The sequence below is a fragment of the Balaenoptera musculus genome, chromosome 11, assembly GCF_009873245.2.
Source record: "Balaenoptera musculus isolate JJ_BM4_2016_0621 chromosome 11, mBalMus1.pri.v3, whole genome shotgun sequence".
Taxonomy (NCBI): Eukaryota; Metazoa; Chordata; class Mammalia; order Artiodactyla; family Balaenopteridae; genus Balaenoptera; species Balaenoptera musculus.
The window spans coordinates 94,312,443-95,465,875 of NC_045795.1; the positions used below are offsets into that span (position 1 = coordinate 94,312,443).

Sequence of the window (1,153,433 nt, forward strand, 5' to 3'; positions counted from 1 at the left end):
GGGATTAAATGACTTTCCCAAGTCATAACTCTACTAAAAGATATACTGGGAACTAGGACCATGGTTTTTTGTGTTTTAGTGCTTTTTGATTTTTATTTCACTTTTTTGTTCTATTAAAGATCTAAGAACCCAATTGGAATTCCATAGTAGGACATGATGGCTTAAAAAAAAATAGAATGAAAGAAAAGTTATAAAGAGGATTAAAATCATCAATAATTATTCTTGCCTACTGCATTTTTCCTTCAAATAATTATTTCTTCACCTGTTTATATTCTGCATACTGTATGTGATAAAGAATTTAAATAATAAAATAAAAATTTCCCCAAAATGTATTCATCTTGAACAGGGTTTCTCAACCTCAGCACTAAAATTTTGGACTGACACATTTTTTTGTTGTTTGCTGTCCTATGCATTGTAGAATGTTTAGCAGCATCTTTGGCCTCAACCCACCAGATACATGGAGATATGACAGTCTTTTACTCAGTCATGATAATCAGAAATGTCTCAGAGAATGCCAAATATCCACCAGAGAGCAATACTACCCCTGGTTGAGAACGATTGATCTAAATAATATACAATCTAGATCCAAACAGAGACACCAAACTGAAGATATTCTTACCATATGTTAGCTATTGTGAGTAGACATTTGTTCCAAGATTTTAAGCAGTCCATTGTGATATTTTAGAAATTCTAAGGAAAACAGTCGTGGCTGTAAGAAGTGAGGCAGGTGTGGGAGTCCAGCCTTAATGCAAGCAGATGAAGCAGGCTGCATGAGCGTTGACTATGTGCCTGGTGGATGTGGAGAGTCCACGAAAGTATTTAATATTCTAATTTAATTGAACTCAGTTCTTGTTAACTTTTTGTGTTATGTGACCCTAGGCAAAAAGAGTTAAATATTTGTCTTTGATGGCTGCACAAGGCAGTCAGACTCTAGAGTAGAGTATGGTGATGGTGATGGGGATTTTAAGCTTGCCACTTTGACGTCCAGATGTGTCTTAGAATGGAAGAAGGAAAAAGTCATGAAGAAAGGGCTATCTTGAGGACTAGCTTTCCCTAGTTACAATAAAAGGGAATTATTTTTTGTTGTTGTTCTTGTTTTGTTTTTACTTTGTATTTAGTGAACAACTTTTAATCCCAGTGTGGAATTGTTCCTCTATCACCCACATAGTTCTCTTGAGTCTCTCAACTACAGTGACTGATCACTTCCTGGTGTAAAGCATGACTCAGCTTTGCCCAACTACATTACTTTCATACTATTTTCTGTACTTGTTCTATGGTCATTGGCATAGACATATGATTTTGTAATGATTTTGTAAAGTAGCTGGGACAGTGATTATCTTGCCTGCCAATGCAAAGAGCCTAGCCACAAAAGGAGAGAACTAAGCCACCAAGCGAAAAGATACAAAGGCAAACAGACCCTGAACGATAAAGTGCCTCAAGACTTCTTTAATCACCTGGATCCAGCCGTATCTGAAGCTCAGGTTGCCCCTTGGACATCCGGCTACATGAGTCAACAAAGTAACCTTTTTTTTTTTTGCTTCATCTAGTTTGTGTTAGGTTTCCATCACTTACAGTTGAAAGAGGTCTGCTGAGTATGGAGAATATTCCCATTGAGCAAATGTGAGCAAGGAATTGCAAATGCATAGAAATAAAATGACAGCTATACAGATGAAAGACTAACACGAAACAACAAGAAAAGCCCCTTGAACTTTAATGCAGGAATAATGAACAAATAAAGAGTATGTGTGAGCTGTCTCACAAAAACCTGTTCCTCAAGGACAAGCAAGACATCAGAGAAAAATGACCTCATAACAGATTGAAATAGAGACGATAATGGAGGAGGAAAATGTCCAGAATCAAACCAGAGACTGTGTCCTTCTATTCACATACCGTTTGCAAATTCTAATGATGGAGGACCAATAGTTGAGCTCACCTGTGTAAGAACTGTATCATTCATTTATTCAGCCAACATTTACAAATTATCAACCAAGAGGGAAGGATTCCAACTTGTTAAACACCAAGACTCTGAACTTCAGTCTTTATCCGAGATGTAAGTCTAGGGAGGGGAAAAAATAATTCAAGAAACCATGAATAGTATAAAAGCTATTGTATTGTAGGCGAGTGCAGAGTGAGACAGACAATTCACTCTATTACTTATGGCTTCTTCAGTTGTAAGTGACAGAAAAAGGAATTCAAACTAGCTTAAGTAGGAAAATAAATTTGCATGAGGCTGCATTCAGGCACAGCTGGACTCAGGAGTTCAAACCATGGCACCTGAACTCTGTCTCCCTCTCTACCTCTTAATTTTGTTTGCTTCTGAGTTGTCTTTCCACATTGTTGCAAAGAAGACCATTAGCAGATCTGGGTTAATGTCATTAGAGGTCATGACTCCAAAAGTAAAGTTACCTCTTTTCCTCACATGACATTTATTGACTCTGCTTTAGTCTTAGGCCCATTTCTGGAGCAATCTCTGTGTCTAAGAGGATGTGCCTCAGCCTTGTCCATGTACCACTTTTGCATCTGGGTGCTGGGACCATGATACTGGCAGACCCACCAAGATAAGGTGAAGTGAGAGTTACTGAAAGAAAAAGAAGCTATCTAGTCAGTATCATTTATGATGATGATGGTTATGATGATAATCTTCATCATCATTATTCTAGACGACATTCAGTCTCCTAACACGTCCTGGTGGGACCTAGAAGTTGTCATGTCACATCTGAGCTAACTATTAAAGAGTAAGTATTTGTATGACTACTATTGGTTAGGATGAAAAACAAGAGAATGCATTAGTGTAGAGGATTCAGTGTAATTATGCAAGCATGCTTTAGCAAAATTCACTTATGTCCAAATATACACAAATTGTCATCTGCCATTTATTGAGTACTGATTATGTGCCAGGCATTTGCTAAGTAAGCTCTTTAATTTGATCATCTCATTTAATTCTCCCAAATTTTATAAGGTAAATATTACTCTCTTTCTCAAATTGCAAATAATGCTCAGCGAGGTGAAATAATTTACTTAATTAGCAAGTGGTAGAGTTTGGATTGAAACACAGGAAGTGTGAAACAAGAACTTGGATATTTAATATGACTTTGTACTTAGGGGGACCATACAGCTCAGTTTATGTCTCTTGTCCTGATACAATTATTAATTGCATCCCCTTCTACTTCAAAACATGTTCAGATTTTGACAATAAATTATATGATAACATGAACACTGCCTCCTTCATGGGTATGTTTGAACTCCCATGTATTTTATATACTTGTCTTTCATTCAGAATGATTTTAATAATCTTTTATTTTAGGAGAAGAGCTTCGTATTTACAAAGAAGGTGCAAAGATAGTACAGAGAGTTCTGATATCCCCACACCCACTTTCCCTTATTATTAGCACCTTATATTAATTTGTCACAATTAATGACAGTATTGATACATTATTATTAACTAAAGTTCATACTTTATTCATATTCCCTTAGTTTTTACTTAGTGTATTTTTTCTGTTATGGGATCCCATCCAGGATATCACATTATGTTTAGTCATCATGTCTCCTTAGGCTCCTCTTAACTGTGACAGTTTCTCACGCTTTCCTTGTTTTTGATGACATTGACCCTCTTGAGAAGTACTGGCCAGGTGTTTTGTAGAATGTCTCTCAACTGGGATTTCTCTGATGTTTTCCTCACACTTAGAATGGGGTTATGGGTTTGGGGGAGGAGATCACAGAGGTAAAGTGCCAATTTTATCACATGACATCAAGGGTATATACTATCAATGTGGCTTATCAACGTTGATATTAACCTTGATCACCTGGTTGAGGTAGTGTTTGACATGTTTCTCCACTGTAAAGTTACTCTTGTAAAATGGTTGTTAACCTTTTCAAGTTATGTTTATATGGAGAACATGCACACATTTTACGTGTGTGAATCCATGACTTTTGACAGATACATTTATCCATGTAACCACTATCCCTATCAAGATGTAGAACATTTCTGTCAGCCCTCTAAAGTTGTTTTAACTTGTCTTAATTTAATCTTTTGATTTCATAGAATCCCTAAAGAATCCTTTGAGTTATGATTGAGTCAGAAGTGTCCCAACTCTTAGCAGACATATCACAATTTTGAGCTGCTCTAGAAATAAATAACCAGGTTCTTAACTATGTTTGACTCTATCAGGTTAGCTTTTATAGATTGGCCATCTCTCCATATATCTTTCCTGACTGGAATAACTAGGTAATGCAGACTTACCATCCCATGGACTTGGAACCTTGTCCTATAGGTAAGAACACGAGGATGAACAAGCCTCAGAAAGGGAGATTTACCGAAAAATCACAAGGAACCAATCTTTATAACTGCTAAAGTGTGACAGGATGTGAAGAAGGCTGACATCACTGTGACAAATCTGGCTTAGAGAAGACTATTGTGGATAATATCATGGGATACCACCGCATTTTATATTCAGAGATTTCTAAGAGTGGACCCGAAGTAGGAGCAAGACAGGTATGGTCTTAACATCCTAAGTAAGACATTATCAGTATTCGAAAGAGGTTTCTAAAGCACTTTTATCAATTCCTTTTTTAAAGTGTTAGTTATAATATTAATCACTGTTGGATTTATAGGGAAATAATGTTTTACAAGAAGCAACATAAATATAAGTAAAAGTTCATGAGGCGGCATCATGCAAGTTATTTTATCAAAAATTATATAAAAATCATGGCATATAATTAGAGCTGAAAGAAATGTTAAATCTCAGAGAGCCAAAAAAAAACTCTTCAGTTTATAGATAATAAAAATGGATGAGTTGAATAATTTGCCCAGATAATGGGATCTTAACCTTATATATAAACTTTATTGCGGTATAGTTTACATAAACAAAAGTATGCACATATTAAACATATGATTGATGAGTTTATAAAATATAAACTAAGCATAAAACTTTATATACTAAAAACCGCCACAAATTAGATACATAACATTTCCATCACCCTGGAAAGGTACCTTATACCCCTGTTTACTCAATCCATCCCCTGTTCTCAGACCCAGGCTGATCTGCTCTCACTACATTTTTTTTTTTTTAAATAAATTCATTTATTTATTTATTTATTTTTGGCTGTGTTGAGTCTTCGTTTCTGTGCGAGGGCTTTCTGTAGTTGCGGTGAGCGGGGGCCACTCTTCATCGCGGTGCGCGGGCCTCTCACTATTGCGGCCTCTCTTGTTGCGGAGCACAGGCTCCAGACGCGCAGGCTCAGTAGTTGTGGCTCATGGGCCCAGATGCTCCGCAGCATGTGGGATCTTCCCAGACCAGGGCTCGAACCCGTGTCCCCTGCATTGGCAGGCAGATTCTCAACCACTGCACCACCAGGGAAGCCCCTCACTACATATTAATTTTGACTTTTCTAGAATTTCATATAGAAGATGTCATATTGCATACACTCTCTTTTGTTTTTCTTCTTTTACTTCCTATAACATTTTGAGATATATCTGTTTACTGTATATTAGTTGTTCCCTTTTATAGCTGAGTAGTATTCCATTGTATGGATATACCACATATATTTATCCTTTTGATTGGCATTTGGGTTGTTTCCATTTTATAGTTATTTTGAATAACACCACTATAAACATTTATACAGAAATACCTGTGGACATATATTGTTATTTCCTTGGGTAGAAGTGGAAATGTTGGGTTGAATGGTAAGTGTATGTTTACCTTTATGAGAGACTGAGAAAGACTTTTCTAAAGTGGTTGCACCATTTTGCATTCTGACTAGCAGGGTATAAAAGTACCAGTTCTAAAAAAAAAAAAAAAAAGTACTAGTTCTGCTGTATCCTTTCTGACACTCAAAATGGTCAGTCTTTTTCATTTTAACCTTTGTAATAGGTAGTGGGATCTCATTTCGGTTTTAATTTGCTTATCCCTGAAAACTAATGGTGCTGAACATCTTTTCATGTGCCTACTGCCTTTTGTGTATCTTCTTTAGTGAACATATACTTTTTCTTTATGTGTGTGTATTATATAATCTTCCTTATGTACAAGTTCTTTGTAAAATATATGTTTTGTGCAATTTTCACCATTTCTGCTTCCTTCTCCCCTATTTTCTGAAAGAGTCTGTGTAAGATTGACATTTTTCCTTAAATTGTTGATCACATTCACCAAGGAAAGCCATCTGGACCTAGAATTTTCTTTGTGGGAAGGATTTTTTATAGTTACTTTGTTTATCTTATTCAAACAGCTTTGTTGAGATGAATTTTACTTATAAAATCCACTAATTTCAAGGATACAATTTAGTCATTTTTAGTAACTACCAAATTATACAACCATCAACATGAATCAGTTTTAGAATGTTTTTATTACCCTAATAAGATCTCTCATGCCCATTTCCAGTTTATCCCCATTCCCACCACCAGCCCCAGGCATGGGAAGGTTTTTCACTGTAAAGGAAATTTAACAAACATAAAGCTTTTAGATTTTTTTCTTTCTTTTTGAGTCAATTTTGGTAAGTTGTGCCTTTCAATGAATTTGTCCATTTCACTTAGTTATCAATTTTTTGATATAAAAAATTTTATGGCATTTCCTTATTTTCCTTTCCATGAGTCTAGGGTCTAGAGTGATGCTTTTTCTTTTTATATTGGTCATTTCTCTCTTCTTTCTTTTTTTCTTAATCTGTCCAGCTTAGACATTTTCAGTTTTACTGGTCTTTACACGGAACAGCTTTTGGTATTATTGGTTTTTATCTCTTTTTGCTCTTTTCTATTTTATTGATTTATACTTTTTATTCTTTCTTTTTACTTACTGTGAGTTTAATTTATTTTACTTTTTTAGTTTCAAATGCAAAGTTTAGATGATTGAATTAAATGTGTATTTTCTTTTCTACTATATGGCTTTAAGCTATATATCTCTCCCTAAGAACTGCTTTAGCTACAGTCAACAGATTTTGACAGGCTGTTATTGTTATCAGTCATTAAAAATATATTCTAATTTATCTGGATTTTTAAAAAAATTGTGAGTTAAGTGTGTTTAAATATCAAATATTAGGGGATTTTCTAGATATTTTGTTATTGATTTTCAAGTTAATACCATTGTTATCAGAATGAGTTCAATAATTTTAAGTGTATTGAAACTTGTTTATGGAACAATATATGGTCTATCTTGAACAGTGTTCAAGTTTGTCTTCTGCAGTGTGCAACTGCTGTTACACAGATGCAGTGAATTTCAAACAATGTATTTTTCAGCTCTAGACATTCCATTTATTTTTATATTTTTCACTTCTCTCCTCATTGGGTTCATGTTTCCCTCAAATTCTTGGACATATTTACACTAGCTGTTTATATTTAATTCCTATTGCTGTGACACAAACTACCACGCATTTAGTGACTTAAAACAATACTCATTTACCTCACAGATCTTTAGGTACTCAGGTATGGGCGGCTTGGCTGGGATCTCTCCTGAGGCTCTTCTTACAGAACTGAAGTCAGGGTGTCAGCCAGGCTGAGCTGTTATCTGGAAGCTCTGGGAAAAATCCGTGTCCAAGCTTATTTAGCTTATCAGTAGAATCAGTTACTTACAACTGTAGGGACGATGTCCCTGTCTTCTCTTGCCATTATCCAGGGGCCAGACAGCTGCTAGGGCCACTCTCAGACCCTTCAAGATGGCTCCTTCCCTCTCAGCAATAGAGAACCTCCTTCATGTTGAATCCTTCTCACACTTAGGATCTCTCTGACATACTCTTTTGTGACCAGCCAAAGAAAAGTCTTATTTTAAGGACTTACGTGATTAGGTTAGGCTCACCTGGAGAATCTCTCTCAAAGCCAACCGATTAATAACCTCAATTACACCTGCAAAATCCCATTCACTGTATAATTATGGGGGCTATTTTAGAATTCTGTCACACTGGTTTTTTTGTATTTGTGCTATTCTAAAATCTGTCATTTCTAGATCTGTTTTTATTGACTAGTTTTTCTCCTGCCTTTTCACATGCCTTATAATTTTTATTGGATTCTGTACAGTGTGAAAGTAATGTGGTTGTGTCTTCATTTCACTGTCTTCCTTTAAAAAGCATTGAATCTTGTTTCAGCAGACGTCAGGTTACTTGTAGGTCACCTAGATCCTTTCAAGTTTGGTTTTTAAGACTTTTTACAGTGGGTGTTTAGCCCTGCTATTAAAGTGTAACCTTTCTGGGTCTCTACTAATTTGCCCGAGTATTCAGAAAGATTTCTCCCCTCCAGAGGGTTAGCACTTCAATGTCTCCCAGTGCTGTGTGAGCTCTGTTACAGTTCCCTAATAGTTGTTATTTTCCTAGGGTCCCAGATCCTCATCCTATGTTTTCCCAGTTTAGTGTTGAGCCAAAATTCAAGGGACTCCCATACATATTTCTAGCTCTCTTTCTCTGTGTACCTCCTGTCTATCTTGTACTCTTGCCTGCAAGTTGCAGCTTCCTGAGTCTCCCTGAACTCTGATCTCTGTTTTCTCAAATTAGCCCACTGACCATGCTCAGCTTGGGTCTGAAAAGTGGCACCAGGCAGGAACATTCATAGCGCTTGCCTCATTCGTTCCCCTCCTTTGGGGAACACAGTTCTGAGCTCCTAGCTGCCCAGTGTTTTAAAAGGGTTGTTTAAGTTATTCTAATTTTCTAATGATTAGCTTTGAGAGGAAAATTCTGGGGCCAATTACTCCATCATGGCTAGAAGCAGGAGTCCTCAACTGAGATTGATTGACTGAATGAATGTCTACAAGAGCTTACCTGCTACCTTCTCCCCACAGAAATGAGACTTGATTCCACTTCTGATTTTATTTTAATGGGGTGCAGGGTTGAGGAACTGAAGAATCAAAATCATTATAGGATAGGGACTTCCCTGGTGGTGCAGTGGTTAAGAATCCGCCTGCCAACGCAGGAGACACGGGTTCGATCCCTGGTCCAGGAAGATCCCACATGCCCCGGAGAAACTAAGCCCGTGTGCCACAACTACTGAGCCTGCGCTCTAGAGCCCGCGAGCCACAACTACTGAAGCCTGCACGTGTAGAGCCCGTGCTCCACAACAAAAGAAGCCACCGCAGTGAGAAGCCAGCACACTGCAATGGAGAGTAGCCCCTGCTTGCCATAACTAGAGAAAGTCTGCACACAGCAACGAAGACTCAACACAGTCAAAAATAAATAAAATAAAAAATAAATAAATTTTTTAAATGCTGTGAATTCACAATGAAAAAAAATTTTTTTTAATCATTGTAAGATAAATAACTTGCATGGGGAAGATACTAGTATCAACTTACGTTAAATAATTTCAAAGCAGATATGATCATGAGAAATGGGCCCACATCACAAAGAATCAAGATATGCAAAGAATATGAGTAATTACCCTAAGGAATATTGTTTGAATATTAAATGAGATGTGAATATTAAAAAATGATAGATGGTCTAAAGTTCCATTTAATTCGATTAGTGGAATTAAGCATGGTAGATGGTCTCGTAAGACATACTAATACATTCCCCAGAGAGAACTTTCCAATAATTTAGACATTTTATGTTCAGTGGTTCACTGGACATACCCAGAACGTGGTTCATCCAAGAGGAATAGTTCTGGAAACACTGCTGATAGGAATTAGTGTCTAATACATAGACGGACAACAGAATACAATAGTTAAAAGTGTTGTTACTGAGCTTAGACATGGATATGAGCTCTGTTTCTGTACCCAAGAGCTAGGTGGCAGAGGGGTTGAAACATAGACTTTGAAGATAGAGTTCCTGACTTCAAATTGAGCTCTGGTGCTTCCTAGCTTTATGTCCTTGGCAAGTCTCTTAAAAACACTGTACCTCAGTTTCTTCATTTGAAAAATAGGGGTGATGAATAATAATACCTGCCTTTTATGTGTTGGGGATGAGATAAATCCTTAGTTTATTATGAGGATTAAATAAATCAACGTGTGTAAACCATTCAAGCAGTACCTGGGGCATAGTAAGTTCCAGATAAGTGTTAGCTATTATAATAATTTCTTGTCTAAAATTAGGATAATAATAAAAATAGTAAATCTTTTATAGGTTTCACACAGATTGACTCACTGCATGTAAACTGCCCATGCTAGTGCCTAATAGACAGTAGATGTTCAATGAAACAGAATAAACCTCACATCATGGTTGATTCAGGAAATCTGTGAGGTTCAGTGAGTAGGTTCAAATGCGTCCATGGCCCATAAGTAAGCAGGGTGTTATTCTTCTAAAAGATAAAGGAAACTCTACTACTTTAGATTTACTACTAGCTTTAGATAGGTGAACTATCACACCCTATATGTCTAACACACAATACAAAAACCTACACTACATGATCATATGATTTTTAGTATTCAAGTTGTTAATGTGGTTTATCTCATTGATTGATTTACTGTTACTGAACCATCCTTGCATCCCTGGGATAAATCCCACTTGATTATAGTGTATGATGCTTTTAATGTATTGTTGAATTCGATTTGCTAATAATTTGTTGAGGAATTTTGTATCTATGTCCATTGGTGATACTGGCCTGTAATTTTCTTTTTTTTGTAGTGTCTTTGACTGGTTTTAGTACCAGGGTGATGCTGGCCTCATAGAATGAGTTCAGAGTGTTTCTCCTTCTGTAATTTTTTGGAATAGTTTGAGAAGGGTAGGTGTTAACTCTTCTCTAAATGTTTGATAGGATTCACCTGGGAAACTGTCTGGTCCTGGACTTTTGTTGGGAGTGTTTTATTACTTATTCAATTTCATTACTGGTGATTGGTCTGTTCATATTTTCTAGTCCTGATTCAGTCTTAAGAGATTGTAACGTTTCTAGAAATTTGTCCATGTCTTCTTTCTAGGATGTCCAGTTTATTGGTGTTTAATTGTTTGTAGTAATCTCTTATGATTCTTTGTATTTCTGTGGTGTTGGTTGTAACTTCTCATCTTTCATTTCTTATTTATTTGGGTCCTCTCTTTTTTTTCTTGATGATTCTGGCTAAAGGTTTATCAATTTTATCTTTTCAGAGAACCAGCTCTTAATTTTATTTATCCTTTCTAAAGTTTTTTTAGTCTTTATTTCATTTATTTCTGCTCTGGTCTTATTTCTTTCCTTCTACTAACTTTGGACTTTGTTCTTTCTCTGGTTCCTTTATTTGTAAGGTTTGGTTGTTCATTTGAGATTTTTGTTTCCTGAGGTAGATTTGTATTGCTGTAAACTTCTCTCTTTTTATTGCTTTTGTTGAATCCTGTAGACTTCGGATCATTGTTTTCCTGTTTTCGTCTTATCATGAGATAAACATAAATTGTTGTGATTTTAAGACAATTTAAAAACTCACAGTTATACTCCAGCCTTCTTAAGTTTTAATCTTACTTCCCACTCAACTGGTCATTTGCAGCCACTGTCATTTGGAGCTTTATATCATATGCTCAAGGTCTGGATTCATGTTAAGAGGTGACTCTAAGACTACTACCACACTCCATGTCATAGAGTTTTAAACTTTCTGTAGTTCATTCTCACAGGAATCTAAGAATCAGGAGGTATTTTTAAAAATTATCTCCTTATCTTTAAGCAATAACAATCTAAATTAGTATCCTCAGTTTTGAGAGACTCAACTGAAATGAATCACTAGCTTAAGCAAGGGATGGAATATATTGGGGGACCAAGTGGAATGTTCCAAGGCAAATACAGCTTCAGCCATTGCCAGATCCATAGTCTCAGATGACTCATCAGGGCTCTCCTTTTCTCTCTGTATATTTGATCTGCTTCTCTACGTGGGTTGATTTTATTCTCAGTTGAGCTTTATCCATGTAATAGAAAAGACAGCTACTGGAAGCCCCCATTTCTGTCTTCCTAGGTAAGAGGTCAAGAGGAATAGATCTGCCTTACGCAAGTATCCGTACATAACATCTGAGGTCCTTTACCTATCCTTGAACTCTTCAGCCTCAGCAGGAGGAAAGGAGGGCTCAATTTTGCCAACACTAGATGTGTGCCCACATCTGAGTTTGGATAGGTGAGGCATTAAGGTTAACAGCTCCATCTCAACTCTTACAGACTGAGAGGGGTTCTTTCCCAGAGGAATAGCTAGCCCATGATGTTACCAAAGGAACATCAGGAACATTCCCGCCCCTACCAACTTAGGGAATGTACAAAATCAGAGCTCCTTAAAAAGATGGAATCAGGAAATAGATGGAGTAACAGACACAAGATATCTGCTACAAGTAAATATGACAGGAAAGTACAACAGATGAGAGAGAATTTTTTTCTCTTCCTCTCTCTCTCTCTCTGCCCCCCCCAAGAAAAAAGTGACCTTGACCCAGTAAAGCAATACAAATGTAAGATGGTGTTAAAAAAAAAAAAGCTATGAAAACAAAACCTATGGATGGAGACCTACATGAAAGGTGGAAGAGTATAATAATAGCCAGAGTACATTACTCTGGCAGAAGCAGCAGCCCTTAAGGAGGACAACTTTATAAATTACAAATTGGATTTAAATAGACAGGGAATTGAAAGTGGAGACATTATTTTCTGCAGAAGATGATGGACAGGGGATAACAAAGAAAATAAAACTGAGATTGTTAACAAAATACAATGCTAAGCATATAAGTTAGGACTGAGTCCTTAACTTTCATTTTTATTAATGCCTGGGTGAGGATACATTACTGACTACACAGAACCAAGCCTGGGAACACATTTCATATTTATGATCTTTGTGCCTAAAACTAGATTCTCCTCCAATTTAATATGACACTAGGACAATGACTGGCCAAGTTTTAGATTAATCACTCTTACACAAAGATTTTTCATTCATATAATCTCAACCAAACAAACAAATACTGCGTCACCTATTAAGTTCCAGATCCTGTGCACTCTGGCTGAAGATATAAATATCTTGCAAGCCCAGCGTCACTTACCTCTTTCTCTGGTAACAAATCACACTTTCTATTATGACAGTGGCCCCAGTTTTCGGCCCAGGAATAAACACTTGACTCAGGAAGAGCCAATTAAAGCCTTCCTTTGGAGTTGATCGAGAGCTTTAAGGTTAGAGTATTTCAATCTTATGCAATTTTTGTAAAACAAAATTATTTCAAAATCTACTAATTATTCTTGAAGTTCTAGAAACTGCATTCTGTGACTAAGAGGACAACAATTTATTTGCCATTGTTTCTGCTCTGCCCACTTTATGTTTCTGTCACTGTGAAATAAAGGCAGTGGGGAATAGCAAACCAGTTCTGATTCATTCAACACATGAGTGCTTCTTAGGTACAAAACACCATTCTGAACATTGTCCGGGATAAAAGATAAATAATACCTAGCCCCTTACCCTCAAGGATCTTCCAGCTTAGCAAGGGAAATAAAACATGCACACAGATGACTGCAACAAAAAGAAGATAATGATTGCTGCCAGATGTTTGGGGAGAATGAGCAGAGCAAAGAGAGAACACAGAATAAGGCAACATTCAACAGTCAGCCAAGAACTATTTGTTGAGCAATTGCAAGATTGGAACTGGAAGTGGAAGAGGAGAACATAGATCTTCACATGGGCAGGTGAAAAATCAAGTGTCATTACTTGTAACACAGCTCTTCAAATATATTTTTTGGCACCAAGTGCCTAATAAATAGCCTTAAATTAAAAACTAAATAAGGATACAGTCTCTATCAAATATAGCCTGAGGTACTGATGCCTAAATACTAGGATCACAGTATTTGTGTTCCCAAGGATGCCTTTCTATTGCTTTGCTTCTTTCCCCCTTTCCAAATTAGCTAATGCTGCCTTAACAGGATATCTATTTCACTTGTTCCAGCCTTTTTGATCCAATGTATTGAATAGCAGAACAGGTGAGTTACAAGAGGATATTTTGACTTCAAACAACAGAAATAAAATACTATATAATTGAAAAAAAAAACCAGAAAACAGAGGCAATCTTTCAGGCACATGTGGATCCAGGAGTTCACATGTTTTAACCAGGTCCCTTTCTTTCTTCCCCACCCCTTTTTCTCTCTTCCTTTTCTCCTCTCTGGTATCTCTCACTATGGGATTCAAATATTTCCCTGTTTATGTGGGAGCTTCTGGCACAGCTACAGGCTTATACCCTCGCAGCTCCAGGGCTGGCTGGAAGGGGCGGGCCCATCACAGCATAAGGTTGTACAAGGTGTGCACTTATATAGCAGGGCATCACATCTGTGAGTGATTGATGATCACATTGTATACAGGGGTAGATTCGTATATTTTTTACATCACTTTTCTTGAAGATGGCAGTAAAATGGTATGTTTTTACAAAATCAAATAGTGTAACATTGTCCAAAAGATATACATAAAGCATTTAGAGGAAGGAGGCACCTTTTTCTTTTAACTCCGGCACGGATCATCTATTGGACAGTGGTAACCCTATGTCATCACCCTCGTTACTCCAGCAGAAGTCCAGGGATTAGCCCTGCATAACTCTTGTTAGCCTCTATTCCCTTCCTTGAACACTGTAGCCAGAAGGTTTTTTTCCTCCTCAAACCTTAAGTATTGAAACCTGGAGGAGGGGCATGTCTGAAAAGAAAATGATGGACTGGACTCTCCCTAGAAGGAAGATAAATAGGCGGTCAACAAGAAAAAAAAAAAAAATCCTCTGTACCAGGAAATGTTTGAAGTGTTGTTTGGGTATCAAAAAACGGATGCCCTACACATAAAGCAACAAAGGATATTGGTCAAAAAAGAACACCATGGCCAAAGGTGCATGGCCTATTTCAACAGAGGATTTGAAAGTTAAAAGTTAACCTGTAAAACATACAATTCAATTTCATCATTTTACAGATGGGGAAAGTAAAACCCAGGCACAGGAACAGAAGTGCCAAGGTCATACAGGTGGTTGGTGGAAGAGACAAACAACTACCCAACTGCTGACTTTTTAGATGTGTGTGTGTTGTTTTGTTTATGTGCAAGGACATTTTTCTTTAGTACACTAACATTACAACAGAAAGTATAGTCTTGTTTTTGGTTTTCTCTCCACCCTCAATTCTGTATAAGATAGTTTTGCTGCACTCCAACAGAAAGTCTCAGCAAGAGTAGAGATCACCATAGGAGTACACTTGGGTACCAAGGACAGATATATTGCCCTTCCTTATGTAGGAACTAGGGCCACTTGTTGCTTTAATGGGCCAAGTTTGGGCTGGACCTGCAGGAGGGGACACCTTTGAAAAACAGCTTCCTAACTGCACTACAACCTTCTCTGGCATCCTGATTCCACTCCCCAACCCCCCAAATCCTCAGCCAGAAAAAAAAAAAAAAAAAGAATGGTATACTGGATCACTGGGGAGATTTCTATCTGCTCCTCCTACTGTCACCTCTTTCTTGCTATTTCCTGCCCGCGGAAACCTGACATCAAAAGCATGCCCAAAAGCGTCTCTGGAAATGGGTAGGAGGGAGCCTTACACCTGTCAGCGCCAGAGAAGAAAGTGCCCTCTACAGAGTTCTCAGTTGTTCCATCTCTTGCGATGAAAGGAAGAAAAGGAGCGAATCCGCCACAGATTTACTGGAGACCAGGGTTACTTCATCCGGCTCCGGCCACAGTAACCCCTGAAGACCAAAGATGCATTTCCATTCCCAGCATTTCTTGTTGGCGTCTTTCCCTACAGGCTAACCCAGTGCCTGGCCCCGGAGAAGTCTCTGCGTAAAGGTTCTTTAAGTCATAAATCAGGCCCCTGTGTGTATGTGTGTTTTTCTTAGGAAAAACTGGCACAGACGAATTAGCAGTAGAGACTGGGGTCTCCCTACTACCCTTCATCCTTGGCGGCATCACCTTCCGACTACCTCGCATTCTCCCGGAGCTGACAGCCCCGGCTCCGGACCTCAGGGTTGGAAGCAGTCAGCCCCAGATAGAACCGCCCTGTCCGGGGCTGATGCCACCCTGTGCCTAGAATGTGCGTGTGGGTGCAGGCCGGCGAGCGAGCGGCTTCTACGCTGAGACCGGAGCAGGAGCTCAGCCTTCGCCTGCGACCTGCAATCCCCAGATTCCCTGGGGACCTCGAAACTCCCAATCGGAGGCACTCCCCCCCCCCCACAGCGCCCACCCATTTCCCCCCCCTTACCTCAGCACGCAGCCCCTCCCTGCGTGATGATGCAAAACAGTGGGGAGGGCGGGCGCTGGGAAGGGCGGGGAGAGCCTGAGAGCGAGCGAGGGTGGGAGGGAGTGGGAGGAGGAGGAGAGGGAGCCGAACGACCATTTAAAGCGATAGCAATCCGCGCTCTCTCCCCAGTGCTGGGCTGTTGGAGAGCTCGAGCTGCAAGCCACCGAGCGCGAGCGCGGCGCGCCGGCCGGGGAACCCGAGAGCGCACGGCGCCCCAAGCTGGCAGGCGCCGCGGGACCCCGCACCCTCGCCGGCTGCCCTTCCCCGGGCGCCCCCACCCTCCTCGCCCGCAGGAGACCCTGGGCTTCCCCGGAGGAGCTCACCCCAAGGGGCCAGGACTCCGGCGAGCCCGCCACCGTCCCCTCCAGTGCCGCCGCCACCACCGCAGCCGCGGGAGCAGCATGGTCCAGCTGGGGAAGCTGCTCCGCGCCCTGACTTTGATGAAGTTCCCCTGCTGCGTGCTGGAGGTGCTCCTGTGCGCGCTGGCGGCGGCGGCGCGCGGCCAGGAGATGTACGCCCCGCACTCCATTCGGATCGAGGGGGACGTCACCCTCGGGGGGCTGTTCCCGGTGCACGCGAAGGGTCCCAGCGGAGTGCCCTGCGGCGACATCAAGAGGGAGAACGGGATCCACAGGCTGGAAGCGATGCTCTACGCCCTGGACCAGATCAACAGCGATCCCAACCTGCTGCCCAACGTGACGCTGGGAGCGCGGATCCTGGACACTTGTTCCAGGGACACTTATGCGCTCGAACAGTCGCTCACTTTCGTCCAGGCGCTCATCCAGAAGGACACCTCCGAAGTGCGCTGCACCAACGGCGAGCCTCCCGTTTTCGTCAAGCCGGAGAAAGTAGTTGGAGTGATTGGGGCTTCGGGGAGTTCGGTCTCCATCATGGTAGCCAACATCCTGAGGCTTTTCCAGGTAGGGGGGCGCTCCCTCCGGGGCAGAGCGCGCCGTGGCTCCCCGCGCTCTTTATCCTGAAGGCTGGCTTGGACTCCGGGGGTGCGGGGTCTGGTCAGCCTTCGCTCATTTCCACCCTGGAGATCCTGCCGAATCCCTCCTATCTCACCCGAGGAGGTACTTTCCCTGCTTGATTCATTTCCCTTCCATCTCTCGCCTGTCCGCGCTCCCCTCCATCCGGCTTGACATTCTGGATTTATGGCCCCATTTACAAGAAACAATCTCCGAAGAACAAGGCGATGATTTAAATGGGTTTGCATTAGAGTGAAATATGGTTCAAAAACAGGCTTGTAAAAGTGCCGGGCTCCTGTGAGAGCCAGTTAGGCGCAAGGAATATGAAAGATGAGAAGACGCCTAGAAACTAGGCATTTCTCAACTCCCCAGCTTCCCTGCCCCAAGCCGCCCGGCAAGCTGCAGCTCCCTTGGAAAATTTCGAGAAGAGCTTAGGGAGGCAGTTCTTAAACTGAAGGCTAGGTCTTCACCTACATTTGGATGTTAATTGCCCATTTCGCTCGGGTTGGATTTCCCGAGCTGTAACCTGTCTCTGCGAGGGCATGGGGCAGAGGCGTGGGGACGGTCCTCAGGTGGGGAGATGCCACCCGCAGACGTGACCCCCAGGTGATTTGCTCTGGGCAGTTGTTTGCACCGTCTAAACTGCATTTGCGATCCGGCCACTGGCAGGAGCCGGGCGATCAGCTTTCTACTCCTGCCAGTTGAGAGCCCAGAGATGAGCTCATGCTAACTGCGGAACAAAATCGCTTCCTCTGCACCCACCCTGCCCATCCTTTCCCACGACCTCCCGAACGCAGCCCCCCAACCCCAATCCTGGGCTTTGAGGACGCTTCTCAGAGCCAGGCAAGAAGGCGCCTGGAGGGAGGCCGCAGGGTGCGCTGAGCAAGGCCGGGCGGTCCTCCTGCTCCGGGTGCAGGCGGGCGACGGCGGAAGATGCGAGGACGGCGGATCGGGCCAGCTGAGCGGCGGGTTGTACCGTAGTGCTCTCTCGCCGCCTGCTCCCGCAGCCTCAGCCCCACGGCTCCTGTGCCGCCCTGGGTATAAATGGATGGCTTTTGGATGAAGAAATTGAGTTTCAGGGTCTGCGTGGCTATGGGTTCTCTTCTTGTTTCTCTGTCTTTCTTCCTGTGTGTCTCTCTCCTTGTGTCCCTTTCTCCCTGCTGTTTTTTTTTTTCTCTCTCTCTTTTTATTTTCTCCCTTTCAATTTCTGCCTCTCTTCTCCTTCTCTGCTCCTACCTCCAAGTTTTTTGTTCATCTCGATCTTGAAGTGATCCTTTCCTAATGCACAGCTCCCTCCCTGCCTGGTAGTACCCAAACTCAGTTAATCCCTTCTCCAGATGTTCCGGCTGACCCTTATTCTCCCCGTATCTAAAGAGTTGGCTCCCTCTCAAGTGCCTTTCCTGAAGCATGTTGGGTTTCTGGAAGGGGCTCCTTGTGAGGTTCAAGCTGTCACTACATCAGCGCCCAGGAGTGTGAAGTTTGTGTCTGTGCCAGAAGGAGCGGTGCCTGTCTAGGACTGCAGCCTGCTATGGCCCCTCTGAGCCTCTGAGCATCCCGAGCACCTCTTGAGTATGCCACCGTGGAGATCTCTAGATGTTTGTAAAGCCAAAAGTGCTTCCGGGCAGCCTTCACTTTGAGGTAGTGCTTTCAGGAAGAGCCTGGGTTCTTGTAAGCAAAACCCAGAAGCACTTCCTTTACCTCTGAGCTTAAGCTAGAGAACCTGAGGAGGCAGCGCTGCAGGGAGGATGAGGCCAGAGGTCACCTGAGAACCACAGGGGCAACTCACGGTATTTTCACTGGAGCTCCAGGGGTTGAAGGCACATTTGCTGTTTGACATTTTTTAAATTATTTTGGTGCCTATTTCTCTCTTCACTTGGAGCTTGGGCAGTACTGCAGATGGGCCTGCCTGTCGAAAAAACAGTGAAATCTTAAAGTCAAGATAGAGCTTGCAGACTAGGCTGAAGGATTGTGCTTGCTGAAAAAGATTCCAGGGCGAGCTGATTCCTTCTCTGGTGTGTGGATCTGAGGCACTTGCAAGAAAAGAAAACGCTTGCCTTATGCTTAGTTCCCCCGTTCCCTGGGCTGGGAAGGAAAGGAACTGAATGCCAGCATTAGCAGTGTGGGTTGAAACCAAAACCATTCAGAGAAAACACTGTCATTTTCCTCTAATTTGCAAATTGCAGCTATTCATGTTGGATTGAACAGCTGAGGGGAAAGAGCCCCCAGTTTTCACCTGCATTTATTGAGAAGAGGCTGGTGGTAGGAGGGATGCACCAACTTGTAGCTGTGCTGCAAGCTGTATATAAGCTTGGTGTGAGCGTCCTGGTTAACCACTGCCCATGTTCAAATTTACAGAGATAGATTCCAACAATCTCTTCCAGTAACCTCATTTTTGCATGTGATCTTAGAAGCTCCTGGCATGTAAGTCCAGTCCCCAGTTTCCCAGCCTCTGTAAACCTGCAAAATGAATAGAGAGAAGAGTGGAACAGAGACCCATTGTTCAAAGGCACAGTCACTGTCACTTTAGGGAAAGAGGAAAAGAACGGGTAGGTGAATCTTTTCTGGGATTGCAGGGTTCAGCTCAATGAAGACTGTCCTGTATAAAAGAAACTCGTCTAAATGGTTGAATTCTTAGCTCTCCAGAGATTTGAGTTTTCTTTTCCCCAGTCCCTGTGGGTTGCTGTGGGGAATGTGCCAAACCTATCATTTGAGATAAAAATTTATGGTGAGGTAAGCTTCTAGGCTGGGGGAAGGAAGACTTAGTGACTTACATGGGGGGTGCTAAGCACTGGGGGGCAGGAAGGAATAAGGAGATAGTAATGGATGTAACAAATGCTGCAGCTGCCAGCAAAGCCTGGAATGAAGCTCTTTCCTGAAAATGAGGACCCGGGCAAGAATGACCACTCAGATGTAAACAGTGTCTCTGACTCGGAATTCTCATCTGCCTGCCGGTGGGCCAGAGCTGAGCAAGTCCTTTCTCTCCTCTGTATGCACACTGAATTGGTTAGTAAGTGACATGTCACAGGACAGGAATCATATTCAGTGGATCTTTCAAATCCAGGAATTTGAGGCTAATGAAATTAGTGCGTGGCCAGGGCTCTGCCAACTAGAATTAAGTCACTGCAGCCGCCCTGCAATGCATTTTCAGCCTGAAGGGAGCATCAGGGAGGAATTTCGGGAGATTTGTTTCTGAGCCTGTACAAAATAATACTCTCCTAATGCTAAGAAAGATTAAATGTAAATTAATATTGACTACGAGTAACATATTTAAAAAATAATCAGAGTGGGGGATGGCTGAAAGCGGAGAGATTATATAATATGGTGTCCAAAGAATAAATCTCCCCTCACCACTGTTTCATGGGCTATAAGTAAGATATATTACAATGGAAAGTAATGGGAACGTTTTTATTCAAGGCTGCTCTGCTACTGACTTGAGAGCAAACACTCTGAGAGTATAAATTACTCTTGCTATGTGCTGACTCTGAATGAACAATATTTCATGTGCAGTGACATGGTCTAAGCTATAGACTTGGAATTGAATGGCATCTGTTTCAATTGTTTTGTTCTCTCAAGAGCAACTAGATAGAAAAAAGTGGTCAATTTGACCCTTGTGGGAGCGTGTTGCAAATCTAAACCTGTGTCCCTCGTACCATAAATGAAATACATTTGTAAATTTGTAAGTGTTTTCCTTCTGTTCATTGATGCTTGAGTATAATCTCAAACTTTGGGAGCAACATTTTATACATAACTACTTGGTTTTCTTCCTTTCTTCTTCTCTTTCTCTTCTCTCTCTCTCTCTCTCTCTGTTTCTATCTCTCTCTCTCTCTTTCTCCATCTTATGTAATTGGATAGAACTGGGCACCTAGGATGATGTGGTGTTACTATAGTGGGATTTTTTTTAAAAGAACAACTCTAACTTACCCTTTTAAAAATTTCATAAATACAGGTGTCAGTGCCATTTGGAATAGTCTCTATAACAATTTCTGTCTCCACATTTACTGTGTTTCAGCAAATTTACCTAACAGATGGTGAGTGGGCAATTTTTAAAGGGGCATTTTTTACAAGAGCGGAGAGGGAAGGAATAGAGACAGGCGCATACTATATTTGAAGATACCTCCACGTGTATTTTATGTATGTATACCCATACAATTAAGAAGTCTTTGGATGTTTTCTCTTCAAGAATAATTAAGATAATGGATTACTTGAATTTCATAAACATTTAGGGTTTAACAAATTTGTTACATATAGAAGTTGTATCATGGATTTAAAAGACCATAGCCAGTTACACAGAGTATAGTCTCAGTCTTGCCATTAATTAGCTATGTTACCTTAAGTCATTTAATTTTTCTAGGCCTCATTTTTCTCATGTGACGTTTTTTCTTTGAAAAAGTATAGTTTCTAGAAGTCTCTAATCTCTGTGTCATAGTTCAGCTTGGAGAAAACCTGTTCTTATCCAAACTCCATGACATTGTATTTCCAGCTCCAACTTTGGACTTTGAGTGAGTTGGGGGCAACTTTTTAAGGATATTTTCACACAGCTTTTTTAGTTAATATCAGTCTAGCTGACTTCTCAGACTTCTCAGACTTTCTCCCGTATTCTTTTACCAGTGTGTTCCTTAGTCATATATATAAAGACTGTTGTGGGAAAAATGACCTCCTGGGTCAGCTTACTGCATGGTCATCGACATGGGGCAGGGAGTAAGAACTGTGGATTTTACAGAAGCAGATACAGGTTTCATTACCCATGTCCTCTCCCCTTTCATCTTACAAAAACAGCAGGCTTTCCTTGGAGAACTGCCAGGTAATGACATCCTGCCTCCTCACAGGCCCCGGGGATGAGTCGCCCAGGGACTGAACTCCAGTAAAGCAGGTGATTGGTTCATGGGTAGGCATCTGACCTCGGATAAGTCTACCAGACTCCTCCCCAAGACTTTTCTCTCAGAGAAAAATGGGAAAATTGTCTTTTCTCTCTGGAATTTCTAAGCTGGGGAGATATGACTCTGGGACTCCCAGTGACCATCCAGCACAAGAAGAGACTTTCTGTAAAATAATGCCTTGCAGAGGTAAGCAGGGCTGAGCGATGGAGAGAGAGCTGCAACCCTGCTGATACTCTGAAACTTCCAGATCCATCTGTATCTGAATATGGCTGCGTCCCTGAATTTCCAGTACTTGTTTGTTGAGGTTGTTGTTGTTGTTTGGTTTTTGTTTTTAAATTTCCTTTGACTATTTTGAATTTGTTTTCAGCCATGTGCATTTGAAAGCACCGTAGCTAAAAGAGCTAATTTCCTACATTAATGTCAGGTTTGCTGACTGGCATTCCTTGAGTGAAAAATAATATCTGCTGTTTTCTTTAAATAAAATCCTTCTAGCTCAGGTTTGAGATATTCAAAACTCTGCCTCCTCCCCCACTCTTTCCAACATTTACTATATCACCTTGAAGCATTTGTGACCACATCTTTCCCACCTAGATGCAGTTGAGAGAGAGAGCAAATACTTCTGATATAAACTGCAACCTATAGGCCTGCTACCTGGAAGCTTTAGAACGATACTTGATTCTTGTCATTAAAGCAAATCTTTTGTTGTTGTCTCCAGGGCACAGAAACATTTTCATGACATAATGGAGTACAAAGTACATTAAGCCTAACTCTACTTCTCACCCTCTTTTACTTTAAATAGGCAGAAAAGAACAATCTCAAACACATTTTCCCAACAAATACAATACATAGGCGATTCTGTTTAGAAGACATTTATGCAACGTATAGTTAGACTGATTAATTAATGGACCTTTTGCCAATTGGCACAGTAAATATATATGTTCAATGTGCTTAATTAAAAAGAAGACAATAACATATTTTTACAGGTTAATTATCTGAGAAGAGTATTGTGCCAGCACACTTAATACTACAGTATTTCATGTTTGACAAGTAATCTTCTTTCAATTATATTTACTACTAGATGTTTCTTGGATCAAGTTATTAAATTATAAGGTCAAAAGTAAAATGATATGAAATTACAATGATAAAGGGACACATATCTCACTTTATGAGAATAGAAGTTCTAATTTCTTTTCAATACTACTAGTAGTGACCACAGTACTAATTTGAGCCCTTGCTATGAGGCACTGTGCCCATATACATTTAGTTCTTACAGTAGTTCTGCAAAGGACATATAATATTCCACACTGTAAAGCTGAAGAAAGTGATTCTCATAGCTGAAAGTCACACAGCTGGTGAGTGGCAAAGTCTAGATTCAAACTTAGAGTCGTCTGACAATGCCCAGGTTGTTGACCACTATGTACACTGCTCAATTGTTGCACCAATAAAGAAGTGCTTGAAATAATTATAGATTTGCCTACCCCGAAACTGCAGAGATTTAAAGACATCAAAGTTGCCAGTTGCTTAACCACATCTACTTACAGTAAGAAATTACATTTTATTTCATTTCTAAAACAAGATAAATTCTGCAGGCCCATAGAAACTTGAGCACACAAATCCTACCTCCAAATGAAAGATGCTTGTTTTCCATTATTCAACAGATGGCCCTGTACAGAGGCAATAAATATATAGTAGAATTTTCATTCAAATAAATGAGAAGAGAGGTTTCTTCTTGTCCTGATTCAGTGCCCATCATTATGGGTTATGATGGCTCTTCCCAAACTTTATTTCATTCACTCCACTCTTTCTACAAAACTCCAGTGATGGAATCCATCATTCAGATATATGTGCAAAGCGAAAGGACTGTATTAATACAGTTGCTGAAAGTCAAGTTGATAGAGCACAGGAAATACATCCTAATAAATGCAACATTAATGTTTGTGTGGGCCTTGGAGTGAAGGGTAGAAGAATTTTCAGTTTAATGGAATATTTTGCCTCTTGCTATGAAAGTGCAGCTTAATAGTCTTGTAATTGGTCATTTACAGAATCCTCCATCTCTGGGTTTTGTGCTTTCTTTACTCTGCAGCTGTTGATTCCTTCTCTTGTTCTGGATGGAAGATAGCAATGAAGCCACTTCAAAGGGCTCAGCCTGCCTTTTTGTGTTATTGTTTAGATGAAGATATTTCCGTTTATTAAAGCACACTATTTAAACATTTTTATCATGTTTTAAACTTGACTGTGTTCTGAAGGTATGAGCACAGGCAGACATAATGGGGGATGTTTTCCAGGAGAAAACATACTCTTACCAAAGGAATTATCAGAATTTTCATGTAGGGATTAAGAATCAAATTCTGGAGTCAGACCTGAATTTAAATTCATACTCACAACTTACTACCAGTCTCATCTTGATCAAACAGTTACCACACTTCTCATCAATTTCCTTGTCTTTGAAAGCAGAATAAGAGAAGTATGCCTGGTGGAGTTACACATAAGCTCATCTGATAGAATATTCATAAGAATTTTGCACAAAATATACATGGAAATATTTTAGCACTGAGTTTAGCATGCAATTCGTGTTCAATACATTTAAGGGCTATTATTTTATTATTATTATGCTATCATTAAATATCACTATTACTTTAATGTCATGATTGCTAAAATTGCTGTAAAAGTACCACAATAACCCATGATGAATTCCCCTCTTCTGTTTCCTTTGTTTAAATGGAAAATATATATATAAATCTAGACAGAGAACACTTTAGTGATAGTATTCAGTGGAGTGAGAATTTCCATGGCACTGATTAAAACAAATCCTGAATTGCATGGACTTAAGATAGCAGAGAGGCTAAGAGATTTGAAGTTAGACATCCCCAAGTGTGAATTCTACTGTGACCCTCTTCTAGCTCTAGAACCTTGAGGAAGTTACTTAAACTTTCTGAGCTTTACTACTAGTTTCCTCATCTATATCTTTTCCAGGAATATTTATCAAGCATCTTCCTGTTCTCTATGCTTGGACGTATCAATGGATAAATTAGACAAGAGCCTTTGCTTGCGTGTTCCTTCTTGCATGCTCTCTCTCCTTACACTCTCGTGTGGAAACGAATGTTATAAATAAATTCTGTGCTTTGTCACAAGTTGATGGGCGCTGTGGGATAAGGGAAAGGATGTGAAGCTCACTGAAGAGGCTTGGGTTGGGAGTGCTGGAGGAGTGTACAGGAAGGTTCTGTTTTTACATAGGGTAGTCAGGGTGGATTTTATAAGTTGACATTTGAGCAGAGACTTGAAGTGAGGGAGTTGTCAGAATGTATGAGGGCGAGACCACTCCCTGGGAGCAAGAACAACCAGCGCCAAAACTCTAAGGCAAAAATATGCTGGGCAGGTTGGAGGAATATCAAGGAGGCCACCCTGGCTGACTTAGTCAGTGGGGAGGAAGAGGCAGCAGGAGGGCTTGAGGTCAGATATGTGATGGGATGGATTGGGTAAGTTCTGGGAGGCCATACCATGCATTGTGTCTTTTACTCTAAATGTAGGCAGCCAAGGACAGGATTTTAGCCGAGGTGTGGCATGAACTGTCTCTTGTTTGAAAAGCATAACTCTATCTGTGGTCTTGAGGATGTGTGGAGAGAGTGGAGTCAAGGAGAATCTCGGGAGGCGACTACAGGATCCTCGAGGTCTATGTTGGTGGCCTGCGCCACGCTGTTAGTGGCTGGTAATTCTCAGAAGTGGCACATTGGGAAGGTTGTGACAGCATTTCGTGGTAGATTGAGTGCGAGAATGGAAAGGAAGAGGGGATCAAGGGTGCATTCGAGATTTAGGGCCTGGGGAACTGGAAAGGTGTGGTTACTGTCACCTAAGATGGAAAAAGTTTGGGGTAGAGCATGTTTGGGGGATTAAAGACCAGTTTCGGAGGTATAAGATTTGAGATGCTTTCTTGACATCCAAGTAGAGATGCTGAGTACACAGCTGGATACACAGTCTGCAGTTCTGAAGAAAGGTCTAAACTAGAGATACATTTTAATAAAATGGAGATATTAAGAATAATTAATGGAAGCGCTATTTTAAAGATAAAATGAAGTAATGCAATTAGCACTCTGTCTTCTCAAAACATTTAATAACTATTAGCTAAAATAATTACCTGAAATGAAAAAATACCTATAGTTTGTTTTGTTGTTTGCAGCAAAAGTGAATAAAATGTCACGATTATTTTAATAGTATTGTGACACAGTAGTTTTAGTTAAGACACCATGACTACAAACATTTAGAATAAAGCTTTCAGTCTCCTACTTTTCACTCGGTAGGATACTTGGAACCATATTTTGTAAGGTTTAAGTTAGTTGTCATAGGGTACCTCTTTAATTAGAAGTAATTCTGAACTGTCTAGTTCCATGCAGTTTTATATACATATATGTATAATTATTATTTTATGATTTATCAAACTCAGTTGAAAATTTGCATCACTGATATACATCAGAATTTAAACAGTTACCCAGGTATTCAAGGAAAAAAATGTACTTGTCTTGTAATTTCCATAAGGGTACTTACTTTCACATCTTCCCTTCACTTTGCAATTGAAAACATGGCAGGGGAAATATTATCTTACTGGTCTTTGAGTTCCCCTGAGCTATCTGCAAGTCCTTAAACAGCCTTTGTGGCTTAACCAAAATTCTCTTCCATATTCATTCCGCTAACAGATATTGGTCTAAGCATGTACTTATACTAAAAAATGCATGACCACGTTGTCTCTACACATCTATAATTTTATGTTAACACTATCATTATGTAAGCTATACTTTAATTGTAATTATAACAGATTTTATATCAACACACATCCATTTCTAGTGTTCATCTGGTGTTCAAGGGGAGAGCAGCATGTAGTAAATTTTATCAAAATATAACATCTAAAGAATAGAACAGAGGGTAATTGTGTAATTCTGTATTCACTCTAATTAAGTTCAGTGGAGTTGGCATAATAGAATTAAGATGAAAAAAAAAAAAAGACATTGAGGAACCATGCCTCCCTCTCCTGACACACCCTTTTCATATCCGAGAGCAGAGACTTAGCACCTTTCTGTACAGAAATGGAGACAGGAAGAGGCCAGAGGATGAATGACAGGCACGAATAAGGCGGAACTATGAAGAGCAACATGGAAATGAAATATTGCTTTTGTGTTTGGTAGGTGGAGAAAATGTACCAGCATGTATGCCTGCTGGGACCACGTTTTCCAGAACAGTTAAGCCCAATGTCAACTATGCTGTCCCACCTTCCTCATAAGTAGGAACATACTGTTACTTGAATCTTTGCTTCCTGTTTCTTGATACCTGGTTAAGAAGATTATCACAGGAACTGCATCTTGTGAGCAAACACACTGTTTTGAAATGATTGAAACTCACTGAAGGGTGGCAACTCCAAGCTTGCTCTCTCTTGATCTTGGACTATTTAAGTCTGGAGTGCAGGAGTGGGTTATGGGGAAAGATCATTGGAATTCTTATGTCTTCAGCATAATGGTTATAGCATAGTGGTTAGGAGTGTAGGTGCTGGTTCAAATCCCTGCTTTCCACTTGCTAACCATATGAGCTTGGGCAATTTACCTGATTACCTGAACCTCAATACTCCTGTCTATAAAATGATGATAATAATATTTCATCCTCATAGACTTGTTTTCAATGTTAAAATGAAGTCACTTATACCAAGCACTTAATACAATGCCTAGAGCATAGTAAAGTCTATTATTATTACTACTACTACTACTACTACTATTATTATTATTATTATCACAATGCCAGGTGCTATTTTTCCTATGCCTTATTCCATTATCTTCTGCCCCATCCCCCCATTTCTGTCTTGTTTCTGTACAAGGGTAGGATTGTCACAGAGCATTTTCTTTCCCTAGTGTCTGACTCTTAGTCATCAAGGTGACTGGTCCACAACCCGGCATTCATTGCTGCTCGTTGAAGCAACCCGTTTTGAGAAGGGGAGTTGGATATTGATGCCAAGTGGGGTCAAGGAGAGAGAATTTTCTCTCTTCTGCACTCAGGGGGCTAAGTGAAATATTCAGGCCTCAGAAGGAGAATCAGGCAAAGGGCAACATGCTTAATTTCATAGCTTAATGATTAAGAACAAGTCAGACAGGCTGGATTTGAACTCACTTCTGTCATGTACTGACAATGGGATCTTAGGTGCTTTTATAACCCCTCTGAGGCTCAGTCAACATCTGCAAGAGACGAATAACATTATCAGGACCTAGGTATAGCCTCGTTGTAATAAGTGAGTAAATCCTTTTAAAACTTTCAGCACATTGTTTGGCATATAGTAAACACTTAATAAAATTTAGCTTCTTTGACTACTACCACTGCTAATATTATTAAGTAGCTGATCAAATCTGAGGCCCATTTTTTTCTTAGATTGCACATAATCATTTGGACTACCAGCTCACATTGATCAACCGTTGCTTATATATAAACCCTCATGAACCCAAAGGTGCTTTAACTCTCTCCCAGTCAGAGCCTGTTCTGGGGGCAGAATCAGCACCAGCACTACCTCCGTCATCTTTGCCTTTATTGTCACTACACTAGCCGTACTGAGCACTTTCTGTGTGCCAGGCACCACATTTAGCCCTGCGTACGCACTATATCATGTAGTTCTCACACTCAGGTAGGAGACATTATCATCATCCCCAATTTTCAGATAAAGACGCTGAGGTGTTGGAAAGGTAAGAAACTTGACCCACAGCAAGAGATGGAGCCGGAGTATTAAAACCCCTTTCTGTCTGACCTCAAAAACCCTTAAATATTAGCATACTGCTACATCCTGGTAAGAAAATCTGCTTCCAGCCACTCTGGTGAGAGTAGAAATGATTCTCAATCCCCATATTCCTCTATTGCCCATGCCACCCTAGCCTCAGGACTAGGAGGGAAAGGAAGTGATCTCTTCAAAGACTAGCCAGAGGGAACCTACTCCCTTCTGCCTTTTCGTAATCAACTAACCAATATTTTATTTCCTTCTTAAGAATCCCCACATGTTCCTTTTGGTACTTAGCTTGGCCTTTTAGAATTCTGACATTCTGTACATGACTCATCCACTGTATTTAATGTTAATTTATTGAGGTCAAGTATAGGGTCTTACTCATCCTGAAGTCCAGTTATGTCGCATCTAACTCTGTGCTTTTCTTCTTGTAGGACATCTGCAGATATTTATTTGAATTTTGTTGAATTGTTCTCATCAATAGTACATTAAAAGTTATACAGAAAATGCTTTCTTATAAGGAAAACCATCTAAATAGATTTCTAGCTGTTTACTTTTTATAGCACTATTACAGATTATAGATCTCCAGGTAATATTTTTTAGATTAAGTTCTTCATATCATCTTATTTTTACATAAAATGATAAATCTGAATTTTCTCTATCAAACCTCCGAGACTTCACTGGCTTGTAACTTAGCTTGTTGATGATGTGTTGTTGACTTTTCCATTTACAATGATATTTGATCCTGGTAGGGATGGGGCTGGGTGGGAAGGTACATCTTAGGGCCATAAATTGGTTTTGTAGAGAACTAACATAAAGATCTAAAGTCTCATCATATTTCTGCAGAACTCATGAATCATTATAATTCCATTCATTCAGGGAGTATAAAACCATTTTCAAATTGTTATTCCTAATTTGTTCATCTTCTCTTCCTTAGTCTTAGTGAGAAGAGAGCAGGCTGAATGGAAGAAAGTCATTATGACCACTGGGGCCACTAGGGTAGGCGGCAGTCCCAGAGTTTTGTTTTCATCTCTCCGCTATTAATATTGGCTAATGTCTTGAGTGCTTACTTGGTGCAAATTACTTAGCTGACCATGGCAAATGGATTGTGTCATTTCATCCCCTGATAGTCATACAATTAATGTATGTATTATTATGATATCCCATAATGCATGCATGGAACAGAGCCTCAGAAATAGTTATTTGCTCACTAAAATATGGTAGACGTGGAATTTGGACTTAGGTCTGATTGACTCCTAAATCACTCCTAGTGATTTTTACCACTGAATTAAAGTTGTATACCTTTGGAGAGTAGATAGTTTCTAAAATTTCCTCAGGTCTAACTTTTTATAATTAAATTTCTGTCTGATTGCAAGCTTAACAGTTAAGATGGGTAGGAAGGAATGCCAGCCTGTTGAATGGAATTTCCCTCAAATAAGCCTGTTTTATGACACCAGTTCACTCATTCATTCACTCAGCATGTATTGAATGTTTGCTCTGTGCAAAGGCATTTTAGGCATCACAGTGGAGTGAGCGCCCCTTCCATAGACTCTCCTGCAGCAGTCAGAGAAGTCTTGGACTGGTTTGCCTGGTATGGAATGGAGCTTGGTGATAGAAGCATGGTATGTCCTCCACTGATAAAACTAAGACATACTCATATTAGTTTACAGGCATCTTGATGCCATGAGATAGTAGCACACATGAATCTTACCATTTTTGCCTGGGATTAATGATATAAAGGCTTTGGATTTGGGTATGGAAAATGGGTGCAATTATGGGCGTGTTGGTTCTACATATATATGGACATCACATGTCATCAGCCTGCAGCTACCTGCCATCCCTCACTACTCCTTCTTTTCACAAACCAAACAAGTACCTTCTTATCTCTTCTGTGGATAAGCTCTTGACAGTGGCACTAGGGCCTCCCCCAATAAGTACATCATTGGCTAAACCAGTGGTTTCTCAGATGTGCTCATTGAACAACCCTTAAGGTGGATTGACATTCCACTGCCTAAAGTAGAATATGGTGTTCTTTAGAAATCATGGGGGGGAAAAAATAGGCCACCAGACGTACTTTCCTTAATTTAAATTGTTTATATATATATATATATATGAACAATTGTTATATATGTGTATATATACTTGTTCATATATATGAATGATTTAAAATTGAAGAGATATATATACACATATATATATATACACACACATATGTATATTTAAATTTTGGCTTCTGTTAGCAAGTAGTGAATTAAATTATTAGCTGATCCATACTGCAGGGAAATAACCAATCAGATTTCATTCAATAGCTTGCTTTTTTATAGATTTATGGTTGTGATTTTATATCTGCAGGTATGTTTGCTGAAGAAAATATTTCTACCACTTTACACAAAATTAAATTCATTTAATACCAATGTGACATGTCTCAAATGTCTTAATACAGTTTTAATCTTTGATAGCATCAGAAGTATGAAATTAGAAACATACCCCAAAATCATTTGAAGATATAATTACTTTCATTTCCCTTATACTTCTGAGACTTTTGAAAAATAAGTATTTAGTTGTACTTACCTGTTTCTATCTCTCTAAGGATAGCAAACACTGAAACACAATTTTTTTTAAAAAGGCATTATTAAAAATATATTGTTCAAGATGATCAAAACTAAGGAAGTGGCAAAGAAATTCAAAAATTTAAACTTTCAAAGGGTGCTTTTTTGTGAGTACTTGTTCTTCTGAAGGAATTAATCTTTTTTTAATTTAATTAATTAATTTTTTATTGAAGTATACTTGGTTTACAGCGTTGTGTTAATTACTGCTGTACAGCAAAGTGACTCTGTTATACATATGTATATACATTCTTTTTCATATTCTTTTCCATTATGGTTTATCACAGGATATTGAATATAGTTCCCTGTGCTATATAGTAGGACCTTGTTGTTTAGCCAATCTATATATACCAGTTTGCATCTGCTAATCCCAAACTCCCAGTTCATCCCTCTCCCACCTGCTTCCCCCTTGGCAACCACCAGTCTATTCTCTATGTCTCTGATTCTGTTCTGTTTCATAGATAGGTTCATTTGTGTCATATTTTAGATTCCACATATAAGTGATATCATGGTATTTGTCTTTCTCTTTCTGACTTTGCTTAGTATGATAATCTCTAGTTGCATCCATGTTGCTGCTGCAAATGGCATTATTTCATTCTTTATTTTTATGGCTGAGTAGTATTTCATTGTATATATGTACCACATCTTCTTTATCCATTCATCTGTTGATGGACATTTAGGTTGTTTCCATGTCTTGGCTATTGTGAATATTGCTGTTGTGAATATCAGGGTGAATGTATCTTTTTGAATTATAGTTTTGTCTGGATATATGCCCAGGAGTGGGATTGCTGGATCATATGGTAGGTCTATTTTTAGTTTTCTGAGGAACCTCCATACTGTTTTCCACATTGGCTGCTCCAACTTACATTCCCACCAACTGTGTTGTAAGAGGGTTCCCTTTTCTCCACACCCTCTCCAGCATATGTTATTTGTTGACTTTTTAATGATGGCCGTTCTGACCGGTGTGTACCTCATGGTAGTTTTGATTTGCATTTCTTTAATAATTGGCAGTGTTGAGCATCTTTTCATGTGCCTATTGGCCATCTATATTTCTTCTTTGGAGAAATGTCTCTTTAAGTCTTCTGCCCTTTTTTTTTTGATTGGGTTGTTTGCTTTTTTTGTCATCAAGTTGTATGAGCTGTTTGTATATTTTGTAAATTAAGCCCTTGCTGGTCGCATCATTTGCAAATATTTTCTCCCATTCTGTAGGTTGTCTTTTCATTTTGTTTATGGTTTCCTTTGCTGTGCAAAAGCTTGTAAGTTTGATTCGGTCCTCTTTGTTTATTTTCATTTTTATTTCTATTGTCTTGGGAGACTGACCTAAGAAAACATTGGTATGATTTGTGTCAGAGAATATTTTGCCTGTGTTCTCTTCTATAAGTTTTATGGTGTCATGTCTTATGTTTAAGTCTTTAAGACATTTTGAGTGTATTTTCGTGTATGGTGAAAGGGTGTGTTCTAACTTCATTGATTTATATAAGGCTGTCCAACTTTACCAACAACACTTGCGGAAGAGACTGTCTTTTTCCCATTGTATATTCTTGCCTCCTTTGTCAAAGATTAATTGTCAAAGATTAACTGAGGTGTGTGGATTTATTTCTGGGCTCTGTATTCTATTCCATTGATCCATATGTCTGTTTTTGTGCCAATACCACGCTGTTTTGATTACTGTGACTTTGGAGTACTGTCTGAGTCTGGGATGGCTATGCCTCCTACTTTGTTCTTTTTCTTCAGGATTGCTTTGGCAATTCTGGGTCTTTTATGGTTCCATATGAATTTTAGGATTATTTGTTCTCATTGTGTGAAAAATGTCATGGGTAATTTGATAGGGATCGCATTAAATCTGTAGATTGCTTTGGGTAGTATGACCATTTTAACAATATTAATTCCTCCAACCCAAGAACATGAGATGTCTTTCCATTTCATTGAAGCATCTTCACTTTCCTTTATTAATGTTTTACAGTTCTCAGCGTATAAGTCTTTTGCCTTCTTGGTGAGGTTTATTCCTAAGTATTTTATTTTTGGGATTGTGATTTTAAAAGGCATTTTTTTTTACATTCCCTTTCTGATATTTCATTGTTGGTATAAAGAAGTGCAACCAATTTCTGTATGTTAATCTTGTATTCTGCTACCTTGCTGAATTCATTTATCAGTTGTAGTAGTTTTCATGTAGAGTCTTTAGGGTGTTCTATATATAGTGTCATATCATCTGCATATAATGACAATTTTACCTCTTCCTGGAGGAATTAATCTTGAAGTTCTACTAAGACTTTTGGGATACCTCTTTTAATGAGCCACTACTTCCTGCCTGAGATTGCACTATGCACTGGAGATTCTAGAATTAGCATAATAAAACTAATAATGCAAACAACAACAACAAATCTTCACAAACCTTCCTTGCAAGGAAGTAAAGTCCACTGGAAAAACAGACGAGTGAAACATTCAAAATGGCAGTGATTCTCAAACATTTATGTGCTGAAGAATCATGACAAGCATTATTAACAAGCATGATAACCAGGGCAATTACTAGGCCCCTTCTCCAGCTGGTCAGGTGTAAGGTCCTGTAACTCTACTTTTGGTGAATGCCTCCAGGAGAGTCTGAGACAGATGTTCTCAGTTGTCGTCAACCTTTAGTATGCATCAGACTTGCCTGAGAATATTGTTAAAACACAGATTGCTGGGCTCCAGTGCCAGAGTTCTAACCAGTTCCCAGGTGTGGCTGATATTGCTGGCCCAGGGACCACATTTTGAGAACCACCTTTCAAAACTCTGCAGTATGCGATTGTGTGTGTTGTGAATGAGATGGGCCCAGAGAACCAAAGGAGGGCAAAGGGACTCTGCCCTAAATTAGCCAAAGGTAACAATAGCAGCTAGAATTGATTGACCCAAGAAAAAATTATAAGAACTTTACCTGCATTTTCTCATTTAATCCTTTCAGTAAGGTACATAGGTGCTGCTTAGTGTTCCTATTTTACAGGGGTGTCCAGAGAAGGTAACTACTTTGCCCAAGTCCTAAACTGGTAAGTAACAGATTAAGAATTCAAGTCTAGGAAGTCTGACTCCAGATCCCACACCTGTACCCCTTCTGCATGTAGAGAGGAGTAAAGGGTTGTCAGTGAAGCCTTCCTGGGGGCCCTGGCCTCTGAGTGTAGATAGAAGGATGAGTGGACATAAAGATCATTATTTGTGTGTGGTGGGGGTAGGGGAGGAAGTATCAGGACTTCCAGAAGAACCCGCCCTCCCCACACATCTGCTATAAGCGAGTCTGATGATCAGGAGTCCGGAACACGAGTATGACTATGGGATACTGAGAAGGGTTCTAGAACCCTGAGGTTAGAGTTCCATATCAGTTAGTAGGTAACAGAAAGTGAATGAGTGGTTTACCTTACTTTCCACGGGTAGCAGGAAGTTTGGAGATAGTCCCTGTAGCGTTGGTCCAGCTGCTGAAGGGCGTCACCAGGGGACTGGGTTGCTTAGCGCTTCCAGCTTCCACATCTCTAGCACGTCCCTGTGGTCCACAGAGCTTCAAAGTGACCCCAGGATCTCCAATAGTGTTCCAACAATTTGGGCAGGAAGAAAGAAAAGGAAAAAAAAAAAAAAAAAGAAATTAAGTAAGAAAAATAAGGCAGTGTCTAAATCAGGGAGCAAATTTTTTACCACAGATGGTCAGCAGACTTGCACTTAGATCTCATCAGCTCGGATTTTAAACTGGCCACTTTAGCCTTAAGGATAATGGGGTCTCCTAAACCAGGGCTCTGATAGTAAGGAACAAGGAGAGAGTGGTACTGATTAGCAGTGCCTGCTGTCCCAAACAAATATTATCCCCAAACTATTTTTTTTATCCTATATTTTACTTTAAAGAATGGAGGGGAAACATTATGTATCTATAAATAGCCTTTTAGAAAGGGTAAAATTATATAGTTATACAACCCCCTGGAGAGCTCCTTTCTTCTAAAATCTCTTTTAAAACTGTTCAAGGTTAAGGACGTTTTTTATCTTAATTTAGTAACTTGCAGTCGATCATCTTGGAATGACATCCTATCTCTGCAGATGTTCTGTCAGGCTTTAGAAAATTCTAGAAGTGGACAGAGAAGTGTTATGGTACACGTATTTGCGATATGCACGTCTTTGAAATGAAATCCATTTAGGGACCAAAAGGCATTTCATGTCTTTGCTCTACATTTTCACATATTTTCCTTTCCAAAATTCCTTTGAGCAAATCTGTTAGATGTAACCCATCCGTTTCTCCCCTCTGAATTCTTTATTACTGAACATTCTTCAGTATGCTCCTACTCCCCTCTGTCAAAGGCGTTTCTCTGGGTCCTCACCTTTCTCATCTCATATGTGAACGCGTATCTTAAACTGAAGCAACAGTCTGCTATGACTTCTCCATAACTTCAAGAACCCATCTTTGTGGGAAAAAAAGTAAACTTACTAACTTAAAAGGTAAAATGTGCGCAATGTTTCTGAGAATTAAAAACTAAGATAAAAATGTAAGCAATGGAAGAAACTTACAGTTGATCCTTTTCAAATACTTTATTTTACAGAGAAGGCAACTGAGGTTTAAAGAAAAAATACATTAGTTAAACACTAAATAATAAACCTTAAACCTCAGTGGAGCAACACATGGACAGTTCATTTCTCACTCACTCAGGAGTACAGTATGGACTTTGGTGGTTTGAGGGTCAGTTTTGTGCTCAGTTACTCAGGGACCCACCACCTTCATCAAGTGGCTCTACGTTTGTCCTAAAAAGGAAAGGAGAGAGGAAGCTGCAAGCTACAATTATCAACTCGTTATCCTTCAGACATAGACTCTTCAGGTCACCTCTGGTCACATTCTTTGGGATGGAACCATACCCAGATGCAAGTGGAGATGGAGAATGTTGTTCCTATCTTGGTCCTAGTGATGCCTCTACAGGCTGGAGCAGCTAATTAAAGGGCAGTCAACAGCTGGTTGTTTCTGCCACAAGGAGTGATTAGCCTAAGACAATGGATTAATTATGTGTGTGTGTTATATATACATATAATACACACAAACATATATATGTGTGTGTATATATATATATATATTTTAGCATGAGTTGACTCATGGGGCTTCTGCCTTATAAAAAGAGTACCAATTGCCTCTTGTTGCTCTTTCCTAATTGAAGATGACTACTATCTATTTCCCTTCATCTTGCTACCTCACCCCCGCCTTTCAGTATTATATGAAAATTCTGAAAGAAATCATTTCAAAGTTTCCAATGCTTTTAAAGGTAATAGAATACTCAAACCCTAACAATTTTCCTATGTGAAACTTTTGCCAGACTAAAATAGTTAACTTATGAAATGGAAAACTGGAGGAATTTAGATCCTTTTGTTGTAAAGTTAAATATTTTTAATTGTAAAAATAATACAGACTCATTGCAGAAACTCCAAAATTGGAAGGATTTAAAGAAAAAAGGAAAAATAACTCAAAATCCAATTTCTGATAAATCATCTCTGGAACATTTTTGAGGGTATCTTTTGAAACTTTTTTGTGACAGGGGTGCATATAAATACAATGCAAGTATAAAATACCTTTAATTATATCAAACTACAAAACAGTTATATAACATTTTTATTTAGTAATATAAGCATGATTACTTATCACCTAATAAAAATCTGCATCATAATTTTTAATGGTTGAACAGCATTCTATTATTTATTTAACCAGTCCCTACTGTTCAATATTTAGATTATTCCTGTTTTGCTTTGCCAAACAATGAGACAAGCATCCTTGTTCATATGTCTTTGAGCAATTGTTTATTTCCTTAGAATGGACTTCTAGAACTTGAATGGCTGCTTGTCAGTTCTGGTACATACTGACATATTGTCTTCCAGAAAGGTTACCCTGCTTTTTGTTTCTACCAACAATTTAACATCCAGTGTGGTTTCTTACACTCATCGGTACCAGTATTATCAATATCAATACCAGTCTTATCAAGTTTTTTAAAACTTTGTCATTCTAGTCAGTAAAATATGACACCTGAATTATTTTATTTGTATTTCTTTGATTAATAATAGCAAGGTTGAGCATATTTTCATATCTTTATTGGCTTTTAATAGTTTTTAGTCTGTGACTTTATGAGATCCATTTTTCATCATTGATTTATAACAACCCTTTATATATCAATGTGTTTATTTTGTTGTTTGTTATAAATGCAATTTTTTTCTCTTCATTTATTAATTTTTATTTTGTGTGTGTTGAACTTCTTTAATATTGCCAAGTCTATTCAAAAACGCTTTAATGAACACAACAAATGTGGAAAATCAGTCATTCTCCTGCATTTTGTAATCAATTTATTTCCTTTTGGGCAGTATGGAAATGTAAATCCTTATTTCATCTTATGGTTGGAAAGAATCTATTCCCTCGGAAAGGGATTATAGTCTCCATGATGCAGTAATGGGAGATTTTATAGGGTAGGCAGGGTCTACAGAAGAAAAAACCCTAAATCACACTCCATTGGTGGTTGCCTTATTTATAAAAATGGCATTTGAGGTTGTGTGACTGCCATCAGGTAAGCAAAATTAATTTTTAGCATGAAATACCACTATCAGCAAGAACAGCCTAGGATAGGCTAGCAGTAAGAAGTGAGGGGTTTTGGAAGTGGGGCATAGCCTCTGTTTCCTCCAAAACAGCTAGAAATGTAAACTCTGGGGCTCCTGCTTGATCCAATCAGCCCAGCTAGTATGTGTTGCCAGGTAGGGTGAATAGACTCAGAAGTCCAAGAGCTCATCCTTGGTCCCCTCTGGAAATGAGCAGAGAATACTGTGTCACGCAGAGGTGATCAGTCCATGGTCTGGAGACTTGGATCTCCCCGCATAGTCCTTAAAGTCAGGGTGAGACAAAATGCCAATACAAATTATATTGATGACAGTATCAATGAGGTGACATTGAGTCCTTTGACCCAACGTGTGTCTGCAGTGTGCCATCCATTAGTAAATGGGCAAAGCCATTTGACAGATCTATCTGATACAATGAATGAATCTGACCCTCATATTTTGAAAAACTCAAAACTGTATCCATTTGTCAAGAACAGTGGCTACTTGTTCTGCTTTATTCCCCCTGGTAGAACTCGATAACATTGCAGGCAGTAAGACGTTGCCGCAATGTTTCACCCTGGAGTAGCCCCAAAACTGAAGAAGCTGTCTTATCAGTAGTTAGCTCCTTCTCACCAAGAATATTAAAGTAGATTTGTATGACTAGCAAATTAAAGAGACTATAGTGCCTACCACTACTGTATTCACTGAGGCACCCAAGTTATTCTAAAGAAGTCCTAATAATACATTAGGACTGTTTTGAATATTTTTATTTGATTAGCCATAATCTTCTAGTTATAACACCCATCACCATTTTGACCACTGAAACTTGGCCTTATTTTCTTACAGCCTAGCCCTGTGGTCTTGGGCTAATCACTAACCTGGTTGGATACAATTTTCTTCTGTATGAAATAGAAACAATATTATATGCGTCGAAGGACTGCAGGAAGATGAGCTGCAATGTTTATCAAGTGCCTAGTAAGTAGCCTGGCCCATAATAACTACTTGGCTAATTGTAGATGTTGTTAGTTTCATTTTTAGTTTTATTTCCAAACACTTCTCTTTACTTTTGGAACTCTAAAATTTGTTTTGAGAGTGGAGGACTTGTTGTTTGGATTCCTCCAATACTCTCTGTATATTCTGTACTTCTATCCCTAGATCATTTATATTAATGGAATAGATGATCTTTGGTATGGTGATTCCAAGGTGACAAGGAGCTAAGTGGAGGCTCAGTACACACCTGGAAGTATGGATTTTCATGCCCAGTGCAAATGTGGGAAAGGCATTATTCCCACATTATAAAGGGGGTAAACTTGAGGAGACTCTGGGTTGAGAGATGAGAGATTCACAGGTACTATGTTTATCCTACAGGGTACCACAGGGGCTTTTATGTTCTGTAACAAGAATTTGCACCTTATACCCTTGTAGTTAGAAGTAAAGCATACCACATAACTAATACCTAGTAAGCATTAGAGTTAGAATAAATACCATTTATTTAACGTTTCCTTTGTGTTAAGCATTTTACAGCTACAACATATGGATGGATACTATATTGTAATGGTTAAGAGTGTAGTTTTTTGAGCTAGATAATCCTGGATTGGAATCTCATCTTTATTACCTCTTTTTTTTCTGTTTTATTGAGGTATAATTGACAAAATTGTAAGGTAGTCAAAGACTATATCATGATGATTTGATATACATATACGTTGCAAAAGGATCCTTCCCATCACGTTAATTAATACATCTAACAGCTCATGACACCTTTTTCTTTTTTTTCTTTTTTTGGTGAGAACAGTTAAGTTCTATTCTCTCAGACAGTTTTAGTTATACAATACAGTATTATTGACTATAGTAACTATGTTATACAGGAGATCCTCAGACCTTATTCATCCTGCAGCTGAAAGTTTGTACCCTTTTACCAATCTCCCCCTCTTTTCCCCACCTGCCCCCCAGCCCCTGGCAACCAGTTTTCTACTCTCTGTTCTATGAGTGTGGCTTTTTTTCTTTTTAGATTCCATATATAAATGATATCATTTGTATTTATCTTGTCTGGCTTATTTCATTAGCATAATGCACTCCTGTTTCATCTATATTGTCACAAATGACAGGATCTCCTTCATTTTTTTAAGGCCGAATAATATTCCATTACCTCTTAAATGAGTGACTTTTGGTACATTGTTTACACTTTCTAAGCCTCAGGGTTTCTTTTCTTCTGTAAAAAAAAAAAAAATATACTAACAGGTTATTTTCTGATATGTGGAATGTTTGTTGAATCAACAAATAATTAGTTGAGATCATAAATGTGACACTTAGCACTGTATTAACATTTATTAATACTCTCCCTGTTAATTTTTACAATAAATTGTGTAATAAGTAACAATAATAATAGTACTAGTAGTAGTTTTAGAAAATGCATAGGATGTGCCAGGCATCATATACTGTACTGCCCTCCTTCATTTGTACCACAAGTTACATGTGGATATCATCTTCTACGTTTTTTCCTTTAGAGAAAATTGAAGCTCAGCAAGATTGAGTAGCTTTCTCAAGATGTGAACTCAGGTCTGAATCACTCCAAATATAGGTTCTTAATTACTCCATGTCTTTAATTCCACATCTGCATTTGTTGTTGTTGTTTTTAACTTTCCAAGCATCTGATCTGAAATTCCTTTCTCTTTGGGGAATTTTCCACTTTGCGGGTCTTGGTGAGAAACAGAGCCTTCCTCCCGTTATATAAGCTGAACATGTCAGATACACTGTTTACTCTCATGCTCAGTCTCCCTTACAGATGGAAAACAGTCGGGCGACCTCGGGTTGGCCGACTGCACCCCTCTCTTGGATTTTGAATTACAAATAAATGATGTAAAGAAGCAAGGCCAGCAGTGCTGGGTCAACCTCCTGTTTCCTGTTCCTGCTTGGTAGCAAGGCCAGCTAGGACTTATAACATCACTTTGGCCTGATCCTATAATTGTAATAGCATAGCCTTGGCTTCCGGTTGTTTAGTCTGCTTCTAGTTACTGAGACCTAACCATAAACTTCCAAAAGTTTCCTTTTCTGCTCAAATTAGCCATATCTGGTTCCTGATGATTACAAATAAGACCTTTCCTGATATACAATGGTTTCCTACTTATCCAGGCAGATGTAACATCGTCCTGGCAGGGACAGAGGGCAGGCAAGTTCCTTGAACAGCTGAACAAGAAGAAAAAGACCTAAGAAGGAAGAACTGAAGCCAGTTCTGCTTGTGTTATAATTTTACACGCAGCTGCCTCTGTTTCACAGACCACATGCTAAGGACCATGTCCCTTCCCCTATAACAAACGAGCAAAGTAGACCCAGGCCTTCCAACCCAGAGACCAGCTGAGCTGTATCGTGGACAATCTAGGATGCGAAAGACTTCACTCAATGTCTTTTTCACTTGACACATTGTTCCTCTCTTTGGGAAGTAGCTTCTTTGTGTGACAGGAATATGCTAAACCAAGAGGTAAGTAGACAGAGGTGAAAGATGCCAAAATTAGCTACAGAAAAAAAGGCGTAAGGACTTATATTTTCTGTTATTTGAAGGTGTTAAGACCCCACATAGAATATGAGTCCTTTAAAGGAAAGTTGTGAATGGCCCAGGGAATGTTGAATTTCCATGTGGCAATATGTTCGTGATCGGTTATGATGATGATGATGATGATGGTAGCATCAGTAGCATTTATCAGTGTTTCCTGGGTGAAAGGCACTTTATCCTAGTGACCTTTTATCCCCATGACGACCCTGTGGAGTAGGAAATACTGTTTCAGCATCTTCAGGGTTTTGTTTTGTTTTGTTTTTTAAATTAGGAATTTACCCTAGATCACAATTGGGTGGTAGAACAACCAGAACTGGACACTAGCCTTTCCTGAATTCCCAGAGTGTGATCTTAGCAGTTGTATTGCCTGATGCAGAGCCATTTAAATGTTGCCAAAGCAATGAAACATATACCTATTTCTAACAGATTCTAACTCAGAAGCTCTGGGGTTAAGTGCAGAGCAGTTCAGTGTGATTGTCTTTACAGACAGTAGATAACTTAAGAGAAGTTGTTTAAAAGTATATTTGCATATTGCACTACACTGTCATATCTGTGATTGGTTAGCTATTGAGTAACTAACACAAATCCCAATCCCATCTCTAATCTCACTCATCTCTTGTATAATATTTGACCTAATTGAGGCAGTTTTTTTTTGTTCTTTCCCACGAACACGAATCGAACATCCAAAACATGCTTACCATTTGTGAGTATGTTCTCTTAGTTATTTAGGAGTTGAGTAAGAGTGAGAGAGAAAAAGACACATAAATATGAAATACGGTCATCATTTCTTTTGTATCCTTTATGTTGTTAATCCCTCTTAACATTTACTACCATTCACTCGTTTGTATTATTTGGGGTATAGCAGTTTATTCACACAGCATTTTTACACATGGCTTATCATTTGTATTCTATTTTAATAACACTAATAATTATAGACTATTGACAAACTCATCAGACCCTACATATTCATTTCAAAATCATGAAAATAAGGTGGAAAATGAGGTGTAAAGTGGAAAATCTATGTGTATCTTTTCATTGGTGGGATGAGGAGCTACCTGAATATCACTCCTTTAGCTTTTCCTTCAAATGGTGCACTTTTTCCTCCATGCATAGGAGTGACTTCCATTAAGTAAACAGTAGTCTTCAGGGCAAACCTAAGAAGTAGAAACAGGAGAACTTTTCAGTTATGGTAAAATCAAACATACTTTTCTTCAGTAATGAAAAAAAAAATTCTTCATGAGAAGTTCAACCACCATGAGTTCCATGGTGAAAAACTCTCCACTTATAGATGCAACTTCCCACAGAATTCTGAGAAATGTCGTTAGTAGAGAGGGGTGTTGCATACACCTGTTTCATTTCCCTCTGACTTTTCCTCCTCCTTTCTCTATTGACATTAAAATCTATAGTGAAAGCACATAGTAAGCAGTCTAGGACAATTGATATGACATTTAATCTAAATCTCCAAAGTATATTTTAGATGGGGATGCTGTGAGAGTCACAGGAGGGAAAAAAATCTAGAATTATTCTTATGTGATCAAATGTACTAAAATAACAAAAGCAAATCTTATTTCTAGCTAATAAAATAGCATTCCTTATATGATGTTATATTATGGCAGAAAAGAAATACATGCGTCTATTTTCTTCTATATTAAAACTGCTAAGGAGTGGGGACCAATGAACTAAATCAATTGTTTTGGGTTCAAGTTGTAGTTTTTAGTAGCCATCCTTCTTAGGAAGTTTTTGGAAGCAAATGTAGTTCGTTTACTATCACCACTAAATATGCAATTGTGTAGATTTGTGAAAAAAAGTATTATCAAATATATATACTTTAAAATGATTTGTGTAAATGTATCTATTCATATTATTATTCTCCCTAAGTAAATCAAAATATACTATATACTATGTTTTTCTTCTATAGCTTAAAAGGGGAATGTATGTTGAAACTTATTCAAATATTTATTAGGTGTCTACTAAGTGCCAGGCACTCTACTAGGCAGTAGAGATTTTGTATTAGAGGTGGAAAATGTCCTTGACCTCCAGAACTGATACTCTTGTAAGAGAAATACTGGGTCAAACTAAGTCAACAGTTTCTTTGCTACACAGCTTTTTACGAGTCTTGTGAATTATGAGTCTCTGATAAGGAGATGTAGTGGACAACAGATCCCAAATTTATTTGAAATCTTTTCCTTCATGGACTGTCTCATAGGATTTGTGATCCACTGAACACACTTTGAGAGGCACTAGTATTCTGCAGTGGTTAGTTAATTGTTTTCTATTAAGCAACTATATACTGAATCCATGACATTATTCTGGATTTTTTGGAGGATACAATGGTGTACATGGCCACTGTGATGATAAGGGGGTCCACTTTAGTTAGGAAGAGAAACCACAGGAGTTACAACTTAATGTAACGAAGAAATACACACACATATACATATATTTATATGTAAATTACTATTTATATAGTATACAATGTCTTCTGAAGAAGATAGAGTTTTCAACTTGGGATCTCACAGGAGGTTTCACAGAGAAGGTAGACCCTGAGCTGGGCAGAATTTCAGTAAGTTAATTTGGTTCTGACTGTACGATAAAATCAGGTATTTGCACTGGTCAATCTGACCTTGATGGAACAGCATTCCATTTGCAGGGAATAGTGTGATCAAACATGCAGTGGTGGAGATTGCCAGATTGTAGTATTCCAGTACCTGGAAAGTGTTGAAACATCTGCTTTCTCCACGGTCTAGAAAAGTGAATCTCAAGTGGAATGCAAGTATAAGGGAGGCCAGTGCTCTTTGCTTTGTACACAGCTTTGATTCTACAACATGCAACAATGTAGTAATCTGTTTCAGATTGTCATTATTCAAGAGGGTTCTTAGTAACAGGAGTGGAAAGGAAGACCTCTCTTCCTGTGTTTCTGCCCTATGCTCTTGAGCCAGAAAAGATACCAACATCACTGACCTGACCTTGTCTCAGGTATCTATCAGGTATCTACTAGAATCATTCTAGTGAAAGGTAACTAGAAGTCCAAAGGACTTAAAAGATACACTATAACTTTTGTATACTTTATACACCTGGTAAAACAAAAATGTCACCTGAGTGGTTCCCTTCCTTAGAAATACCAGTATGTTTTTCCAGTGCATGGCAGAATTTTGCAGGTAAAACTGGGATAAAGGTGAAGAACAGTCTTAAAATTCTAGTCCTTGAACAGCACCTAACACACAACAGGTTTTCAATAATCTTAGCAACAATATTCACAAATAATGACCATCAGCATAACTGCTCTTTTGTGCCAAAATACATTACCATATTACTTTTTTTCCTTCAGCTTTACAACTTGGGTTCTATTATTGTTTCCATTTTACAGATTAGGAGAGTGAGGCTCAGAGATGCTAAGTCACTTGGGCAAGGTCACAGAGCTTGTAGGAGATACACCTGTACCCTTACTGTTGGATCCTACAAACCAGACCATAATTTAAGTCGTTCAAAATATACCTCAAAACATTTGAGTAAATTAATGAATAAATCCTCATAGTCAGACTGACCAGATCATTATATTAGGTTCAGCTAAGTGGAGGAATGTCATAATAATAGTTGGACAGTTAATACACTAATTTACTTGCATTGAATTTTCTAAATGATGTTTAGCTGGTGGTTTCGTGATTATAACCATCAAATAAAAACAGGCATATTTTGGTGTTTGGAATAAGATCTCATATTGAGTAAAATACATATCTATTCCTAGACCTATATGATGTGAGTAACAGATGGCATTGAGATGCCATCTAGAAGTACTCCTGTGCAGTTCATCATGTCAGCCCAGCCAATAATTTTAGAATGTTCAGAGTGGATAATATATGCAGCCATAAAGCATGTTTCTAATCAATGCAAATAATATTTTTCCTATGCTAAACCCAGAGTTAAGTTATAACACGCATCATAAGATTAAAGGGCCATTTTTTTCTTCATCACTTTGCTAAATTACTTAGTTTGGAAACCATTCAGAAGGCTGTGAATTGGAGCTGAGCAGTAGGAGTAAGACTGTGCCTTTGATGATGAAATTATTTCCACCCCGATCCCTACTTCTACCTTCTTGGGAAAGAAGGCAACATTTCTTCTAGAAAAAGTCACAGGTTTATAAGCTGGCTTGTATAATACGTTTGGAGGAATATTGTGTCTTTTAAGCAGAGCCTATCTCGGCATATAAAATATTTTTTACCTACCATTTAATGAAATTAAGACTCACTTTGAGGCTAGGTCTTTTGCCATTTGACTCCTGGATCACTTCTATGAATATATTTTTTTCTTGAGACGAAGTGTGAACCCAATATAGTATCCATCATTCAGTCTGTCTGTGTATCTGATGTACATCATCTGAAGCACAAGCTCCCTGAAGCCAGGCACTTTATCTGCTCTAACAGTGTAGCCCTGATCCTTAGCGTCTAGCTTTTGGAGAGTCTTAATAAACATTTGTACTGAATAAGGTATGTATATGGTGAGCAAAAGTTGGCTTCCCATTTTAGAGTCAAGAGTATCCCACTCATGTTCTGTGAACACTGGATAGCAGAATCTTACTATGTTATTTTTCAGTTCCCTTTGCAAGTTTCCTGAAAGGGCATTCCTGTCCTTAGAATGTCCATCTCCTCCCATCTTCCTGGAGAATAACTCTTCTTTCTTAAATACTTAGTCCCATTATTGACTCTTTAAGATTGAATTTATTACCTCCTTACAAACAGAAAAATGCAGTGCTTTTTTTTTTTTGACATTTGACATCACCAGAAAATTATTCTAACACCTGAAATTCTGGACCTAAAATGCCTGGACTAGTGGTTCTCAAAGTGTGGTACCCAGACCAGCACATCAGCTGCACCTAGGAATTTGTGAGAAATGAAAGTCGTGGGCCCTGCTCCAGGCCTACAGACTCGGACACTCTGGGGCTGGGGCCCACTCCCTGTTTCAGCAAGCTCTCCTGGTGATGCTGATGCACACGCACGTTTGAGAGCCACTGCTTAGACCTAGAACTTAAGGTTTAGGCTTTGGACAGAGCTGAGTCCTAAACACTACTAAGACTAAGACACTGGAGTGACCATGAGCAAGTTACTTCTGGGAACTTCTTACCATCTGTGTGCCTTGCTTAGCTAATAGTGATTTAATTAATTAGAATAATGCACACAGTGTGCTCAAGAGAGTAACCAAAGCATACTTTATGTTCCATAAATTCTAGCTGTTTACCATTATCGTCAATCAGAGCTTACTGACACATCCTGAAGACATCCTTCTAATAAGTGTAATAATGTGGCTTGTAAAATTAACAGCTTAGAAGAGCATATTACGAAGTTCATCAGACAGGGTCTCAGCAGGAAATCAGGGGTACATCAATAAGGATAAATTGAGCCCAATGTAGAGAATCAAGAGATAGTGTAGTGCCCTGGGTTCAGTAAAAGCGTGGCTACTTTATAGGAGAGGAAGGAGAAAGGAAGCCTTGCTGGAGAAAGAGTCCTCCCCAAAGATGCTGTGATGCCCCACAGAGAAGCACTATACGTTAGTTGAGGGGTGCAGCCAACTCCCAGCAACTTGGCAAGAACTAATACCCTAACTTCACTCCCCTCCTTCATTCCCTACAATCTCCTATTGGTACTCTTCATTGGTGAGCCAAACAGAAGCCAGAGCAAGGACACTTACTAAGATAGGCCATGCAAGCCATCCGTATAGAGTTGGGTGGAGAAAGGATCTGGAAGGGCAAATAGGACATATTTCCCACAGGTGGTGAGCGAGCTGTAAAATCACTCGCCCTTCTAACATCATTGCCATTGCAGGAGCACGGAGGAGCAAGTGGTTAGTTCTGACTTGGCAGATTCAGGAGACTTCAGGACAGAACTGGTATATGAGTTGGGCTTTAAAGGTAGATTTGAGTTTTAATGGAGAGTGTGGAGTAAGAATTGGTGAAGAACCAAGGGAAAGGGAGATTCATTGCAAATGGAGAAAAGAAAAGTGGCCTAAAGACAAGAAAAGTCAAGACATATGGAAGAGATAGCAAATACTCTGCGTGTGACTGGAGCAGAGAATGGGTAGACAAAGGCTGGAAGTTAAGGTGAAGTCAGTCCTTGAATAACATTAAAGTTTCCTCCTTTAACCTCAATTTCTACCTTCTACTCCCTTCATTAAGATTGGAAAATTAAAAGTGAATTTGACTGGGTTGGTGACAATGGCAGTATAAAGCAAAGAGAGGAGAATAAGAGTAAAAAATTTAGTAGTACCTTGGGAAGCTGGGTAAATGATGGGTGGTTGTGTCACATCAAAGCATGGGCAAGTGATTGTGACAAATATAGGCTTATTTCTTGACTATATGACTTCAGTTAAGGTGCTGAAGCCCTCTAGGCTGCAGTCTCCCAACCTGTAACATGGGGATAAAATCTCGCTTCCTCCAAGGTTTCTGTGAGGATCTAATGAGAAATGGAAGTAAGAGTTGAGTCCGGTAATCAGTTCTTAATACATATAAACTAATGTGATGATAAGGGTAAGAATACTTGCTACCATTTATTGAATACTTATTATGTGTCCAATATTGTGCTAGTGCATTTACGTATCTTTTCTCACTTAGCTTTCTTTTCTCTTATCTCTCTTTCTATAGGCAAGAGATAACTGATGGCTCAGTTATGAGGAAACCCAGTTGTCAGGAAAATGTCAGAGGGAAAATGTACCAGAAAGTTAATTCCTAATGGATCTGTCAGTCTTAAACAGCGCATGTCTGTGCTAAAATGTGTAAAATATCTGTGCTAAAACTACTCAGTTGGACAAGTTTTGATAAAATATTAACTTAATGAATAGGCATAAACAGCTTGGAGCTTTTTGGAGGGTATGTGGTAACATTAGTATTGGTGTGATGACTTTTGGAAGTTCTATGGTATCTAGAAGTCAAAAAGAAGACCCAGAAAGGGGGAAAACTCTGAAAGTTATTGGGGAAGTCTGGCTAGTAAGACTCCAAAAGGGAGAATCAGTAAGAGGCCAGATTATTCACAGGCCTTCTAAGAATGTGTCCATGAGAAATATTTACAATGATTGGATGCCAGAATAAAGGAGGACACTGGCTTCATAAATGGTAACTTATTTTATACAAACAGGCTAGTGATAAAAATAACGAAAATCTGATGGATTTTTGAGAGTTTCGTTGACCAAACTGAGACAAAAGTGCATACAGCTAGATGCTCATAGTTTTAATCAGTTCACTTTGGAGTCAAGCAAAGATAGCACCTGAAATGGTAAGGGACTTTTATGCAAGGTCACAAAGATTTTTGGTGGTGCATTTGGGATATAAACCCATTTCCATAAGAATTCTTTCAGAAGTCAAATGTTTGCTTGTTCAAAATAGCATGAACTTACTTCTAGGAAAAGTTCCTAAGAACAAAATAATTTGAGTAATGAAGAACACTGATGTAGCTGTTAATTTAAGAACCCAGAAATAGAGGTAAAGAGTAAAGCAATTATGGGTTAAGAGTCTGCATAAATTCCCCTGGAAGGGGGATACAGTCAGAGATGGCAATTTGAAAACTGTGAGTCACCAAAAGTAAAAGTTTAAATTACAAGCTGTTTGGGGGTCTTCAAGAGAGATGTTATAGATTGAACAACAACAGCAGCAAGGATAAAATATAAGGCTGTCATGTAGACTGCAGCCTGAAAAGAAAGCATTGCAGAAAAGCCACATCATCCTGAATTTATATTTCCGTGTATTTGAACGGATTGGAGAGCAGTAAAGTTGTTTTAAAAGCGAGTGATTTAAGTCAGCCAGCTTGTGAATAATACGAGATATTTTTGCATTTACATTTATTTATGTCCATAAATAACGAACTTTAACAATGAACAAAATCCATAATCCTGATAATGCTAAGAAAACTGGAAAGATACCTTTACCTTGAAAAGACAGGATAAAGAAGACAGCATAGAAATTTAGGGAGATTGCAGTTTTGGAAAAATTATATTAACATTTATTAGCTGCTGTGGCTTTGAAATGTGATGATTTAAAGAAGGAAGTAGACTGTTGATTTCTAAAAGGTAATGTGTTGGCTGAAAGAGAAGAGAATCTTGTTGAGACCTAAAGTGTTCTTTTTAGGATATATTTCAATGTCATTTCAAAAAATAAACACATTTCCCATAACAAAGCAGTGAGGTTAATGGAATAATGCAGGTGAAAGCTTTTTGGCCCAAAGGAGTTCCATCAGGGTAAAATATTACTGTTTAACACACCATGACCCAGGCCTGTGAGTGCCAGCACAGTGGCTGTTTTTACAAGATCTGGTCCAGTATTCACAGTAGTTCTGGCCTTAGCACTAGGCAAGGATCATTCTGTTTGTATCTTCCCGATTGCTTCCTCTAGAGAAATGGGATAATCCCTCCTCTTCTAAACTGGAAAGTAGTTTCTTCACTCAATAAAACTAAAGTTTATTCTCCAGGTTGAGCTTTTCCAACTCTTAGAGGTCTAAAATGAATGATATGAAACATACTATATTTGCATCTATTTTTATTTAAGAGTTATCTAAGGAGATTTATCTAATTAAATAGGAATTTCCTTAGAGATGCCAAAATAAACAATCAACAAGTTTTCTTTAAAAATCATATATATTATATAACAAGATCCACGTAAGAGTTAAAATGTAAGTAGGTATACAATTTAACTATTTGAAGATAATTTTTCTTCTTACCACTGAAGCAATAAGCAGCTAGTAGTACAATTTGGGGAAAACAATATTTCTGGCTTTTGTTTGTTTTATTTTAGTTTGTGATATTCATGAGATCTTTTGTGAAGCCTTTGGGTATATAGTAAAATTAATGGGTTTTTAACTTTGTATTGACTCGTATTTTTGTAGGTTTTAATTTTTTCTTTTGGCTTTAATCTATACTTTTACTTTTTCATTTAGAAATAATTTATTTTTCTCAGGATTGCAATCTCAGTGCAATCCTCTACTTTTCTATTTGTTGGACATTCTCTTAGATTTCTACATTTTTGTCTAGTTAGTACATTTCTAGTTTTTTATACAATTGATAAGAACTCTTTAATCTTATGAATTCTTTATATTTTCTCTTTGGAGACAAGATTTATAGGGATTTCCTTGGGCTTAAGCTAGATAGAAAAACAAATTTGCATATGAAATGTTGAAGGCTTTGTTACAAAGTGAGTTAACATTATATGTATATTTGAAATAATCTATGTATTTCAACCAGAGCACCTAGCTGTTAACCTCCAGATTAATATCTATCATAAAATATGTACATGCTTCCAACACATGGCATTGCCTCGTATTACTGCATGTCCAGGGGAAATTGTTTTGTCTTGTAGCAAAAGGCATTAGCTCTTTGCAATTTTTTTTTTTTTTTTTTTTTTTAATGACAGCTATCCAAAAAGCAAGCTGAACCCTTCTATATGAGGACAGAAAAGGACAATTTTTAGACAGGTCTAATATGCAGTTGTACCTTTCAGTCACTTAGAGAGAAGGCTTAGACCCCTGAAGCCCAAAGTCACAGGGATTTTAGGATTATGGTGGTATATACCTCCAGTTTATAGAAAAATAATTGCGTTGTAGAAAATCCAAGTTAAATTAGGACTAAAATACAAGTTAAATCTAGAACTAAAGTGTTACTGCCCCAAATACTTGTAAACTCTACGTTACTGCTCTGTTGTCCATATTATCAGCTGCAAAATATTCAACTTAGTCTTTCAGTGCTAATAAGAACATAAAAATGCATTATGTCTAAAAGTAGAACATGATTGCCAAGCCAGATCCGCACATTATCTGAGAGTTTGGGGGGCCACCCAAGCGGCATTTACTTGTTTGCTACTGACCTTCAGTTAGACTTGCTCAAGAATTGTTACAATGTAGTAACATACACCCATATGTACTGTTGAGTTTATTGAAAACACACGCAAACGTGCACACACACACATGCACACCAGCACACTAGCACGCACCTACTGTAGAGCCTAGAATTTTAAGAGTCAGAACTTTTTATTTGCTTCTGGATTAAGATGGACCCTGTATTTCCTCAGCATGCTAATTAGAAACTCTATAAACAATTCAAAACCAGCTTCTTAAAATTCTGTTTTTAAAAAATTGATGTTAAATATTATCCCCAGAGAGTTCTACTCTGACTTTTCAAATTGTTTTTTTCTCCCTTCATGGGATAAACAGTTGGGGTTTCTTTTTGTTTGTTTTTTTATCTCTCATTGTAAAAAATTCTATCTTAAAAGCTGATTTATTATTTTTTCCTTAGCATGGATGACATGGGAACAAAGATGATATTTCATCAGTCTTGTTTTTATTTAAGTTGAAAGGTTATGTATTTCTACTATCTACTGCAATAATGCTAAATATTTTTATAATGCTTGTAAATCTTATGAGATTATTTTTTTTAGTTTGTATTTAAGGCATTTACTCAAAAGGGACCATATGCCTCAGTTCATGTTACTCTATCATCAATGTGTATGGTCACTCTATTTTCTAATACTTTAAGATTGGTTTTGGCCCTGACGTTCCTCTGCCAGATTTATTTCCTTTATTTCCCCCTGTATAGCACCATTTGGGCCATTTAATATGTAATTTCCCAACTCATCTTTCATAGTTATTTTAAACATATGTATATATTTGAAATACTGAATTGTTTTGTATTTTCTAATTTTTGCAAAAGTAGTATTGACTAAAAATCACATCCTATTCTTTTATTTTTTTCTACACAAAATTATTGTTTTAAAATTTGTCTGTGTTGCTCCTTATAACTTATTGTTTCTGGCCACTGTCTAATATTTCACCATATGTTAATACAATGTTTTGCTTATCCATTACCCTGGTGATACATACTTAGGCTATTTTCAACACTTTATGTCCACCATAAAGCATTAATACACTCTTTCCACATGTCCCCTTGAGTAACAGTGCAGAGTAACAGCGCAGCCATGGAATGGCTGAGGTAGAAGTCATACATATGCCTTATTTCACAGATTCCTCCCCAGAATAGCTGTACCATTTTCCCCTCACCAGCAATACTTGGAATTTCTCTCTTGCCATATCCTTTGTCACCACATGCTGTTAATTTGCATTTTAAAAAATTAATTAATTTATTTATTTTTGGCTGCATTGGGTCTTCGTTGCTGCACGTGGGCTCTCTCTAGTTGCAGCGAGCGGGGGCTGCTATTCGTTGTGGTGCACAGGCTTCTCTTTGCAGTGGCTTCTCTTGTTGCGGAGCACAGGCTCTAGGCACGCGGGCTCAGTAGTTGTGGCTCTCGGGCTCTAGAGCGCAGGCTCGGTAGTTGTGGTGCACGGGCTTAGTTGCTCCACAGCATAATTTGCATTTTAACTTTTGGAAGTTTGGCATGTGTGGATTCATATGAAATAAGATGTTTTAATTCTGCATTTCTCTGATTCTAGAAAAGTTAGGTCTTCATATACTTTCTTGCTATTCATGTTTTCCATTCTATGAATTGCCTATTCATGACCTTCGCTCATTTTTCTATTGAGTATTCTGTGTCTTTAGAGATGTAGAAGTTTTTGTATTCAGATGTTGAGTCCTTTATTGGGTTTTAGATAAAGTATATGTCTTCTACCCATCAATTGTTTTTCAGTCTAACTTTGGTATCCTTTATTGTACATAAAATTCTAATTTTTTATTAAAGTATAGTTGATTTACAATATTATGTTAATTTCAGGTGTACAACATAGTGATTCAATATTTTTATAGATTATGCTCCATTGAAAGTTATTATAAAATATTGGCTATATTCCCCATGCCCTACAATATATCCTTGTATCTCATTTATTTTATACATGGTTCTCTGCACTTCCTAATCCCCAGTCTGTATCTTGCCCCTCTCACTTCCCTCTCCCCACTGGTAACCACTAGATTGTTTTCTATATCTGTGAATCTGTTTCTGTTTTGTTGTATTCATTCATTTGTTTTATTTTTTAGATTCTACTTATAAGTGATATCATTACAGTATTTGTCTTTGTCAGACTTATTTCACTAAGCATAATACTCTCCAGGTCCATCTATGTTGTTGCAAATGGCAAAGCTTAATCATTTTTTATGGCTGAGCAGTGTTCCATTGTTTATATATGCCACGTATTCTTTACTCATTCATCTGTTGATGGACACTTAGGTTGCTTCCATATCTTGGCTATTGTAAACAATGCTGTTATGAACACTGGATGTGAGTGCGTGCATCTTTTCAAATCGGTATTTTTGTTTTCTTCAGATATATACCCAGGAGTGGAATTACTAGATTATATGGTTGTTCTGTTTTTGTTTTTGTTTTTTTTAACGTCTTTATTGGAGTATAATTGCTTTACAATGGTGTGTTAGTTTCTGCTTTATAACAAAGTGAGTCAGCTATACATATACATATATCCCCATATCTTCTTCCTCTTGTATCTCTCTCCCACCCTCCCTATCCCACCCCTCTAGTGGCTACATCAGTTAACATTCCCACCAACAGTGTACCAGGGTTCCCTTTTCTCCACATCCTCGCCAAGGCTTGTTAATTTTGTTCTTTTTTATGATAGCCATTCTGACAGGTGTGAGGTAATATCTCATTGTTGTTTTGATTTGCATTTCCCTGATGACTAGTGATGTTGAGCATCTTTTCATGTGCCTGTTGGCCATTTGTTTGTTTTCTTTGAAAAAATGTCTATTCAGCTCTTCTGCCCATTTTTTAAACTCAGATTTTTTATATTAATAAATTTATAATTTTAATACAGTTAAATTCATCACTTTTGCTTCATACAATGTATGCTTCTTTTTTTTTTTCAAAGATCTATTTCATCTCTTAACCTGAAATCACAAATATATTACCTTGCAATTTCTTTTATTCTCTCTAGGTTTTATTTTTCACATTTAGATATTAAAACTATTGTATTTTAGTTTTGTACATTAGGTGGAAGTATATAACATAATGGTTAATAGAATGATTTCTTTGGGGTTTAAGTTCCAGCTCCACCATGTACTTCTTAGGCTAGTCATTTTATCTCTCATACCTCAGTTTTCCCACCTGTAAAATGAGGATAATAGTTTATGCCTTGTGGATTTTTTTTGTGAAGATTAGGTGAGCTATATAGGACTGGGTACAACATAAGTGATATCACTAGGTTAGGATCCAGTCTCATATCTCTTTTTAAAATTAAACTGTTTCCCCAAAAGCTGTAATTCAACTTCCTCCATTGGACTATGATTCCATCTCTTTCATGTGCCAACCTCCTATCTGTATATAGCTCTATTTCTAGGCCACCTGTTTGATTTGTTTTCTTGTTTGCCATTTCTTCCAAGGGCATCACACAGTTCTGATCTATCATGACTTCCCAATATATCTTAATGTATAGGGCACATTCTCCATTTTGAGCTTATTTTTCAAAACTACCGTAGTTGTATGGAGAACTTTATTCTTCCAGATATACTTTATTTTATTTTAATTTTTTTTAATAGAAGATAGAGCAATCTGCTCTTTTTTTTTTCTTTTTTCTTTTTTTGGCTGCATTGGGTCTTCATTGCTGCATGTGAGCTTTGTCTAGTTGCAGCGAGCGGTGGGGCAGGAGGCTACTCTTTGTTGTGGTGCACAGGCTCTCATTGCAGTGGCTTCCCTTGTTGCAGAGCACAGGCTCCAGGCTCATGGGCTTCAGTAGTTGTGGCTCGTGAGCACAGGCTCAGTAGTTGTGGTGCACCAACTTAGTTGCTCCATGGCATGTGGGATCTTCCCGGACCAGGGATTGAACCCGTGTCCCCTCCATTGGCAGGCGGATTCTCAACCACTGTGCCACCAAGGAAGTCCCCCAGATACATTTTAGAATCACTTTTTTATGCTGTTCCCCCCCCCCCAAAAAAAGAGCTTGGCCTTTTATTACAGTTGCATTTAATTTTATAGATTAATATAAGGACATTTATATTATTATAGTAAGTCATCTCATCCATACCTGTGATATATGTTTCTTTTACTCATGTGTCCTCTAATAAAGTTTTCATTATGAAGATTTTCTGCATCATTTATTACGTGAAACCCCATACTCTCTATAGGTGTTGTTACTATGGTAAATTCATCTTGTATTGTATCTAGATATTGATGCTGTGGAGGAACACAGTTGATTTTGGTGTATTAATTTTTTTCCAGCCCCTTTGTTGAGCTCTTTTCTTAGATTTAATAGCTTATTGATTTTCCTGTGTTTCCAATTAAATACATAATCAAAACAATCTATAAATATGACATTTTTATCTATATTCTTCTAAACCTTCTCTCTCTCTTTCTATTTCTCTCAATACACAGCTCCAAAAAGGTCAGTTCCAATAGATCAGTAATGTTAGAAGCTTTATCTCAATTCTCTTCTTAAAGGAAATGCTAATTTAAAAAAAAATTAGTAGTGTAATAATTTTTGTTAGTGTATACACGTGCCATGTATTTTTGGTATACAGCCTTTATCAAGGAAAGATAGTTATTATTTGGATCTAGTTTTATAAAATTTACCCTACCCAATAGATTTTGAACCTCATGGGATGCTTTTTATCTCCTCTATCTAAAAAAATGATGATATGATTTTCTCCTTTTATTTAACTAATACAATGAATCACATGAATTGATTGGCTGATATTGAACCAACCTTGCATTCTCAAGGATAAACCCACTTGACCAAATCGTATTACAGTATAGATTAGCTTTTGCTGTATTACAAACCACCTCAAAACTTAGTGGCTTAAAATAGCAATTACTTGGCAATTTGGGACTGGATTCATCTGGGTAGTGTTTTACTTTTGGTTTTATCTGGGCTCCTTCATGCGGTTTTAGTCAGCTGATGGATCAGCTGAGTGAGAGCTGGTCTGAGACAGCCTCGCTCACATGTTTGGTGGTTGGCTTGGACAGTGGGAGCACCTGGTCCACTTGTCTTCAGAACCTAGTGGGCTGGTCCTGGCAACTGAGCCATCAAGCTCTTTTGCTATTGTCTCATCATGTGGCTTGAGTTTGCCAAAGCCCAGTCCTGCTGAAGTGGTGACTCAGGAATGAGGGTGTCAGAAGGGGATTGTACCATAATTTTTGAAACATCCTATCACAATGTTTTTAATATACCTTAAAACTCTGTGGAATAATACTGTGTTTAGGGTTTTGACTTCTATTTTTAATAAGGAAAATTTGATTGTAATGTTTTTTTATATTGCCCCTGTTTGGTATAATATTCTTCTTCCACCTCTAGCCCCATTATTCTAGCTTGGGGTACTTAAAATGTATTGAGAGGGATAGAAATGAGTATTGCCTCTTAAATAAAATAGTCTTGGACAAGTGGTTCCCACTTATCACTGAGGTTGTTCAAAAGGCTGCGCTCTCACAGTGGACTATTGAACCCTTATGCACACCAAGCATTACATCTCATTTATACCTTACTAGCATTCTTGTGCTGGTTCCTTGTTTTTAATTTAAAAAGTAATAAGTACTTGAAAAAATACAAAGTAAGAAGCAAAAACCCTCCATCACCCTAGTCTCTTTCCCTCACAGAGAAAACAACTATAAAGTTAAGATGTCAATTTAAAAATATTTACAAGATGAAAATGATTCTTAAAAGTCCTTGGGGGCATTTAATCATTGAAGGGTATGCTGAAGAAGGTAAGTAACAGTTTGACCTCCAATCCAGAAACTATTGGCAAGAAGTGTAAACAGTGCTTTAACAACATGGCCTAATAGAACTATAGCACTAAAGAAAAAGCTAAGATTAGGATTATTGGACTCAAATTCACGTTTTTCATAATGAAGAGCCTGAAAATCATGAAATATTGACTGATCTCTAATTCTAAGTCATTCCAGAATGCTATTTTCTATGTCGAAGAATGGAGTTTGAGAGAGAAATAAGAAGAAATAAAGTCCTATTTGGTTTTAAAGAATCATGGAGAAATGAAGATTCTTTCATAATTTCCCTGTAGATAGAGCTCTTCTATGACTGATTGTTTCATTAAAGCAGAAAAATACAGGATGTTATCCAGAAAATCACATCAGTTTACTTCAAGTCAGTCCTCTTCTGGGCAAACATGTCTTTAACTTCATTTGTATTATATAGTATTTTAAATTATGAATTGTTTTGTCTTCTCAGGTCAGTTTCTTTTAGCCACGTGGGTTTGTTCTCTATTTATTCCTTCCTCCTTCCCTCTCTTCCTTCTTTTCTCCTGTACTCCCTTTTTTATTAGTGAATTGGAAAGAAGATTTCCTTATACATGCTAAACTATGCAATAGCAAAACCCCAAAATATAACATTTTATGAAGAAGACAATAACTAAAAAAAATTACAGTGGAAAAATCTTAGGAAACTGGAAGGAATTTGGGGGTCTTTCTGTCTCGAGGTAGATTTGGAATGTGAATTTCAGGTTCTCTTTTTTAATGCAGGGTTGCTAGTTGAGCCTTTATTTTGTTTCCAAAAAAACAATCAGCTTACATATTTTTTTTAACAAGGTTTTCTTCACCTTTGGAAATTAGTAATGATTAAAAAGAATATTATATGTTTAAGTGATGTCTAATTTTTTTCCTCATGAGTTCACCATACTTCAGGTTACAGCCCTGGTCTGTTTAATCATCCAACAATCCTGAGAGGGAGCAAAGGGGCAGATGTTCTTTTCTCATTTCACAGATGAGAAAACTGAGGTTCAAAGATTCAAACTGAGGTCAAGTGCTTCTGCCAAGGTCATTCTCAGAGGTGAAGCCGGAGCCAGGAATAGCACCTCATCCTCTTGTTTTCTCTCATGTGATTCTCCATGCGGTGACCCACTCTGACTATAAAAACGCACTGTACCAGGCCTCACACAGTCCCTGAAATGTCCTTTTAGTAGGACACTATGGTAGTGACAAGATTGAACAGATATAAAGAATGCTGTAAAAAAGGACCTGTCTCTTTTGTTGACTCCATCCCATAAAATTCCGCAGCCACACTGCATGAGAAACATGAGACATCCATTAAGATCATGTTCCCGTTAGTTCTAGCTAGAACTAGATTTTGCAGAAATTGAAGACACATCTTGTGGCCTGACTGCTGAAAATGAGTGTCTCAGGAGTCAGAGAGGCATTGCTGCTCAACGAAGTCAAGAATGCCCTTTGCTAATTGTTTCTCCTCCATTTCTGAGGGAATTTAAATTCATGATCGGCACCATATATTATACTTCAATACTATTCATCATCCATCTTGTACGTATTTGCAGGAAAGAATGTTGCCCAAGTCATTATATCCCCCGTGATTCACAGTCGTATGACCTTAGGTGACAGCTCAGCAGGGGCTTACTGGTGCCTTAAATCATCCCTGTTGTGGACATACAAGAGCATGACCTCCGACTTCCCAAGCTGTCTCTTCATGAAACGAAAATGGAACTGAGAGTTTAGGGGAAAGTTTTGAAAGTGTCTGGCTCTTGTAGTCATCTAATGAGGTCCTCATTTCTAGCTGCTAAGCCTGCCCTTTAATTGGTGGTCACTCGAAAATCAATGATAATATAACTGTCCCACTCTTTGGAGCTGTTTTTCTCTCTGCTTTCTATCCTGCAAGTGCACTATAAAAGAAACCACCCATTCAGCCATTATCTTGTGTCACTTACTATTCAGAGATCAGTCTTCCTTTATGTGCTCCTTCAGGAAAGACCTGGGGTTGTATTTTTCACTTGGCTTTCAGGCAGAGAGCAGAGTCCTTGGCACAGATTAAGTCCTTAAAAATGTTAGATGGGTGGATGGGTGGGCAGTGGATTGCAGCACATGAGCAACTACAGTAACATTGTGATTTTTTACTGTACATGACAAGGAAATGACTTCAGTCGGGAAAATAAATGCCTAGCACATATGCCACCACTTTCCCCTTCCATCTTCATTACAGTCCTTACTAATCTATCATGACATTTTTTCCCATTGGGTCTAGACATGACCTCAGGATCCTTGTAGAATATAAACAGTCCTATGCAATGTAAACCTTGTATAATATAAACAATGCTTTACTGTTTGATTTGAGTTGGGACACGAGAAGAATCCTATTTTCCGTCCATAACATAGACGTTGGGAATAATAGCTAATGTTTATGTAAACATATAGATTCATAGGATAGAAAAAATAATTTTTAAGAAATGACCTAGTACAGACTCGGGGGGGAAATATATGTTAACTTGATTATAGAAATTTGGTTCAGCCACTCAGCTTCAACCTTCAAAAATCATGTCACTTTTTATTTTAAACCAACATATGAATCCAAGGTATAGCAAAATAAACCATAAACCTTGCAGCACAGGGGCCTTCTAGATACGATCTTGTTAGGACCTGATCCTCCATGATTGTATCTACACAAAGGGGTAATGCCAGGTTCCCTACTGGGAAGTTGGGTTGGAGGAAGAGATAGACGTAGAGGTACTACGGATCATTCTAGACTGACATGGTCATCAAGAAGTCCTATGAAAAATAATTTCTGGTAAGTATAGAGTAAATCAGCAATGAGAAATGGAGAGGATTGGAATTAAGTAGACTCATCACTAGTCTCCGTGGTTATTACCAGCGTACCAGTTTAGCAATGAATTACTCAAGGCAATTGATGCTAGGCAGTATAACAAACACTCCTGAAAGCCAAGTGTCTTAACTTAATAAATGTTTATTTCTTTTGTCAGAGACCAGTGTGAATTAGGTGGTTCATTCTTAGCAGATTGCTTTCAAGTAGTGAATCAGGAACCCATGCCCCCTCCACCTTGAGGTGTTGTCTTAAATGCATGACTACCTAAACTACAGCAGAAGGGAACATGGGCAGTCATGCATAATATCTCCTGGCCAGGCCTGAAAGTGGTAGACCCATACCCTTTCAACAAGAATGCAAAAACGTGACCTCTGCCTGGCTCCAAAGGAGGTTAGAAAAGGTCATTGTTCTGTGTGTCCAGGAAGAGGAGAATGAAATGCATCTCACTGTCTCATCCATAGCTGAAGGCAGGTAATCTGTGACAGAGAGCAATGTTTGCAGATGGTGATAACGTGAAGATTGAGGAAGATTGATTTCTCAGTCATTGAGGAGTACTGTCCCATCTAACTGAGTTCTGAATGGTAATAAAGTCATCCACTGAAAACTTACCCATCTAGTTTGTGTGCAAGATATTATGAATTATAGCCTTACCGTTAATTTAGCAGACCCACAAATATTTACATCTACCAAGCACTGTGCTGGCAACTGCACCCTACCAGTACTTCTTTCCTGGGCCCTGGATAATTTCCAGTAGTTGGTATCAGGATCTGAGCTATCCACTTGATGTGGACACTAGTCCCCTTATAGCCCTCTCACAGGAGCCTTTAACCATTTGTGGCCAAAAACAAAGGAAATGGGCAAGAGTTACTGCTCTGCTTATCAGAAAGTGTCTCCTAAAGTCTTGTCTCCTAAATCATTTTTCTGGCCCCTTTATAGTAATTCTTTCTTTCTTCACATTTCTTGGCCTACTGAACACTATAATCAAATCCTCCCTCAATTTTCTTTTTTCTGAAGTATATAAAACTACATTTTCTTCAGCCTTTTTTAAAAAAATGATAATTATCTTGTTTATTTGTATTTGGAAAATCTAATGAGATCACATATTCAAAAATCACATACTATCAAAAGATAAATAGTAGTAGTAATTCCTTCTGGAATTTTTTTCCCCCTCGTCCAACCAATTTTAGGTCCCTTACCCCCTTTCTTAGCAACTTTTATTAATTTCTTATGTGTCTATCAGAAGTTTTTTGTGGACATAGGCAAAGGTACATGTGTATGTTTCAAAGGTTACTGTTGTCATGAATTCACAGAAGCCAGAGCCTGGAAAGCATTAAGTGGTCCTGAGCACTCCATTTCCAATGAGAGAGCGTAGCAGTGCTCAAACGGCTGGGTGTCCTATAATTCAACTCAATTCTGGCACTATCTACCTGTAGATAGTATCAGATCTCACATGTTAAGGTCTCAGTCCAGCAGGAATGCACACACACACTTCAGATGCCAGTCACCAAGTATATGTTGTCACGTGTGCTTCTGACCCTTGTACCACAGATCAGAGGTTCCAACGACCCCCTTCTTAGCTTTAATTAATTTGCTCAAGTGACTCAGAACTCACAGAAATATTCTATTAACTATATTAAACAGTGTATCATAAAATGATGAAACTCAGCAACAGCCAGATAGAAGACACGTATAGGACGAGGTATGGGGAGAAAGCACGGAGCCCACTCTCCCCAAATCTCCATGTGCTCACCAACTGGGACGCTCCCTGAACCCTGTCCTTGGGGGTTTATGGAGGCTTCGGTACACAGGCATGACTGAATAACTCATTGGCCATTGGCGATTGAGTTCAATCTTGAGTGGCTCTTCCCTGCCCTGAGGTCAAGGGGGTGGGACTGAAAGTTCCAACCTCTGATCCCAAGGTTGGCTCCACTGGCTGCCCGCTCCCATCCTTAGGTGCTTTCCAAAGATCACCTTGTTAACATAACAAAAGACACCATTATCATCTCATCACTTAGGAAATCCCAAGGGTTTTAGAAACTCTGTGGCAGAAACTGGGACAGAGACCAAAAATATAATTCTTATTACTCCCAAATCACAGTTATCTAGGTAAATGTTTGTTATCACCCCAAACAGGCAGTAGTCACCAAGGAAAATAAGTTAATTGCCAGTCTTTTCTATTAATTTTTAAAAATCAGATTTAAGAAGAGAATTTTTTTAATGGCCAGTGAAAATGCCTCTTACTTTAGCTCTTGCCTTTTTCTACTTATTTATTTTTTCAATTTTTAGTTTAGTTTTGAAAAGTGTCTTTAAGTTTTTTTAAGGTTAGAACTGAAACTTCCAAGGTTAAAAAAATATTGCCTCTCTTGAAAGAGATTATTTTAGACTTAGTGAAATGGATTTGATGCTAGAGAACATGTGACATCATACATTGGACCTTTTTGAAATGATTTACATTATATCAGCTACATTTTAAGTCCAGCAACTATAACCAAAAAAAAGAAGAAAAAAAAAAGCCCTGCTAATTAAGGCAACTTTGCAGATTGATGGCATTAGTTTATCAATTAAGATCTCAGTTTTAAACCAGATTTTTCCTCTAAATAGTGATACAAAGAACACTAGTTTTATGGTCATTCTAATTAGTCAGACAGCCTTCTGATTGTTTAGTGCCTTCACTTGAAGTTTGTTAAATATTTTGAATATCACCTATGCTCCCATGGGACATTAGTGAATGTGAAATGAACAAAAAAGAAAAAAACAAAAAAAAAAAGTAAGAAAAAGGATTTTGTAGTAAAATAAACTTGAGAAATCCTGGGTTCAGTAAATTTAAACATGTTTTGTGACTGGAGGACTTTTGAGATGTGGAATGAGTTATAATGTGCTCTGTGAATTTCACTGTTAAGTAGTTTGGTCTGAAGTGTTTTTAAACTTTATTTGGCTCTACAACCCTTTGTCAGTGGAACATTTTAAAGGACTCTTGTTTCTAGCAACTTTGGAAAATGCTGTTCTGGTCTCAGTTAAGCCTTTGAAATCTTAGCATTTGGAAGGAGACCCACACACAAGCTCATCCAATTTCTGGTAGAGAAATCTACCGTGTATCCATGCTATAGGCTCACTCAGCTGTGGATGAGTATTTTGGTAACAAAATGCTCACTACCCACAAATCAGCTGATTCTATAGTCAGAATGCTGGTCTGTTAGGAGGTTTTAACTTTTTAAGTGCCCTTTACTATTAGAAAATTTTAAGTTTTAAAATTTTGTCTATTGGACCTAGATCTGATCTCTGGATTAAGATAAATCCTACTCAAGTAAAATAATCCTTATTTTTCAAGGATAATTTGTACATAAAAAAAAAATCCACATACTTAAAATCATCTGTAAATAGTGACCGAAGAGTAATTGAAAATACATTTGAAAATAATTTTCATTTGAAATTTATGTCAAAATATGTTATTATATAAACGAATCCAGTATATTTTCTCTTATAGCCAATAAAATTTAGGTTAAATTTTAATTAAGCACAATTGCTACAATTAAAAAAAAAGAATTACATTTTGTTTTGAGTGATTATTTCAGCAAAACTGGTTTATGGGACAGTAAACTGTCCTTCACCGCATGTTCAATGTTAGCAGCTCAAACAGACAGGCTAATTCTGGTAAAAATTCATCAGTTTTCCAAGGCCTTCTCTTAATTATTTGATACTTAATTGTTTTTTCTTTTACTTCTATTATATCTCTTTTTTAAATTGTTAACTACACATCCTCATTTATCAGTTTGTATGTTTAACCCAGCAGATCTCTGGTATTATTTACAATGGCTTCATGATATTGTATCTTTAAAATTCAGAATTTCACTTTACAGTTGATTTGAATTTTATTTCTATTATATGGTATTCTGTTTATGTTATGAATCCATCAGTGAGTAATTTGCTGAAACAGGATGAGCAGTTTGCTGACTTAGAAGGGCCGGAATCTATAGACACCTTAAAATTAGGATGTAGATAATGAATAGTTGGATGACAAGAAACCCTGTTATATGAAAACAGGAATAATGAGTGTCCCAAATCTTATCTTTTCTGTTCTTACTTTTCTCCAAAGGTTAGTTCTAGAGTCCTTAATTCTCCATTCAGTATTAAATTATTGACTATTTGCAGCCTTCCCACCATTCTCCCCACTTCTAGGTCTGAGTTTGATGAACCTTTTGGTTTCATCCTTTCTTTGTGAAGTAGTGTTCCTAGTCAAGCCAGAAGGCTGTTCCATTAAAGGTTTAGCATTGTAGTGATTTTAGTAGTAAGGGTAAGGATAAGTGGTCTTCAGCCCATCACAGTCTTCCACCCAAACTTTCTTCTGATCAATTTCCTGCAGTAGAAAAATTAGACAACCAGACTGAATGATTGAGTCCCTGACTATGACTAGCAATTAACTACTCAGCCCTGGCTTCCTGGGCACGCCATCCTTCAAAAACAGCCTGCCGGATGAAATCTCAATTCCCTAGCTTGGCATTCAAGATACTCATACTCTAATCCACCAAAATCCACTTCCAGTAGTTCTCCCCACTTCTTTCCTTCATACAGCAAATATCCATTCACCCAACTGCATTCACTTATCTGGAGTACAAGTTCTTTTCCTTATATTCCAATATATCCCTATTTCATCTGCCTAGGAAGTCTTTCAAATTCTTCACTATCCTAAATCCTACATGGTGTTTACTTTCCTACCTTTACAACTTGACCTTAAGAAAATTTTTGCTTTCCAAGATCTATAAGTCAACAATCAATAAACCATTAATAAGTTCATAGGCTGCTTCAATACAGTTCTCCTCAATACAAATATAGTTGTCAATCCTTAATAATAACAGCTTATATTTGATCACATAGAAATGTATTTTAACTCACATATTTGTTATCTAAAATGATAGTATAGCACTCTTCATTTTGTTGGTTATTTTCACATGTTTTAATGTCAGTATCACCTCTTTGAAGACTTAAAGTATATGTTGTCCATTTTTTCAGTCTTTTAGTATCCTGCCCTGTTTTACACTTAGTGGGTGTTCAATAAATGACTTTGACATTTCACAGAATGGAGAAAATTTTCCCTAATCCTACCTAATCCTACAAACCTTGGCCCTCTCTTACTTTGCACATCACTTGTTAATGGCAGCTGGGCAGTTGTGTTTGATAGAAATTCAAGAAAAAATTTCTACATGTTTCAAGACCAAAGCCACAGTCATATGAGGACCTTAGTCAGCATCGTGAATATATTCTTAAACATATACAATGGAGAATTGAACTTTTATGATTTTGCAATGAATCACATGTAAAATAGTCATTCATATTTTATTTATTTATTTATTATTATTATTTTTAAACATCTTTAATGGAGTATAATTGCTTTACCATGGTGTGTTAGTTTCTGCTTTATAACAAAGTGAATCAGCTAGACATATACATATATCCCCATATCTCCTCCCTCTTGCATCTCCCTCCGACCCTCCCTATCCCACCCCCCTAGCTGGTCACAAAGCACCCAGCTGATCTCCCTGTGCTATGCGGCTGCTTCCCACTAGCTATCTATTTTACATTTGGTAGTGTATATATGTACATGCCACTCTCTCTTTGTCCCAGCTTACCCTTCCCCCTCCGCGTGTCCTCAAGTCCATTCTCTATGTCTGTGTATTTATTCTTGTCCTGCCCCTAGGTTCTTCAGAACCATTTTTTCTTTTCTTTTTTTTTTTTAGATTCCATATGTATGTGTTAGCATACGGTATTTGTTTTTCTCTTTCTGACTTACTTCATTCTGTATGGCAGACTCTAGGTTCATACACCTCACTATGAATAACTCAATTTTGTTTCTTTTTATGGCTGAGTAATATTCCATTGTATATATGTGCCACATCTTCTTTATCCATTCATCTGTCACTGGACACTTAGGTTGCTTCCATGTCCTGGCTATTGTAAATAGAGCTGCAATGAACATTGTGGTACATGTCTCTTTTTGAATTATGATTTTCTCAGGGTATATGCCCAGCAGTGGGATTGCTGGGTTGTATGGTAGTTCTATTTTTAGTTTTTTAAGGAACCTCCATACTGTTCTCCATAGTGGCTGTATCAATTTACATTCCCACCAACAGTACAAGAGTGTTCCCTTTTCTCCACACCCTCTCCAGCATTTATTGTTTGTAGATTTTTTAATGATGGCCATTCTGATCGGTGTGAGGGGATACCTCATTGCAGTTTTGATTTGCATTTCTCTAATGATTAGTGATGTTGAGCATCCTTTCATGGGTTTGTTGTCAATCTGTATATCTTCTTTGGAGAAATGTCTATTGAGGGCTTTTGCTCATTTTGGGATTGGCTTGTTTGTTTTTTTGATATTGAGCTGCATGTGCTACTTGTATATTTTGAGATTAATCCTTTGTCCGTTGCTTCATTTGCAAATATTTTCTCCCATTCTGAGGGTTGTCTTTTCATCTTGTTTATGGTTTCCTTTGCTGTGGAAAAGCTTTTAAGTTTCATCAGGTGGCATTTGTTTATTTTTGTTTTTATTTCCATTCTCTAGGAGGTGGGTCAAAAAGGATCTTGCTGTGATGTATGTCATAGAGTGTACTGCCTATGTTTTCCTCTAAGGGTTTTATAGCGTCTGGTCTTACATTTAGGTCTTTAATCCATTTTGAGTTTATTTTTGTGTATGGTGTTAGGGAGTGTTCTAATTTCATTCTTTTACATGTAGCTGTCCAGTTTACCCAGCACCACTTATTGAAGAGGCTGTCATTTCTCCATTGTATATTCTTGCGTCCTTCATCAAAAATAAGGTGACCATATGTGCGTGGGTTTATCTCTGGGCTTTCTATCCTGTTCCATTGATCTATATTTCTGTTTTTGTGCCAGTACCATACTGTCTTGGTTACTGTAGCTTTGTAACATAGTCTGAAGTCCAGGGACACAATTCCTCCAGGTCCGTTTTTCTTTCTCAAGATTGCTTTGGCTATTCAGGGTCTTTCGTGTTTCCATACAAATTGTGAGATTTTTTTGTTCTATTTCTGTGAAGAATGCCATTGGTAGTTGGTTAGGTATTGCATTGAATCTGTAGATTGCTTTAGGTAGTATAGTCATTTTCACAATGTTGATTCTTCCAATCCAAGAACATGGTATATCTCTCCATCTGTTTGTATCATCTTTAATTTCTTTCATCAGTGTCTTATAGTTTTCTGCATACAGGTCTTTTGTCTCCTTAGGTAGGTTTATTCCTAGGTATTTTATTCTTTTTGTTGCAGTGGTAAATGGGAGTGTTTCCTTAATTTGTGTTTCAGATTTTTCATCATTAGTGTATAGGAATGCAAGAGATTTCTGTGCATTAATTTTGTATCCTGCTACTTTACCAGACTCATTGATTAGCTCTAGTAGTTTTCTGGTAGCATCTTTAGGACTCTCTATGTATAGTATGTCATCTGCAAACAGTGACAGGTTTACTTCTTCTTTTCCAGTTCAGATTCCTTTTATTCCTTTTTATTCTCTGCTGTGGCTAGAACTTCCAAAACTATGTTGAATAATAGTGGTGAGAGTGAACAACCTTGTCTTGTTCCTGATCTTAGAGGAAATGTTTTCAGTTTTTCACCATTGAAAATGGTGTTGGCTGTGGGTTTGTCATATATGGCCTTTATTATGTTGAGGCAAGGTCCCTCTATGCCTACTTTCTGGAGGGTTTTTATCGTAAATGGGTGTTGAATTTTGTGGAAAGCTTTTCCTGCATTTATTGAGATGATCATATGGTTTTTCTCCTTCTGTTTGTTAATATGGTTTATCACGTTGATTGATTTGCATATACTGAAGAATCCTTGCATTCCTGGGATAAACCCCACTTGATCATGGTGTAGGATCCTTTTAATGTGCTGTTGGATTCTGTTTGCTAGTATTTTGTTGAGGATTTTTGCATCTATGTTCATCAGTGATATTGGCCTGTAGTTTTCTTTCTTTGTGACATCTTTGTCTGGTCTTGGTATCAGGGTGATGGTGGCCTCGTTGAATGAGTTTGGGAGTGTTTCTCCCTCTGCTATATTTTGGAAGAGTTTAAGAAGGATAAGTGTTAGCTCTTCTCTAAATGTTTGATAGAACTCGCCTGTGAACCCATCTGGTCCTGGACTTTTGTTTGTTGGAAGATTTTTAATCACAGTCTCTACGTCAGTGCTTCTGATTGTTGTCTTTATATTTTCTATTTCTTCCTGGTTCAGTCTCAGAAGGTTGTCCTTTTCTAAGAATTTGTCCATTTTATCCAGATTGTCCATTTTATTGGCATAAAGTTGCTGGTAGTGATCTCTCATGATCCTTTGTATTTCTGCAGTGTCTGTTGTTACTTCTCCTTTTTCATTTCTAATTCTATTGATTTGAATCTTCTTCCTTTTTTTTCTTGATGAGTCTAGCTAATGGTTTATCAATTTTGTTTATCTTCTCAAAGAACCAGCTTTTAGTTTTATTGATCTTTGCTATTGTTTCCTTCATTTGTTTTTCAATTATTTCTGATCTGATCTTTATGATTTCTTTCCTTCTGCTAACTTTGGGGTTTTTTTGTTCTTCTTCCCCTATTTGCTTTAAGTGTAAGGTTAGGTTGTTTATTTGAGTTGTTTCTTGTTTCTTGAGGTAGGCTTCTATTGCTATAAACTTCCCTCTTACAACAGCTTTTGCAGCATCCCATAGGTTTTGGATCATCGTGTTTTCATTGTCATTCGTTTCTAGGTATTTTTTGATTTCCTCTTTGACTTCTTCAGTGATCTCTTCGTTATTTAGTAGTGTATTTTTTGGACTCCATGTTTTTGTATTTTTTACAGTTTTTTTCCTGTAATTGATATCTAGTCTTATAGCATTATGGTCAGAATAGACACTTGATACAATTTTAATTTTGTTACATTTACCAAGGCTTGACTTGTGACCCAAGATATGATCTATCCTGGAGAATGTTCCATGAGCACTTGTGAAGAAAGTGTATTCTGTTGTTTATGGATGGAATGTCCTATAAATATCAATTAAGTCCATCTTGTTTAATGTGTCATTTAAAGCTTGTGTTTCCTTGTTTATTTTCAGTTGGATGATCTGTCCTTTGGTGAAAGTGGGGTGTTAAAGTCCCCTGCTATGATTGTGTTACTGTCAATTTCCCCTTCTATGGCTGTTAGCATTTGCCTTATGTATTGAGGGGCTCCTATGTTAGGTGCATAAATATTTACAATTGTTATATCTTCTTCTTGGATTGATCCCTTGATCATTATGTAGTGTCCTTCTTTGTCTCTTGTAATAGTCTTTATTTTAAAGTCTATTTTGTCTGATATGAGAATTGCTATTCCAGCTTTCTTTTGATTTCCATTTGCATGGAATATCTTTTTCCATCCCCTCACTTTCAGTCTGTATGTGTCCCTAGTATGTGTCTGAAGTGGTTCCTTTGTAGACAGCATATATACGGGTCTTGTTTTTGTATCCATTCAGCCAGTCTATGTCTTTTGGTTGGAGCATTTAATCCATTTACATTTAAGGTAGTTATTGATATGTATGTTCCTATTACCATTTTCTTAATAGTCTTGGGTTTGTTATTGGAGGGTTTTTCCTTCTCTTGTGTTTCCTGTCTAGAGCATTTCCTTTAGCATTTGTAGTAAAGCTGGTTTTGTGGTGCTGAATTCTCTTAGCTTTGGCTTGTCTGTAAAGGTTTTAATTTCTCCGTCAAATCTGAATGAGATCCTTGCTGGGTAGAATTATCTTGGTTGTAGGTTCTTCCCTTTCATCACTTTAAATATGTCTTGCCACTCCCTTCTGGCTTGCAGAGTTTCTGCTGAAAGGTCAGCTGTTAACCTTATGGGGATTCCCTTGTATGTTATTTGCTGTTTTTCCCTGCTGCTTTTAATATTTTTTCTTTGTATTTAATTTTTGATAGTTTGATTAATATGTGTCTTGGCGTGTTTCTCCTTGGATTTATCCTGTATGGCACTTTCTGTGCTTCCTGGACTTGACTGACTATTTCCTTTCCCATATAAGGGAAGTTTTCAACTATATTCTCCTCAGATATTTTCTCAGTCCCTTTCTTTTTCTCTTTTTCTTCTGGGACCCCTATAATTCAAATGTTGGTGTGTTTAATTTTGTCCCAGAGGTCTCTGAGACTGTCCTCAATTTTTCCATTCTTTTTTCTTTATTCTGCTCTGCCTTAGTTATTTCCACTATTTTATCTTCCAGGTCACTTATCTGTTCTTCTGCCTCAGGTATTCTGCTATTGATTCCTTCCAGAGAATTTTTAATTTCATTTATTGTGTTGTTCATCATTGTTTGTTTGCTCTTTAGTTCTTCTAGGTCCTTGTTAAATGTTTCTTGTATTTTCTCCATTCTATTTCCAAGCTTTTGGCTCATCTTTACTATCATTACTCTGAATTCTTTTTCAGGTGGACTGCCTATTTCCTCTTCATTTGTTTGGTCTGGTGGGTTTTTACCTTGTTCCTTCATCTGCTGTTTATTTCTCTGTATTCTCATTTTGCTTAACTTAGTGTGTTTGGGGTCTCCTTTTGGCAGGCTGCAGTTTTGTAGTTCCTGCTGTTTTTGGTGTCTGCCCCCAGTGGCTAAGGTAGGTTCAGTGGGTTGTGTAGGCTTCCTGGTGGATGGGACTGGTGCCTGTGTTCTGGTGGATGAGGCTGCATCTTGTCTTTCTGGTGGGCAGGACCGCATCCTGTGGTGTGTTTTGGGGTGTCTGTGACCTTATTATGATTTTAGGCAGCCTGTGTGCTAATGGGTGGGGTTGTGTTCCTCTCTTACTAGTTGTTTGGCATAGGGTTTCCAGCGCTGTAGCTTGCTGGTCGTTCAGTGGAGCTGGGTGTTAGTGTTGAGATGGAGATCTCTGGGAGAGCTTTCACCGTTTAATATTACTTAGAGCCAGGGGGTCTCTCGTGGAACAGTGTCCTGAACTCAGCTCTCCTGCCTCAGAGGCACAGGCCTGACACCCTTCAGAGCACCAAGACCCTGTCAGCCGCACGGCTCAGAACAAAAGGGAGAATAAAAGAAAGAAAGAAAGAAAAAAATAAATAAAGTTATTAAAATAAAAAATAAAATAATTTTTAAAATTAAAAAAAAATAAAAAGTAATTTAAAAAAGGAAAGAAAGAAGAGAGCAAACAAACCAAAAAGGAAATCCACCAATGATAACAAGCGCTAAAAACTATACTAAAAAACAAAAAAAAGATGGACAGACAGAACCGTAGGACAAATGGTATAAGCAAAGCTATACAGACAAAATCACACGAAGTCCACCACCTCAATTTTGGGATGATTCTTTGTCTATTCAGGTATTCCACAGATGCAGGGTATATCAAGTTGACTGTGGAGATTTAATCCACTGCTCCTGAGGCTGCTGGGAGAAATTTCCCTTTCTCTTCTTTGTTTGCACAGCTCCTGGGGTTCAGCTTTGGATTTGGCCCTGCTTCTGCGTTTAGGTCGCCTGAGGGCATCTTTTCTTCACCCAGACAGGAGGGGGTTAAAGGAGCAGCTGATTAGGGGGCTCTGGCTCACTCAGGTGGGGGGGAGAGAGGGGTACGGAATGCGGGGCGAGCCTGCGGCGGCAGAGACCAGCGTAATGTTGCACCAGCCTGAGGTGCGCCGTGTGTTCTCCCGGGGAAGTTGTCGCTGGATCACGCGACCTGGCAGTGGCGGGCTGCACAGGCTCCTGGGAGGGGCGGTGTGGAGAGTGACCTGTGCTCGCACACAGGCTTCTTGGTGGCGGCAGCAGCAGCCTTAGCACTTCATGCCCATCTCTGGTGCCCGCGCTGATAGCCGTGGCTCGCGCCTGTCTCTCGAGCTCGTTTAGGCGGTGCTCTTAATCCCCTCTCCTTGTGCACCCCGAAACAGTGGTGTCTTGCCTCTTAGGCATATCCAGACATTTTCCCAGACTCCCTCCTGGCTAGCTGTGGTGCACTAACCCCCTTCAGGCTGTGTTCACACAGCCAACCCCAGTCCTCTCCCTGGGATCTGACCTCTGAAGCCCGAGCCTTAGCTCCCAGCCCCCGCCCGCCCCGGCGGGTGAGCATACAAGCCTCTTGGGCTGGTGAGTGCTGGTCGGTACCGATCTGTGCGGGATGCTCTCCGCTTTGCCCTCCGCACCCCTGTTGCTGCACTCTCCTCCGTGTCTCTAAAGCTTCCCCCCACTACCCCCCGTCTCCACCAGTGAAGGGGCTTCATAGTGTGTGGAAACTTTTCCTCCTTCACAGCTCCCTACCAGAGGTGCAGGTCCCGTCCCTATTCTTTTGTCTCTGTTTTTTCTTTTTCTTTTGCCCTACCCAAGTACGTGGGGAGTTTCTTGCCTTTTGGGAAGTCTGAGGTCTTCTGCCAGCTTTCAGTAGGTGTTCTGTAGGAGTTGCTCCACATGTAGATGTATTTCTGATGTATTTGTGGGGAGGAGGGGTGATTTCCACATCTTACTCCTCTGCCATCTTGAAGGGTCATTCATATTTTAAATACTCTTCAGAGCACAATTTTTTAAGTTTTATTTCTCTGAACATAATTATTTAATAATTAGGAGGTGTCAAAATATTACAGTTGGTTTTTCTTGTCATTCTGTTTGTTTGTTTGATCCCGTATTGTATCTTGGAGATTTTGGGGCAACTTATATTCTGTAGCAGTATACAGTACATACGCACAATGTTTTAAAAATCTCATGTATAAATAATGAGTTTTACTGTCACCTAGGTGGCAGATATGCAAAAAATAGATTCATTAAAATATTTCTAATGTCCTGGTTTTAAAATAGGGAGCACTTTCTCAATGTTCATCTCCTTGGTTCTCTGCGCGCCAATGAACTTGAATGTTAAATTTACAAGGTCATGCTAATGTGTTCTCTGCTAAATTTGGGAAATTTTCTTTCTGTGTATCCATTGATATTTCACTATTTATCATGGTGGTGTAAATGCTTGGGTTAGATTGACCTAAAGGCATCCAAATTCATGGAAATGAATGTGGAAATGGGACAATATAATTAAATATCACAATTAATGGGCTTGATGCTCCTATTTCATTCTTCACACAAACATATTAAAAGTAGATTTGTTTTTTTTATTACGTAAGACTTGGTTCTATATATAGTTCAGCCAGAAGTAAAATTATTCCTAAATCACCCTGTCTTTCAACCTAACGCATCAGCTTCAGCCTGTACACATAATGACAAAGTCAGACCTTGATTGGCTTTTTGCTCTTCCAACTGGCGGTGTAGACAGCAAACAGGAACCCTGTCTGTGAAGAGTTTGTGTATAGACCCAGAGAAAAATTTTAACATGGCACTGTTGTTTATGTTATGATCAACCAAATTTATTGATCCAGTCATTTATTTATTTGTTCTTACAAAGTCCTGTATTCATCCATCCAGCACATTTCCTGGATACTTACCATGCACCAAATACTGAAACCACAGTGATAAGCAAAACAGACATAGCCCATGTATTCATGGATTTCATAATTTGGAAAGCACAGCTGGACTAGAGTTACCCTTAGGAAAAATACGTTCAAATATAATTAGATAATCACACAAATATGTGAAATGAATAATAAACGTATGATGCTATAAAAGCAACGAGACCCAGTATTTTCAAGAGGTCAAAGAAAGGCTTTTTTGTGTCAGTGCCATTTGAACTGAGATGGGAAGGACGCATTAACTAACTAATGGCGATGATGGGGAAAGTAATCACTAGCTATCTGACCTCAGGCAGGTTACTTAACCAGTTTATGCCTCAGTTTTCTCATCTATCAAACGACAAGGTTAATAGTACCTACTTTATAGGGTCTGGTGAGGATTTGGTAAGAGTTTAGGACTATGTTCACTACATGGGCTCTATGTCAATATTACATATTGTTGTTACATGGCATTTTTACCCATAGTTTGCTAAGTTAGAAACATACTGAAGAAAATAAAAGTAATTAAATAATAGTGAATGTTGATTTCAGATTTATTCAAAGTAAGATGCAAGTGATAAATAAAACTTTCCATACAAAAAGTCACAATTCAGGTAGGGAGACAACATGGAAAATGTTGAAAGCGACGAAAATGATGATGTGAACTGCTTAAAATATATGCATTATAAAATGACACCTAGGAAAACTGGAAATCAATGAAGTCGTGTTAATTGCTATTTTTTTTGGAAAGGGAAGATGGATGCTTGCAATAAACTTAAATGAAAGATTTTTTAAAATGGTGCCCTGGGAACAGAGAGGCACAAAAAAATGCTCATAATTTTATGGCTTGGGCTGAAGCATTTCTCAGATGTCCTTGAAAGTTTCCGAAGACAGTCTTTCCTCAGGAAAGTATTTCTCCTGTGAGTAAATAATATTCTTGCCTAGAAATGAAATGCAGTAATGTATTACATTGCAACTGAACTGATAGCAAGACTGGCACCAGAAGTTCAGAAACAAACGTCACATTGCAATCTAGAGTTTGAGGCTCTGTATCTGAACTTCCATAACTTCTAAAGGGATGCCCTTTGTATTAAATCAAAATAGTCCAGAGAAGAATTTTGACTCCTCTTTACTTAACTATTGGAAGGATTTATTTGGAATTATTATTGTGTCATGCATGTTCTGCCTTAAATTTTCTATGGTTGAGTTGCACAATTGATAAGCTAAGGTTTCTTTTCACCATAAAAAGGCTCCTTTTAAGGAGTCCTATAATAATAACATTTAAAATACTTGCTTGCTTTTGAAGAAAGTTTCATGCTTTCCAAAGTGCTTTATAAATGCATTTCTGTGAGGCAGGTGGAACATGTGCTGTCAACAGTATTTTACAGAAAAGAAAATGGAGGCTGTAAAGGAAAGCTGCTTGGTCAAGGTCATTCAGTGAGTTAGGCGAGTTTTCATCACAGGAGTACTCACAGTTGAGCAGGGAATCCAACAGGGAAAGCTTAAGGCTTTAGTCTATCTTTACACAAGTATTTTTGCATAAATGAAAAATTTACCCAAAATGAAGTGCATTAGGTACCTAGTACTGCCTTCTTGTTCCTTAGAGTCTAGTGAGGGATATAGACTGAGCATATTCTATCCCAATGAAGATAACTTAGAGGATGATCACTTGGGCTTTAGAATCTGAATTCCAGCTTGACCCCTTACATGAAGGAAGTTACTTAATCTTTCAGAGCCTGTTTCTCCATCCCTTAAATGGCAATTTTAATGCTCTCTTATATGTTTATTAACTCATTCACTTAACAAAGCACCTGCTAGATCTCAAGTACTCTGCTAAGAATGGTGAAGCTTCTCTAGGAAGCCAGAAGGCATCCTTCAGTGGATAGCGGAGGTCAAGAGAGGTTAGAGTTAAAACTTGAATTTGACAGTGGGAGAAGATGAAAGGTTCACACGGCAAGGAAAAGAGAAAAAGACTATTATACAGGTTAAAGAGCTAGACCTGGAGATATTTGGATTGACAAAATTTGTGAATTTTGATGTACCATACTTCCTGCCTCAGTTTCCACATCTTGGAAATGGGAATAATGATTAAACATGTTTCACAGAATTCATTTGGTAGAGATTAAATGAGGATTAAATAAGCATGGAAAGTGGCATAGGACAAATTTGATAAATTATTATGTGTGAAAGTGTGTATAAATAAAATCAGTTGCCATGACCCCTCTTCATACCAAGTGATCACAGCACGCTTTAATTTTCTAGCTGAATCTGGATATGGATTCGTAACTTTATTCAAACAGTGTATCAGGCACCACTTAACCTGTTGATTGGCTGGAAATTTTTGCTCCTCTGCTCTAATATAATTTAATTTTAATTTTGGTTTTTAAGGTACAGGGGTATAAATAAGAAGAGTGTTAAAGAAATGTATTTCAGATTTTAAATTCAAAAATGTAGAAAAACTTTCTTTTACTATTTTTCATTTTACCTTTGGGTGCACTGATCAGCTACTTTTTCTTCTGTACCCAGGCAAAAGGGATTCTGAAGAAAACACTTTAAAATTTTGATTTCACATATAAGATAGTGGGAGCCTCTGCCTGCTTGATTTAGATTTGTGCTCACCTTCAACTTTATGCGGGAGGGGGCATATGAATAAAGGCAATTTTTATATGATTTCAAGTTATTCCTGATATTATATTTAGCCATGATAGAGTGTTACGATTTGCCCACAACATCCATCCTTCCTTTTCTTGTACCTTACCTTGTTCGGAGAGGACTTGTGCCTGTTCTGCTTTGAATTTCTCAACCAGTTCAGCTGCTAAAATCACAGGTGAAGCTTCGTTTCTGCTGATTTAATCCACCCAAACGAGATTGAGTTTCTCATTTTATTCAGCAAATATTTACTATGCCTTAAAAAAAGATTTAAAAAAAAATGCATGGTCTTATTTGCTGATGCTGCTGGGAATTAATTAATTAAGTTTTAGGTTCACGGTAAAATTGAGCACAAGGTACAGAGATTTCCCACACATTCCTCAGGTGGGAATGTAATAAATTGGTGCAGCCACTGTGGAAAACAGTACGGAGGTCCCTCAGAAAACTAAAAATAGAATTACCATGTGATCCAGCAATCCCACTCCTGGGCATATATCCAGACAAAACTATGATTCAAAAAGATACAGGCACCCCTATGTTTGTAGCATCATAGCAGCGTTATTTACAATTGCCAAGACGTGGAAACAACCTGAGTGTCCATCAACAGATCAATGGATAAAGATTTCATATATATATATATATATATATATATATATATATATATATATATATGTATATATATATATAATTTAAATTTATATATGTATATATTTACATACATACATATATATAAATACTACTCAGCCATAACAAAGAATGAAATTAATTTTGCCCTTTGCAGCAACATGGATGGACTTGTAGGGCATTATTCTAAGAGAAATAAGTCAGACAGAGAAAGATGAATACTGTATGATATCGTTTATATGTGGAATCTAAGAAATACAACAAACTAGTGAATATAACATAAAAGAAGCAGACTCACAGATACAGAGAACAAACTAGTAATTGCCAGTGGGGGAGGGGGGGAAGGCAATTTAAGAGTTGGAATTGGGGAGTGGGAAGTACAAACTACTGGGTGTAAAGTAGGCTCAAGGATGTATTATACAACAGGGGGAATATAGCCAATATTTTGTAATAAATGGAAAGTAGTCTTTAAAATTGTATAAAAATATTTTCTTTTTTAAAAAAGATACTTCTTAGCTGATAGAAGCTTTAGAAAAGTCTATAGCAGCAGATAATTTTAAAATTGCAGCATATAACTTCTGGAGCCTGGCTGACATTCTCATAGGAAGCCGCATGCAAATTACTTTCAAAGGCATTCATCACCTTAGCTTAAAGGAGTCTGTTCAGGGTGTATTAGTCCATGGTGCATCCTGACTTTGACTTATCTGTGAGGTTCACTTCTCGCCCCCAGGAACAAAGCCTGCCGAGGGGCAACTTGTTTGGCTTGGGAGCCTGCCCAGTATGAAAAGTTTGCAGGCAAAATCAGAAAGAACAGCTGCAGGAGGAGAGATGCGGGTAGATGACAGCTAATGATTCAGAAAGCAATTTGCATGAGAGCCTTCTGCTTAACAGGAGGCAGCATGTGCTGGGCGATGGTTTACCATCCACTGCCAAGCTGGTTTCTACATCCTGAGTCCTCATTCCATCAATACACGTGTCCTGAGGGAACGCCCAGCCACCAGCTTCCACTAACCTGAGTTAACATGACCTGCCATCTAGAATTTCAGAGCTTTTCATTTATTAACTCACGTGAATCTACTCTATCCTGAGGCTCTGGATGCTAGTCCCATAGGAACTGATTTAATAACAAACATTTAAGTGCAATTCCAAGGTCATCTAGATAATATTCTTTGACAACTTATTGCATATGAGGCACTGCAGTGTGCACTTTATATACCGTATCGGACTTCATAACAGACCTCTGAAGTGGGTGGTTAAGTTTCCTGCCAAGGGCTCCATACACAGGAAACAATAATCAGAAAAGACCAAAGTATTATTTATTACTAGTGAGCTAGCCGCTGTTACTTCATTTTGGAATTCTAATTGAGGCTTTCCTTCTCTCTTTCTCTTGCCCGCAAATCACAGATGAGTAGGTCATGGGACAAGCTTAAGCTAACATGCCTTATTCTGTGAATCATAAGCTGAGCTACTGGGACAGAGCCATGGGGAGTGACACGTTTGTCACTTTCAAATGTAATAATTCTACCCATTGCTCCATAGATGTTCTGGTTACTGACCAATATCATTAACAATTCCTCTTCCAAGAATAGGATGGAGGGGAAAGGCAGTGGATCTCCTATGCCTCGCAAACATGTGAAGGCCAAAGCATGGTGGGAGGAGAAGCATATCTCTTTGTAATATGTTTTATTCCCTGTTTTATAGATGTGCATATGGAAGATTGGAAAGGCTGAGTAACTTGTCCATGTCATGTAGCCCATGCTTTTAACTTTTTTATTATACCACTTATCCTTCTCACCTATCAATTTGCCTTTTATACTGATGTCCTGAGAAACAGACCACTGTACAGGATAGAAATGAACAACCATAAATAAGCTGGAAATGCATTTCTATTTCCATTAACTAAGATAGTCACTTGTTTCTTTTAAGTGAGGTCCTCCACCTTTTTAGAGACCTGAATAACTAACGATGTGCTTCCATTGATTAAACAAGAATTCTCCAGTATTCCATAGAAGAATCATACATTTCTTTAAGCCCTATGTGTGCTTCTAGGGTTTAGATTCTAAATCAAATAGGTTTCTGTTTTTCATTAAAAAAAATGAACACAGGATTTCACTTGTAAATTTATTAACTTTTTTTTTCTGTCTAGCAACAAGCAGTGACTATTGTTGGGTTGGTGGACATAGTAGAGATGGCCATACAGAAAATCACAAATTTTAGGAACTCTAGCATTCATGTAGCTCAGAACTGTAAGAAGAGACCAGAGAAAGATCAACATGCTTTAAAGTATATTACAAATCAGTATTGAAATAGAGCTTAACATATAATTCATCTGGAAAGAAGCTCAGAACATGATTGCCAGTTATTTAATATTCTGGTCAAAGACAATGGAAGCACTATGAAAGTATGGCATTTTGACTGCCATTGGAAAGGTCAGGTTTCAAACAGCAGTGCGTTAGTTGTGCTCAAAATGAGTAAAGAATGATGAATAATTAAGTGAAGAGGAAATGGGAGACCTGCATTCTAATCTTGTTTTGGCCACTGATGGGAATCATCACACAATCATTTACCACCTTGGTTTTCTCACCTGTAAAGTGAGGGAGTGACTATAGTTCTTTAATAATCCTTGACCATCTTTAGCTCTACGATTCTAGAAGCATCTTGATTTAATACAGTTTGAGGATTTATGTCTAAACTCTAGCAAGCAGAAAAATATTCTTTTATTTCTAAAATGGCCTTGACATTGCGTTAACAGAGCAAATGAAATCTTTTGAGGAGTGTTCAAAGAATCACCAACTTAAAATTCATCTCCAGTGTTGGTTTTTATTGTCTGTTTAAGTTTTACTAGATCTGTAATAGTTTTATTCATTTTCCTTTGCACCTGGACGGGCAGCCTGTGTGGTTGGAGAAACACATCACCACTTATTTTAGATACTTTGTTATCAGAGCCAACCCCGTAATCTTTGCTCTGCCCGTGAATTATTTATTTAATTTGATGTGTTTTTTTCCTGGGTTCATAGAATTTCCTTTTGTCATAATGCTTCTTTCCATTTATGGGACTGTAAATACAGCTGACTAAACCTCTCCAGTGGCTGAATACATATCAGGTCTTTTGTGTGAAGGATGCTAGCTAATCTTCCCATTCATAGGCTGACTACATTTTTATTCATTTGCTTTTTTTCTACTCACCCCTGACAGTAGTATCTGTGGAATAAATAAAATAATGATACCTACTACTTATTGAAATCGGATCAGAAAACTTGACCTTTTCCTAATTTTTTACATTTGCTAGCTTTGTGGCAATATGCACCTGTATTTTTCTCTGAATCTCAGTTCACCCTCTACATGGGAATAATTATGCCTACCATACAATGTGGTGATCATAAAAGAAATTCTACCCATCTACTACCATATTGGGGAAAAATATTTGGATTGACTTTTACCAGACTTGGAGGCACATGTTTGCAGTGGCCTGTTTGAAAATACAGACTACATGGGGTACAGTGGGATACTCTGAAGGCACCTTACAGAGGTAGATAATATCTCTCCCAGGGCATCAACACTAAAAGTGAGAAGCATTTTGATTTCTCATCAAGAAAGAAATGTTCTATGATGTTAATGGTTCTTAACTTTTGGTGATTCATTAAAATCTCCTGGGGAGCTTTTGATAATCTTAAAGCCCAGCCTGTAATTTATACCAATTAAATATGAATTTCTGGGGAGTTGGACTGAGGCATTGGCATATTTTAAGGTTTGCAGAATGTAATGGTTAATTTTAAATGTCAACTCAACTGTATCATGAGATACACAGATATTTTGCTAAACATTATTTCTGGGTGGGTCTGTGAGGGTGTTCCCAGATGAGATTAGCATTTGAATTGGTAGATGGAGTAAAGCAGATTTCCCTCCCCAGTGTAGGTGGGCCTCATGCAATCTGTTGAGGGCCCCAAAAGAATAAAAAGTCAGAGGAAAGGAGAATTTGCTCTCTCTGCCTGAGTGTTTGATCTGATCTCCTGCCCTCTGACTGTGGCTTACGTCAGTTCTCAAAACTACACCCCTGGATTTCCTAGTTTCCAGCTTATATTTAATATACAAGTATATTTACTATTTAATATATGTTTAATATCAATTACCTATGTTAAAGCAATTACATATATTACATTTATTATATATCTCCTATTGGTTCTGTTTCTCTGGAGTACCCTGACTAATATGGTGCTTCCAATACACTGTAAATATTGAGAACTACTATATATGTTAAAATACTATGGCTAAGGTGTTACAAAAGTGGATGTTCTGACAGTGTAGTTCTGCTTCTTACATGGGCAACTCAATGAGGATAAGTAGCAATGTAAATTATTTTTTTCATTTTAAATGGTGGCCAGTCATACTGAAATTTTCAGAGAACCCTTGTGACCCTTTTGGAGGTCATGATATCAGGACTCACTGGCCCCTGAGTCTTGTTTTGTAATACAGAGAGGGACCCACAGTTACATAGTAAATTGACATCTGAGACTTGGTTGTTTTTTCAGCTAGAAGTGGAAAGGAGAAATATCTTTCACTGAAGTAGAGAATAGAGGTATAAGTGGGGAAGACAAGGTAAAGAAAGAGAAAAGAAAAATAATCCATTTAGGGAAGACTTGCTCTTGGGGCAAGCCCTGGACATATAGTCATCTATATTTCCTATTTCAGGATACATTGCATGCTTTACTGTAAGTAAGCATTTAATGATTTGTCTTCCACATACTTTGTTTCATTAAAGAGATTCACTTCTGCTGGCATTTTGTTTCATGGGATCCCAGGCCCTTAGCATAGTCCCTTAGTAAAGTATTTGTGGAATGAATGAATCAGTCAATATGTCCTCAAACTCAGTACCCTTCTCAAATCAGTTACCTGCTTTATACCATAACTGAGAAGATTATATTATCATAGTGTTAGGACTCAAAGGGAAATATGATCTCGATTTTAGAAGTTGACGTCATCTGTTTTATCACCTCATCCAATGTAAGAATTCATGCTATAAAAGTACTGGTAATCTGGCTTCTGTTTGAGCACTCCTAGTGCTCTTGAATGCTCTACTTGGTGAGTTAAGTCATCCAGCATACGAACAACTATAATTTCTACAAAGTACTTCCTTATAGTTGCCTTCCTGAAGCATGTCACCCATTGGTCTTAGCTTGACCTGATGGAACTACAGAGAAAAATATTTGAGTTTCAAATACCCATGTTCGCCCTTCACATCTTTGTAGTCCATTATCACACGACTGAAGTCTACTTTTCTTCAGGAAAACATCTAGTGTTTTTTCCTAAAAATCCTGTGAGAGTATGTCTAGGCCCTTCCCCATCTTGTTTATTGATGTTTGTACTTGCTTTTGTTTTCTAAAATACTCCAAAAAAGGCAATGCTCAGAACTGGATCTAGTGCTTCTGACATGGTCCTTTTGAGATAGAATAAGACAACATATGCAAAAAGGAAATCTATATTTCTATTAAGTATAATTGTATAATTCTTATATCATAAAATCTGCATGTGTTTGTTTCAAAAATAAAAATACAGAATAGTATAAATATACAATATTTTATATAATAGAATATAGATATAGAGTAGTATGGAAAAAAAACCCTGAAGTCATTCAAAATAACCCATTACCCAAAGAAAAGTCCTTTCACATCCATTCATCTCGCTTTTTATCTCCCTATATTGTGTGTATGTTCATTTGTGTGAATATCACACAAACATACTAACATACACACATAGTTTAACCTAAATAAAAACATAATGTTTTAAACCCCTGTTTTAAAATTTAATGTAAGCACTGGACATTATTACATAGTTATAAATTTAGTTCTACATCAAAGTTTGCAAACTCTTGGCTGATTGGTTAAATTCAGCCCGTAGACATTTTATTTCCCGCCCCCCAGTCCCACCCCCGGGCCTGCACAACATCTGAAAAGCCTAGGCATGTTGCAGCTTCTCCTGAAAACTGGACAGTCTGGTGATACTTGGTGTGCAGCCTTACCTGGATGTGGGGGAAGTTGAAGGGCAGGTACATCTGATGCCCTGGGAGGTGCTCTCCAACGAGAGCTTCATCGTCAGCGTTTCCTGTTTCATGCAAACAGCCTGCAAGAACAGCCCCTCCCGGGTGAATTTGTGTTCCCGGAACATGATCATTTTAATAGCTGTAGCTCTACGCAGTGGCTGTACCACCATTCATTTCATAAATCCCCTTTCGGTAGACCTTAATGTTGGTTCCATGTTTCTCCTATTATAAATAGTGTTGCAGCAAATATCTTTTTCACCCAGTTGCTTGATAGTCTTATGATGAGCTCCCAGACTAGATGTGGAATTGTGTGGCCAAAGTAGACTTCGAGGTTTCAGAACTTGTTTTAGTCTTTTAAACATCATGAGAACCACAAAAACAGCCTGTATTTTTCACTTGCACTCTGTTAAGCAAACACTTGACCACCCTATATGTAAAAACAATTTTAAAAAATAGAGTTGTTCAGAAATACATAGTAATTAAATTAATATTTTATGGTAGAAAAATTATAAAATACAGAAAAATGTAAAGGAAAAATATAAATACACTTGTAGAACTTTGAGATGAATATTATCTTTTCCATTTTTGCATTTTCCCACTTATATATGCATATATATTTATATAAACATATATATTTACATATATTTTATACATACATACATTATTTAATAAAGCTAAGATATACTGTTTATATAATTTTTATTTCTAGTACATTTTCACCTAATGTTATCATGACAATTTCCCACATGATCTAATATTCCTCATTTAGAAAATTTAAAAGTTATTTAATATTTCAACATATGATATCACTTATTTAAACAATGCCCTACTGTTGGAAACAAATTATTTCCAAGTTTTTCTTTTTTACAAATAGTATTCCAATTAATGCCATGGTACCTAGATTTCTGTGAAATCCTTAGAATAAATTTCTACACATGTACTCACTAGGTCAAATATCCAACTCGTACAGACAATTTTTTTAAAAATCTATATTCAGACCTTTACATTCACAACTATATTAAGTATATTGATTTCATTTGTTTTGCTCTTTTGTTTTCACCCTGTTGATAGATAGGTAGGCAGATAGAGAGCGAGATAGGTATTTATTTTAATTTAATACGTCTCTCATTGATCTTGTTGCCTCATGTCTCTGCCTCTTCTAAATATTTTTGCACAGTTTTGGCGTTAACTGGGTGTTTTGCCAAAAAGTCAGTTCAGTGTTCCTCAGATAGTTGTTCAATACTGCCCCCCTCCTCAGGTGCTGAAAAAGGAAATTCTAATGATTTGTTAACACTTGTTAATATAGATAAGATTAAGGCCCCAATTTTCTTATGAAAGCTTACTACTTGGGGCTGGTTTCACAGAAATATCATAACATTATATGCAGTCAAGTCGCACTGATATTCCATATGAGGAAACAAAATCTGTGAAAGGATTTAAATATGAAAATAATTATGTAAATGATAAATATTATTTATTACTAAGTATAATTAGTAGTTGTCAAGCAGATCCTTTTCTGCCAAAGAGCCACAAATCTTTCAAAATGAATGCTTGCAATTAATAATATTTAGATAGGGGAAAAATGAGTTTTTCTCAACTTTTCCATCATAGCCTAGATACTGCCAGGCAAACAACTTGATAGAATCAATGGAAACTTAAACAGGTGATAATCTCCTCTTGCTCTCCAATTTGTCACTAAATGGCTTTTCCATGGATTGCAATCATTGAAAGGCTGTAATTGTAGCCTTCCTTCTTCTATATTTACCATTAGAAAATTTCTTTTTACATGGAGCATGCTGTGCTAATAAGTAGTGGCTTTTTCACAAACTTGTTTATCATTCACAATGATTAGGTTCCCCCTTACTTGAACTGGCGCGTAAAATGCCAGTTATGGGTTTTTTTTTTGAATTTTTGAATTTTATTTTATTTATTTTTTTATACAGCAGGTTCTCATTAGTTATCCATTTTATACATATTAGTGTATATACGTCAATCCCAATCTCCCAATTCATCCCACCACCACCCGACCCCCGCCACTTTTCCCCCTTGGTGTCCATACGTTTGTTCTCTACATCTGTGTTCTCTACATCGTGTTTTTAAATGATTTTTTCTATCTGCCTTTCCCGTTAGTGTAACCGGAAGTGGGGTCTAGCTGCTCGCTGCTCAAAAGCCAGTAAAGAGGCAAGGTTGGTGGAAAGGAAAGTTTACTTTGTTTTGGGTGCCGGCGACCAGGGCGTGGGGGAGGGAGGACGCCTGTCCAAAGGCCAACTCCCCCTACCCACCCAATCAGGGGGCAAGAGCTTTTATAGATGGAGGGAGGGAGCTACATGCAGAAACAGCACAGTCAGCTCTGACCGTCATCTTGAAATTGGTCATCCGTGGTCTGACCAGCGTCATCTTGATTGTTTTAAGTACAGTTAGTCTTCAGTTCCAGGGTCGGTTTTTTCCCATTTCTTTGAGGCCAGTTCTCAGAATTGTGAATTGTGGCAGCTTATGTCATGCCTACAGTCTGGTCATCATGTACTTAACTTCTTCACCTGGTGGGGTTTCACACAGCTCACAGGATATGGCTCAGAATATTATCTATAGCCATTGAGGAGGAACTAAAGGTCCTTAACTTTGCTTACTGATAAATTATTATTGTTTTGTCCCGTTTGACTGCTTTTAATTTTTCCTTCTGCATTTTCTCACTTTTCTGATTAAACTTAATTTTTGGCTAAAGTTTTTCCACAGACAAAAAGCAGGCAGAGGACATGGTTAGGGGAAAAGATCATAGGGTCCTGCTCTGTTTCATTAGGAGCCTCATTTAGGTGCACAGTTAATGTCTACATTGCTTGGCCTCTGCTAGAAAAGGAGTGAGGTGCACAGGACGCCCACGGCCTGCTCGGAAAGCCTACAAACATTGGAGAGGGATGGCGGTATCTGCCACACTGTCAATCTGTTCTACTCGGTGTGATACTGCTGTTATAGCACATGCTGAGCCGTCAATAATAATCAGTCAAAGCATTCTGTGTAGTGTAGGGAGGTGTGGGAAAAGGGGTCACTCCAGTTGCATAAAGATGATGCATCTGGTTGGCAAGAGGGCCCATCTTCATGTTTAATCATGTACGGAGCCTCTGGCCTCCTTCCTGGTCCCCGTTACTCATCTGTTCAGGTCTCCCTGCCCCCCTGACTGCCTCCCCCATCTTCCCAGCTGCTCATCTCTGTACTTGATTCAGAGTATCTTTGAGAGTCGGCCCTGAGCTGCAGAGCCTGATCTCTGCAAAAATGGATCGGTCTGTCAGGAGCCGCACAAAACAAAACGAAAATCAGGAAACGAGTGAAAGCATCTGTGAGCTAAAGTGGAATAATTATACCTCGGTACCCTGTTTATAAAGATGACATAGCAGACTTCCTGCCATATTATCACCCAGTAAGTGTACTTTTTTTTTTTCCTTTTAAGGAAGAGAATGCTTTTATGTCAATCTATTCATGCTTGAGACTCACGGTGCCTATTGTCTGTAACTGTGAGATACAACTCGGGAAGGATATAGATAGAGTATTTGGCTTCAATAAAGTGGGTGGAGCAGGAAATGGGCCCTACACCTGGCCCTGTTTACAACGAGTGACTTGTTAACATGAGCATCTATACCAGGAAAAATTAATCAGCATATGTAGCCATAAGGAAGGTGGAAAGTGCGGATCACATACATTGCTCAGGCGCTGTCAGAGAGATTCCGGGGCTGATGGAGGCTATACAAGCCCTATCATCAGATGGGAACAACTCTCTCCCCCACAAGATAGCCTGCTTTCCCCCTTCCTAAAGGACCAGAATGTGGTCCTAGAGGACCACAAATGTGGTGTCTGGGGTGGTCCTCTAATTTTCCCTAATCTATGTGTGGCTGTGGAATGAAATACAGCTAAGGTGCAAACAGAGGGTAGTGAAAATGACATGAGCTCTGGAGTGAGACAGAACTGCATCCAAATCCCATCCCTATCATTGATTTAGTTATGTAAATTGAACAAGTTCCTTAAATTCTCTGAACTGCAGTTGCCTTGTCTGTGAGGTAGAAATCAGGTCAGTCCTTACTGGGTTATTGTATGCATTATAAATAATATATATAAAAGGCCTAGCACGGCACTGACGTAAAACAGACACTCAAAGTGCTAACTATTACTATAACTCAGGAAAACTACTCTGCCCAATGTAGGCAGTTCTAAAGTGAAACAACATATAATAAAATCTTATTCAGAAGAACTTATAAGTAGGCAGTGGATTGGGTAGCTATATCCTATGGCTAGGTCTCAGTGCATCAATTCATATCCAAGGAGATTCTCAACATGTAGTAGATGCAACGTATTTCCAATCAATGTCATCATAAGAACTAAACCTCTGTATTTTGTTGGTTTCTAAGAAATTTTCAACCTTAATAATACAGTCGAGTACTTCTGGGTTTAGCTCTTACTAAATTATAAATGCTGTCATTTTATACCTAAGATGCATGGTTCACTCAGTACAGGTGGGGGAAGACTGAACGTTTTAGGCTGGCTAACTGGCTTGCTGAGGTTCTGGTACACGGACTAAGTGGTGAAGTCAGTAAAGCTGTTGAGTTTTCATTTCTAAATGTACCAGGACTAGGTCAAGATGCTAGTTTCCAACTGCATATATCCTTTCGGATGATGATCTTTTTTTTTTTGCTTGAGTGTAAAGATATTGTTTTCTCTGTATTTTTGAGAATATGTTAGCTTGGCTGTCCCAAGCTAACATATGACGTTATGTTAGCTAAAAACTATGACGTTATGAAAGAGTGACTTCAATGACTCAGTGGTTCCCACTTGGTCATTTCTCTCACCCTCAGGAGTAGCCTCAAATGCTAGCTCCCATCAATTACTGGATGCCCCATATTTTCCCAGCATCAGTATAATCACTCCTATCAATTCAGCACCTGTAATAAGCCAGGCTTCTTATCCATTTACAGCCTTCACTGCTTTATATATATTAGCTCAGTTTGCTACCTCTTGTCCCCCTCAAGCCAATATCAAATTGTTTATTAGGTAAAAATGGTTTTAACCACTTACATCAGGAAGGGCAAAAGGGTATCATCTTGAGTGCCCATTTTGAATGAGTGGTAATTCAGTGCCAGAAGCACTGAACTAAGAAAAACATTTAAGCTCTGTCCAGCCTTAGAGGGGAAGAATGCCGTGATTGATTAGCAATGGCTGCCAAAAGCACTGAATTAAGAAAAAAATTTAAGCTCTGTCCAGCCTTAGAGGGGAAGAATGCCGTGATTGATTAGCAATGTCTGCCTTGGTTAAAAGAAAAAAGAATAGAAATAGGTAGAGTGACATGCAGGACTGAAAGGATGGTGATTCTCGGGCTCAATTTCCTTGCTGTTTATAAGCTTCTTAGAGACACCGGTAATGTTTCAACTTTCCGTCATGTTGCCACAGTGCTCATTTCCAAATCATTTATTTCTTCACTCCTCCATTTATTCCTGCTGAGTTCTCCTGGACTCAGAAACTTCACACACTCTATTCCCTTATGTTGAGCCTCACATACTTCCAAGTGGCTTCCAAGTGGCCTCCAAGGGAGGCCTTGTCCTGTTTATCCCAAGAAACTCCCCCAGGTTAGTATGTGTTGCAACATCTTTCTCTTTTATGCTCTAGAACTTGTATGAATTTGTAATTATTTGTTAGAATGTTTTCTTGTTAATTTACTGTTTCCCTCACTGAACTCTAAATTCCATGAGCCCAAGAACCGCATCTCTCTTTTTGACAAGTCACCTTATTTATACCCAGCACACACATCTGGGAAAGAGTAGACATTTAATAAATATTTGTTGAAACAGCAAATCCACTAAACTTTGGAGAGTCAAACTTAATAAAACATGGATCCTGGCTTCACAGAACTCATATTGTAGTGAAGCAGAAAGTTGATTAAGTAAATGATTATGATGCAATGTGATAAAAGAAACACAGATGTAAGGAAATATCACTGCCTGCCTGGATCAGGGGACAGGTGTTGGGGAAGCATTCTAAAAGTGATGTCAAGGTTGAAGAGTAAGAAGTAAAAATGGACCTTTTAAGAAAAATCAAGCACTGCAACTTGTGCTATTTGAATTTGATATGTTCCACCATTAAAGTTTTTTTTTAAATCAAGCAGGGTATATTAACATGCATCTGTAGTATTGCCCTAAAAGCATTTTGAAAGAAATATGGATGTCTTACCTACAGAGGCACACAATTAGGCTTTTCCCTCAAGGTATTCTTAGTGTTAACCCTTTATATTGCTTTTTACTTGATGTATCCACTAATTGTTCTGATCCAGTGGCCTTGATGAAATTCTTGGTCATTTGCAAAAGTGTCAGTGGGGATTATGTGAGCACGAGTCTTTCAGAATTTTAAGTAGAAAATGGCTGAAGCATCTCCTACAGTTAGGGTACATGTGGTTACAGTAGAATAATTTAGAGAAGTGAAATTGGGTTTGTCTTTTTAGTTTTAAATATATGACTTGGGGATAATAAACGAAAATCATTACTAGCACAACAAGGGATATTTAAAATAAAAGATGGTTTTAGGTACACCACTAACTTTCTTACAGCGTCACTGATAAATTTTTAGGTATTATATTGATGGTAGCAGGCGGTAACATGTCCCTTTGCAGTTGAAGCTTTTTTTATTTTTTAAAGCTTATTTTTATTTTTTTTTAACATCTTTATTGGAGTATAACTGCTTTACAGTAGTGTGTTAGTTTCTGCTTTATAACAAAATGAATCAGCTATACACATACATATATCCCCATATCTCCTCCCTCTTGCATCTCCCTCCCACCCTCCCTATCCCAGCCCTCTAGGTGGTCACAAAGCACCGAGCTGATCTCCCTGTGCTCTGCAGCTGCTTCCCACTAACTATTTTACATTTGGTAGTGTATATAAGTCCATGCCACTCTCTCACTTCGTCCCAGCTTACCCTTCCCCCTCCCCGTGTCCTCAAGTCCATTCTCTACGTCTGTGTCTTTATTCCTGTCCTGCCCCTAGGTTCTTCAGAACCATTTTTTTTTTTTTTTAGATTCCATATACATGTGTTAGCATATAGTATTTGTTTTTCTCTTTCTGACTTACTTCACTCTGTATGACAGACTCTAGGTCCATCCTCCTCACTACAAATAATGCAATTTCATTTCTTTCTATGGCTGAGTAATATTCCACTGCATATATGTGCCACATCTTTATCCATTCATCTGTCGATGGACACTTAGGTTGCTAGTTGAAGCTTTTTTTACAAATAAGCTGGAAGTTTTTTTTTTTTTTGGCTCGATTATATGTTTATTCTTTTATAAGCAGAGAGGAAGAAAGGGAGGGATAGACTAAGAAAGTATGGAGCAGAACATTTCCTTAAATCACATTTAAAATAAGGTAGAGTGTAGTAAAATACAAGAAGGTAGACTGAAAGGCAACAGTAAATTTTTTTAAAAAAACTTTAGGGCTTCCCTGGTGGCGCAGTGGTTCAGAATCTGCCTGCCAATGCAGGGCACACAGGTTCGAGCCCTGGTCTGGGAAGATCCCACATGCCGCGGAGCAACTAGGCCCGTGAGCCACAATTACTGAGCCTGCGCGTCTGGAGCCTGTGCTCCACAACAAGAGAGGCCACGATAATGAGAGGCCCGCGCACCGCGATGAAGAGTGGTCCCCACTTGCCACAACTAGAGAAAGCCCTCGCACAGAAACGAAGACCCAACATAGCCACAAATCAAATTAAAAAAAAAAAAAAAAAAAAAAACTTTAAAAATTATATTACAACACTTGACAGAGCTGTAGTGCTTTGTGTAGGCCTTTAAAATTTCCCCCAAACATGTTCATTCACCTTGATTCAATCATGTGCACAGAAGAAGTTCCTTGTTGGGTTGGTAAAGCAGAATCATATCCAGGTTCTAGCTGGATCCAAACACTATTGCAGTTCTGTACAAACCTGTGTAGTATGTACAGATAGAAGCAATAATACATACACCTGTTCCCCTTTGGTACATTGATCATTTCCTAAACTTATTTCACCTGTACCCACCACCCCTCCACACACACACAAAGCAGTAATACCCCTGTAAGATCTATTAAATGTGTTGATTTGGATAACTAGAATTTGATCGACATAATTCCTCCAGCAAGAGGGAGTTTTAGGTAGAATGGAAGAGAAACTCATGGAAACGCTTGAATGATCCTTTCCGTGGAATCAAGGAAAATGATTAAGAGTAAAATGAGTAAGACTGATCGAGTTCCTTTAATATGCAGCATCCACATTGCATTTGTTCTTACACTTTATGCTGTAATTAAATACCGAGTAAAAGTTATTGAGTGAATATTAAGTTTATTGGGTAGCTGAGTTGATAACTGTATTTTATTTTTGTGCATTGGAAATCTATTTACATTTATGTTGTAGGAATATGGCAATGCTCCAAGAAAAATGAGAAATTCACTGGTAATTTCCCACCCAGAGAGCCATTGTTAACATTTTAATACTATATACTCTTTGTGTCAGTTTGTTTTTTTGTCGAAAATGGCATTTTATTGCTTGAATTTGTATTTCACTGATTATGTATGTGATAAAAACTCCTTTTTAATTTAATTTTTATTGAGGTAACATTGGTTACCGCCTCTCAGCTCGAAATTCACCCTTTTGTTACTTGCTCTGTGAAAACTGATGTGGGTCCTTTAAATAGTTTTTCCTTGGCCAGCTGGTGTGAGGTTAGGCTTTACTGATTGACGGCACCTGAGGAAGGGGTTGCTTCCTGGTGCCCCGGGGCTTGCTGGGAACCTGAGGAAGGGGTTGCTTCCTGGTGCCCCGGGGCTTGCTGGGAACCTGAGGAAGGGGTTGCTTCCTGGTGCCCCGGGGCTTGCTGGGAACCTGAGGAAGGGGTTGCTTCCTGGTGCCCCGGGGCTTGCTGGGAACCTGAGGAAGGGGTTGCTTCCTGGTGCACCGGTGCTTGCTGGGAAGGCTCTTGGTTGCGTCTGCAGCGCCCGCTCGCTCCTGCAGCTCCGAGGGCCTCCTCAGCCCTGCTCCCCGGGGTCACAACTTCTCCAGTCGTCGGCTTCAGCAGTGCGCAGAGTGAGCAGCGGACGGCAGCCTCCCTCAGCCTCTTCTATCGAGCAGTTTTGGAGTAGCGCCTCAGGTGAGAAATCTCTCCATGCATAGTTTTCCTGGAACCCTAGAAGGTGGATTTCCAGCAACTTAACAGAGGGCATATTTCCCGAAAGTTCCACCACGAGACACCAGAGCAACTTCTTTACCATCCAGTGAGCCACAGTCATGCGCTTTTCAACCGGGTCTGGACCTCAGTCCTGTGGGCAGGGAGGAGCAGGTCTTCCTCCTCAGCTGGAGGGTTAGCGGCTCTCCTTATTTCTGCTAACTCTGTATGTTTTGGCGTTCTCTTGTCGCTGGCTATTCCTTCCTTACTCTAATCCTCTTTCATAATTAATAGTTTTTTCATTACACTTTCCATGCTCAAATTACTGGTTTTTTTTTCTTCTGGTTGGACCCAGAAGAATAACTAAATAATCTAATATTAGTGTGTGTATTGTTTTATTTTAAAACCCCTTTTTCACATTTTTTTGTTTCTACATCATTATTTTAATGGTTTCAGGGTAGTCCACGTAGTAGTAAATACTTCATGCCTATTGTTATACAGTTTATAATATATGTTTTCATTTTCACAGTTGTAGACATTGCTTTAGTGAACATCTTGGTACACATCCTTTGCTCCTATCCATAATGATTTTCATTAATTCTCAGTCATTTGGACATTTTAGTCAGAGCCAAATGATGAACACACCACGTAAAGTGCTTTATATGTTTCTAGGGGAATACTGAATATATTATTTAGTGCCATAATAAAATATCAGAAAAAAGTGAGGGAATCATGATTTTTATTGTCTTCTGCCAAACTCTCATAGCAAGAATCTGAAAACTCTCTGGTGAAACACAACTGAAACTAGATTTGAGATTGAGCCGTTAAATACCAATTATCACCAATCACTTCTAGCTGCTTCTGATTAAACACTTTCTTTGTGTTTACGATTGGGGAATCCACCTCATGAGAAGAATGGCAAATGGGAAAGAAGTAAATGATTCAGAATATCTTGGTTGTTCCTGGGAGAGAGTGCTTTTGACAAAGCAGACGGTTTACCTGAATGTCTTAAGCAAACTGAGCTTGGCTGATTTCCTGTGCTTACAGAAAAGAACCGCTGTAGCTTCAGCTGGAAACCCTAAGCCACTGGCTCAGTGGTTGTTTTTTTGACGTGACTGCATCACAGGTATAAACAATCTCCAATGTTGAGCTAAACATACCTAAACTGCTGAGGATCTTTCAGGTTAATTTAAACCAACAGGGAATGATCCTGACTGGCAACAGTAGAAGATTCTCTCCCAGCAGGAAGTGCATGGGGGCATCCCTTCTAGATCAGACATGCTTCAGAGACTGCTCCTGGAAGCGGTCGTCTTAATTGAATGTTTGTTTCTGAGTTGCTCACAGATGTTTCTCACCAATACTGTTGAGCCTTTTGGTGGTTTCTAAAAGAGGCTGTGTTAATCTCAGAACAAGGAGATACAACATATATGATGCGTAATCACACTATAATGATAAAAATAGACACATGCCATCATTGTTGTCATGGGCATTATCAACAACACAACACAATCACTGTCACTTATTGGGCACCTGTTATGTAGACAACATGTCTCTTGTCCATGGATTAGTGTAGTTAATCCTCACAAAGCTCTTAAGATGTAAGTACCAATAATATCCCCATTTTACAGATGAAGACACTGAGGAAGAGAAAAGTTAAGAATTTGCCTATGATCAGTTATCCATCTGTTCAGCCAGTGCACAAATTAGACTGCCCAGCTCCAAGATCAGGTGAGTCCAATGGCCTAAGCACCATGCTTTACTGCTTCCCACATATTTAGGAGGTAAAAGAAATCAAGTAGTGGACCTTAAAGAAAATCTTCCTCTACCTTCGTTCAACTCTTTTCGCTTTCATTTTGGTGGAGTCTCTGAGAGACTTAATGTATCACGTAGAATTATCAAGTTAAATGACTGCATTTTTCTCCTTAATTGCCCATTTTGAACTGAATTGCTTGGATTTATCAGATTTTTTGTAATGCAGTGTGGTCCAGCATAGCTATTACCAGCCTCTTTCTCACCATCACCACACCTGACAAATAAAATTCACACATATGACATTCTGTCATGTGCTTATCCAGAATTAATGCACAAAGCTGCATAAGTAAAAATCTGTGGTTTATGCACAGTTTCTTCCAGGCCCGCTGCTGTGTCTCCCACTCACCCTGGGGTCTGCAGTTAAGGACCTGCAAGTCTAGAGAAACTGAGAGAGATGTGTTGGCTTGGCAAATAGATCTTGAGCACCTATAAAGTGCAAGGAGTTGGATCACTGTGGTGGGCTTGTTGGGGATTTAAAAATAATAAGACAGCCTAGGAGACAGGCTTTGACACCACTGACAAAAAAACAGTTCAATTACCAGGCAGTGAGAAAAGGAGGGACGTGGGGAGAGGAACATGTCAGCAGGGTGTGCTGCGTGTGGCCCATCTTCAAGTCTCAGTTGAATTCTACTGTTCAAACGTGGGCCACTTGTGGGAAATTCTGTCCCATGAGGGTTTTGCTTAATGTTTAAAAAGTCTTACAAAAAGATGAATAAGAGACTTAGCAGGTAGCAAATCAGAAAGTTCTGTCTTGTAAACAGGGGGAGGTCAATCCAACCTCCAAATCCCAAAATATATCAATATCCCATAATAGAGAATCACTATCAGGGAACTTGCTGTCTGTTTATTAGTGGCAGCATGGCATAAAATCAGGATAATTCAGCGTTTAAAATCCCTACTTCGTTCGAATTTATAACTAGTATAAATACTTCTAAGATTATATACTTTTAAATTTTTTCTGCAACAAGTTAGACAGGATCACAAATTCACATGATGCTCAAAAGAACACTCAGAAATATTTAATGAAAACCTTCATTCTAGTGATGAGGAAACTCCAGCTCAAATAAGGAGTGACTTGATCCATACTCAAGCAAAAAAATCTGAGAAAGAGTTGTAATCAGAAATATCCAGTTGTCCTACCTCCTAATTTTGGGATCCATCTGCTTCACCATCAGTCAAAAAATCTGATTCTTTGAATAGAGAACTTTGGCTTGGCTTTATAGAGTAAGATTTAAAAAAAAAAAAAAAAACACTTAGGCAAAGGAACAAACAGCCAAAATTAAGTAAATCTGGGATTTTTTTTTAAACCAGCGTTGTCTGCATTGTTATTTTGGGCTCAGAGCAATAGATTGATGCCACATTTAAATGGAAAGCATATCTACTCCATATTTATAAATCTTTAGATAGATTCTGCATGTGTCATGAAAAATGTAAGTAAATTTTATAATAGTAAGGTGTGTGGGATTAATTTGTATTCTATGTTGAAAAGCTCCACGGTAGGCAATTAATTCATGAAACACCAGCGATTGCTGCCTTAAGGGCTACATTGCTAGATAAAATTACAGACCTCAAATCTTATTATTACACTGGTATTTATTTTTTGTTTGTGTGGTCTGGGGAATATATAATCTTAAATTGAATATTTACCTAATCAGTAGGCTAAGGGTATCTTCTGGGTTCTGCCCCCTTCAAATCTAGAACACGTTGTCTAGTTGTGAATATTAATATGCTGCTTATATAGTTGGGTACTACTGCTTACTGTTTTTACTTCATGGCACACTTATTAAATGATACTTGTATACTATACTAGAATAAACTAGAGGGGATCTAAATGGAGCTTGGTAAAAATTGTATAGCCTTTATATTAAACAATGATAAAGTAAAACAACTAATATAAATAAAAAATTAAAATAACTAGCCATAATAAAGTATAAAGTATTGGGAAAGATATCAAATACTTAATTTACATAATTTTCAAGTAATGCTTTTCAGGATTTTTAATGAGAAACTTGTGCTTGCTTCCACAAACATAAGTGTTTTTTTGGTTTTTTTGTTTGTTTTGTTGTGTTTACCAGATCTTACTCTTGAAGTTGTGACTGTAATTCTAATCAATGTTTTAATAACATCTACTTTTGATAGTCACATCAGACAAGAAAATTTTAATCATTTTTACCATCATTCAAAAATTTTCAAGCCAGTGTTTTTAAAAGAATCTAGTTTCTTCTTTCTTTGGCACACAAAAACTCATTGTAGTATCATCTGATGATGTGTATGAGACTGATTTCGTTCCAAGTTGGTGGTTGCTTTTATAAGGTATGTCCCAATAATGATGGTAGAAGGCACAGGCTGTGGTAGAGCCTCCACATCCACTAGGCGGTCATATCATCTTTACATGAAGACAGAGATGGGAGGGTAACTACCTAAACCCACACTAACAAGGTCTCCTGGAACTCCCACCCCCGACCTGCTGTATCTTTGCTCTGGATCATTAGTTCTTGTAGCAATCCTAGCGGTCTCTTGTTCACCATGAGCATTGGCATATTCGCCGCTGGCTGTTGCACAAGTTGATGCCCGCTGGTTGCATGGCGAGAGAACTTTGATGGACCCATGGGTGTGGCGTTTCTCACTGTGTCTGCCATCCGAGACCACTTTTGACCTTTTATCTGACTCTGTCTCTCTTGGGTAACCTTCCTGGGAGACCCTAGAGAGGCTATTTGTGGCTGATTGTGAATAGTTCCAGGGTTCTGGGTAACCCAGGCTGTACCCGGCAGCCCCAAGGGTTGAGGGGATCATTATCTCATGTCCCACTTATAAACATTAGATTCCGAACTGTATACCTAAGCAGACTGCTTGGTACCCTCTGATTCGGGTATGTGACTTAAAACAGCCTTGAAGAAGTTTGAAAGTAATATGAAAAATGGCAGACTGCTCTATTTTACCCTTTCTTTATCTAGATTAAACCTGCAGCCTCACAGGAGCCGAGAACATATTTATTCTTTATCTTTTACTTAAGACACTCAGCAGGAAGGTAACACACTTTGAATGAAAAAGGACAATTCAAGTTAGGTTGGTGCTTTGCCTAAGCCAGAAAGGTTTAGGGAGAGAAACTGAGGATGAAGAACAAAAGAGACAAGCTTTTTTCTTTTTTTTTTTTTAACCTCTGATGGTTTGACTTAATTCTATTATTTGAATGATTTTGAATTGATTTGGACATACCCACATTTAAATATAAGTTCAAAAATGCATTCTAAAGTCAAATGGAAAGTAATTTGTGTGGTCTTGTTATGAAAATGATCGTTTTATTCTCTGTATACTCTAGTCTCTCCACTCATTTATTCATACTTGTATTCATCTATTTACACATTCATCCATGTATTCACAAAATATTTGTTACTGTGGATACTATACCTGGTATTGATCTAGGTGCTGAGCTGGAAAGGTGAAAAAGTCATTATCATTACCTTGGAGGCTCTCCCAGTCTTGAGGGGAGTCATAGAGGTTAACACATAATTATTGTACAGTTGGACAAGTATCATTGTAGTCTTATGAACAGAATATCAGGAGAAAAATATTTTATTCAGTCTTATTATGTATTTGGGTATTTACCTGCCCAAGATGGAAATCTATCTAATAGAGTTTGTGCTTTTAAGGACATAATCCAACATGCTATTTTTTATTTTCTGAGAACGTTTCTCCATGAAGTGAATTAGGAACCCAGGCTTCTTCTATGTCCTGACTCTGCTATATCCTAGGGCCTCAAAGCCTTTGGAATGTAGTTGGAAGACAGGAGAAAAGGGTGTAGAGGCTCTGCTCTTAATCACTCCATCCCAGAAGTGACATTCATTACCTTTGCTCACATTCCATTGACAAGGTATACATGCAGGAGGTGCTGGGTCATGCAGCCCTGGCAAGCTAACATCTAGCAGTAGTTTTACACAGAGGAAGGCTAGTGAGCTCTTTGCTGAATTGCTCACATTCTCTTGACAAAAGTAAGGAAGTCTGTGGCCGTTTATCCCCTTCTCAAATATATGCTTCATTTTTTTCCATCCCTCTAACTCTAATCATGGGCAGCAATATTTCTTCAATATTTTATCCACTCACACTGTCCAGGGAGGTTTCTTCGGCACAACAAGCAAGGCACACTGGGTTTATTTTTATAGCACATTTCCCACAGTCATATCAAATCCATGCATTACATCTCACCAGGAGACTGCTGAATAATCTCACAACTGTGGCTTCCATGTGAAAGGCAGAGATGATTAGCTTCCAAGGTGTTTGTGGGCCAGAATTGCTCTGCTCCCCTTAACTAGGTAGGTTAGTACCTGTTCGAGTTCTTTGAGCTTTGTATACTGTTCCCTTGATTCACAGGAAGAAGTCATAGACTTAATAGTCTGGTTGTGACGATTAAATGAGATATTTTATATAAAGTGCTAAGCATGGTTTTAGGCACATATAGAAAGCAATCCATAATTGAGGCTCTTGTCATTGCTAATTAAGGATAGGATATTAAGCGAAAATGGAAGTGTCCTTTTTGTGGAGGAGGATGATATACTGAAAAAGTTAAACGTATTATTTCCTGTAACTAATTTCTAATGAGATTTCAGTATGTGCTTGCTGTCTGATTCCCCAAGAGAATGGATTTTCTCCCTCACCTTATCACATAGATACTGCCTGAATAAGGTCCAAATACCTGTAACTGAATTCACTTTTAGTATTGCACTATCCTTTAAGAGGCAGCAAAATATATTAATAAAGAGTGTTAGTTCTAAACTCAGAGTTCAAGTTCTAGCTGGGTTACTTATCAGCTATGTGACCTTGATCAACCTGTTTCTGAATCTGTGAATGTTAGCCAGTGATATTCCTTTCTAAGGACATAATGCTGGGAATGAGATGATTTATATAAAACATTTAGCAGAGAAGATGGCATAGAGCAAGTACCTAATACATGTTACTTTAATCACTATGATTGCTATGATTGTAAAGAAGAGACAGTATAATACAGTAGACAGAATATTGGGATTGGGGTCAGATGACCTGAGTTTATATCTGTGTTCTGTTGCTTTTAATCTTACTGAGCCTCGGTCTCCTCATCCATAAAATGGGGCTAATAATATTCTCTTCACACAGTTGATATGGTGATTTTAAGGTATGTGAAAGTTCATAGAATCTTGCCTAGAACCTGTAAAATATTAAATACGTGTTAAAATTATTTTCTTTTATTTGCGGTATTTGTGGCCTTAGGCAAGTTGATCTTCCTCTCATATTGATTATGCCTCCTACTTGGCCTGTTATAGTTAACATCAAAAAAAAAAAAAAAGAAAACAAGAAAAACAAACCCTCAAGCAACTCTAAAGAATAGTATTTCTAATGTATTTGTGGGGAGGAAGGTGATCTCCACGTCTTACTTTTCCGCCATCTTGAAGCTCCTCCCATTGCCCATCTTTTTTTTTTTTTTTTTTTTTTTCCATTGCCCATCTTTTAATGCAGTCTTCATGTCTTTGATTATAAGAAGTTTTATATTTTTATGTAGTCAAATGTATCAGTCTTTTCATTTGATTTCTGGCTTTTATGTCTTGCTTAGTGAAACTTTCTCTGATTTTTTATTTCCTATATTTCTTTTAATACTTTTATACTTTTGTTTTAACATTTATATCCTTGGAATTTTTGTGTATGTGTGCATGGTCTGAGGTAGGCATTTAATTTTGTTTCCTTGCAGGAGGAGAGAAAGTTGTCCTAAGACTGTTTTTTAAATTTACCCATTCTTTTTTGATTACTTTGTTATTTTCACTTTTGCCCTACCCACCCCCAAAAAATGTGTGTGTGTGTGTGTGTGTGTGTGTGTGTGTGTGTATGTGTATATATACCTTTCTTCTCTCCCCAGTCAGATTATAATTTCCTAGAGGGCAGGGACATTTCTTGCATCCATAGGTCTTCTAACTGCCTGATACATGGCAGAGCTTAGTACATGTTGGATGGTGGTGTGGCTGCTAGGGAAGCTGAATGAGAACTAGCCCATTTTAAGTATGGCAAAGCATCAGGTGTCAGAACTCAGAACTAGGAATAAATAAGAGCTGTTCCCCGCCCCCCCCCCCCAAAAAAAAGAATAGTACTATATATAACATTATTATTTAAGAAGAGGATGGCATTCTGTTCCTGAAGGATTTGGCTATTGGAATTATGGAGGAAGACCATCTTGGGATTTGTGTGGTGACATTTCTTAAATGCATGGTATAGCATGGATTGCTTTCATCACACAGTAGGGAAATACTAATATCTATAATTTTATAATCCCGAACCTAGATTAATTTTAAAGCCATTAGTAAAGACTAATTCCATTTTGATATTTAGTACCCTGCTAGAGTATCTCTCACTACAGAAGTTTAAAATAAACATAAAAATAAATCCAGAAACAGATAAAACTAGCCTGTGCTGTGGAACACCATATTCCCAGGCAGTCAAGTCTGAGGTCCACAGTCAAAAAGGGTTTTAATCTATGAACTATGTCTACAATGGGTGTTGATGGGAGACAATGAGAAATTGATGCCTTTTTACCCTCCCTCTGTCCTGAGGTGGTTTCTAATTCAGGTTAGATCATTACACCATTATAGAGAAGCCCTGCTATGCTCATGTTTTTCTTAGACTTTGAACAAACTCAGAAACCATAAGATTTTTTTTTTTTTTTAACAAGGAGGGAAACCTGAGAGCTTTCTGTGGTATCTCTCTTATACTCTTCGTGTTCTCCTATGTGGATGCCCTTCTCTATCTTATATCACTTCCCCAGTTCAAGAATCCTTCAAGAGTAACCTCAAAGCCCATCTCTTCTTTGCAAAGTTACTTATTCCATATTGCTTACATAGATCTCTCTTCTTCCAACCCCCTTGAAACACTGTTCATATCTTTCACTTGAGTGTTGATTCACAGAATTTCTATCATATTATTTAAGTATTATTTAAGTAGCGCAGGGAGAGGCTAATCCTTGAAATCAGGACATGATTATATCTTAAATTATAATTTACAGCTCCGTGGCCGTGAACACAGTGGCTAAATAAATAAAAATGTAATTAAAATGGTATGCAATGAGGGCCTTACAAAAATGCTGTTAACAATAACATCAAGTTTGCATAAAACTGAACACCTAAAAACAGCTAGATAACTATTTAACTTTCCATTTGTATGTATAGATACAGCACAGGAATTTGCCCATTAGGATTTTATTTTCCATGGTAGGTCATTTCAGATGCTTTAAGTGACCCTACAGGCATCTTTTTAAGATTACTTTTGGACCCTGGTTTTTCATCTTGGGACTGCCGCCATATACAATCCTAAAACGTTCCATAAAGGCTCAATCTTGCTTTTATTTCATGAGCCGTTTCCATTTAGTTAAAATTAAACTCTCAGCTACAGGAATATCTCCCAGGACTCAAAGCTTTCCCTTCTCGATTAAAGCGTCTAACCTACTAGCTTCCTGAGGGCAGTGAGCTCAGAGTGAAGCTGAATGACAGTGAAACCCCAAAGTGATGTGACATCGCTTCATTCCAGAATGGGTGTTCCCTGAGGGCTGCATCTAACATATGCACAAAATCTCCCTCACAATTTGCACTTCCAACACCATTCCTAAAATGTAAGCATTGTTCTTTGGTGTCTCATAGGTAGCATAAATTAAATGGGATAGTTTTTATATTGTATTCCACCTCCATGTAGATTTTTCTCTACTGATTTATACATGTGTCTCAAGTTAAAGCATTGTTTCCTAACTATCTCACTCCCTCTCCTGTTTACCCTCCTGTCCCTCACTTGCATACCAGAGCACAGTAAGCAGACACCTTTCCTAGTATCCACCATTGATCCATCCCCTATTGCCCTGTCCTCAGAGGACCTGATTTCATAGGGAAAGACGTTCATTCTCAGATGTTTACCAGCATGAGTGAGACTGCCAATGCTTCATCCTTTCATTCACTGTGTTAGGTTTGTAAGAAACACATGGAACAAAAGGGGCTTAATCTCTTTTGGCGCCCAGCTGGAAATCCATAGGGAGAGAAGGAGCAAACAGGTTTGCTGCTAATTATCAAACAGGTTATTATGATGGGACATAGAACAGGGAATGAGAGCTCACCTGGTTGGAAGCAGGTGATCAGCGGTAACAGTTTGACTTTTTAATAACTTTATTGAGGTACAATTTACACACAATACATTGTTCATATTTAAAGTATACTAAATACTGTGAGTTTTAATATATGCGTAGACCCACAAACCCATCATCCCAATCAAAATACCAAATATGTTATAATTCCCAATGTTTTCTTGTGCAGCTTTGCAATTCTTTCTTCTCTCTATGCTTTACTCACTATATATTAGTTTACATTTTCTAGAATTTTATAAAAATGGCATCATGCTTTTTTTTTCTTGGTCTGGGTTATTTTACTCAGCATAATGATTTTGAGATTCATTCATGTTGTTGAACATATCAATAGTTTACTCCATTTATTCACTTATTTATTTATGGCTGAATAGTATTCCACTACAAGAATATACCACAATTTAACTTTGCACTTCCTGATGGGCATTTGGGTTGTTTCCAGTCTTGTCTTTTATAACTAAATCTGTTAGGAATATTTGTCTACAAGTCTTTGTGTGGATGATATACTTTCATTTCCTCTTGGTAAAAATTTAGAAGTGGCCTTGCTGGGACATGCTATCAGGACTTTTGACTGATGGAACAGCATTAGAGGTTGGAATACACACAGTAATGAATTTTTTTTTTTTTTTTTAAAGATTTTCAGAGAAATAGTTACTGGTTTGTTTGTTTTTTTTTTTAGTTTTATTTATTTATTTATTTATGGCTGTGCTGGGTTTTCGTTTCTGTGTGAGGGCTTTTCTCTAGTTGCGGCAAGTGGGGGCCACTCTTCATCGCGGTGCGCGGGCCTCTCACTGTCGCGGCCTCTCTTGTTGCGGAGCACAGGCTCCAGACGCGCAGGCTCAGCAGTTGTGGCTCACGGGCCTAGTTGCTCTGCGGCATGTAGGATCTTTCCAGACCAGGGCACGAACCCGTGTCCCCTGCATTGGCAGGCAGATTCTCAATCACTGCGCCACCAGGGAAGCCCAGTAATGAATCTTTGAAGGAGGAGAGTTGGGGCACCTTTTGGTCCCTTCCCAGTGGATAACTATATAGTTCAAAGGTACCTCAAATTTGCCAAGTTTTGAGTCTCAGTTCTCGACCTTCTTTTTCAAATGTGCTCCCTTGTCCAGTATTCCTTAGTTCAGTCAGTAAATTGTACCACCATGTGTGAAGTTGGGCAACACAGAAAGTTAGCCTTGACACCTACCTCTCTTTCACTCCCTTTATTTTATTGGTCTTCAAGTCCTACAGTTTCTCCCTCGTGAAAATCCCTACCATTTGTACTGCCCATGCTCTAGTGTGGGTCACCGCAGTCTTCCTCCCGGACCACTGGGCAGCATGCTCACTGCCCCCCATCCCTTGACTTGTACTCTCCATCCATTACCTGCGGTTAACATAAAATGACCTTTGAAACATGATATACTCAGCATAAGCCTGAGTATATCACTTCACAGATTAAACCTTTAAACAGCCCTTCATAATCCTTGGGAAAAAGCCCAAAATCTTTACCATGGTTTACACAGTCTGCATATCCGTGTCCCTGCTTAATGTACATACTCAGCGTTACAACTCAGTATTATCCTCCGGCTCCATTTTATGTTTCGCCTACAGTGAGCTTTATTCAGGTCATCAACTTTTCCAAGTTCTTTATTACCTCCGGACCTTTACACTCCCAATGTCCCTGCCTTTCTCTTCATTTATTTGTCTAACTCTTACTTAACCAAGTTAAATATCATCTCCCCTAGAAAACTCAGGTCTAGGTAAAATAACTTAAGCCTGATCCTCTGTACCAATCTTAAGATATTACAATGGTGAAGATTCTGGTCAGCCTCCCTAATTAAAAGTAGAGCCTAACTCATTACTTTTGCATTCCTAATACGTAGTACAGCAGCACATCTTGAACATATTTAGTGCTCTAATGCATTTGATCTTGAAATAAAAAGCTATGACAGTGACCTAGACTTTATATAACAGATGCCTGACAAATATTTGAAAAGTTGAGATGAATTAAATTCAAGAAATGTTTCTCAATAACCAACATGGATGTCACCAATTTCATACACTTATATCCATGACTTTGCTTATGACAGAGTCCCTCTGGCTCTCATTCAAAATTAATTTTATACTTAGTCTACACAGTCCTAGTAAATTCAGGTATCAAGTTTGTTATACCAGAATATATTAGAAACTTAAAATCCAGTGGTTGAAGAGAAAAATTAATGCAGTTATGTATAGGCACACACACTGCAGCAAAGAGTGAAGATACTGAAAAACATGGAACTGTAATTCAAATCTCAGTAGTCTAGGGTCATTTTGTCAAGGGTTTTATGATCTGATGCCATCATTTGATTGGAGTGGAGGCAAATTTTGATGTTACTAATTAAGGTGCTGATCTGATGAGGCTACTGATAATCATAGGTACCCTTGATTGTGTTCTGTGTGACAGAAATGGAGCTAAGCTGTCTTTGCATTATCTCATTAAATTCTCATAATGACCCTATGAAATTGGTATTGATTTTATAGAAGAGAAAAGGAAAGTTGAGAGAAGTTAAATATCTTGGCCTTGGTTACCTAGCTTTCGGATATGACTCTAGCCTGCTTAGTCTAAGTAGTCAGGAAAGGGTTAAATTATGTTCTTTTACCATATTTAAAGAAACAACAAATTGTAAAAGAAGTTCATTGAAAACAGATTTTTTTCTTTCAATTTTGGATTCTCCAGGGGGATGTTTGAGTTATCTAAAATAATAAGGTAGGAACATTTATTTCCCAATCATGCCAAATAAATGAAGTTTTCCTGTAAATGCTTTCCCATGATTACATTACACTTCATGATTATCTGTAAAATTATGAAAAGACTCTAGCAAACAGTGCTTCCTGAAAAGTGGCAACAGCATGTTGCTAATACTAGACAATGTATTACCCTACACGGGCTCATTAAGGGGCCTGGTTTTCATCTTTAATTGCAAAGAACATATATCCCTGAAATGAGTTTGTAGTCATTTTAATAAGAAGTACCAGAAGTGTAAATAGAATCTATCACCAGATCCATTTAGAACCCGTTTACCTTTATGACTCTATGTGTTATGGATCATCAGCCCATGATCATACAGACCCCATCAACACTCATCTTCCTTATGGCAAGTGTAAAATGCAGTGTCTCTACTGGGAGATTCATTTTTTTCCCACACTTCTGAGTGATAGACTCCTATGTTCCTAAACATATTTTACCTCAACTAATTAATTCCAGCATTGCATGAGGTAAACCTCTACTCCCCAGCTCTGTCTTTTAAGGAGTGTTCACCACCAGGCAATGACTCAAGGACAGCCCGCCCCCAATCAGTTCCTCCTCTCTCCCCAACTTCTTCACATTGTCTGATTCCTGACCTCCACTCTTTTTGATACATTTTACTCTCTTGGATTTAATAAATCACCACCCCCCCCAAATTCTGTTGTCCAAGTCGATAAAGACTTCCCCTTCCCTAGCCATGACCCCACCTCCACTTAGCATTTTGAAAGCCCACCAGTATGGTGTATAGCCAGTACTCCCCACCAGTGCAATCAGCATCTCTCCGTATCTCTGTTTTCACCACTTATCTTCCCCCAGAAGACCTGCAGGATTAATCTCATCATGCTTTTATTACCATTTTACTCTGTAACTACCAAAAGTCCAAGCATTCAAGATACTTATGTACTAATTTTTATCCCCATAACCTCTTACATCTCTTGATCTGATCTAATCTGCCGTCTCTTTCCAATCCCTCACTCCCCAAATAGTTTCTGTGTATCCTTTAGAATATATAGTCTGTCATTACCAAAATTCCCAATCTTCAGTATTTTCCTTTAATGTTTCCTTTATCTTCTGGCCTGAATAAAAAACTGACTTCCCCTGATGACACAGCTTTCCTTACTGTCTCCTCAGAGAAGGACAACTGTCTGTTGTAGAGCTTAGAGACTAGATTGTCATTCTCTTTCTCCCCCAGTGCTGCTTCTAAGACATTTCTCCTAATTAAAAAAACAAAAACAAAACAACAACAAAAAACCAAACCGTCAGCTTGTATGAAGTGCCAACAAACTGTACTATCCTAGCTGTCATAATCATCTATTAAATCTCATTCATTTCTCATTTCCTGAATGTTTTTGCTTGCAGCCTCCTATTTTTCTGTCACTATTCTTGTCATTATTTTTGGAGATTTGAAAAGTCCCATAGCTCATCTGCCCCAGATCCCATTCTCTCAGTTCCTTGGCCTCTGAACATTTGGTTATCTTCTCTTCCACCAGACTTGAGCCATTCAGTCTTTTGGATGTACCTGTCATCATGGGTAGGAGGACCATTTCTCAAATCTCAGTTGCTAGCATCCCATGTTCTCACAGCTCGCACCTGTCTTTCCATGTCACACAAATAACCCTAATAACCCCATTCATATCAATTCCTCCTTCCCCAGTTTAATTGCTACAACTCTCCTCATAATCACTCTCTTGCGCATACCTTTAACTCCTTTGCCCCTTTTCCATCTGTTCCACTTACCTGACAACCCCATTCCAACTCTCCACCTGTTAAACCCCTGAACCTAAACAGTAGAATATGGCTTGAGAAAAACGCACAAGTATTCGGACTGGTCTCACACTAGTGTCTCAGTGGACCTCCCCACTGACTGGAAATGTTAGCTCTTACCCTCCATCAATCACACCTTCTCTTCTCTACTTACATGTCCGTCCCATCCAGCCCATCCATCCTTCTTCTTCTTCCTCCCCTTCTTCCTCCCCTTCTTCCTCCTCCAAAACCTGAGAAACATGAATATATTAAAACATCCTTCAATAGTCTATGAAGACAAAACTCTTAATGACTAGTAATGATGACATATACTTATTCTCATCCAGTTGACCCATTTAATGCAAGTGTGCAAAGAGGTTTAACCTGAAAAAGTTCCAGTAGCACAAGTAATTTGGCTAGATCCACACAACTGGTGGTGCCACGACCGGAATTCAAACCCAGAACTGCCTGGAATTCTTGCCCTTAACAACTGTGCCATCATGCAGCATGAATTACCTTCCCAAAGCAGTGAAGGAGGTAGTTTCAGGTTTCACTAAGAAAACTAACAACCTGATAGAATAAAGGGGAGAGGATTTCTTCTTTTTAAAAAAAAAAAGAAAAAAAGCGAATACAGTAATCATTTTAGTTTTTAAAATGTAAGCTGCTTATTTCTCTCCAGCTATTATCAATCATGAAGTGATTGTGAGGACGTATACTTCAAGGTTAAGTGCAGGGGGAAAACTGCCTTCATCTCTAGAAAACTGCCAAAGGACCCATGTTCAGTTCCTTCCTCTGCAGTGTGTAATTGCAGCTTCTATAAGTAAGATTAAAAAGTCTATTAAGACTTTGGGAGTCCTTATTTTCTTTGGGGGTGTTTTTCAGGTGGCCAGAGTTCTGCAAAGTGGCATAACTGCTGCTTCAGCATAAACATAAAATTCTGCAATTTTGCCACAAGAGAAGTAAACGATTTGCCAAAATAGGGCCATGTGGAAAACTCAGAAGTCGAAGGTTCTTAAGAACTTTTACTGACAGATATTTACCTTTTTTGAGCTCAGCAACCCCAAGTACCTACTTTATAATTAAAAACAACATCTGTGTAATAGTGTTGCCAGAATCCAGATGTTTCTGGATGGGTAGGAACACAAGAATGTATGGGTAGGCTACTGCACAAAAAATATATATCCCTGCTAATGATTTAAACCAACATAAACTGGAAAATAAAAGTGGTAGTCCTAAATTTCATCCACAGACATATTTTGGCGTTTCTAAAATCAGGGAATAGCTTACAATTGATGAGGGACATAGTTTAATAGGTTGAACTTTTTTCATTTCTTATGTAAGAGAATGGTTTGATTTACATGGATGGCATCCTAATTTTGATGAAATGAACACTAATATCAAGAGTACTCTCAGTATGAATTAGAAAGCATACATTTTTTAAAAATTTCCATTGTGTACAGCAGATTTTGCCAAGCTGAGGTTCTGTTGGGGTTTTCTCTCCTTCATAAACATTTGTTTTTGACACTTCAGTTCCTTCAGGCAATCACACCTTCATTTCATCACTTAATTTGAACAAGACCTTCAACAATTACTGCTTCCCTGTTGTCATCACTGACGTACCAGCCCTGCACCCACTTCCTTATGTAATGCTCAAATGAAACTGCTCTTCTCAAGGTCAGCAATAGCCTCTTAAACACCAAATTTTAAAACCTCTTGATAGCTTTTGACACTGCTAAGCGTCTCCTCCTCTTCAAACTTTCTCTTGCTTCGCATGGTGACTGGTCCTGCTTCACCAAAATATCTGGTCCCTTCCTTGCTGACCACTACTAACACATAGCAAAGACATGTCTTAAGGTTCAGTCTTCAATCCAAATCTGTACCTTTCTTTTAGTGAATAAAAGCTTCTCTTAAATACATATATATATATATATATATATATATATATACACGGTTCAGTCTTCATCTCTCTGCTCGTCCTTCCAAAATCAACAAATTTCCCATCTTCATCTGTATTCTCTATGTTAATAATCCTAAAAGATTTGTTTCTATCACTTCCCTCTCCTGAGTCCTGGTCTCTGTCTGATGGCTGTTTGCAAATTTTTTTTCTGCTTTTGCATCAGCTGAGAATCGAGCTCATTATGGTTCTTTCACATAGGCTGCCTCTCCAGACTTCTTGGAATCTGGTGGCAACACCATCATCATTCTCCCTACCGCAATGTCAATTTTGATTCACTTTTTCCTCTTCTTTGATCTTATGTTGGATTATGCACTGGGTACCACAGATGCTTTCTCCCAAATGGCTGTTTTATCTGGCCTTCATTTTCTACTTTAATTGCCACCACTCTGGCCCAGAGATATGCTTCTGAACAATTCATCATCTAGGGGAATCTGAGTACCAGAGAAGCACCATGGCACTTTCTACCCTGATCTTCACTAGCCAGTTTGGGTACTCCTTGAGGTCAGAGCCCAAGCTCCATGTTTGGCATACAGGAGTCACTCAGCACCGTTTGTCTAACTGAACTGTGTCACGACAACTCATAAAGAGTAAGGATACCTGGGAGACAGGGAGAAAGCTGATGACATTGCTTTCAGATACTAAGAAGTCTGGAGGATGAGCTGGTGAGAAAGAACCACGATGAGTTTGGTTCCAGGTGCAGATGAAACCAAAAAGAAAACGAAGCAAAAACCGTATAAAAACATGTGCAAATGGTTATCAGACATCAGTCTTGAGTCAGAGAAGGACTGGACCCTAAACACTGCAAGAATTTCACCCCTTCTCTTGCTTTCTCAATCCTGCTAAAGCCACTTCTTTTTTGATTTTCTAGATGCGGAACATGATTGTCTTAAAATCTCAGTGTCTTTTCTGTTTCAAGCCCTTTCAAGTTTTCAGACAGCTTTAAAGAAGTTTTGAGACACATTTATGAAAAAAACTCTCTAGTCATAGATGTGAGGTTTTAACGTCAGTCACAGGCTAGAGTTTTAATGTTACTTCGGCTGAACCTCATTTAATTTTCTCCTGATTTGTTGAGATACAATTGACATGTTAGAATTGTTATATTTAAGGTGTACAACGTGGTGTTTTGATGTACAGATAATTGTGAAATGATCACTAAAATCAAGCTAATTAATATATCTATTACTTCACATGGTTACCTTTTTATTTTTCTTTTTATGGTGAGAATACTTAAGATCTCTCAGCAGATTTCAAGTATACATTATATTAGCTGTAGTCACCATGCAGTATATTATGTCTGTAGAACTTATTCATCTTATAACTAGAAGTTTGTGCCCCTTGACCAGCATCTCCCCATTTCCCCCATTTACCTCAGCCCTTGGTGATTATCATTCTGTTCTCTGTTTTTATGAGTTTGACTATTTTAAATTCCAAATATAAATGAGATCATGCAGTATTGGTCTTTCTGTGCCTGGTTTATTTCACGTAGCATAATGCCCTCCAGGTTCATCCATGTTGTTGCAAATGGCAGGGTTTCCTTCTCTTTTGAGGCTGAATAATATTCCATTATGTGTATATATAGCACATTTTTTCAAACTCATTTAATTTATCTTAAAAATGGCAATGATAAAGCCTGCCATACCTCCTTTGTAAGGTTTCTGTAAAGATCTTCTCAGTTAATATATGTAAAAGACATTAATCTGGTTTGTAATTTTACTTTTTCTAATTTAGAACCTTTCCTATGAGAATTGTGAAGCAAGGAAAGTTTATTGTTCATTTTTTGTTTAGCCTCTTCTTCAAGACCCACAGGAAAGCACATGATGTTGACATATTTTCTTTAAATCAGCCTCACCCCCAATGAATGTAAACTTCATCCCTCCTCTCTCCTTCAAAATTATTTTCAATCTCCCTTTACCCTTGGCCTCATAAATACCCTAATTCAATTATGAACTAACTCTTTATCTAGGTGGCATTGAGTGAAGTGAGCTGATAAATTAATTCACAGTGAATGTCATTGGATAACTACCAAAATGATCCCTCAAGAGATATATATCCATAAACATTTCTTTTTGTTTAAAGGCAATAGTATTATAAATTTTATGCAATCTAAACGTCAATTGCATTTCTAATTGTTGCTTAATATTCCATTATATGGAATTAATACCATTTTATAAAACTTAGTCCAAGAAAAGGGAACATTTCTAATTGTTGCATAGTATCCCATTGTATGAAGTTAATTCCATTTTATAAAACCCAAGAGTCCAAAAAAGGAAATTGGTTAACTGAATTCCTGTAATGGAATACCATTCAGTCATTAGAAATCATGATGTACATCTACATTGACTTGGAAAGATTTTGTGAATATTAATTTCATAAAAATATAAAACTCTATAATATGATCTTTGTGTTGTCTATGTATATGTACTTGTGTTTGTCTAAAAAATATGCATTTACATATAATTATTATTTACAGTGATCAAATTATTTTTAATATTATTTTTCTTTGGATTTTCAGATATTTCATGTAATAGTCAATTAAAGTCATAATATTAAAATTAAGTTAAATGCCATGTATTATTAGAAAGGGATGCTTTGCTAATGTGGGGAGGGACTTCATACATGATGACATGAGGGCAAAGGAAATATTTGGAGGGAGAGATGTTACCTATTTTAACATGTCCCAATGATTTATTTATTCATTCAGCTGATGTTTATTGAGCATCTACTGTATGCTAGGAACTGGGGAGATGAATGAGTAAACAGACTCTGTTTCTACTTTTGTGCACTCCATTGTTTAATGAAGGAGACCAGTATAAATCAAATTACTATACACATGTACAAGCACAAACAGTAAGAGCTATAAAGGAAATGTAAGTGAGCTTCTATTTCTAGCTCTGAAACATGAGGGTGGAATGTGTGTGTTTAAAGAAGCCTTCATTGGGCTTCCCTGGTGGGGCAGTGGATAAGAATCTGCCTGCCACTGCAGGGGACGCAGGTTCGATTCCTGGTCCAGGAATATCCCACATGTCGCGGAACAACTAAGCCCGTGCGCCACAGCTACTGACCCTGAGCTCTAGAGCCTGTGAGCCACAACTGCTGAGCCTGCGTTCCACAACTGCTGAAGCCCACGTGCCTAGAGCCTGTGCTCTGCAACAAGAGAAGCCACCGCAGTGCGAAGCCTGCGCACCGCAACGAAGAGTAGCCCCCGCTCGCCGCAACTACAGAAAGCCCGCACGCAGCAACGAAGACCCAATACAGCCAAGAATAAATAAATGAAATAAAAATAAATGAATAAAGAAGGCTTCATTGACAAAGTGGGATTTTGGCTGAAATCAGAGGCTTACAGGTAGGTGTCGCCCGGTGGAGAGAGAGCTGAAGAAAGGTCCCGACAGTGGGAACCCCATGTTTAAGACCCCGGGTGGGAGGGCGCGTGCCACTTGCCACTTGAGAGGAGCTGATTGAAAGCTAGTGTGACTGAAGCACGGAGAGGACAGTAGGAAGCTACTTGAGCACAATTCTGGTTCTCTTTGACCTGATGACTTTGGTTTACAGGCAGCACCTTCTCGCTTTTCATTTTATCCGCAGCACCTTTCACTTCCACCTCCGATCTGCACCTGACAGCTCAAGTGGGCGCTAGAAGAAGATCCATTTTAAACTTAAAATCTTAGGCTGCCCTTCATCCTCCTCAACCCAATTTCTGCCTGTGAACAACCACTTTTTGGTGCTTTCTGGAGAGAATAAGTGAGCACTGTTCTGCTTGCATCAGTGGAAGGGTCTGCTGATAACAGACAGGCTGGGGAAGGAAGCTGAGCAACTTTTCAGCATTTCCACTAACAGGTCACACTCGAGTTGATAAACACTCTCCACACTGAAAAGAAAGACTGTTTTGATGATCTGTGTCAACAAACCCTATCATTTGCACCAAGGCGATCTGAAAGATTTTCAAACCTGGGAGGAGAATTATTTTGAAGGAATGTCTTAGAGGGAATACTGATATCATTGGTGGTTGTATTAAGTGCCCTTTAGGTTTTCCCCCAGCCCAGGTGCTTGTGATGGTGATAAGAATTTACTGTAATTCCACCAGTACTAGCCAGATTCAGGGAATTGTTTGTGCTTCTAGAATTTATGTATTTCCATGGCATCATTTCCTCTCCTTCTGTATCAGACCACATAATTAGAGTAGGCAGGAGGTGAAAGAGTTGTGACAATGCAATCCTCCTTCATAACTGGCTATTCTCTTTCGCAGATCAAAATAGAGTAACCTTAAATAGGAGGAGATGTAAGGATGCAAGGTTGGACTAGTAACACAGAGACCTTCTAAGCTGGGGAATTTTCTGGGGGCTCCAGCTATAAATGGAAGATGCTGTATTTTTGCAGTTTGCATTTCTTGCAATGAATACGTATTCTAAGAGGGCAGAGCCAGATTTTACCAACTGGTGAACTTTCCAAAGATTGCTCATTAGATTGGCTTCAGTCAAGAGTTTGTACACCTGAAACTAATACAACATTGTAAATCAGCCATGCTTGAATTTAAAAACTAGTTAAAAATGAGTTTGTACAACCATTTCCCTATCTTGCTATCCTCACTCTGCAAAGACACCTTTAAAAATTGAAACCCCTTTTAAACTTCAATATATGTGATAAATCCTTGCATCTGTTAGAAAGTTCCAAACTTGGTCAAAGAGGAAGGTGACATTTTAAAAGTCTGATATGGAAACAGTGGCAGTAGCTGATCAGTGAAAATAGAGTTTCTGTAATTGCTCATAAACAAAATATATGGAGCCCAGATGTTGCTGCCACAGCAAGAGTTTTAGCGTGACGATCTGGGGTGTCATTGTTGGCTTTGCTGTTTATAGCTTAGGTGATCCTTGGCAGTGAAGCTTAACCTCTTTCAACTTCAGGTGTCTCACCCATAAGGAAGAATGATAATAAGAGCTTGCAAAATTATAATGAAAATTAGAATTGATTAAATAATATCAGGTAAGTGAGTGTGTTGTAACACAGTGACTGGGGGATTTTACTGGCTTTCACCCAATGCTAGTAATATCCATAGGCATTGTTTATATGCTAAACCATAATAAGCTCTCCTTGATTTCCTGTAATTAGATGACTCTATCATTAGGTACATATGTCTTCTCACTTTTTTACAGAAATTGAAATGAATTTATGTAACTATACATTATAAATTGTCATTTTTTGGGTCTTCCTGAAGGAGGGATACTGTTTTGGGGGGCGGGGGTGGTATTTTAGCGACGTAATCAGTTAGAATGGACACTGTTTGATACTGATGTAGAACAGATGTGAAAGAAGAACTCCTGTGTCCTATGTAGAATGTGTGATGTCAGCGCACTACCTCGATGGCCGGTGTGGGGTCCAGGGAGACATACAGTGGTTCTCCATCCTGGCTGTGCCTCAGAATCCCCTGTCAGTGTCCCACCCCAGGTGCTTGAATCAGTGTCTGAATAGGGAAGGGGGAGGGTAAGAAGATCTCAGCATCAGTATTTGTTAAGAAACAAACAACCTCATGTCAGTCAAGTTGATAATTTGATAGCTATTTGAGTTGGGGCCATCTTTTTGTCCTCTCTGAGACTTTGTTTCCTGGGGCTACCATAACAAAGCCCTGCAAACTGTGTAGATTAGAATAATAGAAATGTATTGTCTCATGTTCTGGAGGCCAGAAATCTAAAATCAAGGTGCTGGCAAGCAGGGCCATACTCCCTCTGAAGGGCCCAGAGAAGAGTCTATTTCACGCTACTCTCCCAGCTTCTGGTAGCCGTAGGTATTCCTTGGCTTTCAGATGGCCATCGTCTTCTCCCTGTGTCTCTTCAGTCATCTTCCTTCTGTACATGTCTGTCTCTGTGTCCAAATTTCCTCATTTTGTAAGGATACCAGTCATAGTGGATGAGGACCCACCCTAGTGACCTCTTTTCATCTTATTTCCTTTTTAAAGACCCTATTTCCAAATACAGTCACATTCTGAGGTATAGGGGGTTAGGACTCATCATTTTGGTGAGGACACAATTCAACCCATAACACTTAGTGTATGTATTTGGAACATGCAGATAATAACCATACCTCTTTCACCATCTTGTTAACAGAATGAAATGGGATCATTAGAATGCTTGCCACAATGTCTAGCTAAAAATAAGCAATTCTAATATTAGCTACATTGTCAGGATCATTTATTGTGATATTTTGTTCCCATTATTATTTACTTTGTCCTCTTCTCTGTTTAAAGAAATAGCCAAGACTTTTGGGTTTCTTTGGCTCAGTGGAGGTTTTTATTGCAGGGTCAAGAGGTAGAGCCTGACTGAAGAGTTTTTCTCCCGTCTTTTGAGTCATCGTGAAAAGTGTCCCAGAGCGGGAAGCCTAATCCTGCTGCACATGCTACACATTCACCAGGAAATGATTACTGTTAGATGAGAGATGGGCCCAGGCTGTCAATTTTCTTTTTTAAGTAAATTTATTTATTTATTTATTTATTTATTTATTATTTTTGGCTGCGTTGGGTCTTCGTTGCTGTGCACAGGCTTCCTCTAGTTGCGGCGAGCAGAGGCTACTGTTTGTTGCGGTGCACGGGCTTCTCATTGTGGTGGCTTCTCGTTGCAAAGCACGGGCTCTAGGTGCACGGGCTTCAGGAGTTGTGGCACGTGGGCTTCGGTAGTTGTGGCTCGTGGGCTCTAGAGCGCAGGCTCAGTAGTTGTGGTGCATGGGCTTAGTTGCTCCACAGCATGTGGAATCTTCCCAGACCAGGGCTCGAACCGGTGTCCCCTGCATTGGCAGGCAGATTCTTAACCACTGCGCCACCAGGGAAGCCGATCGATTTTCGTGAGTACACCAAAAAATCCAATTTGTATGTGAAAGCTACCAGAAATTAAATATTGGCAACTACTTCCATCTATGCTCAACTCCATTGTCAATGTTGTCATGTTGGTAGCCTGAAATTGACCGTGGTGGGAGTACTTACACCACTGAAATCGGCAAATACTAAAGACCAGATTTTTTTTGGTTTCGGTTTCTCGTGACCCTATAATTAAAAGTTTAAAGCATATCCCTTTTGTTGTGGTTGGTCTTGTTTTTTTTAATTTCTGAAACTTATAGTTTTAAAAGTTGGCCTTATCAGGGCAGGGTAGGTAGTATGTCATAACAATGTCATAAGAATTGGATACTCCTGCCTAAATGAAGTAGGTCATTTTATATATAGGTATGGCCCCTTGGCAGTTTGGAGAAATATTTGTACACATAATCTCTTTTCACCTTCAAAATCTCCATGGGAGGTAGTCACCATTATCTCCATTGTATAAATGAAGACAGTAACTGCTTAGAGAGGTTGATTAAACTTCCTGAGGTCCACACAGTTAGTGAATTCATGACCATAGACTTGAACCCAAGACTTCTAACTCTACCCACTGTGGCTCATGCCTCATTTAGGGCATTTTAAAGAGCAATGGGGATATCATAGATTGTAAGACCTGTTTTTCTGACCTAGTGCAGTAAGTCATGCATGAATTAATGAATGAGTTGGAGAAAAGCAAATTCATCAGTTCTTGAGAGTTCTATGTAACAACACCATGGTTTCCCCCTGACCATTCCTTTTGTTGGAAAGTTGACAATCCCAACCCATACTGAGCTCTTCAGAGCTAGAAGAGAGTGATAATCGGTTGGGAGCATGGTCGGTCCCCGTCCTCAAATTTTGCACATGGTTTTTTCCTAGAGCACCAGGGAGTTACCAGGAAGAGCAAATACTGGCTGTGACTGGAATTGTCAGCTCTCGTTTTCTCAATGCCACCTTCAGGTGTTGTAAAGCAGAAATGCAGGTATCCCTTCCTAATAAGTGGGAGCACTTTCCTCCTGTATGACGTATGAGGAAGCACAGTGGACACCCCCCAAATTCTTCCCACACTGAGAAGAGAACTAGGCTGTAAGGTACTTCTTTTTGTAAAATGACAATTCTAGATATATCCAAAAGAGAAATTTCCTCTCTTCTATCTGGTCCCTAGCCAGCAATGAGCCAGGGCAACTTCCAGCCTCGGAAAGCCCGCCTCCCCCTCTGAAACCAGCTCCAAGACTTTCCCTTCTGATCTACAGGTTGGAACTAATATCTAAATGACTGTGGTATCATTAGGGGCTGTTAATCTGTCAAACAAGAGTTAGCCAGGCCTCCCAGCTAAATCACTGGATTCAAAGTTTTTATTTTGTCTACAACGGTAATTGCTTGAGTTTAAACAAATACACATCAAAAACAACAATAAAACACTTTGTTAATTTGTCCTAATCAATAGGCATATTTTATTTTTTTTCCCTTTCAATTCATTTAATTTCAACAATCTGTCAAAAAAAAAAAAAAAAGAGCCAATAAACAAATATTGAATTACATTTTGTTGGGTTTTTCAAACCCTCAAACTCCAGACTTATAAAAACAGCTTGTGTGTCTTCCACCCTGACCACCCTGCTACTTTTCCATATACCACAGGCCACCCATAGGCACAAAGCCAGGGCGGTGGGGGGAAGCTGACGTGCTCTACTTGGAGCCAGTAGACAGGAGGGCGATGAGGCCCGAGGAAGCACTTAAGGACAAAATGTAGTTCACTGTGGGGGTTGAAGTTCTTCAGTATAAAGAAGGAAGCAACAGTGACCAAGACCAGAAATAGGGTGTTATTATAGAAGATGGAAAATGTTGTAGCTTCATAATCAGCAGCTTCATTCTTCTTCCACAAGATTCTTTCATCTTTTTCCTTCCGAGACATCTTTCTATTATCAGCTTCAGAAAGTTTTCGAGTCACTTCTTTGGAAACAGCATCCTCCCTCTTCTGTGCTACTTTGTGCTTGAGAACAAATTTCACATTTTTGTATGCAAAGGCTACCAAATAAGTGCTTACTAGGGTCATCACACTATACAGAACAGGAGATTGAATAAGATCCGTATGCTATATTCACCAATATAGCCCAGCAGCCATATATTAGAGAAAGGGTGATTGGAGAAATGCCCTAAGGGCCTCAAGCCTTCCTCATTTCCCTCTGTAAGCCTGAAAGAGACCCCCATCACCTGAGTAATGGGGGTGAGAAAAGCATCTCTGGTTTTTCTTCATAAACCCCTTTCAACCGTCTCTGAGTTTGTGCTAATGAGCTGGCTCTGGGAGAATGGGGCAATAGGCATATTTTAAAAACGTTGGGTTAAAACCATAGGCATCAACAAAAGAAAAGTAAAAATGTGGATATTTTAACTTCTTTGTTATTTTGAAACAATTACAAATTTATAAAAGTTTACAGGAAGAACTTTTCTTATGGAACCATTTGAAAATGAGTTTGCCTCCTAATGCGCATGAGCCCTGAATATTTTTAGTGTACATCTCACAAGCATGAACATTTCTCCTACAAAACCTCAGTACAACCATCAAAATTAAGATATTGGCATTTGCTACATTACTACTCTTTAATCCTCAGGCCCGACTGAAGTTTCACTGTTTATTCCAAAGGTGTCTCTTATAGGGGAAAAAAAAAATCTAGTTCAGGATTAAGCATTGCAAAATGTTTAACTTCAGTACACTTTAGACAGATGAATACTGGCTTGCGTATATGTTTGCATTTACGTATATTTAGTTCCATATTCTGCTTTTTTTTGCTATGTATTCTAATTCTTCCATTCATTCACTTAATGGAGACAGAATGTGAGTTAAGAAACCCCTTAAAGCAATGAAGGTAAAAGTCACATTGAATAAAATAAGAGCAGCAACACCTACATAATTTTCTAAAGAGTTCATCACAGACATTTTACTAATATTGGAAGTAAAACCTAGAAATATGATTTTTGAAGGACAGTTTTTATTGCATTTCTTTAGTGTAAAAATAATAGCAAGTAATGTTTATTGAACATTGTACCAAGCTTTTTACAGTGCATTATCTCATTTAATCCTCACACAACCTAACAAGTAGGTATTATTGTCTCTATTTTATAGTTGAGATATCTGAATATATCTGTCATTATTTCCAGCTAAATTTGTAAAAGATTTTTAGTATCAGCATAAACTTCTGAGAAATATGTGGGTTGTATTAAGTGGTATTTTCTCACCTCATGGATGTCAGCACATGCAGTACCATTCCCTTTTTTTTTTTTTTTTTAAGAAATTCACGTTCTTTTATTTATTTATTTATGACTGTGTTGAGTCTTCGTTTCTGTGCGAGGGCTTTCTCTAGTTGCGGCAAGTGGGGACCACTCTTCATTGCGGTGCGCGGGCCTCTCACCATCGCAGCCTCTCTTGTTGCGGAGCACAGGCTCCAGACGCGCAGGCTCAGTAATTGTGGCTCACGGGCCCAGTTGCTCCGTGGCATGTGGGATCTTCCCAGACCAGGGCTCGAACCCGTGTCCCCTGCATTGGCAGGCAGATTCTCAACCACTGCGCCACCAGGGAAGCCCTACCATTCCCTTTTGAAGTGTGTTTGGCATCCCAGGGCAGGAAGGCACTCAGTTATTAAAATACTCCTGTGACTTCTCTCTGAATTAGATTTTTAATGTGCAGCCTCTTCCTCAAACTTCTGCAGTCCTGGAGTTTTTCACAGTGAGAGAGTTCTGATTTTCCTTGTCCCTAAGTCTCTGAAAGAAGGCAGAAGATGAAGGTGAGGAAGCAAAAACAATGTCCTTCTTGCAGAGTGGGCCAGAAATGTATGCTAAGCTTATCTGCTGAGGTCCTTCACCTGCACATCCAGTGCCGTCCCTAGGGTGCCAAGGGTCTCATCTGTTGGCATGTGCTGGTTTGGATTTTCAGGAGGTGGATGCTGAGATGAAGATAGTGCAAAAGGTCTGTTATAGAGGAACCTGTGAGAGTAAGAGAGAGGAGGCAGGCATGGGCACGCGGAGCCACTGGACTGCGGCTTAGAGCTGAGAAAGTCTCTGTCAGGCCCGTGAGCAGCCCTGGAACAAAGGCAGTTGTTTAGAAGCATCTTAGGCCCAGCAGAAATGGCTAGGTCCTTGTACCACCCCCTTGTGCAGTCATTGGTGCCCACAATAGCTTGAACCCAGCTCGAAAGCTGAGGGGGATCCTAATGAAGCCAACAACAAGGCTGTTAGCAAATCGTACTCCTTGCAGTTGGACAGCAAGTCACTTCTTGAGGGGGGATCTCAGGAGCAAGTCTCGGTGTCTGCAGCAGGGCAGTATATTTATGGAGCATTTCAGGGGGAGCTGGAACTGGAAGTAGAGCCAGAGGATGATTTTGCCAGTTATTGGTTTCTGCCAGTTTCCCTGGCACTCGGAGCCTTACTTTCCTCCTCTGTAAAGCGGAGCATAACATACATCAACCATAAAGAGGGGTGGCAAGACAAAAATGAGGTTATGCAGATACTATAGTGATACATACAAATGCTTTGCGTTTTTACTGCGGTGGTTGTATTACTTTTATTATAATTTTTTCAAATAGCATTCATTCAAAAAATGAATAACTCTTAATTGTGCACCTGCTGTGTACCGTGCTCCTTTTTAGCACTGAGATTATAGAAGTGAAATAATCAGGCAAAATCCCTGCTCACAAGGAGCTTGCATGCCAGTGGGAAAAAATAGACAATAAAAAATAATACACACAAAATATATCAGGTGGCGATAAGTGCTTAAAAGCAAATAAAGCAAGATACAGGAGGACGAATGAGGCTTTCATATTACATATGGTGATCAAGACAGATTTCAGTGATCTGATGATATTTGAGCCAGATAGGAAGAAAGTGAAAGTGAGTCATCAGACTGTTTGGGAAAGGAACTGCTAGGCAGAGAGAATAGCAGGTGCAAGGGCCCTGCGGTGGGAATGTCCCTAGAATGTTCTAGGAATTACAAGGCATCAGATGTGGTTGAAGTGAGTGAGCAAAGGAAGTGTAAAAGAAGGTGAAGTCAAAGAGGTAAATCCTATGGAGATTTAGCAACCATCCTAAAGGCTGGTGTTGATTGACGAGAGGGGAAGCTGTTGTAGGAATTTGATCAGATTTGGGCATGAGCCAATAGGCTGATGTGTTTACAACAAGACTATATGAGGGGGATTGCAGGGAGAGCAGTTACATGACTCCTACAGTAAGATGTTAGATGATAGTCAACTCAGACCAATGCGCAAACTTTAACTTTGAAGTGAAGTGATTGGATTCTTGACATGTGTTTAATATAAAAGTCAACAGAGTTTACTGATGGAGAGGATGCGAACCATGAATGTAAAAGAGGAGCAAGGGTGACTCCATAAAGTTTTAACCGTGAACAACAAGCAAGACAGCCATTTGCAAAGGTAGGAAAATGATATGACTAGCATGTTTGCAGGGTGGGTGGTGGAATTGAAGTTAGCATCTGCAGAAAGATCAGGAGCTCAGTGTGGGACAACATTTCAGATGTTTTATTTTGTAGTCATTCTACTGGAGATGTTGAATAGGCAATTGAGTGAAAGCATTCTGGAGATTAAAAATGAGGATATCAGTTTGTTAGCTGCCAGCCTAAAGATGGCATTTGACGCCTGGAGAATGCATTTGTTGAGATTATCAAGAGGTGAGTGCGGGTTGAAGATAGAAGATGTCCAAGCACTGAGCCCTGGACACCACCTTTTTAACAGTCTGGTCTATTGGATGAGGGGGAACCAGTGAAGGTTACTGAAAAGCATCTTCTGTGAAGCAGGAAGAGAACAAAGAGAAAGCGGTGTCTTGGAAACCAAGTAAAAGAGTTATTTCAAGGATGAGAAAGTGACCAACTATGTTAAGAGCTGTAGCCCCATCAAGTAAGGGGGAGAGGGGCGTCAGATGTATCACAGTGAAGTATTTTGTGACCATGACAAGAGCTTTTTGGAGGAGTGGAAGATAGGAGTGGAAGCCTGATTGAACTGCACTTTTTTAGAAAAGAAGAGGCGATAAATTGGGAATTGCATAGAGAAGTTATTCAAGGAGTTTTGCTGGAAAGGGGAGGTGATGATGTCATGGCAGAAGGAGAGGTGGGATAGATTGTGCTTTGGGGACACATTGGGAAATACTAGAGTGTGCTTGTATATTGATGTGTTTGATCCAGGAGAGGCAGGTAATTAGGATGCAGGAGAAAATGGAGACAGTTTTAGTAGAGGAGTTTTGAACAAGCAAGGGGGACAGGATATAACGCACAAAGAGGGGTTGGCATTAGGGGCAAAGACAGTACATCTGCTGAAACACATAGTTTAAGGGTATAAATGCATGTAGGTGAGTAGCTGCAAATGGGGTAATGCATGGAGAATCTCTTGATTTCTTCTGTTTCTCAGTAAAAAATTGTGAGCAGAAAATGAAGTGGTAGAAAATGTACTTGTGGTTTGAGAAGAAAAGAGAAATGGTCAAAGTCAGGTCTACCAGAAGATTTCAAATCTTTGTGTGAAAGATCTCAAGGAAACACCTCCGACTGTAGTTCGTTTTTGAAAGAGAAGTCTAGTAAGAGATTTTCAAGAAAACTGTTGTGAATTTCAACTTGATTTCCAATTTTCTCATTTTCTAGCTGTGTAAGATTTGGAAAATCATTTCACCTCTTTAGGCCTCCATTTCCTTGTCGGTTATGTCTAGGAATTAGACAAAATCAGGGCTTTCACATTTCTTTGACCACAGCTCTCTATAGGACATTTTATATCATGACCCACTAAAGACACATGCTGATGTACACATACATGTACTTGCAAAACCAAAGTTTAAAAAGCAGTGTTTATCCTTCCTATGAGGGATGTTGTCTCATATTTTCTATTCTACATTAATATATTTGTTTTAAAGTATCTTAGCTTAGTTTTTGGATTACTTGTTTGTTTTTAAGGCTGGATAATCTGGCTATAAAATAGGTTTCACAGTCCACTAATGAGCCATGATCCACAGTTTTGTTTTGTTTTGTTTTGTTTATTTTTGCCTGTGTTGGGTCTTCCTTGCTGTGTGCAGGCTTTCTCTAGTTGTGGAGAGAGGGGGCTACTCTTCGTTGCGATGCATGGGCTTATTGTCATGGCTTCTCTTGCTGAGGAGCATGGGCTCTAGGTGCGTGGGCTTCAGTAGTTGTGGCACACGGGCTTACTTGCTCCGTGACATGTGGGATCTTCCTGGGCCAGAGCTTGAACCCATGTCCCCTGCATTGACAGGCGGATTCTTAACCACTGCGCTACCAGGGAAGCTCATGATCTACAGTTTTAAAAGACATTCCCTTATGTGTATCCCCATCTCTACTTATGAGTTTTTATGAACTTTTAGAGAGAACATCAGGGATAAAGTGATCTTGACCACAGCAAGCATATTAAGCATGTGGTTCTGTGAGAGATTACATATTCCACTTTATAAAGACACAGGAATGAGACATAATTACTAAATCTGGTTGAAACAGTCTCAGGTCTCAACAAGGCTTCTTTTGTTTACCATCCAGCTTCTAGGATTTCAGAATTAATGCTCTGTAGGGCCACATGTTTAAATGAAGTATATTTTGCTATCTTCAACTTCAAACGTGTCATTTATTTGTTTGTTTGAGTTGTAATGAACAAGAAACTTTGGGAAGGAAAAGCAAATAAAATTCTTACCTGAGTAATCAGATCATAGTATTAATGGTTAATTCAATTATACTAAATACTATTGGAGGTTACAAACCCTTAGAGAATATGATGAAAACTATCTTCTTTCCAGAGAAACACACATGCACAAAATGTTGTATACAATTTCGGGAGAAAGGTAGTATTTGTGTATTTTTTGAAGCTCATCACAAATCAGTTTTCTGAGTTCAGGTTAGGAACTCATGGTTAAATAATCTTTATGATCCTTTCTGGTTGTGTTCTAAGATAAGACAAATGTCACTCTTGTATCCCTACCAGTATATGGCACCAATCACTTCTTTGTCTTCCCAACAAATCCTTATACTGAAAGAAAAAATTGAGTGGCAAGTCTTCTTGTCTGTTTCACACTTGGGAACCTTGGATCTGCAGCTCTACCTTGGTGAGGTCCAAATATTTGGGCCAACTTGTGATTTTAAAAGAGCAATTCTCCTTATGTAAGGACTACTATTGTTTAACTATAAGGATAATAAGTGATATACATCTCGCATGTGTATGTGACTAAATGATTTAAATACCGTGTGGTAAGCAAGCACTCGCCCCAGTATAGGTGTAATGGTGTGTTCAATATTCTCTTAGCCACTTGTTCACAAATTCCTATTAGAGAGACAGGTTAGGAAAACTTACTAGGTTCTGAGTGAGTTTCCCTCCTGGAAAAAGAAAAGAGAAATTGCTTATTACCCCAGAAAAGAAACGAGAGAACATGTAGAGAAAAAATTTGAAGCTGGAGAGGTAGAAAAAGGCTATAGATCGGAGGAGATGACCCCTCTTCATGACACATCCAATGTAAGCTGGTGAAATTATTGAAGTTACAAAACGCTATCTTAGGAAGGGATTTTTCCCTGATGCAAAGTCGTGAATGAGCTAAACTTTAGCTTGCCTTGGGGCAGAACTAAGTTAGAGGGAATGGATACAGACGTGAAAACAGGAGTCTTGGCAAGAATTTGTGGAGGTCATGGAATGGAATTCAGCTAAAGTTTCACCAAAACTCTGAAGGATGTTAGGACCCAACTGACTTCTGGATTCCATGTTTTTGATATTTAAATTATAAATGTGTGATTCATTTATAATTCAGATGTGTTCTTTTAATGGAAAATATTTTGGCTTTAAGACTCTAATGTAGGTATATGCACAGTCTAAATTTAGGCATATTATGTAATTCACCACAATTTTTGGGCTTTTTTCTGCTGTGGGTGTTTTTCTCCAGCACCTTCTCTGTTGAAGGTGAACAAGGGCCTTAGAAGAAGACAATGGAATCTCCCCATCCCTGCCCAGAATTATTTAAATGAGGCTCCAGAAGTCCTTGGTTCTTTTTATAAATAACTGTCTATTTCTAGAGGCTGGTGTTGGTCCATCTTGGGTGTAAAAATTGCACTGCAGGGTAATTACTCAGTGCACTATCGTTCTCCTTAATGGAGGGAAGTCGTCTCCCTCACACATGATTCTCTGGTCACTTGATCACCCTCAAATTGATAGCTTCTGATTCTGGATTTTCTAGCCTGTAGGAGAGGACTGTGTGTTTTATATTGAAATTATATTTTGATCTGTCAGGATACATGGTACAAGGAAGTCAGTGGGGAGAATATAGAACGTAGCATGTAAAAACCAATTATAAGACACAATTTTGTCTATAATTTCACTTTTTTTCTTTCACCACTACAAAAGAAATCTATTCATTTATTTTTTAAGTAGCTTTATTGAAGTATAATTGGCATACAGTGAACTACACAGATTTAAACTGAAAGTTTTGATAATGTTGACATACATATACACCTGTAAAAACATCACAACAACCAAGATAATGAACATATCTATCACCTACCCCCTGCCCCAGTTTCCTCATGCTCCTTTATAATCCCACCTTCTGCCCCTTTCTCCTCCCATCCCAGGAAACCATTGATCTTCCTTCTGCCATTTCACATTAGTTTGCAGTTCCTAGAAATTTATATAAATGAAGCATACAGTACATACCCCGTTTTTCTGGCTCCTTTTACTCAACAAAATTAAAAGTGTTTGTGTGGACGTGTGTTTTCTTTCAGTTAAATACATACCTAGGAATGAATGAATAGGTCGCATGGTAGGTCTATGCCTAACTTTCTAAGAAACTGACAAACTGGGTTCCAAAGTGGTTGTACCATCTTGCCAAGACTTGGTATGGTCATAGTTTTCTTTTAATTTTACCTTTTAAATTATGGTACCATGTAACTGACTTTGGTGTATAGTTCTTTGAATTTAACACATGTATAGATCCGTGGAAACAGCACCACAGTCAGGATACAAAACAGCTACATTACCCTCCAGAAAAACCCTCCCTCATGCCATCCCTTTATAGTCAGATTCTCCTCCAACTGCTCACCTCCAGCAACCACTGATCTGTCTGCATCACTATAAAAAATGTTGTCCTTTTGAGAATGTCATATCAGTGGAAGCATACAGTATGAAACTGGCATTTTTCACTCAGCATAATGCCTTTGAGATTAATCCAAGTTGTTGTGTGCATTTCTAGCTTACTCTTTTATTGCTGAGTAGTATTCCATTTAAGGATATAACAGTTTGTTTATTCGTTCACCCGTAAAGAGCATTTGGGTTGTTTCCAGTTTGGGGATGTTACACATAAAGCTATTAGGAACATTCATATACAGGATTTTGTATGAATATACTTTTTCATTTTCCTAGAGTAAATACTTAAATGGAATTGTTTACGTTGGCTTTTGAAAAAAAATTGGTGGGCAGAGTTATTCTTTAATTATTTCTAATTATCAAATCCTCTCTACTTTTCCTTTAGAAATTCTTCTTTTATTGATTCTTATCTTTGCACTCAATATGCAAAAATGAAGAATTGCAAAGGCAATAGGCTAGAAAATGTAGGCACAAACTCAAACCACTAAAAAGTGACACATGTCTCTGACTATCCAAGAATATTCGGGAAGAAAACTTGCCAAGTTAATTAATAAATAAAAATGGAAAAATGATAAACTGTGAGTAGTTCATTTTCAGGATAATACTTTCAGAAAAATTAGATCTGGCATTTCTATGCTGGGGGTGGAGCAGGAACTGACATAAACCCACTGAGGAAAACTTCTAGGGTTTCTGTGGTTAGGAATCTTTATGGATTGTGTAGAAAGAAGGGTTTACTCTCCTTAATGGTTTCAGAAAGTTGATTGGTCAAGAGTAATAAAGGGACAGACACATCAGTGACCCTGTGTGAATTAGGTGTTTACTGAGGGCCTCATTGTTTAGTGTAATTCTCGTACATAAAATGAGCTCAAGGTTTATTCCAAAAAACAAAGTTTCGTGTTTTGACAGAGCGTTACAAACTGGTAAATTATTGTGGAATATTTGTTTTCTGGTTTGACATTGAAAAATGCACTTCATCTACAAGTTAAGCATCGTGGAAGAACCCACTTTTACAGAATTCTTGTTTGTAGATTTAAATGTGTTAAACTTTTTCTACAGTTCTACTCTCAAATGACTTTTTTTTTAGTTTCCAGTTTTCTGAGTGCCAAAAAAGGATAGATTTTACTAAAAAGACTATCTCATTTAATCCATAAAACTACCAAAATAATCCTTGCATGGTTTGTTTTCCTCTCTTATCGTAGAACAAAGAGCTTCTACCAAGCATAAGACAGTGACAGGTGGACACTTCCATGGAATAACCTGAGGACAAATCAAAGCTCACCTGCTCAGAAATATTTCTCTTGTTTCTCTGCCACATTTGGAATTTGAGGAGTTTTAGACATTCTTTAAGACATTATCTCTAGTTAGTCCTGCTAAAATAGACATCAGTGCATTAGCACCTTGTCTTGGGGACAGTACAGCCTTGTGATTAAGAAGGTGAATTATAAGTCCAAGAGCTCAATGAATGTAACTATATTATCATTATTATTATTAATTTCATCAGTTAGACCTGTGTCTTGACAAAAAGCAGAGTGCACAAGAGTTGGGGAGAAGGAATAGTATTTCATCAGTGCAATTAAAGTCTCTTTCATTAATAATCCTGCTGTCTCGTATGTATCTTAACTCTTCTAAAAGCCGATGTGTTACAATGACAGTCCTTATTAAGGAGTAGATAGACTTCATTCCATGAGCATTTACTGAATTCTTAAGTAACCTATTTTCATTAATGATTAATTGCCAGATATTTTATAGTAATCATAGCAGAAGTTGCCATATCTCTGCTACAGAAATCAATTTTTTTCTTCATGAACCTCCTTTCATTCCCCCACATCCATTGCACACCCACTGTGAACACGTCTACATCCATTTTTTGCTGATACAAATGTTCTTCTGGATAAGGCAGTCACCCTGAATGGGTTTTTTAGCCATTATGGAGGGAAATTGTCAAACAGCCCTTCTGGTACACTGTCACATCCTGATGACGGTTATGAGGTCAGAGTTTGGCAGAAAATAAAGTGCAAGAAAAGTAAGGTCATAGACTGTTGAGAAGCTGTTTCTGGAGTAGAATTAAGCCTTTTCCCATTGGGACCTAGAAAGTAGGCTGCTGACTTCATGTATTGTATCATGATGCGTCTGCATGTGCCAAACAGTCTGTGTGTCTGTTTAGAGGAGAAAAGCAGTCCATTTCAATTCCTCACCTTTTTCTTCAGCTTCAGACAGATCACAGAGGCTGGGACCACAGCTGGAGGCAAGGCTCACACCTCCCTGTGTTTCTATCATTCATCACATTTTCAGCATATGTTTCCAAACCACTTCACAAGCGTCACGTTGTTTAATCCCTACAACGTGTCTGTAGGTAAGCCCTATGGGTCCTGTCTTATAGATGAAGAAACTGAGGGGTTACATGACTTGCCCTGTGTCACATGGCTCCCAGAAGGTAGACTGTGGATGTGGATCCCTACTTGCCCAATGAGTTTCATTTCTCTTTCCACTATTCCACAGCTGTTGGTGTTGAAGTGGAAAGAAAGGGATGCAGGTACTGGCAGAAGCACTTCTGTGTGCAGCAAGGGCATGTGTCAACTCTGGGAATGGGCTTGACTCCAAAGGGGTAAATTATAAAGATATATATATGGTACCTTAATATATTTCTAGAATGTGTGAGAAGACCCTCCCCAGAGATGTTATCAAGACTCAAATTCACCTAGTTAAGGCCTTTCAAGACTCCAGTAATTCCACCATAAGCAATAATTTAGTTCCCAAAACTGACTCCTTGTTTTCCTAGCTTTTTTTTTTTTTTTTTTCCCTAGCTTTTTATGGTCATCCTCTTGAGGTTCATACCTGGCCTCTGCCTCACACCTGACTAGTCATTTCATGGTCATGGAATTAACCATGATGATTTTCTAAGCTCTCTTTGCTTCTTCTCCTCTGAGCCCTCTGTCTGGAATAGACTCTTGCCGTTCTTTACATGACCAATGTCTGCTTGTTCATTAGAATGCCATTTTTCCAGGAAACCTGCCCTGGCTTCACCTGTGTGTGAGGCTAAGAGATCCTCTTTCAAGTTTCTTGGCCGTTCTTTTCATATTTCCATCTTAGCACTCATCAGCCCTCTGTCATTCACTTTTTTTTTCTCTCCCATGAGTGAGTGAGTGAGCTTCTGGACCAGAAGTATTATGCTTTTCATCTCCATACCTTCAATTCTTAGCATAGTTCCTGTTACTTAGTAAGCACTTAATAAATGCTAAATGAATTAATAAATGAATAAATGATGTCTTTTTCCAAAATTTGATCCTGACCTCTGTTACTCAGTTAATTCTTCACCTACTGAGATATAGTTTTGTGTCCTACCCTTACCTCTTAAACCTTGTTTTTTTCTAGTTTGTTTTCCCTCTGTCCTTTCCTTCCCTTTCCATTCCATTCCCTTTTCTTTTACCTCCCTCGCTATTTGCCTTTCCCCCTCCTCCCTTCTAGCCTTCCTTCCTGCCTTATGGATAAGTGCCTCCTGGGTGCTCATTATGTGATAGGAAGAGATATGAGTTCCAGGTGAAAAATGCAGACGATTTCCCTGCATTTAGAGCACTAACATTCTAGTGGTAGTGGAGACTGACAACAAACAAATAGTAAAAAGAAAATAGTTTTAGAACTTGTCATTGCTACAAAGAAATTCCAATTTGATAAATTTATGAAAAGTAGCTGACACTACATTAAACAAGGTGGGCAGGGAAGACTTCTCTGAGAACCAACCAGTTGAGCTGAAACTTGAGTGAGCTTCAGGTGTTCAAGGAGCAGAGAGGAGAGGAGTGGAAGGACATCGAGGTAAAGTTTGAGAGCCAGTCCAGGCTAGATCATGCTAGTTAGTTGTAACCACTGTTTCCTAAGTTCAGTGGGAGGCCGGTAGAGAGATGTTGACGGGGAAGTGGCATGATCAGATTACCATATTTAAAATATGACATTGGCTGCTATATGAAGAGTGGAGTATTAGGGCCCAATACAGGAAGATTTCTGGAAGCAGAGAGCCTGGAAGGTGGCTATGGACATGGTGCAGGGAAGACCTGACAGTGGTCTGGGCCAGGCTGGTAATGAGGAAGGTGGAGATCATCTCTTCGGTACTCTTGCTCCCTTTCAGAAGAGCAGTGTATCCTTAAAGGCCCGTAGAGTTAGAGTTCTTCCCTGCATGAATTGGCCCTGAGAATAAGTCTGGCCCTTAGGGGAGCTGCAGTAATTCCAGCTCTCGTAGGTCAACATGGACCACTCTTTCAGGAATTAACAGCTGGACCTACGGGGTGGCCATCAGGAGTTCCAGCAGGCACCAGATGGACCCAGTGTTCTCCAAGAATTCTGTTCAATCACTGAGTGTATTATCTTTCTTAAAGCACTGTGTTTATTTTCCTACTGACTGAGTCTTCTAATGACGGGTCTTAATGTTATCCTTGTAATTATTAACTCTGAAAGCTTAAAGAATCAGCACTTCTCAGCTCTAGCTCAGGTATACAATGTAAAATATACCTACTGTATTTTCTTTTTTTTTTCCATACTACAACTTTATAATGTTCTATATCATTTTTTCCCATTTCGCATAACCGTGCTAGAGACTGAGGTCTTAAAAGTTTCATTTGCAAATCTTCCAAACAGCACATTCTCCTACTGTGCCAAATTTTCCATTTGGACTCTAAGTTCAAATTAGTTATATTTTCTATCTTTTGAATTGCAAATTATCATGGAATTTGGCAATGTCTTCACCCCACACACACCAAAGGTAGGATTGTTGTTAGGCCATGTAAATAAATGTTCCTAAGGCAATGTTTCCCAAAAACTCAAGTTGATCCTTGAGATATTAATAGATGTTATTGCCAAATAAAGCTCTTGATTTCCTATCATTTTAAAAAAAATTTATTTTATATCGGAGTATATTTTACAATGTTGTGTTAGTTTCAGTTGCACAGCAAAATGATTCAGTTATACATACACATATATCTATTCTTTTTCTGATTCTTTTCGCATATAGCTTATTTCAGAATATTAGAGTTCCCTGTACTATACAGTAGGCCCTTATATCGATTATCTATTTTATATATAGCAGTGTCTATATGTTAATCCCAACCTCCTAATTTATCCCTCCTACCCACTTTTCTCTTTTGATAACCATTGCCCATTATTAGAGAAGTGCAAGTCAAAACCACAGTGAGGTATCGCCTCACGTGGGTCAGAATGGCCATCTTCAAAAAGTCTACAAACAATAAATGTTAGAGAGGGTGTGGAGAAAAGGCAACCCTCCTACACTGTTGGTGGGAATGGAAATTGGAGCAGCCACTATGGAGAATAGTATGGAGATTCATTAAAAAAGTAAAAATAGAGCTACCATATGATCCAGCAATCCCAGTCCTGGGCGTATATCTGGAGAATTCTTATCATTTCTTTAATGGTAGTTTAACCAAAATCCACTTTCTTTAGGAAGGGGTTTCTTAAATCCTTCAGAATGCAGATATACTCTGAAGCTCTCTAAGTGGACGTGGGGTGGGGTAGAATGTACCACATTTCTCAAAGTAAATTCACAAGATAACCCTTTTACACAAAGCTTTTAGAAGTAACAGTCAGTGGAATACACATTTGGAAATACCATTTGAAGGTATTTATATGTTCCAAAAGCCGTTTGGAAGCTTATTCTTTGGTCCAAAAGAAATAATATACTTTTATCATTTCATGCACTTCATATACTTTACCGCATTGGCTCATGCTTTTAACAGTACTTAGATCAACATAGAATAGTAAGTCCACAACATATGGAATTTTTAAAAGGCTACTGTACTTGCAGAGAAAACTCAGAGCCATTAAGGTGAGGTGAATTGCCTGTGGTGACATAGCTGGTTAGGGGAAGGACCCAGTAGTTTATTCCTTATTCTGTAGTTTTAACTGCTGTGTTCTTGGCTACCATGAATGAGTGGAAAACCTATGCTTATCTCAAACTTCCTTCCTTCTGTCAGCACCTGTCTTCCTTTTTCCAAATTCTTATTCTGGATCATACAACTGTTAACAACCATGATGACAAATATGTAAGATATCTAAAACAAAGTATCGTAAGGGGAATTGACCAAACCTAAGAAACCAGGAGCGAATGTGGATAAGGAAAAGCTCCGTACTTTGTGTTCAAAGAGTTGCTAGCTCATATGACTTGAGGAGTGTCATTGGTTAGAAGGACGCCAGGGTCTTAATTGATCGTTCACTCAGTATGAATCATCAGTGTAACAGAGCTGCGAGAAGAGCTAATGTTATCTTGGAATTCATGACCAGAAATATAGTTTCCAGAATAAAAGAGGAAGACTCATAAGTGCTAATGAGTCTTCTCCTGGAACACTGACGAAACATTCAGAAATGTGAATAGCAGTTGCTTCCATTTATCTTCAGAGATTCTCATCCCTAAGTTGCTCTTTTTCTGTGACGTCCAAGAGCACACGATGCCAGCTGACTCTTCATTTCCTCTCTGATTACCTATATTCCTTCGTTCCTAAAAGGCTGTGTCTAACAGAACTGTTAATCGTTTATGCTAGCAGGGGGCATCCCTTGGACTTCTTGGTAGCTAGATACAGGCAGCCCTTCCCAACTTCCCCTTTTATCTTGAATTCCTTGAAAACCGAAGGCAGGTGGTGGGATTCTGGATTTGATGGTTATTTTGCCAAAATCTCTGAATGATGCTGGTTCTCTAGCCGTATGTTTTAGTCCATTGCTTCCTTGATATTTAAAAGTTTCATGAGAAGAAAATAAAAAAATCAAAGCAAGCAAGCAAACAAATCTAATGGCACAATTTCATGGACTCTTTCAGGGGGGTCCAAAAATGGGCATCATTTTATCTTTTAAGGTTTATTAATTCTGGAATGGGAGATTGTAATTAAGAATTATCTAGAAAAAAGAAGAAACTTTTTTTTTTGCTCATTTTTCTTCCAAATAGCAGGCATCCAAGACATTTAAAAGTTACTACTATTATCCCTGTTTTAGAGTTACTAGTGTGGGACACAGACATGTTAATAAATATTTTGTTTCCTTAACTTTGCCATTTAAGGGGAAACTGAAAGAGGGTTCAGAGAGATGGAAACAGGAAAGTGGAGAGGAGGTACTGTTGCCAAACAAAGGCAGAAGTGGAAAGACAGAAGTAGTGGGAGATTAGGGGCATAGCTACAAATTGAGATGCATGATAGTTTTGAAAATGGGCATTTGTTAAAAAAAAAAAAAAATGGTCTTAATATTCCTTCCCTGCCTTGTCTGTTATGCTGTGTGTTCTTTTACATAATTTACTACAATTCAGTAAACTCAATTAAACAAGTATTTACTGAGTCTCCATACATGCCAGATAGTCCATTGATTATTTGGAGTCTGCAAAGATAAATATTTAACCTGAAATCACCTACAGTCAAATGGAAGAGATGCTTCACATATACAAATAACTGAAATGCAATGCAGAACTGGCCAGAGGCCACCAAAGCAGGAAGAAATTGCCTTTGGGGGCTCATAAGTGGGTTATGTCAGTGCTTCATATCAGTAAGGCTGCCAACAGGGAACAGAATCCAATTCAGATAATTCAAAAAACTTTAATGAAGGAACTATTTTTAGTGATCTGGATAGGTTCAGTGGAACTAACAAGGGACGTTGAAGGTGCAGAAGTAGCAATCACAGGAAGCTATCAGCCCTAGAGGGGCCAGGAGAGGAAACAGTGTTCTGAAGCCAGGTAAGGGGTGGAGGCGTGGAGGAGACGTCCTCCACAGGAGCTGGAGTCATCAAGGAAAGCAGCCACTGCCAGAGAACATGGCCTCAAACAAGGAGAGAGTCAGGAAGAAATACCTCCAACTCTCTCTCGTCCCAGAGAGTTGCTGTTCCACCCCATTGGCCAAAGGCAACTCAAACTCGGCCGATGTGGGAGGCTGGGTAATGCAGTCAATGAGGTCAGCCTCCTGGAACACAGATCAGAACAGGGAAAGATAGAAGAGAGATCTAAGGATGAGGAAGCAGACAGAGACCCTTGCTGGGGTATCAGAAAGGAGCAAGTCACATAATGATACAAGCCTTGGAGCTTAATGACCTGGTTAATATCAGGGGAGGGCATTCCCAGGGGTGTGAACAGATTGAGAAGAGGCAAGGAAGTATAAAATCAGAGACATTAATAAAGATTGGCCACTTTATGGCTAATATATGTCCTAAAATATATGGCATGTGTCAGGTCAGTGGTCTTGAAAGGAGATGGAGGGAAGCCTTAGATGCCTAGCTGGATGATTTGTACTGTGGTTGGTAGTCAAATGGTTTTGACCTAAAAAGAATAGCATGTTGGAACAAGTAATCTAGTGTCACAAAGGACAGCTTGGTGGTGTAGACACTGTATGTGGAGATACCAGGCAGGAGCGTATTGTAGTGTTCAAGGTTAGCAATTATGTTGGTCTGAAAAAGATGTTGGCAGTGGGGACAAAACAGGAAATTATGGTTCATGAGCTGACAGGGTTTAGTGATGGATTAGATAGAGAAGGAGATGTAGGAATAAAGGCTTTGAAGCTGGTGATCTGTTATACCCTGACACAAGGAAGGAAGTCAGCAAGGAGGAAGATTGAGGGAGGAAGCAATGAATTCATTTCCTGTTACTTGCTGGGAGGTGATAATTTGGAAATGGGTTGAGGCTTGAAGTTGTAGATTTGAGAGTCAATTGCATAGAGATGGTAGCTGTCGAAGAATGACTAGGTAGTCAAGAATACAAAATAACATTATTAGTGGAAATTTGGTGAGTGACATCTTAGTAAATGTGATTATGTAAAAATAATTTAATACAATAGGTAGAAAGAATCATTTTGAGGTAGAAGAAAAAGGGGGAAAATACTGGGCCATTGGAGTCCATGAAAAGAGGCATTTTCAAGGTAAAATATTTCTGAGTAATATTTTATTTTCTCTGACAGGGGAAAGACTGTTGGGCTGGGTAGTTATGTAAATTACTCTTCCAGAGACCTTGATGGTCAAGGAGCAGCATGAACGGAGACCAAATGCAGGGATGTGACAGGGGAGTAATGTGGTTTTGTTTTTCTGGTAAAGGAGACATGAGCATGTTTGCAGGGATAGGGGAAGCAATTTTCTTATTCTCATGTTTTCTGCCTGTTTTTGTGTAAATGAAACAGTGTTTGTCATCCTAAATAAAATTTGTTAACAATATACTAAGAGTCCACAGGATGGAGACACTACTTCCTTAAATTGACCCAATGAGTAATTAAATTGCCATAATATCCCAGTACTTGAAACAAAAAGCTAAAGTTTTTTTTTTTTCTGTTGAAAATCGTAAAGGAAACTTTTTAAAGGACACTAGTAGGACATTTATCCTGGACATACAATTTTTTTCTTTAAAACATCACAGTTTTTTTTAAAGACAACTTACTTCTTGCTGAGTATGATTTTTATTTTTGTGGACCTTGGCCAGTGATAGTAACATAAAATATCTTTTTAAATATCATAGCCCCTGATCATACGGTAGATGTTTTAAAAATACCTTATAGTATTTTTCTGAGGTCTTTTATAGTGAAATTTTGTGTCTGGATGGCTGAGTTTTGTATTTATTTGTCTAGAAGGAGATTTTCTTTAAGGATGTACAGTTCCTATTTCTGGTTCTCCCCACCCAGAGCACTCAGGTTATAGTTCCCACCATCTTGACCTCAGTCAGTGTCACATGACTTGCTTTGGCTAATGAAAAGTAAGTAAAAGAGATGCATTTAAGAGTTGGTGTACACTTTCCCATGCTCTCTCCCCCTTTGGTTAATCCGTGTTGGCGTTGTAAAAAGATAGAGAGTCTCTCATCCTGGAATCCTCATTGAGCATAGTTTCTGTCAATCTATGTTCTTCATGAAACATAGTGATAAAAACAAAAAACAAAAAACTTTGTTGCTGTGAGCAGAGGTCACCAAACTTTCCCTGAAGAAGACAGGATAGTAAATAGTTTTGACTTCGTGGGTCATACAGCCTCTGCCACAACTATGCAACTCTGCCACTGTAGTACAAAAGCAGTCATGGGCAATAAGAAGAAAAAAATGAGCATGGCTCTGTTTCAATAAAACTTTATTTATCGAAGCAGGCAGCAGCCAGATCCAGCCTGCAGGGCATATTTTAATAATACGTACTTTAAGCCATGAGTTACTGAGTTTGTTATAGCAGCATGACCTAGTCTATACTGTCTGATACATACCAGAGGAATGTTGAGGTCTGAAGAGATACAGTGGCAATTTGTGTTTCTCTATTAGAATATTTGTTAAAAAGGAATCACATAAAATTGATTTTGGTTCAGATCTTTACTTAATCTGACTGAGTCATATCAGGAATCAAAGAAATAGGGAAATAAAAATTTCATAGAACAGTTTTTTTTAAAAAAAATGGTGCAGACATTTAGAAATTTTCATCAAAATAAAACACATAGAAGAGTACACCAAAACAAAGTCACTTTGAGAGGCTACGGTGAAGGCCAGAGAATAGCACCTAGGGAACATATTATGTCTAACCAAGGGTCCATGGGAAGAGATTTCCTCACTTCTTCCATATCATTTAAACCCTAATACAAATGAAATTTGAGTTCAAATGATAATTTTTCAGGTCTAGAAAGAGCCAAAAATAGGCTTCTGGGACACTAGTAACTTTCTACTTCTCAAGTTCACTGCCAGTCGTATAGTTGTGGTCTCTTTGTAAAAATGCATCTAGCTGCCTATTTGCAACATATGTCCTTTTCTGCACATATGTTATACTTCAATAAAAAATTTTTAAATGAATTATTTAATGAACTAAAGTGAGGGAAATCATTTCTGAAATATTACATAATAGATGCACAATCTGGTTTTAAGAGTGATTCGTAAAGCATGACTGTTATGTCAGTAAACTTCAGCTTTCTATAAACCAGTCAATGGCTCTCTGGGCAATGTTACATTTGTGAATTGGCTCCTAAACTCCCTTATTTTCTAAAAAAGTGCTTCTCTTGGTCAGCCTCACAACTATTGGATATCTCTTTGGTGAGAAAAATGCACCAAATTTTCTCCTTCCATTAATAGTGAGAGTCATCTCAGCCAAATTTGTTACATTCCCCACATTTTCTGTCACGAAGGCAAAGGGTATCTTCCTTCCCTTCAGGCTTTATGTCTTACCTCCTGTCTCTCATTTATGTGGCTGATTTCCTGCTTCATGCAAACAGAAGTCTGAGCCAAGGATTCCTTATGGGAGCTGAGAGGTTCTTATTCACCAGAATCAAAATCCATGGCAAACTGACCCAGGGAAGAGGTACGCACAGGGGCAGGTTGGAAGGAAAATTGTCCACTTGATTCCCTGGCCTATAAACAGTCTAAAGCCACATGAAATGGATTCAGAATAAAAAAATATACATATACCTTCAACAGAGTAAGAAGTTGTGATTAAAAAACAAAAACAGATATGTCAGTAATTTTAGAATCCTGTTTTTAGTTATTATTTTTTCTCACTGTAAGAGTAAAAATTTTAATATGCGCATAGTTAATTCATTATTCCATAGCTGTTTTATTCTCTCTCTCTTTTTTATTTAACCTATTTTATTAGCCGTATTGGACAATTAATATTTTCTTGGTCTGGTGCCATGAATGAGGTTGCTTTTCTACAGGGATAATTTATTTTAGCTCCTTTTAATAGAAACTTGGGCTTAGTATCTTAATAGCTTAAGTGAATATGATTATGTTATTTGAAAAAAAGGATGTATTAATTTCGTTTTCAAATTAAACTTCAGAACATAATATGCACTTTCAATAATAAACTGCATTGATTTCATTATGCACTATATGAACATAGTAGAGTGGCTTACATAATATTTTTCAAGATCTCTCTTACGTTAAAGTTTTTCATAACAATTTTTCATCAACATGAATATAGCTACAAAAATAATGATATGGGGTTTGACATTTTACAAAGCACATTTCAAAGTTCCTAAGTATAATAGGAAAAGGATGGGCTAGAAGTAGAATTCATTAGAACTACGTTTAATTTCCATCTCTACCACTAGTTTGTGCTGTGGTTTGGAGCAACTTAGTTTCTCTGAACCTCAGTTTACTTATACGTATAACAAATACAAATTCCTACCCCACGTAGTATTGTCTGAAATAAATGGGATAGTTTGTTCTTGCATTCAGTACATGGTCCTGTCTCTTGTCCTTCAAAGATATTATCTCCTTTAAGTTGCGCAATAGTCCTATTGGAAGATGATTATTGCAGTCAACTGCTGTAATGAACAGTCCTCAAATCTTGGTGGCTTACAACCACAGCGTATTCTAAATAGGCCAGCAGCTGTAGACTGACGTATTTCCACATCTCTCTTTTTTTGGGGACTCAGGCTTACGTAGTGGCCACTATTTGGCATGGCAATTTTCATGGAGTGGGAAAAGCAGGGGACAAAGCCAAACTTTTGCTTGAACATGGTCTATGACACCTCTGCTCACATTTCATTGGCCAGAGCAGGTCACATGATGGAGCCTAACAGGCAGGGATGTGTACACTGACTACGGGGGTCCTTCAAGGCATATGTCAATAGGGAAGAAAAAGAGAACCAACAATGGGAAATAATGTAATATTCCCCATTATATTACCAGTTATGCAATGCTCAGTGCAGTAATGGCCTTTTTCAGAAAGTTCTAATCAAGTGATGGTGGTAATGGATACCCTAGCCTTCAACATAACTCAAAATGAAGTTAAAAATAATAATAATACGCATAAAAAACTATTGGAGATTTTGTAGTCACACAAATCTTTATAAAAGCTATATGTGTGTACCTGTGAATATGGTGTAATTTGAGGGAGGGACATACATGTTAATTTTATCTGTGTAATTTATAAATGAGCTAGTTAATTATGAATTTATTTATAGATCTTTTAAGACCAAATGAAAAAACATATCTATTTGTAAACCAGCAAATAGGCTCTTCCCATATATGAAGAACAGCTTGTTTCAGAGTTTAAAATATAATAAGACTAACTTTTAAATTGAACTGAAGAAAGTATAAGTTGCAGCTAAATTGAGTACTAGAATGGTTTCATTTTTTAGACCTGAATTAAGGGCTTTGAAATTAACTTATTTTTGAAAAAGTTGTGCTCAATGTAAGTTTCGTTTATTAATTTGTCTTTGGACCAGCTCTTTGAATGAAAAACATAATTATTTTAAAACTTTAGTTTTCAAATTTATAGCCCTGCCTCCAACTTTTCTCTGCAATAAACATGAATTGTACCCCACTTGCGGGTCAAAGTCCCATCGGCATGTGGACTCGCATTGCACAGATTCGCATTGCAGTGTGCGCTGAGTCCTCCACACCAGTAGCTTATTTGAGATACTTAATTCATTTTAATCTTACATGTTTTTGATTAATGTTGGAAATAATCTTAAGTTACAGCCTCAATGTTCCTTTTTAATTAATGGGAAACACTCCAGACAATTTGAGAGACTCCCTTACATACCTATTGTTTTAGTTTAAAAAAAAAATTAGAAGTATGAAAAGACAAATAATTTGACTGGACCATTGAATCATTAAGAATTCTGAAGAAAGGCTAATAATACCTTGTGGATTAGAAGCACAGGCCCTGAATCAGACATACCTGCCTCATTTCTAATCTCACTCCACAACTTTCCAGGTCCGTGTTTGGGAAAGTTTGCATAGTCTTTATTAGACTCAGTTTCACCATCTGAAAAATAGAATAATGATAGGTTTGCTCTGATAATTAAATTAGAAGTAATGTGCCTAGTAGATAATGTTAATCATTAAATCATAGCTTTTATATTATCCAACATTTAACAGATTGTATGATGTTCAAACATAAAGAATCACTAATATACACATGTAAGATGCTTAAATATATTTCAAATACGTAAATGAAAGGCTATCATTGAATACTTACTTTATCCCGAGCACTCTAGCCACTTGGAGGTGTAGAGATGGAAAAAAAAAAAGAATGGTCCCTAGCCTAATGGTAGGGGCAGTAAAAGTTACAGTGTTCTGCAGAGACAGACATTTCTTTGCACTACAGTGCTGTACAGTGACTAACATTTTTGGGTAGTCCTCAGAGAGTCATACTATACAAAATCTGAGATATTGCTGGTAAACTAATATGAATTTTTCTCACTCTAAGACTGATATGTAGAAATGAGTCACTGAGCTAGTGATTGAGTCTAGGTCTCTTAAGCAGGTGCTTCATTTTTGTTTTATTTTGCAATTTTAGTTAAGTGCTGGGTGATTGCTATTGTAGCAGTAATTAATGTAATGTAGTACTACAATAATGATGTAATACAGTGGTATATGTATCTATTCCTGTGTAACAATCTACCCCTTAAAAGTAGCAGCTAAAAACAACAATAAACATGTATTATTATTATTATTATTTCATATAGTTTCTGTGAGTCAGGAATAATTAGAGCTGTTTAACTGACTCAGGGTCCCTTATGAGGTTTTAGTCAAGATGTCAGCTGGGGCTGAAGGTACATTCACATGCCTGGCAAGTTAGCACTGGTTGTAGGAGAGAAGCTTCAATTCCTTGCTAGCTGCACCACTCCAGAGGGAAGCTTGAGCATCTTAACATCATGGTAGCCGGATTCCCCCAGAATAAGTGATCCCAAAGGGCTCAAGGCAGAAGCCATATAGAGTTTTATGATCCAGCCTTAGAAGTCCACTTCATCATTTATGCAGTACCCTATGCTTATACACGCAGCTATAGGCAGTGAAGGAGGTGACAAAATGGGAGAATAAGTAAATGAGTAATAGGACATGAGGCTAATTGGGGCCCATCTTAGAGACTGTCTACAATAGTAAAAAATGAAAATAAGAATTACATGTTTGCAGTGTACTGAGATTAACTGGAAGGGTTTGAAACAAGTGAGGTTTGGTGAAAATACTCAATTTTTTTAATATTATATAACTTTCGGTAGAATTATAGAAGTAATAGGACAGATGTGCAATACTGAAAGGGTAAAAATTTTAAATAAAATCTGTTTAACTTATTAGTTATGAAAAACTTGAAGTTTCCTTTGAAGACAAAGCTATTTTTAAGAACCAGATTAATGCTTGAAATGGTTACATGAAATTTCTGATCAAGACATTTTTATGATGATCTCTTCAAATTCTTGATAAGCATCTTTAACAAGAAATTTCATTCACACAAGTAGATAATAAAAGAATTAAATTCATTTTAGACCCATTTAAAAATTATACCAAATTAGGTTTAAAGATGGTAACAGCTCTTTCTTTTCAATTTATTGTGATAATGTGAATGGATTTAAAATCCAATCATACTTTTTCCATGTCAAGTGTTTCAAAATAATAATGAAGCTCTAATTTACAAACTGCACTGTGCTGTTGGATTAGGGACTTAATGAGTTTGGATGCGCATTTTTAAAAAAATGCCTCTAAAAAACACATCAGACAATGGACAGACAAATCAATATACAAGAGGACTTAGATTTCAGGTAGCTGACAGGAGTTGTGAATACCAGAGACCCCTGCTTGCCATCCCCAGGCACAGTCTTCTCTACAGATTGCACTTTGGCTGCATGCTAGACTCTATGAGCAGCATGATTGTACACCTTGCACACACCGGGAGGCCCACATTCTGCAGCCAACAGGCTGTTGACCTTGATGTCCAGGTGGCAGTTCACATCCTTTGCCAAGTCTCCACATCATGGTGGAACAGCAAATGCTAGATGTGGGTTTTCATTTTCACTGCCAGGAAGGGCCATGGGCTTTACAGTCTTCCTCAGTAGTTTCTCTCAGGGCTAGCTTCTTTGTAAGCCTAAAGGCTCTCCTCATAGGTAGAGGTGAGTATCACAGGAGATCTAGCCAAGTAGACATTGGTTGGCTCCACTTCCACCCAAGTAAAGGAAATCCACATCCTTTGACAGAGTCACTTATGGCACACATGTAACATGTTAAGAGTCTGATAAATAAATTTTATCTTATAATCCAATTCTGACATCTTTAAAGTTCTGAAAGCATCTCAAAACTTTCAGTAATACTTATTGCATTTTATGAATGAACTTATATTCATTAGTAATATATGCTTATTTGGATATTTGAAGATGTATTACATGTGCTTCTCGAAAATATTTTATGCTGTGGTTTTCTAACTTGGCTGATCATGAACTCATCTGGAAAGGTTTGTTTGTATGATTTTTAAAAAATGATGGTTAGGCATTGTTAGTTATGACTCTTGCAATAGCAAGTATCCAAAATTCAATTTAAATGTAAAAATCCAGGATTATTTCAGATGTAGGAAAATCCAGAAGCACCAAAAATGACATTATAATGAGTGTTTGCTGGCACTCTGCTGGCTCCGCGTACAGGCAGCAGCAGGCTTACTTCTTAGGTTCACACTATGCTTAGCATAAAGAGGGTGTCTGTTTCCTAACAGCTCCGACAAGGAGCTCAGTACTCAGTCTCATTTTCTTACTGCTCAGCCAGGCAGTGTCGTCAGTGGAGAGGAGTGCTCTAACTGGCCAGAACTCTGCCGTGTGCCCACGCATGTAATGAAGAGTAGAGAGTCAGTTCCATTCAAACCACATCACTGAGATACAGGAGAGGCAGGCAGGATTCCTCAGAGGAAAAATGAAGCGCTGTAATCAGGAGAAATAGATACTTGGGGACCCTCCTACTCTCTCCTGCCCTGCAAATCCGTTATATCCACAAATCTGAATTTCAGAGAAGTAGGGCTTGGTTCTTTATTTTGAAAGAGTTCCCCAGGAATTTAGAAACCACTGGTCTACTGTATGTTGTAGCCTTTATAATTTCTAGATAGCTAGGGAAACAGGCAGAAAACTAATTGGATCACTAATTCTTACTGAAGCTGAGTATATGCCCTGAGCTTCAAAGTAACACCAATTAGATCACCAGAAAGTGTTTAAAGAGCACATCTCTATTTGGTATGAACCATAGTCTAAGAAACTGTCGTGTCACTCAGCATAAATGTCCATTGGATAAATTCCTGTTAATATCATTTCTTGATGAGGTGATGTGCATCCTTCCTCCAGATCGGAGAGATTGCTTATCCAGTTGTCTTTGCATTTTTACTCTGGATGCAAGGAAAGTCAAAGGAGAAGTTATTGTTTTGCCATAGTAATACTCTTTCTGGCTGTTATATCCTTTCTCCCCTTCCTCGTAACTTTGTTATTCAGTGTTTCATATAACAATAATAACAGAAGACACACTAAATCATATTCAGAGGAGAAATTTGCAAATCCTCATTAAATTAATTTTCATAACTAGAAAAATAATTTATAAAAATGTAACATTACATATACCCATCTATATATATATGTATTTTTTTTACACCTGAAAAGGCCAAAGGGACATTGATTTTAGTTCACTAACTTGAAGTATTTCTAATTAATTAAGTTAAACAAGCTTTTGTTTAGCACCTACTATGTGTTAGGATCTGAAGAAAATATAAGGATAAAAAAAAAGGGGTGACTCAAAAGATTTGACAAATATTACTGATCGTTAAAACCTATGTAAATAACTTCAAACAATGCAGAATATCTCAGGGCCTATAAGAGGGTCTGTTTATTAAGAATAGCAACAAATCTTGACAGACAACTTGATAGAACTAATGTGACTATTATCTCTGGATAGGTTGAATATACTGCACAGAAGTATTTCAACTCGGGTCTCCAGCTTAAGCGAGATTTCTCAGATGATTTAGTGACAGTGTGGCCAGTGAGGAGAAGGATCATACCTGCGGCAGGTGACCTTCCCTTGACTCTTGGCTCTGCCATTTAACAGCTGCTGTGTGTCCCTCATCAAGTTTCTTTGGCCCCTTGAGCTTCTGTTTCCCATCCATCAAATGGAAACGATGTCTACACCTACCCTGTAGCGTGGTTACAAAGATTAAATGACACAGTTTATATAAAACAGCAGAAGCCTTAATAGAAATATTAGTTATTGCTATTATTGGCTTTAGAGATCTACCCTGTAATTTTAACTCTTCTGTAGAAGATATTATATGCCCCCAATACAGATAATATCTGTTATCTTACTAACTCACAGAGACTCAAATAAGTATGTTAGCAAATCTCTCTCAACATTTGGTATAATTCAAGGTCCCTAAGCACTGTCTCACATTCTCTTTACTTAACCAATTCCCGGTCGCTGCACCTGTGCCTCAAAGTAGCCTCATGGCCTAAAATAAAAAGTTCGGAATTACCAACTCCCGTCTGAGTTTGCTCGGCCCTGAAAAATTTGGCATATATTTTCCTCTTACTAGAAATTTTGATATTATTTATGAAAAGGTTTAAATTAGCTGATGCCCTACAAAAAGTTCAAGCTCATCCATAGATTGTTCCTTTCTTGAGACAGAAAACACTAAGTAAGTTACCTACAGTAGTTGGCAGTGGCTTCAAATTAAATCCAAACTGAAACTGCACATAGTTTGACAGGTTTCAGAATTGGGAAGGAGACCATTTACTCATTAACTGACTGTTCACACTGAGGACATTTGGTCTTTGGCCCGACTGTCCCTTCAGAACTAGGAATACAAGAAATGTTCAAAACGTTCCCTCTCTTCCTCTCCTGCTTTCAATTATGGTAAATTACCACCTTTTTGAAGCCAGAAGTCCACCATGTAACGAGGAAATGAAAGATGGCACAGCCTTGCCACGTGTTGTAGCTAGATGGAGCAGTGTTAGGGTGGATGGTGTATGTTAATTACAGTAAGAATGCAGATGAAAAAATAAGTAAACTCTTCTTTATCCATTCATCTGTCGATGGACATTTAGGTTGCTTCCATGTCTTGGCTATTATAAATAGTCCTGCTGTGAACACAGAGGTGTAGGTATCTTTTTGAATTATAGTTTTTTCTGGATATATGCCCAGGAGAGGGATTGCGGGGTCATATGGTAATTCTATTTTTAGTTTTCTGAGGAACCTCTATACTGTTTTCCACAGTGGCTGCCCCGACTTACATTCCCACCAACAGTGCTGTAGGAGGGTTCTCTTTTCTCCACATCCTCTCCAGCATATGTTATTTGTAGACTTTTAATGATGGCCGTTTTGACCGGTGTGAGGTGGTACCTCATTGTAGTTTTGATCTGCATTTCTCTAATAATTAGTGATGTTGAGCATCTTTTCATGTGCCTACTGGCCATCTGTATGTCTTCTTTGGAGAAATGTCAATTAAGGTCTTCTGCCCATTTTTCATTGGGTTGTTTTTTTGTTGTTGAGTTGTATGAGCTGTTTGTATATTTTGGAGATTTAAGTCCTTGTCGACCGCATCATTTGCAAATTTATTCTCCCATTCTGTAAGTTGTCTTTTCGTTTTGTTTTTGGTTTCCTTTGCTGTGCAAAATCTTATAAATTTGATTAGGTCCCATAGTGGTATACTACTCAGCCATAAATAAGAATGAAACAATGCCATTTGCAGCAACATGGATGCAACTAGAGATTATCATACTAAGTGAAGTAAGTCAGAAAGAGAAAGACAAATACCATATGATATCACTTACATGTGGAATCTAAAATATGGCACAAATGACCCTATCTACAAAACAGAAATAGACTCACAGACAGAGAGATTAGACTTGTGGTTGCCAAGGGGGAGGTGGGGAGGGGGAGGGATGGGCTGGGAGTTTGGGGGTTGGTAGATGCAAACTATTACATTTAGAATGGATAAACAACAAGGTCCTACTGTACAGCACAGGGAGCTATACCCAGTCTCCTAAGATAAACCATAATGGAAAAGAGTGTAAAAAAGAATGTCTATACGTGTATAACTGAGTCATTTTGCTGTACAGCAGAGATTGGCACCACATTGTAAATCAACTATACTTCAATAAACAAATAGAAAAAAAAAATATGTAAACTCATCTATAGGTATCCTTTGGCCTCTCTGTGTGAGTCACTTACAATGGATGGATTCTCTTCTTATGACAAGGTATCTCTAATCCAGAAGTAGTCATAGAGCTAATTGGCTTTGAAGCATCTACAAAATATCCTGGTGCCTCAGTGGAAGCTGGTATTTGTAATTGTCTTTTGTCTCTGTCAAGAATGGGCTAGTTAGATTATTGTATTCAAGCTCATCCTTTGTGTAGGGCCTGGTCTTTAAGGAAATCACTTTGCATTCAAATCAAACACTGATGGGGACTCGATGACAACTCACATCATTATGGGAGACCTTTAGACACTTATTATACTGATTTGCCAAATGTGTTTACATTTAATTAAGAGAACTCTCCTCAACCAGGAGAAAGCTGCTGAATGAGAAACTCAATTGTTTGGAAATTTGCATCCCCTCCAACAGGCAAACAAAAGGAAACAAAATTAAAATACCATCATGTTAAAGGAAAATGATTTGCAAGGGGAGACAAAAACTACTGGATGATGATTTTGTGTTTCCCTCAAATACAAGTTTATACCTACAATTTAAAATGAAGGACTGAGTTGTTTTTACCTCATTTTAGGGCTAGAAGTGGACTTCAAAGCTTGAGTAGGGTTACCCTCTGATCTCTTCTGTGGTCTTCTGTGGTTCTCCCTCCCTCCAGACTTCTTCCCTCGCTCCCTCCGTCTCTCCTTTCTTGTTCTTCCTTCCCTCCCTCCCTCTCCCCTCACCATGACCTTAAAACCAATGAATAAGATTCAGATTCTGTCTATGCTGCATAATAATAGCACCCATTTAAATAAAACACCTCAGTTCTCTCTAACTCAGGTTTTCTTATCTGAAAAATGCAGGTGATAATAATGACTATCAGAAAATTTTTGTGAGAATTGGATTAAATAATGAATCTGAAAGGACCTTCTTCAAAATTGTGAGTCTTTATTATTAGGATCTAATGATTTCTTTAAAGAACTAATTTCAGTATTCATGAATTCTTGCTGTCTTGAAGGCCTTTGTTTATTCCAAGGCAAGTAGTTTCCGCTTTATTCATTTAAGCTAGATCCTACCTTTCTGTCCCCAGAAATGAAACAACTCCTTATCCTTTCCTTGGTTTAATTAATGTTTATCATGTCAAAGTGATAATAACATCTGTATCACCGTGTCTTCACCATTTCCATAACATGTATTGAGTATTTACTGTGTTAAGCATTAAACTACATAATATAATTAAACCTCCAACAACTATGACTCAGTAACTAGGATTGAAACAACTTTAGAAATGAGGAAATTGGAGTTGGTAGAAGAACTTGTCCAAGGTCATAGAGCTGATAGGTGGCAGAGCCGGGTTCATACCAGTTCTGTTTGCCTGATCCTGTGCTTACTGCCCACTTTCAATTTCTGGAAATGATTCGCATCTTTTTGATGCTGCATGTGGGGTAGTCATAAGAGGAAGGGTTCTTACCCAAGGGTCCGGGGACCTCTAGGAGATTCCTCAGATGTGCTTTGGGAGTTTGAGAAATCTCTGGAATTAGTTGCAATTGTTTGGGTAGTTGAGCAGCTTACAGATTCTCAGACTTGACACCAAAATACTAGGACCCAGGAAGATACTCTAAATTACATCTAGCTGCTTGGATCTTTATCAAAGGAAACCCTTTCTCTAATCTCAGCATTTAAAACAATGGGCTTTCCCACTATACCTGCAAACCCACATCTGTAGCAGGAGATGGGAAGTCTTGCGGGGAGGGATGGATTTTAAAGAGCATCCCTCTTTCAAGGCTCAGTCCCCTTTGCAGGGAATTTACTGGGCAAAATTATGGATATTTGAGACCATAGTACTGCCAGGAAATGCAAAAAACAAAATAATTCCCTGTGACATTGAACAGTCAGGAAAACTATTGCAGAAGCACAGTCAGTGGGCGAAGGGTCTTCCAGATCCCTTGAATCATATGGTTGATATTTAGTTTAAGAAAAATAGTGCAGTGGATATAGGCCAAGACTGTCAGAATGCTTAGAATGTCGAGTCAGAATTCTTAGGTTGCATCCTGTTTCTTCCTGGTTAACTCTACAATTTATGAAGGTTTTTAACATCCCAAAACCTTGGTTCTCTTACCTGACAAAAATGTTGGGGAAGAGGGGTTAATAACAGTTAATTTATAAAATTGTTTTGTGAATTAAATGAGATGATTCATACAAATGGCTAGAATGGTACCTGGCATATGTATTGATGTTATTATTATTACTGTTGTTAAAAATAATAAATAATAGTATTAGTGTGGACATAATTGAAACCCCGTATACATAAAAGAACTATCCACAAATACAAGAAAGTAAACTTTATTACCGTCAGTTAATTGGTAAATCTCAACTCTGATGTTCTTAGTGCCAAGTTTTCTCTTTAAAAGCATTTATAACTGGTTTCACTAAATACCTTAATTTTTAAATGACCTTTTTATATGGTAGTATATGAACACTATGAGATGCTTTTTTGGGGTCACTTTTAGTCTTTGCAATGCATTTTTTCCCCAGTTTAATGAAGAGAGCAGAGACAGGACAATTATTTCCTGTTTTTCACTTACTCAATGCCAGTGGTTTTAGCAGAGAAAAATCTGTTTTATCTAAAATGGCATCCATTTAATAACATCAAAAACTTATTCCTATAATTGACTAACAATTGAAAGCAAAGCTAGAAACAGAAAAAGGCAGAGATACCTGTACTGAGAGCCCTGTGTATGATAATGGGAATCTCTTTTCTTCAGTCCTGAAGGATTAAAAAGAGATTTTAAAATGTTACGTGAATCTGTAATAGAAACAGTGGGAAAGGTATCATTTTATATTTGAGCTCCTACAGAAGCCTTAGGAAATAGCAGATCAGCCATTTGCGCGTCTGGGGTTCATTTTTATTCTGTCCTTTGTCTTGCAAATGAAGGTTCCTAGAAGAGAGCTTTCCTCTAAAATAAAGCTTTTGAATTAACCTCAGAAAGAGGTTAAACTGTTGAAATCAGATTAACCCTGCCTCTGAGTTCTGTGTCTTGGGCTGCATTTTCTTTTCCTGACACTAGAGTACCAAACCACAGCTGGTTTCCAAGGTGCTGCTACAGAAATGTCTAGTTTTCCTAGAGATCAAATGCATTCTGTGCCCAGGAATATAACGTACATGAGTGAAGCTGGTCCAGCAAATGCATAGGAAGCAGTGAGGGTCACAGTCACCTTGAGACAGCCTGGTATATCCGAAGAAGAGGTCTCAGTTCTCAGTTCCAATTCCTTGTCTGATGCTTGGATATTTTAAGAGACTCGGAAAACCTGGAGTTTTATCTGAAATCTCCCAATTAAAACAAAACAAAACAAAACTCTCCATTATTATTCCAAACACATATAAAAACAGAAAACAGTATTTAATGAAACTCCACTTACTCATCACTGAGCTTCCAAATTTATCAATCCATGGTCTTTCTTGTCCCTCTCCTTCACTCTACCTTGTTGTTTTTTTTTTAATTTTTAACGTTTTATTATTTACTGGAAAGGTATATATTTTCAGTTGGCACCCAAACATAGAAATAAATAAATTTTTATTAGTCTTCATGTAACAGAAGTAAGACATTATAAAGACTCTATAACACTAATGAGAATTATAGTGCCACAGTATTCCATATATAGCTGATAAGTGTTGGACTCCATCTAAGAAGATTGGATCAAAAAAGTCTGTAGCACACCTTGGTCATAGGCCAGTTTCACCTATGACGAAATCATAGAACATTCAACACATGACAGCATTTTAGCAGAGAAAAATAGAAATTAGTTTTTAAAGTAGAGAAGGTACTTTTATCATTCTTGATAGTGTAATTTTGTGGAATTTTTCTATATAAAGTCTCTCAAAATGATTTTCAGACAAAAACAGTGTTTCTCATTTTAACTTGAAAAATGTCCCAATCTACAAACAAAGCATTTTTTGGACTTGGTCTGTTTTCTACACTCACTCTCTTCACAAGAGTTTATCATGAGGCTTCAAAGAACATCTGAAACTTGCAACTCCTGAGTGTTGTCTTCAGCCTAGACTTTTTCCATAAACTTTGGAGCATAAATCTAATTCTATATTTCACACTTCCATTTGGTTACCCAACAAGCAACTCAAGCTTAAAATGTTGAATTTGCTCTGTCCAGAGCCTTTCTCATCTCAGTTATTGCCAACCTCTTCCTTTTGATTGCCCAAGTCAAAAATATTGGAAACATCCTTGACATTTATCTTCCTTTTAGACCATTTGCTCCATCAGGAAATCCTACCTGCTTCTACAATTTGCCACCATCTCCACTGCTCTGTCACCCTCGTCCAAACTACTGTCATCTATAGACTCTACTATTATATGCCTGCTTCTACTCTTGTCCCCTGTGGATTATTTTCTTTTAATATCCCCATATCTCCTTCCCATTGCATCTCCCTCCCACCCTCCCTATCCCACCCCCCCATCCCACCCCTCTAGGTGGTCACAAAGCACCGAGCTGAGCTCCCTGTGCTATGCGGCTGCTTCCCACTAGCTATCTATTTTACATTTGGTAGTGTATATATGTCCATGCCACTCTCTCAATTCATCCCAGCTTACCCTTCCCCCTCCCCGTGTCCTCAAGTCCATTCTCTGCGTCTGGGTCTTTATTCCTCTCCTACCCCTAGGTTCTTCAGAACCATTTTTTTTTTTTTTTAATGAAGTGAAGTCCAGATATCATATTACTTCACCTGTAATAATTTCAGTAGATGTCTGTAAATGTCAGGGACTTTTTAAAAACTTAATCAAAACATCATAATCCCTAAACATCATCAAATATATACTCAGTGTGCAAGTTTTCCTAATGGTTTCATAGTTTTCGTTAATGTTTTAAATACATATTTTTTTCCTTCTCTTTTAAGAGTTTGTTTTGACAGAGAGCTAAATTAAAGCAATATTTTAATTGATTGCTATATATTATAAGTTAAAACAATTTTTAAATCTATCAATATGCCCTCTCTTTTCTTATTTATTTTTCTTATAATTAATTTGTGGAAGAAACTGCATTATTTTTCCTGTGTATTTTTCCCCAATTTGGATTTTTCTCCTTGTGATGTTTGTTCCTCTCTGGGATTAAGTATACTGATAATTAGATATAAAGATTTAATCAAATTTTGTCTGTTTAAAATAATACATGTACAGCCATAGAGATTTTGTATATTTCCATTTGCATGCATGTGAGGTCTGAATACCTATATTTTAGTAGTTACATCTCTTGATAATCATTGCCTAAGTATTAGTTTACAAGGGGATTAAAACAAACAAACAAAAGCCCTGGGCTTCACCAGCTTCTGACTGTGCTCTAGGCTTTCTTGCTTGTCTTGAACCTGGGAAGAGAGTTGGTTCAGTGTGATTAAAAACAATGAAATTAGCATATCTTTAAAACACTTAATATTAGCTAAGATTTTACTGTATTCACTATATTCTACCTCAAGTCGTTTATCAGATATTTATTGAATAGTAATCTCTTTCCTTGCCTTGACTGTAAGCTCTGTAAGGAGAGGGTCTATCTTGCATTCAACTTATTACATGCCCAGCATGTAGGAGCAACACCTGAAATGCAGGTTCTCAATAAATGTTTGATGAGTAGATGGATGGATGTGAGAATGAATGAGTGATTCAGTGAATGAATGGATTAATACATGCTATTCCAGGTCCTATGCTTTTAGTCTATTAGAGAACACAGCTGAGTAAATAATGTATCAGTTATCTCTTGCTGGTGAACAAGTTAACACAAATACTTAGCAGCTTAAAACAACAAAAAATAGTATCTCATAGTTTCTGTGGGTAAAGAATTCAGGAAATTTTAACTGGGTGGTTCTGGCTTTGGCGCTCTCAGGAGGTCGCAGTTAAGATGTCTGCTGGGGCTGTTGTCATCTGAAGGCTTGACTGGGGCTGGAGGAGACACTTCCAAGGTGGCTCTCTCCTTGTTCAGCACCAGGGCAGGGAGCTCTGTGCATGGAGCTCTCTGAACACCCATACGGCTGGGCCCCGCTTATGCCTCTTGAGACCCAGAACTTTCCACTGCTCCCAGGAGGCATCAGAAAAAGACACCCTAAGCTTAACTGGCCTGACACCCTTCTCCAGGGAAGACCTGTGAACCTGAGCCAAAGGGCTGGTGTACACTTGTTCACTGTATAAGCAAGAGTAGAAGAATGTGTGATGTACAGTGGAACCTTGTACGGGAGAAATAACAGCTTTGAGAGAAAATCTGTGGCTGTTGGCAGAAGACCTCATTTCCCTGCCAGCTGTGGTGAGAAGTCCTTAGTTCCTCTCCATACAGCTGCTTGAGAGTCCTTCCACCATGGCGGCTGACTTCTCCCCAAGGGAGTGATCTGACAGGGAGCAAGATGGCAGCCACAGTGCCTTTTACGACTTTGTCTCAGAAGTCACGCACTGTGACTCCTGCCTTAATCTGTTCATTAGGAGTGAGTCATGGTTCTAGCCTGCACACAGTGATTAGGCTACACCTTTTGAAGAAAGTGTCAAAAGATTTTGGGGCATATTTTAAACCTCAAAAAGTAAAAGTAATAATCACCATAAAGTACAACAATTCCTATAGTACAGAGACATCCAAAGAAGTGAACGGAATACCACGGAAGAGGAATGAGCAGTGAATTTAGGATTTTGAAATCCAGGCTAGCTCATTACAAGCTAAATATGTGACCTTAGGCAATTATTTTCCTTCTTTGGGTCACAATTTTGATAGCTGAAAAAGTACAGAATTGAACTTGACTATAACAGTAATAATAATAAAACAAAGTAACCTTTACTGGGTATATACTATAGCACCAGCACTGTAAAGGCAAAATGTGAAGTACCGTTTAATCCTCTCGATAGCTACTGCTGTTTTGTTTTCAAGGGGAGGAAATAAGACATGGGGAGATTGAGTGACTGGTCCAGTGTCACCCATTGGTGTGGAGATACAAGTATGCAAAATACAGGGATGCAAAAAGGAAGCCCCCATGAGGTTTGCACCAGGATGAAATGGGATTAGCTTTGTAATGCTTACAATCTGCTTCACAGAAGAATGCATGTCTCTTGTGACTGCAAACTCTGGCAATTTCGACTCCAATTTATACCTTCGGTTTTAAACCTTGCTCCTCAATTTGTTGTTTGTGGCCCAGTAGCATCAGCGTCACCTGGGAGCTTTTTGGAAAAGCAGAATCTTGGGCCACATTTTGGATCTACTAAATCAGAATCTGCATTTTAACACAAGTCCCAAATTATTCGTATGCACAGAAGTGGTCTTCAGTGAGGTCCCCTTATCAGAATATTTGAAAAAGATGTTCACATGGTCGAATTTGCAACCAGAATTGAGGACCATTGACCTAGAGAATGACTGTGAGTGATGATTTGTCTTTGTTCTTCCTGATTGCTGGGTTAATGCTAGTTGAATGGGCATAAATGGAGATAAGAGATGGTTATGTAACTTTTCATTTTATCTGTTTTCTTAGTAGATTTACTGGTTGGATCCTTTGGTTCCAAGCACCCTAATAATTACCTTTGAGTTAAATAAAGGGAGAGGCAATTTTCTGGAAGGGTGTAGGATAGTCCACAAAGTTGACGACAGTGCTAGCCAACATAAATGAAAGCCACATAATCTAATTTTAAATTTCTCGTAGCCATGTTTTAAAAAAAGTAAAAACAACTAGGTAAGACTTTAATTTTAATAGTGTACTTTATTTAACTGATGAAGTAATAATTTAAAAACCCCTCTTTTTCCATTTTCTACTCTACTCTCAATACTCGTGATATCAGTTGTGTGTGGCTTTTTCCCGCATCAAGCAAGTCTCCAATCTATTAACTACCTGGAGTTAGCACAGACTCCACAGGTTAAGGGCTTAGTCCCACAAGACTGGTCTCCACCTATCCACTGCATTGCCAATCACAAGTCCAGGTTGTCACCTGTGCTTCTGATGACAGGCTATAGATCAGAGGTTCCCAAACCCTCTGCTCAGGTTCAGTAATTTGCTAGAATGGCTCACAGAACTCATGGAAAGTGTTTACCTTACCAGATTATCAGTTTATTATAAAATCATAAAAGCCAGGAACAGCCAGATGGAAGAGGTGCGAAGGACAAGGTATTGGGGGAGGGGTGTGGCCTTCCATCTCCCCTCCTGATGCACTGCCCTCCCAGCACCTCTGTGTGTTCAGCAACCCAGAAGCTCTCCAACCCTGTACTACGAGCCTTCCGTGGAGGCTTCATTACATAGGCATGATTGATTAAATCTTTTGCCATTGGTAATGGAACTCAATGTCTAGCCCCTCTCCCCTTTCAGAGGGTGTGTTGGGGGCAGGGAAGTTGAAATTTCCAACCCTCTAGTTACCTGGTTGGTTCCCCTGATAACCAGCCCTCTTAGGAGACTGTCCCGGGTCACCTCATTAACGTAAACTCCAGATGTGGTTGAAAGGGGTTTGTTATGAATAACAAAAGTCACACTTTTCACCTTTATCACTCTTAGCACTTAGGAAATTCCGAGGGTTTTGACAGCTCTGTGACAAGCATGAGGATGAAGACCCAAATATACATTTCTTACTGTAAATCACACTATCACAATTGAATATATTCCAGATATTCTTTCAACATGTACTCAACATAATAAGTTATTAGTAAGGCGTTTCCATCCTTTTTTATACCAAAGTCTTTGAAATCAGGTGTATATGTTATTTACAGCTCAAGTAAATCTGGACTAGATGTATTTCAGGCCGGTTTATTTGGGAAATGATTCCAGAGAGTTGGAGTGAGGGAAAGAGTCAAGTTACAGAGAAAGGGGCAAAGATACATTACCAACTTGACAACACCTACAGGTTGTCTGTGTCTGACCCCATGGGACCTTCTGAGGAGTCTTGTTAGATACGTCTGAGAATGATATACCTTGGGATGAAAGGAGAAAAGTTTTATCCATCCCCCTCTGGACAAGCATGACCCCACAGTAATAACTGCCCTGCACTCCTGGGTTACTTATGCATATGGGGTCCCTTGCTGGAGCATTTGGGCTTGCAGCACATGCCTAGGGCAGGAAATAAGCAGGAACGTGGTGCCGGAACAAGGCTAGGTGCTGTCAGGGTGTATGGGACAGAAGCTGATCAGAGCCAAGAGGAAGTAGTTGTTGCAGTTGTTGGAGCTGGGGTGGGACTGAGAGGCTGTGAGTGGGACAAGAGATGTCCCATATACTAGACAGTGCCAATTTCCTGGCAAGTTAATAGTTAAAATAAACTTTATGACCTTAAAATTGTCGCAATGTGTTTGTTGTATGACTTGTACCACTTTTAATGTACTGTATTACAGTGTATTATGATAGCTCCAAGAGCAAGCTATAGCATACAGTCCTGAAAATGTGTATTCACCCAAGGAACACTTTTGGTGAGGTGCATCTTATAAGACTAGTGTATCATATATCACATTTTACTAAGAGATGCTGTACATCTTTGCCACTCAAACTGTGTTCCATGGAGCCAGCAGCATCCACATGCATTTATGTACATTGCCTAAATGCTACTGGGAACATACAAGGGAAATAGAGAATTCATCAGCTTGAGGGTCATACCTGGGAGCTTTTCAGAATGCAGAATCCTACGTTCACCTCCGACTCAGTGAGAATCTGCGTTTTAACAAGATCCCCAGTAATTATGTGCACACTAAAGCTTCAAAAGCACTGTACTGCAGCATGATTTGCTCAATTAAATTTTAAGATGCTCTCGTAATCATTATTTCACTGTAGAAAGTATGTATATTTCTAAAAAATAAATCATAACCTGGATGTTCAGTCAGATGCACCATGGGAGACCCCACTATTTACTATAATGTTTCTCAAATTATTTATCAGGCATTGGACTTCCATGTTCAAGTGCAGATTCCTGCCTCACACCTTATACCTAAGAAATCATAATTTCTGATGGAGACTGAATTTTAAACAAGCTACCTACACAATTAGTACATCCATTAAAGTTTGAGAACCACAATTAAAGGGGTGCAATTATGAAATCTATTGCCTAAAGCCCCCCCTTTTTAGGCTAAATGCAACATTATAAATAACATCCTGATGATCTTGTATGTAAATATGGAACTTGAGCTTATTCATGCCTTTTTATGCATTTGTTTATCTAATCTTTTTTGAGTGTCTACTACATGCAAGATTCTGCTTAGATGCTGGGAAATTCATGATAAAATAAGATAGTATCTCTTGTCTAAAAATGCTCAGTCTGGTTGAAAGAGCATAGATTATCATTCAGCTTGATGATGGCCAAGTTATATAATGTAAAACAGTTTCTGAGCATCAAGAAGAGGACGTCCCCAGCTCTGACTGTGGATGGAGCCTTTTAGGGAGGAAGGAGACCAGATTTCTTTCTAAAATGATACATGCGCAGTGGTTAGATCAGATCACCTTAAAAAAACTCTGCCCGATTCTGTGTTTCCTAGACACAATTTTTTATTGATTCATTGATCACAGGAATATAAATATGATAATAATGACCAAATCATTATTTTCAAGCTATTAAACACATGCATTTTCTCTCTTTTCCCAAACAACTGTATGGTCCTTAAGGTGATGGATTTTCTATTTCCCTTGTACGTTCCCAGTGGCATTTAGGCAGAGTATACAGATGCACACATTGTCCAACTAACTCAAGAATATCTTCCTATAATATGCTGTAGAGCAATTTTGTCTTAATGGAGAAGAAGCCATTGATTTGACCTGATTCCTTTTTTCTTTCCTGGGTTGAGGATAGGAAACCTGTCCCTAACCCTAACCCTAACCTGTTCATAATTATCCACTTAGTATTACATCAAAAAGAAACTTAAGTGAATGAACTTTAAGTTACACTAGACTTTGAGTGATGATAGTGCCCTCATTACCTAGAAAAGGTCACTTATGTGGAAATTGCCAGAGGATTGGAAGCTGAACATCCAGAAACACTGTGGGGCATTATTCTCGAGTCTCAGTTCTGCACAGGTATCTGGGGAGGAAGAACGTTTCTGATGAGCGAATCAAAGAGATGAACCCTGTCTAGGGAAACTTGGCTTAAAAGGTTTTAAGACAAAGTATGGTTCAATTTCTTCAGTTTTCTTATGTTTCTGCTTGTTAACAATAATTTGTGGAATGTCTACAATTCACCATATATTGTTTCTGTAGTACTTAGCACTGCTGAAAACCTGGTGTTGCCTGAAACAAAACCTCCGCATTGCCTAACACGTTACAACACGAAGGGCCTTTCACACAGAAATACACTTTACACAATGCTAACTATGTAGTTAACCACATGTAATCCTATTTGCAGGAAAACTATGAAAAAGACATACGAAAACTATGGACTGTATGATGATGTCATTGACCAGTGTCCCAGCTCAGAGAGTTCAGGTTCTGCAGCAGCCAGGACTGACTTATTCAACAGATATAATAAGTGCTGTGCCCAGAGTGCACATATGTCTAGGAGCCCAAGAAAATATTTTAATTTCTTTTAAAATCAGAAGGAAAAAAACTAAACTTTTAGGTTAAAGAAAATGTTTGAATATATGATCTTAATACATTAATCTGCATACCAGTGCAGTTGTAAAATATAAGTTTTATCTTATTTTATTTTTTTATGTAGGAAGAGACCCATGCAAGCAGAAGTACCTTGACCCCATGAAGGTCATCATGCAACCATAGCAGCAAAAACAGGGGGCTTCCCCATCCCTACCCGACTAGGTGTCTAGGGGTCTCTTCTTTTCTTGACTTAACAGGCTTCCTTCTGAAGGATTGTGTGTTAGTTTCCTAGGGCTGCTGTAAAAAGTACCACAAACTGGGTGGCTCAAAACAACAGAAAGTTGTTCTTTCACATTTCTGGAGGCTAGAAGTCCAACATCCAGGTGTTGACAGAGTTGGGTCCTTCTGAGGGAGACTCCATTCCATGCCTGTCTTCCAGCTTCTGGTGACGACGGTAAACCTTGATTTCTTTGGTTTGCAGCTGCATCACCTCATTCTTTGTCATCACATGGTATTCTCCCTGTATGGTTCCATCCACATTTCCCTCTTCTTATAAAGACTAGTCACGTTGGATTAGGACACACCCTAATGACCTCATCTTAACTCCATTACATCTGCAAAGATCTGTTTCCAAATACGTTCCCACTCATAGCTACTGGGGGTTAGAACTTCAACATATCTTTTTTGGGAGCAGGATTCAACCCGCAACAGACTGTTTACATGAGATAATCAGAAGGACATCAAACAGGATGGATGGTACCCTCCTGAGGGCAGAGAGGTGAGATGCTGATAAAAGTCATCATAGGAGGTGTTGGTGACAGAGGCCCAGCCTCTTTTCTCCCATCAGCTCTGTGATCTTCTCGTAATCAGACCGTGGACCAGGCCTTTATCCCAGGGCAGCAGGTCCACGCCTTGCTGGACAATCTGTTCAGATAGTTTAGATAATGTCTCTACCCTAGTCTCTTTTTAGTTCTGAGGAAATCTTACCACCTCCTCTTCTTTCTTTCAGGGGTGATCTCTCCTCACATCCTCCTTCTGTCTTATTTACAAGAGACCTATTTGACTGAAAGTCTGAAACTTTAGTCATGAAAAAACTAGTTTCCTCTTATCTAGGTCAGAGAAGGCTAAATGTTTAAACCTTCTCCAGGAGAGAGGGGTAATATAAATCTTCTTGCTATGTGGCAAAGGAAAAGAAACTAACCCAAACCCACCAAACGAAATGGAAACACTCTGGTTCCAAAGTAAAGCAGACTAATCACGGATACCCTGACATTGGCATCATGTCACAGAGGAGAGAAAGTTCCTTTTTCCTGAGAGGGAAGATGGTGAGCATAGAAGGCCTCATAGAGGAGATGGTGAGAAATCGAGGGTCACTGGGAACAGAGAGAGAACTTTTGGGACAAGTAGGTGGGGAGAGGATTCCAGGCGGAGCCCACAGCATGACTAGAGACCCCAGTGTGACAACAGATGACAAATTCACAAAGTGACAGTCCAGTGTGGCTACAGGACGAGAGCATGAGGAGAGGCAGAGCGAGAGCTGAGCCTGGAAGGGGCTATTTGTTAGACGTCATTTTCCCGTGACTCTATATGGCGGGCGGAGGTTATTGGATATTTCTCCTTCGAACCGCCTCTGCTCCAGGAATCTCACCACATAAAAGTGATACTGTAATGCACATGCTCATGGGTAGTTGTCCATGGCTGCTGTAAGTAATAACCGTGAACTTACAGGCTTACAACCACATAAACGTATTATCTTATCGTCTGGACACCAGAGGTTGAAATGAATCCCTTTGGATTAAATCAAGGTATTGGCAGGGCTGTGTTTCTTTCAAGAGGCTCTAGGGAAGAATCTGTTTCTCCCCTTTTCCGGCTTCTGGAGGCTACCCCTATTCCTTGGCTCGTGGCCCCCTTCCACCTTCAAAGCCAGGAACGGCTGGTCCAGTCTTTCTTACACTGTGTCACTTGGACCCTCTCTTCGGCCTCCCTGTTCCACATATGGGGCCCTTGAGAATATATTGGACCCACCAGGATCATCCAGGATAATCTCCCCCCTTCAGGGTCAGCTGATTAGAATTCTTAATTTCATTTACAATCTTAATCCCCCCCTTTCCCTGTAATAGACGTATCCATGGGTTCCAGGGATCAGAGGGGTATATTCTGCTCACCACAAAGTTCCCTGTTTACACAAAGCTGGGGACAGAGCTTTAGAAGTGTCTTAAAATATGACATTCCAACTTCCCCAGAACTCCTCCCAGTCATCTCTTTAAAGGCTGGGATGTCAACTCCCTGAGTCATGCTTTTGTGCATGTGAGTATGTTTTAAGAATAGAATTACTAGTACACCCCTCTGCCCTCTTTCTCTCTTTTGTGTCTTCCCTGGTTTTTCTGTTTCTGGCCTTCCTACACATGTGTTTGCTCTGCCTACATCTTATTCTAACATCAGCCTCCTGTGCTGTCTAGTTAGAGGGGATTAGCAAGTGACCATGACTGAGAGAGTGGCATTTGCAGCATCTTCATTTAAAAGGCAAATCCTACTCTGCATGGGGATCTACCATTTAGTTACAAGTAGTAGGAGTCTCCAGTGCCACAATTAATGCACTAATGTATTTAAACCCCTTATATCTCATGACACTTAGCTTGCAAAGTCTTATATGACTAAGAAGATGCAGCTAGGTGACACGACCTGTGACTCTTTGTCATCCACCTACTCCCTGACAATGACTAAACTGCATTTCCTCTGGGCTGATTACGTACTTTATACTCTAAGCAAAAGGGGGTGGAGGCAGAGGGACTGGATTATGGCAGCCTCACATCCGTCATATCAGAGAGCATGATGGACCTCACATGACCCGGTGATTTTGGGAACATGACTCATGCAACCTTGCTGTCTAAGGCAAGCTGGGCTGCACTACAGGCAGCAGCCGAGGTTGTTACCCATCAGGACCACCTCCAAGTTGCCAGGCACCTTGTGGCCAGTAGGATCAGGAGTGATGACTCAGTACTTGACAGATCTACTCTGTTTAGGAGAAATAACCATACTATGGGTAACTTTAGTCTTCTCATTCGAAGGAGGATGGCTGAATCCTGAATAAAATGCCTCTTTGAGGTCCCCATTATTCACTCCTGCTTATAAATGCTACAGGACAAAAGGATTCATTCGTGGCATTGAAGATTCAAGGTCTTTTCTAACCCTGGGAGTTGGCTCTGTTCTTGCAAAAGGGATTAAATATGCCTTTAATAATAGAGTTTGGAATATTTATCACCATGGCACTACCTAAAAGTGAAACATCCTCCTGGCACTTAGAACAGGGGAGAGAAAAATGCTCATTTATGAACATGCATGCTCAGAATTTATGCCCATGTAAGAATAATCATTGATGATAGCAATTAGATTTTTCTCCGATAAGTTCTCTCTTGCCCTTCATTCAGCTGATTTAATGCAACAGTTACTAAGAGAACATAATTGTTGAGTCACTACTCCCTGACTGTATCTCACCAGAAAATATAGAATCGGATTATAGCACTTCTGTGTTGAATGCCAAAGCTGCCCAAACTCATCGATTTGACTGCAATCTGCCTTTCCAGCTTGCTTTACTTCTCCTCCATTACCAAACTCCTGGTTCTGGCCAGCTGACTCATCTTCCCCCAACACCTCTTGGGTTTTCAAAACTCATTGGTTTGGCTCTTAACATGGCTTCTCTCTAAAATGCCCTCCCCATTATATTTTGCTGCTTCAGAACACGTAGCCTTCAAGGGTCAGCACAAATTCCACCTCTTCCATGAAGCCATTCCTTACCCGCATCATCTATCTCATGATGAGCTTTTAATCGGCACAGTTCACAACACAGAATTCAGCCTCTCTTATCCCAAATACCTACATCCAGCCTTTAAACTCTTCTGTACTGTTAGTTGATACCAGGCACCACAAACTGTTGGTCCAAAGTATTGGCCTCTCCAAATGACGCTTTGAGGCATTCCATACAGTAGTTCAGAATTAGAATATCTTAAAAATCTGGGCATCTGGACCCTTGAAGCATTACAACAGCTGGCAACATTGGGTCTATATTTAAAGTGGCAACAATTAATCAGAACGGAGTGGCAACCATCCTCCGTAACTAGGAATGCATTATTCAGTTTGCTAAAGATCGCACCATTCCCTTTTGGCTTTCTGCAGCCAGCTTCACTCATTTATGTTCTTGCATTGTTCTCTCTCCCAGCACTCTGCAGTAACACACAAACTGGCCTTTACCTTTCTTTTTGTTTTTCTTTTATTTATTACTCTGCCTCCCTACTATTCGCTCTCCACATAGAAGCTGGAATCATCTTTTAAGAAGGGCGGGGAAAGACAAAGTATATAAGAGGTTGTCATCACTGTTGGTTAAGCTCTCCCCAACCCCAGTGATTTTCTATTGAATTGAGAGAAACTGCATATTCTTGTGACAGCCCCCCTCACTGGAGACCCCTCTCCCAGTTACTCATTATGCTTCAATGATATTGTCTTTCTTTCTTTTCCTTGAAGATGCCAAATTGCTCCCTCCTTACATATTTTCTTTTCTTCCAAATCTTTTTTTTTTCAGTTTTATTGAGATATAATTGACATACAGCGCTGTGTAAGTTTAAGGTGTACAGCAGAATGACTTGACTTACATATATTGCAAAAATGATCACCACAAGAAATTTAGTGAACATCCATCATCTTGTACACATACACACAAAAATATTTCTTTCCTTGTGAGAAAAAATTTTAGGATTTACTCTTTCAGCAGCTTTCATCTATACAGTACAGCAGTATTAAGTATAGTCATCATGTTGTCCATTACATCCCCGGTACTTATTTATCTCATGCCTTTTGCCCACCTTCATCTAATTCTTCCACCCCTCCCCACACACACCCCACCTTTGCTTTCTACTCTGGTAACTACAATCTGATCTGTTTTTCAATGAGTTGTTTATTTTTAGATCCCACATATAAGTGATATAATATTTGTCTTTCTCTGACTTACTTCACTTAGCATAATGCCCTCAAGGTACATCCATGTTGTCACATATGGGGCTGAATTGTATTCTGGGGTGTGTGTGTGTGTACATACACACTCATCTTGTTTCCATGTCTTGGCAATTGTAAAAAAAAAAATGCTGCAATGAATATGGGCGTGCATATATCTTTTCCAATTAGTGTTTTCAATGTTCTTTGGATAAATACTCAGAAGTAGAATTGCTGGATCACAAGGTAGTTCTATTTTTCTTTTCCACATCTTTATTGGACTATAAATACTTTACAACGTTCTGTTAGTTTCTGCTGTACAACAAAGTGAATCAGGTATATGTATACATATATCCCCATATCCCCTCCCTCTTGAGCCTCTCTCCCACCCTCCCTATCCCATCCCTCTAAGTCGTCACAAAGCACCGAGCTGATCTCCCTGTGCTATGCAACAGCTTCCCACTAGCCGTCTATTTTACATTTAGTAGTGTATATACGTCAGTGCTACTGTCTCACTTCATCCCAGCTTCCCCTTCCCCACCGTGCCCTCAAGTATGTTCACTACGTCTGCATCTTTATTCCTGCCATGCCACTAGGTTCATCAGTGCCGCTTTTTAAAATTCCATATATATGGAATTAACACTATGCGTTAGTGTATGGTATTTGTTTTCTCTTTCTGATTTACTTCACTCTGCAGGACAGATTCTCGGTCCATTCACCTCACTACAAATAACTCAATTTCGTTCCTTTTGGCTGAGTAATATTCCATTGTATATATGTGCCACATCTTCTTTATCCATTCATCTGTCGATGGACATTTAGGTTCCTTCCATGTCCTGGCAATTGTAAATAGTGCTGCAATGAACATTATGGTACATGTATCTTTTTGAATTATGGTTTTCTCAGGGTATATGCTCAGTAGTGAGATTGCTGGGTCATATGGTAGTTCTATTTTTAGTTTTTTAAGGAACCTCCATACTGTTCTCCATAGTGGCTGTATCAATTTACATTCCCTCCAACAGTGCAGGAGGGTTCCCTTTTCTCCACACCCTCTCCAGCATTTATTGTTTCTAGATTTTTTGATGATGGCCATTCTGACCAGTGTGAGGTGATACCTCATTGTGGTTTTGATTTGCATTTCTCTAATGATTAGTGATGTGGAGCATCTTTTCATGCATTTGTTGGCCATCTGTATGTCTTCTTTGAAGAAATGTCTATTTAGGTCTTCTGCCCATTTTTGGATTCGGTTGTTTGTTTTTGTGATATTGAGCTGTGTGAGCTGCTTGTATATTTTGGCGATTAATCTGTTGTCAGTTGGGTCATTTACAAATATTTTATCCCATTCTGAGGGTTGTCTTTTGGTCTTGTTTATGGTTTCCTTTGCTGTGCAAAAGCTTTTAAGTTTCATTAGGTCCCATTTGTTTATTTTTGTTTTTATTTCCATGTCTCTAGGAGGTGGGTCAAAAAGGATTTTGCTGTGATTTATGTCATAGAGTGTTCTGCCTATGTTTTCCTCTAAGAGTTTTATAGTGTCTGGCCTTACATTTAGGTCTTTAATCCATTTTGACTTTATTTTTGTGCATGGTATTAGGGTGTGTTCTAATTTCATTCTTTTACATGTAACTGTCCAGTTTTCCCAGCACCACTTATTGAAGAGACTGTCTTTTCTCCATTGTATATTCTTGCCTCCTTTATCAAAGATAAGGTGACCATATGTGCATGGGTTTATCTCTGGGCTTTCTATCTTGTTGTATTGACCTATATTTCTGTTTTTGTGCCAGTACCATACTGTCTTGATTACTGCAGCTTTGTAGTATAATCTGATCAGAGAGCCTGATTCCTTCGGCTCCTTTTTTCTTTCCCAATATTGTTTTGGCTAGTCGGGGTCCTCTGTGTTTCCATACAAATTGTAAAATTTTTTGTTCTAGTTCTGTGAAAAAATTCCATTGGTAATTTGTTAGGGATTGCAGTGAACCTTATAGATTGCTTTAAGTAATATAGTCATTTTCACAGTATTGATTCTTCCAATCTTTCCAATCCAGGATTGCATTGAACCTGTAGATTGCTTTAGGTAATATAGTCATTTTCACAATATTGATTCTTCTAATCCAGGAGCATGGTATACCTTTCCATCTATTTATGTCCTCTTTGATTTCTTTCATCAGTGTTTTATAGTTTTCTGAGACAGGTCTTTTGCCTCCTTAGGTAGGTTTATTCCTAGGTATTTTATTCTTTATGTTGTGATGGTAAATGGGATTGTTTCCTTAATTACTCTTTGATCTTTTGTTGTTAGTGTGTAGGCATGCAAGAGATTTCTGTGCATTAATTTTGTATCCTGCAACCTTAACAAACTCATTAAATAGTTCTAGTAGTTTTCTGGTGGCATCTTTAGGATTTTCTACGTATAATATCATGTCATTGACAAGCAGTGACAGTTTTACTTCTTCTTTTCTAATTTGTATTCTTTTATTTATTTTTCTTCTCTGATTGCTGTGGCTAGGACTTCCAAAACTATGTTGAATAATAGTGGTGAGAGTGGACATCCTTGTTTTGCTCCTGATCTTAGAGGAAGTGCTTTCAGTTTTTCACCATTGAGAATGATGTTTGCTGTGGGTTTGTCGTATATGGCCTTTATTATGTTGAGGTAAGTTCCCTCTATGCCTACTTTCTGGGGGTTTTTATCATAAATGGGTGTTGATTTTGTCAGAAGCTTTTTCTGCATCTATTGAGATGATCATATGGTTTTTCTTCTTCAATTTGTTAATATGGTGTATCACATGGATTGATTTGTGTATACTGAAGAATCCTTGCATCCCTGGGATAAATCCCACTTGATTATGGTGTATGATCCTTTTAATGTGTTGTTGGATTCTGTTTGCTATTATTTGTTTGCTAGTTGAGGATTTTTGCACCTATATTTATCAGTGATATTGGTCTATAATTTTCTTTCTTTGTGATTTCTTTTTCTGGTTTTGGTATCAGTGTGATGGTGGCCTCATAGAATGAGTTTGGGAGTGTTCCTCCCTCCGCAGTATTTTGGAAGAGTTTGAGAAAGATAGATGTTAACTGTTCTCTAAATGTTTGTTAGAATTCACCTGTGAAGCCATCTGGTCCTGGACTTTTTTTTTTTTTTTTAAATAATGACAGTATCTTTTTTTTTTTAAATTAATTAATTAATTTATTTATTTTTGGCTCTGTTGGGTCTTCGTTTTTGTGCGAGGGCTTTCTCCAGTTGCGGCAAGCGGGGACCACTCTTCATTGCGGTGCGCAGGCCTCTCACTGTCACGACCTCTCATTGCGGAGCACAGGCTCCAGACGCGCAGGCTCAGTAGTTGTGGCTCACGGGCCCAGTTGCTCTGTGGCATGTGGGATCTTCCCAGACCAGGGCTTGAACCCGTGTCCCCTGCATCGGCAGGCAGACTCTCAACCACTGTGCCACCAGGGAAGCCCTGGTCCTGGACTTTTGTTTGCTGAAAGATTTTTTAATCACAGTTTCAATTTCATTACTTGTGATTGGTCTGTTTATATTTCCTAATTCTTCCTGGTGCAGTCTTAGAAAGTTGTACTATTCTAAGAATCTGTCCATTTCTTCCAGGTTGTCCATTTTATTGGCATAGGGTTGCTTGTAGTAGTCTATTATGATCTTCTGTATTTCTGTGATGTCAGTTGTCATCTCTCCTTTTTCATTTCTAATTTTATTGATTTGAATTTTCTCCCTTTTTTTCTTGATGAGTCTGGCTAACGGTTTATTAATTTTGTTTATCTTCTCAAAGAACCAGCTTTTAGTTTTATTGATCTTTGCTATTGTTTTCTTTGTTTCTATTTCATTTATTTCTGCTCTGAACTTTATGATTTCTTTCCTTCTGCTAATTTGGGTTTTGTTTGTTCTGCTTTCTCTAGTTCCTTTAGGTGTAAGGTTAGATTGTTTGAGATTTTTCTTGTTTCTTGAGGTACGCCTGTATAGCTATAAACTTCCCTCTAAGAACTGCTTTTGCTGCGTCCCATAGGTTTTGGATCATCGTGTTTTCCTTGTCATTTGTTTCTAGGTATTTTTTGATTTCCTCTTTGATTTCTTCAGTGATCTCTTGGTTATTTAGCAGTGCACTGTTTAGCCTCCATGTATTTGTGTTTTTTACTGTTTTTTTCCTGTAATTGATTTCCAGCCTCACAGTGTTGTGGTCAGGAAAGATGCTTGATATGATTTCAGTTTTCTTAAATTTTCCAAGGTTTGATTTGTGACCGAAAATGTGATCTGTTTTGGAGAATGTTCCATGTGCATTTGAGAAGAAAGTGTATTCTCTGCTTTCAGGTGGAATGTCCTAAAAATATCAGTTAAGTCTGTCTGGTCTATTGTGTCATTTAAAAGCTTGTGTTTCCTTTTTTATTTTCTGTCTGTATGATCTGTCTATTGGTGTGAGTGGGGTGTTAAAGTCCCCCACTATTATTGTGTTACTGTCGATTTCTCCTTTTATGGCTGTTAGCATTTGCCTTATGTATTGAGATGCCCCTATGTTGGGTACATACATATTTATAATTGTTATATTTTGTTCTTGGATTGATCCCTTGATCATTATGTAGTGTCCTTCCTTATCTCTTGTAACAGTCTTTATTTTAAGGTCTGTTTTATCTGGTACGAGTATTGCTACTCCAGCTATCTTGTGATTTCCATTTGCATGGAATATCTTTCTTCATCCCCTCACTTTCAGTCTGTATGTGTCCGTAGGTTTGAATGGGGTTTCTTGTAGACAGCATATATAAGGGTCTTGTTTTTGTATCCATTCAGCCAGTCTGTGTCTTTTGGTTTGAGCATTTAATCCATTTACACTCAAGGTGATTATTGATATGTACGTTCCTATTACCATTTTCTTAATTGATTTGGGTTTGTTTTTGTGGGTCTTTTTCTTCTCTTGTGTTTCCTGCTTAGAGAAGTTCCTTTAGCATTTGTTGTAAAGCTGGTTTGGTAGTGCTGAATTCTTACAGCTTTTGCTTGTCTGTAAAGCTTTTGATTTCTCCATCAAATCTGAATGAGATCCTTGCTGTGTAGAGTAATCTTGGTTGTAGGTTTTTCCCTTTATATCACTTTAAATATGTCCTGTCACTCCCTTCTGGCTTGCAGAGTTTCTGATGAAAGACCAGGTGTTAACCTTATGGGGATTCCCTTGTATGTTGTTTGTTGCTTTTCCCTTGCTGCTTTTAATATTTTTTCTTTGCATTTAATTTTTGATAGTTTGATTAATATTTGTCTCAGCGTGTTTCTCTTTGGGTTTATCATGTATGAGGCTCTCTGCACTTCCTGAACTTGACTATTTCCTTTCCCATGTTAGGGAAGTTTTTGACTATAATCTCTTCAAATATTTTCTCAGATGCTTTCTTTTTCTCTTCTTCTTCTGGGACCCCTATAATTCGAAAGTTTGTGCATTTAATATTGTCCCAGTGGTCTGTGAGACTGTCCTCAATTGTTTTCATTCTTTTTTCTTTATTCTGCTCCTTGACAGTTATTTCCACCATTTTATCTTCCAGGTCACTTATCCGTTTTTCTGCCTCAGTTATTCTGCTCTTGATTCCTTCTATAGTATTTTTAATTTCAGTTATTGTGTTGTTCATTATTGTTTGCCTGCTCTTTAGTTCTTCTAGATCCTTGTTAAATGTTTCTTGTATTTTCTCCATTCTACCAAGATTATGGATCATCTTTACTATCATTACTCTGAATTCTTTTTCAGGTAGGTTGCCTTTTCGTCTTCATTTATTTTGTCTTGTGGGTTTTTACCTTGCTCCTTCATCTGTAACATATTTTTTTGTCGTTTCATGTTTTTTTTTTTTTGATGGGTGGGGCTGTATTCCTGTCTTACTTGTTGTTTGGCCTGAGGTGTCCCACACTGGAATTTGCAAGCAGTTGGATCGAGCCAGGTCTTGGTGCTGAGATAAGGACCTCTGGGAGGCCTCAATCCAATTAATATTCCCTGGGTTCTGAGGTTCTGTGTTAGTTCAGTGGTTTGGACTTGTAGCTCCCACCACAGGCGCTCGAGCCTGAACTCCAGCCTGGGAACTAAGATCCTGCAAGCCATGTGGCACAGCAAAAAAAAAAAAAAAAAAAGAAAAAAAGGAGCAGTACAATAACAAAGAATAAAAAACAAAATAAAATTAGATAAAAAATATTATGAAAAATAAAAATATAATTGAAACAACTGCAACAAGGTAAAATAAAACCACAGAAAAAAGAAAAGCAAGGGGTGGGGTGGGGTGGGGAACAAGCCAAAAGGAGAGAACAAAAACAAAGTATAAAGAGTAAAATAAAATTAGAAAAATGAAAGATTTATTAGAAAAAATAAAAATATAAATCAACAACAATGAATCAAAAAGGTAAAACAGAACCCCAATTTAAAAGAGGAAAAAAGAAAAGAAAAAAAACAGCCTTGGCCATAGGGGTGGATTTTGGCTGGGGGTGGAACTTAAGCAGGGGTGGGGTTTAGGGCAGGATGGGACCTAGGCGGGTGGTGGGGTGACGTTCAAGCTTGGGCCGGGGCCTCTGCTTAGGACTGTGCAGAAGGGGAGATGCAGCACGTCCAAGTGAGGGCCTCTGGAGTGTGGAGTTCAGGAGTTTAGAGGTAGGGACATGGATGAGGGTGTGTGGGTGGGGTTTAGGCCCAGGGTGGTTGGAGGGGGTCTTAGAGCAGGTCTCCGAGTGTAGAGGTGGGGCCCTGGGTGAGAGTGCAGGGGTGGAGCTTGGGCTCCGCCCGGCAGGAGGAAGGCTCTGAGGGCAGAGGATTAGGTCCGGGAGCCCAACAGGCTCCCTGGTGCCTAAGTAGACAGGGAAAGGGCTGGCTGTGTTCCCTTCCTTTCCTGCACACCCCCACCCCCCCACCCCACCCCCCCCATCTCCCCCAGGGTCTCCCCTGTCCCTGCTGGACCCCTAACAGTGGGTGGATCCTGCTGAGTGTAGGAACTCCTCCCTTCCCCCAGCCACCTCTCAGGGGTGCTGGGAATAGGACCTATGGGAATAGGTCCAGCCTTTACTTTTGCTCCCCCTTCCCTCCCTCCCCCTCCCTCAGGACCCACGCAGCTGGAGGGGGCCTCTGTGGGCAGAGCAGGCCTGGGATCTCAGCAGGCTCCTGGGGGCCCAAGTGGGCAGGGGAAAACTGGCTATGCTCTCTCTCTTTTTTTTTTTTTTTTTTACTTTTTGGGTTTTATTTATTTATTTATTTATTTATTTATTTATTTATTTATTTATGGCTGTGTTGGGTCTTCGTTTCTGTGCGAGGGCTTTCTCTAGTTGTGGCAAGTGGGGGCCACTCTTTATCGCGGTGCGTGGGCCTCTCATTATCGTGGCCTCTCTTGTTGCGGAGCACAGGCTCCAGAAGCGCAGGCTCAGTAATTGTGGCTCACGGGCCCAGTTGCTCCATGGCATGTGGGATCTTCCCAGACCAGGGCTCGAACCTGTGTCCCCTGCATTGGTAGGCAGATTCTCAACCACTGCGCCACCAGGGAAGCCCGGCTATGCTCTCTTTTGATCCTCTGCCCTCCCACTGGTCCCCCAATTTCCCCCTTCGGGTGTGGGAGCCCTTCTTCTCCCCCAGCTGCCCCTCAGGGGGCGCCAGTCCAGTCCCGCCTCCACTTCTCCCCCCCCTCACTCCCCCCCTCACCCCACGTCCTACCCAGTCTCTGGCGGTTCCTCCTGTCCCCTTAGGTATCTGTGGTTCCCCACCAGTGCCTCGTAGGTACCTGGTAGGTGCCCTAGTTGTGTGGAGATGCAAATTCCACCTCCTCCTAGTCTGCCATCTTGACTCCGCCCCCAAGGTCGTTCAAGACACAGACCTACTATTTTTAATTTTTTTAGGAACCTCCATACTGCTTTGCATAGTGGTTGCACCAGTTTACATTCCCACCAGCAGTGCTCAGGGGTTTCCTTTTCTCCACAACATCACCAACACTTGTTATCTCTTATCTTTTTCATGATACCCCGTCTAACAGGTATTGAGGTAATACTTCATTTTGGTTTTCATTTGCCTTTCCCTAATGATAAGTGATTTGAGGCTTTTCTTCCAAATCTTTAGCTGGCTGGTTCCTTCTCATCATTTAGGTCTTAGGACTTATTTGGCTACCCCATATAAAGTCACTCTTGTTCCTCCCAAATCATATTTGATTATTCTATCTTATTTTCTTCTACTGCTTATCTGACATGATCCTATTTAAGTATTTCCTATTTCCTTCCATTACTATGTAAGCTCCTAGAGGGCAGAGATCCTGTGTTTTTCGTTTTGGTTCTCCAAGTGCCTAGCACGGATCAGAGCAAACCTGGGTGGACAACAATGAAAACGTCAGCTTACTAAGTATTTCTGTCTGCCTTACTTCTAGCTTATGATGTTGTATAATAACTATTTCTGCTTTTTCTGACCAATGGATTTATAAGCCTCTTGTAAGTGGACACCTGTCTTTGCTGATATTTTTGAAAGTACTAAAAGTAAAAAAAGTAGTTAGCTCTTTTATAGATGTTTAGTATATATTTGACAATATGTTTATAGATTGATTCAAGAATGGATTATAAAAGACCAGGATAAGGAAATGTATTAATTAGTTTAAAAACTTTCAGATAACAACCTTGGCTTAAAAATAGTAAATTTGGGGCTTCCCTGGTGGTGCAGTGGTTGAGAATCTGCCTGCCAATGCAGGGGGCACGGGTTCGAGCCCTGGTCTGGGAAGATCCCACATGCCGTGAAGCAACTGGGCCCGTGAACCACAACTACTGAGCCTGCGCGTCTGGAGCCTGTGCTCCGCAACAAGAGAGGCCGCGACAGTGAGATGAAGAGTGGCCCCCGCTCGCCACAACCAAAGAAAGCCCTCGCACAGAAACGAAGACCCAACACAGCCAAAAATAAATAAATAAATTAATTAATTAATTAAGAACAGTTTAAAAAAAAAATAGTAAATTTGGACTTCCACTTTTGGCCAAGATGGAGTAACAGGTACCAGATTTAGGCTCTTATCTGAAACAACTGTTATGAAAAAGAAAATATATAAAATAATGCTTTTTTAAGACACTGAAAATCAGGCAACTAAGAACAGATCTTCCTGAGGGATGGGAAACAAGGTGTGATCCCTGTGGTCGTGTCAGCTAACTGCACAAATAAATGCATAAAAAAGATGCTCAGCACAGTTAGTCATTAGGGAAATGCAAATTAAAACCACCATGAATTACCACTACACACCTATGAGAATCTTTAAAATGAAAAAGACGGACCATATCAAGTGTTTGCAGTAATACAGAGGAACAGGAACTGCTAGATGAGATATATAATAATTTGGCAGTTTCTTAAAAAGGCATTCAAAATAAATTGAAACTCTTGCCCATTGCTTGCGGGAATATAAAGTGGTGCAGCCTCTGTGGAAAACAATGTGGCAGTTCCTCAAAAAATTGAACATAGAATTACCCTATGATGTATAAATTCCACTTCTGCAGTTGAAGGCTGGGACTCGAACAGATATTTTACACCAGCATTGTTGGCAGCACTGGTCACAGAAGCCAGTGGTGGAAACAACGGAAATATCTATTGAAGTATGAATAGGTAAATAAAATGTGGTGTGTGAAATCCTTACTCCTGCTACAACAGGAATGAACCTTGAAGCATTAGGTTAAGTGAAATAAGCCAGACATAAAATAACCAATATTGCATGATTCCAGTTACATGAGGTACCGAGAAGTTTACAGGGAAAGTAGGATGGTGATTGCCATGGGTGGGGGGGAGGGGAGAATGGGGAGACATTTTTAATGGGTACAGAGTTTTGGTTTGAAAAGTTAAAAAAGTTCTGGAGATAGATGGTGGTGATGGTTGCACAACAATAATGTCCTTAATGCCACTGAACTGTACACTTAAAATAATTAAAATGGTACACTTTATGTTACATATATTTTACTGCAATAAAAAATTAGGCATTCACAATATGACCCAGCCATTCCACTCCTAGGTTTATACCCAAGAGAAAAGAAAGCATACATCTCTGCAAAGACTAGTACATAAATGTTCATAGCAGTTTTATTTCTAATAGCCAAATACTGGGGACAATCCAAATATACATCAATAGGTAAATGGATAAAAAAATTGTGATATCTACATAACAAAATAGCGCCCAGCAATTAAAAATGAATGAACTCTCAAGCAGGCACCAACACTGATGAATATTAAAATAATTATGTTCAGTGAAAGAAGTCAAGTATACAGTCTGTGATGTCATTTATATGAAGCTTTAGAAAATGCAGTTGAACCTCTAGTGACAGAAAGCAGATGAGTGATGGCCTGTGGCTTTGTGAGTGGTGGAGAGGGGGGTGGGGAGTGGTAGCAAGACAGGATGGGGTGGAGGGCTTCCAGAGAGCCAGTAGGAAACTTTTAGCGGTGATGGATATTGTCCTTTTGTATCTGCCTTATTTCACTTAACATAATGCTTCAAAGTTCATCCACATTGTAGCAAGTGTAAGAATTTCATACACCACATTATATTTATCTACTCATGTATCATAGGATATTTGGGCTGTTTCCACTTTAGGCTATTGTGAATGTTCTTTATCTTGATCATGGTGATTTTATAATAGTCATATACTAGGTCCTATATTATCAAATTGAGCACTTTAAATATGTGTTGTATTTCTATTATACCTAATAAAGGGTGTTAAAAATAGTAAGTCTAACATAATAGTCATCCTGTTGGATACATCTGTTGGATATTTCAGAAGGCTTAGGCCTTCTGATACACAAGCCATTGTTATTTGTGAAGCGCACAGCCAAGACCTGGCTCATAGTCACAGTAATTTGATCAAACCGATCCTGGAAATCACTGACTTTAAGGGATGGAATGTATTTGGTATCCATGCATCTCAATGAAAATTAATGATAATGATTTGGAATTTAATGAATTCCTTGCAGTCTTTCTGAGATTTAATAGAAAATGATATAGTATAATTTGAAATCAATTTAAATTATCCAAATTAATAATTAATATGCCTGTCATAAAATTGTCTAGCATCTATTATTTAGAAGTAAATGATTTAGAATCAGGTTTACCAAGTACTCTAGCTCTCTTGAAGTGTAATATTAAAGCATCTTCCTCTCGGCTATCTTTGGACAATTCTTGAAACAGAAGAGGTAGACTCTACGTTTTATATACTTATTGAAAAAAATATACTTGTAGCAAGAGATATCTTATTTTGTATGACACTTATATAAGGCATATTCATGAACACTATCGCATTATTCCTTAGGTAGGAAATAATGAAATAAATACCACTCTTCTCATTTCACAGTCATAAAAATTTTAATATCTGCCAATTAAACTCAGGATAAAAATGCAGCCACTTCATCCCATGCATGTCTCCTCCTTGTTTTTACTGTGGTGTGCTTGCTTGCTTTAGCTTCCTTCAAAACACTAAGTTCCTTCCCTCATCTAAGACTCCTAGAAAGCTTTCCCCTTTGCTTAACTTGCATGTTACTTTCATGTCCTCAGAGTGACCTTCCTTGAATTCCATTGGAATCTGGACCCTCTTTAGAATGTTAGCACAGACACTTTTCCTTTATAGTCCTTGGTGTTGCTAATATCATGTGTTAATTATGTGTTGATATGTTAATATCAACGTATAAATATACAACTTTATTTGTTTAATTTCTGTCTCTCCAGTAAGCCATATGTTCTGTTTCCATTTTGTTTACTAATTTATCCCTAGTATGTAGTGCAAGGCCTAGCACAAATATGCATCGAGGTAATATATATGGTAAAAATGAATCAATCAAACAGAGACATAGAGAAATTAATGACTTGGCCAAGGAGACTCAGCTAAGCGTACTAACACAATCTTCTGACCTGTGCCCTCTCTGTTAACCCACCTAGACTCTAACATTCATCAGGGGTTGAGGGAAATGGTACTCAATGCTTCTCGAAGAAGAGATGCAGGTGAATATTGTGTTTGAAGTGTCTGATCTCCTAAAATATGTAAAAGGCATTTCACACAGATGTCAGCCACTGTGGGGGTCAGTTTGGGAAGCCAGCTTGTGGAACAGCATGCTCTTATACTTCGACGGTTTTGCTGTCTAAAACGCACGTAGGCCTTCTGAGGGAGAGGAATGTAGAATCCATACTTCATCCCCAAACATATGACTGATTACGTAGCTGTGGACAGATGTGGCTTTCAGCCCAAACTCTGCTTATATGCCCTGGAGTTTATCCTGTGAGTTATTTGGTTAGATATGAGGAGCCCAAGTAAGCAATTCTATAATATTTCATGTCAATTTTGTTAGCCTGTGTGAGGATTACGGGAGATAATATGCACGAAGCACTTAGAGTAAAAGCTAGTAAGTAGTCAATAAATGTTAATTATTATTATTATTCCTCATGCTCAGGAGAAAGTCAACCAGAAATATACTTGGAGACAGACCCTCTCTCCTCCACAGCCAGCGTGTTTTGGGTCAAATTTCCTAGAGTATTTTTTAAAGCAGGAGCAGACAGATGTGTGGGGTTTCAAGTTGTTTGCTCTGAGACACTGTGGTATGCATTGTGAGTAGGAAGTGACTGGTAAACCCATGGACACAATGATAATACAAAGATAATAAAAAGCTTCTCTCAGATCGTGGATTATGAGGTGTTGGAGGGAAACTCTTTGGAAATCGTCTAGTTCTACTCCATCCTCTCATTTTGCAAATGAGGAAATTAGAAGCCAGTAAGTAACATGTTTCAAATTTAAAAAAAATGAGTCAAAGGCAATACTGGGATTAGAATTTAGACTCTCTTTTCTCATTGCAGGGGTCTTTCCAATGCCCTTTAATATATCCACTTATACAGCAGATTACATTTCAATGGGTGACATAGCCAATTACCATAAACTGGGTGGAAGTTTATCCTCTCACAGTTTCAGAGCCTAGAAGCCTGAAATCAAGGTGTCAACAGGGCTGGTTCCTTCTGGAGTGTGCTGGGGAGGGTCTGTCCCAAGCCTCTCTCCTAGCTTCTGGCGGTTGCTGATGATCCTTGGTATCCTTGGCTTGTTAACACGCCCCTCTAGTCTCTGCCTCTGTCTCCACATGGACTTCTCCTCTCTGTGCGTCTGTGTCTCTGGGACTCTCCTCTTATAGGGACACCAGTCATTGGATTTAGGGCCCACTCTTATCCAGGAAAACCTCATTGTAACTAATTTTATCTGCAAAGACCCTAACTGCAAATAAGGTCACATTCTGAAGTTTCAGAAATGAAACTTGGATTTGAATTTGGGGATATGCTCTTCAACTCACAAAAAACAGAAACTTATCATGACCTGTTAAAAAAGAAAATGAGTTTAAAATCAAGTTTTCACTGTTTTGTACTGTTACTTAGGGATAAACACCAAAAGCAACACTATTTATGAAAACACTTTGGACATATAACCGTAAAACTATAGTTTCTCTCATGCTAAACACATATATTCCCAGGTGTATTCTTGAAATGTGCTTCTTTCACAGCCCCGCCATATAGAAAATGTTTTGTGAAAGGCGTCTCCCCCTAAGGCTGCAGGTGGCCTACCTTCAGTCACCCTTATCTTCTTCTGCTTCCTCAAGGCTCTTGATATACTTTTTCTGTGACTAAGAAACAATAAGCAAAAATTTGCCGAGGATGTCCCAGGTTTAGATTGATAGTCTTGCATCCTTGGGAAACGTCCATCACAGGCAATCTGGGAGAGTTGGCCACCCTAGCAGGGGCTCTTGAGGGAAAGTGACTCCAGGGGGTTAAGGTGATGAAGAGGACTAACTGGAATCCAGTTGCCAATTTATTATATTTCTGAAAGTGCATTCTTCAGGGAATTGCCTTAGTTTATAGTTACAATAGAGCAATGATCAAAATATTCAAATATGGTTATTGGCTACAGTGCCCAGACACTATTTATATGGCATGTTTGACTCTTTCCTTTAATAGTCATCTTCAGTTTGATCATACACACCTGTTCCCCCTAAAGCTGAAGAGCCGTACAACAAGATTTAGGAACCTGCCAAGGGTAGGCAAAGGGAAAGATTTTCCTCTGGGTAAGATTTTACCATGTTCCTTGAATGATCTCATTCCATCATTGCTCATTTGTTCCTAAATTGGACTTATTACCCAAATCACTTGGGGAACATCTTGGGGAAAGAAGGATTTTCTGACCCTATCTCCAGAAGTTTAGTAAGTCTTTGGTGGGGATTAGAGATCTGTGTGTATCAGAAGCTACCTCAGGTGCTTCTGATAATCAAGCAAGTTTGAGAAAAACAAACCACTGAAATATTTGGCCTACACTTGAATTATCCAAAAAGAGCCAACCCCAAAGCATTGACTGGACAAATAACTCTCACAAATAGAGGCATCTGTACTTGATTTATAACTACTCTAGACTAAAGCATAAAAATAATACTAAAACTTGAGTATTATGACTTCCTTCCAGACTTGAGTAGCCATGTAATTTGAGAAGCATAAAGCCATCACAAGTGATACTCTCTTCTCAGATTTGGCAGTTTTAAACGCAGGAACCAGGCACATATGTCTGTGATGAAGGGCAATAAAAAGTCCAATGATCTGTGCACAGTAACCAGGACCCAATGCAAATATAGTGTGACTGGCCAAGTCCATTTGAGCTGGACAGTTGACATCTGTGTTGATTCCCTACCCTCCCCTAGCTCAGGAGGGAAGGGATTGTGATGATGGCTGGGGGACAGTGTAGCAGTATGGAGGGAGACCTCTCAGATGTTCAGAAAGGGTAAGACATCCCAAGAAAGGAAAAGGAGCCAGAGGATACAGGTCTGGATGAGTTAGGCTTGTACAGAGAACATGGCTTCCTGGAGGGTTGGTCTTGGCTTGGTTTGTGGGGAGGCTCCTGGGTACGCAGTTGGAAGAGCAGGTGGAGGGATGATTCTTAGCACTGGCCACCTTTTGGGGACTGAGCAGCTGCACCCTCCCGGGGACTGTGGGTTTACCCTGTGGCAGGAGGGGTAGGGTTACTTGTCAATAGAAGATTCCTCTTTGACATCAGAGATGCACAGTTCCTGAAACGGCAGAGCTCTGGACCACTGAAATAGCTACAGAGAAAAAGGGAAGCAGAAGCATCTAGTTAGGGTTTCTTGCTACTCAGTTAGGGAAGAGGACATTTCAGGTACTCTATTCAGGGACTTAGAATCTCACTGGAATAAAATGTCACCTTAAGAGGAGGGCAAGTATGAAAGGCAGTGAGGAAAATAAAGAATAGAAAATGCTGTTTCAAGGCCTATTCAGAGAGTTGCATAAGGAAAGTGCTGTCTGCAGGAAACAGCCCAAATGACATATTTCCTTTTAGACATAATTTTAAAGGAGGTATCATATCTTAACAATGATCTGCCTTCCCATGAGCCTGTAGACGTGTGAAAGCGAGGAAATGTCGAGGGTGGAGGGACTTTCAGAGACCAGTCCCAGAGCCACCTTCTCAAGTACCTTGTCTTGAAATATTCATGAGTTCTTTAACACATACGTGGCTTAAGCTTGCATTGGTCTTTTCTGTTTGCTAGCATTTCATTAAGCATATGCTGTGTGCTGGGCTCTGTTGCTAAATGACTTTGTAGGAGTGGAAAAATAATTTTCCCTCTAATCTTCTGAGTTCTTAGCTGAGACCTCTGTAATAAAAGATCAACAAGAATAAAACGCAAATATTTGTTAACATGCGTACTTGATGTATACGTGGGAGATACCTAAGAAAAGTGAGTAACTCTCAAAGAGATGGCTTTAGAATTCAGGATTAAATATCTTCTTAATAGGAAAAAGGGAGGTGGAGATTGTAGGCCTCTTAGGGAAGAGTGAACAGTTTTTAGGAAAGATGAATGGACCTTTAGAAGAAGAGGTGGGAAATTTGATAGTCTGTGATAGTTTGTCTGGGTATGGGGTCCACTTCTGGTCTCTTCTGGGATAAGAGAGGGGATTTATGGCAATCCAGTTCCTTGTGGAGGATTTATCTTTAGGTAGATAAGAGGAGGTCAGAGAAATCCTTTCCCTGAGTTTGCTGTTTTCCAAGCGCCTACAGCTCAAAATAATCAGTATACCAAAGTGGCATATTTTAGGGGGGTATGTCCTGGATTCCTACAGTCCCGTATTGGTGTGGCATGTTCTGCTCCCTTTAACTTGCATCGACTTGTTTATGCTTGACAACAAATGGTAGTGTTTTTATTACTCCCATTTTACAGATGAGGAGACTAAGAGTGACAAAGATGAATTAACTTGTCTGAGGTCAGGGAGCCAGAGGACATAAATCTAGGTTGACCAAACTCCAAACCAATTGTTATATAGCCCACATATAGAGGTTACTCTATTATGGTTTGTGGATTGTATAATAAATATCCCTGAAAAGGGGAGATAAAGAACAGGCTAATAACTGAGTTGTGGTCATTTGGTTTAGAGTAGAATTGAGAAGAAAACGAAAAAGTAAGGACATTAAAGCATAAGGACATTCAAATGTAATTTCTTTGGCTAATTTTATTTATAGACGTGAATTTACTTGCATTGTGGGATGAGAATGTGCCTCATATTGCTTGACCACTGTCTGAATGATAATTTTGAAAATGGGAAGAGCTCCGGAGGTCAGAATCTTCAGAACTGCCTCCAGATAACCATGCTACGAGATGATTATGTAATCTCTAACTTGTATGTCTAATTCATTAAAATATCCTCTGGGAAAGGGGGGCAGCAAAGTATAATCCAATTAGAGTTCAATGAAGAGTTAATTGAATTATAAAGCAGACATTTTATTTGGATGACTTTTTTGTTAAAATCTTGTATACCTTTCATTTTACTGAATGACTGCAAAGGGTTCCCATTTAATACAGAAATGACATCAAACTTTATTTTCTTTGTTAGTGTCCATAATTTTGCAGTTTAAATCACTGCTTTTCTAAAGACTTAGAAACATCTTTATTGCTTTTTTTTTTTTTTTTTTTTTAAAGCAGAGTGAATAGCAGTTACAAACTCAGTCACAAATTTTGAATAAGATTCAGACAAATCTTGGACTGCCCTGTGTTTCAAATCCCTCCACCTACAATGCTCTGGCCAAAAAGTTTCCAGAAATTTATGAAATGAAGGGGGCATGACCGAATGAGTGATCCATATATGAGTGGTGTATCTTGAGTGTCAAGTTTCTCCATTTGTGAAATAGTCTAACCACTAAGCCCCCTGAATTACCTGGAATAGAGATGGCACGGCAGCATGGGTAATCAGTAGATGGATGGCTTAGGGTGTTGGAATGTTTATTAATAGTTCTAATGATGCTTCATCTTGTACCTAGGAATACCTTAGGACTTGGGTGAATACCTAGAAATATTTAAATATCTGTATGAGTTTTTTCCAAACCAGATGAAAAGGCATCAATATTTTACATGGAGTTTACTAGCTCACTCAACTGATGGGCTGCTGGTGGGCTTTACGTTACCTATATCAAGAACAGAGTTATGCTTATCAGGTTGGAAGATGCATACTCTATACATGACTATGTTATGAGGAATCAGGGTACCAGACTGCGTGGGTTTTAGAACCTGGCTTTGTCACTTACTAGCAGTGACTCTTTGGTTAAATTACTTAACCTGCTCCTGTCTCAGTTTCCTCGTCTTAAAAACAAGAATAATGAAACTACAGCCTGGTCTTGTTTTAAATAAGTTCATGCATGTGAAGTGTTTAGAATAGTGCCTGGCACACAGGAAGTGCTAGATCAGCATGAGCTTTTACTTTGCTCACCTTAATTGGAACTCGGGTGCCTTTCTACAGAGATACAACATATTTTTCCACACGTCTTGAAGAACTGAAAAGAACTTTAAGCATACCGTGTCTGATTGAACAAAGGAACCAAAAAGCATGCAGTGTATTTGCTATTGTGCTAAATGCCTGTAGGAACAGGAAGAATTTATTTGGTACAGATATTTTAATTTCCTCAAGAAATAGAACCTGTTACTCTAGCGGCAGCCATGCATCTGACTACAGTGAGTTCATAAAATAAAAGAGAGAGTAGTCATAGATACCACAAAGCGGAAATCATATTCTAAGCAGATTTCCAAGTCTCTAGTTATTAAATAATAAGCTGAGACCTCCTAAACATGGAAATATATTCTAAATGTTAAGTACTCAAGCTCTGTTATACTAATTTAACTAAAGTCTAATTGTTTTCCACATTAAAGAGATAGTCACTTTTTTTCAGTCTGCTACTCTCTTCTGCTGATGAAATATGAGAAATAGTATAATTTCAGTCGATAAGAAAAGTCTTTCAAACTAATAAAAGTTTTCTCCTCACATCTGGAACCCCGTATGTTGACTGAAGATGAGTTGATGCCCTGCAACTTTTTTTGTAGCTCCATCCTCGGCTAGGGACCAGGCTGTCTGATGCCTAGTGCGCCTATATAAACTTAAACACTCTTGCATACTATTTAGAAAAGCTTTGCTCAACCAACTTCTACTCTGTAGCAGCCAAGAAGGGAGGCTCCAAGGTACTCATCGGCACACGGCCTTACAGATCAGTCTTCTTAAGAATATGGATCCTCCCTCTACCCTCAGCCTTACTGTTCTGCCGACTATTGACCGATTTGCCCAGTTCTCCTTTCCCTTTCTTTTTCCCGGAGCTCAAAAAGATTTTATCAGCAGATGAGAGAAAGCAAAAGCAAAGCTCATTGACTAGAAGCTACCCAAGAAAATCCTTAGCTTTGAGGGTCAGAGCTCATGGATAGGCAGGGAAGAGCTTTGTACAGTGAGGAGCTGGGAAATGACTCACCTGGTTATGAAACCTAGGCTCTCCTTCCCCAAAGGCTACACAGCTACTATCTACATGTTTAACTGCTGTTAATGATGGTGAGTTGGCTAACATTTATTTATGCCTACAGCCTGACACGCAATGATAAATTTGTTAAAAGCATTATTCTGTATAATTCTCTCATCAGTAAAAAAAAAAAAAAAAAAAAGACATTGATAACAGTTATTAATTTTATTTTACTGATGAAGAAGCCACGGCTTACCAGTACTTGCTCAAGGGGGTTGGATGCAGATCACAACGTGATTAATAACTACCCAAACCCTGTTTTATGTTATACGAACACCCAGGTTCTCAACTTCTATGCCAGTGGTTCTCAAAGTAGCATCCCCAGAAGGCAGCAACAGCATCGCCAGGGAATCAGAAATGCAAATCCCCAGGCTGCATCCCCGACCTACTAAATTAGATACCTGGGGGTGAGTGCCCAGCCATCTGTGGCTCAGCAGGTTCTCCAGGTGATTCTGGTGTGTGCTGAAGGTTGAGGGCCACTGCTTCGTGCTCCACCGCCTCACGTTAAAAACAAAAAACAAAAAAAACCTCCTGGTTCAAGTATCAGAAAATGACCTCATGTAAAAAAAAAAAAAAAAAAAAAAAAATCTTTTGGCTCAGGTATCAGAACATGACAGCTGAGCTTGCTGGGTTTCTTATAATCTTATGATTATGGAATTTGCCCGGTTCCTTGGAAGAAAGAACTAGTTGTTAAGAAAGACTTGAGGTAAACCCAAGACTTCCAAATTTCCCAAATTCCTGTCACATGGTGGTGTGATACGTATGATCCTAACCATAAAGGAAGGCAAATGACATGGAGAAAATTGACTTAGTCTTAAATGAGAAAGTATTTTTTATGTTTTGTGACAGGTATTATATGGATCAAGAAATTCCATTTATGTCTTTATTTCTCTAATGAGGTGCACTGAAGTAAAAAGTAACCTTCTTTATCCTGAGCGTTTGTGACAGCTTATTTCCTTTCAAGGGATTAGAGCAATACATATGCTAATAAATCTATAGTGGCATCGTTTTACTTGCAAAGATGACAGTATAGCAAATTCATGTTACATGTATAATATTGGATGTACTGTGATAGAAAGCAAAAAACACGTAACTTCCACCTAGGAAGTGTTAATCAATACAAAGTTGACATTTAGTTCAGGAGAAATGTCATTCTTACGTTATTCTGGCACAGTAACTAGGGAAAAAAAAAAACCTCTGTGAGAATTCCTAGGGAAACTACAGTGTGTTCCCCGACTGTGGATTTGATCTGTTGTAGCTAATCTGTCTTTTGTAGTTAAGTGGCTCTTGTGAATATGAAGACTGGTATCTCCTATATCACTCAGTGTTTTGGAATGCTTATGGGTAGGAAAACATTTCCATTTTCCCTCGTCCTATCCACAGCATTTTAAAAATGATCGTTTTGCCAAGTTCAGGAATGCCAGTCTTATTTGTTATTGTTTCCCCGTACCAGGCACACAGTGATAGCTTAATAAATATCTGTTGGGTAGATGGATGCTGCTGCCTTCATTAGTGAAGTTATTCCCTAGCCTATTGCCCTTGTATTGTTTTCACTAGGCCAGTATATCCTTTCCATGGCCACCTTCCAATATTGAGAGTTTATAAAACATATTTTCTTGAAGTTTAAGTTTAGTGAATCATCTAATTTTAGCATTGCAAGGAAGCTCAGAAGTGTTGTATTTCCAGCCTCTCTACGACATGACTGAATACTGTTGACTTTTTCAACACCTCTAACGGAACCCTCACTGTTGTATCGTGGAGTGTGTTTTCATGATTCTGCCTTCTTTCTGCCACCCTGAGATCTTAACCTTGTTGCCTGGTTCTGTTGTCTAGGGTACCATGTATGACTCTGGTCCCTTGCTGCTTCACGGATTGTTCTGAGACTAGCAGCACTGTTTGCACCAGGCACATGTTAGAGATGCAGAGTCTCAGGTACATTCCAAACCATTGACTCAGAAGTGTCATTTTAAAAAATCTTCAAATTCACAAATATTCTTTTCAGAGATCTCTAATCTACTTTTAGTTCTATCCAGTGTACTTTTCACCTTGGACGTTATAGTTTTCATTTTCAGAAGTACTATTTTCATCATTTTTCTCCAGTCTTCCATGTCTCCACTTACCATGCACAGGCTTTCCTCTAGCTTCTTGAGCATATGGAATGCAGTTATAATGATTGTTTTAATGACCTTGTCTGTTAATTCTATCATTTGTATCGTTCCTGGGTTGATTTCAATTGATTGGTTTTCCTTCTCTCTACAGGTCAGATTTTCCTTCTTTATGTATGCTTGATAATTTTTGTCCCACTTGTTTATTTTTGATTGTCTTTCCTTTGCTTTTGGAATCATTGCCAAGTCCAATGTCAAGGACCTTACCCCCTATATTTTCTTTCGGGAGTTTTATGGTTTCAGGTCTTGTGTTCAAGTCTTTAATTCACTTTCAGTTGATTTTTGTGTATGGTATAAGGCAGTGGTCTACTTTCATTTTGTTGCATAAGACTGTCCAGTTTTCCCAACACTGTTTACTGAAGAGGCTATCCTTTCTCCGTTGTATAATCTTGGCTCCTTGGTTGTAAGTTAATTGACCATATATGTGTGGGTTTATTTCCAGGCTTTCTATTCTGTTTCATTGATCTCTATGTCTGTGTTAATGCCAGTATCTTGCTGTTTTGATTACTATAGCTTTGTAACATAGTTTGAAATCAGGGAGTGTGATGCCTCCAGCTTTGTTCTTCTTTCTCAAGATTGCTTTGGCTATTCGCGATCTTTTGTGGTTCTGAACAAATGTTAGGATTTTTTGGGTCTATTTCTGTGAAAAAAAAGTCATTAAAATTATTTATAGGGATTGCCTTGAATCTGTGGATTGCTTTTGGTAGTATGGACATTTTAACAATATTAATTCTTCCAATCTATGAGCACAGCATATCTGTCCATTTATTTGTGTCTTCAATTTCTTTCATCAATGTCTTGTAGTCTTCAGTGTACAGGTCTTTCACCTCCTTAGTTAAATTTATTCCTAGATATTTTATTCTTTTTGATGCAATTGTAAATGAGAGTGTTTCCTTAATTTCTCTTTCTGATAGTTCATTATTAGTGTATAGAAATGCAACTGATTTTTGTATATTGATTTTGTATTCTGCAATTTTACTGAATTTGTTTATTAGTTCTATAAGGTTTTTGGTGAAGACAGCTTATTTCACTGCCTTTTATTTCTTTGTCTTTTCTAACTGCTCTGGCTAGGACTTACAGTACTATGTTGAATAAAATGGAACAGTGGGCATCCTTGTCTTGTTTCTGATCTTAGAGGAAAGCTTTCAGTTTTTCACCATTGAGTGTGATGTTAGTTGTGGGCTTGTTATAAATGGTGTTTTCCTGGTAACTTTTGATTGGCTATCAAAAATGGTGAATTGATCTTGTTGAGTTCTGGATCTTTTTTATATTTTTATAAATATTATTGAACTTTGTTCTAGGATGTACTGAAGTTACCTGGAGCCAGTTTGATCCTTTTTCATGTTTCTCTTAAGCTTTGATAGGTGGAACCAGATCACTGTTAAGTAAAGAGATTATTTTTCTCCACTAATGAGAAAAACATTCTTCTGAGTATTCTATCCAATGCTCATGAGTTGTGAGGTTTTCCATTTTGGCTAGCAGAGAATTTAATTCCTGAAGTTACACTGACTGAGAATGAGCAATTTCAATTATAAGTTCTCAAAAAGCCCCAGAGTGAACTTCATCTGGTAAAGATCACCTATGCTCATAAAGATTTCTTTCCATCTCTTCACTGAACTTGCATTGATATTTATTTTATAAAGCCCAATTTGCAGGTCATTTATTATTCTTATTATGTCTTGACAAACTTTTGAGGTGAAATAAGTTGAAATATTTAACTCCCATTCTGTTGATACTTATTGTTGCATCAGTAGCTCAATAGCCTATTTTTCTTTCGCTTTTTAGCTTTCAGTATGGAAACTCAGTTACATACAAATAGGCAAAGTTTTGTAAGAGCTATTCTCAAGTGCGCTTGGGACCACTAGTGCCGTGTGCTGATGCGGTGTGCTTTTGAAGGGTAACCTGTCCTTGTTCATTACTGGGAAATGTCATAAGGTTGAATTTCCTAAGTATGATGTTATGGCTGTTAACATCAGCTGTAATAAATTGCACAAAATCTCCATGATGTAACATCAAAGCATATAAATTCTAATCAGATGTTTGACAGACAGCCTTCAATGTGAATTGCTTTCCATCTCGTGATACTGGCATCTTACAGAACCTCTTCCTGAATCTTCTGCATTTGCCTGGGCAACAAGGAAAGAGAGAATGGAAGAAACCTCAAATTTCAAGGGTCCATCTTACATGGAAGAGAGCCTGGGGCTCCTTTCTTTGAGACCATGGGGAGGAAAGAGGAATCAATGAGCATCTAGCCAGATTCAACCACAGAAGAGAAGGCTTTTTAGATTGCTCTTCCTATTTGGCACACTGCTGAGAGTTTCTAACATGTTTATTTTTTTGGTTATACTTGCATGTCTCCATCTTTTGTTTATCTCTCCCCTCCTTTCGTGCACTGCACAGCAAAAGTGAGCATCACTCTGATGTAGGTGGGCACTGATATAATGGACTTTTTCCTCATTTGCCTGTAGGTGGCCCTTCCCAGTTTGGTGGCTGGACAAAGCCTTATGTTACCCTCTCACTCAGATTTGTCTGACTCATGAGCCTGTTGTATGTTTCTCAAGATAAAGAAGGTCCTAAAAACTCAAAGAAACTAACCCAAGTGTTGGATGAGTAATCCTCTCAAATAGCTGGGTAGATTCCCTCTTTCTCCTTTTCCTTTCTACTGCCCCTCAGGAGGGACAGTGTTGCAGGAGACCTTGCTCTCGAGGTGCCCATTAGGATCTGAAGGTGTTGCTAGTTGCACTGTTTGCAGACTTTCCTAAACTGGACCCTAAGGTGAGTTTGAAGGTCGTGAATGTGAGCAGTTAGCAGGGAGTTTGGGGAGCTGAAGCTTGACTCATTACAGATAATTCATATGTCACAGTGTTTATCGCTTCTGTCCAAATATCAACATTTCTATCAACATTTCTTCAACATGAGAAACCACACGAAGTTGTTAGCACTCTGCTTGCACTTGGGGGTTGATATGGTGGGAAGAGGACTCTTTTTTTCAGATTTTGCCTTTGCTTACTGTCTTTTTCTGAATCTAGCAACAGCCAGATTTGTTGCATATTCTGGTTTGCAATTTTGTCATTTCCAGTATATTTTATACCAGGCATTCCCCTTGAAGAGGCATATACAGGTTATATGGGTAGCTAGCTGTCCTCTCTGAAAGGTTTATTCTGAGAGGTAAAGTCAAGTAAGTGAGTGAGCCTAGACGCAGATTATTGAAGAGAGAAATAATGGATTCCTTTACAAGCGTTGAGAGGCAAAACCTTATCTGGTTGGTAAAACTTTAGTTTCTGGAAAGGATAATCTGACGTGGAAGCCTTTGGATCCATCATTGCCAGAACGTATTGCATTTTTGTTATGAACTATTTTCTAATGAATTCTGGGGAGTAAATCTGTAAGAGCAGCGAAGTGGCTTTTGTAAAGAAAGAGAAAGGCAGAGCAGTATATAAATAAAGAATGAGTGAGAGATAAGGAAATGAACTCTGAAAAGAGGAATAGAAATATTGGTTAAATATGTGTGAGCCATTTGGGTGGGTCTAGGGATAGAATTGAGGTTTTTTATCTGCAAATCCATCATCGTAGTTGTATGGTATACGCCGGGGGCTGGAAAAATCCAGTCTGTGGGTCGTATCTGGCCCACCACCTGTTTTTGTAAATAAAGTTTTACTGGAAAACAACTCACTAATGTATTTTCAATGGCTGCTTTTGCTCTACAAAAGAATGGTAGAATTGAGTAGTTGTGACACAGAGACTCTATGGCCTAAAAAGCTGAAAATATTTACTATCTGGCCTTTTATAGGAAAAGTTTGTCAACACTTGTAATACACAGTAAACATGTAAGTACTAGAGAATTGTTGTTACCCAAATCCAACGTGAATGGTCAGAGCTACCATGTGACTGGGAAATAATGTCTGAATTTAAAAGTGAGCTTGGCATCTTGTTGGAGTCAGCCAGTCCAACCCCCATCTCTCCTGCCAGTGGAAAACCAAGAGCAAGAAAGGTGAAGTGACTTGCTCAAGGTGACTGCAAGTAAGTGACAAAGTCAGAATAATCCTCCAGGCCTCTACACCTTCAGCCAGAACTTCTTCTAGAGGTTGATAATGAAGGTTTACATCATGAATGAATAAGTGGTCCCTTATATTTAGGTAATTCCCTCCCCGATTAGGGAGCTGTTGCATAATGGAACGCTGTGTTCTGGATTCTACCCAAAGACTGTTTAATCCTTAGTAATAATAGAAAGACCTCACTGTAATGTAGACTCCTTGTTTAAAGAAGATTCTGGAAGGGACTTTTGGGTCAACATTGTCATAAAGCTTGGGTGATCTTTCACAGAGTATCTGTATGGATTACAAGGATGATTTTGCTCTTAAAAATCTGTTTATTTTGAAAATTTCTGTGAGACTTCAAATTCCCAATTCTACCAATGTAATTCAGACCCTTGCTGCTTAATTATATTTCTTTTCAGCTGTACTTTCTTGATGCTAGGTATTGGCAATGTGAAGATTTTGATGTTAAATAACTTCCTCTGACATGAACATAATTAATGATCTTTATTCTGAGTTCAGGACTGCAATGAAATGGAACACAGCTGAATGTGTGCCTCAAGTTCTTGGAATATTAAAGTCCTCCACAAAGTTTGATTTCCTATATTTTTAATTATCTCTGACTTACATTGTCAAGCATAAGAGATAAGCAAAGTAACAGATTACATTCCAAATTTGCTCCCTCCTGAGCCAAGCATAACTGAGTCATTGTCTTTTTATATGTCAAAGCCCATAACTCAGAGTTGGGTTAGCATCTGACATGGGAGAGTTGGATAGCTTTTTCATCCTTGTTTGTTGTGATATTGTGTATACTGAGACATACACAAAATCAATACTTTGCCATTAAAATCAGTGTCTGAAGTGTTCACATTAAATAATAGTTAATTGAAATTTATGCTAAATTGATGCTTGTATTTTTGTTTTGCTGACCAAAGTAGGTGCAGGTTATTTGTTCAAAGGAAAAAGAAAAGCAGCAGCAGCAGCAGCATTGGGGTGTATTAACTTAATTAGAATTAAATAAGGTTTATAGGTTTAGAAAGACAAGCTTTATTTCGCCTGTACAATTTCTTTCCCTTAAGGATTCTTTTCCTCAGTTAGATAAAGGAAAGTATGCTTCTGGAACTTAAGTGAATTATCATAGTGTGATTACTCAGGGATTAAATACATATTAAAATCCTGAAATGAAGTAACTCCTTCATCCATGTCCATGTGTTCTTCCCATACTTGGTCATTAAACAAGTATTGATTGAGAGCTCACTCTGTTCCCAGACTCTATTAGGCACCTGAAATAAATGGGGACCCCAACCAGACACTGTTGTTTTCACACAGCATGCAACACACACAGTGAGGGAGGCAGCTATTAATAAAATCACCCCACAAGAATAAACATAGAATTATGTCCTGAGAAACATGTAGAGGAAAAATTATGCAAAGGAAACCCGGCCAACTAGGTGTTCAGGGCCCCTTCCTGTCTATTGAGCTGAAAGCTAACTGATAAGTAAGGAGTTAATTAAGGGAGGTTGGGGGCCTGGGTGAGCACGTGCCCCATGCAAAGTAAGCTGCCTGTACAGGGTTCTGTCATGGAGGAGGCGGGGCCGTGGCTTGTTCAAAAACTGCACACCAACCTAGTTCATCGTGAGAGGCCATGGACACGGAAAGTAGAGATTCCACCCTACTGCGGTGTTTTGTCTTTATCCAGGATCACAACCATTGGGGGGTTTCAACAGAGAAGTCACATGCCTCTGTTTGATAGTTGTAAATTCCACTCCTGCTGCTAGGGTGGTACTGAATTAGCGCAGGGGTGAGATTGGAAGACTACGGGCTGTGGGGAGGTCTGTGCTGAGTGATGTGTGCAATGGGATGTCTCTTCATACTCCACTCTTTCAAGACTGGAATTTTCTGTGGACCTCACCCATGTGGCCTTTTGTGAAACAGAAGACTCTTCTGCTAATGAAGAAAGAAGAAAACTGACATGGAAGTCTGCTCTCAACCAGAAACCTGCATGCATCAAACTGTTCAATGCCAACTTCACTAATATAAGGGAATCCTGTTCCACTTATGAAGAAATCAAGGTTTATAAATCTTCAGTGACTCTCAAGGTTTATAAATCTTGAGTGACTCACAACTGCTTAGGTTAGGAATGAAATTTAAATCCATGATAGTTTCATCTCTAAACCCAGGTTTTATCTAATATAATCACCTCACATATCTCCCTTAATGTAAATATTTTAAGAGGGATCAATGACCAAGTAGATTGTTTAAGAGAATCTAATAAAGTTGTGGAAAGTAAATCCACATGTCTTTTTCACAGGTACAGCTAATAACCTCAGAGGCAAATTAAATCATAACCTAAATGCAGGGGGGGGGAATCCACAAACATTCATTCCAATTTACTCTCCCGTAATTTGTACAGAAATGTTTTTGTATTGAATATTGCTTATGTAATGTGGTCATCTGCCGGAATTGGAAGCACCCAGCCTGTCTTGTTGTTACAGTAGGATTCAACTTATGAATGTTTACTCTTTCCTCCACAGTGTTTGATTCTTCACCAGTTAGATGCCAGTTGAAAGAAACTTTCAGTTGTTTTGAAATCAGAATTCTATTTGTTTTATATTTGGTTAAATGTGTCCACATGTGAAAGCTCCCCAGGAAAGTGTGAGTAGAAGTATTAAAACTTACTTTTTCCCCATTTTTACAATGTCCTATGTATGTAGAAAATGCGTACCTTCACACATACATACATGTACATATATTTCCTTAGTTTTGCGATGGCAAATTTAAGGTAAAAATCTGACAGGTGTTTGCAATTGAGGAAACATGGGGCTTACAATACAAGATGTACAGCATCAAAGGCTTCATCTTGGGCAGGAAAGTTCCTTGTCAAAGATCCTTTAAATTTTACAAAAATACTTAGACATTTTCTCATTTGATGTTCACCCCAACCCTGTGAGATTAATTAGTTCATTGAAAATAACGGTTGGCCTGAACTTCAGGGTGGTTCACATCCAGTGAGTAGAAGAACATAAATTCCTGCTCAGCTGAACATGGTAGTAAAGTTCCCAACAAATTTTAAGGGAAGATAATTGTGAAGCTGAATCCAAGACGGCAGTCCACGAGAACCTTCACTTCTGTCTTTCAGGCCCTCAGGTAGCGCATCTCCAGATGTGAAAATCTGGAAGTTCAGAAGAGAGTCTAGCTGTGGAACATATAAGCAGTTGAGTTTGGGATGAGTTTTTCCTTTTAACTGAAACCACTCCTGAAGAAAATTCTTTGAAAAAGTGGGTCCACGGAAAATTCCACAGTTAGGAAAGTGTGGCGTGTGAAGAGACATCCCATTGCACACATCACTCAGCACAGACCTTCCCATAGCCTTGTAGCCTATAAAGTGTCCAAAGGAATTAGGTAACCATGAAGCTTTCTCTCTTTTTTTTTTTTTTTAATAAATTTATTTATTTATTTATTTTTGGCTGTGTTGGGTCTTCATTTCTGTGCGAGGGCTTTCTCCAGTTGGGGCGAGCGGGGGCCACTCTTCATCGCGGTGCGTGGGCCTCTCACTGTCGCAGCCTCTCCCGATGCGGAGCACAGGCTCCAGATGCGCAGGCTCAGTAATTGTGGCTCACGGGCCCAGCCGCTCCGCGGCATGTGGGATCTTCCCAGACCAGTGCTCGAACCCGTGTGCCCTGCATTGACAGGCAGATTCTTAACCACTGGGCCACCAGGGAAGCCCTAAGCTTTCTCTTTTTTCCCACCTCCTTGTGCCCATAGTTTAAAAGATTGGTTTAAGTTTTTTAGAGATTCAAATGAATTCAGCAATTTAAAATGCCTTTTTAATGCAAGAGCATTTCTTGTATTCTGCAACGGCTCCTATTGATTTCAGCCAGAACAATATTTCTAGAAACATTCAGAATAGATAATGAAAATAGGAAGAGTTGCTTACCTGTCAGATCAACCTATAATCTCAACATCAATGGGCAACTTTATTTAATAGTTTGGAAACTAAATTAATCTAATCTAATTAACTTGCTCAGCTATAAATGATATTTTTGTGAGTTAATTTTTAATTCCTTATGCCAGAAGGCAAGATGTTGGTCCCCACCCCCTTCATGGAAGCAGAGTCCTAACCTAATAAATTAATAAATCATTATTAGGGAATCACATTAGGGAAGAGTGATCTCATTGTTTTAGAAATTTTCTTTCTCCTTATACTTTGCTTCAGGGGTCTAATTTTGGAGCTTCCCAATTATGAAGAAGTAACAGAATATTTAGACCAAAAAAAATTTTTTTTGAATGAATGATTGTTGCAAATGATTGTTTGCCTTGGAGTTTGCTTGCCTTGATTTTTTTTTTTAATCTTTATTGGAGTATAATTGCTTCACAATACTGTGTTAGTTTCTGTTGCACAACAAAGTGAATCATCCATATGCATACACATGTCCCCATATCCCCTCCCTCCTGAGCCTCCCTCCCATCCTCCCTATCCCACCCCTGTAGGTCATCGGAAAGCTCTGGAGCCTATCTCCCTGTGCTGTGCTGCTGCTTCCCACCAGCCAACTATTTTACATTCGGTAGTGTATATATATCGATGCTACTCTCACTTCGCCCCAGCTTCCCCCTCCCACCCCATGTGATCAAGTCCATTCTCTATGTCTACCTCTTTATTCCTGCCCTGCAGCTAGGTTCATCGGTATCATTTTTTGTTTTTTTTTTTTAGATTTCACATATATGCGTTAGCGTACGGTGTTTTTTTTTCTCTTTCTGACTTACTTCACTGTGTATGACAGAGTCTATGTCCGTCCACTTCACTACAAATTTACTTCACTCTGTATGACAGACTCTGTGTCCGTCCACTTCACTACAAATAACTCAATTTCATTTCTTTTTATGGTTGTATTCCGTTGTATATATGTGCCACATCTTCTTTATCCATCCATATGTCGATGGACACTTAGGTTGCTTCCATGTCCTGGCTGTTGTAAATAGTGCTGTAGTGAACATTGTGGTGCATGTCTCTTTTTCAATTATGGTTTTCACAGGGTATATGCCCAGTAGTGGGATTGCTGGGTCGTATGGTAGTTCTGTTTTTAGTTTTTTAAGGAACCTCCATACTGTTTTCCATAGTGGTTGTATCAATTTACATTCCTACCAACAGTGTAGGAGGGTTCCCTTTTCACCACACTGTTTCTAGCATTTATTGTTTCTAGCTTTTTTGATAATGGCCATTCTGACCAGCGTGAAATAATACCTCATTGTGGTTTTGATTTGCATTTCTCAAATAATTAGTGATCTTGAGCATCTTTACAAGTGCCTCTTGGCCATCTGTATGTCTTCCTTGGTGAAATGTCTATTTAGGTCTTCTGCCCATTTTTTAACTGGATTTTTTTTTTTTTTTTTTTGATATTGAGCTCCATGAGCTGTTTGCATATTTTGGAGATTAATCCTTTGTTGTTTCATTTGCAAATATTTTCTCCCATTCTGAAGGTTATCTTTTTTGTCTTATTTATGGTTTGCTTTGCTGTGCAAAACCGTTAAGTTTAATTAAGTCCCGTTTGTTTTTATTTCTGTTACTCTAGGGGGTGGGTCAAAAAAGATTTTGCTGTGGTTTATGTCAAAGAGTGTTTTTCCTAGGTTTTCCCCTAAGAGTTTTATAGTGTCTGGTCTTACATTTAAGTCTGTAATCCATTTGGAGTTTATTTTTGTGTATGGTGTTAGGGAGTGTTCTAATTTCATTCTTTTACATGTACCTATCCAGTTTTCCCAGAACCACTTATTGAAGACGCTGTCTTTTCTCCATTGTATGTTCTTGCCTCCTTTTTCATGAATTAGGTGCCCATATGTGCGTGAGTTTATCTCTGGGCATTCTATCCTGTACCATTGATCTATATTTCTGTTTTTGTGCCAGTACCATACTGTCTTGATTACTGTAGCATTGTGGTAGAGTTTGAAGTAATGTGGTATAGTTTGAAGTATAGATTGAAGTAATGGAACCTGATTCCTCCAATTCCGTTTTTCTTTCTCAAGATTGCTTTGGCTATTTGGGGTCTTCTGTGTTTCCATATGAATCGTAAGATTTTTTGTTCCAATTCTGTGAAGAATGCCATTGGTAGTTTGATAAGGATTGCATTGAATCTATAGATTGCTTTGGGTAGTATAGTCATTTTCACAATATTGATTCTTCCAATCCAAGAACATGGTATATTTCTTCATCTGTTTATGTCATCTTTGATTTCTTTCATCAGTGTTTTATAGTTTTCTGAGTACAAGTCTTTTGCCTCCTTAGGTAGGTTTATTCCTAGGTATTTTATTCTGTTTGTTGCAGTGGTAAATGGGAGTGTTTCCTTAATTTCTCTTTCTGATTTTTGATCATTAGTGTATAGGAATACCAGAGATTTCTGTGCATTAATTCTGTATCCTGCAACCTTACCAAATTCATTAATTAGTTCTAGTAGTTTTCTGGTGGCATCTTTAGGATTTTCTACGTATAGTATCATGTCATCGGCAAATAGTGACAGTTTTACTTCTTCTTTTCCAATTTGCATTCCTTGTATTTCTTTTTCTTCTCTGATTGCTGTGGCTAGGACTTCCAGAACTGTGTTGACTAAGAGTGCTGAGAGTGGACATCCTTGTCTTGTTCCTGATCCTAGTGGAAATGCTTTCAGTGTTTCACCATTGAATATGATGCTTGCTGTGGGTTTGTCATATAGGGGCTCTATTATGTTGAGGTAGGTTCCCTCTATGCCCATTAGTCCAGTGGTTCAGACGCGGAGCTCCCACCGAGGAGTTTCCGCCCGACCTCAGGCTCTCGAATCAAGATCCCACGAGCCATGTGGGGTGGCAAAAAACAAAAAGAACAATAACAAAGTAAAAAATAAAATTAGACTAGGAACCTAACAGATATGTTAGAAAGAATGTAAAAATAAAAATATAGATGAATCAACAACCGGATGGTACATCAGTACCACAGTAGTAAAAATGAGGTGGAGGGAAAAGAAAAAAAAAAGGGGGTGGGGGGTGGGGAAAGGCCTTGGCTGTGGAGAGCAGGGCCTAAGCCAGGGTGAGGTTTGGGCAGTGGGCGGGGCCAATGCTCAGGACCCACAGCGCTGGAAATGGCCCTGGGAGCTGTGGGAGGTGGGGCTTAAGCTCAAGGAACAGAAGGGGCCCAGGCGTGCCCCCCACCCCTGGTCTCAGAGGGCAGGGGACCTCACCTGGGAGCCCAGCAGGCTTCCTGGGCTCGAGTGGGCAGGACAAATGCCCTCCTCTCCTCTCCTGCTCCTCCTGCAGGGCCCACCCCCTCTTCACCTCCCTGGCCTCCCTCCTATGCCCTCAAGGACCCACGTGGCCTGGAGGGGACTTTGGAGGGTGGGGGATCGGCCTGGGAGCTCAGCAGGCTCTCCGGGCCCCAGTAGGCAGGGCAGTCGCCCTCTACTCCTCTCCTGCTCCTCCTGGAGGGCCCCTCCCACCTTCCTCTCCTATCTTCCTGGCCTCAGGGACACCGATCTTGTCTGGCCTCCACTTCTCCTCCCCCCTCGGTCCCCCTGCATCCTACCGGTTCACTCTGGGGTTCCTTCCATCTCCTTGGGGGTCAGGGTCCCCCACCAGCGGCCAGCAGTCACCCTAGTTGTTGGGAGACGCTAACTCCGCATCTTCCCACACTGCCACCTTGACTCTTCCCCCTGCCTTGATTTTTAATTTGGCATCTTCATTACCTGAGGTACTATGCTGGTCAAAACTATCCATCCTGCTCAGTTCTCTGCTTAACAAGAGTACAAAAAAAAAAAAAGTTTCATATAATAGTTTACTTATTGGACTCTTTGAGGATTGTCCAAATCTAAGTATTTAAGATTAGCTTTCAGACATTGATTTTTTTCTTCTATTTTCATTAGTTTAATTGAAGTATAATTTACATACAAAAGTCACCAACTTTATTGTATAATTCTGTAAGATTTGAAAATCCAAATCCCCATCACAATCAAAATATAGAACTTTTCCGTCATCCTCTAAATTTCTTTGTTGTCCTCCTCTGAATTCAATTCCCTCCCCCACCGACAGACCCTAGTAACCACTGGTCTGCTTTCTCTTGTTGCAGTTTTGCCTTCTCCATAAATGAAATCAAACAGTGTGTAATCTTTTTGTCTGGCTTCTTTCATTCAGTTTAATAATTTCAGTATCCATCCATGTTATTGCAAGTATTAGAAGGTGGTTTCTTTGTACTGCTAAGTAGTATTGCATTGTTTAGATACACCATAGTTTGTGGTTTATGTATTCACTACTTGCTGGGCATTTGGGTTCTTCACAGTTGGATATTAAGAATAAAGCTATTATAAAGGCTTTTGAACAAATCTTTAAGTGGACATATGTCTTAATTTCTCTTGGGTAAATACCTAGTCGTGTATTGCTGGGTTTTATTTTAAGTGCATATGTACCTTTACAAGAAACTGCTAATCTGTTTTCCAAAGTGGCTACGTCGTTTTGCATTCCAACCAGCAACATATGAGTAACAGTTTTTCTGTATCCTCAATGACGCTTTTTCTTTTTTTAATTTTAATCGTTCTAGTTGGTGTGTAGTGGTATTTCATTGTAGTTTTAATTTGCATCTTAAGGCTTAATTGTGTTAAGAATCTTTTCATATTCTTATTTGCCATTCATATATCTTTCTACTGTCTTCACAGTTTTACCTTTTTCAGAATGGCATGCAGTTGTAATTAACCATTTCAGATTGGCTTCTATCACTTATAATATGCATTTAAGCTTCCTCCATATTTATCATGGCCTTTAGTTCATTTCTTTTTAGCCTCAAATATTCTGTTGTCTAGATGTACCACAATTTATTTATCTATTTACCTACTAAAGGACACATTGGTTGCTTCTAAGTTTTGGCAGCTATGAATAATGCTGCTATAAACATTCTCGTTCAGGTTTTTGTGTGGACACACACATTCAGCTTCTTTGGGTAAATACCAAGGAGTGCAGTTACTGGATCATATAGTAAAAGTATGTTTAGTTTTGTAAGAAACCACCAAACTGCCTTCCATAGTGTGCCTACCATTTTGCATTCCCACTAGCAATGAATGAGAGGCCCTGCAGTTGATCCAAATACTCCCAGCATTTGGTGCTATCAGTGTTCCAGGTTTTCGTCACACACTAATAAGTATGTAGTGGTATCTCATTGTTGTTTTAATTTACATTTCCCTGATGATATATGATGTGGAGCATCTTTTCATATGCTTAATTGCCATCTATAAATCTTCTTTGGTGGGGTGTCTGGTGAGGTCTTTGGCCCATTTTTTTAATCAGGTTTTTTTTTTAATTTCAGCTTTTTTTGGGTATAATTGGCAAATAAAAGTCTAAGATATTTAAAGTGTACGTCATAGCAATTTAATATATACATGTAGTAAAAGAATTCTCCCATCAAGTTAATCAACACATTCATCATCTCTCATATTTATGTTTTGTTTGGTTTTCGTGAGAACATTTTAGTATACTCTCTTAGCAAATTTCAAAATAAAGTGTTATTAACTATTGTCACCATGTTTATATAAGATCCTCAGAACTTACTCATCTTATAGATGAAAGTTTGTTTTCTTTTACCAACTTCTACCTATTTCCCCCATCCCCAGCTGCTGGTAACCACTTTTCTACTTTCTGTTTCAATGAGTTACACTTTTTTTTTTTTTTTAGATTCCATATGTAAGGGATACTATGAATGATACCACTCAGTATTTGTCTTTCTCTGTCTAGCTTATTTCACTTAGCCTGATGCCCTAATGGTCCATCTGTGTTGTACTAAGTGGCAAGATTTTCTTCTCTCTCATTGCTGTAAAATATATATCTTACATATTCTTTATCCATTCATTTATTGATGGACACTTAGATTGTTTCCATATCTTGACTACTGTGAATAATGCTGTAATGAACATAGGAGTGCAGATCTCTTCAATATCCTGTTGTCATTTCCATTGGAGGTACTACTCAGAAGTGGGATTGCTGGGTCATATGGTAGTTCTAAGTATTTTTAATTTTTTGAGGCACTTTCATAATGTTTTCCCTGGTGGCCACACCAATTTACATTCCCACCAAAAGTTCACAAGGGTTCCCTTTTCTCTATATCCTCAGTAACACTTGTCTTATTGAAGATAGACATTCTAACAGTTGTGAGGTGATACCTCATTGTGGTTTTGATTTGCATTTCTCTCATGAATAATGATATTGAGCACCTTTTCATATACCTGTTGGCCATTTGGGTGTCATCTTTGGAAAAATGTTGATTCTGCCCATTTTTTAATTTGGAATTTGTTTTTGCTATTGAGCTGTATGAGTTCTTGATATATTTTGGATATTAACTCCTTATCAGATACAGATGGTTCCCTACTTATGATGGTTCACCTTATGACACTTTGACTTATGATGGTAAGAAAGCAGTACGCATTGAGTAGAAACCGTACTTTTGAATTTTTGTCTTTTCCTGGCCAGTGATGCGCAATATGATACTCTTTTATGATGCTGGGAAGCAGAAGCAAGCTTCAGGTCCCAGTCAGCCACACGAGCACCAGGGTAAACAACTGACACAATTACAACCATTCTGTATGCTTTTCCCTTTTAGCACAGTGTTCAATAAATTACGTGAGATATCCAACTTTGTATTGTGTAGTAATCTTTGTATTAGATAATATTGCCCACCTGTAGACTAATATAAGTGTTCTGAGGACGTTTAAGGTAGGCGAGGCTAAGCTAAAATGTTTGGTAGGTTAGATGTACCAAGTGTATTTTTGACTTAGGCTATTTTCAACTTATTATGGGTTTATTGGGATATACCCCATTGTAAGACAAGGAAAATATGTATATGGTTTTTCGAGATTGTCTCCCATTGCATAGGTTGCCTTTGCATTTTGTTGATGGTTTCCTTTGCTGTGCAGAAGCTTTTTAATTCGATGTAGTCCCACTTGTTGATTTTCTTTTTCTTTTGTTGCCTTTCTTTTGGAGTCAGCTCTAAAATTTCAGTGCTAAGACCTATGTCAACTTATTGCCTATGTTTTCATCTAAGAGTTTTGTGGTTATAGGTCTTACGTGCACGTCTTTAATCCATTTTGAGTTAATTTTTGTGTATGGTGTAACAATAGGGGTCCAGTTTCATTTTTATTTTTTTCTTCAATATGGCTGTCCAGTTTTCCCAGTACCATTTATTGAAGAGATTATACTTCCCCCATGGCATAATTGACCATATATGTATGGGATTAGTTCTGGGCTCTCTATTCTGTTCCATTGGTCAGTATGTCTGTTTTTATGCCAATATCATACCATTTTGATTACTCTAGCCTTGTAATATAGTCTGAAATCAGGAGAGTTGATGCCTCCAGCTTTGTCCTTCTGTCTCAAGGTTGCTTTGGCTATTTGGAGTCTTTTGTGGTTCATATAAATTTTAGGATAGTTTCTTTTATTCCTGTGAAAAATGTCATTGGAATTTTGATAGATATTGCATTGAATCTGTAGATTTCTTTGTATACTGTGGGAATATTTACAATATTAATTCTTCCAGTCCATGTGCATGGAATAGCTTTCCATTTATTTGTGTCTTCTTCAGTTTCATCATTATCTTATAGTTTTTGGTGTACAAATCTTTCATCTCCTTGGTAAAATTTATTTGTAGGTATTTTATTCCCTTTGATTCAATTGTAAATAAGATTTTTTCTTAATTTCTCTTTTTGATAGTTTATTATTAGTGTATAGACACACAACTGATTTTTGTGTATTAATTTTGTATTCTGCAAATGTACTGAATTTGAACTTCACTTTTTTTTTTTAATTTTTAAAATTGAGATTGCTGCTGGACATTGCATAGTTTACTTTGTTTGTTGCCAGATTTGTTGTATTCTTTTCATTAGTGTAGGATTTTGTTCTGGTGCACAGCTAATTGAAAGCCATTTGTTTTTCTTGAAGTTTGCTTCATACACCATACATGTGTATGTATATATGGGTTGGCCAAAAATTCCTTCAGGAAAACCCCGAACGAATTTTTTGGCCAACCCAATATATGGTGTATGAATACATATGTATTATATGCATATGTATATATACTCATAGAAATATTTATTTTCACATCTATTCATATGAATTATAAATATATATTCCAGTTTTCCTGTTGCTTAAGGTGAGCATATAAAGTATAAATCTGGTCTCTGTTATCCCATCATGACCCCAAAGTAAAAGTTCAGTTATTGGTTTGACATCAATCATTCTCTTTGCCTTTCCCATTTTTGTTCATTTGTTTCTTGCTTGGACTAAATACAAATCTTCTATAGTATTTGAATGATGTTTTAATTCATTCTCTAGTATAATATTATAGTTATGATAGCAAATAATACATTGGATTTTCTTTTTCCCTCCCTCCCTCCCTTCCAGCTGGGGAGGGTTGTTGCTTGTCATTTGCTATTTTTCAAAACCATTTTTTAAAATAGTTTCTTTTCTTTTTCTTTTTTGGCTGTGTGAGTTTTAGTTGCAGCACGCGGGATCTTCGTTGAGGCATGTGGGATCTTTTCACTGCAGCACATGGGCTCTTTGTTGTGGTACACAGGCTTCTGTCTAGTTGTGGCATGCAGGTTTTCTCTCTCTGGTTGTGGCACACAGGTTCCAGGGCGTGTGGGCTGTGTAGTTGTGGCACGTGGGTTCCAGAGCACATGGGCTCTGTAGTTTGTGGCACGGAGGCTCTCTAGTTGAGGCGTGCGGGCTTAGTTGCCTTGTAGCATGTGGGATCCTAGTTCCCTGACCAGGGATTGAGCCCACGTCCCTCTCATTGCAGGACGAATTCTTTACCACTGGACCACCAGGGAAGTCCCTCATAACCATTTTTAATGCCAGTAATTACTGTGAGGTTGCCAAACGGGCTGGTTGCATCCGTATTTAAATCATTTATTTTATAGGTGGAAGACCATTTTGTTGAATTTGTACTTAATGATTGTCACTTTTACACATTAAAATCAAGAACTTAAATATATGTATTCTGCATTTACACACACTTGTGGCCCTCTCATTGCTGATCAGGAGAATCATTAGTCTTTGTTAAATAAGTTCCCACTGCTACTCATCTTGGAATAAATATGTCCAGTTGTTCAAGTGAGAAGCAACTCAGGACTAGATCAGCTCTTGAAGCAACTCTGGAAGATGACTGCTCATTTCTCTGGGATCTGTTTCCCACCCCAACCCAGTCATTACGGGGTCTGCAAAGAAAACTTTCTGCGTGCCATGTTACCTGTATTTATTAGATATGCCATCCAGATATTTTTAAAATCTTGCACCTCTTTTCAAATAGTAGGATAACAAAGAGACAGAAATCTTAATTATTTTCTTTTAAAATTAGTAAATATTTTGTTACATCATTACCTTGAATTTGAATTGTTAAATTATATTAATATTATAATTTAGTGCTTGCTTTTACTGTAGACCTCATAGATGTCCTTATTAGATACAAGATTTTGAAAATGTCATTTTCTTTTCCTTATCTGATTTAATTTTCTAAATCATCCTACACTACAATTAAATATACCAATTTGGACTTTGGAAGTGTGTATAAATGTGTGAATTAATGAAAATCTTAAAAGAAATTCGTTTCATTTCAAAACCATTTGGTATGAAAAGTTAGACTGACAAAGTAAGTGTTGTCTCTGATAGATCCCTAAGAAACTTGTTTGAAGTAGTAGATTGGAATGATTTTCAATTAACATATGGGTTGTTTTTATGCAAATAAAGGTTTCTCAAGTGCTTAAGGGAATGTTTGAGAAGTTCTTTTAATTACAATAGTTGTATTACCTCTGAAATCTGTTTACCCCTGTATTTATACATATCTTTTGTTTTATAGATGATCCTTCATTTCAAGTAACCTATTCAAAGTTAGTATGGTACAAAAGTAATGCAGTGGTTATCTCTAGGTGGTAGAAATATGGGTGATTTAAATTTCTTCTTTAGATATTATTTTACTATTTTTTGATACATTGAATCACCTTTTCCATAAATAATTAATTCTCATTCACATTGCAGGTAAAAATGCCCAAGAGCTTTCTCTCTAACAAATCAAGAATTTTCTTGTTCATGATTGAATTGTGGCAAGTCATTACATTTCACAAAGAAAAAACACTGTGCTATTTCTAGAGAATATATGACCTACAGCATGTTTGCTTTAGAATACTGGGATGTTGGAGTAAGATGAAATGATCGCTAAATTTTTTTTCCAATTTGAATTTTCCAGCTGGAGAAATTGAGGCTCAACACGATTTTAGGATGTGCAGTGTAATTCGTAATTCAGTGCATCGCTGTATCACGATAGACCACATCCTCATTATTAGGATGACCTCCATCTCCACTGCACTCTATCTTCTACTGATTAATTTCTTTTTAGCCAATTGATCTGCTCAGGTAAATGAATGATAAATAGTAAGGCCATGGATTCATCAAATATCTGGATAGGATATGTTTTGTATAATATGTGACTTTCAGTTTCTAGACCTTCCATTAATATTTAGTTAGTTCCTCTTCTGTGACCCAATTAAATTTTCTGGGCATATGGTGATAGTCTCGAGCCAATCACTCGGACCTTAACTTCTATGCGTATAACCACATCAAGCATTCTATATTTTGTAAATTCAGATCCCCTTTTATTGAAATCCAGATGCCGAGCGTTTTGGCCTTTGTGAGATGATTGATCATATCCAGTGCCCTTTCTTTAGGCTACCTGTAGTTCTAGGTAACTAGCTCTAAAAATGTCTATAAACTAACTCTAGAAAGTGTCAACTAAATAATTTGTTATTTATAGATTTATGTTCTATGCATTTTACATTTGGAAGTGGTCAACAGAAGCATTATATTAAATCTTTTTCTTCCATGTGAATTGGTTAATTTAGGATCTTACATTGATTAATATTAAATGTTAGGTTTGGAAAGGCTTGGCTCTCTTTGGTTCCACTGAGTTTTTGTTTTGTTTTGTTCTCTATCATGTCTTTATGCTTCTAGGTGCTTATGACCCTGCAGTTTTGATTGTTGGCAACATTGTCATTTATTTGGTTTGAGTACATTTACTGGTATTTCATTATTATATATTTTAAGTAAGACAAAGTGAATCCAAACAGGACTGAGAGACTGAGGTTAATTTTTGAATGTTCCAAAGCAAAATATTTCATATTGATGGAATGGGTGTAAAGAGTGACTCTAGACTACCTCTGTACAATCTCTCCTTCTTCTTCATTCCCAACCACTGTTGAATTCACAGATTACTGTAACTGGAAAAGTCTTTACAAGTTTTTTCACCATGAGATAAGAAAAAGGACATCTCCAAAGATTAAGAGGTTTGTCTATATTAGCTCTGTTGATCATGACTAGTGTTAAATACTCCCCAGAAGATTGCTAGAGTTCTCAAAATGTAACCTAAATCTTGCTAAAATAGTTTTCTTTTCTTAGAAGTGGGCCGAGTGTACATGTGCTTGGAAAAATCCAGCCTCACATCTTCCCCTTTATCCCACAATTATTTGAGGGGAAGAAGGACAACTCTAAGAAGGTGGAACAAAGTTCCTCAGGAGGCCCCTTCCACTTGGGCTTCATTTCTGTCCTTTCATTGCCTTTAAGTAATGGGCGATGCCGTTGGGTTCAAAACTACAAGTGTTTAGAGTGTTTAGCTGATCTAACTGTGGTAGGAGACCAGGGTGCCAAGATTCCAGCTCCCTTGCTGTGGTGTGGTATAAAACCATTGGGAATGGCTGTCCGGATGGTACTACCTTTACAGCTGCTGCCACTGTCACCATCTCAGCATCCTTGCATTTGGGTGGGACTATAGGACTAGTTTTTGTCTCCTGAGTAAGAGTGGAAGGATATAGTGTTGTAGGGACAAGATGGCAGGACACAGATGTGCCTTTTCTACCTTCCCTTTCTTTCTTTGTTGACTGAGTACAGAGGAATCTGTGGTTGTAGGAGTCGCCAGTAACCCAGTAGAAGCATCAGTTTGGGGAAGAGAGCCACCCATGAATCAGGAACATCCTTAATGAACTGTTACAAGAATGATAAACAAACCTTTCTTATGTTAAGTCCCTCTAGTTGAGGTGTATATTCGATACAGCCACTGACATTACAGTGACTCAAATGCCTTTTTGGATTAATCATGTCAAATAAAAATAATATGCTTATTTCTTTACTGCCTAGATATATCTCCCTGTGTCTGTAAGTGAAGAAATAGCCTTATTTCTATTGTGAAAAGTAGGAAAGAAAAAAATCTTATCGGGAAAGATAAAGGCAATGTCTTTGAAGCATATGTTTATAACACATATCATTGTTTATCTCTCAAGCAATTTTCCCATCTCACTTGAGATGTATCATCCCCTTTCACAGTGCCTACTGTCATACTGGGTGCCTGATTTATAGAACACATTACCGTCAAATCCATAAGCCTTCTCCCAATCTATTTCTGTGAATGTAATATAATGCCCTTTAAGCTTTATTTGGAATTCACTGTCGTGTTAGTACAGCCATTTTGTGATGTGTTTTCATAAAAATATTAAGATTTATATGCAGGGCAGACTCCTGAAAAATCACATTCTTCATATTTCGATTTGGGGTATGTAAGATAAATCTCATAAGGCTGTGTGTGAAAATTCAACATGACATGGACGCATTCCTTTTATATTGGTTGAATTGTTCTTTGGTACTTATAGAGTGAATGTTGGCTATAAAACATGGTAATAATAATATTCCTAACAGTAACAATAATAATAGGCAGCATTATCAGAGCTTTAGCTATGTGTCAGATACTGTTCAAAGTTTATAACATATAACTAACTCATTTAATTTTCGTAGAAAATGTCACTACCGTTACCCTCATTTACAGATGAATAAAGGAGAGGCGGAGACTTAAAGTAACTTGTGTAAGTCTCTGCAGATAGTAAGCTGATGTTCAAACTTGGAGTTGGTCATTGTTAGTCACCACACTACACTACCTCCCAAGTAAGACCTTGGAATTATGACAGGAAATAATAAAAGTTTTATGTCTCGATCTTCCTTGATGGGAGCAACTACGACTGCACATGAATTAGACACCTCAGCAAAGAAAATGATAAAGCATAGATTTAATGAGAAGGAGTGACATTTGATCCGAACGCTGGATGGTATAAACATGATTTGACAGGGAAAGAAATGAACAGGAACTATTATACGGGGTGCTTTGCATGTACAAGTCTCATTTACTGTCCCCCCAAAACACCTAGCAAAATTGTTTCTACCATTGAGTTTTGAAGCAAGGCAGCTGAAGCTGGAGGAAGTTAAGTAAATGTCTTTCAAACTAAGAGTAAATGTAAGAGCTGGGATTTGAACTCCCTTTTAAAACACAAAGTAGCAAATTTTCCCCCTTGTTACCTATATAGTATGTTAAAGGGATCTTCCAGGAAGGAGAATGGTACCGGAACTCTTGCAGAAATTAACATGTTAAGTATCAAGCAGCTTAGAAGGATCTTAGAAGATGAGGGAAAAAAAAGCATGGGAGTCAGGAGATGGGTAGTTAGTGGACAGGAGAAAGCATTATATTGAGTATATATTGAACATGTGTGTACACCATTGAACATACATAATGTATATATATGTTCAATGGACATGAAGATACTGTATCATTTTAGTCAGAGAGTAGGGCTGCAGAGTTTCATTCTAAGAAGAGAGAATCAAAATAAATTAAGGAATACAGTACGTAGTATACTTACAACATTACACCGTTTTAGAATAAATGCAAAGAAATGTAAGATGTGTAGTGTAATTCACTACCTTTAATTGTGCCAATCAATCCAGAGCGTGTGCCGTTTTGAAGAAATGTGACCCAGATAATGGGTCAGCCCAAGGCATAATTTGAGAATGATAATAAGCAATAGAAGATTCCAAGTACAAAGTTGACTTTTAACATATTTGTCTAATCCTGTATTCCCACATCTAAATTCAATGAAATTATTAATCTATATAAAAACAGACAACGTCTATCAGTATTAGCTGGTTATCATTAACAAACTTAAAAATTTAGGTAATGACTGTCACCTCTGATTATAGTTCCCTTCCTGGAACAGGCCCTTTATCTAAATTCCTTTTGGCAGTTAAGGGGAAGGTAAAAAGAAAATCTTCTTAGTCTTCTCTTTCTTAAAAATAATCAGCCTAAAATAATCCTCATGCCAAAGAAACACATTTTGGGGTGGCAGAATTTTGTTCCCCTACACCATGTTAGACCATAATCCTGATGGGTAAGCAGGGAAAGGTAGTGGTTGGAGAAAGGATGGGTTGAACATGCAGAAACAGCAGGAAAAAAACAACAACAACAACACTAGCTGCACCTCAGATGCAGCAGATTCCTCAGTTCCTGACATATCGTACTTTCTTTGAGCAAAGTTCAGTCTCCGTAAATTTAGTTAAGACTCTATGTACCTTAAAATAATTCCTTTTTATGTGAAATAATTTGGATAGGTTTATGATCCTTTCACCCAAAAGTGTCTTGGTTAAAACACATCAACTGAAAAAAAGAAACCTATTGGCATGTAGCTGAAACTCCCTTCTGGGAAAGACCCCAGACTGTTCCTTATGCACTTAAGTGCTGGATTACTTGCAAATTAACACAAAAACTTTTTAAAGTTACCTTTTTGTTCTCCATCTGAGTTTGCAGTTTTTGAATGAGAACCTAATGAAGTGCAATAGAAGCTGCATATATTAGTTAAGGCACCATAAGCTTCTGTAACAGATGAACGTGGAAGTCTCTGTGATTTAAAGCAATGAGAATTGGTTTCTAACTCATGTAGAATAAAAAGTGGTGGGTACATATGTTCAGAACCTCTGACCCACCCAGTCATTCAGGGGTCTAAGCTGACAGAGGGTCTGCCATCTTTAACGTACGACTCCCAAGAATACTCTGATTGTCAGCAGGCAGGAAAGATAGAAAGGGAAACGAGAAGTGTGGACCAGGAAGAGGCACCCATGGTTCAAGTCTGGAAAGATAATACATTATTTATGTCCAAAGTGGCCAGAATTTAATCATAAGGTCACACCTGATTGCACATAAGCCTGGGGACCATACTCTAGCTGTGTGCCTAGAAAGAAAGGAAAAATGTTTGGTGAACTACCAGCCAGTTTGTGCCAGGATATCTCAACTTGTAGTATTTACCTCAGTTAAGCTTAACTATAATACTGATTACATAATATATTGTGAATATATTATCTTTCACTTAAAATAAAGGAGCAGTTTAACCCACACCCCAGCCTATTTAGAACAACTGCCACCCTGTGATGTGGTTATTATAAGAAATAGGAGAACACTTTAGATGTCTTTTGATTTATGGTGCATAAAGATATTGCATCTGTGATGCTGAAACAAGTCTTTTATGACAAATCATCTGAGACTGGGAGATTGCATGGAAAGGAAAAACAAATTCAGGTGTGTTTTTTAAAATACTTAGAGGTAATTACTGATAAAATAAATGAAAAGTATACATCTTTTAAATCACTGGTAGAACAACTGAGCAAAAGAAAAAAATGATAGCTGTGTAGACCTACAGTCTATTCTGGTACAACACATGCTTCTGCGATGTGACTTAACCCATATGTTAACTTATAAATAGGATAAGGATGTCAGCATAATATGGAAGTCACCTTGATTTATACACTTTTTTTCCCCAGTCCATTAAGGATTTTTGCCATCCAGTAACAGTAGTTAAACAGAAAGTACACTAGCACAGCTGGTTACAGTAAACTGTGGAGCAGTGTTCTACTGTCTTGGATACGCATGCACTTCATGGTCTTCTCCAAGGACCAGTTTTGATCATATACTCTATCTTGATAGTGTTTTGTGCAACATTGCTTACCTTGGCTTACTTATATTGAAAGTGTAGTGTGTCTTTTTAAAAATGAGATAGTATTTTTATTAGGATTATGTTTGCTGGTGAGTGAGACACAGAGTTGTAGTTGTACAGGTTTTGAAGGCTTTGCCGTCAAACCTCCTTTTCTCATAAACCATATAATTATTATTGATGTTGCAGAGCATGAAGGTTCTCAGCAGTACATACATTCCATTACATTCTTTTCAGTTGCCAGTGTCAAAAACGCAATCGAAAACTACGTCAAAGAAAATGGAAATGTATGAAATCATATAACTGAAATGCTCAGGGGTTTTGCTGACTTCAGGTGCACTTGTAGCCATGCCTAAAAAAAACCAGTTTTTAGGTATTCATCACTTTTTCTCCAACTCTTAGCTGGAGTTCTCTCAGTGGATTTTAGTTTGAATGTAGGCTTTCTCTATAAGGTAGATGAAGTGAGCATTTTCAGACTAAGGCTCATTTTCATAGTGTCATGATATATATACATATGATATATATAGATATATGATGTATCATATGGCATATATATCTAGAATATGATATATTCCATATATATATATATACACACATACTTTGCAGGAAAGAAATGGTATAGTCAAAGTGATGATTAAAGAGACTTAAACGAGGAAGCTATTTGCAAGTTCCAGGCAGGTTAAGAGACGGCTACTGGGGATGGTGGGGCACTCCGTGGTGGTGTGGAGCGGAATGCTTGCAGTGCTGGGCTGAAGGAATAAATGGTAGGGTGGGTTACCAGAACCATCCACTACTGCAGTTACGAGAGAGGGCTACCAAACTGTAGCTGTGGCCTTCAGTAGAAAGACACAGCCACTGCCAGCCTGCAGCCCAGGGGGAGAGAACTGGGAAAATAGACATTCCAGCCACTTTCTCCATTCCCTCTAATCTTCAAGTGCCTCCCATGAGCCCAACCCAACTGAATGTAAGAAAATCCAGTTGGTGCAGGCCATAGAGGTCAGCTTCCAAAGGTATAGAGCAAGATGGGAATTAAGTATTGAATGGGAGATGAGACTGTCTAACGTGCCAAAAGTAGACACTGCAGTAAAAAGGTAGTTTTTCTTCCAGTGGGTATATGTGATTTTCAGGGAAACTTTTCATTGGCGTATGTGGACCACACATCCACACATGGTGGCGAGGGAAATTTGGTGTTCCTGGTTGCATACCTCTGTGAGTGGGTGTCTAGATAGAGTGATTAACAAACTGGCCCAAAGCTCCTTTACGGGGGAGGAGTTTTCAAATAAAACACGTTTATGGATCCAAGAAGCTGACAAAGTAGGAGAGAAGCATGGTAGACCCTGATCTGGTTTTGAGACACAAATTTTCCCCTACGGTGACAGCCCAGTACATTCCAAGTACTTTGCACTCATACCAATCAAATGATTCACTTTTCCACAGAGAAGGAGGAGGAGTAAATACTGAGAGTGAGTGGCGTAGATTAAACCACAGTATTTTCTTTTGGGAAGATGAGCTAAGTCTCCTTTGGGGAAATGTATGGAAGATGGAGGAAGAGCATAGTTTCTCACATCTCAAAAAAATATTTATATCTTCAAAGTCTAACCCAACATTGGAAAAGAATAGCTGGTCAATAAATGTTTTACAAAATGGTTAACTTTCAGAGTAACAGTTTCCAAACTGTATTATGTTTATAATTCCCCAGGTAGATGAGGAAGAGGAAAAATAACCTACTTTAGACCGTGTAGAATCTAAATCCACTCCAGATGCTTAACACTCTCCTTATGGAATAAAGATATGTATAAATTCCAAATGAATACTAAAAAAATCAAACTAATTTGCAATTAATATATGTTAATTTAATAAATGCTACAGAAAAATACAGTGGTGTATAAATACTATTCCGATGGAAGTACATAAATTGTTTTTCAAGTAAGGTCTGTTCCTTTGGTTTGATGGAAATAGACACATAACAAAAAATTAAAAAAAAAAAACCCAACAGAAACTGTGGGAATGTAATAGACATCAAGCTGATTTTTCTCCCTGTTCTTCCTCTTTTCCCACAGTAATTTGTACCTTGAGAGAGCTTCTGCATGACTTAGTACAGACAGTTGCTCATAATTCCTTTTTAGTGTTGTGAGAATGCAAGTTTAAGTGATTGAGAGGTGGAAGAACTGAGAAATATAGACATTGCTAATGAAAATTTTGCACATCAAATAGAAGATTATTGATATAAATATATATATATATTTTTTTTTTTTTTCTAGGAGTCCTAGTGTGACACTGGGCTTGTGAATTGTCAGCTGGTTTAACATCACTAAAATGACTGTTTCTTTAATTTGCCTTTTAAAATTATTGTCCAAGGCTTATTTCAAGAGTGTGGAGGGTTTTCCATTTTAGATCCCCTGGTGAGAGAGAATGTTCATTCTCCACATAAGAAAATAGTCACAGTGTGTTCATTTAAAAAATTCAGCTTCACATTCTGCAGTGACGAAACAGTCAGTGGGTCTCATTTGAGTAAAGGTTAGCAGGGGATGGTGGATTTTTTTTTTTTTTTTTTTTTCTGTTTGCTTCTTACCTAGACCCATTTATGTATGCCTGGGTATTTGTTTTTAAGATGCTTTCCACTTTGGAGTAGAGTATTGCAGTCTTAAGGGAAAAAAGCCAGAAAAGAGTTGATGGGAATCAAATAGGTGGCATTTTTCTGTCACTGTTAAAATAACTTTTAACACCTCTCAAAGGAACATCTAGGACTTGAGAGACCCAACAAGTTTCATCTGGACAAAACTTCCTGCTTCTGTCCTTCTTACTAAGGAGGAAAAATACTCTCACCGTTCCAGAGGTGAGGAAACACTTTCCTCTACTTTCTGAGCATTCTTAGGTTTCTTGGTGTTTTCTCCTCAAGTGCTGGGATGGTTTCATGACTCACTGCCTTTGCATTAGAGTGAGCTATGTCTAAGAAATAGATGAAAAACTCTTGTTCCCCCACTGAGGATAGAAAGATGTGTCACAAAAGGAACCATAAAACAAGAAAGAATCTTTTAGTAAGACCAGGTCCTTTGCATTAAGTATGTACAATTTTTATTGATTCGGAGTCACACCAGATTTATGTTTTGACAATGATTGTATTGTTGGTATCAATCAGTGACTAAAGAAACTGCCTCTGCAGTTAGCTGATGTATGAAGTTAGTGTTGAATTCCTCCGGGAACGAATTCCATTTGGTCATGTTAAACCTGCAGAAGCATTACTACTGATTTATAATAATACTTAATATTTACTCAGTATCTCTTAATCTCAGAGAACGAACAAAAGTACTTGAGTAAAATGTTAAATTCAGTCCCACTGTTACCATGACAACTGCAAGGAAACGAAGAACCCTTTCATGGATAAATTCACATTATATCTTCGGATTTGCTGCCGCTGGTAGTCCTGGGTCACTCTGGGTGACAGTAAGATGCTCACTTTCTATCTGGGTGAGATTTCTGTTTGGAAATAACCAGCAGTATCTCTTGTATGTGGCTCTGGTGTATAATCCCCCTCCTGCTTTGTTAGTGATCCTAAACTCTCACAGTGGAGCCAGAAAAAGCATCTGTCATAGAGGGGGTTCTATAAGCCCTTGAAACCTTAAATATTTTTGGTAAGTTATTGTCTGTGTGTTCATTCATCTGCTAGATTATGTCATATCTAAAGGTCTCACCTCAAGTTACTAAAGGTGAAAAATGTCCCCTAACACTGTGTGTCTAGAAACTGTGAGAGATAATGATAGTCTTAGAATTTCAAAATGTGTCTTTTTGTTTGAGGGTCTGCTAGTTTCTTGAATCATATCACCCTGGCTAAAGTCTGACTAAATTTAGATTATGATACTGAACTCACCTCCTCAATGTGAGGGCTTTCCTACCGATTTTGTGGGGGACCTGTAAGAAGGATTTAAGTGTTCATAAGGGGAGATTGATGGCTCCTCTGTTAAGTAAACTTTAGGGTAGCTAAGGAGATGTATTTTTACATGATAGCAAGGACTACAGAAAATTTTTTTATCTTATATGTTTCTTGGTTTCCATGTAACAAATAGTTAAGAATCACTATTTTACTTTTAATGACAAATATACAAAATGCATGACCGATGTGGTAAGGATCCTTTTAGATCGATATGGTGATAAAATAGTTAAATGGATCTGAGATATGAAGAAAACACACTGAATATATTGCCTGTTGTATCTCAAAATGCAGCTTCTTTGTGCTACACCTGTTGCCTTGTCAAAATGGGTGCTGATTAGCTAATGGCAATACAGTTTGAAAATAATGGGTCACGTACTCCATTAAATCCTTGGAGCTAGAAGGTATACATGAGAAGTGTTTGATTAAGCCCCTTGATTCAAGGCAGCGCTAGACCTTCGTATTACAGACAAGTAGGCCATCTTTTTTATTTGAATGACAAAACTATTGTTACCTTCCTCTAATAGTTGATTGGCAGGCCAAACTTCAAGAAATCTTTGATTCCCAAATGACTATGGGATAGGCTAAGGGTTCATTATAGAAAAAGAAACAAGGTCGTGTTCATCTAATGCAAAGACACTTGTTCATGAGTTCTGTCAAACTTATATGTTAGTCCCTTGTAGATACTTTATGCTAGATTTCCAGGTTTGACTGGTTATTGGGACTTTACTTCAATAAGTATTTATTGAGCTCTGACTAGGTTTAGAATAGATTAGGTACACCTGATTAAGATGAAGAAGACGCAGTCATGGTTTCTTGCCCTCATCTGTAAAGAACGGGAGAAATAGAGAATGTGTCCAGCCTTAGGCAAGAGCTGTGTAGGGGCCCTGAGGGAGGTGAGACGGAAATGTCATTGAGATTAAACATTCCATAAATGTTCCCTTATTGTTGGATTTTTTCTAAATCACAAAGATAAAAGAAGAATACAAAATTGTGGGGATTTAAAGAGAAAGATCCCTCGATACTATTGACATGTAAAACAGCACTGAAAAGCAATACATATGACAAGAGGAGAAGGATGAGGATAACTTGTTACAATTATTATTAGGAGTAACAATAAACACATTCTGAGTGTTTCCAATGTACTAAACTGTATTCTAAGCATATTACATATGTACATATTACATGCATTGAATCATTTGGTCTTCGAAATAATGCTATGGAGTTTGTTCTATTGTTGTCCCAGTTTTGTAGCCAAAAGGAAATGAGGCTTAGAATTCGAAGCACTTGCCTCAGCTTGCGCTAGTGGTAAGTGGTAGAGCTTGCATTCAGATCCAGTAAATCCTATAAACATCAGCACGGGGTTAAAATAATTTTGCTTGACTCACAAGGCGCAGAGAGGCAAGCAGTAGGGGCTGAGCGTGGAAGCGTTGTTTGTCGGCTGTGGTGTGAGAAACGCCGCTCCGATCTGTGTGATGTAGGGGGCACTTCTCCAAGTGCGCTCTGTGGGCTTCTGCCAGCTGTGTTTGTTACTGTGATGTGGCAATATAAGTGTGAAATTGAGGAATCAGCACTTCTGGACCTAAAGATTATTGTACTAAGTGAAGTAAGTCAGAGAAAGAAAAATATTATATGATATCACTTATGGGTGGAATCTGAAAAATAGTACAAATGAACTTAATTACAAAACAGAAACACTCACAGACATAGAAAACAACTTACGGTTATCAGAGGAGAAGGGGGAGAGGAGTGGACTAAATTAGGAGTACTAGATTAACAGATACACACTATTATATATAAAACCGATAAACAACAAAGATGTACTGTATAGCACGGGGAACTGTATTCAATATCTTGTAAAACTTATAATGGAGTAGAATAAAAAAAGAATATAAATACATAAATAGGTATAACCAAAATCACTTTAATGTACACCTGAAACACAATATTGTAAATCAACTTCAATTAAAAAAAAAAGACTTCAAAACCGTCATGACAATTTGACAGTAACTTTGTCTGTTGAATATAATAATACTAAAAAATCCAAATTTTATTTTATACATTTTTTCATTTCATATTTCTAGGACTTTATTTTTAGTGTGTTCTACAAGTAATGATCAATAACATTTTGGAAAAATTAAAACAAACAAAATGGTGATTTATGGTGTATCATTTGAGTACCACCAATGGAAAGACCATCCTGGTTTAAATTAATTTCTTTTATTCTTTCAATGCATTTAATATCTACCTAGTAAGATTGTTACCGAATTTAAAAGCAGGAGCCTATTAGCTAGCTTGTAACACTGTGTTTTGCAAGTGGTCAGTTGTTTTTTTTTTTTAACATCTTTCTTGAAGTATAATTGCTTTACAATGGTGTGTTAGTTTCTGCTTTAAAACAAAGTGAATCAGTTATACATATACATATGTTCCCATATCTCTTCCCTCTTGCATCTCCCTCCCTCCCACCCTCCCTATCCCACCCCTCTAGGTGGTCACAAAGCACCGAGCTGATCTCCCTGTGCTATGCGGCTGCTTCCCACTAGCTATCTGTTTTACATTTGGTAGTGTATATATGTCCATGACACTCTCTCACCCTGTCACATCTCACCCCTCCCCCTCCCCATATCCTCAAGTCCATTCTCTAGTAGGTCTGTGTCTTTATTCCCGTCTTGCCACTAGGTTCTTCATGACCTTTTTTTTTTTTTTTTCCTTAGATTCCATATATATGTGTTAGCATACTGTATTTGTTTTTCTCTTTCTGACTTACTTCACTCTGTATGACAGACTCTAACTCCATCCACCTCATTACAAATACCTCCATTTCATTTCTTTTTATGGCTGAGTAATATTCCATTGTATATATGTGCCACATCTTCTTTATCCATTCATCCGATGATGGACACTTCGGTTGCTTCCATGTCCTGGCTATTGTAAATAGAGCTGCAATGAACATTTTGGTACATGACTCTTTTTGAATTATGGTTTTCTCAGGGTATATGCCCAGTAGTGGGATTGCTGGGTCGTATGGTAGTTCTATTTGTAGTTTTTTAAGGAACCTCCATACTGTTCTCCATAGTGGCTGTATCAATTTACATTCCCACCAACAGTGCAAGAGTGTTTCCTTTTCTCCACACCCTCTCCAGCATTTATTGTTTCTAGATTTTTTGATGATGGCCATTCTGACTGGTGTGAGATGATACCTCATTGTAGTTTTGATTTGCATTGCTCTAATGATTAAGGATGTTGAGCATTCTTTCATGTGTCTGTAGGCCATGTGTATATCTTCTTTGGAGAAATGTCTATTTAGGTCTTCTGCCCATTTTTGGATTGGGTTGTTTGTTTTTTTGTTATTGAGCTGCATGAGCTGCTTGTAAATCTTGGAGATTAATCCTTTGTCAGTTGCTTCATTTGCAAATATTTTCTCCCATTCTGAGGGTTGTCTTTTGGTCTTGTTTATGGTTTCCTTTGCTGTGAAAAGCTTTGAAGTTTCATTAGGTCCCATTTGTTTATTTGTGTTTTTATTTCCATTTCTCTAGGAGCTGGGTCAAAAAGGATCTTGCTGTGATGTGTGTCATAGAGTGTTCTGCCTATGTTTTCCTCTAAGAGTTTGATAGTGTCTGGCTTTACACTTAGATCTTTAATCCATTTTGAGTTTATTTTTGTGCATGGTGTCAGGGAGTGTTCTAATTTCATACTTTTACATGTACCTGTCCAATTTTCCCAGCACCACTTATTGAAGAGACTGTCTTTTCTCCACTGTATATGCTTGCCTCCTTTATCAAAGATAAGGTGACCATATGTGCATGGGTTTATCTCTGAGCTTTCTATCCTGTTCCATTGATCTATATTTCTGTTTTTGTGCCAGTACCAAACTGTCTTGATTACTGTAGCTTTGTAGTATAGTCTGAAGTCAGGGAGCCTGATTCCTCCAGCTCCATTTTTCGTTCTCAAGATTGTTTTGGCTATTCGGGGTCTTTTGTGTCTCCATACAAATTGTGAAATTTTTTGTTCTAGTTCTGTGAAAAATGCCTGTGGTAGTTTGATAGGGATTGCATTGAATCTGTAGATTGCTTTGGGTAGTAGAGTCATTTTCACAATGTTGATTCTTCCAATCCAAGAACATGGTATATCTCTCCATCTATTTGTATCATCTTTAATTTCTTTCATCAGTGTCCTATAATTTTCTGCATGCAGGTCTTTTGTCTCCTTAGGTAGGTTTATTCCTAGATATTTTATTCTTTTTGTTGCAATGGTGAATGGGAGTGTTTTCTTAATTTCACTTTCAGATTTTTCATCATTAGTATATAGGAACGCAAGCGATTTCTGTGCATTAATTTTGTATCCTGCTACTTTACCAAATTCATTGATTAGCTCTAGTAGTTTTCTGGTGGCAGTTTTAGGATTCTCTATGTATAGTATCATGTCATCTGCAAACAGTGACAGCTTTACTTCCTCTTTTCCGATTTGGATTCCTCTTATTTCTTTTTCTTCTCTGATTGCTGTGGCTAACACTTCCAAATCTATGTTGAATAATAGTGGTGAGGGTGGGCAACCTTGTCTTGTTCCTGATCTTAGTGGAAATGGTTTCAGTTTTTCACCATTGAGGACGATGTGGGCTGTGGGTTTGTCATATATGGCCTTTATTATGTTGAGGAAAGTTCCCTCTATGCCTACTTTCTGCAGGGCTTTTATCATAAATGGGTGTTGAATTTTGTCGAAAGCTTTCTCTGCATCTATTGAGATGATCATATGGTTTTTCTCCTTCAATTTGTTAATATGGTGTATCACGTTGATTGATTTGCGTATATTGAAGAATCCTTGCATTCCTGGAATAAACCCCACTTGATCATGGTGTATAATCCTTTTAAAGTGCTGTTGGATTCTGTTTGCTAGTATTTTGTTGAGGATTTTTGCATCTATGTTCATCAGTGATATTGGCCTGTAGTTTTCTTTCTTTGTGACATCTTTGTCTGGTTTTGGTATCAGGGTGATGGTGGCCTCGTAGAATGAGTTGGGGAGTGTTCCTCCCTCTAATATTTTGGAAGAGTTTGAGAAGGATAGGTGTTAGCTCTTCTCTAAATGTTTGATAGAATTCGCCAGTGAGGCCATCTGGTCCTGGGCTTTTGTTTGTTGGAAGATTTTTAATCACAGTTTCAATTTCAGTGCTTGTGATTGGTCTGTTCATATTTTCTATTTCTTCCTGGTTCAGTCTCGGTAGGTTGTGCATTTCTAAGAATCTGTCCATTTCTTCCAAGTTGTCCATTTTATTGGCATAGAGTTGCTTGTGGTAATCTCTCATGATCCTTTGTATTTCTGCAGTGTCAGTGGTTACTTCTCCTTTTTCATTTCTAATTCTATTGATTTGAGTCTTCTCCCTTTTTCTCTTGATGAGTCTGGCTAATGGTTTATCAATTTTGTTTATCTTCTCGAAGAACCAGCTTTTAGTTTCATTGATTTTTGCTATTGTTTCCTTCATTTCTTTTTCATTTACTTCTGATCTGATCTTTATGATTTCTTTCCTTCTGCTAGCTTTGGGGTTTTTTTGCTCTTCTTTCTCTAATTGCTTTAGGTGCAAGGTTAGGTTGTTTATTCGAGATGTTTCCTGTTTCTTGATGTAGGCTTGTATTGCTATAAACTTCTCTCTTAGCACTGCTTTTGCTGCATCCTATAGGTTTTGGGTCGTCGTGTCTCCATTGTCATTTGTTTCTAGGTATTTTTTGATTTCCCCTTTGATTTCTTCAGTGATCACTTCGTTATTAAGTAGTGTATTGTGTAGCCTCCATGTGTTTGTATTTTTTACAGATCTTTTCCTGTAATTGATATCTAGTCTCATAGCGTTGTGGTCAGAAAAGATACTTGATACGATTTCAGTTTTCTTAAATTTACCAAGGCTTGATTTGTGACCCAAGATATGATCTATCCTGGAGAATGTTCCATGAGTACTTGAGAAAAATGTGTATTCTGTTGTTTTTGGGTGGAATGTCCTATAAATATCAATTAAGTCCATCTTGTTTAATGTATCATTTAAAGTTTGTGTTTCCTTATTTATTTTCATTTTGGATGATCTGTCCATTGGTGAAAGTGGGGTGTTAAAGTCCCCTACTATGATTGTGTTACTGTCGATTTCCCCTTTTATGGCTGTTAGTATTTGCCTTATGTATTGAGGTGCTCCTATGTTGGGTGCATAAATATTTACAATTGTTATACCTTCCTCTTGGATCGATCCCTTGATCATTATATAGTGTCTTTCTTTGTCTCTTGTAATAGTCTTTATTTTAAAGTCTACTTTGTCTGATATGAGAATTGCTACTCCACCTTTCTTTTGATTTCCATTTGCATGGAATATCTTTTTCCATCCCCTCACTTTCAGTCTGTATGTGTCTCTAGGTCTGAAGTGGGTCTCTTGTAGACAGCATATATATGGGTCTTGTTTTTGTATCCATTCAGCCAGTCTGTGTCTTTTGGTGGGAGCATTTAATCCATTTACATTTAAGGTAATTATTGATATGTATGTTCCTATTCCCATTTTCTTAAATGTTTTGGGTTTGTTATTGTAGGTGTTTTCCTTCTCTTGTGTTTCTTGCCTAGAGAAGTTCCTTTAGCATTTGTTGTAAAGCTGGTTTGGTGGTGCTGAACTCTCTCAGCTTTTGCTTGTCTGTAAAGGTTTTATTTAATTTCTCCATCAAATCTGTATGAGATCCTTGCTGGGTAGAGTAACCTTGGTTGTAGGTTTTTCTCCTTCATGACTTTAAGTATATCCTGCCACTCCCTTCCGGCTTGCAGAGTTTCTGCTGAAAGATCAGCTGTTAACCTTATGGGGATTCCCTTGTGTGTTATTTGTTGTTTTTCTCTTGCTGCTTTTAATATGTTTTCTTTATATTTAATTTTTGATAGTTTGATTAAGATGTGTCTTGGCGTGTTTCTTCTTGGATTTATCCTGTATGGGACTCTCTGTGCTTCCAGGACTTGATTAGCTATTTCCTTTCCCATATTAGGGAAGTTTTCAACTATAATCTCTTCAAATATTTTCTCAGTCCCTTTCTTTTTCTCTTCTTCTTCTGGGACCCCTATAATTCGAATGTTGGTGCATTTAATGTTGTCCCATAGGTCTCTGAGAGTGTTCTCAGTTCTTTTCATTCTTTTTTCTTTATTCTGCTCTGCAGTAGTTATTTCCACTATTTTATCTTCCAGGTCACTTATCCATTCTTCTGCCTCAGTTATTCTGCTATTGATCCCGTCTAGAGTATTTTTAATTTCATTTATTGTGTTTTTCATCGTTGCTTGGTTCCTCTTTAGTTCTTCTACGTCCTTGTTAAATGTTTCTTGCATTTTGTCTATTCTATTTCCAAGATTTTGGATCATCTTTACTATCATTATTCTGAATTCTTTTTCAGGTAGACTGCTTATTTCCTCTTCATTTGTTAGGTCTGGTGTGTTTTGACCCTGCTCCTTCCTCTGCTGTGTGTTTTTCTGTCGTCTCATTTTGCTTATCTTACTGTGTTTGGGGTCTCCTTTTCACAGGCTGCAGGTTCGTAGTTCCCGTTGTTTTTGGTATCTGTCCCCAGTGGCTAAGGTTGGTTCAGTGGGTTGTGTAGGTTTCCTGGTGGAGGGGACTAGTGCCTGTGTTCTGGTGGTGAGGTTGGATCTTGTCTTTCTGGTGGGCACGTCCACGTCTGGTGGTGTGTTTTGGGGTGTCTGTGGTCTTATTATGATTTTAGGCAACCTCTCTGCTAATGGATGGGGCTGTGTTCCTGTCTTGCTAGTTGTTTGGCATAGGGTGTCCAGCACTGTAGCTTGCTGGTCGTTGAGTGAAGCTGGGTCTTGATGTTGAGATGGAGATCTCTGAGAGATTTTCGCCATTTGGTATTACGTGGAGCTGGGAGGTCTCTTGTGGACCAGTGTCCTGAAGTTGGCTCTCCCACCTCAGAGGCACAGCCCTCATGCCTGGCTGGAGCACCAAGAGCCTTTCATCCACACAGCATGTTTGTTACAGTAATATTTCTTAACAGCCATCTGAGTTTGAACCCCAGTCTCTTCAGCTCAGGAACATTATTTGGTAGAAAGAATCGAAGTCATTCTACCAAAACCAAGGACTCTGCAAACGTGCCTTGCTCTGAATGTGGCGCCTGAACTACTGCTTACTCAAGTGGTCAGTTTTTAATCAAAGCTCGCTAAAGATGCTACCGTAAGAATGAAAACCAAGAATTGCTTATCAGCATTTTCGTTGCCTCACTCCAGTGAGCCTCGTGGTCTGAGGAAGAGCACTGAAACAGAAACTTCTCTTCTGCCAGAGCTTCCTTCAGCCAGTCTGTTTTTGTAATTTGACCCCAGGGGAAAGAGGCAAATGAGATGAAAAGGGTTCCTGTCAGGGATTCATGCAAAAAGAATTGGCAAAGAATTTGGAGTCTGGACGGGACTCAGATCCATCTTCTGCAGTAGTTTACAGTGAAAATTGATACCGTAGAATGAGGACTGGGGCACTCAGAGAGTGACAGCTGTCCTAGGGAAGGCCCTGGTGCTCAGTGCCCACAATGTCCCAACCCAAAGTGGTCAGGGGAGGATTTTGAGCAGTCAGGAGGCAGCCTTAGCTGCTGCCTTCAGGGATTTCAACCTCATGTGCTGTTTTGCCAGGATCATCTTTGAGGTCTTTCTTCCCTTTGACTTCTGTACCTTATCTACCCTCCTTCAAGTCCACATGCATGGCGGCCTCTTTATCTCTTTTCCCGCTACAAAACTTCCTTCTTCGAAGGCCTGAATTGCCACATACCTTTCACAGAATATTCTAGAGAGAGTCTTTCATTGAATATTCTGGTCCCATTGCCAACCTGTTTCAGCAGTTCTCTGTGCCACATGCCTGGAAGATAGAATTTTCCCTTCCATGCTTCAAAATAACTTTTTATTTTCTGGCTATCTCCCTGCATTCCAGATTCTGAAACCTTAATGAAAGTAATCACATCTAGGATTTTAAAGTAAAAAGAAAAAAAAAAAACTTTATTAAATGAATGAGGACTTTGTAAAAATTTACTGTGTACCTGATATGTACAGGGCCCTCTGCTGGGCAGGGCGAGAGTGCAAAAAAAAATTTTTTTTAATTAATTAATTAATTAATTAATTTATGGCTGTGTTGGGTCTTCGTTTCTGTGCTAGGGCTTTCTCTAGTTGTGGCAAGCGGGGGCACCCTTCATCGCGGTGCACGGGCCTCTCACTATTGCGGCCTCTCTTGTTGCGGAGCACAGGCTCCAGACGCGCAGGCTCAGTAATTGTGGCTCATGGGCTCAGTTGCTCCGCGGCATGTGGGATCTTACCAGACCAGGGCTCGAACCCGTGTCCCCTGCATTGGCAGGCAGATTCTCAACCACTGCGCCACCAGGGAAGCCCGAGAGTGCAAATTTGGGTCAGTTACTCATTCAGGATTTATTGAGAAGGTCACTGTAATACACATTAGGGATAATCCTAAAGCATATACGAATATACAAATTTAAATAGAATAAGACAAAATAAATTCAAGTAGAAGGCCCATTGTTTTCTTTTTGTACCCCAGTGGGCCATCTGGAACATTCCTTAGGCAAGTGTACCCCACTGTAAAGACCACTGTTCCAGGGTGTGATCATACAGGTATTAGATAAGTATATCAAGAAGTAGAAAATTATGTATCATAAGAGTTGCAGATAAGATGATATGAAGTGGTGGATGGGAGCTAGTTTTTCAAGCTGAATGGATCGTAGCCATTTGTTTCAGAACACTATATAACCAGCTCTGAGAATTTACAAAATTAAAACTTAATATGACAGAGGTCAGTGGTTAAGAGCAGGAGTTGGAAAACTTGTTCGAAAAAGGGTCTGATAATAAATATTTTAGGTTTTGCAGACCACGTTGTCTTGGTCACGGCCAACTCAACTCTGCCGTCTGTAGCATCAACAAACACTGCCACAGGTAACACTTCAACAGCGGGGCCTGGCTGTGTTCCAGTCCTGCCTGTGGGCTGCAGCGTACTGAACCCTGCTGAGGAGTGCGGGCTTTGGAATCATGCTGGGTGAGGAACTCCAGAATCTATGCCAGGTGTGTGGAAACGTGCCAGTTATGTAAAGGCTCCGAGCCTTGCTTTACTGTCTCTGAGATTCCGGTAGGTGTCACCTAGGAACTAGTTAGAAATGCAGACTCTCAAGCCTTGTCCATGGTCTGTAGTTACAGAATCTGCATTTGAACAAGCTCTTCAGGGTAGTAGTTGGCACATTCTAGTTGGAAACACTGGGCTAGATAATGGTGGTGGTGAGAGGATCTACTAACTAGGACTGTCTAGTTGTGGTTAACTGAGATGATCTCTGAAAGGCTTTCCCATAAGGCTAGGGCTGAAATAATCACTCCCTCGAGTTTGCTCACAGTGACTGTGTTAGGATTTCTCAGAGAGCTTACAGTCTAGTGGGATTTAGGAGGGTATTATATGCAATTGCCCTTGAATGATGAGGAGGATTTAGGCCTGGAGTGATATGGACTGCAGCCTACTAGGGTCACTGCAGAGTGTTTAACCAGTAACATACCTGTGCTTTCAATAATGAGTTAGTCAGTGGTTTCTGTGAATGGGGAAAATCTAGGCTCACCACCTTTTGGCATTTTTTTAGTCCTCTTGGAATCCTGAGATTGTTTTGTTGTTGTTGCTTGCCTGTGGTAGAGTTGATAGATGACATGGAGGAATATCTCAAAAAATGTCTGTCTGTTTGTTCTTATAGCTAGACAGTCTGATGCCAGAGTTTACTTAACAAATGGCGTTTATGTGGAACAAAGAGTTGTGGATTTCCTTCACAAAGCCGCCCTAATTCTTTCTACTCATTGCAGCCAAGCCTCTAAAAAGAACTGCTCAGCGACATCCCTGTGCTGTCCCTTTATCATCTGTTTTCTGGTGTTTATAGTGTGTCTATGTCTTCCCCTCCCACTCACTCCATTAACTTCTCCATACTGCCCGTTTATCAGTAAAACTCCATCAAAAAATGTGGTCGCTGACCACTTTGGTGTTTTCAAGGTCAAAGCCGAATCGTGTTAAGTCACTCAGTATTTTTGACACTGTTAATTATTTTTCTCCTCACGAAACACTTTTCCTGTGGGCTTTGTAATACCAGAGTTTCCCTTTGTCACACTTGGTCCTCTGTCTCCTCACTGTGTACATTTTGCTTTGGAAATATCATTCGTAGCCATGAATGGCAGGTGGTGAGGATATTTTTATAAATATGGTTTATTGTCTTAATGTATGACAAGTCCAACATGGAGATGGTCAGTTGGGTTTTCCCTCTGACTTCACACTGATAGACCGTCCTACTTAACTGGCATCTCTTCTTAGCTGTTTCATAGGCAACTGAACTGTAACAACTCCAGTCTACACTCCTGAACATGGTGTAATCATCTTTGTTATACACTGTACTCTCCTAGGACTGTAATATTCCATTAGCTTCATCTCATCTTGTAATTAGACATTAAAATATATGGTGGTTATATTCTTTCCCCTCTAGACTAGAAATGGAAACAACTCTGCCTTCTCCTCCTCCTCCTCCTCCTTTTCTTCCTTCCCCCTCTTCCTCCTCTTCTTCTCTCCCTTCTCCTTCTCTTTCTTCTTTTTATTACTATCCTTAAGTGCCCTATACCTAGATAAATATGGACATATTGACACTCACAATATTTACCAAATGAAATAATCCAGTTCAATGAAAAAAGCATAATCTAAGCTGCAGAGGCACAAAGACTTGACTCCAAATCCTAGGCCCCAACTCATACCTGTGTTATTCAAGGTAATTATGTGTCTTCTCTGAGTCCTCCTCTTGTCCTCTTAGTACTGTTCATAAAAACAGCTACAGTACACAGTGCTTGTAAGGATATGAATGATGCCGTAAAGTAAGTGTCCATCATGGTGCCTGATACAAAGCACAGTAAATAATCTTATGTTAATTCATCACTCCTTTTCTAGGCCTATATCCATTTATTTGTTTTACGGATTGATCCCATAATGTGTGTAAGAAGATACTCTTCCAGATGCTGAGAATACAGTGATAAACAAACAGGGCCGTATCTTTACTCTTGTGATTACTTATATTTTCATAGGGGGAGACAGATAAAAAATAATTAAATACATTTACTAAATTTTAAATACATTCTCTGGGCGTGCTAAGAGGAAATAGGAAAACCGTTCTGGGAGGGTGCCATTTGAACATTCTCAGCGAGAGTATCCTGCCAAAATGTGGAGGGTGAGTACTGCAGGCACAACTGCCAGCAAACTGAGCAGCACTGAGATGGGAACGTGTTTGGATGTTCCTGGGGCATCTTCCAGTACGGCTGGAGAGGATTCAGTGTTCGAGAGGTAGGCGGGGACCCCAGTGCTATGTAATGATCTGTAATCTAGGTCATTATAGAGACTCTAGATTTCTCTCTGACTGAGATACGAGTCATGGGTGGATTTTAAGAAGAAGAGTCACATAATTTGACTTAGATTTAAAGCAGATCATATGGGCTCCTTTCTTGAGGGAAAACCTGGCAGAACGAGGGCTGAAAAGGGAAACCAGAGATGTGTCTATGAAATAGACTAGGCAAGATGTAATGGGAATTTAGTCTAAGACAGTCTTTCTCAAGGGTGTTTCCTGCAGCAGGATCAACATCACCTGGGTCCCACTTTCTGAATTTTAGAGACTCTAGAGGTTGGCGGGGCCCAGGAGTCTGTGTTGTAAGAAGCCTTCCAGGAAATACTCGTGCTCAGAAACAATGGAGAACCATTGCTCTTGGACACTAATACCTTTAAAACAGTAAAATAAAAAAAAAGAGTGGTCAGATTCCTGATATATGTTGAAGGTAAAGCTAATTGGATTGGCAGATGATTTTATGTAAAGTATATGTGAGAAATGGATAATCATGTGGTTTTTGAACTAAGAAACTGGTGGAATGGAGTCACCACATGCTGAGGGAAGACCCTGGGAGGAGCGTTTGGAACGAGCATCACTTTAGTTCTGGCTGTGTTCATTTCAATGTGTCTGTTAGGCATTCAAGTAGGCTTGTTGAGTAGGAAGTTGGATATTCAAGTCTGGAGTCCTGTTTCTCTTAATAAATCTGTTTAAGTTGTTATGTGGAGACCGATATATTGCTATTCTGGAATTTTTTAATTCAAGAAGTGAAACTAGAAGAGGACCTGCAGAGATTAAAGAACTGTCTAGAGCAGCATTTTTAAAATTAGCTCAAAAAGAAAAGTGAATTCTTAAATTTCTCCCAAGAAGAATTCCTTCAACTTGTCGTATGCTGTGGATCACCTAATAGAATCTTTTAAATGACTAAGTATGTTTTAATGAGCCCAGAAATGAAAATCATTCCATTACTACTTTGAAAGACAAAGGTGTCATGAACATTTCATATCCTCGGGTAGTACTCTGTATCTGATTTAATAGCTTGCTGAGGGGCTGGGTTGCTTTAGAAGTCCATAGTGTGGCATGTTTATGTAGTTACTACCAAGGATATTAATAGTCTGTGAAATCTGTTTCCTATCAGGCCTGTTCAGAATCTGCTAGGCCTAATTTGCACCAATCAATTTACTTTTGAACAGCCCAGACTCAAAATTATATTCGATACTGATATATAATTTCTTCTTTTACAAAATTCACATACCCAAATTATGTATCATGTTATCCAAATTTCCCCTTTGTTTAAAATGCAATAGATTTTCTTGATGTTGAAAGAATTGAATGTTTTTATTTTTTAACTAACCATATGCATGAATTTATAATGGAATAATTAGTTTTATTTAACCCTGTTACAGAATTAAGAATCTAAAGTAATGGCAGTAATCTACCTATTTGAAAAGAACTGTAGTTGCATAGCTCTGTCCTGAATTATGGTTCTGATATATTTTGATGCTCCAGAGTTTCCAAAGTGGCAAACTTAGAAGAAAGTGTTGGAAACCAGAATAAACTTTAGAGCTAACTATTCTAGGTGCCTTGAAAATTGAACAGAGATTAACTTCAACTAGCTTTTTAAAAAAATTTTTTAAATTGAAGTATAGTTAATTTACAATGTTGTGTTAGTTTCAAGTGTACAGCAAAGTGATTCAATTACACACACACACACACACACACACACACACACACACATTCTTTTTCAGATTCTTTCCCATTATAGGTTACTACAAGATATTGAGTATAGTTCCCTGTGCTATACAATAGGTCCTGTTGTTTATCAACTAGCTTTTTTGCTGAGTCCCTAAATAGGAGTTGAGTGGTTGGCATACTGGGTGGTAACTATTAAGTTAAAAATCCTTGGGGAGGCTTCAGCTGTCCTTAAAGCCTCTTTCTGAGGAGCTGTGTCGGTGGCCAAAATATCTACCTTCTCCTCTAGATGTGGAAACGACCCAATCTTGAAACATGGATCTTGTTCAGTTGTTTAAAGTCATTAAAGGCTATTCAAACCCAATAGAAATGTCAGCATACTTTAAAGATGCAAATTCATGAATCAGATATAAAACAATGTGTGGTGTGCATAATTAAGAAGATAAAGTATGTGATAAAAATTGTCATGGCAGACTTTGAGCTGTAATGACTCGGCGCTGAGTTGGTAAGGATAAAGTTCCTTCCTGAGTCAAAAGTTCGCTGAAATTGATTCTTTGATGAAAGATCCATTAATCTGTATGTGTCTAATAACTGCTAGTTCTGTGTGCTTGTGGGCGTTCATAGTTTCCAGTTACCCTCATGGGCTTTGCAGCTGCATTTCTCTGTGCCCTGTAACTTTCCCATTCACATCTGGCTTAGCTCAGAGCTACTTCACCTTGATATTAGCTACTTGGACATGCAGCTGCCATTCTGGTTCATGCATTGCAAAGACTCTCTCTTCCATGATGCTGGTCTGGCTTTGTTAGATGACTCTGTTGTGTCATTCAATGTGTGGTGAGACTCAGAAGTGATGTTTGTGAAAATGCTTTAACTTACGGGTGTGTTTTGCACACCTCTTCCATGGTCTCCTCTCTGGACACGCAAAGGTTCACTTTCAAGTTTAGTTGGAAACGTGAACAAGGGCTATAGCAGGGGTGTTTTGTTTTCGAAGTGAGGTGACAAGATGCTCACCTCTGCTGTTTGCGCTGGAAAGTGTCTAGTGCAGGTAAGGGGCTGTGGACATTTTCTGCTGTTTTATAAATATCATAATGCCAATATGTCAGATGAGGTTTTAAAATAATAATATTTCTAATAATAAGCCCTGAGACAAAGAGGGTGATATCTTATATTACATTCCTTACAAATTCTCCCATAATGTAAGGCTCCCTCTTGATTTATTTGTTTAGAAGAATAACCCACTGTTTAGAGAGCACAAAGTAGCCTGAAATTACCCAAATCAATGCTCATTTTGGATACTTAAGCAGGTTATGTAACAAGAACAAAGAAAAGTTAGAAAGAGAATTAAGATAGATTTGATATATATGTATGAGAATATTACCTCACAATTATAGGTATTTGGTATCATTATAGACATGTCTTCAAATTCACTTTACTAAGTAGTAAATAGTTATCTTGTAGCAATAATTATTATACACTTATGGGCTGGTTAAAAAAAATGATGTATTCTATTATTATGGAATTGCATGTTTTACCTTGGGATAAAATTTTCAGGAATGGTGTTATGCTCAGATTGAATAAAAATAGTATCAACAACACGAAAGAAAGATAATTTACTTCAGGAAAATGTATTACAACACGCACTGTAGTGAAAACAAAGAGGATAATGTTGAAGGCACAAGTAAATATTTAAAATAAAATAAAATTGTTTCATGAATCTTCAGGGAAGTAATAAACATATAAATCTATTTATAGACATAATAAAATTATATATAATATATACATATATCTGTATGTTTTAAAAGTACAACCTTAACTAAATAAATATAAATAGGAATCTATCATATGTATATGTCTATCATAGATATATATATATATATCTCACGTGCATGTGTGCCTATTGTATACAGTTGAGGTGGCTAAATACATTTTGTTTTATTTTATTAAATTTGAGATCATAGCGAAAAGAGAAGATCTGTTTAAAATTTGAGTGATTTCTTTCCTGGGGCAGATGGTGTTTCGTTACTGCTCTCCACATTTTCTCTCTCATTATGTGTAGTTTTCATGGTTATGTTCCTTTTTAAAAAACAAATGTCCCTTGGGAGGACAAACATAGAATCAGTTATCTTTAAAAGCGTTGCGTTTTCTTTCTAACATTCAGTTGAACAGTGAATATGTCCGTTTTTCCTGGGCAGAATAGTAAAAGGATATGTGATATTGTTGGAGAAACATATGAAATTGGAACTGAGTTTTAGCTTCACCACTGTAGAGTTTGGGTCTATTGCTGTTAAACTCCTTCTTCAAATGTAGTGAAAAGCTCAGCTCTAATTACATCAGTTATTGGAAAAATCCAGATAGATTATAGAATCTTAGCAATGTAAGACCCGCTACCAGATGATCTAGGCCTATCTTCTCCAAATACCTTCTTCTATATTCCTGGTATGTAGTTTGTAAGACTTCTCCCTTACTATTTGTAGTGATGGGGAAATCTACCTCCTAAGCATCCTATTTACTAGACAGATTTTTTTTTTTTAAACATCTTTATTGAAGTATAATTGCCTTACAATAGTGTGTTAGCTTCTGCTTTATGACAAAGTGAATCAGTTATACATATCCAATATGTTCCCATTTCTCTTCCCTCTTGCATCTCCCTCCCTCCCACCCTCCCCATCCCACCCCTCTAGGTGGTCACAAAGCACCGAGCTGATCTCCCTGTGCTATGCGGCTGCTTCCCACTAGCTATCTATTTTATATTTGGTAGTGTATATATGTCCACAACACTCTCTTACCCTGTCACATCTCACCCCACCCCCTCCCCATATCCTCAAGTCCATTCTCTAGTAGGTCTGTGTCTTTATTCCCGTCTTGCCACTAGGTTCTTCATGGCCTTTTTTTTTTTTTTTCCTTAGATTCCGTATATATGTGTTAGCATACTGTATTTGTTTTTCTCTTTCTGACTTACTTCACTCTGTATGACAGACTCTAACTCCATCCACCTCATTACAAATACCTCCATTTCATTTCTTTTTATGGCTGAGTAATATTCCATTGTATATATGTGCCACATCTTCTTTATCCATTCATCTGTCGATGGACATTTAGGTTGCTTCCAGGTCCTGGCTATTGTAAATAGAGCTGCAATGAACATTGTGGTACATGACACTTTTTGACCTATGGTTTTGTCAGGGTATATGCCCAGTAGTGGGATTGCTGGGTCGTATGGTAGTTCTATTTGTAGTTTTTTAAGGAACCTCCATACTGTTCTCCATAGTGGCTGTATCAATTTACATTCCCACCAACAGTGCAAGAGTGTTCCCTTTCCTCCACACCCTCTCCAGCATTTATTGTTTCTAGATTTTTTGATGATGGCCATTCTGACCGGTGTGAGATGATATCTCATTGTAGTTTTGATTTGCATTTCTCTAATGATTAATGATGTTGAGCATTCTTTCATGTGTCTGTAGGCCATCTGTATATCTTCTTTGGAGAAATGTCTATTTAGGTCTTCTGCCCATTTTTGGATTGGGTTGTTCGTTTTTTTGTTATTGAGCTGCATGAGCTGCTTGTAAATCTTGGAGATTAATCCTTTGTCAGTTGCTTCATTTGCAAATATTTTCTCCCATTCTGATGGTTGTCTTTTGGTCTTGTTTATGGTTTCCTTTGCTGTGCAAAAGCTTTTAAGTTTCATTAGGTCCCATTTGTTTATTTGTGTTCTTATTTCCATTTCTCTGGGAGCTGGGTCAAAAAGAATCTTGCTGTGATGTATGTCATAGAGTGTTCTGCCTATGTTTTCCTCTAAGAGTTGGATAGTGTCTGGCCTTACACTTAGGTCTTTAATCCATTTGGAGTTTATTTTTGTGCATGGTGTCAGGGAGTGTTCTAATTTCATACTTTTACATGTACCTGTCCAATTTTCCCAGCACCACTTATTGAAGAGGCTGTCTTTTCTCCACTGTATATGCTTGCCTCCTTTATCAAAGATAAGGTGACCATATGTGTGTGGGTTTATCTCTGGGCTTTCTATCCTGTTCCATTGATCTATATTTCTGTTTTTGTGCCAGTACCAAACTGTCTTGATTACTGTAGCTTTGTAGTATAGTCTGAAGTCAGGGAGCCTGATTCCCCCAGCTCCATTTTTCGTTCTCAAGATTGCTTTGGCTATTCGGGGTCTTTTGTGTTTCCATACAAATTGTGAAATTTTTTGTTCTAGTTCTGTGAAAAATGCCAGTGGTAGTTTGATAGGGATTGCATTGAATCTGTAGATTGCTTTGGGTAGTAGAGTCATTTTCACAATGTTGATTCTTCCAATCCAGGAACATGGTATATCTCTCCATCTATTTGTATCATCTTTAATTTCTTTCATCAGTGTCTTATAATTTTCTGCATACAGGTCTTTTGTCTCCTTAGGTAGGTTTATTCCTAGATATCTTATTCTTTTTGTTGCAATGGTAAACGGGAGTGTTTTCTTAATTTCACTTTCAGATTTTTCGTCATTAGTGTATAGAAATGCAAGCGATTTCTGTGCATTAATTTTGTATCCTGCTACTTTACCAAATTCATTGATTAGCTCTAGGAGTTTTCTGGTAGCATCTTTAGGATTCTCTATGTATAGTATCATGTCATCTGCAAATAGTGACAGCTTTACTTCTTCTTTTCCGATTTGGATTCCTTTTATTTCTTTGTCTTCTCTGATTGCTGTGGCTAACACTTCCAAAACTATGTTGAATAATAGTGGTGAGAGTGGGCAACCTTGTCTTGTTCCTGATCTTAGTGGAAATGGTTTCAGTTTTTCACCATTGAGGACAATGTTGGCTGTGGGTTTGTCATATATGGCCTTTATTATGTTGAGGAAAGTTCCCTCTATGCCTACTTTCTGCAGGGCTTTAATGGGTGTTGAATTTTGTCGAAAGCTTTCTCTGCATCTATTGAGATGATCATATGGTTTTTCTCCTTCAATTTGTTAATATGGTGTATCACATTGATTGATTTGCGTATATTGAAGAATCCTTGCATTCCTGGGATAAACCCCACTTGATCATGGTGTATGATCCTTTTAATGTGCTGTTGGATTCTGTTTGCGAGTATTTTGTTGAGGATTTTTGCATCTATGTTCATCAGTGTTATTGGCCTGTAGTTTTCTTTCTTTGTGACATCTTTGTCTGGTTTTGGTATCAGGGTGATGGTGGCCTCGTAGAATGAGTTTGGGAGTGTTCCTCCCTCTGCAATATTTTGGAAGAGTTTGAGAAGGATAGGTGTTAGCTCTTCTCTAAATGTTTGATAGAATTCACCTGTGAAGCCATCTGGTCCTGGGCTTTTGTTTGTTGGAAGGTTTTTAATCACAGTTTCAATTTCAGTGCTTGTGATTGGTCTGTTCATATTTTCTATTTCTTCTTGGTTCAGTCTCGGCAGTTTGTGCATTTCTAAGAATCTAGACAGATTTTTATATTGAACCAATGCATCCTTTTTAACTTTAACTGACTGGTCCCAGTTATGCTCACTGGAACCATACTGAATCTATAGAATAGATGCCTTGCATTTTGCGGTTGCTTGGGTTTTGAATTTATCTAGTATGACTATCCAAAGTGGTGCTTTATCAAGATAAATAAATATGCATGTGACGATGTGTGTGTGTATGTGTGTATACATGTATATGTGTTTATAAATGTATACCTTAAAATTTTAAAAGCCCTTTAGGAACACAAGTTCATGTTCTTCTTAAACACAGGTCAGTCAAGCTAGATTGGATTTGAGCATTTGGGACTTTTGTTAAAGTAGGATACATGAGAACATTGGGTTTTTAGAAGGTAGAAGCGAGAGATATATAAAGGAAGGAAAGTATTTCCAAAGGAATATTTCCTATCCTTTGTGATAGTTGCCTAAATACCCTGGTGACTTCCGTGCAGATAACTGTTGATTGGAAGGGCTGGGGGTTGGTAACTGGATGTTCCTCTCCTACTCAGCGCTTTGTTCATTTCTCAAAATACGAAGCTACCAGGGAACCTAGCCACTTAGAACAGAAAGCTGCAAAGGGCCTAGCAATTGTCAGTGAACTGAAGGGAATAAGGGCTTGGCCTCATTATTGTCCTTTCTTGTTAGACTTGTGTAAGAAAAAGACAAAAGAATAGGAAGAGGATATCCACGCTCCAGAACTCAGGACAGGGAACTTTGCTTCACAGGGAGACTACCCTCTGGCTGCTGGCTATGGTCAAATGAAGGAGCCCAGGCTCCTATTTCTGCAACCAGTTACGATTTCGGTTGGCGTAGCTGCTATCCTGGGTCTTTCTTCTGAAAATAAATAAGGACGTGGAACAGGCACATTTCCTGGATGAGGCGATGAGTGATAAATAAAGGAAGACATTACAAAAGGCCAGAATGAAAGTAATAGAAGAAAGCGGAAAACTCTGACTTGTAAGTTTAAGGGCCACTTAAAAAATTACCCCCAGTTGTGGTCATCCATGTACAATGCTTGGTGTCAGTCTATTTATCTCTTGTAAAAATAAAATACAGTGTGTGTGTGTGAAAAAAGGAAAAAAAAAAAACCAAAAAACAAACAAAAAAAATCACCCCCAAATATCTGATTGGTAGGTATGCCTTTTCTTCTTATGCCTAAGAGAGCTATTTAACGATTAAGAAATTTTGTTTTTCAAGAGAGTTTTTCTAAGTCTGCTAGATGAAATAACCTTCTTGGGAGGTTAAACTTTGTGGAATGTATCCCTTCTCACCTCCAAGTAAACAGTTCTCTTAATTTCATTAAGTTTTTGGATGCGACTGATGGTTCTATCTGATGTGGGCCAAGCTCTCTCCTAAGCGATTGCATATCTTCTATGTTGGAATAGACTCAATTTTTTCACCCTAACTAAAAGATTATTTATAGCCACCATGACCTTTTCCCAATTGATAGTTAGGACAAAGACAAGCTTGTTTACAGCTGAGAGAAGAAAACTTTCAGGATCTAGGGACCTGAGCAGGACAACTGAGGGGAAAGAAAAACGGTGATTTTTCAATATTTTTAGTCTCTGATAAGGTGAACCAAAGCACCTAAATTTTAAATACTATTATTATAAGTCAGTACTCTGTTCTAACGCCCTGAGTACAGAGATGAAAGGGATTAAGTGAGTGAATGAATGATCTCAGAGCTGAAAGCTCCCTAGAGAAGATGTGTCACAGAGGCAGTATAAGGACTCTATAGTGTTAGGGTTTCCGACATTAATTTCGTTATCTGTAACAGAGAAATGATACCTTGCCTACCTGTTCCAAAGGTTGTGGGAATTAAAGGCCTACATCAATATTAAATGACTTAGTTCATATCGACATAAAAGCACTATATAATTTGGCCACCTTGGCTAACCCTTATCAGAGGTACAGCATGGTGTCCTGGGCACAACAGTCGAATAAGCCTTACGTTTTGTAGTCAGGCAGACCTGGGTTCTCTACTGCTATTTAATAACTATGTGTTCCTGAGCAAAGTCGTTAGCATTTTTGAACCTCACTTTTCATTATCTGTTAAAATAATAATGACAACCCCTAGGTAATGGCCATACTGAGAAGATTAATGTGGAGTAACTAGCAGTAAACCTGTAGGTGGTCCATAGAAGTTAACCATTATTTCCATTACTCAGTCCATTTGCTAAGGGTTCAGCACCCTTTCCCCACTCCTGGGACATAAGCCTGAGCTTCTGTACAGAGGGGCCTCATGATGGAAGAAAAAGTCAGCCTGTCCTTCCTTCATGGTTGCCAAAATCTGGGAGGTGTATGGAACTGATTGCCAGGAAGGACATTGCCTGAAATATATCTTGAATAAGAAGCTAAGAGAGTCTTCAGAAAATCTTCAGGAGGAATCTAAAATGGATTACAAAGTCAAGAATTAGAGACTTTACATGGAATTAAAAAATGGCAGAAACGGTACATTGTAAATGGTGTTTACCTAGAATAAGTGGGGTTTTGAGTTTTGTTTAATGGCTACAGTTGTGCCAGTGTTGATAAGGAGTGGCAATCATCGAAGTACGTGGCCTCAGAAAAGTCATGGTTGTAGTTTCCACATTTAAATTCTGAACGTGGACCGTTGAGAGAATCCCTTTATTCATTCTTTCCACCTCTAAAAGTCACCCAAGCCATGCTGGATCCCACAGTTTTACTGACTTCTCATCCCATAGGAGCACCAGTGGTGCCAGTAGGAATGCCCAAGGTGGTTCCTGTGATTCTCTCCCCCATCCCCCCATCCTTTAATCCAAAGATTGGAGAACTGGAAACTACTTCTTAGAGCCACAAGTAGAGCATGGAACAGGGATTTTTAAAAGAACTTAGTTAAGACTTTTCTAAACACTCAACTCATTATTTGGTGAAAATAACATCCTGAGAAGATGCATTTGTGTGCACATACTGCTGAGCTCTTAAAAGCAAGAACTTACACAGTGGCCAGTTTATTATTGCTCTCACTCAGAAGGAAAAGGCCAGCTTTCCCCAACCGAAAGGAAATGTCAATTACAGAAATTGTGTATGAACTTTTCATTACTTTTGGTATGACCTCTCAGTTTTGTAGTGGTTTTGGTAAAATGTATATCTTTTGGGAAATTTCAATTTCATTTGCTAGAGTTACTTTATTGCAGAGTATTCACCTAATGCCTCACAGAATTCAGTAGTGCCAGGGATAGCATAAAATCTATAGAAGAGAAAATAGGATAAAGAAATATTATAAAGAAAACATCAAGTCATAAAATCAATGAGAAAGGTATGATATTATGTAATTTTCTTGAATCAGCTCTGGGTTCCACATAATAAGAATGTTTTGTGTATCCATTTCTTTTGAAGGCTGTTTGTGTTGCTTTCACAGTTCTCCAAACATATTCATTCTCATTGAATAGTATTCATTCAACTAATGCTGACTATCAGCTGTGAGAAAACCAGAAGGATTGTATATATTGTTTCTGTTGTTTAAGCAGAGTCTGGGGGGAATTTATAGCCAGGAAAATTATAATTGAAGACAGTCAGTGACTGAGCACCAAGATAGTTGATCTAAGCACTGAATGACATAGACATTCAGGAATGAGGTGACGCTACGAATTGACATTTAAGTTTTGTTTGAGAATTTGGAAACTACATCTTTGAAGACCTTGTGTTTGAGTTGTCCGAGAAAGGGGAAGATACAAAAAGTAAAGCTAGAAAATAACTGCATTTCAAGGGGTGCTGAGAGAGAGCCCTGACTAGAGCAGTGATGGAAGACAAAGCCAAATGTTTAAATTAATATTGCATTTAAAAGAAACGAACTATAAGGAGTATGGAATTTTGCTTTTGTTAATGGATAGGCATGTGATGAGTGGAATTTGTGTATGGTAATGTTGCCATGAGGATTTAGGTTGTTTTTGTGTGTGTGAACAGTGTGCAGCCACTAAGGAAGATGGTCCGAAGGACGGTCCTGGGGAGAGCTCAGTGCATGTGGAGAGCTGTTAGGAGGCTATATGAGTGTAATCTTGGCTTAAGTGAAGTAGCGTTGGGAATGGGACAGGGGGCAGACGTAGGAAACTAGAAAGAGTTTCCAAAACGTGGTATTTGTTCAAAATGCAAGACTGTTCCCAGCTGTGATGCTGCTTGAGGTCTCCACCCGCTGAAGACTGGAGACTCTGACCAGCTGACACTCAGCTCTGATAACTGGTTAATTCATTGATGTTGTATAATTGTTCTTATCGTGTCAATAGGGAATTAAACTTTTTTCCTAATATTGATTTATTTTATTTTAAAAATTAAAAAAAATTTGTTGAAATATAGTTGATTTGCAATATGTTAGTTTCAGGTGTACAGCAAAGTGATTCAGTTATACACACACATATGTGTGTGTGTGTACATATATATATATTCTTTTTTTTTACATTCTCTTCCATTATAGGTTATTAGTATGACCATGAGAATTGATAGTATTCCAGGCCAAAAATAAAATATTGGATTTTATTAGCCCATAGGCAGAGAACTCTTCTGCCATCCCTAAGGAACTCAGACCGGCACCTAGCGATAGGTCATACAGTAAAAAACAAAGAGAAGAAATTCTAAGATTATGAAAGTGATCCTCTATCATGTAGTAGTTGCTAACTCAGGGTTAGCAGTGAGCCTTTGAAGTGCTTAAGAAAATGATTTAGCTTCTTAAAAAAAGTCCTAAACCATTATAGGATAGTACAGAGCTTTTTCAAACAACAACTTAAGAAAATAACATGGCCATTAAGAATCATATTAGAATAATGAAGACACATTGAGATGAACATTAAAATTTGACTCTAAATGATTAACATACTAAATGTACCTGTAATTATTTGTTTGTCCCAAGATACTGACGTTGTATGTTACCTGTTCTGAAACATCCTGTGGAATTTGCATTGTGTACCAATTAATTGATATAAATTCTTCAGCTCTGCAGAGAGGTGGAGGAATTTTACAGTTTCATAAGTATCAAAAGGATCTATCCATGGGTCCAGCAGTGACCTGCCAAAAGGTACCTGTGATGGAGTAGCCAATGAATTTGTTAAACGCTGATAACTAAAGGCACCTCTTGGGACTTAAACATCCTCTCGGTCCCTGTAGCGACATAAAAAGATACCACAGTAGGTAGCAGAAGCACAAGACATTATTTCTGCCATTTGATAGAAGATGTTTATTATTTTCGTCAAACGCAATACATAAAATACATTATAAATGGCTGCAAAGCCCATTATGAAGTGCCTCCTGGTGCGTTGCTGCTAGAATGTTTTGAAACATTCCCTTTGCTACAGTCATCAAGAAATGACCTTTTTGGCAGCATCTGGTCCCTTTTGGGTTGCACGCCCATCTAGAGCCCCATTATCTCATTAAATCATTTATGTGCAGGAGGAGAGATGCAGTAGCGAATAGCAAAATCTCACAATTTGTTTTTGATATGTTCTGCCTTTTCGACAAACACATTTGGAGTAAAACCTATATAAATAACTTAATTAAAGTCAGGCCTTTAATGTCAAGAGTGAGTGTTTTTGACAGTGTGGTACAGGCTGAGTTTAACCACTCAGAATAATTTTAGAAGCTCTGAATGATCCAGTAGCTACTTATGATACTTTGTACTCAGTGTAAGGTTTTTGCCTTAGCACAATGTAGGAAAGGTCTTTCCTGACCGATATTGCAATGATCAACCCCTGAGTAGTCACATGGTGTCGCTTTGCTACTTGGAACTTTAGTTTTCTCATTTGTAAAATGGAAGAATGTATTGAACAAAGTTTCTTTTAAGCCATAGAGTAAAGGAATCGATAAGACAATGATGGAGCAGATCAGTATCTAGTTACAAGTGCCTGAATCAACTGTTTTCCATGGCTAATTAGGCACCTTCAGGACAGAATGCCTAATAGATATAGTTTCTTAGTTGATCTTAAATTAGACACATTTGTTGTTCCATTCATAGTACTAAGAGCAGAGGTTTTAGTTACAACTTCGTGGTTCAATCTGGGATTCATGACTTCCTAGTTCTGTGTTTTTGGACAATTGACAATCATTTTGTACTTTCGTTTGTTTTTCTCTAAAATGGTTTATTGGAAGCTTCCAATAAGATAATCTATGCTAAATGGTTGAATTTTGACTGACACTTAGTGAGCAAACATTAGGTCCTATTCCTTATTATTCGTATTGATGTTTTCAGCTGTGATACTCTTCTTTGAAGGAGGGCATCCACTACCTTCATGAATCACTTGGGATCCTGAAGTAGCTTTCAGGGCTCTGATAATTACTATGGCCAAGTCTGAAGATTAGGTTAATGTTTGTGAGAAACGTGGCAGTCATGTTTATAGCAGCCCCGCTGGAATATTTGGGGCTAAGCAGAAAGGTAGGCCCTCTAGTACTTTCTCCCAATATTAAGCTTAAAGAAATTACTGAATTTTTAAACTCTGATTTAGGAGAGAAGCATAGAACATTGCCATTTACTCTCTTTCACTTGAAAACTTGAGGAGATTAGAATATTTTTAATTTTCCAGTGAGTCAGCTAAGGCCCGGTTTGGTTAATTGACTTTACAAAGTCATATAGGCAGACAAAAATAAAGAAGTTAAATAATACTGAGTTGATGGCATGGGTGTGTGTATGTGTGTGTGTGTGTGTGTGTATGTGTGTATGCGTGTATTGGGAGATAAGAGGGAATTCTTATACTCTTTGATCAAGTAGTTGTTTTGCTTTTTAAAATTTAGGATATTGGAACCAGGTAGAGTTTTATGCTAAGCTTCAAGGAACTGCTACTGAGCACCTACTGTGAACCAGGGACTATTAAAGATGTTGTTGCCTATGTCATCCCATTTAAAGTAATGTGGTTAGAAACTAACAACCAGAGAAGAAACTATTAGCCCAAGTCCAACTATTAGCAGAAGTTTAAAAAAAGTATTTATATATATTTTTTTCTTGCTATATACTAATTAGACAGTTTATCTTGATATTGAGTTCTTTAATCATTATCTTTCATTCACTTATTCATTCAACAACTGCTTAGTAAATGTTTACTGGGCACTATTCTAGATGCTAGAGATACAGCAGGAGATAGTATAAATACTAAGTCCATTGCCCTCAAAGAGCTTTTATTCCAGGGGAACAGACAGCCAAAAAATAGATTAGATAACTAATTTAATGTCAGATAGTGGAGCTGGCTCTGTAGACAAGTGAAGCAGGCTAAGAAAAGCACAATTCCTTAAAGGAAAGAACAAGTGTGGCAGATGATCTTATTCAGTTCTCCACATCTAGCCGACATAATTGACCATTCAAATTACTTTATGCATACCAGGGTTAGGCCAGATTATGACATAATACCATTTCATGTAGGAAATGGCTTTTGTCTTAAGAAGGATGACCCAGAATAAGGAAAGACTTAGGAAATCTCCTAGGCCATTTTTCTTAGTTTACAGATAGAAAACTAAGAATTAAGTTGACCAAGACCAAAGAGATAGGTAATGGCAGAACTGGGCTTGAAATATGTTGCCTGTCTCCCAGATATAATACTCTTTTCCTTGTACCAGATGGACTCCCATCTGGGCTATACTTTTGCCTAAACTTAATTATCACATGGAAAAACTTTAAATAGCTTTTGTAGGCAGTGTAATTAAAACTTTAGGCTATAGAGCTTATATTTTGGCTCTGCTACTTCTTAGCTATATAAATTGGGGCAAAATAATTAAACTTGCTGAGGCTCTATTTCATAATTTGCAAAATGGGAATAATAAAATGTATTAGAAACACTATACCTTTTGGAAATTAAATGAGTTCATACATGTAAGTCATTTTGCGTGTAGTCTAGTATAGAATAACTGTTAAAAATACTAGATCATGGGACTTCCCTGGTGATGCAGTGGTTAAGAATCTCCCTGCCAGTGCAGCGGACACGGGTTTGAGCCCTGGTTCGGGAAGATCCCACATGCCCTGGAGCAACGAAGCCTGTGCACCACAACTACTGAGCCTGCGTTCTAGAGCCTGTGAGCCACAACTACTGAGCCCATGTGCCACAACTACTGAGGCTGTGTGCCACAACTACTGAAGCTCACATGCCTAGAGCCTGTGCTCCGCAACAAGAGAAGCCATTGCAATGAGAAGCCCGCACCGCAACTAGAGAAAGCCTGCAAGCAGCAACGAAGACCCAACACAGCCAAAAAATACATATATATATATATATATATATATTAGATCTTTATTTAATCAAGGATCCCCTAATTAATGAATACATTGCTGTGTTTAGCACAGAAGGGACATTTATTAATGTTTAATGAATAAGATAGAAAAGTAGTACTTCAATGGGAACCAAATCCTTTTTTTTTTTTTTTTTTAATCTGGAACGTCTGGCACATCCCTGTTGCTTTAGTTACCTGACCGTCCCCTGTAATATGCTCTTGGGTTGCCCTGGTAGAATCTCTCGGTCTCTAGTGTTGCTTTATGGTAATGCCCTATCTAGTAAATGGAAGGAAGAGACTTGCTGAAAGGAAGAGGATTCACCTTCAACATACTTCAAGAAATTAATTAATTGTCCCTAAACCTCTCAAAAGAAGGTAAATAACTTTAATTATCTGACAGATGGAGAAATAGAAACAATGAGTCCCCGGATTCTACTCTTTTGCTTGGATTACTAAGTGGTTTGACTTCATCTATAAACTCATTAATTTGAGACTTCACTTTTTCTATTTCAAAGCATTCCTCAGTGAGGAATTTATCACCTAACCAATGCCCTTTCTTCAAGAAATGATCAAGTTTAATGTCTGTCATTTTGCTTTTTCTCCCCTTGCTTTGACTATTTCTTTTGTACAATAAAAACTTATTCACACTGAGTGCACACATTCTGGGGAGCCTGGGACTTTGGGAGATGCAAAACAACATTCTTTTCCACTGATTGCTTAAATAATAAGTCAATGCCTTCTATTTTATCTGGGATAAGTACTTTTCATATTTCATATAGAATATATTCTATATTATCTTCATGGAATACAGAGATGAGATAAAAATAGAAAATGTCATAATGAATGGGGTCAGCATTTTGGTTTCAGAGGAAATTCTCTCTTGTGTGTCTAGTTAGCCACATTTCTTTTTGGCTGCTGGTTCAGTTTCTTTACCAACTTCTCTTTTGATCCTCTAAGATACTCATTTTCTCAAGGAAAAGTAGCAGACTTATTAAAAACCAATAATACCAGTAAAAAAAAAAGTCTTACCTAAAAAGAATAAATAGTGTATAATTCCTTTTTGTATCAAGTTCTAAAATAGGTAAAACTAAAGTATGGTGGAAAAAAATCAGAATAATAATTGCTTCTGGAGCGTTGGGGACAGGATTATAATATTAGTGTGATTGTAATGCTATATATCTCTTGGATCACACAGGTTGAATACATTTGTCAAAACCTCAAACGTCGCTCGAGGTTTGTGCTTTAGAGTGTATATGAATCTTACATAAATTTTAAAAAATATTGAACACTTATGTGCATTTTGAAGTATTTAGAGGTAAGTGTACTGACGTTTACAAGTTACTCTGAAATACATGAAAAATAGATTGATGGATGAATAAAGGGATAAGCTTGTGATAAGCAATATAATAAAATGCCAATAGTAGAAACTGATAACGGATATATGGGTGTTCACTGTAAAAAAAAAAAATTTAAACTTTGATGTATGTTTGAAAATGTCCGTGAAAAAATATTGAAAGTGTGTGGGACAAAGCTGGAGAATTGGGGACTTTCAAGGAGTTGGTTTTCTAGAGAACTTTGGATTCAGAAGCTATCAATTCCAACTGTTAATTGAACTTTAAAAACTGCTTTAATAAATGAGGATTTGTAATTTTTGCGTGTTTGGCAAATAAACACTGATTTATGTTTAGGGAATTCTAAACCACATGAGTCTTGCTGGAAGGCAAAGTCTGACTTCCACCAAAGAAGCCAGAAGTGATTCCCTTACATTTTGGTTGAAGACCTTTGCAATTTGTGGACCTGGGTTCAGGCTCAGCCCATGAGGCTCATTTAATCCTAGGTTTTGAATTGCAAGCTCATGAATCAAAACCACAGTGCTGAACTCATTTTTAGCAGTACCAACCAATTTCCGAGGACAGTTGTGGTTATGATGACAGGCGTTTGTGTCCTATGCTGGTGGTGATTCTAGCAAAATGTGTTATTTCCTTACGATATTGATTTATCCCTATTTTGCCAAGGTTCTGACCAATTTTTAAACCTGCTTTCTGGCTTTCCTGCCATTCCTAGAAAAACTACTTAATCAATATCCTCTACCCTTTGAGAATATGTGTGTGTGTGTGTGTGTGTGTATATATATGACTATTCTATGTATGTATATGTATGGGTGTATGTATGTGTGTGTATACATGTAGTTGCATATATATATATACACACACAGAGGATTGTGAGTTCTTGTGTGTGTGTTGTGTGTTTATATGTACACATACACACATATGCTTTGTTTCTATTTCTTGAAACCAAGACTCTTGAAACTAATATATTAACTTTATAGTTCTCTGTATCAGTTATTTTTATGGATATATTTCAAGTATCTTCTATATAAACTTCTTCTGTCATGCCTACAAAAATATCACAGCCTCCTCTGTCCTAAAGCTACCTCAATCCAGCTGGCTTCTTAAGGTTCTATTCTATACCAACCCCACTGGCCAACATCAGCTAGAGGTACAGCAATCCAATTCTGATGCTAACCGCCGGAAGTGAGCACAGACCTCATAAGTTAAGGACTCCGTCTTCCACAAGGCTGCTCTTCCTTGAGATGCCAGCAGCAGGTGGAGGGTCTCCAGGACACCCACACTTCTGAGAGACTGGCAATAAATAAAATAAATCCCACAGCCCCATCAGGTTCAATTTGCTAGGATGACTCAGAACTCAAGACAGAGCTATACTCAATGATCACAGTTTTATTATAAAGGATACACATCCGGTGAGGGCTGGGAGGGAGCACAGAGCTTCCGTGCTCTCTTCCTGTGGTGTCAGGGTACATCACCCTCCACGCACATCAGTGTGTTCGCCAACCAGGAAGCTCCACTGAGCCTTGATGTTCAGAGGTTTTACTGGAGTTTCTTTGCACAGGCGTAACTGAATAACATATTGGCCACAGGATTAAACTCATCTCCAGCCCCTGTCTCCTTCCCAGGAGGTTGGGATGGTGCAAAGTTCCAGTGTTTTTCTCCTCTTGTTGATCTTTCTGCTGATGAACCTCCATTCTGAAACTGCTTAGGGGGGCCTACCACTAGTCATTCATTAGCATAACAAACATGCTTTTATCATCCAGGAAATGCTAAGGGTTTTTAAACCCTTTTGCTTGGAGCCAGGGGCAAAGACCAGATACATTATTTATTATACTGCAGATAGTTGTAATCAAAATTGTTCTATATTTGGGAAATGAAGGCAAAAACAAGTCAATATTTAGAGTTGTGGAGCATCTTCCTATTACCTTTCCTTCCATCTGAATTGTAACTGGTGAATAATAAACACAAAAGGCTTGAATGTGGAACAAATGAGAATACAATATGCATGTGGGACCTAATGGAGTGTTACCACACCTTCGCTCTTATATTGAAGCCACCATGCTTGTAGGACAAAGCCAGCTTGATCACTTACCCAGTAACAGATAAAGGAGAATGTGGACAGACCTAACCCAGACGTTGGGAACCCTATCCCCCTCACCGTTTAGACTGATAATCAAAGTGAGCCTTGTGCCTACACACTGTCATGTCTAGGAGGATGTGAAACAACCAGGAAGTGGCTACTGCTGTGTTTTCCAGTGAAGTAAGAATCCACCGTGGTAAAAAATATGAACCTTTGGATGCTAGTCTCTTTTTCCAGTCAGATTAACTGCTCTCACAACATTGGCCTGAAAGGAGTGTTTTATGGAAAACTATAAACAGTCCCTAAAACATTTCTTCTTCCTAGAGTGTGGTGTCTCAGTGTCCTTCACTCAGTGAAACCTTGAGGACAGCATTGAACCCATCCACTAACAATAAATTGTCAGTAGAGTGGTATGAAATATGAAAGAATTAGGGTACCTGACATAAAGAATCTCCTGTTCACTTTACTAAATATTATGAATAAATAGAATACTCTCCACTGCATCCTTTCCTTCATCAATGCTTGCTAGTTTGGTCTCCATACTCTTTACACTACTTAGAACTTCTATGAGAGATCACCAGAACTTCTCAGTTAGCAAATCCCGTGGCCTGGTCTACATGTAAAAATTCTTGCCTCCTCTACCTCATTTAACATTTGTAATCACCCCTTTCTTCTTAGAACTTTTTTCTCTTATAATCATTACCCAGCATTCTTTGAATTTGCCATATGTATGGCTTGTAGAAGTCCATAGGAAACCACTGAATCTCTTTGAGGAGATGGGTAACTGATGAAAGCCCAATGTATTGTGTATTCTCAGTTATTATACCTTGATGACAAACATTAAAATGGCAAAGGGACAAAAGTAAAATGAAGCCTGAAGTGTATGGATTTTGTGTTTTCAAAGCAGCTATTAATTTCCAGAATTGAAACTGATTATTCAGAATGATTTTTAACTTCTTTACAGAGTTCCCTTATTTCCCTAGTAACAGCTGTTTCTGTCTTCTAGTGATTCAACTTTGTGTGTCATGAATGTTGAAATGATAGGTCAGGAAATGTAATCCATAGCACTTTGATTGAGTGGATGAATTCCAAATCTAGTAGATAGTTATTTCTCGAGTCCTTCTCATGTTAAAATAATAAGAATAAAATCTAAATCTAGAGGAGGATGGATTAGACTACCTTGAACATCTAATTTACTGTTTCATATTACATAAAATAATTCCATGGATAAACTAGTGTTTTCTAGGTTCACTTCTGACCTATTAAACCAATGATGACGTCTTTAAGAAATGTCCACCAATCCTAAAATTTAGAATCAGATATGATATTTTTTTCTCATTTGTGAGTTAATTTTATATATTATATGTCCCACGTATTTATTTGGTCCACTAAACAGCAGGGAAGACATTAGCTCAAGAAGAACTTCAAGGTGAAATTATGTCCTTCATTTTCAGTTTTACTCTTCAGTGAGACTACAATTATAGCTCTGGCGGAGAAAGACATTAAGAAATATTTTTAGGTGCCATTAAAAAAACAAATGAACAAACATCTAAGATGGGTAACAACGTTATTTGTACTGCAAGAAGGTGTTGCCATCTGTTTCAGCTCCTTAGGGTGATGGGCTATACGTATGATGCATTTTCCATTTAAGGAAGAGATGAGACTTGACATGCATACGTGTTAGATGAACAGTGCTTTATTTCTCCCTTTGAGAAATCATGGGCCTGTCTTTATTCCAGCACTTATTAAAAAGTTTTAGCATTATCTTTTTAATTATCCTTAACTGTTATTAGACTATGAGTTTGGTAAGGCCAGGAACTGTATCTTGTTTGTGTTTGAACTTGTTTCAGACTTAATATTCTTTTATAATAATAGTTTAATAACTGTTATGAATGAATGAATGACTACATATACAAAGAATGAAGAAAGACATTGAGCCCAGAAAAGGTCACAAGTTTAATTACAAAAGGAAAAAAAAATTCTATATTTTCTCCATAGAAAGTCATAGGCACTGACTCAAATTTTCAGTGTAGATATAAAAATGCAATAGGAGAATGGAACAGAGTTAAAGAACCTACATTTTTATAATATGCTGACTTCATGAACTTTTATATTTTTGTGTACTTTTCATTTCTTCTAGATGACTGTTGAAATGTCAGCTTTAGAAAATAACTTGGTGTTTCATGGACTGCATCCTTGGTAATATGGGAATGTCTCTCTGGAACTGAAGTTCAGGCATTTCCTGCAACTTTGTTAAATGATACCCCTGCAGTTTTAAAGAACTTGACACAGCTTCCCAAGGGATCACTTCTTTTTTTTTTCCCCCTACAGAAAGAAAATTTTACAAAGGGAAGATGTTGCTATTACAAAAACAAAAATAGGAAATAGGAAATATTTTCATAAGCCAAAAATACTAACCTAAATCGTAGTCTAAAATCCCCAGCTCAGTTTAATGTTAACAAGTGCAGTGTGCAATAGGAAAAAAAGCATGAGAGTTGAATTTAGATGAGTTTTAAAATTTCAGTTTTATCATAATTCGGAAATGAGATTTTTCTCATTGAAGAAAAATATACATACAGTGAAAGTCTCAGATGTTAAGAGTACAAGTTTTGATAAATATCTATTCCCACATAAACATTTCTCTTACCAAGATAGGGAACCACTTCTCCTATCAAGATTTAGAACATCTCCATCAACACAAAAAGCTTCTTTGTGTCTTCTGACCAATCCTTATGCCAAAGGCAAATCATATTTTGATTTTTATTACAATAGATTTGTTTTGCCTGTTCTTGAAATATAGATAAAAGTAATAATATACTATGCACTCTTACATCAGGCTTACTTTGCTTAGTATAGGTTTTTGAGATTCATCTGTATTGTTGTGTGCCTTGGTAGTTTGTTCCTTTCCATTGCTGAGTCGTATTCCATCTTACAGATAGACCACAATTTGTTTACTCATCTTCAGTTGATGGATGTTTATGTTGTTGCCAGTTTTGAGTTATTGTGAAAAAAGCCATTATGAATGTCCTTGCACAAGTCTTTTTGTGGACAGTATTTTCATTCTGCTGGGTAAATAATTAGGAGTGGAATTACTAGGCTATAGGGTAGCATTATGTTTAACTTTATCTTAATAAAAAAACAAAAAAAAATCCTCCCAAACTTTCATCCAAAGTAGTTGTACCATTTTTTTTTTAATTATTTATTTATTTATGGCTGTGTTGGGTCTTCGCTTCTGTGCAAGGGCTTCCCCTAGTTGCGGGAAGCGGGGGCCACTCTTCACCGCGGTGCGTGGGCCTCTCACCATCGCGGCCTCTCCCGTTGCGGAGCACAGGCTCCAGACGCGCAGGCTCAGCAATCGTGGCTCACGGGCCCAGCCGCTCCGTGGCATGCGGGATCCTCCCAGACCAGGGCTCGAACCCGCATCCCCCGCATTGGCAGGCAGACTCTCAACCACTGTGCCACCAGGGAAGCCCAGTTGTACCATTTTTTATTCTAACAAATAGTGAGTGAGAGTTCCAGTTGTTCCATAGCTACTTCAACTTTTGATGTTGCCAGTCTTTTAAATTTTAGCCTTTCTGATTGATATATATTTGTATCTTATTTTGTTTTTAATTTGCATTCCTCTGTTTGAAGACTTGTCAGATATGAAGATAGCCTATGAGCTTTCTTGTGCTTACTATTTGCATGATTTATCTTTTTCCATTTCTTACTGTCGTATATTTAAAGTGCAGGTCTTACAGACATTATATGATTGTAACTGTATTTTGTACTCCATTCAGTTGAATGTTAAGTACAGTTACATGTAATGTAATCATTGATATGGTTGAATCTACTATTTTCATAGTATATTGATTCTATCTCTTCTTTTTTTAATTCCGCTTTCCTCCTTTCACACCTTCTCTTGGGTTAATTAAATATTTATTGGATTGTTTTCATGGCTTTTGGCTATACATTTTTGTATGTTTTTTAGTGATATTTTTATGAATAGAAGCCTGCATCCTTAATTTATCAGTCCATTTAGAGATAGTATTGTATAAATTCACATAAAATCTGAGACTTGCAAAATTTTACATTCATTTAACTTGCCCCTCTCCTTTGTGAAATTTCTGCAAACTATTTCACATCTACGTATATTGTATATCCCATACCACAATGTTAACATTTTTACATTAGACATTTAGTTATCTTTTGCAGCAACTAAATAAAAATAGTCTTTCTTTACTCACATATTTACCATTTCTGTTTCTGTTCATTCCTTGTTGTGTTCAGCCTGAAAAAACTTGCATTTCTTGTATGCAGTTCTGCTGCCAACCGTCTTAGCTTTTGTTTGCCTGATAATGTTTTATTTTGGTTGTTGTTACTGTTGTTTGTGTTTGTTTTGCCTTCATATGGATGCTTTTTTTTTTTTCCCCTGAATGTGAGATTTTAGCTAAAAGTTCATTTTTTTCAGCACGTTAACAATGTTGTTCATTGTTCTCTGGCTGCCATCGTCTGAAGAGAAGTCAGTGTTTCTTCAAAACTCACTGTTCATTTCTATATAATGTGCTATTTTTCTCTGCCTGTTTTTGAGATTTTCTTTTTCTTTTTGGTTTGCAGCATTTTGAGTATGATGTACCTAGGTGTGGTTTCCTTTTTATTCATCATGCTTGGAGTTTGTTGAACTTCCTGGATCTGTAGGTTAAGGTGTTTTCCTTAACTATTTGGGAAATATTTGGGTAGTATTTCTTTAAATATGTTTTCTATGCCATTCTCTCGCTCCTTTCTTCCTGAGACTCCAATTACACATATGTCTGATGATTTTAGTTTGTTCCCATGGGTCACTAAGGGTTTCCTCATTTTGTTTTTTTCAGTGTTTTGGTCTTTTCTTTCTTCACATTAGATAAAGTCTGTTCATCGGTCTTCCAGTCCGATGACCCTTTCCTTGGCCATGTTCTGTTTAAGCCAGTCCAATAAATTTTTATTTCATATACTGTGATTTTTTTTCATTCTAGAATTTCTATGTGGTTATTTCATATAGTTTCCTCTACCAAGATTCCTCATTTGACCATGTTTCCTTTTACATTTTAAATAGATTTATAATAGCTCCTCTAAATACCTTCCTTGCTAATTCCAACAACTAGGTGATTTGGGGGCCTGCTTCTACTGATTTTTTTTCTCTTGACTGTAGATCATATTTTTATATTTATTTGGATTTCTGATTAAAAAATTATACTGGAAATTTTAAAAAATATGTATGTTGTATGGACTCTGGATTTTATCATTCTTCTTTTAAGAATATTGGCTTTTGTTCTAGAGTGCTGTTAACAGTCCTGGACAATTCACTTGAACTTACAGAGGTTGTGTTTCACATATTGTTTCAGTTTTGTCTTTTGGTCTGAGAGCGAGCCCCTAGCCCTTGTCCCTCAGGTGTGATTCTGAAGTGTTTACCAATCCTCTCGTATTTATTAGGATTCAAACTCTCAATTCTGTCTCTCCTATAGAGGGCAGAAGCTGAAATCTCTGCTCAACTTTTTCAAACTGTCAGCTATTGCTTTCTGCTGGGATTTTTTGAAGTTTGGTCCACACAAGTTTAGCTCAGGGGTCAGCAAGGATTTGAGCTTGCCAAAATAAGATTGTTGTGGCCGATGTTTTCAATACACCTGGACATTGTACCTTTCTGGCCTGGTCACTACAGATATTTGGGTTCCAACATTGGGTTCTGTTTGTCTAACTTCTTATCTTTTCTTAAATTCACTTCCATAATCTGGTTTCTTTCTCCTTTTCCTTATTATAAAGCTATGCAGACTGGGGGGCTTTTTCAACTGTAATGCATTCCCTCCTTTCCAGGAATCTTTCTTCTTCCTCATTTTCCAGGCATTCTGGCAATTTTGACTTCCATTTTCTGACACCTCTAGATGGTCCTCTTTATAATCTGGGCAGTGTCGCCAGGTGATAAACCATATGGGCAGATGACCTCAACCAGTGTAGTTCTTTTCTTCCAGAAACTCTCCAGTTTCTATCTGGTGTTAGTCACTCTCTAGTATAGTCAAATCGTTTTTCCTTAATATTTTGACCACATGCGGTAATTGTTACCTGTGGAGACTTTCGTGCAACACAAGTGAGTAGTCTTCCACTACTGAAATAATATTTTTGAAAGTGAATATTTTTAAGCCTCAGCTTTGTTATCTGACTAATCCTTAACAACCGTCAAGGATTAAATTGTATAAATCTGTTGCAATTAATGTTGTTATGCAGTTCGTTCCTGAAACTAACCTAGAGACTGAACTTGTCAATGTGCAGTATCTCCCTAGTGAATCGCACTCTAATTCCAGCTTTTTGAGATCTCCCAGGGCTTTTTCTCTTCAGGTCCTTGCCATTATCATGGATGCTTCAGACACTTTATGCATATTCCTATTAATGAAGGAAATGGATTCTTGGACTTACAGTTGCAACTGAACCAGCCTTATGAGGGTACTTATAACTTAGTCCTTCTAGAGATTGGTTGCTAACTAATTACCAACATGTGCCATGCAGTTAGCCTGTTAGCTCATTTATTTATCTTCTTAACATTCTTGAAGTGCTCTTGTGGGGAGAATGGATAAACTCAGCACAGTTCTCCTATAGTTGATGCCTGCCAACTCAAGCTTCATTCAGCTTTACATGTTAGCAAGTAAAATAATTCCATGTTCACTTTTTTTTTTTTTTTAAAGTAAATCAAACTTTTTTGAGAATGAAAAGATCTTTAGGCAGGGAAAAAAAGATACTAATAAATCAAAGTGAGATCAAAAACAACTTAAGGAAATTTAAGAAGAAAAAAACAGAGAGGCAAAGGTTTAAACAGAGGCAAGCTCATGATTGTCCTTAAGCATTCAGAGGCCTGGAGCCTGTCCCTCTGGAGTCCATGATGAGTAGTCCTAGAACAGTGCGTTCCTATAGGGAACAGGGGTAAAGCAGTTCAGATTTTCTCTCAGTATCCAGCTTTCTATTCCATGCCTCTTCAATCAAATATGTTTTAACATTTAATTGCATATCTTTTTTACACCATGTTTGTGTGCTGCTCATTAGCCTTGGATCTTTTTTCTTTTTCCCTTTCTTCATTTCTGAGATGTGAATCTCATTACAATAACTTCTTGAAATCTAGAGCCCATCAAATTCAAATTGTTCCAATGTTTTCAATATACCCAGTCAATGCACCATTATGATTTGTTGCTACAGGTGTTTTGATTTCCAACATTTGGTTCTTAACTTGTCTAGCTTCATAAATTCTCCTATAGGTATACTCTGGATTAAATTGTGTCTCTAGAATTCATATGTTGAGGTCCTAATCCCCAGTGTGTTGGTATTTGGAGATGCGGCCTTTGGGAGGTAATTAGGTTTAGATGAGGTCAAGAGGGTGGGACCTTTATAGTGAGATAAGTGCCCTTATATGAAGAGACACCAGAGAGTTTGCTCTTTCTCTCTCTGCAATGTGAGGGTACAGTGAGATGGTGTCTGTCTGCAAGGTAGAAAGAGAGCTCTCCTCAGAACTTGAACATATGGGCACCCTGATCTCAGACTTCCAGCCTCCACAACTGGGAGGAAGTAGATTTCTTTTGTTTTAGCCAGCCAGTGCATGGTATTTTGTTATGGAAGTCGGAGCTGAATAATACATACCACTTCCATAATCTGTTTGGTTTTCAAATTTTTTTCTGTTTATAAAATGTTATTCTGTGAATCATGTTCCATTGACTACCACCGCAAAGACAGCTATCATATCTTGGTGACTTCACATCACAAAGCTATCCAATTTGTTTCTTGCCCCTCCAATGAATATAAGTTCGATTGAAAGGCTTCCAGAAAGGAAGAGTAAAGTAAGACTATTTTACCATCCTTTGAATTTTAAGAAGGTTAGTTGCCAGTTACCAGGAATTGGTGGTCTTTCTGATGATTGATTATGCCAAAAGTACCTCCTAGACAATGTAAGACATAAAAACAGGGAGACATACATATTTACAGACATGCAGCAGGCAGTATGTCTGCAGAACCTACTCCCTCAGTCATGGTATTGCCTCCGCTAACACTTTATTGTATGTAGCTGCTTGTTATTAGCTAAATTACTTGTACCTTGTTTTTATACCAAATAATAATAATTGCTAACATTTTCTCTAAGCATTTTTTAATGTTTTGCATCATGCCTATCTGGCATTCAGCAAGCACCCATATCATTAGCTGCTACCAGTATCAACGTGCTCATTATTAGTTTTCAAGCCCTGTGAAAACTATTAATTCAATTAATCTTATGAGGTAGGAACTGTGGTTTTCCCTATTTAACAGATGGAACATCTTAGGCTCACAAAGTGAGGCAAATTTTAAATACTTAAAATTTGGCATATTTAAGATTCAAAGCCATGTCTGTCTGGTCCAAAGTCCAGAACCTTAATGAATATAATATAGGATGTTGGGTCCAAGACGGCAGCATAGGAAGACCCTGAACTCACCTCCTCCCACAGACACACCAAATATACTGCTACATATGAGGTAATTCCTGCTGAAATAGAACTGAAGACTGGCTGAATAGCTTCCTCCACAACAAGAGATTATAAAGGGGCCACACTGGTGGGAATGTTAAAATGGTGTAGCCAGTATGGAAAATTGTATGGTTCCTCAAAAAGTTAAAAATACAGGGCTTCCCTGGTGGCGCAGTGGTTAAGAATCCGCCTGCCAATGTAGGGGACACAGGTTCGAGCCCTGGTCTGGGAAGATTCCACATGGCATGCAGCAGCTAAGCCTGTGTGCCACAACTACAGAGCCTGCACTCTAGACCCCGTGAGCCACAACTACTGAGCCCACACGCCATGGCTGCTGAAGCCCGCATGCCTAGAGCCTGTGCTACACAACAAGAGAAGCCACCACAATGAGAAACCCGCGCACCGCAACGAAGAATAGCTCCTGCTCACCACAACCAGAGAAAGCCCGCTCATAGCAACGAAGACCCAATGCAGCCAAAAAAAAAAAAAAACACAACTATCATATGTTCCAGCAATTCCACTTATGGGCATGTATCCAGGTAGATTGAAAGCAGGTTAGTTCTTGAAGAGATACCTTTACGCCCATGTTCATAGCAGCATTATTCACAATAGCCAAAAAGGGGAGGCAACTCTAGTATCTATCAACAGATAAATGGATAAACCAAATGTGGTATATACGTTGAATAGAATATTATTCAGTCTTAAAAGGAAGGAGATTCTGACACATGCTACAACATGGATTGACTTTGAGGACATTATGCTAAGCAAAATAATCCAGACATTAAAAAAAAAATAATCTATGATTCCAATTAAATTAAGTACTTAGATAGTCAATTTCATGGAGACAGGAAGTAGAGTGGTGGTTGCCAGGGGTTGGGGGGGAGCAGAGAATGGAGAGTTTTTGTTTAATGAGTACAGAGTGTTAGTTTCAAGATGAAAAGACTTCTAGAGATTGGTTGCACAACAATGTGAATATACTTACCACCAAAATGTACACTTAAAAAATTTGTTAAGATGATAAATTTTGTTAGTTGTATTTTAGCACAAATTTAAAAATATGTAATATAATATATATTTTTATGACATTATGTTCCGGATATTGTTGTAAGTACCTTCATTTAATAGTTTATGGTTTCATAGTTTGTTCCCTATGCATGAAGTCATTATCTTATTCTTCCGAAGTAGTCTTCTCAAGTAGGCATAAGAGATTACCAATAAGCGCTTATATTTTTATTTTCCATATTTCTGAAATATTCAGATTTTAAATCGTAACATATGATTTAATATTCTTCACACTGATGCTGTAATGAAAATAAGAAGCTTAACGTATAGAAACTGAAGACTTCCCATAGTTTAGGATGGTCAAGGAATGGGTTGTTGGCCTAGAATTAGTTGGCACATTTGTGGCAGGGCTTTGGTTATCCAAAATGAATGAAAATCACTGATGTCCTATATCTGTAGCCATCTATCTAGGGATCCAGCTGCAAAGTTTGAAGACCTGGTGGCAGCTTTGCCTCCTTTGAGGTCACTCTATTGGCTCTTAACTCTCTCGCACATTTTACAGCACAACTGGTGGCAAAATGACCGAAGTCTTATTATAGCAAGTTTCCCAAATCCCTCCTGTAGGAGTTATTTTTTAAAATGTTGGATCATTCTCCATGGTTTTTGGTGGTTTTTCCAGCCTAGTTCAATTGGCTAAATTGACTTAGACATCTACAGTGTTAGGGATTAACAAGCTCACTTAAGTCTTTCAGAGATTTACATTGTGAAAACTATTCCCTTTCTTACTTATTTAAACAATTTTTTTTGAGATCTTGGAAATGTTGATAAATGTCATTCATTGATTTTGTCCGCTACCACATCTACTGTACCTTCTTTTCGTTTGTTTGCTTTAAATTCCTTCAAGTATTTTGTGAGATAAGTGGAATTATAAATTTAGGGCAAAAATTTAGAATGGAGTGGGGGGAATAAACTTAAATGATTTTCTGTATATAGTATTTGAGATTCTTAAATAGAGAATTTTGATTACTATTAAATATGCACAGTAATATGTTAAAACCACTATTAATATTGGAATAACTTGAATTTGATTTCAGATGTCCCCTGTTTGGAATTTATAGTGGTATTTAGTGGTATTCTCTCCCGTAATTCAAATTACATAGTGCAGTTCTGCCTGGAAAATTATTAACTTCTCAAAAACCTTATTTGGAAAATGTACGTAAGCTTTATGTTGCCCATTCAACTCATTCCTACTCCACCCAGTTCATTTGCTTTTTTGTTCATTCATTCACTCAACTAATATTCACCAAGTGACATGCTTTTAAACTAAAAATGGTGATTTAAATCTAAAATAGAAGGATTATGTATTTTCTGCAAAATTTAAATTTCTGAGAAAAATAAGAGAAATTGGAGAAGGTTGGTAACAACTTGAATATAGTAATTAAGATATTTTTCTTCTCTTTGTTCTTTTTTGAAGCCATTCAGATTCTTTACTGACCCTACTTGTGGTCCATTTCTTTTTTCATCAAATGCCTGAATTTTCAAACTTCTTGGACATTTCTGTTAGGCAGCTATCAAAAAACAAAATCCAAGTGTGGGCGATAATTTTCAGGAAAACAAAGCTCCAAATGAATGGGATGCCTGTGCATTTCCAAGAATGGGCCAGTAATCAACAAATGAATAATGGCAACAGCTGAGTTGGAACAAACACGGGATGATCCAGCTGAAGCAAAGGCTACAATTGGATTAATTTGGCACTAGGTCCATTTTAGTTCTGGCATTTGGACCCCGTTTGATTTCTGCTAGTGACCTAGTTCCACCTGCGTTTGTCACTGCTGCTTTTAGACACTTTTTAGACACTGCTACACTTAGACACTTGACAAACTATTTGTGGAATGAAATTGGAATGGTGATCTGGACTAAAGCAAACACATATTGTTTTCTGTTTACGCTTTTACTGAATGGCTGCGAGGAGATAGATTGTGTATAACTGACAGGTGAGCAAGTCCATACCAGTACTGTCTGCCTGAGATAATACTCAGCAAATGTCTAGAGGAGATCACTCTGTTCCCTGAACAAATGACTGAATGTTTAGTGCAAAGTCCGGTGGTTTGCTAGGGATGTAATGGTGACCAAAAAAAACCATCGTTAAGGCCCCAAGCTAGGAAGGAGTTACCTTTTTAAACTGACATAAGACCCATGGGTCTGTGACATACAGAGTGAAGGACCTGATAGCCTGACTTAATGCTGATGAGACAAGACAGACTCAGATCATGTCGGATTTATTTTCGTTCATTTAACAAAGTATTACCGAGTGCCCATTCGAATAGAGATGTGTTCTCCTAGGCGCTGCGCAAATGATAGAGAGCTAAACAGACATGCCTTGTTCCTATTCACTCCTGGAGGATACAGTCTAGTTCTCTTAGCAGTTATGTGCATGGCTGGTGCCTAGCAGGAGCTTAGTAAATGTTTGCTGAGTGAATATTCATGTAATAGATTTTATAGTAAAGTCTACACCAGTTCTCCCAAGTGGTCCTGTCCCACAAATCTATTATATGGATGAATGCTCTTTAAGGAGGAGCTTCCCAAGGATAACAAACATGTCAATTACCATGTCAAAGTACATGTCAATGTACTTTGTCCTGAGTGATATAACAAAGATGTATACTAGGCAAGACATATGCCACAGCAGAGTTCAACCCTGGAATAACATCCTGTGAAATAGCACTGATCACCCATAAATGTAATGTAATAGATGCTGGGCTCAAAGTTCCAGCAGAGCCAGTAGCTTTGAGGTTTTATATTTTAGAAAGAGATACCAATAAAATTGTTGTCGGTAAAGTTTAGTTCAGAATGCACTTAATTGCAAATAGGTTGGCAAGACATGTTTGCAAGAAGTTAACAGTTTTTGGAGAGTTTCAGAGAAGAAAGGGTGGTCATCTTTACCATGTAAAGGGCAGGCAAGATGGAAACTAAAGAGATAAAAACTAGGTTTTGGATTAAAATATGCACACTACTATACATAAAATAGATAACCAACAAGGACCTACTGTATAGCACAGGAAAATATACTCAATATCTTGTAATAACCTATAATGGAAGACAATGTTAAAAAAAAGAATATATATATGTATAACTGAATCACTTTGCTGTATACTTGAAACTAACACAACATTGTAAATCAACTCTATTTCAATAAAAATTTAAAAAAATAGGTTTGGCAAGTTAGGAGTTACTTGGCATGTTACTGTGCTAGTGTAAGTGGCAGGAGATTGCCAGAGACTCAATTTCAAAGAACTGGAATAAAAGATAAAGACAGGACAGGTTTTTGAGTATCATAGGATGCTTGATACTGAAAGCAAGGTGGGCAGAGAGAACAACGATTTGTGTACGGGTAGAAAAGAGGTACATTTGAGCCTTTGGGGGACAGTTATTTTCCAGTTGTTATTCACTGTTCCAAGCAGTAGGGTTGTTTGCTCGGGCAGTGCCATTTTTAGTGGAAATGATATTTGTACAATGATTGGAGCTAGTTTAACTTTATAAGTAAGTGCTGCTTGATATAGCATTCAGCAAACCATCGAGTCTTCTACAATCTGTATCTCAGAGTAAAAATGGGCTGTCAGCGACCATGTAAGGGAACCGTGTTAGGCTCTCTCTGGCTGCAAAAAAGGAGTGATGTGGTCAGGTGACCTTAAGTGATGGGGGTTATGAAGGAGTCTGGGAACAGGTACGGCCAGGCTCTGTGGGAAACTGGAACATTGCTGATGTGTTATAGATTGTAGACCTGCTCCTCTGGCTCTGAGGAACCAGTGATCTTGTCTTCCATTTAGAAGCAGGTGTTGCTTCTACTGTAACTTTCCTGCACCTCAGACTCAGCCATTCTTTTCTGATTTTTCTTTTTTTCTTTCTTGTCCCCTTGAGATCTCTGTGTCTCTTGTTATTGTACTGTCTTTTCTCTGTCTCATGTTCGTGGTAACAGCAGAGGAAAGATTGGTGCAGTTGGCCCCCATCCATTACGGACTCTCCCCATTGGATTTCTAAAGCCCAGTAGATAGAGGCCACTGGGCTCCGACAGCTACTGTGGGCAAGAAAGTAGTTTCCTGGTCCAATCCATTATAGCCAAAATAATAGAATCACATGCTACACAAAACAGACCACTTCTGTGGAAGGATTATCCCAAGTTGTTTTTCCTCAGGAGGAGGTTGCAGTCATGTCAGGTACTTGGTTTCAAAGTAGAGAAATCTCCCCAAGTTTCTACACTGTGATATGATTCAACATACATAGTAGCAGAATTCACAAGCAGATTTGTCTCAGAGGTAGAATGCAATTGGAAGTTTCATAAAGTATTTTTTCCCCAAGAGTAATGTTAAGGTTTATTTTTGTTTAAATTTAGAAAATTTTCTCAGGGACTGATAAATGAGGAAGGTCCGAGTAGACAGACCCCCAGGTATACGTCTATGGCCACGCCCTGAGGACAAGACGGGCTGATCCAGAATAAGGAGGAAGCTGCATGCTTATATTCCTTTTCCTGAATGAGTTCAAGGAAGTGGTTACTTTGATCAGCAAGAAAAGCTATGAGGAGAAGTAAATACTAAAAAAATTCGGAAGCCAAAGATCATTCTCTGTTTTAACTTTGTACGATTTATGTTGTTGTTACAGTGTTGCTGTAAGGCTGTTGATTTGACCAAATTCTGTGCCATCTCTGATGAAGGTTTGCCCCCTGCCACTCTACCAAACTACAGTCCACAACAAGAATTTAAAGTCAGTCTCACAAGTTTTTATGTTTAGCTATTTTGTTAGCTATATTTTGCTGAGATGTGGTTATCTACAGGAAAAAGAATCACTGCCCTGAATGTACTGTTCAGGAATAGACAAGCAGTGGCCCATATATTGATGCTGTTAGGGCATTCTCTACCATTCTCCTCTGCTGTTTCAGTTCTGCAATGAGGAGGTTGGACTCTTTTTCATCTCATCTGCTATATTCAGTTTCATGTGCTAAAAATAAAGGCTTGCTATACAAATGAATCAATTCACTTGCCAATAAAAGGAAACTTCCATCTGTATATTTCTTCGATCTTTTGGGAAATGGATGCAGGTAATACCAATTTAGAGAAAGGCAACAGCATTTCAAGCAATTATGACAATTTCCCCATCCTACCCACCGGTGTGAGGAGTGTCTCCCTGATTCCATTATAAACACAATTTTCTCATGTAGAATGGATTTTTCTTTTTTCATGTTTTTATCTCCCACTTTTAAATTAAATCTGTTTAGCTTCCCTTAGATTAGGTGAACAAAAATCAAAGCCAAACTATTTTATCTACAAATGCATTTCACTGCTACTCTGACTATAAATAGCAGTATTTTTAAAAAGAAAGTTCTGTGGGACATGAGGCTTTTCCACCCCGGAGACTGAATCTCATTATTTACTGTAGAAGATTGAAGCTATAAAACTTCAATCCATTGACTATGGAAAATCATTTAATGGCCAAGTAATTTAACACACTACCTAAATTTCCAAGAGGTTTTGATTACGGAGAAAAATTTTAAAGACTTCAATGCAAGATGTTCAACCAATTCATAATATATGAGTGTTGATTATGTAGTATTCCTTGTATGAAACTGTAATGTAAAATATAATACCGATTTGTAGAAATGAATAAGAAACATGCCAAAAATCTCATAAACACATAGAGTGAGCTAATTATATTAGCTTACTTAGCCTCAGGTTAATTATGGCAATTAAATTCTTGCTAGAGTCACGCTCGCATTTCAGTGAGTCTTTTGGTGTTCATTTCAGTTCCTAAAACATTAACAGATCACCTACTAAGTGCCAGATGCTAGGTTGAGAATGAGAATGAACAAGATGTGTAGAAGTATTTGTTGACTATTCTGGAGGGGAGAAGGAAGTATAAATAAGCAACAGTAAGGAATGACAAGATCTATAGGAGAAGTGTACACACACTCTGAAAGTCAACACAGGTGAGGAACATTCAACACAGCATGGGTGGAGGGAGTCCTGGACAGATTCTTGCAGAAGATGATGTCTGAGATACAAGTTGAAGTATAAGCAGTGAGCTTGGAGAATAAGGGATGGGGCTGGGGATGGGGAGAGAAGTTGGGGTGGGGAAAAGAATCCTATTTCAAGTCAATGCAGCAGCTTGAGCAGAGCCACAGGATAGAGAAATGGCCTGGTGTAGGGGGCTTTACATCTATTCGAGGTTAACATGCAAGGCAGGGTGTGACGTGGAGATAGTTGCAGTGGTTGACCGTGGCCTCATAAAGGTTCTTGTACCTCCTGCTCAGTGCTGAGCCTGCCCCGTGGATGGGTCCCCAAAGCAGAGTTTTAAGCAGGGAAGACACATGGCCTGACATGCATTTGAATTGATTCCTTCAGGATACATGGTGACAAAATGGCTTGAAAGTAGACAAGACTAGAGGCCAGAATTGCTGTAAAGGTTATTATATTATAGAGGTCCAGGCAGGAAGCTATTAGGGCTTGATACTAGGGATAAGCATCAAGGGACCAAGTCAAGATGCATTTATGAAGTAAAATCAGGGAGACTTGGTAATTGATTCAAGACAGGGAGGAGAGAGAGAATGGAAGGAAATATCAGGAACGTTTTCTAACATGAGTGGCTAAGAGATGGCCATGCCCCTAACTGACAGATTTGGCGGAGCAAGAGGTTCAGTTTGAAGAATCACTATAGTTGTAACTAGATCTATTGTTATTGCATAGTAAAACAAGATTCGACTTGTAGTATATATTCGACTTATATTCGATTATTGCTGTATATTTTCGTCTATATTTTTCTTCAGAATATTTCAAGGCGTTTTTAATTTTTGTTTTATTTTTAACTTCTAATTATACTATGTATGCAGAAAAGTGTGTACATCATAGCTACATAGTGGTTTTCACTGCGTGAAAAACTCATTGAGCTATAAAATTAAGACTGGTACACAGCTCAATTTTTTTTTCCAAAGTGAGCTCACCTATGTAAACAGCACCATGGATCAAGAAGCACAGTAGATTATCCAGCCCTCCAGTAAGCCCCATTTCAGGGCTTTTTAAAGTTAAGCCTGAGATTTACTTTCTATAAAAGAGTGTATTTCTCAATTTGCCCAGTATTTTTGGCAAGGGGCAAACATTGATGAAGTTGAAATTTAAGTTGACAGGAGGGCAAAAAAAGGCAGGAGGTTTATTGAAGTTGTTAATAGTGTTTGGGGCAAAGAGCAGATCTCAGAGAAAGCAAGGGTTATGCAGTTCATTCACAAATAGATAATAAAAGGGATCTGGCCATTTTTATGGAAGGGGATGTGCTCGCCTTAATAGTTTGGCAATTGAGATTTCATGTTTTATCATTTTTAAAATGTATTTTTGACTTTTTTAAAATCTCTGACATTGAGATGTTTCATACTATTGCTGCTAAATTACAGCCATCATCAGCCTGGTAGGTGGCAGCAGTCACTCAGTTGCCTGCCTTCATGTGCTCGCACCCAGGCTGAGCTCTGGCTGTCATCAGCTCAGTTGAGTTTTGTGCATAGTTGGTGCTACATATGTTGGTGCCACATGCTAAGCAGTGCCACCAGAGGCCAGAGAAATGGTCCCATTTCTGAAGTGGAAGAGAGAAATGTCAGTCACCAGTGACTGGTGTGACTGATTCAGCAGCACTGCTGGTAACACATCAGACAATAGGAATGCAACTTCCTACAGACTTTGAACAGAAGCCCCCTCATTTCCAGTGGCATCTGACTCACTAGAGAAGGGGACAAAACTGAGTTTGGTCAGGAAAGAGAGTGCTAGCATCAACACTTAAAAAATGAGCTGAGATGAAAATTCTCAGCTAGAATATAACAGAGCACAGACATTGATGTTTCCCAGGGGAAAAGTGATAGAGAAGAGTTGGATCTTGAATGTGATGGAGTTTTTTTTTTTTTTTAATTAATTTTTATTGGAGTATAGTTGACTTAAAATGTTGTGTTAGTTTCCACATACAGCAAAGTGAATCAGTTATACATATATATTTATATATCCACTCCTTTTAAAATTATTTTCCCCATATAGGTTATTACATATTAATGAGTAGAGTTCCCTGTGCTATACAGTAGGTTCTTATTAGTTATCTATTTTATATATAGTAGTGCATGTAAGTCAATCCCAATCTCCCAATTTATCCCTCCCCTCCCTTTTCCCTCTTGGTAACCATAAGTTTTCTACATCTGTGACTCTATTTCTGTTTTGTAAATAACTTTATTTGTACCATTTTTTTAGATTCCACATATAAGTGATATCATATTATATTTGTCTTTCTCTGACTTATTTCACTAAGTATGACAATCTCTGGGTCCCTCCATGTCACTGCAAATTACATTATTTCATTCTTTTTTGTGGCTGAGTAATATTCCATTGTATACATATACCACATCTTCTTCATCCATTTAGAAATATCTTAACCACTTCATTTTTTTACACTCTAGAGCATATGTTAAAAAATTGTGATTGCAATGTATTTCAGTAAACGTAAAATGTCTTTATATAAATGCAACATAATTCTAAGTGGTAAGAACACATGTCATAACCTATTTGTAGCATTTTATATTGTTGTTGTTCTTAGTGGTATATTAAAAAAGCAATGGTGCATCTTACAGTGGATGATGTTAGATGTGAGGAGTTACAGTATCTCTCCCACCCCCAATTCATAAGCCATCACTAGGATCCTGTGACAGCTCTTAATATTCTGTTGGCCCATGATGATGACTAAAGGGAAAATAGCAGTTGACATTTGAGAACTTAATATTCATCTGGTATCCTGATAAGTGGTTTATATATATTATTTTTAATGCTAACATCTCTATAAAATATCTTATTATCCTCCTTTTATAGATTAAGTACCTTCCCAAAGATGTGCTACATCTTCAGAGTTGGATTTCCAACCCACATCTGTCTTATTCCAAGTGCCTTGAATTTAGCAACTACTCACATTGTCTCTTAGGCAAGTAGAGCACCAGAATCTTTTCTCATCAGCTGTGTAATAGCAAATATAAGAGTCCAACTTACTGGAAGTAAAACTTCAAATTTTGGAAAAGCATTCAGAAGGTCAAAGACTTTTTTTTATAGTGCTTGGGTTACTTAAGTTCAGATGTGAACACTAGCACATAACTGCTAGAAGTGGAGATCGCTGTCTGGCTGTTAAACTTGAATAGTTCAGTGAGCCGCAAGGTCATCACACAAATGCAGCCCATTCTGAAGATGTCCAGTTCCTTCGCATACCTCACTTCAAAGGCTTTTTTGTTGATAATAAGAATAACACCAACAACAATAATAAAAAGTCAGTATACTACTAAAACCTATTCTCCAGTATGTGGCCAGAGTTCTTAAGCTCTGGTTTCTACATTCACATTTGATGACCCCCTGATAGACTCAGGAGCTTTGTTCTAAAATCCAGAAGAATGAAGTTTTTATATAAATAAAATTGTGTATAAATAAAATTGACTAACTTATTTTGTATAAATTAATTCATAAAATAAAATAAGATGTGCACACCTAGAAAATGCAGTCTCCTTCTGCAAAAGAAAAGAAGGGTTTCTCCCCTTTCCTCTAATAAGGCCACAAATAGGATCAATCAAGCTAATCAGTCTGTTTTGGTATAAACAAAAAGAGCCAATTGATAACCACCCCTGCCAGACTTACCTGGTTCTGTTGGAATCACCCCAGAACTTGTGTTCTTGGCAGGTCTAAACTCTGCACTTTGGGTAAGCTCTGAGGGTATCACTAATTATATAGTTAGCTGTGAGTGAAACACCGAGGGTTTGCGGAAAAAGTCAGAATCAGGGTTGGACCAAGTTTCATCAGTTTCTAATGACTATCTCAGGGCGACCTGCTCATTGCTGATCTCAGGGCTGGTTGGGTAGCATCACTGCCCCCATCTTGTGTTTGGCCCTCTCCTGATGGTGGCACGCTGTTTCCCCTTGCCGCTCTGTAATTGGCCGTTCATGAGGAGGAGGATGGATGAGGTGGTGAAAGCCACCACTTGATGGGCGCTGACTGTGTGCCAGGTGCTGAGAGAGGGAGCTTAGCATGAGTCATCTTTATTGTTCTGTTACTTAGTCTTACCTCCCCAATGCACAGATGTGATGCTAAGTCACAGAGGGTCTGTGTCATTGATCGAAAGTCACACAGCTAGGACGTGGCCCAGAGGTGACTTGAACCTAACTCTTTCAGATGACAAAGCATGTGATCTTAATCACCATGTTGGATTTTAGGAATCATGGACTTGAGGATAGGACAGTCTTGGTTCACAGTCTCCTTCAGCTTCTTGCTCTGCATCCTTGTGCAAATCACTTAACTTTTCTGTCCTGTGGTTTCCATATCTGTAAAACTAGCATTAACAGACTTGCTGTTTTGTTTTGTAAGGAACGTTCAAGACAACGTGTGCCAAGTAACTGAGCCAGTGCCTGAAGTATTCTAGTTGCTCAGTGAATGTCAGCATCTCTCTCAAGTCCCTTTTCTACCGTGTGGTAGCAAGCAGAAACCTACGATCTTCAGATTTTAGACATTTTGCCCCCTCATGCCAACAGTGAGCTTATAGACGGTCTCTAAAGAATATTTCTAAGAGCCCTTTGCTCATGTTAGGGCCTATAAAAGGTGAGTGGACGATAACCTCATGTCTGTTTTCAATTCTGACGGAAGGGCTGATCTGTTACAAGTCTTGGCCTTTCCTAGAGACTGTGATGGGAAGTTGCTCAGGACAGGTCGCTGTAACAGTGTCATTCAGATCATCTAGTTAAATGGTGCCTGCTCTGACTACTCAAGAGAGAGCCCAGAACAGAATACAATGCATCTGCCCCATTCCAGAAACATTCCTGATTATTCTGAACAAATGGAAAGATTGGTAAGAGAAAACTCGAATCATTAATGTATATTGCCAGGATTGAAGTGAATCTTTCCACCTCCTAGAAACATCTAACGCTTGTAAATTAATAACCTGACATGACTTCATTTGAGCACAAAACAAGGACCAGGAAATTACGTTGTTTATACATTGTCTTTTAAGTGTCTGATCACGGCCACTTAATACTTAGATTCTTCCGAAGGACTATTATGCAAGGCTCCGGGCAAGAAAACTGCAAACTTGAGAAATAAGGACTTAAAGATCTTAAAATTTGTGAGTATTGTTCTCCTAGACTTTTTATCAGCATATTCCACGGGTGCATGCTTCTTGTGTTTGATGGGGATACTCAAAGACAGTACCAACAGAGTGCGGTAATGGTAGCAAAAATAATTCCTCCCATTTAGAATGAGTAGCTGTTCTTTGGTGACCACCACAACAATTGTCTGATTGGTCACTTTACTCTAGGGGCTGCCAGTTTTACCGTAAACTGAAAATCCTGAATCACAGCAATAACTGAGGTTCAACTAGCATTGATCCAAGGCTTTGCTATTTGTTAGGCACCATTAGACGCTTGACTTATATTTACTTCCTTGAATATATACAACCTGTCATCATGGCCTTTATGCAGATGAGGATACTGGGGCACAGAGAAACACAGCTGATAAGTGGAAAACCACAGATTTGCATCCAGTGATCTGACTCTGGAATTTACTCCCCCACTGTCTCTTCCTATCTGTCTCTATTTATACCCTTATTTTAAGAGTGAACTGCCACTGTATTTGTAAATAAGTGATACGATTACTTTGCCCTTACAAGAAGGCAGTAGCTTCTGGATCAAATAGGAAAGCAATGATTTGGAATGGTCCCAAGAAAAAATAATTCTATACACCAGTTATTGTGCTTTACAGATTTTGGTCATTGGGAGGAAAATCTAAACCTCCCTTTTTCAGATGATTCTCTATTTTATTTCTTCTTTTTAATTAATGCCAAGGTTTATTTTGCTGTAAAACAATGTCATCAACACAACCCAATACTCATACTTTGGGTACCTTTTGGAAAAGAAACTGGGAAATAAATGGGTTCCTCGTAAGTATTCAAAATTTCAATGGCTTGTGATTGTGGAAATGGATAATTTGCCCTACGCAGCAATATTTGACCACTTAATATATAAGTTTAAGGCTTGAACCCAAGGGAGAGAATAAAGCTTTGGCTCTGGCAGTTTGAGGTTTTGCATGTAAAGGTGAAACTGTAAGAAGGAATTAGGAGTCGGTGGGCTAGCGGCGAGGATGACCGCACACGTGCCAGGCAGCCTGATCACCTCTGGGGATGCAGAGAGAAATCAATCCCAGTCTTGAAGGAGCTTGCAGTCCAGTTGAGGAGGTGGAGGAACACCACCAGCCTTGCAAGGAAAAGAATCACAGTGTTCATTATGGTGCTGTGTTGAGGTTTTCCCCTGGGATCTCCACCATCACGTGATTCAGGGTGGAAGGAACAAGTCCCAATCAAAATGCCTGATCTTTTTCTTTTCTCTTTCTAACAGTAACTGAAAAGAGGAAATAACAGTGCAGTCCCTTATTAGAAACTGTGTATGTGCGTATGTGTGCGTGTGTGTGACGAGTCATATCATTCTGGCACCCCAACGCTATATATGCTCTTGCCTAACATCTTCCCACATTTTCTTTAAAATTCTCTAGTATGGTTTTTCCATATAATACATTCACATTTTTAGGGATGGATTGCATCCATCATTTCTTTTTACCTCCCCAAAACCCTTCAAAGTGGGTCCCTTGACAAACGTTACATGATGATTTTACTAAACATGTTCTATGAACTTGTACACCTGCTAGGTATGAAGAAGCTGTTCTCTCCTGGGGACAGCGGTCCATGGTGCCTTCCTGAGATGTCACAGACATGATTAGACCAGTGGTGCATGTACCTTGGAAACCTTGCAAGGTGCTTGGAGAGAAGAAAACCAATTAACTCTCAAGTATACTTTGCTCTTTTTACGATTATTAGGTATTTGATGTACAAAGTGGATATTCTAGGTGGATCATTTGAAATGTGCTTTAACATCTATAATCTGGGAATGGATATTTCCTTGTAAGTCACTCATGTAATGGAAAATCCTCTATATTAAAGGATTAGCCTCATTTTTCCTGTCAGCTTTTCCACTGTTAACAGTTCGAATCAGGAACAGTTTCATTATTTTATAGATGAATTCAGATTAGATTTATTCCAAGTAGAGCGAAATCAAGTCAGTACCTTAGAAGATGACTTCGGCTCACATTTCACCATGATGGGAGGTCTCATTTACACAGCGCGTTTCCTCCCATTGTAAAAGGTGTTTACATGATATTTGTTTTGTTTTGTTTTAATACTTTTTTTCTTTGTGAGATTTCTAGAGAGGACAATCTTTCATTAAGGTACCAAATGATGACTTTTTTTTCACAATCTTGCAAATAAATCCCAGAAGACTGAGAGATAACATTAACAAGCACAGATGTCTCTGATAATATTTAAGAACACTGAAGACCTTTGAGATTTTTGGCTCAGGTGAAAAATCAGAAGAAAGGGGTAACCAAACTGAAAAAGCTGGAAAAAGCCAATATACACCGTGACTGAAATATTCATGTACCCGAAAGCCTATCATGAGAAAAAACCTCTGGGTCAAGTGTGGAAAAATTGAGATTTTTCTATAGGTGACTAGAGTTCTGCATATCTAAGCTCTCAAGCTCCCAAATCCATACTTGAGTGGTAGGTAGTTGTCAAATTTCACCTTAATATACCTAACATAAAAAGCTGGGAAGACTTTTGATATTCATGCTCCATCATGATTAGTCAGTGTTAATTTTAGTGTATCCCAGAGGATTACACAGTGTACTTCTCTTGCTATAGAAGTGACTATTAGCCTTAGGTACTAAGTATTTTCTATCAGACAGTTATAGTTTTGTGGGAACATGATAAGATCTGTGCAGCAATTAACTCCATGAGCAAAAATGACAATACCTGGATTCTACTGCATTATTTAGATGTATTGTCAATATTAAAAATATACATATATATGTATGTATATATACATGTATATATGTACATATATTTCCAATACTTATAATACATATATATGTGTTCCCATATATATATATATTTCACGTTAAATATGCAAAACATTTTCAACCACATGTGTGGATCAAAGACTTTTGTCCATTTCTAAAACCAACCAAAACCTCAAATCCATCAACTTCTTGGATCAGAAGTATTTATTTGATCAATAACCTTAAAACTCTCATAATATTCTACATGCCTGGAGCCAGTTGTATACTTAGACCTCAATAAGTTTACCTTTATAACTTTCTAGAAAAATAGTCTTTCTTTGTTAGGACAGTTGGAATGATAAAACTTAAGCAGCAGAGAATCTTAAACTGTCAGTAAGCTCCGTCACAGTTTATTTGCCCTTCATTGTGCCCCCATTAACGTCCCGCACTTAATGGATCTCAACACTTGTCATGCTCCATTATTGTGACTTTTTTTTCCTTCTCTCTCCAAATCCACATATTAAGCTCATTAGCCATTACATGCTCCAAGCCCTAGCAGGGTTCCTGACACATACAGAGCTCAATAAATATTTACTGAGTTGAACTCTGGGTGAAATAGTATGATCATAAGGTCCTTCCGCTATTGCCAGTGACTTTCTTTTGGACTTGGACCAGGAACTCAAGGTACCTTATGACAGATTTCATTAAAAGGAAGTGACTAAATTACCATGAGCTCCAGCTACACATATAGAAAGCTGGACCGTTTGACTTCTGCTGTAGTTTTAGATTTCTTGTGTGGTTTTTGTCGTCCACCCATCCATCCATTCATCCATTTTAAAGAATGATGTTTACATTACTTTGCCTGTCACGAAGTAGATTTGTTGATGAATGTGTGAATACCTCCTTAAAGTCTTTATGATCTTCTTTAAAGTCACTCTTTTTTTTTTTTTTTTAAATTTATTTATTTATTTTTGGCTGTGTTGGGTCTTCGCCTCCGTGCGAGGGCCTTCTCTAGTTGCGGCAAGCGGGGGCCACTCTTCACCGCGGTGCGCGGGCCTCCCACCATCGTGGCCTCTCCTGTTGCGGAGCACAGGCTCCAGACACGCAGGCTCAGTAGTTGTGGCTCACGGGCCCAGCCGCTCCGCGGCACGTGGGATCTTCCCAGACCAGGGCTCAAACCCGTGTCCCCTGCATTGGCAGGCAGATTCCCAACCACTGCGCCACCAGGGAAGCCCTAAAGTCACTCTTTAAAGTGACTTTAAAGTGAGTTTAAAGTCACTCTTCTTTAAAGTGACTTCTTTAAAGTCACTCTTTCTTAAATCTGTGCCCCATTCTGGTGTATTTAAGTATCAGCTTAGTTCTGGCTGCTGTAAGAGAATACCATGGACTAGGTGACTTTAAAAAAAACAATTTATTTCTCACAGTTTTGGAGGCTAAGTTCAAGATCGAGGTGCTGGCAGATTTCGTGTGTGGCAGGGGCTTGCTTCCTAGTTCATAGATGGCCATCTTCTCACTGTGTCATCACATGATGGATGGGACAAGGGACCTTTCTGGGTCTCTTTCTTAAACGCACTAATCCCATTCACGAGGGCTCTGCTTTCATGACCTAATTACTCTCAAAGGCCCAAACACCTCAAACCATTACTTTGGGGGTTAGGATTTCAACATATGGGGGAAGGGGGATAAAAACATTCCGTCTGTTGAGAATATTCAGGTATGGATTCACTTTCTCAGATATCCTTACAACAAAGGCTCCGATATGATCCACTCTGCCTCCTACTTCTGATTCTTTTCAATCTCCCACTCAATCCCAGTGGAAGGATAATCTATCCTCATAGAGCAACTGAATATACATTGGACATCTATGGATGTAAGGGCACCGGAGCTACTATAGTGTAAAGATCAGTGAGGGAGAAGAGGTGGAATTTATGGATAATGCTGAAAATGATACCAATTCGTGGTGACCAAACCCAAGCTTGATGAGAAATGTATCATGAGTAGCTGTGGGTATACCTGGTTGGGAAGGTGAGGTGTAGCGGCCCATCTGCAGATGTCTTGGCAGGCATTTCTGCAGTACAATCTTATATTTACTACATTTTGCCCAAAATATGAAGTTCTTTATCCTGACTAAAGAAGTAATAAGCCATAAAGAACAAAATACATACATTGTACAGACTAATTATTTAAAATGTGCTGAATACTATATATAATGAATTTGTAAGTTGTCAAAACACATATTTAAAAAAAGAAACCCTTACTCTGAAAGACAAAATGACTCTTAAGACACATATTGAGAATAATCAAAATATCGTTATCTGTGATTTAATATGATTAGCTCTTCAAACTGTATAAAATAATTTGGTACAACTACATATTTCACCAAGATGGCTTTTGCAGAAAATGGTGGTAAAATACTTTGAAAACTGTGACTGACTTACCTGTACAGTAAGCATCTAAGTTTTATTCTACTTTGAAAATAGTTGTGAGCAAAAGATATTTCAGTGCTAACATTTTCTATTACTGAAGATGGTAAAAGAACATTTTTCTGCATCTAGCACATGTTATTTAGCAAACATCTGTCAGGGTAGATACCTGCCATTAGATACAAATTACTTTTCAAAAATAATAGTTAGCTTTTAAGTCTAAGATAAATCAAAGAGTGAAAGCAACTAATGAGCTCTTAGCAAGGACTTTATCTTGGGGAGGGGCATCTGTTTAACCTTGAATATCAGCAGTAGGAACAACTCCTAGCTATTAAAAAGCATCCCTGGGAATTTTTGAAAGGGTTCCATTTTCCCTATTGAGAAACATATGGAAATTATGCACCCTTGCTCCAAGTGAAATTGGAATCACTACAATCAGAAACATCTCATCTTTGGTTTTCTTGGGGTTTTTTTTTTTTTTTCACATATTTATTGGAGTGTAAATGCTTTACAATGGTGTGTTAGTTTCTGCTGTACAACAAAGTGAATCAGCTATATGTATACATATATCCCCATATCCCCTCCCTCTTGCGTCTCCCTCCCACCCTCCCTATCCCACCCCTCTAGGTGGACACAAAGCACTGAGCTCATCTCCCTGTGCTATGCAGCTGCTTCCCACTAGCTATCTATTTTACATTTGGTAGTGTGTATATGTCAGTGCTGGTCTCTCACTTCCTCTCAGCTTCCCCTTCCCCCTGTACCCTCAAGTCTGTTCTCAACGTCTGCGTCTTTATTCCTGCCCTGCCACTAGGTTCATCAGTACCGCTTGAATATGTCAGTGGTCAATGCACAATTCACACAAATGATTTGACCATCGTGTGTTCTTTTCATCTCTTTCTTCCTCCTTATCTATTCAAATTCACTTCTATTTATCATCACAGGAATGTTTGCCAAGAATTTTTAAACACATTCTTCCGTTCTTCCTTTTACTTAGATGAGGATGACCAGTGACTTAGGGAAGTTGGCGTATTTAAACAGTGGCAATCAGTCACCATACATACCTGAATGTCCATTATGTGCTCTTCTTAAGGAAGTGGGATGCCTCATTGCTCTGGGATATACTACCCTGGGGATTGTCTTTCTGACTCCCTCACTGCTCAGTCTAGTGGAGGCCTCTCAATAATTTGGTCATCATCCTCCGAGATGATTGCTTCCTGGACCTGCCTTTGTCTTTAAAAGAAATATCAATGCCTTTGCCTCACCGATAAAATCTTTCTCAGCCACTTAGGTCTTGTCTGCTGGGCCTTTGATCTAGTCATCAATTCCTGTAGATCAGTTCGCAGTCCTGCCTCACTGCCGGTGAGTTTGGGGGTCTCCACTTCACTCAGTTCTATTTTCTGTATATTCCTGGTCCTTGCAAAATGGATCGTGTCCTGGACCTGATCCTATTCGCTCAAGTCCTATCCTTGTCTTGGCCTATTGCCTGTTCTAATCTACCAATTTTGCATCTATTTCTCCCGTTTCTCCTCACCCCTTATCTGCTACTGCTTATCCTGTAGTGTAATACGTAATCAGCTGTGATGGAGCTGCTATGGATACGGTTGTTTTTATGGTGTTTTAAGTGTATAGTTGAAGTAAAAGGTATTATTAAATCAGAAGTTATAACTCTGACCCGTAAGAGTACACCTTGATTTTGACAACATCATGACTGAAGAAGCACCCCAATTTCAGGAAAGTTACAAGTGAAGTATAGATAGCTTAGATTTGAAGTATTGTGGTAATGCAGGACCTTTTACTTTTAAAAGGAAAGCTGTAGATAATCCAGAAATATGGAAAAATCAAGACTTGGAAGGGGAGCCATATTGGAGACAAGATTTGGAAACTGGCTAGCCAAGAATAATTTTGATTAAATTATCTAATAATTGATAAAATATTCATTAACTTTTCAGGATGGATAGAAGCAAAATTTAGCTTGTTTTCAACTTTTTGGATTATGCCAACTATACTTTTCTTTAATAACAGGGAGGTGGTTCAGACATTTGTTCACAAACTGATTTCTATCCGGGGCTGTTTCTCCTCAAAAGGAACTTTTGTGACGAGAAAGAAAATGGATCCAAGAAAGAGAATATTTAAGATAATAATTAAACATACCTATGATATAGTCCCACAGACTAATCTAGCGCTGCTTTGTGTATCTGAGACATACTATGCTAGCCTAAAATTAATATTCTTTTTTACTTATAATATTTCCTTTATTTTTGGCCCCCTCCCAATCCTTGCATACATGCTTCACTCTCCAGGCTTTTCACAGAGCATACGTGGAACAAAGATTGCCCATTGTGGGCAAAAATAATTTGAGATTAAAAAAAAAAATCTCTTTGGCTAACAGATTTGTAAAGCTTGTATCCAAATGACTAAAGATAGGAAGGTTATAACGTCTCCTTAATCCATTCTGAGCTGAAATCTCATACTGAGGCTGGGCTGTATAGACATTCCCACCACAAGCTACACGTCTGTTTATTTTCTGCCTTTTGAACACTGGCTCTCATTTATCTCTGAATGCCCTGTTGGGCTACGTTCAGCACGCTAATGTGACAGCTTTGAGTTAGCCTTATAAGGGGCACTTTGTGAAGTGGCTTTCACATCCCTTCATACCATATTAGAGACTGGGTTGGCAGTGAAAATATTTACAGTGAGGGAGTTCTCTCTTTGTTCACATTTTCTGTTTTTTGTAGTTGTTGTCATCTCCGTGACTGCTTCCTTCTCAGGGCAGTGAACCAGCTAATGACAGCATGCCCTCTGTATCTATTTTGAGGGTGAGAGAGGCTTGCCTTGCTTGTGTGGATGGAAATGGGGTTTATCCATGACACTTGACAACTGAATTGTCACCTTCCCCTCAGATGGTTTCCTAATTATAATTTGTTCTGTGCAGGGTCAGGAAACAGAAGAATAGAAAAACAGAATCTCTTTGCTGCAAAGCAAATAGGATCAGGACAGCCTGGGAGCCAAGGAAAGTCAGACTGGAAATAGCTCCAAGGTGCTGGCTGGCTGGGAAGATGTGCTATTTGGGAAGGTTACTCAGGTGGTTCAAATTGAGTCTAACCTTAAGTGAACTTGACTAATGATGGGCTCAGTGGTTTCTATCTCAAAATAGGCTGGCGCTCAGGTACCTTGTTAAGATTTGAAATTACCATTTTGAAAGTGCCGTCTATTACTGTAACTTTGCACTCAAACTCCCATTTTTAAGCAGTCAGTGGAGGTCAAATGTGCAACACTGAGAGAGCAGTGAATTGAAAATTTCCCTGGATGTTTTAATTGCCTTGCTGTAGACAGCATAGGTTATTTTAAATGGCTGTGAGAAACCACTAGTCACATATGAAGCATGATGGTTTATTGACTTTGAAGGGGGCATGGTTTGGTAGTTGAAAGAATGATCAGGCTTGCAAATGCCTGAGCATCTTGTTTGTCAGTATTTTGTTTCATATATAACCTTTCACTGTTTCCAGGACTATGTGAGGTTTGGAGGGGAACTGAGTTAATTACTGTTTACATCATGGGGAACTTGAAAGGATCCTTAATCCACCAATTGTTAACCCAAGATAAAAGGTGTTGACTTCTTAAGAAACTGTTTGGGTTACTCCCCTCCTTCTCTGTCTCTTTTTCTCCCTCTTCCAATTCTCTTTTTCTCAGTCTTTGTTTCTTTATCCATTGTTAAGCTCTTCTTTTTCCACTTTCTCTCTCAGACTTCCTTCCATTTTTTTTCTCATAGCCAGAGAACTTGTAGTTTGTTAAAAAATGCTTTTGGACACCTTATCTCTGAGATATTGGGAGCAAGATGCACAAAGGCCTCTTTTAACAGGTTGAGTAAACCTCAGTTATCTAAACCTTCTGCTTCAGAGGAGTTATGCAAAGGTAGGCAGTGGTCAGAAGCTGCAAACTACCCCAAATTGGCATGATGCTTGTCTTAAAAGAATTCATCACTTCACTAAAAAGTGATACCACTTATTTTCCAACACTCTGAAGGAGATATTTGGAGAGATACTCTTCTTTTTGTATTTTGAGACAGCAGCCATCCTTACTATATTTTTACAGTGTCACAGCTCTCTCTCCCCTAAAGAGAGCTCACATCTCTTTGCGTCCCTAACATCTTCCACAGGATGGCTCCAGTGAAGTGTTCAGTGAACAGAACTGATCAGAGAGAGGATCAAACCCATCACTGTGGCTAGATTCACCATCACTACAAAGAAAATGGATTAGAGCATCCAAATCTAACAACAATGCTGTATCATCTCATACAAATTAGAGTTAATGATTCAGCATTCATAATATCACCAATAACTGTTAAATTCAAGGTGGTTACCTCCTACTGCATTATTAGCGTTCTTTTTTTTAAATTTTTATTTTATGTTGGAGTATGTTGATTTATTTTATATTGGAGTATGTTGTGTTAGTTTCAGGTGTATACGAAATTGATTGTCATACATATACATATATCCATTCTTTCTCAGATTCTTTTCCCATGTAGGTTATCACAGAATACTGAGTAGCGTTTCCTGTGCTATACAGTAGGTCCTTGTTGATTATCTATTTTATATAGAGTAGTATGTATATGTTAATCCGAAACTCCTAATTTACCTCCCCACCTTCTGCGTTTGGTAACCATCAGTTTGTTTTCTATGTCTGTGAGTCTGCTTCTGTTTTGTAAATAAGTTCATTTGTATCATTTTTTTTTTTTTAGATTCCACGTATAAGTGATATCATATGATATTCGTCTTGGTCTGACTTACTTCACTTAGTATGATAATCTCTAAGTCCATCCATGTTACTGCAACTGGCATTATTTCATTCTTTTTTATGGCTGAGTAATATTCCATTGTATGTATGTACCACATCTTCTTTATCCATTCATATGTTCATGGACATTTAGGTTGCTTTCATGTCTTGGCTATTGTAAACAGTGCTGCAGTGAACATTGGGGTGCATGTATATTTTTGAATTATGGTTTTCTCCAGATATATCCCCAGGAGTGGGATTGCTGGATCATATGGTAGCTCTGTTTTTAGTTTTTTAAGGAACCTCCATTCTGTTTTCCATAGTGGCTGTACCAATTTACATTCCCACCAACAGTGCAAGAGGGTTCCCTTTTCTCCAGACTCTCTCCAGCATTTATTGTTTGTAGACTTTTTGATGATGGCCATTCTACCGGTGTGAGGTTATACCTCACTGTAGTTTTGATTTGCATTTCTCTAATACCTAGTAATACTGAGCATCTTTTCATGTGCTTTTTGGCCATCTGTATGTCTTCTTTGGAGAAATGGCTATTTAGATATTCTGCCCATTTTTGATTGGGTTGTTTGTTTTTTTGATATTGAGCTTCATGAGCTGCTTGTATATATTGGAGATTAATCCCTTGTCAGTCGCATTATTTGTAAGTATTTTCTCGCATTCTGTGGGTTGTCTTTATATTTTGTTTATGGCTTCCTTCCACTATTAGTATTCTCTAGAAAAGCTTTTACTTAAAATATTCCTTAGAGTGTAAGGAGGTTTTTAGGTTTATTTTCTTATTCTAACTAGGAAGACATATCCTTTAAGTTATATATATGTAGCATTTGTCATTAATAATATACATAGTAAATAATAGTAAACGCTATGAAAAGGTACGGTATAAAATAGTAAATAATAATAAAATAGTAAATAATAAGGTAGTGAATATTATACTATACACACAAACATACACACACACACATAGGATATGTACAAATATTTTATTTCAAAACCTGAGAGAAACTAGCTTGGAATTTTCTCACATTTGTTTTACTTCCAATATTGTTTGTCAAACTGCAATGGCCAGTTTTCAAATTTGGAAAGTTTTAGGTGAATTCTGTGTCAGAAACAGAGATGTCAGTGTTCCTTAATATGATTATTGATTTTACTGTGGCGATAGATTAAGATCAGAATGAAAAGTGAACTCTTTTGTCTGAGGTATAATAGAGGCAGCCTGGATAAATAGGATTCTTTTAAGTAGAAAGCACACACTTTATAATGTTAGACAGATAAAGGTGAAAGATGGCTACAGGAAGACTAGAAAAAGTTCAAAATTAATGTACGGGGTCCTTTGCTTAACAAATCTGGCAGATATAAAAGAAAAAGACAAATATTTGAATAGAAACAAAAAATTCTCTACCTGCCATCATAGTTCTTCAGCTTTCAAAACATTACTTAGTTATTGATCTCCTTGAGACCATTTAAGATTTGTGACTTTTTAAAGAGTATATCCATTCCCTGTAAGAAATAAAATGTGTCTTCATACCTTTGCTTGGCATTGTAGCAGGGAAATTATCTTTTGTTTCTATTTTATTTTCTATGCATGAATATAAACATGACTTAAGTCTGCCTGCTGGAAACCAGGCACCAACACCCATAGCTCATTGCTGCAGGATGCATGGGCTGATCATGATGATAAACAAATCTAATGGATCCTTCATTTGGGATGATAGTTTATAGCTTTAGGTGTTTTCTTAGCATTAGTAGTGGCGAAATCAAGAACTGTAAATTCTGAATTGCTCAAAGTGGAGAAGGTTAAGGGAGCTATCTTTCCAATCCATGGAGGAATATTATGGCTGAAAAGAACAAGGAACTTGACTAAATTATCGCAAAGTTGTCTTTAAGTTGAAGTCGGGAGAACAATTTAAAAAAATGTGTATATATATATATATATATAATTAAACTTGTCCATATTAAACCATTTTTTAAAAAGAGTCTTGGGTGGCAGAAGGCTAAACACTTTTAGCGAACTTTCATGGATGTACATAGCAGAAGAATTACAAAGGTCATGCCATTAGAAGCACACCAATTTAGTGCCTGGAGTGTTTTCACAGAAACAGGAGTACAGTGTAGGGGTTATTTATAAGCTAATCCTAATGGAAGTGTACTTCCAACATTATTTATTACCTGTGCTCAACTATGGTGAATACGCTATTAGGGAATTATTGACTGTTGATGGTCTTCTTTGCCTTGTAAACAGTTGACTTAAATTGTCACCTATATCTACTTCTTAGGTCCCTGGCCTGCAGACACATGTGGCCGACTCTCATCCATCCTTCAGGGTTGTGGCAGGTGACGGCCACTCTCTCTCTATTCCTTCTATTTCCTTAGTGATAATACTCAGTTTTATTTGGGGCGACAGTGTACACAACTAAACGACTACATTTTTCAAAAGTATTTTCTGGCAATGAGGTTTACCATGAGACTATTTTGGACAATGGTATATAGATGACAGTGTTGTATGCAACGCTGGGAAGATGCCATAGAAGGACTTCACCCAATTGGAAACGGTGCCCCTTTGTCTTTTTCCGTATCTCCCATCTTGCTGTCTGGAGTGAGTCCATGATCGCTGGAACTTTGGCAGTATCCAGGACCCTATGTGGCATTGAGGATGGAATTGACTTGATAGAGTGGTGTAGCAGAGAAATACGAAGAGTGTGGGTCCCTGATAATCATGGGACTGCCATGCCAGCTCTGGACAGTTTACCTATCAACTTATTTCATGTGAGAGAGAAATAAACATATTTTTGAGCAACTGTTATTTTGACTTTTCTATTTTTGCAACCAAATCATTTCTGAATTCTTACTGATTAAAAATCAAAATGTCTTACTAATTCTAAAATCTAATACAGAGATGGACTAAAAATTTAGAACAATATAGATTTTTGGAAACATCACTGTAGGACTTAGTCAAAACATGTGATTTTAGTCCTTTCCCAGTGACTCTACGGCAATGTGAGTTTTGGTAAATTACTTTCCCTCTCTGAGTGTTATTTCCTTCTCTAAAAGTAGAGATCTGAATCCTTTAGCACTAACATCCTATCCTTGAGCATTTGAGAAGCATTGTCCTTGCAACCTGGCTTTTAAAGGAAAGATCAGTAAGAGGACAAAATGCCCAAGTCCAGCCAAGACTTGCCTCTAATGGAAATCCATGCATCATGGAGGGGATTAGCAGTTCCATCTCAAATTCTTTCCAGAAGCAACTGTGTTAACATGCAGCTAGTAGTACATCATTCATGACATTCTCCTCCTCAGTCTCCACAGGAAGCAGTCAACCTAAAATGTAATTACAGGTAAAAGATATACAATCATGGTAATTAGAAGATGATATGGTAGCAGGTGATGTGATAGCAGAAGTTGTAGTATACAGGGAAGGAATCTTAAAAATGGTAAATTCTAGAACAATCAGTATTTCCAACCATATGCAGTGAAGAGAACCTACCAGGCTACTGCAATCTGAAAAATATCTTGAAATTTTTACAGGAGGTATTTTCTCACACACATACTTAACCAAGAAACAGTCTCCTGATTTCAGGTCCTAAAAGCTGCAGCGAAAACAGAGATGGGTTAAATAATTTTATTTCTAGAGGGAGGGGTTTGGGCCAATGAATGACAGGACTGCAGAAACCAGTACAAGCCCCACTGGCGCGCTGCTTGCAGTTCTGTTTACTGTAAATTCAAATATTTCACAACAATTATATCAAGGCCTCTTAATCCTCAGTGAACTTCACCAGTATTCTGGACCTCTGGCTAAGACTTAACCCTCCCAAAGCTTTAGTATTTGTTTTTCCTTTTCACTTCTTCTTTGTCCATCCAGGAACTAGGAAGATGGACTGAGAGAAAATAGACAAAGGCTCAGCTTTGCTTCTTCCACTATTCCCTGTGATCTGCAGACAGAGGAGAGCCTTATTAACAAAGTCAGCAGATTCCTTATCACCCCTAACAGCAGGGAATAGCCCGCCTCATATACCAGGTGAAACTATGTAAACCTTTTGTCCCAGAGACCTTGTTGAGGAATCAATGACATTTTCCCTAATTGCCTCCTTGTTGAGTGATGCTAGTATTTGAGTGAAGGAGCCTCTTAATTATTACCCTGGAGGTATTTGGGACTTAGTAACTCTTGGGATTTCTGTTTATGTATCACCTAACTATTCTTCCAAGAGTGCCATCACTGACATAGAAAGATGTTGTATAGTTTATTAGTCTGTAAGAATAAGTATTGTAATAAGAGAAGAAACAAGATCAATTTAAATAAGTATTAATTTTATTTCATCATCTCGTCTTATTCTTTGCTATAAACTCGGTGGAATTATGGATCCTACCCTCAAGCCATACAAGTTTCTCTACTTTCTTCAAAAGAACCCCACTTCTTCATTACTCTCTACATTTGTCTTTACCACCGTCTTTCCCAGCGTAGGCTTTCCTTCGCCTCTTTGCTGGGGAAATCTTACTCCTATCCTCCAATTATCTTTCACACCTCTTGGTTGTGTCTTCTCCAAAATTCCAGTTTCTCATAGTTGTTCTCACCTTAGTGACCCTTCAGTATTTGATTTAGACCAGTTCCCTCCACCAAAGTGGTTTCTGGGGAACTAGACTAATCTAATGATTCTGTGGAAGAAGAGGATGGTGGACCACATGTAAATGCCACATATTATGGTCCCCCATATGGTGAGTAACAATGCATGAATGCACTCAGGGAGTTCTTTATGCATTCTTTAAATAATTCTTGCATGCTTACAAGCATGTCAAACTCAAGTTAATTTAAATTGGTGACTCCATAGTTGCCACGAGACACATTTATTTGTCTGCCAAATAATCATTCACTTATCTGTTTTCTTCCCTGCTAAGAGAACCCAGGTTTTCTTTTGTTCCTGGCAACAACAAATCCATCATTAGAAGTTAAATCATAAGTCAATCATGGCAATCACTGTTTAGAGTACGGATGATAATATGACATAATTTCAGCCAATGAGATACGAGGAAAAGATGGTGAGGAGGGGGACATTTCAGAACAAAATCTCTGTGATCAAAAGTCAGATAGATAAAAGAGAAAGCCTTTGTCTACCAGAGCTCTCCCTTCCTTCTCTTAATGATGTCATGTGAAGTGTGATGCCTGGAGCACCAGGAACCACCTTATGAATCTGAGACAAAGGTTAAGAGAACTTCAGTGAAAAAATCCAGTCCCTTGGCATGGTTGAGTCACTGTACCAATCTGAAAACCAGCTACAATCCAGATTTATTTTGTGATTGTATTATCTAAGTCACTATTAATTGAGTAATAGAACTCACTGTAATGTTACTTGTAGCCCAAAGTATCCTCACTTGTGATTTTCAAATACCAATGACACTCCAGCATTTCTGCAAACCTGCAATGTACATGATGTGATCCAATAAGATACATAAAAGAGAGACATAGTTTCTTTCCTCAAGGAGTCTGGTAGCATACAAAACTGGTAATAATAAAAATGGGATGAAAGCTAAGTAACAAATGGCGAAGAGTGTTGAGGACCAAGAGAGGACTCTTTGCTTAGCTGGAGAGAATCAGGGGAAATTCCCCAAAGCAGTTTGCATGTATTAAACCTGCATCTTGAAGAAGTATTAGGATTTAAATAAGTAAAGATAGGAAGCAGGTATTTCAGGCCTGTACATAGCCCATACATAAATAAGGCCACAGAGAACTAAATACATTCATTCTGTAAAATTGTCTGATAACTGTATCTGGTCTGATGAATTTGATTATAGATATACTTTGGAATAACTTTGATGTTTTGTATGTGTGTGTATGTCTGTGCTTTAGAACATTTTGGAGGCTTTAAAATGCAAGTTTACTCTTAACTCAGAATTTACCTTCTACCTTATCTATGGTACCACCGTCAGTCCTTCTTTTATTTAGCTGTTTTGTTTCCTTTGTGATCTATATCTCTCTGTATATGTGAATATGTATACACATATATATATATTTACACATATATGTGTGTGTACATATATAGTTACATATTAGGTTGTCAGATCTCTAAAACTGGTTTACTGTATTAATTATTATATCTATAGTTCCTAAATTTTACAAATTAAAAAAAAACTGGTCATATGCCATTGGTATAGTAATGTATTATCTGAATTAAATAATAGGGAATTATTTACTGTGCAGAACTCTAATGAATCATCTTTTTTGTATTAACGTATAGTCACCAAATGCTTGTTTACTTGGAATATAAGCCATACAAAAGCTAAAATAAACAACATAGTTTTCTTCCTTTTTATAAGGGAAAAAAAATAATAAATTTTTGTCAAGTAAGCCTCTTTCAGGGAATCAAAGGATCAGCACAGATTTAACTTCACCTTCTGGAACATCTACATCTGTAGTCTTATACAATGAGAATTAATGTGCCTGCAGCTCTGCCAGACCCTGACAGTGGCTTCTGAATCATTGAGTGAAGATTGCATCTTGTTCGGTAGCATTTCTAAGTGCACTTTATTATGCTCTTACTTTTTCACAACTGGAATTCACATAGAGTCTAGCACATAGTTTGCTACAATATTCAATTAACTATAACACTCCATGTTCAACCATCCTTAATAATCAAGATTTTTTGGACTATAATGTACTTACAAAGGTGGCAATGGTTCTCAGAGAGAAAATAAGTTTGAATTTGATTTCATTCTCTCCTGAAACAGACTTCCTTCACTGTAAGAATCTCCTGGCTGTGTCCCTGTAAAGGACTGAGCCTTTTGGCCCCATTGTCCCCGTGCTGTCTACCAAGAGACCGGATGACTAAAGGTGCCTGGGAAGCACGCTGAGCTTTGATAATTGGGACGATTGGCAGGTAGAAAAGAAAATAGGTAAGGTAGAGACAGGCCACAAGACATTAAAAAAATCTCCTTTTATTTTCATTTTGTGACCATGTTGTTATGAGTGCGGTTGTCCTTTTACCCTGACGGACCTCATGCCCAGTGGGTCTCAACCACGGCAATTTTAAACAGCCTCCCCGCTCCCTAACCCACCACACGCACACACGCACACACGCACACACACACACACACACCACACCACACACCACACACTGCACACACACCTCACACATACCACACACACACACCACACACACACTACACCTCACACACACCCCGCACACACACCTCACACACACCACACACACACCTTGCACACACACACACACCCCACACAGACACCACACACACACACCCCACACACCACACACTGCACACACACCTCACACACAGCTCGCGCACACACCACACACACACCTCACACACACACCACACACACACATACACACCATACACACCTCGCACACACACGGATACTTTGCATTGTCTGCAGTCATTTCTAACGATGACAACTGCAGGATATACTACTGGCATCTAGTGACAGAGGTCAGGGATGCTTCTAAACATTCTACACTTCCCACTGTACAAAGAATTATCTGACCCCATATGTCAATAGTACTAAGGTCAAGAGATGCTGCTCTACAGATATTTGACATTTGTACTGCTAGCAAAACACCTTAAAGGTCACCCTTGAGTGTTTGAAAAACCAAACCTCTTGGTGTGAAAATCTGGCCCTCAGAGCCTGAAAGAGATCTACGATCATTTCTAATATATTGAGAAATGTTAAAACACTTACTTTGGTTACTTTTTGTTTCTTAATATATAGTTGTTTATAGGGATATTGGACAGAGATAATTCAGAGACATGTAAGGTTAGGAAGGACCCTGATAGGTCATAAAAATTATTTCCGCCCTTTTCTTTTCTCCGTTTGCCTGGTAAAATGTACACTGGTGATTTCTGTGGTGCCATATTGGGAGGGAAATTTTCCTTTGTCCATTGTCTTTTTATGCTATGGAGATACGGGTAGAGGTATTTCTCCAATCTACAGAAGGCCACAGAAAGCCTGTTTACATACTACACACGCATGCAACCTTTCACACACTTGTAACCAAGATGCCTATCTAAGCAAATAACACTGGACAGAAGAGCCCTGTATGTGACTATGGTACATACAGTTTTCATTTTGTAAATATTCCATGTTTGCCCTGTGGTATAGCTTGGACTCATATGAGTAGCCTCATTTTATGGATAGAGAAATAATCCTGGAGAGTGTGTCTCACTTAATGGCAGCTACATGTGTTGCTATTTGGGCGACTATAAACCACCCAAAAGTTATAGCTTTCTCCTGATCTTCTGTGTTTCATAGGAAATAGGGAGAGACAAGTTTTATCTCCAGCGCTGTTTCTAACGTTTGCCAAGTGTGAGATGTGAAAGATACTATGCTTTCCTCCCTTCCCCTGGCAAAATCATCATCTTCATCGTCATCATCATCAGTAACCACAGCCTTGTATTATTTCCTCTCAGGCATTTCAGTAAGAAGATTGTTTCTTTTGTCTATGAATTCTGACCTCGCCTTGATACTGCATCTCACTTGTTCACCTTGGTCTGGGTCAGGTCATGTGATTTCCCTTGAGTCAGCCATGTAGCTTAAAGGAACCCTGTGTTCTGATAGGCTGGCTTGTGTCACACACAGCATCTGGATCCTGCAGTACCACCATCTCCTCATAAACTACAGGAACAGAGTGATGTGGAAGGCAAAACAGTCAATATTCATGTCAGTAATATCTGTATCAACTATAGGGTGTTACAAAGTCTCATGAGATTATATATATGAAGTATTTCACCTCCAAAAGCCTGGTATATAGATAGATTTAATAAAGCAATAATAATAAAAAATAATAGATAACATTCTTTAAAATATGTATTAGACAAATTTGACTTGCAATCCACACATAAAATTACTTGGTTCTAAGAAAATGGTTACTACCACTTACAGAATGTTAATGTATTTGGTGTCATACAATTAAAGAAATGAAAGGCGAAGGAAAAAGAGTTGCAATACTTGATGATAATCTTTGTTGTGAGGAATTTAAGGTTGAGTGAAATTCCAGACTTTAAACAAATTCAAAATTATTAGTCATTCCTCAGTACTTTGAAATAAATACTATCAAAAACCAGAACTGACGCCCAGCCATCCTAATATGAGCAGCGATGTTACCTAGAGAAGAGATACATGTAAATCACGGAGAGTGGTGCTTCAAAGAATGAGGCTGAATGGATTATTTGACCATTTTTCCTTTTGGGGGGAATCCATATCAATAAAGCTTAATAAGAACTAAGAGTGAAATTACTGCTGACTGTGAACTTAATAATGCCCCACTGGGAGTTCATTAATATCTCAACAGGTACACTGAAGCATTATCTTAATTGCTCATGATACTTCCAAAAATTGCCTTTTACAAGTTTCATGGAAACTCCCCTCTGGAGCAAGTGTTAGTACATTTTGGATTGACTTTCTTGGCTGTGCAAATTCCCCAGCAACCTGGTGGGGCCATAAACCTCATTTACCTTTCCAAAGGTAAGAAGTTCCCAGGTGACTGACTTTGTTATAGGCGCTGCCCTTATAATATAAAGAAGAAGAAGCTCAAAACACATGAAACAAATTTCAGATCTTTCATTTTTTGCTACATAAATGAAATGGTTCTACTTTTTAAAATAAATGTTTAGTATTTATTTTTCATGGCAAGTTCATGTTGGAACAGGAGCAACAGTTTGGATTTTTAAAATATTTGCATTATTGTGATCTAGTCCACATCTGGATTTGGATCTTCAGTTATTTTGACAGATGTTGACACTAAGATGATGCCTAAAGGAGTGTGTTTCCAAGCCTGTGGGATCCCTTTGCCTTTAGAGTGATTATGGGATAAAACTAAATTTAGAAGCGTTCTATCTTGTCAACACCTGGAAAGTAAAAGTGCTTCACACCAAGTTTGTCTCGCAGAGTTAGAGTGAACTCTGGGCACTGTGGTGTATGGTGCTTGGAGTTGTCAGGTCTCAGGCATAGAGGAAAAAAAACCAGAGTGAACAATCCCCTAAATGACTCCCTAGGTCCTTTTACCTTTGAACCCCAATCCATTGTCAGCTTGTTCTACCTGCCAGTGATGAAGAAGGAAATCCCAGGGAAAAATGTGCCAGGGAAAAGAAAGAGTGACAGAAGTGTTTGCTGCTGTGACTTCAGCTGCCCCTCAGGGCCCCTCCCAGGGCAGGGATAACTCTCAAGTGCTGTGGGTCCCTCTGGCCACACCAGTGCTGTGCAGGAGGGATTCTATTTCCTTCAGATTATTTCATTCATTACTTCACTGGCTTACTCTTTTATTCAACAAATAATGATAAGGTTCGTATTCTGTACCCAGTGCAGTGCTATCTGGTCATGATAAAATGATGAACAAGGTCAGTACTCTCCAGGAAAGGTGCAAACAACAAACAGATAAACAGATAACTGTTTAATGAGAGTTGTGACACTTCTAACCAAAGAAAACTAGTGCTCCAGAAAAAATCATCAATTGACTCCTGCTTTCTAGGGCAAATATGGGAGAGGTTAGGAGGGAGCCTTGAGCACCTCCTAGTGAGTGGTGTGTGCCACTAATTGGATAGAATTTAACCTTGGATGATTCTTTCAGTCCACCTAAAGAATTCAGTCACCACAATCACTTGTATTGGAGAGGTACAAATATTGATGACTTGAGAAAGTTTTTACAGTGTGTAGAAGATGTAAGTTACTTAAATGTCCATCTTGATTTTCTTGAAAGTAGTTTTCCCCAGCCTGTTTCTCTTAGATTTACAGAAATTCTTAAATATGCGTAAATATTTTAAAAGTTAAATTAGAGTGAATTGGGTCTTCCTTTTCCTATTTTAAGAATAATGTATGGATTGGGAAATGTTACATCTGATGACTTGAAGAATGATGGTTTTATTGCTTTTACTGTTTGCTTTACAGTGCTTAAAAGGTGTCAGGAAAGTTGACTTCTACATAAATTTTATTTTATTTTATTTATTTATTTTTAACATCTTATTGGAGTATAATTGCTTTACAATGGTGTGTTAGTTTCTGCTTTATAACAAAGTGAATCAGTTATACATATACATATGTTCCCATATCTCTTCCCTCTTGCGTCTCCCTCCCTCCCACCCTCCCTATCCCGCGCCTCTAGGTGGTCACAAAGCATCGAGCTGATCTCCCTGTGCTATGCGGCTGCTTCCCACTAGCTATCTATTTTACATTTGGTAGTGTATATATGTCCATGCCACTCTCTCACTTTGTCCCAGCTTACCCTTCCCCCTCCCCATATCCTCAAGTCCATTCTCTAGTAGGTCTGTGTCTTTATTCCCATCTTGCCCTTAGGTTCTTCATGACCTTTTTTTTTTCTTCTTTAGATTCCATATATATGTGTTAGCATATGGTATTTGTTTTTCTCTTTCTGACTTACTTCACTCTGTATGACAGACTCTAGGTCCATCCACCTCACTACAAATAACTCAATTTTGTTTCTTTTTATGGCTGAGTAATATTCCATTGTATATATGTGCCACATCTTCTTTATCCATTCATCTGTTGATAGACACTTAGGTTGCTTCCATGTCCTGGCTATTGTAAATAGAGCTGCAATGAACATTTTGGTACATGACTCTTTTGAATTATGGTTTTCTCAAGGTATATGCCCAGTAGTGGGATTGTGGGGTCATATGGTAGTTATATTTTTAGTTTTTTAAGGAATCTTCATACTGTTCTCCATAGTGGCTGTATCAATTTACATTCCCACCAACAGTGCATGAGGGTTCCCTTTTCTCCACACCCTCTCCAGCATTTATTGTTTGTAGAGTTTTTGATGACAGCCATTCTGACTGGTGTGAGATGATACCTCATTGTAGTTTTCATTTGCATTTCTCTAATGATTAATGATGTTGAGCATTCTTTCATGTATTTGTTGGCAATCTGTGTATCTTCTTTGGAGAAATGTCTATTTAGGTCTTCTGCCCATTTTTGGATTGGGTTGTTTGTTTTTATGATATTGAGCTGCATGAGCTGCTTGTAAATTTTGGAGATTAACCCTTTGTCAGTTGCTTCGTTTGCAAATATTTTCTCCCATTCTGAGGGTTGTCTTTTGGTCTTGTTTATGGTTTCCTTTGCTGTGCAAAGGCTTTGAAGTTTCATTAGGTCCCATTTGTTTATTTTTGTTTTTATTTCCATTTCTCTAGGAGGTGGGTCAAAAAGGATCTTGCTGTGATTTATGTCATAGAATGTTCTGCCTATGTTTTCCTCTAAGAGTTTGATAGTGTCTGGCCTTACATTTAGGTCTTTAATCCATTTTGAGTTTATTTTTGTGTATGGTGTTAGGGAGTGTTCTAATTTCATTCTTCTACATGTAGCTGTCCAGTTTTCCCAGCACCACTTATTGAAGAGGCTGTCTTTTCTCCACTGTATATGCTTGCCTCCTTTATCAAAGATAAGGTGACCATATGTGCGTGGGTTTCTCTCTGGGCTTTCTATCCTGTTCCATTGATCTATATTTCTGTTTTTGTGCCAGTACCATACTGTCTTGATTACTGTAGATTTGTAGTATAGTTTGAAGTCAGGGAGCCTGATTCCTCCAGCTCCTTTTTTCTTTCTCAAGATTGCTTTGGCTATTCGGGGTCTTTTGTGTTTCCATACAAATTGTGAAATTTTTTGTTCTAGTTCTGTGAAAAATGCCTACATAAATTTTAAATGATAATTTAAAGGTGTGAGATGTTTTTAACCCTGTTTGGTACTCAACATTAGCAAACCATTTTTGTGTGATAGGCAAATATTTAAAAAGAGTAAAGAACAACAAAATACAATGAGGTGAAAATTTGGTCCTACAATAAAGATGAAAATTTTTTTGGTTTTTTAAATTGGGGAAAGGAAGGCTCAAAGGGAGACGGGATATTTATTTTCATGTTGCAGAAGTGTGATTACACTAAATTGTCTTCATCAAAAGATCAGTTCTACATTTCTGAAGGAGACTGGCAAGGGGGGTAGAGTTTCAGTAGCAGAAAAGGAAAGTATAGCTACGATATCAAGGGAGTGTGTCAGTTAATCACTAAAGACGACTAATAATAATTTGGTCAGTTTCAGGTACCAGTTATAATACATACTTCAAAATAATTACTCTGTAGACTTAAACATTAGTTTGAAAACAGGTGACTAAATATACAGGATAATAGTTGATAAGTAACAGAGCATATTTCATAGGTTACATACATTCTTGCTGTTCTTCATCTCCTATTGCTGGGGGGAATTTCCTTATATAGCCATATTTTAATCTCAGAAATGAAATCCATTTGGTTGTTCGTTTCTTATTCTAGCATCATTATATGTATAATGTACAAATAATTACCCTTGAATATAGGATGTGTGTGTGATCCTAAACGGACATATGAGTCTTAAGCTGGTAGGTGTTTCTTATTTATAATGGAAGGGATAAACCACTTATAGCAATCATTTCAGTGGGTAGTGAGGAAATAAATCTGCTTCACCAGGATTTTCATTACTAAAGTTTGGGTCACTGTTTAGAAAATGCATTGCATTGGAGGCATTCCACAATCGCGATGTTTTACCACAGCTACATAAATGCAAATTTAAGTAGAGGGCTGGATGTATCTTTATTTGCACTTGTTCAAAGGTAGAAAGGGATTTTGGCAGGGAAGGCATCTGTGCAACAGCACAAAGATTTTGCATTTCCACAAGTTGAAATTGATGGAAATGTATTGCCATGCTTGGCTTCTTCCTTTTTTATTTCTTGTAAGAAAAGGTAATTTCTCTCCCTCCCTTCGTCCCTCCCTCCCTCCTTCCCTCCTCCTTCCCTTTAATTTTCGTCCAAAGCCTTTATTCAGTTGATTTTTTCACCTAAAATTTATAACCCTTGAACTATAAATGAAACATAGGAAACTCAATCTTTTCACATATTTGTATAAATTTTAATAAGACATTTATATAAAATGTTTTAACGACAGTCTAAGGGTGACCTGTAAAATTGCTTTCAGTGGCTCTGTAGTCAGTACTATGGACAGAACTTGGCCTAGACTACAGTAATCTAATACCCTTCCTTATTTTATGCTTATTGTTCAAATGTTTTAGCAACAATTCCGGAAAGTATCATAGTTAAGAGTTTAGAAGTTTGCATTAGGCTGTGTCAGGTTTGAGTATTGCTCTGTCAGTCTTACAACTTTGTGACCTAAGGCAAGGTCATAGTCTACTTTCAAGTCTCAATTTCTTCTTTTGTAAAATGATTTAATAATAGTATAGTATACTAAAGTATAGTGAAGACTTTTTACTGGTGGTTAGATAAGGTAATGCATATAAAACTTTTAGTGATAACCAACAAAGACCTACTGTATAGCACAGGGAAATATGCTCAATATTTTGTAATAACCTATAAGGGAAAAGAATCTGAAAATTTTCATATATATATATAACTGAATCACTGTGCTGTACACCTGAAACTAACACGATATTGTAAATCAACTATACTTAAATGAAAATAAATAAGTAAATAAATAAAATTTAAAACATTAAAAATAAACCCCAATCTTTTAGAATATTCTTGCCACATGATGAAGAGTTAAATAAATAGTACATATTATTTCTAAAGCAATAATGATAGGAATATGTAAACATATTTTCTTAGGACAGTGAGGGAAATGTTTTTGCTAATGTGTCACAGAGAACTTGGGAAGTCAAATGTGGAGAATGCATAAACTTAGTAAGAAAACACACACTTTTCTCTCTTCTGATTGTTGTTACCCCATGTATTAAGTACCCACACTGTCCCAGGCATCATGCTAAGCAATGCACATTAGTTATTCCTGCCCTTCAAAACAATCTTATACTAATTAATAATGTAACCAACTCAGTGAGGTGAAATATTCACCACAGTGAACACTAGTGAACAGAAACATGAGGCTTCGATTCCAGATCTTCTCAATACCAAATCCCATTTTATTTCTACTGCACTTCACTAGCCCTATAATTGAGGAGTTACTCAGGTGCAGACCGTCGGGAGACTTGGAGGCTTTCTCACAGTGGCTTTGGATTTCGAGTCAGGAACGGAGAGCCTGCCCCTGGTGGTCATAGAGCAGAACTGCATCAGGGATGGGCTGCATGGAAAATGGTGGGTCATCTACCTTCAGGGCAAGACTTGACTGTAATGTTCACCTAGAAAGGCTGGTGGAGAAATGAGCTTTACAGAGGTGGTAACCAGCTTTGAACAATGTCAAATGGGTAAACTTGAGGCAAACTGCCCTGAAAAGAGAAAAGTAGGTTAATATTGAGTAGAATTATCAGGGCTCAAAGAATTAACTTGAGTGTACCTTTGACATCTTTGGGGCAAAGAATTGCACTGTTGGGCTTTGTCTGAGCAAAGATCAAAACTGGCTTTTAGATACATGAGAAATCTTTATGCTAAAACAAGGGTAAGTGCTGGGAGAGTTTACAACCAGAATTTTGTGGGAGTGATCATTCTTACAGGTAGATAAATCATACCTATCGTAGTCGTCTGCATTCTAGTGTTAAGAGAAACAACTGGGGAGCATTCACTATAAAAGTAACTAGCTTAGAGATCCTGACGTTAGATCCTAAGCCATGCTCCTCATCTATAGCTGCTTCAGGTCTTCTCCTAGAGTATTTGGGATCCTGGGTAAATATTTTTTTTCAAGGTTTCTTTCTAAATGCGTAATTTTCTTTAACTAAAATCAGCATGTCAGGGCTATTCAGGTAGTCTAATCTCAAATGATCCTGAGAAATAAATACTGTGCCAGTCAAGAGGAATAATCTGCTCATTAAATTGTCCTCTTGGAACCAGGGTCCTGCTCTAGGATGATCTATATAGGCACAAGTTCTAGAACTCCTTGAGACATCTGGTTAATCCCACGTGCAGTAGAGGGTCAGAGAATTGTCTAAAGGCAAAAAAAATGGGAATCAGAGGTCCATGTGGCTCCACTCAATCAGGACTGTCAGCTCTCTATCAGCATCCAAATGAAACTTACAAAATTTTGAGAAAGGCCCTCCAAAGTGCCAGAAGAGCTGAAATGATGGTGTTGGGGCGGGGAACCCCCTTACCTGGGTCTAAGGGTGTTAGTGAGCTATCAATACTTCATAATGTTCTTGTGAAGAATAAAATAATGCATGCAGCTTACTTAGATATTTCCTCATAGGTGATCAGCACTCAATCAATGTTAGATGGCTAATGACGTCTACCAGTATTCATGAGATGTGTCAACTAAACCAATCTCTATACACGCTCCAGTTAGGCTGTTGTGTCTTTTGTTTCTATTAATGTATAAGAGGTAAAGCATGATTCACAGTGTTAGCCAGAATGGTTAAAATTATTTTTCCTCCCAACCATCATGCTCTATGTAATTCCTATTCCATCCCCATTCCTTTCTCCAAGAGGAGAAAAAAAGGCCAAAGCATAAAGTAGATGCTTCTTGTGCTGTTAAGAGGTGGTTGGTTGCATTTAGGTGGTCTACACTTCCATGCTATGTGTGGCAAAACACACTTCCTCTTTGGAGCTCAAGCCCTGTATTTTAAGTAAATTGTCATAAGTATGCATGAATCTCTCACATCCTGATGGTGTGCCCTCATGTGGTGATTTCTTATCTTTTCAGATCCCCCAGATTAGTTATGCATCAACGGCACCCGAGTTAAGTGATGACCGTCGCTATGACTTCTTCTCTCGTGTGGTCCCGCCCGATTCCTTCCAAGCCCAGGCCATGGTAGACATCGTAAAGGCCCTGGGTTGGAATTATGTGTCTACTCTCGCATCGGAAGGAAGTTATGGAGAGAAAGGTGTGGAATCCTTCACGCAGATTTCCAAAGAGGCAGGTAGGAAGAGATTGCAATGATCAAGATGACACTCTTTGAATGTCTGTGGCTTGTAGAGCTCTTTCAATCTTTATAAACAAACACTATTGGTAATTGCCCTATCCCTACGCTCATGTTCCCCCTTGCCTGTGAAGTAAATTTGCAAAGTCTTCATTTAAACGCTTTGTTGTTCTGGAAGAGAATATTTTCAAAAACTGTGAAACTGAAATCCCTTTAAGTATTAGTGGAAGAAATGGAAGAGAAAAAAATAGGTACTAAAATTGGTATCTGACTTCTGTGTAATAGATAATAGTGTGGATTGCAGGCTGTATATGGAAACATGAGCAAGTGTGGCTAAATGTGCCTCTTCATGTGTCCTTTCTCTCCGCCGCTCTCCAAAATGGAGAGAATTGTTTAAATTATGAGAACCCAACCACAGGGACACTTTGCTTTGAAGGGGAATGACACTGAGGGCTCTGAATGACTTGGCCAAAACAAAATTAAGTAAATTATCCAGGCAGTAGAATGTACTTAGACAAATAGTCTTTGAAACTTTAGATTCTTTTGAGAAAGACAGTTCTGTAGGTGGCATTTAGAGAAGATTCTTTTATGTATGTTATTAAGCTCAAAATGGAGGTTATGGGTTCGAATGTTTGGCCAGCTGGCTCCAATCGGCAGATTTTGAAAAAACGAGACAAAATCTTCAAACTTAGGAATCATGACAATAAATATGCAGGCTTCCCCATATAGAAATATTGGATCTAGTAAACATTTTTTTTTTTAAATGCATGCTTGGATATTCCTAAAAAGCTCTTAGGCTAAAGTCTTGTCGTCAGTTTTGATGGTAAGAATATTATCCAACTTGTCATTGACCAGAATAGTTAACTAACCATAAAGCAAACAAACAAGCAAGGCAGTAGAAACAGAGATTCTTTTCACGAGGAAAGATGTCATAAATCCTGAAGACATGGCTTTGAGTATTTTGCTTTCAGACTACAGGCATCCTCAGGCATGTAATGCTCCCGCATATAGATGGTGTGTCTTTACATGGCTACTGAAAGAAGGAAGCCCCGACTTGTTATGAATCTTGTGCTTTAACTCAGCACCTTATCATGATCTCTAATTTGAAAATTTCATTGGAGGGCTGGGTCAGTCTTGTACTCTTCCTTCTGGCTGAAGTACTGTCACTGTTAACACCTTTGACTGCCGAGCTCCTAGTCATTTACAGGGCTCATCCTAAACGCCATTTCTAGGTTCAAGCAAACATGCACACAAAACTTCCTGGATTCTGTCTGCTTGGTCTTGTGTTTCTAGTGGCTCCTCCCACAATAGTTATCACTCATTAGCATAATTTGCTGCTGTTGTTGATTTCTGTCTTGTCCGTAGACTCTAAGAGAGATGGTGTCTGTCTGAGTCACGACTGTAGTCCCAGCTGCTTTGTTTCTAAGGGAAACATTTCTGGTATAATTCAGCGAGAAACTTCTGATTAGGGAAGAAATCTTAACTCTGGCCTTGTGTCTGCGTGCTGTGACTTATAAGACTCATTAACAACTGAATTCATGAATCTTTAAAGAAAAGCCTAACCACTTTTGATAGCTGTGTGTTTGTTCTTTGACTTACTGCTTTGACCACAATAGTGTGAGAGTCCCACTTAAAGACATATCTAAAATATGGGCGTAATAGCCAATAGGTAAGACAAGATGAAGAGAAAATATGGGTAAAATAGTAAGATAAAGCTCAGAAATAAAATTCAAATACCTTCTTGTTCTACATAATTGCTGCAAGTGGATCTCAAATTTAATACTGCACTTTGTACTGGACAAAGCAAAGGACACTACCCGTTTTTGTTATAAAATGTACAGTGTTCAGAAGGTCAAAATCATGTTGATTGTTCAATAAGGGACAGGATCAAGACAAATGTTGGCCTTTATAAAAGACTGTATTTTATAGACAGGTCAGTGGTGTGAGTTTTGTAAGGTTGTTTATTCCTGGTGTCACTTAGTGAAAACTTAAGATATGAGTCTGCTGTATGACTCTTCAAAAAGGAAAGTTTTGGTAATATGGTCTGAGCTCCCCAGCTCATAATTTTAGCTAATCATATCAATATATTGAAAATGACCCAACTCAAAAATAAAATTGTATTATTGGCAGCCATTTTGGATGAAATCCTTCAATCTGAAAGCCTTTGAATTTGGGGATGAGTGTTAACTAAACAGCCAGCTGCCGAAATGCCAGAAAACGTTGAGGGTTCAGGTAATGTCTTGCAATCAGTTCTTCTTCACCTTAAGTATTATGATAGTTGATGTGTATTGATATTAAATTTCTTTGGAACCGTAGCATATGTGCAATTAATTTAGTGAGTTCTCTTTTGTGCTTAACAAACACCCCTGCCTTCAACTCCCTACCCATCCCTTCAAAAAGAGGAAATAAGAGGAGGGAAAATTATAATTGAAATGGAGTAGGGTAAGTTTACTAAGTGTGTGTATTACTTCAAAAAAAAACCTGAGATGGGAAAACATGATTCCATCGTTTCTTCAGTGGGTGTCACTTCTGTGGGCCTCTCATATCGTGAGCATCTTGCTAACCCAAAGGTGATTCCAGTGTATAGAGATACATATTCATATTCCACGACCTCTAAGAAGAATCCAACTACTTCCTCTGATTTCTAGTCAAAGAAAACAGCAATATATTCTAATTCAGAATACAAAGAAAAAGATTTTTAAAATTTGCCCTTTTGGAATTTCGGGGAAGTATGCATACTTAGGGAATTTTAGGGAATTTTCAAGGGTAATTTTGAATGTTTACTTTTTTCCTTTCCCTGCTGCTTCTAGAACCTTACCCTCAAGAAAGATACAAGCCAAGGTGTATCTGTGGGAGAGGCAGTGTGGCATATACATAAGCAAGCACTGAGGTATCAGAAAGTCCTGGATTGAATAATGGGCTCCATTGCTTCTGTGCTGTACAACTTTTGACACATGATTGAACTTTACAGCCTCAATTCCTAATATAGAGAATGAGATTAATGATGATCAGGTTGGCAAATAAATAAGATCATGTATGGGGAACACAACACCCAGTGAACCTAATTTCTTAGTGTTCCGCACTAGTTTCCTATAAATCAGTAGCATTATTGCTTGAGTTTCAAAAGTTTGAAAATAACTAGTGATAGATAACATTTGCCTTTAGTTGTAACTCAAAGGTTATTATATATATATATATATATAATATATATATAAATATACATATTTATGTATGTACTAGAATAGCTGAGTTGCTATTCTTTTTCTTAATTTGAATAATATTTATTTATCTATTTTTGGGGTTTTTTGTTTTGGGGATGTATGTTTATTCCTTTTTTAATTTAATTTAATTTTTTTTATACAGCAGGTTCTTATTATCTATTTTATACATATTAGTGTATATATGTCAATCCCAATCTCCCAATTCATCCCACCACCACCCCCCGCCCCTGCTTTCCCCCGTTGGTGTCCATACGTTCTCTACCTCTGTGTCTCTATTTCTGCCTTGCAAACCGGTTTATCTGTACCATTTTTCTCGATTCCACATATACGCGTTAATATACGATATTTGTTTTTCTCTTTCTGACTTACTTCACTCTGTAGGACAGTCTCTAGGTCCATCCACGTCCCTACAAATGACCCAGTTTCGTTCCTTTTATTGGCTGAGTAATATTCCATTGTATATATGTACCACATCTTCTTTATCCATTCGTCTGTCAGTGGGCATTTAGGTTGCTTCCATTACCTGGCTATTGTAAATAGTGCTGCAACGAATATTGGGGTGCATGTGTCTTTTTGAGTTATGGTTGCTATTCTTACTAATATGCTTCCATCATAGAAACATGACAAGGAAAGGAAGTGAGCTATTCAGATTGTCCTATGTATGTGGTGTGTGTGTGAGGGTAGGGGGAGAGCACGAGCATAAGCTCGATGGTGTTTCTGTGTTCTGCTGGAAGGTTCCAAGGAGTTACTTCCATTCTTTCTAAACAGTTTGACTTTGAAGATTGTGGTTCTTCTTCTTTATAAATGTCTGTAAGAGTTTCACTCTGTTAAAATGCTTTAGTTCCAAAGTTTAGACTTAAGTCCTGAACCAAAGGCTGCTTGTAAAACTGGAGCCTGAAAGATCTCCACTATGCATGTAGGCATAGAACATGGGGTGCACGCTCCTTTGTCAGACTCTGATAGAACAATCAAGACAATGATGTCAGAAAAAGAAGCCATCCTTCAGCAGGGGGCCATCTAATTTGTCTGGGACATGAAGGCTTACAGTTTCTCTAAGCTGTCAGAAAACCTCAGTAATTTTCCTCTCATGTATAGTCATGAGATATTTAAATATGCCTGGATGCTGCTCCTTGTTGAACTTGCAGAAAGGACTGAAACATGATTTTCTCAGATGATGAGATTTTTGTAAAACAGTTACATTTCCAAAAATCGCCCTCTATATTTGAATGGATGCACATGCAGTATCGACAAAAGCAATTTATTGATTAGTATCACAGAGAATGAGAGACTATTCACTCCCAATATGCTTTAAAATTCATGTCAACATAATAAACTAAACAGAGTAACTTAGACATAAAGACTCCTTTTCTAAGTGAGGGGCAAAGGAAATGCTTATGATATCGTAAGTCACTAATATAGTCCAGATCATTTGAACCAAATTTGGGTCAAGGTTTACAAGAGTAAGGACATCACATACAACTCTTCTCGTCTGCCGACAATTTTCAGGAGAATCCCATGACCACTGCTTCACAATATGACAAAAATAGTCATGATTTGTTACTGCCATGGGTCCGTGAGACATATCAACTGTTCAAAACCAGAAAGAATATTGAGCTATCTTTTGATATTTCATGCCAATCACTTAATACAGTTATTTCAGTTATTCTCATTATTAATCAGGTAAACTCTAGAACTTGTTTTTATTTAATACTTTTTCTTGACCTAGAATATTCTTACCTAGCATAACTAGGTGAAGATTTAATTGACTATTAGTAACTATTATTCAGTCCTCCATTTTTTCTAGACCTTAGGAACTAGTTGGATTTGTTCATTATAGGATTCTGTTCTTATTCTTATTCTTTGCTTCACAGATGCAGTGCTCTCTTTCGTTGGGTTGTTGTCAGTCTTCCCCACCTGACTGTAACCTCTGTGAGGTCAAGGACTTTGCCTTGGGACCCTATCATCTAGCCTAACTTTTGGCGTTTACAAGGCATTCAGCAAATATTTGTTAAAGGAAAGAGAAAAGGAAGGAACAGTTGTATTTTTCCCTTTGCCTTTTAGGGAGAAAAAGGCATGTAGAGGGAGGACTTATGATACATAATTTTTAGGATATATAATTTTGTGACTTGTGGGTCACAAAAATTGTATCCTAGATCTGTTTGCTCTGGTACGTCACAGTTACCCCCGCCCTAAATCTACTTTATTCTTCCGTGTTACTGTCTCCACACAAAATTTACAGCAGTGTGATGCAACAAGGCTATAATTCCCAATGCCCCCACTTAGGTATCTGTGTTAAATTTGAGGATTTTCCAGTTTTTTGTTTTTTTTTTTTTTGTCTCTGTCTATATCATGGTGAATATAGAAATTCTGAGACCTTTTAATGTCTGGTTGGAGTGTTTCCTTAATGAACTGTTTAGCGATCCCAGCTTAAATACAGGTGTTGAATAAGGACTTAATTTCAAAATATAAAATCACAAGCACCTCATGATATCATCTATTTTCAGTGTGCTTAAAACTAAACTGTAAGTTCCTCAGTAAGAAGCTTTATTATTTTATTTTAATTTCTGGACCCTCAGTGGTTAGCACCACATTTTAGATTTTAACCCATACTGGATCTTTTAGCACATCTTGAGCATGTCCCCTCATCCCCATTATCTTTACAGTTACTTTAGTTCTGGGCTCCACTTTATTCACCGTGATTTACAGCTACAGTTACTCATGCCTCCAGATTAGCTCCTCCAATATAGTATCCATTTTACTAAAATGATCATCTTTCTAAAATACAAATACAGCCATTCTCTTATCTGTTCCTGGCTTCCCTTACCCCAGAGGATTGAGTAAAATGTGTCTAGCATGGAATATAGGTCCTTTCTGACCTGGTGTCTGATTTAATCACCCATCTCACTCCACACTAGGCCTGCCATCTTTAATTCCCACCTCAGGTCCCCATACACACACTCCTTGCCCCCACCACAGTCTAACTTCTGTGGGTTTCAGGATATTCTGTGCCTTTGCTAACGCTTTGCTTTCTGTGTGGGTTACCAGCTAACTACAATCTATTTTTCCAAAACATAACTCTTTGGGAAAAAAAGTTATCCCTGACTTATTCTTCCTTCATGGTCCTATTTTGCATCACAGTGTGTACATTTGTCTTTTTAAATAGCGCAGCACCTTAAAGTCCCTCTCCATGAATAAATTCATGGAGAATGACCAATCGATCAAGTCTTGATGAGAGAATGAGGCTGCATATCACTCCTAGGAGGCCAGATATTCATGTCGCCAGCTTCCTTCGAAGCTAGGGCACAGCCATGTCACCCAGTCTCGGCTAATCAGACACACCCAGACATACCCACCATAGAGGGATCAAGAGCTAGGGACACAAAGAAGCAGGGGCCATGGAAAACCCATCTTGTTGACAGCAGCAGCAGTGATATCCGTGTTCCAGGGGTAGATGTGTTATCCAGCATGAAATGGCAGCAGTAGTGTAATCTCCAGCTTCCCATTTCCAAGAGTAGCAGCAGCAGTGCCCCCGCTAACTTGGTTCTGTGGTACTGTTTTAGCTTTGGTTCTGACAGCCTAGTGATCCTTTGTTCCAACTCATTTTGTAACTTTGGTTCCCTGGTCTCCCCGGTGATTCTGCAGATTATCCAAAATAATTTAAATAAATGTTTTTCTACTTAATCTAGAGAGACTTTACTACTTCAGATGTTTGGCTTTTACCTTCATTAATGTAATTGAAGAGTGTTACTTCTATGAGTTCTGTAACACCTTGTGCATAACTGTCATGGAATTTGTTGCATGTTACTGTGATCATTGTAATCTATCTCATCGTCTCCTATGTGAATGTGAGCTTATTTTTATTTTTTTCTTCCTTTTTTATTGAGGTATAATTGACATACAGCACTATGTAAGTTTCAGGTGTACAGCATGAAGATTTGGCTTACAAACATCATGAAATGATTATCACAGTCAGTTTAGTGACCATCCATCATCTCATATAGATACAGAATTAAAGAAATAGAAAAAAAATTGTGATGAAAACACTTAGAATCTACTCTCTTATCAACTCTCATGTATAACATACAGCAGTTATGTATTTTATCACTGAAAGTTTGTACCTTTTGTCTGCCTTCATTCAGTTCTGCCTCCCTCCACCCCTTGCCTCTGGTAACCACAAGTTTGACCTGTTTTTCTATGAGTTTATCTGTTTGTGTTTGAAGTCTAATTCACCTACAACACTATTTTTGTTCCTGAATCACAAGTAGTGATTCAGTATTTCTATACATTACAAAATGATCACCGTGACAAGTCTAGTTATATACAGTATGTCACCATACAACGATATTACATAGTTATTGACTATATTCCTCACACTGTACATTCATATCCATGACTCATTTATTTTAGAATGTAAGTTTATTGAGGGCAGGAATTATGTTGTATTTGACTTTCCATACTCGAGGATAATGTCCAACAAAGATTAGGCTCAATAAATGCACACTGAATTTAAAAATACTCTACTAGTAACATAAGAGGCGATGACTCCAAGTTTGTAGTTGGTACGGTAAAACTGTTGGAAGATTTTCCAATTTTGGTTTTCTAAAGTTATCATTAATTGGCTATAATAAACTGACATTATAGAAGAAAAATAGGGAAAGAAATCTGGTGATAGGCCTACACTCATACATTGAATATCTGAGTACTTTCTTTGGGTGAGATACTCTTCCAGGATAAAAATAAGTAATAATTATAGTAGTAACAACAAAAAGACAAAAGATCTGCTTTCTAAGACTAGAAATACATAAGTAGAGCAGTGAACACAGCCTTATTGGGGCATGCTGCAAAGGAGAACTCTGGAAGAAGGTAGATGCTTAGCTAAGCGGCAAAGGTAAGTAGAAGTTAGCAGACAAGGCTGCCCTAAATAGGGTGGTGCGTGACATTTTAGGAAAAGAGTCATGTTAAAAACCCCAAATAAAGTTGTTTAATGGTATTTAAATTTTTAAATGGTATAAGAGAAATAGCATCACTTTGAAAAAATTTTGACTGAAATTACTAGATGGAAAGTGCTCTTTGACCCAACATAAGAAGTATTGCAGAATATGCTTTGGCTTTTGGGCTAAGAACTTGTGGTTCCGGCCCTAACTCCTACAGTAACTGACTGGGAGCCAGCATCCTGCTGCTTTGGTTTGTAAAGTCATCATATATTTATTGAGAAAAATAGTCTCCCTTGATTTAGAGAATCCTCAGATCCATATCACCCTGATGGCAAAGATGGGCTTCCTCTAGGCAGTAGAACGTCATTGTTGAAGTGGGACTAACATGGATGGTAAATGAGTGTTTTTGCTGCACGGAGACATAGACAGTGAAAAAGCATATCTTAGCAGTTCCTCCTCATCTCTTCCACTTACCTTCACTGCACCCGAGCAATGTGGAGGAATGTGAAAAGATCTGAAGATAAAATGAACCCCTCCTTTATTCATTGACTTGGGTATGGTTACCATATGTTGCATGTGCTAAGGAGAAAAAGGACTTGGGATTCTGGCATTGAAGTTAAAGGTTTAGTGAAAAGGAACATAGGTCATCTTTTAATATTGGAGTAGAGGCTCAGATCCAGAAAATTCTTTTGAACAATAGAATTTCTTGGTCAGTTGAGTAGTGGGGAAGAGAATCATTGTTCTGGGGTAGCTTACTTCAGAAAGTAACCATGCTTTTGTTATAGTTATCATTATACCACTAAACTTCACAGGCCAGAAAGTTTGATTTATTCTCCCTGTTTAATGACACTTAACATTAGCCTTCAAGTGAACCTTTCTTTTCCCAGGGTTTACAAAAATGTTCATTGGGAAAGACTCCCGGTTTTGAATCTCATAGGTTTTGATAAATGTCAGCAAAAGAGATAAAATATTGGAAGAATATTAGTTAGCTTATAGAACAGGAGGGAACTATATAAAACCTAAGTTTAAGTGCTTATGGGGCCTACCTATGTTTTGCTTGTGGGAAAGTAGGGCACCTTGATTTTGAGTCCCGCTAAGGCTGTGCACAGTGAGAAAGAGTTATTTCCCAATGTAATTTCAGTGATCTAACCAAAAGGTGGGGTGGTCACAGTCTAAAAAAATGCTGCCTTTTGGGTTGCCTTTGCCAGAGTGTTCCACTCCACTGGAACAGGCAAGTATAGGCACCCACACAGAGAAATGCAGTGCTCATCAGAACAGACGCAAGGAGGTGGGCACTGGAATTAGTCAGATGGGTAGGTCTGAAAAATAGAAGGACACTCCAGTCCAAGAAACATTAAATTAATAAAAGTTTCCTTGGAAAATATCTATTTACTGGAGCTCATCTCTTTCCTAAAGTATTTTGTATTTTGAACAGCTCCACGCGTGTAAATGTAGCCCCTTTGAGACCTGCACAGAGGGATCTGTTTACCTTTTATTTGGCAAATGGATCCCTGCTGTTAAATCTTTCAAGAGATTATAGGAAATTCTACAAAGCCCCACATCAATTGCATTAGCGCTCCCCAGGCAAACTGAAGGACAGCTAGATGATCAAGATCTCTGGCAGTAATAGTAGCCATCCTAAAGATGTACTGCATTAACTGACGGAAATACTGTGACCTTGTGTAGCTCCAAATTTGCCTTTTCCCAGTTCTTCACATTTCTTGTTACTCTTTTGGCTGGATGTCATAAATAGCAAGCACTTAAAACATATTGCCAATAATTATTAGATGGCATTATTCCATTGCATTAATATTTTAGAGGTGGTATTATTTATCAAGCAAGCTCCTTTTTGGGTAGGTATGACTGGGATGTCCTCACACTCTACAAGCCATGGTAGTAGGATGACCCTTTGAGAAACTAGCATATAGGTTACAACGTAGGCTTTTACATACAAGGGGAAACATTAAAAGTGAAGTCATCATAATAATGATGAAGGTCTCAAGAGAAAAATTCAAGGTATATATTTAGAAGAGCTTAAAAATAAATGATGCCTACTAAAAATGTCGACATATAAAAAGGTTAGTTTTCCTAAGGTATTAGTGATCCTTTGGATTTAAATTTGAAAGTTTAAAAATCAACATCACAAGGGCATACCCAGCATATGTTTTATGAAAGAAGATAAATTCCCTTGGGAAAGATGAAATTGTCAGAGTTAAAACTACAGAAAGTTTGATGTATGGTGACTAATTATATAGAAATATGTTGTTTTCAGTGTCTTAATCCTAGAGGCCACAAAAATTATAGCTTCTTCTGGTCAAAATTTTTTAGCCAAAATGTAGTTACTCCTTTGCTCCGTATAAGGATCATGAGGGTTATTTTCTAAAAAGCTGATATACAGTGATGAGCTTATTACAAATTCTACTCTGTACACTTTTTTTTTTTTTTTTTTTTTTTTTTATGGCTGTGTTGGGTTTTCGTTTCTGTGCCAGGGCTTTCTCTAGTTGCGGCAAGTGGGGGCCACTCTTCATCGCGGTGTGCGGGCCTCTCGCCGTCATGACCTCTCTTGTTGCGGAGCACAGGCTCCAGACGCGCAGGCTCAGTAGTTGTGGCTCACGGGCCTAGTTGCTCCGCGGCATGTGGGATCTTCCCAGACCAGGGCTCGAACCCGTGTCCCCTGCATTGGCAGGCAGATTCTCAACCACTGCGCCACCAGGGAAGCCCCCTACTCTGCACACTTTTGATTAACTAATGTAAATTGTGTTGTCAGTCTGTTCTTATGGGTGCTTTGTTCAACAGTTACCAGCGAGTAATTAAGATAGGAAGTAGAAATTAGTGTGGCTTACAGTAGACTCACAGAGCGCATCCTGCTTTAGGGTTTGCATCATTTATCTATTGGGATCCCAGTATATTTTTCCCCAGCTTTCTTGAAATATAATTGGCATATAACATTAATGAAGTTTAAGGTGTACAACATGATGATTTGATACACTTTTATGTATTTCAAAATGATTACCATGGTAGGGTTAGTCAGAGCCTGTCACCTCACACAATTACCGTTTCTTTTTTTGTGGTGAAATCACCATGTTACTGTCTCAGCAACTTTCAAGTATCTAATACAGTATTGTCAGCTGTAGTCATCTTGCTGTACCTTAGATTCCCAAAACTTTCTTATATTATAACTGAAAGTTTGCACCATTTGACTGCCATGTCCTAATTACCTCCTCCCTAGCCCCTGGAAACTCCATTCTACTCTCTGTTCCTTTGAGTTCAGCTTTTGAAGCTTCCACATATAAGTGATATCATATAGTAATTGTCTTTCTCTGACTTATTTCACTTAGCATAATGCCTCCAAGTTCCATCCATGTTGTTGCAAATGGCAGGATTTCCTTCTTTCTCATGATGGAGTAGTAGCCCATTGTGTGTATATGTGTATGTGTGTATATACCGCATTTTCTTTATTCATCCATCCCTATATGGACATTTAGGTTTCTTCTTTATGTTAGCTCTTGTGAATAATGCTGCAGTAAACATGGGAGTGCAGATATCTCTTGGAAATCCTGATTTTATTTCCTTTGAATATATACCCAGAAATGTAATTGCTGGATCATATGGTAGTTCTGTTTTTAATTTCTTGGGGAACATTCATACTGTTTCCCACAGTGGCTCTACCAATTATATTCCCACCAACAGTGCATGGGGGTTCCTTTTTTACCACATCCCTGCCAACATTTGTTATCTCTTGTCTTTTTGATAATAGCCATTCTAAAAGATTTGTGGTGTTATCTCTTTGTGGTATTAATTTGCATATCCCTGATGATTAGTGATGTTGAGCATCGTTTCATGTACCTGTTGGCCATTTGTATATCTTCCTTGGAAAAATGACCATTCAGCTCCTCTACCCATATTTTAATCAGACTGGTTTTTTTTTTTCCCCTTGGTCTGTATTTTTGCTATTGAGTTATATGAGTTTCACATATATTTTGGATATTAACCCTGATCAGATATATGATTTCAAAATACTGTCTCCCATTCTGTAGGTTGCCATGTCATTTTGTTGATTATTTCTTTTGCTGTGCAGAAACTTTTTAGTTTGATATAATTCACTTATTTATTTTGGCTTTTGTTGCTTGTGCTTTTTGATGTCATACCCAAAAAATTGTTGTCAAAGACCAATATCGAGGACCATTTTCCCTGTTTTCTTCTGGGAATTTTACAGTTTCAAGTCTTCTGTTTAATCTACCCAAGTTCAATTTTGTGAGTGGTGTAAGACAAAGTCCATTTCATTTTCCTGCATTGATTATCCAATTTCCCAATACCATTTATTGAAGAAATTATCCTTTCCCCATTAAGTATTCTTGGCTTTCTGTCAAATACTATTGACCATATAGGCAAGGGTTTATTTCTGGGCTCTCGATTCTGTTCCGTTGGTCTATGTGTCTGTTTTTATGCCAGTACCATACAGTTTTGGTTACCACAGCTTTGTAATACAGCTTGATATCTGAAATATCATGACTCCAGCTTTGTTATTCTTTCTCAGGATTGCTTAGGCTATTAGGGGTCTTTGTAGTTCCATACAAATTTTAGAATTTTTTCCCATTTCTGTGAAAATTGCCACTAGAATTTTGATAGGGATTGTATTGAATGTCTGTCTAGGGTTTGGGTAGTATGGACATTTTAACAATATTAATTATTCTGAGTCATTAACATGAGCTGTGTTTCCATTTATTCGTGTCGTCTTTAATTTCTTTCGAAGTCTCAGTTTTCAGTGTACAGAACTTTCATCTGTTTGGTTAAATTTATTCCTAAGTATTTTATTGTTTTTGATACTATTGTGAATGGGATTGCTTTCCTTATTTGTTTTTCAGATGTTTTGTTGTTTATGTACAGAAATACAACTGATTTCTGTAGGTTGATTTTGTATCCTGCAAATTACAGAATTGGTTTTTTAGTTCTATCAGTTTTTTGGTGGGGTATTTAGGATTTTCCATATATAAAATTATGGCATCCGTAAACAAAGACAGTTTTACTTCTTCTGTTTCAATTTGGATGCCTTTGTTTCTTTTTCTTCCTTGATTGCTCTGGTTAGAATTTCCAGTACTTTAATAAGAGTAACATACTAAATAGGAGTGGTGAGAGTAGGCACATTTGTCTCATTCCTGATCTTAGAGGAAAAGCTTTCAGTCTTTCACTGTTGAGTATGATGTTAGCTGTGGGCTGATCATACATGGCCATTATTTGGTTGAGGCATATTCCTTCTATACTCAATTTGTTTTTTTTTTTATCATGAAAGAATCCATTATTTTTTCAGATGCTTTTTTATTTTTTTTGCATCTGTTGAGGTGATCATATGATTTTTATCTTTCATTCTAGTGATGTAGTGCATCACGTTTATTGATTAGTGCATGTTGAACCATTTTCCTATCCCAGGGAAAAATCCTGCCTGGTGTATATTCCTTTTAATGTGCTGTTGAATTCAGCTTGTCAGTACAGTTTACTTTTGAACAATGTGAGGTTTAGAGGTGTCAGGGTTTAGAGGTGTCTACTCTCTAAAAAATAAAATAAAAAGGAAATTCCCTGGAGGTCTAGTGGTTGAGACTGTGCACTTTCACTGCCAAGGGCATGGGTTCAGTCCCTGCTTGAGGAACTAAGATCCTGCAAGCTGTGTGGCATGGCCAAATTAAATAAATAAATAAATAAATAACTTTAGAAATAATAAAAAATAAAATAGAGGTGTCTACTCGCCACACAGTTGAAAATCCACATAAAACTTTACAGCTGGTCCTCCCTGTCTGCGGTTCCTGAACTGCAAATTCAACCAACCACGGGTCATGTGTTACTGTAGTATGTGTTTGGGGAAAAAAAACCATCTATAAGTGGACCCACACAGTTCAAGCTCATGTTGTTCCAGGGGCAACTGTATTTTGTTGAGAATTTTTCATTCTATAGCCATCAGGGTTATTGGCCTCTGGTTTTCTTTTCTTGTAATATCCTTATTTTGCTTTGGTATCAGAGTAATGCTGGCCTCATGAAATAAGTTTGGGAGTGTTCCCTCCTCTTCAATTTTAAAGGAATTTGACAGGAATTGGTATTAATTCTTCATTAAATGTTTTGTAGAATTCACCAAGGAAACCATCTGATCCTGACTTCTTTTGGTTGGGAGATTTTTGATCACTGGCAATCACCTTACTTGTTATGGTATGTTCAGATTTTCTGTTTCTTCATGATGCAGTCTTGGTGGGTTTTATGTTTCTAGAAATTTATCCATTTCTTCTAGATTATCCAATTTCATGGTGAATTATTATTCATAATAGTCTCTAATGATCTTTATTACTTCTGTGTTACCAGTTTTAATGTCTTTTCTTTTGCATCTGATTTTATTTATTTGATTCTTCTCTCTTTTTTCCTTAGTTTTCTGGCTAAAGGTTTGTCAATTTTGTTTATCTTTTTTAAAAAAATATACCATTTAGTTTTGTCAATCTTTCTGTTGTTTTTCTGGTCTCTATATCATTATTTCTGCACTAATCTTTGTTATTTACTTTCCTCTTCTAACTTGGGGCTTAGTTCTTCTTTTTCTAGTTCTTTGAGATGTAAAGATATGTTGTTTATTTGAGGTCTTTCTTTTTACATAAATGTAGACATTTATTGCTATAAAATTCCCACTGAGAGCTTCTTGTGCTGCATTCCAAACAGTTTGGTATGCATGTTTTTTAAAAAATTTCCCTTTGATTTCTTCTTTGACCTGTTTGTTGTTCAGGAGTGTGTTGTTTAATCTCCACATACTGTGAAATACCCAGTTTTCTTCCTGTTATTGATTTCTAATTTCAGACCACTGTGATTGAAAAATACACTTGGTATGATTTCAGTCTTCTTCAATTTGCTAAGGCTTGTTTTGTGACCTATCATATGATCTGTCCTGGAGAATGTTCAGTGTACTCTGGAGAAAACTGTGTGTTCTGTTACTGTTGAGAAGAATGTTCTGTATATGTCTGTTAGGGCCATTTGGTCTAAAGTATGGTTCAAGTTGAACATTTCCTTATTTATTTTCTGTCTGGATGATCTATCCATTATTGAAAGTGGGGTATTGAAGTCTCCTGCTATTATTGTGTTATTTATTTCTTCCTTCAGATCTGTTAGTATTTGCTTAATATATTTAGGTGCTCTGATGTTGGATGCACATCCAATAAATAATATATTTATTATTGATATATATAAATAATATATTTATTATTGATATATTTTCTTGATGAATTGAATTGACCTATTTATCAGTATATATGGCCTTTTTTGTCTCTTGTGTAGTTGTTGTTGTTGTTATTAATGCAGGCTTAATTCCCTCAGATAGAAGTGGAAAGCCTGCTTCTACTGGTAAAAATTACTCATCAGAATTTAGGGACTCATTGTCCTCAGCCCTATCAGTTTCTTACCAAATGTCTGTATTCCAACTTCCAGGATTCTATTCCAAATAAATGCCCTTGTTTTAACCGTAGATAGCCTTTGAAGCATGGTGTTATAGTTTTTGGCTTAAAGTTGGTCATGTCTGATATAACACACCTCTGTTCTCTTTTGATGTCCACTTGCATGGAATATTTTTTTTTATCCCTTCATTTTGACCCTATGTGTGTTTTTAAAACTAACGTGAGTCATGTATAGTTGAGTCTTGTGGGTTGTTTTTTTAATCCATCCAGTCACTCTATGCCTTTTGATTAGATGATTTAATCTATTCACATTAATCGTAATTATTGATAGGTAAGGACTACTAATGTCATTTTATTAATTGTTTTCTGGATGGTTTGTAGTTCTCTCATTCCTTTCTCCCTCTCCTTCCATCTTCCTTTGTGCTTTGGTGATTTTCCATAGTACGCTTTGATTCCTTTATTTATCTTTTGTTTATCTACTATAGGTTTTGCTTTTGTGACTATCATGAGGTTTACATAAAACATCTTATAAATATAATAGTCTTTTTAGGCTGGAAACAACACAACTTTAATTGCATACAAAATTCTACCTTTTTACTCCCCCACCCTTTTTTATATATATATATATTTTTTTTTTTTAATTTTTATTTATTTATTTATTTATTTATTTTATTTATGGCTGTGTTGGGTCTTAGTTTCTGTGTGAGGGCTTTCTCTAGTTGTGGCAAGTGGGGACCACTCCTCATTGCGGTGTGCAGGCCTCTCACTGTCGCGGCCTCTCTTGTTGTGGAGCACAGGCTCCAGACGCGCAGGCTCAGTAATTGTGGCTCACGGGCCTAGCTGCTCTGCGGCATGTGGGATCTTCCCAGACCAGGGCTCGAACCCGTGTCCCCTGCATTGGCAGGCAGACTCTCAACCACTGCGCCACCAGGGAAGCCCCTTTTTTATATTTTTGATATCACAGTTTACCTATTTTTATATCATGTATTTATTAACCTACTATTGTAGCTATAGGTTTTAAATACTTTTTAATTTTAACCTTTATATTAGAGTTAAGTGTTTAAAACACCACCACATTACAGTATTAAGTATTCTGAATTTGACTCCATACTTGAATTTGATTACATACTTACCTTTCCTAGTATGCTATATATTTTTATACATTTTCATGTTACTAATTAGCTTCCTTTCATTTTAGGTTGAAGAACTCCTTTCAGCATTTTTTGTAAGTCAGTTCTAATGGTTATGTACTCCCTCAGATTTTGGTTATCTAGGAAAGTCTTTATCTCTTCCTTATTTCTGAAGGACAGTTTTGCTGGGTAGAATGTTTTTAGTTCGCATTTTTTTTCTCTCATCACTTTAAATCGATCCTTCCAATCTCTCCTGCCCTTTATGATTTCTGCTGAAAAATACAGTGATAATCTTATGGGGGTTTCCTTGTAAGTTACAAGCTTTTTTCTCTTGCTGTCTTTAAGATTCTTTCTTTGTCTTTGATTTTTGACAGTTTTATTATAAAGTATCTTGGAGAAGATCTCTTTGAGTTGAATCATTTGGTAACCTATAAGCTTCATGAACTTGGATATCCAAATCACTTCCCAGATTTGGGAAGTTCTCAGTCATTATTTTTGAAAAAAACTTTGTACCCTTTTCTCCATCTTTTATCCTTCTGACACTCCAATAATTCACATATTGCTTCTTTTGATGGTATCTGGTAGATCACATATCCTTTCCTCTTTCTTATTTTTGTTGTTGTTGTTCTCCTCTAACTGGCTAACTTCAAAGTTTCTGTCTTCTAATCTATAGATTCTTGTTTCTGCTCGATTCATTCTGCTATTGATGTTCTCTATTGCGTTTTAAAATTTCATTCATTATATTCTTTAGCTTTAGAATTTATTTGGTTCTTTCTTAAGATTTCTCTTTGTTAAACTTCTCATTTTGTTTCTGTGTTGTTTTTTCTGACTTCATCAAATTGTCTGTGTTTTCTTGTACCTCACTGATCTTCCTCAAAAGAGCTATTGTGAATTCTTTATTGGCTGAATTGTAGATCTCCATGACTATGGGATTGGCTATTCGAAGATTATTGTGATCCTTTGGTAGTGTCATCTTTCCTTTATTTTTTATGTTTCTTGAAGTCTTACAGTGTTGTATTTGCATTTGATGTTGCAGTCACCTCCTCTAGTCATTACTAACTGACTTCAGGAGAGAAATAACTTCCATCAGTCATGATGGGAAGTCTGAGGCTTTCTTGGTCCTTCTGTGGATATGCCTGATCCATGCTTCTTGCTCCCTCTTGCGGCAGAATTCTTAAGCTTATATGTCTTTTCTAGGCCTTCAACACACCACGCTGGGTGCTGGCAGATTCCCTTTTGCTTTCCCAAGGGTGGAGCTAAAGCTCAAGTTTGTGGTCTCTCCCTGGTCCACAGATTTTTATTGGCTTTGTACACACAAGTTCACTAGATGTCTGCCAAAGCTCATGCTTGCCATCATCAGGGGCACAAATGGAGAGCCAGTCACAGTTTGGGGTGTGGGGGTGAAGTACATGGAGTGCAGGGGGGGCTCCATGCACCTCACCCCAACTGCTGTGGGCAAGTTGTCCCCGGCGGTTCATGGGTAGACTTCTTGATGGTGTCTGTGATGCACTTAGTAGGATCTACATCCCTTTAATGCCTTCTGAGAGTCCCATCTGCCTCTTTCCCAGTGTGTTTTTATCCCTCCAGCCATGCAACTCAGTACTCAGGATGGGGTGAGATAGAACTGGGCCTCTTTGGCAGTGTCCCACACAGTGAGCTGGGTGCTCACTCCCATGTTCTCCTCCCCGCCCTGGGAGAGATCATCGGCCAAGAAGGTTTCTTCTGGCACTGAGTTGTGCCTCCATGAAGGAGAGGTGATGTGAGTAAAGTTAAACTGTTTCTCCTACCTTGTCCAATGCATCCAAACATATTTTGTCACTCAACTGGTGTGCTGGAACTTCTCCACTGGAAATCTGACCTTCCACAAGGGCTCACCTGTCTGTAGGGCCTTCTGTAAGACAGTGTTCTCCAGGGACTCATGGGCCATGGCCAAGGAGAGCTGGATTCAGTTCATGGGCCACTGCAGGGTCCATGCCCGAGGTCTGTATCCTTACTACCTGATGCATGGGTGGGTTAGACTCTTCGTGGGTCCTTTGGTGTATTGTGCTGTATCCCACAGACAAAGGCACTTTTGTCTATGGATGGATGACAAATTGTTGTTATTGAGGGAGGGATATGACGAGGGACGTCTTATTCAGCCACGTTGCTGACATCACTCCTCCTACTATATTTTTAAAGAATTGAATATGAGTTATACTTGGGCATACTAAATCTAAATTGAAAGGAAAAAATAGAACAAGCATATTTTGTAATGAAAATATATACGTTAACTCAAGTGATTGCCTTTTTGAAGACTTGTACTGGATCAACTTCCACATATTTCCTAGTTGTTCTGTATGTTTTGCTAAATCTGTATAGAACACTCAACCAAATTGTAATTCTCTATCCCAAACATTTTTAAATTTCTAAAAAAAAATCGCTTACTGAGGAGACAAACAGAAAAGCAGACAGAAGATGCTGGTTGGAGGCTAAGCATTAGTGATGAAAATTACTAGAGTAGAGTCAAGATCACGAGATGCCGAAAATGAGGGGGAGGCCATGGGGCAGAGAATAATCAGGTGATGATTATTCTCTGCCCCAAGTAAAGGGGTTTATAACCAGGGAGGTGATGGTCCCTGGTTATAAACCCCTTTACTTCTAATGTTTTCTTTGGATCACAGTATTTTCCAAGGTACTCCCTTAATGTTACTGAACAAAGTAAAGTTTCAGTTTCCCTATACAGTGTGAACTTAGGTTTAACTGTAGCTTATTTTCTCTGCACAAATTTGCTCAGCCTTAGATTACTGCATTCATGTTAGAGTAATGGTTTTTGGTGGCAACCTGGATTGACAGCATAAGACTCTTGTACTGAGCTGTCTGATTCCCAGTTTGACTGGTTTTTGTCTGATAATTATTATTTGCTACCTGGCTTGTGTCCACTCCTTTTAAAGGGGAACTCATCCCCTATGCACATTTATTATGTGAAAATATAAAACCTTGTTTACATTTCAATGTGTACAAAAAACAACTTTAGCCTTGAAGTCAGCCTTCTAAGTATAAAATGCATGAATTAGTTCACAGTGAAATACTGAGTATTGTACATTTTTATATCATGACCTTGTATTATTCTCTAGAGGGACAGAGCTGGTGCCATGAGTCATAACAGAATTTCTAGTTATTTGGAGGTTGTTTTTAATCATTGTGGTTTTGTTGTTGCTGTTTTTATTTGTTTACTCTTTAGTAAGTATTTAAGTAATTTGGTCAAAAATGTTTGAGAATTACCAAAAAAGAAAAATAAAAATGAGTGTAAGCAACATAAACCAACAATAGATGGAAAAGAAAAATTAAATGGGTTTATTTGGAAGGTTATGAAGCAACTCAAGGAATTAGAGGAAGGAACAAAGAGCTAAGCTTGGAACAGACAGGAAAAAAGTCTACTCTAATAGGCCAGGAAGCAAGAGATGAAGATCTGTCTCTTCAGGTCACCACCAACAGGGTGAATCAGCTCCAGCTCCATTTAGGCTTTCAGTTCTGTGCTCCAAACTCAGATGCCAATGAGAAAGCAAACCAATGCTCGGGCATTAATCATGTGCACATTCCTTTGCAGTTGATTGACAATTCTGCCAGACACTTTTGTGGAGTTATTATAGACATCTAAGACAAACATCAGATCTTAATATCCAAACAGTGACAAGTAGGAGTGACTGGTGCTCATGACAAATGTGCACTACCATATATGATATGGTAGATTTTCTTCTCTCTCCCTGTAATGCCTTATCACGCACATTGGAAAATGTTCTAGTTGAAGCAATCGTCTTAAATTTCTGAAATAAAAGTGTTTTCCTTTTCCATTAAACAGATCCTCAAGAGAAATCATTAACTACTTAAATATTTGTAGATGATTCCCCAAACCACTGGCTTGCTAAAAAGATAGGGAATGCAATTTCCCAAGCTTTACATCTGTGACAGGATTCATTAAGAGCCAGATTCCAATCATCAGGTGATCCAGTTAGCTCTACCTTACCCCATGACTTAAGGTATAAGAAATGCAAGTAGGGGGGAATTTATCACCACTACAGGAAAATCCCACAATATCTGAGCACTCATTCTAATGGTAAGGGTCAAGAGGAGCATTTTTACATGATAAGAATGGCTTTTGCTCATTTGTGCTGAGCAGCTTGGAAAAAGAAATGCTATTTCATGTTTTTACAATCCCAGAATTTCTCCAAGGCAAACTTTGTGGCTGCAGGTTTTTGATAAAGGGAATAAATAAACTTTCTTTGAAATGAAGACGTGCCAGTAGACAGGGCTTGTTCCTGAATTCTTCCCTGCAGGGGCATGAGTTTAATAAGGTGGCTGAACATTCTGTGTTGAAGCCCAGAAGAAATGAGACTTGTTGAGAAAGAAAATGACAGGGACCCATTGCATGCTGGGATAGGGATGAGAAACTTCTGGTTGTGTTTGCCATGGAGCGTAATAAAACACTTTCCCAAAACTGTGGGAGACAATTACAGACAGAAAAGTTTCTAGTAAAACTAGCTTTATAGAGCTACCATGAATTGTTCAGTTGAGAAAATGCTGTGTAAAAGAGGAGTATCTGTGAGACCGCTTCTTTTTTGTTATATTCACTAGTTTGTTGTATTTTTGGATTCCACATATAAGTGATATAATACAGTATTTTCCTTTCTCTGTCTGACTTGTTTCACTTAGCGTAATGCCTATTTTTTGATTGAGTTGTTTGGGGGTTTTTTGATGGTGAGTTGTATGAGCTGTTTGTTTCAGCGTAGGTTGGTTGGCTCAGTTATTTTGTTGTTGTTGTTTTTTATGTTTCACATACAAATAAAACCATACAGTATTAAAAAAATATACATATCGACTTTTCCAAGATCTGAGTAAGCATATATAGAACTGAAATGCAAATACTTAGGTGTGGGTTATAATTCTGTTATGGAACAAAGTTCACTGAGTAGGCTAACACAGAGAAAGAAGTTTGAAGACCCTTTATTCTGTTTTAAATTTATTTTCCCTTCTCGCAACTTCTTTTGGCCACTGGCTTAGTTTTCTTTGTCCTTTATTTTCCTTGGACAAGCCCGTCCCCAAACACCAAACATTCCATCCCTCTAGGCTTTGACTCAGCTACTTTCCTCTGCCTGGAATATCCCCTCCCAAGCCCAGCTGCCTGGCAAACCCATCCCTCAGTAAAGGTTCTCTGTTATGTTCATTTCTGCTCATCTCCACTCCTGTGTGTTGTTCCTGAGACTTATAAATATGTCTTTGGCAATACTTATTTCATGTTGTCACTGTTAGAACATGAAAGATTTTGAACTCCTCACGGGAAGCTACAGATACTAGAAATGGTAGGGGAGAAATGAAAATTCTTGGGCGTTTCCAGTCCGCATGCTGACCAGAGCTTGTAACACAGTCCCATGGAAATATTAAATGCTAAATAAACACTTGTTTATGTAGTAAAATTGTGGCATCTAAAATCCATAAATCTACTTGCCCTTTTCATTCAAATCTTTCTGTAAATCTCACCTCTCCAGAGAGCCTTTCATCTCACCCAGTGTAATACTTGGGGGACAAACTGCCATGGCAATCTGCTGGAGACACATGTATTCCCTCATTTCTTAAGGTTGGTTTAGCTGAGAGTTTATGATGGATTAGAAAGCTTATACAGTGTTAACACTAGGTTTAAGATTGTAAAATTAGTGATTTTTCTTTTTATCAGTGCTGTTGAGTTTGTTTAAAGCAAGACCTAATTTGTTTTCTTAAATTGAAGTTTAAACTAATTCTGCCCATAGATTAAAGGGTTTGCTTACTGCATTCGATACATGAAGTAGAGTTTCATAGATTTTTGTGTTTGTCACAGAAAGATTAAGATTAAAATAGAGACACAATTGATATATGTTTGGTATAAGACAAAGCCACATTGGTTCTATTGAGTTGGGAGATCGAAAATGAGTGTTTTCCCTAAATTAAGAAGAAAAATTTTACTATGAGAAACAATAAACCACTGAGTTTCAAGTGAAATCTCTTTCTGATAGGGCAGAACTATTACCTGGTTTAAGATCAACTTGCTTTAGCTTTTGCAGCATTCAAGTTCTGAGTAGAATCATCAGAGAAGGGAATAAGGGTAATACTAACTTCTCTTTTATTATTTTCCTTCAAAGAGAAGGGGCTTAGTCTGGGAGAAAAATCAAGCTTTATTCTAGTTCTTTGGAGGAACACAGAGACTGCTACAAAGAGGTGGGAAAGTATTCAGTGCCTGGTATTCATTCTTCCCTCCTTCCCTCTCTTTCTTTCTTTTTTGCATTTTTCATCGTGTCCCCAAACAACCATAGAACACCCGTGTATTCCTGTTTCATAATGGTTAAGAGTGTGATTAAAAGTCAGATGTACTTAGATTGAAAATCTAGCTTTGCCTGTTAGAGAAATGTGTGAGTCACTTATCCTCATAAAGTTTCCATTTCCTTATTTAAAAAACAGAAATAATACTAGTTCCGTCCTTCAAAGGCTTTTATGGAAAGTAAATGAGATAATCCAGTGCATAAAATTGCTTACCGTGGTACCCATCATAGAGTAAATACTCTATAAACATTAGCTGCTGTAATGATAATCCTAACCAGAAATAGAATAATGATAATGATAATTCTTATATTACTTCTATTTTTCATATATTCCACAAATATTTGTTGAGTGTCTACTGATTGTCAAGCATGATTCTGGAGGCCAGGAGTGAGAAAGAGAGATCTAGACCTTTCCTGTACATTCTAGAGAGATGAGCAGAAAGTAAACATATAATCATGTTGTGTTGGGGATAGGTCAGTGAAAAAGACAGAGTTCATTCATTTTTTTCCCTCATGCATCTTTATTTTAATGAACTCCTAACTGAAATTTGGGATTTCATTTGATTATAAATGTGGACAACTAACTGTAGTAGTAGGAGCGGTTCTTGTGACTTTGTAACCAATAATATTCACAGATCCATTCATAACACAGTGCAGCTGTTGCAAATACTGCAGAATATGATCACTACTTGGAAATTATGATACAGCAATGAATTTTGTAAAGTCTTTTTCACTTTTGAAGCTTACATTATAATGGGGGACACAGATGGCTTGAAAAAGGGAGAATGGGGTGAGATGGTGACAAATGCTTAATTCAAGGGACAGCCAGTAGCACTTGTTAATTACTTGGCTATGGGGTTTGAATGACATTCAGTATGAATCAGAGGTGTTTGTTGTGTGCAACTAATTGGATGGTGGTGACTTTTTACTGAAGTGTGAGGAGCAGGTGTGGGGAGGCGAGTGGAAATTAGAGCCCTATTTTGTACTTGTAAAATTTCAAATGCTTACAGTATATCCAAGCGGGAAAACTGAGTGGGCATTTTGATGTACAAATCTAGAACTAAGAGGAAAGGTTCATGATGGAGATCTCATTTTGAGAATTCATGAGTGTATAAATGGTATTTAATGCCATGAGTTGGGATGTAATCACTTAAGCAGAGAAGTTGCTGGAGGACTGAGTTAACAGAATAGTTACAAGACTAGAATTTGGATGGATCCAGCAAGATGAACTCTGAAGTGCCTGAAGGAGGTAGAAAGAAAATCAGAAAGTATGGCGCCCCAGAGACCAACTTAAATGAGTGTTTCCAATAAGCAGGGATGAGGAACTGAAAATCAAGTAAGATGAGACCTGAGAATTGATGATTGGATTCATCAACATGGAGGTCATCGGTGGCTTTGAAAAAAACATAACCTGTTGGAAGGTGAAGATAAAGCCTGAATAGAATAAGTTCAGTAAAGAATGAGAGGAGATAAATTGGGCAAACTGAGGAGAACACTTAAATAGAGGAGTATCATATAATAGAGTTGAGAGAAATAGCTGTCAGAGTTGTAAGGGCTCTAAGAAGGCATTTTTGGAGTGTTTTTTACATTCACTTCCCATTCTATTACTCCCATGTTTCTTCTTCCCATTCTTCTAATTCCTCCCACTCCTGTCATCCCTTTTCTTCCTTTTTTTTTCTCATCTTCTCCGTCTTCCAAACATCTGCTACCCTGGACTGTATCGGGCTGAGGATACAAATACGAAATGACCAGGCCTGTCTCTCTAAGAGCTCGTTGCCTGGGTCCAGTCCTTGTGAATGGTATCACAAGGTATACTGCTCTCGGGCAGGCTCACGGGGGTAGCTAGACAAGCTCGCCGAAAGTTGCATTCTGGCTGTTTGTCTCCATTCCTGTTGAAGAATGCTTGCTTCCTTCACTATTAAATGGAAATGTAAAAGAATCTTGCTCAGAGAGCATAACCGCTAGCTCTTCCTTTCTCTTGAAGAAAACAAGTACAGAACTCAAAGTAGAACTTTCCATCAAATGTTTAGTGAGTGTCTGCTCTCTGCTCATCACGGTTAGAGATTTTGAGTTATCAGTGGTAAACAGTCATTGTCCTCATGGAGGTTCTGCTAGCAGCTGACGACAGCAGTAAGCAGATAGAGGAGATTAAGGAGAGAGAGGGGTAGGGGTGTGTGTTGGATGTTATTTTACATAGAATGGTTGGGAAAGCCTCTCTGAGGTGGAGATATTTGAACAGATAGATAAATTAAGTGAGGAACTGAGCCATTTTAAAATTGGGGAGAAATTATTCTAGGCAGAAGGAACAGCAGTGTTTAAAGAGCTTGAGGTAGGAATGTCTTACTACCTTCAAAGAAAGAATCTCATTGTGTGGAATGATTTAGTTGAGATCATGCCTCTGCCATTCTTTAAGAAGCTCATTTGATCCTTTTATGTGATGTTTATGGAATCTTTGAAACAAAAGGCTAACTCCTGGGGAACTAGTATAACCTCCCTTCCAGTGCACAAGTCCTCTTGACAGCTTCTCTGTCGGATGGGCTTCCTTATAGCCCCTGTGGTAAGCAGTCAACTGGCTGCCTCTGAGATCATCCCACTCCATTGCTTTTCAGAAAATAAAATCTCAACATAGACTCAAAATTAGTCTCATTATACCTCTGGGCACTTGTGGAGGTGAAGCAACCAAGAATGGTGAGACTTTTTCTCAAAGCTGCCTTTCTGCAGTGAGTTGTCACCCATGCCCCAAGCCATCTGTGTCACGTGACATCCCTAAATCTGTGTCCAGCATCACCATTAACAGAGTCACGTTTTCACCTCTTCCTTTCAAGTCCCATTAGTTGCTAGACCTTATTCTCTTCCATTGATGTTGCCATAGGAATCAGACAGAATTCTTTGGTTGCAAGCAACAGAACCAAACTATCACTACTTTAACTATAAAGAAATGTATTGGGATTAACAAAAGTGAAGTAGTTGATGAGAATTTGAAAGTTTTAGTAAGAGTCACCCACTTCTTACTGGCCCTGCCATTGGAATGAATAAGTTCAACCATGTCTTCAGTCCTTGTAACACTAGACTCCAAGGCAATTCCAGAAAAGAAGGGTCCACTTGGGCCAGCTGGGTCCCTTGCCCATGACCAGCTGATAGCAGTGTAATATGAGAACAAGCTGAAAAAATGAAAGAAATGCAAAGACAGAAAAAGTAGTCTGTAGGAGTCATATTGTTCCCATAGTGGGAAGATACATATCTGTATTTATTGCTCTGCTAACACTGTACCTTTTCCCATAGACATATCAGGATGCCACTAGAGATAAATGAATGAATGAATCCAGGAAGCAAACATAACTGATGTCCATTTTAGATTTTCATTAACCCTCACTTGAGTTCCTGAGGTAGCATTTCCTAGAATGTTTCCATACTTCTCACCTTCCTCACCAACCCCGACTCTGCTGTCTGATGAACCACCCCATGGCACATCCCGGCAACTGCATTTCTTGCTTAAACGCCTTCATTGATTCCAGAATCAAGTATACTATACAAAGCAGTTATAAGCTAGATTTGCCCATGGAAGGCCAATCACTGGCTCCCTGGTAGTACCATGTATGATACGGTAAAAAAAAAAAATTAGAAAAAAATTAAACTGTCAAAGTAATTTGAATCAAATGTTTTATTTTCTATGGCCACTCACTTTATCATTTGAGTATATAAATATATTTTAAAGTGTTAGACCATGCTTGGTTTACATTTTTGGTTCAAATTTCATATTAGTTTGAGCAGTAATGGACTTGAGATACACCAGAGAAGAAGAAAATCTGCCACTAATATAAAGTAACATTGAAGCTGCAGTATTTACTGTATAATTTCAATATATTATACTTATTAAGTTCAATATCTATACAAGTTATCACAACACAGGGACTTAGGTACCTGTGATCATGACATTAAGGAAAAAATATTGGTTACCACAAGTCTCTTTAGGAATTTTTACTTAAAAACATTTACTTAAAAACACATATTAATGATAAACTCCTTTAAAGCTCTTATGCTTAGAATTTCAGTTGAGCCATCTGGCTTTCCAAATGTACATTCCAATACCAGCATTTGTATTATATATTTGGCATTGCCAATTAATTTTTCATTCTCAGTGAATTTTCTCAGTAATTGCAAATTCAGTTTTGCTTTTAAAGTAGTTTTAAATTATCAAGTATTTGAAGATACATTCTTACTTTAATGTCAAAGAGGAAAACTTGACTTTCGTCAGTATGAATGTTAAATTTTCTTTATCTTACTATTATTTATGTTATCTGGAAAGCTCACTGATTTGGCTAAAGGTTATCATCACCTATTTTAGAGATAGACAAACTGGGGCAGAGAGATCTTGTATAACTTTATCCTTAGCAGTCTCTCCACACTGAGGGCAAAGTACTGGAGCTGGTATTTAAATTATGAATTTTTTTCCTTTAAGAAAAGGAGCTATTAATTAATAAAAATAAATAAATAAAAAATGAAGCATAGGGAATTCCCTGGCCATGCAGTGGTTAGGGCTTCGCACTCTCACTGCTGAGGGCCAGGGTTCAATCCCTGCAGGGAACTAAGAGCCTGCAAGCCGCGTGGCATGGCCAAAAAAAATAAAAAGTAAAGATAAAGTGTAAAAAAAAGAAAAGGAGCTATCCCTGTGTTTAAATAGGGAAACGTTTTTCTTGAATTTCTAATAGTGGCATAAGTGTATTCTTTTCCCTGTTCTTACGCCTTTATCATTGTAATATTTTTCAGGACCAAGGAATTATGTATGCAGTTTAGCCAATAGCCTAACCAAGCATTTTGAATAACAGCCATGGATATATTTCACTGTTGGAATTTCCCTCCACATCAGCTGATGAATGAGTAATCCAGTAGTTAACAGGAGATGTTTTCTCTGGGATGACAAGTGGGTGTGAACCCTCCCATGCCCTTCCCCGACCACTGCCTTCACCCAAATTAGGAGATTCTTTTAGTGTCATGTAGACTGAGTTTTATTCCAAGGCAGACTGAAATGACAGTAACAGACCTGGGACGCTAGCCCAGAAATGTGGCCTCAGCCTGCTCTTCTAACCACTAGAGCATGGACACCGAATCCGTGCATTTTCTAAGCCAATTCCAGGGCAGCTGCTTGTTAACGAACAGATGTCACTCGATGACACTGACATCCATCAGAGAAAATGATTCTGCTTGAATCAGTCCCTGGGCAGTGCAGAAGTCACCACCGTAAGCATTGGCCCAGGATTCCTGCTTACTGCTTTATTAATAATAAATGCCCTTGTTGCCTTGGCATTTATCTGATGAGGAAGTGAATAAAATTTGACTCTCTGTGTTTAAATGAAATGTCTTGTAAATCATGGCAACCTTTGCATTTTACTCTATTTCATTTATTACAAAATAAGATAAGCTTTGCCCAGCTGAATGGGATGGAAGCTCGTTACACCTCCAACAAAGTGATAAATGATAGAACAGTTTTTTAATAACACAGACAACATGGCTCTTTGTATTTTAAAATTCACTATTCTATTGTTAATGGAATCTTAAGAAAGTGATTTTGTTTTCAATCAATCAAATATTTCCTCGTCACCACTCTAAGCAAAAATACTATAGTATTATAGCTTCTCTTTTTTATTATTATTATTGCCCAAGTAAGAAACACCATCCCTAATAAGTGTAATTTGCATTAACCACACAGTAAGCGTTCAGTTTTGAAACTTGTTAGTTTCTTATGCCACCGCTGACATACCGTCTCTAATCAGTAAACTATGATGATAGCTGTTCTTTTCCGAGCCCTATTTAGATGGAAGATCTATGTAGTTTTTCATACATCCCTGCCTGTGCCTTTGCAGAGTGCTGTTTTGTGGTTAGTTAAGAGTCCTTTGGTTGCAAATAACACAGATTGATTCTTACTAGCTTAAGGGAAATGTTGAATTTATTGAAAGAATACTTGGCTATGTCACAGCAATCAAGGCAGACTAGAATAAGCAGCCCCTGGAAAGATAAGATCAAAACACATCAGAACCTTTAGCAGTAGGTGCTCGTGAATCTTCTTTCTAGAATCTTGTCATATCAGCAGCAATGAATCTGAGTGTGTCAGAGTCAAGAAAAAAATCCAAATTCCTGAGAGAATCTGGCCCAATTACAATCTGATACTCAATGCAATCTGATACTGCACTGAGAAGTGATGTTATGGAGTAACTACCTCAGGGTAATGGCCAGCCTCTCCATGGTAAGGCTTGATCTTGTTTTGATTTGTAACAAATGGTGGACCAATGTCTAATTTAATTACTTCTACATAACCCATATAAAATACAGAGAGAAAAGAATGATAACAGAGAAGAAAAAGTATTTGCATTCTTTATGTGCATGGATATTCACACACACCTGTTTTTTTTTTTTTTTTGGTCTAGATGTATATAGGTATTCAGAGGCTTTATAAACTGCTCGTAAAGCCATTTCTTGTATTCAGGACTTCAGCCCCCTGCCCCATCCCTGCCAAGACCTATTTGGCTTTCCGTTTAATTTCCTTCCCTTCTATTTCTTTGCCTAGAGCTTAACCTAATCAGAGCTTGCCTTCTGTAGAGTCTTGTCTATATAGGGGTGGGATTATTTTCTGGAAGGCTTTCTCTCTGGGAGTGGAAGTACAAAACCACCGCAGGTTTTCCCCAGGATTCTGTCCTAAACCACAGGGCATCCATTTTGCAGAAGTACCCTTTTGTCTCTTTGTTAATAAATGTTCCTCATTCCAGTCAACACTATGACTCCAACTCTTTGCCCACCTAATACCTTAGTGTTACGAAGAGCTTAGGTAGCCAGTTGGCACTCCCAGCTTCTAGTAGGTGGTTCCATCCTGGGATTGCTTGGTGGAAATTTAAGTATTCACTTAAATTGAGTTCTTAAACTTCCAGACCAACTAAATTAAAAAAAAAAAAAAAAAAGACAGAAAATTGGGTGTGGGATAATGTGAAGCTCTGTGAAATAACATCCTTGAGTGATTGAGTGAGATGTAAAGAGTAATGTTATCTGAGCTTTGAAAAAGCGAATAAGGCAGTAGCAGATGGCAATGAAAGTAAGCCAAATCTCAGGTAAAACTATACATTAGTTTTATTTTATATAACATATTTGATTCATGTACTATTGTTATGTGTGTATTGTTCTTAGGAAAAGGTTATATTGTCACTCATCCCCTTATGACACAAACATGGTAGGATTCCTGGGGCAGTGATGAGCTCATCTTGACCCAAAGCATAAAAGAAGAGAGATGTTTTTTTGCCAGTCATTCAACAATTGGGCCAGTTGAATCTAAACACTGATGATATAAATATGAATATGACAGTGATTTCCCCCAAGAAGCTCGGAGTCTGGTAGGAAGGAAGACATTTTTCACACCTGAAAAAGTATTAAAAATGGTGGTATGTATAGGACAATGATTTTGAACCTTTAGTTTGTATCAGAATCACCTAAAGAATTTTTAAAACAAATATTTCAGGGCCTTATCCCTAAAGTTCCTGGTTCAGTAGGTTTGAGATAGAGCCTGAGAATTTATATTTTTAACTCCTTCCCAGGTGTTCCTGGTCTGAGGACCAAGCTCTGAGAACCAATGACATAGGAACCTGTGTAGGCATGATGGAGGTCTGCCCTGTCTATCCTGGGGGTGACTAGGGAAGCAAAACCTTTATTAGTGTTCTTAGTTATAAAAAGCAGATTTGGGCTATTTTAAGTAGAACGAACATTAAATGGACATTAGTTGGTTCATGGGGAATCACCTTGGAGGCGAATTTTCTAGGAATAATGGACCAGAGCACACCATACACGTGGTCTGCTGAGTAACTGGCCAGTGAGACCTGAGCAAAGGTTATGGCTGCAGTGGAGCTGACAGGAGCATCACTTTGCCGCAGTTGTGATTTTGCCAACATGGAGACCACTTCTAAAAACTACTAGCATCCCTGAGTGCCAGATACTTTTCTCCACTCTTGGATTCAGGGTGGAGGCTTCTTCCTTACCTTGCTTAATTTTGAAACAAACTGTCACAGAGTTGAAGCCAATCGGTGGATCCTTGTGACAGACTTAGACATTAGATGTGAAGGAAGCTGGGGAAGTGACACTAACCAGTCTTGACTGATCTTCACACGTAGCAAGATTATTCAAAAGGGACTGAGGTTACATAAAAGATGTCTACTACAGGGACGTTTTATGGATATTTGGCTGCTTCTACTCAGAAGAAAAGATTAAGGGTGGTCTGTTTTATAGACTAAGAGAAGATGTAAGAAGAAGATTGAGCTACAAAGAGAATCCTTAATGGGACCTACACGGCCCTCTATGGTCTGGCTTCAACATCCATCTCTAGCCTCACCTTGCCTTTCATTTTCTCCTGGTCCTTAAACTCCATGCATGCCGACTGTCCTTCAGAGTCTCATATGTGCTGAAGCGTGTTTTGTGTAATGCTGTTCCCTGTGCCTGGAGCATTTGTCCTGTGTTTTCGCCTGGCTAATGATCAGCTCTCGTCTCATTTGTCACCTGTCTTTGGGGGGCTTCCCTGACCTCCATTATGCCATAACACGGTACCGCAGACTGGGAGGCTTAAACAACAGAAATACATTGTCTCACTGTTCTGGAGGCTGGAAGTCCAAAATCAAGGTGTTGGCAGGGTTGATTCCTTCCAAGGGTTGTGAGGGAAGGATCTGTTCCAGGCCTCTCTTTTTGGCTCAAAGATGGTTGTCTTCTTCCTGCATCTCTTCACATGGTCTCTCCTCTATGTGTGTGTGTGTGTCTGTGTCCCAGTTTCTCTTTTTCATAAGGACACCAGTCATATTGGATTAGGGCTCACACTAATGACCTCATTTTAACTTTATTACCTCTATAAAGATCCTATCTCCAAATAAGGTCACATGCTGGGGGATTGTGGGTTAGGAATCCATCAGATCTTTATGTGTAGATAAAGGACACTGTTCAACCCTTAACAAGAGGTGTCACAGCACCATGGAGTTCTAATTTTAGAATATATTACGCTTATTATAACTTTGTTATTTATGCAGTGATGTGATTGTCTATCCCCCCACTGGATCATACCCCCTAAGGAGGTGCCAGTTGGTATGTGTTAAATAAACAAAAGGGAAGAGACCTGCATACCTGGCTCAGTTGTTTGGTCCTTGGCACATGGTCCATAAGGTACAAGGGCATGACTTGTTAAGAACTCTGATTTAGGAAATGGGAACACCACCTCCTCGCTAAACACCAGCACCAAGTAAATGCCAGGTGCATCACATGTTTCCAGGTGAGGGTCATGTGCAGTCAGGAAAACTTCACAGTTTAAAGCATTCTCTCTACAGCTTCCCCTAGGAAAACAGTACATCAGCAATGAAGTGAAAACAGCATGCAGTGTTCCCCATCCACTTACTCCCTGGCTGCAGAAGTATGTTTAGAATATATTCTCGCTAGAAATAATGTGTCTTTCAGCACTTATGTGGGAAGAGGACTTCCATGCTGATATTTGAAATTGTCAGTGTGTTCCATTTCCACATACATCCTTTTAGCACAAAACTTTCAAAATAATGCAGTGTCAGTAAGACATGAGCTGATAAACACCCAAAGGATTTGCTAAAGGAATATATGGGATGCCCTCTGGGTTTTGAAATGGTAAACCTCCACTTTTTTTTAGAGTAACAAAATTGAGAGCTAAATCTGGGAGGGGGCGGTTAGCCAAGTGATGTGGTGGACACTTAAAATTCTTAAATGAAAGAGCTGGACTCATAATCCTCTGTCATTTATACATTACCTGTAGTCCTTCTAGAGATAAAGAAATTAACTTGGTGATTTTCCAGTCATATTTCTATGACACTGTGGCTTTAATTCAGGGAACAGCAATTTCAATAATCTTTGCTTATTTTACAGAGCTGAGTCAGTCTATTTCTTCTTGCTAGAAGCTTTCAAAACAACACACATTTTTTGCAGCTCACAATCCCCAGAACATCCACGATAGTCATCACCTAGTCTTCTACCACACATTATATAGTATAGTGTTGCATATTGCCGCAAAATGGCATCATTGGGCATTGTGTCAATGGCTATAAACTTAATTTCTGATGTTATATGTTTGGAAAGAACAAGTTCTGGATATTTGGTGGCATGATAATAAGCATTTTGAGTTCTGTGGGAAAACACATACTTCCTTTGAAGGATTAAACCCAGTGCTACCATTAGCCTAAATTTTAGAAAAATGATGTGTATAATAAGCTATAGATTTTTAATATACCTGTATTGATTCTCTGTTAGATACAGATAATATTTCTATGTCAGTCCCACCCTTAAGAAAACAAGCATTTTACCAGGGGACGATAAATATATATACACCTATGCTCTCATAGGAAAAATAATAATAAATACACACACATATACACAAACACACACACACATATATATGTACATATATATGATATATATCTATCCTGGAACAGTCTTGAAAGGTAGATACTATTAATTTCCCTATCTTCCAGATGAAGCTACTAAGGTATCGTAACTTGTCCAAGATTGCAGAGCTAGGAAGGGACAGAGACAATATTTAAACAATGGCTGTTAGTTTGGCTTCTTAGCTCCTGTCTTAATCTCTGTGCCTCCCAAAAGTGTTACTAAGTCCCTCATGAATATAACTAGCTACATTCAAATTAACCATCAAGTTATCTTGCCCTTATTACTTACGGTCGTCTTAGATTCAACCACTTCTCTCCACTTCAGCTGCCACTACCCTGGTCCAGATCAATGCACTGTCTCACATTACTTAGATCGTTACAGTGGACCCCAGCAAAAGCTTACCAGCTGCTTTCTTCACCTCCTCTCTTGCTCTAATCCATCCTCCATATGGCGCCCGTAACAATCTTACGCCATGTGTAGCATGTATCATTCTTTCCTAAACCTGTCCAGTGGTTTCCCAGTTCTCATCGCATGAAGACCAAAACCTTCACATTTACAAGGCTGTAAGTGATCTGCCTCCCGCCTGGCTCAGCACGGTGTCTTGTGCTCCTCTCTATGTTGCTTATTTGTGTCTTAGTCCTACTGGCCTCTTCCTTTGCTCAAACGTGCCACGATGCTCTAGACTTGGAGATTAAACACATCTTACTCCCTCTGCCTAGATTTCTCTCCCCAGCTCCCCCAGAATCATCCACCATGCATTTACCAAGTAAATTCTACCCATGCTTCACAGCTTGGCTGTTATTCCACGACCCCATGGAAGTCTGAGTTCTTCCTCCAGAATAAGACAGGAGTCTCATTTCCTCCAAAATGTAAACTCATGAGTAGGATTTTTTTTTCTCTTTTGTTTCCTGCTGCCACCATTGTGTGTAGTATAAAATTCCTCATGGATGAATTGTTGGATTTCTGTGGAATGACCAGATTAAGAAAACTGTTTCTATCAAGGCAGGTAGAAAGCAGCTTTGAGAAGGTAGCATTTAACCTCCACTTCAAAGGGTGACTAGAATCTAAATAAGGCTAAGGGGGGGAATGGGGGAGAAATCTTTCCAGGAAGCAGAAATCACTTGAAAATCTTAGTGATGAAAAAACACAGTGTTTAGACGTGGTGAATGGCACAGATTTATTTGAATGCGGATGAGAAATGGCAAGTATCAGTTGATTTTGAAAAGTTAGCTCAGGTCAAATCGGAGAGCCGAGTCATATATTTATTCTATAAATAATGAGAAACCACTAAAAATATTAAGGATGTGACTGAGAACACAGTGATTTAGGGAGAACTGTTTGCCAGGGATGTACTTAAATTTTAATGTTTTATAACCAGATAGGTTAGCTTTCAATCCCAGCGGTCATCTTTACTTGCTCTTTGACCTTGGAAATTATACTGAAGCCCCGTGTTAGTTAGGGCATTGATGTTTATATCAAACAAATCCTGAAGTTTCAGTGTACAATAAAAGTACAATACAAGTTTACTTCTAGCTGTTGTCCAATATGGGAGTCCTTAGTTACTAGTCCTTAGTCTTTATTCCTTGAATCTGTGGTTGTACAATCCCCCTGAATCCTCAGAGATTGCTGTGTTCAGCTGGAAAATAGGGAATGAGGTAGGGGAGAAGGTCTACTTGCTTCTTAAAAGTTCCATCCTCACCTTCAGTGGGTGAAAACTAGTCATGTGGTCATGCCTGGATGCAAAGGATGCTGGGAAATAGAATTGTTGGCAGGGTAGCTTCCATCCGGACAATTTTACACTGTGGAAAGAGGAGTCTGAAATTTTGGTAGGCAATCAGCACAGTATTGTTATGTACTCTAAGCCACAACTTCTTTTTCAGTAAAATGAGGATGGTAATAATATCTAACATATAGGTTTGTAAAGAGAAATAATGATATAGTATGTGGAATGTCCTGGCATAGTGTCAAGAATTTCAGTGACCCACTCCTTTGATTAAGGAGAGATATCAGGGACTAAATTCCACTGAGGACATTGGAAAGGAAAGGCATGCAGAGAAACCAAGAAAAGTGTGTATTAAACTTGGTTCTAAATTGGTGTTTTCAGTTTTGCTTCTGGAACATGTATTTAAACTCTTGAGAACTTGAATGAAAATGATAACTTTCCCATATTCAGCGAGGGACAGCTTTGCAGTGCAGCCAGCAGCTGCTCCCAACAGTCCTATTCTATGCAAATACCATAGCCCTACATCGATCAAGTTAGCACAGTATTCACAGATTGCCGTGATTCTATAATCTTTAGCAATTCTGAGTTATTTATTTTTTAAGATTGGCTGATACTGTTGTAGTGTCTCAATGAAAGAAACATTTTTGGACTTTGCTTGTAGTGTGGAAGAGATTATTGCATCATTTCTTAATTTAGTGCTTAAGGCAGTATACAGAAAAAATATGAAAACAATTTAAAAATGGGTAACAACATGAATTAACTTGTTTATTGATACGTTTTATCAATAAACATCATCGAAAGTAAAACAAAACTGCCAGAGAAGTCAACACAAAATCATTAAAAGTAGAAGTGATATCTTCATTGTTGGCTAATCTTTGTCTGTCTCTTTATCTATCTATCTATCTATCTATCTATCATCTGTTCATCTACCTAATCTACCTAATCTATCATTTATCCATTCATATACATACATTTGAAAGAAATTATACTTGCATTATTAGTTATAACCTTTTCTATGTGATTTCTGATTTTGACTTTGGCTTGACTAAGATGATACACTGTGACATGGAAAACTTAACGAGAAATGGATTTGCATTTGTAGATTAGGTAAAAAAATATCAAATAAATCCACAAAATGTGTCACTTCGTGTTATGATTTTGCAAGCTCATCCTTTCATCTTTATCTTTCAGAGAAGAAAACTAATGCAACTGACTTGCTATCAATAAATTTACCTTCAAAACTAAGTAAATGCTCTTCTATTAAAGTTATTAAATATTAAGTAATTTTAACGACTCCTAGGAAAGTAAGTTAAATAGTTAAAAATGACCTTCTTAACTACTTAAACTGGAAACCTTGCAGTTGTTTTTCCACTTAGTTCTCTTTCTTGTTTCTTTGAGCTATTTTATTGGCTAAGACTTTGAGTTACCTATATCTTGGTCACACCCCATCCTTCTGTCTTCACACTCTCTCTATGGTTATTCATGTCCTTACGTCAACTGTTATAATAGCCAATTAACCCAACCAGTCTTCCACTTTACACTTGTGACTTAACTGATCATCTTTATTCATTCCACTCAAAGTTCTGTGCCTCACTTTTGCCTGAAGAAGCACAGAAGCTAACCTTGTGATCAACCTTTGTTTATTCTTGTCCCTAACTTCTTAACTAGTGCCATTCAATGAAATCAAAGTTCAAGTGAGAGTGAGCTTGTCATTTTTCTCCATACAGACCCCAAATTTTCTGAAGCCTTCTCTTTGCTTATTCTGTTCTCATTCTCCTTAACTTCTAATCTCTACAAGTCAGGATTCAACCAATTCTTCAAGTACTGAGGAGTCAGTATTGGAAAAAAGAGTACAGATTCTTAAGCTAGATTTCCAGAATTCTGACCTCAGTGTTGCTTTTTTTTTTTTTTTTTTTTTTTTAATGAGACCATTGAGCAGGCTGTTTAAACTTTTGGAGCCTTGGCTTTGTTATTATTAAAATAGGCCCCCAAATGCATAGCCTTTAGGATGCTTGGAAGTTGAAATATCAAGGTACAAGTAACATCTGTTCTCTCTGAGCAACCAGGGAATTTTTTCTGTTGTTCTAAAATGACAGGTACCTTTTCTGTTTATCTTAGGTACTGGTCTTATTTCTACTGTCTGAATATGAGCTGTTTGAAAATGTAGTCATTCTGTTTGTCATCTTGGTATTTATTTCGCCCCCACATTTACAACGACAGGAAGACCAACGTCTGACTCCTCTGGGTAACCAGTTTATATCATGTGATTATTAGTTAAAATAAACGGAAGGAAAGGGAAGGGAAGGAAGAAAGGGAGATAATGTTGTTTTTGTTTTACATCTCGAGAATGTGGACATATAATGTGTTTTTAATACTACTTACTAAACCACTTGTCTTCATGTATGCTCTAAGAGTCAAAAGTGACACTTTCTTATCATTACCTATAATTCATTATTACTTAAGTTCCCAAGTTTCATTAAATCCTATCACAAATGAAAATACTTTTAAAATAGAATTTTTCATTCCAATAGTAATGTCCTTTGCCTCTCAGAAATAATTCCTTTTACATCTTGTTCAAAATATACAGCCTTGTGTTAAATGTTAGTTTGCTTTTTTTCTTAATTTCTTTCTTGCTTTTGCTCAGGTTTGCTGATTAATTGCCTTCCTTATTAGCAGATGTCTCTTTAATGAATTTAACATTTTGGTTAAGCGTATCTTTCAGCTAATGTGAAAGCAGGGTTTCTTAGAGAATAATTTCCCTGTGTTTTATTGAAGCCAAAGTCATATTGTGGCATCAGAAAGTCTAGACAGAGTGTCTAAGAACATTTGCTAGTTAATTGAAATTACCCTAAAGGCAACACCTCTGATGTATTGGGCAAAGGCCAAGATAAAAATTGATTTGAAACCATCTTTTTAGTCTTTACCAATGCCTCATTCCCACCATTCTCTTCCTGACATTATACATCATTTGTTTTACATTGTATTATAAGATTTTTTTCCTTCTTTTCTGCACTTTGAATTTTAAATGGCCTGGTGATCCTGCTCTTCTCTTAAATACATCACATTCATGTAGATCACTATCTACACGTTAGCTGTGTAATGAGAACATCTCAGTTTTTAGCCCATGGGAAGGAAAGGAAAGCGAAGGGCAGGGAAGAAGGGAGGGAGGAAGGAAGGGGGGGGGAGGGAGGAAGGAAGAATAAATCAGCTCTGATTCGTCTCTTCTAAGCCTTTAGGTTTGTACAGGCAGATAAGCTGAGTATAATGGTTAGGTCAAGAGTCAGCCCATAAGGCAGGAATTGCATATTGTCAAAATTATCCCTGAGACTCCCATACAAAAGGACAAAAGTTGCAGATGGACCCATCTTTCGGTTGGTCTAAGACAGTTGTTTTTTTTCTTTCCTTAACATTGGAAACAGATACCTATTTCTCCAATGGAACACCAAATAAATGTTTTGGGTTTGTTTTAAGGATGGTATCTTAAAAATACAGTATCTTGAAAAGAAAAGCAGAGCTGGAGGAATCAGGCCCCCTGACTTCAGACTATACTACAAAGCTACAGTAATCAAGACAGTATGGTACTGGCACAAAAACAGAAATATAGATCAATGGAATAGGATGGAAAGCCCAGAGAGAAACCCACGCACATATGGTCACCTTATCTTTGTTAAAGGAGGCAAGAATATACAGTGTAGAAAAGACAGCCTCTTCAGTAAGTGGTGCTGGGAAAACTGGACAGCTACATGTAAAAGAATGAAATTAGAACACTCCCTAACACCATACACAAAAATAAACTCAAAATGGATTAAAGACCTAAATGTAAGGCCAGACACTATTAAACTCTTAGAGGAAAACATAGGTAGAACACTCCATGACATAAATCACAGCAAGATCCTTTTTGACCCACCTCCTAGAGAAATGGAAATAACAACAAAAATAAACAAATGGGACCTAATGAAACTTAAAAGCTTTTGCACAGCCAAGGAAACCATAAACAAGATGAAAAGAGAACCCTCAGACTAGGAGAAAATATTTGCAAATGAAGCAACTGACAAAGGATTAATCTCTAAAATTTACAAGAAGCTCATGCAGCTCAATATCGAAAAGACAACCCAATCCAAAAATGGGCAGAAGACCTAAATAGACATTTCTCCAAAGAAGATATACAGATTGCCAACAGACACATGAAAGAATGCTCAACATCGTTAATCATTAGAGAAATGCAAATCAAAACTACAATGAGATATCATCTCACACCGGTCAGAATAGCCATCATCAAAAAATCTACAAACAATAAATGCTGGAGAGGGTGTGGAGAAAAGGGAACCCTCTTGCACTGTTGGTGGGAATGTAAATTGATACAGCCCCTATGGAGAACAGTATGGAGGTTCCTTAAAAAACTACAAATAGAACTACCATACGACCCAGCAATCCCAATACTGGGCATATACCCTGAGAAAACCATAATTCAAAAAGAGTCATGTACCACAATGTTCATTGCAGCTCTATTTACAGTAGCCAGGACATGGAAGCAACCTAAGTGTCCATTGACAGATGAATGGATAAAGAAGATGTGGCACATATATACAATGGAATATTACTGAGCCATAAAAAGAAACGAAATTGAGTTATTTGTAGTGAGATGGATGGACCTAGAGTCTGTCATACAGAGTGAAGTAAGTCAGAAAGAGAAAAACAAATACCGTATGCTAACACATATATATGGAATCTAAAAAAAAAAAAAAAGTCATGAAGAACCTAGGGGCAAGATGGGAATAAAGACGCAGACCTACTAGAGAATGGACTTGAGGATATGGGGAGGGGGAAGGGTAAGCTGGGACAAAGTGAGAGAGTGGCATGGACATATATACACTAGCAAAGGTAAAATAGATAGCTAGTGGGAAGCAGCCTCATAGCACAGGGAGATCAGCTCGGTGCTTTGTGACCACCTAGAGGGGTGGGATAGGGAGGGTGGGAGGGAGGGAAACACAAGAAGGAAGAGCTATGGGGATATATGTATATGTATAACTGATTCACTTTGTTATAAAGCAGAAACTAACACACCACTGTAAAGCAATTATACTCCAATAAAGATGTTAAAAAAAATAAAAAATAAAAAATACAGTATTTTGGTACTCTAGGATCTAACTTAGGACAGCTCTGTATGATCAGAGAAACTTGGTATCTGAAGTGTATGGAGGAAATGCCAGATTCATGGCTCCCTCACCCCCAACCCCATGGATGCTCACAGGAAATATTCACCACAGGGCATAAGCAAGTGGAAGCATCTGTCATATTTAATTTTCCTCCCTCCTAATCATTTTTGTCTGTTTGAACAAATGCATCTTTAACTTATACGAGCAACTCTACTGTATCTCAGAAGTAAAGACTAGATCCAGGTTTTCCATGTGGACAGTCAGAGCTTGCTTATGTATTGGTTTTCTCCAATATTGCTTCTTTTAGATTACAGAAATTAACCACTGGTTCGCTTTTCTACTCTATATTTTAAATTCTAAATAGTCCCTTGGGTTAAAGAAACCTCACGTCCCTCAAAATAGATGGTTGATTTTATCTACTTACTTGTTAAACTGAAGTGACTTGTTTGAACTTAACAAGAGTTGGTTGAAGTGTTTTTCCCTGTAGACACCATGTAACTTGCCTTCTCCTTGTCCGTGCTTGGTGACTTGGGGGTTGTAATATATCTAGTGTTGAATAAGAAATATAAGGCTCATCTGAAACTTCATACATGCTCTGTCGTATGGCTCTGTCATATTTAAGGGAGAACAGGTCTAGCTAGGGATTCACTTCACTTCATGCAGTCATAACCAAGTCATAGTGGAAAAAAGTTTTATAACTGCTTTTTTTTTTTTTTTTTTTTTTACTTTACACAAAATATCGAAAGCTTTAGAAATCTTCCATACCTTATTCACTACTCAGAGACTCACTGCACATTAGCATAGTAAGTGGCTCTAGGAAGTCCTGAGTAGAAACCCTCTAAGTTGGTTAACAAGGCAATTTCCAAACTTAATTGACTTTGGAATTCCTTCCCTCCTGTGTGTTATTTTTCCTTCTAACCTCCTATAAATTGACATCTTCTGACACTCACAGAACACAGTTTAAGAAATGATGGTCTAGGAACAACGAAAAAAATAATCAATGTCTTAAATTTTTATTGTGGTAAAAAAAAATGCATAAAATAAAATGTACCATATTAATCATTTCTAAGTGTACCATCAGTATTGTTAAGTATATTTACATTGTTGCAAACAATCTCCAGAAACTTTTTCATCTTGCAAAACTGAAACTCCCCTTTTTCCCTTTCCTCATTCCACTGGCAGCCACCATTCTTTGTGTTTCTATGAATTTGACTGCTCTGGGTGTCTCATGTAAGTAGCATCATACAGTATTTGTCTTTTCGTGACTGATTTATTTCACTTAGATGAAACTTATGTTCTTGAGGTTCATCCCTGTTGTAGTGTGTGTCAGAATTTCCTTCATTTTAAGGCTGAATAATACTCCATTGTATGGATAGACCATACCTGATAATTTTTAATTTTTTGAGAAACCATCACACTATTGCCTCTAGTGGCTTTACCATTTTATATTCCCACTAACAGTACACAAGAGCTCTAATTTCTCTACATCCTCTCCACCACATTTTGTTGTTTCTGTTGTTGGCTTTTATTGTACTTATCCTAATGGATGCAAGGGGATATCTTACTTTGGTTTTGAGTCATATTTCCCTAATGGTTAGTGATGTTGAACATCTTTTCATATGCTTGTTGTCCGTTTGTATATCATCTTTGGAGAAATATCTATTCAAGTCCTTTGCCACTAAAAAAAAATAGGGTTATATCGTTGTTGTGAATTGTAGGAGTTCTTTATGTATTTTATTGATAGATATTAACCCCTTAGCAGACGTGATTTGCAAATATTTTCTCTCATTCTGAAGATTGCTTTTACACTCTGTTGACTGTGCTCTCATGCACAGGAGTTATAAATTTTGGTATAGCCTAATTTGTCTACTTTTACTTTTGCTGCCTGTGTTTTGATATCATATCTAGGAAATCTTTACCAAATCCAATGTCATGAAGCTTTCCCCTTGGTTTTCTTATAAGAGTTTTATAGTTTGGTTCTTATGTTTAGGTCTTTGTTACATTTTGAGATAATTTTATATATAATTAAAGATCCAACTTCATTCTTTTGCATGTGGCTATCCAGTTTTCCCAACACCATCTTTTAGAGATCGTAAGTTTTAGAACAAATGATCACAAAAATTAGTATGCAACACTTGCTGGTAGTAAACCAGACTGGACTATGGTGACTGCTACTTTCCTTTCAACATGTTTACAAATCATCTTATTTTTAATTTATACGAAAATCTTGGCCGAGATTGACATTGAATGGCTTCTGTGTCACTGTCTGCAAAGAAAATGGTGGAATCAATGTGCATTGCATTCTTATTATATGCAGGAGGCTTATACTTCTTATACCTTTTACTTCTCATTATAGGCTAGTGCATCCCAAGCAACATTCTGTGAACCTGCACTAAACAGGCTACATAAGTACTGACTAGGGTGGCATTCAGGGTGATTATATATATATATATATATATATATATATATATATATTTTTTTTTTTTTTTTTAATGTTGCCCAGCAGTTGAAATGCAGTTCAGACCCATGACACAGTCACCTCTGGCAGATGTAATTCACTCACATCACAGCTTCTAATGTGAAGAGCTTGACTTCAAATCCAGAGCCCAAAATTCTGACCCCAAAGTTCATATTCTTTTTTCTAATAGACCCCAAGTCAAGCCAAGGATTTACAGATACTCCTTTTTAACAAAGAAACACTTTAGCAGATAGTTGACAAACTGACATCTTCCATTACCTTTAAGTCTGTTTTCTGTGCCAGTCATAGAGTTAAGAAGTATCCTATCTGACTAGCGGTCTGCATCTAACACTTTTTGCTCTTGTTTTATTGAACTGTTCTTTCATATTGGCTACCCTTGAGTTTTTTAATTTTAAGCCAGTCCATTTTATCCTTAATGCATCCACTACTTAAGATCCATTCCTAACAAGTCATTTTGTTTTTAATTGAGCAAAACATCCCATGACCATTTTTTTAAAATGAATCCCGTTCAGCAAAGCTGTGTTGATTGCTGAAATTGTTTCCCCTCTGCTCCAGTATTAGTCCCTACTTATCCATGTTTTGAGCATGGATATTCAATCATAGAAGATATTGAGTATTGTTTCAAATTTCTTTCCAATATTCCATTATAAATTACCATAGAGCTCTTACACTAGTGCTGTTCTCTTCTTGCCATACCTGGTGGCCTCCAAAATGATTGAACATCCTACATTCCTGTATTTATCATGCTGTATTCCCCCCACACTTTTCCTTTTAATTGAGAGACCCTTCAGTTAGATTTGTCTCTCTTTAGTGTAGATCCATTTTTTCCAGTCTTTAAATGCTTTCTTCCACTGACAGCCCATTGTTTTGGAGCCTTAGCCAAGGTTTAGAAATCCAGATTCCATTTTTTGACCCTAACTACCTGGACAGTTGTTAATTTCCTCTCTTCTCATGTGTCTTAAAAAGTGCTGAAAGTAGCAACAAAAAAACTTTAAGTTTTATAACCTGTGCTTTGACATTTCTTATAGAGAAAATGTCTTTTGTCCCAGCTTTTAAAATAATATTAAATTACACAAAACTTAAGAAAAGCTATAGGACTTTAGTCTAATGGACATATGTGTATATAAATCCTAACTGGATTTATATACACATATAATGTGATATAATATCAGTCTGTTATTTTCTTATCTAAGTTCATGGCTAAAGAATGGCACAGGCCCAAATTGGTGTAGTCTTGTTCTGCTTATGACTGTTCTCAACTTCTACATCTTTTTCCCACTTAGCCCATTGTCCTTGTTTTCACATACTTTCAACATTCAAGTTAAGAGAATTATGTAGGTAATAAAAAACTTTTCTCAGAATGTACTGATAATGCAAAAAAAAAAAGCCCTATTTAAATAAAAGAACACTTAAATATCTTTTAAACTTTAGATAGCCTAAAGCTTTTCACCCTTTAATGTGCCATTATCCAAGCATTGTATAAAACTGACTTCCCTGTAATCAGCTATTTTTTTGTAGCTTGCAGATTTTCCTCCCTTTGGTATCTTTTCTGATACCTTTTAAACATTATTGCTTCAATAAAAATCTTTTGGACAGGATTGCTTCTGTTTTAGTGTTTTATTTATTTATTTATTTATTTTTTACCTTTGGTTCCCCAATAATGAAGAAAGATCTCAGGAAAAAAAAGGATAAAGTTACAGCCCAATAAATCTAGCAGTTTGTGTTCTGCTTTTAGCTCTTGTTAAACATCAAGTTCAGAAAGGTACCAACTCCTTCAAAGTGGCTTTGTATGTTTTATTTCATCCCCCAATTCCTTAAGTAGGAAAGGTTCAATTAATTGTAAGAATCTTTTTTTCTGAAGAAAAAACGTTCCGTAATCTCACCAATAGTAAGGAGCCATGTTCAAGGTAAAAGTATTCTCCCTAAAGTCGGTGAAATTCTTGCATTGATAATATCTTCCATTGCTGAACTCCACAGGGAAATAGGTTATTTTATGCAATCATATATGATTTTATGTAGCAGGTTTTTTTGTGATCCTGCTCTGTGCTAGGTATTAGGTATGGGGTGGAGGGAGATATGTTAAAAATATAAAAAGACAGTGGTTTTGAACTATTAGCAGTTTTCAAGGGGAGTATAACGCAACTCATCACATCACATCACATCCTAGTGAGGATAGCCGAATAGCATAGTGGGGGTGACTCTCAAACAGGCTTGGTGTCAAAATGAATTATAAACCTTTAAAATATATATTCTTGGCGGAAGGAAGGGATGGCTAGGTGGAATACAGAGGATTTTTAAGACAGTGAACATATTTCATATGATGCTGTAATGGTATATATCTTTTGATACATTTGTCCAAACCCATAGAATATACAACACCAAGAGTGAACCCTAATGTAAACTATAGACTTCAGATGGTTATGACATGTCAGTGTAAATTCATCAGTTATAACAAATGTATCCCTCTGGAGGGGGATGTTGATAAGGGAGGGGGTTATGCATGAGTGAGCTGTAGGTATATATGATAAATATCTGTATCTTACCATCAACTTTGCTGGGAGCCTAAAACTGCTCTAAAAATTCATGTCTTAATAATAATAATAGTAGTAGTAGTAAAAAATAGATGAATAAAAATGATAGGTTTAGCTCAAAAGGGAAAGTGATACGAATCATCTGAGTCTTCATAAATTCTACTCAGTCAAATAAAGCTATTAAGGTGTTTCAGTAACTCTCTGTATAGATAGGTAGATAGATCTGTATACATATTCTTGCCTTATTCCGAGAGATTCTGCTTCTCCAGTTCTCAGTTGTGTCTGAGCATCCATAGTTTCGAAAGTTCCACATGTAAATCCAGTGAGCTTTCAAGGATAAGTGTCAATGTCATGGTCTTTGATGTCAAAGATTCCAGATCAGGGAAAAGCCCATAACTAAGTCCTATCTATTGTACTTCCTAGTTGTGTACAAGGGAGAAAAATACTTCATGCCTTTAACATCTGGTGCCTTATATTTTAATGGGAATTGGGAAAGTGGTGATGCATAGAAAGGTTTTGTCATGAGGCTGGCACTAAGTAAGTGCTTACTAAATGTTAATTTCTATTTGTACCATTGTTTTCATTGTGGTTGCTCTTGGTGCCATTAACCAAGAAGATGTGAGTACATACACACACACACACACACACACACACACACACAATGTGATAAAAACTCAAAGAAACAAAACAATTCAGGGTGGGGAAATTAAGAAAATCTTTAGAGAAGAAGAGAAATTTAAGTTGGAACTTAAGATATTGCATTAAGAGTTGACCTTATAGAAAAGGAACACTTTGAAGACAAAGAATGGATAGTCCTGAATGCCATGTTTAGAAACGTGGCCCTGATGGAAGATGCCACTTAAAGAAAGTAACATCTGTCAACAGATGAATGGATAAAGAATATGTGGTATATATAGTCAATGGAATATTATTCAGCCATGAGAAAGAAGTAAATCTTGCCATTTGTGACAACATGGATGGAGCTTGAGGACGTTATGCTAGGTGAGATAGATAAGACAGAGAAAGAGAAAAACCGCGTGCTATAACGTTTATCTGGAATATAAAAAAGCCAAACTTGTAAAAACAGAGAGTTGAATGGTGGTTACCAAGGACTGGAAGATAGGGAAGTAAGAGAATGTTGTTTAAGGGTATAAACTTTCAGCTAGTATTTAGTAAATAAGTACTAGAGAGCTAATGTACAGTACAGTGAATAGAGACAACAATATTATAATCATCAGACTCTCTAGGAGATAGATCTTAATTATTCCAGCACAAAAAAGAAATGAGAAATATGTGACATGATAGAGGGGGTAACTATCTCTACAATAGCAATCATATCACAATATATAAATGCATCAAACCAACATGTTCTATACCTTAAAGTCACACAATGTTAGATATTAAATATATCAATAAAAATTAACTTTACAAACGTGCAAAAGAAATAAAACTAATAAGCATATATGGCAAAAAATGTGACATCAAATTTGTGTTTTGGGATGATTAATCTTATGACAGTGGGGAGAGAAAATGGGGGCGAGAAAGAGAGAGGATGAAATAAATAGAATGAGAGAGACTAGAGACAGAGCCATTGTATTGGAGACAATGTACTCTGTAGCACACTTTTATAGTAGAAAATGCAGCTTTATATGGAAAATAATCTATTCCCTTTTTTGAAAAAGTAAAAAACTTGTGAATATCTCCATTTATCCTGTCCTAAAGAATTGTCCTCCTATTGTGATCTCTGTCTTTTTATAGAGCTCCTTGTATTAGCTGTATTAATTGGTTTTATGTATCACTTTCCAAAATAGAAGTTGTTTTATTGTTTTTTCTTAATAAAAACAATGTATTACAATCATAAAAATATACATATATATGTATATTTATGACAGAAATATATGTATATATACTTTTATAGTTATATTTTAACAGAAAACTCTACATGTAATAATGTAAAATATGTTAATTATTCTGTTCAGTGATAAATAACGTTAACATCGTGGAATATAGCTACATTCCGATATAATTCTTTTCTCTGTCTTCCTATGTGCATCTTTTCCTCTATTGTGCATACTGCTTTCTTTTTTCCACTCAATGCATCATAGTATCTTTCCATATAAATAAATTAAAACTACATTATCATTTTTAGTGACTGTATGGTATTTCATCTCATGAACGCTAATATATTTAAGCAGTCTACTCTTGATGAATATTTATATGTTCAAATATATTTGTTTTTACAAACCATGTTGTGATATATACCCATTACATTTTATTCACTTGCCAGTCCTGTTCTGCCTTGATATCTCTTGTTGTTGATCCATTTTTATTTCACTTTGCGTTTCTAGTTATTGATATTCTGTGCTCACCCAATTGTCAATAACAGTAATAATACACAGAAAAATATTAATACTGAGCATTTAGTACATATCAGTAACTGTACTGAGTGTTTTTATGCATTCTATATCTTTTAATTAAGATATTTTTAGAGCAGTTTTAGTTTCACAGCAGAACTGAAGGGAAGGCGCAGAGATTTTCTGTAAGCCCCCTACCCCACATATGCACAGCCTCCCCTCTTATCAGCATCCCCCACCAGAGTGGTACCTTTGTTACAGTTGTTGAGCTTACATCGACACAGGATGATCATCCAAAGTTCACTCTTGGTGTCGCATATTCTATGGGTTTGGACAAATTTATAATAACACGTAGCCATCATTATGGTATCATACGGAGTGTTTTCACTGCCCTAAAAATCCTCTGTGCTCTGCAGATTCATCTCTCCTCCCACCCCAACCTCTTTCACCACTGATCTTTTTACTGTCTCCATAGTTTTATTTTTTCCACCATGTCATATAGTTGGAAACATAGTGTATGTAGCCTTTTCAGATTGGCTTCTTTCGCTTAATAATACACACATGCATTTCCTCCACGTGTTTTCATGGCTTGATAACTCATTGTCTGGATGTGCTGCAGTTTGTCCATTCACCTACTGAAGGGCATCTTGGTTGCTTCCAAGTTTTGGCCAATTATGAATAAAGCTGCTATAAATATTTTGTGTGCAGGATTTTGTGGGGACATAAGTTTTCATCTCCTTCAGGTAAATACCAAGGAATGCAACTGCTGAATCATATTGTAAGAATTTTTTCTTTTAAGTTTTATAAGAAATCACCAAACTATCTTCCAAAGTGGCTGTACCATTTTGCATCCCCCTCAGCAAAAAATGAGAGTTCCTATTACTCTTCATCCTCACCAACATTTGGTGTTGTCAGTGTTTTGGATTTTGACCATTCTAATAGGTGTATAGTGGTGTCTCATCATTGTTTTAATTTGCGTTTCCCTGATGACATGTGGCATGGAGCATATTGTTGTATGCTTATTTGCCACCTGTTAATAATCTTTGGTGAGAAATCTGTTAAGATCTTTGGACCATTTTTCATCAGATTGTTTTCTTATTGTTGAGTTTTAAGAGTTCTTTGTATATTTTGGATAATAATCCTTTTTTAGATGTGTCTTTTGCAAATATTTCCTCCCTGTCTGTGGCTTTCTTATTATTCTCTTAAAAAGATTATGTAATTTCATATTTTTATGAGTTAAGTGGCACTACCAGTATCTTACACATAAGGAAACAGAGGCTTGGAAAATTGAAAAAGACTCTCCCAAGTTGACATATTTAGTAAAAGCTGAAGCAAAGATTTGAACCCTAGTCTCTGTGAATGCAGGCACCATGGCCTTAATTAGTAGACCATATTAAAATGAGGGTGAAGAAAGTAGCTTCTACTTTTATCCTCTGATACTCACCTCTTCGAAAATAGACCTCATCACTTTCACAGGGAGTTTGGAAGGGTTGGTTCTATATCACAGTGGCACTGCACACAGGGAGTTGAGAAATGATTTTTTTTTTGGCCTTGGTTGTATTATTTATTATTATGTCCAGAAGTTTGTCTGATCCTGCTTGCTAATTAAAAACCTCAGAGAAGAACTGAAGACAATTTATGCCCCACAGAAAATAATCATTTTGGCCAGGTTTCCTCAATGTTCAGATAGATCCTACTATGTAATGCTATTTGGGCATTTTAATTAGATTTCTATGGCTGTTTTGCTGCTACCCAGTAAGAGTGAGCTCATTAAAAAGCAGTGCTCTTTCATATGAGATGCTATCCAGGCATCCTAGTACTATTCAATCACTGAGGTAGTTCTCAGGTATGGCCCCCAGAGCATCTACATCACGGGACACTACATGTTCTGAGAGACATGCAAACTCTTGGGCTTCACATCTCACCACGCTCAGGAACTCCGGGAATGGTGCTCAGCGATCTGTTTTACCAAACTCTCTAGGACATTCGGATACATGCCAACACACGAGATCTAATTCATTACGATTGATGTCGCTAACTGGGAGCACCTGCCCTTCAAAGTTTCCAACACTTACACTTCTGGGGCCAGAGCCAAATACCTTACCAAGAAATTGAGCAAATTGTGTTTCTGAGGACAATGTTGGCCTGCCCTTTCTCACTCTTCTTCAGTGGGAAGTAATGTCTAACCAAAACTATGAGTCCAGATCTTTAATTTTCCTAGCAAAATTATGCCATGGGCATGGCTGGCTACTGGAGCAGAGATGTGTAGTCCATCCTCGGGAGACAAAGCCTGTTTTCCAGTCATTCTGGAACTCTTTAGCGACTCTTTAAACAACAGCCTCTCAGCTCCTGTCGGAAGCCTTCCTGTATCTGTTGACATTCAGTGTAATGCACAAGCAGTGTAATCGACTAAATAATCACCCATACTTCAAATTTTGTTTTTGTCTTTTTGCTCTATCCCCTATCAATTTAAATCAACAAAAAAGTCGAGTGCTTGGAACATGGGCATCAGTTTTTTTTGCTTCTTTTTTCTAAAGAAATTAAAGTACAGATATGTACTTCAAAATTATGCTCTATTCTAGAGTTGATTTTTTTAAAATTATTATATATGAACATTTTATTTGTCCTTGTAAGAGAATCCAGGCAATACATTTTGTTTAAAGGTTACTGCCAGGAAGAAGTTTATACTGATTACCTTGGTGTCAATCCTAATTGTTCATTAAACACATTTTAATCAGATTTATTAAAATCAGTAAGTCCGGGGCATAGTTATTTTTAAAGAATAAGCATCTCACCAGGTAATTCAACTTTGGTGGTTAACTGATTCTCTTTCTTTTATTAAACAGTATTATCTATCTCTTTCTCTCTATTGTGTATTTTTGTGCTGGTTATTGTGTAGCTCAGAGACATATTTAATATACCATTGTAATAATGATCTTTAGCTCATCTTTCTGGGATGATCACAGTTTCCTTTGGACTGTATTACTTTTCCATTTTTATTTTAATGATCCTGATGTTAATTAGTCTTCTGTTGTTAGTAATTTCAAACTTTTCCTAGAACTAGTATAATTAAAATGTTTTATTTTCTTCCAGTACACCTAAGTGTGTAAGACAGCCCGCATATTAAGTATGCCACAATAAGCCATTGATTTGGTCTGAATTTTTGTATCTCCATCAATTGAATGTTCCTCATTCCCTCAGCAGGAGGGGAGAACACACACACACACACACACACACACCCACCCACCCACCCACCCATCTTCTCCTTTTCTCTAGCTAGCAACACGATGTGCCTTTGAAATAAAATAAATATGGCAGGAGAGAAACTATTCCGTATGTGCTTCCCATGCTGCTCTCTGATTCCCCCTGGCATCACTTACAACCCTGTATTGTCATTGCCTCCTGGTCTTTCTAGTTCTCCATACATTGGTCAAGGGCAAGGGCTGTGACATATGCATTGTTGTAGTCTCAGTGCCTAGTGCAGTAACTAGTACAGAGTTGATTCCCAAGAATATAATTAAGTGCCAAACAGTGCGATACAGGATTCCTCTTTCACAGACTCCGAAGAAAGACAAAAGTAGAAGGATCAGAGTTTCCTGGTGAAAGTTTATAGAGACAGAAAAACGTGGAGTGGGCATTGGCTGAACAGATCTTGTACTTGGCATTGAAATTGGGCAGAATCTTAGAGACGTGCTGTCCAGGGGAGGTCTAGGCACGGGACAAGAGACGTGTGTGGAGTGGGGAATGAGGAGATAGACATGTTTTGATGGGTAACTGGAAGTAAGATGGGAGGTCAGCATTACCAGCCTGAGCAAGAGCCAAACATCCAGGCGAAAACTTTACAGCTGATAAATAGGAAGTGTAGGTCCAAAGAGCTTCGCAAGTGGGTATGTGATATAATTTGTAATTAAAATTTTAGGCTGATAGGATATTGTAAGTCAGAGTTGGCAAACTATGGTCTGCAGGCCAAGTCCAGCTCTCAGCCTGTTTTTGTAGGGCTCTCAAGTGAAGTGTTTTTTTTGTTTTTTTTTTACGTTTTTAAAGGGTAATTAAAAAATAAAGTAGGATATGAAACAGTGAACTTTTGTGGCCCTCAAAGCCTAAAATATTCATTGCCTGGGCAGAAGAGGGTTTCCTGGTTTCTTCAGGTGAAAGAGGTAGGGAATAATGAGTAAAGACACGGGGTTTACTTGAATGTGTGAGGATAGGAAAGACAGTGATGATAAATGCATTTCTCCATTTGAGCAGCTGAGCTCAGCAGTCTCTCTCTCACTCACGTTTTTTTGTTGGTGGGCAGCTTCCTCCCCTGTGGTGATTTTGGGACTCAGGCTCCTTTCTTCCTGTGGCCCTGACATTCTGTAGGATCTCATCATGAATGTATCCAAATAGTGAAAAGAGAAATAGAGTGACTGACATGCCTGCTTATTAAAAACCTTGAAGTGACCCATATCCCTTTCGTTTAGTTTTTATTAACAATAGCCGGATGTGTGGCCTCATCTAGAAATAAAAGCCTTTGGAATTTTTATTTCTTGGCTGAGTAGTACCTTCCCAGCCATAGATCTGTGTCTGGTATGATCACTAGCTCTGTGCTCGCCCTTTCTGTCAGGGTGGGAGGTGATTGTTTCCCTTAACAGTGGAACCATATCCACATAGTGATACATAGATCATATATATACACACACACACATGCATTTATGTATGTAATTATACACGTGTATGCCTTATGTATACACACATACACATATATATAAATGAGGAGGCAGTGAGTCGCCGGGGGGTTGGAGAATAAAAGCCTGGATCTCTCCTACTTTCTACTTTCCCCTTTCTGTATTTCTGTCATTTCTCCTGCAACTTCTGACTCTCCTACATTCCAGTTATGATATTGAGCAATGTGTTATCTTTTCTCATGTACTTTCCCCCCACCCTTGTTTATCAAATGAGGATTTATCCGGTTCTTGGCTTTGTCGTGAGGGTTACTGCTGTGAAGTTTTTAGATCATTGCCTGGCACATAGTAAATGCTCAAGAAAAGCTGTCTGCTACTGCTGTTGCTATCACTATTTGTGTTGCGATTGCCTTAAAATATTCTAAGAAATGTTTATGGGGCTTAGCAACAGCTGACTATGGATGGATGGAAGAGAGACACGGAGCACAGTGACCTCAATCTTTTGTCTTATATGATGGGAGAAATGGCAGGGAAGATAGGAAGAGCTGTTATTCGGGGTAAATTTAAACTATGTATCCATCAGCCAGGCAAAAACAGTAATAAAAATAATGTGTGCGCCTATATGCTTCTCAGGGACTCAGGAATTTAATGGTCATGAATCAAACATAAAGCATCAGAAATGTCACATTGCAGAATAAGGAATAAATAGTGATTGCTCCAGCACTGTGTCAGAATGACTAAATATTGCCTCTTGCTGAGGCTATCGCACTGTGTATTTTATACACATACACACGTATGTTCCACAATGACTTTCATGGTGAGCGAGTTATTTTTTCTGAGAGGTTGTTGAACATTGATCGAGCCCTCATGTCTGTATTGGTCCTTTCTCATGTCCTAAACCAGGAGCCGTGGTCATGATTGTGATTGCACTCTAGTCCAGTAATCAGTCCATTGATGATATTTGCAAATATCCTCTGTCTGTGCTTCCTTAATGGTCTTGTCCAGTGTGCACAGTTTTAGAAGCAGGCTGATCAGGGGAAAGCAGGTGTTTGGCATTCGCTTCATATAAGCCAGGTTATTTGTTGACCAGCTTAAGTTTTTCCAATCGTTATTCTCCACATACAGTGTGTCTTCTGGTAACGTTCCCAAACGGATGTTTTCTTAACAAAAATAAAGACTCAGAAGCAGATTTCAAAACAGATGCATGCTGGTTTTAGACACACGGGTTCCTGGGCCTATTTTTAAAGCCAAGGGAAATTCTAAACCCTCTTGTTTGCTCCAGTGTGGGAGCAAGATCTGACAGCCCTGGGTTCCTTCCCTCTTACTTCCTAAACAAATTTGCTTCATTCTGTTAAGTTGTTTATGGAGAGCTCTACTCATACAAACACGCTGCTTTGCTTTTGCCAGTTCTTCGGATTTCTGGGGTGGGGCAAGGCTCTAGGGTTCATCATTTTGCAAGCTTCTTACTGGTTTGTGGCTGCCTCTCCCACAAGAAGTTTACTGATGGGTTTTTTTTCCCCTTGGGATCCCCCATGTAGAGCACAAAGGCAGAGTCGAATCCTCAATTAACACGTGCCATTGAGTTAAGCGTGCTCTTAGACCTGGAGAAGGACAGGTGCAGCCCCTGGCTCACCCGAGCCAGAGGTAAGGCAGACATCCGACAAAAGCTGTGCCAGTATATGGGCCGTCTATTTCCCATCATCCCCAAACCATGATTTCACAACGTAAAAAATTATCTAAATGCGTCTGATCTCATTTCCACAGTATTAACAACTAACAACTTGCATTATTACCTTCTCACCTCTTCTGAAATAGTCATGCCCCCGACCCCCCAAGATATATATTTATATTATATATAATCTTTCTTTACCAAGCATTCATTGACTGAATATTATATGATAATCTTTAGATACAGCAGTGAACAAAAATATCTCTATAAGATTTTAATTTTTTTTTACTTGATTTAGATGGGTTATTGCTTTACAGCCTACATGGTTCTATAATATTAGCCACGACCATGAGAAGAGAAGGTGGTCCTTCCATACCGACCTTGAAGTTGAATATGTTGATATTCAGCCCACAGGTCATCACTTCCATCTTGAGCCCATGCCCCTTAACCCTTCCTTCACTCCTTTGTAATAAAGGTGTGTATGCCCAATTCTTCCACTTTGTATTGAAGGACATTCTGCATCTTATTCAACTTTGTGACAAGTCTTCTGTTCCTAGATGGTTAAAACTTCATTTTATATACAACAACTACTCAATAATTGTTTGCTAATGAATTGAGAAATCATCTTTGCAGAAATGTCACTCCTCGATATTTATGCTAAAAGAATGAAGGCTCATGTTTATACAAAAATCTTCACACGTGTTCAGTGCGGCATTTTTCATAATCATAAAAACTGGTAATAACTGAAATGTCCATCAGTTGGTAAATAAACAAACAAACTGTGGTATACCTATATATTGGAATACTAGTCAGCCATACAAAGGAAAAATATTAATAAAAACAACAACTTGGCTGAATCTCAAAGGCATTATGCTGAGTGAAACAAGTTAGTCTCAAAAGGTTATATGCTGTATGATTCATTTATATGACATTTTTAAAAGGACAGAACAGTAGAGATGGAAGACAGATCGTTTGTTGCCAGAGGTTAGTGATTAGGGGAGAATTTGACTGTAAAGCAAAGGTAAGCTTTTTTTGGCGGGGGTGGGGGGATGGGGGTTGGTAGAACTATTCTCATTGTGGTGGTGATTATACAAACTTACAAATGGGCTACAATTCATATGGTGGGACATCCCAACATGCCAATTTTACTATGTATTGATTTAAAAATAAAACAAAAGAACTACCTGTTGTGAACTCATACGGCACTGTTAATACTCCTTACCAGGCTCCATCACATCTAAACTATAGATCAGTGTTCTTAGACTTGACTGATTGTCAGAAATATCTGGGCCTCTCATTAACAGGACAGACCCCAGAACTCTGCTGAGGATGTTGACTCAACAGAGCTGGCTGAAGGTCAAGAAACAAGAGCCTGGGTGATTCTTGGGACTGAGAAAGTTTGAGAAACTGCTCTAGGTCCGTGTTCCGAACTTTAGTGAAAAGACCTAGTAAGGTCCAGAGTGGGGTCCACAAATTGGCATTATTAGCAAGGACTCCAGGAGAATCCATTTCAAGTGGTCCATGGACACACCTTGACAAATGCCTACTCTAGTTCAGTGCTATCAAGTAAATGCCAAACTCAGCTGCGTCTTTTGTGCCCACTCAATAATTCTCAGTGTCCTTGTTTAGCCCTCTCTCTCATTCTCCAGCATAGGCATCTCGTACCTGCGCCACCCACTCTCCTAAGTCATTACTTAAACCGTGCCTTTGCCACCTAGAAGAACAGCATTTTTAGATGAGCTCACCTTCACCTTCCTATTCTTACACTTTAAAAACATGGAACTGCATCTAATTTCGTCCTCTGTTTCCAGTGACTGAGGAAGAGGTGTGTCTCATCTTCAAAGCTTCCATATCTCTGTCTCTATGCTCCTGATCTGAGTGCCTCTTGACTCTCTGCTTTCTCTCTCTTGCATTTCCAGTTTCTCCCCCTACACTGGCAGTGACTGTGCTCGGGTCACCTCCATCTTATACTATCCACTATCCTTTGACTTGAAATATCCCTTTATTGCTCGCCCTTTCTGTTTTTCTTCACAGCCACACTCTTCAAGTAGATCATCTCTGATTACAGTTTCTCTTCAGTGCCTGCCCTTCACTTTTCAACCCGTAGTAATCAAGCTTTTACCTCCAACCTTGTGCTGAGATGTCACAGGGTAAAACCTTCCAGTAACCTCCTGGGCACCTAATCCTCTGGACCAATCCAGTCTTCTTCATCTGACTGCGTCTTGCCGAGCCTTCCGTTCCTATTAAAAAGGAATATCTTTTCTGTTCTCTTCCTAATTTTCGGTCCATTTATTCTTCCCTAGCTCATAATTCTTTATGCTTCAATGTCCGCATTATTCAGGGGTCTGTCCTGGGCCCTCCTTTTCTTACTGAATTGTTTCTTCTCTGGGAAATTTCTTCCATGCCCATGACCTCAATCACCACCTATAGGCTCATGATTCCTATAACTATACTTCTGGTTAAGATCATAGGCCTGGAATGAATAGGTGCTCAGCAAGTGATTGTTTAGAGGATAAATGGGTGACTGCCTGGATGGATGGCTAATGGAATGAATATCTGTGAACTAGAGAAACACCACAGAAAAAGGAAATAGGTTACTGATATGTGATTGTGTGAGTTTGTTTATAGGTAGAGACAGACTTTAAGTTGCTTATTTGCTTTTACTAATTCTTTTTCCGACACTTGGGAATAATCAGAACATTAAATTATCCTTAGCTTGGGAGTTCCATGATGGAACATGAAGCCTTCTTAGCCATTGGACCACTTTGGGAAGGTCAAGAATTCAGTGGACCTCTCATTCGTTCTGTTTCTTCCAAGGACCTGATTGCTATTGTGCTAATTAAACAAACAAAAAACGACAACAACAACAATAAAAACAAAGCTATGAATTAATGGGACTAACAAATGGTAATATATGGGCACCACATCTTTGAAGCATCCATGATGGCTAAGATACTTTGTGACATACCCATTCATATCCATTTTCTGTATCTCTCTTTCTGTGTGTCATCCCCTCCCTTCTCTCTCTTATTCCCTCTCTCTTGCTCTCAAACTCTTCTTCTTGCTCTCTCTCTCTTTCTCTCTCATTCACTGACATATACTTAAGGGCACATGTTGGGGTAATTTACTAAGTTAAGAAGCGATATTTTTAAAAGGACCTAAAATATAAGCTATAACAAAAGTGTGGGAATTTTGACACATAAATACATATACAACCAGAGACCAGACTTCTGAAAATTAGAAGAAACTTCATAGAACCAGGGATTAGTGAGGTGACAACCATGAATGTGAATTCAGCCTCAGGACTTTGGGCTGCTAGTGGATATCTTGACTACTTCAGGTTCAAAAAGTATGATCCACTGGCTCCAAGAAGCATGGAGCATAGTGCCTAACATATAATAGACACTCAAAAAAGTCAGTTCTCTTCCCCTCTTTTCCTTTTCAAAAAGAGATGTTCTCTGTGCTTTAGACATCTTCTAGTTAGCCAAATATTTCATCTCTGTTAACTAATAGAAAAAATTCTGTATATTATATATATTGATATTTTCTGTTCATTTAAGTCACTTTTCCTTTTCCAATTTGCAGTTTCCGGTTTACTCACCTGTACCATCACCAAACTTTTCCAGAGTCTGTACATAGAATCACTCCTTGAGTTTTGCTGATTCAAGACAAGCTCTCTGTTATCTCTTAGTCTCTATTTTCGCCTCATTAGAATGGGGGGAGGTGGTGCTACCAGGTAGGAATTGTGTGAGAACTAAACAGGATGAAGCATATTAGTGAGCTTACCACAGTTTTGGGCTTATAGGGAGCATTCTAAAAATGGTACATGATGTTATTGTTGTTGTTTTAGATGTCTATTTCTACTTATAAGTCATTTAAGATCTGGAGTGTTTTCAATCCTTGGATCCTCTATATTAGTCACGTCTCAGAGTGAACATCAATCCTCAGGGAGCTCTTTTTTGATTATCCCATCTAATGTGGAACCCCAGTACCCTCCTCTCGCAGCACCCAATGTAGAATGAAAGTGAGAATCACAGACTCTGGAGTCAGAAGGCAAATCGTGGCTCTACCTAGTTTCAGCCAAATGACTTAACCTCCTAATGACTTAATGCCCTTATCTGTTAAACAGAGGTAATAATAATACCTGTTTCATAGGGTTGTGATGAGGGTAAAATGAGTTCATATGAGCCAAATGCTTCTTAGTACAGTTTCTTGCACAAAATGTATGTTAAGTGTTTGTTCTTTTCATAATCATAGTCACAGCACGTATTGCTTTCTGAAATTATCTTGCTCAGTATCATTTGATAGTCTATTTTGCCCCTCCAGAATAAAAGAGGAACCAATGAAAGAGGGAAAGATCCATGTTTCATCTTTCCTTTTTCACTGCTCTATCCCCAGAGGCTTGCACGGAGCTTGGCATCCATCATGTCTTTGTGAAATGAATGAATGAGTAGTGTATGTAATCAGTCATTCAGTCCCTAATACCTGGCCTAGCACATTATGAAGAGTAGGTTATCAAACTACATTGATGGTGATAACATTCAAATACTGTCTATGATTTTTTTTTTTTTTTAAAGTCATGCAGGCATTATGTAGTGAGAAAATTGAGAGCCATAGTTGCTCTCTGAATTGTGTGAATTCTTCGAGAAGAATTCTGACCTCCCTCCATGCGCTAGTGAGGCAGAGAGGCTGCCTCCTCTGTCTCACTTGATTTAGTTTGGTGGCTTCCCTTGGATGGGAGCCATGAAAATAAATGACAAGAAACCCCCCCACCATGCACTCCAATTCAAAGAAAGTTCTTTACAGATTTATTTCTCGTAGGAAAAGGAATTGTTGTTTGTCTTAACTTGAGGACCTGTGCTGAATTTTTCTTGTTATTCAACTGTACTCTGCATGCAAGTTCTGGAGAAAAAAGAAACTTGGGATTTGCAAACTATGTAGTTGGTATGCTGTGGGCCATGGAGTAAAATTGGCTTCAAAGCAGCTTTATTTTAGTGATTTATCCAGTAAAATCTTTAAAGCAGGGAGCTGCAAAAACTTTGAGATTAGACTTTATTAAATAATGTGGGGAGGGAGGTGTAAAGCTATAAAGGGCATAGCAGAGAATATTAAAGAGATAAAGGGGCTTTGGGGAGGCTATGAATCTGGTAGTCCACTCTAGAAATCTGTACTAAGCTATTAGGATAAAAAAGTGTGCGAACTAAATATGTGATGGTCTATATTTGCTAACAGCATTTGTCTGCAATGGCTTCCAATTCTAATCTTGTCAAGTCTCATTTGTATTAGTCAGAGTTCTCTAGAGAAACAGAACCAATAGGATATTTGTATGTATATAAAAGTCTGGCAAGTCCGAGATCTGAAGGGTAAGTCAGCAGACTGGAGACCTAGGGAAGGGCCAGCATTGCAGTTCAGTTCCTGACAAATGCACATTTATTCTCCCCACTCCAGAGCCTCCTTACATGTTCTTCCCTTTGCCTGGAACACTCTTCCTCTTACTCATGGCCTGGAAAATCCCTCCCTGTTCTTCAGTCTCAGCGTAAATGGCATTTCTTTAGTGGCGATGTTCTTGACCTCCAATTTCCTTATTAACATCTTCACTTCAAGCTTCTTATTTTTTTTTTCATTATACTTATCACAATTATATAGTTTGGCATATTTAAAGTTACAAACATTTTCATATACCTTTTTCCAGCAGATGTAGGTATTTCTTGAACTAAACGAGGTCTTAGAGCTTGACTAGGTCCTTGCTTAAAAATGCATATTCTTCACCACCATATCGCATGTGAGTCAGTAGGTTAAGAAGTAGGACTAGAGGATTTTGCTTTGTAAAAGCTGCCCAAGTGACTGATGTTTCTAGTTAATATACCAGTGTCTGGGAACTATGTTATTAGAGCAAACTTTAACCTAAGTCAGGACTCCACCCCACCTCTGGTGATGAGAGCTCATGGTCAGCTGATGTTTATGCCATACTGGCACCCCAGGTTAGACACAGTTCTAGACCAGATGAAGACACAAATAACATTCTTTCAAATAATTAAAAACATCTCTCATCTCCACTATTCCTTCATGTTCAAAATAAAAATTTACAATTCTCTCAATAATAATCACTCCTTTCTGGACCCTTAGGCTTCTCTGATGCCTTCAGTTCTTTAATATATGGTACTTCCAAAGCTGTGATTATTAGACTCAAGCAAAACTCTTTTTCTTGACATATTCGTAATACAGAAAGATGAGTAATTCTTCAAGATAATATAGTCCCATTCACACAGATCTCTGTTCAGTATTTTTTCTTAACTTCTTCTCTTTTACTTGTTCCTAATCAGTTTGTGTTTTTGAAATCTCAGTCAAGTTTTATATTTTCAGAATTCCTGCTTATAATTGAGGCACTACTCAAGAGAAAATACTTCGTACCTCAAGGTTTCTCCCAGTTTAGCCAGAAACAACTTCAGCTTTCTTGTTCTGTGAGTTCTCTTTTGACCAGATGACAGAGTGTGTAGTCACTGCAGTGTTTAAAAACTCACAATTGAAAGCCCAGCCAACTCAAATGAACAAGACAAAGCAAAACAAAACAAAAATAAACAATAAAAAACAGGACCTTGGAAGGAAGTCCATTTCTCCATTCTAAGACCCAGGAGGGCTGAATGAAAATATGGTGGAAGTTGAAGATTAAGGGAAACCCAGTTGAGTATTCTGGTTGTTGAGTAACATAAGATTTAAGAAAGAGATTGGTATGAGGTTGTGGAGGCTAGGCTTGGATATTATTTTGGAAATAGTGGAGAGCCATGAGCTGATGATGAGTTTTCATCAGAGGTGTTGTAGAATCAGCTTTTAAAGACTGTTAATATAGCTGAGAAATAAAAGATAAAAGGAAGAAAAGAGAGGAAGGATAGGTACACCACAGCAACACGGATGACTCTTCCAGACAAGATGTTGAGGAAAAGAATCCAAACACAAAGGGATACTGGTCTATGGTTCCATTTATATGAAATTGAAAAGTAGAAGAAAACTAATTTATGTTGATTGAATTCAGTGGTTAGTTTTGGAGGGAGGTGAGGACTGGAAGGCTTCTGGGGGTACTGATAACCTTCTGTATCTTGATCCAGGATGTAAAATTCATCTAGCTCTACAATTTGGTTATGTATACTTTACAGTATGTGTGTCGTAACTCAGAAAGTTTACTTGCCGAAAGAGGGATAGGGTTAGAATGGAGGCAGTGAAATTGGAAAGCCGGAAAAAAATTCTTTCAACAGTGCATTTTCTAGAAAAAAAGAAGTCTAATGAGATCTATAAATAGGGTATAACCATTCCTGTTATTAAAGTAGACTTGATATCTGCAAGATTCGCTGTGGATGACTTCTGTCAGTGCCTCCCATACTGTAAGTGAATAAGGTCTATGAGCCTCCCCGTGAATCTGCCCTTGTGGCTTGCTTGGATCCATGCATTGTGGAGGAAATGACACTGTGACAAGTCCATGCCTAGCCATCATGAGGGCTGGAACCTTCTACTCTCCTGGGGGATCGGTCCATGGTGCTGTAAAGCAGCTTGATTTGCGTGGGCAAATGCTGAGACATCACACGGACAGAAAGAGCTCTGGGAGACCAGATGTGTGAGTGAGGTATTCATGCATCTTCCAGCTCAGCTGTTAATGGAAGGCGACTGAGCGAGTGTCGGGGGCCGATGCCAGATGGGGCAGAAGAATCACTCAGCCAGCGCTCTCCTGAACTCTTGACCCACAAAACAACCAAATGATTGTTCGTTTAAGTTCCTAAGCTTTAGAGTAGTGTATCACACAGTAATAGGTAAATGCAACTGTTGTCTTCTAGAATGGTGGCCCTCAATGGAGGATGGGGAATTTTGTCCTCAAGGGGACACTTTCAGTGTCTGGAGATGTTTTGAATTGTCATGACTGGAGAGGCTGCCTAGTGTGGGCAGGCAAGGGACATCGCTAAACCTCCTACACAGCCCAGAAGAGCCCCACAACAAAGCATTGTCTGGCCCAAAATGGTTATAGTGCCAACATTGAGAAATCCTTACGTAGAGCAACGATTCATCATTTAGGTGGTACCCAGGAATTTTTCTCTGAAGCTACATTTTCTAAACATTCCTGATATCATTCATTATCGGGGATTAATGTTATATATAATGTAACATCTTAAAATCATCCCAGACCTTCAGAACCAGAATCTCCAGGGAAGGGGCTTGGGAAGTTACATTATTTATTTATTTATTTTTTTACTTTAATAGAAGTTTGAAAAACACTGCCTTAGCCCAGTGTTTCTCAAATTTCAATTGTGTGTAGAAATAATCTGGGCATCTTGTTAAATTGTAGAATCTGATTCCCTTGGGCTAGGATGAAGCCCAAATTTCTGATTTCTAACAAGCTCCCGGGGGGTGTCCAAGCATTGTTCCTTAGACCACACTTTGCATAACAAGACTCTAGAGCAGTAGTTCTCAAACTTTAGAGTGTCTCAAACTTTAGAATCACCTGGAAGGCAGGGACTACTGGGTTCACCCCTAGAGTTTGATTGTGCAGGTTTGGGATGGGGCCCAAGAATTCGTACTTCCCATAAGTTCCTAGGTGATGCTAATGCCACTTGTCCGGGAATCAAACTTTGAGAACCAATGCCCTAGATTATTATTCTGCACATCTAAATGTGTGTAAAAATTTACCACAAATGGCTACAAAAATTGAAGTTTCTCAGACCTCTCCCCATGCCCCACTATATTTCTTCCTTCCTAAATTTGCATTTTAATAAATTGCGTCACCTGGGGTGATTCTAATATTTGTACTATAGGACCATATTTTCGGGAAATGTTAGAATATCTAGAGTTTGAGGGAGGGGCATGGGTAATTTGGAAAAACACATGTAATTTTTATAATTGGTTTAATTTGCATCTAATTCTCATCTTGAATTTATTTTGAAATATCAGATAATACTAAAACAGTAGAGGAGATTTTTATGCTTATCAAAGGTGGCCATGGCTTATATTCTAGAACCAGAAGTGCTGTCATAGAAAAGGTGTTTCCTTCCTGGGTCAGTCACTCGGTTCTTTGGGACTCCATGCCCTTAGATTCTCTGTAGCAGCTCCAAGTTGGATGTTGCTGCCAGTTTAGAGACAAGACATTAATAGTCATGAGTACAGTTAAACTTTCTTGAATTTTTGCTATGAAGGCATTATGTAAATACCTTGCCAATGCTATCTAATACGATACACTAGATAATCCCTTCATATGCAGTTATTATCCCTAATGCATAGACGGGAAAATGAAAGCACATCAAGTTTAGGATACTTGCCTAGGATTATATAGCTACTTAATATCAAAGTCAGAGTTTTCACCTTGTCTGATGGATAACTGATAGGCTGATAGATGGGTAAGAGATAAGATACAGGCATCTGTATTTAAATATGATTGTTTTAAATGGAATGACCTCTCTATGTAATAAGTAAAGGAAATATGTATTACTTTGACAGGATGTGGCAATCACTGAAGTTTGTATTATTTTCTACTATTAATTACATTACCAGTTTTTTCTTTTATCTTTTTTTTTTTTAACCCTTCCTGGAACTTTAATATAGTCTTCTTACCTTTCTATTAGAGTCAGTAATAAGTTTTATTGGCCAATATTGGGTTACTTGCCAGTTATTTAACCAATCCCTTTAGCTGAGAAAATTTCATGAAGTCAACTGGCTTAGCCCTGTGTTCCTAAGTCCATTGCCGGCAAAGGGAAAAGGATGGCCTTAGCCTCATCAGGTCTGAAGATCAGCTCTCCCTGAAGCACACAGACTACCTCATAAGGAAGGATGGACACATACATGAAAACGTGGAGAAATGGGTACTGGGCAGAAATAATCAGTATTGAGATTGGAAGAAGGACATGACAAGTGTTAGAAGGGTTCTTGGCTGGACCGTATGTCAAAAACTGATTTCTCCATTGCTGGACAGTCCCTTGCTTTTAATAGAAATGGAAAAATACTGGACCCAGTGCTGCATTAATTGTAGAGCAATGTTTTCTTTCACCATTTGGAAATGAATTCATTAATAATTACTCATTAAAAATAGCTTTCTAAGAGGGAAAAGACATGAAATTTATGTTCTGGGTCAATATGTTGGGGATTTCTGAGCTGTGTTTCATTTGTGGGTAATTCAGTGAAAACTAAAAAGGTTGGCTCTTGATAAGTAAATAATAATCAGCTTGCTTTCTGGGTGATTTATTTAAGTGTTATCTTTAAAAATAAGTACAGGAAGAGGAGAGTAGTGTGGAAGGGTGATGAAATATGTTTTGTATATTCAGATTGAATCACGAGAATACGAAGACTAGGGTTTTAGCCTCCCAACAACATCAGTTTTCCTTTTGTTGTTGTTGTTGTTTTTTAACTGGGTAAGGTAGCTGTTCCCAGACATCATGTTTTATCTTTCTAAGTTAACATCAATGCTCATATGAAGTGGGTGAATTGGTTGTGGTTTTCAGAAACATGCTAAAAATAATAGTAGTAATCATTTCAAAGGGACTGAGGATGTGGGACTCTTGGGTTGTGGATGGTACATTCAATTTAGTGTCATCATTTTCCTGTGCATTTTATAACTTTGAATTAATAATTTGGGAAAGATCTCTAGATAGGACCATAAAATTGTTCACTTCAACTCCATAGCTAGGTCGATCAAATAACATACACTCCTGGTGACATCAGGGATTGGAGAGTCTGCCTTGAAGGGCTTTCCCTAGCTCAGGGGCACGTAATTCATCAAGTGCCAGACACAAAGTAGGATTTTTAAGCTGTGTTATTTTTATTCAGTACTTTTACACCATGTTTCTTTGTGTTAAATTGCTTTCCAATGTTAAGACTCATTGACTTCAATATTCTCTGAGATGGTGGATCTTTATTTGAGGATGAATTCAATATTTGAAAATACAACAAAGCCGTTCAGGGTAGTGTGTGGTTAATTATGCGAGTATGGTGACCCAGTGAGGGGAGGCAGGGAAAGCAAAACCAAGATAAGAACTCAGAGTAATGATCATAATTTTCATGTAGGACTAGGAAAGTGGCCATGAAGATGATTTTTAAAAAGGAAAGTAAAATGGTAATCTGCTGTTTTTCACCATATTGAAAAAAGACTCATTTTAAGGGCCTATATTTTATATTTATTTTAACACCCTAGTGAAAATAGAAATGACTAGAATTGTGCTATGTGTCTCTAAATCGTTCTTAAATTTCCCCCAGTTGCTTCAGTGTATCAGACATGATTGTCTTTGTTCATGACATTGAATCAGTACCCTAGTTCTAAGGCAAATATACACTGAAATCTTATAGAGAAGAGGCTGTGACATAGTCCTCAGTGGTGTGACACGGTGAGTGGGGCTGGGAATGCACTTCTGTGTTTCTTAGTCTTTTTGCTTCATTTTTCTCTTTCTCTTTTTCACTGCCTCCTTGTGGCCACTCTGCTCATTAGATCTCTCATTAGAAGGCGGGTAGGGAAATCAAAAGGTAGTGAAACTTAAATCTGCTAATTTGGCAACTTGTTAGCAGCTCCTATAAAATGTTCAGTGGGAAAGACGCTATCATTATTAGCTAAAAGGAGGCTTAGGGATAATCTATGGAATTTATTTATCTGTTACTAATTCATTAATAATTGCTCATTAAATTAAGCCAACCAATTTATTGCACAACTAAATTACAACATGTGTGCTTTTTTCTCTGCCCACGGTTAAAAAATTTTGCTGGAAAAGAAATCAAGTATTATATATTTAATAAACCGCACATTTCCTAAAGCAAGGAGCACGACCCGGCAAAGCCAACCTCCTCTTTTCCCCAGGATGTATAACAAGTGCTAATAATGGTGACACTGAATCATTTTGGACCAGGAAAAAATACCTCTGTTGATTCTGAGGTACAAGACAGGAGAGTCTATCTATACGTTTGCTGCACCTTTGCAAGAAATGAAAAGGGAGAGACAGCACCTGAGAAAATTTAGAAGTGTTGGTAGCTTTCAGGGTAGCTTGCGATAGTGTGACTGTAATTGGTTTCAAGAACAAGGTGATGTAAAGGAAATTTGAAGCCATTTCAGCCTTCTTTTATCATTTGTTATGCTCTAATGGATGCTTGCTTCCAAACAGCTGGCTTCCTAATAGAATCGGAACCCCCAGGTGCTGTGGAAGGCTAAAGTGCAGGAAGTGCCAGAGCAGGTTTTTGGCTGAAAATCTGGACAAGGTACATATGTAAAATGAAGTACGAATTTTGGTTAGAGATCATTTCCGTATGGACCATTTGCAAGGAGAAAAGGTGACGGCAATGAAGAAAGAGAGCCTGAAAAATTAAATGTAACCTGAAAGAGAAATAGAAGAAAGCGAAAGAGAACAAAAGGTTGCCTAGGGAGCATGCTAAGGCTGAAGGAGTACACTTATCATTGCACAGCTGAGCTGCTGTGACCCCCCACTTTCTAACAGCTGTCTTCATCAGAGACGCGGAACAGTCGTTCTCAACCTTGACTGAACTTCGGAATTTCCTAGGGAGTTGGATAATGTACTGATGCCTGGGTCCCACTCCTAGAGAGCCTGAGTTCATCAGTCTAGGGCAGGACTTGTGCATCCCGAGTCTTTAAAGTGGCCCAGGTGGTTCTAATACATAGACAAGCTTGCCAACTATTGGTCTGGAATATGAAGATTTCATTTCTTACCGCATGTTCCTTTCCACCTGCAGGCTCCGTTTTTATATCCTGTCCCTTAGCCCCTCTACACAGATCGTCTCAGCCACACCGGGAACCCAAATAAACTGATAAAATATTCTTACACCCAAGCTCGAGAAGCAAATTCTTTATAACAGCATCTCCATAAATCGAGGCTTCTACATCAAGTTGAGGCTTCTGTCTCCTTGGCTTCAGCTTTGAACACTAAATGTGTAGGATGTTAAACTCTGTAATAGGAAGCAGTAGAATTATAGTGGATATTTAACATTTTTAAGACACTCGTAGCATAAATTTCAGAATATGTTGCTCTCTTTCCAGATCATATTGGCTTTGCTATATCTGTTCAAAAACATGATGAAAATGGCACATTTTAATCTTGCAGATGCCTCTGCAATTATAACCATGAAAATGGGATTTACTTACTCAAAGCTGTTTCTTTCTTGAAAGGTATCTAAAGCGCAAAGGGGAAATGTTACTCGAAGGATCATTTAGATATACTGGGCCTTCTATATTTAGTACAGCTGCCTTAAGGTCAAATGTGGCAAGATAAATTGAGAAAACACTTAGAAAAAGGCGTTACTACTTTGACAACAGAATATTTAGCCACAATTACTCCTCCAAATTAGAAAGGATTAATACCTCCGCAATTTTGTCTCTATCCACATATTCAACTGTTCATTTATTCATTCATTTACTCCTTTAGTTACTCATTTTTTTCTTTCAAATAGCAGTAATACTAGAAAAGAGCAAAACAGACATGTCCCTGGCCTTCCCTGAGCTTAATGTCTCTCTTAGTGGTGACCGTGATGAGGTGACACAAAGCCGTGAAATCAGGGCAGTGGACTGGAGCCCGGGGTGGTCTAGAGCTGCCGTCCTCAGGTTGGCGTCACTGGCTTGTACTTGCTAGTGTGTGACCTTGGGAAAGTTACTGAGCTTCTCTCTGGTTCAGTTTTCTCATCTGTGAGATACAGATGTGTTTCTCAAATCTACATTAGCACCTTCTGTGGGTTGGGCATGGTGCCAGGTGGTGGAGGTACAGAAGGGCACAAAGCAGTAGGGAGCCTTGCCCACAGGGCACCTTTTTTACGCAACACTCACTGTAATAAATACTACCTGTCACTGTTTTATCATCGCAGGACTGTATTGGGTTCTGTGGGGGACTCAGGACATCAAAGATGGTTACTGTTGCATCCTATTACAGTCCTATTAGACAAGCTATTTTCTTTGATTTTGCTTAACCAAATCGTGCCCTCACTCCACACTGCTCTGCAATGTGTCTTTTCTAGCAACACTCAGGCATAGGGGTGTAAGAGCCAAGAGCAAAGAACATTTAGCATAACCGTGGGTAGAGTTTTTCCAGGAGGATGCGATAGATAAGAAATCAAGTGATTCGAGGGTTCAACAAGATCATGGTTGAATGTACCTTCTACAAGTTGAGGTATCTTGTCCATACTACTTACTGCTGTATTCCCAGGGATGAGTAATGCTGGCAAACGCTAGGAAGTCAATAATTTAGTTGAATGAATAAATGAATCAAATGAAGGATCTAAGTTGGAGAGCTAAAGGGACACAAATAAAGGATCTAAGTTGGATAGCTAAAGGGACAGGACATGAGAGAAGGGGACCCACAGAGTGAGAGAAAATAGAGGTTAAACCTCCAAAATCAACGTACTCTGAGTGCAGGAGTGCAAGAGCTGGAGACAAAGGAAGTCGTTGTCAGAGTGCCAGGCATTTTATTTAAAGCTTTAAAAAAGGGCACAATTCAGAAAGTGTCAAGAGGTGAGTAGGGACTGCACCATGGCCTGTATAGCTAATGTGGAATGTACAGGAAAAATCGTATGGAACTAAGGAGCTGCCTCTTGATTAGGTAGTGTGAAGGTAGATGGAAGTCATCCAGGGGTGAGGGTTTAAGACTGAAGAGGCAGAGTATGAACCACTTGCCACCTGTTCAGTGAACATCGAGCTGGCAAGGGGATTAGCCAAGAGCCATAATACGGGGCAGGAGGTGAGGTGAGTAAAGTAGAGGAAGGTATAACTGGTTGGCATGGGTCTCAAAGGATAATTTTTATTTTTGTTTTTTACATGAGGACAGAGGAGCAGTAGTTTGAACTTGGCAGGAGAGATGTGTATCTCGCCTTTAAGGAACAAGGGACGAGAGGAGTGAAGTGAAAAGACCCAGAGGGTACAACTTTTAAGCAGGATGGACTCACAGCGTGTGCTCACTCACTGCTGCCTTTGCACAGAGGACCCTTCAGGCACAATGACGAAGTGTTTCCTTTCAGGCGACTTAGGAGCCCGATCTTCATCAGGTTTTCACAATCCCGTCACATCCAACACCCCTTTGCATTCAACTATTGCCACATTCTTCGAGGTATTTGGAGATGGCTTGGGTGCTGAGTCACGGAATCCTAGCTAAGGAACTTCACACAGAGCTTTGGCTGCACAGAGCTGGCGAAAGTATTATCAGCTTAAACAAACAGAGGATTTTACTCCATTCTCATCTCTTAGCTGCAGTGGCTTCACAGCCATTAGTAATGTACCCAAAGAAGCACTCCCACCACTCTTATAAACCTTAGTGTGCCATTCAGCATACAAATGAGGTTTGGGGTATCTTCGAAGGATTTGGTATCCTGAATGCAGAGACTTAATTTTATATATATATATATATATATATATATATATATATATAAATTTTTTTTTTTTCTTTTACTGGTAAGCTCTAGGGAGTGCAGGGATGTGGAAGCATAGGACCAGGTGTTATGGAACGAATGTGTTTTTAAGAATCAAGAAGAGAAATGCTGAAGGCACCCCAGATGGGATTTTAAGGGAAGTTTCCTTCTAATTTAAGACCTTACTCTCCAAAAATAAAGGAAGCATTCGATAAATGTAGTATAAAAGGAAGTGTCTGAATATCTCAGCATCAGAGTGAAAACCGAGGACCCTATTCACCATGAAAGCCTTCCGTGACCTCTCTGCCCTCTGCTCACACATTCCAGATGTGTCATGTGACAAGACACAATGATACAGCAATCCGGCCAGTTATGCACGTGTTGTGCGCTGTTGTTTTTGAGGAATTACAGTGTCCCATCCTGTTTTGTGCCTTATAAAGATTAAACTAATGTTATCTTTGGTGGAAGCCTGGTGTGATGAATAATTGAATAAATAGTAAATAAAAGAGAGGCCACACAATATTAAAAATGGAAACCACTCCAGTATTAAATGGAGAAGTTTCTACCCCTGGTGGTGCTGAATCATGGAAAGAAATGTTATTCCCTAGTTTATTCCCACGTGGAAAGGCAATTCCACAAATAAGCCACTAGGTGTTTATTATTGTGTTTGTTACTGAGGTGTTCAGGCTCTTATACTGTATGATATTTAGCATGAATAAGAAAAATGGTAGACTTCTTCACATTTGATGAAAGCACCTCACCTTTGATTAAAATATATGTATTATGATTTGACCAAGTTTTCTAAAAGGCAAATGCACAATGTGAATCCTGCATAAATTCAATTGTAGTTTTGCAAATTGTGGTACCTATCCAGAACTTCTAGGGTGCTTGTTATATTTGCAGAAGCTCCTACTGGACTTCCAAATCAGATTCTTCACAGGTAAGGTCCAGTACCTCTGGAATTCTGATGCAGGTTGGAAGAGAAACAGACCCTGAGAGAAACTGGAGTTGGTGACGGTCATTTTGGGTTTCTAAGTAGGAGTTCTGGAGCCTTTAACCAATAACTGGTAAAACCTGGCTGTAGTCCTTACCAGGTAGAGCAAGGTAAATCCATCACCTGTGAGCGTCAGAGATAAGATCTATTTTGAAGACTGAATTTTATATAAATCTATAAAAAGGGCCAATAAATTCCCAGTATTCCAAATTAGCCTTCTGAACTTCTAAAAAGGAAAAGAAGAAAAAAGACACCAGGAGAAAAGTCTTCCTTCTGCATATCAACTAGGAATAGCTATAAAAATAAGTATGAACAGAAACTCACTTTGCATATCAGGCTTCCGATTGGATTTAATAGCACACATGATTAATGAGGAATGTAAAGCAGCCAGCTCTTTTTCCTGACCCTTCTCCTGCCTTTGATATCACTAACCATGGCTGCTTTCATTAAAACTCTCCCATTCTTGACTTCTCAGACTCAGTCTTCTTCAGGCCCCCTGGCTCTCTGACCATTTTTTGGCTGGCTTCTTCTGGTGGGCTAGCACCTCTTGTTTCCCAATGAACAAATGTCATTCCTTCAGCATCGACTTTTTTTTTTTTAATACGATCAACTGTTATAGGCATGCATGTCCCCTTCTAAACTACCTCCCCAGTCTTGACTTCTCCAAGTCCCAAATTCTATAGATTCCCAGTCGAAGAATCATGTTTGTATATCAAATGATGCAATTAATCCACCCCTTCTAAATGAAGCATAGTTTTCCAAACTCCTCTTTAGCCTCTGCCGTTCTCCTGGATCTTCTTTTTGGTTTTTGTTTTGTTTTACTTTATTTATTTTTTCTTTTTGTACACTGAGATTTAGATCCTTTCCAACTTTTTCATTTCCACCAAATGGTAAGAAAACCAAAATATCTACTTGGTTTCCCTGATTCTTCTCTCCTTTTCTTCTTCTTCTTCTTCTTCTTCCTCCTCCTCCCCCTCCTCCTCCCCCTCCTCCTCCCCCTCCTCCTCCCCCTGTTTCCCCTCCTTCCCTTCCTCCCCCCTCCTCCCCCCTCCCCCTCCTCCTCCTCCTCCTTCTTTTTCTCCTTCTTCTTCTTCTTATCTCTTCTGTCTTCTCTCTTTCTCTTTCTCTCTTTTCTCCATTCATCCACTCAGTACTAATGCATCCGTCCATCCACCTATACAATAAATATTTAAGTGCCATCTACGTGGGAGGAATTGTGTAACTTCCAGAAATATAATGAAAAAAGAGAGGGAAAGAGTCTAGCCTGTATAGAACTTTAAAGATTAAAGATTTAGTGAAGGGACTTCCCTGATGGCGCAATGGTTAAGAATCCGCCTGCCAATGCAGGAGACATGGGTTTGCTCCCTGGTCCAGGAAGATCCCACATACCACGGAGCAACTAAGCCCGCGTGGCACAACTACTGAGCCTGCGCTCTGGAGCCTGCGAGCCACAACTACTGAGCCCGCGCACCACAACTACTGAGCCCGCACGCCTAGAGCCCATGCTCCACACAAGAGAAGCCACCGTAATGAGAAGCCCGCACACCGCAACGAAGAGTAGCTCCCACTCGCCACAGCTAGAGAAAGCCCCTGTGCAGCAATGAAGACTCAACACAGCCAAAAATAAATAAAAAGATTTAGTGAAATAATCACTCAAATATGTAATTGCAAACTTTTTTTTTTTTTTTAAAGAGCTGCTCTTTTTATTTATTTATTTATTTATTTATTTATTTATTTATTTATTTATTTATTTATTTATGGCTGTGTTGGGTCTTAGTTTCTGTGCGAGGGCTTTCTCTAGTTGCGGCAAGTGGGGGCCGCTCTTCATCGCGGTGCATGGGCCTCTCATTATCGCGGCCTCTCTTGTTGCGGAGCACAGGCTCCAGACGCGCAGGCTCAGTAATTGTGGCTCACGGGCCTAGTTGCTCCGTGGCATGTGGGATCTTCCCAGACCAGGGCTCGAACCCCTGTCCCCTGCATTGGCAGGCAGATTCTCAACCACTGCGCCACCAGGGAAGCCCATAATTGCAAACTTTGATGAACACTGAGAAAGGAATGTCCAGAATACTGTGGAATCCTTAACTGGACAACCTGATCTCCTGAGAGTGAAGGAAGGGATGAAGGAGTGTATTTCTGAGAAAGGTACTTTCCAGCTGAAAGACAAAGAGAACTTGCCTGGCTAAAGCTGAGTGGGAACAAAAAAAGAACATTCTGAAGTTTTATTTATGTTTTTATTTATCCATTCCTTTATCATCTGATAACCAGTTATTTGAGTGAATAGTTTGGTGCTGTACTAATGCCAGGAGATTCAGTGTAAGCAATACCTTCAACAGTTCAACAAGTATTTATTATATATCCATTATGTGCCAGACACTGACAGGATACTGCACGTTGAGTTTCCATTCCTCAAGCACATATGTACCCCTGCAAAGACACACATCTTTTCTCTGATGAAGATCTTACAGAGTCTTTATTGTGTATCCAATCCAAACTTTCAAAAAGAGCTGTCATGGGTTATCCCAATCAGACCATATTTGATTACTCAAATCCCAATTTTGGAGGTTAAATGAATCATTTTAGGAACCTTCAAGACACAGTCTTTGTGTTTTGGTACACACTTGTCTCTCGGTATACTTCCTTGGCCCGGAAACTCTGCCCTCCGGGAGGTAATGTAGCTGAGAAGAAAGAGAACAAGGTATGGAGACAGATTCAACTTAAATCCTAGCTCAAGCAGTAACTGGTCATGGACCCTTGTGCCAGTGACTTAACCTCTCTGACTCCATTCTTATCGTCTCCAAAAATGGAGACGATAACAAGCTTGCCAAGTTATCATTCACGTTTAAGTAGGACTAAGTACACGCAGAGCACGTGTCCCGTGAATGGTGGTTGGGAGGTGAGGAGGCTGTTAGGAGTAGTGTAACAGCAACAACCATTGTTGCATCACAAAACTTGGCTGCAAACGTTTAGCTATTTGGAGGCCTTTTAGGATCTTCACCATCTTGATTCTGTTCCATTTTTACATGTTTACTTCCTCATGCTTTCACTGAGCTCCAAGTGAGATACTTACTAGCCAATTCTGTCAGTCCTTGCTCAAGGCAAGGAAGACTCCTTTATCAGCTCAACAAGTCAGAAATAAAATTCTTAGAGGATTGTCTTCTAGAAGATAAAGAAGGTATTTTTGTGTCATCTTGATATGAAAATTGGATTTGAACAGTATTAGCCAAATAACTCCCCTACAAGATTTTTAATAATCATCATTTCTTTCTTTCAGAAATCTATGGACTTTGCCACTTATTTATCTCATAATAACATCATTGAATGGTGATATCATACAACGGTAGGGGTAGGAAGGCCCTTGGACATCACCCATTTCAAGCTTTTAACGTTACAGATAGAATAAAATTGAAGCCCAGGGATGTGAAGTGACTTCATCATAGTTATGCAAAAACCAAATACTCCTTAATATAAAATTGGGTTGTCTGGGATGTAGGATATGGAACAGAGATGCGTGTGCAGGAGGTTTACTGGGAAGAACTCTTGGGAACACCTGTGAGGAAGTGGAGGGACCAGGTGGGCAGAGGAAGAGGTCGGACATCCATGCAGCCTCAACAAAGGCCTCAAATCATCCCATAGTGGACTCTGGGCTGGGATGGCCCTTCAAAGTTGTCATGCCTTGAGGTACATGGACAAGTCACTAGACATGGTCTGCCTCTGGGGAGGGGCATTACCTTGGACAAGGGCAATTCTAGGAGTGCCGTCAGCTGCCAACACTCCTGGCAGTTGGGGGAATGAGGGTCTTGGTCCCGAAGGGGGTCTGGGAGGCTCACTACAGCATTCATCGCATAGGACAAGGATAATTTCATCATTTTATCTCCCAGTAAAGAGGGGCAAAGAGCCTTATAATTGATTCCTTAGTGTCTCATTACCAAGTAGTATCTCAATTCCTTTCTTTTAAACAAAAAGTGCTATTCGAAGAAGATACATTTGCCTAAAAACCTCATTCAGTGATAGTTTGGGATGTTCATAGAGGTCATATAAGCTAATCAGCAAAAGAGGAGGAAAAGAAACTTAGTGATGGTTCTCAGGATAGGAGGCCACAGTTAAAAGAATTAGATACTGTTTAAACCACATTTTTTTTTTTTTTTAAAGCACTTTTCTTTTTTATAGCTACTTTATTTATTTATTTTATTTTATTTTTGGCTGTGTTGGGTCTTCGGTTCATGCGAGGGCTTTCTCTAGTTGAGGCAAGTGGGGGCCACTCTTCATCGCGGTGCGGGGACCGCTCTTCATCGCGGTGCGCGGGCCTTTCACTATCGCGGCCCCTCCCGTTGCGGGGCACAGGCTCCAGACGCGCAGGCTCAGTAGTTGTGGCTCACGGGCCCAGCCGCTCCGTGGCATGTGGGATCTTCCCAGACCAGGGCTCGAACCCGTGTCCCCTGCATTAGCAGGCAGATTCTCAACCACTGCGCCACCAGGGAAGCCCTAAACCACATTTTTGAAGGTCACCTACGAGGCAGTAAAATGAATGTAGGGCTCACAAATATGCAAATATACAAGAAAGTGAGAAAAGCTTATCATATCTAGGAACAGCCTGATAATTGGATAAAAATTATCATTTCTCAAATTCTTAATTCCACAAATATTTATTGAGCCCCTGTGTGTTCCTGGTGATATTCTAGGTCCCAAGATACAGCAGCAAACAAAATACAGTCAAAGCCCTGCCTTTAGGACCTCAGTTCTTACAGGTCATTCTATTGTGTTTTCTCATGTCTTTCCCTCTATGTTTCGAATTTCTAGAGGATGGAGCTGTGTTCCATTTTTTTTTCATATCTCTAGTACCTGACTTCATGCCTGGTATGTAAATATTTGTTGAATGAAACAAGCCACAAACTCTTCTACACATGTAGACAAGCACTTGAACTTCAAACTTCACACCTCTAAATATTTATTTGCCCAACAAAGTTTTCGTCTCCAGCCAGGTTTCAGAGATCGCATATATCATCCTGAGGTTCACTAGAAGGAAAGGAAATGCTGCCAGGTTTGAAAAATACGTATAGAAGAAAAGAGTATGATTTGCTAGTCACTGAAAAAAATAATCTTGACTTATTGGTTTTTTTTTTTGTTCTCATTTTCTTGGCATAGTTATTCAGACACCTACAGAATTTTCCTGAGAAGGTTTCAGTGTTTATAAATTGAATTCTTTATACACCCCAGTATTTGTCTGACATTAGTGTTCAGAAAGACCTAGAAGCCTCCTTTGCGAATCATGTGCCCCCATTGGAACCTCTTTCAAAGTGAGACAACATATTTGCTGTTTCATGAAATTATATTTTTTGTACTTTAAAAGTGACCTCCACAAAAAAAAAAAAAAAAGGACAAATGATTTAATCATGTGATAACATACTTAGTCTCATATAAGCATCCCTTGGAGAGTTGATAAAATACATATTTCCCTAAGATTTATCCCCTGAAGTTCTGATTTTAAAAATCTGGGGCAAAACCTTGTAACCTAACACTGCTGAGCATTCAAAATTGTTTAATATGTTGGAAAGAACAGAGATTTTAAAGTCAAAAGTGAAGTCTGTGTCCTGATTCTGATGCTTACTTCCTGTCTCTGGGCAAGCCCCAGCCGGGAGCTTATCTGTGTCTCCGTTTCCTCAACGTGTTTGAAGTGATATTAACATTAGATGTCTTTTCTACCCTCAGAAGGTTGTTGGCATATATTTAAAAAGTAAGTGTGCATAAAAGTGTCTTACAAACCTTAAAAAGTACACACATGTCCTTGTGAATGAAATGTTGAAGAACTACACATTATGCTTCTCTCTAACTCACTACCCTCAACACAGCCTTTGCAAAATGAGACAAAGCTCACCTTTCCTACCAAGTGAATGCCTGGTTTTGCCTGGGAGATTCCCATCCAGTTGTCTTCTTTTTGGAAAACCCACCTGGCAAAGATATTCCACCTCAGAGGACAGGAATAAGAATTGTCAAATAGTCATGATTTTAAAAGACAAGTTAGTCCTATCTCTATGTAAAAGTTTTAAAAATTCTGATCTCTTTAGAATAACAAAGTGAATGTTTTCCCTGAGCTCTGAATCTGCTTTTATTTCCAAAAGGTTTTAGAAAGGCCTTGGAAACTTATCTCTTTCTGCTAATCCATTCACTTTGTAGAAACATAACTTATTTTACAGGTGGTTTAATGCCAATACTTTTGTCATTTAGAAGCTGGGGAAAGCAAAATGTGTGAATTTTCCATGTCTTTTCACTATTATCATATGTTAGCATAATTATGTAAACAATGAGAGTACCCTAAGTTAATTGGTAGAAAGCAAATGTATATATATGTATGTGTGTGTCTGTGATAGACTTTGAGTGCAGAATTTTAAAAATACTATTTAATTTTCCCTTCCCCAAAATAATAAAAGTACACATGACAACTGAAGACAGAATATTTTAATGCTGTCTTTGCCAACACTGAACAAATGAGATTATCTCAGTTCTGTATAATACATAGGATTTGAGATTGCTTTAAAGTCTCATTCAGAATTGAAAAATAACATGTCTTTTGTGGCCACATTCTTTTATATGCAGGCTACTAATACCACTGCCCTTACTCTCCCTAAAAATACCCAAAATAAAATGTTCTCTATTCTTGCAGAAATCTGGTAACATGTTTCTGCTACTCAAGTTGAAAGTCTGCATCTGAGAAATGTTTAGGGGTGTGTATGTGTGTGTGTGTGTGTGTGTGTGTTTGTACTCTCTGCTGGTGTTCTTTCATTAGAAACACAAGTGACCCAACTGACAGTTTTATAGATGGTGTTGGATATGCCAATATTAAATTCTGCTACATCACTAAATTTTAGGGTATTTGTGTCAGGACACAGCCATCCATCTTCGATACGTGATTCGGGCATCCCTGTAACCAGCTAAATGGAACGTTTTCTAGTAACTTATGTGATCACATCATTTACTTTTTTGCATCCTGAGGAAATGGTTTCCTTTCTTTAGGCAAGCTCGTATACGTCTAAGGTCATTTGTCTGCTTAACTGTTGCTGAAATTGCAAAGAAAGGGAAAAATAAACAAAAAGACAAAATGCCTTTCTCAACAGAAGGGAGCTCATTTGAAGGAGAAATGAAGGATTATCATGTCCAGATTGAGAAAGGAAGTGAAGAGGTTCTACAGAACTTCAAATGGGCCACCAGTGAGCCTGCTGATGGGATTATGGTTTGGTCCTGTGGAGTATTGACGGGAGTATTAAGTGTGGGCTGACTGACCTAATTCCCACTCAACTGGCAGAGTATGGGGTTCTGATTGTTTCCCTATGGCTTCCTGGCTGTCCTCTTCAGCCTTGTTACCTGCAGTTGATTTTTCCATTCGGGTCCAGGTTCTTACTACAGACGTTTTAAATGGAAATGATTATCCAAACCTAAAATTTGAGGAAAAAAAATTACAAATCAGCAAGGCTGTTATACTTTTTATTTCATTTAAAAGACATTACAATAAAAATACAGAAAATTGTGAGAAAAACAATTGCCCATAGTCATTTGTTCATGTCTTATTGAGGGTTTTCTTCTCTATACATACATATATGCTGATTGCAAAAGTAATGTGTGCACATTATGAAATTTTAAAAATTTCTATAGGAAAGTATAAGATAAAAATATAACAGGAAATTATATTTAATATTTAAAATAACTTAAAATTCCTAAGTTAGAGATAACCATTGTTCACATATACATATATATGTATACATGTATAGTACACACTCTGTTTTAAAAATAAACCCTACATTTTGTAATTTTGTGATTTTCTTTTATCACTTACAATACTCCACCAATATCCTTATTATCCAAGATTCATATTTTTTTTTAAATTGTGATTTTAGTACACTACAGTGTTATACCTATTATATGGCTTTATCAAAATATATTTAGCCAAACCCTGTTGCTGAACTCAAGGTTATATCTTATTATGAGCATGTGGTGACTAGGATGTGACTGGTTTTGCAGCAATCAATCTGATAGCTAAGCTTTCAGAAATCCCAGATTATTGTCTTAACATAAATTCCTAGAAATTCAATCATTGATTAAAAAGCATGTATGTGTTTAAGTATTTGATATATTTTATTTGATGTAAATTTTCACATTCCTACAGAAATCTCTTACTGACTTACAGTCTAAACAGCACAGGTAACACCAGTTTACTGAGTGTTATCAATATTTTTCAGCATTGAAAATGTCCTAGGTAACACAAGATATTGCCCCAATTAGCATTATTTTCATTTCTACTGAAATTAAAAACATTTCTTACATTATTTTTTCACATCTTGACTTTATCACAGTGCTAAAGTGGATGCATTTTTGCATATGCCTTTTGGTACATGTATGAATTGGTCTATATGATTGAAATTGTTGGATGTGTATTTATATTTAAAAGACATTGTTTTCACCACTGGGATACGATGTTATGGTAAATTTTATGGTAATTCATTACAGTTGGAGGCATCAGTATGAATTCATGTTTAGTTTATTATAGCCACGGATGGTTACATATAGAAATATTTATAGATATTTTTTATACACGTGGATTAGTGTACACACATATTTTCTTGCTCTGTTAGTGTCAGCTGAGAGGACCTGGAAGCAGTTACACCTCAGTAGCGTCAACACACCTGGCATCCACATCTTGGTTTCCATACCATTCTCGAATAAATAGAGCCAGGACTCCTTGAGGAAATGACTGATTTTATGATTGGGGCAGAAAATATACAAAATGAGTCTGGAATATTTTATAGTTACAGAAAGTAAAAAAGTGCTCAAAAATAAAGGCCACAATGGTGGGAGTATGTAAATGAGATACAGGAACCAATGAAAAGAGTTCTCAGTGGCCAAAGCTATAAACATCTCAGCAACAAAATGAATAAAGTAGTATCAAATTATAGCCTAAAGTATAGAATAAATATCCATGAGTCCATACTGATGTAAATAAATGACTAAATAAATAAATGGAAGTGAATAGAAAAATCTCCCATGCTGAAGAATTCCAAATGCAATAATTTCTGTAACTACTTCATCTTTAAAGAATTAGAGCATCACTTTCCATTCCCTAAGTATGGACGGTGCTAAGTGACTTTCTTTTATTTATTTATTTATATATAACATCTTTATTGGAGTATAATTGCTTTACAATGGTGTGTTAGTTTCTGCTTTATAAGAAATTGAATCAGTTATATATATACATACACCCCATATTTCCTCCCTCTTGCATCTCCCTCCCACCCTCCCTATCCCACCCCTCTAGGTGGTCACAAAGCACCGAGCTGATCTCCCTGTGCTATGCGGCTGCTTCCCACTAGCTATCTATTTTATGTTTGGTAGTGTATATATGTCCATGCCACTCTCTCACTGCGTCCCAGCTTACCCTTCCCCCTCCCCGTGTCCTCAAGTCCATTCTCTACGTCTGCATCTTTATTCCGATCCTGCCCCTGGGTTCTTCAAAAGCACTTTTTTTTTCTTTTTTTTAGATTCCATATATATCTGTTAGCATATGGTGTTTGTTTTTCTCTTTCTGACTTACTTCACTCTGTATGACAAACTCTAGGTCCATCCACCTCACTACAAATAACTCTATTTCGTTTCTTTTTATGACTGAGTAATATTCCATTGTATATATGTGCCACATATTTATCCATTCATCTGTTGATGGACACTTAGGTTGCTTCCATGTCCTGGCAATTGTAAATAGGGCTGCAGTGAACACTGTGGTACATGTGACTCTTTTTGAATTATGGTTTTCTCAGCGTATATGCCCAGTAGTGGGATTGCTGGGTCGTATGGTAGTTTCATTTTAGTTTTTTAAGGAACCTCCATTCTGTTCTCCATAGTGGCTGTATCAACTCACATTCCCATCAACAGTGCAAGAGGGTTCCCTTTTCTCCACAACCTCTCCAGCATTTGTTGTTTGTAGATTTTTTGATGATTGCCATTCTGAATGGTGTGAGGTAATACCTCATTGTAGTTTTGATATGAATTTCTCTAATGATTAGTGATGTTCAGTATTGTTTCATGTGTTTGTTGGCAATCTGTATATCTTCTTTGGAGAAATGTCTATTTAGGTCTTCTGCCCATGTTTGGATTGGGTTGTTTGTTTTTTTGATACTGAGCTGCTTGTAAATTTTGGAGATTAATCCTTTGTCAGTTGCTTCATTTGCAAATATTTTCTCCCATTCTGAGGGTTCTCTTTTCATCTTGTTTATGGTCTCCTTTGCTGTGCAAAAGCTTTTAAGTTTCATTAGGTCCCATTTGTTTATTTTTGTTTTTATTTCCGTTTCTCTGGGACGTGGGTCAAAAAGGATCTTGCTGTGATTTATTTCATAGAGTGTTCTGCCTAGGTTTTCCTCTAAGAGTTTTAGAGTGTCTGGTCTTACATTTAGGTTTTAATCCATTTTGAGTTTATTTTTGTGTATGGTGTTAGGGAGTGTTCTAATTTCTTTCTTTTATATGTAGCTGTCCAGTTTTCCCAGCACCACTTATTGAATAGGTTGTCTTTATTGTGTATTCTTGCCTCCTTTATCAAAAATAAGCTGACCATATGTTCATGGGTTTATCTCTGGGATTTCTATCCTGTTCCATTGATCTATATTCCTGTTTTTGTGCCAGTACCATACTGTCTTGATTACAGTAGCTTTTTAGTATAGTCTGAAGTCCAGGAGGCTGATACCTCCAGCTCCATTTTTCTTTCTCAAAATTGCTGTGGCTATTCGAGGTCTTTTGTGTTTCCATACAAATTGTGAAATTTTTTTTTCTAGTTCTGTGAAAAATGCCAGTTGTTGTTTGATAGGGATTGGACTGCATCTGTAGATTGCTTTGGGTAGTAGAGTCATTTTCACAATGTTGATTCTTCCAGTCCAAGAACATGGTATATCTCTCCATCTGTTGGTATCATCTTTAATTTCTTTCATCAGTGTCTTATAGTTTTCTGCATATAGGTCTTTTGTCTCCTTAGGTAGGTTTATTCCTAGGTGTTTTATTCTTTTTGTTGCAGTGGTAAATGGGAGTGCTTCCTTAATTTCACTTTCAGATTTTTCATCATTAGTGTATAGGAATGCAAGAGATTTCTCTGCATTCATTGTATCTGTATCCTGGTACTTTACCAAGTTCATTGATTAGCTCTAGTAGTTTTCTGGTAGCATCTTTAGTATTCTCTATGTATAGTATCATGTCATCTGCAAACAGTGACACCTTTACTTCTTCCTTTCTGATTTGGATTCCTTTTATTTCTATTTCTTCTTTGATTGCTGTGGTAGAACTTCCAAAACTATGTTGAATAATAGTGGTGAGAGTGGGCAGCCTTGTCTTGTTCCTGATCTTAGTGGAAATGGTTTCAGTTTTTCACCATAGAGAACAATATTGGCTGTGGGTTTGTCATATATGGCCTTTATTATGTTGAGGTTAAGTTCCCTCTATGCCTACTTTCTGGAGGGTTTTTATCATAAATGGGTGTTGAATTTTGTCAAAAGGTTTTTCTGCATCTACTGAGATGATCATATGGTTTTTCTCCTTCAATTTGTTAATATGGTGTATCACATTGATTGATTTGCGTATATTGAAGAATCCTTGCATTCCTGGGATAAAACCCCACTTGATCATGGTGTATGATCCTTTTAATGAGCTGTTGGATTCTGTTTGCTAGTATTTTGCTGAGGATTTTTGTATCTATGTTCATCAGTGATATTGGCCTGTAGTTTTCTTTTTTTGTGACCAAGTTGGTTTTGGTATCAGGGCGATGGTGGCCTCATAGAATGAGTTTGGGAGTGTTCCCCCTCTGCTATACTTTGCAAGCGTTTTAGAAGGATAGGTGTTAGCTCTTCTCTAAATGTTTGATAGAATTCACCTGTGAAGCCATCTGGTCCTGGGCTTTTGTTTGTTGGAAGATTTTTAATCACAGTTTCAATTTCAGTTTATATTTTCTGTTTCTTCCTCGTTCTGTTTCGGAAGGTTGTGCTTTCTAAGAATTTGTCCATTTCTTCCAGGTTGTCCATTTTATTGGCATAGAGTTGCTTGTAGTAATCTCTCATGATCCTTTGTATTTCTGCAGTGTCAATTGTTACTTCTCTTTTTCATTCCTATTGATTTGAGTTTTCTCCCTTTTTTTCTTGATGAGTCTGGCTAATGGTTTATCAGTTTTGTTTATCTTCTCAAAGAACCAGCTTTTAGTTTTATTGATCTTTGCTATTGTTTCCTTCATTTCTTTTTCGTTTATTTCTGATCTCATCTTTATGATTTCTTTCCTTATCCTAACCTTAGGGGTTTTTTTGTTCTTATTTCCCTATTTGCTTTAAGTGTAAGGTTAGGGTGTTTATTTGAGATGGTTTTGTTTCTTGAGGTAGGATTGTATTGCTATAAACTTCCCTCTTAGAACTGCTTTTGCTGCATCCCATAGGTTTTGGGTCATCGTGTTTTCATTGTCATTTGTTTCTAGGTATTTTTTGATTTCCTCTCTGATTTCTTCAGTGATCTCTTGGTTATTTAGTAGTGTATTGTTTAGCCTCCATGTGTTTGTATTTTTTACATATTTTTTCCAGTAATTGATATCTAGTCTCATAGCAGTGTGGTCAGAAAAGATACTTGATAAGATTTCAGTTTTCTTCAATTTACCAAGGCTTGATTTGTGACCCAAGATATGATCTATCCTGGAGAATGTTCCATGAGCACTTGAGAAGAAGTGTATTCTGTTGTTTTTGAATGTAATGTCCTATGAATATCAATTAAGTCCATCTTGTTTAATGTATCATTTAAAGCTAGTGTTTCCTTATTTATTTTCATTTTGCATGATCTGTCTATTGGTGAAAGTTGGGTGTTAAAGTCCCCTACTATGATTGTGTTACTGCCGATTTCCCCTTTTATGGCTGGCTGTTAGCATTTGCCTTATGTATTGAGGTGCTCCTATGCTGGGTGCATATATATTTACAGTTGTTATATCTTCTTCTTGGATTGATCCCTGATCATTATGTAGTGTCCTTCTTTGTGTCTTGTAATAATCTTTCTTTTAAAGTCATTTTGTCTAATATGAATATTGCTACTCGAGCTTTGTTTTGATTTCCATTTGCATGGACTGTCTTTTTCCATCCCCTTACTTTCAGTCTGTATGTGTCCCTAGGTCTGAAGTGGGTCTCTTGTAGACAGCATATATATGGGTCTTGTTTTTGTACCCATTCAGCCAGTCTATGTCTTTTGGTTGGAGCATTTAATCTATTTACATTTAAGGTAATTATCAATATATATGTTCCTATTACCATTTTCTTAATTGTTTTGAGTTTGTTATTGTAGGTCTTTTCCTTCTCTTGTGTTTCCTGCCTAGGGAGTTCCTTTAGCATTTGTTGTGAAGCTGGTTTGGTGGTGCTGAATTCTCTTAGCTTTTGCTTGTCTGTAAAGGTTTTAATTTCTCCACTGAATCTGAATTAGATCCTTACTGGGTAGAGTCATCTTGGTTGTAGGTTTTTCCCTTTCATCACTTTAAATATGTCCTGCCACTCCCTTCTGGCTTGCAGGGTTTCTGCCAAAAGATCAGCTGTTAGCCTTATGGGGATTCCCTTGTATGTTATTTGTTGTTTTTCCCTTGCTGCTTTTAATATTTTTTCTTTGTATTTAATTTTTGATAGTTTGATTAATATGTGTCTTGGCGTGTTTCTCCTTGGATTCATCCTTTTGGGGACTCTGCACATCCTGGACTGGATTGACTATTTCCTTTCCCATATTAGGGAAGTTTTCAACTATAATCTCTTCAAATGCATGCTCAGTCCCTTTCTTTTTCTCTTCTTCTTCTGGGACCCCTATAATTCGAATGTTGGTGCGTTTAATGTTGTCCCAGAGGTCTCTGAGACTGTCCTCAATTCTCTTCTTTCTTTTTTCTTTATTCTGCTCTGCGGTAGTTATTTCCACTGTTTTATCTTCCAGGTCACTTATCCATTCTTCTGCCTCAGTTATTCTGCTATTGATTCCTTCTAGAGAATTTTTAAGTTCATTTATTGTGTTGTTCATCATTGTTTGTTTGCTCTTTAGTTCTTCTAGGTCCTTGTTAAACGTTTCTTGTATTTTCTGCATTCTGTTTTCAAGATTTTGGATCATCTTTACTATCATTACTCTGAATTCTCTTTCAGGTAGACTGCCTATTTCCTCTTCATTTGTTTGTTCTGGTGGGTTTTTACCTTGCTCCTTCATCTGCTGTGTGTTTCTATGACTTCTCATTTTGCTTAACTTACTGTGTTTGGGGTCTCCTTTTTGCAGGCTGCAGGTTTGTAGTTCCTGTTGTGTGTCTGCCCCCAGTGGGTGAGGTTGGGTCAATGGGTTGTGTAGGCTTCCTGGTGGAGGGGACTGGGCCTGTGTTCTTGTGGATGAGGCTGGATTTTGTCTTTCTGGTTGGCAGAGCCATGTCCAGTGGTATGTTTTCGGGTGCCTGTGACCTTATTATGATTTTAGGCAGCCTCTCTGCTAATGGGTGGGGCTGTGTTCCTGTCTTGCTAGTTGTTTGGCATAGGGTTTCCAGCCCTGTAGTTTGCTGATCATTGAATGGAGCTGAGTCTTAGGGTTGAGTTGGAGATCTCTGGGAGAGCTTTCGCCATTTGATATTACGTGGTGCTGGGAGGTCTCTGGTGGACCAACGTCCTGTATTCGCCTCTCCTACCTCAGAGGCACAGGCCTGACACCTGGCTGAGCACCAAGACCCTGTCAGCCACATGGCTCAGAAGAAAAGGGAGAAAAAAAGAAAGAAAGAAGGACTGAAAGAAGGAAGGAAGGAAGGAAGGAATGAAGGAAGGAAGGAAAGAAGGAAAGAAGAAATAAAATAAAGTTGTTAAAACAGAATAAATACTAAAAATTTAAAAGTAATAAAAAAAGAAAGAAGAGAGCAACCAAACCAAAAAACAAATCCACCAATGATAACAAGAGCTAAAAAGTATACTAAAAAAATGAAAATAAAAAATAAAATAGACAGACGGAACCCTAGGACAAATGGTAAAAGCAGAGCTATGTGACTTTCTTTTAAAAAGCACAGTATGGAAAGGGAAAAAAAAAGAGCAACTTTATAGTGGAGAAACCTGACCAACTATTTCAGTCAAGATGAAAAGCAGTAATAAGTTGTGTTGATGATATATTCCCTTGATATGGTATCATGAGAATGGCACTTTTCCTATGAAATCTTCCTTCCAAAAATGCATACCCAGACTAATCATGAGAAAAACAGCAGACAAATCCCAATTGAGGGACAGTCTACAAAACACCTGACCAGTACTCTTCAACATTGCTGAAGTCATCAAATGCCAGGAAAGTTTAAGAAAATGCTATAACCAAGAGGAGCCTAAGGAGGCATGATGACTAATTAAAATTGGTACCTGGATACACCTGGAACAGAAAAAGGACTTCAGGCAAAAAAAGAGGAAATCTTTGTAATGTATGGACTTTAGTTAATAGTAATGCATCAGTACTGGTTGGTTAATTGTGATAAATGTACCGTAATAATGTAAGATATTAATAACGGGAAACCAGGTGTGAGGTCTCTGCAAACGTTTTCACAATTTTCCTGTAAGTCCAAAAACTGCTCTAAAATAAAGTTTCTTAAAAAAAAAGAACAAGAGACACATTGCCCAGTTACCCTCCATTGAGTTTATATGCATCTTAACTCCCAGCAGCAATATAAGAGATGTTTCCTTTACAAAATATGTGTCAGACATTCTGCATTTTGCTACTCTGATAGGGCAAAGATAGAACCTCTTCGTATTTTAATCTTTATTTTTCTTCTAATGAGTAGAGTATCTGTTCAGATGTTTAAAAAATCTTTGTTTTTCTTTCAGTGCACACTCCTTTTCCTTTGCTTATTTTTCCGTTGGGTTCTTTTTCTTTGATTTGTAGGAATGGTGCATCAAATAGTTTTCCACTGTGTCTTTTGATTTTATTGTTTCTTGATATGTGGAAATATTTACCCTTTATTTAGTTGGCATAGCCAATCTCTTCTTACATGGATTCTGTATTTTATATCATAAGTGCTTCTCACTCTGTGGTTACTTAAACAGCCTTCCACATTTTCATGTAATATTTTTATACTTTCTTTGCACTTATTTTCACATATTGTCTCTAATAATGTAATTATAGATTTTAGTTCTTTCTAATTTTTTTGTTTGCATGTTTCCTTCCTTCCATTCTCCTTTATCTATGTTGCTATCTAATTTGAGTTTTCTCTTTTCTCATTTCTCTTGAATGATTTGGAGGAGCCATACCCTCTTTTTAAATTCCTTAATAATTATCTTGCAGTTAAAAAATATTTCTTGAAGTTATATTTATGAATCATCACCAACAACATGAAGATATGTCTAAATACCTCCTTTGACAGGTGTGGTAGGCAGAATTTCAAGCTGTCCTCCCACCCCCCAAGAATCCTGTCCCCTGATTATTCAATCAAATGATAATCGAGGTAGTGCTGTGAAGAGATTTTGCAGATGTCATGAGATCATATTAAGATAGGGAGATAGTCTAAAGTTATAGAAAGGTCCCATGTAATCACATGAGCCCTTAAAAGTGCCCTAGAAGTGGAAGAGGAAGGCAGAAGAGTTAGTCAGAGAGAGATGTTTGGAATAAGAAGAGGAGAGATGAGGCAGAATGGAAGATCAGAGAGATCTGAAGGATGAGAAGGACTCAACCCACCAAATCAGGCTTTGAAGATGGAGAAAGGGTCCATGAACTAAGAAATGTGGGTAGCTCCCGAAGCTGAGACTGACCCCCAACCGATACCAGCAAGAAAACAGGACCTCACTCCTACAGCCACTGAAAACTGAATTCTGCCAACAGCCTTAAAGAGCTTGAAGCAGATTCATCCCCAGAGCCTCTAGAAAGGAATGCCAGCCCTGCTGACACCTTGGTTTCAGCCTTGTGAGACTCAAACCAGAGAAACTAGCCGAACCCACCAGCCTCCTGACCTACAGAATTGTGAGATAATAAAGAGGTATTGTTTTACAACACTAAATTTGTGATGGTTTGTTGTGACAGTGATAGGAAACTAATACAGCAGGCAATGAAATTAGCTCAATCTGTCTCCTTTTACTCACCATTCCATCCTAGATTTGTTGGTGTGATCTTGTGATTTGCCTTGCACTTCACAAGTGTTAATTAGAATTCATTTTATTTTAAAATTATTTCTGGGTTCATTGCCAGTCTTTCAGTAATTTTATCCAGTTTGTTTTCTTAGCGATGCATATGTACGAGTATTTATCTCTTGCCATCAACATAAATGACAGCATATCTAGACAGTGAATTTTGAAGTCAGACAATTTCTTTCTCATAATTTTATTCATATTATTAAACTAATGTTGGAGAGGAAACAACATATTTTTCCCTTCTTCCTATGCTATTTTTCTATTTAGATATTTGTCCTTGAAATTTATGTGTTGACTATATTGCACGTGTGACTTTTTGCTATTAATATTTCAAATTAATTGGTATTAATTTGCATCTGTACTCAGAAAATTTTTGGATATTACACATTAAGCATTATGTGACTTCCTTTTATTCTAGTCTTTGAGGATTGCTAATCATCTCAAGTTTTGTTTTGTTCTGATATTCATACTATAATTTCATAACTGTTGTTTTATGGATCCTTGTCTTTTTTCCTACTGAGAACTGGAAGAATTCTTAAGCTTCCATCTCCACTACCATATTGTTTATTTTCTTCACTGCTTCTGGGGCTACTTTTAGTTCTGCAAGGTATCAGCAAATTTTGTCTTCTGGTTCATCTCTCATTTCATGTTCCATCTTATATCTAATTTTATTGCAATCACAAGATATATTCTCTGTAATATTCTTTTTCCCCCTAAGGAATTGTGTTTTCAAAAGTAAACTGTTCTTCTCCCTCTTGAGTTATATATAGTCATCCTTTTTTACAGAAACTTTTCATGGTTTGGATATTTTTGGTTTATTCTTCTTTACATGGGGAAGTCTATTCTGGTCTGATCTTCTCCACAAACATGGCAAGAAAAGTCCCTTTGCCCATATCACTGCCCACAAGGATACTCTTGAAATTTTCTTGTTGAACCTTAATATGAAGAGCCCGGTGATAGAAGCACATATGGCCAATGTCGGGCTTTTCCAGCTGGAAAACTGTTAGGAGGAAGTTGTGACTGCAAGTGGCTGTGCAAAGGAATTTGATCTCTTCATGGTTTTCTCTTTATGTTGGTAAAGCTGCTCTGTTATCTAATTTTTATATATTTTTTTCACCTGGTCTTCATTTATTTTATAGAGTATGGCTATTCATGGTCTCTTTCCTGCTGCTTTTATTTTTGGCTCAGAGATTATTTACTGGCTTTCTCTTTGATGTCTTTCTTGCCTTGGATCATCCTAGAGCAGCTACATTCAAAAGCTGTTGTTCGAGAATAGGAAATAGCTACAAGGTAGTGGTCCTTGTAGATTGCATGGCTAATCCTGTTGTCCAGTGTTTTTGTTTTTGTTTTCCTATTTAAGAAGTATAAGAGAAGGAGAGAGAGTACTGGAGGGTGTTCACTAAGCAAATTGTATTTCTTTAAATTAGTTCTCCAAACCACTGATCCTAGCAAAATATCTCAAAGTTTGGGGATACATTTTCAGTACCAACAATTATGAGGAACTTTTCTCTCTGTAAATTTCCTTAATCATGTTTATAAACTTTTGACAGTATGGTAGATTTGTATTTGATGCAGCATGTGTAGCATGGGGGTGAGGGGAGAGTCTTAGAGACGGTTGGGTGCATATACTTAAGTCACCATTTATTTCCAAATATCAGACATTTTATACATCCCATATTCGGTCATTTTGCTCATTCTTATGTGCCCTTCTGTTGTGCTTTGTATATTACAAATTGTGTACTAAATTTTCATGTTTTCTTTAGTTTTGATAGTTATAATTTTATAGCTATTTAATAAAATATTCAGATAGTTTGTGCACCATAATACATATATAATACTTCCTTGCTGAGTCACATTGTGGTTAACTCTCTTTGCTTTCATAGAAAATACCAGAATTAATATTTTCATTTTAATGTTACTTTTGGCTTTTTTATTCACATATATTTTAAGAAACAGTCAGATTAATGTATTATAGGGTAATTTTACTATCAAATTTTTCACTCAAACTTTTCAAATTGCTTTTCTAAATATTTATACTAGTTTACAACATTTTGAGCAATACGTAACTATAGTTTCTACTCAAACTTAGCAGCATTTGGTGTAATTTCTTTTGTATGTTAAATGAATCAATTAACTAGAAATGGGCATGTCCAATTGCCAAGGTGATTATTTTCTTAGAATCTTATGAGCTTGCTTATAGATTAAACATATGTAGAATGGTCTTAAAAAATTAATATGTATATTTATCTCATTTATATGATAGTGATGTCCCATAAACTATTTTAGGGGAGGTTCTGAATTTTTGAAACTCCAACACTAGTTTACAAATGGTACCTGGAAAATCAACTTCATCTGATAATCCACTTGTAGTAACTATTTACATGGGTCTCTGTGAGAATAACAAAATCAGTGGTGAGCAGTTTAGGGAGTTTATATCGTCCTAAGATCTTCATGGCCTTTTTTTAAAATAAAGAGTGTCAGTACCTTCTATTGGTAAGGTAGTATTCTCAATTATGGCTTCAAAAAAAATAACATTCACTTACTTAGTTAAATATTTGCTGTGTACCTATGTCAGGTCCTAAGACTCATCCAACATATAAAAGAACATGAATTTCAGAACAGAATGTATATTAGTTTTCTGTTTTTGTGTCACAAATTACCATAGATTTAGCAACACCCATTTATTATCTCACAGACACTACAAGTTACAAATCAGGGCAAAGTTACGTGTCCGCATTCATGGTGTCAACCCAGGCTGGAGTCTCATCTGAGACTTGACTGGGGAAGGATCCAATTCCAAGCTCATTGAACGTGATAGCAGAATTCATTTCCTTGTTGCTTTGTGACTGAGTGCCCTGGCTTTTCACTGGCTGTCAGCTAGAGGCCACTATAGGCCCTAGAGGGCTCCCACAGTTCCCTACCATGTTGACCTCTCCCTGGTTATTGCTTCTTCAAGGCCAGCTGAAGAGTCTCTCTTATTCCAGTTTACTAAGATGGAGTCCTATAAAATATAATCATGGAGTGATATCCCCTTAACTATGCCCTATTCTATTGATTAAAAGGATCTGCCTGCCCTCAAGGGGAGGGGGTTATACAAGGGTTCAGGTCATCAGGTCAGCTTAAGGTGTATCCAAAACAGAAGGTAATTCAGAAAAGTTTGAATTTTCTCTTTGAAATTATATAAAACAAGAGCTTCCTGCCCTGTTCTTCATTATGTTCAACTCATTCCCTCATTTATCTACTTTGTTTTTGTGAAAGTCCTCATGCTGTGTTACACTCTATAGTCTGTACTTGGGGAATTTGCATGATAATAAAACTCTATTTTAAGGGTTTTTCTTATTTCATCGCAAACATTTGTTTCATGATCAAACCATACAAAGCCTAACAGTGGCATTGCTCTAATTTATTTCCATAAATAAATTTCACCTATCATCAAGGATATTCAAAGGGTACCCTCAAGGGCATTCTGATGTAACTAAGACTTGCTGGAAGTTAAGGAATTATATCTAGCAATGATTAGAAGAAAATAGATTCCAACGGTAGTATTTGGTTGTAATTTTTATTTAAATTATTTAAATATCAGTTAAGGTGTCTCTTGCAATATTCAGCCTGTTTAACTGTAGAAGTCTTATTTAGTCATATATTAATCATTTTCTAATTTCTTTTTGGATTACTTTTTACCGTTTGTAATTTTACCACTTACACTAATCCATGGGAAATCACAAGAATTCAGTTCACATTGAATAAATGTTCATAATTCAGGCATTTGGAAGTAAAGGACAATCATTTATTCTAGAATAATTGGGCAACTCTGTACAACACGGTTGTTAGAGTTCTAGCAGATAATGGAGTAGCTGTTGCCTCCGCAGTGCCTACCCTACAGTGTTTGATATCTTTTTTTTTCCATTTATTCACTGTGTTGTCCCAGAGAAAGTAGAGTCATTGAGTTCACAGAGACCTAGGATTTTGTCTGATGCCCACCTCTTTCAGTACAACTTTGAATAAAATACTGTTCTCTCCTTTGAAATTCTCATCTACATAAAGGGAATAATAATACTACTTCCTCGTGTGGATATTACTACTCTTAAAATGAAATGGCAAAATAAAATGCTTACCACTGCAAAAACACAAAGTAAGAACTCAACAAATGGGAGCTATTTTTTAAGTTACAGTTATTCCTGAAAGGTATAAAAGGGCAGCCTCACTGCCATGCGTTGGTTAGTGTCAGAACCAAATTGTGAGAGAAATTTTCACTCCTATCATACCGGATAAGACTCTTTTGGTTGTAAGCAACAGAAATACAACTCATAAAATACAACTGATAAAACAGGTAATATAATTTCTCAAATAATATGAAAATCCAAGGTGGTTCCTTGCTTTAGGGATCATTGGACCCCTGGGCTCAAACACTTTGTCAGAATTAGATCTCTTCCTTTGTCTTGTGTGTACTTCACAATGAATAATCTTCACTCAGTCACTCCTTTTACAGAGTGACCGGAAAGGTATTCCTTCCTAATTTGTTGCTAAAAAAAAAATGCCTGTGTTTAGCTCTGATGTTACAAATTTATGTCATGTTCCCATCACTGAGCTTGTAACTGTGATGTGGGGAGTTTAGTGTTAGGAATGTGTCACCCCAGCTCTTGTTGGTGAGGCCAATCCAAACTGAAACACATGAACCAAGAATAGGTGAGGAGAAGTGCTGATAACCTAAGGGGGGAAGGGTCAGTGCTGGATGTTATATCAATAAATAACAGAGTAGATATTCAGTACAGCTATATTTAAGGTAAATGCCCAGGTATGTATAAGTTACAGTTTTTCTGGCAGTAAGAAATAGATATTTATTCTAGTTAACACTAACAAAAAACAAATTTATTAGTGGGGAAACAGGATTTAGGAATTTCAGGACACAACGTCTTCAGGATCCAATCTTGAGCCCTTGCTTAAGGAACCGTTGAGAATTTCCTCCAAATCTTGCATTGTTTGAAAGAGAAAGTAAATTCTTGGGTAAGGATGAATGATTCACCTAGGTTGAGTCATGTTTCCATCCTTTGCACAGGAGCGGAGGGCATTGTGAGGCCACCACGTACAGCACTCCTACTAAGAATGTGTCCAGTGGGAGAGGGGTGGTTTTCCAAATCAAAATCTAAGGGGCTGTTCCCAGAAGAAGTGGAAATGGACATTTCACAGGCAAGAATAACAGAGGACTCCATAGCCATGTTCTCCTTTCTCATGAGTCCCTTCCACAAGTGGCTCGAGGAGTTCAGAATCAAGTGTTCTGGGTTTTGACCATGGCTCTGCTACCAAGTATGTGATATTACTTAATATTTCCATATCTTGGCTTTCTCAGTGTGGGTAATATTGACATCTGTGATTTTGGTGTCTAGAATGGGAAAGGATAATAGCTTTGATAACGACGAGATGAAGATGTGGTCAACCCCCTATTGATTGGGGAGGGGTATGAATAGTTTTATTTAAAAATTTGACAAATGTTGACATAGTAGTGAATGTGTATTTTTACCCAAAAGGAAAGAAAGTCAGGATCTTCTTTTAAGCCTTCATAGCATCATTCAGTGGAAAGATTCATGGGATGAGAGTAAGTAGATTGAGTACTTTCCCTTATTTCCATTGTGATCAACTATATGACTCTTAGAAGAGGTCCCTTAATCTTCCTGGCCTCCATTATTAATCTGAGGGGTGGTGTAGGGGAATGCATTGTCTTGTGTTTACCTTTTAGTGTTAAAATTAGTGACAATAAAACAGACAAAAGAGAGAGACAAATGGTTACTCTATAGAAATATTTTTACCATAGGTAACTTTTTGAGCATTGACTATCTAAGAGGCATTGACTTAAACATGTATATGTATTAATTCATTTAATCTTCACAATGACCCTATGAGGTAGACTCATTATTATTTCCTTGTTATAGCTGAGGAAACTGAGACACAGAGAATTAAGAAACTTGTCCAGCTTCTTACATGCAGAAATGACAGAGCTAGGGTTCAAACCCAAGCACTCTATGAGTATTCTGTAAACTGTCACTCATCTACATATGAAGATATTAGTCATTTATCCACTATCCTGGCTAGTATACTCAATGGGATTTTGAAAAATGTTGAGGTGGTTTGAATATAGTGTAAAAAAAAAAAAAAAATTGAAGAATGGGTGGGTTTTAATGGGAAATACTCTCTGGAGAAGAAAAACAGCAGTGGGAGAAAGAGAGAAAACAAATGAGTTTCTTCCCTTCCCCCACTAGGCTTACCCTAGACACAATTTTTTTTTCTGGTTGACAGATGTTTAATTCTTCCTTATGTTTGTAGACTTTGTGGATCAGCAATTTCCCATCTTCCACTTGAACCTTATGTAGGAAAGAAATTACCTACTCAAATGGATTAACTTAATAGTGACCTCAATATAGGCTCACACATTTCAGAATAGAAACAAACACAATGTTATACCCAACACTTGGAAGGAATTAAAAAGTAATATAAAAAAGGCACCATGGAGATGCTTGTCATTTCAAAGTAATATGTATCTTAAGAGTAGGCAAGATCATATAGTGCTGGGTTTTCACATCCCCTATCAAGGGTCACCAGGTTGCTCTTTTGTAGAAGTTACTTGAATCATTGTCATCTGATTAAGTATGTGCCAGAACTGCTCCTTAGTGTTCAACTCAGAGCAAAGGTTCATTTTTTCAGTAGGAGGCGTTTGGTGTAACTTAGAGTCTTCTCTTAGAAACATCCAAGATTCCTCTGAAGTCAGTGAGAGCAGTGTAGAAGGTAAGGAGAAACTCGGCCACAGATGAGAAGTTGGATATGGGCCAGTGGCTTGAAGGAGCTTTCAAAGAGATTTTGTTTGTGTAAGAGCATTTTTTTCTGAACAGCATTTGTGAATAGACAACAGTCTGAAAAAGCTTAAAGTATGATGTGTTAGGAAATTTTGGCAGACGGCGTTAGGCATGCCTCAGGGAGAAAATAATGGAGTGAAGCAGGGTTCTGCCTGTGGAAGCAATTCTAGGAAGCAGCTATTGCTTAAGACCCTTTCGGTCCATGTACGAATCTTATAGTGGGCAGATGGTGACACAGGTCATTACCACCTCAACCGGACCACAAGAAGCAGCATTTACACCCACCCATCCACTCCCTTATTCCCGGTACCGTTGAAAAACTGCCCAGCCAATAGGGTTAAACTTGGAGCTATTACAAATTGTGTGTGTTTTATGGGGAGGGAAGTGGGAAGACAGCTAGAGGAAAAGAGGAGGGTTCTGGGTAGTAATACTTCAGGAAAAAACATCTAGATGTCCCCCCTCCTTTGGAAGGTTCTAGGAGTGAGACTTGGGCACTCAGTTAAGCATTGGGCAAGTGGGTTAGTGATTCTTGGGTTTGAGTCAGTTTCCTTGTTGTATACATACTCCATCCAAAGAACACATGCCCTGCAAAGATTATTCCAATAAACTCAACACCCAGTCGAAAGGTGTCTGATAACACAATATCAGCACTTAAATGTTTCTTTAGAATTTCATCAAATTGGCCATATGAGCATATGAACAGATGGCATTCTAAAATATTTTCATCTGAAGTCATTTTTTTTTAATTGGGAGTATATTTTTTTTCCTTCTGTAACACTTTCTGTATTGGCTAAGTTCTAAGGCGAACCAATGAAAACATCTTTGCTGTGATGTTCCTGGGCAGTGACGTGACAGATCTGTAGAGGCAAATCACCATAACAACAACTACAACAACAATCATCATAACGGGTGGCATTTATTGAACACTTACTACGTGGGAGGCACTGACCTGAGGACTTTCCATGCACTGATTTATTTAATCCTACAACGTGTCTGTGAGATAGATATGATCATCTGTTTACAGATGGGAAAACTAAGGCATTTAGTATTTGAGGAATTGCCCAAGGTCCCCCAGTTAGGCAGAGGCAGATTTGGATTTACCCAGGCAGCCCAGCTCTAAATCTGCCCCCTTAATACTGCCCTCTAGTGGGGCAGTGCCTCAGTTCACCATTTATCAGGACCCGGTTTATACCAGGCACTGTACTAGGTGCCCATGATACAGAAGAATCCCAAGCCCATGTGAGCCGCTGGATGAGAGAGATGTGAACGAAGAACTATAACGCTGCACTGGGCAGAAATGTGTCAAGGATAATCAAGTTGGACAGAGAAATAAGTGATTGAGGAAGCAGGAAAGGAAAGACTCAATGCATGTGGTAACATTTGAGATGCCTTTTGACGCACAAGTCGGAGTTTCAAGAAATGATGCTACAGAGGGGAGAAATAGCACATGTGCACAGTACAGAGACATGAAAAAGCTTTCTCCTATATATGGGAAGAGTGTCTTCCAACATCTTTTCTCACTCAGATCTTGTAAAAAAGTCAAATTCTCAGTATTGGCTCTGGATTGAATCAAAATATACATTAATTTTTCATAAAACATAGGGCACCTTTTCAAAGTCAGACTGAGCTTTTGTTTCTGATTTTATTAATGCTTTTTGTAAATTTGAAGAGTTTTTTTTAAGACAAGTTGTAGGTTCACAGCAAAATCGAGAAGATATGTTTTCCCATCTACCCCCTGCTGCCACTCATGTGTAGCCTCCCCAATTATCAACATTCTCCACCAGAGTGGTACGTTTCTTGCAACTAACGAACCTACCCTGACATGTTATAACCACCCAAAGTCCATAGTTTGCATAACGATTCATTCTAATATTGTACAATCTATGAGTTCGGACAAATGTATACTGGCGTATATTCATCATTTCAGACTGAGCTTTTTATCATAGGAGTTGGGGCAGAGGTATGACAAAAAGTAGGAAGATAGAATCTGAGCATTTATCTTCCCTAACACCCACTATAGACTCCTTCTGAACCAGACCAGGTGAGAACAATCTAGATGGAAGTGGGAGAAAATGGACTAAAGTATCAGAGGATAGGAGGAGAAGTGTAAAAGGGAAAGATGTTTCTCAGAGTCAGTTTGTTTGGCAGGGATGTAAGTCAATCAACATCCCTTTGAATGCCTTGTAATTCCTGAGAGATGGATGTGGGGCTGTTTTACAGTATGTGATGAAAAACTAATATTTGGGGGCATTTACCATGTGCCAAGCACTGTGTTGAGTGTTTTGTAAGTTATAATTCAGTCTATCCACTCAACTACCTGATTGCAGCAGCTACTTTTATTAGCAACATTTTGCAGATGAAGGTTATATAACTACTAAGAAGCAGAATTAGGATTCTAACTCAAGACCTGATGGACTCAATTCTGGTTGCTTAGGATGAACTTTCAGGCCTTCTGACTTAGCCCTATCAGGATCTCTTCTAGGTGACTCCTTTCTGTGAATCTTCAGATGATAGTGAAATCTGGATATTTATGGATACTTACAAGTACCCTAATGGGATTGCTCAGTAAATTAAGAGCCTGTCTGAATACAGATTCTTTCTTATTTGCACGGCTATAGAGAGAGTAATGTTAAAATAATTCTGTGTTAAATAAATTTAAAGCTGTTACCAAGTTTGTGTTCGGACCTTTTTTTTTTTTCCTTCAGAATCTGATAATATGTTCTTGAAATAGAGACTAGAATATATATGTCCTAGTTTAGAATTCTGGAAAACTTTGTAATTGAAGTTAGAGAATTACATTTTGAATAGAGAAAGCCCAATTTATTTAATCTGCTTATTGCAGCTTTTCAAGATAAGATTTGTCAGAAGGCTAAAAAGTCTTCCTGACCACTGGCAAGTTCTTCTAAATGGGCACTTTGATTAATTATGATCCTTCCACTGATTAAACATCAGTGACTAATCCTCTAATATAGGGGGAAGGAACCACTGCTGTAATTTCTGGAAAATGTGTGGTTAAGGGTTCATAGAAGAATATAAAGTTATGATTATGATATCAGATTGTACCAGCTATTGTAAGTGACGTTTCTTAAAGTCTTCCACCTTATTTAATCTGTGCAGGGAGAATAAAAGTCTGTAACAGGAATTTTGAAAGACTCTATGTTCTTTTGGTAATTGTACCAACTACAAGCAATAGAGCAATGGGCACTTAATGAATATCCACTACATGGAAGACATTGTCCTGGAGGAAAGACAAGCCTCAAGTGACTAGAACTGCTCTATTTCATTTTCACAAAGATCGTGACTTTTCAGCAAGTCAGAACCTTCCTTTTACAAAATGACTCCAGACTGCAGTGAGTAAACCCAGTGACTGGGTTTCCATGGAACCTCTAGGCTGGAGGGAGGCCATCAAACCCATCCCCTCCCCAGCTGTTATTTAATACCTTTTAATCGTCCGCATTCCTTTTGAGAGGCTACCTCGTCTTTTCTTGAATACTTCCCACAATGAGCAATTTATCATATCCTAAAGCAGCTCATGGCATTTTTAAGACTTTGGAACACGTTAGGTTTTCTTCCTGCAATTTCTGCCCGTGGGTCCTACTTTTAGTTGCCCCATACTTTAATGTCTGCAACGCAGTTTTCATTGTTTAAAGTACAAAACTTTGTAATAGCCAAAGAAAAGGAATCCTGAAGCAAATAGCAGTGGGGTTTAGGAAAATGAAATTCTGTGTCATGTTTAGGCAGAAATAATGCTTCAATAAAGTTCTGAAAAATAAGATAACTTTGAGAAATGAAAACCAAATTTGACCTCTTAACTTGCATTCTGAGATTCATTAGAAAAAGTATACCTGCTTTTTTAGTAATAATAATTACCTTCAATCAACTATACTCCAATGTAAAATAAAAATTTAAAAAAAAAATTACCTTCAACTGGGGAAAGGAGGGTAGTGATTAAAGTCGATTCCAGCTGCATGGTCTGGGTCCCCGTCTCTACCACGTACCAGCAGCACCCGTCCTGGTGAGCTAGTTACCTCTCTGGGCCTAGTGTCCTAACCAGTAACACGAGTACCCATATCATAGGATCCTTGTATGGTTGTGATAATGTTCATAAAGTACTTAGCCTTGAGCCTAGTTTGTAAGAACACATTCCATAAAATCTCTGTCCAACAAATGTCCATTAATGACACTTGTATCAAGTATCTAAGGGTGATTCTTTACATGACACGGTGTGATAACCTTTCTCTGGGGAAAAAAAAAAGTTGTATTTTCCACATATTTTTTTCTGGCAACACCAAAAGATAATCGTGTTTTTACGTTTTGAGGAAATGTTCATTAGTTTACAAAACACTATTTGGTTGCAAAATCATTGCTGAGGGATCATTTGTTAACATAGTTTGTCAAGATAAGGAAAAGATTTGTGACATCTTTCCAGCATATACTCTCCATTAGAGATGATGTTTTGCTTTACTCCTTAATATTCCTGAAAGGAGCCAGATCAAAGATTCTTTCATTAAACTCATTAGAGTTTTTTTTTTTCTTTGACCCATCTTAGGACTGGCCTCTGCAGTACGACATTCATCTTTCTTTTTATTGCCTGCAATGAGACTGAACTCTTCATAATATTTATTAATGTCCCCCCCCACCCCACTCTAGATCCATGTTGATACCTAATTAGTATCTAAGCACCTCCCTTATTACAGTAGAGTTTGCAGTCTTGAAGTTAGGCAGGTTTTAAAGCTTTTCACCTTAAACCTATGTTACCTTGCTCGTTACTGCTAATCAACCTGACAATAAACAGCAGTAGCGGCCAGTGATTTCCTTCCTTTCTAGTTAGATGTGGATGTCCTGGCTATTTGTATATAGTCCTTCATGCACGGTGCTTCTGCAATTTTCTGCTCCTGTAAATAGCATTTTTCAGCTCTTAATATGTAAGCGAAGTCACTCATTGTATTTGGTACAGCGTTCTCTGTGCATGGGTGGGTACAGAGTCTTTTACTCCTTAAGCTTCTCTGAAGAGATGTTTATCCTAGTAACTTGGCCACCACCTATACAGATGGCAGCACTGACTAGCACTCCTGGGCTGCCCATGATGTTCAGATCTTGACCGGGCTTTGTCTCCAGTCCTCAAGGACTGTGGTGCAGAGTTCTACTCACAGCCACAGACATTTGACCTCAGCCACCAAGCAGATCCTTCACAGCCAGTGGCAGCACATTCCTCCTCTTTCTTCTCTATTTAAAGTGTCACAGGAAAGATGCAAATGCATTCAACTCACAACGGAAACATAGCCTATTTTTGAACTGCCTACACGGATAATATTCATCATTTCTCAACTAGATGAGAAGAATATAACATACATATAATTTGTTCCTCACCCTGAATTAAGTATATGTGGAGCTCAGAATTTCTTTGAAAGAAAAAACACAACCTATTTAGAAAATGTTTGATTGAATTACATTGCATAAATTAGATCGATACAGCAAAGGTACCAAGATTTACTTACTGGGTGCCTAAGAATGTGCCAAACAATGCTCTAGATCTTTGAAATACTTTGTCTCACTTTATCTTTACGACGAATGTGGATGAATATTACTGTTTCTCCTTTTTCAAAAGAAGGAGCTGTGCTCTATTGATTGTAGTCTTAGTTTTTCATGCCTTCCTATGTGCATGCTCCAGGCAATGTGACTTGATAGCAACTCTTAACCAAGAGAGAGAATTTTTCCCACTGCTTGAATATGGGCTGCCCTGATGACTTGCTTTGAGCATTAGAATATGTTGGAAATAGACAATATGCTAGTTTCCAATCTAGCTATCAAGAGACCTTTCCTCCTTTTGCTTTCCATCTGGGAACTCTGCCCAGATGCCTTACCAACAAGCTTAGGTTGGCCTTGTAGATGATAAGAGATCCAGGGCTCAGTTACTACACTTGCCACAGCCAAGAGCCAGCTGACCACCAGACAGATGAGTGACACTTTTCCTAGAACATTGAGCCCCAGCCTCTGACCCAGCTGACTGCAGACCCACAATCCAGCCCTGAAAGGTCAGCCATGCCTGACCCAGATTGGCAAAACCACTCCCAGATTCCTGAGCAACAATACATGCATACTGTTTCAAACCACTGTGCTTTGGGGCGGTTTGTTACACAGCAACAGCTTTCTGATACAGGGAGCTCTCTGCCTCTTATTTCTTTTTCCTTCTTCAGTCACCCAGGGCACTGATGCTGTTAATTTAAAAAAGGAAGAAATTAAGTGCTTCTTCATGTACAAGCCTGTGAGGACCAACGTTAACTCATTTGGTTCTCAATGAATTTCAGAAGATAGTATCTTATCTCCATTCACAGATGAGGAAACTGGAGCTCAGAGGAGGCTCCTTGTCCCAGTCACTAGGTCATTAAGGGGCAGCACCAGAATTTGAGCAGAAGCCTGAAGCCCCTGTCCTTTCCCTTTTGACATTTCTCTTGTGCCCCATCCCTTTCTGATGTTAATGTTTAGCAGTTGTCTTAAGAAACCCTCAACTTTAAGCAGTCCTTGCTGGGAATCCTACGGAATGTCTGGTAGATAATTACTCTTTTTTCTATCCTTTGCATTTTGGCACTACTCCAGGTGGTAGGAAAAAACTCATAAAACCCCATTTCTTCGCTTCAAAATCCAACCCCACAGCATTAAGGGATATATTGCACACACCATAGGATTGGATCAAAATGATGTCAATCACAGTGTTCTTCACATTGTGTGGAAAGTTGCTTCTTCTTGATGCCATAGTTTGCTCCTTGGTAAAATATGACGAATCCTACCTTATAGAGTGATTGTGAGTATGAAATGAATTACTTTCATAAGGCATGTAGCACAGTATCCAGAATATAATAGGCTCTGAATAAAAGAAATTTTCTCCTCTCACTGTTCCTTCTCCTTCCTGTCCAAATTCAAGCCAGACAGTGATCTGAACGGGAGTCTCTGTGGGCAGACTTTACCTCAGAGGACCACACAGCTTCTGTAACAACTACTGCTGTCTGTTGTTGTAATGCAAACACAGCCATGGTCTGTATCTGAATGAATGGATATGGCTGTTCCAATAAAACTTTATTTACAAAATCAGGCACATTGTCTGTGGGCCGTAGTTTGCCGAACCCCTGATCTGTAGTCTGTTACCGACTTTGTTGTGTCAGTTCTGCCTTTATTTTGGCTTCTTGCTGCTTTGGCTTGATTTTCAGATTTTGTGGAGTTCAACTGAGGCTGAACCTTCCTGAGACTTAACCTTCTGTTTCTACTCGGGGAGACCCCCTTCCTAGCACTTGCAGTTTCTACAGACATCCTCCTAAATGTCCATAACTCATCACCATCATCTCTTAAGAACATAATTTTGGGCCCTGGGCGCTGTGGTTAGAGAGAAACATTTTGATCTGGAACATTTTCCTGAAGACTCTTAAAAGATCCTGTTCATTTAGTAGGTTTTCTGAAAGCCCAGGTTGGAGAGCAAGAAACACAGGAATTAAGGCTTTGTGCTACTTCTTTCAGCGTCAGGGTTTTCTCTCAAGGCTTTAATTCACAAGTTAGTTCTGCACTTCTGAAATCAGAGTATCACACACTGTACCAAGTAGCCTGGCTGTAACTTTTGACACATTTTCAATTACTTTTGGCTGCAAGCAATCCCCCAGATTTTAACAAGTGTACGGAGTAAAGACACTCTATCATTTTATCAATTAATTCTCCTTCTTCTACTAGAGATAATGCCCAGTAAGAGCAGACATCTACTCTTCCCAAACATCCATGAGTTAGGAATGGCAGCAATCTTTTAGCTTGTGTGTCTTTTGGTTGTTTTTTTGTTGGTTGGTTTTTCATTCTGGTTCAACAGTCTCTTAGAGACAGCAGAGGCAGATCTAGGTGGTATGGAACCCAAACTTATTTGTGGTGGTGGGCGGTCTCTTAAAATAAATATCCATACTGATAGCGATATTGGTATCGATATAAAATTAAGTAAAAGACCTTGCAAGGAGCTGTGTTAGTGAGAGGCCCTGAACTGAAGCTTCATTAACTTTGCAGTACATCGTAATCTTCTAGGAGTGTATTAGAAATCTATGGATATAGGGCAGAGGTCACAGCCTGCAATGCTTTTATGGACCGAGCAAGTAATATAAGGAAGTGAAGTGAGCTAAGTGCATGCACATTCATGGGGTGATTAGTGGGACACTGACACCCTGGAGAGGACAAACCTTTTCTAAATAAGGGAGCTGCTATTGTGGCCATGCAGCTGATTGTGGCCATGTAGGCTCCCTACTGCCACATCCTGGAATTTTTTTAAGGCATCTAGACATATGGTATTTTTTAAATCTTAAACCTCCCAATTTTAAGATACACCAAATAAACATATCTGTTGGGAGTAATTTTAGCCCAATGACTTATAGTTTGTGACCTCCAAAATAGATTTTATATTTGTAAGAAGACATTCAAGTAGTTTTAAATATGAATGAGGGAATTATATATGATAATAATTATATATAACTACTAATATACAGTTAAATGTTGGTGTATACTGAAGATCTAGCTTGTAAGAAGGACCATGTATCTCACTCAGCCCTCAAACCTGAAATATCCATTAGCAACCTAAGTCTCCCACTTCTAACATTGATACAGGATGTTCAAACAATAAAAATAAAAATAAAAAATCCGGTTGATTTTTTTTTCCCCTGCTTTTCAGGAAAATTTCAGTCTCACCTCAGATGGCTTATTCCTTCACTCATTCTCTCTCAAATGGTTCTTAGCACAGTGCCTGGCACATAAGTAATCAGTATATGGTTGTTGGATTAATTAAAATGTAATTCAGCCAAAGTCTGCTTTAATGTTGACCTTCCTTATTTAATCTCAAATTTGAGAGGGCCTTAATCAGTGAACAACATAGCACATGACTTCATTTGATCGGAAAGGTTTGATTTTGATTTCTGTGTGGAATGTGAGTAAGGTATCTATGTGGATTATAAATATATGAATAATAATAATAGTAGTACTAGCAGTCAATAATAATTACAATTATGACTATAATGTTAATGCTCATATATGTGCCATGCACTGTTTTGAATAATTTACACATATCAATTCATTTAATACTCATAATTGGCATTATTGGTTATCTATAGAGGACGTTGCTTTTTAAAGTTTAAATTAGGAATTTTTAAAAAATGTGAAATTCCTGAATAAGACCATCCCATAAACCTGAGATCAAGCAAGGAAAAGGAAAACTTAAAGGCAAGACTATTTACTTTTGTGTTAAATATACTTAATCAAGGTAGATTGTTTAACTACTATGAGCTAGATACTGGGCTAAATACAGACTACACACTTGGGTAAGCTGGTGAGTGAAGACGTGAACAGATGAGGAGTTGATCCTGAATTTCTAAAGCCATTCCAACCTTCTATCAGCATGAAAAATGGGGAACGTAGGAAGCTGGTGGTACTTCAGATTTGCCAACTGAGTAAGTCACGTGGTTCCTCTCACCAGCTTTCCAGGGCACCTCTCCAGATCTCTATTTATGCACAGATGTGCGTGCTGCATGTGAGAACATTACAGAGGTCTGCCAGCTTTTGAGGGTCCCAGCTCTGTCATCATGCCTTGGGAGTAAATTTCTCAGCAGTGTTGGCATATAGCGACAATCACTACACCTGTTTTTTTTTTCCTGTATTCCTTGCTGAAATCCTTGGTTTTTAACCTATGGAACTTTTTTATAGCTTCAGTGAAATGGGATGGAAACAACGTCTTTATCTCTGAGAAAGTGGACAGGCAGCGGTACCACCAACTGAGCTGTTAACTCATAACCGCATTTTGTGCTCGATCTTTATATCTGATTCCCTGCAGGATGTATCTTAGCATCAGAAGAAGATTAAACAAAGATGTTAACTTAAATAATGGTTCTCTGGCTGGCTAGAGCTAAATGGTCCAGAGAAATAGGGCATGCTGTTTCTTTCCCAAGGAACCCCAAGGGTTCACAATATGGGATCTCTACAGGGTGTGCACCTCAAATTAGACAACGATGGTGGAGGGTAGTATGACCAAAGAACTTATTTGATTCATCAGAAAATGATCAGATTTAGCATGGTCTTTCTCATCTTTAAAATGGCAGAGTTGGACTAGAGGATGGATTGAGATCTCTTGCAACATTAATACAGTGCGTCTTTCTTTATGATATCTGACAGACCCACATTCAAACTGTGCCTTGCATTATGCAATAGACTATTTGAATGCTGTTGCCTTGTTTTTTCTTTTTTGTTTTGGTGACTTCAGACAATTGTTTTGCACATGTGAATGCAATTATTAAAAATTGGTGGGTATTAGTCAAGTGATGGAAACTTTAGTGTTTATCGGCCTTTAGACTCAATATCTATTTTGGCAAGTTTGGAGTTTCGGATGTAGGATTTTCTTAAAACTGGGCACTGCTACAAACCATTTAGGTTTCAGATGAAGGGCACTGATCCATTTTATTGAATAGGATTATTTTTCTGCAGACTCATTTCTATTGCCCCTATGTGTTCCAGGGTTATGTGTGAAGTGTCTTTCCATTTGTTAATTATGCCTTTCCATTTGTTTCTTTCAGTGTTGACATAACCCATTTCTCCTCATGGTTATACAGTATGGTTTTGGACTTTGCTATTGAAATTTTGCTGACGAAATTGACAATGTGGAGTCATAAATTGGCATAGGTTAAAAATCCATTAAAGATATCTTTCTCGTTTTTCAAATTATAAAAATGAAGTTAGACATACTAAGTGGTTTGCTTAAGGCAATGCTTTCCAAATGTTTTCATAGCAGTGCACAGATGGAAAATAATGATATGCATATGACAAAGTTGGGTAACCTTTTGAGGCTATTAGTGGCTAAAGCTGACCAGCCCAGAGCCTCCAGTGACTGTAGGCCATTTCTGACCTTCCTGAAGGCTGAAAGATTAAGATCTAAGCATAGTTTTTACTCATTTATGACACATTTCATAATACATCATTTGCAAAGCTCTGGCCTAAATTCAGCTGATAACAGAGCTACCAGTAGGCTAGTCTCCATTGGCTTAAGGTAAAATGGTATTTATTGCCTCATGCAATATAGGTAAAGTTGAGGCTCGATGTTGTGTATCCAACTTCCCCTGGAACATTTTCAATCCTTAGCTCAAATTGGCTCCAGGAAGTTGATAATCTCATGATGGCAGCAAAGTGGTTTCAGCAGTTCCAGACTTTTCAGACTCCTGGGTTAAACTTCTCCAAGAATAAGAAGCTCCTTCCCAGGATTCCAATAGAAAATCATCTGACATCTCATTGGTTCTGAATGGAATATGAACCCAGCCCTAAACCAGTCAGTGTGCTCAGGAGAATGTAAGTCACTCATTGCCTTTTGAGGTAGCGTAAGCCTGAATCAAATGGGAAAAAGACAACTCCCTGTCAACTTAAAAAAAAAAAAAAAAGCACAACAGGAGAGTTGTGAGTTAAGTTTTATCTGGGGCAAAATGAGGACTATAGCCCAGGAGACAGCATTTCAGATAGCTCTGAGAATCTCCTTCGAAGAGGTGGGGGGGGAAGGTCAAAATATATGTGATTTTGGTAAAGGGGGGAGTACATGCAATCAAGCACATATTTTTTTTGCAGAAGGTCTCATGAGGGTTATTGTTAGTCACGAGGAGCAGACGTCACCATGAAGGAATTTAGTGCTTTTTTAGATATGAGGAGATGGAAGAATTGGGCTCATAAAATCAGCTCCTGAAAATATCTAACTATCTGAAGAGCTGTGCTGCCAGTTTTTCTCAGAGCGCAGAGGGCCTCATTCCTGGTCGCCACCCTGAATTCCTTTCAGGAGATGTTGAAGGTCAGCGGCTGCAGCGGCACCTGATTTAATCCTTGTAGAGGTAGACGGCAAGTGCCAATGGCAAGTGCCAATTTGTAGTTGACATCTCCAAAGTAAAACTACAATTACCAAAAGAAGGAGAAAAGATGGATGGGAAAAATCACAGATACTCTCTATATTCTAAAATCTAAGTTTTCTGACATCTATATCACTTAGATGTTTTATTATATTATATTCAGGAGAGATACAGAAGCACTTAAAATGACTAAATGGAAACCTAGAACTGAAAAATGCAATAGTTAAAGTCACAAATTTATTAGATGGGATTAGCAGCATGTTGGACTTAACAGATCCTTTGATCAATGAGCTTAAGGAAAGACAAATAGGAATCAACTAACTGAAGCCCAGATGATTGAAAAAGCTGAGCAAAACCTTAAAAGCTGTGAAATAATATCAAGATGCATAACATATGTCTATTTAGACTCCAAAATGAGAAGAAAGATGAAAAGAGGCTGAACATATATTAGAATAAATAATGACAAAAAAGGTTTTAAAATGAGGAAAACAGTACCTTCCAGATCAAAGAATCTTACTGACCCTCAAGCAGGGTAAGAAAAAGAAAATCATATCTAAGCATATCATGGTCACATTGCTGAAAACCAAAGGAAATTAGACATTGAAAGTAGGCAGAGAGAAGAGAGACATGAGAAAAACAAAAAGAGGAAGACATGATCAGTGATGCCTGACTTCTTGTGAGAAACAATAAAATGTCCTTAAAATGCTGAATTGGAAAAGAAGAAAAGAAAAAAAAGTAAGAAAACCCACAAATCTTGAATTCTAGATCCAGAAGAAATATCTGTGGTGGTTCATTTTATGTGTCGACTTGACTGGCCTAAGACATGCTCAGAAAGCTGATAAAATGTGATTTCTGGGTGTGACTGTGAAGGTGTTTCTGGAAAATATTAGCATTAGCATCCTGAGCACTGTGGCTGGGCATTATGCAATTACTTGAGGACCCAAATAGAACAGAAAGGTGGGGGAAGGGGGACTGTGCTCTCTTCTTGATCTGAGATATCCGTCTCCTGCCCTCAAACACTGGTGCTCCTGCTTCTGAGGCCTTCGAACCTGAACCAAGACTTGAACTACTGGCCTCTCTAGGTTCTCAAGTCTTTGGACTTGAGCTGGGCTTCCCTGGTTCTCAGGCCTACAGGTTTGGACTGGAATTCTACCACCAGCTTTTCTGGGCCTCCAGTTCACAGATGGCAGATCATGGGATTTCTCAGCTTCCATAACTGGTTGAGCCAATCCCTCATAATAAATCTCCTATGTACACATATCCTATTCTGTTTCTCTGGAGAACCCTGACTAATACAGTATACTTCAAAAATGATCATGGAAATTGGGAGAATTAATCTCAACAAACTTGCACTAGGGCAAATGACAAAGGGAATTTTATAAGCATAAGGAGAGTAATACCTAATAGAAATTTTGATCTTTGGAAAGGAGTGAAGAACACTAGAAAAGTAAATGTATATAAAAATCACTATTTTTTTTCTATTCTTAAATTCTTTAAATTACAATTAACTATTCGAAGCAAAAATAGTAGCAATTACTTGGGGTCTTATGATATATGAGGAAATACAAATTGCAGTGGTAGTAAATGAAATTGTTCACTTGTAAGTTTCTTAGATTGTCAGTGCCTTTTTTTTTTTTTTGAAATAACATCAGAATAACAAACTAGTTAGTAATAAATTGAAAAAAAAAATGTATGTGAGTTTTACCCTGAAGATTTTAAGGTATAGCTGAAAGAAATGAAAGAGGCTATAAATGACTGGAGAAATTTAACTTGCTCTTAGAATGATTTAATATTATTAATTTGTCTTTGAGTGCATTTTTAACAAAATCCTTTCTCCTTCTATGTTAAAACCTGCATTTGTTCTCAAAGCAGTCCCTGCATCTGTTCACCTACAATGAAACTTTATTAGAAATCAAAAATTATGAGACTTCTACAAAGCTTCCTAGCTCTGCTCCCTTGGAAATGTGAAAAAGGTGAAACATCAGCAGTATGATAATTGTAACCCCAAGCAATAGGCTTATTGCCTCTGCCTGGGATGTATTATAAATTACTGGTGGAAAGCTTTAACTTTGGGCTTCGCTTAGTGAGGTGACGTATCTCTTGGTATGCCCTGGAAACTATGTCTCTGAAGTTATTACAAGAGCCTTTAGCTCCTGTGTGCTTAAGGCTTCTAAGGAAGGTGAACCTCGCATCCACAATTGGGGTTGTGTCTCCTTTCACCTCAGCCGTCATCACTTAGTAGATCAAAGACAGTCATTCCTGGATGGCTATTTAGGTAGATATAAGTTCTACTTTAAGCAGAAGACTATACCCTGCTGACAGGTTCTTGCCTGATCTAAATCCTTTTGTATAGACTGGTACCAGGTGTGGCTGCTTTGGACCTCGTGAGTCTAAATGAGACATGAATGAGACATGAAGCAGCTTCCCTGGTACACCACTATGTCAGTTCTCCAATCCATCTATAGATGAAGTGCAATCCCAGTTGAACTCCAAAAAACTTTCTTGTGCAGAGATCGTAAAACTGATTCTAAAATTTGTATGAAAATGCAAGTGACCTAGAACAGTCAGTAGCCAAAGCAATCTTAATAAAGGAAAATATTCTTAGAAGATTTAAAATCCCAGATTTCAAGACCTATTATAAAGCTACAGTAATTGAGAGCCTATCACCTTGGCATATGGTTAGAAGAAGAGATCAATGAAATAGAATAAGGAGTCCAGAAACTGCCATGACCCACACATGTCAACTGATTTTCTACAGAGGCCCCAAGATAATTCAATAGGGTTAGGAAAGTCCTTTCAACCCACATCTCTTAAACAACTGTATATCTGTATTTAAAAAAAAAAATGAACATACATAAATATTAAACAGAATCAAAAATGTAAATGTAAAAGTTAAAACTATTAAGCTCTTAGAAAAAAAGAAAAAAAACCCCACATAATAGTATACATGCATGACCTTAGGGTAAGCAAAGATGTCTTAGGCTGTAAAAAAAAAAAAAAAACTAATTATAAAAGAAAAAAAATGATAAATTTGACTTTGTTAAAACTAAAAGTTCTGATCATCAGAATGGCAAGCCACAAATTAGGAGGAAACGTTGTATATAAATATCTCATATATATTGTGTTTTATAAAGAAAGAATGCCTACAAATCAATAATAAAAAGACATAATAAGCGGGGGACCTTCAAGATGGCAGAGGAGTAAGATGTGGAGATCACCTTCCTCCCCACAAATACATCAGATATACATCTACATGTGGAACAACTCCTACAGAACAACTCCTGAATGCTAGCAGAAAACCTTGGACTTCCCAAAAGGCAAGAAAATCCCCATGTACCTGGGTGGGGCAAAAGAAAAAAAGAAAAAAAGAGAGACAAAAGAATAGGAATGGGACCTGCACCTCTGGGAGGGAGCTGTGAAGGAGGAAAAGTTTCCACACACTAGGAAGCCCCTGATGGAGATGGGGGGTGGGCAGGGGGGAAGCTTCAGAGGAGAGCGCAGCCACAGGGGTGCAGAGGGAAAAGCGGAGAGATTCTCATACAGAGGATCGGTGCTGACCAGCACTCACCAGCCTGAGAGGCTTGTCTGCTCACCCGCCGGGACGGGTGGGGGCTGGGAGCTGAGGCACGGGCTTCGGAGGTCGGATCCCAGGGAGAGGACTGGGGTTGGCTGTGTGAACACAGCCTGAAGGGGGCTAGTGCAGCACAGCTAGCCGGGAGGGAGTACAGGAAAAAGTCTGGACCTGACAAAGAGGCAAGAGACCATTGTTTCAGGGTGCATGAGGAGGGGGGATTCCTTCCCCGTCTGCCCAAAAAAGGCAGAGCACCACCTAAACGAGCTCCAGAGACGGGTGCGAGCTGCGGCCATCAGCTTGGACCCCAGAGATGGGCATGAAATGCTAATACTGCTGCTGCTGCCACTGAGAATCCTGTGTGCAAGCACAGGTCACTATCCACACCCCCCCAGGAGCCTGTGCAGCCCTCCACTGCCAGGGTCCCGTGATCCAGGGACAACTTCCCCGGGAAACACGCAGTGCTCCTCAGGCTGATGCAACGTCACAGTGGCCTCTGCTGCCAAAGGCTCGCTCCACATTCCAATTATGACTACCGTACCCCTCCCTCTCCCTGGCCTGAGTGAGCAAGAGCCACCTAATCAACCACTGCTTTAACTCCCTGCCTGTCTGGGCAGGGAACAGATGTGTGAGGGTGACCTACACACAGAGGTGGGGACAAAACCAAAGCTGAACCCCAGGAGCTATGTGAACAAAGAAGAGAAAGGGAAATTTCTCCCAGCAGCCTCAGGAGCAGTGGATTAAATCCCCACAGTCAGCTTGATGTAGACTGCCTCTGTGGAATACCTGAATAGACAATGAATCATCCCAAAATTGAGGTTGTGGACTTTGGGAGCAACTGCAGACTTGGGGTTTGCTGTCTGCAAGTGATTTGTTTCTGATTTCTATGTTTATCTTAGTTTAGTTTTTAGTGCTTGTTGTTACTGGTGGATTTGGTTATTGTTTTGGTTGTTGTCTTCTTCTTTATCATTATTATTATTATTTTAATTATTTTTTAATTTATTATTATTTAAAATTTTTTTTTTCTTTTTTTCTCCCTTTTCTTCTGAGCCGTGTGTCTGACAGGGTCTTGGTGCTCCAGCCTGGTGTCAGGCCTGAGCCTCTGAGGTGGGAGAACCGTGTTCAGGACATTGGACCACCAGAGACCTCCCAGCCCCATGTAATAAAAATTGGTGAGAGCTCCCCCAGAGATCTCTGTCTCAATGCTAAGACCCAGCTCCACCCAACGGCCAACAAACTCCAGTGCTGGACACCCCATGCCAAACAACTACCAACACAGGAACACAACATCACCCATTAGCAGAGACGCTGCTAAAAATCATACTAAGTTCACAGACACCCCAAAACACGCCACCGGACTGCAGTCCTGCCCACCAGAAAGACAAGATCCAGCCCCACCCACCAGAACACAGGCACCAGTCCCCTCCACCATGAAGCCTACACAAGCCAGTGAACCAACTTCACCCACTGGGAGCAGACACCAAAAACAACGGGAACTATGAACCTGCAGCCTGTGAAAAGGAGACCCCAAACACAGTAAATTAAACAAAATGAGAAGACAGAGAAGTATGCAGCAGATGAAGGAGCAAGGTAAAAACCCACCAGAACAAACAAACGAAGAGGAAATAGGCAGTCTACCTGAAAAAGAATTCAGACAAATGATAGTAAAGATGATCTAAAATCTTGGAAATAGAATGGAGAAAGTACAAGAAATGTTTAACAAGGAGCTAGAAAAACTAAAGAGCAAACAAACAATGATGAACAACACAATAAATGAACTTAAAAATTCTCTAGAAGGAATCAATAGCAGAATAACTGAAGCAGTGGAATGGATAAGTGACCTGGAAGATAAAATAGTGGAAATAACTGCTGCAGAGCAGAATAAAGAAAAGAATTGAGGACAGTCTCAGAGACCTCTGGGATAACATTAAAAGCACCAACATTCGAATTATAGAGGTCCCAGAAGAAGAAGAAAAAAAGAAAAGCTGTGAGAAAATATTTGAAGAGATTATAGCTGAAAACTTCCCTAACATGGGAAAGGAAATATTCAGTCAAGTCTAGGAAGTGCAGAGAGTCCCATACATGATAAATCCAAGGAGAAACATGCCAAGACACATATTAATCAAACTATCAAAAATTAAATACAAAGAAAAACTATTAAAAGCAGCAAGGGAAAACCAACAAATAACATACAAGGGAATCCCCATAAGGTTAACAGCTGATCTTTCAGCAGAAATTCTACAAGCCAGAAGGTAGTGGCAGGACATATTTAAAGTGATGAAAGGGAAAATCCTACAACCAAAATTACTCTACCCAGCAAGAATCTCATTCAGATTTGACGGAGAAATTAAAACCTTTACAGACAAGCAAAAGCTAAGAGAATTCAGCACCAACAAATCAGCTTTACAACAAATGCTAAAGGAATTACTCCAGGCAGGAAACACAAGAGAAGCAAAAGAGCTACTAAAACAAACCCAAAACAATTAAGAAAATGGTAATAGGAACATATATATTGATAATTACCTTAAATGTAAATGGATTAAATGCTCCCACCAAAAGACACAGACTGGCTGAATGGATACAAAAGCAAGACCCATATATATGCTGTCTACAAGAGACCCACTTCAGACCTAGGGACACATACAGACTGAAAATGAAGGGATAGAAAAAGATATTCCATGCAAATGGAAATCAAAAGAAAGCTGGAGTAGCAATTCTCATGTCAGAAAGAATAGACTTTAAGGTAAAGACTGTTACAAGGGAAAAAGAAGGACACCACATAATGATCAAGGGATCAATCCAAGAAGAAGATAAAACAATTGTAAATATTTATGCACCCAACATAGGAGCACCACAGTACATAAGGCAAATGCTAACAGCCATAAAAGGGGAAATCGACTGTAACACAATCATAGTAGGGGACTTTAACACCCCACTTTCACCAATGGACAGATCATCCAAAATGAAAATAAATAGGAAACACAAGCTTTAAATGATACATTAAACAAGATGGGCTTTATTGATATTTATAGGACTTTCCATCCAAAAACAACAGAATATGCTTTCTTCTCAACTGCTCATGGAATATTCTCCAGGATAGATCATATCTTGGGTCACAAATCAGACGTTGGTAAATTTAAGAAAACTGAAATCGTATCAAATATCTTTTCCTACCACAACACTATGAGACTAGATATCAATTACAGGAAAAAAACTGTAAAACACACAAACACATGGAGGCTAAACAATACACTACTAAATAACTAAAAGATCACTGAAGAAATCAAAGAGGAAATCAAAAAATACCTGGAAACAAATGACAATGAAAACACAACGACACAAAACCTATGGGATGCAACAAAAGCAGTTCTAAGAGGGAAGTTTATAGCAATACAGTCCTTCCTCAAGAAACAAGAAAAATCTCAAATGAACAACCTAACCTTACACCTAAAGCAATTAGAGAAAGAAGAACAAAAATGACCCAAAGTTAGCAGAAGGAAAAAAATCATAAAGATCAGATCAGAAATAAATGGAAAAGAAATGAAGGAAACAATAGCAAAGATAAATAAAGCTAACAGTTGGTTCTTTGAGAAGATAAACAAAATTGATAAACCATTAGCCAGACTCATGAAGAAAAAAAGGGAGAAGACTCAAATAAACAGAATTAGAAATGAAAAAGGAGAAGTAACAACTGACACTGCAGAAATACAAAGGATCATGAGAGATTACTACAAGCAACTATATGCCAATAAAATGGACAACCTGGAAGAAGTGGACAAATTCTTAGAAAAGCACAACCTTCCGAGACTGAACCAGGAAGAAATAGAAGATATAAACAGACCAGTCACAAGCACTGAAATTGAAACTGTGATTAAAAACCTTCCAACAAACAAAAGCCCAGGAGCAGATGGCTTCACAGTTGAATTCTATCAAACATTTAGAGAAGAGCTAACACCTATCCTTCTCAAACGCTTCCAAAATATAGCAGAGGGAGGAACACTCCCAAACTCATTCTACGAGGCCACTATCACCCTAATACCAAAACCAGGCAAAGATGTCACAAAAAGAGAAAACTACAGGCCAAAATCACTGATGAACATAGATGCAAAAATCCTCAGCAAAATACTAGCAAACAGAATCCAACAGCACATTAAAAGGATCATACCCCATGATCAAGTGGGGTTTATCCCAGGAATGAAAGGATTCTTTGATATATGGAAATCAATCAATGTGATAAACCATATTAACAAATTGAAGGAGAAAAACCATATGATCATCTCAATAGATGCAGAAAAAACATTCCACAAAATTTAACACCCATTTATGATAAAAACCCTGCAGAAAGTAGGCATAGAGGGAACTTACCTCAACATAATAAAAGCCATATATGACAAACTCACAGCCAACATCGTTCTCACTGCTGAAAAACTGAAACCATTTCAACTAAGATATGGAACAAGACAAGGTTGCCCATTCTCACCACTATTATTCAACATAGTTTTGGAAGTTTTAGCCACAGCAATCAGAGAAGAAAAAGAAATAAAAGGAATCCAAATCGGAAAAGAAGAAGTAAAGCTGTCACTGTTTGCAGATGACATGTTACTATATACATAGAGAATCCTAAAGATGCTACCAGAAAACTACTAATCAATGAATTTGGTAAAGTAGCAGGATACAGAATGAATGCACAGAAATCTCTTGTATTCCGATACACTATTGATGAAAAATCTCAAACAGAAATTAAGGAAACAATCCGGTTTACCACTGCAAGTAAAAGAATAAAATACCTAGGAATAAAGCTACCTAAGGAGATAAAAGACTTGTATGCAGAAAACTATAAGACACTGATGAAAGAAATTAAAGATGATACAACCAGGTGGAGAGATAGACCATGTTCCTGGATTGGAAGAATCAACATTGTGAAAATGACTCTACTACCCAAAGCAATCTACAGATTCAATGCAATCCCTATCAAACTACCACTGGCATTTTTCACAGAACTAGAACAAAAAATTTCACAATTTGTATGGAAACACAAAAGACCCCAAATAGCCAAAGCAATCTTGAGAAAGAAAAACGGAGCTGGAGGAATCAGGCTCCCTGACTTCAGACTATACTACAAAGCTACAGTAATCAAGACAGTATGGCCCTGGCACAAAGACAGAAATATAGGTCAATGGAACAGGATAGAGAGCCCAGAGAGAAACCCACGCACATATGGTCACCTTATCTTTGATAAAGGAGGCAAGAATATACAATGGAGAAAAGACAGCCTCTTCAATAAGTGGTGCTGGGAAACCTGGACAGCTACATGTAGAAGAATGAAATTAGAACACTCCCTAACACCATACACAAAAATAAACTCAAAATGGATTAAAGCCCTAAATTAAAGGCCAGATAATATAAAACTCTTAGAGGAAAACATAGGCAGAACACTCTATGACATAAATCACAGCAAGATCCTTTTGACCCCCCTCCTAGAGATATGGAAATAAAAACAAAAATAAACAAATGGGACCTAGTGAAACTTAAAAGCTTTTACACAGCCAAGGAAACTGTAAACAAGATGAAAAGACAACCATCAGACTGGGAGAAAATTTTGCAAATGAAGCAACTGACAAAGGATTAATCTCCAAAATATACAAGCAGCTCATGTAGCTCAATATCAATAAAACAACCCCATCCAAAAATCGACAGAAGCTCTAAATAGGCATTTCTCCAAAGAAGATATACAGATTGCCAACAAACACATGAAAGGATGCTCAGCATCACTAATCATTAGAGAAAGGCAAATCAGAACTACAATGAGGTATCACCTCACACCAGTCAGAATGGCCATCATCAAAAAATCTACAAACAATAAATGCTGGAGAGGGTGTGGAGAAAAGAGAACCCTCTTGCACTGTTGGTGGGAATGTAAATTGATAGAGTCACTATGAGGGTTCCTTAAAAAACTAAAAATAGAACTACCATATGACCCAGCATTCCCAGTACTGGGCATATACCCTGAGAAAACCATAATTCAAAAAGAGTCATGTACCACAATGTTCAATTCAGCACTATTTACAATAGCCAGGACATGGAAGCAACCTAAGTGTCCATCAACAGACAAATGGATAAAGAAGGTGTGGCACATATATACAATGGAATATTACTCTGCCATAAAAAGAAATGGAATTGAGTTATTTGTAGTGAGGTGGATGGACCTAGAGTCTGTCATACAGAGTGAAGTAAGTCAGAAAGAGAAAAACAAATACCGTATGCTAACACATATATATGGAATCTAAAAAAAAAAAAAAAAATGGTTCTGATGAACCTAGTGGCAGGGCAGGAATACAGATGCAGACATAGAGAATGGGCTTGAGGACATAGGGAGGGGTAAAGGTAAGCTGGGATGAAGTGAGAGAGTAGCATTGACCATTGAGATATGTACCCTACCAAATGTAAAATAGGTAGCTAGTTGGAAGCAGCTGCATAGCACAGAGAGATCAGCTCAGTACTTTGTGACCACTTAGAGGGGAGGGAGGGCATATGGGGATATATGTATTCATATAGCTGATTCACCCTGTTACACAGCAGGAACTAACACAACATAATATAGCAAGTATAGTCCAATAAAGGTGTTAAAAAAAAAAAGACATAATCCAGTGAGAAAAGGTCGAAGACTTAATGAAGACTTAAAAATACATGTATACGAAAGGGAAATAAGCATGTGAAAAGTACTCAATGTCATTATCATCAAGGGAAGGCAAATAAAACTTCCTGAGATGCCACCTTGCTGCCTCCAGCATGGCTAAGACTAAAACTAATACTGAAAAAAATAAACAAAACAAAAAATCTCTGAGAACATCAATGTTGTCCACAAACTAGAACACTCATATATTATGGGTGGGAATGTAAAATGGTACAGCTGTTTTAGAAATGTGTTTGTCAATTTCTTACATAATTCAACATATACCTGGTCTGTAACCCAGCAGTGTCACTCCTAGTTTATATTTTAAAAAAATGAAAGCCTGTGTCCACTTGAAGACTTGAACATAGAGGCACCTAGCAGGTTTACTCATAATAGTGTCAAAATTAGATGTGACTCAAATGTTCATTAAGAACAAAAAGGATAATAAGAATTGTGTTATACATGGGAATACTATTCAGCAATAGAAAGGAACAAACTACCAATATACACAGCCATATGGATGGATCTTAAAAACCTGTGGGATAAAGGAAGCCAGGGACAAAAAAAAGCATACTGAATAATTTCATTTCTATGACATTCCTGAACAGTCAAAGCCAGTGTGTGGTGATGAAACTCAGGATAATGCTTGGCTTTGGAGGACGACGTGGTTAACCAAAAAAGAATTTTGGGGATTGATAGAAATGCTCCTGGTCTTGATTATGTTTGTCAAAGCCAGTTGAATCTTAAATCTTAGAACATCTTAAAATGTTATACCTTGTGTAACATGGAAATTATTCCTCAATTTTAAAAAAAAGTGTTTTTGAGATGAAATTAACCAGTAGGGTTAATTTTATCCAACATAATAAGGGAATTTTGAGTTGTGGCTCCATATTAAATGATTTTAGTTTCAAGTATGTTACTTTTAATGGGGGGCCCTTTGATCAGTGATACCTACTGTCTATGCTTCAGATATGCCATCTGTAAATCACCTTTATAAGAGAGTTATTTTGAAGGTCAAGTAAGATTAAAAGTGTTTAGTATCTAGGGCGTAGGATGTCATCAGTACGGGTAGTTTTGCTCCTCTTATTGCTTTTATCACCTTTATTATCATACATAAGTGGAGATCAGAAGGGGAACACAATAGTTTATTAAACACTATGTTTATTAAAAATCCAGGAGACAAAAATATAGCTAGTGATAGAAATAGACATGGATATAGACAGTTATAGCAATGTGAGGTCTGTGTGTTTACTCTGGACTTCATATCTGGCCTTCTAGAAGTCTGTGAAGCGACTTCACAGAATTATATGTTGAGTGCGTATTTATATTGATATGTACATTTTGGGGGATAGAGCTTCCATAGCTTTCTTGAGTCTCAAAGAGGTTTTGTGACCTCTGCTAAAAGATGAATTATATGTACTCATGGAATTACCTGTCATGACGTTCTTTTATTCCAAGCACTTATCCAGCTTTTGACGGTTAAGGCAGAAGTACTCTAGAGAATAAAAGTTAGCGTGCCATCTGTCGATCTCCTCACATTTATTTCTTGGGCTTTGTTTAGCTTTTACAATTGCCCACCATTTCTTGGAGTGAAGGTAAATGAGCAGGGAGATTGGAAGGTATCTCATTATTATTGTGGACAGAATAATCCTATGTGTTATATAAGCCACATACCTAGGAGACAATTAGGAAATGTGGGTAAGGAGCATTTTTGGATGCTTCTCTTCAAAACCATAGTGTTCTGTGACTTTAAAACTTAAATGTGGTTTAATAACATGGAAACTGACTCTGATAAGGGAAATGAAATTAGACTTAGAGGTAAAAAAGAGCATGACTAAACGAATCACTTCTTAATCACCAAAATGAAAAGTATTGGCATAGACAAGTCACCACGTTAGAAAGTGATTGCTTCCTGAATTCTTCACGTGAAAAATCTGTGGAAATACACAAGGATTGATATTTCTGTATTTGTTATAAATACAACTGTATATGAGAGACCAAAAATAACAAAATAAGCACAAGAGAGAGGTATATCTTTGTCTCACTAAGGTCTGAGCGGCTCTGTCTACAAGTCATCAGGGGCCCAAACTAATTCTGTCTTGTCTACCATGCCGAGGGCATTGCCCTCACCAGCAAGAATCAAGATGGCACACCACATATCTGCATTCCCACCAGGAAGGAGGAAATGAGAAGGAAAAAGAAACACCCTTTCCCTTTAATGCCATCGCCGGACGTTGTAGGCATCCTCATGCTCATATATCTTGGGCAAAAGTTAGTCACATTATTCTTTTTCGCCAAGAGCTTAGATGAGTATTCTACAGAAAAAAAGGAGAGTAGCTATTGATGGAACAATACATTTGAAACTAGATATCCCTAAAGAATTAAAGCTACAAAGAAAAAAAAAAACAACTCAGAAGATTCATTTTCCTTTATGCAATTTCTTTCAAAGGATTATATCATTCCTAGTAATTGGTAATGACCGCTGTTGGGAGCCAGAGGGTATAATTTTACTTTTCTCTGTTGGCAGGAAGCACTTAGAAGTGGTTAAAAGAATGAACTTATTTTCTAACATTATTTAACTGTAGAAATAACTTGTGTTAGTAAGTAAGCATTTACATAAACACTAAACATCTGCTGATATTCAGGAAAAATAAAAATAATTGGCAGACTGGAAAAAGAGATTAAAACCCTTGCATGGTAGGCACTTGGGAAGTTGGAGTAAAGTCTAGTTCATTTATGAATGTATTAGATAATGCACTTGACTGCTAGTGAGAGAGTCCAATTAAGGAAGCTTATGAAAAAGAAAGATGGAGAGAAGATCAATATGGCTAGATTGGAAGGAAGTACAGACGAAAATGTGCGAGATCATTATGGTGGAGAGGTTGACTCGGGGTGGATGGTAAAGTGCCTTCTGAAGTTTGGTAGGGAGTTTAGATATTATTCTGTAGGCAACTGGGAGACATAGGCAAATGTTACGTTATTAGGTCTTCACTAATGATGTACTGAGAGGGAGTCAGGTGGAGTTGATGGAGTTCAACAAGGGGCTATTAAAAATGTGAATAACCAGGGAGAATTTTAATGTTTCCAAAGAAAGAAAAGAGGAGTGTGTTTCATTTACTGAGCAAAGTGTACTTGGCTAGGAGTCCAGATAATAGTTATTCTCTCAAATGCCTGACCTTAAATCATCTTTTTTTTTTTTTTTTTTTTAGGGTTTCAGTGTCACTGTGAGGGTATTGTTATATTTTTCACAGAGGCAGCATGGCAGTATAATGAAAATAGGCATAAAATACATGAAAAAATACTAAATGCCATTCAAATCCTGTATACTTGAATCATTTGAATGAGTCCTTAGATATAATCATAATAGAGCAAATAGATGATTAAAGTAGTGTTAGGTTATTATGGTCCTTGTATTTTAATTGTGATACTTGTTGTGAGACAGGGAACCATATAGGCCACTACTCAGTTCAGGTGGCAGCAGTGCAAAAATATTCAAAGGACGTTGGCCACCATTCAGGTTCACTTCCAAGATATTCAGTCTTTTCCGTGAACTCAATTTGTGTGCCCAGTCCTGTAATGGATCCTGCAAGTGGAGTGACTCCCTCAAAATATCCCCTGGCAACTAGGATTTAAGGCCTTTAAATCCCTTGTATGCATTAAAAGTCATACAAATAACTTGCCTTCAAGAGCAAATTATCAAAGAGATTTACTACTCTTCCATTTCTGTTGCTAGAAGTGAGAGGCCCAAAATGGATGAATAAATTCCCTTAGCCAGAGGACAAAGGCTTTTTTTTTTTCCCTCTATTATCAGAAGTGATAAGGGGACACAGGGAATCCACTCCTTGCGTTCACCCTCCAAAATAAAAATCAGTGGAAGATATCTGACCTACATTCAGATTAAATTACAACTTGTTCTTCAGTTGCTTTTGATAGTGAAAGAGGGAAGAGAAAACGCCAGGTAGGAAATCAAGCAGAGAAAACAATTTGTTATAGAAAGGAAAGTGCATTAACTCTAAGCTCCCTGGTGTTAAAAGCTAGTTTGAGATGGTTCTGATGTTGGCCGTAGAAATGACTGCCTTGAAGAGAGCAAGTTGTATTTCCCTTCTCACCTGTTTCCCCCATTGCACTGGTGTCCTTTTGGATGCAGAGCTCCACATCGTCTCCTTAGGCCTTCCCAAAGAGAACGGTGTGCCCTGGGCTGAGAAATGTTGATTTGTCCACTGATGCTCTAAGGTAAAAGTTCTCACTCTTTTGTGGAGCTCACACTCCTTTGAGAATCTGATGGACGTTACAAAGCAAAGCTCGTAAAATGTTTGACTAGAGGATGAGGTTAGATGTTGCTTGACCTGCCCAGGGTATTTAAATGAAATTGAATTCTTTGTCAACACTGAAAACTTGGGAGATTTCCTGCAGATAGTTAGATTTTTGGCTTTCCAAAGATAGTCCTGGACATGCCAGCAACTGGCTATAAAGCCGAGTGGTTGATGGTCCTTTAGAGCATCATTCTTCGGTATACATCTGTACATTCATCTATACATTCTTCAGTATAGATGTTGCCCATCACTCTATTTTAAAATATCAACTTTACTCATTTCCATTAATACCTTTTTGACTTACGCAGGCCTAGGTAGATGTTGTAGTTTATAATCTCTTTCTTTTAGTTCCATCCACAGGAAATGATGATGATGATGATGATGATGATGATGATGATGATGATGAAACTTATGTAGTGTTCATCGTTTTCCAAATGTTGTTGTAAGCATTTTAAGCATTTCAGTTTGCCTAATCCTCATGGCATCCCTAAGAGTAGGTTCTATTTCAAATCCTACTTTGCAGCTGAGGAAACTGAGGCACACAGAGTTAAGTAACTTGCCCAAGGTCACAGTGCTAACAAATGGTACAGTCAGGATTTAGACTCCAGAGGTGGGGCTTTGAACTACTCTCCTAATGTTGCCCCCATTTCAGACTAGGTTGATGAGATCCCCACCCTTTGAGGGACCCCAGAAGAATCTCTTGGGCACTGGAAAGGCCTCTCAGAAAATGCTTTAGAAATGCTCACTTCAAGTACCTCATGAACCAGACAATTATGGAAACTGAAAATTGAGTTGTTTCATTATCCTATTATAAGATAATTGATTAAATCAGAACGTGAAAATTGTTCAGCATTTATGTAGTCTAACAAATGACGGCTACGTAAGTATTGCTTAGAAAAGGACGATGATCAGTGAATTAGTGTTTCCAAGTGGAAGGAGCACAGCTTTGCCTGTTGTGAACTCTCATGGTATGTGCTCCATGTGGACGGCCACCCAGCCTTCTCCCGCATCCCAGGAGCTTGCCCAGGACCACAGGTGCAGGAAGTAGTAGTGTTCCTCCCTCATGCGTCAAGGTTACCGTGCTAGGCTCTCTTGGGCACAGTTGTTTCGCAGCCGACGTCAGCAAGGCTATATAAGGAGCAGGGCCATCTTCATCCCACACAGCCCCGTGGTTGGTTTAAGGCTCTGCTGTTGCCGTCTAGAAACTACTCATACATTTTTTTTTTAAACAAAGGGCCCCCATTTTCATTTTGCACTGGGCTCCACAAATTATGTAGGCAGATCTGATCAAGAGGCAGCAGGTCTTGGGGTATCACTTCCCAAGGGCAGGGAGCTTTATCCGTCTGTTCACTGAACCTCCAGAGCACCCAGAACTGTACCCCGCACACTGTAAGCACCCAGTAAACATTTCTTTTTTTAAAAAAATATTTTATTATTTATTTATTTATTTATTTTTGGCTGTGTTGGGTCTTCGCCTCTGTGCGAGGTTTTTCTCTAGTTGCGGCAAGCGGGGGCCACTCTTCATCGCGGTGCGTGGGCCTCTCACCATCGCGGCCTTATTGCGGAGCACAGGCTCCAGACGCGCAGGCTCAGTAGCTGTGGCTCACGGGCCTAGTTGCTCCGCGGCATGTGGGATCTTCCCAGACCAGGGCTCGAACGCGTGTCCCCTGCATTGGCAGGCAGACTCTCAACCACTGCGCCACCAGGGAAGTCCCCAACATTTCTTAAAGAATGTTAAGTGTACAAGCTCTAGCTCAGCAGACTTTTTCTGTGAGAGGTAAGATAGTAAATATTTTTGGCCTTGCCAGCAATATGATCCATGTTGCAGTTATTCAACTCTGCTGTTGTAGCTCAAAAGCAGCCATGACAGTAGAGGAAGGGGTGAGGTCAGCTGTGTTCCACTGGAACTGTATCTACATAGGTAGGTCGTGGGCTGGATTTGTTTAACAGGCTATAGTTTGCTGAGCCCTGCTCTAGAATCGGACTGTTCAGATTCAAACTCTAACAGTGCCACTTATTCTGTGAGTTTGTGCTAGTTACTTAACGTCTCTGAGCTTTAGTTTTTGGTAAAACTGGGATAACAGGAGCGCTTTCCTCATGGGGTGGTTGTGAGAGTTAAATTAGATAATGTATAAAAGGCACCTAGCCCAGCTTAGCACATGGTGACTGGGAGATGCTGTAGCTGTTACTTCTCTAATCATTGCTGTTAACGGGTTGACTTTCAAAGCTCTAAGCATTCTGCAGCTGATAAACAGATAAGAGACGATTTCTTCAAATCCTTTTCTGGATCAGTCTTGAGGGAAGAACAAATATTCTGTTAAATATCCCAAGAAAACAACCTTTCTCCACCTTCGTCTACAAATTCTTCATGGTAAGGAAGTGATGATTTTGGTCTTCATAGGGGATCCCTGTTCACTGCAACTAGTCAGCGAGGAGGCAAAACACCCCCATTTATTCTCTGCAGGAGACCTACTGTCCTTGAAACTCAATTTCTCATCAGTAAAATGAAGAGGCTGCACTAGAAAAATGCCCAACGCCCTTTTGAAATGGGAGAGGTCCCATAATGTAGACATTAACCGCTTAGACTCTGGAGCGACATTTGGTTTTAAATCCTGCCTCTACTAGTGTTCAGCCTGTGATGTTCAGTCAACTCTCAGAGGGGCCACCACCTTTCCAGCTCCTGGAGTAAACGGTCTACCCCACCTCCTTTCCGGTTGTCAGAGTCTTCATGCATAAAATAAGGAATCAACACATTGCCTTGACTCTTCAAGCATGATTTTGAATTAAACCTGATGTTTATAAAAGGGTGCTCAGAAATATCCCCATTTCAATTTTATGCTTTGGCCACACTGTTTATTTGCTTCAGTGTTTTCAGAGAAGAACAAAACCCAAAATGGTCTAGCAATGATTATTATACTCATTCAAGGCGTTTAAACCATGTACCTTTTTACTGTAAAGGGTGGTGGAGAGAAGTTGGTTGGGTGAAACTTCTAGCAGTAATGGCTTGCTTTCTCCTTTGAAGACAGTGTTGATGAGAGCTGTGTAATTTTTCTTATAATTAAAGCAGGTTCTACCTGGATACCACAAAGCATACCAACCAGCTATGAAATGTCATCCCCAGCTGGATTGCTGCAAACTCCCCCGCCGGGGTTGCTGTGTTTCCACCCTTGTTCCTGTATAGTCTGTTTCTCCACAAAGCTGCATAAGTCACCTTATAAATCTAACCATGCCACTGCCCTGGGTATATTGCGCCCTTAGCACTTAGACAAAATGCACATCTCTCACCAGGTCACAGGGCTGATGCAGATGTTCTTGCATGACCCCCTCTGCCCCTCATTCTGTATACTGGCCTTTCCCTGTTCCTCCAGAGTGTACCATGCTTATCTGCTTCCAGAACCCCTGCCTGGCTGGTTCCTCTGTCTAGGACAGCACTGCCCCAGAGCTTTGCATGCTTGCTTGTCTCCTTGTTATCCTTCAGGGATCAACTCAAACATCAGGGCACACTGATTACTCTGGGAAATTCTGTTTTATTCGTTAATTTATGGTTTCATCTGTTAGAAGGAAAGCACTATGAAGAAGGGACTGTCTTATTCAGTGTAGTCCCTAGAACACTGCCTGATGCATGGGAGATGTTCGATAAATACACATTTATTGAGTGGATAAATGAATGAATGAATAAGAATGATTTCTGACTGTAGTTTGTTTAAAGGAACACATTTAAGCAAGCGGAAAAGCTTACCTGCTCACCATTTTATCACTTCAGTATCAGAGAAAACGCTGGATGGTAACTGGAGTGCCTCTGTGGTTTTCCGTAGTTATTCTCTGGTAAGAAGCTTTGGGAGGTTTTATAATGAGGTGACCCATTTGATGTAGTATGATGGTTATTTTGTCTGTGAGACTGTAGACTATAGACTTCCAACACACACACACACACACACACACACACAATAAGGGACATCAAGTCCCTAAAGAAAGGGGCTCAGGAACCATTTGCTGAATACCTACTATGTCATGTCCTAAGGAATATTCTAGGCTCTGGAAATGCAAAATTGAATAAGCATGGCTCCTTGAAGAATTTATCATCTAGTAGAGTATAGAGATAGTTCAATAAATGAGGAGCACTTTGATAAATTTTCTGCTGGAGACTTTTAGAAATTGCTAAGAGGGTCTAAGATAGAGTGATTATGTTTCTCAGGGTATTTGAGAATCCTTGTCTAGGTAACTAGACCTCAAAAGTAGAATTTGCCAAAGAGAAAAGAAGAGGATGCCATTTCTGACAGAGGATCTGCCTAAGCAAAGGCTTGGAAGAGTCCAAGTGGGTTGTACATGGAATTCTTTGCCCCATTTCCCATGTCTTATTTTAAGGTTCTGGCTACTGAGTAATGCAAGTTACCCTTTATTACTTATCAGACTCTCTCTTTTTTGGAAATCCTAAATGAGGGAGGCCTTTGAGGTAGGGGCAGATTGGGTGAGGGGCCTATAAGGCTTTCTGTGAAGGGCCTCTCTGCTATCAAGATGCGTTTTTAGGAGGCCATGTCCGTTTTGTTACATTGTTGTCTGCACATTGCTTATTATCTCCCAGTCCCACCCATAAAGGCATTTTGTGAGGATATCTTGATCATGCAAGATCAAGAGTCTTTTTGGTAAAGAGTAACCTAGTCTTTTAAGTAGCAGAGCGAATCTCTCTGAACAGCCATTGAAATCTGCTTATCTCTGTGTCAACAAACTTCATCGCACCAGGAAGCTCAGTAGCTCACGTGGATTCTGGTATCTAGAGAGGAAAGTCATTTGGCTCTAATTAAGCTTCCACTCCTTTCTCTTTCTCCCACAAGAGTATCATAAGAATTGATCCATGAGCACAGACATAGGAAACAAACCTACGGTTACCAAAGGGGAAAGGGGGGGAGGGATAAATTAGGAGCTTGGTATTAACATATACACACTACTCTATCTAAAATAGATAAACAACAAGGACCTACTGTATAGCACAGGGAACTATATTCAATATCTTGTAATAACCTATAATGGAAAAGAATCTGAAAAGGAATATATATATGTATATATATAACTGAATCACTTTGCTGTACACCTGAAACTAAACTAACACAGCATTGTAAACTAACACAACATTGTATAATTCAATTAAAAGAAGAATTGAGCTATGAGTGTAGTTTGCTCACATCTATTATGTGAGTTTATTTATTCATATCCAACTGAGCCTAGATAGAAACCTAGCAGTAGGAAACAAATTTTTATCACTGTCATAATTAACTAAGGTAATCAATACTTTTGCAAAACCATTCCAATTAGTATACATTGGATTTCACATGTCCACCTGTAGTCTCTTGCATAATGCCCACCACAGTCTTGTGAACTTTTAGGTTTCGTTCATTGACCCTTGTAAGGGATTCCCTTATTGAATGCTTAATGGCTATAAAAGTTTCATTCCTTTCTGCCTTCTTTTTGTAATTTGGTGACTTGCCATAGGAAATTGTAGGTATTATTACCCAGTTAGCTTCTTGCCCTTTCACATTTTTGAGTTTCCGGTGATTGAGCCATCTACGTGTTGGACGTTGTGCAAAGCATTTTATTTAATCCTTACGCTCCAACCCTAAAAGTGAGGTAGTACGTTTTTGCATCATATATTTTTTCAGTTGACACTACTCAGGCCCAGAAAATAAAATAGTTTACAAATCACATCCAGTGAGTGACATGGCGGCCTGATTCCAAAGTCCATTATCTAACCACTTTATTTATTTATTTGTTTGTTTGTTTAATCATTATTAAGCCATTATATAACATAGTGTTTCCTTGCCAGCTTCCTTCTCTAGGTTTAAACCTTATTCTCTTTCTCTGTCTTTTCACTGTCCTATTTCTTAGCTAGCTCCCTTCTGACTTCATTGGTGTCCTGTCTTCTAGGGTCATTGGAGGATGGACAGAAACATGCTTAAACCTAGAGCACAGGGCACCAAGGAATGGTGATCAGGTTGGGAAAGTAGGCTTTATGCCAAAATTCAAAAACGTGGAGGCCTAGGATCTAAGTAGGTAACACTACCAAAGGAAGCAGACAGGGTTTGAAAGCAGTGGGGGGTAGCATGAACAAGGGCAACTCTAGGGTACACATCCTTGTTCGAAACGAAGCTACTATTCAGCTGTGGACAAAGGGACCCATTGTGGCTAAATTGTCTGATTCTTCAAGGAGAGCTATAAATCCCGATTTTTCCAAGAACATTCCAATTTTTGAAGTGGTGGCCACTAATTTGAATCCATTAAGACAACCCTTGTATACTGTAAGACTAGGGATGTTTGCCATCATTCCTCGTGTCCTCCTCTGTCATTTCAAGGAAATCTGTGCTGTAAACTCTGAGTGCATTGTTGCCACTCTAAGAGCTTATGAAGAATCAGAAGGAAAGGAAGATGACAAAAGGGTAGTTGAGCAGTGGGGAGGGTCCATTCGTGCGCACAGATGCTGAAGGAGCAGGAAAGGATATGTAAATGTGGCAATCCAAGGTGAGTACTGAAAACCCCAAGGGTTTTGTAAAAGTACTTTGCAAGACTCATTTAAGGTATATGTGGAAATTAATGAGTGTACCCTGCAGCACGTTCCAAATGAAAGGCATTGGCATTGGTCTATTGCTAGGTTGGAGCCAGATGGAACAGTCAAAGCTGACAGTGTAAATGATCTGTCTGTGGTCACAGCCTTTCATCCACTCATTTGGAATCTCTTTTCTCCCTCTTTTCTGCTAGAGCATTTGGCTAGCAAGCCAAGGCTGCCTAATTGGAATTCCAAAGTCCATGTTGGCTGCTCGATACATTTTTAAAGAATATTACTTAATTTGTAAAACTGAGGTCTTAGAAACGCTCAAGCCGCGTGGAAGAGCCCGGTGCTTCACAGGATGGTTATAAGCAAAGTGGGACTCATAGAGCAAGGTTGTGGAGGTACTCGATAGCACTGATTCTTCACAGTTTTTTGTGGGAAAGGTTCTGGTCAGCGATTTTGATTTCCAGCAGTCACAAAACGTTAGCCCCACAAAGGCCCCTTGAGATGCTCTGCTGTGTTCATCTCGTTTTGCAGATGAAGAGCTGAGACTTAGGGATAAACTGAGTCTCCATGAGCAGAGGCTGCATCTTGTCCTCTGCATCCCTAAGGCTGTGGTCAAGTGTCTGCTTTGGTTATGGATACAGTAAGCGCTGGAGTCTCAGAGACTAAAATTCAGACTCTGCCAGTGACTACCTCAGTGGCTTCTTGGAGTTGCGTGCACTGTTCTATAAACTGAGGATTACTGTGATGACAAAGTGTGTGAACAGATGAAAAGCACTTAACAGCAAGTGTGTCAGACATACTAAGGTCACTCTTTTGGGCTCAGTTCCCTCACCTGTCAAGTGAAGGTAGCCCAAAGGAGTGGATATTCAAGGCAGCTTGCATTAAACCTGCCACTGAGTGGAGAGTCAGTCAATGTTCACTTGATTATTAGTTAGGGGTTAATAATTTTCTTTACTTTTATTGGGTCTGTATGTATTTTTCCCAATGGGGATATGCATTTAGTGGCTGGTAGAGAGGCAGTTGTTCAAATTTAACTGGTACGGTTTTTAGCAGGCGCTTTTTCCTTTTCTAGGTGAGTGGGCGGCTGGGTATTTGTGAATTCTTTCCCAAGGACTCGGGCCGCATTCAGATATATCCTATACTAGAAAGGGTATCAGAAATAATAAAGCCCAGCTGCCTCTTTACTAGGGTCTAACACTCTAGCTATTTCCGGGCATGTTTTGAATGGAAACCATTTAAGTCCAGACTTTTGATCTGACTTGAGGTTAAATTAAGGGCAGAAATTTGAAGGAAGTATCTATTTATGTAATTTACTTATTTAAAAAACAGGTATACTGTTTATGATGCGTAAAGCTCTTTTTCTAAGAGCACTGTAGATCATAACTCATAATAATCCTATTAGATGGATATTATTTTGTTTTATTTGCATTTTATCCATCAGCAGCAGTAGCAAAGAAATGATTAGTAACTTTGTTTCTTTGTCCTGCAGAAAAGCGATTCCATGGCCTTCAGAGAGGGCCATAGGTGAGGTCATGATTCCCACCTAGAGGGGTTTGTTCCAAAAGAAAAGGGACAATGCTTAACTTAAAGTGACGCCAAAAGAATGCAAATAAACATGCTGGAGAGAGAGAACATTTCACGCCCAGCGTAGTGCTGTGCCAGTTGCTATCCGGATGGGGAGTGGGGGGGTGGGCGGAGCTTGTCCTTTCGTTCCCTGTCTTTGAGAGCTGCACTTTTCTCTCAATCTGCCTCAGAGCAAAACAGGCCAGGCTGCCTCTCTTGCTCCCTTTCTAAGCTGCCTGAACGCTCTTCTTTTTCATTTTCCAAAGATGGCCCTGCTGAGAGGTGCGAGTCTTCTGATGGCATTAGCTCCTTAATCCTCCTAAATGCTCTGGGAGGCCAGGTGGCGTTGCGGGGAAGGGTATCCGGCCATCGACGTTGCCTTGGGACCCCTGAGCTAGACAGTGGTCAGTGCTGGGTGTGGGGCAGTGTCTCCATCCTGACTCCAGGGTCGCTGTGAGATCCAGTAAACCCTAGAGCACCTCTGTCTCCATAACAATGAAGTTGAAAAAGGGTTGAGAGAGAGAGAGAGAGAGAGAGAGAGAGCGCGCGCGCGAGAAGCTCTGATATACCTCACCATGATGAAATAACCAAAGGAAGGTATGGTAAGTATAATAATACACTAGAAGAAAAAAAAAAAATACTAGTCTGTTGTTCAAGGGGGAAAAAAATCCAAAATACAAGTTAAAGCCAGTGCTATTAAAACTCAATTTTTCTGGCTACAAATTGAAGGATTCAGTACAGCAGAGTGTTACTTTTCAAAAGAAAGCATTTCGTTTGAATACACTCTGCTTGACAATCACCTAAATTGCTGCATGAAATTACAAGAACTGGTCTTGAAAAATAAAACCATGTCATGGAACATGGAGTTTCTCAGTGGAGGTAGAGGTTGCTGGAAATTGCTTTTTGCAAGGCAGGACAAATAACATCGGAAAGGATTGTTTGCGTGTGACCAGAGTTGTACCCAGAAATTACATGTAACAAAGAAATCTCTGTGAATTAGCAATGCTTTTGAACATTGTTATTACTTACCTTTGAAAACCTTATGTAGGGAACACAGTGCGCCTACTTACTTATTTTTTTACCAAACAAAATAATTTCTGTTTTGTTTTATTTTTTCAATACAGCAAAAAACATCCAGCTCAGGATTTTTTGGCGTAAACTCAGTGAAACCCAGAAAAATATATTTATTTTATGACAGTCTAAACAGAAACTGTGCACTGTATCACATTTCAAGTTGCCGAATGTACTTGAACCTACAATCATAAAATCACATTCACTTTTTAAACTTGAATAATTCATTTTTTTTCAACAGAGGTACCTAACCAACTATTCTAAAAATAAGTTTTATTCTATATTTAAATGTAACTTGAACTTGTTTTATATCCACTGAACTGACCCTTTGACTTTGGGATTGCAGGAGGCCCCTTTAGTGTTTAAACAGGGCACTTATTTGATTTTGTAACAGCAACTGGTAGTTTTCCATACAGAGGGGAGATATCTGTTGAAATTGGATATTGTTCTCTGGTGCTTTTCTCTGTTGTTTCAGGGAAACTCATAACTCTTAGTGCATTTGGAATTTGTTGTTAATTGTGATTTTTCCTTTTTTTTGAGTCAAAAAAAAAGGTGGAAATTGCTTCTTCGTGGAAAATGGAAATGCACTGATGTATACTGATTACAGGAACTTAAAAGGTCCACGTTGATGGTGTTATATATTTTGGCAACTATTGATTAGGCCTACCTCACTATCTTTGGTTGGCAAGGAGAAAAGAAAGCTGAAGTTTTTTTGTTTGTTTGTTTTTCTTTCTCTATTAGCAAAACAATTCAAGAAGATTATTCTGTCTCCCATAATGAAATCAAGCTGTTACCACAAGACCTTGAAATGTTAAAGTGTTGTGGAATGGGTTAATGAGAAAATTGTATGAATTGGTATTCTGATGAGGTGTCTAGAGGCTGCTGTTAGAATCGTATTGTTGTGAGAGCTTAGTTTGCAGACCCAGCGAAAGAAGGGAATAGACGCCTGCCCAGCTGGTTATAAACACCCCTTGAGGTTTTTCATTAGCCCCCATAGAGAGACCCCCTCATGCCTCCATGTTTCTCAGATGTCTTCCGCACTAATTTAGAGTCAAGGTTGTGTTAAAATATAATCTTTCAATAATGGTAAATGACCCTCATACAGATATAAAATGAACCCATTAAAATTTTTATTTAACTAGTTATTCATGGAGGACCCTGGGTGATGTTATAACCAGTTCAGAAGAGAATCCAAAGAACAGACACATTTTTAGATCAGGAATACTGAAACATACTTGCACATGGATGCAAAATTGGATTGGGGGGTGGGGTAGTCAATGGAGCCTCCACCAAGCAGACTGTATTTGCATGTCTTTGGACAAGACTTATTTCCTATTGCCATCAGTTATCTACGATGCAGAGTTGTGACCTATCTCAAAGGCAATAAAAAGACAGAGCCCCCATAGAATCAGAAGCAGATAGCCTAGAAGGAAAGGTGTTCTCTAAACAAGGCATAATCTTCCATGGAAGCACACGGTTTCTACTACGGTTGTATGGTGGGACCCATAATTCATTCTGCTCACAAAAACACACCTAAAATTTAACAGAAAATCTTTCCCAATGTGAAAAGAAGGGACTTGCACAAGAAAGTCAGAATGGACATTCCCGTACTCTTTCTTGCTTTAAGCTTCATCAAAGATATTCTGCCAGAAGCATAACTTTGCTGACTCTTATTTTTCAGACTGAATGGTGCTCAGTCAACCTTTGCTGCTCATTAGAATCATCTGAGGAGCTTTGAAATAAATCTGATGCCTGGACCCAACCCCAGAGATGCATTTTAATTGTTCTGGGTTCACCCCCTACATCTGTGTAAAGGTCCTGAGGTAATTCTAGTATGTGGCCATGCTGAGAACTACTGCACTAAAGAGTTGGGGATGACTTCTCAGCCGTTTCTCCTGTGATGATTTAGCCAAGCTGGCAAAACCAGAGGCCTTTGGGGGCCAGGCTGATGACGTAAATGCATGAAGAGCCTGCTTCTCCTCCTCGTTCAAATTAAAGTTGATTTTTCTGTTACCTAAGGAAGATATGAGCAAATTCAGTCTGTGGGCTGCTGTTTTGTGACCCAAGTCCTCTTGCTGTGTCTTTAACTAGAAACATCTTCTCACCTCTTTCATTTTAACCCTCCCTCCCCATTCCCCCAATCTTTTGCATATTAACTCCTGCCCTTCCTTTAGATTCATATGTCTCAAACTTTAGCATGCATCAGAATCACCTGGAGGGCTTTTCATGTGCCTGCCACTGGGTCCCACCCCAGGGTTTTCAGATTCAATAGATGTGGGGTAAAGCCAGAAAATTGGCATTACTGACAAGTTTCCATGTGATGCTGGTGTTGCTTATCTGGGGCCATACTTTGAGAACCACTGCTTTAAATCTTAACTTGTTGTCATTTCTTCTGTGCTGGATTGATAACTGAATTAGCTCTCCACTGGAGTCTAGCTAGACTGCACCTCATTGTGGACAAAGATGGTCTTCTAGGCACCATAGTATCTTTAACATTTGTATTGAATCATGGACAAAAAGGTATTGAATGGTGGATAAACATGAATGCTTAAGAAGCATTCATCTTAAGACGTACATTTTTCTCAGCACTTCCTCATTTTCTTTGAGTTACTTTTTCTCAATTCTCAATGTATTATGTTGCTTCCTATTCATCCAGGGATTTACTCTGTGACACCTCCGCTTGGTTTAAGAATGGTTGCCTCTCCAGGTTGCATGTTCTTTATCCTCAGAATGTTGCAGCTTCAGCATCACCTGGAGTTTATTAGAAATGCAGAATCTCAGGCCTCACCCTGGACTCACTGAATCAGAATCACACAATGTCAAGGTCCCTAGCTGAGGAGTACAGAGGACCGCACTTCCAAGTTCAAAAAACACTCCTCTCTTATCAGCCTAAATGCATCCTCAGTCTATCCTATATTAGTATTTCAAAAAAGCCACTTGAGCTGGTAGCTTTCTGTTTTCTCAGGGCTGTCTCAACTGAGTGCCTATCGAATCTTATCACATTTGTGTTGTACTCTTAGCAGGTGATAACTGCTTCCCGTACCCTTCCAGGGAGATCAGTGTTTCTGTTTTAACAGGGTATTTCCCAGCCCCATCTAAGAGAATTAAGGAAACAGAACTCTTAAATATTGTGACAGATTCATGGAGAAGAAAGACATCCCAGGGAACTTTAACTCATACACATGTTTTATTGGAGAAAGCCATTTCTGGGTGGTTAGGACACAATCACTTACTCTTACACCTCAGCTTCATCTTATTTCTCCATTGTCATCTTTTTGGTCCTTCCTCCCCATCTCTTTCCTTACTCCCCTTCATGACCTTTTCCTCTCTTCCTCTCATATTCTTAGACATTTGTACATTCCTTTATAAAGTAAAGCAACTCATTTGGAGTCTCAACTTCCATATGATATAGGCCGGAGAACACACACGCTCAATTTCCACATGAGTAACTGAGGCTAGGATGATGCAGCCTTCTGATGCCCAACCCGGCGATGAAGAGTTCGCCCTAACCTTCCTGAGAGCCGTCACTGAGAATGTATCCTTACGACGTAGGACTGTATAGGAGGGCATGTTCTAGGCGATTGCAGAAGATGACACACCACCACACTGCACGTGAAATGTCTCATTTTAACCACTACCTCTTTAATGAAATATATGTATAACAGTGCCTGTCCCTTTATTGTAAACACATGGCCTCTGTTTAAGAGAAAACGAACAACCTCTAAATTTTAGTATCTCCCTTCCAAAACTGTGACTTCATCCCCAACCCAGTTAATTGCACAAGGCTTATTTGTTTAATTTCTCCCTTGATTCCCTGCCGAGATACACAGTAGCTGCTAAAAGAGTGTCCCGTGTCAGGCTCCCCTAGACGGGAGCCTCTTTACACACTGGACTTAATCTTTAACGTACTTCCGATTCCTGATCTGGTCTAGGACTTAGTGCATGCTCCGTAACTATCTTAGATGAAAATTGCTGCAGGATCAGTTGCTAAGATAGAGGACTAGAATATACTCTTCGAATTCTAATTGTCAGGTTCTTTGTGGGTTATATTTCAGACTAGCTCAAACCGAAAGTGAGGCCACATGATCACTTACTCATCGTTTTGACCCAATGAAATACAGCCCTAGCCCTTAGGATTTGTAACACCTAAGTATTTTTGACTTTTGAATGTTTGGTTTTTTTCTTTTTGTGCAAGTGAGAACCACATACACAGTATAAAGTATAGAAAAATACTTTATTGGTACAGTAATATAACATATTACTTATTGTTGTTATCATTGTGCTCAAGGACAGTTGGTTTATTGTGAAAGTACAACGCCTTCCCAGATTACAGTTAGGTTTTGTTATAAGGGCTGTTTGTTTTGAACTTGAACCAATGAAAAACAATATTATAATTGGTAGTTAGTTCAGTCAAAGAAAGGATGCTTAATCTACCACATGACCAAACTCTCATTGCTTGGACTTGAATGAAAAATAAAATATATATATAGATATGATAATGTTTAATTTAGGCACCCCCAGGCCCGGTCAATTTGACACATAAAAGGAACCATTACAACCCTAGAGTCCAGTTTTAACCTCATATTTTCTCCCTCATAAAGACTTTGGCCCGCCACACTAATCTGGATAAGTGATTTCTAGAATGTTAGCTTTCATGGACTAGACACTTTTCTAAGAAAACAAAAATGTGTGAGCTAGAAGGAGATTTCCAATGCTTTATTTTGCCAAGTAAGACCATTTAAAACACAATCTATTTGTATCTACTGTCCACATTATTTTGTAAAAGATGTCTCTTATTGGCCGCATTTGATCAAGATGGACATTCTGAACCAATCAGTAGTGGCCTGGGGTAGATGTTCATATGGTATTAATCTAGCTGTCTGGATCATCATCTGTTCATTAAGAAGAAATGGTTGTTCCTATACATTTTGAATATTTTCATTGCATTGTCTATGTCCTTATAGTTTTCTTTTAATAAGACATGTTAAAAAGGAGTAGGGTGAGAGGGAATAAGATGAAGACAAAAGAAAATGGATGGAAAAGTACTGGCATGTTTTACATTTTTCATAGTTATTAGCTAAGAAAGATGGTTGTGATACCTATTTGTTATATTTGAATCTATTTTTTCCTCAGGCTACTATAGGACTAAGTAATAATTGATGATTTTTCAATATATTAAGAATTCTAAGTCATATATTACTGTGAGGATAAACACTTTTTGCTTTGCTATCTTGTCTTTTTTTTTTTTTAATATAAATTTATTTATTTATTTTTGGCTGCGTTGGGTCTTCGTTGCTGCCCATGGACTTTCTCTAGTTGCGGCGAGCTGGGGCTACTCTTTGTTGCGTGCATGGGCTTCTCATTGCAGTGGCTTCTCTTGTTGTGAAGCACGGGCTCTAGGTACGCGGGCTTCAGTAGTTGTGGCACAAGTGCTCAGTAGTTGTGGCTCCTGGGCTCTAGAGTGCAGGCTCAGTAGTTGTGGCGCATGGGCCCAGTTGCTCCGCAGCATGTGGGATCTTCCCGGACCAGGGCTCGAACCCATGTCCCCTGCATTGGCAGGCGGATTCTTAACCACTGTGCCACCAGGGAAGTCCTTGTCTTTTTAATATTTGCCTTTCAATTGTTATTGAATAACATTTTGATTTTTAAATTAATTTTGCAGTAGTATTTATATATTATGGGGAGTTTGATTTACTCAGCATAAATATTCTTAGCAGTGATAAGATGCATAAAAGCTATATTTAAGATACACTCAAAATGATAAGGTCATGTTTAATAGAAGATGCCTTAAAGCAATTTCTGAAAAATAATCTTAATTAAGCATTAGTATTAGGCTGTTGGTTTGATTTTGCTTTTGACTTTAATTTTATCATGGTTAAACTAAATATAAAAATTAAAATTTGATAAAACCCAAACTCTACAATTTGTTTTATTTAAGCAAATCAGTGTTCAGGTAAATGAAAACATATATTTAATTATTAACTGAATAGTATTTTATATTTAAAAAAGTGAGTGACATCATTGTTTTAATTCACCTTCTTAAGCTTCTTAAAAGACCATCTTATTTCCTTTTTTCTAGTCTTCTTTCTAACTTACTGATTATTTAATGTATAGACTTTTTGATTCATTTATTATTGATCTGACAAACATATATTGAGCACCTATTTACATAGGTATTTACTTGGGGTTAAGGACATAATGATGAGTAAGCTGTGATTCCTGCTATCAGGTAGTCACTATCCAGGTGGTAAGACAAGTAAATGAGCAAGTTCAGAAGGTATGGCAAGAGCTATGATAAAGTTTGAATCAGCAAGAGCATTGGGAGAAAATGTGTGAGATATAATTGGAATAAAGGGAATCCTCGGGTCCTTGCTGAATGGGCTGGATATAAACTGAGGCATTTCAAAGCAAGTAAATATCAAATACAATTATCATTTAGCTTTTTGGGAGGCCTAAGATTAGAAATTTCAATATTATTGAAACCGCATTGCTTTGATCTCAGGGGAAAACAATGTCAGGTCCAATATAGATGATTTCTGTAGTTTCTTTTCACCCCTGAGAATTTATGATTCTAATATACACTTTGGTGTGAATATTAAATATTGTATGATAATGCTTTAGTTTTTCAACACATATAAAAACATCATATTACTGATTTACTCACAACTGAGTTGGTGTAAGGGTTGTGTTGAGGTTCATTAAATATTGGAATGGTTTGTCAAGTAAAGGTATAACTCATATTATCTGAAAGCCTTAAGCCCTAAAAATCCCCCTCAATTTATTCTAAATAATCAAGGCGTGGGCCTAACCTGGATCAATTTCAGTGTGATCAGAATAGGTAAATTTCGGCATGACCCACATCTCCTCTTACTATAACCATCATCGCAACTGGAAGAAGTCTGGATAAAGATATCTGTTACAAAGCGTGCTCCTCCTTTGCCCCTCTGCACAACTGATTGCATGAGGTGTGGACATTTGACCAAATCATACGTTGCAGTACTGAGAGGAAAAGCCAGGTAGCCTTGGTGTTGGCTCTAAGAGTTGCCGTCACAGCCTTCTCTAGATGAGTACACGCTAAAGTTATGAGGGAGCAGAAACCATGAGGAAGCAGAGGAGGTTCTCTGTGGAGACTGGAGTATAAAGATGAAAGGAGGTTGCAAGGTAAGACATCAAGCAGCCATAAGGTGTGCCCTAAAGAGCAGGTGAGGGGTAGGTACCCTTGACCTTCATGCCTTTTCAGCTCCACTCCTATAAGACCCTGCTGAACACTGTTTCCATGGTGTGACTGCTTCTCCAGGGCTCCTTACCTTCTGATGTGTATGTCTGTGTCCGTGTACATAAGAGAGGAAGAAAGCTTGAATTGGTTTATATTCATTGAAACCAAAGAACTGATAGTCTGAAAAGCCTGTTGAGTTGTGGTTATGGTTTTTCCTGCTGGGAACCAGTTTTACCAAACACATGGTCATATCTGGACTGTTTCTCCTGGTGCTGAAAACCTTGGCCCATGTCCTTCCCTGGAAAACTTCACTGTTGGCTCAGTGTCAGAAAGGGGAGCTGGTGACCACAAGGGAACCTCGCCAGCCTGAGTTTCTTCCAATGCCTGGATGGTCCCATCAGAAATGGGTGTGTTTGCTCTATTAAAATGAAAGCTAAATTATTGTTTCTTTGGAAAGCCTGAAATATTTAGCATTTTATATCCTCATTAGTCATAAAAGCGTTTACCCCTCTTTTATTCTTATGGGGAAAGTTGAATCTATCTACACTAACAGTAACTCAGTAAAAGGTAGCATGTTGAGTCAGTGTATCCAGACCAGTTGGATAGTCCTTGGTCTCTGAAGGCAGAACGCTGCATTTAAATATGACTTCTTGTCGTACTTCATGTGTGACATTTGGCATATCATGCTCCCTGGGTATCAGTTTCATCATTCAGTCAGTGCAATTTTCTGTCTTTTTTTTTTTTTTGGAATTGTGACAGCAGTTATGTTGTATAATTATTAAATGAGTGAGCTCTGGAACCAGTATCCTAGGTTCAAATCCTAGCTCCTCTCCTGGTTAGCTGTGTGATCGTAGGCAGCATATGTGATGTATGTGGTGACTTTGTGTTTCAGCTTGTGCATCTGCAAAATTGAAGTAACAATGATACCTATTTGTAGCCTGTCATGAGAGGTAAATACGTTAAAACATGTAAAGCACTGATACGAAGCCTCGTAGTGCCTGGCACGTAGCAAGAGCTCAGAAAAGTGTTTACAGTAAGTGTTTATTATCATAGAATGCTTTCTAAATTCTACGGCACTGTTCACATGTGGTGATGTTGAAACAAAGGTTTCTTGAGACACAGAATGATGTATTTTGAGTTAATCTTCAAAGCACCTACAATTGACGGCTTGCTAATGGTTGAGTCTGTAATTTCTATCTCCTTATATAAAGACCAGTTACGTAGAAATGGTCCAGAAATGAGCTCTCCTATGGGGCTAAGCAGTTTTATGAAAAAGCTTTTATCACCATTGTCAGACTTGCAGGTAAGGAGAATGCATTCGTTTCTAGGGATTTTAACTTGGCACCTTTCATGGATGCTAAATTTACTCTGAAAAGAAAAAAAAAAAAAACATCTGTTCTTCTTGTGCTGGCAGAGGTAGCAGAGAATGGTTCTTTTTGGCATCCTCTAATTTACTTAAGCTCTTTTTCTTCCCCCAGGCAGGTAAGTGGTGAGATAATTGATGAGGGTTTCTGGTTCCATGCACTTGGGTGTTTCTAAAGCAAGGGTGAAACATGGAAATAAAATTTGTTTTAAAGTATAGTTTTTAAAAGAGAATAAGGCAGAACATTCCAGAGTCTTTTTTAATTTATTGTCTTATTCTGTGTAAATCTAATTCTTTTTACAGTGCTAAACAGATATTTTCTATGACTTCGTGGTCAAATAGAGAATATTTTATAAGACCTCCTTTTGTGCTTTATACCTCTTCTGTCTTATTAGTGAGGCAGATAGTTTCTCAGTTGTTAAGAATAGGAGACCTCAATGAATTGTAACATTTCTCCTCTATCCCCTTCACGCAGAAATTTTTTCTGTGTCATAAAAACTGATGAATGGAACAGTACTTACAAATATGTTTCCATGATCATTTATCTGCAGGTAGGCATTTTCTATTTGAAACTTCATGGGATTCCTTTTACCAAAGTTTTCCTAAGAAGGCTGAAGCTGTTTTCTGTTTGTTTTGTTTTTATGCTTTTCTTTAAACTTTGCTCCTCTAAATGTGAACATCAACCAGCAGCATCAACACCAATATCACCTGGGAGGTTTTCAGAAATGCAGAACTTTAGGCTCCGCCCCAGACCTACTGAATCAGCACCTATATTTTTAAAACATATCTACACAATTCTTGTGCACGTTAACATTTTAGAAACACTACGTTGAAACATCAGAATTCCATTTTCCACAAGCTTTCAAGATGTGTCTCTTCAAGCCAGGATGATGGACTAGATCAGTATTTCCAAAATTAAATTTGAGAGTAGGTGTTGCAAGGAAAATGGTGTATTCGCTTTCTGTTTACTGCTATAAAAAATTACCGTAAAAGTTGTGGCTTAAAACAATACAAAACAAGATAGATTATCTTACAGCAATAGAGGTCCAAGACCAAAAGGGGTCTCCGATGTCTAAAACCAAGGTGTCTGCAAGGCTGTATTCCTTCTGGAGCTTGGAATGAAGAAGAACTTGATTCCTTGCAATTTCCAGATTCTGGAGGCTGATCCCATTCCTTGGCTTATGGTCCCCTTCCATCTTCACAGCTGATAGTGTAGCATCTTCGAATCTCTCTCTAACTCTTCTACTTCCCTCTTTCACTTACAATGACCCAGTGATTACTATGGGCCCACTAGATAATCCAGGAGCATCTCCCCACCTCAAAGTCAGTTGTCTATCCTAATTCCATCTACACCCTTACTTTTTCCTTGCCATGTGATGTAACATAATCAACATTTCTGGGATTTAAGGATTGGGCATCTTTGGGGTGTCATTATGCTGCCTACATAAATAGGATCTGTGAACTAGTAAATCTGGGCAACGCTGATTAAACATAACTAAGAAGGTACCTTTTATGCAGGACTTCTAAAAATCTTTTTTGTATTAAAATCACATTATGAAACACCGAGAGTGAGATATACTGTGCAATAATCCCCAAATATATTTAGCCAAATACTCTTTTATTCACATTTACAGAAGTGGGGCTTCATTTGGGAAATGTGGACCAGAGGAATTTCCCTTCTTCCTTTCCATCCTATCCAAGGATTAACGAGCACACAATGGAGCCCTGGGCTTGGAGATTTAGGACTAAGTTTTCGTCACTGGACCTAATCTCAAATTCCTTTAATTGTAGGCAGGTTACTTTACTTTTCTGTTTCAATTTTGATTGGTTTATTGGGAAACCTATATTCACATCTTTAACCTACCACTTACTCTTTATATGGCCTTGACTTTAATCTCTCTAATTCCAAGTTCTGAGTTGTGGAAAGTGTCAAGAACATGAGTCCTAGGGTGAGACAGCCTGGGTTAGATGCTAATGCTGTCACCCTAGAAAAAAGAGTCTTTTTCTTTAACCTCTTTGTGCTTCAGTTTTCACATCTGTTAAATGAAGGCAAGAGTGGTCTCAACCTCATAAAAATGTGAAATTAAATTAGATAATGCACATGAAATGTGAAATACAAAGCTTAGCACACACTAAGTTCTCAATACAAGTTTGGATGGAGAGTTTACTTTTCAGTTACTATTATTAATAGAAAATAAACACAAACACCAAATTCATATGCAAACAAGTAAATAGTTTAAGAAGAATAAGCCCCGTGCTTCATGGGGCAATCTTGATTTAATGTATATGAAAGAGTACTTTTGACTCTAAAAAACCAGAAAGAATTCAAAGTGAAAACTTAACTGTTAAATGCAAACCAACCAGTGAGAAGAGTTTGGAAAGGCATTTGGCTGGATGAGTTGAGTTTAAAGTCTTTGGGCCATTATTTGGAAGAAATGCTTTTATCAGGAGTGTCATTTCAGGGCTTCCCTGGTGGCGCAGTGGTTAAGAATCCGCCTGCCAATGCAGGGGACACGGGTTTGAGCCCTGGTCCGGGGAAGATCCCACATGCTGCGGAGCAACTAATAAGCCCGTGCGCCACAACTACTGAGCCCACGTGCCACAATTACTGAAGCCCGCATGCCTAGAGCCCATGCTCCGCAACAAGAGAAGCCACTGAAATGAGAAACCCATGCACCACAATGAAGAGTAGCCCCTGCTCGCCACAACTAGAGAAAGCCCACGTGCAGCAACAAAGACCCAACACAGCCACAAATAAATAAATAAATTTTTAAAAAATCATTTAAGATGAGTATCGACACACATGTAGCCTATTGGAGCCAAAATCACTGAAAGATTCTTCAACCTTCTACCCATGGACTTTTACTGGCAGTTAAAAACTTCACAAAGAAGAATTATTGACACACATAAAACACTTCAGCAGTTTTATTTTTTTTTTTAAGAAATAAAATGGAGTTCTTGACCTGATATTTTATTTTAAAGTTCTAATAAAACCAATTTTACATGAAAGCTGATTCCAGCAACGTATTAATCAAACCAATTCAGAAGATTAGGTCTTGTAATTAAAAGTGCTGTCTATACCTTTGTAAAGTGACAGTTCAAATATATCTGGAACTACGGTGTCAGTATCCTTCTGAGGAAGGAAAGCATAATAGAGAATCTTAATTTGTCTCTATGGCATCCTAATAACTCATTAAGTTGTGATAGAAAAATGAGCTTTGAAGGAAATTGAGAGAAACACATTAATTTCCCTAGGTTTAATTAGCTAAGTAGAAATCACAATACTCATAAGCATAGATACACATAGTCACAAAATACTGATTACCAAAGTACCAGAGTAGTTGGCTTCAAGAGTGAGGAGTGGGTGGTGTGTGTGTGGTGTTTGTGTGTGATGTGTACCTGTATAGTGTGTGGGGGGTGTGTGTTTGTGATGTCTGTGCATGTCCGTGTGTGATGTGTGCGTTGTGTGTGGTGCATGTGCGTGATATGTGTATGTGGTGTGTATATGTGTGTGTGTACACGTGTGCTTTCTCTTGGATCTGCACACTAGTGCAGAGGACCAATGCTAACATTCAAACTGGACAGATATGCTTTAAAATATCAGTGCTGTATTACGTAATTATAATAATAGCAGGGGCTCTGTCATCTGCTTTGAATAGGGAGATGCAGTTTGCAAAAGTCTGGACCAGGTGAATTTACAAGTTGTGACACCTTCTGCCTCTTTATTGCAATCTGTATTTAATCAAGTCTCAATAGAGCACTGCCTAGGGAACCTAGGGCTGGCTTTTCATGTTCTAACTCAGGTTTACTCCACCTGAGGCTTTGGGGCATGACTAGTGTGAGGTGGTACCTTGTATTTTGATTTGCGTTTCTCTGGTAATTAGCGGTGTTGAGCATCTTTTCGTGTGCCTGTAGACCTACTTTTGAAATCACACTTAATTTACCTCCTGGCTAGTCTCGGGAAAATCACCTTCTCACCTTTTCTTCCATTTATGAAACAAAACTATTGTTTACCTTTGGTGCCCTTAGCCTGTTTGACACTCAAAGTAAATCATTTTTTAACAACTCTTTCCTCTACATGACAAAACAATTTTCAATAATAATCATGAAATGAAATGAATAATAATAGTAATAATGGAAGAAAAAAATTCTAGCAGTAAAAATCTTACTTTATTGCATTTCATATGTCTGCATGTTTATAATAAAACAATAAATATACAAATAAAAATTACAGTATAGAATAGAAAAACAGCAAGAGATGATACATTTTAAATACATTATCTTTTTTTAAAAAAAGGAAAAATATTGTACCTCCATATTGTTTGGGCCGTTATAGTAACAAATAGCATCCCAGTTTCTGTTTGGAAGCTTTAACTCCTGCGAATTTGTCAACTATTTTGTAAAAACTGATCTTTGCATACGCGTGTTCAGTAGACACCTTAGCCAGAGCCAGATTTGTTCATCTATATTTGTTCAAAGTTGATCAAAGAGCACTTTTTATTAATTTTATTTCAAAAAGTTTTTTTTCCACAAGAAGCAATAGATATACAAATAGTAAAACTCTTAAAGATAACCATAAAATTCAAAATTCATGAAATTCCCATTTCATCAGAAATTCCAGAAATTGCCAGAACACTGATATCTTTATTTCTTTGAGATTAGTTTTTCAAATGTCTCCATATTTGGAGATTTTTCCTTAAAATACCTTTGTCAAAAATTAATCGTAAACATCTATCATATTTTGTAAGACCTTCTGAAATTTTCTATTTCTGTAAAATTTCGTAAAATGGTGACCGATACCAGTTATTGACATTAATCCATTGCTTTAGAACAATTAACAGAACGGAGGTATTTATTGCAATGTTTCTTCGTCTTTACAATCACTGTGATATGACTGATAATTGCAAATGTACTGTTTAAGAATATGCGATATTAGAGGAGTTGGAGGCAAGAACTATGCCTGCTGTGAGCTTGGATTATCCCTAACAGTAGTGAACTTACTCTTGAAATGAATATATGTTAACTGAATCTGTGTATGTCAGGAGCCAGCTGCATAATTTGGGATTCTCTGAGTTCAGTTACAAGTAGAATACAATGTTTGTTAAAGAATAAGTGATAAAAATGGTGCTTATTTGGAGCTTATGTATATATTATCAAAACAATAGTCCCTGCAATTGTTTAGAACTTAGACCAGGGGTCAGTAAACTTTGACTTATGGGTTAAATTTTTTCAGCTGCCTATTGTTATAAATAATTTTTTAAATGACCATTTTTTACACATCTTCTAAGGAAGTTGGCTGCTGTCATGCTGCAACAGAGTTGAGTAGCTGCAACAGAGATCACGTGACCTACAAAGTCTGAAATATTTACTGTCTGACCCTTTACAGATCCTGACTTAGATCAACCAAAATTTTTTGGAGTGGAGCATTTTTTCCTGCCATTGTTTAGAATGGCTAGCCTATGGTTGTAATAAAAAGCAGATAACTTGTAATTTCTTTTTAAAATTCCCTGCAGATGGTGCATCTTTTGTTGCCTGATCATTTGCACCACCCCATTTCGTATGCCTCTGTTTCAACCTGTAGTGTTCTTGTGTTATTTTATTGAATGAAGGTCATACATGAGCACCTTCATTCAGTTGGGTCTAGTGCATAGTAAACCTCCCATGCTTATTAGTGTGCTTTCCCTTCCAAAAGCACACAACCATAAATTATACGGGGAGATAGTCCAAAAGCATACAGGTAGTACACTCTAGGTAAAATGTTGTAAGGTGCAGTGAGCATATACTTACAACATCCAGGTAAATCCCTATGTCCCAGAGGACCAGGCAGAACTGAGTGTATATTCTACGACTGCCGAAATTTTAGACGCCTCTAACTTCCACATAGTCCATGGCTTTTTAAAATTTCAGTGTGATGTCAACCCTCCCCCTTTTTTAATTTTTATTTTATATTGGACTATAGTTGATTTACAGTGCTGTGTTAATTTCAGGTATAGAGCAAGGTGATTCAGTTATACATATACGTATATCTATTCTTTTTCAAATTCTTTTCCCCTTTAGGTTATTACAGAATATTGAGCAGAGTTCCCTGTGGTATACAGTAGGTCATGGGTGGTTATCTGTTTTAAACATAGTATTGTGCATATGTCATTTCCAACCCCTTTTGATAAGACAACTCACACTTTGGTCTGAGAGGAATACAGGATTCTTGATTTTTTTTTTTTTTTTAATGCCTTGCCACCTTCTATTTACCATCTTTCCTTATGGAATTTTCTTCTTCCCATTTACCTTAGAGTAATTCCTGAAGCCCATCAGTGATTTTAGTGTGTATACAGCATTTGGAGCTTAAGTCTATGCAATGTCATTAGCAGGTAACGTGGGTTGAATTCACGCCATATATGAATATATGGGTTTGGCTAAAACGTTCGTTCGGGTTTTCCATGACATGGTACGGAAAACCCAAACGAACTTTTTGGCCAACCCAGTAGAAACTCTCTTTAGATGTGGATGATTGTGTGCATTCGTTTGATTCTTTTAATTCACAACACTGTCAAAAGGTAGCAATCCAGATCTGATCCTAGTCTCTAATTAAGGTATTTGAATGACACAAACCGTGCCCCTTCCCCTCTAGGGAGGGAAATGTGCCAGAGCTAGCTTAATGCTCGCAGCTCGCATCACCACAAAGGTGGTTGCTTGGTTCAACCTAAATTAAAACCCATATTCATTTTTTACAAGATTACGTGCATTTTCTTAATATTTTGCATTAAACATTTAACATCTGGTTGATTAGACTTATTTTGTATAATCACATTTCAAGATGTAATTTGGCATTGTTGGGACAATCGATAAACTTGAGGTTTGTGCGATTGCTATTATACTCTGGGTAGAAAAATTCATTATCTCACATTCTTCCCTTGTGGGTGTTGCTCTGACACTAACCTGCAACTCTGTTTACCAGAAGCAATCCAATTGCAGGCTCGATTGCTTCGAAAGCATGGGTTTTATTTTTATGCACGAAACATAGACTTCTCATTAATTTTTATTTCATTTATTCAGTTTCAATAACCCTTTGCATATGCAATGACAGGTGACTATGATGCCCTGTCCTCTCTTATTCTTTTTTTCTCCCTTTTGTTAACCAGAACATAAAGCATTAAAACCTGCCCATGGTTTATTTAATCATTCATGTCTCTGTCTAGAATTTGAGGATATCTGCATTCATGTCTCTTCCTTTCTTCTCGCTTATATTGAGGTCATTAAAGGTGTGATTTTATTTATTCCTTTTTTAAAAAATAAATTTATTTATTTATTTATTTCTGGCCGTGTTGGATCTTCGTTGCTGCGCACGGACTTTCTCTAGTTGTGGTGAGCGGAGGCTACTCTTCATTGCAGTTCACAGGCTTCTCATTGAGGTGGCTTCTCTTTGTTGTGGAGCATGGGCTCTAGGCATGCAGGCTTCAGTAATTGTGGCACGTAGGCTCAGTAGTTATGGCACGCGGGCTCAGTACTTGTGGCTCGTGGGCTCTAGAGTGCAGGCTCAGTACTTATGGTGCACAGGCTTAGTTGCTCCGCAGCATGTGGGATCTTCCCGGAACAGGACTCGAACCCGTGTCCCCTGCATTAGCAGGCAGATTCCTAACCACTGCGCCACCAGGGAAGTTCTGTTCCTCTTTTGAATATACTCTGGGTTTAAGAGTGAAAAATCTTTCATTTCTGTTATCAAATCACAATAAAAATGAATATGTCACAAAAGGCAAGTATATTTACAAATACACTGAAGAAAAAATGTCATCCTGGTTTAATACGAACAGCCCCTTCTTAGAACAGGACTTCAGCTTTATCTGGTGCAGCTTTGAGTAAAACTTGGGAGATGGTTGAAGGATCTGTTTCCCGATTCCTGGATAGAAGGCTTGCACCCCATCTAAACCAGTGTGGTTGATAATAGGGAAGGAGGTGAATGAGATTATTTCAGAACAATCTTGTCAATAAGCCCACATCTCATTTGCAAATGATACACTTACATGTCTGGAGAGATTTAGAGCAGTAAATTCTTCGAAGTCTTAAGTGACCTAAGAATTCAGGAAGTATTGATTTCCCAAACTTGCTGGCTTGGTGTGTGGCTTGAGTTCTTGTGGGAATGCTCTAAAGGAAACAGAAGAAGTGTGAGCAAGATTTCTCCAAGGGCAGGCCAGTAAACTGGAACATGGAGGAATCCACTTAACATGTCTTATTCTGTCCAAGACCCTTGGAAAACTCAATGAACTCTTCACTCCTTTACTGTTTACAGTTCAGTCATCTCCTGGGACATGGGAAGCATTTATACAAAGCCACCCGATTTAGTCACATAGATGAAGACTGTGATGTGATCCAGCATCTTGCTTTATCTCTTGTGCTTAAAGAAGTGTTATGTGTGTATATGTTAATCCCAATAAAATAGATAACCAACAAGGACCTACTGTATAGCACAGGGAACTATACTCAATATTTTGTAATAACCTATAAGGGAAAAGAATCTGAATCCCTTTGCCATACAATTGAAATTAACACAACATTGTGAATCAATTATACTTCAATCAAAAAAAGAGAAACGTCATGTGACATAAAGCCTTAAATACTACACTCTTCAGTGAGGGAGGGGAAGAATTTCCTCTGAGCGTGTGAAAAATGGTGAGGGTGACATATTTCTAAAGCCATTAAATGCAGAATTCATTTGTTTCCACTTCTTTGATTTGAGACATACACGCTGATAAATAGCAAGGTTCCTTTAACAATGAGAAATGCTCACATTCTTTAAAAATGGCTTTTATCGATATGTGTACTCTTTCAAGTCTCAAGAGAACGATATTTTGCTGCAGTACTGATCTATCTTAGCAGAGACACTAAGGGGAGGTGGGGAACGAGCTGCAGAAAAAGAGGCTGAAAATAACACAATTCTAAAAAGTCAGTGTAATTTCTCTTTTAGCATGCAGAGGTCACGATTTCAATGACAGCTGGTCATATGAGAGAAGTCTGATTTTGATATCCAGTATTGTAAACTGTTATTCAAATTGATAGTGTTAATCATATGAAAGGGATGCTTTCTTTATATTTTTTATAAAGTTGAATTCTATGTGTTTAAACGTTCCATCAACCGTGCTGAATGAGCCTTGAGATCTGAGTACAATTATCCCTTTCCCATTGACAGGATGAAGACTCAATCATTTTTGTCCTCTAAGGATATACAAAGAGAGAGATGTTTGTTTTTTGAAGGGGTTGAGTTAAAAATCTCTGGCACTGATTCATTAAATGAAAAGATACTATTATAAAAGAGCTAACAAAAATGTTCACTGTTTAGAAAAGTTTGATGGCCTAGAAGGTCATAAGAGTTTTAAGCATTCCATTTATGCTGGTTTATTGATTCATTGAGAGAAATGTGATGGAGGAAAGAGTAAGGGTGGGATGTGGGGGGAACCTCATCAGAATCCTCAGAGCTGATGAGGAAACAGCTCTGGACTGAGGGTCAGTTGTTTTCAATTTGTGTCCTGGCATGTGTTGGTGTTGGACAAATCAATTTAACTTCCAAGCTTCTGTCCTCTCATCTATAAAATGAATGAGTACCTCACCTTTCGCCACGTCCTTTAGTACTTGGTGGTGTTCAAATAAGGTTACCAAAGGAGAAGGGGGAGGGATAAATTAGGAATTTGGGATTAACATATACATACTGCTATATATAAAATAGGTACCCAACAAGTACCTACTGTATAGCACAGGGAACTATACTCAATATTTTGTAATAGCCTATAAGGGAAAATAAGCTGAAAAAGAATATATATATATATATATATATATATATATATATATATGTCACTTTGCTGTACACTTGAAACTAACCCAACATTGTAAATCAACTATACTTCAATAAAAAAAAGAATGGAGGAATTAAAAAGGCTTTGGAACCAATAAAGGGAGTCCTTATGGGGGAAAGGTATTACTTTAGTGAAAGAACCACTGAAGAATGGCATAAATCACTTATTAATTTATTCAGGAAAACTAGTAGTGTGAAGATTATTTTTAAAATTACTCTAGTATAGTACTGCAAGAAATGCATACACAGATTACTAGAGAATTCACAAAGGTAAGAGCATATCTTTAGAACCACTGCCTTAGAAATGTAATGAAATATTAAAATAGTTCCTCCCTGTCTCTCTCTCTCTCTCTCTCTCTATATATATATATACACACACATATATGTATATATATTTATATATATGCCTGCCCTAAACTCCCACTGAATTTGAATTCTCTGGATGGATTCCCACACAGACATGATAACCAATTATCCCCTAATTTTCAAGAATCTAAAAATGAGTGGTGATATGTACATGTATAACTGATTATAGCAGAAACTAACACAACATTGTAAATCAACTATACTCCGATAAAAAATTAAAAAAAATAGATCACACGCAAAAAAAATTTTTAAAATAAAATGAATCATAAAATCAGCCTCCTCCATTTCCCCCCCACACAGCCAAGTGGGAACTTGACTAAATGCAAATAGTGGTTTGGAAAAAGCAGTCATGTTTGAGATTCATGAGTTGACCTCCTTTTTACTGTCCAGGGGTGCATAGTGGTCCATCCTTACAGAGTCGCTACTTGGAGACAAGTGACAATTGCTTCTGACGGCTGAGGCTGCTCAAGCCACAGGGAAAACCAGTGACTGTAAAAAATCAGCCAATTTCTTAGTTCTTCTTCAGGGAAAGGAACAGCTTGCCTTCCAAAGGCTTCTTGAATCAGGGCATATTCTTGATTAACCCGCTCACGACCTGCCAAGTTACCAGCTGTTGAGAATAACTTGATGTTTCGTACTGGGATTTTGGTTGCAAGCAAAACTCGGAGCATCTTCAGAGGCCATCACAGTTTTGAAAGAGAATTAAGAAGAAAAGTTGTCTTACTGGTGTGTATCCCCTTGAGAATGAATAGAATATTTGTCTTTTATGTTGATTTCTTTGTCCCTAGCAACTAAAAGAATGCTTGAGACATGCCAGATGCTTAGTGAATTTTCTGTTTAATGAATGAATGCATGAATGCATGGATGTAAAATGGCAAAGAGGGTAACTCAGAGTGTAACATCACCAGCTGAGAGAGGATGAAATCAGAAGTTTAAGAAGAAAAAACATGTTAATTTCAGAGCATCTGCTCTGATGCTGAGTTGGCCGTCACCTTCCCTTTGCAGACCATTGTCAGCATCTTTAAAATCAGAGGGTTGTACTAAGTGTGCTTTCATTTCTTAGGTTCTCAGATCAAGCCAGCTAGAATACGCATGGCTCTGTTCAAGATTGCTTTATATCTCATCGTCTCCCAAAGTAAGATGCAAATTCTTCTCAAGCACAATGATGCCCCTGAAATTGCTGAACATATTTAAGTGAGATTTGAAGTCTGACATTTCTTGGCTGAAAGATATGATGGATTAACCTTTCAGTAACCTGTCCAGACAGCACATGAGTTCTGCTCAGGAGACGTACTGCTCCTGGGCAGGGACAGAAGAGAACGTTTTTCACCCAAGCATATAGTTTCTTATGGTTTTTGTCTCATAAAGCCTCGTGCACTCCAACCCCAGCCGCATTGGTCTAACCGCTGCTTTTTATTACACGTTGCTAGAGGCAAGCTCATCTCTGCAAGCTCCCCTAAATGCCCTTTCCAGTCTGGCTTCTGAGCATTTCCTTTGAGTGTTCGTCTGTCCTTGCTTCCGGCCTTCCTGCTTTCTATCCTCTTCCCTCTCAATCTAGAAAGGAATATGCGTATGTGAAAGATTATGCAGACAGTTAGTGACTAAGAAAAATCAAAAACCCTGAGCCTGTAATTCTCAGGCTTCCAACACATGTGCCTCAATCACCAAAATCTTTCCCCACCTCTCCTCTGACCCTGGGTACCGTTTCCCACGTCCATGTGGCTACTTACCCTCTTCCACTTTGTCTCCCACCCCCCACCCCGCCCCAGCTATCTTGCCCACAGATACCTGCAGGTGCCAATCGGTCGCTTTTCCCCAGCATCTCCCACCACTGCAGTTGTGATTCCTGGCCTTTTTTCTGCATTGTACATTTCTTTGAAAGTTTACACTGTAAGGAATTTTCTCTCCCTTTTATAATGGGCTGGCAATTCTTTAAAAGCAAGGATAAGTTAGGATTGTGTTCAATTGCAAATAAGAGAAAACTGAATGCTAGTAGTCAAATAAAAGCATGGTTTGTTTTCTCACATATCAGGAAGTTCAGAGGTAAGTGGCTGCTGGCACTATTGCTTCTGCTCAACGATGCATAACATCAGGGACTCTAGTTCTTTCTTTCTGGTTTCCTATTTTCAGAGTGTTGTTCTTCATCATTTTCCTTGTGGCTGGATGGTGTCAAGAGGACAGTAAGAGCTCTAGACATAACATCTAAAGGCTGGAGGAAGAGGGATGCCAGCCTCTTTCTTTCCCTCTCTCCTTTCCAAAACGAGCAAGTTTTTCCAGAACTGTCTCCAGCAACCCCTACCGGTTTCATGGATATCATGGTCATTTCTACCTTAAAAAGAGGCTGGGAGATTCGGGAGCAGAACTGCCCCCTTGATCTGTGATAAGCTGTTGCTTGGGACCAGACATCTCTCCACCCTGAGCAAAACCAGGAATCTGTTAGCCAAGAAGGAAGGGAGGGCTGGGCAATCTTATCCATAATGACTTTTCCGATTTGACTTCTGTCTTCCCTCCATTAAGTATCCTTCCACTGACCCCCTACACAGATGTGAAACATCCCATCTGAGACTAAACTTCTTCCACCACGCTTTTGGTGATTCCTCTAACAAGATGTGTTATGTATGTCTTTATCTGCTTCTATGACATCTGTCATCCTCTCCCTGTAATTTGTGAGCTATATTTTGAAAGACAAAAATCCTACTACTCCGCTGTCATTAAATTTGTGATTTGGGGTGAGTTACTTCAGAATGCCTCTGTTTCCACCTGTCCGAATGGGAATGTTAGCAAAGCTGCCTCATGGGGTTATATAACTAATGAATATGATATAAAGCATTTAGGATGGTATCTGACACATACACAGAACTTAGTGTCAGTCCTTCTTCTGTGATTAATATCATCACTTTCAAACTCTCCAGACCTCAGTGGCCCCGTTTGTAATGGAGAATGGAACACAGTCATTTCTAAGACTCTTTATACTGCTTTTATATATTCCTTCAGAAAAAAAAAATTCCTAGAGAGCCTTTCACATAATAGAGTCTCAATAAGTATTTGCTAAAGTGAATTGGCATATCTAAATAATAGACCAGATCATCAGAGAGAGTGTATCGTGTGTAAGCTCTGACAGAACTGAGTTACAAACTTTAAATGCTTTCCTATTGCTTCTGCTTATTAGATGGAGAAGAATCCCTAATCATTTGGGAGAGAAAAGTATTTTTAATGGAAACACTCTGTGGCCTGACTCCTGAAGTTTCTCTTGCAGTTATAGATTGCTCGCTACCACAGGCAGACAGAAAACTGACCAGTTTTCAGCTCCAAATGGAAAAGCAGATTGATTTCTGGCATGCTGAAATTCTTTCCAGTGGCTTCTATGTCCTCAGGTTGCTGACAGTGGGCTTTTTCAGTCAAAGCTGACATGTTATGAACGGAGTTGTCCTGTGACACGCGTCCATTTGCAACATGTATGATGATACCGTCCAATTTTTCCTACACGCTTGTGCCCCAGAGAAATGGGACCTAATTGTCAGTTGCAATGCCAGCTGCCACTGCCAAATTCCAATTAGTCTTCACACACAAAAGAAATGCACCTCCAAAGTTAGATTCTTAAGCTCGTGGTGTTAAACCAATATTTTCTGAAATGTAGGTTGCTCATGTGCTGAGGTGACTAAATAACATCAGATATGTAACAGAGAGCGAGCTGAATCCACTCTGAGGGACTAAGCTAGAACACAAACCATAGAAAGTTTGCATGCAATAGGGCAGTAGCTTGAGATGGAAAAATTGGTTACATGCTAGAGTGCAGTGTGCTGAGTTATCACCATTACTGAGAAACAAGCTAACTGACATTTGAACACCAGGTGTGTGCGTGCAGGTGTGTGGACCACTTCATTCCTTACTGGCAGACACACAAGACCTGGATCATTGTCTCACAGTGGCCCATTTCTGGCATGACACGCTTGGTCCGAATTGAATGCTTGGTCAAAGTCATCTGTGTGCAATATACGTACATTTATCAACCTGCCACATTCTCCTTTGGGTCTGAGGCAAATGAAATGACTGTCTTTCCAGCAGGTACCACTCAAGCCTTCCAGGAGGAAAAGATCAAAACAGCATGTTTCTCTGTCATCCTTTGTTTTTCAATCTGCTTTCCTTTCTACATTTTAGCTTTATGAACATGACCATTCTCATTACCATGTTTATAGCCAGTTTCTTTCTTCTGTTGAGTTGTTTGATTTTGCTCACCTGCGGGCAGTTCTCTCTAAGACACGGTGAGCATCTCGATTCTGCAATCACAAAACTCCGTGCATCGGCTCCCCTAGCGCGCGCTGGCTGAGCCCGAAACCCACAAGTGCAGGCCGCCCCTCCACTAATTGTGTCGCCAAATGGAGTTTGCTCTCATTTGTTTAACCACCCAGTTGTAATTGAATCCTGATGGGAAGCTAGGTTTCCATCCAGAATTATTCCCCTTCTCCTGCCGAGAAGGTGGTAAAGTGGCCATTTCTTCCCCACAGCAGCCCTAGAACAGTTTGCAGATGGTTTCATCCCTCTATCCTCTGTGATGTTTTCCAGCCTGGGAGCGATTATGGCCTTGAGACTGTAGGCGCCATTACCAAGGGATATTTCTCCTGTTGCTCTCTCTCTGCATCACTGGAAACCTTATAACAAAGCATAATGATGCATCCCTTCCTTCTTTCTCCCTATCTCACCATCCTAAGAGTGCCCTAAAAATGTTTGGCTAGAATATCCATGCCTAAGTTCTACTTTTACCTAAATTGGCTACAACCAATTTGGAGATACCCAAGTGAATATTTCTCGAAATCTGATCTCCTGGCCACCTGCAGCAGCATCACCTGGAAATTTGTTAGAAATGCAGATTCACAGGCCTCACCCAAACCTACTGAATGAGAATTTCTGGAGGTGCGGACCAGAAATACGTGTTTGGAAACAACTCCTCCAGCTGAATGAATGCATGAGAACCACTGAGTTAAAGCTCTTGTTAAAAATTCAAATTCCTGGGCCTGTTCCACTACTTACTAAATAAGAATTCGTTACAGATAAGACCCAGAAAGGTAGGTAGGTATAGGTAGATTAGATAGATAGGTTGTGTGTGTGTGTGTGTGTGTGTGTGTGTGTATTTAAATTTTATCTTGAAATGATTTTAGATTTACAGAAGAGTTACAAAGATAGAATTCCTATATACCCATCTTTGATTTCCCCCAAATGTTAATACTTTAAATAACTAGTGTACATTTATGAAAATTGAGAAATTAACAATGTAAAAATACTCTTAACTACAGACTTTATTCAAATTTCACCAGTTTTTACATGAATGTCTTTTTGCTGTCCAAGGATCCAATCCAGATTTCAGTTTCTCAGTCTTTTATTTCATGATCTTGACAATTTTGAAAAGTACAAGTCAGGTATTTTGTAGAATGTCCCTCAATTTGAATTTTTTTCTGACATTTTCTCATGAGCAGATGAAGATTAAGGTTATGGGTTTGGGGAAGAATAAAATACAAATGGGGTCACCCTTATCATCACATCATATCAGGGTCACATTAAATCAACCTGACTTAGCACTAGTGATGTTAACTTAGTGGTCCAGTTAGAGTCTGCCGAGTTTATCCACTGTTCAGTTATTCTTTTTCCTTTTCCATATTCTTAAGCTAGGCACTAAGTCCAGACTACACTTAAGGGCAAAAAAATTAATCTCCACCTCTTCAAAGGAAGAATATCAAAGAAGTTGTAGGCATATGTTTAAACCACCAGAATAATTAGTAAATATTTGGGGTGAGATTCTTTTAAGCTATATAAATGTTCTGTGTCTCCTTATAATTTCCCACATGAATTTTAGCATTCATCAGTGGACCTTGCCTGCAGCAGTTTTTCCTCTAATGTTCTAATGGTGATATTCCATGTCCCTCATTCCTTCAAAATTTATTAGTTGGGATTGTTCTGTGAGGAGGATTCATTCCCTCTTTCCTATTTATTGATTATTTTGGTCATTTATTTTTTAATAGTATGGATTCCTGAGTATGTATTGTGTGTATTCTTTGGATAGTCATTCAGTACCACCATCATTTATTTTGTTGCTAATATTATTCTAGCTTTGTTCATTGGGAGCTCTTTTAGGTTGGCTCCTATGTCCTTCTGACATCCCCCCTTCCATTGTTTTTTTCTTTTGTGGACTTCTTGCTTCCTGACATGACAAGTTGATCCAGACTTGTCTTGCATGTGCTTTGCCCCAACTTCAGAATCACCCATTTCTCCAAAGAGACCTGGTTCTTTGTGTTGAAAGATGGTATTTCAAAACCAGTCTGGTCACTAGATGTGGCTATGGAGTGTCACTACTTCTAGACTCTCTCAATGGATAGTGGTAGGGTACCTATGTATGTATGTATACTAGCCCACATATGCACGTATGTATGTATAAGATAACCCACGCATGCAAGCGTCTCACTCTAAGCCGTGAGTTTCCACTATGTCTGACTCCGCCTCACGCCGCATGGTCCATTCTAGCCACATTCTCTTGTTTGCGTTTAAATTCTTTACCTAACTCTGAGAGACCTGGTTCCCATTATATACAATTTCTTTCTTGTTTTGTTGGACTCCAGTATGGGTAGCAGTTCCAGCATTGCTAACTTGTATCCCTGTGGAAAATTTACAAATTAGAGTACCATTTTATGTGCTGTTCTTCTTGTCTTTATCCTTAGAGTTTCCGGTCATACACTATTTTTAAAAGTTACTTAGGACAACTCCTTTCCTATTCATCCCCTTCAGTGAAATTCTCTGATACATTTATAATGCAGTTCGTTTGTCACAGTCTGCATTCCATTTTAGGATTCCCTAGTTTTTGGTTGATTTTGCATACAGTAAAGTCCAGTTGTTGTGACGCGTTGTTCTTAGGGTTTTGGCAAGTGCCTGGAATCATGTATCTACATCACAGTACCATACAGAACATTTCCACTGCCCCCAAGTGCCCTTGTGCAGTCCCATTGTAGTCAACCCCTCCTCTCTCTCCTAACTGCTGGCATCCACTGATCTACTTTCCACCCCTGTGGTTTTGCTTTTTCCTAGAATGTCATATGACTAGAATTATATAGTATGTAGTCTTCTTGGTTTAACTTTTTCACTTAGCAAAATGCATTTAAGATTCATTCACTTTCTTCCAAGAATCAGTAGTTCCCTTTTGTTGCTGAGTAGTATCCTGTTGCCTGGGTAGACCACGGTTAGTTTATCCATTCACCTGTTGACAGATGTCTTAGTTGTTTCCAGTTTCAGTGATTATGAATGAAGTTTCTATAAACATTTACGAGCACGTTTGTGTGAACATAACTTTTCAATTCACTTGGATAAACAGCTAGGATTGGAACCACTGCTTGATATGTTAACTCTATATTTAACACTTTGGAAATGCTGAACTATTTTCCCAACTGGTTGTACCATTGTGCATTTCCACCAGCAGTGAATGAGCATCCTGTTGCTCTGCATCTTCTCTAGTGTTTCGTATTGTTAGTATTTTTTAAAAGCTCTTTTAATAGGTATTTAGTAATATATCATCGTGGTTTTTTCTGCTTTTTTGGAGGAGGAGTTGTTTAGCTCTTCTTTCTCTTCTTTCTTAAAGTAGAAGTTTAGGTTGCTGATTTTGGATGTTTCTTCTTTCCGAACATAAGCATTTAATGATATCTATTTCCTTATAAACATCAGTTTAGCTGTAATCTATACATTTTGAGATGTTGCAGTTTCATTTTCATTTAGTTAGAAATACTTTTAAATTTCCCTTGACACTTCCTCTTTGACCCGTGGGTAGTTTAGATGTGTGTTGTTTAATTTCCAAGTGTTCAGAGATTTTCCTGTTTTCTTTCTGTTATTGATTTCCAGTTTGATTCTGTTATGGTCTGAGAGCGTAATGTTCTTTTGAATTTAAGTTTTTTTTTCTCTTTTATGACCCAGAAGATGGTCTAGCTTAATGAATGTTCCATTTTCCGTTTGAAAAGAATGTGTACTCTTCTGTTGTCCTGGGGATCGCTCTGTAAATGTCAATTAGGTCAAGTTGTTTGATAGTGTTGCTGGACTTCCATACTTTATAGAAGGACCATCGGTGATTTCAAGCACATTGAAGGTTGAGAGCCACTTAGAGAGAGCTGACACTGATTGGGATAAAGATGTAATGGCGGTTCACTTTTGGATTAGAGTTTATACTTTTCTATGCTTATGGAAGCCTAGTAGCTTCCACCCAGTTGTTGATGCTCTGGGTTTAAGCTTGTTGATTATGGGTATCTCCACATTACAAAAACAACAAGGTTTTCCTCTTGTCTCTGCCCCTAGGTCTTCTGCCCATTGGATGACCTTTGGGGCCTTTCCTACAAATATCCTCTTTACCTCTTTTGTCTATGCCAGCCTTTCTTAAGTTGTGTTTCATTAAAAAAAACAAAAAAACAAAGAAAACCACTGGATCCAGGAGCTGCTACTAAGCAGGTGTTGAGTAGTGGGGAGGGTGTCAGTTGCTTACTAAACTGCTGCATATTCCCCTGTCTTGAAATTCATAAGCCAGTCAATACCATAATGGTCCTGAGAAGTCTGGAGTAAACACATCTATTTTTCAATTTAATCCCCTTTTCTACTAACATGAAATGGGCAATGCTAACTACCTTATAAGGATTTTAAAGATCAGATAACATACATAGAACACACATTCGTAGGTTGGGCACATAGTATGTGGTCAATAAAGAATTATTACTCTGATTTATAATAGTTGATCTTGTTCTTGTTTTATTTTTAGATTTACTCCATTGGCTGTGAGCTTGAAAAGTTGGAACGGGTATAATGGGGAAAAAATTATGAGAATGCAAACACCAGAAAAGCAATAGAAATTGACATGAGTTTTACCTGTTCAAGTACTTTTATATTGTAGTTGACTGTGGTTTTCTTGTAGTGTATTACATTCATTTTAAAGGCCTCCCATCCAGTTTGTCTACCTAAACCTACCTCTCCAGAATCAGTATCACTGGTACTCCTGTGCATACAAGTGCATTACTAAGAGAATGAGGCTGTGCCTTACCATGGAAGGTGCACCAAGTATGAACTCAGCATATTGTCCTAAGCCTTCCTCATTCACAAATCACCAAGGAAGTGCTATGCACTCAGAATTTGCAGGTTCCTCCTCCCCATCTACTTTCCCTGGTTTGTTTGGTATCTGTGTGAGAACTTTATTGACACTCTGCTTTCTTTTCTTACACAGGTGGGCTCTGCATTGCCCAGTCCGTGAGAATCCCCCAAGAACGCAAAGACAGAACCATTGACTTCGATAGAATTATCAAACAGCTCCTGGACACACCCAACTCCAGGGCTGTCGTGATTTTTGCCAACGATGAGGATATCAAGTAAGGCTGACTGGTGAAATTCGTTAATACGCATGTTGCAATTTAGGAGACAGACAGATCAGGATCCTGGCAGACAAAGGGGAAAAGATAGCACAGAATCAAATCAATAATTACATGGTGGCAAAGTCTGTTCACGCTTTCTACCCAACATAAGTAGTTAGAGCGAACTATGGAAGCAGCAGCATGTTTCTGTCATATATTTCCCCCCATTAGGTAAAAAAACGTATTCAGTGACTTGTAAAAAGAGAAAACCCCTGGACTTTCCGAAGGTTCTTTTATTAAATAATATATCCACGTGTAACAGACTTTTATCTAAAGAGTGGTTCTTCTTAATGTAAAAGAAAAATGCCTTATATTTCTGGCCATATTACTCCTGCTTTGGACTTCGTGTGTTCAAAACCAAACTTGTCATATCTCTACACTCTCCAATCCACTTGTTGTCTCTTTCTTTACCTTGATCCTCCTTGGTGTCAACAATCTGATTGTTAATTTTGACTTTCCTTTTTAGCTCATTCCTTGGCCAAGCTATGGAGGGCTAACCTTCGAAATGTTTCTAGAACACAAATAGGCCCTGTTTCCATTTCTGACCACTGCCACCTCGGTTGGTCCAGAATCCTTATCATTTTTAGAACAAACAGGAATTACACCTGATTTAAAATATCAAAAAATGTTAAAAAATCTAGATTAAAAAATAAGCTGCATTCATCCTGTCCCATAGCTAACAACTTCTCCTTTCCAGATGCTATAGCTAATAACCAGTGTCTTGTAGATTTTTCTAGAGACAGTGTGTATATTTTTACACAAATGGTAGAACACTGTGTGTTGTTCTCCCCCCCTGCTCACCTTCACTCACTCTTTTTTCATGGAAGTTTCTGAATACCTATAGATCTATTCGGTCTTTTCAATAGCCATGCAGAATTTCATTTTATATATTTCCTGTAATTTATCTAACTGCTCCCTTCCTGATTGACATTTAAGTTTGATTACAGACTTTTGCAATTATAAATTGTGTTGCGGTAAACTTTCTCTTCCACAAATCTGTGTGTGCAAATATGAAATATTAATATACACATACTTTACAATGTGTGGTATACAATATTAACATACTGCAAATATATAATAATGTACAAGTGTATTACTTTATATATTTGTAAGTATTTAAAACAGAAATTCCTGGAAAAGAAGTTTCCAGGGCAAAGATGCGTTCCTTCTTAAATGGGAATATTGTTTTCCAAAGAGATGTTGCCAATTTACACCTCTGCTGATGGGAAAGAGCTGTGTGGATTTTTTTAATCTTAGTTTGTCTCACAGTTCAAAATAATATGTCATTTAATTTGAAGGTGAATATCTTTTATTAAGGGTAAAGTTGAAGGTTCCAGGCCATTGTTACCCCCACGTGGAGTATTGCATCTCCGTCATTGCCAGCCTGCCGGTCCTGTGTCTCCCCCTCCATGTGTATTCTCCATCTGCTTCTGAATCCACCCATCACTTAATTGGAGTCTGTATTCTCCACTAGTCTGTACGCATCATTAAGGTGGAGGTGATGCCCCTTTTGACTTCCTTTCATAACCTTAACCCCATCACAGTTTTGAGCTCTGACATGGGTGGCAGGATGAGTAAATGAGAAGAGTATTAAACTTCAAGTCAGGATACCTGAGGATGGATTTTTTTTTTTTTTTTTTGCTACTTAAATGACCACTCTCTCACCTTGGGCAAGCCTCTCCCCACACCCTACTTCCCTAACTCTTTGAGACCTCAGTTTTCCCATCAGTAAAATGAAAATCCTTTTGAGCTCTTTCTATGATGATCTGGACTTCTGCTTTTCTAGCTTTATTTCATTCCATGCTCCCTCGTGGTTTGTGTACTGCAGGCAAGGGGCCATTTGTGTTTCCTCCTTCCTGGGTCTTTGTACATTCTCTTCCAGCTACCTGGAATGCTTTGCTTCCCCACTTCATCATTTTAGTGCCATCGATAGTGTTGCTTTTGAAGGAAGATTTCTCTGAACAATGTAGCTTTGATAAGTTTGTCATAACAACTCAGTTTCATAGTTGATGTCACTGATGTAATTTTACATCCTTTGATCATTTAAGTAGTGTCTGTATTCTCCACTAGTCTGTAGGCATCACTAAGACAGAGATGATGCCCCTTTTGACTTCCTTTCATATCTTTAGCCCTTATCACAGTGCTCAGTACATGGCAGATGCTCAATGAATGTCATCAAATGAGAATGAATCAAATGCCTAGTGTGTTTAATAATTTAAGTAAAGGCCTCTCTCTCTGAACTTCATGATGCTTTAAAATGTGGTCCTATTTTTGCATGTAGACCCTGCCTTCACTCACTCAGTTCTCCACCTACAATGCATGACTGGTCCTCCAGTGTGTCTTCATCACTCCTCCATCAGGACTTTGGCTCATGGTGTTCCTCCCCTCCGTCTCTACCTGTTGAGATTGTGTCTGTTCTTCAAGGTTTATTTCAAACGTGCCTTTCTCCATGAAACTGTTTCTGATCACCCCTTGGACGTATCATTTCTCTCCTTATAAAACGCTGATTCTCTTGCTCTTAGGGCATTTTCTTCAACACTTTGTGATTTAGTTATTTAAGGCACTTTGTTGTTGTAATATTACTCTTGCTTTTTTTTTGCTCCAGATCTTGTCAACTCATACTTTTCTTAATCATCTCATAAATTTTTTTCATACATATTTTGCACATTCTAAAATGTGTAGTACATTGATAAGGTGTGGCCCCCTGTTTATATTTATGCACATGGCACATAAAAGATTTATTTACTCATAGCTCTGGTGATTAATTGGTTGTAATATCCTTGACTTGCAGGTAGAGTGAGGTTTTAGTTTGCAGTGTAAAAAGGTATAAAATCTGCTCAATAGCTATGCTCATTATTTTTCGCATGGGAGTTTGTGGTTGAATACCATTGTGTAGTGTGACTCATAGAAGTGACAGCAGTTAATAGTTTTTGAGCACAGTAATAAAAGTCAAGTGCATATATAAGTTTCTTCCAAAACATGAACTTAAGCCCACTGTTAACCCAGAATGTTATGTTATTTCTTTTTTCAGAAGATTTACACTGTAGATGGGGAATTTTGAGATTTCTTAGAACATTAATTTCATATACTTTGTCAGAGAATAGCAGTGAGAAGACCTTAATATCTAGATTTTGGAGCTAAGTGCTTAATCAGTCATGGGTACTGATAATTTGAATGTTAGACAAGAGTGTATTGTTTTCCTGAAACAATTTTTTTTCAGATTATAAAAGTAATACAGGGCTATTGTAATCAATTGGAAAATAATGGAAACATTTTTGTCGTTGCATTTTAGTTAAAGGAATCCTTATGTTTACTCTGCCCCCTGATTATCTAGAAAAATTAAAGTTTAGAGAGAATAATCACAAATCAGGATTGCAAGTAATCCCCTATAAAACTTGCTATCCCAACACTCAGAGATAACCGCTAATAAAATTCTGGTTTAACGTTTGCAATTATTTTATTCTAAACGTAAGTAAGTTTTCCCCAACAGAATCAGGATCGCATAGAATTTGATATTCTACTTTTTGCAATTCACATCTCATACCATAATATGCTTAAATGGTTTAATCTTATTTCTCTTAATAAATTAACCCACACTTTTATGTAAACACATTAAGGCGAATATTTACTTTTTGTATTTATATCAGTTTTGTCTTTCTTACCTTGTTATAGTTGGCTTCTCCCCATCCTTTTCATGCTCTTCAAACTTCATCAGCACTTTCTCAATGAATTGTTATTAGCAACAAATTTGTGTATTATCCTTATTTTTCTGTGCTGTCATACAACTCTATACTTTTAAGTACGCATATATTCATATATGTCGGGCCAGCCTTCATTATGTAAGAACTGAATAATCTTTTACAGTTTTTTTAATTTGACTTTTTTTTTCTTAACAATACCTTGCAGAAATCAAACTATGTATAATTTTAATTGGTCTCTAATCCATCCTTTGGATGCACTATCATTTCTTTAACCAATCCCTTATTGCTCTGCATTTAGGTTATCTCCAGTAATGAACATATGATTTTCACAGCATCAGTAATCATATCCTTTGGATAGATTAGTATCAATAGAAATGGTATCTCTATGGATAGAGTATAAATGATTGTGTTTTATTTTTGTGAAAATAATAAAGGCACATAATTTTTTAAAAAAACAAAATATGACTAAAACATTTTTGATGCAAAATATTGGTCTCCTGTCCCATCCCACCATACTCTCTGGTTTTGTTCTCCTTGAGCAATTATTTTATTTCTTTAAGCTAATTCTACTGCTCTTACCTGCATAATGTGCTTATACTGCAATTTTGGAACTATTACTTTAAAATATTATCTATCAGTTCCTCTTATGTGAGGTAGAATTTGGCTCATTTACACCTCCTGTATCTTCCCAACATTGTTCTATCAGATTTGCATTTAGTAAAAATCAGAGTTGACATTACTGTGATAGTATAAATATTATATACTATAGCATGAAGTATTTTTTCTATGATATGATTTTGGGGGAAAAACTTTTTGTTTTTCCTGGAGTTAATATGACAGTTTTTTTACTTGCATAGTTATCTTTAATATTTTATTATTAATGTCCTAGGTCTATCACTTTTCCCATATGTTCATATATATAAAATAATCTGAGAGTTCCATTACTTTTTGGGACACTTCCCTCCTGAAAGCTCCCTCTTTCTGTTTTAAACTAGACTGGTCTCTATTATTTTAAGATTTTCTTTTTCTTTCTCTCTCTCTTTCTTTCATTTTTATTCATCATTTATTTTCTTTTTTTGCTTAAGCGCACCCTCCAATGATTTTCTAGTAAAGGAAAAACTAAAGAAAAACTTTTTTGTGTGTTTCACGACTAAAAATATTCTTATCCTGCCTCCACACTTAATTACTAGTTGGAAATGTAAGGTGTGGTCTCATATTTATTTTTAAATACATCATACCTGGCACGTAAATGATTTATAGCAAGTAGCTATGGTGACTAATGAGTTACAAAACTTGAAACTTGCAAGGAATTTGAGATTCTAAGTTTGGATAGAAAAATCTTTAAGATCCCTCGGATATCTATCTATCTATCTCTCTGTCTGTCCATCTATCTGTCTGTCTATCTACCTTTATAGATGCCAGTTCTACTTGTATAGAGATTCTGTGTGTGTTAAATATTAGAATTCTAGATTATGAATGTTTTTTTCTCAAAATTTGGAAGGCATTACTTCATCATCTGTCATCCTTTTTTTTTTTTTTCTTCTCTTGAGAGGTTGGTAATATTCTGCTTCTTATTACTCTCCAGAGATCCCAGTTTTCTCTTGAAAGCTTTATTCTCACTTTTTCTAGAATTCTTAATTCTGTGGCATGCTTTATTTTCCCCCATTAAATTGATGGATGAGTCTCTTTAATTTGGAAATGCATACTTTCAATTCCTTGCAGTTTTTTTTTCATTAAAAAATTATTTAAAACTTTAATTTCTCTTTACATTTGTTCTGGAAATGCTATTAGTTGGATGTACGTCTTCCTCGGTTTGTTCTTTAAGACACTTATCTTTTCTTGTGTATGTTATACCTTTTTGTTGTTGTTTTGCTTTCTGAAAATGTTTCTTCACTTTCTTCTTTATCTCTTCTAACTTAATTTTAGTTTCATATTTTTAATAACTAAGGGTTATTTCTTATTGTTGTCTCTATCTCATTCTTGATAATAGAGATGATAATTCTCATTTAACTGCACTTGCTTTTTTTTTGTTTCTTTTTTTTTTGTTTTTTTGGTATATTTTCTCTGCCTCACTCCACACCAGTTTCCTTTCCCTTGTTAATTTATTTGGTTTCTATTTTACCTTGGGAATTTTCCAAAATGATGGGTCATTTCCGGCAGTTTCCATTTGAGTAAGACACAGAGAGTTCTATGTACATGGGCAGAATTTGTCAACTGATAGGGCTCTGGGTGGACTTGTCAGGCATCCCAGTGGCCATTCCATGAGAGAATATCTCTGTGTCAGTATCTAGAATCTTTTCCCTGGGGTGGTTCAGATTTTTCCAGAGAAGCTGTTTTCTGCCTGGGACAACACACCCTTGGTTTCTAGAATTCTGTAAGCAGAGGTGAAAATTTCCTAGAGGGTCTTACCATTTCACTTCTTAATGGTAACTTTAACTTCTTCCCTCACTCCCACCACCGTCATGTTTAACTCACCACCTCACATCTACCACCTTCTACTGTTCGGGTGTTCACAGTATCAGAACCTATTCCTTAGGACTTTATTAGAAAATTACCATTCCATATTCTGCCCAGATGAAAGAGAAGGAGACCTTTGGTTTTTGCCATTTCATATACAGTTTTTCAACCAATCATATTATATTGAACCATGTACATCTGTGGTACCTGGTATCTACAAGTCCTGAGAGGCAAACCAACCACCACTGCTGTTATTACCCACCAAAGTAGTTTCTGTTGCACAAATGCAGTTACCTCTTATCCATCCCCTGTTCTTCCAAAAATAGTATTGTATTAATTTCATGAATAATGAGTTTCCCTTTTTTTATTTTCCCTTGTTATTTGTATACTATTTTCATTTATAAACATGAGTTGTACATGTTTCAAGCTTAATGTGAATTTCTGTTCATTTTTATAAATAATTCAAGATGCTTCATTTAGACCAATATATTGCTTTCCAGAAAAGATATGTACTACCAGCAGCAAATGGGAGTGCTCATGTCTCCAGCCTCATGCCAAAACTCACAACACAGAATAAAACCAAATGAACGTTTTGGCCAAAATTAAATATTGTGTTCTAATTCACATTTTCTGCCTTTTTCAATTATGTGAATAACCAGCTTACTGGTTATTTATATTACTCCTTTTATCTTTTGATTTTTAATACTCTGCCTATTTACCTCAAGCTACTTTGATTACTTGTCTTATTGGTTTACAAAAACTCTTTATATATTAAGGATGTAAATCCTTTTTCTTACTATTGATCACTTACTTTTTGAGAAATATTAACTTGCTTTTCTTCTGCTTGATTCCTAATATGTATTTGTTCAATAGCTGCTCTTTATCATTAAGATATATTTTTAATATTCCTCTCCACAGGCAGATCCTTGCAGCAGCCAAAAGAGCTGACCAAGTAGGCCATTTCCTTTGGGTGGGATCAGACAGCTGGGGATCCAAAATAAACCCACTGCACCAGCATGAAGATATTGCAGAAGGAGCCATCACCATTCAGCCCAAGCGAGCAACTGTGGAAGGTATGAATTTTGTCAGTAGCATGATACTCTAAGAGAATGGTTGGTGCTGTGTAGGGTGGCTAAAGCATGTGTCTCTTTGTGGATTGGATTTTTTACATAATTTATGCAGGATAGTTTCAAACTTGCAGCTATGAAATACAAATGAGGCCCTATATCTGGTCTGTTCTTTTAGTTGATAGTCTTCTTTTGAAAAGATCATGTTATGTTCATAATAATATCCCAATTAGCATATATCCTTTGTTTTATTATGCTATAAGAGCTTTCTGAGAGATCATTACCCATAATAAGAAGTGAAATAATAACACAATCAAAGTGTATATAAGTGAGCTGCATTTTCTAAGAGAGTATTTTCCCTTTGTAATTTATCCATTACTTCTGTAGCAGGATAACTATAGGGTTTCTTTTCCCCCGTTACCTCTTGAGGTCTCTTCTAACCCCCAAGATCATACAGCATATGATCCAGCTCAGGCACCAACATCACCTTGCCTTCCTGAGGCTCTTTTGTTCTTGCTTTCTTTTTCTCTTTCTCTTTCTCTTTCTCTTACCTTCTGAAATTGCTGCCCCTTTTCTTTTCCTTTGCTTTCCTTGCTGCTACAAAGATTCTTCGAGAGGTAGAAGGAGGAGAGGGCGTTTATTGGCATCTTTCTGATCTAACAAACGTTGCTGATTACAATTTATGTTCTCCTTTAATTTGAATAGTTATTGCTAAAAGAAGACACTGTAAAGAAAAGCAACTCTTCCACTGGTATCCTGCTTTGTCTTCCTTTTCGGATGGGCCAGGTCTCCAAAGATTCCATAAAACATGCTTTGCACGTTAAAAAGAACTCCATCCTCTCACTCACAAAGAATCAAATATTTGCCTTTCTTTCTATTCTGTCTCTACTCCAACCTAAGTAATTATTCTCCCCAGAATGCTGCATGTTCTATGTGGACCTTTTTAAACAAGCCAGGTTGTGGTTCTGTCACTGTTTCCTTTCTATGTTATCTCAGGGAGATAAAGATCCCATGAGTCACCCATGTGTTCATTCAGAGGCTTTGAATTAATTTAATTCCCAAATATATGTCCGGAGAAGATTGCCTATCTTCCTACCCAACCCAATACATCTGCAGATGACCTACAGGAATAAAATCCATTTTAACTCTTTCCACTCCTTTTCACTAAAAACTATCTACTGTGTGCTTTACTTTGTGCTGAGTTGGAAAAATAAGAAGAGGACAAAAATCCCATCCTCAAAGCATACAGAGCTCAGTAAAGGTATCAGAAAATAGTTGATGACTGTGTAACATGAGAAATACTGTAAGCACAGTGCTGAATAGATGGTGTGGGGTAAGATAAAATGCAAGCTTGTCTAGGGTGGTGATGCTGTGGTTGCGGAAAGATGCCTGTGAGGAGGTGAAACAGGAAGTGATGCACTAAGGCTCATCAGACCATGCGAAAAACTCCTCTACTCCAAACCCAGGAGGAGGGAGCAGAGGAGTGAAGGAGCAGGAGCAGGGCATATTGAGGTAACTTTAAATAATTCATTCTGCAGCCCAGTCCTTCATTGTAGCCATCCTTAAATCCTTCCAGTTCTTTTTTTTTCTTTACATTTTGTTTTTAACATCTTTATTGGAGTATAATTGCTTTACAATGGTGTGTTAGTTTCCGCTTTATAACAAAGTGAATCAGCTATACATATACATATATCCCCATATCCCCTCTCTCTTGCATCTCCCTCCCACCCTCCCTATCCCACCGCTCTAGGTGGACACAAAGCACCGAGCTGATCTCCCTGTGCTATGCGGCTGCTTCCCACTAGCTATCTATTTTACGTTTGGTAGTGTATATATGTCCATGCCACTCTCTCACTTTGTCACAGCTTACCCTTCCCCCTCCCTGTGTCCTCAGCCCATTCTCCCTGTCTGCATCTTTATTCCTGTCCTGCCCCTATATTCTTCAGAACCTTTTTTTTTTTTTTACAATCCATATATATGTGTTAGCGTATGGTATTTGTTTTTCTCTTTGTGACTTACTTCACTTTGTATGACAGAGTCCATCCACCTCACTACAAATAACTCAATTTTGTTTCTTTTTATGGCTGAGTAATATTCCATTGTATATATGTGCCACATCTTTATCCATTCATCTGTCGATGGACACTTAGGTTACTTCCATGTACTGGCTATTGTAAATAGAGCTTCAATGAACATTGTGGTACATGTCTCTCTTTGAATTATGGTATTCTCAGGGTATATGCCCAGTAGTGGGATTGCTGGGTCATATGGTAGTTCTATTTTTAGTTTTTTAAGGAACCTCCATCCTGTTCTCCATAGTGGCTCTATCAATTTACATTCCCACCAACAGTGAAAGAGGGTTCCCTTTTCTCCACACCCTCTCCAGCATTTATTGTTTGTAGATTTTTTTGATGATGGCCATTCGGACTGGAGTGAGGTGATACCTCACGGTAGTTTTGATTTGCACTTCTCTAATGATTAGTGATGTTGAGCATCCTTTCATGTGTTTGTTGGCAATCTGTATATCTCCTTTGGAGAAATGTCTATTTAGGTCTTCTGCCCATTTTTGGATTGGGTTGTTTGTTTTTTGATATTGAGCTGCATGAGCTGCTTGTAAATTTTGGAGATTAATCCTTTGTCAGTTGCTTCATTTACAAATATTTTCTCCCATACTGAGGGTTGTCTTTTCATCTTGTTTATGTTTTCCTCTGCTGTGCAAAAGCTTTTAAGTTACATTAGGTCCCATTTGTTTATTTTGTTTTTATTTCCATTTCTATAGGAGGTGGGTCAAAAGGGATCTTGCTGTGATTTATTTCATAGACTGTTCTGCCTATGTTTTCCTCTAAGAGTTTGATAGTATCTGGCCTTACATTTAGGTCTTTAATCCATTTTGAGTTTATTTTTGTGTATGGTGTTAGGGAGTGTTCTAATTTCATTCTTTTACATGTAGCTGTCCAGTTTTCCCAGCACCACTTATTGAAGAGGTTGTCTTTTCTCCATTGTATATTCTTGCCTCTTTTATCAAATATAAGGTGACCATATGTCTGTGGGTTTCTCTCTGGGCTTTCTATCCTGTTCCATTGGTCTGTAGTTCTGTTTTTCTGCCAGTACCATACTGTCTTGATTACTGTAGCTTTGTAGTATTGTCTGAAGTCCGGGAGCCTGTTTCCTCCAGCTCTGTTTTTCTTTCTCAAGATTGCTTTGGCTATTCGGGGTCTTTGGTGTTTCCATATATATTGTGAAATTTTTTGTTCTAGTTCTGTGAAAAATGCCATTGGTAGTTTGATAGGGATTGCATGGAATCTGTAGATTGCTTTGGGTAGTGTAGTCATTTTCACACTGTTGACTCTTCCAATCCAAGAACATGGTATATCTCTCCATCTGTTTGTATCATCTTTAGTTTTTTTCACCACTGTCTTGTAGTTTTCTGCATACAGGTCTTTTGTCTCTATAGGTAGGTTTATTCCTAGGTATTTTATTCTTTTTTGTTGCAGGGGTAAATGGAAGTGTTTCCTTAATTTCTCTTTCAGACTTTTCATTATTAGTGTACAGGAATGCAAGAGATTGCTGTGCATTCATTTTGTATCCTGCTACTTTACCAAATTCATTGATTAGCTTTAGTGGTTTTCTGGTAGCATCTTTAAGGTTCTCTATGTATAGTATCATGTCATCTGCAAACAGTGACAACTTTACTTCTTCTTTTCTGGTTTGGATTCCTTTTATGTCTTTTTCTTCTCTGATTGCTGTGGCTAAAACTTCCAAGCTATGTTGAATAATAGTGGTGAGAGTCGACAACCTTGTCATGTTCCTGATCTTAGAGGAAATGGTTTCAGTTTTTCACCATTGAGAACGATGTTGGCTGTGGTTTGTCCTATGTGGCTTTTATTATGTTGAGGTAAGTTCCCTCTGTCCCTACTTTCTAGAGAGTTATTGTCATAAATTCATGTTGAATTTTGTCAGAAACTTTTTCTGCATCTATTGAGATGATCATATGGTTTTTCTCCTTCAATTTGTTAATATGGTGTATATCACTGATTGATTTGCATATATTGAAGAATCCTTGCATTCCTGGGATAAACTCCACTTGATCATGGTATGTGATCCTTTTAATGTGCTGTTAGACTTTGTTTGCTAGTATTTTGTTGAGGATTTTTGCATCTGTGTTCATCAGTGATATCGGCCTGTAGTTTTCTATTTCTGTGACATCTTTGTCTGGTTTTGGTATCAGGGTGATAGTGGCCTTGTAGAATGAGTTTGGGAGTGTTCCTCCCGCTGCTATATTTTGGAAGTGTTTGAGCAGGATAGGTGTTAAGCTCTTCTCTAAATGTTTGATAGAATTCAACTGTGAAGCCATCTGCTCCTGGGCTTTTGTTTGTTGGAAGATTTTTAATCACAGTTTCAATTTCAGTGCTTGTGATTGGTCTCTTTATATTTTCTATTTCTTCCTGGTTCATTCTTGGAAGGTTGTGCTTTTCTGAGAATTTGTCCATATCTTCCAGGTTGTCCATTTTATTGGCATATAATTGCTTGTAGTAATCTCTCATGATCCTTTGTATTTCTGGAGTGTCAGTTGTTACTTCTTTTTCATTTCTAATTCTGTTGATTTCAGTCTTTTCCCCTTTTTTCTTGATGAGCCTGGCTAATGGTTTATCAATTTTGTTTATCTTCTCAAAGAACCAGCTTTTAGTTTTATTGATCTTTGCCGTTGTTTCCTTCATTTCTTTTTCATTTATTTCTGATCTGATCTTTATGATTTCTTTCCTTCTGCTAACTTTGCAGTTTTTTTGTTCTTCTTTTTCTAATTGCTTTAGGTGTAAGGTTAGGTTGTTTATTTGAGATGTTTCTTGTTTCTTGAGGTAGGATTGTATTGATAGAAACTTCCCTCTTAAAACTGCTTTTGGGGCTTCCCTGGTGGTGCAGTGGTTGAGAGTCTGCCTGCCGGTGCGGGGGACACGGGTTCGAGCCCTGGTCTGGGAGGATCCCACATGCCACGGAGCAACTGGACCCGTGAGCCACAATTACTGAGCCTGCGCGTCTGGAGCCTGTGCTCCCCAACAAGAGAGGCCGCGATGGTGAGAGGCCCGCGCACCGCGATGAAGAGTGGTCCCCACTTGCCGCAACTAGAGAAAGCCCTCGCACAGAAACGAAGACTCAACACAGTCATAAATAAATAAATAAATAAATAAAAGAACATGAATTTCTAAAAAAAAAAAAACTGCTTTTGCTGCATCCCATAGGTTTTGGGTAGTCATGTTTTCATTGTCATTTGTTTCTAGGTATTTTTTTATTTCCTCTTGGATTTCTTCAGTGATCTCTTGGTTATTTAGTAGTGTATTGTTTAGCGTCCATGTGTTTGTATTTTTTGCACATTTTTTCCTGCAATTGATATCTAGTCTCATAGCGTTGTGGTTGGAAAAGATACTTGATACGATTTCAATTTTCTTAAATTTACCAAGGCTTGATTTGTTACCCAGGATATGATCTATCCTGCAGAATGTTCCATGAGCACTTGAGAAGAAAGCGTATTCTGTTGTTTTTGAATGGAAGTCCTATAAATATCAATAAAGTCCATCTTATTTAATGTGTCATTTAAAGCTTGTGTTTCCTTATTTATTTTCATTTCGGTTGATCCGTCCATTGGTGAAAATGGGGTGTTAAAGTCCCCTACTATGATTGTGTTACTGTCGATTTCCCCTTTTATGGCTGTTAGCATTTGCCTTATGTATTGAGGTGCTCCTATGTTGGGTGCATAAATATTTACAATTGTTATACCTTCCTCTTGGATCTATCCCTTGATCATTATATAGTGTCCTTCTTTGTCTCTTGTAATAGTCTTTATTTTAAAGTCTATTTTCTCTGGTATGAGAATTGCTACTCCAGCTTTCTTTTGATTTCCATTTGCATGGAATATCTTTTCCATCCCCTCACTTTCAGTCTGTATGTGTCCCTAGGTCTGAAGTGGGTCTCTTGTAGACAGCATATATATGGGTCTTGTTTTTGTATCCATTCAGCCAGTCTATGTCTTTTGGTTGGAGCGTTTAATCCATTTACATTTAAGGTAGTTATCGATATGTATATTCCTGTTACCGTTTTCTTAATTGTTTTGGGTTTGTTATTGTAGGTCTTTTCCGTCTCTTGTGTTTCCTGCCTAGAGAAGTTCCGTTAGCATTTGTTGTAGAGCTGGTTTGGTGGTGCTGAATTCTCTTAGCTTTTGCTTGTCTGTAAAGGTTATAATTTCTCCATTGAATCTAAATGAGATTCTTGCTGGGTAGAGTCATCTTGGTTGTAGGTTTTTCCCTTTCATCACTTTAAATATGTCCTGCCACTCCCTTCTGCCTTGCAGAGTTTCTTTTGAAAGATCACCTGTTAGCCTTATGGGGATTCCCTTGTATGTTATTTGTTGTTTTTCCCTTGCTGCTTTTAATATTTTTTCTTTGTATTTAATTTTTGATAGTTTGACTAATATGTGTCTTGGCGTGTTTCTCCTTGGATTTATCCTGTATGGGACTCTCTGCTCTTCCTGGACTTGATTGACTATTTCCTTTCCCATATTAGGGAAGTTTTCAACTATAATCTCTTCAAATACTTTCTCAGTCCCTTTTTTTTCTCTTCTTCTTCTCAGACCCCTATAATTCAAAAGTTGGTGTGTTTAATGTTGTCCCAGAGGTCTCTGAGACTGTCCTCAATTCTTTTCATTCTTTTCTTTATTCTGCTCTGCTTTAGTTATTTCTACTATTTTATCTTCCAGATCACTTATCCATTCTTCTGCCTCATTTATTCTGCTATTGACTCCTTCTAGAGAATGTTTAATTTCATTTATTGTGTTGTTCATCATTGTTTGTTTGCTGTTTAGTTCTTCTAGGTCCTTGTTAAACGTTTTTTGTATTTTCACCATTCTATTTCCAAGATTTTGGGTCTTCTTTACTGTCATTACTCTGAATTCTTTTTCAGGTAGACTGCCTATTTCCTCTTCATTTGTTTGGTCTGGTGGGTTTTTACTTTGCTCCTTCATCTCCTGTGTGTTTTTCTGTCTTCTCATTTTGCTTAACTTACTGTGTTTGGGGTCTCCTTTTTACAGGCTGCAGGTTCATAGTTCCCGTTGTTTTTGATGTCTGCCAAAAGGTTGGTTCAGTGGGTTGTGTAGGCTTCCTGGTGGAGGGGACTCATGCCTGTGTTCTGGTGGATGAGTCTGGATCTTGTTTACTGGTGGGCAGGACCGCGTCCATTGTTGTGTTTTGGGGTGTTTGTTACCTTATTATGATTTTAGGCAGCCTCTTTGCAAATGGGTGGGTTTGTGTTCCTGTTTTGCGAGTTGTTTGGCATAGGGTGTCCAGCAATGTAGCTTGCTTGTCGTTGAGTGGAGCTGGGTCTTAGCGTTGAGATAGAAATCTCTGGGAGATCTTTCGCTGTTTGATATTATGTGGAGCCGGGAGGTCTCTCGTGGACCAATGTCCTGAACTCAGGTCTCCCACCTCAGAGGCACAGGCCTGACACCCCGCCCGAGCACCAAGACCCTTTTAGCCACATGGCCAGGTGCGTGGGGAGTTTCTTGCATTTTGGGAAGTCTGAGGTCTTCTGACAGCATTCAGTAGGTGTTCTGTAGGAGTTGTTTCACATATAGATGTATTTCTGATGTATTTGTGGGGAGGAAGGTGATCTCCACGTCTTACTCCTCTGCCATCTTGAAGGTCTCTCTACATGTTGTTTTTGAAAATGCTCCTGACAGAAGATAGAGATGCAGCCAAAGGTGTTACATGTGGTGCCAACTCTCTGGTTCCACGGATTCCCCCTTCTAGTTCTTTAAAAAGTTTCCCATTCGTTGGGAAAACTCTTCCCTCTCCTAGAGTAGCGGTCACTCTGCTATTTGCCTGATTAACTCCTTTATATTCTTTGGGTCTCTGCTTCGGTATTAATTTTCCTTGGAAGCCGTCTGCAACCATTGCACCCCATCCAGGTCTGGTTAGGGGCTTCTTCTGTTGCTTCTATTGCACCCTACATACTCCATACCATTATAATATCTCTTTACTTGTCTCTATGTGGAAACCTATCCATTATGCATCATTGTACCACCAGCACCTTGAACTTGGCCTGGATATGGCAGGTGATCAAACATGTTTTTAAGTGGTTGGATGCCTGGATGGATGGAGGAATTACAGGCCACATAAAGGTATGGCACAAAATATGGATGATAAGTGGACCAGAGTTGGATCATGAAGGGTCTTAGAAACTACACTTAGGAATTTGTATTTCAGGCAGCATCTGAGTATGAAAATGGAATGTGATAAGAGGGATTTAGAAAGCTCACTCAGATGACTCTATGAAGGGATGAAGTGCAGGATTTGGGTGGGTGTCAAAGCAAAGCAACAGATTATGGGGTCTCTTCTGAGGTCCTCTCTTCCTAAGCGGTAGGTACATCATAGGCATGTTAGTAACTCCATGGTTTCTACCTCCAGCTTCAAGATATTTTAGGAAATTGCTAAGTACTTCAAAATTTTTATAAATTCTTGAAACAAAATACTTCTTCATGTATATATAGGGATACACAAAGTTATTAAATTAGACACAAAACAGCATCCTGAATCTGCCAAGAAAAATGTGGTCTCAAAAATGAAATGGAGGAGAAATGGTATTATCAATGAAAGTACTATTGAAATGTGACGGAACAGCAACTCTTCATGCAAAACTCTCCATTCCTCCCCAGATAGAACATGAGGCTTTTTATGTGACTGTTTAGAAATGGTGTGGCTTCTATCTAGCCATATTGTCTTCTGCATTGATAAAAAGAGCAGTGAAGATTAGTTCACTAATGTTTAGGATGAGACCACAGGATTGTGGCTGTGCATTTATAGTGCCACACTTCTAAGGAAGTGAAAAAGGAAATGCATTCCATCACACTGAGTTTTCTGAACAAAGCTATGAAATATCTCAAATGAAACTAAAGAGTGTATTCTGTATGAGCAATTAAGTTTTCCTCTCCTGTGTTTTTTTCCTTTTCTTTTCCTTTTTGGTGGTTGTTCCATACTGGATTCTACTGGGATGGACATCATCCAAATAGTCATAATACTGCTACATCCCTCTATCTTTGCCTGGGTTGTTCAGTGCTGTACCTTGTAATGTAAATAAGAAAAACCCAATCAATAATCAACATGTCTTTTTTCCTTTATATCGTATTTTGAACACATTTGGCAAACACCTAAATTTTTGGCTTCTCTTCTGTGTATCTGCATGAACAATTAACAACAAATTGCCTTAGGCCAAAGGGCTAGCAAGTGCATTGCCCCTGTGAAAGTCGTGTTCATCTTCTTTTAGCTTCTATCTGTATTTATTCTCCAGTTTTAGAAAACAAGTCCTCAGTGTTTGCTAGCCCAGGGGGTCATTTTCCCCCACTTACAATTAGATGATTATAGGAACCGTGCCCGGGAAAGGTCACCCGTGGCCCTGTTGTCTGCCCAGCATTCATGGGAGATCTCAGAGTGTTTCCAGACTTGGCAGCACCTCTCCAGCTCCTGAGCCAAAACCCTTCCATCATTTTTAGTTTTTCTGTATTGTCTGATGAGTCAAGGGGCCCCTGGCATTTTCCTCTCTTCTGTTGCCCCATTAACAGGGATCCCCAGTCATCGTCTCCAGCCCTGAACAAGTCCTCAAAGCAAAATGCCCAAATCGCCTTCCACTCTTTGCCCTCCAAAATGCTCCACTTCTCTGAGGGTAGGCTGTCCTGGGCATCCTCTAATTATAGCCAGCAAGGATCATGGGCTAGATTCTTTTCATCTCTGACATAATCATTAACATTAGGGAGCGAGCATAATGAAGGGTGGATTTTCAAAGCCGACTCTAATGGTTCCGACTATTGGTGATGATTTTCAAATAGGTCTATAGCACAGCTTGGTTCCTGAATTAAATCTGTGATACGTGTAGGAAAAGACAAAAAGCGCTCTGGACCTGGCATGAAAAAATTGGTTATTTCATGCATTTTCTAACTCAAGATAGAAACAATTTCTGTTTTTTTCTTAAAACCAGAGATCAAAGCTTTGAAGAACTGAACTAAAATGTTTTTGGCTCCAATTTAGATATACCCTACTTTAGTCTTCCTTGATTACCTGGAATGTTCCACACACAGCATAAAGTTTTGTTAGGGGAATGAGAGAAAATGCCAAGAAATGAAATATTGCCTTAAACCACAATATTATTTCTAAGCAATGTTATAATTAATAAAAGACCTATAACCTTGTTTAATGAAAGAGGAGTGAGACTATTCCATGTTCAGTGTTATGACAGTTTTTTTCATTGAATCTGTCATAAATGTTTATAAGCTCTAGCAAGGTATCAGCCACTGATCTAAACACTGAGCTATAGCGAGTGACAATGCAGATCACACCCCTGCTCTCCTGCTCTCCTGGAGTTACCCTCCTAATGTGGAGTTGACAAGTGGTAAAGAAGAGTATAAATAAGAAAATATCACATTGGGATAATTACTATCAAGTGTATTTCCCTAAGGACCAACTTCTAAATTATGGAGATACAAATGAAAAAGAAGAAGAGAGACAAGGCAACCAGTATACCATGCAGGTTAGAAAAAAATAAGAGATTTGGAGGATCTGTAGGAATGTCAGTAGCTCAAACCTCTTGAACCTGTTCTGGACTCCTGGCACATATTCATATCAGATCCTTACACTGCCTAAAATACCTTGCCTTTTTTTTTTTTTTTAATGTATTTGTTTTACTTATTTATTTTTGGCTGCGTTGGGTTGTCGTTGCTGCGTGTGGGCTTTCTCTAGTTGTGGTGCGTGGGCTTCTCATTGTCGTGGCTTCTCTTGTTGTGGAACACGGGCTCTAGGTGCAGGCTTTGGTAGTTGTGGCACGTGGGCTCAGCAGCTGTGGCTCGTAGGCTCTAGAGTGCAGGCTCAGTAGTTGTGGCGCATGGCCTTAGCTGCTCCGCGGCATGTGGGATCTTCCCAGACCAGGGCTCAAACCCATGTCCCCTGCATTGGCAGGCGGATTCTTAACCACTGCACCACCAGAGAAGGTTTCCCATTTCACTGTTTCTGACCGATCTGGAAAATACTGGGGTTTTTGTGGTTGATCAAATCATTAATGTTTTTAAAGACTTCCTTCTTTTTCCAGAGTTAGTCTACGCTGAGAAACCAAACTCAATGCTCCCGCAGTCCAAAAGGTGTCACATTCCCCCTTTATGACAAACACAAATCATACTCATGGGCAGCAAGCCCAACTGGAATCTGATCCTTCAGGACAGTGCCTAAGACCCATGGCTTCCCTGGGATTATCCATCTTTTTTTTTTTTTTTTTCCTGAAACTTTGCCATTTACTAATATAGCCCTAGCATATAGTAAGTCCTAAAAAAACAAATTTATCATTTTTGTCTGTTATATCTGAATCTATCTGTAATACCTGAACATGCAAAAGACTGCATATTTGTATGAATTTGAAGTTTCTTAGGATGGCAGAAATATTCATCCAAAATGGCTTTTCTCTCTGACTTTGTATTCTAAGATATTTAGTCAAAAAGGTCTCCACTTCAGGATTTGACCAGAAATTTCAAAGGTGGGTTTATACACTTTTCTATTTGCTTCCCTTAAGAGTATCTCTTGCCTTCTTTGTTCATCTTGCCTTTTCTTTCAGATTTTGAGAGACTTCCCATGCAGGACTGACACGATGGCTCAATTAGGTGATTTCCTGAGATGTTACAAACAAACACGGAAAGGCTCAGCCTTGACTCCTCAGAAAGCAGAAAGTACAGCAGAGGCTGCCTCTATTTGTGTTAGACAGTTCATTGGGAACTTCCTTTCCAAACTGTACTGCTTGTTTCTTTCATAGATGGTATATTTGGTGTTGTATCTAAAAGGTGTCACCATACCCAAGGTCATCTAGATTTTCTCTTATGTTATCTTCTAGGAGTTTTATAGTTTTGTGTTTTACATTCAGCTCTATGATCCATTTTCAGTTAATTTTTGTGTAGACTGTAAGGTGTGTGTCTAAACTGAATTTTTTTCATGTGGATGTCTAGTTGTTAAAGCACCATTTGTTGAGGAGATTATCTTTGCTCCATTGTATTGCCTTTGCTCTTTTGTCAAAGATCAGCTGACTGTATTTATGGGGGCCTATTTCTGGATGCTGTCTTCTGTTCCATTGACCTATTTGTCTGTTATTTCTCAGATACCACATTGTCTTGATTACTATCACTTTAGAGTAAGTCTTGAATTTGGGTAGCATCAGTCCTCCACCTTCATTCTTCTCCTTCAATATTGTGTTAGCTATTGTGAGTCTTTTGCCTCTTCATGTAAACTTTAGAATCAGTTTGTTGGTATCCATAAAATAATTTCCTGAGATTTTTATTGGGATTGCATTGAATCTATAGATCAATTTGGGTAGAACTGACATCTTGACAATATTAAGTTTCCCTCTCCATGAACATGGAGTATTTCTCCATTTATTTAGTTCTTCTTTGATTCATTCATCAGTGCTTCGTAGTTTTTCTCATATAGATCTTGTACATATTTTATTAGATTTATACCTAAGGATATAATAAGGATAGTTTTATGTCTTCTTCCCAATCTATATAACCTATATTTCCTTTCTCTTGCCTTAGTGCATTAGGAAAGACTTCCTTTATGAAAGTGAAAAGGTATAGTGGGAGGGGACATCCTTGCTTTGTAGTTTATCTTAGTAAGGGAAAGCTTTGAATTTCTCACCATTAAGTATGATGTTAGCTGTAGATTTTTTTGTAGATATATAATTTTTTTAACAAACTTAGACTATAAGGTAAGTCATATTACTGTAAAATAAAAATTCAGATAGTTTCAAGAACGATTGTTGCCTTCACTATACATGCCTACAGTTATAACCATGTAATAACATAGGTAATGTTATTTTGTTAAATTTTATCATGAAATGAAGCCATTTTATATACGTAGGAATTTTATGTAGGAATAGGAATTAGGAATTCTATGAAAATATTTATGCAGGGATTGTCTTTGAAGAAAAATGTAAGCTAGGGAATGCTTTTATAATTGTGAAATCAGCACAGCCTATGCTTCATTGATTGGCAAAAACATTATTTTAAAAAAGAGAGAGAGATGTAATATTTCAAACAAATACCCTACTGTGTTGAAATTAGAAATGTATAAATATTGATAACCTAATTTTAATTTTGATTTGAAAAGCAGAATGCCAAAATGTCTTAATAAAGCATTTTTTAGGCCGAGGAATGTGACACGGATAATATTATTTTGGGATTCCATTCAGTTAGCACATTCCACACTGCATTGATTCCTTGCTTAAAATAAATCATGACTTTTATGTGCTCTTTGCCCAATTGAGAACTGATTGTGTGTGTAATCTGTGCTCAAGGTTACGTACTGTTCCTCTAACTATAGCTCCAGCAACTTTCCTCCCTGAGTCATCACATTCAGGAACTTTCACTTTATAAATATACCTCCCCCTTTCTTTTACCCACTCCAAAATTGTATTCACTGTCATCACATCATCATTAATGTTTCTTTATATCACAGAATTATAGGTAATGAGCTGTTAGATGTGGAAGAGATCATTTATTGTCAATCAGTTGACAAATGTTGGCTGTCTACTCTCTGACAGGCACTGACCAGGTACTGGTAACCAGAAAACAAAAATTCTTTCCCACGTGGAGATTAAGGTATAGCAGAGGGAGAGAGATAATTATTAATAGGCTTAATAAATAAGTAAATAATAGACAGTGTTAGCTGTTGGTAAATTGTATAAATTTTATCTCTTTATGGATATTCTCATTTTGTTTATTCATCATTTTCCTAGTTTTCTTTCTTTGTTCATGATTTCCTTTAAATATTTGAGCATACTTAAGACAATTGACTCAAAATCTTTTTCTAGTAAGTCCAATGTCTGGGCATACTAATGGATGGTTTATGTCATTTTCCCCCTTTGAATGTACTATACTTACCTATTTCTTTGTATGCTTTGTGATTCTTTTGTTGAAAACCGGGCATTTGAATATTATAATATGGTACCTCTGAAACTCAGATTCTCCATCTTTCCCAGGGTTTGATGTTCTTGCTTGTCAAAGGCAGAAGTTGTTGGTTTGTTTAGTGACTTCTCCAAACTTAAAAAGACAGTATTCCTTATCATGTGTGGTCACTGAACTGCCTGCTCTGTTAGCTTGCATTCAGCTAGCATTTTGACAGAGATTTCCTTGAATGCCAGGAGCTAAAACAAAAAAAATACTTTTCACAGCTGATTAATTTATTAGGGCTGCCATAACAAAGTACTATAGACTGGGTGGCTTAAACAACAGAAATTTATTGTTTCACAGTCTGAAGGCTAGAAGTTCAAGATCAAGGTGTTGGCAGGATTATTCCTTGTTAGGGTTATGAAAGAAAATCTGTTCCATGCCTCTTGCCTACCTTCTGATGATTTTCTGGCAATCTTGGTATTTCTTGGATCCCTTTCATCTTCACATGGTGATCTCCCTATGTGTGTATGTCTCTCTGTTCTGATTTTCCCTTTTATGAGGATGCCTTTCATATTGGAAAGGCTCCACTCTAAAGACTTCATCTTAACTTTACTAATTACATTTGTAATGACCTATTTCGAATAAGGTCACATTTGAGATGCTGGGGTTTTGGGTTTCAACATGTGAATTTTGAGGGAGACTTAATTTAACATGTAGCACTCAGTCTTTGTGGATTGGCTCTGTTCTGGGGCCTTCCTTCCACACATAACCAGGCTGTTTGCAATTCTGCCTTAGCCTTTACTTCCTGCTTGTGCTGAACCTAGAGATTAGTCAAAGATGAAAGTTTAAGGTCAGGTCTTCTCATGATTTTTCTGAGCATCCATCCTGCCCTGGATATATGTGTGACTTTCTAAATTCCCCAGTATACACAGGCATTTCAGAATGCCCTAATTTCCCAAAGAAACTCTTTTCAGATTTTCCTCCAAGGCTTTCTGCTGTCTGTTGTTTGTTTCCACCATAGTATTTTGCTCTAGGTGACTATTGGTTTTCCATTCACCTTATAATGTTTATGAACAATGCCTGTGTTCTTCCCTCCCTGAATGAGTCCCAAGTTAGGTAAAACAGAGATAAGTATGTTGTGTCAGTCCTTCAGGTAGTCCCCATGAAGGTTGGAATAGAGAAACACAGTATTTTGCTAATGAAGTCTACTCTGCTCTGTCCTGAGAACCAAGTACTAGGGTCTCCCCCTAGGAATGCAGGCTGTGGTCTTCAGGTCTTCAAGACTGCCATTGAGGTAGGGTGGGGTGGGAAAAAGAAAATAAAAATGCAACAAAGCTTTTCTACTGTTTTCAATTGGCCTTTTTCTTGATTCAGCATTCACTTGATTACTGTAAATCTTTGACCATTGTCCAGAGTTCTGGCAAAGTTGGTTTTGACAATTTCTGCTTATTTTCAATATTTCTGTTGAGGGACAGGTGTTTAGAGCTGCCTGTTCTGCTGTTTTGCTGACATCACACCTGACAAGTGCTATAAAGAAAGAAAAAGTAGAGCAGGGTAAGGGACATCATCAGCAGAGGTGGTGGGTGTTGCAGTTTTAAACAGAGTGGTCAAGGTAGGCTTCATTGACAAGATGACTTTTGTTAAATGATTCAAGGAAGTGAAGGGACCATCCAAGTATATAGCTGGGGGAAGATTTTACTGAGCATAGAAAGCAGTACAAGGGTCCTAGGGCAGGAAGATCCCTGGTGTATGTGAGGAACAAGGAAGCTGATGAGGCTGGAACAGAGTGAGCAAGAAGGAGCTAAAGTCAAAAGATAATGGGAGGAATGGGAGGGTGGGATCACACAGGACCTTGAAGGTCATTGTAAAGATTTTACCATTTATTATGAGTAAAGTAGAAGACCTTTGCAGCATTTGAACACAAGAATAACTTGATCTATCCAACATGTTAAAAAGGATAATACAAGCTCTTAGGTTGAATATAGGGGAACAAGGATGAAGTCTTGGAGAGTGGTTCTGATGCTGTTACAGTACACCACGTAAGAGGTGATAGTAGAATGAAACTGGGAGGAAGCAATGAAGGTAATGAGAAGTGTATGGATTTAAAATATAATTTGAAAGTAAAGCCAATAGGATTTTGGACATAAGAAAGATAAGTCAAGAATGATTGCAAAGTTCTTTACTTGAGCAACTAGAGAGATGGAATTGTCATTAGCTGATGGGAAAAACAATAATTAGAGCAGTTTTTATATGAACAGACAACAATGTCAAATTTGGATGTGTTGAGCTGGAAATATTTATTAGACATCCAAGTGGAGATGTGAAGTAGACAATTGAGAATGTGAGCCTGGAACTTTTAAGAGGCTTTTGGAAAGAGAATTATTTTCCTGGAATCATTGAAATAGAGATGACATTTAAAGAAGTAATATAGAAAATAATAGGGAACCAAAGAGTGATTGCTCTAACATTCCGATATTAAGAGGCTGGGAAGAGGAGAAAGTAGATTGACCAGTGAGATCGCATAAAAACAACATGAGCCTGGTTTCTTGGAACCAGGCTAAGAAAATATTTCAGAGTATAAGTATTTCATCAGCATCATCAAAATACTGTTGCTCAGTCAGGTAGAGGTAACGGAGAATTGACCATTTAACTTGGCAGTGTGGAGTTCATTGGTGACTTTTTGACCATTTGTTACATTTGAGTGGTGTTGGCAAAAGCCTGGTTGAAGTACGTTCAAGAGGGAAATGGAGGAGTGAGTCTATAGTTAAATATCATCCCCTAGAACTACTACTACCCTCTCCCAGTTTTCATACCACAGACCTCAAGGAAGGAGGACATGGTCACCCAGATCTTTTGAGTATATTCAAAGGATATTCCACTGTAAATGGCAAAAGAGTGACAATATATAGGACAAATAATAATTCTGTCCTCCAGAATATCAAGCCAATTTTGCATATGAGGTCATGTCATGACACATAGAGCAAAAGCCTTAGAGGAAGGCAAGTTTTTACTATCGTAGCAACATGATGCAGTCTACTTCTAGGCATTTGTTTCATACATTTGTACTTGTTTATATTTTGGCTTATAGAAAATATGTGGTGTGTGTGTTTGTGTGTGTGCATACGTGTGTGTGTGTTATATAATCATCACCAACTGTATTGCTAGATACAGAGAGAGTGAATTTAGGTATGAATATAACTGAGCTCACTTCTTATGTTGCACCACCATTGAGCTAGGGTGCTAAGTAGGCATGGGAAAATATTTCCACTCCAGTTTTCTCATATAGAAAATGAATGGAAAGGATTAAATGATTAGTGAGAAACTTTGTAGCCCTCATGTTCTCTGATTATCTGTTGCAAAAAAAAAAATGTGTGTGTGTGTGTGTGCAATGTAGGCAAAAAGAACTAACAAGGCTGTTGCCAAGAGGAATAGGTGAAAGAAGAAAGAGAAGAAATCACAAGTATAGCAAAGTTCTGAGGACAGGATTAAAATAGATGGAAAAAAACCTGAAAATACCCATTTGGGTTTTATTCATGTATAGTACAGTTAGAAAACAATGAAATTAATAGCGGAGAAGTTGAAGAAGAAGAAAAACAAGAAAGGGAACCAGGGAGAGGTGAAGTGTAAAATAGGAAGCTGAGAGAAAGGAAGAAATATACAAATAGAGAGTAGAGGGCGAGAAAATCACAAATACCTTAACCCTTTGAAAAGCCCTATCCTTGAAACTGATGAGTCCAAACATACTGTTCTTCTGTTTTCAGAGCTATTTTTTTTATTCTTATCACAAGGTAAAGGAAAGAATTTTTTATCTGTTTTCACCATTTAGAAGAGCACTGACTTGGTCCGTCACCTGGAAGAAGGCAGTTAGATAGAGACTGAGCATAAGGCCTCCTTCTTTGTCAGCAGTGGGTCATCCCAAGAGCCCACAAACTCACCTGTGGGCTGTGAAGAACTGCACCTACAGTAGTTAAAAAATGCCATTAGTTTAGACTGAGTGTGAATAATAAGAGAGAGGCCCTTGAAACGATTAAATGCAGAGCTGACTATGAAAGCAAAGCTGAAGTGAGAATTTAAAGGGCCATTAACTTAGCCAAAAGGATGGCTGGAGGAAAAATCGTTTATAAAAATTGGGAGATTGAAGGGGCTTCTTTAATGTTCTTTAACAAAATTTAGATGTTTGATAATCTCTTCTTAACTTCGATAAGCAGGGGAAAAAACCCCTCAAAATTAGAAATCTTTTTTTTTCAGGTTCAGTATGTTCTAGATGTTAGGTGTGTGCTATTAGGTTAATTAGAATTTTAAAGTTAAAATGACCTCCTTCCAACTTTAAGTAGAAACTTTTTTCTTCTCTTAGTCAATTGTGAAAGAGGATATTTTTCATAGTATTTGTCACTTGACTTAAGAAAGTTGCTTCCCTAACCTCTTAATGCTCCATCCTCTTTAATTTTGCTAAAACTATTTTTTCTTAAAATTCACATTTTAGACAAAAAGAACAGTTTGTCTTTTGGATTCAAGGAGGTTTTGGCACAAAGCAACACGTTTGATTTTCCGAAGCCCCTTACTTAACATAAATTCAACACACTTTACTTGAGTACAGCCCAGAAATCCTAATAAGTTCTAGAAATAAGGGATAGGATACCACCCCCATATTAAAGGTCCTCTTGGTGTATTGGGGGAATCAGATTAAAAAAAAATCAGACCATCATAATGATCTCAGAGAGACACAGTGAGCGGTCTTGAAGAGAAATCTTAGTTCCCTGCCCAGGAATTGAACCTGGGTGGCCTGGATGAAAACCAGGAATCCTAGCTGCTACTTCACCAGGGGCTGGAAGCTAGAGGCAAAGTGGCCCTGGCTCATGCCCCCGTTTGAAAGCAAGAATGTTTCAAGGAAGCAAAACTGTAAACACAGGTACAAAGTTCATTATTAGAGATGCAGCGCAAGTAGGAGAGCACACAGAGAAGTAGTTTATCTACGACTGAAGCAAGGCAGAAATACACACCCAGGGAGGAAGGGTGTGGGCGTCCTCTCTAAGGAGGAGGAGCTCAGTAAAGGGGCGGTTCAATCATTTACATAGGACAGTTCTTCCGGGTCTTTGTTTACCTTTGGCCGATTATCTCATTTCTTTTCCCACATCTGACCTGCCCTAGGGTCTGCCCCCATCTGTGTGCGCATCTTTTCGCCAAGATGGATTCCAGCGCGGAGGCCTGTGGGAGGCTTGACATCACCTGTTATGGGGTAGCACCCCTCCTTTTTGACCCCCAAGGAGCCTTCCTGAGCATGTACAGTCAGGGACATTTTCCTTGACCTCAGGAGTGCTCACCTTACCTCTTCAGCAGAGCTCAGCTCTTGCCACTAACCTTGTCCTTGGAGTGTCTGGGGAAACACAACCTCAGTTTTACTCCACTTGACAAACAAACACCAGCTGTCCAGCCCAGGGGCCCATCTATCTCCTACCTCATTAATGTCAGAGGGTGAATTGTGAGAATAGGGGTTTGCATGAACACTAATAGAGTGCATTAGCTGACAAAAGTGGGTGACACAAGAGTTAATCCTTAAAGAACTAATAGTAGGTGACCTAGTTAAGAAGGGGTTGAGGTGTTGCCTTTAGCGAGAACAGAATTTGCAAAGAGCCAAACGTAGCAAACAGCATGTTGACATATTAGAACGAGGTGGAGGTTGTGAAGAAGTTTGGTTGAGTGGTGGAGAGATTGGCAGGAACCGAATCATAAACAACCCGGAACATGCTTTCCTGATGGCATGTGGACCAATCTGAGCCTTTGGATACCAGAATTTATCCTAAGAGAACCAGAATGCCTATGGTGGAGCAAAAGGCTCCAGAAGACTGACTTGCTACTTGGAAGAATCTAGGTCCAGCCTTCCTGAAGCTACTAGTAAGTTTTATACAAAAGCCAGTAAGCTCCCTTAACTTATCACAGCTAAAGATAAGTTAAACTCACCTATAATACAACCTTCTTGTGTTCTCACTGTTCTTTAGTTGCATTTCCTGATTTAAAAACTAATCTATTTTTGTATCCTGTTGGCTTCTTTTTTAAACCTTTTAAACATTTTTATTGGAGGGTAATGTGCATAGATGAGAATATGTAGATCTTAAATGCACCACTGAATGACTTTATACACACACACACACACACACACACACACGAAGGTAACCACCACAAAAATCAAAACAAAAAATATTTCTGTCACGCCAGATAAATCCTCTTGGTTCCATTTCCTATCACTAATTAAGAGATTAATTTTGTCTTCTCTTTCATTTAATATAAATAGAATTATTCATCTCACAGTAGATCAATTTTGCCTATTTCTGAACTTCGTAGAATCACACATGTACATATGGAATCAGACTCTGCGTGTGTGTTTGCATAGTTGTGTGTCTGAATTCTTTCCCTCACTGTAATGTTTTAGAAATGGGTCTTTACTGTTGCATATAATGGCAGTTTCTTCTTTTTATTGCTGAGTAATATTCCAGTGTACTAATACACCACAAAGTGTTTATGCCTTGATACATCATAAACGTTTGTTTTATGGTACTCTGACAATGTAATTCCTGATATTTCCTATTTCAAGCTGAGAGACTGTATTAAGAAACAAATATCCCTGTTTTCTTAATTTTGAACAATATGTCTTACTGGGTAAATCCATATTCTTGCACATTTTTCAGCTAATGTACCATTTTAACAAAGTATCCTACTGCTTTTTTCTTCATCTTATGTCTCACTGTCATTGAGCCCCCTTTATGAGCTTTTGATGCAGTCATAAAGAAAAGCCACAAAGAAAAGCAATACACATGGATGGGAAAACATGGGAAAGTCAGAGAATGCAGAGAGATATGGCAATATAATGCACGTTGTATTGGAAAAGATTATTTATGATCTAAGCCTGAGTTGTCTCACAAGTATTATAGACATCATGAGGTTCTGAGATTAATGATGAAACTAACAGGTTTTAAATTTAGATGAAATTTCTATTTGTAGTTCTACCTATAAACTCAATTGCCTCATGATCTGTGTGTTTACATAGCAATATATGTTAAGTAGAGAGTTCAATTATTTGGTGAATTTAATGAATATAGAAACTATCCGCTGACAAATCCTTAAGGTAGAGTCATTAATCACATAATTTCCTTCTTAGGAAGCAGATTTTTTTTTTTTGATATTTATAATCTCTCTGTTATATATATATATATTTTTCTGTGTTAACACAACAAATCGTAGAAGAAAATTTCTCTTTTCCTGTTTTAGTGCATAGTTGAACACTCTCCGGTTTGTGGCAGTTTTTTTTTTAAATCAAATACCAGTTTGCCAAAAGTCAATTACTCTGACACTGACCTTTGGAGCACTAATTTATTCTAACCTCAGGGAATTTGCTTTTTAGGGATAAATTGAGCATTAAAATTTTGTCTGATGTTTTTCAAAAGGTTTTATGGAATTTCTTATATATATACCAACTGAAACACAGCATGTTGGCACTTTTCCAATAGTTTTGGGTAGCATGCGTTTTCAAAAAACGTTGTCTTGAATTCATTGTTTTAATTATCAATATCATTCATGAAGATGCTGGTGACTTACGCTATGGTTAGGTTATATCTGACCTCCTTATGTCACTGGCAATGTGAATGGCCTCTAGCAAATTAATGCTTGATTCCAAGAAAAACTCAAGAATATTAAGATCATAGTCAATAGTGAAACAAAAACAGGATTCCCTTGAAATTAGCTGTGTAAATAATAATAATAATAATAAGGTATATAAGGAGGTTTTGTTCCATGGATAGGGTTTTAAAATAATTATCTGGAACTATTTATCATAACAGTGATGATGATGATGACGATAACAGGAATGACATTACTAGTGTACCTGTTAAACCCTTGTAACGTGCCAAGTTAAGAAACACAGTCTTGAAAGTAAGAACTGCTTTTATCCATATCTTATAGATGAAAAAAATGGATGTGTGGATGACTTGCCCAAAGCTAAAAAAATAATATCTGCATTTCTATAAGAATCTTCACTTATTGAGTCATTTAAATATTTGTAGCATAAAAAAAATAATATGGATACTTTTATCCTTTCAAATGATGTAGCAGTGAAAACTTTGGGGTTTCTGGGCTTTCTCCCTACTTCATTAGTTTACTTTTTTTTTTTTTTCTCTCTTGGACATGAAGAGATGTTTGCCTAAATAAGTTCATGGGTAAGAAACAACACAGAAACCAGGCTGGAGCATGCGTTCAATCCTAATGCATCATAGCTTAAGGGAATACAGTCGACCCTCCACATCCAACATCTAATTGAATCTGCAGATGCAGAACTTATGGATACGGAGGACCCACTGTATCTGTAGTAAAATGAAGTCCAAATTGTCTGAGGAAAATAAACAACCCCTTATATCCTCCCAAAAGCTTGAGTACACTTGATTCTTAACAAAGTGAAAAGAGCTTTGAAATTAGATTTCAGTGACAACCGCAGTCATTAAGGGTGCCAGCATCTGTTGAACAGCAGTCAGGCAAAAAATTTTTTTTCACTTCTTTTGAAGGGAAAACAACAGCTTAATCATGCAGTTTCATACGAGGAGGTCTACTTAAAAGTTCAAATGATAATTATTGGATAAGAGTCTTCTTTCTTTTAATGTTGGGCTAATTTCGTCTTGAATACTTACTCAGTGTAACTGCAGGTGTATTACTATTATATTCTTTTTACCTGCAAATGGTGATGCATCATAGTGACTCTAGCCTTTCTTCTATTAAAGGGCTCAACATTAAAGGTGTTTCCAGGAGATGTCTTTGTTAGTTATTGGCCGTATCATTAGATAATGAGGTTTAACTAAGGGCTCTGTGTATCAAGGGAGAAAGGAAGAGACATTGAAGAGAAGTAAAGGACATTTAGAAGGAGGGATTGGGACTGAGGTGTGGGAGACAGGGTGACTGAGAGGGGCTGAGAGAACAAGAGGAGGGGTGGGGGACTCGGAGGATGGCTACCAAGGGGGAGATGGAGAGAGAGAGAGAGAGAGATGCCTGGAGAAGGAAACAAGCAGACAGATGGAAAAGAAAAAGACACAGGGACAGAAAGAGCAAAGACAAGCTCCAGATTCACGAGCTTGTGCTCAAGGTCACGTGGGGTGGGGAATGGAGACACAGGGGAGAGGGGAGTGTATGTGTAAGTCTGCTTTGAAAGAAGGAGGAGATTTCTGGGTGAATATACATTATACCCCCAGTCACAGAGCGACATCATCAAGAAAGGCGAACCACTGGAGTAGAGAGAGAGTGTTTATTTTATCTTTACATGTTGAATCCAGTCCTTCCTGGTTAATGTGAAATTTGCTTGGGCAGATGGGGGTGCTGAGATCACGTGACTCTCCCTTCTCACGTCCTTGCCTTATTGTAAGAGACCCTCATTTAACTGGGTCCTGCTGCTTTGTGATGGTCTTCAGAGAGAGCAGTACTGTTGTGCTCTAGCCAAGAGGGGGCTCAGTCCCTAATTATGCAGAGAGATGGGCTCCTCCACACAGCTTTGCTGAAACAGTACTGCAATCAGGTCTACCTGGGGGACAGAGGGGACTTAGGAAATATTAGGTGAGTAGTTTCTCTTACCTGCCTATGGTAACAACCTGTTTGTCGTAGCTTTTTAATTTAAAATGCTTATAGTTCATACATGTAAACTGCTTGGGAAAGTGCCTAGCACACAGTAAGTACAAATGTCATTTTTGTTGTTGTAATTACCACCACTATCCTGGTTGTTACTCCACCCTTTATCTCTGCGACCTCTCACCTACACACAATGCATCCACCCATCCATCCATCAGCCTTCATCTCTCTGCATGTTTGTGTGTCTCTCTGAATAGCCTTTGTCTCTCTCTCCCCTCTGTCTCTCTGGCTGGCCTTCTAGCATGTATCCTTCTATGCACACATAACAAATAGTATTTGAAATGCACTTCACACATTCATTATTGTGAAACCCTTGCCATTTCTTTTGCTTTCTGCAAAGGCGAACTATTTTTTCTTCATTTCTATAATTTGTATGACATTTGATTTGGGATATGATAAGTCACTGTTAAGAGAGGTGTCAGATTTTGGCTTCTTCTCACCTAAGGCCAAAAGATTCCTTCACTATTTGACCTTGCTGGCCCAAATCCAGCCCCTCCCTCTGGATTACTGAGCTCCAAATGCACTGACCTTCCCTGGAGGTTGCAAGTTTCTTCCTCGTTCCAAGACAGCACATCTTCATATTTACACATTTACAATTTAACACTGGCTGATGTGTTCCCTTTGCCTTCCATGTTTCTAACAGCTCATTTGCCCACCCTTCCCGGTTAAATCTCTAAGGAACCTATACTTTTCTTCACCACAATGGTTATCATTATGTTTAAGTAACTTTGTGTAAATACTTGTTGACTGTCTCTCTGTGCTAGAGTTTAAGCTTCAGCAGAGTACATAATGATCTCTCTTGTTCACTCCCAACATGATGCCTGGTAAATAATAGGTGCTAAAGAAACTGTTAAAGAAATTAATTGATTAATAAATTAAAGTGCTTTTCTGTACCAGCCGATATCTCTGGGCCAAAAACTAATGCTGAACATCCTTGTGAATTCATTGTTAATTGCTTAAATTACATTTTATCAAATAAGGAAAAAATCATTGAGGGAAAAAAATTATTGAGTATTTCATATTGGGTATTCAATTGTCAGAACTTGGGTGTACATTTCCCCATTGTTATTTTACCAATCAAAAATACTGGTAACTCCCCTCTGTCTCCAGAAAAAGACAAAGAAGAAAGAATGGAAGAAAAAAAGAAAAAGAGAGAAAAGAAGAAAGGAATGGGAAAAGAGAGAAGGGAGAGGGAGGGAGGGAGAGAGAGAGAGAGAGAGAGAGAGAGAGAGAGAGAGGTGAAGAAAGAAATAAGGAGGGAAGAAAGGAAGGAGAGAAGGAAGAAAACATTATTGTGGGTCTCTTCCCTCAGTTGGAATATAATTCAATGATGCAAAATTCAACTGGGGTCTACATAAAAAATATTATAAACTTCAGAATAACATATTCATATTTTTATTTCTTTATATATTAAATATTTTGACCTTAATATTATCTAAGTGCAGAATTCTCTTTCTACATTTAACCTCAAAACTCATCTTGCTATTCCCTTGTTCTTAGAATGAAAAGACAGTTGGACCTCTTTGATTTTTCACATCAAGCTTTGTGCTTGAATCTCTACTGAAGCTTATTATAAAATAAAGATTCCTGATCCCTATCTGATTGACTAGATCTAAAGGGATGTCATAATATTTTTATTTTTTTCTCTTTTTATTGACATATAGCTGATTTACAATGTTGTGTTAGTTTCTGGTGTACAGCAAAGTATTTCAAAGTATATTATATATATATTTATATATGTATATTTTTTATATATATGTATATATAAAATAATCTTTTTCAGATTCTTTTCCACTATAGGTTATTGCAAAATATTGAATATAGTTCCCTGTGCTATACACTAGGACCTCGTTATTTATCTATTTTATATTTAGTAGTTTGTATCTACTAATACCAAATTCCTAATTTATCCCTCCCTCACCCTTCCCCTTTGGTAGCCATAAGTTTGTTTTCTGTGTCTCTGAGTCTGTTTCTGTTTTGTAAATAAGTTCATTTGTGTCATTTTTTAAATTAGATTCCACATGTAAGTGATGTCATATGATATTTGTCTTTCTGTGTCTGAAAGACTTAATATGATCATCTCTAGCTCCATTCATATTGCTACAGATGGCATTATTGCATTCTTTTATATGGCTGAGTAATATTCCATATATATATATATCCAGAAGATGTGGTAAATATTTGCATTTTGAACAAATCTATCAGGTGATCCTGATGTGTAATTCAAACTGACGTTAAACTCACATCTAATTCCAGAAGCAATCATTCATTGAACCTGTGCTTTGAGATGGACACTATTCTAAATAATATATAAGAACATTATAAGTTTTACCAGAAACCTGTGAAAGAAAAGTGATGTCTTATAGACGTGGAAAACAGGGCTTTGAGAGGGTATGATTTTGGTCAGGGCTATTAGCTACCAAATGCCAGTGACAGGATTTGAACCCAAGGCTCTCACATGCTGAAACCCCCGCTTTTCTATCGCACTCCAGCATTACCTACTAAAATTCAATCTGAACCACAGTCATTGAATTAAACTCTAGGGTTAACAAAAATTTGTGTATGAAATGACTTATACATGGTTGACTTACCGAGGATGACAGTTTAGGAAAAATTTACTAATTCCGTGTCATGATTTTGTGTCCTATGATATTTGATAAAAATACTGTTGACACTGTTCATATCCTGATCACGTGGCCTAGTTGAGAAGTCTCTGAAGAAAGATTTGATGTGACAGAAACTATTGATTTGTGTGCCGCAAAGCATTTCCAATCCCTCACTGCTAGGCCACCTCTTACTTAATATTTGAGCTTCCCTGATGCGTAGAGGTGCCAGGTGACTGGGTTTTGGTCCAGGAGATGTAAGCAACACAGCCCTTTGTACCTTAAGCCACCTCCATGCCTTACAGGAGGACGTGATACCTGGAGCTGCCATCTCTCCCCTGTGAGTCATTAAGCCAACATGGTAAAGACAGCAGAGTAGAAATTTAGATAAACCTGGGTCTCTGATGACATCATTGAGCCTTAACACTGGCCCAAGAGACTTCAGCTTTCAGAATACTGGTTAGGAAAGAAAAATGCACCCTATCTATTTATGGTCCTCTTAGCCATTAATTCTGTGACTTTTAGCTAAACGCATTCCTTTCTAATGTGAATTTTACTAGATATAGAAAGCCACATGGTAAACCCCTCACAGGTCAGCTTTATGATTTATTCCTATGATGCCTAGAATTGAAGTTTTTCACATGGTTAGAAACACTGGGAAGTTTTTGTGGGGACGGGTATGTGTCATGTCTGTCTGATGTTTCAGTGTGTCTACCTTGTATTGCACTGGGCCTGCTAGTCTCTTTGTAGATTCTCCTCCTTCTGAACATAGATTAAAGTTCCCTGGGAGTTAGCTTTGATAAAGAACCTAAAATAAAACCAGATCCCAGGCCCCCTTATATTTATAACCTGGCCTCTGTTAAGGATGCTAGTTCCGTGACATCAGTATTAATCATATCCTGCCTTCTGCCACCAAAGATATCATCAAAGTATCTGAACCAAGGCCACGAGTCACTAGAGGAACATTCTGATGACAAATTCTCCCCTAGACTTGGTTACCTTGCTGCCACTTCTGCTAGGAGAGGAGCAGCTTCCCCAGATGCTCATTGTAAGCGGGACAGCTGGATGGAAGACTGCTCCATCCATAATTCCGCGAGCGGGTCCCTTCAACCGTGCTTCCCCATAAGTTGCTTTACCCTGCCACCCACTCACGTTGGACCTTGCAGAAGCTACTTGACCCAGGATGCACAGAACAGTATCACCAGTAATTGAGAAGTTGCAGCCTGATTTATTCTTCCTGGCTGGGTGTGTGCAGCCCCTACCAGATGGCTACTCTTCTCCTTGTCCTGCTTTGAGGAATTAAGATAGGGCTTTAAGAATAAAGACAGGTGAATCAATTAGACCATGGTTTCTGAAAGGGTGATGTGTGTATCATCAATCAAATGATTTTAGGTGTACATAAATGAACGTTAAAAATTTTAAGCAGCATGTATTTTATGTAGTTTAAAAATATATCTAGCGTATCACATTCCTGATTTCATAGATATTCAGTACTGTAGTGTGTGCATCTATTTGTGTGTTTATGTTTCCCTTTAACACATGTTTATATGTGTGTATGTATGCATGCATGTATACACACACATACATGTAAGTATGCATTTCCCGTTCAAATATGCTTATTTGAATAAAAGGTGTTTTGTTTTAGAGAAATATATTAATTAATCAATGGTACAGATGATTCATAGGTTTAGCAAAAATTGTGAATTTGGTGCATGAATGATACTGTTTGGGAAATACAAGATAGAACCAATATTAACCCTAAGAATACCACTGGGAGGAAGAAATGTAATTATGCAACATAGAAGATAACGTTAATGTCAGAGACTGATACGTGAGTTATCTACTTCACATAGATGGAATCCTTCCTAAATGAACCCAAAAGGTCCTCATACATTTCACATTACAGTCAGTTTGTCAAATATATATTAAATTTCTACTATTTTGAAGCCTTGTCTTAGTCCTGTTAGAGGCACAAAAATGTCTAAAATACCGTTGATGTTTTCAATGATTCTGTAATAATATAAGGAAGAGCTTGCATGAAACCCTCCAATGACTTCTGTTTCACTTGAAAGAAAACCCAAGTTTCTGTGTTGGTTTATGAGGATTATAAGCTGACCTCCGTCCTCATCTCCTAGCCTTCTGCAATCTGCCCCTTCGTAGCAGTCATAGTGGCTTCCTTTCCCTTCCTCCGGTGCTCCATGTTTGTTCCCACTTTAGGACCTGAGACAAGATGGTCCTTCTACCTGGATTCTTCTTTCCCTTATTTCTATAGGGCTGATTTCTCCCAGTCATTTAGCTCTTAGCTAAGTTGTCAGCTCTTCAGAGAGGGTCCTCCTGAAATCCTGTCTGAAGAGTCTCTTTCTACCCTGAGCCCCTGTAAAAGCTTACTTTCTATCTTATTTACTGTGTTGATTTTCTTCACATTTCTTAGTGCTATCAGAACATTACCTTCTCTCTTCACTTGCTTATTACTTGCCTCCCCCAGTAGAACAAAAACGGGACAAGATCAGGGGCCATGTCTCTCTTAGTTAACACTACCTTCCCTCTGGACTAAAATTTTAAAAATAAGGTCTGGTACACATTAGATACTCAATACATAATTTTAAATGAATGAATACATAGCAGGTATGATGTTTCATGGCCAAACTACAAAAACATTCTGTAGTGGAGTGAGCATGTCTGATGAGGCAATCGGGAAGAATTTCATGATGAAGCAGGAACTGAGCAGAATTTTGACAGGCAGAGTTGGAAAAATGGGAAATTTTCTCGAAGAGGAGAGTTATATGCTCAAAAGCCTAGGTGAAAGAATGAGACAAATTGGGGGAGATTCTGAAAATGCAGAAGAAGCAGGGACTCCAAGTGGACACACTACCAGTTACATGTTAAGAGACAAAATATCACACTCTGAAAGCATGATGCATTTTTCCTTCTGTAGACATCTAAGCAATCTCTATGAGTAGCATGGATTTTACAGCCAGAAGTCCCAGAAGCCCTGCAGCTTGAATTGTAGATGTATTGGTCTCGTTTTTGCACGTTCTCCCAGGAAATTTTGCTGTGTCCCATGACAGGGTTCCTCGTGTTGTGGTCCTGTCTTTGCCTCATAATTGTTGTATGGCGTAAGAGGAGCCTTCTGTCTCACTGAGCCTCAGTTTCCCCATGTGTAAAAGTACGGAGGTAGCTCTCAAAGGGCTCTACCAGTTCTGGCATTCAAGAATTAGGGAAGAACCAAGGAATTAAACTTCATGAATATTTTGGGAAGGTTCCCACGCAGTACAACACTGACAAGTGGACCAACCCAAAGCAATCTCATTGGTTATGTCTGGAAAAGGATGTTAAAACTTAAAGGAAGTAAGAGGTAATGGTGACTCTGACTAGGGTGGTATCAGAGGTACTGGTGGGCCGTGGTCAGATTGTAGATGTGTTTTGAAGGTATATCCAATAGAAATTTTCCTTTCGCCTAGAGTAGACTGCAAATCCTTGTGACACTGAGTAAAATAGCAACTGCGCCATGATACAATGAAAGTGAAGGTCAACTCAGCGTTTCACGAGTTACTGCTGCTCTGAGTTTGTACAGATATTTGGAGCTTACATAGCTCCTTCCCACTCACTATATAATGTGGTTCTTCCAACAACTTTGAGTGGGGAGAGGAGATGGAATGGGGAGGATATACAGTTCATCTAATTTACAGAGAAAGAAATAGAACTAAGATCACACGTGGTTAATAGTGATGGTCAGACTTGAATTGCTGCCTCCTGCTTCCATAGAGTCTCTTGGAACAGAAGGAACTATGCTATAGTCAAAGATAATCTATCTGGAGACAAGCAATAATCTGTCTTCACTATATCAAATAGTCTTTCTAAGTAGCATACATAAGCTTTGAAATCGTAGGTTTATGCCTGTGGATTCCCCTCTGGGTCACCTATGAATCTACAGCGTAGTCAATAACAACAAAGTTTTGAAAGATCTTTTCCTTCAAATAAGAATACATTTCTCTCACCTGAATCGTTAAATGTGGTAAGCAGCCATGGCTGGTACTTAGGGGATCTGAGCAGCATCTTATGACTACCTGAAGGACATTGGCCTTTTGTATTTCACTATCATGGATGCTTTATGAAAGCACCTGTATTGCTTGGAATCACTGTCCCATGGGTATTAAAACTAGCAAACTCTCTCTGTTTGAGAACATAACTGTGGAAATAATGATTGGACATTGTCCCCTGAACAAGCCTCTAAAATTGAGTATTGAAAGCAGCAAATTGTTTCTGTTTAACTTCATGATTGCAGACATAAAATTGGGACTAGAAGCTTGGCCTTCCACCAGCTGAATGCTGAACTTGCAATAATTTCATAGAGACTCCCCTCCAGGCCAGAAAAGCTCACCATAACCAACACCCCATAATATTATCTTTTCACATCTCTATCTTTCAGAAAAACATCAGAATTTACAAAATAACATTTTAGAGATAAAAAAAATCCTCAAGCCACAGAAGATTGTATTTAGCAATCATTTGAAAATACACACTGGATCGTAAGAGCCATATCGCAAACATGTACCAGGTAGAAGTATAGTTAAATATTTGGAATCTCTATGAGAAAAAGCACTGGAGAAATCCATTTCATCTTAGAGTAACAGTGATTGTTCAAAGATCACTTGGGTAGCATCTAGACCTCTAACAGACTAGAAGACAGTCAAAAGGACAAAGATCAAGAAAGTTAGTAGGTGCCAACTCTTATGGTCCATTTCTAATTTGCCACCCTTTCCCTTTATCAAGCAGGCTCAAGTCCTATGGGGAATGTATCTTTTCAGTAATTACAGTAATTGGCCACAAGGTATAAGCTTTCAGGTGAAATGGGCATTTCATGTAAATAGGGTGTCTTAGGTTTACTAGTGTCTGGTAGGACCTATAACACCTGCTGTTGAGTTAGGAAAATGTTAATTTCCGTAGGGCACTGTCCGAATTTTAAGATGGCCCCCTGGAGTCTCTGAATTGCATCCTCTTAGGCTTTTAGAATTAGCTGGAACAATAGTTAGGCAGAGGGCACCTAGAAGGTTAGCATACCGGCTGGGCAGGTTCCATGTTTCAAAGGAATTGACTTGAAGGAGAAGTGAGCTAGCTCATGGAAAGGAGCAAGGTCGGTCATATCTCACTATGGATGGGAGAGGGGAATTGATGAGCTTTTCTGAGAACTTCCAAGGTGTTTGGAGAAATGAGCTGTGTGGGGCTCTCTTCCCTAAATAACTAGGCGGTCAAGTTGGCACAAATATCTCAGAGAACACATTCTATCAAGTATGTGATGCCTCCGGTGACTGCTCACTGTTTATGTCCAATTGGACAGCAAAAGAGGAAGAATACAAGCCAGAAAACAGTCTGTTTTTGGCTCTAAAGATTATTATCCAAAAGTGTAGATCCCCGTGAAGTTGAGAAATAACTTTCCTAAAGATAATTTTAAATAACGTAGGACAAAGGTAATACGATTATATTTCTTCTAACATTCAAACATTCAAGACACATTCCTTATATGTTGAATAAGTGGTCTCACATTACAGTAACTAGGATAGTTTTTGATCTTCCTTCCTTAAAATAATAAGCTCCTTCTGCGAAAGAATGGCATCACACTCATCTTTCTTGAATGCCTCACGGTGTTCAGAGTCAGCGCCTCCATGAATATTCTACATTTTCCATAAATATCTGTTTTTGCGAATCCATATTTCCTCCTGGTTAGAAGGGAGACATCCTCAGAAGTGAGAGTCCTTGCCTTCAACCATGATATTATGCCAGTTTTAGGTCAACCACTTAGGCTATTTTATTCTGGAGAGGGGAAATGTAAACATCCCTGATGACCAACAGAATCAGTAACTGCCAATCTCTGACCAAGACCTTTAAGTAAAATCAAAGTTCTGTCCTAAAAGGCAATCTGAATTGTCTCTGAAATGAGCTGGAACAGCTCAGGGATGGGAGCTGTGTGCCTGCGTCAAGCCTCGCAAAGTTTTGAGGACCAGTATTTGCTGCTTCCCCTCTGTGTACCTGTCACCAGCAAGGGCAGCCTGAAGCTGCCGCAGCTTTCTGCAGCGAAGAGGAAATGTAACCAAACCCAGCTGAAGGCTGGGAGTGAAGAAAGATCACACAGACAGATGATTCCCTTTGTTCTTAAGTGTTGTTAATTTTGGAACAACTTCTGGCTTGGGAAAGAGAGCTTTAGAGAAGACTCACTAAAGTGATATATAGTATCTCTGAACAAAAGCCAAAGGCCACAGGCAACTGATGGTATGGAAAAGAACATTTCCTCGGATTTGAGAATACGTTGGGGGTAAAAATTCAATAGATCTAACGTCAAGCAATGATAGAATATCGTTTAAAGATTGTGTGTGCAAGGGTTGTAGAAATAATATTACAAATAATGGTAAAAGGTCATGTTTTTCTTGTTCACTTAACAAATGTTTATTCAACACTCACTATGCGTTAGGCGATTGCAAAAGCTCATAAAACATTGGGATTGCAAAGGCTCATAAAGCAGTGTCTTGGGGCTTCCCTGGTGGTGCACTGGTTAAGAATCTGCCTGCCAATGCAGGGGACACGGGTTCGAGCCCTGGTCTGGGAAGATCCCACATGCCGCGGAGCAAATAAGCCCCTGCGCCACAACTACTGAGCCTGCGCTCTAGAGCCCAGGAGCCACAACTACTGAAGCCCGCACGCCTAGAACCCGTGCTCCGCAACAAGAGAAGCCGCCGCAATGAGAAGCCCGCGCACCGCAAGGAAGAGTAGCCCCTGCTCGCCGCAACTAGAGAAAGCCTGTGTGCAGCAACAAAGACCCAACGCAGCCCCAAAATTAATTAATTAATTAATTTTACAAAAAACAGTGTCTCTCTCTTACAAGAGCATAAAATCTAGTAAATAGAAGTAAACTTTTGGAAGCAGTATACTCTGCATACTGATTAGATCAGCAAAACTGCCTTAGCCAGAAGTTTTTGTCTTTTTGAATCAATTCCATTCAAAGAGCACTTGGCAGGGTGCAAAAGATTCGTCTGCCCCAACAATGAACTCGTCTGATTTAGAAGGCAAATATTTATTGAGTGTTTACTATGTCGTGTTTATGTTTTTGCTTCTTGCTGAAACCTTTTGGATAGGACCCCATATTGAAGGAGCTAAAACTTGGAAGTTTAATAACTTGCTCTAGTTTTCATTTCAAGTTACAAGAAGAGCTGGGATTTGAACTGTCTGAGTTGAGAACCCATGCTCTGAAATATTAATCGTTTGCCTCTGTCATTGAGGAGACAAGACTATATGGACAGAATGTAAATTTAAAATTACAGATCACGTGGTTAGGAGGATCATTCAGGAAAGGTAGGTGATACAAGGCACCAAGCTTTCCTAAATAATAAACATGTGTGAGTATAGGGTGTAAGAGAAACAACAATTCCTTTATCGCACCGCATTGTCTTCAGTTTGGAGCTCCCCAGTTCAGTTCAATTCCCTGCGAGGTCTGTGTCCTAGCACCATGAGGGGCACTGGATTCAATTGTTTGCTTTAAGTGACATTGCAATGACTCAGGGACCCAGAGATGATATTTTCCCTGACTCCCTTGAGTGATGATTTTCAAAACAAACTCTAAGTTTTGTCCCTCCTGGCTTCAGTTGCTTTTCTTATGTGAGCCCCCGATCCCCACCTCTAAACTTGCCAACAAACACCAAAAGCGTCTAGATCCTAGGTTCCTCCATGTCTCTGTAGGGTGTAAAAGATGTAGTCTGTGTCCTGCCCATCCATTCTTCCAAATCCAAGTCCATGGTAGACATCATCACTATGTTTACAATTAGCCTGAGGAGATATAATTTTATTTTCTGCCTCAAGAGTTTATTGAGGGAAGAACCTATTCTGCTCCAGTCTGTCTGCCCTCTACTAGTGATTCTCAACTGTGAGCCTACCTCAAAATTACCTGCAACATATTGAGTTCAAGCAGATTCCTGGGCTCTAGCCCAGAGTACCTGACTCTGTATGTCTGGGCTGGGGCCAAAGAATTTCTGATTCTAACAAGTTCAGGTTCACAAGATTAACAAGGTTTCGCTAATGCTTCTGGGCCGGGCATCACACTTTGAGGACCATTGCTGTTTAATTAGTATTATCAGGGTTGAGATCATGGGCTCCGGAGCCAGTCTGCCTGCTCAAATGCCAGCCCCACCACTTATGAGGTCTGTGGCTTTGGACAAGTTATTAGACTTCTGGGTACCTGAAATCCCTCACATATAAAATGTAATAATAATGTCCCCCATAGGGTTATTGTAAGAATTAAGTGAGTTCAAATATGCTAAGTGCTTTAGAGAGGACTGGGACTTAACAGGTTCATTACAATATGTTGACTAATATTATTTATTCACGGTGGTTAGTGCACATGGCATTTACTCAAATGCTCAGTTTATGGAAATTAACATCCCTACCTAGGATAATGCGTCTAACATGTGGCTTCTTTCAGCCACAGGAGGCACTAAGATATAAAAGGTTACAGTAGTTTACAGCTATTTATTTTAGGAGGCTATTTTTACTTGAAATGTTTATTCACAGACTGTGTTATACATTGTTTGAGTTTTTTTATTATGAAATTGATTCACAAACAGAAGAAGGCTGTTGTACGGTTATTGGTGCTCAGAAAAAAGGCTAACACTTGTCATAAGAAAGACTAAGCTGCTGAAACTTCTTCAGCATCGTCTCTTGTTAAAGGTAGAGTAGGATGCTTCTTTTCAGAAACGCTGGGAGAGCTTGGAAATAATTGTGTTGTCACCAAAAAAAAAAAAAAAAACATTGTGTTTTATGACTGGTGTTTCTCGTGATGATGATTGAAATCTGTCATCTGAAATACTTTGCTCTTTTCATCATTCCTTCATGTGTCCACAGTGATGCAGTTGCCATGATATTCCTTCTAAGCCACTCAGCTACAAATGGCAAACAGCAGGTGGGGAATAAGAGAATTGGGAGTTTGGTGCCCTGATTCAGAGGCTACAGCTGAAAGGGTGACTATTCGTCTGAACCTAAAATCAGAACATGCAATCAGCAAAGGCTTCTTTCTCTGACTCGTGAGGTTTTTTATGTATATATATAAATTTAGTTGTATATTTACCAAATCATGTTTATTAAAAATAAGAAAATGCATAAAATGGGAAGTGATGAAGAATCCAGAATGTGTGATTATAGAGAGAAATTGATCTGCTATATAGGTAGTGTTTGAATTTTGCGTTATGAATATCCAAATGTGAATTTGAGCTGAGCTCATATTACATGGAGTTGCCCATAAAATAATGATGATGATTTCCACTTGTGAGTGTTGGAATATGTCTCAGGGCTTCCAGATTATTCTGGCTTTCTGATGACCAGAAGAACTTGTTTGCAGCCTCTTTTAGGCATAGTGTCTAACACATAATAGGTATTTGAATAAATGTCAGCTATTTGATTATTGCATATGGCTAGCCACTATGTTGGGTGAAGATCAACTCCGCTTTTAGATAATACTCATTTTTCATTCTTGTAGCCATTAAGTGAATCTGAGACCGCAGGAGGCTGAGTTAAGATGTGCTTATGCACAGAGAGTCTCAAAAAATAAATCAAGTTGAACTTGGAAGAAGATTTTTGTTTTAATTTTTTTATTTTTCAAATTTTAAAAATTTTATACAACTTTTAATGGTAACTTTCTATTTATAGTGATTCCAAAGTATTGGCTATATTCCACATGTTGTACAATACATTTTTGAGCCTTTCTTATACCCAGTAATTTGTACCTCCCACTCTCCCACTCCTATATTGCCCCTGCCTGGTGGTCACTATTGTTTGTTCTCTGTATCTGTGAGTCTGCTTCTTTTTTGTTATATTCACTAGTTTGTTGTATCTTTTAGATTCCACATATAAGTGATATCATACAGTACTTGCCTTTCTGTGTCTGACTTACTTCACTTACTATGATAATCTCTAGTCCATCCATGTTGCTACAAATGACAAAATTCTGTTCTTTTTTATGGCTGAGTATTCCATTGTGTGTGTGTGTGTGTGTGTGTGTGTATACATACACCATATCTTCTTTATCCATTTATCTGTTCATGGACACTTAGGTTGCTTCCATATCTTGGCAATCATAAATAATGTTGCTATGAACATTGGGGTGCATGTATCTTTTCGAATTAGTGTTTTTGGTTTTTATTTTGGATATATACCCAGGAGTATAATACTTGGTTGTATGGTAGCTCTATTTTTAAAGACATCTCCATAGTGTTTTCCCTAGTGGCTGCACCAATTTACATTCCCATCAACAGTGCACTAGGGTTCTCTTTTCTCCACATCCTCGCCAACATTTGTTATTTGTGTTCTTTTTTGATGATAACCGTTCTGATAGGTATGAGGTGATACCTCATTGTGGTTTTGATTTGCATTTCCCTGATGATTAACAATGTTGAGCATCTTTTCATGTACCTGTTGGCCATCTGCATTTCCTCTTTGGAAAAAATGTCTATTCAGTTCTTCTGCCCATTGCTTTAATCGGGTGCTTTGTTTTATTGATGCTGAGTTGTATGAGTTATTCATATATGTTGGATATTAATCCGTTATCCGTCATATCATTTGCAGATATTTTCTCCCATTCAGTAGGTTGTCTTTTCATTTTGTCAGTGGTTTCCCTGGCTGTGCAAAAGCTTTTAAGTTTAATTAGGTCTCATTTGTTTATTTTTGCTGTTATTTCCTTTACTTTAGGAGACAGAACCAAAAAAATATTGCTGCAATTTATGTCAAATAGTGTTGAAAGATGTTTGAAACCTTAAAAATAGTGATGTATTAATGTAAGGTACAGTTGCAGCTTTTAAATGGAACATAAAGACATTATAATTAGCAATATCAATACAGAGAAGTAATTAAAAACTATAAATCAAACCATACTCCTCTCCCACAAGCAGATTGACTACATATCGCAAAAGCTACTAATTAATAGTTAGCCACTAATCTAGCCATTTATGCACCTAGCACACATGCGGCAAAGACCATCATTATGTTTTATTTGAATTAAATGATGGTGACCATAGTTGAGGGAGAACATTCTTATAATATGGTTTTTTTATCACTGCTGGTTTCTATGCCTAGATGATTTCAATACTGTGGAAGCACTGATTTCAGATTTTAACAGTTTATTTGTCTGCAGTTAGTCTTTGCAACATCAGCTGTCATGTGTTCCAGCAGGACCTGTAGCAGTTCTAAGAACCCACCTCAGTTTTCTCAATGCGGGATTTTGTGAATTTCAAGAGTGATCAGAAGGTCTTCGTGTTTCAATCTCTGTAGAAAGTAGACGGCGTGATTCTCTTCTTTTGAACTGAGCCAAGAATTGAAACACTAGCAAAAGTCCCATGAATTTCACTGGGACAGCTTGTTTAATTTCTCCAGTGAATCATTTTCTTGTGAGAAAAATCATATTCTGTGGGGATGCAAAGAGAACAGTGATTCCCAGGAATGTCCAGATATAGCTGCAATGGTGTGGGAGAAAAAGATAGAACTGTGTTTTCATTTATTTCTCCTCTGGAAATGGGTAATTATAAGATTCATATTTTTTTTCATCTCCCTATTGCTGTTCCATTATTAAGTGGGCAATAAAGGCACCCAGTGGTAAACGCATCGCCAGTGAGCTCAGGACACAGTCTATATTTCCTTTTTAGAAGTATCTTTCCCAGTTTTTGTGGTCTTATCATTGAAACCGCATCCTTTATATGTAATCTGATGCTTTCTAGTAAGATGGGAATTCTAGAGATATGCTCTGGCACCAAGAGAGACTGTCGGTCTAAAACATGAAATCTTAAACCCGTATCACAGCCCCTAACACCTACCTTGGGACTTTTGAATTCAGTTCAGATCTAGTGAGATTGCTTGCTATGCTTAGACTCTCTGAAAGCAACCAGGTAGATAAAATGGTCAGGCAGATAGGTTATGGAGGAAGAACACTGTGTTGAAAACAAACAGGACATCCACCAGGGAAAAACGCCCTTGAGGAACTTTTAGCATTTTAAGCTTCTCCAAGTTTTCAATCAATCCAGGTCACTTAGTGAAATCGATAAAATGTCATCACAGTTCCAAAGAAGCCTTCAACTATGTTTAGAGAGAAGGATGGCTCTGAAATTTAAATGGAATGTCGTTGCCACAGTGTGATCACCCCATGTTTAGAAATATTTCAAGGCGGCTCCTTACAGCGTCTTTGAGTTGATGACAACATGCCTAGACTTTTGTTACAACTTCCAATTTCCTGTGTAAGTGGATATTTGGAGCTTACTCTGCAGCCATAGATTAACACCAAAGTAGATCCTTCCACTTTCTGAACCCTTCTTGGGTCACCTGAGACATCTGCCGGCATGCCAACAAAATGTGCTTGGAAATGAGTCATTTTAACTTGGAAGATATTCTCTCCAGTGCCACGAATGAAATTTGGAGTACATCTTTTATCATAGGTGGGCCTGTGATGATCTGATTACCATGCAGTGAGTTCTTTCAAGTAAGTATGGCAACCGTGGCCTGTTCTTGCCATAGCTGTTTGTGGGTCTGTAATATACAGACATCCCAACAGCCCATTTTGTTCAAGGGCATCCATCAATCTACCTTTGACCAATGTGAACCAGAGATAAAGGAATAGAAACAGAAACAAAAAATGTATATATAGCAGTTCATTGTGTTGCATCTTCCTATCTTTGTATCTTCAGCTTTTCTGTCCCTTATCCCACTCTTTGTAGGCATCCTAGCTTAGACATCTTCATCTGAGTCCTCGTCAACCCTTCTCCAGCAAATGTGATTGGTTACAAAGTCCTCACAATGCTTGTTTGATGTTGTCCCTTGGATTTATTCTTTCCTTTCCATTTCTTCCATCTGAATTCTGACCTTTTAGCTCATAACTATTGTGGGTTTACAGCGAAGCATGGTGCCGAATGCTTTTCATGCACACTTGCATTTAATCCCTGTAATAACCCTGGAAGGCCATTTTCTTACTTTACAGAAGAGGAAACTGAGGATGATTGATCAAGTGACCTTGTCACAAAGTCACCCTGCTAGTAAATCTGAATGATTCTGTGTCATGGTAATGGGCTTCTGCATGGCCTCCTGAGCTCCACATCCTCAGCCCTTTCATCTAAACTTCAGGACATCATTCTTTTAAGCAGTAACTTTTAACAGCCTTGTTAAACGATTTGCTTAGGAACTTCATTTCATTCCTTCTTTTGAGTTGAATTTTCTTTTTTTTTTTAAAGCGAGTATGTATTTGTACAGTTCTTCTTTTTAAATCAATTAATTTATTTTTGGCTGCGTTGGGTCTTTGTTGCTGCATGCGGGCTTTCTCTAGTTGCAGCGAGCGGGGGCTACTCTTCACTGCAGTGCGTGGGCTTCTCATTGCAGTGGCTTATCTGTTGTTTTGGAGCACGGGCTCTAGGCTCATGGGCTTCAGTAGTTGCAGCACAAGGGCTTCAGTAGTTGTGGCACGTGGGCTCAGCAGTTGTGGCTCATGGGCTCTAGAGCGCAAGCTCAGTAGTTGTGGCGCACGGGCTTAGTTGCTCTGCGGCATGTGGGATCTTCCCGGACCAGGGATCGAACCCGTGTCCCCTGCATTGGCAGGCGAATTCTTAACCAGTGGCGCCACTAGGGAAGTCCGAGTTAAATTTTCTAGGCCACATTACCAAGAAATCCATTTTATATCTTGAGACTTAGATTCCCCTTCTTTGTTAATGTTGTTTTCTCCAACAAAATCACTCTCTTTGTTGACAGGTTCCAACCATACTAGGACGTCCATTTCCATTCTCACCTGTAAGTCACTCCCTTTTTTATTCCCTATCACTGGTCTCTTGTTTAGTTTATATTTGTTCCTCCACATCACCAGAAATATCTTCTCTTCTGTATTTTCCTCAAGTCCTGGTTAAATATGAGTACCATGCTCGAAAATTCCTTATTCATTTACTCTATTATTTAGGATGATGATAACTGCTTTATCAATGTATAAAGTTGCAAATATATTAGAAGCTTATGTCCAAGATCAGCAGGTGGTTTTGTTCATGCAGTTATTCAAGGACCCAGACTCCTCTCATCATCACACGGCTCCTCCAGCCCTCAGAAAGTGGTCCTCATACCAGCAGCATCCACATCACCTGGGAACTTATTAGAGATGCAAATTATAGCACTGCCTCCTAGATATACTGCCTCAGAAACTATGGAGAACGGGCCCAGAAATTTGTGTTTGCCCAACCCTCCAGGTGATTGTGATGCACTCTCGAGTCTGAGAATCACTACTCTCCAGCCTCATAGATATCTGTATCCAGCCTGTGGAAATTCAGAGAATGGGGACAAGGTACACATGCTTCTCAAAAGTGTTGCCCCAGAAGAGATGCATATCATTTCCATTCATGTCTTATTGGTGAGTACTAATCAAGTGGCCCTTCATAATGCAAGGGAGATGGGAAATGCAGCCCCTGTGGTCCTCATCTCAGTCATAGACAGGTGGACAAAAGTGAATGTGGTCCTTTAAAAAACAAAACTGTCTTCCATCCCCTGATTTTCATAAAGCACCCTTTAGAATGCAGTCTGACAGGTTCTTAAAGTCTATTTCAGTGCTTCTGTCAGCTTAGTTCCTCACACTGAACATTTTTATTTCTTCTTCCTCTTTGCTGTAATTTGATTTTCTTCATCGTTTTCCTTGGTTACAGCTTGATATAAATTTCTTTCTCTATTCATTGACAGACTGGCCCTTGCAAACGCTCCATTGCAGGTTGTAGGAACATGTCAGCTTATTTTCTCTTAGCATAAAGTGATCCAGCTGATGAGTTTGTCATGCAGAACTCGGGACAAAATGGCAAGCTGTTCCTCAGACACAGTAGGAACAGTTCTGATTTAGAATTCATCTTCTCCATACCTATTCTGCGTTGATACTCATTGTCACTCAAGTCCTGAAGGTATTCATGGACAGGAGGGGATTTTTTTTTTTTTTTTTTTTTTTTTTTTTGCCTGTGTTGGGTCTTCGTTTCTGTGCAAGGGCTTTTTCCAGTTGCGGCGAGAGGGAGCCACTCTTCATCGCGGTGCGCGGGCCTCTCACTATCGCGGCCTCTCTTGTTGCGGAGCACAGGCTCCAGACGCGCAGGCTCAGTAGTTGTGGCTCATGGGCCCAGTTGCTCCGCGGCATGTGGGATCTTCCCAGGCCAGGGCTCGAACCCGTGTCTCCTGCATTGGCAGGCAGATTCTCAACCACTGCACCACCAGGGAAGCCCAGGAGGGGATATTTTTAAACTCATGGTATCAAAGTAGATGAAGCACAGTGTTTCTGTATGCCCTGGCTCTGTGTAACTTAACAAGTCAAGTTCATTACCATGACTAGGCATGGCCTACAGGGAGCATTTGATAGGTTAGGGAATGACCCAATCATTATAAAACCAGATATATGATTTATCCCCCAAGAAGAAGTAACCTTCCATTTTCCCTATAACAAAATTCAAGAGTTTTTTTTTTTTTGCTATCTGTATATGTTCAAAATATAGATGAAATAATCGAATATCTATTTATCCATTTTAATCTAGTAACTTTGTTCTATATATATATTTAATCTATATATAATATGATGTATTAAACTCATTCTTTTTTTTCTTTTCATAAGATAATTATGTTCAAATGTTTCCTAAGCATATTTAAGTCCAGTTTCTTTGTCATCTCTGGAGCTACTTTATGAAACATCTTATAGTTTTCCAAAGCATATTATCTTGACTTCCACCTATATTGCTGGAAGTATTATCCTAATTCAATCTGTGTATGAGTCTATTGCTGGATCGTTGATCCTAGTACAAGTACTCAATCATAAAACATAAGGACCATGTCATTTTGTGTTGTTCAAAGTTTACTCCAAGTGTTCATGGTGTTCCTTTACAATATAACTATGCACTGTATTGCTTTCTAAAATGACTTTGAAGAGGTTCTTTTTAAGGTGCTAATACGTATCACTTTTTAGTTCATAACACCAAGAGTAATCCATAATTGTGTACTACATTTCTTTCTCTCTTTCTTCTTTGTTTTAAATGTAACTTGACACTACCCTAAACTAGCATTGATTAATATTCTTACAGGTTAGAATCTTCCCCAGTGGTGTTCTGATATTCCAAAGTAAACCAGAGCATGCCCAGGGATATGAATGATTTTATATGGATTCAATTATAAGCAAATTCCCTCTGGTTTAAAGCATAAAAGTAAAAAACAATATATGATCAAGTGATTAAGTTTAAGGGATAATCTCTAGAATTTCTGTATAATAGATAACATTATAAGACTCTCTTATCATTTAAGTTTTTCTTCTAAAAGTAATATTAGCAAAAGCCATGGGAAATTAAAATTTCTATTTAATCAAAATAAATTTAATAGGAACTGGTCAGGTAAATTATAATGCTTGGTTATGTTATACTTTTAATGAGTTATTTTAATTGATTTCAAAATTATCTTGGAAGTACACTTTCTTACTCTTACTGTGATCTCCCTAGGGATTCTTGTAGGAGTATAATAAAATTATGTTCAAAGTGGCTTGCAGGTCATCTCTACAGTGGTGCTACTTAAGGTTTCCTAGGTTTGGTCTGCCCATTTTTACATGAGTGTACTCTTGCTCCAAGAGTGCTGACATTTTTCTTCCGTATGCTTTCTAGAGAAGAATCATAAGATTTTGTTGGAAAAGGGTCAGGATTATAATGTATTGCTCTTTTACCCCTTCATGGCCCTCTGTTTTTTGAACTGTTTTTTCAGAATATACATCATTGCTGTATATCCAAAGATATTGCCGTCCATAGTTTATCTTGAAAATGGATTTTGGTATGACTGGGCTCTTTTGGGGGGATATTTTTATTTGCAAGAGCAGTATTGGTCTAAAACCTGAATGCAACAAGAATCAAGTTATTTTATATTCCAGCTCCATTACTAAAATATATTGGGAATTCCTGACAAAATACTAGAAGGATGTTTTTCAGTTTTTAGTAGAATATGACTATTATTTATCTTGACTCTAACTTTCCAGCCTGTGTTTTCTTTAGACCAAGTTGAACTCCTACAGGAGAATAGGGGTGGGATTGGGAGATGGCCCTGAATAAAAATTATACCTGAATGAAGAAAAAAAAAAACCTTCCAGTGTCTTCTCACAAAACTGAAGTGTATTTTAACAATGTAGTATAGAATGATTGCTCTAAAAGAGAGGAAAAACAAACCCAAAAAATAGTACTCACAGTTGAAAAAATTCTGAAGAGTGTCTGGATAGTAAAATCCCCTTATGGTCTTTCTGTCAGCCATCTAGATGGGGTCCTGTGGGTAGCTGATCCAAACATTCTTTCAAAACTTCACATTCTACATTCTTCCCTTTGCCATAATTATTCCTTAAACCTGACTCTTAGTGGAAAAACAACATCAATTCTCAAAACACAGAGAGAAACAATAAGTAGAGTAAGAATCTTAAAAAGGCTTAAGAGAGTACAAGAAATAATGTCTACTTGGAGAAAATAGAACAAGTACAAGAGACACACATCAAGTGTAAGACCATCACACTTTAATATTTTACCTGTGTGAGCTTCTCATCTTTCTGGAGATGGGCTTACAAAGACTAAGAAGGCATTTATGGGAGTTCTGCTCCCTGGAATATAATAGTGAGTTTGTCAAGCTACAACTTATAATTATGCCACTAATTAAAAAATGGAAGTGATTTGCAAAGCTGGAGTGATACATAATTATATTTCCTTACCACATCACAAAATGAATTATTTTTCTTCACATAGGGTTTATTTTTTGTAAGTTTTTTTTTTTTAATTTCATTAGTTAAGTTCTTAGAGCTGTGTGTTGGCAACAGGTAAAATGGGACTCATATAATAGTTTTTCGTTGGTAGTAATGAATCATTTACATAATTCTTTTCCATTCATGTAACACATGCCTTTGGATTGCTTCAGCATTTACTGTTTGAAAATAGGAATTACCTATTTCCTGCATTGCTTTATGGTATTCCACAGGGAGGTACATGATTTAGATGTAAAAGCATGGGCTTTAGCAGCAAACAAGCCAGATTTGGATCAAGGTATTTAAAAATCCTCTGAGACTTGTCCTCCTAATCTGTAAATGTGTGATGATAGTAAGCACCACAGTCTGGTGCTAGCAAGGATCAGATGGGCCATGCATGGGACAAAACTGCTGTTGTAGCAAAACATGTCTGGGACTATATTCTTGATTCCAACTGTACTTCTAACATCAAACACAGAGCCTAGCATAGAAGATTAGTCTGGTAAAAATGTGTTGGATAAAGAAAAATGAATGATAGTAGTTGATGTTTTCCATGCTCACTCTGAATCCACCATTTTTTTTTCCATTTTCAAAGATTCTACTAAGTACCAACCATCTTTAGTTCTCACTTATTTTGACTTATCCATCTTAGTGTTCCCCCTCTATATTATACAGCACAACTGGAGAGTTCTTTCTAAAGGGCATACATAATCATGATACACACTGATCATAAGATAAAGTCCAAATGTTTTACATAGCTTCAGGATCCAATATGGCCCAGCTCCTGTCTCCCCTTTCACCATAAGTTTTTGCATGCTCTGTTATCCATTACACTAAATGTACCCAGAACCTGGGAAACGGCCGCAAGCTTTATTATATTAGTTAAGGTATATGCTAAGCTGCTGTAACAAAGAGACCCCGGAATGAGGTAGCTTAAACAAGATAAGCTTTCTTTACTTTATGTAGCTGGATAGAGGTGAGTGAGTCGGGTCTGGTGGCATGACTCAAGTGTAGTCAACATGTGTGTTCTTGTGTTGGCCGTTCGTGTGCTTAGTCAGGCAGTCTTCACTTCTCTTCACATCCCCTTAGACATAACTTTTTCATATGGCCACGATCAATTACAGTGAAAGTTGGAAAACGTAATGTTTAGCTGGATAGCCATGTCTGTAGCTACAACATGGGAATTCTATTATTAAAAGAGGCGAGAGGATGTCGGAGTACAATTAGCAGTCATTGCCAGATGAGTTTTTGTAATTCCCTCTTACATCACTGTTTTTTTCTAAATGGTAGCTGTCAATTCATTTTGTTATGTTTATTCCACTACAGTCTAGAGATTTCGAGGACAGGAAATATGCTTCCTTCATGTGTCATATCACTAATGCTGATTTTAGTCCCTGGAACATAGTAGGTGCTCAATCCCAGGATCAAGGCAGATCTTGCAGAGATCTGTGGAAAAGAGCTTTTTTTTTTTGTTTTTTTTGAAAAACACAACTATGCTCTGGTTTACAATTTCTTTTCTCCCATTTTTCTTATCTTTATTCTGAACTAATCAAGGATCCTGTAGATAAAGGAAATAGCTGAAAAAATATGAGCATCTCTCATAGGAAATTTCTCTGGGAAAGACAACAGCAAGGCAAACTTTGATTATAGCCACTCTGCCTAGCATAGTCTGCGGGGTGACTGCGTAATGTATGAAATGAATTCTGTTGAAGACATCTACTTTCTTGGGTTAAAAAAAATGAAATTTCTGATTAGCTCTTTCAGAGAACTAAAAGGTATTTTGATATCTGAAACCAAGACTTAAATAGCTGATACTGAGGGATTTTTTTTTCCCCTCCAAATTAGTCAATTAAAAGTTCTTCAGTAAGTTTAATAAGTTTCCCAGTGTCCATTCGTGTCATATGTTGATGTAACATCTCCCTAAGACCCATTCTTCATATCCACATATGCCTCAGGCTTGGATGATTTGGGTCTCAGTTGGAGGAAGGGAAAGAGTTAAAGATGTCTCCAGAGAAATTCAGCAACTGAAGGACAAACAGCAGAATGGCTGCAAATAAGGCCAGAAATAATTCCTTTTCTTCCTCCGTGGCTTCATAGCCCACCTTCCCTCATGGAAGGAATGGTGCCTTTCAATATTAGGGTTGGCACTTCAGTGAATATGTTTGGTGTTACAAAAATTAAAATCAGACCTCACAGTTCCTCTTCCATACTTCAGGCAGTGGTATGGTAGTGTGTCTTAAACGTAATAGAAGATGTTTTAAAATTAATTTTTAAAAAGAGTTTCTGAAATTCAGGACTCAATAAATTAATCTACACTTAAATCTCCTCAAGCCTTGAATTTGCCTTCAGAAGCTTGACTCATTGGTTATCTGTATATGCTGCTAACTTGAGCAAGAGCAGGGATTCTAAGTGAAACACTATTTTAAATAGTTTTTCTTCACTCAGAACCTATTGAGTATTCAGTGACCGTCTACTGTAGGTCTGTTTGTGGGACTTACATAGTCTAGGACAGTGCAACTCACAATCTGTAGTAAAGCTCTATTAAAAAATAGTTTGATCCGTTGCAGACTAATGTTTCTGTAAAATAGAATTAAAATGTTTTAGCTTCTAAAAGCCGACTCAAGTTTTGAAGCCACCTCACTGTGGACCTCAACAGCAAGCAGTTCACAGACACACCACACTTTGAGAGCACTGATGTAGGAGATGTAAAAAGAAATTGTAATTCTCCTCTCCAGTTGCAGACAACTTGGTGAGACACAGGCATAATTAATCCATAACTAAAAGAAACAGTAATTGCAGTAAGTGGCTTATAACCCTTGACCTGAGAAAGAAAGAGGGTATCAGACTAGAGGCTGGTTAAGCTAGATGTGATTAGTAGTAATAGCTAATAATTCTTGATTGCTTATGTTGTGCTAGGGACTAAACTAAGCTCTTTTTACATGTATCGGGTCATTTAATTCTCAGCAGTGCACCAGGAGGTAGCTGCTACCGGTGACCCAGTATTGTAGAGGAGAGATAGACATTTCTCTGCCTCTGTCACTTGATGTCCCTCTCTGTTTCTGTCTGTCCCACCCCCAGTGCCACCCCCAGTGTGCGCACACACACACACACATACACACACGTAAATAGTAGACCTGGGATTTGCTCTCAGGTCAGTCTGTGTGACTCAAACAAACAGCCGCCCATGGGCTTAACCTATTTGCTATAATGCTTTGAAGGAAGAATTGGATTTTGAAAAGGGAAGATGTTGCTAACAGACTTAGCAAACAGAATGAGCCAAGGTATAGATCCGTGAGTTAGTGGGCTTGGTGTATGTAGACCAGTGTTCTAGAATGCAAGACCCTGAAGATACAGTTGGAGATAATCCTAAAGAAATAAGAGGTGCTCAGGAAGGAGAGAGAAGCCATTGGATCTGCTGGAGGATGGGTAGGTGAGATGTCCTAGTCTGAAGGAAGAGATATCCAGTCAGATACTCTGTCTCTATAGGTGAAGGTCTCACTTAATGCCATAGAAGCTTTAGACGCTGATGGGTATGATGGGCAGAAGCACGGGCACTGTAGCAGGAAGCTGCTGCTGCTGAGGAGGGTGAGGGATAACTAGGTAAAGAAGACTATTTGGGGGCAGGAGATAGTATTCACATTAGGATTTGTTGGGTTTCAAATATTAGCAAGGCAGTCATGTAAAGATGTTTACTTGGGTTTGCTCCAGCCCATAAAACATTTCAGACACCCCTGGTGCTGGAAATGTTTGCCTTGTGTCCTTAGGTTGTACACAAGCTGTTGATGTTCAGCCTATGTTGGGAAATCCAGGTATGGAGTCAGGAGTAAAGTCTTACCTTTAAGGCTAACTGGTCTTTAGAACCAGAATTGTATTATTGAAAGCAGTCTGCATGCATCAAACAGGCTCCCAATTAGCTTTGGGACTGTAACTATTCAGAACACTTTGGAGCCCTTCATTGTATCCCATTCACTTTGGTCACAGTTTAGAGGCTGTAATATTTCGACAGCTAATCATCCTTGTAACACGTAGCAGAATGACTCAGAATAAGAGCTTCCAAGGAGTAGCAGTTATTTTCAAATTGAGCACTTTGGTACAAATCAGGTAAGTGTTGATACTCGGATCTTCATCAAGGACAGTGAAGACTCCATCACTGTATTGTAGGCTATGCTCTGTCTTCCTACAGCAATGTTGATCTGCATCAACTTTTATTGTACGTGTGAGAGCAGTGTGTTGAGGGAGAGGGGATAGGAGAGAAAAGAAAACAGTAGAAAGCCTTTTTTTTGGTAAATTTTCAAGGAAACGTGTCCTTGGTAGTAGAGAAGAGTTATGAGATATTTTCTCCTTTTATTTAATGTATTTTTCTTGAAAAAAGAAAAGCCTTATATGTTGTATCACTAAGCCAACATAATTCAAACTGCCATGTGGAAAGCACAATTAGAGCAGCATATTTGAAATCTTTCTGGAATTTGGAATTATGATCCAGCCATTTAAGAAATCTGAAGGTACTCAAACTGTTTTATTCTCTTGCAAGGACACTTTGAATAAAGTCTCACAATTCAAAGAAAAGCTGCCACTATCTGCTTAATACCTTAATTATTTGTGGTACCTTATCTTGGTTACCACTGATACGCTGCTTTCTGAATCCTGTTTGCCAAGTTTTCCTTTCAAAATCATAAGTAGCTTTTATTCTTGGGTCATTACTTTTTCAAGACTGCCTAATTTGGTTAGCCCGAGTTTATTTGTGATGTAATCCCAAATGATGTTAGCTTGGCCAATTTCATTTTATTTTATTTATTCACATGAGCATATAAAAAAAAATCAGATTCTGTGAATGCTTAAACTAAGCTTTAATCCCCCATATAGTGTCTGTTAGGTAGACTTTCTTCATCCATCTTCTTTAGTTAATCTCCCATTTCCCTTAAACTGCATTAATAAGCATAGCACTGAGAAGCCAGTCCTTTACAAGAAAAGCCCAGAGCATCTTTGCCTAAACTCCTCTTTATTATTCACAGTCTGCTTTCCCTTGTTTTAAGGTAGAACTCATATCCACAAATGGGTCTCTGCTACTGAGGGATGGAGAGAAAGAAAATAAAATGGCAGCCGATCCCCCTTGAATCTGGGTTTGTGACGTCAAAAGTCTGCTTTGAGTTTTCTACTTTAACAGTTTGGAATGAGGCACACCTCTTTGGGATTTCATATTCCAAAGCAACCCCCTATTTCATAGAGCTTTCTGCAAGGATGAAATGGTTTCTCTGCTGTGCAATATGGTTGCCACTAGCCATGTGCGGCTATAGAATGCCTGAAATGCTGCTCGTGTGACTGAGGAGCTGCATTTTTCAGTTTTATTTATTTTAGGCAACTTAAATTGAAATAGCCACACGTGCCTAGTGGCTGTCATGCCAGGGAAGTGCAGTTCTGAAGAGTGGTCATCTCAGTGGCATGCTTTTGGGCAGAGGCAGTGTGGCACAGCGGAATCCAGCCTTTTTTGTTATTACCTCTGGATCCTTAGGCATGTTACATGTTACATATGTCTCTGAACCTCAGTTTCCTTGTAAGAAAGAGTCCAAGTAAAAACACTTCTTCGCATGAGGCATAAGTAATTTAAAACATGGGTACAACAGACTTTCCTGAGATCCAGCACATGTGGACCCTCTGGAAACATTAGTTTGAAAATAATAGAAAGGAGAGCATGAGATAGAAGACTTGGATTCACCCTCAACATCTATATTTGAGATAGTGAATTAATGACTGAAGATTTCGGACTTGGTTATCTCTTATTTATTAAATGAGTTGATAACTCCTGCCCTGACTATTTGAGAGGATTTCTAAGTTCTGAAACTTTTACCTCCTAAGTGTTTCTTGAATCTGTTCCCTTTCCTCCTTTTGTCTACTACCGCCCCCTCTCTCGTGTAGATGACACAGCAGCCTCCTACCAGGCCTCTTCGCCTCCGCTCTCAAATTCGGACTTTGTGTTGTGACTTGAGCTTTGAGATTCGACCTCTATATACTCCATAATCTAAAGGTTCAAGTCTGTACCCTTCTGAATGGCAACTAAGGACAAACCATGAGCTGGCTTTCATTTAAACATCCATTCTTTATATTTTCTTCCCCGCATGTAATCTTGGGCTCCCCCTGACTTCTTGTCATTCACCTGTCACACGCCACACGTCCTGCTGTTTTTCACCTCCATGGCTTTGCTTTCCCTGTGTCTGCAATGTCCTCTTTCTCTCCACCACCATCCCAGCCCATAGTTGGGTTGACTAACTCTTCATGTGCTCCTTCTCTTCTCACCACCCACCCCTATTTTTTATTGATTTATGTATTTTAGCACTCAACTCAAGCAAAACAACCTACAAAAACCCCTGTGACCCCATCTTCCCTTAGCCTCATCCCAAAACCAGGCTGTGTCACCATCCTCCTCCAGATGAAGAACTCTTTCAATGAACACACACCATTGTTGTCTCTTTCTTCCCCACTAGACCATAATCTTCTTGAAAGAAAAGTTCAAGTATCACTTGCCTTTGTAACCCAAATACCTGTTAGTTATAGCTCAGAAAGGTTTACTCACCAGATGAGACTGTCCCAGGGATGCCATGAAATAATGTAGGTGAAGGCATTTTCAAAATGGCAGAGTGCTCCAAAGATATAAGGTGGTACTGTTTTAATTAAACGTTCCTGCTGACTTGGTGTCTGTATCCTGCTGACCAGCTTTATGACAAGCTTACACCCCATGGCTCCAGCTGTCTGAATGTTTCTCACCAGGGGGGCAGACCACTCCATTTCAAGCAGGATGTTGCCTCTGCCCTCTGATGCTCACTTGATAGTTCATGGCCCATTGCTGCAAGTACTCTGCTGACTGTCCACTCATCAGTGCTGGAATCCTCAAACCAGGTTGTCTTCCTAGTAAATGCCATGTACATATTTCCCCCCTCCTATGCAAAGTGGCCTTGAGTTTCTTAAGAACATAATGGAGTATTTACGAAAAGCTGGGATTCCCTGATACCGTGCATTGGGATGGTTACTTACCTGAAAATAGTCTTCCTGATGTGTAACAGCTTCAGGGACACTCTTGACCAGGGACTGGTAACATATGGCTCTCAGGACAAATCTGACCCATTTCCTTGTACACCTGTGTACGTGATAAAGTTTTATTGGAACATAGCCATGTCCATTTGCTTATGGATTGTCTGTGGTTGCTTTTACACTACAGTGGTTGAGTTAACTACTTGAGCCACAGACTATATGACCTGCAAGGCCTGAATGTTTACTATGAGGCTCTACACAGAAAAAAATGTTCTGACCTCTATCCTAAAGCAGTGGGTTTTTGTTTTTTTTTTAGCTTATGTTTTTCCCCAGTTTTATTATTGAGACATAATTGACAAAGAGATTTGTGTAAGTTTAAGGTATGCAGCATAATGATTTGACTTACATATATTGTGAAATGATGACCACAATAAGATTAGTTAACATCCATCATCTCATACAGATACAAAAAAAAAAGAGAAAAAGAGAGAAATATTTCCTTGTAATGAGAACTTTTAGGATTTACTATCTTAACAACTTCTGTGTTAACTATAGTCATCATGTGCATTACATCCCTAATACTTATTTATCTTACAGCTGGAGGTTTGTAACTTTTGACCACCTTCACCCAGTTACCCCTCCCCTCACTCCCATACACTACCACACCCCCACCCGGGAACCACAAATCTGATCTCTTTTTCTTTGAGTTTGTTTGTTTGTTTGTTTGTATATTCCACATATAAATGAGATCATACAGTATTTGCCTTTCTCTCTCTTACTTATATCACTTTATGTTGTCACAAATAGCAGGATTTCCTTTTTTTATGGCTGAACAATAGTCATATATATATGTATGTATCACAAATTTTTATCCATTTATCTTCATTGTTTCCATGGCTTGGCTATTGTAAATAATGCTGCTATGAATATGGGAGGGGGGGTGCATATTTCTTCAACCTAGTGTATTTGTTTCCTTTGGATATATTCCCAGAAGTGGAATTGCTGGATCATATGGTAGTTCTATTTTTAATGTTTTGAGGAATCTCCATACTGGTTTCCTAGTGGCTGTATCGCCTCCCAAACCCACCAACAGTGCACAAGAATTCCCTTTTCTCTACATCCTCTCCAGCATCTCTTATCTCTTGTCTTTTTGATGATAGCCATTCTAATAAGATTAGCATTTCCCTTATGATTAGTGATGTTGAGCATTTTTTCATATACCTGTTGGGCATTCATATATCTTCCATGGGAAAACATCTATGTAGTTTCTTTGCTCATTTTTTAATTGGTTTGTTTATTTTTATGATTGAGTTGCATGAGTTCTTTATATATTTTAGATACTAACCCCTTATTGGATATATTATTTGCAAATATTTCTTCCCATTTCGTAGGTTGTCTTTTCATTTTGTTGATCATTTCTTTTGCCATGTAGAAGCTTTTAGTTTGATGCAGTCCCTCTTAAGTATTTTCTATTTTGTTTGCTTGTGCTTTAGGTATCATATCCAGAAAATAATTACCAAGATCCATGTCAAAGAGATTTTTTTCTATGTTTTCTTTCAGTAATGTTATGGTATCTGGTCTCACATTTAAGTCTTTAATCTATTTCAAGTTAATTTTTATAAGTGGTGTAAGATGGGGGTCTAGTTTCATTCTCTTACTTGTGAGTATCCAATTTTCCCGGCACCATTTGTTAAAGAGGCAGTCTTTTCTCCACTAAGTATTCTTGGCTCCCATGTCATGTATTAATATACATGGGCTTATTTCAAGGCTCTCAATAATGTTTCATTGGTCTATGTGTCTGTTTTTATGCCAGTACCATACTGTTTTGATTAGTATAACTTCATAGTATAGCTTGAAATCAGGATGTGTGATGCTTTTCACTTTATTCATCTTTTTCAGGATTGTTTTGGCTGTTTGGGGTCTTTTGTGTTTCCATATAAATTTTAGGATTTTTTTTCTACTTCTGTAAAAACTGCCTGGAACATTGATAGGAATTGTGTTGAATCTATAGATGGCTTTGTGTACTATGGACAATTTAACAATGTTAATCTTCCTAATCCATGAACACAGGATACTTTTCGATTTCTCTGTGTCTTCTTCAATCTGTTTTGTCAATGTCTTTCAGTTTTCAATGTACAGATCTTCCTCAACTTACTATGGAGTTAGGTCCAGTAAACCCATCATAGGTTGAAAATATTGTAAGCCAAAATGCATTCATTACATCTAACCTACTGAACACCATAGCTCAGCCTAGCCTGCTTTAAAAAGGCTGAGAACACTTACATTAGCCAACAGTTGGGCAAAATTACAAAGCCTGTTTTAAAATAAGGTGTTGACTATCTTATGTAATTTATTGAATACTGTACTGAAACTGAAAAACAGAATGGTTGTATGGGTACAGAATCGATGTAAGTGTATCAGCTGTCATGATCCTATGACTAGGAGCTGTGGCTCTCTCACGCTGCCCAGCATCAGGAGATAATATCATACCAAATATCTCTAGTCCAGGAAAAGATCAAAATTCGAAACTCAAAGGATGGTTTCTACTGGATGCATATCCCTTCTGCACCAACATCAAGTCAAAAAATCGTAAGTGGAACCATCAGTAGCCAGGGACCATCCGTAGAGGTTTTTTACCTCCTTGGTTAAATTTATTCCTAAGTATTTTATTGTTTTTGATGCCACTGTAAATGGAATCATTTTCTTTATTTCCATTTCAGATAATTCATTGTTAGTGTATAGACACTAAAGCAGGGTTTCTTAATCTCAGAACTCTTGCCATTTGAGGCAAGGTAATTTTTTGATGTGGAGGTGGTCTTGTGCTATGTGGTATATTTAGCAGTATCCATGGCCTCTGCTCACTAGATGGGCAACCCCTCCGCATATGTGACAACTAAAAATGTCTCTAGTCATTGCCAAATGTCCCCTGGGGGTCAAAATCACTCCCAGTTGAGAAACACTGCTCTAGACAAAGTAGACCCAAATACATATTAGGAGAAAGGAAGAACAAATCAACCATTTAAAAATATAAAAATATCAGATTGTATCACGTACTTTCTTTCCTTTGGCAAACTCATTACACAGATTCCACTGACCTAGGATAAGACCTTTCTATCTGCCTGGGGAGGGGAAAAATATTGAGATTTTTCTAATCGAGTTCCTACTACTATCCTTCAACCAAAAGTTCAAGTTAAGTAGTGTATGTGCACTGGCAGCCTGACCATAGGGTGTGAAGCACAGACGGCGACACCTGGAAAAACTGAGTTTAAACCCGAGCCTTTTCAACGCACTAGCTCTCTAAATTTGAGCAGTTTACTTTGTTTCTCTGAACCTGATTTTCCTCATTTGTAAAATGTTATTAGGATTAAATGAGATCATGTTTTTATAAAGCACTTAGGACAGTGCCTGGCACACAAGGGGTAGTAATGGTAAGAAAGGTGGGGGTGGGGAAGAAGGAGCAGGAAGAGGAGGCGGGAAGGAGGATGAGGGGGAGAGGAAGAGGAAGAAACTGGTACTTGCAAGCACCACCTGGAGCGGCAGAAAGAAATAATTAAAACCAAAATGTGTTAGGGTTGAAAAACATTAAAGGGACCTGAGATGTTTGAATCCCTGCCATGCTTGTGTGTTTGTATCCCCTGCAATTTGTGAACTAGGTCTTTTGATGAAAGGCATGGTCCAATTAGTCCAGCAGCTACTCTAAAAAACCAAATAGAAAGACTTACATAACAAGAAATTATATAAGAAGAGTTAAAAATACTGAATACTAGTTATGTTCATAGAATACAAAAAGCTTGGATTTAGAGTCTCAAAGACATCAGAATTTGACACTTAGTTAAACACTACTAACGTTTATTTGCAAGAAATCTCTGATCTTTCTGTATATCTGTGGAGGACAAAATGGTGGTTTTCAGTTACAGGGAACAATTTGCTTTCATTTCCCAGAATCTAGTCATACACTTTTGTCTCCTCTGGGAAGCCCCCCATCTCCATCGCAAGCCATGTAGTTTTAGTGGAGCTGACTGTAAGCTGAATGCTAGGCAAATCACATGATGTCAAGACTAGGCATTCCACGCAGCCTCCTGACTAGGTGAGAAATGACTGCACAACCCAAGTAGAGCCAATAGGCTCTCGGATTTCTAGAGAAAGAGATTTTCCCTTACGTTGTCTGTTCCTGAAACTTGAGAGGTTGTAGAAGGTGGAGTTGTCACCACCATCTTGCTGCCATGTGAAGTCTGCATCTGAGACTCCAGAGTAAAAGGCAGAAATGGAAAACAGAGAGTAATTGATCCTTTATGGTATCTTGTGCCTTGCAGCCCCCAAGCCTGGAAGTAATTGAACACCCGGACATCTAAATTTACATGAAGTTAAAATTTTCTGATTGCTAAAGTCAGACAGAGGTGGATTCTCTACCTCTCGAAAGAAAGAAGAGCTAAGTATTATATCAGTCAGTGGAGCTAAGGGGTCCTCTTGCCACCCAAATAGATCTACCGCTAAGAAGAGTGTCTCACTTCCTGTACTTCTCTTTATAGATAACGTCATGTTAGAATCCACTCTATTCGAGAATCCTCTTTGTGACAAGGAGAGTTAATATTTTAGAGGCATTTAAAAGCTGATTGTATAAAATAATATTATATTAGCTAATGTTAACTAAATATTAATATGATAAAATATAATATATTGTATTATATACAATATACACCCATTCCACTGTGTGGGTTCCCCCTAACACCAGCAAGCAGTTCTCAAACATCAGCGGGGTGTCCTATAATTCAACTCAACGATGATACTGTATACGAGGAGATAGCATCAGATCCCACAGGTTAAGAAGTCAGTCCCACAAGACTCCCCCTACCCCAACTGCAGATGCCAAATGCAAGACCAGGTTGTCACCTGAGCTTCTCTGACTGATTGGAAGCTCTAGCCACCACCCCCCCACCCTTAGGTTTGATTAATTTGCTAGAGCAGCTCACAGAAGTCAGAGAAAGGTTTTACTTGTTAGATTACTAGTTTATTGTAAAAGGATATAACTCAGGAACAACCAGATGGAAGAGATGTATAGGGCAAGGTATGGGGGAAGGGAACAGAGCTTCTTTGCTCCCAGGGCGTCACTCTGCCGCTCTCCCCAGATCTACGTGTGTTTGCCAACGCAGGACTCCAAACCCTATCCTTTTGGGTTTTTATGGAGGTTTCATTAGTTAGGCGTGATAGATTAAATCACTGGCCATTGGCAGTCAATTAAACGTCCAGCCTCTCCCCGCTCCCAGGAGGTCACGGGGGTGGGACTGAAAATTCCAACCCTCTAATCACAGAGTCGGTTCCCCTGGCAACCAGCCCACCTCTTCAGGTGCTTTCCAGAAGTCACCTCATTAACATAACAAGGCAACTGTACTGCTATCCTCACTTAGTAAATTCTAAGAGTTTTCCCATCTCTGCGGCAGAACAGGGACTAAGACCAAATGTTTATTTCTTATTATAAATAATAATATCACATCTTGCAATATAACGCAATGTAATATATTAAATAATATAAACTAGTATTATTCTGGGGGGTTTTTTAGATATTTTTACTTCTCTTTTTCATGTGAAATTGACCAAATGATTTTATAAATCTGTAAAAAAATAAAAATATGTTAATTTTCGGGAGGAAATATATACCCTTGGTGGAGATTTAAAATTTAAAGCAAATCTTTTGGGGGAACATATTTTACACATGTTCCTTCTAAACCTAGGAACATGAGGTAGACCTACAGTCAGCCTAGTTCGACATCTCTTGGTTGGCCTCTTCTTGCTCTCTGCATCCTTAGCTGTACTGGGTGCAGTGTTTCCAAAGAGGCTGAAGCAGAATTTTCCCCATCCACTTCCTCAGTGCAACCTCACACACTGCTGCCTTCCCCGCTGTCATCTCCCTGGGTCTCCCAACTCTCCAAACCTTCTTCTCGCCCTATTTCTTTCCCACTGACAGAAAGCAGTGCAAAGTTAGCATGTACCAAACTTTTGTTCCACTCTAGCTCCAAATGAGATTTCAAAACTAATGAAAGAAACTTGAGCAATAAGGAAGGAAGGCTGGCATGGCTTGAAATGTGAGAGTTCATATTTACTTATAAAAAATGAATGTGGGTCGCCCTTTAAGAGAAGTATGGTATTGTTCAGAGGCCTCTTAGATGTGTCCCACGTGAATGCAGGCAATGGTTTGAATGACCTACTTTGGACACAACCTTAAGAAGTCTTTACATTCTGCTGTGGAAAATCTGTGCTCTTGAGTCTAGGAGGTCAGTTTAAAACAAGAGGTAAAGAGAAAAGTTGTACCATGCACATTATATTCTGTTCAGAACATGTTATATTCTATTCAGAAGATATTTTATATCACGTGGGCATCAACTGGAGTTGAAATACTGATGGATGAATGCCCTGATGGAGAATGAATTCATGCACCATAAGGTGGAATCTGTGCACGTTTGTTCTCTCTCGACGTCTCTATTCCTTTTTCTCTGGCTTAGGATCCATCACACATTGATAGTATAAACACCTGCTTGGTAAATCCATGAATTATTAACTGTCTGGGTCTGAGATGTTACACCAAGATGAACACAAAGAAGGTGGCAAGGACCACTGGCCCCTTCTAGCCTACCCAGGTGGTGACATTCAGTTTTCAAAGTCTACTCAATCTTGGCCACGCTAACTTACTTGGAGATAGCAAAGATGAATATGACTAGTGAAGTGTGTCCTCTGCACTCTTCTAGCTCATGAAGATTCAGCCCTGGGGGCCAGAATTTTACTGCATCCCATTGGAACTGCTCAGCCAGATCCATTCCTGCTCCTTCTGTTTTGTTCTTCCTTCCAGTGTATAACCCTGGGGAAACTGGTATTTTTCCACTGTAACATTGAAAATTTCTGTGAAAAAAAAATGTGTTAAGGTGAAGAATTTGAAAGGAAGGCTGTGTGATCTGAGGTCATAAGATAAGGTGTTCAAAAATGGCAGATTATAATAGAGGAGGTATAAGGTGATGTAAAAACTCAAATTTGGAAGCAGAATTCATTTTTCTCTCTTAGCTCTGGCCAGTGGAAAGCCCAAAGCTGATTTTACTTTCCTCACATACGTTTTTGTGTTCCATCTGTCTACTTCCCTGGTTTCATTCTATTCTTTAGTATATTTCTTTTTGATGCTCAACTTTATTACTCTTAAAGTATTATATATTTTTAATTTTATATATGTTTTATCACTTCATTTGCAGTGTTTGGCGCTCGGATCGATTAGATCTGGATAGGAATCCAGGCTTTCCTACTCAAAAGCTATGCAGATTTGGACAGATTCACTCCTAATTCATTTGTTCTTTCACCTATTCATTAATTTATTCTGCCAAAATTTATTGAGTGATAACTAAGTCCTACATAGTGTGCAAACAATGAGGTTTCATTGGTGAACAAGACTAGCTAAGGTCTCTATTCTTGGAGATTGTGGTCCATTGGGGAGGCAAGCATCAGTTGATCAAACAAAGGGGCATAAATGTAAACTGAGGTAAGTTCTCTAGATAGGAGAAAAACAAATTATAAATCAGTTGGTTCTATGAGAAGATATTTCCAAAGGGCCTGACCACATTGAATTACTTGGATTACTTGATCTCGTTGGGCCCCAATTTCTCATCCATAAATGGAAATAGTAATAGTGACTACAATATATGTTTGTTGTGAGGATTCATGTGATATTGTAGAGAAAGTGCTTAGCCCAGTGCCTAGAAGAACAGGATCTCATTAATCTAAATATCAACTACTACTGTGATTTTTATTATATTCTATTCATATTGTCTTAAAACAATAATAATGAAATAACAGAATCATTTTAGAGTTGGAGGAACATTTGATATCATCCAACTAAGAATAAGTGGACCTCGGAATTCAGGCAAACAGTCAAACACCATAGTGTTTTGTGTATGTGCATTTACGTCTAGGATGATGATCCATAGGTTATATCAAAAATTTTTTTAATCTACAACTCAAACTAAGAATCACCATCAAACCATCTCTAGACAAATAAGAAAAACAAGAGCTATTCTTCAATAGTGTTTTATGAAATTCTCCAAAATTATCCTTCATCTCTCTCTCTCTCTTTTTAAAGTTTTTTTTTTTTTTCCTGGTTACTTAGGGCTTCTTTTTTTGTTGAAAATGGGATCTTTATTGAGATTTCTACATTGTTTTTACTGTTATGACACATGTTAATTTCAATGTGTTGATATTCACCAGGCACTCTTGTGAACTTTCATTACTTCTAGACTGCTATGGATTTCTATGTATACAGGTCTGTTGGATGCAAAGTATGAGTTTGTATCTTCCTTTCTAATCTGTACGACTCTTGTTTCATTTTCTTCTTTTGTTGTGTTAGAGAAGCTCTTGATTGTGATGCAGAGGAGAGCAGTGATGGTGTGTATGTTTGCCGTATTCCTGAACTTTCCTTATCCCTCCTCCAACCTTCAGAATTTGTTACAAGCAACAAAACCGATTTCTGGCTTCTTAAGAAGAATGTAAACTCCGTGGGGCAAAGATTTTCATCTGTCTTGTTCCCTAATGTTTGAGTTCACTGCAAACAATAACTGGGACATAGAAGACACTCAGTGAAAGTTTCTTGACTAAAAAGGGGAAACAAAAAGCAAGAGTAGAAGTCAATACCAAAAAATGTTAGTCTGAGAATGGGTGTTTGTCTATAGTTCTTTAGTTTAGAAGTGGGCAACTTAAAATGACATTAGATGAAGGCTGGGAAGACTGCCCTCTCAATTATATTAAGGAATCAGACCTTGAAGTTGGTAGGATTTCCTAAGTCTAAGTAACCAAAGTACAATGCAGAATCTCAGTTCACTATAGGACTTTGGAGAGGTCATTTACTACTCATTTCACACGCTGGATGCCCTGCCTTTACTACCCACAGACCATGTCTCAAGGAAAGGGACTCGACTGGGATTTTAACCATGCCAAGTCAGTGATGTGTTTGCACTGATTTTTCTTGTGCTGCTCATGAGTGGTCTTGAATATCAGAACAATCCAGATGCACTGTCAAGGACACCCACGCCCCAAATTTCAGGGTGAAACTGTTGGTAATCAAAGCACTGATACTAAAGGAAGTATCATATCCTCTTTTTTTCATGGCTTTCCATGTTAAATGGTTTCAGATGTTTCATTTAGATATATTAAAAAGACGGATGCTTAAAACTAGTGGCGTAACTCCTGACATCTAAGACGTGCTCAAACTGATGAATAGGTGACTGTGTTTCTTCTTCCATCTGGCTCTTTGGTTGGTTTGCAGAACTGTGGTAGCTGAGGAGACACAGTGAAAATAGGAATGGGTAGGATGATGGTTTGTGGAGGAGTGGAAACCATACACTTTATGATCCAAACAGATAAAAAAGAAAATGAGATTTTAGGTCATTTCCATGCTATTAAGAAGCAATACTTTGTGTACATAACTATACAAAAAATGGCACAAATTCAGTTACTGCTTATACACATACTTTCCTATTGAATTATTGCATAGTAATATTTACCTGTCAAATAAGAGGCTCTGAAGACCAACAAACTTTGGTCTTTAGTAGCTAATTTTGAGATATACCATCAAGAAGCAGTTCAATGTGAAATGTCCTAGATTCCCCCAGAGACTGCTTAAACTAATCTTTTGGCTTTCTCCTCTACATTGGAAGGCAAAGATATTCAAATAGAAACACATCTGCATTTAAGTCATCCAAATATTAACCCGATGAAATATACATCAGTATACCTATACCACAGTGGGAATAGATGAAGTCTACCTCAAGATTTATTTTAATTAACCTTAATGTTTACCTTTTTAAGTGGAACTATAATTTCCCTAGCCTCTCTTTAGCTTCGTGAAGTTTATTTTTTATATCTAGATATATTAATAATTCTCTCCAGGAATAAACTAGCCACCTAGACTTTACTGTAAGTATAAAAATGAACTTTTTATGACATTATAAGCCAAAAAATAATAATACATTTATATCCACTTGAGGACTATCATAAAATAAATACGTAAATCTGAAAAAAACGTGAGCTCTTAGAATATTTTATTTGTCTATACCAGTGCTGTCCAATAGAAATGTAATACAAACATATATGTAAGTTTGTATTTTATAGCATTAAGAAAGTAAAAAAGAAATAGGTGAAATTAACTTTAATAATATATTTTATATATTTAACCCATATACATCAAAATAGGATCATCTCAACATCTAATCAATATAAAATTATGAATGAGATATTTTACATTCTTTTTTCTTATACTAAGTCTTCAAAATCTTGGATGTATTTTTCCATTTAGAGCACACCTAAGCTGCTCTAGCTACATTTTTACGCTCAATAACCACAGTTGTTAGGTGGCTACCAAGTTGGACAGTGTGGGTATCTGCATAGTAATGGAACAGCTAAACTCCAAGCGCCCTTTGGAGTATCAGGGAGCATTTAGGAGGGTTTCACCTTTGCCTGATCAAAACTTTTGATTGCCCTTCCCTTCCCTTCTCTCTTTTTTCCAGTAAGTGTCAGAAACTTAAGGAATTTACTACAGAATTCAAATATCTTACAAATGTATTTTAACAATACATGTGACTAATAATTACTTTAAAAGACAACATTTAACCTTCCTTTGTAAATTTCCTTTAAATGGAAAATGTTTCAACTGTAAAACCTCCAAATAACATTCAGTGCTTATATTTCCCTTCAGAGGTAAAGAAAGAAATTAAAGCCTCCCTTTAAAAAATGCAAGCAATACGTTAAAAATCCTTTCTTATCAAAGTAAGGAAAAATGCATTTCCAGGAAGTTAAATTATGTTCCATTTGACCATACAGAATGTGACTTTAATTTAGTTTAATATAACTTATGGGTTTTTTTGAAAGGAATGTATTAGACATATTGATTAAAAGAGCACTTATTTATGGTCAAGGTACTTTGCTGAACCTAAATCCATATGTAATAATGTTCAGCTATTATCATTAAAGTCTTCTGAATCTTATTTCTACATATCTTTTTATATACAGAAGTGTCAAAAGAACAGATTTAACTTGCATGAATTAAGTTGTATGTGCTTGGCAATGGAAAATAGAAAAATAATTTAAATAGTAAGTTTAATATATTTTTATGAATATTCTTCCATGTGCACACAAATGTACTGCAAGACCCGAACAAAAGGGACTTCCCTGGTGGCGCAGTGGTTAAGAATCCGCCTGCTAATGCAGGGGACACAGGTTCGATCCCTGGTCCGGGAAGATCCTACATGCCGCGGAGCAACTAAGCCCGTGTGCCACAACTACTGAGCCTGCGCTCTAGAGCCCATGCCACAACTACTGAGCCCACGTGCCACAACTACTGAAGCCAACGTGCCTAGAGTGCGTGCTCCGCAACAAGAGAAGCCACTGCAATGAGAAGCCCGCGCACCGCAACAAAGAGTAGCCCCCGCTCGCCGCAATTAGAGAAAGCCCGCGCGCAGCAACGAAGACCCAACACAGCCAAAAAATAAAAACTAATTAATTAATTAATTAATTTAAAAAAAGATGCTGCAGATGCCCTGATGCAGCCTCCATATGCCTAAAAGAAAAAAAAAGAAAAGAAAAAAACCTGAACAAAAATATTCATAGCATTCTTGTTGCCAAAAGCCACACATTGGAAGCAACTTATCTATCAGTGACAGAAAGGATAAAGAAACTGATATATGCATATCCTGGAAACTCTGCAACAATGAAAATAAGTGAGCCGTAATGGAATGCATCTATAGGAATAACTGTTCAGATTGTAACAAAATGTTGACCGAAAGATGCAAAGTACAATGGGCATGCAATATAATTTCATTTATATTAAGTTTGAAATATACTTATTTCTACCTTGTACATGGTGTGTACTATATGCCAAAACTATACAAGAAAACGTGGAATGTGATGGTAAAGGGTCAGCTCCTGGGGGCTAGCAGTGTTCTCTTCCTTGACCTGGTTGTAGGTTACATGGATGCTTGCTTTATAAGTATTCATTCTACCATGCAACTAGGTTTTATGCAGTTTTCTTCATGTGTATTATACAATTAAAATGGCTTTTTGTGTATGTATGTTTGTTCCACTAAATTTCATCTCATTCATTTCAGACTGCTGTGTGTCTCCCATCACATGGTTAGCTTTCTACATTTCAAGCTGCATAAGAATTTGGTAAATGTATCAACTAAGTCTTCATTCAATAAGCTGTTGATTAGAACCATGAAAAGATTGGGACCAGGGAGTACCTCTCATTAGATGTAGTAGTACTGGTAATACTCATATCAGTAATGACAGTTATAACAATAATCAGATGATAAATTTTCCGCAGCTTAGACACTGCATGTATTTTACACATATCGTTTTATACAGTGTTACAAAGCATTACTGTTTTAAATCCTTTCTAAGTCATTATTGCTATCCTCATCTTAGAGATGAACCCAGGCTTAGAAAATTTAAATAACATTCCCAAGGTCACGCACGGCTACAAGGGAATAGAAGGTGAATGTGAACCCAGATGTGCCTGATTCCCAAAACTGTGTCCTTTCTCTCTACTGCCTTGCCTTCTTGCTCTGTTTTGAACCATTATTCAACAACAATCTTTCGTTCAGTCAGCTGTAAATCCACCTACTCACATCTCTCCACATGGTAGATTTACATGGCTTTTCTTTTTTTCTTAATTTATTTTATTGAAGTATAGTTGAATTACAATGTTGTGTTAGCAAAGTGAATCAGTTATACATATATATAAATTCTTTTTCATATTCTTTTCCATTATGGTTTGTCATAGGATATTGAATATAGTTCCCTGTGCTATACAGTAGGACCTTGTTGTTTATCCATCCTATATGTAATAGTTTGCATCTACACAGCATTTCTTTTGTCTGTTCACAGGATCTGTAAAAGATGGTAATGAAATGAACATGCCCAATGAGGACACGTAAAGTGTTCTACATGTTTTGTCCGCACATCTAGCCTGGTCACTGAAAGACTAACTCTATGTCACCTTGTTTTTGTCAAGACACATTAAATTCTTTTATTGTGTTCACCTGCCATTTGTTATATAAGTGTAGAAATTTTCCAGAGAATGGCATCAAAGTTTTCTACAATTCATTTTCCTTTATCATCACCTTCTTAAAACAGGGAAAATATTTTTTTTTCCGTCTGAGATCTTACGGCACCACTCAAATTCTTACAGTTGTCATCAATTTCTGGGAGTCTTCCCTTCAATCCTACCAGCATGCTCATAGTATAATTGGTTTGGACTTAAATTTGAACTCATGAAAAATGACAGGATGCCCTCTTAGTCTCTCCTCAGCTGGTTGGAGATTTAGTTCCCATTGTATATATATTTTTTTCTTTTTCCACTTTAAGTATAATTTTCTTTGAATGAAAATATAGAGTCAAAATAGACCTTGAATAGCCTCATTTACTTTTCTGTCATGCACTTGACTTACATCATATTCACCAAATAGGGTCCACGTTTGTTCTCAAAATAAATTTAAAATAACTTTTCTTGCTTGTCTTTTTTCTCTTCCAAGTCAAGTATAGAATTTAACACCAGATAGCATCTCTTCTTCTCATTTTTCCACTCAGTTAAAAAAATTAACCCCAAAACATGGTTCCTTTTTATCCATGATCCTCACCTATGACAGGGCTCATCTTGGTCAAAATTATATAAAAGTTGGGCTTCCCTGGTGGCGCAGTGGTTGAGAATCCGCCTGCCAATGCAGGGGACGCGGGTTCGGGCCCTGGTCTGGGAGGATCCCACATGCCGCGGAGCAACTAGGCCTGTGAGCCACAATTACTGAGCCTGCGCGTCTGGAGCCTGTGCTCCGCAACAAGAGAGGCCGCGATAGTGAGGCCCGCGCACCGCGATGAAGAGTGGCCCCCGCTTGCCACAGCTAGAGAAAGCCCTCACACAGAAACGAAGACCCAACACAGCCATAAAAAAAAAAAAAAAAAAAAAAAAAATTATATAAAAGTCATCAGTGAGACCCAAATAAACCTGGGGGGAATTTTTGGATAAAGTGAACAATTTCCCAGTAAAAACTTTTTAAAAATCCTAATACACACTGGATTTAATATAACGTATAATTGCAAGCTGTAGTGGAATGAAAATGCAACCACATAAACTGAAAGCATGAATTTGAGGAAAAGTGTCTGAGGTAATGAGAAAACCTATCCTTTTAACTTTCTTGCTATTTTGGTTTTACTTTCTTTAAAGAAAAAAAAAAATTTACAGACTGAGAAAGATAGGTGTTAAATTCTCACTAGTTCATCTACCCTAAAATTCATTGCATTCTCATCTTCTGCATTTTAACTAATGTATTGGAGACATTCTTATTTATCTATATTTATTTATTTATTATTTTATTTATTATTATTGTATTTATTAGTTATTATATTTATTATTATTTTAGTATGAATGTTTATATGAAGCTTTGGGAAATGTATGGATAGTGTCTTTTTCTTTTGAACAAAGATTAGTGGTTAAGAAGTTAGGATTAGTAGCTTAAGAAACATGTTTTCGTGGTTGTCTAAAAGGAATTCGGTTTAGTGGCCTGGCCTGTTTCATGAGAAAGGCCCAAGTCCCCTTTGTGTGTGTCATCTGATGCCAATGGCACCATTTTTCCTTTTCTTTGGGAACAGCTGTGCTTTGGTTTGGCTGTTTCTTTGTTCTAAAGCATTCTGGCTTATTGTATCAACTTATTTTTCCTGTGTATATATAAAAAAGTTTTGGGTTATAAAGTAGAACTTCATGGACTCTAATATTATTCCCTTTCCCTATAAACAGTAGGATATAGGTTCTTAGTGAACAAAGGGGGAAACACAGAGTCCCCAGTAGTCTATCTTGTGAATCTTCCTTGAATGTATGTATCTAAACCCACAGGCTCCACTTTCTTACCATCCATGTTCGTTATTTGATTTCAAAATTAAAACACCACTTTTCTCTGATTATAAAACTTTTTTTCTAATTGTTAACAATTTAAAGAGCATGGAAAATGTTAAGAAAAAATTAACCCCCCTCCCCAAAAATGAAGCATAACGAGGAAACTAAAGCTCACCCCCCGGGGAGGTTTACCATATTGAAATTTTGGTTACTATCCTTCCAGGCGTCATAAAATTCATGCATAACTTGAGAAACATTGTGTCATACCCTACACACTATTTTTCACATCCATGATTAAAAGAAAACCCTATCTTCCTAGGACTGGCTATATGTTTTCGTGGCCCCAGTGAATAGTAAAACTGTGAAGACCCTTGTTCAAAAATTATTAAGAATTTCAAGAGGGTGACATGAAAGCATTAAACTGAAGCACAGGGCCCTTCTAAACTTGAAGTCCTGTGTGAGTGTCAGGTCACACGCTCATGAAGTTGACCCTGGATCTTACGGAGCTGTGGGATTCTACAAGTATTGTATGGCCTCTCCCTGTTTCTCTGACAATTCCCTTCTGTCTCCATTGGTGGCTCCTTTGTTTCTCTTTGACATTCTTAAATGTAGGCATGTCTCATGGCTCCTTTCTTCACGTGCCATTCTCCTTTGTGTATACATTTTTTTTTTCTTTTTAAAAAAAAAGCCTTAAATGTATTCTTTCTCTCAGTTCCAAGCATCACGTGCATTTGTTTGACTTTTGAATCTATAGCTTTACACTTCAGAGCATTTTCCTTCATGGTGCAACCATCACCTAAAGCACAGAGATTTGGAAATGACACCATCTTTCTAAATAATCCTCAATCAACCAATCAGTAAACCAATCAATTATTCTCTCAAGCCACTCTTGAATCCAACCTCAACTTCAACCGTTTTTCCCAAACCCTAGATCCAATCACCATTGGTCTTTTTTTTCTCCCTGGAGGTTCTTGTTTTCCATCTGTACTCGTCAAACTTTCTGCTCTAGTTTTCATGCTCATTTCTTGGTCAGCTGCTGCTGTAATTGAAAGGCTCATAGCAGAACAATGAGCACAGACTCTAGAGCCAGAGAATCTAGATGAAATCTCATCTCCTCCAGAAATGATAGAATGCTTTGCCCATCTCCATGGGCAAATGAAGCAAGCTATCTCTGCTTCCCTTTTCTCATCTGAAAAGTGTGGATAAAGTAGGTCCTATGCCAGGGCTTTGGGAAGATTTAAATAGGTCATTTCATGTAAATCACATAGAACCTAGAAATAGTAAATGCTCATCAATGTTAATTGTTATTATTTTTATTACAGGTTTCCAATATCTCTTTATTTAGTGTTTTTCACATTGAATAGTTAAGAGTATGGGTTTTCAAGTAAACAGACTAGGGCTAAAATATTGTGTCTACCTTTACCATTTGGTGACCTTGAAAGAGGCATCTTCCCTGACATCCAAGTACGGACATGGTAGTTACTATATTCCAGGATATATTAAGAACTATAGTAGACCGCGTACATGAATGTTTCTATCACATTGTCCTTCAACAAATGTGAACTCTTCTCCCAGTCTTGCTAGTGTAGTCCTCCTCAAGTCCTTCTGCTGTCAAGGTGTCCACTCTTAAGAACCAACCCTCAATGACTTCACAATTCCTGTGATATAATATCCAACTTCTTTGGCCTTAAGACCCTCCCACATCTGATTCCATAGTATCTTTACAGAAGGTTCTCCTCTGAGAAAGCATCCATTGTGGTCAAATCGGTCTATTCATCATCCAGAAATACATACGATAAAACCGCCTCACCCCTTTATTATTGCTATTATCTTCTGCTCTCTTTAGTTCTTCCCGTGTATATGAAGTCTGCATCTTCAAGGCTGAGCTTAGATCACAGTTCCGCCATGGTATGAATGCACATAACTCCAGCCTGGCATTCCTCTTCCTTCCCTGAATTCCTGTAACATTAGTAGAGTACCTTCCAAATTTTTATACGGCTTTCTTCTCTTATTTCTTCTTGCATTGTCCTTAGGAGTTTACCCTTTGGAATGAGGCAGATTGTGTTTAGCTTCAGCTCATTAGCTATGAACTTTTGGGCAAATTATTTACACTATAGAAGTTTCAGTTTACTCATTCACAAAATGAGGATAATAATGATGGCTAACTCCTAGGATGTTTGTGAGAACTGAAATAACACATTTAACACTCTAAGCCCAGGATAATGATTTATATTTTTTTCAATAAATATTACTTAGTCTTATTGTTATTATTGTTTGTATTTTGCTATCTACCTTCAAAGACTGAAAGTGAGTTGAGGGGTGAAGATTGTGTTTTCATAATCTCTCTGCCATGGGGCCTCTTGCTTTCATTAATTTCTGCTGTGATTAATTGCTCGATTATGCCATTTTCTGATTTCATCCAAGACACATTTGAAGTTTGGATGACAAAAAAAGCAATCCCTGATGATTAAAATGGGGATGTATTACTTTCGATAATGCCACTAACCTTGGTGCTTGGTACCAAGCACAGGCTCTGACTGTAATGGTCACACAGCTCTCCCATGGCACTCAGTGTGCGGCCTGCTCCTTAGAGGAGGGGAAGTCTATCAGTAGGGCCCTGGTGCAAACAGTGCTGACCATATTTAGTTGTTGGAAACATCACGTTCAAGGTGAGACCATATTTATTATATTGCCATATGGTTTGAATACCAAGTCCATCCCATTGCTTATGCTAAAATAAAGAGCATGAAGCTGTCCCTCCAGTAGTGTTCCACAGTGGGAGGGAAAACAAGGATTTCTGTGCCTGATCCAAATGGCAGAAAATTGAATTTGTACTCCTGTAACACCAATTACCAAGAAAAAAATTGAAAGAAAAAAATAAAGTGTTGGTTATCATTCTAGACATGTTCAAATACATTGACTGAATATCACTGCTCTGAAAAACTTTCCTGATCTACCTTTTCCAGAGCCAGGAATGTTAGCTGCTTCTCGTGAAAACATCTATCATCTCACCTCTATAACTTCTGAAACTTTCTCCCTTTGGTTAAAATTATCTGTGTGTATACTCCTTCTTGGCAGTCTCCTTGAGGACAAGATCCATATCTGACTTATCCCTACATCAATATTAGCTACAACCCTTATAGTTGACTATCAGTGGTAGACACCCATTGGGATTTGGCCAAGCACAAAGAAAGGGGGATGAGTTATTATAAATAAAGAGACGTCTTATAGAGTCCAAGGGAAAGGAATATATCCAGGTGTCAGAAAGAGATTAGAACCACATACTTGAGCCCTATAGAAAATGCAAGACACTCTTCTTTTTTCACCTCCATGTTTCTTCTCTCTTGGCCTCTGATTGACTCATTCTTCTCTCCCAAAGTAAACCAACCACTTCTACCTTCCCATCAACATGGCTGCTGTCAGGAACTCCTGAGTTTACCCCTCTACTGTTAAAGGGAGCAGTCTGGGTTGAGACTGAAACTTCATTATTTCCAATTTGGGGTTCCCAAGAAAGGGAAGTTGATTGACCCAGATTGAGTTAAGACACCCCTAACTCAGCCAGCCAACACCTCGTGCAACCATATGAATGTGTAAGCAGAGTCGTAGAAAACAGGATATAGTAACCCAAAAGCAGAAGAGAGTAGAGTTCAGAACAAATAACCTTTCCTATTGTAGCACCTCATGCACTGTCTCCACCTCAGAAATATCTTGGTAACTTGGGTGGTGAAAGAATGGAATGACCTGAATTTGCTTCCTGAACTTGATCTCTACATGAAGACATTTATTGACATACGACATCTATTCTCAGGTTATTTTTACATTTCTGAAAGTATGATGTCTTCATTAATATGGTAAATAACACAGAGAAAAATATACATCAAAATAGCAGGCATTAGGAGTTGCTACAATAGGAATCAAAAAGTAAAGATGTTAGAAAGTTTTACTAAAACCTGAAAATACCCCAAAATAAAAGTCACCTTTGTCATGAATTATTAGATAATATTTTAAGTATTAAGCTTTTCTTGGTCTGCATATTTTTTTCTTCTTTTGATTTATATTTCCAGGAATTCAAGTAGTAAATGGTCACATATTTGGGACACTAGTATTAGTGTTTTACCAGATTTCCTTTTCCTTATTTTTTTCTAGTCTTTTTTTTTTCCCTCTCAGCTCAGCATAACTAAAGTCCTTCCTTCAAAATGTTAATTTTTTTTTTCACTCAATCTTTTAAGCAGTGGCTACATCTGTAACTAGGAAGAAAATGAAATATCATTTTGATAAAATTCTTCCTGGATTGTTATAGATGTTTGATTATATAAGTTTAGGTGTGGAGCTCACTGCAAACTTCTGGCTGCTGAGACATTTTTAGATCAGAGTACAAAATGAAGACGGTAACCAGGCAACGTGGTTCTTGTACGGTTATTAAAAATAAAATGTGAAGCATCCACGATGCAGAATAATTCTCTGACAAGTTTGTCTGGCTTTTGCTCTGTTGTTCGCTGGAAAAATGGGTCGGTTCCATTTGTTGAACTATTCAGTGTTTTCTCTGGGTTAAATTCATCATTATGTAAGATTATGATTGTTGGAAAATCATATATATACATGAATGTAAACATAATTTAATATGACTCAAAAAATTCTTAAACATTTCTGCATAAAATATATATACATTATATGTATATAACATGTTCACAAAATTTACGATGGAAACAAATGTGATCCTACATTCATTAGGATGTTACCGAGCTTGAACAAACATATGTATACTCTAATATGTAGCAAGGTATTGCTTTGGAAACCTTTCATATAATGAATAACAATTTTCAGAGATTGGCACTGAGATGTAATCAATTATGGCAACATACTTCAGTACTTATTTGATGTTTCTGAAGACATTTGAACACGTAATCCTGATACATATAGCAAAAATAGATACACTCAAGGTACCTCATCTTCTGTTTCTGGTATCCCTTGGACAGCTCTTCTGGGGCTGTGTGTAAAATGGACATGAGTGATCAAATCACCTCATATTCTAGAGCAGGTGTTGTTAACCCAGAATGCACATAAGAATCACCTGGGAAGTTAGAAAGCTGATGCCTAGGCCCACCAGCAGATACTCTGATTTATTGGTCTGGCTTGGAGTCCAGGCATAGTTCCATACATAATTCCAGTGGATAGGCAGGGATATGAACTCTGTTCTAGACATAAACACTCTGCAAATAGTCGTTTAGAACAGAGGATAGTTCCTGAAAAGAGGAGCTCTACACACGTGAAGATCTGTGCGTCGTTAACAGTCCAAGGGAGATGCATCTGTAGCCTCAGCTCGTGGCAAGCCGTTGCCCTTCTTATCTAAAGGCCGTCTTTTATGAAAGGCAAATCTAATTTGGGAAATTTCCTAACACATCCTCGGTGATTTTCTTTGATTTCGTATAATCTTCTCCAGCTAGGTAATAGGGCCAACCACCTATCTGAACTTAACTTTCCAGTCTCTTCCTGGATATTAAGAAAACATAGAAACTAAGATGGGGTCTCAGAGTTCAGGAAACAGAAGAGGAACTCTGGTAGATGACTGATTCTTGAAGGTTTGGGTTTTTAAAAAAAAAAAAAAAAGGTAAAGAAGGAACTGCCCTGAGATCTACTAATCATAGGGCAGGACTTCAACCCTGATGGCAGGAGAGGTATCATACCAGGTTGTGTGTTCTGTGAAATTTAGAAACTTACAACCCAGTCCTTGTCTCCTACCAGGAAGTCTCTTGGGGACTAGTAGAAAATCATAGAAAATCTAAACTCTTTTGAGAACTACAGAAAAAACACAAAGCAAACAAAAAAACTTTATAATGCAAACAATAAGATTAAGTCAAAAACACTGACCAATCAATAAACAATGTTTGCAACACACCCTACTATTTTTGATTTTCCATAAACACAATCCCTACCATCTACCACATTTATTTCATGAAAATATTGAACAGATGATATTTAACAAAAGCACCATATGGTTTTCCTTAGTATTTTCCAAGATATGTTATTGGACTGAGAGTTCTTTGAGAGCAAAGAATGGTGTTTTTATGTCCAATATGTGAAATCCATGAAAAACATTTAGACCAGATCTTCAAACAGAGTAGTCAACCATTAAGTATGAGATTGTGTTATCATCAATTTATTTAAATATTCATTTCTAAGAATACTATTTTATATATAGTAAATTCCCAGGAATAATTTCTTTAAAATATACAGTCATATAAAGGATGACACATATATTTATCTTACAAAAAGCCAGATCAACATTGGCTTTCTAAAGCACTAACTGTAAAGGAGTTGGAGACCAGCCTCCTTAGGACTGATTATCATGACTGATTGTTGATGTCTGTTATGGTTACAGATGCAGGAAGTGATGACATGAGTATATTTACTATGTCTATTTTACATAAAGTCACAAATAATAGATTCATAGATTACATTTGTGAAAATCTGATATGTATGGAAGCAGGAATTAACTTACCTTGGAAGATAACTGCTCTTCTACAAAGTTTTACTACTTGCAAGAGACTGAATATTATATGGAATGGGCATATATTTTGGTGATATATATTTATAAAATATATGTATACACATATATATATGTTTTTATGTATGTGTTTTTATTTATATATATGTTATATATATATAAATAGAAAAAATGGTTGAGCTAAAGTAAACATCATCCATCCTCCAGTAATAAACAACTATTGATATTTGATGAGTATTAAATATAAAAAATAGCCATACTATCAAAGTAGTCTTTGAGTTTTTTAATATAACGCACTAACTTGAATTCCTGGTTCCTAGGTATTCTCTTAAAACTATACTTTCCTGTCTGTCAGATTCTAATGATTGCATACACTTGCAGCATATAGATATTATTTAATCATGTGTTTGGGGCATTTGTGATGGTTCTAAGTTTTCATTATTATAAACAGTGCTCAAATCCTCATTTTCCGAACTGCTTTATAAATATTCTATTATAGAATTTATCAAACATACATAGAAGTAGAGAGAATTGTATAATAAACTTCCAAGAGCTGATAACCCAGCTTCAAATGCCATCGATATCCTGCAAATCATGTTTAACTGTGCCCTCTGAACTTTTATTGTGAAGGGACATTTCAGATTGAATTTCAGATGTTATGTCTTCTTACCTAAAGTATTTCAGAATGCATTTCTAATTGATAAGAACACCATAATCACCATGCTATATATCACATCTGATAAAATTAATAATTCCTTAATATCACCTCGCCCTTGACACATCTTCTCTAAAAAAAGTGCATATACTTCTTCCATTAGGATAAGTATCTTGAAGTAAAATTGCTAGAGCAGAGTTTGCACCTTTTTAATGACTTTTGATATGTAGTACCAGTATCTATCATGGTCAAGATTGGTGCAGTCAAGATTGCACAAATGTAGCATCACAATTCTGATATTCATTGGTACTGCGGAGGAAAGAAAGATACAGATATTTGGGATATCTTGAAAATAACATAGTATGGTTGTAGGAAGGGGAAGATGAGGAAGACAGGTGGGGAGGAAGGCAAGAAATTACAGCAATGACAATAAAAACCCAAACCCAAGAGTAATGCTGTAACCTTAGTGACTGGTGCTTCTGAGTCAAGGTCTTTACCAAGGTTCTGTACAGAATATTGAAACAGTGAAGGCAGAGTTTCAATTTGAGCTTCATAATGAGGGTGGGGTAGCAGGAAGTAGAGCAGGAACCTTCCACCACACCCTGACTCACCACCAATTTCACACTGCAGGAGCAGCCTGTGACCTACCTCCAGGAGATGGCCTCTTCAGGTCTTACTTCCTAAAGCATCTACTAGAGGGATGGCCTTTTACCTTTCATCTCTACTACCTGTGCATCCTGAGCCGCCCTAACAGATGTTCAGGTTACTAAGTTGACATGGCTGCACATGGCATAGGAGAACGATGAGGGGCTTTCATGTATGGAAGGCAGTTACTTTCTAGTGTCTGGAACTGATACTAAAAACTGCAGACCTAGAAAACAAACTTATGGTTACCAAAGAGAAAAGGGAGAAAGGAGAGATAAATTAGGAGTATGGGATGAACAGAAACACACTATTATACATAAAATAGATAAACAACAGGGACCTACTGTATAGCCAAGGGAACCATATTCAGTAACTTGTAATAACCTCCAATGGAAAAGAATCTGAAAAACTGCATATATAATTGAATCACTTTGCTGTACATCCAAAACTAACACAACATTGTAAATCAACTATACTTCAATTTTTTTTAAAAAAATCTACATACATTCACAAGAGGAAAGGAACCTACATTTACTCAGCAACTTTAAGTTGTTGGTTTAACCTCAATATTTTTCAACCTTTACATCCATCTCTAAGGAAGGTACTACCTTCCTTATTTTATAAATGAGAAAATGGAGGTGCTACTTTCAGTCTTTTCTAGAATAAGTGAGTGAGTGAATGAATGAATGAAAGAAAAAACTACTAAGTGAACAAATATACAGTTGAACAACAAAACACAAACAGTAGAAACCTGAGAGATCAACTTAGCATACGTTAAAGAAAATAGCTAGTAGGTGGCAGAGCAAGGATTCAAACTTAGGTCTATGTGATTTCCAAGCCAGGATGTTGATAACTGAGTATGTCATGCATAGTCCCTAGTGTTAAAGTTCAAATTATCCTGATTTTCCTCTTCTTGTTCTCTCTTTCTCACTTTATGTGTGTGTCTGTGTTAATTTTCTGTTAACTTAGTTAATATTTATAGTCTTGCTCTGTGCCATGCATTTGTTGTAAACACTGCATACATCCCCACATGGAAGCCTGGCATCGATCCTGTGGAGGAGATGCTATCATCATCCCCATTTTAAAGATGGAAAAACTTAGACTGGTTAGGTTATTTGCTCAAGATAATCTAGCTAGCAAGTAACAAAGTCAGGAATTGAACCCTAGAATTCTAGTTCCAGAGTCTGCTTTTAATCTTTTTAACTATTAAACTATCAATTTAATATGTGCTTTTTATACCCATATTTGTTCCCATATAAGTATATTCAGATTATATAAAGTGCCCTTCTGTTTCCCAGGCAATTTAAAGGAATGAAAGATGGCAGCCCTTCTTGTGTTATGTAATATGCAACAGCTCTTTGGAGGCCTTTTGTGGAATAATATTGCAAACATTATTGCCTCCACCTCATCCATAAACACTCCCCATGGGAGTTGTGTTCTTTGTGGGATAATTTCCATTGCAATAATTCTTATTTGTTTTCTCAAAAATAATGGCTGGTTTCCACCACTCTCATCAGTAGATACAGCCAGCAAATTCTGTGGGTGCTTCTGAGAGCCTAAATTTGTCCCAACAGATCAGTAATGATCTTCTTGCCAAACTGATTTACATGTCTCCAACTTCAATTGACTTCAATAAATGTTTACAGAAACTTGAATTGGGAAGGCGGAGATGAGCAGGGCAGAGTCTTTTTCTGCCAGGAACTTAAAGTTTCTGGAGAGAAGCAGACAAAGGACTGACTGTCCACAACACTGCCCGGGTGCAGGCAGGGCAAGAGCAGAGGATATCTGGGAACACACCACGTGTATGGGAACCCACTACAGATATCCTGCAGCAGGTGGCCTCAAACCAAGGGTGAAGGACCCCTAGTTTATACAGCTGTGCAAAAGTCATCCTCTTGCGGAGTCCGGACACCGCAAGTTCACTTACTCTGGTTAAATCCATGCAGTTCTTCCCATGTTTCTTGTGGGCTAATGCAATGTTAAATTTCTAATTGGGATCCAATTTGATCATTATGCATTTATGTTGGAGGAGGTCCCTCAGAGGATTTGACCTTTGATTGACCCTCAAGCCGACCCGCCATTCCCAGAGTAAGAGCCATTTTCCAGGAAGTGGCCTTTAGAAGGTAAGGTGGTGTTGAGACTGTCTGGATGGTATAAAGGCCTCTGTCTCAATTTTTAAGATTCTGGCAGGCAGTTACCCAAGACTAGCCTCATTTGTGAGTTCCCTTGCTTGTTAAACCTGCCACCTACCAACCTGAAGAGCGCTCTCTCTTTCTTTGGTCTCTCCTTGCCCTCCGTGTATGGGGGCCAGTTTCACATTTCACCCAGGGAACTCCTAGGTTTGTAAACCAACAAATTATCCAACAGGTTGGTGTTTATTCGATTTTTATTAAAAGGGCAGTGTGTCCCTGGTGATCTTAATTGCTTGCTTTATTCACTGTTCTATGAAATTCTCATGTGCAGTTGGGTCTATTTCTGGACTTTCTGTTTTATTCCAATGGTCTATTGATCTCCTTGGTCTTGTGTCACATTTATTCTTTTTATTCCTAGAGATTTATAATCTATCGTCACAATGTCATACCTGGTAGGATTTGTCTTCCTCTTCTTCACCTCCCTTCATCAACATCCCCAAACACTCACATGCAGTTGCTCTTCTTTTTCAGAGTTCTCTTGGTTTTTATATTTTCTCCATATGAATGGTAAAAGCAGCTTGTCTAACTCTAGAAAAAGAAAATCTTAATATTTTCTATTAAGATCACAGAAAACTTACAAATTAGCTTCAAGGGAATGGACAAAAGGGGAATTTTAAAATTCTAATGAAAGACAAAAGTCAACCTAATTAAATGGAAAGATACACTTGTCCTTGGATAGGTATTTTTTTTGTAGCTATTTTAGTGGTGGTAGTCTCTTGTACACATCTTAGAAGTGATTTTGTTTGTGTATACAAAAATAGATGATTTCTCTCAATTTTATATGCTTCCACTTTTCCAACTTTCCTTCCTTTATAGTAGCTTTTTCAAAGATATATTCTTAGTGGCCTGAGATAATCTCTCTTATTTCAGGGGAGTTTGTATATCACTGGAGTTGCAGCCAAGGTGTGTTAAAGAGAGGTGCATTTCTTGGTGGTGGAAAGCTTGGTGTCTGCCAGGACAAGCACACACATCTTACCAACTGGAAAAGAGGTTCAGGTGGAAACTGTCAGAGGTGGTAGTGGTGGGGGAAGGGTGCTGTGAGAGGGAGAGCTCAGGCCACTTGAAGGAACACATGTTCTCCAGCACCTGCTGACGGCTGCCACGTGGGAATGGGGTCTGTGTTTCCAGACCATCTATCGTTAAAGGGAAGCCAGAAATCTGGACTTAGAAAATAAATCTCCTGATTCTCTGGTTAGCTTTTAAAATACTCTGGGGCAAAATAGAGAGGACAAGTCTGTAGGTTAAATATATTCCATAATCCATCAGTGTGTCACATCTGGGAATCAAATGATGTCATTCGGATGGGAGAAAAGCTAGGGGAAAGGATACTAACATGGGATTTTTGACTTGTCATGGTTGTATTTGTTTCCTGGAGCTGCCATAACAAGTGACCACAAACTTAGTGGCTTAAAACAACAGAACTTTATTCTCTTACAGTTCTGGAGGCTAGATGTCTGAAATGAAGGTGTGGACAGGACCGTGATTCCTCTGAAGGCTCTGGGAGAGGATCCTTCCTTGCCTCTTCCAGCTTCAGGTGGCTCCAGGATTCCCTTAGCTTGTGGCTCCATCACTTCAGTCTCTGCTTCCATCTCCACACGGCCTTCTCCACAGCCCCCTCTCCCTGTGGGTCCCTCCTCTGTGTGTCTTTTATAAGTATCCTTGTCATTGGCTTTAGGGCCAACACAGATAATCCAGGATGACCTCATCTTGAGAGCCTTAACTACATTTGCAATATAACTTCTTGTTAGACAGTATCCAAATATTTTCCCAGGAAGGTCATAGTCACAAGTTCAGGAGGTTAGGAAATGGACATATCTTCTGGGGGCCACAATTTAACCCACTACCATGAGTTCTAAAAATAGAAAAGGGAATAAAGCAAATGCTTATTTTCAAAATGTATGGTTCTGATTGACCTTCTCAGCAGGAGGGAACGTGAGTTCCCGGCTGCTTTTCCTCATCAGTGTCTCCATCTTCCCTCCCCACCCCTCCATCCTCTTGTCTCTTCTCCTCTCTTCTACTTCCTTCCTTCTCTTTCCCCCGTCCTTTTCCCCCTCCCCCCTTCTCGCTCTTTCCCTCTCTCTCTGTCCCCATCTGTGTTTTCGCCCCTTCTTTTTATTCATCGATTCATTCATCTATTCTGTTAGTATCGCTTCCCTATGATGTGCCAGGAGCTGTGTTTCTGAATCATGACCACATCCTTCTGGAGTCAGAGGCGGACCAGGTAGAGCTAAGAGCCTCTCCTTTACAGGCGAGTGCATAGGAAGCCTTGGGTCCTCCTTGCCGTGTAGGCTAACGGGGATATTCTAGCCTGCAGTGCATGACTTGTGTGGATAAGGCAGCAGTCAAGGCCACTGGTCACTCTCTTATGCCTCGTGAAGCTCCATTAGTATCTGTCAGTCTCCGTTCACCGTAGCCGAGCAGGGCTCTTGACACTGATAGTTTTCCTTTCATACTACGCACCTGGGAGAGCCTTCTTCCTTCTCAGTTGGAAAGGTCACCTCCCAAACATACCGCTCGGGATGAATTATGTGTCTATTGATTTGCACACTCTTGTCTTGACCACAAATTTCAGGAGGAGTTTAAAGGCAACACCCCAGTTAAAAGAACAAAGAACCAGATAAATGTCGTTTTATAATACTAGCTAAAACCCTGCTCATCATTTCTATGCTGATCTCAGTTTACTTCCAAGATTATAGGAATATTGTTCAACATGGGATATTTGCTTTAGAATCCCCTGGAGATTAATTTCTGAAATTAAAATCATCTGTCCAACAAAAGGAACAATTTAATACTAAGAATGTCATCAGCTCCACATAAAAAAATGATTTTCTCCCTTAAGGTAATTCTTATTCTGTTTTCTATGAACTGAAACCCTAGTCTTTTAAAACTCAGGTTATTTAACTAATAATAAAGGGATGTGTGTCCAGATCACTTTTCTTCAGAGCTCTCACAGAAATGAGAAGAAAGTATTAATTCACTGTGAAACACACAGACACACACCCATACATGCATATATTATTAGAGTTATTGTAAATTCTGCTTCAATCCCTAACTCTCTGTTGCACCTTGGTGACTGTACATCTGGTATTAAATAGCCTCGTCCTTAAAAAAAAAAAAAAGGTAAAATTGTGAGGCTATAGAAACTGTAATGAACTTGGGGAAAAAACAAAAAGACCCAGATCTGACCTTCAGTGGGCCTGACCTCTGTGTTATCAACTCTCCAGATGATTTTGATACCCACCCAACTGTGTGAATCACTGCTCTACATGGGAGCAAACACCAGGGTCTGGAATTAGCCAGACTTGAGCCCAGAATCCTCTCTGAGCCTTAGTTTCTACCTCTAAAGTGTGAATAACTTTAGTACCTACTTACCTACTTCCTAGGGTTTATGTGACACTTAATGAAAAAAATATATATAATGCTTGTTATTTTTCTAATTGTAACTAGTGGTACAACTTTTTACGTAACCAAATGTAAATCTGTCTGACATCAGGATTTGTAACGACTACTTGGGAGACTAACTTATTGATATATTTATTCATTCATTGGATAAACATTTATGCCATTAGTCTATTAGAGTTTTAGTAATGATACTAGATAGCATATACATAGAAGATGGTGCATGTATATGTATTGATTTTGAGGCCAGTTGTCCTGGGATACTTTGAAATGTGAGAATGACTTCGGTATTCCTCAGGCATAGCTATTCCATCTGAACAAATGTCCAGTCTCTGCTCATCGCCACTCCCTATGTTTCCCTTTTTTCATCTCTGTATCTTTTCTCTCCAGGAAGCCCTCTCTGATTCCCTAACACGGTTCTATCCCTGTACCCTTCCTGCATGGAAGCTATCACAGTTGTAATTTTGTATTTATTTAAATGATACTTTTTCAAGTCTGTCTTCCCCACCAGGCTGGTCCTAAATCCCACAAGGGACAGATAGGTTTTAATCCCAAGGTTTGTGAGTGCAGAGAATAGCGCCTGTCACAGGGCGGTGCTCAGTAAATATTTAATGTATGAGTATGTTTATTGAAGAACCAACAATTCATATTTTACTACATCAGGCACAGTGCTGAATGCTTTACACATAATAGTGTGTTTAATCCTTGTAACAAACTGATGAGGTAGGTATTACTATTAACCCCATTTTACAGATGAGGAACCTTGAACTGAATAATGTGCTCAAGTTCATACAGTTCAAACCCACCACTGTGACATCGATGTATAGTTCACCACTACACTACATGGTTTTTCTACTGCCAGAAAAAGTGCAGGTCTCCTATGGGTTGGCAGTTCACATCTCTAGGAAACCACCCAAAAGCCAATGTATGCTATGTTGGCACCTGGCTAAGGGCTCTGAGTTACCCCTCAAGGCCATGGGCCTTCAGAAGAGGTAGTGAAGATGTTACCAAAAGTGGGGTGTGCTACTCTCTGCTCAAAAGCCAGTAAAGAGGCAAGGTTGGTGAACAGGAAAGTTGGCTTTACTCCGGAGGCCAGCAACCGGGGAGAGAGGGCGGACTCGTGTCCAAAGGCCGATCTGCGCACTGACAGTCAGTGGGCAAGAGCTTTTAAAGAGGAGTTTCAGGGGTCACAGCTGGAGGGAGGGGGCTACATGCAGAAACGGCACAGTCAGCTCTGACAGGCATCTTGAAATTGGTCATGTCATGGTCTGATCTGCGTCATCTTGATTGTTTTGAGTACAGTTAATCTTTAGTTCCAGGGTCAATTTGTTCCTACTTTTTTGAGGCCAGTTCTTGGAATGGTGGCAGCTTATGGCCTGGCTACAGTCTGGTCATCATGTAATTAACTTCTTCCACATGGTGGTGGTTTCAGCATCTATAAGACCGCTCAAAGGATATGGCTCAGAATGTTATCTACAGCCCTTGAGGAGGAGCTAAAGGTCCTTGACTTTGCTTAATGACTAAACTATTATTATTTTCTCCTGTTTGACTGCTTTCCTTTGCTTCTGCATTTTCTCACTTCTCTGATTAAACTTATGCTTTGGCTAAAGTTTTTGTACAGACCAAAGGCAGGCAGAGAACATGAAGGGGGAAGGACCACAGTGTCCTGCTCCATTTCAAAGGCACAGGCTATTTAAGGTTACCTTCTTAGAAGCACTAAAACGTTGCACCAGGATGGAAATTCCTGGGCTGGGGAGCCCAGAGTGATAACAGGAGGCAAAGTTGAGGAACACAGCCTTTGAGGCTGCAAAGGAGCCTTGAGAAGCAATGGAGCGAACACGCCAGGAAAACTCACCCGCAGGTCACACAGTGCCCTCCACCTCCCCCCAGCCATCTGCAGGCCACAGGATGCAAGGCAGGGCTCCTGCCATCCTGAACACGGTACTAAGCAGAAGTCTCAACTGCAGAAGCAAAGCGAAGACCCTGTCATCGGAACCAGGGCAAAGATTCGAGGCTGAGAAGGTGACAAGGCTGACATTTAACAAATTGGGCTGGAACGGCTTAAAGCCCAGCTTCAGAAGCGCAGGATTTGCTTCTCAAAATCTGGGCAACAGGAGCATCACCTGGATCTCGTTAAAAACCCAAGATTGGAGAAGTCCAGCTTCTCAAAGCAGGGGCTGCATGCATAGCACCTGGGGCTTGTTAAAAAGGCAGCCTCTCTGGTCCCACCCCAAACCTCCACCCCTTCTGAGATGCCCCGGAAAGTTGGTTGCGGGTTCCTTGGGGGAGTGAAAGCTGAATTCAGCCTACAAGTGAGTCCCTGCTGTGAGGAGGCGAAGGAGGAGAAGGAAGCCGGGAGTGAACTGGATGTGTGAGTAAAAGGACGGAGGTTCAGACCAGAAAAGCCTGTTGCTCATCCGCCTCCTGTTATGGTGCAGGCTTTGCAGAAATCTGCTGGTTCTCCCTTAGAACAGAGGGAGGTGCCTGCTGCCTTCTCTGCCTGCCACCGTGCTAGCTAGCTGCACCCTAGTCCTTCCTTCACCAGCGTGTTTTTGCATTTCCAGCAGACACAGGCTGAAGAGAGAGGTGTTTTGAAGTGATGGACTTTTTCAGTGATGACGTTTCCTGTAAAGCTGTTTTCTTCTGAGCTGGGGAACATATGTATCGGTGCTACCATCTGAGCCATTTTAGTAGCCCCTATTCGGAGTCTGGTTTGAGCTTCAGACCTGTGGCATGTGGCCAAAGAGTTTATTTCTATTGTGTTCTCTGGAGGCTGCTTCTTCCTTAGGAGTGTGCTGTTCGGGTGTCTCACAAAGCGGGGCTTAGGGTGCCGTGCTAATGCAGGAGTGCTTCAGTTGTCTGTGGCTGCAGGAAAAACCACCTCAAGTGTTAGTGGTTTAAAAGATGAATCGCCACAGTTCTGCAATCGGGGTGGTCTCAGCCGAGTGGTTCTACTGCAGTCAGCTGGACGGCTGCAAAGTCCACAAAGGCTCTACTGAGAGCGCTGGGGTCTGGCTGGGCTCTTCTCTCTCCGCATGATGTCACGTACCCCCCAGCCACTCGTGTTAGAGTGGGCTAGCTGGATTCCAAGGGGAGTCTGCCAAGGACAAGGCACAGTGAGTAAAGGGTTTTCCGGCCTCCGCTTGCATCGCACCTGCCAATGTCCCGTGAACAAAGAGGCAGGCTGCGCAAGAGGGGACCACACAAGGGGGTGAAGCCCAGGAAGCATGGTCCATCAGGGGCCATCAGTGTCACAGTCTACCACTGTTGCCTTTTTTTTTTTTTTTTCTCCTTGCGGGGGTTTGGCGGGGGGATAGACGGAGAGAAAAGTGGAAGTTAACTAGTTACCATTGTGCGTGTGTGTATGTATGTACATGACCAAGCACATACATGTAGCGTTCCTGGAAACTCTGGGGGACTCTGTCTTTCCCCCAAAGATTCCCCTTTATTTGGTAATTGTTCTTTCACTGAACAGTCATCTGGAGGCAGGGTTATGGGAAAACAGTGAGGTGGGAGGGGTCTTCCAGCCAGACAGATGGATCGATCAGTGTTGATATCAGAGTGAGTCAGATGCTACAGCTCCATTACTCTCAAGTCAGCGAAGGCAGCGCGTATAAAAGGACAGTTTCCTGGATACCGGGTCAAGAATCATGTTCTCACAACACCCTAGAAAATAACTAAAAGATGTAGACTATTCTTTTTATTTTCTCTAAAATATAATCTCCTGTATAGGTTTCTTTTTCCTTTCTTTTTTTTTTTTTTCTTTGTCTCATTTACTTATTTCAAGTTTTCCACTTACAGTAGGGTTACTACTGTATGTTGGGCCATGAATGTAGTGGTGAATAAAATTAAACTGACGTGCCCCTCTTGTGAAGTTTAGAGTTGAGAGCTGTTTTTTTCTTGTGGCCTTAAATAAGAGTAACTGAGTAATTTACATAATGTGAATGTAAGTGCATCTACTCCTATGGTTCTTGACCTTAAACTCCGTGAGTTTCCAAAGTCTTCCCACTGCCACAAGCAAGATGCCATAAGGAAAACAGGTGGTATCATCTTACAGGTAAATGAAAGGAAGATAAGACAGTTCCAGCATGTACTTGCTCATGTTTCCCTGACTTAGCGAGATTAGTGGAGCTGGGATTCAAGGCCAGCCCTTGTGATACTGAATCCAATCTGATTCTCACAGGACCACTGGCCCACTTAAAGCTGCACCATGCTAAAGAGGTAGCTAGAGATTTCCTGGGGACTTGTTCTCTCGAGTCTGCTCATCTAACACTCTTTAGAAACAGCATTACACTTATGTTGGGGTCAGTTTACCTATGGCCTCTTCAAAAACTTCCATTTTGACTGGAAAGTCAGTTCCATAATGGGTCCTTACTAAATGCAAGAGGGTTCTTAGAATGATAATCACAGGTCAGTAACTCACATGCTTAGGGATGCAGAATATGGCATAATGGTTGACCTTGGGCACTTTATTATGTCTTCTAAGATTCTCTTTTTTCATTGGCAAAATGGAAACGATAGCAACTACCACATAGGCTGTTGAGATGAATGAAAGAATCTACGTAAAGCAGAGAGTCTGGTCCATAGTAAGCACTGAAATGATCACTTATTATCTTGGTGATGATGAAAACCTAGCCTACTCACTAGAGATACAAGGGATGCTGTGATCACTGGGTCACTGCTAAGGTGTCTAATGCAGATTTCGTTGTGAAAGGTCATTTGTAGGCCACACATCTGCCTGACAGATTGAACTAGGAGTTAGCATTAGTATTTTTTTCCTCACTTTTTTTTTTTGATTGACACAAAAGAGCAAGCATCCAGTCTACTAAAACGAAGAAAACCCATCATTGGTATTTTTATTTCCAAATGTCCCAGCAGTGCCCCGCAAGCAATAACCTTTTCATTTAACTCTGTTTAGGGTTTGATGCCTATTTTACATCCCGCACACTTGAAAACAACAGAAGAAACGTATGGTTTGCCGAATACTGGGAGGAAAACTTCAACTGCAAGTTGACAATTAGTGGGTCAAAGAAAGAAGACACAGATCGCAAATGCACAGGTAATTTCATTCTCATTGTTCTTCTCCTGTTACTCTACGTGGCCAGCATTGTAATGTCTGCAGAGCTGACAGAAGGAAGCTTGGCTGGAGACAAATTGAAAAAGTAAATCGAATTTTACTAGATTGTTCAGAAAATGGCACAGGAGCATAAGTCTTGAGGGACCAGAGCAGTACAGACAAGAACGTATTCTTCTCTGCCTGTGCATCTAGCAGTAATTGACATTTTCATTGATTCTTTGAATGCAAAAGAGGTCATGTTGCCTTGAATGCTCTCGCTGATAAATATTAGTTCATGTTGTAGCCAGGAGTATAAAGTCATTTTCACATAGACCAAAATCTCTTACAGATTCCATACCAGCATCAGATTTAACTATCAGCAGAGAAATGACAAAAAATGCGAAAACAATATATTTGATTAAGGAAAGAAAGTACTTGGGGTTAGAGTAATGAGAATTCCAATGGATTTTCATAATGTCCAAATTAACGTCACCTGCTATTTAAAATATGCTTTAAGATACTCACTAAGCCTCGTATGTAACCTTGCATAAATATTCCAAATAAAAAACACGAGCGTGTTTGCCATGTATGTACGTGTGTGTATATATATATGTATATGTGTGTGTGTGTGTGTGTGTGTATATATATATATATATATGATATGCATATATATACACACATATATATAGTGGGTTGGCCAAAAAGTTCGTTCTGGCTTTTCTGTAACATCTTGTGGAAAAACCCGAACGAACTTTTTGGCCAACCCTGTGTGGGTGTAGGTGTGTGTGTGCATGTGTGTATACACACACATATATATGCAGTAATCAGAAGGCAAAATCACATGTTTATTCATTGGTTGATTCACAAATATATATTGAGCGACTCCTTTCTGCTAAGCACTGTGCTAGGTACTGCTGATCTGATGGTGAGCAAACCAGGTAATGACACTGCTTTCACGCTGCTTAGAGCGTAGTGAGAGAAGATCAACGTTATTCCAGTGACCTTGCTATGAATACATAATTATAAATTGCAATAAATGTTCTGAGTGAGGCAACGGCGTATAATGAAGGAATTTTACTCATATTAAAGGCAGAAGCTCTCTCAAAAGATGAGTAGACATTGGCTGGTTAGGGATGGGGAAGAACAGATTGGAGAATTTCTGATGGAGGAAGAGCATGGCACAGGGCTCGAAGCAGGAAAAATGATAGTACCTCTTAGGATGTGAAACGCAAAAAAACATGAAGTACAGTGAATAGGATGAATGTGTGAGCCGAGGCTGCAAGTATAGAGATACGGACAAGGAATAAGCCATGCTGGGATGTATGTGGATTTTGGTCTTTATCCTGTGGATACTGGAAATTGTGGGAGGTCTTACACAAGGGTGTGATGTGTTCTACCATCACCTAGCCCTCTATTAATTAGCATTCCCCAATTTTATACTTCAGTAGCCTTCAACATTTGTAATGATGACCTTGAGGTACCACAAACCCTAAAATGTCTTTAGTATGATCAAGAAAGAGACATTCATATTGTATACGCTTGTGTAGTTTTTCTCTGCAATGTGGGTCTTCGAATATTGACCATTCAGATACTGTAGATTCACCCATTCAGTAAACATCTATTAATGAAGAATAATGCATGTAGAGCATGGTACTAAAACACCACAAATGGTGCAAGGATGCTGAAGTTTAGGCCTTTTCCTCAAGGAGTTTTTCTTTTTGTGAAAAAGGAGAGATAAGATATAAACAGAGACATGAGTAACAATAATGATACAAAATCAATATGATGCACAATTGGATGCATAACTCAGTTAACTAGAATATCAGATTAACCACATTCTCTAGCCCATAGTGTATAACAACAGTGTTTTCAATAATAGGATCCTTATAATGTTGGGGGAAAATTAATTCAATGTTGACTAGACCTAGGTGACACAAAGCTTTCAAGTAGAAATCGAAAAATTAGCTTGACATCTGGATAATTTGTCTATATGACGGGGACATCCAAACATACTAGAAGTACCTCAGTGATTGATGACAGTTTTTTGGTTCTTTCTGACATTTGATGTTTTGTAGAGTCTGAAAGGTGGAATGAATTGTCTGACGGCCATTAGGATCGTTCCGTCTAAGGCTCATCTGCAGTCTTTGTATACACTCTAACCAGGCTGTTTTACCTGTAGTCACATTTTAGTGCTGATTATCAAGAATTTAGGTTTATAAAAACATATAAGCTCATTATCCAAACCACTACCTTCAAAAAATGGAAACAGAAGTGTTTATGTTTTCATATCATGCTTCCTCCACGTGAAAAACCTATGATCACACTTGGTAAATTAGCTGTGGCCCCTCTTCCTTTCCTTACTTACCACTTCCCTTGTGGTAAGAGGTGCCATACTGAGTGGAGGCCGATATTACTACTATCGTTGTGTCTTTTTGTTCTTCCTGTTATTGGATATAAGAACGTGGGTGGTCTGTGTTTGTTATTCTTTCCCATACTTTCTCTTTTCCAAATTCAACTAAACCTGTATTTGCTTTGGAAGTATTTCCAAAATACTATTTTAAAAATCTTGACATTTAGGTGTACCTCAACTTGGAAGTGGAAAAATGGGAGAAAAGACATAATGAGATTTGCTAGACCACAGGGAAAGAAAAAATGGAGAGAAATGACATATTAAACTGTGTTAATGAGAATACTTGCAGTGAGAAGTTGTTTTAATGAAAGAGAAGAATGGATGAGAGAAGAAAGCCATTGATAGGCTTAAGGGTGTGGGTGATGTAAGGGAAAGCTTGATACCCAGATTTTGAAACACTAAAAGAATGGGCACATTGGAAAGAAGCAACCAAATGAGGAGGTAGGCTGAGTAGTCTGGCATTGCCGATCGTGGAGTCTGGCATTGCAGAGAGTGCAGTTAGTAGGTGTTTTGATCTCAGGGCTTCAGAAAACAGCCCACTTCACAGATCTCTCTCTGTGACTGGTCTCTGCTAAAGAACAAGAAAGTCTTAAAATATTCATTCCTAGGATTTGGACACAAACTAAAATGCAGATTTTTTTTTTCTGGGATATATAGCCTCTTCAGCCATCATGAGCTACTTACTATATATTAGCTCCAAGTAGTCTTGGATCATTCAAGATTCGAGATCAAGATCATTGAATCAATCATCTGGTCAGACAAGTTTTGAAGATGAGTTGTGGGACCCATAGCTATTTGGAGAGAGCAAATTCCTGGTGTCAGGGGAAAACAGTGAGTTCTAAAAACCCAAGATGGTAAAAAAGTCATGAAAGGAAGAATAATTGTCAAACAAAAATTATTATTAAACATGAAATAAACTGCATATGCTTTATAGTTTAACATTGGGCTACATGTGCATGGATTCTTACCTGAACAACCATGGAATCCTTATTCCTATGAATTATCCGTATGCATTTAAAGTCTCCTTCAAACAAGGAAAGCTACCACGTACTTCAGTATTTTAAGAACATCCCAACTTTCCTTGATACCCAATTCCAAGGTCTCTCAACCTTGAGAGCTAGACATTCTTCATCCTACTTTCCCTGGTGGTTTATATAAATTGTCATTGATATAAATAAATTAAGACTCTCCAGGGACCCATCCTGCTCATGGGTTATCTTGGCTGCCATCCTCCAAGGAGTCACGTAGTTGAGCAAGTTTATTGGTGGTGTAAGTTTTCACAGAAAACACAAACTCTATCTGAAAGGTACTAATGCCATTCACGCTACTTCATGGTAGAGCTACATTTTCTCATGGAGATAGTGGTAACTACACACACATTAAAGTAAGCTTTTTTAGATAGCTCATCGTAGATTATTTGTTGCTTATGGGAAGAAAAATCAGACGTGATTTTTCTTTCAGGTTGAATTTATGCTCCCCCACCCTCCCCACCCCACTGGGTAAGTGTGTTTACCCTTAACACTTGCCAGTAGATTGCTGACACAGAGACCAGTTTAGCATATGATCTCTTTGGGAATAATATGTTTCTGTGGAGCTACCAAGGTCAAGAGAAGAAGGAAAATAAATAGGTGAAGTTATGTCTCTGCAAAAGAGATTGAGGCCATCTTGGTGTCAGGAAAATACTCTGCCAAAGTGTGTGCGAAACCAGAGGTTTTGGCATGAAAGAGTACTAGCATTGTGTTCCAGGGCTATCTCTGAATATCCCTGTGAAAGACTGGAAAACAGTATTTAACCTCTCAAAGCCTTTCCTCATCTTTGAAATGGGAATAATAAAAGTTTAATTGCATCCAAAGTTGTTGTGGGAATTAAATGAGAGCCCTCAAGAAGAGGATCTAGAGGCTCTTTGGTGGGGCTAAGGGCGGACTCTGGGAGGGCTCACGCTAAGGAGTACTTTCCAGAACTTCTGCTGCCAGTGTCCTTGTCCCCACCATGAGCCACAGCCACCACCCCTAGTCTCTCTGCAGGGGACTAGCAGCCGTGTGGCTGACAGGGTATTGGTGCTCTGGCCAGGTGTCAGGCCTGAGCATCTGAGGTGGGAGAGCCGAGTTCAGGACATTGGTCCACCGGAGACCTCCCAGCTCCAAGTAATAGCAAATGGCAAAAGCTCTCCCAGAGATCTCTATCTCAACGCTAAGACCCAGTTCCACTCAACGAACAGCAAGCTACAGTACTGGACACCCCATGCCAAACAACTAGCAAGACAGGAACACAACCCCACCCAGTAGCAGAGAGGCTGCCTAAAATCATAATAAGGTCACAGACACCTCAAAACACACCACCAGACGTGGTCCTGCCCACCAGAAAGACAAGATCCAGACTCATCCACCAGAAAACAGGTACCAGTCTCCTCGAACAAGAAGCCTACACAACCCACTGAACCAACCTTAGCCGCTGGGGTCAGACACCAAAAACAAAGGGAACTACGAACCTGCAGCCTGCGAAAAGGGGACCCCAAACACAGTAAATTAAGCAAAATGAGAAGAGAGAGAAATACTCAGCAGATGATGGAGCAAGGTAAAAACCCACCAGACCAAGCAAATGAAGAGGAAATAGGCAGTCTACCTGAAAAAGAATTCAGAGTAATGATAGTAAAGATGATCCAAAATCTTGGAAATAGAGTGGAGAAAATACAAGAAACATTTAACAAGGACTTCGACGAACTAAGGATCAAACAAACAATGATGAACAACACAAGAAATGAAATTAAAAATTCTCTAGAAGGAATCAATAGCAGAATAACTGAGGCAGAAAAACGGATAGGTGACCTGGAAGATAAAATAGTGGAAATAACTACCGCAGAGCAGAATAAAGAAAAAAGAATGAAAAGAATTGAGGACAGTCTCAGAGACCTCTGGGACAACATTAAATGCACCAACGTTCGAATTATAGGGGTCCCAGAAGAAGAAGAGAAAAAGAAAGGGACTGAGAAAATATTTGAAGAGATTATAGTTGAAAACTTCCCTAATATGGGAAAGGAAATAGTCAATCAATTCCAGGAAGCGCAGAGAGTCCCATACAGGATAAATCCAAGGAGAAACACGCCAAGAAACATATTAATCAAACTATCAAAAATTAAATACAAAGAAAAAATATTGAAAGCAGCAAGGAAAAACCAACAAATAACATACAAGGGAATCCCCATAAGGTTAACAGCTGAGCTTTCAGCAGAAACTCTGTAAGCCAAAAGGGAGTGGCAAGACATATTTAAAGTGACGAAAGGGAAAAACCTACAACCAAGATAACTCTACCCAGGAAGGATCTCATTCAGATTCGACAGAGAAATTAAAACCTTTATAGACAAGCAAAAGCTAAGAGAATTTAGCACCACCAAACCAGATTTTCAAAAAATACTAAAAGAACTTCTCTAGGCAGGAAACAGAAGAGAAGGAAAAGACGTTCAATAACAAACCCAAAACAATTAAGAAAATGGTAATAGGAACATGCATATCGATAATTACCTTAAATGTAAATGTTTTAAATGCTCCCACCAAAAGACAGACTGGCTGAATGGATACAAAAACAACACCTGTATATATGCTGTCTCCAAGAGACCCACTTCAAACCTAGGGACACATACAGACTGAAAGTGAGGGGATGGGAAAAGATATTCCATGCAAATGGAAATCAAAAGGAAGCTGGAGTAGTAATTCTCATATCAGACAAAATAGACTTTAAAATAAAGACTATTACAAGAGACAAAAAAGGACACTACCTAATGATCAAGGGATCAATCCAAGAAGAAGATATTACAATTGTAAATATTTATGCACCCAACGTAGAAGCACATCAATACATAAGGCAAATGTAAACAGCCATAAAAGGGGAAATCGACAGTAACACAATCGTAGTAGGGGACTTTAACACCCCACTTTCACCAATAGACAGTTCAACAAAATGAAAATAAGGAAACACAAGCTTTAAATGATATATTAAACAGCATGGACTTAATTGATATTTAAAGGACATTCCATCTAAAAACAACAGAATACACTTTCCTCTCAAGTGCTCATGGAACATTCTCCAGGATAGATCATATCTTGGGTCACAAATCAAGCCTTAGTAAATTTAAGAAAATTGAAATCGTATCAAGTATCTTTTCTGACTACAACACTTTGAGACTAGATATCAATTACAGGAAAAAAATCTGTAAAAATTGCAAACACATGGAGGCTAAACACTATGATACTAAATAACCAAGAGATCACTGAAGAAATCAAAGAGGAAATCAAAAAATACCTAGAAACAAATGACAATGAAAACATGATGACCCACAACCTATGGTATGCAGCAAAAGCAGTTCTAAGAGGGAAGTTTATAGCAATACAATACTACCTCAAGAAACAAGAAACAGCTCAAATAAACAACCTAACCTTACACCTAAAGCAATTAGAAAAAGAAGAACAAAAAAACCCCAAAGTTAGCAGAAGGAAAGAAATCATAAAGATCAGATCAGAAATAAATGAAAAAGAAATAAAGGAAACAGTAGCAAAAATCAATAAAACTATAAGCTGGTTCTTTCAGAAGATAAACAAAGCTGATAAACCATTAGTCAGACTCATCAAGAAAAAAGGAAAAAAAAAAAAAGAAAAAAGGGAGAAGACTCAACTCAATAGAATTAGAAATGGAAGAGGAGAAGTAACAACTGACACTGCAGAAAGACAAAGGATCATGAGAGATTACTACAAGCAACTATATGCCAATAAAGTGGACAACCTGGCAGAAATGGGCAATTCATAGAAAAGCACAACCTTCCGAAACTGAACCAGGAAGAAATAGAAAATATAAAGAGACCAATCACAAGCACTGAGATTGAAACTGTGATTAAAAATCTTCCAACAAACAAAAGCCCAGGACCAGATGGCTTCACAGGCAAATTCTATCAAACATTTAGAGAAGGGCTAACACCTATCCTTCTCAAACTCTTCCAAAATATAGCAGAGGGAGGAACACTCCCCAACTCATTCTGTGAGCCCACCATCACCCTGATACCAAAACCAGACAAAGATGTCACAGAAAAAGAAAACTACCGGCCAGTATCACTGATGAACACAGATGTAAAAATCCTCAACAAACTACTAGCAAACAGGATCCAGTAGCACATTAAAAGGATCATACACCATGATCAAGTGGGGTTTACCCCAAGAATGCAAGAATTCTTCAGTATACGCAAATCAATCAATATGATACACCATATTAACAAATTGAAGGAGAAAAACCATATGATCATCTCAATAGATGCAGAAAGAGCTTTCGACAAAATTCAGCACCCATTTATGATAAAAACCCTCCAGAAAGTAGGCATAGAAGGAACTTACCACAGCATAGTAAAGGCCATATATGACAAAGCCACAGCCAACACCGTCCTCAGTGGTGAAAAACTGAAACTATTTCCACTAAGATCAGGAAAAAGACAAGGTTGCCCACTCTCAGCACTATTATTCAACATAGTCCTGGAAGTTTTAGCCCCATCCATCTGAGACGAAAAAGAAATAAAAGGAATCCAAATCGGAAAACAAGAAGTAAAACTGTCACTGTTTGCAAATGACATGATACTTTACATAGAGAATCTTAAAAATGCTACCAGAAAACTACTAGAACTAAACAATGAATTTGGTAAAGTAGCAGGATACAAAACTAATGTATAGAAATCTCTTGCATTCCTATACACTAATGATGAAAAATCTGAAAGAGAAATTAAGGAAACACTCCCATTTACCATTGCAACAAAAAGAATAAAATACCTAGGAATAAACCTACCTAAGCAGACAAAAGACCTGTATGCAGAAAACTGTAAGACACTGATGAAAGAAATTAAAGATGATACAAACAGGTGGAGAGATAAACTATGTTCTTGGAATGGAAGAATCAACATTGTGAAAATGACTATACTACCCAAAGCAATCTGCAGATTCAGTGCAATCCCTATCAAACTACCAATGGCATTTTTCACAGAACTAGAACAAAAAATTTCACAATTTGTATGGAAATACAAAAGACCCCGAATAGCCAAAGCAATCTTGAGAAAGAAAAACGGAGCTGGAGGAATCAGGCTCCCTGACTTCAGACTATACTACAAAGCTACAGTAATCAAGACAGGATGGTACTGGCACAGAAACAGAAATATAGATCAACGGAACAGGATAGAAAGCCCAGAGAGAAACCCATGCACTTATGGTCACCTTATCTTTGATAAAGGAGGCAAGAATATACAATGGAGAAAAGACAGCCTCTTCAATAAGTGGTGCTGGGAAAACTGGACAGCTGCATTGAAAAGAATGAAATTATAACACTCCCTAACACCATACACAAAAATAAATTCAAAATGGATTAAAGACCTAAATGTAAGGCCAGACACTATCAAACTCTTAGAGGAAAACATAGGCAGAACACTCCATGACATAAATCACATCAAGATCCTTTTTGACCCACCTCCTAGAGAAATGGAAATAAAAACAAAAATAAACAAATGGGACCTAATGAAACTTAAAAGCTTTTACACAGCAATGGAAACCATAAACAAGACAAAAAAACAACCCTCAGAATGGGAGAAAATATTTGCAAACGAAGCAACTGACAAAGGATTAATCTCTAAAATTTACAAGCAGCTCATGCAGCTCAATATCAAAAAAACAAACAACCCAATCCAAAAATGGGCAGAAGACCTAGATAGACATTTCTCCAGAGATATACAGATTGCCAACAAACCCATGAAAGGATGCTCAACATCACTAATCATTAGAGAAATGCAAATCAAAACCACAATGAGCTATCAGCTCACACTGGTCAGAATGGCCATCATCAAAAAATCTACAAACAACAAATGCTGGAGAGGGTGTGGAGACAGGGAGCCCTCTTGCACTGCTGGTGGGAATATAAATTGATACAGCCACTATGGAGAACAGTATGGAGGTTCCTTAAAAAACTAAAGAAAGAACTACCATACGACCCAGCAATCCCACTACTGGGCATATACCCTGAGAAAACCATAATTCAAAAAGAGTCGTGTACCACAATGTTCATTGCCGCTCTCTTTACAGTAGGACATGGAAGCAACCTAAGTGTCCATCGACAGCTGAATGGGTAAAGAGGATGTGGCACATATCTACAATGGAATATTACTCAGCCATAAAAAGAAGCGAAATTGAGTTATTTGTAGTGAGGTGGATGGACCTAGAGACTTATACAGAGTGAAGTATGTCAGAAAGAGAAAAACATATACTGTATGCTAACACATATATATGGAATTAAAAAAAAAATTGGTTCTGAAGAACCTAGGGGCAGGACAGGAATAAAGACGCAGATGTAGAGAATGGACTTGAGGACACGGGGAGGGGAAAGGGTAAGCTGGGATGAAGTGAGAGAGTGGCATGGACATATATACACTATGAAATGTAAAATAGATAGCTAGTGGGAAGCAGCTGCACAGCACAGGGAGATCAGCTCGATGGTGCTTTATGTCCACCTAGAGGGGTGGGGTAAGGAGGGTGGGAGGGAGGGAGATGCAAGAGGGAGAGAATATGGGGATATATGTATATGTATAGCTGATTCACTTTGTTATACAGCAGAAAGTAACACACCATTGTAAAGCAATTATACTCCAATAGAGATGTTAAAAAAAAAAAAAAAAGAGGATCTAAAATGATCCTAGCACACAGTAATAACTCAGTAATGGCAATTATCTGCTCTTCCGGGCTGAAAGCAGTTACAGGGCAGGGCAGTGTTTCATGAAGATCCTATTGCCTTATGTCAGTCCTATGGAAAATCAGGATGTATACCAAATTCTAAGAGGAAAGTAAAGCCATGGATTTGAATAAGCACGTAAATACATACCAGAGATTTTCACTGGGGCACACATTGCATAGCAATGTACTAAGGTATCAAAAAGTTTGTAGGCAAGCGTTATTCAGCTTTATGCTGTGAATGGAATGAGGCTCCAAGCTTATGGAATTTCAGCACCATAATGTCGAGTGTGCCCAAGCATTATAGGAGCTTGGACTTGCTGAGCACCTCATGTCCCAACTTTTGTACAATTTTATCCCTGATGTGCTATATCCCTATGTGGTTAGTAGCACCCCAAGGTCTTTGCTCCCAAACCCATTCTTTAAACTCAGAAGAAGGTTTTGAGAATCTGAATGTGCTTGCCTATGGCAGTCCATAAAAATTATCGCTCTGTCACATCTTATGGCTTATACAGACATTTGTCTAACTAACATTACGGTCCTGTCAAATGCCACTCTGAATACTGATTCCGCGGAATTATCTCTTTGCTAAAAACAAGTTACTCAGCATTTAGAAATCCATCATCCCATGAGGGGACAATTTGACTTTCAGAGATTTGTTTTCCTTTTGAGATGACAGAGGAAGAATAAATTGGTGACATATTTCTTGTTTTGTGGGGGTTTTTTTGTAAAAAGACGTATTCCATTGCTTGTGCCTTCAACTCACACAGTAAACAAATATGATTTTGATATGAGTCCCTAATCAACGAATATTTACTGTGGAAAGATAGAAGGGGCCAAAGAGTATAGTCTGGTAAATGTCCACATTCTGGGAGGTCAGTCACCTTAAGCTGTGTTTTTCTTTTCACCTCACTTGTCAAAGCTAATAGTTTAAGTAAAGGTCACTCTCTTGGGGGTGGCAAAATCCTGTTAGTAAATGCTGTTAGTGAATAAAGCATGTATTTCTAAAGTCTTTTATCCTCACCTGGGACCCAGGCCCAGGAGAGCCTGTATAATTTTTAAACTATCAGGACAAAGGAATTAGACTTAAGTGAGTCAAGTTCTCTGAGAATATGTGTGTGGAAAAATTTGATCCTACTAATTAGTTTTCCCTGTCATTTTATTATTCTATTCTGAATTGACCTTTAAGTGTTAAATAGATGTTATATTGTGACACCTAATTTATTCAGCATGATTGAGGAATCCACAACAAAATGTTGTAGACAAATAATGTCTCACCCTTTGTTGCTCTAAGACTTTTTGAAGCCATTTTGATGAGAAGCAAAGTAAAATGCATTTTTACACCTCTGTGCTTTGTTAAACCAAGGTTCAACGAAGATTAATTATGATTTAATCTGCATGGAGCCTCCATTATGGATTGTGCGTTAATATGGTTCTTTGTTAAATTTTTGATTCTCGGCCTTATCTCTGGACATCAACATCTTGCTTGGTGTTTCTCTTCCTACCATCACCCTTAAGTCTTCCACTACCTACCTCTGCAATGACTGGCTTCTATCTGGGTGGGAACTGGAAATATGAGCCAAATTATTAGGTTTTTTTATGTTAAATCATTCATTTATTTTTAAAATGAACATTAAATAAGTATTAAATGTCTCAGAATCATCTCAGAAAGGCTTTGTGGATGTAGTACAGCATTTTATAGCAGCTCTTTGAGTGAATTTACTAATAGAATTTAGCTAGGTGAAATGCTAATTAATATAGTATTCCCCAAATTAGAATTATCTGAATTCACATCTGAAGTATTCGTTGTTCTTGGAAAACTTCTTTTAAATACTTTTCAGAATAGAAGTATTGAATAAAAGTCCCATGTCCTTGAAAGATGATTATGGGTATGACTTTGGGTTCCTATACGTAATAGACGAAAAAAAGGCTTCAGTGGAACATTAAATCATATTAAATGCTATGTTAATTCTCTGGCTTTACTTTTAATTCACTTAGATATGAAATTTTATCTTTTATTATTTTAAAACCAGTGAAGTTATCTTTCTAAAGGAATTTAAGAACAAAAAGGTAGCCTGTTTTCAGTGGGCAGTATAGCATCAAATATGTCAATTATAACACTGAATAAATTTGAGAGAAGATAAGCAAGATGTGACCAGCCTCGCTTCTGAGAGCGCTGATCACTGCAGCCTCTCCTATGGTTACGTTATAGTAAGTACAACTCTCGGGCCACCAAACCAGTAGTGCAAAAACTATGACTTGTGACTGTTTCCTATAACTTTGTTTTTGCCCCTCCGTTCCAGTGATTTGAGAAGTCTAAGCAGTCTTTTTAGAGTTGTCCATTCCCCCCGGTCAGTGTGGTTGAACCTCATTTGCAGAGGACTTTGTCAAGGCCAGGGCCCTGGAGTTGTTTGTGAGGTCCCTTTGCTCTGGGCCTTTGGCATCAATCCGTTCTTCCTGTCTGGGAATCCATCTCCAGGAATGTGATACCGTCCCTTCGGAGTGGAGATGTGGAGGTGAGCACAGCATGGACTTTTGGTCCCGGCCTCAGGGCTTCTCCAGGCTCAGCTCTGATTGTGATGGCTTGTGCAGCCCTCCTGAGACTGTGCTGGGGGAGGTGACGGAGCCCAGGACCCTTTCCAGGGGCGCACACCCGCATGTAACTTACAGGCTTCCCCTCAGTCTCTTCCTTCTCATCTTCCATTCCTGACTGTCTTTATTACAGGTTGAGGGAGGAGACCGACTTAGATCTAACCATATCCTGCTAATTCTTTTGTGTATGGCATGCACTGTATGTCTTGAATCCTCCAGGACTCCAACTTGTGAAGCTCAGAGCCTCATATTGACCACATGATACTGGATTTAAAACTCAAGTCAATCTTTTTATTTTATTTTATTTTGTTAGTGTTCTGTTACAGACTTCTTAAAAGCAAAGAATAAGAGCTTTGTAGCTTCCAATAATATATGAATATATAAGACTATTGCCATACACCACCATATCTGTACAACCAAAGCATAAGAGTCCTGGATGACAGGCCAGGTTTACTAAATAGTGCAAGCGTAGCACTAAATTCGTAAAGCTCATTTTCTCAAATCTTGACCAGACGTGTAAGGTAGAGGCTGGCTATCTTCAGCCTTCTCACATAGATATTTATAGGTGGACCCTTCAGGAAACGCATTTTTCTTTCTGCCACCAGCCCTCCAGAGTGTAAAGAGGGGTCTCCAGCAGCGTGCCATTTTAGCTCAGGCCGTGTTTCCTCACGTTCCTCTTGCCGTACAGCCGCCCAGGCATGGACGGGAGCTGGCTTGGATTCTCTGCAGAATCAAGCCCGACTGTGGAACACCAAGTTGAAAGCCCAGGGGTATCCAGGCAAAAACCATTTCCATAAATGTTAGAAGGCATAATTATTTGAGCTGTGTGTCATCTCCTTCTCATTAGCTCCAATAGGCAGTGGCTTTAAAAATTGGAGTTATGGCCTTGCCATATTTCGTAACGTCTGTCAGGCTACGCACTTAATGAGAAGGAATTCCCGAATGAGGGGAATTAATGCTTCAGCCTCTTCTCAGCAACAGTCCTTGTAAGCAAAGTGCCTCTTCTAAGCAATATACATATTATAAATTGGCTGCTTACAGGCATTTTAGTAGGTATAAGAAAGGGCTGTTGCATGACTTAATCAAGTATCCTCAAGCAAGTTAGATTGGAATATAGCTTTCCTTAGGAAGCATTTCTAGTAATACAGGTGTTTGGGTTTTTTTTCCCCTTTTACTTCTTCCAAAGAGAAATATGGATACCAAAACCATTTTAGGCTTTTACAGTGTATGCAGCATCATATTTATTTTTCTAGAGAATAAAAATATGCTCACAAGATAAATATCTACCAGATATATAAACCCAGATAAAACTTTCGAGAGATACTTCTCACTTTGTCTTAGTTTTTCCAGTCACACTAGATCAGGTATGTGGTGACCACATGGGAAGACTTCCCATTTCCTCATCCTCAAATAGTATGTGTTTGCCTTCCTGGGTGCACATAGCTCTATTATGTAGAAGCACAGTATTCAAGCTGCCTGATGAAGTCACACTAATTAGCTCTTGAAAAATGGTTAAGACTTGAAGAGTCCAATTGCCCAGGTGTGAACCCCAGCTCTTTCCCTTACTCTGTCACCATGGGCAAGTCACTGAAACATTCCTAGCCCCTTATTTGCTCATCTGTAAAATGGGGATAGCAATAGTCCCTACTACATGGGATGGCTCTCAAGGATTCAGTAGAACAGTGCCCGGTGGTAATAGTTTGTGTGCAGTGGGTTTACAAGCCATCGTTGTGATGGATGTTTGTGGTGACTGAAGTTACCTTTGGCTTTGTTTAAAAAAAAGCATCTCCCCCATGACTCAAATTGCCTATCCTTTTTTATTTTCATACTCAGCTGTGTTCTTCCTTTGCCTTAAACATCCTTGGCCTTATAAAGTGCTGTACACAAATCAGTATCCTTTTATGTGTTTATATCATCCAGTGTGATGCCCCTATGAGCCTGGTGAATAAACATGACACATATCCTCCTCCTTTTACAGATTAAAACAAAACCAAACTTTGGAGCAATTCCATGACGTATCTGAGAGCGTATTTGCTAATGAGAAAAATAATCCCAATAACTAATGGCACGCATTTGTTCTCTCATGCATTCTGTCCCTCCTCATTTGTTCATTTCACAAATGTGTGTCAAGCACCTGCACAGGGCCAGCAACTGAGCTGGGAGGAAGATACGGGCTCTGCTTTCAGGGAGCTTCTATTCCAGCCCAGGAGGAAGGCGGAAAACCAAAAGTAGATGAATGAAATAATTGCAAGTTATGATTAGTGCTGTGAAAGAAGCAAATAGGAGGCTAAACTAGAAAACAACAGTCAAAAATTGTTCCAGGAAAAAAAAAAAATTGTTCCAGGAAAAGATAGAAATCATCACCACAGCCCTGACTTTCTGCAAGAGGTTATTATACCCATTATACAGATGAGGGAGATGTGGCTCAGAGGGGTCAACCACGTGATAAATGTGGCTGATTTCTCCCTGTGCTCTTTCTCCTCTGATGCCTAGTTCCCTTCCTAGACTCTTGGAACATGAATAGGCACATTCTCATTTGGGGGTCGCTTTATGTTTTTGTTCATACAGCAGTTTCCTTACTTGCTGACACCCAGCCCCATAAGGGCTCTTTTGTAGAACATCTTTGATTATGATCCTGGATTGATCCCTCAGGTCCTCACTTAGGAACAGCTGCAGTGGAGAAGCGAGTTGACCTCGTTTCTTCTCTCCTCTCCTGAGCTCAAAATAGGGCAGTATTTTTCAAACTTTGTTATATTGATGAAAAGTTAGTAGCTTGTACCCAGAAAAAAGACACAAAATCACATTCCCTGTCTCCTAGGCAGCCTAATTTTACAACAGGGAATTGCAGCCAGGACTGTAAAATTCTCTTGGAATGTATCTCATTCCCATGGGACTTCCTGTCCTTTTAGGGTGGGGCAAACAGTCCTGCAGCCTTATCAAAACAGATGGTGGAGATTGAAATCGTGCGAAACCGGATGAAGTACAAAATAATACCTTTAAGGGAAAGCATACCAATATCAGAGTAGCAGTACAAACTGAGCTACCAAAGTGGTCTGCTGCTCTGGCAGAATTGGGCAGTTTACCATGGAAGGGAAATGTTGAATTACAAGATGCTATTGCTTTTCACATTTGAGAAAAATGCAACTGTCACGAGCAAGTTTCCGGCAAGTTTGTAACAAATGGCTACATTTTAGAATTAAGTTTTGAAGAAACCACCGACAAATCAAAAGAAAACTATGCCAAGAGCTAATCCGAAGCAGTTCTTCTGTGGATACAAGTGTACAGAAATCATTAGGACAAATAGTTATTGGACTTCAAATATCTGACAACCTGGCTGGTAACATGCCTACATAAATCATGCCTCCGGCATGGACTCTATGTCAACAGATTTTCTCTTTCCTTGAACAAGTTTTGAGATTGCAGAAGTGCTTTTGAATTTGAAGAAGGGCTCAAAACCTAAATTGGTGCTGTTTTTAGCAATTTATGCAAGACTAATCCTGCTACCCCCAATATTTAAGGCATGTCAGTGTGTCCATACATTGTTCATAAGAAGAAGGCAAAGCTCTCAGCATGGTCTCTAGGGCCCCCTGTGACAGGGCCCCATCTCATACTGCTGCAGCTCTGACTTTCCTTTAGTTTTGTAAAGACACCTAGATTCTCGCTATCACAGGGCCTTTGTACATGATGTTCCATCTGTGCTCAGCTGCAAGCTCAGTGAAACCAGGCATTCACTTTTTTGTTTATGCCTTTTTTGGTATCCCCAGTCCCAGCTTGGGTCAGGCATAGAGTAGACGTTTCAGAAGTAGTTGTTGAGGCATTAATTTTGCTTGCCACGCATAAAACAAAAATCTGCACAAAATATATCAATGCAGTTGATCAAGTTGGGAGAGGAGGGGCAGGTAGTATGTGCCTATGTTTTCCTGGGGAACCCAGCTTGCTGCCCTTTACGAGCACTGAAGCAGAATCTCTCATTTGGACAATCAGCCTGGGCAAATGGATTGAATCAGGGGTTTTGTAGGATTTATTGCACTGCACGTGTTAAATGTTTTATAAGTCCATTATGTTGGCTTTTACAAGACCCTGAAAGAAAATAGCAAGATCTGCATTTATTTGAGTTGACAAGTTCTCCATTTTAAGTAAAAATGTGAAACCCCCCAAATCCAATAAACTGTAATATATAAGCCATTCCTGCCTTTTAAAAAAATCACAAGAACAAAAGACTAAGGAATGCATCAGCCTCCCAGCTTTGACCATATCCGTCCCTCTATTGATTATTGTTATTCTCATAACTGAAGAATTGCTGCATTTTACATGCTATGAGGAAGAAATTAGATCCAAGGCCAAAACCTTAGTAATAAAAATTATAAAATAGTCAGTGCTTGTTAGGTATTTGCTTAAATGACTGTCTCTCATCCTGCAAAAAAGTAGACAAATACAAATCTAAATGAACAAAAACTTTAGCTTTTTGCAAGTTTTACACTTAAGGTTTTCATTCTGAGAGTCTTTTGAAAAGTAATTATAATAATTAACATTTATTGAATGCTTGCCATGTGCTAGCTACCAGATTAAGCACTTGACATAAATGATAATGATCCTCAGTACATACATTCTTTTCCCTTATAGGTTATTACAAAATATTGAGTACAGTTCCTTGTGCTATACAGTAGGTCCTTGTTGGTTATCGATTTTATGTTATTTGTTAAAATTTTATTGAAGTATAGTTGATTTTACAGCATTGTGTTCATTTTTGCTGTACAGCAAATATATGTACACATACACACACACCACATCTTCTTTATCCGTTCATCTGTCGATGAACATTTAGGTTGTTTGCATGTCTTGGCTATTGTAAATAGTGTTGCTATGAACATAAGGGTGCTTGTATCTTTTCGAATAGAGTTTTGTCTGGGTATAGGCCCAGGAGTGGGATTGCTGGATCATACGGCAACTCTATTTTTAGTTTTCTGAGGAACCTCCATACTGTTCTCCATAGTGGCTGTATCAATTTACATTCCCACCAACAGTGCAAGAGAGTTCCCTTTTCTCCACACCCTCTCCAGCATTTATTGTTTGTAGACTTTTTTAATGGCCATTCTGACTGGTGTGAGGTGGTACCTCATTGTAGTTTTGATTTGCATTTCTCTAATAATTAACGAGGATGAGCATCTTTTCATGTGCCTGTTGGCCATCTGTATGTCTTCTTTGAGGAAATGTCTATTTAAGTCTTCTGCCCGTTTTTCGATTGGCTTGTTTTTTTGTTATTGAGTTGTATCAGCTGTTTGTATATTTTGGAAATTAAGCCCTTGTCGGTCACATCATTTGCAAATATTTTCTCCCAGTATGCAGGTTGTCTTTTCATTTTGTTGATGGTTTCCTTTGCTGTACAGAAGCTTGTAAGTTTGATTAGGTCCCATTTGTTTATTTGTGCTTTTATTTCTATTGCTTTGGGAGACTGACCTAAGAAAACAGTGGTACGATTTCTGTCAGAGACTGTTTTGCCTATGTTCTCTTCTAGGAGTTTTATGGTTCCATGTCTATATTTAAGTCCTTAAGCTATTTTGAGTTTATTTTTGTGTATGGTGAGGATATGTTCTAACTTCATTGATTTACGTGTGGCTGTCCAGCTTTTCCAGCACCGCTTGCTGAAGAGACTGTCTTTTCCTTATCCTCAGTTTTTAGTTGAGGAAAATAAAACACATATTAACTCTTTTAATCCTTACAAAACCCTCTGAAATAGCTGGGGGGGGGGCTTTTCACTGTTTTATAAATGAGAAAATGGAAGCAGGGGAAGGTACAGCACGTTGCCCAAGCAGGAAGTGGCAGCCAAGGCTTAGGGAGCTCAATTCCGCCTCGCGCTCATGGTCACTCAGTCAGAAAGAATCCATACCCAGATCTGGCCACCTCAGAAGCCTTTTGTCATTATTTGTTTCTTCCATTCTAAGCTGCCCTCCTGGGTAGAGACACCTCATAGCAAATATGGTGTAATGCCACAACATTCAAGATCCAGCACTAGCACCACTGTGGCACCTAAGAAAAGAAAAGTGACATGTGTGACCACAGGCTTCTGTTTTTTTTTTTTTTTTTGGATGTCTGCTCTAAGCTTGGGTGTCTGGAAGGAGCTCTGGCCTATAGGTTTTTCTTCTATTGATTTGGCCGACGGAGGGAGTGTATATCTGTCTACCTTTAAATCACTGAGTTGCTTTTCTACCCATAAGTAGGGGAAGGACATGGCCAAAGGAAAAGCCATTGTTCTTGAAAGGGGTTTCACTCCTCTGATGGAGAAAGTTTGCAATGTATTAAACTCCGGGCATGTGTTCCTCTAAGACCTTACTTCCCTTCTCTGGGGACAGAGTATCTGATTGTTCACCTATATCTAACTTTCTTCTGATTTTGACACCAGAGTGTGTAAACTTTTATTAAAATAGTGAATTCTCTCTCCTTGGCTCTGTCCTATTCATTAGCACTCATGGAAAGAAAGCATTTGGGATGATGTCACTGGGATTCCTGACCCTGGTCTTGCCATTCATAAGAAAGAGACCTTTGCATACCACTTTTATAGTTCTTCAGGACCCTTAGAATGCTACCATGGGCAGAACCAAAAATTCTGTCAATCTTATAACCCTAACATGGTGATAATAAGAAATTGAGATATCTTTTAATTTTTTTCTAAATTTTGTGGATCATAAGTACTGTACTTGTTAGTTTTCTTGATTATTTTAAGTATTATGTAATAGTCAAAAGATTTTACTTGCTATCACTTGCTGAATCTTTACTTATATCACTTCCAAAATTGGCAAGTATATACAAAACACATGCAGAAATATCTTAAGACCTCTTGCTCTTTCCTTATTTTGGATTACTTTCTGAGGATGAACTTCCAGAAGTCATTAAATGGAGGAGTAAAGAGTGAGGACTTTGAAACCAAATCACCTTAAATTTAATTGTGCTTCCTGCCCCATACTAGCTATGAAGCCTAGCACAAATGAGCTTGCATCTCTGTGCCCTCTTTCCTAATTTGTAAAACGTAGATGATACTAATAACCAAAGACGGTTTTGTGTTTTGAGGAGAAGCACTAAGTAAGCTTATACAGTTGATCCTCGCACAACATGTGTTTGAACTACGTGGATCCACTTATACGGAGATTTTTTTCAGTAGTAAATACTAGGGTACTACATGATGCGTAGTTGGTTGAATCCAGGATGACAAGGAACCACGGATGCAGAGGGCCGACTATAAATTACACGCGGATTTTCAACTGTGTGAAGGGTTGCCATCCCTAGTCCCCACATTGCTCAAGGCCACCTGTCCAAGTAAAGTGCTTAGTACAAAGCCTGACATATAGGGAGCATTAGACAAGCAATAGTAAAATACACATTACCTATTTTTATCATTACAGATTCAGAGTAGAAATTTTTTTTCTGGAGAATTGAAATGTATTGTCAAACTATTTTCTGAAAGGACTGCACTAGTTTATTCAGCCACTGGCAAAACTACTAAAATGTTACCTGTCTTTTGATTTGCACTTCTTAGAAAACTTGCAAGGTGAAATATTTTTTCCATATGTTTGGGTACTGATTTATCTTTTTTATGAGATGCACTTTAGAGTCTTTGAATTGTTTAATGTCCCCTGTGTCATTTGATCATCCCTACAACTCAGCAGAGTTGGCAGAGCTGATAATATTTGTAGTCGCCTGAATGGAAAGATAAAAGCAAAGTTCATAGAGGTCTGATGAGTGGCTTTCTCAAAGTCACTTGGCTAGTGTCTAGCAGCATTGGGATTCGAACCAAAGCATTTTGCTTTACTCTTGAAAGCAGTGACTCATGGAAGTGGCCCCTCCTGGCATGAAAGGATTAACATCACATTGAAAACAAAAACAAAAACAAAAACAAAAAAGCTATGCATAACTTTTTCCTATAAAAAGTTTATGACCTTAGGAGAAAACGATTTAACGACCTTATAAGCTGCTTCCTTTAGCTCATTTAGAAACCACCAAAGAGACCTTATGTTCTAAGTGACTCCTTACAAGATGTATGAAGTGGCAAAGAGTCAACTACATTTAGAACTTGGGTTGCTGTGGTCTTGCAAAGTATCATTTAATGGCTGCAGTTTATATGATAATTCAAAAATAAATCACATACATATATGTAGAAATTGAATTATAGTTGACCTACAGCACTACGTTAGTTCCAGGTGCATAATGAGTTGATATTTGTGTACGTTGCAAAATGATCACCATGAGAAGTCTAGTTACTATCTGTCACCATATAAAGTTGTTGCGGTGTTCTTGACTATATTCCTCAGGTTGTAGATTTCACCCCTAATGCCCATTAATTTGTAATTGGAAGTTTGTACCTCTTAACCTCCCTCACCTATCTCAGCCGTCCCCCCAGCCCTCTCACCTCTGGCAACCACGCATTTGGGATCTGTATCTGAGTCTGTTTCTGTTTAGTTGTTTGTGCAGTTGTTTTTTAGATTCCACATATAAGCGATATCATATGGTATTCATCTTGCTCTATCTGATTTACTTCACTTAGTATAATTCCTTGTAGGTCCATCTACAAGATTTCGCTCATGTTTACGGCTAAGTAATATTCCATTGGGTGTATTGTCTTTGTGTGTGTATGTGTATATATCACATTTCTTTATTCATTTATCTGTTGATGGACACTTAGGTTGCTTCCGTATCTTGTCTATTGTAAAAAAAAAAAAAAAAAAAAAGACTGCAGTGTAGCTGTGCCAATTTACATTCCCACCAACAATCCTATACTAGGATTCCCTTTTCTGTACATCCTTGTCAATACTTATCATTTGTTGTCTTTTGATAACCATTCTGATAGGTGTAAGGTGATATCTCATTGTGCTTGTGATTTGCATTTCTCTTATGATTAGTGAGGTTGAGCATCTTTTCATGAGTCTGTTGGCCATCTGTATGTCTTTATGGAAAAATGTCTATTCAGTTCCTCTGCCCATTTTTTAATCAGGTTGTTTGTCTGTTTTTGATGTTGAGTTGTATGAGTTCTTTATTTTGAATATTAACCCCTTATCAGATATATTATTTGCAAATATCTTCTTCCATTCAGTAGACGGCCTTTTTTTAAAATAGTTTCCTTCACTGTGCAAAACAGGTTTAGAGTTTGATGTAGCCTCATTTCTTTATTTTTGTTTTTGTTTCATTTGCCTGAAGAGGTATATCCAAAAAACGTTGCTAAAACCAATGTGGAAGAGTTAGCATATTGCCAACGTTTTATTCTACGAGTTTTCTGGTTTCAGATCTTACATTCAAGAGTTTAACCTATTTTGAGTTTAGTTTTGTATGTGGTGTAAGAGAGTAGTCCAGTTTCATTCTTTTGCATGTAGCTGTCCAGTTTTCTCAACATCATTTATAGAGAAGTTTATTTTTCTTGCATTGTATATTCTTGCCTTCTTTGTTGTAGATTAATTGCCTATATAAGCATGGGTTTACTTGTGGGCTCTCTCTTTGGTTCCATTGATCTATGTGTATGTTTTTGTGCCAGTACCATACTGTTTTAATTACTGTAGCTTTGCAGTATAGTTTGAAATCAAAGCGTATGATACCTCCAGCTGTGTTTCTCTTTTTCAAGATAGCTTTGGCTATTTGGGGTCTTTTGTGTTTTGATACAAATTTTAGAATTATTTCTTCTGGTTCTATGAAAAATGCTATTGCCATTTTGATGGAAATTGCACTGATTATGTAGATTACCTTGGATAGTATGATCACTTTCACAATATTAATTTTTCCATTCCATTAGCATGGTATATCTTTCCATTTGTTTGTGTCATCTTCAATTTCTTTCATCAATGTCATAGATTTTCTAGTACAGGTCATTTGCCTCCCTGGTTAGATTTATTCCTAGGTGTTTTATTCTATTTGATGCAATTGTAAATGGGATTGTTTTCTGAATTTTTCTTTGTCATAGCTCATTGTTAGTGTATAGAAGCATAACACATTTCTTTATACTAATTTTGTATCCTGCAATTTTACTGAATTTATTAATTAGTTCTAATAGTTTTTGGTGGCATCTTTAGGATTTTCTATGTATCATGTCATCTGCAAGTGTGACAGTTTTACTTATTTGAATTCCATTTACTTCTTTCTATTATTATTACTATTATTATTATTATTTTAAATTTATTTATTTATTTTTATTTATTTATTTATTTATTTTGGCTGTGTTGGGTCTTCGTTTCTGTGCGAGGGCTTTCTCTAGTTGCGGCGAGCAGGGGCCACTCTTCATCGCGGTGCGCGGGCCTCTCACTGTTGCGGCCTCTCTTGTTGCGGAGCACAGGCTGCAGACGCGCAGGCTCAGTGGTTGTGGCTCAAGGGCTTAGTCGCTCTGCAACATGTGGGATCTTCCCAGACCAGGGCTCGAACCCGTGTCCCCTGCATTGGCAGGCAGACTCTTAACCACTGCGCCACCAGGGAAGCCCTATTATTATTTTTAATCTGATTGCTGTGGTTAGGATTTCTAATTCTGTGTTAACAAAAGAGGTGAGAGTGAGCATCCTTGTCTTTTTGCTGATCTTATAGGAAATGCTTTCAGCTTTTCACTGTTGAGCATGATGTTAGCTGTGGGTTTATCATAAATGGCCTTTATTATGTTGAGGTATGTTCCCTCTATACCCCCTTTGTTGAAAAATTTTTTATCATAAATAGATGATGAATTTTGTCAAAAGCTTTTTCCGCATCTATTGAGATGATCAGATGATTTTTATTCTTCAATTTCTTAATGTGGTGTATGACATTGATTGACTTGTGGATATTGAACCATCTGTGCATCACTGGGATCAATCCCACTTGCACATGGTGTATGATCCTTGTACTGCACTGTTGAATTTGGTTTGCTAACATTTTGTTAAGGAGTTTTGCATCTCTGTTCATCAGTGATATTGGCCTGTAAATTTCTCTTTTCTGTGTGATGTCTTTGTCTGGTTTTGGTATCAGGGTGATACTTGCCTCATAGAATGAGTTCAGAAGCATTTCTTCTTCTTCAATGTTTTGGAAAAGTTTGAGAAGATTAGATGTTAAATCTTCTTTAAATGTTTGGTAGAACTCAACTGTGAAGTCCAGACCTGGACTTTTGTTTTTTGGGAGGTTTTTTAAAAATTATTGATTCATTTTCATTACTGGTAATTGGTCTCTTCATGTTTTCTATTTCTTCCTGATTCAGCCATGGGAGATTGTATATTTCTAGGAATTTATCCGTTTCTTCTAGGTTGTTGCTTTTATTGGCATATAATTGTTCTTAGCAATTGCTTATGATCTTTGTATTTCTGTGGTGTCAGTTTTAACTTCTCTTTCGTTTCTGATTTTATTTATTTGGGCCCTGCTTCTCTTTTTCCTAATGAGTATGGTCAAAGGTTTATCAATTTGATCTTTTAAAAAATCCAGCTCTTAGTCTCATTGGTTTTTAAAATATGTATTCCCTTTCTTTCTGCTCTAACCTTTATTATTTCTTTCCTTCTACTAACTTTAGGTTTTGTTTGTTGTTTTTTCTATATCCTTTAGGTGTAAGGCTAGGTTGCCTCATGTAGGAGATGTTCTATGGGGCCCAGTAGCACATTCCCCTATAGTCACCAGAGCTCTAGGGGTGCCCCCCATGTAGGCTGGGTGGGTCCTTTTGTTGTGTCAGGGCTGACTACCATTGGCATGCTGGTAGGCAGGGCTGGCCCTGACCTGGTTGGCTGCCAGGAACTGCTTCGTGTGGAGGCTGCTGACCTGCTGGTGGATGAGACTGCATCCCAGTGCAAATGACTCTGTGGCCTGGGGAGTCCCAGGGCTGGTGCAGGCCATTGGTAGCCTGGGTCCCAGGGTGGCTAGCAGTGAGGTCCAGGCTCCTGGGACTGGTGTTGGCCCACTGGTTGGTGGGGCCAAGTCCCCACACTGCTGGCTGCTTGGCTTGGTGAATCCTGGGACTGGTACCTACCAGCGGGTGGGCAGGTAAGCCTCCAGCACGAATAGCCTAGATGGTAGGATTCCAAAATGGCACTTGCAGCATCAGTGTCCTCATGGGAGAATGATCTCCCCAAAATGGCTCCTGCTAGCATCTCTTTCCCTGTGGGAGTCCAGTTTACCTCCTGCCTCTCCAGGAGGCTCTCCAGAATTAGTAAGTGGTTCTGACCCAGGCTTCCTTCAGATGACTGCCTCTGTGCCAAGTCCTGGAGTGTGTGAGATTTTGTGCACACCCCTTAAGAGCAGAGTCTCTGTTTCCTACAGTCCTCTGGCTCTCCCATACACAAACCCCATTGGCCTTCAAAGCCATATGTTCTGGGGGCTTGTCCTCCTGGTGCAGGACCCCTGGGCTGGGGAGCTCAATGTGGGTCTCAGACCCATTACTTCTTGTGGAAAATTTCTGCAATTATGGTTGTCCTCCCATTCGTTGGCCACCTACCAATGGGTGTGGGTGTTGACTATACCATGTCTCCACCCCTATTACCTGTCTCATTGTGATTCCTTCTTTTTTTTTAAATTTAATTAATTAATTAATTTTTTTGTGTGTGTGTTGGGTCTTCATTGCTGCACGCAGGCTTTCTCTAGCTGCGGCGAGCAAGGGCTACTCTTCGTTGAGGTGTGCGAGCTTCTCATTGCGGTGGCTTCTCTTGCTGTGGAGCACGGGCTCTAGGCACGCGGGCTTCAGTAGTTGTGGTGCGCAAGCTCAGTAGTTTTGGCTCGCAGGCTCTAGAGCGCAGGCTCAGTAGTTGTGGCGCATGGGCTTAGTTGCTCTGCGGCATGTGGGATCTTCCCGGACCAGGGCTCGAACCTGTGTCCCCTGCATTGGCAGGTGGATTCTTAACCACTGCGCCACCAGGGGAGTCCCTTGATTCCTTCTTTATATCTTTAGTTGTGGAAAATCTTTTCTTGTAGCCCTCAGATTGTTCTTATTGATAGCTGCTCTGTAAATAGTTATAATTTTAATGTGCTAATGGGAGGAAGTGAGCTCAGGGTCTTCCTACTTCACCATCTTGACTACACCCCCTTCTTAAAATAAATAATATAATTTGACCATCATTCGGGCATTAACCCTGTGGCCTTGTGGACTTTTGTACTACTCTGGTAGAGAATTTGCGTAGCCTGGGATGCTGAACTTCTAAGATGCTTGCAAAGGGAAACTACTAGGTCTAATACAAACCGTCAATAGGCACATGAAAAAAATGAAAATCATCATTATTCATCAGAGAAATGCAAATTAAACCACAGTGAGGTTCTAATACACATGGATAAAATGGAAAAGATTGATAACATCAGATATCGGAGAATATATGGAGAAACCTGCGTTTTTATACATTGATATTAGAATAAAATGGTGCAACTGCTTTGGAACATGGCAACTTCTTTAAAAGTTAAACATGCATGAGCCTATAATATAGCAACTCTTATTCCTAAGTATTTACTCAGGCGAAATAAAAACACATATCCATAAAAGCCTTGTGAAGAAGTGTTCACAGCAGCTTTATTCATAATTGCCCTATTGGGGGACAGTCCTCTATTGGTGTCCTTTGCTATATTGAGAGCAGGTGCACTGATTAGCTTTTCAAGGTATTATTATATAGTAAATGGCCTTGGAAGATACAGATAGCATATCGTCAAGAAGCATAGGGATGGTTTGTTTACTAGCCAGCATAATAAAGGTAGTATCTCCCTCTGGAACCAAGGTCAGGTAGCTTTGCTTGAAGTCCTTTATAAAAGATTCAGTCTCCCTAAGTTCAGAGTTTGAAAGTTCTAATGTACTTAGAACTTGTGTGTGCACCATCTACCTGGACTGCTCTCTGTCACCACCTTGGACTTGAGGAAGGGGTGTGGTAAGGAGGGGACTCTGAGAAAACATTATGTTTGTGCTGCCTGCTGTACCTGGCTCTGAACCAGGGATCTCACGTCTTCAGCCAGTGTCCACAGAACCATGACAGGCTAAACTCTTACACATCGGGTAAAATCACAGACCCTCCATAGGTCTTGAGAAGCCCCAAACTAGACATAGCCCAGATGTCCATCAAAAGGAAAATGGATAATTAAACTCTAATATATCCATTCAGTGGAATGATACTTAGAAATAAAAAAGAATGAGATTTTGATACATGCCACAAACTGAATAAATCTCAAAAATATTTTTCTGAGTGAGAGAAAACAGACAGAGAAAAGTACATATTGTATGGTCCTATTTATATGAATTTCTAGAATAGGCAAAATTAACTTATGTTAGATTACAGATCAATGGTTGCTTTATAGTGGAGGGAGAAGGGTTAATTGTGAAGGGGCACAAGGTAACTTTCCAGAGTGATAAAAACGTTCTATGTATTGCTTTGTGTTTGTCAATACTGATTGAACAGTTCATTTATGATGCAGCATTTTACTAAATGCAGAATATATCACCATAAAAAATATTCACACTTTGAATTGAGAGTCAGAGAACTGGATTCAACTCTTGACTAGCCACTTGCTATCTGTGTAACTTTGGGGGTAAGTTTATTTAAATAACTTTCAGTTTCCTTACCGGTAAATGGCAATAACAATAACCGTATCTTCATCGTAGAGTGATTATGAGAAATAAATGAGATGATGTATGTAGAGTGCTTAGAATAGTTTTTGGAGAATAGAAAATACTGAATGATTGTTAGCTATTGTTGCTGTTTTCATTACAGCACTCTATGAATACCAGGCAACTTGAACGTGTTCAAGTGGTTTGGTAAAGAGTTATATAACTCCCATTTAGTCACAGATACAATGAATGCAGAGGCAAAATTTCAACCCAGGTTTGTCTGATATGAGTCTCCATGCTCGTAGCTCTTGAAATGGTTGGCCTGATTATAGGAGAGATGGAAGTACCATCACACTGGTTTCAAAATACTGAGATTTTGAAGGGCTTTCTCCCATTAAATCGTACTGGCTTACATGTGTTTTAAACTAAGTCTGGATTTCTAGACTTTGTATCAAGAACCTCCTGTTTACCGGTCTACAAAAGGGTTTCATCCAATACTACTTAATTAATTTCCTTCCACGGGTAGCATGGATGTGGCTAGTAGCTCCTCAGCCAAATCACCTAGTGTGTTCTGACTGTTGAATTGTCAGTGTTAGGTTTCTGGTTAGCACCTGGTTAAGATTTTTTCCTTGTCGGGTTAGCTGTTCTATTTTTTTTTAAATACGGGTGGAATGTGACATTCCTAAGAAGCTCAGAGCCTTCAGAACCTCTGAGATGAGGATTGTATCGGCTTTATCCCTGTTATGAATATTGTTAGGGTTCAGTAGGAAGAAAACTATTTCACTTCTGATGATCGTGACTAAATGGTCAAAAGTATATGTTGTAAGGTATGTGTACACATGTATAAAATTTAGTGTAAAATGAATCTTGCCTTGAAAAAAGAGCTAACAGAATATTTTTATCATCGTCACTTGAATAACTTAACTGAAACCAGTGAAAACAGTGATAAGTAGAGTCTTCAGGCACCTAAGAACCCTGTTTAAGAAAAAGAATCCCAAATGTCAGCATTCGGGGTGCTACTGTTTTCTCTCCATGTTTGTCTGGGGTCATTTGGCCACCAGAATTAAATGCTGCATCTCAGCCGTCAGCTCTCCCGGGTGAAGGATTAGAATCTTTCTTTTCTACCTTTTTACAAAAGCTACTTGCTCATTATTTCACTTTTCTTTCCAGGATATTCACTCATTCTTGGGTTCTGGGTCTATAGCAGTGTTTAGGACCCAGAATTGCCTCTAGGGAGTTCAACATACATATATGCGTAGTTTTCCTTTTTTATTTATAGTCACCAGCCCTGGATACAGAACTCAAATGGAGTTAAACCATGGCTTTTTCTTTTTATTTATACTGTCATTGGACTGATGATTCTGCTAAGTCCTTTCAAACCCTGTAGTGGGATCAATTTCCTTATGCCTTTTCTCTGCATCTCACAAGGCAAAGGGGCATCATGGCAGTGAGATGAAATCATTCCATCCCCACAACATGCTTACTTTGCTTCCAGGAAGTGACTTTGGACCCCGGGAGTCAGATGACCCCGCCCATATGCCATTGCATCTGTACTACGTGTGCCCCTTCCTAAATACCTGAGGAGCAGAGTCATACTCTCAGCCCTGAGATGAGAGGTGGGAACTGCATTTAAGCAGAAGCATCTGAGTGGAGCTGTGAACAGTGAGAGCATGCATATGGGAGGGTTTTCTGTTCATATCTGTGTCCCTTGGTTCTAGTTGGGTGTCTGGCACGTACTCAGTGTCCCTTACAGGCAGCTGACTTCATCTCCTCTGTTTCCTCCCTGCCTGTTTCCCCTATTCTTCAACCCAATACTCTTCTTTTTGTTCTTTTTCCTCTTTTTCTCCCTCCTTCTCCTCTTCCCATCTCCTTATCCATCCCCTTCTTATTTCTCCTCGTTCTCTTCCTTACCCTCCACCCCCCTTCCTCCTCCTTCTCTTCTTTGTATTTTTGCAGACATCATGTGATCTTTCAAACACAAAAAGCAGAGAGAATAGTGGAATAAATCGCCACGTATCCATCACACAACCTCAGCAATAGTCAATATATAGCCAATTTATGTTCACATGTACCCTGAATGCTTCTCTCTCACCTCTGGCCATTTCAAAGTAAACCCAGACATTTATTTTTTTTTAATACTTAAGTATGTTCTCTAAGAAATAAATACTCTTAAAAATATATAAGAAACACACATACACACAAACCAGCAAAGCAGTAGTTCCCCATGGTCATCCCGTAGTCTCTCCCTTCTGTCATAAATGTCTTTATATCATTAATTTGTTTACAGGTGGATCTAAACCAAGTCCATATACCACATCTGTTTGATATATCTCTTAAGTCTTTTTAAAAATTTTAAAATGTTTCTCTCCACTTTTTTTTAACTTTTGCTATTTATGTGTTGAAGAAAATAGTTCATTACTATTTCTGTAGAATTTTTTACATTTGGATTTTGTTTTCTGCATCTCTGCAATGTTGATTTACATGTTTCTTTATTTTCTCTACTTCCTATAAATTAGGTTTTTTAATTAATTTTTATTGTAGTTGCTTTACAATGTTGTGTTAGTTTCTATTGTACAGCAAAATGAATCAGCTATATGTAAATTAGTTAATATATCCAAAAGCTTGGTCAGGTTCAGATTGATTTTTCTTTCTCTTTTCTTTTCTCCTTTCTTTCTGTTCTTTTCTCCTTCCTCCCTACCTCCCTTTCTTGCTTCCTTCCTTCCTTCCTCCCTCCCTTCCTTCCTTCTTTTCTTTTCTTTCTTCCCCTCCCTCTCTCCCCCTCCCTCTTTCCACACCCCTATCCTGAAAGTTCAACCTAAGTACAATTCCTGGAATGCCATAAACAGAATTTCAGAGGGGCAGAACCTCATTAATGAAGGGGCTCCTGCTGAGGGATGGGTTACGAGACCAGGCATCTATAGCAGTATGTTTTTTCTTAATCTTGAAGTCATGTCTGGAGAGATTGCTTCACGAGTGATTTTACCGTTTGCATTGAAGAAGCAACCAAAACTATATAAACAGAAATTTAGCTTAAGAAATCAGAAGAGGAGAAATCTAGGTGAGAAATGGAAACTGTATCTATGCACTTCTTTAAGAAACCCCGTCTTGTTCTTGTTTGGTACGGCAAGGTTTCTTGTGTGAGTTTCAGAAGCCCTGTTCTTACCTTTGCTCAATGGGCTGGCGTTACCTACAGCAGACTGCTCTTGGAAATAAAGAAAGCCCTTGGCTCAGTCTCTCAGAACACCTTCCACACATTGGGGGAGGTGTGAAACTTGGGGCTAAAACATTCCTTGCTTCCAGTGTGGTGCCCTGTGTGCATTGTGCAAAGCCTACTCCTGTCCCACGCACCTTGACTCACTGCATATATCTTTACCTGCACCTATCTGGAAATCGAAAATGGAAGAGTAGAAGAAAACTCAGCTGTGATGATTAAATAGTCTTCTGGGAAGCATCCTGCATGGAAGACGGTTAGAAACGAGGGTCTGTGGCTTTAATACCTTTGCTAGAGTTGTTTTTGAGTCTGTAACATAGTACTCACTGTGTTCACTGCAGAACATGAGGATGTTAGTGGTTCAATTACAGTCACATTTTTGTCATCGAAGGTGGAGGGTCAGTTGTTTTGCTGCTGTTGTTGTTGTTCCTCTGCCATCCCTTTGGCAGTTTCTCTGGGCATTAACTTTTCCACCCAAGGAGAGGTCAGGGAAGACCATGATGGTGGTTGTCAAAACCATCCATTTCCTCCTTGCAGGAAACGCAAGTGAAACCTTCAGTGGGGGTAAAAGGATGTAAAAATCATGGCTAGCATGAACTTTGAGATTATTTGTGGCTCTAAACTAAAGTTGAAAATGGAAAGAAACAAAGGGGAAAACTCCAGGTTCATCGCTTTTCCATGTGGAGATGTGGACGGAACCATTTAGCGGATGGTCTATGAGGTATAGTGAAGTAACAGGGATGGGGAATGGTACCCAAGAAAGCGTTGTGAGGGTTTAACATGAAACCATGGAAAGTGCTTAGCGCAGAGCCTGGTACCCAGGAAGAACACAATAAGCGCAGGCTGCCTGTGGTACTGTGACAGGGACGCGCATCGTTCTCTTCACGAGCTGCTAGGCTCATTCAGCCTCACCTCCAAATAGAGGCACAGCAGCAGTGAAGGCTGTTTGTCTCAATCCAGAACTTCTGACTTTCCTTCAATTGGTATTTCTTGCTATGGGTTGTTACCCCCAGATTCTATGAATGGGGTCACTGTTATAAAAAAAAAAAACAAATTTGCATAAAACAGAATCTTATTTTACCATTGACATTCATCTTAAAAGAGAAAGGTATACCCATGAGAGGAAAAAAAGTTATCCAGTAAACTAAGTTATTTGTTTATTTATTATTATTATTTTTTAACATCTTTATTGGAGTATAATTACTTTACAGTGGTGTGTTAGTTTCTGCTTTATAACAAAGTGAATTAGTTATACATATACATATGTTCCCATATCTCTTCCCTCTTGCATCTCCCTCCCTCCCACCCTCCCTATCCCACCCCTCTGGGTGGTCACAAAGCACTGAGCTGATCCCCCTGTGCTATGCAGTTGCTTCCCACTAGCTATCTATTTTATGTTTGGTAGTGTATATATGTCCATGCCACTCTCTCACTTTGTCCCAGCTTACCCTTCCCCCTCCCCATATCCTCAAGTCCATTCTCTAGTAGGTCTGCGTCTTTATTCCTGTCTTGCCACTAGGTTCTTCATGTCCTTTTTTTTTTTTTTTTTAAATAAAGTATGGGAGGGACTGCAGTAGTATTTTAATAAGGCTTGCCTGGTAACTGTAGCATTTTTAGAACCCTGCAACATTTTCTAGTGCTCCAGGATATCCACCCTGCTTTCCTTGCATCCTTTTTACCCAGAATCTAGCAGTTCTGTCACCACCTGTATATGCCCTGACTCCATTTTCAGAGCTCCTGTGACATATTCTTTTCCTGTTTTTATCAGTGTGTTTATCATTTGCAGTATACCCAAGCATTAGTATTTTAGTTAATTATATACAGTCCTACTCAGGACTTTAGCCTCAAGAAATTTTTAAGTTTGTGGCTTTACATTCAATAAAATATATTTGTGTAATGCAGCATTTAAAAGCACAGTCAGCACAAGCATATATAACTTCCAAGAGGTCTTCCCGATGCAAATAACTGCAATTAATATGTGAAATCAAAATACAAATTATAATTTATCACTCCCATAGAAACATATGGTAAACATTGGGTCAGTTGTTCAAATCTACAGGACTGTTTTGGTAGGTTTTTCAGTTCGCACTAGCAAATATCTTTGGTTTGTTTCCTGCCTATGCCCAACCTCCTCTTCCTTTTGGTTTTCGTATTGCAGTGGGATTGTTTATATTAATAATTTCAGATCCATAATTTCTTACATTTTCTGTGCCTTTTTTTTCTCCCTAATAGTTTGCTCATGCATATTAACTAAGGCATATATTCTGAGAAAGCAGTATGTTAAAATGGGCAAAATAAGCAGATCTTTCAAAGAGAGAAGACTTCACCAGCAGAATGAACACTAGAAATTCTGGTCGTGAGAGGGTTTGTAGATTATTCTTGTGTAGTGCAGCTGAAAATTTATTCAACATAAGCTTAAAGGAGTGTGCATTTTGAAGATAAATACTGAACTATTTGGGTAAAAATAACATTACATCAGAAAATCGGGAGACTTTAAAAGGAAAGCTTCTTTGCATGCTGGAGAAATAAAAAATAATTAATGCTTCAGGGTTCTCCTTATTTTATCTAAACCTCAAACGCTTTCCTGGGAAATGTGATGAAAAGGATGAACTTCATTCAAGAAAAGAATATAACAACATCTCAGTTCATCAGAAAGCCTGAAAGAATGAGCTGTTAACTGAGAATTGATTGAAAATGCTTTCTTTTTTTCTATTTCAATCTACATTGTTAAAAATATTTCTTAAAACTACCCTTTTTTTTTTTTGCACTTTTGGGGGGAAGAAGGTGTACTTATGCTAGTCCCTTGAGATGTTGTAAAATGGTACATGAATAAGAACTGTAGTGTTCAAGTAAACCTGGAAAACATTGAGTATCAAGCTGTAGTTAAATGGATAAGCCATTGAGTATGTCACTTGGAAAAAAAAAAGAGTAGAGTAATTCTAGGCTTGGCTAACTCACAGCTTGATTGTATTTTCACATCCTTGCCACATTTTTATTCTGCTCTTATTCGTATGCTGGCTAATTGCCTCAGGACTGCCAAATGACTAGAGTAAATGCAGTGTGTGTGTTTGTGTGTGTGTGTGTGTGTGTGTGTGTTGGGGGGTGTGATTGTTTTGATGCAATTGAGTTCATCTCTCTTTAAGACCAAATAAACTTTCTCAGGAGTTCCCCAATAAACTTTTTCTGAAAATTTTTATTGAAATATAGTTGATTTGCAATGTTATGTTAGTTTCAGGTGTACAGCAAAGTGATTCAGTTACACACACACACACACACACGTATTCTTTTTTAGGTTCTTTTCCATTATAGGTTATTACAAGATACTGAGAGTAGTTCCCTGTGCTATACAGTAGGTCCTTGTTGTTTATCTAGTTTATATACAGTAGTGTGTATTTGTTAATCCCAAACTCCTAATTTATCCCTCCCCCACCTTTCCCCTTTGGAAACCATAGGTTTGTTATCTATGTCTGTGGATCTATTTCTGTTTTGTAAATAAGTTCATTTGTATCATTTTATATGTGGAACCCAATAAACTCTTCTTACATCTCATTATCTAGAATTGTAACCCATGCCTGTTCCTAAATCTGCCCTTGCCAAGGAGGAAACTGGATTGGCTTAGACAAATGAGGATAGACTCAGTGAGGCTCAGGAGAGGACCTGAACCCCTCACTCCTTTGGTGGCCGCCAGTACCTGAAGAGAAGCAGATTTCAGTTAGGGGAGGAGGGGAGGGGTGCTAGATGAACAACCAGAGACTCTGATCTTGGCACGCAGTTGCATCTGCCACAGTAGGGGAAATAAAGTTAGCCTTTTTTGTTGTTGTTGTTAACTTGCCAGTTCTGATTTTCTTGATGTAAGGCTACATTTTTCAAGTCCTGGTAACCCCAAAGACAAATGTACCTGTGTTTCTCAGAGCCCTTAATAAGCTAACATACCTGATGACTCTTCAAGAGAGGGGTAAAACCTATAATGTTTCAAACATAATGAAATATTTCATTATTTAAAATACTGCAATTATTTTTCAAGGCATTCTTTCTGAGATGAATGTCTTTATGAATGCAGGCTAGAAACTGCTCTCCTGAATTACTAGTCTGAACCTGTTTCATAGTATATATTTTAGAATGGTCGTAGTGCCATCAAGATTGCCTTTTTAAGTACTCTAAAAAATAAGAGAAATTTGTAAAGTAGCAGGTTATAAAATTATTAGAAAATGAATTACCTTATAACATAAGTATAGTAAAATGTTAATGTAAGAATCTAGTTGGTGAGGTCACTGTAATGTTCTTTCAACCTTCCTCTGTATTTAAAATTTTTGTGATAGAAAGTTGAAACATAATAAAACAACCACAACAAAACAAAGAATAGCTTTTATGTATGCAACCAAAAACCAGAGGAAATACTTAGCAGAGAAAACCATATTTATAATAGCAAAACTAAGTAAAATACCAAGACTAACTTTCCACGAAACACTCAAAACCTATGTGAGAACATTTTAAAACACTATTGAAGGAAACAAAAGTAGGCTTGAGCAAATGAAAAGACACACATGGGAATTCTCACCTTTGTAAAAATTTCTGTTCTGGCTAAGTTGATTTATAAATACAGCGTAAACTCAACATCAAGTATTTTTTTTCTTTTCTCAAGATAGATTAGTAGTTAATAAAGCTCATTTGAGTAAGTAAACAAAAATCAACATAAAATTTGAAAAAGAAAGAACAATTATGGTGAGAGAGGGACTAACTCTACCAGTTATTAAAATATGTTACAAAGAGTTTATAATTGAAGCTGTACTGTTGGCCCATGAATAGACAAACCAAACAGTGAAACAAATTTTAAAAATCCAGAAATAGATCTAATTATGCATGGAAAACTTAATATATAATAAAGGAAGCACTTCAAATCAGTGAGAAAAGATGAACTGGCCTATAACTAGGAAGCTATATGGAAAAAGCTAAAATTTTGATTCTTCATACTGCATACCAGAATGTATTCCAAGTGGATGAAATATCTAAGTTTAAAAAATGAAATTATACAAGAAGAAAACACAGATGGAATATTCTGTAGCCTGGGGTGGGAGCATTTTTTCAAACCATGATTGAAAATCCAGAAGCAATAAGAAGAAAATAAATTGATAATTTTTTTTAGAAAAACATTTTTTAATCTAATATAATTTTATTTGGAAAATACCTAAAGTGAGTAAAAGAAAAATAACAAACTAGGAAAAATATTTGCAACTTAATCTCAAAGAATTAATATGCTTAATTAATAAAAAGCTTTTAAAAGTACAGAAGAAAATGACCAAATTTTTATAAAAACAGTTCGCAGAAAAGAAATACAGTAGCCTTTAACTATATGCAAAGATGTTCAGCCTCCCCTGTAGTAAGAAAAATCAAATAAAAATAGACTGTGGTAGCATTTCTCACCTAGCTGATTGTCAGAAATCCAAGTTTGAGGACATACTTGGTTGTCAGAGTTGTTGGGAAATGAACACTCTCTCTCTTTGCTGGTGGGAGGACAAAATGGTACAAACCCATTAGAGGGGAATTGGCCAATATTTAGCAAAAACACATACAAATTGACTCTTGAACAAAGCAATCCCGTTTCTCAGAATAAACCACCAAAATATTCCGGTAAGAATTGAAAAACACATATATGCCAAGGCTGCTCATTACACTACATTTTTAGACTATTGGTTAGACATTTATTCTAAGAATGTTATTTGTGTATTATGGAATCAAGCAAATAAATAGTTATAATGGTGTCATTAAGAACCAGGATTTTCCTCATGAAAAAAAAAAATGAGGTAGAGGTGTAGGAGTGTCGAGTTAAGTAAAACTCCTGTAGTCCAGAATTTGAATTCATAGTAGCAGTATGGATTCATGATGGATTTTATCTTTTTTCAAAAAAGGTTCCTGCTCCAGACACACTGAAAAGGCCTAGACCCAATGAAGAGCAGTGAGCCCGAGGTTGATTGGTACTTGAATGAGATACATACAAAGCAAAGAACTGTCTGCCATTTGAGATATTAATGTGTGCTCTGAAAAGGAAAAAATATGAATTCAATTAATTTGGAGAAATTCTGAACTTCCTTCTTGGAAATTATACTTTATATTATATTAAATACTCTGAAAACGTCTCTCAGTAAAGAAACCTAATAATGTTTAACACAGTGGATGTCGGGAACACTTTGTTTTGCAGGAGAAGGGACAGGGGTTGTAGAATCCTACTGTTTCTTTCCTACACAAATGTGTCATAGAAGACAATCTGGGAAATATTGCTGCGAAAGTGAAATTCAATCTGCGGTTAATTATTTGTCATAGAGGGACACGAGGTCTAAAGAGAGTTCCTCGTATTACCATGTACTTTACGAATGCCTAATTTAATGCAAGTATTGTTTAGAATCTACCAGATATTAAATGCTGTGTTCAGTGCTGGGGATATAAGCAAAAAAAAAAAAAAAGAAAGAAAAGGAAAGTCTGGTAGAGCATTAAAGTATAGTGATATTATTAATTTTATAATAAAGATTTGAAATGTTTTATGAAAATCTTTAATTCTGATCAAGAAGCTAAGTGTAAGCAACCACTGGATTGTGCCACAGGGACAGAATTAAGTTATGATGGGCAAAAGCAAGGAGAGATATTTCTGGCAAAACAAGGGGCATGACCAAAGATAATTAACGTTAGATCTGATGATGTTTACGGGAAAAATAGCCATACTTGTCTGGAGCAAAATATATATATGTTTTAAATTCTAGGAAAAGGGTGAGGTAGGGCCCATGAAGTGAGAGAAATGTTGGTTTTGGGTTCTGATAAACCTGAGCTGTCATCTGCTCTTCCTGTACATGACATTCGGAAGGTGATTTAATTTCTGTAAGGCTCGGCTTTCACATCTGTATAATGAGGACTAATAATATTTAACTGACAAAGTGAGGATGAAATAAAAATCATGTATATAAGGCCTCCAAGACAGTGGAGGACACTTCATCACTGCCAGTTCTTACTGTTGTTAGGCAGATAGGAACAAAATGATGAACACCCTGTGTTGTCAGGGGAAAGGGTTTGGATTTCATTTTGTGGGCAGTGGAGAACCACTGAAGGATTCTGAGCACGGGGGTGAAGTGTTTAGCTCTGTGGTTTGGAAAAGTGAACGTGGAGGAATCACTAGATGAAGAGAGACACCTAGCATTGTGTCCTGATGGGAGATGAGAAAAGCATAAATAGGGCATTGGTAGTGTGGCCAAAACTGTTCACTGTTTCAGGTGAGGTTTTGGCTATTCATTAGATATATGTATGTGGGAGGGTAGAGTAAGAGACAGGAAAGAATGAAAAAATGACATCACGGTTTCCAGCCTGAGCATCAGAGCTGCCAGTAATACGCACAATTGAGACAGGCAACCCAGGGAGTAGAGCAGGTATATAGAAGAAGGTAATGAGTTCAGGGGTGGTATTTCATTAGTTTTCTATCATTTTCTTTTGGCCTATCACCTTTCTAGACTAAGTGAGCTTGAAAGATTTGCACGTGGCAGCCCAGCTTCTAATCGCTGCAATCCCTTGGTTCTATGGGGCCACTATGTTTTGAATAGTGTGTTGGCTTATTACAAGGGCTTTTATTGTGATCCTTTGAAGTGCTGCTTCTGAAATTTACCTAATATATCAGAAAGGTTAGTGTAATGTGCTTCAAAGTCAAATACCAAAAACTATCAAAGCAACCGAACATGGTAGCCAAACATGGATGTGTGGCTTGCGCGACTGTACTCCTCAAAGCATTGTTTTCTTTAAGCATAGTTGAAAGTAAATGCAAATTGAGACATTCTACTCAACACCAATGTTTGTGTGTGTTTCTTGTTTTAATGTGCAGGACAGGAGAGAATTGGAAAAGATTCCAACTATGAGCAGGAGGGTAAAGTTCAGTTCGTGATTGACGCAGTGTACGCAATGGCTCATGCCCTTCATCACATGAACAAGGATCTCTGTGCTGACTACCGGGGCGTCTGTCCAGAGATGGAGCAAGCTGGGGGCAAGAAGTTGTTGAAGTATATCCGCAATGTGAATTTCAATGGTGAGTCTCCATGTTTTCTTTTTTTCAGGCTGACATGGGGCCTTTATGTTGTAGAAAAGAACATCTAGAGAATGCCACACAACCCTAGTATGTCTAAAATACTATATATAAAAATGACAACTGCTCATAACGACAACATTGAAGCACTGAAAGATAACAAGTTACAATACTTTCTGAATCCGAGAAGTCAAATTATGCCCAGTATGGTGTTAATGTCCTTGTATACATCGAAATTCTAATATTCTGACATATGGTAAATGAGATAACCAGAATATCCAATGATGTAACTTTGGGTGATACAGAACTTGGTGATATCCAAGTCTTTTGACAATGCAGCAATGTATTCATACTCATCCGGTATATGTCCACACAGATATTTCAGAATTCCAGTTTCTTGGTCAAGTGATATGTTTTGCTTGAGTTCATTAAATATATTTCGATGTCTCTATTCCAGTCTCTTTTGGAATCCTAAGTGTTGACATTATGTGTTTCATAAGTTAAGTAGTCAGATTGCAATTTACTCTTGAGTATGTGGATTATAGCATTTCAAATCATTGAATCAATTATATGAATGAGTAGTGAGTGAGCAAATGAATAAATAAATTTGGGGGGGTGGGTTATGGTTTGCCCTCTCTTTCTTAAAATAGAAGGACTTTTGCCAAGTTTTTTCTTGGTGAGTGTAAGCAGGAATGGGAGGGGATAAGAGGAAAAGGAAGGGACAGTTGCTCTAGGTACTCAAGTTAATTGAAGTAATGGTTGTAATTTTCCACACCAACCACATGTCACATTACACATTTATTTCTCAAAGAATAAAACTTGGGCAGAAACTAATTGGTTACCTAAAATAAATGGGTAGAGATGAGTGGGAAATATAACAGGAGATTTATTTTAGGAATTGGCTGACACTGTTATAGAGACTGACATGCCCCATGATCTGCCATCTATAAGCTGGAGAACCGTAGAAGCAGTGGTGTAATTCAGTCCAAGTGTACAGGCCTTGGGATCCGAGAGTTGGTGGTGTAAGTCTTGATCTGTTTCTGAAAGCCAGAGAACTAGGAGCTCCAGTGTCTGAGAGCAGGAGAAAATGGGTGTCTCCACTCAAGCAGAGAGAGTGAATTTTCCCTTCTTCTGCCTTTGGTTCTATTCAGGCTTTCTAGGGATTGGATGATATCTGCCCACACTGGGGAAGGTCACTTGCTTTATTCAGTTCAACAATTCAACAATTCTTTATTCAGTTCAACAGTTCTTCCAGGAACATACTCATACACACAGAAGTAAAGTTTTGCCAGCTATCAGGGCATCCCTAGTCAAGCTGACACATAAAATTAACCATCCTGAATGTCAATTATTTCTCAATTAAAAAATAACCATTGCATGGAGTAATACAAAATTTAATACAGTAATAAACCTAACTAAATTACATATGAGTAACATAACCATGCTGAAGGGAGTGAGGAAGAAAGATAAAGAGTGCAAATAATTTTGGAAGACAGTATTTGACTATATACTATAAGACTGAAGACATGAATAACTGTACGCAGATATTTCACAATCCCTAGGAACTTAGTATGTTTTTTTCCCCACAATTCTGAAGATTATTTATGTCCATAAGAGGACTGAGAGATTTAATAAAAGATATTGTGGATAACGAGAGTCAGAGAAAGAAATTACTAATAAGGATGGGAGAAAGGTAAAATAACACTTGTTGTGTTGGATTAGAATGGAAGATACCAGCATGGGCTCATGGCTTTTAATACACATGCAGATGGGGAGGTAGGGAGATGGATATGGGTATGTTTGTGTGCATACAAACCTCCACTGAGAGGGCCTAGGAGCCATGACATCCTGGTAGAAATGACTGCACTTGCACCCACATGTTATTTATAAATACCATTCTCCAGTGAAAAGAACTAGGGCTCCCTAGTGAAACTCTCAATTCAGGGGCTAGAGCAGGGCAACTAGAAGATGAATTTGAAACCATGTTGTGCCACAAAGCAAGAAAGTGCTCAAAAACTGATGGGACCATGTCGAAGGGGCAAAGGAACCAACTTGAAGAAGATCCCACTGGCTAATTCTAGACCAACAGTGGGTTAAGCTCATAGAATATAATAAATATCAGTGAGTCCATACTAATAAATAAATAATTGAATTGGATACGTAAACGCAAGAGAAGAGACAGCACGATGGAATGAGGCAAAGATGGAAATACAAAACTCACCATTTTGCAAAGACCTCAGTAATAAGTGTTTCAGGCAAGAATCATCAATGGATGCTAAAATTATTGGGCTAAAAGTAGGATGAGAAATAAGATACTTGCATAGCCTCAAAGTGTCCTTCATCGTAGAACACATTAATTACAAAGGGGAAAAGAGCAGCCTTGAAGTGGAGAAACCTGGAAGACAGCACTTAACCAAGTTGTCAAGGTTGGTGTCACCAGTAATGAGACTTAACAACATCACATGCTACTAATTATTAGAGAAATGCAAATCAAAAGTACAGTGAGATACCACTTCACGCCAGTCAGAATGGCTGTTATCAAAAAGTCTACAAATAATAAATACTGGAGAGGGTGTGGAGGAAAGGGAACCCTCCTACACTGTTGTTAGGAATGTAAATTAGCGCAGCCACTATGGAGAACAGTATGGAGGTTCCTTAAAAAACTAAAAATAGAGCTACCATATCCCACTCCTGTGTGTATATCTGGAGAAAACCATAATTCAAAAAGATACATGCACCTCTATGTTCATAGCAGCACTATTTACAATAGCCAAGACATGGAAGCAACCTAAATGTCCATTGACAGATGAATGAATTAAGAAGATGTAGTTGGGAATTCCCTGGCAGTCCAGTGGTTAGGACTCCGTGCTTCCACTACAGAGGGCATGGGTTCGATCCCTGGTCCGGGAACTAATATCCCACATGCCACGCAGTGCAGCCAAAAGAAAAAAAAGAAGAAGATGATGATGATGTGGTATATGTATGTATACAGTGGAATACATAAAAAAGAATGAAATAATGCCATTTGCAGCAACATGGATGGACCTAGAGATTATCATACTAAGTGAAGCGAGCCAGACAAAGACAAATATCATATGATATTATGATATGGAATCTTATATATGGAATCTTAAAAAATGATACATATGAACTTATTTACAAAACAGAACTTACAGACTTCGAAAACAAACTTACAGTTATCAAAAGGGAAAGGTGGTGGAGAGGGATAAATTAGGAATTTGGGAGAAACATATACACACTACTATATGTAAAATAGATAAACAACAAGGACCTACTGTATAGCACAGGGAATTTTACTCAATATTTTGTAATAACCTACATGGGAAAAGAATCTGAAAAGTGTCGTGTGTGTGTGTGTGTGTGTGTGTATATATATATATATATATACTGAAAAGTGATTCACTGAATCACTTTGCTGTATGCCTGAAACTAACAAATAGTAAATCAACTCTTCTTCAATAAAACATTAATTAATTTTAAAAAAAGATAACCCTGGGAAGGTTACAACATCACTTCTGAGGTCTTATCGCCAAAAATACATGACCTCCATCTAATGTTAAACAAACACCAGACATCCAAATTGAAGGTCATTTTACAAAATAACTGGCCAGTACTCTTCAAAAAGTGTTGAGGTCATGAGAATGACCGATGGAGGAATTGTTCCAGACTAGAAGAAACTAAGGAGACATTACTATTAAATGCAATGTGGGAACATTGATTGATCTTAAACCAGAAAAAGGATATGAATGGGACAGTGGAGGAATTTTAATAATATTTGCGGATTTTTTTTTTTTTTAAACATCTTTATTGAAGTATAATTGCCTTACAATGGTGTGTTAGCTTCTGCTTTATAACAAAGTGAATCAGTTATACATATACAATATGTTCCCATTTCTCTTCCCTCTTGCATCTCCCTCCCTCCCACCCTCCCCATCCCACCCCTCTAGGTGGTCACAAAGCACCGAGCTGATCTCCCTGTGCTATGCGGCTGCTTCCCACTAGTTATCTATTTTACATTTGGTAGTGTATATATGTCCATGACACTCTCTTACCCTGTCACATCTCACCCCACCCCCTCCCCATATCCTCAAGTCCATTCTCTAGTAGGTCTGTGTCTTTATTCCCGTCTTGCCACTAGGTTCTTCATGGCCTTTTTTTTTTTTTTTTCCCTTAGATTCCGTATATATGTGTTAGCATACTGTATTTGTTTTTCTCTTTCTGACTTACTTCACTCTGTATGACAGACTCTAACTCCATCCACCTCATTACAAATACCTCCATTTCATTTCTTTTTATGGCTGAGTAATATTCCATTGTATATATGTGCCACATCTTCTTTATCCATTCATCTGTCGATGGACATTTAGGTTGCTTCCATGTCCTGGCTATTGTAAATAGAGCTGCAATGAACATTTTGGTACATGACTCTTCTTGAACTATGGTTTTCTCAGGGTATATGCCCAGTAGTGGGATTGCTGGGTCGTATGGTAGTTCTATTTGTAGTTTTTTAAGGAACCTCCATACTGTTCTCCATAGTGGCTGTATCAATTTACATTCCCACCAACAGTGCAAGAGGGTTCCCTTTCCTCCACACCCTCTCCAGCATTTATTGTTTCTAGATTTTTTGATGATGGCCATTCTGACCGGTGTGAGATGATATCTCATTGTAGTTTTGATTTGCATTTCTCTAATGATTAATGATGTTGAGCATTCTTTCATGTGTCTGTAGGCCATCTGTATATCTTCTTTGGAGAAATGTCTATTTAGGTCTTCTGCCCATTTTTGGATTGGGTTGTTCGTTTTTTTGTTATTGAGCTGCATGAGCTGCTTGTAAATCTTGGAGATTAATCCTTTGTCAGTTGCTTCATTTGCAAATATTTTCTCCCATTCTGATGGTTGTCTTTTGGTCTTGTTTATGGTTTCCTTTGCTGTGCAAAAGCTTTTAAGTTTCATTAGGTCCCATTTGTTTATTTGTGTTCTTGTTTCCATTTCTCTGGGAGCTGGGTGAAAAAGAATCTTGCTGTGATGTATGTCATAGAGTGTTCTGCCTATGTTTTCCTCTAAGAGTTTGATAGTGTCTGCCCTTACACTTAGGTCTTTAATCCATTTTGAGTTTATTTTTGTGCACGGTGTCAGGGAGTGTTCTAATTTCATACTTTTACATGTACCTGTCCAATTTTCCCAGCACCACTTATTGAAGAGGCTGTCTTTTCTCCAGTGTACATGCTTGCCTCCTTTATCAAAAATAAGGTGACCATATGTGTGTGGGTTTATCTCTGGGCTTTCTATCCTGTTCCATTGATCTATATTTCTGTTTTTGTGCCAGTACCAAACTGTCTTGATTACTGAAGCTTTGTAATATAGTCTGAAGTCAGGGAGCCTGATTCCCCCAGCTCCATTTTTCGTTCTCAAGATTGCTTTGGCTATTCGGGGTCTTTTGTGTTTCCATACAAATTGTGAAATTTTTTGTTCTAGTTCTGTGAAAAATGCCAGTGGTAGTTTGATAGGGATTGCATTGAATCTGTAGATTGCTTTGGGTAGTAGAGTCATTTTCACAATGTTGATTCTTCCAATCCAGGAACATGGTATATCTCTCCATCTATTTGTATCATCTTTAATTTCTTTCATCAGTGTCTTATAATTTTCTGCATACAGGTCTTTTGGCTCCTTAGGTAGGTTTACTCCTAGATATTTTATTCTTTTTGATGCAATGGTAAATGGGAGTGTTTTCTTAATTTCACTTTCAGATTTTTCGTCATTAGTGTATATAGAAATGCAAGAGATTTCTGTGCATTAATTTTGTATCCTGCTACTTTACCAAATTCATTGATTAGCTCTAGGAGTTTTCTGGTAGCATCTTTAGGATTCTCTATGTATAGTATCATGTCATCTGCAAATAGTGACAGCTTTACTTCTTCTTTTCCGATTTGGATTCCTTTTATTTCTTTGTCTTCTCTGATTGCTGTGGCTAACTAACACTTCCAAAACTATGTTGAATAATAGTGGTGAGAGTGGGCAACCTTGTCTTGTTCCTGATCTTAGTGGAAATGGTTTCAGTTTTTCACCATTGAGGACAATGTTGGCTGTGGGTTTGTCATATATGGCCTTTATTATGTTGAGGAAAGTTCCCTCTATGCCTACTTTCTGCAGGGCTTTTATCATAAATGGGTGTTGAATTTTGTCGAAAGCTTTCTCTGCATCTATTGAGATGATCATATGGTTTTTCTCCTTCAATTTGTTAATATGGTGTATCACATTGATTGATTTGCGTATATTGAAGAATCCTTGCATTCCTGGGATAAACCCCACTTGATCATGGTGTATGATCCTTTTAATGTGCTGTTGGATTCTGTTTGCTAGTATTTTGTTGAGGATTTTTGCATCTATGTTCATCAGTGATATTGGCCTGAAGTTTTCTTTCTTTGTGACATCTTTGTCTGGTTTTGGCATCAGGGTGATGGTGGCCTCGTAGAATGAGTTTGGGAGTGTTCCTCCCTCTGCAATATTTTGGAAGAGTTTGAGAAGGATAGGTGTTAGCTCTTCTCTAAATGTTTGATAGAATTCACCTGTGAAGCCATCTGGTCCTGGGCTTTTGTTTGTTGGAAGGTTTTTAATCACAGTTTCAATTTCAGTGCTTGTGATTGGTCTGTTCATATTTTCTATTTCTTCCTGGTTCAGTCTTGGCAGTTTGTGCATTTCTAAGAATCTGTCCATTTCTTCCAGGTTGTCCATTTTATTGGCATAGAGTTGCTTGTAGTAATCTCTCATGATCTTTTGTATTTCTGCAGTGTCAGTGGTTACTTCCCCTTTTTCATTTCTAATTCTATTGATCTGAGTCTTCTCCCTTTTTCTCTTGATGAGTCTGGCTAATGGTTTATCAATTTTGTTTATCTTCTCGAAGAACCAGCTTTTAGTTTCATTGATTTTTGCTATTGTTTCCTTCATTTCTTTTTCATTTATTTCTGACCTGATCTTTATAATTTCTTTCCTTCTGCTGGCTTTGGGGTTTTTTTGTTCTTCTTTCTCTAATTGCTTTAGGTGCAAGGTTAGGTTGTTTATTCGAGATGTTTCCTGTTTCTTGAGGTAGGCTTGTATTGCTATAAACTTCCCTCTTAGCACTGCTTTTGCTGCGTCCCATAGGTTTTGGGTCGTCGTATCTCCATTGTCATCTGTTTCTAGGTATTTTTTGATTTCCCCTTTGATTTCTTCAGTAATCACTTCGTTATTAAGTAATGTATTGTGTAGCCTCTATGTGTTTGTATTTTTTACAGATCTTTTCCTGTAATTGATATCTAGTCTCATAGCGTTGTGGTCGGAAAAGATACTTGATATGATTTCAATTTTCTTAAATTTACTAAGGCTTGATTTGTGACCCAAGATATGATCTATCCTGGAGAATGTTCCATGAGCACTTGAGAAAAATGTGTATTCTGTTGTTTATGGGTGGAATGTCCTATAAATATCAATTAAGTCCATCTTGTTTAATGTATCATTTAAAGCTTGTGTTTCCTTATTTATTTTCATTTTGGATGATCTGTCCATTGGTGAAAGTGGGGTGTTAAAGTCCCCTGCTATGATTGTGTTGCTGTCGATTTCCCCTTTTATGGCTGTTAGTATTTGCCTTATGTATTGAGGTGCTCCTATGTTGGGTGCATAAATATTTACAATTGTTATACCTTCCTCTTGGATCGATTCCTTGATCATTATATAGTGTCCTTCTTCGTCTCTTGTAATAGTCTTTATTTTCAAGTCTATTTTGTCTGATTTGAGAATTGCTACTCCAGCTTTCTTTTGATTTCCATTTGCATGGAATATCTTTTTCCATCCCCTCACTTTCAGTCTGTATGTGTCTCTAGGTCTGAAGTGGGTCTCTTGTAGACAGCATATATATGGGTCTTGTTTTTGTATCCATTCAGCCAGCCTGTGTCTTTTGGTGGGAGCATTTAATCCATTTACATTCAAGGTAATTATCGATATGTATGTTCCTATTCCCATTTTCTTAAATGTTTTGGGTTTGTTATTGTAGGTGTTTTCCTTCTCTTGTGTTTCTTGCCTAGAGAAGTTCCTTTAGCATTTGTTGTAAAGCTGGTTTGGTGGTGCTGAACTCTCTCAGCTTTTGCTTGTCTGTAAAGGTTTTAATTTCTCCATCAAATCTGAATGAGATCCTTGCTGGGTAGAGTAATCTTGGTTGTAGGTTTTTCTCCTTCATCACTTTAAGTATATCCTGCCACTCCCTTCTGGCTTGCAGAGTTTCTGCTGAAAGATCAGATGTTAACCTTATGGGGATTCCCTTGTGTGTTATTTGTTGTTTTTCCCTTGCTGCCTTTAATATGTTTTCCTTATATTTAATTTTGACAGTTTGATTAATATGTGTCTTGGCGTGTTTCTCCTTGGGTTTATCCTGTATGGGACTCTCTGTGCTTCCAGGACTTGATTAACTATTTCCTTTCCCATATTAGGGATGTTTTCAACTATAATCTCTTCAAGTATTTTCTCAGTCCCTTTCTTTTTCTCTTCTTCTTCTGGGACCCCTATAATTCGAATGTTGGTGCGTTTAATGTTGTCCCAGAGGTCTCTGAGACTGTCCTCAGTTCTTTTCATTCTTTTTTCTTTATCCTGCTCTGTAGTAGTTATTTCCACCATTTTATCTTCCAGGTCACTTATCCTTTCTTCTGCCTCAGTTATTCTGCTATTGATCCCATCTAGGGTATTTTTAATTTCATTTATTGTGTTTTTCATCATTGCTTGGTTCCTCTTTAGTTCTTCTACGTCCTTGTTAAATGTTTCTTGCATTTTGTCTATTCTATTTCCAAGATTTTGGATCATCCTTACTATCATTATTCTGAATTCTTTTTCAGGTAGACTACCTATTTCCTCTTCATTTGTTAAGTCTGGTGTGTTTTGACCCTGCTCCTTCATCTGCTGTGTGTTTTTCTGTCGTCTCATTTTGCTTATCTTACTGTGTTTGGGGTCTCCTTTTCACAGGCTGCAGGTTTGTAGTTCCCGTTGTTTTTGGTATCTGTCCCCAGTGGCTAAGGTTGGTTCAGTGGGTTGTGTAGGCTTCCTGGTGGAGGGAACTAGTGCCTGAGCTCTGGTTGGATGAGGCTGGATCTTGTCTTTCTGGTGGGCACGTCCACGTCTGGTGGTGTGTTTTGGGGTGTCTGTGGCCTTATTATGATTTTAGGCAGCCTCTCTGCTAATGGATGGGGCTGTGTTCCTATCTTGCTAGTTGTTTGGCATAGGGTGTCCAGCACTGTAGCTTGCTGGTCGTTGAGTGAAGCTGGGTCTTGATGTTGAGATGGAGATCTCTGAGAGATTTTCACCGTTTGGTATTACGTGGAGCTGGGAGGTCTCTTGTGGACCAGTGTCCTGAAGTTGGCTCTCCCACCTCAGAGGCACGGCCCTGATGCCTGGCTGGAGCACCAAGAGCCTTTCGTCCACACGGCTCAGAGTAAAAGGGAGAAAAAATAGAAAGAAAGAAAGAAAGAGGCTATAATATAGTGAAGTAAAGTAAAGCTATTGTAAAGCAAAGCTATACAGACAAAATCTCACCCAGAAGCATATGCATATACACTCACCAAAAAAAGGAAAAGGGGAAAAATTAATATATCCTGCTCCCAAAGTCCACCTCCTGAATTTGGGATGATTCGTTGTCTATTCAGGTATTCAACAGATGCAGGCACATCAAGTTGTTTGTGGAGTTTTAATCCGCTGCTTCTGAGGCTGCTGGGAGAGATTTCCCCTTCTTTTCCCTGTTCGCACAGCTCCTGGGGTTCAGCTTTGGATTTGCACCCGCCTCTGCGTGTAGGTCGCCTGAGGGCGTCTATTCCCCGCCCAGACAGGATGGGGTTAAAGGAGCAGCTGCTTCGGGGGCTCTGGCTCACCCAGGCCGCGGGGAGGGAGGGGTGCAGAGGAGGCGGGGCGAGCCTGCGGCGTCAGAGGCCGGCGTGACGTTGCACCAGCCTGAGGCGCGCAGTGCGTTCTCCCGGGGAAGTTGTCCCCGGATCACGGGACCCTGGCAGTGGCGGGCTGCACGGGCTCCCGGGAGGGGCGGTGTGGAGAGTGACCTGTGCTCACACACAGGATATTTGGAGGCGGCAGCAGCAGCCCCAGCATCTCACGCCCGTCTCTGGGGTCCGCGCTGATCGCCGCGGCTCGCGCCCTTCTTTGGAGTTCGTTTAGGCGGCGCTCTGAATCCCCTCTCCTTGCGCGCCGCGAAACAAAGATGGAAGAAAAAGTCTCTTGCCTCTTCGGCAGCTGCAGACTTTTTCCCGGGCTCCCTCCCAGCCAGCTGTGGTGCACTAACCCCTTCAGGCTGTGTTCACGCCGCCAGCCCCAGTCCTCTCCCTGCGACCCGACCGCAGCCCGAGCCTCAGCTCCTAGCCCCGCCCGCCCCGGCGGCTGAGCAGACAAGCCTCTCGGGCTGGTGAGTGCTGGTCGGCACCGCTCCTCCGTGCGAGAGTCTCTCCGCTTTGCCCTCCGCACCCCTGTGGCTGCGCTCTCCTCCGTGGCTCCGAAGCTTCCCCCCTCTGCCACCCGCAGTCTCCGCCCGCGAAGGGGCTCCTAGTGCGTGGAAATCTTTCCTCCTTCACAGCTCCCTCCCACTGGTGCAGGTGCCGTCCCTATTCTTTTGTCTCTGTTATTTCTTTTTTCTTTTGCCCTACCCAAGTACGGGGGGAGTTTCTTGCCTTTTTGGAGGTCGGACGTTTTCTGCCAGCGTTCAGTGGGTGTTCTGTAGGAGCAGTTCTACGTGTAGATATATTTCTACTGTATCTGTGGGAAGGAAGGTGATCTCCGCGTCTTACTCTTCCGCCGTCTTCTCTCCTCCTTCCATATTTGCCTGCGGATTAGTTTTAAATAGTATTACATCAATGTTAATTTCCTGGTTTAGATAATTATGTTACGGTTTAAAAAATCTTCTTGCTTCTCTGCTTGTAAATAATAATCCACTTAAACCCACAATATTGTATCAATCATTCAGGAGTTACCTAGTATCTGGGTGAAGAAGAACCATACCTGATTTTGTAACCAACAGTTTCCGAGTTAAGATGGAGACAAAAATGACTATAAATACAACCAGAAAAATGGTTCGACTACAAATTATCTTTTTTTCGTAGTTTCTTCCTTATCTTACAGAATCTCCTAAAATATATAACAAATTTTCCCAGAAAAAGCACACATAAATTTCATTACATATCCTGGGGTCAGTTTCTGCGCTTTGTATGCTGGTCTATAGATAAGCATCACAATTCTTTGGCCAGTAACAAAGAAGAGTCATTTTGAGAATGTTTTGGTGATTCTCATCTGATTCTTCTTCTAGATAATGCTTGCAGACTTTGGTTAGGATGGGCTTACCACTGCTGAGCCAGAGATGCTGAGCTTCTGATTGGACACAGGCCCTACGTTTACCAAATGATTACTATGTGCCAGAAACTGTCCTAAGTACTTTTTGTGTATTGGCTTCTTTAATATTCATAATACTAAGTGGCTTAGATACTGTTATTTCCTTTTTTTTTTTTTTAGCAGATAAAGAAACTGATTCATAGAGAAAGGAAGAATCATGATGTCTAAAGCCACGCAGTTACGTATTGATGATGCTGTAACTGGTACCTAGGGTACCCAACCCCATGGCCTGCTCTCTTGACTTGTATTAAGCGTCTGAGAGAAAGGGCTTATTACAACATTCCTGCTGTTCCATCTTGGAACACAGGCTCTGCGGGAGCTCACAGGCAGGGCCAATCCGTTCCCTCTCTTTGTCATCATTGTAGTCATGCTCTGTTGTCAACGTAATCTCCTTTTCTCTGAGGGTATTCTTTCTGCCATATGGACAGGCAAGGAGGAGACTCCCAGGGCCGTGTGACATTCATTAATGGTGGGACTCAACCGTTTTAGAAAGCAGGGAAAAACAAAAAACAAAAGAACTGTGTTAGATTTAGTTAAGCGGCTTTCATGTCGCTTTAAGTGAGCAACTATTAGGGTGAAAAGAAGCTTGACATTTTTTTACTCATTCAATTTCCTGACTTTTAGATAAAGAAATCAAATTTTAGAGAGGAGAAAATATTTGTCCAACCACAGCTAGCAAATGACAGAGACAGACCTAGAACTCAAGTTTCTTTCTAGTCGATTGTGAAAAATGTAGCCTCTCTTCTGCATGTTTTAGAAAAATCTTGATGTTTCTTGGTCTCAGTGAGCTTAATCGTGCTCTTCTGTTACTTCAGTACAGAATTTTCCATACCCCTGGGAGTTCTGTTCCAGACCAGTAGAGTACAGTTTAATAACTCCGACCTTCACATTTATGAAAGCATCAATTTAGGAAGTGATAATAGAATGCTCTAAAAGTATTGCTACATCTTCAGCAATCACTTAATCTCCTCTTGTGCACCAACAGAAAAGATGGCTAATTATGTCATCCCAAATGAATGCAATGACCTGAGCCTAAATTTTAGTTATCTTGATGTTGGATGTTGGCCCATCCAACCAGATGTCAGTATTTGTCAATTTAACAAATTTGTTGTCTTGGATACACAACCTTAGAGAATTGTTATATAGTGAAGTCTTTAATGTGAAGCCTGTCTGTACCTAGATTTACTCCTTTCCAGAAAACAAATTGGGTTGGGGTATATTTTATAAAGATGGCATATCTCATGTGGTCTTCTTGAAACATGAAGTTAGCTTTTCTTCATCGAGGGTGAGATCTGTATTCCCTCCCCTTGAGTCTGAGTGAGCCTGTGGCTAATACAGAAGTGGCAGTATGTGACTTCTATGGTACAGAATGCCATAGGGCTTCTGCATGGTTCTCTTGTGACTTCTGTATTACGAACACAGCTGCCATGTTAGGAGGAAGCCAAGAAGCCGAGGGTCAGGCCGCATGTGGTGCTCCAGCCGTAGCCCCAGCTGAAGTCACAGCTGATAGTCAGCATCAGCTGTCAGACACGTGAGCTTCAAGCTGCTCCAGCTGATGTGAGTGGACCAGAGAGGCACTGTTTCTGCCAAGCCCTGCCCGAATTGCAAAATACAGATTGTCATTTTTTTTTTTTTTTGAGTGCCACGTTTTAGGATAGTTTGTTGAGCAGCAAAAGGTAACTGGAACACGAATCAAGGTAGCCTTTCTGGAATCTGTGCATGGGGTGGTAAGAAGAGAAGAGAAAACCTGTCAGGTCAGTACTTTGATGCTGAGGACTGTTTTGTCATCGGAGCATCGTATATCTCAAATCCTTCTTGATCCAGGAAAATAAAAGGAATTTCACTCAGATACTCTCATCTGGGAAGGAGATTTCCTACTTGAGTGCGTTCTCTCAGCCATTCTCTCCTCTCAGTATCCCATCTTGTCAAGTGGCCCTGTTTCCTTTACTTTAGGACACTTGTGTTCTGGCCCCGATACATTGTGGAGGTTCCTGCAGAGGATCGCTTCTCCTTTGAGAACTTATTTATTTTCTCTGGATTTGTTTGATCCCTATTATTATTATTATTATTTGATATAGAGTTCACTGAACACAATCCCTCTTTTTCTCTTTCAAGAAGTTCAGGGGTGATGTTGAAAAGGAGTTGTGTGGGGGAAAAAAAAAAGCCTGAAAAATGCCAGTTGCGTTGTAGAATCCATCAAAAAGGTCAAAGCCACACCATACATTGTTACACATCACTTAGGTAACGTATTCAGCTCTTCTGCCTTATTTTTTTCTAAGCGTGAACTTTAATGAGAATGGAAAGGGCAACACAAGAATCATTTCTCCTCACAAGGATTGTAAGGGGAGAGAGAGAGAGAGAGATGAGGCAGTATGTACCTTTCTGATGAATATTTACCTGGTGGGATGAGATCCTTTGGAGCCCCAGGCCTCTGATATTCTTCCTCCATTCTCTCAAAGACTCTGAAAAGCTCACGTCCTATTATTTAATGACTAGAAGCTGTAGAATTAAAGCAAAGTACAACATGAATCCTAGTATCCAATGTGAAAGAAAAGAGAGGTGAGTATCTGAATATTAATGTCTTCCTGAAAAATAATAAGAAACACTTCTGTTGATTCCTCTACAGAGAGGGCTTAATGGGGTGTCTTTGTGGACCATGGGGATAGTGTCTAGGTGAAACAGAGAAGAAACAAATTGAAATGGTGCCCTTGGCCACACACAGATTCAGCCACTGATTCAAGTTCGTAGGATCAAATCAGCGTTGCTCATAGATGAATGCCCATTCCCAGAGTGGATTCTAGCCTGCTGCTTGGAAAATTTTAAAAATGTTTACACCAATGGAGAAATTTAAATTAAAAAAAAAAAACCAGTTAGGAGAGACTCCTTTGATGCATTGGAAAACATTATTGGTCTGGGGGTCTGACGGCATGCATCAGGGTCTGGTCCTGAGATATTAGCAAAGAAAACAATAATAAAAGTGAAAACTATAATAAAAAATCATGGCCATCTATTGAGCATTTATTATGTAAAAGGCATGGGACTAAGCACCTTGTGTACATTGTTACATTTAATTCTTACTAACCCTATGACAAAGGTATTAGTGACACTCAGAAGGAGAGGAAGACTGAATAATTTGATACAGGTCACACATATAGGAAGTGGTAGACCTGGAATTTAAACCCTTTCTAGGGGATTCCAGAGCCAGTTATTGGGCACTATTCAAATTTAATGAGCAGAGTGGGCCTGAGGCAAATGATTGCCCTCTCTGAACCTAAGTATACTTCCTCACCTGTAAAATTAGGAAGCTCATTGCTCTGTGTCCTCCAGGTTTGTATTAGTTTCCTGTTGCTGCCATTAAAAGATTACCATATATTTGCTAGCTTAAACAACACACATTTATTATCTTATAGTTCTGTGGTTTGGAAGTCTGATACAGGTCTCTCTGAGTTTTAGTTAAGGTGAAGGCAGGGCTGGTTCCTTTTAGAGGCTCTGGGGGAGTATCTGCTTCCTTCCTTTTTCTAGCTTCTAAAGGCCACCTGCACTTCCGGGGCTCAGGACCCCTTCCTTGCATCACCCTAGCCTCTTGTTTTCCTCCTCACATCTTCTCCTTCCTCCTTTGACTCCTTCTGCCTCTTGTAAGGGCCATTGTGATTACACTGGGCCCACCTACATTATCCAGGATAATCTCTCCCATCTCATGACCCTTCATTTAATCATACCTGCAAAATCTCTTTGCCAAGTGTGATGACATTCACAGATTCTGGGGGTTAGGACTTAGACCTACCTGGGGAACCATTTTGCAACCTACCACAAGCTCTGATTTTTTTTTTTTTTTAAATAGGCAGAAGTGTCATAAAAGTCTGTGCCTGACACTTGTAAGATAGTGTGGAGTTCTTTTTAGCTGCCCCTGCCTCCTGCCTACGTGCTGGACCCTCTCTTCCAGCAGGGGTAACTTTCAGCTCAGGATTGCAACTTCATATGCCTCTTGTCACCCAATATATTGTCCCTCTTTCTGGCCCCTTTTTTTTTTTAACTTCATTCTTGTGTTGAGTGATCATTTTTGTGGGATCACTCTCAGTGTCATGCCTGCTTCCTTAGTGTAGACACCCTTTTTTTACTGTTTCAGGCGTTCTCTCTCCTGTCCAGTTAACGTGCCTTAGTTCTTTCATCCATGTCATCAATGCAAATACTACATTGGCCCAAATTCTGCAGAAGCTAATGACTACTAGCCAGATGCAGAGTTCTGCCACCATTAGAAGCTGACATTTTTAATGAGAATTATCAAAAGTGCTTCATGCTCATTACCTAAGACTTACCCTGTCCCTCCCCTAAAAATAGCAAAATGGTCTTCTGTTCTCAGTGATTCTGTTTCAGCCTGTAATTGATCTGTAAACTTCCTTGTAAATGGCAGGAAATACACTGTTTTCTGCTGGGAATATTGATCTAGTATTAACTTATAGGAGGAGCAGACAGTAGTCACATATGCTGAAGCCAGTGGTATTCTTCCTGTTTCTTATAGAACATGAGAGAAATAGCGCTCAGTTACAAACTTTTGGTGATTCTTTTGTAACTGCTGTATTGCTGAAAGTAAACAAAACTCACATCTTCCATTCTTTGTATATGGTTTGCCACTTGTTCCACATGATTAATATTAAGGGACTTTACACTCATATCCAACTTTGAATTTATATATTTTTTTCAAAACATGCATTAGTCTTTTTAAATTGACTTCAATGTCTAATTGTGCCAAAACATTGGTTTTATCTTAAGATAGACATTTTAAATAAGACCCAAATAGAAAATTGAGAAAGAATCCATTGTTTATTAAGCATTCACCAGGCAAACTGCTAAGCATTTAAGACTGGTTATCATTTAAAACAAATTAGAAATAATCAGCCAAAAATATTTTTTAAATGTACTCAGTATTCAACTATGTATGTAAGTGAACTTTTGAGCTTGTTTTTTGATTCTCTTGTATTTCATTTTTAAAATGTATTTATTATTTCTTGAAATGATTCTTTATTGACCACAATTTAGTGTTTGATGGACACTAAAATAATAATAACAACAACAACAACAAAGCTTAATATTTTCTCTTGAAGATAATGCATTTGATTGTTATTCCTTAAAAGAGAGGACAAAGTAGAATAAAATATTTTCAGATACTAAAAAATTGAGCTGTTCAAAGGGGGAAGCAGGTTGTCTTCCCACCTTCCATAATTAGCATTCACAGACCATCGTGATGACTTGCCCGGGAGTTTCAGGGGGCATCTTGGGGGAACCTATTAAACAGCAAGGCTACCTCCTAGCTACCTTTCTCATCACCAGGTCTCCAGACCATTACCCTGGAAGCAAGAGACAGAAGGAATCTCATTTAACTCTAAAGTCTGTCTTTGTCTTGTCTTCACCAGGTAGTGCAGGCACCCCAGTCGTGTTTAACAAGAATGGGGACGCCCCTGGGCGTTACGACATCTTCCAGTACCAGACCACAAACACCACCAACCCTGGTTACCGCCTGATCGGACAGTGGACAGATGAACTGCAGCTCAATGTGAGTTTTGCTTGTTCCTCTTCCTTTGCTTTTGTGATGAATGAACAGACTTTTAACATGCTCCCTGAGGCAGACGCTTCTTGTCTGTATGTTTGTGAGCATCCGCAAGTGAGCGTACAACTTGTTACGGGCATCAGCAGGGACTGATGACCAATAATGATACAGCAGTGATAGCAGTGATGATGGCGCGGATAGGAAATGCGTGTGGAGTTCATGCCTGACGTTATACTCGGCAACTATGTGAATCATCTCGTTTAATCTGAGACTCTGATTGCTTTACAGACAAGTTACCAGCTAATACTTTAATACTTTGAGGAGATCTTAATCTTGGTCAAATTATTTTTCCCTTCTGTCCTTCCTTCCTTCCTTATTTGCTGGTGTTTTTGTTTGTTTGTTTGTTTGTTTTTACTGAGTCACTTTGGCTTATACTGAGAATCTCTGGGTAACATCAGCGTTAATTTCCATAACCACTCCTTCTTTCTGTAAAGCATAACCTTGAGTGAGCAAGCACTTCCTTGTGCAAGGTTATGTCAAAGTTCACTAGCCAGAGCCCATTAGGAAGTCATCTGTAGTCAAACACAGTTAGGTTTCTTTAACTCGCTGCATGAAAAACAAGCTCCTGCCAGCAAAGCTCCTTCAGGATGTAGGAGTTCAGATGGGATTCACTGTAGAGTTTGGGCTGAGTTGGGTGTTTCTAAGAAGGTTTCAGGAAGCTGGTATCAGTTTTGGGTTGGGTCATCTTAGGAATTAGAGACAATTTGATAACTCAGTGTCTTGGTGATTTTGATCTAGGAGGTGGGACGACAAGAGCTGGGCAAGAATTGTCACTAACAAAAAAACAGTAGACACTTATGTGAACTGGAAAAGGGAGATGTCTAGTTATTTTTGTGGTTGCAGAGCATCCTTGTTTGTGTCTAATTTCACGCATGATGGCAGAGTGACCTTGTTTTGTCTTGTTCCACCATCATAATGACCATCATAGTGGCCTTGTGTGATTATCATTTACATTCCCCTGAAGTGGTTCTGTTTGGAATATGCCTGCTTAGGTGTTAGCTGACAGCTTTCCAACCCCCTTTTTAAGTTTTGTGTTTTTTTTTTCACTTTTTTAATATTTCAGGTTCAACATTCAATAATGTGCTTCTAATAATACTTACAATGCCCTATTTGAAATTAATGGTTAGTTTAAATGAATATACCCAGTCTTCCCAGGGAGTAAAGACCACACGGGCTGGGGTCCCTCCACCCTGGCTGGGCCCAGCACAGCTGCGGCTCAGCACACCGTGCATCCCCTGCTTTTCCTCCCCTCCCGGGAGGGAACTTAAATAGGCCAGGCCTGAGCCTGGTGGCTGAGGTCCTGGAGCCTGGGGGTGATGGCAGAAGTCAGAGCAGCAGGGGTGCTGCAGGGCCTCTTCTGCTGAGATGTGCTGGACCGTTTACACTTCAAGAAGTTCTATGGCAGGTCCTTTGATGTGGCATCAAGCTTGAGTAGGACATTCACCAGGGATATTGTGGACAGGTATATTGGGTAAGGCTTATAAATCAGGTAGGGCTCGCCAAGGTCCACAAATCGACTTTGAAATAGTAATATATACAAACATGATTTTCTTGTGTCCGGCAGGGCTCTGCATTATTATGTGTTCTCCAGAGAAACAGAACCAGTAAGATAGATAGATAGATAGATAGATAGATAGATAGATAGATAGATAGATTATAAGAAATTGGCTCACAATTCTTATGAAGGCTGAGAAGTCCCAAGATCTGCACTTGGCAAGCTGGAGACCCAGGAGAGTCAGTGGTGTAAGCTCCAGTCTGAGTGTGAAGGCAGCAGAAGACTGATGTCCCAGCTCAAAGATAGTCAGAGAGAAAGAGGATCCTCTCATATTCAGACTTTAATTCTTCTGCTCAGCCCCTCAGATTATCTGAGGCGCACATACATTGGTGAGTAACTGCTTTACTCAGTCACCAATTCAAATGTGTATCTCATCCAGAAACTCCCTCACAGACAGACCCTGTATAACGTATAACCAAATACTGGCGCACCCCTGTGGCCTCATCAAGTTGACACGTACAAAGAACCATCACAGGCTCTATCCCAGAAAAGTCCTTCTAATGTCTCTTCCAAACCTGGAAATTATGCCATTAGCCTTTATTGGTGTACACCTTAGGAGGCACTTTGGAAATGATTGAGATCAGGGCTTTTTGAGAGTAGAATGCAAAATTGATGTCTTGGGGGCAGTAGAGCTTGGGTCGTGATTTTTAGAAGAAAGGATTGTGCCTAAAGGGGGGGTTGATGAAGCCATGACAGGACGTTTACCTCATTTGTACATTGTCCTGCGTGGTTCTGCTTGTATCTGTCCTGTTCTTTCTCAAGGTCCACCATCCCAGTGAGCTGACAGGAAGATTATTCTTTGTTTGGTTTGTATTTTAAGCTTTATACGAATTGTGTCTTATTAGCCATTCAACAAGTAGGTTTTTTGTTTGTTTGTTTAAAAGCACCTGTCATGTGATAAGCATTGTGGGAGGCAGTATGTACACAGTGGAAATCAAAATAAACATGGTCCCTGTTTGCACATAATTGAACATCTAGGGCAGAGTTACATGGTAAACAAGAGATATGTGTGTGGAAATTCCCAAGTGTGGTAAGAGGCAGGGTGGGAGAAGGAATAATGGAGGTGGAGAGGGGCCTACTGGATGAGGAGCAGATGATGAGGGGAGAATGAGTGATCCACGGAGCAGGTCAGGAGGCGGACACTGCCATGGTATAACTAAAGGAGGGGACGGGGAGGAGAAGTTAGGGCAGTAGGTAAGAGCCAGAGCAGGCAGTCCCTTGTAGGCCATGGTAAATATTTCTAAAATTTTATTCTCAGTGCATTTCAAAGCCACAGAGAAGTATTAAGCAAGGGAGTGACTGGATCAGAATTAGGAATAAAAATTATTTTGTCTGCTGAGAAGGTAATGAATAACAAAGGGCAAGCATGGGAGTGGAAAGACCAATTAAGAGTGCACTGCAGTTGTCGAGCTAAAATAGAATGGCTTAGTGAAGGGGTTCTCAAACTTCAGTGTGCAACAGAACCATCTGGAAGGCTTGTAAAAACACATATTGCTGGGCCCACCCCCAGAGTTTCTGATTCAGAACATCTGGGAGTGGAAGGATGCCCAAATATTTGCCTTTCTAAGGAGTCCCTGTGTTATGCTGATGGTATTTACTTTGAGAACCACTGGCTTAGAGAGTGTAGTAATAGTGGAGATGTAATGAAATGAGTGGAAACACATATATATGTGTATATATGTATATGTACATCTATAATTACATATATATCTTATAGGAAGAATAACATAATTTAGGATGGATTCAGTGCTGGGATTAAAGGGAAAATAATACTGGGTTTGAAGGAAAAATAATCAAGAGTGAATCCCACGTTTTATAGCTTGAGGCCGTTTGGATGCTATAACAAGAGATTAGAGAGACTCCTGGGAGTGGGAGGAGAAAAATTGAGAATCCCAATTGAGTCTTCCCAAATATATGAAAGCCTAATGAAATGAATATAAATCTGAAGCTCAGAAAAGAGTTTTGGGTCATAGTTATAAAAAAAAATGTAAGTTGTTAATCTATAACTGGCCTTGAAATCCATTAGAGAAAGAGAGAGAGAGAAACTGTAATAGCAGAGAACCCAAGGCCCTGAAAAACCTCATAGAAAATGACACAGTTCCAATCCAAGTACTCTAAATAGCACCCAATTTAAAAGATTCTGTTTCATTTGCCTGGAAGGTTGGGCCGACCATAAATACTTTGGACTTTTGTTTTTGTTTATGGAAGCTAGATCAGGAATGTATGCTTGACTTAGCACTAAATAGGAACATTTCTGATTCTACTTCGTCATGCTGAGAGTGGTATGGCGGGAAGAGCAGACAGGACCACAGATCCTCAGCTGAACCCAGTAATTGATGCTCAGGATAGCATGCACCTTAAAGGTACAAATGGCTGAGCCAGGAACAGGGACAATTTTAGACCCGTGAAGGGCTGGGTTAATTCAGAGGGTGGCCACTGTGGTAAGTGGCCTTGGAAAGAGGTTACCATGTTGATGCCTTTTATGGGCTCCTTAAGATACTGTAAAGTCCAATTTGAATCACTAAGAGAAGACTAAAATGGAGGTAAATGCAGTGCTCAGAGGGCACTCCACCCTTCTCACTGGAGGCCCGGGCCATAGCCCATAGCCTGTCCAATGGTTGGGATCCTGTCCCTCCAGCATCACCGTGCTCAAGATATTACTTTTGCTCTAATTATTCTGATTCACTTAAAAGTTCTGTGAGAGTGAATTTGGGGCAAACTTAGTTTTGTAGGTTTGCTTTCTCTTAGTCAACGAAATAAAACAAAGTATGTCAAGTAACAAGTGTCCTTCTCATTTACAGACTTGGGGGTACTCTTTCAATCCCCAGTTAGATCATCTCTAGCAAATGGAATTTTCTGGAGGGCTTTCTCTGTGGTCAGTAATTGCAAATGAGTTTCTTAGCTAAGAAGTCAAGGTTTTAGAGTCTTATAATCCCAGGGCTATAGACCAGACTGCTTGCCATTCTGTACCCAATCCTCTGGAATTTAGATGCCTAGGAGTGCACTGTCTGTTACAGAATGCCACCCTGAGCCCTCACTGGCGGAGTAATAGCTGTAGGCCCTGTCTCCTCTCGGGCTAACACATGATCGCATGGTTTGCTACTGCAATATTTCTGCACCAACAAGAATTCATCAGAAGGAAATCATTGAGAGCAAAGCCATTCACTCTCCCACTTAACCACCCCTACAGAAAGAACCCTGATTTATTTTCTCAGGTTTGTACAATAGGATGCAGAGATTCCAGAAAACATTTTTCCTGGCAGAGAAGCAGGCAAAGGGAGAATGCAACCCTATCCATTGCTCATTTGCAGGGTGTCAGGAAGGATGGAGCTACTGGAGATGGCTAGGAGAAACGAGGGGCACGTCCCTGCCCTCGGAGTTCCCAGAATAGGATCAGGGCTCTGTAATTGATCAATTGCATTTACAGAATTTAGATAGGTTCTGATTTAAGGCGCTGACTTATATTTGAACTGGAATTTGAAGGATAAGTAGTAGTTCCCAAGATGGAGAAGAGGAAAAAAAAAATATTTTAAAATGAATAATGCAGTCCTATTTAAAAATTGGGATGGGGAATATTTTGGGGAAAAAGGCAAGAAATGAAAAGTAGATAGTTTTAAAAATTATAAATTTATAATGTGAATAAACTCTACATCTGTTTTGCATATTAGAAACAAAGGTGACTTCTGTCATCTTTCAGTTATTTGCAATTAGTAGGATATTTAGATACACCTAAAATATTCTTTTTTCAAATAACTGACATTCTTTAAAATCCCAAATTGTTGATTAAAGTTAAAAAAAAAATAAAAAACTACTCTTAATGGGCAGCTTCCTACAGTGAACTGCACACTGTCTTAAGTGGAAGGTTGAATAAATATCACTTAACCTTTACTGGCACCTCTGTCATCTGCCCGTATGTAGGCTAGTCCAACTTTGTGATCTTCTGAGGTGTGGGGGGTTTTTAAGTGATTTGTTCTCTGTTGAACTGACTTTCCACCTAGGGACTGAAAACTCCTAAAAGAATCTATGTTTTAATTATTGTTTTATGTACCTACTAGAACTAGTATCTGGAACACAGCAGCCATTTGGGCTTGTTGTTGTTAATATAAAAAGACATGTAAAATTAGCATGAACTCTTTTTAATGGTAGACATTTTCTACAGAAAACAGCCACAGCACACTTCTTCCCTCTGGGAAGAGCACCCAAGCTTCCTTTTAGCCATGTGGTCTGCCTGGCGTAGTTCCCAAGTCCAGGGGCCACACCTGATTTAGCCTAAGCCAATCACCGTGGCCATAGTGATGATGGGCACTAAACTGTCCAATCAGGATGAACCACTGGAAATCTGCCGGCCAATCCAACACCTCCTATTGGAGGTGGGCGTGGCCCTCAGGAGCCCCAGGGAGCCATTTGGAGGCCACAGAGCCAGGAGCTCCAGGGAAAATGAGGCAAAACTTAGGGAAACTAGGTGGAGGTGACATCCTTTGAGCCCTAGGAAACCTTTACTGGAAGCCATTTATAGCCCCTCTGGATTGTTCTCTTATCAATGAATGAAGGCGACTTAAGTGTGATAACTTTTCTATCTACTATCTCATTCACTACAGCAATCCAAAATGAAAAAAAATTTGTTTTTGTTTTAATGTGCCCAAATTGGGGGAAATAAAATGTCAGCCTACCCTCAATAAGCAGAATATTTTCAGATTTCATTAAACTGAGGTGATAAAAAATTAATTTTAAGAGTTGTGATTTAGTTAAATATTGAATCTTTCACCCCGTTAGAATTTAGGCTTTCACGGGCGTTTAAAGATATAAAAAAGTATGGTTGACTGCGACAATTACTGTTTAATCCAATTGTCTCTTCCCAAATCAAGACTTACTTACCGTGCCCATAAAACTACTAATCACTCTATTGTTTCATAATTGCAACAGTAAAAATGTTTTAGAAGTCTAATCATGCTCGTAATTTTCAATGTACTGCGTGAGATATGGGGTAATGGATAGCCATAATCAATGTTGACAAAGAGAAAAATGAGTAAGTTGTCAAAATCTAGTACTTCTTTCAGCTTCAGTGTGAAGGCTTCTTTTACGGAATCACCTTATTGTTCATCATAATTAATGGCTCATATCTTATAATTTATAGCTTTGTTATCAGTGATTAGGGCTGCAGGTTTGCAGCTGACCTGATAAAATGGATCTGAGTCTCAGCTCTGCCACTTACTAGCTGTAAAGCAGGATTACAGTAGTACCAATTTCATAAGGTTATTGTTAGAATTAAATGTAGTACTGTATGTAACATACTTAAAACAGTGCCTGGCACATAGTAAATATTCAACAAATGTTAGCTACAACAGCAACAGTAATAATAATTTAATATCCTTCGTTTATCGCCTCATCCATAAGTGTTGAAAATGTCAGTTTCTAGCACTCAGCTGTATTTTTTTCTTCTTTATACCCCAGCACCTAGCATAATACTTAGCATGTAAAAATGGCTTGTTTTATATTAAATAGATGAGTAGATAAGCAGACAAACAGTTGAATTATGTTGTAAATTACTTAGGGCTGGGCTTGTCAGTTTTGATTTGTCAGAATTCCCAGTGCTTGTTGCATGAATGGATGTGAAGATGTATCCAGAATTCTACTGCAGTCAGCAATTCCATGTGATTCAGGGATCCATTCAAGACCTTGGTTTACCAGACAAGTTTCTTAAGAATTTTACAAGTGGTCTGAAAGCTGGCTCACACTGCAAGGTAGACTCTTTTGGTCTCTGAATGATAAAGCCAGTCAGGAAAAAAGGAGGAAAAGGGATAAAAGAATTGGTTTTAATTTTGTTCCAGTTGATCTTTAGGTTTAGAAACCTATCTGTGGCTATTTGAGAACACGGAGTGGGATTATTGTTCTTGAGGGATCAAGCAGCGGAGTCAGTGGCTACTTTTGTGTTGGTGAAAGTGAATTAATTCATAATCACACCATTAATACTGGTCCCATCCGCTGCCTGCCTCTCTAGGTTTTAATGCTGTGTTAGAGAAAGGGTCAAAACAACAAAGGATTTAGGATCGTGGGGCTCTGGTTTATAACCATGGTCCTGCCCAGTTCCTAGGTCTGTGAAACAAGACAAGGACAACCTCTCTGACAAGATGGCATTTAACCTGAGACCAGAGTGCCAAACGTTATTTCCGTTTGTCAGCGTCTCTAAATCTGTGATATTTTACACAGGACGTGTACCAATCCGGTAGAGTATGTACTGCTTTCCAGTTGTCAGCCAACTTGACACTAGAGATCTCAAACAGAATACAAACAGCAGGTGTGTTTAAAAACTTAATTCCTTGCTCATATTTTAAGAATCAAGAAATTTCATAAGAATAACTATATTTTTGGCTTTTCTTTTGAAAAGTCAGAAGATCAAACAGTAATATGCCTTTGTCCCATGCAGTAACAGCTAATTGGATCTAAGTAGAGGCTTCCCACTTCAGACATGGTGTGTGTTCTCCATGTCACCACAGACCCCACTATCCCCTACTGCCTGACACCCCGCTAACTCCACCCACTCACCTCATTCCGTAGACCCACAGGCATCTCATTTCATTCACCTCGTCTAGACTTAGAGTAGTTTCTAACTTATCTCCACTAATTTGGTTTCCATGTATGCTTGACTTTTTATAAATGGTCTCTGGGAATTGTTTTCTAAAAATCAACAATAATATACTAATAGTGTTAATGAACCAAAACAGCCATAAGTATGTAATAATGTTTTTTTAAAAGGGTCAATAAATACAGCCTGCAAAAGAGAACTGCTTTAGTGAAGACAATGCTTTTGTGTGGAGGCATGTATTTGTACATATTCTGAAACAAACTGAAAATGAAAGAAACCAGGATCACCCTTGTGTTGTCAGCATTTCTTCTAGTAACCAATGGTGTATAACTGTGTTCTGTCTATGAACGTCTGGAAGATGAATAGTATTTATAATTATCAATATGGTTTCATAAACATGTGCATTACAGAAGCCTGAACCCCCATTATTTCTCGTTTGCATTGTAGGCATTCCAGCAAATCACTTCTTGTTTATTAATATATGACTATGTTCTGTGGGGAAATTGTTGAATTTCATTGCTCACTGTGTTTTGGGCTCAGGCAAAATACATTTGAAGGAAGAAATAATAAGAAGGATGAGTTTAGAGAGCTCGAGTGTTATAACAGGGATTCTTACCTGTCATTGCCACTCCAAAATTAGAAAAGGAAAGAGATGAGTTTATGTACCCTCTGCCTAACTGTTTGCCCTGGGAAGCCAAAAATCTGAGGATGACCTGATGGTGTTAAAATGGAAATGTAGGAATCAGATTTGAAGTGTTTTCAACCCACCTTGAGATAGTCTTATAAGGTAGGACAGCATCGAAAGCACAAGTTTTGGGTCCTATCTCCTCAGATAAAGCAAATCATTTACTCTCTTTGAACCTCAGTCCCCTTGTGTATTTAAAATCGAGTCAAGTCAAGCAAAACAGCTACTTCACCAGGACCCTTTGAGAATGAATTGCTATACTCTCCCCGAGATAAGTAAGCGTATGAGATTCATGGTCATACTTCTTGTCATATTTCTTGCTGCCGTAAATAATTACCAGAGGGACTTCCCTGGCGGTCCAGTGGTTACGACTTTGCCTTCCAGTGCAAGGGGTGCAGGTTTAATCCCTGGTTGGGGAGCTAAGATCCCACATGCCTCACGGCCAAAAGACCAAAACCATAAAACAGAAGCAATATTGTAACAAATTCAATAAAGACTTGAAAAATGGTCCACATCAAAACAAAAAAAAGAAATCTTTTTAAAAAAATAATAATTACTAGAAACATGGTTGTATAAAACACCACAAATTTCTTATCTTGTGGTTCTGTGGGTCACAGGTCCAATAGGGATCCCACTGGGCTAAAATCAAGGTACCAACAGGGTTGTTTCTTTCTGGAGCCTCTGGGGGAGAATGTGTTTCCTGCCAGGTCCTTGGCATTATTTAGTTCCTTGTGGTTGTGGGACTGAGGTCTCTGTTTCTCTGCTGCCAGCTTCTCCAGGCTGCCTTGATGCATTGGCTGCCGTTCATTCCTTGAGTCCCTCTCATGCTTCCAAGGCCTCCTGTCTCCTCTATTGCAGTTGCATCTCTCACTGAGTCTTCTGCCTTCCTCCTGCGCTCTGAAGGGCCAGTGGGATTACATGGAGCTCACCCAGATAATCCAGAATAATCTGCTTATTTTAAAGTCTGTAACCTTATTCCATCTGCAAAGTCTCTTTCGCAATGTATTGTAACATAATGACAGGTCAAGAAATTAAGATGTGGAAATCTTTGTTGGGGGGAGGGTTTAGAGGGGGCAGATTTTTTTTTTTTTTAATTTATTTTTGGCTGTGTTGGGTCTTCGTTTCTGTGCGAGGGCTCTCTCCAGTTGTGGCAAGCGGAGGCCACTCTTCATCGCAGTGCGCGGGCCTCTCACCATTGTGGCCTCTTTTGTTGCGGAGCACAGGCTCCAGATGCGCAGGCTCAGTAGTTGTGGCTCACGGGCCCAGCTGCTCCGCAGCACGTGGGATCCTCCCAGACCAGGGCTCGAACCCGTGTCCCCTGCATTAGCAGGCAGATTCTCAACCAGTGCGCCACCAGGGAAGCCCCCCAGATTATTTTGTCTAACCACAGTTCTGTACTACATAACTTTGCTTTTCGATGAAGTCTATAAAATCCATATTACGTTCTCAACATTCTTTTTAAAATTTTTTCTTTTTAATTTTTAAAAATTTTAATACCTCTCTATCAGTGTCATATTTTAGTTAAATATTTTTGTACAGTTTTGAGAGGTCACTTTCCGTTTACAGTTATTTTAAAATATTGCCCCTATTCCCCATGTTGTAAAATGCATCCTTGAGTCTATCTTAGAGAGTTAACGTTATTTGTGTAAACAGATAAGAATTGTATGCAGTTTTCTTAAGCATCTTTAATATCTAATTGAGCTAATCTGTTTGATAAATGTTCTAATCACATACCTGGAAAAGTCTGGGAAAGAACCCTGAATTAAGAACCCTAAATTCATGATAAGCAGACAGAATCCCTCTCAAGTGAGGGGTTGGGATTGAAGATTAACAGAAGAGGAAGTGATGCCAGTACCATAGGAGGCTTAGCTAATCTACAAGGGAGAGTTCTGTTGACCTCCAACGTTTTCCTCGCTTAGCCTCCACAATCCTGAGCATTTTGCTGTCATTGCATTATTTCTCTTTAAATGACAAAGCAGAAATGCAGAGACAGAGAATAGATTGGCAGTTCCTGAAACAGTTAAACATAAAGTTGCCATATGAACTAGAAATTCCACTCTTAGGTGTATACCCAGTTCTGACATTCTCTGGTCTATATAAAAGGTCATAGAGCAGTAGAACATCGTAGCAAATAGCTTGGAAGTTGGAAGTTGTTGACTGTCAACTCCCTGACATGGCTACCAAAATTGCCTGTTGATATTGCAAAGTCACATTTGTAGTTTACTGCAGTAAGGGGGCTACCATCTTGAAAGAGTCTTGGTAGAGTCTCAGGAGAGGAAGGTCAAGGGCAAATATTTTTACAATTTGGCTGTCTGGAGTAAGGGACTTTTTTCGATGGGGGAGATTTGATCAGAATTGGGCAAAGTCTGTGATAGTATAGTTTTGAATCGGTGGATCCAGCAAGGAGGGTTTTGAAGCAAGTCTTTTTACGAAACTCTTGTTTGATGAGAGGATTTATCCCAGTTGAGTGATTATTGGTCCTGAAAATGAGCTATTTACCCTGATGGAAATGTTTTCTTTTTTTTTTTTTTTTTTTTTTTTTTGATAATGGGGTGATACATTGTTCAAATGGATGGATTTTCAGGAAGTTCCTAAAACAAACCTTGAAAAATATTTGTAACTTTTATCTTCCTGGGTAAGAATTTCTTTGGATTGTAGAATCACATAGTACAGACAGTTTTACTTTCCTTGATCCTATTAAGCTGGATGGTTGCAGGCAAGCTGTTGTGAGCAGGTAGTCAGAGTTAGAAATCTTTAGTCTCTGATAAACCGGCTGTGTGCAGAGCCATCCTCAATGGAGTTCTGGGACACATAGTGACAGGCTACTTGGTGGCATCACTTTTACCCACATTCAGGGTTCATTCTTGGTCAAATGTCATAGGCCAAGGTGAAAAGTCAAACTTAACTCCCTTTTCTACTCTCCTCTAACCTTTAGGACCAAAATAGCACAACCACCGAGCATATGTCATCCTAAACTACTCCAATTACTTAAGCAAGTCAGCCCTATAATTGATGCTATCACACTGTTTAAATTACAGTGTCTGTCTTAAGTAGGGGCTTAATCTAAAAAAGTTCATTTTTCTGGTTACTGAACCTGGAAGACCCCACACCCAGTTTTCTCAGGTGAGCACTGCCATTCCCAGGGATGTTTTGCTCATGCCATCTTTCACTTTCTCGTATTTGATATAGCATCCTGTCTACAGATAGCTTCGCCAAGAAATCTGCACTTGAGAGTAGTAAACTCCCCTCCAAAATAAATCTGAATGGGCGATGTCCCCGTCCAGCCCTCAGTAGGACAAATTCATGAATGTGTTTCCCATGCCTGGGAACAGGTTCTGGCCGGTCTTTACACAGATGATTTCCCATTGTTAAGAATAAAAGTGGCTTCAATGAGTTTCTGACCCGAAAACTTACCCTCTCTCATTTGATTGATTATGGAGCCCAACGAGAAATCTCTGTCCTTCTCGGAAAATGGGGTGAGGGGAGCCTAGGAGGAGTGGTCTTGCAGCTATACTCTTTGTCTCAGGTCTTGGAATTGTCTCGCCCGCCATTCAGACAAGCTCTCTGGCCAACAGGTGTTCATTCCTTACAACCTCCTGAACAAACACTCATCGATTCAGATGTAAGGGGCGTTTTCAATTCCCTACTTAACAGTGCTCCCAACTATGACAGTGAGGAAGAAGTAACAAGCAGAGAACAAGGAAGACAGAAAAGATGCAGTGGGAAAATACCAAGAAGGCGAAACTTCTCATAAATAACAAAGGCGTTCTTGATTTATCGTGCAGCCATGTTGCAACAGAGCCTTCACAATGACTGAATAGGACACGAGGGTCTTTATCTTAGCAGGGAACATGATGCCTGCCATTTGAAATCACACTCTGGAAGTGAGCTTTAACACATTGATGGATATGCATTGGAAAGGTAAGTGGCTGTTTGAAATTGCCCTGAAATCATTTATGCTTCAATAAGAAGCTCGCATGGAAGTTGGTAAATAGTCAGTTACATGATTTGTGCATTTATTTCCTTATAGTTATTTTTTTTTCCATTAAAAGTATAGATCATGGGCTTCCCTGGTGGTGCAGTGGTTAAGAATCCGCCTGCCAGTGCAGGAGACATGGGTTCAAGCCCTGTGCCGGGAAGATCCCACGTGCCGTGGAGCAGCTAAGCCCACGCGCCACAACTACTGAGCCTGCGTGCCTAAAGCCCGTGCTCCACAACAAGAGAAGCCACCGCAATGAGAAGCCCACGCACTGCAAACAAGGGTAGCCCCCACTCTCTGCAACTAGAGAAAGCCCGCGCGCAGCAACGAAGACCCAATGCAGCCAAAAATTAATTAATTAATTAATTTTAAAAAATAGTATAGATCACCTTGGCTGTAAATGCCAGTTTACAGGATTCAGTCAAGAGTGCCAGATTAGAATGTCAGGAGTCTGGCAAGAAGGGGTGGAACCAATAGCTCTTCTCTCATCACTGTTATTGTTATGCAAATGAGTATCATCCCACTTGAGGTGACTGCCCAAGACTAACTGACCTGCTTTGTAGTCCTTAGCTTGCAAGATTGTAGCAAAACTATTGAAGATTTCCTGGATGCCTTGCAAATTTCACCGCCAAGCATCTTATTAGGAACAGCCAGTATTGTGAGCATTTTGATAATAGAGTATTCAAGATTTAGGGAGTGCCTTCTTTTATGGGTCTCTATATTTAAATTTATTTTTACAGACAAGTGAAGCTAAAATGGCTGAGAGGATTATTTGTAAACACAAATTACCAGTGATTCTTCTGTGTGATCTTTCCAGAGTCACATCTGCTTTCTCCGCCTTAATTTTCCTTTCTAAAAAATGGAGAGGAAGTAGTAGGGCAATATTAACAGGTATCTGCTGACATAGGTCATCTACGAAGAGGCACTGTGACACACTGTTAAAAAGCATGGGCTATGGAAGCAGGCTGCCTTCTTTTATATCCCAAGCTCCACCACTTCCTAGCGCTACCACTAAACTTGCTACACCTCAGTTAATTTGCCTCACTTGCCCTATCTGTAAAATGGGACCCATAGGGGTACCTCTCCCATAGGACTGTTGTGAGAATTAAGTACATGAAAAAGTGCTTAGGATGGTGGCTGGTACAACAGTATTTGCCAGTACTGCTATTATTTTTGTTAGTGCTTTTCTTAGAACCTGAAATGCCCTGTTATTTGTTGGTGCCAAACATCCCCACCCCTTTCCCCTTCCTCCAGGAGCAGGGTGGGCCTTCCTCCCCCCTTCTGCCTTCTCCCCCGGAGGCCTTTGTCCCACCCCTCACCCTGTGCTCCTGTCACACAGACCTCCCTGAAGTGTCTTGAATCTGCCCCATGCTTTCTGTCCTTTCTGTATCTGGTCACATCACTTGACATGCCATAATCCACCGCTGAACTGAACACTGGCCCTGGCGGAGGACATTCCAGCTTCCTTGGGAAGACCTGCATCAAGCATTTTCTTTTCCTTTTCCTCTCGAGTGGGACCACCCCTCTCCTATGGCAGCCTTGTTCCTTTAACCACCTCCATGAAGTTCTCAGAGGCACTGGATCCTCCAGGGCCCAGCAAGTGTTAGGCACCAAACTGATGCTTACAAATGAAATTGCACAGTAGTAAAATATTCCAACCTTGGATCTCTTCTCTGGAACCAACTTTAGTAGAGAGAGCTGTGTAGCTGCAGTTTAGAGAGAAGGGTTATTATTGGAATGGGCAGAAGCACCTTGGTAAAGTTCATTTATAAAATGCATTCCACAGAGTAAGATGCCCAACTTCCCAAAACAGTGCATCCCCCAGAGACTCAGAGCCTAACCTCACCCAGAGAGAGGGCTAAGAGGGGACAGAAAGTCTTCTGCAGACAGAGACTAAGGAAGCTTTAACCACCCTTCTTAACTCTGGTGTGTGCTTCAGACATCTTACCTTTTTAACTCCCAGATGCCAGCTGGCTCTCAGAATGAATCAGTGGAGACCGATTACTCTCCAAGATGGTTATTTTCAGAAGGCACCCCATGTATGTGGCCAGAGGTAACAGATTTAGCTGTGTTAGGTAACTTGTTTAAGAATGAACCCTCCACAGGGGACATAGCTTTGGAGCTGCTGTTAGCCTGCCTCTCTTTTTGAATGTTTCTTTCTGAGTTGTGTGTCTTTATTATTTCTGTTTTCTTCCTCTTCACTGTGATCAACACTAAGAAAAATCATCCTAGGTTCCTTTCTAAAAGACGCCTTTTGAAATTTAATTTGAATGTTTTTGGATCCCCTTCTTGCAGCCATTTCTCATGGGATTGCTAACTTTCCTTCCTCCCTGTAAAGCCCGTACCTTCCAATTAAAAAGTAAAATCACATACAAATCTATTCAGGAGACTTTGGTACATATCAATTTCTAAGCTAGAGCATGGTATAAAAGGGGCTCTGATGCCCAGTTGTTACCTTCCGAAGGAGGTCTTAGTCTTTAATCAGGAGTCTTTGTTCCTTTCCCCCCAGAAGAGCAACAACAAGTTCAAAGTGTCAGAAAAGGTGACTTCGTTAATGTGAAAAATACAGCTGTCCAACTTTAAACATGAACTTGGCTGTCCTTGTTTATCTGTTGTGCTGGTACTTCCCTTGCAGTCATTTTCCTTTGCTCAGATCACCGAACCTCACACTGAGAGCGCTTTTCAGTAACCGTGAATTTGCAGGCTTTGTGTTTTTCAGGCCAACTGGTGGGAAATCTGGGGCATTACTGACCTGTTGAAACACCATATGTTTCTGCCATCTTAGGTGGAAGTCTTCACAGCTAAGCGCTGGGCTCTGTTTCATCAGCTGTCATGCTTTGGGGAAGGTTCTGACTGGGTAATTGCTCATGGCATTAAAAATTTATCTTGGCCAACGTATCACGTAGACATTTATTTTTTAGCGGTGGGATGAATGGGACATTGAAAAGGAAGGGGAGAGGAAGAACCATGGGATTTAATCAGTAAATATCTTTGCTCGTGCTTCTCCTTTTGCCAAGAACATTTATTGCAAGTATTTAGTAACGAGTAAAGTCTGGGGACCAACCAGTCAGAGTCACCAGCCGTTGCTGGACCAGAGTCCTGGAAGCCTTCTGCTGTGTTAACCCATAAGTTGCTGTATCGTGGGCAGACCCAGGGTGTCCCGGGGGACGGGTGGGGATGCAGAGCAGTGGGGAGCCCTGGAGGGAGGGGCGCAGTCCTCTTCACCAACTTGCGTGAGGGGATTTTAGTAACTATTTTAACAGCTCGCAGGGTCATTCCTGTGTATATGGCTGCTTTTCAGTCCTGTCTCCGCCCGCCTCCCCCAGGCACGCTGCTGCCTGTATGTCTTTGCAGGAGCAGATCCAATCACTCTCTCTGCACAATCTTCCCTAATTCCCAACTGATTCTACTTAATGTCCCCAGAGTACTGTAACCGTGACTTTATGATATTAAAGTCATATGCTAAGGACCAGAGGACAGTTACGTCATGGAGGAGAAGAGAGCATGGCCTCTGGCATGCAGTTAACCTCTCTGGGCCTCAGCGGCCCACCTGTAAAGTGGGGACAGCAGTACTGTCCTAGTCTCCACTTCCCCAAAGGCAGATAGTGAGACGAGGGTTTGGATGCAAGCACTGGGGAGATGATCGAAGCAAACACGTTAAGAGGGTAGGTGAGGAAGGCAATGAAAGGGAAGGGGGGCAGGACAGAGTGTGTTTACAGACAGGTTATCACTGTGGGTGCCTGGAGCTAAATCTCACTGGAGACTCCGAGAGGGTGTCTAGGACATTCTTAGAATCGTGGCAAGGAAGCCGGGGGACTTATCTATAGCACCCATGACTCACAGGTTGAGGGATGCTCCATGGACACTGTCTCCCCAGCATTTCCACCTACCAATGGCCAGAAAACACCGTCAGGCAGGATGACAAAGAATGTCACGTCCAGTTTGTTGGAGGAGTAATTGACGTTTACTGGGCCTCTCCACAAGGGGACCACTGAAGTGGGCCAAGGAGGTACGAGTGGATAATGGACAACACCTCCATAATTACCTCCTTCACAGAGTTTCTGTGATAATCCCTGCAAAGAAGCTGGCTCCATGTCTACCACGTAGGACCTTCTCAAGAGTTCTTTGATCAACAGTAGCTAGTCATCGGTAACATTCTGATGACCTGCTGTATGCCAGTCACTATGCTATGTGCTAACTTGTTTAACTGTCACGGATAACTTATTAGATAGGTACTACTTTTACTCCCATTTTACAGATGAGGAGCCCAAGGTCTCCAACAACATTGTTGGTCCAGGTTATGCAGGTAATTAGTGGAGGTGGTAAATACACCCAGGCATTCTGGTTTCATAGTCTGCACTCATAACCACTGTTGCATACTGCCTGTCTATAAGTAAAAAGGAAAACAAAAATTGGCTGAAAAGATCTTTAGATTCGCCTAAATGTTACCTAACTCTATCCCTTATGCTTATTTTGCTGCTCAGGAAATGTATACGACCCCAGGAGCAGACCTCTGGGATAAAGGACTGGGCGCTTTTCTTAGTTTGGACCTAGCCCATTCATTTGCAGTACACAGTGGCTACTGGGCTTGTCAGACACAGATGCCATGATTAGTCAAGAGCGTTTACTGAAGGTCTCCCGTGTGCAGAGCTTGGTTGTCAGAGCTGTTGGGAGTCACAGAGGAAGTGGGGAAGACGGTGTCATCCATCACAGAGGCTGACTGGGTAGCACAGATGCCCAGAATTACCTACCTAAGCGGCAGAAATGAAAACCAAGTATGCAAAACTCAGCCAGACCCCTCAAGGCAGCAGAATTGGGTTGTTCTCCTGCCCCTGCAATGTGTTTCCCAGGTTCCAGCTGGTGAAAATGCACACTTCGAGCAACGTAATAGAAGAAGAAGTCACAAGGAGTGGTGTATGGAAAACGGAAGGACCAACCTCCCCGCTAATAGCAGAGAAAGTGGGTTATATATAAACAAGCCTCAAAGGAATTGGAATTACATTGGCCTTTGGGTTTAGAGCTGTGTTAATAATGACTTCACAACTCTGAACTTCGAAGTATGAAATTGGCCCCATAATAGTCAACTCACCAGTGTGTTGCAAGGTTAACTAAAGAGCTACCTAGCAAAATGATGGTCAGTAAGGGTTATTTTTCTTCCCTTGCTTGCGCTCCGGGAGTAGGGATTCATTGTGAGTATTATAGACTTAACTGTTAGTTGGGGATAGGAGATGTTAAATGTAGAGCTTAGAGTTTCAATCTTTGCCCTACGTTCACATCACCCCGAATGCTGCTGGGGCTGAATGAATGGGATGAAAGTTGAACTGGAGATTACAGAAGGCTGCCCCCCACCTCCGAAATTCTGATTCACTGGGAACAACATTATTCTGTGCTAGAGGTAATTCTGAGGTAGATGAGCTGTGGACTACACTTTGAGAAGCACTGGCTCATAACCCTTATTTATCAAAGGGCTCCAAGACTGAGCTGCATATAATTAATATAACAGTCAAATAAGTGCTTACCTATGGAAATTTAAAAACACGTTGTTAAAAGGCGACACATTTTAAAATGGGAGTATTTATATTAGAGTCCAGAATGGTTACGGAAATGGGAGCTGTGCAAACGTGTGTGAGTGGATGGGTGGGCTTGAGTGAGGGCATTGGGCTACATGCTGGGATGCATCCACGTTTATACTTCTCAAAGCAAGTTCAAAGTCATCCTTTGATTTGATGCGTATGATAGGCAGCTAGTAAGATGGACTCGGATTTGAATCCTAGATTTGTCAAATAATGGCTACAAGGCCTTGAGCAACTTCTATGGCCTCTCTGGACCTCAGATTCCTCGGTTGAGAAAGGGAGAATAATAACCAGCTAGCAGGGTTGTTTGAAGGATTAAAAATAATTGTTATCACTGTGACTGAGCCCTCAATATGATTTGGTATCGGGAAGCTGTGTCAGGGAGAGAAAAGGAGTCATATCTGTTAACGTGGCTATTGGCCACACAAGCTGCCTACGCAAGGCTCTTAGAGAATTTGGAGGAAAGATTCTCAGTGTAACCGGGCCGAGCGTCTTCTGCAGCTGTGCAGACCGCCCTGCTGTGAGCTGCAGAAAGCACTGAGGGTGTGAATGCACGTCAGAGGTCAAAGCATTTTGCTAATTAGAAATTAGTATTTCGCACCATGGCAGTCCTGTGAACCCGGTGAGTTTAAGTGTGTCTCAGTCCCATAGACGCTGCTCTTGACAAAGAATCTGTCACTTGATTGCTTCCAAGTAAAGGTATCTGCCACCTTGTTTAACTGCAAATGGGTGGAGAAATTGATATGCAGGTGACCAGCTCCCATGATGGTTGGTACCAGCAATCTGACTCGACCTGGGGGAACTGGGAAAGGTCATTGACTGTCTATATGTGAGTTAGGTCCTGAAGGAAGACAGTACCAAGAGGGACGAGCATGTCCTTAGTCAGACAGTCGTGAAGCGCCCCCTGATTTGGGAGAAAGCCAGTGATCAGAGAGGCTGGGGGCTTTCAAGGAGACTATGCCATGTATAGGCCAACAATACAGTCCAACTGTCAAGACCCTCTAGACTAAATTAGGGTGACTGGATTATTTTCCGGTAGAAAGTTCATGTAGGGGTAGAGGTTTTTGTAGAAGATGTTTAAGTGGGAAAAGTGGCAGAATGAGTAGCCTTTACTAGTGAGAGGTTAACAACAACAAGCTCTCAGAAGTGCTCTGGGAAAAGGTTAAGGTTGTGGTTCCTCTGATTCTGAGGATTCATGTGCTCTGCTGTGTCTTAGGATGATTTTTTAAATATGCGTCTTTAAGCAAATTATGCATTCCTTGGGGAGAAAAGGGGAAGAACTAACATTTATTGTATGCATACTGTGTGTCAGCCTTCCCGTTGAAAATTTACTTAAATCATCTCATTCAGTGTTCCCAACAAAGTTAAAGATATGTATTTCTTGAATTCCCATTTCTTAAATAAGGAAATGAGCAATAAGAAAATTAATGATATGTCTTATGATTCATTCATGACAATGAATCAATATTCATTGATTCATCCATTCACCCAATATATATATGCATTGAATGTCTACTGTGTTTCAAGCAGGATTCTAAATACTGAGGGTTCAGCCTTGAACAGGAGGGAGTAGATTTCTGCTCATTGGGAACGCAGCCTTCAAGTGCAGGAGACAGCAGTAAAGCAGCAAATAAATAAAGAGCTACCATAGGTGCTGTATGGAAAGTAAAATAGGATGATCTGATAACGAGGGATATTTTGGATTGGAAGGCAAATCTCTCTGAGGAGGTGACAGCTGAGTTGGCACAGGGGTGAAAAGGAGCCAGGCATACTGATCTGGGGACAGAACGGACTTGACAGAAGGAACGGAAAGCAACAGAGAGCGCTCTTAGGGACAGGGGACCCTGCTGTGTCCTGAGAGCTGGAATGAGCCACTGGGATAGTGGAAGGTGAACAGGAGACAGAGGGACAGGTGACAAGGTCAGTGGTCTGCCAGTGAATCTTGGGCCCTGGGAGGAAGAGTTTGTACTTCCTTCAAAGTACAGTGGGAAGTCATTTAAGGTTTTTAAGTAGGGAAGTGATGTGATCTGGTTTCTCTTGGTGGTTTGGGGACTGAAGCTGAGTTATAGGTGACAAGAGCAGTAGGAAAGCCAGTTAGGCCATTTGGTTTTATTATTCCAGGTGAGAGGATGGTTTATAAAGACTTTATACTAGAAATCCCAAAGAGTAGAAATATGTTTTAGCATTCTCAATTTCTCCTCTCTCTTTCTCTTTCTCTTTCTCTATATATGTAGGTAGATAGATAAAGATCTATCAGTATATGCTTATGGCTCTCTCTCTCTATATATATATATATATTTGTATATGTGTATATATATAATATATAAATTATATATGGACTACCATACTGTTATTTAGGAATATTATAAAGCACACAAAATAGATGTTAAGAATCTGCTAAAGAGGAAAGAAACATTTTAAATAATTTATTGTGTTAAAAGTAGAAAATTGCTCTTACTAAAATCTTACTATTGAAAGCACTATTAATATTTTAGCAGGAGCAGTAAAATTGAAATGCTTCATTCTTTTTTTTAAAAATACAAATATTTGGATTAACACCTTCTGATACAAAGATTCAAAGATCCGGCTCTAAAATCAGTTTATTTCCAAAATTGTTTTTGAATAGTGAATAGTTTCCTTATTAGCGAGCACTTCATAAAGAAACAATATGTAAATGTAAAATAAAGACTTATGCTAAGGTGTGTTATTAACAGCAGTGGAGCAAATCTTTATTGTCTTCCTGATATGTTTATTTTTTTTGATGGGCTTTGTCAAATCTAATTGGATCAGAATATTTTATACACTTAAATGGAACTGCAGAAGGAATAAAAAAGTGACAGTTCTGTCATTTTCTTAATATTCACTTGTGCCGGTGGTAATATTATTTTTTCTAACCCAAGGCTCCATTTAAGTCTGTTTTTCCATACTGTGAGGATTACTTTACATTGGATAATATCAGTATACTAAGTGGAAGATGTGGCAGTCCCCATAATATGTGAAACTTCGTCTCCTCCAGTGCCCAGAGCTGGAAGAATCATAGGATAGGGATTACATACTCCAAGCCCCTGAAGATGAGGCTGAAGATGAATTCTGAAGATGAATAAAGGGAGGCCCAGACAGGGACCTTGGCTTGGTATATCCTCCACGCATTACTTCATTTAGTTATGTGCCAGGCACTGTCCTTAAAACTGGGGTGCAATAGGAACAAAGCAGAAAAGAAATAGTCCCACTTTTAGTATGCTTGTACAGTTTCCTTATAACTTCACTGATTTCTAATGTTGAGAAATTTAGGATTGGATTAGATAGTGCCTTCTAATCTCTTGTGGCAGGGCCTCTAACATGACTGAGTGGTCCTCACCTCCTGGATTCACGCTCTTGAGCACTCCCTTCCCCGTGCGTGTCAGCCAAAACTAGTGACTCATTTCTAACAGATAAAATAGACAAAGGCGCTGATGTTCATTTCTGAGATAAGGTTACATAACAGCGCTGGCATCTGCCTTGGGTGTTCTGTCTCACTGTCTCTCCCTTGCTTGCTCTGAGGGAAGTTAGCTGCTAGGTTGTGAGTTATACTGTGAAGAGACACATGTGGCAAAGGATCTGAGGCCTCCCGCTGACAGCCAGGAAAGAACTGAGGCCCTCATTTCAACAGCCATGGAGATTGTGCCCTGCCAACAACCATATAATGAGCTTGGAAGACCATCCCCCATTTGAGACGGAAGGCGAGACTTTCCCAGTTGCCATCCTGTCTGTAGCAGTTGATGTAAGAGACCCTGAGCCAGAGGACCCAATTATGCTGTGTCCAGATTTCTAACCCACAGAATATGTGACAAATAAATGTTTGTTGCATTAAGTCAGTAAGTATTGGGGTGATTTGTTACACAGCAGTAGGTATAATTAATACCCCTCCTTTTCCTTAGGTTCAATTTTTTTTTTAATGCACACACTCTCAGGAGAATTAGGATTTATTGAAATGTTCCTTAATGAGTTTCTAAACTCACCTACCAAGAATGCCCTGGGCACATGGATTAGATTCACCTAGTTGGGGAAGTTTGCAGTATAGCAGGATGAGGGAGCTTAGCTCTAACATCACCAGTCCTTAAGTTTCTGGGAGATCTGTTCAGAATGTATAGGTCATTTCATATCACTTGTCTCTTAGTACAACACCAAAAGAACTTTCAGTGCCACTGTACATAGGAAGTTAATGGCACAGATTATTAACCCATATTCACAGACTGTCCACATGCAAGAGTGAAGCTGAAAATCAGAAGTACTTAAATATTTGTTTTTCTCCAGCAACACACAAGTAGCTGATGGTATATAGAAGCTCTGACTTGAGGTGCCTTTAACATATTGACATAAGTAAATGTATAAGTAAGTGCATATATATATATATATATATATATATATTATATATATATATATATATATATATATATATAAAAGCAGATATGGTATATGTGATCAAATCCTCCAGAAATAGGCTCAGAATCTCATAGAAGTTGAGCATATGCTTTGAAGTTTTAGAAAGAGTCCAAGGACTAGGCAAGAATGTGGATCTTAACTGTTGCTTCTTGAACTGACTCTAATCTAAGAATATGTTTCCCTCTGCTCTAAGGAAATACAAGTAAAGTACAAGATTTTCATAAATTTTAACGTATCTGGTTAACTTTATTTGGTGATTTTTTTTCTGTTTTATTTGTATTTAAGTTTTCTTGTTTCTTAAGGGATTATGATGGTGGTGGCAGTGATGATGATAAAACATAGATTATTTTGTTTGTTTTTATGTTCCTGGAAAAATAAAAAGTTAGTTGTCTTATTTCAGACTCCTCTCCCCACTGTTTGTTGTTCCACAGTCTGGAAACCACTGATCTAGAAAGGCCTTTATTTTTTATTCTAGAAGAAGGCACTAATAGTGGACAAATGGAGCTAGAGTCTGTACCAAAGAACACTCCTCACGTAGACGGAAACAGAGGGGCACTATCACCAGTACCTACAATAGCTAACAACTAGTAATAGTCGTCAACCTATAACAGTTGCTCACTTCGTGCAGGTGTTGGTTCAAGTACTTTAGCTGTTTAACATTTAATAACACTTAGCAACAACCCTATGAAGTAGGTACTAATACCATCCTCACAGTATTAAAGTGTCTCCACATCTGTGGAGACACATATTTTTGGAGACTTATTTGACTGTGGTACATAGTAAGAAATATATTTCACATCACAACTCAGACACATACACATACTCATACTACCACATAAACACACCCAAAGAAGATTATTTTCTAGTACAAAAAGATGCAGGTGCCCCAATGTTCATAGCAGCACAATTTACAATAGCCAGGATATGGAAGCAACCTAAGTGTCCATCTACAGATGAATGGATAAAGAAGATGTGGTACATATATACAATGGAATATTAGTCAGCCTTAAAAAAGAATGAAATAATGCCATTTGCAGCAACATGGATGGACCTGAAGATTAACATATTCAGTGAAGACTGCAACAAAATACGTAAACAAGGACCTTGGTAATCTGGAAGAAAACAAAAAGTTAGAAGAAAACAATCATGAGAAGCCTAAGAGAGAAACTGTTCCATTTGCTGTCCAGAGGAAAATAAAACAAAAAACTATATAGACCAATTGAAGCATGAATGTGGATTATATTTAAGACATATACAAAGACAGTGGCAGCAATTCATGTTTCAAGTATTAAGCAGTTTGTTCTATCAAGCTGTCACAGGATTTTAGAGAATTATCTCAAGTAAAACAGTGAAATGAGGGGCTTCCCTGGTGGCGCAGTGGTTGAGAATCTGCCTGCCAGTGCAGAGGACACGGGGTCGAGCTCTGGTCTGGGAAGATCCCACATGCGCAGAGCAACTGGGCCCGTGAGCCACAACTACTGAGCCTGCGCGTCTGGAGCCTGTGCTCTGCAGCAAGAGAGGCCGTGACAGTGAGAGGCCCGTGCACCGTGATGAAGAGTGGCCCCCACTCGCTGCAACTAGAGAAAGCCCTCGCACAGAAACGGAGACCCAACACAGCCAAAAATAAAATAAATAAATAAATAAAGTGTAAATTTATTAAAAAAAACAATGAAATGTAATTACAAATAATAACAAGTTTTGGCAATCATGATAATAGGTCAAAATTTTTTTTCTATTTTGTTTCTTTTTTCAAACGATATTGGATGTGAACTAATAAATGTTACTCCTTCCTTGTTTTCCTTTACCCCCTCCTCTCCCACTACCACCACCTGTTGAACATCTTTATATAAGGTAATTTACTTTACATTACATAATGTAATTTAATATCCACAACAGCCTTTTATGCACACTGTGTTATTTACAGTTTACAAACGTAGCTTAAGGTGTTAATTTAATTCTTACACAGTACTTAGCAGATAAAAGAAGGCAGAGTCAGGATTCGAACCCAGATATGTCAGTTTCAAAACACTAGCTCTCCGTATTCTGCATTATATAGCCATGGCAAACATAACATCTGTCTGTAAGTTTGATTCTTTGGGTAATTGTGGAGACTGCTGTGCATAGTTCCTGTGATTTAGCCAGATTCTTTAGATATAATGCACAGTAGCACCAGAATAGTCTGATTATGTGTATAATTATTATTATTAATATGGTATATAATTCTCTATGATATGTTATAAATTATGTGCATATATATATAATATACACACATATACAAACACACAATATTAATGGGGGAAAAATGGGGGAAGAAGATATCAATTGAGCAATAAAGCAAGTTTATATAACTAAATAAACAGCCATCGAAATTCAATATATGGAGGTTATACATAAAATATAACAAAAAATGTAATGAAAATTTGTCATATTATTTTTTCTTTTTCCTGAGCCATTTTCTTTCCCACTATTTTTACTTTGGGGTCACATAGGTATCTTGCACTTAAACATCACTTAAAAATAAAGTTATAGCAGAGAAAATACATGTTTTTGGGCAAAATACAGGCTTACACACAGAGCACTCTGAAACATATGAAAGTAAAGGAAATGCTAGATGAATTGAAGAATTAAAAGATATCTCCTCTTTAAGCCTCCTCCTTGGCATACATAAGCACAGCTACATTTTGGGTTCATCCAAACATGGCATGCAATTCAGATTTTCTCCATGTGACATGCTCTAAATAGAAACTGACTTGTTGAGGAAATGGTTGGATTCATCTTAGCCTGAAACTACGATATTGAAATATCACTTGTAGCACATTGATTTAGTGGATTTGGGGTGAAACAGATAAATAATCCTCTCCCAATGCCACGCCAATAAAAGAGATAGTTCAAAAGGTGGCATTAATAACAGTTGAAAGTGAATGTTTTACATATGAGGGTCCATTAGGCTATCTCTCTACTTTTGTTTGTTTGAAAAGCCTCATTAAAAATGTTTTGGGGCTTCCCTGATGGCACAGTGGTTGGGAATCCACCTGCCAATGCAGGGGACATGGGTTCGAGCCCTGGTTCAGGAAGATCCCACATGCTGCAGAGCAGCTAGGCCCATGCGCCACAACTACTGAGCCTGTGCTCTAGAGCCCGTGCACCTAGAGCCAGTGCTCCAAGATGAGAGAGGCCACCGCAATGAGAGGCCCACGCATGGCAATGAAGACCCAACGCAGCCAAAAGTAAATTAATTAAAAAAAAAAAAGAAATGTATTTCCAATAAAATTTTTTAAAAAAATATTTTTAAAAATCACAATACTCAGTGTTACTACGCATATGGTAAGACTCAGTGTATCTTCCTGGTAGCTGTGTAAAGTCAAGTCAGCTATTTCAGAGATAAATTCAGCAATGTGTTTAAGCACCATGACAAGAAACATACTCCTGTAACCCCAGAGCCCTACTCCTTGGAGTGAAAGGTAAAGAAATCATCTAAAACAAAAGAAAAACAAACAAAAAACTTCATTATTATCTAAAATAGTAAAAATCTGGGAACAAAACATTCTACAGTAAAAGGAAGTAAGTGAATTATGTTTTACCTGAATGGAATGTTTTGATGGCTCAAAATAGAATGATGTGGACGTGTAACATTACTATGAAAAAATAATAAAAATGGACTCATGATTATCTAAGCTTTATGAGAATAGAGACAGTCTATTTTTGCTTTTTATCGTATCCCCAAAGTCCAGCAAATTTCTTACCTTATATCAGGTGCCCAGTTAAAATGTATCAAATGACTCTGTAAATTTTGTAAAAATAACATGTGCAGATCAACAAGGACTGGAGAGAAACCTGCAAACATGAGAAGAGGTGATTTGTTAGAGTTTTGGAACTCTGGATAGGTAAATTATTTTACAGGTTTTGATTTCTTTTTCTTTTATAGTTGTGTTTGCGTAACAAAATATTAAAGACAACGATTTAGAGAGGGTACACAATCGATAGCAAGATTAATAGGCCTTTGGCCTTTAAAAGTTAGAGTTTCTCTGGCTTGTAATTTGCATAAAAGATTTGTTATGCTTTGTATAGGGCATTGCCCTGGGCTCCCAGGGAGGAACCTGTGGGACTGTCCCTCCACTTCTCATTAATATGGTAAGAAGGTGGGACCTCTAAACCCTACATTTCGTTACAGTTTTTAAACCGACCGGATGCTGTGATAGCCTACTTCCAATCACCCGTGGAAGGAATAATAATGAACCTGGGTGTTGGAGCTGGACATCAGCTCCTCTACATAATAGCTGTATGACCTTGGGCAACTCATTTTCTTTGAATCTGTTTACTTATTTGAAAAGTAAAGGCAGTAATAAGGATTAAATAAGATAAAGCCTAGAAACACCACATACAGAGCTTAGCACTTGGGATTTATTTAGTAAGTGCCTGAATGACAAGTAGCCTTTCATAAAGTCTAGTATTTAAAGGAATATACCCCTTTTCCAGAAAACCTCTTGAGTTTCCCTGGTCTACCTGGCCAGGACCCTGGCACTGAGGCAGTGACAGTGGGGAACATCTCTTTTCTTTAGTTTGTTGATATGGTGGACTGCATCAATTCATTTTCTAATGTTGAACCATTCTTGCATATCTGGAATAAATTCCACTCACTTATGCTGTATAATTATTTTTATACCTTGTCAGATTTTATTTACTGATGTTTTATTGAGGTTTTGCATCTAAATTAATGAGAGGGAATTCCCTGGCGTTCTAGTGGTTAGGACTCGGCCCTTTCACTGCCGTGGCCCCAGGTTCAATCCCTGGTTGGGGAACTAAGATCCCACAAGCCACGAGACCAAATAATAATAATAATAAATTAATTAATTAATGAGAGAGAGTGGTCTGTGGTTTCTGTTTTATGTATTGCCTTTGCCAGATATTGTTATCAGAGCAATACTGACTTTATAAAATGAGCTGGGAAGTGTTTTCTTCTGTTTTCTAGAAGAGATTAGATGAAATTGGCGTTAATTCTTCTTTATATGTTTGATAGAGTTGTTCAGTGAAGCCTGGAGATTACTTTTTTCAGGAGATTTTAAATTACAGATTCAATTCATTTGATGGTTATAGCACTATTCAGATAGTCTATTTCATCTTAATTGAGTTTAGGTAGTTTATAGTTTTCAAAGAATTGGTCTATTTCTTTTAAGCAGCTGAATTTAGGAATATAAAGATGTCGGTTATCTTCACTTATTGTTTTAATGACTGCAAGATCTGTTTTATATCTTATTTAACTCCTGATGTTGGTAACTTGCATTTTCCCTTTATTTTCATCAGTTTTGCTAAAAGTTGATCCGTTTTATTGATTTTTTGAAGAGTCAGGTTTCTGTTTCATGGATTTCTTTCTATAGATTCCCTATTTTCAGTTTCAATGATTTCTGCTCTTATTACTTCCTTCTTTCCGCTTGCTTTGTGTTTATTTTGCTCTTTTTTTCCAGCTTCTTGCAGTTAGAACTTTTCTCATTTCTAAAGTAAGCGTTTAGTGTTACAAATTTCCCTCTTGTCAGTGTTTTAGCTATGTCCCACACATTTTGGTATGTCAGGCTTATGTCCATTCACTTCTGTGATATTTTAAATTTTTCTTTGAGATTTGCCCTTTAACCCATGAATTCTTTAGAAGTGTGTTGTTTAATTTTTTACATATTTAGAGATTTTCCTCTTGTCTTTCTCTTACTGATTTCTTATCTGATTCTGTTGCTGTTCTACAACACTCTGTGTGATTTTAATTCTTTTCAATTGTTGAAGTTTGGTTTATGGCCCAGGATATGGTCTATCTTGGTGAATATTCGGGGGACACTTAACAAAATGTGTATTTTTCTCTTGTTGAGTGGACTATTTATGTCAATTAGATCCTTCTGGTTGACTGTGTTGTTCTTATCTTCAGTATCCTTGCTGCTCTTTGGTCTAGTTATTTAACCAGTTGCTGAGAAGGCAGTTTTGAAACCCCAGGTATAATTGTGGTTTTATCTGTAACCCTTTTCAGCCATATCAATTTTTTTTCCATGTATTTTGAGGCTCTGTTTTTTGGTGATTGTACATTTCAGATCATTGTGTTTTCCTGGTGGACTGATCCTTTTAATATTATTATAACATTCTCCTTTGCAGTAACTGTCTTTGCTCTGAAGTCTACTTTACCAGATATTAATATAACCATTCCTTCCTTTTAAAAACAAAAAAGATAATTATTGCTTGGTATTTTTTCCCCACCCTTTTATTTTCAACCTGCCTATGTGGTGGAATTTGAAGTGAATTTCTTTTAAGCAGCATATATTTTGGTCATATTTTTATCCATTCTTCCAATCTCTGTCTTTTGATTGGCATATTTAGACCATTTACATTTAGGGTAATTATTGATATATCAGTGCTTCATTCTGCATTTTATTATTTGTTTTCTGTTTGCTTTCTCTGGTTTTGTTCTTCTGTTTTTCTTTTCTTGTCTTCCTTTGGGTTACTTCAACATTTTTGAGGATTCTAACTAGTTTCAGTTATAGTGATTTTCAGTGTATCTCTTTGTATATTTTTCATAGTGGTTATTTAGAGTATTACAATATACATACATGACTTGTTATAGTTTACCCCTTTGAGTGAATTTTGGAAGCCTCACTTCTGTCTAGGTCTCTTTACCTTCCTAACTCTTAAATATCATTGTGTTGGGTATCAGACAGTGTTATAATTTTTGTTTCAATTATCAAATATGATTTATGAAGCTATGAGGAAAATTATAGATCATTATATATACCCATATTTCTACTCTGTTGTTAATTAATTTCTGATGTTCCAAGATTTCCCTTTTGTCTGAAGAACTTCCTTTCAGAGTAGATCTGTTAGCAACAAATTATTTTTCTTTTTCTTCATCTGAGAAAGTTTCCATTTTGCCTTCATTCTTAAGCATAGTTTCACTGGGTATAGACTTCACAGTTGACAATTCTTCTCTTTCAGCACTTGCACAATATGTCCTTCTGGCCTTCATCATATCCATGAGAAATCTCCTGTCATTCAAATTGATATTCTCCCATAAGAAATGCTCCTTTCAGGATTTTTTTCTTCATCTTTAGTTTTCAAAAGTTTAATTATGATGTGTCTTGTCATGCATTTCTTTGGGTTTATCCTCTCTGGGGTCAGTTCACCTTCTAGAATATGGAGGTTTGTACCTTTCATCAAAATTGGAATGTGTTCAGCAGTTATTTATTCTAATGCTCTTTAGCCTTACTCTCTTTCTCCCCTCCTTCTTGGACTCTGAAAATACAAATATTGCACATTTTGTTATTATTCCACAAGCTACTGAGGCTCTCTTCATAGTTTTTCAGTCTATTGTCTATCTTTTGTTTAAACTGGGTAAATTGTATTGATGTGTCCTCAAGCTTACTGATTCTATCCTCTGTCATCTCCATTCTTCTCCTGAGCTTACCCTGTGAGTATATTTTTATTGCCATAATTTCAAGTTCTATCATTTACATTTGGGGATACACACACACACACACACACATACACACGTATATATGTGTGTGTGTGTATATATATATACACACACTATTTTTGATGAGTTTTTTTATTTTTTCATTAGTTTCAAGAGATTTTACAATTGACTATTGAATCATTTTTATGATGGCAGCTTTAGAATCTTTGTCAGATAATTCTAACATCTAACTGCTCAGTGATGGTGTCATTTGGTTGTCTTTTCCCACTTGAGCTGTGATTTTCTTCGTTTTTGGCATGGTGGGTGATTTTCACTTGTAACTTGGGCATTTTGTTTATTGTATTAGGAGACTCTGGGACCTGCTTGAATCTTTTATTCTGGCAGGCAGTTACTGCATTAAGGTTTAACAGGTGGTTCTTGGCCTACTTCTATGAACTGTGGTTCCAATGACAGTTTAATTTTTGCTGTCTTGGCAGTGTTATTTTGGTCTGCTTGGTTTATCAGGTGCTACTTGTGCTTCCATTGGTTCCCTGATGGTGCTGCCTGAGGGAGAAGAAGAGGTTTCCTCAGGCCAGGCTGCCAGGTGTCTTTTTGGGGGAGAGCTGTGGTGCGACCCTCCTAGTGCTCACCCCTTCTCCTGGTCTCTCTGGGTTAGGGAGGAAGGAGAAGAGTCTTGGGCCTGCAGGGACAGAAAGACCCTCCGACCAGGCTGCTTGCTTAGACAGGTCCCTCCCTCACCCACCCATCACCGCCGGATGGGAGAAAATAGTCTCAAGGCCCATGGGGACAAAGAGCCTCCCTGGACCAAACCCTTGTAACAGCTGGGTCCCACTTGCTGGTTTGGCATGTCCTGCCCACCTCAGTATCTCTCCAGGGAAAAGGGGAATCTCAGACCCAGTGAGGAAAGAGAGTGTTTCCCCCGGCTGCTTATATCTGATGGGACTCCCGAATGACCTCCCTTCTCAGCGGTGTCAGACTCCCTTGATGTTGTAAGAGGCACTCCTGTTTTCTCTTGCAGAGCAAGAAGCCTGCTTGGATTTTCTTCTATTACACGGTCATGAACAGGGAAACACTGGGCCTGGGTCACCTTCTATTGGATAGGGGGATGCAAGATGCTCTGCCACTATGCCGTTCTGCCATCCTGGGTTTCCAAACCAGATTATCTTCTTCTTTCTACCTTTGATTGTCTCTTGTGCTATTTCCAGAGTTCATAGTTTTGCTTAATGGGAAAGAGCAAGGAAAAGTGGATCTATCTCAGCTTGTCTGAAGAGGAAGTATGAAATACATATTTTATTGCCACCCTTTCTTATAACAGGCAATGCCCAGATGTTCATTATGAAGCTCACCTTGCATCCTTCATATCAGTAGGGAATGTGGAGGCTGAGACCCATAGGCAGATGGGGGTCTGACCCTTAATCATGGACTCAAAGGTTAGTACTGCTAAAGTGTCTCCCCATAGATTACTTATCAATTGCAAGTGTGTCTATCCAGTAGAGAAGCCCAACAACATCTTGACTGAGTGATCATCAGCAAATGCAGGTGGATACCATGAGCCTCTGGATATGATAGTACATTGAGAAGGGACATATCATTATCCTTGTAGTATTCCGGTCAGCAACGCTTAACCAGAATCCTCTCATGAGGAAACATCAGAAACACGCAAAGTGAGTGACATCTATTAAACATAAAAAAGAAAGAAAGCAAGAAAAGAAAAGAAAACTGGCCCATCTTCTTCAAAAATAGCAAGACATTGGTTGAATTTCCTGATTTGATAACTTTACTGTGGTTGTGTAAGAGAATGACCCCATGCTTAGGAAATAAACACGGAAGTGTAAAGGGATACACACCCATACACCCACACACCCCCCCACACACACACATTGAGAGAGAGAGAGGATATGATAAAGAATTTGGCAAAATATTAAAGGTTGGCAAAAGAGTATCTGAAGTTTTCTGTATTGTTCTTGCAAATTTTATGTAAGTTTAACAGTGTGGTGTGAACTATTGTCAGTCATGTGTGAAATTTATGTCACCTCAGTAGATAAACCCTGAGGTGCTTCAAAGCAGACACAGCAAATCACAACCGAGCCATGACATGTGTCCATAAGTAAAAAATGTGGCAGGGGTTTCTCACAGTGTATCAGAAACCACATACCAGTCTCTCATGGAGCCTAAAGCCACCTGTTAAGATCTGTTATGCCTCATGAATCCCTCCTTCCTCCCACCTGGTTTTGATCTTAGATTTCTCTCCATGTAGCCCCTGTCAGTACAGCATTGTAGATTTCAGTACTTGGCTAGATTTATCTTTTTGTCTCAGAGTCACGTTTTCTTGCAGATTACATGGTAGCATTTTCAGTGTACAGGGACTATCCTTCTTATGTAATTTTCTCTTGTGTTCTTTAAAAAAAAAGGTGGAAGACTCAGGTATTTGATAAATACATATATGAGCCTTATGTGTATAATTGAAGGGAGATAATCTCACCCCAGAATGTCTCTTATGTCTCTCAGAGAAAAGCATAGATTTGAAATCCGTCATTGAATCCTGGATTTAAATTCTGTCTCTTCCATTTATGAGCTCTGTGGGCTGGGCTAGTGTTGAACCTGTCTGAGCCTCAATTTCCTCATGTGCACAAGGCAAATAATAATGCCCACATCATAGGATGCTTATATGAACTAAACATACTATATTTAAATTGTATGTGTTAGAGGCTCAATAAATAGTCTTAATAATAAATTAGTATTATTGATTATTCTTTCAGTCAGTCTGATCCTTTGGAACGATTCAAAAAGGAAATATAGCTCATTGTTTGCAGACCTCTTTTAATTCTGTTAGTCTCAAATTTCCTCATCTCTTCTTCATCTGGATTCCTCTACCCTTTGTCTTCTCTCCTGCACGTAGCTCTTTTGGGTTCTATACCTTGCTTGGAAAAAACTATTTCTGTGGCATTTCCCACCAATACATTTTGTCTCTCTTCTATTATCTGGGTCCCCTTGGTAATTGCTTACCCACTAGAGAAATTAATGTCTGTAAATGACTTGATGAATCACCTCTCCACCCTAGAGAAAGTGGAGCTGGGGTCAGAGATTTGGGTTGGGCGTATTTTTTTAATTGAAGTATAGTTGATTTACAATGTTGTGTTAGTTTCTGCTGTAAAGCAAAGTGATTCAGTTATACATACATATACATATATATGTATTCTTTTTCATATTCTTTTCCATTATGGTTTATTACAGGATTTCGGATATAGTTCCCTGAGCTATACAGTAGGACCTTGTTGTTTATCCATTCTGTATATAATAGTGTGCATCTGCTAATCCCAAGCTCCCAATCCTTCCCTCCCCCGTCCCCCTCCCCCTCCCCACTGGCAACCACAAGTCTGTTCTCTATGTCCGTGAGTCTGTTTCTCTCTTGTAGATAAGTTCATTTGTGTCATATTTTAGATCCCACATATAGTGATATCATATGATATTTGTCTTTCTCTTTCTGACTGACTTCACTTAGTATGATAATCTCTAGGTCCATCCATGTTGCTGCAAATGGCATTATTTCATTCCTTTTAATGGCTGTGTAGTATTCCATTGTATACATGTACCACATCTTCTTTATCCATTCATGTCGATGGGCACCCGGGTTGTTTCCTTGTCTTGGCTATTGTAAATAGTGCTGCTGTGAACACTGGGGTGCAGGTATCGTTTTGAATTACAGTTTTGTCTGGATATATGCCCAGGAGTGGGATTGCTGGATCGTATGACAACTCTATTTTTAGTTTTTTGAGGAACTTCTCTACTGTTTTCCATAGTGGCTGCACCAATTTACATTCCCACCAACGGTGTAGGAGGATTCCCTTTTCTATGGGTTGGACAGTATTTTAGAAGCCAACTGGGCCATGTAGCAGCTACTCAACTTACAAGTGGATGTGGCCCTTGTTCATACCTGTCCTTAAGTAGCATGAGCACTGTTCTTTGGTAAGCAGCATAGCTCAGTTTAACTCTTGTATTGTTCTAATTGGAAGTGTGGGCCCTGAGATCAGGATGCCTGGGTCCAAATCCTGCCTCTGCTCTTTCACAGTGGGTTGACCTCAGGCTGGTGGGCATGGTGAAAACATAATGATTCACTGTACATACTCGCAGTGCATACTCAGCCGTTGTTATTAGTTAATGTGAACTTCATTATTGAAACTGTGGATCTTGAAAACATGGGAGGTATTACCTAATTCAGTGGTTTTCAAACTTTTTCTTTTAGCAGTAGAAGCCTTTTTCCCTTAAAATGAAACAAACAAAAAAAATGTATACAGAATTCCAATGCGGGAAAGAGAGCTGTTTTGATGGACGCAGAGAACGTGAGCCAGAGCCCCACCCTCTGTGGCTGCCTTGGCTCTGTCCTTCCACTGTGGTGGCCGCACGATCACTACCACCTCATCTGGGGGTCTACTGGTGAATGACACATCGTGGGAAAACAGTGACTTAAAACAATAAAGATCATTGATTCTGCCCTGAATCTGAGGTTGACTAGGCCTGGTGAGGCAGCTCTCCCTCAGATTCTGCCTTGTAAGTTGCAGTCAGGTGGTGGTGGGGCTAGCGGACCTTGCAGTCTTCTCTGCTCCAAGTATAGGTCTGGGCCTGGGCTAGGAGAGCTGGGGCATCTTGAGCATCGCTTACTCCCCGTGAGGTCTCGGGATGTGGTGTTTCCGCTTGGCAGCCTCAAGATCTCTGGGCTTTTTATGTGGCACCTGGCAGCTCCCAGAGAGAGCGCCCCATCAGAAACCAGCAGGAGCTGCAGGCTGTATCTCACCTCGCCTTAGGAGTCACCCGGAGCTTCCAAAATGTTCTCTTCTTCTAAATCACAGACGTGCCAGTTTCAAAGGAAGGTGGCACAGGTACTGCCTCTTAGTGTTCCATGAATTTGCAGACCTGTTATCAACCACCACGCCCTGTAATCTAGAGATCCTGTTTCGAGGATCCCTGATAGAGTAAATCCCTTTACACTCTCATTATGGATGTAATTTTGGTTATGCTGCTGACATCGCTAAAGGCTAATACAGCGTAAGAGACTACTCTCTAGCAGGCGTTACTTTAAACACACAGACATACGAATGATCATAACAGATTACTGTGAACAATTCTATGCCAATCAAATGGACAACCTAGAAGAAATGAATACATTCCTAGAAACATACCAATCTCCCATTACTGAATCAGGAAGAAATAAAAAATATGAACAGACTGAATACCAGCAATGAAAGTGAATCAGTAATTTTAAAAAAACCTCCCAACAAACAGAAGTCCAGGACCAGACTTCACAGGTGAATTCTACCAAACATTTAAAGAAGAGTTAACTCCTAACCTTCTCAAACTTTTCCAAAACATTGAAGAGGAAGGAATGCTTCTGAACTTATTCTGTGAGGCCAACATCACCCTGATACCAAAGCCAGACAAAGACACCACAAAAAAAGAGATTTATAGGTCAATAGCGCTGATGAACAGAGATACAAAAATCCTCAACAAAATGTTAGCAAACCAAATTCAACAATACATTAAAAGGGTCATATATCATGATCACAGTTAGGAATTAAAGCTCAACTCTTAACCACTCCCAAAGTAAAACTGCTGAGTCTGAGAAAGCAGCCACTCAGCCAGAATCAGACAGTTTAATTACAGAGTAGGTCCTAGACATCATGCTTTCTCACTTCCCTGTACCTTACACCCCTGCACTCTCACTCTCACGTTATCCCTTGTGAGCTATTTTTGCAAATCTATTTTGACAAACTAGGGTAAGGTGGCCACTTAAATTCACCCTGAAGCTCATATGAGTTCTTATCTCCTTGGTTTTTGTCCTGCTTTTGGTCCACTGTATATTAAATAGTCTATCGAATCAAATGCACGGTATTCCTATATCACCTGTCATCTGATCTGGAAGGAAATGGTTTTTCTGTTGAGATATATTGAAGGTGTCATCCCCTTCGATGGTAATAAGAGTCTGGAGTTGGCATTTGCTTCACTGTGCAGTGCCCTAAGCTCTGGCTTTCCTTATTTGGAATTTCGAATGCAGCCTCGCTGCCAGAAGGCCAGTTTTCTTCAGCTTAGTCTGCAGGAATTGCTCTTGAGGGGAATTGAACTTGCCCTTATCCAATCATCCACATCCTAAGGGTTTGGCCGGCTGGAGGCCTGGAGGGAAGTTCATTTGTTACTGGATGATTTTGATTACATTGGTCTAACCAGGTCATGAATACTTGGAATCCAACTGTCATGGATTTGATTATTATTTACCAAATCTTCGTTTCCATCCCTCACCCCTTTTGGCAGATGTACGTCCCTTCTCCACCTCCTTGCGTTGTGCCACATGACTTGCTTTGGTCCCTGGACTGAGGCGTGATTTGGCTGACGCCTATACTCCTGAAATTCACAATAAGAAAAACATGCCTTGGGGATCCAGTGGAATAGGAGGCTGAGAAAAACATAGATTAGTCTCAAACTCAGCCTGCGGCCTACATCCAAGTCCAGCCATCCCATTTCATGAAATGGAGCTGGCCCGCTGAGCCCAACCAACCTCAGCCAAATCGGTCAACCTGAATATCTGTGAGAGTGAGAAAATATTTGTCACTGTAAACCACTGAGGAATTTAGCTTTTAGCTTTTGTTTCATAGAATTAATGAAGCCGAAGATAACTGATGTACCAGTTAACATTTTATGGACAACATAGTTGTGATATTGTGGTTTAAAATAAGAAATATATATTTGGTTTTCCTCCCTTTTCTGGCACAGAGAATCTAAAGCACTAGGAATTTCCTAAGTGAGGAGACCAATAAAGGTGTCTTTGGTTATGTTAACGAGGTGACTTTTGGAAAGCACGTAAGCTTGGGGGCTGGTTGCCAGCAGAGTCAAGCAAGATTAGAGGTTTTGAACTCTCAGCCCCACCGCCCAATCTCTGGGGAGGAGCTGGAGGTGGAGTTCAGTCACCAGTGGCCAATGATTTAATCAATCAGGCCTATGTAATGAAGTCTCCACAAAAACCCAGAAAGACAGGGTTCAGAGAGCTTCCAGGTGAGGGACCAGATGGATGTGCTGGAGAGGGGTACCCTGGAGAGCATGGAAGCTCCACCCCCTTTCCCTGTACCTTGCTCTATGCATCTCTTCCATCTGGCTGTTCTTGAGTTACAACCTTTTATAATAAACAGGTAACATGAGTAAGTAAAATGTTTCTCTGAGTTCTATTAGCCACTCTAGCAAATTCATCGAACCTGAACAGCGCAGAAGGTCATGGGAACCTCAGATCTATAACCGTGTAGTCAGAAGTACAAGGGATAACCTCAACTTACAATTGGCATCTGAAGTTGGGGTCGGGGGGCAATTTTGCAGGACTGAGCCCTTAACCTGTAGGATCTGATGGTATCTCCAGGGTAATGAGTGTCAAAAGTGAGTTGTAGGACGCCCAGCTAGTATAAGAACATTGCCTGATGTATGGAGAAAACCCCACACACACTGGACTTGGTGAGTCAGGGTCTTAATAGGGTTGGCTGTTTTTAAATTAGTCTAATTAAATATGTAAGATGTGGTGTCAGGCACCTCCCAAGTGTGTCATTCATTAACTCAAGTCTCAAACAAGCCTACAAAGCATATAATACCATTATCTCTGTTTTAGAGTCTTACAGAGGACTTTGCCTTTGATAAAAATCATTAGAATAATTCATCAGAGCTTACGCTTTTGAACAAGGAACCGAAGTGGATTTTGGAAATCCATATTAAGATCAGAAAAGCAGATGCTTCTGAAATTCTTAGGGAACACTGACAGCTTCTGCTTTGTAAGAAGAGATCTTGGCATATTCATGCTGGAAACCACTCCCATAGGCATAGCTGGTAAGAACAGCGATCAAGGCTGCCGTTTATTGATGGCTTGTGTCAGACTCTGTGCTTTGATCATATCCGTGAAGCCACTATAGCCACCTGCTGTTGTTGCTACCCTTTATCCTTCTGTGTTATAGCTGGACAACTGAAGTTCAGAGAGGTTAAGTAATGTACTTAATGTCACACAGCTTGTACATGACTAAACTGGAACTCAAATACAGCCCCGACTTCTTATCTAACAATACACTAAGCTACCTATTATAGTACCTATTTCTTTGCTGCATGGTTTACAACCTTGTTCACAACCATTTTTTCTGTACAAATGTTATAATTCGTATTTGAATGATTTTAACATTTTTTGCAATTTTTCCTTGAACAGATAATTATTGAGAGTATACTATGCACCAGACGCTGTGCAATGCAATGGAAGTGAACAGTTGGAAAGAGCTTGGGACTGGATATCAGAAAACCTAGATAAGTGTTGCTCTATGATCATAGAGCAGAAAAGGGTAGAATGGGTTTCGTATGCAACTTCCACTAAGGTTTCTATCCTGTGGAACTTGTTGCCTCATTTTATGGACGATGCTGCATGGCATCGTGGTGAAGAGCACTTGTTTTCAGAGTCAGTGAAAATTGGACATCAATTCTGGTGTTACCAAATCGGGTCCCACTGCGCGCCGCTTACAAAATCAATACTCACAAATGTTGGTAGAAAGGAAAAGTGCTTTTCATTAGAATGCTGGCAATCCGGGGAGGCGGTGGACTCACTGTCCCCCAAAAGCCACCTCTGAAGATTCTGCTCAACCATGAAAGCTTTTCAAAGGAGACAGGAAGGTAATCTCAGTTGCTCACGGAGATAGGGGGTCAGAGTTGTTGCCATCCCCCACTGTGTGCAGGCTTGTCGACTCCTCGTGATCTTTGTTGAGATGTTATCTTGTTCACACAGTTTGTTCGCGGCGAGATTACTGAAGGAGAAGCTAGCTCTGGTCATCTGTTAATTACTCATTCTTCGTTTCTAATTCTTTGATCTATGCAAAGAACCAACAAGTTAGGCATGGTATTATGTGATCAAAAGATTTAATTAAAAGGTGTGCTAGGGCCAGAGATGAGTAGAGCATGGGGGCGCCTGGTTTAAGTTTGCTGACAAGACAAAGGGGTGCCTTCCTGCAGAGACCTCTTTCCTGCAAAAAGTTTTTTCCTGCCAAAAGTTTACACTGGCTCTGCTACTACCTAAGAGCTTGGACAAGTTACTTTACCTCACTAAGCCTCACTACCTTTTATCTCTGCAGTTTTAAATGTAGAGCTGCTCTCATATTGGCAATAGAGAGTCAAGAGTGAAAATGTACTAAAGCTATTAGCTCAATGAGTGCCTGCAGTAAACAATCAATGAATCATATATTAGTGATCCCTGTTGTCTTCTAAGGAATTTTGTCCAGGCCACTCACCATCTGGATCATTCTCATTGGAATATACTCTCATTTGAAGACATTACTCTTAAAAACATCACAGGATTAAACACCTTTTTCTAGTTGACGTTCAGCACTAGGTGGGTGGACAGCAGACAGATATCAAGTCTGTTCCTCTCCCTGGGCCTCAGTTCTTTGACATTAAAATGAGACATTTGAATTAGATCAACTTTGAGTTCCTTCTAGCTATAAAACCAAAGCAAACCAACTAACAAACCAAAATGCATGATTCAAAGAGGAAATCGGGGTGAATATTAATTCTCGTGTTTTTGTGTGTATGTGTGCATGGCTGAATGCTTCTAATTGGCCCTTTTTAATAGGTTCTCTGTTACCTCTGTCTCCTGAAATGTTCTGTGTCCTGAGAGGCTCAGAGGAAATGTATGGTATGTTGGTAGTTATCCAGAAAAATGCTTCTCTCCTGCTCACTAAATAGCTGCTGCTACCCAAGTGGGTGAGAATCTTGGTTGTAAGAAATCAAAAGCAAAACACAAGATTTTTTTGTTTGTTGTTGTGGTGGTTGTTTGAATATTCATCAACATACATTTGAATTCTAAGGCAACCCTTTAAGTGTGATAAATCCCGTTTTACAGATGAGGAAACTCTGAGAGTCCATGTAACTAGATGGTTTCCATTCAGTGTTACAGTAAATTATGACTTGTGATCCTCAGTTTAAATTCCAGACTGCTTCTTTGCCCATATATAGACGTAGTAATAACTGATATATGTGATTTGTTCTATAGCATATTACTATTCCTGTCACACAGGGAGTGTGTAGAAAGCAGGCGAGGTGAAAACCATGCCGGATGGCACAAGTGCTTTCCTAAGGTCAAGTCATTCCCCCACATCAATATTTTTGACAAAAGCGAACAGCCGAAGAAAGAATTCTTAAAATTCATTAACAAATGAAGAATTCCCAAGAAAAGACAGAGACCAGATAATGTTCATCTCCCTTATTTTCTTCTACTGTGGCCTCTCCACCAGGAAGGAAAAAAATATATTTTCCAGGCTTTGCTTGAGACATCTTTGTGTATTACATCATATACAATCTATTTGAGTTCTTTTAATTTCCAGGAGCGCTCCAGACAAATCACTTACCCACCCTTTGGCGTATCTCTGGTGATTTTTCTGGTTTTTGTAATCAGTTGTGCTGGAAACATTATCTTTTAATCATCTAATACAGAGGGACCCTCCACTTCGTAGTACGTTGCATACACCCTCTCTGGTGCTAATGCAGTGTTGTTGTTTTTTTTTAATGTTTATTGGAGTATAATTCCTGTACAATGATGTGTTAGTTTCTGCTGTATAACAAAGTGAATCAGCTATACGTATACATATATCCCCATATACCTTCCCTCTTGTGTCTCCCTCCCACCCTCCCTATCCCACCCCTCTAGGTGGTCACAAAGCACCGAGCTGATCTCCCTGTGCTCTGCGGCTGCTTCCCACTAGCTAGTGGGAAGTGTATATATGTAAGTGTATACACTTACATATATACAAATATGTATATATGTATATATACATAGTGTATATATGTAAGTGTATATATATATTTGTTAGTGTATATATGTCCATGCTACTCTCTCACTTCGTCCCAGCTTACCCTTCCCCCTCCCCGTGTCCTCAAGTCCATTCTCTACATCTGTGTCTTTATTCCTGTCCTGCCTCTAGATTCATCAGAACCTTTTTTTTTTTTTTTTTAGATTCCATACATATGTGTTAGCATATGGTATTTGTTTTTCTCTTTCTGACTTACTTCACTCTGTATGACAGTCTCTAGGTCCATCCACCTCACTACAAATAACTGAATTTCATTTCTTTTTATGGCTGAGTAATATTCCATTGTATATATGTGCCACATCTTCTTTATCCATTCATCTGTCGATGGACCCTTAGGTTGCTTCCATATCCTGGCTATTGTAAATAGAGCTGCAATGAACATTGTGGTACATGACTCTTTTTGAATTATGGTTTTCTCAGGGTATATGCCCAGTAGTGGGATTGCTGGGTCATATGGTAGTTCTATTTTTAGTTTTTCAAGGAACCTCCATACTGTTCTCGATAGTGGCTGTATCAATCTACATTCCCACCAACAGTGCAAGAGTGTTCCCTTTTCTCCACACCCTCTCCAGCATTTATTGTTTGTAGATTTTTTGGCCATTCTGACCAGTGTGAGGTGATATCTCATTGTAGTTTTGATGTGCATTTCTCTAATGATTAGTGATGTTGAGCTTGCTTTCATGTGTTTGTTAACAATCTGTATATCTTCTTTGGAGAAATGTCTATTTAGATCTGCCCATTTTTGGATTGGGTTGTTTGTTTTTTGATACTGAGCTGCATGAGCTGCTTATATATTTTGGAGATTAATCCTTTGTCAGTTGCTTCGCTTGCAATTATTTTCTCCCATTCTGAGGGTTGTCTTTTGGTCTTGTTTATGGTTTCCTTTGCTGTGCAAAAAACCTTTAAGTTTCAATAGGTCCCATTTGTTTATTTTTCTTTTTATTTCCATTTCTCTAGGAGGTGGGTCAAAAAGGATCTTACTGTGATTTATGTCATAGAGTGTTCTGCCTACAGTTTCCTCTAAGAGTTTTATAGTGTCTGGCCTTACATTTAGGTCTTTAATCCATTTTGAGTTTATTTTTGTGTATGGTGTTAGGGAGTGTTCTAATTTCATTCTTTTACCTGTAGCTGTCCAGTTTTGCCAGCAGCACTTATTGAAGAGGCTGTCTTTTCTCCATTGTATTCTCTTGCCTCCTTTATCAAAGATAAGGTGACTGTATGTGCGTGGGTTTATCTCTGGGCTTTCTGTCCTGTTCCATTGATCTGTATTTCTGTTTTTGTGTCACTACTGTACTGTCTTAATTACTGTACTTTGTATACTGTACTTGATTACTGTATAGTCTGAAGTCAGGGAGCCTGATTCCTCCAGCTCCGTTTTTCTTTCTCAAGATTGCTTTGGCTATTCAGGGTCTTTTGTGTTTCCATACAAATTGTGAAATTTTTTTGTTCTAATTCTGTGAAAAATGCCATTGGTGGTTTGGTAGGGATTGCATTGAATCTGTAGATTGCTTTGGGTAGTATAGTCATTTTCACAATGTTGATTCTTCCAATCCAGGAACATGGTATATCTCTCTGTCTGTTTGTATCATCTTTGATTCCTTTCATCAGTGTCTTATAGTTTTCTGCATACAGGTCTTTTGTCTCCTTAGGTCAGTTTATTCCTAGGTATTTTATTCTTTTTGTTGCAGTGGTAAATGGGAGTATTTCCTTAATTTGTCTTTCAGATTTTTCTTCGTTAGTGTATAGGAATGCAAGAGATTTCTGTGCATTAAATTTGTATCCTGCTACTTTACCAAATTCATTGATTATCTCAGGTAGTTTTCTGGTAGCATCTTTAGGATTCTCTATGTATAGTATCATGTCATCTGCAAACAGTGACAGCTTTACTTCTTCTTTTCTGATTTGGATTCTTTCTATTTATTTTCGTCTCTGATGGCTGTGGCTAAAATTTCCAAAACTATGTTGAATAATAGTGGTGAGGGTGGGCAACCTTGTCTTGTTCCTGACCTTAGAGGAAATGCTTTCAGGTTTTCACCATTGAGAATGATGTTGGCTGTGGGTTTGTCATATACGGCCTTTATTATGTTGAGGTAGGTTCCCTCTCTGCCTACTTTGTGGAGAGTTTTTATCATAAATGGGTGTTGAATTTTGTTGAAAGCTCTTTCTGCATCTTTTGAAAATATCATATGGTTTTTATCCTTCAGTTTGTTAATATGGTGTATCACATTGATTGATTTGCATATATCAAAGAATTCTTGCATTCCTTGGGTAAACCCCACTTGATCATGGTATATGATCCTTTTAATGTGCTACTGGATTCTGTTTGCTAGTGTTTTGTTGAGGATTTTTGCATCTATGTTCATCAGTGATATTGGCCTGTATTTTTCTTTTTTTGTGACATCTCTGTCTGGTTTTGGCATCAGGGTGATGGTGAGCTCATAGAATGCGTTTGGGAGTGTTCCTCCCTCTGCTATATTTGGAAGAGTTTGAGAAGGATAGGTGTTAGCTCTTCTCTAAATGTTTGGTAGAATTCACCTGTGGAGCCATCTGGTCCTGGGCTTTTGTTTGAAGATTTTTAATCACAGTCTCAATTTCAGTGCTTGTGATTGGTCTGTTTATATTTTCTATTTCTTCCTGGTTCAGTCTTGGGAGGTTGTGCTTTTCTAAGAATTTGTCCATTTCTTCCAGGTTGTCCATTTTATTGGCATATAGTTGCTTATTGCAATCTCTTATGATCCTTTGTATTTCTGCAGTGTCAGTTGTTACTTCTCCTTTTCCATTTCTAATTCTATTGATTTGAGTCCTCTCCCTTTTTTTCTTGATGAGTCTGGCTAATGGTTTCTCAATTTTGTTTATCTTCTCAAAGAACCAGCTTTTAGTTTTATTGATCTTTGCTCTCGTTTCCTTCATTTCTTTTTCCTTTATTTCTGATCTGATCTTTATGATTTCTTTCCTTCTGCTAACTTTGGGGGTTTTTTTGTTCTTCTTTCTCTAATTGCTTTAAATGTAGGTTTATTTGAGATTTTTCTTGTTTCTTGAGGTAAGATTGTATTGCTATAAACTTCCCTCTTAGAACTGCTTTTGCTGCATCCCATAGGTCTTGGGTCGTCGTGTTTCCATTGTCATTTGTTTCTAGGTGTTTTTTGATTTCCTCTTTGATTTCTTCAGTGATCTCTTGTTTATTTAGTAGCGTATTGTTTAGCCTCTATGTGTTTCTATTTATTACAGTTTTTTTCCTGTAATTGATATCTAGTCTCATAGTGTTGTGGTCAGAAAAGATACTTGATACAATTTCAGTTTTCTTAAATTCGCCAAGGATTGATTTGTGTTGCAGGATATGATCTATCCTGGAGAATGTTCCATGAGCACTTGAAAAGAAAGTGTAGTCTGTTGTTTTTGGATGGAATGTCCTATAAATATCAATTAATTCCATCTTGTCTAATGTGTCATTTAAAGCTTTGCGTTTCCTTATTTATTTTCAATTTGGATGTTGTGTCCATTGGTGAAAGTGGGGTGTTAAAGTCCCCTACTATGATTGTGTTACTGTCGATTTCCCCTTCTGTGGCTGTTAGCATTTGCCTTATGTATTGAGGTGCTCCTATGTTGGGTGCATAAATATTTACAATTGTTATATCTTCTTCTTGGATTGATCCATTAATCATTAGGTAGTGTCCTTCTTTGTCTGTTGTAATAGTCTTTATTTTAAAGTTTATTTTGTCTGTTATGAGTATTGCTACCCCAGATTTTTTTGATTTCCATTTGCATGGAATATCTTTTTCCATCCCCTCACTTTCAGTCTGTGTGTGTCCCTAGGTCTGAAGTGGGTCTCTTGTAGACAACATATATATGGGTCTTGTTTTTGTATCCATTCAGCCAGTCTATGTCTTTTGGTGGGAGCATTTAATCCACTTACATTTAAGGTAATTATTGATATGTATGTTCAGATTACCATTTTCTTAATTGTTTTGGGTTTGTTTTCATAGGTCTTTTCCTTCTCCTGTGTTTCCTGCCTAGAGAATATCCTTTAGCATTTGTTGTAAAGCTCATTTGGGGGTGCTGAATTCTCTCAACTTTTGCTTGTCTGTAAATGTTTTAATTACTCTGTCAAATCTGAATAAGATCCTTGCTGGGTAGAGTAATCTTGGTTGTAGGTTTTTCCCTTTCATCACTTTAAATATATCCTGCCACTCCCTTCTGGCTTGCAGAGTTTCTGCCAAAAGATCAGCTGTTAGCCTTATGGGGATTCCCTTGTATGTTATTTGTTGTTTTTCACTTGCTGCTTTTAATATTTCTTCTTTAATATTTTTGGCAGTTTGCTTAATATGTGTCTTGGTGTGTTTCTCCTTGCATTTATCCTGTATGGGACTCTCTGTGCTTCCTGGACTTGATTGACTATTTCCTTTCTCATATTAGGGAAGTTTTCAACTATAATCTCTTCAGATATTTTCTTGGTCCCTTTCTTTTTCTCTTCTTCTTTTGGGACCCCTATAATTCAAATGTTGGTGCATTTAATGTTGTCCCAGAGGTCTCTGACACTGTCCTCATTTCTTTTCATTTTTTTCTTTATTCTGCTCTGCTTTAGTTATTTCCAGTATTTTATCTTCCAGTTCACTTTTCTGTTCCTCTGCTTCAGTTATTCTGCTATTGATTCCTTCTAGAGAATTTTTAAGTTCATTTATTGTGTTGTTCATCATTGTTTGTTTGCTCTTTAGTTCTTCTTGGTCCTTGTTAAACATTTCTTGTATTTTCTCCACTCTGTTTCCAAGATTTTGGACCATCTTTACCATCATTACTCTGAATTTTTTTTCAGGTAGACTGCCTATTTCCTCTTCATTTGCTTGGTCTGGTTGGTTTTTACCTTGCTCCTTCATCTGCTGCATATTTCTCTGTCTTCTCATTTTGTTTAACTTACTGTGTTTGGGGTCTCCTTTTCACAGGCTGCAGATTCATAGTTCCCGTTGTTTTTGGTGTCTGCCCCCAGTGGATGAGGTTGCTTCAGTGGCTTGTGTAGGCTTCCTGGTGGAGGGGACTGGTGCCTGTGTTCTGGTGGGTGGGGCTGGATCTTGTCTTTCTGGTGGGCAGGGCCGCATCTGGTGGTGTGCTTTGGGGTGTCTGTGAAGTTTGTATGATCTTCAGCAGCCTCTCTGCTAATGGGTGGGTTGTGTTCCTGTCTTGCTGGTTGTTTGGTATGGGGCGTCAGCACTGGAGCTTGCTGGCCGTTGGGTGGAGCTGGGTCTTAGCACTGAGATGGAGATCTCTGGGAGAGCTTTCGCCGTTTGATATTACGTGGAGCCCGGAGGCCTCTGGTCATCCAGTGTCCTGAACTCGGCTCTCCCACCTCAGAGGCACAGGCCTGACACCCAGCTGGAGCGCCAAGACCCTGTCAGCCACACGGCTCAGAAGAAAAGGGAGAAATAAAGAAAGAAGAAAAAATTTTTTTTAATTATTAAAATAAAAAAATAATGAAAACGAAGAGAGCAACCAAACCAATAAACAAATCTACCAATGATACTGAGTGCTAAAAACTAAACTGAGATAAACAGAAAAATCAGAAACAAATCAGTCACAGACAGCAAACCCCAAGTCTGCAGTTGCTCCCAAAGTCCACCGCCTCAATTTGGGGACAATTCGTTGTCCATTCAGGTATTCCACAGATGCAGAGTTCATCACGTTGATTGTGGGGATTTAATCCACTGCTCCTGAGGCTGCAGGGAGACAAATTTCCCTTTCGTTTCTTTGTTCTCACAGCTCCTGGGGTTCAGCTTTGGTTTTGGCCCTGCCTCTGCGTGTCGGTCGCCCTCAGGCATCTGTTCCCATCCAGACAGGAGGGAGTTAAAGCAGCAGCTGATTAGGGGACTCCTGCTCACTCAGGCCGGGGGGAAGGAGGGGTACGGTAGTCAAATTGGAATGCGGGGTGAGCCTGCCACGGCAGAGGCCGGCATGACCTTGCAACAGCCTGAGGTGTGCCATGTGTTCTCTCAGGGAGGTTGTCCCTGGATCCCGGGACCCTGGCCGTGGCGGGCTGCACAGGCTCCCGGGAGGGGCGGTGTGGAGAGTGACCTGTGCTCGCACACAGGCTTCTTGGTGGCCGCAGCAGCATCAGCATTAATGCTTCATGTCCGTCTCTGGGGTCAGAGCTGATAGCCACGGCTTGTGCCCATCTCTGGAGCTCACTTAGGCAGTGCTTTGCCTTCTGTGGACATACAGGGAAGGAATCCCCTCCCCTCACGCACCCCGAAACAGTGGTCTCTTGCCTCTTCGACAGGTCCAAACTTTTTCCCAGACTCCCTCCCAGCTAGCTTTGGTGCACTAGCTCCCTCAGGCTGTCTTCATGCAGCCAACCCCAGTCCTCTCCCTGAGGTCTGACCTCCAAAGCCCAAGCCTCAGCTCCCAGCCCCACACACCCCAGCGGGTGAGCAGACAAACCTCTCAGGCTGGTGAGTGCTGGTTGGCACCGATCCTCTGTATGGGAATCTCTCTGCTTTGCCCTCCGCACCACTGTTGCTGTGCTATCCTTCGTGGCTCTGAAGCTTCCCCCTGCCCGCCTCCCGTTTCCACCAGTGAAGGAGCTTTCTTGTGTGGAAACTTTTCCTCCTTCACAGCTCCCTCCCAGAGATGCGGGTCCCATCCCTAATTTTTTGTCTCTGTTTTTTCTTTTTTCTTTTGCCCTACCCAGGTATGTAGGGATTTTCTTGCCTTTTGGGAAATCTGAGGTTTTCTGCCAGCATTCAGTAGATGTTCTGTAGGAATCGTTCCACATGTAGATGTATTTTTGATGTATTTGTGGGGAGGAAGGTGATCTCCTCGTCTTACTCCTCTGCCATCTTGAAGGTCCTCCCTAATGCAGTGTATTAAAGATGATTATTTCTGTGTGTTAGCCGGGATTGGAAGTGTCTATGTGTTTGTCATTGTTTGCTAAATCCTTTGAAGTCACTTGCCAATTATAGGATCTTGTAAGTTTAGGGACCTAGCTGATGAATCCAGTTGAAGTGTCAGCTTTTCCGGGCTAGACTGGTTATATAAAGAATCTCCATCCTAATTGCTTTAATTAATGAATGCAGAGATAAGACAACCCTTGGAGAGAAACACTGCGACATCTTTACAGCATCATTGCCACACCTGGTGACAGACTAACAATAATCTGGTCTTGCTGGGCACTCGGCGTCTCAATTGCTGCACTTTTATGGGACACCTACCATGATCGTAATGTGTGGGGATATAAACAGAGTGTCTGACATCTCCCCAGCTCTGAAAAGGCCTATAATTTTATTGAGAAACAAGCCTCAAATGTATCAAACAAGTTGAGAATAAAAAATGTTGTGTTAAAATAATTTTAGAGAAAGGAGGTAACATTTTGGGGAGTGGGTTTGGCCCGCAGGGATTTTATAGCCCCAGGTGATTGGAAGGGCAGATAAGGAGAGACCAGAGTCCATTAACTGGATCAACCAGTTCAACCTCTGTCCTAGAGATTGCCAAGTTCTGCCCTCCTGTCTTTGTAATTGTTCTTCCCTCTGTATGGATTCTTCTTGCCCCAGCTCTTCAAATGGCTGCCTCCTTTTCTGTAGTTGGATCTGAGCTCTATAATTACCCCCAGAGGGTCACCTCTCCATCACCGTATCCAAAGGGACACAGCACCCTTCCCATGCCCCCTGTCTTTTATCAGACAGACCTCATTGCCATTTTTATAATCACCTCTTCTAGGCTGTGAGCTCCTCTGAGCAGAGACCTGACGTTTGCCCATCATTGAATCACAAGTGCTGCACAGATTGCGGGCATTTAAAAAACATTAGTTGAATAAATGGTTTGCAGCTAGGAACATTTTATCATAAGCAGCAGAAATGGACTCTGGTTAGTTGAAGCAAAAGGGAATAAAATGGCATTTTCTCTTCTGAAGTTGGAGAACCAGGCTTGGAAACAGGCAGAAAGCAGTCCAGTCTAGAGGACTTGGAAGCAGGAACCACAGTAGAAGGCTCAGCAGGGAACATCTGGTTGGGGCACAGCTGCTCGGGTCAGTAAACACCAAACACATCTTTTGACTTTGGACACATACAGAATTTGTATTTCCACATTGAGAAGAATGAGCAGATAGGAATCACACTGAGTCCTGAGAGAGAGCAGCTACAACATCGTGTGTATTGTAGGGAAAGCTGCTTCTGGGACAACTATGGCTCTACTCCAAAGATTTGTCAGAGTAAAGGGACAACCATGGTTCTGATAAGGTGTGCAAGCTAATGGAAGCCATTTAACCTATCAGCAGATAAAAGCTGAGGCCATGTCCTCTCTTAATACATAGTCCAGTTGGAGAACTGATTCTGCTAACCTTACATACTCAGGACAGATGGAATAAACCTGAATTGACTATTGCTTGATAGATAATTACAACTGAGAAAACACTAGATTATTCTAGTTTGTTCTGATGCTTGAAAATATTGCTTATCTTCAGACTTTTGAGTATTTTCTTTTTTTTTTTTTTTTTTTCCTCCAAGTAAAGTCATGGCATTTTGAGTTCTAAAGTGCAGGTACTAACTCTTGTGTGTGTGTGTGTTGTGCTATGAGTGACCATCTACTTTTACTTACAACAGCTCTGGTCATGGATTATTTGTGAAGGGTTTTTCTTTTTCTTTTTTTTTTTTTTAATTAATTAATTTATTTAGTTTTGGCTGTGTTGGGTCTTCGTTTCTGTGCGAGGGCTTTCTCTAGTTGCGGCAAGTGGGGGCCACTCTTCATCGCGGTGCGCGGACCTTTCACTGTCACGGCCTCTCTTGTCGCGGAGCACAGGCTCCAGACGCGCAGGCTCAGTAGCTGTGGCTCACGGGCCTAGTTGCTCCGCGGCATGTGGGATCTTCCCAGACCAGGGCTCAAACCCGTGTCCCCTGCATTGGCAGGCAGATTCTCAACCACTGCGCCACCAGGGAAGCCCTTATTTCTTTTTTATAAAAGAATTCATAGTGTATAATGTAGAGTTCAGTTTTATTTTAAAGAAGATAGTTTCTAACATATTTATATCTCAGTTTGGTTGAAAAAAAAAGATATAATTCCTCATTAGCATTACTCAACACCTATTTGCATTCTTCTGATAATATTACTTTGATTTTTAATTTGAGAAATCACTCCTCTTGCCATATCCTCATTCCAAGAGTAGATCTGTAGTATCTGAGAGCAGAAAAAGACCGTATGTATTATATCCTTACCTAGACTATTAAAAACCAAAGTGGTATTTTGAATGTCTAGGTGCTAAAAGCACTGGTCTGCAGTGTTTCCTTTTCAGATACTTAAGTAATTCCTTACTAATTTCTTATACTTAATTAATTAAGTAAATAGTCAAGTAATTAAGCCTAGTCAGTCCAGTGAATGGAGGTGGTGAGGGATATAGCTGTAGTGAGACTGTCAAAACCAGAATATGTCGGCTAACCTTTGAGTGATAAAATAGCACTAGAAGTAGAAATCAAATTTATAATATGCCCTGTGGGAAATACAGAAAGAAAGTGAGGATTAAACTAAGGAGTGATAAATAACAGTTGAGATACTGGGGAGAAAACACAGATCTGTTCCACAAAGTTATATTTCTTTCAATGTTACTTCAAATGGTGTTTTATCCTTATATTTAAATGTGAACACAAAAAAATGTGTTTAACAAATATTTGTCCACTCAACAATATTAGTGTATAATTTATACGCATGTATATATGTGCACATATATACACACATGTATATATGTAAAAGGGGGTCAATTTGTTTATGGTACACTAAATTCTCAGAAATGATTTTCTTAAAGCTGTTTACTTTTGTTAATGAGCAATACCGTGGTGAGGTGGGAATGTATTTCTAAGGGTATTCTTAGCCACCTATGTTTGGTCAGTTTTCATCTTAGTAGATTGAAAAGTTGTTATGGAAAAAGTGGTTCATAGGGCATTTCCTCTGAGAAGAGTAGAGAGGAAAATGAAACCAGAAGTTGAGAATTTACACAATCCTTGGGAAAGCAGCAATAATGTCGTATAAGAGTCAGCTCAGAATATTTTCACTTACCTGCCATGCATGTATTGAGGTCTTGCCATGTGTTCAGCACCATCTCCACTTGATGGTATATCCGCATTGGCGTGCCATGACTGAAAGAGGAAGTGCTTTGGACCTCTCAGTTCCATATTAGGGAGATCCAACCTGTGCTGTCATAAGCCACTTCATAATGGACTTCCGGCTATAATCCATCTGGGAACAAGGATATTCACCCAAGTTAATTAAGCCCAGAGAATGAGGGTCTTAAGGTCAACCTAGCAGTAATCTTTCTTTAGTAGCACTTCAGAAAGGCTTGATAGAAAAGGCAAGCACAGTTCATTTCCTCTGAGTACATGACAAGTGGGGCCGGGCTTATATTTTCAGCTGGAGAGATTGTCTTTAATATTAAGAAGACTCCCCCATACCTAAATATCAGGGGATAAAAAAAGAACACAGGAGAGGAAGGATATGGAATCATCAGTAAGGACTTGAAAAGCCAAAACCTTGGTTCTGCTTGTTTAATTACATATCTTGGCAGAAGAGAGTTAGATAAGATCCCTTTTATATATGTGATTCCGTCCACACCTGGCCAACTATGAAAGTAAGCCAGTGTCATCTCTAATATTTATTGTTTCTTTTTTTAATTAATAAAAGTGTCCTATCAGATGCATCTTGTTTACATTGATTTTTGAGATTTTGACTGTTTATTTCTCTTCCTTCCCACTAGAGTTTCAAATTCCCCTTTTGGTAGACCTTGCCTTGTTTTTCTTTCTAGAAGGATCATTTAGGAGCTCAATCATGTGGGCCCTCTCTTACCATCTTGAACTTTGTAATTTTTTTTCCCCCTCTGAACATGCCTTTTGAACATCCTGTCTCCCCGGAGAGTGTCCTGTGCAGCCACAGGCGATAATTTAAATCCCTGCCTTTGTTTCCCATCAGTTTCATCCATGCCTGTTGTGTAGAAAGCTCCCTTAGGAAGGCAGGATGGTGTTGGCCTAAATTATGGCTGTATTCTCAGTGCCTGCTACATATGGTCCCTGGAGCATAAAAGGTGCTCAACACAGATTGAATACATGAGTGAACAAATAAGGAACTGAATAGTGTTCTCTGGGGAACCTTGTAGCCAATGTCCTTTAGATACAGATAAATTCAATGCACATTAGAGTCAGATTTCTTCCCTTGCAGGCAAGAGAAACTGACTGCAGTTAGATTAGGTAGAATATAGGAAGTTACCAGAGGGAGATGCCTTAGCCCAGGGGGAGATAGGGGTCAGGTCAAGTCAGTCCTGCCGCCTGTTTTTGTATAGCCCACAAGCTAAGGATAGTTTTTACATTTGCAAATCATTGAAAAAACTCAAACAAGAGCAATATTTCCTAACATGTGACAACTACATGCAATTCAAATTTGAGTGTCCCTAAATAAAGTCTTGTCGTGACAGCCATGCCTTTTGTTTATGGGTTTTCTGGGGCTACATTTGCATTGTGATGGCAGAGCGGAGTAGTGGTGACTGAGACCGTCTGGCCAGCAAAGCGTAAAACGTTCATTACCTGGTCCTTTACAAAAGAAGTGTGCTGATTCCTAAGTTAGCTCATGGAATTCAAGCCAGGCAATCAGAGCTTAGGGAATTCAGAAACCAGGATACTGTTAGGAATCTAGGTAGCAGAAAGGAAGAGACCGGCACTTGTGGTACCACCATCAGAGGAAATCTGTTCACCCCCATCTCTATTCAGCTCAGATCTCAAATTCCAGAAAAAGGGAGACTGAATCGTGTGGCTTAGTGTACATGCCCACCCCATGACTATAGGGATGAGGGTGGAGGGAACCTTGATTAATATCCCCATCATATGGAAACTTAGCAAAAAGAGCAGACGTTCACTATTTGAATGGTGATGCCGAGATAAAGTCATAGCTGATCCTGTTGCCTTCTTCTTCCAAAGATAAACAGAAGCTGTTTGCTGCCTGGTCACATTCAGAGGCTGCTGAGCAGTGGTGGGTATACACACCTGACACAGTGACCTCTTGTCGTTGAGTGGACTCCTCATTTCGGAGTGTGCTCCCCTTTATCCCAAGTTTCAACTTCCATTTCTTCAGCTGCGTTCTGTTCAAGCTGATCATACCCAGTGATGCACCATCTCATGCCAAAGTAGCCCAGCACCAGGGGAGGCACTGACTTTATTTTTAAAGATTTCTTTTGGTTTTCTCAACCAAGTTTCAGAACTGCTTTCCATCACCTTTGAATGGCGCTAAACTGCAGATGTCTAAATGAGACCACAGAGGCATCAGCGCTTGTCCCGAGAGGTGAAAGGAGGGGAGACTGGGAAGCATTGGACTTTTGGGCCTCCTGTCTTCGGTGTGCATCCAGTCTTCGCCCTTAGGAGGCATTGCCAGGAAATTAAAAAGCTTCAGTCCATGACCATGGAAAGGCTTATGAGCAACAGGTCTCAGTGCAAAAAACCGTTTTAGTGTTATCCTTTGTGAGAGGCTCATGTTAAACAGGATAGGAAATGTAGGTCATTTCCAAGCCTGAAAAATGTGAAATTCACTTTTATTTAAAATGTTAAATGTGATAGAAAGAAAAGAAGTTGGTAATTGCCTTCCAGTGTAAGGGTCAAAGTTTCTCTGAAAGAAATGCACGTTCTGTAGAGCCCATATGCAGTCGGTAGAGAAAATGACTCTGTGTGTGTGTGTGTTGTATGTAATGATGTAAAATATGTGGCATTCTCCCATGGCCTTGACCTGAGTGTGTTGTGGCTCAACCTTTACTTTCCTTATTTCTGGGTTCCAGAGGAAGCGAGCTTTTTTTTTAAGAATCTTTTGTTGGGAGGAAGTAGATATGGAGGGTGGTATTTATGTTTTTGTTTTGTTTTTGAAGCTGAGGAGTGTTTCGGGAGTATGAGGGATTGGTGCAGGAGCGTTGGTGGGCATTCTTCCTTCAAGTCAAGAATCTGAAATGAAGTCCATTTCTCTTAAAAAGCCCTCCGTTGATGCCGTGGACAACATTTTTACCCAACCTGGAGCCCACTTGGGAGAGGCCCTAGCAACTGCTACTCTGAGGAAGAGAAGCTGAGATAGACGTTCCTGGGGAGGAAGGAGAAGAGACAGGATGGGGAGGCATGGGACTGGCCAGTCTGCACTCCGGGGCCGTCCTTCCCCCTCCCAGACACTAGCTGTGGTCACCGTGTTTAAAAAATTCATCAATGTGGCAGAGGCAGGAATACTAATTAAGTGTTTTGAGCATAATAGAAAGTCAGTTTTAATTTTCCCAAATGGAACTATTGTTTACAGTTACGGATGGCTGCCAGGCAGTACCTGGAGAAAATAAATGAGTCCAGGGAGTAGGGAATTGCTTTCAATTCCTATGCGTATTGCAGGGAAGCCATTCGAGAATTCCACCTAAGAAGGTTGTTGCCCAGAAAACAGATTACCTATAAAGTCTGCAAAATGGTGTTTCCATTAGGACCATGCCAAGTCCGTGGTATCACGGATTTGCATGTTCTCACCTCCCTCCTGGTGTTTTACATAAAAGGAATGAGCACTCAGAATAGTTATTACCACGTGGATTAAAAACCACAGAAACAAGCACCACTCCCTCCCCCGATGGCCACCAAATTAAAATTGCTTGTACAGTACCCAAAGCTTTCTTGCCTCTCATCCAGCTTCTTTTACGTCCTGGGCTGTGTCTTCCTTAAGAATAGTGAAATGGATGCCCACATACCCTGCACCCAGATTCACAAATTTTTAACACTTCCTTTCGGAGGGAAAAATTACACTCCCTTCCATGACTGAGCAAGGAAAGACCAACTCAATCCTCAAGGCCACCTCTCACCCGATCCCTGCCCTGGTTGTTCTCTTTTGCTTCTCTGCACTGCCAGGGCAAAGCAGGCTTTTCCTTTACTGCACTTCATCCTTCCTGTCTGTGGTCATTTGCATATTCATAATTGTCTTTCAACTAGTCCCCGCAACTCAGCTCTTCACTACTAACCGTGCCCCTTGAGGGACTGTCTTAATCCATTTAACCAGCTGTAAAATGGGGGTAGTGATAGTGCCTGGGGTGAGTCTTAATGAGTTACTGCAAATGAAGCTTCTAGAGAAAACTCCGGTGTGTAGTTTGAACTCAAAGATGGCAGCTGCTAATACTGTTTTTATTAAGATTATAAAATATTTATTTATTTATCTTATTGAAGTATAGTTGATTTACAGTGTTGTGTTAATTTCTGCTGTACAGCAAAGCAACTCAGTTATACACATATATACTTTTTTTTATATTCTTTTCCATTATGATTTATCCCAGGATATTGAATATAGTTCCCTGTGCTGTACAGTAAGACCTTGTTGTTTATCCATTCTGGATGTAATAGTTTGCATCTACCAACCCCAAACTCCCCGTCCATCCCTCCTCCATCCCCCTCCCCCTTGGCAACCACAAGTCTGTTTTCCATGTCTGTGAGTCTGTTTCTCTTTTGCAGATAAGTTCGTGTCATATTTTAGATTCCACATATAAGTGATATGGTATTTGTCTTTCTTTCTGACTTACTTCACTTAATATGATAATCTCTAGTTGCAACCAACTATATTTTAATTATCTTCTTGTCCCTTTTCTTTGAAAAAATAATCGGAGTACACTACATACAAAAATAAGTAATTGTCCTGTTGAAAAATCCCAGGGAAGGACAAAAATAAGAAGTTGGAGTCAGAGGCTCACTCTAGGAGACGCTCAGTATGGGTTGGCTTAAAGCAGTAATTATAAAGACTTCCTGCAACAGAACTACCTGAAGTGCTTGTTAATACTGCAGATTCCTACTGAATCAGAATCCCTGAAGCTCTTGGGCACTGCCCCCAGGACTCCTCTGTCAGAACTATCGGGCCATCTCATTTGTAGAATGTAATAACTAAGACACATCACAGCATGGTACAATCCAAGTCCAGGGTGAGCCTGACTTTGCTCTAAGTATGAACCATTATTGAAGGAAGCATCGTGACCCTTCTCCCACTGTATCCCAATGGAATACTTTCCATAATACACAAGCACTTGATTTCATTCTCTAGAGTCCTTTTCAGTGAAACTTTGCTCAGATTTTAATACCTCTAAAACTTAATTGGTGTTTGGGAGTTAGCTGGATTTTTTTTTTCCTGATTTCTAATTAGGAATCTCAATTCACAGAAGATATATAGTGTATCAAACTAAGCTGGGTTTGAATTTCGTTCTTGTGTGACATCAGGCAAGTTCTTCAACCTTTCTGACCCTCAGTCTCCCCACGTGTAAAATGGGAATACTGACAAATACCTCAAAGGGCCTTGTGAGACTTACAAATACATGTGAAAGCACTTACTACCCTTGCAAGTTGCCCCGGAGGTGTTAGTTTCTGTTTTTCTGAAACACAAGAGCACTGTTAGGAAGAGAGGAAAAAAGAAACACATTTTCTCTTAACTAATGGTTTCTCAGTTTCAGGGCTATGACATCCTGAGCAAAAGATAATTGTTGATGAGTGTTTTGGGGAGGGGGAGGGGGCTGGCGAGGGGGGCTGTCCTGTGCATGGTAGGTTTAGCTGCATCGCTGGCCTCTGCTCACTAGATGTCAGTGGTGCCCCTTCCTCCATATTCCTGACAACGAATATGTCTCCAGACATTGTCACATGTCCCCTGGGGGGTGAAAATCATCCCTTTGAGAACCACTGTTCTAACTTTTTGCCTGTAATTTTAAGGCATTAAATGGTAAAATAAAACTACAACATTAAACTTGCCAATATTTTAACAAACTATCTCAAAGGGGAAACTAGAGCATTACCTACCTATGATAGATATCCTCCATGAAAATTCCCCAGCCTTAGGAAGGAGAACTCTCATGGTGCTATTAGGACGTAGCAACAAGTAATCAGTGGCTTAGCTACAACAAAGGGTTAGATTCTCAGCCTTGAAAGGCCATGACCTCAGGCTTTCTCATGTCCCAGGTCTACTGAACTAGGGCTGGATGTCTCTTGTTGCAAAAACTAGGGAGCAGTGGCCCTTGCATGAGGCTGATGTAGAAAGCAGATGCTTATTTCCTTCATTTGGAAAGAGAAATGAAATTGTCAGGAGTAGCTTCATTCAAGTTAGTGTGACCGGAGCAGTTGATTCCTAAAATAATCGCAGGGGAAACCAAATTACCCAAGTTACCGTGAGAAGCACTGGCGGCTGGGTGGCGTCCAGACACCGGCACCTGATGGATCTGTGCCACGATGGGGACGTGTACTCGTGAGGCGCTTGCAAGTTCTTCGATGGGCGTTGCCGACATCTACCTCAGCAACCTGACTCTTTCTCTGCTTCCATGGTCCTCCTTAGTGACACAGCATTTTAACATTATTTCACCCGGGTTTAACCTAATTCTGCTAGATTTTGTGCCTTGTTATTTGCCTTGAGATGACCTTGTGAATCTCTGTGGGAATCAAACAGGTGTTTTTATAGGAGAACCTTAATTCCAGGTTCCTGGGAGGCACCTCTGTGCAGACCCCCTCCACCTCCCACCACCTAGCATACCAGTCTCTCTGCTGCCAGCTTCCCTGGAGTACACTGATCCCGTCCACAATTCCTTTTACAAGCGGGGCCATGGCAGCTTTCTCACTCTGACTCTCCTGGCATCACGGACAAAGGGTCTGACGAGACGAGAGACAGTGGACTAGCCCGGGCTGCATGAATCACGCTGAGACTCCAGCTGTGCTCTTTCCTTTCCTGTTGGCAAGATTTTGAGGTGGAAGTCCAGAGGTGTTTCGTTGTTCTTGTTTGTTTTGTTTTAATTGTACAGTAGTTGATTTGTCCTCGCTTTACACGTAGTTATGAAACATTAATAAATACTGATGAAACGAAGGATAAATGTTATTTGCCTAAATTAAGAAATGTTTGATAGGATTGTTATAACCGTAGTTATTGCTTATTGAGACGAGGTACTGGTTCTTTTTAGGGCTCATGTGGCCCAGTCATTTCGCATTTTGCGCGGATTATCCTAATTCATCTACATAACGGTCGAATACTTCAGAACTTCTTTTATCCCGAAGTTGTAAGTGAAGTACCCATGTGGCAGAGGTAGGATCTGAACTGCTGCCCAAAGGGCAGATTTCAGGTGGCTGATGACCCTTGCAGCTAAGCCCCAGGAGAGGGCACCTGTGATGTGTTCCTCTCTCCACCAGGGCCTCAGTGTCTTCTACCACCAAGGCCTTGGCAGCATTTCCAAGGGGCTAGGGAATTTGAACTATGCCAATGACAGTTTTGCAAAAATCGAACCCAAGACGGAGGTAGCTCCAAGTTAATGCCATTTGGTGGCTCCTCTGGAAAGTGCATCAGAAAGCATCCTGGAAGCATCTTCCACATTCTGCCTGGTATGGCTAGAGAGCTCCTCGTCGCCTTATGTAATTCAGCTGCGATAGGCTTCAAACAAGAGTATAGAAAGGTGCCAGTGTTCTCCTCTCTTCCTAGGAAAAGATTCCATATCTAAGACTGCCCTTACTGACTTCACCTGGCTTCTGTCACTAAGCTATTAACTCACTGAAATTAAAATGCTATGAAAAATACCTCTGAACCAGCTGGATTTTTCAAACGTCAAAATTATAATACTGCAGCTGCTGGCCCTGCTTTACTATAGCTTATGTTTTGGCGAGAAGCCTAACATCAGCCCATCAAACTCTGAGAAGCCAGGGGGAGTTAAAATAATAGCCTCTTAAATAGAAATGAGTAAGATGGTTATCAGTAAATGGAAAATCAGTTTCATGTAATACCTCTGAACATAGGTTAATGAAATAAGTCCTTAATTTTCCTTAGTGAAAACTAGACCTCTGATTAATGTTAAGATTTGGCTGGCTATTTTTAACATTAGTCCTTTTCTTAAAAAATCTCTTGAAATAACTCTCATTCAGGCAATAATTTTGAGCACTTTTCCCTCTATTATCCCACTTAATTAAATCTTCACAGGAGCTTTGCTAAGGAGACATGATTCTCAACCAAGTCTGCATCTAAGGAGACTGAGGTCTGGAGAAATTAAGTGACTTGATCAGATAGAAAATGACACTGAGAATATTTCAACCCATTTTTTCTAACTGTAAGTGCACTATTCTTCATGAAACCAAGTTGCTTCTCAGTAATCTTGAGAGTGTTTACTTGCACTAGTAAAACTAATTTACTATAATTTAGCCATTATATTGCTTCTGAAAAATCAATATGTTTATCTATAACATAGTCTAGGTCTAGAACCTTTGTTGTTATATGGGGCTTCTGATGTTAATAGTATTCATTTACTCCTGATTAATTGGGGCAGAAGGAACAGAGGTCAGAGCGGTCATAGATAACTCCAAGTAACCAATGAAGGAAAACTAGGATCATTTCTGGATTATTCAGGGGTCAATTTACCATTTTGTGCCTGAGTAGTATTAGGTGCCTGCATTTGTTGGCTTGGGCTGCCATAACAGAATACCATAGAATTGGGTGGCTGAAACGAAAGAAATGTATTTCTTCCTGTTCTGGAAGCTGGGAAGTTCTAGGTCAAGGAGCTGGTCCATTCACTGCCTGGTGAGAGCTCTCTCCCTAGCTTGCAGAAGGCCACCTTCATGCTGTGTCCTCACATGGCAACGAGACAGCTCTAGTGTTGCTCTCTTCTTCTTATAAACGTACTAATTCCGTTACGAGGGCTCCACCCTCATCATCTCATCAAACCCTAATTATCTCCCAAAGGCCGCATCTCCAAAGATCATCATGTTGGGGGTTGGAGCTTCAACGTATGAATTCTGGGGTGTTTGTGGGGGGGGGGGGTGGGTACAATTCAGTCCATAGCAGCACCTGAGACCTATTCATCAGTAAGTTAACTGTAAGCAGTATTAAAAAATTACTGTGAAACTTCATGGCTCAAAACAAGATACATTTATTTTGCTCATGAATCTGTAATTTGGGCAGAGTTTCGTGGGGATAGCTCATCTCTGTTCCACTTTGCATCAGCTGGGGCAGCTCACAGCCTGAGCACTGGAATCTTCTGAAGATTCATTCACTCACTTGGCTGTTGTTTGATGCTGGCTCTTATTTGATGCTGGCTCTTGTTTGATGCTGGCTCTTGTTTGATGCTGGCTGTTGGCTGGGGGCCTCAGTTCTACTCCACATGGGCCTATCCATATCATCTATCTGTAGGCTAGGTTGTGCTTCCTCACAGTGTGGTTGCTGGTTGCTAAGGGCAAGTGTCCTAAGAGTGAGACTGAGAGAGACAGGTGGAAGCTATAGTCCAAGGACCCAGCCTTGGAAAAGACCATAGCATCATTTCCACCATAGTCTGTTGGCTGGAGCAATCCCTTTCCCCTACCCACATCCAAGAAGAGGGGACAAAGATCTCTTGAGGGAGACGATGTCAGTCATATTGTAAGAAGAGCATGTGAGATGGGCCATCTTTGGGAAACATCATCTTCCCGTAAGAGTTCGGTAATCTGATTATGCATGGTTGCTAGAACCCTGAAGGAAAGGCAAGATCACAAGGAGACAGGCATGTTCCTGCTGAATTAGCAGGTTTAACGAGCCACTTTTGTGGTCCGCCAGGTATGTGTCTGGTCTTACCTTTATTAATCCTCCTGACTTGGGGTCTTCCTTGAATGGCTTACTTCTCTTAAATTCTGTCTTCTTTATGTCCCCAATTCAAATACTCTCTGGATGTGATAAAACACCACCCTGGGACTCTTAACATTTGTCCATTAAGATAAGATGCATCTAAAGCTCAGAATCAACTGAGACTGACCCCAGTGCAAGTTTCTGTTCTCCGGATTCTTCCCCTTCTATTTCTTAGGGGAGATCAGGGTGTGGAAAATACGTTTCCTGAGGCCCAGTTCATGCCTTGCCCTTGTCTGAGGCTTAGGATGCTGTTACATAGACAACTGAGCTGTAATTGGAGCATTCAGATTCCCATTTAAAATACATTCCATTCCCTGGGGGAAATCATCCAAATGGCCTACTTTCCTGAGGGGGATATCAGAAATACTCCTGTCGGCTCGTAGCATTACATGTAATTGTGAAGGTAACTCTACTTTTCACGTATTTGCTGCACACTCCTGTGATGTGTTAAACATTGGGGGTTCCCCTTCCTCGTATATCCCGGGTTGTCTCTATGTTCCTTTGACACCTCCACCCCTCCAAATTCTGAGTAGCTAATGGGTTGTGACCCAGGTTCTATTTTTCCTAATGAGTGGAGTAGGGGGTGGGGGAGTCACATGGATAATAGGATGATGGTTCATCTGAAGTGGGTGGAAATACGAGGCCAGAAACTCAAATGTGCAAGGAATTATTTTTGGACTTATAAATTTAAATTTATAAATTTGACATTCCACTGGGGGATTGGAACCTGATGTCAAGCTGACCACACTCACCCTCATCCCACCTTTTCCTGGGTTCCCACTGGCCATATGGGCAATGACCTCACGGCATTGTGGGTGGCTGGTGTGGCCTCAGTTCTAGATCATTGTCCCTCCACAGGGGATCCTCTTCCTGTCTCTGGGTTCATGTCTCACGAAGCTCACCATGGGTTGTACTCCGGTCTGGCCTCTCTGAGACACTGCTCTGTCTCTTGAGAATAGAAGAAACCCTGAGTTGCCCCCTGAGCCACTTTTTACACTTAGGAACTCAGTGGGTCTGAGTCTGCTCCCATTTTCTTCATGTGAAATCATCTAAGCCTGCCTGATAGGCCATTGGTCAGTGGAGCCGGTGAAGCCTCCAGAGCCCCAGATGCATCCACGTGCCAAACAGACCTTTAGTTCGCTTCTCGATGCTGGAGCGTGAGCCCAGGACCTCACTCCCCCTTGGGCTGACTCGGGGAAGCAGCTCCCATAAGGTTACACCAACCCTTCTGCTTCAGCCCACTTTGGGGATCCATAGGCCTCTTCAGGTTTGGCTTGGACCATAGCTTCTGATCTTCATGTAGCCTGAAGAAAAGTGGGAGAGAGTAGGATGGACCTGGATCTTTCTTATCAAACCACAGTATTGTGACTGGATCTTACCTTTTGAAGCCCCAGATTTGACTCTTACATCATTCTGTAGCATATCTTCTATAAGTACAGATGCAATCAACTGGGAAAAAAAAGACAAGGGCTGGGAAACATAGAAACAGGCCAAGAACAGCAATTGCAGATCCCTGTGCTTCTTTCTCCACTTTGCCAATTCTCCCAGGATCCTGAAATGTCCCTGGCATTGTGTTCCCATGTATACTATCTTACTGCTGCTCTGTCTCCATCTGGAGACCTATAGCTACTGTTCTTTTTTAGTGCTAAAAATCTGCCATCCTCTCCACCTCCCAAGGGTCATTTTACTGCCTCTCCTATTGCCACCCCCTGCCATGTGTGTACGTGCACACAGATACGCACGCACACACACACACTTGGAAGCCAGAAAATTCCTTTCCAAACATTCCTGCCTCGAGTTACACTCTGGCGACTTTCCAAGGCTTCCAGAATGCTTTTACTTCTCAATTGCCTTTCTCTGGAGTTGTAGAAGACTCACAAAGAGTTTAAGTATCTCATCAAGGTCACGAGGTGAAGATGGCAGAACAGCCTCTGAAGCCCACTGCTATGAACTGGATCACGTCTCCCCAAAATTCATAGGTTGAAGTCCTAACCCCCCAATGTGATGGTGTTTGGAGATGGAGCCTTGGGGAGGGAGTTAGATTTAGATGAGATCTGGAGGGTGGAGCCCTTGTGATAGGATTAGTGCCCTTACAAGAAGAGGAAGAGACACCAGAGCTCTCTCTCTATCATGTGAGGACACAACGTAAAGGCGGCCATCTGCAAGCCAGGAAGAGGGCTCTCACCAGGAAGCAAATGGGCCAGTACCTTGATCTTGGACCTCCCAGGCTCCATAACTGTGAGAAATAAATTTCTGCTGTCTATGCCACACAGTCTTGAGTTGACTAATCTGCCAGTGTTTCCCATGTTTTTTGTTTTTTTTCCCTCCTTATCACATTTTCTTCCCATATTCCCCCATGACTCCATGACGAGGTGTTTGTCATCAATTGTTTCCTGCAGTGCCTTTGAACCAAAAGGTAGGTCAGAGAAGGGGAAGGAATAGTTGACATATGGAAGGAATTTTTACCAATGTGAAATTGTCCAGCTCTCTCCTGTTCTCTGTATCCTTAATGAAACCTTGGACCCTCAACTAAACAAGTCTCCTAGTTGCTTGTAACAGACAGAACCTAAGAGACCACTGAAGTGTTCTGCTGGTCCTGTGCATTCCATTTGGCCGGACTGGGCTTTACAAGAGCAGAGTGGCAAGCAAAGCATCTCTGAGCTGGTAGCAGGGCACACCCCTGCTGTATTCCATCCTGGACATGAAAAACCACAAACTAATAGCACTTACATAAATGTGCCATTTTACAGTGCACATCCTTGACACTTGAGGGAAATAAGCAAATCCGGGAAAACACGGGAGTGCTTTCCTGATACTGGTACCATCAGAAAAAGATGTTGGGAAGCAGAGGAATTTTTCAGGATCTCAAAGAGAGACAGGATTAGATAAGCATGTCATCTAATTCTGCCTTTGTGTCTGTCAGGGTCACTATCACATTGGGAGGTGGGTGGATCATACAGATGTTAGAGAATAAGGATTAGTCATGGAAATGCAGTGATGAAGAGAGGAAGGGTTCCAGGAAATATGCCCTGACTTGGAGAAAAATAAAGAGGTTAACTATGGGTAGTATGTCAGCTGAGGGTTCTGGGTTTCAGTGTTGATGCTTTTCCAAGGCAAATAGCTCCAGGTGTCTCTGGAAAAGCCCCTCTTCTCCCATCTCCCTCCAACAGAGGTCGCTGAGACTACCAGGGGATTGGATGGAGTTCAGCTTGGACCTTAAGTGAATTCAGATGATTCCCTGAATCGCTGTTCACTGTTGCTCACAGGTAGTCCAGGAGCCACGTGTCAGAACCACCTGGTATTATTATTCAAAATGCAGTTGACTGATCCCAGGCAAAGTCAACTGACTCAGAAACTTTGGGGAATGGAATCTGAAAAACTGAATTTTTAGGGAGAGTCTTAGAAAGTTCTTACGTACTAAAGTTCGAGAGTTTTTATCCTAGGTATTCCAGTTTCTGGTACAGTGCCTAGCTCCAAGTGGTCACACGATACTTGTTGCAGTGAATAAATAGATCTCCAGTGTGTAGTGTAGTTCCTAAAACAGAGTAGTATTAAGCTAATGCTTGTTGACTGAATGTTTACAATAGCTTCTGGTTCATAAGAGGCACTTCTGAATTAAAGAACCCATCTATCCAGTCAACTAGCTAGCCATCCATCCACACATTCGTCTATCTTTGGGGATTTGGCAAAGCACCAGAAGGGGAGTCAGTGAGATGAATCAGAACTGGAGATAGAGAATATCAGGTGTAAGTGCAGGGTCTTAAGGCAGGGAGGGGGGAAAAAGGAATGAGGAGGAAATCAGACCTTCACTAGGGCCCTGCGTGTCCGTTGCATGAATAAGCAGAGCGGTCACTGAATCAGCAGAACGTTTGTTTATAAGTTGACACTGACATTGGGGTTGGATGAGGGATGCTGGGGCTTCTGCGGTGGGGCTGGCCTAGAAGTGACATCAAGGTAAGAAAATGATTCAGATGTGAAGGTCACACAGGATATTCATGGCAGGAGCAGATGAGGAGGACTGAGCAGTGGGCGTCGTCCGATAATAGACCCTCTATCTTCCGTCAAAGCTTATCTGACTACCCCCCTCCTCCAGCCCTCCAGGGTCTCTCCATAAACTTCAGGTAGTGTGCTCCAGCACAGATTCGAGTTGAAGGGATACAAAAAGGAGGGGCAAGACAGTGGCAGTAAAGAGAATAAAGAAAATCTGTAATGCTATAGGGCACTGCTTTAACTCATGTCTCCCCGTGCTGATCTGGAGGTGGAATAAAATCAATCACACTTCTGACCGCAAGATGGGAATTGACAAAGAGGCTTTACCTTGAAAGCTTAGAGCTAAAAATCAGGTTGTTTCCCCAGTACATTTCCCCATGGTAATTGCAATCCGTGTTTATCCTGGAAAACTAAAAAAACAAAGAAGGATGCTTTTAAAATAACTCGTGATTTCACCTCCATGTGCATCGTGGCATTTCCCCCCCAGTCTGCTTGTTATATATATATCCTACATGATGATTTTTATTTTGTATGTGTCATCTCCTCTTCTGCCATTCTGTTTTATTTAACTTTATATAATAATCTGCTGTTATGTGTTTTTGTTAAACGCTATAGCAAAGAGGTTTAGAGCATGGTCTCTGGAAATCTGAAAAAAATCTAAGCACCACATAGACTGTCACTAACTGCCTTTATAACCTAGGTTTGTTTTCCATCCTCTCTAGCCTCAGTTTCCTTTTCTGTAAAATACAACAAAGCTGTCCCTACCTCTGGGTGGTTGTGAAGCTTAAATAAGTTCATGCTGATAGAGTGTCACACAGTGCCTGGCATATATGTACTTATGTTTTTAATAAGAAAAACAAAGAATTTTAATGGTTGCATTATAGGTTATCTTAAGATATGCCAAAACCCCACCTCCAGTTAAGCGTCTGCAGCAAAGTATATCTTTGCGCTTCAAACTTTTTATGCATTTACTGTGTTATTACGCCAATAAGAGAATCTTAAATACCTTAAGCAAAAAGAGGTGGATTTATTGACTCGTGTAACGAACCTGTGGGACAGCTAGTGATGGGTTCCCTTGAGAATTACTGGAGTCTGGGACTCCATCATCCTGGGGATATTTCTCTCCATTGCTAATCTCCTCTCTTCTCATTGGCTAGACCAGCTTCTTTGAGTCTGCAGACCTGATCACTAGTAGCTACAGGCTGACCTCTTTACAACCTCTTGACAAGGGAGGAAACAAGCCTTTCTCTGTGTAGCTCCAGGTTGTGTGTTTGGGTGTGGGGAGATTTACAGGGCATCTCTGTCCTGGTGAAAGCCACATGTCCATTTGCTCTGGCCAGTTACCATGACTGGTTGGGTGTGTGTCATGATCCACCACCTCATGGGGTAGAGAAAGGCCATGATTGACAGCTCCCTCCAGGAACAAAACGGCACAACCCAACCCAATAAACTCAAGGGTTCTTTCCTTAGAACAGAGTCACAAGAACAGACTCGTGGGATCAGGGTCATTAACATTGTAGAAACTCTTACTGTATGTATGTTGCCCACTTTTCTTGCTCCATGACTTTTTGACAGACTTCCCTCAGGTTCCATACCTTGGTTCCTCACCCACCATCGATGTGGTGCCCTGGACCTCCAAAAACTTTGACCTGTCTGCTTAACGCATTGGTCGGACTCTGCACCTTCAGTGTCTAATCAAACTCTTGATCCTGGTACTTCTCCTTAGCCCTGTCATTAGCATATCAAATTCTAACATCACAAGAAAAATTTTAGACATTCTTGAAGGCCTTAGCCTAGGGAATAGGCTGCTTTTTAAAATCAAGAGACCACAAGATTTCAGGTCCTTGAGGGCAACTGTGATGGCTGATTCATCTCTATGCCCCTAACCCAAAAGAGCGAGCCAGGCTCTCCAGCGAGCCACGTGGCTTCACCAAAGGGCTCTTACAGTCTGGATGAAGCCCCAATCCTGAAGGAAGAGCAAACTTTGCTGATATTTATTGAGTGTCTGTTTAGTGATTGCCATCTTCCACTCTGCCTGGTTGAAATCAGTAGGAGACTTAATGAAGTGAAAATGAAATCAATATTTAATTCCCACAGGTAAAAGATACTTACATGGCCTACGCTCAGCTGCCAACCTCCCCCAATTCCAAAGGGTAATAAGAGCTGGTCTATCTCAGCCTCACAGCCAAGACTTACACCTGTAATTTCTCCTGTAGTGATGTATTACACTCCTACTATGTGTCATGCATTGTGAATACAATTTTACCACATCCACACAATAACCCCACAGGTGATTTATTAACTGAGCATTAAGTAGTGGCATATAAAGTACTAAGTACCTTAAATATACTATCTCATTTAAGCCTCACTACCACATTTGGAGATAAATGTTATTGTCTGAGTCTACAAATGAGGAAACTGAGGCACAGAGAAGTAAGAAACTTGCCCTGTTGGAATATTGCAGAGCCAGGATTTGAACCTGAGTCTGGTTTATTCCACCTCTTGGGTGTTTAACACCATTCTTTACTGTCACCCATTTTATAGATGAGGAAAATGAGGCTCAGAAATGACATTGCAGGCCTCACAGAGCTAGTAAATTGGTCTTGTGCTTCACTTCACTTTCAGAAGTTCCTTTGAAGTACAAATAAAATATCGATTGTCCCATTTGTCCCATTTATTAAGGAGCTACAGTGAACAAGGCCCTGCACTCAGTCCTGTGGGGACTATAAAGTTGAAGACACAGTCCGTGTCCTTACAGAATATATGGCGTACTTGGCGTCAGTATGACCAGTGGAAACAAAACACAGTATGTGGGAATCCAGACGTGGCTCGGGTGGTGAATTCATTAGCTACCTTTGGCCGCAAGCAACAGAAATCCATGACTCAGATTGACTCAAACCGTAGGAGATGCATTTCTTCATAGTGTAGTGTAAAGACCATAGGCAGGGTGGTTAGGGGGTGATTCATTCTTCATCTCAGTATTGTAAGGATACAGATGCACGTTCTTCCCCTCTTCCTGCTTTTCCATCTTTGTTTTGTCATTTGTCTTCCAGTTGACCTCCTTCATTGTTTCAGGGTCATTGTGCGAGTATCAGGTGTTACATTCAGAAATGACAATAAATGGTCCAAATGCCATCTCTTCCCATGTGTCTCTTTTCTGAGAGTGAAAAAAAAACTTTCCTGGGTGTTTCCCTAAGACCCCAGGGTATCTTTGGCCAGAACTACATAATATCCGTCCTCCAAACTATTAGTGTCACAAGAAATGGGACGACTATAACTGACTTAGAGGACCTGTGGACCAGGGCTGAGACAACTGGAGGAGGATGGATATTGGGAAGAAAATGAAGATTCCGTTTGAAACAAAGTAGGGAAAAGTTTAAGAGTGCTGGGAAGGTGACAGAGAGTATTGCTTTAGTAATAAATCTGAGACAGTCACAAAGTAGTTGTAGGACCTTGCAGGATGACCATTATCGGGTGTGGGAATGGCTTAGAAGTCATGAGAGGTCCAAGAGTAGCTCAGAGCCGTAAAGACCAAAAGCACTTCTACCTTTTGGGGGACTTACCTGCACTCACCTGGACTTTCGGGACTTTGCCATTAACTGCCTTTGTGATCTTGGGCAAATCACTTAACCTCCATGTGATGTAATTTTCTTGCTTGCATAGTCAAATTCTCTGTCAGGCATTGAAGATGCGGACTCCCCACTCTCCATGTGGGTCTCCAGGGAGACCAACAGAAATATCCCTGTAATCATCCAGTAGGGAAGGTGGTATATGCTGGGAAAGCCAAGAGTGGTTTAAAACCAGCCCATATTTCGCTCACCAATCCATGCACCTGGCAGCTGCTGTGTCACCCGAGGAGGGTAACATCCCACAAGGACATCATCCACTGGCCAAGTCACAAGTCTAGGGTCTGCTTCTGCACAGGGAGGGTGTAGCTTTTAAAAATATGCATCAGGCACCATGTGGGTTAGTGGCGGCCCTGCTCCTTGCGATGCTCAAGGTGAGGAACTGGTGCTTCTCTGCTGGGGCTTCTTGGGGGACGGTGTACAGGAACAGTAGGCACGTGTTTCTAATCCTTTTTTGCAGCCCAGAACCAAAAGAGCATGGTAGCTAAGAGCATGGGCTGAGGAAGTAGAACCCCTGGGCTTGTTTCCCCAACTCTGCTTCTTTCTTGCTGTCTTAGCTCGTGCTTCTGAGATGAGGGTTTGAGAGCAGGTAGCTTTTTGGTAGATGATCCCAGGAAGCATGGTGATTAGTAGGGAACAGAGGGAAGCCAGTAATAGTTACTACTGTTGGCAACTGGGACTTCATTCCACCTGGGACTGTCTGAAGGACTCTGGAGGGCACAACTGAGAATTGTCTCACCAAAGACCAAAAATGAAGAATTTAATCCTGTGACTCCTACTTCTCACAGATAAAGGTTGTTCCTGGGGACATATGGTACCCAGCCAACAAGATAACTCCAATCACCCCTGGTATCTGTTCCCTTGTGTGGGCCTGTCCCACATGGATCAAGATTGGTCTGTGTGACCATTCACAAATGGCAGAGTGATGGGATATTGCTTCTGAGGCTACATTATTAAAGACATTCTGCCTTTTTTTTTTTTTTTGTCTCTTGCATCACTCCCTTGGGGGACGCCAGCTGCCACTTCCTGTATAGAGGCTCACGTGGCTCCTCTGGGCTTCCTGCCCACAGCCAGTTGAGTCAGTGATCTTGGAAATGGATCCTGCAGCCCCAGTCAAACCTCCAGATGACTGTAGCCCCAGCCAGCACCTCACGTCAGTCTCGTGAAAGAATCTGAGACCATCCAGCTAAACTTCTCCCAGATTCCTGCCTCTCAGAAACTGTGGGAGATAATAGATACTTGTTGTTTTAGATTGATTGCTGAGTTTAGGGTAATTTGTTCTGCAACCACAGATAACTCATGTGTGGTATTAACTTCCCAATACTTCTGAGCTGACACTTGCATGGGCCAGGCAAGCTCCTGTGGCCAGAAAAAGCCATCAGGAAGAGAAACACAGGTGGCTGAGGAAGGAAGTATGTAACATCCACTGCAACCGTCCGTCAGAGCTGTAGTGACCTCCGGAGCAGGTGTAAGGGCAGGACACAGCCAGGCCAGCTGTGCAGACTTGACCATGACCATCACACCTCTGAGCTTGAGTTTTCTCTCCTCTTCCTGCCGACTCCTGTTCTGCACGTGACTTTTTTTCTCTCCTCTTCGTATTTATTCCTTGATGGATTGATTTCTGAAAGCATCTACCTTTTTGACAAAAACTAGGGTCCTTGACTCTCAGCTCAGGCCAACCCTGAAGAGCAACATACACACACTGGCAGTGGATCTTTGGCTCTATTGAAAGGCTGTTTTAGGAACTGAGTGTATGATTCTGCGGCTTGAGGCAAGCAGCGGCGTTCACCAGGGCAGATGCAAGAGAACTTGGAAGGAAAAAGGGAGTAACTCTCCAAAAAATAAAATAAGTAAAGAGGTGAAAAGACAAATGGGTTGCTTTAATTTTAACCCCGATCTCAATGCAAAAGTCCACAGGCCCTTGCTTTTCATGTGGTGTTTCCCAAAACAATTGTCACATGGTTCAGACCTCAGGTCAGCCCCACAGAATGTTCTGGAGGCTTGATAGGTACAGGCATTGCGTGAGGGGGGGTTACTCCCCAGAGATGGAACACATAAGCTTCCTTCCCTCTGGAACGCAGGCTGCTGGGGAAGGGGACCCAGGGGGTGATGATTTTCATGTAAATGCTTCACCTAAAGAGTGCACATGTCCATATTTAAGAGAGAAAGTCTATTGCTTTTGACAGATTGTTAGGGGCCCCCCAAAGTGTAAGAACTACTGGTCTAAGCCAGTATGGTCTGCAGTTTGGATCAACATGGCAGAAAAGAAAGCTTCAATGGAGTTTTTTTTTTTTCCAGAACAGTCATGGCAAAATGAAAAGAGTATTTGGAAGGCATGTACCCAGTAGCAGCCTCCGAAGTTGAGCTGGGTTTAAGCTTATCATCTCCTTGTTTCTGCTGATTCCATGACTGAGACAGGGGTTACTGCCTATGCTGGGAATGCATTTAGGTATACGGGCTTTTTCTCTGGCCCACTTTGGCTATTATTGCCTCTGGGCGAGGAGCAGGCACGCCAGGCTGGAGGAACTGTATCAGCAAATGCTCTCTCTTTCTACAGGTCTGAAAAAATATAAAGGCTTAATTGAATCAGCTCTGTTGCTTGGTAAAAATGTATAAGCGTGTTGGCAGTTTTTGAAGTATTGGTAAAATCATATTCAAATCAGGAATTATTCAAATCAGGAATTATTACAGAGTGGCGGCTAGATGCAGGTTCAGTGCTCTATAGCAACCGGAAAGAAAAATAAAAAGAAAGAAACCTGACCAAAAGAACATACAATTAAACACAGCTTAATAGGTTTTGAAGGATTCAGAAGGCCTATTGGCTGTGTCAGGACCATTACTTATCATAAGTCTTGTGTTTCCTTTTGTTTTTCTCCTTTTCCTCACAAAATCAAGTGAATAAATTCTGGATAAACCTAAGTTAGTAAGCGGGTTATCAGAACAGGGACTTGGCAGATAGGATGTGATTTTATGCTTGACTGCAGCTCACAGAAGAAAAACTGAATTTTTTCTGTGCTTTGCCTTTGTTTTTTTTGGAGAGGAACTCACAGCTGTCTCCACCCTCAAATTAACTGTCCCTTTGCCAAATGATGCAAAATCTGGTTCCTCTTCATGGACCTCCAAAATTAACTTTCAGATGGTTGATTCTTATAGATGAGATCTGGGATTCTAAATACATAGAGGCCATGGAACGTGTCTGTCGAGGTGATTCACTGTGCCCAGATCAGCAGAGAACCGAGGGGCACAGTAGCTGGGTAGACCACACCACTCTCCACCAAACCCTCATCTTGACATTTATTCCCTGGCCTCTTGCAGAGTTTGAGGCAAGTTTCTGAAACAAAAAAGTTCCTAGAACAGAGTGCATAATTCCGTGAAAAAGAAAATGCGCCTTTCACATTACAATCAGGAAGTTCTTCTAAATGTCATGCTGAAGTTTTCCTAGCTTTTTAAAACAGCCAATCCCCCATCAGTCGCTGACAAGCTGGTGAAGGCAGACCACTGAAATGCAGAAGGAGAGGTTAAATGCTTAAATTGCTAGGGTTCTTTCAGCCTTAAGAGTTCATTAGAATTGTAAATAACATTGGCACTGAATTGAATTTCAAAGATGGCTTGTCTTATTTAGTTATTAAAATATCTCGTGTGTCTCTATGGCACAGGCAGAAAACACTCTCTGTATGTTCTTTCCTTTCCTTGCTTTCATCAGTGTAATGAGGACAACTAGCAATTTAGAAAGCATTTTCATATCTATTATCATATTTGCTCCTCTTAATAACTTTGCAAAGTGGATTTTCTTATTATACCCCTATTTAAAAATTGTCTCTGTAATCAAAAGACAAGATGGTAGCAGGTGTTGGCGAGGATGTGGAAAAATTGGAAACCACACGTACGTTGCTGGTGGGAACATAAACTGAAGCAACTGCTTTGAAAAGCAGTTTGGTATTTTCTCCAAAGGTTAACAGTGGGTTTACCAGATGACCCAGCAACTCCACTCCTAGGTATGTATTCAAAAGAATTAAAAATATATGTCGATACATAAACTTGTACATGAATTTCAGGGTAGCATTGTTCATAACAGCCAAAAAGTGGAAACAACCCAATAGTTATCAACCGATGTGTGGATAAATGTGGTCTTTCCATTCAGTAGAATATTATTTGACAATAAAAAGGAATGAAATACTGATCCAAAAATGGTCAAATATCAGCAATTTCGTATTATTCAACTTTTTAAAATAAAAGTAAAGAGAATAATAGTAATTTGCACTCAAATTTTTGGCACTAAATTTAACTCAGTACACAATTTGGGGGGCCACATTTTGTACCAGGTTTTGTTAGGTTCTGATGTAGTAATAATATTAACATTAGCAAGAGCAGCCAACTTTTATTAGGTGTTTATTATGTGCCAGACACTATGTAAATCTTCATGGCAAGTCTATGATTGATACTTCACAGGGAAAATTATGGGTCAGTTTTAAGAACTTACCCAAAGTGACTTGAGGAGTGCTAGTTCCTGTGTCTTTCCCACTGTCCTACATAGAATTACAGGCTCCAATTAAATATATATATATATATATATCCTAGCTAGCCCTTTCTTTCCATTTTCACTGTGACAAACTTAGTCCAAGCCACCATCATGTATTCTCTCCGCTACAGCAAGTCCCAAGTATTCTCAGCTGCCCCTTTGTCCTGCCTTTAATCACTTAGAATGAAAGCTGAATTCCTGCCTGACATCTATAAGTTTGCATTCCTTTCCTAGGACTTCTATAACAAAGTGCCACTGGGGGGTTTAATATAACAACAACAGAAATTTAATCTCGTACTGTTCCAGAGCCTAGAAGTCCTAAATCAAGGTGTCAGCAGAGCCATGCTCTGTATGTCTGGGTAGAATTCTTCCTTGCCTCTTTGTAGCTTCTGCTGGTAGCTGGAAATCCTCAGCATTATTTGGCTTGCAGCTACATCGTTTCAATCTCTGCCTCTGTCATTACATGGCATTCTTCCTGTGTGTCTATGTCTTTTCTTAAAAGGACATTGATCGTATTTGAATAGGATTCACGCTAATCAAGTGTGACCTCATCCTAACTTGATGACGCTCGCTAAGACCTTATTTCCACATAAGGTCACATTCTGAGGTCCTGGAGGTTAGGACTTCAACATATCATTACGGAGGACACAATTCAACCCATATCAATGGTCTTTTCAGACCTAATGCTTGTCTCCCCACTCTTCTACTGCACTGATCTTTCAGTTCCTGGAGCATCCAAGTCAGTTTCTACCACAGGATCTTTGCACATGCTGCTCTCAGCCTGGAATACACTCCTTCAGCTTTCCTATGACTTGCTCCTCCTCCAACTTTAGGTCTTAGTTTTAAATAACACCTCCTCTAAGATGGGGTTCCTATCCTACCCTCGCTTAAGCAGACCCTTATCTCTCTTTATTATTCCCTATATCTTTATTCTCTGATAGTTTACTTCATAGAAATTTGTAGAAAGTTACAGTTAAGTTATAAATAAAAACAGTTTGTAAAGATTTAACTATTTACTACTTATTTTCTGCCCCTCCTCCCTCTCCCCCCAAATATAAACTCTATGGAGAGCAGGAATCTTTACTCTTTGGTTCTTGATTGCAGCACAGTGCTTGGTGCACAATGAGTATTCTCAGTTTTTTGTTTGAGTGAATAAATGAATGAATAAGTGAATGAATAAACCGGAAGCAAGTGTGGTAGGTCTTCTCTGAAACACACGGCACTATCGGGAAGTCAGTTTTACATAAAGGGTTCAGAGAGGTTAAAATGAGACAGACCTTTCATTTCTACCACTTACTATATGACCTTGACTTTTCTGTAAGTCTTGGTAATGTTGTCCAGAGAACAGGGTTGATCATAGTACCTACTCAATGCAATGAACGAGGAGGAAGAATAGCAGGGGCATAGGTGGTAGTGGAGGGGATGGTAGGAGGATGATTTGGGAATTTATCAGAAAGCAGAGATGTAAGTCGGGGCCAGCCCAGAAGTTCCCAAAGGACCAATCCTGTATCCCTCAGCTCCTGCACCTGCTCCCAAAACCTGGAGGACAGCATTATCCTGAGGCTACTTTGTGTGTGTGTTTCACTTTCACTGGCACATTTCAGCTAATTGGTTTGGCAGCAGTTTTGCCCCCAGGCTGCAGGTCTGGGAGCCCGCCTGTTACAGATAATAGTTCACATCCTTGAAGTAAGAAGACGGGAGCCCAGGAATTGGAAAAGATCTATATACTTGTGATTTTATGAAGGAAAATTTTAGTGAGAGGTTGTGAAAGGAGAATTGGCCAGGATTTTAATACAAGAAGAGAATTCTATGGATATAACTTTAGGAAGCAATAAGACAACACCAAAGTCTGTAGCCATGTGAACACCGGCCCCAAGGGACAGGAGATAGAATGCATGTCTGGGGATGGTGCTGCACTTGAGTTACCTTTAAATGAAAGGCACAGATTCATCCCCAGGCTTATGGCTGACCCAGTAAGAGCTGAGTCTCTGTGCTTTCTTTGCCAAGGATCTTAGATTTTCCTTAAATCAGAGCTTTTCACTATTAAAAGTCAATCATATGAATTCTACAATTACATCAAAGAGATACCTAGATATGAAGCTCTTAGTTGATTACAGCCAGGATGGAGGAAATTCAGTGTTTGGTGTTCAGAGAAGAAAGACTTGAGATAGAATTCCAGTTCTGTCCCTTGTAAGACCAGAGAGCAAACACACACTTGGGCTTACATCAGGTAGAAAGGGCACTGTGTTTGAAATCAGATCTGCCTCTCACTTACCAGGTGGGTAAGTGGTCTTAGATAGTGAGCAACCTACGTAAGCACGTATCTTATTTGTAAATCAAAGATTATAATTGCTCCAGGGATCCCTTTAGGTGCCAACCTGAGATCAGTTCCAAATCCTCACTTATGAGGACTCCTGGTTTCCTGTTCTCGAAGTTCCCTGAATGCCTCCTGTTCTAATTTGCATGATTTACTATTACTGTTTTTTTCTCCCCTAGGCCGATGTGTGTCTCCTTGTTTTTCACGACTGTCCCTCATGGGGTATTTCGGACATCTTTTCCTAATTGTGCTCTCCCTTCCCCATGATATTTTCACACCACGGATATTCTATATATCAGTTTGTGTACTGTGGTCCTTTGGAGGGCCATGAAACTTTGTAAGATTCAACAATTTTTTGGCCCCTTAGAACCTATTCTTGTCCCCTTGGGGGCAATATTGCCCCCTGTTGAGAATGCGTGCCCCAGATGTGAATTAGAGGTTAGCAAGAAAGATGTGTCTTATTTATAAGTTTCCTCAGCACGTGACACGTGAGAAATGCACAGTGATGTTTATTGGATTGGGGGAAGCAATGAATCAGTCAGTGGGCAAGGATCAACTGAGAACAATGTAAAGAAAACGCTTAGTCTTATACCGGTTACATAGCAAGGAAGAAATACATATAGTTGCTCCCACTGCTGAAATCCAGTCTGAGCCTTCCAATAGCACTGATCAAAATCACATCAGATCTTTATTTTTGTGTGTTGGTCTCTAACTCTCCTGTTGACACGCTGAGGGCCTCTGTTAATTGCGTACTGCTCTGTATTACCTACCACGTCCGTTCACTGTTTAATAAATGAATGCATGCAAGGAAGAATTCAAATGTAGAGCTCATCTCATTGTTGGGTGGACCAGTTCTAAGAGTCTGGACATCTCTGCACTCTCCACGGAGTGGCGCGTAATGCCTTTGCTCGCAAGGCGTCATGCCTGTTGGATGCCTGTTTCTGTCTCAGCGCAGTGACTGATTTCTGCTTCCTTGGTAGGCAGAGGAGAAAGCATCTGACCCATAGAGTAGCAGCTTATTTAACTCCCTTTTTACCAGAAAGTCTTTGAGTTAAGGATGCTGTTACTTTGCAAAAAGAGAACTTTGCCCCAGAAGTTTGGACATAGCAAGAATGAGGACAAACAAGTTGAATCTCTGGTCTTAAAAGTCAGGAGAGAGGATAATTTGGGGCAGGAAGGTAATGATTGGAAGAAGAAGGAGGGAGCTTTGAGGGTTCTGGGGGATGTTCTGTTTCCTAATCTGCATGCAAATTATATGGGTGTGCTCACTTTAGGATAATTCACAGCTGTACACTTGTAATATGCGTATTTTACTGGATGGGTATTATAATTCAGCTAAAAGAATAATGAAGGCAAGAAGTGAGGTCTGAGCCTTCTGAGGGTCAGTCATTTAGGCAAGTCCCTTTTCTTCCCTGAGCTAATAATGCCAGAAATAATGCCAGCACCTATGTCACAGGTTTGATGTGAGGTTCAAACGAAATAGATAATACAAATCGCTTAGCACAGTGTCTGGTGTCTGGTACGCTGTTTATTAGTTAGTATCAATTCGTCCTTATTCATTTAGCCCAGATTTATTGAGAACATACCAAAAGTGTCGATCACTGTTCATTCATGTGCAATGAGGTTCTAAATACAGAAACAGGGTAAGGTGACGTTTTTCTTTCTCTCCAACATTTCATCACAAACATTTGCCAACACACAGAAAATTTGAAAGAATGGTACAGTGAACTCTTACGGACTTTTCACACTCAACATTTTAGTGGATTTGCTTTAGCAGGTATCCATCGACCTACCCATCCCTCAGACCATAACTGGGCCTTTTGTTTACAGAGACCTGACCATGGCCCTGGGGTGGAAACCGCCAGGGAAATTTGGTAAGGAAAACAATAGCACTAGGATCAGGGTATGTCCTGGATTAATTTACCCGAATGGTGCCGTTGAATAATTCAGACCTCCCGATCCAAACCTCTAAGCAGACCATAAACAAAAGAGCTTGCTTTGGGAAATGGAAGTAATATAGCTTCAGCACTACTGTGTCCTCCTCAGAAACAAAGCCTTTGGTCGGGTGACCTTGGCTTGGCTAAAAGCATACGCAGCGGAAGATGTAAATTCTTCTCAGGAGCTTATGAATTCATGAATTAACACTGACTTTGAATGAGGTATATTTTCCATTGAATGAATACTGAAAAACCTAGAGTTATTTTTCTCTTACAGGCATGCTGAGTTTCTATATTCTAATTTTTCTATAGCGACTATGGATCATTTGTACAATAAGAGCGTTTGTTTGGGTTCCTGCTCTAATAAATCTCGGTTCTGCTTTAATGAACAAAAAAAACAAACAATTTGTAATTGGTCCATTAATTATTTGCATGAAAATGCCTCTGTTAGAGTAACTTAATAAGCCATTGAAAAACATTCCCCTTTGCCAGCTGAGTTACACTCTATTTAGCAAGCAACTCTTTTTTTCTGGCAGGTGGGGGCGGGGGGGAGGTTGTTTAATTTTGTTTAAAAGCAAGGAGCCACTGGGAAACTGAATCAGACTGAATCTCACATATCTGAATCCACGTGAATCCCTGAGGCCTAAGGTAGTAAGGGAGGGCTCAATGAAAGTTTGATGAACTGAAGGGTTAAGTAATGAACCTGAATGCGGATGATGAGAAAGCCCCTGGGAGAGTGACCTTCCCAGCACAGCCATCCACAGGCTGAAGTTTCAATAACTAGGACAGGGTTTGCCAAACTTTGCTGCACAGAAGAATCACCAAGGGAACTTCAAAACATCCCAATGCCCAGGTTCCGTCCCCTACCAATTAAACCAGAAATTCAAGGGCAGGACCCCCAAGCATTAGTATTTGTTTAATTGCAATGTAATTGACACATGACATTATATTATATTGCAAAATGATTATCACATAAATTTTGTTACTGTTCATCGCCACACATAGTTACAAATTTATTTTCTTGTGACAAGAAATTTTAAGATTTATTCTCTTGCAACTTTCAAATATGCAATACAGTATTGTTAACTATAGTCACCATGTTCTACATCGCATCCGTGGGACTTCTTTACTTTATAACTTTATACTTTATAACTGGAAGTTTGTATTTTTTGACCCTCTTCACCCATTTCACTCACCCCTCACCTCAACTGCCAATCTGTTCTCTGTATCAGTAAGTCCTTTTTTTGTTTGTTTGTTTTAGATTCTACATGTAAGTGAGATCCTATGTGTTTTGCCTTTCTCTGTCTGACCTATTTTACTTTGCATAATGCCCTTAAGGTCCTTCCTTGTCGTCAGGCATCAGTATTTGTTAGAGATCCCCAGATGATTCCAATGTAGAGCAAACTTTGTCAAACTCCGGCCTAGGAGTTGATCTTCCCCTCCATCTGTACCCAAAGGAAAAACAAAGTAACAAAAACAAATACAGGCATAAACCTCCCTCTAGGCATAGACATATTGTAAGAAGTGTCCTTCCATTGGATTTTGAAAATACTATTGACTTGCTGTCAGGTTAGTCATTTGGATAACCAGTGACGCTTTCCCGAAGAGCTCGTTCGGAAAAAAGAAAGGCCAGACTGTGGATCCCAAAAGGAAACCCCAGGAAGGTGGAGTTGTAGACGTGGTTCTGGGTGGCAAGGACGAGGGAAAAAGCAAAGGTAAATGTGTATCAAGTGTGGATCCTAAATTTTTCCAGCCAGCATGACCAGCACCCCAGAGCATGACTAAGAAAAATGTCCCGAGATAAATCCAGACCATATTTAAATGGCAAACCTAAGGCAAAAAAAAACATCTTACAGAGATAGGAAAAACGTGTTTTCTGGGGAGGGTGGGAAGCAGGGCTATCTGCTGCTCAGTCTAAAGATTTGGTTCTTCTCTCTACCTCGACCACCTGGAATTTCCTCTCATTTGTGCAACGCAGTTGAAATCACATCTTGAAGATGTTTCAAAGCAGCAGAACATGAGAGTTAAGAACAGGCGTGAGTCTGGCTGGGGCTGTGGTTCTAGGTGCGTCATTTCTAAGAAAAACGAGGCTCAGCCTCCTCATTTTGTGATGGGAACCAATAGTTGAACCTTTGTAAAGTTAATGTGAAGGTAAAGTGAAATCGTGACTGAAAGCACTTCTCACAGTGTCTAGAACTTTGTAGGGCTCAGTACATTATGGTGATTGTTATTATCCGGTCAACCTGTGTGGGTGTCATACTTTCTCCAAAGTTTGCTTTGTGAGCAGAGTGTAGAAAGAGCATGTGCCCTTGAGGAGAGCTCTGGGCCGTGGCATGGGGGATCCCACTTTTACCGTCTTGTACCAGCTCACGAGAGCTATCTATTAAATTTCTAGGAAATTAGCGAGTTAGTTTTTATATGTTCTTTTCCGTTATAGGTTATTACAAGATATTGAGTATAGTTCCCTGTGCTATACAGTAGGTCCTTGTTGGTTATCTATTTTGCATATAGTAGTGTGTATATTTTAATCCCAGACTCCTAATTTATCCCTCTTCCCCCTTTCCCCTTTGGTAACCGTAAGTTTGTTTCCTATGTCTGTGAGCTTATTTCTGTTTTGTAAATAAGTTCATTTACGTCATTTTTTTAGATTCCACATACAAGCGATATCTTACAGTATTTGTCTGTCTCTGACTTCACTTAGTATGATAATGTCTAGGTCCATCCATGTTGCTGCAAATGGCATTATTTCATTCTTTTTTATGGCTGAGTAATAGTCCATTGTATATATGTACCACATCTTCTTTATCCATTCCTCTGTCCATGGGCACTTAGGTTGCTTCCATGTCTTGGCTATTGTAAATAATGCTGCTGTGAACATTGGAGTGCATGTATCTCTTCAGATTGTGGTTTTCTCTGGATGTATACCCAGGAGTGGGATTGCTGGGTCATATGGTAGCTCTATTTTTAGTTTTTTAAGGAACCGCCATACTGTTCTCCATAGTGGCTGTATCAATTTACATTCCCACCAACAGTGTAGGAGGGTTCCCTTTTCTCCACACCCTCTCCAGCATTTATTATTTGTAGGCCTTTTGGTGATGGCCATTCTGACTGGTGTGCCATGATACCTCATTCTAGTTTTGATTTGCATTTCTCTAGTAATTAGTGAGTTAGTTTTTAAACAATGATTATTAAAATTAAATAACACAGGCTTATGATTACTCAATTAAAATACAAATAAATACTCAAAACAAATTTTCTAATTATTTTACTACATTTTACTATTATCTCTGTGCTTGGGCTTATTTACATCAGTTGAATATGTATAGTGGAAACACTACATAAGTATGTGCTATGCCACCTCATGCATGGCATTATATTGGCAAATTGAGATCGTGTGTGGTGACTATTTATAGCATAGAAATCATCAAATACTACAAATTGAGGTGTTTCCCTCAGAGAGTTGATTGGAAACATTTACAGCACACCTCTAGGATAGGACAAGTGTGTGGGGAGAGAAGGAAGGCTTAGGTGCAGTTGAAGCATCTTTGCTATTTTTAGTAAGAACCACCGTGAGTTAGAACTTGGAGGAAGATTTTCCCAAAAGTTGCCTAGAAAGCCAAGTAGGGAGAAAAAAATCTTCTCTCAGCATCTTACTTACAAAAGGCAAGACAAGAAAAGAAAGCCAGCAACTAGCTGTGGAATCCACACTCTACTTTCAAATGGCACAATCAGTTCTGTTTTCACGAGTGGCGATGCCAAAGGATTTTGCAGTTGCCTAGTGAAATCCAAGAAGACCAACTTACCCAAATCCTGAGACTTAATCTTGCAGAAGAGATAATCCTTGATCATAAGTTTTTAGTGTTTGCATTTTTAAATTTAACTTTTAAGGGAAATGTGTTCAAATGATCCAAACAACTAGAAGGTATAGAAAATTGTGAAGTGAACATATCTGCCATCTTTCTAAAACTCCCACCAGCAGTATCATTCCTGGTTCTTTTTATACATGCTTTCAAGTTTTTTTTTGCACATCCAAGTAAATATAAACATGAATTTTGACTACCATCATCCTTTTCCTTATTACACAAAATGTCATACAATATACTTACTCTCCTATACCTTGCTCTTTTTCCATTAATAATAGATTTTAGTTACCTTCCCATGTGATACGCATACAGAGCTCCTTCGTTTTTTAAAATAATAGCTGGACAGTGTCCCATTATCTGAATGAGCTCTAATTTATTTAATCAGTTTCTTAGTTGTTGGCCCTGGGTCGTGTCCAGTCTTTCGCTATCGCATAATGCAGCGATGGGTAACTTTTTATAATGTGAACAGCCTAAGGGGTGCCTGCTTCCCCACAGTCCAGCATAGTGAAGCAGTGGTCCAAGTTTGGAGTTTTGCCAGCCTGACAGCTGAACAGTGCTGTCTCCAGGGGATTTTAATTCATATTTCACTCGTTCTGAGTGACACGGGGCTCTTCTCATATGTTCACTAGCCATTCCCGTTTCTTTTTGTCTGGCTTGCTTTATTTATTTATTTGTAATGAGCTGTCTGTCCATATCCTCTGCTTGTTTTCCTTTGTGGGAGTTTCTTAATTCATTTTAAAGCCAGTAGACATCACCTCACAAGTCTACTAGGACAAAGCCTGTATCCCGATGACGGGCGAGATCTATTTTTTGTGGCTATCCCGTCGTGCTAAGCTTTCACGTAGATGGGGACCGATCGTAGTGTGGTGTGGTGCTAGCAGGTGAGCTAATGTGAAAAGAAGAGGCAGGTCCATCCCCCAAATGTTTGTCCCTCCGGAAACCTCCATTTGAATGGAGATGGCTGCTCAGAGGCTAAAGGCGATGAATGAGCTTAAAACCAACTCCCAAATTCAGATCTAGCCACTCCCTCCTGCTTTTGTTCCCAGCTGTTTTTTCAAGGTTATTTATATAGTGAACATTCTGAAAGGTAGTGATAAGCTTTTCCTTATGGAACAGAGGATGGATTTGTTTTCTGCCCCAGAAAATGAAAATAATGTCAGAGCTTGAACAGGTTTGCATGTCAGCCCTGTAAAATACTGGGGTTTCTAAACTTAGGGTTCTTCACTTGGAATGCAGCCCAGAGCATGTGCAGCACCCATCTGGCCCTCTACCCCTTCCCCTGTGGGAAGTGGGGCTTGGGAAACCAGCACAAATGATGTACCTCTGGCTCTTGCTGTTACTGTGAAGAGAAAACTGTCCTTTGTCTCTGACCCAGGGGTTATGTATCTTCTGCCAGCGTCCATGAGACTGTGGCAGGCTAACTTGGTAGCTATCAGGTAGGTTCAAATCCCAGAACCTTTATGGTTCTTGACCTTTAGTTTATAGATCTTTTGTAATAATTAAATGTAGTAATGTATAAAGCACGTAGGACAATGCCTCTGCCTCCTTCGTAATAGTTACACGGTAAGTGGGATCCAGCGTTAGTATTTTTCTTGTTATTATTGTTATGATTATTACCTGCCTCAGAGGATTGATTGGGGATTAAGGTAAAAAATATTAGCATAGTGTCTGGCCCATGGTAGGCTTTCAGGCATGGGATTCTTTCTTTCATTCATGTATTATATCATTTCAGGGAGGCTGTAATAGCAAGAAGGGACCTCAGACCCACCATGAAGGTAGATGAAGTTCTTAATCTGTTTTCCTAAGCTCAGCTGAAGGAAGGTGGCCTCACAGGGTGGGCACCGGGACCTCAGGTCTCTGTGCAACTTCCTAGGACCCCACCCTCCGTCCAAAGCCACAATGAATCATGCCAGGTAGAGTTTTGCCAGATCTAGGGACAGCCCTTAGTGCTGCATTCTAATTCCATACTCATTCCCCCCTTGGAGAAGAATATGTTTGAACATAAAGTTTTTATTTAAGCATAGGTTTATAGACACTGGGGAGGAAGCACTCTGTGACCCGGCGTCCCTGATCACTTGCAGTCACTCCCCAGCCTCCCAACCTTGATTTGACAAATCTGACCATGTGTTCGCTGGAGGTTGGGCTTTTCCTGTGCTCTAGCTATGGTGGTGGATGAAAGAGACTTGGTCCCTGCCCTCAGGGAGCTTACAACTGAGCAAAGAAAACATCATTAAGTGAATAACATACAAATGAAATAAAACTGTAATGTGATGAGTGCTATAGAGGAAACCAACAATGTTGAATTAATTAGGGTAAGTAACCCACTCCAAAATCTCAGCAGAGTAGCATCGTAAAAGTTTATTCTCATTTATGCCACAGTCCAGTGTGGCTAGACAGTGGGAACTGGGGTTGGTATGGGGATGAGAGGACCTCTTGGGATTCTTCAATCTTCCCAGGGTCCGGACTTGTTCCCTGAGTCAGTGCTGCCCTGTCTAGGGCCCCCTCCCTTCTCTGTGTCCAGCAGGCACACCGGCCTGCCATTGGCTCCCCCCACTTCACCTTACAGTGTAAATTCGAGGGAGCCTCGGAAACGTGGTCCACCTGGGCGCCTAGAAGAATCTCTAGTTGTTTTGTGATACAGGAGACACCAGAAGAGAACAGAGTTGATGGTGTCGCCCAGGAAGTGACTTTGGTTAAGACCATAGGTTCCAGAGTCAGATTGCCTGAGTCCCTTCCTGGCTCTGCCACTTGCCAGCTGGGGACCTTGGGTTTAGTTGTGCATCCTCTCTATGCCTGACTCTTCTCAGCTGTGAAATGTGGGTGAAAATAATAGAGCGGTCTGAGAGAGCAAATGGAATAACCAGTGCACTCCAAAACTATTTAGCACAGGGTCAGATTGGTTTATTCTAAGTAAATCAGTGCAGTTAAATTATGATCATGGTTTTCATTAGTAATGGTAAGGCAAGACCTGAAGGAGGTCTTGAATGTTAAAGGATGTTTAGAATGATAAACCAGTGTGGCAGGAAACACTGTCGTCTAACTCTTTGTTACTCTCCCCTCCATTCCCACCTCCGTGTGAAAGTTCACCTGGTCCTTTGCAAACCAGTACTGGAATAGCCTACAGTCTCTTCTCTTCTGCTAATTTCCCCGGTTATATCAGGCTCCCCATGCCCACCTTCTAACTAAGATTCTAATGGGGTAGATGCATGGTTTTAATTTTAACTCAGGTTTTGCAAATAGCTGTTGTTTCTTTTCCCTCTTTGAAAATGATGTGTTCGATTAGCTTTTCTCCAAGGTTCCATTTTGTCCTAACAATCTATATATCTTTTCATGGAAAGTTAAAACATGATGGTGACTGCCCGGATGCCAGGTCTTGTGTTTGGCAGCCGGAATCTTGAGTTGGCAAATAGTTTCGCGTGCTGGCACTTAGATTCAAGGCAGACACTGAGAGTTGAGGCAGAGAATCATTACTCATCACAGTGGAACCGCTAGCAGCCCCTCAAGTCATTAGTCTGCTAAACGTTCCCCTTTCGCGCTCAGTAGATCCAACTCATACTGCTGTCGCTTGTGTAGCTGCCCTACCCTGCAGTCAGAAGCCTGTCCTTTCTACCTACGTAAAAGAAACACTCTTCATGAAGGGCCAAGGGCATTGTTAAACTTTATAAGATTAATTTCTAAATGAAGTGTTAAAGGGGCATCAGCATTTGAGACAATTGACATCGACTAGGCTCTTTGTTGGAATTATCTTCACCTCTATAAAGTAGGGCTCAAGAGGCACGATACTTGACTCATCATTATGGGCTGTCTGTTTTGTGCCAGGCACTGTGCTGGCTGATGAGGACACAACGGTGAAGCAAACACTGTCCCTGCCCTCAGTGAACCTGCCACTTGGTAGGGAGAACAGATGATAATCAAACACTCGCTCACATCCGATATCTAACGGCATCATGACAACGAATGATGCTCTGAGTGTCCATTACAAGGGGATTTCACTGAAATGGGTGATGAGGAATGGCTTCCTTGAGGTGACCCGGGAGCTGAGGGTTGATGGATGGAGCAGGAGTTATCTGGGCACAAGGGGAAGGAAAGCTGTTCTTCAGAGGGGGCAGAATGTGCTCTAATGACTCAAATGTGGGTAAGCCTTTGAAGAAAGCTAAGGGGACCGTGGCATATGGGATGAGGCCAGAAGAGCGGGTGCTGAAGGCCGCCATATGAATAATGGTCATTCACTTCAGAGCAATGAAAACCCATGTAAGGGCTTTGAGCAGAGAAGAGTAGGCTGCTGACTAGGTCAGATTTGCCTCTGGAGAAGATCACTGTGTCTGGAGGGTGGAGTTGAGTGGATGCGTGTGGACCAGAGGGGCGGTTCTTCTAAGAGTCAAGGACTTCATGAGAAGCGAAGACAGCTCAGTGTCTGGGGGATGGAGGTGCCCAGTGAGAAATGCAGGCACTTAGATGGCCAAACACATAGGACTTGGCAATGGATCACATGTGGAAGATGAGAAGGAGGAAGTGTCCAAAGAGACCCTCCAGGGCTTCTGAGTTCCTAAATTGCAGGGAAAGTCGTGCCATCCACGGACATGGTGCCGAATCTGGGGAGAAAGATCAGGAAGAAGTTTTGAAGTTTCAAATCTTAATATCAATTTAAGATTACAGTTAGAATGACATTATTTGTCAGTTCACAAAACATATTGTGCAAGGAAGAAAAAGGAAATAAATTACCATGTCTTCATCACCTCCCACGTTTTGGGTGCTTTTAATGTATCCTGGTTCATCTTTCTAGTAACCTTGTAAGGCAGACACCACCCTTATCTATCAGCTCAGAAAAAGTTCTGAAAGATCTACTCAGTGGCCTAAGAACATACAATTAATGACAAGAAAAATATGTTTTTGGTCCCAGGGTTATGTGAAACCACAATCTCCTGCAAGGTTTTCCACCACAAGATATTTCCTTTGTACCCACTCTGTGTTGGTTTTCTGAGAGACAGTATGGGATTCTGGTCCTTAGGAATGTACAGTAATCTCGTAGGAAGATACTGGTTATAATCCCACAATGGAGGATGAAACAAGATGCTCTGGGTTTATAGAGGGGGAGGTTTGGGACTGCTTTGTGCCTTCTGGAGATGACAGAATCTGAGCTGTGTCTGAGAAAGACATTCACTGTGACCAGCGTCAAGGATGCACAGAGGGGCAGATGTGGCCTGGCCGCTACAAGCTGGAGAGATTCATAAACGGGAGACGAAGAGAAAGAAAAGAGGGAGAGGAGAGGGTGTGTAAACACATGTTTGAATGACTAGAACTCTTTGCTATCTTGAGAAACTTAATTTTGCCCATGAACGCAGCAACCGAAAGTCAAAATTAAACAGACTTTGTAACAGTAAGAGACCTGAGCTCATTAACAATCTTCAAATAATTTATAATTAGTAATATTAAAAAGAATTCTGAACAGGGGCATGAATATGCAAAGCTCCTTTGTGTTCCCTTAAGCCAGCCATTTCCAAATCCGGCAGCTTTTTGTACCTGCATATAACCTCAGAGTGCCACAGAGCTGGGCGAGGAAGAGAACGATGCTTAGAAACAAGCAGGATCAATATTTAATGAATGATTTTTTGAACCCCTTGGAGCTCATCTTCTTATTTACTTTTGTCTCTTGTCTCTCCTGGAAACACACGCACACGCGGAAATTAACGTTAAGCAATGAAATTAGTGAAGATATTTTCACAAATCCACTAAAATGTGTACAAGAGACTGCTAATAGTGTTTGCCTCCAGGAAGTTGTTGGCAAGAATGGAAAGGGGACCAACTTTTCATTGTATATGATTATGCATCTCTTGAATTTTTAGAAGATGTGTAACTAAATACATTTTTTTTTTTAAGTCCATAATTTTTGTGGCCTGAAAGGCACCAAGATGTAAACAGAAAGTTTATGGACTCAGACACTGAATACCTGAGCCTGGGACTTCCCCAGGGGCTCAGTGGTTAAGACTCCCAATGCAGGGGGCCCGGGTTCGATCCCTGGTCAGGGAACTAGATCCCACATGCATGCTGCAACTAAGAGTTCACATGCCACAGCTAAGGAGCCCGCGAGCTGCAACTAAGGAGCCGGCAGGCCGCAACTAAGGAGCCCTTGAGATGCCATTAAGGAGCCCATGTGCCACAACTAAGGAGACCACGAGCCGCATCTGAGGAGCCCGCCTGCCGCAACTAAGACCTGGCACAACCAAATAAGTAATAATAAAATAAATAAATGAATATGTAAAAAAAATTACCTGAGCCAAAGTTTCCTTATTCAGAGGGTACAGGGAATAATTCTTACCTTGCATGGTTTTTAATGAGGCTTGGGGGTAGAGTATATTCAATACCTGGCATAGAGTGAATGTTCAATAATAAAAATTGTACTATTGACAAATGAAAGTCTTTTCTGATAGATTGTAGCTAAATAAAACTTTTTCTGGTGAAGTTTTAGGTCTCAAGAGGTTTTGGAAGGTAAAAATACTGACCTGGTATTCAGAAATGAAAAGAAAAGGGTCTCTGGTGAGACCCCCTCCTTCCTGGCTTGTAGACGCCACCTTCTTGCCGTGTCCTCACAGGGCCCTTCTTCTTTGAACACATACTCCTGGTGACTCTTCACTTCTTATAAGGATGCTGGTCCTGTCAGATTAGGGCCCCACCCTTATGACCTCTTTTGACCTTAATAATCTCCTGTAAGTCTCTGTCTCCAAACAGTCACTCTGAGGGTGAGGGCCGGGTTAGAACTTCAACATATGAATTTGGGGAGGACACTGTTGAGTCCTTAACACCCAGTCACAGGTTTTACTCCTAATTTCAGAGTTACAAATAGCTGTGAGACACAGGCAATGTCGGGAGAGGTCTGGAAGTACCAATATTACTCCTCAGGTCCTCTCTTGCCTAAGGTCACACTTTGGCCCAGAGTGATAAATTAAATCTTTAAGTAATGTATGTGTCTATGTACAAAAGTAAGAACTGTTTTGGCCATGAAACATCATTATTTTTAACTTAGGTACACAGCTTCATGATGTTTTTCTGGGAATCATACCCTATAAATTGATAGACTCCAAGTCTGTTTATCAAATCCCTCCCAGACAGACTAGGTACATCCCACTAAAGCATTCCATAGATACAAAATCTCAAGCTAGGATACACCATTTGTTTATCCACCAGGAGATCTGTTGTTAGCAAGAGGAAATTTGTGGTTTTTTTGTATTTATTTTTTTAATATTTATTTGGCTGCACCGGGTCTTAGTTGGCACTCGGGATCTTTGCTCCTGCATGGGGGATCTTTAGTTGCAGCATAAGGGATCTAGTTCCCTGACCAGGGATGGAACCTGGGCTCCCTGCATTAGGAGCATGGAGTCTTAGCCACTGGACCACCAGGGAAGTCCCAGCAAAAGGAAATTTGACCAAGCAACCTTTCTTCTATATTTCTGGAAGGTCCTCCCTCATTCACCCTCCTCCCACCCCCAGTAAAGTAGCAGGTGAATTGTAGGCCTGCTGCCAACCCTATCCTTCCCACTGGGATTTCTTCCTCTCCACCCTCACCACAAAGCTCTGGACAAACCCTCTGACATTTTGTTCCTCCAACACTTTCCTCTTAAAATGTGGTCCCCAGACCTGCAGCATCACCTGGGAGCTTGTTAAAAATGCAGAATCTCAAGTCCACCCTCCCCCCCAGGGCTGACTAAATCAGAATCTGCATTTTAACAAGATGTCCAGGGGATTTGTTGGCACATTCAAGTTTAAGAAGCACTGTTCTAACACACCAGGTCTTCCCTGCCTCAGAGCCTTTCCATCTGCCCTGTTACTTCCCATGCATGTCTCCTCACCGTTCAGGTCACAGCTTAAAAGTCACCTTTTCTGCCTCTCTCATCTTCTTTTTAAAGTAGATGCCCTGGTGTTACCATTGCATTTGCATTCCTGCTCGACACCTGTTAAAATATATATTTTATTAATTTGTTGTAATGTTGCTTCAGCTGTCCCAGTAATTCTGAGCTCCTTGAGGTCAGAAGTCTTTTTTTTTTTTTTTTTTTTTAAACATCTTTATTGAAGTATAATTGCCTTACAATGGTGTGTTAGCTTCTGCTTTATAACAAAGTGAATCAGTTATACATATACAATATGTTCCCATTTCTCTTCCCTCTTGCATCTCCCTCCCTCCCACCCTCCCCATCCCACCCCTCTAGGTGGTCACAAAGCACCGAGCTGATCTCCCTGTGCTATGCGGCTGCTTCCCACTAGCTACCTATTTTACATTTGGTAGTGTATATATGTCCATGACACTCTCTTACCCTGTCACATCTCACCCCACCCCCTCCCCATATCCTCAAGTCCATTCTCTAGTAGGTCTGTGTCTTTATTCCCGTCTTGCCACTAGGTTCTTCATGGCTTTTTTTCCCCTTAGATTCCGTATATATGTGTTAGCATACTGTATTTGTTTTTCTCTTTCTGACTTACTTCACTCTGTATGACAGACTCTAACTCCATCCACCTCACTACAAATACCTCCATTTCATTTCTTTTTATGGCTGAGTAATATTCCATTGTATATATGTGCCACATCTTCTTTATCCATTCATCTGTCGATGGACATTTAGGTTGCTTCCATGTCCTGGCTATTGTAAATAGAGCTGCAATGAACATTTTGGTACATGACTCTTTTTGAACTATGGTTTTCTCAGGGTATATGCCCAGTAGTGGGATTGCTGGATCGTATGGTAGTTCTATTTGTAGTTTTTTAAGGAACCTCCATACTGTTCTCCATAGTGGCTGTATCAATTTACATTCCCACCAACAGTGCAAGAGAGTTCCCTTTCCTCCACACCCTCTCCAGCATTTATTGTTTCTAGAGTTTTTGATGATGGCCATTCTGACTGGTGTGAGATGATATCTCATTGCAGTTTTGATTTGCATTTCTCTAATGATTAAGGATGTTGAGCATTCTTTCATGTGTCTGTAGGCCATCTGTATATCTTCTTTGGAGAAATGTCTATTTAGGTCTTCTGCCCATTTTTGGATTGGGTTGTTCGTTTTTTTGTTATTGAGCTGCATGAGCTGCTTGTAAATCTTGGAGATTAATCCTTTGTCAGTTGCTTCATTTGCAAATATTTTCTCCCATTCTGATGGTTGTCTTTTGGTCTTGTTTATGGTTTCCTTTGCTGTGCAAAAGCTTTTAAGTTTCATTAGGTCCCATTTGTTTATTTGTGTTCTTATTTCCATTTCTCTGGGAGCTGGGTCAAAAAGAATCTTGCTGTGATGTATGTCATAGAGTGTTCTGCCTATGTTTTCCTCTAAGAGTTTGATAGTGTCTGCCCTTACACTTAGGTCTTTAATCCATTTTGAGTTTATTTTTGTGCATGGTGTCAGGGAGTGTTCTAATTTCATACTTTTACATGTACCTGTCCAATTTTCCCAGCACCACTTATTGAAGAGGCTGTCTTTTCTCCACTGTATATGCTTGCCTCCTTTATCAAAGATAAGGTGACCATATGTGCGTGGGTTTATCTCTGGGCTTTCTATCCTGTTCCATTGATCTATATTTCTGTTTTTGTGCCAGTACCAAACTGTCTTGATTACTGTAGCTTTGTAATATAGTCTGAAGTCAGGGAGCCTGATTCCCCCAGCTCCATTTTTCGTTCTCAAGATTGCTTTGGCTATTCGGGGTCTTTTGTGTTTCCATACAAATTGTGAAATTTTTTGTTCTAGTTCTGTGAAAAATGCCAGTGGTAGTTTGATAGGGATTGCATTGAATCTGTAGATTGCTTTGGGTAGTAGAGTCATTTTCACAATGTTGATTCTTCCAATCCAGGAACATGGTATATATTTCCATCTATTTGTATCATCTTTAATTTCTTTCATCAGTGTCTTATAATTTTCTGCATACAGGTCTTTTGTCTCCTTAGGTAGGTTTATTCCTAGGTATTTTATTCTTTTTGTTGCAATGGTAAACGGGAGTGTTTTCTTAATTTCACTTTCAGATTTTTCATCATTAGTGTATAGAAATGCAAGAGATTTCTGTGTATTAATTTTGTATCCTGCTACTTTACCAAATTCATTGATTAGCTCTAGGAGTTTTCTGGTAGCATCTTTAGGATTCTCTATGTATAGTATCATGTCATCTGCAAACAGTGACAGCTTTACTTCTTCTTTTCCGATTTGGATTCCTTTTATTTCTTTGTCTTCTCTGATTGCTGTGGCTAACACTTCCAAAACTATGTTGAATAATAGTGGTGAGAGTGGGCAACCTTGTTTTGTTCCTGATCTTAGTGGAAATGGTTTCAGTTTTTCACCATTGAGGACAATGTTGGCTGTGGGTTTGTCATATATGGCCTTTATTATGTTGAGGAAAGTTCCCTCTATGCCTACTTTCTGCAGGGCTTTTATCATAAATGGGTGTTGAATTTTGTCGAAAGCTTTCTCTGCATCTATTGAGATGATCATATGGTTTTTCTCCTTCAATTTGTTAATATGGTGTATCACATTGATTGATTTACGTATATTGAAGAATCCTTGCATTCCTGGGATAAACCCCACTTGATCATGGTGTATGATCCTTTTAGTGTGCTGTTGGATTCTGTTTGCTAGTATTTTGTTGAGGATTTTTGCATCTATGTTCATCAGTGACATTGGCCTGTAGTTTTCTTTCTTTGTGACATCTTTGTCTGGTTTTGGTATCAGGGTGATGGTGGCCTCGTAGAATGAGTTTGGGAGTGTTCCTCCCTCTGCAATATTTTGGAAGTTTGAGAAGGATAGGTGTTAGCTCTTCTCTAAATGTTTGATAGAATTCACCTGTGAAGCCATCTGGTCCTGGGCTTTTGTTTGTTGGAAGGTTTTTAATCACAGTTTCAATTTCAGTGCTTGTGATTGGTCTGTTCATATTTTCTATTTCTTCCTGGTTCAGTCTCGGCAGTTCGTGCATTTCTAAGAATCTGTCCATTTCTTCCAGGTTGTCCATTTTATTGGCGTAGAGTTGCTTGTAGTAATCTCTCATGATCTTTTGTATTTCTGCAGTGTCAGTGGTTACTTCTCCTTTTTCATTTCTAATTCTATTGATTTGAGTCTTCTCCCTTTTTCTCTTGATGAGTCTGGCTAATGGTTTATCAATTTTGTTTATCTTCTCAAAGAACCAGCTTTTAGTTTTATTGATTTTTGCTATTGTTTCCTTCATTTCTTTTTCATTTATTTCTGACCTGATCTTTATGATTTCTTTCCTTCTGCTAGCTTTGGGGTTTTTTTGTTCTTCTTTCTCTAATTGCTTTAGGTGCAAGGTTAGGTTGTTTATTCGAGATGTTTCCTGTTTCTTGAGGTAGGCTTGTATTGCTATAAACTTCCCTCTTAGCACTGCTTTTGCTGCGTCCCATAGGTTTTGGGTCGTCGTATCTCCATTGTCATTTGTTTCTAGGTATTTTTTGATTTCCCCTTTGATTTCTTCAGTGATCACTTCGTTATTAAGTAGTGTATTGTGTAGCCTCCATGTGTTTGTATTTTTTACACATCTTTTCCTGTAATTGATATCTAGTCTCATAGCGTTGTGGTCGGAAAAGATACTTGATACGATTTCAATTTTCTTAAATTTACCAAGGCTTGATTTGTGACCCAAGATATGATCTATCCTGGAGAATATTCCATGCGCACTTGAGAAAAATGTGTATTCTGTTGTTTTTGGGTGGAATGTCCTATAAATATCAATTAAGTCCATCTTGTTTAATGTATCATTTAAAGCTTGTGTTTCCTTATTTATTTTCATTTTGGATGATCTGTCCATTGGTGAAAGTGGGGTGTTAAAGTCCCCTACTATGATTGTGTTGCTGTCAATTTCCCCTTTTATGGCTGTTAGTATTTGCCTTATGTATTGAGGTGCTCCTATGTTGGGTGCATAAATATTTACAATTGTTATACCTTCCTCTTGGATCGATCCCTTGATCATTATATAGTGTCCTTCTTTGTCTCTTGTAATAGTCTTTATTTTCAAGTCTATTTTGTCTGATATGAGAATTGCTACTCCAGCTTTCTTTTGATTTCCATTTGCATGGAATATCTTTTTCCATCCCCTCACTTTCAGTCTGTATGTGTCTCTAGGTCTGAAGTGGGTCTCTTGTAGACAGCATATATATGGGTCTTGTTTTTGTATCCATTCAGCCAGCCTGTGTCTTTTGGTGGGAGCATTTAATCCATTTACATTCAAGGTAATTATCGATATGTATGTTCCTATTCCCATTTTCTTAAATGTTTGGGTTTGTTATTGTAGGTGTTTTCCTTCTCTTGTGTTTCTTGCCTAGAGAAGTTCCTTTAGCATTTGTTGTAAAGCTGGTTTGGTGGTGCTGAACTCTCTCAGCTTTTGCTTGTCTGTAAAGGTTTTAATTTCTCCATCACATCTGAATGAGATCCTTGCTGGGTAGAGTAATCTTGGTTGTAGGTTTTTCTCCTTCATCACTTTAAGTATATCCTGCCACTCCCTTCTGGCTTGCAGAGTTTCTGCTGAAAGATCAGATGTTAACCTTATGGGGATTCCCTTGTGTGTTATTTGTTGTTTTTCCCTTGCTGCTTTTAATATGTTTTCTTTATATTTAATTTTTGACAGTTTGACTAATATGTGTCTTGGCGTGTTTCTCCTTGGGTTTATCCTGTATGGGACTCTCTGTGCTTCCAGGACTTGATTAACTATTTCCTTTCCCATATTAGGGAAGTTTTCAACTATAATCTCTTCAAATATTTTCTCAGTCCCTTTCTTTTTCTCTTCTTCTTCTGGGACCCCTATAATTCGAATGTTGGTGCGTTTAATGTTGTCCCAGAGGTCTCTGAGACTGTCCTCAGTTCTTTTCATTCTTTTTTCTTTATCCTGCTCTGCAGTAGTTATTTCCACCATTTTATCTTCCAGGTCACTTATCCTTTCTTCTGCCTCAGTTATTCTGCTATTGATCCCATCTAGAGTATTTTTAATTTCATTTATTGTGTTTTTCATCGTTGCTTGGTTCCTCTTTAATTCTTCTACGTCCTTGTTAAATGTTTCTTGCATTTTGTCTATTCTATTTCCAAGATTTTGGATCATCCTTACTATCATTATTCTGAATTCTTTTTCAGGTAGACTACCTATTTCCTCTTCATTTGTTAGGTCTGGTGTGTTTTGACCCTGCTCCTTCATCTGCTGTGTGTTTTTCTGTCGTCTCATTTTGCTTATCTTACTGTGTTTGGGGTCTCCTTTTCACAGGCTGCAGGTTCGTAGTTCCCGTTGTTTTTGGTATCTGTCCCCAGTGGCTAAGGTTAGTTCAGTGGGCTGTGTAGGCTTCCTGGTGGAGGGGACTATTGCCTGTGTTCTGGTGGATGAGGTTGAATCTTTTCTTTCTGGTGGGCACGTCCACGTCTGGTGGTGTGTTTTGGGGTGTCTGTGGCCTTATGATTTTAGGCAGCCTCCCTGCTAATGGATGGGGCTGTGTTCCTGTCTTGCTAGTTGTTTGGCATAGGGTGTCCAGCCCTGTAGCTTGCTGGTCGTTGAGTGAAGCTGGGTCTTGATGTTGAGATGGAGATCTCTGAGAGATTTTTGCCGTTTGGTATTACGTGGAGCTGGTAGGTCTGTTGTGGACCAGTGTCCTGAAGTTGGCTCTCCCACCTCAGAGGCACAGCCCTGATGCCTGGCTGGAGCACTAAGAGCCTTTCATCCACACAGCTCAGAATATAAGGGAGAAAAAAATGGAAAGAAAAAAAGAGGATAAAATAAAATAAAATAAACTATTATAATAAAAATTAAGAAAAAAAATTATTAAGAGTAAATGTGTTCAGAAAAAATTTTTTTTTAATTTTTAAAAATAGATTTATTAATTTTTTATAGTAAAAAATAAGAAAAAATTTTTAAGAAAAAAATTTATTAAGAAAAAAAAATTTTAATTTTTTAAAGTAAAAAATATGAAAAAACTTATTAAAAATTTTTTTAATTTCTAAAAATAGAAAATACGGAAAAAATTATTAAGAAAGCATATATTAGGAAAAAAGAATTTTTTTTAAGTAAAAAAAAAAAAAAAAAAAAAAATGGACGGACCTAACCCTCGGACTGATGGTGAAAGCAAAGCTATACAGACAAAATCTCACCCAGAAGCATACACATATACACTCACAAAAAAAGGAAAAGGGGAAATTAATATATCCTGCTCCTAAAGTCCACCTTTTGAATTTGGGATGATTCGTTGTCTATTCAGGTATTCAACAGATGCAGGCACATCAAGTTGCTTGTGGAGCTTTAATCCACTGCTTCTGAGGCTGCTGTGGGAGATTTCCCTTTCTCTTCTTTGTTCGTACAGCTCCCAGCGTTCAGCTTTGGATTTGGACCCGCCTCTGCATGTACGTCGCCTGAGGGCGTCCGTTCCCCGCCCAGACAGAACGGGGTTAAAGGAGCAGCTGCTTCGGGGACTCTGGCTCACCCAGGCCGCGGGGAGGGAGGGGTACAGAGGAGGCGGGGTGAGCCTGCGGCGTCAGAGGCCGGCGTGACGTTGCACCAGCCTGAGGTGCGCAGTGCGTTCTCCCGGGGAAGTTGTCCCTGGATCACGGGACGCTGGCAGTGGCGGGCTGCACGGGCTCCCGGGAGGGGCGGTGTGGAGAGTGACCTGTGCTCGCACACAGGCTTTTTGGTGGCGGCAGCAGCAGCCTTAGCGTTTCCTACCAGTCTCTGGGGTCCGCGCTGATGGCCGCGGCTCGCGCCCGTCTCTGGAGTTCGTGTAGGCGGCGCTCTGAATCCCCTCTCCTTGCGTGCCGCGAAACAAAGAGGCAAGAAAAAGTCTCTTGCCTCTTCGGCGGCTGCAGACCTCCTCTCCGGCTCCCTCCCGGCTCGCCGCGGCACGCCAGCCCCTTCAGGCTGTGTTCACGCCACCAACCCCAGTCCTCTCCCTGCGATCCGACCGAAGCCCGCGCCTCAGTTCCCAGCCCCGCCTGCCCCAGCGGGTGAGCAGACAAGCCTCTCGGGCTGGTGAGCGCTGCTCGGCGCTGAGCCTCTGTGCAGGAATCTCTCCGTTTTTCCCTCTGCGCCCCTGTTGCTGTGGGATCCGCGCTGATAGCCGCGTGGCTCGCACCCGCCTCTGGATTTCGTTTAGGCAGCGCTCTGAATCCCCTCTCCTTGCGCACCGCGAAACAAAGATGCAAGAAAAAGTCTCTTGCCTCTTCGGCAGCTGCAGACTTTTTCCCGGACTCCCTCCCGGCTAGCACCAAAGCCCGAGCCTCAGCTCCCAGCCCCCGCCCGCCCCGGCGGGTGAGCAGACAAGCCTCTCGGGCTGGTGAGTGCTGGTTGGCGCCGAGCCTCTGTGCGGGAGTCTCTCCGCTTTGCCCTCCGCACCCCTGTGGCTGCGCTCTCCTCCGCGGCTCCAAAGCTTCCCCCCTCTGCCACCCACAGTCTCTGCCCACAAAGGGGCTTCCTAGTGCCTGGAAACCTTTCCTCCTTCACGGCTCCCTCCCACTGGCGCAGGTCCCATCCCTATTCTTTTGTTTCTGTTATTTCTTTTTTCTTGTACCCTACCCAAGTACGTGGGGATTTTCTTGCCTTTTGGGAGGTCTGACGTCTTCTGCCAGCGTTCAGTGGGTGTTCTGTAGGAGCAGTTCCACGTGTAGATGTATTTCTACTGTATTGTTCTTTAGGAATTCTTGGGTATTTTATTCTTTGTTTTCTTTCTTTCAGGTATTTTTTTTCCTTACTTAGTTGCAATGAAATTTCCAGGAATGAAGCAATAGGCAGGTGAATGGTCTCCAATTCAAAGCCAGGCGTTTGTCAAGCTCTTGCTAGTTCTTGTTTTCCTGGTTTCCCTGGAGGGAGAACCAGGAGGTGGTGCCGGGCTCCGTCCCTACCGCTTCCCTGTGCGGACCGGTGCACACACGTCCTCTCGCTGCCTCTGCTCTTGGAGGAGCAGCCTGCAACACAAAAGGGGTGTGTGGGTGTGGGTGTGTGGGAGGTTTTCCAGGGCCACCAGCTGGTCCCAGCTGGCCGCCCCCACCCTACACACACCCCTTCGGGCACTGAGCCCCCCTCTCAGTTGAGCACCACCCTGGGGTGGGGTGGGGGGGGCTTGCCCCAGGCGCAGTCTCAAGTTGCCGCTGCCAAGCGCTGCTGCCGCCGCTGCGGGAGGAGGAGGTGGAGAGACACTGGGGGCAGTACTCGGTCTCCAGAAGTCTTACCTAACCTGTTTAACAGTTGTATCCTAATGGATATCACTTGGTACATTGGGTGGCCAAGAAATCATTGTTGAATCAAAAATGAGCAAACTGATATTCCATGACTGGCACCTACCTGTATCTCTAACGTTATCTTCTTTATTCCTTCCTTGCACTCACCTTAAACTACTTACAGCCCCTCATCCTCATCGCCATCCTTGAATCAAGTGCTTTCGTGCTTTCTTGGATTTCCTTAAGCTTCTCATTCTTCCTGAATGTTTTTTCCCTATCTACTCTCACTAAAGAACACTTAATCACCCTCAGAGACTCTGCTCCAATATTCTAGAAAAGACAGCTTAAGGACCATTTGGGCCACAGTTGTATTTTGAATTCCATTGAATTTTACTGAGTTTACATGCATATTTCTACCATGACACCAAGATCCTCTAGAGGGAAAGGAAATAATCGTTTACCTTATCTGTATAGCCATTGCTTAATGTAGTGCATGGAACACAGGAACTGCTCAGTAAATGGCCTTTGAATTATGAGACAGGAGAAATACAAGAGGATGTGAGAAGGATGGTGTAACGAAAGCCAACCTATGTCTACTTCGGAATCTTGGCATAAAAAGTCCTTCTCAATCAGCAGAGTCCCTGTAGTCTGTGTGCACTTTTCTTGATGAAAAAGCACTTTTCATCTCCCTTGTCTTCCAGCAGTCCTGGAAATATAAGCTGAATGAAATAAACACTTAATTTGTCTCACCTTCCTAAGATAACCTAGCTTCTCAGTGTAAAAATAAACAAATAGGCTGTCTTAGACCATTCAGGCTGTTACTACCCAATACAATAGGCTGTGTGGCTTATTACAACAGAAATTGATTTCTCACAGCTCTGGAGCCTCAGAAGTCCAAAACCAAGACACCAGCAGATTCGGTGTCTGGTGAAGCCTGCTACCTGGTTCATAAGATGGCCATGTTTTCACTCTGTCCTAATTGGTGAGGGAGTTCTCCAGAGTCCCTTTCTAAGGGCATTAATCCTGGTCATGAGGGCTCCACTCTTAAAACCTAATCACCTCCCAAAGGCCCCTTCTCCCCACGATCACAATTGGGATTAGACCTCAACGTATGAATTTGGAGGGGGCAGGGAAACACAGACATTTATTCCATAGCATGTGCTGTTTGGAGAGGCCACTTCTCTCTTAGCTTTGTGGACTTCCAAATGTGTAAGGCTGTAGACTCCACTTCTTAAATAGCCTAATTTCGTTTATATACCTGTGGATATAGATATCAACACAAATGCGTCTCAGCAGCTTTCTGCAAAATTCCTTAGGGCATGGGACAGAATTCAGGGGCAGTAGGTGGCTACCTGATTAAATGTTGTGTGAAGGGTACCAAAGGACCGCTTAACCAAATATATCACGTCCACCACATCTTCTGAGCTGGCAACTAAACCAACTATTTGAGTTGTTTCCTTGGATTAACGTGGAGGTGTTTGTTAAAGAGATGATCGTCCAACTCATCACTGGACAGTCTGTGCTCTGAAACAAGACTAACGGATTTATGCTCAGTCTGTAGGGAGCAGTAACCCATTTCTCTATAAAACAGAGGTTAGCTTTTTAGTTTGGCTCCCCAGGTGTTCACAAGGAGGACATATTTGGCTCAGTCTTGATAACCTGAGCAGGGGAGAGGATGTGCCAGTCAGTAGAAGCTGCATGAACAAAGGCATGGAGGCGGTGTACAAGAGAAACCTGAAAACCGCATGAAATAGAACTTATTCTTCTTATAATGAAAGTTAGAAGAAAGAAATTAAAATACCTATTTTAATTGGATATCACTGTCTTTACTTATTATTTTTTTTTTATAAATTTATTTATTTATTTATACTTATTTTTTTTGGCTGTGTTGGGTCTTCGTTTCTGTGCGAGGGCTTTTTCTAGTTGCGGTGAGCAGGGGCCACTCTTCATCGCGGTGCGCGGGCCTCTCACTGTCGCGGCCTCTCTTGTTGCGGAGCACAGGCTCCAGACGCGCAGGCTCAGTGGTTGTGGCTCACGGGCTTAGTCGCTCCGCGGCATGTGGGATCTTCCCAGACCAGGGCTCGAACCCGTGTCCCCTGCATTGGCAGGCAGATTCTTAACCACTGCGCCACCAGGGAAGCCCAATCACTGTCTTTAAAACACTCTCATATATGCAATCAGATTTGATTCTCCAACAACTCCGTTTTACTGGTGAGGAAATTAAGCCGCACAGAAGCCCAAGACGATCCAGCTATTATTCTGAGAGTTGACAACCGAACTAGTGTTCTCTGACTTTCCATGACCCCACAGGTTACACTAGTCCAAGAAGGGAAAAGATCTGAAAGGCAATGCTAGAATTCCAATCAAAATATTAGTTAACCAATGTCAGTGTTTTCTACAGTGTTACTGGAGGGATACAGATTCTGCAGTATGTTGAGATAATAGATGTTACAACAGGGGAAAGAATTATTTGTTCTGAATTCCAAAGAATTAGAAAGCACTGTCTTAAATCAAAGCATGATCTCTCCTTAATAGCATTACTTCTCAGGGTCTTTAATAAACTAATATGCACTGTGGCTCCCCGGACATCGTGATATGGAACCGTGTGGTTTTCTATGTTCGAAAGATTATGTTGCAGGGCTCGTATTCAGAATGAAATGTGGGGTAATGATGCTAAATAATCTGTATAAAAACAATTTCTATCCTCTAGTTCAGCAAAGGGAAACAGGAGATTCAGAGGCTGAGAATAGAAAAATAGAAAGGAGGGAAAAGAAAACAGAAAGAAAATGAAAAGCTCTTCTTGTCTCAGAGGGTAAACTAACTGATCAGCATTCTTCCCCACTTACCTGGCAGAGAGCACGACTCACCCCAGGTGAGTGGGTGAAAAGCAATTTGCAAGTTGTCTGGAGCGTGAAAACCGAAGATGAATGGCTGCACGGATTAGAAAAGAAGATTTAGTAGCAGTGATATGAGGACTTCTGTTGTTCTTGCTTGTATAGTTTGTCATATTTAAGCAAGTCAGAGTTGGGAGGCTCAAACAAAAAGGAAGAGTAAGGAGCATTCAAGGGCACTAAAAGAAGGCATTTTCTCCTAAGGATGTATCCCTTTATGTCTTTTCTTGGAATAGAATTTGTCCAAGTTTCATTCCATCTTTTAGGCTCTGTTGAGGATTTAAACAAACACATAATAGCCCCAGTGTTCCCAGTGGAAGCAGAAGAGGCAGGAGACTAGTACAGATAAAATGCTAAGAGATGTCAACAGAGGGAGAGGGCATTTCCAGCTTGGAGGCTTCAGAGAAGATTTGGGTTATTTGAATGGTTGCAGAATTAGGGGAAAAGCATGACAGCTAAAAGGATGAGTATAAACGAAATAATGCAAATAGGGAACCATACGGTATTGAAGGGAAGCGCAAGCAGTACCCTTTGCTAGAAGAAAGATGGGTATGGGTGGGGCTGGAGGTGGATGAGCCTGGAGGGGAGGATCAGGGGTTCACTTTGCAGTGACTTAAATGCTAAAGTGAGGCTCTGCGCTGTCTCAGGTGGGCAGTGAACTTTATCCAGGGTGCAGTAGAACCACACTCGCCTTCCAAGAAGCCGCCCTGGCAATTCCATGACAAATAACATCTGTGAGCCGATCTTCTAGGCATAGGGTGGACATTAGAAAACAACATAAATGTGATCTCTTCACATGGAGGAAGATGAACACAGAAGTAAACACCCGGATGTTTAATTTCGGATAGTAACTTAACAATGAAGAGAAATAAAGCAGAGTAGAGGAATAAGAACCGACAGGGAAGACTGACAGCAAAGAAAGTAATTGAGAGGACAGAATAATGATAACTTTAATAGAGCAGTGTTTGGGGACAAAGAGGAAAGAGGTTTATGAAAAAGATTGGAACAAACTTTGCTATTTTTTGAGGGCAGCAAGGTGGAGGAGGCGTCAAAGATGACAGTACAGTTACTAATAATAATTGCAGTAGATATAACTCATTAAGCTTTTACTATGGGCCAGACTACATGCTTCACATACATTCATTTTCTCAGTAATTCTGAAGCCAAATCTGGCCTCTGTACCCCGACACCGAATTAATTCTTGGAGACAGAGTTTTGGGTGAAGTAGAAAAGAATAGCTTCATTGTTTTGCCAGGCAAAGGGGGACACGGTGGGCTAATGCCCTCAAAACTGTGTGTCCTAACGGGGGGTGGGTTTGTGAGGGGGTATTATAGTCAAGGGGTGGGGCTGTTGATAAGGATCAGGGTGCGCGCAGGGCCGTCTGGCATCAGGTGATGATGGGGCAAACGGTGACCTTCTCTGATATGAAGAGTGCTTCATCAAGTCGTTAACATCTTCCATTTGGTGGGGATTTTAGTTCTGCAGAAGAGCTCAAAGATATTGTCATGTGTGTCCCTTGAAGGGGGACCAGGACCCTGCCCCAAGGCTGCACCATTTTTTCTTGGCTGTTCCTCCCTGGTCTCTGCGTGTCCCCCCCCTTCCCTGATTAGCAACTGTTTGAACCTGCCCTTTGGAACTCAGGGAAGGGGACACAGAAAGGCTTTTGTGCCCAGAAGCCCCACAGGGTCCTGCTCGGTTTCAATTCTAGGAGGTAATCATTGCTATGTGCATTTCACAATTGAAAAAAATACTAATAAGGTTCAGAGAGCTTAAATGACTTGGCTACCATGTGACCCAGCAATCCCACTACTGGCATATACCCAAAGAAAACCATAATTCAAGAAGACACATGCACCCCAAAGTTCATTGCAGCCCTATTTACAATAGCCAGGACATGGAAACAACCTAAATGTCCATCAACAGAAGAATGGATAAAGAAGATGTGGTACATATATACAATGGAATATTACTCGTGCATAAAAAGGAACAAAATTGGGTCATTTGTAGAGATGTGGATGGACCTAGAGACTGTCCTACAGAGTGAAGTAAATCAGAAAGAGAAAAACAAATATCATATATTAATGCATATATGTGGAATCTGAAAAAATTGGTATAGGCGATATTATTTACAAAGCAGAAATAGAGACACAAACGTAGAGAACAAACGTCTGGATACCAAGGGGAAAAGGGGAGGATGGGATGAATTGGGAGATGGGGATTGACGTATATACACTATTGATACTATGTACACAATAGTTAACTAATGAGAATCTACTGTATAGCACCAGGAACTCTACTCAGTGCTCTGTGGTGACCTAAATGGGAAGGAAATCCAAAAAAGAGGGGATTTATGTATACGTATGGATGATTCACTTTGCTGCAGAGTAGAAACTAATGCAAAATTGTAAAGCAACTCCAATAAAAATTAAAAAACAAACAAAAAAATGGCTTGGCCAGTGTCACCCTGCTAGGATTTGAACCCATGTCTGTCTGAGTCCAAGGCTCATGTTATTAACTCCTCTGGTATACCAGGACAGGTTGGAGGGTGGGTGGAGAGATCTAGAAAACGGGAAGGAAGGCGGTACTTCTAGTTTTAGATATGTAGAGTCTGAAATGCCACTGCAGCATTAGTTGCTGATAATATGTGGCTGGAAGAATCAGAACTCAAGAGAGAGGGGAGGCCTGACGATAGCCATCTTTAAGTTTTTGCCTGGATTAATTAAACTTAAGTTGATCACTGAAGCCATAAAATATTCCAGTAAAAATTAATAATTAGGCAGTTATGATGTCTCAGGCACACACCTTACACATGCTGTCTCATTTGTCACAAACGCATCTCATTCATAACAAATAAGCTAGGGAGGCACGCTCCACATGGTTGAACTCGGCTTGGGTCATACTGTCTGGAGGTGACGAAGCCCGTCTTTGAACCCCGGAAAGGCTGACTTCCTAGCTCGTGTTCTTTTCTATTTTGAGCTGTAGCTAAGTTTACCAGAGGAGAATGTGCAGAGAACAGTCAGGGACCTATTGAAATCCAGTTCTGTCCTTGGCTGCAGACTTGTTTTTCTTGCTCTCCATGGTGTGTTAGTTATGTTCATGTTTCCACTACCTAGCAACTTAGTGCTCCAGATTTAATTCCCTTTCTTCTCTCAAAATGCCAAGGACATTTCACATATAAACTTCCATTCTTTAGATGTGTATTAAATGACCAACAAATAGATGAGACTCACGTAAGTCCTCATGGATCCTTTCATCAACGCCACTTGCAGTTAAACTCCAGTTCTGGCTGGGGGACACTCACTTCTGCAGTAGGGGTCAGTCTTTTCTCTCACCTCTGTCACCTGCCAGTGCTCTCGACTCCCCTCTCAGATTCTGGGTTTCCAGCCTTGAATAAAGTGGATGGAAGCTCTGAACTCAGGGGGTTTACAGAGGAGTTGGGAGACAGATTTTCATGAGTCACATATCTGCATAATTACAAATGGTGTTCAATTCTTTGAGGAGGGATCCTTGAGAGGTTATAAAAGGAGGAACCGACCCAGGGAGGGTGGGGCATCCTGAGCAAGAGTCTGGTGAGCGGAGGAAGTCGTATCGAACAGCTTGTTACAGCACAGAAGCCACTGTGGGGCAGGGTGCTTCATGGGACTCAGAGAGCCAGGAGAGTGAAGCCACTTGGCGTGTGTCCCTTTGAGACGATGCCCAGCTAGGAGGCTGAAGAGCAAGGAGAAGTCACTGAAGAATTAAGCAAAAAAGGGGACGTGATCAGAGCTCCATGCTAAAGAATCCTCCTGGCTCTGGTGCAGAGGATGGGATTAGGAAAAGGCCCGCAGGAGAGAGAGGTGAAGAAACCCTCTAGAAAACTTTTGCAGAGGAGGTGTGATAACAGGTGAGAAAAGAAGATTCATTTCTCCAAGGCATTCGTTTTTGTCTCTTTTGCTCCCGATGATTAAAACGGGATCCAGCACCCAGTAACCTTACTTAATATATAGTTTGTTGGATAAAATAATTAATGTAAGTGATTGCAAGAGAGAAACCCAACACAAGTTGTTGGTCACTTAGATGTGGGTGAGAGGGGGTGGGTACCAAAGGAAAGGAAGATGTCAAAGATGACATAGCTTCTGGTTTATGGATTGATAAAGCTGCCATGCTCTAGGGCTTTGTCCTTCTTTTGTCATTGCCTCTGAGTCAGCTGATGTTTTCTGTAAAGGGCCAGATAGTAAATAGGTTAGGTTTTGCGGGCCATGCATTCACAACTACTCAGTTCTACCAATGTAGCCTAAAATCGGCTAGAGGCAATATGTAAATGAACAGTGTGGTGATGTTCCAGTAAAACTTTATTTATGAAATCAGGTGGTGGGCAGGATTGGGCGCACTGGGGGCCATAGTTTGCCAATTCCTGGTGCAGATCATGAATTCAGTTTTGAACAAGTTTATTTGAGGTATTTTTGAGGCATCCATGTGAATATGTTTACATTATAAATTATTCTTAAATCCATGCTTTAAAAAACTACTTTCAAATGTTTTTAATAATTCAAGCAAGATTAAATACCTAATGTTTGATTGGTAAGCATCATTTAGGGAACTGTGTCCCCAGGGGGGGACTAAATAAGAGATGATTTGTAGTTAACATGTACATTGTAAGGAGATGGCTCCTCTCCTGGCAGTTTGTTTCTGAAAGAGATAGCTAACTAGTGTCAGCAGATATGTATTGTTTGGCCAAATGAGTATATGGTAATTTTGAAAAAGCATCAACATTGTGAAAAACCGAAGGTTCCCCAGAAGGCTGTCCTGATTCTTCTGGAAAAAATAAAATAAAAAATAAATAAAAGGAAGTTCTGAAGCCAAGTTAAGATAACCCTTTTTTAGTTAGAGGTATAGAAAGGTGTGATAAAGAAAGAAATGTAGAATTACTTTGGGGGCAAACTGTTCAATCAGTCTGGGAGCTTTTAATTATGCAAATTTAATAAATAGCACCCGCCTTTCCCCTTGTACTTAAGGGAAACACAAGCATTGAAATAGTAAATGCAGGGCTTCCCTGGTGGCGCAGTGGTTAAGAATCCGCCTGCCAATGCAGGGGACACGGGTTCAAGCCCTGGTCCAGGAAGATCCCACATGCCACGGAGCAACTAAGCCCCTGTGCCACAACTACTGAGCCTGTGCTCTAGAGCCCACAAGCCACAACTACTGAACCCACGTGCCACAGCTACTGAAGCCTGTGCGCCTAGAGCCTGTGCTCCGCAACAAGAGAAGCCACCGCAATGAGAAGCCTGTGCACCTCAACAAAGAGTAGCCCCCACTCGCCGCAACTAGAGAAAGCCCACGCACAGCAACGAAGACCCAACGCAGCCAAAAATAAATAAATAAACAAAAACAAAAAAAAAGAAATAGTAAATGCAGATCATTTTGGCAGAACTACTAATGAAGTCTATTCTTGATGTATAATTCAATATGTATTTGCATGGACGTGTAATTTATTTTGTGTTCCTTTAGACTTTGTTTTGAGGAGAAGCATTATTTTACTCTCACATCAGTTGTTTGCTTTATGGGCTGAGCCTTTCTAGGCATTTTAAGTTGTTTAGCCAATGACATAAGTCCGGAGACCTTCCTGAACTGTGAAAATTTGTAATTCCACTACAGCGCCATACTTACCCATTAAACCATAAGAGTATAACTGAGCATTTTAGGTGACCTTCTCGGACTTTTAATGAGAGCTAGTGCATCCTAAGGTCAAGAATAGAAGTCTGCAGTCAATAGGTTCGCTAAACAAAACAAATATTTTCTCCTAAATTCCAGCCCTTCAAAGAGTTTAGTTCATTCTTTCCCATACTTGTCTAGATATGACCAGAGGAGCTTTCAAACACCCTGCTGCCTATTTGGAATTTTTAGAAGATCCCCAAGTGATTGAAATGTGCAGTCAAGTTTGGGAGCCACTGGCATAATTCAAAAAAAGGTCTTAATTCAGAGCAGACATACAGATGGCCAATAGGCACATGAAAAGATGCTCAACATTGCTAATTATTAGAGAAATGCAAATCAAAGCTACAATGAGGCTCCACCTCACACCCGTCAGAATGGCCATCATTAAAAAGTGTACAAGTAACAAATGCTGGAGAGGGTGTGGAGAAAAGGGAACCCTCCTACACTGTTGGTGGGAATGTAAATTGGTGTAGCCGCCATGGAAAACAGTATGGAGGTTCCTCAAAAAAATGAAAATAGAGCTGCCATATGATCCAGCAATCCCACTCCTGGGCATATACCCAGACAAAACTATAATTGGAAAAGATACATGCACCCCTGTGTTCATAGCAGCACTATTCACAATAGCCAAGACATGGAAACAACCTAAATGTCCATGAACAAAGGAATGGCTAAAGAAGATGTGGGGTGTGTGTGTGTATGTGTGTGTATTCAATACATACATATATCTAAATATACATATATATCTCCAATGAAATATTACTCAGGCATCAAAAATAATGAAATAATGCCACTTGCAGCAACATGGATGGACTTAGAGATTATCATACTAAGCGAATTAAGTCAGAAAGAGAAAGACAAATACCATATGAAATCACTTACGTGTGGAATCTAAGATACGACACAAATGAACATATCCATAAAACAGAAACAGAGTCACATGGAGAACAGACTTTGATTGCCAAGGGGCAGGGGGAGGGCAGGGAAGGAATGGGAGTTTGGGGTTAGCAGAGGCAAACTCTTATATACAGAATGGATAAACAAGGTCCTACTGTACAGCACAGGGAAGTATATTCAATATCCTGTGACAAACCATAATGGAAAAGAATATGAAAAAGAATACATATATATACGCACATATAGCTGAGTTGCTTTGTTGTGCAGAAGAAATTAACACAATGTTATAACTATAGTTCAGTAAAAATTTTTTTTAAAAAAGGTCTTAGTAGCAGTACAGAGCTGCCCACATCTTGGACCTCGAGGTGCTTTACAGTGAGATGAAGCTCTAAATCCCTCCATGGGTGCCCAGGGACTACCGTAGTTAAAACTAGTCAATTATGTACTGTTTTATGTACAATCTTTTATATACACTTTAATGAAGAAAGCGTATGGCACTTTCTTCCTAGAGTATATTAAACACGATGAACTGTACAAATAATTCCAAATTTTGAGTAAGTAGAATTTGAATTAAGTGTGTTTATAGCAGTCCCGAAATTCCGTTTTACAGTCCAGTCCTGCTGCCTAAAATTTAACAATCGGGGCTGAGGCTTAAAAAAGAAAAAAAAAAGACATTGAGATACTACAAAATTCCTTGTAAAGCCATTCTACCTTACCCACTCCCCACCGGAACCTAAACCTGCTTATTTTCTAGTATTAGAAATTCAACATTCTTGTGCATTTTTCCTGAAAAGATTTTTTCATAAATTAGCCAGGACACATATATTGTAATGAACAAATGGTGTTTAATAAGAAAGCTCTTGTTAAATTAGCTCATTCTATTAAGGTTTTAATAAGTAAAAATAATGCTGTTGCAAAGAATTATGCAACAAAAATACCAGCCAGCTTGCTCTACAGAGTGTATGCTGGAAAATGCAAATGGAACTTCACTGGAGAAAATATCCCTGCAGTGACACAGTTTTCCTTCAGGGAGAAAATGTCTTCTAGATAAAAATGGATGCACTGAACAGTGTTTATAAAAATCCTCTCAGTTTGATCCCTGCATTTGGCAGTAAGACAGCAACTCATTGGGTTTTATTTTAAAATTCCAGTGATTATAAGGTTTGCGCATCCCCGGTGGAATAGCTTTCTCTGCTAGAGCCAGACCCCAGTTTTTCTTTGCCAAATACATGTGCTAAAGAACTTCAGCTGACAGGTACTTTTTCATTCTCTCTGTCTGAGCCAGAAACAGTGGAGTCACAGCTGATTTTTTGAGTCCAGGTGTTTACCACCCTCTTTTCTGAGTGCTTTCAGGAGACAAAGACAAGTGTATCCAATCACGTGTGATTCACAAGTTTCCTTTCCTCCTGGAACTCTCTACTACCCACGCAAGAACTTGAATTATTGGCTAACTGTCCAATAGTCTCAGGCCTTCACGTACCAGCTGCAGAAGTAAGAGTGTATTAGAATGTTTGACTGCAAGTAGTGGGCTACCCATGAGGTATTGGTTAACCAAGGGAAGTTTACTGTTTCACGTTCGCAGTTCAGGGTAGGGTGGTACCAGTGTTGGTTCATTTGGTTGACAAAATAATGCCACTGTTTAAAAAAAATGATTAAAGAAGACAATTTAGGCAGTACAGACACACTTTATTTAACACTTTGTGGACAGTCTTCTTTCAGAGAACTGCATTAAAATGGGGTGGAAAGCGGAAAACTCTTATAGGGTAAAGAATAAAGAACAAGGAAAAGACATATAAAAATTATCTGATGGGCTGGGCCCACATAGTCAACCCTTTTTGGGGTGAGAAGCCCCTGAGTTGACTTAGCCTTTGGAGATTGGCTGACTAGATGTACTGCATTTCTGTTCGAGTGAAGCTTGTTTATAGGAATGTGAAAGTTACTTTGATAACATCAAAGATACAAATTCTGTTTTTGTTTTTGTTTTACTATCCTCAGCATATCAGCTTTGTTCCTTCAGCTTGTCTCTTCATGGTGGCACAATGGCTGCTGCAGCTCCATATATCACATTTGCACACATCAAAGGCTGAAGACAGCATATCTCTTCTTTGTGTCTCTACTTTAAAGAGTGAAGAACGCTTTCCTAGGACTCCACAAAAGGCTTATTTTTGCTTTCATTGGCCAGAATTACCTTATTTTCTCTTTTTTAAACAATTGATTCACTTATCGATAAAATCTATGCACCATGCATGGTGTTAATTGATGATACTAGCTTTACAGGTGTATTCTCTTGCCAAGAGCTGAGATCTCAGCAGTCCTTTGCCATGAGCCAGCTACTGAGCTGATCCAGTATCCAGTAACCATTAACTTGGGATGTCCAGGAAGAAAATGCATTCTTATCAGGGAATTTAGAACTATATCTTCTAAAGAAGACGATGGTAAACATCCTAGCCTTTTTCCTCATCTTTGTTGACCTGAAATAAATAGACTGACATATATTGCTCCAGCAAAAATGGGTTTATTTGAGATCAGCAAGAGAATTGCAATTCGGGGTCTGAAACGGTGGCAAGCCACACGCAAGACCCCTCACAGCAAAGAAAGGAGAACACTCTTACAGAGGGGAAAAGGAAGTTGGAGGGCAATAGTAAAAGGTTCATGGCTTTTCACTGGCCGAGTCCTTGCCAAGGAAGAGGAGGAGTCTTCTTCCTGTTGGGTTCAGCTATGGGCACAGGGCGTGAGATCTCCCCCTTCTCCTGACACTCTTTAATTGAGATTTCTATTTATTAATTTTTTACATTTTTCTGCAGTTTAACTTTGGCTTTCGAGCTAACTAAATAAAACACAGTTTTGTTGCAGAGTTTAGAACAAACTTGAAATTTGCATTCCTTCTAGCCTTTTGACAAAGTCAATTGACATTACAGTTAATTTTTCAAAACCCTAAATTATTATCCTCTTTTAAATAGGTGCCCCTGGGCATTTTCAGCTGTTTCTTCTTATGAAACAAGACACTAAATTTGTGTGGATAGGTAAAGATATACACAAATCATATGTGTCACTTTAACAAAATTCTCACTTACTGGAGCTCTTAAAGGTTAGTTGGTACCTTTATGGAACATAAATTGCATTTTCAATAATGATTTTTGTTGGCAAAGCAAGTAAATTAGACTTTTGTTCATTTGGAGCAAGAAGCAACTTTGTTGCTTTAATATATACAATTAAATTGAGTTGAGATCTACTTTAAATGAAAATTGAAAACAAATTAAGTAGCCAGTGTAATGTTTGTGGTTATAGCTGTTGTATACATTTGGTTAAGTTGAGAAAAAAAGCTGTTCAGCATTGCTGACCATTTTATTTGTGGTGAGGGGGGATTGCAAGCTGGCAATATTTGAAATTGGCTATAAAATATTACATATAATGATAATTTGTTTTTATATTTGTATGAGCCCTACATCTATTCCGTAGCTTAAGTTTAATCATATGGCATATTAGTTCCCACTCGTGTTGGAATCAGGCAATCTCAAGTTTCGCTAATGATATTTATTTGTAAGGTTTTTTTGTTAGTCTTTCTTACCATGAGTAGGGCCTTTTACTTTGATATTTTGAAACATTTGTATTAATAATAGCAATTTTTTAGGTTCCGACTTCTTGGAATTGGACGTTTATAAAGTTAATGCATGTCTTTTTCTCTCATTACAAATTATTTCCTTAATTTTATGACTTTGGGATGGCTGACAATGACCTACTGGCTCAAAAATGATGATGTTGAGAAAGAAATGATTATGTTTTATATCTAGTTAGATTTATTAGTGCTGACTTGGGCTTTGTACTCAGGCAAATGAGTTCATAGGAGTCATCCAAAGACACTTGGGTCTCTGATTAAAGTTTAAATTCAATCACTAGAAGGTTATAATATTTTATAAAGTTTAATCCTTGAGCTGTTCTTTCCCCCAGAATTAACTACATTTGATTCAGGTGTTGATGGAGTTCTCATTCAAGTTTTGATGGAAGTATCACACCTTGCTATACACTGCATCCTGTTTTAACAGAGCATTCAAATTCCACTGAGCAATAAATTAGTTCCCCCCCTTATCTCTTAAAAGTATGCATTTTAAAAAGGCTCAGGGACTTCCCTCGTGGTGCAGTGCTTAAGAATCCGCCTGCCAATTCAGGGGACACGGGTTCTGATCCATGGTCCGTGAATATCCCACATGCCGCAGAGCAACTAAGCCTGTGAGCCACAACTACTGAGACCGTGTGCCACAACTACTGAAGCCTGCATGCTGCAACTACTGAAGCCTGTGCATGTAGATCCCGTGTTCTGCAACAAGAGAAGCCACCACAATGAGAAGCCTCACACCACAACAAAGAGTAGCCCCCGCTCCCCAAACATAGAGAAAGCCTGCGCACAGCAATGAAGACCCAATGCAGCCAAATCAATCAATCAATCAATCAATAAAAATAGTTAAGACTTTCCAGTATCTTTCTAACCTATATTTTTGTTCACATATCTTAAAAATTTGATTAACTAGATATGGGGAATATCAGCCAAATTTGTTCATTGGAATGTATTCGTGTATTTTTTAAGTACATCTTTTGCAACACGTAGATACTAAAATTATTCATTTAGTAGGTATATTTTTCAGGACCCTTGGTTACAAGTAAGAGAAATGCAATTCAAAGTATTTCAGCATAGCAGTGTTTACTGAGTCACATAATGACACAATATAGGGAAAACCTGCTTCAGGCAGAGCCGTATCCAGGAGCTTAAACAGGCTTATCAGTAATCTTTCTCTTCAATTCTCTACTCTGCTTTCCTTTGTATTGACTTCTTCCTCTGAGAAATGACTTTCTCTTTATAGCCATGAGCACCAGCATCCTTACATCCTGGAAACTGCAAGTCCAACAGAAACAAAGATTTTTATCCTACATAATCTCTGTAAAAGCCGTGAAGTTAAATGCTGTGCCATTCTGTAATGACCCCGTCCCTGACCCAGTCTCTGGGGCTAGGAGGTTGGAATGTATCAGTGGTTGACAAAGTGTGATGGCTAGAGAATCTCCAGCAACACCATGTGTGATTTTGTTAGAAATATATACTCTCGGGTCCCATCCTAGTCCCAGTGAATCAGAAAATCTGAGAGTGGGGTTCAGCATGCTGGGTTGTAAAAACCCCTCCGAGTGATTCTAATGTGTACTCAGGCTTGAGAACGACGCAGTATCCTAATTGGCCCAGCCTGGGTCTTGCTTGCTGCCCCTGGAGTTTCCGTGTAAATCCCATCTCACAGAAAGCACATAGAAAAAAAAAAAAAAACTGTGAGGAACTGATATCAGGAAAAAAAGAAGAATAGATGCTGTGCTGGAAAAGATGAGATATCAGCCCAGTAATAAAGTTCTTCTTCGTTTCTAATGCCATTATTTCTCAGAAGACTGTTAATTATGAATTCCCCTCCAGAAAGCCAATATTCTAATTAAGCAAGCACACGTTCATCCTTCTCTAGGATATAGTGTTTTAGTTTAAGTTTCATCTCCAAATAGGTACATGGCTAATCTTGAAAGGTTTCCAGACCATATTACTTTCTTATCAAGTGCTTCGTTAACTACAATTAAAACCCTCAATAATGAAACTTATCACTCCTCTGTGATAAATAGGTTCATTTGCTTCAAAATTTCTCAATGAAAATGGCAGTGATGCCTACAGAATTTTAGAAAAGGTGGTTAGCACTGCAATGTCATCCAAAATAATTTAAAACCAATTAAAAAAAACAAAAGCATCTAATAAGGGAAATGAATATAGCTTTTCACGTTACTTAAGATTTTTGACTTAATTTGGGACATTTGCACTTATTACCCAGGAGACGGCAGTAGAGAGCACGTCAGTAGTCTCTGACTTTATCTAATCCTAAGAATCCTCTGAGTACTTGTTGAAAATAAAGATCCAAAGGCTCCTTTTCAGGATATTCTTATTTGGGGGGTCTAGGGTAGGAACAGGGAATCTGTATTTCCGATAGCTACCACAGGGAGTTCTTACAATCCGGCGTGTTTGGCACACTCTACAGTGCTGAAGACTGAAGGTGCTACAGTGGAATGGTGTGGGGGTGAATCTTGGTTGTAGCTCCTGCAGCTGGGGGTTAGTTGCTTTACCTTGTCAAGTCTCACATGTTGCTGTCATTACTGTTTATTGTTATTGTTCTTTTTCTTTCCTCTTAACTAACCTACCTGTTGCACCTTCTTATTTCTTGTTGCAGATAGAGGACATGCAGTGGGGTAAAGGACTCCGGGAGATCCCCCCGTCAGTGTGTACACTGCCATGCAAGCCTGGACAAAGAAAGAAGACACAGAAGGGAACTCCTTGCTGCTGGACCTGTGAGCCTTGTGATGGCTACCAGTACCAGTTTGATGAGATGACATGCCAGCATTGCCCCTACGACCAGCGACCCAATGAAAACCGAACCGGCTGCCAGGAGATCCCCATCATCAAACTGGAGTGGCACTCCCCCTGGGCCGTCATCCCTGTCTTCCTCGCCATGTTGGGGATCATCGCCACTATATTTGTCATGGCCACTTTCATCCGCTACAATGACACTCCCATCGTCCGGGCATCTGGGCGGGAACTGAGCTATGTTCTGTTGACGGGCATCTTTCTTTGCTACATCATCACTTTCCTGATGATAGCCAAACCTGATGTGGCAGTGTGTTCTTTCCGGCGAGTTTTCTTGGGCTTGGGTATGTGCATCAGTTATGCAGCCCTTTTGACAAAAACCAATCGGATTTATCGCATATTCGAACAGGGCAAGAAATCAGTGACAGCTCCCAGACTCATAAGCCCGACCTCACAGCTGGCGATCACTTCTAGTTTAATATCAGTTCAGCTTCTAGGTGTCTTCATTTGGTTTGGTGTTGACCCACCCAACATCATCATAGACTACGATGAACATAAGACAGTGAACCCTGAGCAGGCCCGGGGAGTTCTCAAGTGTGACATCACGGATCTCCAGATTATCTGCTCCTTGGGATATAGCATCCTTCTCATGGTCACGTGTACTGTCTATGCCATCAAGACCCGGGGTGTCCCGGAGAGCTTTAATGAAGCCAAGCCCATCGGGTTCACCATGTACACGACGTGCATAGTCTGGCTTGCCTTCATTCCCATTTTTTTTGGCACCGCTCAGTCGGCGGAAAAGGTAAGCGGAAATGCACACCGCACCATGCGTTTCAAAAAATGTGTTCCTTTTTGAGAATACTGAAGCCAAGTCGATTGTAGAGAGCAAGAGGTTTTAAAAATGCAGAGTGGTATTCCCAAGACTAGACAAATCCTGAATTAATAGGCGTCAGTGCTACAGAAGTGCAAAACCTGCCTTGAGCTGTGCCATCGGGTTGGCCAAAAAGTTCGTCCGGGTGTTTCCGTGACGTCGTACCCCAAACCCGAATGAACTTTTTGGCCAATCCAATACATTCGTTCCACTGGAAACCAACCAGAGGTGTAGCCTTTTCAAGTCAACTGATTAGAGAGTGATGCCACGTAGCAAGAGGTTATCCAGTATAACATAATCCAATCTGTCTAAATTAAACCTTCCTATCATTCATTACCCACTCCCTCTTCTTTCATATGTATTTCCTTGGGATAAGAGAGGAGGGCCACAGCCCATTATTTCCCAGGATAAGGGTGGTCATCACCAGCTCTCTCTCTTCCTCGTGGCTGTGTAGGCGCTCACTGTGGATTGGATCATGTGTGTGAACTATACATCATATGTCTGTATCTAAATGTATCTCTAAATGGGTGGATATAGGAGACCTTTGGTTGTCATTCCAGTCTATAGGCTCCCTACAGCTACATGTACAGTAATTGCCTCAAATGAGGCAGAGCGATACCAGAGACTCAAGTCTCCAGCAGTGGGAGGGCCAGTATGTCACAGGGGAAGTGTCATCTGGCTGCAAAAGTTCAAAGTTTTCAAAATTAGTGGGCCCTAAAATGTCGACCCTAGATATGTTCAGTGTACATGACCTCCCCCTCCCCATATATAGAGTTTTATGTTTTTTATGAGTCTGTAAGCTAGGCAGTCCTAATATGTTGAATCTTAACGCAACTAATATACGTGTAGCTGTAGGTTTGACATGTGTGCGAATCAGGCAATGCTACCATGTTGATTCTAAATGTGATTCATATACATCTGAGCTCTGTGCTTACCTGGATATGGTTTTCTATATATGCAAACTGGGCGATCCTAATAGGTTGATCTTAATAAGACGTGGTGTCCTTTACTCAGTGAAGGTAGCTCTGGCACGTCAGTACAGCTGAAGCCAGAACTGAGACTTATGTCCTCACTGGCACACTCTATAGAGAGAGCACAGTTACAGCCTGATTAGAAGTCAGCACATCAGGCGTCTAGCCTGGTACCACATCACTTTGGAGAAGTCTCTTAAACATTCAAGGACTTAGCGCCCTAAGTGGGGAGAACAAGGACTGAAGTAGAAATGTCTACAAATATACAAATCTCTGCTTCTGGGAATTAGTTGAATCTGGTTGTTCATAATCATAGAAAGGATTAATGGGCTTTGGCTGGTTTTCCAACTGAAAAGATGTCTTTTACCTAAACGGTTTGATTCAGCAGCTATAAGATTAGACTGGGTTTAAAATAAAAAAGGCAAATATCTTATGAAAGCACATAGAATTCTAAAACCAAGGACAGTGAATGGTTCCAGATTACAGTTTTAGTCATAAAAGGAAGTTCTTAGAGGAAGTTCTTCTTGAACATATGCTCAGTGAGCAAAGTATGTGTCCAGAAGTATGTTTCAAATTCATAATGCATGTTTACTATCTGTGAAACCAACTTGAATTTCATTTCATTGCTTTATCCCTGGGCCAAGGGAATAGTAAAATATGAGGTAGGGTAGTGAAATGCAATGTATGGCAGCATGTTGATAATCATGGACATTTTTATGGGGTCTGATGTGCATCATCAAAGCCTGTCGAGATAATCATTATTCTGTTATTAAACACAATTTCCCATGCAACAGGATAAAAATATTAGAGCTTTTTCTTGTAAATTTGTGCTTGAGGAATATAAAAGGCAGGGATCATTGCAGCTGTTCTATAGATGAGACTTGTTGTAATGCATATTTGGCATTATAGGTCTCTACCATTTCGTTTGTCATTTCTAGTCATGACTCTGCATCTTGTCAGTTAAGATCAGGGGTGTAATTTACTCATTTAAAAACCTGAGAAGGATACAAGTTTTCAGGAGCTGGATTCACTGATTCTGGTTGTTCTAGAAAACATTGCATTGGTAGAACCGGACTACAGGAAAAACTAAGCTGTCTTCAAGCAGTGTGCTTTGTATACCAGAATATAGAAGGCACATATTTCTCTTTGTATACTCTCAGTGAATTATGATGTTTTACAAAGTTGTTTGACACAATTAAAGGTACCAAATTGCCAACTGGGAACAGTGAATTTTGCATGAAAATGCGCATGTCTTCATGCTAGGCATATGGCTAGAGTACATGAAACCATGGAATTTTTTTTTTTATTTTTTTTACTTTCTATTTTCCTTATCTTCTTTTTTATTTATTTTTTTATTAGTCATCAATTTTATACACATCAGTGTATACTTATCAATCCCAATCGCCCAATTCATCACACCACCATCCCCACACCACCGCGGCTTTCCCCCCTTGGTGTCCATACGTTTGTTCTCTATACCTGTGTCTCAACTTCTGCCCTGCAAACCAGTTCATCTGTACCATTTTTCTAGGTTCCACATACATGTGTTAATATACGATATTTGTTTTTCTCTTTCTGACTTACTTCACTCTGTATGACAGCCTCTAGACCCATCCACGTCTAAACAAATGACCCAATTTCGTTCCTTTTTATGGCTGAGTAATATTCCATTGTATATATGTACCACACCTTCTTTATCCATTCGTCTGTCAAAGGGCATTTAGGTTGCTTCCATGAGCTGGCTATTGTAAATAGTGCTGCAATGAACATTGAGGTGCATGTGTCTTTTTGAATTATGGTTTTCTCTGGGTATATGCCCAGTAGTAGGATTGCTGGATCACATGGTAATTCTGTTTTTAGTTTTTTAAGGAACCTCCATACTGTTCTCCGTAGTGGCTGTATCAATTTACATTCACACCAACAGTGCAAGAGTTTCCCCTTTTCTCCACACCCTCTCCAGCATTTGTTGTTTGTAGATTTTCTGATGATGCCCATTCTAACTGGTGTGAGGTGATACCTCATTGTAGTTTTGATTTGCATTTCTCTAATAATTAGTGATGTTGAGCAGCTTTTCATGTGTTTCTTGGCCATCTGTATGTCTTCTTTGGAGAAATGTCTATTTAGGTCTCCTGCCCATTGTTGGATTGGATTGTTTGTTTCTTTAATATTGAGCTGCATGAGCTGTTTATATATTCTGGAAATTAATCCTTTGTCCGTTGACTTGTTTGCAAATATTTTCTCCCATTCTGAGGGTTGTCCTTTCGTCTTGTTTATGGTTTCCTTTGCTGTGCAAAAGCTTTGAAGTTTCATTAAGTCCCATTTTTTTATTTTTGTTTTTATTTCCATTACTCTAGGAGGTGGATCAAAAAAGATCTTGCTGTGATTTATGTCAGAGAGTGTTCTTCCTATGTTTTCCTCTAAGAGTTTTATAGTGTCCGGTCTTACATTTAGGTCTCGAATCCATTTGGAGTTTATTTTTGTGTATGGTGTTAGGGAGTGTTCTAATTTCATTCTTTTACATGTGGCTGTCCAGTTTTCCCAGCACCACTTATTGAAGAGACTGTCCTTTCTCCGTTGTATATCCTTGCCTTCTTCATCATAGATTAGTTGACCATAGGTGTGTAGGTTTATCTCTGGGCTTTCTATCTTGTTCCATTGATCTATGTTTCTGTTTTTGTGCCAGTACCATATTGTCTTGATTACTGTAGCTTTGCAGTATAGTCTGAAGTCAGGGAGTCTGATTCCTCCAGCTCCGTTTATTTCCCTCAAGACTGCTTTGGCTATTCAGGGTCTTTTGTGTCTCCATACAAATTTTAAGATTTTTTGTTCTAGTTTTGTAAAAAATGCCATTGGTAATTTGATAGGGATTGCACGGAATCTGTAGATTGCTTTGGGTAGTATAGACATTTTCACAATATTGATTCTTCCAATCCAAGAACATGGTACATCTCTCCATCTGTTTGTATCATCTTTAATTTCTTTCATCAGTGTCTTATAGTTTTCTGCATACAGGTCTTTTGTCTCCCTAGGTAGGTTTATTCCTAGGTATTTTATTCTTTTTGTTGCAGTGGTAAATGGGAGTGTTTCCTTAATTTCTCTTTCAGATTCTTCGTCGTTAGTGTCTAGGAATGCAAGAGATTTCTGTGCATTAATTTTGTATCCTGCAACTCTATCAAATTCATTGATTAGATCTAGTAGTTTTCTGGTGGCATCTTTAGGGTTCTCTGTATATAGTATCATGTCATCTGCAAACAATGACAGTTTTACTTCTTCTTTTCCAGTTTGTATTCCTTTTATTTCTTTTTCTTCTCTGATTGCCATGGCTAGGACTTCCAAAACTACGTTGAATAATAGTGGTGAGAGTGGACATCCTTTTGTCTTGATCCTGATCTTAGAGGAAATGCTTTCAGTTTTTCACCATTGAGAATGATGTTTGTTGGCTGTGGGTTTGTTGTATATGGCCTTTATTATGTTGAGGTAGGTTCCCTCTTTGCCCACTTTCTGGAGAGTTTTTATCATAAATGGGTGTTGAACTTTGTCAAAAGCTTTTTCTGCAGCTATTGAGATGATCATATGGTTTTTATTCTTCAGTTTGTTAATATGGTGTATCACATTGATTGATTTGCATATATTGAAGAATCTTTGCATCCCTGGGGTAAATCCCACTTGATCATGGTGTATGATCCTTTTTTTTTTTTTTTTTTTTTTATGATCCTTTTAATGTGTTGTTGGATTCTGTTTGTTAGTATTTTGTTGAGGATTTTTGCATCTATATTCATGAGTGATATTGGTCTGTAATTTTCTTTTTTTGTAGTATCTTTGTCTGGTTTTGGTATCAGGGTGATGGTGGCCTCATAGAATGAGTTTCGGAGTGTTCCTTCCTCTGCAAATTTTTGGAAGAGTTTGAGAAGGATGGGTGTTAGCTCTTCTCTAAATGTTTGATAGAATTCACCTGTGAAGCCATCTGGTCCTGGACTTTTGTTTGTTGGAAGATGTTTAATCACAGTTTCAATTTCATTACTTGTGGTTGGTCTGTTCATATTTTCTATTTCTTCCTGGTTCAGTCTTGGAAGGTTATACCTTCCTAAGAATTTGTCCATTTCTTCCAGGTTGTCCATTTTATTGGCCTAGAGTTGCTTGTAGTAGTCTGTTAGGATGCTTTGTATTTCTGCGGTGTCTGTTGTAACTTCTCCTTTTTCATTTCTAATTTTATTGATTTGAGTTCCTCTCCCTCTTTTTCTTGATGAGTCTGGCTAAAGGTTTATCAATTTTGTTTATCTTCTCAAAGAACCAGCTTTTAGTTTTATTGATCTTTGCTATTGTTTTCTTTGTTTCTGTTTCATTTATTTCTGCTCTGATCTTTATGATTTCTTTCCTTCTGCTAACTTTGGGTTTTGTTTGTTCTTCTTTCTCTAGTTCCTTTAGGTGTAAGGTTAGATTATTTATTTGAGATTTTTCTTGTTTCTTGAGGTAGGCTTGTATAGCTATAAACTTCCCTCTTAGAACTGCTTTTGCTGCATCCCATAGGTTTTGGATCATCATGTTTTCATTGTCATTTATCTCTAGGTATTTTCTGATTTCCTCTTTGATTTCTTCAGTGATCTCTTGGTTATTTAGTAACATATTGTTTAGCCTCCATGTGTTTGTCTTTTTTACGTTTTTTTCCCTGTAATTCATTTCTAATCTCATAGCATTGTGGTCAGAAAAGATGCTTGATATGATTTCAATTTTCTTAAATTTACTGAGGCTTGATTTGTGACCCAAGATGTGATCTATCCTGGAGAATGTTCCGTGCGCACTTGAGAAGAACGTGTAATCTGCTGTTTTTGGATGGAATGTCCTATAAATATCAATTAAATCTCTCTGTTCTATTGTGTCATTTAAAGCTTCTGTTTCCTTATTTATTTTCATTTTGGATGATCTGTCCATTGGTGTAAGTGAGGTGTTCAAGTCCCCCAATATGATTGTGTTACTGTCAATTTCCTCTTTTATAGCTATTAGCAGTTGCCTTACGTATTGAGGTGCTCCTATGTTGGGTGCATATATATTTATAATTGTTATATCTTCTTCTTGGATTGCTCCCTTGATCATTATGTAGTGTCCTTCCTTGTCTCTTGTAACATTCTTTATTTTCAAGTCTATTTTATCTGATATGAGTATTGCTACTCCAGCTTTCTTTTGATTTCCATTTGCATGGAATATCTTTTTCCATCCCCTCACTTTCAGTCTGTATGTGTCCCTAGGCCTGAAGTGGGTCTCTTGTAGACAGCATATATATGGGTCTTATTTTTGTATCCATTCAGCAAGCCTGTGTCTTTTGGTTGGAGCATTTAATCCATCCACGTTTAAGGTAATTATCAATATGTATGTTCCTATGACCATTTTCTTAATTGTTTTGGGTTTGTTTTTGTAGGTCCTTTTCTTCTCTTGTGTTTCCCACTTAGAGAAGTTCCTTTAGCATTTCTTGTAGAGCTGGTTTGGTGGTTCTGATTTCTCTTAGCTTTTGCTTGTCTCTAAAGCTTTTTATTTCTCCATCAAACCTGAATGAGATCCTTGCCGGCTAGCGTAATCTTGGTTGTAGGTTCTTCCTTTTCATCACTTTAAGTATATCATGCCACTCCCTTCTGGCTTGTAGAGTTTCTGCTGAGAAATCAGCTGTTAACCTTATGGGAGTTCCCTTGTATGTTATTTGTCGTTTTTCCCTTGCTGCTTTCAAGAATTTTTCTTTGTCTTTAATTTTTGCCAATTTGATTACTATGTGTCTCGGCGTGTTTCTCCTTGGGTTTATCCTGTATGGGACTCTCTGCGCTTCCTGGACTTGGGTGGCTATTTCCTTTCCCATGTTAGGGAAGTTTTTGACTATAATCTCTTCAAACATTTTCTCGGGTCCTTTCTCTCTCTCTTCTCCTTCTGGGACCCCTATAATGCGAATGTTCTTGTCTTTAATGTTGTCCCAGAGGTCTCTTAGGCTGTCTTTGTTGCTTTTCATTCTTTTTTCTTTATTCTGTTCCGCAGCAGTGAATTCCACCATTCTGTCTTCCAGGTCACTTATCCGTTCTTCTGCCTCAGAAGAATCAATTCTGCTATTGATTCCATCTAGTGTAGTTTTCATTTCAGTTATTGTATTGTTCATCTCTGTTTGTTTGTTCTTTAATTCTTCTAGGTCTTTGTTAAACATTTCTTGCATCTTCTCGATCTTTGCCTCCATTGTTTTTCTGAGGTCCTGGATCATCTTCACTATCATTATTCTGAATTCTTTCTCTGGAAGGTTGCCTCTCTCCTCTTCATTTAGTTGTTTTTCTGGGGTTTTATCTTGTTCCTTCATCTGATGCCTTTTCATCTTGTCTATCTTTCTGTGAATGTGGTTTTTGTTCCACAGGCAGGCTGCAGGATTGTAGTTCTTCTTGCTTCTGCTGTCTGCCTTCTGGTGGATGAGGCTATCTAAGAGGCTTGTGTAAGTTTCCTGATGGGAGGGACTGGTGAAACCATGGAATTTTAATTGTGAAAGGCAGCAAATTACAAAATGCAAAAAGATATCACAGCAAAAGGCATTATTGCCAACCTAATACATACAAAATCATCACCCTTCCATTTTTGTTTAGATTTAAGAGTCGAAGTGTTTCAGCTGGAAGAATTCCATTGTTACAAGACACACAGAAAAAGAAAAATTAAGCAGTGAGTTCAGTAATATTTACTGTTTCAGGATATTGAATTTGTTTTGATTATATGAGTATTTCTTTGTGAAATTTCTCATCAGTTGAGTTCATTAACACAGCATAAGGTATGAGAAATGTTCCTTATTGTCTTGCAAAACATCAACCCTCATGAAGTTTATTTTTGCTTTTGTTATGGAGGATGCAAGAGGATATTACTATTATCTTGTTTTATCATTGCTAACCCTGTGACTTCTGGAATGAGGATCTTGGATGTGGCCAGGGATGGAAGAGGGAAACCCTAGGCATATGACAACGATTCCTTATCTTAGGAATTATATTTATGTGACTGAAATGATTCAAGGAGACACCACAAATGGTAGAATGACAGCACGGCAATTGCTTGCTTGTCTGGTGAAGTGCTGTAATATCCTATTGCTATATACTGGCACGATCTGTTGGAGGACTGGATTGTTTTCATGGAAAACAAGGGCTTGACTCATGGGTGTATCTTTACAAAGAGTTTTTCATGCAGCCAGGTAGGGAGGATACAGGTTATGCTGCTCAAATCTGGGAATCCCTATAGATGCTATGTTTATTCAATTGTTTTTAGCCTCTTGTTGTCTGGAGGACTTTCTGGGTAAGCCAATATATCATTTCTTACACATGGACAGGGAGACAAGCTTTGTACCATTTCTACAAAGGCAAAGTAGACCTTTGTATAAAAGGGAAAGGATCAGAGGGTCTCAGAGGTCTTTCCCTCTGTGCACGTGTGTTTGCTTGGATGGGGCAGGGGATGGGTTGGTGAGAAGAGGAGGAAGAAAAAAATGGAGGCATTTTCTGGTCAGCATTTCTGAAAAATGCTGGAAAAAGAGTCTTGAAGTCTTGAAGGAAAAAAAAGTCTTGAAGGAAAAGAGTTATGTTTTCTGTAATAGGACCCACAAACCTCTCTTGTGCACATATCAGAACAGAACCAGGGTGGATTTCAATACTTAAATAACAGGATTCTTTGGTTTTCACTGAAGCGTATTCCACTAAATGACAGAATTAGGGCCATTGTTGGCAATCTCTGCACCAGCTCAGCGTTTTTAACTGAGTGGTTCAAAATTGTGTCTGTGGTAATCCCCGGAGAAATTTGTTTTAAAAAATATCACATGTCCACCCACCCCAACTGGCTCAGTAGGGCTAGGATGGGCATAAAGCTCTAGATTTTTTAAACAAGCATGCTGGCAAAACACCAGTGGAAACCAAGGGTGCTTCTCAAAACTGCCTAAATATTTTCTTTCTAATCCACAAAAGACATTCTCTAAATATTTCCTGATTTCTAATTTAAGAGACTTTGGGGATAAATTAATTCTCATCCCAAACAACTGGAAGATCCACAAGAAACCAAGAGATCAGAAGGATACTATCCATGATCAAAGACAAAGTCTAGAGTCAAAAGGTCTGAATAAAGTGTCAACTTCAAAGTTTGGACCAGAGACCTGAAAAGCCAGAACCAAGGCACTGGCCCTGGAACCAGAGATAGCAAGAGGGCAGGCGGGTAGGAGTGTTCCCCCGGAGTATTTCTTGAAGGGCTGGGACTATATGCCAAGATCTTTTGATCTTCCAGTTATAGCAGTAGCTCCCCAGAATCTAAACACAAGCAAAACCAGCCTAGGACTAATATTAAGGATCAGAAATATTTGGCAGGGAGGGAAACATTCCCTAATCCATGCCTGAGGCAGACATCACTAATGACCAATGGCAAGCTTCCCCTGAACCCCAGTGTGGTCTTGAAATCTTTATCATCATAGTCTTTCTTGGCAACCACTACCAGTAAATCAGAACTGAAAGGAATTTGAAATCCACGTGCCATTTCTGATGTAGTGTTGGGTTTCAATGAATGACTCTCGGTATCTCTTCCCATGCAGCTGTTTGTTGTCACTGTACTGAAGTCCTTGAACAGCTTTTGTTAAGATTAATCTGCTTAAAGGTAAAGAATAGTCAGAGAAATGGGGTGTGTTTGAATTAGGCTTTATTTTGTCTCTGATCACACATCTTTTTTTTTTTTTTTTTAAATTGCCCAAAGACGTACAGGGAGGAAATGACCTAGTTCTCTTTGGAAGTAATATATTGATTAATGCTTCTGCGCTATTTGATTTGATTAAAATTATCTCCTGGTCTTTCAGCAATTGAATTAACAATTGTGCAACACCTACTGTGCCCCTAGGGCTCTGGGAAGGGCTGTGATGTAGATGTAAAGAAGGCACCATCCTTGTCAGACAGGAACTGAAAGCTAGTGGTCCACACAGGCCTTCAAAGAAATATCACCTGGTGTGAGATAAGCTACACTCGTCACACAAAGAATGCAGGATGGACACACAGAGAAAGGGACCTCCACTTAAGCTTCATGGAAAATGCAACAAGCGACCGGAAGTGAACAGGCAGAGGAAGTGCTAAGACAATCCATTAAGAAATTCTATCACATGTGAAAAAGTAGGGGGATGCTGTTTTCAACATACAGTACGTGGACTGAGGAGACGACATTGTGCTTAGGTGATTTTGACTCTTGCAAACCTGAGAGGTTTTTACGAAAAACTCATTCTATTGGCAAATTTTGAAACTACGTGAACCCCACGTTTCATTCCCAAATCAAACTTTTGGCAAGAATCGCCTCTTTCCTAAGGGGTGGGCCGAGTTAATTTTAAATACTAGAGCGTGTAAGCTGAAACACCGCTGTTGTTTCTTAGGATGAATCATCCCCTTATGCATATGTTGAATTATGCGTGGTCTTCCCTGTGGTGCAGTCCCGCCCCCTCTCCGGTTTTGGGGGCCTGGACTCAGAGATAACAGAGCTAACGATGCAGCAGAAGAGTAGCTGTGTTTGGACTTTCTCTTTGAAGCTATGGAGATCCAACAAAAGTTTCCAAGTGTGGGAGGAATGTGAGCATAGGATATCTTGGAAAGTGAATCCCAGGGATAGTACTTGAGGATGGAGGACGAGCCAAGGTGAAGCAACTAGAGAACTAGTTAAGTAGCTCTTGTCGTCGATGGATCAAAGGATGGCATTGCCTCGAAGAAAGCCTGAAGGACTAGAAAAGATAAAGCAGATCTGAAAGCTGTTTTGAACGTTTTGAACATTAAAAGAATACGCGAACAGGCTGTCTTATCTTCCTTTTTGTGTGACTCTGCTTTATTGCTGAAATCAGAGATACGGATTTTCTTTTCTATTTTGTGGGTTTTGCAAGTAACGTTGCCCAACTATTTAATCTTTTTTCAAACGGCAACTAAGTGAGGAAAGAAAGGACACCTGTTATCCCATCCTCTAGAGACAGTCATCGTCAACAGTCTGATGGCTTTACCTCTAGACGTATAAGTACACACACATACACAAACATTTTTTAAAATAAAAATTCTTCTTTTCCCTTCTGGAATGCTTACTAAGACCTTCGCCTTGCATCTAAACCCAGTGGAGAGAAACGTCCCAGGGCATAGGCGATGCTGAGGCCATTTGTTCACCCACGCTGTGATGGTCATGCATACTGGTGGTTGAGGCATTACTTCTGCTATTTAATTTTGTCTGTTCAAATTTTTATCAAAATCTTGTGAAACCGTCTCTTTTCTGCTTCCTGCTGTGACCTTGGTGATAGCTGAGCTTCTCTCCAAACAGCCCTCTGAAGCCAGCTGTTTGCACATCTGGCATTAGCCAATGGCTTGGAGTAGTACAGTCCTCTTTGCTCCCTTCATGATGCATCAGCTAATTTCAAGTGCTGTCACCTAGGACAATTGGAGCCTTCACCATCTCAGTCCTTTCCTTTAGCCAGAAAAGGTAGTTCAACGGGTAAAACCCAAGAGCCTGTGTAAAACTGAATTGAGCTAGAACTAATAAGGAAATAACTTACTACATTAAAACCATTCAAGGCCCCAACCATTCAAGGTTTGAACAGAGAGGTACTCAAAAATATTTCTGCTAAAAAGAAGACTTAACAAGAGTGTTGAATCTGCCCCCCATAGTGTGCTCCCTGGAGCCCAGTTTTCCCATTAGATGTCTTTCATTTTGAGACGTCAGCCACCAAAAGACCTAGTCACCAGGACCCAGACCTCACCTTTATAACTAGTATGAGGATAATGAGACAAATCTCTGTTCTTCGGCATTTCTAAGACCATCAGAGACCACCCATCATTTTCACAAACAACTCTTCTCAAAGCGCAGGAAATCGTAATGAAACACAGTTTACTGATGAGCAGTCAGAGGATTGCCAAATCCAGCCTTGGGGGCTGGAGATCCCTGTACTGTAGTTCATAATACGTACTGGTCTCACGAGCTTTTCTTTCAGGTCCCAGTTGCCCTCTGGTCCTAGAAGGTCATTCCTCCCTACCCCTTCATCTTATGGTGCTCTGAATCTAATCACCTTTTGGAATTTGCACATTTTGGGTGTGTCATTTAACCTTTTTGGTCCTAGGGTTTTTCATCTGCACAATGGGTATAATTATTCCTTCTTCTATGTTTGTTTAAGAGCAAATGAGTTCTCTAACTTGTTTAGCACAACATTTAAAAGACTGATGATACCAGGTACTGGTGAGGATGTGGGACAATGGCTACTCTCATACTCTGCTGGTGGAAGTGTCAAAGATAGTATAGTCACTTTGGAAAACAGTTTGGCAGGTTCTTAAAATGAAAAGCGTGCACCTACCGTACTACTCTAGACATTCGTCCTCTGTCTTTACCCGTGAGATATGAAAGAATATGTCCATACACAGACTTGCACGTCAATTTTTTTGTAGATTTATTTATTATTTTTGTAAAAATATTTATTTTATTATTATTTTTTAATTAATTTATTTTTATTTTTGGCTGTGTGCAGGCTCTCTAGTTGTGGCTACTCTTCGTTGCGGTGCGTGGGCTTCTCATTGCAGTGGCTTCTCTTGCTGCGGAGCACAGGCTCTAAGCGCATAGGCTTCAGTAGTTGTGGCATGTGGGCTCAGTAGCTGTGGTGCACGGGCTTCGTTTCTCCGCAGCATGTGGGATCTTCCCGGACCAGGGCTCGAACCCGTGTCCCCTGCATTGGCAGGCGGATTCTTAACCACTGTGCCACCAGGGAAGCCCTGTAGATTTATTTTTCATAGTCCAAAACTGGAAACAATCCAAGTGCCCATCAATAGGTGAATGGATATGCAAATTACAGTCTCTTCATAAAATGGAATACTACTGTGCAGTAAAAAGCATCAGAGTATTGATACGTCCAACAGCATGGATAAATCATAAGTAATTACTCTGAGTGAAAGAATGCAGATCAAAAAAGAGTGTATAGGTATGATTCCATTTATATCGAATTCTTTTTAATATCCAAATTAATCTATAGTAACAGAAGGCAGATCAGTTGTAGGCTGGGGGTGGTGCTGAAGAATGACAAAGGAGCACAAGGAAATTTGGAGGGTGATGTACGTGTTCACTTTCTTGATTATGGTGATGGTTTCAAGCATGTGTGTGTATATATGTCAGAGCTCATCAAATTGCACACTTCAAATGTGTGCAGTTTATTATGCATCAATTATACATCAATAAAGCCTTTAAAAATTGCTTTGCAGAGAAACCCTTCTCATCATCCTCCTTTTTCTTTTTTTTTCTTTTTTTTTTTTTTTTTTTTTTTTTAAAGGTAGAATTTTCTTTCTTTTTCTTTTTTTATTTATTTATTTTTGGCTGTGTTGGGTCTTCGTTTCTGTGCGAGGGCTTTCTCTAGTTGTGGCAAGCGGGGGCCACTCTTCATTGCGGTGCGCGGGCCTCTCACTATCGCGGCCTTTCTTGTTGCAGAGCACAGGCTCCAGACGCGCAGGCTCAGTAATTGTGGCTCACGGGCCCAGTTGCTCCGCGGCATGTGGGATCTTCCCAGACCAGGGCTCGAACCCGCGTCCCCTGCATTGGCAGGCAGATTCTCAACCACTGCGCCACCAGGGAAGCCCATCCTCCTTTTTCTTGAAACTTAATAATTAAGTGTTCTGGGACTTCCCTGGTGACGCAGTGGTTAAGAATCCGCCTGCCGATGCAGGGGACATGGGTTCGAGCCCTGGTCCGGGAAGATCCCACAAGCCGTGGAGCAACAAAGCCCGTGAGCCACAACTACTGACCCTGCGCTCTAGAGCCCACGAGCCACAACTACTGAAGCCCGCGCGCCTAGAGCCCGTGCTCCGCAACAAGAGAAGCCACCGCAGTGAGAAGCCCGCGCACCGCAACGAAGAGTATCCCCCGCTGGCCACAACTAGAGAAAGCCCGCACGCAGCAACAAAGACCCAATGCAGCAAAAAAAAAAAAAAAAAAAAAAATTAAGTGTTCTTATACCTATTGGCCTATTTGCACAGTGCTGACACAAGAAATTGCATCGGAAATAAAACTAGAATTGTATAAATGAGAGTATAGAGAGCACCTCACACATTCTCTGGCAAATGGTAAATGCTCAATAAAGGAGAACCATAACCTTCCATCCTAGGCTCCCCTTAGCAAAAATTTCTGTCTAAGTCAAGGCAGGAGGGTGAACAGAAGATGAAATAGTCATGCATTTGGGGAAACTGTAAGTAGAGGCTGTAGTGTGGCGTAGAGGGAAAGCAAGAGCTAACTCTGGAGAGGTGGGTAGAGGTGAAATCTTAGAGGATCCTGTATGCTTGACCTTGTTTTTTAAGGAAGCGGGTCGTGAGCTTCAGTGAGTTTTAGGGCAGGGGTGTGATGCTGTTGGATTTATGTTTTAGAAAGATTACTCATGGCTTATGAGTAATGGTTTGCATGATAGTTGTAATATTGTGATTTATAATAAGAAATATATATCTGATCTTCATTCCATTTCTGGCATGGAGCTACTAAAACCCTTGGAATTTCCTAAGCTAGGAGAGCTGTAAAGGTGTCTTTTGTTATGTTAATGAAGTACCTTTTGGGCCTCCAGGAGAGGTTGCCAGGAGCCAGGCTTGTGATTAGAGTTACAACTTCTATTTCTACCCCTGACCTCTGGGTCAATCAGCATTGACCAATGATTTAATCTTTCGCGCCTAATTAATGCAGCCTCCATAAAATCCCGAAAGGATGGGGTTTGGAGAACTGGGTTGGTGAACACTTGGAGAACTGGGGGGAGCAGCGTGCTCCAAGAGCATTTTCCATACCCTTTCCCCATACCTGTGACGTATACATATCTTCCCTCTGGCCATTCCTGATTTATATTGTTTTATAAAAACAAAACAAAACAAAACAACAGTCGTCTAATTAGTTAATGTTCCTGAGTTCTGTGAGCCACTCCAGCAAAATAATCCCAAGGAAGGGGCTGCTGGGACCTCCAGTGTATAGCCAGTAGGTCAGAAGCACGGGTGACAACCGGGACAAGCAGTTGGCATGTGAAGTGCAGTCGGGGGTGCAGTCTCATGGGACTGAGCCCTTAACCTAGAATATGATGCTATCTTCCATAGTATCAGAACTGAGTTGATTTGTAGGATATCCGGCAGGTGTCAGACTACTGGGGGAAAAGAAGTCCCATATGTTGGAACTGGGTGCAGAACATTTTACAGTTAATATGTGAAGTTCTGTCCTGGGCAGACAGACAGTGGTTACCAGTAATGATTTAAATGGATTTTTTCCTATAACCAGACTTTTAGATCCATGATAGTATGCAACCTGAGGGGTGAGGAAGAGTGAAAACAGTCTGTTGGATGAAAAACTTGGATCAGAGCTGGTAGCCAGCTGTACTTTCCTTCTCTTCCCTTTTGGTGAAGGGGCCAGCAAACCTCCCACACCAAAGAACGTTAGATGGACTTGGGAATTCCAATTCTGCTCACTCCCCTGTCTCGTAGGATGGTTGGTGGGGAGGAGACTTTGAAACACTGCCTCCAATCTACACTCTCTCTCCCCAGGTAAAGACAGGGACCTGCAGGTGAAACTGCAACCGATAGTATTCAGTAGTTGATATATATTATGGGTATTAGTAAAAGTTTGTTTTGAAGAGTATCTATATAGTAGAAATACTGTCTATACACATTTCCCCGTGCTTTGGGTGTTCTCACTGTGTTGCCACCATTCCCTCTTTTTCCAAAGGTGATGGGGGCTTTTGAACCGGAAGCAGTTCCTAATGAATAAAGCTGTCCTCAGCTGATTGGCCCTTTGTCTTGAGAATCAGGGTGCATGTTGTCTGCTATAGAGTTCCCACCCTCTGAGAGCCCAGCTTGTTAGCCTGTGCCTTTGGTAGCCCTCTACCCCCACTCAGCACTACAGTTGACTCTCCAGGTCTGCCTGGGTTGGGACATAAAGCCATTGGGAAGTCAGTGCATCAGGAAGCAAATGGTCTCAAATAAATGATAATCCAGTTACAGACTTGGAGGAGGGCTCATGTGGAATTTCTCAACTCTGATTGAATAAAAGTGACATTTTCCCATTCACATCTCAGGCACATAAGGGTATCTGAGAAGAGAGGGGGCCACACGTAGTCAACAGAGCGATTGTAGGGCAAGGCTGAGAGCACAGTGTGGCAAGGAATTTAAAGGACACGCCCGTGCCATTCAAAAGTCTTTATATACGTGAAGGAGGAACCTCAGGCACACTGGGTCATCAGTAAAAATCCATTGGTAGACAATTAAATGATGAAACAAAAAGTCCTATTTTCTTTCCTGTACCACAGGCTCTCCAATCTTCACTCTGAACTTTGAAGCAGTGATCTTACTTTTCTGATTTCTTACTTCCAAGAAGCTAAAACTGTTTCCAAAGAGGCTTGATTTATATATAAGGAGTCAGTTTTTCACACCTGGGAGATTCTGGGTAACAGACCCAAAGCCCCAGATCAGTTTGTCGTGATCGGGTTTTAGCATCCAAGACCGGATATGTACGCTGGCTAAATCTGTCTTCCAATTCGACCAGTTCCATTGTGTTTCTCCAGTAACCTTCCCAGTGCCCTGTCAAAGTGACTAGGTTGGGATGCCATGGCCAAATTACCCTGTAGATGTGGTGAGGGCTGCTGCCTGGTGCTCGATCATGTGCCAGATGAATGAGGTGCTTAGTTTTAACCCAGTAATCAGGTCATTATCTCCTTGTTTAATGTTCCAGATCTTGAGATCTAGAAGTATGTTGTGCAATTCTATTTTAAGAAATTTAACTAGAGGCAAGGAACCACCCACATGTTTTCATTTGTGTAGTGAAATTTAATTTAATTTTTAATCCCCTTTTCCCAGAATCCTTGCTGGGTGGACAGGGGTAGAGCTAAGTGTATAGGACTTTGGCATTTTTGTAATAGTTTTGAAATTGGGACATTACTCAGTTATATTGTAGTGGGAAATGGGCTCAAAATCTTCAGATTTTCCACTGTTGAAAATATGGCACAAAAGCTTATAAACAACAAACAGAGGCAAACTGCTGACACAGGAGTTGAACCAAACACTCTAGGAAGACCTACGTAAGAGAAGGAGACTTCACCATCTGATTCCGGGGTTAAGAGCTGTGTGGATGATTTGTAAGCAAGCTCGTTAAATTTTCAATCCCAATAAAAAGCTCTGGGAAATGGAAGGGACTATCGTTTCATTTTGTCATAGAAATCCAGTTTCCCACTACAGCTGTTACAAAAAGAAAATGTAAGGAAAAGATTTCTTAATGGTGATGCTGGCAGTCGGTCTGCCTGATACAGAAGCATCAATGTCTGTAACGGGTCCTCAGGTACCTAAAATTGAAAATCGTCTCTCTAACGTGTCTGTGCATTCCATCCAGCTGTATGCTCCAGCTGATTGCTTGGCTTATAACCAACAGTCAGTTTGTTGATCCAATGCCTCCCGTTTCACAGGTCTGAAAAAAACAGGTTAGTAGATGTACGGAAACAGCAAATATGAAAGGTTTTTTTCCCCATGATGGCACCATCTTTTTTTCCCCTCCAGTGCTTACTACCTCTGAGCTAGATATTCTAGGAGAGAGGATTTTAAAATAGTTTCCTTTTCTTTTAGAATGGTCTCTGCTATTTAGCAATCCATTTTTAAGTGCCTGTAACATGCTAGGCCCAGAGACCCCACCAACAGGGGATCTTATCTTTCCTTTTGAAAAGAAAAATTCTCCAGTGGCTTCCCATTGGTAATAATAATTTATTATTATTACCTCCCTGCCACCATCAAAATTAGAATAGTATTTAAGCACGTCCTTAGAGCCTGTGAGACTTAGATCAAGGTCATAGACTATGGCCTGTGAGCCAAATCCAACCAGCTGCTTGTTTTTTTGTTTTTTGTTTTTTAAACATCTTTATTGAAGTATAATTGCTTTACAATGGTGTGTTAGTTTCTGCTTTATAACAAAGTGAATCAGTTATACATATACATATGTTCCCATATCTCTTCCCTCTTGCTAGCTGCTTGTTTTTATAAGTAAAGTTTTATTGGAACACAGCCATGTTTATTAATTTACATACTCCCTATGGCTGCTTTTATTCTACAAGGACAGACTTGAGTAGATGTGGCAGAGATAGTATGGCCTGCAAAGCCGAAAATATTTATAATCTGGATCTTGACCAAAGAAGTTTGATGTCCTTGCCTTAGATGATCTGGTGCTTTCCTATCTCTTGGATCCTTGTTTCCTATGCATCTCATGCTCAGTGATTTCCCTTTGGTCTTGCTGAAATTATTTCTTCCCTTAACATACCGAGACCATTTCCTTCCCAGGACCTCTGCACAGATGTGCCCTCTGTCAAGGATGCTGTCACCGAGAACTTCTCATGCTGCCTTTTTTCATTACTCAGCTCCCAGCTTACAGACTCATATCAGAGGGGTCTTTTAACTCTCCATCCAAGCTCTCTCCATCCCAGTTACTTTCTGTTTCGTCCTAGCATTCATCGGTACCTAATGTCAGCTATTGTTTTGTTCATGTGTTTTTCACCCGTACACTTGGTTTGTCTGGTTCTTTTCTGGATCCCTAGGACCCCAAATGGTGACTGGCCCTAGTGAACACTCAATGAATCCCTGTGGGTTGAATGAATTAATGAATGAACAAATGAATGAATCTGTTTTGGAGTAAGATATAGCCCCTCCCCTAAATAAACAGTTTAGAAGTGGAGAGAGCCATGTAAACTAATATTTGTGAAAATCACTAAAATATAAAACCATGGGAAAGTAGGTTTATAGTGAGAAATGAGAGAGAGAATTTGCTGGAGGAATATATGCATGAAGACGACACAGACAAAGCAAATCTTCAAGGATTACTAGGCATTGTTGGACAGAGAAGGGCTTTCTAAACTGAAGGAATTGATTGGGAAAGTGATTTATTGAAATTGATTACCATTGAATATATAAAAGTGTCCCATCTCACAAACTATTTTCAGTCTTCAGAAGAGTAAAGCTGACAAAAAAAATCCAAAAATACACATGATGGTGAGGGCATGGAAAAATGGATATTCTTATGAACTACAAATGGATGTCTAAACTGATCAAATATTTTTTTTATTAATCTGGATTATTTAAAAACTTTTTTTTAATTTTAAATTTTTTCCAGTTTTATTGAGATAGAATTGACATATATCATTATATTAGTTTAAGGTGCAGAATGTGAATGATTTGACATATGTATATATTGCAGAATGATTACCACAATCAGTTTAGTTAATATCCATTGCTTAAAATAGTTACAAGTTTTCTCTTTTCTTATGATAAGAACTTTAAAGATGTAGTCTCTTAGCAACTTTCAAATATGCAGTAGAGTATTGTTAACTATAGTCACCATGCTGTATATTACATACCAGAAATTATTTATGTTATAAATGGAAGTTTATAGCTTTTGATCATCTTCACTCAATTCACTCCCCACCACTTCTGGCAATCACCAATCTGTTGTCTCTTTCAGTTCTTTTTTTTTTAGATTCCACATATAAGAGAGATCCTACAAGAGATTGTTGGCTTTCTCTGACTGACTTATTTCACTTAGCGTAATGCCCTCAAGGTCCATCCATGTTGTCAGCAATGGCAGGATTTCCTTCTTTTAACGGCTATTTTGTTCACATATTTTTTCTTTTTCATATATACATACATATGTATGCTTATATAAATATATATATATAAAACCTTCTTTATCCATTCATCTACTGATGGACACTTAGGTTGTTTCCATGACTTAGCTATCGTAAATAACGCTCTCATGAACATGGGGTGCAGGTACCTGTTCAAAATATTGATTTTGTTTCCTTTAGATATATTCCCAGAAGTGGAATTGCTGGATTATATTGTAGTTCTATTTTTAATTTTTTGAGGACCCTCCATACTGTTTCCCATAGTGGGTGTACCAGTTAACATTCCCACCAACAGTGCACAAGTGTTCCCTTTTCCCCACGTTCTCACCAACACTTGTTATCTGTTGTCTTTTTGATACTAGGCATTCTAACAGATGCGAGGTGATATTTCATTGTAGTTTTGATTTGCATTCCCCTGATGATTTGTAATGTCAAGCTCCTTTTCATTATCCTGTCGGTCATTTGTATACCTTCTTTGGAAAAATGTCTATTCAGTTCCTCTGCTCATTTTTTAATGAGATTGTTTGGGTTTGTTTTGGTTTTGGTTTTTTTTGGCTATTGAATTGTATGAGTTCTTTATATATTTTGGATTTTAACTTCTTATATATGATTTTCTCCCATTACAAAAGTTGTTTTTCATTTTGTTGATGGTTTCCTTTGCTGTGCAGAAGTTTTTTAGCTTGATGTAGTCCCACTTGTTTATTTTTGCTTTTGTTGCCTTCGTAGTTGAAGTCAAATGCAAAATAATCATTGCCAGTACAGATGTCAAGGAGCTTACCTCCTGTTTTCTTCTGGAAGCTTTATGGTTTCAGGTCTTAAGCTCTAGTGTTTTCCCAGTTTGAGCTGATTTTTGTTTACAATGTAAGATAGGAATCCAGTTTCATTCTTTTGTATATGGCTGTCCAGTTTTCCCAACACCATTTAATTAAAGAGACTGTCCTGTCCCCATTGGCTCCTTTGTCATAAATGAATTGACCATGTGTATGTGGGTTTATTTTTGGACTCTCTATTTTGTTCTATTGGTCTATGTGTCTGTTTTTCTGCCAGTATCCTACTGTTCTGATTACTGTAGCTTTGTAATGTAGTTTGAAAGCAGGCAGTGTGATGCCTCCAGTTTTGTTCGTCTTTCTCAAGATTGCTTTGGCTATTCAGCGTCTTTTGTGGTTCCATAAAATTTTAGGATTGTTGTTTCTATTTCTGTGAAAAAATGTCATTGAAACTTTGATAGGGATTGCATTGAATCTGTAGATTGCTTTGGGTAGTATGGACATTTTAACAATATTAATTCTTCCAGCCATGAGTACAAAAGAGCTTTCCATTTATTTGTGTATTCTTCAGTTTCTTTTATTAAAATCTTATAGTTTTCAGTGTACAGATTTTTTACCTACTTGGTTAAATTTATCCCTAGGTATTTTTTTTTTTTCCATGCAGTGTAAGTGGATTGTTTTCTTAATATCTATTTCTGATAGTTTGATGGTAGTATATAGAAATGCAGCTAATTTTTGTACATTGATTTTGTATCCTGCAACTTTACTAAATTAGTTTTTTTGTTCTAATAGTTTTTTGGTGGAGTCTTGAGGATTTTCTGTAATATAATGTCATCTGCATATAGAGGTAGTTATTTCTTCCTTTCCAAATTGACTGCCTTTTATTTATTTATGTTGCCTAATTTCTTGGCCAGGGCTTCCTATGCTATGTTGGATAAATGTGGTGACAGTGGACATCGTTGTCTTGTTTCTGATACTAGAGGAAAAGCTTTTAGCTTTTTCCATATATTAGTTGTGGACTTGTCATTATGGCCTTATTATGTTGAGGTATGTTTTCTCTATACCTAGTTTGTTGAGACTTTTTATCATAAATGGATATTGAATTTTGTTGAATGCTTTCTCTATACTTATTGAGATAATAATGGGATATTTATTCTTTATTTTGTTAATGTGTTATACCACATTGATTGATTTGTGTGTGTTGAACCCTGTAATAAATCCCAATTAATCATGGTGTGTGATCCTTTTCATGTACTGTTGAATATTGGTTGCTAATATTTTGTTAAGGATTTTTGCATTTATGTTCATCAGGGATATTGATCTCTAATTTTCTTTCCTTGTAGTGTCCTTACCTGGTTTTTGCATCAGGGGAATGCTGGCCTTGTAAAATTAGTTTGGAAGTGTTCACTCCTTTTCAGTTTTTTGAGGAGTTTGAGAAGGATTTGTATGTATTCGTCATTAAATGTTTTGTAGAATTCATCAGTGAAGCCATATGGCGCTGGGATTTTCTTTGTTGTGAGGTTTTTGATTATTGATTTGATCTCCTTACTAGTAATTTGTCATTTAAGATTTTGTATTTCTTCATGATTCATTGTTGGTAGGGTGTATGCTTCTCGGAATTTTCCATTTCTTCTAGGTTGTCCAGTTTATTGGTGTATACTTGTTCATAGTAGTCTCTTACGATCATTACCCTGGTTTAATTAGTTAACCTTTCTGTGTGTCGACTTCCTTATTTACAAATTGAGAATGTCAATAATATTTATCTTAAAAGGTTATCATAAGAATTGAATTAGTTAATTCATTTTATATATGTATGTATATGTATGCATATATACATTCCATATATATGGAAATACACACACACACACACCAGGCATGGTTGTATATGCTGAGGAAATAGCAGGAAGCCAAAGAGATTGATACTCAGTCTACATTCCAATGGAGGGAAGAAACATTTTAAATAAATATATGAAACATACAGAGAATGTCAGACTATGACAAATAATATGGAAAAAAGTAAAAAAAAAAGTGCCAGGATGTGGGGGGCAGGAGGGCAGTATTTGCAATTTTGAATAGGTACTCAAAGAAGACCTCACTGTGACGATGGAACTGTGAGCAAAGATGTCAAGAAGCAAACTATGAGATCTAGGAGAAGAGCATTCCAGGTACAGGGAAGAACAGTGCAAAGGTCCTGAGGCACCAGGATGTCAGGAATGTTTGAGAGAACAGGGAGAGCAGCGTTTGTAAGGAGGTTCATAGTAGGAGATGGGCATAGAAGGACAGGGAACACAGCATCAATTCATGTGAATCAGGTTGGATGAGATGGGAAGCCTTTAGAGGGTTTTGTATGAAAGCAAAATCATTTGACTTAGATTTTTAAAGGATCAACTGACATCCATTTTCTTTCATGTGAAATACTCAAAACAGTGCCTGTACATATTAAAAGTATGAAATGCTCAATAAAGTTTAGATATTTTTATCTGTAGTATTAGCATCATCATCGTCTAGCTTGAATACATTTTCTAAAATTTTATAAGGGCCCATATATATATATACATATACATATTTTTTTAAATAAGAAAACCTTCATCTTCCCTTACCCCTTTACACACCTATGCACATACCACTTTCCTACTGCTCGTGAGAAGCCAATTTGTGATGGGAAACACAAGGAAACTGAATTCTTGCACCAACCCTGCCCTGGAACTCAGTCTGGAAACAGTTAAACCTGAGTAGACTTGGGACCAGGCACTAGGGCTCCCACCCATAACTATGCAGTAATTTAAATACAATATAACAACATCTCTACAGCTTTGATTTGACAATAACAATTTGGCATTTCAAATACTATTTTGATGCACTCATTGCTTCTGGCAACTGCCCCACAGGATTTCTTCTTTGGCCTTTTTTTAAGTGCAGCTTAATCAAGTAGCAGATAGTGAGAGAATGGTTCCATATTCATAGCCTTGTTTTCCTGTGATTTTCTGTTTATTCAGTTGGCTATTTTGGACAGTTTCCAATTTCAAGCATTCATTCTTCATTCGTCCCACAAATATTTTTCGAAAGCCTACCATGTGTCAGGTACTTTTCTAGGTTTTGGGGATAAAACAGAAAACAAGACGATTCTCTGGCCTCATGGAAATTACATTCTGTTAGAATAGTAAGAGAGTCTACAAATAAACGGGTAATAAGAAGAAATGGGGGAAATAAAGAAGGGTGTGGAATAGACTTTGTCAGAGACTGTTTTAGATAGTGGTGGTCAGGGAGGGCTTCCTGGAGGAGGTGCTCTTCAACCTGAAACCTGCCTGAAATGAAATGATACAGGGAACAGCATGGGCAAAGTCCCTCAGTGGAGAGTGTGATTGGTTTGAGAAACAGAAGCTGGAGTGTAGAAGATGGAGGTAGGAGATGGAGTCAGCAAGAGAGCCAGGGCTTTAGAATCCATTCTGAGCAAGATGGGTAACAGTAGGAGGCTTCAGAGGATGTCATATGACGCATGTTTTAGAAAGACCGCTTTTACTGCTCCTAAGGAGGAAACTGTAGAGGGGAAAAGGGAGGGTCAGAGAGGCCAGACAGAGGTTTCATAATCACCTGCACATTTGCTAGAACTTTTGAAACTATACCCTTGATGCAATGCATGGGATGAAAAAAAAAAGTGAGTCAAAGCGATTTACTCACAATGTAAGCATCACGCATTCCTACCTTTGGGGAACCCATTTTAGCAGCTCAATTAGGTAGGCAAGGTTCTACAACTTCCCTGAAGTAGGCAAATCCTGTGGGCAATGTCCCAGAGCTCCTGACCCTAATTTTTCCTCCTCTCTCTGAAAAGGTGTGGGTATTTCAGGGCCTCCCACCTGCCTGGTGGCCACCTGAGATAGTTCCCAGAAAACAAATGAGCCTCCCAGGTGTTCCTTCCCCCTAATCCATTAGGCACATTTTATAGAACACCTTGATGTGCTGTCTGCCGTGAATCAGGACCACAACGTGGGGCCTTGCAGTTGTATCCTGCACAATGCCGGGGGCTGCCATTCACACAGCCTGTGATGAGAATGGTACCCTGCGTCCTGCCACTGTGCTAGGCACTGAGAATAGAGATGACCAAGACATCATCTTTTCAGTTCACAGAGAGCCTACGGTAGAGTGATTACCCTTGTCTTGGTTTTCTAATGAGTTCATTTATTTACCACCATCTTTTATGTAAATATAGAAGTGGCTGGACTAACATCAGGGTTCATTTCCAAAAAGGTGAACCTTTCAGACCTGTCTCCTCGACTGGCCTTGGGCAGTATTCATCCTGGAAACCCATCACAAGCATATCAGACCAAAGCAGGTTGCAGAGGTGAGCTGCAGCCAGGGCTGACTGGAGATTCCAGATGCATCCCTGAGCACCATGGGGCCTCTGCTGGAGCATCTGCAGGCTCTCCTCAACGCTCAGGGCTCTCACACCGCAAGCAAGATGAGATATATGATCTGGGGAAACCAGCAGATGGCGAGTTGCCTCACCTCTCAAGGGGTTAAAAGTGTCAATTTAACATCATTGTGGAAGGAGGGGTAAAGTTGCCTTCTATTTCCTGACCTTCCTTTCTGTGTGTGTGTGTGTGTGTGTGTGTGTGTTTCTGATGTGGACCACAATTTCTCATCTTATATGGTCCGTTGACTTTTATTGCAAAGAAATGATCTATTTAGTCAGTTGTTGATTGATTGATTCATTCATTCTTTCAGTATGTATTTAGGAATAGGACCTTTGTGCCTGGCACTGTCTAGGCTGTGCGGACAGTGCTCAAAATTGACAAGGCTTGTGTTTTCATGAAACTTACATTCTAGTGAGGGAGAAAAATGAACATATAATTTTAGATAGTCACATGTGTTCTGAAGAAACTGGTGAATGGGAATAGAGGGTGGCTGGAGAGAGCAGTGCAACTTCAGATTTGGTCATGCAAGGCCTCACTGAGGAGGTGATATTTAAGACGAATCAGTGATGAGAAGGGTTCAGAGGGTAAACATAATCTGTTCAACTCACACTGAGCTACCAGATACTTCCCTTTACCCTTCCTCTCCCCTGTCCTGCTTTTGTTCCTTTTTTTCCACCAAATACTGTAATGATTCTGTAAAAAATCCAAGTATGTCTGTAAAGGCCTGAGTGGTAGGTGGAGAATGGTATAGGCTTGAGGGAGCGTGTCTCTGAATGTTTGTATGGTGAAAACAATGATTACTGCAGAGAGAGAAAACCTAAGAAGACAGAAGAGTGAGGGGACCATTTTAAGAGTGACATGATTGCTATTGTTCGCTTATTTGTTATTTACAACCTTTTAAAAATGTAAAAAAAACACATTTTTAGCTTTGTGTGCAGGTGCGATGTGGCCCACAGGCTATAGTTGGTTCACCCCTGCAGTCCAGTGGACGAGGAAGGCACCTTCCTTGACTACAGTTGGCTCTAGCGGTTTTAGCACATTGCTCCTTAGGGCTGTTGATGTATGTGAAGGGTACGATGCCTCCATCCGTTAGATGGTATTCACAGGAAGGCTTCGAATTGCTGTGTTTCTTGGTGTGGCTCAATTTTTCTGTCTGTCTGTTTGTTTCCACGAGCATGAGATTTTAAAGGGTGTTATTGCTGGAGCCACGGCTGGCACTAGAAGTTAAAACTGCAACTTTCAACAGATCCTATAATGCTGGCTGGTACCAGGGGTGGAGGAAAACGAGGGCAGGGATCAACCTACTCTCCAGTTGACCAGGACAGATCACAGATAAGGAAGAGGAGAAGAGTATTGGGGTAGGTGAGTAGCCGGATTTACTCACACTGTGAGTAAATCGCTTTGACTCACTTTTTTTTTTTTTTTTTTGGTCCCATGCATTGCATCAAGGGTATAGTTTCAAAAGTTCTAGCAAATGTGCAGGGGTATGTGTTTCTAGTGAGGAGATAAAGGTTGTTCAGGCCCTTTGCAAGTCACTCCCGTTTTTTGAATGATAGAGTGGTGTATTTCATCAACTGTTTTATTACCTTAGCAAAAATTCAAACAAACAGGTCCTTTAGCATTGGTCCTACAGAATATCTGGACAACTGAGGTTTTTACTGAAGCTGATGAACTGCCCAGAAATGCTGCCACCGTGGAGCTACAATGGCTGTCTCCAGGAAAGGAATCCATTTTCATAGTTAAATTGTTCAAAAGGCACACAACGGCACCATGATGTTTATGCTTCTTTTTGTTTGTTTGTTTCTTCCAAACTCTTAAAAATCAATTTATTTTATTTTTATTCTGGTGTGTAGCAGGGGTATAGTGTTGGTTAGGATGAAAAAGCAATTTTAATTTAGTGGGAGATGGATTTTCTTTATCACAGAAAACAGTGTCAAATAGATGAGAGACGCACCAACTACAATTCTCGTTCTCCATCTCAGGGGTTGAGGTGGGGAGATGGGGTCGAAAGGAGGACAAGTGGAGATTTTGATAATTGTTTGAATTTCTCCTTAGAGCTCTTAGTTGTCAATAAAAGCTCTCGGTTAGCAACACAAATGACCTAGTTACGCCTGTCCTGTTGAGCTGGGTGTTCTGAAGCAGTGGAGGACGGTGAAAGGACCAGGGCTTGGTCCGGCTCTGCAGCTGTCTACCTGTGTGGTTTCCAACAAGTGTTCTCTCTTCTCTGGACATCAGTTTCCCCATCCATAAAATGGATCTACCATCATCATAAGTCTATGATTCTTAACTGAGAAAATGTCTTATAATTCGCCCATATCATCTCAATCAAGGTTTTTTTTGTTTATAATTGACTAGAGATTATAGTGTCTCTGGGAAAATTGGTGTTTAACTGAATTGATGAATAGACCCATTCACTCTTAAAGCTGCATCTGCAATTTCCTTTCTATAGTTATTTCATTGCCATTTCATGTGCTATTTCAGCCAATTCATGTGCTATTTCCTTATTATAGTTATTTTAGTGTGTGTGTGTGTGTGTGTGTGTGTGTGAGAGGGAGAGAGAGAGAGAGACAGACAGAGAAGCAACCCGTCTTCACCGATGCAACCTCATTCATACCCGTTTGCTGTTTCTCTGCGATCCGGCTACAGGGTCTTTAATCCCCAATACTTTCCATGTTTTGCCCTGCCACAGGGTCTTTGCACATGTTAAAAACTCACAGATGTCTTCAGACCACATTATACATGTTACAGCTGCCTCAGTATGTCACTGATGTTCATCATTACTTGGTAATTCTGCTGGCTATTAAACCCGCCGTCTTGATCTTGTTATCTAAGGCATTAATAGAGAAGCAGATATATGATAATATCACAGTTTTAAAAGCACTTTCCTAACTGTATTTTAACATATCTTCTCCTTTTGTCATGCTATGTATCTTATCCTATGCATCTGAAGGCAATGTTCTGAGAAGGGGTCCACAGGTTTCCCTAGACTGCCAAAGAGGACTTTGGTGCCCAAAAGCTTAAGAACACCTATATGAAACCGCAAGTTAGGTAGAGTAGGAGCTGTATCTCGCTCTGTGTATCAAAGTACAGTATTTGGCAGACTACACGTGCTAAATAATTGCATGCTGAGTGAAAAAAATGCAAAAATAGAAGGTTGGAGAAGAAAACCATTCAGAAATTTAGTTACTTGATATAACCTGCTGAAGTTGAATTCTTGGAGAAAAGGTACATTAAATCTTTTGTATAGTTAATATGTTTTGGGCCACAAAGAAATCTGACTCAAGATGGCTTCAGTACCAAAGAGATGTGTGTTCATGAAGTCCAGAGGTGGCCAGGCTTCGGGTACTGTGTGGTCAGTGTCTCCACGGGCCATCAGGATCTCAGCCTCTTCCCATGTTTGTGCTCTGCTGTCTGCATTCAAGCTCACAAGATGCTGCCAGTAACAGCTTCTTTGTTGCTGTCCAGTCGGAAAGGGAGAGACCCTCGTCCCCGTTCACAGGAAATAACTACTTCCCATCGGTCTTGTTAAGCTAATTTAGAATTCATGCCATTCCCTGGACCAGGAGTAGCTGCCAGGGTCACGCCACATGTTGGCTGGGTAAGACTGGTCAGTAACCATCATGGTAGCTGAGGTGGGCAAATTAAAAAAATAAACAATCCATCATGCTGGAAGGAGGAAAGGAAACGTATTTGATGGGCAACCAGCAGAGTCAAGCATCTCTTCAGGAGGTCTCATCAGAGGACACACGCTAACAGACCAAGAAAACTGTCATTTTATGTGTGTTCAATACTTATCTTTGGAAAAAAAGATAAGGGGAGAGCCAGTCTGAAAAGTGATGGTGTGTATAAGCAGCCCTGCTTTTGATGCCTTTGGAGTGGAATTTCACACAAGAACACATGGGGGAAGTGGCAGCACCCCCCTCTTCTCAATCAGGTGGCACATTTTGAATCAGGCTTTTCACAGTGCGAAAGAAAGGAAACAAAATGAACACCAAGATTTAACGCAGCTCTTTTCTGTTTTGTCATATTTCATTCTTCATATTCATTCAGTACCCATCCCTCCAATTATCATCTCCAGAAGAGATGAAAAAGAAAGAAGTGCTCCTCCCTGTGATTATTTACAGATTCACATGCCTCCCTCTGGAAGGGGAGATGCTGTCTCACAGAGGTAGCAATTCACGTGTCTCCAGTCCCGTCCCCTGCGTCCCCGCGTTCAGCATCAGGGAACGACTCATGCATAATTAGCCTTCCATTGATTTTCTGAAATTTCCACTCTTGGAATAGAAATCTTTATGAAGATGCAGTTGTAGGTAATTTGCCTGCTACTGTGTCATAATAAAGAAAGTTATTTCAGAAGAAATTACGTTTTTATAAGCTAGAATTCTCTAAGGTAGGCTGGTAGTCAATGTGAAATTCTCTGAAGCTTGCAAGTTTTGTGCTTTGACGTTTCTGGTAGAAAATCAGGTTATTCTGCCATCACTACCAACTATGAGTAATTATTGTAGCCTCCTATACTATTTCCAGAGGCTTGTTGGCAGGAGGGTATGAGTGAGTAAGTTAAACTTTTAGAAGTCTTAGGTTTGCTGATAAGCAAAGCATCTACTGTCAAAAGAGGGGATATCTTGTGAACTCTTTGTATGGGAAATGAGACATAAGATCGCAGACATCCGACTTCCTTCAAAAATGTGATGTCAGCTGTACCTCAGAAGGAAATTCTGAATAGTTACAACTACCACTGAGTATGGCTCTAATGCCCAGATATGTGCCTTTTAATCGAACTTGACTATTTTCAGTTGATACAAAAGTGCTCAGATTTCTTTCCCAAAGACCCGGATACATACTTGTTCAAGTGCAAAACCTTTACTTATTTAATGGAAAAAAAAAATCTGTCCAATCAGAACTAAAATCTACTAGTCTGAGGCTGCCTTTTGTAATCTGGGGAAAGGCAGGTTATCACTTGTTAAAATGGTGTGTCACGTAGCGGAAGTTGTTGTTTTTGCTTATTTGTCTAAGTGCCCTCAGCCCCCAAATTTATATTATGTTATGATACATGTCACAGAGACCAAAACCCCTGATAGGCCAGAAATAGGACTAGAATCATCCTATTTGATGAAGGATGATTTGAAGAATCATCCTTCTAAGTTTTGTTACCTCCCAGAGAAAAAAACTGTGCGAGTGAGTTCAATTTCCAGAATAGCAGTTCATAGAGAGGGCATCTTTCATTTTCTTCATGGCACTGTCACCTTCAGGTGCACTATATAATTTATACACTTATTTTATTAATCATTCCTCTCCCTCCTTTAGAGTATAAGTTCTAGAATGAAAGGATTTTGTCTATTTTCCTTCTGAATATTGTAGTGTATTGTCATGAGTTTCAATCAAGCAGGGAGGTGGGATGCAAGTTAATTTGATACTATTGAAAAAAATCCAGCTTTGGAAGTGATTTTAAACAAATGTTAACGTACACGTTTCAGATTTTATTATATAACTCATCACGTTGTTAATGTGGGCTCCACGCAGATAGTAAAACCACCTGAAAAGAGAAATCAAAGAGGCACAAATTTGTATGGAATAAAGAAAAGTTGAAATGAATGTACAAATAGACACAAAATTGGCTTTTGATGTGGGGGCCTGGGGAGTCAAATGTCAAGTGCACTCCTGGACATACTGCACAGAATTTATCTCTTTGTCTATAAACAAGAATTATTTTGCATTACAGTTAGTTAACTGTAAGTTACAGAGTGTAAAATAGCTCAAAGGCAGTGAAAGGCCAGATCAGATAACCTAGAAGGGCTTGCTCTAAAAAATGCATAGCTTTACATTTTCATCTTTTTGCATATTCTCAATTTTCTTATTCTTCCTGCCTTTGGACCAAAGTAATCTCAAAAAAAGATTATTATTTTTTAATTGAAGTATAGTTGATTTTTAATGTTGTATTAATTGGTGCTGTATAGCAAAGTGATACAGTTATACATATATATGTGTGTGTGTGTGTATATATATATATATACACACACACACACATTCTTTTTTTTAATATTCTTTTCCACTATGGTTTCTCATAGGATATTGAATATAGTTCTCAGCGCTACACAGTAGGACCTTGCTGTTTATCCGATTATTCTTGATTGTAAAGAAGACTGGTCTCATGAGGTTTGGCCTGGTTATTGACATAGGTGCAGCTAGTATTAATTTACTATCTGCAACAACTTAAGTTCGCTCTGCTAGAACTGTTCATAAGGAATGCCAGATTGGACCTTTAAAGGCTCTATCGTTTGCCATTCTGAGGCTAGGAGGCCACTCCAACACTGAAGGGGAAGCCTGCCAGATTTCCCCTCCAGTATTTATAAATGTGGGTAAGTTTCTCTCTTGAGTTTCCTGAGTTATTTCAATATTCTTGGACTGCCAGAAAGTGATATTCCTTAACACCTGTAATGCTGAGACCCCTAAAACCAGGTACCAAACTCTTTTTCTTGTGAGGGCCCCATAAAAGTCAATCTTATTTCCTTCAACGTGGCTTGCCATACCTGATGAAGCAAATATCATCCTCAAATATAATATACCATGCGAGGCTTTGGTTGCATAACCAGTATTTCCTGTTATATATTTGGGAAAAAAGGGGGACAACTCTTACTATGCAAATAATGATACAGTTATGTAAAGTAAGAAAATTCACTAACAGTTTCTGAATTGGGGGTGGGAGAGTCAGTGAAAAAGTGCAAATGAGATAGCATTTCAAATGTTTCATTTCAGTTTATAAAAGCAGAACCTACTAAATCTGTTCTGAGTTATTACAGATAGCTTAAGGAGGAAGAGTTGCCTTATCTATTCAAAAAATAGGACATTAGGCCACATCAACAAGATTGCAAACAAATAACAATACAATTTCCCTCATTAGTCCATTCAGTCCTAGATTATTAATTCTTATTCCTTTTGGACTCTTGGGTAAGAGCCTCATGAAGCTGCCTTTTTTTTTTTTTTTAATTAAAAAGAGTTCTGGAAGTCTTGGTATGGTCTGAAAGTTGTGCTAATGATACTGTCCAAGACCGATAGAGTTCTTCCCCTCGGGGATCTGAGAAGGTCTGTAGCTGATTGCAAAGCCTTCAGGGAAAAGTCAGAGGGAAATGAAGAGACTTACAGTGTCTGTGGTTAATTTTTTACTAGCCATTTCCAAATGTGGAAGGTCTGGTGAAAGTTCAAATTAAGAATAATGCAACTGACAAGGAAATTTGGTTGTTTCTGTTGCATGCAAAGCAAGATGACAAAGCCACTCCTAAAAAAGTTTTAGACAGAATGTTTCTAAGAATCATGATTAGGGTAGAGAATGGATACTACCTATCATTTATAAAAAATATATGAAAATAATTTTTACAGAGGAAAAAATGTTGATACATAACATACAATAATCCTGAGAAATAATATACACAGGATACCAGTGACATAATAAGAATATGGCAAGAATGTCAACTAATGGGATTAAGTAAGTCTGAAGAAGGTCCTAAATATCTGCATTTTTTATAAAACTCCTTAGGTAAGGATGATGTCTATTCCTAGTTGAAATCCATTGTTGTAGAAAATGCTAGATTTAAATAAAAGAAGCGAGGTTGTGGCCAAGTAAGTCTTTTGAATAATAACTAAAATTACAGATGATAACAGTATATGAGGTATTGGCAAGCTTTTTCTGTAGAAGGTCAAGTAGTACATCTTTTATGCTGGTGGGGTATGAGATCTCTGTGGACTACTGACTACTCACCTCTCCTATTACAGTGCAAAAGCAACCATAGGCAGTATGTCAACAAGTGGGCTTGTCTATGTTCCAATAAAACTTTATTTATAAAATCAGGCAGTGGGCCATTGTTGACCAACGCCTGCACTATGCTATTGCTGCTGGCTGGCATCAGAGAAAGCATAAGTCAGAGTCTGAGAAATAGAAACATATCATGCATGGTGAGGACACTGGTGAATCTCTAGGAACTGCCCATAAAGCATATAATTTCTGATTATTTATATTCGTGACATTTCCCTTATACAAATTTAATCTAGGGAAGACTCACCAGCTCTCCTAAGTTGACTTTTATCCATGCAACACATAAATAGTAACATAGCAAAGGAACCTAAATATTTCTAGTTCCTCTCTTTTTATAAAGTGAAAAAACAAATCTTCGTGATTCTAGATGTTCTCTATGAAATCTCAGAGATAGTTTTAGGTATCAAAGATAACCTGAGGGTTTTAATATTTTTACTCCATTAAGAATCTCATTTGGGGAAAACTTTTTTTTTTTCTTTTTTTTTTGGTCAGAGGTGATTTGCACTCTTGAAGAAGATGTGACAATAAAACACAAGACAAGCATACAAGCTAATACCACTGTAAAGAAATATAGCTTGTTTATAAGTGAGGAAGCTTTGTTTTCTTAATAATCGAGGGCATAATAAGGTCATCATGGGGACTTCCCTGGTGGCGCAGTGGTTAAGAATCCGCCTGCCAATGCAGGGGACACCGGGTCAAGCCCTGGTCTGGGAAGATCCCACATGCTGCGGAGCTACTAAGTCTGTGCGCCAAAACAACTGAGCCTGCGCTCTACTGCCCGTGAGCCACAACTACTGAGCCCACGTGCCACAACTACTGAGCCCGTGTGCCTAGAGCCCGTGCTCCACAACAAAGAGAAGCCCCCGCTCACTGCAACTAGAGAAAGCCCGTGCTCAGCAACGAAGACCCAACACAGCCAAAAAATTAATAAATAACATAAATTAATTTTTAAAAAGTCATCATAAAGCATAGAAAATCTTGTAAAATGAAATATTTCTTATCTAGACAGATTACACAGGAAAAAATAATTCTTCATATTGCCGCCTAAGGCATTAATCAGTAAATTAAAAAAAAAAGTCCATCAAAGCTGAAAAAGCTTTATTAATTTTTTAACCCATTTTATAGCTTTTTAGATTCCGGTATTCTAAACAAGGGCAAATACATTTTATCCTCCAAGTAGTGTCAGTCATGCTCTTTGATGTTCTGGAACAAACTGACACTGGATTTTAGGACAGATCTCAAGAGGTCCATGAGGTCAGAACTAAGTTTATACTGTCAGTGAGATGTTTCAATATGCAGTGTTTTCATCTTTGCATTGTCACCTGAATCGTTACATGAGCCTTGTAAAAATGGTTCCTTTTAAATTTCCAATGTGGTAAATATTGATAGTTACAATCTACAAATAAAACCTCCTTTGAGTCCTCGATAAGTTTTAAGAATGTAAGAGTGTAAGGTATGCCAAGAGTGTAAAGTTTAGAGTATAAAGGAGACAAAAACAACAACATAAAAGCCTGATTGTCCACTTTCCTTGAAAAACCACAGAAGCACATGCATAGTTTTATTTCCCTGAAACTATTGCTCCTAAGTATAATCTCGAACACTTCTATCAATTATAAGTTTTAGCCAAAGTAAATAGCCGCTCTTTCACCGAGAAAACTGGAGGGGTGGATACTTGAGGACAGCCTGTCATACACCAGCATTTCAACAGGCTCAAGAGCTCATCAAAACACTTACCTCCCTACCGCCCCATATCCCCCTCTTACAACTTCTCAAAGTGACAAACATGAATGTGTTCATGTACACCGTGGACAGATACAGCCTCTAAGTAGGAAGCAAACATACTTAATTCAGCAGTACAGTATTCTCTCTTAGAAATGATCTAGATATCCAAAACTCCAGAGAAGCTGGGAAATGATATTTTAGCCAGTAAGGGAAGTGGCCTATATGTATTGCATGGGGATGATTTAGTATAGACAGGGAACAAGTGATGATGATGCAGGCTGGAGGGTGGAAATTGCCAGAAATATTTTCTTGAGTAGGGGAGAGTGGATGAGCCCTAGGGCGCCCGTGGAGCGATGAATTGAACTGAGGATGGATGGTCCATCCACATCACCAGGAGGGAAGCAGGGTACGTGGGCAGAGGTGTAGGTCATTGAATACATGTGGATTTGGAAGCTGGTGGAAATTTGTTTGGTGGCTTCTATCCTGTGAAATAGAATGCAAAGTCGTCAACTGAGTACGAAGACTAGGGGTGGAGGTGTTGAGGTCTTAAGGAGAAGGGACAGTATATGAAACAGTCACCGAGAGAGTTGGCACGCATAGTGCTAGCAATACAATCTGATGGTTGGGTCACGTCTGGAACCCACCTGCAGTTTGGTGGTGGTAAATTTCAAGTCAAAACAGCCAACTTGGGGAACCCCCTTGGAGAACGACTCCCTTAAATCAGGAACACTAAGACAAGGGATGGCCGATGGAATTATGTTCAGAATATAGCTGTCCCATTTATACCTACATATTCATGCCACATAGATTTCCAGCCCTTTAACATTGGTTCTCGGTCAACTTGGTTTTACTCACATAAAACAGACTCAACTATTTCTGTTCTATGCCTCATGCTTCTGTTTTAACTTTTTGGAAAGAGGGGTGGTCACCTAGCAAGTACGAGTGGGCATCTTTACTGAATGTAAGGCACTTGGATAAGTTCTTGGCTAACTGCCTTGGGCTTGGATTTTAAGTCTAAAATAGTGAGGATTTTAATGCCTCGTGATGGTAGTTATCTCTAGGAATCATTCTTTACAAATGTGCAAGGTCACTCATGAATTGTCCACTGAATAAAGAATTAGCCATAATAGAGATGCTTTTCCGAGTAATTTGGAACTCTCGCCCCGCACACACCAGTTGACATGACAGTCCATTACCAGGAATTTCCAACAGACCTGCTGACATTGGTTTTAAATCTAGTCAAATGAAGCAATTACCGTGCAGATGAAATAACCCGACAGTATGTTTTTAATCTCTCCAGTGTCATAAGGCATTTTCATTTATGTTCCCATTTCTATTAAAATACATGGCTATGGCCATGAAAGTACTCCTTAGCAATAAGTGATCTGCTGTGTGTTGGGGGGGATGTTTTAGTGTTCAGTGGGTAATTGACCTAACAAAAAAGAAGTATACTGGAAAAAATGCAAGCCAGCTATTGCCAAGGTGGCAAATGGATTAGGTATAAAATAGGTCCACAAGAAGCATCTTGGGACAAAAGCATTTTGTTTCTTATTTTCATGATTCAGGTCATTACATCTGGCCTATTCTGTTGTCCCCGTAGAAATCTAAATTTTAGTCTTCCACAGCCTCCAGATAATCCCCAAGGCCGCATGTTCTTAAGAGGTGAAAGATTTTTGCTTTTGTTTTCTGGTTTCTCCTGTCGTCATTACACTGTGCACTGCAGTGGAAGATTATAGCCAACAGGATAGAGTTAGCTGAAACAGTTATTGGACCATCCTGCTCTGAAAACTAAAAAAAAAAAATCCCAAATATCAGTAAAAAGATTTTTAATATGCAATAATAGCTTTCTGTTCCCTAGACATAGCTGAGCCAAAGGAGTACTGTCAACCCTCAAATATTTAGACAGCTTTTGAATGCAAAGCAATCTTAGAGAATATGTAGAAAAGACTTGTACATTTCCTCATGGACCATATCCAGTTTAATTCTACAATGTGCACGTTAGTCAAGCTTGTTGAGCCTTATATTCCTCATCTACCAAGTAGAGGTGCTAATAGTACTCATATTCTTGTAGCTGTTGTAGAGATTAAATGAATCAATCCACTCAAATTCCTTGGAACGGTGCCTGGCCAATAGAGAGCGCTAATACTGTAATAATTATAAGGAACTGTTGCCTTAATGTATCGCGGGGCCTGTAGTTTGGCAGAAAAGGATGAGTGTGAGAACGGCGAGGTATGATATGTAGATGAATGAGCTCTGTGTGGTGAGGAGGAAACAAGGAATTTGGGAGGGAAAAATGGGGATGCAGAAAGTCCTTTGGGGACAGTGAAATAGCCTCTGATCAAGTCCTTTCTGGAATCTGTATCTGTAATCCCTCTGTGTTTCCTGTGTGCTCTGCTACCAGCTGAATCCAAACTGCCATCCTTGCCCATGGCTGATGACATCCTCTGGACCAGGATCTCCATTTCCATCCTGACTCACACCTTCTCTTCTCCACAAAAGAGTGAGAGAAGGGATTATGTTTTTACCCAGTTACAATTTTCTAATGGCTTCCCATTGCACCCACTATTCTTCTTTGTAGAAAGTCTAGAATTCCAAAGACCAAAAGGACCCACATAGCATGGTCTTTGCCTCCTTTCCAACCAAGCTCATCCAGTGTGTTGTCACAGCCTTCACTCTCTTCCTCCCCAAGCCTTCTCTTTCCAGCCTTGGAACACATGATGCTCAATTCCCTATTATACTTTGACTACTTCTGTACCACCTCCTGATCAGTACAGAACCCGCTTTCTTCAGCATCTCTCACACCTCCAGGCTGAGCACAAAGGAGAAGCCCTCCGTGACTGCACTGTGGAGAGTGGCTCTCCTTTTCCCACAGTCAGTGCCTCCCAGGTCACTATAGGTCACATTGTTCTGTTTAGTCATCTCCACAGGACTCCTCAGTGGATGTAACTGGGTTTGCTCCTGTCAGCTTTGGGACCACCTGATTCAATGACCACCTCTATAATAAGTCCACTCCAATCACCCTAGCTCAGGCGACGGATGTATCAAAACTGAACTGGCGGATCATTCGTTTGCAACGTCGAACAGAACTGTCCCTGAAGCCAGCACATCCAGTTCGGCATGACAAGCATGTTCCTTTTCCTGTGGTCAGGCAAATAATGTGGGACCAGATGGCTGAATGGTTAAGGGCTTTGACTTAGTTCACCTGGTAACTCTCTCCTCAGTCTGTGTGCTCTCGCCAAGAGAACCAGACATATCTATCAGTCCTGGGCTCTTAGATGGTGCCTTACCTAAGTTTACCTGGCCAACCAACCCCCTCTCTTCTCCCTACGTTCTTCCTGTAGGTCTTTTGGCCTTGTGTCATCTTTGGCCTTAGACTTCTGGACTTGGGCTACTCTCTCTAAGGTGGCTTGGCATATACTGGCCCCCTACTGTGGACTTAAAGATTAAAGAGAAGCATCTTATTTTTAAGGATAGTAGTGAGAGAGGACTCTACTTACTCCCAGTTGATAATAATGGGTACAATTTACTTAAAAAAAAATACTAGTAAGCTCTAGACAACTTTTGAGAAGGCAGGTGATATGGTTGACCCTGTAATTTATTTGGGAATGGTGGTGGTGAGGGGGGATAGAAACTACTGTCTATTGATTTTTTACAATGGGCCAAAGGGTAAACACCACCCTTGGGATCCTTTCAGCTACCTAGTGTAGTCGAGGGATTATGTGCATTTTATAGATGAGGCATCCGTGCCTTAGGGAGGAGTTTACTAAGCTGCAAAGTGGTGTCGGGGGCAGGTCTGTTTGGAAGGCCTTTCTCAACGTTAACACACCTATTGAAGTCACACCGAACATACTGAAGAGTCGGCCAATTGAATGAAGAAGTTAGAGAGAGGCCAGAGGAAAACAAGTAAAGTGTCATAGACTTATGAGGGCTGGATGGGGTCTTCCTGATCCCTGAGGCCGAGCCTCCCAATGGCTGGAAATGGAAACGGGAGCCCAGACCACCAGACAGCTTTGTCCTTGCTCACGGAAGTTGACCCATGGACCGAAAGCCTTGGCATCATCTGAGAGCCCTGGTAGAAATGCAGAATCTCAGGCCTGACCCCAGACCTGCTGAATCAGAATTTGCATTGTTGTAATGAAATCCCCAGGTGATCTGCATATGCCCATTAAAGGTGGAAATGCACAGTTCTGTGCGGCCAGACTTGCCAACAAAGGGCTAGAGGTTTCGAGCATGGAAGTTAATTTAGAGTGGGAGAGTACAAAATCGTACATAATAATTTTTGAAAACTATGGATAATAGTTTTTTAGATATTCACAGTTCTCATGCAGAATACTATAGGAAGAGCTTTGGACTAAAAGCTAATAGCCCAGAATTTTGATCCTAACTTTTGTTACCTTGAAATCCCTTGACCTCTATTAGACTCACTCCTTTACCTGGGTTGCTTTGCTAGATGCTTTCTAGCATCTAGAAATCTAGTATCAAGACTTTGTTCTGAAAGTCTTGGAGTGTAATTCTATATTCATGGTATTAACAGTACAGGATGACAGAATGGTTAGTAGCTTAGCAGTAAAAAGCCTGGACTTCAGAGCCAGACCTCAAAGGCCCTGATACTAGCTCACCACTGTTGGGCTACATGCCTTTAGTCAGTTTTCTTCAACCTCTCTGTTTCTCAGTATTTTCATCTGTAAAATGGGCGTGTCAACAATAGTATCACTAGCTACTGCCATGAGTTTGTTTTCAGAATTAAATTGTGATAATGTTTACTAAGCATTTAAAACCATTGGAAAATATGTGTTCCATATGCCAGGCCCTGAGCTAAGGTGTGCAGAAGTCAAGACAAGGCCTTGTTTTTGAGGAGAGAACTCTGAGATGAAATTCCTTGGAAAGGTTGGAACCAGGTTAGGTCTGGATTTACAGTGAGTGGCCAAGTTCAAGAGGATCACTGAAAAACTCAGCTCTAATCTCATTTCTTCAGGGAGGAAATAGGATATATTTAACTTGGAGAAGCTGAAGAGTCATAATAGCTTTCTTAAAATAGACAGCAGGCTGTCTTGGAGCAGAGGCTCAGATTTGTCCCTGTGGCATCAAAGGGCAGAATTAAGATGAAGGGTGGAGGGGATTCCGGATGGATGACTACAAAAGATCTGGGAAATAGTTGTTCAGATTTGTTAATATCTGGAAAGACTTAGAGGAGAGAATACCATTTATTTGGGGAGCTGGGAAGAATTCTTAAGGACAACTTCAGTAAAACTGCATGAATTTGAATGAGTTTGTAGACATTAGAGTCAGTAAAAGATCCATTGCTTATCTTCAAGGAAGCAGAATTTCATTTCCTTCAAATATGCGCAGTAACTTGAACCAATTACTCTTTCAGAGTAAATTAATGAGCTGCTTTAATGAACAGATAATGTGAACATATAATTATCAGCAATATGAATGTATAATTACTGTTTCAAAGTCTTTTATAACATATTTATGTGAAGACCTTACAAACAATCTCCCAACATATTTACCCTTTCAGTTTGCCTTGGAAATACTTTTTATCAGCTGAGTTAAATTCTGCCTGTTTGGCTTAGTCAGAATGAATGTGGATTTGCAATCAAGGACTACTAGATTAGTGAGATTTTGCTTAGATAGTAAAGGTTTGGTTCATTTGACCAATAAGAGATTTGCCTCCGTGGTTATCCCCCACCTGCTAGATAGCACTTAGCCTCTGCATTCAGTATCCCGACCAGAGCGTACGTATGTCAGGTGTATTTCAACAGGATTCAATTATGGCTGACAAAACATTTGTAAAGGCAGCTAGATTTCAGCCCAGATGGTGACTGGGCATTTGATGCACACTCCAAATATGTGGCATTATTCATCCCTGACACTCAGAAAATAAACATAAGGCCATCATTTCTCCCAGGGCAGGGAAGCGGAGAAGAAGATGTCCTCATCTTCTGAATGTACAGAGTTGCTGCTTTTCTCTAGAAGTTGCAGAATGTTGGCTTTTTACTTTAACAAGGGAGAACATACTTCCCAAATATACATGACCCGTGACTGGCGAAGTAGATGATCCCAGCCTGGGTTTCCTCTCTAAGGCCCCTTCTAAACATCATGGCGTGAGAGCATCATTTAAACTGACTCAGAAGATGACGACGTTCGGTCTCATCTTGTGGCATCAAGACCTCCACGTTTTGATATTTTGATTAATCTACACACCCTACCTAAGTCTTGACACAAGGAAAGTCTGGAAAAACTTATTTTTTATATTAGAAGTTCTGATAAGATCATTGTTTAACTTGTGGGAAACCTTAGTTTAAAAAAATCGAGTTGATTAATTTAAATAAAGTACCTGAACCATACAGGGACATCTCAAAGAATTTTCACGAAATGAACACATCCAGATAACCAGGTCCCAAACTGGTAACCAGAACATTACCAGCATCCAGAAATGGCCCTTGTCCCCCCTTCCTGTCACTCACTCCTTAGTAGGTGTGGAGTGATGGCAGAAACTGAAGAAGCCAGTTGAAGCTAAAAACCCAGAATTCCCAATCTTGGCCCACTTCTCAGATGGTTTACAGTAAACAGCCAAGTTCAAGAGGAATACCTCTTCTCTCCTTCTGCTTTGGACTTTCTCTCCCCTTACATTTAAAGTATATAGCTGGGTTTTATTTTATAATCTAATCTGGCAAGATTTAATCTTTGAGTTTGTCACTCTTGACTAATCCAAAAGAAAGCAAGAAAGGAACATAAAACAAATATAGAACGTTTTCATTTCCCTCTCCTGCTTTAACCTGTTATGCATGTTTTTAGTTACCCCCAGCAGTACAACAGGCCATCTTGAATCAAAGTCTAATAGGAATTATTACTTTTACCATTTTTTTTTCCCGATACTGCTGGTGTCTTGGAATAGTAATTTCATGAACTCCCTTCCTTATTTATATGTCACTGTTGTCATGCATTTTATATCAGAAAAGTCAGTACTATTGTATAATAGATTTAAGATTCATTTATACCTTCCCGCTTACATATTCTTTCTGACCCATCGTTTCTTCTTAAATCTCTGAACTGTGATCTGAACTCACTTTTCCTTCTGTCTGTGTCATACCTATTGGGCAGTTCAGTTTTTGTTTGGAAATTTAGTTCCACCTTACTTTTTAATTTTTTATTGAAATACAGTTGAGTTACAATGTTTCAGGTGTACAGCAGAGTGATTCAGTTATACACACATATATATATTCTTTTCCATATTTTTTCCCATATAGGTTATTACAGAGTACTGAGTAGAGTTCCCTGTGCTATATAGTAGGTCCTTGTTGGTTATCCACTCCAAACATAGTAGTGTGTATATGTTAATCCCAAACTCTTGATTTATCCCTCCCTCCTCCCTCCCCTTCCGCCTTTGGTAACCATAAGTTTTCTATGTCTGTGAACCTGTTTCTGCTTTGTAAATAAGTTCATTTGTATCATTTTTTAAGATTCCACATATAAGCAATATCATATGCTATTTATTAGTTCCACTTTAAAGATAGCATTTTATGGTGTTTGACTTAGATTGTTTTTGTTGAGAAGTCAGCCATAGTTTTTCTCCTTTGAAAGCAATATGTATTTAATTTTTGTCTATCTGTTTTCAAGATATCCTCCTTGGTTTTCATCAGTTGTATGCTGTGTGTGCACGTGTGTGTATGTATCCATCCTGCCATAGAGTTTTGCAGCACTTTTAAAATCTGTGTGTCACTGTCTCCATCATATTTTATCAGTTTTATTCATTCTCAGCCATTATCTAATTAAATATTATGTCTTCCCCATGCTCAATTTTAATTAATACTGAAATTCTAAGTTTAAGTAACTTAGAATGTCTTAATGTGTCCATTGTTTTTCATAATTTTCTCTTTTGGGTTTTTTTCTTCTGACAAATCTTCTAAACCCATTTTCTCTTGAGCTCTGTTCTAATGCACTACATTATGAATTTGTTGCCATAATTTTTCAATCCTGTTACGTTGAATACCTAATAATTAATGCCTGCTGACATTGTGTGAGAGAAATCATACAGATAGTTTGAAGTAGTAGATACTAATATTTTATCCAGAGAAGACTGAGTTTTGCTTTTAAGCAAGGCTAAGCTGATTCCCTAGGTAGTCCTTATTTCTAGCTTATGGCCCTAAGAGGTCTCAAACTAAAGCTTGGATGTATAGGAGGTTTTCCAGAATAAGCATGTGGTTCTTGAGGAAAAACAAAATAGAAGAGGAGGGGGGAAAAGACTGCCCCAAATGCCAGGATTGCTTTACTCTGATTTTTTTTTTTTCCCCTTCTCACTTAGAATAATCCCCAGGGGATTCTTTTGTCTTGTTAGCTCTTCAGTGCTTGAAACTGACTAGATAAGATATCTACATAGATAGATAGGTAAAAATATATTCAAGGTTGTTCAGTTTTTCGTGTTGTCCTCAATGGAAGGGTTGGTCTGAAATAAGTTGCAAGCCATTAGCAGAAATGTCCCAAAATGCAATTTTTTTTTCTTTTTTTAAAAAATTTATTTATTTTTGGCTGTGTTGGGCCCTCGTTTCTGCGCGAGGGCCCTCCCCAGCTGCAGTGAGCGGGGGCCACCCCCCATCGCGCCGCGCGGGCGCCTCACCACCGCGGCCCCCCCTGCTGCGGAGCACAGGCTCCAGACGCGCAGGCCCAGCAGCCGCGGCCCGCGGGCCCAGCCGCCCCGCGGCACGCGGGATCCTTCCAGACCAGGGCCGAACCCGCGCCCCCCCGCACTGGCAGGCGGACTCCCAACCACTGCACCACCAGGGAAGCCCCCCAAAATGCAATTTTTAATGATGCTCTAGTTAGATATTATTTAACTCAAAGGTCAAATAAAAATGTTTACTTTCTATGTAGAAAATGTAATGTCTTATGCTAACAGACTTTACCACTGGCAACAATCTGCACACATTTTTAAGATTCTCAAATGAAAAGCATACAGCTCTTTCAATACTAAAGACCACCCCCGCAAAAAAAAAAAAAAAAAAAAAGTTTTCTTCATGGCTTAGAATATTTTCAAGTGTATACATCTATGCACTGTGTGCTTGTTACACATAATGCAGACTATCCTTCTGGAAGCATTAAGGCTCAGGATGCTAACCCGGAATTCCTGCTGCATGCAGGGAAGCCAGTGCTTTGCTGATGGCACAGGCTGCTCCAAACTTTCAGTAGGTCTGTCAGGACTGAGATCATTGCCCCACCCCTGCAGCCTCCCATCAAGACTCCAGCCACACTGAACTCTCCTCACACGACAATCTAGCACTCATTCACTCCTGGGTCATGCATTTTTCTGTTTTTCTTTTCTTATAAAGTATGTATATTTGGTTTCTCCTCTGTATGTATAATAAACGTCTTAAAGAGGAGATAAGACATATAGGAGAACCTCAACATTTTCTTGATCAGCACAATGGGAAGCCTGAAATTACTAATTAAAAGCACGGATTAGCTTAGAAACCCTACCTTAGACCATAGTTTTATTGCCATAATGAATGACTTCAGAAAGGAAAACTTAAAAGGTGCCTCATGAATGGAGAGTAAGGCTTTTGGTGGGAAAAAAGAACTGATCATTCAGTTAGAAATTCACCTGTAGATTCAATGTCATTCTGATAAAAATTGTAAAAATGGAATTAGGTAAACTGATTCTAAAGGTAATCTGGAAGAAACAGTAATAACGACAAGTTTGGAAAAGGAGTGTTAGTGATTTACCACATCACACGGCAGTATATACATCCGAGCAAATGTAATTAAAATGTTGGGGAATTGTTGTAAGGGTGATAAATTGCTCAACTGAACATAATAGAGAGTACAGAAAGAGACTCATGTTTATGGGAAAATTTGGTTTATCATAAAAGTGTCATTGTAAATCATCAAGTTAGGATGTTCTGCTCAGTGCATAATGTGAGACAAGCTGGATTATCCATTATGGAAGGAAAAAATACTTCAATCCATACTTCATGTCTTATACAAAAAGGACACTGTAGATAAATAAAACAGCTAAATTTAAAAAGAAAAATCTATAAATATAAATTTGAAAAATATTTGAAGGGAAGAACTAAGAAAAACAATCCAGAAACCATTTATATATATATATATATATATATATATATAAAGTATATATACATAAACCATATATTTATGTATATATGTCTGTATGTGTGTACATATATATTTATATAAAACTCTTGCAAGTTAAGGAAAATAATAAATCAAGGAGAGGAAAAAACTGAAATAGAAAACAACTCTAAGACAGAGTGGACAGGCTTGATAGAGCCGTATGCACAAAATAACAGAGTGAATGCAGCAGGACACTTTAGATATTAACTTACTGGAGATAGAGAAGAGTTTGGAGAGATTTGAGGGGAGTTGTTTTTGGACAAACAATTACAAATATTCACCTTTATTAAAGAATAAGGATTTTAAGAAGTAAATCAAAACCACTGCAATTCAGTAATAAATACCCCAGGACAGTGGGGCGTGGGGCTGGCGGGATGGGACGGGGCGGTGAGGCGGGGTCCAAGCGTGGCCGTTACGAGCGCTGGGCCGGCACTGTTGTCCCTGGGCGCAGCACTGGCCCCTGGGCAGATCACTGAACCCTTCTTGTGCCTTAGTGTTCTTATATGCAAAGTGGTGGGGAGAGGGTAGGAACACCTGTAGCACAGGATTGCTGAAGGGAAGACTGGATAACGGTTATCTCAGTGACCAGCACACAGTAGGTGCGTCGTAACTGTTGGCTGATTATTACTTTCATTTTTTAAATTTTTTATATAGAGCCAAGAATTAAACCCCACCTCTGCATGAAAGAGGTGGGGATAATTTATTGTGAATCATTCACCTTTCCGGCCTAGTTTCTTCATTTGTAAAATGCAGAAATGGTGGTATCTACATGGTAGGGTTGCGTGATCATTAAATAAGCTAATACTTAGAAAGCACTCTTGCCTTTGGAACTTGCATAGCATTCATTAAGTCCCGCTTAAGTTTTTGTTCAAAGGAAAATGCTGGGTCTAGCTAGCCAACAATAGCCGTAGCAATCAAAGACTGTGTGCTTAAATGTCAAAAGGAACATTTAGGAAATGCGACCACTTTCCAAGTGGTCAGAGAAGAGGTGGGACAGGGGAGCAAGGTTTTTATTTTTGATTTTATTATTGTTGGTTACTGTAGGTCCAAGTAGGTTTTTTAATGTAATTTTTATTTAATATTGCAGTATAATTGATTTACAATATTGCATTAGTTTCAGGCGTACAGCAAAGTGATTCAGCTATAAATATACATATATCCATTCTTTTTTGGATTCTTTTCCCTTACAGGTTATTACAGAATATTGAGTAGAGTTCCCTGTGCTATACAGTAGGTCCTTGTTAATTATCTATTTTATATATACTAGTGTGTATATGTTAATCCCAAACTCCTAATTTATCACTATGCCCACCTTTCCCCTTTGGTAACCATAAGTTTGTTTTCTATGTCCGTGAGTCTATTTGTTTTGTAAGCAAGTTCATTTGTATCATTTTTTAGATTCCACATATAGGTGATATCATATGATACTTGTCTCTCTCTGTCCGACTTACTTCACTTAGTATGATCATCTCTAGGTCCTTTTTCTATTGCCAACAGTGATTTTAAAGAACCCAATTAAATATTGCAAGTAGAGTAAGAATAGACTATTGAATTGAGCCTGGATGAACATTAGTTTTCAAAGTCTGTCTTGATTGTAACCTAGAATCCCCCGCATGACTCGCCAACACAAAGCCTCATCTTTTTCCCAGGAGCTGTCAAGCAACTGCTCCATCCACTGGCTCTTGTAGGAGGACATACCTTGAAGGGTGTCAGTTACAGCGGGCCAGGCATGTCTGCAGCCCCTTCCTGATAATAATGCAGAAAAGCCATTTGAAGATCCAGTCTTCTGGACCAGGGGCACCAATCTGTAAGCAGAAACTGCCCACTTTCGGTCCCTTCAGGGAATGCAAAGCTGTAGTGAATGTTGTTTTATAAAAGTTTTTATCACTGGCAGTCCAGAGGATACATTGTCAGAAATTGGTCATATCTTAGACTGGAGAGTCTGTAGGTAATTTTTCCTTGGACCATAATGCTAGCGAGGAGAAGGCGATGGGGCAGAGGCACAAGAAAGCCCAGGATGTTCAGGAAATGAGATGCGCTAGGCTTATTTTAGTCTGCTCATTTTGCCAGTACATGTCACGGAACGCTGTCGCCCTTAATGAAGTTAATTAACTGTAATTTGAAGGCACTTTTCTCCTCTCTGGTGGTGTGACGCCACTCCAGCTAACAATTTAGGTTATCGACCTAATGGGAAGGCTAAAGTGGCCCTAACTGATGAAACTGAGGAATTGGGGTGTTACTCAAATGTCAGGTGTCAGTAAAAGTCTGAATCGGACTGTGCAACAGAATGGCTCTGAGTCCGCCCGTGGGCACTTACAAGGAAGGGAGAAATGGATGGATTTCAGAAAATGTTGGCCTTTGCGTAGAAAGAGCTGCCTGGTTTCAGGAGTTTGAGTGAAGACCAAAAGCAAGATATCAAGGGCCGACATACTAACCAGTGTGACTTAGTGGAGTAAGGGAGCTCATTTTTGGAACAGCGTGAAAGTTTGAGAGGTGACTTCAGAAGCCACTCCCAAGGGACCCATCTTGCAGGGATCACTGTCAACTGCTGTGTTGGCCATATGTCTTCTGAGCCAAAGCAGTGACACATGGAAGTTATCCAGGAATTTATGTTTAAGGCAACATGCTATCAGTGGGTCGTGGGCCTACTTATGGCAGGATTCAGTGTGTGGAGGGCTTACTCAAGGCAGATGGAAAGAATGCAACTTTGTATCAGAGAGTTCTCCCTTGGAAGAAATGGCCGGGACTCATAAACAGTCTCACAACATTTCATGTCTTAACATTCTAAGTTCACCTTCCTCAGAGTTCATCAGATCTGGCCTCGGTTGTCCATGATGAGTGAGACAGGTGTTACCGGAACGTTCCGGCAGTCTGGTGCCATTTTCTTAAAATTCTGCCTTTGCCTTTCTTTTTTTAAATTAAACAATTAATTAATTTTATTTTTGGCTACATTGGGTCTTCGTTGCTGCATGCAGGCTTTAGTTGCAGCGAGCGGGGGGCTACTCTTCGTTGTGGTGGGCGGGCTTCTCATTGCGGTGGCTTCTCTTGTTGTGGAGCACGGGCTCTAGGCGTGCGGGCTTCACTAGTTGTGGCGGGTGGGCTCTAGAGCGCAGGCTCAGTAGTTGTGGCGCACGGGCTTACTTGCTCCGTGGTGTGTAGGATCTTCCCGGACCAGGGCTCAAACCTGTGTCCCCTGCGTTGGCAGGCGGATTCTTAACCACTGCGCCACCAGGGAAGCCCTGCCTTTCTTTTCGAAATGGTAGCCAACTGAATGCCGACCACAAAGATCTCACCACTCCTGCCACTTTTTTTCTCCCAAATCTCATGGCCCCCTCCCCTTACTGGTAGGGAGCTGAGTATGAAGAAATAGAAAAGAAGAGAGACCTGTAACAACATTAATAGTGTTTCAGGACTGAAAAATAAATGATCTCTACACAAATTTTGCTTCTAGAGTTGCCAGACGGAGCAAATAAAAATACAGTTTGCTCAATGAAATTTCAATCTTAAATAAACTATGAATCATTGTTAGCATAAACAGGCACTATTTGGGATATACTCCTACTCAAATTGCATCCCTTTGTTTTTTATCCAGAATTTACATTTAACTAGGTGCCCTCTGTTTTTTCTGCCAACTCTAGTTACTCTGCTGACCCCAACATCTTTTAGGGAAAGAGGGTCATGTTTCAGGATTTTCCATACAATATTAAGTGACTGTCTCCATGGACGTTTCTAACTTAAAACCATAGTTTACTTTCAGAAAGGGATCTTCAGGAAATGAGTAGCAGGTCAGTACTCTCGGTTTATGTTTATATCATAGCAGGCAGTGTACCGGCACGTGGGCCCAGCACCAATATTATATACGAGGTACCCATCCCTATACGTGTGTGACTTTGTTCCTGAAATGGCTTTTATATGCTGGTGGAGGCATGTAGCCTGTTACTTTTCTCTTCATTTTGATATCCAGTTATAGAGTACAGAAATTGCTTTAAAATGACCCAAATGGTAAAAGCTACCATTTAGCAATGCCTACTTGGGAGCAAAATATCCCATCTCCTTGCCTGTTACGTTTCAGCAGCCTTGTCCAGCATTTCGACAGTGTACCTGCGTTTTCTTGCCAGTGGTGGAGCAGACCCTGGTGGCAAAATAACTGAAACGAATATTCCTGCCACAAGGGAATAGGGAGAAAAACCCATCTTAGAGAAGCAGGTGAATAATTAATTTCAAGGTTGTCCCAGCATTAGCCCAATACAGATTTTTATCTTTTCCTTGTTATACCATAGAAAAGGGATGCATTTCCCCACCCCCATAGGTGGGGACTAGATCTGAATTCAGATCTATTTTTATGGACTTCAATACCTCTCTAAATGAACACAAATATGAGGGACCTGGAAATGAACGGAACTTAGCAAACCTGAGTAAAATGACAGACTCCTTATAATGACATTCGGTGGAAATGAGGAGCTTCACATTACATTCCAAAATGACCAAATCCCCATTTAGCAATAACCGTAAACGTATGCTGTGCAGAGTCGTGTATTTGATGGGCTCCAAAATAAAGCCATCCTTGTTTGAGGAGTTATGATGGAGCCAGTGGTTTCCATGGCTACCATTTGCTCTAATTGTGATACATTAGTAGCAACAAGGATTGGATGGCTCAAGTCATTTAGTTAATTAAACACAGAACCGTGGACTCTGCCGGAAGAATTATAGATGAAATTAGCGTCCACCGGAATGCAGCTGTAAAATGTGTATTGCATTAGTCCCTTCAGCTGAGGGTGAGAGGGAGGGGAAGTGCCTGAATATTCAAAACATGTCTTACCCATATCCCGTTACAGGACTCCTTATCATTTATTTTTTAAATGCGCTCTCTAAGGAAAGACAACAGCCCTGATCAATGAAACGTGGTTTCTTGGGTGCTGTTCAGACCAGGAAAATATGCGAAATGTCATTCACATGGAGGGAGGTGGTAGCTAACAGCAATTACAGAAAATGATGAAACCACAGAGTCTCCACTAACACACAGAGCTCCTGAAAATAGGAGTTTATAATGGAAAAAGCCGACACGGGCATAACTGTGGCAGCCTAGCTATGTGTTGACATCATGGAAAGCCTGGAGGACTTTTCACCAAGAGAAGCAAGAACATGAAAGATGGGATCAAGATAAAGGGGAATGGGGTGTTAAATTCTGCTGATGAATCTGGGGGAGATGCTTGAACAGCAGCTCTCTCGCCTCATCAGACTTTATAAGTTTATGTGTGGATCATTATCTCGCTTAATATTTGCAGTTCTGGAAAGAAGGTGTGGTAATCTCCATCTTTCAGACAAAAGAACTGAAGCTTGGAGAGGAGTTACCCCGAATCACAAGGCAGAGTCACTCTTGTCCTGAAAACTATAGAGCAGAGCATTATAAATGGCTCAGGGATGGATTTAAGGTGTCAGTTTCTTCTGTCATTCAATGATCATATTCATTAAGCACCTACTCTGTGGTAGGCATGTGGGATCAAAAGATGAGCAAAATCCAGGCATGAAACCTCCCTGCCCACATCATCCTACCTGTGCCACGCTGCCCTTTCTTCCAAAGTGCAGGCGAGCACCTTGGCTTTGAATACATGTGCTCCACGCTCATACTTTCCACAAGTATCTAGTTGAATGCATACCGTGAGTGAAGGGTCCACCCATGGGGGAAATGGACATGGCCCTTGTTATCAAGAATTGTGGTCAGGTAGGAGAAGCAGCCGTTCTTTATGTCATCCCACAAATAACGTGGAAAATTGCAGTGACGCTAAGTGCCATGGAGAGGGAAGTGATGCTCTGGGGCAGAGAACAGGGTGGAACTGACCCACTTTCAAGCAGGGACGGAGGTGAAATCTGAAAGAAAACTTAGCCCAGGCTCAGTAAGAGAGGCAGAACCCCTACGGGCTTATGGGAGCTGGCGAAGCTGTGTCTGTAGGACTGTGCTCTTGGTATTTGACGCTGAAACGTGAAGCCCCCGGGACAGGCACAAACCCCTAAGCCCTTTAAGTTTCAGCCCTTTATAAAGAGAGGTAATAATGTCTATCTAATGAGATTGTTTTGAGAATTAGATACAGCAGTGCACCGAAGTCAATAGTCTCAGACTGTACGTTCAACAAAAAAGTAGAAAGTGAGCTGATAGTGATTGCTGTGAAAAAAAATAATAAATGAGAGTGAAGCAGGATGAGGGATCAGAGTGGGTTTGTTGCTGTTTCACGTGTGGGATGAGGATGGCCTCTCTGAGTGATGCCATGTGAACATCAGGGATTAAGGATGTGAAGTAGGACTCCGCACAGGAAATCGTAATTGTACCTGTATACTCAGAAACTGCAAAACTGCAGATCATTTACATCTGGCTTTGGAATAACTATGCAATTACACTTGGTTGTGTGTACTCTAGTATCTGATAATGTAAGAATTTCTAATAACACTAGCAAAACCTATACGTGGAGTTCAGTTTACATAATACTTTTCGCACATTACAAAATTTTACTGTATGGAAAGTGCTATAGCAGCTTGTAGGATCTACAGTTAAGCTATTCACAAATTATCTGTACTGACTGTGACATAATCTACTATTTCTGAATCGTCATAAAGATTTAATGAGATCGTGTATGGAAAGTACCTAACTCGGGGTCGGAAAAGTTTTAGGGCCTCAGTGAACATTAATGTATCTTAAAAATCTTACTGCAGATAAGATTGGTTACAATCTTCTGGCTGTTCTACTTTGTCTTTTCAAAGTTTGAACTTCCCCTGGCTGGCAACCTTGGGAAGATTGGAGCAGGGAAGGAAAGCAAAGCTTTAGGAAGGCCTGTTTATACACATCAATGTACAGTGGGCAATGGGAGTATTTCCAGGACAGAAGAACTCTTTAGAAGCCTCTAGTAGCTGTTATATTGTGATGAGGGTCAGCTCTGAGGTGGTGCCTTTGGAATGCTGAGTCAAACGCATGCAAGGGACCTTTCAAAGAAATAACAAGATTTGTTGGAGAAAATAGGAATGAGAAGAAAAGAATCCCAAGTTCAAAGTCAGGAGGGTAAGAAAAAAAGATGAAATTCTTGCAAAAAGCAAGGCAACTAGTACAGGGGTTAGATTTTTTTTAAATCACTGAATTTTATAGCTGAATGAGTCCTTTAAAATCATTTGCTTGTTACAGATGGGAAACCTGAGGCTCCGAAGTGGTTTACTAAGGGCTGCACAACTCATGGGGTAAAGAAATAGGAAGATGCCGTCTCTCTGCTTCCGCTCTGTCTTTTGTGCAGGCTGTGTTCATAGGTTTGCACTGAAGCGATGATTGGACATCCAAGTGGAAATGGGCCGTAGGCATTTGATATGGTAGGACTTCCAAAGAGAGGCCCAGGCTGGAGTTGGGGCTGGGGGGACTGTTTGCATCAAGGCATTTCGCTGACAGTATCAGCAAAGGGAAGGAGGAGAGAAAAGGTGAGCGAAGAAGCGGGGTTAAAAGAGACCCAGAAGGCAGAAGGTGTGCAGGTTCCATACAGCTTGCCGTTAGAGCCAAAAGCAGGGCTGTTTCAGGAAGATGGGGATCGTGTTGTCGGTCATGGTAGAGCTGTCTTCTAGGGAGAAGGAGGTCTATTTTAGGACAGCAGGAGATCCAGAGGCCTTACCACACGAGGTGGAGGAGGCCCATTTCAGGGGCCGGTTTCTCTGGGCAGCTCTCCCTCCTCTGAGGCTCCTGCAGTGTCACCCCGGTCCCTTCCTCCCAGGCCTTACTTGGACAGGTGGCCCCCTAACTGGTACTGGATGGAAGCTGGGCATCCTGTTGGGTAGGAAACAGCAGTTCCATGAGGTAAGCAGATAGACGGGATCCTCCAGGATGAAATGTCCAGAAGGTAGATCCTCTGTCGGTTCTAAAACCATCACTTGAGCATCCTTGGTACCAGGACTGTATCAGTTTGCTAGGGCGCTGAAACAAAGGAGCACAGACTAGGTGGCTTAAACAACAGAAATTTACTGACTCACAGGTCTGGAGGCTGGCAGTCCACGGTGTTGGCAGGGCTGGTTCCTTCTGAGGGCGGAGGTAGAATCTGCTCTGTGCTTCTCGCCCGCTTCTGGTGGTTTGCTGACCAGCTCTGGCATTCTTTGTAGAAGCAGTATTCCAACCTCTGCCTCCCCTTCACCTGGCATCCCCTCTGTATGCCCGCCTGTGTCCAAATTGTGTCCAAATGTCCCCTTTTTATAAGGGCACTAGTCCTATTGAATTAGAGGCCTACCCTGCTCCAGTATGACCGCATCTTAGCTAATTACATCTACAATGACCCTTTTCTTTTTTTTTAAACATCTTTATTGGAGTATAATTGCTTTACAATGGTGTGTTAGTTTCTGCTGTATAACAAAGTGACTCAGCTATACGTATACATATATCCCCATATCCCCTCCCTCTTGCATCTCCCTCCCTCCCACCCTCCCTATCCCACCCCTCTAGGTGGTCACAAAGCACCGAGCTGATCTCCCTGTGCTATGCGGCTGCTTCCCACTAGCTATCTCTTTTACATTTGGTAGTGTGTGTATGTCCATGCCACTCTCTCACTTCGTCCCAGCGTACCCTTCCCCCTCCCCGTAAATGCCCCTATTTCTAAATAAGATCACATTCTGAGGCACTGGAGGCTTAGGACTTTAATGTATGAATTGGGGGGTGTGGAGGGGAGCAATTCAACCCATAAGAACCAAATGCTCTGTCATGTCAGGATCTAACCTTATGATTGTCTTACAGTAGCCCAGTTCCAAGAGCCTAAGCAATAACTTCCTTTGATTTTTCACTTTCTAGAAACTCTGAAATAATACCTATGTTGCCTGGTTTAAAGGGGTCAGTGGTTGAGTGGGAGAGAAGCATCATGGTACGACTGTCCCACCTCAACTGTTATCAGGCTGTTCAGTTTTGAGTAAGTTTTTGAGCCTCAGCTTTCTTGTCTATAAATTGGAAATTCACCCAAGTTCGAGTATTGTGGTTCAAATCAAACAAAATGCAAAATGAGATTGGAAAAGTGATAAAGCACACTCCGTGTTATTTTTAGCACTTATCGAGTTAACACGAACAAAACCAAAAAGAAAGCTGGTCCTGTTAATTTTTTCTCATATCGATCAGAGTATGTTTGAAATGAAGCACACGCCTTAGGTGGCAAATCAGTCTCAAAAATGTTACCTGGAGTACAAATTAATGCTCTAGCTTTCAGTGGATATAGAACAAGGAATGTCCTCTGTTTCAGATGGTCCTGTTAGCTTATTAAGGTTAGATATCTTAGAAACTAATTACTCTCTATTGGAAGAGTCGCATCTCATATTCATCAAGACGGTAAGAGATTTTCCTTTGGAGGTACAGAAAGGTCAGCGTGACAGATCTTCACACGGTGTTAAAACCAGAAGATCTCAGCTAGACAGAGGTGAAAGCTTGCTGCTGTAGCTTGCTAGAAACACTTGTGTCTCAAGTTATGCATTCCCTATTGTGTTAGTTTGCTAGGCTGCCATAACAAAGTACCACAGACTTGGTGGCTTAAACAACAGAAATGTATTGTCTCACAGATATGGAGCTTAGAAATCTGAGAGATAGGCGTGGAGTTGGTTTCTTCTCATGTCTCTCTCCTTGGCTTGCAGAAGGCCGTCTTCTCCCTTTATCTTCACATGGTCTTCCCTCTGTTCATGTGTATTTCTATCCCCAGATTTCCTCTTCTTATAAGGATACCAGTCAATATTGGATGAGGGCCCACCCTAATGACCTCAGTTTAACTTAATTGGCTCTCTAATGACCTTTTCTCCAAACACAGTCACAGTGGGATGTACTGTGGGCTGGGAGTTCAACATATTGGATTGGCCAAAAAGTTCGTTCGGGTTTTTCCATACGATCTTACTGAAAACCCCGAATGAACTTTTTGGCCAACCCAATATAAATTTGGGGGGGACACAATTCAGACCCTAACACTCAGCCCTCTGACCCCTCCAAATTCATGTCCTCCTCACAGGCAGACTATATCTACCGTTTTCCTTTAGAACCCCAAAGCACAGCTCCCAGGATTTTTATAAAAATGGAGGCAGCTTTTCCTCGAAGTATCAAGATATACAGGGTCATTGTTCCTTCCTCTTAAAACAGGTCGTGTATGCTTACATTGTAGTATAGATATTAGCTGATGTAACCAACACACTTCTCCCGAGGGCCTACTGTGTGCCAGCCCAGGGACTGTGGCAGCAACTTCAGATCAAGTCCTTCCTCTAAGCCTCCGGTACATTTCACAACTTGCCCAGGCCATGACTTTACAAAGAACTGGAACTATTTCTTCTTCATCTCCCTATCCTCAGTGCTTGGCACTTAGCACTCATTACCAGCTGGGCCTCCTCCTTCTTTCAGTTACATATTAAAATTGTTTTGGATGTAAATATTTTAATGTGTTGAGGTAAAGAAAGTGTTGGGCTAGGAGTCCTGGTCCTATGATGGCAACCTCACTCGCCTTAAATTTTCCCATTGTAAAATAACGTAATTTGGACCAGAAATCTCTAAGAGCACTTGTAATTCAATCATTCTATGTTTAACTCAAGTTTGCAGAGTCAAAGAGGCCTTCTTGGAGGAGGAGACACTTGAACTCCATCACCACGTATTAACGAGAGTTGGCTGAGTAACGTTTTGGGCAGTGGAAGGATGGGAAGTGACAGTAGTCCTAGTGAGCTCCTAGAACTTGACCCAAGTCCCGGCCACCTTGTTGGTATTTGAGCCCAAGGATGCTCACCTCTAGAAAGATGCAGAGGCATCATTCAGACTACACAGTGGTTACTTAGCTGTGTATCACCATAGACCCATTAGATTACTGGCCTTTAAGTAGTGGTTGTTCTTGGTGTGTGTTTACGCTCAACTGCTGTCCTGTTTTGAGTAGACGTGAGGATATATTTTCCACTTCTCCAGCTACCCTATACCTAAAAATTGCAATAATCTAGAAAAGACAGTATGCTTCTAGTAGGCTAATAGATAATATTATTTATAAAGGCTCTGTGAAGGAGGGAAGTGACTTGACTCTCACAGCTTAAAATATGTGGGTTTTGGAACAGCTATTTTCATTGTTTAATGGTGGGTTCACCCAGGTAGCTGAAATTGCTCAAGAAATGATCTTGTGAGATTTTACTGTAATACATGGTACAGTACTTATATGACCAAAACAGAGAAGTAGGTGGAGTTGTGTATAATCTCAGGCCGTCGTGACAAAATACCAGAAGGGTGGCTTAAGCAACAGACATTTATTTTTTCACAGTTCTGGAAGCTGGGATTCTGAGATCAAGATTCCAGCAGGGATAGCTTCTGGTGAGATCTCTTTTCTTGCTGTGTCTTCATGTGGCCTTTCCTCTGTACATATACGTGGAGAGAGAGTGGTCTGGCATCTCTTCCTTTCCTTATAACGATGCCATTCCTATCTGATTAGGACCCACCTTTACGGGCCCTACCTCCAAATCTACTCACAGTGGGGATTAGGGCTTCAACGTATGAATTTTGGGAGTACACAGTTCAGTCCACAGCAAACTGATACAGAGCTTTAAGCATTTGTCTTTTGCTAAGTATCATATGGACCAGGTAACAGAGCTTGTCACTCAAACTCGAAAATAATATCTCAGAAGCCAGCACAATTCTGAAAAGATAACCAAGTTTCTTAATTCTGTCTCAAAGATGAGAAAATTATGCTACATTCCATTCCCCCCCCCCCACTACCCTCTATCTCTCTCTTTCAGCCTACTGCATTTTAAAATAGATTTGAAACCCAGGAAATTAGCACCTTTAATTTATTCCCAGACAAGAAAGCTAATAAGTAGGGAAAATTAAAAATTTTCAGCCAGCTCACTTTCCGTGTTTTATAACACATACCATTTTGGCTTTGGAGTAGTTTAATTTGAATTAATCATTAGACTCTCTTCAGAGTTAGAAATGAAGTGGTATGTAAAGTAGGTTATATTGTTAGTGTAATCTGACACCTAAAATTTAGCCTGAGGTGCACGGTCATACATAAGCCTGATACCCTGCCTATTTTTCACCCCCAAATTTCATATGACAAGGATGACTTCCAAGCTCAAGGTTAAAATAATTTGAGGGCTGGGAGAGACTCATAAAGGAAAGGCCCCTTAGCAACACAGATTTCAGGGGGGAGGAATTTCACCTGTTCTGTCAAGCTAAGGAAACTTCCCTGAGATGTTTGATCAGACACAAAGAAGTGTGACAGCAGAACTGGCTGATCTGCCCCAGGATTTTCAGCAGCTGGCCAACGCTGTACCAGTTTACAAAAGCAGGTGATTGTCCAGTCACATTTCAGTGATGACCTGCGTCTCTGCTGAACTTACCCACCACGCTGACAGTATAGCCAGATGCACATCTCCTGATCAGAGGGAAGAAAATGAGGGGACAGGACTGCTACTGTGAAAAAGATGTATTCTCTCTCATTTTGCTGAAGACTTTTAGAAATCACTTGAAACTGGGAAGGCAAATTCGGCTTGTCCCTTACAGTTTATTAGAAGGTGGCCTCATCCTACCTCTCCACTTTGGTACGCTGAGCTCTGTTTCCTGTGAGCACTTTTGACATTATCATGAAAGCGAAGTAATCTCTTTATAGAAAAGGAAAGGACAACACTTTATCAAGAATAGTTCAGCACATGTCTCATTTCTGAATTTCACAGACTTGCAAGTTTGGGTGAAGCTTGTTGACCCTCGGAGCGGCTGCACATTCAGTATTACTCGGCATTCAGAGATGTGTGATGTATGTTACTTAGTTTTTAATCTCTGTCCCATCACCTATGTTGCCACCAAATGCACAGTCCAATAGGTAAAGGAGGAAATTTTTTTCTAATTTATTTTTTTATTTTAATTTTTAAATTTAATTGTTATTTTATATTGGAGTATAGTTGACTTACAATGTTGTGTTAGTTTCAGGTGTACAGCTAAGTGATTCAGTTATACATATATATGTATATGCCCATTCTTTTTCAGATTTTTCAGATTCTTTTCCCATATAGGTTATTACAGAATATTGAGTAGAGTTCCCTGTGCTATACAGTAGGTCCTTGTTGATTATCTATTTTATCTGTATTAGTGTGTTTATGTTAATCCCAAACTCCTAATTTATCCCTCCCTCCCATGTTACCCCTTTGGTAACCGTAAGTTATTTTTCTAAGACTCTGAGCCTGTTTCTGTTTTGTAAATAAATTTATTTGTATCATTTTTTTTTAGATTCCACATATAAGTGAGATCATATGATATTTGTCTTTCTCTGACATACTTCACTTAGTATGATCATCTCTAGGTCCATCCATGTTGCTGCCAATGGCATTATTTCATTCTTTTTTTAATGCCTGAGTAATATTCCATTGTGTGTGTGTGTGTGTGTATCTACATACACCACATCTTCTTTATCCATTCATCTATTGATGGGCATTTAGGTTGCTTCCATGTCTTGGCTATTGTAAACGGTGCTGCAGTGAACACTGGGGTGCATGTATCTTTCTGAATTACAGTTTTGTCCAGACACAGTAAGTTCCCTACATATGAACCTTCAAGTTGCGAACTTTCAAAGATGCGAACATGTGTTCGCACATCCAGTCACGTAAGTCAGTTCACAGGTCTGGCATTATCTGTAAAAGTTGGGTACCTAGGCTAACTTTGTTGGACTTACGAACTCACTCTCAGAACAGAACTTGTTCATATGTAGGGGACTTACTGTTTATGCCCAGGAGTGGGATTGCTGGATCATATGGTAGTTCTATTTTTAGTTTTTTAAGAAACCTCCATACTGTTCTCCATGGTGGTTGTACCAACGTCCATTCCCACCAACAGTGTAGGAGGGTTCACTTTTCTCCACACCCTTTCCAGCATTTATCGTTTGTAGACTTTTTCATGATGGCCATTCTGAACCGTGTGAGGTGATATCTCATTGTAGTTTTGATTTGCATTTCTCTAATGGTTAGTGATGTTGAGCATGTTTTCATGTGCTTTTTGGCCATCCGTATGTCTTCTTTGGAGAAATATCTTCTTTGGAGAAATGTCTATTTAGGTCTTCTGCCCATTTTTGGATTGGGTTGTTTGTTTTTTTGATATTGAGCTGCATGAGCTGTTCATATATGTTGGAGATTAATCCCTTGTCAGCAGGTTCATTTGCACATATTTTCTCCCATTCTGTGGGTTGTCTTTTCGTCTTGTTTATGGTTTCCTTTGCTGTGCAAAAGCTTTTAAGTTTCATTAGGTCCCATTTGTTTATTTTTGTTTTTATTTCCATTTCTCTAGGAGGTGGGTCAAAAAGGAGGATCCAAAGAGACATTGATGAGATTTATGTCAGAGTGTGCTGCCTATGTTTTCCTCTAAGAGTTTGATAGTGTCTGCCCTTACACTTAGTTCTCTAATCCATTTTGAGTTTATTTTTGTGTATGGTGTCAGGGAGTGTTCTAATTTCATTCTTGTACATGTAGCTGTCCAGTTTTCCCAGCACCACTTATTGAAGAGGCTGTCTTTTCTCCACTGTATATTCTTGCCTCCTTTATCAAAGATAAGGTGACCATATGTGCATGGGTTTATCTCTGGGCTTTCTATCTTGTTCCATTGATACAGATTTCTGTTTTTGTGCCATTACCATACCGTTTTGATGACTGTAGCTTTGTAGTATCGTCCGAAGTCAGGGAGCCTGATTCCTCCAGCTCCGTTTTTCTTTCTCAAGATTGCTTTGGCTATTTGGGGTCATTGGTGTTTCGATAAATTTTAAAACTTTTTGTTCTAGGAGGAATTTTTCTTTTAATGATGAGGTGACTTCCCCAGAAATGCCAAATATAATCATCACTGCAACCCTGAGATGTTATAAAAGGGGAAATGATTGTGAAGCTCTCATTTTGGTCCCCTCTGGATCCACGGTCTGTTTCATAACTGACTGCTGGCCAACCATTCTGGCCACTGGGTCAGAGACCATTAGTCTTTTCAGCTGTGGAGACCAGACAGTGGGAATACCGTTGGCCCCTCCAATGTCACAGTGCCATGTAGAAGGTGGGTGCTGCACTGCTGCGCCAGACCACTAGTGGGCAGTCAGCAGGCTGGTACCCACTGTTTCTTTGTGCCCTGCAGTCCTCGCCTTTGGGTCAGTCTGTTTTTACTACACATCTCTAGCTTTGTACATGACAAGGATTCCAACAGAGGAGTACATGGTGCTTCAGGGAGAAGTAGCCTGCAAAGGGGAGAACTGGAGAATCCCAGCCAAGGATGCTTGTTTCCATGGGACCATCTCAACAGAATAGGATTCCTAGTGGAATGTGAGGTCTCTGCATTTGGATAGTTCTGCTGTTAGGGGCTTCACCTACTCTTTTCTCCTTTATTATTATTATTTATTATTCACTCATTCATCCAATAGGATATCTGCTAGGTTCTGGGACCACAGATAAACAAGCGAGGGAAGGGACTACCTGCATGAAGCTTTCAGTACAGTGGTGGAGCTAGACCAGGGTTTCTCAGCTTCGGCACTACTGACATTTTATGTTGGATAATTCTTTGTTGGGTCGGGGAGGGGGAGGATTCTCCTGTGCATTATAGGCAGCCTCCCCCTTTACCTGGTTGTGACAACAAAAATGTTTCCAGATTGGCCAAATACCACCTGCCCCCCACTCCTGCCCAGGTTGGGGTAGGGACAATCTCTTTAAGGAAGTAATATTTAAGATAAGACCTTTAGGAAGCTAACAGTGAATATAGGCATGTTCCAGAAAAAGAGCAGTGGAGAGGCCCTGCAGAGGCCAGAGCTCATCCATTTATGGAACTAAAGCAGGCCAGTGCGAGTGGAGGGGCCCCAGGGAACCACAGGTCACAGCGTGGAGGGCCTGGGGATGGGAGTATGGGTTTTTATTACAAGTGCAGTGGGAAGGCTTTGAAGAATTTCAAGCAAGGAAGGGATATGACTGGACTTATATTTTAAGAGTAACAAACAGTTTTCGCCTGCGGTGTCGAAAATACATTTGGCAGGGATGAAGTGGAATATTCTCATTCTACTGTGTGAAGCTTCTCTGCATGTTTGACTTGTGCTTGTAGGAGGTACAAAGTAAGTAAAGGAACAGAGGACCAGGGACAATATGGAAGAACCTCATCAATAAAGGAAAATTAATAAACATAGAGAAATGAAGATTGAGATAATTAGGTAAAGCTTTATTCCCAGAAACAAATGCCTCAGATGGCAGTGAATAACAATAATTAATTATGTCCTTAGGAACAGTAACATTAATTTTCTTAACAAAACCCAAAATTCAACGAGGTAAATTAAAGATCTTATTGGTTTTATTCACTGATTTATGAATTGGGCAGCATCCAATCTAACAGATGGAAAGAAGCTCTGAGGAGCTGTACAAAATGCAAGACTTGTCTTTTTAATTGAAGTATAGTTTATTGATTTACGATGCTGTGTTTGTTAATTTCTGCTGTAAAGTGACTCGTTTATATTCTTTTCCATTAGGGCTTATCCCAGGATATTGAATATAGCTCCCCATGCTGTACACTAGGACCTTGTTGTTTATCCGTTCTATATGTAACAGGTTGCATCTGCTAATCCCAAACTCCCAATCCATCCCCCCTTCTGCTTGGTAACCACAAGTCTGTTCTCTATATCTGTGCATCTGTTTCATAGATGCATTTGTGCCATATTTTAGAGTCCACACGTATCCAAGTGATATCATGTGGTATTTCTCTTTCTGACTTACTTTGCTTAGTATGATCATCTCTCGGTCCATCATGTTGCTGCGACTGGCTTTATTTCATTCTATTTTATGGCTGAGTAATAGTCCGTTGTATATATATGTACTACATCTTCTTTATCCATCCCTCTGTCTGTGAACATTTAGGTTGTTTCCATGTCTTGGCTATTGTGAATAGTGCTGCTATGACCATTGCAGTGCATGTATCTTTTTGAATTACCGTTTTTGCAAATCAAAACTCCAAGGAGGTATCGCTTCACACCCGGTCAGAATGGCCAGCATTAAAAAGTCTACAACAAATGCTGGAGAGGGTGTGGAGAAAAGGGAACCCTCCTACACTGTTGCTGGGAATGTAACGTGGTGCAGCCGCTACGGAGAACGGTATGGAGGCTCCTCGGAAAACTAAAAAAAATGAAAACTTTTATAGGCAGAAGGGAGTGGGAAAAAGACAGTTACACGAGGCAAAAAAAGCAGGTTGGTTATTGCGAGGTTACTTTCCTTTAGGGGACGGCAGGGGTCAGTCAGCCCGATGACCTACCTAGTGCTGATCCAGCAATTCCCAATGGACTGGTTCAAGATTCATCTCTGGGAGAGTCAAAACCATAATTCAGTTAATTCTCGGTTTGCTGAAGTGGGGCTTAGCATAAGGAACTCCACGGTGGGCCCGTTTTCTTGTTTTTAACAATTTCCCCCTTTTGAGATCAGACTCTCAGCCTGAGAGATGTGATAAAAATTTAAGGTATCAGCACTACCCCCAGCTACGGCTCTGGAGTTCTCACAGTGTTTTGCTGAATCTCTGTGGCATTCACAGGTTACAGGGTCAGGTTCACATTCCTGAAGTTGGTCATTCTCTTCAATCCTTGTCTGAAGTTCTAGTCTTAAGGTGATCATCTGTGTGGTGGTTATCAGCTGTGAACATGCATTTAAAGCTTTTGAGAGACTATACCAATTCCCAATGTCTGGACTGCACTTCAGAGACAGAGACAGGCTCCCTAAGACCCAAACCAATCAGAATAAGCCAAAGAAAGTCCCCATTGAAGGAGTCACTTTTTTAAGCCAACTGACTTTTATTCAGTGATCTTATTATGGAGCTGAGTCTCAACTTACCCTGAAGTGTCAAATTCAAGTATAGCAAGTGGTGTTGGCCATGGCATAAACACCCTGGTTAGCTAACAGATAATCTGGGAATTTCTGGTGGGGAGCTCTTGCTGTAGCAGCAGATTCTGTAATAGCTTCAAGAGCTAAGGAAGAGTTCTTGATCATAGCCTCATTTGCACTTAGGGTAGGGGTACTTAGCGCGCCCAGCAGGAATCTGCTGAAGGAAGCGAAGTTTGAATCATGAATGCCTCCTGGTAATTCCCATTTGAGTCCGTGGCTCAGGACTGGAAAGGTGACAGCCATGGAGGCTGGTAAAATGTAAGGGGCTGTAGAACACACAGGTGGATTTATCCTGCTTGCCTCGTATCCCTTTCTTTGTACAAAGCCTGGATGCAAAGTCCCCAAGTTTGGGAGTCTGACACAAAAGAGAAGGGGCTGATTTTGTTTTCTGAGAAACCTGAGGCATTGGCAGTACAGGATTACCAGAATCATGGCAAATCCAGCACTCATTTGATGCTTGGATTATTATCCCCCCGACTCCTTGCAGTGGGCGTTACCTTTCCAGGCCAGAGCAAGGCAAAAAGTGGACAAAAGTATCATGAAGACCTTCATGGCATGAGCAGTAGGAAAAAAGATCATCAGAGAGGGAAGGAGAAATGGAAAGAAACATTCTTGATCTGAGGTCTTACCTCTAAATTCTATGTGATTTTGAGGTCTCCATGTTTTTGCACAGGACCAGATGTCAGGTAGAGCCTTCTTTACCTGTGAAAATGCACCCGAGTTTCCACAGCTTATAATGTGGCAGTGGTATCAGCGATCAAGAGTAAAATGCAAATAGACTTAAAAATGTCCATGGTTAATTAAGATAATAAATGGAAAAAGATGGTATTATACCAGGACATATCAAATTTCTAGGATTTTATACAGTTGTAGAACATTTATATTACTAGCATGCATCCATCCATGCAAATATAACCTAAGAAGGTTTAGTGTCACTTCTTATTTGATAATGCTTCCTGCATAATTTAACATATCAAATAAACCTAATTTATTTTAACATCTTACCTATAAGAAGCAAGTCCCTTGACATTTTCTGGGGACCCTGTGGGAAATATCCAAGTTCGTTTGAGGTCAAAAAGACCCCACTTAAAATTTGACTTCGGGAAAACATCAAAGTTTGAACATTTGATTAAATAGGATCACAGATCATTATAATACTTCATTACCTATGTAGCCGAAGTGACAACAAAAGATGGTAAAGGTAAAACCAGTTATGTCGTTATAAGCAAAACTTACCTCTTTTAATATTGAGAAGTCTGGCTTTTCTTAAGTAATCAAAGACCTGATAAAGACAACAGGAAGCACAGTAAGTTATTTTGGTCAAACACAAAAATCTTTGCAGTCCAGGCAGACTACTTTAAAAGGTAAACTTTCACAATCTCGTCGGAAAAGCAGGCCAAAAGTACAATAACACTTTGTCATTTTAATGGAGAGAAAACCAAAGTCTAATTTTTGCACCAGTGTACTTTTGGTATCAAAACTCATTTTTTTAAGCTTAACTAAATCCATTCCAAACTAGCTTGACCACACATGAAATTCCTTTCCCAACATTCCTTTTCTACAAACCTTCTACAGCCTTTTATTTTTTCAAATTTTGTCCTATTTTATTTTCGGGCGGGAACAACCAAACAGTTGGTTCCTTTCATACTTACTACTTCCAAGTCACTATTATTCCATATGGTGATTAGAATTCTGAACCCTTAGAGAATCCTTAATTCCTTGCTATAAACTAAGAAGTAAGCAATTGTGGACTGCCACACTAGCATTCTGTGGATTGGCAGAATGTTTTAGTATCTTACCTTATTTGGAATTAATCTAGATACTCGATGAATATCCATTATTTAATTAACTTCTTTCAGTATAACTTCAGGGTTTCAAGTTACCAAAAAAGATTTGGAAGCTATTTTTGGCATGCCATAAAGCACAGTTATTGTTGAAAAGTTTATTTAATTTACTTGTTCTTAACAATTACATTTAGATTACTCTTGAAAATTTCATGAGACATTAAACAGCTAACCACCATCAGCTTACATTATCTTTCTTGCTAAAAAATTCTGTAACAGAGATTACATGAGCTTATTGGACTTTTAGTAAGCCTAGGTAGAATAAAAATATTTAATACTGATAACTCTAAAGCGTGCTTGTTTACTGAAGATTATCCTAGATCACATGATCTTGAAAAGCATTTGCGTTAGTTTTTATATTTCTGAGTATATTTAATTAATAGAGTGTTTGTCTGTCTTTAAGGCAATTCGATAGAGCTCTCTACAAATTAAAGTTGGTACTATCATCTGCATGTAGAAAAATACCTCATCTATAACATACATACATAGACACACAGACAGATGCAAACAGAGATCTTAATAGATTTTTTTTTTTACAATTTAAGCCATGAAGCAGGTATGATAATGCAAAACTCACTAGTTTATAAAAGAACAGTTGGATACAAATTCTGTTTTGGGCCGATGGAATAAGTTAAGCTTACCTGCTCAGATGGTTAAGCCTTACCACTAATCAAAGATTTTTCTAACAGGCCTAGTTTTCAAATAGCCTTTCTTTTATTTTTTCTTTCTGTATCTTTTTTTCTTTCTGATAAGAATTATCTTGGTTCCTAGAGAAGACCAGGTAGGACATTTACATCTCAAAAGGCACAGAGAAAAAGAATGTAAATTCCAGCAAGAAGGATTTGTTTCCTAAGTCTAAATCTTTTACAATTATCTGCAAACCTTTCTCCATGAATAGGGGAGGTTTGGGGATTGGTAAGAAGGATAGGTGGCCTTTGAATTGCTTCTAGAGTTGCATTTCTCTTTTTGTAAAGACTCCATTTACAAGACAAGGACAGTTGTTTTTAATTCCTCATAGACTCCGGTTGCAACCTGAATGACCTCATCATAGGCTGACACATCCATCCAACTATGTTATCTCCAAATTGCTTCTTTATATCAGGGAGAAGACCTACAACTAAGATGGAAATCAAAAAAACCCTGTGTTCTAGACTTAGAGCTGCTCATTTTTTGGAATGATTTTCTTTACCTCTAGGTACTTGAGTTCATTGTGGCTTAGGGGAGAGGGCCTAAAAAGTATCTTTATCTGCTTCTGATACCAGCTTCCAATTTGGGCAACTTCTGACCAAAGACGCTACTTTTAAACAATCCTTTCAAATATGTTGTCAGTTTTCAGCTTGGACAAACAGTAAGTATTCCTAGCAGTACTGAACAACCCCATGGAGGCAAGAGGTGTCCCCCAAAAGCGTGCAAAAGATACTACCCTCCCAGGATCCAGAGCCACTCCCAAAGATAACAAAAGGAAAGAAAGACTCAGACACAGTTCCTCTGAGAGCTGGCAGCAGTGAGTAGGTTGCTGGCCACAAATGGAGCACAGCCCACATTTCTGTCTGGCCTTACCTTTGGGGTCTCCAACCTGACAGTTGCCAAGCCAAGTTCTCAGGACACAAAATGAGACAAATAAGAAGGGCAGTAACTGTCCTTGGCAGACAGGACACAAAATGAGACAAATAAGAAGGGCAGTAACTGTCCTTGGCAGACAAAGGACATAAACCAAGGCGTCTGGATTTCGAAAGAAAGGGACAGTGTAAAATTTTGCCTTCCTCTCTCACCTGGCCACTACAGAGAGATTCGGGAGAGCTGACGCTGGTAACGATTCTCCCCTTTCGCAAGCTCCTGGCAGTTTTCCTAGGATCCCAGCTGCAGGCTCCGGATGAGTGGGCTTTAGAGAGTGCAGCCCTAGTATCTACCAGAATTTTACAAGATTGTCCACTAATTTTTCCCTTCAGCTGTTTAAAGCTGTAATTGGTAGCAGCTTACTTGAGAATCCCTGAGTCCCATCAACCCTGGCAGGGGTTGTCCTTCCAGGGTAGATGTGGAGGCACCTCCCAGGCCCCTGACCTGGAGGACTTTGGTTTACAGCCTTGCAGTCTGCAGAGTGGAAAGGCGGTTCAGGCACAGGATCACAGACTGTGAGCCCTCAGGTGAAGGAGGCTAGAGGGGAGTAGGGCCGGTCACATCAGTCTTACGGTTCTCTGTTGTAGGCACCTCTTGTGCCCGTAATTTCTCCTCAGCCTTTTGGAGGCCTTTGCATGACACTTAAAACAGGTATCCCATTCTGTTTGATCTGGGAGCCTTTGCTTTCAAGGGCACGGAAATGAATGGTGTTTGTCTAATTGGAACATTCCTCAAAGGGGCCACTGTAGTGTAAGATTTTGCCATTTTTGTAGATATTCACAGCTTCCAGGACCTCAGTTCTTAAAATAAGCATTTGTGCCCGAAGGTGGTGCACTCAATTTTTTGAAACTTGAGGATCCCGTTTCTTTAGCTAAGCCTGGGGTCTGCTGGAGCCAAATTAATACCTAAGAAGGCCATGCTGCTGGTTTGGGGATTGTATGATGTTTTAAAGTACACCTTGTCGCATGAACGTGGTTCGAGGTTGGGGGTGAACAAACTAGTTTCAATCTAATGCATTCTGTGAACACCTTATCCTAGCATGGGAGTCAGAGTTGGGGGGCAAGCACTCTAATGGCTCTTAAGTGCTCGACCCCATGCCCACTAGTTTTGCAGCTTTGCCTTCCAAGATTCCCATTAGCAAGAGGGCTATTTACTCCTTCACTTCATGTGCACATTAACGGAAACCAATAGTAACCGAGGAAATGGAACTGTGGACACCAGCAGTAACCAAAGAGATGGTAGCGTGGATTGGCCAAGAGAAGGCCATAACTGTGCACCAACAGCTATCCAAGTGTAAGTGGGAACCAAACCAGCAGACCCCAACAAATGGGGACTGTGGACTGACAAGGGCTAAGGACCAGCACACCGCTAGAACCTGTCACTCCAGACGGACCCAGGACTGGAAAGCCAATTTACATCAGGAGCTCAGTGCAAAGAGAGTGGAGCTCAGACCTGAGGGGAACTTAGCCATGGCCCTTGGAAATGGTGAGAAAGAGAACTCAAAGCGTTCACGGTTACCAACATCTGCGTTTCCCACTGTCCTCGGAGCCATCAGAAGTCTCCTTCAGATGCAACCACTGCCATCAAGCTGTAAAGAAACAAAATTCAACTAAGTAAACTTTAAAGATCTTATTGGGTTTATTCACTCATTCATGACTCAAGCAGCATCCAGTCTAGAAGTTAAAAGGATCTCCAAGGAGCTGCAGAAAACGAAAGAAAGACTTCTCAAGGCAGAAGGGAGCAGGCACGAGGAAGTTACACTAGGCAAAAACGTAGGTTGGTTATTGCAGGGGGCTGGCAGGCAGACGACCTAACTAGTGCTGGTCCAGCGATTCACTTCTGGGAGAGCTAAAGCTGTGACGCAGTTAAGTCTCAGGTGTGGAGCTTAGCATAAGCAACTCAGTAATGGGCCTATGTTTTGTTTTTAACAACCTCTTACACGTAAATATCATATTTCCTACATATTTCTCAAATTCATCTGCTCTAATTTACCACTATCTCTCTCTTCCCCAGCCTGGACTTAATTATGGAAGTTTGCATTCAACACATATTAAACTTAAAGAGATTTTAGTAAGTCAAAAAAAATTAATTATAGAGCAAGAAGACCCTGAGCAGAACAATTTTGCTTCTTAACATCATGTATAGCATTGCTTTCCAATCTTGAGTTTTACAGAATGAACCTAAGAATCATAAACAGAAAATGGGATTATACTTTGACAGAGGCAGAATCAAAATGGAACAGTGTCCTGATTGATCACCCAGATAAGGTGGGACCAAGCAGTCCTCCATCCCCAAATCTGGACTGATGCCTACTATGAGGAATACTAGATTCTGGGGTAAGAAGGGCATCAAAATCTAGAACGGTCCAGGACAATGCAAGAGTGGAGGAAACATGCATTTATAGAATGAGCACAGGATTAAAATGTGAATGTAGCTACAGGGTGCTGCAAAGCTTTCCTGAAGACAGGACATGTTGCTGATGATGGCATATACTAATACAGCACTCACTGTGTGCCAGGGAATATTCATAATTACTGTCTTCTTCATTTAATACTCATAACACCAACCTGATGAAGTAGGTAATCATCCTTATTTTATAGAAGAGGAAACCGAGGACTTAGCTAACAAGTGATGGAGCCAGGATTGGAAATTAGGAACTTTTGTTTCAGAGTCAATATCTTAACCATTAAAATACAGTGCTGCAAAATAGGAGAATACGAGAGAGAAGCACAAACTGGGCAAAAGACCAGTGAGGTGAGTGTGCAGAGCAGGGGGCACTGAACAAAACAGGAGTGGTTAGGGGGAGGGAGGAATAAAACCGGAACTGCTGCTGTCCAAAATACCGAAGCCCTTTCTGAGCCTCCACTATTCGGAAAGCTTCTGAAAGCAAGACCAGACTAGTTTCATTGGGTCTGCTAAGCACAAGAGCCTGTTAGAAAAGACAAACAAAACATTTCCAAAATGATCACTGATGTTCTTTCCCTGCAAGGCATTGCAGTGACTTTCTTTCTTTCTATGTACACCCCCATGATTTACCAACAAGACTCTTTCAAGCTGACCTTGCTTCTTTTGTTACAGCTCATTCTCATCAACTTCATTACATTCCAATAAATAGCGATGTCCTACTCCTTGACCTCGGGGTGTGTGTATAACAACAGACATTGCCAGCAGCCTAAGAGAAAATTTCCCAACTCGTCTTATATGTTATGCTCCCTTTTCACGCACAAAGATGCTGCTATTAAGTTAGTATTCAAAAAGCCTTGTAGACCTCACTTCATCTGGAATATAATCAGATATTGAAAACTCCAACATTGTGTTTAGCACAGGGTATCATACTCAAAGGTCCATTTCCTGTTCCCCTTCCCTCTAGGTGTAGAGTGACATTTGGATGGCTTGGCCAATCATGTCACAGTAATCTACAAGAAACAGTAGGTTTCAGCTGAGAACTGTATAACTAATCTTGTTCTACACCAGGCAGTGTATCAGAACTTCTCCTTCACCAGCAACTGCTTATAATCTACTAAACTGTCACATGTCATCTTAGTCTTTCCTAGCTCAACTGGGAACCTGTTTCCTCAACAACAGCCATGAAAACATCAACAGTTCTTTTTCCCATTGCATACTGAAAGAACATGCTATTAAAACGCATTGCCAAATTTTCACCAAGGGTGGGAATGGTTGGGATCCAATGTTGTACTTTGATGTTCAAAACTATCTGCAGATCTTTCAAGCTACTGGTAAAGGTCCAGGTTTTGAATATTCTATCCACAAAAACCAATAGTTTATAGAAGATCTCTTGAAGAGCATAATACACTTGCAATATTGGTAGGTGGGGATTAATCACGGGTGTTCATTGATCAGCACCGCCCAATGGGATTTTCTGTGATGATGGAAAAAAATTTTTTTTTAATTAATGTATTTATTTTTGGCTGCATTGGGTCTTCGTGGCTGCGTGCGGGCTTTCTCTAGTTGCAGCGAGCGGGGGCTACTCTTCGTTTTGGTGCGTGGTGCTACTCTTCTCATTGCGGTGGCTTCTCTTGTTGCGGAGCACAGGCTCTAGGCGCGTGGGTTTCAGTAGTTGTGGCGTGCAGGCTCAGTAGTTGTGGTGCACAGGCTTAGTTGCTCTGCGGCATGTGGGATCTTCCCGGACCAGGGCTCGAACCCGTGTCCCTTGCATTGGCAGGCAGGTTCCTAACCACTGTGCCACCAGGGAAGTCCACATCAACTTTTAAAAAACTGTGCTCACTCGCTTGCCCTGGCTTTTCTCTGACTTAGGATGTCCAACAGCCCCTCTCAGACCTCTATTTCTCCCTGCATTTACTCATTTGTTGATGCCTCCTCCCAGCCAATCTTAACATCTTTGACCTCTCTGTGTCCCTTACCTCCCACATGGGCACAACTCAGAGACAGTCCCTATGCCATGCATATTAAATTTGTTCCTTCTCCCCATTCCTTTAGCTCCCATTAAATAGGTCCAGCACCAATCTTTGCTTGTTGAGAAACTCCAGCAGCCTCCTCACTCATTTTTGTCATCGCCCCTCCCTCCTCCCAGCTGTGGGACACACTGGGGCCTGATGCATCTTGCCCAAGCACAGATACAGTCACATCTCTCTGCTGCCCCCAAACATTTAATGACTCCCCATAAACTGATGATTTGAATTGAACCCCACATGCTGTCCTTTAGTAAATTCTATTGCAGATATTACTTGCACAAGTGGCCCGGGCACACAACACTCACTGAACTGCTGAGCCTTCAGTGGACTCTCCCTGCAGTGGTTTTCTCCTTCCTTCCCACGGAAGTGCTCTTACTAAATGCTGTTCCTCTTCAGGGCCCATCTCAACGTCACTGCCTTCTAAGTCTTTGCAAGTTTACCACTTCTCCTGCCTTTAAACTGCTACAACACGATTTTTAAATTAATGATTATGTATGTGTGTACATATATATATATATATATATATATATATATACACACACACACACAAAACAAAATGAAATACATAAGTTTTAAGTGTATTTAGGATGAATTCTGACACATGTGGACACTTGTATCGCCATCATCCACATCGAGATATAGATTTCCATAACCCAGAAAGATCCCTTTGTCCCCTTCCAGGTAGTACCCATCTCTAAACAACTGTTACTGGGACTCATAGATTAGTTCTGGATACTTCTGAACATCATACAAATGCACTTGTACCCTACATACTCTTTGGTGTCTAGTCTCTTTTAACTCAAACATTTTTTTTTGAGATTCAATCTTGTCATTGTTTATGTATATAGTTCTGAACTCCAAGGGCACTTTGTTGCCACGTCTTCTAAGAAACCCTTGCCTTCCTTCATCTTTTGAGTGAGTTTTCAACCAGTTTATCTTTTGTCTCCCACAATACCCCACACAGGGTTCTGATGTATATGGGATGTACAATTCATATTTCTTGGATGAGATTGAGTGAATGATCAATTCCTTTCTTGGGTCGCCAGATGACTTCAGTAGAAAAGATCAACTATAAGCAGGGTGGCATGCCCTAGGCCACTGGGACAGCTATTTTATAGAGGTGATGGGTTTATTGGGCATGATGTGAAGAGGGAGGCAAAGCAGTATCTGTAGCACTTTCTCATATTCTGTGAGAACTGACAGCAAAGGCTCAATACCTTAGGCAACAAAACTCTGCATTTTGACATGACCATACGCCTGAGATAGGTCACCATGCCCTGGATTCTGTGGATATATGACCACAAATTTCAAACTAAAATGTCAAAACTTCTACTTAGTCTCAGTCTCAAATAACAGAATGTGATGAAGTTGAAGAATTCAAAGCCTGAACGCCCATCAAGCAAATATTTAGAAGGAAAATAGATTCCCTTTGCCCTTTTTGTCTATGTAGACAGTGAATCTAAAGGGAGGCAGAGGTATTATTTATAGCAATAGCTAGTAGCTGGTACTTCAGGCTACTCAAGTCTTAGGACTGAGTGGCAATTTAATGGGGCACAGAAAATAAGAGAACTTTTGCAAAGGCTTAAAAGCTTTCTGCAGTGATGTCATCTGCTCTTACGGAGAAGGGGAATATTACTTTGTCTGCAAGCCAAAGTCAGGACTACATAATGCAATGTCAAGACCTCTGGCTCTCAACTAAAGCATGACAATGACTACCGTGAGAGGCATCCGCCTCTGACAACCCCTTTGTCCATTCACCAACCACCTTAGACTCAGGAGAGGAGTCATAATTATAGAGCAGCTGCTCAAGAGTAGAATTTTAGAGCCTCCGGAGAGAAGGAAGTTTCCACTGGGCCATTTGGGTGATTATTGTCAAGACTGTGGTTGAGTCTATCTAAACAGAATAATTTACTCAGTTAATCATTCACCAATTTAGTCAGTGAAAAGCTAGCTTTCCAATAGTGACTGTTTGCAAATGAAGCAGTAAACCCAATTCTTCCTGCTTCCTCCTAAAACTCTGAGACCAGAACTTATTACTAGTGTTACTCTTTGACCATTTATGACTGCAATAATAAGTCATCTCGAGTTTGATTATCTCCAGTTATCTGTTGGAACTAAAAGGGAAAGATAGAAGAGGAATTATAGACAGAAAGGAGAGCTGAGAGGCATTATTCAAAGAGTTCGAATATGTCCTAGGTTGAGCCCCAAATTTTATCATAAACTGCAGAGAAAAACAGGTACAGAATAAAATTATGAAAAAAAAAAATCTTTAAAAATCATGACAGAAATTTTAATTAGAATAAAATCTAATTAGAAGCACATATAGGTGAATATCATTTGATCTTGCTATAGGGAAGGACTTTCTAAGGCAATAATACTCAACCCTGATGGCACAATAGAGTCACCTGGGGAGCATTTGAAAACCTTGTGGCCTATGTAGGACACCAGACTAGACTAATTAAAGCAGGGTACCTGGGGGGAAGGGACAAGGTGGGGAATCCAAACATCAGTAGTTTTCAAAGCTTTCCAGGTGATTCCAAAGTGTAACCAAAGTTGAGAATCACTGTTCACTATTCTCAACGTAATAAAAACAATAAAGAAATAATAAAGCAAATAATGTCCAATGACCTGACTACATAGAAACATGAAGATTTTGATAAATATTAAAAACAACAAAAACAAAGAAAATACAACACATTTAAAAAACAAGGCATTACTGTCCTTACTGCATAAAGAATCTGTAGAAGACAATATTTTCTGCATTTGTGTTTTTGTTTTCATTTTATATGTGCCCACACTGTCTCACTTTCTCACCATGTTTATTTGAAGTCAAGCTTGGAAAAATGTCATGAAAAACATCAACATTTTCCAGACAGACTGGCGTGTAAATATCCCCAATACTTTCTATTTCTTACTGCCTAATTTGTTCACATCTAAAGACCCTTATGATATAAATCTACAAACCAAAAACAGTCACATCTAGGGAACTCCTCCCCACCATGCTTTGAGATGTAATTGACATAACATTTTGTAAATTTAAGCTGTACCTGTGACAACTTGATTCAAGTATATATATGGGGAAATGATGACCACAGTAAGGTTAGTTGGAACTGTTAACAGGGAATCTAACTCAGGGCTTTTCAGACATTCAGGTGCATAGGAGTAACCTGGGGATCATGTTGGGTGTAGACTTGAGCCTAAGAAACTACATCATGAGTAAACTCCTTGAAAGTACTGATACAATTGGTCCTGGGACCACATTTTGAGTAGCAAGTACTTTGAAAATTTTAGACAGTGCTAGTTTTTATATATGCCTTTTGTTTCCTTAAGGATTTCAAATAAATGGTTAGGGGAGGTGTACAACCTAACTTAGGTACATGCATCTTTACACTCTCAGAGACTAAGGCAAGCATTACAGTTCTTGTAAATTTCATGCGAAACAAATTAAATATTTAGGGTTAAAATCAGATGCTTGAGTAGTTTCATAGTGCACTGTCTGGAAAATGAAATCCTCAAGTTACTTTTGGAGAAGAAGACCTTTAGTCAAGTGAATCTAAATATCTGATGGCCACCATGAAAGATATGGCATCATAGGACAGTATTAACCGTGCGAGTTCCATGAGGGCTTTGAAAAAAAGACTGTGCTTCTCAACAGTGAAAAGCTGAGAGCATTTCCTCTAAGATTAGGAATGAGACAAGGATGTCCATTCTCGCCCACTTTTATCCAACATGGTTTTGAAAGACCTAGCCACAGAAATGAGAGAAGAAAAAGAAATAAAAAGAATCCAAACTGGAAAAGTAGTAGTAAAACTGTCACTGTTTGCAGATGACATGATACTATACATAGAAAATCCTAAAGATGCTACCAGAAAACTACTAGAGCTCATCAATGAATTCGGTAACGTTGCAGGATACAAAATTAATACATGAAATCTCTTGCATTCCAACACACTTAAAATGAAAGATCAGGAAGAGAAATTAAGGAAGCAATCCCACTTGCCACTGCCCTCAAAAAGAATAAAATACCTAGGAACAAACCTACCTAAGGAGGCAAAAGACCTGTAGTATAAACACTCTAAGACACTGATGAGAGAAATCAAAGATGACACAAACAGATGGAGAGGTATACCATGCTCCTGGATTGGAAGAGTCAACATTGTGAAAATGACTCTACTAACTACCCAAAGCAATCTACAGATTCAATGCAATCCCTATGAAATTACCAATGGCATTTTTCACAGAACTAGAACAAAACATTTTTAAATTCGTATGGAAACACAAAAGACCCCAAATAGCCAAAGCAATAATGAGAAAGAAAAACAGAGCTGGAGGAGTCAGACTCCCTGACTTCAGACTATACCACAAAGCTACAGTCATCAAAACAATATGGTACTGGCACAAAAACCAGAAATACAGATCAATGGAACAGGATAGAAAGCCCAGAAATAAACCCATGCACCTATAGTCAATTAAACTATGACAAAGGAGGCAAGAATATACAATGGAGGAAAGACATTCTCTTCAACTAATGCTGCTGGGAAAACTGGACAGCTATACATAAAAGAATGAAATTAGAACACTCCCTAACACCATACAGAAAAATAAACTCAAAATGGATTAAAGGCCTAAATTTAAAGGCCAGATACTATAAAACTCTTAGAGGAAAACATAGGCAGAATACTCTCTGACATAAATCACAGCAAGATCTTTTATGATCCACCTCCTAGAGCAATGAAAATAAAAACAAAAATAGACACATGGGACCTGATTAAACCTAAAAGCTTTTGCACAGCAAAGGAAACCATAAACAAAACGAAAAGACAACCCACAGAATGGGACGAAATATTTGCAAACGAAGCGACTGACAAGGGGTTAATCTCCAAAATATACAAACAGCACATGCAACTCAATATCAGAAAAACAAACAACCCAATCGAAAAATGGGCAGAAGACCTAAATAGACATTTCTCCAAAGAAGACATACAGATGGCCAAGAAGCACAAGAAAAGCTGCTCAGCATCACTAATTATTAGAGAAATGCAAATCAAAACTACAATGAGGTATCACCTCACACCAGTTAGAATGGGCATCATTAGAAAATCTACAAACAACAAATGCTGGAGAGGGTGTGGAGAAAAGGGAACCCTCTTGCACTGTTGGTGGGAATGTAAATTGATACAGCCACTATGGAGAACAGTATGGAGGTTCCTTAAAAAACTAAAAATAGAACTACCATATGATCCAGCAATCCCACTCCTGGGCATATATCTAGAGAAAAGCGTAATTTGAATAGATACATGCACCCCAATGTTCACTGCAGCACTAATTTACAATAGCCAAGACACGGAAGCAACCTAAATGTCCATCAACAGAGGAATGGATAAAGAAGACGTGGCACATATATACAATGAAATAATGCCATTTGCAGCAACATGGATGGACCTAGAGATTATCACACTAAGTTTAAGTCAGGCAGAGAAAGACAAATATCCTATGATATCACTTGTATGTGGAATCTAAAAGAAAATGATAGAAATGAACTTATTTACAAAACAGAAACAGACTCAAAGACTTAGAAAACAAACTTATGGTTACCAAAAGGGAAACATGGTGGCGGGGAGGGATAAATTAGGAGTTTGGGATTAACATATACACACTACTCTATCTAAAATAGATAAGCAACAGGGACCTACTGTATAGCACAGGGAACTCTACTCAATATTCTACAATAACCTATATAGAAAAGGAATCTGAAAAACACTGGATATATGACTATGTATAACGGAATCACTTAGCTGTACAGCTGTAACTAACACAACATTGTAAATCAACTACACTCCAATATAAAATAAAAATTAAATTTAAAAAAATGAAAGAAAAAGAAAAACCCTGTGCTTACCAACATAAGTAAATATTGAAGTACCTTTTGGGTAACTGAGGCTCACAGCTCAGTCTGTCTTGGATTCAGTAGTTGCCCAGCTTAACTGAATAACCACTTCTTAACTGTCATATTGATTCCTCATAGTGAAGCATGGTGCATATTGCAAGGTAGGCAGTCAATAAATATTTGATGAATACATAAACAGGGTATATCTCACAATACCCAAGTGGCATAGAAAAATGTGTCGATTATCAACCTGGTTTACAGATGAATAAAGCTAGGGTCCCCAAAATGTTACATAATCCAGAGTCAGAAAACACAGCACTTTGTGTGTGCCCAAAGACTTGAGGGTTCAGTGACAGAGAGACGGACTAGTTTAGTCAAAGGACCAAGGGGACCCTAGTTCTCCTAACTCCTTGATGAGTATTATGTATTCATCAAATATTTATTGAATGCCTGCCTTGCAATATGCACCATGCTTCACTATGAGGAATCAATATGACAGTTAAGAAATGGTTATTCAGTTAAGCTGGGCAACTACTGAATCCAAAGTGCTCCTCGCATTTTATCACTGTCTAGCATTTCGATCACATCACATCCTGGGTGGCGACTGTTCAAAAGGCAGATTCTTGGATCCCATACCTGGGATTCTAAGATCTGGATCAGGTCACTCTGTTTGAGAACTACTCCATAGAGTCAGAAGCAGAGACGGACTTGGTGCCAGAGCTCTGGTTTTAATTTTCGCTTCTACCGTTAATTGGCCATTTGATCTTAAGCACATTTGTTATCCTTCTGGAGAACTGGTTGAAGACTCTAGTGTCCACAGGAACTGGGCAGGGAGCTTACTAAAGTAGGGCAGTAATGGGCGACAGGGCATCACAGTGGAACTGTGATGAGCTGAAGCATTCGTGTCCTGCTGATGGGAGGTCACCCCTACCCAGCTCTACAAAGGTGGTGGCCAGGCATTGAACTTTTTAAGGAGCAATTGGAAGTGCAGGGTTCTACATGAAAATGAGACTTTTAAATGTTCGTAATTCATCCATAACTTTTTAACACACCGCATGCCACTCTCTAGGTGAGGATCTGTCCTCTGGCTACCAGGTTTTGTACTCTCTCTTAAAGCCTTTGTTACTGTCAAATGAGGCTAATAACACTTACCGTGAAGGATTGTGTGGCAAGGGTCAGAGATAATTTAAGTGAAAAGCACTTCATAAAGCATAAAAGAAGTCATTAATAACATTATCATCATGATCATCACAGTACCCCCGTGTCTAAGTGTTTTACATATTGAGGAGGAAAGAAAGAGGGCGATTTCTTTTTCAAGACCATTTACCCATCAACAGCAGATGCCGTATGTCCCTTCCCTTATCAGCTCCTTACTGAGTGAGGAGTGACTGGATGGTCATCTAAGGGCCAGGGCCATTCCTTGGTTTTGTTTTTTCCTAAATCTGGCCTTGAAGAGAAATTTTTCACACACACACACACACACACACATATATACAGTTTAGCATGTGTCATGGCTGACATATCAACAGAAGACCAGAAAGAATGAAGATGAAGCTATAGATATGCGTGAACATGTTTCCATGACTGCAGATCCTCCAATACTACAATTGGCAGAAATAGTTTTAATAGCACAGACCTAATCTCTCCCTTATCTCCTGGTCGCCATTTGATATATACTATGTCAAAGAGTAACATGATTTTTCTTTACTCTTTTTGTCAAGTTATCTAAACAATTCAATTGCCTTCCAGACAAGTTCCCAGAATATCAGAAGACACACGGAAACTGAGGAACAATTCTTTATCCCTCTTTATTCCTCACCATGCTGAATATTCTGAAATGATACCTCGCTTCACACTCTTTGAAAGGACACTCCCTGCAATGCCAGCCTGGGACCATGAGAGTGTGAGCCATTTATCCTCATCATTTACCATGGAAAGTTCCTTAGTCTCAATTATCTGGATTTTTCCAGGTCGATTTTTAGTCCCATGTTATCTGGAAAGTTGTCCCCAACACTTTGCCAATCTACAAATAGTCCATGTAATTTTGTTGGTTTATAAGGAAAATTGTTTCCTTTTCCCAGAGGAAATGACGTAGGCTTCTACTCTCCCTTCTGGGTTGGGTCTGGAGGGGAGAAACCTCTGCTTGGTCTTTGCTGAGTTCCTTAGGGATCAACCTCCTGCCTGGATTTCTCTCCAGACTCCAGGCTGCCCTCCCATTCTCATTCTCACTAGGGGCACCTTTCTGCAGAAGCCCCCGTTCAGCTGGAACGTGGATTCAGCCTGGAAATGGGGAACAAAAAGGAGGGAGGTGCCATCCCCCCTAAGGCTGAGTCCGCCCCCCAAGTCCAGCTCTCCCTCCCCCAAATGAACCTTGCATCCCACTAGGCAGGAGGAGTAACTCAGACTTTGCCTCAAGAACCACTGATTACTTCCCCGGGCCTCCTGAACCGAGGAAGATGGATCAAAGCTGACCCCAAAGGAACTGCATCTCCGGCCGCCACCCCAGAACAATGAAACACAATTTACAAGCCTGCACTCTCTAGCTTCTAGACCCTTGAAACCCAATGGACAAGCCGACCTCTACAAAGCACAGAGTTGTAAGACATGAAATCTTACCTGGGCCCTCGTAGTGCAACGTTGGAAGCAGCAGCAGTGGTTCTGTGTGCTGCTGGGAGAGAGAACTGAACTTGAGCCCTTCTGGACCTGTTGATGACTGAGCTATGTGCCGGAGCATTTAGCCTCCGCAGGTGGTCATCTGCCCCAATTTGACTCCAATTTTCTTTTCAGTGTCCAAAGCCTCCTGCTATTTTAGGAGGACACTGAGACAGAATTTACCACACCCAGTTCTTGCATAAATAGGCTATTTTATTTTGCCACTGTCTGGGCATGTCTGGTTGGTTGTTTTAAATCCAAGGGTCTTTTTGCTAATCCCTCATAAACGTCGTTAAAGAGCTATCAGAATATTACATCTTTATTTTTCTTTCTTGGTTTTGGACTTTAATGAGCAGGTTCCCAATCTAATGAAAAAAGAAAAGTCTTTGTATCAATGCAGGGTCCCTGAGCCCCAGCTGTCACACTGGTTGCTTTTTCCATCTTCAAGTATGTTTGCTTGGGTGGGCCACAGTTCATTCTCAAGCCATCACAGGGCAGTTAGTCCTGTCAGATCCAATATCCAACTTCTTGATGGGCCCTGTTAGTGTCATGCAGTACACTTGGGGCCAAAGACATGCTTGTAATTTTCTGTCAACAGCTTTTGCCTTGTTCCCCAAGCCCAACAAAGCCAAATGCAGAGTTCTCTCTGCTTCATAATGATTTTTTTTTTTTTTGATGGGGGAGAAGAGTTTGTGTATATGTGTGCATCTGTCAGTGGGAGGGTAGGCTCAGAATCTCTGATGATAGTAATGGTTCTAGATTAAAAACCCTTTTCTGGTCAAAAAGGACACTTTCCTAGGCTAAAGCAGTATAACTGCACAGCTGAACTGTTTTCATTAATCAGAGTGGCATTTCCTTGGGGAGTCACGGGAAGTCCATATTCTGGAATTAATTTTCAAGGGCTGAGGCAGGAAAAGGGCCCAAGTCCAGCACTGCATTACTAGCTTATGCTTTTGGAGGTGAGCTGGGTTTACAGCCCAAGTGCTATTCATCTGCCTCTTTCCTTTGGTCTCAATGTCTCCTTGGCATTTCATTCCATCCGCCTGTAGTTGGTGCTCCATGAAAGTTTGCCACATACATGGATGGATGCTTACGTAGATGGAAAGAAAGAGGAACCTAAATAGGTGTAATGAGGTGGGTATGGACATGGGTCCATATAAGAATCAGCCTAGAGAACCTCTTCTTTTTCCTCTTGCTTCTGGATCAAAGGGTACCTGCCTGACTATGGCCTCCTCCTTGGTCGGCTTTGGATGAGCTCCATCCTTGACCTTAGGAAGAATGAGTGCATACACTTCCCTTTTCTTCCTTCTTTCCCACTTCTCAGAAAGCAGTTTTCTTTTCCACTTTAGCTAACCTTGCCCACTGACACAACACATCCACCTGAGCCTCCTTGCCCATCTACCTCGACCAGAAAAGAGAAGGATTAGTTGGAGATACTACAGGAGGTGGATTTGTTGAGACATAGCAGGCAAAGAGAAGAAAGGGGCCAGACTGCAGGGAAGCAGTGTAGACTCTATCGAGGTCTCTGGAATTGAATACAATCACACTAGAAAGCCAATGAAGGAGTTTAAATGCAGGACTTATATAATTTCATTTAGAGTAATAAAAAAAACCAATCCCTCCATCTGCACTGTAGAGAGAGCGAGAGTGAAAATGGAAAGCACTTAGGAGTCTTCTAGGTGAGAAATGTTGGTGGCAGTGGAGATGGAATTAGGTAGACAGATGTGGATTTGGGATCAGCAGACATGACAAGCTACAGGATGGGGGCTGGGGTGGGGAAGGAGAAGGGAAGATGGATGGACCGTCACTGGCTTTAACAGATGATCTGGCTATTGAAGGGAACGGGGCAGACCAAGGAAGACATGGGTTTGGGAGGTAGCAAGAAGGGGCGCACAAATCAAAAGTACCCAAGTCTATTTTGGATTTTAATCATTTCCATTATTCATCTTATAGGTATTGCTTATTATTTATTTAGCCCTACAAATAGAGGATTTCAGCAAGAGGGGAGTTCTTTGGCTTTTGAAGCTCACTAGGCCTGACCGCCATTTTCTTAACGGTTTATGAGGTTGGCCAACTGAGAAATAAAGTAGGACACGACTTCCTTGTATGGCAGAAAATCCAAAGCAGTGTGTATTCTTTCTCTCCTATCCTTTGAGTCTAAGTGTTTTTAGAGCTCCCAAAGGACGTTCTGAGAAAGAAAGATAAGAGAGAATCCTTTAACTTCTTTTTAGAGTGACTCTGACTGTAAATTATTAACTACGTGTAGTTTTATTTCTGATGCCTGTACTAGAAAAACAAGAGTTGTCTTTCTGTGGGGGAGGGATAGGAAAAGGGAAGAAGCTTGATAGAGGAAAGAAAGACTTAGCGATCTAGGACACAATAAGGATCAAGAAGAGGCTGATTTCCCTTAACAGCCGGGACACAGAAGTCTCATCCTGTGAGACATCAAAAGCTCTTCAGAGTCAGCTCAGCTAAGCTGAATACAAAGCATGCTTTCTTCCAAGGTGACAGGCTTAGAGACACTACAAAAAAAAAAGGTCTCCTGGGAGTTGGCAAACGCCAGGGAGGGGTGTTCACAGACAAGTGGATTCCAGTGGGCTTTGCTCATTCTCATACCAGGGTCCTGACAACTCAAGTCAGAGGATCCTGGGTCTGCGGTTACATCTTTTCCCCCCAACCACTTGGCATCCTCGTGTCTGCCTGACAGCGCCAAGCTCCCTCTGCAAAGAAAGTAACCTCGCTGGAAGAAATTAAGATCCTCTTCAAGTTATTATGTATTTCAATTGACTGAGGTGGTAAAACAAACCTTTCTGGTAAAGTTTTCAAAAAAGACAAAATTTCTGCCTTCTTGTAGAGGGCGTTTGTTTTTGTTAAGTGGTTCGGAGTAGCAGAGAAATATGAACAAAGTGGGTATATGGACACTGCAGTATTATCTGCCCCCAACACACATCCGCCCCCTTGCTCACTTGCATGAAATGACTATTTTTACACCATCACATTTTTAACACAGTCAGTTTGTCCTTCTCTGGGGAAATAAATAACATTCACATTTAGGTAAAAAATGATTGTTGTGAGATATATATATATATATATATATATATATATGAAACTAGCCACTTTTCTTTACACATGAAACTAATACAACTTTGTAAATCAACTATACATGAACGTAAAAGATTGTTGACTTTCCTCCTTCCCCAAATTATTCCTAATTATACAAGATGGTCTATGGAATTTTCCACACAAATTTATTTCTACTACTGGTTAAAAAAAAAAAATGGGGACGGGGAGCAGGGGTGGGTTGCTACCTTAACAAGGAGAGATGCTCCAAGCCAATATGAATTCTGTAATAATTGTTAATTTCATAGTGCTGATAATAGATTGTTGTTTTTATAATAATTACAGCACATCATTATCTAGGCTTCAGATGGAAAATGTGAGGACTTAATTACAGGGTGAGTTATTTGTTGTTATGTTCTTGTCTCCATTATTTTGCTTTGAATGCTTACGTCTGCATATCCAGCTTATTCAGTAAGGGGAGGAAACCTTTTATCCTGCATAAGGAAAATATGGCAATTTGAAAAACGATTTCATGACATTTTGAAGCCAGTGACGCTAAGTAGCTATTAGTGTTTCTCAAGACCTCGCTTGCTCTGAACATGTGGGCTATGGTGCCAAGACAGGTACGGATTCTGGCTCTGCCTTTCCTCAACTGTATGACCTTAAATTAGGATCTAACTTCTCTGAGCCTACCTTTCTTTTTTGTTGTTGTTGTTAATTTTTTTTTTAATTTTTGGCTGTTTTGGGTCTTCATTGCTGTGCGCGGGCTTTCTCTAGTTGGGGCAAGTGGGGGCTACTCTTTGTTGCGGTGCGCGGGCTTCTCATTGTGGTGGCTTCTCTTGTAGCAGAGCACGGGCTCTAGGCACGCGGGCTTCAGTAGTTGTGGCGCACAGGCTTAGTTGCTCCGCGGCATGTGGGATCTTCCCAGATCAGGGCTCGAACCCGTGTGCCCTGCATTGGCAGGTGGATTCTTAACTACTGCGCCACCAGGGAAGCCCCGAGCTTACCCTTCTTATCTCACCTCTGGTGGCAATAATAGGACCCATTTGCCCATCTTCTAAGGTGTGCAGAGTTTAAGTGTGATGCTGTGTACAAAGCACTGAGCAAAGAGCCTACTGATGATTACACAAAAAAGGTGACAACTCCTCACATCAGGCCATAGGAAATGTCTACGTAATTCTTTGTGCCAGTAAAGAACGTATCTTTCACCTTGCAAAAGGCATTCTCCCTGCCACCTGTTGAGGCTCTGGACCTAATGTGGTTTCCGATGTGTAAAATTATTAATTACTGTAGCACTGTTTGTGATGTGTAGCATTCATTTCCATGTCACAGAGACTAAGCAGAGGCCATTTTCTAAGAAGAGACTGAGAAAACTCGTAGTCCATATTAATACTTATCCCTGGGGCTTCCCTGGTGGTGCAGTGGTTGAGAATCTGCCTGCCAATGCAGGGGACACGGGTTCAAGCCCTGGTCTGGGAGGATCCCACATGCCGCGGAGCAACTGAGCCCGTGAGCCACAACTACTGAGCCTGCGCGTCTGGAGCCTGTGCTCCGCAACAAGAGAGGCCGCGATAGTGAGAGGCCCGTGCACCGCGATGAAGAGTGGCCCCCGCTTGCCGCAACTAGAGAAAGCCCACGCACAGAAACGAAGACCCAACACAGCCAAAAATTAATTAATTAATTAATTAATTAAAAAAACACTTATTCTCATCGTGAAAACAAAGTCAGAGGGTCCTTAAAATATTATAGCAAGGATGCAAATAAAAATTGAAGAGGAGGGTCTCCTGATCCCACCCCAACTCAAGCTGTGTAGTTCCTGTTTTTTGAAAGAAAACTGGGAAGGAAAGAAGGTAGCTTCTTTTGCATTCAACACATGAAACTCAAATAGCACAGGGTTTTTCTACAGCTAAAGTCTACTCTGGATAAATGACAGGATCCCACAGCTGAGGTACCCAAAGGGTTTCTTTCTCCTCCCTAGAGTTTAGCTTCAGCATCTAAAAAAGAGAAACCTAGCCATGGATCTTGTGCTGGGCAAGGAATTACAGCCACAGCAAGAAGGAAGGTGGTGGGGAGGTTCTCTGTGTCAAGAAGGAAGGAAGGAAAGAAAGAAAGAAGGAAAGTAAAGATTGCTTTTACTTCCCAAGGCATCATGCAAGCTACAGCCTTCAGTATTCATTTGCATTATCTGTGAACTGCAAATTTAAGTGTTTGCAGCACCACCTTCTCTGCTATTACAGACATGTGGGAATAAGATGATTATTTATAGGCTTCTTAATGCCTGTTTTGCTGGACCAGAGGAGTGAATTTCTAGAAGTTGGGAGAACTGACAAAGCTCCTGTTCTGTAACTGAGGAGGCCAGTGGCAAGGAGGGTGAGAAGGGGAGAATTATTTACGTACATCTCTTTAGACCTCCTCAGGAAAGAATCCGAAGTACTGGCTCTGGCAATGTGTGAAGAATGGTTATTTGGCTCCATGGAGGGAATTTCAACCAAGGACATTTGGTCCAAAGAGGTGCTCTCTCCATGTGGCTGTAATTGTGAATGTGCAGGGGGATGAGAGAACAGAGTCTAACCCTTCACTTTACAGAAGAAACAGCAACTCAGAGGGAGGAGCTGGTCATATGGCAAGTTCATCTCCAGCCAATGCAAGTAGGAGCGGAGGTCGGGGGAGGAATTCCTTCCTCTGACCTAGCACACCTGCCTGGCATATGCTTCAACCTGTGAGCCCCAGCCCAGGTTGGTCAATATTTTGAATACCCTGTCTGCCTTCTCCTGCTTCCCTTTGGAATTGGACAAGATCTTAATAGGACATTTTGACCAACATTTGGGGAAAGAAAAGAATAAAATAGCCTGAAGGGCAGTGCATTTACTTGAACCAGGGGAGGTCTAGGTCAGGGTACCAAGTCAAAGAATGGCAGCTGGCTTGTTCTGACTATATATGAATAGAAAAAGCAACGGGACAAATGACTCACCCGAAAGCGGGGGACAGCCAGGGCTCTAAGCCCAGCGATGCTTCCACATTCTGCTAGCTCTGATGCTGCCCCCCAGCCCCTTCCTTAAATCATCCTGATGTGCCATCACTCCTGACTTCCCTCATTCTATTCGCTGCCAGGAAAGTCAGAATCACGCTCTAATTCTCAGCGCTAGTAGCTGTCCTTACTTTGGCTCCTTCTCCTTCTTTTTCTTTTCTATGAATAAGGAAGGGAAGGAAAGTGTGTGGGAGTGTTCAAGGATGAGGTACAAATGAAGGCAAAAGGAAAGAAGATAAAGAAAAAACAGAGAAAAGCAAGGGGAAAGATGATGGTGAGATTAGTCTCGGTGTATCCAGTGATGGCATCCAATGACCCAGTGATGTATCCATGCCAGCCTTGAAAATATGGACATGTAACACCGTGTGTGGTTGACCTACACATACACAAATGAAGTTACTTCTGTAAAATCAGGGCTGCTAAACCGTCATCATGTCTCATACTCCCAAAATAGTGAAACAAAGACAACTGTGTGGAGAGAGTGATGAATCCTCTTTGAAAATTCTGTCTTCACTACTTGACATTCTTGGGGATCACATGCATCATCTCCCCCATCTTATGGCCCCAGCGTCTGTACAGCACACACCCTCCCCTGGGCTCAACTCAAAGACTTGCCCACTGATGAGAATCTTTAGATGGTTTTACAATGACTTCTGAAATCTACATGTTTTTAAAATAGTGCAAATAGTAGCAAAATGTTACAAATAATATAGCAAAAATGTATCTAAATAATAGGTACATTTTAAGCCACTACTGATCGTGGCACATTGGATAGGTGCTGTCAACATTATTTGTCCAACAATTCACAGCAACCACTTTACCTCCGTTTGACTCGGGTTCCTTTTAACCATCTCTTCCCATCCTCTCTTTTGCCGTGTTCTGGTCTTTTTCTCTGAGCTCATATAGTTTTACAAAGGTGAGCCCCTTAACAATATCTTTGAAAAAGACCTTTGTGGAAGTAGAGGGAACACATAAATAAGTTGCAAGATAATTAATACTGTGAGAATGCCACAGGATGCAGACTTGGGTTTGTCCTTTCAACAAACTTGCCTCCTCGACGTGAGAATGACAAAGGAAGGTGGAACTGGCTTCATCTATCACACCCACAGCTGTCGCGTGACATCTCGGGTCCTTGTGCAATCTCTTTAATTAAAGCATCACCAACTCCAATCATTATTCTCCCTTACTCTATCTTTAGCTTATGAATGAATGGCCCCAGAAACTTTTATTGTTTCTTAAATGAATATGGTATCTAATGGAGGGAACCAGAAGCTCTCTTTCCTGGATGAGTTACTGGTACGGCACTGTTTTTTAAAGAATATTTCATCATTTTGGCTTGTTTCCAGATAAAGAGGTTGAAACCTAGGCTTTGAAAATGGAGAGTTCGGTCCCACCTTCTGAGTCTGTAGGTCCATCTGAGGAACGAAAGTCCTCTGAGGCTGATTTGGTGGTGCTGATATGAGCTAATGTATAAATTACATTACACAGAGCACAGCCCTGGCTCATTCTAAGTGCTCAAACATTGTAGCCATGACTTATTTGTTGTTCCTATGAAAGGCCGTCTGTTACTTTACTCCCATTTCAGTACTAGAAAATAATCCCACTGGGCTGCCCACATTTATGTTCTCTTTGTGGTCATCTCTACTACTTGAGAAGGCTGGAAGTGTACTTCCTTTCCCCACTTTTGTCTCTCTCCTTTCCTCTTACAGCATAGAAGGACGTCAGCAGACTTATACAGGGACACTCTTTTCCATTGCCTCAATTGTTCATAGTTCTATTTCTGTGAATGGACCCATTTAAACAAAATAGTTTGGCTAAAGACAAACCCATCTTAGGTCTAGGTGGGACCCTCCAACCCCAAGAACATCCGGGGTAGGTTCTTCCAAAGTAATGTAGAAAAACCAGTAGATGGATGCTAAAATTTCACACAAAACACAGGAGGTTCACCTTGTTGTTGTCAAAGACCTAAATGAGATGTACAGTTAACTCTGATGCAGAAGGAAATTTTCATCAGAATCCCCCAAAGTGGGAAGACATGACTGTTCCTTCAGCTTCTCTAATGAATTGCCCCCGTATTGGCTGAAAGTTTCTTCCCAAAACCTCCAAAGAGTGAATTTCACAGACCCAGATCTGTAGCATTAACAGGTAAGCTGTTAGCTTCCTCCCCTCTGAACTCTCAAAGCTTTGGCCTTTTGCAGACTCCACTGGGTCATCTCTTTTGTCTGTGTGTAATCCTTGCAGGAGGAAAAGTGGGGCAGCAAGGGTAGTAGCTAAGGGGACAGAGAGAGTGCCGTTCCCCCAGATAACAACAACAACAGCTATTATTTATGAGCCGTTTTCTAAACGCCAAGTGATGTATTCAGCCTATCATATGTATCATTTCAGTTATGTCAGTTATCTCACACACAGCAATCCTAGCAGCGTTATCTTCACACCCACTTTATAGTCAAAACCCTGAGGCTCAGAGAAATGAAGTCATGTGGCCAAGGCCCAACAGCAAGAGAATGGTAGAACAGGGTGAAAGGTCTCAGGCCATGCTTAACGGAAATTAGCGAGCTGACTGAAAAGAAGTGGCAGCCTCTCACTTTTCTGGACACATGGGATGCTTTCTTGGGGATGACTGCTCCAACCCAAGAGGAGGAATCAGTTAATTACTTACACTGATTTCTCATCAGCCTATATTTATTAGGCACCTACTATTTATTTACAAATTGAGGAAAGGGCTGAGTACCAGATCAAGATTATCTCATGTTCTTCACAGAATATCAGAGTTAGAAGAACTTTGAGAGCATCCAGGCAAGCTTCTTTCAAAAGATAGCCAAAGGGCCACCAGTCTAGAAATTACAGGGACTGTTAAATTCCAGACTCACTGAACTAAAGGGAGAAATGAAAACATATGTCTACACGAAGTTATACATAATCACCAAAAAATGTTCACCAACTGATGAATGAATAAACAAATGGTGGTATATCCCTACAATGGAACACTCATCTGCAATAAAAGTAACTATTGATACATCAAGCAAATGGATGAATCTCAAAAGCATTATGCTGAATAAAAGGAGCCAGACACCAAAACCAACATGCCACGTGATCCCATTTACAGGAAATTACAGCACAGGCAAAACTGCAGAGTTAAAAAAGCAGATCGGCATTTGGCAGGGTGCAGAGAGAGAGAACTGGCTTCAAACATGCACAGAGGAATTCTGTAGGATGATGAAAATGTTCATGATTGTAGTGATAGTACATGACTGCATACGTTTACGAAAACTCATCCGATTATGCACTTAAAGTTGGCGCATTTAATTGTATGTAATTATATCTCAATGAAGTGGACCCAAAGGAGGAAAAGGAAGGAAGTAGGGAAGAAAAACAAGTTATGGACTGAATACCTGTGCCCTCTCCCAAAATTCACATGTTGAAGCCCTGACCCCCAGAGTGTGATGGTATTTGGAGATGGGCCCTTTAGGAGGTGATGAGGGTTAGATGAGTTCTCGAGGGTGGGACCATCAGGATGGGATTACATACGAGACACCGGAGAGCTTGCTCTCTCTCCCTGCATGCACACAAAGAGGGCCTGTGAGTTCCCAGTGAGATGGCAACCACCTGCGAGCCAAGAGAAGAGGTTGGAGAATGAAACCTACATGCCAGCACCTTGATTGGGGTCTTCCCAGCCTCCAGAACTCTGAGAAATACATTTCTGTTGTTTAAGTCACCCAAGCTGTGGTATTTTGTTATGGCTTCTTGAGTGGACAAAGAAACAAAGACGGAGAGGGAAGAAGAAAGAATGGGAAAGGAATACAGAGCAGGGGAGGGACGAGAAATCAGTTCCAGGTTTGTGGTGTCCGTAAAGACCCTCGTGGTTTGCATGAGCCTCTAGACTAGCTGGGTTAGTTTCCTAGAGCTGCCAAATGATCAGAAACTTGATGACTTAAAAGAACAGGGATGTATTCTCCCACAGTTGGGAGGCCAGAAGTCCTGAGTCAAGGCGTTGGCAAGGATTGGTTCCTTCTAGAAGTTCCAGGGTGGGTCTGTTCCAGGCCTCTCCCCAAGCTTCTGAAGGCTGCCAGCCCTCTTTGACTCCCTTGGCTTGTAGATACATCATTCCCATCTCTGCTTTCACATTCACAGCACCTTCCCTGTGCTTTCTCTTCTAAGGACACTTGCCACTGGATCTAGCGTCCACCCTAACCTAAAATATTCTCATCTCGAGATCCTTGATGTTAATGTGGGCAAAGACCCTTTTACCAAATAAGGTCATGTTCACAGGTTTCAAATATATAATTATTTGGGGGTGGGACACAATTCAACCCACTGCACTGGCCAACTTCCAAATGGGTTTTTGGTTGGTTGGAAAATGCACCTTTATGCCTTGCGGCCTCACTGAAAAAGGGCAGTGCTCACTGGGTGGGATTTAGGGGTAAGACTTCCCCCTCGTTATACCTCAGTTTAGGTTTGCCAAATGTCCCGGCTGTCACATACTAAGGACTTCATAACAGGAAAGAGTCTAGGAAAGAACTTCTGCTTTCCCAAAGCGCCATATGGGTTCTAAGTGGAGTAACAACTTCTCACCTTGAATAGAAATATAGGCTCATCCTTGCCCTCCTCAGACATTCTGGACATGTGGGAAAGTCCAAAAATAAATGCATGCATTTGCATGGTTTCTTTATAAAGGAACCACGTGTAAGACAGATCTGGGTTCCACCACATACGTACTCTGTAACCATATATGTGTTATATCAAAAACCTCAACTTACAATCCATAATATGAGTAAATACCATGTTTTAAGGCAAAGTACAGTTTTTCACTGATAACCCATGCCAGAGTACATAATTTGAGAGTCAGAAGAATAAAATTAGTTTCTTTCCTGTTCCATCCTGCTCATGCAACTAGATCCCCTCTCCACAATCAGCCTTTTTTAAAAAAAAATCCAGTTTCTTATCTTCCAGAGATTTCAATGCATGTGATACATATAAAATTAAGTTATAATAACACCATTTTTTCAGATGATTAAAAGTGATAATAATGTAGCATGGGTATGTGTCTTTACCTTAGACTTTTTTTCGATCCTGTCCGTAAATTAAAATATGAGTGTGTGATTAAATGTGTGTTTCCTAGAAAATTCAAAATGACACGTACAACGTGTGTGCTGGCAGACAAAGACAAAGTGCGTAGTGTTTTATGCACCCCCGTGGCAGGCAGGTTCAACCCCATGTCTCTGAACATCAGCATTCATTTATGTCGGAGTCAAGCTTAATGCCTCCACTTAAACTTGTGTAAATGACTACCTTAGCTCAGGAATATCACTTGAAAAGTGAAGCATAAAAAATAATGGCAAAAAATAATAATAATAATAATGGTCAAGAAGAGGTTCTAGAGACACAAATAAAATAACTGGGGGCTTTCAGACTGTACCTTAAAAGATCAGGATAGCAAGTGAAGTAACAGATCACCTAAAATGGGCATAATTCCATAGCAATTGAGCTGGTAAGTGAATTCACAATGACTAATGCCCCTTGAACACTTGTGCTACTGAAAACATAATAAGTATTTACTTTGGGTGAAGTACAAGGATATTTTGAAATCGACAGAGGAAAATCTACAGTGTTTTCATGTGAACTAATGCAGTTAACCAGGTAATGACTGCGAAGTGAACGGCACGTGTGTGTTCAGGAAAGTAAAAACCCTGTTTTCCATGCTTCCTGCTATGTCAACAGAACGTGTTATTGTAGAAGCCACAATTCCCTTGCAGGGGTCGTGTTATGCTGGAGTTCTCCCATTCTAGTGTCACCAGACTCCCACCAATGAGAAACATATTATGAAAGTAGAAATGAAAATACGTAGAATTGGGGAAAAAATAAGATATTCCAAAAATAGTGACTCTTTGGGTCATGCCTTTGCAGCATCAGAACACCCTGGGTAGAAACTAATGGAGATGATAAATCTATCATCATATATAAACCCAGGCATAAACACCTGGGCAGGGTTCATTTGTGATGTCATGTGTTACTGTTTGCCCAGTCCATAGAAGAAGAAAAACTTTAAAGTAGCTAGAACATGCTTTTGGAAGAGGAAAAAAGAGGAAATTAACACTCGATGTTAATTTCCACTGAGGAAGGGCAGAGTTGTGAAATATCAAGGCGAAGAAAATAAGTAAGAATTTCCTCCCTTTTTTTTCAAACAAATATTTAGCGAGTGTCCACTCCTTTGCTAGTCGCTAATGTAAGGGGATGGAGTTTCAGAACGGATAACTTATGCTTCAGAAAGCCTCCAAGTCCAGGGTGGTGGTGACGGAGAGAGGAGGGGAAACAGACGCATCAACTTAGTTCTAGTAACTGTAGGAGAGGTAACACCTTGCGCTGCTGGGAAAGTCCGGGAATCCTGACACTAGCTGGTCCTTGAGGGACACCCCTGACCACGGAGGGCAGGAACACTGGTCTCAGTACACAGGCCAGGCTGGAAGTTCACATGCACACTCATTCTCCCAGGCATCTCTCCAACTCAACAACTCAGGGGGGCTTGGGGAAACCATTCTACTCCCAGCTATGTGTCTCCCCACCTGCTAGATCTCCAAGGACTTTACTCACAGAATGACGGCTAAACCAGAGTTGTTCAGGATGAATAGCATTGATATGTTTCTCTGTCATTCCCAAGTTCATGTGTATCAGAAGTCATTCCTTATCACTGCATGAAGGAAGAATGGGCATGTGTGTATCCATCCATACAAAGCACCCTGACATTTAAAAATGACTCTCTGGAGTATTAAGTCTTGCTGGGTCTCATAGTGAATTTTATAAACCTAGTTCAATCAATTCCTAATGAATTTAGACAGTTCGGTGTTAAGAGCCCCCGATAAATGCTCACGATACATCTTCTGAATAGACAGCATTCGAAAGAGTAGGAGAGGGAAAACATTGGATTCTGAGGCACTAGAACCATTCAGTTTTAGGAAATGAAAGATTGGCTCATTGCCATTATTTGGTAGCCTTTTGCCTAGATAGAAGTTGGCAGTAATTTCGGCTTGCTGCATCTTATCTTGTCAACTTATTCAATCTGTGACATTCAATAACAGCTAGCCACAGCGAGAGTTCCCAGCAGCTGGAATGTATGAAATGTGGTGAAATTGACTCACAGTCAATTTTTGGAGAAAGAGCTGATGTAAAGAAAGTTAATGATGCCTTCCGTGATAAATGCTGCCTAGACAGTTTAAGAGGAATATTTTGGGGTGAAAAGGATTCTGTAAACAGCAGTAACATATCTTAGGAAAATCCGTATCATTGTTTATCCTATAGTCCCCAGAACTGCAAACACCAAATAAAATGAAATCATCAAACAGTTACTCTAAAATATGTGACCTAGATTCTGTTTGAGTCTTTCAATTCTTCCAGCACTACCCATTCATTTTTTGTTTACATCCATTTCAGCTTTTTCCCTGTGCTGTTTTTTTAATATATGAAAAGATAATAAGGCATACAGGTTTTTTTCAAGGTCTAAACTCACGTTGTCTGTAAATACAATGTTGGTGAGTATTTGATGGCAAACATTTCTTTGCATTTTTAGCAAAGACTTTTAAATTTCTGCAAACCGCAATTCTTAAATAGTCAAAGTAATTCCTATTCTTCAACCCAGTAACTGAATACCCCTTGTCTGAACTGTTCATAATTATATCTAGCTATCTCCCTTCAAGACCTGCTCTGATTCAAGCCAAATGAGGTGAACAATTGCTGTCACTTGCTGAATCTTGGCAATTTTCCCCATGAGCAAAAATAAATATTGCAGCTTGCCCACAATTTTCAGTATACCTATCGACTCAGGTTTTCACGGACGCAAAGGAACGAAGAAACATTGCGTGCTGGGGGCCACTGCGTAGCAGGCAGTTTGGAGAACATATTATTTTACAGAAATAAACTTTTCAGCTATGGAATGTGATGTCTTAGGAGGAAGAAAGAGGGGTCCAATATCCAGTTAAAGGAATCCTCTGTGACTCCACTAATAGCCAGTTTGTGACTGTTTTTAACACAATCACATATGTAATGTCCCATAGCACCAAGCCTGGTGTAGAGTATCAGACATGAATTCTCCTCACAGAGTGTAAATTTCATCCTGTCTGGAGAGAAAGTGATAACCTATTGGAAGCCCTATCTACTCACAGGCAGTCCACAGCATTATATACGTGATGCACTTGCTTTTGTTTAATGAGGACCGAGGGCCAATAAAACAGATTGGGTCATAGCTCATAAACCTATAAAACTGACCAGCACCCAGCTCCACAATGACGCCATCTGGCCGAGATCAGAATTGCATACATATTGTCAACACTCTGAGAGGGGTTTTCAGACAGAGTAAGGGTTTCATTTCCAATATCCTGATGTCTTGTAGGCTCGTCCCAGGTTTCCTCTGAACTGACCCACACCCCTAATCAATCATTAGGCATTTGGTACTGGAATGAGGGGGAAACGTTTCCTGGTGGCGTAGTATTCCTAGAGGTATATTATTTTAGGGAATAAAGGTAAGGGAAGTATTAGCATCTTCTTTCTAATCTAAAGAGAAAACTGGAATTCTGTTCACCGAGAAAGAATATAGATAACAACAATCACGTGTCAGAGCAGAACTATTAAATACAATCTGCCCTCTGCAGTGCAGCAAGCTCCCTACCCATGAGAGGCAGACGCCCCACTGTACGATGCCATTTTATATAAGAAATTTGATCGTCCATACGTCTTGGTATCCACGGGGGTCCTGAAACCAACTTCCCGCAGATACCAAGGGATGAATATAAAACTTCATGGTTGAACTTTAAAAAACAAAACCAAACATTTGTCCCAGTGTATCACTCCTAGATTATTTTCCAATTACAAAGGTAAACGGTACCTTCATAATGCTGGTATCAGGTGATCACCACCTGAACTGTGTGATCACACAGCATCACCAGTAGCAGGACAGCCTGACACCGTGGCCTCCTGACGGGGTGCTCGCACTTGCCTACAACACCACCTTGAAGTATTCCTCACAGTGACTTGACCTCAATTCAATGATAACAAAACAGACAAAGCAAAATGCGGGGCGTTTTATAAAATATTGGGGTGGGCCTGGTATCTTCCAAAAAGTCATTGTCTTGAAAAACAACAAAATATGACAGACCTGTATACTGAAAACTATAAAATATTGCTGAAAGAAATTAAAGGAGACCTAAATAATTGGGAGATATACATTGTTGATGGGATGGAAGACTCAATATTGTTAAGATGTCAATTCTCCCTGAATTATTGTATAAATTCAATCCAATTCCAATCAAAATCTCAAAAGGCTTCTTATAAAAATTGACAGGCTGATTCTAAAATTCACATGGAAACCCAAAGAACTTAGAACAGCTAAAACGACTCTGAAAAAGAACAAAGTTGGAGAGGTAGCTCCATCTGATTTTTTTTTTTTAACATCTTTGTTGGAGTGTAACTGCTTTACAGTGGTGCGTTAGTGCTCCATCTGATTTTAAAAACTGTTATAAAACTATGGGCTTCCCTGGTGGCGCAGTGGTTAAGAATCCACCTGCCAATGCAGGGGACATGGGTTCGAGCCCTGGTCCGGGAAGATTCCACATGCCGCAGAGCAACTAAGCCCGTGCGCCACAACTACTGAGCCTGTGCTCTAGAGCCCGAAAGCCACAACTACTGAGCCCGCGTGCCTCAACTACCGAAGCCCGCGCACCTAGAGCCCACAAGCCACAACTACTGAGCCCGCGTGCCACAACTACTGAAGCCCGTGCACCTACAGCCCGTGCTCCGCAAAAAGAGAAGCCATGGTAATGAGAAACCCGCACACGGCAACAAAGAGTAGCCCCCGCTCGCCGCAACTAGAGAAAGCCTGCGTGCAGCAACGAAGACCCAACACAGCCAAAAAAGAAAATAAATAAATTTTAAAAAATTGTTATAAAACTGAAGGATGATATTGGTATAAAGAAAGACAAATAGATCAATGGAACGGAACAGAGAGTCCATAAATAAACCCACACATGTATGGACAACTGATTTTTACAAAGGTACAAAGGTAATGCAGTGGAGAAAGCACAGCCTTTTTAACAAACTGTGCTAGAATGCTAGCCGTATCCAAAAAAAAGAAAAAATAATGCAAACTAAATTATAGATGCAAACATAAAATCGAAAACCATAAAACTTCTAAAATACACAGGAGAAAATCTCTGCGGCCTTAGGCTAGGCAGAGATTTCTTAAATATCACATAAAAGCACAATCTATAAAAGAATAAAGTAACAATTTGGACTTCACCAACATTAAAAACTTCTCTTCAAAAGACAGTATCAAGAGAATGAAAAGACAAGCCATAGGGTAGGAGAAAAATCTTTGCAAAGCATGTATCTGATGAAGGTCTTAGATCTAGAATCCAAAACTTTCAAATATTAGCAATAGGAAAACAAGCCAATAAAAAAAAAAGGGTAAGAGATATGAACAGATATGTCACCAAGGAAGATATACAGATGGCAAACAACCCATGAAATCTGCTGAATATCACTAGTTATTAGGAAACTGCAAATTATAACGACAATGAGATTTTACTACACACATATTAGAAAGGCTAAAATTTAAAAAGACTGACCATACCGAGTGTCAGAGAGGATTTAGAGGAACTGAAAGTCTCATACTCTGCTGATAAGAATCTAAAATAACACTGCCACTTTGGAATATACTTTGGCAGTTTCTTATAAAGTTAATCAAGTACCTACTATATGGTCCAGCCATTTCTCTCCTAGGCATTTACTCAAAATAAAATGAATGCATGTCCATACAAAGTCTTATGTATGATGCTCATAACAGCCTTATTTGTAATAGCCCCAAACCGGAAACAACCCAGTGTCCACTGACAGATGAATGGTTAAATAAATGTGATACTTCCATACAATGGATACTACTCAGGATTAGAAAGGAATAGACTATTGAACATTCAACAATATGGCTGAATCTCAAAATAATGATGCTGAATTAAAGAAGCTCAACAGAAAAGGGTACATATTATGATCCTATTTCTATAAGGCTCTAGAAAGTACAAATGAATTTGCAGTGACTAAAAGCAGATCAGTGGTTGTTTGCAGATGGGATTGGGGGGGTAGGGTTAAGGGAGCAGGTTACAAATGGGCACGAGGAAGCTTTTAGAGACAGGTGTGTGTTCACTGTCTTGATTGTAGTGATGATCTCACTGGTGTATATGTGTCGAAACATCAAATTTTACTCTTTAAATATGTGCAGTTTATATCAGTAAAGGTATTTAAAAACCAAGGACATGGAGACCACTCTATAAGAATCTAAAGAGATATAACCAAATGCACCACGTGAACCTTGGCTGAATTTTGAATTGGAGAAAAATCCTATGAGACGTTTTTGTAAAAAATGGGGGAACCTGACTTCATATATTAGATGGCATTATGGAATTACTGTCAGATTTCTTAGGTGTGGTAACAGTATTGTGGTTATATATAGTAAAACGTCCGTTTCTTTAGGTGATGCATATAGAAATAAAAAAGTGAAATATCATAAGGTATACGACTTTAAAATCGTGTAGCAAAAAGAGACAGAGAAAGAAAAAAAAATGTGGTGGGATCTCAGTGAGGACTGTACATATGTTCTTCGTCCTGTGTCCAAGTTTCTGAACATTTGTAAGCTTTTAAAATAAAATCTGGGGGAAAATATATGTAGTGTATGTGCTTACATTGTATCAGGATGAGAAAGAGGGAAAAGTTTCAGTTAATAGGTAGTCAATGGAGAATCTGTAGAAATTCGCTCTGGGGAGAGAGCTAGGCTCTGTCTCCGATGTGCTGACTTACCTTAGCACATGCTGGAAATGTTGTAGGGTCTTCAATGGGTCTTTGGAGTGTATGCTGCAAAAGGAGCTACAGAACGAGTTGTATTAAGAAAGTCCTTGATTGCGATTGAAACTGAGCTGCGCCTTAGAGTTCTAAGTGATATGCCGAGTCTCGGGTTGGCCTCCCTAGGAGCACGAGTACGTGTTTATTCGGGAGTATCAACACCAACAGGTAGAAGGAGAGAAACAGGATTGGGCCAAGGAAGAGGTTGTGCCATGATGCAGACGCAACAGGGTCTCAGCTGAAGCCACCCTCAAAGCTGCGCCCTCCCGGAAAAGGGGCTGTGAGCCTTCATACCCCAGCATCTCCCAGTGATTATCTACAGATTGCCCAGGAGAAGGGGGCAGAACCTTAGACAGTAGGAGTCTCTTCAGGCAGGGCAGTTCCCAAAGAGGGCCGCCAGCTGAGAGCTGCATCGCCAGCCTCTGGGGGAATACGTCCCCCAGTTTTGAGAGGGGATCCCGCTGCGTGGGACAGAGTGACACCCATAACGCTCTCCCCCTCCTGGTTCTTCTACATGTGGTTAATACTTCTTGTACAAGTTGTGCATGACTAATTGTTTATAATGCTCATCAAATTACTGGCGTATAATTACTCATCCCTTTTCTACATTGTGAGTATACCAATTATTTCAGAAATCAAATTTTATTCGTATTGTGGCTTAACTTTCCTCAATTCATGGCATAAAATGGAAAATACAGGTCTTATTTTCTTTAACTGTTGTTAGTTTGAGAAGGTAGACACGTGTTTCTGGGGTTCAAAGGTGAAGGTAGCAATACACTGTCACAAATGTCTTGACAAATGGCCTTGTCCAAAGCCCACAGCTGTGAAGCAACAGAGCAGATATTAGAATTCAGGTTTCCTGATACCCGAGTCCAGTGACCTCATCTCTACACCATTAATGTGTTTGTCAGTCCTAAGTTTTAACACAAAGAGCATCACTTTTCCGACCACAAGGGAAGCTTGTCCGGAAACATCACTAATGGGTGTTAGCTCCATGTGACTGCTTTTTAGTGGAAGGAACGGATGGGATAGTTCAACCTATAACACCTTATATGCCAGCCATGCCTCCCAGGGTCCAGAAAGATGTATAAATGTCCAGTTCCTTACGGTTACAGCTACATTTCCCAGCCCAAGTAGAGTTCCCTCTCCCCTAGACAACTGATCCCCCAACTCCTTGACAGGCAGAGGTCTTTGCGTATGAGGCCACCCCCAAGGCTGTCTCTCTCTTACGGTCACTGGGGAACAAATCCCCTCTGGTCCTCTTCCTAATGTCCTTGGCTCACTTTCCCCAGGGGGCCAGTGCTTGGCCCCCACGCGCTGGTCTATGTAGTCCACGTCTCAGATCCATTCCATATGTCCGCAAAGGGATCACACCTTTCCCACTAAAGGGCTGGATCTCTTTTCAGCCTATCTCTTTATGTATTATTATGCACAGAGAGTCTCTTCCTGGAGAGGAATTGCCAAGGGCCCTTACTTATCCCATCTTCTGCATAAGCTAAACAGCTAGAAAGCGGATAGAGGGAGATGAAGTCAGTCCTGTCCCACCACACAAAGAAAAAGACACTGGGCTATTCAATGTTTACTTGCAAATCAAAGAATTTCGATTTACCTTCCTGATGTGGCTTAATTCCCCCTCCTCCCCTACACCTACTTTCCTTGGTCTACCCTTGACCTTCTCCAGTCAGTCAGTCATCGTCTCATCAACACATGTGGAGAGAACCATCAGACACTGCCACCTGTTCATGCTTCAGACGATATCTACACTCCATTTGTGTATTGCTTACTTTTGACCTTTTTTCCTGCCTGCTCAAGCACACCTTTTATCAGTTGGGGCATCTGCCTGAGTGTAAGCGCGTGCACAATTGGGAAAAAGATAGCAACGCTGAAGCCTTGCTGGATTTGGCAAGGAAATTGGACACAATTTCAATCGCATGCAGAGGACGTTTGCTCGTTATTCTTAGTAGGGAATATGGACTTAAATAGAAAACACACACAAATATGTAATCTGTGGTCAAGAAGGGGACTTTTCTGTCAGTTCTCTTTAGAAATACTTAGAGCTGTTTGTTTTTCTAAGCACTGGCAATTAAAGCCTTGGAGAATGAAAAATTAAACACTTCTATGATTTACTCTTTTATTAAGTAGGCTTTTTAGTTGAATGTGAAAATCAGTGTAGTAAAATGAGCTTTAAAGTCAAAAGACTTCAAGTTACATCTTAGCTTTGTTCCTGATTACTATGACCCTGCACAAGCCATATGAGCTCTCTGGAAACTCAGGATTTTAACTTAACATTCTCTGAATGTATTCACTCTAAGAACCAACTTCTACTCAAAATGTATTTATTATAGCTCAGAGAGAAAGTTTTATTCATTAGGATGCTTATATTTGTACCTTACTTTAAAATTACTTTTGGACTGTTGTCCTTATTTATTAATTAAAAAGATATTTTTTGAAGTCCTCATTGGTTATAGGTCTATTCCTGCCATCACAGACCTTAGATTCTAGGAGGAGAGAAAGTGCTGAGATACATGAATCCATGATTATGTCGATGATTACTGACTGTAGCATGTACTATGCATAAAAAACACATAGGCTGCTATGTGAGAGCATCGTGGAAGGAGAAAATTCAAGTTGGTGGGGCAGCAGGCGGTCACAGAAAGACTGTGCAAGAAAATGCATGAAGGTGAACCTCAAAGATGAGTTAGGAGTTACCTGGGTGAAGAACTCAGGCAAAATAACATTGTGGGCAGACAGAATGCTGCTATGCATGGTGTGTGCTAAGTCCCTTTGCTGGAAATAAGCGTGGAGCACCCAAGAAGCCAGCATGGATAAATCATAGTCAGGAGACTAGCTAAGAAGCTGGAAATGCAGCTAGGCTGGATACTGTAGGGCAACAGGAAATCTTTGAAAGATGTTTTAGAGGGGACCATGTGGTCTGATTTGCAGTTTTTATAGAGATCATTTTGTTTACTCTGGACAGTATTATTTAGAGGGAGGCAAAAATGGATGCAGTAAAACCAGTTAGGATGCTACAATAGCATCCTAGGAACAGTGTGAAAGTGCATCATCATCTTCATTTTCAAGATCATCACCACCACCATCATCACAACGAAAACTTGAGAATTTACAAATGGTACCCACTGTTCTCTGTGCTTAAGTGTATTAACTGGTTAATCATATTTAAGATGATGAGGGCTGGGGCAGTGGGAAGAGAACAGATTCCAGAAGTATGTTATAGATAATACTAGCTAACTGAGTAACAGACTAGATATAAAGGGTAAAATGTGAGGGAAGAGCAGGTTTTAAAGAATGACCCTTAAAAGTTCCAATTTGTGCAACCAAGTAGATGGAGGTAATAGTCCTGAGATAAAGAACATTAGTACAATATATACAATGGAATACTACTCAGCCATTAAAAAGAATGAAATAATGACATTTGTAGTAACACAGATGAACCTAGAGATTATCTTACCAAGTAAAGTACATCAGAAAGATACAGATACCATATGATATCACTTATATGTGGAATCTAAAATATGACACAAATGAACTTATCTATGAAAAAGAAACAAACCCACAGACATAGAGAACAGACTTGTGGTTGCCGAGGGGGAGGGGGACGGGGGAGGGAAGGATTGGGAGTTTGGGATTAACAGACGCAAACTAGTGTATACAGAATGGATAAACAACAAGGTCCTACTATATAGCACAGGGAACTATATTCAATATCCTGTTACAAACCATAATGGAAAAGAATATGACAAAGAATGTGTGTGTGTATATATATATATATATATATATATATGTATAACTGTATTACTTTGCTGTACAGCAGACATTAACACAACATTGTAAATCAACTGTACTTCGATAAAATAATTTTTTTAAAAAAAGAGTATTAGCACAAAGCCAGATTTTACAGGGACAGCTCTGTCTTCAACATGACTTGCGATGCCTGTTTGATTGTTTCAGCAGCGCTATGAAGCTGATGAAGATGCCAAGCCCTATGTGAAAGATGACAAACATGTCGTTGCACATACATGAGAATAACCTTTTCAGAAACTTCTTCTGCAGCGCACTGTGATGTGTGGGCCTGAAATCTCTGTAGACATCACTGAGGACACTACGAAGAAGACCTTTCATGCTTTATCTTCCTCCCATAAATAATGTATGGTGATTCCATAAGCCAAGATTCAATAGAAAATTTGCCTTTAAAATTATTTTTTAAGACTCATTCATGCATTTTTCTTAGTTTCTATCAAAGGCTGACATGGTTTCATTTCAAGAGTCTGATGAAACAACAGACCTCTGTCTAAGAATTTTTTTTCTTAAGTTATTTAAGGGCTCTATACATGAGCCTAGGTATTTTCTGTTGAGACACAGTAATCTACTCGCATGCTCGTTATTTAACCATTTTGAGGATCTCTTTTGCACTTTCTAGAGAAAGTAGTTTTTTTTTTTTTTTTTTTCTTAAGAAGTGAGGGTTGAGAATTCCAAGTGGGAATAAATGCTGGGTAGAGGCTTGGAAAGAAAATCTTAACTGTAAATGTAAATGATGGTAAAGGACTAGCTTTGGGTGCTTGTGACTAGATTAGGATAAGAGCTCACTGGGGTTGGAGGAGATGAAGCTGGTATAGGTTTCTGGAGCCTTGCACTCCGGAAGAGGGCCTAGGATCCAAATGTGCTGGTATCGATTCAAACCCCTTGCAAATATTTTTAGCCAGTCCACCCTTGCTTGGGGAGGGGCAGACACGTTTTATTGTTTTTAGGGGAGCTCAAACCTGCTCTGGGGTTGGTACAGTGTTGATGTGATTTAGGATGATACTGTCCTAGGGTTTGCATAAAAGGAGGCAGAATGTTAAAAAGTGATCCCTTGGTTTCTCTCTTACTCTTACTTCTTCCCATACAGTCCATCCACATGTCCTTTCATTTTTTTCCTCCCAGTATCTCTCTCATTTGTCCCCTTCAGCCCTCTTGATTGCTATTATCCTAGTCTGAGCCATCCCACTTTCTAAAGGTGGATTTTTTTAAGTGATATTAATTGATGATTCAGAAAAACTCCAGGAGGGATCAGAATTGAAAAAAACAAATGCGTATACGTTACCAGTTAAGTCAAAGTCAGCAGCTTTTTGTCAAGAACAAACAAACAAACAAACCAATGCCTGAACTCTTCATCGAGTTGTCATGGCAACCATTTCATTTTCTATGGTGAGGAGACAATTGGGTGCTAACCTGAGTGTTAGCCCAAGCTTTTTGAAAGAAAAGCTCCCATCCTTCCACAAGGGGCAGGGTTGTTGATTTTCAATGTTGCTTCAGGCTCCAGAGGAGTCACTCTTGATAATTATGCTTTAGTGTCTAGTGAACACATGATAGGGGGTTAAAGAGACGTAGGTGGCAGCTCCCAGGACAGCAGAGTCCATTCCCGACTTGGGCCAAGTGGGAAGTACCCCTTACAGGGAATCCACGGGAACATCACACTTTTTCTCCTTCCTGTCGGGTACCCTTCTGACTCTGTTCTCTGGGATAACCCAGAGACAAAGCCAAAGACCGCAAATGTAACCTCTTATCTTTGTGTCCCCAAAACTTCCTTCCTTAACAATATCAATGAAGCTCCTTGATTTTGCCACCCACAGTGCTAGGCATTGAGGACACTACAGTGAGCTAAGCAGACGCTTCCTGGTGCGGAAGATAGATGCTAATCTCACACATACACACAAATGTTTAAATGTGAATTATTAAGATTGCTTTGTGAGCTTATAACAGGATGGTAAGACCTAGTCTTGGCTGAGGAAGTGATGCTTGAGTAGAGAGCTGAAGAATGAAAAGAATGAGGTAGATGGAGTGGGGAACATTCCAGGGAAAGGGGAAAGCATATGCAAAGGCCCTGTGGCAGAAGAGAGCAGGGCATATTCAGGGAAATGAAAGAGGTCAGTGTGGCTGCGGGGACCTGATGAGCTGTGACATGGAGATTAGGCTTGGGTTTGTCAAGTGAGTGAAGACCATCTCATTCATCAAATATACATTCAACTTGTTCCCTGTGCCAGGCACAAGGATGCCAAGATAAATTAAACATGGTCCCTGCCTTGATTTGCTCACTTCTGAGTGCTCTCTCCTTCCCTGACTTCCACAAAATATTCTGGTTCTGTTCCTATTATAGGGGATAATTTATCTCTGTGTTTTACCTCCTCTGTTTATTAGTTCTGAATGCCTTGACTGGGCCAGAGGAGTGCCCCAGTTAAAGGACCGGGGAAAAAAGGAAGCCAATGAAATTGCTAGAGGAAAAAGTATCTGGAAAAATGGGAAGAAATGATGGTTCTTCAAAGCCCAAGAGCCTCTGGACATGGTTACATTATCCGATGCTACGTACACATATATTGTAGCAGGGCAGCACTTTGACCATGGGTTCAGAGTTTAAGAAGTAGGACCACTAACAAACAAGCCATCTCCTCTGCCACATCTTTGGGAGGTAGACGCCATTAGTCACCTCATGGTGTGTCAATATCCAGGCTTGGAAAGGCTAAATGAGCTACTTAAGATCCCACAGTAGCTAGTAAGTGGCATATCCTACCTCCAGACCCAGAACTCTGGACTCCAATGCCAGTACATTTGTCGTATGTTTGATGGCTCTTGGCTGCACAATATATATTTCCTAGATTGTACTCATTCATTTGTTCAACTGTTATGAACTGAGTACTTTTATGTTCCAGGAGTTATGTACAGTAGGTCAAAATATACGGTCTGTGCTCTCATGAGAATATTCTGTTGAGGGGATAATTATTAAATAAACATGCAAGTGAATAATCACAACTTCTGATTGATGTAATGAAGGGAAATAGTATGTTCTACGAGCAAACAAGAGAGGAAGGGCATAGTTTATATGTGAGGGTCAGAGAAGCCCTCCTCGGGGAAGTGAGACAGAGACCTGAAAGGCAGGTAGGAGGTAGCCAGGAAAAGATGAGTAGGAACAGCATTTAAGGCAGAGGGAACAGCATGTGCAAAAGTCTTGAGGCTGGACAGAGCACTGCATATTTGAAGGAGTTAGAGAAGGTGAGGGAAGGCGGAAGGGGGACCCTGCAGAGTTCCTGAGGCCAGGTTAAGGATTTTCTCTTCATTCAAAGTGTGATGGGAAGTTGAGTTAAAGCATCAGGACAGCTGGAGCCCCCTATACTATTGTCCTCAGCATTGAGTTTTAAAGTGGAATGAAACCTGGAAAAACACCTCTCAGGCCTGGTAGGAAGTCTGGGAAGGTTTAGGGGGCAGATACAGAGGAGGCAGTGAGAGAGGCCAGACTGCAGGCCCTCGGGAGTAAGTGGGTAGGAAACACTACTTTTGAGAGCCATGATCCAGGACCTTGGAAACAAAAGGAAAGGAAAATTGATCTTGTGAAGGTAAGATCAAAACCGTGTACTACTTAGCCACTACTCCTCGGTCAGGTTCACTCCTCTTGTTCTATTTCTCTTAGAAGGGTGAGTGTTATTTCTCTGCCCCATCTCAGAGCCCTCACCATTCCAATTAGGGGCATAGGCTGAGCAACTGTTTATCTACAATTCTCTGGGCAGTCTGATTGCAATTATTTTCTCCTTCTGGGTTTAAACCATTACATAACTGAGATTGTTGCTGAGGAGTTCAGAGCACAAGTTACCCCTGGGTGGGCAGTTCAGCTCCTAGGTCCCCGATGTTGGCTGCTGTGCCCATCGGCCAGAGACACCATTGGCTGAGTGGGTACCACAGCATACTAGGGGACCTGTCTCCAACCACACCCACAGTGCTGCACCGGTGGCCGTGGAAACGCAGGGAAGCAAAGGCGATACATGTGAGCTAATGCAAGAGGAGAGGAAGAATTTGAAGGGCAGGAAGGGAGCTACTATAGCTCAGAGGCAAGATGGGAAAGATACAGTCCAAAAGGAACAGAGGAAGACTCACAAAACTAACCGCCACGATCAAAACCTGTCAAAATTCATCAGAAAGTCATCATCAATGACTTTGAAAACTGAGATTAAGAACATACTTTCTTTTTATAAGAATCTGACATTGCCTTCGTGTCAATGACACTCTTGGGTCCAGTTTCAATGAACACTTTACAAGTCCTACTTGAAACACATTGACTATTCCCAAGAAATGCCAAGACTGTCTCTTTCTTTTAGCCATTAATTTGACATCAGTATTTTCATTTGATTCCTGTCTTTTTCTATTCACAGGAACTATAAAGGTGACCTTAAAAGTTGGCAAGATTAGACAGCTTTGCATTTCTATAAGTGGAATATTTCAAATGACAACTTTAGAAATAGAATACGTTAAGTTCAGACTTTTCTTTTTAATGCCCTGGTTTACTTGCAAAGTAATACAGATCATCATCATTTATTGCCTAATGTATTCCCCAGTGAGGTACAAGCCAGTATTTTCACATTGTAAGACAGAATCTGACATTGCCTCCTACAAAATGCTGTTAGGTTCGGTCTTGAAGAATATGGCCAAGGATTCCAGGGGAGCCAATGGAATCTGGCAGGAGTGTGCCTCTCGAGGCTGACAGTGGGGAAAATGCTTTGCCTTTGTATGCTAAATCACTACAAGACAGGGGCCTGACTTCTGTGCGGCTCTTGAACCAGGAGGAATGGTAAATAACCTTTTAGATAATACAGTAGAACAAATAGTGCCAGCATTGGCTATATAAAAAAGTAAAACTCCTACCTTGTAGTTGGAAGAGGAAAAAATCTTAAAATCAAAATTGAGGGATCACAGGGCTAGTACGTGCCCAGAAAAATCAGAAGTGACTGCCTGGAAGAATGAGCTATTAGGATGGCACGCAGCTCGTTAGGATGGCGTGGGGAGCAGAACCCTGAACTTCCCAAGGATGTGGTCAGTTGGAATAACAGCAGCTCTCTGATGATGATGTGGGAATAGACACAGCATCAGGTTTCTGGTCAGGAGAGCAAAGAACTGAGATGTAGGTGATTTCAAGCATGACATAATCACCTATCTCACGCTCCAGAAACTCATTTGCATTCACCTGGAGTGCGTGTCTTATGTCCCTCCAAATAAATAATGTAATTGTGTGTAGACTTAACATCACGTCTGCCTGGAGATACTAAATGAGAAAAATGAAACACAGTCACACTAGGTCTTGTCCAATAATTATCTAGTTGCCTTCATTATTTATAATTCCATGCCAGAAGCCTGTCCACAGAGGGTGTCCCATAATATTTGGTGTGTATGTGTGTGTGTATTTCTTTATGTATACTGTCTATCATCTATCTATATATTACCTATTCAAAGAAAACAGGTTTTAAATAGAATAGCAGGAAAACTCTCTACAGAAATGGGGCCATGTACTCTAATAAAGACTCACATTTTCTGAGCATGCCACCCGGCACTGTGCTATCTTTTAATTTTCAAAACGGTGAGAAGGGCTCTGTGGTAGGGGTAGAATGAGAAGGGTTTTATATCAGACTCTCTGGTAACAAATTCCTAGGGTTTGAATTTTGACTCTGTCACTTGCCAGAAGTGAAGTAGCTTGCGCAACGTTACCAACCAACAATCCAAGGCCAAGTTTGAAACCACTTCTAACAAGAAACACCTTGTTTTTCCAATACCATCCTTCTAGAAGATCCAAGTATCTTCCCCCGCCCCCCAAAACAGTATTTTTCCTCATTATTACACCGAATCCTTTCACCATCATGCATTATTTCATAACTAAGCAAAAGCCTTCAGTATGTTGACCCTCCGGATGATTGAAGAAGTCCCTTTGCAAACACCCTGCCTCATTTCCAGCCATGTATCATTATTATTTCTCAAAAATATGGTGACTCTAATTAGGAAGCAAGGGGTGCAGGTGGTAAGGATCGAAGACACTGGTCTTACCTGCCAGGAGCTTCCATTTCAACTTAGACATATGAATGTTTCAAACATCTGTCAGATAATGATGTACCCTTCCTCTTTACTCTAACTGTATCAGATACATTTTTCATTTTTATTGTACAGACTTGGGGATGTCATGAGAATTATGAAACTTCTCCCATCTTACCAAAAGACTCCGCTAAAGCTTTCTTGTCCCAGTTGTCAATGGTCACTTGGGAATGCACATAATAGGTTATTTCTCATAGAACAGTCAATGACAGATAAAACAGGGGTTTGAGTATACTTTCAAACAAAACAGGAAGCAAACTTAGCAAGATATCTTTCCCTAAAGTAGGTTGTTATTCGGTGGATTCCATAAGAAAGATGACCATTTCAAAATGTATTAAAATTATAGGAAAAAGAAGAGCAGAGTGAATAAGGCATTTTATGTTATAGCCAATAGATCAATCAGTGATAATAACACCCTGGGTTGAGTGGTTTCTACATGCTGGGCACCCTCCTGTGTATTTTACTATGGTCCAATTTGATCCCAGCAACCTTACAAGATGTCTATCGTTATAATCTCCACTCTAGAAATGAGGAAACAGAGGCACACAAATAATAGCAAAATAATAATAATAATAATAATGATGATGATAACTTACAGACTACAAATAATAGCTTTTCTTAAAGCAACTGTGAATGCCAAGGCTACTTCTCAAATCTAATACGTGCTTCAAGTGTAGAACTTTCTGTGCAAGCAGAATTTAATAAGTGCACACTTTGTGGCAGACATCGGATCTATTATCCAGTCAGTTCTGCGATAATGTGACACGTATGTTCCTAAAACTCACCATGCTAAGCAAAATTGTGCAATAGAAAGAACTAGACTTATGGGAAAAATTGGGTTAAGGATGTAACACGCAAAAATATCATCAGTGACATTAAACAAGATAGGAATCTAATAAAAATGGTGGCATCGTTTTTACACCTGTTCAACGGCTAAGAAATGCGTAAATATTGTAATACATATGTCACTTTACCTTTATTTAAAAAAGGACCTAAAGTTTGCACCTGGAAGCAAGTGGCAGAAGTGTTGCTGCTTGTGATCTATCGTGAAACTGTGGAGGGGGACTTGGGCAGATGTTTGAGGGCGGGGCATGTGTGTGTTTCGTGTATCCCACAAGGCTGGGTTTGGCCGGGTGCAGTTTGCTGTGCTCACCTGGTGTTTCTTGCGGAAGAAATCACACATTTGTAAACATGAACTTCGTGTTATACTCAAATCGTTCCCTAATATATCGACCTCATCAGGATGAATTTGCATTTTAAAGCATGCATTACAGCACAACTGACTGTATTCTTCAGACTAGGTTAAGTGCTATTTGGAGCTGTACCTCATCAAAGGGGCCAACAGGGCAATCGTCCTGACTGGGGACGTGGGGATGCTTTATGTAGAAGGAATCTTTGGACTGAACATCAAATGCAAACAGGCTACCAGAGGCAGAACAGGTGAGCAAAGGACATGCCAAGGGGAGAAGAAAGCAGGGGCCAGTAGACACTGTGAGAAAAAGGATGCGATGTGCAGTTACTACATTAACGCAGTACTTGATTCTAGATTGTGTTCCTCCTGCCGCTACAATGTGGCTCCCTGATGGCAGGGAGAATGCCCTATCACCATCACAATGGTCTGTGAGGCCACTTGGTAGTACAGTGAGCCCTCTATATCCACGGGTTCCACAACCATGGATTCAACCAACTGAGGATGAAAAATATTCGGAAGAAAATTTTTCCAGAAAGTTCCAAAAAGCCAAACTTGAATTTTCAGCATGCTGGCAACTATTTACACAACATTTACATGGCATTTACAACTATTTACATAGAATTTACATTGCATTAGGTATTATAATTAATCTAGAGATGATTTAAAGTATATGAAGATGTGCATAGGTTATATGCAAATACTACATCATTTTATATAAGGGACTTGAGCATCCATAGGTTTTGGTATCCTCAGGGGGTCCTGGAACCAATCCCTCATGGATACTGATAGATGACTGTATCTCACTGAATATGGCAACCTGATAAGTGGATGAATGCACCAACAGTGGAAAAGTAAGGTCTCTCTCATATAGCCTATCTGGTAAATACAGGTCACAGTGAATTTACAGCATGTGGTCACTAACAGCTTGCCCTGGAATCTATCAAAATAGTCTTCAGTTAAACTGATTCTGAAACTTACACAGAAGAGATGGCAAGCTTCAAAGTTCGCTCAAGAGCACTACAGAGTTTTCAGCTTTCTCAGTATCTTAGCAATCAAAAGTTACAGAAGGAGAACTCAAGTAACCCTAAATGCTATACCGATTTCTAAAGCAACAACGGCATCTCATGATATGCACTCACATTTATCTGACAATGAACTTTTAGGCCAAGGTGAGAAAATGCGCAGGGCAGATTCAGCTGGGCTTTGCCTGGCGCTGCATTAAGCACAAAGCTGTGTCTTTAACAGTAGACTTGCTGGTACATGTCAATCAGACAAGACATGAATAGGCCTGGATTTTTAGAAACTACTTTCTAGTTAATAAATAAGACCTATATTAAAAGTTTAAAATATATGGCAGCAGTTACTAAGGAAGACTTATCTGGAGATATATACCCCAGCATCCTAATATAAATATTAGGCAGAGTATAAATATTAGCAGCTCACATTTCATGGGTACTTGTTTCGCAGGCATTTTGCTAAGCACTTTTTAAAAAAAATAAATTCTTTTATTTATTTTATTTAGTTATTTTTGGCTGCGTTGGGTCTTCGTTGCTGCGGGCAGGCTTTCTCTAGTTGCGGCGAGCGGGGGCTCCTCTTCGTTGCAGTGCGCGGGTTTCTCATTGCGGTGGCTTCTCTTGTTGCAGAGCATGGGCTGTAGGAGCCTGGGCTTCAGTAGTTGTGGCATGAGAGCTCAGTAGCTGTGGCTTGCGGGCTCTAGAGCACAGGCTCAGTAGTTGTGGTGCACGGGCTTAGTTGCTCTGCAGCAGGTGGGATCCTCCTGGATTAGGGCTCCAACCCGTGTCCCCTGCATTGGCAGGTGGATTCTTAACCACTGCGCCACCAGGGAAGTCTCAGCACTTTTCATATATTAATGAATCAGCTCTCCAAAGCCACCATTTGAAAACTGAACTATTATTATCTTCCTTTTACAAATAAGGAAACTGAGACACAGAATGGTTACAGCCAAGGATTCCGTGCATCAGATTTTAAGAAAACTGCTGTTCTAGAGTATCGTGCAGAACACTTCTCTGGGGACTTCCCTGGTGGTGCAGTGGTTGAGAATCTGCCTGCCAGTGAAGGGGACACGGGTTCGACCCCTGGTCCGGCAAGATCCCACATGCCGCGGAGCAACTAAGCCTGTGCGCCACAACTACTGAGCCTGAGCTCTAGAGCCCACGAGCCACAACTACTGAGCCCGTGTGTCACAACTACTGAAGCCCGCACGCCTAGAGCCCGTGCTCAACAAGAGAAGCCACCGCAACGAGAAGCCCGCCCACCACAACAGAGTAGCCCCCGCTCGCCGCAACCAGAGAAAAGCCCACGCGCAGCAACAAAGATCCAACACAGCCAAAAATTTAAAAAATAAATAATAATAATTTTAAAAATTTAAAGATTAAAAAAAATAAAAAACACTTCGCCGGCTTGACTCTGAATCCCTTGCCTAGATGTTCCTTAGTTATATAAGCTGGATTACACATGGTGGTTGGTAGAAAAGCCACATTCAACCAAGGAATAGAAACTGGGTTCTGGAAATGTATTTAACTTGATGATACAATTAAGGCTTAAGTATCCAAACTCGTGGACGTCGCAAGGCAGTCAGCATCCTCCCCGCAAGCCTGAGCCACCGAGGACTGACTGTGGTCGGGGGGACTTCTCTCCACTGGGGATGAGCCTCACAGCCAGACGGGATGAGGTCAGTCCTAGGGAGACGCCTGGTCTCAGCTGTGCGTGCCAGAACCCCTGTGCTCTGATAGAAGGGATCAATAATGCTCACCAACACCTTCCCATCTCTGAAGAAACTGTAAGGAGGATAAAGTAAAACGGTATACAATACCCCAAATCACACAGGGTAATTTTACAATACACAATGTTCATTTTACAATAAGCACTGGGTGAAACAGGAATAGCCTTCAGACTAAAAATCAATATGTTGCAATTTGCTAAAAAGATTGTACTAAAGGGGCTGCTGGGATGAAAACTCAGAGTCAAAAGGTGAGCGTCCCACCAAAGGCCAAAAAAAAGAGTGACTTAGCTCCCTTCCTGGGGCTGAGTGGGGCTGTATCCCTGTGAATCAATACCTCTGGGTTCTCTGCAGACTGTAGCCTTCCTATCTTTCTACCCATATAACTTATTTACAAATACTTTCATAGTACTTACTACATGCTAGGTCCTGTCCTAAGCACTTTACAAATAGTAACTCATTCAGTCACCAAGATAACATCATGAGGTAGGGACTAATGTTATCCCCATTTACAGATATGGAAGCTAAGGCAGAGAGAGGTGAAGTAATTCGTCCAAGGTCACGAAACAAGTAAATGGGAATTGAACTCAGACTAGCTCTAGGTTCCTCATTCTTAACCACTCTGCAATGTATAGAGGATTTGGGGGCACAGGAATTTGGTCAATGACGTTCCTTTTGGTTTTCATAGATTTCGGAAGTGTGACCAGAAATTATAAAAATTTCAAAACAAGTATCAAAGTCTTGACGGACTCTAGCCTGAAAATAACGAAATTAAACACTACATAAAATAAACAGCATCACTTTTGAAGTCTTAAATTGCTAAGTAGTCTTTGTTGAGAAAAAGCATGTATGTATACACATACAGGCACAAACATCTACATATGGACCTAAGCATATGTAAGTTACAGTTATATATAAATCATAAACTCAACACAAACAAGCTATGGATGATTTCTTCAACTGCAAAATTTGCTTTTGAGTGGAGAAAGAGAAACAAAGCTTAAGATCCCATGGGTTAGTTTATAGCCCTTTCTTTCTTAGACTGGCTAATTCATGGTTTGCAAAGCCCTCATGAGTAGGACGACGGCAATGACCATGAGGGAAGGAAGTGACATTGCCTAGGTTCATAAAGCTCTGTTCTGTGGTTAAGACTTTCTTGGATAGGATAGGCAGCAGGGCAGAATGGAGTTGAAGGTCTAAAGGTACTCTCACAGGAAAAGATGAACTTTAAAACACGGTCTAATTCACAACCAAAGCAGCCACATATCACAGGGAGATCAGCTCGGTGCTTTGTGACCACCTAGAGAGGTGGGATAGGGAGTGTGGGAGGGAGATGCAAGAGGGAGGGGATATGGGGATATATGTATATGTATAGCTGATTCACTTTGTTACAAAGCAGAAACTAACACACCATTGTAAAGCAATTATACTCCAATAAAGATGTTAAAAAAAAGGATCATTAATTCAATATTGTTTTGTCTTTATATTTTACATTTACTATGTATTATACAGTTAGCAGCTGGCAGCTCCCTTAAAGCGTTCAGAGACATGCACATTCAAATTAATGTTTGCTGGATAACAGTATTCCTTCCAGATGAGATGGCAAAGTCTCTTTTAATTTCTTCTCCAGAGCCTCAGATTGAAGAAATAAGATCAGAAATGGCCAGGCAGCTAATAGGTCTGATGGCAATTCTTGTATATTTAGAGAAAGGCTGTTTGACCATAGAGTCATCAGTAGGAAAAATGTGCCCGTTATATGAACACATGAGCACATCCATTGTATGATCATTAAGTGCCTACTCTTTGCCAGCACTGCAGACACAATGACACACTACATACACAAGATTCCTGCCTTTGTGGAACTTGTGGCTTAGCTGGGGAGTTGGGCAGTCAGACAATCAGGGTAGTGGGTAGGTGATTACAAACGGAGAGCCATAATAAAAAAAAACCAAAAAAGCAAAAGAAAAAAACCAAGTGTCTTGAGTGCCTGTGGGTAAAGAAGCTGGCCTAGCCTTGAGGCTGTGGGGTAGGGCAGACTGGGATGGATGTTCTAAGAAGCAGAGGAGGAACATTCCATACAGAAGGAGACAAGAATAAAGAAAAATCACATGCATGCATGTAGAAAGGTCTGTGGTTGAATGAACCCAGCATCTTCAAGACCTGAAGGAGTGCCACATGGATGGTGTCCTAGGGAGAGAGGTGGGGGAGAGTGGTGGGCAATTAGTCGGAAAAATTAGGCAGGGGGAAGACCACGTGGGACCTTGCAGAATCTATTAAGGATGGGGATTTTATCCTCAGATACGAGGGAAGACATAGTTGTGGAAAACCATGATCAAATACATTGTAAGGAGGCTAGGTTTTCCACTGATGTAAAAGGCCATGGGAGCTAGTCACATGGGCTTTCTTTTTTTTTTAATGTACTTGAAATTTATTTATTCATTTACCTATCTACCTGTTTGTTTATTCATTTATTTTCAGCTTTATTCAGGTATGATCGATGACTACAAATTGCATATATTTAGGTTATACGACATTATTTTCCCAGGTGTACAATGTAGACAATGTGTACAGTTGTGAAATGATGACCACAATCAAGTTAATGAACACATCCATCACCTCACATTGAATCTAGGCTTTAGAAGTCATGCAAAACACAAACATATCTAAATGCATGATGGGCTGTGGGTCATGCCAGGACACTTCATAATGCAACTGGACCAAGGCAAGTTGTCTGTAGCTTTCCCCTTACTGATCTTACCATTCCCCACCCCCTTCAACCTTCAACTTTTCCAATGTAGGCAAGACAATGATTTAACACATTGAACAGTAAGTGAATAGGATGCTCTACTGATTTCTCAAGGAAGCAAAAGGATACAAGGACAGCTATGGGGGCACCATCCGAACTACACATAACACGTGTCAGAATGAGGCTTTGTAGCCTTTTAGCAACTGTCAATGTATGGAGACTGGACAAGCCAACACCACTACATCTTGGCCCTTGCCATTGGTGTTTTGTAAATCAGCATGAAGCAAGAAGGGCTTACTTTCCAGGGAAACTCAACTCACTACTATGTGGGTATGGCGAAGGTGAACCCTTTCTTAAAAACATGCAGAAAGATACAAATATTGACATAATGACTTTTCAAATAAGGTCCCAGAGTTATCTATGTAGCAAGAGATCATGTAATGTTAATTGTTTTGTGAATGTATGAGGGGTAAAAAAACAACTACCTCTTACTCAAGGTTGCAAATATGATCTTCATGGTTTCCTATCCAGCTGCCATTCTGAATAAAGGGACTTCAAGTCTGATTCAAGGTCGACCCTGAACTTGAATGAAGGATGCTTCTCCAGGACAGGCCTGCACATGGATTCCCCCAATGATTTTCAATCAATGAAAAAAAAAAATATATATATATATATATATGTATGTATGTATAAACTCTCCAAGAAATGTGCAGAGCCATTCTGTCTCCCCGGGGATTGCTATGCTTTCTCTCCCAGACACAGCCATGCTCGACATCGTTGTTAAGTGTTCAGCCTCCCTCTGCGGTCATGTTATTTGTAATAGTGTCTTGTGTGTTGTGTCTCCTAGCTCTACATACAAACTACCACGCTTACAATCTCCATGAACCTAAGTGCATCAGTGGCGCTGGGGATGCTATACATGCCGAAAGTGTACATCATCATTTTCCACCCTGAGCTCAATGTCCAGAAACGCAAGCGAAGCTTCAAGGCCGTAGTCACAGCAGCCACCATGTCATCGCGGCTGTCACACAAGCCCAGTGACAGACCCAACGGGGAGGCCAAGACAGAACTCTGTGAAAACGTAGACCCAAGCAGTAAGTATCTTTCCTTTCCTTCCATCTGCCCAGCCTGCGTCAGGAAGCTCTGGCAAACGTGGTGTGTGCTTGCCTTTCTTTGGAGAACGACTGTGACCGTTCTTGTCTCATGGGCTGGGTTGCCTTGGCGAATGCTAACGTTTGCTCTTAAGAGTGTGCTCATTCTTGCCACCGTTTTCTTTTTGCTCCCTGTTGGAAAGCAGCTTTCAGAGGCTCTGCTTCAGAAGTGTGAAATCTCCCCCTTCCCTGGCTTCCTATCCTTTGGTCCCAAACCCTCCAACTGACATAAACACAGCTGTTGAGCCACCTTCCTTGTTCCCTTCCTCTTAGGGGGTCAGCTTCCTGCTAGGGAACCTTCGACATCCCATTGAACTGCAGCAATAGGAAAGAAATTGGAATATTCAAGAATTTTGGAAGCATAACTTCCTTGCACTGGAACGTGAATGTGGAGAAAGTTATGATTCTTTACTAACCAAGCCTTGTAGAAACAAAAAACACATCACATATTATTGAATAAAGCTGGCAAACATTCATCCAAGTATACAGGCCCAGACACTACCATGCTAATGGCATCCCCACGTGGGGAAAACATCTACCAGATAACTCCAGAGGAGTTTCATCCTATGAAAGACAAATAGTAGAGGTGGGATTAAGGATGAAATGCCAGATTTGATACCTACATGGTCAATCTGCAACACCTGGGTAGCCTTTAGTCATCCCGGCAAATGACCACAAAGACCACGGACATACAGACACTAGCTTGTTAAAAAAGAAAAAAAGAAAAGAAAAGGAAAGAAAGACCATTTAACCAGAGTTAAATTCTTCAACTCCCCAGTTGCTAATTTTACTAATACTATGGTGGTAAGAGAGCATTTCAGATTAAACATATCACTCCTAGGATTTGTTTTCCAGGACTTTTTGACTAGTTCCATACAGAATGAGGCGGTTTAGCGTATTCACGATACTTCCTGTTTTAAAGTAGAGGAGGTTTCAGGTTGGCCATTAAGTCATTCAAGACTTATTGTTCAGTTATGAGCTGATTTTGTTGTAGCCAAAGGTTTATTGCCAAGCAGAAAGTAGTTCCTATTCTAAATACTCTGACGTAATTCTTTATGCTCTACAACTGAGATCTTTAAAAACCAGGAGACAACTGAGTTTAACCCTGACAACTATTGTACAGCAATCCATGATCTTGGCCCAATCCATTTCTAAATAGTTGGCTGAATGACTACAGTGAATGCTTGAGAGTCTGTGGACAAGGAAACAAAAGCCCATTAACAACATCATGGGCTTCACGTTGACGTTTCAATAGGAGAGATCCTGGGACGGGTGAGAGGAGGGAGAAACAATGGATGTACAGGCTCTGTTCTTGTGTCGTCAGAAAAAAATGGTCAATTCCAAGGAAAGGGAATAGATAGAGAATTGCTGTGATATTCAGTGTGGCGTAGGAAGAGGCTTCGGGTTGAGACAGACCTGGGTTCAAATCCAAGCCACTCCACTTACCAGCGGTGTGGCTTTGAGAATTACTGAGGTTTTCTAAAGTTCAGCATTCTCTTGGATAAAATGGAGATGATAATATCTATGTCACAAGTGCGTCATCAAATCTCATCCATCTAAAAAAGCAGTATGTCAATTACATGTTAATGTTCTTCCATTTCTGTAAAGGTGAAAAGCCCACATTTCAGTGTGACTGGTTACATAGACATGATGGTGATGTTAAAGGCATACCAAACACCACAAGGTAGACGGAACTGGCCAATAAAAATATTTCCATGAACATACTTATGCATCTATTTATATGTATCCTGTATTGATAAATATACCTGCACAGTTATACTTTTGTAGCATTTTATTCTAGGACCCCTTGCCAGATTTTTCATAAAACCCTCACCCTGAAGATGTTCCAATAGCAGTTTTACATTTATATTTGAACACACACACACACACACACACACACACACACACACACACACACACACTTAACAAGATATGTCCAAAATCAATAAGCAGAAAATATGGTCAAAAGTCTACATGTATTGAAAATTAATGACCAAATTAGAAGTTTTGAAGTTGGATAATTAATCTAACACTGTGCTACTTAGAAATAACTAGCTTTTTAAACAACATTTTAACTGTTGTTAACCTTTCACGATGAGGTTCTATCCTTGTGGAGGCTATTTGGGGTACGATACTGGCTGTTAAAATGCTAATACTAACACTGACACCAACAATAACAAAAACCCATCAGCTACCCTTTGAAATAGGCAGTAAACAGAATGCTTTGGGTGGAAGATCTCTTACTCCTCATGGTAACTCTGTAGACTGGTGATCATTATTTTCCTTTTACTGAAGAATCCTAGGCGTAGGGAGATCAAGGGATATTACCAAAGTCCCACACTAGTTAGCGGCAGAGCTTGGTCTGAAACCCAGGTCTGACTCCCAAACCCATGCTTGTTGCTCTTTGCTGCTCTGTTTCTCAGAACATCGGTGACATGTCATAATCTTAATGCAGAAATTACTCTTTTGGCTTCTTCATTTGGTAATACAGCTTGCATATACAGAATATAATGATGTGTGGCGGTGGACTCTTTGGTTAAATGTGCTGTGAAATGCATTCCTGCTTACTGTGTTGTCTGCAAAGACAGGAGTAACCTGAGCTCAAAGAAGGCTGCCCAGGTAGAGGCCTCATCTTACTAACTCAAAAATCCAAGTATCTTATGACCTGTGCCAGTCACAACAATTATTCCATTTGGAATTCATTTGCTGCCTTTCTCTTGAAAAAGTTTTGTTGGGTTTTGTCACTGTTGATGTGTTGGTGTCTACACAGAACAAAGAATAAATAGTTCAGGGGGAAAAAATGAAACCAAAAAGAGCCTTTGTCTTATAGCCAATCCAAAAGATTTTAAAAAATTATTTTAGTTATTTTGGTTTTGTGTAGACACTCCCTAAAACTAATCATCAATAATTTGCCCAGATATTTGCTGAATTATAGGAGGAGATTCATGTACCTCCAAACATTGGGGTTTCTGATGACCCAGCTCCCAAAGGTCCCTAAGAGGAATCAAAAGACCTTCTCTGCACAAAATCTGTCGAGTAGAATTTTCTGCAACAATGGAAATGTTCTCTGTTTCTGCTGTCCAGTATAGAAAATGCGAGTCACATGTGGCAGTTCAGAACTTGAACCATGGCTACTTAACTGATGAAATACACTTGAAACTTTTAGTTCATTTTAAATAAATATAAATAGCCATCCATGGCTGTGACTATTCCATTGGAGAGCACAGCCAGAGATCTTAAGAGCAAGGATTTCACTCTCAGACGCTCAGTCTGAGCCCATATTTGAAACACCTCCCAAGGTTTTAGCAATGATGCTGATCTGGGACAAAGTCAACTTAATGGAATGAAATATTTGAGGTGAGACAAAAATGAAAACCTATAGCTATTTTAAACGATCCCTAAGGAGCCACTAATATGGAAATAGTGATATCATAGATAGCAATTATATTTGGAAAACCAGTCCTTAGTAATGCAAAAATGAATGTATAAAAAGGACTGTAGTGAAAATTCAATTAATGAAAATAGACATGACTATTTTGATGAGACAGAACATTGTTATTCTATCCTATTTAATACCAAATATAGCTCAAAGTATGTCAAATTTCTGCACTTTGGTAACAGAGACAAATAAATTATTGGCTGAAATTAAACTGTCTGGTTAAAAAGAAACAAATACAAGCACAGACCATGTACTTAAGAAAGGAATATGTCTTTCCAAAGGGGAAATTCTGTCCACTGTTCTCTGAGGGAGTACACCTGGGAGAATGCTGAATTTATAGAATGAGCTACGAAGTTAATAATGGAACAGAAACGTCCCTTACTGTTTCTCTAACACTTAGTCTCAGTGTATTTCAGTCGTCAGTGTTTTCATTCTTAGCAGCTCTGCTCCATCACTGCAGTTTGCCATCTGGTGCGTGCTCGCTTCTGCTCATCCAACAGCACACAGCAACTACATGTCCACGTAAAGACGTATTTGCTTGTTGGCTTAATATGGGCAGAAATTAAAACTGCCCCTGCACTGCTTGAATTTTCCCCAAGAAGTTCAGTTTTCCTCTTAGGTTGCCTCTTCAGTTCAAATTCCATTGTCTGAAAGAAAAACTTCTTTCTGCATGGATTCAACAAAAAGTAAATCTTCTTAAAAATTTTAATGTATCTGTGTACTGCTACCATATTGGATAGTCAGAGTTGGGCCAATGCTTGTTGGTTTCTACACTCAGACTGAAAAACAGCAGGGGGCCTAAGGGTGTAGCTCAGCTACTTACTGTATTTTTATGTATACAAACAATATTTCTGCTGCTAGAGGATCACAAGTGCCTGACCTAAGGTGGATAGCTTTAGATCTGGCCACCATGATGCCTTCTCCACATTCCTTCTCTCAGAAGAAGGGCACCTCAAGCTCTGGTTCTCGCAGCTGTGTCCTGAATTTGGCATGTTTCCCCCAACTTTCTATTGTTGACTTGGCAGATGTATGTTCGAGGCAAACTTGAAGATGCCAGATCAACAGGAAGACTTGGTTCTTGGCTTATCCGTGGCCACCAAGACCTTCTTCCAGTTGGATGAATAATATTAACCGAGGCAGCACAGCTTTATTGGGATGGTGGGTAAGGACTGCTCCCTTCCTCACCTGGACTAGTCAGAACCAGAAGATGCTCTGTGAATTATCCTCTGGTCAGATGCTTTCCCTGTAAAGGATTGCAGTGCACAGAGGATGAGCAGCCCTAAGCTACCAGGTTCTAAACTACCATCCATTTTCTGAGCCAATGCCCCCAGGCAGTGCAGAGAAACTGCTCAAGTACCCTGACCGGTTACAGATAATTTACTCTGGAACTGCCTAGCAATTAGAGATGGCAGGCAGGTGGACGGCGTGGGATACACCGCCTTTTTGCATATGGGGCCATATGACTGATAAACTGACCCTGAGAGAGAGGCCGGACACACACTGTGCAAAAGACTAGCTTAAGACAATGAGCATATTGCAATGAAGCACATTTTAAAAGAATGACCATTTACACCTAAAATAAAAAATCAAAAATAAGATTTTTTAAATATACGTTTGTATTCTGGTGCTGTTTTTTAATTACCATTTTGCATATATTGTAAAGGAAATATATAAATAAAAACTTGTGCTGTTCAATTAAACCCCCCAACTGCTAGAAAATGGATGAGGGCACCAAACCCTACACAAGTAACAATGCCTAGAAAATTCTGGAACACACTCCTATGCTGTGTCAATTTGTTATGGTTTTTTGTTTTTTGTTTGTTTTGTTTTGCTTCTTCATTTGTTTGGATCCCTGACATTCTCTACATTGTTATGTTATTTGTTTCATCCTTCTGGACTAATCATGCAGGTCAGCATGAATGGACTAGGCTGAGAAAAAATAGGATGGCAACAGGAAGAAAAAAATGCTCTGAGCAGATAGATACATTATTTTGGGGCTGGTTCCCTCACTTGCTCCAGTTCAAACAAGTAAAACCCAACCGCCTTAAACCAAGAGGCACCCGTACTCCCATGTTCAGAGGTACCTGAATTGTGGTCAACTGGTCTACCAAAGGCTACTGAACCCACTGAAAGAGTGGGCATAATGTCTATGGTCTCTATCGCAGCCTCTTCTCCAAAAGGAAAGAAAAAAGAATAAAAAGGAATGTTGTGTGCACTTTTATTTTATACATACCTATATATTTACTTTTCCTGTAGACTGTATACCACCAGTAAGAAAGAGTGTACAAAAGTCTGTTACTTGGTACACTATCCCACCAACAGTATAGCTTTTGCCTGCTTTCCAAAAGGTAAGAAACAATCTACTTTTTATTTATTTGTGTGTTCTTGTCTCCACTGAGAATTAGAAATGTTTCCATGAAAACTGTGCATGATTACCTAGAAATCTATGTATATGAAGAAACGCATTTTTGAAGATGATATTTGCTAAGCATAGTGTAGACGGCTGCTATGGGTCACGGGCCTGGTTTATTCTCTGGAGAACATGTGACTAGGTGCGTGCAGATTTGTCTTTCCTGAACAAGTAGCCAATAATAGCAAAAGTGGTGCTGGTCAGCCTACTTTAAAACTCTCAATGGTGAGAGATTATTTTTAAATGCATGTGTTCAGACTATGATTTGAGAAGGCAATGTGGAAAACTTGAAGGGAGAGAAGGAGGGTGTTTTATAAGCTTAGTAAATATGTTTGTTCTCATTTATTTTTTAATTAAATACATCCCCAGAAATATATTCATTCAAAAAGCAATGAATGACCCTACCATCTTAAACCCAAAATGGTCATGGTTCCTTCTTTGCGGCAAAGAAATACTAAAGGTTTGCTGGCTGGGCTTGATAATGTGTTGAAGATGATTTGGGACTCATAATTCTGCCTTAGAGAAACACTGAACCAACTTCACTGATTTGAGAAAGCAGGGGAAGGTTCAGTGAAAGACCTGAAGAGTCTAAAGATAAATTTCAACATTAGTCAAACCCAAGAATTACCAATAAATACCAAGGGTATTCAAACTAATACCTTAGAAGAAATGGTGACTCGTGTGACATGTGAACGGGGGCATGGGAATGGGCTGCCATAAGAGTTGTTATTGACTCACCATTGATGCTTATATATCACTTTGAGCTCTCAACTAAAGGATATATGCTATGAAATAATAATAGCAGCAGTAGTAGTAATAGTAGCACCTCCCTGTTTCAGCCTAAGTGATATGACAGTATAGTGAAAAATAACACTTGCTTTGGCAAACATCCTTGTCCAGCTGGAGTCAGTGCATTTCAAACTGTGGGAAAACAAGCAGTAGAAAACATGGAGTAGAGTTATTAAAATCATGGGGTGGTTTTGAAGAAAGGTCCCCTTTTGTTTCCTCTAAACCTCCTACTAATAAAATCAATAGTGAGACTTCTCTCTAGAGAGATTCCACGAAAGATAGCAGAGAGGTCCTATCATGGGAGAGGGGAAATATTGCTTCATAATGTGGGCTAGTCTTCCTCTTTCCTAACATGGAACTTTTTATCAGATCATTTCTAGGTTTCTTTCCATCTTTGTTTTTATAACGGTATACTGAGTACAAATAATATCTTTTTTTTTTTCCCTTTTTAATCCATTTAAGAACTGTAAGACGGGACAGGAGTACTTCCAAAGAGTAATTACATTTCCTGTTGATTTTACATGGATGCCAGCAACTCAGTCTTTAATTTCAGATGTACTGTTCACATAGCTATTTCCTTTTTCCGTATCAACGCGATCTGTCCTAGTTTTTAAATAGGGCATTCTTTTGTCCCGGTGAATATATAACTGTATTCCAGTGAGATTTCAAGTTTTTGCAGGACAAGTGCTTGTGTCAAAACACTGCAGCTCACCACTTTAATAGTCCTTTTACATGAACCTGCCTGAGAATAAATGAGAAGGAAGTTTCCCTGGGTAAAAATGATAGATTTAATCTCAATCCATTAAAAAATTCTCCCTAGCTCCATTCTCAGTTGGTGCCTTTTGGTTTAAAGAGTGCAAGATGAAAATGTTTTAAGTCAACCTTCCGGTTAAAAAGTACTTTTAGGATGTGCTGCTTAGAAATAAACTTTTTGCTAGGATTGTCTTGTTTCAAAGAGTTTGATTCGGTGCTCTCCTTTTCTGTCAATTTAAACGTGGCTTCATAAATTAATGATAAACATCTTATACAGCTACTTAAAAATAACTGGGAACAGAAGTTTGTCGAAGTTACAGGTATTCAAAGAGGGGAGTGTATCACCATCTTCAGGTTACAGTGAGACTGGAAAGCTTGGGCGAACAGTGACAGAAGGCATTTCATGTTGTTCATTCAAATCCATTTCTGTGTGGCTGTTTTCAGGGCCATGAAACAGTAAAGAAAAATCTATAAATTCAAGAGTGAATTTTTGTACTGCTGTGCTAGTAAAGACAAAGGCCACCATGCCCCAAACAACGGCAGACGATAGTAAGCAAATCAAACATCTGATTTGGGGTGTTTAGAGGAAGCAGGTTCAAATTCAGACAGAACAGAATTTGACCTGGTTCGAAAACGCATTCCATGTAATGCCCTCTCCTTTGACAGAGACAGGAGGTCAGACATTGCCTGACTCAGCACTGCCTGCGTCTTCTGTCTGAATAGTTCTAAACTTTGAAATCCTGCAGTGTTATCAATCTAATGATATTTATTTTAAGCTGCAATTAAGCAAAAAACAAACGAACAAAACCTCACCACACACACACACACACACACACACACACACACACACACACACACACACACACACACACACACAAACCTCAAGTAGTCTGGCAGCATCACCAGATCAGGAAACAGGTTATGTTAGGAGGTAAATTTTCAGACCACAGGATGGTTTTTCAGATTGGAGAACTCTGAGTTGAGTTCAGCCTTGCAAATATGGGCAGTCCGGAGTCTTATTTTGTCCACGTATATTGTTCTGAGCAAGTACATTCGTTACAATATTATGGACATTTCACTAACATATTACATGGTGTTGTAAAAAAAAATGAATAATCTCTTGTTTCTTATAATTTCTATAACAGGGTTATCTCACATGTTTAAGCTTTTCGGAACTGTGCAATCTAAGTTTTGGTAATGTGTCGCGACTCCCCCTCCTCTTCGACGTTCAAGGCAATAACCCTGAGTTAACTGGAGACTCCCTCAGTTTAAATTCCATTTTAAAACACTCTGTAAGTACAGCTTAGCAAAGAATATATGTTCCCTGACCTTGACACAGAATCACCTCAGAAATAAATGCAGCTGTAAATCTTGCAGGCATATGTCTTTCTGCCTGAGAGCTCTGTGAAGCACCGTCATTTCTCTCACCACGGTTTGACCTCAGCATCCTCAAAAACCAATTAATATTTGCCCTCTCTGTTCTGCACCTTTGGTTCGACTTAAAGAATGGGATGAAAGTTCACATGGCTGGGATGTCTACTGGTTCTTAGCATCAAAGGAACCCACACATCATTCTCCAGAGTCCTGAAAACTATGTCAGCTTTTACATTTAAGCCTGGCACTGCACCATCTGGCCGGGATCTATGAAACACAAGAGTATTTTAAGTTGGGTCAATCAAAGAGACGTTTGTCAAGCACTGCTCCCCTGGGTCAGCCCTGAACTGCCTAGGAGTAGGGGGACAGAAGTGGACAGTACCCTCAGGGGACCCCAGATCGAATGGAGGACTCACAGGTAAGCGATTTTCACTCGGAGTGGCAGGGGCTCTTAGGAGAGGCAGTAGCAGTGAGCTCCAGGCGGACAGCCTCACCCAGGGGGTTTTGTTGGAGCTGCTCTTAAAAGATGAAGGATTCTAGGCAGTGGTAAAGAAAAGACCGGAGGCAGGAAACAAGTCAGCACAAGGAAGCTTTTGTATTCAGACGAATGTGGTCTGTCATGGGACTGGAAAGCAGTTCTGTGAGGCTGGAGAATTGTATTTGGAGGCAGATGGTTTCGGGGGATGACACGAGCCTGTGTACGGAGGGACCAAGTTGCCTTTATCTCTGCGCCGTGAGCGCAGGGCCCGCAAACACTAGGGCCTCAGAAAATGTCCGTGGCATGAATGGAGTGTCATACTTCACGTACCAGAGGCTCCTAGCCTCACCTAGGACGTCATAGGTAACAGTAAATATCTACTGAGTAATTATTTATTAATAATAAGAAAGTATCAAGTCTACAGCCTCAGCAAGCGGAAGTGTAGTCTTCCAGATAAAATCTCTAAAGTCACAAACAAGGCAATGTTTGATCCTGATGTCACAGGTTTCAGAAGTATCTTTTATGGATAACTCTTAAATCGGATGGTCAGCGCGACATCTGCACTTGCATAAATAACATCTCTTTTGAGGAGCTGACCCCATGGATGAAACCAGCAAAGTTTTACGCCTATTTATTTCCTTTCATGGACTGCAGAGACCCGTTTTCAGTTACCTTTGGAAATGAATCCTAAGCACTTCTAATTTGGTAAAAACAGAAACATAATAATCAGAAAAAAACATTATATTGATTAAGTGCATTTTCTCAGACACTGGCATTAAGGACAGATGTTGTGTTTTAGGCCCCCAGTTTCATTTGCATTTGAAAAGAAAACAGCATGTGTCCTGAACCAAGGTCAGTTAATCTCTACAATCTTTCTTCCTCCCAACTACTGTGAATGAGCACCTTCTCAGGACTCAAGCGATGGTGACTCTGGTTTCTGCTACTAAAGACATGTCTCAGCTTCGCAGATTTTTCTTTTCTTTTCTTTTCTTTTTGGCTGTACGGTGGAACTCGGATGCATTTTAAATTAGCTTTCTCTAGGAATCAAAGGTAATCATTATTTCTCTTTATAATCCACATGAATATTCTCATTATTTTTTTCTTTTCAAGTTTAAGATTAGTTTTGAATTCCTCTTATATCTCTGCCCTCTTTCAGAGTAACCTCTGGAGACCCCAGCTTGCTCACAAAGGATTGAGAAAATGACTCCGAAGCCTGTTCTTGCTGAGCTGACCCAAACACTTAGACGACGTGGCAGCAGTCAGCCATCTCACATTCTGTAAGTTGTGGTCCAAGTATCGTTTATGACTGTGTGCATGCTGTGTTTTCCCTCCGGCCAAGAATAAGAAAAACTGGACCAGGGTCCTAACCCTGGCTCTGATACCCTGGAGAGCATAAGCTTTATCACCTCATGGACTTCTGTGATCTTGAATAAGTCAAGTCCTATCTAACCTTCAGTTTCCTCTTGTGTAAAACAGGAGGAAGCTTTCCTTGATGAGATACCGTGGACATTGCATGGCGTCATGTACGTGAAAGCCTTCCTTTATAAAGGGCTGTGCATAGATATGGTAGCACTGTTAGTCCCTGATCATCTCTCTGTTTTATCGTAACTGGCTTTCCTTTTTCCTCTTCTTTCATGGTTACTTTTCTTTTTGCCTACTATGAACCGTCAGAGTTAGAAGGAATGACATCTAGTTTGCCTGTGAAGTCAGGAACCTCTTCTCTAAGTACAACAAGCTCTGTCTTTGAGATGGGTCACTGTGGTCTCTGATGCGTCATTAATGGTCTTGGGCTTGGTGAAATTGACAGAGAAGGCTATCAGTCACCCTGCAAGGCTGCTCTAGGACAGCTAGGCTCATACCTCCTGATATATGAACCACTCCCTGTGATTAACTTTGACAGGTTACTCCAGGCCGACTGGCAAGCTGAAGTGCATTTTAAGTACAAATAATAATGCTGGGTGTGTCTTGAGTGATAGAATAACAGCTGAGTGGAATAGAGTCCCTCAATCTTTGCTTGTGAAACACAGTTGGTTTCCTTTCAAGGCTGGGATATCACAACAAAATCAACTAACAATATCTCTCAGATCTGAATTGATATTTTGAAGTTTGGTATTTATCAAGCTTATGTCAAACACAGCACTGACCCAAAGGGCCAGGCTCATTCATCTCAGTCTTCAAAGGACCTAGCATGGTGCTTCACAGCAATTTAATATTAATAACAACAATAGTATCAATTATGATGATGGTTATAATTGCACCATATTATGCCTATTGCTATAGACTTACAAAGTGCTCAGCCACCCGCTGAGACAGGTCTTACTGTCCCCACTTAACAGATGAGGAAACTGAGGCTCAGAACAGTGAAGCAACTTCCCAGTGACCCACACACCAATGGGTGGATGCCTGAACTTGGGTTTCCTGGCCAGAGTCCTTTCTAATAAACTTTTCTAAAATTGCATGCAGTAGGACAAAATGTTTCAGTCTACATAATCTATCTAATGAGCATTTACTGTTCTCATCAGTTGATTGTAGACGTCTTCAACTTCCTGAAGATGAGAGAGGCCCTTCAGGCCAGAAATCATAATCTGTTTCCAGGACCATTTTGGAATAAGATGTGCTCTCTCTCTCTCTTCTTTTTTTTTTTTAAATGGTACTGCGAATGATAAGGCTATTTGATGTCATTTTACCTACTACCGGATTCTTTTGGTGGTCTGAAAAAATTAGAGTATTGTTCCTACCTCAAAGAACATGGCTTTCTAGAGCTAGAAATGTTTAACTCTTGAGAATGCATTGAAATCCACTGAATAACATACTTGGGCAGAGTGCAGCCTGTTCAGAACGAAAACCACAAGTCATCATATTTTGATGACTATAAGCAGATTCCGCCTCTGTATAAGGTGATCGAGTTTGGCATGGGAACCTAAGCAAAGGAAACTAAACTCTGAAAAGGATTTGCTAGCATGAAAAAAATGGCACTTTCCTGGCACACAAAGGTGCAAAGCTAGTTCCCACCCCAGCTTTATCACCTGCTCCTTCTCTCTCTGCTTTTGCCACTGCAAAGCTCTACACAGAAACTGGATGCCAGGGTCATTATCATCTATGTTAGCTGAAAATCTGATTAAGCTGGCCTCCTGGGGTTAGCATGAAAAACGCTAGATTTTCATTCTAGGAACTTAATTCCTCTTTCCCTCGTTTTTGTCATGTTTGCAAATTTCATTTGCATTTTAATTTCCCATGATTTGCCACAGTCCAGACTGAGACTTGAGCTGTTGTTTCCATTCAGGTGAAAAGTCCAACCACAGCTGAGCATCTGTACTGGCATACAGTCAGGCGACTGGCCAAGGCAAGTATCTTCTGCATCCTTCTGAGCGTCCCGAGGAAGCTTTGCTACCCAGCCCGCCGATTAATTTAATGAATGGAAGAGACTCTGTCCAATTTCTAGGATGATTTAGTCCGGGTGGTCCTCATCACATACTAATACAAAGTCCTCTCAATGTTCCAAAATAAGGAGAAAGTATAGTAAAGGAGGCTTGAGGTCTTGGCCTATTAGGACCTATCTAGGGGCTTTATTTGGGGAAACATCAATGCCATCAAGTGGGGGAGAGATCCCTACTGTGAAGTACCATGATCTGTTACTGAGGAAGCCAGCTTCTCCCTCGGGGCTGGACTCTCAGTGTCTTCTGGATCAAGCAGCAGAGACAGCAGTATTAATGGGGCACCTACCTAACTCCCATATAAAGCAAAAGAAATGACAAAAGGGAAGCAGCCTATGGGGGGCTATTATTTATGCCAAGCAGGCAAAATACTGACTCTTTGGAGAAGATCATCTCTGTGCCTCAGTTTCCTCATCTGTAACATATACCTTCATATGGCAGCGGTAAGGACTAAATAAAAGTAAAGCACCAAGAACAGAGTTGGCACGGTAGCTGTTCAGATGTAAGCCATCAGTGTTATTCTATCACCTAAAATTAACTGGATTTTTCTGTTTGTCTTTCCTCTAGGAAAGAACTTGGAGAATCCAATCTGATCCTCTTCCATGTGATCTCTTGTATCCATTCTCTTTCTGTAACCCACGCAATAAAGTTCGAGAAAGTCAAGTAATCCATGTGCCTCTGATTTTTGTCTGGAAAAACCTGCCGGATTTTCAGATCGAAACATCAATCCATCTCCTCTCCTGTCAAGCTATTGAGTATTGATCACTTTTGAAGCAACGGTGCCTTAAAGCCAAAATTTCACTGCACTATCAGAGGAGCTACCTGGGAAATGACATTCAAACACACGTAGCTTCATTTCATAGCACAGCACCTATTATTTCCTGACTTTGGGCATAAATAAATTCAACACAGTCGCCATTGTGGCGATGTGTACACTGTTATTACTACCGGTTAGTCCCAGATATTTAAGAAAATATCAAGGACCGATTTAAATAACCTAGTTATGGCAGAAAATTTGCCAGTATGAAATGTGAAATGCATTTTAGTTTATACTTCCATCTAATTTAAATCTTTTCTTCCCTAACCTGGTGCTCATCGAAATGTCACCTGTATTTAAAAACCTTCCTCAGGGATTCTGATGCACATCCAGGTTTGGGAACTTTTCTTTTTTAATCCTTTCTGATAATCAACACATGCAATATGGCGTTGGTGTAATGGTGATATGCGATGGTGATACCTACACAGCAGAGGGTCTTCCAGAATATTAAAAAGACTCATTAAAAAAAAATTATTCAGGTTTATCACACCAGCAGCATTTACTATGCACCCAGGAAATCATCTCTAGCTGTCTGCTAGAACAGTAAGAAGCTATTTCAAGGTCTTCTCTCAAGAGACTCTTCCAGGCTGGTACTGCGGACTAAATAAAGATGAAGCTAATTGACTGAAGCTCTGTTACTGGATCGGAAAACACAGCACCATCTTTGTTTAAGGCTGAATCTCCTTGACAACACCAGATAAGAAGCTGGGTTAATAGTCTTCTTTCCTGCACTTTAGTGAGTCACAGGTCATGGCCTCTGTGGGCAAAATGAGTTGATACATCCTTAGGCAATCGTTTCAAGCTGCTCAGCAGGGCAACTCCGATTTTGTTTAGCCGGGAAGTCCTCAAAGAGATTACTATTTTCAAACTTTTGTTGATGCTTCTCATGCCTTCTTGCCCAATCAGGAAGTGAAAACTGTCAGAATAACCATTGTTTCAATTACCATTGCTGTTAAAAATTCACTGTGGTCTTATGAAGAGTCAGCCTAAATGCTAAATCCTACTTTGCCTTGTTCTACATTGTGATGTGAGCACACTGCTTACTCTCTCTGCATCAGTCTTCTCATCTTCAAAATGGGTATATTAGTAACTACCTCGTAGGGTTGTTATTAGGATTAAATTAGTTCATATGTTTAACACAATGCTTGGTTTATAATATAATGGTCAATAATTAGCTGATATTCTTATTATGAGTATCAACAACTGATCAATAGTTGCTCAGTTCATACAGTAGCCACTAGCCACATGTGGCTATTTAAATTTAAATTAATTCAAATTAAATAAAATTAAAATTTTGTTCTTCAGTTGCACTGGCCACATTCCAAACGCTCAGTGGGTGCACATAACCCAGTGCCTACCCTACTGGACAGCAAAGATACAGAACATCGAAATTATCACAGAAAGTTCTACTGGACAGCTGAGCCTAGGGAAAATAAAAAGGAGGATAAGAACTTCCTTTAGAGGAGAGATATGTTTTGTTCTCAGCAATCTCCACTGATTGTGAAAACAGTCTCCAGGCTCTCTCTGGGAGCAGTGGGGTCCATTTCTTTGGTAGCATCTAGTCGAGAGTAGTTTACACTGTGGAGTGTGTAATCAATATTGTTAACAACAACAAAAAAAAGCTGTTTTCCAGAAATGGTTCTCTCTCACTTGGGACGGTTCTCCATTCCTTTCATATACTATTTAAATTGCTCTGTATTGATTCTAAATTGCACAGTTGCACACAAGTCTTGAAAAGCACGCCAGGTGGCAACTTTGTAGTCATCACGTGTCTTGTAGTAGAACCCTGTAGCTAGTAGAGAGGATGGTTTTCTTAATCGCCACCCAAAGGGAAGCGATGTGCGTGTGTGCTTGTCATCCCAATGTTGCTCAGCAACAGGAAAACCAAGTTAAATATTCAAAGATGTGAACACGGGCCTTTGCTCCATCTCAAGAAGCATGTTTCTGGCACTTTTCATCTGTGAATGGTCAACTGTGGAATTCTAACGTCGGCTGGAAAATTTAGTCCTTTTCCTTAGCATCAAATTGACATATCTTATTTGTCCTAGGCCTGGTTAGTCCCTGACATGATTGCCTGGCAGGTGCTTTGTGAATGTTTGAGAGTGAGGGAAAAATACAGGCTCAAAGCAAAAGGTGTCTATCACTTCCAGCAAGCCTGTTTTATGTGGGTCATCAACAGTTAGTGATGTTATACATCATCTAGAGGAGTCTCTGCTATCGATTTATATTTTGGGAGAACTTTTACTGTAAAACTAGCAGGGGAGGTTGGGAACGAGAACCAGTGTAATATACTTAACCCCAGACCAGCTCTATCAAACTGGTTGAACACGTTACATCTCCAGAGAAACCTCCCCCAGCATCTCCAATTCTCCTTCCAGAACTCAAACTATAAAAGGGCTGCACAGGCAGAGGGAAAGTAAAAACTCTCTCTTCCTACTTTTGAATTTTCTAACTAGAACAAAACCACTGATCATATTGATTACTGAATATTGCCAATAGAAGAGTATCAATGAGTCTATGTTCCAGAAATGCAGAAGAAGATTTTTAAAAATCCACACGATTTTAAAAAATTACACCAACAACTAACAGTTACAAGCAGCTCGCCCTTATGTAACATTTCAGCATTTCGTAGTTTGGTTTTATCATGTGCTCACACCTAGAGCGTCTCATTTCGTCTTCAGGGCATCACGATGAGGCATGTGGCATCATCCTCATCTACAGACGGACAAACCACGGCTCAGGGGATGACGAAAATCGGCCAAGGTGTTAGTGATGGAAATAGCTTTAGAAGTCATTTTGACCCCATTATACCCCAGCATCCCTTCATTAAAGAGATGCAATATCTTAGGACTGACAAGTTCATCTTTAAGCCAAGGAGAGAGAGAAAAAAAACTCCCTCATTATAGAAGATTCAGATTATAGTGCAATCTGGAAAAAAAATTGTTTTTGTTTCCTATAGATAATCACCAGCAATGAATAGCCACTGGGTCACCTTATCTACGGAAAGGTAAACAGCTCAACCAGAATGGAGAATAAAGATGGATGGCTGTAGAAGAAGGAGTGAATTATTAATACCAGATAACAACTTACGCTGTTTATCTCCCCAAGGCCAGGAGGCTGGCGCCGCGGGAGATGCGTGCACTGCGTGTGATGGGACAGGATTCTGCCTTACACGTTTTTAGCTCGTGCCTTCCGACACGGTTACCGCATGGGTTGTAAAGACACTGCATAAGTCCAGTTTAAATCCAGGCATCTTATTTTTAATCAAACAACCTTGTGAAGCTGATTAAAGAGATTAAATCAAGTCTGAAAAGAAAGGGAGAAGTTTACTCTTTTTTCATCGACTAGTCTTGTTCCTAATGCAGCCTGGTTGGAACCACCCCACGTGATTTATGGAGTGCTTACCGCTGTCAGGGTCTGGGCGTATAAAGCTGAGATAGAGCAAGCTGCCGCTCCTCCAGGAGTTTATGTCATCCACAGGACAAGGGAGAATAACTAACCTTACGAGACGTGATACACGGATGCGTAATAGAAGTATGTGAAGAGGGCCCAAAGTAGCCCTTTGCTCTCATTGGGTGACAAGTGGACATTCTCACTCTGGCTTAAAGAATGAGGCAACATGGGAGAGGGGGCTGCAGACAAAGGGATGGGAAAGGAAAAATGACAAAGCGCGTGAAATGGTGGCAACATCATGAGCAGTGCCGGGTAGCAGATCTTGAGTATTTTCCGTGCACCCACCACTATGCCAAATACTTAACGTGTAGATTAGCTCATTTAACCGTATTAACCTCATCAGATATGCATCATTAGGTCCATTGTACAGATAAAGGAAGTAAGGCACAGAGATTTTAAGTAACTTCTCCAAAGTCACACAGCTAGTAAGCAGAGAACTCTGGATAGAAGCTCAGCCTTCGGGGCCCGGAGGCCATGCTTCTGACCAATTCAGTGCTTTCCAGTGATAGGTACGTGGTGTGTTTAAGGAAGGTCCCTTTTCCAGTTTAGCTAGACTACAGGGCTTCCCCACCATGGCACTGGTGACAGTTGGGAGCTGGACAGTTCTCTGTGGCAGGGGGCTGTCCGGGGCATTGTATGCGGAAGGTTTAGCAGCGTCCCCGGCCTCTGCCCACTAGATGCCTGTGGCATCTCCATCCTGCAGTTGTGTGCACATCAAAGCCATCTCTTCACATTGCCAGATGTTCTGTGGGGGTACAGCTGCCCCAGGTAAGAATCAGTGGACAAGCACATAATGTGTGAGGCTGGAGAGAGGCAGAAAAATATATTGGAGCTCAACTGTGAATATTCCCCCGTTCTATCCTGAAAGCTGTGAGAATGCATCCTACAGAAAGAAAGGTGCCACCTGGGGTTTAATAACTGACGAGCAGCGGAAGAGATAACTTGCAGAAGCAGCAGGGCAGGAGGTCCTGTGAGAGACGACACAGACTTCTGAGTTCTCAGCTCAGGAACAGGATGTGTTCGCAGGCTTTATAAAATATATGTTCAAAAATCCTAAAGCTAAAGATAGCAAAGGATAATCTACAAGAACAGAGGAAAAGTTCAGGCAGCCATTTCACCCACTGGTCCCTGGAATGCACCCAATCTCTGACCTGAAAGCTCAGAACTCAAAGTTTCATTTTAGGTGAGAGAGCTTCTGGATATGGGAAAAAAACTAACTACCCAATTTTCTTAAGAAGCTCCAGTGTCAGATCCCATGTCACTGTGTAAGTGTGAACACAGTAATGGTTCTATCAACTTCAGATAGGACATTTCTGCAGAATTATTTACTGGATACTTGGCCACCATGGGAAAAAATGGAAATATTCTCTCCCCAGGTCTCTATATGGACACAATTTCAAGCCAAGGGGGGTATGTGTTCAGAGCAGCAAACAGACCTATGCATCTTCTAAATATTCTACAATAAACATATTACTTTTGTAAAACAAAAGATGGTTTTAAAATGATCTAATTCAGAACTCTGCTTCAGGTGGTAAATAAACATCCACCTAATTATATAATTCCATCCATTCCTCAAGCACTCTTCTTTTCTGTTACCTGTTTTGGCTTCTAGTGAGTTCTTTTTTGTGTCACTGGGAAGGATTAGAAAGACATTTTCTTAGCACTCTTTACAAGGCTGCCGTGACCATTTTGAACCTATTGCAGCTGCAAGCTTCTAACGAACTTCATAGTTTCAAAGATGGAATTCTTTCGGGAAGAATAACTTGATTGCCTAAGAAAAAGTATCCGATCTCAGAGAAAGCCAACAACGCATCTCTGACAGAAAGCCAGCCTAGGGTCAGAGCCAAGGGCTTTGGAATCAGACAGGGCGTAAGTTTGAGACAAACAGCTTCCCATCCCAGCTGCCTCATCTGACAGCACGGGGATTTGAATAACTTCATTGACCAGGTTCTTTCAAGATTGCGTGAGGTGGCCCAAGCTAAGGTCCCCAGGATGTGGTCAGATGCATGGCTGACATTCAGTAATAGGTATCCCTTCTGAGCCAGCATATCAGGGAATCATTCAGGACTGTGAGAGATCAAACCAGCCTTGCAATCTCTTGGAGATGCTTCTTGTGTTCAGATAAGGAATGATCTGCCTCCTATGAGAGCACATCTCAGTCACTTTGTGAACCTCTCACAACTCAAGGCAGAAACCTGCCCCCCACAATCCATCTCACTTCGGTCTCGACGACAGGCTGGAATTGTAGGATCCAAGCCTCTCGATCTCAGTTCTCCTGAGAATAACCTCAGACCCTCGGCTTGCATTGTACTGGGAAAAATATGTATTAGAGAACATTGTCTCTTCAACAACTTTGTTTAAAAAAAGATTCTCAAATAGAATGGTGACGTCTAGCTCAGGCATTGGACTAACGATTTGAAATTTTAAACAGCTGGAGCTTTTTCAAGCTTTCCAGTTTGTCTTTGATGAAGAATCCTAATTTTTTGATTCTTCATAAATGGTAAATAGATTTAGTCATAAATATCCTGTAATATGTGCTTTGTTCCTTTCATTCAGAGGCAAGTTGCAATTTCTGATTAAACGGTGTAAATTATCACACAGCAGCCGCTGTAAGGGAAGACCAGCTACCAAGAACTTCAGTTTCTGTACTGATGAAAGGCACGTAAAGACATCGAAACCCAAACATCTGCCAAGCATTGTTGGGAAAAGACACTGAGCAATGTCTTGTGACATTTTAAAGACAGCAGACAGCTGGCGTCAATGTAAGTAGTTTTAAGATGTCAGGAGGAAATTCAGATCATAGGATTAGGGGATCAGTCCTCATTTCATAGCTGACTTCTTCCTTCCCTTCAAAAGTGAAAACACTTTCTTCTTCTCCAAGACAGATGTTAACAGAACAGAAATCAAGCAACCAGAAAGTGCAATTGATAAAATCCCAAGAGGGCAGTGAAAATGAAGCATCCCCTCCAACCCCCGCCTTTCCTCCAGGCAACAGGAGCATGAAATTGTTTAGATTATCTGGGCACTTTGCTCTCAGGCGTGGAGTGGGCACCAGCAGCGGCCCGAGATGTGCTTGGGACTGTGCAATTCTCCGGGGCTTGGGCAGAGCAACAGAGGGGACCTTTGCCGGCATGCTGCCCAGCCTCGCCCCAGAGATCCTTTTCCTTCTCAACGCCGTTGCTTCTCCTTGGCCATTGGAGGCCTCAGTCTAGGCGCTCATGCAGAAGACACACGTAGTTGTGTCTGTTTCGTGCCATCCCTTCTGGCCTCAACGAAAGTTGGAGGAGCAGTGTAATTGAACCAGTGGTAGGAGCTGCACTCAGAAAATGCCCTCTTAGTCTAAAGAGTGGATGGTCAGTGAACAGGAATGCCTAACACAAGATGTTCTGCACTAGAATTATCTGGAAATCAAACCCTAAGTTGAACAGAACACAGTACTGTTCATGTAAGTCAGGTCTGCCAATTATCATCTCCAATTAGACAGTTTCAGAGGCTAAGCTTTATGGTGACAAGAGCTGTATTTTTCCTCTTTGCCACTGCACCTTCACCACCTAACACATGGTAGTTAGACAATCCACTTTTAGATCTAATGTATAAAATACCACAGGAGTTGTGATGCATGTATTTTCAACTAACATTAATTCAACCGCCATGGATTCTATAGAAAAAAAGGGTGAGAGGAGAGGAAGAAGAGAAGGAAGGAAAAATTGTTCTTCTTGCTTTTCCTGTTCAGCCTAGAGCCAGGCCTCCACTCCAAGGGGAAAGTGAAGCCTCAGCAAAAATGCAAAGAGAATCCAAGTAAGTCACTCTGGACTCTGCTGCTTCTGCACTCCCAGGTCTTAGAGGTTAATGAATAATTGAAGAGCTTCTCAAATTTTAATGTCCATGCCATCACCCAAGGATCTTGTTAAGCTGCAGCTAGAGATGCTTCAACTCTGCATGTATCTAACAAGCTCCTGTGCGATGCCCATGGTGTTGGTCTTTGGACCTTATTTCAGATTACGTGGACTGAAGGTATCGTGAAGGAAAATTCTGACCATGCCCAAATCTTCCCAGAACACGCTGACTGTAAAACCTAACTCCTATGAAAGATGTGAGCCCACTACACACCAGAATTTTACTCTAAGCTCACAGAGTCATCCTATAATTAAATTAAATAGTGAATGTGAAACCTTGGTGTAATTCAACTACCTATTGTTATCTGAAGGTATTTCTGTCTCTCTCAGCGGAAAACATAAAAATATGGCAAGTTGTAACTTCACTTACGAGGTGTTTAGGTTATTCTTGCAAGTACAATGGTTTAAAGCACCTAAAATAATAAAAAGATAAATAATAACATATTCAAGACCCATTTGCGCTGTCAGATATACTGATCTTAATTATTACAGCCTGCAGATTTTCATCTAATTGCTAATGGTAAGTCAGCTCTTGAAAAATCAGGAGGTAGACTTATCATCGTTGGAACAGAGTACAAAAACACTTTTGTGTTTCAAATGTCACTATGACATTTCAAAAAAAAAAGAAATTCAGAAGAGAACGATAGTAATAACAAAATGAACGCAAATATTAGTCCAATACTGAAGTCTAGGAAACGGGGCCCAGATGATCACAGGCTGAAACACAGATGTTCTGACTCTTTGGTTCTCAGCACTGACTGCCCATCGGAACCACCTGGAGACCTTTTCACCTACATTCATGCCTGGACCCCACCACCCCGGATTCTAGGTAGTTGCATTAGGATGGGGTGCAGGCAGCTCTAGTTTAAATATCTCCCCAGGTGAATCTAATGCCAGCAGGGCAGAGAACCCTTGCTCTGACGTAGCGCTTCTCTACTCTGGTCCCACAGCCAGCGACATCAGCCTCACCAGGGAACTTAGTAAAAGCAGAAATTCTTGGCCTTCACCCTAGACCTGCTAAACCAGAAATTCTGGGGTTGGGGCCCATCCATCTGTACTTTAGCAAGCCCTCAAGGGGAGTGTGATGGATGCTACTGGAAATTCTTCCCTGAGAAGTTGGAGGGCCCTTGCGCTTCTTACCCAGACATTCTTATGGGGGCCGCTGGAAGACCTCACACTGAGACTTTCCTGCTGGACGGCCTACAACCTGGGCTCCGGTGTGAATTCCAGAGAGGGCTCTAGTACCTCCAGTCTGGGAGTCTCAGCAATGGAAGGAAACTTCAGGTCACTCATTTAAAGGTCATTATGTTACCCCCAAAATACGATCATGCATAGTATGCTTGAATACTTCTAGGATAGGAAACTTACCATCATCTGGCCTAATCCTATCCATCTTCAGATGCTTACTAGGTACAGACGCTATGCTAAGTATTTACAAAGGTGACTCATTTACGCTTGACCATGGCCCCCGAGATGGAGGGTGTAATCCGCATTTGACCCCTGCGCAAAATAAGTCTGAGGGAGGTTTTGAGATTTGCCAAGGTCATGTGGTTTCTTACAAGATTTACAAAAAGCTCCTTGTCTTGAGGATACACAGAAAACTCATTTGCAGCACTGGTAGCTTGAAAGCTGTTGTTAAGGAAACCAAACTGACGCTTTATATCCTCTTGTCGCCAAAATAAATATCCCTTGTTCCTCACAGCCAATATCTAAGCCCATCATCCCTGCTGGGTCCAACTGATCAGCACAAGAAAATAGCAAGACTATTAATAGATTGTTCATGCATCCCACCTATCCATTAGAACAATGCTTTTCCATGTCTTGCCGCATGTAAAAAATGGTAATATTGGTAAGGCATATTCAGTACACTGGAGAGGATTTGGGGGAATCTATGTAAAGCTTGCTGGAAAAAAATTCATGTTATTTATATTACCAAATAATCAAAAGTTTTAAAGAAGAGATTAAATATTGAATTTGCATCAAACTGCAAAACCTAAAATTTCATTTTTTTAAATGAAAACTTGAGCTTGCTTCCATGAAAAGATAGTTCCTATCAACTGAAATACATGAAATGACTATGAACAATTTCCAGTCAAGACTTTTTGATGATGAGCTCTTCAAATTCTTAATAGAGAACATAAATGAAATCTTTGTATGAGTAGATGATAAAAAGTTTAAAAGCATTTTTTTACAGTAATTCAGAATTGTATGAGTCAAATTTATATTAAAAGAATCCAATAGCTTCTCCTTTATTTAAAAAAAGTAATATTAAAATGTCTTGTGATAACATGAACTGATCTTGAATTCAGTTCAAGCTGTTTTCCCTCTCAAGTGTTTTAAATAATGATGATGTATTAATTTGTTGATGCACTCGTACTTTTAGACCAGTTACCATGCTAGGATGCCTGCAGAAGGGTGCACCAGTCACAAATGGACAGAAGTAAGAATATATGTGCGAATGCAAATATATGGGGTCACCAGCTGGATGTGGACCTGCGGGGAGGCCCACCCAGCCATCTTGTTCCGCCACCTGCAACTGCGTGGCTCTCTGGACACGTCATCAGTGAACTCCTCTCGGAGCTCCATGGGGCTCTTAGCCACCTTGGGCAGTGGTACCTGCTACAATAAACCTCATACCCAGGTGGGAGAGCACCCATTGGCCAAGCCTTCTGGGAGAATGGGAAGAACTGGTTCTCATTCACTGTGCCCTTCACCTATAGGAACCTGAGACAAGTCACCATTTCCTTCTCTGTTCAGGAAGACTTCAAGGGAACCCCATACTTCCGGAAAGGTTCCTTGTCCTTGGCTTGATACGCTTTGCTGCTTATCCCAGGCCTCAACTAGCTGGAGCAAAAGGGATTATGATGTCACAACACTCTGCATTTCTAGAGCCCAAGATGGCAACACCTTGGCCAGCTGTCCTACCCATGCCATCCTTCGAAATCAAGGGCATTTTTCTGAAAGGAGTGACTCAGGACAAATCCACTAGGGGAAAAATATCTGAAAGTACCTCCTAGGTGCAAACCATGATGTCAAAGGGCTATGCTTATTCTATAATCACTCTTTCCAACTAATATTCAATCCCAGAAGGATAGCTGCAAGCATCCTGCCTCACAATCATTATCTGAATAAAGTTCAGTCTGAAGCCCACCTGCCCCAGAGTGACCTAGAGCACTTGTTAAAAGTGCAGAACCATAAATACGCCCAAATTCAAATAACCCAGTCTAGCTGGGGACACAGGTGATCCAATTATAGCTAATAAACATGAAACTGCAACTGTGAGAACCCTCTGTGAACAAGAAATATAGGGAACTAGGAAGATCAAGTAGTACTAGCTACACAGATCAACAGTATCTTTTTTTAAGACTTGCTTGAGGGATGTGTAGCCATCAGTAACACAAAGTGGTGGGAAAGCCCTCTAGGCAAAGAGAAGAACATGTGCAAAGGCCCTGTGGTAGAAGCATGGCAAATACAAAAGACTGAACAAAGGTCAGTGTGACGAGAGGGAAGAGAGCAAGGGCAAGTGTACTTCCAGATAAAGCCCAGGAAATAATTAAGTGTCAAGTCACACAGAAATTTATAGAACAAATTAGAAACAATTATCTTTGTTCTAAAAGCAATGGGGAGTCATTGAAGAGTTTTAAGCAAACGAGGTGAGAATATAAAGAACAAACGATGTAATTTATATTTTTAAAATAAATCACTCCAGCAGTGTGTGGAGCAATAGCTATATGTAAACATCTATAATTCAGTTTGGAGATATTCCATTGGTTGAGGTGATGATGTTAGCTTTGACTATAGAGGTGGTGATGAAGATGGAGAGAAGTAAAAGGAGATAATATTTCAGAGGTAAAAGCAACAAGATTTGATGATGAACTGGCCTTCAACTCTGCTTCTCCACCCGTAAGACATCCCACTGACTTGGACTGAAGTGCTTACCTAAACACTCATTGACTTCTTTGGCCCCGTTTATGGAAAAACAAAGTGGGTTGGTGTCATGTTTACAGAGCTGTAGGACCCGAATTCGGTTGATTACACTTGTGATTACTTATCTGTGCTCTGAAGTGGAGGGCAATTTCTCCAACAACAAGGCCCATTGTTCCGAGAGCTTTATGAAGATATCTTTACGTCTCCCTCTATATATTTTATGCGTGACTCTATGTAATACTTTATATGTGTGTGAAGAGATTAGGTCAGCTACAATGTTTAGAGGGAGCAGTCCTCAAAACTGCCCCAGTTCTGACACCAAATGCAAGCTTGGGGAGTCCCCAAACCACCCTCAGATTGATAATTTGCTAGAAAGACTTAGTGAAAGCTGTTATGCTCAAAGTTATGGCTTATTACGGGAAAAGGATACAGATTAAAATCAGGTAAGGGAAGAAGCACACAGGACAGAGTCCAGGAAAAGTGCCAAACATGGAGCTTTCACTGTTCTCTCCCTGATGGAGTCGAGATGCATGGTGTACCACAATACACACAGAGTACTGCCAACCAAGGAAGCTCACTCCAGCCTCACTGTTCAGAGTTTTAATCAGGGCTCCATTTTATCTTCATGACTGATGACTGACTGACTGCCCATAGGGGTGAACTCAGTCTCCAGGTCAACTGATACCACATGACCCAAAGCCCCAACCCTAAATCACATCACATTGTTACTATCTGGCTCACCTGAGGCATCCAGGCAAACAAAGATTACATCCCAGGAGCCAAGAACAAAAGGTCAGACCTCTTTTCTGGGAAAGGTTAAATTCTTTACTATATAATATGTCAATAACATCAAAAACTGATGATTAATGCCACTAGCAGTAGAAATGGAGTTCAAGTTAATACTGCATTGAAATGGGAGGTTAGGCTTGTAGAAATATGCTCTTTTTCTTATAAAAAGTAGATTATATGAACCAGGGTTAGATCCTACCTCACCCAGAACTAGTTTTGTTATCATTAAAGATAGAAAGCTTCCTCTAAGAATTTCTCTGTTTTCTCTTACTGGCCTCAAAATCCTACTTCCTGTGGTCAACGAGGGAAAAGTACATATTTTGAAATTGCCCAAAAGGGAAGTTAGTCTCCATTTCAGCATTTTCATCTTTCTCCAATTCTGAGTTTCTTGGTTTAGTCATTTCTTACAGTTAATGGGCCAGATTCTAAGATCTTCCCTTCATATAGCTGAGGAAAAACCACAAGGAAACAGAGAGACAGGATGGTTTCTTGTTTAGCACCATTACTGCAGACACTCTGCCGCTCAATAAACTCTAGCAGTTTCCATGGAGACTGACATAACGTAATGTGTAAATGACGGTGCAAAAATCACAAACACCATGGTAAGTTGGCATAGTCACTGATACTCCACCTTTTTTTTTTTTTTTTAATTGAAGCCATCAGTTTTGAAGAAGGATGAAAATATTACTTAAAAGATAGCAGCAGATGGTGGAACCATTATGGTCACCAGAAATTTCCAAAAATTTAGGCCAGATTCCTCCCAAGCATTCCCAGGAACTAGTTTGACTCTTGCTATCTCTGCCCCAGAAATTCTGAGTTCCCTTTATCTTTTCCATTCCTTATAGGCTCTCTAAGATAGAACCATTATAAGTGGCCTCTGACTGGGGCTCTTGTGCTGTATGCACCTGGTTTGACCCTCTTGCCACTCAACTTTGTTCTTTGCAGGGTTCAGTCCTGGTTAGCACCACGATAGAACATATCACTGTAAAGGTTTCAATCTGCCTTATTTTCCACGCTCTGTAAAGCAAGCTTGTTAATGAATTCCCAACTCAGAAAAGGGAAGTTCGGGGTGTTTATAAAATTGGGAATCTCAGGGAGCATTTATCTTGGTTAATTTCACAGAATTATAGGATTTTACAGTTTCTTCTGTCATTATACTTGCCTCACCAAATCTCTGATTGATTGATTAATGATTGATTTTTTTTTTTTTTTACCTTCAATCCCAACACATATCTAGTTCTGGTTTCAGAGCTTTTTGTTTGTTTGTTTTTTAATGTTAAGAACACGCTTTTATGTATATTATTATCTAGTTTTTTTTTTTTAAGTGAATTATTTAAGCTTGATATGTGGAAAGCAGTGAACAAGTAATCGTACAGATAGTAAGCAAATATGGCTACAAATCAACAAGGCAGTAGAATGTCTGATTGTATGGAAAGCACAAAGTGCTACAGGGGCAGAGCAGAGAAGAGACCTAATGTTGCCCAGGGAAACAAGAGAGGGCTTCCAGGAAGAGGTGACACTGGATTTGAGTCTCAAAGACTGACCAGGAGTTGACAGGGTGGAAGGGTATGGTCTGTAGGGTAAGACAGAGGGAAAGGAAATAGCATGGTCCATTTATGTTGATAGATATAGGAATGGGAAGTTGAGAGAGTATGGAGGGCTAGTCCAAAACTCTCATTCACAGGAGCAAAGGAATTTGCCTGGGAGAGGCACAGGCATAGTTGGGATGGAGAGTCTGAGGTCAGTAATGGAGGTTGGAAAACATTCATTTGCATGACACCTGACGTCCTAGGGTTGGACAATATCCCCCAGCTCATTGAGCAACCTGCGATGGACCCAAGAAGGTACCCGGGGCAAGGTGTGCCTTAGTAGAAGTGCATTAGGTTAAGCTTTCTTTCTCAGGAAAAAAAAATTACACCTAATTTATATATCAATATAAAAATATAAATATTATGTATTATATATTCATATATTTAATGATATATTATAAATTACATTATATGTAATATATAATTAAAAACTGCATCTAGTTTTAACACTGCAAAACATATTCTCAAAATGGCACAGAGCCATCAGGAAGTAGCCCAGCGACTAAGGGGGTGGAGGCGGCTGTGTGGGCCCCTCCCGTCTGTATCAACCAGAGTAACTTCTCCACCCTCTGGTATATATTTTAGCTTCCCAAGTAGGATTCATTCAAGTCGGGATCGAAACAAGTTTGAAAACTTCTGCTTTCAGTAAGCAGCTCAGTGCTTCTCAAACTCCCTGCATTGGTTTGGAGAAACTTAGTTTGTGGGGTTCTCCCTTTGATTTCTGAACCCCTTTTCTTCACAACAGGGAGCTGGCATCCATAGAGGGCAGTACATGGGTCAATGCAGATGGGCCAGCGGACTATCCTGGGTCCTACTTTCACTCCCCATATTCCAGCCTTTGGATGCACATTAGCTGCTCCCTTCTGCCTGACCCAAGCTCCCTTTTTCTCTGTGACCTGTGTGTGTTCTAAGAATCCAGACAGACCCTGGGAAGGGACCTCTGGATTCTAAATGCTGACCCACTGCGCTGTAGTATAAGAATCATACTACTGCATTCATTCTAACTTGGGTGTACATTTTTAAAAGAGGTTCAGTGTATCTCCTTATAAAGTACATTTAAATAACCATAATCACCCTCATTATCTGGGCAAAAGAATGCAGGATGCCAAAGATCTGAAGCTATTTTCGTTAAAAAAAAAAGACTCTCAAACTTGAAAACCTCCCAGGACCCATTTTGCTGCAGCAGAAGGTTTTGCACAAAGTGCAGCCCTGTCAGTAATCGCTGGAGATTACCAGTCATTTTCATTACAGGTAATTTCAGGGTGCCTTGTTTTGCCTTGTCACTCACGTTCCTGGGTCCTTGCCAGATGGTGCCACAAGGAGTAATTCAGGATGCCAACCAGAGCCCCAGACCCAAGGGATAAACCTGAGCACAACTGAATATTCCAGACCAGACAGCATCTAAATGACAGGGTGGACGGCAGCTGGGGTGTTGGTCCTGCTAGATAAGCAACACTTATCAGAAGATCCTGGGCTCTTTCCTTCCCTTGGCTCACGCTTCTGTTCCACTGTGTAGGATATATGTTTGTTCAGCCTCATCAGCTTGGTGGGCAAAACCCTTAAAAGATCTCACCCTCATCTCTCCCAACTCCCAACATCATCATCTACCCCCGTTCATGCTGAACAATATTTAGTCCCTCAAATGCACTACTCTCTCTGCCAAGAGCCCTCCTTCTTCCCTTGTTTCAACCTCAGCCTTATCATGGCTTCAGTGCTCTCCCTATTGTCATCTTTTCCAAGCATTTATCTGATCTAAGACTGGAATGTCCTTCCTATTCATCCCCATTGCCCTGTACCTGTCTTTCTCACATTTTTTTTGTTGTTATTGTTGCGGTTGCCCAATTTCATTTACTCACACAAGACATCTTTGGTGAGTGTTTCCTAAGTTTCAGGCACAACGGCATCTATGAAAAATCCTTACCCATGTGGGGCTTCTGTTTTAGTGGAAGTGGAAATGAGAGGCAAATAAAGGATATGTTGGCAGAAAATCATTAGGGCAGCATATGGAGATAGTGTGGGTAGGGGTTGCTATTTTAGTTATAAATTTATTTATTTATATTTCTATTTTTGGCTGCGTTGGGTCTTCGTTGCTGCACGCGGACTTTGTCTAGTTGCAGCGAGCAGGGGCTACTCTTCATTGTGGTCCGTGGGCTTCTCATTGCGGTGGCTTCTCTTGCTGCAGAGCATGGGCTCTAGGCGTGCAGGCTTCAGTAGTTGTGGCACGTGGGCTCAGCAGTTGTGGCTCACGGGCTCTAGAGTGCAGGCTCGGTAGTTGTGGCGCACGAGCTTCGTTGCTCCGTGGCATGTGGGATCTTCCCAGACCAGGGCTCGAACCCGTGTCCCCTGCATTGGCAAGTGGATTCTTAACCACTGTGCCACCAGGGAAGTCCTGCTATTTTAGTTAAGATGTCCCTGAGGAAGTGACACTGGAGATGAGGCTGAATGATGAGAAGGTACCAGCCATGCAAAGATCTCTGGGAAGACATTCAAGGCAGCAAGTGTACAGTGAGCATATAGCAAGTGCAAAGGCCCTGCAGAAGGTACAAGTTTGGCAGGCCCCAGAATGGCAAGAAGGCTACTGTAATGAGGGAGCAGGAGCGTGGAAGGGAATGAGGGCAGAGTTTTAGGTAGAAGCAGAACTTGTAACAGTCGTCTATTCTAAGGGTGCCGTCAAGAGTGTGGTATGGGGACTTCCCTGGTGGTCGGGTGGTAAAGAATACGCCTTCCAATGCAGGGGACGCGGGTTCCATCCCTAGCCAGGGAACTAAGATCCCACATGCCGGGGAGTAACTAAGCCCATGCGCCACAGCTACCGAGCTCGCGCGCCTCAACTAGGGAGACCACGTGCTCTGGAGCCCGCACGCCACACTAGAGAAGAGAAAACCCACAGGACACAGCTAGAGAGAAGCCCGTGCACCACAATGAAAGATCCCACGTGCCGCAACTAAGACCAAAGCATAACCTGGAAAGTCATTCTAAGATTTTTTAATATGTTATTAAAACAGCGAGAACAGAAACATTCCATCTACTTCCTGCTCTTTCTGCAACTACATGAGTTACATGACAACTAAATAACGGAACAGGTGCATGGGAAGATTTCAAGCCTCTGGCAGTTAGTGACTTTCTTAAAATGAGCATTTCTATCCTGCTGACATATGATCAAGTCCCAGGAGACCACACAGTACCCAGAGCTCCTGTCTCTGACTTAATGGGCTCTCCAGGAGAGCCTCAGTCTCCCCAGGTGGACAAGCCTTCCTGCCCCCCACGCGGGGACAGGGGACGGGGGCGTCAGACAGATGGGACTCCGGGCTCCGTCTTCTACCACCTGGTGGCTTGGGGCAAGTTACCCTCTCTAGGCCTTGATTTTCACATTTATATAATGAAAACAATGGAAGACATCGTTCTCACTGTGTGTGTGTGTGTGTGTGTGTGTGTGTGTGTGTGTGTGTGTGTGTGTGTGTGTGTGTGTGTGTGTGTGTGTGTGTGTGTGTGTGTGTGTGTGTATTACATGAAATAGTACTTATGGAATGTTTAGACTTGATACCATTTATCAGAAACATTGTGCTGAAGCCCCACATCGGTGACCCCCTGGGCTGAACTCAGCATGAGGGTCTACTGTTAGGACAGCACCACCTCCTTGTCCCCCCATCTTTTTTCTACCTCTCCCTCCCTCTCTCACCCATTCTCTCTCTTCCATCCTCCCTCACAAAGACCCTATTTCCAGTGAGGTCACGTTCACAGGTACTGGGAGTTAGGACTTAATGTATCTTTTTGTGAGGACACGATTCCACCCATTAACATGTCCCCCTTTAGAGCCCAAGTGGCCATGAAGAGTTTAGTAAGCACTCTGGAGCACTTACAAATGTGAATTCCATCTCGACTTCTCATTTCCTCTGTGGCCTTGAAAGAGTTACCTGATCTGAACTGCTGTTTTCTCACATGTAAAATAGCAAAAACAACAGCTGGTGCAGAGAATAGAATAGTTTCAGGACTGGAGACAAATAAAGTTCCTAGAATAATGCCTGACAAGGGCATCATGATTATTCAAACTGTTAAAGAAAGAAAACGATCAGAATGGAGTTTGTTCCCGGGCAGTGTGGGTAGCACGGGCCATGGGCGCTGCTTCCTTGGTCGTGGCGTGGGATTTCTTGAGCCATCCCCTCCACTGCCTAGGTCCTGGGAAGTGAACTTGGTCAAGAAGCTGATCTGGACACAAAGAAGGGCATTTCTGAAAACCATGCCCAATATTTCCTTTTTTTCCCCCTGGAACTAAGCAGAGGGAGCCTCTGTTGTCAGTCTTGTGATGCAGAATTGGAAGGCAGGTGAAACCAATCTCATCTAAGCACGCATTTCTGTGTTTCTGAGTCTCATTTTAATGAGCGTGTATTGCCAAGGTTATCTAGTCAATGAAGCCGGGATGCAAAACAAAACCCTCCACCAATCCGTGCCATCCAGAAAGCCTGGACTTATTCTGAATACTTTATGATACAGAGGAGACTTGGGGACAGGATGTTTGCACAGATTCTCTTTAAACCTCTGTAGCAAAGAATAGAGAACTGCGGCAACCATTTGGGTATCTCAAACGGAAGATCGAAATCCAACCTGGGTCCGTTTCTGTTCTACCAACTTTTATGATTTGCATAGTCTTGTGTGAAGTGCCAGTTCTCCTTCTGATTGTGTGTGCCATCAAGGTCAGGTGTGATAAACAGACTTGACAGGGATGTACATTTCCAGAAATGTCTCTGATGCTTTGCTAGAGTCAACGTCTGGTCAGTGGGGCAGCAACAGCAGCGTCGCCTGGGGCTTGTTAGAAATGCAGAAGCTTAGGCTCCATCCCAGATTAACTGGGTCAGAATCTACAGTCTAACAAGATCTCCAGGTGATTCATAGGCACATTAGAGTTTGAAAAGGGCACTTTGGCACCGGTCTGCTCTCCCAATCTGCCTCATGCTGACTTGTGTATCTACTCTGCAGTGTGGTTGCACCAGCCAAGAGTCACCAACACATCATTCCCTCTGTGCAGAAACTCCTCTGCTGAAGAACTGGTTGGATCCTGAAAGGGTATAACTAAGCCCATTTATTCCCAAGTCCAAAGAGACACATCACAAGCCACAGCTAACATCGCCCAGTGGAGGTGATGGTGTTGGCGCATGGCTTTGCTCCCATCAGTGAAGACTTGCAGGTGGAAAGATGCTACATCGATCTTGGTTCCAAGCCAATAGCAGATGAACAGCCCCCCAGCTGGTGGCTTCTATTCCCAGCCAAAGCAATGGCTGAACCCAAGCTTCTCCTTGCCAAAAACACGGGCATTCAAGGCTCTCCCAGGACCACAAACATTCCTTTCCATTTCAGAGAGAAATGATCCCTTTCTCTCTCCTTCTGCTTCTGTGGGTTTTAAAGGGATTGTCACTGAACGGCCCAACAGGGAATTTTGCAACCCTCTCTACCAATATCTGAGCCAAGTTTGATCCGGATATTCAAGGGTCAAAGTGCTTCACATCCAATCTGTAGAGACTGGACACTTTTTCCATGGATTCAGCTGATACTCTCAATTGTAGACGTTTACATGAACGGCCCTAACAAACATAGATCACCTAAAAATTAAAGACAGTATGATTTCCAGTATGCTGGTTCCTTGTTCCACTTTATTGGGCACAGAACTTGTTTCAGCCAAAACTGGTTTACGGTTAAGTAAATGGATATCACATACCAACCCCTCCCCGACTGTAGTATTCTGAATTTCCTAAGGACTGGAGCAGTAGAACACGTACATTCAGTATTTAAACCCCAGTAGCTAGCGGACTGACCAGAACTTGACTGGAATTCGTACTATCCATCAATTACTGTGGCTTCAAGCGCTGATTCTGCTTTTTATTCATTTGTTTTGTGGTCAGTCCTGCCGTTTCCTTTCTGTATTTTTCGTACTAATTTATATAATCTTCTTGAGAAAAAATGTTTTCAAATTTAAAAGACGTTTACAAGAAGGCTGTTTCTTTAAAAAAGGTTCCTCGTAAGCTAAAAGAAACTGTGTTTAGGGGCAGTGGGGGGAGGGGACAGGTAGATGATGAATCTCTACCTAAAGGAATTAGAAGAATGTCGCATACCCTTCCTTTGAAACCTTTTGGGAAGTGTCTAAGCAATTCTGAATATAGACATAAATTGCTTCAGCTGTAAGCGTTGCTTGTGACCCAACTGCTTTGTGTGGCAGTAAATACTTCCTTAGGTGGAAGAGTCTTATGGAGAACCATTATGCAATTTACTCAAGTAGTTAAGTGGCTATGTCCGCTGGGTGATTACAGCACATTAAATACGGTCAATACCCATTTCCAAGCGGGCATCTTAATGTTCTCAGAGCCGGACGCACCACACATTCAGTGTCAGTGCTACGGGTACTCAGAGGTGGTACTGCATGCTATTCAACTTAAGGGACTGAAACAAGAAAATACTATTTTCGCTGCCGGGAAAATGACTTAGGTGACCGTGATTAAATAAGAATGATTAAAGATTACAGACAGACAATAAGATCTTTCAGAGCAGGGAGAATATCTTCTTTATCTTCGAATGAAAAAGGGGTGATGGCTAGTGACAAAGATGGAGGCGACACGATGATCACCTGGATTCCCTGCAAGGTCCCTAAGGGCAATCTGTGTGTACAGCTTACCAGACAGAACAGCAGGGCAACAGATGACTTACTCTTAGCTGGGTCTGTAGCATCAACCCTTATGTTCAAACTGAGGTCACAGCACGTGGAAAATTCCTTCTGTCAAAGCTGAAGGCGAGGAAAGCACAAGGCAGTGAGGTGCTTCTTCGAAGAACTAGCTCCCCTGTTCACCCTCGGCAGCAGCCCCTGGTCTGGTTTCTCTGGGCCACGTGGAGGAAGAGGAAGAGAAGCCACGGAGAAAGGAAGATGGCCCTGGGCTCCCACCTCTGGGCTTGTGGGAAGAGGAAAATCAAAACTGCCACACTCTCGGAGCTTGATCTTTCTAATAACCTCTGGAAGCTCTACCCCTTGGGTTGTGGGTCTGTGCAAGGCCTAGAAATGGTACCAAACTTCCTTGGGAGGTTGGTGGCGCTGAGATGGAATGGAGAGGATCCTAGGGCTACTTACAGAGGCCAAACCCACCAGCTCGGGCCTCCGTAAACGTTTCCTGTTAAATCTGAATAAACGTTCAAGTTGCTCTAGTAACACATGACCCTCAGAGCTTCTGGGGGGCGGATACTCCAGAGACGCTCCTCAGCTGCCCAAGCCAGAAGAGCCGACACCACACTGCGGCTTAACTTGCAAGGTCAAACACCACACATGCCAAAGGTTGGGAATACAAGCAAAGAGCAGTCCAGCACCAAAGACACAGTCCCTTAGTCAGCAAACCCGAACTCTGGAACCCCTTATGGCTCCAAAATGAGTTCACAAAGGAATTCATCACACAATTCCTATTAAATGGGTAGCACTTCTCTTAAAATTGAAACAATTTATTTCTATACCTTGTCTCCAACTGGGTCTCTGACAAAGAAAACCAACCGAGGAGACAGAAGGCCACGTGAATGTTTATCAGGAACTGACATAATAATAAGAGCAAATGCTTATTAAATGATCCCTAAGTGTCAGTGTTATTGAATCCTCAGAACCCCTCAATGAATAGCTTCTGTTGGTATTCATAGAGAACAGTTAAGGAAACGAAAGCACAGAGGGGTTAACCAGCCTACCCGAGGTCACACAGCAAGTGGCAGTGCAGGGGTTCAGACTCCCAGTCTGCTTGCTTCCAGAGTCTCACTTATTACCACATCCCTCATAGACATGCTGCGTACACAGAGAGAAAGAAGATCTAACTCAAAGATTACAAATTCAGCCCTCTTTTAATTTTTAAATCATTTGTTTCTTCATTTTTCTTCACCTCCCACTACATTTTATCTGCGTGTGTGCGCGCGCACGTGTGTCCTTTCCTCCTTTTGCTATTTCTACCTCCTCCTACAAAGAAACTGCAGGAACTCAGTGCCCTCCCCTAGGCCAGGTTCCCCTCTGCAGTATTAATCCTCTCCCCTGAATTCCTGACTAGTACCTTCCTTTGTACCACCAGACCCTCCCCTTCCAAGGAATCCATCCTGTGTCCTGCGTGCCAGAGTATCGGAAAAAAACCCAAAGTCTGGACCTTTGGCCAATAGAGAGATTTCCAACATGCTGTAGGGGAATGGTTTCCTAATTGAGAGACACACAGGATGGACGTACCCCCACCCACTGGCATCTCGCTAACAGCACACAAGCTGTCTCCTTTTTATGGTCCGTTCTAAAACACCTACTCCTTTGGCCAGCAATTCCCCACACTCATTCCATAACTACCCAAGGTCTGGGATACACTGATTGCTCTCATTTCCATTTCTTCTGCCCACAGAGAAAATAATACTTTTCAGAATATGAATGAGGGTCTGGAAATCGACCATTATCCAATACCATTTCCCACAAAAGTAATACTAATATTTAGTACTTTACATGTCAACATCTCAAAGCCTGGGGCATATATTAAGAAGTAGAAAGCACCTGTAGGGTTTTTTGTGAAAGGGAATATAGGGCACGGACAGAGCTGGGATTGCCTGAGTTTCCTCACAGGCTGCCACCGAGGACACCAAAATGGAATGAAATAGCCCCAGTCCAAGTTGAATACATAATATAGTTCATTTGGACACCCTAATCCCGGTGGGTTGAATGATTTTATTTTTATGGTAGGCTCTGTTACAGAAATTGATATTTGGGCTGTATTTACAGGACACCAAAACAGCCGGTTGAAAAGTGAGTGAGTTCATTCAAACTGATTCAGTAACACTCTGATTAAGTAGTGAGCAAGGGAAATCGGGTGCTCAAGGCATATTGAATTTCCTGGTTGACTTGGGGTTACCTGATAAACTCTCTTTGTTTCATTCCTTACCGTTGAAATTCTTATTTTCAAAAATAAATCACCTCACTCTGTTTATTTGGTGAAGCGTGCTGAGCATGATTTAATCTTTTTTGCTCAGATGGGAGTCCTGAAATGGCCTTGGGTTCATTTTTCAGGCTGCCGGTGCTAAACACAGAAAGACTGCAAGTGTGGAAATTTAGAATATTGGACATCTTCCTGGAATTCTCTTAATTTCTTGAAAAGGGATCGCTCTTTTCCTTCCCTCTTTTCAAAATGCTGATTGCTGACTGGTTTCTTCTTCCCCATCTAAAAATGGATGAACTATAGGTGGGCCAATTTGAGTTTTCATTTTGAAATCATCAAAAATGTTGTATAGAAAATACTTCCAAAACTTTGATCTTAAAAAAAGAAGTTGAAATCAGACTAATGTCTTTGCCAGTAGACAAAGGCAAAGCACAACCCTCTTGCTGACTGCAGATTTGGAAAGGTAAAACCAGGTTGACCGGAGAATTCTACAGACAGTGATAGAAGGTCTGGAAACTGCTGGTGTATTTATTTCCCCAGAGAGACCGAAAAGAGTCAGCCATTCAGCCAAAGGATTCTCCTATCACGGATGTTTCAATCCATCACCTACCTGAATTGGTCTTTAGAGAAGCAATGGATAGATTGTTCAAATGCAGAAGTTATAGCAAGCTAAACGGAAACCTGGATTCAAAGACAAGGGCCCAAGATATAGCAAATTCTTGTCCCACTGAGAACTGATATATACTTGTTTCTGGACATCTGTTGGCAACCTGTAGCTCGCCAGGTACAATGGCTCATCAGCAGCTGGAAGGGAGAGGCCTCAGTGCTGGACGGAAATGAGATTCTGTTTCCAGGTGTGAGCTTCTTCAGAGTCAGGGAGAAAGGAGAAGGGTGTTCAGAAGAGCAAATTCTACCCACTATGAACAGAACTCTGCTCTCCACTTTTCAAAACCCACTACTACATTTTCTCAGTTCTCACTTACTGGGGCATCAGAAGGATGCTAGAGCAGGCCAGCAGGAAGGACCTCATAGGTCATTAAACCCTGGCTCACTCAGTTTCTCCCCTCTCTTGCTTTACAGTACTTCCATTTTCTAGAAATTTCTAGAAGTAGAAGAGCTAGCGCAAAGCCTATTAAAAGAAGGGGTTCACAGTGGTTCAGACGTGGACTCTGGAGCCAAATGGCCAAATGGTTCAGCTAGCTCTGTGATCTTGGGAGTCACACTTAACCTCGCTGTGCCTCTCTTTCCCCATCTGCAAAATGGGGAGAATGAAAGCATCTTCTCAGACCACTGATGAGATGATCTGTCTATAATGCATGGTTCCATGTCTGGGCACGGCAAGCACTCTACAAATATTAACCATTACCCTTATTAAGCAAGTTATCTTTAAGTAGCTATTTCAAATTATCCCCTTTCCAATGTCTAAGGGCTCCTAGAGTCTTGCTCAGCTTCATCCCATATTTGCCCCTTCTGTCCACTTTTCTCACAATCGACAAAAGAACCTCAATAGCCAGCTGACTGATCATCATTAAGTGTGTGGGAGGTAACAAAGGAGGCGGCCTTGGGACAAGGCAACACTGAAAAGAGTAGGAAAGAGTTGTCCTAAGCCTCTAAGAGACCTCAGACATGACAGCATGGCATTACTGGAAGGCAGCCAAAAGGAGAAAGGAGAAAAGTGATTCACTTAGACACTGGGGAGCTGAAAATTGAGACAGTACACCAATAGCATACGAAGAGTGGCGTTGCAAATGAAAACAGAAATGAAAAAAGCCAGGAGTCACCCACACAAAAGACCTGGGGTGGCAACTTGAGCAAGGACCATGGACCAAGCCGTAAGTCTGGACTTCCTGTTTGACGGGCTGGTGTCTACATCTGTTCCAGGAAACAACATCATAAACAGAAAGTCATGGAGGACTGATTAATGGCAAGTGATTGCCTTTAGAGCAGTGGGGTCTTTGGTGACAATTTTGCTAAAGTTGGCAACCTTGGCACGTGCCTAAGTAGTTTAGGGTTTCTACCGGTGTAGAAGTTCTTCGAAGGCTAGGGTGATGCCTTATGTGTTTGTGCACCCATCACAGCCCTAGAACCTGCAATGGAAGATGGCTCACGTTAGGGACTTGGTAAATATTTATTGACCGATTGCTGTTTTACCCCAATGAGACAGGTAGTCATGGTGGCGTGAATGGTGTGACTATTATGACAGTTTGAGGTGACATCTCCCAGGGAACAGTCACTATCTCAGAGAAGAGTTAACTGTTTGGAAATACTTGTCAGAAAGAAAAAAGAGTTCTAGTCTCCTTAGCAATGCAACAACCTAGATTTTAAGAATTCGCCGTGTTGCTGTCACCAAAAACAATGGAATTTCCCAGAAATTAAAATATTTCTTTAGCCAAACCCTATCATCTAGGGATGCACTCTTATTTTCTGAAGTGATGTAAAAATCTACCTTCTAACTGTGCTCCTGTGTTTTCTTTGTAAAAATAGTCTCCTTACACACTGTAGCATAGACTTGGAAAGCTCCTCCCCAAGAGCCTAAGGGTTTTCAATGGAGACTGTGTTCAGACCTTAAAACTCTCTAGTACCTAACAGCAAAACTGGCAATTCCAAGTGCCGCATCGATTTCGTGTCTACATGACATCCTCTGAAAGGAGTTTATCCTATGAGATGCGGGACACCAGCTGAGTTTAGATGTGACCATTTTCCTGAATTCCCTTATCTTGTAGAGATGACTAGCTTTCAATGATGACAATTATGATGGTGGAACAGTGAAGGAGATGGAGGTGATGGTGGTGGTGAAAAGAGCATCTTCTTAAGTGCCCAGCACTATGCTAATAAACACATTACATTTGATCCTCCCAACATCATTACTGTCACCATCCTGATACTGTAAACAATTTAAAGGCCAAAAATCTGAGGCGTAGAGACCTTTCACAAGATCACAGTTTATAGAGCAAAACTGGGATTTCTATCCTGGAAGTCTGACCTGAGAGTCCTCTCGTTAACCCCAACTTCACATGACCTCCCACACCACTAAGTGGCATCACCACTCAGGCAATGCCATCTTTTTCATCTCTGGGGGAAGGCAAAGGCTGGGTAATCTTCAACTTTCTTCCTCAGCCCTATGGCTGAGGATTTAAAGAGTGACCTGTGATCACAACACCTATTTCAAATCTTCCCTCTGAGCCTAAACGAACACCCCATTTCTTTTTCAAAGTATCTATCCTGCACTGGCTCCCCTGGTGAGAAGGAAGGGAATGCTAAGCAATGGAACATTCCCTGACAGGCTTTGCTGTCAGGGCCCGTCACTGCCTACAGGCGAACTCCTCAGGCTCCTGGAATCTAAGTATCCAGGCTGCCAATTCAGTCACTGAGACCTCCTACAGGATTCACTGCTTCCTACAACAAGCTGAACATTCGTGGGGATTGGGGCCTGGAATTTCAGGAAGGAAATCAAGGGGTGATGGGTGCTAAAGCTCAAAAAGCAGTGAGCCACAGAGATGCCATCCTTGGAACTTACCGTCCAGCCCCGCCTGGTATAGAGCAGATACGCGGTAAGTGTTTGTTGAGTGAGAAGTATCTATGGCCCACGACATCAGCCCACCTCTCCTAGCCCTCTCTCGCTCTAGCAAAAACCAAAGTTCGAAAAAGGTGGGGAAAAAAAAAAACACAAAAAAATGGTGGGAATATCTGATATGACATTGGATGTGTTCCTTCGTCTCCCTAAGTCTCGATGTCTTTTAGTAAAGTTGGAATAATACTGGTACCTGCCTCGCAGGGCTGGCTGGAAGGATTAAAGGGTTTGTGAATATTAAGGGCTTAGTGGAGTGTCTAGCACATTTTAAGTGTTCAACAAACGCAACTACATTCAGAGCACGAGTCTGGACTCATTGATGCCTCATCCAGGAGACATATTTCTTAACATCTTGGAAAGAAAAACTCTCAAGAGAAAAAAATTTTAGTGTCCCATCAACTCAGCAATGTTGATTGTCTCCACAAGGATTCACCCTACTCAGTTTTTAATCAAATTGTATAAGTTAGACCACCCTTTGAGATGTAACAGGTCATTTAGTGTGCTGTGTACATAAAAGCTTCCTGGAAAATATGGAATTTTGAGTGATAACTGCTAGGTCTGTTAGATAACCAACCTGGGTAATATGGACCCAATGTTCATACACATTCAGATGTCATAGACGCCCATGGATAGCGTCAGTCTCCGTCTTGTTGATAGAATCAGCTTGATTCTTGGGCCAGTCTTCACTTTGCTTTATCAATGCAGACACAGCTCAATTCCTAACTGCAAAACTGAGCAGTGAATAAACAGAGGATGACTCGCTTCGGCTAATCCAACTGACATTCTTCGGGCACTCATCGGCAGAGATCCAATTTATTAAATCAAAATGGATAAAAGCAATATATAAATAGATACCCATTTACAATCGCCAGCAACTGATTTCACAAATAACCTAACGGTGCTACAATAAGCATCCCTAGAATCACTGATGACCAGTTCCGATCCTGCACGAAGATGACACGGACTGTCTGTAGCAGTAGCGGCAGCCATTGTTTACGTATACAAGTCTGTCAGTACAGTAAGAAACTGCCATTTCTGCCGTAAGAGAAAACGCCAAGCTCCAGCTTCCCCCTTGCCTCCAGCTGACCGATACAACCTCTCAAAGTGCAAGATTTCAGTATCACACTTCTGCAGAGATGAAATGCTAGCTAATGATGGCAGTGCAACCGGATGGAAGTGGAAACATGGTGACAATGACTTGACACATTCCTTCTCCAGTGAACAGATGAAATGCACTAGGTGCTCTGACAACTCCTTAAACCTCCTCAAGGATCGTTGCTGACACCCTAACAGCATCCAAAAATCAAACAACTAATTTAGTTTCCCTGTACAGGCAGCCTGACCTTCTGCTTTGGAAGGAACTCTTTCTTCCAAGGGAAAAGCATATGCGCACACAACGAGTCAGTGTTATGAGTGTGAGAGAGATTCTCTAAATGCATCCAGAGGGAAGACTAATCATAGCTACATATATTGAGTAAAATTATACCCAGCCCCATTCTAAGTGTCTTACATATATTAACTCATTTAATCTTCCTAAGGACCCTAGAGATTGATGTTATTATTATGTCCATTTTCCAGATGAGGAAACTGAGGCACAGAGAGATAAAGTATCTTGCCCAACGTCATACAGCTGACTAGTGGTTATCCTTGTATTCCTTGTGTCCTTATATCTTCCCACTCCTTTGCCTTTTACTCTGGTGGGTATTTTGATGATCACTCTTGAATTAGTATCGTCAGAGTTCTACACCAGGCCACAGAAAGTACTGCAATTCCTTTTTATCACTTCTCTGAGATACATGACTGCCTGGAGAGTATGACTTCTTGGTGGCAGATATTATGAGATAAAGGTAGGGCAACTTCACAGCAAAGTTGTGAAGCATACCTTTCACTTTGGACGTGAAACTTTTCAAACATTCAGAAAAGTGGAAAGAGTAGTGGTATAATCCACCACTGAGATACTCACTGTTAATATTTTACTATATTAGATTCATATATATCTGTGTGTTTTTGACTTGAGCCATTTAAAGGTCAGTTATATCAGATACCATAAGACATTACTCCAAAATAATTCAGCTCATCACAGAATGCAGACATTCTCCAACTTTACCATTATCTCATTATCACGTCTAAGCAAGTTCAATGTAATCCTCTAACAGCACTCAACACTCAGTCCCCAGTCTCCTAGCTTCAGTCTCTTTATCCCTCCCTATATACTGCAACCCTGAACTTCCCCGTCAAATCTCTCCAGACCCAGTGCCTTGAATCCAGGTAAGTGCGCACTTCCACAAACCCCTGCTGAATTCTAGTAATGGGAATTCCAGTCTCCTATTAGAATCCGTCAAGTTATATCCCAAGTCATCTGACCAAGAGTTCAAAGAGGAACAGGCACTGTGGACAGGTCCATGAGACAGCCTCAGGGCAAACAGAATACATTGAAGGAAAAACTGTAAACCGTCTATTTAAAATTAGGAATTTGATAGGTCTCCCTAGGGATTGTTAAATAATCTTAAACACCGTGAACCTAATATCGAGATTGGCATCGAAGGGGTTAACCTTCAATGCCAATCTCAATCCACCCTACACAAAATACAGCAACAGATTTGCAATGTGTATAAGAAAAGAGGAGGAGAGAAAGCACTGCTATAGAGAACAATGAAGGTGGAAAATACGGAAGGAGTAGAGTCAAGCACAGGTTGTGTGGTTGTGATTGGTAACGGGAGCCCAGAGTGAGAGAAGAGCCTCACTAACACTAGACCCCAGCCACGAGCAGTTTCTGGGGCTCTCGTTCAGTTTCTGCAATAGAAGCCCCTGTCTCTACTCAGGCATGGAATGGTTAGGGGGTCTGTTCCGTCCATCTTTTATCTGAATACAAAGTCTCTTTTCTCTTCCTTCAACTAATAGTTGTGATTACTCCTGACCATTCTCTATGATAAACAACTCTTCCGCTGCCTTTGACTGGGTGACGAGAAGAACTGCCCTATAGCTATGAAGTTCAGAGGACTTTCGTGCTCCGGGAAACAGATCGGGGCAGGAATACCAGGCTCCTCAGCACTTTGCATTTATCTCAGAAGGAAGGAGAAAAAATCCCGGCAGAAAGCATAAAGCCAAAGGGAGAAGTTTTAAGGACTATCAGACAGAGACGTGAGTAGGCTCCCTGTCATTAGTTTCAACTAATTTCACGCCAAAGACTTACCATCCTTCATTCATTTTGTGATATATGTATGTGTATGTACATAGTTTTGGGAATCTGGCCTATTAGACTGAGAGCTCCTTGAGGACAGGGGCATGTCTTATTCCCTCTGTATCCCCAGCAACCAGTGTTTAACACTTAGTAGACATCTGCTGTATATTTGTTGTGAAGTGAAGCTTCGCCTAATTTCTATTACCTGTCGTAGAATCTAATCCTTCCATCTTCCGAAGCCAGGATTCCCAAATATACAGTCCATGGGATACTCCAGCCATCTTTATTTCGGGACAGAGCTTCAGTTCTCAAGCCCTGCCTTTTGCCCACAAAGTTAAGCTCAGCTGGATTCCAAGAAAGGAAGGAAAGTTAAGGTTTCCTTCACCTCTTTTCTCTGCCTAGGCCAGGAGTCTTCTCTGGTTTCCTCTCCTTTGAGCCCACTGGTCCTCTATGATCTGCGGCCACAAAACAAGAGTCAGTTGAACCGAACTCAACAGAATTTGACTGCCATGTCACACACAGTCCCTCCCAAATTAAAAACCAAACAGAAAAACAATATAGCTCAGGTCTCAAGGATGCTTCCCCATGACAACGGCCAAGAAGGCTCTTGCTCATGTTCTCATCCCCAAGAGAGCATGGTGGTGGTGAGGGCAAACGTGGCCCCAGGAGATGCTTCCTCATCAAGAACCCCACTGTAGTATTGTCCTGGAATTCCACCTAACACAAACACAATCCTAACCACTCCATCACCTCCAAGCTGATCTCCCTTCCTGCACTTACCATCCTCTACCTCTACTCCATTTCCAATCCATCCTTCAGGCTACTGTTGGAACCCTCTCTCCTTCTTTCAAATACTGGCACTAAATTCTCACAGTTCATCCTAATATCCAGAACCTTATATGCAGCATAAAATACGCTCGGCGATCAGATTAACCTCCCTTGCCATCTCTTCCAGCATTCTTTCTTCTCTGCATGAGCCCTGTACAGGCCGAACTCTTCAAACTTTTTGCTATTCTCTCTAAACCCTCAGCTTCTTCACAGAAAAAGCTAACGTGGTACCCTCCAGGTGGAATGTTCAACACCTGTGCCCTGACACCCATGCCCCCAGGCCGGGAAGTGTCTCCAATTCACTGCTCAAGCACGATTCCATATTCCCTCTACTTTGAAACCTCTCCTGAGTGCCTCAGGCACGATTTTCCACCCTTCCTCTGTGCGCACGTTAGTGATACCACCTCCTGCCAGGGCTGGAATTCTCCACGCACCTTTCTGTTCACTCTCTTTGTTCCAGCCTCCTGGCCTTTCAGCTGCCAGCCTAGCCTCAGGGCTCTGCACCTGCCATCACTCTGTGATCCAAGTATCTGCACAGCTTCTCTCTCATCTCCTTCCAAACTCTGCTCAGATGACATTCCCCTTTGAACCTCAACTGCCACCTTTTTGAGGACAGCGATCTTTGCCCAGTCCCTCTCTACCCCCTCCGGCAGCCTTTCCCCAGGTGTCTGAGATCGTCTGACATCATCATTGTGTTGGTCCTCATTATTCATGGGTTCCCAATTTGCAAACTCACCTACCCACTAAGACTGATTTGTATCACCAAAACCAACACTGTGGTGTTTTTTGGCAGTTGTTTGTGGACATATGTAGAGCATATTTGTCACTGGACGTACACATTCTAAGCTCAGGCCGACAAGGGTTTCAGCTCTCATGATGTGCAAAAAAAAGCGTGTCTTTGCAGTCTATTTAATACCTGTATTTCACATTTTTGTACTTCTTTGGGTGATTTTACACTGGGCAGAGTGCCGCAGTGCTGTCTAGTGTTCCTTAAGTGCAGGGTGGGTGTGATGTGCCTTACAGAGAAAAAGACACTGTTAGATAAGCTTTGTTCAGGCATGGGCTGTAGTCCTACTGACCATGAGTTCAATGGTAATGATGAATCAACACTAGATGTTAAACAAAGTTTCTTTAAACAGAAACAAACATACAACAAGGTTACGTATTTATTGGTTGACAGAAATGTTGTGACCTGAGGCTCACAGGAACCTGGCCCTATGCTTCCCCTAGGAGCAATGGTTTAGTATTCACTAATTCAGTGTTTACAGCAACTTCATAGAATACAGCAACTATGAATAATAGGAATTGGCTGTATCTACTTTTTTTTTTTTTTTAACGATCTGCCTTCCTGTAGTAGAACATAAGCGCCATAAAAGGAGGAACTGCACTGCAGTGTAACACAGCTATATCACCCCGCCTACAACAGTGTCTGACACAGAGTAGGTGCTCAATAAATATGTGTTGAATTGCACTGAACCAGGAACTGTTCCAGGATAGAGACTACTTTTCCCTAGCTTTGTGCCACCGATTTTTAGCCAAACTACTAGCACACTGTGAACTCTTGGTAACAGGTGATGAAATGAATGAAGGATGACAGACTGTGAATCTCCTGCCCCCAAAGAGCAAGGCCGGGATTTTAGCTCCAGCTTTTCATCTGTGATCACTAAGTACTATTCTGCTACTATTTTATCACTCTCGCCTTATTTATACCATTATCCTTAAGAAGGGCTTTGACGCACAGCGTCAATATTGGACGCATCATTGCGCTGCATCGATAATATGCTCCAGAATGCTGGGATCCATGATATACTGAGACTGCAAATACACAGACGTGTTTCAATGCCCAGGCAGAGTGCGTAACAGGAAAAAGCGGAGATCTGTGATGCAGTAATTCAGTGCATCTTTATTTTCCAAGGCAAAACATATACGGCCTCAATCAAATTACCCAGATATTAGCTTGGCTAAGCTGAAAGATGTTTCAAAACAGAGACTTTATATATTTGCCTTAAATGCATGTTTTAAGAACTGTGTAAACCTGTCTTTGACGTTCTACATCTTAAAGCACCAATTAGGTTTTGTAAGAAACACAAATGTTCATTGACTCCTTTCATGGCAGAATTGAAAATTGATCTCTCAGTTTTAGCTGGGCTATTTTGGCCCTCCTTGGATGCTAAAGTGGGAAAAAAGAGTGCTGTGGTTTAACTTACAAATGAAATCTGAGGAGCTATAACAATGGTTAGCTTTGTACATAACAGCACCACAGGGACACTGAGGAAAAAAAATGATGGCAAAGTGCATGATGTTCCCACGTATTTTTTGTGCTCTATTTCCCCCCTAGGATCCTCGTAGAGCTGACAAGAACTTCAGAGAGCAGAGGCCCTTCTATAAGAACACATACTAAATAATATATTATTACATATAGTAATAAATATTGAGCAATGACTATATATTACACACTCCCTAGGCAATTGGAAGAAAAGGTCCTGGGAGAGCTAATGTTGGAAACATGAGAATAAGTGATGCGCCCTGGTTGTGTTAAGGACGACAAAGGAAAAATAGGCCATGAAAGAGGAGCAGGGACACCTGGCTTGAATGCAGGGGGTCAGGAAAGGCTTCCTGGAGAAAGTGACTTTGGGAAACTACAACCCAAGAAAAGAGCAGGAGGTAACCAGTTAAGGAAATTGCTGAGTCCATGGTATGACTATCTTCACCTTTCTAGATATTTCCAGACATGTCTCCCATGTGATCTTACTAATCTACATTTCCACCAGAGTGGCCTAAGAATTTCTACTTCTTCACACCCTCACCAATTCATGGTATCAGCACACATTTTTATTTTGTAAGGATATGGGCATGAAATACTATCTTCTTATTATTTTAACTTGTGTTTTTCAAATTGATGAGGTTGAGCATTTTTCATTTGTTCTTCTTCACTACAAATTACCTTTTTATACCTTCCTTTTTAAATTAAGTTGTCTTTTATACATTTTTAAAATTTTGGGTATCAATCATTTGTCAGTTAAATATGTAGCAAATAATTTCTCCTGGTCTATAGCTTTGTTACCTAACTCTGTAACTGATGTTGTTTTTCAGACACTAGCATTGTTTGTTATTGGAAACAGAAAGTAGAGTCCATCAGTAAGAAAAGAGTTAGAGAAACTTTTCCGTGTTGATAAAAGAAAACTCTACAGTAACTACAATGACCAAATCAACATAAATAAATCTTAAAACCACAAAGTTATATGAAAAACAGTTTGCGAATGAATATGGGCAGAATGATACCATTTTTGTGGATATTTAATAAAAAACACAAAGCAATGCCTATCTATAGTTTATGGGCAACAACACAATAGCGGTATGAAACCACATTGGGAAGGACCCAGACCAATATGAGAATGATAGCCTTGGTGGGGGGAGGGGCAGGAGAAGACTGGCAGGGGGGATGGGGAAGTCTGGGGGGTGCCGGGGTGGCTTCCACTCTGTTTTATTTCCCACGGGCGGATGGAGGGGCACGTGGAGCAAAGATGTCAATATGTTAATGTCTTATTTTGGAGGCTGTGATATATTATGTTCACCTTCTATAGCTGTTTGAATCACTTCACACACACACACACTTGATAAGTACATATCTACACACACATATAAAATTTTTAAAATAGCTCAGGAAAACACATAGTCTTTGTTACTAAACTATAGAATTCCTTGTTATTTAAAAAATAAGAAATTAAACATGGAGTAGAGAAAAGAGCCCTATTTAATTTTACTTATTCACTGTTTCCCATAATTCAGTGTTTCTTACAATATCCATTAGACTCAAGTTCTTCTCCATTTTTGTCTTTTATCCTTCACTTCCTATAATCTGAGTGGCAAGCACTTCACAGACACACTTTGAGAAATTTTTGTGGACAAAAAGGCTCAGAGAAAATTAAGGAGAAAACAACTAATTCACTGAAGTTAATTGAGCTTGATTTTGACAAAACACCAAGAATAAGCTGGAATGTCTGACCTTTCTTAACTAGCAAGGGTGTGTTAGTAATTCATTCCAGAAACCAGTGTTCACAGCACTGCCTCACTGTAAACATCAACTCTTCAAGATCCCTTGCTTTGAGAACTTCTGATAAAGATAATTTTTAAAATTCAGTAGGGACCATGCCTTACATTCCTATTGTTCCTTGAAACTTACAATTTTTTAAAAGAAAAAAACTGTAGCTATTTAACAATAAAAAGTCTATTTCCTTAGAGAGTATTTCACTGCATGACTATTTAGAGCTAAGCAATTTTCTTTCCTAGGCCGTAAACTACATTGCTATTCAAATAAATGGAATTATCAGACACCATAGACACTTATTTTATTTACTCATAAGGCTACAATGGTTTAAAAATAAACATTCCAATACGTTGGTCAGTGCTCTGAAAAGTACAGAAATTGTCATTCTAGGAGTTCGGGGTTTTTGAGCTCGAGCCACCCGTTCTCCTTGCTTGGCCCTGCAGTAAACCTTTCTCTGCTCTTAAAAAGAAAAAAAAAAAAAAAGGAAAAGAAAGAAATTGTCATTCTAGGATTTACACAACTCCATTATCATTTTGCTGCCATGTCTCTCAGCTGTTCTGCAAAGAAAGCATGCACTGGGGCTAATCATCTATACAGAACTTTGTAATTTAAAAATACATTTATGCATTATGTTATCAGATGAGAAACTAGGATATTTCATACATTTGTGCCATTAACAACCCGCAGGGTGACAATTATTCTACCTATTTTACAAAGGCTCAGAGAAGTTCAGTGTCATGGGACCAGCCTAGGTCGCACCTCAAGTAAGTGGTAGAGCTGAATCAGACCCTGAGTCAGGTGAGTCCAAATGCAGCCTCATCAGCCCTAATCTCAAGGTTAGTAGAGGACACAAGAAGATAATCCATGCCAAGCAACAATGAATTCCCGTTTTTATCATCCCTTCTAGTTGTTTTTTTTTAAATAAAACCTCATCTTGATTATAGTTTAATGCAAACGAATGCTCAGATTTGCAATTCATGGACAATATTTTCTAGGTTTCTTACTCTTTCGACAAAGATTCTTTCTGAGTAATTGGTGTTTTAAAGTAAACTGAGGAATTTCAAATACGTTTGGCTTTTTTCAGTAGACAGTTATGGTTATATAGAAAATAGTCTTAATTAACCATGCAATAGAGGTTGTCTTAGATATTTAGGTCAGGATAAGCTTCTGGGTTTTGTGTTTGTTTTTCTTCCCTTTGTCCTGAGGATGATTACTATGTTGGCATTTGACAAGGCATGCTGTGACTATTTCTTGCAACTGTCAAGCTGGGGTTCTCTAGCTGCAACACTGTAAATAGGCTTCAGGGTAAAAAAAAAAAAAAATCTTTAGGAAGTTTTCCTACATGTCCTCAAACCAAGCATATCACTGAAGACAGCGAAGGCTGTGATAACGAGAACCTCCTTAGAAGACAGAGGCATTGATGAAGCCACGCGTTTATCAACCGGGGACGCACAGTGACCAGTCTCACGACGGATTCTCCAGGAGACCCTCAATTTCATATAATTATAATATATATATAAGATATATTATAATAATACAATAACATAATATTTTCATTCTAATTTTAGTTAATAAATGCAACATGATTGACTAGAGAAATGAGCCTACGTCCTCAAACCAGAATTTGTCAGAAGGAGAGTCTCAATATTTAATCCAGAACCTAAGATCAGTCTTCTATATACTTCTGTAACATACTGGCTGCATTTCTCAGAGTTCACAGATACAAACCCTCTCTTAGTATGTTACTGTGGCTTCTCCCTGCCTCTAAATTCACACAGAAATCCCTGCTTAAGAGTTCTGGGGACTTCCCTGGTGGCACAGTGGTTAAGACTCTGCGGTCCCAATGCAGGGGGCCCGGGTTCGATCCCTGGTCAGGGAACTAGATCCCACACGCATGCCGCAACCAGGAGTTTGCAAGCCACAGCTAAGAAGCCCACCCGCCTGCCGCAACTAAGACCCAGCACAACCAAATAAATAAATAAATATATTAAAAAAAAAAAAAGAGTTCTGGAAGAATTCTTGCAACTTGTTTGTGCTAAATGAACAAAAGAATTTAGAACCTAAGAACGGTAAATAAAGTCATCAGTAAATGCTACATGATGGTTATCTTGTGTCCAACAGAAGCTGATGCAAAACCACAAAGCATGTCTCATGACAGCAGGTATAGAGAACTAAAACATAAAGCAGAGATGTACCTTGGGATCTTGGTGTCTTTGTTTCCAGCACAAGGACAGGAAAGGGTCTGATTTACTCATCAGCTGCTCACCAGTGCCTCGCCTCTTGTTTGCCATATGGTAGGCAGCTGAGACATACCTGCATAAAATAAATGAATGAATAAGTGAGGGAGTGTGTGAAGATGAGTCCTGAAATCACTATATCAAATAGAAAAAGAAAGTAGTGTACGTTTAAGAAAAACAAATGTAGCCTGTGCATGCTGAAATTCTGGGCAGATTTAAGTAAGCTTCAAACCTTGATGGAAACAATTCTGCAAATTACCATTTACGACTTACTGATGAGAACACTATAAAAGTCAATCTATAGTAATTTGATTGTGTAAATCAGAACCAGAGAAGGCACTCTGGTTGGTCTAATCTGTAGCCAACCTAAATTAATTCCAGTGACCCAGGACAGACCTTTGCCAAGCAAAGGCCATTTATTATAAGAAGGTCTGGGAGAAGATCACAGAAGGAAATTTACTGCAACATGGGTGGGTCCTTTGAGCTAATTACAAAGCATGACACGGACTGATAAATTTATTCACGGTACGGACCATAAAAAAGGAGGTTGGAGATATTTCAGAATAGAGAACCCAGATGGTTTGAGAATTGCTGGGCACAGCAGATTTTAGTGGACAAAATCCTACAAGTAGTCAAAGAAATCCAGCACGATTTGCATTGTCCCATCTTGCCCTGGCACCCAAGTCACCACAGATCTAATTCTGCTTCTACCTTTGCAAATAGAGTCATTGTCACGACTGACTCTTTCACATTTTTCTTTCAGGCCCTGCTGCAAAAAAGAAGTATGTCAGTTATAATAACCTGGTTATCTAACCTTTTCCATTCCATGGAACCCTGGAGGAGGAAGACCCTCAGTTATTTTGTCACGCAACCTGGCATAGGACTCTTTTGGTCCTGCCCGCTGCCCATCACCGGAGGAGCATCCCCGGCTGGGAGACCAATGATAGAGGATCCAAGTGTCCTACACAGCTGCTTTATGAAATATTCTTACTTTATCTTGGCTTAATAAGTCACTGGCATCAGCACTGCCAACTCGGCTGCAATTTTGGACCTTCCCTACCAAAGGGAGCATTGAGACTCAAGTCCCACCCAGGCTCTTTAGGGTGAACCTTTGAGAGCCTTAGTGACTGTTTTGGGGCTGACCTGTCTTTCTATGTCTGTACTTCCAGGCTGCAAGGTTTTGAAACTTTCTGTACAGTTTGTGAGGACTTTTGCACTTTGCCATCCAATGTTGTACCTCAGTTCACTGTTTGTTTTCAAACGCCCTCTTTCCATAGAACCCTACCCTCCCAGACGGCGGGATATTTGGGAAAACCTTCAAACAATTAAAATTTTAAAGAAGATCTCAGCAGACTAAAATGAAAAATGTATGTACATGACTGTATAATTATGATTATAGTACCGCTGCAAATCACGTTATTTTTTTTAAGACAAAAAAGATATTTAAAGACCAAAAACTGTGCTGAGAAAGTATACCCCACCTATCTTTGGTATAAGATAGGGCACACGGAAGAAAGGTATTGGCTGAACGGAATAGAGGTCTTGATCTTTGGAATGCATGCCAGTAATGTATTTGACACTACACGTTAATCATTTATGTTCAATATTTGTATTTGTGTTCTCTTTTGTTATTTTAATTAGGATATGGGTGTTTTGCAATAATTTTCATAATGATTAAGCTATTTGAAGAAAAGAATATGGAGTTTTCATGTCTTGAGGTTTGGTTCATGCCCCCCTATGACTGCCCAGTGTGATAAGGACTTTAAAAACAAAAAGCATGTGTGTTTTCTACTGTTTGTAATAAGTACTTTCGTTAATTCTGCTGCTCATGTGCCAATTTAGTGGAAAAACACCCTCGCTGAACAATACCCCTTTCCATTTTCTTTCAATTCTGTGATATTGTCCAAGAATGTATCAATAAAATACTTTGGTTAACTTTTTTATTTCCCGCAATAAATATTTTTAGTTGTTTATCCCTTTTTAGTGACAGTTGATTTCATACAAATTTTAAGTTAGGGAGGAATGCAGACAGCCAAATGTGTTAAAACAACAAGTTTTAGCCCACAATGAAGCTGTAGCTGATATACATATATTAACCCAGAGGTGCTAAATTCTCTCATAGAAAAGCTGTCACTAAGCCCATGCATTTTGCTTCTTCGTAATTGAAGTTGAGACATGACAACCTCAGACGTTTTCTCAGAAAACTACCTATCCAAGATAGCAAAAGTGCTGGAGGGAAGAGGGAATAAAGAAGAAACACGAGCGTCAATAAAAAGTAGTCTGGGGCAATGTAGTGAAAAGATAAACATCTCCCCAAAACTTAACCAAAAGAGAAGTAAAGATAACTATTATACAGCATTTGTCTCTGTTTTCAAATAAACAGGTTGGTCATGCTGATAGTAAGATTAAGACCTGGGGTTACTAAAATTCAACAGTAGGAAATGCCCTCACAGACCAACTCGTAGTAACTTGGGTGTCAGGAGCATAAAATAATGTCTATTTGCAGAGGGTGGCATTGGTCCTTAGCACTCAGGGTTGGACCCCCAAATCCAAAATGGATTTCAAGGAACCACTGCGCATCTGTGACTCACTTTCTACTGTGAGTGATAAAACCCACACCTGATTTTACCTTTGGCATCTGGTGACGTCTTCCTGCCGCCCCTCAGCTCTCTTGGCTCAGGTAACCTGTGTGCAAAGAATAGAAAACTCATTTCACTATCGGACTGAGAAAAACGAATCTATCTCCCGGGTTTTCCTATCTCTGAAACACCCTTCAAAGAATAGACCATGGGGAGAAATGCAAATCACAGCAGAAGTGAGTTTGGATTATCCGTATTTTCAAGCTGTAGAGCCAAACGATGTATTATAAAACCTGGCTCCCCTCCTGCCAGCTGTCCTGCAGGACGTTACAGAAATATTCTAGAAACGTTCTGAAGCCTCCATTTCCTCAACTGGAAAACAAGTTAATACCACTACCTATCTCCACGGGGCTGGGAGGATTAAGAGAAAATCCATGAAAGGGCTTAGAACAGTGCTTGGCATTTGGTTAACTTACTATACACGTTAGCTGTTATGACCACCACTCCTACAAGGCACATCAGCACCAACATGGTTTTTACATTTTGTCTTAAAAATAAAACTGTGTGCATTGCTTTCTCATTCCAGACATGGAAATGGAACCTGTAAAATAGCGCATGGGCAAGCCAGGCTGCCTTCTGGCCACGTAGTAGAAATCATTTTCACAAAGAAGTTATGTAAGAGCCTTTCCTGATAATGTAGAACCCAGAGTGCACAGGAAATAACAAAAGCAACTCCACTTAGGATTGGAAAGAGCTACGGCCAAAGACCTTTGCTCTGCTCCTGGATTCTCGGGGCAGAATGGAGGTAACAGCGATCAGGTAATGATAAGCATCAAAGCTAAAGCTTCTGCAGCACTACGTACAAGGCATTGTTATTTTTATATATTACATACTTTACATGCATTCTACACTTCATCCCTATCACATGCATTACAATGTACGCTTTATATGCATTGACTTATTTAATCCTCAAAATGCAGTTCCCAGCCATTGTCCGCAATCCCCGTCCCTAACCCAGTAGCTGAGTTCAAGTGTGTCTGTCGCGCCGTAGGACAGTGTTATTAGAAATACTTCTAATACATGAGCATATATTAGGATGCACCGTCAATAGCAGGCAGCAAAATGGACGCCCACTCGCCCCAAGCCACACACATCCCCTCGCTCTTCCTCAAATAAATCAAGAATATCCCACCTCTGTTCTCTGGCCTAACAATCTTTCTCTCTCCCCAAGTATCTGCCTGCTTCACTTCCTCACTCCTTTCCAGTTTCTTCTCAAACATCATCGCGTCAGAGGTCTTTTCTGACCATATTGAACAGGGCAGTCCCCCGCATCGCAGTGAACCCATCAACCTGCTTTATTATTTTTTTTTTTAACAACACATCGTTATCTGACTTCACAGATTTGCTTCTTTGTGTGTGTCACTCCCCTCTGCAGTAAGATCTAGGAGATAAGAGACACTCTCTGTTTTGCTTACTATAATATCCCAGTACTCAGAAGTGCTTGACAAGGAATAGGCACACTCCATCAATATTTGTGAAGGAACCAGTCAAAGAAAGAATGAAAGGATGAAGCTAAAGAGCTGGAGAATACAGAAGGAGGGCTGGGGAGCCCAGGCAGGTGGTTGTAGACGCTGTGTCCAGAGGGACTGAGGCTGGATCTGTAAGGACAGACAAAGCTCCAGTGACCGAGAGGGAGAGAGAGGAGACATGGGAAGACCTGACACTCAGCCTGAGCAGTAAAGGAGAAGCTATTACTATTAGGAGGGGTTTCTTTTCATCAGAAGATGAACCAGTCTTCCTAGGAAGTGACGTGGGAGACTGTCCAGATAGTGGGATATTGTGCATCAGAAACCCTTTCATCTGATGGAGGAAGGAAAATGACAGGGAGATGCTAGAGCCGGAAGGCCCTGGATTCAGAATCAGAACGCCTCGGTTACAGCACTGGGCTGCACCACTTTCCAGCCTTGCAATCTCCAGAAATCCACACCCCGGGGTCCTTCATGTCTCCCCCTTTACAATGGGACTAAGACGTGGATTCAAGTCTTTTCATGAATCAGGCCACCCTCTGTGAACTTGTTCCAGAATGTTAACTTCATAATCAAAATATGTCAACCAAGTCTGAACACAGTAACCTAAAAGTGTTGCTGGGTGGCCTGGGGGCCGGGAGGGGAAGAAGAATCGCTTTGTTTCGGTCAGTGATGAACGCAGCCTAAGGCATCCGGCAGAGCTTTTGGCCGCCACTTCACACACACAAAAGCAATTAGGCTCCAATGGACTGAAATCCCTCAAATCCCCCGACCGATTGCTGCTGCCACATTATTTCTTATTTGACATTTTCCCCCTCTAAATTACCTTCGGGTGAAATTCTACTCACCGCTTCATTCGGTGAAGATCCTTTGGGATCTTCTTGTATCTTCACTGCAACTAAAATAATTTCATCTTTGCTTTAAGTGTATTCTGTGAATCTTAAAAGTAACACAAATTTAAGCAAATTCCAACTTTCAAGCCCCCCAGCTCTGTTGCTCTTACTTGAATAAAACATAAAATTAAAAATAACTAAATGAATAAATAATCTTTAGGTAACTGATGTATCATGCCCTCTCTCGACTGTCTGTTTAGAGCCTGATATTCATATCTATTCTCTATCCTGCCCACTGCCATGGGGGTGATAAGCCTGCTTTACCAATCCTCAGCCAAGGTGGTGATACCATTCTGGGCGATGAGAGCACCCAGAGTAGGGCCCTGGAGGCTTCCACCAGAAACCCATGACTTGACTGACTTCAGTGCATTCATCAGCATTGCACAGACATAGCTGTGGTCACTTCTCCAGTTAGAAACTAGAACCCCCCCCCCAAAAATGGCAGGAATAATCATCCTGTGGGAAGGGAGGAAGGGAGGAAGGGAGGGAGGAAGGGAGGGAGGAAGGGAGGGAGGGAGGGAGGGAGGGAGGAAGGGAGGAAGGAGAGAAAGAGAAGTGAACCAGAGCAAAATACAGCTTGTGAAAATCAACAGCAGTTCTCTGACTCTCCATCACAAAAGAGAAGTCAGACCATCAGTCCTAGCATTTCATAAATCTTAAGTGGCTTCCTGGGCTGGCTTTTTTCTCTACTCAATTGTTAAGAAGACATTGTCCTCATTGTCTTTACTGGAATCCTGCCAGGGAATCCAATCAAGTTCACAAATGATTCCCAAGGTCTCCCCCCTTCGAAGTTCTGGCTGAGTGGCACCACTTCCAGACTCTGAGCATGCCCCCATCCCTCAGGACTCCTTAAGGGGACGGGGGAGGGCAGGGCCTGTCTACGAACCTACAGGACAGCCCTTGTACCTTCACACTCCCAAACTCATCCCCGAGGCCTGGGATCACACATTGGTTGCTGACCCTGACTGTGATCCAGTGGATTTATTTTGCTTGGCCATTTTGCTTGGCCAACGGGTAATGCAATTAATGGCCAAAGAGGTGTGGGCAACTTAACCACCTGTCTTACAGAATATACATTTCTGTCATTCACATGGCCTGCCTGGCATCTGCCTTTCATTGATACCAAGTCTTCATCATGTTTCACGTCTCACATGCCAATGTGTTTATCTTGCCTTTTCCTGTCCCATACTTGCCCTCTTTAAAAGAAGTTAGTAAAAGCCATGAATAAAGAGAAAGTGGAGGCAAGGTGCAAATTCTGATTTCTTTCCCACAACTTTTATCTTATACAAATGCTTCTTAAATTTTCATGTGTCTATGAACCACCCGGGGAGCTTCTTAAAAACGCTGACCAGGTAGGGCCCAGGGTCCTGCAGCTCTAATAAAATCCCCAGGGACGACTGTCCTGGTACTTGAACTGGAATTTGATTCTCAGCCCTGATGGGACATTAGATTCACCAAGGGGCTTGTAAAACAGATCCATGACCAGACCCCACTCCAGAGAGTCTGTTTTAATCAGTCTGGCATACAGCTTGAACATTTTTTTTTCTCTGTAAGCTTCCCAGATGATTTTCATGTGTAGGGTGGAGGGTTAATGTTCTAATACAGTGTGTCTCAAGCCTTAGCGGGCATGAGAATTTCCTGGAGGGCTTATCAAAACACACAATCCTGAGCTCTGGAGTTTAATTCAGCAGATCCAGAATGGGGACTGATCATCTGCATTTCAGACAAGTTCCCAGGAGACCCCGATACTCCTGGTCCAGGCACCATACTTCGAGAACCACTGGTCTAATCCAAGCAACCAAACTACTCTTCCCACAGTCTGGCTTTGCACATGGTGAAAGGTTTAAACAAACAAGCAAAACACATTTTTACTGGCTCTCGCACATTCTGCAAACCTGCATTCATTCTGGATTTAGGATTAGGGTTAGAGTTGTAGGTTCCCATCACCGTTTCATGGACATCTGCGTTTGCCCCCTAGAATTCTTTGAAATCTATTCAGTAACTTCTGGGAAAGTTTGCTATGTACCCACCTGTGACTCTTTAAATCATGTTTCTTTTCTTGCCTGGGGTCATGACCAGAGATTCAGAATTCTACTCTGAAGTGCCTCCCCCTGCTCTTGGGATTGTCATCTTTTTATTTCTGGTCTCGAATTCATTACCGTATTTTGAGTTTTTGAAATCTGTTTTCTAAAGCCTCATCTGCCTACGCGCAGGCTGCTGACCCCCGGCTCAGGGGCTCAGACGGTACTGGTGCTTCCCCCAAGCTTCCTCTTTACCAGGTCTTCCTTGCTGGCCCAGATTAGGTTCAGAGAAGCACTTCCTTTCTCTTCACCGCCCCTCGGGTGTTATGATAGGCAGTGGTAGAGCATTCAATCAACAAACGATCTGAGCACCTAGCACATACCAGGCACTGTCCTAAATTCTTGGGGAAACAGCACTTAGGTAAGAAGACAAACCCCTTGCCCTCAAGAAGCTTGAATTCTAGACGATGTGTCAAACATTTCTCAGATGCTGCTCTCTGATCCAGAGGTGACCTCTTCAGGACGGACAAGCAGATTCACAGCAGAACACTCCAGCCCAGAGCCGTCCTTTCCTCACTGAGTGTCTTCTCTTCTTCCATGGCTCCCTCACTTCCGCTTAGAAAATTTGGCCACACCGACTCTTTATTACGTTTGCTGTTCCTTTATGTTTTGCTATCCTGTGGGCTCCAAGAGCACATGGAGATCCAAGCAGGAAGACCCCCCAGCCATGTGCACACCTGGTTCCATAGTTGAGAAGTTGCATTTGCCTCTTAACTGCAGAGACCTTTTTAGGACAAGAAAAGGAAATCCTAGGGAACAATTATTCTAAATTTGAGCCAGCCAGCCGCATCCATTGTTAGAGCAACTGGCATATTTATTGCTACTGTCTCCTTCGAACAAACAGGGCTCTCCAGCAAGCTCTGCATTGGCTACTGAACAGGACAATGACAGAGTTCATCTTGGTGACTGTCGTCCTCCCAGGGAACATTTACTACCAGAGAAATAGGTCAGGCAAACTATAGTGGTCCTTGAGCCAAGGGGGCAGGGCCGCCCTTGCTGCTGCCTGGACATTTTGTGCATAGATTCATCGGGTACTTGGTATATGCTCAGAATTGTTTTAAGCGATTCATATTCCTCCCGCTTAACCCCTATGTGGGAGGGATTAATATTATCCTCATTTTCAACAGTAATAATGAGAATAATTTCCCTAATGCCATGCAGTTGATAAGTGGCAAAGCTGGGACTGGAAGCCAGATCTCACTGACTCTGGACCCAACGCTATAAACCAGGCAATTGTAATGCCCACAACATGGCTTCTTGTTCACCCCAAAATAGCAGTTATGATCACCATAAATGAAATAATAAATCCCTAACCACAATCAAATAGGATTTCACAAGATAAGTATATGTATGAATAATACATTATAAGAATTATTATAATAAGATAGACTCTTTAACAGTATTTAAAGTAATTAAGAATGTTATAGAAAAATGTCCATAGTTATTTCCAAGATGATTCTAACTATATAAATACACACACACATGCCAAGATAAATCTTGAACAAAATAAACAAAATGAGCTACACAAATACGAATTCTTTTTTGTTCAAAAATCTTTTCCTGTACTTTTTGTTTCCTTTGCAATGAACATGCACTGTATTTGTAATCAGCGGGAAAAGTTAATTTTAAAATCATCCTAAGATGGCAAGCTAGCACAGCATGATCCTGGCTCCCTGCTCAAATTCATCTCTGGATATAAACTCCATAGCAGCTCTTCTGGACGCTGCATTTATAGGAGAATTTCCTGGGGGCGGGGGGCTTTTGAAAAATACTGACTCACAGGCTCCACCCCACGCGAATTAAAACAGAAGTTTTGGAGGGACAACTAGACAGCGATGTATTTTTAAATCTCCCCACAGCACGGTTTTAAGAGAAACACGGATAGGAGGGATGAGGACTTGCACGGATGGATACGAGGAGCTCAGAATGATGAACCACCCCACGCACCACGGCACTCGCCTCCCACCTGCCCCCAGCACACACTACCAAACAGAAGAGCCAACGCCCCAAGGGCCAGAGTGGGAGCCCAGAAACGGAGTTACGCATGTGGGTCTTCATCACAGACACGTTTCTTAAAAAGCTGCATACATGTGAAAAAAACACTTAGAATACTTGCTCATATTACACACAATCAATTCCAGATAGATTAAGGACATAAATGTCCAAAAGAGGCCTAAAATAAGAAAACATAGAGGAGTATCTTTCTGTCCTTGGGTGTAGGAAACATTTTCTTAAAGAAGATAGGAAGAAGGCTCACCATGAAAGGAACAGTTAATTTTGATTATATTACAACTGAGTACTGTTCATTAAAAGAAACTTTACAAAAAAAAAAGAACCTTTACAGCAAGTGCAAATAAACTACAATCTGTAAGAAGGTATTTGCAATACATACACCAACAAAGGCTTAATATTAGACATATATATTAGGAATAAATATACATATGCACACGGTGTGTGTGTATATATATGTATTAGAAATATGTAATACATAATACAATGCTTATATATGTATACACACACACACATATTCTATATATATATAGCTTGAATCTAGACCTTTCAAAGAAAAAGAAAGCTCTCTCTAAGGCATCCCAGAAACTGTAGGAGGGGCTAGAAGGAGTCTGATTGTACTTATATATGAACTGGGTTTTTTTTTTCTTTTTTCAGTTTAAATAAATTGAATTTTTTAGGAAGAAAATATACCATGGTCCCCAGTAGGACAAAATCAGAAACTAAATATTGTCAGTATCCTGAGGAAGTACACAGTTCACATTAAATACGCTAAAGAAACTAATGTGTAAAACCAGACTACCAGTTTACTTTTCCACAACAAGAAACTGGTATCAAAGGGAATATATTAAGGAAGGCCATTTAACCATTGTTTTCTGACCTGGTACAGAGATCTTTATGGACAGTCCATTAGAATATACTTAAAAACAAGTAATAGAAAACCCAGCTCAAATTTGGTTGAATAATAAAGAGAATGTATTGACTCATATAACTCAAAGGTCTACGTTACAGAGTGCTCCAGGCAAGGCTTTATCAGGCAGCTTAAGGCTATTACCAAGGATGAAACCTCTTTCCATTATATTGGCTCTATTTTGATCCTATTGGCACCCTCCTAGGACTAATTCTTCCCTTCGCTGCAAAATGGTTGTCGGCACCAATAAGATGATATTCAGTTTTTATTCAAATTCAGTAGAAGGAGAATGGCTTCATTCTACCCACCTATCAAATAAAGGTCCTAAACTTCACTTTGATTGGACTAAATCAGATAAATACCTGTCCATGAACTAGTCACTGTAGCAAGAGTGTGGTGTTAGGCCTAGGTTCTAACCATCCCTCGATCAATTACTTTAACAAAGAGTATGGGTTTGAGCAGACCACCTGGCTGCTGGGGGGAGAGGGTAGGGGGAAGGGGGAAACCTCATGTCCACAGCAAGAACCCATCATAGAGAAATAAAAGATCTGGCAAACACCCATTTCTATGCAGAGCAAGCTTCTCAATGGACAGTGACCGATCATCCCTAGGGCTTTTCTGGTTTTAGTGCTGCAAGTCCAACCTCCTGGGAAGCCCCCTAAACCCAGGGAAATTGAGATGGCTGATGCTAGTAACCCTGACTCAGTCATCTCATCCTGATATGACTGGCCTCCTGCTCCTCCCCTCTTGAATCGAAGAAATCTAGGCTACATAAATAATTATGCCTGACACATATTTAAAAATTTTTTAAACACCGGGGTGGTAAGGGTTGGGAACTGATTTGTCGATGGGTCCATGTGCCCACGTGTGTGTCTGTGTGCAGATAGGATGTATGGGAGAAAATGCGTGAGGAACTGTGTCACTGAAGGAGTATTCACATGAAAGAGGAAGAATACAGAAACAAAAGTTTAAAATATTCAACAAACTGGATGAAACAGGATTGCATTTGGCTGCAAGCAACAGAAAACTCAACACATATGTAACTTTCATCCTCACAGTCACAAAATGGCTGCTGCGCCTCTGGACATCACACATACCCTCTAAGCAGTAAAAACAAAAAAGCTGTAAGACCTCTTCTTGAGACTTTGCCGTTTACTCAGTAAGTGAAACTCTTCTTCAAGACTTCTTACAGTTTCTCGGCCAGAAACATATCACTTAGCCCCCTCTGAAATGCAGACTCTTCAACACACAGAGTAGAGAATAGGAGTATGCTACTGGGAATGCATCTTGGTTGAGAAAACAGTATCTGTCAAACTTTTGTCCAGGAGATATTATATAAACTCTTTCTACTTCTAGCAACTTCTTTATAATTATAAAATGGCGATCTAGGAAATCTCCAAATAACATCAAATTTGGAAAAACCTACCCCAAATGTTGAAACTGAGGGTAAAGATTGACTCATGTGCTGATTCAGGGGAGAATCTCCTCATTGAGAATTCCACAGAGCAGAGGATGTGGGCAGGCTGCATTCCACAAAGCTGCCTTTGGAAGTCTTCTTAAATTTGTGCCATCCCGAGAGCTGCTTAACTAAAACTCACCACGGGAAATACCAGGACTGGCAAGGACCACTCCAATCGATTTTGCATAGATCATTAGTCTGTTTCAGAGGCTTGTTTGCTCTCTGGGTAACAGCAACCATCCTCATATTCACTCCCATTCTGGGTTGTATTTTAAGGCAAATTATCCAGCCTCCTCTGCTAGTACATGGGGAATCACAATGAGATCCACCATAACAGGCTGCAATTTCTGTACCAAACTGCCTTGGAACAGAACCGAGCCTGGATCTAATTCTGGCCCCCCCCTGCTTTATTCCATTTTCATCTGCTTTATACCAAAATTAAGTGTATTTCTAACTTGTGGAGGTATGTTGTTTCCATCCGAAATTGAGGCAGAACTCATCAAAGATACAATAAAAAAAGTGTATGTTCAACCCCATCAAACCAGATGTGTATACCTTTTATCAATCACCTACTGATTGAAAAGATTTTTCAATTTCTTTCTGACTTGTGTTCTCTATTCCCATTCATTAAGTACCTTACTAGACATCCTGACAGGCCTTCAAAATCAGAACAGAAGCCATGTAATCATTTCCTCAGTTCAGCCCACTAAGCAAACCATGGAAGTATTATAAAAATATAAAGGTATCCTAATGTGATGCTTATTTATTGCTAAGTTCAATTCCCAGGCTTATATTCATCCACCCATCCCCTCCAAGCCGCGTGTTCCCCTCTGGGAAGCCTCTGAACACAGAGCGACTCGCGCTGTGTAATGATGACAGAGAAAGTAAAAAAACTGTCACAGCCCTGTCAACCCACTATGTGTGTTGAATGCTGTGCAATTCCTCTCTCAAATCCCTTCCAAACTTCTTCTAAATGCAGGGGTAGAAAAGTTGAATGATACGTTTCCTAGAGGCCTTTGCAACTATGATTCTGGATGCAAATTAGTTTTCATTATCCAAAAGCACACACAGGAGATTTTGACAAGAAAATGCAGTGGAGAATAAAAAAATATTTTATTCATCCAGAAGAAGGCAAGAAAGGGGAGAAAAAAATAAAATGATAGGTCAAATGGGAAACAACTAGTAAGATGGTTGGTTTAAACCTAAATAAATGGGCAATTCCGTTAAATATAAATGAGTTAAGTATGGCAATTAAAAGACAGAGACTGTCGGATTTTGTTTTTAAAGAAAAACTTTAAGTTGCTTACAAGAGACATTCCTTAAATACAAGGCACAGAAAGGCTGCAAATAAAAGACTAGTGGAGTAGGCTGAATGGTGGCCCCAAAGATATCAGGACCTCATCTCTGGAATCTGTAAACGTTACCTTCTTTGGAAAAACAGTATTTGCAGATGTGAGTAAATTAAGAATCTTCGGATGTGGAGATTATCCTGGATTATCTTGGTGGCCCCTAAATGCCATCACATGTATCCTTGTAAGAGAGACACTGAGGAACGTCTGATACACAGACTAGGAGGAAGCCCTGTGATCAAGGAGGCAGAGACTGGAGCGAGGCAGTCACAAGCCAAGGATGCTGGCAGCCACCAGGGGCGGGAAGGGACTCTCCCCCTAAAGCCTCTGGAGGGAGTTCAGCCCTGCTGACACCTTGATTTCAGCCAGGTGATTTCACCTGACTTCTGGGCTCCAGAACAGTGACACAATAAATTTACTTATTTAAAGCCACCAAATCTGTGGTAATTTGCTACAGACACTCTAGGAAACAAATACAGATGGAGACTGACACGCCTTATAAAACCAACCGAAAGAAAGCTAGTGTAACCACACTAATATCTCTAGTATTGCTTCTTGTCATAGAGAGGGCATTTCATAGCAATAAAAGAAAAAGAAAATTGACAGCAATCTTTCTGCTCTGCCTGCCTTTTCTCCTGGAAAGTAAGGTCTTGGAATCATCAGGTTCTCTTAATGATTTCCTGCAGGCTCTGTGAGCATGAATGTTATTGATAATTACACAATGTGAAAGCATAATCACCAAATAGCCACAGAGCAGAATACAAGCAGGAGACCAACGCACTAAGATACGTTAGCCAGTGTGGTCTTAATCCCATGATCCACCAGGGAAGAAGAGGAATCTAGACACACACATCTTTAAGGAACAAAGTCGCAAATCACCTAAGTCTGGATCCTTCCATGGAGTAAGTCAAGGTACCTACTACGTTTCTTTCCCACCAAATATCCACCACAGGTCTTTCTCAAAGACACACACGAACACTTCCTTTGCCATATGGTATCTGAGTCTGTTCGGGCCGCACTAACAAAAATACTATTGAGTGGGCGGCTTATCAACAACAGAAACTCCTCACAGTTCTGGAGGCTGGGAAGTCCAAGATCAAGGGGCTGGCAGATTCGGTGTCTGGTGAGAACCCATTTCCTGGTTCACAGATGGCTGTTCTTTTGCTGTGTCCTCAGATGGTACAAGGGACAAGGGAGATCTCTGGGGTCTCTTTTATAAGAGCATTAATCCCATTCATAAGGACTCTACCCTCATCAGCTAATCACCTCCCAAAAGCCCCACCTCTAAACACCATCACCTTGGGGGTTAAGATTTAACATATGGATTTGGTGGGAGACCCACACATTCAGTCTATAGCAGCAACATTCTTACTTCCATAAGGAATGCGTCATCTTATTTTGCCCTGTATCACATTCCAACCACCATAAAAGACACACGGGAAGGTTCAGCACATACTTGTTAAGCAAATAATGCAAATCAATGTAACAGCGGCCCCAGCCAAGTGGCTTTATGGGCCACACTGAGCTCTTATGAGACCATTCACAATGTAGTGCTAAAGACAGAATAACAGTCTGTCAGAGCGAAGGGTCATGTTGGAGACCACCCAGGGAGTTAGGCCATGAGGGTGGACCCCTCAGGAATGAGATTAGAGTCCTTATAAAAGGGACCCCAAAGGGTTCCCTCACCCCTGCCACCCTGTGAGCATACAGACAAAATGGCTTTCTTTGAATCAGGAAGCTGGCCCTCACCAGACACCAAATCTGTCAGTGCCTTGATCTTGGACTTCCCAGGCTGCAGAACCATGAGAAATAAATGTTTGTTGTTTATAAGCCACTCAGTCTGTAGTACTCCTGTTATAAAAGCCCAAAAGGACTAAGACACCTGATAAGCCTGTTATGTGAGGAAGGAGAGACCCTATAGACAGGATATGGTGGGACACAAGATAAGAAAAGACACTGCTAGATAGCTCTACAGGAAAAAGAGAGCGGAGAAAGGGGAGAATAGGGAAGAAAAGAATACTGAGCAACTGGGTGGGATACTGGGCTCTGAGTTGTGGAAGTGACTAAGGAATAGTTAAGAAGAGTAATAGATAAAACTGAACTTTAAGTATTTTTTAAATGCTGTAGTGTAAATCTCTTCACCATTCCAAATCTTCTGTAAAGTCTTTTATGATCATAAAAGCCTTGTAAGTGAATTATCTGGAACCATACAAGTACGTGCATACAAATTTGGGAAGAACATCATGTTTCCACAGGTGGAGGAACGGGCTTCCAACACCTGAATTGGTGGGAAAATCTTAGTTGAGATACAGGTCACATTTAAAAGTGACCTTCTCAACTGCAATCTTATCACATCATATACCATTTGTCCTATTTCTTTCCTCTGGACCCACACCAAGCCAGACTATGTTCTCTGACCTGTGGCCGCCCAACAGATGGTCTTCTCTCTCCAGGCCAAGTGGGCCTTTCTCAGTAGAGACTCAGCTTTGTCTCTGCTACTCAGCGTCCTGTCCAGTAAACAAACTATCATTTTTAAATTTTTCTCCTAAAGCCCAAAGAGAACTGAACAAAACATTCCAGAAGGAGCTGGTCCATCCTGTGAACACCAAGGATGCCTCAGGTAATATTTACATTTGTACTGTCATCACACCAATGAATGACCATTACTGATCTAAGAGCAAATTGCAACCCCACACCGCAGTTCAGGGGGCTGCTTCTAAATGATGCTCCTCACCCCGTTTCATGGACTTGGCAGTTAAGAGTTTTCTTTGGACCAATACTCATGAAATTACACTCATCCTTCTTAAATTTAATCTTCCTGGAACCGACCCATTATTCCAGGCAGTTGAAATTATTTTAGAATCTGATTCTTGTACCTTTTTAACAATTCTTGCAAAATTTATCCTGATTTGTGATTCATGAGGTCTCTAACTTTACTCAACAGCCTGTGACGCACACCTAAAGAACATCTCTTCAAGTTGAACAGTGAATCCTGGGTAGAATGACCCACCTGTCCTTAATATCTGCCTCCTAGCTCCTGTTGCTCTGAGCTGACTTTGAGGGCTGGCACACCCAGGAGGCTCTGGAAACCCACTGTGCGTCCAAGCCTTGAACTTGAGGAGTAGCTCTGTCAGTGTCTAAGGTAACTGAACTTCCCCGCTGATCAGCATAGTGCCTTGCATGTAGACAGTCCTCTAACAGCGGCAAACTCATGCTCCACAGATGCCTCTATTTCTAGCCTCCTGGAAAATCAGCAGAACTGGTGCGTGAACCAAGTTTAACATTATCTCCACCCCCAGATAACTCACTGTCCTACGCGAGGGGACAAAATAAGTCTGATTACTGCCAACCTGTCCTTTCTTCTGCTTATTCAAAAAGCCTGTAAATTTTGCCCAATTTGTTTCTTGCCATCCAGAACTTTTACTCAGACTGCCGGAAAGGCAGGGAGGAGGGGACAAGAGACATCAGGCCAGCCCTGTAGGGAAGGAAATGATGGAGTTGGGAGAGAAAGAAGCAGAGGGTCTTGGGGCGTGAGGGAAATGAATGGGAATTCTAAGAACTAGGGCAATGGACACTTTCCCTCTTTCTTAGTAAGTCAGAAACTCAGGTGAAATTTTTAAATCACTTTGTAATTGTCCTTTGGTTCTTGGACCATGCTTCCTTGACCAAGGCAGAACTCAAACTGGATCACACACATCTCTAGCTTTTATGTATTTCCCCCTTACAGAATGCCTCCATTTCAATTCATCATCTGGTAGAAGAAAAGTGTTCACATCTTTGCTTTTCCTTATTTTTTTTTTTCATTTTGCCAAGAATACTGCTGAAGAAAACATGAGAAACGGGCTTGTGGTTCAATAGTTACAGTGTCTGAAATTAATTAAAGGAAAGAGAAGACCAAATAGGCTCTTCCCTTCCTGGTGTAATTGTATTTTAAAGTGATCCAAAATGTTCCATGCCCCCAAAATGTTTCCTCAATGCCCAGTCACCTAGCCTTCAATTCCCACCTTTTGAATGTACATTTTGGATTAAGGTATTATCTCCTAAAATAACTTTTTTGGGAACATTAGCATTTCCTGGAGCCTACTATGTGCCAGATACTTCAAGTGTGTTATGTCACGTTTCTTCCTCATGACAAACCTGCAGGCATTTATTTCAATACTATAATAACTGTTCTGGTTGAACTGTGTCCCCTAAAAAGGTGTGTTGAAGTCCTAAATTCCAGCACCTCAGAATGGGATCTTATTTGGAAATAGGGTTATTGCAGATGTAATTGGTTAAAACACGGTTGTACTGGAGTAGGATGGGCAGTCCCTTGATTCAATGGGACCGGTGTTACGCTCCTAGGAAGACGGAAGTTAGACCCAGACACAAAAGGAGAAGACAGACACGTGATGAGGACATCAGAGAATGGAGCGACCCATCTGCAAGCCAAGGAACACCAAGGAATGCCAGCAAATACCAGAGGCTAGAAGAGGCAAGGAAGGTTTCTCCGTACAGGTTTCAGAAGAAGCATGGTCCTGCTGACATCCTGATTTTGGACTTCTGGCCCCCAGAACAGAGAAAGGATACATTTCTGTTGCTGTAAGCCACCCATTTGTGGTTCTTTGTTACAGCAGCCATAGGAAACTAGTAACCGAGAGTCATGTTCTAGACTCATGTTTCAATCCCAGCTTTGCCATTACTTCCATAAATTACTTCAAGCTTAGTAAATCTCAAATTTCCTCATCTGTAAAATGCAGATAACGGTATCTACTATTGCACAGATTTTTTTCCGAAATGAATTAAATGGAAATCTCTGTGTTCTCCTCACTCAATTATTGCATCAGGTAAACATTTAATAAACGGCATCCTCTGCTAGGATCATCCTCATGATTGGGCCTTCTTCCTCCTCGTGAATGAAGAAACTAAAAAATAGGTAAAAAACCATGCCCAGTGGCAGAGCTGGAGTTCAAAATGAGCTCTCCTTGCCTCCAAACAGCATGTCAGATTCCAATAGCCATTAGGAGAGAGATTACGTTTTCTCAAGAATCTGCATGTGTTCTGAGGAGATGGATGGTGAAAGGTAAAATCTTGAATGTGAGGCAAGAGGAGAAATGAACTTTTAGTTCAGTATATGGGGTGACGTCGGGGTGGGGATGTCTGAAAGGCGGTCAGAACCGCTAAGATCACAACTATGACCTCCCAGCTCTGACCAGCGCTGTTCCCTGTGCTGTCCCACCTGCACCCCCAAGTTCATGTCAACATTGCCATTTCTTTCAACAAACCATGTATCATCCTCCCAGCATACCTGAGTTCCTAGAAGCTATCCAACTCCACAAAAGGCTCCTGTTCCTTAGGAAATCCAACCGGCTGGCTTCCTTTCATCCAGGCATGCTTGGTCCCTGCCTACAGCAGTGCCCTAGGCAGTATGACAGAGAGGCTCTCGGGGCCAAGGAGAGTTTGCAAAGCCAGCCACCCTCTCCCAATCCGTGGGCATCTTCACTTCATGCACAAATGCAGTATTGGTCCCTGAGCCAGAAGCACCCATAACACTGGGGCAAGGGTCAAAGTTGGATATAATCTAAACATATTTAAAAAGCTAGATGACTGAGTTTTATGAATATCATCCTATATATTCTGGATCATCCTATATATTCTGGATATATTTAAATATATTTAAATATATTTTAAAATAAATATATTTATTTATTTTAAAGCCGGAATGGATTAAAAGGAGAACAGACAAAAGCCAGGGAGATCAGTTTGCTACAATAAATATTCAAGACCCCGGTCTGGTACAAGCCCCACATGATATGTATTTTCCATATAAGCAATGTGAGGCTCAGACAAACCCTAATTCCAGCTATGCCCCTAGTAAGCTGTGTGTCCCTGAACCCAGGCAGTGCACAACTAGTTAGTGACAAACCACATCTAAGAATCAGTCTCCGGATTCTTCTCCTTCCCACTCAGTGCATCCCCATTTTTCCACATGAGAGGATTGCACCTAAAAATCAACATATGCAGAACAAAAATCGGAAACTGCATTAGTAAGCATGAACTTTACAGACTTCTGGTCTCTGTTCTCTCCTTAATCCCAGTTTAGCCAATGGGATTTGGTGTTTACCTGGGAGAAGGCCTTCCTCTTAAGAATACTGCACCCCTTTAGTCGTACTGCTTGCAAAGCTATACACACAGGTATTTTGAAACACTGGACAATTTAAGCTCTCCCTTTTATGCCATAAACACCACTGGATGCAATTTCCGAGGCAACATTTAAATGTTACATCCCATTTCCCTATGATATGGGAAGTACCCATAGGCTGTGAGAGTGAGAGAGGGTAGCCAATATTGCATGAGCACGTCCCCAAATGAGGTGAAGGTAGGGTGCCCTCCAGATCAGACAATTCCATCAACCTATAGAAGCTACACAGAGGATGACTCAATGTGCCATAAGTTCAAGGGCAGTTGAACTAAATTAAAAGAAAAATAGCTTTAAAAACCTGACAACTTCTTACTGTTATTAAAATTAAAAAAAAAAAAAATTAAAAACCTGGCCAAAGTTGCCTATTCTAGAGGAGGGTTAGAATTTAAATGTGAATAAATCTTTTATGACAAACCCAAGGCACAGTTCTTTTTCTAGATGCCAACAGGAGCTTGCTGCCTTATATCTTAAGGCAAAATGTTCTCCCTTGTCTCCTTTTGTTCTTTTCTTTTCTTCCCTCTCCCCTGGACACTCCTTTTCTGTATTCAAAATGCTGCGGGTCATCGGCAGGGCTTCTCTGAGGAGACCTACCAGGCCTCCGCTCACGATGTGTGTGCACCTCTCTCTTCTGGCAGAGTCTCTCCTATTATCTGATTCTTCATGCACCTCACAGAGCTGGATCTGAGGCGCTGAGGTGCAGAGCCCGCAAAACCCAGCTGTATCTGCAGGTCCCTGCTGGGATGGAGGTGGCTGAACCCAGGTCAAGGAATCCAGGAGTCACAGGGCACAGTGGGAGGGGGAACACGGAAGGTCATCTTTGAACGTCACACTTGCCTGTGACAGAGATGTCAGGAGGCCCCTCATGGGGCCTCTGTGGAGGCAGAGAGGATAATGTGAAAATAATGTGAGCTGAGGCAAGAAGAAGGAGCCGTGGACCCAGAAACCCGGGGCCTAGACTCACAGCATCCATTTCCCCACTGACTGGGCGTCTTGGGACCTCAGGCAAGCTCCTGACCTCTCCATGATTCGTTTTCCTCAGTGAAATAGGGGAAAGGTCATACCTATCACAAGAGGTCCTTGAAAGGATTACTTAAAATATCTCAAAGGAGAAGAGCTTGCCTAACAAAGGTTTGCAGATCCCAATTCTCTGCTGCTTGCATCACAGGGACTTGGGGATGGTGTAAAATATTGGGCCGAATAAAATCTAACAAGGAAACTCAACACTCTGATTCACTTCTTCTGTGAGTGTAGGCACACATTCCACACTCCAGGGAGATTTGGGGTAGTGGGAAGGAGCAGGAAGGAAAAGACAGGGAAAGGTGAAAAGAAGAAGAGGTTAACAGGTCACTGAAATGGGATATTCTAGAATATGGGTGGCAACTCCATGTTCAGTCCAATGAGCTGAGCACTTGCTGCATGTGCCAGCCTTGAACTTAGCAGTGGGGACACAGGGATGAATAAATCATCACTTCTGTCCTCAAAATGTCTATATCCTTGTGGTAGAGGCAAATACACCAATAGGAATAAAATAATATGATAAAACTAAAAGTATGGCCAGAGGCTTGAGTTAACACAGAAAGGGTGTAACTGATTCTTCCTGGACGTGGAACATCACTTCAGTGTGCAGAGTGGAAGGGACATTTCAGCCGGAATTTGAAGGTGTAGGGGGAGCACACCAGGGGGCAGAGAGGAGACAGGCATGCTGAGAAGGCAGAGTAATGCTCCCTCCTCAGACACCCATGTCCTCATCCTCAGAACCTGCAGATATGTTGCTTTTCTTGGAAAAGGGACTTGGCAAATTTAATTAAGGCTGCAGACTTTAAAATAGAGAAATTATCCTAGATTATCAGGGTGGACCCAGTCTAATCACAATAGCCCTTAAAAGCAGAGGATTTTTCTCCGGCTCAACTGTAAGAAATGGGAGAGAAGAGGAAGTTGGTTTGAAGCTTGAGGGAGATTCAAGCTGCCATTGCTGAAAGGGGGCCCGAGGCAAGTGCGAGCAGCAATGTGAGCAGATTCTAAGAGCAAAGACCCGTCCCCTGCTGACAAGTCAGCAAGGAAATGGAAACCTCAGTCCTACAACCACAAGGAACTGGTTTTGGCCAACAACTTGAATGAGTCTGAGGAAGTGATTAACTCCCAGTGTCTCCAGAAAGGAATGCATCCCTTCCAACACCTTGATTTCAGTCTGTGAGACCCTAAACCCAGTTGTGCCAGGCTCTATCCAGGCTGCTGACCTACAGAACTGTGAGATAATGGATTTGTGTCATTTTCAGACACTAAGTTTATGGTAATTTGTTATAGCAGGAATGAAAAAATTAATCATATACATAGCAAAAGGCACAGAACAGCAGATACATACGATTCCATTCATAGGAGCTATTTGGGGAACTATTGGGGATAAGGCAAGAAACAGGAGGAGCAGCTTGGTGAACAATACATAAAACAGAGCCATACTGTAAGCAAAAGGGAGTCTTAGGAGGCTTTTGAGCAGAGGAATATCAAGTATGATTTGGGAAGGGTGGGTAGAAATTTAATAAATTCCTAAATTCACCAGAACTCACAAATAACAAAGGTCCCCTTATCTTCGAGATTATCATCACAGTAGTTTGCATTTTGATTCAAATGAGGTTGCAATGGTGTGAATATCCAGGCAATTTCTCCTTGAGATGTGATTTACAGCCAGTTTTGGAACTGTGGTAGTTTACATACACAAATGTAAAAACTTGGGATTTTTCATTCACCTGCTAAAATGATTCCGTTCAGCTTATCAAAGGCATCTATGTAAATGCAGAGGGTATTCTTTAAGGATCTAACTTGGCTTCTCAGCTACATTCACCAGTACTGACCATTCCCTTATTTTCAAAATACTCTTTTTTTTTTTTTCTTTTTTCTTAGTTTCTATCTATAGGTTCATCTCCTGGACTTCTTCCTACTCTTCTTATCGGTCTGATTTTTTTTGTCTTTAAATTCACTTTCCTCTACCCAGCCAATAAATATGAGATTTCATCTAAGCCTAATTTAAGGGCTTCTGCCCTCCTCATTCTTATATACTATGTCCCTAAATTATCCTCTCTATTACCACTTATTTGCAGGTGATTTACAAATTTCTCTTTCTGATTGTAACTTCTCTAAGAATCAGAACTGATAGATCCAGACACATATGTCATATTTCTTCTTGGATCTCTCAAAGACACCTCAAGCTCAACATGGCCAAAACCAAACTCATCAATGTCATGCCTGACTTGGTCTTCCTTTCAATATTCTATCTGTGAATGGTTCCACCAACCACAAGCTAGAATCCCAGCATCACTCTTGCTGTCTTCCTCTTCCTCATCCCCCACATCCAATTCCAGACTTACTCTTCTTCCTCAAGTCCCACCAAGAGCTAACTTCAAGACTTCCCTGCATGCTAGCAAAAGAGCAAACCTCACATGGGCTAGAGACTGATGAATAAATGAGAAATCATGAGTCATTCTGGGTAACTGCCATCTACTGGTATCGATACTAGAAAAACTGACCCAAAGAAACTGGGGAGGGGAGAGGGCTGTGGACATAAAATCCACTTGTCACCTCAATCATTAACCCTCAAGTTTACTTCCTCAGGTACAACTCAGATGCCAGACCTCAGAGGACTCTGGGGGGATGGCAAGAAATTTGGGGAGTTCAGTAAGAGTCATGAGGACCCCAAGCTTCGATCCCACGTTCATTCATGCATATAATATCTTCTTAATTAAAAGTAGTAAAACTCTTAGTTAAGGGGCATGTGGTTGAGATTGCCATTTGTAGCCCCTAATCATCTCTGAGGAGCCAGGCGAAGTTAAGACAAGCCCTGTATTTTTAAATAGACACCCCTTTGAGAATCACCAAATAAAAACCTACCAATTATTTGAGTAACGCCTCATCTTCACAGCAAAAAATAAATGTCACTATCCACTTTGCTCATTAGACTTAGCTCTGAACATCATCTGGTTGCTTCTAATAACTGATCTACCACCGTAAGACTCAAAACTGCCAACTGGTTCAACCTCATTAGAAGCTTGCTGGAAAAGGCAGGTGTAGACTTGGTGCCCTGACAGCCAAGACAGGTACAGAACCATCCAGATTTTAACAGGCTTCCACACTTCAGTCTGATTTTACAGACCACTAGATCAGTTATTATACTCCAGTCACTGTTTGGAGCTACACTTTATGGGAAATTACACGTGGAGAGGTCTGTTTAGACAGATACAATGAAAATGATTCATGAGCAGAAAACCAAGCAGAATTCACGAGTGGATTACCTGAAAAACTAACTGAAAAACTAGGAGAGTATTTCTTGAAAAACATAAAGGAATGTAGCTGAAGGGTAAATCAACTTGGAGTTTCTTTTTTAGGGCCTTAAGAAGCAGTACTAGGATGGATGGATTGAAGCCATAGCAGAGCAGGAGGAAGGCTTGCTAATTGGGATAACTGAGGATGGAGAAGACGGCCCTGGAAGGGAGCCATCCTTCAATTAGCAGCTGCACTCAAGCTTGTCACAAGGACACTTGATTAATTCAAATAGACACTCAGAAAATATTTACTGGCTGCCTACTATATATAACGGCAGATCAGAGAGCTATGAAGATATGAGATGGGTCTCTCGGCTAGCAGATCCTCAAGGTTGCTCCTAAAACTGACTTCCTTTATTTCCCTATCTCTGTCATTAGGTTCAAATATCAAAATGCAAGTTAAAGTTCTTTAACTTTCTCCAATAGCAGGCATGAGGTCTCTTTAAAAGATGCTTGTTGTATCTCCCCTCTACCACCGTATGTACCTTAGAAACAAAAAGAGATTAAGATGGACAGGAAAGGATGTACAAATTCTAGCTTAGCTCTAAACCTTCTTAGTGTTGGGAAGGTAGCACCTTGACTCCCAAATACAGGTTACAAGAAAGATCCAGGACATTATACAGCTGAGAGCCAGATCCCAGAATTAAACTACATCTTGTTTAGTCCTCACGACAAGCCTGCAGGTAGGCAACAGTATTCCCATTTCCCAGATTTTAAAAATTGGGGTTTAGAGGGACTTCCCGGTGGCGCAGTGGTTCAGAATCCATCTGCCAATGCAGGGGACTCGGGTTCGAGCCCTGTTCCGGGAAGGTCTCACATGCCACAGAGCAACTAAGCCCATGCACCGCAACTACTGAGCCTGCGCTCTAGAGACCGTGTGCCACAACTACTGAAGCCTGCGCTCTGGAGCCCACGAGCCACAACTACTGAGCCCATGTGCCACAACTACTGAAGCCTGCACGCCTAGAGCCCATGCTCTGCAACGAGAGAAGCCACCACAATGAGAAGCCCGCGCACCACAACGAAGAGTAGCTCCCGCTCGCCACAACTAGAGAAAGCCCGCACACAGCAACGAAGACCCAACGCAGCCAAAAGTAAATAAATTAATTTTTAAAAATGTTTTTAAATGTTAATAAAAAAATAAAAATAAAAATTGGGGCTTAGAGAAGTGAAATAACCTAACAGATTATCTCTAAGAACTGTTAACAGGGGTATACAGGTCGGGACAGACTCCCTCTGGGGGATTCTGAAAAACATACCAGAGGAAACGAATTAGGAGCTAGAAATGCCACAGCGAGAAGACATGAATTAGACGGAAAACCAGGGGTGGGCATTTAGGAAAGGGGAAGTAACGTGCAAAATCACACGATGTGAGAGGACATGCCATGTTCCACGAACAAGGAAAATTCAGTGACGTTCAATTCCAGGCAGCAGATGGGGAGATAAGCCAGGGCTAGACTGTGGAAGGGCATATGTGCACAGCTAAAGAAATGAGATGTTCTGTAGATGGTAGGCATGCTAAGTCTTGTAATCAGGAGAGAGACAGGTTAAAGCAAGTCATCGGGGTGCCCTGTTGCTTATACAAGACTCATGCTGCAGAATCGTCAACAAGGAGAAAGTATCAACCATCCAGGAGTGAAGGAATGATGCCCTCCTGCATTTAAACCGAACATCCGCAAGATACAGTCATCGAACATCTGTTATGTGCTGGGCTTTAGCGCATATGTACAGATCTTTTTTTTCTCATGATGGGATCTTATAACTCCCTAAAGAGATTTTGCTACAACTAGATAGCAGAGGTTTAGCTTTTTGAAATCCTCACTCCTAGACAGTGTACAAGCAAGCGGCAAGATCTAGTTGGAGATATGAGATTAAGCAGCTCAGAGGTTTGGGCTGCTTTCTTGTGTTAGCAGGTGTATCACACCTGACACAGTGCTCTGCGTATGATGGTATTTGATAGAGTAATTACTAGGTTAAACCTCATTCATTTACACCATTTGTGGAATGGTCTGTGTAAATTAATGAAAACGCTCAATTGTGAAGACAGAGTTACATTCTCGAAACCAGATTTTCTCAAAGTCAGTGTCAGGAGATGCCAGTCCTGGAGACTACCTGCAAAGTAACCATGATGGCAAAGATGAGGGTGAGCACGAGGCTTGCTCCAATCACCTGCTGCTGTGCCGCCAATTCCCCCCAAGCTCGGGAGCTTTAACCATTTTACTGTATCTCACGTGGGTCTATTCAGATAGGGCTCAACTGGCCAATTACTCTGCTCCATGTGGCACCAACTGGGGTCACTTGATATTCCATTGGCATCTGGGTTCATCTGTAGGCTTTAGGCTGGTTTCACTAACATCTGGTAGCCTGATGGGAATGGGTGCAAGGCTGGGCTGGGCTAGGCCACTATCTCTCTTCATATTGTCTCAGGGCCTATCTCCAGCAGGGTAGTTGATTGTTTTATAAATGGTGCCTCAGGATTACAAGAGACTGTGGTGGAAACTAGACTTTCTTACTGGTTAGGTCCAAAACTCCCATCATGTCATTGGTGCCATATATTATCGGTCAAGGAACTCCCAGGCCAGCCCAGACTCAAGGAGCAGGAGGCCAGACATCACCTTTTGTTGAGAGGTTTGTCTGCAGGTGTAAGAGGGGAAGGAATGGTTAATGGCCATCTTGGAGATAAGCTGCCACGATGGTGGCAATGATGATAATATGATGTTGATGTTATTTGAAGGCAGCATTTGGGTTGATAAACTTTTTAAACGAAAGGGCAGATAGTAAATATTTTAGGCTTTGTAAGCCATGTACAGTCTATTGCATATTCTTCTTTGTTTTTAACAACTCTTTGAAAATATATATACCTTAAAAAAAAAACATTATTAGCTCACAGGCTAAACAAAAAAAAGCCGCAGGCTGGGTTTGGCCCCTGGGCTATAGTTTGCCAACCCCTGTTCTAGGGTGTTCTGTGGCCAAATAAACTTGTCAGGCTGTGTGACGTGATATTTTCAGAGCTTCATAACACATATTAATACACCGGAGGCTCTGAGAAGTCTTAAATAAGTCTGTTTAATGCCACCATTTACAAAGTTATACTGATCAATACTTTTCCACCTAAAACCTATTTTAAGCAGCCTTCCAAAAAATGGCTCATACGAAATTAGACTGTGACCAAGAAATAGACATAGGACCTAAAGATTTTAATTAACGGATCTGAATAACTGATTTCTATACAAGGTTAGTTAACTGCAGGCCATGAGTTCTCCAAAGTATCCCAAAATATTTTGTCCTTCTAAATGGCTGAAACTTCCTCTTTATAGTGATATTTTAAGCCCCTATGCATTTAAAGAATACCTCTTGTCATAAATTATCAAATTATATTTCAGCATAGCCCTAAAACCTCCCAGATTGAAAGTCAGAGATTTCAAATCAATAAGCCAATGTTAGTTCATCAGTATAGCACCATCAAAAGAGTGGAGGACTTGAACTTGGGGCCTCTGGATTATGTCAAGGTGTTATCACTTAATAGCTGTGGACTAAAGTAAGTGACTGAGTTTCTCCAACCCCTGGTTCCCTGGACACTGGGAGAGAGGACGCCGTTTACCTCTCAAGAATGTTGTGAGCTGCAGTGAACAATAGCACACATGCGGAAATGTCTCACAAACTCTTGGGTCTTATGCGAAGGTAATTTTCCAGTGTTCTCCAGAAATGGCATCGTCAGTAAGGGTAGTCTCTTGTTTTAGGTGACTTCAAACCTTATTTTGTTTCTCTTATGGGTAGTGAGAGGTAGAACTGGGTGCTGTATGGCTCAGCCTGCGTAGGTTTGAATCCTGGTTTACTCTCTGTGCAGCCATGGGCAAGGTTCTTAACCTGTCTGAGCCTAGACTGTCTCATCTGTGAAAGTACCACACACCGCTTGCTTCGTGGGGCCATGACAAGAATTCAGCAGGTTGGAATATCAAGAATTTAGTGCCCAGTCTGCTACAATGTAAGCTGTCATCAAATTTAAGTACTGTAATTGTTAAAAGTAATTATTAGTGACCCTGCTAGAGGAACGTGATAAGTAACTAACTTTAGATTCTAATACTCATTTTCCTATTTTGTCCAAAAATACTTGATAAGGGCATATGTGCACAGCTAAAGAAATGAGATGTTCTGTAGATGGTAGGCATGCTGAAGTCTTGTAATCAGGAGAGAGACAGGTTAAAGCAAGTTATAAGGGTGCCCTGTTGCTTATACAAGACTCATGCTGCAGAATCATCAATAAGGAGAAAATATCAACCATCCAGGAGTGAAGGAATGATGCCCTCCTGCATTTAAAACGAACATCCGCAAGATACAATCAAGATACAATACAAGATACAATACAAGATAAGGGATGCCAATAGCAATAATAATATCACCAGTTAATACATACAGAGCTTTTACTATATTCGTGGGCTCTGGTCCAGGAGATTTTCATGCATTAGGTATTTATTCTTACATTAACCCTGCTAGGCAGGTACTAACATTACTCCTCTGAAGCACAGGAATGCTACATGATTTGCCTGTGGTCACAAAAGTGGTTAAAAGTGGAGCTTGTATGCCAACTCTGGAAATCCACTTTCAAAGTGAAGATTCTCAATGACTACACTATACTGCTTCTGGATGAAGACAAACTGGGAAGGAAAAATGAGAGTGAGGTACCCCAAAGAAGAGACACATTGTCAGGGACATTCAGCTGACAGCAAAGAGCAGAATCAGTCCAAAGCATTTAATGTTCTTGCTTAGACCAAGCCATGCCATGGGCTTTCCTTCTCAACTCACAAGAAGCAAACATGACCTATGGACAGAGTGTCACAGACAGTGGATTCCCTGGAAAATATAAAGGCCTGTCTAAAAGATGTAATATCTTTAAAATATCTCCCCAACCTCCTAAGTATTAACAGTAGCCAATGCAGCAGAATGAATTTGAGACTAAAACAAAATCTGACATGACCCACTTGGGACACTAGGTATGTGGGCACACTGCACTTATCATGACAGGCTTTGTGCACCCAGGGTAGCTTATTTCATCTCTCAGGTTGGCATTTGCCAGCAACCCATCATACACTAGATAAACCACATCCTACTAGTTCCTGTTATAAACTCCTTGAGAGTAAATTTTAACTCTATCTAATAATAAGCCTTAGAAAAATAGTATTAGGAAACTAAATCTGTAAGCGATGCCCCTATGAAGCATATTCATTGATTCAGTATTTACTGAGTGTCTGCTACCAGCCAGGCATTGCTCTAAGCACTGGAGCCTCATCAGCAAACATGTCAGAAAGAGACTCTAATTTAAATGCATTAACATTCTTATGGGAAAAGTCAGGCAAAAAACAAGTTAATTTCAGATAATGAAAAGGAAATAGAATATATACAAAATGGTGACAGAGTGAGGTGAGGCCTTTGGAAAAGATGGTTGTATCAGTTAGCTACTGCTGTATAACAAAGCACCCCAACATATGCTGACTGAAAATAGCAAGTATTTCTTTTAGCATAGTGGCTTAAAATAGTAATTTTCATTTCACACGAATTGAGGGGTAAGCTAAGCAGTTCTGTTGATCTAGACCTGGTAGGACTAATCTTGGTTGGGCTCACTCAGGAATTTGCAGTCAGGTGAGTGATCAGCTTGTGGCTAGCTGGAATAGAATGGCTTCAACTCACATGTCTGACTGTCAGCTGGGATGATGTGATGACTGGGTCCTGTGGTTCTCAGCATCCAGAAGGCTAACCTGGGCTTGTTTATATGGTGGGGACAGGGTTCCAAGAGAATAAGAGAAACACGCAAGGTGTCTTGAGGCCTGTAACTAACACTTTGGAACTCTGGTGGCATATTACTGGTCCAAGTAAGTTTACATAGCCAGGCCAGATCCAAGGGGAAGGGAAATAGATTCCACTTCTTAACGCAGGAAGCTGCAAAACCTCATTGCAAAAGGCATCGATACAAAGAGGAGTCAGATTAGGGACACAGTTGCCATAAACCTACTAACAGTCAAGACAGGTCTTTCTGGAAGAGTGACACTTAAGCTGAAACTTGAATGACGGAAGAGTGAGGTGGGCAAAGAGCTTGTGGTAGGCAGAGGGAGGGCAAGTGCGAACGTCGGAGTGCACTTGTGCTTGCCCACGTGAAGTGTATCCACCTGTGTGCACAAACATGCGTGTGTGTGTAAATGTGTATGAGCACGTACATGACATATGATAAACATGCATGGAGCGTTCTGCCAGCTGAATATGGGCCCCTTTCCCCTACCTTCTGTCTTTCAACATTGGAACATTCAAACATCAATAGAACCATATGATTTGATATACTCCATTCTCATAACTTAGTGCACATAAAAACCATCTTCACAGCATTTAAAAATACAGATCCCCAGGCCTCCTACCTGAAAATTCTGATCCAGTAGAGCTCGGGTAGGACACAGAAATCTGCAACTTAACAAGGGCAGCTACTAATTATGAGGCAGCTGCTCTGTATCCAATAAATTAAGAACTAATTTTTAACTTTTCTTGAGTTTGGATTATGTACCCTTTTCATCCACCCCAGATAACTGGTGTGTGACTGTGAATAATATACTTTACTAATCTATACTATCTGGCCCTTCCTTTTTCCTAAAGACAATCAAGTGAATGTGGACCGGCTGATAAGGAAAAATAGAAATGGATGCACAGAGCGGGAAATAAGATCCTCAAGATAACACATCTAATTTCCTTGTTGTTCATTCAAGTAAGGTATTTTTAACTTTGCCTGCTGCCAGGGAGACTATAACCAAGGGATGCCTGTCTTCACATATCAAGTCATTGATAAAAGTATTTTTTACAGATTTTCTCAACCCTGCCTACACGCCAGAATGATCTTTAAAAACAAGTAAGTAAATGAGCAATTACTTAACCTGGGGGGGATGGGACTTGGGCTTGGGTTTTTGATTTTGAAGGGTTCCCATATGATTGTGATACACTGTAAAAATTGAGATCCAGAGTTAAACGATCAAACTGGGAAATTTTAAACCAGCACAAAACACCTGCTTAAGTGAAGCACTGGGTAATTAGCACCTCGTGCAAACATACAGGTACGCTTGAGGAAGAGTCGAGGCACTGGTCTCAAATTCCCACTGGGCAATCAATTCTTTCAGTGCCTACAGGTCAAGTCTCAGGTGTCCTGCAAAAAGCATGGGATCATAAAATCCACTTAGCTGGTAACATAATCATTTCATTAACTTAGAAATTGCCATAAGACATGATTTACTTTTTAAAGTAAACATGCCATTGTGATGTGATTATCTGGTAGGGACCAGTTTCTCATTATTCGGTTTTTAAATATCACTTTATTTTGCTTAAAGGAGGGAAAAAAGTCACGCATATGATAATCCACTCTATTGCTTCAATAAGGTATGAGCCACACAATTAACCAAATTCATCAGAAATAATACAAAGTACAGGCAACATAAATTTTGGAGACTGATGGACCTCCACCTGGAGCTCATCTCAATGACATGTATGATGCGGGGTCATGTTGCTCTGAGCCTCTCTTTCCTCATCAGTAAAATGGCACTGTAACGCTGACTCCACAGACTGACGCCAGGAATAGCTCAGAGAATAAGGCAGAATAGATCTTCTGTAAAGGGTCAGACAGTAAGTATTTTAGCCTTTGTGGGTCAGGCGATTTCTGTCACAACTACTCATCTCTGCCACTGTAGCCCCCAAACAGCCACAGACAATACACGGAATGCATGCGGATGGCTGTGTCCTAATTAAACTTTATCTACCAAGATGGGACACAGGTCATCGTTTGCTGACCCCTGATTTCGAAAATACAAGTTAAGCACTTAACGTAATTCTGGACAAGCTAGAAGCTCCGTAAATGGTAACCAGCACTGTGGCTCATGAAGGTGCTAACAATGATAATGACTACAATAGCACTGACCCTGCCATCACTGTCACAGCTGAGGCTCAAGAGACCTGGAATCCTGTTCTACTTCTGACACTGACTTTCTGTGAATTTTGGTCAAGGTACGTCCCCTCTCTGGGCATTATCTTCAAAGGACGGTGTCACCAGAGTGCATCTAGCATTCCTTCCTGGGCTATGAACGTCTTCAAGCAATCAATCAGTTAGAAATTCACCAACATCTACAGCACTGTCAACTCCATCTCTTTTTTTCCCTCTTCCTATGAAAAATAGCAAAGAATATTGTTGTTAAGGGGTAACTTATAACAGGAAAGACTGAGCAACACCTTTTCTCCTTAGACAATAAAGCCCTGCCATAGCATTTGCAGGAAAAAGGTGACTCCATTGTCATTTGGAATGTGAAGCCGTCAAAATGGATAGATTCTAACACACTGTAGGATTTGGTTTTCATCCTAAGTTTTCACATGGACATTGCAACTGGGTCAAGACACAGACACTCCCTCAAGACAACTAGGTAAGGTCTATTCAAAGACAATTTAAAAGACGTCCCACTTTCTCACACACACTATCATTCCCAAGTTAATGACAGAGTTAACACCTATTGAGTTATAACAAGGAATGTAATGGGTTCCATTTTTTTCAGAGCAGAAGTGTTGAGGCTTTACCGCTGGGGAAACAAAAAGTTAAACAACCATCCACAAAAAGAACACCATTTATGTAAAACGGTGAGTCTCCAAGTCTGGGTGTCCCAGATCAGCAGCATCAGCAAAACCATAGGAATTTGCTAGAAATATGGAATCTCAGGTCCTCACCCAAGGGCTACTGCAGTAGAAACAGGGTGAGGGCTTCCCTGGTGGCGCAGTGGTTGAGAATCTGCCTGCCAATGCAGGGGACACAGGTTCGAGCCCTGGTCTGGGAAGATCCCACATGCTGCGGAGCAACTAGGCCCGTGAGCCACAGCTACTGAGCCTGCACGTCTGGAGCCTGTGCTCTGCAACAAGAGAGGCCGCGACAGTGAGAGGCCCGCGCACTGCGATGAAGAGTGGCCCCCACTTGCCAAAACTAGAGAAAGCCCTCGCACAGAAACGAAGACCCAACGCAGCCAAAACTAAAAATAAATAAATTAATTAAAAAATAAAAAAAAGAACCAGGGTGAGAAGCCCAGCCATCTGTGTTGTAACAAGCCCTCCACGTGATCTTAAGGCATCCTCAAGTTTAAGAACCACTAATTTAAGTGACAAAAGTGTCACTGACCATGGCCCCTATGCACCCAAGCGGAGCTTGATAACGGGTCGCTGCTGTTTTCCTATGCGTTATCTGGTCTCCCTTTCTTGGGCAGTCATGCACGATTCTCCTCTGGATAACCACCCATCCCCCAGTGCAGATGGCTCTGCACAGCCTGTCCATCAGCCCCCGCCCCCTGCACCTATTCGCTTGGAGCCGAAGGGTGAACATGTAGCCCACTCTGGGTCAGTCTCTTGGGAACTTAGATTTTGAGTGACGGCACAGGACACAAGATGGTTGGAGTGGCTTCACCTCAACAGCTGGACCCCAAAGAGCATGTCCACCCTTTCCTGCTCACTGGCCCCGGAGAGTGGCCAGGACCCCGTCCTTTCCATGTTCTGGTGACTCATTCCCATCATATGATCTACCCTGTATCCTTCCATAATAATGTCTTTTTTTTTTTTTTTTTTTGCCAAAACCTTCCAGTGTTAGTTGTTGCTCCTTACAAACTACAGAATAATTAACAAATATAATTTAATTGCATAAAAGGACCAAGTACCTGAACAGTGAAGGCTGTTGCTAAGCTGTTCAACAGGACCAACCTACAGGAAGAACATCCCAACACTGACCAGAACGAACCCCAGCATCCGCGACGCAGGGCAACGGAGGAGGCAGCAGCAACCCTCAGCAGTGCAGAGGGATGGAGGCCAAAGCAGACGGCACGAGCGCTGAGCCGGGAGAAGCACCGCGAGGGTGGCCCCAGGTGGAGAGACTGCCACAGGCTCCCCTGCTGGCCACGGGCTGGGGGTGTGGCTCCCCCAGGCTCATCAGCAGGGAAAATGACAAGCCTCTATGTTAGCCTCAGTCATTTAAGACTCATTATGCTGCCTAGAGCTGAATTCCCAGTTCAAACTGACTTAAGTGACAAAGGAAGTTATTTGTTCACATAGCTATCAAGTCCTGAGGCCAGGCAGGGTTCAGGTCAATCACAGGTTTCCGAGGATTTCGCAATCATGACTCAACCTCCCTAAAATTTGTCCAGTAATTCCCTGCACCTTTCTCTGTTGGGATTATCTCAGCAGCTCCTTGGTTAAAAACTCTTCCACATGCACATTCCAGGCAAGAAAGAAGGTTCCTTACTTTCCTCAAACCTTGAGCTTCATGGGGAAAGAGCTGATTCTTTAATTACTAACAATGGCAAAGGACTGGGGTCAATCCCACTCAAATAAGGAAAAGATGGGCAAATTCTGGGGAATAACTACTTGCTCTGTGCAGACCTGTCAGGTGATGTAACCTGCAGAACACTTTAAATAAGCTTGGTTAGAACAAAGAATGTGTTGGTTGAGAATGAACAGACGGACGCCGGGGTGCTGGAGGTGCAGGTGGTCGGTAGGGTTGTTAAAGACTCTCCGAGCCTCAAAGTGGCGCAGACCCTGATGAACTAGAGGACGGGTCAGCAAATATTTTCTGCTAAGGGCCAGATAGTAAATCTTGTAGGTTTGTGGCTCATATGGTCTCTATTTCATCTAATCAACTCTGTCAGAGCACAAAAGAAGTCACACATAATATGTGAATGGGGACTTCCCTGGCAGTCCAGTGGTTAAGACTTCGCCTTTCCATGCAGGGGGTGCACATTTGATCCCTGGTCATGGAGCTAAGATCCCACATGCCTCGCGGCCAAAACACCAAAAACATAAAACGGAAGCAATCTTGTAACAAATTCAATAAAGACTTTAAAAAATGGTCCTTATCCAAAAAATCTTTAAAAGGAATATGTGAATGAACAGGTGGGACGGTTCTGTGGTAACACTTGATTTACCAACACAGAGCGTGGCTTGGATTTGGCCCGCTGGCTATAGTTTGCCCACCCCTGAACTCAAGAACCAAACCTTGTTGCTACAATCAGTAACAGCAGGTGAGTAGAAGCACCATAAACCAGCCCGTGCACCATCCCTTGTCGGCATCCAGAGTTCTTTGGCACTTGCCTTAGCACTTCTTCACCGAAGCCACACATTACAAATGCCAGCTTCTGTTTTTGCCTGTTTGGAAGGCTGATACCAAAGGTGCATCCTTACTTATCTCGGGGAGCCTGCCCCACTCTAGCTCGTGGTGTACTAGACCGACACCGAAGACAAAGAACACACAGAGTCTAACCTGCGCGTCCCCTGGCCTTGGCGGGTGCCGCGAGGACATCCTTCGGTCCCCCCTCCACGCCTCTCTCCCCAGCTGCCATCTGAACGGGCACTCCCTTTGCTCTCATCCACCACCACCTCCAAGTAAACATGACCCAAACTGAACTCCTCCTCTGCCTGCCAAAACCTACTCCTCATTTGATCATCCTCTTTTCAGCCCCATTACTACTATTATTCTGCGTCCTCTTGGCCTCCTTCTCCCTGGCCCTCTACTTTCAATCAGCCACCTGGCCCTGTTGATTTTTCCCTTATAACTTGACTTGTAATGACCCCCTTCTTTACAGCCCCAGTGCTATCACACTAGTTCCGGCCTATAATTACTCAACACCTTCTCTGTTATAATTAGCCTCAGCACAGAGCTCTTCCCCCTCAGTTTCCCCTCCCCTAATTATCTTCTCTCCACTCCACCTGGCACCCTACCTCTTAAGCCACCTAATAGAGCACTTTCACCATGTCGCGTCCCCCTTCTTGTTGACTTAGAGAAAGCTACACGATCCAGTCCCCTAAAACACGTGTGTTGCCTCCTGGCTACAGGGTCTGAAGCTTCGTGGTGCCATCTTGGTCCCTTTGATCCAATTCTGGACTTTACTGGACACGGGTGGATCTTTCTCACTATTTTCCTCATTGATGAGTCAAGCTCCATCATCAACTTTAGAATCATTTTGACCACCACATTTCTCCACATTCCTCTGGTCCCTGGGTCTCAAAAACTCGTCTCCTGCAGTCTCACTCAAATCAATTACAAGGTCTTGCCTGCGATAAAACTAAAATTTCACATATTCATCCCAACCATCATTTCCCTTTGGTAAGACGCCACTAGGACCACTCACCTTGATGTCGGCAATAGCCTCCTGTTTCCTTCTGTATTCTCAGTCCTCATCCAGTCCATTTTCTCACTACAGCCAGAGTGGTTTCAAAACAAAAATCTGATCAAGTCATGTCCCTGGTTAAAAATTTCCAGTGCCCTTTTCACTGGTTCTCAACTCTGGATCAATAGTAGAATGACCTGGGGTTTTAATAAAAATATGATGCCGGGGGTAAGAAAACCCGAACTGTCATTGATGGATTGCTGAGAGCTCAGTGTGGACAATTCCGAGAGTTAAAAAACCTAGGGGGGAGGGACCCATTCATATGAGCCCAACGATATTGTGATATTTACCTTCGGGGGCTGGACCATGGTCCCACAGTTAAGTATCAGAGAAAAATCCCCTCAGGCTTCTGGCAAGGAGAGAGGAAAAGGAGCCATTTTGAAACACACCAGAGCATTCTGCTTTCTTAAAAAGGTCCAATCTCAGGGGAAACTAATTAACCAGAGGCAAAGCTGCTGGGGTATTATCAGCAGTTAGGTATTACCCTGACTGACCTAGGGGAGGGAAACACTCAGCTCCAGCCCATTCTATCCATCCTGAACCACCTAAGGGGGAGAAAAAAACAGAGAGATTCTTGCACAGTTCACTGTCCAGAGGAATAAGCTCACTAAGACTAACACTTAATCACGGGACTCTAGAAAGTGTCCCCCCCCCTCACACGTCACCACCACATGACTGAAGGCCTATTTACAGCAGCTTCTTTTACCTGGTACATCACGCCTGGCTATCAAAAAATATTACAAGGCGTACCAAAAGGAAAAAATCACAATCTGAAGAGACAGAGCAAGTATCAGAACCAAACGTGGCAGGTATGTTGGAATTATCAGACCAGGTCTATAAAAACAACTAGGATGAACACGTTTAGGTCCCTAATGGACAAAGGAGACAGCATGTAAGAACAGATGGGGGATGGAAATCCTTAGAAAGAGCCAAAAAGAAAGGCTAGAAATAAAACACCCTGTAACAGAAATGAAGAATGCCTTTGATGGGTTCATTAGTAGACTGGACACAGCTGAAGAAAGAATCTCTGAGCTAGGGGATATATTGATAGAACACTTTAAAACTAAAAAACTACAATGAGGTATCAACTCACGTGGGTCAGAATGGCCATTATCAAAAAATCTAGAAACAATAAATGCTGGAAAGGGTGCAGTGAAAAGGGAACCCTCCTGCACTGTTGGTGGGAATGTGAATTGATACAGCCACTATGGAAAACAGTACAGAGGTTCCTTAAAAAAACGAAAAACAGAACTACCATATGACCCAGCAATCCCACTACTAGGCATATACCCTGAGAAAACTGTAATTCAAAAAGAGTCATGTACCACAATGTTCACTGCAGCACTATTTACAATAGCCAGGACATGGAACCAACCTAACCGACCAACGACAGATGAATGCATAAAGAAGATGTGGCACATATATACAATGGAATTCACTCAGGCATATAAAGAAACAAAATTGAGTTATTTGTAGTGAGGTGGATGGACCTAGAGTTTGTCATACAGAGTGAAGTAAGTCAGAAAGAGAAAAAGAAATACCGTATGCTAACGCATATGTATGGAATCTAAAAAAAAAAATGGTACTGATGAACCTAGTTGCAGGCCAGGAATAAAGAGGTAGATGTAGAGAATGGACTTGAGGACATGGGGTGGGAGGGTGAAGCTGGGGCGAAGTGAGAGTAGCATCGACATATATACACTACCGAATGTAAAATAGTTGGCTGGTGGGAAGCAGCAGCATAGCACAGGGAGATCGGCTCGGCACTTTGCGTTGACCTAGAAGGGTGGGATAGGGAGAATGGGAGGGAGGCTCAAGAGGGAGGGGATTTGGGGGCATGTGTATGCACATGGCTGATTCGCTTTGTTGTGCAACAGAAACACAGTATTGTGAAGCAATTTTACTACAATAAAGATTTTTTAAAAAAAGCAAAGAAAACAAAGAGGGAAAAAAACAGGACAGTATATCCAAGGACTGTGGAACAATTACAAAATGGGGAACATGTGCATAGTGGGAATACCAGAAGAGGAAGAAAGAGAGAAAGGAACAGAAGAAATATTTGAAGCAATAATAACTGAGAATTTCCCCAAATTAATGGCAGACACCAACCACAGAGCCAGGAAGCTCCAGGAACACTCAATAGAACAGATGCAAAACAAAACAGAACAAACAAACAAAGAAGTTCTACACCTAGACATATATTGTCTTCCAACTACAGAAAATCAAAAATAAAGAAGAAATTCTGAAAGAAGCCAAAGGAGAAAAAGAATACCTATAGAAGAACAAGATAAGAATTACACCTGACTTCTCCTCAGAAACCATGCAAGTTAGAAGACGTGCAAGTAAGTGGAGTGAAATATTTTCAAAGCTGAAAGCAAAAACAAACAAACAAAACCAACAACAACAAAAACAAAGAATTCTGCGCCCGTAAAATTATCCTTCAAGAGTGAAGGAGAAATACTTTCCCACACAAACAAAAATTAAGGAAATTTGTTGCCAGTAGACCTGTCTTGCAAGAAATGTTAAGAAGGTCTTTACAGAGAAGGAAAATAATATATATCAGAAATTCAGCTCCATCACATAAAGAAAAACATCTAAGAAGGAATAAGTGAAGGTAAAATAAAAACTTCTTTTTCTTAATTGAACTAATAGATAACAGTTTGTTCAATAATACCAACAATGTATTGGATCATGTATGCTTACATACATATCATATATATGAATCTATGTCCTTATGTATGTTTATATATAAGTGAAATGAATGACAGCAATGATGCAACAGACGGGAGGGAGGAATCAGTACCATTTTATTAGAAGGTACTCATTCTAGCTGCGAAGTGCTACAGTGTTATTTGAAAGTGAACTTGGATTAGCTGTAAATGTACACTGCAAACCGCAGGGATCCACTAAACGAAATAAAATGCCACCCATCAGCTCAGCTTTCCCTGATTTGGACTCCAAACCAGTTTTAAAGGAAGGGTCCGTGCCTCATGCAACTAACTCCGTGTACCTGCACACTCAGAGCTCAGTTGAATCTTGATGTTCTGATTACTGTTTTGTTTGATCTCTTCCATGGGTCCCCTCTGTTACTGCAGACTATCCACTGAATGAGAGAAAGCAGGAAATGATAAAAGAATCTAATCCAATGATTTCCAAACTTGAGTGTACCGCAGCATCGGCTGGAGGGCTTGTTGAAATGTACATACTGAGTCTCTGATTCAGTAAGTCTGGCCTGGTCCTGAGAACCTGCATTTCTAACAAGTTCCCAGGCGCTACTGGTCCATCCACCACACTTTGAAAACCCTCGGTCTAATCTCATCCCAGTTCCAATCAGGCAACAATGATCTGTGCGACTTGATTCCAGACACACTGGTTGCAAAGTATCAGCCAGACACTGAGCTCCCGGGACTCTGTATATTGTTTGCAAAGGTGTGAGACAACTTTGAATTAGGATGTGTCACACTGTAACTCAAACTCTCAAACTGTGAAAAATAATTTTGAAAATAAGAAAAAAGTAGATCTGGGTCCTTCCTCCCTCATGGCACTGATGGGCTGGAGCTGGTCAACCTTTCTTTGGATCTGTTGTTATCTTGGCTTCGTATGTGAATGACCTGAGCAACTTTGAGAGCCTGCAATGCCCAGGCTGTATCTCAGCCCAATTATGTCAGAATGTCTGGGGTGGCAACTACATCTTCTATAAAATGGCAGGGGGAGAAATCTCCTTCCTATAGCCACTGTAAGGAATAATGAACATTTAAAACTGTAACATAAGAAATCTTTCTAAAAATACAAGAAGATCTGAATCTATATTAAAGGAGCCTACAAGATACCTATTAAATTTAACCAAGAATAATCAACTCCAAGACATGTCCTAGTCAGAAACAGCCTGATGGGATTTCAACTGTGATTGCATTGAATCTATAGATGAATTTGAGAACTGCCGTGTTAACAGTATTGAGAATTTCAATTCATGAGCATGGGGTGTGTATTTATTTACATCTTTAATTTCTTTCTGCAATGTTTTGTAGTTTTCAGTGTATGGTTCTTACACTTATTCTGTTAAACTTATTCCTATATTTTTTGTTTCTTTTGATATTATTGTGAATTGAATTGCTACCTTCCTAAGCTTTCTTAGTAATTGTAGACATCTGGTATATTCCTTAGGATTTTTTTACATACAAATTATGTCATCTGAAAATAATGATAGTTTTCTTTCCTTACAATCTATATGGCTTTATTTTTCTCGCCTTTTTGCATTGATTAGATCCTCCAGTACACTGCTCAGTAGAAGTGGTGAGAGTGAATAGCCTTATTTCTGATCTTAAGGGAAATGATTTGGTTTTTCATCATTAAAAATCATGTTAGCTGTAACATGGATGGACTTAGAGATTATCATACTAAATTAAGTCAGAAAGAGAAAGACAAATACCATATGACATCACTTACATGTGGAATCTAAAATATGATACAAATGAACTTATCTATGAAACAGAAACAGACTCACAGACATAGAGAACAGACTTGTGGTTGCCAAGGGGAGGGGAAGTGGAGGAGGAATGGATTGGGAGTTTGGGGTTAGCAGATGCAAGGTAGTATATATAGAATGGATAAACAACAGGTCCTACTGTATAGCACAGGGTACTATATTCAATATCCTGTAATAAACCATAATGGAAAAGAATATGAAAAAGAATGTATATACGTGTATAACTGAATCACTTTCCTGTGCAGCAGAAATTAACACAACATTGTAAATCAGCTATACTTCAATTAAAGAAAGTCACCTTAGGTGTAGTTGTTTCATAGATACTCTTTATCAGTTTGAAGAATTTCCTTCCTGAATTTGCTGAGAATTTTTTTCTCTTATCATAAATGGGCGATGAATGTTTTCAAGTGCTTCTTCTGCATGTATTGAGGTGATCATGTGTTTCTGTCTTTTATTCTATCAATATGGTATATTACATTAGGTGATTTTCAAATGTTAAAACAACCTTGAATTCCTGAGATAAATTTGTTTACTCATGGTGTATACTCTTTTTTTTACTGATGGATTTTATTAGCTAATTTTGTTAAGACCTTTGTGTCTCTGTTCATGAGGGATATTGGTCTACAGTTTTCTTTTCTTCTAATTCTTTTGGTTTTAGTATCATAATGTTAGCATCATAAAATGATTTGAGAAGTGTTCCCTCCTCTTTTTTTCTGAAAAAGTCTATGCAGGATAAGAATTCTTCCTTAATAAAGGAAAAAAAAATGTTTGATAGAATTCAACAGGAAAGCCTAGACTTTGGGCCTAGACTTTTATTTGTGAAAAGGTTTGTTTATTCGTCCGTTTCTTTAATTTCTAGTACAATGTCTTCATTTTATATGGGTCAATTCAGATTTTCTATTTTTTCTTGAGATCTGTTTGGTAATTCTTGTCTTTCTAGGAATTTGTTGATTTTTGTCTAAATTGTCTGATTTGCTAGCATCAAGTGTTTCATAATATTTCCTTATTGTCCTATTAATTTCTATAGGGTTGAAAGTAATGTCCTCACTGCATTCATGACTTTGGAGATTTCTATTTTTCTCCTTTTTCCTGAGAAGAGAAGGGATGGTCTACAACTGTGATAACCCAGATGAGAGAAGTGCTTCTGAAGTCAGCCAATGGCGGGTAAATGGAGACAGACATGTGGACATGAGAAAGATTTCAGAACAAGAAGAGTCAGCACTTAGTGAGGGAAGGGTCAAGGGTGTTTCCCAAATTACCGGGTTGCCCCCCCAGGATAATGTTGATGCCATTTTCACAAATCTTTGGACCCTAAGAGAGGAAGTCAATTGGAGGGCAAAGATCAGTTGGTTTTACATTTAAAATGCAAATGCCTTATCTGAGAGAGGCAACAAATCTGCACAAAACTGCAGATTAAACCACGAGCTTTCTTTCAGGGAGCAAGTGACGACAGCATTCTAATAGGTTAGTCTGGAGGACACCATGGATGGGAGCAGACCTGCAGGACACCTGTAGGAATCAGCATGTTTGTCTGCTCCCAGGAGCCTTTCCTCTCCTTCAAGCTTGCACTTCCTGTGCCAGCCAACCAATCCGCAGCCCACACGCCCACCACTTTTTTTTTTATGAGGCTCTCACACTCCAGGCCACTATCCACCTGTCCTAATCATCCTAAGGCAGGAACCAGAAGACCAGGGACAGCTCCTACACTCCAGAGCCCACTGAGATGACTCAAACGAGCCAATCCTAATCCTGGTTACCCGGCCTCGCCCCTTCTTTCCCCCAAAACCACAATAAAGGCTCTTGCACACATTTCCCCCACTTCCCTCTGCCTCCTGCCCTATTCCTCCCATACTTCCTTCCCTCGCTGTGGACCTCCACAGCGTGGTACGCCCCCTCCTCTTGGCATCTGTGAGTAACCAATTATGTGTTTAACGGCCATCATCTGATCTGTTGGCCTTGTCATACCTAAATAAAAATAAAACCTATATTTTAAAAGAATCAATGAGTAATTTCTCCTGCACTGTGAGAATAAATTAGGTCTATAAGTGCCCGAGGCACCGAGGAATATGCCTGTACATATTCAGGGCAATTTTTTTCACCATTACTAACTCCCCATCATGGCTGCATCACAGAGCTTTTAAATAAAATGTTCTCCACAAAAGTAGAGAGAAAATGACCCTTAGAAAATGTTTGGGACCTAACACTGGCATATTTTATTTCTGGCAAATCCCAGAGGCTATTAGGAGATTGATAAAATAGGGTAGCTTTACAAAATAAGCTACCTTATTGCCGTATTTACTGGATTCAGTCTCATCCTTTTCTCTTGGTGGGGCAGAAAGAGTGGGCGGGGCAGGACCAAGGGGGCAGGAGCTGATTTGCCCCAGTCATGGTGCTGATCCCCTGCCGCATCCGAGTATTATGTAACATGTTCAGTGAGGTCACATCACAAAGCACACCAAGTTACAGGCGTGTGTTTGAGGGTATGTGGCAGATGAAGGGGAGGAACTTTACATAATGCAGGTGATCTTATCTGATCCAGTCAATGAACATAAATGTCCCAGTAGGAGAATGAGATGGAAGTGTTTCTCTGCTATATCCACCATCATTTATATTTCCTACATGCCTCTTACGATAGGAATCCATGTCTCTCACATGCTGAGTGAAATGTACTTGAAAATGACAGTAGATGTTTATCACACATAGGGTCCATCACATTTACCTGTTTGTTGATCAAGCAAAGGAGCACTGAAAAAACTGGCTAAGAGTAACTTACTTTGAGATAGCACATTATGAGCAATTTTTTTCTGAAGTCAAGGGTGATTTTTGACTCTCCCGGATGTTCACCATTCAACTGACTTTAGAACCTAAACTTCAAGCCACGTCAGACTTTGCTATATTTGGCACTCAGCAGGGGCCAGTGATGAGGTTCGGCAATACAGAACACAAAGGGGTGTGTGGGCCGTGTGCCCGCTGAGCGGACTGACTCACTCTGGCAAGGGCATGAACAAGTCCAACAAAAACAGTCCACACCTAGAGTAAACGTCAAACGAGCGGAATACCCAAAATATGTTATCTCAGTGGAATCCTGATAAACAGACTGAGTTTCCACAAGAGGAGAGGAGAATAAAGGGAACCCTGGGTTTGTGAAATTTAAGGGAAGAGAGAAAGAAGGTCTGAGAAATATATTTCTCTGCCCACTCTATGTGAGCATGTAAACTAGTAAAAGAATAGAGAAATTCAGCAGCTTCCATGATCACTGAAAGTGTGCAGATACAATGAGCCTGCAGTACCACTTCTGGGCACACTAGAGATACACTCCTACATGTGCATGAAAGATCACATTCATTTTCCCCGCAGCTTTGCAAAAATGAGAAAACAGCCCAATTACCTACCAGCAGGTGAATGGATAAACAGACATACAGTGGGGAGTAGTGTTTAAGGGCAATGAATTTGAACTCCTTGGAACAACTGGCTAGATCTCAATAAATATGGTTGAGGGAAAAAAGAAAATTATGGAATTATACACACTGTATGATGCTATTAATGTGGACTAAAATAAACCTAGAATAAGACCATGTATTATTAAATTAACAGTATGCAACAAAACCAAAACAGTGGTTACTTCTGGGGAAGGTAAGAGGAAATCAGAATTGGCAAGGATAATTTTTAAAACTTTAATTTGATCTGTAAACACCCCTTCTCTTTTGGAGTATTTCCTATATCACTTTTGTAATTTGCTATGTCACTTTTACAATTTTAAAAATATATAAACGTAGTAATTACATACAGACATGTATTTTAAAAAACTGGAAGTAGTATGACAATGACCAACAAAGATTAATTCCAAATAGAACTATGAATGCCATCTTGTGTCTTGTACTTTTCAGATTTCTTCTCCATCAATCAAAACTCTACCCTTCCCTAATCAAAAAAATATAATTAAAATTTGAAAGCATGAAGTAAAGCTGGAGGTCAGGAGAGAGGATGATTTGATGGGAACCCCATGGAGAGGAAACCAGAGATGGGGGTCAAAAAGATAAATTGGTACTTGGTTCCCGAAGTCTTTAAATGTGAGGTTAAGAAGTTTACACTTCATCCTTTGCCCACTGGGAAGCATTACTCGTTTCTGAGCTGGAGAACGTCATGGATGAAAAAATAAATCAATAACCATTCTTCGCCCCTACCTCTCAAAGGGTATCTTATTCAGCATCATCTCTGACTTGATAGAACTCTGAGGGGTTCAGATGCTGGGCAGAAACTCTAAAGATACGTTCTCTTTTCTCCAAGGGGGTTACTGTTTAAGGAAGGATTTAGACTCTTAAGACTTTAAAGAACACTTTAAGAACTGCCCCTTCCACTCCTGGCTCACCCTTATTCTGTAGCATGAACGATCTTAAAAGACACTTGAAGATGATGTAGTTTTTTCAACTACAAGTAGTTGAAGGCATGTAGTGGGCATGTTCAGCCATCAGCAGGGAAAAGCACCATCACTTTTCTTTCATCTACATGGTCCCCCAGGTCCTGCCTTTTAAAGCAGAAGTGAGCAGTAAACTCTGTAGTGAAAGGAACAAAACAATTACTAAGAGGATGACCAGAAAAAAAAAAAAATCAGCTAACCTCGTTCCTGAAAGCCCAGGATGTTGCTGCCAACTTAACGGACACTGAACAGTAGAAAACTGTTAGAGACAGACCCGGTTAGATTTCCAGGTTTCACCATGTGTCAAGTGCACATGATTTAGCCCCAAAGTACACTACAGAAAGAAACAAACAGTTCACAGGAAAGCGTTAAACATGAAACATTATCAACCAGAAGGAAGGGTCTGCTAATGGTCTCCTTGTCTTTCAGACTTAAAATAGCTCCATCCTTAACTCTCTTCTCTATGCGTCTTCCAAACTTTGCTCAAAATGGCCAAAGAGAGTATGGGAAGAAAACAGCCCGGAGAAATAAGACTAAGACAAAATAAAAAGGAAGTGATAAGAACCAGAGAATGAAGGACACCATCATGCAGTCAAGCACCCGCTAGCTACCTGCCTGACCACGCACCAGGGCACTTCATAACTGATGCCTTTCAACCTGCACACCCGTTACTGTTCATCCATTCTTCCACCTGCTGTAAGCCAGGCACTCTTCTGTGCTCTGGCATCAGTGGTGAAGCGAACAAAATCCCTGCCTTCATGGAGCTTTTACTTTCTAGTGGGGGTAAGAGCTCATGCAGAGGTGAGGAGACCACATCCTGAGTGTAAGTAACTTGCCTAAGGTCCCGGTCTATACTCCCTCTTTGAGATATTCTCGTATCATCTGAAGGGAGCACGATAAAGTCACTTCACAGAGGCCATTTTAGTAGACTTACACTCACGGTGGGCCTCCGTCTTACAGAAAGAAGATTTGTTGGAAGAGCCAGCAGGCAGCTTATTTTCTGAACCTGAGTGAAATACAAAATACTGTCACTAGAGGGCAAGTGGATATATGCCTTTTTTTAAAAAAGAAAAGACAATACTACATTCTTGGAAACAGAAGGCCCTTGAATGGGCCCATGTTTACTACACGATTCTCATTTTCACTAAAATTATATGCAGAACTCTGACTGACAAGTGTTATCCTAACACATCTCTCAGCAAGCATTAGACAAAGTTGAGACGCCAAATTACAATGTGAAGGGCTTCCCTGGTGGTGCAGTGGTTAAGAATCCACCTGCCAATGCAGGGGACATGGGTTCGAGCCCTGGTCCGGGAAGATCCCACATGCCACGGAGCAACTAAGCCTGTGAGCCACAACTACTGAGCCTGTGCGACTAGAGTCTGTGCTCCGCAACAAGAGAAGCCACCGCAATGAGAAGCCCGCGCACCGCAACGAAGAGTAGCCCCCGCTCACCGCAACCAGAGAAAGCCCGCGTGCAGCAACGAGGACTCAACACAGCCGATCAATCAATCAATAAATAAATTTATAAAAAAAAATTACAGTGTGAAGCCTCTTTCTGTCAAAACCACAGGTGAACTGGTTCCTCACACTTGATTTTAATAATAAAGATGCTAATGCATTAGGCTTAAGGGAAACTGGATTTTTGCCGTCCTCCTCCCTGCCTGCCTGAGGAATGCCCACTCTGCTTTCCGGTTCAGCTCACCTCCCTTCCCAGCCTTCCCTGTCTCCCCGTTCCCGGGGGGTCTTGGTGTTTCTCGCAGGCTGTGTGTGTGCTGTGGGCAGCTGTCGCTCACAGCACACACACGGCTTGAATAATAACCTCTAGAGACTGAGCATCTACCTGGCCCAGGCACTTCTCGCTGGTGACTCTTTGAATCTTCACCATCACCGTGAGGGGAGAAAGTTATGCCTTCCCCACTTGATGCACGGAGTAAACTGAAGCCCAGAGCGGTTGGGAGGCTGCAGCCCTGTCCCTGAACTGCTAGCACGGTCACCTGTTAGCAGATGTTTTTACGAGCGTGTACGCAACTCGAGGGCAGGGATCATCAACACACCCTTAGGGGTGTAGTATTCTGTCCGCCGTATGTCACATGCTCTATAAATAGGAGTGAACAAATGCTCTGAGAACGCTCATAATACCTCCTTTTCAGGGCTGTGGTCACTATAAAATGACATGTGAGAAATGCCTGGTTGCATGGCTAGCAGAGAATAGATGCTTAAAAAATTCTAATAACTACTATTAGCATGTCATTGGTCTTATGATGGCATGTTGGTCAGCTGTAAGCCTAACTTCAAATTCAAATTCTTCTCTATGGTCCTGCAAGATCTGGTCTCTGCCTAAATCTCCAAATCTGTCTTTATTCCAACTCCCAAGCCACACCAGTCACCTTTCTACTCCTCAGATGTGCTGGCTGGTCCCTGCCTCAGAGTCTAATACTTGCTATGCCTTTGGTCTGGACCGCTATTTTCTAGCTCGCCATGGCTACTACTTCTCATTATTTAAGTCTCATATCAGCTGTAACCTCCTCAGAGAAGCTTTCCCTGGTTACCCTGGAGTCTCAACCCCTTGCTTTCCTCCTACGGCCAGTCTGAGATTCTTGCATCCATCTGTTGACTTGTTTTTCTTTCTCTCTTCTTCAACTAGAAGTTTTATAAGGGCTGGTTCCCTGCCTGCTTGTGTGGATCATTAATTCAGTGCAATGCTTTACACACAGTAGGCCATCACTAAATGTTTTTTGATTGGAAGGATGGATATATAGATAAAAGAACAAATAATTACCATATGTGAAAACCTGAAGCCTGGAAAATAAAAGGGAGCCTGAGAAAAGAATGGGCAGTGTTCCAGGTTGAGTTGTGTTCCCCCAAAGGGTATGCTGAAGTCCTAACCCTAGTACCTGTGAATGTGACCTTATTTGAAAATAGGGTCTTTGCAGATGTAATCAAGTTAACATGAGGTCATTAGAATGGGCCCTAATCCAATATGACCACTATCTTTATAGGGAGAAGAAAATCTGGACACACACACACACACAGAGAAGAGAACGCCAGGTGAAGACACAGGCACAGAGGGAAGACAGTGATGTGAAAAAAGAAGCAGAGACTGGAGTGACGCTGCCCCAAACCAAGGAGCTTCCAGAAGTCTAGTCCTTTCCTAGAGCCTTCATCGGAGTGTGACCCTGCTAACACTGTGATTTTGGACGTGTAGCCTCCACTGCTGTGAGAGAATGCGCTTGTTTTTTTTTTAAGACACCCTTTTTGTGGTACTTTGTTTCTGTAGCCCTAGGAAACTAACACAGGTGGCCAGAATGTTGTAAGGAGATACATACAAGTTTGGAATCAACCATACCGGCTTGGAGCCCCAGCTGTGATAATGCAAGATGCCTGTCTTCTGCCCTTGTCTACACAGGGTAACACTCCCTCTCAGAAAAAGAAACATTTGTTTCCCTGCCCCAAAAGTCCAACTAAACAAGCAACAGAGCTCTCTAAGCCAGGATAATGGTGGCCTTTCCCTCCACTGCCATGACGACCTCTGCTGACCTCCGTCCTCGGGGCTGGGTGTGGTGGGGACTCAGGCGGACTCCCCATCCCAGTCTATGCAGCCCGGGACTGCTGGGCCTCCAGTGCTCCAGCCAATGTTGCCAAGGCTGTGTGAGATGCCCCTAGTGCCACCTCAGGCCTTGGCGGTTCCTGGTCCAGGGAGAGCTAAGAGCTCCCGTTCAACACTTGAAATACTTAGCACCAAAGCTCAGGTCCCATCCCCAGAAGCGAAGCCTGCTACTCTACGAAGTGGATTCAGTCACTAGACCCTTAGCTTACTCTTTAGTTCCTATTTGCCAAATTGTTAATTTATCTGGCATCCACGTACCACGTACCCCTCTGAGCAGGAGGCAGCAGAGCTGAGAGAGTCACATAGTGAAGTCAGACAGACCAGCATTCAAACCCAAGCTCTGCCCAGTTAACTTCCTCGGGCCACACATGTTCTCATCTGTAAATGGACACGGAATGGCTATGGGAGAGCAAATAGCACTGACTCGTAACCAAGACCTGACACTGGTGTTGGCTGTACTCTTTCCCATCTTCCTAGTAATGCTGAAATGTCAGCCTGCGAGCTCAGAAATATTTACTTTCAGGTTCCATTCAAGCAGACATCAAGTGCCGGGGCTGGGTATTAGCGCAGCTCAGCTTTGGCTGAAGACAGTACAACAAGTTATCCTCCGACATGGAGATGAAAAGAGGATCCCAAGGGACTATCCACTCAAGAACTGCTCTCAACTTCCTCTCATTCAAATATGAAACTGTAATAGGGAAGAGCGAAACTGACTCCACATTAGATATACGTCTTTTCCTTTAACCCTTGGGCTCTGTTGCCTGTGCTTAGTCGTGCTGGCTGGTTCTGCCTCTTTTGTAAAAGAATGTTGCCCAGAGACTGAAATACACAGGACAGCCCATTCTCAAGGCTCTGACCTTTACGAGTCCATCAAATAAACAGTTGCAGAACAGAGACTAACATTTGTCTTTTTGGAAGTTTACAGGAACATCATGACCTGACCTATGCGGACAACTGCCAAGAACAAAGGATTCCGACACCAAGAAGTTCACAACTAACCATGCCCCTCCCTCACCTTGCCTTTAAAAGTACTTTCCTGAAACCCTTTGAGGAATTCAGGGTTTTGGAGGCACGAGTCACCCATCTCCTGGCATGGCCCTGCAATAAACCTTTCTCTGCTCCACACTCCAACATTTCAGTTTGTCTGGCCTTACTGTGCATCAGGCACATGAACTTGTGTTTGGTAACAAAATGTGCACTCCACACACCACCATGATCCTTGACATGGGAAAAAGAACAAAGCCGTCAAATCTGAAAGTTTGAAAATATATGTCAACCTTCCCAATGCAATGTACCATCTTGGGAAGAGGATGCACATGGGTTTTGGAGGCAGAAGATCCAGTGCTATTTTTGGACCAGGTCTGTAAGAGTGAACACCAAGCAATGGTAACAAGAGCAGGCAGCATTTACTGGGCCAGTCCCTATTCTCAGCACCTTCTACACATTAGCTCTTTGACTCTTCATAAGAACTCCATGAGACTGGTACTATTTTGTCCCCATTGTACAGATGAGGAAAGTGAGGTACACAATACATGATTCCAGGATCCTTGCTCTTCACCATCTCCAACACTGCTTCCCTAAGGACGACGACACGGTTTGGGGCACCCATCCTGTTCCATGCTAGGCGCTTTCCAAGCTTACCTGCCTGAGGCAGACTATGAGAAGATACCACCAACCTATCTGACAAGTGTGAGGTCATGCTCAAAAGCATACATTTTAAAGCTTTTTGCAAGCCACCAACTTTTTTTAACAAACGATATACTATAATTAAAAATATTAAAAAGAATTACTGGTGTCCCCAGCGGAAAACACTGCAATATTTTGAGCGCATTTTTCAGTTATCTGCTTCTACTCTTCCACTGCCCTTGAGCTACATTACCACTCTAAGTTATGTACAACTGATAACTACTGCTCAACAAATTGTATCCATAGACTTGCAAATACATTCTGTGGGAGAGGGCCAGTTGACCTCACCCCTTTTCCCATGGAAAACAAGAGTTTGGTGTCCATGTGCACACTCATTTCAACCTTCTTTTACTCACATAAGCTGTACTTATTGAAACTTAGTCCTGTGAGCCTATGATAAAAACTGTCTGGCTCACTCATGAATAAGTTCAGTAGAATTTTTAACATGCGCTCATTTTATATCTGTAGGAGAGCCACGATTTTGCATTTTCAGATATGAAAATTATCCTTTAATACTGTTTATTGTTCTTATGAAAGAATAAAAAATCTCATTTGTTTTGGCTTACTAATTCTGCATGCCCATGCGTCACCAATGGCTCACGAAGATACTCACTTCCCTTTGCACTACGTTCAACTACCTTTATCTCCGCGGATGGTAACTGGTAGAATGCACACCTTGATTTACTTTCATATGCAGGTGACATGCATTGTAAAGTATCACAGAGCTGCTGCATCCTGGGTTAAAGAAAAAAAGCAGGGTAATCTGCTGAGATTTGAAGATTTCTGTGAGAATGCAGAAACATATTAACTGTAAACTGGCTTTGTCCTACAAATCGAAGCAAAAAGAAACTCAGTGTAACTGTCAGGACAGATGCCACAGAAACAGGATTCAGAGCTGGCATCTGAGTGAATTGGTAGAGACTAGCGGGAGAAAAAAACAAAATCCAAGGGAGCAAAGACTCCACTTCCACAGAGGATACGGTCAGATGAGATACTGAAAACAAATCCTCTAATAAAACACAGCTTGAAATAGGAGAATGTGATAAGTGAAATGGATGAGTCCATGCCATGAGCAGAGAGCTGATAAAACCCAGAGAGAAAAGGGCAACATTCTGAAGAGATACTCCACAAAAAATATCTTGGAAATGAAAAACAGAATTGAAAGCGAGAGCAGTAATAATCTGGTGTAGCAAGACAGAACAAATGGGTGGCAGAGAGGAGATGTCCTTGGCTGGAAAAAAAAGTGCAACCCTAGGAAATGGTTGTAATGTGATCCATTTCACTTGCAAGAAATATTCAAGCCCAAAGCTATTTTTTGGAAGGCTTTGGAAAAGACATACGATTTATCCCCTCTGAATTCTTTTTGCAATGGGAGGACTAATAAAGGTGCAAAAAGTAGGCATATTAGCAAACAAACATATATCGTGGACCCTTCAACAAGATAATTAGCAAGATAAAAGTCAATGTCATTTAATGAAAGGGTAGGAGAGCAGTTCAAGGTAAACAGAATCACGACTGCACTGAAGCAGCGGTGTTCAAGCTTTCACGAGCATCAGAATCCCCACCGCAGATGCTCGTTCACATCTGCATAGTTTCTGATTCAGGAGACTAGAAGTGGGACGTGAGAATCTGCATTTCTATCAAGTTCCCAGGTGATGCTGGTGCTGGTGGTCCAAGGAACTACATTTAGACAACACTGGACTAAAAGGAATAACGACCAAATACAATGTATGAAATTTGATCAGATGCTGATTCTAAAACAAACCCTCAAAGATTTTACAGGGACTGTTGGGGAAAATTGAAGGTAAACTGGAAATGAAATATTGTTATGGGATTTTTCATTTTCATGGGTTTTATAATGGTATTGGGTTATGGATAACTTGGCCCTTATTCTGAATGCTGAAAGAGGTCATAAGTACTTCCTAAATTTTTATTGGCAGGACTAATTTTTAACTTTTCTCTAGGACTCAACTGGTGCAACACTACATTGTGATATAATTTAGCCTTTCTGTTATTTAACTTAGAGATGTTTGCTTTATACTCCCTCCAAAGATACTCAGTTTTTCAAATTTGAGATATGGCTATCAAGTTCACTTTTTAATCATAAATAACTAACAGACACATAATACTTCCTGACTGTTCTTGAATATACCTTATCACCTACCAGAGGCCCTTGAGTAGAAGAGAAACTCAATTATTTAACAACTAGCAATTTAACAATTGTAAAGATACAGTTCTTTAACTCTTAAAACTGCAATTAATGCAGAAAACAAATCTATTCCTATTTCAGTAGAAAGATTTAAATGACATGATTTTTTTTTTCCTCTGAAACCTGAAACCTCACCTGATTTTATTTCCCAATTTTGCATCATTAATGGGAGCATAATGCTGCCTGGGCTTTCATAAATCCTGAAAGATGTCAGTAACAAAAGCTGTCATATCCTGGAAACAACAGACCAAAAATGAATCCTCCCAAAATGTGCCCATGGAAAGTCATGCTTTATTTTATTACTTGAGGACCCAAAAACCCATCCGATACTGATGTCAGCTCTGCTATTTTGTGGATCCCTGTCAAGTCCTATCAATTCCACTTTCATTTTTGATTTCCCATTCCTCTGTCCCCGTCTAAGCATTTATTAGCTTTCATCAAATTTTCTTCCACTGAACTGGGCTACCTGTCTCCAATCCCCACCCGAGCCTTCAAATCCATCTATACACTACTTACTGCCAGAACGATACTTCTAAACCAGGGACTGGCAAACTATGGCCTGTAGGCCTAACCCAAACTTCTGTCTGTTTTTTTTTTTAATAAAGTTTTATTGGAACACAGCTCATCCGTTCATTTCCGTATTGTCAATGGCTGCTTTCAGGCTCTAATGGCAGACTTAAGTAGCAACAGAGACCATATGACCTACGAGCTTGAAAATAATTACTATTTCGGCCTTTAAAGAAATATTTGCAGTTTCCTACTTTAAACTCTTCCTATACAAAGTGTGCTCCAGGGACCAGCAGCTGATATCAGCATCTTCTGAGAATCTGTTAGAATTGCAGATTATCAGCTCCACCCCAGGACTGCTGAATCAGACGACGCATTTTTATAAAAATCTTTAGTAGATTCACACGGACAATAGTGTAGCACAAACAGTGTCCTAAAGTAGACACGTGGTTATAGCACTCCTCTGTTCAAATTTCCTGCTGAAACTTCCCTTAACTGATACCAGCAAGAAGTGTGATATGCATGTGTGTGCAAACTAGCTTTATTTTACACCCTACAGGCAGACCCCAACACGTGAAGGACCTCACCAGAAAGTCACACCCCAGGGGCTGCCATGAAAAGTGCTTCAAATATCTTTATGTAAACTGGCAAGAAAGGGTTTGATAAGTAGCACGGGGATGACAGTATGGACTTTGCTTAGTGAAATGAGCAGTGCCTGAACACATGGGGGGCCAGAAAAATTGAACCAGGACTTCCGCCTTCAGTGAACAATATTTAAGGCCTTGGCAAACCCAGTAGCTTTACACTTGGGAGCAGTATCCTAGGTTAGGATGACCTATTCGGTCCTTGTATGATCAGGCCACCCAAGATGGCTGTTCTCTTGCTCTCCGTACATCCCCTGGACGAGTGCCTGCTTCACCTACACCTACTCATATGACTGACCTTCCTACATACTTGCCCCTGCCCCAGAGAATGACTGTTCTAATCTTTAGACCAGAACATCTCCACCATGATAGTTTATCAAAAGGGTGGTGAGGGGCGTGCCCCTCTGCTAGTTTCCCTGGTAACTGATGAGCCAACCTGACATCAATTCCCCTGTAACTGGTAACCTCCCCTTACCCCCAGGAGCAAAGACTGCCACCTTGTCCTGCCCACCATCTGCCGTACCTGGTGGGGTGTTGCCCCAGGACCTTGCTTCAGACATGTAAGATCCCCCATCCATTAAACCATGGAGGTCTCTGTTGCTGACTCTGGGCTCTTTCTTCGGCCTTGAAGCTGGGCAAGTACAGGGCTTATCGTCTTGCGGGGTGAAGACCAACAGTCCTGCAACCATCCTGTTTCACAGAGAACTCCTATCACCTAATCCCACCACAAGGCCAGCTGATCCAGCCATGAGAGTATCAGTGCATCTGCTTCAGAGTGCTTGGCCTAGTGGGTACTTCACTGAGTCTTCAGGAACTGGCTGTTCCTTACATCTCTTCGCTGACATTATATAAGTGGCAGACTCTCTCTGGGACTCCCTGTTACTAAACCTTGCTCTCTTACAGCAAGATTGTAGGGAAGGAGACTAGCTACCCTGCATTTAATTACTGGGGGCAATTAGATATTTACCAAGAGAAAATGACAACCAAGTTGTCCAAGTGGCTTAGGTAAGCTTGCTACAGGTTCCCGTGGGCTACTGTCCAGATGCCCTAGCTGTAGCGTATCCCCATCCTGTTGTTAAACGATAAATTTCATAAAAGGTAGAATCATGACTCTACCTTTTAATCAGATATAAAATGAAGACATGTTAAGGATTTTATTTAATCCATGATTAATGAGGGTATTGGTAAGATATTACAGCCAGTTTGAAGGAGAAGTCAAAGGAACATACATTTACATGGAGTAAAGAAATATGGAAATGAATTTTCAAATAGATGCAAGGGGTGGGAAAAGAAGTCAATGGATCTCCCAATGGACAGAATTTATTTGCATGTATATAGACAAGAATTATTTTGCATTACTATTAGTTACAATTTAATGAGTTGCAGAATAGCTCAAAGGCAATAAAAGGTTAGAATCATTTAACCCAGAAAGTTATATGCATAGTTTTCCATTGGAGTTACCTAGCACTCTCTTCTGCTTCTTCCACATTTCACTGCCTGTGATTTGTTCATCTCCCCAGAGCAACATCAGGAGCAAGTCATGGGCCCCACTTCCCACAGGCTCCACAGACCCCTATTCTCTCTCTTCTCTGGGGGCATCTCTCCTCTGACCTTGATCTCCCTCGGTCATGCATCATCTTTTCAAGAACTTGGCCTTAAGGGATTAAAAATGGCCCAAAGGGAAAAAATTGGCATGTAACCTATGCTATTGTTTCAGTAACACAACTTCTCTTGAAGCAGAAAGAACTGAACAAAAGGTCTGCAAAGAATGGGGTCTGCAGGGAGAGAAAACACGAAATAGCACCCCCAATAAATTATCTGGCCACACTGTGAGATGTCTGTGGAAGAAAAGCAACTGGGAGCAGCTTCTTAATAGAATCTACCTCACATCTTTACCCCTTGGTGCCCTTAGTCCCTATTGACCAATATGATCAAAAGCCAAGAGGGATTTTAAGGATACCTAGTTCAATGGCTCAACATAATATATTCATGCTGACCTGACAACCCAAGGATAACTGAGCTTCTGCCATTTTCATAAATGCAAGTCTCATCTTGACCCTTAGCTCTAGTAATGAGTCCCAGATTTTTGTTTCCTACATCATGCCCTACAAATTCCTTTAGTCATCAAATGTCATTACTGAGTAGGGGTGGAAGGGTGCTGCCTTACTCTTGCTAGGACTCCTCTCTAAATAAAGTGCATTCTCCTGATGGGGTTCTGGATCCTGTGGTAACCTTGTGTGATTCTACTCTCCTAGCGAAGCTGAACTATCCACCCCCCGTTGGTCTCCAAAGGTCCCTAACCTGCTCCCTTTTTTGCAGATCTCTACTCTGTACACCAGGGGTCCCCAACCCCCAGGCCTCGGACTGTCATGGTCCTTGGCCTTTTAGAAAGTGGGCCGCACAGCAGGGGCTGAGGGGTGGTCCAGGGAGCGAAGCTTCATCTGCCTCTCCCCAACGCTCCCATTACTGCCTGAACCATCTCCACCACCACCGTGTCCGTGGAAAAACTGTCTTCCACGAAACCAGTCCCTGATGCCAGAAAGGCTGGGGACCGCTGCTGTGCACCATGCTAGGCTTCCCTCAGCCAGCTCCAGGTGGCACCTGCCATCCAAGGCCAATCACGAGGTGGTGTTCTCCATCACGGCCTCTGTGGGACCACCTGCCATTCCCCACCCTCCTCACGCTTCTACCTCTGTCACAGGGGCATAGCTCCTCAGGCCAGCTCCCTCTCAGGCAGCTCTTGCACTCTCTGCAGTGCTGCTGAGAACTGACATAACCCAGCGTGAACACAATTCTGAGGTCCTTTCTTGGTGGCTGATGCCACCAATGGGTGGTCTGAAGTAGGGGTTAGCTACCCACCTACAACCCCATTACTAGGTTGCAGCAAAAATGAGTCTCGGGTCAAATTTTGTCATAGCCACACATTTAAAACAAACATCTATTAGCAAATAGGCCAAACCAGTTTGTACAGCTGTTCTGTAAATTCCTACAGCCCTAGCTCACCGTCCTTGCAGAGGTTCTGACCACCAGATTTCCAGAAAGGTCTTCTAGAAACAGATATAACAATATCCCAGAGATACTATCAGTCAGCCTAAAGTCAGCATCAGCACCCAGACATCACCTGAGACTGGACCCATGACCATCTTCACACCTTCCCTAAGGATTCATCTTGGATGTACCACTAGGTTACTTTTAATGGGAATTTTTAAGAATATTTACTTATTATTTATTTTATTTATTTATCTTGCCTGCACTGGGTCTTAGCTGCGGCACGTGGGATCTTTGTTGCAGCATGTGGACTTCTTAGTTGCGGCGTGCACGCAGGATCTAGTTCCCCAACCAGGGACTGAACCCAGGCCCCTTGCAATGGGAGTGTGGAGTCTTACCCACTGGACCACTAGGGAAGTCCCTTTAATGAGAATTTTAAAACACATACAAATGTGGAGAGAAAACTTTAATCACTCCTTATATGCCCATTGCCAACAACTATTAGTATTTTGCCAATTTCATTTTAACTATCCTCCCAGGTATTTTTTGTTTTGTTTTTGCTTTTTTACTTTTGTCATCTGTTTTTGTTTTAGGCAGAAGATGCGGCTGGAGTTTTTAAAAGCAAATCCTAGATATAAGATTTAATATTATTTCATCCGTAGAATACTTAAATACATATCTCTAATAGATAAGGACTTAACGCAAATCTAACCACAATACCATTACTATACCTAACAATTAGTACTATTTCTTTAATATCATCTAATGCCCAGTTGACATTCGGATTACCTCAAATGCCTCAAAGATATATTTTCACAGTTGGTTTGTTTGAATGAGGATCCCAAAAAACCTCACCCATATTTGCAAGGGTGGAACTATTTGATATTTATACGTGTGCATAAATATATATATACACATACATACATACATATAATATATTATATATATTTAATGTATATATTAGATATATGTAACTATATAAATACACACACGCATATACATATTATGTGGCTTGGCTGAAATATCATAATATGATATATATCATATCATACATTATATTCTACATATCATATACTGCATACATTATAAATATCCTACGTATCATACTTTCACATGAGAGCTCATTTCTATCAACCATTATGCTGGTTAGTACGCAATGAGTCTCTCCAATAAACTCATTTATTAGGCTAGTGGGCGAAATGTTTAGGTTACTCAGAAATAAAGATAGTTGGAGGCCCTGCAGGAGGCACCTTCAGAGTAGAGCTTTTCTAATCAAGATGCTAGCTGACCACTAGTGCAAATCCCTAATCAAAATTCTAGCTACCCCTACTAACCTACACACAGTGCGTATCAGGGTGTCTCTGAAGTATTTCAAAGGGAATCACAGACCCCGTAAGAAGTGCCATGGGAGACATGGCTTCTTTTGCCATCAATTCACCTGACTGTCTAGATGTGAGTCAGGAGCCAAGACATGGAAAGTCACGAGTGGCCAAGCCAGCACCGGCGTCCCTTTGACAGGAGAGCTGAGAAGGAAGAGGCGTTCTCCCAGCCAGCTGGACACTGAAGAGGGGCCTCGTGTCGATTTCCACACCAGGGGAGGCAAGAACTCTCATCCCCGTCACATGGACAGAGAAACTCTGACTCAGAGAGGTTAAGAAACTTGCCCAGTATCTACAGCCACCAGTAAATCTAGTGCTGCCTACTCCAAAGTCCTTGGACACCTGTGGTTCTGTATGGAAATGAGAAGGGAAGGAGGAAGGTGGTTTCTGAAAAAAAAGAGGACAAGAAAGGCGACACTACTTCACAGCAAACAATCCACAGGGGACCCCGGTTCCAGTGCCTGCTCTTCATTTCATCCTGAACTACTGGCCACATGAACAAAGAAAAATAAAGAATCTCCCATATGAAAATAATGATAAGCAGAGTAAACATGTATTAGAAATACCGCAGCCACAGAGGCAAAGTGGGCTGTTTGGAATTGTCTGACTTAGCAAAAGACCACCTGAAAAAAAAACAAAAAACAGGTCCTTCCAAGAAAACTCTGAAACCGTGAATTTTCTAAAAGATCACTCACCCAATTATATCCTTCAAGCGGAAAGAACGTGACATGAGAAAACCTGCAGGTCCAAGTGGAGGGAGCTGACGTTTACTGGGGTGCAGCTCAGCATCACACACATTATGGGTTTCACATGCACAAACCTACTGAGCCCTCTCAACAACCCTGCCAGGGGGACGCTATTTTCAAATAGGAATTATTCTCCCATTTTACAGATGAGGAAACTGATGGCAGGAGGGTAGGTAGCTCATCTGAAATCACTTAGCTAACAGGTTCTAGACAAGGCTATAGATTTATGAACATGGAAGCACCAGCTCATTTCTGTGTTCTGAACTTCATAATAGGTTTGACCTAGACTCACAAGCAAAGGGAAGTTGTTGCCCAAACCACAAACCACAAATGCAGCCCACCCTGCACTCGATTCCAAATCCACTCTCTTTATCCACTGACGCCCTTCACTTTCACAGAAATCACTGACGGTTTGGAACTGACATTAGGCCACTGATTCAATCTCATGCCTGGTTTAATCTTATTTAAACTGAAAACTCCTGTTTTTTTTTGTTTTCCTCTCACTGCTTCTGCTGACAGAGGCAGCATTTGAGCTATTCCAACCAATAATTTGGGAATCAAAAAATTCTGTAAAAACCATTTCCCAACAAAGCAATGTTTTATTGAGGACACCAAAATAATCATTAAAAAAAAGTTAATTTATGGGAGCTTTCTTGAAGTATTAGTAATTGGTGTTTTTTTTCCTCCCCAAAAGTGTGTCATGAGCATCAAGTGTCAATAATTAATTACAAGAGAAAAAGCCTCATATACCATTTTGCAGTCATTTTATAGAGCTGATTTCCCTCCATTAGCAGGGCATTGGCATTAGAAGTAGTAAAGATTTACGGACTTCACCTCCATTAGGGTAATTAAGTCTGTTCAACAATGCTGCATCTCTATGAGGCATTAGAAGGCCAGTTGCTAAGAAGGCCAAGTTCTGAGATAGCATGTCTACCTGAAGAGTTAAAAGCATGATCTTTCTACTGCCAGATTTTTATTAAGCCCTCCCTTAGCACCAGGTTCTATGCCAGACACTGGGAACTCATTTATCCCAATATTTAAACAGTGCTCACTATCTGCCAGGCACTGTGACAGGCATTAGGGACAGAGAAGTTCCTGGGTCATAAAGAACTTGACTGGCCTTTGTCCCCAGTTTCTAGGAAAGAGCCTCTAAGCCCTTGGAGTTTCCCAAGGATAGGAGTGTCTTTGTTATTCATGGGGGGCCTCTTGGACTACCCCTGACTTTAGGTTAACAAGGTGACTTGAGTTGGGCCCCTGGATAGTTTAAGCTAACAAGGTGACTTGGCAATCGAGACCCTCTCAGACCTCACCCTATGTCTCTTGGTGTAGCTCCTCCCAATTTTTACCCTTTTACTGTAATAAAACTGTAATAGGAAGTAGAGAACTTTCCTGAGTTCTGTGCATCATTCAGAGAGTTACCAAACCTGAGGATGTAGAGGGAGCTCCCAAATTTTGTAGCCGGCGGGTCAGAAGTGAGGGTGGGCTGGCAAGCCCCAAGCTTGCAGCTGGTGTCTGGAGTGGGTGCGGTTCTGGGGGACTGTGCCCTTAACCCGTGAAGCGCGGCCTAACTCAGCAGAGCTGACATCAGGAGTCACTGCAGAGGTGAACAAGAAAAAGCCCTTGTCTTCGTGGATCTTGTATCCTAGTGGACAGAGAAGGCGAACACAAGCACATAGAGCAGTCGCCAGGATTTCAGCCAGGGAGACGTGCCCTGAAGCCTAGACGCGTTGATATGAGGGGAGAGACAGGCTGGAGGAAGAAGGAGAGTGTGTCAGGGAAGGCCCTTCTCACCTCGGAGTTAAGATTCAAAGAAGAAAAGGAAAAAATTGTGAGGATGGAGACTTGGCCCTGCCCTTCTTTGATTGCCATCAAGCAGGACAATCCAGAAAAAAAAGCAAGTCAAAATCAGCTACAGACAAATTCTGCTTTCCCAAGGAGCTACTCATAAAACACTGACCACAAGGTGAATTTTCTGCTACTTGACTTACATTTTTCCCATTGATTTCCATCATAAATTCACGGACAGGGTGTCATGGAAGATCTACGTGGATGGGCAGTGATGGTCTGGACGCACCAAAGAAACTTGAAGTCATTACACTACAGATGAAACGAGGGTACTAACAACTCCCAAGGGGCCCTTTCCTCCTAATCAATCTACTCAAGCTCCTCCGAACTCGGACCCGACGATTCTCAAACTTTAATGTGCAAATGAATTAACTGGGAATCTCGTTAGTGAAGGTTCTGATTCTGTGGGTCTGGGACAAGACCTGAGAGTCTGCATTTCTGATGAGCTCCCAGGGGATGCTGCCAACATTGCTCTGAGGATCTCATCTGAGTGGTGGAACTCCAGCCCAGCACCGCCCAACAGAAAGAAAACGGGAAACACAGACGCAAGCCAAATATGTAATTTTCAATTTTCTGCTAGCCACATTAAGAAAAACAACAGCAAGCAAAAACCTAAAAAGAATCTTTTGAAACAGAAACAATTTTATTTAACCTACTATAGCCAAAGTATTATCACTTTAAAATCAACATAAAAATCATACAGAGGTATTTTCAATCTTGTATTTGTATGAAGTCTACAAAATCCAGCGTGACTTTTATCCTTACTGTCTGTCTCAATTTGAAGCAACCATATTTCAAGTGCTCAGTATCCATAACGGGCAGCGATTATCACACTGGTCAGTGCAGCTGTATCAGAGTACAACTCTAGCTAGTGAGGAGTCTTAGAACTAAGACATTTCACTTATAAACTCCAAGCCTTTAGCTACTGTTGTTGAAGCAATTAGATTTTAGTGTTTTACTTCCTATAAGCAACCTTTAGGACTAGGTCACAATTGTGCTGTTTTTCTAGTATCCTTTGTAAACTGATTTCCACCTTATTTATTCATACATATGATTATTATCCATATACAGATATGAATTATATACGTAATATATGCGAATATATATGATACATATATAATGACATATATAGAATATATATGTATATATATTTTTTATATATATATCAGATAGACAGCTATAGATATACAGATGAAGGTGTACATGTAGATATAGATATATAGATACAGATATCTGAGAACAGCAGCTGTTATTCAAAGGATTGTTATGGTAGTTCCTTATGAGTACAGAGTAGGAATTTTCACAGGTGTTTCTTCTAAGCAGGGCAGCTGGACACAGGAAATGGATTTTTTAAAATCTAACTTCATTCTCCTGATTGCTAGCCTACGTTAGCAAAAGTCATCAGGGGATCACTCAAATCACCCAGCTTCCCAGCAGTGCTATTTTAGCATCTTTCATCCAAGTCTCCCAAGCATATCAGGAGCACAGCTAAAGCTCTGAAATGCCCTGCAACTCAAAAAGCCCCAGTTTACAAACAAACTGATAAGGCAGCCATTGGCTGAGTGATTTGCTTCTAATCTCAAGCTGCACTCTAGTAGACTGGAAATCAGAAGCCAATGCTTTGGGCACCATCTCCCATTACTCTGACTTCCTATGGACACTGCATTTTCTCACTCGAATTGATTTTTTTTTTCTAAGGTACCTAAAGCAATGGTCTGGTGAAGAATGATGTTGGCAGGAAAGAAGAAAATGAGTTGTTATGATCATTAAAATAATGATTTTTCAGATAAAGTCATAGTTGTAAGTAGATATCTTTGTACACTGGGAATTATCGATTACTCCAACAAGAGAAAACAAGGTTACAATCCAAGGTAATTAGGCCTGGACCAAAATAGTAATAATGTGTTTTATAGACGGAAGGTAAAGCAGATTTTTTTTACTGAATTGCTAGGCGCAATTATAACAGAGTGGGAGAAAATCTCCAATAGTATTATAGACAGATGTCATTATCCAGGAAACTAGTATTCTTAACTGCCTGGTATTTCACCGACCGTGCTGTTCAGAGGGGCCTAAAGATATGTTTATTATTAACTATGAATTATTTTGAGCTCTTACCCTGCCAGCCACTATAAGAAGAACTTCCATGTATGTTATCATTGAATCCTCATAATAGTTATTAGTCCTGTTTTAGAGATGAGGGAAGTTAATGAACTTGTCTAAGAACACAGAGAGGAAGCATGACAAATAGAACTCGAACTCAGGCCAATCTGACTCCAGATTGACCATGCTGTTACCCACTAGTTTATACTATCCTTTTTAGTTCTAAAAAGCCCTAATGGTTCAAAATACTTTTTCCATATAATAAAGCATAACCTGACTCTTATAACTTCCACTTCTTGGTACTAGTTCAGAATTTTGGGGCCAAATAAAACCAATTTACTCCTTGCCTAATTTATGTCTGGGTACAGTTGTGCTGTCTCTGAGACACTTCTTCCCTGAATTACAGATCCTAGCGCCCTTCCACTGCCCTTCAAATCTTATGGGTCCCATTCCCTTTGCCATGTCAAGAACTCATCTTCTATAGAGTTCCCATTCCATCTGAATCAGTCCTTTTACATAACCTGGTGGGTTGGAGGAAGAGGTTGAAATCACGGTTGGATTACTTGTAGATATCACGTAATCATAGACACCATTAAGTAGCAAGGCATTATGGTTGCTCATTTGGGAAACTATAGCCTTTGGGTTCTTCAATCTCCTCCCCCACTCCAAACCAAAAATCAGATGGTATATGCTCTGGTAGAATAAACCCATGAACGGTACCAAGAAGGAAGAGGGAAAAAAAAAAAAAAAAGAATATCAACTCACAGGACAGCTGAAGAGCTAAGTGTGGTAGACTGCAAAAATGGTCATTGATCTCCATCCCTTCTTGTATCCTTATTCTTTGGAATGTGTATTTGCAGTTCTTCCAATCAAAAGATGGAGTCTACTTACCTTCTCCTTGAATATGGGCTGATATTGTGATTGGTTTTAGCCCAAACAATGGGGCAGAAATGACACTGTGCCCATTCTGAGGCTGAGCCTAAAGAAGCTTGCAAGCTTTTACTCAGTCTCTTAGAAACCTGACCAGCTGCCATGTGAATACTGCCAGCTAATCTGCTAGAACATGAGAGACTACACTGAACAGAGGTGAGCTGTCAGAGATAAGCTTATTTGAGATGAGCCATCCCCTAGGCAACCCAACAGATGACCACAAACACATCAGTGAGAGCAGCTAGACCCAAATAAACACTCAGCTAAAGCTAGCTCATGGTGCCAATCTGCAGAGCCATGGACTAAACAAACAGGTGTTGTTTTAAAGCCATTAAGTTTTAGGGTGGTTTGTTTCACAATAAAAGCTAACTGACAACACCTTGTCTGTAGCTAAAGTATAATATCCTCAGGGAACTATATGCAGTATCTATCTATCTATCTACCTATCTATCTATCTACAATAAAACACAAAGTAGCACAATTGAAAAAACAACATCACGAACATCCTTTTTTTTCTTTTTTCTTTTTTTTTTAACAATGTATGACTGGTATTGTTACTTCTGTTGGCAAATATCTAAGAAAATGGTAACCACAGGTCACACAGGTCAAGAGGGAGAATCTCTTTTTCCTTAAAGACCACACAAGTGGCCATGGACCAAAGCATTACCTCAATCAATCATGCCAGTTAGTATACATTCTTATATTTAAGAGGGTTCATCCAAGCAATGACTTCCATAGTATTTACTGACACAAGGGCATCCAATTCTGCCTTATTCTAACTCTGCCCTCCTGTCTTGGTCAGTTGTCTAAAGTCAAGAAGTTCCTAACAAAAAAGAAGCATCAAAGACATTACAATAAGCTGTAACCTTTCCCTTTGTCCTCATTAACAGAGGCTAAGTTTTGGCATTTATCACCCTTGGAAATTCTCTGGTGGGTCTTCAAGACGGGTGTTCCTACCCTTCTGAAGGCTATTCTGAATCTCTTTTGTATGTAATATTTGCTCGATTCGTTCCCAAACTGAAAAACCGAAATGAGGAAATGACAACAGACCCAGTTATTCTAAATTAATCACTGGTGAAGACTGAACATATTCCATCACATTATAGATTCAGAGGAACTCAATTCCCAGTTGCATCTTCTGAGATTCAATGTGCTTCATGCACCTGTCAATCTTCTACAGTCTTGAGATGACACAGTGGCAGTATTTGGTAAGAATGTTAAGGGATATTAATCAGAAATCAAGCCAATTTAATATGTAATTTGCTAAGCTGTAACAATTTGGTAATAACTGTTGGCAAATTTTAATTTGTACATTATTAACAGTATGTTTGTTTCAGGCACTGCAGTTACATCAGTTAGAGCAGGAACTCTCTAATTAGACTACTTGAGTGGGAATACTGACCTCCCCACTTACTAGCTGTTTGCCCTTGGACAAGTTCATTGACACCTCTATTCCTGGGTTTACATACCTTAAAAGTGAGGATAATAATATGTCTCCAAGGGTTAATGTGAGAATTAAATGAGTTACCAAATTTCTCTGAATTTAATACGCTCGAGGCACTGCTATTTTATATACCAGTAGGAAAAAAAAATGCCAGTGAACTGCATACTAATTTTGGAGAGGTTAAATGTGGGGAGGGAAAGAACCCCTTAGAACTGATAAAATTTAACTATACTCTGAAAGTACATAATAATAAGTGCTATATAAGTGTTAGCTAAAACAAACAAATATATGCAGTGTTTCCTAATCTGATCAATGTTCATAACTTATTTAAAAAGGAAAAAAAAAATTATGGAATTCCCCCAACCCTGTGTTGGAAAATTATCTTATATAAACCACCATAAAAATGAATAGAGAGAAGATGTGGAAAGTTCTTATGTTTCTAGAACTTATTCAACCTTGAAATCAAATTTATTCATAAAAATAGAATAAAACTATAAAAGCACTGAAACAACATTATTTTGTTGTTTTTCTGGAAACAGCATGAGCCCACAAAGTGAATGAGGTACTTACTGCTGAGATGCAGGCTCAAGAGAGTGTATCATCCTTTACAACAGGGCCTGCAGACAGTCTGGATTTGCCTACCACTTTTCTCTATTCAAACACTCCTGGGATATCACTTTTTGTAACTTCATATGGTATCATTTGTCCTTCACTGGGGACAAAGACACAATTTTCTGATTTTGGAAATCTCATCACAAAATTTTAAAATTAAACTTAGCATATCTTCTCACACATCATTTGAATACAACATATACATAGACTCTGATACATCTTCAGAGTCCTCATGAAGGACGTGGTCATCCAGGTGACCTAGAATATGCTCATTTTCTAAAACAACGTGATAACAACTAAAACCAGAAACTGAAATCTCTCTTTCTCTCTCGTCTGTTAATCTATGTTTCTTCTAGACCTCAAGCACATGTCAGCAGAGGATACTTCAACACTTAATGAAAATCAATTTTAAAAACGTGATTACAGTAGAAAGAGAATGGGCTTTAGTATCAAACCTTGGAAAGATCACTTCCTACCAGTGATGGGGACAAACCATGTAACTGTCTCAGTTTTAGCTCTTCCTTTCTACAGTGTAAAGGTAACAAAGATGAGTATTAGCAGCTCTTGGGTGTCAGGGTTCAACATCCCTCAAGAACTTAGAAATAAAATAAGATTGGCCTATAAGCGTTAAACTGAAAAATGAATGCAAAATGGGTGGAAGTAGGTAAATGAAAGGTGATATTATGTGCATATTTTATTAACCGGAATTCTTAGCTTCCAGGGAATAAAAGAGAAAAGGAGTAACTTCAGTAGTCATTGTGCGGTGATTCTCCATTCACCAGTTCACCAAACGAACACATGCCACTGAGGGAGAGTTAGATGACAGACCCCCAAGTTAGCTGATCCTACGGTTAATGTCAGTTCCTGCTCATCTTTGTATTACTTGGTGCCAAAAGTAAACTAATACTTGTACAGAGAAACACAATCAGTTCCGATACATACTCCTGGGAAAACGAGCTGCTATGGCAACCTTTAACGGCGTATATTATTATGGGGTACTATATTTTACAATCAGTTTAAGGGAAATCCAATACTACTGGGTAATAGTACTTCCTTTTGAACTTAAGGACCTATCCCTCGCTAAAGATGTGGCTCTGTTGTAGCTTGTGAAAAGAAATGCCCATTAGAAGGTGGTCAGCTTTGGAATGGATAGCAAGGATGGCTCACAGAGCCTGATACTGTCCCAGGGGCTAGACCTCAACCCAACCGCCTACCTGAGAGTGGTCGAACTCCCTTAAGGAGAGCGTGCACCAGGCTGTTTCAGCCCAACGCCTTAGCCTCTGCAACGACATACTTCACTCCCCCTACTGGGTCTCAGTCTTCATTTTTGGTGAAGCAACTGTCCGAACACTTTGGTTTTTCAAGTGGGTGTCTATAGGGAAAGATACCTGGTATCTTCTTGTGAGTTAATCTACGTATCATTCTTGTGATCTTGTTTAAATTGAGATCACACTTTGAGAGATGGGAGTCCTTCTAGGGGTAAATGAAATCCACTTTCCACATTTATAAGACTGAGTGCTCAATGGAGGACTGTGCAACAAGCACCAAGACTCTGGATGCCGTCTTTAGGAGGCAGCTAGCTGTGGGCTGTAGTGTCAGAAGAAACTGGAGTCAAACCCTGGCTTCAACATTCACCTGCAGTGTGACATGGGACAACTGAGTAACCTGTCTAGCCTTGGTTTCCTAATGTGTAAAAAAATGGGGAAAAGTAAATACCCAGGTTGTAGGTGCTGATCACAATATGTGTCACATAGCAAGCCCTCAATAAATATTAGGATGTGGTAGTGCTGGAATTACTAACCTCTCCATCCCACACTATCCCCATGCCATGTTGTAATAAGTTCTTTTCTTTCCTATTGCAATTTCTATAAAAACCACTGGCATCAATAACTGTAATCTGATAAAATTCTTATCACAGTGCCTGGCACATAGAGGCTGCTCAATAAATTGCAGCTCTCTTACAATGATATTACAGGGCTCTGAGGATTCATCTGAACACCTAAAGATGCATTCCTCCTCCTCCTCCTATTCTCTCTGAGAAGGAACCTTATTGAGATGAGGATAAATTTTATGATAATTGTTATAACACACTTTTCACTTAAATGCAACTTCATCAGTTCTATCCAAGACACTTGCCAGACTTGTTCTTTCCATTAGCATTGTAGATACTGAACTTGAACTCAATAAGGATTTGAAAAAAAAGTAGTACCTCAATAGACTTCTGGAACAGAGGGAGGCAACTCCAAGGTAAGCAAATCCATGGAGGAATGAATCCGTGTTAAGCATTCCTCCCATGTCTGGGGCTGTATTACCCCATCTGTTCCTCCCACTGCAAACTGAAGTAGACTAATATAATTTTAGTTACTTTACAGATAAGGGAATTGAGACTATGAGAGTTTAAGTAACCTGTTTAGGGTCATATGTAAAGGTTCAATGTATGAACCCAAAGCTGAAGCCATAAGCTCCATGGGAGGTGGAAATGTTACACCGCATTTTCCTTTCCTTGCATAAATGTTCACATTTAACTTGTTTGACCTTCAGGTTCTTCTGTAACATTCTGGGAGTGGAAACGATCAGGGCAGGAATCTTCCAGCCCAGTGGTTCTATGAGGCTCTGAAAAAATATGGTATGAATAACTATCAAATATTTCATGCATCCTTCATTGCTGTAGGTCAAACAACTTATAAGGAAGTGAAAGGAAAATTTCAGAAGCTAAATTGAAGTCAAGAAGTCTCTCCTGTTAGGACAGGCTGGAAAGATGAAGGCTTTCATGACTGAGGTTTATATAATCATGAACCATTATGATTTTCTAAGTCCTGGCATACGTATAGCAGACGGCCTATACATGTATGATGGACGGGGTCGTTTTAGAGAATGAAACAAGGACTTTGCACTATGGAGAATCAAGTGCATGATGTTTCCTCAAGCAGGTGGAAACAAAGGGTTAATCCTGCATGTACTAAATACCTACCATGTGCCAGTCCATACTGGGTGCTCTGTGTAGGCCATTTTATTATTTCTCATACCCTGTAAAGAAGACTTCATGTTCATTTTATGGATGAGAAAATCAAGATTCATGAATAGTCAATATTTTGCCTAAGATTACAGAACAAATCAATGGTAAAGTCTGGATCTGAGCCCAGGTTTTGAATATTCAATTTGGTGCTAATACTGGCTTGAGGAGGGTTAGATTGGAATTCTCTACTGTGTTCCTAGTAGTAGGGGTTAGATTTTTTTTTATAAGTTTGGGAAAAGCTGGGTTAAATAAAATTAGACAGGCTTTCTCATAGTGGAATTGATCAGAGCTTTGTTAAATTTCAGAAGAGGGATACAGCATGTATCATTTCCCAGATGGAATTTGTTTTTCAAGACACATTTCTTTGACTATTGTTCTGTACTACAACTTTATGGGAGCACTGGCTAGATACATTCCCAGATGAACTATTTATTACAGCTACATAGAGAAATTATAAAATTTCAAGAGAAATGAAGGGCATCGCTGCCTAGCTTTGGTCCAACAACAAGACATATGTTACTGCTTCTCTAATCAGGGCGGTGTGCTTGGGGATAGAGCTGTCTTTTCTTATTACCTAACATTTAAACTGTAGGACTTTGTTTTTTCCACTTCTTACGTTTAAAAGTATCTTTCTGCTTGATGGTCATGATGGGGGGGAATTTGAAAGTTTTGTTTTGAAAAACCCTAGATAATGGCACATATTGACAAATGTGTAAGGAAATGAGAAATCATACAGAGTGGTGTGTGTATAAATGTACACAACCAAAAAAAAAATTTACACAACCACTTCTGAGAGCAAGCTGGCAATCTCTATACTTGAATTCCACTTCCAACCAAATGGCCTAGAGAAGCTGTTACAAACATGCACAAGGAGATGTGCAAGTATATTCATTACACAATGTTTGAAACAAACAAAAAAAATCGGAAAAATGTAATTTTTCGTAATTAGAGGAAAGCAAAAATTGAAAAGTTTATTCATAAATTTAATCTCATGTGGCAATAAATCAATGAGGTACATGCATCCGCATTAACCTCAAAAATATAATACTAACAAAGAAAGAACTAGTTGCATATAGAATCACACCATTTATATAATGTTTAAATTATATAAATGCAAAATAATACCATATATTGTGTACATATACTTGCATGTAGTAAAAGTATAAAGACATACTCTATGTAATATGTAAAATGTATGTAATCCTATATATAACTGAAAGTCACGAACCTTAAATGGTTTATACCTAGGGAAGAAGAAAGGAAGAATGGAAAGCATAAACTTTCCACTGGGTAGGTGACATATGTCTCCGTTTATTTACTTTTATGTACCTTTGAGTTAATATATTTAATAATAAAACAAAGCTAAAATATTTCTCGTGCTTAAAAGTTCTACCAAGGTAGTCAACCTGGTTCATAAACAGAATGAAAATGACTGAACAAAAAAAGAATTAAAACTTTCCCTTTTAGGGCTTCCCTGGTGGCGCAGTGGTTGAGAATCTGCCTGCCAATGCAGGGGACACGGGTTCGAGCCCTGGTCGGGGAAGATCCCAGATGCCGTGGAGCAACTGGGCCCCTGAGCCACAACTACTGAGCTTGTGCGTCTGGAGCCTGTGCTCCGCAACAAGAGAGGCCGCGATAGTGAAAGGCCCGCGCACCGCGATGAAGAGCGGCCCCCGCTTGCCGCAACTGGAGAAAGCCCTCGCACAGAAACGAATACCCAACACGGCCATAAATAAATAAATAAATAAATTTATTTAAAAAAAATATTAAAAAAAACAAAAAAACAAAAACTTTCCCTTTTATTCTTATAAACTGGTTTATCCCTTGGGTGGGGCAGGATTTATTTAGCACCATTTATTTATGAAGAATTACAAAAGAGATATAACCTGAGGACTGATTTAAGAGATGACAAAATGAAAAAAATATGCATCTTAGATAGAAGAAATATGGTAAATTTGACATTTTTAAGCATTTTAAATAGTTAAGTGTACGAAACTATTCAGAAATTGCCCTAATATTATTTTTTGATTGATGCAATATATGACTTCATAATATAATGGCATCATCTATTAGCTGGTGTTTTTCTTTACATCCCAAGATGCTGTAAAGTTTATTATAAATACCTAACATGACAAGATAACCTCAAGACTTCATTCGTTCTATCAGCGATGCATTTTTTTTTTACAGTTTTACACACTCACATTTTCTAACGTGTTGGCGCTGTGTCCTACTCTCACCTCAGCAGTTTCATATTTACGTGGGTTTAGACTGAAGTTATAGCATGAGACACATCACTGCTAGCTTTAAAAACAAGAGATCGATAACAGCTCAGCTGTCAGCCACATCGTTCAATCTGTCCCTTATCTATCAGACTGCAGTTTATGGAAGCAGACTAGGTAATTACAATTCTTCATAGCTCTACAAACTTCCTCTGACATCAACATGATTATTTCGTGGGAAGCTGTAACGTTAAGCAATTCTCTGAACTTCAAACTGCATGAATCAGCAACTTGGATTCAAGATGTGAAGTGTCAGCAAATCATCTTTTAAAAATGGATATTTCCTGGAACAGTTGGTTTAAAAAAAGAAAGTCATGTGGTTCTCCAAAATCTTCACAGGCCTATGTGGATTTTTGTTTAAACACTAAGCTCTCTACTTACTTAAAAAGATTTCCAAAATCTCGAATGATACCAAGAAAAGTAGCCAGAGAAATAACAGGGGTTCTTCACTTAATGAAAATCTAAATTCTCAAGATTTGTGAAAACAAGGTGTTTAATTACAAAGGGAGACTTCACTGTATAAAGGGTTTTAATTACCTGCTTTAATGAAGAATATGTCTGATGAATTTAAATGTAATGCAACTTTCTGTGAAGGTTCTAGCTTATCTTGGGCTTCTCCTTTTACCCCAAATTAGTCAGCCTAATTAATGATCTTTTCTAAAATAATAATTGGATAACATCACACAAATCAACGCACTTAACATCTTCTACAAGAATGTGGTATACAGTTTTTCCATCTTTAGCAGACCAACTAAGAATAGAACAATTCTCCCAATGAAAACAATAGAAATTCTGGATAAAATACCTATGGTATCGAACAGCAACCAAGGCAATGAGCACTGAGGTGTCAAGATCTTTAGAAAAGGGAAATATGGAAGTGATCCTGACACTGGGGACAGCTTTCTTCCCTCATGGCATTTGCCAGTTCAACATGGCAGCCTGCAAGCTGATTACGGCAGCAACAATTATCAATAGAGGCATAAAGATACCAGATACCAGATAAGCAGTAATGGGCATAAAGCAGTAGGTTGAGAGGTTAAAGTGGAAAATCATGTAATCTCAAGGGGCTCAGGAACAACAATCATAGCTTAAGGGCCACCAATAACAAGGGGCCAGGTAAAAATCTCAGGCTATCAGTTGAATGTCTGAAGGGATACACCAGAGAAGGGCCAAACAGAAACAGACTAACACTGACAAAGACCAGAATCCAACTGAAATCAGCTCAATCCCAAGCTATATTAAGATGTATTTCCCTAGCCGAGCTGACTGCTGGAAGCAAAATCAAACTTTATCTTACACAACATAACATCAACCAGACCATGGAATTCTCTCTGCAATTTTTTACACCCATATTTGACATGCAATTGTTAAAAATTATGTCCTTCAACATACCAGGAGTCACAACTAAATGTCCAAAAAACAAGAGAAAAGCAAAGCAAATGGCTAAAAATAAAAAATAAAATAAAATAAAATGCTAACAAGAGATTCATATATTGGAGCTATCAGACAGGGATTTTAAAACAACTGTTAGCCCAAAACATTAGAAGATATGATAAAAAGAATTTCAGGGGGTAATTGGAATTTATTAAAAAGAATCAAATGAAAATCATGAAACTGAAAAATACAATAAGTGGAGTTAGAAAAAATTAGTTAAGTTGAAGAGAGAATTTTTATTTATTTATTTTGCTTTTTGTTTTTTAATTAGAGTACAGTTGCTTTACAATATTGTTAGTTTATACTGTACAGCAAAGTGAATCAGCTATATGTATAAATATATCCCCTAATTTTTGGATTTCCTTCTTATTTAGGTCACCACAGAGCACTGAGTAGAGTTCCCTGTGCTATACAGCAGGTTCTCATTAGTTATCTATTTTATACATAGTATCAATAGTGTATATGCGTCAATCCCAATCTCCCCATTCATCCCACCCTCCCCCCACCCCCAGAATTTGGTCAATAGAAAACACTAAGACCAAAGCAGAGAGAAATTTTAAAAAGATGAAAAAATAATAAAGGCACATGGGACTCAGGAAAAAGTTATAATATATGTTATTAGAATGACCAGAAATAGTAAAGAGAGAAAATGTTTTACAAGCAATATTTGAAGAGATGTAGACAGAGAATTTTTTTTTAATAGCAGAAAGATAACAAGCCACAAATTCAAGAATTGCTACAATCACCAAGCCGGACAAAGATATAGAAAACTAAACCTTGAGTCCTCCTAATAAATACTGAAAACAAAAGGAAAAGAGACAAATCTTAAGACCACCACGCCTGATACATTATCTTCAAAGGAACAGCAAAAAGAAAGATAGTTGAATTCCCAACAGAAATCATGTAAGTCAGAGACAATGGAATATGTTCAAAGTGGTGAAAGAAAAGAACAAGCATTCATATCCCATAAAAACATCCTTCACAAATAGAGGGAATAAAGATATTTTCAAACAACTAAAAGGAAGGAATTACTCGCCAGCAAACCCACACCAAGAGAAAAACCTAAAGAAATTCTTCTAATAGGAAGGGAAGCAGAAACAAAACTATGTGGATAAATCTAAATAAAGATTGACTGTATGAAACCACTATAGTACATGGAGTTTAATGCACATACAAACCTAAAACAAATAAAATAAAAATCAAGGTGGGTTAAGTGACTTTAAAGGATGATAAAGTCCTTGCATTTTCTAGGAAATGGTAAACATACCAATTTATATACTTTAATGAGGCAGGTATACATATTATACTCTCTAGAATTACCATTAAAAAAATAACAAAAAATGTACAATATGATAGTGAGGGAAATAGGTAAAATAATAGAAACGTACTTAAGTATACAAAAAAAGAAAAAAGAAATACAGAATAGGTGGCCAACACTGAAAATAGTAACATTATTGGTTTACATTAAAGGTGTCAGTACTTAAATTAAATGCAAATAAATTAAATACTTCAGTTAAAAGACAAATATTGCCAGACTGAATAATAATCATGATTTGAAAAATTAAACAGAACCATATGCCTTAAAAATGCACACACGATAAACACAAGGATGTAGAAAGGTTGAAAATAAAAGTATGAAATGATACATTACACAAAACTAACTGATATAGAATGACTGTGTCCACAAAATGCATATATTAAATCCCCAACCCCTAATGTGACTATACCTGGAGATATGGCTTTCAGGTGGTAATTAAGGTTAAATGAAGTCATAAGGGTAGGATACTAATCTGATAGCACTGGTGGCCTTTTAAGAAGAGCCATGTACTGAGGAAAGGCCTTGTGAGGATGCAGTGATAAGGCAGTGACCTACAAGAAAAGGAGAGTTCTCACCAAACACTACCCTGCTGGCACCTTGATCTTGGACTTCCAGTCTTCAGGACTGTGAGAAAACAAAGTTGTGTTGCTTAAGCCACCCAGTCAAGGTATTTTGTTATGGCACCCTGAGCAGACTAAGATACTAACAAAAATAAGTTCGATGCATTTACTCTAATATCAGACCAATTAGACTTTAAGGCAAGAAAAAATTATTAGAGCAAATATGGGATAGTGTATAATGATAAAAGATTCACTCACTAGGAAGATTAATTTTTTTTGCAGTGATAACCTAACATCAAAATATGTAAAACAAAAATTGAAAGAGAAATGGACAAATCTTTAATCATAGAAGAACATTTTAATATACCTCTGAGAAACTGATAGAATACAGAGAAAAAAATGTGAGGACATAGATCTGAGAAACACAATAAAGTTGACCTAGTTGACATAAAAATACGGCACTGAACAACTGCAGAACATAAATTTTTTTTTCAAGAACACAGGAAACATTTACCAAAATTGATCATATATTTTGCCAAAAACAAAGTCAAAACAAATTTTAAAGAACTAAAGTCATAAGGAAAGGTTTATTAGCCACTGGGAAACTGAACTAGAAAACAATAGTAAAAAGATAACTAGAAACAACCCAAACATGGAAACTAATCACTTCTAATATTATGGCTTATGTGAGAAATCAAATGGAAATTAGAAAATATTTTGAAGTGAATGACAGATGTATGAGTTATCAGAAGTTGCATGATTCAACTAAAGCCATGGTGTAAGGAAAACATTTACAACTGTATGCATATATTTAAAAAGAAGAGTGACTGAAGACTTGGGAGCTGAGCATTCATTTTAAGAAATAATAAAGAAATAACAACTGAAACTCAAGAAATTAGAATGGAGGCAATACTAGATTTAAGAGGAAGAATTAATGAAATAGAAAATAAAAGTACAATAGAGAACATCAACAAAGTCAAAACTTGGTCTTTTGAAAGACTTATAAAATTGGTAAACCATAAGAAGACTGATAGTGATAAAAGATAAAAGTACGAAGTACTGATATCATACATTAGAAGGGAGATATAACTACAGAACCTACAGATATTACAAAGATAATTAGAAATGATTTTGAACAACTACACATTTAGGATAAATCTGCCCATTTGGATTAAAAAACAAAACCTTAGAAAAATTGTTTACTACCTTGACATAAGAAAAATAAACAATCTGAATAGAATTAAAAGCTAGAAAAGTGATTAATTCAAAAAAATCTATTAAAAAATTGCCAGAAAGAATACTTCAGAGCTCAGAAAACGGCTTCATTGGAAATGATACTTTACTGACCTAATTATGGTTATCCACCAAAGCCTACAAGAAACTTTATGATTAATGAAGAAACAGTTATAAGCTTCCTTTTTAAGACTGGAAATAAAATGGGAATATTTTATATTATCCATAGCTAAAATTATTTGAAATATAATAAAAAATAAAATACATAAATGGGTTAAAATTGGAAAAGTAAAATTGGCATTACTGGAAGTATTTTAAGTCTTGGACTTAAAAATATGGAGTAAGATGGCAGCTGCTTGATTAGGAAACACTCCACACACCCTATCAAAGGAGACCTTAAAATTAGGAAGGCCACCAACCACACATCAGCTTTGCCTTCAATTTTACTAGAAAAAATAGATCTTAATTGTTATCGTAATTACCTGTAAGAGAGAAGAAAACAAATCCAACAGACTTCTGTAAGAGATGAGAAATTCCCTTCTTTCCTGCCACAGCAAGGTTATGGATGTTGAGAGCAATCAGTACAGGGCAGCAGGGAGCTTGGACACAATATAGGTTGAAGGTACACCTACTGGCCAAATCTGGGATAATTTGAGCACCAAAATAATTAAATACAGTAATAAATTGTAAACTGATGAAAGAATGGGAATCTTTAAGTCCATAACGATGGTACCCGGATAGATAAGTATTGGGGTGGCCAAAAAGTTCGCTCGTTTTGAGTAAAAATAAAAGACGTTTCTCATTTTCACCAAGAACTTTATTGAATGTATTCATTAACTGAATAAACTTTCTGGCCAGCCCAACATATAAAGAAATGGAGGAGGAAGAGGGCTCTTTTGTCCACTAGAATGCTGAGCACCAACTGGTATATACAGAGAGAATGTTAGAACTGGAAAGTTAGGAAAAACAGAAACTGTCCAGTGGAGAAATTGGATTCCTTGACAAAGGATCAAAATTAACATCACCAGCTAGAGGCAGATGAAACCATGTGCCTCCATATGTGATACTCTGAGAAGGACACAACTTCTCTTATGTAACCTGAATCTAATCATGAGAAAGCACAAGACTAACCAGAAAGGGAAACATCTATTACAAAAAAAAAATAAGTCTATTCTTTAATAATGTCAATTTCATAAAAGACATTCCTAATATTTCTATTAGGGGAGACTTGAGACATGAACAGAACATATATTCCTGATATTCGAGTGGGTCTTGTGCTGGAGGAAAAAGAAAGTGCTATAATCTGATTGACTCAATCAACAAAATCAGAAATATTTGGTAAATTAAAATATTCAATCAATGTTAAATTTTAAAGTTGATAATTTTATTGTATTTATGTAAGACAATAGTCCCTGTTCTTAGGAAATACACACTGGAGTATTTAGGGGTAAATGTCCATTATGTATGCAACTCATTCTCAATTTGACTAGAAAAAAATGTTACACATATATACAGAGAGAGAAGGAGAGAAGGAAACTAAAGTACAGGAAAATATATTTGTAAGACATACAATGGATGAAGAGTGTATATCCAGAATATGTACAAGATTTTTATGAGCAATAAGAAAAATATCAAATCCAATAAAATGGGCAGGAGACGCGAAGAGATACTTCATAGAAGTAGATATTCAAATGGCAAATAAATATGTGAAAAGTTTCTCGGCTTTACTCACTACACATTGTTAGGCTTACCTGTTGTTTACAGACACATCCATGGTGGTCCATCTTTGTCCATGGCACATGAATTTTTAAACAATTTAAATATTATGCATTGAATTAATTCAACTAAGTCTTAAAGCACCCTGAGGAGATTTAGTCAGGTAAAAAAGTGAAGTAGTAGGGCATTCCAGGCCAGGGAGATGAGGTGAGCAAAGGCTTGAAGCTCAGAGATGGAATGAGTATAGAGAATCATAAACAATGCTTTGGCACTGGAGCTTAGTGTTCAGTGCAGAAGTTGAGGCTGTTAATGTAGTCAAGGCAAAATGATGGAGGTCCATATAACACCAATACTACTGCCTGTGATTTCTATTTTATTAATTTCTTACTTTCCTAAAGCACCATTTTTAAGGTCAAGCAATTTTCTGTAAGATTCTGGGTCTAGCAGGCATATCAATCAGTAAAACAACATAGAAGTCCCCTGTGCGTAAATCAACAGATTATACATATTCTTGGAACACAGAATGTAGTTGCTCAGCAAATGTGGTACCAAGATGCAGAAATGTCTCATCTGTTAGGACCCCTCTATAGGGCTGCTAAGAAAAATCAGTCACGTGGGAATATTTAAAACAGATAACATAGTGAGTGTGGATATAAGAAGCCACTGAGTATTAAATGAATGATAAATGACCAATATAAATATTTATCTCAGTTCTCCCCAGAGAGTTGGTGAATCATTTATATTTTCCAATCCATCTTCCTAGTGCCGCCCCTTAACACAACAGAGAAATGATCTTTGGGAAAAATACCACTGCACACACCTTGACTGAAGGCATTAAAAATTGTTTATCACAGCTACCTTAATTATGCAGTATGACTTTTGCAAGTATTTCTGATAAAAACTAACGGATGGCAAAATGTCCTGGGCCACCCATGCTGACACTGCCCCTGGAAACGCACGTGGTGCCTACTTCTGAGAAGTGGAGCCACCTCTCACCTTCCTGTCCCACCGCGTCCAGGAGTGACCGTGACTTTCCTCACATCAGCATTTCTGAGCATTTCCCTTTCTTCTGCATCTAATGCTTCATTTATGCACAGTTTCTGTTTGCTTATTCAGGTATATCTACAAATAAGCATGTTTACTGCATTAAGACTTTTGTCTTCCCTTTAATGTGGTTTTTCTCAACTAATTTCCTTAAGGTCTGCGGATGTCCTAGTCAAATGATCCATAACAGTGTCAAAAACAATAGCAGCTAGTATGGAGTGTTTTCTATGTATTGCATACTGTACTAAGTGCTTTAAACATATAGAGCCTCATTTAAAGCTCGTAGTCATCCTATAAGGTTAGGGCTCTTATACACCCCATTAGCATAAAAGGAAACAGACTTGGAGTTCAAGGGCCTAAAGTCATCCAGCTAGCAAACAAATGTTCAAGGATTAGATTTTGGGTTTTCAATCAAAGTTTGTGTTCTTATCCACAACAAAATAATGCCTTTTGATTCTTTTAAGAGAGTCCTTGAGTAAAAGTCTTTAGGGACTTGCTTAAATAAATCTGGAACACAAACATCTAGCAGTGGTATACGACATCAGTGTGCACAACAGAACAGTCTAGTAGCTGGGGATGGATTTGGCAATTACTGTGGGATGCTTTTCCCACCATTTATCTAAGTTCTTCATGAATGAGACCTTTTTTTTTTTTTAATCATTTTTCATTCTTAGAAATGTCCTAAATTATAAGGAGGATATTTGTAAATTAGGGAACTTTTTCTGTTAAGTACATATTTTCTGATCCCTTCCAACCCCTTCCAACTGAGCATCTTGCTCCTACATTTAGGACCTCCGCTGGTAAGCCCAGTTTTGCCTTTAGGTTTTCTCTGAGCTTGGATCTTATCTCCAATCACCCTTGAAGACTAAAGAAGGCTATGATTTCTGCTCTTATCAAAACTACTCCTTTTATTTGGTCTTTCCGAGCGGGCAAATAATTTTTCATATGCAGATAGTTTTAACAAATCCTAGGAAATGGTTCTCTTGACAAGATCAACCATTCCCCCAGCAAAATTATTTCCACTATTAATTTACTTTGTGAAATATATTTTGAGAAGGAGCAAAAGATGCTAGAGCCCAGTGTTTGTAAATAAAAAAAATTAATATAAAGAGCAGGAACTAATAACAATCTTGTCTCCTCTACCCGCCAGGCACTTGCATGTATCACCCGCTTAATCCTCACTACACCCCTTTTAGCAGTAGGAGCTTTTAACATATATATTTATTCATTATGGATTTTATTTTCTAATTCAAGTCTTTGCACTTATTTCCTCTGAAATTTACCTTCTTGTATGTAACCCATTGTTCTAGCTATTTGAGAACATTTTAGATTCTAATATTTTTCAACTTCTGGGCCTGAGGTCAAAATTTGTGTCGTTATTCTCTTTCTTGGGTGTGTGTGTGCGTGTGTGTGCGTGTGTGTGTGTGTGTGTGTGTGTGTGTGTGTGCGCTCCCGCAAAGGCGCACATATTTTTCCTTTGGCCTAAAAAAGCCTATTTGTTTTTGAAACAAAGATAAAGGGCAATCTGCTCTTATTATTGACATACTGCTCATATTACTGACTAAGTATTTTCTTGCCTCTAAGTAGATTCTTACGCTTGCATACAGAATCATCCCACAATATCTTGGAACACAAAGGAAATGGAAAGTAGGAGCAGAGTTTTGAAAGTTTTAAATGCATTCAAAGTAAGATTCACTGGGACTTCACAGGGGCCGCATTCCTCAGAACATCTGAGAGTTGAAAAATGTTTTCATATTCTGTTTCTAAACACATAAGCTGTTTCTGGTTTCCATTCGGAGTCATTATGACTGATACCAAAAGGAATAACTGTCAAAAAAATCTACCTGTCCATTTCAAACTCATATTCTAACTCAAGATTTGTTGGTCTGCATGGAATCGGAACATCAGTGCCGTCGAATATATGACCTGCAGCTAACCTTACAGAAAACTGTTACTTTCTAACCAAGGCATTCTTACCCCTCAATTCATGGATAGCCTTTGAAGAATATATGAGTTCTGATTAAAAGAATGTGCAAATGTGCCTTTGGGGGGACCCAGTGTCCACGACTTTTACTTGATTCTCAAAGGGTCTATGATACAAAAGAGATTATAAATCACTATTCTGTTTTAATCCCAGCTTTACTGAGATACAATTGACATATAACATTATATAAATTTAAGTATAGATTTGATACACTTATATACTGCAAAATTATTACCATCATAGCATTAGCTACTGCCTCCATCATGTCTTATAGTTATCATTTCTAAGCTGTGATAAGAATGTTTAAGATCTACTCACTTAAGAACTTTCAAGTATATAATACAGTATTATTAGCTATAATCATTATGCTGTTCATTAGATCCCCAGAACTTATTCATCTTATAACTGAAAGTTGGCATCCTTTATCCAACATCTTCCCATCTTCCCCACTCCCAGCCCCTGGAAACCAATACTCTGCTCTCTCTAAAGCACTAGCCTTAAAGGAAAAGAAAGATTAGGATTCTCACAATGCCGCTGTCAATTAGTTTGTCTTCCACTTTATACAATGTATATGCACAGGCAGAGAAATAACCTCTGTCCACATATTCCTATAAAACGAGATGATGTACTAAGTTATTGGGAAATGCTGGATAACTGATACATGGTCATTTGTACAGTCTTCAAACAGAACAGTTAGGATGCTGTAATAACAGGGTATTTATCACAGGGGTAGGAGAATAACATATCCTGAGCATCTACTCTATGAAGGGCCAGTCTTAGGCACACTAACAATTGTCCCCTAATTTAAGTCTTACAATGACCATGTGAGATTTGCTGTATTCTCATTTTACAAATAAGAAAACTGGGACTGCAGAGGTGAAATTCTTGATCTAAGTAACCGAGCTAGTGAGTTGCTGAAATGAGATTCAAATTACAGTCTGTTGCTGAATAAGTGGAAACTTTGGCTGCATCTGAGTGGTATCTGGACCACTTTTAAAAGAGACATGGGGTAGAGGGAACACAGAACATCGTTCAAGGACAATCCTTTATGTTGACTGACAGGCCCACTAACCTATAAGCAGTTACTTGAAGAACATAAGGAAGGGCCTTTACTTCAAATCACCTCTCTCAAAAGTAAAAATTTGAGAGAAATGAAAAGTAAAATATTTACATCATTTAAAAATATACAGGTAGCCATTAAAATACCTAAAAAGAATAATAATTTAAATAGATTAACTACGAGATCAGAAAGAATGATAAAAGTGGAGATAGTACAAAATGAGCTAAAACCTCACTGAGTCAGTTAAGATATGAAGTAGTAGAAAAACCACAGTTAAACTGGCTAAAAAAATCCATAAATTAAAGAAAGATCTGTATTAGGAACCACCAAAGAAGTATCATTAGAGACACAGCAGGAACTCTAAGAAACAATTCTTACTCTATGCCAGCTAATTTGAAAACACAAAATGGACATGCTTCTAGAAAAATCTAACTTAACAAATCTGAATCAGGAAGGAAAAGACAACCTCAACATTTCCAAACCTGTCCCAGAAATTGAACAAATATTTAAACATTCTCACCAAAAGAAAAAAAAATCGGCCCAGATATATTCATAGGCAAGTTTTAATGAAAGTCTGGACTGATAATTCCAATGTATATAGATGCTTTTTCAGAGAATAAAAAGAGGGGAAAACTATCAATTATTTTTGTTAGTATGATCTTATATTAAACCACTTTATTATTGACATGGAAAAAGCTATACATATTTAATGTACACAACTTGATGAGTTTTGAGATAAGCAGACACTGATGAAACCAGGACCTATGCCATAAACACATCCATCACCACCAAAGTTTCCTCCCACCCTCTTTATTATTATTATTATTATTATTTTGTGATAAGAACACTTAACATAAGGTCTACCCCTTTAGCCAATTTTGAAGTATACAATACAGTATTGTTAACTACAGGCTCTACGCTGTACAGTAGATGGTACAGTAAGTAAAGTAGATCTCTGTGACTTATGCATCTTGTACAACTGAAACTCTGTAGCCTTTAACAAATACTTCCTCATTTTTCCATTCCCCCAGCCCCTGGCAACCACCATTCTATTACCTGCTTCTTTGGGTTTGACTATTTTAAATTCCTCATATAAGCGGGGTCATGTAGTATTTGTCCTTCTGTGCCTGGCTTATTCCACTTAGCATAACGCCCTCCACATTCATCCATGTTATCTCAAACGGCAGGATTTCCTTCTGTTTTAGGGTCAAATAATATGTATAGGGACTTCCTTGGTGGTTCAGTGGGTAAGACGCCACGCTTCCAATGCAGGGGACCCGAGTTCAATCTCTGGTCAGGGAACTGGATCCTGCATGCATGCCACAGCTAAGGGTCCGCACGCTGCAACTATGAAGTCCGCATGCTGAAACTAAAAGATCCCGCGTGCCACAACTAAGACCCAGCACAGCCTGCATGCATGCATGCATAAATAATAAATAAATAAATAATAAAATAATATGTATATACAATGTTCTCTTTATCCATTCATCCAATGATGGACATTTAGGTTGTCTACATGTTGCAATGAACATGAGAGTACAGATATCTCTTCAACATCTTGATTTAATTCCTTAAGATACACATGCAGAAGTGGGATTGCTGGGTCATTTGGTAGTTCTATTTTTACTTTTTGAGGGAACTTCATGATGTTTTCCTCGTCCCTAGACTAATCTGCATCCCTACTAACAATGTTCAAAGGTTACTTTTTTTTCCCATATCCTCACCAATACTGACCACCTTTTTCTTTGCCTTTTTTTTTTAAATAATAGCCATCCTAACAGGTATGAGATGATACCTCATTCTTGTTTTGATCTGCAATCAGTAATGAAAGAGGAGACATTATAACCAATGTCATGGAAATAGAATAGCTCACAAGCAACTATTTGAATTATTATACACCAGTAAATTGGATAGCCTAGAAAAAATGGATAAACTCCTAGAAACACACAACCTACCAAGACTGACTCAAGGAGAAGCAGAAAGCCTGAAAAGACCAATAAGAAATAAGAAGATTGAATTGATAATTAAAAAAAAAAAAAAAAAAAACCCTCCCAAAAAAGAAAAGCCAAGGACCAGACAGCTTTACAGGTAAATTCTACCAAACATTTAAAGAAGAACTAATACCAATCCTTCTTAATGTTTTTCAAAAAAACAGAAGAGGGAACATTCTAAACTTAATTTATGAGTCCAGCACCACGCTCATACCAAAGTCACACAAAAATATCACAAGAAAAGTACAGGCCTATATCCCTGATGAACATGAATATAAAAATCCTCAACAAAATATTATCAAACTAAATTCAATAGTAGATTAAAAGAATGATGCATCATGACCAAGTATAAACTTGTTTATAAAACCAGTCCTGAATAACAAGGTGAAGGACAATATTGCAGGCCAATCTCGTTCACGTTGCAGAATTTTATTTTTTTAATCGGCAGAAATGAAGCCAACAGTGCCTATAAAATGTAATATAACATAACTAAGTGGAGCTTATCAAAGGAATGCAAAGCGAGTCTAAACTTAAAATATCTTTTAAGGAAATTTACCCTATTAACAAAGTGAAGAAGAAGAATCACATAATTATCTCAGTAGAAGAAAAAAAGCATTTAGTGAAACAACTTTCACTCATGATAAAAAGGAAAAACAAAATGAAAAACTTCTCATTACAGTAAAAATAGAAGAGAATTTCTTAATCTGCTGATAGTTAACAACATCAAAAATAAACCTATAACAAAACTTAGACTTATTTCACTCTATTAAACCTGAAGTACCATTTATTACAAGATGCACTACAAAGAAAAAATGTTACCAATTAAACTATGGTAATCACTGCTTGTTAGGCTTATGACACTGTAAAGTTATTGAAATGTGAAAAATCATGTGCTTTAGAATTCACAAGCTATGGTAACTGTGAAATACTGAAAGCCCTCTCTTAAGAATTAGGACTATGATAAGCATGCCTACTACCACTTTTTCTATTCTCATCTCAGTAAAGGTCTTGGAAGTGGGCTGGATACTGTCTCCTCAAAACTCCTTTCCAAGGAATTCCCTGGTGGTCCAGTGGTTAGGACTTCGCACTTTCACTGCTGAGTGTGCGGGTTCAATCCCTGGTCAGGGAACTAAGATCCTGCAAGCCACACAGTGTGGCCAAAAAGAAAAAAAAAAAAAAGGAAAAAGAAAAAAAGGATTTGTTTCCACCTGGGACCTCACAATATGACCTTATTTGAAAATAGCGTCTTTGTAGATAGAATTAGTTACAGATCCTGAGAAGAAATCATCCTGGATTTAGAATGTCCCCTAAATCCAAGGACTGGTGTGCTTATAAGAAGAGGACAGAACAAAGAGAGGAAAAGCAAAGTGAAGGCAGAGGCAAAGCCTGGAGTTATTCTGCCACCAAAGAGTGTTAGCGCCATCAGATGCTGGAAAACCAAGGAAGCATTCCTCCCTAGAGTTTTCAGAGTGATCAAAACCCTACTTATACTTGGGCACTTCTAGCCTCCAGACTGTGAGAAAGTAAGTTTCTTTTGTTTTAAGCCACTCAGATTTTGCTATTTGTTTGGCCCTGTAGGAAACTAATACAATCCTTTAATACACTAGCAATAAGATACGAAAATAAATAATAAATAAAAAGATTGGAAAAAACCAGATTGTTATTATTCATAAATCATGATTATATGGAAAACAAAAAGAAAAGTATGGGAAAATCATTTAAAGAATGAGTTTGGTAGGGTTGCTGGATATAAAATTAATATACCAAAATCAATTGTATATTTATAAAATAACTACAAAATATTGGAAAGTATATTTTCTAACATCTTTTTAAATGATACCATTTGTAATAGCAATAAATATATAAACCACCAAGGAATAAATATAAAATATATACAAGACTATATATAAGAAACATATACAAGAAAATATTTTAAGAAAATTATAAACCTTTATTCAAAATTTAAATAACTAGCAAAATAAACCATGCTCATAGATATTAGAAGATACATTACTGGAAAGATCAAAACTATTCCTAAACTGATAAATGAATTAAATTAAATTGTAGTGAAAATTTTATCAGGGTTCTTGGTAAAACTTGACCTGCTGATTCTATAATTTACATGGAAGAGCAAAGGCCAAGAATAGCCATGTTACTCCTGAAAAAGAAGGTTGGCTCAGAGGATAAGGGGCTCATTTTAGCTCATATTAAGACTCGTTATAAAACCACAGTAATTTAGAAAGTGTAGAATCAGCACAAGGATAGACAAATAGACCAGCAGAACAGAATTAGAGAATCCAGAAATACATCCATGCATATAAACAAATAATGTGCAAAATTGAGTGCAAGCATTTAAAAAGATTTATAGCAATCTATAACTGCCACAACATCCAAATTCATGATTTCATAAGTATAGGTCTGTAATAGATTGGATATTAAAATAAAACAAACAGAAAACTGGTCCTTCACTATTTTCTTAAGTATTGGCTTAGAGAACAAAATTGGAATTTAAAAATATTCAGTAATCCTGAATTATCAAGTAAAATGATGTTTCCTAGACACTCCAAAATAGTCAGAATTTTGCAAATCAAAATGAGTAAAGCTGGAAGATGACCAGACCAGTTTTGAATAACTGGGTCAGGGTGAAGAAAGATTCAGAGGTCAGAATGGACTGCAATCAAACCCAAGCCCAATGTTTATTGACCAGACTTGGAACTGTGCCCTCACAATTTACCCATGCTGTGAAACATGAGCATGGAGTGATGGATGCTCTGAGACCCCACTGTGGGAAAGTCAGTTACCATGGTCTAACAGTCCCTTGGATACGCACCATCTGTTTGCACAGCTCCAGGGAAATCGGTGCATATCTAGATTCCTAGAGTGCTAAACCTGGAAGGGATCCCACAAGCCAAGAAGCTTTATCCTATCTTTTTTTTTTTTTTTTTTTTTTTACAGCAGAGACACAAACACTGTGCGATTGAAGAACTAACCCCAAGATGACCAATGGCCTGGGGACACTAGGACATCAGTTTCCTGAGACATAGTAGGCTTCTGCTTGCAGCTTGAAGAAAGTATCTAAAGTAGGCAGCCCCATTTACCCCACAGGAAACAAAACTTCCAATTGCCATAAAGGACGCAGAACCATACTCGGCAGGACCATCAAACCTTACAGGATTGTCCCACCAGCTGCGGAAAATACCACCAACCCCAGTCCACACACAGACTTGCTATCTTCAAGTTCAATGTAAATACCTGAGTCAAAATGTATTTGAGGTGATGAACAAGGATAGTAAGTCTACTTAGGTCCATCCAACTAAATCATCTTGTCTTATAATATTTAACAACATGAGGTGTAAATGTCTATGCACTCGTGGACTCAGATCATTCCTTTGATCAGTGATGGGTCCTTCCTTAACTCTTTCCGGTGCTGGCAGTCAGAAGATCGATCAAGGGAACCGTGAAACCAAGCCCAGCAAAGCCACATTTCTGAGAGAAGGCATCCTCTAAAATGTAAACAACTAGCATTAATAGCAAATGTAAAGCACTTAACTGGTTGCGACGTCTTTAAAATCCGTTTCACATATATTTCAAATCCATTTGATCTTCACACATATAGTATGAAGGATTATCATTTCTGTTTTACATATGAGTAAACTGATGTTCATAGATAATAACTATTTAACTAAGATTTGAGCTTAGAAATCGTATCCTAAATTGAGAGTACTTGCTGCCATGACAAATGCTCTCATATTAGAAGATCTCAGAACCAATTCATAAGAATAAAACCTGGAAACCACCATGTTTTACTTATTGTGATGAAGGGACAGGAGTCAGAAAGACAAAAGCTTATACTGCAGAATATGCTTATAAGTAAGAGGATTTCTGGATCTTTGGGGTGTGCCTAGACTTTTACATCTTTGGTTGGTTCAAAAATACTGTAAGAAAAAAAAGGAGCACAAATTCTTACTATAATTTACTACAGTCCTAGAAGACACAGCTAGTAGGCAAGAACCAAAAGGCGATGTTGATGTGGGCACTAGAAATTATGTGAGACCAAGAGAAATGCTTTGGGGTGAGTAGATAGTAGAAAAAGATATTTGCCTTTTTTTTTGTCCTTTTATCTGCACCATTTACCATGAGACTTGAGGTTCCTCCCACAAGAGACGGAATGAATTCCCTTACACCTTGACTTTGAACTTGGCTACATGACTTACTTCAGCCAATGGGATATTAGCAGGTGTGATTCAGGCAGAGGTCTGATATGAGCAGTGGGGCTACGTAATAGCAGAAGCACAAGAGGACTTAAGATCTTTCAACAGGTAGCAAATGACAGGCAGACTTATTCCAAAAAACCCCCAAAAAACTCATTTGAAACAAACGAAAATAATAATTCCAATATTTTAGAAATGGATCTTTCTCCAGAATAGCATGCTGTTTGGAAACTAAATTTCCAAAGTAGATTCCATAGTTCCTGAAAATCAATTAGAGCCTTGAAATTAGCTACAGAAATGTCCATTAGTTTGGGGGCAAAATAAAAAGAGAATGAATGAAAATAACATGCCAACCTCCCAAACCTTTCTTCAAACAGATTTTTGCATCTTGGAAATTATACTTGCTTTCAAGATTCTTTGGGCTGTTTGAATACGTAACCTCATCTCTTTGCTCACTTGCTTGCTCTCCAAGCAAGTCTAAAACCAAACAAATTGCTACAAATGTTTACCACCACCACCACCAACAAAAAAAGCGTGTATAAAATCACTCAATTTAATTGGTGTATGATGTACCATTGTATGATCCTGAGAGATGACCGAAGTCTTTCTACTTGTTGTGTATTACAAACAATGCTGTGATGAACATCCTGGTATAAGGAATGCACAAGAGTTTATGTACACCAAAAACAAAACAAAACAAAACTCATGGAGCAATTCTGAGCCCCACCCACAGTAAGGAGCCAATCATTAGAACCTTCTCAGCTGAGTCCAGTCTAGACTGGACAATTACGGTCAACCTGTAGGCCCATGAAAATAATGTTCACTGTCATACACCACAGAGTTTAGGGATGATATGTTATGCAGCATTACTGTGGTGACAGTTAACTGATACAAGTGATGATAAAGTTCAACGATGAACTGTGGGGAGAAGGCAAGTTAAGACATCATACTCCAACTAACTTAGGCAAAAATTTTAAAGTACATGGGTTCATACATTGCTGTTAGGAATGTAAAATGGGCACAGGCATTCTGGAAAAGAGCTTGGAAATTTTCTTAAAAGACTAAGTATGCAATTACTATACAATCCAGAAATTGAACTCCTTGCATTTATCCAGAGAAAAGAAAACTTACGTTTACACCAAAATCCATACATGAATTTGTCCAGCAGCTTTACTCATAACAGCCTAAAACTGCAAAGAACTTGGATGTCCCTCAATGGGTGGCTGGTTAAATAAACTGCAGTGTGTCCACACAAGGGAATACTATTCAGCATTAAAAAGGAACAAGCTATAGATATACACAATAATTCAGGTGAATTGTCAGGAAATTATACTGAGTGGAAAGAGCCAGTCTCAAAAAACTTACATACTATATGATTCATTTATATAGCACTTTGAAATGACAAACTTAGAGAAATGAAGAACAGATAAGTGGTTGGCAGGGTCAGGGATGGGTGGAGAAAAGGGAGGGAGTGGTGGGTGTGGCTATAAAAGGACAACACAAGGGATTCTTGTGTTGATGGAACTGTTCCACATCTTAACTGTTATCAATTATCCTAGTAGTGACATTCTTTTATAGTTTTGCAAGATGTTACCAATGGGAAAATCTGGCTAAATGTTAACACAGACCTTACAACTGCAAGTTTATTGATAATTATCTCAAAATATAAACTTTAATTTTTAAAAACCCCACAAGTGTACCAACTTCAGGTATAATAGAATCAAGAGATTCAATGAGTATAACTGAGTATAATTCAATGAGTATAACTGCATTCGTTCTAAGGCAAAATGATCACTGCTTGCTCCTAGGTTGTATATCTACCAGGTTGGAAGTCTCTGAGAAAATGGAGCTTCTCTCTCCCAACCGTTCCAGCAAAACTCCTGGAACTGAATCTCCAACCAAACCAACTTGAATCACGTGATAAGCCCTGCACCAGACATAGAAGCCAGTGGAATCAACAGACTTGATTGGCTGTGGCTAAGGTACACACCAGACCAGAGCTAGGCGGGCCCTCCTCATGAAATTAATATAGGAAAGGACCTCACAGAAAGAATAAGAGAGATGTTATGATCAGAAGGAAGAATACATGTCAGACAGGCAAACAGCGCCAAGGTCCGTAAGAGGAAGCTCCAAATAACGCCTCACATTAAAAAGAAACATGCACAGAAACATGCACAGAATTATTCAGGAAAATATAAAATGATGGTGGTTTATTCTACAAAAAATTAAATATAGATAATAACATTTAAAATAAAGGCAAAGCAGAACAAAATAAAAGGAACAATGACAACACAAGGAAGAAAGAAAACAAATGGGTGCTTTGAATCGCACTACCTCAGTACTGTGATTGCTTTTGTTTTCCAGTGATCTCCTGTGATGGATGTGTACAGTTCTATCATGTCAATACAACAGTGAACACACAATTTTGAGATCTTTCTCATTTTACATACCATCAAACTTTCTTTTTTTTTTAATATTTTATCCTCAGACTTCCCTGGTGGCGCAGTGGTTAAGAATCCTCCTGCCAATACAGGGGACACAGGTTTGATCCCTGGTCCCGGAAGATCCCACATGCTGTGGAGCAACTAAGCCCGTGCACCACAAGTACTGAGCCTGCGCTCTAGAGCCTGTGAGGCACAACTACTGAGCCGGTGTGCCGCAACTTCTGAAGCCCATGCGCCTAGAGCCTGTGCTCCGCAACAAGAGAAGCCACCGCAATGAGAAGCCCGCGCACGGAGACGAAGAGTAGCCCCCGCTCACCGCAACTAGTGGAAGCCCACACACAGCAACGAAGACCCAACGCAGCCAAAAATAAATTAAAAAAAAAAACAACAAACCAACTTTATGCCGTATTGTTCATGTTCATCAGTTTTGATGTCTGTGGAATATTCTACCCCAGGCATATACAGTTGACCCTTGAAGAATATGGGTTTGAACTGTGCAGGTCCATTTATATGCAGATTTTTTTGGATAAATATATTGGGAAAATTCTTGGAGATATGTGACAGTTTGAACAAACTCATGGATAAACTGTGTAGCCTAGAAATATCAAAAAGATTAAGAGAAAAGTATGCATGAATGTGTAAACTATATGTAGATACATAGAACATATAAAATACGTGTTGTTTGTTTGTTATTGGTGAGGCTTCTGGTCAACAGTAGACTATTGGTAGTTAAGCTTCTGAGGAGTCAAATGTTACACGTGGACTTCTGACTGCATGGAGTGTTGGTCCCCCTAACCCCTGTGTTGTTCACGGGGTTAACTGTATACATCATCCTTGCCTGATTCTCCTGCTAGTGTATACTTTGGTTGTTCCCAAAGCACTGATGCTGTTTCAAGTTTCAACGAAATCGACTACTTTTCTGTCTAGTAATTCCTTCAACTCCGAAAACACATTATCTGGCTGGACTTCCAAGCACAGTCCTGGCTACTGGCAGCATGGCATGGGCCATATTAATACCTATTTGCAAAGAAGTCCAGAAATGGCCTTGTGACCCAAAGAAGGCCGATCAGAACCAGTCACCAGGATTTGTTTTGGTTTGGAGCGGGGAAAGACCAAAGAATGCAAACTGGTGTTTGTCTGCAACCCCCTTCCCCGCTCAGCAGAAAACACCTCTCTGCAGGAGAAGGGAAAGAAAACCAACAAAGGCAAGCCAAGATGAGAGAGAACTGGAAGGAGTGTGGCCTGAGCATCTAACTGCTGGATCCTGCAACTAAGTATTTCCCGATTCTTCAGTTACACAAGGCAAAACATTCCCATTTGCTTAAATTGGTCTCAACTGGGTTTAGAGAGCCCACCACAGAGAATCCTAATACAAAATTCATGCTGTTAAAGCTAAATCAGTTTAACGTTGGCCATGTCTATGAGATAAAGAAGAAATGAGAAAAGAAAGGTTATCTGGACTTCTTTGGAGAAGCACAGTGATGACATTCCCGGGAAATTTCTCAGAATAGTTTACATATCATGTTTTACTAACCTGATTGTTCCAGGCATCTCTCCCAGACTCTTAACTGTCTATTCTAGTCCTGAAAACTGTGTTAAAAATGAGTTCCAGGCACTTATTTCAAGGAAAATAATAAAGTCATTTATAAATACCCAACTAAGAAAAAGCTAAAACAAAATTTTTCGAAGACCTCTTGCACTAGAACCACCTGCACATCTTGTTAAAATAATTCCATCTGGTGTCCATGCCAGGCCTCCTAAAATGGAATCTTTGGGTATGATCCTCAAGAATCTACATTTAAAAGTTACTCTCGGGCTTCCCTGGTGGCGCAGTGGTTGAGAATCCGCCTGCCAATGCAGGGCACACGGGTTCGAGCCCTGGTCTGGGAAGATCCCACATGCCGCGGAGCGGCTAGGCCCGTGAGCCACAACTACTGAGCCTGCGCGTCTGGAGCCTGTGCTCCGCAACAAGAGAGGCCGCGATAGTAAGAGGCCCGCGCACCGCGATGAAGAGTGGCCCCCGCTCACCGCAACTAGAGAAAGCCCTCGCACAGAAACGAAGACCCAACACAGCCATAAATAAAAAAAAAAAAAAAAAAAAAAAGTTACTCTCTAGTTTATCTTATGTATCAAAAAGTTTGAGAGCCACTGAGCTAAAAGATTGTCCAACCTCCTCATTCAGTTCAAACACTTTTCTGAGCTCTAGGAGGTAATTAAAAGAACTTTTCAAAATTTAAAGTAATACAAATTATCTAGAGATCTTGTTAAAATGCAGATTAGGATAGAAAAGGTCTGAGGTGGGGCCCATGTCTAACAAACACCCAGGTGATGTGGATTCTGCTGGTTCTAAAACCACACTTTGAGTAGCAGCGTGCTAGATGACATGCTACAAGATCAAAGTAAATTGAATGTGAAATAAAGCATATGTTGAAATGGAAATGCATTACAATGTAACTAGTGATCTGTGTAATGTGATACAATGTAAGGGTGGCTAAAAAAAAAAAACACGTTGGGGATAGAGAGTCCCCAGTTCAAGTCCTGCCTGTACTACTGCTAACAACTACTAGTGAATCTTTGATGTATCATTTCACATTTCCGGGTCTTTGTTTCCCTTCCTTTCAATATGCAAGATGAACTGGATCATGATTTGGTATTTACCGAATTCTGATTCTGTGAGTCTAAGATTTTGGTTCCTTATTTTGATACCTGATGTTGATTATTAAGCTCACTCAAAAAAAATACACACACACACACACACACACACACACACACACACACACGATCCAAGAGATGCAATCCTAATATAAAGGTTGCTGTACATAAACTGACTAGTCACTTAGACCTTTGATGACAAGTATACAATTTCATGATCACGCCATCCTAGTACTACACAGCATTGTATTTTTTAAGCTAGTCTTTATGAGTATACTCTTAATTGTTATAAAAAACTATCATTCCCTGGTCTATTCTCACCAACCATCAATTCTGTCAGCGTGGACTAAACTGGACCCAACTCTCTCTCACATAGCATTATCTATTCTTAGTGTTACCCTGGGTTCAGTAGACTTACACTCCAACCTGTATGAACTCAACACTCTGCATACTTTGAAAGTCCTTCTCATCTAAGTTCAGGATGGCTTAAGGGCACATCACTGAGGGGCGATGAGGCATGACTGGGGAGGAAAGGGCACACAGGACAGGACTTAGTTCAGTGTATGTGGGCACACTGTAGCGACTGCTGGACCCTGAGCATAAGAGACAGTCAGGGTAAGTAAAGACAATCCCTGTCATCAAGGAGCGCACACACATAGGTACACACACACACACACACGTATGTGGCTGTAATTAGTATACCACACTGTAGAATAAAGTCCCAGGGAACTTTATTTATGCCTATATGATATCTGATTTATGAGGTCCATGGAGGGCGACTTTTCAGGTACAGCATTTGAGAAATGAATCACTAAATGGTCCCTACATTTACTAGACCTGTCTGTCTCTCAAATTTTATTCATTTGTGAATCAATGCCTGATTTCTGCCACATCTATTAAGCAACTATATTACTGAATCAATAGTTTTCCTTAAACCACCTCACTAATTGCCAGAGATTTTTTCAAAAGAAAACTTTATAACCAGCATCAATGGCCACAAATAGGTAACTATAAAAGCAAACAAAATGAAAATAAATCAATTTTATCTATTTCTAGTTAAATGCTTTTGCCTACTTAAGAGTTGGAGCTTGAGGCATGTTCTTTTGACTAAAAAGGGAGATTCACTGGTGTCAGGGGTGTTAAAGACTTATGAGCATCGAACAGAGTTTTATTTCTTGAAGCAATTAGAAATAGTGAAGGAGAAATGAAAAAACAAGTATATTACAAAGAGATGCAGCATTATACACTTCCGTTTCCATAAATATCTTTAGTAGTACATGTTCCATCCCACAGACACTTCTAATGAGAAGGATTAGGGCAATGCTGTTAAATTGTTTTCACCACATACATGGGTACAAATTATATGGTACATTTAAGACAATGCCCTATAAAAATAATGGAAAAAGAAAAAACCCAGATCGATCTTCCAGATAGATGAGACATTGATCCCTCCTCTCCAAGATAATTTCTGCAATAGAAGTAGAGGATTTTTTCCTTCATTTTCTGAGAATCTTTATTTTTCTTAGTTTTTTTTTTTCTCAAACGTTTATCATTGTTAAGTCATATATATATATATATATATATAGAACCTCTCTCAAAAGGAGGTAATCAAATAACACTTAAAAGAAAACTTCACAGGGAAAGCTCTTCATGGGGGGAGGGGAGGGGAGTGTGCAGTGGGGACTGGTAATTGATCAGAACCTTGAAAGACAGTTACTACTTGGCCATGTGGACATATCTGCAAAGGGCATGAACAAAGTCAGAGAGACTAAAGGGTACAAGGCACGAGCTAGGAGAAGTTAGCGCTGAGGTGGGTAAAGGATTTGGGGCAGAATCCATGAACGCCATGCAAAGAAACCTGAAGGTCACAGGACAGGCAGGTCATTGAAGAAAAGGAAGGCAAGGGTCGCTTTCTGAGTACCTATAAGCTGGGGGCCTTCCAAAAGGCAACTGATAGCACATGAGCAAGACCATCAGGACATGAATTCCCCATCTCTGCATCAAGAGAGAGCTTGAGAGGTGCTTAATCAGCTGCCAGTGGAAGACTTACTCTCACTCAGAACCAAGAGCAAAAAAAAAAAAAGTTCAATTTTCTTCCCTGCTCTCCACCTTTTTACTGTCTGGTATATTTATGAAACATAATAAAATTAACAATAAAAAATAATTTCAGGAACTTACAACCTGAAACAGAGGCCTTCTTCTTTCCTCCAAGCTACAAACATTCCAGAAGGTGCATGTATCACAGAAGTGACAGTTTCACGGATCACTCTCTGTCCTTCACCAGACTGACCCTAGAAGGATGAACACTGGTCTTGAGATAGGTCTATCCTCTGAGGTCCTGCCATGGCCACTTGTCATCTAGGAACGACACTTTTCCACCTTGAGACAGATAGCACAGGGGCCAGGGTGTAGACTCTGGAGTGAGAAAGACCTAGATTAGAATCCTGGATTCACCACCTACCAGCTGGGTGATCTGGGGTGAATTGTTAAATGTCTCTGTGCCTCATTTTCCTCTGCTGTGAAATGAGGATAGAAGTAGCACCAGACCCCCATGCTTTTATGGGAGATAGAGAAATAAGTAAATAATTCATATTGGAAAAAAAAAAAAAACAGTGCCTGCACCCTAGGAAGCTCCTCCATGAAGTAACTTCATTAGTTAACTACTTTGAGATATCAAAAGAGAGAGAAGAGATTACAGCGCACCCTGACCTGCTAAGTGCTGGATTCCATGCCCCTTTCTTGTGCATCCCTCCCACTCAGCAAATATCATATTTTAATATCATTTTTTCATGTTTGTTTCACTTCTCAAACCCACTGTGAGAAGCCACAAGCAAGGTCTTTATTCTCTGTAACCCAAATGCCAATCTATCATAGCAGACCAACAGAGAGGCTTAATGCATGTTTGTTAGACACTCTTTTACAACGGCAGCAGCATCTCAACAATTCTTCTCTATGCTCTTCCAAACTAGGGATACTGTGAAATAAATTTTAGCGTCTCTCCTTTAAGGCCTGCTAGTCTTCTTCCTTAAAAACGTTTCATGAATTAGAAACAAAATCAAAAGTAAACAAATGGGACCCCATCAAACTAAAAAGCTTTTGCACAGTGAAGGTAACTGCCAACAAAGCGAAAAGGCAGCCTACTGAATGGGAGAAGATATTTGCAAATGATATATCCAATAAGGGGTTAATATCCAAAATACACAGAAAAAACTCATACAACTCAACATCAAAAAAAAAAAAACAAAAAAAAACCACAATCAAAAAATGGGCAGAGTAACTGAACAGACATTTTTCCAAAGGAGACATACAGATGTCCAAGAGGCACATGAAAAGATAAGATGCTCAACATCACTCATCATCAAGGAAATGCAAATCAAAATCACAACGAGATATCACCTCACATCTGTCAGAATGACTATCATCAAAAAGACCACAGATAACAAGTGCTGGCGAGGGTGTGGAGAAAAGGGAACACTTGTGCACTGTTGGTGCGAATGGAAATTGGTGCAGCCACTATGGAAAACAGTATGGAGATTCCTCTAGAAATTAAAAACAGAACTACCATACAATTCAGCAATTTCACCCCTGAGTATTTATCTGAAGAAAATGAAAACACTAGTTACAAGAGATATGCGCACCCCAAAGTTCACTTCGGCATTATTTACAAATGCCACGATATGGAAGCAATCAAAGTGCTCATCAATAGATGAATGGGTAAAGAAGATGTGGTATATATGCACAAGGGATTATCACTCATCCATAAAGAAGAAAAAAATCTTGTTATTTGTGACAACATGGATGGACCTAGAGGGTATTATGGTAAGTGAAATAAATCAGACAGAGAAAGACAAATACTGTATGATTTCACTTAGATGTGGAATCTAAAAAAAACCAAAACAAATGAACAAACATAACAAAACAGAGATAGCTACAGATGCAGATAACAACAGGTGGTTACCAGAGAGGAGGGGTGGGAGAGGAGAGAAATAGGGGAGGGAGATTAAGAGGTATGAACTTCGAGTTACAAAATGAGTCCTAGGCATGAAATGTACATTGTGGGGAATATAGTAAGTAACTATGTAATATTTTGTATGGTGACATATTGTACCTGGACTTACCGTGGTGTTCATTTTGAAATGTATAGAAATATCGAATCACTATGTTGTGTAACAGGAACTAACAACAACAAATAGAGTTTCATGATTTCTCTCAAAAAGGCAGTGTGAATGTTAATAGATGTCCTTGATGGCATTTGAAAGCCTCCACAGTATTCCAAAAAAGAAAAAGGTATTTTCACTCCAAAATATCTCTTGACAGGTGACTTCAGTTACACAACCACAGCCATCCTTACTACACCTAGCTCCTGCTCAAAGAGCAGTGCAGGGTCAAGACAGGGGTAAAGCAGACGTCCAATTTGCCTGTGTCCTCTGTGGCCAGTTCACTGATCCTGGGCAAGGATTACATACTCCAATTGTCTTATTACTGTCACATTTGAAAGTTATTTTTTAAAACACATTTACACTTTGTGTAATTCTGCCCTTGCAGACCATCTGGAAAATAAGGGGAAAAAATTTCAGCTGTGTATATCCTCTGAACATAGGGGAAACCCTTGTTAACAGCTTGTTTTTTTCCCCTCTAGGTTTTTTAATATACATATAAAGGCAAAGTTGTCTGTTTGTTTTAACTTGGGCTTATTTTAAATTCTTTTTAACACTTCATTTGCTTTATGTGTATTAGGTAAGGTTTTGTTTGTGCTTTTTTCTTTTTCATGTCTAAGAATAAGATGATGATTTTCAGCCTCTGGGCTGGGAAGTCATGAAACCCACAGTCTTCCAAGATTCGAATCCAGAGAACAGTCTTGGGGATTACTAGTCGAGGCAAACCCGCTGCTCTTGGGGGAAGACCATTTCCTTGGATGGGTTTCGTCGTTATTGATGTCTCCAATAGGGAGCAGTATAAATTAGATACACTCCTGATATACATTTACTTCCGTTAATGGTAAATTCTACCAAATCAGGATTTGGGGCAAAGCTGGGGCTGGGAATTCTTTAAAATCAAGAGTGAGTGGGAGAGGGCAGACAGCAGAAGCAAGAAGAACTACAATCCTGCAGCCTGTGGAACAAAAACTACATTCACAGAAAGATCGACAAGATGAAAAGGCAGAGGGCTATGTACCAGATGAAGGAACAAGATAAAACCCCAGAAAAACAACCAAATGAAGTGGAGACAGGAAACCTCTCAGAAAAAGAATTCAGAATAATGATAGTGAAGATGATCCAGGACCTCGGAAAAAGAATGGAGGCAAAGATTGAGAAGATGCAAGAAATGTTTAACAAAGACCTAGAAGAGTTAAAGAATAAACACCTAGAAGAATTAAAGAACAAACAAACAGATGAACAATACAATAACTGAAATGAAAAACACACTAGAAGGAATCAATAGCAGAATAACTGAGGCAGAAGAACGGATAAGTGACCTGGAAGACAGAATGGTGGAATTGACTGCCGCAGAACAGAATAAAGAAAAAAGAATGAAAAGAAATGAAGACAGCCTAAGGGACCTCTGGGACAACATTAAACACAACAACATTCACATTATAGGGGTCCCAGAAGGAGAAGAGAGAGAGAAAGGACCAGAGAAAATATTTGAAGAGATTAAGGTCGAAAACTTCCCTAACATGGGAAAGGAAACAGCCACCCAAGTCCAGGAAGCGCAGAGATAGGCAGAGATTTATCCAGGCAGGATAAACCTAAGGAGAAACACACCGAGACACACAGTAATCAAATTGACAAAAATTAAAGACAAAGAAAAATTATTGAAAGCAACAAGGGAAAAATGACAGATAACATACAAGGGAACTCCCATAAGGTTAACAGCTGATTTCTCAGCAGAAACTCTACAAGCCAGAAGGGAGTGGCACAATATATTTAAAGTGATGGAAGGGAAGAACCTACAACCAAGATTACTCGACCCGGCGAGGATCTCATTCAGATTCAATGGAAAAATCAAAACCTTTACAGACAAGCAAAAGCTAAGAGAATTCAGCACCACCAAACCAGCTATACAACAAATGCTAAAGGAACTTCTCTAAGTGGGAAACACAAGAGGAGAAAAGGACCTACAAAAACAAACCCATAGGGCTTCCCTGGTGGTGGAGGGGTTGAGAATCTACCTGCCAATGCAGGGGACACGTGTTCGAGCCCTGGTCTGGGAAGATCTCACATGCCGCGGAGCAACTAGGCCTGTGAGCCACAATTACTGAGCCTGCGCAACTGGAGCCTGTGCTCCGCAACAAGAGAGGCCGCAATAGTGAGAGGCCCATGCACCGCGATGAAGAGTGGCCCCTGCTTGCTGCAACTAGAGAAAGCCCTCACACAGAAAGGAAGACCCAACACAGCCAAAAATAAATAAATAAATAAATAAAAATTAAATAATGTATAATTCAGATGTACTTAAAAAAACAAAAAACAAAAAACCCATAACAATTAAGAAAATGGTAACAGGAACATACATATAGATAATTACCTTAAACATGAATGGATTAAATGTTCCAACCAAAAGACACAGGCTGGCTGAATGGATACAAAAACAAGACCCACACATATGCTGTCTACAAGAGACCCACTTCAGACCTAGGGACACATACAGACTGAAAGTGAGGGGATGGAAAAAGATATTCCATGCAAATGGAAATCAAAAGAAAGCTAGAGTAGCAATTCTCATATCAGACAAAATAGACTTTAAAATAAAGAATGTTACAAGAGACAAGGAAGGACACTACATAATGATCAAGGGAGCAATCCAAGAAGAAGATATAACAATTATAAATATATATGCACCCAACATAGGAGCACCTCAATACATAAGGCAACTGCTAACAGCTATAAAACAGGAAATCGACAGTAACAAAATAGTAGTGGGGGACTTCAACACCTCACTTACACCAATGAACAGATCACCCAAACAGAAAACTAATAAGGAAACACAAGCTTTAAATGACACAATAGACCAGACAGATTTAATTGATATTTATAGGACATGTGATCCAAAAACAGCAGATTACACGTTCTTCTCAAGTGCGCACGTAACATTCTCCAGGATAGATCACATCTTGGGTCACAAATCAAGCCTCAGTAAATTAAAAAAAACTGAAATCATATCAAGCATCTTTTCCGACCACAACGCTATAAGATTAGAAATCAATTACAGGGGAAAAAAACATAAAAAACACAAACACATGGAAGCTAAACAATATGTTACTAAATAACCAAGAGATCACTGAAGAAATCAAAAAATACCTAGAAACAAATGACAATGAAAACACGATGATCCAAAACCTATGGGATGCAGCAAAAGCAGTTCTAAGAGGGAAGTTTATAGCAATATAAGCCTACCTCAAGAAACAAGAAAAATCTCAAATAAACAATCTAATGTTACACCTAAAGGAACTAGAGAAAGAAGAACAAACAAAACCCAAAGTTAGTAGAAGGAAAGAAATCATAAAGATCAGAGCAGAAATAAATGAAATAGAAACAAAGAAAACAATAGCAAAGATCAGCACAACTAAAAGCTGGTTCTTTGAGAAGATAAACAAAATTGATAAACCTTTAGCCAGACTCATCAAGAAAAAGAGGGAGAGGTCTCAAATCAATAAAATTAGAAATGAAAAAGGAGATGTTACAACAGACACTGCAGAAATACAAAGCATCCTAAGAGACTACTACAAGCAACTCTATGCCAATAAAATGGACAACCTGGAAGAATTGGACAAAATCTTAGAAAGGTATAACCTTCCAAGACTGAACCAGGAAGAAACAGAAAATATGAACAGACCAATCACAAGTACAGAAATTAAAACTGTGATTAAAAATCTTCCAACAAACAAAAGCCCAGGACCAGATGGCTTCACAGGTGAATTCTGTCAAACACTTAGAGAAGAGCTAATACCCATCCTTCTCAAACTCTTCCAAAAAATTGCAGAGGAAGGAAAACTCCCAAACTCATTCTATGAGGCCACCATCACCCTGATACCAAAACCAGACAAAGATACTACAATAAAAGAAAATTACAGACCAATATCACTCATGCATATAGATGCAAAAATCCTCAACAAAATACTAGCAAACAGAATACAACAGCACATTAAAAGGATCATACACCACGATCAAGTGGGATTTATCCCAGGGATGCAAGGATTCTTTAATATATGCAAATCAATCAACGTGATACACCATATTAACAAATTGGAGAAGAAAAACCATATGATCATCTCAACAGATGCAGAAAAAGCCTTTGACAAAATTCAACACCCATTTATGATAAAAACTCTCCAGAGAGTGCACATAGAGGGAACCTACCTCAACATAAAAAAGGCCATATATGACAAACCCACAGCAAACATCATTCTCAATGGTGAAACACTGAAAGCATTTCCTCTAAGATAAGGAACAAGACAAGGATGTCTACTCTCGCCACTATTATTCAACATTGTTTTGGAAGTCCTAGCCATGGCAGTCAGAGAAGAAAAGAAATAAAAGGAATACCAATTGGAAAAGAAGAAGTAAAACTGTCACTGTTTGCAGATGACATGATACTATACATAGGGAATCCTAAAGATGCCACCAGAAAACTACTAGAGCTAATCAATGAATTTGGTAAAGTAGCAGGATACAAAATTAATGCACAGAAATCTCTTGCGTTCCTATACACTAATGATGAAAAATCAGAAAGAGAAATTAAGGAAACACTCCCATTTACCACTGCAACAAAAAGAATAAAATACCTAGGAATAAATCTACCTAGGGAGACAAAAGACCTGTATGCAGAAAACTATAAGACACTAATGAAAGAAATTAAAGAGGATACAAACAGATGGAGAGATATACCATGTCCTTGGATTGGAAGAATCAATATTGTGAAAATGACTATACTACCCACAGCAATCTACAGATTCAGGGCAATCCCTATCAAATTACCAATGGCATTTTTTACAGAACTAGAACAAAAAATTTTTAAATTTGTATGGAAACACAAAAGACCTCGAGTAGCCAAAGCAATCTTGAGAAAGAAAAACAGGAAGGAATCAGGCTCCTGGACTTCAGACTATACTACAAAGCTACAGTAATCAAGACAATATGTTACTGGCACAAAAACAGAAATATAGATCAATGGAACAGCACAGAAAGCCCAGAGATAAACCCACGCACCTATGGTCAACTAATCTATGACAAAAGAGGCAAGGATATACAATGGAGAAAAGACAGTCTCTGCAATAAGTGGTGCTTGGAAAACTTGACAGTTACATGCAAAAGAAAGAAATTAGAACACTCCCTAACACCATACACAAAAATAAACTCAAAATGGATTAGAGACCTAAATAGAAGACCAGACACTATAAAACTCTTAGAGGAAAACATAGGAAGAACACTCTTTGACATCAATCACAGCAAGATCCTTTTTGATCCACCTCCTAGAGTAATGGAAATAAAAACAAAAATAAACAAATGGGACCTAATGAAACTTAAAAGCTTTTGCACAGCAAAGGAAACCCTGAACAAGATGAAAACACAACCCTCAGAATAGGAGAAAATATCTGCAAATGAAGCAACTGTCAAAGGATTAATCTCCAAAATATACAAGCAGACCATGCAGCTCAATATCAAAAAAACAACAACCCAATCCAAAAATGGGCAGAAGACCTAAATAGACATTTCTCCAAAGAAGATATACAGATTGACAACAAACACATGAAAGGATGCTCAACATCACTAATCATTAGAGAAATGCAAATTAAAACTACAATGAGGTATCACGTCACACCAGTTAGAATGGGCATCATCAGAAAATCTACAAACAACAAATGCTGGAGAGGGTGTGGAGAAAAGGGAACCCTCTTGCACTGTTGGTAGGAATGTAAATTGATACAGCCCCTATGGAGAACAGTATGGAGGGTCCTTAAAAAACTAAAAATAGAATTACCATATGACACAGCAATGCCACTACTGGGCATATACCCAGAGAAAACCATCATTCAAAAAGACACATGCACCCCAACGTTCATTGCAGCACTATTTACAATAGCCAGGTCATGGAAGCAACCTAAATGCCCATCGACAGACGAATGGATAAAGAAGATGTGGTACATATATACAGTGGAATATCACTCAGCCATAAAAAGGAACAAAATTGGGTCATTTGTAGACGTGGATGGATCTAGAGACTGTCATACAGAATGAAGTAAGTCAGAAAGAGAAAAACAAATATTGTATATTAATGCATATATGTGGAACCTAGAAAAACGGTACAGATGAACTGGTTTGCAGGGCAGAAATAGAGACACAGATATAGAAAACAAACGTATGGACACCAACGGGGGAAAGCGGCGGGGGGGTGGGGGTGTGATGAATTGGGATATTGGGATTGACATGTATACACTGATGTGTATAAAATGGATGACTAATAAGAACCTGCTGTATAAAAAAATAAATAAAATTCTAAAATTCAAAAAAAAAAAAAGTGAGTGGAGCATGAGAATTTGCTCCCTTGGGACTAACAAACACCTGATAATCAAAATTTGGGCTCCATACTCTGGACAAAACTAGCCTTGTCAGTTCTCTAATGTAAGCAGTGAAACAATTTCTTCAAAGGACAAATGACCCTGAGACGTAAGTGGGTCTTCTTTGCAAGGACATCAGTGTTCTCAATGGCTCAACCTGGGTCTCTCCTATGTTATTAAAAAATGAATTATTTTTTCTCAGGGTTGTTCACTTGTCTATGAGCAGAGATGTTTTCACTTTCTCCAAGGATTGTTCTCAGTGACACAAATTCAAGCCCTTCAAACATCTTCTCGTCAACTCCTGAGTACGGACATGCCTGAGGTGAGCATCGGTGCTGATGTCGAATAATTAGCTGGCTTCCAATAGGGCTGGGTGTAAACAGTTTATATTGCACTAGGAAGGAGAATTAAGCCAAGTAGGAAAAAATCATGAAAAGATGGTTCCCGTGTGTGAGAAAGGTCTTGAAGCCTCAGAACAATGCCCAGAAGTACACGCTGGGTTGAAACTCAGCCATTATAGCGAAAGATGGAAAGACAGACAAATGAGCAAAATGGGAGGAAATTAGCACTGACTCTGCATCTGCAACCAAGGCACTGTGCTAGGGTTTGTATGGCCACAATTAGCCTCTGCCCTTCTACATTATGGAGGGAAAAAATAGAAAATATCACTTTATAGCTTGAGATGTGAAGCCAGAAAGAGCTGGGTCTGACTCTACCTTTGGCTGCACGTGTGGCCTTGGGCAATGATCTATATGATCTGTGTTTCTTTATCTATAAAGCAGACATTCTATTAGTACTTACCGCTCACAGAGCTTTTATGAACATTACTGACATCTGCCAAGCAAAGCACTTAGTACAATGATTAGGATTCATAGGCGATATTTGTAAATTATAATCATTATGATTATCCCCACTGTAGAGAAGAAGACTTCAGTCTCAGATTAACTGATTTTTTTTTCTTTTCCATTACGGTTTATTACAGGATATTGAATACAGTTCCCTGCACTATACAGTAGGAGCTTGTTGTTTATCCATCCTATATATAATAGTTTGCATCTGCTAATCCCAAACTCCCAGGCCATCCCTCCGCCAACCCCCTCTCCTACCTTGGCAACCGCAAGTCTGTTCTCTATGTCTGTGAGTCTGTTTCTGTTTCATAGATAGGTTCATTTGTGTCATATTTTAGATTCCACGTATAAGTGATATCGTATGGTATTTGCCTTTCTCTTTATGACTTACTTCACTTAGTATGGGAATCCCTAGGTTCACGTACATTGTTGCAAATGGCATTATTTCATTCATTTTTTATGAGTAATATTCTATTGTATATATGTACCACATCTTTTTTATCCTTTCATCTGTCGATGGACATTTAGGTTGCTTCCATGTCTTGGCTATTGAAAAGAGTGCTGCTATGAACATAGGGGTGCATGTATCTTCTCAAATTATAGTTTTATCCAGAGAGATTAACTGATTTGATCTGGACACACCTCACGTCCTTGATCTTATGTGCTCACAAAATTTAAGCTTCATTATTGAAGCCATATCACGCAGTAACTCTGCAGCCTATTTCTCCTAAGTCTTACTTACAGATGCTATTTTGAAGCAGTAGCCTTCCTGTCTTATTCTGTTTTATACCATTAGAGAAGCTTTACATTCAGAGGAAGCATTTACCTATGGAAGGCAGTCCACTGTTCCAAGCTGCTGCAACCTTTTTGTTCTGCTTTTGTCATTCAAACATTCACTGTACCTTCCAGCTCCTTATCTTCTGCGATGTTGATTAGTATGCCTTCTGCAGCCTCATGGCTCATGGAAATGTTGGGCAGATGGAGCTCCACGGGGCATCCCTAGAGACCAACTTTCCTCTGGTGCAGCACCAAGTCTTACCACCTTACTTTACAAGTGAGTAAACAGGTCTAGAGACATTAGATGTCTATTTTGTACCGCACGGCTAGTGAGTGGGTGAACCAGCACTCTTTCCTTTAGAAGGAAAAGAGAGATTTTATTTTTAATGAAGGAGTAAAAGCACCAAGTCAGCATTCCTTTCTTGGGAATAACATCTAATAGAAAAAAGCATCAAGTAGTCAGGGTGTGAGGAGGCATCACGCCACACGCCAGGACAGATACAAAGATGCACAGGTAATGAGCTCCTTGCCCTCAGAGAGGTTATCACACAGTCTGGGGAAAGGGTAAGTGTTTGGTTTTCATGCTTCTTAACAAGCCAAGATTATTATCTTTAATAATTAAAGTGCAAAGAGTTGCAAGAGGGAGAGAATGTCCCTTCCAATGCCTGCTGTCTACTGGCCTCTTCCCAGAACGAAGCACTACTGGGTAAATGAGCAGTGGATTAATCAGCAGGGCTTGCAAATTGAGTGTGTGAAGCCCAGCCCTCCACTGGCTCTTTACAGACAGGGCATGTCACATGATCTTTGCAAGAAAGACATTTCAGGTGAGGAATGAATGGGCACCGTCCACTGTAGACATGTGAATTTTATTTACTGGGGTTACAGAGCCACGTGTTCATGAGCACTAATCCTAACCCTCAGCCTGCAGAAAGGCAACTTGGGGGCAAAACTGCTAAAATCTCTACTGAGCAACAAAGTGGTGTCTTCTAGGAGGAGCTCTGTGACTCGATAATCAAATGTGTGTGGTGGGCACACATGGGAGGCATGCCATTCCCCAGGACCTCACAGGATCCACAACTCTGCTAATTCAAAAGTAACTTTTGTTATTAAATAATAACTTTATAATAATATCGATAATAATAAATAATTAATCCATAGGAAAGGAATCTATCTATTTTTCCCAGAGCATAGATCTGCAACCATGACATCACTGTTTTTTTCCCTAATTCTGTTTTGTTTTGTTTTAGAATTATCTCTTATATTAGGCAAGATGTTTGCACCTCTGGTAATACCATGGCACATCATTACTGGCTTATCAAATTCAAATTCCAAGCCAGGCTTACTAATTTTATGGAGGTATTTTCTAGTGCTAAAATAAATACTACTGCATAAATGACACAGTTATTTCATATAATAAAGACCATTTTACTTTAATAGTCGCTGCTGTTATAACTTAAGTATCATATCACTTGCAGAATATTTGGTGCACAGAAGCCAAAGGAGGATACAGAGAATTCCAACGAAGGAGAATAAGTTCTTTCCATTTCAATGGCTCCAGGGGTGCACCCATGGGATAAGAACATTTAACATGGTTTAAACTTTCTGTGGGTTGACAGCTTTGAAGTTTGGGGATTATTTTTTAAAAAATTAGGGATATATCTTATTTCAAATTTGGGGCATAGAGTTTTTATAAATATTTTGGGTTAAGCTCATTTTGAATATGTATTGGGTTGGCCCAAAAGTTCATTTGTGTTTTTCCATAGGATGTTACGGGAAAACCCAAACGAACTTCTGGGCTAACCCAGTATCATTCAAATCTTCATTAACAGCAATCCCACTGTAACGAAAATTTCGGTTGAAAGCGATTTTACAAATCCAAGCACCCAGAGTGATTTACAGAAAAATATAAAATGCCAGTGCCCCTGGTTGCCACCTTGCATGTGTGTGTCCTGGGGGGATGGGGGTAGTGGTCACTACGTCCTTCAAAGTCCAAACCAGGGAGGCTGAAGATCTCAGCCACCCACTCATTTAAGCCCCTAAGTGGCATGCCCCTCTTTGTAGTGGGCTCCTTCTAGACTCTTCTTCCCAAGCTACTTTCTGCTGTGGGTGGGTCAGTCTGACCTCACTGCCCCCAAACATTCCCTATTTGCTTATGACTCTGCGCCTAGGGTGCCCTTTTGACCTCCCAAATGTCTCCCATTGCTTAAGACCCTAGGATTAAGCCCCACTTTTACTCTGAGACTTACTACCCCAGTTTACAAACAATAATATCCACTCCAACCTCTTGACACTGTGGCATATTCCCTCTCACCAGTATTCCAGCCTTTCCGGCATACTGAATAGATAAGCAAATTAATAAATTTCCCTAATACATCAAAGTACCTATATTTGGTTCTGGGCAAAGCTGGCCAAGACAGGATCACAGAGCCCACTGTTAAATCTTCAAGTATACAGTGAGGCACTGATGTCACCTTGACCGCTTAAGATCAGCGAGGTTGGGAATATTTATACCACAGAAATCGGTAAGAGCTACAAATCATCCCACCCTCAAAAAAAAAAAAAAAAAACAGTGCTGGTTGATAAATATATAGCAACATGCTATCATTTACAGATGACATGTTAAAGGACTTTGCAGTCTGACTGCCCGTTTGAACCCTACTTGACCACTTACCAGCTAAGCGACTATACACAAGTTATTAAATATCTCTAAGCTCCAGTGTCCTTATTTATCAAATGGACATATCAAAAGAATCAGCATTGCAGTGTAGTAGTGAAACAAAAATCAAACATACATGCCATGTGGTTGACAGGGGGCCTAGTACAGTGTATTTCCTTCAATAAGTGTCAACTGTTATCACTGTTGTTATTATTATTATTATTACTTTTCAGCATGTAGCAAGAGAGAAACAGACTTAAAACTGGAGTCAGCATTAATTAAATATATTTTAGTCAGTTTTGATTAATGTATATTTAAAAAGAAAATTCATGTAGCTGTCCAGTTTTCCCAGCACCACTTACAGAAGAGGCTCTCTTTGCTCCACTGTATATTCTGGCCTCCTTTGTCATAGATTAGGTGACCATAGGTGCATGAGTTTATCTCTGGGCTTTCTATCCTGTTCCATTGATCTATATTTCTGTTTTTCTGCCAGTACAATACTGTCTTGATTACTGTAGCTTTGTAGTATAGTCTGAAGTCAGGGACCCTGATTCTTCCAGCTCTGTTGTTTTTCTTTTGTTTGTTTGTTTTCTCAAGATTGCTTTTGCTATTCGAGGTCTTTTGTGTTTCCATACAAATTGTAAAATTTTTTGTTTTAGTTCTGTGAAAAATGCCATTGGTAATTTGATAGGTATCATACTGAATCTGTGGCTTGCTCTGGGTAGTACAGTCATTTTCACAATATTGATTCTTCCAATCCAAGAACATGGTATATCTTTCCATCTGTGTCATCTTTGATTTCTTTCATCAGTATCTTACAGTTTCCTGCATAAGGTCTTTTGCCCCCTTTCGGTAGGTTTATTCCTAGGTATTTTATTCTTTTTGTTGCAATGGTAAATGGGATTGTTTCCTTAATTTCTCTTTCTGATCTTTCATTGTTAGTGTATAGGAATGCAAGAAATTTCTGTGTATTGTATCCTGCAACTTTACTAAATTCATTGACTAGCTCTAGTAGTTTTCTGGTGGCATCTTTAGGATTTTCTATGTGTAGTATCATGTCATCTACAGTGACAGTGACAGTGTTACTTCTTTGCCAATTTGCAATGAAATTAGAACACTCCCTAACACCATACACAAAAATAAACTCAAAATGGATTAAAGACCTAAACGTAAGGCCAGACACTACAAGGCAAGACTCTTAGAAGAAAACATAGGTAGAACACTCTTGGACATAAATTGGAGCAAGATCTTTTTTGACCCACTTCCTAGAATAATGAGAATAAAAACAAAAATAAACAAACAGGACCTAATTAAATTTAAAAGCTTTTGCACAGCAAAGGAAACCATAAACAAGACGAAAAGACAACCCTCAGAATGGGAGAAAATATCTGCAAACGAACCAACTGACAAAGGATTAATCTCTGAAATATACAAACAGCTTATGCAGCTCAATATCAAAAAAACAAACAACCCGGGACTTCCCTGGTGGTCCAGTGGTTAAGAATTCACCTTCCAATGCAGGGGATGCGCTTTCCATCCCTGGCCAGGGAACTAAGATTCCACATGCCACGGGACAACTAAGCCCACACGCTGCAACTGCAGAGCCTGTGCACTCTAGAGCCCATGTGCCCCAACTACAGAGCCCGTGCACTGCAACTACTGAGCCCGTGCACTGCAACTACTGAGCCCATGTGCTCTGGAGCCCGTGTGCCACAACTAGAGGGCCCGTGCGCTGCAACGAAAGACCCCGCATGCTGCAACGAAGATCCTGTGTGCCGCAATTAAGACCTGATACAGCCAAATAAATAAATAAAAATAAATAAATATTTAAAGAAAAAAACAATTAAAAAATGGGCGGAAGACCTAAATAGACACTTCTTCAATGAAGGCATACAGATGGCCAACGAACACATGAAAAGATGCTCAACATCACTAATTATTAGAGAAATGCAAATCAAAACTACAATGAGGTATCACCTCACACTGGTCAGAATGGCCATCATCACAAAATCTACAAACAATAAATGCTGGAGAGGGTGTGGAGAAAAGAGAACCCTCTTGCACTGTTGGTAGGAATGTAAATTGATACAGCCACTATGGAGAACAGTATGGAGCTTCCTTAAAAAACTAAAAATAGAACTACCACGTGACCCAGCAATCCCACTACTGGGCATATACCCTGAGAAAATCATAATTCAAAAAGACACATGCACCCCAATGTTCATTGCAGCACTATTTACAATAGCCAGGACATGGGAACAACCTAAATGCCCATCAACAGAGGAATAGATAAAGAAGATGTAGTGCATATATACAATGGAATATTACTCAGCCATAAAAAAGAATGAAACTGGGTCGTTTGTAGAGATGTGGATGTACCTAGAGTCTGTCATACAGAGTGAAGTTAAGTCAGAAAGAGGAAAACAAATATCATATATTAATGCATATATGTGGAACCTGAAAAAATTGGTACAGACGATCTTATTCAGAAAGCAGAAATACAAACAAAGACATAGAGAACAAACGTATGGATACCAAGGGGGAAGGGGGTGTGTGTGATGAACTGGTAGATTGGGAATGACATATATACACTACTAATACTATGTATAAAATAGATAACTAATGAGAATCTACTGTATAGCACCAGGAACTCTACTCAGTGTTCTGTGCTGACCTAAACGGGAAGAAATCCAAAAAAGAGGGGATATAGGTATATGTATAGCTGATTCATTTTGCTGTACAGTAGAAACTAACACAACATTGTAAAGAAACTATACTCCAATAAAAATTAAAAACAAATAAACAAATAAAAAGAAAATTCAGCAAATATATCAATTCAATAAAATCCCAAAATATTTTTCATGAGTAGAAGCTGGGTTTGCTATACCACAAAAGGATGGGAAATAATATTTAAAACTTAGATCTGGCTATCAGTACCATAATCCACTAGCTGTATGACATTTGGCAAGGTTAGTTACTTAATCTGTGTGACTCAGCTTTCTCATCTGTAAAAGTGAGGATAAAAGTACTTACTCATAGCATTATTGGGAGCATTATGGAGAAAAAGTGGCCTACACAGTTCCTGGCTGGCTGTGGGTTAATTTCCTTCTCTCCTTGTTTCTCTGGTAGGAAAATTAAGGAAGTCTACATATCAGGTAAGCTTTGTGAACTTTTAACAAAGCTCTGCCCTTCATTATTTGTCCTTAGGTCCTGATTTCAACTAGAGTTGTTTTTCAGGACCAAGAGGTAAAATTTGAAATGAATATGATCATTATTATTAATGACTAAGATCTCAGGGAGGGAGATTGATGTTACCAATAAAAGAAAATTGGAAAGTCCAGAAAGTGAGTTGGCTTGGGGGAAATGATGATGAATTTGGTTTCAGACATAAATTTGAGCAAAGAGGGCCCTCTAGTCCAAGCAACTGGAAACCTAGGGAGGGAATCCAGGAGAAAAATGAGGGTTGAAAATGTAGATTTCCCAGGGCATCGCCAAAGAATGGTTAATACCAGGAGGGTGGAAGAAGTCAGAAGTCGGGAGATGAAATGCCCAAGGAGGATGACAGAGGACAGGAAACTGGCTGCAGGAGCATGCTCCCCCTTGGAAAGGGGCGGGACGGAGAGGAGAAACTGCTCAAAAAATCAAAATCAAAGGCAGATAAGGAAAACTGAGAGAACCCCTTCATGGGAAAAGTGGGCCCAGCCGAGTCTGTGCATAGAAGGCTGTCTGCATGCCCACAGGTCTACTGATCTAAAATATCTTGGGATGGGGCTCCAGTTCCTGGAATTTTAAAGCAGGAGTTGTCAAGCTTTTCCTATAAAGGGTCAAATATTCAGTAAACACTTCTGTCACAACTCAACTCTGCAGTTGTAATGCAAAAGTAGCCATTAAAACATATGTAAAAGAATGGTTGCGGTTATGTTCCAATAAAGCTTTACTTACAAAAACAGGCAGCCCTCTGGATTTGACCAGGGGCTCTAGATTTGTCAATCCCTGTTTAAAAGGATTGTGAGAGCCACTGAAATAGAGAGATGTTATTGGGTTGACCAAAAAGCTCGTTCGGGTTTTTCCAATTACAGAAAAACCCGAACGAACTTTATGGCCAATCCAATAAGAGGTCAGGGGCCACCCATGTTTGATTCTTTACATTTCCCCAAGCACCTAATAAGGTACCTGGCACAACTCAATGTGTACTTTTAAGTCGAGGGTTTACTGATGTGGAGAAGTGTTCTGAAGCACATTTACACTCTAGTATTTATACAGGACCAGTAAATAGCTTTCTAACAAAATCCAAGACACACATGCATTTTCACTGGCTCCAAAGCCGCCAGCTAAAAGACTGAAGATGAGAGGGTAGAATTATAGATTCAGCCAGCAGAGATGTGTGTAGGGACAAGGGAAATTTTCCAGAAACCCAACAAAAACACCAAGCAGGCAATAGCCCATTTCAAGATGCTTTATGGGGTCCTGGAGACCAAAACACATTAAAATCCCAGAGATATCACAGGCACAGGGCTGTCTACAAGCCCCAAATCTTGGAGTCAGAGATTTCTTCTGATTTAGAAACCTCTGCAGCTGCCCTCTCCCCAGCCACTCATAGTTCCTCAGAAGACATCACTTCCACCATATTTCAGCAAGACCCACAGCGCTATTAACCACTCAGCAAGAACCAAACTCTTCCAAGAGATCTCATTTGATTAATATGCGCAGCTCATGTTGTAGTAACCTAATAAAAAATTTTAATAAAACATGCAATGGACTCTAGAGGTAACGTATTATTTTCATAGGAGATGATCTTGGTCTGTGATGGATCTCACTCTTCTCCCTCCTGAGGCAGAGAGTATCTTTGGGTAACCTGACTCATGTTGAACATGGGGGAGTTTTGCTTTAGCCCTTAGGCTGGACAACTGATATTCCTGTCTTTATTTAGATTCTGACAGTTGGAAAGGCCTCTAGCTACTGATTTATTTAAGCTCATAACAATGAAGTTGCATGTGTTTTGTAATTTGCAAGCCCCTGGTCCTCACTTTCAGTTTTATTGCTACTAAACTCTCAGCTTGAAAAGGCTCCATTTCAAGAGTCAATGTGCATGTCCTTTGCCAGGATTTGCTGGCTGGGGGCTGAGTTTCTGCTGGATCTGAGAATTCACTGCTATATCATCCTTATGTGCAGTTCTTGCTCATCTGGACAAGGCAAGGGGTCCCCGATCTTTGTGCCCCCATCTGACAAGCTCAGACAACAATAGATGTTGAGAACTTGTGCCCTGAGTCTGTCTCTGTCTCACTTTCACTTCCCTATTAAGCTCATCTGGCTGGGCAACAGGCAGCCTCTGGGCTCTATGAGCTGTCCAAGGACTGTGTCTCACTCACCCCCATACCCCAGGACCTGGCACTCAAAATGCTGACTGAACCACCACTGAGACTGGAGTGTCAGCCCAAGTCTCCTCTCCTCCAGGCCCACTCAGCTGCCTCTAAGTTCCACTCTAGTTAGTACTTCCAAGAGGAAGGCATCTCCAATTCAAATAGGAAAGAAAAACAGCTCTTAATATTCTCAGGAAACTAAAGTCCCACATAAGCAGACAAACCCTCCAAATTAGAAGTCCTGAAAAATCTCCAAGATTAGGCCAAGTTTCTTTCACTTAGAACCTTAAGATTCTCTTCTCTATCCCAACAATAAGTCATCTCAGCTACCTGCCCAGGGTCTCACACAGTAGTTTATTGAATGAAAGAAGTTTGTTAAATGGATGGATGGATACGTGGATGGACGGACAGACAAACACGACAGGAAAAAAAGAGAAAAAATTAAGGAGGTAGCCCATTCTCCTAAGTTCTCTTGTCTTGGACAGCCCCCATGTACATTAGCATACTAAGGGCTCTCTTTTAAACTGAGATGTGGTTCATGTGGTATGTTTTAGAAATTGCTGCTTTCCTGATTTTCTTCTGTGTTCATGGCAACTTTCTCTCCATTATGCTACAAAGAAAGAGATTAGGAGAAAAAAAGTGGGTACAAAGAGCACGTCATAAAAATAAACACAAAAAATATTATGTTTATCAAAGAAACATGCATAGGACATCAATATACAGTCATATGATCAGAAAGAGGCAATAATTGGCCCAAAACTGTGGACTCAGATCCTACAGTGTGGGCTGAAATCAAGTTCCCATTCAGACTCTGTTTCTTGAGAATTTCAGGGCCAGCTTATTGGTCCTGGGGTGCTTGTTAGTCCTGGCAACGCTTACATCTGGTTCTGACATTGTGCTCTTGTTTTGTCTTTCAAGTAAACAAAGTACTAATTGGTTTTCCAAATGCTAATCAATAAACAACTTTATTTTTCCCCAACAATTCAAGCCAAGTACAGTGTGAAAATTGCAGGCCAACTGCCTCTGTGCCACTAAAGAGAAATCAATGTCAGGTCCTTTCCAAAACGAGCTGCTGTTTGTATTCCCTGATAAGCAATAGTTTCCCCTTTTTCAAAAGTCTACATTTTCATAACTACCTCTCCAACCTCCCAAGTTAGGGACCAGAGTCTCATGGCTCTCAAGATATTTTTAACCTACTGAAGCAATGTCACGTCCTTGCTACAAATCATTCTTACTCAAAAGCAAAATCAATGCACTTTATCCATAAGAAATCCATGAATAAGTTGAAGACCTGAAATAAGAATGAGATTGTGGGATACTAGAGAGACAGTTCTAGAAATGCGTATAGACAGGTTATCTGTGGAACACAGTGATTAAAGGCCAGTATCTCCATAGAGAATATTCAATGACCTACGTTGATGATATGATTTCTTGTATAAGTTAGTCAAAGCAGCAGTGATTTGGCTTGTGAAGTGTGTCTGCGCGTGTGTGTGTGTCTGACTTTATGTATAGCTTTGAGGAGCTAGGACAACCATTCCCAAACATTTGAAGTACTATCCTGTAGAAGACGGTGCTTGGAATAAGTCACTTTCCTACTCGTAAAACTTTGATGAGCAGAGTTTGCAGGGAAAAGTACCTAGACTCTTTTCTATCCTGATATTGACAGTTTTAAGTTAAATTCGTATTTTCGATTCCAATCCTCTTCTTTGACTGCCTCTTCAGTCTACAATCCTGAAAAAACAGCGTACTTGGTTCATACTGAGTTAACTTCCTTCCACTAGAATGGATACATTTATTTTTCTATCACATTCAGGTCAGCTTTTTGTTTCATTTTCCCAGGAGTCTCTCTTAAATATAAATTAATTCAAAAGCAGTATTTCCAGGAAGATCAACCATACAACAGATTGCTTTACCAATGCCAAATTAAGGCAGAATGTTGCTTCCTACTTGAGCATATACTCAAAATATGAAATCGCAAATATGTATTCATTTTAGGCAGATATGCCTAAATTGATGTATATGTAGATGAACACTATTGCTCAGAAACAAAAAGCAGTTACTATTGACACTTGTCAGATTAATCTGCTGATTTCAACCGAAGTGAAGGTCAAGAAAATGCTCTGAATGTTACCGTCTTTATTACTTCCTTATATTAAAAACACTGACATGAATAACAGTAATTTAACACTAAAGAAGCACCAACGACTCTCACACAGCTCAAGACTCTCCAAAGTCTGCTCCTAACCAGTTTCGTCCTAATCCCCACAACTCTTCTTTACATTTTTACCTTGTGCTGTACCACATTTGATTCTAGTAAAAGTGCACTACAGAGTGCCCCGTCAGCCTGCCCTGTGTTTCTTTCAGGGTAAGGCTGATTCGTATCCAAACTAATGTAAGATCCATGAGAAGAGCGACTTGCTGTTTCTTCCCTGCACTGCTTCTAGCACGTGTAACAATGCCCAGCACATAGTAGACGCTTAATAAACCCAATAAATATCTGTGCACTGGACAATTGCCTGTAACCATCACAACAGAGTAGATAATGAGTATCAGAAAAGATCTCTATGAGCACATATTGAACCACGTTTCCACATGTGGGCTAAGACAGTGGGCACCAGAGCTGTAGCACAGCAACATCATGTGGCGCCATTATTACGGTATTAGATGTCGATTTGAGATGGGCATGAAATGGTTACAGTAAATTACACCACCAGACAGGATGAAAATCAGCATGTCTCATGTTTCCTGGTGCTCCCAAGTTTGCCCAGTGAGGGGGGGGGAACACATTTGTAACTCAGATCCAATCTCAGCTTACCCTTTCCACCACAATAAATGGGCACATACCCATTCCCTTGGTGTGAATGTCCTGCACAACTCACAGATCACCTCACAGACTGAAAGAGAAGCCATTTCCACGAAATACGGACCTAGCAGTAGGCACTTCACAGCATGCAAGTGGAAGAAAGCAAACTCTTTCTAGCAATACAACTGATTAGAGACTGTGCTTCAACTGAGTTTTGAGCAAATAAAAAGACTGAGGATAAGGAAGGAGTTTTACAAGTCAACGTGGCATCTGAAGGCACACAAGACAGGGCAAGAATGGTGTGATGTAAGAGTAGAGAGACCACAGAATAAACAGTGTAGAACAAAGAGAAAGCTAAATGCAGACAAGATAGTTCTGACCAGTCCATGCCAAAGGTTTTCACCACCTCTTACTGAAGAGGAAACCGAAAACGTGTCCTTAGTTGAATGGATCATTACCATATTACATATTGGATTATACATAGGATTCAGCCATTTGCAACTAGTCCTTTTAGTATCTTCATAAAGCCCCAGGGTTAACTTGGGGAATCTCTAATTTGATCTTGGGAACCCACATTCGGGTGTCTACACTGGGAAATAATTTATACCCCTCACCGAAAGATGCCTTAACATGCTTATAGAGGAAAAGCGAAGTGCTGATACAGAAAGAATATACTGTTCTATGGGGAACGAATGTTTGGATAGCACAACGATTCTTTATAATTCTTTTAAATATCTGGAATGCACATGGCCCACTAAAGAGCAAGCATCTGATTCATTTCGGAACCAGCACAGAGGCTTGCAAACTGTATATGCTCACTATATAGCACAATGAATATACGTTTACACGCACAACTTATATTTCATACACAAGGGAGGAATAAAACTCTGAGCAGCTGTCCCAGGGAAGAAGCTAGTTAATATTGCCTAATCCATATCAGTGGGCATATGTAAAGCCAAATCAGTATTAAAAAAATTAAAAGACATGTTGGCATGCCAAGAATTATATGTTAAAGTGTAGGTTGAAAGGCTATTGTTAGAAAATCAAGGATGGCCCTTCCTTCTCAAGTGGAATATGTCCTTTCTGTCAGAGCTATCACTGAATTTCCATTATTGGAACACTTGATGGATGCAAGCAGAAGGTAATAAGGAGATGCAGAGCTACATCACCTACTCAAAGAAAACATATCTCCGTGGCCTGGTGTTCGGCATCATGCTGCTTTCTACCGTTAGATGTTGCTCAGGCCCAGCGCTGCCTCTGCAGGGTCTTGATACAATAAGGTGGATAATACAGACCTATTGCTGTTTCTAGGTGCTCACCCTTCTTCAGTTGATGAAAAGAAAACTTTTTTCCCTTTTAAATTCATTACTACCTGTATTAGTTTGCTCAGGCTGCTGTAACAGAATATCACAGATTGGGTGGCTTCAACATCAGAAATGTGTTTTCTCACAGTTCTGGAGGCTGGAAGTCCAAGTTCAAGGTGCTGGCAGGGTTGGTTTCTGGGGAGGCCTCTCTCTCTGGCTTGTAGATGGCCTTTTTCTCTATGTGCGTCCACTCTTGGCGTTTCCTCCTCTTCTTAGAACGACTCCAGTTTTATTGAATTAGGACCTCACCTATATAACCTCATTTAACCTTAATTAAAGATCCTATCTCGAGATACAGTCACAATGGGGGTTAGGGCTTCAACGTATGAATTTTGGGGGGACAAATTCAATCTCTAACAGTACACTTAGTGCAAAACTAATAACATCCAGGGACCGTGTAGAGGTAAGGTTTCTATCACGCAATTATTATTTAGTTGTGCTTTTTGTAAAAAATGCTTCCAGAGAAGCATTCAAAAGACTTCACAAGCAATACAACCTGAGCCTTGACCAATTAAAACAGATGATGAAGCAGGGTTTTGGAGGCCCCAGTGGTTCTGGAACCTGGGGGAAAGGCAGGAGCAGTGAGAGGAGGGCCTTGGGGGGCTTGTGATAACAATATAGAAATATTTCAATATACTAAAAATCTGTGTGCTTCCTCAGGTCCAGCGGGTCTTGTACAGCTTTGAATATTGCTTAAGAGAAAAATGCTTTTGTTATCATCATTTACTTTAAAAATGGAATGTCTTTCCTTTTTTTTACATTCTGAGAAAAATTTAACTTATAAAATAGCCCAATTATGATCATGTCAAGTGGAAGGCAGATCTGGTTGCCTTCACTTCTTTGAAATGTATGTATATATTTTGTATTCTGGAGCTGCTGCGGTACTTTAGCTTTCTTTATGCCACTTTTCCTCCATGATTAGAATGCAGCAAAAAGGAGCAAACTCTACAAATAACCCTGAAATAACAAAAGGAAGCAACATGAGACAAAGTAGAGTGTTCACCTTGTGTCAGCAGGCTCCAATGTTATCTTTTAATTTAGAGATACTAATCTGTTTTCTGGTCTACTTTGCATTTTTGGGTGGGACAAACATTTTTTCATGTCTCTTCATCTCTACTACACCCTTATGGATATTTTTTTTTATTGGAGTATAGTTGCTTTACACTGCTGTGTCAGTGTCTGCTGTACAACAAAGCGAATCATCCATTTGTATACACATACCCCCTCTTTTTTGAATTTTTTTCCCATTTAGGTCACCACAGAGCACCGGGTAGAGCTCCCTGTGCTATACAGTAGGTTCTCATTAGTTATCTATTTTACACATAGTAGCATATATATGTCAATCCCAATCTCCCAATTCATGCCACCGCCTCTTCCCCTTTGGTATCCATATGTTTGTTCTCTTTGTCTGTGTCTCTATTTCTGTTTTGCAAATGAGATCATCTGTACCATTTTTCTAGATTCCACATATATGCGTTAATATACGGTATCTGTTTTTCTCCTTCTGACTTACTTCACTCTGTATGACAGGCTCTGGGTATTTTTTGTAAGGTCACACTTGCCTAAGTTGAGTGCTTTGTAATCCGCTGAGCATCTGTACCTCAATGCCAAGGTAACCACAGCCTATCACGTCCTAACTAGTCCTGCTCAACTTCACCACTGCGGCTGTGATGTCCTCATTCACCATCCCCTGCAGATGCCCCTACAACTCCATGTGCCTCCGCATCGGCCACCTGAGATCCTTGTGAAGCCACCAATGATAAACAGTAAGCTAGCAGGCTAGGTGCACTACACGTGAATTCTCGTCCTACCATTTGTTGCCACTGTGACCTGGAACACCACACCACGTGACAAATATTTCTAGTTCCTGAAGACACAGCAGTAGGCAAGACAGGCAAGGTTCTTGCTTTTTTAGGATTGAAATTCTAGGGGTGTTTCTATTCTTAGATGTGTTACAAAGCCCCATTGAGTTTCAGTGTCTTCAGCTGTAAAATAAGGTGAAGACTTGCAGGTCTTCTCACCCAGATTATATAAATATTCTCCAATAGTATCTGTATTTACCCTTTTGTGTTCAGATCATTAATCTTATCCATTTTTCCTAGTCCACTAATAGGGCATGAAAATGGACTATAATTACATGTAGAGGTCTGGATTTTAGACTGGATACTGATGGCACTTCAGGTAATCAGTAAAATGTTGAGCCCCTTTTTCCCCTTCTGAATTTGGAACTGTATCCATCAGAGTGCAGGCAGGAGAACAAAACCTGTACCAGGTAGTTCAGCAGAGAGGACTGAATATGGGGAATTAGTTACAACAACATTAGAGGAGCTAAAAAAAGCAAACACAGAAAGGGTTAGGAATACAGAGACCAGCATATGGAGGAAGCCACTACCCGCTTTAGGACTGGAGGGACAGAGAAGGAGACAGTGTCAAAGGAGCCCAGGAGACGGTACCTTCAGCAGGAACAAAAATTACACCGGAGCTTTCTGGAAGGCACCTATCCCCAGAGGGGGCAGCTGGGTGGTGGGAGCTGGAATTAAGGTCTGTCTGCAGCAACCATGGCTGGAAGCACTGTCTCAAGCAGTGAGAGAGGGGAAAATACCCTGGCTTCTTCCTTCCTCCTATTCTCCAACACCCTGTTAGTACATATCCTTACTCAGTCAGCCAGAATCCATCAGCAACAAAGTTGGAAATGTAGTTTGAAGGGTCAGGAGCCCGTGATCAAGAGAGGGGAATGAGCAAGAATCTAAGGAAAAATAAGCAAATGAGCAGAACAGGAACCAAATGAGAATTAAGATAAAAGACACTGACAGATGGAAATCAGAATATTAAATTTATTACTGAGAAAGCTCTTTGGAGAATACGGCCTTAATCTGTGGGCAAAATTGCTCCCTATTATTACCCTGAATTAGGCAGATTTACCTATCCTGTACTGGGCAGAGCTGGACAACCAAAGGCCACCCCTCAGAGTGGGTGTTCATTTTGTTGATGATGCACATATTAGTCAGAAGGATATGGTTCATACGTTCCTTTCTAATGCATGGAAATGAATTCTCCATCTTTGCCAAGATCATAGGAATCACCTTTGGGAAACTGCAAGTATAAAATGATTAGACATTCAGTCACAGGTTATGATGTCTGTCAAGTCAAGGCAAAGTGCATCCAAAAGCATGTCTTTAGAAATAAGAGAAAATTAAATGATAACGTTTAAAAGGCTTGTTTGACTCGTGTTTCTACGGTGATAAGCGGGTGATGTTCAGAAGCAACCAATTTCTTGAGGATGTACTAGAGAATTACATTTAATAGTGAAAGGAAAAAGGACCAAGGATTCGTATCATAAGCTTAGACTCCAGGTTATGGTAAATGGGAAGTAAAATGGTCAACACCATACTTTTGAAAGAAAAAGGAAAAGGTGGTGCATGTGTGGAAAATGTATTGAAGGAGGAGTAGATGGAAGACATGAGAATCTGTCAGTGGATGAAGACTAATGGGGACGTGAAATGGTCAGGATTGAAATGGGGGCGGGGCTCGAGGGAGGTTTATTTTGTCTCACTTCTCATGGAGCCATTCCATATGCAGCCGTTCGTGCATACACCACTCACGATGTCCCTTCATTCTGAGATCACACATCATTCATCCTGCTGCTTTCCACTCTCCAAACCCACGCTAATTAATCCTTTCCGGAAGGCTGGGATGTGGCCCCAGCCTGCATCTCCACAAACCTACTACTCCCGAAGCTACTTTCATTCAATCACATCAGCAGCTATATAGTAATGTAAATTTCAGCTCCCTGCTTCCACCCAGGTGTGCCTTCTTTCTGAAATGACAGCTTCGACTCACATATCCAACTCTCAGTTTCTTATAAAAATTGGGTACGCTAATAGCTACCCTATACCTGTTAAAGTCTTCAATGAGTTAAAGGATGTGATGTCCCCAATGGCATGTCAACCATACAGTAGACATTCAAAAAATAGCCGTTATCCTCATTATCAGTGAAGCCTGTTGGACATGGGAAGTCTATACACGTTGGTGCCTTGGCTGCTACTTCTTTATTCTTCACCTGACCTTTCTTCTCTCTTCAAGATCCAGTTCAATCTGCCTTCCTCTATCAAACCGCACCCCCAAACGGTATCATGATGGATCTGTTTATATGCATGTGTCCTGGACCAGCTGGGGAATCACTGAGAGTTCGGCTGCATGACTTATCTCTGTATCCCAGCTCGCTTGCACATAGTAAATACTCAGTAAACTACTTAACTAATGAGAGCCTAGATGTGGGTGGTAAGTGAATTCCCAGCACAGAATCTAGGAACTGTAGCCATGCTTTATGTATAAGGATGAAGTCCTCGGAAAACAAGGGCAAATATTATGAGCAAGTGGGCCCTCCATTTCCACTGCTGTAAAATAAGAAGAGAAGCCTCTAGAGGTGTTGAGAGGATTGTACAAGATATCACGTGCACCGTGCTTACCACTAAGCATGGCAAACTGAGCATTCCAGGAGCAGTAGCTACCTGGGCATGATTAGAAGTTGTGTTCTGGTGCTGCCACCATCACAGGGGCCAACCTAGCATGCCTTTCTTATTGAATACAGACGAGCAACCCCTATTCCTTGAGGGCTTGAGGGCTGGGCAAGCATTCTGAAAGCTTCAGGAAGACCCGACAGAGGCATTGTTCTGTCCAGTCACCCTTCACGACAGAGCCACCTGTCCAGGAGGCTGCTAAGAGGACCTATGCCTGAAAGGTATAGAAATGCAGATCCTGAGAAGCAAGGTTCTTCTCACAAATTTCCTTTTCTCCATGTTCCAATCAGCATGCACATTTTTTTTTAAATTTATTTTTGGCTGCATTGGGTCTTTTTGCTGCGCACAGGCTTTCTCTAGTTGCGGTGAGCGGGGGCTACTCTTCGTTGCGGTGCTCGGGCTTCTCACTGCGGTGGTTTCTCTTGTTGCGGAGCATGGGCTCTAGGCGCCCGGGCTTCAGTAGTTGCAGCACACGAGCTCAGTAGTTGTGGCACACAGGCCCTAGAGTGAAGGCTTCAGCAGTTGCTGCGCGTGGGCTCAGTAGTTGTGGCGCACGGGCTTAGTTGCTCTGCGGCATGTGGGATCTTCCTGGACCAGGGATTGAACCCATGTCGCCTGCATTGGCAGGTGGATTCTTAACCACTGCGCCACCAGGGAAGTCCCAGCATGCACATTTTTAAAAGTAAAGCAAAACCACCGTATTTCAAGGTTGCTGGACTTTTTGTTGGTTTATTTGCTTGCTTGCATATTTGTTTACTTAAAGGTACAATACAGATGACATTACCTTGAGAGGACCATGTAAAGTAGCCCAAGACTGCACAGAATTCAGCCAATCAGGAAAGGAATTAGACCGTGGCCTAAGAAAATGGAAAGGAAGAAAGGAAGGAAGGAAGGAAGGGAGGAAGGGAGGAAGGGAGGGAGGGAGGAAGGGAGGGAGGGAGGAAGCAAACGTGGTGAAGACTGGTGCCCAGTTGTTTCCAAAGCCTATGTGTAAAGCAATGTAATCCAGCCCCGTATTTCCTAAACTGTAGCCCTAGAGAAAATTTAAGTTGTTACCATAGCCCCATGCCACCTTTACTTCTTAATGTTTTTCTTTGAATCACCTCACTTTCTTTCAAAATTTCTATTTCAAAAAAGTAACTTTACATAGCTATTGCAAATATAAAAGCAGTATCAATTCTCATACAGAGACAGTAACTGTGAAAATAAATTCAATGGAAACAAAGGTATGCTATTAAATCTAGCAGAATTTAATGAGGCTCACTGTCTCGGTCACACAAACATTAGCAAGTGTTCAGCAGAGGTACGGTCTGACATTGAACTAAAACCATCTGCTTGGAGTCTGTAAGGCTGAAAGAGAATTGAAGAGGGAGTGAGTGTTTCAGCACGGGGCCCTCTGAGCCCATCTCAAGGACCACCAAGAGAAGCCCCGCGCTTTGGCAAATGTTGGTGCAGCAGAAAGAAGAGGCAAAGAAACTAGACAGTTACCCCGGCTCCACCATCACTAATCTTCAGTTCCACCTCACAAAGGAACGTACCTTCCCTGGAGACCTCAGGTCTCCATTTATAAAATAAAGGATGTAGGGTTATTATACTGTTTCCCATTAAGCACAGGTAAAAACCTGTTGTATTCACCGTGTTTCAGTGCTCCAAGGTGGATAAAATAAGTAGAAATGCAACACAGTCCTGGAAATTTTAGCTCCCATATGAGTTCGACATGAACATCATTAATAATAGAAGATACAGTGCCATTTCCCTTCTGTTTTAACTGCTCTGTCCCAGTAAGCAGTAGTGGACCCGCCAGGCTTTAAAAAGGAACAATCCAACACTGGACATGAGACGGCAGTGAGGACTCTGGGTCATCCGATCACCTATGCTTGAGAATAAGCGACAATAAGCATGACCCTGATTATTACAGATACTGGGCTAGTCTGTGGGGGGAGTCCTCATTCGTACTTTACCAATAATAATTCAATTCAGGTTTAAAATCCCAAAGGCAGTGCCCAAGGAAATGCATTTGGTAGACATTAGACCTCAACAATACAAGATAATAGGTGATGTTCATTTAGTCCTATGTTACAAGGGCCCAGAGTTTAATTAAAAAATGGCGTTTTCAACAGGTTTAGTGCATAATTTCTCCCTGATTACAAATGGAAGCACAAACCAGTGGCCCCAAACCAGTCTGGAAGATTTCTGTAAGGCACAAAGGAAATGCTTGCCACCAAGGTAAGATGGTCATAAACGTGTGGGTAACACTCCCCCCTGCCCCCACCAGGCGGATCCAGTCTCGAGGTGAGGTAAAGGCAGGTCTCGGACAGGATACAGAGCAGGGGTCTATTTATTCAGCTGAAAGGGTGGATCTATGGCTCTATTTTCTTTCAGGTTCAGCTTTCACTTTTATCAAGCCTTCTGGGAACTAAAATGGGTGAATGATGTTTATAAAAGAAGATGAAACGCTTAGTCTTTGATATAAATCAAAAGATAAAGCACACAATGGCATCGGCCTCCTGGAAGAGAGGTAGGAAATAGACTTCTGCCCTCTTAACACAGGACTGACCAACTCCAAATGAAATCATCTTTCTCTTTCTATTCTTTCTATTCCCAGAAACCTTTTCAGTGTCACGTGTCCACAAACTTCTGTGCACAGGTAGAAAGGAACTCGCAACTCTGAGAGGTAGGTAGGGAATTTTCTGGAATCCTAAAGATGAGGAAGGAGGAAATCCTAGTGGATACACTGTGTTTAGCAGCTTCTGCTTCCTTTCCTCTTGAGGCTTATATTCCTCTACCCTCTTCCCCCTCCCCGACCCCGGCTGCCATACAATAAAATCCTAATGGTGCCAAAAGAGCACTTCCCACATCCAATTCACAATCACTAAACCTTTCCTGATGGGTCAAAGAATTGTACATGTGACCTCCTGAGCTAGCTAATCATATTTCTGCCCCCTCCAATGACAGCGACTGGCTCAAGGTCTGGACAGCAGAGCCAACAGAGTTCTTCCATAGGTTTAATATGTAAATATTTGAAGAAAATATGTGTTTATATTGGTCAGCTTAGGTTCAGTAATGCTGCTATAACAAACTCCTAAAATTCAAGGGCTTTCAACAGCCAAGTTTTCTTTCTTGCTCCAAATATGATACCAATGCAGTAAAGAAGTATACATTTCCCAAAGAGAGAAGTACTACAAATCATATAGCCAAACTTGATATCAATGGGTCAGGAAGTGTATATTACTCCCACAGTAAATATACTGAATATGTAACATCTGCTGGGAATAATAAGCTACAAGTATATAAACACAGAACTATTAACAGCCATGCTGCTCACTGGAAGAGAAACTATCAAATAAGATTTTAATGGAGCAGTCAATCACAAAATACGCTATCAACCCATCCCCCAGGGAAAGCGTATGATCCAGGTATAGCCAATTAGGGTGGGTCATCCCCTTTGCTAACAGTGATTGAAACTGATAGCCATATAACAAGTAGGGACAATCGGAGTGCTTCCCTAAGGTTGGCTTACAGATAACAGAGAAGGGGATCCCTTTCCTATAGGATTTCTTGGCTAGAAGATGTGACTTTCAGGAGGTTGGATGCCATCTAATCTGTCATATCAGGAAAGTCTATCATTAGAGTGAAGCCAAATAGGAACAAATAAAAGTGAAACTGAAAGAGGAAGAGAGAGACAGGCAGAGACAAAGAGATATGAATCCATGCCTGGAATATCTTCAATCCCAGTTCCCGTTGCCAAAGCTTGCTTACTTCTGTTTACTAAATGTCCTCCTTGGATCCTGTGACTTACCTTTCCCAAGTTAATAAATTCTTATTCTCTCTTGGTTTTTTCTGGTGGGGGGAGGGGAGGGGAGGGGAGGGGGTTGTCTGTTGAGCTGAGAGGGCTCCGGCTAATATAAAAAGTTAGGTTTAGGAGAAGTTAAATAGCTGGTCAAGTACACACTCTATAACCTGACATACAATGTCTCTCTTGAACTGGTCCTACTGCCTTTCCAGACTAATCTCCTGACCCCCTAGACCACTTCACACCACCCAGTGGCAGTGCTGGCTTTTTCCCAAACAGTCTCTACTTCTTGTCAACATTGGACCTTTGTATATACGTTTCAAATCCCTTGAGTCACCTCTGTTCCCTGGGAGAGTGTTCTGGAGAAAGGAAATAGCACATATAAAAGCCGCCTTTGCCTAACTCTTATTCAACCTCGGCATCTGGGTTTCAACTTAGATTTAACTTCCAACAGGACCAGGAAGTCGACCCTGGCACCCCAAGACTGCACAAGCTTTTCCTCCTGCAAGCTCCCATGCTATCATTCTTACCCCGTATTTTAACACCTATCACACTGATCTGCAATTATTTATTAACTTACTTTCTCTACCAGTAAACAAGGCTGTGTTATGTTCCTCTGTATATATCTAATAATGGTGTCTGACAAAAGATTTCAAAATGTGTTGAATAAATGAATGTCTAATATCACTAGATAGAAAATGACATACCTGCAACTAGAACCCGTGACTTCTAAGAACTGAGTACTTTCCCTAATACCTCTCCATATCACTGTATTTACAAATATCTCCGAAGTATATCAAGTATCGTAAAGCTTAACATTGATGAATCGCTTCCTTTCCCATGGACCAATTCTTTGGTTTTCAAAAGAGAACCTGAAGTTGGGTGATGGTCCAAAAATAGGTAAACGTCATGATAAAGCTACTCACCTAGGGCAGGGAGGCTCCTGCAGCTCCCACTCTAGCCCCTTGCTGGCAGGATTTCCTGTCAATAGAAAACTACATTCCCAAGATGCCCATGCAGTGAGGTGTGTAGGTGACCTAGGTTCAGCCAGACTGACACACAGCTCCATGACACTAGAAGTTAATTATGAGCAGTATGGGAAGGTGGCAGCATGCAGAGTGAGTGGACCTTGTGCCAGGCATGACAGGGAAGGTGTGTGGTTCTTCTGGGCACAGCTCACAAGGGACTCCCCAACATCACTGGTACCAAGTGACATGAAGGGCAAGAGTGGGGTTTCATCGAGAACATTCCATGCTATGGTTGGGCATTTCTCCCGGCCACATGATCTTGGTCATGTAGCTCTAAGCTTAGTTTCTGGTCCTCCTAGAAATTCTGTAAGCTACCTAATGCTCTGTGATTATTTTCCTTCTGATTAACCAGCACAAGTAGATTCTGTTATATGCAAGAACCTTGATCTTCCTAATCACTTCTCATGAAATAGCCTTAACTTGACTACCCACAGAATTTACCTGTGAGGTTATGTAATCTGCCCTGAATAATAGTGCTTCTAGAGATTAGAAAGTCAGGGTTTCAGGAACTGTACCAAGCCACACTAAGTCATGTCAAGTAAAGACTATTTTAATAAGGTGCTAAGTTGAAGGTTCCCATTATAGGTTATGCATCACCAAGAAAGAGAGTTATAGGATGTATTACTTCTATTATATTTTCCTAATGGAAAGGTCTGTTTTCCCCCCTAAATTATTATAGAGTATGCTTCCTGGTATATTTGTTTTTGAAATCAACATTAGTGAGTAAAATAAACAGAGGGGGAGATTTATACTATGAGGGGCAAACTATTAAATTACATCTGAATTAACAAGACTGGGTAGAGAATGTCAACATTCTTGATTCAGAGCTCTAAGGCATTCACCTCACTTCTCAAAGAACGTGGGCAAATGCATATTTATGTCTTCTTTGAGGATTCTAGATTATTTCAGGACCTTGACGGCAGCCCTTTGTTTAAGAATTAATGCCTTAACTAGCAGTCTTTCCATAGGTTCAAATAAATATAGGCACTTCCATACTCAATTCAGCTTTATGCTTCAATGAACTGCAAATACATCCTTTCTTAATTTTTATTGCATCATTGCAGCAGGAGCTTTTTGTTTTGTTTTGTTTTTATTTTTTAAGAAAGCTTAATTGTTTTAACGTGAGTTGATTACTTTTCATCTGACTTTAAATGAGAAGAACTAGGAATGAAGGACTAATGAAGGAAGTGAGCTGGCTGGTTAGCTGTTTGGAAGCAAATATTGAAATTAATGTAAGTGATGAATATCTGGGATTTCTAGGCTCTCTTGTGTCTTTTTTTTTTTTTTTTTTTTTTTTGCCGAACTGCACGGCTTGTGGGATCTTAGTTCTCAGACTATGGATCAAACCCAGGCCCTCGGCAGTGAAAATGCCAAGTCCTAACCACTGGACCACCAGGGAACTCCTAGGCTCTCTTGTATCTTACTGCATGGGTTTATATACACAGTAAGCCCATGCTCTTTTTTATTTTGCAATGTGTCCACAGGTGTGACATGAGGAATTATAAAAGGTGAAGCACCTTAGAGATTATTTAGACTGACCTGATACTTTGCACATATTAGAATCTCAAATACCAGAGAAGGGGGAAATGTCATCTAACTAAAGACACATGATGGGCAGGTAGCACTTTCTGGGCTCTGTGCAATGACTTCCAAAGACAAACACTCAACTTTCCCCACTGCTCCATCCCGGAAATCTGCATTTTCTTTTCCTTCTAGAGCGTCTACCACCACCTCTTCTCTTTATACCCCTTCCTGTTTCCTCCACAATTTTGCTAAGGAGAATAATGAAGCCAATGACCCCACCCTTCATGGGACTGGGGAATCACTGACAAAACTTTGCTCAGGTTTTGGGTCTGATTCTTCCCAAGAAGGCAGATATTTTAATCTGTGTTTTTTTTTTTTTCCTCTGCTATATTCTCAGAACCTAGAAGTGGGCCTGTTACTTAACAAATACTGAATGAAGGACTGAATTATTGAATAAAGGAATAAATCAGTGAGTAAATGGATGAATAAATTGATGAAGCAGAGACAGACAGACTAGGGTAGGAACAAAGGAACCACAAAGGAAGTCTTCCAGGCACCAAGCCTACCCACCTCTAATAGAAGGGAGATGGCCAGTGGCCAGACCAGGGCTGACCAGAGAACAGATACCGAGGTCAGCAAAGTAGGTTGTGAATGGGGGCTAATCTCCCCAAACAGCTGAATACAAGTTCCTTTCTGATTACAAATTTTCTCCCTTTGCAATGAAAACAATCTGAATAACTCATTCAATTTACCTCCTCGGAAGACACTGATAAATTCTAGAAGTCAAAGGGTGATCCAAACATATTCCTGGTCTAGAGGAACTTCCCATCTGGGGATAAGACGAGATCCAGAAAAAGAATATCTTCACTGCTGTAATAAGTACTGTATCTTCAGTCCATTTGGGATAAGCAAGGGATAACTGCAGATAGCCATAAATGCAGAATGTGAGGAGGGGGAGGGGAGGGGACAAAAATCAAAGAAGGGTCTGAGGAAAAGGAGCAAAATCCAATGCGGGTCTTGAGAGATGAGTAGAAGTTTTTAAGATGGACAAGAAGAGAGAAATAAATGGTGGTAGGGGGGTAACATTCCAGGCAAAGGAAACTACCTGATCCAAGTCCCAGACACCTGCTCCACACATCTGCCCCTGACTCTGGAGCTCTGTCAGTTCTTCCCACCCAGCCTCCAACTCATCAAGTGACACCATGATGCAGCTAGCTGCCCAAAGCCAAGACATGGAATCTGTCACTGTCACCCCTTTCTTTGTCAGTCTGTCTCCATCATTACGTCAGGTCCATTTTAGCTTCTAAATCATCACATCCCCTCTCTCCATCTCTATCACCACCCTGGTCCTCGCGACCCTAACCCTCAAGTGGTTTTCCACAGTGGTTTCTTTACTGTTTTCCTTCATCCACCCAGGCCTACTTCCAATTCATAATGGGGTGAAATGATCTTTTTCCTTTTTTTTGTTTTTAAATAAACAACTGATCAAGGTATTTCTCTACTTCAACTATTTCAATGGTGTTATGGACTCAACTGTGTCCCTCTCAGATTCATAGAAATTCAGTGGCAAATACATGTTAACCTTCCAGGTGGCCATGTCTGGAGATACAATCTTTAAGGAGCTAATTAAGGTTAAATGAAGTCATAAAGCTGGGGTCCTAATCCAATATGACCAGTGTCCATATAATAAGAGGAACTGACATCAGGAGTGTGCAGACACAGAGCAAAGGCCACGTGAGGACACAGCAAGAACGCGCCCATCTGCAAAGCAAGAAGAGAGGCCTCCAGAGAAACTAGCCCTAATGACACCCTGATCTTGGACTTCTAGCCTCTAGCACTGTGAGAAAATAAATTGCTGTTGTTTAAGCCACCTAGTCTGTGACATTCTGCTATGGCAGCCTGAGCTGACTAGTACAAACAGTCTTCCATGATTCTTTTGCTAATATCCACACTCCTGAACATGGATGGCCAAGAAGGCCCTCCACGGTCTGACACTCATCTGTTTCTCCTGCATCACCTTATGCCACAATCCCCTCACTCTCTGCCCTCCAAAAATAGTTGTCCTCTCCATTCCTCTCTGTATCGCTGACTGAGTCAAATCACCAGATTATCGGTCTTTAGCACTCCATTCCTTTCCCTTCACATTAAACAGGGTGGCAATTTGATTAATGCCTGTTTTCTGCATCAGTGTGTAAGCTTCATGAGAGGAGGAACCATATCATTTCTACTACCACTGCAGCTTTTGCCTGGTGTGTATCTTCCTGCCTTGGCATAAAGTAGCTGTTCAACTATTTGCAGGGTGAACAAATAAAGAAGTATATTGGTCCAGTTTAACCAATGGAGACTAGGTTGGTCATCAGAGCATAAGACTAAGGGAGAAGCTGGTGATGAGAATAGATAGCTATGGTTAAGTTGCCATGCTAAAGAATACCATGCTGAAGAATACTGGCAAAAATTCAAAAGGCTGACAAAAGCAAGTGTTGCAAAGGGTATAGACACAGAGGATCTCTTTAACATTCCTGATGAGTGTATCAATCGGTACTTTGAAAAACTACCTTGGCTTTAGCTTTAGAAGCAGCGCTTCTCAGCCAGGGGTGATTTTTGCGCCCCCAGAGGATATCTGGCAATGTCTGGAGTTATTTTCAGTTGTCACAACTGGGTTGCAGATGCTTCCAGCATCTAGTGGGTAGAGGCCAGGGATGCCACTAAACATCCTACACTGCTCAGGACAGCCTCCAAAACAAAGAATTATCAGGACCAAAATGCCAATAATGTCACATTTGAGAAATGCTGTACTAGAACAAACTAATTATATATCTTATATATATCGTATATGTCTTATACATAGATAAATACCAGACACACACTTACACATTTACGAGAAGAGACATTATGAACTGTTTATAGTAGCACTGCTCAGAAGGGAAAAAGCTAGAACTAGGGTAAATGCCCATCTTTGGTAGACTAAACTGCGGTACATTCACCCAATGGAATATTATACATCAGTCAAAACAAATTAACTAAAATGCTATAAAACAAACTGAATGAATTTTAGCAATGTATTATTAGGCGGAAAAAAACTTAATTATAATTTTTATCAAGTTAAAACCAATGAAAAGTATGCTTTCTACTTCTAAAAATGTATAAAAGTATACTTAATAGAGACATGTAGAGAGGCACTGAAATTATTAAAAAATAAAGCAAAGTATTGATGGGCACAAGATTCAGGATGGTGGTTTTTCAGCTGGGAAATACCAAGGGGGGCATGGTGGTGTGGAAAGTCATGTGGCTAATGTCGGTTAAGGTGCTAGATTTGCTTGGGGTGGTGGGTTTGTAGGTGCTGAGTACATTATTAAACCACTAAACAAATAAATAAATAAATGAACACCAGGCCGTTCTTAGACTAATGATAAGAGCATGTTATGAATCAACGATTAAGGTTAAATCAATTCCATGCAACTGAGGACCAATTTCAAAGCAGAAAATTTCTCCCTGTAGACTGGTGGTTCTCACAGAATGCCCTGAGTGGCTGCCTTGCTATAAGGAAGAGGCCTGCCTTTTATATGTTTTAAATTGCTCCACCACCTATGATGTCATTTGAAGAAGAACATCTGCTTCTAACATAGAATAAATGAAAAGTTTGAAAACACTACTGTAAGTGAGAAGTCAGTGAGTGTTTTAGAAGGGAGGCTGTAAAATGAGATCTGTGACATGAAAAATCACATAGTATCTCAAGGAGGCTACACTCAGTGATGTTCACAGTTCAAAGAGGGCAGTACTCGACTGCAAAGGAATGACTCACAAATGGTATAAATCCAGAAACCAGTGACAGGAAGGGAAGGGGAAGAAGATACTTTCAGGTACCTCCACGCCAATCACAGCACGGGAGTGAAAAGACACTGAAAGAGACAAATATTCACATGGAATTGAATCCATAGTTAGAGGCCGACATACAAAGGAGTTAGAAGCCAGCTGGTCTGCCTGTCTGCCACCTTTCTTTTCTTTCAAAGGTCACTAGGACCGAGGTCTGTGCAAGCAAGGTGGACACAGTGAGAAAGATGGTGTCCCAGAAGGTTAGGGAGATGGGTCCCAAGAAGGGAGAAGGTAACAGCAGCTGGGTTTCTCACTGTTGGGGAAGGGAGTTACACATCCAGAGGGAGAAAACACTGGAAAGACACTCTAGTGTTCCATTGGAATTGGAGTATAATAACTCACGGTTTGAGACAGAGAAACAGAGGGTTGTAAATGTGGGTATTCACACACGTATACCTATATTTCTTAGCTCTTTCCACAATGAGAGCCTCAAAGTCCTAATCTGCAAGACTTTCTCCAAAACAACTGCCTTAAATTCCTGAAAAAGTTTTCAGGAAAGACTGAGGAACTGTTCCAGATTGATGGAGACTAAAAGAACATGACAACTATATGCAGGATGTGACCCTGTATTGAATTATTTGGCTATAAAGGACATTACTGAGATATCTGGCAATACTTACATGGAATCTTTGGAATGGACGTTAGTAATGTAGCAACGCCGATTTCCTGATTTTAATGACTACTCTTATGATTATTCTATAAAGAAGGAAAATGTCTTTTTTTGGAGGAAATTTGTGTTGAAGTATTCAGGCATACTGGAGTGTTATCTGTGTAGCTTATTCTCAGATGGTTCAAAAGAAAAATATTTGTAGTTTTCCGTTACTGTCTTAGATTGAAAGTATTTTAAATGATAAAAAAATTCGCAAACCCTATTATTCTTGTAGAAACAAATTACATTGAACTTGAAAGGGAAAAATGGTTAAGAAACAAAATTGTGATATTCGGGTGTTTAAGAACAGGATGGTCATAATGCAGATAAACACTGCAGGAAAAAACAGGTTATTAGGGAAGCTTCTTCATAAAATAGCAACAGGAAATTCAATAAACTGAATAGGAAGGAGATTTTCATTGGAAGCCTGGTGTCTTCTATCTTGCTTTAAGGTGTTGGGGGTGGGGAAATGGTCATTGAACTGCCTTGGATTTGTTTATATAAAACAATACAAGTATCAATAGCAACTTATGGAAAATGCCAAAATTGAGGACAGGATATGCTTGCTGAGGGGTCTTGGAGCCTCAAGCATCTTAGGCTAATAGTCAAAGACACCAAGATCATTTATCAGTTAATTGGGAAGAGTTCAACAGGAGACTTGGACAGTAATGGCAAAACAGACCACCGACTGATATTTTCATGTCTAACTAATTGCTCTCTCTTCATAGCGTTTACCTAAAGAGGATCCATTAAGAGTGCTGAGAGCTATTCCTTCTTTCTGTAATCCATTTCCTAGGGGCAGATCACTCCCATAACACTGAGGAAGAAGAAAGATGAGATTATGTGCCCACCCCTTCCCCATAAACAGTCACAAAATTCTGGAAATGCTTACCCCCTTACAAATTACACTGAAAGACAAACGTAACTCACATTTACAAAAAGCCTACTTTGGGCTAGACGCGTTCTAGAAATCCTCTTGTTGAGTACTTTCAACAGTGATGAGAAGTAGTTATTACCCTCTTCCTTGTTAAAATGAAGAAATGGAGGCTCAGAGAGGTTGAGGAACTTATCCAGAGGCACACGGAGTTGAAATAGGCGTGAAGATCTATACAGCTGGTCTCATCTTGAACCTCATTAATCCTCATGTCTAAACCTTGCAACCTAGATATCACTGTCCCCGTATTATAGATAAGAAAACTAGTTTAAATCCATGCCTAGTTTAAAGTCCTGTGTTCTTTTCACCTATGTAAACTTTTTCCTTTAGTAACACCTGAGGTTTCTAAATATCGCCTTCATTATATGCTTCATCACCATAATTGGAGCTACAACGTGAATATTTGAAAAGCAATTTGTAGTTTACAAATGCTTTCATGTGCACTTAATTTCCATCTTCCCAACAGCCAAAAAGATATTTTTTTTCTCCCCAGTCGTATAGATGTGGACATTGAGCTTCAGAGTAGTTAAAGGAAGAGCTCGAACCATACAGTAACACTCGTGACTGGAATCTGGACCAGAGCAGCCAATGATTTTATGTAGGAAAAAAAAATAACAGTTTCATTTATTATCACAGTAAGTCTTATAACTCAGTCCCATTGGAATAGGCAAAAGACCAGAAGGAAAACTGAAGCTACTCAGTGACTGATCAGTGTCTCTTGATTTAAATGTTTAGTGTGTCTTCAGCTGGGAGAGAAATGGTATATTGGAGAAGTAAGGATGTCCAGAAAATCATCTGGCCATGCATACACCTAGCAGGTACTGTTCTAAGCTCTCCCGTGTTCACGGGCTTCTAGGATTCTGTTGGTCCCTTCATTCCGCCTCTGGAGCCTGCCAAGCGGTGAGCCTGCTTGCAAAGGATCATCAGTGAAAGAAAGATAGAAAACCACTTCTGGATGTCCTCCCATGGACTCCTCCTCCCTCTCCATACCCTGTTGGAGAGGACTGGAAAACACTCGGCACGGACGGCCAGCTGCTTGGACAAGAAGAGCTCTCTGTGCAAACACGCCTGGCAAATGCCCCGCGGCTGGCACGTGCAGCTCAGGACCATCTGCTGAGATGGCTTGCCGCCTGCTGAGGAGAGAGTGAGCTCGTTCCCTTGAGGCAAAGAAGCTAAAAGTGAGCTTGCAAAGTCTTTGTCGAACTGAATCCAGTAACTTGTTTCCCAATCTTCCGAAACAAAGAATAATGAATTATATTTCGCTGCATCGGTCTTCAGAAATTTCAGAATCCTCTGCTGAGAGTTTGGACTCTGATAAGCCCATTTGATTTCTGATGGCTAGTGGGTTAATAGGCTCTATAGGCTCTGTGAAAGCTGGGGCACCTTCTTTCCTGTGGGTCACATGCCCAGGGTAGTGTTCAGCACACAGCACCTGCTTGATAAACATGTGGTAGGTGAGTGAACAGAATACGATTACTTAGTACAGCAGAGGCGGTGCCCCTCTGAATGATCAATACTTAGCCTATTTCAGACTCAATTCCTTAACTTCAAAAGAGAATGGGTAAGAATTGGTAACAATGCGAAGATTTCTTTCAGTTTATCACTTTCTCCTTCTAACTTTAGAGAATGCACCTTCTCTACGTGTGGACTTTGGTTGGGAATAAAGGTGACTACCAGGTGTCCAACTTGTTTTTCTATTTTGGAGAATCCCAAGATACAGGAAGATGGGAGGTGGGACATGAGAGGGATGGGCCAGCACACAGTAAAGACCCAAGAATTAGAGGAGCCAGTTAGATGTTCATGAAAAGGACTTTAAATTTTAAAGAGGCAACACGAATACCCAGCCACAACTAAGATATTTTCAAGGTGATGGAAGCTGGCAGTTGGAGGCTCAAAAATCTTGTGATGCCACAGCCATTGGGGTCCACTGGGAGACAAAGATCAGTGGAGAAGATGCCAGCAACAGTATTTTAAGTGAATTAATGAAGACTGTTCACTTAGAGGGATCACATACACACCTGTTTTCCAAGTACATCTTGGCTCTGTCCTGCTTGGCAAACCTCCCCTTCCTACTGAGTCCATGCACTATGCAACAGCCTTTTAAGAGACCCCATTTCAGGGTCATTCAATCAAAGTTGGTTTCATTCATTTGCAGACAAGAATATATTTTCACAGGGGAAATATTGCCAATAGGCAATTAGAGCTGCCTGGTTTCCTATAAGGTAATATATGCTTTGGAGAGGAAGCAAGAAAAACAAAAGCTTCAGAAAGCTTTACCTCGCGGCCTGGTAGCATGAGAAGGAATGAGGCATGGAAATGTTTCCAACTGATGAGCTCTGATGACTTTGACACAGTGTCCAGAGACATCACTCATTTATTCTTTCATCAGCAACAATTAATTGAGCACCTACTCTGGGTTAGAAGCTATGCTAGATGCCAAAGATGTGATAACAATGAGACCCCCCAGCCTTCACAGGTTAAAAATGTGGGTCCTGAGATCCGGCTGCCTGCACTTGAATACTGGTACTATCACTTCCAGCTACGAGATCCTAGGCAGTTGACTTAACCTCTCTGCGACTGTTTCATCTGTATGGTAGTATTAACAGCATCTGCCACAGCCAGTTGTTACATTAGTTATTGATACTACCTACCCCATACAGTTATTGTGTTAACTTATTTAATCCTTACATGTAATGCTCTTAGAACAGTCCTTCATATGAAAGAAGCATCCAATAAATATTAGGAGCGATTGCTTTTGTTAATTTTATCATTAGTAGTGTTTGGTGAAAGCTGAATACAGAAAAGGCAACAGACAAACATGATACACATTTGAAAAGTGCTGTGAACAAGGATATGCATAAAAATGCTGAAAAGATGCACATCGAAAAGAAAACCCTAGAAAAGCCATTCCAAAGCAAGCAAGGCCTAAGCTAAGACCTGAAGGGGGTCTGGGAACCAGCTAGTATAAGTGGGAATGGGCAAGGCAGGAGGCAACAGAGTGTGCAAAGAGCCAGAGGATCAAGAGGGCACAGCAGGTTGAAGGAAATGCACTACATTCAGGATGGTTCAAGGCCATATGGTGAGCAGGGTGGTGGGGCAGGGAGAGGGAACAGTGAGTGACGGAGCTGGAAAGGTAAGCAGGAGCTAAAGCGTGAAGAGTCATGTTAAAGACCAATGGCCCTCCACTGAAGAGATTTAAGCAGGGGAGAGTTATGATCAGAATTACCCCTTAGCAAAAATACAATGGACACGGTCTGAAGAATGGTCAGGAAGCCCATGGGGAGAGCACTTAGACCAGTGCCTCCATAATGAATGGAGTTGACATGGTGTGTGTGGGGGGGTGGATATTGGGGGTTTTGGTGATGGGAAGTGATAGGCGTTTAACATACATACGTAGGAGCAGAGTCAAGAGAACTCAGTAATCTATTCAAAGTAAGAAGAGAACAGGAAAGGGGGAAATCTCAAATGAGACCCCAGATTCCCCCATAGACCATAAGGTGGAAAATGGTGCCACTTAATGGAATATGAAACCAGAGGAAGGAGTAGATTCCAGGTGAAGGAAAAGGGAAGGTAAATTTATTCAGGGGCAAATTGACTTTCAGATGCCTTGGGGACACCTAGATGGATATTACCGGTAGGCTTTGTGGGTCTCAGGGTGAGGAGAGAAGTCTGAGCTGGTGATTTATAAATGAATGCCAATGGCAGACAGAGAACTGAAGACATTAATGAAGTGGAAGTGTGTGGCTTGAGAAGATATCCTAGAATGGAATCCAGAAAGAAAACCATCACTTAAGGGTTTGGTCAAAAGCTGTGAAAAAGGGTGGGAAGGAGCAAGCAGAGGATTAGGAGGAAGCCAAGAAAAAGCAGCAACATGGAATCCAAAAAGAAGAGACTGTAGAAAGAGGTGTCATCAACACTATAGAATGCTGTAGATAGTTCAAGCCAGATTAGAAATGGAAACTGTCAATTGATACAGTGGTACCCAATTAGAAGACCAGTTTCAACGATGACATAGAAGACCAGTTTCAGTGGTTTTAGGATGCAAAATCTAGATTAGTAACAGGTTGAGGAGGAATAAATACAAGATGAGGAAGTAAGACAAAAAATACCGACAATACTTTCAAGCCTTTTGCCTGTAAAGAACAGGACAGATATAATAGTAGTTGAAGGAGGGTTTGGAATGGAAGAAAGATGGAAGAGACTTGATTTATGACCATTTCTCTGACAATTTTTTCTTTGACTTCAACAAAGAATATATTTCTGCCAAGTCCAGCCATTGTTCAAAGATGTTGTATAAGCTATGTTCAAACATAGTATAAAGGCCACAGAGAAAAAACAAGTCTACCTTTGGCCCAGAATAATAATCTGCAATACATCATGACCTTGCAGACCCAGGAGTTTTACATTTATGTATATCCTTACATCTGTTTAAGGTCCTTAGGCATTTATTTTATTAATTTTAGTACAGATGATCTATTGGGACAGCCATCTACAACTTTCCTGAGTTTATATGTATTTTATATTTTTGTCATCATTTTGACAATGGGATGCCATAGTACCTGATTATAAAATACATTTAATTTTGATGCTGTTTGTAACACTTGACAGGTTAATTATTTTTCTCCATGATTTTCATATTAGAATTCTGTTTGTTTCATTTGAGCACCTGTGTGTGTATGTTTCAATATTTTGAAACCAGATGCTTTTATTTTACAGTTTGATGAATTCCAGGTTCTGGGGTTTATAATGTAGATGTAATAATAATAATAATTTAAAATATTTTCCACTTAAAATACACCAATGTTGATGCTTTTAGGAGAAATTAAATGAGTAGAATCAGTTCAAACTTATTAGGAAAAGGAGATTTCTAAGCAACAAATAATCAAAAAAAAAAACAGGTTGAGACTTTACCATCTGTAAATTTATTTAAAAATTAAAAATTTTTGGAAAATTTATCAAGGTAAACAGCTAGATCAATTACCCATTTTTCTGAAAATGATAGCAGATGACATCCAATTGCATCTGATAAACAAATTTAACATCAGACACTGAAAATTTGAGAAGCTCTCTCTGTTAATCAAATTGATACTACTTCAGAAGGCCCAGTGTTGGGCTAGTGAAGTATCCTGGAGGTCGCTGTACAGATAGGCTGGATCTCATGGCCCTTAGAAGTTTCCCTCTATAAATTCAATGAGGGGGGTACATGTTAGCTCAACCACCTCTTTTTGTCAGGGCTTTAAAAAGCTTGAATGCACTTATTTTAGTTAATGAAGATGTTCAAACACTCTTGCAAACAGCAAATAAATTTTCAAAAAGGAATGTCTTAATTGACAAAGTTACTTGAATAAAAAGTTAATTGTAGAATCTAGGTAAACAGTATATAGATGCTCACCGTAAAATTCTTTCTACTGTAGTAGATGCCTAAAAATTTTCAAGATAAAATGCTAACAAAAGTAGGAGGTTTGAAATAGGTTTAAATATGACAGTTACAATATGAAGGTAATCAATACAAAATTAAAATATATAGGTGAAATCTCAAATTAGCAGAGAACAAAAAGTATCCATCAATCTTATAAATGCAAAGATAGGAAGACTAAAGAAAATGCAAAAAAAGAAGTGATAATAGACTTAAAAGAATACAGAGGAAATAAGACAATATATCACAATAGTGTTAAATGGCTGTATCCTTTTATTAAAGATGGAATAATAGCTAGCTATGTGATGCCTATAATAAATACAACCAACACAAAGGGTAAGGAAAAGTTTTAAAAATAAAGGAAGAAGCAAAGAAAGTAAAAAGAAATACCTTCAATAATTCTACAGAAAAAAGAATTATTTAAATATGTAACCTTCCTTTGAATCCAAACCAAGAGGGAATGATTCGATTTTGCCTTTATAGATGTTTCACTTTCACTTTTTTTCTTCTTTAAGCAAGTTAGGAATCAAGTTGAGTAAGATACCAAGCAGTAACTTAGAAGGCTAAAGTTAAAAGTGTTGATTTGCACTCAAGTGGATTTCATGTGCTTTGGTGTATTTTCCTCCGGAGTTGGGTTTCCTTTCTCTGCATCTTTTACTCCAAAGTGTCGGGCCGTTAAGTCTCAAAGGGAAAAACATACTTGATTTTCATTTCTTAAAGGACTTCTGACTCTTTTGGTTTAGGATGTTAAGAGCTTACATAACTATAGCACAGTGATTTACCAAATGCTCAATCCTCATAGCAACTGAGAATATTGGGGTAACCTCAAATTATCAGACACTAAAACAACCAGATGGAAAGTGGGAGACACAGCCAAGCAGCTCTTTTGCCTACACGATATCATACAACTTCGTAAGAACGTCCGGTACCACAGGCACTCTCACCAATACCCTCAACAAAACAAGCACCTCACACGTCCCCGATATTATAAGCGCCGCGTGGGATCAGATGAGTTAACACCGAACCTTGTAAACAGAAAATAACTGAATATGAGCAGTGAGTGTCTGCTAAATGTTTCACTCTGGAATAAGTGGGACTGTTGCATGGCAGAATATAGTTCAGATGCAAGGATAAAGGCAGTACACATCTGCTCATAAATCTTGATGATGTACTAGGGGTGAGAAGAAAACAGCACTAATCCATTTTTATTAGGTATCATGGGTTTCTCTTAAAGAAAGAGACAATAGTACAACTATTTATTTAAGTAAGACAAGACGACTTCTTAAGAGTTGTCAGGAGTGAAGGAGTGTTCAGGTCCTAGTAATTATTTTCTGTGCCATCAACAAAACACAGAACATTTATGATGCATTTATTTTATAACAGATGCTGTGCTGGGTGATTTAGGAAGACTGTTTCTTTTGGTCTTCATGGCCTCCCCGGAGAGTAAGTCCCATTACTTCTCTTCACAGATGAGGAAACGCAACCTCCTGAGCATCTCAAGAACTGACTTTTTTTTTTTTTTGGTGATCCTAGCAAGCATTAGAGCCAGGACTTGGGGCTAGGTTCTACTTGACATCCAATCTGATGATTATTTTCCCACAAGCTACACAGACTCTCTAAAAAATGTCAGATGAGGGAAGTCACATATGAAGCTGAGAAAAAATACGTATCACAATAGGGAGTTTGGCAGATATTAAACTCTTCCCTTGTGAATCCTAAAACTGTTAAATAATTTCTGGAAAAAAATCTCTGTAAAATATGGCATACTGCCTAAATTTCAGGACCTTGAAATTAATGTTGAGAATATGGTGGGTGCCATACCTCTTCACAGCAATTTTTTAAAAGCCTCTCTGTTATTATATGTAATAATAATACCACATTATTAATCAATGCTTTTATATTATTTTTTTTCTTATATGTTAGGTTTCTCTCCTACCTGATGCCTTTCCCCCCAGCAGTTACAATTCCCTGGACTTCCTACAGATGGAGAGGTGGTAGATTACACAATAGCAAATAACTGTGAATGCCAGGACTTCCCTCCCCGCCCCCCCCACCCCCCCCCCCCCGCTCATTTTAAGTTATCTCTAATCCCCTTGATAATTTAAGACAATAAAGGAAGCTTGGGTCTTATTTCTAAGTTACATCAAACCAATCATTTCAAAATGGCAACTCAATTTTGTGATTTGGGAATTAATTCCAGATTTAAAAGGGTAAACAAAACCTAAATGAACTTAAAGTTCATGGCCATAATTACGAAGATCAATACCATACATGTGGAAAATTCTGACAAGTTATTACAAGCACTTTATCCAGAAACTGTTTCTCTGGCAAACCCAGTCTACTCTGGAAGTAGCCAAGGAGATAGAAACGAAAACATCTGAGCAGCCAAGAGAGACTGCTGTGAGTCACAAGCACACATGCCTAGAGAGGCGAGGCAGATGCTACAACTGAATCAATCAGAGGACTGGTGGGGACCAGTCCATATCAAGGAGGAAACAGCCACTCAGCTCCAGTGGATATTTGCCTTGTAAGAATACAGGATCAAGGTCATAGGATCTTCCAAGCTTCAAATAGAAGAAGGGTTTCCAGATGTTTTATGTGAAATTTCCTCATATTTAAAATATTGTGAGGGCCAGAAAAAAAAAAAAATCCCCACCATCCAAACTGGAGCGAAGATAAACCAATCGATGACTCAACTCTTGGCTACTTTTTACTACTGTAAAAATTAATAAACAGAAACCTCAATTAAAATAGAGTCCGGAGGCCAGAAGGGGCCCTCTCATGACCTACAAGGAGAGCAGAGACGAACAGGAAGGAGAGGGGCTCCCCTTTCCTTCCTGGCAAGAGCTCTGCCAATGAGAGTCTGTCACAATTCAGCCAATGAAAAGCCACGGACTCCGGGTTTACTATCCTTTTGCCTCTATAAAAGAGTTCTCCTCTCCACTTTTGCTAGGGAATTGCGGGCGGATCACCATGGTTGCAGACCCTGAACTGAAATTGTTTGATGATCCTGAATAAACCCATTTTTTGCCGGAGCAATAAATGGCAGTCTGTTTCAGGTCAGAACTATCCTACTTAAGCACTGAAGCCGGGACAATATAAATGACTCACTCAAAATCAGACATTTAGAAAGAGACAGAACTTAAAATAGAACTCAGCGTCCCTCATGCTCTCTATATTTATGTCATAACCCTCAAAAGACACAATGGATGGGATTCTCTTGGTGGCTGTTCCTTCAGTACATCATGTCAAGCCCACAACTAAGCCATAATCTGGAGAATAGATTAAAGACAAGTAGTAAACGTAGACAGCACTCTGCACTGTAGCTCCTCTCTGTCTATTAGTCAGTCACGGCTGCAGTATTAGCCCCTTTGAAATAGCAGTTTCTACTCTTGGGCAGGCTGTTAGCAATAATAAAGGCGATTCTACTTAGACGTATTCACCATTAAGTGAACTGAGAACCAGGCTTGGGAGAAGGATCGCTGTTCGCCGTCACTGAAACCCTACATAACACTAATAAACTTAGTTTTTTTTGCCTTATGTCATACAGATGGCATTTTTCATCTCAAAGTGTTTTTCAAAATTACTCTAAAATACCAGTTCTTACCTGCAATCTCATCTCATTACAAGTCAATGAAAATCCATGCCTCTTTTGTACCTTGTATTTGCTCAAAGCACTCAGAAAGCCACAGATTTAGATGAAGAACGTCTCATACTCTGAAATTCTCCAAAGGAGACTCTTCTGGTTCTTCACATACATTGAGTCTTCTTCTCCCATCCCAGGCTTTGGTCTCATCCCCAGCAAACCCACAGACTGGCAGACTCAATATGTTATTTCTATTTTCCAAGTATATTAAAATTAATTCAAAATTAGTAAGAAAAATAAAGCCTGTCCTCATATCATCCAAAATCATCTCTTTTAATCCCCACCCTTTTAAAAACTCTGATGTAAATAAAGCTTTTTACAAAATTTAATGTTGCCACAGTTTCCTGATTCTTGATAATGTTACCTTCATCATAGGATCAATAACAAAGTATCAAGAGTAATAGGGAAATGTGTTTCCTTTATTACATCAAGTCATATACTCAGAGTAATACACAACACATGTTGTCTCCTATGTGTCAGACACTCTGGCCATGAGCTATGAGACAGCTATTATTGAATCCATGGCACAGATCACGAAACTGAGCCAGAGGAAAGTTAAGTAAGTGGCCAAAGATTACTAAGCCAGACAGTGGCAAGGCCAGGGCCTGATTTCAGGAAGTCTACCTTCAAAATCCAAATACTTACTAGACCATGATATCTCACTACGAAGCATCAGCAAGGGTGCTCCTGGCTGCCTCCTATCTGCCACGGTACACAGACACACCACGAGGAAGGTGAGGTCCTGGAGGCCCATGCAGATTTGTGGCCCATGCTTGAGGCTCTCCTCAGGTCACACTAACCATAAGAGCAGATGATTTAGGATCTTTAATCAGGGCTCTTGAGAACTCAATATTATTCCCGAAGCCATCGCATGGCTCTGGGAAAGGTTCTGAGATGGAGATAAAGTCTATCTGATACACTGAGGGGGGAGAATTATCTGCCAAGCCTCAAGATTATTCCTTTCTATCTCTAAACAGGAGACATGTAGGGGAAGATATGAAAATAAAACAAGCAATAGCAAGTGCGAGGTGCCTTCCTATCCAGCAGGCTACCTGAGACCTCGCTATACACTGGATTCGTGCACAGCTGAGGAGGAAAAAGGGCAAAGAGGACAGTAATGGGGGACTCAGGTTCAAACTGGAGTTAAGCCAATAACATTTAGCAAGTAGCCCACAAGTTCTTTCATTTTATCCTTCCGGTAATCCCGTGCGGTGGATGTTACTGTCATGGGACACATAAAGAAATTGAGGTGCAGAGTTGTTAAGTCACTTAACTAAGATCAGCCCTGTTGGGAAGTAAGAGCGAGAAAGTAAAACCTCAGACAGACGTGAGCAAGTTTACGCTCTGCAAGCACAGGAGGGGGAAAAAAGACCGCCAGCCAGATACTCCTAGATTTCAATCATTCATGAGAAAAATATAAGCAATATTAAGTCTATGGGTTTTTAAGGTGTTTTCCCAGGATGCTGTTTATTTTGATATTTGCATTTACACTGTGCATATAGCTCTGTGAAATGGTCGCCATTTATATTCAGAGAAAAGCAGAGAAAATAAATAGGTTGGCAATGCCAGAACTAGAAATTACAGCATTAAAGGAGATGAAGGCACTGGCCCTAGAATTTCTCAAGGGGGCTGCCCCTCATCCTCCAAGCGCCCAGATTTACAAATGTCCCTTCCCATAATGCAAGGGATGAGACAAGAACAGAAGCCAAGCTCAGGCATCAGATCACAAACAGCAAAACTCAACGTGTCAGACAGCGTCTATCCCAACCCACCCCCACAATAAACAAGGTAAAAGGAGAAATTGGAGGTTAAAAAGTAAACTGCCCAAGGTCAAATAGCAAGTCTGTTTGACCAGGACAAGAAACCAGGCCATCCTGGTTATTAGTCTAGGGTTCTCTCCTCTACTTTCAGGCTATAGTGTAGGGGTCCTAAGTAGAATGCAGGACTCCGGTTTTAAGTTCTGATGCTAATACTAATTCATGACCTTGAGCAAGCTATTTAACCTTGTATACACCTTGGTTTCCTCATTAGCAAAAATGGGGATAGTAACAGTGCCTACCTAGTAGAGTTACGATGCATAGAAGAGAAGCCAGAGTTAGCGTGCACATCAGCACACAGCACGGAGACGGGTCCAAAGGCGTGTTTTATAATGTTATCAGCTTATTAAGATGCCCATGAAAGTACATTATAAATTGTAAAGTGTCACTGGATGTTATTTATTACTACAGCCTATTTTTTTAACAAGGAAATGTACCATCCTATATAAATCTCTTCTTTCTTATACATCATAATAGCACTTAAGCAGTTACAAAATAATCTATAAAATCATCTTGCTTCTCATCATTTTTAATAATAACACACGCACACTGCATGCATAATCATTTTTAATATTGCTCCATATCACAGCCCAGACCCAGAGAGTAAAGGTCTCCTTTCACAGTACTGCAGATTATTCAAACGGCCTTCTCTGACAATTCATTCAAAACAAAATTGAAAGATGTAATCTAAAAAGAAACATGTTTGGTCTTTGTCCACAGTACCTGGCACAGAGCACCTAAAACCCTTGGGATTTCTTGAGTGGTAGGTGTGTTGTTATTTACAAGAAGCCCTCTTGGACCATATGCTCATGAGATAACTCACAGCCAGGCCCCTAGGTAGCCTCAGACTGGGGACTGGCAACAGACAGACCAAACAGGATTAAAGAGTGGGAACTTTTTAGCTCCATCCCTCAGTCTCTGGGGAGGGGAGAGGGACTGGGCATGGAGTTCAATCACGTGACCAATGATTTCATCAATCATGCCTATGTGATGAAACCTCAATAAAAACTCTGAAACTCTGAGGCTCAGAGAGCTTCCAGGAGGGCAAACACATTGATATGCTGAGCGGGTGCATACCTGGAAAGGGCATGGAAGCTTCAACTCCCGTGCCTGTCCTCTACATCTCTTCTATTTGACTGTTCCTGAGTTGTATCCTTTACAATAAAACTATAGTCATAGTACAGCTCTTTCCTGGGTTCTGTCAGTTGTTCTAACAAATTATCAAGTCTAAAAGGGAGTCACGGAAACTCCCAAATTTCCAGCTGGCTCAGCAAAAGTGTAGGTGGCTTGGGGACATCTAGGCCTTAGGGCTAGCATCTGAAGTAGGGGCAGTCTTGTGGGACTGAACCCTTAATCTGTGTGGTCTGTGCCAACTCTGAGTACTTGGTGTTGGAACTGAATAGAGATATAAGGCACCCAGTGGGTGTCAGAGAATCGCTGTTGGGATGGTGCAAAAGAGAATTTCTTCTGAGTCTTTTTTCATATGTTGGTAACTGGACTGGGTATGAACTCTAGTTTTTATACCTCCTCTTGTGATTTCTAGATTCCTCATCTAGAGCTAAAAGAGAGGCTGTCTGCACCTCTCCTCGAGGTCCTCAGGCTGTGTCTGAGGTTATGGAGATCCAAGGCAATCACTGGATATGGTGAAACTAAAGTAAAACCTTAGAAGCAACCTTGATTGATCTACTAGGAACTTTTCTTATTTGGGTCATCCCTGGTATCGGCAAAATCCTTCCAGTTGTATATTGATAAAGATGTGCTTGCTTCCAAGGTATCGTATAGGGCTGCGAGTCATCCAGAGACCCAGATAGTTCTAAAGCAGCACGCGTGTGGGACCGCATCCCTGAGTTCCAGCATTGGTTCTACATCTTAGAATTTAAACGACCTCGTCAAGGTCACACAGCTAAGGTATCTCCATTTCTGCATTCACATACTAAGGAAGTCACAGCAATTTTGAAAATGTGTTCTAGGAAACACCTGTGTTACACTCACCTGGTGTGTTTGTGATGGCAGTTGACACTGCCCCGGATCTGTGTACTCAGATCTCAGTTTGGGACCCCGGAATCTACATTATTAACAAGCACTCCAGGCAATTCTGATACCCTGTAATAATTGGCAACTTCAATGTGTAACCCCTTTTACTCCATTGTATCAATTTATTGCATCAGTTCTATCATATCATTTCTCTAAGTGAGAAAAAGGTTATCATTTTGGTGAGGGCACTAACAATGCAAGCATCATATACTCCAGTATTAATAAGTATTAGGCTAGTTAGAGAAAATCAACTCTTCCTGCAATGCATCAAACTAGACAGTTCTCTCTGATGATACCCCCAAATTCCTTGTACAATTTAATCTTTGTAGTAGCTCCTTTTATGTGAGTTTTTTTTTTTCAGATAATGGTATTATCTCTCCATTTAAATGGTCTATACAGCAAGCCAGTTGCAATCTTCTTGACTGATGCAGTAATTTCAGGCAATGAGCAGATACGCTTAAAGTAGTTAATGCTATGATGCATTATTTTTTAACCATTATGGAAGTACTACTTAGAGTAAAAAGGAATTTAATTGATTCTGATGTAGTTAAAAATGTAAATGCTTCTGAACGTAAAGATTGGCACTGACTGCTCAAATCTATCTCCTTCAGTGGGCATCCACTGTTACAAACTTTCAGATTCTTGCTTCTCCTTTTTTCTCTCCTCCCCTCCCTTTTTTACTCCCTTTCATGTTGTATCTGGGTTATTATCTGAGGCACTTAGCTGAGGTCACTGGCTTCCTTATTTTTATTTTAAGGTAATCATCCCCTATACAGATGTCTTTACATTTAAATATCTATACTTTTCAAAGCTTCTCAAACTGGCATGTTGGGAAAACACAGAATGACTTAGATCATCTGCTGCATCTACATTCCTGCTTCCTTCGTTTAAGGGGCTATTAAATTGATGCCTCAGTGTACAGACTGAAGTCATTTGTTATGAGTAAGGTAACTCCATCATGGCTAGGAAAATCAAAGGTTCACCAAAAATACTGTAATGGTTAACTTAAAATCAAGATTGTGTTGGATGGTGAAGGTCTTTTATTTTTATTATTACAAAAAGATCCCAAGGGAACCCAAGAGTCCTCAAGCTTTGATTCATTTTTATGTACAAGAATATCTTCCTACATGCCAGCTGCACAGAACAGACTCTCTAAATGTGGATCCTAACCATTTGGGAGGGAATAAGTAGGAGGGAGGCATGTATAGCTTTAAGAATATGATCAGAACTACAGACCCTCTTCACCCCCCACCATAAAAAGGACATATACACACTGGGCTGGAAACCTTCCTACACAGGCTCTCAGTCAGTATTACTCAAACTGTGGGCCATCAACAGTGCTGGTCTGTGAGTTGCTTGTTACTACTCTACAGCAAGTACTGAAATTGAGAAAAAAGCATTCCGAAACTTCATAGAGATTTGACAGAACAATTTTATATTTATTGAATATAATAACATAAAAAGGGAGATTGTACCTCAGGAAACAAGAAAAATTTCAAATAAAACAACCTAACCGGGCTTCCCTGGTAGCGCAGTGGTTAAGAATCTGCCTGCCAATGCAGGGGACATGGGTTCGAGCCCTAGTCCGGGAAGATCTCACATGCCATGGAGCAACTAAGCCCGTGCGCCACAACTACTGAGCCTGTGCTCTAGACCCTGTGAGCCACAACTACTGAGCCTGTGTGCCACAAATACTGAAGCCCATGTGACTAGAGCCCATGCTCCACAACAACAGAAGCCACCACAATGAGAAGCCTGCGCACCGCAATGAAGAGTAGCCCCTGCTCGCCACAACTAGAGAAAGCCTGCACACAGCAATGAAGACCCAACGCAGCCAAAAATAAATAAAATAAAATAAATTAATTAAAAAAAAAACAACAACCTAACCTTACATCTAAAGGAACTAGAAAAAGAACAAAGAAAACCTAAAGTTAGTAGAAGGAAAGAAATCATAAAGATCAGAGTAGAAATGAATGAAATAGAGACTGAAAAAAAACAACAGAAAAGATGAATGAAACTAAGAGTTGGTTCTTCGAAAAGATAAACAAAATTGAGAAACCTTTAGCCACACTCATCAAGAGAAAAAAGAGATGGGCCAAAATCAATAAAATCAGAAATGAAAAAGAAGTTACAACCAACACCACAGAAATATTAAAACAAAAGATCATAAGAGACTGCTATGAACAACTATATGCCAATAAAATGGACAACCTAGAAGAAATGCACAAATTCTTAGAAATGCACAATTTCTGAAGATTGAACCAGGAAGAAATGGAAAACATGAACAGACCAACTACCAGCAATGAAACTGAATCACTAACTAAAAAACTCCCAACAAACAAAAGTCCAGGACCAGATGGCTTCACAGGTGAATTCTACCAAATATTAGAAGAGTTAACACCTATTCTTCTCAAACTATTCAAACTTCTCAAAAAACTGCAGAGGAAGGAATGCATCTGCACTCGTTCTAAGAGGCAAGCACCACCCTGATACAAAAACCAGACAAAGACATCACACAAAAAAGAAAATTACAGGTCAATATCACTGATGAACATACATGCAAAAATCCTCCAAACTGAATTCAACAATACATTAAAAATATCATACACCATGATCAAGTGGGTTGATCCCAGGGATGCAAGGATTTTTCAATGTCTGCAAATCAATCAATGTGATACACCACATTAACAAATGGAAGAATAAAAATCATATGATCAACTCAATAGACACAGAAAAAGTCTGCGTCTGTTGAGACAAAATTCAACATCCATTTATGATTAAAAAAAAATAACTCTCCAGAAAGTGGTTATTAAGGGAACATACTTCAACATAATAAAGGCCACATATGACAAACCCACAGCTAACATCACTCAATGGTGAAAAGTAAAAGCATTTCCTCTAAAATCAGGAACAAGACAAGGATGCCCACTCTCGCCACTTTTATTTTCAATATAGTTTTGGAAGTCCTAGCCACAGCAATCAGAGGGCAAAAAGAAATAAAAGGAATCTGAATTGGAAAGGAAGAAGTAAAACTGTCACTGTTTGCAGATGACATGATAATATACATAGAAAACTCTAAAGACACCACTATAAAACTACTAGAGCTCATCGATGAATTCGGTAAAGTTGCAGGATACAAAATTAATACACAGAAATCTACTGCAATTCTATACACCAACAACAAACTATCAGAAAGAGAAAGTAAGGAAACAATCCTATTTACCATCACATCAAGAAGAATAAAATACCTAGGAATAAACCCACCCAAGGAGAAGAAAGATCTGTATTCAGAAAACTATGAGATACTGATGAAAGAAACCGAAGATGACACAAAAAGGTGGAAAGATATACCACGTTCTTGGATTGGAAGAATTTACATTGCTAAAATGACCATACTACCCAAGGCAATCTACAGGTTCAAAGCAACCACTACCAAAATACCAAGGGCATTTTTCACAGAACTAGAACAAATAATTTTAAAATTTGTACAGAAACACAAAAAAAACTGCAAATAGCCAAAACAATCTTGAGAAAGTAGAACAGACCTAGAGGAATCAAGCTCCCTGACTTCAGACTATATTGTAAAGCTACAGTAATCAAAACGGTAAGATACTGGCACAGAAACAGACACATAGATCAATGGAACAAAAAAGAGAGCCCAGAAATAAACCCACAGATTTATGGTCAATTAATCTATAAAAAAGGAGGCAAAGATACAAAATGGCAAAAAGGCAGTCTCTTCAATAAGTGGTACTGGGAAAACTGGACGCAGTTTAAAGAATGAAATTAAAACATTTTCTTACACCATATACAGAAATAAACTCAAAATAGATTAAAGACCTAAATGTAAGATTGGAAACCATAAAACTCCTTGAAGAAAACACAGGCAGAACACTCTTTGACATAAATCACTCCAATATTTTTTTGGATCTGTCACCTAAAGCAAAGGAAACAAAAGTAAAAATAAACAAATGGGACCTAATTAGACTTAAAAGCTTTTGCAGGGCAAAGGAAATCATCAACAAAACAAAAAGACAACCTACTGAACGGGAGAAAATATTTGCTAATCATATGACCGATAAGGGGTTAACATCCAAAATATACAAACAGCTCATACGACTCAACATTTTTTAAAAAACAACCCAATAAAAAAATGGGCAGGAGAGGGGCTTCCCTGGTGGCGCAGTGGTTGAGAATCTGCCTGCCAATGCAGGGGACATGGGTTTGAGCCCTGGTCTGGGAAGATCCCACATGCTGCGGAGCAGCTAGGCCCATGAGCCACAATTACTGAGCCTGCGCATCTGGAGCCTGTGCTCCGCAACAAGAGAGGCCGTGATAGTGAGAGGCCCGCGCACCGTGATGAGGAGTGGCCCCCACTTGCCGCAACTAGAGAAAGCCCTAGCACAGAAACAAAGACCTAACACAGCCATATATAAATGAATAAATAAATAAAGAGGATGCATTTCAAATTGTCTAAATGTAACCTAAAAAAAAAAAAAAGCTAAAAAAAAATTGGGCAGGAGACCTGAAGAGACATTTTTCCAGAGAAGACATCCAGATGACCAACAGGAACATGAAAAGCTGCTCAACACTGTTAGTTATTGGAGAAATGCAAATTAAAACTACAATGAGATATCACCTCCTACCTATCAAATAGCTATCATCTAAAAGACCGCAAATATCAAATGTTGGTGAGAATGTGGAGGAACGGGAACCCTCGTACACTGTTGGTGAGAATGTAAATTGGGGCAGCCACTGTGGAAAGCAGTATGAAGGTTTCCAAAAAAACTAAAAATAGAAGTACCTACCATATGACCCAGCAATTCCTGCGTATATATCCACAAAAAATGAAAACACTAACTCAAAAACACACATGTACCCCAATGCTCATAGCAGCATTATTTACAATTGCCAAGATATGGAAGCCCTAAGTGTCCATCAACCAATGAGTGGATAAAGAAGATGTTGTATATGTATGTGTGTGTGCGTGTATATATATATATATATATATATATATATATATATATATATATATATATGTATACACGCACGCAAACACACACACACACAATGGAATACTACTCAGCCATAATAAAGAATAAAATCTTGCCACCTGCAACAACATGGATGGACTCAGAGTGTATTATGCTAAGTGAAATAAGTCAGACAGAGAAAGACAAATGCTGTATGAGATCACTTCTGTGTAGAATTTAAAAAATAAAACAAACTAGTGAATATAACAAAAAGGAAACAGACTCACAGATACAGAGAACAAACTAGTGGCTACCAGTGGGTAGAGGGAGGGGGGAAGGGCAAGATAAGGGTAAGGAATTAAGAGGTGCTAACCATTATGCATAAAATAAATAAGCTACAAGGATATACTGTACAACACAGGGAATATAGCCAATATTTTATAATAACTATAACTGGAGTATAACCTTTAAAAATTGTGAAGCACTATGTTGTATACCAGTAACTTACATAATATTTTACATCAACTACATCTCAATTTTAAAAAGAGAACTTGTGTTTTGTATATTTGTAATTTCATTCTTTATTTTTACTGTATTTTAGAAGTGTGTTAGCCTAATCCGCAATGGATTAGAAATTTTAAGAACACAGCTGGCCCATCAGCACAGACAACTTGAGAGGCATTGCTCTCCCTGGCAGCCTGCACTCACCTCTCATGAGAAGTCTCAAAAGATCACAGAACTCCTAAGACATGACAAGCCCAACTGTACCAATTCTAAAAGCCTATGCATCCCATACATGAGATATGTGTACCCCGTAACCCATAGAAGAGATGCAGCTGCAGAGAAATGGCAGGCAACCTCGTACCATGTGGGCCAAAAGTTAGTCAAGAGCCAGAACTCCGAATCTCCAGGATGAACGAAGTGATCAAATAGCAGGAAACACAGGGCAGAGGTGGATGAGGCTAATGTTATAGAGTCCAAATATGAGCTTCAGGTCCTTGAGCTGAGCAAGTGCTAGGAACCATGACCCGGGTGACAGATTCACACCTCTGGGGGATGCACTGGGCCCTCGAATGAAATACATGCAATGCACTCAAAGGGGGAAGCCTCCTGTGTTGTAACACCTGCATCAGAGGCCATCAGTGGTGAGTGCTGCGTAGGATGGGAAATGTGGGTGACACAGACTGTGGGTGACTCTGTGAGCACATCAACATCCCCTGCCGGCCACTTCTCTAAAGGGAAACAAATCCACTGTGGGAACTGGGCATCCCAATTGTCGGAGCTCCTGACAACAAACACAAATATGCATCTAGTCCGGGACCCTCGGGGGCTCTCTGAAATGAGTCCACAGGCCTCTTCCTAGCCCCCTTATTCATGGGGTTGGGGGCTATCAGAATTCACAGGGAGGGGTGTAGGGTAGCTCCCTCCAGCAGACTGTCCACAATGAAGTGAGTATTCATGGGCTGAGGGAACACCCACTGCCCACTCCCAGAGCCTTTGCAAATCTGTCAGCAAAATGCAGCTCTGTCAATGATGAAAACTATTGTATCCTTTAGGCGTGTTGCAAAAAAATAAAGTTCAGGATGACCCTTGATTATATTGTTCTAGGTATAATGTGCAAACACTCAAACAAGCCATGTACTGAGAAACAGGAGAATGAGTTTCCATGCTGCCCCAGCCCTCCAACTACCCACCGCCCCCACAAACACACACACACACATAACACACACACACACTATCACTATCTCCCAGTATGACTCACGGCTCAAGGCAAGGGTGACTTCCTCACTCTGGATCTGTAGAGCTTGCCCAAGGCCACACAGAGACCTATAACATTCCTCAGAGGACAGCCCAGGTCTTCCAACCTCAAGCTCCACATACTTTCCATGTCTCTGATCTATTTTAAAAGTAAACAAATTCTGCACTTACTAACTCCAGTTGAAGGCAGGAAATGTCTTTAATGATTTACACCAAGCAAAGGCATTCCACATCTTAGATGCTGTGAGAAACCCAATGAAACGTCAGCTTCGAACACATTTTTTTTCTTAGAATATTAGAACTCAGTACTGCAATTGAGGTATGTGCCTGAATAAACAGGCAAAGTGGTTAATAATAATTATATATCCATGAAAACAAACACAAAGTTTGGTGAAAGAAAAACAATGCATCTTACCAAGTTTCTCACTGAAAACTGGAATTTTCAAAGCAGTTTCTAGTCCAAGGATTGTTCAAGAAGGTGTATGTCTGATAAACAGGGAAGAGAAACGGTTGGTGCTGCCTGAATGGATCCATTGGCCTAAAAAAGCCAAGTCCTTGTAACTTATCCAGAACCAGGAACCTCTGACAGAACTGTTGCTGGGTGGGAACTGTATCAGTGGCAGAGCTAAAACAATCTCTAATGCTTGAGTACCCTTAGTGTTTTCCCCACTCTTTTCTCCCCCAAGGGAAATTCAGTCTTTGCTTTCTATCTTTGCCATGGGATTTTGTTTATCAAGACCTTTTTTTTTTTTTTAACATTTTTATTGGAATAAAATTGCTTTACAATGGTGTGTTAGTTTCTGCTTTATAACAAAGTGAATCCGCTATACATATACATATATCCCCATATCTCCTCCCTCTTGCATCTCCCTCCCTCCCACCCTCCATATCCCACCCCTCTAGGTGGTCACAAAGCACTGAGCCGATCTCCCTGTGCTATACTGAGTTTAATGACCATGAGACCAATCCGTTATAGGAAAAACCACAAACGCCTGATGATCTTGTGAGACTGACATTGGGAATGGAAAGAACCACGGAGTTGGAGGAAGCAAGAGAAAGGACTGAGTGAGGAGGAACAGGACAAAAGACCAACTAGTCTTAAGTCCAGTGACGCTGGAAGAAACTGATGGTCATGCAAGTGATTGGCAGGGGTAGGGAAGGGCAGCTCCCGTTGTGAGAGATATAGTTAAAAGAAACGTAAAAAGTGACTATGAAGTTCTATTGTGACTATGGTCCAACACTTGCAAATCTGCTTTGATCATTACCTGACAGTTGGAAACAAGGTGAGGGGCAGGGAAAAGTGGCATTCTGAATCAATGGCACACCAAGGCACTGCCTAACAAGCCCACTCGGGATTATTTAGTTCTCTGGAAGACTACTTGTGTTTGACATTGCTGTTTACCATTTGATTGGAGCTCAGACACTGTAAAGTTACATGTTAACTTGTAGATTTATGTCCAGTACAAAAGATACCCCCAAACATTAAGGTTTTAAGGTTTTATTGCCCTATAGGACATTAACCAGTTTTTGTATCTAACCTGGCAAACTTGGGCTAACATTTTAAAATTCATATAAATGTCCAAGCTCTGAATTGTCCTTGTAATCATCTCATCTGTTTCCTTATGAATGAGTTAAATAAAGCTGACACATGTGTACATTATATGTGTATCAAATTCACATGTTTAACCTGTGAAAATGATACTGTGACAAGAATTAAGGATATAAAACTCCTTTGGCCACAATCATTACCATTTGCTTTTGTATTAAAGCCTCAAATTTCTTTTTCATTATTTTTTCAGTTGCTAAACTCTTTCTTTGAACAACAACAAAAAAGCCATCTGAGTTGCCTGGGAGTTTTAAGTCTTTTACATTTTTCCCAGAGCGGGAGCTGCATTTGGGGATGTCCTGAGGCCTGGAGGTCAGTGTAACCTCTGGGCAAGGCTCCTTGGAGTCTGCCCATTTCTGGATGTTCTCTTGGTTCCAAAGGCTTTTGGATAGACCTCTTGCCTAGGTGGTAAGAATATGCTAATGCTTCCTCAGTTTTCCCTCTTCTTCCACAAAGAAGGAAATAAAATCACCACTGATGATCAAGCTGAGCCTCTTGAGGCTGACCAGAAGAGGCAGAACTGTTTTCCAACTAGAGAAGAAATTCATCGGACCAGAGTAAGGACCAGCAGACAAAGTCCTCATGAACACATAGAAAAGCAAAGTATCCCACACGTCTCTCAACCCTGCCAATATGTAAATCCCTTAGCAGCTTGCAAATGATTTCATTTTCACATTTGGGAGAGGAGAATAAAGAGGAAAAACATTTCCATTGCCATCACTGATAGAAATCGTATTTAGACGCCGATATCAGCATAAACACATGTGGATCTGTACTCATTTTCCAGTCATTTGAAGTGTTTATATCTGTTGAATATGTATTATTAAATTAATGCTGATTGGAGTTAGGAGGCAATTTTAGATTGAAATGTATTTCATTGTGCTGCAGGTAAAGCTGAGTGTGGGAAGCAAATTATCTGGCAAATTGAACTTGCTGCACTCCAAATACCCATTCCTGGTGAATACTTGATTTCCTGATTATCTGCTTGGTTTCCTTCTCAGAGCTGACAGCCTCCTTCCAGAGCCGCCTTCTGGGGAGAGAAATCAGTGTGCGGGATGGAAGAGACACAGGGCATGTGACTTGGGTCCTGATGAAGGGCCAGGGTCCCCGAGTGTTCCTTTAATAAATAAATAAATCATGGATTGAGAAGGAGGGGCCCAGCCACTCCTGGGTTCCTTTTGAGTTTAAGTAAAGCCAGAGTTGATTTTTTAATTAAATTAAGTCAAGGCAATGAGAAGTACATTCAATGAAGAAGGGATACGGATTCAAATCAACTTGGTGGGGAAAAGAGAAAGAGTGAGTCAGGTATGGGGTGTGGGAGGGTGGTCAGAGCTTAAATAATCACAGTTCTTACACAGCTTAAATAGGGAGAAACTGGGGGACTTCCCTGGCGGGCTACTGGTTAAGACTGCGGGCTCTCAATGCAGGGGGCGCGGGTTCGAACCCTGGTTGGGGAACTAAGATCCCACATGCCACAAAGTGCGGCCAAAAAATAAAATAAAATAAAATAATAGGGAGAAACTGGTAGATTTTGCCCTATAGGACAGATTCCTACAAACTGCTGGAGTTTTGTGGGTGTGACTGCTCCAAAGTCCCCACTCTCTCCTCTTCCTGTGTCTTCCCCCAACCCAGGAGAGCATGTCAGCCAGGCTATGCTTCCCAAAGGGCTGTTCTCTGGCTCCACCTCCACCAGTACCACTGGGGACCACGGAAGCTTCGGGGGATGGGGGCAGGGTGGAGTGTGAAGAGACACAGAGTCAAGGAGCCCCAGCCGCTGACTTGCCCTGCACAGGAGAAAAATTCTCAGCACTGAGGTTCTGTGCCCCATAAATGCAGCCTCTGTCACAGGAGTATCAGACGCCAGAGATGGTCAACCCTATGGCCACTCCCCACCACGGCACTGTGCCTGACCAGTAGTGAAAAGAATAATCTGATGTATCTATTTTCAGTGGAATTCGCCGTATTTTTCCCCATTGGCCATCAATTTGGTGGTTGGATAGGTTTAGCCCCAGTAAAATAAGATACTGACAGGATGGCTATTTCAAGAAAGTCCTAGCCAATTATCTAGATAATTGTAGCAAATTAAAATATGATAGGATTTTCTATCTAAACTTTTTTGGTAGATTTTCTACTTTTACTTGGATTTTTGGAGGGGGATTTTACATTTTGCCTAATTTGGCTCTGTGGTCTGACCACATTTTGGGAAGAAATAGGCCAAGTCTCATTTCTATAAAGACTAGCTTTGGCTCTATTAATGAAACAGAATGACATGATACAAATGACAATAACTAAGATTTTCTGAATGCCTACAGGGTGGCAAGCACTCTTTTAAATGTTTTACACAAATAACCCCCATTTATATCTCACAGCTCTATGAGGTAGCCTGTATTCTTCTCTCCATTCTACAGATGAGGAAACTGAGGCGTGGAGGGGTAAAGTAACCTACCCAAGATCACACAGCCGGCGTCTTAGTCAAGAGGCTAAGTACTATATCAGGCAATCCTAAAACCTCAGTGACTTAACATACTAGACATGTATTTCTTCCTCCAATAAAGTACAATTCAAATACTTCAAATCAAGTAAGCCCCATCCCTGCTGGGAGGCTCTTTTTCAAGCAATGAATCAGGAATCCAGGAATCAAAAGGCTTCAACACATGGCCCAGGAGAGCATCACAGAGGGACCAAAGTGTGGAGAAAGCAAATCCTATTCTCAGAAGCTTCCTAGGTCAGGATGTGACATGCATCATTGCCTCTCACATTTTATTTTCCAGCACAAATCACGTGGTTCCACCTAGATGCAAAGGAGCTCATGTAATGCCTGGCTGGACAACCACTTCCCAGCAACAACTCTCACCATTCTGAGCAGAGGCCGTCAGCTCTAGTGACCAGCCAGCCTCTCTGCCACAGCTAGTACACAGCCGAGCTGAGATTTGAAATTCAGCTCTTTAAACCCTCTGCTGGGTCAAATTTTGTGTTAAGGACTAGCACTGTTGCTGTTTTTTCTTTTTAAGATACAAAAGTATATTTCTAAAAGAAGGCTTCTAAGGAAAAATATCGTGCATTATAGGGGCCAAATCATGTAAACAATTAAAGCCAGCCAAGGGAAACAAAGGAAACAAACAAGGGAAACAAAAAGAGTGATGCTCTCGCTAGCTAAGGGCCGCTGCTGTTCAGCTTCAAGGCCAGGGAGAGAGAGAGTTGGGGATTATGTAACTCTGTCTAAGGACAAATGCAAATCTAGTATGGTTCACCTGTTACTTTTTTTTTTTTTTTTTTTTTGGTGAGAGAGAAGAGAGAGAGAAATAATGAAATACGAAATACGAAATGTTATGAGAAAGCTCTCCAGATTTTCAAATATTAGTTCTGGCAGGCATTCCATTTCCAGCATAATTAGCATTTGAAAGAGAGATGATTTCATAGGAATAGGCCTAAGGGATTGCACTGATATCCTGAAGTATCTGGTGATGGGCGGAGGGGAGATTCTCTCAGAGCCATGGACTGACCTGCAGCACCTAAAAATGGCTGAACCACAGTCTTCTTTGGCTCTGCCTAGCCGTCCAACCTAACCTCCTCCAGACACTCCTCTTAAAAACCCCCTTCTGTCCACTAATCCTGATGCTTAGCCAAATTTTGCTTCTCAACATTCTTCTCTCTTTTCTTCTCTTCCCTCTTCTCCATCCACTGGATGTTTCTTCCACTCTTTCTGGCCTCAAATATCATTCTAATGATGACTTGCAAAAGTTATGTCTTAATTCTCTCTCTCCTCTAAGCTATAGGATGACCTTTCCAGGAAATGTCATCTAAACCAAATTCTTCGCCCAGAACACTGACTATCTAAATCTCACTTCACATCTTGATTTCCTCAGGTGGGTCACTTACACTAGTGCTTCTCAAACGATTGTGTGTGTGTTGATGGCGTGGAGCCGGTTCATATTCTGAATTCCTCCTCCCATTTCAGACTGACACCACTGGGAGCTAGTTCTCCATGAAAACTTTCACATCTCTGTTTGGTCTGAGCTTTCTGAGAACTAGAAAACTTGGGTAGAGGATGATTTAATAGCAAACATACCTTAAAAGCTGAAAACAGGATATTGCTCTGTAGAGCTTTGGAGACTTCTCTATCCTAGAGCCACTGGCTTACATTTCACAGGCTAGGGAAGCTACAGATCTCTTTCCCCTTGCCTCCCTGGAGAATATTTATTAATATTCCAGAGTAAAGGTTTTTCTCCCTCTGGAGGGAAGATAGGCTGACATGCCAACCACCCTCTATAAGCTCCAAGTCTCATAATTTCTGGGTTCCTCTCCTGCTCATACTGTGTCACCCCAAGAGGATTGGGGCTCAGGAAACTGATGCAAAAATACTCTGATCCAGAGACCCCATATTTTCTATAAGAATATCATATGCATATAAATATAGCAGGTACATGTATGAAACACAATAAAATTACATGCTAAGAGAGTATATCTTAAAAGTTCTCATCACAAGAAAAAAATGTAACTACGTGTGGTGATGGGTGTTAACTAGACTTATTGTGATAATCATTTTGCCATATGTACAAGTACCAAATCATTATGTTGTATACCTGAAACTAATATAATGTTATATGTCAACTATATCTTAAAAAAAAAAAAAAAGAATCATGCAAGGGCACCTCAGAAGTACAATGGTCCAGGATGTGGGGTGAGATTGCCCAGGTGTGAATCCTGGTTTTGCCATTTACCAAATCTGTGTACTCATCAGCAACTTAAATTCTGTGGCCTGGTTTCTTCATCGATGATGTAGAGACCAAGATATAACAACCTCACGTGTGTGTTGTAAAGAGTCAAGAAGTTGACACAGGTGGAGAACTCAGAACACTGCCCACCTCTGCTAAGAGCTCAACAGAACCTAACTGCTATTGTCATCAGGCAGGCTGTGGGTCTGATCTCCAAGGCTCTCTCTTTTCTCATAACGGTCATCCCAGCCCCTTCCAGCAGATCCAGGACAAAGTCAAGAAGGGTTGGACCCACAGCTGATCAGGGACCAGGACTTGCACCCTCACGCAGGGACTCAACTGTGCTGAATCCAGGTGATCAGACGCAAATGTGGTGATGAGACCCCATATACCACCTTCACAAAAGCACCCTCCATTGCCAGTTCTGGACAGATCTGACTGAGTCTTTTCCTCAAAGGCGAACTGAACCAACTTCCAACATTTTCTTCCCATTTACCCAGCTCAACTATGAGTGCCCATAATACCTCTTTGGATTATTTATCTTAAAAATCATGGGACCATTTGGTACCTATGAAGAAAGGCTTAAAGGCAAAAACTATTTAAATGAGACCCAAGCAATAGTATTACTACAAGTAACTACTTCTAGATGGAATAAACAAACAAACTGAATTTAGTGGTGGGGGGGGGGATAAGGCTTGAAACAGCCTTGAGGTCCTCTTCCTAAAAAACAAACTGCATGATATGCAAAAGCAAAGGCATAAAACATAGAAGCCAAAATTTTATTATTACATAAAGTCACTGTGTCATCTTGCCATCAAAGTTTCTAATCCTTACTTTCAGTTTCTATGCTCAGTGCAACGTGGAACAGTACCAACGTTGTGTGGACCGACGCTGACCCCTGGATTTTCCTTTGAGGGGCACTCACTAACACCACCCACTAGATGGTTCAGGTTAAACTTCAGCATTGACCTATTTACAGCTCCTTAATGGAGGTTATATGGGGAGAACCTGGAATAATGCCCAGCACGTAAGTAAGGCTTCTGTGGATGTTAACTATTATTGCCATCCGATTCCACCCTCTCCTTCACCCTGACTTCACGATGAACTCTCCAGTCTCATGAAATTCACCATTCCATTTATTTTCTGCACTGGTCCCTCCGTCTCCATACCCACAGCCATGACTTCGGTTCCATTTAGACAGACCCTTATTACCACGTAGCTGTAGTATTTCAATAGCATCCTAATCAGAAACAAAGGCAGCTCCAGAATACGAAGCTTGGGTGATTGGATGGTCAGTGATTCCATTGGTAAAAATGAAGAATGCACTTAGAGAGTCTATCGGGAAAGAAAAAGGCTAGCTTGTGTGGGGGGGACACAGGCGAAGCAGCGCATATCTGCGGGCCCAGTAGATGGCTGGCCTACACTCTCCATGAGACCAAGTCCCCAAAGTACAAGCTATCGTGTCCCATTTTCTGCAAATTCCAATGTCCTTCATTCGTAAGAGACAGGGCAAGAAAAGAGGGGAGAAAAAAGCATTCATGCCTTCCTGTGTGCCTTCTCAGACAGCCTTCGGCCAGAAGCAGCACAGGAAGGGGAAGCAGGGAAAGGGAATGAACAAGTCACACCCCAGGAAGGATGGACACGGTAAGGTTGACCCCCTCCTTTGAAAGTACAATGACATATCCACTGGGAGTGGACACAGTGTTTTAATAAATATATGCCTCTGTCTGACTCACGTTGTATAACTCCTGGAATCATTTCCAATGATTTTGCCAGGAATCAACCTAGAGAGGACGGTTGTAGTAGAAGCTTCCAGTGGCAGAACTACTAGGCCATGGTGCTCAGAGTCCTAGAACTTAAGCTACATGACACTCCTGATCTACACATGGGAATTTAAAAGCCTGAGCCATGGAACAGCATGCTTTGGTGGCTATATCTACTGAGAGTTTTTGCAACACACTAAGAAGGCACCAGAAGGACACTTGGATTCAAATGTCTATTATAGGCAACCAGAAATTCAGCTTAGGAGAGAGTTCAGCCTTGGAGAGAAGAAAGTACACACAGAGAAATGACATGTTAGGATATCATCAGGTAAAAAGTATTAAAAACAAAAACAACGAAAAACACGATCAAGGGCAGATCCTAGTAGAATCCCTGTATTTAAGAGCCAGAGGAGGAATATTTTGAGAGGAAGAAGGAAATCCAGAAAAATAAGCCAAAAAACCCCAGTAAAGTATCAGAGAAGCTCCTGGTGGAAAATATTTTAAGAAGGAAGGGATGTCCACAATGTCACCTGTAAGAGAAAAATAGTGAGGAGCAGAAAGTTACTGAATTTAATTACCAGGAGGGTATCAGGGACCTTTGAGAAAGCAGGTGGAATAAACAGGAAAAGTCAAGGAGTAAACAGGTGGTGAGAAAGGCGTTTCAAAAATGAGAGGATAATTTTAAGACCGTAGTGACAAGAGAAACAAAATAATTACTCATTATTTTATCTAATTTACTTTCATTATCCCCATTCTTCCTCTTATTATTATAAATGCAATATCTTGCTATCTGTTGTAATAGTAAGTCAAAACCTCAAACACAGTATTTTTTTAAAAGGCAATTTTCCAGGTAAATCAAGCCAAAAGGTAGCCATTGGTCATAGTTACCTGGATAAGACAAAGGAAAGCATTCAGTGACTTGAATTATCAAAGACGTCCCCTCAACCTTCCACTTTCTATTAGCGAAGCCTGGGGTCAAGAGCAGAGGGGAAGAGGATGAGAAATGGCATCAGTATCCTTTCCTGGTGCCATAATTGGGACAAAGGCTTTTATCAAGAGAAGGTAAAGCCTCTGGAGATTATGCTATTAAAGGCTCCAAACACAAATGAGAGCTAAAATTTAAAGGTGGAAAGACGATGGAAAGATAAGCACCTGCATCACCCACTGAGTCCCTAGTTACGCAGCAAGCATGAGATAAGAGGCCTTGCACAGCAGCTACGGTCCCCTGAACCACTGGGTTCAGTGCCAAGCCAGCAAACCAAGCCCTCCGCGGCTCTTAGCCCATTACATTACTAGACAGTGTTAATACCCAACACAGGATGGAACTTGGATCCACACCAATTAACCTCCCTTCAAACCTCCATTTCTTGAAGAACAAGAATTTTAGCAGCTTAGGCTACATGTTAGAGGAGAGCCTGAAATCCCATGTATGAGAGGTACTGATTTTTTACTCAAAGAGGTTAAAAGAATGATTATGGTTTGAAAAGTCTTATCCTTAGAAAGCAGCCTGAACACCTTTGCCTACTCTTCCCTGCCTCCTCCTGGCCCTTCTATCTGGACAGATGGTCACCACCTCCTGCTCACCCCAACCCATGCCAGCTCCACTGCACGGAGCCCCTTTCCAGTTTTAGCATCTCCATGTAAATGTCACCTCCTTAATAAGACCTTCCAAACCACCATGTAAACACAACCTCCACTTCCTCTGACTCCTGCTAATTCCCTTCAAAGCAACTGCATAAGGTATTTAAAGTTTTCTGTCTCTTTGTTTTTGGACCCCCTCTGCCCATTCCCATATATCCCACAAACACATGAGCCATGAGTCAGAAGTCCAAAAATGAGTCTTATGTGGCTAAAATCAAGGTGCCAGCAGGGTTGTGTTCCTTTCGGAAGCTCTAGGGGAGAATCTGTTCCTTGCTTTTTCCAGCTTCTAGAGATTGCCTTCATTCCTTGGCTTGTAGCCTCCTTCCAGCAACAATGTAACTTCAACTTCTCCTCCTCCTCCTCTGACCCTCCTGCCTCCCTCTTATAAAGACCCTTGTGATTACACTGGGCCCACCTGGATAGTCCAGGTGACTCTCCACAGCATTTCAAGATCCTTAATTTAACTGCGTCTGCTACATCCCTTTTGCCATGAAAGGTGATTTATTCATACGTCTGGGGCTTAGAATGTGAACATCTTTGATGGGTCATTATTCTGTCTATCACAGAGGAGGAAAGAGCAAGGAGGAGAAGGGGAGGGAGGGGAGGAAAGGAGGGATGATTCTCTCCTCCTAATCCCTCACTCCTCTTATCCCAGGCAACCACCTAGAACCGGGATCCCCAAAGAAATTTCCCATTGCAACACTGTCTACTCCCGTTATCTCCTGGTCACTCGCCTTCAACTACATTTTTATGAGTTCAGATTGATGTTAACAGAATACCATGACCAGTCCAAAACTGTATTCATTCTTATTAATTAAATGTACCATACTTAGTTGTTAAAGACTTAAAGAATGATGGATTCCGTTCAGTGCATTCCATGCCAAATGAGCAACTATCATCCATTCCAAATCAAGATAAAATCAGAATGTTAGGAGTCTCTGGGAAGTAGATCAACGTGGCAATAACTGGCAATTATTCCACGTTTCTGAAGATAGGTGACATCTATTTCTTTTAATAAATGCGACCAGCTCAATTCCTTTAGACAACCTTTCAAGATAGTTGCTTATTATTTGTTCAACTCAGTCAAAATGGCCAATCCAGAAATGGTTCAACAAGTTGGTACCAGTTCAAGAAACACCAAATAGTTATTCTTATTGCTTTTTCTGTCCCCACCCATGAATTTTTCTGGCTGCTTTCATATTATGTAAAAGAAGTAATCAAAAGCAAAAACTTTATTAGATCCCATAAACATGACTGGTTAAAAAATGGGCACCAATTCTTCAGAAATCAAGTGTTCTTCAACAATATCCGGCGTAAGTACTCAGTAAGCATTAGGTATTATGATAATCACCCCTATGATTCTTATCTTGAAAATGTCCAATGTATAGCTCATTAACAGCTAATTTGCTAAATGCAAATGTGGACTTCTTTTAAGGTTAAATTATCTTGATAATGTTTTTTTACTGAGGCCAAGATGCTCCCCAAAGCCTCACACTGGCTTTCAAAGTAGGATGTAGTCTATACTCAGAAATCTCAGTAAAACTCTCTCCTGCCTCTCCAGACCCTAGACTCTGTAGTTGACAGAGTATTTCATTATATTGCCGGTAGTTCTTGACAAGAGGTGGGGAAAAAGGAGGAGGAAGACACATTAGGAAATCATTGAAATGAGAAATGTCACCTTGAGTTTAGTTTCAGCGAGCTTATACTCAGCCTTCAGCTGGAAAATGGCCAGTGGAAGTAAAAGAGCATTTACAAAAAATACCGATCCTGTGCATGAACAAATCTATCTTTCATTAATATTTGATTTTTTTGTCCCCATATTGATTGTCATGACATGGCTGTCACCCAGCTGAGTCCCACAACCTCTACTGCAGGAAATTTCCTTACAGAATTACTTTCCTGAAAGGGCTGGGTGTTACAGAAGCCTTGTCAAACTGCACACATGCCAACGGCATTTGGTAGTGACTCTTCAATAATTGATTTACTAGGCTGAACTGTCGGTACAATTTGAAAAGCTCCTGTTCGCTGCCCATGCTTCTTGGGGCCAACAGCCCAGGAGTACCATGATTGGACCATGTATAACACAAGTACCAGCTTATGTGGTCTGATATAATCAACTCGACATGTGTCCTGAAGAAAGTGAGTCCAGAATCACAGAACACTAGAGCTGGGAGGAACCATTATCCATTGATCATTGTACGAATGACCCACTAATTCTTTAACTCACTGATTTTACAGAATTTGTGGAATCCGTATTTATAAAGCACAACTAGAAAATTGTGTTAGCTGGAGCATTTAAAACAACACATTTATATACTATTCTTCACTGTGTGAGGAGGAACCAACACAATAAAGCAGAACTAAAAGGATAAAGACATGCTAAGGATAGCCCGGCTTCAAATTTGCTCTGCTTCACAGCAAGTCTGCGTAAGACTGAGAATAAGCAGGCCTATTTTAAGTAGTCATTCCAGGGAAGTAGTTCTGATTGTATAATATTTCCAGTCCTGGCACTTTTAAAACATGACTGCAAATTCTTTTAACACTCTTCCCATTGAGAGATGGAGTCTAAGTCCTCTCTCCTTGAATTTGGGCAGACTTGTCATCACTTTAATAAAGTACACCAGGAGTGACACCATGTGACTTCCAGTGCTAGGTCTGCAGCTTCTACCTTGGCCACTGGAACACTAACTATTGGAGACTTGAGCTATTAAATGAGAAGTCCAATTACCCATGTTCAGCCATGCTGGGGGGAAGCCCAAGCCACTTGAAGGCACCATGGCTAATAGTCCCACCAGTGTCAGATATGAGAATGAGAAAACTTGTAGATGGTTCTGAACACAAGCCATTGAGCCCGCCCAGTTGAGTCTCAGACAGTGTAGAACAAAGATCCACCATCCCTAATGCAATCTGTTCAAGTTCTTGACCTGCACCAGTTGTGAGCATAATTAAATGGTTGATTCATGCCACTAAATATTAGAGTGATTTGTTACACAGAAATAGGTAGGTTATTTATCTCATCCCAATTTAAAATTTCACATGATGAAGGAGGTGGTTGTTCTTTTCTCTCTAGGACAGAGTACCTTTCATTTCTCTTGTGGTACACTGAATATATCCACCATCTCAAGGAAAAATGGTGCATATGGTGGGGTGGGGAGAGACGAGGAAGCAAGAAGACAGTTTGCACTCACTCAGAAATAGAAGAATTAGTTACAGATGCTCACAAGAATCATTGAAAGAGAACTGAGGGTACCTTTGGGGAGGTACAAAATGCGTCATGTTAGAACTGTACAAAATTAAGAAAGCATCTCAAGGGACTATTATTACCTGCCAACAATTTCAGAAACTCTACCTGGGTTTTTTATGTTGAGATGAAATCTGTTTCTTGTATCAACATTTCATCAGAAATTCAGAAGTCCCTTTCAGTTTAGTATTGACATAGGTTATGTGTACATGAATCACTACACAATCCCAAGTGGCCCCATAAAATATTACCTGTAAGTCACAAAGCCTTGGTGACAATTCGTAAAGACTCGCTGCCCGCCTGCCAAGTTCCCTCTGCAAAGCACAGCAATCTTCAAGGATCACAAACACTCTGTGCAGAGAAATCATATAATCTGAGTCATATCACTGCCCTGCTGAAAAGTCTTCAGAGGTATCTCAGTGCCTAATTACTACAGTTCAATTCTTATATCTTATCCTTACTGACATTTCCTAATCTTCCTTTAACTTAACTATCCATACATAGTTTGTTCTTCTATTTAAATTGACTTTAAAAAATATCTGCCCTACTATGTGTTGGCACCATTCTCAGAACTACACAGGTTAGTAATAATAAAGAAGTTCCCAACCCTGCTCAAACCAACATTCTGGTGGGAGGAAGTCAGAATCCTCAGAAAATAAAATACTGCACAACCTTGGTCAGTGCCATGGAGAAAATGAGGTGGTGGGATGAAGTAATTGGCTAGGGTGATCATGGAAAATTATAAATGGAGCTTTTCAAATTTTTATTAAGAAACTTTTCAAGGATTCAGCAAAGTACAGAGAGCACTTGCCATATATGCTTCTAATATGTTTTTGATTAAGTATTTTAAAGTAATTTACAGACATATTTCATCCTTCCAGAACTTCAGTAATCTTGGAAAAATAAGGGTATTTTCGTACAGAAACACAACACCATGAACATACTGAACACAACAGATATTTTCTTCATGTCAAATTTCCAAACCATATTAATCCAGGTGTCCCCCAAAACTGGTTTGTTCAAAACAAGATTCAAATACGGTCCAATCTTTACAATAGTTTATATCTTTTTTAATCTATAAGAATCCTGCCACTCCCTTCTCCCTCTTTTTTTCCTACATGATGTTAACTAATTAAAGATACTGGGTTAGTTCTGGATTTGCCTGAAGGTTTTTTATGCTGGCATTTAACCTGTTCTTTCTCCTATATTTCATACAAACTGGAAGTTAGGTGTAAAGCCTTGAGTAGATCCAAGGTAGACATTTTTGGAAAACATGCTTGATTGGTGATGCTGTGCATTTATTACAATACGCAACGTCAAAAAGAACATAACATCTTGATGCACCCCTTAAACCTTCCAGGTTAAGGTGGTGACGGCTTGATCCTGCCTTTGTAGAATGACATATCCTGACTTGCTACCAGCAGGTAGTACAGGCCACAGAGATAGCAGGGCACAACATGCCTATCTAATTCCTTATCAATCGCTCATTGATGAAATGGTTTAATTGATGATCCTTGACTGACTCAACTATTTCACTAGGTAATTCAAAAGGTCATTTTTTAAAATTATTTTATTTCTCTTATGTTTATTACCCGAGAAGCCTTTTGTTAAAAACAAAAAGAGAATAGAGCTTTCATTCAATCACTCTGACACGTAGCTTGCAGAGGAAAGGCAGAGTAAGTACCTCTTTGTTTAAAACTCAAAGAGATTTTTAAAAATTGTTGTCATTATTTGGCTTTACTGTGCATTTCTTTTTTGAGAATGATTATGGACTTGTGTAATTTTATATATTAATAATGCTATAAAAAATTAAAATTATTCTTACTGTTACTTGAGCTATAACAACTGTGGACAGTAGGAGCCCCTTAAACTGGCTCTGTGTCTTTTTTAAAGACCATGTTAATCTTTAAATATTCTCTGCTTTCTAGTACATCTAGGACATCCCAGGAACACCCAGGGCATTCACTGCACCAGACCTGAAATCAGTCATTTATCCAAAGACCCCTGAATTCCTTTAATGAGAAATGGTAATTAGAGAATAAAATAGAAATGCAGGAGGGCTCACTGGTCCTGAAAGTTATTGCCTCCAGACTTCTTCAATGTAGAGACAGGAAAATTATCTTTAAAAAGTTATGAGTTCATACTGAGACTTCCAAGTCAAATTAAGCCCTAAAAGATTTACTTAACATTTTTAAAATTTTGTAATTGTACTTCTTTTCTCTTGCATTGGAAATCATGGTTTCTAATTATAATAGAATTATCATTTATTTACTTTAACCTGTAATTTAAATATTATGGCTTCAAGATGGCAAAACCAACATTATTCCTAAAAATAAGACTATTCTATGCTGTTTAAAATTGTTGTGCACTTTTTCGTCTTTAGCATATATCTCACAAAACGCTAAATCAAAAAGACATATGCACCCCCATGTTCAGTGCATCTTTAATTACAATAGCCAAGACATGGAAGCAACCTATGTCCACTGACGGATAAATGGATAGAGAAGATGTGAGATTTTATATATATATATATATATATATATATATATATATATATATATATATATATATATAAAATAAACAATGGAATATTATTCAGCCATAAAAAAGAAGGAAACTTTACCATTTGAGAAAACATGGATGGACATGGAGGGCACTATGCTAAGTGAAATAAGTCAGACAAATACCATGATCTCACTTGTACTTGGAATCAGAAAAACAAAACGAAATAAAAAACAAACAAAAGCAAGTTCACAGATACAGAGAACAGACTGGTGGTTGCCAGGGGCAGGGTGTGGGGCGTAGGTGAAAATGGGTTAAGGGGGCCAAAAGGTACAAAATTCCAGTTATAAAATAAGTTAAGTCATGGGGATATAATGTATAGCATGGTGATCAGAATTAATAATACTGTATTTCACATTTGAAAGTCACTAACAGAGTAAATCTTAGAAGCCCTCATCACAAGAAAAAAAACTGTAACTGTGGTGATGGATGTTAACTAGTCTTATTGCTAGTTTGTGATATATTGCTACAGTTATCGCTATATTGTGATCATTTCACAATATATACAAATAGCCAATCACTGTGCTATACAACTGAGACTAGTACAGTTATAAGTCAATTATAACTCAATGAAAAATAATAACTAAGTAAAAAATAAATAAAAGTAGAATACCTTTTGTGAAGGATACAGTCACTACTCTTATCAAAAATCACTTGAAATAATTCTATCTTCGTGGATATGTTATCCATTTTATACTCATTTAGACTCATTTGCTCATATGTTCTAGTCTGTTCTCAAGTTTAGAGACACTAAAAAATATCCCCTTAATGATGTGTAGTCAAATTAATTTATTCAAAAGTCATCTAAAAGAAATCATTTTATCAGTGTGGCTTTTATACAGTTAGCTGTCATTGCTTCCATTTTCTAATCAACATTAATGAGACAATTCAAAAACAATAAAATGAACCCATTTGAAGTTTATCCATTTGACAGGATTTTAATAAACTCTCCAGAAACCAACACAATTAAATTACAGAACAATTCTATTACCCCAAGGTTATCCATACTCTGTTAACAGGTACACTCCCTTCATTCCTGTCCTCTGACTTGCTGTCAAGTTCCACAGATTTGTTTTTGGTGGTTTTTTGGTTTTTTTTCTTGGAAATTTATGTAAATAAAATTATACAATATTGTCTATCTTTATTAATGAATGGTATCCCATTATATGTGTGTGTGTGTGTGTCTATATTGCAATTTATCTATTCACCAGTTAGTGGTCATCTGGGGTTTTCTAGGGTTTTTGTTTGTTTGCTTTTTCAGGATGTGTGTGTGTTTGTTTGTTTTGCTGTATAGAATAAAGCTATTATAAATCCTTCCATATAAGTTTTTGTGTGAATATGATCTTATTTTAATTGGGTGAATATATTTGGGGTTGCTGGGTTGCGTGGCAAATTTATGTGCAGCTTTATAAGAAACTCCCTTTTTTCCAAAGTGGCTATACAGCTATGCACTCCCAACAGGAATGAGTGAGAGTTCCAGTTGCTCCCCGTTTTCTCCAAAACTTGATGCTTTCAGTATTTTTTAAAATCATGTTCAGTGATCACCTTTCGGTATCTCACTGTGATTTGACAAATGCATATTCATAGAAACATCAACAAAATCAACATACAAACAGTTCCATCACCACAATAAATTGCTCTGTGCTTCTTTGTGATCAAGCCTCCCCCACTCCCAGCTCCTGGTAACTCCATGTTGTTTTTTTTTTACATCCCTATAGCTCTTGCTTTTCCCAAACGACATATGAACCAAATCATAGAATATGCAGCCTTTTGAAATGGCTTCTTAATTTGCAATAATACATTTCAGGTTCATCTATGCTGTCACATGTATCAGTATTCCATTCTGTATTATTTTTGAATAGTATGCCATTGTATAGTGTGCCAGACTTTATTTATTCATTTAACAGTAGATGGATATTTGCACTGTTCCCAGCTTTTGGATATTGAAATGAAGCTACTATAAATATCTGAGTACAGATTCTAATGCAAACGTAAGTTTTTATTTCTCTTGGGTATGGGTAGGATTGATGGCTCATGTGTTAAGTATGTGCTTAACTTTATAAATTTATATCTTCCATTCCTCACCTTATAATTTTCATGGTTTTTTTTTCCTATTTTCTTGAACATACAGAACATATTTTTTATTTTCCACTAATTTTAACATCCTTGTCCACTAATTTTATTACTTCTGTTACGTCTGCTTCTGTTTGTGCTAAGTGGTTTTTCTCATGGTTATGGGTTATATTTTCCTGTTTCTTTGGATGCCTGGTAATTTTTGATTGAATGCTCAACATCGGATATTTTATGTCATTAGTTACGGGACTTAGCTTTATTCCTTTAAATAGTATTGAATTGTTTTCAAGAACTCAGCTTACTTTGAAACAGTTTAACTTATTAAGGTTTGCCTTTAAGTTTTATTAGGGCAGGTCCAAGACAGCCCTGGTACAGGGCTACTTTATCCCACTGATTAAGGCTATAACCTTCTCAGGACTCAAACCAAGGCCCCATGTATTAGACAGCTTTCCAAACTGGTTATTAGAATAGAAAATATGCTTAGCTTGGGAGGAGTTCTGAGGGTCACTTAGCCTACTGCTTCCCAGTGGTTCTCTCCCTGGCCTTGGGTGCTTTCCTCTCGTCACTCAAAGACTAGTACGCAGGCAAAGACTAAAGGGAATGCCCTCACAAATTCCAGCTTCCTGGGCCTCCCTGAATTCTATCTCCTGTGCTACTGCTTGGAAACTTTCTGCAGGCAGTCGGCTTCACCTCAACTTCTTCTCTTCAGGGACCACAGTCCTGTACTGTTTGTTGCCCAAAGACTAACAACCTTATTTCATATATTTTATCTGTTTTCTTGTTATTGAAAGTGGCAGGGTGAAATCTGTTCTTCCTTATTCCATCATGTCCAGAAGTAGTTCTTGTAATTGCTTTTTTTCCCCTCATTTTCCAACTGTTTACTGTGAGTGGCTTCTGCTTGGTTTTAATTTTAGGAATTACATTTGTCACTGACAAAATTTTGTTTTGAAATTTACATGTTTCAAAGTAAAAATATTAAAAATAAACTCAGGATAGTTTAATTCGTGCCCTTTTACCCTCACACCACTCCTTTGGATAAGGATTTTTTTTAATCAGTTTTTGATTGATTCTTTCAGTGTTCAGAGTTTTCAAGAATAGTCTCACGTGATATAAGAGGACAACTCTGAAAAGACCCTGGAGATGGCATTCAAGGCAGAGACACTATCAAGTACGAATGCTCTGATGCCTCAGAGAGCATGGCTTACTGAAAAAGAAAAAAGAGAGACTGAAAGGAAAGCCCAGAGTGTGACCAGAGTCTTACAGTGAGGAAAGCAGAGAAACCATTTATTTCAGGTTACAGCAATCAGCAGAAATCTTATCAGGTAGGGCCTTGTGTGCTAGAATAAGAAACTTAGTTATTATTCTCAATGCAATAGGAGGTAGCTGAAGAGTTCTAAGCATAGGAGTGATAGGATAAGGTTTTCATTCTTAAACTATCACTCTGATAAAGGAGGTATGGAGAATGGATCGCTAAGGGGACAAGAATAGAAGAATGGAGAAAAATTAGCAGGCCATATAAAAGTCTAGGTTACAGATAATAATAATTTTGTCCAGACAAGTGACTACAGCCTAGATACGAAGGAGGAAAAGGCTTCAGGTTACATTTTTGCATTGAGACAGGAGTTGCTAATGAGTTACATGTGGATGGTGAAGGGAAGGAAGGAGTAAGGAAGGATGGTAAGGATGATTCTTAGATATTTGCTTTGAGAAACTAAATTCTCTGCAATACCTCAATGGAGAAACAGGTTTGGGGGACCAAGATTTCTATTTTGTCCATGTTAGATTTGAGCGACTTGTTAGACTTTCAAGTACACACATCAAGTAGGAGGTTGGATACACTGGTCTAGAGCTCAAGAACTAGAAAGTGTACAAAACAATTTGAAAGGCAAAGGGTGAAGCACTAGATCAAACCTTCTAGGGAAGCTATGTGTTCAGAGAATAAAAGGGGCAAGACCAAAGGCACTTAGTAGGTATCAATGGAGAACAGTATGGAGGTTCCTTAAAAAAAACTAAGAACAGAGCTACCATATGATCCAGCAATCCCACTCCTGAGCATATATCCAGAGAAAACCATAATTCGAAAAGATACATGCACCGCAATGTTCACAGCAGCACTATTTACAATAGCTAAGACATGGAAGCAACCGAAGTGTCCATCAAGAGATGAATGGATAAAGAAGATGTGATATATATACAGTGGAATATTACTCTACCATAAAAAATGAAAGAATGCCTTTTACAGCAACATGGACGGACCTACAGATTATCATACTAAGTGAAGAAAGCCAGAGAAGGACAAATATCATATGATATCACTTATATCTGGAATCTAAAAAAATATGACACAAATGAACTTATATACAAAACAGAAACAAACCCATAGACATAGAAAACAAACTTACGGTTACCAAAGGGGAAATAGGGGGAGGGGTAAATTAGGAGTTTGGGATTAACATATACACACTCCTATATATAAAGCGTATAACCAACAAGGACCTACTTGTAAAGCACAGGGAACTATACTCAATATTTTGTAATAACCTATAAGGGAAAAGAACCTGAAAAAAACCAGATATATATGTATGTATAACTGAATCACTTTGCTCTATACCTGAAACTAACACAACATTGTAAATCAGGTATACTTCCGTAAAAAAAACAGTCTGGCAGAGGAAAAGAATGCAACAAAAAATACTAAGAAAGAGTGAGGTGAGAGAAAACTAGAAAACTTTTGTGTCATGGAAGTCGAGAATAGACTCTGTGTCAGGAAGGAGGTAGGTTAATTGTGTCTAACTCAGATCTGCAAAGAGGAGGACAGGGCAGTTTCAAAGAGAGGTAGAGATGACAGAGCAGGTGGTCAACAAGAAGACAGGGAGAAATGGGTCATGTGATCATTTCTAGTCTCTGTGATGGTGAGTTACTTTTATTACAACTGACATCCATCCATTCCCAATGTATCCTCCAAATTCTCTTTACTTGATGCATTCCAAGCAGATTTATTTTTCTTATACTTAAGAATGCTATGATAGCACTTCAGGAGAAGGAACTAGATCACCTGAGCACTAAGTTATATGTAAAAAGCAAAAACAGGCTTTGTTGGTAATCATCATTGATGACCAGAGTCATGGTGATTTTCATAAGGGTAAAAGGAAAGAAAGGAATTAAGCACTGGCTACACACTAGACATAGGATATGCATTACTATACATTAACTCTGCAACCTTATAGCAACCATGCAAAATTAGATTTTGTTATTTCCATTTGCATATAAAGAAGCAATGGCTCAGCAAGGTTAACTAAGTCTCTATTGCTTGGATGTAAAGCAAATTTGTAGCAGAGTCAAGTTTCAAACCAAAGTTTACTTCAAAGTCCACACTTACCACCATGATTGCCCTTCAAAATAATAAGTGAAGCCGTTGTTTCAAAGTACATGAAATACTGGGGTTTTTTTCCCTTAGCAGATCCCATTTCATGTGGGCAATGTTCCATCAGTAGACTTTATCTGTGGCACCGACCCGCTACGCAGTGCACGGACATTGGCTGACTTGTCAACTTGATTAGGAAAGGTCAATAATGGGACAAAGAAAGCTACTGGTAAGTATTTTTTTCTGAACATCAGGCAGACTAATATGTACATGACATCTCAGAAAACAAAAATCCCTGAAGTAAAAGTAGTTGAGCAACAGTATAAAATCATGAAAGCAATGCACTGAATTTAGGAGAGAAAACTTGTTACACAGAAAGGAAAAAAATCATAGAGGAGATTCTGAGACTCATAACTTCAGCTTGGGGCAAAATTTAGTTATTTCTATATGTTGCACAGAAATTATTATACAAAAAAAAAAAAAAAAGAAATGCTGGTCTTATTTAAATAGCAGTGAAATACGGATGAAGAAAGAAATCTCAGTGGCTGAAAATTCCAAACGTCTTATTTAACAGATGTGGACACTGAGACCCAGAGAGGTTAAGTTACTTGCCTGAGCTCAAATGGCCATTTAGTAGTTAAGGGACAAAAGTAGAAATCAGGTGCCTTTCTTTGTGTGACTGAACTCTTCCCAAGACGTTATGGTATATCAACTGGAACCCAGGTGTTTGCATAAGTGATAATATTCATTCATACCTCAGTTATGATAATGCAGATTTAAGTAAAATATTAAGTGAGCTTCCTTGATTGTGAATACTTCTTTAATTACAAATTCAGAAAGGGAAAAAAATTTTTTTACTTCCCATCACAATTTTTTACATAATTTTTATTGCAGTATAGTTGATTTACAGTGTTAGCTGTACAGCAAAGTGAATCAGTTATACATATACATATATCCATTCTTTTTTAGATTCTATTCCTATATAGGTCATTACAGAGTACTGAGTAGAGTTCCCTGTGCTAAACAGAAGGTTCTTTTTAGTTATCTATTTTATATATAGTAGTGTGTATATGTCAATCCCAATCTCCCAATTTATTCCTCCTCCTTTTCCCCCTTGGTAACCATAAGTATGTTTTCTACATCTGTGACTCTATTTCTGTTTCGTAAATAGGTTCATTTGTACCATTTTTTTTAGATTCCACATATAAGCGGTATCATATGGTATTTGTCTTTGGAAGAATTTTTTAAATGTTTTGCTCTTTTAAATGGATGCCATGAAAAAATGGAGGCTTCCAGGGCAATTACTGCAGCCCTATCAGTATGAAGAGGCTGAAATGCCAAAGGATCTACATTCTCAAAGAGCAGACATCAAAAGCGGTCAAAGACCAAGTGTGCACATGGGTAGACTCTTCTCCCTTTCTTTAGAAGAACGTTTGGCTTTGGAACTGCCCAGTTTCACACTCAAAGGTTTTGGAGCTGTCTAAAATCTCTGAAGCTGTAAGAGGGGTTTCTTGGCACTAAGGACTGGATATTGTGAGCAAGTCATAGAAACAGGCAAAGCCAAAGGCAAGTAATCTGGAACAATGGCTCTCATCCTACTGACCTTTACTTGAAACACTTCCTTGGAAATCAAGCCAAAAGCAGGATATCTGAGGAACCCCTCAATTTCAGTACAAATGATGAGACAAGGTCTGTGTAGCAATGAGATAACTGTTGCCTTAAGCATTGGGTACCTAAATTCTATGCTCATATCTGCGACTCTAGGTATGCGATCTTGACCAAGTCGCTTTTTCTCTCCAAGTCTCAAGTACCTAATCTCCAAGATAAGGAGATTATATCAGGCCAGTTATACCTTTTGGGCCAACTCTGGGTGGTAGATAAGTTGTCCCCCAATCGGTACCAAGTCCCAACTACCAGAAATGCTGTCTACCAGAAATGCACTTTAAATATAAAGACACAAAGAGATTAAAAGTAAATAGATGGAAAAAGATAAAGTATGCAAACACTAATGATGAGAAAACTGGATTATCTACTTGAGAGGTAGATATATGAGACTTTGTATTAAGGTATATTTTTGGATACAAAGGTATTTCATAATGATAAAAAGGATCAGTATATAAAAAGGACATAAAAAAATAAATGTGTATGCACAACACAGAATTTAAAAATATTTCAAAAACTGACAGAACTAAAAGGAGAAAAAGATACATTTACAATTACAGTTGGAGGTTAACACTTCTCAATGACTGATAGAAAAAGCACACAGAAAAAGCAGCGGTAATATAGAATTGAAGAAGTAATATAGAATTGAACAAGTTCACCTGCATTTTTTTTTTATATTCCACATATAAGTGATATCATATGATATTCATCTTTCTCTGTATGTACTCCATACTCTGTAATAAGATATATGGGAAAATAATATGAAAAAGAATAGATATATGAATATGTATAACTAAATCACCTTGCTGTACACCTAAAACTAACACAACATTGTGAATCAACTATACTCTTACATAAAATCAAAAATTAAAATAAAATAAAACTTAAAAAATAAAGAACTGAACAACACTATAACCAACTTAACCTAACTGACCTGTATAGAATATCACACATTTGGAAGAACTCACATTTATTTTCCAACTGCACAGGGACCATTCACCATGGTAGATTGGTAATGGCTGAGAATTTTTCACAATTAACAGGAAAAAAATGGATTTGTATATTCAGGAAGGACAAGGAGTTCTGAAAAATTAATGACAAATCCACAGCTAGACATTTTGTAGTAAGACTACAGAATACTAAAGAAAAAAAGATACTAAATGCAGCTAGCAAGAAAAAAAAAGTCACCTAAAAAGGTGTAATAATTAGACTGACAGAAGACTTTTTTTTTTTACAGGCAGAATGGAAGCCAGAATACACTAGAATAACTTGTTCAACAGTATGAGAGAAAATAGCTTTCAATCAGAATTATGCCTCCAGCAAAAATATTTCTCAAGAAAAACATAAAGTGCTATTTTCAGATAAACCAAAACATAAAGTTTTCCACAACACACCGTCCTTAAAGGAATTTCTAAAATGCATTCTTTTGGAAGAACAAATATTATACCACAAAGGTCTGAAATGCAAATAATGAATGGTGAGCTAATGAATACGTGGGTGAATCCAAACAAGCTTTGACTGTGTAAATTAATAATAGTGGTTTAGAGTTAAAAAGATATGGTAAAATGCAAATACTGAACAATGGTAAAATGCAAATACTGAACAATAGAAGTTAGTAAGCCAAGCAGAAGTGATTAGGATTTAAACATCCTAAGGTCTCTGTGTTGTCCAAGAAAAAGATTTTGATTAACATTCGATTTCATAAAACTAAGAATACACCAGAAAATGTCAAGTTTAAGAATACAAAGAGTTAAGTTCCAGAAGCTCATGGATGGAGTCGAAGGCAGAAGAGAATGGAGGGAATAGGAATCAGAGGGTTTGATCTGTGCAAACATCTGAATCATCCTTTGGGGTAAGCAAGTTCACTAGACAAATGTAGTAGGAGTACCATAGCAACGTGAGCCTGCGGGGGTGTAGGAAGAGATGAGGCTGGGGGGTAAATGCGAAGAGTGAGAATAAACGGAATGAACGGCATGGATATTAACTGACAACTGGCCTTCTTCCAGATGCTGTGGTCTGTGGATTCCAGAAGACAACATGCAGAGCCTTCAATGACATTTGGATTCTGTGGGGATAAGACTAGCCAAGACGCATGACCTTGACCTCAAGCATCCCTTCTCCCTCTGGAAGGGTATCTGTGCTAGAATCCTCTTCTTTGTTCTATTCCAGTATCTTAAACTCCATAACCATCATCTTACTAGAGCCAGTCCCTAAGCATGACAAACCACGGTTTATTGAGAGTATTAATAACAAAGTGGGGATGACTGGCCCCTCCTCACCAAATCCCCAGGCATATTAAAGCACAGTGACCCAGAATCTAGCGCGTATTCACCAAGACTACAATTAGAAAACAAATCTGAAACAATTCTTATTATACATAATACGCAAAAGGCACCGGCACCACGGTCTTTTTTTTGTTAGTTGATTAAACATTCTTCATTTAATGTCAGTTTTAAGAACTTACAAACAATAAAAATAGCCACCAGAGTCATCAAACTTCCACCTTCCAACACCCCCAAAACACCTGAAAGCACAGTAGTTCTAAACTGCCTTAGGAAATAAAGCCAAAAAAGAATTTAAAAAGAGTATGTAAACAAATAGGAATTCCATTTTGTTTTGGGTATTTGCAAATATTCAGACTCAAGCAAGAATGCTATGGAGAGAAAAATCCATAATAAGCCAATCTCAAAAGCTATGTTGACTGACAAGCTGCATTTTTTAATAGTGGATGAGATATTAGTCTGCTAAACCATTTGCTATTTTCACTCAGTGCCCATCAGATACCGCTGACATTGCTGCAAAAACTCCATCAGCACAGGCAAAGGTCGGAACACTCTTGACTACTGCTGCCTTTTTACAATACACCTGATCTAGAAACCACACGGCAATTCTCATAATGCAATATAAATCTCGGGCAACGTATGCATCCATATACTGTAGGCAAGATGGGAGAGATTGAGGGACATACGACTGTCCCTCTGGAGCTTACACCTCACCTGTCTGCACATGAGAGCGGCTTCTTGTCTTCCTGAATCCAGGACACACCATGGAGAGGCCACTGCAGTAGTGTCGGGGGATCCAGCTGCCCACAGCAGGCCCAGCGGACCGAGGGGTCCCGGGCAGCCCACAGGTGCCTTTTGGCAATGCCTCCCCGATTCCTTGTCCATCCTCTCATTCACTGTCTGTTTCTTCTCCTCTGTCTCTCCTCCATGAGTCTCCACATACGCTCAAGACTCCTCTCTAAGGCGTCTGATTCTGGACAAGACGCTTTCCCTCCCCGAGCCACAGATCGGGATGTTGTGAGGATCAAGATCTTTATTATCTGAACCTCTAGAAGGAGGAGCCTCACAGTTGGAGGCTTTTAAGCACCAACTGATTCTAATGACGGGGCAAGCTAGGCAAAGGCTGCTTCGGTAACATCCAAGCTTCAGTCAGATCACCTGAGTGTTTGTTAAATAGGCTGATCCCCAGGTCTCTCCTCAAACCCAGTGACAGATTCTCTTCACGTCTGCATATTCCAACACAAGTTATCAGTGGGAAGCACTTTGAGGAAGCCTCACTTAAGGCCTTGACACTCACAGTGCAGTCCTTGTTCACCAGGACCAGCGTCGCCTAGAAGCTTCCTGAACTGCAGAAATCCTAGGCCCCGCCTCCCTTGAATTGATGTGTTAGTAAGATGCCCAGGTGACCCTCGTCCACATTATAGTTTGCAAAGCACTGACCGAAGACCAACACTGAACCACAGAACCAAGCTTCTGAAAACTTTTCTGTACTAAAATGTCCAAAACTTGATTTAAAATGTCACCTGACACACTGAATCCCTACCTCTAGATGAAAAAAAAAAAAAAAATACACAGGAAACTTTAACAACATAAGAGTTGTCTGTCTTTGAAGCTGAGGCCGGCATGGCCAGGTGATCTGAGACCACTCTGGCATCCCGCTTGGACTGCTCAAGCGCTCTGAGTACCAGCTGGTTTGGGATATGTCTATAGCAGCCATCAGCAGCCATTTCGAACTTGGTAATAATAGATCCCTGAATGGGAGAAATGGCTTCTCATCGTGGGCCTCAGTTTCCCTGTTTGTAAGAGGAGGATAAAAATGCTCACTGCACGGGTCTGCAGAGAGGATCGAGATGACGCTTGTAAAATGCAAGCTCAGGGAGTGGCACGAGGCAATCTTCTTCTACTGGTGAAAGGGAATCAGGAAGCTATGAGGGGCTGGGCAGTATTGATGGGTCCTGAAACTGTAGTTAAGCCTTTCCTGGCGCGCTTGCTCTGCCTCACGGCTGTCAAAGAAAGAAAAATAAAATAACTGTATCACGTTGATATCACATCTGGGAATACGCCTGGGAGGATAAAAGACAGGCATGATCATGGAAAACATTTTTCTCAGAGAAGCCAATTTTTATTTCCAGCTCCTTTGTCCTCTCCCTTTATTGTTCTCACTCTAAACTGTGAAATTCCCTCACATTTACTAAAACCTGGAATAATAAGGCTCTGACCCAAATCTTAATGGTTGAGGAGTTTTGAATTATAAACACCTTTCAAATTATAAACAGCAAGACTGTTTTTGATCTTTCCCTCAGTTTCCTTGCTCTAAATAAAAAATGAACACTGAACTAAAGATACATCAACACTTTTCCCTCCTATATTAATTCAAGCAAGCATTACTTGGGCATTTACTATGTCCCAGGCATTATGCTAAGCTTAGTATGTGCATTATTATTTCATTATGTCATTTAATCCTCATTAGAATCCTATGAATTAAAAACTCATTTTATAGCCTTTCTGTAGCAGAGGAAACCGAACTACAGGTAGGTTAAAATCTTGCCCAGCTCACTCAGCTAGTAGGTGACAGAGACAGCTATAATCTAACTCCAGAAACAATGTCTTTAGCTATCTGGTGGAGCAGCTACTGTGTGCTTAGAAATGAGTCTATGAAAAGGAATTACAGACCGTTTTTGCCCTCAGAGGCTTATGGTCTAACAGAAGACTACAAATGCTAAAGCCAGGATGGTAATCCCTACCACAAGTCACCAATGCTTTCCACTTGCCCATAGCAGACATCACTAACTGTTCCCAATCTTCCTTCCACTGAATCTTGACTTGGTCACATAGAAACCACTACCAATTGCTTAAAGTTGACATTAGACATGATATTTATTTTCCAGTCTTGCTCCCGTGGAAATAAATCTAAAGTTGTTTATCCTTATTCCATCTAGATTTGGCCTATGATAAAGGCAAAAGAGGGTATTGATATTTTGTGCAACTAACAATATTAGGTATTCAAGATTCTTTGTGAACAGACACAAGCCTAGGAAACAAAAATATTACAACAGTCAAGTGGCCAAGCATATTGCTTTCATTTGCTCAGTTTGTCAGAGAAGATAAACTTTCTACCTTACCAAACCATGGCACGACACCCCCTAAATCTCTATATTTCATGTAAGTTAGTTGCTTGAATTTCATCCTTTCAGAAATTAAAAACAGCAGGTTAAAAAAAAACCCAAGTATGGGACTGAAACTAAGGTTGAAATAAGGATGTAATGCAACTGCATGTGATGTCAGAGGGGGTGGAAATCTACCTTAGTGAACCTGTTATAATCCCCCTTCCACCAGCTCACTGAAAATGAGTTAACGTGCAGGTGGGGTGAGCTAAAATTAGCATACAAGAAAATCATTTTTCTGTTTATGTAATTTGTATGCCTTTGTAATCAGCGAAATGACAGATCAGACAAGAGGCCTACCCACTGAGATGCAATCTTTAATCTGTGTCATATATTAATCATTCCCCTGTAATATAATAAAGCTGCTTCTGTCATGATGGCGTTGAATGTAAATAGTTCCAATTACTGGTAATTCTCAACTGTTTTGCACAAAGAACAGTGTGGTGTGATCCATGGGCTTTGTAAGGAAACAAAATAATAAAAGAAAGTAACTGAATTTTCTCTCTCGGATGAAACTTTTCTGGAATCTTCCCAGGTTCTGTGTTGACTTTCTTGGATTTTTTTCTAAAAGCTGAAGCAACGTAGATGAAGACCTTTGGGAGGAAAACATTCTTCAGTTTATAAGGTTCAGGATGATTGTAATAGGCTGAAAGTGAGTAAGCTACTTGTGCTTCTAATTTCCCGCAGGCATTTTCCAAGTTTTTACTCATTAGAGTGTGAGGTCTTTGAATAAAAAGGTTCTGTTTAAGCCAAATATTGTTGTTGCTCTTGTGGCACATGAGAGAGAAATAAATGTATCTCCAGCAGAGAAAGGGAGCACAAGACAGGAAACTAATGTTACACCTGCCTAGCATTATGATCTGCTTTCCTCAAAGGCTCCCCTCAAATTCCATCAGCATTTAAACCTTCCGACACTCTCAGAAAAGAAATGGTCATTACCCTTTTAATGTTACTTGAAAGGATGTTCTCCAATGGGAGATGATTTCTTGGACTCCAGAGAAAAGCTGTCATCCAGGTTGCAGGGCTCAGATAAGGGTGACAAAAACAGTCAAACTGCATCACTCTTTCACCAGTGGCAGACATCACGAATCAATCTCAATGCTTTGTCACACGTAGCGTAGTGGCAGGCATTACGAATCAATTTCAATGTTTTTCCCCATGAGCCCACATTTAACCTTCTCATCTGAGTCCTCTGGCCAGCCATTAACAATGAATTGAAGTTGAAGTAGGAAGTGAAAGACATTTGCCATTTTTTCTCTTAGATTTAAACTGCTAACTAGAGGCAATGATATCCCTGCTGTTCTGTTTGAACCATTTCTTCACTGGGAAAGGTAGAACATGACCTCAATTAGAAGGAAATCCAAAGGAAAGAAAATGTTAGATGGGATTCCCTAAATGGCCTGTCTCCTCAGTTTCTATCTGTTCCCCATCTTCTCTTGAAGAAATAATAAAACCAGTTATAGAAATGGAAGGCAGGGACTCTGAAATGTGCTACCAATGTCTAGGAATTAAGATATTCCCTAAGATTTAATAAGCTTTGCTTATTTTTCCCTTATTTGTTATTTCTGCAACTCTGTCTCAGTCGTAACAGTAAACATGGAACTAAGCTTTCCACAGTTTAAAACATCTACAGTTTGTTCCAACTTCTCATGAAAAACATTTACCTTATTCCAGGATTTAAGCAGTGAATCTTTGGGTGACATATAAATGGTATCATGGCAAAGGACTCGGATTCTATTCCACAAACATTTTTCCTCAAAATAAGGAGCCAGAGTTAGACAAAAGCAAAAGAGGGAGGCAAACAGAAACCCAAATCAGTTATTATCTAAGTCACACTGAGTGTCTGTGATAAATACCAGCTTAGCCTTGAGGAAAAAGCACGTCCTGTTATATCATCTCGCAAATCCAAATCCAAGAATGCTCAGTTATCCCCGCAGGGCACACATGATGAGAGATGACCCCATCTCACAGGACCCCCATGTCTACTTACCCTTTCGACTGCATAAATAAAGAGGGAGTGAGATACACGTTGGCTTTTGCTTTTTTGTCACTTAGTAACCACAAGTCCAAATGGCCATACAGTTGAGCTTGATTCTGACCAAATGGGTCAGTAAATCCTCTTTGCTTTGGGGAGAGAGGCTAGAGTACCTCCCCCTCTGCAATGATTTCATTCTGGAATCTACACCTGCTTCCCAGGCAATCACTGAACATCATTCAACCCCTCTGACCTCCGATCCACTGCTAGTATATACTAGCAACTCAGAATTTCATCTTTATGTTGAAGTCTCTGACTGAGCCACATTCACACATTGTTCCCATCTAGACTGTCGACTTTCATGGTGGAGACAACTTCGCTTATGTGTATCCCGCACTTGTTGTTGATGCCGTGTGTTTCACTTGGTAGGTTTTGGATATTAGCTGATAAGATTAACACTGCTTGCCACTGTTAATAAATATGTGATTTATCTAATTATGCCCTGATGAACCTAATTGTGCCAAAGTACTAATATTTCTTTAAATTTTGCTCTAAATTGATGGAGTTTTAAAAGGGAGCATCATGCTAACAATATCTTCATTTAAAATACCTAAGTGAAAATATTGACTGTGCTGTACAGTAGAAACTAACACAACATTGTAAAACAACTATACCCCAATTTTAAAAAAAAGAAAATATTTTGTTTTTTAAATTTCAATCACTGAGAATTTAAAAATTATGCTAACCTAGAGGAGGTGTTTACCCAAGAGAAAAAAAAACACGTATCTATAGAAGACACCGGTTCACAAATGTTTACAGAAGCTGTATTCATAAAAGCTCAAACTGGAAACAATCCAAATGTACCTCAACAAGAGAACAGAGAAACACATTGTATTATACTCAATGAATGCTATGCAGAAGACAAAATGAATTACTAATATATACAACATAGATAAATCTAAAACAAAAACCATGATGTTGAGAGGAGGTCAGACACAAAAGAACAGATACTGCATGATTCTATTTATGAGAACTTCTGAAGAGGCAAAACTAATTTCTAGTAACCTACAGCAGATTAGTGATTACCTTCAGCAGATGATGGATGGGATGACTGCAGAGGACCTCAGGGAACATTTGAGGAAAATGGAAATGTCCCATATTTTACTGTAGTGGTTACATGAGTGTAAACATTTGTCAAAACTTGTCGTCCTGCACATTCAAATTTGTACATTTGTTTGAATGTGAATTATGCCTCAAGAATGTTGATTTAAAAAAGCATGCTAACCTTGGGAAAAAGAAGAGCCTAAAATCACAAATACTGGCAGACCTACCAAGTACAATGGAACTGCATGTTGTAACAGACGTGATTCATCTGGGAGTAGAAACCCTGTCTCTTCTAGAATCACATTCAGAGGGGCTGACTGACAGAACCAAGTTTAACAACAAACATTTTTTACTTATCTCATGTCTGGTTCTCTCTGCCATCTTAAAAACAGAGAGAAGCTGACGAAAGTTTTCAAATGGGTACATAGTCTGCAGTCACACTGAGGTTTACAATGCTCTGAGTTAGTGTGACACACTAGAGACTTTAGGGCTTTTGACAAGTGGAAGCAAGCGATTCCATCCCCGTTCTCTGCGTAAGCGAGAGCCCTTGGAGCACCCTGGGGAGGTGGCAGGAAAAGCCTTTGCGTTTACCTTATTTTAATGGCAATTTCATTTGGAAGAGGGGAGAAAGACGCCATGCAGCAACCAAGATGTATACCAGGAACTTCAGCTAAATACATCAGAGTCCAATGAAAGCAAATGGGAGCACGCTGAATGACTCACTCATCCCTGTAGAACTAGAATGTAGTTTTATGCAGAAGAGCTGTCCATGCTCACAGAGAGCTTTGCAGGTGTTGTTAGGAAATGAAATGGGAAGCCATTTAAGGATGTAATCCAGAAAGAAGCTTATGCATGTCTGCATTTTTTGAAAAGTCACTTTGGCTCCTGGGTGAAAGAGGAGCTGGGGAAGAACAAGGGTGTATACTGGGGAGACCAGTTGGGTGGCTACTGCTGTCGTTCTGTGGTGGTAGCGCTGGAGTGGAAAGATACAAAATAGAATTGACAGGACAGCGAGGTGAATGAATTAGGGAGGTGAGAAAAAGGGATGTGTAAAGGATGATGCCTAAATTTATAGCTTGAGTAAATGGGTGGGTGATTATGCCATTTACAGAAACGCAGGAAAAGAAGAGAAGAAACATATGTGGTGTATAATATGGACAAAATAGATACCTTTGGTTTTTGTTTTTGTCCCCTGGCATCCTTTCTCTCTTTTCTGATAATAAAATATTCAGTGGTTTATGTGGGAATAACTCCTCTCACCACTGGTCAGAGAAATGAAGATGATACTTCTAGCCAGTCAACTATTACACCCCCAATTCCAAATACTATATTCATTATTCATTTGTGAATGACAAAATCTCAACTCAAAGTAGCCTAAGCAAAAAGGACATTTACTGACTTACAAACCTGGGAGCTCACGGGAGTGTCTAGGTTCAGATTTGGCTGAATCTGGGTGCTCAGATGACTTCTTTCTCTGCTTGTCTTCCTTCTGAAACATGACCCATGAATCTAGAGGTATCGATAACAAGGCTGGTCCTTTGGGGCTCTCCCAGGCACTATCTTTCCTGCTGCATGGCTCCTGTCTGTCTGAGATTGATGGTAACGAGACCCACTAAAAAGAATCAGTGAGTTCAGAGGAGGAAAACAAGCTTCTTGAGTATTCTAGGTCCAAGGCTCTTATTTGTAAACTTGAAGGAAAACAAACAACAAACCCTTAAATATGAGATGACAGACATCTTTACAAAACAAGTCAGAGCAAAATAGAAGCCTTATTTATCAAAGAAAAAGACAGTTCTCTTAGGAATGACTATGATAAAATTCTCACCTTCTGCGAAATCTTCCTGATCAACTGGGTACTGGGGTTATATTTGGCAGCCGGCCAAGTGTCTCTGATACCATAGTTTCCTTTCTTAATGTCTGGTTTTGTTGATCAAACTTGTTGGGAAGGGATAAAGTTTCCCCTGTATAATTAGTGTGCTGTCAATATGTTGAGTTGTATTTCAAAAAAGTTCAAGTAACTAGGAACAAACTGCAAGACACTTATGGAATGCCTAGTGAGTGCCAAGTAATATGCTAGGCAGTGGGAAACCAATGGTGGACAAGGTAGATAAGATGGAAAAATTCTATAATCTGAAAAAACATACAACAATTCTAAAAAAAAAAAAAAAACAAGAAACCTCTAAATGCAATGACACAGTACTGAAGAAGCAAAAATTAGGGTCAGCAGATTTTTTTTTAAATGGAGGTATAGTTGATGTACAATATTATATAAGTTTCAGGTATACAACATAATGATTCACACTTTTTAAAGATTATACTCCATTTATAGTTATTATAAAATACTGGCTTTATTCCCTGTGCTGTACCGTATATCCTTGTAGTTTATTTATTTTATACATAGTAGTTTGTACCTCTTCATCTCCTACCCCTATGTTGCCCCTCCTCTCTTCGCTCTCCCCATGGAGTTTGTTCTCTGCATCTGTGAGTCTGCTTCTTTTTTGTTATATTCACTAGTTTGTTTTATTTTTTAGATTCCACACAGAAGTGATATCATACAGTACTTTTCTTTCTCTGTCTGACTTATTTCACTTAGCATAATACCCCCCAAGTCCATCCATGTTGCTGCAAATGGCATTATTTCATTCTTTATTATGGCTGAGAAGTATTCCACTGTGTATACATACCACGTCTCTTTATCCATTCAGCTGTTGATGGACACTTAGGTTGCTTCCATACCTTGGCAATTGTAAATAATGTTGCTATGAACATTGGGGTGCATGCATCTTTTCACATTAGTGGGGTTTTTTTTTCTGGATATATACAGAGTCACCAAATCTTGTCAAGGGTCATCAAGGAAGGCTTCCCAGAAGAAGCAACAGCTGTAAGGATGGCTGGGAGTTAGTAGAAAGAAAGTACAAGAAGTGGGAGTAGGGGGACCCAGAGAGAAAACGCAGCATCTACCAGGTTCAATGGCAAGATTGCTTGGCTCTGTTGAAGAACTGAGCAGTTATAACAGGGGTCTCAAAGTTGAGTGCGGGGAGTGGCAAGAAGTGGGGCTGGTGAGGAGTCTGGGACCAGACTCTGAGGGATTTTCAAGTCACAATAAGAACTTTAGACTTTATCCCAACACTGCTGGAGGGAGCAGCACACTCAGATTGTCCCTTTCGAAGATCGCCTTATTGCTAAGGGGGAAGTGGGTCAGACAAGGGCAGGGGTGGAGGAGGGCCAGTTATATACTAAAGCAGGCCTGAAATGCATGCTGGAAGCGTGCAATTTCTTCAAATACTGTCTTCAAACTGAATACAAATTTTGCAATTTGTCATACTATATATCCTTGTTTGTTTTAGAATTTTAAAAATATTCTCAATTATTGACTACGGTTAACCTCATTAAGTGACTAACAAACAAATAGGCACTTTTCTCCTTGTTAACAAAACGGGAATTTTTTTTTCAAGATGGCAATGTGATAAGCCCCAAAGCCAGAATCGTAACTGGTCTAATTCTAATTTCTGATGTGTAATTGTCCCTAGAAGTGGGAATTAAATCTGGCCCAATTCTGGCAACGGAGAGTGAAGTGGAACCTTTAGGGAGAAGATCCTGGAAAGCTTTTTGTTTCCCCTTAAAAAGGAAATAGAAGCAGCTGGGACTGCCCATCTTGTACACAGCCTTGATCCCTGGAAGTACAGCAGCCATACTGCAACGCCGACGGCGCAAGAAAGAAAACAAAAGCTGATATGCAAAGGGCCGCTGAAGGATGGCTGCTAAGGGCGAAAAGATAGAAAGAATATGAGTCCCTGAAAGCACCACTTGTCAAATGCTAGTACGTTTGTTATACAGCAAATTATACTCCTATTTGGTTAAGTCACTGTTTTTGTTACTTGCACCCAAATGTATTCCTAATTGATATACTAACCCTCAAGCAGAACAAACGTTTTATTAAAATACATTCAACTTTATCCTGAGGTTCCACGTATCACCAGGCACACCAGGCCAGAACCCCAGGAACACATGCACCTGGGCTAGAGAAGCATAGCCTTGGGCGAACACCACCACTTTCAAATGATTTCACTCTTACAGTCGAATCCAAAATTCTTTTTCTTTGCTTAGTTTCAATAAAGGAGCAGTTTAGGCTCTAAAGACTAACGGGGACAAGAGAAAACCCTTTTATCCTGTGTCTGAGTTAACTTTGGCCCGCTCGTTGGGAAATGGCCATGACACTCTCTTACACACAAAGTGCTTTTAAATGAAAGAGGTAGTATATCAGCACAAAGGATATTTACCATTTTTAGAGTTTTCCATTTGTTTCCTTCGGGGCTAATGTACTTTCGTTTAAGAGCCCTTGAACTCCCTGATGCATCAGCTTTCACTTTTCAATATAAGAAAGGATGAAAAGATGGATTGTCCTCTCAACCTGACCTCACTCACAATGTTGACAACAGAACAGTGCACTTTCATTCAGTGGATGGACCAAAAGACATAAGGGAGGATGGGTCTTCTCCCGTACTTCTCCAATTTGAAACTTCTTCCACTGCCCAGCAGCCCCAAAGGTAATTGTCAGTTGGATGGCACAGGCACGACTTTTTGATAGCTATTTATGAGCAAATGATGCCTCTTCCCAGACTCTAGACAATTAATCTATTTCTCTAGTTTTGAAAGACAAAAGTATGACCATTAGGGGGAAAGGGACCATTGTGCGATAAATGCAGATATGCTGTGGCTTCATGTGATTTATTATATATGAATGTGAAAGGGAATATAAACACTATCCCATTAATTTCATTGCCATCTTAGTGGTTCTGTGGGCTTAGCTGCCTTGAAAATTATCTCCTCATTCTCTCAGGAGAGAGATTTGTACAACTACAAAATGGCTGGATGTGTTTAGCATAAGCAATGGAATCATCCTTATGAAGCAAGTTCTCTTAGCTTCCCCAACCCCAAGTCCTATAATGATTTTTGGGCAGTGAAAGATAGGTGTTTGGAGCCTTCTCTAATTCTATGTATTCCCAGTCTAATAACAGTGTCATTATTCCTTCCCACTAATTATACCTAGGTTATCACTTCATTCATTCATATTTAAGTCCATCTGTTCCTTGAAGGGGCTCAGTAATGTCTACACATGGAAACACTAATATCCTGGTTATGCTTTCATATCAGGAAAGCTCTTTGTAATGCCTTCCTTACATTTCAAAGCCAAGATTTATAGACTGGACATTTAGAAGGAATCATTTGAAATTTGTATCAACTTTACCAATTCCCAAAGATGTCTTCAAGCCAGAAATTCCCAATCACATCACAAGTTCTCACTCTATTTCAGCATCACTGGCAGAGAAGCATTTTGTACTAAGCAAAGAGGTGATAATATTACCTTAAATTTATTGGCTTCTTACCATGAACCCAGCACTGTGCCAAGACTTCTTGGAACAAACATCATCTAATCTCAGCATCTGCACAACTTTGTGGTAGAGATAATTATTAGTGTCTCCCTTATATAGAAAATAATAACCAAAAATTTAAGTTGTCTAAGATCATCCATCTGTTAAATGGTGGAGCCTTGATCTGGACTCAGGAGTTTAGATTCAGAGTCTAGTCTTTTAACTGTAATACTAAATATTTTCAAGAAAAGCTATGTTTTCAAATCCACTGATTATTAGTCCTGTATTTTCTGCGGCTCTTCTGAAGAATGGATGGAATTAGTAGTGGAATAGATATTTGTGATCATCAGCCTAGCATCATTTTTCCTCCCCTCCTTCCTTTCAAAATAAATATTTTGTTCAGGTATCCACTCTACTCCCATGACTGTAACTCCATCTTCATCTCCAGAAGTGATCCTTGTCTAGTCTAAGCCAACTGTGGTACTCCTGTTCGCCTTGATGATGAATGGATTTCAAGCTTGAGCCAATCTGCTCTGGAAATTCTCCTGGTAATCGTCACTGGTCCAGGGGTGGGCTCGGTAAGTAAGGCACTCTAATAAGACTGAAGAGAAGAGCCCATCCTATAGTTAGGGAGATAGATTCTCTCTCTCCCACTAGAACAAAGCAGCACCTTGCCCATCTTATGACCATAAAGAGAGCCAAGCTGAGAACAACACGGACAAAGAGGAAGGAGGAGTGCAAGGACAGCATGGAAACAGCCAAATCCCTCATCACTGAAGCCTGATCACATACGTCTTTCTGGGAGACAACTTTCCTTTCTACTTAACTCAATTTGAGTCATCGTTTCTTCATAGCCAAATGCATCCTGATAACACAGAGAGCCACTCACTTGGTGTGATTTCAGGGGCAGTGAATGGCAGACTGCACTCGTGTATCTCACCCACCTTCTGCGACGGCACCTGAAGTTCCTCTAACTACAGTCACTCCTGTAATAATGTTGACTGTCAGCTTTGTCAGAGTAACACCTTATTTGAGGGGGATATTCAAGCGCATCAGGTTCACAGCCTAGTTCATGTTATCCTGGCTCCGCGTGCACCCCACCTCCCTTATTCTCCAACCTCACTGCGCCCTTTCTCTCCCTCACCCCTACACCCCTGCCATACTGCTCGCTCTCAGGTCTTCCAATTTATCATGTTCTCTCCTGCCTCAAGCCCTTTGCTGCTACCGTTCCCTCCCTACACACACACACAGGCATACATACACACACACACACGCACAAACACACACACACGCGCACACACACATACACACAAACACACACAACCTTGGTTGCTCTCAGGGAAATCTTGGTTTCTTCAGGGAAACCTTCTCTGGTCTCTCTCCTGCAGACTGGGTCTCCCTGGGAACCAACCCCTGGGCAACATTGTAGCAGAGACTGTGAGTTGTTTCTCTATGTCTGTTCTTGCCTTCTTAAAAGTAGAGCTCCAGATTTTTAGCAGAGCACACAGTTGACCAAAATAAAGAGGACATATCCTGTCTCCTTTTCATCTAGGGGTGCCCACGGGTTCAAGTGTTAGAGCAGATGCTGGCGGTGCCTGGTCCATGTCTCCTCAGCAGTCACTATTCCAGTCCATTCCAGCCTCACCTTACTGCAAGCACTGGATACGCGCTGCCTTGAGGGCAGGAGCCTGGGGCTGGCTGGAAATACTGGGGAGTTACAAAGCCAGGAGCAGCTTTCAGTCAATACGAGAGTGGTGTAGGAGTAGGAATATCTCAGCTTCCTCACCTGGTGGGCGGTATAACTCTGAAGTATGTTCTATATTATCTCCTAGAGTCCCCCGTGGGATTAGGCCTCAGTGGTCCACAGTGGTGACCCGTTCTAGAACATGTTTGCTTTTAGCTTCCTTCCCTTCTTACTTCTCCACGACCCTGACAACGCTTTCCGGGATCACCTCCCAAATAACCACACATACTTCCGTCTCGAGGCTTGCGTCTAGAGAAACCCAACCTAAGACACAGTAATCTCTCCCCCACGAAGGTTTCCCTGATCTTCCCAAATGAAATGTGGCCAGCTGACTTTTCTGAACCCGTTTACACTAATTTTGTATCTGCCTTGTGACATTTTTATTGTTCCGCATTTTATTGTCTCATCTCCTCAGTGAGAATTTAAATTCTTTGAGTTTCAAACTGAAAGCTCAAATTCTGGTGTCAGACAAATTTCGAATTCCAGCTCTCACACTACATCTCTCTGGGTATGTTTCCTCATCAGTAAAATAAAAATAATAGTGACACTTAATTTTTAGTCTTTTGGGAAGGATTTAGTTAGGTAGTCCATGTGAAGCATTTAGCAAAATGCCTGATACAAGTTATGACTCAACAAATGTGGACCACTACCACATGATTAGTAGTATTATTAGCATCTGTACTAATCTTGGCATCTCCCACCATCTATTCAATATATAGTAAATACTAACTTGATATTTGCCAATTAAATAATAAAATGGTGAAATACGGCGGTGCATTTTGTTTTCAAAATCAGCATTGAGACTTGATTTGACCAATGGATTTTTATAGCACACACCACAGAAGCACTGCTAAGCCGTTCAATCCTTAAGATTTCTCACGGATGTAAATATAGACTACAAGTGATCTTCCATCTGTTCCATGGGCGATATTCAGTTTGTCATTTTCCTGAGAAGTTCGAAGGCACAAAAAAATGGGTTAGGTATCTGTCTTCTCCTTTGATCTGCTCAGGATCTGTTTAAAGGGACAGCGGAGCTACACTTTGCATTTCCATATGGAGAGTGGATTTGGGAGCAAGGCAGAAGCATTATGCATCATTCTCCCAACCATCCTCTGTATCATGCCAGAGTGAGCCTTAAAAACCAAACCTGACCAGGGAACTCCTCTGGTAAGATGTCCTCAATAGCTCCCATATCCTACTCTAAAATATGGCTTACAAGGTTGTCCATGCCAACCCCTCCAGCCATATGATCCCAACAGGCTAACTCTAGCCAAGCTAAACTTCTTGTGATTCCTCCGAAGGCTGCTTCCTACTTTTATGCCATTGCCCATGCTGACTGCTCTGCCAGAAATGCCCTTTTCTATCCCTATTTTTTTTCTGGGGGTGGGGGGGTGAGGAGGCAGCTGGTAAATATCTATTTACCTTCCAAGACTCAGCTTAACCTCTACCAAGAAGGCTTTCCTATCTCAAGACCTCCCAATCAAGTAAAACTGACCATTTCTTTATATGCCTTTCCCTCCAAAGCTCTATCTTAGGACTTACGATGGTGGATGATATATATGACTCATGTCCCATGATACCCAGATGGTCCATACCAGAAAGAAATAATTCTTAGTTCCAGGAAAACTCAAATATACTTGGTATCCAAATCAAAGGATTCCTCTACTGTTCCCATGGGAATCCTGTTCAGACCAGACAGTGCCCAGTTTACATGGGCATCCCCAAGTCACTTCCACCCCTGCGCCCTTACCCAAGTTTACAGCTCCATCAAACCAGCCCCTCACCTTCTGTTTGAAAGAAGCAAGACCTCTACCTCAGTCATCCAAGGCTGGCAGTGGGTGAGCCTCACATTTACAGGACAAACTCTCTTTTGAATTACTGAGCAAGTTACTTAACATTTCTGTATCTCAGCTTCCTTAACTACAAATAATGAAAGGTCCTACTCCATAGAGTAGTTATGAGGCTAAACGAGGTAACAAATATCAAGCATTTAGAAGAGCACTTGATACATAAGTGCTCAATTAAGGTTAGTTCTTATTTGTTTTAATATTTTATTATTATTAAATATTAGCCATATTAGAAGTAGTAGAAAGACTGATCACCTCTCAAATGATAACTTCCCAGGGTTATTATGCTAAAAGATCCTCCACCTCCACCAAGGAGTAAGGATGGAGAGGAATGCAAAGGCAGAAGGAGGATGATACTACCTTGGACCACACATTTATTTGTTAATATAGGCGTCCTATTCCTCCTCCCTCCATGAATCCAATAAACCGTGAGCGTCCTGAAGGAAGGGTCTATGTCTTGCTCCCTTGTGTCTTTAGCATATTAGGTCCAGGGCAGGGGCTCAGTAAATGCTTGCTTTATTTTAGAGGAACACCTAGACCACAACTGTGTCCACCTAACGTTGGCACTAGCTGACAAATTCCGGGATAAATAAAGGCTAAAGTCCTTGGTCATGTATTGATTAGAGGTTATGTGTCAGGCTCTTTCAGGCTACTGTTTTATTCCTACTGCCCATTTTCACAGAAGCATGGAGAATGTTTAAACAACATGTTAAGAACTTAGCTATTTAATAAGAAAGAGATTTGGTATTTGATTATGAGTCTGTAAAATCTCAACTTAACTCTTCCATGACCATCTTCACTTTTGATGTTGGTACCTGGAAGACTACCTGGTACAAAGGTACAAAGTAGGTGCTCAAAATAGATATTTGTTGAATGGATCCATAGCAGACACTATGCACTCTAAAAGAATTGCAAAAAAAAAAAAAAAAAAAGAGGTCAGGAAAGCAGGAGAACTGGGGCTTCCAAAAATGGGTTATTTACAAAGTGATTACGCACACCCCAAGCCAAGAGAGAAAGGTTAGGAACCAGATGGGGACTATAGCTCCAGAGTAAATACACATATTTCCCACCATGAGCCAGATGCCATGGACAATTTCTGACTCTTAATTCTTTTCTATGACATGTTAATTTATCTCTGTATATTTACTTTTTCTTTCTTGAAGAAAAACTTTAAATGCACACATAGGACTATATGAGAAAAAAACAGATAACAAAATTCATCTTCCTCTACAGTTGCAAAAATACTGAAATAACTGTAAAACACTCCCTCCATAAAGTACCTTTATGAGCAAATGCAAGGTAACATTTATTATAGAACAAGGAATTTTAAGAGAAGCGGAGAAGTGTTTAAATCAAATCCAGCACTCTTGCCTCTGGTTCATCCCCTAACAGACAACGTGATATGATGGATGAGGAGGCAAAGCAGTACAGAGGCTCATTCAGAAGCCACTGGGAGGCTCTGCAGTCATTTCAGGGACCACTACGTTGATAAAAAAGGAAAGGATACTCAGAGTGTGAAACAACCAGAACCAGGTAAAGACACGTGGATTTCTTCTCATTTGGCTGGAGGAATTTAGCTTTATTACCTGAACCAGACACATAACTCTACACCAGATTTTGCCTCTACTTTTTCATTCTCTTTTTTCAACTTTCTGTGGTCCACGGGTAGGAAGGGGAGTGAGGGCTAAGCAGTAGGAAGATGAGGGTGGTGAAAGTAGACTTGGTTCTGAAAACAGTGGTGAATCCTTAAAAGTGTGTTAGCAGAAGGGCAAACAAAAGCAAAGTTGTGCCTTGGGAATATTCCTGAAGCAGCAGTGGACACAGAAGATTGAAGGAGAGAGATACTGAAAGAGATGGATTTGACAGACATCAAGAAAGAGAAATCGGCAGGAGTTGGTGACTGATTGGTTTGGGTTGGAGAAGGAGGAATTACGGGTTTGTGCGCTTGAATGAATGGCAGCAATAACGGAGGTATAGAATTTATTTATAAAACTCATATCTCAGGGTTTATTGTATGTCACTTTGGTTATTTAAGAAGCTAATGGCACAGCAAGAAGTCAACCTGAAAGGCAGAGAATTAGACACATTTCCTTCAAGGAGAAAGTAGAGAGCTGGTAAATGAGAAGATAATTTAACTTATATAGAGAGAGAAAAGAACTTTTTTATCAAAAGAATAAACTACTTGGCAATAGTGTTTATGTTTCAGTATAATTTTTTTAAAACACATTTAATTCAGTGAACCAAAAACATATATGTTAACATCCATTTAAAGCCATCATATAGATTTGTTTGTTTTAAACTGGCAGTTTTAGTGTCAAATAGAAACGTTTTTGCCATTGGGAACATTATCTTGAAGACTGTAGTTAATGTCTATAAATTAAAATTTGTGTATAACCTTGCTACTTTTAGAGAGATACGGCCCCTAAGGACATTACTTTTAAATTAGGATATGATTACAGGTCCATTTATCTCATACAATTCCAATCCATGATCATCTTTCCTCATCTCAAATTTTAGCAGGCATCTTTTGAGGTACCCACCCAGCCACATCCATGTTTTCTGAAAACTAATCTCACTGCCATCAAATAAATGAACACAGCCATGTGTGCGCCATGTGATTCTACCTCTTGGTCACAGATGACTGGACCAGAGGTAGTCAGATGTCCCTTGTGGAGCCAATCAGGTATTTTCTCCTGGTATCGGGAACTTGGGTCAGGACAGACTGGAACATATGGCTATAGTAGGGGACTTGTAAAAAGATGCGGATTTGATGGTCAAAGGAACCATCTGGGGGTAGTTGTGATGGTCTGTGTGCAAATGAAGAAGAAGCTGCCTTTCTATGTCTGAAAGCAAATGTTGAACATAGAAAAGAGACAGAGAACTGATGGCTACAGAGGAAGATGAAGAATGAAACTGCTTTGTCTCCTGGTGGCTTTCCTGTGTTGCAAGAGACCAAAGTGCATACACTTTCTACGCTTGAATTCTATGAGAAATCCCTGAATCATGGCCAAAACTTGAATGTTAGCCCCAAGGGATGGAACTTTCCAAATAAACAAAGTTTCTGCAACAATATATGGTAGTTATGCTGAATTTTGAGGGTCGTGTATAGGGGTATTCAAGTCTTGATAAGCACCTCTCCTTGACTTCAGCAACCTTTCCCATTAGGTTTTCTGATGCTCTGCTCCTCTCAACTCCTCGTCTTCAGACCACAAATCACTACATTTGCATATGTTCCATAGAGTTAGTTAATGCTTTTATGCCTACTGGTAAGAAGAGCTTCTGTGTGTTAATTATCTTGAATCTTTTTAATAAGTGCAATGATCTAATGAGAAAGGTGCACCATGGGGTGATGCTTTCCTATGATAAGCAACCAACATTCTGGTGTAAAAATCACTACTCATCTGGTCTGGTTAGTATATCAACAATATGAAAATATGATTTGTATCAATTCCCTCTTTCTACTCACTTCTGTGGCTAACATATCACCCTATGGGTATCATTAAACCAATCATAAAATATAAAGTATCCTCTACTTTCAACTCTTCACACAAACTGCATCTATCTGGCAGCACCCTTAGCGACTTACAGATCTTTGATGAATCACAAAATTGAGTAATGATTGTGGGAGGCTCTTGTCAAAAGATATTTATTACTTCCATTCTTCTCAACCAAACTGACAAAGTCAATCCTTACAGCGGTATGAGGTTTCAATGTATGTTTGTATCTGTGATTGTGTATTCTTATTCTCATCTAAAATTCTCCAACCTACACCTCTGTCCTCCTTGACATCAGAACTGAGGAAAACGTCCTTGAAAAAGATGCTCCCATTATTTCCAGTCTCCTGGTTTTGACAGCCTGGTGGTTATATAATCTCTCTAATATTCTGAGATACATAATGCATCAAGCTCTCTGACTGCCAAAGGAGCATGAGAGACAGATGGGATGTGTGATGAGATTGAGGCGGTTGAGACAGATCTTTCTCAAAGCTGGCTGGTGGGGACGGTGAACTTACATCAGCATGATTTGAGCTCTTCAAAGAATGCCATGAACCAAGAATTGGGGGACCTGGAAAAGAATCCTTAAGCCTGGTAGAACTGCTCATCCAAAACATCGGGGCCCCGGCAGGCTAAGGGCCAATACTGCTGAGCTTGGGTTAAGTCGTTTGGAAGGAGGTCCAGAGCCCTGATGAATTACCTGCCTCTCACATTCTCAGTGCCTTCCCCTGAAATATTAAACATTTCGATCATATGCTTGTATCACTTTCACTGATTTAAATATAACAAGCCCTGTCCCCGTGCTGAACCTCTAGGTCAGACTGGAGCCTGAGGAACCTGTCTGACTACGGCAGGCAGCCTGGTTACCTGGAAACTCAAAGATGTGCTGTGAAAACCAAAGGAGAAAAGGGGGAATGAGAGAGAAGAGAGAGGGCAGATGTGAAGCGAAAGAGGGAAAGGTTGAGCAGAAGAAGAAAGATCAGGGAACAGGGGGGAGGGAAATTGGCAGGGTGAACTTAACATACGAACTGGGGAGGAGGAAAGGGTGGAGGTAGGGAAGAAATAAGAGAGCAGAGATAAGGAAGGCAGAGGGTCGGCAAGAATAAAGGAAGAAGGTAAAGTAACTTTTTTAAAAAAGTATTGAAGAAGGGAGGGAGGAAATAAGGAAATAGAAGGAAAAAGAGAGAAAGGAGAGACAGAACAAAGAGAGGGAAGAAGTAAAGGATCAGTCTATGTAACGCATCGCGTCTAGTGTTCTAGATGCTCTCAAAGCTAACTAGAGGAATAGAGGAGGGGGGACGTACCCAAGTCCTTCTGACCTGCACCTGAAGGCTGATCAAAGAGAGACACCTGTAAACCCAGGTAATTTTGAAAAAGGCAGGAAAAGCCTATGTAGTGATACGATAGTGGGCAAAGCTAAAAGGCTCATCCATCCTTGTTTCCCCTAAGCTTGGGCCCGTGTTCTCAACCAGAGAACATTATCATTCAGGCTCTTCTTCAGAATGGCTGTGGCTGATGACAGATGCCCGTTAGTTACCCTGCTGAGACCGGGGCTTTAAATGTTCTAGCCATTGCCTAGGCAAAGTCTGAGGAACGGAGGAGGGGTCTATTTGGGTTTGCAGAAGACTTCCACAGAGAAAGGAAGTGATCCGTTCACCACAGTAGTACCACCTCAAGACCAAAGATTAGTCTACTTATTGCACTGTTTCCCCCTAATCCTGTCATCCAGGGCATGAGCTCATTCTTCAATTCAATTTCTTCCAGTGTTGTAACAACCCATTTCTCCCCTACTGGAACATTTTATGCCAAGACTTGATCCGAGAAGTGTGGGATCGTTATTGGATTAACTTTTAACTTACTTACGAAGGAGAAGTTTAGTAATAATACCAAGAACCAAAATGTTCTTCTGGCCAAGATTGCCTAATCAGTGCAAGGTTGTTATTTTTGCTATTTTATTATAGTTATAGCACTTAATTCAGAAAGCAACTTGCCATTTTTTCTCCTTTCCTCAATTTCCCAGGTGAGGCTGGCGGGTGATGTCTGTGCCCCACCCAGATTCCCTCCACTGGGCTCAGGCACCACCCCGCCGCTGCTCTGTGTATTGGGTCTTAGCTGCTCCCTTCTCCAAATCTCTAAAAAACAAGAACTGCCCTTGCCCAATGCAGCCACCTCACTTAGAAGATAGTCCTCCTCTCCCCACTTGCCGTCACTCCCAGATTGTCTGACATGGAGGTACAAAAGGCTGGGCCCCTTGCCTCAAGGTATGCTAACTCTGCAGCATGATACACAATGCAGAGCTCCCTGTGCAATCCAGCTGAGGCTACACTTATCCTGAAATCGTATTTTTGCCTCGCTTTTTCCTTCATTTCCCTTCTCCCATGTGCATTCCCTCAATAAACTACTTGCACCAGATTCTCTATCTCAGGCTCTGCTTCGTAAACTAAAACAGCAAGACTACCACCGACAAAATCGCACTCCTAGGGGCAGGGGATTCTGGAAATACTCAAGATCATCATCCTAACAATGCGGACCTGCCAAACGATTTGTATGTCTATGAAATGATATTTTATGAACTACTGCTGCCTCAACATTATTTGAACCAAAATACTTGAGTTGGGGTTTCTGTGCAGACTCACCTAAGGGTCAATATATCTAGAAGCTCATTTGCATGCTGTTCGTGAAAAGGTATTTTCAAAGAATACATTCATGAAGTGTTCTTTTGCTCAGTTCCTCACTTGCTTGGTTGAGAAAATACTGCACTCACATTGCAATAATATCAATGCATTACCTCCGGGTTGTGTAGGAAAGCGAAGTACCCCAACTACTGAATATAACCCTTGTGGTGATAACAAAATACTTTCTTCAGCATTTTACCATTTACTGACTACATTTTATTTCTGCTTCAGTGAGAAGCTGTCAAGTACTCTGAGAATTTCACAAATTCACTTTACCCTACTGACTGCACTTTGCCATAAATTAATTACTACAAGTACATATTTATTTCTGCCTAAGGCAGTCTACACTGGTATGTCTTATTCGCATTCATCCAGGAATATAAAAATAGAGTATAGCTGGCATGAAAAAAAGCATTAATGCCTTCACTTCTCCAATGACGAGGGTTAAAAATAATTTTCTACTTTATTTCTTTGTTGAATTTGTGTCACGGGCACCCACTTCACATCTTCAAGCTGGTTGTACAAGACAAATGCAAGTCGGTGGTAATTCAAGCTGTGCCACCCATTAAACACCCATAAAGTAAAACACTGCAGATGTTTCATAAGTTTGAAAGCAGTCTCCAGTTCTTTCTATGAGCCAGCAACTCTAGATCATAACATCACAGAGAGCAAGGGGCATGTCTATTTTTTTAACCTGATGCATTTTCTTCATCCCCAACAAAACATTCCATAGGAACCTGCAAACAGCAAGGTATCAATGGATGCCTGTTAAATGGATGAATGAACTTGAAGCCAAAAGATACAGAGAAAAAGAACCATCCTTTGGTATCTGGACAATAGATTTGGCTGCTGGTACTATGACATCCTCAAAATATGTTTGGGACTTAACTGGTCTTCAGCTTCCCTGAAGTACTGGGGGATCGGAAACCTTCCAATCTAATGTACTATAATGAAATGACTTCACTGATAAACTGAGGAAATTCAAAGGTGGAATCAGGTGTTTCTCAGCAAAGTGGTTCCATTTCAAATTCTTTGGTAAAGCACGTTCCCATGAAAATTAACTTGAATAGACAAAATAAAACTGGGTCTTCCGGTACGAAATTATGTAAAGCATGTTGTTACACTTGGCCCATTCAAAGTGTGATTCGTGAGCGGTGTCAATGGCATCACCTGGGAGGTTATGAGAAATGCAGAATCTGAGGCCCAGCCCCAGATCTACTGATCCTCCAGATCTACATATTCCTGGGTGATTGAATATATTAAAGATTTGGAGGTGCCCTTGTAGGAGGGCTGTCGGCAAGCTGTGCATTCGCCTAGGTTCCCTTTATCACTTTGGGGTGTTCTCACTCCCCGTGCCAGCATCTGCTCTCAGACTACCCGAACCTGCTTCACCTCTGCACACAGAAAGAAGAAATGCCTAAGAATGTATGTTCCTTAAGGGACAGTCCTTAACCACAGAGCTTCTCCGTGGGATTCGGTCAAAGGAAAACTCCATGGGACTTTACTTGATATCTCACATTCCTGTTTGGTCTTCTTCCCTTTACTGGTGCTATTTTCTGACTCCCCTACTTAGCCCCGCATCTCTGGAATAATCCCAAACAAATCGCTTTCTCACAAATACTCACTTAAGGGTCTGTTTCTGGTGATCACAACCTAAGATACATATCTATCAGTATCATGCTGGGAGACGTTTAGTAACGAGTTCTCTGAGGGAAAAAAAAAGCTATGAGTTCTAGTTTTTGTCAGTTGCCATGGTGTAAATACTCCCGCCACTACAGATTTCAAGCTATAAATATGAGGTCGTGGTATTAGGAAGAGATGCTCGCAGTCTGCTCTCATAAGCCAGGGTGAGCTGGTTCTAGCACAATCCCACTGCATATATTCACAGCCCTCCTCGCTTGAGACAGATAATCTTCATCAAGGTTTCCTGAAGAGGAACTGTAGCAGAATTATATTACACGACACAAAACAACACTTACTAAACATCCATCTAAGTGTCCTTCTTACAGTAGTAAGAAAATGGAGAGATGCATTATGTAGGGGACTAAGTTCCAACACATTTTTTTCTTCACTCAGAATTCCTTCTTAATATTGGTTTTAGCTATTTTCATATGTTTACTTGAATTATTTGCATTTGCCATCTAAATAAACATTATGTCTAAACAGCTTACCACTCTAAAAAAAATAGATAAATAAATAGACAGATCAATACATAAATATCCATCTATCTGTCTAAAGAATCATGTGCCACAAAAGAAGCTCCAATTCATTGATTCAACAAACATTTATGGAGCAATCACCATGTGCCCATCACTGTTGCAGGGGCAGAAATAAAACTGAATAAGACATACATGATCCCAATCTATGAGAAGTTACAGTTTTATGAGGGAAACAAACAGACAAAAAAAAAAATCAAGAGTTTCAAACTGTGATTAAATACTATGCATGAACAAAGAAGGAGTCACGATGGAGTACTGAGTGAATCTGGGAAAACTCACTTGAGACAGATTCACCAGTAAAGGTCTCTGATGATTTCCCATTTAAGCTGATATCGAAAGCAGAAAGAGGAACTGTTTTTTTTTTTCTTAAATTAATTAATTAGTTAATTAACTTATGTCTGCGTTGGGTCTTCGTTGCTGTGTGCGGGCTTTCTCTAGTTGCAGCAAGCGGGGGCTACTCTTCGTTGCTATGCGCGGGCTTCTCATGGCAGTGGCTTCTCTTGTTGCGGAGCACGGGCTCTAGGCGCTTGGGCTTCAGCAGTTGTGGCTCGTGGGCTCTAGAGCACAGGCTCAGTAGTTGTGGCGCATGGGCTTAGTCGCTCCGCGGCATGTGGGATCTTCCCGGACCAGGGCTTGAACCCGTGTCCCCTGCACTGGCAGGTGGATTCTTAACCACTGCACAACCAGGGAAGCCCCAGGAACTGGCTTTGAAAGAGGAGGAAGGAAAGCATCCTAAGCAGAGTCACAGCATGGGAAAATGTCTGGAGAAAGGAAAGCGGCTGAAATACTTGAGATACTGACAAAAAATTGTTATTGGAGCAGATTTTGGGGGGGAGGAGATGGAAAATGAGATTGGATGATTAATGTTCATATTAGTCTGAGCCTTACAGGCCATGGTTTTAAGAACAGGTTTTATTCTAAATACAAAAAACAGCCATCGGAGAGTTCTGAGCAGGGGGGGTGGCGGGTGACTGATCTGAATGATGTTTGAAGGTGATTCTGAATGTGTTCAAAGTATTGACAGGAGTGGAAACTGGGGGACCAGTTAGGAGGCAAGACACGGCCCAGGAGAAAAATGCCTTTGATTTGCCAGTCACAGGACAGATTTGGAGAAGCGGATGAGGTGACAATATATTTTAGAGATGGAGTTGAGAGGATTTGCTAATGGATTGCAAGTGGACACTGAAGAAAAGAAAATGAGTCAGAAGTGACTCTGAATTGATGGCTTAGATACTCGGGGGCATGCAAGTTTTACCTCTTCTTTGTGTGTCTTTTCCTAAAAGAACCAGTTCATTTGGCTGTCTTGGTTATACCTCCTTTCTTACCTCACCTATACTTTCCAGAATTTTTCTTTTCAACTGAAGATGGCAATAAGTTCTTTTAAAATTTATATTACTTTAGATTCTCAGTTTCACCCAATTTTCTCCACTCATATACCTATTCACTCAATAAAGTCTCACAAACATAGCTGAGCAAAATAAGTAGATACCTAGGGAAAGAGGGATTAACTGTAAATACTCCGTGTTACTGTTTTATCCCTGTTCTACTTAAAGAGGGATGGATTTGTCCAGTAAAGGTACACCATGCTTCTCAAACATTCATGTGCATCAGATGGGCAGCTGAGGAATGGGCAGGTACATCAGTGCAAATGGGACCCCCAGGGATGACAAGGAATGTGCGGTCGGCAGGTAATGCGCTGATTACTAGACCTGGAAACTAGCATCTTCACTATCTAAGATCATGACAGTAACTATCATATTTCTTAATTACAAATTTAATGCTTCTTCATCCTCCCCAGTATATATGTATTTGTATGTATTTATAATTTGTTATATGTAATTTACATACAAAAACTGATTGTATAAATTAAAAAGAAAATAAACGTGCGTCAGCATCATCCAGAAAGTTTGTTAGAACATAGATTGCTAGGCCCAACTCTGAAGTTTCTGATGTAGTAAGTCTGGGGTAGAGCTCAAGAATTTGTGTTTCTAGCAAGTTCCCCGATGATGGGGATAGTGATGGTGCAGTGTACCGACTTTGAGAACCATTGAGATATACTATCAAAGTTGCAGGCAGGAGTGCCTGAAATATACAAAGAGAGAGATGGCACCATCAGTGTATTATTTTTAAGATGGTTTAACTCCCAATGCCATTCTTCCTCTAGGCCTTAGGTGGTGAATTCTTCAGTTAGACTGTTGACCTGAGTGCCCACCTGCCACTGTGTATAAAATGAGAATTACAGCCCTTCAGAGAAGCAGAGCACTCTGGGCACAGCGGCAACTTCTCATTACAAGAGATGAAAACAGATGGGTTAATCAGGAAGTCCCTTCATCTCCTCGGAGGCTCATCATTCCTATTTCAGGAGCTCAGACAAGCAGTTAATCGGCTGGAAAGATGGGAAATGAACTGGCTGTAACAATGTATTCATGCCAGAGCGGACCTTACATTAAAAAAAGGATGCCCATGTATTATCAGTGAAGACATCTTGGTTGTTCATTCAAGTATTTATATTTTAATGCTGTGTTTAGTGAGCCTGCTGGACTTTCCCTTCTAGGTGGGGAAGAGCCACAATAAAATCATCCTATGACTGTTCACCAGCTTACAGTTTGTAAGGCCTTTACTGGAATACACACACACACACACACACACACACACACACACACACACACACATACACTAACCTTAGAGTAATCTGTTAAGATAGTAGTTATTCTCTCCATTTTGCAGATAAAGTGAAGTTCAAAGAGATGAAAGAGTTTTGAGATGTCATACAGCAAGGTGGGAGCTTTACTGAGACTTAAAGTCAGGTCTTTAACTCCTCATACAATGATCTGACTCCATGAGAAATTGGAAACTCCATAATTCCATGGCTCCATGAGTTCATGGAAGTGACTTCCATCTCATGACTCCAAAAGTTGACAGAGAAAAGCCCCAATCCAGAGAGTTGATGTCTACACAGCCATTAGACTGAACTCATCCTATGAAATACTTTATTGAAGTCTGTACTACGAAGGGCCATTGGGTCTGATTTTCTGCTCACCAGCCTTCTAGGTACATTTTTTCTAAGCGACTAAGCCCATTGAAACTTTCAGCCCATTCGCTTTGACTACTGGGTATTGCTCTCTTTTAACAAAAAGTCAAATCATGAATAAAGTCCACAACAAAATTATTAGGTTGAGACCCATAAAACTGCCAAATTCTGATCATTTTTAACCTACAGTTTCATATGATTCAGCCACAAGTAACAGCAATTGTATCTACTTTCCATTAAGAATGATGTTCTGGAGAAGAAAATGGCCTTGGGGTCAGAAGCTCTGCTTCAAGTTACAATCTGCACATAGCACTTAGCATCTCTGAGCTTCAGTTTCTGACCTGATGAGAAAGGAGTGATTACAATAATGCCGAGAACATAGCATCCTTGAGAGAACTGTGTAGGATCCCTCCATTTGGCTAAGATTTATTAAACATCTACCTTGTTCCAGGTGCTGTGTTAAGTGCTCAAGATACAGAAGTGAACAAGACAAGATGGAGTCTATGCCCACAAGGGGCACAGTTCAGGGAAAGAAGCAAATGAATAAATCAGCTGTTGCAAAATAGTTCAGGAAGTCATAACAAATATACAATGGAAACAGAGAAAAGATGGTAGCCAACTCTGTGATCAGGGTAGGGCTTAGAAGATTCAGAGATGCCAAGCCAGAAGATTATCTAGATCAGTAGTATCTAGAATCAGCTGGGAAACTTTAAAAAATACTGATGCCCTGATGCCCCTCCTATAATGTGTTCAGATAGGTGGATAGTGGTGCCCCAGGTTCACTTGTAGGCGAAAAGGTTTTGTAAATTGAAAGGGGTGCACTATCTTGAGACACTAGTATTTTAAATAAAAAAGAGGCAAGGGGACAGGAAATTATGACTTTGTGTCTACTGAAAGTATTTACAGATGAAAGCATTCGCTGAACTTGACTTAAGGGTGGAAAAGGAAATAAACTTTGGAAATGGACACACTGCCTCCTTTCTCCATTCAAGGTCAACAATAATTACTACTCAACCAAAGCTACTCAATTAACAATCATTTCAACTTTTGGAGTTTGTTTTGGGGAGCAAAGAAAGATACCAACCATATCTCCCGGGTAGGTGTTAGCCAAGGTTTGGTCTGTTGCTATGATGCATCATCACTAGTATTAACAGTTGGATACTGGTACAGCTCTATGGGAGAAATTCTCAGGGTAAGGTCACAAGGTACAATGCTCTGAGCTAAGAATGTTGCCTGTACAAGTACTTATAGTTGGGAGAGTATATAGGCATCCAGAGGCCACTAAGCTTTCCTTCCTGGTCACTACCTGGGTCCAGGGCAGCCCTGACACTCCCTCAGATTTGCATGTAGTGACTGGGCCAGTCACAGGGGTAGACCAGGAACTACTAGGCAGAGATCTAGAAGGACCAGACCCGATCTAGAAGGACCAGGATATAAAAAGATGGGTTCTCTCCCTCTCTTGTTTCTCTTCCTCCTTAGAAATCCCATTAGCTAGGAATAGTGGATAATCCTTTACATTCATTCACCCTACTCTGGAGGGAACATTGATTTTCCTTTGCAGAACTAGCTCTCCTTCATAATCATTTCTTCTAATTTGGGTGGAGCTGAGTCCAGCTCCAGCTACAGGGAGACACCCATGATCGCAGGCAGGCCAGTTATCCAATTTTATCCCCTTTGGCCACAGTATTGGTCATAGACTATTAAAAAATCCATGGTGGTCCCTCTACACACAATCCTGGGACTACTGCTGGACTAATTGGGAAGGAGATGCCATTGCTCTATTGGGATAACTGGTCAACTATAAACCTGGGACTCCTGGGTGCCTGAGAAAAAAGCAAGATTGACAGATGCAGATAGGGACATTACTTCTGACGACGGAATTTGCCTCTTGAGATCCATCTGTACCTGAAGTCAGTTATCTCTGGACCTTCCAGTTACAAGCCAAAATTCTGCTTTTCCACTCTAGATTGTTTGATTTGGATTTCAGTTGTCTGTTACTGACAAAGTTCAGGCTAGAACATAAAATACTCTGTCCTGAAGGATGGCACCAGTCCACTTAGCAGATTCAAGAAGAGGGGCGTTTGCCCAGGACTGGAACTATATAGAACAAAGATCAGCAAACTTTCTCTGTAAAGGGCCAGATAGCAAATGTTTCTGGCTTTGTGGGCTACAAGCTCTATGGCAACTACTCAGCTCTGCCTCTGCAGTGTGAAAGCGGCCACTGACAGTATGCAAATGAATGGGTGTGGCTGCATTCAATAAAATTTTATTTACAAAGACAGTGGTGGACCAAATTTGCTGATCCCTGATACAGAGGGCTTAACCTATAGAAGGGTAGCTAGAGCACAAGTGTCAGATCGGGTGGACCAGACAGGAACAGAAAATCCATCCTAGGAGCGCATCTCAGCCTCCTCCCACCCCATGGCAGACATCACCAATCAATCACAGGACTGCACTGGGGATGGGGTCATGTGCTGAGAAATTGCATCCTCAGAGCAGTGCTATCATTGTGCTCTCTATATCTTACCGCTTTTGAGCTATTTCTCCTTTTATTTATGAAATTTCCAGTTCTAAGTACCTTATAGAAGTATAATCCAAGGAGCAATTACTCATGGAAGAAGAGACAGCAGAAAGAATTGAAATCCTCAAATGAAAACAGAACAAAACAAAAGACAAAAACAGACGAACAATAAATCACTTGAGGTAATTGGGAGGACCAGCCAATCCTAAGGGGTTGAGAATTCTCTCTCTCCCTTTCTCTCTCTCTCTCTCTCACATTCTCTCTCCCCTCCCCGCCCCCCCCATCTCCCTGTCTGCCTTGATCTCTATCTCTATTTCCTGAAAACCTTCATGGTTAGAAGCAGGGTGATGGGGTATGTAAATGAGGACTGGCATTTCAACACTTTTAATACTTTTGTCAAATTACCATATAGGTGGAAATTTGCAATTAGCTTGAAAGAAAAACTGTACCTTTATTTTCGTAAAAATCACTCTGATGCAGCTTTTAATTGTGCAAAGATGAAGCAAAGAGTTTTAGAATGAAGAAACAGAAGGCAAAGACAATCTAAACTTCTCTGAAATAGACTGTAAAAAATTTTATTTCATTGTGTCAACATTTTCCAGATTATGCTTTCTCTATGGACACATTAGTCTTCTAATTCATGCAGGGTCCCTAAAAATGAGTGTCTATTATTAGACGATAGGTGTGTTCCTGTTTATACAAAAGTCATAGAAAAGGAGGAATGAGAGAGGGACTGTGTCAGCAAATTAGCTGGAGGGACTCCACAAGGAACTGGATTAAGAATGCCAAAATCACCTCAACTGCTGTGCTAATGCTGTGCCCCCTTATACTGTCCTGCTGGTGGTGGTGGTGATCACAAATAGGGCTCTTGGGAGAGAGCCAGTCAAAGCTTTAATTTATTTTCCTGAAGAAAATGGGCATCCAAACCATCAGCCATCCTAGAAGAGAGGAGATGTGGGGCTAGACAGGGAGGGGCTCCAAATCTGATCTGGGCTTCAGACAGACAGGGGTAGCCTAAGGGTACTCTGGTTTGGAAACATGAGCTACTTACTGCAATATGATGACAGGCTGGAAACTAGGAAGAGGGACCTTGAATTAGTTTCCTAGGGATGCTGTAACAAAGTACCACAAACTAGGTGGCTTAAAACAACAGAAATGTATTGTTTCACAGCTCTGGAGGCCAGAAGTCCAAAAGCAAGGTGTTGGCAGAGCCATGCTTCCAACTAGAAATCTGTAGGGAGAATCCTTCCTTGCCTCTTCCTTGCTTTTGGCGTGGCCCTCAGTCCTTGGCCTTCTCTGGCTTACAGCTGCATCACTTTCATCTCTGCCTCGGTCTGCATATGGCCTTCTCCCTGCTATGTCTCTCTCTTAGAAAGACATCAGTCATGTTGGATTAAGGAGCCCGTATCACTCCCTTATTACCTCATCTTAACTGATTATATCTATAAAACCCTATACCCAAATAAGGTCCATTGTGAAGTACCGGGGGTTAGGACTTGAACATTTCTTTTGGGGGATACAATTCCACTCATAACAGACCCACCCAGTAGGTCTTGCAGAGGGAGCATTAGCCCAGGAGCCCTGAGAGCGGCTGCACCTAACAGGCATTTCCAGTTTTTGTGCTCCAATTGCCTTCCACTGTTTCAAAGCCTTCACTGCCCTGTATTAGTTATCTCTACGGTGAGTTAAACGAAGAGGCTGTACCCAGGCCCAGGAATAGTTACAGAAGGAATCCCAACCCTGAGCGGACCCTCCTGAGACAGTAAGATGCGACCAACAGAAGAGGAGAGCAGTGATCTAGAGCCGAAAGCTGGGAGGAGGAGCCAGCGGGATGACTTTGTGGAATATTCAGGCATTGTCTGCAGATATCTAGAGATAGGCAAGGACTCAAACCTGCTAAAGACAGAGCTTTCTGCATTCAAACATGATGGGGGCTCACTTCTTAATTCTGGTGTTAAAAGGAGGAGTTTAACTTCATTCTTTAGCAGAAGCTGATGGAGTCTGGGGTGCTTGGGGTACACTAACGTTCGTTGCTGTCAAAGCGAGCAAACAAACAAGCATGTTTGGACAAGTGGGGGCTCACAATCTTTCTCCTTCTTCTCCTTTAACTGACAACATGTTTCTAAACAGCACAATAGTTAATAGGAAAAAAGGCCTCGAGAATCCAGTGTAGAAAACTAGCCCAGTGCATTTGGGAAGAAGCCAGAAGGATGACGGCCATTCCTTAGGAAGGTAATATGAGCCAGGGGTTAAGTGTTTCCTACCCAGCTATTCAACAAACCCAGGAGGGAGACTCAGTTCAATAGCACTTAATGCCATTTTCTAAATGCCTTAATTACTTGGGGTTTTGGTTATTATTTAATGAGTTGGAAACATGAGATAAGACAATATTAACTCATGAGCAATCTGAATAATTCAGTTAACGTAACTAGGAAAGATGTTGCCTGGAACCCTGCTGTGATAAATAAAAACAAATCTCTTTGGTAAAAATTCCAAGGAAAACTAAATGGCCTTCTGTCCCTCCAAATTGCACTGAAGTAACTCAAAATGTTTACTTTTTAGTCCTACTCTTCCTCGTCCTGACTATAACCTATGAAATAGGAGAATTCAAAGAATAACAAATGAAATGGGCATATATCTCTGTCTTTGATTAGCCAGAAGTTTCCTCACTACTACAGACATGCACAGAACCCAGAGAAAAAATGTGGATGTAAAGAGCATTGTAGTATGGGGTTTTTTTCCCAATGATTAAGTTAAATTCAACATCTGAGGTGGCCAGACTCTAGTTTAAATGCTTGTGAGAAGATGAAGGAGATCTAACCCCTGCCCTCAGGAAGCTCACAGTCTACCAAGGCATATGATTTATTTACAACCAATGTTCCATGGGCAATAATATATAAGTACATAAAGAGCATAGAGATGGCTCTAATGAGAGAGAGAGATGAACTGAGGGCGTGGATGGATGGTGCTTACAAAGATGCTTGTTCTCCAGCACGGTCTGGAGTTTGAACAGGAATAGCTGCACAGACAAAGTGGAACCGAAGAGGGTTCCAGGTGGAAGAGTCTGAATGGACAAAGGCACAGAGTAAAACAGTTATTTGTGCAGCTGGAAAGTCGAGTACAAGATGGAGGGGTCGGAATAGTTTGCAAGCAGTCCACGGGACCAAGGAAAATTTTTAAGCAGGGAAATAATTAGAGTAATATTTTTTAAAAATTTTTAACGTTTTTGAAAAGTAGACTGTTATCTGTGGCTTGTTAGTCAGTTAGCAGGAAACGTTTATGAAGATGAGGTCATAGGATCAGGTCCTTGCCGACTAGAAGCATCCTCAACTCTGTGACTAGAGATAATGTTCTTCCCTCTCCTAAGTCATTTCCGTAAGGGGCATCCCCTACGGCAGACACTTTACTGTTGGCAGGTATGTTAGGAGAAGCAGTTGGGTGTCTGAGGGACTTGCAAATGTAGGGAGCATCGAGATGGCCCAGGGAACTTGGAGCCAGCTTTTTATTATTACCAAAAGCCAAATTTTACAGGCTGAGGCCGGAATGGCCACAAGGAAGAGCCGGGAGATGTTATCATCTGTGCTTTCCGGCTGGTGCCCTGCTTCTTCTCTGACATTTTTCCTAGTTCCATTCAAACAGAATGGAAAGGAAGAAGGGGTGTTTTGGACCCAAGAATGCCAATACCTACATGTCAGGACTCTGTTTCTGAACCTAGGAAAGCATCACTAATTAACTGTGGGACTCTTTCCACTAATCCTCAAGTATTCTTTGATCTGTCCAGGCTGCCACCAACAAACTATTAGCATTGGCACAGGAAGCAAAGCCTAGGTGCCATCTCTGTTTTGGAACAATCCAGCAGAATGGCTTGTTAACAGTGGCTTTAGGTGGACAAAATCCCAACGGCATATTGTTCAAGGTGGTGGCATCCATGTTTGATGATGGGCTTTCAAAAGCTGAGGCTAAAAGCCAGCCCTGGCGGAGTCAAGGCAAAAGTTAAAAGGTAAGCGTAGGGATAATCCAAGAACGGATGTCCAAAAGTCAGAGCTCAGAGTCAAAGGCACATATGCTGTTCCTTCTGCGTGGAATACTCTTCCAGCTTCTCTTTCTTTGGCAAATCTCTATTAATCCTTCAGGTTCCAGCTTAGAAATTGCTTTATCTGCCCTGACGCTCATTTGGGAATTCAGTCACACTTTCCGTGGCACGGACAGCATCCTAGATTTTCTCTAGCATGGCAATCCACTGATTACCATCAACAGAAATCATGTAGGCATTGTATATACCCTCCAAGGAGGCATCGTATTAGTCCAACTCAACCTGATAACTAGCACAGCAGATGCCAGAGGCAGAGAACAATAGGATCTGACCAGGTTATTTCAGTCAAAGGCTACGTAGGGTGACAAAGAGCCAGAAACAAAGAGACTTGGAAACAATGCCTGAGGCAGAAAACCTTCCCCACTTTTCTGCTACAGCAACATCCCACTCCGTTGCCAGGATATAACCAGTTCCAAGTCTAGGCTTAAAGCCCCAATTCACCATCTCTGCCAGCACCTGGTATTTGCCCAGTGAATACAATCAGTAAAGGAAAATGCTACTAGAACCCAGTTTGTTATTACATAAACCTGTATGTATTGTGTATCTAATTGTAACCTGGATCTGAAAGAGACAATCTAATTTGGAAGAAAAAAGCATAATCATTAGACTCATAAAAATCTGTTTCTTTTTAATTGGGAGGGAGGGCTTATATTTCAGTTCTGTATAATCTTGGTCAAGTTACTCAGCTGCTTTGAGTTTCTGATTTGTTCATTTGTAAAATATTTTGCAAACTTGTTGTGAGGGTGAGATATGACATTTGTAAAAGCTGACACAATGTTTCAGCCATAAGGGGCACTAAAAGAAATAAAATTACTGGTACTCATTTTTTAAATTATTAATTGGATAAAAATGTGTGTATTTATGTCATCTCTTTTGATCCCTATACAGCACGCTCTATTATTATTTCTATTGGACAGATGATAAAATTAAGTCTCAAAAAAGTTCCCTGACTTGTCCAAGGACATCCAAGGAGTAAGGGGCAGACTCAGATTCAATCCCAGATTGGTCTGATCCTATAGCCCACGTACTCCACTCTGCCCACCCCTATGGAATCCAACTGCAAGCAGAGCTCCAGACTGGTCAGTTTATGGAGATTATGGGTGTACAGATACAACCCCAGACTGTAAATGATTTTTGGCAAATTCTAGATAAAAATCTATATTTCCCATCTTCCTTTGAGATATTAGGCAAAAGTTGCAGCGTGGGGCTCCTCACAAAGCTCTTTAAAGAGATCTCATTCAGTGGGGAATCGCACCTTTTCTCCTCTCCTTTCCTCCATTATGTTGCCTGGAACATGAACGTGATGGCTGGAGCTACAATGGTCATCTCATGACCATGAGGCAACCCTGAAGATGGAAGTCATACTAAGGATGGAGGAGCAGAAAGAGAATAGGCCTGGGTCAATGATAAATGTGAAGCTACCATACAAGCTCTGAACTGCCAACCATGGGTCATTTTTTATATGAGAGCAGGAAAAGAAGCCTGCTTTCTTAGTTAAGCCACTGCTCGTTGAGTTTCTTTCATATACAGCTGAATTTAATCCTAACTAATACAGGCTTCCACTATATTTTTCATTTTTATATTTCTCAGACTCAGAGATAAAGTAGGATGGAGACTCCAATAGTATTTTAAAATTTATAAAGCATAACTGAATCAGGCGATGTGCCCACAAGAATAGCTAGGGAACACCAAAATGACAGCAGAATCCACTACTGCTTCTGGCTCAGGAAAATTGTAACAAATGAAAGAAGAAACAAATATTCATCATTCTGCTTTGGGGTACTCCAAATATTCATCATTCTGCTCCCAAGAGGAAGACTCTCAAAGACTGAAGCTTCTGGAATAAAACTTCCTATTTATCTCCTCAGAGATCATCATACTAGTTGGTCTAATCTTTCTGGATTCTACCAGAGCACAAGAAACAATAGTAGTCCATTGATCTTCATGTTCTTGCAAGGATACGATACAAGAAGGTCCCAGTGCCAAAGGTGATAGTGACAACAGCATGGACAGCAATGACCACAGCAGTAGAGGGCTCGCACCGAGCACTTCCTCTGTGCCAGGCAGCTTTCTAGGTCCCATACATCTACTTACCCCACTGAATTCTCGAAACAACCCCGCCATCACTGATCTCTCTTAAAAATCAGGAAACTGGGGCTTCCCTGGTGGCGCAGTGGTTGAGAATCCACCTGCCAATGCAGGGGACACGGGTTCGAGCCCTGGCCTGGGAAGATCCCACATGCCACGGAGCAACTAAGCGCGTGTGCCACAACTACTGAGCCTGCGTGTCTGGAGCCTGTGCTCCGCAATAAGAGAGGCCGCAACAGTGAGAGGCCCGCGCACCACGATGCACAGTGGCCCCCGCTCGCCACAACTAGAGAAAGCCCTCGCACAGACACCAAGACCCAACACAGCCAAAAATAAATTAATTAATTAATTAATTTAAAAAAAATCAGGAAACTGACATGGTAAGTTTTTGAATGAGGTATTCATAGGATAGAATGATTTCAAAGAAATCATGACAGAGCAACTCAATTGAAACCCATCCAATATTTACAATTGTGGAAACAGAACATTATGAGTGCCGTCTTTGAGGGCAAAAGAAGGGAAAATACGAGATCAGAAATATGTCTCTCTTTAATAAAGGAACTGACTTTTATTAAAGGAAGCTATGAAGCCAGTCTCTAGACTGTTAAAGCACTTTGTTTATTCTGGTTTTAAATTCCTTCCCTGTGCTGACAGAAAAGCCACAAAATCCACAATTTGTAACCTGGTGAACACAAAGAGCTTCGGTTGGCTGACACACCAGCTAAGGCAGAAAGCTCAACAAAGTTTTCCATCCTAAATAAAGGAGGTCCTCAGTGGTATCTGTCTGCCCTTCAATGCACAGATGTAATTACTCCTAAATCATTATAGAATAGAACCTGTTTAAATGCACCTACATGCACCATGCTGTTTAGACATCAAAGTCTATAAAATACATCTTAGGTAATTGTAGCAAATTGTAAAAAGTGGCTAGTTTAGGATAGAATGATAGTATATAAGTTGTATCTTGTGTTAATTACTTCTGATATAAATGAATTTACAGTAAACTTACACGTAAAAATCATATTTCTTTAACATCTAGAACTAAGCTCCCTTTTTCTTGCGTATTATTCAAACTTCAGAACAGTTTAGAGGTGGCTTTTTAATATTGATGTCTCCCTTTTGCCTGGATCAAATTTGAAAAAAAAAATGTTTCTGAAGTTTACACCTAAACCATATTGCGAAGTTTATTTCTTATGCTTTGGAATGGACTACACAATGGAATTTAAAGTCTAGAGCTTTCTTTTAAAGGAGAGAGTAAGTACACAAAGACTAATCTTTTGGAGACTAACAGGTACTGTTCTAAACTTTGAACCACGTGAAATTCAGACTTAGAAACATGTCCTTGATTTTCATGGATCATTGTAAAATGTTTCACATATACTCTTCCTTTGGTTTCCACAGCTATCCTATAAGAAAAGTGGGATGGTGATTAGCCCCACTTCACTGATGGAAAGACCATGTTAGTGAGAGTGGGAGTGATCAATATAGTGAGAGGTGATAGTACTGTCACTTAAAGGAAAGCATCCTGGTGTTTTGTTCTACGCCTATTCAATGACGCCAGAGTTCTCTTTGCTTTAGAAAAGGAACTGAATGTTTGAAAGGCTACTCCAAGCAGAGGCATCCCTCCCTGAGGACCAGCATCTATGGGATGCTGAAAGGCACACGTGTCTCCAGATCTCTCACCCACCAGCCGAGCCCAATGACTGCACATCTCTCCACAGAGGCACTCTGTTGAGTTTACTTCGAATCTTTAAAATGTGCTCATAAAAATGCATATGATGGTTGTCTGAGAGATGATGTGAATTCATTAGCATCCTTTACAATCTTATCAGGAATTGATGATAAGCTGAGCTCACTTCAGTCTTTGCAGGAGGAAAAGAGCCACCAGGGGACCCCACCTTAGTAAAAGTGGAGGGGAGAGCAGGAAAGTTCTCGAGTGGAATTGCTTAAAGGGAAGGTCATTTCATATGATTAGATGAAAGACAACATGGTAGCCCCGCAGTAAGTATGCAGATGAGACGGGTGGCAACTAAAAGGAACATGGAATTAGACTTCCTCTCCTTTCCAGTACTGGCTAGGATTGGCCTTGATCGTAATCGGAAATGTATACAAGCAGTCACCAAGCGCCAAGCAGAGTACACAGATTATGAAGCATAGTCTTCACCAGAACTTTATAAACTAGGTATTTTTATCTTTCCTCTTACAAAGGCCCAGAAAGGTTAAGTGACTTGCACAATGTCATGCAAGAAGCAATGGCTGGTTCAAAAACAGATCCATCTGACTGCAATAGTGTACAGCCTCGAATCAATTAAACCCTTCATGTATGGGTTATTGATTCATGAGTACCCCATTCGGTCCTCATTACTCTATGGGGTGATTACTATTAGAAGTGAAGAAACCAGGGCTGAAAGAACTTAAAGACTGGCTTAATCCAATAGATTTAGGCAGTGAATGAAGTAACTCAGCACAAGTTTGTGATTCCAATGCCTACTATCTTTTCACGATGATATTCGCTCATTTTCTTACCAAAAGTATTGAGTGCCTCTCTGTTCATTGTGTCAGGTACTGAGTATACAAAAATGAATAATATATGATGTTTTTCCTTAAGTTCACCATCCTAGGGGAGCAACCAACAAGTGTTTAGAAAAATATTTAGATTATAACAAGTATATAATACAAAAGGATATGGAAGCTTCCAGGAAAATCTGAGGAGACCTCATTTAAAAAGATCACAATTGCTGGTTGCGAGAGGTGGGGATGGGCGAAATGCATGAAGGGGGTCAAAAGGCACAAACTTCCACCTATAAATAAGTCTTAGAGGTGTAATGTACAGCATGGTGACTAGAGTTAATAATACTTGGTTACATATTTATTTATAAGTTGCTCAGAGAGTACATCTTGAAGGTTCTTGTCCCACACAGACAAAATAATGTATAACTATGTCTGGTGACCTTGTTAACTAGATTTACTGTGGTGACCATTTGACAACAATATACACATATCAAATCACTGTGTTATGTACCTAAAACAAATATAATATTTTATGTCAAATATACCTCAATAAAAATTTTAAAATTTTAAATAAAATAAATAAATAGAGATCACAATTCAGCTAGCTCTTAGTATTACATAACCTTTTAAGGTGTCTGTCCATCTCACAGTCTGTCCTTTCTTCTCCAAGAATTGTCTCTTCCATCACCACTACCCACCAAGAAGTTCCCAGGGCCAACAATGGCTACTTTGTATCTCTAATGACCAAACCTAACTGGACCAGCAGTATACACCTAACCTGAGCTGGGCCATTCAGGCTGCCTCCCCAGAGAACTTGAAGTGAAACACACAGAAGCTAGGATTGGGAGCTAAGTCACATCAATGGAGGTGTTCCAGAGAGACACCTGCCCACCGTGGGGTACTGAGATCCCAGAAGCTGCTCAGAGACCTGCCCTTCCTGAGCAGTAATCTGTCCACTGAACTCCATTGCTCGCCTCAACCAGTAGATCACAGCTTTCTCTCACTTTCATCCAGTCAATTCTTTAGTAAGTATTGAAAGATGAATAAGAGCTACCCAGCAGTGACAAGTTGGAACCGGAGTTTGAAGATCCTCAAATGCCACTAAAAGTGGACTTTCTCCTGGAGAGAACAGCAAGCCAAGGAAATGTTGTGTTTATAGGGTGTTATAGCCCTTAAATGAGCAAACTAGTAAAGGGCTAATGCCAAAGAGGAACAAGAAAAAAAAAAATCTACAGAAGCCATCGAAGATTCATAAGCAAAGGTCAAAATATTTCCCCCAAATTATTTTGGAGACCAAGCTGCATGAAGCATGGTCTCCGCTGACAGGGCCCATGATGTGTGCGCTCTATCGGGGTGGCTGTGTTGACCACGTGCCTTTCCAGATCCCTCTCCGCTGTCTTCCACCATGCTCTGTGCCCCAAAATGTCTTGGTAACCATTCTTTCCCATTTCCCCTTCAGACCTAGGCTATGTCTAGCCTAGAGTAGTACCTAATCTCTCTTGGTTTCCCTATGCCCTGGCCAACCCTTTGTAAATAGTCCTGTTCTAAAGTTCTCTTCAAACTACACAATGTGTGTGCCATCTGATTCTTGCAATAACCCTGATCAAGACAGAGTCCCTCTAAAAACTTGTATGTGAAGACCTAGATATGAGAAATGAGCTCGTTTTATAGCTCCCTACTCAGGAAACAGCCCGATGTATAATGTCCTTCTGAAGGGTTATCTGGGGGAGTTCTAGGTTATTACAGTCATAAATATACATGTTAACAGCCACAGGGAATCAACCCTTTCCTCAAGAAAACTCCCCTATGCCAACCTGAGATGAAGAATACTTCACACCAAAAGGAAAAGGGAGAAGCATCTCTTGAGTAGTAAGAAACAGCAATAAGCCACAGGCAAATTCCAAGAAAGCAAGGAGAAGCAGGCAGACTTGCCCACCTCACGCCCAGAAGTCAGGGCCGATCAGCAGATGATCTGAACTCACTTTAAGAACCAGCCACAATTGCTTGGGCAGCCTCTAGGGCAGAGAACAGAAAATAGGGGGACGCGAACTTGACTCAAACAGACTCTTTCGCACATGGCTTGAGACAGGCTTATCACAAACTCCTCCTAACATTATGTGCTGGAGTTACCCCATTCCATGCACACGTTATAGAATCCTTGATACATCTGCTAAAATAGGTAGCATCTTCCCTGAAGCCTGACTGACTCTTCAATTTTATTCATTTCTTCATCCATCCATCCATCCACTCAACGAACAAAGCCAGAGCATCTACAAAGTACAGGACATGGGGTTATGAATGGGCTATACAAAAAAAAAAAAAAAAAAAAAAACACAAAAAACAAGAGGCAGTCCCTAATTACAATTGTGTAGGGCACACAGGCAGACAGACAGATACGTGAACAAGTTAATGATTCCAGAACACTGTGATGAGTGCAGAGATAATGAAATACAGGAGTTGAGGGGAGCACAGAGGAAGCAGACAAGACCCAAATTCTGAGGGTCCTCGGGAAGGGTTAGGGAAAGCTTCATGGAAGAGGTGACAATCGAGCTGAATTTCAATGCTGAATCTGATTTAAAAGGTGAAAGTCCATCCAAGCATATGGTATGGGTCACAGGCATCTTTAAATATAAACTTCCAAAAGAGCACAGAGGTTTTTTTTTGGTTTTTTTTTTTTCCTCACATCTTTCAAGGGAACTCAGTGCCTTAAGTAGTACCCAGGGGCTAAAGTGCCCACATCCTCTTTCCAACATGTAGCTTGGTTGCTAGGCAACCACTGCTGAGCTAAATCCAGCCTTATTCTCAATTAATTTGGCAGAGATACTATGTTTTTTCAATTCATGCCCTTGGAGCTTCATTTTACAAAGAAAAGGAAATAGCTTTAGGCCTTTCTACCTGGTTTAATTGTGAATGTCCTAACTTCTCTTCCGTCATAGTTCAAGCTCAACACAGATTCAAAGAAGTCACACTTATCACTGTGAGGAAGTACAGGTATAAACGTTTTGAAACAAACCTTTTCGAGATACACTTGGTAGAAGCTATTAAACTTTGTGAACTCTCTTGGGAAATAGAAAGGTGATTATGACAGATTTTGAGTATCTTGTAAAAACAAGGAGATCTTGCCAGTGTACAGAAATGTATTTTGTTATTATATATATATCCAACTTCAGCTGCCTGTGGCTATGTACCCAACACTATGTCAGGTGTGAAGAGATGAAACAGCACTGTATTTCAGAGGCTTCATCCCTGAGAAATACTAATGATGATAAACATGAGTCCCAGTCCTGCACAATGAAAAATGATTGTTTTTTTCAGGTTTGACTCCCAGCAAGATGCGATCTTTCATGAAAGGAGTTTTCAAAGATCCCAATTCAAAATAAGATAAAATAAGACAAAAATTATATACCTACCACTGTCAAAGTATGGAAAACCAGACTGAGTTACATAAATGTATAAATACTAATTAAAATTAATTACATTAGCTAATACAAATAATACAAATATAATTAATAAGTTAATACAAATGATTGCTATCCTAGCACACTAGTTTATCATGTATGACTTAATGTGTATAGATGTCTACAGAGTACACAGTATAGAATGTAGGTCCAGTGCCGTAGACAAGTTTCATTAAATTTTGGCTAAGAAATCCCTCTACTCTCTATAGAGTCCCCAAACTGGATAACCCTACCTGACTACTAGATGCAAAATGCTGACACACACAGAAGGGAGGAAAATAACATTTTAAAATTCATACCCTTGGAGCTTCATTTTACAAAGAAAATGTAGAATGGTTCATACAGGAAAGTGGTTAAATGAAAAATGAAATATGATACATGCAGACTATGAAAGGTATGCATCATTATATGGAAAGAGGCAGACTTCTATGTTCTTTCAAAAATATTTCTTTTACTTTTTTATACAATTTTTAAAGGTTACTTTCTATTTACATTTATTACAAAATATTAGCTATATTCTCCATGTTGTATAATACATCCTTGAGCCTCTCTTACACCCAGTAGTTTGTACCTCTTCCTCCCCCACCCCTATATTGCCCCTCCCTGCCACTACTGGTAACCACTAGTTTGTTCTCTATATCTGTGAGTCTGCTTCTTTTTTGTTATATTCACTAGTTGCTTGTATTTTTTTAGATTCCACATAAAAGTGGTATCATACAGTAGTTGTCTTTTCCTGTCTGACTTATTTCACTTAGCATAATGCCCTCCAAGACCATCCATGTTGCTGCAAATGGCAAATTTTCATTCTTTTTTATGGCTGAGTAGTATTCCATTGTGTGTTTGCATATTCTTTATCCATTCATCTGTTGATGGACACTTAGGTTGCTTCCATGTCTTGGCTATTGTAAATAATACTGCTATGAACACTGGGGTGCATGTATCTTTTCGAGTTAGTGTTTTGGGGTTTTTTTTTGGATATACAACCAGGAACAGACTTCTATGTTCTGAATTAGAAATAGCTCCAAGAAAAACACAGCTCTTAGAACAATTCATATACTATGAGATTATTAATGGGGATTAAAAAAATGTGTTCACTTGCTTATAAATGTACAGAAGGAGACAAAATGATATGCATCAAACACTCTTTATCATAATACCTCTAGTATTGGGTTGAGATAGTAGTAGAATTTCACAAACTATACTGAATCCTTACAAGAGTATGTATTTGACTGTGTATTTAAAATACTGAGCATTAAATACATACATACATATGAATGGAGTGCATCAGTGAAATTTCTTTCTCTGTGGGTGTGATGCCTGTCACCTATTGTTCCTTAAATAGAGGAATAAAAACTTCACCCAAAACTTTGGAAAAACCTACCTAAAGGTTTTCTCTAAAATTGAGAGAAGCTAAATGACTGACCCAAGTGACTGCCTGCCTTCCTTCCCTGTTTTTACTTTTAATTATAAAACATAGAAAACATACAACAAAGTATAGAAAATAATAAGACTCCCAAATATCCAAAGGTCAAACGTAACCAATATTAATATCTCATTATATTTTCTTCAAGACTCTATTTTCTTTTTAATTAAAAATTACAGAGCTAAGCCTACCCTACCCCATAGTTCTTGGACCTCCTCATACACACCTATAGGTAATCACTGCCCTAAAGTCTGTGGTTATCATTCCTTTGTATGTTTTTGTATTTTTACTAAATATACATGCGTCTATAAATAAGATATAGCATTGATCGTTGCTTCTTTATTATGTACATAAGTCATGCCATAGTGTGTGTGTGTGTGTGTGTGTGTGTGTGTATATCCTTTTTGCCTGAACTGGACTTTCCGGCCTGTTTTACTCCATTCACTGACTTAAATAATAATGCAATTACCCAGGGGTGTCTTGATAGAGTCAAGCAAAGAGGCTGCAGAGACAGATTAACAAAAAGGCAGGGACTCTGACCAGGGCCACTACTGGAATTCCCAACTCTCTACCGCAGTAACGAGCAAGCGATTTCTGCACGAGACCAGAGACTAGAAATGTTCTGCTTTGCAGGCTACGTGGTCTCTGGCAATTACTCACCTCTGCTATTGTAAAGCAAAAGCAGCCAGAGACAGTACGTCAATAAGTGGGTATGGCTAGGTCTCAGTAACATTTCGTTTATAAAAACAGGCCATGAATTGTTTCTGGCCTGAGGGCCACAGTGTGCCAACCTCTGTTCTAAGGAATTGAGGGATGCAGAAGGACTTAGCTGTCCCATCTCTCACTCTGAAGCTGGAAGGGCTGATCTAAGGGGTCACGCCTGCATCCCTGATGCTCTAAGCGCATCTTTCCTGAAGGTGTGTGCTTCATGAACGCCCACTAGCGAGGGCCACTCTTTGGCCAAACGTACCAGGGAAGCTCTGTCCCCAGCTAGAGCCTGGTACCAAGGGACAAGTGAAGGACTGTGTCCCCAGGGAAGGAACACTAAACCGCCAATCAGGGGACATGGGTTAGGATCTGATTCCCAAATTTGCCACTGTCATCTCTGTTGTCTGTCTCGTCTCAGGTAAGACACTTCTGCTCTCTGAGCCTCAGTTTCTCTCCTGCAAAAATGAGTGTGTTGGGGTGTGTTATCTCTGAGCTCCCTTACAGCACCCAAGATCCCATGATATTTGGGATAGTATAAGTAAATGAAATCTCGCAAAACCCCCCAAAATGTTCTTTCTTGTTATAGGGTAGCAATGTTCTCCAGGAACCTTCCAGAAGCATTGACAAAGAGGACAAACCATTGATCTAAATTCCACCAGCTCCCTTTCCCTACCTATCAGTCAGCAGAAAAATGGCTAAAAGGCAGACATCAGAGAGTGACCAGGAAGGTGGAAGAATTGAAAGTCAAGCCAAAGGAAGAGGGATTAAAGGAACCAAGGTGAAAGGAGGTGCTCAGGGTCAAAAGAGACGATTCACTGTGGATGAGAAACCTGGCTTCAATTAGAAAGGCAGACAAAAACCTTAAATTACAGCAAATTTGTTCTGCATTGTCCCAGAAGTGAGAAATGAACACTATTATAAGAAGAAGTACTTGGGTTCAGATGAAGCAAAAGAATTACTTTCTGGAAATTATACATTTCTGAAAATGCAGCAGCTGTTACAGGAGCATCTCATCCATAAAAGTGTTCAAGAAAAGACTGACTGAACACTTGAGGTACTATCAAAGGATTGAATCAGCAGTTGGGCGAGATTCCTGAACCTGACCCTACTTCTAGACCTGAGATTCTACAACTCTCTCAGTAAAGGTTGAACCTTGGGTACTTACTCCAGGGCCTGACTTCCTTCCTTCTGAAAAAGCTGACTGAATTTTCATAAATATCTAGCTATTAGAAGTTGTCTCAGACAAAGGAGTTTTCTGCAATATTTATGCTATTCTCCAATACCTGGTACAATGTCGGGCACACAGTAGGTTCTCATTAAGTATTTGTTGAAGGAAAAGAAGGGGGGGAGGGAGGGAGGGAGGAAGGGAGGGAGGAAGAAAGGGAGGGATGGATTAAAAGTTATTCTATAAAATATAAATGAAAATTGAATCTATACAATATTGTAAAGACAAATATTGAATGCTCTATGTGTTCCTGGTCATACTTGGAGCTCTAGGTTCCGTGCTCTTCTCTTCCAGATCATATCCATGGGGTCACCCAATCAAATACCAGAACTGAGTGGTCATGCTAGTCCAAGATCAAGTCCCTTTATTCCAACACTGCAGTGGGGTCGGGGTAGGGAGATTTCAGGTGAGGTTTCCTTGGCCAAACCCCAAGTGTGTCCAGAACATAATTCCCTCCCCAAAGCACCTGGACCTGAGAGGTTATCACCCAAATATTTCAGTTAGGTACCTAAACTAGAGGGTCCTGTGGCTTTGCAAATTGGAAAGGGAGTATTATTATCAGTCTGTTTTCTATAGAGAAAGAAAACTAAGGAGATCCTAACGGTCCTAATGAGGACCAGAATCTTGCCAAGTTTAAAGCCACTGCATCCATGGAAACCTAATTTCTACTTAATAGCACAAATGATTAAATTAGACCTTTTGACACTGCTTCTTAAGAACAAATGATAGCTGGGTGCTTTGTTTTATCAGTCTTCTATTTTACGATTCTAGCCTTGGATGAATGTGACCCAGAGGGATTCTTTGAGCTCACTTTCAACCTTGAGAGAGTCATAGAAAGTTTTCTTCCTATTCTGGCAATGCTGTGGAGGACATTCACTGCATTTATTGATAAACTTCTTCTCCAAGCGTTGGGGTTGTACTTGGCAATTGCTAAAGGATTACATTAGATTTGCTGCTAGTAATTTCACCGTAGTAACTAACACAACTTCTCACTCCTCCCCAAAGAAATACGTTACCTTGCCTTTTAGTTCAAGGGAATGTTGGTGATATCCATCACCATAAATGAGATAAAGGGTAATTTGTCAGATTAAATCCCTGAGCTAAAAATTAAACACTGAGAACACTGTATGCATTTTATATGATTCTCCATCCTGAAATGAATGGAGAGGCACACATTTAGATTCCAAAATGGGAATCACAGCTGAGGAAAGGAATGGACACGGCTTGAAAGGGAGGATCTTGAAGGAAGGTGCTGAGGACATCAAACTGGATTTTTCAAAGGAAACTAGAAAATGAGGATTTTTAGAAAGCGTGGCCTTCATAAGATCCGGAGAAAATACAGGGTAGATCCCATCCCTTCTCTGCCCCAGGCTCTTCACTTGGGAGGAGAGGAATGTGCAGGTGAGGCACGAGGCCTCTCACGTCATGTCAAGTAGAAGCTCAGAAGACACGATGATGATGACAAAGCCCTACCTGACTTGGACGCGCCCCCCCCCCCCCACCCTGCACCTCTAGTCCCCGTGCCCCTTGCTTACTCCAACCAGCCACTATGGCCTCCTTGCTCTCTCCTGAACTGTCCAGGCATGCCCCTGCCTCAGCACAGTTGTATCTGCTGTTCCCTCTGCCTGGAATACTTCCTCCACCCCCCAGCTAACAACCTGGCTGACCTCCCACCTCCTTCCAGCCTCTCCTTCGAGGTCCCTGACTTGGGGAGAGTTCACCAGACCACCCTGTTTATGACAGCAGACCCTGCCCTTCTACCTGGCCACCTGCCTTGCGTGCTCCTTCTCCCCGTAGCACTGGTTACTTTCTAACACATCACATATTTTCCTCTGTTATTCTGTCTACCCCCCAACGCCTCCTGCATATACGCTCCACGGAGTGGCGATTGTTGTGTGTCTGGGTCACTGCTGTGCCCCAAACCGTCACCGGCACATCACTGAATGAATGAAAGAAAGAAAACGAAGGTCCAGGGCTGGCAAAGAAAATAAGGAAAAGCAACACTGGAACAGAATGAAAAGGATGAGCTGCAAAGACAAAGAGGGAGGCAGCACCAAGGTGAGAGGACAGGAGGGCCGCAGGTTCTGAAGGATGTACATGAAGAACAGAGCAAGGTAAACGGCTGCCGCCACCCCTGCTGTTTCACCCGGCACGGGGGCTGATTGCCTGACCTCCTGCCCTTTGAAATGAGCCGCTCGTGTCCCAAAAGTTCTGTTCCGCGTGAAAGAGTTACAGCAGTGCAGCACAGAGGGGTGGGGATAAATTATCCTAAGGGCTGCAGCAGCTGGGGCAGAGCCGTGTTACCTGGCAGGGGGCTGGGTGAGGTTGGAACCGGCCTGAGCCAAGGGGCTCTTGGTTGACTGTCCATTCCACCATGCTGCCCAACATCTGGTGGGAACAGAAGGAAACACACAGCCAGAGCGTGTGCCGCCTCCTGCCAGGCAACAGATTTGTCTGATATTTCCAGAGACTCAGAGAATACTAGAGAAATAAGGAAGAATAAACATGTCAAATTCCTCTATGGAATAGGTGTGAATCTGCAAGGACAAAGAGGATGGAAGAAGAGATAACAGTAAACAAGAGATGTAACTAATTTGGGGAAGACTCAGAAACAGTGGAAGAACGACCATGTTTCATCAATCTTAAAAGGTGCCTCTCTTTCCCATTTTAACATTTCTGAGGTCAAGATGACTCTTACAACTGGTGGTATCTTACAGATGTAGTGGACGGTGTTCTTGTTTTCCTTCTTCATTACTCATGAGATAGTGTGTGCACAGAAAAAGAGCAAGAAGTGCTACTCATCGTCCAGTTATACACAGGTTAAGTCACCACTCCCTCAGCTGTCCACTGACAGTGTACCCTGAGAAATCAGGATGAAAAAACGGGATGAGGCACTCTGTGCTTTGGATAAACGGTCCCCAGAGAGATAGATGCGTATCTCAGGAAGATTTCAATGACCCCAGATCCTTGCATCTTTCCATACCTAGAAAAGCACTAAAATCATTAACTTGGGAATCCGTTCTTTGTGACTGGCAGTAATCTCTTACCAAGATGTACGCTTGACTGCATGTATTTCCTAACCCCAAAAATTCATATATATACTGGGTCCTCCCCGACCTCTTTGGAGCGGTCCCTCAGAGCTGTCTCCCAGGCTACAGTCCTCAGGAAGACCCTGACTAATACTTAAACTCACAACTCGCATGTTGTGCATTTTTCTTTGACTCTACAAATGGATGGTGCAGCCTATAATCAGCCGCATCTTAGACGAAAGGAAATATGGTAGTGGCACAGAGGAATCCAAAGGCCAAAAGTCCGCAGACGGACATGTCAGTGAGAGGAAAACGACGCGCCTTGCAGAACTCCACGAGGGATTGGTGGCTTGGGAACACCAGATACCATGGGGGTGAAGAGCAGGGCTGAGGGAGAAAAGGTGGAGAGTCAGTAAAAGAACTACGAGCTAGTGGGAAGCAGTCACATAGCACAGGGAGATCAGCTCGGTGCTTTGTGACCACCTAGTGGGGTGGGATAGGAAGGGTGGGAGGGAGGGAGATGCAAGAGGGAAGAGATATGGAAACAAATGTATATGTATAACTGATTCACTTTGTTATAAAGCAGAAACTAACACACCATTGTAAAGCAATTATACTCCAATAAAGATGTTTAAAAAAAAAAAAAAAAAGAACTACGAGCTCCCCCAGATCCCTGCCACCTCACACAATGATGCCGCCAGGCTACTGCTCTCCTCTTCCAGTGCCGTGGATAGGGTTGCCAGATAAAATACAAAAGGCCCAGTGAAATTTGCGTTTCAGATAACAAATGACTGTGTGGGACACACTTACACTACAAAAGCATTCCTCATTCATCTGAAATTCCAATTTTACTAGACAATCTCTATTTTGTTTTTCTTTGACTAAATCTGGAAGTTCTATCTATGGAGAAACTGAATCGGAAATACGCTAAACTTTGAGATGAAAGCTCCATGGAGATTGGGGAAGAAGCCAGGGGCAGAAAACAAGCGGTTTAAGTAAAATCATACCAAATGATGCCCCTCTCAGTAATACTGTGCAACTCAGCTCCAAGGGCCCTGCCAGTCAGAACCACTTCTTCCACCTCTAGTCACCACTGGAAGAAAGCAAAGTAAGAAAGTAGTGGGCAATTCTATGGGGACCCTCTCGGTGACAGAGAAAATACCAAGTGACTTCGGAGGTCCCCCAGTGAAGCAGCTAGTCCTCTGCTGAACCATTCTATGGAGAAGCCCACCATTCGACAAGCCTCCCACCTTGCTCCCCTGCACGTATAAGACCCACTGATTTTTGCCTAACTCTTAATATGGGCAGAAAACAGAAGACTACCAGACATTTAAAGGAAGCCTTGTAACATGGGTAACAGTAACTGACAACAAAGCAGGAAAAGACTCCTAAGACAGAAAGGTAATATATGGAGGGGGGGAAAAAAAAAAACTCTTAAGGATAACTGATACCATGTTAGAGAGAAGAAAAGGTATTGTATTCACAAAAGAAGAATATCATGCTATTTTATAAAGGAATAATAAAGGAGTAAGAAAAAACTGAAAGTTAAAAATACCACAGTCAACATTTTAAAACTCTGTTTACCCTAAAGATGGTAATACCTCTCAGAAAATAAAACAAATGGGCAGACAGATGGAAAATTGGAATAAAAAATAAGAATTTTGGGAGGATCCATTCAAGAAGAGCAACATGCGACTGACAAGAGGTCTTGAAAGAGAGAACCTGGAAGAAAAAAAAAATTATCATAGAACATAAGAATATTATCTAAAACCAAAAACATGAGTTCCTGCACTGACAGGGCCCACAGAACGCACAGGACCAAGAATGAAAACAGCACCACACCAGACCCCTTGGCATGGCCCTTCAGAACACCAGTGTTGAAGAAGATTTTTAAATAACTGGAGGGCTCAAATGGTTTGGCGTTAGGCAGACACCACATTTCAGGAAAACTAGCCTCACGGTGGCACACTGAGATTGCCTACTGAGACAGTGACCTCAGTGACTTGGTCCAGCCTTCTAGGTGGTGCTGGGGGCAGTGCCAAGGCGTACGTGGGGTGAACTGAGCTGGATCACTCCTGAGCAGTGGTCCACACAGCCTGCGCACAAGAGAACAATGCATCCACTGGCTCTTACGTTGGTACAGTTGGCCCCCATCACAAGAACCTACGTTTAGTGCCAAGTGTTCTGCGCACAAGTGGAGGTTCTGGACTCAAGGCCTGATCGTACGTAAGTGACACAGGGAATGAGAAAGCACTCACAATATTTACAAATAAAAACAATTTAAATAACTGTCGTTAACTGATAATAGTACATGAAATTGGGAAATCTCACCGCAAAAATCTAGATTTCTGGGTAGTACTGACGCACATGAAGATCTGACAACATCAAGCTCATCCTCTTGGAACAACTGGCTACAACTTAACAGTAGATACCTCTTTCAGATCAAGCACGCAGACTGGCCACAATCTCCATCATTCCCTATTATCCTCAAACTCTGAGGTCAATTGCCCATTGCCATTTATCATTGAATGGGCACTCTTTTGCATTGGAAAATAAACCTTTCCCTTTAAGCTGATCGGCATCACCCACATTCATCAACAGCGTAACTCCTGTAGGCACCTGAGTTGCTAGTCTGCTTTAGGGAGCTGTAGCACGGCATCTCGATACTACCAAGTCAGGCTACCACTTCAATGTTTTATCATGAAGATGATTTTGTTCAAAGGGAGTCCATGGCATGGGCCAGGGATGGAAACTCTCTCCTTAACTAACCAATCAATTATTCTGGACCTCAGTTTCCTTCTACAAGAAGGATCTTGTGATATTAACTTGCTAAGTAACGTAGTAGTCATGTAGTAAGACTACCCGTCTATTTTCTACTGGGAAAAAAACATGGCTGAGAACAGAATATTTCCATTATTAAAACCAAAGTTCTATTTCATGGCTTTTTCCTCATTTGACCCAACTCAAACATGTGACCCCCATTTCATGCAACAGTATTTCATTGTATTCCTGGCTTGTCCTTTCTCTATTTTCTCAATTCAGAGAATAAGAAGGGGAAAGTGACAGTAACTCACGGTTCAGTATCTTAGAGAGATTCAAGACTGTAGACTCGATGCTTCCATCTTAGTAAAGGGACCTTTCACAAACTCAGTAGAGGGTGTCTCTGAAAATTAAGGAGAAAAAGATCAATAACCTGGTGTTATCGGTAACAGCTGCGACAGTTTATCAAGGATTTGATTTAGGCATGTTTCACTTGGCCCTGACTAAAAGTGGAGATTCTCTGAAACTCACCTGTAAAATTAGGACATCCCTAATTGTGGGGCGGGGTTTAACTCAGCCCACCTCACGTGCTATTTCAGGCAAAGGGATAAAACCTTCAGGCAGAGTGCAACACCTAGAAGAATGGAACTCTGTGGCTGCTCAGTGAACTCTGCAAGGTCCAGGCTGCTGGAGAGGATGTGCAGCTAAGGGAGTGAGGTGGTACAGATGAAGAGTTATGGCGGGGAGTTTGCAGAACCCTTCGGGGAGATGGTAAACGATATTACACCGGATGTGTTCACAGTCCGGAAATGTGCTCAGATTCTTGGGACTAAGCCTTTCCTGTCTTCTCTGTGACATTCATAAATGTAACAGCAACCACCTTCTGTTCAATAGCAGGACTGCCTCTCGCTGCGTTAGGTGCGTGATATCCACCTTCTCTGATCTTCACTACTACGTGCAAAAGGCGCATCCACCCACCGTTGACTCAAACTTCCATTCATTCTACACGTGTTTTGAATTCCAGCTTCGTGCCAGGGCCATTGTGCTGAGCACTGGGGATGCAGTTGTAAACAAAACACTCAAGGTCCCTACGTTCATGAAGCTTAGAGTCTGAGGAAGAGTAGACAATGACTAGTTGGACAAAAAATTATGAGAAATCAGTAAGCATTCTGAAGAGAATTAAGACAGGGCGATGGGGAGATATAACAGTGCTGGGTGATTACTATACGAACGTGGTTGTGAACCGTAATTAATCCTATGACAATATAATACGAGGGGACTATAAAGAAATGTATAATGAGAGTCAATTTAATTTAGACTGTGGGGAGAGTGTCAAAAAAGACCAGTGTAAGTAAGTGGCATTCAAGCTGAGACCTGAAGGACCAGTGGGTGAGTTATGCAGAGTATAGGTAGGATGGGAGGTGAGAGGTTGGGCCGTAAGCAACAGGAACGGTACAGGCAAATGCCATGAGGGGCAAAGACCTCAGCCTGTTGGAAGCACTAAGATAAGGCCATAGCAGAGATAGTGAGTCAGGGAGTGGGGGGAGGGGAGGTGGAAAGGAAACTTACACAAGGCAAACCCTCGTGGAGGCCAGTGCCATGCCCAAGGAAACAGAGGTTCACAAAGGTTAAAGAACAGAGTCAAGGATCCCAAATGTGGTGATAAAGACTGGATTAGAATCCAGGACTATCAAACTATAGAGTTCATCATGCTTTTTCTGCTCCACATGCTATCTCTTTTTGTACTAAGAGACAAGGAGCACGTGCACACGTGCACACACACACACGCACGTGCACACACACACACACACACACACGTCTTCCTCTTGAACCAAGACTAGCAGCTCAGAAGCATATCCCTGTGGTTTGGCTGGATGCGTGCATTTTTTGCTAAAGATGACCTGGTATCGTCCAGCCCATTTCATCCTGCATTAGAGGTCATACCAACATCTGCCTGTCTCAGTGGGGACCCAGGACTGACCATCCAAGTCAAAACTGTGCTGGAAGCACTTAATACCTAAACTTCCAAGGCCACTGGCAAGTCAGAGGAGAAAGGAATAAACAGAGTCATTATACTTCACTCTTGTAAATCATCTGAGGGCCTCCATCATTTTTGTCGAGTTATTTTAATTGCTCTCATTTGCAGGAGCAAATTAGGTGTAGCATTGTTCTCTGTTCAGATGGGTGCCAGGAAGAAACTAAATGAGCAAAAAATGAAACCCCCTTTCCAAACAAAAGCCCAAACTCTGCAAATGAAATTGATTTGTAAACCTTGTCAAGGTAGTTTCTAAGGCAAATCTATTCAGGGCATCGTGGGGTTTTTAATCAAGGTCTTGAAAAATTGTTCAATTAACACATGCATCTGACACTAGTAAAAGAATTCCTTGCATAGAACTCGCAAGAGCAGGGCCTCACAGCTGTATGGTCTCCATCTGAAAACTCAGGACAAAAAATGGATGTTTCCAACAGCCAAGCTATTGGAAGTTTGTTCAATTAAGCCTGCTCTAATACATGCTAAGTAAAATGATGATTAGGGAAGTAATTTTGGGAACGCAGGCAACTGACACACTTCTCTGTTTGTCTAGGTAATGTATTTGTGTTTTCTCCCCACCAATTTGGGTTGTTCTGACTAATTTGCTGCTTAATGACCTAACCACAGGAAGGTAAACAGGGAAAGAAAGATTTGATTCAATTCAACAAACTTTTAATGAGTGTTTACTCTGTACCAGCTATAGAGTAAGGCTCTGGAGACAGTCTACAATCAGTGATGGAGAAACAAAGGGCCCAGGATGCACAGTCGTGCTGGAAACTGTTTCAGACCCCCAGTGTCATTCGCAAGGACTCACACAGGCATTTAGGCAGCTCTGGGGAGCACACATGTTGGATTTCCCAAAGCAGTTCCAATTTCAAGCATTTTGTGCTGTTGCCCAGAGACCAGCAAAATATTTCCCAACATTTGAAAATCCAACCTAGGCTCATTCTTACCTGGAGACACCCCTTTAAATTAGTCCTTTGTGTGACCATGTGACTTGAGTTTAGATTTTCAAACTACTTTTTGTCAACTATTTTTTGTAGATTTTGTATATGTTGTGTAAATTATCATCTGTGTTGGCCCTTTCACTGAGAATGTTATTTCTGCAAATTAAATGCACCTAGCAATGGAGTAGTGAGTTTACACCCAACTGCCTCAAGCCTTGAGGGTGGAATTTTTCCGATTCCATTAGAGGTATGAGACTGGAATGAAATTAATCTGATAGTAATAATCAAGAAGTCCCACTTGCTCACAAGAGGCCCACCTAAGAGGGCTAATACCTACAGAGACACTCTGTTAAGTAGAATTAGCACATGTGTCGAGAACAGGCCTAGATTAAGTAGGGGTGAAGGTTAGGAAAGATGGTGAATCAGGAACCAAAATATAGTACAAATCCCCAAACAGCTCTCAGAACTAAGCTTTAATGCAGTCTTCCCAAACTATTTAAGTAAAGCTGTATGATGTTGCCATTTCTGTAGGGTAAAAGTGGTCAAATATTGGCAACTTCACATGGTTCAAATTAATATGTTTAGGCCAACCCTAGATCTAGGAACTGCCCCTCAATAAATAAAAATCAGAAGGGGTGGTGAGGGAGGAGGAGCTTTTGATCAAACATTTTAGGCAAATCCTTGTAGATTAAGCATCCACATTAGCATATTAAAGTCCCTGAGAGGTTCGGGAGTAAACAAACCTGTTAACTCCACTTCCCCAATGTCTTGGATTTTGGAACTCTTATTTCCCCCAAAGGAAACCCTGGAAACATTTTGGGAAATATTGCCTTTCAGTATCCAAATATGTCATAAATAAGAACAGTGGTAGGTGACACGTCACTAGGGAATGACAGAGTGTGTGTTGAAAAATGTGGCTTTGGGGTCCCCAGTTGTTTCAGTACAACATCTGCAGATATAGTTCCCAAGATAATCAGAGGAACTATGCCTGGATTGAAAATGAGTTATCTTCATGAGCAAGATATCTTGAAAAACATAAAATCCGCCCTCATAGATGTGAGATGACAATCTGAGAGAAATAAATCCTCTCATTTTTCAGCTAAAAAATCCCTCAATTCTTATCCACACATATTCTCAAGTAAATAGACTGCAATGAGTAGGGGTGACAATTTTCTTTCCTCATATTCACAATATTGACTTCCTGAATTATTACTTTCGGGTACCACTGATAGGATTTGCAAATGATTTGGTTCCCTAAAATCTTAATCAAATGGTGTTCAACAAAGTGGAAACTTTAACAATGTAGAAAGCTTGTGCATGAGGCACTTGGATAAAAAGAAACAAAATGAAATCTGCTATTATTAAAACAATAGCCACTACTTTGGAGAGACTGCACTAGGGGCAGGACAGGAATAAAGACGCAGACGTAGAGAATGGACTTGAGGACACTGGGAGGGGGAAGGGTAAGCTGGGAGTGAGAGAGTCGCACTGACATATACACACTACCAAATGCAAAATAGATAGCTAGTGGGAAGCAGCCGCATAGCACAGGGAGGTCAGCTCGGTGCTTCATGACCACCTAGAGGGGTGGGATAGGGAGGGTGGGAGGGAGACGCAAGAGGGAGGGGATATGGGGATATATGTATACATATAGCTGATTCACTTTGTTATACAGCAGAAACTAACATAACATTGTAAAGCAATTATACTCCAATAAAGATGTTAAAAAAAAAAAAAAGATTGGTTCAATACACTCCCAAGTAACACAGACTTAATTCTAAAAGGGTTCTGTCATTCAATAATTGGATATGTTACTGAACTGTTGTTAGACTTGATTTTCCTCATCTGTAAAATAAGGAGGGATTTCCTAAATACTTCCAGAGGCTCTACTGAATCCCCGCTGAACTCTTTCTTTCCATCATACTTTTTACATTCTCTATTTTCTATCCCATTTATTTATATGCCTATATTATCCCTCCTTCTAGGCCTTTAGTACAAAAAGAAGCAAGAACTAACTCTGATTCGTCTTGGTTTTCCATATACTGCCTAATGATGGTTACAGGTGCAGTTCTAGAAACAGACTACCTCAGATGGAGTCTTAAGTCTGTCCCCTACTGGCTGTGTGACCCTGGGCATTTGTTTAAACTTTGTACCTGAGTTTCCTCCAATATCATGTTGGGATTATAATCATACCTATGATATGTTTTGTTTAATCCATGCTCTGCACTTTGAACAGTGAGTGACATGTGCTCACCCCTCGATAAATGTTAACTCTTGGGACTTCCCTGGTGGCCCAGCAGTTGAGAATCCGCCTTCCAATGTAGGGGACGTGGGTTCGATCCCTGGTCAGGGAACTAAGATCCCACATGTCGTGGGGCTACTGGGCCCGCATGCCACAACTAAAGAGCCCGTGTGCCGCAACTACAGAGCCCACACCCTCTGGAGCCCGAGTGCCACAACTAGAGAGAACCCCGCGCGCACCACAACAAAAGATCCCGTGTGCCGCAACTAAGACCCAATGAAGCCAAAAATAATAATAATAATAAAATAAAATAAATAAAATAAATGTTAACTCTTTCCTACTCTTGTTAGGTCCTTGGCAACTATTTGTTGATTCAGTGAATGTATGGGTAATAATAGCGGGCTAATATTCCTTCCTTATCATGAAAATGTTTTTTCTACTTTTAATAACTCTTTTAATGCCTCCTCAACTCCCTCTGAGTAGCAAAAACGTATTGCTTTAATCCTACCAGCCTCCAAAGGAATGGTGAAATTTCTGTCTATCTTCTTACATCCAAACTTCCTTTGAAATATTGTATTTTCCTTCCTATCACTTGAGAATAAGACTCCTTCACATTTTGCTGTAAGATCTTTGATGAAAGATGCAATTTTACGAATATAACCCTGAATCACATTGATGCTAAAGTTGGGGAAGTAATTAGTCTGAATTAATGGAGCTTGCATTCCCATTATCTGTCTAGTACACTAGCTGGGAGCTTCTGTAGATACAGTGTATATATGAGAGAAGGTGAGCCCGGCCAAGGTAATCCCTCCCACTGGCTCCACCCCAGTCCAGCCTTGCCCAGATTTTGTATAGCATTTTAACCCCTATAATTCTCTCTTTCACTGACAGTTCACAGTGGATTAGAGATAAAACTCAAGATTTGTTCTAGTGCTGTTAATCCAGTAGCCCCTAATCACATGTAGTTTTTGAGCATCTGAAGCATGGCTTGTCCAAAATAAAACTAGTTCCAAGTGCAAGATATACACCCGTTTTCTAAGACTTAATACTAGAAAAAGTAAAATATCTCATTAATCATTTTTCTACTGACTATAAGTTGAAATGATAGAATATGTTGGGTGCACCGGGTGAAATATAGTATTAACATTAATTTCAACTGTGTTTTACTTTTTTGTACGTAGCCACTAGAAAATTTAAAGCTGTGTAAGTAACTCAAGTGTATGTCTTCTTTCCTATTTTTATTGGACGGCACTGATCCAGTGCACAACCTAGATCCGGAATACTCCCTGAGACAGTCCCTGCCCTAAATTCCTCCTATGTGTTCTCTCACTGTATAAAGACGTTCAATGAGGAATTATTATTCTTATTTTAGATTTAATAAAATTGGGAATTTCTGGAGACTAAAAAACCCCCATAAAAAGCAACTAGAACATTGAATTTTATGTTTGTCTGACTCCAGATTCAGGTTCTCTTGGTTGCACCAGACTCCAATTTGGTGGCAAACTGCCCCAATAATAAATAACAGTAAATCCTTGTCTCTGGTTGGATATTCCAGAGGCAGACGCTGAGATGGAATTTGGGGTATGGTTCGTTTATTAGAATCAGCATCTGAGGAAGAAAGGGGAAGGAAGGAAGACTGGGCAGAGGGCCAAGTCAAACCATGACGAAGACCCAAGAAAGCCCCCAACAACCTGGCGGGAAGCTCTAGTCCTAACGATGCCTGTCAGAGTGACCCCTCCTTGGGCCAAAATAGGCCGCAAACCTCCGACGTGCTCGGCCACTGCCTGTGCGCGGTTCTGGAAAGGACATGAACTAGGATTGGGTGGCTTTCTGCCGCGAGACAGACCCTGACAGAGCTGAAAGCTGGTCTGTCTGCTGACCACAATCCCCGCAGCTGTATATCCTATAAATCTTTGAAGGATCTGGGTGGCGCATCCTTTACTGAGAAAGATATTTCGTAATTATCTTGATTTGTTGGTTTTAATTCCTCTTTTCTTCTTCTATATAACTCAAGGAGAAATGCTTCTCCTCCTGCCACCCTGCACACAAAGAAACAGTGGATTTCAGGCTCAGAGACTTGGCAGGCAATGGAATCTACCTATAGCTTGATAATATTACTTGTTTTTAATTGCGTTTGTTTTTCATTTGTTTTTATAGTTGTATTCTACTTACAAAAATATATATTGGTTTTCTGTGTGTGATTATATAAAATTTTTTTTCTAAAAACTTATTTTTAAAAAGAAGCAATTAATTGAAACGTGCCAAGTGAGCCTATTTAATTTAATGCAAATTAGAAGCCTCACTAGCCTGAGACAGAAAAGGACCAAATTTGAAGAGACAGAGCTCACTCTTCATAGGGGAAATCAAGAGGACGGGCAGTCATTCCAGCTCAAGAGATGTGCATTATCAGTGAGGTGTGGGAGCAGAGAAAAGCACAGAGCAAACTACTGACACAACTGTTCACGATTTCTTCTGGAATTGGACCATGTCAGAATCAACTTTGCTACTACAAGATTACACATTCGTGTCAGTTTCCTCTCTTAAGTCTTGGACCTGTTACCAAAGTCTGTTATTTCACACTGCACTGTTATGTGGGGTCCTTGCTCTTCCAGCCTGATGCCCTATGGGCATATCCAAAGAACTTCTCGAGTAACTGAGATCAAAACTTAGTAGAACTTATATCCCAATATGAAAAGATTGATAAGACATTTCAGTATTGCAGCGTTGGGGACCGGGCCTCTACCTCTTACTCTGATATGTATGAAAAAATAACCAAAGAAACTGGTAAAGGTTATGCCTTCTAGGGAGAAGGTTGAACTTGGGAGAAACTAGGGGAAGTGGCTGAGAGAAAAAACGTATTTCAATACTCCTCTCTTTTGTTTGAATGTTTCCCCAAGGTTATGAATTACTGTGACAATTTTTAAACTGGTTTAAATCAAAACGTAAATACTAAAAACCAAAAAAGCTGGCCGGCCAAGGATATACAGCTACAGAGCACCACTGCAAGCCCACAGGGATCTGTCCTCTCTCTGGGGTGTTTAAAGAGGAATCGTCTAGCAGCAGTGTGTCAGAAGAGTTGCTCTAGGGATGAAAGAACCTGAGGAGACACAGCAGGGCTTTCTGAGTTTCTGGGACCTACCAGCTGCTGATCATGGGGGTCAACGAAGAACACAAACAAAGGAGCCAGCACAGAGGAGAGAAGCTTCTACTGAGAGCAAGTGCTCAGGAGCACAGTGTTATCTACAGGGAATTCCCACTGGCTGAAGTCTCCACCGACACAACACAGGGTGTGAGACCCAGAGGCTTCTGTTCTTAGCTCCACCCCTCATTCTACCATAATCTGTCAAAGCAGTTACCAGTATCCGAGTTTTATTGACTGATTTTTCTTCTCTCTTTCTGCCATCACACAAACATAACCCTAAGGGAGCAGAGGTGTTGATTTTTTCAACTGCATTATTTCCAGAATCTAGAACAGTTCCTAGAGCCTTAATAAATACTTGCTGAATGAATTAATATACTGAGAGATGAGACATTTCTTAACAAGCCTCCCTGTCCAACTAGGAGATACTTATAAACACAACTCAACAAACGTGTCTAACTCAGTGCCAGGAGACCACCTATAAAACTGAGACATGAAGATGTGGTATTAAGTATACAATGGAATACTATGCAGCCATACAAAAGAATGAAATAATGCCATTTGCAGCAACATGGATGGACTTAGAGATGATCATACTAAGTGAACTAAGTCAGACAGAGAAAGACAAATATTATGATAGCACTTATATGTGGAGTTTTAGAAAATGAGACAAATGAACTTATTCACAAAACAGAAACAGACTCACAGACATAGAAAACAAACTTACGGTTACCAAAGGGGAAAAGGGGTGGAGGGATAAATTAGGAGTCTGGGATTAAAATATACACGCTACTATATATAAAATAGATAACCAACAAGGACCTACTGTATAGCACAGGGAACTATACTCAGTATCTTGTAATAACCTAAAATGGAAAAGAATCTGAAAAATAATATATATATGTATATATGTATAACTATCATTTTGCTGTACACCTGAAACTAACACAACATTGTAAATCAACTATATTTCAATAAAAATTTAAAAAAAAAAAAACCGACACATGTATTCCCTCTGGTTTCAGCCCAATCTTAATTACAAAATATAATGGAGGAACCACTACTTTAGAAGCTTTTGTCATTAAAACATATCACCTTAATAAGTATGACTATGAGGTCTTCTCCTCATGTGAGGAGCAAATAAAACTCTCAGATAATGATGACGTAGGTATTTCCATTCTGCTCTACTAATATGCTTGTACATTCTTCTGAAATAATTACTAAGCATTGCCACAATTATGTTTCATTATCCCCTATTAGCATACTGTAGATGGTCGACTAAAATTCAATGGAGACTATTCATATAAATTGAAAAAAACAAGTAATTAATATATTATATTCATTGTAAGGATCAACTTAAGTTCTTCATTGGGACTTTTGTTACTATGGTTGTAGGGCAAAAGCATTTCCCTTGGGTGTCCCTCAGACCCTCTGACCTTTCTGACCACTTTCGCATTATCTCCTTTACTGGCTTCTCCTCTGCTCATCACAGTAGATGTGGAGATTCATTATGCTTTCATTCTTAGGGCTCTTCACACTCACCCATGATTCCACAATCCCATAATGTTACCAACTCATCATAGAATTATTTCAAACCCCGACCTTGCTTCCTCTCTGACATCGCTGCTAAGATCTAATCCCATACTTCTAATCCTTCCTTCCATCCTCACAGAATTCCTTCAGTGTTTTCAAATTTGATGTGTTCTTTTTCCAAATTCCTTGTTTACATCCTTACCCCCATTCTTCATCCATGTTCTCCATCTCAGTGAAAAACACCAACATTAGACCTGCCTGTTCAGCCCTCAACATCTCTTACCGGGACTATTACAGAAATCCTAGCTCCAAAGTCTTAAATATTTCCACCCTACCTTGTATTCACCATGTATTGTACTTCCTGAGAGTGCTCTATGTATCAATACAATGTGGAAACATACAGGTGACGCCCTTTTTAAAAAAAACCCTGTAAGCGCCACTGGGCACAAGACCAAAATATAACATTTCTCAGCATGGTACTATCCCTTTGCTTATCCCAATTTCAATCCCCACTATATCAACTCACACACCACTATTTTTCAAGCAAATGAATCTATTTGCTAATACCCGGAAAGCCTTTACAGTTGATCTCTCTTTGGGGACTGCCCTGTCTACTTTCTCCACCTGGTGAATGATGAAGCTTTCCTTCATTCAAGATCAATATTGAAAATCTTTTCATATATGACACTTTTTTCCACCCCCTTATTACTCACCTAACATACTCTCAGATTCATTTGCTGATAACTCCATGAACGTCTACCATAGAAGTTACCATATTACATTTTAATAACTATTATGCTGGTATTTGCCTTTCATCTATAGAGAATATAAGCACTCCAGAGGCAAGATTCATATTTTAGTATTTGTTATAGTTTTGCATTCCTGTCCCAGCAAGTGTTTGCATATACTGGGGGCTCCATGGACTGTTTTGCATAGATAAATAAAAAAAGGAACGATACAAAAGAATAACAAATTATATGACTGTGGGTCCCAAAGGAAGTGATGGTAACCACTCAGGAAGCTATCTATATAGTACACGTGGAAAACTCCTCAGTCTAAAAATACTGCTTTGGCTATTCCATTTTTCTCTTGACCCTGTACCATCCTACCACACAGGACTCAGGGACAAAGAATCTAACTCTTAAGATGGGGATTCTGGACATTAGTAGTCCTTTGCAGTACATGCTTGAGAAATGTGGGCTTACTCAGCTTCCTCCCACTCCTTTTACAAAGCTTTCCTGGCCATGAAGTTTATGATACTTTCAGAGTTCAAGTATTAATGTTTAACACTCCTCCCCTGGGCTGGGTAATGAGTGCAGCATAGCAATCTCTCTTTGTTACCTCCTGACATTCCTGAATTACCCAACAACAAATAGCAGGCATCCATTCTGTGGCTGACATTTGAATCTGTATTCTCTGTAATGATTACCATTTATCAATGATCAGCTATTGATTACTCCCATCTGGGTCTGCAACTTGAATGAAGGTAAGCTGGATACATACACTTTCACACTGGCTTGGTGCACAGAAACCCAGTCTGAGCTGGGTAAATGAGGTGTCCAGATACAAAATGAATAGCACCAATCCAAATTATATTAACTTTTAATGAGGCAAGATTAAAACAGCTCCAGGAACTTAGAGTTCTTGGGGAGGAATAAAACTCCAGGCTGATGAAATACCATTTTGACTAGCTTTGCAGATGGTGGGATTCTGTTTTCTCAGAATTTTGCACACTTCCGTGCAGTTGAAATACCTATTAAAATACATACTTCACAGTGATTGTTTGCATCTCGGCACCTCTTTGATGGAGGCCACAGGGCAATGGGATTTGAATCAGAGGGGAAAAGATGCCTTGGGAAACTTCCTAAATCATTAAACTCAGTACAGAGATCAGCTCAGCACCACCAAAATGAGGTACAGATTTGGGGAAGTTGGAGAACTAACTGCAGGGTTTTAAAAACTTGACCAATTACCATGTTTTTAATAGGAATTCTGGGAAATTTGAACTTGGATCCCCAATCTGCTACTGTTAAAAAAAATGGGAAAAAAAGGAGTGGCAGAGTAAGAAGACCCTGACCTCACCTCCTCCCACATGTACAACAAAATCACAGCTATTTACAGAGCAACTATTGATGAGAACAACCTGAAGACTAACAGAGAAAATTTTCCACAACTCAAGCTATAAAGAAGGAACCACAATGAGACAGGTAGTAGTAGCAGTATAGATAAGATGCATGCCTCAGGGTAGGCAACCCACAAATGAGAAGATAATCACAATTGCAGGTGTTTTTCCCAGGAAGTGAGGGGTCTGAGTCCCACATCAGGCTCCCCAGCCTAGTGGTCCTGCACTGGGAAGAAGAGCCCCAAGAATGTCTGGTTTGAAGATAGATGCAAAAATTCTCAAAGAATATTATCAAACTGAACTCAACAATATATTGAAAGGATCATACACCATGTTTAAGTGGAATTTATACCAGGGATGCAAGGATGGTTCAATATTTGCAAAGCAATAAATGTGATGCAAAACACTAATAAATTAAAGAATAAAATAATATGATCATATTAATAAATGCAGAAAAAGCATTTGACAAAATTCAACATCTACTTATGATAAAAACTCTCAACAAAGTGGTTACTGAAGGAACATACGTCAATGTAATGAAAGCCATATATGACAGGCCCATGGCTAACATCACATTCAACGGCAAAAAGCTGACAGCATTTCCTCTAAGATCAGGAAGAAGACAAGGATGCCCACGATCATCACCTTTATTCAACACAGTGTTGGAAGTTCTAGTCATTGCAACCAGACAAGAAAAAAGAAATGATAGGTATTCAAAATAGAAAGGAAGAAGTAAAACTGTCATTGTTTGCAGATGACATGATACTATATATAGAAAATCCTAAAGCCACCACCAAAAAACAATTAGAATTAATAAATGAATTCAGGAAAGTTGCAGGATAAAAAATTAATCCACAGATCTGTTGCATTTCAATACACTAACAACAAACTGTCAGAAAGAGAAATTAAGAAAACAATCCCATTTACAGTGGCACTGAAAAGAATAAAATACCTAGGAATAAATCTAACCAAGGAGTTAAAAGACTTATATTTGAAAAACTATAAAACACTGATGAAAGAAGCTGAAGATGACACAAACAAATGGAAAGATATGCCATGCCCATGGGTTGGAAAAAAATAATATTGTTAAAATGACCATACTACCCATGGCAACCTATAGATTCAATGTAATCCCTATAAAAATACCAAAGGCATTTGTCAGAGAACTAGAAAAACGATCTTGAGAAAGAAGAACAAAGCTGGAGAATAGTGCTTCCTGATTTCAAACTATACTTCAAAGCTACAGTAATCAAAACAGTACAGTACTTGCACAAAAACACACACATACATCAATGGAACAGAATAGAGATCCCAGAAATGAACCCACATTTACTTACTATGCAGTTAATCTATGACAAAAGGAGGTAAGAATGTACAGTGGGGAAAAGACAGCCTCTTCAATAAACAGTGTTGGGAAAACTGGACAGCTACATGCAAATGTAACAAACTGGACTACTTTCTCACACCATATACAAAAATATTAATAAACTCAAAGTGGATTAAACACTCAAATGTAAACCTGAAACCATAAAACTCCTAAAAGAAACCATAGGTAGTATGGTCTTTGACATCGGTCTCAGGAATATTTTTTTGCATATATCTCATTAGGTAAGAGAAACAAAAGCAAAAATAAACAAATGAGACTATATCAAACTAAAAATCTTTTGCACAAGGAAGAAACTATCAACAAAATGAAAAGGTCACCTACTGAATAGGAGAAGATACTTGCAAATGGTATATCTGATAATGGGTTAATATCCAAAATATGCAAAGAACTCATACAACTCAGCATCAAAAAAAGTGAACAACCTGATTTAAAAAAATGGATATTTTTACCAAAGAAGACATACAGAGGTTCAACAGATGTATGACAAGATGCTCAACATTGCTAATCATCAGGGAAATGCAAATCAAAACCACAATAAGATATCACCTCACATCTGTCAGAATGGCTATTATCAAAAAGACAGCAAATAACAAGTGTTGACAAGGATGCAGAGAAAAGCTAACACTTGTACACTGTTGCAGGGACTATAAATTGGTACAGCCACTATGGAAAACGGTATAGAGGTTTCCCCAAAAATCAAAAATAGAACTATCATATAATCCAGCAATTCCACTTCTGGGTATTTTTTCAAAGAAAACAAAAATGCTAATTTGAAAAGATATACATACCCTTATGTTCACTGCAGCACTACTCACAATAGCCAAGGTATGAAAGCAACTGAAGAACCTAAGTGTCCATCAATATATGAATGGATAAAGAAGATGTCACACACACACACACACACACACACACAGATGGACCTAGAGAGTAATATGCAAAGTGAAATAAGTCAGAAAGAGAAAGACAAACAGACAAACACCATATGATTTTACCTATATGTAGAATCTAAGAAATAAAAACAAATAAACAAAATAAAACAAAAAGCAGACTCACAGATACAGTGAACAAACAGGTAGTTGCCAGAGGGAAAGAGGTGGGGTATGAGTGAAATAGGTGAGAGAAATTAAGTACAAACTTCCAGTAACAAAATAAATGAGTCACAGTGATGAAATGTACAGCATGGGGAATATAGTCTTTGTATGGTGACAGATGGTAAGTAGACTTATGGTAGTGATCATTTTGTAATGTATAGAAATGTCAAATCATTATGATGTACACCTGGAACCAACACAGTATTGTGGGTCAATTATACTTCAATTAAAAATAATAAAATAAAAATTCAAAAACTGAAAATAGAAATAAAATTCATGACTGATAGCACAAATTTATGTCACAACAGTCAGAATTTAAACCCCAGCTTTGCCACTTAAAAGTCAATGGGTAACACCTACAGTCAATTAATCTATGACAAAGGAGGCAAGAACAGACAATGGAGAAAAGATAGCCTCTTCAATAAGTGGTGTTGGGAAAGGTGGACTGCTACATGTAAATCAATGAAATTAGAACACTCCCTCATACCATATACAAAAATAAACTCAAGATGGTTTAAAGACCTAAGTATAAGACATGACACCAGAAGAGAACATAGGAAAAATATTCTTGGGCATGAACTGTAGAAATATTTTCTTAGATCAGTCTCCCAACGCAAAAGAAATAAAAGCACAAATAAACAAATGGGACCTAATCAAACTTAAAAGCTTTTGTACAGCAAAGGATACCATTAACAAAATGAAAAGACAACCTGCAGAATGGGAGAAAATATTTTCAAACAAATGTGACAGACAAGGGGTTAATATTCAAAATATATAAACAGCTCATACAACTCAATATTGAAAAAACACACAACACAATCAAAATGGGCGGAAGACCTAAAGAGACATTTCTCCAAAGAAGACATACAGATGGTCAACAGGTACATGAAAAGATGCCCAACATTGCTAATTGTTAGAGAAATGCAAATCAAAACCACAATGAGGTATCACCTCACATCTGTCATAATGGCTATCGAGTAGTGAGAGATAAAATGCCACCTTAGAGCAAAACATAACCAATAATATACAGTAGTAAATCAGTCAAGAGTTTGCTGTTTATTCTCATATAGTGGGTTACTAGCCACAAGGCTTTGAGATCATTTACAGCCTAAGAGAGCAAATTTAACTTTCCAAAATAATTGTATGTCACAGTTTCTAAGAACAAATACATCTTCCAATAACAAACATGTTTTTAAAAGTTTGTGTATGTCAGCCTTGTGGAGATCGCACAAAACATTGTAACTAAACAGTGAATATTAAAGAGAAAAACAAAGCATGTATAGATTTAAACTTCAGTAGGGCTGTTACACCTCCTCGACAGCCTGCTTATAGTACTTCTCCTTTCCCTCTTGCCAAAAAGGCAAGTTCAACAGCACTTGAGTATTCGTTAGTTAAGTTTATTCTCAAGTTGTCCTAACAAATACAATTATAATTCTTTAACAAGTCAGTCAAAGAATTTAAACTCTATAACCGTCAGCTTGCCACAACTTATCTGATGAACTCATTCACACCAAGGCATAACTATATAACTTCACCCAAGCATATCCAGCTTTGAAGAGCAAGGGGGAAATGCCTAATCTCATGTTGGAACTTACCTTTGGAGGAATTTCTGAGATCATTTGTAAGATAAGTAAATTAGTGTCCATGGAACCTGCCAAGTTACTTTGGTAAATTCCTCCTTGGACCATTAAGACATCTCACTACAACATTTTGCTTTCACGAATCTGTGGATATTCTTCTAAAATGGGGAAGAAGTAAAGAGGAAAATAAAGATATGACCCCTCCAGAGCTGCTAGAAATCAAATTGTAAGATTACTGGATGCAGGGATTGTTCCATTCTGATAGAAATACTATGTCACTCTACAAGGCTCTAATGGCCACCATGGAAGCTATCCAATGAATAAACACCGTCCCTTCCACTGCCAGAGTGTTCTGGAGTGCTGTTTTTCAGCATTGATTACTTTGCTCTGTTAAACTTAAGTCCACTGCTGATGGAGATACACACACACGGTATGGTGGCATCTTCAGGGAATGATGGGAAGATGGCAAAGGAAACATTCTCACATCTCTGTATTCCCCACTGTGCTAGTATACCAGCCTCTCAGCCCCTCCTAGCCTTCCTTCCTCCCTTGCCAGTCTGGTCCCCACTAATAGCCGTATCAATAATAATCCTTTGGCGATCTTCCATTCCTTTAGCCTCTGCTGCGTGCTTCTTGCCAATCCTCAACCTGAATCCATCCTACATACGTATTTTCTCTGCAAATGCTCCCAGGATGCCCACAAAGTGCTGGAAAAAATCACAACGATGCCCTCTTTGCTACATAAAGTCTTCTGCTCTGAGCAATTAACGCTTTCAAGTCTCCTCTTCGAACTTTATTCGCATTCTCATTGTCCACATGGGATGCTCCAAAGTTTACTAATCTAGTCAAGTACCCAGTCTCCACCTCTACCTCCTTCCACTCACAAGACAACTTAATCTATTCCACAGAGAAAATTCAGGCCAGGGTGCCACCACCTCCAATTTTAGCTATCCTCCTATGCATTTGTATTTTACCTCCTCGCTAACCCAGGGAAGAGGGTCTCCTCTCCCACCAATGAACAATTTCTCCACTTGCAGTTTTCGATCTGCTCTTCTCTAAGCTCTGAAGGCATCTCTCCTCTCTTTTCAATTCCTCTTTCTTAGCCAAACCCCTTTCAAAATATTGGAGTATCCCAATCTTTTTAAGTTATTTATCTTCCAATTTACGCTGCCCCAAACCTTACGTTATTACCTTTGTCTCGTTATCCCTTACTTCCCAATTCCTTGAAGAGTTGTACACACACGCTACTCCATTTCCTCACTCCCCCTTTGTTTTTCACCTGTAATCCAGGACTCCACTCAAACTGCTCTAATTAGACCAACAATGAGCCACTAATTGCTTCAATTCTTGGCCTCTTTTCAAGTTTCAGCCTACTTGGCATCTCAGTGGTATTTGACCTTCCACCCTCCCAGAAATGTCCTTTTTCCTTGTCTTCATGAAGCCCGATCTCTCTTTCTGCTCCTAGATCTGCCCTGCTATCTCCTTCATTAGTGTCAGTGCCTATTTCCCTGGTATTTCTGAAATGGGAGATGCCCTAAGCCTCTGTCACTGACTCTCTTCATTTTACATTTATTTGTGGGAGTCCTTCCCCACCCCCATGGTGTCAACTACTGTCCAACACCAATGGTTTCCTAACACGTATCTCCAGACAAAAGCCCCTGAATAGGTCTCCATGCCTCGAAACTCCTCCCCTCTCCAATTCACTGCAGCACCTGAGCAGATGTGACCACTGCCTTAAAAATGCCAGTGGGTCCCTTTGCCTTCAGGTTAAGGTTACTTTCTTTACTAGGTCTGTTGGTCCTTTCCAAGCTTGACCCAGTCTTCTGTTTTAAACTCCATCCCTTCCCATTTCTCAATATCAGTCAGATGAGTTTGGTCTATTAAACATTACCCAAATACATGGTGGGCTCTCACATCTTCATGTCTTGGTCACTCAGCCTACAACGCCCTTCCCCATCCCCACTCCCACCCATGATCACTCCCATTTATCTCACTCCAAACGTTACTCCCAAGGAAAATAACTAATAATAGCTGATATTTATTGAGTGCTCACTATATGTCACAGACTGTGTTGAGTGCTTCAGATGCATCCCCTCATCTAATCCTCAAAATGACTTGAGAGGTAGACATGACGATTATTACCCCTTTTGCACATAGGAAACCTGAAGCTTACAGGGTTAAGTAACTTCTTTAAGGTCACATAGCTAGTACAGAAATTTGATCTGACTCCAGAGCCTTCTCTCCCTACTACGTGTCCAAAGACCTATGTTTCTCCTGTGCGTTTCTGTTTCTATTCAAATCACATTCCTGCTTGACTATTCCTTCATACCTCTGTCCTCTGGTACCATACTGAGAACTCCTGGGGCAAACGAAGTTGGTTTTCTTCATCTATCCCCTTTCCCACCCCTCCAACACGCCTGACAAATACCGGAGGTTCAACAAATGCTTTTTACATCTGAATCTGAAATGAATGCATTACCCATATTGACTAAGGGGTGGAGAGAAACTTCAAGGCCAAAGATCTAATCAGCGTGACTCAGTGGGTGACTGCCAGCATTCTGAATGATCCACTTTCCACCGAGTCCCAGAAGAGGGCAAACATTTACAGCTTGTCCTCTGTCTCTAGCCCTCTAAACCTCTTGAAACAGACTTTCCATGCAGAACTGTCCGAATTAGAGGCACCTCACTTGAAAGAACGTTCTGTGTCTAGAAACCATGGTTTTCAATTTTCTACAGCACGAACGCTCGAACTAGTGACTTAGTGGCCCTGTGACACTGAGATGTTAAGGCCAAGTGACCACCCATTCAAAATATTGCAAAGGCAAAATTACAGCTCTCACAGATTACAGTCACGATAACAGTTTCCTATTCTCCCTTGACACTTCTGCAACATCTTAAGTTCACCTTAGGACGAAAAGCCTGGGTACTGTAAGGTAAATGGTGAAAGAGCAGTCAAGTAAGCAGAGGGCGTAAAATAGAGATATCACCATGCTCTCATTGTATCCATTTGTCTTTCTCAAATATAGAACGTGTAAGTCTCACGACACCTAACCAACACTTTGTAACAGGATGCTTTATCTTAAGCTGTTTTGTAATGCTAAGTACTAGCTTTCCAAAATCCACTGATGCTTGACTTCTGAAATTGGTGACATATAGTTGTATTTTCCTTGGGAAGCAAACAGGTTGATTCCTTCGTCTGGATGTAAAAAGTGACCTATTTTGAAAGCACTGGGAGACATGTCTGAGAAAAGCAAGCGATGTGCTGTAACAGCTCAGGGATCTGAGCCCTCACTCTGTCTTCCGGAGGTTCGGCCCTCCATCCTCCTGTCCCCTCACTCCCCTCACCCCAACCGAGTGGGAGAACAAAACAATGAAAGGCATCCTATGTCGGCTCATAGAGTGTCATAGCTGATAGAGAGAATGTGGAAACCACTAGTCCGGACTCTTCATTCTACAAGTGGCGAGAATGGAAATCTGACAGGAGACTGACTTTCTCTGGACTCCAGCAAATTTGCAAAACTCCTGCTGGACCTGGCAAGAGCCAATTCTGTGTATCTCTTCCCAGTTCTGCATTCAAAGATATCACGTTGGCAGCCTGAAATTGGTCACGGTGGGAGTATGTACACCATGGAACCTGGCAAATGCTACAAATCAGAGTGATTTCTTCCCCAGAGAACTGGTTTACCAGCAACCAGCAACATGATTCTCTGAAAGCTCCTCTCCAAACTCATAAGGAACCCAATTATCTTTACATATTTGTAAACATGAAACCCAATTATCTTTCCATATTCTCATGAGTTGTGTCTTCTTGCTTTCACTCTCTTTATCTTGCCTGTTTGCTTTCATCAATTCACTCAACAAGTAGTTGCTGACCACTTTTTATATACCAGGCACAGTGCAGGGAGTTGTAGATAAAGTGATGAAGAAAACAACAAAATCCTGCCTTTACTGAACTGAATATAATGGGGGACATACGCCTTAAGCATATGACAGTTCTGGCTATAAATAAAAGGTTTCGTATGTGCTATAAGAGCGTATAAAAAGAGGGGCATAATCCAGGCTGGGGAAGTGACATATTTAAAGGAAACCTTCCTATCAAGTTAGCACAAAATGGTCTATGTGATTCCAGAATGCACTTTGCAGCCAGACAGAACTGAGTTTGAATCCCAGCTTTAAATATTCTTGTTGGATGACTTTGGACATCCTCTCAAAGCCTCGGTTTTCTTGCAAGTAAAACAAGGATACTCTTAGCAGCTACTCCATAGGGAGGATGTGAGGATTGAAATGATAACATACGGAATGTCTAGCCCCAAGCCTGCCACATAATTGACGTTCAATAAAGAGTGCCTATGTTTCTGATTAGGATGATTATCTTTTCTTCCCACTGCGTGTCTAGAAGGTTTACTCTGTCCGTGCCTTTAAAGGACATCATTTCTGCCTGCAAGTGTAATTTCTCTGAGAATGCGGGGGACTTGCAGAGCCCATCTGGCAATGGTGGACACTAGCCAAATCATCACTAATTGCCCAAGTACGCTGGCTCTCCTTGGTAATGGGTTTGGCGGGTCTAATTACTGGAGACCACATGACATCTTTGAGCTCCTGCCGTTGGGAGCTTGAGCCCAAGCCAGCAGCTCCAGGTTCCTTGTGAGTCTGGAGAGGAGCTTTCAGAGAATCACGCTTAACAAAGAGCTGGCAGAGGTGGGTCCTGTCTGCTCCCACGCCCCCCCCCCCGCCCCCATGTGGGAGCTTGCTGTGACTAAAAGGAGTGCAGGGGCTGTGAACAGAGTGACAGATGCAAAGGGGAAACATTCACTTAGCAGCTTTCAGTGACCTTTGAGGATCGATCTTTAAGCAGCTCCAAGCCTTTGGCCTGGGTTTTGACTTGCAAAGTGAAGGCCAGGCCCCTAGCCTAGGGGAGGAGCACATGCTTGTTCCAGGATTTAACTACCGTTTATCCTCACAGCTACCTCTCTTCGTGTGGCCGTATGTGGTCGTACCTCAGTCTCAATAACAAACATCAAGATGCATGCTGAGCAGCACAGTGTCTGGCACACAGTAGGGATTCCACAAGTGTTAGCTGAATAAATGAGTGCTGTGTCATCCTCTTTCACTGCGCTCTGCTTTCTGATTGTTCCTCATTCCATCCCCCTCCCCCTTTGCTCATGCTGATAGACAAAATACATGAGGAATGTATGGAAAACACTTAGCCTAGAACCTGGCACACAGCAAATGACCAACCGACTTTACAATCATGTGTTATGTCCCAAAGACAAGCAAAAAGACACCATTCCTCTCCCCTAGGTTTAGCCGCGGATAACATGAGCACACACCTGGATGACATCAGCCCATTCCCCCACGTTACGGCCTTGGCTGAGTTAGAACAGAAATTCACAGCCTCAGCTTTTCTTTTATCGAAGGTCAGAGAGAAAAATATTAGCATTTGCTGAATCTCAGGCAGCATGGCACTTAATAGTTTCCAAGGCACTTAAACGTTTCCAAGGCACTTTCCAATGCATTTGCCTCACTCTGCCCTCCCAGAACCCCTTGGAGCGGGATGCGGATTATCAACTCTTTTTAACATTTGTAATCAGTGGAGTTTCTAGTCTCAGCAACCTGCCCAAGGTCACAGAGCCCATATAAGAGGTGAGAAAAACACGGAGAACAACACGAAAGTCTGTAAACTCTTCCTGCCACAGCACTCCAGAGTGGCCCTTTTCTTCTTTCAGACAATTCTAAAGTTGCTGATATTTACTTAAATCAAGGCAGGAGTGAGAGGCACTCACAAACGTTGCTTGATTTCTTATTGTCAAAGCAACCTGGCTGAGGACAGCCACATAAGACTTTTCCACTGGGGCGTGAGAAGGATTTTTAGACATAGAAATATAACCAGAGAACAGAAGTCACAGGAACATATGTATATATAATCTGCCTCAAAGGTACACCACAGAAATAAGTAATCAGGCATACACGTGTCCCCTGGCCTAGCCTATAAGTCCCTGGGGAGGTATGATTAAGGGTCCAACGGTCCTCCAAGCACCCACCCCCTCATCCCAACTCAACTGCGCACAAACTGGGGATGACAATTTGTATCCTGGTGACAGTGGGGACCAAGTTGCTTACATGTTTCCCTTTCACCAAGACTTTACTAAGTTTCCAGAGCGATTTTGTGTAAGGCAAAAAATTTCCCCCTGCCCAAAGACTCCATACTCGCTTCTACCATACATTCTGGCTTTAAAGAAAAGTGGAGAAAACATTCCAAAGCTATTTTAGTAAAGGTCAAGAGTGTGTGGGTTGCGGACAGGTGGTGGGAGTGGAGGGGGAGATGCTTGCAGGGTTATGAGATCAAGTGATGCTAAAGACAATAAACAAACAATTGATAATGTCTTGCCCTGGGTGAGCCACTGATATTATGATAGGTTTTCCACTGGGGACTTTTTATTCTTGGTTTCAGATATATCCAGCTCCTCTCCTCTGGCAATCATCAGGGTTTGGCATCTCAATTCTCCCCTACGTAATGGCTCAAGTTTAAATCTAGTCTGTAATAAAAGCAACTGATCAAGTAGAATGTAAGAGTTGGGAATGGTGTCCAGAGAGACCGTGAATTTGAAAACTGAATCTCCTACTAAACGAGCTGTGTGTCCTAGGGAGACGGAGTTCACCCCCTCTGAGCCTCAGTTTTCCCAGGTATCTATTGGGTTATTTGGAGGCTTGACAGCACACACAGAAAGTTCACCCATGCAAATCCTCTCAGCCCCACCTTTTATTTTAGCCATAGCTGAGGCAGATAGGTGCATGTGAGCTGGGGACTGGTTTGAGGAAAGGTGACCTTTCTCACTCCATGAAGCTCCTACTATGTCCCTCTAGCTTCCCAGGACTCCCTGACACAGTGGTGTGGGACCCCTGCAGGAAGTGACTCACTCATGTGCACTCTAGAGTTGCGGGGTCACCCTTAACCAGAGGGGATGGCGGTCCTGAGCAATTCCTTAGCACTCTCCAGGGGGAATGGGTGCTCTTCTGGAAAGGCAGACCCCACATTGTCTAGACCCTGGAGAAACCACCCTCTAGGTTACCTGATTCTAAAGAAGCTATTATATAATAGCTCACAAACACACACACACACACACACACACGTACACGTTCATTTGTAATGTGATGTCTGAAAAACATGGTGTTCATACGCCTCCCTTGAATCACCTAGCTGGATCTTTCTACATTTAGTCCATAGTGAATCTCTCTTTTAAAGACTTGGGCTATAGGGCTATACCTCGTCTTGTCTGAACTCCTTGCAGTAAACTTCCTCAAAAACATATAAACTTTTTTAGGTTAGAGAATATAAACGTCCATGACTTTTAAGAACCTGGCCAGTCTATCATGACTCTTACTGATGATGTGCCCTTGACAGTATCAAAGAGCCCCCTCCCATAATGAAAAGGTGGGAATCCATTGCTTTTACAGTGTTGCCTGTTAATGAATAAAAATAATTACATGGTGACATCCAGAGCCAGTATGATCTGTAACTGTGTAACAAGAGACACAGTTAACACCAGGTTTAGGAGCTGCTATTGTAATGAGTGTTTGGGATGAAAGGATCATTATTTTGTTTAAAGCGTAGGAAGAGAAGACTTACTATGCCAGTTGGTTTCTATAGACAAGCTAAATGGTTTAATTATCACCATGAGAAATCAGATGTTGAAACTGTGGTACAAACTGCGGAGGACTGAACTTTGTGTGGAGATGGATGTTGTGAGAGGAAGGGGGGAGTTAACAGACATCCTGCCAGGTCCTTTTCTTATTTCATCTCAGTGAACCCACCTAAAAACTCCATCTGCAGTTGACAGAGGCAAGGGGGAAAGAGTATTCAGAGGCATTAATGCAAATGCCATGGGGTCCTTAAAAGCAAAGGCTACTCAGGGCTCCCTGAAGCTGTACTTGGTGGTGGGCAGGGGGAGAAGGGGCACTCTGAGAACCATTTACACCCTCCCCCAAGCCCTGCTGTTCCATCTAGAGCTGTCTTTTCACTCTCACCTTCCACAGCCCGCTTTGTAATCTTTGCCACCTTCATGTTATTCCTTGGACTGCTCTCTGCCTTGAATCTCCTGCCCTATGCCTTTTGCTATTTTAAATCCTAACTACACCTCTTGAATCCACACAAGTCATATCTTAACTACAACACTTTCTTGCAGAATCCTAGCCCACTGGGGAGTTCTGTACTGTTTTAGTTAATCAAGCCTTGGTACCCAGCACTTAATCATTCATGGATGGTTTCCTCATGTCAGCTCTGCCTCTTTCATTAAATGCATACGGCTTTTGGTATCAAGAATTGATTCAGGGCAAGAGGTAATACGTCAGTAAGGATGCAGCTTGGTCAAAATGGTGGTGGCATACACAGCAAGACCAAGCTGTTTGCTTTTCTTTCTTGTAAACATACACAGTCTAGGGCTAATACAACGGTTCCACAATTGTTTGAGACCCAGGTTCCTTGTACCTTGTTGCTCCGCCATCCTCAGTATATGGCTTACAGTGTTAGTTTCAAGACTCCAATTTACTTTACCAATTTACCCAAATATGAACTAAATTTTACAATATAACTTCCATATTCCAATGTCTTAGCCCCCTCCCCACCCCACTCTTTACTCCTCAAAGCAGAAACCAAGACAAAAGTTTGCATAAGGGTAATTTACTTGGGAGTGTGATATTAAGGACCCAGGAATGAGGTACAATAGGAAGTATAACAGGGAAGGGGGAAAAACTAATACAAATGTGTGTTACACCAAAGGCTACTGGTGTTTAATCCACTGCAACATTCCAGGGAACTCTGAAAAAGTAATTTTACAAGTAGGGTAAAATCATGATTCTCAAGCAAATAGAAAAATGAACATGTGTTAAATATTTAACACATAATCTATGGGGGAATGAGATGCTTTGTACCCACCTCAAAACAGAATCCAAAGAACAGACACAGTTACAGATCAGGAATACAGAAATGAGGGCGCAAACGGAAAAAGACCCTCCTCTTGCCACAGGGGGAAAGAGAGTTTTTGGACAGGGCAGGATTTTTTTTCTCTATAGACAACAATTATTTTGCATTGCTATCAGTCGACTATAATTTAGAGCACTGTCAATAGCTCCCATTGAAATAGATAACCCAGAGAGGGGGTTCTCCAGGGTCTAGACAAGGCAGTGTCTACCTTTCCAGGAAAGGACACGTCTTACCCTACAGAGCCCCTCTTGACATGCAGGTAAAGCCAAAGCAACTCCCTCTGAACAAGGGCACTCCTGAAGGTTTCAAGCCAAGGACGCTGCTCAGAGTCACACAGGTTCTCCTGGATTGTCAACATCAATTGCTAAAGCAAACATCACAACGCGAATGCAGTGGTGAAGAGGACAAAGGAGGCCCCTGCTCTCAAGAACCTGTAATGACGCCTAACTCGCATGAGAAGGGGAAAAGCGCACATTAAAAGAGAATTCAGGGTGTGTTCAAAAACACGCATCAAATCAGTGAGGCAGAATTCTCACTTGACACAGCATCTGTAATCAAGTTTGAGGACCCTTCTAAGTCCTCCCACAGACCATAGCATGGATGGTTAAAATTCATAGGTGATGGAAAGAAAGGGCTTCGCTCAATTTCTATTTTGCTTCTGCCTTTTATGTCAGGGCGAGAATGACTGGCGAGAGTAGATATGAATAGATATTGATCTATCAATTTTTACATCTATATTATCAACCTATCGTATATCGAAAGATATGGATATGAGAAAAGTGAAACTCAAACTGAGCGAGGAGTCTTTAAAATATTTTTGCTTATGTCTCTGATGAACAGCATTCGAGGACACCAAGAGAACTCGCAGATGAAATATACGAATGGCTAAGAGGAATCTGTGAGGAATGCTGGAGAAAGGACAGCTCAGTCGTTCATTTATTCAGTCAGTCAACACATTTACTGAGCATCTACTATTTGTCATGATCTATGATAAAAAGGCAAACAAAAAGAAAAGAGGCACGCCCTTACAGATATTACGTTCTAATGAAGGCTAAAGACAATAAACAAGGAAATAAAATAATCTGAGCTTATAAATTTTATGAAGGAAATAAGGTCATCTGCGCTGCTAAGCTACACAGGAAGTAAATTAGTGAGATCTGGCTTTTATACCCTCAGTTTAAGCCTGACAAACTAGAATATAGATCTTGATGATAAAGAGCCTGGGAGTCTTGACATTCAAGAAACCACAGAAAGAAATGATGACGTGTGGAACAGAAGATTTATAGGTAATGTGACCCTTGTCTTTAAATGCTTCAACAACTGTCATCTGGAAAAGAGATTATGAGATATATACTATATATATATGTGTGTGTGTGTGTGTGTGTGTGTGTGTGTGTGTGTGTGTGTGTGTAATTTCAAGATAGGTGGACAGGCTTTGCAATGAGGAAAATGTTGCATCAGTGCATGAGACAAGGCTCTGACAGTTAGAACTGTCTGCCAATGGGCCTCTTTGCTTTGGGAGATGGAGGGCTATGGGAGTACTTTGGGAGGAACTCTACCATTGGAGGAAATAAAACTTAAGTGATAGGACTACCCACCTGGAATATAGTGGAGGGGATGTGTATGAAACCAACGAAAACAAAACAGCACCTACCCTTTACTTTCTTCCCCTCCTAAATGGAGTCTACAAGAAAGAAACTTAGACCAAAAACTTATAGCCAAGCCCCCCGGAGTGGTGATGTCACCTTGAGCTGGGTTTGTAAAAGCTTGAGATGACTAAATTTCTCTGCATGAGAAAGGGAAAAGAATTTGGTTTTGGTTCTGACTGGGAACGGATCTAGAAGAGAGGAAAGAGGAGAAAATAAAATCAAAGAGGAGAGATAACAAGTGTTGGCAAGGATGTGAATAAAAACGTACACTTATACACTGTTGGTGGGAAACTGGTCCAGCCACTATGGAAAATAATATGGAAGTTCTTCAAAAAAATTAAAAATAGATTTACCTTATGATTCAGCAATTCTACTTCTAGGTATATACCTAAAGGAAATGAAAGCAGGATATCAAAGAGATCCATGCATTCCCATGTTTACTGCAGCATTATTCACAATAGCCAAGATATGGAAAATTAAGTATTCATCAGCAGATGAATGAATAAAGAAGATGTGGTGTGTACATGTGTGAAACTAATTCAGCCATGAGAAAGAAGGAAATCCTGCCATTTGCAACAACATGGATGGACCACGAGGGTATTATGCTGAGTGAGGTTAAGTCAGACAGAGAAACACAAATACTGTATGATATCATTTATACGTGGAAACTGAAAAACCAAACTCATAAAAACAGAGAGTAAAACAGTGGTTACCAGGTGCTGGGAGGGTAGGGGGAGAGAAGAGATATTATTTAAGGGTACAATCTTGCAACAAGTAGTAAAAAAGCCCTAGAGACCTAATACACAGTATTGTGAATATAAACAAAAATATATTATAATCAAACTTGATAAGAGACCAGATCTGAATTATTCCAACCATAAGAAAGAAACAATAATTATATGATGTGATACAGGTGCTAACTGTCACTACAATGGCAATCATATCACAATATATTAATGTACCAAAGTGTACCACTGTACACTTTAAATTATGCAATGTTATATGTCAAATATATTTCAATTTTTCAAAAAAAGAAAAAATGGAAAGAGAAGGACTGCTCTGGAACCTGAGTGTAAGAAATGGTTCACAAACTATTTGAAGTCTATCATTCCATTTTAATTTGTTAGTGGATTTCTGAAAGCACTCTGTGTCTGTGTGTGTGTGTGTGTGTGTGTGTGTGTATGTGTGTGTTCTATGAGACTCAGGTCTGCAGGTTTTTAGAGCACATACTTATTGAATAAATATAAATAATACCATATTTTATCAAATCTAAGATTACTAATTATAACACCATTATTTTATGTAACACTAAAAAATACTGCCAATTAAACAATTTTAATTGTAAGATGGATCCCACTTTCAGAGATTTTGAAATGTGAAAAACATGTGCATCTTAAAATCTATGAAATCCAACACTCCTATTCCTTCTGTTCCGTGCTTAGAGTGACACATATTAAGCGTAGCTGGTACATTTTAAGATGGAGCTGACAAGTAGGAAGTTTTCCAGAGAACTGATATTTGGAAAGAATCAAAAACAAGACAAAGTAGAACAAAAGAAAACAAACAACAACAACAAAACAGACACCCACAAGAATGCAGGTCCCTAGGTATTCTTAGAAATCTTCTCAAGGGCCTGGGACTCCCTCTAAACTACAGAGTAGTGGCTTCAGCCAAGAGTCAAGATGACTCCAGGAATACGGGGAAGGTATCCCAAAAGAGATCACGTGGAATCTCGCTCCGCTGAATGTTCAAAATGATAAATATTCATTTCCCAAAGAAGTCCGGAAAATACGGAATTACAACAAAACTGAAACAGAATTATTTATTGCAGAATTTTTCAGAAGGTTTAATATAAAAATGCACGCTGTGACCAACATACAAAGGAGCAGTTTTCCCAATTTTTTTTGACTTTTTGTGATAATAAGCTAAATATTAACACATTTTGGAACCTTTATTTTTGGGAACACCAAATTGGTAAACATTGACCTAAAGGGTAACTGACTAGCTTTGTTCAAATGGTGTCCTACCCAGACACCCAATGTGTAAATTACAGAGCAGCTGCTCTGATTTAAGGAGAGGGGAAGGGTTACAGGGAGAGAGAGAGGAACTGGCTTCCAGGTTTCCCTTTAGACCTTTTCCTTGCCCCCAAGGGAGACTGTCTCAGGGCTGGTTAAATTCTATAAAGTCTAGAACAAAGCAACTTCTAAGGTTCCTTACAATGATGTGCTACAGTTGCCTCCTATTTATTCTCAATAGCCAACTCTGCCTCGAAGGGATGAGACTGTATCAACTGGTCTTTTATACTCCAATTAGCTCAGAGCTCTCTACTTCTCATTGTTAACAGAAGAGAAGATGATGTGGTGTAGGTAGGAAATTCAAGGAGAAAGCAAGTTCCTTTCCTTGTCCTGCAAATCTCAAAACTGTCCTGCTCCAGGTCTTTATACCCCGCCACTGCCAGTTGCACGCTCATGAGGTATTTATATGGTTATAAACCGACGAAAAAATGGTACAACTTAAGGTTAGGATGCCTTTATGTGACACTGGAAATAAAAGACAGAAATCAAAGTATATGTCTTCCTTAGCTCTGTGCAGCTTGGATGATAAGTTCTCGGCTGTGATCTTGCACAGGGTATCTATGGCTGTTCATCAATCCATCCAACTGGAAAAATTAAGCGTCCCTGAATCACTCTGGTCTTCTGGTACGGCTCAGCTGGCTGGAGAATTAAAATCATGCTTACTGCTTACATTGTATCGTGACACTCAGCAAATCAACCTGACCCAAATTGTAATCTCCATACCCACTCACCTGCAATGATACGGGGAGTATCTTTTTTCTGTCTCTCTACCTTTTCTCCCAAGGGCTAAAACCTTTGGCTCCCCTTTGTCTTAAAACTTACTGATTGCTCCCCAGGGTCCTTTAAGAAAGAATAAAACCCAACGCAACCCCTACAATGGGTGTTTAGAAGAAGGTACCATTTTCTCTCATTCCACACTTTAGAAGGTTTGGCCAACTGGGAATCAAGAAAGCCTGTCAACTTTATTTAATTAAAATGAAAATAAAGAAAACCCAGTTTAACATTTCTAATCAACAGGAGTCTAATGAGTCATGTTGGTTCCTGGAGTTAGACACAGTAGGGCATTTTTGGAGCTAATTTGCTTCATTAATATTCAAAGGATGTAGATCACCAGCATTCTCTAGGAGGCTCAAGAACCAAACACATCAAAGCGAAAGCTTTATTTTGTATATGATGTTAAACAGATGTTCCACATCAAACCGACTGTAGCATCTAATATAAAATGTTGTCTGTTAAAATAATTATCTTATTTCCTGCCTCAATCCAAAATCCAATTCAAAATGGATCTGTAACTCTCACCTCTAAGACCTCTCGTCGTCTTTAATTTTTAGACTTGACATTGAAGCTACTAAGACCACCAGGACTCGCTCTCGGCTCGTGGAAATAATTTTAGCTCTGGAGCTTCTCAGCTTGGGTTCAAATTCGGGTCTGTTCAAATTCAGATCTATCACCTTCTGGGTGATATTTATAAAAACAATTTAGTTAACTTTTATTTTGTTCCATATTTAACAAATATTTATTGAGTATCTCAGTGCCAGGTAGAGCTAGGCACTAGAGAAATGGGAAAATCAAGGCATTCGGAACCGCTGTTTTCTTATCTGTAAGTTGGGGGTCGTAAGTTCTGTTTCACAGGGTTGTGGTGCTGATAACATAAGATACAGAGACACACGGGGCACTTCAGACATTCAGTAAATGGCAGTTTTATCTCCCCCAGTCCAGGATAACCTATAAGCTATAACCATACTAAGGCATTTAATTGCAAAGCTGGCGTGTAATTTTTTGGCATGTAATTGCAAGGTTGAAATGCAGGGTTTAAAAGGAACATCTGTGGAGTACAATTAAGTGAAAACCCTCTGTGAGACTGTAATCTAGACTTTGTTATCATTTATAATGCAATCTAACAAACAAATTATAATTCAAATGCTATGAATCCATATTAATTCTTGAAACAATTACTCATTAGCACAGAGTCTTACAGATAGCATGCCTTCAGTAAATGTCTTCATGAATAATAAGAATAAATCAACGAAAGAAAAAGAGTGAACTGTGTCTTTAACCAATAATAGTAACAATATTCTGCCCAAGTTACAAAGCCCTTTCATGTTCATTCATTTCATTCCTGCATGTGCATGTATATATGTATGTCCACACACGTACAACAAGATCTACTAGGTTTAGATACAGTTCTACACATGGGAAATATTTAGTAAATAAAACAATATCCCTACCTTCATGGAGCTTATTTCTAGTGAAAAAGACAGACAGGAAGCAAAAAGAAATAGAATGTCAGAGAGTGACTGATAAGGGAAGAAAACTAAAGTTTTCAGTTACTTCATATATTCTCATCCCACAGTTTTTTTAAAGAAACTAAAAGAATACGAAGAAAACTAAAATAATATGATACAGGAGAGATGTGCATGACATTTTCTGATGAGATGGTCAGGAAAGAGCTCTGACAGGTGGTGTTTGAGTGAATTTCTGAATGAGGTCGGTGAGCCAGGCTAAAATCTAGAGTAAGAACATTCCAGGAAGAAGGAACAGCAATGCTGGGACCCTAACATGGGACTAAGATTTGCATATCTGAGGAAGAGCGAGATCAGTATGGCTGGAGGGAAGAGAAAGAAGAGAGGGTGGAGGTGGTGGGAGATGAGGACTGATCCTAGTTAAGCCAGGGCGAAGATTTTCGATTTTATTCTCAATGTTATCAGGTGACAGCTAGTATCCAAGGGTGGCCCCAACAATTCCTCCCCGCCTCATTCATACATTTCACTCCTTGCATTAAGAGGTGGAGCTATTTCCCATTGCCTTGTAACTGGGCTGGCCATGGGAGGGCTTCGGTCAGTAGAATATGGTGAAGTGACATTCAGGGACTTCAAGTCCAGACCTCAAGAAGACTGGTTGGTTTTGTTTCCTCCCTCTTTGAGCACTGGGAACACTGTCTCTCAGAACCCAGCTGCCACGTCTCGTGGAGAGGGCACATGCAGAACCCAGGTCAGCAGCCGCAACAGATCCGCGGACAGCACCAACTGCCAGCCGTGTGCGGGCGCCATCTTGGATGTGCCACACCCACGGAGCCCCCAGATGACCCCAGTAATAGCAAGGGGAGACGAATCACCCAGTCAAGCCCAGCCAACCCCCAGAATCGTGGAAAATAACAACATGGTACCATCTTAACTTATGGAGTTATGAGGGTTACTCGTTATGTATCAACAGATAACCAGAATAAACAAGAGGCAATGGTATACGACCTCTATCAAAATATTTAATTAATTTTCATACTGTCCCTAAAAGGCGGGCTTCATTATAGTCCCTATTTTCTAGGTAAAGAAACAGACAATAAAATATAACTTTCCAAAAGTTACACAGCAGCTAAGAGACAGAGCCTGGTCTCAAATTTAGGCCTTCTGCAGAGTTCTTTCCCTTGGGTATAACTGAGCATAGATCCAAGCAAACAGGCCCATCTAAATTTCATGAACATAATGCATAATTTCAGATGCCCCATTAATCACACTGCTATATACCTGGGCCAGGCCTATTAAAGTATCTAAAATTTAAATTTAAAGCCAGAATTCTTTTACCATCTGTATCAGACTATTTAATCTCCAGGCTAAAAACACGCGGGGGATGCCAAAGTGTGAGATAACTGAGAACTTAATGTCTACCAAATGCTCTGTAGCTGAGAAAGAAAAATGAACAAATTCATGAATTAGCCTCTGCTTATTCTGAAATTCAAAAGACTCAGTATTAGTCATCCAGGTTTGGGACTTCCATCTTGATCGGAGACAATCTTATTTGAAAATGTGAGTGAAGTTCTTCCTTGGGGGAGATGCAACACTTGTGAAAATCCAAAGGTGCGAAGAGAAATGGCATTTAGATTGGTAGATTTAGAAATCAACATTCAATTTTTTGCTGGGTGGGTAAACTGAAAATAAATGGGTAAGTGTATTTTCTTTCTTTCTCGTGCATGAGAAAACATAGAGAAATGTCAACACACTTTCTACCACAGGTATTGTACTGAGGATCTCTGAAGTAGTGTTCCTTCTTCTGAATATGGCATGCAGGTGCTGGGGAAGATTATGTTACATGGTAAATGGTCTAGTGCATTGTAGGCCTCAATAAATGTTCATTTATTGAAAATGTCTCTCTTCCAACACTGAGTTTCATCATCTGTAGAATGAGGATATGCCCCAAGAAAGCAAGCATGTACTATATAACCTTCATCTGCATTGGACACTGTCCATCATACTTTCCCACTGATCAGACTCTGAGATCCTTCTCAAAACAGGGTCTTGGATGTCCTATCAGTCACTCACAGTTGGTCCTTAAAAAGAATCATTTTATCTTTGGTGGACAAGTATATGCTACCCTCCAAGCTCTGAAGTTGATAACTCCATGGCTCCAGATCCATGGAAATCTTGAAAATAATCCAGATTCCTCTTAAATTGCTGTCACTATAACAAAAGGAAAATTATTTTAACGTTGGCAACTGCACCAAACTACGCACCATGGACTGAGCTGGGTGATTAATTACTTAAGTATTAATTATCACTTCATTCTTCACTGCAGTGTTTATAGCATCTTCATACATTTAGCATGTAGAAAGCACTTTAGGTCTTTTGAATGACAGCATGAGCAGAAGCGTCGCCCTATTAAAATTGTCTCTATAATTTGTGAGTCGTAACAAGTCATACATTCATCTAGACTCTTGAGTCATCAAACTAGAAACTTGAAATGTAAGAATTGGTGCCAAGAGAGATCAAGAATTGGCTGGCGATGGGGGAGGGGAGAGAATATTAGTATGCAAACCATTGCGTTAGGCCTTTAGGGAATTCAAACTAGAGTATGACATTCTCAAGGAACCCACTGTTGAGCTGGGGAGATGCCCTGGTGTTCTAACAAGATAAATACAAATACCAGGACTCATTGTGCTAAATGTCAGACATCAAGCAGAATATGCTCCAAAGATTCAGGAAAGGGAAAGGTCAACGGGGCTGGGGCTTGGACAAGATCTGAAAGACACCTCCCTGGAGGATGCAAGACCCATTTCCGTAACCTGTAGCGTCTAGCTAAGTGCCTGGTACGTGGCTGATGCTGAAGAAACGTCTGGAGGCCCAGCGGACATCAGGTACACTTCGCTAAGTAAAAAAGAAAATGCCAAACTTGAGTGGATAGCAAAAACAGAGCAGAGGTGGCAGCTCCTGGTGAGCTCGGGAACACAGGTCCACGAGGTGAAGAACAGAAGAAAATGATTCCCTTTCTACACTCTCTCCTTGAGCAATCTCACTCCCACCTATGGCGCAACAGTGCCTTCCATGCTAAAGACTCCCATCTGTCACTTAAGCTCCACTCCAACAAACTTCTACACTCTCCCCCCATACAACCACTGGGCATCTTCCTGGGAATATCCCACAGGGGTCCTCAAAGTCAAGTTGTCTAAAGTCCTTCTCCTAAACCCCATCTTGATTTTCCTTTTTCTCATACTGGGAGCACCTTTGTGCCAGACTGGAAACTGTACTGGCATCTTTAACACACTCTTCCTCTTCGATAATCCTGTTGATTCTCTACCAGTTCCTCCATTTGTGGTTGTCTACACCTTATTCTCAGTGACGGTCCCTAACGGCACCCGTGGCTCACACGCCCCTGCGTGTCCTTTCATCGAGTATATGTTATTTCCTTCCCTCCAGCCTGGACCCACTGCAATCCGTTCTGCTGTATTCACTTCCCAAGAGAACAACCCGGGTCACTCCATCTTTTATCCACGTGTGCATCTGAGTTGTCTGATCACCACTCACCACACACATCACAACAATCAGAAATAACCTCTTCTTCCTCTTCCTTGGAACATATTTATCCCATCTCCCCTTTGAAACTTGTGAGCTATTTGGAACCATGGTCACGTTTGTCACAGTATTTCCTGCAGCACCCTAGCACACAGTATACAGCTGGCACTCAATCAATGTATGTAAAAAAAAAGTAATGCAGGAGCTTGGGACTATAGAGCTAGAGGATCCTAAATGCCAGGTTAAGGGACTTGGTGTCCATCCTATAGGTATCTGAGAGCCCCGGAAGGCCCTGGATTTATTAAATGACTTCTGCAAGCCTATGAATTAGGGAGATTGTTCTGGCACACAGAATGGGCTAGGGGGAAGAGTCATCTGAGTGGAAGGAGCCTTGATTTTCTGAGGAAATGAAATGTCTTAAATAAATAAAAAATTAGTCAAGAGAAAGTAAAAGTATAAACATTAAAATGAAAAATGAGAAAAAATAAGTCTATCATCTAGAGTGTGTCCGTAATTCTAAAGGATCCCATGAAAATATCATTACAGTACTTTTCAGTTGTCTGTAGTAATGAGGCAGAGTGGATAATGTTCCTATAAAACCATCTTAAATCTCTTCTGCGAAAAAGAACAGTAAAAATAAATAAACTATATAACTTGTGATAATTGAAATAAACCTTCGTTGTCAGGATCTCTCTCTCTCTCTCTCTCTTCCTCTCTCTCTGTCTCACACACACACACACACACACACACACACACACAAACACACACACAAACACATCCAAGGCTAGAAAAAGTATACTTAAGAAGCAGCTTAGCTGACTTTATTTTCCCTGACCATCAGGTGTTAGAAGTACATGTAAATATGGAAAGAGTTACATAAAACTCAAATAGAAGAGAGGTACATTAAGATCCATGGATGAACTACAGAATGTACTACCAGACACCACGTAAGTTAGAAAGCTCTGCCACTTTCATATCCACGTGACACGTACACTGGGCCAGAAGCTTCTCTCACTGATCCATCATCTTGGCCAGAAGACTTGGCTCTAGGGAATTAGGCAGGTATAAGAGTGAATAAAGATTCCCCTAATGTCCTGATACGAGTGATAAGAGGAAACAGTTGCTGACTATCTGGGTGGTATAATCAATAAACATAATGTTAATGTTAACATTATGAATAATAGCAATATTATGAATAATGATAAAAACTACTAATGAAGTACTTACTGCTAAGTCCCAAGTGCTTTTTCATACACTGTTTTATTAATTACCGTAAGAACCCTAGAAGGTAGGTATTTTTAAGTCATTTTGCAGGTGAAGGAGCCAGAGGCACATAACATTCATGAAGCAACAAGGTAAATAGTTCAGCCAAACTCAAAGCCTCGTCTCTTTCCATTATACTATGCTCCTAGAATTTAACCAGTCGAACAGAGAAAGGAAAAGTATTCCAGGAAGGTGAAACAGCAGGAGCAAAGGCATGGAGCAAAAGAATGCATGGAAGTTTTTGCAAAATGAATGTGATCAGTGTGCATGGAAAGAGGTGTGTGTGGCGGTGTGACTGGAGAGTAGCCTGGAGAGAGAAGCTAACGTCAGATCCTGAACAGCCCATGGGCTGGCACTTTACTCATTATTGAGCCAGAGGGCGGCCGGATTGAATCAGCATCTTAAAATGGTCCCTCCATTGTCACCCCACTGGAGGGGACGTGGAGTTGCAGGGATGGCCTCAGGGGGCATGGCTTCAGGGTCCCAGAGAACACAAGCTGGGGGCGCTCCCTGGGCATAGCAACAGTGGTAAAGGAGGTGGCTAAATGAAGCAAAAGTGGGTAGAGAAGTGACTAGTAAGCAAAGGATAGGGAAATTCTTATTTCCCACTCCTGAAAAAAAAAATTAAAGCTTTGAATATTACTCTCATAAAGGAAAGCTTTCAGTTTCAAGGAAGTGGTAAAATCAAGTGGACAAACAATTTGAGAAGTATCTATTACATAACTATGCATACACAGGAAAAAGAAGGAGACACGTGTGTGTATGTGTATGTGTGTGTGTATGTGTGTGTGTGTCTGTATATTACTGGCACCAGTAATATATATCTAGATCAGTTATCACATAATAGGAAGCACTTTGGCCAAAGATATCAGTAAGTCCAAAATAGCCTTTCTCTATCCACATAAAATTATGCCAATGGCCCAAGAACCTAGTATACTTCAAAAGCAGATGATTTTATTTGACAATTTACTACAAAATGAAATTCATTTTCCCATAATGATACTTCTAAATCCCATCTACAATGCTTCATCTATAGACAAGAGTCAGAAGCAATGATTCTGAATAATTTCAACATTCTGGAAAATCAATCTTCCCAGAACTCAAGGAGTCATTCTCACTGCTGCTTTTTAAAAAGAAACAATAAGGATTTGGGGGTTAGATGTAATAAGTTGCTTTGGGATGGGGATACATAACATAACTGAGCCTTCAGGTTCTCTCTTCTACAGCCCTGAACTTCTATTCCCATCTTACTGCGCTCTTGTAGGAAGAGGCAGGGGATGAAATAAATCAACACAATTTTTCTAAGGATTGATAATGGCTAGAAAGCAAGTGAGAAGTGGTGGCTAGGGAAAAGGGAAAGTGAGTGACAGAGAACTCTAATGAGACGGCAGCTGGAACGAGGTAGCAGGTGGCTACAAGCTACCTCTCAAAGAAGTATTCATTGGCATGTTTTTCTCCACTATATCGAAATCCCTTGAGGGACTTCCCTGGAAGTCCAGTGGTTAAGACTCAGCTTCCTCTGCAGGGGGCACAGGTCCAATCCCCGGTCGGGGAACTAAGATCACACATGACGTGCTGCACAGCCAAAAAATTTAAAATTAATTAATTAATTATTTTTTAAAAAAACCCTTGAGAGCTAGGACCAGGCTTAATGATGACCTTCTCTATTCCTAGCATCTACCGTGGTCCTTGACCCAGACATGAGCCTAGATGGACATGGATTTTCACCTCAATACAGAGACAGGAGTTAACGGTCCAGGCTCATCAAAGTTACAATCTCCTCCCGTAGCGTTTGAGAGAGAAAGTTTGAGACTTGGAGACATAATTTGTCTGTGCATCGGGAAGACATTTTAAGTTTTGTTACATCACATCTTATTTATGTCTGTACGTACTAGAATTTTATAAGCAACTACAACCTGTGCCATTGCTTCCAGTTTAGAAATAAATAGAATATGGTCTGACTGGTTATCTTAAAGCAATTTATGATTATTCAGGTAAACTTCTGCAAGTAGCTTTTTTTACTGTGGTAAAATGTACATAACATAAAATTTACCACTTTAACCATTTTTAAGTGTACACTTCAGTGACATTTAGTACATTCACACCGTTGTACAATCATCACTATCATCCATCTCCAGAATTTTCCATCACCCTGACCTGAACCAAAACTTTGCATATTACATACTAACTCCCCATTCCTCCCTCCCCCAGCCCCTGATAACCACTATTCGACTTTCTGGGTCTATGAGTTTGGCTATTCTAAGTACCTCACGTAAGTGGAATAATATTTGTCCTTTTGTACCTAGCTTATTTCACTTAGCATACTGTTTTCAAAGTTTACAAGTATTATAACATGTATCAGAATTTCATTCATACTCCAGTGTGTGTGTGTGTGTGTGTATAATACTTTGTTTATCCATCCATCCACTGGCGGACATTTACGCTGTGTGCTCCTGTTGGCTACTGTGAATAATGCTATGAACACGGCTGTACAAGTGTCTGTTCCAGTCCTTGCTTTCAGTTCATATACCCAAGAGTGGAATTTCTGGATCATATGGTACTCCAGTGTTTTTTTGTTATTTTTGTTTGTTTGTTTTTTGTGTTTTTTTTAGGAACCACCATACTCTTTTCCATAGTGGCTACACCGTTCTACATTCCCACCAGCGATGCACGAGTTCAATATGCCCACGATCTGCCAGCAGTTTGTTACTGCTGTTTTTGTTTGCTTGTTTTGGATAAAAGTCACCCTGATGGGTATGAGGTGGGATCTCACTGTGATTCTGATTGGCATTTCCCTAATCATCAGTGATGCTGAGCATATTTTCACGTCCTTATTGTCTATTTGTATATCTTCTTTGGAGAAATGTCTATTCAAATCCTTTACCCAATTTTAATTGGGTTGTTCGTTTCTGTTGTTGTCGAGTTGCAAGAAGCTTTTTACAACGTGGAAAAAATTTCTTTTTGAACCAACTTCTAAATTGGGGGTGCCAAACTATGACAGTAGGCTTTCTACCTATTGTTGTAAATGAAGTTTTATTGGAACACAGCCATGCTCATTTGTTGATACCCTGGCTGCTTTCATACTACAGAGGCAGAGTTGAATGATTGCCATAGAGATAATAAGGTCCACAAAGCCTGACATATTCACTACCTGGCCCTTCACAGAAGAAGTCTGTCAGCCACTCTTCTAAAAATGCCATCTGGTTGGTCGGTTTTTGAAAAAGTACCTGGGGCTAAGAATCGCAATTTTGCTCTTCTTTTTAAGACATCTGGTCTGCATAAAGTAGTCTATGATCAGCCCTATGGTTTAGGGTTGCCAGATAAAACACAGCACACCCAATAAAAATTGGATTTCTCATAAACAACAATGTTTTAGTATAAGTATGTCCTAAATCTTTTATGGAATATACTTATACTATAGCATTATTTGTTTATTTGAATATCAAATTTAACTGGATATCCTGCATTTTTACTTACCTATCATAACAGCCCTACTACCATTTCATAAAATCAGGGTCACTAATAAGTCCTAAACTCTTTGGAAAGCAGGAATAGTCGTGACATGCTGTAAAACTTTCCCACAACATCTCCAAGCATTTGTGCTGCTGTTCTTTCAGCTTTAAGACATGGACCAGGTGAAGCTTTACTGGCCACACCCCAGGTGGAGTTGGATGCCCTTTCCCTGCGATATGATGACACTGTCAAAAATATAATAATTAATAACAGCAACAAGAGCTAAGCCTGATTTGCTCATTTCTATGTAGGAGGCACTCAAGAACACAGAGCAGGGCCTCAACGAATAGTTAGCTTTTGAGCCCTCCCAGAAGCCTTCCAACTAGTTGTTCTGTCTTATTCTTGCTACTGAATTGCTCAACCAGCTCTGTTTCCCTCACTGGCCTCCAACTAATAAAGCGGCCCTCCAGGAAAGGGAATGCAGAAAGCCTGCCACATCCCTGGGGACAGGACTAGAGCCAGGGGTCAAGAGACTGTTCTGCGTTCCCAGGAAATCCTAGCCTTGCTTAGACTCATGCTAAATTTTGATGGGATTAGGTAGAGGTGGAGGATTAGGGAAGGAGGACAGGGAGAGATGTCACTAACATTTGTTTATCACTTGAAGGCCTAGGATTTTGAATTAACCCTTAGATCAGAGCTTTCAGGTGAGTAATAACATCCTCAAAGATTGAAGACCAACCTCCAAGGAAGCAGCAAGGCACTGTTACTTTGAAAGGTTGAGCTGAATTCCCGAGGTCACATAACTAGTGAACCTGGCGCTATGATTGAAACCGACATAGGTCTTTTTCGCTCTGCCTCACTGACAAGAAAGATAATTTCTTTAAAAGGCAAAAACTAGAATTCACAAAAATCAAACCAAGTTAAAAGAAACAGTCTGCGCAACTCTGTCACGATTTTGAAATAATTCCTCACGCCTGGGTTTTTTTTTTAACACTAACATATAATTAAGAATGGATGTATTTTCTGCAAAACAAATCAGATTCATCCAGATACAACTTCCGACAATACTTCCACACTCTAAAAGATCATGTTCCAACCAGAAGTCTTATTCTTCCATCATATTTGATGATGCTATCAGGTGACCTTGGGAGCCACTCGGTCAGCCCATGAAGCCCTAGCTGACCATGAAATTAGGTACATTTTGAGCTGACCACTGGGGGCAAGTCCATGATGGACATAAAGAGTCACTTAAACTCCATGGGACATCTGAACTCAGAGGGCCAGCTTAATACCTTAGATATCAAGGTTCTATCAGTTTAGTTCAGCTCGTGTCAATAATTCTTCTAGTGAATTCTGAGATAAAAATAGAAACTTTACCACATTTTAAAGTTCAAGATAATTCTATAATTACTGTAACATTTCACAGCCATTGACTAAGTGAAGACACCCTGTTTTAACATAAGAAACAATGGTAATATCTTAAGTCAAATGTGCAAATGAATACTAAGTGTTAACCACCTAGTATATGTCATACCATATGTATACACAAAAACACAGGATATTTACTAAAAATAACTAGAGCTGAATGGAGTATTAGAAACACACTAGTGTATATCCCTAACTTTACAAGTGAAGACACTGTGACCAAGGAAAGTCAAGATATATACACAGGATGTATATGTATAGTATGCATGTATACACACAACACACATGCATGCATATATATGTACATACACACACATATATGGAGCGGGAGGGAGGATGAATGAATGAGTAAATGTGCATCTGTACATCAATTAAAGTATATGTTGGTGGCGTGGTAGAAGCAATCAAGTAAACAGCAGGTATCAGAATTCCTGTTGGGGGATTTCCCTGGCGGTCCAGTGGGTAAGACTCCACGCTCCCAATTCAGGGGGCCCAGGTTCAATCCCTGGTTGGGGAACTAGATCCCACACGCATACTGCCACTAAGAAGTCCGTGTGCCATAACTAAGACCCAGCGCAGCCAAAATGAATGAATAAATGAATGAATGAATAAATAAATAAATACATTTTAAAATTCCTGCTGGAAGAGAGACTGTGTTCACATTGCTGAGCCTTTGGGTGAGGCCATGATGAAATGGTTGAAGCGGACCAAACTGCTCTGAAGAGGAAATAAACAGGATACAAGGGTGGGACAAAAAGAGAGGGGAGAGAAGACTGGAGAAAGGAGAGGGGGATGGTACTGGGCAGCATGACAATCAAAAGAGTTTTTTTTTTTTTTTTAATTGTATTTATGAGCAAATATCATGGCCTTCCAATTTTTTTAATTAATTAATTAATTATTTTGGCTGTGTTGGGTCTTCGTTTCTGTGCAAGGGCTTTCTCCAGTTGCGGCGAGCGGGGGCCACTCCTCATCGCGGTGCACGGGCCTCTCACTATCGCGGCCTCTCCTGTTGCGGAGCACAGGCTCCAGACGCGCAGGCTCGGTAATTGTGGTTCATGGGCCCAGCTGCTCCGCAGCATGTGGGATCTTCCCAGACCAGGTCTCGAACCCGTGTCCCCTCCATTGGCAGGCAGACTCTCAACCACTGCGCCACCAGGGAAGCCCCAAAAGAGTTTTAAAAGCAGAAATTTGTGGTATTTAACTTATTTGATGTATTTAATGCATCTGTGGTCGCTCTGATATAAGGACTCTCCAGAGCCTCTAACTCTCAGCCAAGTCTGCGATGCGTATGAGCCTTGTGCGTGGGTCTGGGATGAAATCAGGGTAAAGAGGGTGAGATCCAGGCGTAGAAGAGGCCACAGGAGGTGAGTGTGCAGAAAGGGCAAGTGCTCAGGGGGGCGGAATCACCACCAGCAGGAAGCATGAGGCTGCAAGGTCTGGCAAAGGTCTGGAGAACTTGAGAAGAGCACAGACCCGGGCCTGAGCTGCCTGGTGGGCTGTGTACACACATTTCACGGACATCCCACTATGGATGCATTGAGGATTTGGGCGGGTGTGGCCTTTCACTTCTGGGTTGCTGGCAGCAGTCTGAAAAGGTGGTAGTGATGTCTGAGAGTTGAGGCTCCTCGGGGGTGGTCAGCTGAGAGGAGAGCCACAGCCCCATGTCCCCCAGAGGCTGGCCGGGAAGACTGAGAAGACTTGACAGCCAGGAAGGGAGCACCAGCCAGGGCAGGAGGGAAGCTCTATCCTGAAGCCATAGAAGTTGGCTGAGGATGACGAAGCTATGGAATTACTGCCTTATCATCTCAGTGTCCTTGACACCCAAACCCTCGGTTAGCCTTCTGTTATGGATGGTTACTAGCTATCACCTCAGTAAATCAGCAGGACTTGTGTCCTAACAACCCAAGTTGAGCTCTGAGAGTCATATGCTACTATCAGCAGGGAAAGGAAGGTAGAGGGAGACAGGCAGGTTTAAACTGAGTCAGTCTCCACTCCAGAGGACTGGCCAGGAGTGGTCATCAGCTGCAGTGGCGGGCTGTAATTGCAAGTCGGAGCTTACTCCAGCATTCTGGAAAAATATGTTTCCTTCACCGGTTGCCTTCTCAGCTTGTAGACACACATTCTGGCTCTGTTTCTTCCTCTCACATCACTGGGAGGGTCTCAAATATGCCTTTTTTTTTTTAAAAACAAGTAACAGAAACCTAATTCCAACCAGCTTAAGTGAAAAGGAAATGCAAATGAGGAGTGCAGGTGTGGCGCCACCTTTAGGTAGGACCAAGACTCAGGTGATGGAGTAGGGCTTGTCTCTCCCTCCTGCCTAGCACTGTCTCCCTCCTTGTATCCTCAGACCGCGTTTCCCAGGAGGGAGATGATTCCCAACACTCCCAACGTTACCTCCCACAAGATTAGCCCCTCCTCCGGGAATCAGGAACTTTCTGTCTCCCGACACCCTTTTACAAATTTAAAAATGGTTTTGCAACTAATATTTGAGACTCTTATCCATGCTGTAAGTACTTACTGAGCTCTCTGAAGTACACGACAAATCTCTTCCTCTTGCGAAGCATCTATTTATGTGCCTGTGCTAGTCCCAGGGGCAAGAGGTACTGTGCCTGAAATCATCTGGACCAGATACTCATCCCCGCGGGGCCGTGGTGGGAAGCGCGCACTGTGATTGACAGCCCCACTCGGGCCTCATGGAATGAGGGAGGGGCAGCTTTCCCAATGACACCGACGAGGAGGGCACACAGAACACCAGATGCACCATACGCCGCCTCACTTCCCATTTTCCCTCTAAATAAATTCCAGAACTGTAACCTCAAGCCCACCAGCTGTATTTAAGCATTCAGACAGGAAAGGATGCCAATGCCAATGGAGGCTTCTTTCTGGAACAGCTCTCTCAATCCCTGATAAGGCAGCAACCACACAGGTGTAGAGAAGGCAGGAGGAATAGCGCCCACAATCTCCAAGTCTGCAAACTAGGTAACTGTGTTGGCGTCTTAGCAGCTGATTTTGTTTGCATTTATAAATTAAGTTTTTAATACCCACACTTGTAGAGGTGAATGTTTTTTGGCATTTGACTTTTGTCTCAGAAGCAAAATGTCATGGTATTTTTTAAAGTGCATAGATTTGAAGCAAATGCAAAGCAAGTGCCTTCTGGCTTGGAAAACAACCAGACTGCACTCGTCCTAAAATGAGATGTAATGAGTGGCCCAGAGAGCACTTATCATTTCTTCCCACAGGGGCCATGCCTTGGCTCGCCCTTTACTGTGAAATTCCAAATACTTTTAGCCTAGTATGTGTGGAAGAATGTCGGAAATATAATTTACAAGGCCTGGGAGATTCAGGAAATTTGAGATTATACCCAGAAGGGGACAGGCAGGTCTTACAGGTGTCACAAACGTTTGGTGGGAGGTTGCTGAAGAAACAGATTGTTTCACTGAATGCCAAAGAAAGTCACATGCCATGAACCTGAGGTAGAAGGATGATAGGAATATTCAGTATATGACAAAGGGGGTGACACCCATCAGCAACCCTGGGCATTGCCCTTTTATATCTGCTTGATCACGTCTCTTTTTCCTACTCTAGGTTATAAATTCTGTGAGGACAGTGGACAAATGATTCTTATTTACCTTTAAAATCCCAAGGCCCAGCTAAATGCTTGGAGGGGGAGGGGGGAGGAGGAAGAAGAGGAGGAGGAAGGGGAGGAGGGGGGGAGGAAGGGGAGGAGGAAGGGGAGAAGGGAGAGGGGGAGGAGGCAGAGGGGCAGGGGGAGGGTAATGATTCTCAAACAAGAGGATATAGAAGAATCACCTAGCCTTTGTTGACCATGCAGATTACCCAGGAACAACTCCCAGAGGTTCTCATTCAGAGGGTCGGGCTGGGTCTCAGGGGTGGGGCAGGATAGGTGATGGAAAATCACCAACAGTACGACTGTTGAAGGTGTCTCTGAAGTGGGGTACATGCACTGCCAAGAGGAATGCAGGAAAGAAATGTTTGCCCCACTACTGTCATCTGTCTTTTCCTCTAACAGAGAAACAAGCTTTACTAATGATTAATGCGTGTGTTGACAGTAGCACTTGTGCATAATTAATAAATAAACACATATAAATTAAAGCTACATATTAGAAAGGGAAATTTTTTTTAAAGAAAATTAAAGTGTTTGGAGCCACTACCAAAGATACTGCAACAAAATGCATGTCTCCTTCCCACTCCTGACACCCATTCCTCAAACGCCCCTCTCTGAGTTGACCCATCAGCACTGTTGTCTTCTCTTTCCTTAAAAGAGTCTGTGCATATTCAAACATATCTGAATCTCTTTTTCTCTGTACATAGATGGTATATTATTAAATACATTGGCCAGTATCTTGCTTTCCTTTTCTTTTTTTTTAAACTTAAAAATACAAGTTGTTGACTCTTTCTTACCAGCACCTATTGATGTGTCTTATTCTTTTTACGTACAGGGAAGCAACACAATGAAGTGATTTTGAGCACTGATTCTAGGGCTAGACTGTGTGAGTTCAAATCTCATCACTGCCAACTACTTGTGACCTTGGGCAAGTGACTTACCCACTATGAACCTTAGTTTCCTCATCTGAAAAGTGAGAGTAATAGTAACAGTACCTATCTCATAGCGCTGAGAGAATATTAAATGAATTAATGTATGAAAATTAATTAGAACAGTGACTTCTACATAGTAAGTGCTTTTTATTTAAAAGGATTAGGTGACTCTGGTGGGAGTGGGTCAAGGAACATATTTTGAGAATCTCTGTCCTACATTAAGATGGTTTCATCCATTCATTCATTCATTCATCCATTCATTTATGTGTTGAGCATTTACCATGTATCAAATAATGAATGTACAGAAGTGAACAAAAAGAATTCACTCTTGCCTTCATGGAGTTGAAATGCAATCACAGCACAGATCATGCAAAACTCCTTATCCCTCCACCCACCCAATTAGTCTGGAAACCTGTACTTTTCCTTCTCTGTTTTCTCAACTGTATAATAAGGTATGCTCAGTAAATGCTTTACTATTGAAGTAATGGTAAATTTGCTACTATACAGACATGATCTCAAATATTTGTTATGCAATAGGGATTTAGCGATTCAGAAAATAAATGAAAATTTCTAAGACCTGGCTCCTGTCTGGCAAACTTGTGAGGCTGGGCCATCTCCTTCTGGCTCGGTCTCTCCCCCTTTCTCTCTTCCACCACAATTTACTCTAAAGATCAGGGCCTGACACACTATGCCAGCAGAGAATCACTGGCCCTTATTAAAATGTCTCTACTTTTCCCCAAATCAAGATGTCTTAGCTCTTGCTCTCTGCCAGAGGCACCAGTCCCCAAAGTTAACACACCAAATATTGATGATTTATAACTGTCTACTGTGTATGTGCCATTCCAGGGAAATGCACTCATTAAAGATGCAATTCAATCCAAAGAAATGAAGATCTAAGAGTAGAATTTTAGGAAGTATACCATTCATGGAAGGTTTTTACAACACGAAGACTAACATGGTCAGCCTTGATAATAACCTCCCCGCCCTTCATGGTTGCTAGTCCCTTAAAATTTACAAAATCCTTCAGCATTTTCTTTATCAAAACATTTCTAGGGGCTGAGTTCACTATTCCTGCTTTACAGGTTAGGAAACAGGAAGACATCAGATGTAAACAACTTATTTTAAATTCAAGGTGCCATAAGAAGCCAGAGCGATTCAAACTCTGATCTTCATTCAGCCTTGATGTTCAGTCCCCTTCCCATCTCATTGTAGCCAGCTCGTACTGGGGAGAGAGACGGCTTGAAGAAAGAAGACATATTACCAATACCGTAACCTGCCCGTTGTCTCTGAAAATCACACCCCCGATTCAGTGGTGATCAGTTATGAACCCAGTCAACTGTTTCAGCATCCTGCGTGTGGCTGTGATAAGTGTAATTTACACTGAAGTACAAAAGGGGTGTCTGTGATCTCAACTGGAAATGCAATCTCCCTGCAGCAAGCTTCCTAATTCACTAGTTTGGGGCCAAAAAACACTTTTCTCTTGTTCCTGTAGCTGCATTGCCCTCTAGTGGGAAAAGCTGGCACCACGCCCTGCAAAGTTGCGCTGAATGAGGGGATGTCAGTCACAGCCCTCCCTTATGGGGATGTAACAATCCCCAGGCATAAACTCCAATCCGCCTGGGTGTAACTCAGCCGTGTGCATTACTGAAATAATGGGTCATGTCCTCAGATATAAGAGTGTCCTTAAAACCTCAGCGTGCAGAATTATCTTCATCATAATGAATAACATTATAACACTTCCCTTATTTTAAATTACATATATTTCCTACATTTCAGGGGATAGGGTCCTTATACACACACACACACACAAATCATAGAAAGTAACAGCTAAACCTTAAAAATATCTGACCCAGGGGCTTCCCTGGTGGCGCAGTGGTTGAGAATCCGCCTGTCAATGCAGGGGACATGGGTTCGAGCCCTGGTCTGGGAAGATCCCACATGCCGCAGAGCAACTAGGCCCGTGAGCCACAATTATTGAGCCTGCGCATCTGGAGCCTGTGCTCCGCAACGACAGAGGCCGCGATAGTGAGAGGCCCGCGCACCGCGATGAAGAGTGGCCCCCGCTCGCCGCAACTAGAGAAAGCCCTCGCACAGAAATGAAGACCCAACACAGCCATAAATAAATAAATAAACAAATACTTAAAAAAAAAAAACCATCTGTGAATGCTACTGATATTTAAAAAAAAAAAAAAAAAGTATCTGACCCAGAGATTGCACAAAAATAAGGCGAGACTGAAACTGTAGAAGTGTTTTTGCAGAGTCCACACAGAGCTTTTTGCTTATTTGCTATTTTTCTAAAATGAATGTAAATGCTTTTAGGTGGATTTGCACTTTCCAGCTATCCCCAGGTTTTCATCACTTCCTATTTTCTCAGTTCACGTTCCCCAAAGCAGACCCAAGATAAGGACTTGGCTACAACTGGTATATTAGGGAGAGGATCTAGGAGAGAGTAGGGAGACAGAAGGGAAGGAAAGAAATGCCAAGAAAGGGTGTGTTATGGGATGGACTGTGTCACCCCAAAATTTATATGTTGGGGTCCTAACCCTAGTACCTCAGAAAGTGTCTGTAATTAGCAGTAGGATTTTTCAGGAGGTAATGAAGGAAAAATGAGGTCATATGGGTGGGCCCTGATCCAATATGATTCTTGTCCTTATAAGAAGAGGAAATCTGGACACAGACACACACACAGAGAGAAATTCACGTAAAGACACAGGGAGAAGACCAGCACCTACAAACCAAGGAGAGAAGCCTCAGAAGGAACCCTGCTGCCGCCTTGGACTTGGACTTCCAGCCTCCAGAACTACTCGAGACGATACACTTGTGCTGTTCAAGCCTCCCAGTCCATGGTCCTTTTTCATGGCAGCCCCAGGAAACTAACACCAGGTGTGTGAATGAGGGGGCCACCACTGTGGGCAACCAGAGCTCAGCCCTCCTGGGGATTCTCTGAGAAACCGCAGGGAACGCACCTCAGAATTGTGCTGCCGGAGAGCAGGGAGGCCGGGCACTTCTCCTGGGATGGTTCCCTCTTGGCTGAAGGCTGTTCCCATGAGCATACCCAGTTTCCCACCGAAAGACGGAGCAGGTTCTCCTGGTGATGGAGAACACCACTCACAGGCAGAGAGGCAGACAGGGCGGGAGATGGAGGTGAGAAGCTCTTAGCAGGTGAAGGGAAACTGTCCACCTTCCCTGCAGGCAACTCAGAAGTGGGTCAAGGGGCTATAGGGCAAGCAGCTGCACTAAATCTCTATTACCTGTATTAATGTCTCTGAATATACTGCGCTATCTCACCACTGACTGCTTTGCACACTTACGTCAATGACGTGACTCCTAAAGTGACCTGGCACTTTTGCACTAACTGCCCCTTGCCCTTAAGCACCCCTCCCGCAGACTGCACCATGTCTTCCTCCCACCAGCTCACGGGTCTCTTCCAGGGATCCCGCCTCTGACCACACCGGCTGGCGCTGCTGGAGAGACTCATCCAGCTTAGGAGCCCCGCCACTCCCTCCATCACGCAAGTGTGCACGAGATGCCAACCACCCCTGGGCCTTTGCACGTGAGGCCTTTTGTATGAAGACTTACGTCTACTATGTGATGTTTCTGAACCTTAATGAGAGGACAATGCTTGGCACCGCTGGACAAAACAAGGTAAATGACAGCTATCACTTCACTGCTTCCGCTTGTCCGTTTGTCACACCCCCTTCCCAGGACACGCCTTGTTCCTTTAGTATCTGGGCGGAGCTAATGATGACGACCCTGCATCAAGCGGTGCTTCTCAGCCACAGGTCACTTTCAGATGCAGAGTCTCAGGAGCCCCCGAACCCCGGCTGAGATGTGGCAGAGGGGCCACACCACCTCACATCCTACAGACTTGCAGACCACCCGAACCCACGGCTGAGATGTGGCAGAGGGGCCACACCACCTCACATCCTACAGACTTGCAGACCAGAGGCCGGCGCTGCTGTGCGAGGTGCCCCAAGGTCACCCTACAAGGTTGTGACAGAGCCACACTGAGAACCCAGGTCTCTGGATTCCCGCCGTGAAGTCCTTCAATTTCCAGAGGCTGGTCAGAAGCATGAACCCTCACTTCCCATGCAACACAGGACGACTCTGAACAAAAGCACGGCGGCAGCGAGTCTTGGCTTCCAAGGAAATTCCCCATGAGAATGGACTCTTTCCTTGGAGGGAGCTGCTTCTCTCTTAATTGAAATTGTTTTGTTATTTGGTTAACAATGGTCTTCAGTTGCCACTGTGCAATTAAGCTCCTTTCTGGTTGAGAAAGAAATTATATGATAGAATACTGGAGGGGCTTATTCCTTCCCCCAGGGAAGAATCCATCAGCCTATTTTTCTAAAGTCTGTTTTCTATCAAAATGATGTCACAGATTAATAACCATCTATTACACTTGTAATCATGCCAAAGGCATCTCAGCTTCTATCTTTGCACTTTCTCCCACCCCACACAGCAGGCAGAGTGGTCCTTTGAAAGCATATGACAGATTGTGACACTGCTTTGGCCAAAAGATCCCAGAGGCTTCATATCACGATGAGAGTAAAAAGCACAATCATCACAAGGCCCTACATGCCCTGCTCCCCGCCCGCTCCTCACCTCTCAGACCTCATCTGCTACGCCCTCCTCACTCATCCTGCTCTGGCTTGCCTCTTTGGCCTCCCTTCTACTTTTTAAACACATCAAATGTGTGTATGTTTGTTGTGAGTGTGTGTGTGTGTGTGTGCGTGCGTGCATGCGTGCGTGCGTGTGTGTGTGTGTGCACATGCGTGCAGGGCCTTTGCACTTCCTGTTTCCTTTGCTGGAAATTTCTCCCAGATTTGTGCATGTCTACCCTGATGCATCCTTAAGGTCTTTGTTTAAATATCACCTCTTTCCTGTGTTCTTCTACGCAGGAAAGGATTTGCTTGTTTGATTTGCCGCTGAATCCCCAGCTTCTGCAACACTCAATAAATAAATATTTGTTGAACCAAAAGACTGAGTAAAAATGGGGGGATACACGTAGTGTTTGGGTGTTGGTCATTTACTTGAAAATAATTCCAATAAGGAATCAAATTTATGCAATGGATAGGTTATCGCCCACTTTAAGTATGTAAAAATCTTTATGACTGGCCTCTTGTACTGGAGGGAAGTGAGTGCAGCTCTCTGACAGTTGCAGAGAGAACTGATGGTCTGTGAAATTTCAAGCTCAAACGTTAGCAATGACGTCTCACTGTCAGTTAGGCAAATAAGAAAGACAAGGAGGACACAGGTCTCAACAGACACGCAGCCCTTGAAATTGATCGTTTTCATAACCTGAGGTTGCATAATCCTCTATGAGTCTGACTTAAGTCTCTCAAGCACCTATGATGTGATTAAAGGAGAAAACGCTCTTAGGAGGGACACTGTTTTGGTTCGAGCTTCCTCAGAGCAGCCCCTGAGAAAAGGACTGGAGGGATGCAATTTATTGGGGAGGTGATGCCCGGAAACAGCAGGAGAGAAAGGAAAGGAAACCAAGGAAAGGAGCCTTAACAAGCAAATTATCACTGAAGACAAGAGGGATTCAGTCGCACTGGGAACTCTGGGAGACAGAGGCTCCTGGAGAGGACAGTGTGTGGGGTCTGCGTGGTAGAAACAAGCTGGTCTGTCAGCGCTTCCGGAAGCATCCAGAGGAGGAGAAGGTCGAGAGGGGCCCTGCCAGGCAGAGACGCTGAAGCCAGTGTGGGCAGAACACAAAGGGTCACCTGACACAGATGTCACTTCACACACCTGGGTGTTCCAGACATGTGACAGTTTCTCCAACAGCTGAATTTAAGGCTTCCTTTGAGCCCCCATCCCCTGGGCGGCAGATAATCTACTTACACCTCCCCTCACTCTCACACCAGGGATGTATAACAGAACTCCAAAGACGATATGGGAAATGAAAGCATCTGGGGCTCTGGTTTAGGGTCCTGATGGTTAACTTTACGTCTCAACTTGGCCTAGGACACAGGACCCAGATATTTCGTCAAACACCAGCCTAGATGTCATGCTGAAGGTAATGTTTAGATGAAAATAACATTTAAATCAGTAGACTTGGAGGAAAGCAGACTGCCCGCCGTAATAGTGCTGGGGAGCCAATCAGAAGTAAGAGAAAAAAGACTGACCTCCCCTGAAGAAGAGGGAACTCTGCCTCCAGACTTGAGGCTGAAACACCTGCTCTTCCTGTGATCTCCAGCCTGCCAGCACACCCTGCAGAATTTGGACTTGCAGATCACGTGAACCAACGCCTTAAAACACATCTCCCTCTCTCTCTCTCTCTCTGTACACAGACAGACAAACAGACAGGCAGACACACACACACACAGCCTATTGGTACTGTTTCCCTACAGAACCCTAATATTGATCGTCATCTATCTGCTTAGGAATTCTTGGGAACACCACTGTTCCTTCCAGCCTCTGTTCACACTTACCCACAGATGTAAGACAAGGTCTGTATGGGTCTATCTGTCACTCAAGTACTCTGTGCCCCTGTAGGAGGGATGGAAACACACCTGGCTGCTCTCTCGTGTCTCTGGGACCAGAAGGATCTCTCTGAGGTGTGTGTGGCCTTCTCCACCTGAGCACGCCACGGCAGCTGTTTCTACAGTACAAGCCCCGTGACATACTGAGTACAGAGGAATTTGACGAGATTTGCTACCTCACCAGCCTCAGCCCAGGATGCTCCGGCTTGGAGTCCCCAAACTTACATTCCTATTCCCCCAGCCCCTTGCCAGAACTGGGTGGGGAGTGAGTTTGCAGAGGCGTGGAAGGCGGAGGGAGCGGGGCTTTTTCTCAGGGACCCGGCTAGCAAATGTCCCCGGCTCTCCCCCACCAGGCATCAGCCTCTCTCTACAATCTGCAATTGTCATTTGTTCCTCCTGTTCTCTACCTTTTTTTTCTTGTAGGATTTTTTTTTTGTTTTTTTAATTAATTAATTAATTAATTTATTTATGGCTGTGTTGGGTCTTCATTTCTGTGCGAGGGCTTTGTCTAGTTGGGGCGAGTGGGGGCCACTCTTCATCGCGGTGCGCAGGCCTCTCACTATCGCGGCCTCTCTTGTTGCGGAGCACAGGCTCCAGACGCGCAGGCTCAGTAATTGTGGCTCACGGGCCCAGTTGCTCCGTGGCATGTGGGATCTTCCCAGACCAGGGCTCGAACCCGTGTCTCCTGCATTGGCAGGCAGATTCTCAACCACTGCACCACCAGGGAAGCCCCCTGTAGGATGTTTTTATAGTTTGATGCTAGTTCCTCTTAATTACTCATCTTTGAAGGAGATAAATTCTTCTGAACCAGCTATGGAGAAGTCAAAAGTGTGTTTCAGGCATGCAGGAATTTTCTTTGACCCCAAGTTTTGGTTTGTTTAGCCTTTACATCTCTCCAGGCAATGGAAAAAAAAAATGGCTATGAGATTGCTCACACTGTAAATTCTCTCTTTCTTCCACTACACAAGGACACACTGCTGTCTGCAAACATGGTTGCTCTGTGATGCTTCACTGAGACCCACCTCCTTGATTTCTCAGATTGAAACTGAATCCAGGGCGACTCCATCTGTCTGCCCATATTCCTGTTTCCCAAACCCTACCTCCAAGGAATTGATGTTCTTCACATCAAAGTCTGCTTTCTCGGCTTCAAGAACTGTCCTTTCCAGGTGTTTCCTGAGATCCACAGTTTCTTAAGACACCCGCTTCCTCTGACACACACCCCTATGAAACTTCGATGTCTTTGGCCTGCCTTTCCACCTACATCATGGTTTGGGTTTCAACAATCTCCTCCTTCCACTGAAGTTGGGGTTTGTATTTCTGTTTCTTCAGGTGATTTCCTGCCACCATGTTCAAAGCAGATGTCTCTTATGGGCTCACTGTCTATTCTGAGTGGGCAGGGGGATTGGCTCTGCCGAGTCCTGTGTCCTGCTATACCTCATTGTTTATGTTTGAAAATGCAGGGCCTGAGAAGCTCAAAAGGTCTGGCAACTGAAAACCCTTCCCTCTCAAAACTTCTCTATCTGCGATGTACTTAAAAAGTCTGCTTTGAAACTCAAAAGCCAAGACTTGACTTCTGTGTTACCTGAGGTGTGCCAAAACTGCCGTATCCTGAAACGATGGACGCTTTAACTTGCCTGGCAGGACAATGGATTTAAAAAATATTTACTGGGAATAAAAACACACCAGCTAACATATCAAATGATTATCCTGCTACACAATGTAACAGATAACATTTCAGAAATAAAACACTAAAGCAAGGGCTAAATAT

General features: G+C 39.7%; 1 protein-coding gene across 5 annotated transcripts; it reads left to right on the forward strand.

Moving 5' to 3' along the window:
* Positions 1–16,244: 16,244 nt before the first annotated feature.
* Positions 16,245–834,891, forward strand: GRM7 (glutamate metabotropic receptor 7). Of its 5 annotated transcripts, XM_036869664.1 has the most exons (13): positions 16,245–16,989; positions 288,477–288,693; positions 446,693–446,834; positions 453,953–454,107; positions 538,337–538,477; positions 576,776–576,976; positions 593,809–593,948; positions 706,833–707,768; positions 821,961–822,207; positions 827,960–828,051; positions 830,801–832,557; positions 832,664–832,784; positions 832,984–833,013. In XM_036869664.1, exons 1-10 carry the CDS (start codon positions 16,471–16,473, stop codon positions 828,028–828,030), a joined length of 2,769 nt encoding a protein of 922 aa, XP_036725559.1. In that variant the 5' UTR covers positions 16,245–16,470; the 3' UTR covers positions 828,031–828,051; positions 830,801–832,557; positions 832,664–832,784; positions 832,984–833,013. The 5 variants fall into 5 exon arrangements, with proteins under 5 accessions (XP_036725559.1, XP_036725563.1, XP_036725562.1 ...); XM_036869668.1 differs by lacking the exons at positions 827,960–828,051; positions 830,801–832,557; positions 832,984–833,013 and adding an exon at positions 834,791–834,891; XM_036869667.1 differs by lacking the exons at positions 827,960–828,051; positions 830,801–832,557; positions 832,664–832,784 and adding an exon at positions 834,791–834,815 and having other exon boundaries at positions 832,984–833,030.
* Positions 834,892–1,153,433: the final 318,542 nt, after the last annotated feature.

What these genes read in the sequence shown, in the direction of transcription:
- GRM7 (XM_036869663.1), top strand. Translation starts at nt 16,471, where the DNA reads ATGGTCCAGCTGGGGAAGCTGCTCCGCGCCCTGACTTTGATGAAGTTC. An exon ending in CCGCAATGTGAATTTCAATG is followed by an intron (nt 576,977 to 593,808) that starts GTGAGTCTCCAT and finishes TGTCTTCACCAG; the next exon opens with GTAGTGCAGGCACCCCAGTC. An exon ending in CAGATGAACTGCAGCTCAAT is followed by an intron (nt 593,949 to 706,832) that starts GTGAGTTTTGCT and finishes TTCTTGTTGCAG; the next exon opens with ATAGAGGACATGCAGTGGGG.